At 41.5% G+C, this 1,153,433-nt stretch overlaps 12 protein-coding genes and 9 long non-coding RNA genes across 34 annotated transcripts; 12 read left to right on the top strand and 9 right to left on the bottom strand.

Annotated features, from left to right (window-relative positions):
* Nucleotides 1-18,734: 18,734 nt before the first annotated feature.
* LOC119478966 (heparan sulfate glucosamine 3-O-sulfotransferase 3A1-like) lies at nt 18,735-60,930 on the bottom strand. Its single transcript, XM_037754066.1, has 2 exons — nt 60,168-60,930; nt 18,735-19,781 (listed from the first exon to the last, which is right to left on the bottom strand). The coding sequence occupies exons 1-2, from the start codon at nt 60,641-60,643 to the stop codon at nt 19,160-19,162; spliced, it is 1,098 nt and encodes a 365-aa protein (XP_037609994.1). The 5' UTR covers nt 60,644-60,930; the 3' UTR covers nt 18,735-19,159.
* Nucleotides 60,931-68,067: 7,137 nt separating this feature from the next.
* Nucleotides 68,068-90,789, bottom strand: LOC119479576. The gene is made up of 3 exons (XR_005204710.1): nt 90,675-90,789; nt 70,289-70,294; nt 68,068-68,086 (listed from the first exon to the last, which is right to left on the bottom strand). It is a non-coding gene; the product is annotated as an uncharacterized LOC119479576 (long non-coding RNA).
* A 30,796-nt stretch (nt 90,790-121,585) lies between these two features.
* On the top strand, nt 121,586-162,999 carry LOC119479659 (protoheme IX farnesyltransferase, mitochondrial). The gene is made up of 7 exons (XM_037755488.1): nt 121,586-121,737; nt 123,223-123,365; nt 123,488-123,887; nt 125,090-125,214; nt 154,875-154,945; nt 158,601-158,833; nt 161,884-162,999. Exons 1-7 carry the CDS (start codon nt 121,707-121,709, stop codon nt 162,312-162,314), a joined length of 1,434 nt encoding a protein of 477 aa, XP_037611416.1. The 5' UTR covers nt 121,586-121,706; the 3' UTR covers nt 162,315-162,999.
* Nucleotides 163,000-170,927: 7,928 nt separating this feature from the next.
* On the top strand, nt 170,928-196,971 carry hs3st3b1b (heparan sulfate (glucosamine) 3-O-sulfotransferase 3B1b). The gene is made up of 2 exons (XM_037755316.1): nt 170,928-171,769; nt 193,989-196,971. The coding sequence occupies exons 1-2, from the start codon at nt 171,219-171,221 to the stop codon at nt 194,605-194,607; spliced, it is 1,170 nt and encodes a 389-aa protein (XP_037611244.1). The 5' UTR covers nt 170,928-171,218; the 3' UTR covers nt 194,608-196,971.
* A 1,401-nt stretch (nt 196,972-198,372) lies between these two features.
* Nucleotides 198,373-407,664, top strand: LOC119479272. 2 transcript variants are annotated; one of them, XR_005204652.1, is made up of 5 exons: nt 198,373-198,647; nt 372,131-372,222; nt 393,908-393,995; nt 403,088-403,194; nt 407,561-407,664. It is a non-coding gene; the product is annotated as an uncharacterized LOC119479272 (long non-coding RNA). The 2 variants fall into 2 exon arrangements; XR_005204653.1 differs by lacking the exon at nt 407,561-407,664 and adding an exon at nt 404,161-404,660.
* LOC119479275 lies at nt 251,975-271,800 on the top strand. The gene is made up of 3 exons (XR_005204656.1): nt 251,975-252,100; nt 253,802-253,808; nt 271,790-271,800. It is a non-coding gene; the product is annotated as an uncharacterized LOC119479275 (long non-coding RNA).
* LOC119479274 lies at nt 311,861-326,670 on the bottom strand. Its single transcript, XR_005204655.1, has 3 exons — nt 326,658-326,670; nt 321,003-321,009; nt 311,861-311,934 (listed from the first exon to the last, which is right to left on the bottom strand). It is a non-coding gene; the product is annotated as an uncharacterized LOC119479274 (long non-coding RNA).
* On the bottom strand, nt 345,325-360,669 carry pmp22b (peripheral myelin protein 22b). Of its 2 annotated transcripts, none has more exons than XM_037754670.1 (5): nt 360,507-360,669; nt 353,919-354,009; nt 353,615-353,708; nt 349,087-349,227; nt 345,325-347,656 (listed from the first exon to the last, which is right to left on the bottom strand). In XM_037754670.1, exons 2-5 carry the CDS (start codon nt 353,994-353,996, stop codon nt 347,496-347,498), a joined length of 474 nt encoding a protein of 157 aa, XP_037610598.1. In that variant the 5' UTR covers nt 353,997-354,009; nt 360,507-360,669; the 3' UTR covers nt 345,325-347,495. The 2 variants fall into 2 exon arrangements, with proteins under 2 accessions (XP_037610598.1, XP_037610597.1); XM_037754669.1 differs by lacking the exon at nt 360,507-360,669 and adding an exon at nt 354,872-355,026.
* On the top strand, nt 361,078-368,955 carry LOC119479273. Its single transcript, XR_005204654.1, has 3 exons — nt 361,078-363,785; nt 364,463-365,042; nt 368,852-368,955. It is a non-coding gene; the product is annotated as an uncharacterized LOC119479273 (long non-coding RNA).
* tekt3 (tektin 3) lies at nt 368,651-376,216 on the bottom strand. The gene is made up of 8 exons (XM_037754667.1): nt 374,787-376,216; nt 373,510-374,102; nt 372,296-372,379; nt 372,137-372,207; nt 371,864-372,007; nt 370,775-370,997; nt 369,759-369,913; nt 368,651-369,064 (listed from the first exon to the last, which is right to left on the bottom strand). Exons 2-8 carry the CDS (start codon nt 374,077-374,079, stop codon nt 368,848-368,850), a joined length of 1,464 nt encoding a protein of 487 aa, XP_037610595.1. The 5' UTR covers nt 374,080-374,102; nt 374,787-376,216; the 3' UTR covers nt 368,651-368,847.
* Nucleotides 407,665-411,117: 3,453 nt separating the features above from the next.
* On the bottom strand, nt 411,118-439,659 carry cdc42ep4b (CDC42 effector protein (Rho GTPase binding) 4b). The gene is made up of 2 exons (XM_037755034.1): nt 439,453-439,659; nt 411,118-416,639 (listed from the first exon to the last, which is right to left on the bottom strand). The coding sequence occupies exon 2, from the start codon at nt 416,472-416,474 to the stop codon at nt 415,473-415,475; it is 1,002 nt and encodes a 333-aa protein (XP_037610962.1). The 5' UTR covers nt 416,475-416,639; nt 439,453-439,659; the 3' UTR covers nt 411,118-415,472.
* A 6,819-nt stretch (nt 439,660-446,478) lies between these two features.
* sdk2b (sidekick cell adhesion molecule 2b) lies at nt 446,479-773,915 on the bottom strand. Of its 7 annotated transcripts, none has more exons than XM_037754749.1 (46): nt 772,930-773,915; nt 552,259-552,418; nt 536,166-536,272; nt 532,371-532,518; nt 519,261-519,394; nt 515,461-515,572; nt 513,741-513,931; nt 511,347-511,430; nt 511,057-511,251; nt 508,932-509,048; nt 507,829-507,996; nt 507,251-507,353; nt 503,068-503,244; nt 501,966-502,102; nt 501,026-501,173; nt 498,917-499,057; nt 498,036-498,217; nt 496,290-496,405; nt 494,587-494,782; nt 494,106-494,204; nt 492,398-492,589; nt 489,928-490,049; nt 489,674-489,783; nt 488,139-488,289; nt 487,768-488,005; nt 485,508-485,623; nt 485,147-485,336; nt 483,899-483,997; nt 483,239-483,433; nt 480,486-480,687; nt 479,931-480,034; nt 478,832-478,902; nt 476,733-476,865; nt 476,091-476,147; nt 474,750-474,851; nt 474,297-474,412; nt 472,561-472,747; nt 470,625-470,762; nt 470,026-470,187; nt 469,367-469,492; nt 468,266-468,430; nt 467,982-468,122; nt 465,553-465,712; nt 458,080-458,209; nt 449,133-449,189; nt 446,479-448,624 (listed from the first exon to the last, which is right to left on the bottom strand). In XM_037754749.1, exons 1-46 carry the CDS (start codon nt 773,066-773,068, stop codon nt 448,169-448,171), a joined length of 6,774 nt encoding a protein of 2,257 aa, XP_037610677.1. In that variant the 5' UTR covers nt 773,069-773,915; the 3' UTR covers nt 446,479-448,168. The 7 variants fall into 7 exon arrangements, with proteins under 7 accessions (XP_037610677.1, XP_037610676.1, XP_037610673.1 ...); XM_037754748.1 differs by having other exon boundaries at nt 465,553-465,691; nt 470,026-470,235; nt 476,745-476,865; nt 772,930-773,914; XM_037754745.1 differs by having other exon boundaries at nt 470,026-470,235; nt 476,745-476,865; nt 772,930-773,914.
* Nucleotides 773,916-790,642: 16,727 nt separating this feature from the next.
* Nucleotides 790,643-811,266, top strand: LOC119479566. Its single transcript, XR_005204708.1, has 3 exons — nt 790,643-790,763; nt 795,485-795,503; nt 811,256-811,266. It is a non-coding gene; the product is annotated as an uncharacterized LOC119479566 (long non-coding RNA).
* A 20,315-nt stretch (nt 811,267-831,581) lies between these two features.
* LOC119479737 lies at nt 831,582-984,432 on the bottom strand. 2 transcript variants are annotated; one of them, XR_005204745.1, is made up of 6 exons: nt 984,084-984,432; nt 948,482-948,565; nt 893,647-893,741; nt 891,724-891,794; nt 889,870-889,946; nt 831,582-831,697 (listed from the first exon to the last, which is right to left on the bottom strand). It is a non-coding gene; the product is annotated as an uncharacterized LOC119479737 (long non-coding RNA). The 2 variants fall into 2 exon arrangements; XR_005204746.1 differs by lacking the exon at nt 831,582-831,697 and adding an exon at nt 888,227-888,478.
* On the top strand, nt 880,603-883,441 carry LOC119479736. The gene is made up of 3 exons (XR_005204744.1): nt 880,603-880,796; nt 881,752-882,041; nt 882,343-883,441. It is a non-coding gene; the product is annotated as an uncharacterized LOC119479736 (long non-coding RNA).
* A 2,586-nt stretch (nt 984,433-987,018) lies between the features above and the next one.
* rpl38 (ribosomal protein L38) lies at nt 987,019-991,277 on the top strand. Its single transcript, XM_037755649.1, has 5 exons — nt 987,019-987,088; nt 987,294-987,320; nt 988,534-988,594; nt 989,468-989,590; nt 991,130-991,277. The coding sequence occupies exons 2-5, from the start codon at nt 987,318-987,320 to the stop codon at nt 991,153-991,155; spliced, it is 213 nt and encodes a 70-aa protein (XP_037611577.1). The 5' UTR covers nt 987,019-987,088; nt 987,294-987,317; the 3' UTR covers nt 991,156-991,277.
* A 1,339-nt stretch (nt 991,278-992,616) lies between these two features.
* Nucleotides 992,617-1,063,279, top strand: ttyh2 (tweety family member 2). 3 transcript variants are annotated; one of them, XM_037755538.1, is made up of 15 exons: nt 992,617-993,053; nt 1,009,276-1,009,448; nt 1,022,072-1,022,183; nt 1,033,273-1,033,493; nt 1,038,979-1,039,074; nt 1,048,566-1,048,638; nt 1,053,129-1,053,198; nt 1,053,339-1,053,394; nt 1,056,358-1,056,450; nt 1,056,575-1,056,667; nt 1,057,048-1,057,190; nt 1,057,789-1,057,974; nt 1,058,060-1,058,138; nt 1,060,305-1,060,331; nt 1,062,024-1,063,279. In XM_037755538.1, the coding sequence occupies exons 1-15, from the start codon at nt 992,925-992,927 to the stop codon at nt 1,062,102-1,062,104; spliced, it is 1,632 nt and encodes a 543-aa protein (XP_037611466.1). In that variant the 5' UTR covers nt 992,617-992,924; the 3' UTR covers nt 1,062,105-1,063,279. The 3 variants fall into 3 exon arrangements, with proteins under 3 accessions (XP_037611466.1, XP_037611467.1, XP_037611469.1); XM_037755539.1 differs by having other exon boundaries at nt 1,060,320-1,060,331; XM_037755541.1 differs by lacking the exon at nt 1,060,305-1,060,331 and having other exon boundaries at nt 992,618-993,053.
* On the bottom strand, nt 1,043,402-1,064,317 carry LOC119479679. Its single transcript, XR_005204736.1, has 4 exons — nt 1,064,307-1,064,317; nt 1,063,100-1,063,109; nt 1,054,707-1,054,709; nt 1,043,402-1,043,546 (listed from the first exon to the last, which is right to left on the bottom strand). It is a non-coding gene; the product is annotated as an uncharacterized LOC119479679 (long non-coding RNA).
* A 629-nt stretch (nt 1,064,318-1,064,946) lies between these two features.
* kif19 (kinesin family member 19) lies at nt 1,064,947-1,101,939 on the top strand. Of its 2 annotated transcripts, none has more exons than XM_037755659.1 (20): nt 1,064,947-1,065,479; nt 1,068,503-1,068,583; nt 1,087,099-1,087,209; nt 1,088,055-1,088,142; nt 1,088,865-1,089,001; nt 1,093,274-1,093,399; nt 1,093,515-1,093,709; nt 1,095,089-1,095,235; nt 1,095,342-1,095,464; nt 1,095,960-1,096,116; nt 1,096,265-1,096,439; nt 1,096,601-1,096,799; nt 1,096,918-1,097,188; nt 1,098,419-1,098,543; nt 1,098,647-1,098,810; nt 1,098,926-1,099,031; nt 1,099,478-1,099,601; nt 1,100,106-1,100,494; nt 1,100,678-1,100,846; nt 1,100,967-1,101,939. In XM_037755659.1, exons 1-20 carry the CDS (start codon nt 1,065,441-1,065,443, stop codon nt 1,101,068-1,101,070), a joined length of 3,030 nt encoding a protein of 1,009 aa, XP_037611587.1. In that variant the 5' UTR covers nt 1,064,947-1,065,440; the 3' UTR covers nt 1,101,071-1,101,939. The 2 variants fall into 2 exon arrangements, with proteins under 2 accessions (XP_037611587.1, XP_037611586.1); XM_037755658.1 differs by having other exon boundaries at nt 1,064,948-1,065,479; nt 1,100,943-1,101,939.
* A 2,437-nt stretch (nt 1,101,940-1,104,376) lies between these two features.
* On the top strand, nt 1,104,377-1,110,611 carry si:ch73-127m5.2 (uncharacterized protein LOC561202 homolog). 2 transcript variants are annotated; one of them, XM_037755866.1, is made up of 5 exons: nt 1,104,377-1,104,649; nt 1,106,875-1,107,184; nt 1,107,917-1,108,117; nt 1,108,211-1,108,340; nt 1,108,417-1,110,611. In XM_037755866.1, the coding sequence occupies exons 2-5, from the start codon at nt 1,106,914-1,106,916 to the stop codon at nt 1,108,886-1,108,888; spliced, it is 1,074 nt and encodes a 357-aa protein (XP_037611794.1). In that variant the 5' UTR covers nt 1,104,377-1,104,649; nt 1,106,875-1,106,913; the 3' UTR covers nt 1,108,889-1,110,611. The 2 variants fall into 2 exon arrangements, with proteins under 2 accessions (XP_037611794.1, XP_037611793.1); XM_037755865.1 differs by having other exon boundaries at nt 1,104,378-1,104,649; nt 1,106,522-1,107,184.
* A 323-nt stretch (nt 1,110,612-1,110,934) lies between these two features.
* On the top strand, nt 1,110,935-1,116,204 carry si:dkey-21e13.3 (uncharacterized protein LOC100150043 homolog). Its single transcript, XM_037755867.1, has 5 exons — nt 1,110,935-1,111,395; nt 1,113,437-1,113,544; nt 1,114,161-1,114,283; nt 1,114,409-1,114,534; nt 1,115,252-1,116,204. Exons 1-5 carry the CDS (start codon nt 1,111,299-1,111,301, stop codon nt 1,115,722-1,115,724), a joined length of 927 nt encoding a protein of 308 aa, XP_037611795.1. The 5' UTR covers nt 1,110,935-1,111,298; the 3' UTR covers nt 1,115,725-1,116,204.
* The last annotated feature ends 37,229 nt before the right edge of the window (nt 1,116,205-1,153,433 follow it).

The following is a 1,153,433-nucleotide window of genomic DNA, read 5'->3' on the forward strand; positions in this document are numbered from 1 at the left end:
CTCACCACAGGATCCACCATCAGTCATTAACTACACGTGCCAATCATACGCTTAGTTTCCTCCTTGGTGCCAATCATGGATTTGATCTCCTGCCCTCATTTCTATCTTTTTCTTTTAGCTACAAGCAGCCCAAATCTCGCATGGGTCTACTTGGCAAGATTTTTTAGAACAGCTCTTTAAAACCAGTGGTACTTACCCAACAGCTTGCAAGATAAATCGAAAGTTTTTATTATTATCACTTTACTACAACGCCCCCTATTTAGCATTTATAATCAGTATAAAGACTTAAAGGGGCTCTATGTAAGAATCAGAAATTGCTTCTTAACAGTGACACCTGTGGCCGTTAAGTCAGCGTCCTGTTGCTCGCACTACGTAGACACAAGCGAGCATCGGTCAAGACGGTGACACACACGAGACTGAACGTGATTGACAGCTAAAACCACAATATCACTATATATTTCACATGCTTGGCAGTAATATTAGCTTACCTGTCCAATAGGAATTTTGCCAGCATGCAGCCCATTTTGATACCCCAAAACCAAACGAAGGTCCCTCAATGAATCGAAGGCCCGGCTGATGTTGATCCTAGTTTTCCCCCAACGTCCCCCTGCTTTCGTGGAGTTTGTGTTGGAGTCTGGGGCTGGTCGTTTGTTGGCGTTAGCGGACTCCATTTATAGCCAAACGTTAGCTATGTTTGCACACTGTTAGACCTGTAGAGAGTCAAGACACCTGGGAGCATGCATGACGTCACATCCGTTGGATTTTCCCTGAAAAACCGACCCACATTCTTCATATTAAAAGAAGTCTACAGGCTGATAGAGACCCAGAAAGTCGTGAAAGGTTATAACCTGTTCACACATTGGCAATAAAAAAACGATTTAAACAATTTTTTTTATTCGGGTAAAAACTTACATACACTCCCTTTAATGTATTCTTGAAAAAAAAACTGTGATGTAATTGTAAGTAAGGACATTTCAAAGTGTATTTGTCAAGTATAACTTCTCTCATGAGGAAAAACGTTATAAGATAGCTGCATTCATACTTACTCATATGTGATTACACACTTGAACTAATCCTTACAGTATGTTTTAAAACTGTTATTAACTGTTTATACACATACACATATCTTTACACACACATAAACTGTGATTGTTGGTATAAAATGGGTTCAAAACTTCTGAGGAAGCTTAAAGTTTTAGTCTTCATCAGCAGATGGTGTTTGCTCAGTTGTCATGAAAAGTGAAGAAAGACAGAGTATTTATGAATAGATGAATATTTGACTAATGAATATGATAAATAGATTGAATTAATAGAAGAAATAAAATCATCATATTCATATAAAATATGGAGACAGCCTGAGATGGATGTCACATATCCTAGTGATACAAAATATGGCGTATACATCACTATACTCTGAGCCTAATGTATGAAAATCCCTTTAGGCACAAGCTGTTCACCAGTATGTATAATCATCTTCATTATCCGCTTTAGGAAATACTACCAATACCATGTACAATATAAAGTTTAAATCGTAGTGGCAAAAAAAAAGTGTGCTATTAAAAGTGCTGAGCGTGGCACAAGCTTAATGTTAAACACCACATTAGCTCTTGGGACCAAACATGTATAAAACAGAGGCAGCATTAATATTTATGATTCAGCACTAACCGCTCTGCTCTGATCTCTAAGTATTCACTAAGTTCTGTTATCGATTGTGAGGAGAGTGCTATCTATGTGCAGAGGCCGGAGTGGAGAGGTCATAGTGACTACTTCAGACCTGAGAGGTCACTGTTGACAAATTAGTGTGTTGACGGGTCAGCGAGAGGGGTCGTGAGCCCGCAGGAAGAGGTCAGGGGTCAAGTTTGTGCAAACATAGCTCACCGTGTTGCAGCTACTGTCAGGAGCTGTGCGGGCTTCGGTCGTCTTACATAGTGGTGAATACAGAGAGGGCTAACTGCGGCAGCCTCATATTTATATAGGTTTTTCTTTACAGCATGCTTTAAGGGGGACACTTTAAACTTTTAACACTGTTTATAGCCATGCTAGCATCAACATTTGTCCAAAACATTTGACGAAATACTAAATGATGACATTACCATCAGCCCTAGCTGTACTATGTGTTACTTGTAATTAGAAAACCCTAACATGCTAAGGTGGTGAACATGGTAAGCTTCGGTTAAGCTTTCCGCAAGGATGGTTGCACGGACATGAGCTGACGTGGAATCATGACAAGGGAACGTTTGGATCATCTATACTCTGTGCGTGTTTCTCCTCGTGTAGTTATAAAAATTTGGCGAAAACCTACCGCACGGAACCCCTGCAAAGGGAAGTTTGGCCTTGCGGACACTCTGAACCCTCGCGGATGCAGTGAACATAAATCACGCTTAAAAAATCCAGACATTTCCTCGTCACAATTCCACGTCAGCTCATGTCCGTGCGACCGTCCTTGTGGGAAGTATAACCGGGGCTGTAGACTCTACTGTTTTTATCACAAAATTACAAAAATAAAACAATTACTCACCACATTACTCTCTACCACATCTGCTTTTTAAAAAAAGAAAAAAAAAGAAAAAAGTATTCGATCATCTTATTTGTATCGAGTTCCTTTTACCCTTCATCATCTGGCTCCACTTTCCTGTTCCTGAATAAAAAGTGTTGTAAGTCTTTGCTCGTCTTATTTTGTGAGATTGTAGTACAGTGTGTAAATTGGGTTGTGCAAAAAGAGAAAGCTGCTTAAATCTACCATGTGTGCAGGCAGTGTGCAGATATTTTCTATCGCTCCATTACCTCCCTATTGATTGAAGGGCTGGATTTGATGTGTTAATCCGCTCTCCCTGGTGAAAGATTCCTGTCTATGGAGACACTAAACACACACACACACACACAAACACACACACACGCACACACACTCACACACACACACACTCTCTCTGCGCTGACTGAAAAAAAAGTAATCAACTGAGAATTCTACAAGGCTCCTCATTCACCTCGCAGTCTTGTGAAAGCCTTTGATCAAGAAGTGCTTAGGTTTCACATAAACGGTTGGATACCTTTCAGAGACCATGCTAAGCACACAGCTACTTGGGGGATTTAGCCTGCTTTAATGCCTGTTTTCAGAGCTTCTCTGTGGTATTTGAGCCAACACGTTAGCTGAGGTGCACGGCGAGTTATGAACTGCCACACAAGTAGATATTGCAGAGGCTAACCAATGCATGATTGTCGTGAAATATTGGGCTAAACCCAACGGCTCTTCTTTGTTGTTCGACAACAAAGCAGCAGCGTGCCTACAAGTGCATTTTGTCAGCTCTACTTGATGTTACAGCTCTTTGCATTAAATCATGTGGTAAGGTAAGTGTCATAGCATCACAAGTAAGACCAATATATTCTGTAAAATACTCTGTTTCCTAAATAATATAATATTTTAATCTGAAATTAAGCAGTTTGCAGCCAAGTATCATGCATTTTAGTCAATGATGCTGCAAAAAACAAGAAAAGAACATCAGTAGATATTAGTTATTTGGTAACAAATATTAAAACCTCTACATCCTATCAAGCTTCTTATCAATCTGCCTTTATTTTCTTGTGATTTGAAAGCTGTACAGTTTACACACTTGATAAATTAAAGGTGCTATTCATAACATTGATAACATTCAGCCAGTAGATGTTGCATTCTCCCTGCCCCATTCTGTTGCATTTACTTCACAACAAGTTGTTGCCAGGCACTTACCGTCAAACTCAGACTTTTATCCGTTTTTTATATAACTGACGACCCAGAGATGCCACGAGATACCAGTGTCGCTTTACTATTGGCTCACAAGCCTTGTTAGAAGTGGGTACCAAACGTCAGATATTGTCCACAGAGATAAACAAAACATTAATTTTGGACCCGCCAAAATTTTTTAAATGATTCATTCAGAGTCATAGTAATTTTTCAGGATTTTCCATACTTTTATTTGGCACCTTTCTAAAGACTCTGTGGATGTATAATTTTAAATATAAATAAATCATCTACATAAAAATGTTATAATAAGACCTTTAAATACTGCTAAATACGCTTCATCTCCAGTAACTCTGTCCCATTTCTTTGCCATCCTTTTGACTGATGAGACATCTTTGTTTGGAAACACTCTCCTACGCTCTTAAGTCCTGGGACACCGTGAGTTAAATGAACCATTTTGAAATCTTATCAAATAAACATGTTTGTGAGTTGGTCTGCATTTACTGTATACTCGCGTGTGTGTCTCTAATCCCTCTCCGACGTCTGAATTGAGACTCTATGTCTGAACTCTTTGTCTCCCTGCCAGTCGTTTACTTGCAGGTTCATGAATATGTCTCTCTATAATGTGTTCCCGTCGTTAACTGTAATTAAAACAAATGTAATTTTTAGTGTACACATTGTCGAGCAAAGTTGCCTGTAGCGTTGTTTCATTTATTGCTTCTGAGCATCCCCGTCTCGTTTGTTTAGTTGAACACTTCTTTTCCAAACCACAGTATGTCTTATCTGCTTCTTATTTCTGTTGTTGACATACAGCAGGCTTTCTTTTTTCATTGACTTAACTCCCTGATTCATTGCTCCTTCCGTTTCTCCGGCGAGAGGGAACTTCTGCACTTACAGGAAGACCTCTTGGCCAAAATGCACCGGCTCCACCTTTTCCAGCGGCCGGCGCAGTATTGACAAAAAAGCAACACCCACACGAGAGCAGCGCCGCTCCCATGAATCAAAGCGCAGAGCAGCGAAAGGTTAAAAGCTCCTGGGGCCTGCAGACACATTTTTCAGGGGGGCGGGTAATAGGATCAGGGCTTCCATAACTCCCCAGAACAGCCGATCCTCCCTCGTTTCTGCCCGTTTAGCCTTCAAAGAGAAAGTTTGTGTGTCTGTGACGGCTGGTCAGGGGGTTAAGAGGAAAGTGCATTTTTTCGGTCACAAACTCAATTTCCTTGGTGAGCTGAAGAGGCCATGCTTTAAAACCCACAGCATAAAGCCTGTTTAATTTGTCCCACATAAGGCATCCTCCTGAACCTCTCACTCTGCTACGGACTGACAGAGTCATGATTGCAAGAGCAGAAGAATGACTATCCAGCTATTTTTCTCCAAGTCTTGACCCTTTGTAACTCTAATAATAACACGCTCTGTATTCTGCCGTGCGTCTGTGTCGTCCTGTCTTTGTGTTGTTATCTTAATGTGGAAAATTTGTCAGCAAAGGAAATGAGGTCAAACAAATTAACCCTGTTTGTCATCGTTAGCAACCACAACATGTTGTTTTACATGACAGAAGATAACAGTTCCCATACGTGCTGTATATGCGCAACACATCAGAAGCATACAAAGCTTCACATCTGAATCAAATAACCAAAGATAAAATGTTAGATAAATAGGTTATCGCAACCCACAAAGAGAGCAGTCAGACAGACAAATACACAAATTGCTACGTGAATGTCAATGATGATGACGTCAAGACAAGTAGGTCCTCCCTTATCCCTTACAGCGACTGAATACCACTCATGTCAATCAAATATTTCTTGCAGATTGTCAACTGAGAATCCCTCCGCTCACTCCTCCCTTTAGACGGCAGCACGTAAATGCAAAACCGTGGTAACATCATTCACCTTATCATAATAACACTAATTTAGGAGCGTTTCACAAGCATGTTGGAGAACTACAGTGGCCTTCAGGTAACATAAAATCGCGAAAGTCTCTATCTAGAGCCAGTATTTGGTTTGTCTGTTCTGGGCTACTGTAGAAACATGGCGGAGCAACATGGTGGACTCTGTGAAGAAGACCTGCTCCGGTAATGGCTAGAAGGGAGCCCGTAAACTGAGGAAACTCTCGCGAGATTGTTAAGGTTATCTTGAATAGTTAGGTTAGACATCGATCTTGAATAGTTAAGGTTAGGATAGGTTGTCAGGCAGCGAGTTTTGCAACAGTTTTTGCAAGTTTTTGCAGATCTCAGATCAGATTTTGCAATTTACAAACTCCCTATTAGACACGACCACCCTTTCCCTATGTAGATATGAAGGGCTCATTCTAAGCTAACAAAAACACAACGATTCCTGGTTTCAAGTGATTATACACTAATGAAAACTAATGTTATTAATATTATTATTCCATTTCTGCTAATAGATCTCCCCAAATCTTACAGACTGGCCCTTTAAGGAAGAAGAGGGAATCAAGAAAGGAAAAAAAAAAACACAGAAACAATTCAGAAATCGACAAATTTATAGGCTATAAACAGACTAACATTTATAACAGAGACATTGCTGAGCAGTCAATTAATTAATTTTGTTGAAGTTTGACATGCAAATTGATTCAACAGCAAGCAGTCTGTCAACAGACAGTCCAAAAATAGAGAAAGCTATCTCATATTGGCTTTATTGCACATATAAACCAACTCTGTCTTGCATATGAGTGCCTTACAAAAGAGGCATGGTTTGTAGTGAATCAAGAGACAGGAGTCGATAGTACAAATACATCAAACCATATTCATTTTTCATTTGGCTTTATTTTAAACCTTAGACTAGGTGTTTATTTCTTGGTGCCACACTTTCCACGTTTGTTTACATTGTTGGGTTAGATATTCCCAAGGTCTCTGTTCTCATCTGAGGATGTATTCTATCTAGTTATTTTAAATATGCCCACATCATGAGGCTTTGACACTGTAGTAATCTGGGCTAAAAGTAATACTACTCACCGTGGCCTTTGTATCTCGTACACGCCTCAACAATGTGATCAATTATCACCGTGCCTCCGAGGCTACATGCCTGAGTGCCTCAAACTGCTCGTCTCATGACTGGGCCGAATACATTTTAGCCGTCATCACTTGAGCGAGGGGACACTGTCCCCGATAATTAAAAGAGCTCCATTGTCATGCGGCAGAGCTGCTGTTCCGACGCACGCGGAGCCGAAGATCAGATGACGATGACAGGCCGAGTGTGGAGCGGGAGCCCGGGAGCAGGCGACGAGGGGGCAGGGTCCCTGAGGGTGACCTCGGCCAGGCTTCGCTCACCAGCTGCTGCCTGAAACGGGACACCAGAGCCCCTCCGCTGCCATCCACCTGGATCACTTACCTGACTGTGCTGCATACACACACACACAGATACAGATGCAAATGCCAACAGTATCCCTTTCTTACTCTAATTTATTACTCCAATGTTGAGGAGTTTTATACTCTGGGTTTAGGCTTTTTTGTTTAGTGTCTCACCTTATTTGACTGTAATTTCTCCTAATTGGGAAAGTCCAATTTTCTATTCAATGCACTCTCACAGCTAACTCCTGCCTGTGCCATGTGCTCCATGACTCCATGGCGTCACCCGCCATGATGAGCTTCACCAGGAAGGCATTGAGGTTCATGCATGATGTTCTCTAGTCTCATCATGTTTAAAGTCTTTACACTGGTTACCTGTTTTGTATTGATTTTTAAATGATTTTTATTGGTTTATAAGGATCTGAGAGGAGCTGAAAGAATTGATATTTTTTTCTATTTAGTCTGGCTTTTATGTAGTGTTTTATAATTTTAGTGGTTTTATTATTTATAATATTTTATACTAGTAACTGTAACTGTAACTGTATTTGTCAATTATTTTTTTCAATAGCTTGTAAAGCACTTTGAAGTGCATTTGATTTGTTCGAAACGTATTATGTAAATAAAGTTTGATTGATTGATTGATGTAGCCAAATAAAGCAGGTTGCATGCAGAAATGGTTCGCAATATGACAGCTAAGTTTACAGCTAACTAACATCATAATTGTCTTTTATTGGCCCAGAATGGATAATCAAACTTTGAATTGTTTCAAACGGGACGTGAACAGCGGTCTCCTGGGTGAAAGTCTGTGTTTGTTTGACCCAATCATCCGCCCGACCTCGTCCTTGAGCAGACTTCCTCGCTCTTTATACTACGTCAGTTGCTCTGACCGTCTAATAATGACGCAGATGGGTTTACATTGGAGTTAGTTGAAAGCCTAGCGAGTCTCATACAGATGCATATTCTTCAGCTTCTTACCTTTCAAATGAGACCAAATATGCTGTATGCATATACGCCTTATGATTGAGGAACTGGTTTTGATTAATTATGGGTAGTTATTTTAGGCGTTTTCTCCGAGGAATAGGGCTAGGGCGTAGGAGGTTAAGGGTGTCTTGATGCGTCGGTACCAGATGCCAAGGTCTCTCGGGTCAGAACGAGTTGCTGTGTTATAGTGGACACAAACCAATATTACTTTTGCAATTTCATAAGATTTATAAGACCCTGATTCTGCACTTATGATATACAGCCTATATATTTTTTTGTAACTCAGTGTTGTTTTGCAGCCAGGATACGCTTGAAAAAGCCATTTTTAATCTCACTGAGGTGTTCTTTGTTAAATAAAGGTTAAATACCGTGCACCAGCGTGACCGCGAAGCACGCTGAGAAAAGAGCACCATGTAAAGAAACGTCCACAAAGTTTATGACTGTTTTTTAAAGGCCAGGCGGCATTGTGGGCAACGATACATCACACTCAAACATACCTTACAGCAAGTCAGTGTGTGGCGATGTACTTTGACAGCACGTGTAAATGATCCTCCGGACAACCTCGCTGATTACTGCGGCATCCCCAGAAACAAATCCATCACCTGATTACACCCAAACCTCTACGGCAACACAAAGGTAACAAACTGCCATACCTGTCATAGTTATGAGTGCAAGGGCCTCTGTTTGTAGCAGCCAGAGCTGGTGCATACTTCACACAGTGACCCCCACGGCACTCTCATTTGTCAGACAAACCTTAACTAAAGCGTGGGAGTGGAGAAACCCCCCAGGTTGGGTGGAGTGACAGAATGGGGAGTGACGCTGGATAAACACACTCAGTGTTATATGTCACAGGGTGCTTAGTGTTAAAGGGGCTCTCTGTAAGAATCAGAAATAGCTTGTTAACAGTGACACCTGTGGCCGTTAAGACAACGACAGTCAGTGTCCTGTTGCTCGCGCTTGTGCTCGCACTATCGACCCGCACAGGACTGAAAAACCACAATATCACGATATATTTCACATGCTTTGCAGTAATGTTAGCTTACCAAATGAAGGTCCCTACATGAATTGAAGGCCCGGCCGATGTTGATCCTAGTGTTAACTTTTCCTGCTTCAGCCTCCCGACCGTCATCAGAAGACAACGGGTCTCCAGGGTTGGAATCGATAACGTTACTCGCTCCGGAGTTAACCCCCGTCACTTCACTCAGCTGCTGGGAAACAAGACACCTTCTGCATAAAATGCAACTTCCACTGTACATTCCCTTGATATTCTCAAAGATAAACTAACTCTCTTTTGCATGTTTTCTCACACACTCGCCGCCGCTCTCTCTCTCTTGCTTCACCACTCACTTCCCACATGCACACACACTGCCACAACACTAGTTTTCCCCCGACGTCGGTCACATTCCTGTTCTCTTCACTAGATATAACTTTAGTTTGTGTTAGAGTCTGAGATTCTATTTTTAACCGAACGTTAGCTACGGATAAGGCACTCGTGAGCACGCATGACGTCACATTTGTTGGATTTGTCAGTATGTTAGTGTGCTGACTTGACTATGACTTGCTCCAAAATGCATGTTATTATCATAAATTGGGTATGTCTGTAAAGGGGAGACTCGTGGGTACCCATAGAGTCCCTTTAACAACCCCACTCCCAAAACAGGTTGAAAAGCAAAATCAAATTCAGTTGACCAAACGGACAAATTCTCCTAATTCACTACAGTGAAGACCAACAGCTCAGATTTGCCATCACCACCTTACATCAATCTAAAGTGCTCCCTGACCTGCAACACCGAAACACACAGTCTGAGAGGTAATATTGAGTCTGTCTGTAACACCTCATAAAGACTCTCCTCGAGGCGACTTCATCATCCCCCCAGCAACACTTTGCCTCCGCAGCCTTGGGTGATAAATAATTACTCGTCGGAGCCTTGACTTTTTTCTTCTGTGGTGTTTGCATGCTGTCCCTTCGCTCAGCACTGTGGCACTCTGACAGCGTCAATTATTAACCAGCTGCTTTTTTGCCTCGGTGTGTACTCTCTACTCTTTGTTTGGATTCTTGTGTTGTTTCTGTGCGAATAATACCACAGGAAAAAAACTTTAGGGTGCATGCATGAATGAATGAATGTGCCCTATATGTTATTTGTATGTATAAGTCTTTATATATTTGTGTCTGAGTGTCAGCGGGGGTTTCTGAAGAAGAGGAAAGGGGCTCAAAGTGTAAAGAGGTTGGTGAGTTTTTCAGCAATAATCCTGTGTGTGTGTGTGTGTGTGTGAGGACCTCTGAGCATGATGGGCCAATGTCTGTAATGAGTGGGAGGTAAACAGGGGCGAGCTCTCATTTATTCATAAGGCAAACAGAGACTGTGTGCAGTGAATGGGAATAAGTGTGTGATGATTTATTTAAAGCTATTTGTTTCAGGCCACGCAGGCTAATTTCCCTCTAAAACAACTAGTACTCTTTATCCAACTCTGTCCCTCTATGTCTCTGGTTGTACTCTTACTTTGTACTGTCTCAAAATAACAAACAGAGCTAGATATTTGTACCATCTCACCCCGGCTGACATATTTTAATGCTAATGTACACAATGCGGAGGAATAATTAATGCAAAATGAGCCGGAAAATCAGTCAGTGCTACAAAAGTAAATATAAAAAAACCCGAGGAAGTACAGCCTCCCTCTAATGTTTACATGTGGGATCCCAGTTATGAGCCTTGTGATTTGATTTAATCTGATCACCAGTAATTTAGGCTTTGACTCTGATCACAGAGCATAAATGGGCGATTTCGTGACAAACAACAGTTTATCCAGCTACCCAAATACTTGTGTGCAGAGCCTCCACTGGCTGCCTGGCAAACTCACAGTGACAACAAGACTCTGGGAAGTCACTGCGTCTGGCTATTGTTTGCTAAGAAATAGTTACAGCACGTAACTCTCCATAGAACTACAAACTTAAATTTTTACATTTATTTTTGTGCGAAGATTAACTAAACTACCCTTATAAAAAAGTAGTATACTTAAAGTTTATTTATTAAGTAAACTTAAGTAAAGTTCAATTATAATTCCCAAGTATACTTTATGAAGTAAGTGTACAGGCAAAGGTATCCAAAACACTGGGCAAAATCGTAGTACAAAGAAGCAACGTTCAAAGCACATGAGGACCGCTGACTAGGAAGGCAGTCGAACTGGCAACAGACAAAGAGCAGCACGAGGACTAAATACACAAGGGAGGAGGGGTGATCAGGGCCAGGTGAAACTAATTGGGGCGGGGCAGGTAATCACAGAGGCGGGAAACACACACGGGGGGCAGGAAGTGAAGGATCTCGAATGAGACACAAGAGTGAGTGTACCAAAATAAAACAGGAAATCTTAACTAAAACTGGAAACGAAGAAAACATGACCTTAATCGGGAGACTGGGATGTAACACTGGTTCTCCCGTGCCTCCAGTGGGCCCATCAATACGGCCTGGTCCTCCAGCAGCGTGGTGTCGGCTCCCAGCGGGTACTGGCCGAGCAGCGAGGCGAAGCTCTGCTCCTGGCCGGAAAAGGCAGAGGCGGAGGCGGAGGCGGAGGCGAAGCCGGATCTGAGTCTGTCCGGAGCGGGCTGGTTGCTGGAATCTGAGCTGAAGGAGTTTCTGGTGAACCTGCATGATTTTGTCTAATTTTGCGTGGAATCCGACCCGGTGACACCGATGACAAGCATTAAGAATAACTATATAGACATATAGCCTTGTCGCTGATGATCTCATATACTTATGTAGGTCATATTGAGGCATCCAGACTGTTTCATAACCAGTTAAAAGTTCCTCGTAGTAACTTTAACGCACACATATGAGTGGACAGCAACAAATCAGCTAATTGTGCTACAGTATTCCAGTTTATTTAGAAGTAACCCATGGCATATTTAGGTTTCTGAGAACCAATAAGGGCTGTGCACATGTGCAAACACATTAATGCAACTCTCAGAGACCCCGATATAACCTAGATACTAGTGTCTATGCATGACTGTGTGACTAAAAGGTTCCAGTGCTGAGTGGCAGGGCCGACAGAGACTTCCACAACTAACTTCTCCTCCCTCGAGCACGTTCGGGCTCAACCCCTCAGACGATCTGGCCGTCTTGTTTAGAGTTCTGTCACCCTGCTTTTCATCCAGGAGAAGGAAAATTTGAGCTTAACATGAACACGTCTTTAATCATGTGTCAGCATCAATTATCACTGTCTGGAAAGCGGCAGCCCTTTTGAAGAAGGTTCTCTTCAGGAGAGATGCGTGAAAACTTGGAAGTCAAAACACACATGTCTGGAAAGAGTCGTGCTCCGAGGCAATCTTAATTGCTAATTTTGTGTGTTGTCTGCAGTTCCCCGGGCACAGAAGTGACAGTTCAAAGAGCAGTCCCCCTCGCCTTATTACTGCTAGCATGCAACCCCGTTGGTGAAATGCCTTTTCATTACGAACAAACAATTGGTCATTTTCATGAGAATGCCTTTAAACTTAAAACCAACAATTTTGCTGCAGCGTAGCTAAACATTTCTTTCTGTACGTACATTGTTTGCAGACCACAATCTGTCTGTTCTGTCACAACGAGGAAAATCTGCAGAGGGGTTCAAAAATAAAATATAGAAATCAAAACTGCCGCAGAAAGTCTTTCTTTCCCCTTTCCCCATTCGATGCGTGCTATATATTTTATCTTTAAAGAGGACCTTTTGTGCTTCTCCCCTTTCCTTTAGTGTGTTATATAGTTTTTTGTGCATGTAAAAGGTCTGCAGAGTTACAAAGTCCACACCAAAGGGAGTTAGTGTCCCCCACAGAAACACAGCTCCTGAACTGCCCTGAAACGCCTCGCTTGATTCCCCACCCGTAACGTGGTGATGTCACCAAGTAACACATTTACATAACGACTAGTTTGGCACGTCCTCAAACAAAGCTAGTTTGAGTAGAGCTGGAGCCAGTGTTAATTCTGGCTGCTATTTTAGATTTAGTCTTAGTCTTAAAACAAAAATGCTTATAAGTTTAGTCACATTTTAGTCATTTATATCCTTCACAAACTCAAAACGTTTTAGTCCAGCTTTAGTCTCCGAAAAGTCATTTGATTTTAGTCAAAAAGTTGTCTCTCCTAATTTTGTCATTTATTTTTTTTATTTAATCTTTGTCATTTTAGTCAAACTTCGTCATTATCTGATGAAAAACACAGGTCGAATGATTAAGAATGCAGCTTTGCAGTTAGTTTGAGTCCTCCTGACGGCTCTCATTTTACGTTGCATGGTTCAGTCGCACCCACTGGCCCATTATGAGCACCAATCAGCCCACCCAACATATACAAATATGCATTACTCAACCACCCGAACCCAACCCGACCCGCAAACTGCCAACTTCATGCATTATAGTAGCACAGTTGTCAGGACTGATGTATGAGTAGATTTTAGTCTTGTCTTTTTTCATCAACGATATTGCATGTTTGATTTCGCCACCGTTAGTGTTTAATGACGTCGGTGCTGTCTCGCCATCATCTCGTCTTAGTAATGGAAAAAAAGGTCTTTGACGAACATATTTGGTCATAGTTTTCATTAACAAAATTAACACTGGCTGAAGCGGAGTCCGAAGAGTTTGGCTCAGTTGACCAATCACAACAGAGAGGGCCAGCCGATCAATCAGAGCAGACTGGGAGGGAGGGGGCGGAGCTCAAACAGAGCGTTTCAGATAGAGGGTGCTGCAGAAGAGGTGCTGCAGCACAGCCGGTATAAGAAAAATAAAGCGTTTTTTGAACATTAAAGCATGTAATCATGTTCTAGTAGAAACCCCAAATACAAGTATGAACCTGAAAATAAGCATAATAGGTCCCCTTTAATGTAGATACATACATAAACCGGTATGTTTACTGACCTTTCTTGGTTACATCTGGCCACATGACACCAGATAACACTCGAAAATTCTGCTTTGAGGTTTGAAGATCTCCCTTTAAGATACAGAATCTGTGATAGAAAAAGCAAACTTGAAATTGAAAGTGCGACTCGGTCACCCCCTTTGGCTGTTTTGATTAACCAGGCTGTGTGTGGAGCGTGCCTGCCGGAGATATTTGCTCAGACTTGGCCGGGGATTAAGGGCTTCTCTTCTGGGATCCAGAGAAAAACAGAGGTCTGATCCCCTCCATGTCCCTCCGCCGGGCACAAGTGGGTGGCGACTGTGTCCGTGTGTGTGATATGTACCGTATATGACACTGTGTGAAGCCATACGTCTGCATACAGCTATATATAAGCGTGTGCACACACGATTCTGGGGTGCTCTCACTGCCTTCTTCTTCGTCTTCTTCTTCAAAACAACCTCTCTGATGATCCCCTCAATTCATCATTTCACATGGCCTATATGATGCTCATGGCCCTTCACATGCAAGCAGTGCTGGCGGGTTGTTATTGCACAGCCCACCCATCTTTTGCCACGCTCCTGTAACGTATATGTGTGCAAAAACAGGCTCAGGGTTGCGTGTATGGAGACGGGGGTCTGGATGAGTGGAGGTTTTGGTGGCTTAGTTGGAGGGGTGTGGGGGGTGTAAGCTAATTGTGTACAGGTGACTCCACACAGGTGCTCCTGCGTCTATATATGTTTGTGAGGGAGAGTGATGCCATATTGATGGAATGAGTAAAAGAAGTGGAAATATAAGAAGAAAGAGAGAGAGCGGATCAAAGAGGTTGGCAGGGCTACCAGAAATGCCTGCATGTCTTTCTGCAGCAGCTCGCCCCACCCTCTGAAAACCCACCACATGCGGTCAGCTGGTTCTCAATAGACAGACTTCGAGCTCTCTCTCCAGGTCCGTGCCATTGATATTGAGCTGAATGCTGTCTGACAAGCAGATGTTGCCGTTCCATTTTCTCTTTCATACTTAGCTTGCCCTACAGAGAATTGAGCGGGAGGAATGAAGACTCGTCTCTGTTTATTACCGTGAGGAGGCTTCGCTGAAGAGGCCCCCGCTGACCCACTCAGGGAAGAATAAACAAGCAAATTGAACAAGTCAACAAATGGACATCGGCCTCCCCTCCCTTCCCTCCGCTCCCACGACTCTGTTAAAGTCACAACATCATCTCAGCCGGCGCGCTGACGATCAGCATGAACAGACTTTTCAACAGGTTCCCTCCTCTCATCGTGGTTCCGTCTACTAAGTGCCTGTCAGTGCAATTTCTCAAATCAGTCAGCGGGCTGCGGGAGGGAAAAGAGGTTCGTTTAGCAAAGAAAAACATACAGGTGCAGCGGAGGAGGAAAGAAAAGATGGAGATGGAGAATAGAGACATCTTTACAGAAAATGACAGCATAAGCTGTGATTGATATACTGTATATACACTATTACATTAAGACTACAGTTATTCTGTTCAGTCACAGAGGCATGTTTGCTGTTTCAGTTTTACTATGAAACCATCATCAGGAGGTCAGATGGACCAGATCCCAAAAACCAAATGTGGGACGAAGAGTATGTTTGTGTGGGACAATGTGGGACACGTTACCAAGGCTGAGAGGTAGTCTACAATTTTGATATGATGTCTGACTTAAAAAAATAAACGTTTCTATTCTGCCCCTTACCTCGTGACATCTCCATGCTTTGCCCTAATGCATCCATAGATCGGTACATCTCTTTTTGAGCCGCACATTTCTTGTGAGACTCACATTAACTGTGTCGTTTCATGTCGTATCCCCCCTCCCGTGATCCCGAAATTGAAAAATAAAAATTTCACAAAAAACACTTTTTCTTTGTGGTAGTTTCCATCATATTCGGTCTAAATCTGCGTAGCTTGTGACTTTGCGGTAACTCGCATTTTTCCCCGGCATAGCATAGCAAAGGTCAACTTGCACTTGACCCACGTGTGCGCAGTTTGACGGCAAACACAGCCCCGTGATGACAGCCTTCCCTGCTTTCTTCACAGTCATTGGATGGAAGCCAGATTTAAAAAAAGACTTTGACTATGACTTGCCCCAAACTGCATGTGATCATCATAAAGTGGGCATGTCTGTAAAGGGGAGACTCGTGGGTACCCATAGAACCCATTTTCATTCACATATCTTGAGGTCAGAGGTCAAGGGACCCCTTTGAAAATGGCCATGACAGTTTTCTCAACTCATTCCTGCAGCACTCTGTAGCAGGATTCATAATTTAGCTACCCGGAGTTCTGTTTCTGTGCAAACACCCACGTCGTGACCGGTCGATCAAACCATTTAAGCCATGGAGAAAGGCTGATTAACACGTGTAGTGTGAGTTAACAAAACATACAATATTAATGTCAGTGTCTACCCAGTTTAAGTATTGTATGTTTTGCATAAATTATCTTCTTTTATGTTAAATTATTAGCTAGGAGTAAGTGCATATGGAAGCCAGGAGACCCAGGAGTGACACTCCAACTTTCTTTTGTCCCCTTCAAGCTGCCAGGAGACCTAAAATAAGGCTTCCAGATTGCGAGCGTCTTTTAAAATCCTCAGTGCCTCCTTTGACTCTCCGCCCCGGAGGCTGGACGGAGATAAGCAGAGACAATGTGTGAAGGTGTAGCGGTGGAGATATGAACGGAGAGAGGGAGTGCTGCTCTTCTGATGCTGCAGGAAGCAGCACTCTAATAACTCCTTATTACACTATATGCATGCATTTTTGAGGTTGAATCATTGGCATGAAAAATATAGAAAATAGGTAACACTTCATTTTACACGTCTGCAAATTTCATGGTAATTAGGTGATAATTAGCAAGTAACCTATTTGAAATTTCTTTAGAATTACTGACAAATTACCCCAATATTTACCTCAAAATTTATCGAAAATTACTTTATTATAAACATTATTTAATAATTATATTCTAAAATAGCATACAAGGGTTAAAATAGGGCCCTTAAGCTTGAGAAGCGGCTGTGCGCTGCTCTTCATCGGAGTTGGAAAACCGAAACTAATTATTTTAAGAAATTTAAAATAAGTGTTTTTGCTAATTATTATCTATTTATCAGCAGACATGGAAATAAAGCATATCAATTAACTTTGTATTCTTTTTCCTGGAAATGTATTAAATAAATAATGTTTATTATAAAGTAATTTTTAGGTAAATATGGAGGTAATTTGGCAGTAATTCCCCAAAAATTATTAAATTATTACTAATTATCACCTAATTACCATGAAATTTGCGGATCTGTAAAATGAAGTGTTACCAAAAAATATATATATAAAAAGGCCAGTGTAAATAAAATATTTACATATAACATTTTTTATTCAAGGAGTGCCTTAAAAATCCCGACAACTTTAAGAAAACAACAGTCACAATTAGATTGGTAATATAATCCCCCCCCAAAAACTCTATATTAGGTTCTTCTGTGATGCGTTTGAGGCACATCTGCTTTCAGAAAGTGGCTCACAATACAAGTAGACAGAAATTAGGAACACAACTCGGCCATTGTTCTCATGCTCCCCGGGATTAAAAACACTTCCACACACACACACACACACACACACACACGCACACACATCGCCTCGAGGCAAGGAAGGCCAGTGACATCAAGTGTATTCAATTCACGAGGAGGCATGTTGAGGAAATCTGAGTCACAGTTTTGGGAAGGAGTCGCTGTTTCTTGAATAACAGTGAGTGCTATCTTTGCCTGTAGCTTCATTAACTGAAGGTGGGGAAATAAAGTCACAGCTCTGGCACCGAACGCTACCAACTGTATCGCAAATATATATTAGAATAGAAATTAAAATGAGGATAACATGTTTTTAGTATAAAACAAACAAAACTCTAAAAGGCATGGGGAGCATAATAATCACTGAGGAGTTATTCAAAATACACACATACTGCTTGTGTACTTCTTGAATAAATACATTTCAAAAATACATATATTTTTATCTTTTCATATTTTTTTTTTGCTAGAAAAATGTTCAAATTTGAAAGCAGCTATGTATGTTTAAAATATGGCATTAAATCAGTTATCAAAAGCCCCTGGACACGTTGTGATTTCACCCATCTTCTTAAAGAAGCACTGCATACAATATGTCTGTGTCACAGCCAGGGACTTCAAACTGACAAAAATAAAACTCCAGATAGTGCAGGGAGATATGACGCAAATCCTTCAACAACTCAATATGTTTTTAGAAGAAAAATATCTCCGTGATTGTGGATTAGAGGCAGCTGTGATGATGAGAAATGTAACGGTGAAATATTGCATATCTGAGGGGAGACTTGGCCTCTTTCTCTCCTGTAACAGCCACATATTGCTTCAGGTTAGTGCTGAGGACGGAGTACTAGGAACACTGTTAGGGAAAACTATTCTGAGAATAAAGTCAAAATACTTTGAGAAAATATTTCAAGAACAAAATCACAATATTTTGAGGAAAGAAATGTTTGATATTCCATGAATAAAATCACAATATTTTAAAGAAAATGTGTAATATTTCAAGAATAAATTCTCAATATTTTGAGAAATAAATTACAATATTTCAGGAATAAAATCCGAATATTTTGAGAAAAAAATGTGCAGTATTTCAAAAATAAAATGAAATTATTTTGAGAAAATGTCAGATATTTTGGCAAAAAAAAAAGGTTTTGACATTTTGAGAATATTTTGAGAAATGTTTATTGCAAAATTTTGGTTGTTATATTATCATATATATATTTTATTTTATATCATATATATCATATTTTATTTTATATCATATATTATATTTATTATATATATTAATATATATTATGAGAACTATGTTGTACATTTAAAACAAACAAAATTAAATAAAAAATTATAATTGCCCAGAATAAAGTCTCAGGGTTACAAAAAAGTCATGATATTACAAGAATTAAGTTGTAAATTTATTACAATTAAAGAGAATACAGTTAGAATTTTTTTGTGAAAAGTTTATGTTTGAGTATATAATAACCAAAATGTCATAATTAGATATATTAGATTAGATTTGCATGTGTTAGCATTGCCTGGCTCTGCAAAAGTGTGAGTGTTGGGTTATTCACAAAATATTCTACTTATTTTTCATACATTTTACGACTTCATTCTTTTAAAGTTATAACTTTTTTGTAATGTTAGATTTCTCATTGTAACATTATGACTTTTCTTGAAATATATTAGGACTTTATCCTCTAATTTCCCCCCCCTCGTGCTCCTAATACTCCGTTACAGTATTTCTGACGGTCCTCAGAGAAAAACACATTCAGTCATCCCAGCCAAAAAAGCGCCCAGTCATCTGGTAGAACTTCATGTTGAAGGGCCGGTAGAAGTCCCGTAGCCTCTGCACCACCTCAGGGTCAATGTTGGGATGGGTCCTCCCTTTGGTTTTGCCCAGGCAGTGGGGCTTGCTGCTGCCCTCGGCCTTCTTGAGGCACGGGAAACCCTTGGTCTGGTTGAAGTAAAAGTGTTTGTCTGTGATGATCCTCTTGAGCCCCAGGAAGTCCTGCACGCGGCCCAGCTCTCCGGCTGGGTCGCTGATCAGCCGCTCGCCGCTCACGAACAGGATCTGCTCCATGGGGAAGTACTGCAGCCAGTTGTCCAGGTGCTTGGCGTAGATGCCGATCTGGATGGCGCTCCACGAGGTGTCGATGAGCCCCGTAGTCCTGTTTTTGAAGGTGAGGCTCTCGAACGAGGGAATGTCGGGCTTCTTGGACAGCGTCTGCGTGTAGTCCGAGATGGCCCTGGTGACGGGGTCCCTCACCACCACGATCAGCTTGGTGTCACGGGACATGGCGGATATCCTGGCTGGAGCCTCTCTGGTCACAAAGTAGCTGGGGGTTTTCTCCATGGTGATCTGGCCCTCCAGGGTCTTGGGCATCAGCTCCCTGCAGAAGAGAGAGAAAAACAGAAAAAGGAAGTGAGATATTTGTTTGACCTGCACTCCTGACTGAGCAAGTGTCACAGTTGTGCAGCCGCTCTTATTACAATAAACATTACAACTGGACGAACTCGGGCTATGTCATCAAAAACTTTGAATCCAATCAATCAAGAAAAACAGTGGAAACAGTTTATTTATTTGATCTCTATCAGGTGTCTTTTTCACCGAGCTCAATTAGCTGCCGAGAGGTGTGACCAAACGTTGAAGACATTCTCGTGGTGACAGTATGCAGATGCTCCTTAATGTGGCCGGAGGGCTGATGAAATCAAGAAGGGGACTCCCCCGGGTCCGTTTTGAAAGGGGGTGTTCTTCACTCTCACATGGCGTGAAAAGAAAACTGTCAATCTCTATATCCATACTCTAGTGCTGCTTATAAAATATTGATATTTGAGCCCTCCCAGCATAATTGATCACCTTCCTGTCTTTCGCTGGTTGCAACAAACGGTGGAAGAACTTCAGTAAAGTGTTTAAGCATTGCAATGTCTCCTCTGGTGGATAGATAGAAATGTTCTTGTGGTTTAATGTTGTATTTATTTGAAACTAGGGCTGTCAAAGTCAACGCGATAATAACACGTTAACGCATATTTGTTTTAACGCCACTAATTTCTTTAACGCATTAATGTAGTTTGATCTTTCAGAGGTTGTAGCGGGCTCAGTTTTAAAGCTAGAGTAAATATACTAGTATGATATGAAACTAGAAAACCTAGGGATCCATTGGTACCAATCATGTCATACTAGCTTGTCGCCAAGGAGAATAAATAACGCTCCAAATGTGTGCTAAATTTTAGTGAGGAAAAACTGTCATGGCCATTTTCAAAGGGTTCCCTTGACCTCTGACCTCAAGATATGTGACTGAAAATGGGTTCTATGGGTACCCACGAGTCTCCCCTTTACAGACATGCCCACTTTATGATAATCACATGCAGTTTTGGGCAAGTTATAGTCAAGTCAGCACACACCTGTGAGGGTTTCTGGACAATAATTGTCATTGTTTTGTGTTGTTATTTGATTTCCAATAATGTATATATACATACATTTGCATAAAGCAGCATATTTGTCCACTCCCATGTTGATAAGAGTATTAAGTACTTGATAAATCTCCCTTTAAAGTACATTTTTAACAGATAAAAACTGCATGATTAACTTGCGATTACATATATTTATCGATTGATTGTTATAAACAGTTCCACACGCAGAGTAGTTAGAGTAATAAGTTGGTATTTAAATGGGTTCACCTCCTACTGATGAGTACAGTAAAGACATAACCCTGTGTGTTCGAATCCTTTCCGCCACTAACTCACAAAAAAAGATGGGAAACCAGCTGATCCATTCGTCCACACCAACCCTCTCTCTCTCTCTCTCTCTCTGCTTTCCTTCTGCCCAGCTGCCTTCAGGACACTGACCTTAAGCAAAGCGGGTAAAAGCAGCCCATGAATGATTAACGCGCCCTCCCTCTTGCCATTTAGAGCCTCTGCAGAATACAGCTTTAAAATTCACCAAAGTACAGAATGCCGGCGTTAATTATTCATCTGGCTTGGGCTGGTGCCGCTTAAAGCGAGGACTGGCGCTGACAAAGTGGCCCCGGCTGCTCCCAGGGTGACGCAGGTTTGCCACCCCGTGACAGAACTACTGAGACCCTAAAGGAGGGAGGACCTATGAAATGTCTGAACACTTCAGTCTGTCGTTTAGAGGACCACGCCGCGGTCAGGATGTGTGATCAAAGTATACAGCTTCTTCCTGTCTTTTTCCTGATGTGATGGGCACCGTTTTTTTTCCCTGCTGGTAAACAATCACGCTCCGTTTAACATACACAGAATGAAATGAGACAGAGGACACTGAGATCTGTGCAGAGGACAAGCTTTACACAAACATTTATAAAAGACACCAGCTGTCGTGATGAACGTCATGGCTGGTTTCACTGGCTTTTCCCCAACAAGTCCTCCAAATTAAAACAACAAAATACAGTTTTTAATTTCCCTCCAGAATGAGAAATATAAGCATTTTCTGATGTGATGCCACTAGGTTTGGTTAGGTACAAAAATGACTTGTTAATGTTAGGGAACGATTAGGGCTGCTCCCTCTTAGTCGACGAAGACCAAAACAACCGCTTAGTCGACTAATTCTTTAGTCTTTTTTTATGCTTTTTTCATGCTGAATGACTTTTTTCCAAGAAACTTACGAGCACATTTCTGGTAAACACAAGATTTAAAGTGATGCTTTTGTTTGATTCTTGGTGGAGAAACTCAGTCGATTAAATCAACTAATAAATTTGTCAAGAGTTAGTCGACTTGTTTGAGGATTAGCATTAGTAAAGATTGTTGTCTTGGTTAAAATAAACCAACTTTGACGTAGAAATCGGGAAGCGATCAGTCGTCCCCCCATTTCAAAATCAGACATTTTGCTGAGTCATTTTAACCGCCTGGACCTCCACCTTCTGCAGACTTTGTGGCACTAAACTGTCACTGTGGAGGTGGGCATGGTTGGCATTCAGCTGCAGGAGAGCAGAGCCAGGTGAGTTGATTGGTACAAACTGTCTAAACATGCTGGACCTCAGACGGCTGACACACACACAAAGGAGACGCAGTCAGGTTATCGTGAACCGGAGGATGACGGTGAATATTGTCAGTTTGGAAGTGGAACCTTTTGTGTCAGAGACTGAGCAACCAGAGGAGCGTTGCACATTTGTGTTGAAAGTGTGTGTGACCGTCTGAGGTCTGCATTTAAAGGGAGAGTGTGATTAGACAACGAGCACCAGCTGTGCCAATCAACTCACCTGGTACTGCTCTCATGAGCCTCCCCGCCCAACACCTCCCTCTTATTTTTACTGCAGCAGCCCTTACAAAGTATGTACTGCTGCATGCAGTATGCATACAATTGGGACATACTACTTCATCATAACATTGCGCCTCTGTGCAGAGGATTGTGGGTCACAATAGCCAGAATTTGCTAAATTGCATTTGCTTTGAGTCTCTTTTCTCCAGTCAACACTCCAAAAATATAATTTTCCCACTTTATTTTAAGGACAGTTATGGAACAAAATCAGTCCATGATCAGTTATGACAGTAAAACCATGTCAGAGGAAGAAACCCAAACTGCTCAGGAGTCACGATTACTGAGGTGACAACACGAGTGTGTCTTTGCCGGGCTTTAAAACAGCTGCCGGTTGAGCTCAGCGTATGAAGTGAAACCGATCTAAAAGCCATAAGTCAATACCTTCAGGCCAATGTCAAAACACATCCGTGCTACGTGGCTGAGTGGATCAGGAGGTCAGCACAACGGGGGGACGCGCAGGAAGCGGTCGATAAGAGCAAGAGCGGCAACACAGGTGCACCGATGTCTCGACATCCGCCTGCAACATTGACCATCGCCTGACCTCCAGAGTCCTCTCAGTATCCACGAACCTCTCCTACAGCTGTGTAAAGAGCAGCGTGGACAAGTCTCCTTTCCTCTCACATTAGCTCTGCCCCATCGCCCCGGGAGTCCAGAGTGAGGCGGGATAATGGCGCTTTAAAACCAGCCCAATGCCACCTGGGACCGCATGGCTGCTAAGCTGACAAGCCGATAATAAAGACTCCCAGACGCCGGCGTGCAGGTATAGTCTTCCTGACGATATTGGCAACATGTCGATTTGGGATCCGCTAGACTTCTGAAACAGCCCGTACAATACCACAACTTTATGACGCAAAAGAGAACATCATTGTTTTATGAAAAAGAAATGAGCCCGTACTAAAGGAAGCATCCATATTTAATGGCGTGCGTCGAGCTCGTTCTGCGGTCGATGCACTCACGGCGGTGGTGTGTCGGTGCGAGGGTACTCTGGGGGGATTTTCAGGGTCAGTGAGGTATGTGGTATGGTGTGCAACATGAAGACAGACATGTTTGGCAGTCCGAGTACGGTTATATGTCATAAAAGCACTCATGTATCCAGGTTGATGTAACTTTTATAGTTATTGGGTTTCATGTTCATCTGTGGAGTGCAGGCTTATGAAACAGATACTGATTAAACAGCATTTAATTCTCTTTCTTAGGCAAATTTAAACAAATTTTAAATTATTCATGATTATATTTTATTCTCAATTCATTGTTTAAACGAACCACCAATTTAGCACTGAACTTCTTTAACATTGTTGGACAATAAAGAAAAAGATGTAACAGAACCAGAGGTATTTTATTTCACGTATTCTTCTTCTTCTCCTTCTCCAGAGATTCGGGAGTGTTACGTTACTACCGGCTGATGTAGCTTCCAGCCTCAAGCACAGATGAGGAGTGAGCTCCACACATACTCCATATTCTTTTTCAATTTAAAACTTGTAGTTTTCAATCCCAGTTCCAGCAAAGCAGGCATCAGGCAATGGAAATCTTTAGTCTCAGGTTCCTTCAACAATGCTCTTAAAATAAGTATATAAAAAAGGGGAAATCACACAGGTAAGTGTAAAAGCAAAATGATAATCTAAAGCATAAATAATGCAGTTAAATATAGGGCTTAAATATAAACATGAGTAAATATGAAATAGTAATGTAAATGTAAACACATCTTCATCTTCAACACAGAGTATAAAGTTAGCAGTAACGTTACAGCTGTGAATGTAGCAGTGCAGTGTGTGTACAGTTCAGGCGGTCGGTGAATAAATGCCTCATGACCCAATCCAAGCTCCCGTGTCTTGCTGGCTACCTGCTGGTTAAAGTGAAGTTGGGTTAGCCCCGAAGCTAGCGACAACTCACCAGCACTGACCTGCAACCAGACCTCCAACAGGAGGTCTAATTTTATTATTTTTATTCAAAATGATAGATTGTTTTTAATTTAAATCTCTTGAAGAGCCCAGTAATAACATTGTGTGTTTGTGAGTTAACATATATGTAACCGATTGTGTTAAATGGGCATATGATGTCGCCTCATATCGATCGCAGGCCCCTGAAATGAATCATGGTAGACTTTGTGATATAAGCAAATATTGTATTGTTGTCCAAAGAATCAATATACTATTGTATCGTGATGAAACTTGTGATTTAAACCCCTAAACACAAGGTGACGTCTTCAGATTAGTGTTCATTTTGTCCAACCAAAAGTCAAAAACCCGAAGATATTCAGTTTACAATGATATAAAACGAAAACGAAAAGAAGCAAATTCAAGGTTCACTTGGTTACCAAGCCTAACCGTGTCCCATTACATTGCCTCTGGTCTTGGGTTTGCGTCAACATGTTGGCGCTCTCTCTCTTGCACACGGGTAGGTTTTAGAAAGGGCTCGTATTGGATTGGTTTCAAAAAGCTGCTAAAACAAATCCTCAAATCTGAGTTGAGTTGCATTTTTGCCAGATAGATTATATTGTTTATTACTTTTCTGTGACTAATGCACACCAACGCTGTAGAAGCAAAGAACTTCAATACTCAACTTTTAAGTTTCAGTTGGGCAAAGGAGCAAGAAAAGCCTTTTTACAGATTTACAGTAAGTGAAGTACACTGGGGTATTTCTTTTCCATTCCGCAGCAGAAGCATGCGGCGCTCCCTAATGAAACTTTATTGGCAGGGTAGGTGATGTAACAGATGACAAACTGTCCAAGTGCTTGATATTCACTGCAGCTCCAGATCCCGCTTTGATGTCTTCATTGCGCTGCTAAAATACGACTCCCTGAGCACACTGAGGCATGAAACACAGGCAGCGGGGATCCACTCATGAAACAAGACGCAGACCCCGACCGAAATAAGAAACACGGCGCATGAACTCTGGCCTCGCTTTAAATCAAATCCACCGCTTTGACGTGCAGTTAAGTACTGGAGAGGAACGAGTATTTAGGATGACGAAGAACATAACAAACAGCTTGTGTACATGACAGAACATAACACATGTTGTAATTGTAACGTCATTCCTCTCATATGGAACCAACTAGCTGGAGAAGGATGCCAGGGCTCATTGAGGCAGCTCTACTCCCTATTAAAAAACCAAATCCAATGTACACAGTAACGTGCAGCACATCACTCAATGCGTCCTTTGTAGGGCCCGTCTATAAAGCAACCACTTTGGAATAAAGGGCCTGACGCATCGCTGCTTTCGTTTCCCCGCTGAACGAATTTTACTCGCAAACTAGCTCAACTCTGCCGTCGTATACAGGCTGTGACTCATGTCTGCCTGTTATATAAACGGCAAAAAAACACACCATAAGGTCTTATTTACTGTAAATCGGGTGCACGTTTAATATGACAACATGATATATGAATTAGGGAGAAGTTAAAAACTAACAAGTGATCAGCTGAATGGGCTATTTCCTGGTGTTATCCCGGGCCTTTCTAGAAAGGCCGCTTGGATCCGAGCCAATGTCTGTCAATTGACGGGAGTTGTAAAGACACAGAGGCAAGTGGGCATGAGTGCTGTCCACTTTCTCCCCCACAAGCCTTTGATTCATTTTTCCTCCTCCAGCAGGGAGCCCTGGCAGGCATAACTCCACTCCCACAGTGTTCCCCTGCCACTACCACCAGATAATAATCTTGTAATTGGCTCAATATTTCTGCTGTTTGCAGGCGCAGCAGAGGCCAGCGCCGCTGACGGCGGCTTGGACTCGCCAGATATTTTCCAGGTCAGCGGATGCTAGCGGAGGTCAGAGAGAAAAGAGGCGGAAGGAGGAGGAGGAAGAGAGGGGGGTGATTTAGAGTAATGGCTGCTGTGCGGTGAGGTGAAAGCCTCTGAGCTCGGAGCTTTACTGCTCAGCCGGCCTCGTGCAACACGGCGACAACCTGCGATCGCAGACAGCGCTGCCGCACATACAGAAGGAAACAGATGACGTGGGATGTTGCTGTTTAACAGCTTCTGTAAATTACTTTGGAAATACTAAAGTATGACAAAATGATTGCTAACAGAGAGGTGAAGTCCAGCCCCTTCTGGTGGACTACCAGGAGATCTTACTTCGGAAAAAATATGTACAGTAGTCAAGCAAGAAACACATTTTTTTTTTTATATTATAAAAAAAAAAATATATATATAACTTCTGATACGTATTTTCACAGTTTTATACTTCAGTTTTACGACAAACTGTGGCTTTCGTCACTTGCAAAATTATGCTTTAAATTGACAAATATCATATGTGTGATTCATACCACAATTCAAACGGGATCAAAAGATTATTTGTCTCTCCTCGTAGACTCTCGTACATATTTTTCCCCAAAATAACCACCCCTGGGGGACACCGGAAGGGGAGGGACTTTGCCCTCTATTCACCCTTCGTATTACCCAAATTTATTTAGGGGTGTGCAATGCAATGTGGCCTTCATCATCATCATCTGAGGCTGAGAGATCCAGCTGTTTATAATGCAGGGATTACAGGTGTGAGCTTCCCAGCAGCAGACCAGGATAATCGTCCGTTTTATGACCCTGACAGTCTCGGTCCTCCAGGATCAGTCAACCTGACCTTTTTTTCCCTCCACTAGATGCTCATGCACTGTGTCACCTTTGCCAGCACACCTGCACTTTACGGCTCTAAATCCTCCCCCCCTCCTGGACGTTTAAGTACTCCTCCAACGCGGCTACACAGGATTACTGCCGTCTGAATCGCACAGCTGAGTTTTCTGTCGTTTAACAGCTAAAGCAGATCAGGGACAAACAGTGTGCAGGATTTTTTATTCCCACCAAAGGACACATCTTTTGATTTTCCTTCCTGGTTGAAGCTGCGTCAATCATTGAAATCACCTGTTGATTGTAATGAAAGCTTGCACGCTCTCAGCTGCCCTTGTTAAACGAGTAGAGAGCACCGTTTTAAAGGAAAACCTCAAACTGAACTGAACTCATCATACTGATCAATTCTGACCAAATTCTAGCTACATATATTTCGTATGCCTTGGTTCACGTGTGATCCAAAAACAAAAAAGAAACATAAAAGCAGTCCAAAATGATGCAACCTCGGCCATTATTTTAGGTTTTCTTCACATAATTTACTCCGAAGACAACTGAGAGGGTTAGTTCGGATTTTTTTAAGTGGATTTGTATGTATACTCCCGTGTTCTGTAAGTTAAAATGACTGTTTTTGTGAATGTAGTCTGGTGGCTTTGAAGAGAGCGATATAACACAATCAGTTCCCCGTCAAAAAGGGTCGTTTGACGGCGAGACAACCCGTTTCGACGGGGAACAGAAGCCGCTATATCGTTGTCTTCAAAGCCCCCAGACTCAATTTACAAAAACAGTAATTTTCACTTGCAGAACACAGAAGTTGCTGGTCTACCGCTGCATTGATCAGTTAGTTTGTGTCACTGTGTGACTTTCTGATCCAAACTAAAGTGGCGTCCACAGCAGTACATTACTTAGCTTCTGTAGAACAGCTTGGGAAAATGGCATTTTGATGCTAGTACATACATACTTTGACCAAAATGTGAAAGTTTGGATTTGAATAAATAAGGAACACAGCTACAGAATGATAAAATAAATAAATAAATAAATAAATAAATAAATAAATAATGGATCCACCCTTTAAGAATACAGAAACGAGCTATTTTTTTAATTAAGCAAAAGCTAATTCTCAAACAATTTGCACTTCTGAGTTAAGCAGAATTTCATCCATGGTGGGCTCTTAGAATAAAGAGTGAAATCAGAGTGGTACGTGGGAACTGGAGGGGGTAGGAAGCAATTTTGAGAGACATACAATTACAAGATAAGAGTGTCGTCTATTCTTGGAAAACAACATGGGAGGACAGGGTCTTCTGTTTTCCTCTGGGAAATGACATGGTTTTGATAAAGAGTAAGTAGGAAAGGAAAGAAACCCTGCACGACACTGGGGACACACATAAGATAACAATGCCACTGCGGATGAAAAAACGTTGAAACTGTTAGCTTTTTAAATAAATAACAGGAAATTCAGAGAGTCAGATTGATGATTGGGTGTGTTTCAAATTAGATGCAAAAAGGGGATGTGAATGGATTTCAAAAGCTTGTGGTGGCTCTGTCTGGCAGGAGAGCAGGAAATTAGACAGCAAATGGAAAACTTGTTTAAAGTTAAACCTCAGTGTCATTAATAAAACAACTTTGTTAAAAACTTCCCAGTGATATTAAGAGACAAGTGGGGAAGTTTGCGGAGGATAAAGCGCGCTGTCCTCCCTTTTTAGGCCGTGATGGAGGGAAAAATAATAAAGGAAAGTTAATCTACAGAGTAGATTGAAGAAAAAGCAACATTGGAAATGCTTTAAAAGCCCACCACGTCATGTTGTCTAATCTCATTTGTCTTTAGATTCGGTCACATTTTCTGGCTTGTTGCCATCGTAATTAATTTCAGTTGAAATGTCCGACTACAGTTGGAAAAATTCAATTTTTTCATATACACTCAAATATTACAGACCTCATAAATAATGTCTAGAAAGAAAAAAATAATCAGACCTATGCGATTTGTTACTGAGTGAACTTGATTATAAATGGACTACAAGAATAATATCATACGCAGTAGTAAAAACATTTTTTTTCATGAAGTCTGGCATAAATAAATCACTCTGCTGGACACTCGCCTCACCACGGAGCATGGACTTTTTCCTCCCTTTTTTTTTCCTCTCCATACAACAACCGCTATGCGATTTAGTAAAACATTTATAGAGTTAGCTTTGCAGTATGTTCTTATAAATTTATCAGCAGTGTTTTTAACAGAATACTTCTTTCTTTTTTTCCTTGTGGAAGTCCCCGGTTTATTGCATAAGGGGGAAAAAAAAAATAAGCTTTATCTTTCTGGCAACGTGGTTGTGAATTATTCACCCTCTCTAACTGTGGTGGAAGAGTGACTGAGGGAGGCAAAGAGGCTGCAGGACGCATTCAAGCCGTCCGAGGCCTTTTAGACATCGACCAGCAGATCCAGACTGCATATCAGCAGAGAGGACAGGGGGGTGAGAGATGGAGTGGAGAGGGTGAGATGGGTGAGAGTGATGAGAGGCTCAGAAAGAGAGATACCTCAAAATAGAAAGAAGAAAGAAAACAGGCGCAGACAGAAATATCCCATTTATAACTGGCATTTTATCCGACTATACTTTTTCCCACACTTAAAGTAGCTTTTAAGATGTTTAACATGCTCACCATCTTAGTTTGCTGATTAGCACTAAACAGAATGTTTTTCCAGGCATTTGTCCATAAACAGAAGTAATGAACAAATTTGACTTGATGATGGCGCTGGATAAAAAGTTCTGGAATCACTATTGTTATTGTAATTCATACTGAGGCAGCCCTGTCTCCTACAAAATTACGTTCCCATACAACTAAACTGCATTCTCTATTACGTTTCAGGGGGGAAAACTACTTTGTTAGGTTTAGGCAACAAAACTACTTGGTTAGATAAAGTAAAAAAAACATCATGATTAAAAATAAGTGAACAATGACTTTTAGTTTCACACAGGGCACCAACAGCAGTCTCCTCCTCCTACAAACGTATTTGTGATACGTCAAAAACAAACGAAACAACAAACAAACGTTGGAGCCGGGCTCCTGTTCATTCCTATGGGAGTTGCTCAGTGGCGCATGAAGCAAAAAAAGCTTGACTTCCGAGTATAGAGCGAGCCCGTAGAGCAAGAAGTAGCGTTCTCTTTAACTCCGCCTCCCAGCCCTCGCTCCAGCCTCGGTCTGGGTCTCATTCACATGAACAGAGGAAGGGAAATAACTCTGGATTCAGCTATTAGTGCATTTTACAAATTTTAGGACCTAATGATTTAAAAAAGGGCTATTGGAGTGTTCATACTGGGAAGAACCTAAAAAAATCTATCTATCTATCTGTTGAGTTACAGACGTCTCTTTCCCAATGCAAGTCTATGGGAAAAAGTCTTTTTGGGCCTAATGGCATCACGTGAAGGACACAGAAGTTATAATTCCACCGTTTGTCCACTATGTAAAATTTGCGGGCTATTAGAGAGAATACAAGTTTAAGGCACTTCAGCATCGGCTTCACTTTTCAGACCCGGAGGTTGCCACCTGTCTAACTGCCATGTATAGTAGGCAACACTCCCGTGTATGTAAGAATAATTTCAAACCATTTACTCTCTGAAGTCTATATAGGTCTCCTGTAGCCTGAGGATGTTTATTTTCTCAGATCAAGTCAAAACTGAGCACTAATTATCTGTAACATTGTTGGTGTTACAGTGATTTGAGTGAATTATAAATGTGGGTTGGAGAAATAGTTTTAGGTGGTTTGAGCAATTGAATTTTTATCCTCCCACAATGCTTCTTTGGTGCTTTACACCTGGATTTTCACGTGGATAGGTGCGTTGACATGTGATCGCTGGAGATGCATTTCAATAGCAGGCGGTGAGAGTAAGCCGAGTAAAAGCTTGTGTCCGAATTAGCTGAGATGCGGAACCGATTCTGATTATTGCCTGGAGAGTCTGAAAAACCCACACAAACTGAAAGCGAGCCAGCGGAGACGATTTTACATTTAGTGATTCACGTTCCATTAAACCAAATTACTACAACCACTAAATATATCCCCAAACAGCAGCTCTGTATCGTATCTACTGCCATCACGTACGTATCTCTGAGTGGATTCTCAGACACAGCGGGCACATTACTTTTTCATATTTCTCTGACCCACTTGTTCACGGAGTTTGAGACGGAGCGTGTGGAGACGACACTTCAGCGGGATCGGCTTTGGCAACAGCTCAATGCTACTTTTCTTTCTGCCAAGTCAGTTTTTTAGGGTCTCAACAGCTTGTGGGAGATAAGACACCTTAACTTGGGTTTAATACCAAAGCTCATTTTCAAGGTATTGTGTCTCTTGAATGGTCGCTTACACACTGAAGGTGGCTTCATTAGGAAATTTCAAGTGGCCCTTCTATAGCCCTCCTTATCCGTTCTCTATAGTTTCTAGCACTGAAATAATCCGAGGAAAAAAAAAAAAGAAGAACCACTTGCCTCAAACGGAAACCAATTCAATGGGTATTTAAATTCTACATTTAAGCCTGATTTGAATACAAAAAAAAAAATTAAAAAGCCCTGTGTCAAATGCGTGAGAGCAAAATTAAATGTGAATTTGTTCAGAGCCAAATGGAAGGCTTTGAGGGGACTGCTCTGCGATAATTACCCATGACAAAAGGCTAGGGCTTTTGTCTTTGGGACCATTACCATGGTGATTTTCAAGCTGCTGAAACATTCAATATAAACATTTCAGTCTGCTGAATATGCCACATAGACTGTCGCTTGAACAGATATCTGTTACGAGCCACATTTCTGCTGGCACAGATCCCTCCTGTGTGCCTCTGCTGTTGTTGAGAGAAGAAGAAGCAACTGAAATATTAGAGCTCAGAAAAAAAAAAAAGACTTGTGATTTAAAAATATAAAAGGCTAAAGTCCGATAACTAAAGCCCAGTTTCAGATCCTTCTACGCAACACGAAATGATGGGCTGGCAAAAAGACAATCCCTTCCTCCCCTCTGTCTTTGTATACCGAGAGACACTGAACATTTCTCCTCGGCTCAGTGTGATGATATTGATTTCACCAGTAAAGCATCTGACATTTTTTCTTTTTATTGGGGTGAAAACTCCCAAATGTTCAGCCTATTGTCTACGTTGCTGTAGTGTACTTTCATCTGGCATCTTCAATCAAGCAACAGCCCCACGAGGACGATTGTGGTGTTGTTTCTGCTCTGCTGTATCCCTCAGCTCTTCTTCTATGATCTAATATGTAGGCGGCTTATTAAACACGAGTCTTGTTAAATCACAGATGAAGGTTTCATTATCAATGCAAGGAAACGTGAGCAGATTCAAGAAGACGTGTCATATACACAAAAAGCTTTTTGGTCATTAACGTCTTGGGAACGCTCTTAAAGGTACAGTGTGTAGGATTTGGCGGCATTTAGCCTTGAGGTTGCAGGTTGCAACCGACTGAAACTTCTCCCGTCCAACCGTGTAGAACTACAGTGGCCGACGCAAAAGCGTGAAAACTCGAACGGCCCTATCTAGAGCCAGTGTTTGGTGTGTGGTCGTGTCTAGAAGGTTACCCCCAAGTTTCGAAACTCTCGCGAGATGGTTAAAGTGATAATTTGGATATTTTGAAGAGGGGTTGTATGAGGTACTTATCCATAGTTGGTGTATTACCTACAGTAGATGACGGTCGGCACGCGACCAGCTTCGATAAACAGACCGGAGTACCGACACCAGAGCAAAGCAATACAGTGCTGTGGACGGGGACGGCAGAAAAACATATTTTAGCCAGAAAAAAAAGAAAGAAAGGCCCACCTAAAAAAATGTATATCCATTTAAGTGTACGCTATATTTAGAATATTTTCACCGGTTCATCTTGCCGTCAGACAGCCCTTTCCTTCTCCTTTCAGATGGGAAAATAAACTGAAAGTGAAACTTATCTGTGCTTTCTCCAAAGCCAGCAGGCTCTGATGACAAAAACAGTATAGATACATTTCATTTTCAGTTCAGTACGTCGTCGGAAAATATTCAAAATATATCCTATAATCCTGTTTGTTTCTCGATGCTGGGGGCCGTCCGCCATCTACTGTAAGTAATACACCTACTATGGATAAGTACCTCATATAGCCCTGCTTCCAACCACCAAAACTATCAATTTAAGGTTAGGCACTGACCTTGAATCGTTAAGGTTAGGTCGCACTTTTTTGCAACTTGGAGGTTACCTTCTAGACACGACCTTCCCATTCTGGGCTACTGTAGAAACATGCCGACCGACTCCTTTTAAGAGGACCCACTCCGTATGTAGATATAAACTGTTAATTCTAAGCTATCAAAGACGCAGCAATTCTTATTTTCAGGAGATTATACACTAAAGAAAACATAGTTATGAATATTATATTCCATTTCTGCTTCCCTAAATGTTACACACTGTTCCTTTAAATGCAGTAGTGCGTTCAAGTATGGCCACACCTACAGAATGCATCCAGTGCACTGATACAATACAGTATAAATCATGCAGCAACACGCACGTCTGCTATCATCTTAAGTTAAAACCTGTATAATTATTTTTGTCAGCGTAGTGTGTGTCCTTATCAAGCGTTGCTCCATTAACCCCTCCTGCTATAAACACCCTGAGACAGTGGAGGTAATGATAAATCGCAGTTTATTTCAAATTTCTGAGCCACTTTTAATCCTCAACGGTTTTTGGCTGCATCTGTTTTCCATTAGAGGGATGGCGGTAGGACTTGCTTTGGCTTGTGTTTCACCAGAACGGTCGACTAGCATCCAGCGGGGAGCTCCTGTAAAAACATCAGTGTCATAGTTACCTAAAGGGAGGAGCAGTTTAGACGTTTTCCCTGTTGTGTATCATTTACAGTACAGATAAGGCTGCAAATATTAAATTTTTTTCAGCAAATCCCATGAAGAAAACCAACATGTTAGTCCGTCTCTTACTGCTTTCTGACTTCCCCATCCTGCCTGTGGTACTCAAGCCTTTTGGTTTCTATTGAAAGACATAAAGGAGAGAATAGTACATTTCTTGGGGACTATTTTCAGCTGTGGATTAATAGTCATTTGGTGCACTGGTAAGTGTTTACGGCAGCAGGACGATTGATTCCAGATAAACTAGAATCCCCGTGTTCATCGCAATGAAGTAAATGTCACCCAGTGTAACAGTATTACTCAGATATACGTTTATTGGGCTTTGAACAACAATGGAGGTCTATAACACGACACAGTGGCTGCACAGACTACTTGTTAGTAGGATCAATTCCAGAGGTGTGAATTTTTACTTGCATCACGATTCGATTACGATTTACCTGTCAACGTTTCAAATGCACAACGATTCTCGATGCATCTCGATGTATTGCATCCTCAGTTTTCTATATTACCGCACATGGCTACAGATGACGGCTCTTTTCCAGTCCTTTTTCAGAGCTCATGAGTAATGGATCGCTGTCGGGGTGTAAAGACCATTTCAACCAATATAACAAATCGTGTATACTGGAGAACACCGTCAACCCTGCCTTTAATAGCCGAACTCAGAGTTATTTTCCTTCCTCCGTTCATGTGAATGAGCCTCAGACCGAGGCTGGAGCGAGGGCTGGGAGGCGGAGTTAAAGGAAACTCTACTGCGCCTGCTCTATGGGCCCAATGGATGCGGAAGATCGCCGAAAGATCCGGGTACTTTATCTCTTGGCTCGAGCCAATTTGGTTTCATGCGCCACTGAGCAACTCTCATAGGAATGAACGGGAGCCTCCGACGCTGTATCCAGTTCAAGATGCATAATCGTCCATGTCCGCATCGCGATGTATTTCCACACCTTTAATCAATTCATTGTTGTTTTTTGTCTTTTCATGGAATTTATTGACAATAAAAGAAATATCGAATACTGTCAGCCTTATTATTTTAAACAAAGCTGAAGACAGAGGTTGATCTCTAGAAAACAAAACACAAGATTAAATCCAGAGGAGAGAGAAAAGGGAGGACTGAGGAAGAGCTGGATGTGGCTGCATGACTGTACTGTGTGTGTGTGTGTGTGTGTGTGTGGTTGCTGCTACACTATAAATCAGACCGTGCACATTTCCACAAGAGTGAAAGCTTGTGGAGATGATGTCATCCTCAAAACCAAAATCTTCCAGAATATCTGCTTTAATCTTCAACAACATTTCCATCTCAGAACCACAAGCACAGGTAAGCAGCGTATCACCGCACTGATTTAATACAGTCATACCGCACTGTACCACACAGCACTATTAAAAGTATGACAGGTTGAAAGCCTCTTGAAAGAGCTCTGACTGTAAACCGCCTGGGATTTTCTAAAATAGAACGACTTCTGAAAGGGAGTCATTGTCCTGTTCAAATATAAGCATATACTGTAGAGAAGAAGCCAAAATTAGTCAGGTAGTGTCTCAGCCAACGGCGACGTCGGGCTTTGGCAGCGCTGTGAACTCACAACATCATTGTGTTTTTACTCCACTACATCACAGCAGAGAGCTCGGTTTCAGCTGCCATCGTGTTGAATTGCATTACAGTTTTTCTTACAGTACTTTGTCTCAGGACCTGAGCGCAGCAGAGAGGGCAAGAGGCAGTAAAAAGGCATCGTTTCCATATGAAACGTGATAGCTGTAACGTAATGAAAGCCAAATATTTGACCAGTTTTAGGAGCACAAGTTAAACAAAAAAAAGTTAACAAGATGGCAAAACAGTGCTGCACATATTCAACACATACAAAACCTGAGAGCTGCTTAGGCTGAGTAAAAAGCAGATAGACAGTGTGAGATATTGGGAGAGGAGAGGGGTGCAGGGATAAGAGTCAAGGCGGACAGCAGTATCGCGGAGTGTAAAAGTGATTATGCTGTCTCCATGCTCTCTTCCTCTCTGTCTGCTGCCTTTCCCCCATTTCATTTTCTCCCTCCTCCCTCCATCCTTTTTTACTCCCAGGCTCAGAATACAAAGCGCCTGGCACCATCACATCGCTTTTCCTCGTCTTCGTGCCAAGCCACAGCGGAGCACACACCAGCGAGCTCGCACCCTCTGCTGCCACCGCAGAAGAAGAAGCAGAGAGGGGGCAGAGATTAGCGTGTATGAATGCCCCCCCGTCTTATCGCTCCTTTTGACATAAACTCATTACAAACCGGCTCGCTCAATCTCTCTTTTCCCCCTAGATCGTAGTGCCAGAGATGAAGATTATGTTTCCTTTACTCACGTCTATAGGAGCTTTTTTTTTTTACTTAAACATCCTGGAGAATTAATAACGAGCTTGGTAATAACAAGTTACCGAAAATGATTTATGCTCCACCGGGGATGAGAATGAATGCAGTTCGAAAGAGGCGGGCGGGGAGGAGTCGGGGTTAAAGACATGGTCCAATGCGTGATTTCCATTTTGTGTCCCTTGCATTATCCATTAAATAAATAGCCCGGGGAAAATGGAACTTGGTAGCTGCAGCTCGTTTCTGTCGAGGCAGCAGTGCTGTGCATAACGAACAGGTGATGGCGAGGTGTGTGTGAAAGTGCCATCATGCTATCAGCACCAGTTGCACAAACTCCAAGATTGATTGTAAGCAGCGCCAGCGAGGTGGGGCGCGATGGAGAACAGGTTGTCGTTGAAAGAAAAGGTGAAAAATTACCCACAATGTCACGGGGGGCTAAAGCGACACGGCATGGCTAAAGCGGAGCCAGCGGTTGCCCGGGGCCGGGCTGTGACCCAGAATTCAACAGAACCCCCAGTGAGAAACCAGGAGGCCCCGTGACGGCGGAGCTAAACTGGCCCCAGTGCAACAGGAAAACACCTCCTCTTCCTCCCCAGACTGCAGAGAGGTAACCCCATCTGGGAAGCCGGACCGAGGGAGCGAGATAATATGAAGTGTAACGGAGAACTGCGGCAGTCTGAGAAGCCGCTGACAACGTGCTAATGTTTTAGCCTGTCAGCTCTCTGTGAGCAAAGACGGATGGTTTTAGAAATAGAATGTAATTACAGGGCAGAGCCTCATTGTCGGGGTTAGGACAATGAGAATAGTGTAGTGGAAGCTTTCTCTTTTTTTTTCTCCTCCCTGCTAAAAACGCCGTTCTGCTGAAGCTGGAAAGTGAATTTGAGACAAAAACTGACACAAACCACCAACGCAAGTGATGCGTCTTCTTAAAATAATATGAAACATCAGATCTGGTTGTGAGAGCGTTTGTGCTCCGTGTAACCAGAATGTGAATGTGAATGAACTCCTACACCAATCCTCTTTATTTTGATATTATGGGGTGTTTAACTGTGCAATTATTCAATATTATTGTTTGTCAGCTTTCTAGGGCTAGTGATTATTTTAATTATCCATAAATTAGTTTCTCAATTAATTGATTCACCGTTACTGACTATAACATGCCAGAAAATAGTGCAAAATACCTGTTACACTCTCCTAGAGCTCAGGTTGGTGTTATTACTATTAAAGCTGAAGTAGACGAGATTGGAGCAAATATGATTGTAAAAAAGTTATTTTTATAAAACGGTCGCTATATTGTGACAGTTGTACATAAACAAACAGGTAACCTGAAAAAAATCATGTGCCTCTGTGTCCTCCGGTGCTCCTAACGACATCTGCAAGATTTCACATATCGGAGGAAAACAAGCAGTAAGAGCTGATCTGAGGTCTGCTGTCCAGCTGCTGTCTACGAGAGCCGGCTGTCAATCACTCGCGAACTCCGACCAAACGATCAAACTAGGCAGCGCTGATTAAATATGAATCAATATTCTTTTACTGTAATGCCTATTTCTCTCCTCAAACTTTTTCAGAAACATCTTGTAGTGTACAGTTTAGCTGTAAAATGAGGACGTTTGTGACGCCGCCGCCATTGTGAAATCTGTTGAAGGAACGCCAAGTTCTGGTCACATGACCGGAGCACAGCCAATAGGAACGCTCTCTCTCTGAAATGACCTGTGATTGGTTAAAGTCTCTCATCAGGGGCTAGATTTTCTAAAGCCTGAAAATGAAAAATGGGGAAAACCATGATGGGGTGCAGAAGTCTAGTTATCTTTCAGAACACTTGAATTACAATATGCTGAAAGGTTATAATGGATTTTTTTGCCCAATGATGCCATAAATATACTGCCTACTGCCACTTTAAATGATTGATTATGAATTAATTGTTGGACTTCAAGTGGTGCCGTGGTTAGTACTGTCGCCTCACAGCAAGAGGGTCGCAGCTTTGAATCCGACTTGAGGACCTTCTGTGTGGAGTTTGCATGTTCTCCCCGTGTTAGCGTGAGTTTTCTCCAGGTTCTCCGGTTTCCTCCCACAGTCCAAAGACATGCAGGTTAGGTTCATTGATGGCGAAGGCGGGGTACACCCTGGACAGGTCGCCAGACTATCAAAGGGCTGACACATAGAGACAGACAACCATGTGTCTTTGGACTGTGGCAGAAAGCCAGAGAACCCAGAGAAAACCCATGTTAACACAGGGAGAATGCTGAATTTGGAATCTAGCACCTTTAATACTTCACCTCCAGTGTTAAAGCCTTGGAGCTGAGCTAGAAGACTGACTGAAAGGCTCTTACACTTGGACAGCTATAGATAAACAGTTATCTCATGAGCGATGCTGCAGTTCACTCTTTTACGAGCAGGTCTGCGGCGTTTTAATGTACGGCATTACGGAGGCACAGTCCAATAACGGATGTTCTAATTCTCGCCAAAAGCCCGTCTGATTACTAAAGCCATGAGCGTTTGATGGCATGTAGGCAGCTCCCCAGCATGTTGCCACGGAGATGGTAAATGAGGTGTTCAAGGGGGAGGGGACACGGGCGTGATGATTCATGTTATCAATCAGAGGGTTATTTTTCAATATCTCACATTGATGTAATCGTCCTAAAAACACATTAACATTGAGGGAGTACTCCGCCGAGAGATAATGGCTGGATATTTGCGCTGTTATTGAGTCAAACTCTGCCAGGCTTGAATGACGGATGTGCCTTACATACAGATAGAGGCTGCGGCGTGAATAAATACGCTCCGTCCAAATCCCAATTAGAAAATAAATAAATAGAGTGTAAAGACAATGACGAGGAGGGGCTGGGTGGGCACGATCATTCAAGAGAACACATCCACGGAGAAGAGGCAAACCAAAACGAAATGCATATTAGTGCCATTCATATTCATGACAGGTGAATGGAGGCCATTATGAACCACTCTCAATCACATTTGCATTTACATTACGGGCCTGTAATGCAACTGTAAACCTATGGAACAAATGGTGGTGAAGCAAAAGTTTAATGTGTTGCGAATAACTAGTTCTTGCTCCAGTGAATACCTGTTTATGTGTATATGTAAAAAAAATGTAAGGATGCACGATACATTTTGGGACCAATAACTTATTAAATCTATATTATTATGTATTATTCCAATATTGAAATTATAACCAATACATTATCAGCTGATCACATTAAGCCAATTGCTTTAATTGACTTAACAAACGCAGCATCTATATGCTCTGATACAATATGAACCTGAATGCTTAATACAATATCCACAGCATTAATAACTATTGGCTATAAGATATAGTGGAGTAATGTCTACCTTAGCAGAGAATGAAGTCGCTCTCCCTCTATGTGTGTTGTAATTTGAGCGTCTCCGTACTTTGTTGACATAGCCGGGCCGGCCGTGTGTGCCTTTTAGTGCATGTAAGCATGCCCCACTAGCTAGCTCAGGGCTGCTGCTCTGCACTGCTCTCATACAGCGGTTACAGCTGATAACGTTGTCCCAGCCAACAGCGCTGTGGCGGGAGCGTAGCACCCACCCTCCGGTTCGCCCTCAGGTCAGGTCACCACGGTTGCTGTTGTTTTAACTGTTAGGGCTGAACGTTGCGAGCCATGGGCTCGTCTTTGCCATGTTGAGAGCCGTTGAGAGGCAATAGAAATGCTCCCAATCTCGTATTTAGCACCTTTAAAGGTGGTTTGCAATCCACGAATAAACACAGAGAAGAAGAACAAGTGCAGCACGCTGATTATGGTTAATTCACATCAGACAGCGGCGAACAGCGGCTAGCCGCAATACTTACATTTTTCTGCAGCTGCATTTTTCATGTGTTTCAGGTGGGAAGAAATTCTTTGTAACTTAGGTCAACATGTCACAGGAGTCCTAGGATCTGTTTACTGATTGGCAGCGTGTACTCGGCCGCACTTCGTTGCTAAAAGTTAAACTTTTCCCAACTTTTAGTTTGGCTGCACTTGGCCACAGAATCAAACTTTTCATACATACTTTTCAGACATTGCATGGTAGCTCACTGCCTCTTGTGTGAATTCGGCATTAGAGAGAACATGTTGTCGTGGGTGTGGATGTTTTTCACAGTTTCAGAGGAAGACAACATGATTGCAACTTGCAACACAAGTTTTTGATGTACTTTACAAGAAAAAAACAACATTTCAAGAGTCAGAACTGTTATGTGTTTTTGTTGTGTTAAAAATAATGATGTCAGTTAGATTTGGTCAGAGCTATGGAATATTAAATCATCCATCTTTGCTCACTACATCGTAGCCTTTACCCTCAGGTCTGCATAAACTACATGTTATTAACCTATTACAAAAGTGTGAAATTATCCCTATCGGGTATGAGAAGCAGGTGGTTATTGGTATCCGCTGAAAAAACATACATACATTTACAGCGTGTGCACGTTTGTCTGCCAAACTGTGTTATATGTTGAGTGCAAACATAAGTTTATGACGGTGTGTGTGTCTTCTTTTCTGTGTGTGTTTGTACATTCACCTAGAGACTCAAAAGAGCTCTTCTAAAGGACCATTTTTTTTCGCTATAATGTGCATCCAAGAGTTCATCGGGGAGAGCTAGAAACGCGCACTGGCACTCGATTGCCAGAACTAAAAGCTTTGTGGGTGAGGGAGGGAAGGGAGGATGGGGGGGGAAATCCCTCCTGCTGGATTTACGCCTTGCCACAGCCGACCCTGTTTAAAAGCCAGTTGGATACAAGAAAGAGAGAAGGAACATAAGAACAAAAACAGGGCGGTGAAAGAGAATATTCAGTGCTGCTGCTGCTGCTGGCCTGAGCGGAAAATAATATGATGTAATAAATGGTATGTCAGAAGCAGACCTGCCCACGACAGCCACCGAGTCTGTGCACGCATGTGTGTGTGCACGTGCATTCCTGTGCATGTGTGTGTGCGTGTGTGTGTTAAGGCCTCTCCATTAGCAACATTCGGTAGACCAAACAAAGCCCAGAATCATCAATGAGGACCACTACAGCTGAGGGGATAGTGGAGTGAACCCTTGACAATATGAGCCTAATTACACACAGTGCTCTCAGAAGGGCCATAAATCAATGCTCGTGGTGAATCCCAAACAACAAAATCAATACAGTCGTGTCTCAATGGCCATAATGAGAATCTGGTTGAAGGAAAAGGATTTTAAATCAGCCACATATTGGCTCATGGCAGCGGGGTGTGAAACGCATGTTAAATTACAGTATAATGATTACAACACAACTGACATTTTGAATGAACTCTAACAAGAGGCGGTTTTATTATCAAACAACATTTCATTGTGATTAATAGAGTGATAATTAAAGTCTTTTTCTTGCTACTGTCTATTGTGATAGGGAGCGGTTATTAATGACTGGGGTACAAGGGTTGAGCCACGCAGAGAGTCAAAGACTAAATGTGTAGGAACAACATGTAAACCGGTTGGGGGGGTCCTGAACTCCCGTTTGTGTTAATCAAACTTCTCTAAATTGTTTGTATAATGAAATTATGGCCGTCAGGGGAGGCCTGGGGGACATTAATTAAGCAGATAAGCAAATGAAAATAAATCACTTTTTATCAAATGTGCGGCCGCCCCGCCTGTGCGTCCGGTGAACACGGGAAAAACAGGAAGTGATTTTGTTCAGAGATTTGAGGCTCCATAAATCGCAGTGACAAGCAATCAGGGTGACCGCTCTGTTCGTCTGGGAAACAGCGGGAGGACGGCAGAGACATTACTTCCTGTTCTGAGCTAAAGACGGAGGGATAAATATATATATTTTCATTTGTTAGTACCTGCACCTGATTTTGGTTTAGTTTTGTTCACAGTCTTTTGACAAAAATAGATTAAGTTTTGGTTTAGTTATAATCAATAAAAATTAAAGACATTTTAGTCAGTGAAGTTTGAATTTTTACGTTTTCTAAGAGACTACAAATGTCACCATCTTTGATGTTTACAGGTGTTATTCTTGACTATCACAATGACACAAGCATGAAAAAGCCCTGTTAAGCTGTTTATACCAGACTATAATAGTTCATATAAACTCACAGTGTCCAGTGCTGGGGGAGGGAGGAAATATTCCGAGATAAAAACTCAGAATTTCCCAGATTAATGTTGTACATTTATGTGAAATTAACTCACAAATTTCCGGAAAAAAAACCCAAATCAGTGTTAGTTTTCTTGTCTCTTCATAGTCCAGATGCTTATGATAATATAGTGATTCTGTGCTAAAATCAAAAGTATTTCCTTAATGTCGCTGGCAAAGTATATTTGATTAGGTCATCCACTGCTGGCATAACACATGGCAAGTGGTGTCGGCAAGTGGCGTCTGTGGTGTGATGAGGTTGATCCAACCTCCAACCAAAGTGAAGTGATGAAAATCCTAAATGTTTTTAATTTTTTTTCTCGTAAATTTGTGACTTTTAATCTCAATCTTTATCCCCACAAATTTGTGAGTTTGTTTTTGTAAATTTAACACTTTAATCTAAGAGAATATCCATGTCTTTTTCTTGTAAATGTGCGACTTCAATCTTACGTGGCGAAAAAGCGACTTTTTTGGGGGGAAATTGGTCAATTTTCCTGAGCCCTTGCATCCCAAATAAAGGCATCAACCAATCACGTTCTGCGGAACAACACGGAGACTCCGTAGTCCGAACCTAGATGCCAAACTTTAATACTTCTTTGAACCTTGACAAAGGCAGCGCAGAACGGATATACTCATTCCGTTCTTACTTTTCACAATAAAAGCCGAAGACATAATATTTGCAGGAGAGTATTTAGCATTTTTGTGTTGTTATACGTCAAGTGTTACTACCAGTATTTCTAGTATGTCGGGCGTACTCTTGTATGTGCAGCAGCTGAAAAAGGAAAAAGAAAATGATCATGAAGCGCTACATGAATGTGCTGGAAACACGATTTGGTGGCCACGTATATACACATTGTATAGGGGGACTGTGGGCTGTGCGGGTGCCGCATGGGAAAGCCACAATGAGGCAAGGCAGCGCTGTTAATGGATGTGATCACAGCTTCCTGTTGAATAATGCAGCCCTGCTAATTGGCTGGATTAATAATTAATGCGTTTGAGGAGGCGGAGGCGGGAGCCGCAGTGGATAAAGAACATGCAACCGTCTTGTTCAAGAAGACTTTGAATGCTATACGTCGTCTACGCCGGTAACCTGCTTCCTCCTCCTATTGATGATATGACTGTGTGAGACGAAGATGTCAGAATCAGCAATCGCCCTGACAACATAATGACATAATGAGCCACATGTTTGACGGTTAAAATGACTTGGGCTCATGTCAAGTCCCACAGGCTCCGCAATGTTGTTACACCCTTAGTCCAGACTGACCGTGGCTGACCCAGAACTAGCCAGCTGCGTAAATACCAATGACCGCAATAATGCAGAAATTAAACATATAACTGGGTCAGTTTTTGCAAATGGCATTGGATCTGGAGCTTTGGTGATCCAGCTCAGTGACAGGAACTGATGAGAAGACATAGGTGTGGCAAAAGAATGGGACATAGGAGGGTAAGAAAAATGGATTTTACTGTAAACCTGATTTATCCGCTGTTCTCGAGGTGTCCAGTTTCCAGAGGACGCATAAAACCAGCCCATAAAGAAGTCCAGTCTCTTCGGGTTAACACCTTCTAACCGCTGTTGTGCTCTTACAGGAAACAATAAGATCAATATCTCAGGGTGTGTTCAAAGGATTTCTGACAATCCCCAAAAATCGTTTGTTATAGAGTTCAATAGGTGCTAGACACAAAAGAACAGGAAAACAATGACCTGGTTCGATCATTGAAGTCAATAAAGGCTACACCTGTTTGTTAACGTGAAGTTGAGAATCTGGAAATGTGGCTTCTGGATCTGGTTTGAGCATCCAAGCACAAACAAACATGCAAATTTTAGCCTTAAAGGAATAGTTCTGAACTTATTTGCTTTTTTGCCGGGAGTTAGATGATAAGCTATAGACATAGACTGTATATAAGAAGTGGACGTAGTCACCGTGACATCACCCATTGGTTTGTGGACTTCCGTTTTGAGGCCTCGAGTGCGGCATTTTGGCCATCGCCATCTTGGTTTTTTGCAACCAGAAGTGACACGAGAGGGTGAAGCTAAGTACAACTGAACAAAGATATTTTTAGGCGACCAAAATGATACAATTAACTTCCATGAACTGAAAACACACTGTGAAATGTTTAACGTTGTAAGATGAAAACACGATTGGACAACGCCGTGGTAGCAACCTGTCACAAGGTAGCCACGCCCTAAAGCATCCCCTGCTTTATGGTCTATTTGACTCTAAATGGGACCCTAATTTACTAAATGAACATCATGCTGTATTGAAGAAGACTTGAAACTAGTGATTGAGACCATGAACTCATGTTTACAATGTTTACTGAGGTAATAAATCAAGTTAGAAGTAGGCTCATTTTCTCATAGACTTCTATACAATCAGGCTTCTTTTTGCAACCAGAGGAGTCGCCCCCTGCTGGCTGTTAGAAAGACTGCAAGTTTAAGGCACTTCAGCATTGGTTTCACTTTTCAGAACTGGAGGTTGCCGCCTGGTCTGTACATTAAATATGACAACCAGGAGACGGCTGGCTTAGCTTAGCATAAAGACTGGAAACAGGGGGAAACAGCTAACCTGGCTCTGTCCAAAGGTAACAAAGTCTGCCAACCAGCACATCTGAAGCTCACTCATTTACACGTTATATGTTGCTTCTTTAATCCAAACAAAAACTAATGGAGAAGAAAGAAATAGTCAAGCACATAATCCCCAATAAAACCTAATTTTCACACTTTTATATTAGTGTGGACACTACATGTACATTGCACATATTCTTTGTACCTTATACTTCATATACTATGAGCTTTTGCACAACCCCTGGTCAATATGTTGCACATTCCTGCACAAACTGTAGCTCTTCTTCTTTAAAAACATATTTTTTTACATATCTTATATAGTGTTTATATTCTGTATTGTACATTTTATATAATGTTTCTTGATTTGTGCAGTATATTTATCATTATGCATCAAAACACCAAGACAAATTCCTTGTGCAAACCTACTTGGCAATAAAACTGTTTCTGATTCTGGGTTTCCAGTCTTTAAGCTAAGCTAAACTAACCAGCTGCTGGCTGTAGCTTCATATTTAACAGACAGATATGAGAGTGGTATAGATCTTCTCATCTTATTCTTGGCACAAATGAACGTACGAACTGACATTTTCTTCACAGACGATCACATAACTTTACTGTGTCTTCTTATAACGGCAGTGAAAAGCTTCTCCGAGACTTTGCATCCGTAATTTCCCTGCCATGATTCATCTCTCACTTCTCTCTTACTGGTCCGTAACTGAGGAAATCTGCTCCCTGCTCCTCTCATTAACATGCAAATCCTCATCTTTAGGATAATAATGGAAAAAAGAAGAGGAAGAAGAAGAAGCTCCCTTTTGTGCAACTCCTGAGCGCTGAGGATGTTCCTTCCTGCTTCTATTAGCTGGACATGTTCTCCTCTGACAGCAATCTCCCTCCTGTCTAACGTACAGTCAGACCTAGTTACTGTAGCAATTACTAGCGTTCAGGTTAAGATTAATTGAATTACTGGGTGGCTTCCCTGCACTCCTATGTGGGCGTATCAATCACGGCCCGCGCGCCACACAGACCCTTTATCACCCTCCTCCATCTTTATGCAAAAAGACGCGGGCTGTGCTGTTGCGCTCCATCTATCAATAAACGGGTCCGGGGTGGCAAACTCATTTTCTAACACATTCCTCTCTTTAATCAAGCAGCCTGGCATTCGGAGGTAGTTAGCGAAAGCTGTTCTTTCAATCTTTTCCTCCAAATGAATAAAATGTTAAGAGAAAATTAAAAATAGAGCAGTCGTAACGACCCCTCGTTTGACTTGTGAGAAATAGCACTTTGGTGATTTGTGATACATTTTTAATTGATAATTCACGAAGAGAAATCCTGCCGCAGAGCACCCGTGAATGGCTCTTTTGTGCAACGTTTTAAAACACAATAGACTGTATGTAAAGCGTTTGTTTGAACAGCTGGATTTCTACTTGAGGCAGGTAGCTTTTCAAAAAAAACGCACATGCAATGGATCTGCGGTGCTTCTGTTTGAATAAAATTGCTCTCAAGGCAGATTAAATGCCACTCTGTCATTCCCTCTCCATTCACCACCTCCATTATTAGCTATTTTAAAAAATTGTGCAGGATTTCTTGACTGTAGTACACTGCCAAACCCCTAATCTTCAGCATGTTTTATTCCCCTCGTCGCTACCATGCAACTCTTTGTTCGTCACATAGCGGGAACATAACAGAATAGACTGGATGTAGAAGTGCTGAAAGCTCCAAAATAACATCTGAAGGAAATAATGTGTTGGCCTCTTTGTCGGACGTGCCAAAAAAATGCCAATCCTTCATTTCATGTGAACTCCAAGAGCCACACACACACATACTCGCGCCTCAAGCTTAGCTACAGTATAATTCTGTGTTTTTGCATGGAGACAGAGGTTGGGCAGTCAAATAGAGGTTGTGCCTGAGGTGCCGTCTGGCGTAGCCTCTGCCCATGTCTGCGAGGCGGACCCTGCCAAGGCGACTGGCACCGGCCATGCCCCGATGGAACACGAGAAAAAAGGATGTTTGGTGCCATCCTATCACCACACAGGCAGCTGCAGATAGTGCACATGGCAAGTGCCTTTAAGCGCAGCGGTAAGAGAGGAAACAATCCAGTGTTTGAGCATAAAAAAGACCCTTGAAAAGACTTCTCCTGCTGAGTGAACGGAAGTAAAAGGCTGGAAAGACGAACTTCCTTGAGTAGTAAACACTTGAATGTTTTTTAATTTTACAGGGAATTGGAGGAAATGTGTGCCAGAAAAAAAAAAATTTAATGCAGCAAAAGTATTTTAAAGAAAACATTACAGTTGGAACGGAAAAACGGAGGACCCGAGAGGAGAGGGCTTCCTTCTTTTTATTGGTTCCCAGGCTTTCCGCCGCTCTGCTTCTCCCTCTCTGTCTGTCTGTCTCTGTCTTTCTCTCTCCTGTGGAAAATATGGAGGGCTCCCTGTCCTGTGATAAAGCTGTTGCCTGCGAGATGGGAAAGAGAGATCCATCACGTTGAGGCGTTGGTTTACCCTGCCAATCCGCACCACTGAGGGCTGTAACGCGTACATGCTCCATCCATGCATCATTTACCGAGCCCTTCTGTGCCCAAATAACATGGGTTTGGCTGCACGTTTCTGAAATCCTAAAGCGCCTTGGCAGATCCTCTGAAAAGTCTTGATATGCATGAATTCTGGAGGTTGTTTTGCGGTTTTGTTTAGTTCGCTTCTACGAAGAGAGAGACCGAAACCGTCTAGTCTAAAGCCCCTTGACTCTCCAGTGCCAAATGATAGGGTTACAGTCTCTCTTTGTTTGTGGAGGGATAACACTTAACTTCCATCAACCTTGGACTGCCAAGAAGAAGAAAAAAAAAAAAAACGTCGAGAGGAACATAAATACAGTACAGGAAGAAAATTGCAAACATGATTCTTTCTTTTTTTCATTACAGTCGTACTGCTTGTAAAAGAGCCTGAAGGCAGAGCTGCTGTGATGTTAGAAAACATTACCTGGCGGGTTTCCATGGCGTTGAGGGAAAATAAACATCACTGACATTCATGGGTTTTGAAAACACACTAAACTAGTAAAGGGCTTCAGGTATATCACAAGAAAACAGAACAGAACGGAGCTGCTGGAAAAGGTCAAACATCTCAACTTCAGAAACGATAAGACGAGAGAAACGATTACGGTGCAACGCACAGAGCAATGCAGGGTTTACGTTAGTCGGCATACAGACAGATAGATAGATAGATAGATAGATAGATATTATCCAGGCAATGTATAGGTATGAATATACATATCAACACTAGAGGTAAATATCTATAGCATACAATAGTATGGTATAGTATAGTATAGAAAATATAAAGAATATATTAGAATAAACTATAAAAATATACCTACAACTAACTTAAAAAATATAAAATATAAACATAGAATAACTATAACATACTATGTACATTTTTGTTCTAAAATAAAAATGTTAATTGACGTCTTTTTGCCGGTAACACGTGTAGTTGTTCAGCAGATTAAATGATCAACGGCCAAAATGTCTGTTGGGAAATATGCCAAATAAATAAATAAATTAATTAATAGCATGCTAAATAGCCGAATATTGTAAGATATGCTACCAAGACAACTTTAATATGAACTTATACTAAACAAAATTGTAAATGCCTCCGCTCCGCTGTGATCCAATACACTTTTTGTCAAATTCAGCGAATATGTTTCTTCATACACAACTGCGAAACAAACAAAGTGGCTTGGACCAAGCCGCTACGATTATGATATAAATAATGATTGCATCTATGTTTCTTCAATCAATTTAGACTTTTGGACTTCGGACTGAGACAACTACAGACACGAGGAGTGTGGTGCCGCGCTCGCTGTGAATATGTGCGTGCTTGACAGAGAGAGACAGAGAGGGGAAGACAATGCGGACTGCATGTAATGTTTCGGTAAAGTATTAACAATAATAATTGGAATGTCAATGTTTGGACGATCCATCCAGCTATTATCTGTAACCTCTTGTCCTATTCAGGGTCGTGGAGAGGCAGGAGACGATCCCAGCTGACATTGGGCGAAGGCTGGGAACACCCCAGGCTGCCAGACTATCACAGGGCTGACACATAGAGACAGACTACTATTCACGCTCACATTCAAACCTACGGGCAATTTAGAGTCAACAATGAACCTAACCTGCATGTCTCTGGACTGTGGGAGGAAGCCGGAGAACCCGGAGCTTCTACATTTAACTTAATTTCAAGTTATGTCAAATGTAGGCTATTATATGGCTATTTAAAGCATATGTCTGGTAGTTGTTCTATATGGCCGGAATACTGGAATATTAACGGCCATATTGGGCTTCAAAAAAAGTCTAGTGTAAACTCTGGAGCGATGTATTTTTGTACAGCCAGGGACAATAAAAAAGGTGACCTCAAGTACTCCTTTTGAAATATGAATCCCAGAATAAATGCTTGGTAATGTATGGGCTAATACCTCATAAAGAGAGCGACAGCTGCTGAGCTGAATGGGCCTGAGATACGACGGGGGTCAAACAGGTTGCTGCTGACTAGTGTACACAGAAACCCGAAAGTGAACAAACAACAGAATCCTAGAAACAATGAAACCCGATCTCAATGTTACAGTACCATCTGCTGGCATCGTGAACTCTGAGGGTGGCACATTTCTGTGGCAGCGACCCTCCTGACCGCGATCAATCACAAACTCTTTCTGCACATGTTCATCAAAAGAGTTCCTGATCCCCCCGAGGCCCGAAATATGCGCATGAAAGTCTTCATCTTGAGGAGTCAACAAACAGCTCTTATATTTAGGTGTGTCAGGTGAGTACATCAGGTGTGAGCGTCTGGTGGAGATCCAGGTGGTGTCTGCGGAGCACCCTGCACCTGCTGCCTGTCCTCACTCACCCATCGGGGGGCAGATTCCCAGCATGCCAGAAGGCAGCTGCTGACAGGATGGTCCCCTTTGCTTCTATCTGCCTCCCCTGCACGGGGCCTCCAAGGGTCAGCTGCTAAGGGCATGCAAAGATGTCGGTGGGGGTGGCGGAGGTCAAGGAGTTGGCGAGGAAGGAGGGAGGTGGGGTGTCTACAGTCATGGGTGGGTTGCATGCCTTCAGCAGGAGGTGAGCGTCCCGCTTTTACAATTATACTCCCCGATAATCACTTTCACAATCCAAAGGCAGCTCGGAGCTCATGCTCAGGAGGTCTCTGGTGATCACGTTACGTCCGCTGTGTGCGCCCTCTACGACCCCCGACCGTGACCTCTCCACCCACCTCTCTACTCCACCTGCCATCCGACAAAACCTGCCTCCAAGTTAGCAGATGTAGTGAAAAACAGACACTCAACACCCAATTCTGTAAAAACGCTCTGTTAAAATGCTGTTTTATATCACTAGGTATGATATTTCTTGGGCCAAACATTTTGTTTCACCTTACCTTTATTTAATCAGGCACGTCATTAAGAACAAATTCTTATTTACAATGGGGACCTGGCTGAAGGTAAAGCCTCTTGAGGCTAATCCATTAGTCGATTTAATCAAAAGATCTTTAAAACTGAGTTTCTCCACAAAGAATCACACAAAAGCACCACTTTTGTGCTCATAAGTTTCTTGGAAATAAGTCATTCAACATGAAAAAAAGCATAAAAAAACAACTAATCAACTAAATAAACGACCGATTAGTCGACTAATTGACAAAGAGCGGGCAGCCCTAATTATTTCATTATCATTATCTGCAAAAATACATTTGAGTTCACTTTTATATTGAAATTCCACCCTTCTCCTGTACAGTACTAGATTCCGGGGCTACGGAGCCAAAGATGGTTTACTTTGGAGAGGACTTTATTTAAAACTTGAAGGTAAACCTGCAGGTTTTATGCACTGGGTAGTATATAAAACCTCTCCCTTCCGAAATATGCCCCATTCCCACATCCTGTTTCATGACGAAGCATGTCTAACTACGTTAGAAAAATTACAATCCAGAGCCATTTCTCAGGAGCATTAAGAAGATGTAATTTCTGCTTCGTATTTTCCAATATAGTGTCAGAACAGGTTAAATCAACCGGGGTATCAATGAGGAGAAATGAGTTTTAAAAATCTTTCGAAACTCATGCCACAAATGTGCAAAAGAAAACGCCACTTCAAAACGTGTTGTCCTCCCGCCAGCTCGAGAAAATAAGACCCACATTGAGCGGGTCCTATGTAGAGCTGCAACGATTAATCGATTAGTTGTCAACTATAAAATTAATCACCAACTATTTTGAGTAATGTTTTTAAGAATAAAAAGTCAAAATTCTCTGATTCCAGCTTCTTAAACGTGAATATTTTCTGGTTTCTTTACTCCTCTATGGCAGTAAACTGAATATCTTTGAGTTGTGGACAAAATAAGACATTTGAGGACATCATCTTGGGCTTTGAGAAACACTGATCAACATTTTTCATCATGTTCTGACATTTTATAGACCAAACAACTAATCGATTAATCGAGAAATAATCTTAAATTGCAGCCCTAGTCCCATGACAAGTTTACTAAAGTGTGGTTTCCATTTATTGAACATGTAATGGAACTGACTTTTGTGATATACCACGCCACCTGATTGATTTTTCCTATTTAACGTTTATACATTGGATCCTTTTTATTATTTATTTATTTATTATTTTAGATTATTTTATTTATCTATTTACTTGTATTTACTATTTATATCTATATTATACTGTTTTTCTTCTTTCCTTCTGAGTGCGCTCTTGGTACGAGTGTTTATGTTTGTATATGTGCATACATGTTTACATAATGCAAAACTCAACTTAATTAAAGTTATAAAAAAGAAAGAAATCTAATCAACTGTTTTGGAGAAAAAAAGCTAAAACAAATGGCTCCTTACAAAGAGACACATTTTGAAGTGTTTGCACACACAGACACATAACACCAGCAAAAAAAGAAAAAAGAAGATGTTCTTCATATTTTTGGCTGATATGTTTTTATAAATCCAGACAGTCCAGTGAGGTATTTTCGAGTTGGTACACAGTGTGGTGCAAATGAAGCGTGTGGTGAAAACTATTTTGAACTCTATATCGCCCGCATTTAAAACTTCCTGTATTCCAGGCCGGGTTACGTCCAAGGGCAGCAGCGAGCGCCAAAAGCACACTGGAGTTTACATGCTCACGTAAATACGGACACATAGTAGACACACACACGGTTAAATCTGGCCTTCTGTCCCAGCTGGCGTGTGGTTTTGTCATGACAACCCGGTGCAGCCGTGATAAACAAATGAAAGTTACAACTTGTTTTGCACGTTGTAGAGTTTTCAGACAATTTCCAAAATCGTGAGTTAAATTATACAGTAGGAACTCCGAGCGACTGCTACAACAACTTTTACAGTCCTATAAGACAGAGGTCCTCAGTAATTTCTTCACTTTTTTACATCCAGCCTCTCCCATTTGGAGTTGTGTCATGCTTTCCAGCCGTCTTCCAAACCTCTCCACACTCAGAATGACAAGTGAAACGTCAGGCAGCAGCGAACAAGGCCAGAGTTTAAACTCTGCCACCCAATTAATTGACACACACTCTAAACACGGCCAACGTATGAGAAAACTTGGACGTCGGCCTCGTTTCAAACGCTGGGAATTCAACAGCTTTTCACCGTCAGCGCTTGACAAATGTCTCTTTATTTTCTTTAACTTTTTTTTTTTGCTTAATGGAGTTGTGTCAACAAACCCGACCGGGTAGCCGAATGTAGGAAAAAAATGCTAATCACGTGAAGAAAAGAAAAAAGGCATTCATGGAATTTAAACATGTTCCATACATTTACATCTGGATCTTGATTTGTATTTGAGTTAAAATCTTCTGCCACACATACAGAATCAGATCAACTCCGCCGCTTTCTAACACAAATCCCCGCTGGGTCACTGCTTTTATGATCAAGAGCCATTTTTTTATTACCATTACAGAACGCCCTTTCAAACAGGGCCAGTTTCATGAAGAGGGAAACCCCTAATTTAATGTGATTTTTCTTTTTCGTTTGCTTTCTCATGGTTTTAAGTATTGCATATAACATTTAAGGAGGAGCTGAAATGGATACACTAACTCTGATCATTGACGCAAAAGATTTTCTGACACATACACCTTTTTTATTTCCTGGATTTTTATTTGTTTTAGCAAAGCTGTGGTCTGGCTAAACGGACGAAAAGTCCTACACCGAATATGTTTGTATCTAGCTAAATATGCATGTGGCGCCGTTGGTGGCACGTTGCCCTTGTGTTTAACGGGTCACACATGTTTTTATGAAGGATAATTAACCCATTAAGGGATCTGGTGAGAGCTAATCCAACCGGTCTGCAGACATCAAACTGCGGCTGGGTCTAGACAGGTGAAAGCCGGGCGTTCAGTAACCCAAGTAGACCAAAAACATAATACTGACTACTCTGTAGCGCGGACCTCTGCTTTAGTTCACAGTGTTTGACCTCCTTGTTCACTCCCGAGTGTCCATTTCCACAACAAAAGCCTAACAGGTTGTATGTGATTATACGGATACACCGCTGAGAAATGTGCAGTGAAATGTAACACTGACTGACGGGGCGATCGGGCCGCCGGGTGTTGGTTTCCTTATTTGACAAAAGGCCTGAATTTACTGAAAGTCTTCGGACAAAAAGTGCACGAAAAAGAATGACGTTTTATTCAGGGAGCTAAAGTTTTTAGTTTAAAGTACAACACCGCAAAAAAAAGAGTAAAAAATAATAAAGTCGTTACCAAGATTTGAATAAATGCAGATGGTGAGACAGAGTTTTACCCAACTATTTGGAGTCTTAGGACACATAAAGTTAAAAGCTACCAATGTTTCATATTCTGACAGCCCTGCTGTCAGAACGGGAAATTTTATCCTCCTCAATAAATCACAGGTTTTTGCATCACAGCTTTTGGGTGTGCGACTGACTTTTTAGGGCAGTTGATGGAAATTCCCCTAACAAGCCAGACAAGTATAATTCTGAGGAAAGCTGGGAAAAGGAGGCTGGAGATGTTGCCACGTCACATTAAGAGCTTAAGAGGTGTTATACAGTACGGTACACATTCCCATCGGGACAAAGTGATTCATGCCGAGGACGCATATCGGCCCCGACAATAAACAAAGAGTCTCCAGAGACGGAAGCTTCCACGTTTTAAGTATTCACGGCTGCTAATGAAAGGAATCGCATAATTCAAGCAAATTGGACGCGGTGATTAGTCACAGAGAATCTGGACTTGTTTTGCACAAACACAAACAGTTTGTTTTCTTTATTTTTAAAGGATAGTATTACTGAGCAATTCAACATGTAACTGGGAGTTTGTTCTTGAGACATAAGCTTTCAAACTGTCACGTCTCAGATTAGTTTAGTTTATTTGAGAAGGGACCGTGCAAATTGATAGATATACATGGTATAAAAAAATGACAGAATTAGCCAAAAGACTGTTTTTAATCTGTTGTCGCCGGTCCGCAGTGTTACAGAAGGCATCCTAAAATACATCACAACCAAAACAGGGCATATAGTTTAAAAAACTAATTAAAGATGAAACTTTTAAACATTTGTGCAGCCTTAAAATCGTAAAAGCATACAGTAACTGTGACTCCGAGGACCCCGAGATTAGAGGAGCAACGTTTAATCGATTAGTTGTCAACTAGTAAATTAATCGCCAACTATTTTGATAATCGATTAATCGGTTTGAGCAAAAAAAAAAGTCTAAAATCTCTGATTCCAGCTTCTTAAATGTAAATATTTTCTGGTTTCTTTACTCCTCTATGATAGCAAACTGAATATCTTTAAGATGTGGACAAAACAAGACATTTGAGGATGTGTTCTTGGACTTTGGGAACAACATTTTTCCCAATTTATTGACATTTTATAGACCAAACAAATAATTGATTAATCAAGAAAATCAGATCGGATATCAGGCCCATACAGACTCAAACAGTTGGGTCGGGTATCGGTGACAACGGGGCCGATCTATTCAATTCACTTCTATGTTTATATACTATATGCATTATAGACTGGAATTTTTAATCAATTTATTGCTCCATTAAAATGGGTTATTAAGGTTTTAAAATGTTCCTGTTAATTTTAAAGATTTTTTTACTAAGTTGCTAGTGTACGATTTATTAATTTAATAATAAATAACAATTCAGTAAATGTATATCTATGTATTTATTTGTTACATTTTGTTTTACAAAGTTAGGAAAGTTTAAGTGTTATGTTGCCTTACACATAAAAGAATGACCCCAGTCACTTCCACACAGTGAGGCATACAGAGTATTGATTAAACACTGGTATCAGATCGGTACTGGTTATCAACCGATACCTAAAGCCCAGGTATCGCTATCGGTATTGGAACTGAAAAAGTTGGATTGGTGCATCCCTACCCGAGATTAAGGTTGACCCGAATGCTTCGAAGCTTCGACCGTTGCCATGTTTTTTACATATAAGTAATAATAAAGAATAAATCCCAAAATATCCCAGGAAATAAGGACTAATCCCACAACATTATTCATTATTCACATTCAACATTAATTATTTTTAGTTATTCTCAGACAGATCTCGCTGTTTGTTGAGTGTAGAGGTTTGTGTGCGGACAGTAGTGCGGCAGCGGCACTGAAACGGGGGAGACGGAGACAGACAGACAGACCACATGGTATTCGGGACAGCCCTACCCGAGATTGTGGCGCTTTCTGACGAGGAGCCCGGCTAACTTCAAGCGGTGCAATCAACCTGATTTCCTGATTTTGACAAGCTACTTTTGAAGTGCACAGAAAACACCTCTACATGACCTCAAGCCAACAACTTCAAAATGAATGCGACTCAATCATCCACAAAAGCGACCAACAGGAAAGACGTTGTCGAGGAGAGCCGACGAGATGAACTCCCGCAGAGCGGGCCGCGCTGTTGTAACAGTTATTTATTCCTCTTTTCAATTCAAGGGGTCCTTCTGTTTTAAAATGGACAGCATTTAAAGGGGGGGGAACCGGCACTATAAGGTCTGTCCTTGGAGGCACGGTCCAAATTCCAGAGAATCTTGGCAACTCCTCGGGATAGATGGGACCCTCATGGATATAAAACCCCACAATGGATGAATAGGTAAACAGAAGGGTGTGAAAGAGTGATGGCGAAAAGAGAATGTTCACTCTCAGAGAGGCACAAAGAGGGAGGTGTGTGAGGGGGAGATGGGAGAGAGCCAGGGAGTTCGGTGGAGGAGGAGGAGAGGGAGGGTGAGCGAGGAGGCTCTGGAGGGAGTTGTCAGTGAGGGAGAGTAAAAGTTTTGTCTCTAGGCTTTTAGAGGGTGCTGTGTGGTGTGTTAACTCAATCAAAAGGTGAATTATACCTCCTGAGACACTCAGGTAACCTTTCATTATGGCCCTAATCCTTCTTAATAACAGAGCCGCAATGTCGGCAATGCCCCATTAGACAGAGAACCACTGAGAGGGAGAGCCATTATTCCCCACAGGCCGCTGGAAATGTGAACACACAACACTCACTCACACACACTCGCTGTGACAGATGAAATCAATCACACGTTCGACTTGAACGAGGTAAACGCAGCATACACTCCTGCATATGGGAGGAGAGTAAATGTGTGTTTATGCGGGATCAGAGTTCCTCTAAAGTTTCACTTTAAACTGCAAATTCAGACTGAAACTTTGGAATAACGGATCGATGAAACTGTAAACTTTGTTTAAAACACACAATATATAAAGTTTGATGCACTAAATTATGATTTTTAGTAAACAATTTACTCTTGATATAAAAAAAACACTGTCCAACATTTATCCTGTTGAAATTTATCTGCAGTAAAATACTCTTATTTTAACTCTTGTTAATTAGTTTTTTGCACTTTCTTAACAGTCGGCACATCTATGCATTGAGTTTGGCTTTTTTAGAAAATAGTCTTATTATTTTATGATTACAAGCACTGTCAAGACTTTATGTGATGATTTGCAGCGTACAAATCTACATAAAAAATAATAATTAAATCAATTAATGTGTAATAACGTGTATGATTAATGTCTGAGTTTAATGGAACAAATGGGTTTAAGAAAATGCAATTAATTTTAGAAAAAAACTTCTGAAAAAGTTATGCAAAATGTCTGTTTACTGAACAAATACTTATTAAAGTGTCAATAATAAATTAATAAAAAAGTGTGAGCAGAAACTCCATGCAGCTATATAAAGTTACAGTACATAAGGCATTAATGTTTCAACAGAGAAAATGCAAATTGTTTAAATGTTTAAATATTTAAGATGTGTCCTTGTCTTATTTCCCAGCCTAATCAAGCTGTAAACCCAAAGCAACTTAAAAAGGCAGTCAACCCTAAAATGTGCAACAAAATGAGCAGCCTGATAACATCTAATGAAAACAGACTTAATGTAGCGTCATAAATCAACAGGCTTCGTCCTACTAAAGTTGTTAAATAAAGATTTCTGGCTTGTGTTGACTAGACTTTATCAGTAGGATAAATAAAAAAGTTGGATAAACACAATCTATCACGATGGCAATTTAATGACTTATAACAATATACAGAAGTCAAACCGAGATTATAAGACGGACATTAATTAATGTGTTCTAATATCTCTCTACAGTAACTTGATAGTATGAATATTAATAAATATATGCCAGGGTGAGTTGCCGTAAAGTGGGACACCTAAGCGCCAGTGGGTGTAGGTCTTCCTCAAACAAATAAAAGTCAATAAAACTATTGATATTTAATGTATTTCTAATACGCCTAAATGCTTCAGAACTATTATAGTATTTATTTATTTATTTATTTATTATTATTTATAGTCTCATTGTTTGTTTGATGTTGTTCGATTCTCCAGGTAACATCCACACCTATAAGCCTAAGTTCTGTAACAGCAATAACATTGTAAATGGTAAAATTACTGATTTAGCCTTGAGTGTTTCCGACATTAGTTGAGGTGATTTAGGACTTTTAACAGACTTTTCAGTGTCCCACATTTCGGATATGACTGTCCCACTTTAGGATATCAAGATTTGTCTGAGAAAACTTGGCATTAAAGACAAGTATACAGTTTATTTTATGAGTGTGATATCTGCATTTTCTTCCTTTTGGTTTGATAAGGACACATCCTGGGGATTTCAGAGTGGTACTGGGTTTGGACTTAATGTATTGGCTTCATATCTAAAAAAAAGTGTTTAAATTCTGATGTTTTTTCCTCCAAATATATTTAATTAAATATTCACCTGGGGCATTAATTAATGTGTTCTAATATCTATAACTTGATGAATATTAATACATTTATGCTAGGGTGAGTTGCCGTAAAGTGGGACACTACCTAAAGTGGGACACCTAAGCTCCAGTGGGTCCTCAAACAAATAAAAGTCAATAAAATGATTGATATTTAATGTCTTTCTAATATGCCTAAACGCTTCAAACCTATTATAGTCTTTATTCTTTATTTATTTATTATTGTTTATAGTCTTATTGTTTGTTTGATCAATTTTCTATGTAACATGTGCACATAAGCCGAGGTTGTGTAACAGCAATAACATTGTAAGTGGTAAAATAACTGAACATGGGATTGCACATTTAGCATGAAGGTGATTTTCAAGCCTTTTAACAGACTTTTCAGTGTCCCACATTTTGGATATGACTGTCCCACATTAGGAAATCAAGATTTGTCTGAGAAGACTTGGGCGATCACAATTTTGGCTTCCCACAATTAAATGAACATGATCGCCTGCATTTAATATACATGTTATGCTCATAGAAAACTGCTGCATATCAAATCAAGCGCTTCCTAAACTAACAGCCAGCCACCAGCCGGTGATCGAGATGTTTTGGCTTCACTTTTGTGAACAGATATTATCTATACAACCAATGTGTTTATGATTAAACTGAGAGCATAAAACTGTTTATCTAGCCTCTTAATGTTGCTAATTTTGCTCTCAAAGTGCACCAAATTGATGCATTTAACTTTAAAATGTATCTAACAAAAGGGGTAGGGTGAATATTCCTGTATTTTTTCATATTCATAATAATGCACACAGTGCACTTTAGACTAAGCTCCTGGAGTTACCCTGCACTATACTCATTTTTAACAGTCTCTTCTGCACTTTTTAATGGTCGTGTATCACAGCTGTTACCCTGCACTATATTCAGTTTTAACAGTTTTCTTCATCTCCTTGTATTTTTATATCTGGTATATTTTTTTGTACTTTGCACTACTAACTTTTTACTAACATGTTTTTGCACTATGGAACTGTGATGCTGGAAACTTGAATTTCCCTCGGGATCAATAAAGTTACTATCTATCCATCCATCTATATATTGCAATATATATAGCAGAAAAAAAATATTTTGCAATGTCAGTTTTTTCCAACATCCCTAATATGTATATTAACAGGGATGTACCTCAACAAAACTGTTTATTTTAATGTGAAAGTGCAATAAAATCAATGAATAATCTTGATAAAAAAAATCATGATATCAATATTGATCAAAATAATTGTGATTATCATTTTTGCCATAATAGTGCAGCCCTAGTACTGATATATCTACCATTTATTTTGATATATTTATATATTTATTTTATATTTTGAGTCTGATATTTTCTTTTTTTTTGGTATGATTAGGACACATCATATCACAGTATATTCCAGAAAATCTAAAATGCAAAAAAAATCCCACATTAGACTCATTCACTCTATTTATGATGAATGTATCATTTTGACCATAATAGTGCAGCCTTAGTACTGATATGTGTCTACCTTTTCTTTTATAAGTGTGATATATTTCTTTTTTTTTTGGTTTGATTAGGACACATTCATAGGACAATATATTCCAGAAATATGAGATGGAAAAAAAAGAGCCACATTAGGATCATTCACTCTTTATGTCAGTCTAAAAAAAGTTATTTCCTCCAAACATACATAATTAATTAGAATATTCACCTGTACCTCTCCAGGGAATGAATAAAAAAGCTTTTAAATTCTCTACACAACACTATAATATATTTTATAAAACACACATTTGACAATAATATAACTGATCTGATATCAGCATGACTTGTTTTGCAGCAAAATCTCTTTAATGGAGTAATAAAATCATGATATAGTATAATAGTATAAAATGAGTTTTTATTACCTGTACCACTCCAGTCCGTTGTCATAGTTGCGGTCGAAGAAGTGCGGCTCTGCTCCCACGGCTCTGATGTCCGGATGAACCCGGAGGAACTCCAGCAGAGCCCGGGTGCCTCCTTTCTTCACCCCGATGATGAGAGCCTGCGGCAGCTTCTTGCTTCCTTCTCCGAGAGGACTGAGTTTACCTGCGAACCTTGGTGACACTAAATCCGGAGGCGGCAGGATGAAAGACTCCTGCAGCTTCCACTCCTCGTGCACAAGTCTTCTGCTCCTCAGAGACCTCAAGTCCTGCAGGAGTCTGCTGGAGGTGCTGGAGGTGCTGGAGGTGCTGCTGGAGGTGGTGGTGGTGCTGCAGCGGTCTGTGAGGAGCTGCAGGAGGAAGAGTGAGGTGAGGAAGGAGCACAGCATGACCGCTGCTCTCCTCCTGCAGAAGGAGCCTCTCGACGGGGGGTCCAGTGCTCGGATGCGGCTAAAAGCCATACCGGTCCCTGGGTGGTCGGTGCAGGAGCCATGCTAGGCGACCATTATTCAGTCTTCTTGCCATGAAGAAACCAAAGAGGAGTCTTCATCCACACAAAGTGCTGCTGTGGATAACAACACCCCTATATACTCTCCTCCAGAAAAAAGATACCTGCTGCTGCACACAGGTGAGAAAGATGACAGGTGCACATTTACAGGTGCACTCCTCTCAACTCTCCTCTCTCCTCGCGCGCTCTGTGCAGGATGCCACCACTCCACCACCACGAGCCCTGATGTGCCTGCCACCCTGCACGTGTATAGAGTTGTAAACTTGGCAGGTTTGCTTGACAGGCACCTCCTCTGGCCAATGAGATGACGAGAGGAGCAGACAGGATGACCAATGAGATTCCAGGTGGGCGGGGAAACTCATACATTTCAGCATCTTAGGCAAATTAGAGGGGATTTTTTATGCACAAAATAAAGTTGTGTGAAGTGGGGAAAAAAATGCTAAATAGACAGACTAAAATATACAGTTGTGTAAAACTCAATTTGGACCACTCTGGGAAATGATAATTACATAAAGACAACCAGACATATAGAGTTTATTGCTTTTATTTAAAGGTTTTATTGATAACATTTTTATGTAATAATACAAGTAGGGCATTATTACATACAGTATATTATATAATTGGATTGTTTTCTTGATGCATTATGGTACAGGGAGTATTCAGATCCTTTCCTTAAGTAAAAGTACAAACATTGCAATATAAAACTACAAGTTAAAGTCCTGCATTAAAAATGCAACTTCAAGTTTTTTATGGGCAATAAAAGTAGGGCTTTTCCTAAAAAATAAATAAATATTATGATTGTGAATTAATCATTTTAGCCCTAGAAAAGTCAACAAAATAGTTGCTTAGTATTTAGTCAAGCAAAATAATGCGTTCTTCAGCCCCCAATGAGAATGTGACATGTGTACAGTCAAGGGCGTAGGTTTCATTTCAACATTTGGGGGACATATCTTACACTTTCATGTGAATTTTTATACTCCGATTTCTGCCTTTCCTGCATCAAGTTATGGTGGAAATGTCTTTATTTATGTAAAGGAAAACACAAAATTCAGGTGCCAGTTGACAATTCAAAATATAATGTAATATAATAAAGAGCAATTTTAGTGTTTGCAAAACACTGCATGGTTTTTGCCCCAAAACTGCATGTGATTATCATAAAGTGGGCATGTCTGTAAAGGGGAGACTCGTGGGTACCCATAGAACCCATTTTCATTCACATATCTTGAGGTCAGAGGTCAAAGGACCCCTTTGAAAATGGCCATGACAGATTTTCCCCCGTCAAAATTTAGCGCACGTTTGGGGCGTTATTTAACCTCCTTCCCGGCGAGCTAGCATGACGTGGTTGGTACCAATGGATTCCTTAGGTTTTTTAGTATGTTTTAGGGGCGCTGAGCTGAAATTTATAATAACAGTCTAAAATTCTTGCCTGTATTTCTCCAAGTCTCATATAGCCAGTTTCACAAGCATGAATATGACAACTCGATGGTTGTGTGGGACATTTAATAAAAAAAATAAAAGTAAAAGATCTTTGATCATGTAGTTTACAGGTCCCATACAGCCGAGCCTTCTAGCATGCAATCGGCTGCACATAAAACCCTAAAAATCTCAAACTTTGCTGTCAAGCAAAACTCACATGCAGCCTCCAGCATCAACTTTACTTCTGTGCCGTTCTGTGTTAGCTAGCTATACAGTATAAGCATATAAATACACTGAAATTACATAGAAGACAATATAAAACAATATACTCCCCAGAGTGTTCCACTATAGCAGCTTGTTTTGAGACGCCCAAATTCTTCCTCACATCTTCAACACACTCTTGGGACCATTTCTCCGCATGCAGCTGAAATCAGGCCACCAAAGAAGATGCCCTCCGCCATGAACTCTTTTTTTTTATGACACGCAGAAGAACAAAAACTGTGAAATAATGATAACGGGGCACATTATTTCTTTACAAGTGAACAAGAACAGAAACCAAATGTTTCACATCTGCTCCTGCCTTTTGGGGTATTAGCATGAGAATGTGCAGGCAGTGCTTCAATGCTGCACAGCTCACTGCTCGAGAAAGAGGATGGAGACCTCAACACTGCCAGTGCCAGATGTCCCCCATGTTGTCGAAACAATACAAGGGGGTGTCGCGCATTTAACAAATCACACCCCGTGTCTTTTCTCTGTCTCGCTGACACTGGAGAGATGCTCGACCCCCTCAAACCAACTGTGATGACACACCCAGCATTCCCTCACAGAGGTCAGATGGCTTCACACTCGGAGACAAATACTGGTAAAATAATGATGTTTAAACAAGTCATGCTCTCGTTCTTTTCATGGCAAATTGAACGCTGAAAGTTCCTAGACTTGCTGTGAGTACACTTTATTTTTTTATTTATATATTTAAACAGTTATGAGAGGGACAATCTGACAGCGTAGTGACTACATAAAGGTTCCCGACCTCGTGGTCTGGACCCCCTACAGAGGTCACAAGATAAATCTGAGGGGTCACACATGATTAACGTTTCTTTTTTTTTACTTCTCTCGCTATTCATTTTTTAGTGAAACAGTGGATAGTTTTACCCAGTGGTGGAAGAAGTACTCACTTTAGTAAAAGTTGTAATACGAAAAAATATGCAGTTACAAGCAAAAGTTTTGCATTCAAAATCTCACTAATGAAAAGTATTAAAGTTCTCATTATGCAGAACGGCCACTTTCCGAGTGTTATATTATTATATTATATTATAGGATTGTTTTCTTGATGCATTATGGTACAGGAAGTATTCATATTTAAAAGTATAAACATTGCGTTATGAAACTACAAGTAAAGGTCCGGCATTAATAATGTTACTGAAGTAAAAGTACGTAAGTAAAAGTAAGTATGTTTTTTTCAGACTTCTCGTTATTTTTTTTGGTTAAATAGTGCATAATTTTATCGAGTGGTGGAAGAAGTACTCGGATACTTTACTTTACTAAAGTTGTAATACCGCGATATAAAAATACGCAGTTACAAGTAAAAGTCCCGTATTCAAAATTCCACTATATCAAAGTTCTCATTATGCAGAATGGCCACTTTCCGAGTGATATATTATATTATTGGATCGTTTTCTTGATGCATTATGGTACAGGAAGTATTCAGATCCTTTCTTTAAGTAAAAATATAAATACTGTGACATAAAACTACTCCTTTACAAGTAAAAGTCGTGTATTAAAAATGTTTAAGTAAAAGTACATAGGTAAAAGTAAGTAAGTTTTTTCTGACTTCCCTCATTATTCTTTATTTATTGAAATAGTGGATAGTTTTATCCAGTGTTGGAAGTAGTACTCAGATCCTTTACATAAGTAAAAGTTGTAATATACAGTATATTATATGTATAAAAATACACAGATACTAGTAAAAGTCCTGCATTCAAAATCTCACTAATGAAAAGTAGCAAAGTTCTCATTATGCAGAATGGCCACTTTCCGAGTGTTATATTATTATATATATTATATTATTGGATCGTTTTCTTGATGCATTATGGTGGAAGAAGTATTCAGATCCTTTCCTTAAGTAAAAGTAAGTACAAACATTGCAATATAAAACTACTTGTAAAAGTCCTGAATTAAAAATGTCACTTCAGTAAAAGTATGTACTGTACAGTAAGTACGTTTTTTATGACTTCTCTGGTTATTCTTTTTTTAAATACCTTTACTTAAGTAAAAGTTGTAATACAGCAGTATTAAAATATGCAGTTACAAGTAAAAGTAGTGCATTCAAAATCCCACTTATGAATAGTAATATTATTAAAAGTTCTCATTATGCAGAATGGTCACTTTCCGGATGTTATATTTTTTATATTTATTATATTATTTGATCATTTTCTTGATGAATGATCGTACAGTATTCAGATCCTTTCCTTAAGTAAAAGTATAAACACTGTGATACAAAACTACCCCTTTACAGCATTAAAAATGTCCCTTCAGTAAAAGTACGTTGGTAAAAGTAAGTAAAAACGTTTTAATTTTTTTCTAGTTTTTTGATAGTTTTACCCAGTAGTGGAAGAAGTACTTAAGTAAAAGTTGTATGTGTTATTAGCAACTTTAAAAAGTATTCGTAAGAAAAACGGCCTCTGTGTTATGCATTAATGTGTGTAATGTTGCAGTTGTTCGAGGTGGAGATACTTTTTAAACTACTATATATACGGTTGGATAGTTTAATCTGCGAGCAGTGTATCATAATTCGTAAAATTCATTAATTCAATCATCTGTTTTGATTAAATAAAAAACAAATATCTGCAAAGTAGTAAGTATAGTTGTGGAATAAACGTAGTAGAAATCAATGGAGTGGAAGTATGGAGAGCGTAAAATGAAGTACAAGTACCTCAAAAGTGTACTTAAGTACAGTACTTGAGTAAATGTATTTAGTTACTTTCCACCACTGATTGTTGCCTCTCAAAATGATTGAAATAAAACAATCTGAGAAGAGAAAATCATAACATTTGTGACCGCTGATAAAGACCATTGATTAGTCTAATAGCTCTGCTGTCGTCTCTAAATCATAGGTCTAACGTACCCATTCTCAGCCGGGTTCAATGTTTGTGCAGCGACACATACTTCCTTAGAAAAAAAACAGCATTTAGTGTGTAATTACACACCCAGACATTTGTGCTTTTAGAAAAATGTGCAAGCAGTCTCGAAGGCATGTAAAAACGCAATTCCGCTTTCATCTTCGCCGTTTATCCAAATTGCAGCACTATGGTTACACTGACGCAGCCTTTTTGGCATCTTGGATGCAGAGTTGGGGTTTTAAGTTTAAAGGGAGTCCAAACACAAACTGTTTATTATCCTTTTGAATATAATCTTGCGTTTACTTTGCATATTGAATAAATTCTCAGGGGCATGCCATGGGAAAGCAAACATGTGCCAAGGCGAAAAACCAAATAAGGAGCGGCCGAATTATGTGCATGTTGTTTCATAGAAATGTATAAACCATACCTAGACTTTCGCGCTCTCAAATGCACCATCACCAGTGAGAATAAAGTCATGCAGGAACTCTTTCCATTGCTGAGCTGGCCAAGTAGTTAGACTGTGCGTCTCAGCCATGCACATAATTTCTAGACAGGTTTATGAACTGAGGTTTGGGAGCTGTCAGTTTGGAGGAGACATCTTTACTGCCAATATAATGGCTTTACGTTTCTCGACCTGAAATCCGCGGCGATAAAATATTTCTATTTTCGGGACAATATTCATCTTCGGCTTTGGACAACCGGCCTGTTTTAAAGTTGCTAAAATTTATGCTTGATATTGAAATATTGTCCAAGAAAAGAAAAAAAAAAGGTACAATGCTCCATGTGGCAAACATGGTTAGAAACAGATGCAGCTAGTAAAAATAAGATTTACACATGGAAATTGTATGGATGTAATTTACGACATGTTCCGTGCCTGAACTAAGATCAGCGTCACGAATTTCCACACAAGCCGGGCAGCTCCTTGGCTCCAGACGTTCATCTCCTAAAACCATCTCATTTTGAGGAAAATTGAAAAGGCATTGCCCACTTAAGAGCTCAATTAGGTATGTTAGTAAGAACTTCAGAAAACTAGAAATACACAGTACAGTACTTACCACCCAGATGGCTTTAAGAGATTTTTTAAAAATAGATGAAACACTTCTATAGAAAAGATGAAATCCCTCTTCTTGGTACTCAACCTGTTAATGATAATTTCAAACACTGTACTTGCACATGTGTGTATAGTGTGTGAGCAATGACTCAGTGTTTTACTAAAACATTTTTCTTTCACTGCGAGAGGAAATGTACTCGTTCTATATACACAGCTGTTGGCCATTCATCGAGGTTGGGTTCTTCTGCTTCGTTGGCAGGCCGCGCGCTGAACAGGAAGGGTTTCTATTGAGCACGGAAACCCAAATAAATTGTCCTCTTAATCAGATTAATGCTCATCTGAAGTGGGCTGTTTCTCTAAATCGTCTCAAAAATGTCAACATACAACCGATTTGAATTAAGCACACGAGCAATTACGCTCCATTCATCGGCGCTTTATCTCGAGATTTGTGTTTGCTGACGTTTGCCACAAGCAGCAGAGGAGGAGATGGAACATAATTATGGCTTTTCTGTCTTTTTTTAAACAGGTTTTGATTTAGTTTATATAATATTTTCAAGGGAAAGCCTTGAAACACAAATCCTGTAAAATCTGATGCCATTGGTTATGCTTCAAAACAAAAGCATAATTAATTGATGCATCCACGGAGGTGAATAAATTCAAGATTAAACTTCTTGTACAGTGTGTGTGTGATGCCAAAGCATGTGTTGTTGCAGCTTGTGTGCGGTGTGTTAACATTTTGTGTCACATTCCTTCCTCCAAGAGGCAGCAGGATGCAGCTGATTATGAGAGAGGCAGGCGGGATGGGGTTGGGAGGGAGGCGCTGTTCCAGTTGGAAGGTCGTGTGGACGTATGTCCATCTCTACAGGCCGGTAATCACGTTTAAAGACGAGCTAGTGTGGGTACAAAAAGGTTAATGGCACATATGGCTTGTTGTGTCGCAAACAGGAGGACACTTGTCCAAAATAATCTCCAAATGCACTTGGCACTGTGAAAATAATGTCATGGTGACTTTGTATGAAACAACCTTTAAATGCTCCACATGGGAAATCTTCACCAGGGAGTTAAAAACCTGGATTGTTTTAACAAGAGATGAATATTCAACACTTAAAACTCCTGAAAAGTTGGTTCCAAATCTTAAGTATTTCACAACAACATTGTGGGCTTTTAAAGGACCAGTGTGTAGCATTTAGGGGGATCTATTAGTAGAAATGGAATACAGTATTCAGTATTCACGTTTTTACGTTACCTGAAAGCCACTGTAGTTCTAAAACACACTTGGAAAGGGAGAGGTGAAATCCTAAACAACGCTCCTTTTAAAGGGGTTTTCACACCGGAGGCGTAATGAATAAACAACACGTAAATGCGAAATACTCGCCTGCAAATATTATATGTCTGGGGCTTTTATTGTGAAAGGTAAGAACAGAAGGAGTGGATCTGGTATGCACAGCCTTTGTCAAGATTTAAAGAAATTTTGCCGTCTTGGTTCGGACTGGTCCGTGTTGTTGTTTTATAAATATAGACGTAACTCAACCCGTTCCGCACAATGTGATTTGGTTGATGCCTTTATTCACGGTGCGAAAGCTCAGAAAATCCGAAAAAAATATGCCACTTTTTTGCCATGTAAATTTCGCAATCTGTGTGAAAGTATTCGTGACAAAAACAACAGTTCGAAAATAATTATGGCGTGCAAATTTAAGGTGCAGTGTCTAGGATTTGGCGGCATCAAGGTGCCAAAGGTGAAAAAGCGAATGACGCTATCTAGAACCAGTGTTTGGTTTGTCTGTTCTGGGCTACTGTAGAAACATGGCGGCTCCGTGAAGAGGACCCGCTCCCTATGTAGATGTAAATGGCTCATTCTAAGGTAACAAAAACACAATGATTCTTATTTTCAGGTGATAATACACTAAAGAAAACATACTTATTAATATTGTATTGCATTTCTGCCAATACATTCCCCTAAATGCTACACACTGTTCCTTTAATCACACACAAAAAAAAATGCCCCCGGTGTGTAAAGGCCTTAACACAGTTTATTCAACATTATCATACTGATGGCATCCCTATAGCCCTCAGTATAGCCTTCTATAACCAGGCTGCAGGAAGAGATGATAGCATCATTACACAAAGAGCCACAAAGTCCAAGAACAAATGCGCACCACGTTGACCTTTTGACCCTGCTCCGTGCCTGGTACAAGGCCAAACCGTGGAGATGGTGTTGGGTGATATGGGATTGATATTGAACGTCCAAATGACCAGCGCAGATGATGCGTCACATGTGAGCTCATTAGAGCCCCGTCGGCGCATGTGTTCATTAAAAAGCAATATGTGGAAGTCTGATCTGCCATTTCCTGCAGATACGTATCTGCTCATACATCCAGAGAAGACAGCTATGGCTGTGGGTTGTTTTAGCCACCACAGGGCTGGGTAATCACAAAGCATAGATCCTCCAACTGTGAGCTCGAAATTAACCGTGTTGCTAACAGAGCCTGAAATTGTGTGGGATTGAGGGTTAGGGCCTGCAATCTGGCCAGGATATCTTCACGCTGTTTGCTGCTGTAATGCGATGATGGAGCCCAAGCAGAATCGATTAAAGCAATCATTTGTTGAATCAGATGTTTTTCTGCCTGGATGCAATAACGGTATGACGTGTCTGCGGCGCTTGTGAATAGCCTCGGCCTGATGTAGAGCAGTACACGCAGAGCAGCAACACTCTTTATTTTGGCAAATGACCATGTTTCATGTCAAATAACTGACAAAATTCAGTATCACAGGCCATATGGAAATTATCGTAGCTATAGCGCTGAATATGTGATGTTGTGGTTTTAAGGCATGTTGCACAACCACAACTGGGACTTCTTTGATGCTATCATAGCAATGAGACCCGTTTAAAAGCAACTTTCCAGAGTGTGATGTTGCACAGCAATATCACGGTGTCCCTCTCACCTGTTTTCTTTGAAAGCGATATCAATCCCAGGCAATGACACCTCCAAAAATTACTGCGTCCGTAAACGAGCTCCGTGTGGTCTTCAAGCCCACACTGAGGCCTGGCTTCTATACATTGATGGACATACGAGAGTGGGAACGTCGTCCAAGACAAACAAGACCCTCGGTTTGTGTGATTATTGTGCATAGTTAGAATAATTCTCAGTGAAAGAGAAGCAGAGGATGACGGGGGCAGCTGCTGTCAGAGTCGGGGATCGTGACGGTGTGCAGCATGATGTATGGGGAGAAGCCGTTTTTGGAGATCCTAGCCCACCCTCCTTCCCATTAATGAACTCCCTAAAGGGTATATGAGCAGAGATGCAGCGATAGACAAGACTGTGGTGCTGGATGTGGCGGATATTGCCTTACCTCTGGAGAGGGCTAATGACAAATGGATGATTGAAGCGACTGGAAAGAGATTGATCTCCTTACATTTTACCCCACAGACATTCCATCTTCTCCTGGACCATCTACTGTATGAGGTGTGCTGTGATATTAACTCAAACCTTTTATGGCTGTCAGTTTAAGACGTTTTTTTTTTTGTTCTCAGGTGCACCCGAGCTCTAAACCACACACTCTGCAAACACCTGAGATTGATCCTCCCCGTCAAAGAGGTCATGAGAACTGGGATGACTGGCGACGAGAGCGTGCACTGTGAGTATGTTTGGGGTGATGTTTAGAGGGATCATGTTGCATCTGATGTCGTCACCAGACATCATGAGGGGCAAGACGACTAATATACTGAGCAATTTGTTCAGGCTGTTCTCATACACCGTTCGTAGCTATACCTATGAAAACGTTATGAACTGTAATTCGTATATATACCACAAGTCAACTGTATGTAATCCACAAAATTGTGAACCAGGAAGTATAAAGAGCGACAAACTCTGCCTAGAGAGGAGGTCGGGGTGGATGGGTAGGTTAAAAGAAAACGTTGGACTTTCGCCCAGGAGCCCACTGTTCGGAACTTCACGTAACTTTCGTACTTAAGTTACGCCACTTATACTTTAATAGTTATTTTAACCCAAACTGCAACCTGTTCCTAATCCTAACTAAGTAATTTTTGTTACATAACTTCCGTACCTAAGTTACGCCATGTCCAGTGTTATTTTAACCCAAATCGCAATCTTTTCCTAAACCTAACGAAGTAGTTTTTGTCACGTACCTTCCATACTTAAGCTATGCCACTTTCGGCGATATTTTAAGCCAAATCGCGATCTTTTCCTAGACCTAACAAAGTAGTTTTTATCACGTAACTTCCGTACCTTAGTTACGCCACTTCCAGAGTTATTTGAGCCCAAACCACGATATTTTTCTAAACCTAACCAAATCAATATTTTTTCCGAAACCTAACTAAGTAGTTTTTGTCACGTAACTTCCATACTTAAGTAGGCCACGTCCGGCGATATTGTACCCCAAATCAAGATCTTTTCCTAAACCTAACTAAGTAGCTTTTATCACGTAACCTTCGTACTGAAGTTACGCCACATCCGGAGTTATTTTAACCCAAATCGCAATCTTATCCTAAACGTAACTAAGTGGTTTTGTTGCCTAAACCTAACTAAGTAGTTTTATTTTGAAAAGACAGGAGCAGAAACTGACACGTGTGCCACGTGTTGCTAAACATTCGTAGGAAAACTCACAAAAAATGAGGAATAACTTTTCGTAATATACAAGCTGTAGTATGAGGGTACGTTGATCTGTTGACAGTGCTGATAACTCCAAGCAACAGGAAACAAAGCCTATTCCTGGGTCTAAAATCTATTGAAAAGTTGCATCCTAATGATTAAAACAATAACTCGAAGGCATAAATTTAATCATCATGCCACAGTAGATCTGATAAGTTTAGGGAGGCTAAACATTTCATATAACTCCCATTTTAAATGACATCACTGAACAGGACTGATGAGTAGGAAATGATGTTCTGAGGTGATTTTTCTTTGTCAATTGGACAATAAACCCGTCATCTCTCACTGCCGATAAGGCTGCTTTTTCCATCCTTCATGCGTAGGTGAGGCGCTAACCTCTCGCCCCCTCCATGGCAATATTTACATCAGAGAGGATCTCGCCTGCATGGTCACATGGAAAATATGTAATGAAGACTATTCGTTAATGTCAGCGTCTGGCCCGGTGGTGCCTTGTGGAATAATCTGAGCTCTCGGCCATTTACGGACTGCTTTTTCAGACACGTCTAATTCAATTTCTGCCTTGGATGACTCGTTAATAACAAATGGTGTGTGGATGATACCTTGTTAGATGCGGGTTGTGTTTGCATGCAGCTGCCACTCTTTTTCTAACCTCTTCCTCAAAATGGTTGTTTTGGATTGAAAAATATAGCAATTGTCTGCCGGAGTACCATTAAAGTATTAGAGCTTAAAGTAGCTCCTAACATATGAGACCTTTAGTTATGTTGGATGTGAAAAGTCTATAATTGCTCCCTTTTTAAGAAGACGAAATTTCACCATGCATGAAGGATTCACCTAAAAATAGGTTTTGAGGTAAAGGTTAGATTTTAAGTGTGGTGCCAATTACCTCAGACTTCAGTTGCATGTAAGAACAAGCTAAAGCCACTTGACGCAGCGTTGTCATTTACATTCCTGCAGACGTGTGCGGCTTTCAAAATCCATAAGAAATTATACATTTGCATACCTACACATGCAACTGACAGACCCCAAATCTTCAAAGAGAGAAGAGATATAATCCATTGTGTTTTAAGAAGCCACCACCACACATCATTCAATTTATAAATCGCCTATACATTTAAAAGCAAGTGCTAATATGAATTACCTCCATTTAAACCCTAATTCAATAGTTTTTTTTTCAACCACAATGACAGTCTTTTAATAAATCTTTGTTGAAGATGTATACTCCAGGGATTAAGTATGGCAACTTCATGAAGCTGTGAGGCTCATAACAGTCAGATTAAAAATGAATCGTAAAAATCAAAACAGCAGAGGTGAGATATCTGGACTTTTAGTCCCAATTATGGGTCAAGCTCCTAAAAACTTTGTCAATCTGACAAACCCAGGTTGCAACAGGTGGTTTTTTAGGAAGTTTTAGTTTCCAAATCAAAGTTAATATTTCTATGGAAGCCCTGAGAGGCAAGTGAGAAAATAAAATTCTGATCTAAATTGTTTTCTTTCCTGTGTGTATGACTTAAGAACAGGTTTTTCCAGGATACTCTTTTCAAGTTCCTTAATTTTTTTTATTTGTGAAACAGGAAAAAACTGTTTTGAAGGGATGAATTAAAAAAAAAAAAAATTCTGGATATTTTTTGTATGTGTTTGTTGTTGTAATACTCATTTCGGCCACATGAGGCTGAAGTGCACCACTTCCACATGTGCTAAATAGGACTAAAAGCATTCATGTTTACCGTAATGACATATTAGCACTGATTAAAATACATTTCTAGCCAAAGTAACTTAAAACTTACCTGTTCTTAAGTCATAAACACAGAAGAGAAAACAATCTGGCTTGCCTCTCAGGGCTTCCATAGATAAACCCCAATGACATCATTATTTTTTCAGACTTGACAAAGCTCCTCCAGAGCCACAGTTCCCCATTAATGGAACAGTGTCTGTAACATTTACGGGGATTTATTGGCAGAAATGAAATATAATATTAATAAGTATGTTTTCTTTAGTGTATAATCACCTGAAAATAAGAATGGTTGTGTTTTCGTTACCTTAGAATGAGCCGTTTATATCTACATCGTCTTTTTCAGGGAACCGGCCGCCATGTTTCTACGGTAGCCCTCAACAGACAAACCAAACACCGGCTCTAGATAGGGCCATTCATGTTTTCACGCCAGCCACCGTAGCTCTCCTACACACTTGGCACACGGGAGAAGTTTCAGTTGGTTGCAATCTGCAACCTCACCTTTGACATACCACCAGATCCAACACACTGCACCTTTAAAATCCAACAATTTATCCCATTTAACAGAAGGGTCGATGGACAGATGCTGCTATACGTCATGCAACAACAAGTTGCTTGTAGCAAAGTAGCACTAAAAAAGACAGACGCCACTTTAAAACAAGTAAAAGATGTAAATGTGTCCTCATTGCTCTTAATGTTTGAAGACGCCTGTGGCCAACGTGCAAACTTCAAATGCACTAATCAATCAGAGCTGTATATCCAGGTCTGTATCTGAACCTCTTCTGGGTTGTTCTAGCACAGCCTTCAACTGTGGAGTCTTAAATGTCTATCTTTACAACAAAGTCACTTAAAGTTAATCACTGCGGGGTAAGCGAAGCTATCAAGGCCATAAACGTTGCTCAACTGTTAGAATTGTAACTACCCAGGGCCTCGCTGGAGTCAGGTGGACTCTTCACTGGGTGAAACTGCTAAAGCTATTAAGGGATGAGAGTCCCTGTGCTGCAGAACATTAACTGAGATCCATCAGCACCAGCGAGGATGCAGACAAATAGTGTACACACAGACAGACACATATACACAGCCACATATGCTGGGAACACACAGATGTATTTACACACAGTTATACACATGGAGACACCCACACAGAGCACATCGCAGAGCCCAGACAGATGTGACTGCTCTGACAATCGAAACAGAACCACATCTGGGCTAACGGTTAGGTATGTGGATGTTTCCCAGGAGTGTTCCCCTCTTTACCCCGAACGTATCGCTCTCTCCACCCACACGGGCTAAAAACCAATGTGTTGCGTATGTCTTTGTGTAGGTGTCCTCCAGTCCTCACCCATGGTCAAAGTGTTACATTCCAGACGCACACCTTAAAGTCTGACCGGAAAAAAAAGAAGAAGTTATCCCTTCTCACTCTGATGAGCTGCCAAAGGAGGGGAAATGAGAATAAAACATGGTGTCGTAACGCAACCTTCCATATCACTTTTTTTACCACTCGTAGGATGACAGACAGAGAGTGATAAAATGAAAGCCTGGCCAAGGTTGCGTCAACTCCCCCTTCATACGTAATGAGGACGGGGAATGCAGACGCATGAGAGGAATCACTCTCATTGCTTTGAAAATGCTTCTTATGGGGATGATTTAGAGAAGTAGCACCCAGAAACAAGGAGTGAAGGATGTTTTGGCTATTTCTCTTTTCAGATTAGACTCGCCACATCAGATGGCACTGAGACACTACAGGCAAAAACATCCTATTTCATACACTCTACTTTGATATTTTGCTTTGATAACATGTCTTCTTTCCGACTAGTGGAAAGGAAAAATCCAAAATACACATTTAGGTGTTTATTTTACTACTTTGTCTGTTTGCGTCTGTAGATTTCTGCTAAATTAACCCACAGTTAGCATTAGATAATGCCTCATTTGCATAATTTAACATAACATTTCAGAAAACTTGTAATACAAAAAATAATTGTCTTAATGTAAGTAATCAACTGGGGAAGTTTCATGGTTTCACCTGTAGTGTCTTGAAAAATGTATGAAATTTTACAGGCTGTTTTTTGATTTTCCTCATACTCTAAGCCATATATCTCCACTTCAGTAGCAGTTATATACACCAAACTTCCCAGTTTCATTCCTATCTATATGCTGAAGGTTTTTTACAGAGGGGTTTGTTTATATATCATTCATAGTCTGACTTATAAAACATTTATTCCTAAAAACATGGCGAAAATTGATTTTTAATGGCTGTTGACAGTATGTTCTGATTAATGGAGTGATAAAAACAGATATACAAAATACCCTCAGTAAAAACCTTTGACTCTAATATGTCAACAAAATGAAACAATAATTTTGAACCTGGCTTTATCCAATGTTCAGATTTAAATTCTGGAAATGTATGAAAGTTAGTGCATGTTTAATAAGATAATGCCTCATTTGCATATTTAAACATACATTTTCAGAAAACTTGTAATACAAAAGAAAATTGTCTTAATGTAAGTAATCAACTGGGGAAGTTTCATGGTGATATCTATTAGTTAAAATTTTTACCCCATTCACCTGTAGAGTCTCCCCTTAATTGATACCCTAGAACTGTATTTTACATAGAGACTGAATAAGCTATCATTTAATGGGAATTGCTGAGCTTCTCGCTGCTACAACTGCACTGAGCATCGCCTCTGCCGTCCCCCCCCCACCCCCCACCACCACCACTACCACAATGTCAGTGCAACCTCATTTCGATGTACAGATAGCAGAGATAGGGCCAACACTTCTGCCGCCACAATTTGACACAACTAATTTAGAACTGGTCTTTTTATGGATGCCTGGAATATATTACCTTGCCAGAAACATAATAATAATGGAGAAGCATCAATCAAGCGGGCCCTGTGCATACATTGTGTAATAAAAGCTTATCTCTGGGTGACACAGTCCGTCTGACTCAGCCTGCCAGCCGGAGCGAAACTATACGCGAGCTCTGCCATCAGGCGCCGGTTAACACTGCATAAATATGCAGTTTAAGAGTCAATGACATTTTAATAAGGTAAAGCTGACAGCTCACGGCTCGCCACACAAACACCCAGTTGTTTTCCAGAGTCCCAGAATCAAAAAAATAGACAAGCTAGGAGTCCATGTCTACACAGAGTCACGCTGTGAGAAAGAATGTTGTTTCTTTGAATATGTATACCCCCCTCAGCTGTCATCACACACCTACCAAATCGTCAGACATTGGTGTGTTCCCGCCGCTCTCCCCCCCTCCTCTTCAAGTGTTTCTATAATTTTTTCCAGGCGTTAACTGGATTCAGCTGCTTGTGAACTGCTTTGGCTCTCATCTCCACTTTCCATATTATTTAGAAGGGGCCTTTTTGTTGATGTATGGTGCCGGGCTTGTTTTGCTGACTGTTCTCACCGGCACCTCTCAAAGTCCTCATTGTGTCCTCGTGTGATGTCATTGGCTCCCCAAACACCTGGGAAATCCTGGAGTTTGTGTCAGAGTCTGTTTGGATGAGGCTTTTTCATGGGTGTGTTGCATGCCCGGTGCATTTGGGACAGCTTAGTGTTGGTTAGCCATGATTAATGGCGGCAATGGGTGGGCGTACGGGCTTTAGAGGGAGACGAGGCTGTCTGATTTGTCAGCTGCGTTCATTAATAACACCAAAGGTTGAGCTAATATAATTTCTACATTCCCATAAACTGATTATGTCACAGCAAAACTGACATTCGCCTCGAACTGCCTCTGAAATATGTCTTACTCAGAGACTCTAACTGTGAAATATCCAACAAACTGCTGAACTACTTATGTATTTATCTCAGATAGTGTGGTCCAAAGTCGAGGACTTTGTTATTTCATGCCACGGCTTCCACTCCACCTTGTCAATCAAAAGCTTCAGACAGCCACCCGTTTCACGACCAAGGTCAACAGACAGGACTATGATGGCTCCAGATGGGCTGGAAAAACATCAGCTTCACAAACACACACACACATTTTTCCACTCTTTAAGCGACGGCGATTAGCGCTCTTCCTTCTTTAGGGCGTTTTGCATCAACTGGGATCTCGCTGCAGTTGGCGGCGTCCCTCTTTTAGTCCCCTCGTCTTTGGAAAGAATGCCCTCCCAACGTCAGTAATCCCAAAACTGCAACACACGTGCTTCAGCCTTTATTCTTTATTTGGATCCTCCCATTAGATCCTGTTGTAGAGGGCGATAATAACATATTTGGTAGCCTCTGCCCCTTGACCCCCCCGGCCTACAGAGGAATGTGGAGATGGATACAGGCAGAATGAGGGCTAATGGGGATGATCCTCTGAACGTGGACTGTCGCTCATTGTCGCCGTGGTTTGGGCATTGTTGGCATTAGAAAGATCAGTGTGAAGACATGGCTCATTGGACTCCAAACGTTTGTAGCCCTGCTTCCTCCCTTTGTAATGACCATAGAAATAGAATAGGAGTAGAACTGACATTCCCATTCAAATCAACATAGCAGGAGAGTCAGAGCAGCGTCAATTTTTTTATGTTTACCGTTGCCATTGCAACCGTTGTAGCAGGCTAACTTCCATATAAACTGACTTACGGCAAGTCACAGACTCACTGAGGTGAGGTTTTGCAGTAAAACGAGCACTGGAGTAGTAACGTTATGAAGCATAGGGCGCCAGAGTTAATGAGTACAATTTAACAACTTAATACTTCATCTACACACTCTTGTTATAGCGTAGGAAAGTACATAGCTATTGCCAGATGAGTGACAACTTTGTTCGGCTTATTTTCTGTAACCAGTGTACCATTAAAGCATGGTGGAATTGGCAAGCAAGCCAGCTAACTAGCAGACAGCTGGGTAGTTAGTTAGCTTGCTAATTCCCCTATGCTCTAATGCTACACTGGTTACAGAAAATGAGCCGAATAGCAGGCTGGTGGCCAGCGGGCTGGTGGGCAGCGCTGGGTCTAACCAAAGACTGTATATAAAGATGGATGGCATGACAGCTCCCAAAAAGTGAATGCAAAACATCTTGATCGCCCCCTGGTGGCTGGCTGCAGTATAGGTCATAAGTCCCACCCTCTCCATGTTAGTGGATGGGACATGGGCCAAACTAAAAAGTCAAAGTAGATGTCAAATAAATTTTCCCCAAAGATGGTTTCTGTCATTTTAGCTAGTTTTTATCACATTGATGTATGTTCAAGTGTTGGGTTTAATTAGTTATTTGATGCTATAAAAAAGGGGGTTAGACGTCATGATTGGCAGCTGTGATCTCTCGCTTACAAGCTGCGGCCGTGCTTGGCTCGTGATTGGTTTGGACGGGTGACCTCGATACCGTATCTCCACCGCCCTGATCACTACTGACAGACTCTGGCTCCAAATGTCACAAAATCTCAAGATGGCAGTTCCCATATCCGGGATATTTTGGCTTCACTTCTGTACAGTGGGAGGAAGTGGAGACGTGTCGTCCATCTTTACAGTCTATGGGGGTCTAACGATCCCTCCGCCTCACTCCCTTCCACATCAACCACCCTTTACGGCCCCACTGACATCTGCTTTCACCATAACAACTAACAACAATCACCATTTTCTTTTGTACTAGTCAAATGACCACGGAAAACAGTTCAATGTCCGTTCTACTCCTATTCTATTTCTATGGTAATTTATATGAGCTCGTAGTAATGTCAACGTTATAGATCTCAGCTGTTTCTTGGTGCAAGTAGTGACAATAAAAATGCAAAATCTGAAGCAATTAAGACAGTAAAGCACAGAATAACGATGCCAATATGCCTGTCTAGGTGTTTTTACTTCAAAGGCTACAAATCAACAAGGAAACAGTGAGACCGTCATCACTTTAACGTTGTTATGGAGAGACTTTGAACTCGTCTAGACAAATAATTGGTTATTCATTCGTCTGTTTGTGCACGTGTTTTCTGTCCGCCACATTTTAAATGCAGGGTTGCTGATATCTCATTAGGGGACAGCCAGTCCGGTGATAAGCTGCAGTCAGACGGGATGAATCCCTGTCTCGTCTGCAGGCCTTATAGACGCCACACCCAGTCCGAGACCATCAACACACAGGCAAATATAAACCTACAGTACATAAATGTACACACACACACACAACATCCCCAGCTGTCACAGTCTTCCACAGCTGATTTACCATCTTGCCTTTGAAAGTGTGCGCTCCCATATACTTACTGAGCAGCAGGGCAAAGGAAGGATAGGCCTTTTTTTTTTTTTTTTTAGGATGGTCGTGTATCACCTCTGGTTGTAAAAATATCTTCTAACCATGCTGGTGATGCACTATAACATGTAATTGCTTCGTGCTATATTCTCCAGCGAGGGTGAACCATTTGTACTGTTTACTACGTGGCTGTTGAAGACGATGTAGCGCACATTATTTTGACATATGAAGCCATGGTGACTAAATCTTGCAGTTTGAAATTGTGCCACTTAGGAGATGCTTTTAGCTTTGATTATAACTTGTTTTGACAACTCATTCACTCAAGTAGCAGCAGAGACAGCGACACACAATATTCAGCCTCACATACAGTAGTTGTGGAATTGCTTTGTAATGTTAAATGGCCTACTAGGTCCAAAACTGTTTAGCCATGCTAGTGGCGAGGCTCCATGGATGGTAAGGTCCACCACCACTTTGACCTCTATTACCACCATGACGTTCACATTTGTGGTTTTGAGTTTCTCGACAGCTATTGGATGATCTGCTTTGATATTTGCTACAGACAGGATGAATTTTAATTTGTGCTGTCAGAGCAATTCAAATTCGTTTTAACGCCACTGACCTAAGGTATCCATTGGTACCAACCATGTCATACTAGCTTTTTGCAAAGGAGGCTACGTGACGCTCCAAAATTACACTAAATTTTGGTGAAGAAAAACTGGCATGGTCATTTTCAAAGGGGTCCCTTGACCTCTGACCTCAAGATATGTGAATGAAAATGGGTTCTATGGGTACCCACGAGTCTCCCCTTTACAGACATGCCCACTGTGAGGCCTTTTCTTACACTACATGGTTAAAACAAGCATGTTGGGGGGGGGGATGGACAACTGCGAAGGCAAAGGATGGGTTTTAGTGCACATTCGTGTGTTATGATTGAGCTATACTATGTACACTGTGGATATATTTTCTTTTTAGCGTGTGTTTACATTGTGCCCTTACGATATAACAGTTTATATTACACTTAAATCAATCTTTATTACTTACACGAGTGTGCAGCGGTGCAGGCAGATGGAACATCTCCAAATGCTGCAATATGGCAACTCCTAGAGATGTCAGTTCTCCCTAAACAAACCTGAAGGCTCTCCACTGGGGCTGCCTCGTGTCATGAACAGCTCGAACTCATCAATGTCAACCCCAAGCTCCTCTCCTCTCCTCTAGTCTCCTCTCCTCTCCTCTCCTCTCCTCTCCTCTTGTCTCTTCTTCCTCTTTCTCTACTCTCCCCTCCTCTCTTCTCTTACTTCCTCTCCTCTCGTGTCCTCTCATGTCCTCTTCTCTCCTCCCCTCTTGTGTCCTCTCATATCCTCTCCTCTCCTCTCCTCTCGTGTCTTCTCCTCTTGTGTCCTCTCCTCTTGTCTCTTCTTCCTCTATACTCTCCCCTCCTCTCTTCTCTTATTTCCTCTCCTCTTGTGTCCTCTCGTGTCCTCTCATATCCTATTCTCTTCTCCCCTCTCGTGTCCTCTCGTGTCCTCTCCTCTCGTGTCTTCTCCTCTTGTGTCCTCTCCTCTTCTCTACTCATGTGTCCTCTCCTCTTGTCTCTTCTTCCTCTTTCTCTACTCTCCCCTCCTCTCTTCTCTTATTTCCCCTCCTCTCGTGTCCTCTCGTGTCCTCTCATGTCCTATTCTCTCCTCCCCTCTCATGTCCTCTCGTGTCCTCTCGTGTCCTCTCGTCTCGTGTCTTCTCCTCTTGTGTCCTCTCCTCTTGTCTCTTCTTCCTCTACTCTCCCCTCCTCTCTTCTCTTATTTCCTCTCCTCTCGTGTCCTCTCCTCTTGTGTCCTCTCCTCTTGTCTCTTCTTCCTCTTTCTCTACTCTCCCCTCATCTCTTCTCTTATTACCTCTCTTCTCGTGTCCTCCCTTCTCCTCTCCTCTCCTCTCCTCTCCTCTCCTCTCCTCTCCTCTCCCCTCTCGAGGACCTAATTACAAGTCACATATTAGGACATAACTTTGCTCCAGACACATATTCTGTGCCACACCGGTGTATTGAGCCAACTAATCCCTGTCATGCTAAATGAGTACCTGCTTTGCTAACCTTTGATCTGTCGGGGTTAGGACACGCACTGGTCCAATTACATTCAGGCTTTTATGAGAGGGTAACAACGTGCTCTTTCAAAACCACCGGGATTTAAGCTTTTTTTTATTACAAAGTGAGGCTTGTTCCTCAGACAGAACCCTAAAGTATTAAGGATTAGACGTAAGGGGAGAAAATTGAGTTGGCCAGTTTCTTTTTTTTTATTAATGTACAGCCACACTCTGGCTTGTTACATGGTTTAATTCTAACCCCTGGCCCTTGAGGACCCTAAAAACTCACCACAGCCACTGCTAGGATTTCAGCCACACTGTTTGAGGTTAATGACTTCTTGGCAAAAAGAGAGCAGTTTTTGACTGTGAAATTAAGTTGTTACACAGCCTGCATAATGGAATTATGCATTGTGTTGTAGCGTAATTGAGATTATACTTCGGTCGGTTCGAAAATCATTTTGAGGTTTGAGGTTTAGCATTTCTTCTCAAAATATGTTAGAAGCAATGCACATCAAATGCTGTGTCTACCCAGTGGGCTACATCCAGGTCTGACAAGTGAAGCCAATGCTGAAGTGCCTAAAACCTGCATTCTTTCTAATAGCCAGCAGGGGGCGACTCCTCTGGTTACTAAAAGAAGTCTGATTGTATAGAAGTCTATGAGAAAATGAGCCTACTTCTCACTTATTACCTCAGTAAACATTGTAAACATGAGTTTATGGTCTTAATCACTAGTTTCAAGTCTTCTTCAATACAGCATGATGTTCATTTAGTAAATTATGGTCCCATTTAGAGTCAAATAGACCATGAAGCAGGGGATGCTTTAGGGCGGGGCTACCTTGTGATTAACAGGTCGCTACCACGGCGTTATCCGGTATTGTCCGTATTTTCGTCTTCCAACTTTAACCCTTTCACAGTGTGTTTTCAGTTCATTAAAGTTAATTATAACCTTTTTGGTCGCCTGAAAATGTCTTATTCAGTGCTTGGTTGTACTTAGCTCCACTCTTTTGTCTCACTTTTGGCAAAGAGTATAGAATCAAAGAGACAAAACTCTGATGTTTTTTGACAACAGCCGCCAGTCTGGACTGAAAACATTCATTATATTTATACTATTTTATTGTTCAACAAAGGCCATTTTGGTAGAATATAACAATAGAATAGAAATCTTTTTGTTTTACTTTTGTACTGCACTTTCTAGGCGGACGTTTTACTGGCGTCCGGTCATCGCTTTCAGTCCAAAATGGCGGAAGCGTGGCTTTGCCGCTGATGTTGCAATGGAATGAACAATTGACTTTCACTCCTTGGCAATATATGCTCTTTTCTTCTGGTTGCAATAAACCAAGATGGCAACGGCCAAAATGTTGAACTTGAGGCTTCAAAATCATAGTCCACAAACCAATGGGTGACATCACGCTGACTACGTCCACTTCTTATATACAGTCTATGTGTCTACCACATATATATACTATTTGCCTGGACTGTTTCAACAGACTGTACCATACAGTGCACCTCTGTGTCTTTGTGTTTTTCTGCAGAAGCAGCAAGAGTCTCAGACCTCTGGTTAGGAGCCCCATGGGAACACTGAGCTATAATGGACAGAAAACTGATGAAACCTCCGTTCCCTGACAGCCCAGTGTTTAGCCCTATATGTTGTGTAAAGAGGGGGGGTGTATGTGTGTTCAGCAAGTGTGGGGATAACTGCTCACTTGGGCCTTATAGTCGGACTGGGAGGCGCTGATTCTAATAAGAAACCTCTCCATCCTCTCTGTTCAAGCCACCCTTGCTTAACTGGTCACATTGGCAGAGATTAAAAAAAGAAGCTGAGAAGATCCAAAGGACCAATTTCATTTCAAAACTCAATCCGCCAGTGCATGGGATTTGCATAGCTAATTAGAGGCTGTCTTACCCTTTTTTCTCTCCCCCTCTCCTCCTCCTCCTCTGAGCTTGGCTTTGTACTGACAGCAAAGGGAGGCTGAGCCCCACGCAAAGACCTCTGAACCGCGCTTATCTGGCTAAATGAAACACCATGTTTCTAATGTAAACTATTTTGTAGCACATCACCGAGCCTCAGTGTCAGCTCAAGCTGCCTCTGGTGGGGTTTTTCCCCCCCACTATATAAGTATGGAGACATTAGGACTTATGGCTGGCCTACTTTTACTTTTACAGCAAAGGGAGGTTGTTGTCCTTTATTGCTTTATTTAGCTTGTGTACTGCTATTCTCCGAGCATGTGTAAGGATTACTGGTGTACAGTAGATTAGGGTATTTATATTATATTATCAGAGATGGGCGTTACTTTCAGTTGTATTCAGTGTCTTTCTCACCCTCAGAGAGATGATTTTCACACTTGTAGAGACCATTTCACTTTGCTCTCTCTTGCTATTTTCCTCTCTTTCTTTGTCTCCGTCTCAATCAGTCATTCTGTCTCCTCCTCCTCCTCCTCCTCCTCCTCCTCCTCTCATATCTCGGAGCCTGGAGAGAGGGTATTAAAACCCAAGGAGTCACTGGAGGCAGGTAAAATCGGCATACGCGATGAAATGCATTGTTCTTTCTCAGTGGCTGAGTAAGAACGAGGGAAGACGCGACAGAGAAATGGAGACGGACACAGAAAGTGATGGGGAGAAAACCACAGTAATCGGCAACCACGCGTAATACTGAGGAGTCAAATGGGTATCGCTCCATATAAGGCATTTATTTCTGCAAAGCTTTACACCTAATTACCCCTAAGTGCTCTTTGGAGCGGACGTGAGGCAGGGGTCTCATAATCATAATAGAAATAATAACAGTCTGATGCATATGTAAATGATCAGAGAGAAGAATGATATTTTGGACCGAGTGGTAATGGATAATGAGGGTTCAGGAGTTCAGCAGGAGCATTAGGACATAAAAATGTCTCTGTGTGCTTTTATACTGCAGCTTCCATTCCAGATGAACGATGACTTTCCTATTGATTCTCTATGTTGTATTCTTGTGTAATGACATTTCAATGATAGGAGGATTAGATGAAGATAAATATTTACCTTAATCTATTTCTCCGTGTTAACAGAAATCAGATACAAATTCCTGAGACTAGTGGCGCCTCTGTGAGTGTCTCCATCACAGTAATCACCCGTGATGAATGTAAGCAGCGTTGCCATGTGTACGATAATTATCATATTTGTACGATAATTATTGTATTTGAACGTATTTTGCCCTCTGTACGAGCATAGACTGCGTATAAGAAGTGGACATAGTCACCATGATATCACCCAATGGTTTGTGGACTGCTGTTTTAAAGACTTGAGTTTGGTGTTTTTGACGTTGCCATGTTGATTTTTTGCAACCAGAGGTGACACGAGAAGGTGGAGCTAAGCACAACGGAATGCTGATTAAGACATTTCAGGTGACCAAAAAGGTCATAGTTAACTTTCATGAACTGAAAACACACTGTGAAAGGGTTAAATTTGGAAGACGAAAAAAACACGGACAACTTCCAGACCGGACAACGCTGTGATAGCGACCTGTCAATCACAAGGTAGCTACGCCCTAAGGCATCCCCTGCTTTATGGTCTATTTGACTCTAAATGGGACCATAATTTACTAAATGAACATCATGCTGTATTGAAGAAGACTTGAAACTAGCGATTGAGACCATAAACTCATGTTTATAGTGTTTACTGAGGTAATAAATCAAGTGAGAAGTATAGGCTCATTTTTAGACTTCTATACAATCAGATCTCTTTTTGCAACCAGAGGAGTCGCCCCCTGCTGGCTGTTAGAGAGAATGCAAGTTTAAGGCACTTCCGCATAGGCTTCACTTCTCAGCCCCGGAGGTAGCCCACTGTGTACGATGTACGATCAGTAATGCAAAAAGTGCCATAATGTACGATAATTTGACCATTTTAGTTGGTTTCAGTCCACGCTGTCTCATTTTAACTCAATTCCGGATAGCAAAATCTCAAATTACCTCTTTCCAGGCCAATTATGCTTGGTGTTGTAGGCTCAACCTGATCTCATGGGAAGGCGTATAAATAGCATGCCATTCTAAGGACATTCTGCATGTCGTGATAACCCATTTTAAGCTTTTCGCATCTTTTCACACACCTTGTGACTCGCGAGCATGGCTGCCGCTTTCTCTCCCTGTAATTCTGTAATAGTAAGCTGACACAAAAAATTTCAGACTTATTTACTTATGGAGTATGGACACATACCCCCTTCGATGCATCATAGCTATGCTTTAATAGACTAGCAAAGCACTCGCAAAAAAACCCGATGTGTTATGTAAAATTACACGTTTACACCTATTTGTTCTTGTGGTTATGGCTCATGTACGATAATTGTGCCCAAAATATGATTGTTTTAAGCCTCTGGTATGATAGTTTAACGTTTACCATCTGGCAATGCTGAGTGTAAGCAATAGCTGCTTTAAGGTACTTCACTTCAAGTCTTTTAGTGCCGGTTTGTTGTCTCCATGTCCGCCCCCCCTTCTCGTTTCAGTGTTGCCCTCTGAATCTCTTGTGTCGCTGCGAGACTTTACACTGTGTGTTTTCTTAATCATGTGCAAATTAGCTCCTCGTCGCCGATAAAATCCTCAAATCCCTTCGGCTTCCATCGGCCCATCCGTGAGCGCCGCTGGAAAACTCTGACTCACCATCATCATCATTTATTTTCACTATACGCGAGAGGAAAATATGCACTGTTTGTGTTTGTGGATGTGTTAAAGGCCCACAACGTTTGGGTTGTAAACCCTCTTCTGTTGAGGCTGTTAATTCCAAGTTCAACATCAGCTCTCGTTGCGCGTCTGTTTTTCTACATGTGTACGTTTCCTGCAGCTGAGTTTGTACAGTGGCTGCTATGCTGGTTTATGTGTGTGGGCCTCCCCTTTCTCTGTCTCACACATCAGAGCTGCTGCTTGTTTCATGGTGAAGCAGATCGGCTGAAATAAATCACAGGCGGTTTTAATCAGAGTGAAGCGGTGCAGGCCAGGCCTATAAATGATGGGCCAAACTAAGTTCAACTTCCTCCTCTCCTCTCCCTTCTTCTCCATCTGTCTCCATTCTTTCTGCCTGCTCACTCTCTTTTAACAAGCCCTTTATCTTCCCCGCTTTCCCCACTATCACTTTGCCTCCTCCTCCCTTACTATCTTACTTTCTCTGTGTGTCCTTGACTGCTGGGCTCCTCCTGTAAACAAGCTGGGGAATCACATTTTGGCATTCCTGAAACAACTCTGGATTTGATTTTACAACCCAATTAAAGCCGAGTAGTAAATCAGCGGGACCGAGGAACACTTCTTCATTCTTTTTCTTTTTCTCGGTGGGCACCTCTGACAAAATTTAGGACTCCCTCGAGCCACAAACAAACATGTGAACAGGTCCACTTTAATAGGAATGAGGCAGAGAACAGGAGATGTCTGATGAGCATGTTTACAGAGCAGAGACGCCGCTGTGGGTGTCCTGTCTTAGTGAGGAATGCCAACACACACATGCACATGCTTGCACCCAATTTGACTGGTATCAAGCCATTAAATAGGCGTTATCAGTCACTACAAGCACTTAGATGTGGGTCATTATGGGCCTACTATGCCTACTACATTGTAAAAGTGAAAGTGAAAGTTAAAAGCAACACGTTCTAACATGTAAAACTGAATGAAACGCCACTTTTTGAACACAAACAAAAAGGCTTCTTTAGGTTTAGGCAAAAAAACAGTTAGGTTTAGGCAGCAAAACTACAACTTCTTTAGGTTTAGGCAAAAAAAAGTTAGGTTTAGGCAACAAAGCTACAACTTCTTTAGGTTTAGGCAACAAAACTACAACTTCTTTAGTTTTAGACAAAAAAAACCCAGTTAGGTTTAGGCAACAAAACTACAACTTCTTTAGGTTTAGGCAACAAATCTACAACTTCTTTAGGTTTAGACAATAAAACTACAACTTCTTTAGGTTTATTCAACAAAACTACAACTTTTTTAGGTTCAGGCAAAAATAAACCAGTTAGGTTTAGGCAACAAAACTACAACTTCTTTAGGTTTAGACAAAAAAAATAGGTTTAGACAATAAAACTACAACTTCTTTAGGTTCAGGCAACAAATCTACAACTTCTTTAGGTTTACGCAACAAAACTACAACTTTTTTAGGTTTAGGCAAAAAAAAACAGGTTTAGGCAGCAAAACTATAACTTCTTTAGGTTTAGGAAAAAAAAACACTTCTTTTCAACATTAAGTTTGGGGAAAAAGATTGTGTTTTAGGTTAAAATAACTACAAACACAAAGACAACTACACATTGTTGGTTTCACACCGGATGCAAACTCCGGTCTCCTGGGTGAAAACCCTGTGTTTTCCCCGACCTCCACTCTTTACGGAGTTTCACACTGTCTATACTACAGCGCCTGACTTCCGCTCCTGCTCCTGTCATAATTTCTACGGTTGCTAGAGGTCGTGTTCTTTTATTACTTCTTTTGGTGATCTACCATGTGAATAGATTATAAAAACCAACCAGTGGGTGTAGTAGGCCCCTATTGACCCACATCTATAGGGCTTATAGCGACTGATAACATCTATTTAATAGCATGACAACAGTCTAATCGGCTGCATGGACACACACACACACTCAGTCATACAATCATTCATTTGCACTGTAGCTACCTTCTCCCTTCCTCAAAACCTAGCAGACCTGACTAGATATACGGGAAACCTGTCACTAAAACGGAGGCATTTGATTCATCAGGAAAAAAAAAAAATCAATAGTGGAATATTCTCCACTCTACCAGTGTCCCATTAATCTGCCAGTAGATTAAAATGTCACACGGAGTAGTGGACGGCAGAGCTGTTTTTCTTGCAGCTCTATATGGCCCAGACAGTAATTGCACACGCTAATCAATCAAAAGGATGTGCGGGATTGTCATTTTTCATTACAAAGACAACAGGTTACGACAGCCTGTCAACTTTACTGGAGAAATGTGCGTTAATGATTTATCAATAACTGGTTGCGGTCGCTGTGGCATGCTGTGATTTGAATGAGAGATGATGTAAAGGAAAAAAATGAATCTTAGGCTTATTCACCTTTCACTAAAAATGTATTCAAAGCTAGATATAGTAGCTAGAAGGCAGCTTCTCTTTCTACTGATTAAGTCATCTTCTGACTCATTGTTATAAATATCTTCTGGCAAAGTGAGATGCTTGCTGAACACATTTGTAAACTGTTTGCGCTGATTGGAAAGCTCAGCAGACAGGGGAACCATCAGGGGAATTCTCACTGTGGTTTTAGATGAGCTGAATAAACGAATGTGATTCTGCTCATTACATCAGTAGCTCTCATTCTGGAGGGAAAGAAAACACAATCAAAGCCATGTTAATACGCTCATACAGAAACACCCAAATGCAAACAGTATTTTTTGGCATGCACGCTTCACGCCGCTAAGTGATAAATGTGGCAAGCACCTTGCAAAGACTGGATGACAAAGTTAATTTGGCCCCAGCAGACGCGTCAGACCGATGAAGTTCCATATTACCGCCGCTGCGCTCACAAAGGCACCATTATGCTGTGGTGAGACGTCGTTCATCCACATAGCTGCTTTACGTGACGGCTCCCAGCTTCTTTATTAACTCGGTGGAACTCCTGCTGTAAAGTTGGAGGCGTTACAGACAGAGGTATGAGACTAATCAGACTCAAGCTCAACTCCCTTTGCCAAACAACTGCCACGGGGCTTTGACAAATAAAGGACGCGGCCTTGAAAAGTTTGCACTGTATCTATGTTACTGCTTTGTTTTGGGCCGAACGGCAGAGGGAGAAATTAGAAATGGCAATTAAGCGAAATAGAATGAGCACATATGGTTTGCCATGCATCACGGTTTTTTGGTACTCCTGCTGAAAATTACCTCAAATGATGTGTCTCGCTATATAACCATGCGTGTTAAGAAGTGAATCCCTCCGCCAAGGTCAGTTTTACACGGCCGTTATGTCATGCTTCTCAGCTGTGCCTTCACCATTAGCCCCGGCTGACAGTCCTCCTCAGGCCACACTTGGGATAAGAAAGAGAGGGAGTGGAGTGGATAATACAAGCAGGGTCAAAAGGCAAGAGGCACCAGAGACTCTCATGATTACACAGGTATCTCAACAATGTGCTGCTTTGTCTCGTCTGAAGGAGACCGATATGAATGTGAAGTCAAAATGAGGTCACTTATTTTATGGCATGAATTAAATGATGGCTGTCCATCAAAGGGGGCTAATTCCAAAAAAAAATCGACACTGTTGAATACTTATTATAACCCAGTCAAAGCATATTCTGTATGCTTTGCAAATCCAGCGCTGTCAAACACCCGTAAGACACCCAATTTCTCACGTTTGATGTGTTTTCTCAGCTGCGGCCTCCAGAATATTTCCACAAAGTAAACTTTAGGTGGAGACGAATCCCACCTGTGAGAGCGAGAGTGAGTGTGGCCATTAACAATGAAGGTTTTACACTCTGTGATGAACTCCATTGCAGCTGTGTGAGCAGCACCAACAATGATCTTTTTCTCTTGCAAGAGGTGACCAGAAACTTTATATTTTGCGCTGAAGATTTCTAAAGGTTGCATCACTGTTGCAGATTGTGATAACAACCGTTGCTGTTGTAAATATTGTATTGAGGTGCTTTTTATCTGCACATTTTCCCCTTCTTACTGCCTTTGATGAATAACTCACCGATCTACTGAAAGGCACTTGTCAGATATGAGCTTGACGTTTCTGAAATTGGGTAAAATAAACGCAAAGAGCAGATCACTGAGGCTGACGTTAGCAGCTGAGCCTAAATACAGTCTTACAGAGTGACTAGTGTGGCTATTAACGCTTGTTATTTTTTTCATATGACCTTAATTTATCCCATTGATTTATCCCAAGTCCCATTGACCTCTTTTGCAAGGAAGACCTGTACAATATGGCAACTTAAAAAGTTTTAAACAAATCAATTCCAAATCAGTCACATAGACAAAATAGTACTAAAAAGGACAAGAACTAATAACAGACACCATTTACAGATGGAGTCATTTACCATACAATTTATAGCTCCAGTTTGGCCCGAGCTACCAGTTTCCTCATTTATTCTCTTTCAGCAAAGAATTCCAAGTGGATGGAGCAGAAAATATGAAGGCTTTCTTTCCCATCTCTGTCTGAGCATTAGGGACAGACAGCAAATATACGCCTTGTGATTCGAAGCAATGACTGCAAAATTAACTCGACTGAAGTTGGAATGGCATCATAAATAATAATATACCAATGATGGTGGACAGCTAACTCTGGAGACCGAAGCAGAATGATGACTAAGTGGTTTTAAAGGTGCAGTGTGTAGCATTTGGTGGCATCTAGCAGTGTGGTTACAGATTGCAACCAAATGAATACCCCTCCACGCACTCCTCCCTTTCCAAGGTTGCGGTAACGTGAGCCGCCGAGTGCAAAACCATGTTAATGCCGTTCGCCTCTCTCAGAGACCATCTCTGCTATGATTAACACTACAATGAAAGTCAGATGGCAGCTGTTGGTACCAAGATTTTGGGTCGTGTCTAGAAGTCCAGAAGTCTCCCGAGATAGTTATGGTTAAGTATTGATCTTGCATAGTTAAGATTAGGATAGGTCATCGGGTAACAAGTCACGCAAGAGTTTTTCTGATTTCAGATCAGATTTCGCAGTTTGCAGGTTACCTTATAGACACGACCATGGTTTTGCACTCTGCGGTTCACGTAGTTTCACACACCTCCCTTTCCAAGTGTGTGTGGGAACTTCGGTGGCCCTCAGGTAACATAGAAAGACTCACCCTAGCGCCAGTATTTGGTTTGTCCATTCTGGGCTATTGTTAGAAACATAGCGGACTCTGTGAAAAGGATCCACTCCCTATGTAGATATGAAGGTCTCATTCTACGCTAACGAAAACACAACGATTCGTAGTTTCAGGTGATTATACACTAATGAAAACATAGTTATTAGAATGATATTCCATTTCTGCCAATAGATCCTGCGAAATGTTACACACTGTCCCTTTAATTTAGTACAGTGAGAAAGAAAGAACGAACAGTAATATATAACTCAAACCACTGCGGTATTGGCTCATAATGAGAACATATGGCGACTATACGACATTCTCCTCACATCCCCCCTGATGATGCCCTCTCCAGCTGTACCTGCCCAGTGGCGGTGGGACCTCCATGCAGTATATGGAGGTGGTGACTCATCAATGGGTGGCCCCTCTCACTGCCGTCATTATTATGGGTAGTAACTCAGCGGTTTCTCCCATTGGTGGCACTAAAAATCTTCTGATTGCTACGTGAAATGAAATCTCTGGGACTTGGTAGTGGGTCCACAGAGGCTGCTGTATGGGAGTCTTGATGTGGTGGAGAACGGGGGCGTATGGGGGCTTCCCAGGGCTCATCACACACATGCTGCTCTCACTATATATGTTCTGTTAAAACCACTTACAGATGCACACTTGAGCAGAAATAGCTTATAAGCGAGTCCTAAAAAGTGTGTTTTTAAGAAGAGATTTAAAAGTAGATACCAATCTGGCTAATCCAATCTCCTCTGGGCCATATGCTCATGCTCAATGATTCTCTGGAAAGTGTTGAAGTGTGTTTTGTGAAAGGAAATGAAGAGGACCCACGGGAAATGTTTTGGGCCTGAGTGAGAACGACGGATGCCGTCTGGGATGAAGGGCATTTCAGTAGCAGAACGTCAATAACGTTGGTTTGTCATTAGGTAGTTACTGTGTATTACACTTAGCACCTAAATGGGGTTGTTAGCATCGAGTACACAACTTAAAAAAATTCTATCTCTGCATTAACAGCGTTTAAATCCCCCCTCTTTCTCTGCTGTAATCCTTGCTTGGTTTGTGCCTGTGGAGGTTTAGGAGAACAAGTTCTTTGTTAGTATAACATGGGATTAACGTGAGTGCGAAGCTGCTAAACCCATGGGATTATAAAGTTTACTTTGCCTTAATTCATACAGTAGTGGTAAGCAACACTGGACACTCTTTGTGTCTATTCTAAAAGATCCATTGTTTGATAAGTTAAAATAAACAGATGAGCAGAGGGAATCATTTTTTATTATACTTTTTCTATTTTTGTCCAGTTATTTTCTTGTCAAAACGCTGACATGGCCGAGGTTTTGTTTCAAAGACAGTTTTGATCTTCAGTGAGAAGATATATTCCTGTGATATCAGTTTTTTTGACAGTCACGGTGGACAGCAAACAGGACTTTTTGAAAATATAGAAAGCACAAAATACTGTAATTACTCTCCACTGGGAATTCTCTCTCTCTGTTCAAAAGTCTCACAGCAGAGTCGCTTCCATAGCAGCATCAACACTGGAAGGAATGTGAAGAAATAGAAAAAAAAAAAGAATAACTCTGGCTGCTCAAAATAAAAAAAATGTGCTGCAAAATGTCAACTCAAATACTACTTACTACAGTGGAATATGGGAAACCACAGTCTAAATATTATGCTAAGGCATCTGCTGGCAGTGCTGCATTGGCATTCGATCAGGAATACCAGCAAAATGGTGTTATCAAAACAGTGGTCCCATGGGAATATGCCCAGTCATTACTAATCCTGCTCAGACAGGACGGAAAGAAAAAATGACATTTTCCCCTCCGTTGTTATTGCTCTGCAACACTCAGCTCTACGCCACTAGTATTTTCAGCCATGCAGGGCTGAAGCCTCTGGGGATGTCAGTCTGTCGGTCAGTCGGTCAACTGTTTTTGTCCAGACTGAAATATATCCATCGCAATTGGATGGTTTGCCATGCATTTTCGTACAGATATTCATGGTCTCTAGATGATGAATCCTATCGACTTTGATGATGCCCTGACTTTTCCTCTAGCGCCACCAGCAGGTTGAGACTTTGGGATTTAAGTGAAAAGCCTTCAATGTTGGTTGGATTGCCATGACATTTGATACAGATATTCATGTTCCACAGAGGATGGCTCCTAATGAATTTGGTGATCCCCTGCCTTTTCCTCTATAGCGCCACCTACAGGTTGACATTTTTCACTTTTAGTCGAATGTCTTGACAATTGTTGGATGGATTGCCATGGAATTTAGTACTTATATTCATGGTCTCCAGAGGATGGATTCTAATGACGTTGGTGATCCCCTGACTTTTCCTCTTGTGCCACCAGCAGTTTGACATTTAGTGAAATGTCTTAACAACTGTTGAATGGATTACCGTGAAATTTGGTAAAGGTATTCATGGTTCCTAGAGGATGAATCCTACTGACTTTGATGATGATCTGCTGACTTTTCCTCTAGCACCATCAGCATGTTGACATTTTTGGCTTTTAGTGATATATCTTGACAATGGTTGGATGGATTGCCATGCAATTTGGTACAGATATTCATGATCCCTAGAGGATGGATCCTACAAACGTTGGTGATTCCCTGACTTTTCCTCTAGCACCACCAGCAGGTTGACATTTTTGGCCTTTAGTGAAATTTCTTGTCAACTGTTGGATAGATTGCCATGAAATTTGATACAGATATTCACGACCCCCTGACCTTTCCTCTAGCACCACAATGCTGACACTTGTTAAATGTTAGCATGCTGATATGTTAGCATTTAGCTTGAAGTAAAACCTCCCAGGGCTGTAAGCATGGCTGTAGACTCTTGGTTTCTTCTTGTATAGGAAATATCGGCTGGCAGCTGTAGAGAATGAGCATTAAAGCCATAGGGGGCATCAAGGAACTCTTTCAGTCGTCTTACACTCGCAAACCTACAGGAAGGTATAATTGCATGCTTTCCCTTCTAAAACACACACACGCACAGAGGAAATGGGCAATGTGCCAACTCCCTGGGGCGTGATGCTCCTTGACCACAAAACCCACACTTAACACCTCACCCCAGTGAGCACACCCTCAACACATCCTCAACAAAGACAAAGAACAACTGATCTGCCCCTTTCCTCGCCAGTTTTGCTCGTATCTGTCATCCTCCTCTGCCAGTCCCTCCTTCTCATGTCTTCTCTTGAAAAAGAGCAAAATGATGATTAATGTCCTCTTAATGTCTGCACTCTTTTTAATACACAGCTGTAGATTGGAAAGAACAGACTTGTCTCTGGCCTCCAAAGGGATTTGGAGGGTAGGTAGAGTGTACATAAGTGTGTGTGTGTGTGTGTGTGTGTGTGTGGATGCTGAAGGGGGGTTTTTGGTGTAGCTGTGCGAGGCAGACAGGTGGTGCTGATGGGGCTACGTGATTCACTTTGCTCCTTATTTGCATACATATGACAACCATCTGTGCTAATAGGCCTCTGCGATGTCTCTATTAGGCTCAATGCCACGCTGTTTTGCCTGAGGACCGCTGCGTCGTACCAACATTGTGCTCATGTCTGTCGGCTTTATGCAACACACCAGCTGATGCCGTCTAGTGAATGGAGATAGGAAGGTAAGCTCTGATTTTGGTGGGATACAAGTGCAGCAGGAAACCATATGGGCTCCGAACTGTTTTTTGTTGTTGTTGTTTAGAACAACTCGTAGTACCAGATAAGTGGAGTTTTCTGCATGGGAAACTGACAAAATGTTTGTGAAAGTCGACTATTCTGGGGCTCATCTTGACATAAAAATTGACCTCTGTGATGATTCACACAGAAAATGTTCCTCGCTGTTTATGAAGACGAAGCAGAGAGCCTTTTCAAGTATATTTCCACGTGCATGCTGTGTCAGCTGAGAAACAGCATCACCTTGCATGACTGCTTCACAAATACTTTAATTTACCAGGAAAAAAACAATCCAAGTAAAAATAAACTGAGTGCGATGGTGGATGCACCACACAACCCCCATGCGATAATGCATTACTCTCCGGAAATTGATGCTGAATTGTCCATGGTGGTGTTTTAGCAACTCCAGGGTGTTCAGGTGCTTGACAATTCAGCTGAATGAGTCAGAATGGTTTTGCTATTTCAAGGGTTTCCCAGGAAGCGTAGTATTATTCTTTCCTTGACACACAGCGAGAACATGATGGAGATGCTAACTGGAGAATACACACATCAGCAGTTTGTTGGTTAACACTCAGAAATACAATGTTATTTGTAGTGGTTGGTTAGTTTTCCTCATCAGGCATTATGAACACTGCAGTGTTTGTTAATTTAACTGAGGTTGCCACATTTAATTATATGTTTTATTTGAGTTTTGAAGTGTGAAAACTTACGATTAAAGGTACCCTGTGGCATTAAACTTTAGTCATGCCATGGAGCAATAATTGGGGAGTCAGTCGGCCTCGGTTTGTTTGTATTTTGTGCTCTACTAGCGCGTGCAAAGGGCCCTAATGCAAACGTGTCGTGCATGCGAGCCATAAAACAATGAAGAACAAAAACAGTGGGAACCCTGTCTCCTAAAAATTGCGTTTATATCCCACTGATCTGTTTTGCAAACTATCATTCATCAGGAAAAATAATTCCAGGATTTGTTTTGTTCAGTTATTTTCAGCGAAGGAAGTGCTGTTTTTTCAATATTTGAAAGCATTTTGTGAAAGTGTTTTGAGTGCTTAAATATAACCATTGAAAACATTAATAATGCTTAAGCTAGCATCTGGATATTGTCAGGAAATCAAACGGAATATGTTTTGCAAATATGTAAAGTATCAACATTTCGCAACTTGGCAGATGTAATTTCTTGGAGACGGTTGACGGGTGAAAAGAGATGCAGAGGGGAGTTGACTCACGCTATTAGGACTTCTTAACTCTGCTGGAAACATCTCATCAGTTGCTAGCTAGGCCCGGCAATTTGTCCAGATGTGAAATAAAACTGGCATTTACCTCAAAGATTAAATGCCACTGATTGACAGGTTTTGTAATATAAGAAGACACTAAAAGGCGCAGAAGAAGAAGTCTGGTAGCAAAGGATGTAAACAATACAGCTTCAAAAATATTCTGCAGCTTTGTGTTGCAAATGTTTTATGAGGAAGGAAATGCATTCAAAAACCTTTTTAGGCCTCCAGGATACCCACAATGCATTTTGTTAAGAGACACCAAGGGGCGAATTCACAAAAGGATTGCGGATCTGCAGCAGCTAAACAATTAAGGCACAAATATGACAAAAAGAAACTCTATAATTCTCAAAGCACCTGAAAAGGGTGAAACGTCTCGTTGCTCCTGTGCTATTTTATTTAAATTAGGTAATATGCATACAATTGGCCCTTTTCTATGCAAATGAGCCTCTCTGCAAACATAGTCCAGTACACAAAAATCAGCATTAATAGCCACAAATTATTAGTGTCTTCAGAGAGTTGGTGGTAACTGAAGCACATTTATAAGACGTGTCCCGTCCAGACTTTCCTCCACTTCAAATCATTCTTTTAATAAGTAATTTACCACTTGCAATTGTCCCTGATATTGCTGAATGTTTTTAAACTTCCTCACTTGGAAAGCACTTTGTGCTTATAGCTTGAAAAGTGCACTATAGATACAAAAAAATACTATTATTATACAGTCTGAAAGTGTGCGTTTAAAAACACCAACAGCACTGACAGACTCAGGCCATTAAATGTGCGTTATGAGTCGCTGTAAGCACCATAGATTTGGGTCATAGGGGCCTACTATGCCTACTACATTGTAAAAGTGAAAGTGAAACTTAAAAGCAACATGTTCTAACATGTAAAACTGAATGAAGCGTCGCATTTTGAACAAAACAAAAAAGGCTTCTTTAGGTTTAGGCAACAAAACTACAACTTCTTTAAGTGTAGGCAACAAAAAACAGTTAAGTTTAGGGAAAAACATTGTGTTTTGGGTTAAAATAACTATGAACAACTTCACTTTGTTGGTTTTATATAGGATGCAAACTCCAGTTTCCTGGGTGAAAACCCTGTGTTTTCCCCGACCTCCACCCTTTATGGAATTTCATACTGTCTATACTGCAGCGCCTGACTTCCGCTTCTCATAATTCCTACAGTCGCTAGGGGTCGCTGTCGGGTTCTTTTATACCTTCTTTTGGTGATCTACCATGTGAATAGATGATAAAACCTATTAGTGGGTGTAGTAGGCCCCTATTGACCCACATCTATGGGGCTTATAGCGACTGATAACGCCAATTTAATAGCCGGACAACTGTCTAATCGGCTGAATATCATTAGTGCAATATCTTTTGTGAATCGGACCTTGAGACGGGGCAGCTAGCGGTTGCAAGTGATGCAAAATTCATGGTGCTAACAGCGGTTGCAATCCATTGTTTGGGAATTTGCCCCTGAATGTACAAGAAAACTCCACAGGGTACCTTTAATTTAAGGATTTACAATAATAGCAATATAAATGTAACACATACAGTAAATACATAGCACCACAGGGGAGATGGTCCTAATAGATGCCACAAAAGTGAAGAAATAAATGGCGCTGCTCACCTCTGACTACGTGGTTCAACCAGAAGAACAATGGGCTGAAAGGATCCTCTTACAGTGAAACCCAATCCAGCAGACAGTGAACATATTAGGCAGTGAACAAGATTGGTAGAGAAAGGGAAACAGCAGACAGAGAGGGAGGAAAAGAGAGACAGAGTACCCCATAAGGGAAGACCGCCAACATCAGCACTCCATTTTATTGTAGAATCCAAAGCTATTTTTTCTCAGATTTCCCTCCAGCTTGTATAGAGGAAACAACTCCAAACTGTGTGTCTTGGAGATACATAAAAGTGCTGAACTTGTTGAGTTGCTGTGGCGCCTGCAGAATACCGGGCGCTGCACTTTGAACAACTCCATAAATTTACTAATAGGAGAAGAGAAAACAGGGGGGGGGGGCAAATTAAATCACTCTTGTTTTCTGCCACGACTCCTCCAGCTAACTTCCAAGCAGAGAGAATTAATACCAGAAGATCTGTAAAGCTGTGATATCTGACCCTTCTTGTACAGAACACAGTCTACAACATGGTTTTTCACATGCTACTTGGCAGTACTGTCAAATTGGCGTTCTTTGAGTGCTTAACTTGAGCAAAATGTCATGTAAATCACGTCATCTCTATTTTTTAACCTTAAAGTTACTACGAGGAACTTTCATTACGTGTTGATTTTGGCGGCCCCTGTGGACAAAAGTGGTAGTGTTTTCAGCGCACCAGAGTCCCTTTAGAAAACCTCTCATTTTACTGCAGCGGAGTCTGACAGTCCAGCCCGTTCTCATTCCCAGGACGTTAAATACTGACACTTTGTCACGGCCGTCGGTGTTTGGAACTGCTGCACACGGCACCGTTCCATTAACTATAATGTAAACCCATCCGCGGCAACAGTAAATGCTCCGAGAAAGTGCGCCAGGAGTGTGTTGACGTAGTTTAAAGAATGAAAAGACACACACTGGGCGGGCAGGACACGAGGTAGATGGGTCTAACAAACACCAGACTTTCATCCAGGAGACCGCTGTTCGTGTCCTGTGAGTCACGTTACAATCAGCTGTTCGTTCGTGTCCCGTGTTCACAACATTCAGTGTCATTTTCACTGTACGAACGTAGTAGTTTAAAGCCCAACAATGTTGTTTTTTCGTAAACCTAACTATAGTGGTTTTATTGCCTGAACCTAATGTGACACCGAGGGAGACTATAATGGTTTTGATGGCAAAAAATAGCATGATGCCAAGTGACGTGACGCCAAGGGCGGCGTGAGCCTCCAGCAGTGTGGTGTCGGTGTCGCTGATGGCCTGGTTTACTGATGTAGGTCATAAAGGGGCATCAGTATTACATTTAGGCTGTTTCATAACCAGTTAAAAGTTCCTCACAGTAACTCCCTCTTAGTTCTTACCCTCCGACAGTCCAACCCAAAAGCTTTATGACATTTTTTCATTATACTCATGAAGATAAATGAACAGGACCGTTTTAAGTTACTTCGCCAACCTACTGCAGTTCAGACGGGACGAGAAGGGGATGATGTTGATCACAGGGTTTTGGTTTATTTCACAATGTGTTGAATCTTTCTTTCATCTTGTACTCGTGGTATTATCAGCAGACTAGAGAGCATCATAGTGATCGAGTGTCTATAGAAGCCAGTAATACCGAAGTAAACACAAAAACACTCCTCTCTCCTCCCCCACTCCGACCATTTAGCTCTTCCTCTTGTTGATGACTAAAAGCATGCGTAGGCGCGATGAGTTCAAACACAATGGAGCCAACCCCTAATGTAATTTTCTTGCTCGTGATTCCTCCTTCTCTTCCTCACCTCCCCTCCTACATTTTCTCCATTTTGACTCTTTAATTTCACCTTCCTCCTCCCTGTCCTCCTCCTCCTCCTCTTCTCTCCCGTTACTGCTGACAGCTTCTGTAAGTGAACCTGTTTTCTTGATACCTTTCTCTTTTACACCTTCCCATCTCCTCACATTTTTCTTCTTCTTCCTCCTCCTCCTCTTCCTCCTCCGGGCTGAGAAGTGACAGCTTGCAGAGGTGGGATGAGCTCTGTCTGCAGCTGCTCCGTTGGCGCCCTCCATCAGTGGTTTGGTCCAGACAGCAGACTCCCAAGGCGGTAATGACCACTGAACAGATGATGATAATAGCAGCCAGACTAAAGACACCTCATAGCTCATCCTCCTCTCAATTTCACTTCCCTCCTCTCTTCCTCCTCTCTTCCTCCTAACATGTTTATGGCTCTAAAGTATCAGGAGCAAACACCACTCGATCTGGCAAGTTGCCCTCTCGCAAAATAAGCACGCCGGTTGAAACAAGCTTACGAAAAGAAGCCGATAAACCACCTGCAACTTTGTTCTTATACTCACAAACTTCCTAGCTGTATTCTCCAGCGTGCATGTGAAACTGAAAAAAAAAAAGAAAAGACAGAATATTATTAACACCGCCCGCCAAACTCCACTCTGCCGAGAAGAGATTTAATTGGAGGTCTCCCCACCTACAACCGCAAGCGCCCCGGGGCCTCTTGTTGGCCCTAATCCTGTTGCGTAATGTTTTCTTGACGTCGTGCCTCGCTGAAAATCAATTAGCAAGCGCTGCAATCGCAGAGTGCAGGAAGAGTTCTGGACGCCGGCCAAGCCACTTAATTTGTTCCTGAACGGACAAAATTATACTCCGCTCGTAGTCCTGTGTGATTTTTCTTTTCTTCCAGTGTCATGTACTGAATAGACACACAGGTTTCAGGGTATACCGAAAAGTTTTTCCTGGCCCTCCCACCCTGATGAGCTAGTCAATGCTCATTTTCCCCCATCCTGCTCTTCTCACTTGACATGTCCAATCCCTCCGATGCCTCATAGAGTCTCTCCTCCATCATCTCTCCTCTGCAGTCTGCTCCTTGTTTCGCTTCACCCTGGAGAACAGACGCCGAGCCGAGGGACTAAGAGAAAAGGGCGTTTGAGGGAAAATGTAGCTTAAAATCCTACCCCTCAGTCCAATATGTCTTTCCGTTACTGTAGAGCGAAGGACAGACGGGAGATAAATCACATCACCCAGCGGATTAATATGGGTCTATCTAGATGAGAGCAACAGACAAGGACATGCACATTCCCTTAGATTTGCTCATCGCGGAGGCTCTATTGGGAAAAGCTCATGTTTTCTTATTTTAATGGAAATATGACAAATGAGCGTACGTTGCATGCAAATTAGGGATTAAATAAGCAAAGCAGAGCGGTGTGTAATGCATAGCAATGCAAAACATCATCACACTTAACAGAAGAGAAAGACAAACACACACACACAGAGAGCCACCCAGTGTCACTGATGAGTTGAATGACCTCGCTGCCACGGGGGATGCTTATCTTGGAAGTGTCACTTTTATGAGCGAGGCGATGCGGCCGTTAATAAAAGCGAGTGCCAGTGTCTCATTAGACTCCGAGTCGCCGTGCCAGCTCGGCAGAGCGAGGGCAGCCGTGTACAAGAACTAACAGGCTCATCAGACTGCGGGAGGACTCAGCCCTGACACGGCGAGCTAACGCCCGCAATAACGTCTGCGCTCAGGCTGAGGCCCAGCTGCTTAGCTTTCGCAGCTGTTCCTCGATGCAATCTCCTCTGCGACAACATTTGTATTTGATGACAGTTTGAGTGAATAAACATGAAACTTCAAGTGCAGCACTACCAAGTTTCAGTTTCAAAATACTTGTCTCCCCGAAGACAGTTTGCATTAGTTATAAAAAAAAAAAAGAGAGAAGATTTTGCTCTGCTCCTCTGTTTGTGAGAACTTTGTGCATTTCAAGAGAGAGAGAGAGAGATAGTAGGATCCTTCCTGAGTCTCTTTGTAATTGGGGATTAAAAGTTAAAAGCTGTTTTTAAGATATTCTAGTTGGTGTCTGGTGAAAGTCATTGACATTAAAGGACAGTTATGATTTATTACAATTTGGGCTTAATGTTAACGTAAGAACTACAAAGTTTTTTTTATCAGTTATGATAACATTGTACTCACTAAAGTAATTACTGAGATCTGGGAACACAGTGACATCGCTACAACCAGGCTGTTCTTGTTCTTAGCTATACCTATGAAAAGTGATGCACTATAGTTCGTGTGCATGCCACACAAAATGAATTCATATTTTGTCACGGATTACGTTATTTTTTGACGACACAAATACGTTTCTAATGGTAGTCCGTGAAAGTCAGTACAGGGAGATCGTCGGGGTTGATGGATGGGTCAAACAAACACAGGACTTCCACCCACGAGACCGCTGTTCGTGTCCCGTGTGGAACCAAAAGTTTACTTATTTTAATTTACGTCCATAACTTAATAACGTAACAAACTTAGTAATTTTAAGCCAAATCATGACGTTTGTTACTAAACCTAACCAAGTAGTTTTGTTGCGTTTTTTGTTTTGGTTCATTTTACAACGTTAACCATGTGTTTAAAACATTGACCGTAGAAAGAGACAGTGTTGCTCCAGAGTGTGCTGTATTCTCTCAGTGAGTCCATTATACAGCAGGTCTATGTGACAGTGAGAGAGAGTCTGATGCGTTTGGAAAGCCCCGGCTTGCCTAATGTTTGGGTTAATTAGGAAGTCTCATCCCCTGACGTCCTCTAGGAGGACACACTTTATCACTCCAGCCTGTGTCTGTTTACCAAAGGAGACTAAGCAACCCAAGCTGACAAAACGTCCTCTCCTTCTCCCTTTCCTTAGCTCTTCACTGGAGTAATTGAGCAATTACGCGTGATTGATTGATTGGGGAGAGCGAGAAGAGGGAAATCTGCCCGGGGACATCGAAGGAAACCGTACAGTAGCTTTAAATTAGTGAGAGAAATGGCAGCCAGACATCTGACTGCTGTGTGGCTGGGGAGGTGCGGCGGCCTCGGCTTAGAAGACAGATAAGGGAAATAAGGCCGTGTGTTTAACCCCGGGAAGGAGGAGGAGGAGGGGTGGGAGGACGATCGAAAGTGTAATTAGTCTCTGAGTGATAGCAAAGTGATGTCCGGCCCCCATCGTGTTTTCCCAGGAATATTGCAAATAGAGTTCAGTAAGATACCACTGCTCCATGTTAAATTCCCGGATATCAGATCCAAAGACAACCGGGAGGAGACTGTTTCCTTCCTGCGTCGTCGACTTTAGACTGTCATCCTGACTCCAGCGGACTTTTTGAGGTCATAACTGATGAATAGCTACGAAAGATTTACAGTTCTATTTGTTTTTGATTTCATTTTATGCCCATATCTGTAACTGAATCGAGTCCACAGATAACACCGTGTACCATTACCATAAACACATATAGGAGAGTAGCATATCCATTTAAGGGGATGTTGTCTTCAGTGTAATTCCCATTATTTTCAGTCGTCGCTATTTGCCTGTTAGGTTAAAGGTCAAACAGAAATACTCATTGACCTCATGAGGAGTACGCTGGCTCCATGCGGTGCAGAGTAATGTTATTGTCGCCCCCAGAGAGAGCCTGCCGACTACTAGTAAATGGGCTTTTAAATGTACACAAGATTATCTTTAGGGATCTCTCTGAGCCCTTCCTGCACATATGGCTCCTTCCTTTTCTTTTCCAGCCAATTATTGATATATGAGGGTATTAAATATGACACCTGTGTCACAGACAAATCCCCCGTGCTGGGGTTCAACCGCCGTTTAACCGGCGCTAGTTTATCCGCCGCTGGTGGCAGCTGCGTGACAGAGATTACCTCGAGGTCTTCAGCCCACCCAAGCAGAACAATATCTATACATTAGCTGTGTCTGCACGGCTGCAGCTACACACACACACATGCACGCATGAAGACTAATGCTAACACTATCATTTTAATCTTAAAATGCTCCTTTTTGAAATGAAGCCAAGACTAATTTTCGTAGGATTTCGCTCAACTTTCCATCCACGGGACATTTATAGTGCATAGGAACACGAGAGGAGAGGTAATTTTACACGTCTGCACTCGTGGAAACACACACAAGCACTTTTTTTTTACACACCAATTAGATCTAATATAGCATGATTCCAATAAGCCAGCAGAAAGAGCAGGTAGGAATTCCCACTGCTGACAGAGTTGTTTCGTAATGATCCCACTTGCAGCAACACTTCATTTTCTCTCCAAGTGGTGATAAAAGTGTAATAAAAGCAATGGGCAGTTGGCATAAAGCGTGTGTCAACAGCTTTTCTGAGACTGAATTAAACATGAGACAAGTGGCTGAGTTATTCATGAGCTGGATGGAATAACCGCGTGGTGGTTGAGACTCACTAGTATGAGGAATTGCTGAGTGTTTAGCATGCATGCGATGTCTTTAGAGCCCAATCGATATCTGACACAGTCAGCTCAAACACAGATGCACAAATCGTCAGTACATGGAGGGAAATCTTGTGAAATCTGTGTTGTGTGTGTTATTTTTTAAGATGGACACCTCTCCTTGTACTGTGGGTGTCGTGTGACTGACCGACACAATGATATGAGGATTTAAAGCTGCGTTAAAGGAACAGTGTGTAACATTTCAGGGGATCTATTAGCAGAAATGGAATATTATGTTTTCATTTGTGTATAATCACCTAAAACTAAGAATCATGGTGTTTTCGTTAGCTTAGATTGAGCCCTTCATATCTACATAGAGGCCTCTCCCCGGAGTCCGCCATGTTTATGCCGCAGAGTGTAAAACTGTGGTAGCGCCAGACGCCGTCTGACTTCCATTGCTCCTAAGGTAGTGATATCATGGTAAGGATGGGCTCTGAGCGAGGCGAATGGCATTACTACGGTTTTGCACTTGGCGGCTCACGTTATCGCAGTCTTGGAAAGGGAGGAGTGACCATAGGGGTACTCAGTTGGTTGCAATCTGCAACCACACCACTAGATGCCACCAAATCCTACACACTGTACCTATAATTGTATTTTTTTTTACCACTTAACAATTGTTAGCAGAACAAGCTGAAAAATCAACATTTTCACCTATAAAGTTGTTATGGCTAACACGTTAGCAAACGGTTATATTTTTAGTTACATGACAAAAACTTAGGTTTAGGAAAAGATCGCGGTTTGGGTTAAAATAACAACGAAGTGGTGTAACTTAAATACGGAAGTTACGAGACAAATTAATCAATGTTGACTTCTGGTTTCACACTGGACACAAACAGCGGTGTCCTGGAAGAAAGTGCGGTGTTTTTGGACCCACCCATCCACCCTGACCACCTCCCTACGCAGCGTCTGTCGCTCTTTATATTTCTCTTTTGTGGGATATATACGAATGACAGTGCATTACTTTTCGAAGATATAGCTACAAACGGTTTATGAGACCAGCCGGAGGAAATATGATCAATTATTTCTATAGAAATATTGTTCAGTGCGTCTTTAAAGAAAAAACATTCATGAAACCAAATTAAAAGATTGTGTTTGTTGTGATTAATTTTTGAGCTACTGCACATTTTCAAGCCTCATTGAAAAAAAAAAAGTTTGTTGTCATTTTTGACTTCCTCAATATTAGAAAATGAGCCCAGACATCAGCAGGTAAATGAGAGAGGAATCCTAAATAATTGGCACAAGCTTCAAACAGCCATCCTGGTCTTGTCAATATTATCCTTTCAAGTAGTTTCCCTCCCTAAAGGCAATAACGCTGTGCAAGCGTGGGAGGGAGATTCAGCGGCGACGAACTCCTCAACACACTCTCATTCCTGACTTAAACATAACTGTCTCCCCAAACCCTTGTTTCCTTGTTTAAACCTCTCCAGTCCTCCATTTGAACGTGATCCAAACCGCTGGCAGAGACTCCTCCGACACCTAACGATGGGAGTATGTGTGCATGAAACTGGCTGGAATTCCAGCTGCAGTCAAAGAGTGCACTTCCTAATTAAAAAGACTCAGCTGCTCCAATGATACCCATTCATAAAGAAGTTTGCCCTCTGTTGAACCTTGATGGTTTCCCCCTCTATTACTGCTCCTGAACACACTAATAGTTTGTGCAAAAATGTCCAAAAATGGATATTATTATGTGATCCCGGTGCCATTATGTGAGGCTGTTTTGTTTCACATGTAATCTCTTCCTGCTTTGTCCTCAAGGCTAAGAGGTGTGACCTCAGGATTTTTTTTTCTCCTTTTGAGCTTGAAAAGCTGCCAGTAAACACTTTGTTTATGGAAAACCTCTTGGAAGAATCCAGCAATGTGAACCACTTTATGTCAGGAAACGGACAGTATATTCACCAGACATCTAAGCAATAACAAAAGATGCTAAAGGGTAACTTCTGTATTTTTCATCCTGGACCTTATTTTCCCATGTTTTTGTGTCTAAGTGACTAATGGGGACAACAATTTCTGAAATTGGTCCAAGTATTGAAGGATAACGCTGTAACCGGCAGCCACGAAACAAGCTACGATGGCAAATGTGCAGCATTACGTCCACTGAAAGTGCTTGTTTTTGCCACTGACAGTCTCAGATTGTTATTATAAGTGTCTGACAACATTATGAAAAGGACCCTACAGAGAAATAAAACATTTTTCTTAACTTTCGCTTGATCTGGTCTGTTTGTTATTGTGTCCAAGAAGCCTCATTGTGAAGTCTGAATATTCGTATACCCCGACTCAATAAATACGAGCAACCATCGAATTCAAAGACCTCATCCACATTGTGGAAATCATCTAAATATTCAGCCATGACATTGAAAATCTTTTAAATAACACTAAGCTAAGCTTTCTGTATTCTACACTCCAACTCGGCTGGCACTCATGTTTCCACCATGGATGTGTTCCACTATTCCACCGTTGTCTTCCGGCAACACGTCACCTCGCCAGATTTCAGATCGAGACTTGAGCGAGACTCTTTCCATAATGTCAGACACTTATAATGACAATCAGAGCCTCTCATGACAAAAACAAGCACTTTTAGTGGACGTAAATGACGGTGCCAGCTCGCCCCAATAGCACCATATTGCAGCCAGTGAGCAGCTGCCGTCTACAGCGTTCTCCATCAATACTGGACCAATTTCAGAAATTGTTGTCCCTATTAGTCAGTTAGACACAAAAAAATATTCCAGGTTTAAAAATACCCTTTAAAGTTACCCTTTAATAAGTACAAAAGAAATGAAAATACAAGTTAATAAAAGCATCGCCGTCTGTTTCCACTCCAAAGAAAAACACGACCCATGGGGGAAACAAATCAATGTGTTCTCTTACATCTGCTGTTGAAGAGCAGTGATGCTCTGGATGAAATTAGAAACATTTGTCATGAGGGAATAAAATCCTTCATGTGTCTAACGGACATTCCTCACACTTAGCAGCAGAGGTCAAAACACATCTTACCGGGAAATATGAGTGATTGTCTGTGGTTTCCTCCATCATTCCCTGAGGGGTTGTGTACGGGCCAGTAAAGGTCCAGAGGGCAAAATTTCCCACACGGCGGCACGCTGCTGGTGTGTCGCAGGACTACATAGACTACATACCATGCACACTGTGTGTTCATCTTGATGATGTGGACATGGGCAAATCAAATTTGCTTAGTGAAATGGCCATGGCAGATTCAGAGTTTTATTAGCAAATTTAATTTTCTAGGCTTTAGATTAGAATTAAGTGACTAAACGCAGGTGCTACCAGCCACAGAGGCAATTTGATTTGGCATATTTGTGGAGATTCATAACCATTTTCATGCAATTATGATGTTGGGCTGCTTTGGGAAGGGTTGGCGTGTAACAGTGCTGTAGAGGTCCCTGTTGCACATTTCAGACTAAGGTTCTGTCTTTGACAAGAGAGACAACAAAATAGTTGGTATTGTACGTTTCTGTAAACCACAGGATACGTTGAATGTCGATGTTTCTACTAAAACACGTACATACATTTCATATCAGCCTCGTATCACAGTTGCAGAAATGCACAATGCCACGTGGTTAACGTTGTGAAACAATTGGTTAGGTTTAGGCAAAAAAACTACTTGGTTAAGGTTAGAAAAAAGATCATGGTTTGTGTTAAAATAACGTAACAACGTAATGTAACAACGTAATGTAACAACGCAACATAACAATGTAAAGTAACAATGTAACGTAACAATGTAACGTAACAACGTAACGTAACAACGTAACGTAACAACGTAATGTAACAACGTAACGTAACGTAACAACGTAGCATAACAACGTAACAACGTAACGTAACAACATAATGTAACAACTTAACATAACTAGCGTAAATAAATAACAACCACCCGTAGCAGACTTTCTTACATAACAACTGTAAAAATTTAACTGGCGTAAATAAATAACAACCGCCCTTAGTGGACTTTCTTATGTAATGTTACGTAACAACTGTAACAACTGTAACAACATAACTAGCGTTACTAAATAACAACCGCCCTAAGCGGACTTTCTTACGTAACGTAAAACGTGGACTTTCTCACTTGTTACACTCATTATTATACCACGTAACTTTCAATAACGGTCACTCGATATACTACATCACTTGCTCAGACCGAAAGAAAAAAATTTAGACATTCAGCATATACGTGGTTTACAGAAACGTACAATGCCAAAAAAAATTCTTGGCGACTGGGCTGAGAGAGAAGTCTGCAAAGATCAGGATAAATGTTCAACATTATTCTTTCTCAAATCTTAACAATACCATATCTACCACAGCACAATATCACATGCAGATAAAGGAATGCAAAAGAGGAAATCCATCATAAATCACAGCACCATTTTTGTTCATTAAGACGGGAGCATCAACGTAAGTGTAAGTGTAAGCGCAGGTGTTCTCAACCTGCCGGCACTTCTTTATAACTAAGTTTTGACGGGAGTAACAAAAGCCTCAGACTATCAAACGTGTCTGTATTGTGATAAAAAGTATCCAGCTGGAGACAATGTGCCACTGGGGGAATAAACACACACACACACACACACACACACACACACACACACAGAGAAAAGATGGCTTCTCAACCTGGCTACCACATCAAGCACACAGCTGCTTTTCATTGAGAGGTCAAAACATGTTTTCCATTTTAGTTTAAATCAAATTAGTCTTACAGTATTTATAGGCCCTTCAAAGTGTGCACACACCTGAATCTGGAGAACAGACATTTTTAACTACAACACACACACATGCACTGCCTATTTCTATCCCGTACAGGGTCCTCATTGAAGGTGGGACTTGACGCACATTTATACAAACAGGCATGCACGCACAATAGAGCATATAGTATGCATTGTCTAATGTCCTTGTTGACATATTGAACTTTGGAAAAGCAGAAAACGTTCTCGTCCTCTCCCCATCTGGAATTGTAGACATCCTTTTCCTTTCCTCACTTAATTCACTACGTCGACACAGCATCAATTTGTGAATGTGTTGTTTTTTACGGGAATGCTGACGGTTAAACTTATATTTGCGGCGCAGGAGACCGCCACAACAGCTCTCAAGTCCTATAAAGTATCCCGGAGATTCCTAAGGGTCCATCTACTCCTCTTGTCTTCCTCCCGCCCCGAGTAACAGTCCTGCCGCGAATGCCAGATAATGACTATTCCACCTGGCACAAATGCTCTAAAAAGAAACAGAATCAAGTTGGGAAAGAAAAAAAATAAATCAATGCAATTCGTTATGCCGTGGCAGATATAGCATATACACGCATTAAGCGATCTCATATGGATTTCTGTTGAGTTTTGAATTGACGTCTCTGACTGGTCAGGTGGGGGAAGGAATGAGAAAAACAAGATGACAGTGTCTATTTTCTGTCGAAAGCCGCAGGCGTTTGACTGACACCCTATAACACATACATGCAACACATCGCCAGTGTTTTTTCTCCCCCCATCACTGAAAGACCTGTTTGATATTCTTAAGTAGCCGAGTAAATATTTGACATAAGGAAGCACTTGATTCAGGCAGGACGATTCAAGTCAGACACCGGATGGGAAGGGGACATGAAAGAGGCCCTTCATGAATCCAACCGGCCTCTGGGGGTCAAGTTTCAAACAACCGGTCCCCGTCATCCTGCAAACTCACACACTCTGCATTAGATGCACAACACACTGAAAAGCATGTGTTAAATGTTTAGTGTGGAGACATGTACCTCATAACGTCAGGCAATTGGTAGTTTATTGTAAAAACTCAGGAATTCAGCCCTAATGAAAGCTTTAAGGCTCTGTAAATGAGGTGACATGAACCCAGAGGTCTTTTGAAAGACCTTCAGGGAGATGGACCGCTGCACAGCTTCTGTATTACCATCCATCACCTCATTGCACATAAATGGTTGCATACAGTAGTAGATCTGGGGATGGAAACTTTCCTTGTGCTAATTAACTACATTTCCAAAAGCTGATTTTAGCTTGTCGATCATTTATTTGAATATTTTTATGACAATATGTCTGTTTTTGGATGTCTCAGTGTTCAGGACAGCTGTGAGGAGATGGTGTACTGCTGGTAAATGGAATCGCTGATGTTAGTAAACCAGAATCCTGTATATCCGAAACTTGTGTGAGTTTGTTTACTGGAAATTGCTTCCCATGGGGATGTTGCTGAGAGCCGTTGGGATTCAAGCATATGGTACATTGAGCTTAAAGCTTCACTGAGCTGCAGATGCAGAAACCATCGCTGAGTCTTTATGAATTCAGTCCTCAGTGTAATTCAGCCTGTAGTTGTTACTAAGTTGTGTTAACTTGCATGTTTGTTTGATCTACAGCAACAAATTATTAAAAAAAAAACGGACAAATTATTATATTAAATGTCAGTCCAGTTGCCAGGAAATTTGTTGGAAAATAAAGTCTGAAAAATGCTGGAAGATAAAGTCTAAGCAATGTCTGAAAAAGGTAAAAAAAAAAATTTAAAAAGTCTGAAAAAAAAGTCTGACAAATGTTGGAAAAAAAAGACTGAAAAATATTGGGAAAAAAAAGTCTAAAATTTTTTTTGAAAAATGTTGAAAAAAAAGTCTAAAAAAAAAAGTCTAAGAAATCTCTGAAAAAGGTAAAAAAAAAAAAAAGAAAGTCTGACAAATGTTGGAAGATAAAGTCTAAGCAATGTCTGAAAAAGGTAAAAAAAATTTTAAAAAAAGTCTGAAAAAAAAGTCTGACAAATGTTGGAAAAAAAAGACTGAAAAATATTGGGAAAAAAAGTCTAAATTTTTTTTTGAAAAATGTTGAAAAAAAGTCTAAAAAAAAAGTCTAAGAAATCTCTGAAAAAGGTAAAAAAAAAAAAAAAAAGTCTGACAAATGTTGGGAAAAAATGTCTGAAAAAATGTCTGAAAAAAATGTCTAAAAAAAAGTCTGGAAAAAAAGTCTGAAATTTTTTTTTGAAAAATGTTGGAAAATAAAATCTAAGCAATGTCTGAAAAAGCTAAAAAAAAAAAAAAAAAAAAGTCTGAAAAATAAAGTTTGAAAAATGCTGGAAAAAAAAGTCTGAAAAATGTTGGAAAAAAAAAAGTCTGAAAAAATATCCGAAAAAAAAGTTCTTAAAAAAAAGTCTGGAAAAAAAGTCTGAAAAAAAAAGTTTGAAAAATGCTGGAAAATAAAGTCTAAGCAATCTCTCAAAAAGCTAAAAAAACAACAAAAAAAAAAGTCTGAAAAATAAAGTTTGAAAAATGTTGGAAAATAAGTCTGAAAAATGTTGGAAAAAAAGTCGAAAAAATGTCTGAAAAAAAAGTTTGAAAAATGTTGGGAAAAAAAAGTCTGAAAAATGTTGGGAAAAAAAAGTCTGAAAAAAGTTGGAAAAAAAGTATCAAAAATACTGAAAAAATGTCTAAAAAAGTTTGAAAAATATTGAAAAAAAAGTCTTAAAAAAAGTTGGAAAAATGTTGAAAAAAAAGTCTAAAAAAAAGTTGGAAAAATGTTTTAAAATAAAGTCTAAACAATGTTTGAAAAAAAAAGTCTGAAAAATGTTGGAAAAAAAAAGTCTGAAATAAAAGTTGGAAAAATGTTGGAAAATAAAGTCTAAAAAATGTCTAATTTTTTTTAAAAAAAAGTCTGAAAAATTTTGGAAAAAAAAGTCTGAAAAAAGTTTGAAGAAAAAGTATAAAAAATGTCTGAAAAAAAGTTTGAAAAATGTTGGAAAATAAAGTCTGAAAAATGCTGGAAAATAAAGTCTAAGCAATGTCTGAAAAAGGTAAAAAAAATGTTTCTGCAAACCACGGATACATTGAATGTGGATGTTTTGGCCTTCGGTCAGAGCAAGTGACGTAGTATATCAAGTGACAGGTGGAAAGTTATGTGGTATAATAATGAGTATAACAAGGAAGAAAGTCCACTAAGAGCGGGTGAGAGTGGTGGTGGTAGATGGGTCAAACAAACACAGGACTTTCGCCTAGGAGACAGCTGTTTTTGTCCCTTGTTAAACCGAAAGTAAACGCTGACTTTACGCTTGTTACATAATGTTACATAAGAGAGTTGGCTAATGGCCGTTGTTTTTTATTTACATTGTTACGGTTGTTGCGTTAGTTTTGTTACTGTTAGGTTGGTTACTGTTAGGTTGTTACATTACGTTTTGTAAGAATGTCTGCTATGGGCGGTTTCTTATTTAGTTACGTTGTTTAGTTACGTTGTTTAGTTACGTTGTTTCGTTGCGTTGTTTTGTTGCGTAGTTGTTTTGTTGTGTTGTTACGTTGCGTCGTTACGTTGCGTCGTTACGTTGCGTCATTATGTTAGTATTTTAACACAAACCATCTTTTTTTCTAACCTTAAGGCCTTTACACACTGGGGGCTTGACAAATAAACGACACGAAGATGCGAAATACTCCGTGAATATTATATGACAACGTTAACCACGCATCATTGTGCATGTTACGAGGCTGATGTGACATGTATTCATGAACCATTCATTTTTTGTTGACATTCAAATGGTCCGTTGGTTTGCAGAAATGTACAATGCCAAAAAATGTTCTTGCAACTGTGTTGTAAATGTACAACTGATTGATTCCATACATTTGTTGCTGTTGCTCATGTTTTTCAGTTCACCCGTATGACATCACTGTCCAGTTAGAAAATGGACTATTGTCCCTTTTATTGCCCACAAGGGCTGGTGTAAAGGCGCCTGGTATAAGTGTTATTCCACAGCATTAACTCTGGTGGTCAGGCTGCGGTGCTGCTCCGCCATTTATTACAACAGGAGAAGAAAAATTAGGAGGCGAGAGCGAGAGAGCGTAACATGAAAGTTGATTTCAACCACCTGTATTCCAAATTGCTGTGCAAGTTCTCTCTCAGCGGCTCCTACTGCACAGATAATTCCCTCTATGCAAATGTTTTTGGTTGAAAAGAAATTATTGATCATAGATCAAATGTGGCACCAGGCAGGAAATGCAGAGGAGTGGCGAGGAGGCTGAGGGCATGGTTTAAATGAGAAAAGCAAAAAATGAATTATGCAAGTCTCTCACACATCCACCTTTTCCTCATTATGTGGAGCCATCTGAGTGGTAATTAAATTCATGCACTGATAGGATTCCCTCGTTTTCTGCCACCGTGCTTTTCTTGTGCACTTTGTCATTCTGGCACTTTCCAAAAAGGGAGGGGGGGGATTCAGCTGCGAGACGATAACCACTCACGGAACAAGCTCCGTGGTCATATTCTTACTTTCTTTATTGTTTTTCTCTTTACTTTCAAAATGCAATTTCTTAAAAACTGTTAGAGATAATGCTTCTAATTGCAATAAGTAATATGATCTACTGAAATATTCAAACTCTGACTTACTTTCTTTGTAATTCAGGCACATTGGGTTAATAGATTAAAACTCATCCCAATGTATTTAATGAGTTGTTAGTAATAATTTGGTTATAAAAAGGGTTCTAATTTAAATAATGTCATCATCATTATGAATTGGATTATGATTACTGTAATTGGAGAGTGTAATCTTATCACTTCTCCCTGTGCTACATCCCCGTGTGGGTGGGTGGCTGGCGTTTTGGGCGGGGGGGTTGGGGAAATGATGAGCAGACCACCGCCACAGTACAGGCGGTAATGTGTGGAACAGCTTTGTCCCCATAGATAAGAGCAGCATCCAGGAATGTTCCATATTTTTCTGCCATACAAGACCCTTTAGACCACAGCTGCCAAGACTCTGTCAGACAGGCAGCCATGCTCACTGACCTGCAGTCAGGAAGGTCCTCCTCTGGCCTTGAGGCTATCACACGTTGTGTAAAACTAACTGGTTCCCACTGAGATTAGAACAGTTTCTCAGAGAATAAAGGGATGGTTCATAGTCATTACAGAGGGGGGATATAAAAGGTTAAATATACTGCAGGTTTCAAGCCAATTTATGTTGCAGAGAGACTGTTAAAGTGTCAATTTACATGGATCTAAAAAGAGAAAGTGCAGAGACAAGAATCAACTGTACAACCAGCCCGGTCTCACCCAATGGCGAATGAATGTATTTTGTAAGTACTTTCGCATGCAATAACAACGCCTTTGTCATGTGTAGGCCGTGTAGTCTGTATTGCCTGCAATGCAAACGCATCCATGTGAATGTGCTACGCTTAGAGCTAGTGACGTAGAATAAAAAGTGAAAAAGACTGCTTATGGTGGATGGGTCCAACAAACACAGGACTTTCAACCAGGTATTTGTGTCCCAGTGTTGTTGAGTTATTTTGAATTTACGTTAGTGAAGCTTGTGATGTGTTTTCCGTACTTATGTTATGCTGTTTACGTACGTTTTTTTACTTATTTTATGAAGTTATTTTAAGGTTCAAGGTTCTTTATTTGTCATATGTCAATTCCAGCAAAGCAGTCATTGGCAATGAACATCTTTGGTATCTATAGAGAAGTAATAAATATGTATATATATATATTTACACACACACAGATGTGTAACAGTTTGTAAAACAGTATGTAAAGGTAAATAAAGGTAAAGTCACAAGCGATGAGCTCAGAAACTCTTATGGCAGTCTTATGGCCTGCCGAGTCCTTTGTCCTTGTTTACGTACATATTTTACTTAGTTTATATAGTTATTTTAAGAACAACCATGATGTTTTTCCTAAACCTTACTAAGTGGTTTTGTCCCCTAAACATAACCGCTATGTGAAAAGCCGTTTCACAACGTTAAGCCTGTGGCGTATACATGACACGTGAACAGCCTAAAAAGCGCTATAATGACACACAGACATGTCGTGCTATTTATACGCCTTCCCATGAGATTGGGTTGGTACAACTGACTCAAAATGACCTTACCAGGAACATTTCAGCTGGATTCCACTGCATATCTAAAATATTTTAATATATTTTAAGATTAGGTTACTTTGTTTCTTATGTTTAACAACCAGTTGTATTTTATTTTGTAATGAAAGTAGACCTAGATTCCCAGGAATGTAAACGGGAGTTACAGAAAACGGTATGGAGCAGGATTAGGTTATAGTTTATGATTAGGTCAATCGGAAATTATTCCCCACTCGTAACAATAAATGTCAGACAGACTGGGGACAACCCTTCAATAGAAATAACATTTTATGGTATGGTATGTTTTTGTATCCGTAGATTCACCATCTGCAATTTCAGTTTGCCAGAGGGGCTCAAAATGGACAAGCACACATATTTGTTTCCTTCATAAAAGCTTCGGTTGCCATTACATGTGCAGCAATAAATGTTCAAACCTACGATTAAAATATATTGAAGAATTTCAGTTTAAAAATGTAAGCATTGTCGACCTTCTGTGGTCATGTTTTCCCATTCATTCATGCACCCAGAGACCGAGCTGCAAATCTGCATCTGATGGTAAAAAATTGCCTGGAAACCCAACATTATTTCAGCAGGGAGGAAGAGACAGTCCATTTTGTAAATTGACTCCTTCAGGAGGCTGCGGTCTTGCAATATCCTCGCCTCCCCCATGCACTCCTCTGCTGGGAGATACGCACAAACGCAGGAAACCGATCCTGCGAAGACGGCCATGAATTTATGATGCGGAGGCAAGTGCGACTGAACAAGGCCCGTTCCCATCTGGGCTGGGAGCCACTGCCGTACTCTGAGATTTATGACGAGGATGACACAGCTGATTACTCTCGGTTACTGGAGAGAATTGGACGTGGACCGGCCTCAGGGAAGTTTACTGTGTGTATTTGTGTTTATGATATTGCAAATGGAAGCACAGTAACGTGGTTTTGTTTGACTTGTTCTTCATCAAACCTCCATGACCTCCGTCGCCCAGGTTTCATGACTTGTGGTAAATGAATGATTGAATGAAGGGGCAGAGGAATGAAAGAATGAATAAATAAATAACACACCCGGACTGATGGAAAAAACACACAGAGTGTTGCGCATGCCGTCTCTGGATGTGAGGAAATGTGGAGACTTTGCCGTGACCCCGTAAACCGCATGTGCTGTGCACTTTTCCTTATTCCTCTTGACAAATTTGTGGGCTCGGCGTTACGCTGTGGCCAAATCCCTGACTTTGAGAGTTCAGCCAAACCAAATAATGGCTGCACAATGGCTGAGGAGTTGCTGTGACCCCTCTGACCCTGTCTGGAGCATGCTTCTGGATTATGGTCCCAGACGCACTTTACCAGCAGAGTATCACCTTGTCCGATGCCACATGAAATGGCTCCCCGCCCACTTGCCAGTCGCTGTTGCCAAACTAAAGCACAGTAGTAAAGTGGAATGAAAGAAATGCTCTTGTTCTCACCCGCTCAATAAATCACCGTGAGGTCAAGTTCAAGTGAAAACAGCAAATAAGAAACAAAGTGAAGCCAGATGTTTGTCTGTTTTCCTTGAACCAATGTTTAACGGATGTAATGAGATTCAATCATTTGGTTTACACAGCGTGTATGCCAGTCTGAGCATCTTGTGCGTTATTAAAAAACAGCCCGTTCTCATTCCCAGGGCGTAAATTACAGACGCTTTTTCACGCCCCTCGGTGTGTGATACCAACGCACAAGGCACCCTTTAGCAACACATCGGGTTTTCAATTAACTACAATGTAAACCCATCCGGGGCAATATTAACACTGTGCTCCAGGAGTGTGCTGACATTGTTTAAAGAGCGTAATGACACACATGGCGGGCGGGAAGGGAGGAGGATGGACCCAAACAAACACAAGGCTTTCTTCCAGGAGACCGCTGTTTGTGTCCCGTGCGTTAAAGGAACAGTGTGTAACATTTCGGGGGATCTATTGGCAGAAATGCAATCCAGATCACATAATTTACAGTGTATTTCTTGTTTTTGCGACACGTTTTTGGAGACTTCATCGGGGATTCCTCCCGGTGTCACACCCTGTCTCCAGTCAGTCATGTAGTGTGAAAACCACAATGACTTCAAGACTCCCAATTAAAAGACACCAAGTTATGTAGTGTGAACAGTACAGCGATCTGACGACTTTGAAAGTCGTCTAGTTTGAGCTGAGCTTTCGATGGAAGTGGTTGAAGCATGTCAGGAAAGACAAAGGACAGACATACATTGCTTGACATCAACTTGGAATAAGTGTGGTTTTCTCACAAACCACTTGCCCCTCCCAAAGCCTACTTTTAGGCCTTTGGGAAGCATAGAGTCCATTCCACGGATCTCATTCCTGTTGGCTTTTTGGATGAGACTTTGGCTGAAAGGGTTGACTCTGTGTGATTGATGAGCCATGGCCAATTAGAGGCTTAGCTTCGGAGGCCCACAAAGACATCTCAGACATAAACATTGGCGGCCCGGTGATACCTGTTGTCCGTGGAAAGAGGGCAGGTCTCCGGCCGGCAGCTGGGAGAGGACGACAGATCTCCGCTGGAGGTTTTGGATGCTTCGCCGACTCAAAATATCTTTAAAAAGAAGTCAGATTTTAAAAGAGAGCAAGAGTCAGTCCGTGGGAAATTCCACGGGTGATGTCCTCGAATGGTGCCATCCCAATGGGGGTAGGGCTGCGGGCGGCGGTTCCATCTGACACCCTGCGGTTCATGAGCAACAGGGCGCCAGCCAGGGGCTCGTTAGACAAACTATGACAACAAGATGTTGCCCTTGAAAATCAATTATAAACAGGAAAGCGTCTCTGCATCTGTTTCTGCTTGGAGTTATGCAACACTGTCTGCCTCTTTCTGGGTTTTTTTTAGACGGTCTAACTCCACTGCCATTCAGATGGTCATCCCTGTGGGATTAGTGATGGCACTAAAGCCTCTGGGACGGTGCTTGTAAATCAGAGCAGATGAACTGGGGCGATGACAGGTCTGGGAGGCCTCTGTTATTTGACTACGCCATTTATTGGGGCTTCCTGGGAGGGGGGGTGTCTCATTATATAGGCGCTTCCCCAGTGTGAGACATGTAGCTTAAAAAATGATTTGGCCATTTTGTGAGGACCATATGTGGGCAGCAGGCTGTTTGTGTGGAGGCCTTCCTTATTAATGTCTATTAATGACCCTTCGGTACTTTGCTTACACGACCTGGGGCCCGCATGCTACCTTCAATTGATTCAACATGTCACCTTTTCACCACTAAGTGCCAAGAAGCTGTGTTTCAAATAGAAAACCGAGTAAATTCCTGGACCCTTGAAATTGCTAAAGAGACCCGTTTTCCTCTCGCCACACCAGCTTCCCAGTAAACCAGACGACCAGAGATCCTAACAGTGTGCTCGCCCATCAATCACACTGACATCTGCTCTCCACTTTAGAGTTATTTGTCTTTGCTCGCCTTGAAAGTAAAATATGTTATTTTGAAACAATTTAGCAAAGATAACAAAGGATTTTAAGTGATGGTTAGTTGTTTTGTGAAGAAATACACAGACCCATATTTAAATATTGCCCAACCCGACCTCATGTGAAGGCGTATAAATAGCACATTACAAGGATCTTCTGTGTGTCATGAGGACATATTTTAGCCTTTTTGTGTGTCATTTTTACAACATGCAACAAAACTACGGTAACCGCCACAGGTTTAACCAACAAAACCACTTAGGTTAAGGAAAAAAATCATGATCAGGCTTAAAATAAGTAGGTAAACTAAGTCAAATACGTACAAAAACAACGTAAAAGAAGTATTGAAAACATGTCATGAACGTCACTAAAAAACAAGTCACTAATGTAACTTCAAAATAACTCAACAAAACTTTGGGGAACGAACACCGGTCTCCTTGTTGAACAACCCAACTCAACAACGTACAACATACTGACGCTTTGTCAGACACCTTGGCATCACTTTTCGGTGGCAGTAAACACGTGTTTAATGTTGTGAATTAAACAAAAACACTTGTTTAGGATTAGGCAACAAAACCACTTAGTTAGGTTTAGGAAAAAAACAACATGGTTGGGCTTAAAATGACGTTTGTACGATGAAAATGTGACTTGACGTTGTGAACACAGGACACGAACGATCAGCTGATTGTAAAGTGAAACAGTATCCTGGTTGAGAGTCCTGTGTTTGTTGGATCTATCCACCTTCTCCCCCATCCATTTGAGTAATTTTTGAAGAAAAAAAATCTAATTTCTCTGATTCCAGTTTCTTAAATGTGAATATTTTCTGAATTTCTTTCATTATGCCATTTAGTGCGACCGGGCTGGTATTACCACATCTTCATTTATTAGAAATATTCCAGCCTAAACATATTAAAAGTTGGCTATTTTTTCCTTTTTATTTTAGTATTAATCCAAAAAAACAGAAATCCAAACCCTTCCTGCAGCTATCACCACTCCACGTCTAGCATTCTCCGGCTGACATCAGGCTGCTTTTACTCTGATAAACTACGTGTCATCACCCTCACACAACACAAGCCTCCACTTCTTTTGTGTCTTTGTTTCTCTCCAGAGAGGATGTTTACAGCCATTTCATTTTTTTTTTTTCAAGATGCAGTGAAAGCAGCGTGATAAAAGGCCCTCACACTGAGACCACCACCAGAGGTAGAATAACTGTAAAGATGCTTTCAAAGACCCCTCTGGGCTGAACAGACCTCGCAAACTCCTCCTATTGTTACTGAGCTATTCCACTCCATTTTGTCCATCTGTTATTCAGGTCCTGTCTCTTGGTCCACCTTATGGACAGAAGGCCTTAAAAGCATGTCGGGCTTTGTCTGTACTCACTGGAGTGCATCGTGCAATTATCTAAACAAAGACAGCTTCCTGACTTCAGGACAACAACTCTCCGAATCTGAGATAGAAACGTGTCTTCACCACAAATCTTCAATAACCAGTGGTGGAGGAAGAATTTTGATCCTTTACTTGATTAAAAGTACTAATATCACACTGTAAAATTATTTTGTTTCAAGTAAAAGTCCTGAAAGTGTAAACGTATGAGTAAGTATATCGGTATCAATGTAGAAAAATGTCCCCTGTGACTGTTATATTATATATCATTAGATAATTATTACTCATGCATTAATGTAAAAGCAGGATTTTACTGCTGTAGTTGGTTTAGGTGAAGCTCATTTTGAACTCTTTTGTATCGGGATGCAGCTAAAAGCTTTGTAAAAAATCTTAAAATAGTGATAAATGGCGTCAAAATATGCCGTCAATATATATAAAGATACAATAAAATTATTAAAATAATTAAAAGGAAAATCAACAAATCTTCTCATTTGAGAAGATGGAACCATGAAATGTTTTTGTATGAAAACTGACTTTTAGTTAGTTTAGTTGTATGGGAATGTAATTTTTAGGAGACAGGGTTGCAATAGTGTACTGAATTACAGTACTTGAAAAATTTACTTAGTTACATTCCACCTTTGTAAATGATGAATTGTATTTTCCACCTTTAAATTAAAGATATACTAGTAATAAACATGAATAAAACACCAAATCATAGAGTCAAATTGCGTTCGCCCCAGCTGCCAGACTAATGGTCAGGCAGAGGGATAACCGGTTCCTTGGAATTGATTTCCCTGAACTGGTCCAGCTCACACTCATTGGCAGAGGCTAAACTATTACTGGATGCAATAAACAAATATTATTCCATCCCGCTCCAGAGCAGGAGGGGCGACGGCGTCCTCATGAATGAGCCGGTTTGTTAACATGAGGCCTTGACATTCTGTTAAGGATGTCAGTCATCTGTGGTGGTAGCTTACAGATTGCTATACAAAAGATTATGGTTTGACGCAGTGCCCTGCACAGCCATAAACTTGGCAGGTTTGATCCCAAACCCCCAGAGACTTGTAGTTCTGCAGCCGCAGAGAAGCAAAAAGAAGAAAAACATGGAGCATTGAAATTGCGTAACAGTACCCTGGAAATAAATAATATGGTGTAAAACCAAGCCATAAACCTCCCTTTCAGCACTCACATTAAAACAGAACCTAAAGAGGTTGACCGGGTCAGCGCAGAATAAGATCTTGTAGAACAGCACACGGTGGTTATCTCCTGTAATAAAGGTGCTCTTGTGCTGGATGGCTTCGTCGTGTGCATTGTTGGCGTTCGCTATCCCCTGCATCTTGATGGTGCATGAAGATTACACCATGTAATCTTAGCAGGGACGGAGGAGCCAGCAGCAGGGTGGAATGAATGAGATGAATCAGGAGAATTGGATGCTCAGCTTGGATTGCAGTTAGATTTCAGTCCATATAGACAACACTTGTAAAGGCACCATTCATAAAACAAATGATGCATGTCATGTATATTATACTGAATACCACACTTGTACAGTGCAAGATGATTGCAAAATGAGATTACCTTAAATGTAATTAGCAAATAAACATCAAGGAATGAGTTTTTCTTTATGATGTCTACAATCAGGGGAGCATAGTAATCGTCCCCCTGCGTCCGTAAAATGTTATTGTTCGAGGAAATGAAACACTGCGCCTAAACAGACAATCATACTGTTTCATTATGTTTGTTTGAATAAAGCCAGGCTGCAAAGTGAAAGCAGCGGAGAGGGTATTAATCAGAGGGTTTCCATCTCGTTGGCCGTGGCAGCCAGGGCCGACGAGATGATCGTACACATAAATAACAGACCAAACAGCGGGGCTATAGTCAGAGGACGTACAAGGGCAGGAGGCAAATGGCCAGACGTTGAATCAGACGGCGATTTTGGATTAATTGAATCCCGTCTTCAACTCAGATTTATTGGTCAGTGACAGAGATTTTCTGGTGTAAAAGTAAAAGTGGAATATCACTGAAACAAAAATTCAATAAATAATAATAAGAATAATAATCATCATAATAATAATAATAATAATAATAATAATAATAATAATAATAATAATAATAATAATAATAAAACACTTTATTTATACAACGTCTTTACATAAAATGCAGCTCAAAGTGTCTTATAAGACAAATTAAATAAATAAATAGAAACAATTTAAGGTGTTAAAATAATTGGTGAAATTACCATGGAAATTACCCATTTATATCATATTCCCTTAGTGAATTATAGTTATTTTTATTGTGTTATTTATTTAATATGACTCTAAATTAAACATACTTATTAGTTATTTGTTCATCTTTAAGCAGCTTTAAGCAGTTGAAGTAATTTTATATAATAAAACAATAAATAAAGTAATTTTTGTAACTATTTATTGTAAATATTTTTTACTGATTAATACATATATTATTATTTTGATGGTTCTTTTTATAATAATTTTCAGCCTGCCTGCAGCACACAGACGACACAGACTAGTGACGTCATGTGCCCCGGAAGTTGTTTCTCTTTACCTAACGGACGAGGTCGTAATGGCAGCTCGCTGCATGTGAAGGGTCGAGACGAGGAGCCGGCTTTATGAGTCGAGAACATGTATAAAACACCATGTAGCAGACTGTCAGGTAACTCAAACGGAGATGTGGAGTTTCATTTAATATTCCGCTGCATTTTAAAGTCATTTATTTAAATTAAATCCTCTGAAAACAGCCTTTAAGCATGTAGCTTAGCATGTAGCTTAGCATGTATCTATGTATAGCAGCTGGATGTTTGGCAGCAGTGACCTTAGAGAGAAGTCAACCTCATCTACAGAGAACAATATGAGCTAATGACTGAGTGTTTTTGTAATAACAACATTTGAGTTATTTTAATGTATATGTGTGTTATCAAACAAGGTGAAAAAACTATTATACAAAGCCTTTCATAACTGTTTGTTAACACTAAGAAACATTTGTGTTGGGTAACATAACCTCATGATGTTGATGTTATATCACAAACTCTTAGTGAGGAAATGAGAAGTGTAGAGATGTGTTATCATTACTGATCATACATGACAGGTACTAAGAGGGTCTAAGGCACAGCAGTCTTTGTTGTTGTTATGATTTTCTAAGGAGTTATATTAACTTTCAGTGTTTTCTCATGCTCCAATTTTATGCATGTTTATAGTTTGTGTCTTTGTATTTGTATGTCCATGTTGCATGCAAGATGATGAGCAAGATGAATCTATGTTCTTGTTTTTCTTTGTTCATGTGTATTTATTGTTTTTTAGCAGACAGAATTAAACCTAACACATGCATATCCTCTCATATTCCTGCAGCTGTCAGACTCCACAACCAACACTGCTCCCAGTAGACCGCTTACACTTACACACCAAAAACTGACAATAACCTGATATTTTCAGGTGGAATTTCATTTCATTCTCACTGTGCAATACAATTTTCCACTTGTGCAATTTTGTTAATAGTCTGTTTATTGGCAATACTGTATATACTGCTCCTATTTTTATACTTCCTTCTATTTAAATGGTTCATATTTTGTTACACTTTGTTTAGCTCTTTTTTACTGTGTTAGATGATGCATCTTGTTTTTTGCACTATCCCCATTGCTGCTGTACGCTGCAAATGTCCCCACTGCGGGACCAATAAAGGAATATCTTATCTTATATATCTCTGAAACTATGCCATAACTCTGTTAAATAAGGCAGGTGGATGAAGCAAATAAAGACATGTTAATTATTACATATACAAACTTACCTGCTTATTTATGTACCACATACAGATTAGAACTATTTAGATTTGCACAGCACATATTTTACTTTCAATTTGCGCAGCAGAGATATGTCTTTTATTCTATTTTACTATATATTTTTTATTTATTTAATCTAGTTTAAAGTTGTAGTTGGTATGTATATAGAGATGTATAAATAGTGTGTTCTATCTATCTATCTATCTATCTATCTATCTATCTATATATACATACATATACGCAAGCAGGAAAGATTTCATAGTAATGCAAAGCATAGCCTGTGGTCGAATAGTAAAAAAAATTCTGTCTTATGTCTTTTCCTAACCGTTTTAATGTCTAAACATTGTATTTTACATTTCTTATAGGGCTGATTGGTGTAAGCGTGAAACAGAAATTAGTTAAAAATGTTCATCAATGTAACCAGACTGCTCGCAGCCTTATTCAGCTGCACAGAAGAGATCCATCAAACTGGCTGACATACCAGCACCTCAACTTCCTGAAACGCCAGGTATCTCTCTTAATTTCAGCTTCCTTTGTAGTTTAAAAAATGTACACATGTCTGCATTCAGTTTTATTGTCATATCAGGAAATTATCCCATAACTCACCTTCTGCACCTGGTTCCCTTTCAGTATGTAACAAAGAACAAGAGTGAGCTTCACCAACGTGCCATCCCGAAACAGGCTCCCGCCCTGACCATTGTGGATGAGCGAGATGACAGCATTGAAAGACAGGTGCAAAGAATATCAACTATTAATCCTGTGGTAACAGATACTGTTTCACAGCCAGAGGATGATATCACCAGTAAAGCACAGCCTGGAATATCCACCTTGGAGCCCAACACAGAAGATGCGGAAGTACAAAAAGAGTCTGTGTCCAGTTTGGTTGGTACTTCAGATGAGACTCCGCACATCCAGGTGGAGACGGAGCGGGCAAAGGAGGAACGTCTAGACAGACAGTGGAAGGAGCTGAAGGTCGATGTGGCTGATTTGCCAGATGTCTATGCCAAGCTTGCCAAAATCAAACTCACAGGTAGAGTACACAGCACATCTTTCTTTGGTCATATAATATGAACTATTTACATCTGGAGGTTGATACATAAAAGGAATTACCCAAAACACATGCAGAATCTCATATATCTCTGAATATTAAGACAGATGGATGAAGCAAATACAGAGATGTTCATTACTACATGTACGAACATAACTGCTTATTTGCCATATACAGAACAGTCATGAATATTCCATAGCAATGCAAAGCATAGGCTGCGTTCGAATAGTCAAAAAAATGCATCCTATGTCTTCCTTTCCTTGACCTCGTTGGAAAAGGTCATGTGGTCAAGGAAAGACATGAAGGAGAATTCATAAGGGCTTAGGAAATGACAACCGCGGTGCTGCCGCAAGGAATTGTGGGACGGCATTATCTAATTTCCTTTCGTAAAAGACTGTCCAGGGTATACTATGCTAAAGGAGTTAAAAAAAGGAAGCATTGAAGCACCTTTCCTTAGCATCTAGAGGATTCGACCAGCTCATTTCACTCAGTTAGGAACCTTCCTAAGAAAAAAAGACAGCCAATGTATCTGAGAAAACAGTAACACTTTCCATCGCGGCCATGTCTTTAATGCATTATAAACATACTTATAATGCGTTCTAAGCGTTCTGTATAATTATGATATAGCATTATGATACTTGACCTTAGAAGTCAAAGTAAAATACTTTATAATGTGTTATGATTATTGTTATAAAGCATTATGAATATTTAGTGCTATTAGGGTTGGACGATATGTTAACATTTTAACTTTTAACTTTAACTAGCTTTGGGGAGCCTGTAGCATGACACATGGGAGTGTGTTTAGCTTTGTTTGTGGAGAAACTATGAGTGTTTGGAACATACAGATCAATAAGTAAATTGTGTGGTCAGTTTCATGCAGTGTTATTTATTCAAAGGAGTGCGTGACTCCACCAAGACATGATATCAGCTGGATACCCTATGGATACTTACGTAATAACTGATTTTAATTAGTTTTCAAACAAATAAAAATAGTTAATTTTGCACTATAACAGATGATAATGTGCTGTTAACTTTTTTCCTTCAAACAGCTCTCCTTGTGTTTACATTGAATCAGGCTTCTACAGCCATAAAGCATGCACATTGTTCTTTGCCTGTTACTTTAAGAAGGACACTTTTAAACTCATGTTTTAATTTATTCTATTATTCTTGCTTGGTGTTTTCAGCACTGGTGGTTACAAGTGCAGCAGCCGGCTTTGCAATGGCTCCAGTGCCCTTTGACCCCCTCATCTTCTTCGTGTCTCTTCTGGGAACAGGCCTCGCCTCTTGCACTGCCAATTCAATCAACCAGGTCAGTCATCCTCAGAAAAAAAGAGGTCAAACAAGGTCATGCATGTCTATTTCTGTGTGTATGAGTGTGTGTTTTGTTTTGGCTCTTTGCACACCACACCTCTAATCACAACACAAGCCCTCTGAATGTAAAACCCGTTAATGTGTGATTAATCTCATTTACCTTTCACTGTTTGACCGTGGAGTTTAATCAACACCTCTTCAACACATTGACTACATTTACATGCACAAAATATTCAGTTCTTTGCCCTTATTATGAAAAAGACAATATTCCTACTAAGCTGTTTACATGGCTAATAAAAATGAATATTCCACTAATATTCCGGTTAACATGCAGCCGTGCATACTCCGAATAACGTAACTGGTGGCAGATTTTTCACCATGCGAATGCAGCCTCCTTCTTTCATTCCTTCGATCACCTTCTTGAAAATACTGCGATATTTGCACGTATCCAAAAAAACTGTTGATATCCTAGTCTTTCATAATGTTTAAAAGTAGGTGTGTTTCTCCTTCTCCTTGCTTTTCTTTTGGGCATGCATCTCTGCAAACTGTCGGCTAGTTGGTTTGCGTACAACGCACAGAGCTGGACGCAAACAGGCAAGTGGCCGTGTTTCGCAAACTGACGTAAAAACCCCAGATTGAGACGCATATTCTGAATGAGTTGTATACATGTCCAAAGAATGCTCCTTAAACCCAAATAATATCAGTATATCCCACATGTTTTAATCAGAAAATGCTCCATTCAGAATATCCAAACAGAATATGTTGTTTACATGACCCGTATCAAATTCAGAATATTGTCATATTTGCAATAATAGTGGAATAATAGTGTGCATGTAAACATAGTCATTGTTATGAATAAGCTTCCCAAAAATGAGAGTTACTGCAGGATTACACAGGTGTATCTAATAAACTGGCAACTGTGTGTAAAATGAATTATTGACTACAGCTAATTTACTACAAACATCCTATGAAGCAGAAAAATATTAAACACATGGCTTGCGTAATTGTTTCAAGAATTGCAGTAAATAGTACAGATGTTTCTGGTCTTTAATCTGTTTATTTTTTAAGTACCAATTTCCTTTTGGACAGAAAGTTGTTCTCAGAACTGGCAAGATATCTGTTGGTCTTATAATGCGGCGTACATTTTTTGTTGACATGTTATACAAACATGAATTTGCTTGTTGACAGACAACCACATCCACAGTTTTCCTGTTAGTGATGTCTGTGTTCTAGAAAATGCTGAATGAGCCAGCACATCCCCTTTTTGAGCCGCTCTCGCATTCCTCTTTTGCTACGCTTCTCAAAAATGCATTGAGCTGACTGTAATGCTGTTATTATTTCCCTGCTGAAAACATTTTTTCGAGGCTATAAACGAAGGTGAACTAGTGCGCGAGGACACTTAGGATGCCTAGAATAAGTTGGGCCTCTCTCTGCTGTCTAGTGTTGTCGTTGTACATAGGAATTTGCTCCGTGACTCAAAAATATTAGTATAATGGGTGACCTCTCCCTCAGCCTTAGACTGAACTCTGCTTAGTAGTGTCTTTGGCCTGTAATTTAGCCAAGCCTTGATTATACTGCAGGTTCCTGCCCTTAGGGCCAACCCCCCCCCCCCCGCCCTCCTCCTACCCTCAACAACTACGTTCCAACTGCTGTCGTAATCGTTTTACGACAATAATGAAGTCCACCAAGTCAACAAAACATAGTACTGCTGGGAAGTTTAATCTATAACAATACATCATCATTTATTAGTTCATTATGTTTTGTAATAATAACCTGAATCTGCAAAGTAACTAATGTTATTAAATTGATTAAACTTAGTTGTTTAAGAGAGAGAAAAAGACGGTGTCTGATTGGTATCTGCAGATACTCAAAGTTGCGGTATCAGACATTAAATCGTGGTATCGAGCCATCCCTAGTTTGTACTGTATTCTTTTAAAGTTTGACTAATTATTTACACAATTGAAGTTAAATATTTCTTCTACAGTTTGCTGGTGGTAGTTTTTAAAATGATTATTCATTTTATTTGTTATTTGATATTCATTCATTTTGTTTTATTTCTTTATTTATTATTGACAGACTGACTGACTTCTTGAATTTATGTGAAATTCATATTCACTGGAAGATCACTTTTATTTTGAAGTCAGTTCTTACAGGCTCTTACCGTAATGCCTAGTATATACACGTACCGCAGAACAACGTGGGGGTTAGTTTGACCGTCTCTTTCGAAGTGGAGGCTGGCGTCTTCCAACACCTTTTCCAACCTCAAGACGTATAAACTTTGGCGCTTCACTTCTTCCGCTCTCTCCAGCCTCTTCCCCTGTTCCCTGCTTCCCTCCAGATACAAATACACGCCCCATACACGCACATCCATGCTCATTAGCTGCACACACTCACCCAGGAGAGTACAGTCTGAGTTACATCTATGGATTCGAATGTGTAAATGTTTACACAGTTTAGTTTTTGTGGTCCAGTCTGAATAGTGTCAATCAGTCCATCGCTCGGGTTAAAACTGTATTGTATCTTCAGTGGCCTGAAACTCCTCTGTGCTCCTCTACCTCACACTGAGCAGGTGTGTAAATATCCTTCAGGTATTTGAAAAATGTCCCCCTCTCCTCCTGGTGCTCCCAGACTGCAGCTCCAAGACGTTCAGCACGTTGAGTGATGCAAGAGGCGGCTGCCACTGTCCGTACTCTGGGTGTCCCTTTATCTGCGGGCCCACCCTCACATCAGTCCTGTCAGTCTTCATTTTCTCCATTAACTCAGCCTGAGGTTAGGATACAACGTGGCTTCATGTTTCATTGAAACAATGTTATTTGCCTTTCAGTGCCTCTCTCTCTCTCTTTCTCGGCCTCCTCCAGTCAGGTCTAGTTTCAAATCTACGGTGAAGGTAAAGCATGGGCAAAGGGGAATTTCAGAGCAGATGTAGCCCCAATTTTAGTCGCAAATGAGATAAGTGTGTGTTAAAACCTGCTGGAAATACTTACAGTCAGGGCGTCTATCAATCTTTTCCAGGCTTTTTGTAAAAGACACATTTTATTTTTGAAAAGCAGGTCAATTTTAGCATTTTTTTTTTAATTAAAAAATTTGAATTACAGCAGAATTTAGAAAAATATGACAGAATTAAGCAGGTAAAAAGTGTTTCCAACTTATTGCCGTGTCACTTTTCAAGTTCTATTAAAAAATAACTTGGTTTGACCGCACGTTACCGCAATACAATAACGTTTCCTGTCCATGACAGAGTTAGCATGCAGCTTTAGCCTTGATGTCTAGCTCTGCTTTTCCTGGCAATGTGTGAAACCCAAAGTGTTTCCATACTTCACTGTATGTGTAGTGTTTACCACTTTGGATTTAAAATGTGAGGGTTCAAGTTGTATCCATGTGGACCCTCCGCTGTTTTGTACTTCCTCGTTTCGGCTTGCTGTGGTTTGTTTTGGTTGACGGATACGGAACGGATATGACGCCACGTTACTCAGACTACAACAATAAGAAGCGGTAACTTCATTCTCCCTCCACATGGACTCAAATGAAGCAAATATATTGATTCTGGCATTAAAAAATCTATTTCAAAATAATAATAAAAAAAACTGCGATACATAGGTGAGTCGATTTTTTTTCCCTCCCCTAATGTAGACTAGTGATAAAACTTTATTGTGAAGTCATGACCCTCTGATAGTGACGATATGACAAGATTGTGGATATCTAAAAATATTTCTGAGTTCATTTTGCATTACACATGTGGGTAAAACGTGCTCTATGATAGAATGTATGTTATTTTGGGAATGCTTCACATGGTTTCTGTAGATAAATATACAGTGAGTTGTAAAGAGATCCTGGTGGAATATTACTTCAACATTTCTCTCTGTTTGCACAAATGGACTTGTGTGTGTGTTAGCCTGAAATTCATCAGTGCTTACTCTGTTTGAGACCAAGAGCTCCTTTTTTGTGGCTGGTAGCTGGTATGTGAGCCTTCGCCCTAGTCAGATTCACTCTGCTCCCTTATCCCTTGTTCTTCTCTGTGGGGACATTTTGCATGTCATCATAGTCTTAATTGGCAAGAATTGGAGATGGGATTATTGTTTCAGGCAAATTAGCCACCTGCCCTGTAGTGAAGCTGTCTTTGAAGTAGACAAAGTCGTGCAAAGGCACATTTTAATTTAAAATGTGGTTAAAAGGATAAACATCATTAGGGAAGAAAAAAACATACTTGTAGCTGGTAGTGTCTTGTCTCCCTCTGCTTGTCTGGTATGAAAAGTATGTGCCTCTCTGCATACGATGTAACAGTAGTTGTTGGTGTTGCTTTGTTTGGAGAATTGTCATTTTCCTCAGTGTAATTATACACACAGAGGCACAGGGGATGTCGTGCGTGACAGATAATTGCCACTGTGGCGATAACTAACAACACACCGTGTCGGCTCTTTGTGTCAAAGACACACCCTCACCTGTGTGTAATCGATCCTCAACACTTTGGTCATGCATTTGTTTTTCATAATCCTAGAAAGAAAAAGTCAAACACAAAACATCCTACCTTCAGATCTGATGCCAAATTTTTTTTATTCGTACTCCCTTTCATCTTGAAACTATAGTGCTTCACAATCATTGTGTTTAGTTGTGATCAAAGCGAGACGTCTTTTTATATGAAAAGTCAAACAAAAGTTTGACAAACAAATCGCAGCAGAGAGAGATCACCTCCTATGGATTCCGCTGCTCGGTCCTAATCCCTTAATGCTCGGCATCTAAAGAGGTAGAGGAGTGTGCAAGTATGTGACCACACAACTGCTGAATTACCTTGAAGAAAGGAGGAAAATGCCTAAAGAGGGGAGAAAAATGCTTCGGCTCTTGGAAGTGGCAGTCGGACCTTCAGTGGAGCTGTCAAAAACCAAGGCTGCTCTTTGTCCCATTGGGAAGTGCCCGTAGGGCAAACAGAAATGTTGTGGTTTCCCTTTAAAATGTTACTCTATTTAGGAAACTGACGGAAGGGTGTAAGCACTGGGAGTCACGTAACAATGGCATTTTACCGTCTAGGGTTTCTCACCACAGTCAGAGGACTTGATGCTGTCATGTCTGTCTCACAATCAGAGAAGACAGTCAGCTCCAACAGCAAAGGGATGTAATTATTTGAGCTTCCAGTTCAAGTAGCTCATGTGGGTTGGCAATTATGAACTTTTCTTAGCATGTTTTGTTTTGCTTACACCTATTTCTTGTTGCTTGGTAACTTTGTGCAAATATGATAAAAAGTTATTTTTATAAAACGGTCACTATATCCTGACAGTAGTGCATGAGACGGGTAATCTGAAAAAAATCATGTTCCTCTGTGTCCTCCTAGTGATCCTAATGGCATCTGCAGTTTTCACCGCAGCCGAACAAAAACAACCAATCAGAGCCGAGCAGTCTCTAAAGCAGCTGTCAATCACTGCTCGCGAAACTCGTGAACTCCGATCAAACGGTCAAACTAGGCAGCGCTGATCAAATATGAATCAATATTCTGTTACTGTAATGCCTATTTCTCGCCTCAAATGTCATATTTGCGCAAAGTTACCTACTGCAGCTTTAAAGCCTGTGTGCAGCTGAAAAGAGTAATACTCTGTAGAGAACCTGCTCTGAGAGAAAAAGCTCAGCCGTCTCAAAGTTTCACTACAGAGTTCCTTCTGTTCCTGCTGGATAAAGTCCCGGCTAACATTGGTGGAAAAAGTGCTGGATGGTCTGGTTGTCAGGACCCGTGGGCCCCACACCAGGCTCAGCCTCCGCAGGTGTTCCAGCCGTCATCACCTTCCAGTCTGGCCACTACTTCAGCTAATTGGATAATTGGGTCAGATGAGAGTTCCAGGCTGGAGCCTAAAAGACCCCGGGGAAGTCTGAGGTCCCCAGCAGTGTAAACAAGACCCGATATGGCCTTTTACTGTCAAATAAGTACCGCTCGGCTATTTTGACAGCGGCTATAGTGTAAGTCACACCATGTCAGCTCGCGTGTTTGTTTTGATGAAAATTCAAGCTGGCTTGTTTTGTGGCTGCCGAGTGTCATTCCTGCTTTCGTGACCATGACAGTGAGTTTCCTTTTGTGTCTGCGTCTCTCCTGCGGTGAGCTGTCTGAGGCTGGCACGCATACGCGAGCCCCCACAAGCCCCCAGCCCATCCACTCCTACCACTTGAAGCTACGCCCTTCTCTTTTGTCCTGTGCAGGCATGCATTATTTACCCTCCTGCGTGCCTCCTTCCTTGCGCATCTTGGTCAGCCCCTTAGAGTGTTTGGGTACATGACTGAACATGGGGGTAGGTTAGGCACACAATTATCAGTACATTAAGAAAATATGTTACTTTTTAAAATCTTTTTAAAGGATGCAATTCTTGACTTTATTAGGATAAAACAAGACACAAATAGTCAGCGGTCATGTCTGTAAAGTTAAATCCAGCGGTACATGTCCACCAGGTCCGGCGAGGACGCTAGGGGATGCACTGCTCCACTCAACTGGCCGTACTCTATCGTTAAATGCACCTGACTGGTCCTTGGTTTTCTGCTCGCCGTTTCAAACTGGAAACAACATGGTGGCCTGCTTGGAAACTTTCTGTTATTCCGTCTAAGTGAGAAACGGGTGATGCCACTGCCGGATCTCATTTCATTTTAGAACTATATCGCCTAGTTTGACAGCACGGTCCAAGTTTTGTGAGCTGGACGTGTTGCTCTGGACGGGCTCATTTGCATAAAGGACTGTTCCCGCCTTTTCATTTTGAAAGAGCGACGGCCAATGAGGGAACTCCAACACTCGGCCGACCTATCGCGTAACTTCATCATTAAGTGACAGACTTTTGTGTTTGTAGGGCTGGTCCTCTGCGGTCCAGCCAAAAACACATAGTTTTCTTAGGATTTTACCAACATCAAATTATTTCATAACCTTTGGTTCTGTGAATATAAACCGTGACGGGACCATGACGGCTGAGTAACCACTTTTTGTAGTACACCAAAGCCGTATAAAAAAGGCTCTATAATGAGCACTTTTTTTGACAGTGATTTAGATGATTACTGAAGCTACACGTAGAAGCTTTTAATCAGCAAAGTAATGGAAATTAATTAAAATTGATAGCACTTAGATAGATATCATTTTGATCTTAATGCACAATGCAGTACCATCATATAAAGCCACTATATCTAGTGGAAGCTTTCAACTTTAAAAGCATTGTCAAGCTCCTCAGAATCTAATGATACCACAGTATACTATTTCAAGCTCATGCTATTACACTGCAGGCTTGTTGTCTTGTCACAGTTGTGATCTTTATATCTACCATTTTTATTGTTCTTTTATCATGTTAATCATATTATCTAGTGTAATCTATGAAACTGTAAGGGTACTGATGCAAATTTGCAAGCTGGTGTTGATGAAAGTCCTTAAGTCTCACTTGGTTAAATTGAGTAACATTAGCACAGTAAAATTGTGTAATATTTATTGGTGTTGTCACAATACTGGAATTTCTAACTTTGATACAATACCTTGAAAAATATTGATATTCGATACCATTTCGATAACGCAGGTAAAAATTGACCAAACATTGAGCAACGCGAGCTCGCATGCAGATCAGATGAACGATGCCCCTTTGCTGGGGCTCCTCGCTCGCTCAACCTGTACCGTCATGGAGGGAGACGGGCGCCGGTCTGCATGGGCTGCCAGATCGACAGTGTCCATATGCCAGTGTTATAGACAATAATTTAATTAAATGTTTTTTGATGTACTCCATTCACTTCCAAGACAGTTGGCTGTGACTACAGTGATGCATACCTTCTTGACTACACCGATATGTTTTATGGCTGCTTTAGACAGACTCCAGATGTAGATAATGGTCCATCAGCAGCGCGGTAGGTGGTAGTAGTCTACCTCAGCCTGGGTTGGCGGCAGAATTGCTGTGCCCCCAACAGTCAAGGCTGCCACAACAATTTTCCAGGATGGGGCTCCTCTCATTGTAGTTTGAGGCACCTCGCATAACACGGTACCTCTTGAGAGGATCATTAGTTGTAACAAGACCTCATAGCTGCTAAAACCCCACCATCCATTGCACTCTTCAAAGAAAGTGAAACCCTTCCACCGCTGGATTTGTGTCGGTTCCCCGCTGAGAAGTAGCGACAGAAGATACGGTTTCAAACGGGTGCTATAGAATACCTCTAGCATGATGATGTTGCCATCCTTTTTGTGCAATTTATTTTCATTCGGCTTGAGAATTACCCCCCACCATTCTCATGCCAGAGTCCAGTTGATGAATTGCAGTGGATACCTTCAAAACAAGCCCTACGTTGAGGGGGTACTGTATTTGTTTTTCTCACATTGAAAGCTTCAAAGGTATCTTGAGACAGATTGAGTTGTAAAAGTATCAGTGCTTGTCATATTAGTTCCACTGGCTATGTACTGTTCAAAAGAGTTTTATCTGTCAAAGGATTATGTTTTGTACATTTTTGTGGGGTGCTTTTCAGAGTTAACGGTCAAACACATCAGAGGCTTAGCCAAATGGGCGATTTAACATAAAACGAGATCCCTTCCTTCGTGCAGATGCTGCTCTTAAGATCCTGTTTTCCAACAGCTTAGTTAAAACAAAAGAACAAGCTGATCTTTGACATTGATAGTTTTGAGTTTTTTTGTTTTCATGGTCTCCATCAAGCTGTTAGTTCAGCCTGGGAGAAGGAATGGAAATTCCTTTTTAATTGCCAACAAGATGGCACGAAAAGGACAGTGTGTGTCTCTCTTTCGGTGCTGGATTAAAATGAATATTTAACTAGACAGCCCCGTTTAATAGTTAATTTCTTTAAAGGCTTTTGTCTTTGTCAACCCCGGGGTGCCAATCCGTTTCAAACTGTACAAATGGATCACTTGCAGCCTCAGATGGGAGACAGATGCTTTCCTCTGATAGAGTCATGAAGGGTAAATCCACCTATTATATACCCCCAAGCTCATGCCTGAGGGAGCAAACACTGTTGCCAGGCAGAGGGTTAGTTAGGCATAGATACAAAGATACGCTGGTTTCCAATTGTGCCTTTTAGTTATTGTGTATTTCTAATGTGCATTTCTTTTAAAAAGGATTTGGCATCAGTGTTACTGTTGAACGGCACCTGTATTCATTATCTTATATCACTTTAATGTGTTGAGTTTGGCCACGTCTGTGCTTTACACGAGCATAGTGTGTATTCAAAACCAGTGCCAAAGTCGCACTGATAAAGTCCTGGTTCTGATATTAATGTTGAATCCAGTTGAAGATTTTCTAAAACCAGCTGTCTGTGATGTAGCTGTTGACATTGTCCGTATGCATTTCAATCATAGTGGAGGGATTAAAACATTTAAAGGCGCAGGATAAACTTACTGGAGTAGATGGACATGGAGCGAGAGGCGATTAATTTATAACAGAGCGTTGGCAGGCAACAACAGCAATCTAATGAAGTAGTTGTAGAGTGTTGATTTTCACGTGGCACAGCTCTCCTACTGATGTGAATCCTTAAAATACCAGCTCATCTCATGCAGCTAATAAAACCTGCCTTATCAAACTTAATGAGTGAATTTAGGGAGATATTGGAAACCGCTAAAGCAAGGTATTTCTCGCAGGGTCAGAGTGAAACATACAGTAGAAAAATAGGAAGAAGTATTTCAAGTACAGTTATTTAAAAGACATAAGAAAATAAATAATATATATATATATACCATAATAATTGACAAAAGTATTGAAATTGTCATAAATTAAAAAAAAATATGTTGCTAAATTAACACACAAAACATATTGTTCCAAAATATTTCTAAATGTAGAAACATGAACAAAATATTTCCCAACACTCCATAAGTTATTTGAACTATGCACATTTTTAGTTTTTAAGATATGCACATTTTTTATGAGCAGATCGAGTGCAAAGGCCTTTTGATAGATTTGACACGTAATGTAACTTAATGGCATATTAATGACATCGTACCAACGACACGAATGACCGAAGCCTTAGAATTCTCCTGCAAAAAGAATGAATACTCTCGTTATTATGGTTTTTATTTTAGGTTGATTTAAACAGGATTATGCAAACAATGTCCGTTTTTAAAGGGTTAACTTTAGCTAGCATAAAGGATAAAAGTAGTAGGCATTATTGCAAAACAAATCAATTGGTACAGTCTTAATTTTCTGTGTCTTAGAGGGATCTTACGAGAACAAGGCATACAACATATTGCTTCAATATACAAATTAAAATACATGATTTTTGTTCTACATACTCTCTTTGATCCCAGTATGCTCCAGCCTTTACAAACAGATACAGGGTGCTTACTTCAAAAGAAGAGGAAAACATGGCTTGTCATTGGAGTTGTCCACAACATGTCGTCATCTTTTTTTTTTTGAAGATCACACTTACTACTCACACGCAAAGTGTCTCTCTGAGCTTTCAATGCCACAGCTTGTTTGGGCAAAACACACCTCGACGCCATAGAGTTGCCGTGACCCGAGGGGATGAACATGACTGACTGACTGACGGGCAGGTGGAGCCACTCCTCTCCACCTCCCTGATTAGCCTTTAGTTTTCTCACAAAACACCGTGATTATGGGCTTCAGTGACCAACACGGCACGCTGCAGACACCATTTAGACTTGAGTCAGAGGGGTGAGGAACCACCCACCTCAGCACTGTCTGGCACCAATGAACCTTTCTACACCTCACGCTGCATTTGGTACCGTCTGACCTCATGCAAGCTGAGTAAATGTTGTTTCACCAACTAGGACACTCCAACTGATGTACTTGTTTTCTCTTTTATGTGTTAGTGCTTGTGGCAGTAGTTTCTACAAGTTAAAAGTAGAGTCAGAATATTTATGGTCAACGGGTTAGGACCATATTTCTGAATCAGAATTTTGCAACATTCACATGGAATCAGGCAGGAATAAAATATATTTAATTAAATTTGATGTCTACTATTTTATGTAATTATTCTAGTAATATATGTAGCTACGAATTGCAGCTTTTTTTTAATATTCTATTGCAAACTTAAACCACTTTTCTCAGGTGTGAGGGAACTACGTAACATCCGCTTGTAAATCCCATCGCAGAGGTCGGCAAATAGTTAAAATATTTTATCTTTGGACAGCAATGCCGTCTACCGTTAACCATCGCCGGTATTCTCTGCCCGCCTCACCTAATTTTCCCGTCCTGCTCCTGTCCACTAACACGATATCCGGTTTTCCGTCTACTGTCCGCCTGATTCCATGTGAATGCAGCAAAAACATTTTTACACATTGGGGGCGAGATGAATAAACGACATGAAAATGCAAAATACTTGCAAATACTATATGTCTAGGGCTTTTATTGTGAAAGGTAAGAACGGAAGCAGTGGATCTGGGCTGCACTGCCTTTGTCAAGGTTGAAATATACAATTGTGTAACAGTATTGGTGCTGTCAGTGTCTCGATTTCCGTTTCCTTCGACCGTTGTGGACGTGCTTTCCCATTGAAACAGATAGTGGCATGTCAGCACCTCCAGCATGCATTGTGGAGGTATCAGTGAATGGAGACAGTCAGTGCAGAGGCCCCTGTATGTCTAGAGGACAAACCGTTCCTCTGCCACTAGTGCCACACTGAAGAATTTTGCAAACAGTGATAATGGGTTGCTGAAGATGCGCTCGTTTTAGAAGTGGCTCTCTCTGCTTTTCATCAATCCCTTGAACTGCTGAACATTAGCAGACGGGGGCCGGACGGAGGTTTGCATGCCTATTCAGTGGATGTAATATCACTGGATATTGCCAAGCCTTAGCCCAAATGTTTTTAGTTTAGCTGAGCAGCTCAAAAGTACCCATTATGACATGAAGAGAGTAAAAAGTGTTATGACTGAAAAAACAATGACTGTCTTATGTGATGCTAATGATAGTCAGCTGATACTGTGTTTTGATGTGTGGCACTGTATTGCATTAAAATCAGTGACAGAGAGGTGAAAAACAAATGCTCTTTTCTGCTGAGCTGAAACTTAATAGTTATTTAGCTTTCTGTGTTTTTGGCCTGCCTACTTCTGTTCAGTTGCTGGAGAGATAATTGTACACGTGGACACAATGACGGTTCCTAAACTCGCTGATATGTGAACTTTATTTTGATAACACCACAAGCTTTTGATCTTAGACCCTTTTTCAGATATAAAGAGGAGATAAATAAAAAAAAAAAAATGAAGAGAATAAAAAACATGACAAAGTTTCTCTGGTTTTACGGCGGCTAGAAAATGGTTTGTTTTTTTCAAGGCTGAGTTGATTCAGAGAAAAAAAACACGTATTTAGGGCATCCACTTAAGATATCACGTTTTTGTATTTGTGTACAGTTTACCATTTCTTCCCTTTTAAACTCAAGTTTACCCTCTCTATCTGAAGGTAACTTAGCCAAAGGCAAGTAGGAACACTCTTTGTAAAGCTGAGATCCGTGGATAATTAACAAAAGCAGCCCTGTTTATGGCGTGCCCGTGAGCCAACACTGAATGCTAATTTGATTCAAACCGAGAAGCTTTTAGGGCAAGGGCATCGCTGCTGGAAAACAAAATGGTTACCGACATGCACCAGGGCTTTTCCCTAAGCCTCGGGTGTGTCTCACATTCTCAAAATCTCAGGTTTAATAGTCAAGTTTATTTATTTAGCCCAAAATCCCGAATTTGTCTCATAGGGCTTTACAATCTGTACAGTATTTGACTGATTTCTAAATGGCACGTAGAGGGTTAAATACATTTTTCAATTTTCCCACTTGCTGAAAAAGGCATGTGTTATCTTAAAGCTTGCTAGTGGCAGTTATTTAAACCAAAGATACTCTATAACAAAGATCAACCATTTCAAGCTCCGCCAATGGTACGAAATGGTGTGGCGCAGTCATGGCGTGTTCCCCTCTCCCCTCCATCCCCCCTCCTCGTTTGGAAGTGTTGTGAACGTTGTGTGGATGGATGAAAGCAGGTTGGGTTATATTTGCATAATGTGTTTATATTTTCTTTTGCTAACATTAGATATTTACACAGCTATATGTAGCATTAAGAAAATTCGTTAGCTAGGGTGTTAGTGAACATTAGTTTGCATATCTCGTGAGAATGTGTTTTTGAGACAGAGAGAGGTCTCGAACAAAGTTAATTTTATCCGGATTTGTTGGTCTGAAAAATGTCATTTTAGTATCAGAATGTGCAGAAGATATGTGGCTTGTGAAAAATGGATCCAGCATTTACTTTGGTGACTATGGGGCAAAAGAATCGGTCATAATCTGTGTTCATTTCTCCCATTGGAGATGATAGACTCAAGACCTGCCGCTAGTCTCCTAAAGAGGCGGGGCAGTGGCAAAAGATACAGGAAACTGACTCTCAGTGCACCGTCTCCCTTCTGATTTAAAGGTACAGTGTGTAGGATTTGGCCCCATCTAGTGGTATGGTTGCAGATTGCAACCAACCAAGTACTCCTCCGCTCACTCCTCCCTTTCCAAGACTGCAGTAAGGTGAGCCGCTGAGTGCTTGGTGTTTGGTTTGTTCATTCTGGCTACTGTAGCAACATGGCGGACTGCGTCAAGAGGACCCGCTCCCTATGTAGATATGAAGGGCTCATTCTAAGCTAACGAAAACACAACGATTCTTAGTTTCAGGTGATTATACACTAATGAAAACATAGTTGTGAATATTATATTCCATTACAGCTAGTAGATCCCCCTAAATCCTACACACTGGCCCTTTAAGTAAAGGTCCTCTCTAAATATGAATGCATTACATTTTGCCTCCTCTATTGAAGAAAAACTCCTCAGAGCTCCTTTTGTTTCACTATTGTAAAGTGCTCTCTATCGCCTGAGCATTATGAAGACATCACATTATTATGAGGTGCCTTAGATTTAGACTCGCTGTCAATTCTCTCCCCGCTGTAGTTTGAGAAATTGTTTCCGTGCTTTCAGCTTCTGCTCTTAATACTTGAAATTTAAAAATGCCTGGTCTCCAATGACTATTATTCAGACTGAATTTCCTGAATCTCAAGTGCCACCCAAGTCTTCCGTCCTTCATTATGTAGTCACACAGCGTACCCTGAACAGTTGGAAACAGCCACAGGTGATATTTAGCATACAAAAAAGGTTGTGTTTTGTATGATTTTTGGTGCTTTTGCTCATAATAGTCACATTTAAAAGCAGAGATATTCTTCTCAGGACTATTGTATCCATGCCAAGACTTTTCAGTGATAGGGCCAGAGGACACTCTAAAAATACATAACGTTTTGGAAAGCTTTTCTATTATACACTCGAGCTGAATCAATGTCTACTGCTGTTGAGATTCAGGTACATGAAAAAACTTCTGTTCCCTCTCAAAACTTTCTCTTAATACACAAATCTGCTGATACTTTTTAGAGGTGAACCTCAGTAAATCCAGTAAGATGTATACTCAGCCATTCTGTATTTCCTCCTGTTATCTTCCCTTAAATGCATATGCATACAGGATAGAGGTGTGTTTCACTGTGTATGTTATGGGTGCACCTCAGGTGATTAGATAAAGCAAACTGCACACTGTTTCATTAAAACAGTCTCTAATCTCAGCATTGGACGTATCTGAAATGAGGCAGTGAAAAGGCTGCTTCCTCCCTTTTCACTGGACCCTGTTTCCCAACATTAATAGTTTTTTTTGTGTGATAAATATCAGTCCAGTTTTTAAAATAATCTGTTAATTTATCAGTCAGGTTACACAGATAACAGTTTTCATCACTAGCTACTTGAAATAGTGAGTGATTAGACATTGTGAAGTTGTAGAAAAGAGGTTAAATTGAACTAAATTTGGTGCACTCGTGGCTAAAGGTCGACCGTTAGTGGATTTTTAAAGGCCGATATAGTAACGATAGTTTGAAGCAGGAAAAAGCCGACAATTAATTGTACGATACCCCGACGATAAGAATTTGACATTGTCAGAAATGAACAATCTTCATTACAAACTATATAACTAACTGACCTCTAAGTGATGGTAATAAATACTTAAGTACATATATAAATCTGAAACTGAACATCAAACTAACGAGAAAAGTGAAAGGTTTCTGACCCTCAGTCTGAGTTTATGACGTGCTTTACTTCTGTCGATTACTTTTGCATACGCCATTTCAATTAAACCAGCTTTTGTCACTCTAAATCTAATCATTTTCGCCATTTGAATGCATTTAACATAAATGTCAGTATATAGGTGCTCTACAGTTGTAGCATCAGACGATTTGACCACGGAGATGAGAGTGAAGGCTGACTTGACCGCACGTTACCGCAATACGATAACATTTCCTGTCCATGACGGAGTTAGCATGCAGCTTTAGCCGTGATGTCTAGCTCTGCTTTTCATGGCAATGTGTGAAACCCAAAGTGTTTCCATACTTTATTGTATGTGTAGTGTTTACCACTTTGGATTTAATATGTGAGGGTGCGGGTCGTATCCACACGGAACCTCCACTGTTTTGTACTTCGTTGTTGCGGCCGGCTCCGGTTTGTTTTGGTTGACGGATACGGAACGGATATGACGCCACGTTACTCAGACTACAACAATAAAAGCGGTAACTTCCTTCTACGTACACATAGACTCAAATGAAACAAATATATTGATTCTGGTATTAAAAAATCTATTTCAAAATTGTAAAAAAAACTTGCGATACATACGTGAATCAAATTTTTTTTCCCACCCCTACAGAGCACAAAAGGTTTCGGACGCTGCCTTTGTGTCTGTGCCTCAGTGTAGCATTACTCTGTCAGCATGTCGGTCCACCTGTTCTCCTCCGCCAGCCATTCCTGTCTCACCTGAGTTAGTCTTCCTGCTTGGCTTGGTCGGGTGTGGACACTCGTCTGTCTCTGTGTCACAGGAGACACCGCACATAGTTAAAAGGATCTTCAGCTATATGATGACACGGCAGTCTGTCAGACTCTGTCATGTGTTGATTACCGTTCACAAGACAGACTAAAGTGTGTGTCTCTGGGTGTGTGCAGCAACTTGAACATAACTGTACCTACAGTATCTCTCTCTACTCTCTATATGACGCTGTACTTTTTGCTTTATTCCTAACCCCACCTGGGGATTACATAAGGATTGTAAAACAACACTCTTTTTCTTTCTTTGTTTATGTCTACAGCATAACATTACTTTACCCCTCCGTGCTGTACGTCTTAATTACTGTTTTCTCTCATTGCCGAGGCTCACCTGTAAGCCAGCTTTTAGAAACATTGCTGCATTGTCAGCCCACAAACAAAAGTGACGTGTCTATTGTAAGTGTGGCTGTATAACTTAAGTCTGGGTGCTCTGTCATTAAGGCTGTGTTGTTTTATACATCCCTCAAAGTTGTGTCTACAACAGCATTATGAGCACATTTTGCCATGTGATAAAGGAGACCTTTTATAATCATTCAGGTCCAATTCAGCGAAGACTCATGCTGCACTCATCCTCTATGGCATTATCTGCCTGCCCACATGCCTCCAACATAACAGCCACGAACAAAAAAAAAAAAAAAAAAAGACCTTGAAACACAACACGTGTTTTACTCTGAACACCATTAATGTCACGGTACAGTCATTATTCAAGTAGAAGGAAGTAACCACTGCTGTGTCCCCATTCATTTTACACCCACACAACTGTAATCAGTCTGAGAATGATAGACATCAGGGTCCATGAGTGGTTATACCCATACATGTGTGTGTGTTACTTTGAAAGTCTTTGTTACAGTTACCCAGATCCTGGGGATTAAACATTTCCGCTGTCTGTGCATTAGAAGTGGTACTAGGTCCTGTGCTGTAGACCTTTTATCTGTATGCTTCTCTTGCAGTAATTGCTCATGAAGAGACAGGGTGGGTCGGGGAATCGTGGCTCCGATTTCACCAGCCAACTCTTTTTAATGGCACTTTACCACTTTGAAATATCTGTCTGTGTTGAAGACTTTGTTCCATCCTTTATACAGTCAGTGTGCTGTAAAGTAGAGATGGAAATATATCTTTTAACAGCAGCTTTAAGGAGGCAGATAAAATGTTGCTCTCCAGAAGCAAATGATATGATACGGACAAGATGTCTTTAACTTTCAGACATCCAGGTGCTAATTTTAGGATCTATTCCAGTCCGCTGTGCACTAATAAAGGTGATGTGGCAAATTATGGCAGAGTAATGTGTGTATAAGATTATAGAGTTTTTATATTTGAAAAAGTTATATCGACTGATTGCAATAATCTTAACACGCAAAGGCAAAAGTTAACATTTACTCCTACTAAACAAATAAACACTTTGTACTAAAAAGTTTTAGTATTTCTCAATGACTTCAAGATTAACAACTTCAAGTTATACAAAAAATAAGAAATGCTGTCCGTTACATTGATAAAATAATGAATTATACACAAAATAACAATGTAAAACAGGTATTTTGTGTGATTTTGTCTGTGAGCGACGCAGCATTGCACAGTTTTGAGCTTAACTTATGTCAGACGCCCTATTTCTATTTATTCCTGTCACTTTCTGTTTAAAATGTACAACCATCGAAAGATAGCAAGTACTACTCACCCATCTTTCAAGTGGCAACTTCTCCAGTCTGATCTCGAACGCACGGCTGATAGGAACGTGGTTTGTTTACGTGACGTAACGTAACGCTTGCTGTTACAACTCAGTGTCAAAATAGAAAGTAGCAGCGAGCATGTGTCCAACTTTTGAACAGTATCGGGTGCCAGGTAGTAGTAAGAACAGGAACAAATCACCGGCACTCACAGACAAAGGGTCTTTCTTAATTTATTCTGGGCAAAAATACGAACGTGTTTCAGCTATAAACCATAAGTAGCGTTGATGATGGCTTATAGCTGAACAGCGTTCGTGTTTTTTTTTTGACGAATGCCGTTGTGTGACTTCCGTCATGCGGTGCATTCAGTGTGCGCAAGGCAGACAGCCGCGGTAGTGCTGCTTTTTTTCACAATCGAATATTAATTTTCATATTTGAATGTCTACTTGTTATATATAGAGAATATTGTATTATATACAGTATGTAAATATGGATGTATTTAGTCAGAGCATTCGTTGACAGCCCTAGTGGGAAGGATTACTGTCCATCAGTAAGAATATCTAGGTACTTTTTCTAGAACATTTTTTTTATTGATTTTTGGAAGTTGTTAATCCATTCAGAATTTTAGAAGATAAGAATCTCGATTCTTACATGAATCGATTTTTATTTCCCCCCACCTCTATTATCCCGTAGCCATGTAAGTTATTTTTTTTTATCTAAATAGACCAGTAAAATGACATTTTCAGATATTTATTTGGAAGATTTCACCATTGTGTTCCAGTTGTCTGTCAATAATCTAGACTAAAATAGTGTCTCATGTTTGTGACCATTGTTGCGACTCACCCCCGAGGAACCGTGCCAGCACTTACTCTTCCCCATTCAGACACACTGGAAGCTGTGTCACGCCACATCCTGACAGGAAGAATTCCTGTTACATTCACAGGACAGATGGTTGACAGCTCACTCCCAGAACCCGTTGAGAAGCTAACTGGTTGCCTTTCCACTTGAGGGGATAGTGAGAGAGGCGGAGGGGATACAGAGAATATGGCAGGAAGAAGGATGGGTCTCGCGGGGGTTAAAGCTCTGGCAGAGGAGGAGGACAGACTCTGACAGGAACTTTGTTACCCAGTTCACACAGTCTCCTCCCATTTGCTCCGGCAAACAAGATTGAAACTCATGGATAAATTATTTACATCCTGCTGCTTTTTGCCACTGTTTACTGTCTGTGCCCTTGCGTTGAGTGTATCAGCAAATGTTCCACCTCCGTATAAAACATAGTTCAATCTTTTCCTCATTCTGTTTCCTGTCACTCAAACGTGAAACTATAAAGAAAGAGGTTAGCACACTGGGGGAGGCTGCATTAAACTGAGTTTATGTGCTGAAAAACCACAGCTCTTTGTAGTTTATAATCAGAGATGTAACGTCTTTTATTTAACACCAGCCCAATGTGATGGTTGAAGAGTGCACCCCCTGCAGAACCTTGATAGTAACCATGTGCTCTCTTTGTCTTTTCCTATTTGGATCAAGAAGGAGGTGGTTGTGAAGTTTTGTAGGATGGGATTCAGTTTATTAGTTTTACTTCACTGCAAAGACAAAACCTGCAAATCTACTGTCACATTCACATTATAGGGAGAATACAATAGTCTTTCCCTGGCCTTGTCCCTGAGCCAGACTGTTGTGCACGGCACCAACCTGAGCTGCATGTGTGTTATCAGACGTCTAGTTTACAGAACATGCTGGCGAGGAGAAAGGGAGGGAGAACAAAGATGCTGATTGAACAATGTAAAGTCTGTGTCACTTTGTGTTCACTTTGTTGGATTTACAGGATGTATGAGACCAGTATGAGAGCTGTGACTCATGTCCCATCATGCCAGAGTGCTTACCACAAGCCAGAGATAAAATAACTAACAGAAACGGCATAATCAGTTTTGTTTTACTTCAGTATGGCAAAAGAAAAAGAGAGGGTGGAATCAGATGGATCATCTGTTTGGTGTGCATTTGTTTTTGTTTTTTTGCCAAAACACCTGTTGTCTTGTCTCAAGTTGTGAGTAACTACAAGTAAATGAATTTCCTGTTAGAAATTAAAAATCACAGCTGGCTGATTCGCTCTTTACTAGGGTTGTAAAACTCAATATTCAAGGTGGAAACATGAACTAACAGTAACAGTAATAAAATGGAAATGTGGCGGTTATTTATGCAGATAGAAACAAACCTTTTACCATATCATAACCAGACATACAGTAAGTGTAAACCCTTCTAATACAAAAGAAAAATCAACAATTTAGTTTTGTTGGACTTTAATTAAATTAGTTGACGCATTTAACATTGACCTCATGACCCCCCTCCAAAATAATTGCTTCTCTCCAAAAAATCTTTTTCCTCTCGAGCCTCCATATCCTCTCTATGGGCTTCCTTAATGTCAGATTATATAATAAATTCACTATTAAAAGGTAACATTTTTATGTCGAGATTGTGAGAAAAGAAATTCCAAAATTCCCAAGTTTAACTTTCTTGTAGAAAATGTCCTTAAAATTACTGGAAATGTACCGACCCATTACAACCCTACTCTTTAGAGTGCGTGTCATGACAGGCATCTTGTGGTATTCCTAACACTGTGGCTTATTGAAAGTTTTTTTTCTGCCAAGTCGACTTGTTTTATGAATAGGTTGTTGACCTTCATGCAGAATTTAAATTTGATGTCCTTAAAAGGTAATGCTGTGGATGAGTGGGGAAAACACAGAGAACTAGACCTCGCTATGTGTCTTCTTCTGCGGTCCTCATCATTTTGATTTGAAAGGCTTGTTGAATGAGCCCGTCTAGATGAAGGGCTGGATTTTGCCGTGGGGTCACTGCCGCAAATACAAATCTGCCAGAGGTGCTGATGGCTGCTGTCATGTTCGAGAGAACAGTGAGGGCCTTCATATGTGTCCGCACCTTATCGCTTAGCTAATTTCCAAGGGGTGCGTTTCTTCCAGATCTCCGGGACCGTCCGTATCGGAGCAGCATTAAAGCCGACACACACACATTCACACCCGTTCCAGTCTCCTTGTGGTCGGACGCAGCTGCAGACGAAAAATCTAAACACTCGCATTCTCTCAAACATACACACGGTCATGCACATGCCTCTTTCTCAACTGCACCCAAACTGTTGAGAGCCTTTCAAACTGTATGTCATGTCAGTCACACCCTCAGTTATTTGCAAATGCCCGCTGATGGCGGAAAAGACTGTTTATTTCTCTTTAAACAAATGACCACACACACACACAGAGCCTAGTTCTATGTATTGACCTTACTGTTTTCCCACAGTATGTGAGGCTGAATGGAAAGCAGTCAAGTGTGCACAAAGTTAACTGTAATCAGGAACTGGAGTGAAAGGCCCTCATTAGTAAGACGGTTAACTTATCAGGCTCAGACTAGAGATATGGCTCGCCGGCACTCCAACAAAGGAATTTGTCTTGTTTGCACAGTTGGTATATTTACAGTGGAGTGGAAATGTATGTGCCAGCCTGCAAGGCCCGGTATCTAGTACAGTGGCAAATGATACCAAACCGCTTTCTACAAATGAAGATTAATACTGAAACCCCATTTCACTGAAAGATTTGGCTCCAAGTCCAAAGATTCTTCTGGTGTGACGTATATTTTGACTAAAGTGGCAAATTAATGAATTAAGGCCTGGGGTCATACGTGGTAGGTGCACTTTCTGTGACTTTAAACAAACATACACTGTAATGAAAAATCTCTATGTTAGAGAGGGTTTCTTGATCTTAAAGATTTGCTGCCATCTACCAGGAGTTAAGCTTTTAATCAGAATCCTCCCTCACACTAGGAGACGCTGTTGCCTGGTCGTCATTAATGATGAAAATGGTGATATGATCCGATTCATCATATAGTAAGTAGCCCAGTTTTCCAGTGGTTCATGGTTTTTTCGGAACCAGAAGTGACATAAGAGGGCGAAGCTAAGTACAACCAAGCTCTGAATAAGACATTTTTAGGCGACCAAATATTTTACAATGAACTCTCATGAACTGAAAACACACTGAAAGGGTTAAAGTTGTAAGACGAAACACAGACAACTGCCAGACCGGACAACGCCGTGGTAGCGACCTGTCAATCACAAGGTAGCCACGCCCTAAAGCATCCCCTGCTTTAAGGTCTATTTGACTCTAAATGGGACCATAATTTACTAAATGAACATCATGCTGTATTGAAGAAGACTTGAAACTAGTGATTGAGACCATAAACTCATGTTTACAATGTTTACTGAGGTCATGAATGAAGTTAGAAGTAGGCTCATTTTCTCATAGACTTCTATACAATCAGACTTCTTTTTGCAACCAGAGGAGTCGCCCCCTGCTGGCTGTTAGAGAGAATGCAAGTTTAAGGCACTTCTGCATTGGCTTCACTTCTCAGACCTGGAGGTAGCCCACTGGATCTGACACACGGCATGATTTCTAAACACAAGGAAAATATTCCCCCAGGCCTCCTGCGTTATCAGCTTAAGGCGGTCTTCTACACAGAACAGAAATAACACTCTCATATCTTTTTCGTTACACACAAAAACTTTTTTTATGTTGTTTGTGGAGGCGCAGAGCAGGAGCTGTCAAAGCCTCCTTTTGATCACATGGATTAGAAGAAATCAGCATGTAAGAATAATCCTCTACTTTTAGCAATGTCTCTGTTTCAAGCTTCATCCTCTTTTTGCTCCACCACTCCTTCCCTCTTTTCGTAGCCCAGGCAGTGCGAGTACAGCATGCCGCTGCTCTGCAGCAAGCTTTCCCAGATCCTGACCGTATCTTCACAGGCGAAGGGACTGATTAGGGCAAAGGCAATGTGGCTCTGCTCGGCATTAATTGGCTGATTAACATAAGGACAGTTTAGCACTTCACTGTCCCACACTCAGGCCATCAATCAAGAGAGAGGCTGTGCCAGCTGGACTGCTGCCAACAGCTCCACACAGACCGCTGTATAGAGAGGGAGAAGAGGTGAGGGTTCAGCACTCGGCTGGAAGGGAGACTTGATCCACTCTTTGGCCAGACGGAGTACTGCAGGCTCTAGGAAGAACGAAAGGAGACATTAATGCATAGCAGCAGTTCTGATATATAGAAGTGTGATTATTCAGTTGTGAGAAGATGTCTGACTCATATGGTTATGTGATTTCTTCTCTCGTGAATTGAACAGCGCAAACAATTTGATCTTTTCATGTCTAATCACACCAGCCGATCTCCTATCATTTCATCACATCAAAGGATCGCAGAGGGCGAGGAGCCCCAGAAACATCTGCCAGCTGTCCGTATGCAGCATTCCAGACACAGACACATGTCTCCTGTTTTTATCTCTCACCTCCGCTGCAGATAGTGTGAACTAAATATTACGGTTTTCTCAGTGACAGCAATGAAGTGATGGAGATGTCCTCGGCGCTCTTTTTATAAACACTTTATTGCCAAACTCCAGTTTCTAGTTGTATTTCTGTATGGAGGTATTTTATATTCAGACTTTTTTACAATCAGACCGTGTGCAACTTCTGGATGATTTCATGATCGTTTTGCATCATTTCATCTTCATGCTTTTAGTATAAAAGGGAAGTAGGGCTGTCCTTGACAGAATAAATTGTTAGTCGACTGACGCTCATACGATTTTGTCGACTAATCCAGTGGTTCCCAAACTGACACAAATTAGACCAGAGACCCCCAAGATTTTGTTCCAGGGTCTCCCTATCTGATATGATTTTTGCTTTTAGATGTTTTATTACAGAAAGTGTTTTAAATCCATGACACAAATAGGCATACAGTCTGACATTATATTACTTATGGATGGATTTATAGTGAAAATAAATTATTCCCATTTTTGCTGAGGATGCTGTAGAACTTTGAAAACCACTGGACTAATCGATGAGTTGATTTAATTGACAGATCTGAGTTTCTTCACAAAGAATCACACAAAAGCACCACTTTAAATCTTGTGTTTACCAGAGATGTGCTCATAGGTTTCTTAGAAATAAGTCATTCACCACGAAAAAAGCATAAAAAATGACTAATCGATTAAAGAAATCTTAGTCAACAAGATCAAAATTACCCATTAGTTGACTAATTGACTTCCTAAAGGGAAGCCTACACTATTAGTTGCACAGGTTAACATGCAGATGCATGATGCATTTTATGTAATGTGACAATTAAAATCCATTCTGTACCTGCTTGAGCCGAACGATTAATCAACAGTTGTCCACTATTTAACTAATCGCCAACCATTTTGATAATCCATTAATTGGTTTAAGTAATTTTTCAAGAAAAAACGTTTTAATTCTGATTCCAACTTCTTAAATGTAAATATTTTCTGGTTTCTTTCCTCCTCTATGACAGTGAACTGAATATCTTTAAGTTGTGGACAAAACAAGACATTTGAGGACGTCATCTTGGGCACTGATCATAATTTTTCACCATTTTCTGACATTTTATAGACCAAACAACTATTCGATTAATCGAGAAAATAACAGATTATTTGACAGTGAAAATTACCATTAGTTGCATCCCTAGTTGTAAACCACCACCCATCCCATCCCTAATTACAATGCACACTGTTCCTCAGTGACAGCTCCCCTCTTTCATCTTCCTGCTTTGTCTTCTATATTTTCTGACTTTTTTCCCCCTGCTTCATAACTCCACACTGACACGCACGCAGGTTCTTGCTAACAGTTTAATAAGTACTTTGGAAGTGTTTAACAGGTTCTTCAGGGAAGCAGTGTAAAAACACAGCATTGCTCACATAGCTCCAGGACTATTCATTTGACTCAAGAGACATCAGTAGCTTTTCTGTGACAGAACAGAGCAGTCCCGCTTCTACCGTAAAAAACACCTTGAAATAACCTTAATCTGCCATTCCAGCATTTTTGTGTTGTGACTAGTCAGGTTGCATGCCTCGTCTGTTTTGTTCCATCTCTTTCATTTGACTTCAAACCGTTGTGAATGTCTGCCAGAACCATTGAATTGACTTCTGAGGAAAGCTTAATCTATGTAAATCTTTGGCTGCTTGTTTGTCAAGTGGCTGATCAGAGACAGTTCACAGTTGGCGTTCAAGGGGGCTTTGAGAGCTCTCGTGCTGTTTTAAGCAGACTTGGCTCGCGTGCAGCGCAGCACCACCCTCACCCCCTCCCGCCGCCGCCTCCGTGGATGTTTGAGTCTGCCATTCAACTCCAGTGTGCAAACAGGTGACATTCTGACAAGTGATGACTTGGTCTTATTGTTGAGTTTAGCCCGCTGTGCACCTGGGTTTCTCTCGATAGAGACGCACTGTTTAGGCCAGCTGATGTTCCTGTGAGCCAAAGCCACACAGCTGCTCAGCTGTGTGTGTTCTTGTGCCTGTGTTTAGGCACACTCTCGAGTAAACACAGTAAACGTGTAGTTACTGTATCACTCGTCTCCGACCTTCACTGCACTTCCGATTGCTGTTTTTGCCGGCAGATAGGAGGCGTGGGGTTGGTAAAGCAACCCTTCCTTCATACATGGGGAGCACAAGGAGTAACTGGTGCACAATCAAATCATAAGGTTGTCCGATTTTTAGTCTTGTTCATTCTCCTTAATATTTATTAGGGCTGTGTATTGGCAAGAATCTGGCGATACGATGCGTATCAATGGTTCAATATGTTGCATTTATTTCAATTTATTTTAGGAAAACTGTCATAGTACAAAGAACACACCATATGTATAAAATCTGAGTAAACAAAGTCTATGTGAAATGGCTGCTATGGGGACTAACATCATTACACATGAATACAGTTGGACTCATTGGATCCACAATAGTCGATGGATCACGTTCTGTCTTTGCTAGCTCGGAGGATCTGGCGACGGCACACCCCCTCTCCTTTGCGTCTCACTTTGGTCTCGCCTGTTTTCCGTCCTCATCTGGCAGATAATTGTCCCTACAGTTATGGGTTTTGTGTGTGCGTGTGTGTATGTGTTTGTGCTCATAATTGATAGCAGCAGCCAGGCTCTCCTTAACTTCCGGTTCAGCCTCCTTGCTGCCTCTCTGTAGATGAAGGTACGCCACCGTGATACTCCACTGCTCAGCATTGTCACAGAGTGAATTATGAGTGGGCTGTAGAGTTCACAAAATAAACAGTAGCCGGCAGTTTCAATCAGATGTGTCATGGTGTGTTGGTGAGCGATCAGAGAGACACATTGGGTTAAAAACAAACAAACCAATGTCTGTTTGCCAGAGGCATTGTGCACATCATCACAATGAAAACTGAATTTGAACATTGTTGTTCATGCTGGAAATGAAGAGAGGAAATCATGTCCAGACTTTCCTGCCACAACAAGCCCAATGCCAGATATTATTCCAAAATGCTACAGAACACAATACAAAATATTATTTAAAAAAACATTTATATTACTTTAATAATTGATTGTAGGCCTATGAATAGAATAGAATAGAATAGAAATAAAATAGGAAAATACTTTGTTTACCTTTTGTGTGCAAAAGGCAGACACTTGTCTTTGGTTTGCATGTGCAAAATGTGTGTACACAACATATCACATCCAGACATGACTGATTAAAACATATAAACATAAAACTACAATACACAATAGAAGCTACATTAAAAGGAGCACCATGTGCTTGATAGTGAGGACTGAATCAATAAAATAAATAGATATAAAATAATGTGTGCTTCAAAAAAGTAGCTGTCCTTACTAATTAAGATATTTTCGTCTGTGATAAGACAAAGTAAAACAACATAATTACCCTGATATTAAGAGTTGTTACTTTTTATTTAATACAATTGTATTTATTAATAAAAAAAAAACTTAAGGCCTTGACAGATTGTAAATAATATATTTATTGGCCTCTAAATCAGTGGTTCCCAACCTATTTTCCTTGAAGCCCCCCATTACTTGTATTTAAGAAAAGCTGAGCCCCCCGCTGACATCACCCCCAAAAAAGTTACAACAATGGGAACCATTGGTCTAAATAGTAACAGTATTTTGGGAGTAAGCATAATTTTTATAACAATTGATTAAAGGCTTATTAGCATTTAGAAATGGTGCTGTAAATTTACACTGGTCAGAAGAGCTTTACTTGAGATTAAACGCTATAACCACTGAATGTTATTCCAGCTAATTACACAGTCAAGTTACCTCGACTCAAAGCAGGTGAAGACGTGTCAATTTTAAACTGATGCACCAAACTTTTAGACCTACCTGTTAGCAACACACGTGCTCACACAAAAACACAAATGGCCCAATTATTTTAATGCCCTCACTCACTGTAACACATGGCAGCATTGGGCGGAAATAATGACATGGGCTGAGAGGGCCACTGATGCGAACCAGATGAGGCACTCTGACTTAAAAGGCAGAGAGGGAGGAACGAGAGCAGAACTGGACAAACTGTGAAATGACAACAGCGCACGCAGTGGGGTGATTTTGACATTCACATGAAATCATCCGCAAACACGCACGGCAGGTTCATCCAAACAAAGGCTACGCTGTAGATCTTGGGTTTTGAGATACTTTTCTCACTCTTATATACTGTACAGGTGTCTTATATGCCTTTGGGGCACAGAGCACTGCTATGCACAGAGTATTGGGGTCTTTTTTATTTTTACATGTGGGATGATGTTATTGGAAACTAAGTGGATCCTTTTTTTATGTGAGCAGTGTTGCAGCGAGCTTGGCCCCGGGCCTGCCCGAGGCCTGGTTCAGCACCGCTCTGCTCTGGCCTGGCCACAAAGTGCATTTCTCTCTCATGCGGCCCCTGACCTCCTGACGCATTTCCTGACCCAGGAAATAGAATTAACACCTCAGCCCGGGCCTTGGGGTCCCACAGCCGCATACACAGCTGTCCATTAGCTTGGCCCAGTCCAGTCAGACCCAGCTAGGTGGTGCTCCACTACAACTGAACCAAAGACGGAAAAAGGGGAAGCAGGAGGTTTTCTTTGGAGCGTATGGAGAGAGCTTATTATATATTATATACGTATATACTTATATTATAACCGCTAATTTTAATGTCTTTGGGTGCTCGAAGGGTTTTAGTGCCTCTGCAATTTCAGCAGTAACTGGAGCCAAATATGGAGATATATTTACCTACTTGTCCAACTGTTGTAGACTCGACCATCAAAGGCTCTGTTTCTCTCGATACGGAGGCTAATTTTGTATTGAAAATGGTACAAAATAGTAGCATAACTTCACCTATGACTATGCGGTAGCTGTACCAGGTCACTGTGATCAATTGCTTGCCAGGAATCCTGAGGAGACTCACTATTGGCTCATGCAAACCAGGGTAAATGACGTTTCTCACCAGTCCAATGCAAAAATGTGATGTGAGAATACGGAAAATCCGCGTGCAAATTTTCCATGTTGACAACTAATGCACATTGAGTCCGGTGTGAATTATCCACGTTGCTCCACACAACCTATCCAGACCGAGAATGTCTACTATGCTAACTTAACTACACAATACATAAACGAATCAAACCCCAATTTAAAGCTAACGTTAGCTGTTGTAGCTAGCCTTGTTCCGTGACCAACATATAACATTAGCAGGTGCATATCAGCTACATTACCATCTTCATCGTATCCCAGTTGCTGGGCGATCTCAAGCTGGTTGTTGAGATAGTCGTGTCCAAAAACAAATGCCCATCGTGCCAAAAATACACACTCTCCATTCAACAAACAGAAGCACATGGATAATTATTATGCATAATGATGGCAAAGAGTTGGAACAAAGGAGTTCATTAGTAAAACATATACTTCCGCAGGTGGAAATCAGCTAAAATTGAGGCCCGTCTGAATATTTTTTCCCGCACGAATGTTCCGCAGATGTGTGCAAGCATTCATAAGAACCCTCAAAATCATTTTTTTATTAATTGTCTCGAAAAAATGTTGGCAAAAATCCATGCTTGGTGTGAAACACTTGCCTTAAAATGTAATGCAATGACCCAACAGTTGAAATAGAGATTCCGGGTTGGATATCGGCAGTCATTTTGAAGTATTGTTGACCACCGGCTCTGAGAAGATCGGTCTTTCTCCTCATCTAGGAAGGTCAAATTGTTATCAGACATGTTTGATCTTTCCGTTGCTGATTTGTATCTGGATCTCAACTCCAAGTCTCATTTGAGTGTTGTGAGATATCTTGTGCATCAGACCTTAATGGTGCAGCGCTCTCCTTAATGTTCTTCTAAAATAAAAATCTATATGAAATGAAACGCAATTGTTTCCACCAGGAGTTTTTTAATAATATGGTGGCTTTTTTCCGATGTCACGAGTGCGGTAAATCTAGGAACTAGGGTTAGAGAAGAGAAAAGTGGATTATCTGTTTATTAGATATTTTATGTGAGCCATATATCAGAGGAGATGGATCTCGATATTCCGTAGTCTTAAGTGCTTTATCTGTTTTCTTCATTAGTCAAAGGCTCTTATGCAGGCAAGCAAATGCACACATCCCTGTGCTCGCTTACACATACTCACTTGCACACACACAGATTAGCTAGTTCCTGCGTTTAAGCACCCCATGTGTTTGCATTTTAGTCACACATTGCCAATCTCATGGGAGCACTTTGAAGCATACTCCTCCAGAGCAGATCATAAAACAGGAGTATAAGTAGTTTTTCACATAGTTGTATCCCAGAACACCCCCCACCCACCCACACCACCACCGCCGCCGCCACCTCCCACCCAACAGCTCGCTGCCTCCACCTTCCACCTCCAGTCCATTTACTCACCAAGTGCAGGGTGGTTCAGTGATTTGCTATGACCGGGCCTTAAGCACATTGTTTCTCTCCAGATGTTGCATAGCAAGACTCACACAGGCAGCCGTGTTGGACGTCCTGTGATGATTATAAATTAACCAAGTTGATTTTACATTTATGTGAACTTCAGCACAACCGACATCAGAGAGAATTGCATCATAGTGACTGTTTGTTTCCATTCACACCTTTTGGGATTGCGCTATAAATCTTTGTCTGCTGTATTGTATCTCAGCCCAAACTTTGCACCTCGAAAATTAACCAAACCACATCTGTACTGCGGTGTAGGAGGTGTGCAAGAACCACACATAAAACAAACCCCACTTAAGCAGAATTTAGGCAACACTATAGATGCATTTTAACAAATAAAGTGATTCATTTTCACTGCTGCCTGAAGTAGTTCATGATATAGTGTGTGTCTCCTGCATTAACCCACTTGTATTTCTGTCTCCACAGTACTTTGAGGTGCCCTTCGACTCCAACATGAACCGCACGAAGAACCGCCCGCTCGTCAGAGGACAAATCAGGTACAGTTTCCGGTCTTTGTGCCTATTAAACAGCTTTTTTTCCCTCATGGTATGAAAAATTTGGCACAGCAACCCCATATGCACTTTTTATTGCTTTTAAAAAGACAGTGAGTCGAGTGTACAGGAGGAGAGAGACGCAGCAGCTCAGCATGAGTTGGAGTTCGGCTCGGTATTGAGGCAGGCAGCCCAGCAACACTACATGACAGCTACTGAGCCTCCCGAGCTGCCTTTTGTGCAATTCATACTGGACGAATGTCAGAGTCTGCTACTGTTCTCAATGCTCACTGACCTTATCCTTGTCGAGGTTTGCTGAGGGACATTTTTCCAGTGACGAAACATGATCTAACAGGCTTGTGATGTCAATGCATATGTGTATGTGCAGGCAATATTATAATGACCACACCTTAAAGTTACTGTAAGGAACATTTAACTGGTTAGGAAACAGTTTCAATGTTATACTGATGCCTCTACATGACCTACATAAGTAAACGAGACCATCAGCGAGAAGATTGGCTATTTCTATATAGTTATACTTAATGCTTGTCATCGGGGCCACCTGGTCATATTCCGCACAAAATCAGATGAAATCATGCTGGTTCATTAGAAACTCCTTCAGCTCAGACTCCAGCGGGGCATCTGGCAGCGACCAGCCCACCGCAGACAGACCTAGATCCGGCTTCAGTGGCTCCTCCTCCGGCCAGGAGCAGAGCTTCGCCTCGCTGCTCTGCTGATCCCTGCTGGGAGCCAACGCAGACACCACGCTGCTGGAGACCCAAGCCGTATTGCTGGGCCTGCTGGAGAGAAGGGAGGCACAGGAGAACCAGAAACAGTACTGCGCAGGGCAGACTGTTGAAACCTGCTGCAGTAAAATGAGAGGTTTTCTAAAGGGACTCTGGTGCTCGGAAACGCTACCGCTTTTGTCCACAGGTGCCGCCAAAACCAACTCAAAATTTCCTCGTAGTACCTTTTAAATAAAACAGTAGCACTGAGCACACATCCCTATTTATTTACACCCTTCTGTTCCACTTTTAGTTATTGAGTTGTCATGGTGCTAAAAAGCTGTGTATGTAGAGTAGCAACAGCAGCCACAAACTGTAGCTGCCAATAACAGAAATGCATGCCAGCACTGACGACCCTCTGCTGTACACCTGTCAGGTGTAATGCGAGCTTGGTACCAGGCTGGGAAGGACGGGTGTAGTTTACCTGAACACCCTTACTGCTTAGATGTCAGATAACCTCTGCATTGGTGCTCAGTGAACTGCGTGCATCGCCACGCTCCTACAAATCTGACTGTATGCCCGTCTCTACATGCCCCTCTGGGAGACTGACATCCTTAATAGACACACAGATATTCACTGATGCATAAACCATAAAAAAACACAAACCAACCCCATGTCCTCTTCACCCATTGTCAGTGCCAGGAAACTGCCTCCTTTGCTTTTCACTCTCACAGGAAAAGACCTCTATCTGTCCTCTCATTTTTATTCAGGAAGAACAAAAGCAAACAATCTGACATAAACGCCTTCGACAACAGTCCGATCCACATGCTTACTGAGATATACCAGCAACCATAGGCACTTAAAACAGCCTGTTAGTACTATAACCGGACCTTGACCCGCAGCTATCTCATCCCAGGTTCAGGAATCCTCCATTGACATGCTGTTTAGAAGTGGACTCTCGTGCTGTTGAGCTGGTGATTGAAGATGTTCTCTCGCTATCTAAACACAGACTCTCCTCTCTGGCTTTTAGCCAGTCCCTGACGAGAGCGGAGGTGTGTGTCTGTCTGTCTCTGAGACGCATAGAAACACATGATCACTCGCTCTTTGTCTCGCCCCTTCTTCTCTCTCTCTCTCTCTCACATACAATCTTGTGTGGAGATGGCGAGCAGATGGGAGGTTGGACTTTCCTGTCAAACAAACCATCAGAAGGCCACATTTTACACATTGTCCGTGTTGTCTTCAGGCTTTCTATGAGCCAATTGATGTCTCTCCCCTACATCTGTCTTACTGCGGAAGTCTGTCTGCCCAATACGATGTGAGCATCGGAAATACTTTGTCATCTTCTGTCTGGACTACAATAGTCAGTGTATCATCTTTCCCACCTTTTGTTGTTCTCTTGTAAAATGTGGATGACAGTCCCCCCCCCCTGTCCTTTGTAGTGGTGTTTGAGGCTTCCACATGTGTGGACAACATTAACGTTGATCCCTGCTACAGTGTACTCTTGAGTTATTTTATAATTCAGTTAATCTAGCTCTGAGCGCAGAGCCACAGCTCAGCTAAAGTTCACCTCATTCTTATTAATGTCACTTACCTCCTGCTCTCGCTGCATAGTTTACCATCTAAACCAAAAGTAGCATCTTTCCTCGGTTTCTCTGCCTTTCCTGCACAAATTGCTGCATAAATTAGCGAGGCAAACTGTTTTTTATAATGGGTTTGTGTTTGAGTGCACGAACACTTGAGCGTTCTCTTGCAGGATTAGTTATTACCGGGTGTTATTAGTATTTGAGTTCAATATGTGCACCTTTCTGGCTGTCAATAAGCAAAATATCTGTGTATGTTTGTGGAAATAGTGACTAGTCTTTGTAGGTTTTAATAATCTGTACTCTGTTACTAGTTTTACACCAGTCCCTGAAGCCATTCTGTTGTAGACAAGGCTTACACATTTGGAAAGTTCATTGCTTTACTTTACTGACCACTTGAATATTTAACAGGTTTTAAGTAGAATCATCCTGTTTCTTTAACCTGAGGGGTGAATCCTTTTGGATACGTGGCCTTGTTCGCGGTCTAACCAGACGGCCTCATCACTCGACGTTATGACTGCGGCTGCGTCGGACTGCGAGCAGAGGACAGTAAACCCACCTCAGGCCATGTGACGCACTCCCTCCCCTCCCTGACCCCCGCTGAGCCAGCCCACAGCCAGACTGTCGACAGCCCCGTAGCCAGCCTGCGCGGCCCCACCTCAACCCACATAAAACAGACATAACACCACTAATCACATTAATGTACCAATCTCCCCGCTCGGCCACACCACCAAAATAAAAGCCCCGTTTGCTTTTTGAAGAAAAAGGCCTGCGTTTGGTCAAGATTTTAATCTACCCTCTCTTTAATTTATGGAGCATTTACTGGTGAATTTGAACCAGACCTTGCCATCACTGCTTTCAATAAAAGATGAGGGGAGGAGGAGGAGGAGGAGGAGGAGGAGGAGGAAGTCTTCATCCGGCTAAAAGCCTGAGCCGCAGTGGTTTTCTTCTGCTAGTTTTGATCTTTGGCGTGTGCACATGCTCTTCATCTTGCAGGGCTACTTTTATCCCTGACAAACTCTTATCAGATGAGCTCCTCTAAGCCTCCCGTTTTGAGACTCAGCCATGCACGGCTGCTGACTGCTAGTGTGTGGCCCCCATGGGTGTGTGTGTGTGTGTGCTGAACATGTGGAGCTATCATTGTCTTATCTGGTGTCTGCATAAGCCTCACAAAACTTTATCATCCCATAGTTCCCATGGCGGTGACAGGCTTTTGTCTGAGCCTGAATCTGTGTATTGTAACTTGCTTTTTATTAAAAAAAAACATCTGCAACTCATCTTTTAAACATCTTTCTCTGTCTGATTTATCTGATTCTCACATTGTCTGCCTCCTTTTCTGTCCTTTCTTTTCATCAGTCCCCTCCATGCGGTGTCCTTTGCTCTGGCCTGTGGTATTCCCGGAGTCGCTCTGCTCACGCTGGCGGTAAACCCCCTGACGGGCTTCCTGGGCGCCCTCAACATCTTCCTCTACACCTGTTGCTACACACCGCTCAAGAGGCTCAGCATCACCAACACTTGGGTGGGAGCAGTGGTGGGGGCGATACCTCCCATCATGGGCTGGACGGCTGCCACTGGTTGTCTGGATCTAGGTACGACTCAGCTGAGATATACGGGGGGATTGGTGGACTCATGTACTAGAGGCTGATTATAGAGGATAATAATAAAACTAATAATAGAGGATTCCCACAGGATTTCTCCCTCTCCTCTTGCTTCGTGCACAGTAGAGGTGTAAGAAAATATCAATACACATGAGTATCGCGATATTATGTTTTGTGATACTGTATCAATTCTCCAAAACACTGACAGCCCGCCGGCGGACCCGGTTGCTGTTCAATCTTTCAGAGGTTTTAGAAGGAATCCATCGGTACCAACCATGTCACACTAGCTTGTCACGAAGGAGGCAACAAAACGCTCCAAACTTGTGCTAAATTTTGGCGAGGAAAAACTGGTATGGCCATTTTCAAAGGGGTCCCTTGACCTCTGACCTCAAGATATGTGAATGAAAATGGGTTCTCTGGGTACCCACGAGTCTCCCCTTTACAGACATGCCCACTTTATGATAATCACAGCTGTTGATGCCTCTCGGGCTTGAGTTTGCCATGTTATGATTTGAGTATATTTTTTTATGCTTATGCATTGTTTTGTGTTGTTAATTGATTTCCAATAATAAATCCATACATGCATTTGCATTAAGCAGCATATTTGTCCACTCCCATGTTGATAAGAGGATTAAATACTTGACAAATCTCCCTTTTAAGGTACATTTTCAACAGATACAAAAATGTGTCATTAATTAATAATTTTGCGATTAATTGTGATTAAATATTTTAATCAATTAACATCTTTTGTGAATATAAATTCAGCAGCTACTCAAATAGTCTTCTGAGCTGTTTGGGTTTTAGATTGTTGGTTGCACAAAACAAGTAATTTGGAATCATTTTATAGACTAAAATAAATGGCAGATGAATCAATATTGGACATGTTAGTTGCAGCCTTGGTTAAATCACACTGCTGTGTTCCTGCACTGATACTTTTTGTTGTTTGTTGCTCTTCACTGGCTTCATCAGGACCTCTCTGACCAGGCCTGATCTCACACTACATAAAGCTTTATTTACAAACGGCCCAAAACCCCTGTTGTGCTGTTTAGTGCTCTTGTTCCTGCTCCTGCGGAGTTTGAATGCACTGATTGTAAGTCGCTTCGGACAAAAGCGTCGGCCAAATGAATGTGATGTTAACTTAATAAAGAGACAGAGAACTGGAGGGGCTTATCAGCTTTGTTTTGGTGGACACATTAAGTGTTCTGTTATGGCAACTGTAGGAAATGTGTTTCATCATGTTGCTGCCGTTAACCCGAGAAGGGCTCACACGAGTTTATATTTACGCTCCAAATATTTGGTCGGCTCTTTCAGCATAATGTTTAATGAATTTCTCGTCTATTCATCTGTAAAAATGGAAGCAGTTCTGTTCCATTCAAGGACCCCTGATTCATGTTTCAAAACATAATGTAGATGTGGATGAACTTGCCCTCTGAGTGAACTGTGTGTTATCAAATGATGAAGCCCAATGATTACAGTAAATATATCTGTATGTTCTCTAAATGTCCCCTCAGAGTAGAGCACACTGTCAGGCCCGGTATCACACCAAAGCTTTTCATACGTGAGGATTTAACATGTTTACTAAAAGCAAGACAAAAGCAGACCTGTATTCGCTGCTCTGTTTGCTGCTCTCTGTCGCTTGTTGTGCTGACTCACTCTGATTAGTACTAGCAGTGAACATGACAGTCAACGGGTCTGTTTGTCGCCCTCACGCAGAATGTAAAACACAAGCCACGGTCACTAAAACAACAAAGGGGGAAGCTTCCCGTCAGTCTATACACATGTTCTTCTGGTTTGACTCATTGAAACTAAATGTAACACTAATGATTACCAAACAGTGTGATGCATCTGAGAACAGCTGTCTCTACTAGACTACTATAAGTTTGTTTTATCTTGGTCTTTATTGCAAAAAGCTGGCTATAGTCATGAACTAAAGAACCGTTTTAGAGCTGCAACGATTTAATCCACTAATTGAATAGAAAAATAATCAACTCTTTTCGTTATCAATTCATCAGTAAAGTAATTTTTCATGCAGAAATGTAAAAAAAAAATGCTGTTTTCAGCCTCTCAAATATGGAGATGTTCTGCATTTCTCTGTTTTATATCATATTAAACTGAATATCTTTGGGTTGTGAACAAAACAAGACATTTAAAGACATCACCTTGGACTCTGAGAAACTGGGATGGACATTTTTCACTATTTTCTGACATTTTATAGACAAAAGGATTAATTATTATTTATTTTTTAATTAGTCAGTTAATGAAAATAATCGTCAGTTGCAGCGCTACACCTTATCTTCTCTATCTATCTCAGTTGCTGTGACGTCGGAAAAGCTGTTCCGCTTTTCGTGTCCCGTGCGTCACATTACAATCGGCTGTTCGTTCGTGTCCCTTGTTCACAACTTCCAGTGTCATTTTCACTGTACAAACGTACTAGTTTTAATCCCAACCATGTTGTTTTTCCCTAAACCTAGCTATAGTGTTGTTGTTGCCTAAACCTAAGCAAGTGTTTTTGTTTAATTCACAACATTAACCACGTGTTTACTGCGACCAAAAAGAGTTACTCCGAGGGGTCTGACAAAGCGTCATATGACGAGTTAGGATGAGAAGGTGTTGTTTGTTACCATTGTGCTAGGGCTGCAACTAACCATTATTTTCATCGTCCATTAATCGGTTGATTATTTTCTCCGTTAATTGATTAGTTGTTTGGTCTATAAAAGGTAAAAAAATGTTGATCAGTGTTTTCCAAAGCCCAAGATGACGTCCTCAAATGTCTTGTTTTGTCCACAACTCAAAGTTTACTGTCATAGAGGAGTAAAGAAACCAGAAATATTCACATTTAAGAAGCTGGAATCTGACAATTTAGACTTTTTTTTTCTTAAAAAATTACTCAAACCGATTAATCAATTATCAAAATAGTTGGTGATTCAGTTAATTCTTAACAATTAATCGATTAATCGTTGCAGCTCTACATTGTACCATTAAAAATAGTTACTCTTTACCCAAAGATTCCCAACATAAAACTTTTATTTCACACCTCCTAGGTGCTCTGTTGATGGGCGGCTTCCTGTTCTGCTGGCAGTTCCCCCACTTCAACGCCCTCAGCTGGAACTTGAGGGAAGACTACTCCCGCGGCGGCTACCGCATGATGTCCGTCACTCACCCTGGCATGTGCAAGCGGGTGGCCCTGCGCCACAGCCTGGGCCTCATCGGCCTGTCCACCGTGGCGCCCGTGCTGGACGTCACCACCTGGACCTTCCCCGTCATCTCCTTACCCATCAACCTGTACATCAGCTACCTGGCCTTCCGCTTCTACCGCAAGGGGGACCGCAGCAGCGCCCGCAAGCTGTTCTTCTGCAGCCTCTGGCACCTGCCCATGCTGCTGCTGCTGGCGCTCACCTGCAAGAAGCCTCGGAGGGATCGGGAGGAACCGGCTCTACCTCCGGCTGCTTCACCGCTCGCGCTGCAGAGCTAGTTTCATAGATGCCTGAACGCTTCTGAGAGCTTTATTTTAACTCCATTAACCACTTGTTGTGCTTCGGAGGGGTCGCGATGACGGACGCATTATTTTATCTGTGTTTAACTGAAGCCACTGGCGCTCACTGCAGGAAATGAGCTGGAAATGATTTGGATCAAAACAACTGATTTACAGAAAACAAACACACGTCAGGTTGTAATCATTTCACAGTGTGTGTGCTGTACATATTCTGTATTTATTTATAAAGTGGTTCCTCTCCATGTTGTACATGACTGATGTTATATATCTTGTACAGTATGAAATTGCTCCTATGGATCCACACGGGGATCACTGTCTGCGTTGTACAACAGGATATATATATAATGGACATGAATACATCATGTAAATCACAAGTTTGATTTTCAGTCCGCGTATGAAAATAGGAAAAATATGAACTCTTTGAAGCAGCTGTGACACTTGATATCCGTTCATTGTGTTTGGACTTTAACTTGATCCCTGATACTTGACGGTTAGTAAGCCTCATTGTGTTTTGCTATTCATGCAAATGTACTGATGGGTCTTTAATCATGTTCATAATAATGGTTTAATTCAACACGGTTCGCCTGCACCAAAGCAACGGGAATATAGCTGACCCCGGTATGGGGGGAAATGTTCTCTAACAATAAACGCGTCATGATTGTAATTCTGTCTTTTGTGTTGCTGTTTCCACTTAGAGCTCCAGGTGATAAAGGTCAATTTTTTTATCACTCCATAAATCTGAAAATACTGTTAACAGCCATTAAAAATCAATTCTTGCCATGTTTTTAGGACTAAATGTTCTATAAATCAGGCTATGAATGATATATGAACAAGCCCTTTAGTAAAATCCTTCAGAATATAGATAGGAATGAAATTGGAAAGTTTGGTGTATGTTAGTGCTACTGAAGTGGAGAAATAATTTTGAGAAAATGGCCTTTAAAGAAATGGATTGTAAAATTTCATACATTTTGAAGACACTACAGGTGAATAGGGTAAAAAATGTTAACTAATAGATACCATAATTAAACTTCCCCAGTTGATTACTTACATTAAGACAATTATTTTTTGTAGTACAAGTTTTTGAAAATGTATGTTTTAATATGCAAATGAGGCATTGTCTTTTCAAATATGTGCTAATTTGCATACATTTCCATAACGGAAATCTGAACATTGGATAAAGCCAGGTTCAAAATTCTTGTTTCATTTTGTTGACATATTAGAGTCAAATGTTTTACACTGGAAATTCTGTATATGTCTTTTTATCACTTAAAAATAAGAAAATATTGTCAACATCCATTTAAAGAAATCCATTTTCGCCATGTTTTTAGGAATAAAATGTGATATGAATCAGGCTTTGAATGATATATGAACAATCCCCTCTGTAAAAACCTTCAGAATATAGATAGGAATGAAACTGGAAAGTTTGGTGTGTGTAAGTGATACTGAAGTAGAGATTTCTGGCTCAGAGTCTGAGAAAAATTGTCCTTTAAAGATATGGATTGTAAAATTTCATACATTTTGACGACACTACAGGTGAATAAGGTCAAAAATTTAACTCATAGATATCATCATGAAACTTCCCCAGTTGATTACTTACATTAAGACAATTCTTTTTTGTATTATAAGTTTTCTGAAATGTTATGTTTATATATGCAAATTAAGCAAAGTAGTAAAATAAACAGCTAAATGTGCTTTCTTTCCACTAGTCTGAAAGAAGACATGTTATGGAAGCAAAATAGCCCAAAAGTGCATGAAAAACAATGTTTTTACGGGGGTGTCTCGCCTTAAAAGTTCTAAACTGTGCACCTGAAGTGGAGGCCTCCTACAGCCTCGTTAGGTGGTGCTGACTCCACATAATATCTGGATTTAAGTTTCAATTATAGCCTTAGAGGATATGCTCGCTTTAAGCACAAATCACCATCCCTCCAATAAGCTCTATTTAGCAGCCCACCTCTGCACCTGTCAGTCAACATGTGCTCCCCTTCCGCCCTTTACCCCTAGTTTTGGTATTTGGTTACAGTTCCATCAGCGCTCTCGGAGAAACCAGCGTCCCCTTCCTCTCGCTGCCATCCTCCCTCCATAAAAGGGGCGCTGTGGGGATTTAGCCAAGGCCGGGAGACCTGAAACGGCTCGACATCCTCGTAAAGTGTCTGACCGGATACAGAGTTTCATATCAGAGGGTGAGAGGGGAGCGATCGAGCCAGCTGTTACAGTTGAGAGAAAATGTGGGGAAACAACACACACTCACACACACACACACACACACAACCTGTATGGAGATTGAATGTCGTAGCCAACCTCCAGGGCTCAGTGTGATGGCCTGTCATGGTTTACAACATCCGCTCCTATAGAGGTGGACTGGTGCTGGTGCTGTCTTGTCCTATCAGCCAGGAGGTTTTGGAGGTTTTGGAGTTTTTGGTGTCACTTCTACTTCTGTTGCTCATGGTGCAGCATGTGAATTATGTTTAGTAGCTTTCAACTGATTTATGAAGCCACAACCTGCAGAAAGAGAGAGAGAGAGGTGTGTCTGAGCTGCTGATCTGATGAAAGGTAAATTCACTCATTATTCAAGAAGTTTATCCTCAGATTTAGGACTTGGGAGTTGTTCAAAAAACTTTATGAACTTGACTTAAACCAACAAATGGGTTTTGTTTAAGCCACTAGGTGTCAAAAATGTGCTTTGTGTGTAACTTCACTTGGGTGTTTGAGCTTCCTTGTGCAGAGATGTTTTCAAATCCATCTACTAAAAGTTTCTATGAGCTCACCTTAAATCTGAGTTTGCAGCGTTCAAGGTTCTTTATTTGTCATTCGTAAATTCCAGCAAAGCAGTCATTGTCAATGAAAATCTTTGGTCTAAGGTTCCTTCAACAATACTGATAAAATATGTATGTATTAAAGGAGAAATCACACAAGTAATGATAATCTAAGGCATAAAATAGTGCAGTTAAAATAAATATAAACATACTGTAAGTAAATATAAAAGAAATGTAAATTTGTAATTTTGTTGACGACAGTATTTCAGATGGGAAAACTGAATGTAAACAGGATGTATACGCATGATGAGCGTGTACGTACGGTTATGACTTTGTGACATCACAGCGAGTATGGCAGCTATTCATGGTTCCAAGTGTGATGTGGAAACTTGAAACCTTCATGGACTTTTCAGTGAAGTAGGAGACAGCTTGTGTTTTGATATGAGACATATTTGCATATTATTAGTTTTTCAGTGAGGAAAAAGAGGAGATATAATAATAAGAAGAATTTTAATGAGGTAAGTTGACTTTTTTTCTGGGATAAACAGACACTAATTATTATTCAAAGCATATGATTTATACTATATTATATATCTTAAAAGATGTATGGAGATGATTTGGTTCCCAACCGTTTTCCTTAAGGGATCCCTTTTCTATCGTTCAGTAATCTGACGACCCCTGACATATTTTATGGATATTTCATATTATATTCAATGCATAACAATAACAATACAGAATAACTGATAAGCTGTACAATTAACCCAAATAGTGAAAAATAACTGCAGGAAGTTTGTGTAAAAAACGAGCGATTTGGATGAATTTAGCAGATTATTTCCTGTGAATTTTGCATCAGAGATGAGTTTTCCTGTTATTTTTATGAACTTTTAATACAATTCTGTCTTTTTTTATTTTAATTTTAAGAACCATACCTACTTAATAGGCTTCTTTTTTGATGAATTCAGTGTTTTGTTCTCCCTGACGCTTAGAAATTATTCTATTAGCTCTTTGATTGTTTTAACTGCGTACTTTTCTAATGCAGGACGAGGCTGTTTAGCAGAGAGGGGAGGCTCTGGGAATAGCTCACCATGCCCTTATCCTCTTTATATCTTAAATAATAATTCAAACTTTAAAAATAACAATTTAATTTAGTGTAATTCATACAAATGGATGATATGCTGACATATAGGCCAATTTTATATTTTTTTAAAAAGTTGCTTTATACCCTTTAAACTCAAAAAGGCCTCTTGAACCCTCTTCCCCCTGGTTGGGAAGCAGTGATTTACACATTTGTGCACTTTAGATTTATCACATGTATTCATGTAAATAGGAGAAAAACTTCAAAAAGTATTATTTTTTCCACAAGACAACAATATTTCATACTCTTCTCTGTTATTTCTCTTCTTTTTATGCATAAAAACATGGCTCTCCTTCCCATCGCTGATATCAGACATTAAATCATTCATGTTATTTGCAGTTCAGTGTGAGTCTGAGCTCTCCTGCCAGAGTCAACAAAACTGAGGGGAAAAAATGATGCATCTGTAAACAGGAGAGAGTCCCCAAACAGCAATCTGCAGTCAGAGCTTGCATCTTTAATATCCACAACCGAGTCTCACATCAAGAGTGGATGAAATATACTGCATGGTCCTGGTTTCTTCAAACCCAGCAATGAAATCTCAGGATGACGGATGACCTCTTGGCCTCTCTTCAGAGGTTGGCTGGTGCAGAATAGAAAGCCAAAGAGCTGCAGTAAAAACCTAAAGCAACATTTACACTGAAACTATACAACCACTAATGTAAAAAAACTACCCCTTTAAGTCCCTGTAGGAACATTAGAGTAAAACATGACTTTGACTCCATGGAAGAAAAATACTTTTTAACTAGCTTTTAACCTCCTTTTTCATGAGGAAAATAGACAAATTTCCTGTTTAAGATACTTCTCATACTAGATCACATTATCTGTTCATTCAGTGTTATTATAATGACTCAGACCTTTAATTCGGCGTGACTTTGACCATGTGAATTGCAGCCAAAACTACAAAATAAAAGCCTAAAATGTTCATATTAAATAAAAAGCATATTTAAGAAGAAGTTGGTCACATTTAGTGTATCTGTTGGATCGTTTTAAAGCATGAAAACCAGTCTGTCACTGGGTCTGTTTCATAACGCAGCTGAAGGGTTTAAATTACAGATCTGTTTTGACTCATCTCCAGTCTCACATGAGGAATAGTCGCTGAGACTTTCTTTTTCTTCTTCTTCTTCTTCTTCTTTCTAAATGAAGTTCATATTATGCTGGGGTTTTTATTCAGAGCTTGTATTTATAAATGTTAACAGTGTTGTTTGGAACATTTCTGAATTATGTCCAGAAAAAAACAAATTATAAAGACTTTTGATTCATTTAAATCCACATGTAGGAGAGAGTTTTTCATTACTCTGCAGACTCTTTGCTGTGATGAAGCTCATATCTTCCCAAGTAAATATGCACTTTTAGAAGAAATTAAAAAAGTTAATTTACCTTTTTTCTGCTAATTTGCTGCCTATTGAATAAACTTCTCAAGTGTATAATAGGAGGCCTTTATGTCACAAATAAAGCAATTATAAAACAACAAAGCCATTAATTAATAATTATAATATTAAAAGAAGTAGTCCAACCTGTTGAATAAGTGATTCCAGCTTTATAATACAAGTTAAGTTAAAGCGTAACATCCGTGCGTAAAAGTTACAGTAATGCGTAAAGATGCATTCAATTAAGACGCATGTCCAGCGAAAACAAAGTTATTAAAAAAAGTTATTCTTTATAGTTATTCTGACATAAATCTTATTAAATTATTATTATTATTTATTGTTGCAATTTCCCCTCGAGGTAAATTACGTTTAATCTTATCATTATTTATTTATTATTATAGTTTTGTTCCATGCGTAATTGTCCAGATCACTACGTGCGCAAAATACATTATCAATAATTATATCATTAATTATATAATTAAAACAATGTCAGTTTATAGTTACCGATCTGTTTCAGTTATCTGTGTAGTTTTATGAAATATAAGAGAGTGAACTGACAACATGTGACCTCTGCATTACTTCTCACTCAGTGTCAGAATTAAAGTCAAACTATCACAAAATGTGTGTTCAGATTTAAATTTATGATTCAAACCTGTTGGTTTTATTTTTTCAAAGCTCCTGCTGAAATAGATTTTTGAAGTTTATTTTGTTTTATTGCGTAATATTTGCATATTTGCATTTGTTTTATGTTGTGGCGTCTGGAACTTTAATGTTTGTTTAAATGCTGCTGTCTTGGCCAGGTCTCTCTTGCAAAAGAAATTCGTAATCTCAATGAGTACTACCTGGTTAAATAAAGATTAAATAAAAATATATATATATATATATATAAAGCTGGCACAACATGGATGCAATGCTTAAACCATGTCAGAAACATTTAAAGTGAACTCATGTGAGCAACTTGTCTGCATCCAGGAGGACAAACAAGACTTAATTGGCTTCTTTACCCAATAAGAAACTTTTCCAAACTCTCTTTACTTTTTATTTGGAGAAGGCATTATCACAGTGTATACCAAACTTTACAGATAGTTATACCTAACTCTTTTCCTGTTTCAATATACATGTACAGTGTATATGCACATGCACGAAAAAGTACTTGTGAGTCAACTCAGTCTTCTGGAGAACTGTGGCTCCTCCAACCTCACTTTCTGAAGATACGTGGTCGTGTAAACTGTTCCACAAGTCCAGATTTAACACATCTACACACATCTACATGGATATTCAGTTGCATACTCAGGCTTATACAGCCTACATGCCCATGCATATATACTTCTCCATCAAACTATCAGCAGTTGCATTTAGCTTTTCTTACATATGCCTATCTCACACTCTATTAAAGACATAACTATAAACAATTGGTGTTAATTTACAGCAGGATTTCAACAGTATTAACCTGTTATTGCTAAAAACAGTGCTTTACTGTTAATACAAAAGAAAACCTGTTGTTTGTTTTTTAACGGAACTATAACGCATTCTTAAAAAACATCACTTTACTGCTGATCAGCTGTCTAAAGTATCATCAGTAACAGTTTCATGCAGTATTTCTTTAATTCTGGGACCTGATCTGCACATGTGAGGCTTGTACATTGTACATGATTGTAAAATCAGTGAATTAGCTTTATTGTTCTTCACTCACATGTTGTTCTGGTTTGCATTCTGTGCTTGTAGCCAGCTACAGACAGACATTTTGGGAAAAGTGTCAACAAGTCTATTATAGCCTTATTCCTAACAAGTGCCTTTAATTGTATTTAGTGTGACTATTCCTATGTCTGTAACCTGCTAAGTCTATTCATCTAGGAAAAAAATAATGTTTATTAAAATTCAACTTAAATAGTGCATTAAAACAAATCAGTAAGATAATGTAAAAGAAAGGTGAAAAACAGCTATATAATGTATCTTTAAACAGTAAATTAACTGTTAAATACTATGAAATTAATAAAAAAAAAACAGTTCAAACTGTATTTTTCATTAACAGTACAAAGCTGTAAATTTCAGCCACAGTATAATAATGTTAATTTTACAGTAACATAAAGGCAACCCTGCTGCCAGCTCTTTATTGTTATTTTACTGGGACATTCTTAACAGTGTATATTAGAACCAAGGGAGCTTTACATTACATTCTTAGTATTCTCAGCAAGAAGAGGAAAGGAAGAAAAGAGAAAAAAAAAAGTCAATGGAGTCATACAAAGTCTGCTCTTATTGGGGTTATAAACTCGATCCTGATTGGTCCTCTTCCATCAACAAACCAGGCTGCATATTTTATCTCCCCCCTCTCCATTGGCTGCTGCAGCTGTCACTCTCCATCGCTCCTCTCTATTAGGTCTCATGCTCCAGCAGCACTTTCTCTTTTAAAACATCATCTTTTTATCCATCACCATATTAAACACCATCCTTTTAGTCATCATTCCATTTTTAATTTTTTTTTTTCAAGTTTTCTTTCTTTATTTGTTTATTTATTTTTTATTTTTATTTTTTTTTCGCTTTCTTTAATTTAGTTTTCTCTCCATTTTGTTTTATCCATATTTCATTTTATTTTATTTTGTTATGAGGAAAAGGAAGAAAAGAGAAAAACAAAAAAAAAAATTCAATGGAGTTATACAAAGTCTGCTCTTATGGGGTTATAAATTCGATCCTGATTGGTCCGCATATTTTATCTCCCTCTCTTCCATTGGCTGCTGCAGCTGTCACTCTCCACTGCTCCTCTCTATACGGTCTCGCTCTCCAGAGGATCTTTCACAAATGAAATATGTAATTTTACATTGCAAAAACCCAAATTTACATGAACTCAGAAGTTTTGCAAAACAAATCTGTATTTTTACAAGAAAATATTTTTAGAATTCCATGAAATCCTTTTCTTCTAACATAAATTAATTGTTAAAATAGAGTCATAAACCTCTAAAAAAAACAGAATAATTATCTTTAAAAATGATCAAGAAAAGCTTAAATACAGATAATTACGATTGTGATTACAAAAATACTGTAAAAATCTAAGACCATTTGCATATAAATCACAAATGAAACATTTTTTTGTCATTTTGAAATACAGACAAAAATCTAAAATTTCTTGAAAAAAACTGTAAAAAAAAAAACATTTACTTGCTCTCAAACTGGATTTTGAAGTTAGTTTTGAATAAACTCGATCCTGATTGGTCCTCTTCCATCAACAAACCAGGCTGCATATTTTACCTCCCTTGCTCCCATTGGCTGCTGCAGCTGTCACTCTCCACTGCTCCTCTCTATAAGGTCTCTCTCCAGCAGCAGTGTGTGAACCAACCTGAGATGAGCCTGCAGCAGCAGCAGCAGCAGCAGCAGCTCGGTGCGTCTGTCTGCAGCTCAACACTCTTCCATGTTCTAGCCACCACAACTATGAGTACAAACTCCTCAACAGCTCTCCACTCCTGGATCTATCTTCACTTATACTCAGAATAGTGTTTTTTTTTTATTTGTTTGTTTGTTTTTTTAGGTCATTACGCATGTTTTACGCATGTGCGTAATTTGGAGAGGATTGTGGAGGAGGCGCCACTTTGGAGTGACAATATGCGCCTCTGCTGGGATATGAACCTGAAGGCTTATGGAATATAGCCCGGTGTGTCACAGCCTGTATGCTCTCTGGTGCAGCAACGTGAAGAAGAAGCTACTCCTGCTCAGCATCATGTTTTTAATCTGGGTTTACATGCTGTACTCCTGCGTGGGCTACTGCTCCACCATGCCCAGTCTGGTGGTGAGGACAGAGAGCAGCAGCAGGACGGATCTGGTGTCCAGACTGCTCGCCAAGCAGCAGCCCTGGGAGGATATAGAGAGCGACTACGAGGAGCCGTCCATCAGGACAGCTGCGTCCAGAGACCTGCTCGATAACGAGCTGGACAGAGGAGCAGAGGACTGGGAGGAAGAGGAAGATGAGAAGCTGAAGCAGCAGCAGAGAGCTCCGGAGCCAAGCGCCATGTCCAGCTTCTCCAACGGATCCGGGAGCAAGAAGCTGCCGCAGGCTCTCATCATCGGGGTGAAGAAAGGAGGCACCCGGGCTCTGCTGGAGTTCCTCCGGGTTCATCCGGACATCAGAGCCGTGGGAGCAGAGCCGCACTTCTTCGACCGCAACTATGACAACGGACTGGAGTGGTACAGGTAAAAAAACTCATTTTATTACACTATTGCGTTTGGATGAGTGAATGTGCGTAAAATGCAAAATGCATGGCTCATTTTTACACGATTTTATTACTCCATAAAAGAGATTTTTTAGGGGAATTGCTGCAAAACAGTCATGCTGATATGGATCAGTCAGCCAATATTGTCAAATGTGTATTTTATAAAGTATATTATAGTTGTTTTTTTTGTTGTTGCAGAGAATTTTAACTTTTTTATTCATTCCCCAGAAACATTAACACCGTTATAGACTCCATAAAATAGATTTTGCTGCAAAACAAGTCATGCTGATATGGATCAGTCTGCCAAAATTGTCAAATGTGTATTTTATAAAATATATTATAGTTTTGTTGCAGAGAATTCAAAAGCTTTTTTATTCATTCCTCAGAAACATTAACACCGTTCGACTCCACAAAATAGATTTTGCTGCAAAACAGTCATGCTGATATCAATCATTCAGCCAATATTGTCAAATATGTATTTTATCAAATATATTAAAGTGTTTTTTTATGTTGTTGTTGCATAGAATTTTAAAGCTTTTCTTATTCATTCCCCCAGAAACATTAACACCGTTATAGACTCAGCCTGAGAAGCTAAATAACTCCAAATTGGTTTATTATAAGGACTCTAATTTGGACCTCCATAAAATAAAATGTATATATTTTATTATAGTAATTATCCAGCAATAAGTTTAGAGTTTATTCCAAACTGAATCTATTAAGCTAAACGGTGACACTTTGGTTGTGACTCTTGCTGTGTTTTTATCCATTTACACTTCAGGCTATTGGCTCAAACATTTTATTCCATATTAATTAAATTATTTAATTTCCAGGCTTGATTGCAGACTTATTTAATTATTTATTTTTAAAGTCATGACTTTGTGTGGCATTATGAGGCTTGTTGGCAGATCACAGTGAGGCTTTCCTGCGATGTGCAGTGATCTCTATTGGACACAGAGCAACACTGCACCTCCACGGTGGGACGTGTCTTCAGGCTTTTCTGTCCAGTTAAAATGTGCAATTAGTTTTTTTTTTTTTTAATTTTTTTGCTATGAATATGGTGTGTTTTTATGAATTGAATGTGATTCATTTTGAGCAAATTGTGGCTTTATAGCAGAGTTGTGCTCATTAATCTCTGTGGTGTTTGTGTGAGCGCCTGTTTGACTAAATCTGCACTGATATTTTATACTTTACTACAATGACTTGTGATATAACGTGGATGGCACAGTGTGTGAAAATATGGCTGATAAGATCCAAAGAAATTCTCCAAACTTTTTTTCTTCACATATTAGACCATTTCTGACATTAAAAAAAGAGAATATTGCATTATGTTATCATGCAATGTAGAATATTTAACCTAATTTACAGACTATTCTTATGTGAGTGAGCTCCACAGGCCTAATAGCAGCTATAAGGGGCGATACAAAAAAGAGGATCTGCAAGACAAAGTGAGGATCCTTCTTAGAACAAAAAACCTCTTCAGAGGTCGACAAACTAACATTATCCTTTTCATTTATATCACAAAGTGTTAATATAAGGAGCTGTGGAGCTTAATGGCTGCATGTGAAACACCAGCTTGTTAAAATAAAGAGGAATTAGAGTTTTTCTAATCTTCCAGTTTAGTTTTAATTATCTGAATAATGTAAAAGTTAGATTATGCTGGTAATTTTGTGATTATTTTATCCACAAATAATCAGGCTTATAGGTTATGGCTGGCTGAAATCAATGTATTGATTGGCTAATTATTAATTATTTTCTGCCCTTTGCGTAAACTTCATATTTTATAAGCTGTAAAAATGTCAACTCTAGTGTTTTTTCAAAGTTTTATTTGTAGTTTTAAAAAGAAAAAAAATGAAAAAGCTCATCTGACAATCTTGAATGAAGGGATTTGCTGGCTGCTCTGATTCTACACGTTAAATATGCAGGAAGACCTCGAAGGGGCCCCAGCAATGATCCACATAATGAGAAAAGAAGAGCCGAATGGGGAAGCAAGTGTTCAAAATAAAGACACTGTTTCTCCTGAGCTTGCTTTGATACAAACAGAGCTTTACTTTTACTTTGCTGTTATTTAACTTCCACAGTATCTCCAACTTTTCTAGGGAGTGAAAAGTGCTGTCTGCTAGTTTTTTAGGTCATGAAATCTAATACTTTCTATGTAAAGAAATCATGACTCGAAGTTTTCTGTTGAAGCGAAATCTCATTTTAGTCCATTTTCTTTCCTGTCTGTGCCAAAAAAATAACCTCATATATTCTCAGTCTGACTCAGAAAATACACAGAGAATAACTGTATTTTTTATTCGGCTTTGAAAACAAAACTTATTTGAGAACACTTCAGATAACTTTTTGTGATATATGAGACATTTCATGCTGCAACTGGATACCCAAACCGTGGTGTTTATGCCACACGAAAACCCATTTACTTGCTCTCAAACTGGGTTTTGAACAGTTTCTACACTTTTACGGAAGAGCTGCCGTAAAATGAATGTATATTTCAGTGAAACAGCTGGTGTAAGCAGTCCCTGCAGTGGAGAGAAAAAAGTTTATATCCGAGCGAGGATGGGCCGAGAAAAGTCTTTGCTGAGTTTCCAAAGTTTCCTATTAGGACCAGATACTGAAGATACACAGAAATACACAGAGAATTACTCTAATTTCATTCGGTATTGAAAACAAAACTTATTTGAGAACACTTCAAGTTCATGCTGCAACAGGATACCCAAACAGTGCTGTTTATGCCACACAAAATTCCATTAACTTGTTTGAAGTGTTTTCAAACTGAGTTTTGAGAAGTGAAATTTGTCTTGACACACTTTTACGGAAGAACTGACGTAAAAAAAATGTATAAAGCTGGTGTAAATAGTCCCTGTAGTGGAGAGAAAAAAGTTTTAGTAACTATTCGTGAGCGAGGATGGGCCGAGAAAGTCTGAGTTTCCAGAGTTTCCCATTAGGACCAGATACTGGAGATACACAGAGAATAACTGTTTTTTCATTCGGCATTGAAAACAAAACTTATTTGGGAACACTTCAGATAATTTTTGTGATATATGAGACATTTCATGCTGCAACATGATACCCAAACAGTGGTGTTTATGCCACACAAAAATCCATTAACTCGTTTGAAGTGTTTTCAGACTGATTTTTGAACAGTGAAATATGTCTTGACACACTTTTACGGAAGAACTGCCATAAAATAAATATATACAGCTGGTGTAAATAGTCCCTGTAGTGGAGAAGAAAAAGTTTTAGTAACTATTTCTCGAGTGAGGATGGCCCGAGAAAGTCTTTGCAAAGTTTCCTATTAGGACCAGCTACTGGAGATACACAGAGAATAACTGTATTTTTTATTCGGCATTGAAAACAAAACTTATTTGAGAACACTTCAGATCATTTTTGTGATATATGAGACATTTCATGCTGCAACAGGATACCCAAACCGTGGTGTTTATGCCAAACAAAAACTAATTTACTTGTTTGAAGTGTTTTCAAACTGGGTTTTGAGCAGTGAAATTTCTCTTGACACACTTTTGCGGAAGAACTGCCGTGAAATGAATGTATATTTCAGTGAAACAGCTGGTGTAAGCAGTCCCTGTAGTGGAGAAAAAAAAGTTTTAGTGACTATTTCTCGAGCGAGGATTGGCCGAGAAAGTCTTTGCTGAGTTTCCTATTAGGACCAGATACACAGAGAATAACTGTATTTTTTAATCGGCATTGAAAACAAAACTTATTTGAGAACACTTCACATCATTTTTGTGATATATGAGACATTTCATGCTGCAACAGGATACCCAAACCGTGGTGTTTATGCCAAACAAAATTCAATCAACTTCTTTGAAGTGCTTTCAGACTGAACAGTGAAATCTGTCTTGACACACTTTTACGGAAGAACTGCAGTAAAATAAATGTATATTTCAGTGAAACAGCTGGCGTAAGCACTCCCTGCAGTAGTGGAGAAAAAGTTTTCTATTTCTCGAGCGAGGATGGGCCCGAGAAAGTCTTTGCAGAGTTTCCCATTAGGACCAGATACTGGAGATGACTTGGTGGGAGAGAGCGCAGGAATGTTCCAGACAGAGGCTAAATTGCGTGGCATTGAAATGTATTCTGTGGGAATATGATCTGATCACGGTGAGGAGGCGGTTAGAGACGGTTGTGTGTGTGTGCGAGTTGAGCAATTCACCTCTCCTTGTTTGTCCATTTGCACAATCCCCTCCGTCCCTCCCTCCCTCTGCCATCCACTATTGTATCCAGCTTGCACCATCTCTGCCTCCCCCCGTGGATTAGAGCACATTTAGAGCGAATGCAGCCACAGAGGGAGCAGGAAACAGTGAATGGAGGTGGCGATAACAAGTCTTATTGTTGATTTCTGATGACACTTTTTATTTGTGCCAAAGACAAACACACGATTCATGCTGTTGACCGAGGGGTCCTCGTATCAGGAGGTACACATTTTCACAGTGAGGTCATGCATGAACTGGAACACACACACACACACACACAGAAAGAGAGAGTCAGAGCTCAGTGTGACTGAGTGAGAGCGTTGGGTCATTATTTGGCTCATTTTTCTGTTTGCACCTGTTTAGCGGTGTGGTGAAAGTCGACTGATAGCGATACTTATCTTCAGCACATACACTAATGGCAAATTCAATGAGTTGATTCCTGTAAAGATTAATAATCCAAACCAAAGAACGTATATTGCCAAGAAGTGAAAGTCAATTGTTCGTTCCAGTGCCGAGCGACAAAGCTACTCTACGCTTCTACCATTTTGGACTGAAAGCAACCACTGGACGCCAGTAAAACGTTCACTTAAAAAGTGCCGTTCAAAAGTAAAAAAAAACTAATTTCTATTCTATTCTCATATTCTACCGAAATGGCCTGTGTTGAACAGTAAAGTATTATAAATATAATATGCGTTTTCAGTCCAAAATGGCGGCAAACAACACCGGAGTTTCGTCTCTTTACTTCTATACTCTTTGTCCATATGGGGTGTCGCGATATACCGGTATTGACGATTACCCGTGATATTTAAAAATGAAATATTGATATAATGTTAATAATATATATATGATAATATCGTGTAAATAATCCAGCGCCTCTTAAATCATTTAGTTATGGTTGCAGACTCTCTATCCATCCCCCTACACTCATATTTTAAGTGTAATTAATTTGCCAAAAAAGCGACAAAATAAACAGTAAACAAAGTTAAAGATGAATTTGACTGATGGCATTATTTTTTTAAAATTTCCTATAGATATTGCGATAATACCGTTATCATGAATTCTTTTGCCCACAATAATCATGTAGTGAAAATCTTGAAAATCTTGTGAGAGCCCTAATCTATACCCAGTATATAGTAGAGCTCAGGGTCAGCAGTGTGAGCAACTTGTCTTGCACATGTATGTTTTTTTTAATTTGCTATTATGTAATTTGTGGCGTTAAAAGTTAGTTTTTGCACTTTTCAAAACAAGAGAAAGCAAAGAGAAATAGGGGATAAAGGGCACATTATTAAAACAAGGAGACAAAGTGTACAAAACACTAAATATGAAGTTATAAAATAAAAAAACGAACAAAGAAGAAATGCAGGATTTTAAAAAAGATACAGGGATTTCATCCTTTTTAGTTGATTAGTCGACTAATCGGTTGTTTTGGTCTCAGCCGACTAAGATTTCTTTGGTCAATTAGTTGTTTTTTTGCTTTTCTCATGCTGAATGACTTATTCCCAACAAACTTATGAACACATCTCTGGTAAACACAAGCTTTAAAGTGGTTCTTTTGTGTGATTCTTTGAGAAGAAACTCGACTAAGGACAGCCCTAGATGTCATGTCTGTGAGACTTTGTGGGAGGTTGCACCAAAGTTGAAGAGCAAAAAACAACAAAAGCACAATGCAACCACAACAAAATAGTCAGACTTATTATATATTTATTTCTATATTTACAGTGTGTTTGAAGAGTCATGCCACTTCTAACAAACTGTGACTCAGATATAAAAGTTGACTCTCTCCCCGCTGCTCCGGCTCTCTTAAACAAGAGGTATTTTATTTACTCCTAACTGTTGTTGACTGCGGCATCATTTCGCCCTGTCAGTCTGTGGTGCACGTCACTCTCTTCATATTCCATTTAGCCCTATTGGCTATGAAGGGGCTTTGATATATAATTACCGTACTGTGGTTTTGCTGTCGTGTCGTGGGCTCTGGTCTGAGCTCGCTGTCGGGGCCCGGCTGTGTTGACGCTGTCGCTCCTCCCTCGGGGTGGCTTTAGCATTAAACAAGGAGCATGTCAGAGAGGCACTTTATGGCCATATGGGTGGTGTGAGGGTTGTTGTTTCTGACGATTAGATTTCCTTTGCAGTTTCTGTAACGTATCAGAAATGTGTTCTGATCTCTGCAGGAGGATTTCTTTAAGGTTAAATGTTTGTGAATTCTTTCCCCCCGTGTGATGTGGTTTGTGATCAAAGGTTATGCTTCAGTCGCTGTCGAGAGGCTGGTGCAATTGAACCGGCGCCATCCCCGAAGCGGGATGTCTCTCTGGTCAACCTTTGTATCTAGTCTGTGATGAAACACCGTGAATGTAAACAGACTTTACAGAGCTACTTATAGCGCCACACACAAAAAAAGGACAAGTGGTGCACTGTTGAAAGGGAGGCTCCCCTAAAAAGAAAACTCACGTTCCGCTATCAGACTTTGGATGCTTTGCGGAAGTCTGCGCTGTTTGTTATCTAAAGGCTGGTCCACCCCCTCTGGTAGCCGCTGAGCCAGAGTCACACTGCAGCCCATGGCCATGTCAGGGACAGTTCTGGATGGGTGCACATCCTTTTTATCTGCTCACCACAGGGGTGCTCCTATTTCCAAGTAGGTGACCCATCCACTCTGCGCTGCCGTTGACCTCGCCCTCCTTCCTTCCTCTCAAAGGCCACCTGGTTCTATAGAGCCCCAGTGAAGGGCATCAAATCAGCACTGGTCACAAAACACCTTGTGCTCTTGTTTGCATACATGGGAGTGTTTATGTAGAGAGCCAATAGGTGTAGAAAAACTGTGGTGACAAGCTCAGCTGTGGAGCCACAAATCATTTTCCTCTCCGGTCACAAAAGGATGAAGCACTCAGACGGCGGACACAATATGTCAGCGTGGCGTGGCTCCTCGGGGAGAGCCAGTATTGATCGGTCAGGCCTGATTGGAGGTAATGTGTGGAGATGGGTTAAGGGCCTTTGACTGGGGTCAGACCCACGTCTGCTTGCTGACAGGGTCTGTGTGTTGACCATCTGCAGAGCTGCAGGAAGCTGCTGGAAGCTGCAAACCCCACCGGGGATTTTATAGCCGTTCCTTGTAGAAGACAATAGTATGGCAGCACAGTTTTTATAGTATGTAAATGAGGATGATTTTTGGTTTAAAACTCTGCATTTTTCAGTGCACTGAAACTTTAAGTGGCTCTAACCTGTAGTCTGGCTATTAAATAGACTTTATCAGTCGCTATAAGCCCCATAGATGTGGGTCAATAGGGGCCTACTACATCCACTAGTAGGTTTTATCATCTATTCACATGGCAGATCCCCGAACGAAGGTATAAAAGAACACGACAGCAACCTCTAGTAACTGTAGTAATTATGAGAGGAGCAGAAGTGGAAGTCAGGCTCTGTAGTATAAACCTAAAGGAGTTGTAGTTTTGTTGCCTAAACCTAAAGAAGCCTTTTTAATTATGTTCAAAACGTGACGTTTCATTCAGTTTTACATGTTAGAACGTGTTGCGTTTAAGTTTCACTTTTGCTTTTACAACGTAGTAGGCGTATTAGGCCCCTAATGACCCACATCTATGGTGCATATAGTGACTGATAACGCCTATTTAATGGCCTGATAACAGTCAAATCAGTTGCACAACTTCCACTTCCAGAGAGGACAAAGATGAGATCAGATGATTAGATGCTTTGGCGCTCTGATTGTTTCCTGATTCCTGGAACTCCGTGGCTCCTCTGGGAGCGAGCGAGCGCCCCGGCCAGCCAACTGTACAGCTGACAGCAGGTTCACATCCTCCGCTCTCAAAATCCTCTGCCGCAGAGGCCAGCATAAAAACAAGCAGTTTGAAACTGTGCCTCTGTGTTGGTGAAACTTCCACCTTGTGTTCCCAAATGAGGATGGATTATTTGTTAATGGTTTCCCTCGAACATCATCCTCAAAATCCCTCCCTTGTGGAGCTCCGTCCAGCTGTGCACTTGCTCTGCTGCTGGTGGGTAAGAATAGTGTCACATGTCGTTCGTCCAATCGTGGGCGGGGCTCGCTGCAGGCCTCGCTGACCACGAGTCTCTCAGAGAGGTCAGCGTGGAGGGACGGAGGCCCTCTCTCTCCCCGCTGCCTAAGCTGCCATGGCTCATCCCAGAATGGAGAGTGACCGGAGGGGGGTGGAGAAGCAGAGAAAAGGCAGCTTTCATCCCCAAATTACAAGCGGTTAATTGTGAAAGGGGAGACCTGTGGAGAGGGGAGTACACTGTGGTGGCCTCTCCACCTCCTGATGGTGTCCAGTGAGCACTACCCACACCAGTGAAGACAATATGGCCGCCACAGACAGGAACCTCCTGCTGGAGCTGAGCATAAAAGCCACAGAGCCTCAGAGGAACTTGCTGTCAGACATTCACACAAACAGAAAAACACAGGCGCATGTGTGGACTAAAAAAAAGTGTGGACTATTGTGCTCATTCACTCCACACGTCTTTGCTTTTCTTTGCGATTTCGACGCCAACAACAGTGAAAAATCCTCATAAAGAAGCGTAATTGGACGGTTAAAGGAAGCGTAGGATGGAGGAAGCGGCGCACAAACCCTCCCTCTGTGCTACCTGTGTATTAGGCCCGTTTTAACGAGGTGATAATTTGGATGTTGTTGTCAGAACAGAAGCAGACATCCTCCCTCCAGAGTTAATGGCCACTCATTGCTGCTAAATAAACTCCTCTTTAGCGCATTAAAAAGTCCCCCCTAGAGGCTGGGGGAAACAAACACTCTAATAAGGTTTTGTTAAAGTCAGTTTAGTCGGGAAACTCCTCACTGCTTTCCTAAAGAATGTAGAAGGTGGAGGAAGAGGAGAAAGTGATGACAGTAAACCTGTAAAGCGTCACTTGTCCCAGGTATTAAGTCCCAGAGGTAGCCATTAGGGTGCTGGAGAGTGTGTCTGCCTCTGGGAAGAGAGGAGAAAGAGGGAGAGAGAGAGAGAGGGAGAGAGAGGTCTCCGGAGGTTTCCATTAGCCTGGCAGGAAAAGAGCAGAGCTCATTAGAAGCCCTGAGTTGTCTCTCTGCACCGCGGCTGCTCGACACTAGTCACTCTCTCCATTTAGATGTACTCCCAGAGCTGCTGGGCTCTCTCATAAGAGCACTTCAGCTCAACTCCAAGACAACCTGGCCAAAGTCAACTCACTTCCAATTATTTTCCACCACAAGTAGTTTTTCTCTCCCCGGTTTTACTGCATCGGAATCAGAAGGCAGAACTGGAAACTGCACGCTGTATCAAAACTACGACGCCGCTATCTAACCTCTACATTTCTGCTCTGACTTTTCATTTTTACAAAAACAACAAACATAATCGCACATTTTTTATGTGTTCAAAATGTACCTTAAAGGGAGATTTGTCTAGTATTTAATACTCTTATCAACATGGGAGTGGGCAAATATGCTTGCTTTATGCAAATGTATGTATATATTTATTATTATAAATCAATTAACAACACAAAACAATGACAAATATTGTCCAGAAACCCTCACAGGTACTGCACTTAGCATTAAGAATATGCTCAAATCATAACATGTCAAACTGCAGCCCAACATGCAACAACAGCTGTCAGTGTGTCAGTGTGCTGACTTGACTATGACTTGCCCCAAACTGCATGTGATTATCATAAAGTGGGCATGTATTTAAAGGGGAGACTCGTGGGTACCCATAGAACCCATTTTCATTCACATATCTTGAGGTCAAAGGTCAAGGGCCCCTTTGCCATGCCAGGTTTTCCTCGGCAAAATTTAGCGTAAGTTTGGAGCGTTATTTAACGCTAGCTTTAAAACTGGGCCCGCGATTATAATACAATTATGAACCTGGAAATGAGCATGATATGTCCCCTTTAAGATGCCTTTATTGTCTTCTATCTTTTAGCAGGCTCTCTTAACTTTATAGGGCCTTATTGAGCATACTATATCTGCGGTTTTCTCATAAACTACTGTACTTACTCAAATGGAAAAAAAAACTGGCACATGTACCCTATGATTTTTATCTCTGTGCGTATAATTTGATTCAAATCAGAATAGAAAAATCTTAAGATTTTCTATTTTACAAATGAGAAATTTAGAGGATTGTGTGTTTTTTTAGCAAGTGGATATCAAGTGAAAAAGAAGAAAACACTTTATTTGGCTGTTGAAAACAAACATCCTCTGAAGTCTTCTGGCTAAGGTGTTGACATATACTATTAATCTAGCATTTCTCAAATATCTCTTCCCATTTTTTTGTCTTTACTCCCTTCACAAAATAGCTTCCTGGCACAGAGTTGGAGCAGATCCTGTTTCACGTCTAACCAAAGAGGCTTACTGATAGAGATACAGCGGAGGGGTGAAAACATTTGTCATCGCGCTTCACAACCGTCTCTTGAATGAAATAACGAAACCATGAAACTGAGCTCCTCGCTCCGGTGTCTGCTTTTGGCGGCCCTTTGTGTAGCAGAAACGGTTAAAACGGTGCCTGATGTTCTTAACAGTAATTATCTTGTCTTCGCGGTGCTCGGAGATATTGTGGTAGACAACATCTAGGCTCAAATCCAAAGACAACTGTAGGATTGCCTGGGGATCTCTGCTGCCACTCTTTCCATCTCAGGTTAATAGTCACGACCGGTGCCATCGTTACTCAATTTAGCTAATTATATGTTAGCTGGCGAGGCAGGCTGTCTTCAGGAATTTGTAAACCATTAACCTGCAGCAACAGCTGCAGTGTGAGGAAGCAAAAGAATAATAGTCCGCACACACAGGAAGATGGTTTTCGGCTCACTGAGTGACATACAGTAGAGAGGAAATCCCCTCTCTCTCGCTCACACACTTTGTAGTTCACCTGTCTTCAAAAAGGTGTGCAGGCAGTTACGGATGACAGCCAATTCAAACAGGATGCAAAGTAGCTCGCTCTCTCTGTGTGTGTGTGTGTGTGTGTGTGTGTGTGTGACTGCTGTGTGTGCATCTAGGGAGTGGGGGTGGTGGCATGTAGCCTATGTTCTTCTGGAGTCTGTTTCATCTTTTATTCATCTTCGCTGTAGCTAGATCAAGGAGTCGTGTGCCTCTTGGTGCATGTCAAGTGTCAGGAAATCAGTCAGAATGGCTGATTCTGCCTGCACATCCACACAAAAGCACTCAGAAATGCACACACACACACACACACACACACACACACACACACTCCACCTGAAGCCCTTCATTGTTGTTTCCCCCTGTTGTTTTTTATCCTTTCACGGTTCATCGGTTTTATTTCGTCCGAGCTGTCAGCCGGTCGCGCCCTGATCCTGATGGAGAGGGCGGAATGTGTGAGCTAGCTTCGGGGCAAGCTAACACCTTCAGCAAACAGCCAGAGCAAACACGGCGATTAGAGAGGATTACAAGCGCTAAACAAATTCTGGGTAATATGGCCAAAAGTGTGTCTGCTGGCGAGAGTGGCGTAAAGGCACATGCAACCAGGTGACTCGACTTGTATCGCATGTCAGTGACCAAAACGATGAGATCTTTCGCCTCTCTTAAGCCAGAAAAAATAAGCTTTTTTGGGGGCAACGTCTTTGAAAGCCTGAAGAAGAAAAAAGAAAACACTTCTGTCAGCATGCTGTTGCACATTCATGAGCGGGGAAAAGGGGGGGAGGAGGTATTTCTACTTTCTACCCTCCACCGTCCCTTTCACCAACTCCTCTGTTTTTATTTTTACCACATGGTGGGCTCCCTCGCTTCACTGCAGGGTTATTAACACTCGGTAATTCCTTGCAGCCGTCTATGGCCACAGGCCGATGTGGTTCCAGGCCCTGAACAAAAAAAAAAAAAAAACCTCATGGCGGTGTTGTTTTCCAAACGTGCCAAATACCAACAAATATACTCAAAAACAGATTTTCCGAGTGGGAAAAAAATGATAATTACTCGCCGAATTGAATAATTTGCACTTGTCATGCCTCCGCGATGCTGCCCATCACGAGGCGACCACATGAGAGTAGAACGTCTCAGTCTCGCTTAAGTATTTTGAGGACGTAACAGAGGGGGTATCTGAAGTTGTGGCTGGGAGTGATATGCTGTTGGGGTGTCTGACCCCATGTAGTCCATGACATTATATGTGGTGGTTAGTTCTCTATTTATTTATTCTACTGTACTAGTGTCTGATGTTGTCTCCAAAACCGGTCTGGGATTGAGCCCGAAACCAGTCTGGATGGTCTCTGACCGCACTCCCCTTCTCTCCCCTCCTTTACTCACATTCTCTGTCATTCACTCTCCCTCTCCTACACACTCTCGTACACACTCTGTGAGAGACACTGCGATAAAAAATGCTCCACTCTTGGCGGAGCACGACTCCCCGATTCCAGTGAAAAATGATGGATGGACGGGTTGCGTCGGCCGGGTTAACTGCTTTGTTTACATGGAGGGTCAGTAGATTCCCAGGCTGCTCTGACATAGTGCAACTTCTTGATGGAGTTAAAGGGGTTCTGGGAGCCGCATTTATCAACCAGATCAGGACTCCAGCACAGAGTTTGGGTGTCAAAGTGTCACTGAGCGAGAAATAAGACGAGTTGTAGTATAATGTTGTTCTGGAAAAGCTTAAAATGAAAGCCGCTTCATTATACTTTGACCTTAGATCCTGTGGTCCCAGACAGACTCCCCTTCTCTCCCGCTTGTTAGTAGAAATGTTTTCTAATCTTCTGTAAATTATCCATAATGCCTGTTAGTAAATCAGGACCTGTCTTGCATTGTGATCTCAGGCTATATTTGGATTTATTAATATTTTTACAGTAAGAGGATCTACAGCAATAATTCCCTCTTCCTTCCTAATAGTATGTAGTATCAGTCGGGATGTATACTGTACATCAGAGATGTGGATTTGAGTCACAAATTTAATGACTTTAGACTCGACTTGACAAAAGACTTGGACTTTAACACCAGTGACTTGTGACAAAAATGTTAAATGTTATTTAGAAAGTGTTCCATTAATCAATTCTACTTTTTTATGATTAAGTTCAGTCACACTTGTTTTAACAAATAGATAATAATTTTATAAAGCATTCATGATATTTGTAAATGTAATATATTATCAATTGATTTATATTTGGTGAAGAGCGCATTATGACTTGTTTAGGACTCAAAACTCAAAGCTTGACTTGACTTGGGACTTATCTCTCTTGACTTGGGACATTTCAGTCTTGACTTGCGATTTGACTTGAGACTTGCCTGTCTTGACTTGGGACGTGACTTGAGACATTTCAGTCTTGACTTGCGATCTGACTTGAGACTTGCCTATCTTGATTTGGGACGTGACTTGAGACATTTCAGTCTTGACTTGGGACTTGACTTGAGACTTGCCTGTCTTGACTTGGGACTTGACTTGGGACTTGTCAGTCTTGACTTGGGACTTGTCAGTCTTGACTTGAGACTTGATTTGGGATTTGCCTGTCTTGACTTGGAACTTTCCAGTCTTGACTTGGGATTTGAGTGCAAAGAAGACTTGTGACTTGCAAAACAATGACCTCTGATCTGATTCATATCAGAAATCAAATACAAGCATCAGAGATGTGGCTACATTGATTCACACCTACTGATCCAAACCAAATTCTTTGTGAAATTTGCCAAAAATAAGTTCCTCTCTCTGTGCTCATGTAGCTCTAACAATATCTTAAAACCACAAAGAAGGCAACCGAAGGAGAGAAACCTTGCCATCCCATGCAGGGCCCCCCGCCATCCAGGAGTGTGTGATACTAGGCCAGCCTGCATTATTAATCCTTTTAGCAGACAGATGATTCAGAGGGGCTTCCACTCAGCCACCGTCCTGAGTTTCCAGTGACACCATTATTCAGTGAAGCCTGTTAATTTGAGACCTCGAGCTCTGGAGGAGCCCTGACAGTTTGACTCTGATCAGCTTGATGAAGCTGTAGCATCACTTCAGCTTCATCATGCGGGTATCAAGTTACGAGCAGGTGTGAGAGACACGTAGATGGAGACGTTTACTCAACAGCAAGTGCAAAGGTATGCATGCTTTTTGGTTCCCAAACACAAGACGTTATAAGACAGATACACACTTCAGAATGCACTCCTGCAAGGTCTCAGTTTTAAGCACAGATCTCTGGCTCTTCTCAGCCAGGAAATGAACTGTCAAAAAGCTCTAAGTGGCCACATACTAACACCTGGACTCCACTCCAAGTGCTTGAAAGAGAGACCAGATGAAGCTTCTGTAGCTGCAGCCGGAGCTCTTCTTCTCCGGCTCTGCGTCCCGGCAGGGTCATAAACCATCTTCTCCATTCTTTTAATTTACAGCCAAAGCCATGCTCTGTGGTTAAATATAATGTCAGACTCCAGGCACAGTGGAGTGTATTTCAAAATGTCTGGCTTCTGTATGCGCTTAAATTTTACTTTGAAAATATTCAGTGAGCCAGCAGAGGCGTGCATGCCTGCTTCCCTTTGTAGAAGCCATAGTAGTGTGTGTGAGTGTCTGCACGTCGGCATGTGTGTTACATAAACATTTTGCTCACTTCAGTTCCATTTCATAGCATGTAGGCTTCTCCTGCTGTGAGCTTTAAATGGTAATGAACACTGCTTTTATTTACCAGTGACTCATCCATGAATGCATGCAATGAAGCCTCCATATCTGCATAAATCATCTATCATCCTGTCCACAGTGTTTCTAACACCAGGAAAGAGACTTATTTCAGCGTCTTATGAAATATGTGCATTTTGTTTGAATTTGCATATTGGACTTTAACACCAGTGACTCGTGACTAAACGTATGTTATTTAAAAAGCGTTCACAAGTCAATTCTTCTTTTTTAAGAAGAGCGCATTGTGACTTGTTTTGGACTCAAAACTCAAAGTTTAGTACTTGGGACTTGTCAGTCTTGATTTGGGACTTGACTTGGGACTTGCCTGTCTTGGCTTGGGACTTGTCTGTTTTGACTTGGGACCTGACTTGGGACTTGCCTGTCTTGACTTGGGACTTGTTAGTCTTGACTTGGGACTTGCCTGTTTTGACTTTGGACTTGACTTGGGACTTGCCTGTCTTGGCTTGGGACTTGTCAATCTTGACTTGGGGCTTGACTTGGGACTTGTCAGTCATGACTTGGAACTTGACTCAGGATTTGTTAGTCCTAACTTGGGACATGCCCCTAATGTCTTGGGACTTGACTTGGAACTTGCCTGTCGAGACTTGGGATTTGACTTGGGACTTGTCAGTCTTGACCTGGGACTTGAATTGGGGCTTGTAAGTCTTGACGTGGGAATTGACTTGGGACTTGTCAGTCTTCACTTGGGACTTGACTTTGGAGGCACTCAAACGCTTGTTGAAAAGATGTAATTTATAACACGTTCAACTGTGAGTGAACAAGTGGTGCTCCAGATCTTTATCATCACAACGAGGAATAAAGATGTTTCTTTGTGTTTCCTGAAAATGCTGGTAGGTCCGCCGCCGCGTCGGTTCATGTGAAGGACTCGGCTGAGAGGCCCTCGGAAAAGAAAGGGAGCCTTTCAGTACTTCTTCCCTCATTTCCTCCCTCTCCATCTTCCCACTTGTGAGGGAATGAATGTGAGGAAAACTCAGGATCTCAGCGCGTAGACGGGAATTGTTCATAACGAATGTCAGTTATTTTGGTTCATTCAGCCTCTACTTGGAGTACTGTTTAGTGTACGCTGTTGTTCTGGGTGGTGTTACCTCCCACGGGGAGATAACACTCGCTTGAGGGTCTCCGAGCCATAGAAACCAGACATCTATAGCTTTACATTCCCATAAGAGTAAAGCCGCACCCTGCCTTCGCTGGTGGATACAAAGTGCCCTCTGATTTGTCTGTATTCAAATCAACAAACCCTAATTTGACATTCAAATGCTGTCAACATCCAGACACGTGAGACAATGGAAAACCTTTTGTATCGAACGGAAAATTGACAGTCACACATGCCGAATAGCTCTTTTTTTTTTCTTTTGTCTATGAGCAAACCAGTCATTTAGTCAGGGAAGCTGTGTGACAGTGGCAGCCCGTTATCATCAAATCAAACATGACAGGAGGGAGGCAGGAGCATCAGACAGAAATAACCCTTTTCCTGCCTGCCGTTTATCTCCACCGGGATGAGGGCTCTTTAAAACAGAGGCCAAAGGGCCACTCCGCCGGCCCCCGTCTGATGCTGTCGTGTGACAAGGGCTTCTGCTTTGTGTCTTATCGCTGTTTTTGGCATGTCTTTTAACTTGGGAATATTCTCAATGGACAAAGGTGCAGGGAGGCAAGGAGGAAAAAGGCGACAGATATATATCGTGTGAAAGTATAGGCAAGGAAAAAGTTGTGCATCATGATGTTTGAGGTCAAGTTATTTACAGTTTTTACTATTACTGTTTCCCTTATTCTACAAAAAGTAAAGCACTGTAATTCGTATATATCCCACGAAATTATTTTGTATATAATCCCAACACAGTCTCACGGCAGATCGTGAAATAGTCACGAAATTTAATCTATTTGATTCGTGTACACAAACACGAATTTCCCTTTTTTTTCTTGTGACTTTCAACAGAGTATTTTTCGTGCGTTTTCCTACGAATGTCCAGCAACACGTGACGCAGTCCGTAGTTAAGTAACGCCATTTCCGTAGTTATTTTAACCTAAACCACAATCTTTTGCTAAACCTAACTAAGTAGTTTTGTTGCCGAAACCTTAACAACTTGTTTCCTGTGAAGACAGAAGTTTATTTTGAAAAGAATGTAACAAGCGGAAATTGACACATGTTGCTGGACATTCGTAGGAAAACGCAAAAAAATGAGCAATACGTTTTCGTAAGATGTCGTTGTATGAGGATACGTTGCCTTATCAGAGAGTGGAAGTCAGTGGAGTGCTCGGTATCTTAGGGGAACAGGGTGATGTTTGCAGGGCAATTTAGGCACACGTTCCACTTAAGAGCTCTCCAAAAGGCTTCTCTCACTCGAGGTGGAGAAGGACGTAGAAGTGCTCCACTCAGCCCTGGATAAGCACCCCTCCATCCCTCCCTCCCTCCTTCTCCTCTATCTGCCCCCTCTCTACCCTGCCCCCATCCCCGCCCCGCTGCCCTGACCACTGCCCTGCTCACCCCTCCGCTCAGGAACAATGGCTCACTTTCAAAGAAAAGCAAGAAAAAAGGGGAGCCCGGTGTCACAGAATTGCCTGTTTGCTGACGGGATCTTTAAAAGCAGCACCTCATAAATCAAAAAGGAGCATAATAGGCATTGTTTCTCCAAGAGCTACTTGTCCCACTAAAATTCCCCTCTCTTCTCTTTTCTCTCTTCTCTCCGGCGTAGAGAGCGGGCAAAGTCAGAGGTGGAGATTTTTTATTAGGGGGTCTCCTCTTGCGGATTTGGCGCTTTTTTTAGGGGTTTCCTCACCACTTCTTTCTTTCTCCCTCGCTCTCCAAGCATCTCCTTGTTTTACGCTCCTGCAACCCCCAACACTTGATTTAAAAAAAAAAAAAAAAAATCCCCGAGCTTGGATCAGCATAATCTATCACTATGCACATTGTAACTCAGGCCTCCTCCCTATCTCCACGCCGTATTGTCATGTTGAAATCGGATTAGATGGGAAGCCATTTGCTTCTTCTGTGTAACGGCTCTGGACTCTTTTTGTATGTTAGCACAAGGAATGACAAAAAGCTTGCAGGCAGTATCGCCATTGTGCATCGAGAGAATGACGAATAGCGCGCAGTTTAAGTCGAGCATGTTTGGTTTATATTACTCGAAGACATTCAAGAGGGGAGCAGTTTTAAGCAGAGAATTAATGTGTTGTTTGCATTTATCTCCAGGAATAGTTTGCTGGCGGATAGATCTGCCGTGCTCTTGCATAAAACGACATGCTGTGTCTGTTTAGATTTCAATAGGCGATTAATGAGCTCGGCCCGGACTGGCCATCGGGAGCACCGAGAGAACTTCTGGTGGCCTGACCAGATGATTGACAGGCCTGTGTTATAAATGCAAAATAAAATGGGTAAATTAAAGTGAAAACAACACGGGGCAGCTGAAAATGCAAAATAATACCAAGTATATTTGTTTAATTACTAGTCCAATTTTTTCACAACACTTAATATAAGACACAATGGACGGACCAGGGACGGCGTGTCAATATACACTTGTTACATGCATAGTGTCCTTTCAAAATACACTTTCGTTTTCACAGGAAGTTAGGTTTAGGCAACACAACCACTTAGTTAGGGTTAGGAAATGGTCGTGGTTGACGTCAACTTCACTGACTGTCGACTCACATGACTCACGTAACTGACGATACCGACGACTGATGCGACAAAATAAGTCAACGTTACTTTTAGTTTCACATGGGACACGAACATCGGTCTCCTTGTTGAAAGTCTTTCGTTTGTTTGACCTCCCTTCCGCCCGAAGCTGACTCTCACGCTATTAATACTACGTCTCTTATCCTGACCATCGAATAACGCCACGGGTGGGTTTACTTTGTTGAAAGCCCGGTGCGTCACATACTCTTGCTAAAGGGTGCCTCCATGCGTCGGTCTCCGACGCATGGAGGCGCTTACCAAACGGCGGTATTTGATGAGTTGGGAGTGAGAACGGGTTGCACAATCACCTAACAAGTAACATATCAGTGAGATATACTTTACAGTAGGGACTTATTTTTAGACATTGAATATCTTGTTAAGTGAAAAACATACTACTTTTGAGCATTACAGATTATTATTATGATTTATTATGACACGCAACATTAATACTAGTAAAATATAGCTCAAAATGAGTTTTCCCGGCTAATTTCAAGATCTCTTTTATCTTGAGAGGCCTTAATATTGCATCTTATTTCAAGAAATCTCACCAAGCGAATTCTCACTTGATCCATTGGCAGATTACAAGCAAAAGCACGTTGTAGTCATTGTGTTTTAACCTGATGGTATGATTGCTGCCTGTCATCACACACGATTTGTTGCACGCACTTCGCTGTTTTTAGTAATAAATCTAAACGAGCCGGGCTGACGATAAATTCCCAGCTTGTTTATTTATCATCCCAGTCTGGCCCTGAATGAGCTTTTGGAAACGGCTTTGCTCCCCCCCCCTCCGTCTTCTCCATTCACCCCTCTGATGTGTCAGCAATCAAGAAGATATTATCATAATTAGATCACTGGCGCTGCATTAGGATTACACAAATCTGCCAACACCATTTCAGCGAGGCATTTTATTGGTTACCTGACGTTACCCTGGGTGTTTTCTCTTCCTTCCCTCACCGGTCCCTCTTTCTTGCACACAAATATGTGCATTGATGGAGAGCCGATGTTTCATGAATTAGCCATGAGCTGGATGGACGTGAACTAGATTCCAGCTTTTATAGAGGATATTTCAGCTGACGCTCTGGGACGAATCGAGTATTACAGACTTCTGAGTGTACAGAATGTGTCCAACGTTATGTAGTTTCCACGTCTTTTACCTTCCTCAGTGTAGGATTACACACAATGTGAATGGGATCGACTACAATAGTACATAATGGTGTATCAGTGCTGAACAACAAAGGCGGGGCTCAGGGTACAACAGGCCAACAGGAGTCTTATCTGTGAGAGCGTGTTCACCCTGATAAGTGACCCAGGTTATCTCGTCCATCCTTTGTTTTTTTTCTGCTTTAAACTGCTTTATATTTGTTGTTTTTAGTCGTCTGTGTGTCCCTTAGAGGTTTTTTTTGCTTGTCTTTTTTATCCGTGTTTCCACTGCATGGTACGGCTCTGCTCAACTCGAGTCGACTTATGTTTGATCCTTTTCTCTAGCCGTGTTTCCACTGCAGATAGTACCCCATCAGTGTAGGCGGGATTCTCAGCTGATTGCCATTGTGGCGGCGCATGAAACTGCCGACATCATATTCAACGCGACACTCGCTGAATCATTTCAACGGCAACCAAACAGAGAAACATTTGCACTACCTCGTAGTGTATGGTGTAGTTTTGCGAGGTACCATTTTTAAAAAATCTGGGTCGAGTGAAATTAAAACTACGGTCGCTATTGACGGCAGCTTGGCTATTTAAAAATGGTGGGTTTCTCGCAGGATGTCCCATGTCGCGCTAGTGACGATTCTCTCTGACCAACTCCACCTTCTAGTATCGGCTCAGCTCGCTTGGGACCTCGACTTGAGGTGGTACCAAAAATGGAGTGGTTCTGTTGGTACCATCCACAACTTTTGCTAATTGAAACGCAAAAATAACCGTTCTAATGTGTAACAAACTGATCTGAACTGCTTGGTGGAAACATTTTCAGTTCATAATCCGAACCCCCCCCCACTATCCTAGCCTGCACCAGAAACACATTAGATCCAGCGTACATCACACATAGTTTTCTTCCCGGTGCGGAGGCCCAAAAAGAGGGAAAGGTGATCCACGTCCCCAATGTCAGTCAAACCGCTCTTATCGCCTCCACCATAATCGAGACGCTGCGGTTGGCCACCAATTTGTGAAACCTAATGCTGAGAGAGCAGAGCGCGTTCACTTTTCCTTCAAAACCAGTTGTTCTCAAGTACCTCTTGATTATATGTCTGCCTGTAACATATCTGTGTGGAGCACATCAGCCAGCCCTCACCCAAAACCAAACCCACTCCAGATTCCCTTTCTGAAACAAGCCTCATCATCTTTCAGCGCTGTGGCGTTTTTGCTGGTCGGATAGGGGGCGGGGCATCGTGGCAGGGCTGTGCCTGAATCAGCAAAGCAGATTGAGAGTGTTTTTTTTTGCTCCAATGGTATAAAGAGGGGAGGGTGAATTTAGATTAAGTCAGACCACTTTGGATCATTACATCCATCAGTGAGGTTTGAGGAAGACGAGATCGGGACTCAGATAATGGAATTCACATAATGTTGTGAGCTAATTTATTTAAAAAAATGCATTGTAAGGCTAATCACAATGACAATTATGTTTTTTTAGGTTTTCATTTCATTCTATAGCTTCACTGTGGTGTTTCTTATGTATTCGAATTCAAACATTCATGTCCTGATGTAGGTTTCTGCATGATGACGCTGCTACATGTACAGTATATATAAATCCTTATAGTCAGTGTATTAACGTTACATACGGTAACTCGGATGGCGGTTGGCACGCTCCTAGTTTTGAGAAGGAGACAGTACCGGCATGGAAGCTCAGCAATGTACTGCTGTGTGGATGCCAGATTAGTTCGGATCCGAAAGTCTAACTAACTAACTAAGCAGTCGATGCAGCGGTAGACCAACAACTCCTGTGTTCTTCGAGGTAAAATTACTGTTTTTGTGAATGGAGTCTGGTCTGGTGGCTTTGAAGACAGCGATATAACAGCTTCAGTTACCCGTTAGAAATGGCTGTCTGATTGCAAGGTAAAGCGGTGAAAATATTCTAAATATAGTGTACACTTAAACTGATATCGATTTTCTTAGGTGGCGAAAATACTTTTTTCTGCTGCTCCCGTTTACAGCCGCTTTACCTCGCCGTAAGACAGCCCTTTCTGACGAGGAACTGAAGCTGTTATATAGCTCTCTTCAAAGCCACCAGACTCCATGCACACAAACAGTCAATTTACCTCGCAGAACACGGGAGTATACAACAGTTCAACAGTTCAAATTTGGCACAGCTAACGTTGACTTGTTCACATTATTCATAACCTTATTGATAAGCTTACACTTTGGTAACCTGCGTCATTGCTTTTAATTAACGTTTTAACAGAGCAGGAGGATTGAGCAAACCCAGCTCTTAATCCCTAATATGGTTAAATTCGGGGTCATGTTTAGAAATTCCTGTAAATGTTTCCCTGTGGTTGATTATGTAGTAAATAAGAGTTCTCTGTTTTCTGTCAGAAGTGAGATATCTTATGAGTGAGTGAGCTTGTTGATGTTGGAGAGCTGCCTGCACTAATAGGTTTTCGAGCCCTATAATAAGCCTAAACAGGCCCAGTGAGTCATTGATTACAGAACACAGTACACTCCATCAACTTGATTACATTATGCAAGACGTCGTTGCTCCACCTTACCCTTCTCCTAACCTCCTTTTTTGTGTCTTTTTTCTTCTGCAGGGAGCTGATGCCCAAAACCCTGGAGGGCCAGATCACCATGGAGAAAACCCCCAGCTACTTTGTGACCAGAGAGGCTCCAGCCAGGATATCCGCCATGTCCCGGGACACCAAGCTGATCGTGGTGGTGAGGGACCCCGTCACCAGGGCCATCTCGGACTACACGCAGACGCTGTCCAAGAAGCCCGACATTCCCTCGTTCGAGAGCCTCACCTTCAAAAACAGGACTACGGGGCTCATCGACACCTCGTGGAGCGCCATCCAGATCGGCATCTACGCCAAGCACCTGGACAACTGGCTGCAGTACTTCCCCATGGAGCAGATCCTGTTCGTGAGCGGCGAGCGGCTGATCAGCGACCCAGCCGGAGAGCTGGGCCGCGTGCAGGACTTCCTGGGGCTCAAGAGGATCATCACAGACAAACACTTTTACTTCAACCAGACCAAGGGTTTCCCGTGCCTCAAGAAGGCCGAGGGCAGCAGCAAGCCCCACTGCCTGGGCAAAACCAAAGGGAGGACCCATCCCAACATTGACCCTGAGGTGGTGCAGAGGCTACGGGACTTCTACCGGCCCTTCAACATGAAGTTCTACCAGATGACGGGACATAACTTTGGTTGGGATTGATGTGAAACTCATAAAAGACATTTTTTTTTTTGTTAATTTGTCGAGAAGTTATTTTTTTTTCCTCTGTAATTCAATGGCAAGATGTGGAGATATTGCTATATATATGTAAAATGTACAGAAATCTATTTTATAATAATTTATTTTTATTTCTAAGCAATTAATTCACTAAGCTGCCTAACCATATTTGTACATAACATCTGGCCCACATGTTGTTTTTAACATTCCTCATTTTAATTTTTACGCTCCTCCCTCGCGGTCCTGTAAACTCAGCGGATTTACCGGTGCTTCGTAATGCAGATAATCAGCGACGACTGAAGTAGAAATTAGGGTGGAAAATGTAAAAGCACCATAATACGGGTACAGAGTGCTCACAGAGAAGTGGAGAACACCTAACCACGTTGCATCCTCATTTACCTTTTATCCTTTTCAAACCCTCTCATTCTTCTATAACGCGTTTCACTGCAACACAGTTATCTACAATCCAATTTTCCTGCACTGGCGCAGGCCTGAGCTGCAGATCTCATGTCCCCGTCCACTCAATAACAGTTAGATCAATAGGCCTAATTGATCCTCATTGTGTCACTCATGCTTAAAGTATACAGCTGCCCTTTCATTCTCAGTGCTCCTGCTGCCTGCTCTAATGAATGGCCCATCCATCAAACGTTAAATCCTATCCCGGACCACATAAGGGCCCATGTTAACATTATGCTAATCGGGTAAAGGTAACTGGCAGATCGATCGAGCCTCCGCTCTCTAACTCCCCCATTAGAAGCAGTGTTGGCTCAGAGCCAGCCTCTTGCCCTATCCGCGCAGTTCAAAGGTCACACAAAGTCTCAATCAAATTTCCTTGAGAGGCATTTGATTTGTTGGAGGAGAGCGGAGCCGGAGCACCGAGGGTCAGGGCGGGTGTGTGCTTTGTTTTCACGGTAAAAAAAAAAGAAATCTTTGCGTGAGGTAGCGGAGGCTTATCTGTCAGGAATCGAGCGTAAAGATGGAAAAGATGACAGGCAAACAACAACTTCGCCTCGCTGAAATCTTCAAACGCAAGTCCACCAGGCCCCATCTCAGATCCCAGAGATCAAATGAAGAGGAAAGGTTTTTGTGAAGCACTCTCAGCACAGCAAGAACTGCCTCAGGCAGAGGGACGGGGGTTCGACCTCTCTGGTGTCGTCAGAAAACCTCATGTGCCATCGTCCATGGCCTATATACTTTATGCCTTATTCACTCTCATCATCCTCACACGTCTCACAATCTCAACTCTCTACTTGTTGCCAAAAAAAACAAAAAAACCCTCTGGGTTGATATCACACAGCTTGAGTCGCTATCTCTGCTTTTCCCCCTGCATCGCTTCTTTTTGTTTTTTGTTTTTTTTCTGTCTTTCTACTTGAATTCTTGATATGCAAGAGGGAGAAAACGCGTAGTTATCATTCTTTGATGCGCTGCCCCATCTCTCTGCAGCGGCTATTATAAGGGCACAGGGAGGGAGGCGGGCCGTGCTATGCTATGTTACGCTGTGCTACGCTATGCTATGCATGCTCAATGTGGTGAAAATGCAGGGATAATGGGAATTAGCATCCAGAGGAGGGCTAAGCAGAGCCCAGGACTGAATGTACACAACCTATCCTCACACTAAAAAGACCCTCAAATCGATTTTTAAAGGTCAGATTGTCACTCAGTTTTTAGTTAAAAGTTACATTTGATTGTCCCTTGTGAAGAAAATGTTGTGCCTCTTTAACCAATACAACACAGTTAGCCTGCTCCTGTCATTAAGACAGAGAGAATGACCCCAATTCAGCTGTTTCTCTTATTTTCCAGTTGCTGCCGGGTTTAGTCTCAAACCAGTGGTTGGTAGCAGAGGAGATGGAGGCTTCTCCGAGTGAGAATTCATCCCATCTTCTCTCCTTAGTGCAATGTTTGATTATTAAAAAAAGCATTTATGATGACCTCTGACATCCTGGAAGGAACGCCCCTGTTAATTGATGGAGAACTGCATTTGAATTCAAGTTCATGTAACTGAGGGAATATCTGAAAAAACAAACAACTGGCACTCATGGGTTTACTCCGTGTTGCTGCATCGGTTACGGTTGAGTTTTATTCAACCTGTTTTGAGATCTAAAAAAAAAAAAATGTTAAAAATGTTTGTCTTACCCACATACTATAATATGTATTTAGACTAGCAGATCTGTATGTACAAAAATGAAAAAGACATGTAAATCAAGTATTTTGTGGTATGTACATCAAAGGAATTAATTTTACACAATGCAAAAGCAAAATGGAACAGATGTTTCTAGATGATTAAATACTGAACATTCAAAATATTTCTTTGTATGAAGAAATAAATAAAAAAGTATATATTTTACCAAATCTTCTTGTGCCTGACTTTTATTTCCTTGATTCTCTCCCAGAGTTTTATTATTATCCAAGTGCCAAATTACATTCTCAAATATTTTTTTATGAATAAAGGGCATGATGACTAAGGTTGTATTTCATGAAATCTCTCATAAAAGCTGTGACATAAAGTGTACGAGCAGAACCAGCAGGCATTCACTGTACTTTTGTTGGCTTAGAAGGAATGTACAACTCCAGTGTTTTCATTTCTTACTTGTTTTTACTGGGAGTCTTATCTTATGAGTGCAGATAAAACACGACTTGGGGATGTTCACATGTGCTGGTTTGCCCAAATTATACAAAACAATAATACAAATTCTCTAATCATTTGAGGAGAATGGGATTTCATTTTTGGTTCCCAAAACTTTGAAAAACTTCAACATAAACATGCATTTCCATAGAAAATATCCTGGTTTCATTACTGTTTGAAATTAAAGAAATAATAATACAAAAATAATAAAAAAAAAAAACATTCAATTCATGTTCTGTGGATCACTTGGAGCAGTGGGTCTAAATATCTATAGCTATATAGATACATATACTGTATATGTATTATGTATATGTGTGTGTTTACTTTCATAGTGCAACAAATAATATTATAATAATCTTTAATCGTCTCTATTAAACTATTTATTATTATTTATTACTACCTGTTATTTTCTCTTGCTTTTTATATCTTTGTAAAAGCACTTTGTAACCTGTTTTTGAAAAGTGCTATATAAATAAAGTGATTATTATTATTATTATTATTATTATAACTCTCTTTTTAATACATTTATCTTGTGTTGTTCTTTTACATAACTATGGAAGTGTAAAAAATAGGCTACACCATATTATTTCAAGGGACATACATGAGGTGGTCCACAGTATACATATAAACATAGAGAAATTATAAGTATAGTATAATAAGTATGTTAAAGTGTGCACATTATACTATGATATATAATAATAAATATGTAAATATGTAAAAAAAAAAAAAAATGTATAGCCTACTACAATATACAACAACAGTGCAAATAATAATAATGCTAAAAATGGGATCTATATTTAAGTGTATTAAAATGCAAGAATATAGGCTTTAAATTGGGACAAACTGTTTCTGGAGATCAACGCTGTCACCACAAACAAAAACCCACTCACCTGTATGTATCTGGTGGAGGAGACAGACATCCTGAAACCTGGGTAAATGAAACCAAAACTATCCACATGACTAGATACCAGTACAAATAAGTTAAGTGAGGAAATATGTTTTGTCATTTGGGTGAACTGACCCTTTAATTGACTAATTGACACCTGGCACCTATTGGTGAACAGTTCAGCCAATCAAACACACCTTTTGCATTGAGGCTCTAGAGGCTCCGCCCACTTCAATTAGATGCTGCAGGTGCTTGCTGCTACCTAAAGTAGCATTTCATTAGCAAGCAAGCCACCAACAAGTGTGATTTTATCACTTCAAGATGACTTTGTGGAGAAAATAATGGTGTTTTTGACACTCTATTGCTGCTGCTTGGGTACAGAAAGGTCTTCTGCCTTCATTCACATCAGCTGTGGGCCACACAGGTGCACTTGAAGCCAGATGTAAGGCCATGATGTAGCAGCTTGGCACCAGGTCAGGAGGACACTCTTCCCAAAGGAGGAGCCAGGGGGGCAAGGTAGGTAAGCTAAGTGCTAACTGCTTGTGCTAACATGCATGTTTTATGTTGTTGGTGTATTTGCTGTGTTTGGCTGCCTGATAATTCCTGTCATTGTGTCTTTAGCTGTGTGCATTTGGTTGTGAATTAATGTTAGTTTCCTTTAGTGGACAAGCTTGTGTTGTGGTTGCTGTTTGGCATATTATTATGGGACATTCATGCTGTTGATTTAAGTGCTGATAAACATATGAATAATCATGTTTCAGTATTGTGGAGTTAGTTCTGTGACATGTTTCCTCCTTGGTTGTTGCTGTTTTATTTTTTTTTTTATTTTTGTTTAAATGTTGCTAATGTCTGCATGTTGGTTTTTAGGGATTTAAATATGACGAGCAATGCATTCTTGTGATTTTTTATGTACATAAATGACATACATCTGCTGCACAGCTTATGTATTTTACACTGCTGCTGCATATCAGGTGGATTGCTGGGTTAAGGTTTATCCATCTCTGTTCACTACGTAGTATATTCCAGTGATTCCCAACCCGGTGAGTCATAAGATAAAAACAATTGTTTCTAATGCTGTTTGGTCAGGGAGGTTTCCTGTCATCCCCATTCTCTGCTGTGCTTTCTTGAGTATCTGTGTGGTCATGTAATAATCATGCTCCACGTATGTTGGCTTACTGAATTGTACACGTAATCTTTCAAATGTGGAATCCTGATGTAGTAGCAACCCCAAAAAACATTATTTTTTTCTTGACATGCCATACCGGCGTTTCAAAGAGTATATTTGTTATATTCCACATTACCTATTCAGTGTTTTTTTTGCATCAACATTCCTCATTTAAATTTATACTTCTCTTGATGTTGAATGGTTTTGAATACAACCTTACTATAAATCAGTATTTTGCAGTAGATGTACTGAATTGACCTCCAAACAAGAGTAAACAGAATACCTCAAACTATTTGCTTTAAAGTGTTTCTAATGTGTCCAGTGCGGCTTGCGTCCGTCTGTTTTTCTTGCGGTTCAAACAGTATGTTTGTGAACTATTTGGCAGTATTCACTATTTACACTTCTTATAAAGCATGCAAAAACAAGATTTGAAGCCAGCCTCCTGTTCAATACATGTGGTGTGACTGAGTAAGCAGAGTAGGCAGACAGTGCGTGTGATGTGTCGGGCTGGCTTTCTGTGGAGTGGTTGCAAAAAAAAAAAAAAAGAAAAGCTGGCTAATTTTTTAGTTTTTCTGCTTCCTGCTCAGCCTGGCACTGTGGTTATGGAAGTGGGGGGTCTGTGTGGTTTCAGGTGACCCATAGCTGTGTGGGAGGTTTGGTTGCTGGTAGTGGTGGGTCTGCCTGCTTATCGGAAATGCCCCCCCCGTCCCGGTGCCCACACCCTCACTCCCTGTAAAAGCAGCCAATGTTTCCTTATGGCTCATAATGAGATACACCTTCAGGGCTGTTTATTTACAAGCTTCTGAAACACCTCTGTGTATTAACAGGGCGTCCATTCACAATATCGGAGGTGATGTATTTACAAACCTGTCCACGGACAGAGATGTTGACTTCCGCAGCAAATTGGGGGTGAAGTTTTCATGGTCACGGGGATTTGGGCAATTCATATGCTGGTATTTATCCCAACAGATAAATATCACACCGAGTTACAGATCACAAAATGCTGCAGTGCAGAGGACCTTGTTGACAGTTATGCCACAGTTTTATATTTGATTTTACACTTGCACAGCTAAAATCAAGTTGTAACTTATGGCTGGACAATGTTGAGAAAAATGCATTTTTTTCTTTTTGTCCTGTTTGCTGCTTATGATTTCAGAATATGTTGGCACAAAATGTCTTATTCACTTATTCAAAACTTCTTAGAATTTGCCTATTTTTAATACAATGGTCTTTAGGGCTGGGACATCTATCTATTTGATACTATTATGATATTTGGGTGCCGATTCGATGTGTATTGTGATTTTTAAATATTGCGATTCTACAAGTATTGCGATTCGATCTTATGATTTATTGTGATTTTTGTTAACTTTTTTAACAGTAGACCATGGGTAAAAGTTGAATCGTTCACTTCTAGGGACTTTTACTTTGGAAAATATCAAAATGAATACAATGAAAATGTTTGATTTTCAGCATGTATGTAGTCAGAGATGTCCTGAAGTCAAATATACCAGTCATTGTAACGTATGTGACGTCACGTTACTCAGACTACAACAATAAAAGCGGTAACTTCCTTCTACCTCCGCATAGACTCAAATGAAGCAAATATACTGATTCTGGCATTAAAAAATCTATTTCAAAATAGTAAAAAAACAAATTGTGATACCTAGGTGAATTCATTTTTTTCTCACCCCTAATGTTCCTGCAACTAAACCAGTGAACCAAAGTTTGCAAGTAATCAAATTAAGTTTTCACAACAAAATAAGAAAGCTGTTTGTGGAAATCAAATTAATTAAAAGGATAATATTGGCAGAATATTGGCATTTTAACAGTTTCTGCACCCTGCAGCTAAGCAGCCATATTTCATATATTTTACAGTATTTTCACTCTACCAAGTGAAGTGTGGACTGATCCAGATTTCTTAAGTTATAATTGGCTCTGAATCATTGTTTTCTCTTTGTGTTCTCCTGGGTATAGATGCTCTATATCTGACTGACACATCCTGCTCCCTGCTTGTGTGTTCCTTTTTTAGGTTGCGCAAACAAAACCAACAAACGATCCCCGCCGCAGTACGCAAATCAAAATGTGGCTTTTTCAAATAAGTTGACATATTTTTGTAATGTAACCAATATGCAACAGTATACTCTATCTTTAAGTCCAGATTCACTTCACTGGGGCCGACTCGGATGGAATAAAACATTTTTATAATGCAATTAAACTTCCCAATTTGTATTGGCAGAACTCTCCGAATAGTCCTTTTAATGCTTTCCAACCCCCCAGGAAGAGGTGGGCTGTAATGAGTGGAACATAGCAGAAATCCCCACAGTGTGCATGCTGTGATGTAGTGGCAAATTAAAAAGGTGGGTAAACTATTTCCTTCCTGTCAGTCACAGACATCCTAATGCAGGGGTGCCCAAACTTTTTCCCTTAGAGAGGCCAGAACTGGAGTTTAATGGTGGGCCACGGGCCAAAAACAAACACATATTGTATTGTATTGTTAAGATGCAAAATGGTACTATGATCCCAAATTCCCCAAATTGAATATTCTTTTAGCTTTTACATATTTAACCCCTTAAATCCCACCTGCTGAATACAATCTGGCTCATTTCCAGTCCAATTTATGCAATTCCAAGACTGTTTAGGGACGCCAGTATGCAGAAACCATTTTTATATTTAGACTACATTCATACTACATTAAAAAAACTACATGGAGTAAGCATAAAGTGATCATGTCTGTAAAGGGGAGACTCGTGGGTACCCATAGAACCCATTTTCATTCACATATCTTGAGGTCAGAGGTCGAGGGATCCCTGTGAAAATGGCCATGCCAGTTTTTCCTCGCCAAAATGTAGCGTAAATTTGGAGCGTTATTTAGCCTCCTTCCCTACAAACTAGTATGACATGGTTGGTGCCAATGGATTCCTTAGGTTTTTTAGTTTCATGTGATACCAGGATCTTCACTCTAGCTTTAAAACCGAGCCTGCTACCACCTAAATATCACAAGTTGCATTAATGCATTACAGAAATTAGCGGCGTCAAAACAAATTTGCGTTAATGAGTAATTATAATGTTAACTTTGACAGCTCTAATTCCCATAAAACCTAACTATATTCATAACTTAAATCAATTTTACTTTAGCTGTAGTGTGGTAAAATTGAGATTGACATCATATGTATTCCAGCATGCTAGCTGTGTTTCCACGGGGAGAGAAGACTCAAATCTCTCTCACAACAGACAATGCCGACGTCCAAACAAGGACACAGATGTGTCTGAGACACCGCCTGTTGGAAATATTGGCTAATACCGCTGTGGGGGGAGGTGTACGCCAGTGGCACTGCTTCTCCACAGAGCCACTTAACCTCAGTGGAAAATGTATCGCACAAAGTAAACAGCGGTCTATATTACAGCACAATATGATACAATGCAAACAGAGCGATCGGCCTCCATTGAAGCAGTATGTGGTTTTCAAGCCCAGCTCACATGCAGGTAGAGACTTGCTCTTCATCAGAAATCATCGTTGATATTTACAGGTCTGGAGCTGGATAATTGCTCAGCTGGAGCACTGAAAGACACACCGGAGAGGAAGACAAACAGGATGTGGTGTGAATGACGATAAAAAGAGTGAAGGAAAAAAAAAGAAAGATCCAGGCTTGGCAGGTTGAAGTGGAGCATGTTCTTTTTGGCGAGCGCCCAGCTTGTCCCCTGAATACATGCCACCTGTATTAACTCATGACTAACCTGATTAACCTGTTCATGGATCAGACAGCCGCAGATACGGGAATGATAGATTCCCGGGCTGGCAGCCAAGCGGGCCATCTTGAAGGAAATGGTTTGTGTAATTAACAGAGAAGCTCAGCAGAATGACAGGGGGTAATTGTAGCGTTTGCAGATGATGTCTTATTGTCATCGAGGGTGCCTCCCGGGCTGTTATGGGTACAGGCGGCTGCTGCTTTGGGCTTTGGGATGGGAACAGACACCTGGCAGCACTAGACACGCGAACCCCCTATTGACTCGTCCTATTCACCGCCTCCTCCCTCCCCGATCCGAACCCCATTCTCCCCCCCACCCCTCTCATCCCTTGACACCACCTCCGGAGCAGGTTGCTATGTGGTGTGTTTGATCATATTAGCTTCAAGCTGCTGCAAAGCAATTGCACAATATCCAAACAGCCTTGTCACAATGGCTGGAAACATGGCAGAGGGGCGGCAGGGCGGGGGGCATTAAAAATTTAGCTGTCTACCCTGCTCGCCTTTGAGAGCTCAACATGGTGCAGCTCTTTAAAAAGGAAGTGGTGGCTTCACACGCAATCTTGCACTTTGGCCTTTTCTGTACCCCTTGTTTAGTCTGCACACTGTACCACCTCGGCTGGTTCACCCAAATTACAAAAAATATCACTCGCTCAATATGAAAACACATTTTCTCACTTACCTCTTGTTGTTATTGCCATGCAGATGTTTTTAGGGTTTTTTTGGTGCAGGTTTTGAGATATATATCTATCTCTGAGGTGTGTAATTCTCTGAATGCAGCTTCTTAAATGTGAATATGTTCTTGTTTCTTTACTCCTCTATGACAGTAAACTGAATATCTTTGAGTTGTGGACAAAACAAGACATTTGAGGACGTCATCTTGGGCGATTAGTCCAGAAAATAATCGACAGATTAATCGACAATGTTAATAATCATTAGATGAAGTCAGAAATCTCAGAGGCAGGTATCTCAAAAAGAAAACCAGTTAATATTTTTTCATATACATTGGGTGAACTGACTCTGGATGATGCTGGAGCTGGACCTGGTGCTGCTGGGCTGTGGTGGACCGGTTCTGATGTTGTTGCATTTTAAGTTGGTGATATATTCCCATATTGTGTGTACTACCTCTCTGGTGTTTTTAACTTTAAATTGAATAATCATCATCCTTTTATAGTAGATGTTATATCAGGTCAGGGACATTGGCACAAGAATAAATGAAATAGAAATAGCATACAGTAAATTTAGACTTGCATATTATACGTGTGTCAGTGGAATTAGGTGATACAGGAAGATAAAGAAGAGCTTGCACACATCTAAACAGGCAGGGTTGTCTAAGTGGAATTCCCCACAGTCGACAAAACAGCACAAGAGATCAAAAAGTGACCTCAATGAAAAGTCAGTTTTTAGAAGAGTTAGTGTGTTTTTCACTGGATACTGAACTTAAATCCATATTTAGATCATAAAGACGTCTAATGCGTTGAATTTTCAGAAATGAAACAGTTGACTAAAGTGATTTCAGGTGGATGTAAAGTCCGCTACATGCCAAATATAGTGCCTACATCTGGGGCCTCATTGGATCATGCTTCACTCCCCCCCCCTCCGCTGTTTCCTCTGTCTGACAGATGTCAGACATGCTGCGACAGGCTCAGCCCCAGAGATGTTACGGCGAGAGAGGAAACACGGGGATCAAGAGGGAGTCTATCTTATCACCGCAGGTATAAAAGGAGATTAGCTGACGCACCTGAGGAGAAGCTCGTGCTGGTTTACGCCGGGGTAATGACCGGTTAAACAAAGGTGGTGTTGCAGTGGGGCCCTATACAGCTGGCCTATCGGGTTTGCTTTCCTCAGATCAGTCAATTACACCTCACCTCCGTCGCCTTTATCCAACCCTAGATCAGGTTTTGGCTTGTCCTCACTCTTTTCTAAAGAAGATGAGGTGAATCTGGATACATGCTCACAGGAAACTCCAGGGTCATGTTATATATAATATATAATATAGGGCTGTCAATCGATTAAAATATTTAATCGTGTTTAATCGCAAATTAATCTCACATCTTTTATCTGTTCAAAATGTACCTTAAAGGGAGATTTGTCAAGTATTTACTACTCTTATCAACATGGGAGTGGGCAAATATGCTTCCTGTATGTATATATTTATTACTGGAAATCACTTAACAACACAAAACAATGACAAATATTGTCCAAAAACCCTCACAGGTAATACATTTAGCTTTAAAGAAATATGCTCAAATCATAACATGGCAAACTGCAGCCCAACAGGCAACAACAGCTGTCAGTGTGTCAGTGTGCTGACTTGACTATGACTTCCCCAAACTGCATGTGATTATCATAAAGTGGGCATGTCTGTAAAGGGGAGACTCGTGGGTACCCATAGAACCCATTTTCATTCACATATCTTGAGGTCAGAGGTCAAGGGACCCCTTTGAAAATGGCCATGCCCGTTTTTCCACGCCAAAATTTAGCGTAAGTTTGGAGCGTTATCTAGCTTCCTTTGCGACACGCTAGTATGACATGTTTTGGTACCAATGGACTCCTTAGGTATCTTCACTCTAGCTTCACATTGAGCCTGCTACAACCTCCGAAACATTGACTGTGGTAATGCGAGAAATTAGTGTCGCTAAAACCGGTAACGTTGAAAGCCCTAATGTAATACATAAAACGACTCATTAATTATGAACACAATTATTGAAGATTAAGGGATTGATTTGTGTTTGGAAGCCCAGGAGAACAAACTGACAACCTGTTCGTGGCGTTACATCTCGTTTTCTCCCAGTCTGTCTGTCACATCCTCTCATTTATGAATGCAGATTCATGTTTGCTGCTTGATGTCGGTGCCATCTCCTGACGGGATATCTGACAGGAATAGCGTGTGCTACACAAGTGTAAACCCTCCCCTCTGGTCACACGAAGCCCCCGCTGGCTCTATAGACACAGTCTCTGTTACCAAGCAGACGCAGGAAGCTGGCTCACACACCTGTCTGGCTCATGGCGGCCAGGAGGGGGGCCGTTTTGTAGAATGAGGAAACGTAAAGGCAGAGTAGGAAGGCAGGTGGGCTCCGCTGATTAAAGAGAATGAGTAAAACAACTGTATGGTAAACAGATGTTTGGACTGGTGTCGATACACCTGCAAGAGCTGCCTCAGTACGAGCGTTCAGCACTGCTAGTGATTTTTTAACGGCGGTCTGGTTTTTCCATTTGCGTTTGAGTGATTTTACTGTTCCCTGTTTATGTTTAGCGTCAGTGTGCAGTCCATTTCAGCTCCTGCTCAAGAAGAAAGCATCGCTTTTTCTGATGTGTGATTTATTTGCCTTTTAAAGCGCTTTATAGCTGCTACCTTGTTTGTGTCAGCTCAAGTGTGCTGCTACCCCGGTCCATAAGTAATGTTGTTGTACTGTGTAGGTTTATATATGCTGCTTGTACACATGCTGTATGCTGTATACACAGCAGATGGTGCAGCTCTCTGCATCTATACATACTGTATGTGGCTGTACACATAGCAAACACATGCATTTGTTTCAACAAATTAGGAATAGATTACCAAACATTTTGTCAAATACATCTCAAATTTATGATGTATAATTGTATGTAAGCTATATTAAACTGGCTTACTGGCTGGTTAGCTAAAGCCAAAACCAGCTTGACCTAATGTTTCTCAAAGAACTCAGGCTTCTTTGGAGAAGAAATAGTTGGAGGGGACTACAGACTGTATATGAAGATGGACGACGCGTCTCCACTTCCTCCCACTGTACAGAAATGAAGACAAAATATCCTGGATATGGGAGATGCCAACTTGAGATTGTGACATAATTTGGAGCCAGAGTCTGCGCGGTAGTGATCGGGTGGTGGAGCTGCGGTATCGAGGTCACCAGTCTGAACCTATCGCGAGCCTTTGATTTTGTCAAGTCGAGTCTAAAGTCACCAAATTTGAGACTCGAGTCCAAGTCGTGTGACTCGAGTCCATACCTCTGAATTGTGTCACATCTATCTGCATATAGGCAGCTGTTCTGTTTCGCATTTTACTGTTGTGGAAATTTCTAAAATTTGCTTAAAAATTGTGCAACATTTTAATAAAAACTTGACATACAATGCAAGCAAATTAAAGCAAAATTAGCTGAACATCAAAAAGCAAAATTCTGCTAACTCGTATAAATGTGTCAGTAAACAGGTCCCTTATGTACAGCCCATCCCTGCATCCTTGTGTATTTGTTTGCATGAACACATCACTTGTGAGTGCCAGCTTCGATGAGCCGATGCACACTTGATGATGGACTGCATGCGAGGGCGAGAGCGAGCTGTGTGTATGTGTATTTTGATTATTGCACCACCCCCCTGCTGAGACACTTAAATGTGGTCAGACACACGCCGACTGATGGCCATCAATAATGCACATGGCGGGAGGATCCGGCAACCCGCGTTATCATCAGGGACAATTGGTCTGTCCCTGCTGGAAGCCTTCCGCAGACGGATGGCTTCAATTTCCTATCTGATGAGGAGGAAAAGTAGGAAAAAAAAAAAAACCTCCATTGCCAGACTAGCCCGGCCCAAGTCTATGAGTGAGTATCATCGTCCCATCTAATGCCTGATTATTAACATTAGGACCCTGCATGAGATGGTCTGGGTGTTTGCGCTGGAAAAGTGGGTCTTTATAACGGTTAAAGCATTCACTAACAGATGAGGCAATATCTCACAGTTTGTCAGCGGGGGTCCGAGCCCAGCTGTTGGCATGATAATGTGTGGGGGAGACGGATGCCGACTGTGTTTGTGTGAGTGGGAGGCAAAGAGGCAGAGTTATAGGGACGTGGGGTGTCAGTTTTGTTGGTGATCAGAGTGAAGAAAATCTAAAAAGATTCTGTTTTTCAGCACATTTATTCAGCTCCAGCGGTGTTTATATCTAATGGTTATCATTCTGTCATCAGGAATTATGAGTTTATCTAATGTCAAAGGAAATAGAAATCATTTGAGAGGAGATTTTGGGAAGTCAGACAGGAATGTCTACGAGTCTTTTAAGCTAGATGTGCGGGGCTGATTATTTTTTTTTTCTGAAAGATATTTCTCTCCTTTGACAAAGCTGACTGTGGCTGCATGTTGCGTGCGTCTGTGCATCAAAGAGGAAATGTGGGCACGTCCACGTGTGTGAGCGTGCGCGCGTGGGCACATGTGTGCACTGCAGCGTTTCCACATGCTGGCATCGCCGTAAACCACCGCATCGGCCTCGGGGAGAACAGAGCTTCATTTCATCTTTGTTTTTTTTGGTGATGTCACATTCAGACTTTAATAGTAACGCTTCCAGTGCTGCACAGTCAATGGCTACCAGTCTTTAGTCTGGAAACCATTGCCCTGCCACTTCCTCCTGCTGGTCCATGACCGACGGCCCACTCACAGCCCTAATCAGGCCCTGATGAGAGCTCCCAGCGTTCCTGCATGGCTTTGGGGCTGTTTGAGGTGGTTTGCTGGTGATAGAGGTGGTGGAAAGTCCTCAGCCACCGTGCATTCCCAGTCCTGGCATGGAAACGGGCCCCATTTGGGGTTTTCCTCTGGAGACGCGTGGACGAAGCTGATGTGGTGGCAGCGTGGATGCACATGTGGTGACATGGTCATTGAGAGAAGAATGGAGAGATAACACAGACTGAGGACATTTTTCCTGCAGACATTTTGTGTGCAGTAAGTCAAGTCAATTTTATTTGTATAGCCCAAAATCACAGATCTCAAGTTTCCCCCTTCCAGGATGGACACATGTGCAATAGATGTCGTGTGTACAGAGTAACAACATAATAAAAATACAGCATAGACAATCCATATGACAAAAATGAATACATATAATGTGAACATATGTGAGAAGGTGGATCCAGGAGGATGTCAAGCAGATAAAGCCAGAGTAACACGACCTCCTCTCCACGCCAAACAGATAGAGCCAGAGCAACACGACCTCCTCTCCACCCTGGAACCTAGAGTAACGCAACATTAGTTCTTCGTGGTTTTCTCCTGCAACTTGATTGGATGCTGTCAGATTGGTTCAAACAAAGTGGATCTGGGGGATTAAGTGTTGAATAGCGTTAACGTCAGTTGATTCAGGAATTGAAGGGAAATCATGAATTGATTCATGGCACACTTTTTAAATATGGGTAACATACTTTTTAATCTTTGGGCGTGGGGGAAGTCAAAAGGCTCAAGTCCCAAGTGGAGTCACTGGTGTTAAAGTTAAAGTCGAGTTTTAAGTCTGTTTTTTTTAAAGGTCGAGTCACCAAATTTGTGTACATTGAGTCATGTGACTCCAGTCCACACCTCTGAATCTTGTCACGTCTATATGCATAAAGGTAGCTGATAGGAACACTCACTGTTTCACATTTTATTTTGCGGAAATTTCTGAATTTTGCTTAAAACTTGCACAACATTTTAATGGGAACGTAACTTCACATAACATGCAGACAAGCAAAAGCAAAATATCACATATCACGGGCTGAAGAAATTTTTCCACCATACATTTCCACCTCTCCTTAATGACTATCACATCAATTGCCTGCATCACCGCAGCGTTTGAACGTCACTTACAGTTTTAAGGTCAGTACATTAGTGTAATAAATTTATTCATAGCCTTCTCCCGGCCCCCGAGGCTGGCAGGCATCTTCTTTAATAAGGCGCTGACATCTGTCTGCTGAGATTGCCCACCGAGCATCATCTCCTTCAAATGGGGGCCAGAGGACCCTGAGTGTGAGTGTGTGTTTGTCATTGTTTTCCGACACACACACACATTGTCACACACACTGAAATTTGGCTGCATGCCATCAACGCACCTTGAACACGGGAATGAAATGAACACATTAGCTCAAGTCACTGAGCAGCCTCCCACCCATACCAAGTCATACCTGTATTTAGCGTCTTGTCCTGCGCGTCAGTATTGAATACTAATGCATTTTTTCCGCTCCAGCAGATACATATGTAACTCGCCATCAACAAGTCATATGAAACGTGATCACTCCATTACATGGTAAATTTGTATTTCCTCTTTTATTCCCCCATCCTCCATCTTTCCCCTTTATAATTGCCTACACACAGGAGGCAGTGCTTCTGAGCAGACACCAGCAGGCTATATGTGAATTGCACAGATAAGAGACAATTCTTCTTTCTTCTGTATCATTAGTTACCATTCTGATCAAAAGATGAGAGTCACGGATAGTTCACCAGACTAAATTTGTCCTCTCCGGTTTTGAAGCCTGGTTCAAACGTTCGTTTTTTTTCGTCTTCAGGGCAACGGCTTCTTCACACTTGTTCAAAGACAAAAAAGGAAAAACATCAAATGGGGTTATGCATTTGATTATCATGCTTTTGATAGTATCTGCATCACAGAGAATTGAATCTTGTCATCGTGCATATGTGAGTGTGACAGATGAGGGTTATGGTGAAGGTTTCACAAGTACAGGAAGGTTAGCCAAAGTGCATCTTGTTTTTCTTTTCAAGGGATTTGGTAACAAAAAGAAAAATATCGAATACCCCGGCCTCATCACCTTTGATTTGCCTTCCGGGCCAATCACGAGTCGAGCGCGGCTGCAGCTTGCTAGTGTGAGCCATCTAGCTGCTACGTTAGCACCACGGCAGCTGTTTGGCTAGAAAGACAACTAACAACTAACCATAATTGACACATGTTCTATTACACAGACTCATGACGGTTATGGAAAGTTAAAATTATATCTTCTCTCTCGTTCAATTCCCGAGCCTCCGGCTGCGTGACTACTTCAATCAGAGTAGCTGTCAATCAGAGCAGCTGTCAATCATGACGTCTCGCCCCCTTTTTATAGCATCAAATAACTAATTAAACCAAACTTAACAGAAAAATTAACACTTGAACATACATCAGCATGATAAGAACAACCTAAAATGACAGAGACCATCTTTGGTAAAAATGTAAATGGACGTGTATTTAGATTTTTTTAGTTTGGCCCATGTCTCATCCGCTAACATAGAGGAGGCGGGATTTATGGCCTATACTGCAGCCAGCCACCAGGGGGCGATCGAGATGTTTTGGCTTCACTTTAGGCAAAATTTTGCGTAGATTTTGAGTGTTATTTAGCCTCCTTCACTACAAGCTAGTATGAAATCGTATGGTCACGTCAGCTGTCAGTCATGGCTGAATCCTCAATCTAATGTGCTTTGCAGTTGGAAGCTTGTTCAGGCAGCTCATGTTTTATTTCTTGCAATGAAAACAATAATTGTCTAATGGCCTGACAATAAGAAGATTTATGCCTTTGTTGGAAAAGATCTCGGCAGCTTTTCCACCAGATGCCTTCCCAATGCAGTGCTGTGGTAACCGACGTCAATAAACCAGCGAAGAGGAGCGTTCACTTTTCCCAATGGAAAGCCAGTCACATGGTGCAAATGTAGCAGCGCTAGTCCCATTTTTAGCAGCATGCTAAAACTTTAATGTGCTGTTTTTAAGATCACAGAAATAGCATAAAATTTATACTAGACGGAATCATGTAAATAAAGAATAAAAACTGGCATGAACATTGTCATAGTCCAGCAGCAGAATTGGAAAGGACGGCGAGGAGAGCACACTAACCGCAACGCTCCATGTCCTTTTTTAATAAGCACCAATAAAAGCAAACGGCCAGACTGCTGATATAACGGCTTCCACTCGACTGTCCTCCAGCCGGGCTAAAGAGGTGAAGGAGAGATAGAGAAAATGTGGCTGATCTTTTTTTTTTGTCTTTATAGGTGTCATCGGGTGGTATTGTAACCTGCATAAAATGTGTCCCTGGTTAAAAAAAAAAAGAAATCACCAAAGATATGCTGCCATGCATATTTTACAGCTGCCAGAGAGTGCATAGAGTTTACAAGGGTGCACGTCGTAGAGGTGCTTCCTGATTTCTTTCTTCCCGAGCGAAGCGGATAGTATGAGAAGTGTTTAAGCCAAGAGAAAAAAAAAAAGGAGGACATTAAATAAAGTGCAAAAAAAGAGGGATATGAAATTGGGGGTGAGTGAGTCTGGAGTCCGCAAACCCTTTTCCCTCCTCGCTACCATATTCTGTCCATTAGTGTGAGTGGTGCTTTTCCACACTGTGGTTACCTCTCTCTTCAGGTTGACTTATCCCTCTTGAAGCATGCGGGAGTATGGAGGGGGCGGGGGTAGAAGATGGAGAGAAAAATGGAAGTGATGGAAGCAGAGGTGGGTGGTAATTAGAAACATTACTGTCATCGGAGGGTTATCTGTGCATCTATTCTGCTGGTCCGTGTTTTGATACTGGAGAGAAATTACCCCGGCAGCCAATTAAAGGGCCTTTCTCTCTCTCTGATAAGCGGGCTATTAATACTGTGGCAACGGTTGGCACTTAACTGTGGCAATGAATGCCCGTCGATGAGCATTGAAAGTTTATCAACTCCTCCCCGGGCTCCACTTCTTTCTTTCTTCTAGAGAGAATTAACTGATACGGCGAGAGGCTAAGCTCCAGGCGTCTTATCAGCTGATTACTCTCTAAAACCATGAAGTGCATTTTTAATGGAAAAAAAAGGGAAGAGTTGTTTCTACTGTATAATATAAAAACAGCTCTGGGCGTACAATGTATGAGCTCTGTCATAAACTCTAAGAACCGCGTTGTGGAGTTATAGTCTCATGCCTCGTATAAATGCCTGGTATGAGGCGCTATGTGTGTGCGTGATGATGAAGGATTTTCCCTCCCTCCAGGAAAAAGGACGGGATTGTTCAACAAGCTGTCTCCTTGAAGACTTTTTCTTAAACGTCTTTCTCTGTTTTTCTGCGGAGTTAGGGTGTGTGGGAGTGCGTTCATAGCTCTACAAAAATTGGATGCATGCCAAATGCACAATTAAATAACGTCAAAGCATATCGCTCACGTTGAGTTTGATGGACATTTCTATAGCGGCGTCCTAAAATGCTATTAGTGTTATTCAGTTTCTTTGATTGCACAGGCTTTTATTAAAGTTTCACAGTTATTTAACTCTAATTATTTCTAAAATGAAAAATTCAACAGCAAAAGAGCTTGAAGTTTTGTGCACAGAATTAAAGTGCGTGCAAGACCAGTTTGAACAGATTTTGGTGAGCTTAGCACACATGAATGGAGCCTAGGGGAGACTGGGGACACAGTTTCTCAGTATATCTATGCTACCACTTAAGGGGAAATATACAATGTGAGTCCTATTTTCTTCTTTTAGTTCTTGTTATTGTGCCTGTTGGTTATGATAATGTATTTAGCTACTGTTCCCTGTAGGGAATTGGCTTTAAAACAAACCTAACTAAAACAAAGTCCATTGTAACATAGTTCCCTAAATCCCTTTTTGGGAATTGAACCAAGTGATAAAAGGTAGCTTTAGTTTCTCTTACGTTTAACTAACCTGGGGGTTTTGTTTGCCCTGTTGGGCCTATTCTTGATGACATTGCTGTGTTCGGAGATCTGAGCTAGGGATGTCACAAGAACCGATTCTTTGGTACCAAGTCAGTGCCGAAATTCTGAAAACGTGACGGTACTCGTTTTCCTGCCGTAGGTACCAGGGATCAGGGCTCGAGACTAACGTTGTCCCGTTGTCCCAGGGATGATAGAAAATGTCCCTGATAATGCTACATTGTGAACAACAAATCCGCAGGAGGAGAGCTGGTAACGGTAGCTGTTAGCAGCCGGTAAGCAGCAGAGTCCTTCTTGGCTAAATAATGGAGCTACAGTAACAGCTATCATACGGTCATTGCATTTAGTTACATAATGACGTTCAGGCTCTATTCCGTAAAATGAGAATTTGGCGAACGTAAATTATAACGTTATCATGATGTGTTCAAATGTAATCTTCTAAAATGTAGTTTTTGGCAAGAAACTTCAGTCGGCTCATCAGGGATTAATAATAAATTCACAAAAAACAGTATGTAAATGGTAATAAAAGTTGTATGTTGAAGTACATGGGATTTATATTGTAGAGCTGTAATGATGAATCGATTAGTTATCAACTATTAAATGAATCGCCAGCTATTTTGATAATCAATTAATCGATTTGAGTCATTTTTAAAGGAAAAAATTCTCTGATTCCAGCTTCTTAAATGTGAATATTTTCTTGTTTCTTTACTCCTCTATGACAGTAAACTGAATATCTTTGAGTTGTGGACAAAACAAAACATTTGAGGACGTCATCTTGAGCTTTGGGAAACAACATTTTTCACCCTTTTCTGACATGTTATACACCAAACAACTAATCCATTAATCAAGAAAATAATCAACAGATTATTGCCAATTAATCTTTAGTTGCAGCCCATATTGTTTTGATTTTTACCGTGGTATCAAATTTTGACTACTAAATTTCAGGCATCGTGACATCCCTTATCTCAGCAGATCTCCGTCAGCATAACCGATAGAACTGATAACAAGAGCTGCGCAAATACAACCCAAGTTGAAATAAACCATAGTTTTAGTTTAATGCTTTAAAAAAAAAAATAACAATGTTTCCCTAATCTTGCTTAAAAGCAAACAAACAAGCAAAAAAAAAAATTTTGCATAATCTGCGTTTTTGCAGAATCGTCCAATATCAACATTCTGTCCAGTGATGAGGTTGGAATAAATTTAATTCTAGGTCATTTCTGCAAGTTGAACCAGGCGATACATCCACCAATGTGATGCACATTTTAGGAACAAGCTTGCTATTACGATTTTTACCATTGTAGACAGTAAAAACTCAGGATGTGATGTTAAAAATGTCCTTTAATACAACCAGAGTTAGACAGTGCAGGGAGTGGAGAGGACACAACTGCTAGGGTTGTGTTTCAGTGCCGCTCTCTCTCGCTCAACATGAGACCGACACTCAGTTAGGATGTTGATTTCCTGTGGGAACGGTCCTCACTGAAATATCCACTCACGGTTCTGTAAGTCACTTTGTCCTCATGGGGTCCACGCCTCTCCTCAGCTGCTGCACAGATGAACAAATGACTCCAGATGTGACACAGTAAATATCCCCATCAAGATGGAGCAAAGTGGAATGTCAAGTGTTGTGCTGTCTCTCTCTCTCTCTCTCTCTCTCTCGTTCTGTCTGGCTCTCTGTATATATGTGTGTGTCAGTGTGTTACCTGTCGCTGTGCATGCCTGTATATGTTTATGCTCATACAAGTGTGCATGTGAGTGAGAGAATGAGGCTAGCCGTGCAGAATTGCCGGGAGAGAGAGAGAGAGAGAGAGATTCTCAGTAAAAGCAAGAGTGCTCCTTAAAAGAGAGGAAGAGGGGAGGCGGAAGACGGAGCTCGACTGTACATTTACGGATGAAAATTTCATGACGCTAAATCTAGACAGACTTTTAGTGTCAGTCAGGATTACGGCAGCAGCCCGAACATTCATGAATTATTAAACCGGGAGAGAGATCCCTGGGTGCTTGGACCAGGAGCAGATGAGAGGAGAGAGAACGGAGAAGAGGCGAGAGGGAGGAATCAAGCTTGAAGTAAATAAATAAATAGATCAATACATGCAAAAGCAAAATAAAGGTGGCTTTAAAGCTGGATTGCACCTAAAGGGCACACAGCGTTTGGTATAAACTCTGGCTTGTGCCGGTCCGTGTCTGCTCGGCTTTCAGACTATAAGCTCACTGTGACAAGATGAGGAACTTGGGAGTGCTTGTGCCTATAAATTGGGGGGGAGGGGACCGGCAGCGTCTAATACAAAAACCCTGAGCTGTAGAGGAGAAGATCACGGTGCCATGACAACCATCCAGTTATCTGCACTCTGCGTGTATTTGAAGTTAATAGTACTGCGAAGGGGTTAAGTGTCTTGTATGTCAGAATGCAAGATACCTCCAGTGATGCAACATGTATGTGTATATCCAGAATTTTTTTTTTAATCGTTCACATACTTGCCTGTGTGTTTATTGTGCACCTGGAGGATTCAAAATGTATTAGGCAGAAAGTAAAGGCAGAGCCAGCATTAATTTCTGCAGATGTGCACAACTAATGCTCCAAATGAACGCAGGAAGATAGCCATGATGTGCATACGAATGTGTTTTTAGAAGAGCTGTAAGTAATGTGGGTTTAAGATATCTTTCCAAAATATTGTTGCCCACAGCAAATACCAGAACAAATAGAATCCATTTTCCGTCTTGTGCAGGCTGCTTTGCGTCATGCCCAACAAGAGGCTTTCCACCATTTCTGAAGTGCTCTTCTTCTGTTTGCACCGTAATAGTGAAGAACACGATGTGCAAGTAAGTCCCGATTCTCAGAAACGTATCACATGACAGACCTTCATGTGGCAATCCAAGATTTTTGCAGCACTTCGTCCTCAACCATTCTACAATTTAAGACCAGAGCTGGCATGATTAGCTGTTCAAGTCTTTTATCAAGCAAAATTGTCCGCTGCTTCTCAAATGCGAGTATTTGCTGCTTTTCTGTGTTTTAAAAAAAATATTTTTTCATCTTGGTATGCAGTAGGGACGAGAACTGATACTTTGGTACCAAGTCAATGCCATGTCTTAATACGTGATTGTACTTGTTTTTCGACAGTACCGCTGGTACCTTACTACTGTCAGGACTTGATACTTACGGCATCCAGTCATCCCAGGGACGATAGATAAATGTGATTGGGACGCAGTAAACTCACCACCCTATTTTTTTCCCTGATGATGCCAAATAGTGAACAAAAAATCTCTGTTCAAATCGGCAGGATGAGAGATAGTTAACATTAGCTGCGCGGAGCTAACAGCTTACGTTAACTAGCACTCGTCCTGTCGATTTCAACACTAGTCTTGTAAAATGTGTTTTTTGGTGAGAAACTTGATGAATCCAGTTGTTTGAAGGAGATGTTTTCACAGCAATATAGAACAGATAACAGAGAGGGAATTATGACCTGTTTAACTTCCTAACAAAAACCAGTATGCAAATGGTAATAAAGGAGTGTAAGTTGAAGTACATAAGATTTATCGTTTTACTTTTATTTTTTGCCGTGGTATCGAATTCTGTGTCGAGAATTGTGGAATTTCACTGATATTGGTATCGACAATTACATTTCTGGTATCGTCACATCCATAGTATGCAGTTGGAAGAAGTCACATTCGGTTCTTTGAAATTGGTATGGGCTGTTTTTCACTATATTCTGACATTTTAGTGACTTATAATAAATCAAAGAATGAGTGCTAATGTTAATTAATTGCAGCCCTATTCAAGACCTGCATTTATTTAAATGCACAACTTGTTTTATTCAAATGCATCCACCTTTTTTTTGAGTGGTTTTGCGCCGGTGATTGAAAACACCATTCCAAAGAGGAGCAAAAACAACAAGTTTTTATATTTAACTGCCTCAGTGATGGCCTGCCGTGGCCTGACTTTTGCAAGCTCTGCAAACAGGAGTGTAAATTAAGACATCACTGATACCACGAACAGCTAAACAAATATTGTGGACAGCCGCGCTGCTCCCCTACTGTCCTCTGCTATGCCACACAGCCAAAACCAGGTGAGCTGACACCCCCATATCTCTCTCACTGTAGGAATGTCAAAGGGTGCACTGTTGACCCAGACGGAGCTGCCACTCAGTGTGTGTGAGAGTGTGTGTGAGAGTGTGTGTGAGTGTGTGTGGTATAGGGGGGGTTGGGGTTTTATGGGAGTTTGGCAGGCTTCCCCCCCTCCCCGTTCTCCCCAGGCCCCGTCTGCTGTTCCCTTGGTGGCATCGGGACGCCAGCAGAGAGCGGACAGACGCAGGGTCTGGCTTCTGGTTTTGTGGATCCACACTGTCCCCGTACTGTATTTTTCCCACCCTCCCCATTCAAAGACATTCCTCCCATTCTCCCCACATTTATTCCCCAGCTCCTCTTATCACTCCCTCCTTCTCCTCCTCCTCGCCGTATGTGCTGCCGGGATTCTCCTGGGAAAGAAAAAGAAATGAATCAGGTTTCCAAAACAAAACAGTCCCTCGCTCTGTGTGCTAGCTGTCTGTTTAGTGGGAGTGTGTTGGTGTGTGCATCCTGAGAGCCAGAGTAAACACTGAGAACAAACACTGGACTCCGTTAAAACATGTCCAACTGTTGACATTTACCCCTTACACTTAATATCAACTATCATACTAAAGGATCAAATAATATAAACACATGTTGTGTAGATTATATATATATTTTCTTATTATTTTTTATTGATAATTTCAAGATGACGTCCTCTAACCGATTACTCAACTATCAAAATAGTTGGCGATTAATTTAATAGTTGACGACTAATCGATTAATCGTTGCTGCTCTAGTTCTAATCTTTTTTACATGGGGTTGTATGTATATTCCTGCGTACTGTGAGGTCAAATTACTGCTTTTATGAATGTAGTCTGGTGGCTTTGAAGACAGCGATATAACGGCTTCAGTTCTCCGTCGGAAAGGGCTGTCTGACGGCGATATACGATGATATAAAACAGAGAACAGCAGCAAGTCCTCATGTTTTAGGAAGGCCGGAGGGAGCAAACATTTGCCATTTTTGTTTGATCGACGACTTGAAGGATTAGTCGATTATCAAAAATGTTGTTGATTAACTTTTTGATCGAATAATCTATTAATCAGCTAATTGTTTCAGCTGTAATTGATCCCATGCATTGAAGCTTTGTGTATAGCTTTGCCAATTGTCATTCATGCCTAGATGGAGGCGTTTAAAGTCCAGGCTAGATATAGTAGGATATGATAGGAAAGGATAGTAAAAGTGTCCTCCTATTGTGCAGGCCTAACGGGGTGTAATCCTGCAGATAAATTCAGAAGCCAACCAACACAGCGCCGGTGCAGCGGGCAACAACGACAAAAGCTTGAGATGCGCGGGGCCACATATGTGTGTCTATCTCTTACCATCTGCTCTGCCGATCATTAGAAAGGATGTCACACTGAGTTGGGACCCTCGTAGACGCATGTGCCCCTCTTCGTACGCCTCTCCCACTCCGTTATCCCTTTGTTGTCTTCAAGCTTAATTTCAGGGGCAAATATGAGATTGGATTTGTGGGGGAGTTGATTGTTTTTACTCAGCAAAGGAATCCCCATAAGATGCCGAGGTCGTGTCACAAGACCACGGGGGCCAGTCCCTTGTGGCTTGGCATGAAAGGTCAGACGATGCCCGTCCGTGTGTGTGTGTGTGTGTGTGTGTGTGTGTGTGTAGTCGCACACGCAGCACACTTGCATATTTATTTGCATTTACACTTTTTTGTGAGTGCACTTTTGTCTCTTGGGTCATTTGCATCTCCATAGCACAGTCAAGGCCCCGCTGTTGTCTCATCTAACGACTGTTTCCCTTCCTCCCTGCATGTGTTCGCTGAGCTACACACCTTCTCACAAAGCTGGAATATACATATGTACAACACTCATGATGTGCATCATTTACCCACAAAATCCTGGTGATCAACAGGCTTGTGTGTGTGTGTGTATGTGTGTGGTTGCGTGTTCAGATAACAGAGATTCAATCTGTGACCTGAGGGATGGGGGCCTCTGTTCTTCATGCCCCTGCAGACCCCAGCCAGGACCCCCTAACAGCTTGGAAGATAAATATCTAATCAATATACAACTGCATATGCATAGAAAACACAAACCTATAGCACAAAGCCAGAAAGCTACAGAAACAACGTTAATCGTTGAGCATTTAGGCTCAAATTCCTCATTAAATTCAGATTTCCAGAAATCCTCGGGGGACCGCCGGTACAATAACCTTCTATTTTGATGTTCATAAAATGTACCCGAATTCACAAATATGTAGGATATTACTACTGACATTCCTGTAATATTACGTCACAGTGTCTGCTGTATTAGCCGTGTGTTTACTACGTGTTTATTTGCATATACGTGAAGTGAGATCCACTCATGTTCACTTGTGATCGGATCACCCGAGATGCATGTTAATGCCAGGTCTGAACAGGGCCAAAGCTGCCTACTGATCAGTCTTAAATAAACATGCCAGCTGCTGATGTGAGAAAGGAGTTGACCAAGCCACAAAATCTGCATAATGAATCACCATCTTCTACTTGCTATTGTCATCCTGACCTCAGAGCTCTGATAAGATACACAGACAGGAGGCTGATGGGAGCAGAGACTGTACTAGTCCACTGTAAAATCCCAGGGATAGCTACATTTGTTCACTTCTAAAAGGACTTAATGATTACTCATTAATTATGGTGCTTAAATACTTGGTCTCAGCTTGCCGTGCCATGTTTGGTCTGTGACGTCGGGGATGCTGTCTGGCCCTCAGAGAGCTGCCTGAGTGGCGTCGCTCGGACCTTTAGCCAATAGAAGGTCAAGCGAGAGCACATAGTCCACGCTCCATGTGTCGGTGGTTCAATCCATCATGTCAAAGCTGAGGACCTACTTGATCATTGATGGATATATGGATGTTATACAGGCACAACACGAGGGATCTCAAGGACAATCCGTTGGGAGAACATAAGGAGCAACAACAACAACCATCTGATCCATCTGATGGCAAAAAAACAGCCAAACTTATGTAGAAACCATAAGAATATTTAAATATGCAAACTTAAGCCTGAGGAGCTTACAGTGTAAACAAACAGTCCTGTTTACAATCTGTGTGTCCTTGAGGCCTTGAAAACATGTTGAATGCATTTTGAACATCACGAAAAATTTGCAGCAAACATTTGTTATGCATGTTTTGAAATCTGTTTTGTTTACATCAGCTTGCAGGCTTCTTCTCTTCTTCACTGCTACCTTATTTATGGTGCAACCAACTCTCAATATGCATTACCACCCAGTGCGGTTTTGCAGAAGTGAGTGTCACGTCAACCCAGTGATGTAATGTGCATTGAATCACCCCTGGTAGTGACATGCATGTGCATCCTCGTGCTGATAGGATGTGATACAAACAGGGCTGTCAGTCGATTAAAATATTTAATCGCAAATTAATCGCACATTTTGTATCTGTTCAAAATGGACCTTAAAGGGAGATTTGTCAAGTATTTAATACTCTTATCAACATGGGAGTGGGCAAATATGCTGCTTTATGCAAATGTATGTATATATTTATTATTGGAAATCAATTAACAACACAAAACACTGACATTTAGCATAAAAAATATGCTCAAATCATAACATGGCAAACTCAAGCCCAACAGGCAACAACAGCTGTCAGTGTGTCAGTGTGTTTGCCCCAAACTGCATGTGATTATCATAAAGTGGGCATTTATGTAAAGGGGAGACTCGTGGGTACCCATAGAACCCATTTTCATTTCCATATCTTGAGGTCAGAGGTCAAGGGACCCCTTTGAAAATGGCCTTGCCAGTTTTTCCTCGCCAAAATTTAGTGCAAATTCGTAGCATTATTTAGCCTCCTTCACGACAAGATTTTATGACATGGTTGGTACCAATGGATTCCTTAGGTTTTGTAGTTTCGTAAGATACCAGTATCTTCACGCTATAGCTTTAAAACTGAGCCCGGTACAACCTCCGAAAGATCGTTTGCCTTAATGCTTTAAAGAAATTAGTGGGGCTAAACCGATTTTGCCCCAACTTGACAGCCCCAATTTACATTTGTTTTTGCTCTTAAGTCATTTTTTAATTACACCTCAGCTTAAGGATTTCCAGAGCTACTGGATCAATGTTGTGATGGGACACACTACTTTTTGCTTAAGGCAAAAGATGTACCTCTTTCCCTGCAGATTCACTTTCAAAGTTCAAAGATTAGAGTAGTCTTTTTATAGAACATGCTATTTTCTCTCTCAAACACTCACACGACCTATCCAGTATATCCTCAGTGGTTTTAGTAAGTATACTTTTTCCTTTCCATTGCCGAGAAACAGAACAGGGCCAGGAGGAAGAGCTGGTGTTTATTTTTTGAAGTGTCCCCTGACGAAGGTGCCAGAACGTATGACAGGGTGCGAGAGAGGGAGAGGGCGAGGATGAGGAGAGAAATGGGGGGAGAAGTAAACTACAAGCTGGTTGACAGTCCTAGGGCTTCTCCATCACTTTACAGCCATGTATGGAGTTAGCTCAGGGAGCCGCGCCGCACCCTGTGGAGCTGCACCGACGACAGGCACCGGGAGAGGTGTTATCACCCCTTTAAACACAGCGAGAGGAGGCATTAGTGGACAGAGGGGAGGAGTGGTGACAGTTCTCTCCGGGACAGGAGACAGAAGCAGATAGGAAGTGATAGGAGCTCTTCCTTTAGGACTTCCTCAGGTGGGGGAGGCAGCAGGGGGATTAGATGTTGGGAAATGACTTTATATAGCCAAAAAAGTCCTGGAGAAAAGTTCTCTTGGTTAAAAAAAGGACAGAAAAAAGAAGTGAATCTGTACCTTTTGTTGCAGACGAGGACACTTAAAGGGACAAATTCAGGCTAATTGCAGCTGCATGTCCACCGCAATCTTCGGGACAGGCCACGGCTGGGGTCAGGCCAGCATCAATCACCGAGGGGGTGGCCACACAAATCTGGTTGCCTCTCTGGAGACCATTACAATGGGCCCACAATAGGCTGCGGTCAGCCCCCGTTGTCCTATGGGAGGGGGTGGACGGGGTCAGAGTGTCCTGAATGGACAGTGGCCAGCAGTGACCCACTCTTTATTGGTATGCAGAATAATGGACAGTGGTCAGGGATGTGGGGGGTTGTGGGAACGGATTTAGTAATCGAGGTGATCATGGTCACGACGGTTTGTTTCACAATGAAAGGGAGAAGGAAAAACTCATCTCCTGTAATTCATTTTGTTCTGGTAAATTCTTTTTTGACATGTCGAAGCAGCCGAAGGCGCCTTATCTGATCTTTTTTACCATTAACTCATAACATACCTTTCACTTCACACCTTTTACTGCTCTACATTTACTAAAGTACTGTACTTAGTTACAATTTGGTGGTACTTATACTTGATTATTTCCATTTTATGCTACTTTAAACTTCTACTCCACTACATTTTGGAAGCAAATATTGTACTTTTTACTGCACCACATTTATGTGATAACCTTATTTACTTTACAGATTCAGGGTATCAATACAAAATATTAGAGCTGGAAGTCAATTAATCGATTAATCAACAGAATCAATCAACAGAAAAATAATTCATATATCCCATTCTATTAAGGATTCCTGTCCAAAGCAGAATCGCACCTCCTAAGAAGGATGTTTTCAATGTACAATTAAACGATGACGGCGGATGTAATTGACGTCTGAATGGTGCGTCGCTTTAAATGTTGCTGCCGCAAGGAATTGTGGGACGGCATTATCTCCTTTCCTTTCGTAAAGGATGGTCCAGTGTACCCTATGCTAAAGGAGAGAAGAAAGGAAGCATTGAAGCACCTTTCCTTGGCATTTAGAGAATTCAACCAGCTCTTATCGTGGCTGCTACTTAGATACTTCCGGGTCATTTCACTCAGTTAGAAACCTTCTTAAGCAAAAAAAGACTTTTTGACCGGAGCCCAAATCAGGCTAGTGGTGTGACAATGGCCCCTTCCCGACTTCCTACTCGCCTACTTCCTTCATTTTGATCTCAACTACACACCTGTAAAGTATCGTGACTGTATCTAGCGTGGTAGGATGCTGCCCTGGTGACAAAATCTGTTCACATTCATATGGCAAAGTACTCAGAACCGCCTCCATGATAGTTCCCAAGACCACATTTTGCCATGATGACACACACTCACTCAGACTCACAAGTTGAAAACAATACCAGCATAATAATGCTGTGACTTTGTGATTGTGTTCAGTCACTCAACTGTGGAGCAGCTTCTCTGGACTCTCTCCCACACTGCGTTTGTCACTCCTGATGGGAATACCAACCGATTTGCAAGTCATGCTATAATTCCTGCCGTTTCACCTTTCCAGTCTTCCAGCTCTCGTAATGGATAAAACACCTGATGAACCCCCAAATCCTCGCTCTCTAGGGCCCAGACGTTTTGGTCACAGCCCAGTCTTTCACTGAACCCCCTTTGTGCTCTTTGCATTCTTTTAAATCCGTGTTTCCTGTTCTGTCCAATTTAACTTTACATCCTTTATGTCATCCGGACATTGCTTTATATTCTCTAATGCAATACTTTTCCTCATGGCTTTGTTTTGAGCCTCGTTTTGTGGATGTCGAATGCTAGATATATGAAGTGAGCGATTTAATCATGCAAAATAAGGTATATGTTAGGGTTGTCAAAGTTAATGTCATAATAGCAAATTTGTTTTAACACCACTAATTTCTGTAACGCATTAACGCAACTCGCGTTTTTTTGGTTGTAGAGGGATCAGTTTTAAAGCTAGAGTGAAGATACTGGTATCATATGAAACTAGGAAAAACTAAAAAATCCATTGGTACCAACCATAGTAGCTCGTTGCTCCAAACTTGCACTAAATTTTGGCGAAGAAAAACTGGCATGGCCATTTTAAAAGTGGTCTCTTGACCTCTGACCTCAAGATATGTGAATGAAAATGGGTTCTGTGGGTACCCACGAGTCTCCCCTTTACAGACATGCCCACTTTATGATAATCACATGCAGTTTGGGGCAAGTCATAGTCTAGTCAGCACACTGACACACTGACAGCTGTTGTTGCCTGTTGGGCTGCAGTTTACCTTGTTATGATTTGAGCATATTTTTTATGCTAAATGCAGTACCTCTGAGGGTTTCTGGACGATATTTTTCATTGTTTTATGTTGTTAATTGATTTCCAGTAATAAATATATACATGCATTTGCATAAAGCTGCATATTTGTTGATAAAAGTATTGAATACTTGACAAACTTCCCTTTAAGGTACATTTTGAACAGATAAAAAATGTGATTAATCGTGATTAACTATGGACAATCATGCAATTAATCGCAATTAAATATTAGAATTGATTGACAGCCCTAGTATATGTACATTCTGCCTCTTTTTTGTCCTTTGCAGAGTTTGCTAATGTGCGACAGCTGGATTATTACTGCATTATCTCCAGTGTTCTTTTGTTGCAGTTATCAGTTGTTTCATCTTCAGTGGCTGTATCTGCTCTATTTTTATCTGTATCCAATTCTTTTCCGCTGTCCAATTCCCCCACGGGCATCATTACAGTTTGATACTGAAATCTAATCTCATATATTACAGCAAGATGAAGGCAGAAACAGGAAACATTTCCAAAATGTGGCCTGTCTGCAGACGATGTCACTTTAAAGTCTTACTGTGCAGTATTTTCAGCAGCTAAAATCAGAGCCTTCATCTAGTGTGAGGGTGACTTTTATGTGGCATTTTAACAGCTGGCTGTGAGAGTGAGGGCTACACAAAGAGTTATTTTACGGCAATGAGAATTGGCTACACTGTGACTATTTTCCATATACAAACTAGTTTGCCGTAGCAGACGTTGGAATCATCTGGTCATCTTCGACCGCTTTCAGCTAATTATTCCTGACCAATAAAAGCAAAAAAAACACACCAGAATAGTTTTTTAACGTGGTTCTGATTTTCCAGCTCATTTCATAACTTGGAGCTAATCGAGTTGGCCGTTCATCTTCAAGAGAAATACATTTTCAGATTTATTATTGTGTTGATAGAGCGACCTGAACTCTAATCCGTTCCTTACTGAAGAGCTCATTGCTTCGTTGGCTTTTCAAGTTGCCTCCAGATCTCATCATTGTGTTTATGGACATGTGTGAGCTCGTTTGAAGAAGAAGTGGAGAAATGGTGTTTAGTTACGAGGTCGAAACTCTTATCCTTGATTTTGTTCTCTTCTCTGAGTTGATTGCATTAAACATGCCAGGTTTAATCCTAGAATTGTACAATTTGCATTGTTTCCAGTGGGCAACTCCACGATCTGAGAAGTGAAGCCAATGCTGAAGTGCCTTAAACTTGCATTCTCTCTAACAGCCAGCAGGGGGCGACTCCTCTGGTTGCAAAAAGAAGTCTGATTGTATAGAAGTCTATGAGAAAATGAGCCTACTTCTCACTTGATTTATTACCTCAGTAAACATTGTAAACATGAGTTTATGGTCTCAATCGCTGGTTTCAAGTCTTCTTCAATACAGCATGATGTTCATTTAGTAAATGATGCTCCCATTTAGAGTCAAATAGACCATAAAGCAGGGGATGCTTTAGGGCGTGGCTACCTTGTGATTGACAGGTCGCTACCACGGCGTTTTCCGGTCTGGGTGTTGTCCGTGTTTTCGTCTTAGGCTACACCCCGTTTTAGTTTTAAAAACGATGACACAGACACTTACGTTCGCTTCTTGATTGGCTGTTATCAGTCATGACCTGTCCCTCCCTGATTCGTCACAACCCTATCAAGTGAACCTTTACCGGAAGAAAACAAACGACATCTCCTGTGTTTTCCACCGCGTTGAACGCCTTATACTCGTGCGTTAATTTCAGTAACAGCTCCACCTCGTTGTCGGTCCAAGCAAAGAAATCTCTGGTCTTACTTTTCGCTATTGTTGTACTTCCTTCGTAGTATTTTCTGCAGCTTAACAACCAACCGCGCTGCTTCCTGTTTACACTGGCACGCGCATGCCCAGTGTACGTGTTAGTATGGATGGAGATTGTATTAGTGTAGATGTAGCCTTAGAGCTTTAACTCTTTCACGGTGTGTTTTCAGTTGATGAAAATTAATTTTAACCTGAAAATGTCTTACTCAGCATTCGGTTGCAAAATGACGAACTCAACGCTTCAAAACAGCAGTCCACAAACCAATGGGTGACGTCACGGTGACAACGTCCTCTTCTGATATACAGTCTGTGATTCTTTCCCATCAGTATAAGAGAAGGATACGACGTTCCCATAACTCATCCATAAACCAGTCAGCTCATACACATCTGCAAAATGCATCAGCATGAGGGAAGAGTAGCACAGTCACTGGGCTAAACGTACGCATTCAAGTGTAATTGCTCTTGTAGTGGCTGGAATACATCAAGTGTTATATCCTTGTAGGCAGCAATACCGCATGCAACTTATTAAAGTTCAGCATGAGTTCAGTCTAAAATTAAAGTTAATTTGGAAAGTGCAAGGGGGCAAGACTATGTCGGGGGAGGAAAAAAAGCAGGAGCAAGCAATACATTTTCATCTGAAATTCATGTATATGCCATTAACTTTAATGGATCCCAGCTTATCTGCATTCAGACCCGTCAATGCAAACTGTTAGCCTCTCGGTACATTTCCATGCAAAGTTTTGATACTCCACAACTTGCAGAGGAAGTGAGGCTCACTGAAATATTTATATAGAGCATGCTATTACTTCTGCATGAGCAAACCCTTCAAGATGAGATACGGTTAATTTAGGCAGAAAATACATAGTCTATTAATATGTGTATACTATGAATATTTAAATGCGTCTCTCAGTTGTGTCTGACACTGGGGACAGGTGATGTAAGCCTAACAGGAAAGGTGGAAAGGAAGCTCCCTCTCTTCTATCTATGCTACCAGTTTCTCATCTGAGCTGCTTTGACACTTTGGAGACGCTCTCTATATGCTTCCTGTATATCCCGACGACAGACCCGTATATGTGTCATCTCACAGGCTTGAAGCATTTGATGCAGCTAATGTAAAACATACCAGCAGAGCGACCCTCGGGTTCTGCCAAATGAGATTAGGACCTCACATATGGCTCCTAATCCTCTTGATTTAAGTGCCAGTTAAAGCATTTCCCATTAATAAGTTTCCAGTTCCTGTTAGATGAAGCCGTATTATACGTTACTGTTTACTGAAGGCAGGGCTCATTTCATTAATCAGTATAGTGTTGATTCTTCATGTCTTGTGTGCTGCACAGGATTTCCATTTAAAAATATGACAATAAACCAGAAGCTGCTTCAAAATATCTTGTCTTAAAATGACAGTACAGATTATTAACTCATACTTAATGAGTAAAAGATACATTTATTAAATATTAAGAGGTACGCTATGTGAAATGTTAGTTAATGTACATATTACACATTATGATTTTGCAATGTGGCCAAAATCTTCTACCTCAATATAGGTATTTTCATATCTCGATAACCATGTATGTCACGATATAGCGCATTTTCTGGTAATTAAATAAATAAATAAATAGTCTACATGAAATGACCACATTGTAAAGCCTATTTATGTGTGCTTCTGTGTGAAGTAAATACTTGACAGATGAAAAGTATAAGTATTTTCTCATTTAATTAAGAACTTTAGTGCAAAATTAACAAAACTGTTTCAAGTCAAATTAGAGAATAAATAAATAAATAAATAAATAAATAAATAAATAAATAAATAAATAGATAAATAGATAGATAAATAAATAAATAAATAAATAAATAAAAAACCTGGCCTTTTTTTTTGTTTTTTTACTTATTTTTTTTGTGTGTTGGGGCATACAATCTGGGTGAAAATTAATTTTAAAAATTAAAAAATGATATGTATTTTGTGGTAAAACTGAGTTACAAAATAAAAATAGAGTAAGCCTACATGATAAAATACAATAAAAAAATGAAATAACTGACTTAAATGTGTAGCACATGAAGAATGCAAAGAAAGGGTAACCAAGATGTCTTTTTTGGCCTTTTTTATAATGTGTATTTATTGATTTGATTTTGTATTAATTTGAGATTACACACTTGTGTAAGGTGCCGATTACCCGTCTGAATGGAGCATGATGATGTTTCCCGGATGTGTGTCAATCAGTGAAAATAGTTTCAATGTGCAGTTCATGTACGTGTGTCATCAGAACAAAAAGAAAAACACTCCGTGTACAGTCACCTCCACTGACACAGGAATTTAGTTCCAGCAATGAGACACACAACAAATACAACATCTGTAACATATTACAGTCAGGAAGGAACGGACCAAAACACACATACACACACACAAACAAGCACACGTAAATCAGAGCAGGTGGCTTCCACACTGAACTGGACTTTTAATTGAATCCATGTTGAGCCAGCGGCAACGTTCAGCTCATCCCATCTGCCCCGTAACACTGTCCTACACTGTCTACAGAGTACTGGAAAGTTTTACTTACAGTATCTTCAGTTTGTCCTCTCAGTATTCTCCATTAAAAAGACAATAAACAAGCAAGCATACAGTCATTTCTGGCCCTCATTCACACTCTCACACGTTATGGAAATCAGATATTTAACAGCTTTCCAGTGTCTTTATTCAAAATTGTTTTGTTTTTCCAACTTTCTTGATCCCTTTTGGCAGTAGGTTTGTCATTAACAGTAACCATGAGAACGAACAGAGAGACAAACATCAGCGCCGGCGTGGTAAAGCGGAGCGCATGCAGCCCGTTTGGTCAGGCGTTTCCTGGCAGGCAGCTGGCCTGATGAGTGGCTAGCGAAGCCTGGGTTGCTGACACTGATCACATCCTAGCCACAGGCAAACACTTCCTGTCACAAACTGGAAGTGCTGAGAGGTGGACGGCCATCTGGCCAGGCCTGCAGGCACCCACGGGCTTACCGGACCAAATTATACTGAACGGACTCACTCGCTTCCTCTTGGCAAGGTCCCAGAGCACAAGACATCATCTAATTGCTTGATTTGTCCTACAAACACTCCAAAACACAAATATTTGAATCCTTTGTGCCTGATTGGGCGCTCCATTATTTAGCCAAGCAGGACTGTGCTGCCCACCTGCTTCTAACAGGTAACGTTACTAACTCTCTTGCTGATTTCAACACAGATTTGTCGTTCAAAGTGTCGCATTATCAGGGAAGAAACAGGGTGCGTCCCCTCAGGCTATGCTGTTGAACGCTTTTGTTTTTCCTTCCGCCGTGGCTCCGGTCCCAAACTAACTGAAACATGTTAAAGCGTGCGTATGCGTCATTGTGCAGGTGTCACTGTGGGAAAGCATCAATACAGAGGAATTGATAGACACTACCAAGAAATTGGACAACTAAGAAACTAACGGGAACCGGTTCTCTATTCCCATCACTAGCGTTTTTCCGCCGATTTTACCCGCCACTGCCAACAATTTACCCGCATTTGGCGGGTGGCAGGTGGCAGGTGGCGGGTGCTAATTTCAGACCCTGCCTACAGTGGTCGAAACATGTTGGCTTTTTAATGTTTTTGCCACTATAATCAAGGCTTTTTAATATTACCTTGCCACTTGTTTTGATATTTTGGAGTGCCTTCCTGTTTAACTTGTTCGTGCATGTCAAACATGCTATCTGAGGGAAGGTGAACAGGTTGGAATGCCAACCTGCCAGCAGCACATGTCGGAACTGAGATGGAGCTACAGATGGACAAGCAGAGGGGCGAATGTTAATCTCTCCCTCCCTCACATTTCACTCATCTACTGCAATATGTGGACCAACAGCTACTGAATTAAGCAGCAAACTGCAGGTTGTTTTTATGGTAAATGTGAATCAATATTCCTCTCACGCTTCCTTCTTCTGCTGTTGGATCACTGCTCGTGGATATGCTTGGTTGAATGTTTTTTTATTTTTACAGTTTGATCCATTCTAATCTGAATTTACTTTGGGACTTGCATAAGGTAGCAACAAGGACCTTTTAGAGCTCTCTAATCCTCCCAGACTGTCCTTTTATGAACCCCTCAGAGTCTTTACTCTTCCCAGCCCCCTTGAACCTTAAATCCAGGCATTAAGATAAACACTGGAGGAAATTTGGCTTCCTCGCGACGGCCCTTTGGCTCGCTGATTGGCATTATATCCTCTCTTCCTGTAAGGCTTTACCTTTTCCGCACATTTCCCCTCGTTTCTTATCCTACGTAGTCACTCATTCTGTTATCATGTCCACCCAGGTTCATCAGGGAAATTTGTCGTACTTCCATCTTACTCTCCCCCTCTCTCTCTCTCCTTGTGTCATTTCAAACTTAATCTGCGGTACAGTCGTCATCTCCTTGTCTTGGCGATTACAGTGGGTCTCTGTCTCCTGTCTGGCTGCTTCCCCTCCCCAGTCGACCCCTCCAGCCCAGAGACTCTTACCTCAGCTCCCCTGGTCGGGCTGATTAGCCCCCTGCTGAAGGGGAGCATGGGTGTGGGTTTATGGGGGCAGTTTATGGGGGGACTATTCAGTCTTATCATCGCAGAGAAGCCGCACTGTGGAAAGCTGAGAGGCTGTTTCTGGACCAGTAGGTTCATGGAGATTACTGACCAGTCCCCTGACTGGCGGCAACAGATTGCGTGAGCCTAAGTGGGTCTTGGTTGATGGGAGCAGATGGGTTTTGGTTGAGATGGAGAAGTGCCCTGCAGGAAGCATGCACGCTGACTGCATGGTGTCAAGTCCAGCTAATGCAATGATACAGTATGGTGCTCTTTTTGTTCTGTACTTTTCATCATATGAAATTGTGACCTGTCATTTGTCAGAGATGTTTTTATCGGTCATGTCTGTGTGGGACAGAGCACATGCAACCACAATTCAATCTGAGACTGAGACAAAAGAGCAAAAATATCAGATTTATGAAAGAAAACACAAGCTTTATTTGTAAATCGAATCTTTCTGGCTTTTATCAGATGTTGACTCTCTGATGTAAAGAATCAGGATGTGTCTGATTTGAAAGAGCAGGAAGACTTCATATTGATCCGTGCTTCTGGAGGAGACAGTCGAATCAGTCAGGTGGGATGCAGCAGCAGGGCATTAAACAAAGACCACAGAATATCTGTAATCTATCACTGTGGACAGATCTATAAACAGCAGGGTGTCCAGAGTGTGGTGGTCTGATGTACTCTGCTAAAAGTAGAAGAAGAGCAGCAGGAAGGTTTACAACAGATCCGGCAGACACTCGGTGCAACGATTGCAGGTGTACAGTTGGATTTCTGCCTGGTTGCAGAAATAATCAATAAGTCTTTTGGTCAGAGGAACAAAGGGATGTTTCTTGAGTACAGCAGAGTATTGTCAGGGTAATCTGAAGCATAGGATAGAGTTACTACACTACACTAGGGCTGCTTGATTATGTCAAAAATCATATTCACAATTAACACGATTACTCATTGACTTTGTAAACATGCATTTAGAAAGAAAATTTCGTAGCCTTCATTTCAAAGTTAAATACATCAATCTGGTGCACTTTGAAAGCTAAAATAAGAGGTTAGATATATGAAGAACTTTGTGCTTTTGTAAAACAATTTATCATAAACACAATGGTTGTATAGATATGAATGGTGATGACACGGCAAAAAGGTCACACCCACAAAGCATGGTAAACAAGACGGGTCTATATTTCAAGACGGGTAGGGTGGGTTTGCTGACATCGCCGCACTGATGACGGTCCGCCCTGGTTGTCACGCTGGGAACAGGGAGCTCCGTCCTTCCCCGCAAAGAGGGAACAGCGAGCACTAAACACCGAGGTCCGGGCAAGGGGCGCTGTAAACGCTACCTTCACCTTTCCGAGTCGACTTAGAGATGGTCGCAGCGCATTGCCATAAAGGAAATGCGCCCGGCGAAGGCTACCCAGCGCAGGAAAGAGTTCCCACGAGGGGATCCTCCCACACCGAGAACCACACTGCTGTAAAGGAAAGGGGTGCGCTTGATTTATAACACAAAACGAGAGCGTCACTGCAAAACGGAAACCAAAATCATAATTGTATTTGAAATTCGATTAATTGATTAGTAAGCCTGAGCTGTCTATAGTCTGGAACTTTGTAAAAGTGTTTTCAGTTATTTGAAGAACAGTTGAGACAAATGCAGCACAATAATGAGGTAATAAATCAAGTGAGAAGTAGGCTCATTTTCTCATAGGCTTCTATACAATCTGACTTCTTTTTGCAACCAGAGGAGTCGCCCCCTGCTGGCTATTAGAGAGAATGCAAGTTTAAGGCACTTCAGCTTTCACTTTTCAGAACCGGAGGTTGCCGCCTGCTTCCTCCCCACCTCCCTAATTTTTATAGATAGCTAACAAACCATTATTGTGGGAGGTTTGTGTCTAACTGTATACAGTATGTGTTCCTGGAGGTTTTACCTGTGGAGAGGTGATCATGAATGGAATCTGGAAGTAAACACACAGGAGACTCATCCCACTTTTGCCTGAGGGAATCATGATCGGAAGTAAAGAGGCGGCGCTGGGAATGTGGGGAATCCCAGACTTTGTTTTTATCAGGCAGGGAGGGCAACCCAAAGGTTTCTACAGGTGATATTATAAAAACACCACACCTGGTGAAATGGGTAAGATAGAAATCACACCACTGAGGCAGTTGATAGATACAGTATAATAAAACGAGTGTTGAATGGGAATGCAGATGTGAGAATCATTCAAACAGCATTTTAAATGTATGAACTCTGGCTCTCTGTATTGTATGTTTCCATATAATTAGATGTAAATGCATCACATTGAACTGCAGGTACGTTTCCTCTAGTTAATCAGAAACTGCACTGCATGAGTGACTCCCTGCAGACATGTTAAAAGCCTCATACTGTGACCATTAATCAAATTAGCAGGGTTGGAGTCTGAACTGATAAAACGTATTCATCCCATTCTGGGGAGCAATTACCTTCACATGTTATATGATGTAATTTCATCAGCCTCTCAAAACACTTCTTCTTTTTTCTTCCTTTCCTCCTTTCCAAGCGAGCTGCATGAAAGCCGGCGTGACGTGAAAGCTCGACACAAGATGAATGTTTCAGCTTCAAAACATCTGCTTCATTTTCATCAGCCGTTGAATCACATCGATCATGCATCACAAGCATGTTATTGGCTCATCCTGAGGGAAATTCCCATCTTTAAGGGGGAAATTGCACAGCGCTTTTTCAGGTGAATGGGGAAATCATTCACGTGTACTTTTTTATTCCCCCCCTTTCCCTCTCATCTTCTTATTAGTTTTTCAAACTTCTGAAGTAGAGCCAACTTTATGAAAATCACATGGAGGAAAACATAAAACTGTCATGTTGTTTGAGGAATATCTTCGTGGCTGCTTTGAAGGTTCAGATGACAAATAATACTGCGTTAATGCTACAAAGAGTCCAGTATAGATCTGTCAAATTTCCCCGGTTTACATCAGCGTCTATGGATTATTTAGTGAGCTGCCTGGATCTAATTTAGGTCTGGTTTAGAAAGTGATCAATGCACTGATTAGGCCATTCAGTTCGTCCATGAGGCTCCCAGCTGAGGGAGAGTGAAACATTTCCCTGGGCAGCTGTGCCGGCATTGTTATGGTCAACTCATCCTCAACACACAACTGATCCTTTAATGCTTAAAAATCTCTTCTGTGTTTCGTCTCAACGTCGCTTTCCGATGACGGAACATTAAAAAGATAAGCTTACAGTTCTTTGTTTTGTTTTCATAAAAAAAAAAAAAAGTATTTCTCTGGCGCGGCCTGAAAGTGAGCGTGAAGAGCAGACAAAGTATTTTTTTTGTCACAGTGGGACTCGGGGTCTATCCATCACCCCTGTCAGTGGCCGAACTGCACCCTCGCATGAGTTACCACAGACACATCTGCAGAAAACACGCCATGAAATTGTGTGGCTCCTGCACCATCGGGGCCATCTGCCCCCCCCCCTCCAGCCCACTCCCACCTCCGTAGCCTTCCCTCCCTCAGTCCGCTGGGGCTCCGTGTCAGAGAGACAGCTTTACCCAGTAGGCCTCCATTAGCTAGTTTTTCATATCTGTGCCAGCGGGTGGAAACTACCACCTGGGCACAGCAGGCTGTGACTCTGACTCTCAAACAGACACGGACATTTTTAAATAAGGTCTAAGATTATAGTCTTCGTTTCAAGTATTTTCTAGGGTTGTCAAAGTTAACACGGTAATAAGGTATTAACGCAAATTCATTTTAATGCCACTAATTTCTTTAACACATTAATGCAACTTGCCATTTCTAGGTTGTAGTGGTCTCAGTTTTAAAGCTAGAGTGGAGATACTGGCATCTTATGAAACTAGAAATCCTAAGGAATCCATTGGTATATAAACATATCATACTAGCTTGTTGCGAAGGAGGTTAAATAACGCTCCAGACTTAAAACTGGCATTGCCATTTTCAAAGCAGTCCCTTGACCTCTGACCTCAAGATATGTGAATTGAAATGGGTTCTATGGGTACCCACGAGTCTCCCCTTTACAGACATGCCCACTTTATGATAATCACATGCAGTTTGGGGCAAGTCATAGTCAAGTCAGCACACTGACACACTGACAGCTGTTGTTGCCTGTTGGGTTGCAGTTTGCCATGTTATGATTTGAGCATATTGTTTTATGCTAAATGCAGTACCTGTGAGGGTTTCTGGACAATATTTGTCATTGTTTTGTGTTGTTAATTGATTTCCGATAATAAATATATACATAAATTTGCATAAAGCAGCATATTTGTCCACTCCCATGTTGATAAGAGTATTAAATACTTGACAAATCTCCCTTTAAGGTACATTTTGAATAGATAAAAGATGTGCTATTAATTTGCGATTAATCGTGATTAAATATTTTACTTGATTGATAGCCCTAGTATTTTCCATTTATAATTCTCAACTTAAATCATGTAACTTTTGCTGAACAGTGCTGCTGTGGACACGAGTGGTAATTATGGGCAAATGGTAATTGTTTAATGTAATGGTAATTATGCTAACATTAGCACAAGTGGATAAGAGTCGTAACGTCAGTGAATTCACTATGGATCTAGAGAGGACTATTTCTGACCTTTGGAGTGACCCAGGCTAGCTGTTTCCCCTTGCTTCCAGTCTTTACGCTAAGCTAAGCTAATCAGCTCTAGCTCCTTACTTAAAGCACTGACATGGGATTGCATCAATCTTCCTTTTTTTCACTTTTGGCTATAAAGTGAATACGTATATTTCCCAAAATGTCGAACTACGCCTTTAAGTTCTTTGACTGCAATTAGGTTAAGACCATTTTAGTGTGTTCACATAGAAACAGAAACAGAAAAATGAAAATGCAGTGACGATGTGAAGGACAATTGGCTTCATAGGATGAAAGCATCAAAGTTAAAGTGCACCATTATTTTTTTAACCTTTAATGATCTAGTCCAGAGTATTTTACTTGATAAATACTGGAGTAAAAATGGAAATATATTTCTATATATCTTAAATGTAAGTTCTTTCATTCTGTACTTTTAGTACTGAAGAAAAGCCCGTGATTTTGTTTCCATCATTATACAGAAAACATTTTGATTTTTCTTCCTGCTAGCACACATTCCTCTGTCTTCTTTTATCCAGGAAACATTCACTCACCCCTTTTGTGTTGTTAGGCTTATTTGACTGTTATAGTGTGACAAGTTGTGGTTTGGTCTCATTTGTGATTTCCCCGACCAACATCATGCGGTGCCGCTTTTGCAAAAAATGTGACTTGAACTTTAGAAACCTTGCATTTTTAACCTTTTCACTGGTGTCATACCCTATTAGTCTTTTACTCGCCCTAATCTGCCTTTATGGAAGACAGATTCTCCCCATGAGCCGGGGCGCTCATCTTTATCTTGGCTCCGGTGCAGCGCTACAGCAAATAATTGATGCCCTAATAGAGTGGAGTAATTGAATAATGGTCCCAGGTAATGAATTTAGCACATTTGGTCTGAGAAACCCCGCTCAGACAGACAGTTATTATCTGCTCAGAGATCCTGAGGCCAGAGTTGCCAATTACACGCCACACAACTCTCCAAACCAATGAAAAAAAAAGAAGAAACAACTGCCAGCCATTTTTACTGCCTGTCTCCGAGGACCGGCACCACGTCTGTCTGTATGTATGTATGTATGTGTGTATGTGTGTGTGAGGGAGAGCAAGAAAAGAGAGATTGAAATGAAACAATCCTCCCCTTATGTCAAATCATATTGGAACATTCTTGCCATTTCACACCGCGGTAGCCTATATTATTTGGGAGGCTTAGGAAAGGCAATCTAGCCTCGCTGCAGGCGCTGTGGAGAGTAAAAACGGCGTGATGCGAGCTCAGCCCTATAACCAATTCAATGACTGAATTCCCCCATGCCTCTGAATGGGAATGTTATGAGAATACTTGCCCTTATACTTAACAAGGTTAGGCATTTTTATTATTCCTTCTTAAATAGTCTGTGTTTTAGCTGGAACGGGAGAGATCTCAGGGGTGCCCACCTCCCCTGCTCAGGTGTCTCTCCTCTGGGGGCTTTGGCCTCCCTCTCCTCCTCCCCCGCCACTGCTGGTTCTCTCCGTCCTGCCGCACACAGAGGTATGTGCGGTTTTGTAACCGGATCGAGTTGCTCCGGCCAACCAAAACAATGTGAAAAACCCTAATCCAAATTTGACTGTCTGAACAGATAATTCAAATTCTCATTTCTTTCAAGCATTATTTGACGTTTTTTTTTTTTTTTTTTTTCTATCAGAGTGGACTACTGTGTCGGAGAGCTATGCGGTCGGTATGCTATTCTTTGATCATATCAGAGGAAAGTGAGTACGTCTGCTGAGAAATGGGAGATTTTCTTTAATTAAATACTTTTTTTTTTTACTTACAAGTCAGTGAGAAAAATGACAAGAAAACATCACGTCTTAATTAAAACTTTGCAAATGTAAAGCAAATGGAGGACAGCTGGATATATACAGTGTCTGAACGCCTGCTAGGGTGGATTTTTCAAAGATAATAGGTCTTGATAGTGCATGGCGCCTGGTGGGTTAGCTCAGTGCAAGGTTATTTCCAGTACGCCGTTGGCTGTTCAGAGCTTTAAAGTTACAATCCTTCAGATTTTGCATGAAATCAAACCCCATTTTTAATACTAGTTAGTGGTTATGGCATTTTTTCAGGGTATATACCATGGATGTATAGAGAAGTGGATACAGCGTTGGAGGCGGGCTCCTGTTCATTCCTATGAGACTTGCTCAGTGGCGCATGAAACCAAAATGGCTCCACTGCCGAGTGATAAAGTACCCGGATCATCTGCCGATCTTCCGCATCCTTCGGGCCCATAGAGCAGGCGCAGTAGCTTCCTTTAACCCCGCCTCCCAGCCCTCGCCCCAGCCTCGAACTGAGGCTCAGTCACATGAACGGAGGAAGGAAATTAACTCTGGATTCACCTATTAGTGCATTTTACAACTTTTAGGAACTAACAATTTAAATAAGGGCTATTCAAGTGTTCATACTGGGGAGTTGATTTAGCTAAAAAGAAATTATACGCTGAGTTACAGACGTCTCTTTCCCAATGTAAGTCTATGGGAAAAAATGGCCCAATGGCATCACGTGACGCACACGGAAGTTGCAATTCACGCAATATCTATATATCTATATATCAATATCCACGCGGACCCTCCGCCATTATCTATTTTGTTGTATCTGCCCATTTCTGCTCGCTTCGGTTTCTTTTGAGTGACGGAGACAGAACGGATATGATGTCACGTTACTCAGACTACAACAATAAAAGCAGGAACTTCCTTCTATCTCCGCATAGACTCAAATTAATCAAATATATCAATTCTGGCATTAAAAAATCTATTTTCTTACACCCCTAATAAAAAAAAGAAAAAAAAAAGAAATCAGATTAATATTGAAAATAACTGTTAGCTGCAGTCCTAATGGAATCTACAGTGTAAGCATGTATTAGTCATCGGTAAAACTCTGAATCAAACACACATTGTCTGCCTTTCTTTAATTGGACTCAGTCTAAATGCAGACACGCTGTTTCCGTGTTACGTCTGCATGAATAAATTCTCTAGGAAACACTCAGACTTTCCTTATAGATCGCTATCTGCCTTATTCTTTAATTCAAAACACCTCTGCTCCAACACACACACACACACACACACACACACACACAAACAACCTCCTTCTTCCCCTTTATGAGTCGCTGCCTTTGAACCGCGAGGGCCCACAGATTCGTCACAGCTGAGGTTGTTTTCTCCCCCCCATCACCCCTCCACAGTGCAGCTGAAGTAACTGCAGTCCACTTGTTGCCACGATCCCTGTCTGCACCTGTCAATCAAACTCCCCGAGGTATCACAGTGTGCGCCCCCACCCTCCCAAAAGCACCGCCCACTCCCACCACCCTCTACATCACTCTTGACGCCCCTCAACTCCACCTCCTCCTCCTCCTCCACCATCGTGGGCCCTCACACCCAGCTCACTGACTGACTGATGAAATGCTCAGGCAGGTGCAGGGGCAGCTATCTTAACAAGCCAGCGAGGACCCGTCAGGTTTTCTGAGCTTTCTTTACTTCAGTGCCGTGCGATAGATAAATATGCAAATGTCATTTTTAGAAAGGAAAAAGTTGTGCTCGCTAAATACAAAGCAAAGAAGTGATTGATTGTTATGTGATTAAATCCACTCCATGCAAACGCCCAGATCCTCCCCTTGGCTCTTTCCCAGTACAATAATGTTGTGTTTTTCCCCCCAATGGTTACTGTGCATCGGTGCTACTCTGCGTGCATGTCGTAAAAATGCCATCGAATGCCACTGAACCAGCTTTTTTTTCCGTTTATTTTTTTTTCTCGTCGTGGCACGAAAACCATAAAAATGTCCTTTTACCTCCGGTTGTTTGTAAGAAAAAATGGTAATTTGTCAAATGCATGTAAGGAGCCTGGCAGCGCTCGTAATAAACAAACAACAGAGTCTGAATGGTCACGGAGATGTAGAGAAAAGAAGCCAAAACATTTGTTTGAAACTCACTCTTGAATAAGTACCATAATATTCTAAGTAGCTCCTATAAACTTGGCAGCGAGTGTAATGTGCTCAAGGTTTGAAGTTTACACTGGAAATAAGTATTTTTTTATTACTTTCGTGTGTTATTCCCGGCTTAGATATGCATGCCGTCCAACATGTATGTTTGTTTTACTCGAAGTAAATCAAACAATAGCTCATATGTACAGAAAGTTTGCGTGATACACATTGCCGACTTTAAATTATGCAAACTTAGCAGGCCACTTCATTATGATCTATTATGTCTCCTGAGCTTTTTTTTCTCAGGTTTATGTGCTTTCTGTTCAACCGCAGAGTGGAAATGTGATCTGCAGCAAAGTAAACACGGGTTGAAACGGCAGCGGGAACGCTTTCTGCCTGGCTTCATTTTATGTTTCGTGGCACATGGCGAGTGTACAGTACAGCTGCGTAGACGCATGAGGAGTTATGTCATGGTCTTTGTTTGTGCTCACATGTGCAACTTCATGTGTAGGATCACAGGAAAGAGAGACAGAGTGTATGCATTTATTTTAGGTATGTGATGGAACTGCGTGAATGATACTCCTCCTACTGGTGGTAACCACATTAAAACCAGTATCTTGAAGATGTGCACAGAAGCTCACTGAACAGCTCTCTGTCTCTGTCTAAAATTCAAATATGCTTTATTAGCAATAATGTGTGATTTCCATCGTTAACTATTTTGATAATTGATTAATTGTTACTGCTAATATTGTCAAAATTCGTTGCTTTCAGCTTTTTAATCACATGCAGTTTGGGTTAAGTCATAGTCAAGTCAGCACACTGACACACTGACAGCTGTTGTTGCCTGTCGGGCTGCAGTTTGCCATGTTATGAGTTAAGCATATATTTGTTATGCTAAATGCAGTACCTGTGAGGGTTTCTAGACAATATTTGTCATTGTTTTGTGTTGTTAATTGATTTCAAATAATAAATATATACATACATTTGCATAAAGCAAGAATATTTGCCCACTTTCATGTTGATAAGAGTATTAAATACTTGACAAATCTCCCTTTAAGGTAAATTTTGAACAGATAAAAAATGTGCGATTAGTCGCGATTAATCCTGGACAAATATTGTAATCGATTGACAGCCCTAGAAAAAAAATCAATACATATCATCATGCACTTTTATTTTGAAATTCCCATGGCACATCTGTGGCACCATTTCCGTCCAAACACACCTCCCTCCCACGGAGCCCACTAATCAATTTGTCAAATCACATTTTAGAGGCTTTTTGTGAGCTGATATAAATGTAAATGATTGTGTTAAATATTTATGAATTATGATAGTCTCATATTGATCGCTAGCTCCTGAATTTAAATCGAATCAAATCGAAATCGTGTCCTGTCAGACTTTGTGATATCAACATTCATACTGTTGTCCAAAGAATCAATAAAATATCTTATCGTGATGAAACATGTGATATACACCCCTAAAAATTATTAATTTGAAGACACTTTTTCATTAATTTTATAGACAAAACAATTATTTTAATCAAGAAAATAATCGTCAGATTAATCGATAATGAAGAAATTCCTTAGTTGCAGCCCAAGTAATGATTCAGAAGGAGAATGTATCATGCATAAATGCATATAGCATTCACATACAGTATATAGTTATATATAAACAGATCATTAGACAGCTGTTTGAGGTGATGATGGGTATTTTCACCCAGCAGGACACACAGCCATGCTCTTTGAATCTTATGCAAACGTCTGAATTTAAAATGTTGGTAATTTTGCAGCCAAAGTTGATAAAATATACTGTATTTCCCTGATATTATCTATTTAATACATCCATTTCTTTCATTTCTGTGGCTGTGGGTGAAGGTGGATTCATCATTGTGAGCCATGGAGTGGGTTCTGTTGTTTTTATATTCATCTTTCTTTGATACAGAGGCCCTCTTGTCTCTCTCTATCTCCTTTAGCAAACCAAAAACAAACAGTTCATATTTTATGAATCTGGTCCCCGTAGTTACCTCAGGTGATCCGCTGAGTCGACACCACTGCAAAACATCTCGTGCCCTGAAGACGAACAATTGGTTACGATCGCTAATGAACCTCTTTCATTCCTAATCACAAATAGTCACTCCAGGCGGGCCAATCCGTGTTAGCGCATGTGTAAACATTCACCATACTCTAAAATCCAATATTCAGCACATTATCTGATTATAGGGGAAGACTTTCAGGGAAATTAAGGACGATCGAGGAAGAGCCCGCAAGCAAAGAGTAGCGCAGGAGAAGTTTGAGCCGAGAAGCGAGGTTTCGCTGACTGTGCAACGACGGTGAAACTGCTGCAGCTTCTTCTTGTCCACTCGTTACTGCTTTGACACACATTGTGGTGATTTTCTAGCTTGACCTGAAAGTGCATTCATTCATTTTATTTAGTTGCTACGAGGAAACTCAAATCACCGTGCAAAGACAGCTGTGAATGCACATCGCAAATACAGGATTCAAACACTTTAAACAAGTCTGAATTGTCTTGTTTAACCCTGTATTTGTGACTTTATAGTGCAGACAAGATGATATAACATCATGTAAATAGGTGAAACATAGAATAAGTTCAAACTTGAAGGCTCAGTTCACTCCAATTACAAAATGTGGTATACTGTATACCACGCAGTTAGTTTTGGGTTTATTTGCCATTGTAAAATTAGTTTTTACTTTACTTAAAGCAAACATTGGCCACTTAAAGTAACGTTAAATCACATAATAATGCATCATAAGAGTGATTGATATATATTACAACTATGAGAATTATAATACACTATGATCCTTGCAAAAAACAATGTCAGTGAGCGACCAGCAGTTATGAGGTATTATGATATTTGACCTTATCAGTCATTATAAAATGCTTTATAACGTGTTCTGATTATTGTTATAAAGCATTATGAATATTTATGAGTGCTTATAACTATAATTATACAGTGTAAGAAGCAGATTATAACGTATTATAAGTATGTTTATAATGCATTATAGACATGAATGTCAAGGAACGTTTCACCGAATACAATAGAAATATGTTTATTGTAATTTGGACGAACCGACACTAGAAGAATTGTAGCAGAATAGATAGCAGTATTGACCTAAACAAAGAGGCACTGGTGAGGAAGAAACTTTGTGTGCCGTGGCTTCTCAGTAGCCTCCCACATATCACTAATATCAGCTCCATGTTGTGCTCTGACCCCGGCTGCCAAGTGGAGATAGTGATGGAAAGGAAGGGGGCAGGAGGCCCAGGGCTAGCGGCTGAGATGTGTGTGTTTGTGTGTGTGTGGGAGGTTGGCATGCTGCTGACATGCCTCACAGGGATGCCCACCTGGCTGGCCTTGGCTCTGGCTCTGTACTGCTGGGTAAAGGGGAGATAAGCCCTGAGAGGCAGCCTCCTCTTCCAGAGCCCTCAGGGCCTGACGGAGCCAGAGTTCCTGGGAAGGAGGCACCGGGTCTTTATCAGCCTGATAAGCCCACGCAGGAACCGGTGGCTCCGTGACCCGATTGAACAGGAAGACGGAGGGTCAGCTGGACTGGAGGAGTCAGGGTCTGATCTGGTTCCTCATACAGTGCTTGTTAAAGAAAGACAGGTAGAAATATCAGAGGTTCATAACACAACACACAACTATAAACTCAGGAAATAAAAGAATGAAATTCACTTTTTCATCACACATGTGGGATGTCACAGTGAGGAAATTTTCCCACCGGTTAATAAACTTGTGACAACACCGGTGTTACCCATTACACCAGACATTTTACAAGAGAAAATGACGTTCAATATATCTAGAGCGCTTACTTTAATCTTTAGTGTCGGCTGGCCATGTGTGATGGCCTTTCTGGTCGAGCTTTTGCTGCGGGGCAGCAGGTTTCCACCTGGCCCACATTGGCTGTGACCGCTCCGTCCTCCGCATGGCTTCATACCAAAAGTTTACAGATTGCCCCATTAACATTATGGTTCCCTATTAGCATTGGGTGTAAATCTGAAATATTGCCAAATAGGCGCTTTTGCTTTTTCACTTTGACACCAAGTCCTCCGCCATCGTCCTCCGCCATCCTCATAATAAGTATTGATATTACGCTTAGTATTTTACAAATTAGAGCTTTTTGTATTTGATGAACGTGGGTGCTGAGATGCGAAAATAAACTAAATGTGTTTTATTGCTATAAAAAAAAAGCGCGGGGACGCTGGGCAAGTAATGTAACCGGTGTATGTCTGAACACCATGTAATACTGACTACCGTGACAAGCCTACCTCACATTAATAATCTTCATAGCAGTATTAAAATTGCAGGATTTGCAGGTCTTCAAAACTTTCATTCTCTGGTTTGTGATATAGTAAGTCATTATGGTTATTTACTATTTATTTCCAATGTAGTTATTTAATTTCTGAGTGCCAGAGGCTCCAAACTCACTCCACATCCTGATGCCTGCTTTAAGTCATAAAGAGCATTTCAGTAGAACCTCAAAACCAAATATAATACCATGGATGCCTAATAGATCTTCAGTAGCTAACTTCCAAATTCCCCATGCCATTTTGTATTTGCTTCTCATAAACTGCAGAAAAATGGTGAGGACTTTAGGAGAGAATGGATGGGGATCCCAACATTGGCTGGCGTGTCGACCAGAGCAAGAATAAATGTGTCCATTATGATTTTTGGGGTTCCTGCGGCTGGGAACGGCCAAAACCCACAGATATTTAGTGGATTTTCCTTCGAGTGATTGATACTGATTTTGCCTACAGTTGTTGTGGATACTTTCAGGCTAGGTATTTCCCACCGCGCACATGCACGCCATTAAATGCGGTGCAATCGATAAGGTATGAGATCTTTTTTTCATCAGGAAAAGGCTATGGTAAGTAGAGCTGACACGGACTCCGAGCCAGGCCAATAGCACATGCCCGTACGCCCACATACACATGTTTGGCTGCGATAAATCATCATATTAGAAGTTGTCATGGGGTTAACATCACTTTCACAAAGCATTTATCCACTTTCTTTGACATTTGGAATTAGAGCCAGATACTTTTGTCTCGGTGCCAGACAAGAGGAAGCATAGAGAAAGATGATGATGGTGAAGAGGAAAAAAGTGGTGGGACTCAGGTATTTGCAAAGAGAGGTAAAGAAAATAAGAGTTGACCAGGTGAAACATTGCACAGGGCAAAGAAAGAGAAAGTGAACTGAGGAAATGAGAAGAAATAGTCTGTATTTAATCCTAGATACTGGATGTATTGTAGCTCCAAAACAGCATAAGGCTGCGTCTGGAAGTCTGTTCTTTCACTGTTGTCAACAGGCGGGATGTCAACAGCTACTGCAGCAGCACATCGCTATGACGACGGAGGCTAAGTGCTTTCCACTGTTTCCACCTGCCACAGGCTCGCTCCGTGAATATTTCCTACTGTTACAGTCACGTGTATAGTCCGTCTCCTTTACAGAGCTTTCCCTCCAAAGATGTTTCTGATCAGAGTTAAATATGTTCACTTAAATATTGGTTGGAAAAATCTTTCCTGTATCGTGCATCACATAGACACATAGTGCTGGACCATAGACTGTAGAAGTGGGCGTTGTCGTCGTGACATCACCCATTGGTTTGTGGACTGTGGACTCCAAAAACACCGGACTTTCACCCAGGAGACCGCTGTTCGTGTCCCGTATGAAACCAGAAATCAACGTTGATGTATTTGTCACATAACTTCTGTACCTAAATTACACCACTTCGTAGTTATTTTAACCCAAACCACGATCTTTTCCTAAACCTAACCAAGTTGTTTCCTGTGAAGACTGAAGTTTATTTTGAAAAGACTGTATGCATGTAACGAGTTGAAGTTGATACGTGTTGCTGGACATTCGTACGAAATGCATGAAAAAATGAGGAACAACCCTTTTATAAGATATCATACGAACCATTGTATGAGGATACGTTGCACTACTTCATTTAATGTTAATTAGTATAGTTCTGATTCTAAATAAGGTTATATAGGCTTCATTTAGTAACCACATTTAATATTATATTATATATATTGTTATCAGGTTTACATATTAATATAAGTGTTGGCCTCAAAAATCTGGCATTGCTCGGGGTATTATTATTGTTATTATTATAAATATAGTTATTATAGTAGAAGTAGTAGTAGAATAACAAGAAGAAGAAGTAGAAGTAAGGATAGGAGAAGGTATTTTCTTTTTTCATGTTGTTGGAGACGCGTTCTCTCCTGTAAATTGCTTAATTACAGAACAGCCCCTTTAGCAAAGTTTCCAGTCGAGGAATGCTTCTGTGGATTTCCCTTTTTTCCTCTAAACCCAAAGATGGTAATTATTTCCCTCGGCCATTTCTACTCTTGTTTTTCACCTTATAGCCGACTCCCTTCACACCCCCTCCCAACCACTGAGGTCCTATGAATAATCATAGGTAAATAAGACATGGAAGAAAAATCTTACTATGTATGTAGAAGGAATTCCTGAGGTGATACCGTGGAGCTGTTGTTGATCTACTCTACACTCCTCGAGTGCGTTTTTTTCCTTCACATTCAGCACGTTCCAAAGTCTTTTTATCATCGCAGCACTCTTGTCATATGAATGGAGTGCTGCTGCATAGAATAAACTCAACATGTGCACCTTATGTGCAACCTGTTTTCCAAAAGAATCAATCAATGAAGCCTCCTGATAGGAAATGTCAGAGCTTGTATCGGTTCGCTTTTTGGTGATCCAACACACATATTTCTCCAAAGGCTGTCATGTGGAGAAAAGCAGCATAAGAGCGCGTGACTTCAAAACCAGACGTCTCTCATGTAATCTTTCGATCAGTGTTGAGAGAAATAATCTCCTCTCCAGCCTCTTTATTCTCGTCCCCCATGTGAAACTTCACCCAAGCTACGGGGGTATCTGTAAATCTTCTTCTTGTTTGGGTTTGTCTGCGGGAGGCTCGCCGGTCTCGGTAACTTTGAATCACCTTCTGAGAAACACGTCCTGGGAGCTTTGAGGGCTCTTAATGTGACAGGTAGGGGGATTCAGCTACCTTCTCCGTTTACTGTGTGAACCACAGCAGGTATTTCATGAAAGGATTTTCTTACATAGGCTATCATTAAATTGCTTTTACAATAACTTCAGATGACATACTTTTAAAAAAATGATTTATCCAATGAAGGATTTTCACCACTCAGGTTTTCTGTTTCAGAGCTTCTAGGGTTCAGTGTGCTACTTATTGAAAGAACACTGCTGATTTTCATCTTTATAACTGATATTAATCACAGGGGGAGGCATGTTTAATGTCCGCGTAATTTGACAGTGTTCTCGCCTGTATGTTTTCTGCACTTCCGCCATCGACTGATGTCATCTTTCCTGTCAACGGATGGGAGAACTAGAAGGAGAATTTGTCTGGTTTTCTTCTCTGCTCCTTGAAAAGCTCTCGGTAGCTCAGTCAACAATCAGATGTTTGGTCTGCCAAAATAACCCCCCGGTCTATATCCAATTGCTTTACAATGTACCTGATGTCATGTTGTACATATGGCAACCACAGTCCACAAAGTAGAGGCTAAAGTTTAACTGAGCCATTAAGCAGAAACACCGCTGAGTGAGATGATGAAGACTGAGCCAATGGAAGCCAACGAGTGGGCAACCTCCGGGTCTGAGAAGTGAAGTCCTTTAAACTTGCATTCTTTCTAACAGCCAGCAGGGGGCGACTCCTCTGGTTGCAAAAAGAAGTCTGATTGTATAGAAGTCTATGAGAAAATGAGCCTACTTCTCACTTGATTTATTACCTCAGTAAACATTGTAAACATGAGTTTATGGTCTCAATCACTAGTTTCAAGTCTTCTTCAATACAGCATGATGTTCATTTAGTAAATTATGGTCCCAATTAGAGTCAGATAGACCATAAAGCAGGGGATGCTTTAGGGCGTGGTTACCTTGTGATTGACAGGTCGCTACTGCGGCGTTGTCCGGTCTGGGAGTTGTTCATGTTTTCGTCTTACAACTGTAACCCCTTTCACAGTGTGTTATAACATTTTTGGTCGCCTAAAAATGTCTTATTCAGCGTTCGGTTGTATTAAGCTCCACCCTCTTGTGTTCTGGTTGCAATAAAAAACCAAGATGACGACGGCCAAAAACAAAGATGGTGACGGCCAAAAACCAAGATGGCAATGGCTACTGATGGATTTTTTGGCATTTTATAGACTAAACGATTAATCAGTAAAGCAAGAATGTAGTCTCTACTGAAAATAATCGCAGCCAAAAAAAGGTTTGTATATTGCTAGCAATGAAATATTTTATTTTCTGTAATTATGATTGGAGACCGTCTTCACCAGATTAATGACAACATTGGCCATTTGGCTTAAATTGACCTATGTTTACCTTTTCTGACTTGAATAATGACTGCAGAAGTAGTGTCGAGTGTCTCTTCTTTTTCCTCCCGTCTCTATATATGGTTATGAAATAGATTGTTAAAGACCCGGGATAAGCGCAAAATATTTGCAAGTTGTGATATTTTCAATTTGCTCAGATGAGTCTTTGCCTCAGTTCACGCCATCTGGAGCAAATTTCCCACACGTGTTTTTCCATTGACTTTATGTAGAGTCGCACCTAAATCTAAAATTAGCTTTGTGTGCTATCTGAACACACTTTCAGAGGGGAGGAAAGGGTGGACGTTTGGGCATACAAAGCATCTGACTTTGTAAAGTACCAATACGAATACTTACTTTCAGTGGAGGATGAGATAAGAAGCTTACTCTAGCAGCCACACCCCTCCTAAAGCTGCTCAGGCCTTGTGGGTTCACTGCTGAGACTCATATTAAATGGACTGACTACGCCCCCAGGACAGACTAGACGTCCATCTTCCTTTTATCAAATTGGAATTTGTTCATTTTATCGTATGAGCTTTTCTCTGCTGGAAATCAATCCGACTTCCATTAACGTTGAGTCATAAAACCCTTTTTTACCCTTTCAAATCTTCACTCTCTAGCTCAGACTATTGTATCATTGAAACTTGTTCACAGTAATTTTAGATTACCCCAGATTATACCAGATAGCAGTTCTCTCTGTAGATATACATGCATGGATTGGCAGATGCTTGCAGGATAGGGTATCAGCCTCCTCGAATCTCTTGCCACTGAGAGCCAACTGAGGAGCTACTGTCTGTTCCAGTGTCTGGCTTAGTCATCAGAGGATGAGTATGAAAGCCTGATTGTAACCGAAGAATGTGGCTAAGCGGAGCTGTGCGGCGTACAGGATGATGAATGGAGTGACATCCTGGGGAGCGGATGAGCAGACAGACGGTGGATGTCTGGAGTCGGGGCACTCGTCTACCCACTGGACCCCTAAAAGTCTGTCCTCATGTCTTATTGGCACTGCAGACCTCATGCTCACCACTGATGCTGATAATGTCAGCAACACAACGTGGGACCGGGTGGCTGTCAGATATGAGTTATGTAACCTGAACTGTGCATAACCCAGGTGCAAAATATCAGAGTCCAAGTACAAACTACCCTTATGTTACGAGCTTTCTGCTTGTTCTCATGCACATATGCTTCTGATTGTGTGTTTGCTGATGTGTGTGTGTGTTTGTGTGATCAGACACAGGAGGCCTGAGCGTGATGTGTCTCATCTGGTCTCAGAGATCATTAGGCTCCTGTTCAGTGAGTCCAGGGGGAAAAAAAGAGGCCATTATGGTTCACAGGGATCATCACTCGCCCTAACTACTGATCCAACTAACACATCATCATCTTTCTGGCAGCAGACGCTGTTGTTCAGACACACTGCATCACTACGTCATAGTGCTTTTTAGGTGCTCCGTTGAGTTCTGCTCTAGAGGGACTTGAATGAGCTGAAATTCATAGATTGCAAGTATGTCAAGCAATGGAGACGGAGAAGTAGTCCACACACTGGATTTTAACATTTTAAAGGGCGGGTCCATCTGCATTCTTTTCCGTTTTTGTTTTCCAAATGGAAACGCCCAATCAGCTGTTAGCAAAAAGCAGTGACGTAGGTTACCAAAGTAAGCTAAAAAAATAATATGAATGCTAGCACTAGCTGAGTCAGTGTTAGCTGTGCTAAATTGGAAATGACTGAAAGGGTTAGTTTGGATTTTCTGAAGTGGGATTGTATGTATACTCCCACATTCTGCGAAGTAAAAATACTGTTTTTGTGAATGTAGTCTGGTGGCTTTGAAGAGAGCAATATAGCGATTTCAGTTCCCCGTCAGAAAGGGCCGTCTGACGGCAAGGTAAAGTGACTGTTTACGGGAGCAGCAGAAAAACGTATTTTAGCCACTTAAAGATATCACTAAGTGTATGACATATTTAGAATATTTTCTCCGCTTTACCTCGCCATCAGACAACCCATTCTGACAGGTAACTGAAGCCGTAATACCGCTCTCTTCAAAGCCACCAGACTCCATTTCCAAAAACAGTAATTTTACCTCGCAGAACACTGGAGTTGCTGATCTATCGCTGCATCGATCGGTTAGTTTGTTTGTGTTATTGTGTGACTTGATCTGATCTGAACTTACGTGGCGTCCACAGCAGTACATTGCTTAGCTTCAGTGCCGGTACTCCTGTCTGCTTCTCTCAGAGGGTATCATTATCTTTATGCCCATCAGAAAATAATCGTTGTAGGCCACAGCATTACTCACTGAATCCATGGCGATATTGTAGTTCCTGTTAACATCCCCCAATCATAATGGGAATAGTAGTTGCAAAATGTATAACTTAGCTTATAAAAATTCTGGGTTCCAATCCAAAAACTGTCAAAACATAGTAAAAAATTGCCATCACACGTTCCCATTATTAAAGTGATATTTAAAAATTGCATGTTTTGGTCGACCGATCCCAAAAGAATTAAATTTACACTAACATAAAAAGAAAAAATCTGAAACAAGAGCACTGTGTGATGCTTGAAGTGGTGAGTGTTTGGCATTTTGACGTAAACTATTAAAGGAATACTTTACTTTTCGGATGGGCAAGGGAGCTCAAGGGGAGGCTGGGCGCCATTTGTCTGCACACACTGCGATGACACAGAGTTGATTGAAAATCGGCAAAGTTTTCCTTTAATTATTATATTTTTGTCAATTTTATTATTTATTTTTTTGTCAATTGACTGCAGTAGCATTAGCGAAAATTATAATCTGTTTATATTACTATATATTATATTGTGATTATTTATAATATATTACTATAGCAAGATAAAAAAAAAAAAAACATACATCGTTTTAAAAAAATTACCCAGGCAGTTAATAGTTAATAGTAAAAATCTGTGACAGCATTTTTTCTAAGGAAGCTGCAGTCATTATCAAATTAACTTCAGATGGCTGGTTACACTTAGAGGGCACACACACACACACACACACACACACACACACACACACACACACAGTAGGTACTGTATACACAGACAGCTTGGTGCTCGGGGAGCACATGCACAGACTCCATCCAGTCAAATGACAGTTCAAAGGCGAGGTGAACAGGAGTTAATAGAGATGAATTGCGTGGCGTCCGCTCCTGTGGCTGCTCGTCATCACTGACGCTTCCCAGATTCCGTACCACGTCTCCATGTCTTCATCACGCTGAAGCATGGACAGCTCTCTCCGCTGTGGCAGATCTCCATATACGTATGTGAACTCCCATCCCTCCCTCCTTCCCTCCCTCCGTCTTGTGGCTGGTTTGCATTATTTTCTCCTTACAGCAAAATGGGATCTTTCAGTCTGCGCTACAGTCGACTGGCCCGTATCAAAGGCGCTGCATGCTCTAAAACCCAATGGCAGTTTGATCATTCTTTTCTTCCATTTCCATCGTTAAAGGGGGTATTTCTGCTGGGTGGCCTGCATGTAATGCTGTTGGATCATCTCCTGAGTTACATTGCAGGTTTTAATGGTGCCGGTAATATACGGCCTATGGTTTTAGAGGAAGAAATGTCACGGCCATGAAGGAGCCCTTTCTCCTCCTGACACACACACTCACCTATGAAAACACACATACAATACACTAAAAGTGTGACGCATAAGCTAAGTAACATTGACCATGGGTGGACAGAGAAAAAAAAAAAAAAGAATTTAATGCACCTTGCACTTAACATGAGCCGTTATGTTTTAGGGTTTCTTTTTGATCCGTCCCATTGGAGACTTTTCACTAATGTGCTATATAGCCGTGAGTTTGAGCCGAGGCAAATGGTATTTGCAGACTAGTCATGGATTTTGGTTTAACCTGTTTTGAGAATGGGGTTTACCACAAATGACCTTGCCAGAAGGTAGTACTTTTTACCCTGGAAAACCTATTTATCTAACTGTTTTTTGATTGAAAATTTAAAGCTGTATCACACTAAGCATGGATTTTCGTCCTGAAAAATCACATGGAAATTTCTAAAAACGTATTTTGCGGGTTCTTATGAATGCTTGCACACCCCGGCTGAACATTCGTGCGGGGGAAAAAATATTTGGACGGACCTCAATTTCAGCAGATTGTTGTGGTAGTAGTGTTTGTCGTACATTATTGGGTGTTGAGAAGGGGACGGCTTATTGTTAGGGATGCACCGATTTATAGGCTGAACATTGGTATCGGCCGATATTCGCCTTGTTGACTGCCATCAGCCTATCGATAAGATGACATTCTGTGATGGCAGTGGCCGATGTTTATCTGTTGCGTCGCATCAATTTTGCGCCGGCTAAATATCGTGTTAGTTATTATAAATTTAGAGAATAATATTTTTCTTGTGAAAGAAGGTTATATTAAAGCTTGTTTCATAAAGTTGTATTATTGAATTTTTGCTCATTCAAAGACAGTGTAATGAAATGCTATATGACTTTGAAACAGCTCAGTTGTTTCTTTTATAATGAAGATGTCTTTGTTTCCCTGGCACAAAAAAGGAATAAATAACAACAACAACAACAAAAAACATCGGTATCAGCATTGGCTATCGGCCACATTTTTATTTTAAACATCTGTATTGGTATCGGCCCAAAATTTCGATGCATTCCTAGCCCCAGAAAAAAGCCCATTTGTCCGAAAACAAACGGCCATTGTTCCAAGGCCCCGAAAATACAAACTCTCCGTGCAACAAACAGAAGTACATGGCTAATTATTATGAAGAATGACGGCGATCAGCTGGAACAAAAGATTTCATTGGTCAACCATATATTTCCGCAGGCAGAAATCCTCTGAAATTGAGGTCCGTCCAAATATTTTTTCCCCTGCCCGAATTCATAAGAACCCACAAAATCTGTTTGTTTTTTTGGGACAAAAATCCATGCTTGGTGTGAAACAATATTATCTGAAAGGTCCTGATGGAGGAAACCTATGTATCTTAACATACATTCTATATGTAGGCAGGTTTTTCTAGTCATCTTACGCAGGTTGAAAGGTGACAGAAGCTCCCTGAAGTATTAACCACACTCCCCACTGTCTTTCTGTTTTAAAGTGTGATAAAGATTTTATTTTCCTGGAAAAAAGAGAGAGTAAAATGGAACATTTGTTCATCTGCTCTGAAATTCCTCTCCAAAAATGCTTCTGGATTTTATTTCCCAGCCTGATTTTAATGACTGTACAGTATAAAGGATGGATATGGGCTTTCGGGTAGATTCCAAAAGGGGAATGTGAACTCCTCTGTTTCTGTTTCCTGCGGCCTACTGTGCCAACAAGTATGAACAAACTTCTCTTTCTCTCTCTCTCTCTCTCTCTCTTTTTTTTAACGATTCTTCCCTCCAAAGTTGCAAATGTGTTTTCATTTTCAGGAGGTTTAGCAGACTGAAAATCTTTCCATACAGTAGAAAGCCCCCAAGTCTCTTACATGGTCATGTACACATTTTTCATTATCAGTGTTATGGTCGGTTGAATCCGAATAGAATCATTTCAGATTATAAAGTGGTATTTGACAGCTGGCAGCTATTAAATGTTTGGAAAATGTAACATGAACAGAGTACATTTAGATTCCTTTAATGCCAAACGGTGTCCATCTGTGAGTTTGTATCGTGCATGTTTCCTCGCTGCCTGTCATGGATTCCTTGAATGAAAAATGACCGTGGAGGTAAATGAGCTGTGAGGTATCAGCTTTGAAGCAGATTCGGCTCTGAATTGATGTGGTGTGACTCCTAAAACCCACAGTGGGATTGTTTTTGGATCCTCTCCCACCGTTTGTCTCTGGAGTCTTTAACTGGTTCTGTTCCATCGCTCCCTACGCGCACACACAAAACACACACATCCAGTAAAGGTGACCCAGATGTATCACCTCACCTTAAAAGAGGTCATCCAATCAGTGGACATTAAGATATTACCGCAGACTGTTAAAAAATATGGCCGCAGTGATGAATGGACGGCTCAGCCATGCTGTACACCGCAAGTCTTTATGTATCTCACAAACTAGGCCAGATGAATAAAAGATGGAGCTGAAGATTTGTGGCTTTCTCTACCGTTGGAGCATAAAAGTTTAATTGACAATTTAACATTAAATAATGCGTTGGACGAGGGTGTAGTATTAAAAAAAAAAAAAAAACGACTTTATCAGGTTTGGCACATAAAAAGTTTGGCCGCCGCTGACGTCAGACTGAACAACTCTGTTTGAAATTGAAATAGCGTGGTGTGTCAGCATGAGCGCAGACTTCTTTTGGTGATGCTCATTTTATATTCTTCACAAAAAAAAAAAAGCTTGAACGTATGGAGAAGTCATCTTTCGAAATCACCGTCAGGCTCTGTAAAGTCTTGCCATTTCAAAGATGTTGTCTCAACTTTTGCGTCACGACTGATTAAGTCTCATTGGACGGGTAGATTTTGTAGCGTTGTTTGAATTTTGTTGGAGGAGTTGGAGGAACTTCCCCAGGAGAATGAAACCTGAATCATACCCATCAAATATGGCGGTTAGATGTCTGTCACAGATAGGAAGATCTTTCCTCTGACATACATTTTTTCATTTCATCACTGACGAGGCTTTGCACTGTGAAGCATCTGCAAAGATACTATAGTGCAACCATGGAAAAAGAATAGGAGTAGAACTAACATTTAGCTGTTTTCTGTCGTCATTTGACTTGTATAAAAGAAAATGGTGTTTTTTGCTGTTGTTGACAACAGAACACACGTCAGTGGGGCTGTAAAGTGTGGTTGCAGCTCGCCGATAGCTTGTCCTTCTCCGGAGCGGTGGGGAGTGAGGCGGAGGGACCGTTAGACCCAGCGCTGCCGCTGCCCGCCAGCCGGCTGTTTGGCTCATTATCTATAACCTGCAGGTCGGGCACGTAATTTTAACACAGGATCCGTGCCACCACCATGTAATGCGCTGTCAAGACGTCGTGATCATTTCACGTATCTGTTAGATGTCCTCATGTCACTGTCCTTGTCTCAGACCTCAGTCCATTAGAGATTTTAGATTTTATTTGTTTACACATATAAAAAAAGGATTGATATTACATAAACATCAACAAATGTGATGAAGAGGTGCAAAAAACCCTCAGGGGTTACACCTTAATCAATTGTAAAAAGAGAATAAAATAACTAGGTTAATATATGAAGTTGGCAGTTTGCTGGTCGGTTTTGGGTGGCTGATTGATGCATATTTTTTTGGGTCGGGCTGTGCGGATTGGCTCTGATAACGGATCGGGTGGATCCACACATCACTACAAGCTAGCCTAACTAGACAGCTATCCGCTAGCCAGCTAGATAGACTGGTTACAGAAAATGAGCTGAACAAAGTTGTCACTCACTTGATGACAGCAATGTGCTTTCCTACGCTGTGACGAGTGTGTGGATGAAGCATTAAATAGTTAAATTTTACTCATTTACTCTGGCTCTCTGTGCTTCGTAACGTTACTACTCCGCTGCTCGTTTTAGTCGTTACTGCAAAACCTCACCTCAGTGAGTCCGTGACTTGCTGTAAGTTGGTTTAGTTTTTACAGAAATTAACCCTCTACAATGGTTGCGATGGTATTGATACACACATAAATGGCTGCTGCTCTGACCATCCTGCTACTTTGATTTGAATGGGATTACCGTTCTACTCCTATTCTATTCTATAAGTGCATCATTTTACTGTGCGCATATCGTTTATCTGAGTCTGCACGCATTGTGTGCCTGCCTCTTCTGTGATGCACGTGGATTTCTTCTTGTTATAAACCACCATTCTCGCTCTGTTTCACTGAGGCTTGTCCAACAGGGGTGCTGTGATTAATGACCACTCGGGGTCTAATGAAAGCATGTTAAAGCAAAGCAAGTATTTCAACATGGCACAGCACAAGGCTGCAGCCAGGACCGGGCCCATATTTCTTCAGTGTTTGACCTGCAGTTACTCATTAGCCCTTTTCAACTCGCTTTTGTGAGGCTGTTTGTTGTCCTTGGAGTCTATTATGCCGCCATCATCATCTCCAAAGCAAGACAAACACGTCCTGCGTTGCTATGTTCTGCAGAGGTAAACAACAATCCCAGGAACAGAGAACTGGCTTTGTTGGACAAGGTATATTTGTCATACTTTTCTTTTGTATTACTTTGGCTGTTTGAACTGTAACAGAATTTAATTATGAGTAAACATGTCAGCAGAGTTTCGTTGGTGGTGAGTTTTCTTCTGTATCGCTTTGAAATGTAATCAATAAACCCATTTATATGAGGAAGTAAGGACAATTCTTTATTTTTTTATATACTTGTGTGTGTGTTTGTGTGTGTGCTTGTGTGTACTTTGGTGCCTGAATGCCAGGGCAAATGTTTGTTTGAATGTGTGTGGTTGTCGAATGTGAAAACAGTTAGTTGTTTTGACCATTTTTAAGACATTTATCAAGCAAAAATGACAAATATTTGCTTGTTCCAGCTTCTCTATTGTGGCGTTTTGCTGCTTTAGTCTTGTTTTCAAAAGAAACAAGAAATCCTGTGTCCTTCAGCATCCACTCCTTTATTACCGTTTCCATACTGGCTTTTATTAGGAAGTTAAACAGGTCATAATGCCCTCTCTATTATCTATTTTTTATTGTACGACTGTGTTGAATACTCGATTCTGATTGGTCAATCACGGGCGTTTTGCGGTCTGTATAACACTGTATAACAGACCGTTGCTATGTATAACAGACCGTTGCTATGGGCTCAGTTCAGATGTTGGACTCTGGCGGACCGTTTTTGTGTCAAAATATTGTTTTCTTCAGTAAGTAGCCATGTAATAAGCGGGATAATGTATAGCTAGGGGGTCATTGTTGTGAAAGAATCCTCTTCAGGGCGATGAGAGACCCCTGCGCGCCCCCTGACAGGGATTCTTTCACAATAATGACCGGCTAGCTGTACATTATCCCCAAACACATTTTTTATTGTCCCTGGGAAGTTGTAATGCCATTAGTGCTCGAGACTAATGGCAGTACCTACAGTACTACAGTTCTACAGTACCGCAGGTACCTGACCATAGAATAACGAGTACCGTCAGATTTTCAGAATTTTGTCATTGACTTGGTACCAAAGTATCCGTTCTCGTTGACATCCCTAGTTGGTTGGACAAAGCAAGAAATTTTAAAATGGCAACATGGTCTCTAGGTAATTGTGATGGATTTTATAGACTCAAAGATCGACTGAAGATATCATAGACAGATTAACTGATGATGAAACAATCATTACTTGCAGCCCAAATGTGTCTGCTAGTTTGTATGTGAGTGAGCATTCGGGTGAATATGATGTATCAGTATGTTCAGAGACATGTGGCGAGTCTGGCTCGTCCTGGTTACATGTGGCCGGCCATTAGTGGGGCACTCTGACTGAATAAACAGCCATCAGAAGCACGCTGTGGACTGGGTCGTCTGCAGCTGCACTCATCACCACAACAAGCCAAGAGAATGTCCAATATAGCTAGTAGGCACCATGAAAACTGCAGCTATCTGATCCATGAAAACAGCCCTGGCTTTGGCCTGGCATGGAGCAGCACGGCCACGCGTGGTGATGTCACACCCCTGCTGACTGATGGATGCAACACCAGCCAACACGGGAAGCTGATTTGAAAAGCAAGGGAGTGGAAAGATAGTTTGTGAAAGCTCCATGAGGATCTTTCTTGTAAATCTGATTTTTAAAAATGCGGCGCCACAAGGTGACTTTGTTGATGTGACATCAGAGCTGCCTCAAAGCTGCTGGCGTAATTTATCAAAGATCAAGGAGGGCAGAGGTAAAGACAGGTGGGGTCCGTGCGGTTTCTGGAGCAGCTGAGTTATTACAGAGCGGAGACGACCAGACACATGCATATTTTAGCTGAGGCCAGTATCAAAGATGAGGAGGGAGGCCGGTAATCGGGACAGATTGTGTGCTTTGGCTGAGGCACAGGGTGCTGCTGGGTAGGGAGAGGGGGAGCATATGGGCTGAATTCTGAGGGGTCTTGGCCCACCTTAATATGGTGGGCACGCAAAGACGGCCCCCTGAAGACATGCAGGCGATGCCAGGAATCTTAAGCCACGTAGTCGTGCCAACAGCTTGCTATTGAAGTCCTCCCTGCTGCCTTGGCGACAGCGTAGCATCTTATCCCCTCACATCCACTCTCTCCTCCAACCAAGTCTTTCTACTGTACCCCTTCATTTCGTCTCTGTGCGCCGCTTCAAAGTGGACCCCTCTGGTGATTAATCCATTTGAATAAGTATCTCCTTCCAGAGGACAAGATGAGCTAAGTGGCCACGGGGGCACAAGATGTGAGTGGGAAACCGAACCAGCTGGCTGCGATTGGGAGTAGAAACGCCGGCCATGCCTCTCACATCCACATGCAGAAAAACACCCATACAGTTGAAAGATTATACCATTTTAATAACTTTGATTTGATGCTGCGGCTTGTGCTTGTTGACATCAGTGACTAAACTTTTTCTGTCATGATGGTGTAGACATCAGCACCCGTCGTGGGCTGGTGTGTGTCTGACTAGCCAAAACTTCCTTACATGTATGCACGTGTGCTTTATTTGTAATTGTATGCTGTAATACATGTGCAGAATGATATGCTCACTCAGCAGAACTGGAGTTGAGTTGGTCTGTCCAGCCAATGACTCATCTAACATCCATGCGCCAATAGCCACAGCAAACACGTTTCGTCATGCGTGTGGGGAAATGATACTGTAGAAAACAGCGTAGAACATATAATAACCTCATGGGGGAACAACATTAATGTTCCTTTTATCCAATGAGGTTTTTAACCTCAAAGACAAGATGCAGGACGTCATCACATTTGCCATCCCGGCATGAATTAAAATTTCATGGAAATGGCTTCGAGACAGACTGAAAGTCCATCCCAGGGGAATAGGGAGTTAATAACAAAATTAACTTTGCGACTTTGAAATGATATTAATGGTTTTTGGGGTCAAAACAGCGGAATCAGGTTTACATTATAAAAGTGGAAGAAGGCCTGAGGGCCATACTATATGGAGTTCTGAAGATTTTATTATATATTTTTCAATTTACCCAGTACCATCACAGGCACCATAAACTAGTGTTTTTCAAATACAGTCTTAGAACAGTAAGAACCACTCAGACAGATTTGTTCTCATGGGTGATTTAAAGGGTAACTTTGGTGTTTTTCAACCTATTTTTGCGACTAATGGGGACAATTTTTTTTTTAATTGGTCCAGAATGGAGGTAGAAAGCAAAACGAGCTGCAAGGGCAAGTGAGCATCATCATTGTAACGTTACGTTCACTAAAAGTGCTTGTTTTTGACACTGACAGGATCAGATGTTTATTATAAGTGTCTGACAACATTATGGAAAGAACCCTACAGAGAAATAAAATGTTTTTCTTACCTTTCACTTGATCCCGTCTGTTTGTTATTGTGTCCAAATCCCAAGGACAAGTCTCTTTGTGAAATATCCGAATACTTTGTCTCAAATAAATACGGGCGGCAAATCGAATTCAAAGACATCCACATCGTCGAAATCATCTAAATATTCAGCCATGGCATTGAAAATCTTTTAGATAACATTAAGCTACGTTTTCTGTATTCCAAAACAACAAACACTTGAGTTTCCACCGTGGATGTATTCCACTATTCCTCCGTTACCTCACCAGATTTCAGAAAGAGACTTCTCCGTGAGCGAGACTCTTTCCATAATGTTGTCAGACACTTATAATAACAATCAGAGCCTGTCATGGCAAAAACAAGCACTTTTAGTGGACGTAAATGTCGGTGCCAACTTGCCCCAATGGCACCATATTGCAGCCCGTTAAGCGGCTGCCATCTCCCTCAATACTGGACCAATTTCAGAAATTGTTGACATCAGTCACTAAGACATGGGGAAATAGGGTCCAGATTGAAAAATGTCAAAGCCACCCTTTAAGAAATCTTGTTGCAGTACTAGATTTCATAATTTTATTGTCAAATGTTGGCTTGGCAATTTATGCAGTTTGTTATTTGTTAGGAAAGTTCTCTAAGTCCAGTAACTGCCTCGGGGTCTTAATGCAAGTCACCGTCCAGAGGAACATCCTCTGTTATATCATCTAACAGTTTAACTTGATTCATGTGGCCTTCATCAAGTTGAAATGAGCAATTTACAACAAGTTTTGTGCAGCCAAGAGTGTTTGGTGAATCTGATGAGTATGTAACGTACGAGCAAACCTCACAGAAAAAGGTAAGAGAGGTTTAGGATAAGAACATTTTTTGTATTCTTATCCCGAGGTCCAGTGTGTTGGCTCATGTCTGGAGAAATGAGTGGGCTCAGCTAATGAAGGGATTTAACTCAGCAGTGATATTTCTGCATGGAGTTTGTTGCAGTGGAATGAATTTTCCCTCAGCTATGGGGTTGTTGTTGAAAGTCTTGTAGACGTGTAATCATCCAGAGACGGGAACTGTTTATCTGTACAATTTTATGCAAATCAGCGAGGGCCGGGAGAAAGCTTCTCAGTCCGTTTTTAATCAACACATTAGTGAGAAAAGAATTAAAGGAAACTTGAGGAGCTTTTGCGTGTGTGTGTGTGCACACTTATACTGTAGCTCTGACAAAACTGCCCGTGGATGACACGTGGCTGCTTATACAAATACGATACTGATAAAACAAAGCAGACGCCTAAGAGGTCTGACACCATATTAGATGTTTCCACTGTACACTTATATAAAGTCCTTTCGAAGATTGTTTTAAAAGGAACACCCAAGAATTTTCAGGCGGGCTTCATAGCCCAGAGGAGACGTGGGGTTTTGGCTGGTGTATCTCTCTCCTCAAATCACTTACTGTGCCCAAATAGTGGTGTCTGGGCAGAACCGAGCTGGTTCCCATTTAGAGACAGTGGCTGGCTCCGCTCTGTAATTCGCAGAAGGGGGAACAAATTGCTCTCTGGTCTCTGTCTCTCCTCGAGGCCAGTTTATTTCATGCTACTTTGGCTCTGCCATTCTTTTCCTTGCGTGTGTCATCCTTCCAACTATTTCAAACACTTTTTAGAGGCATTACCATGGTGCCTCTCTGAAGGGATGAAGGGTGGGGCCGGCTGTTTGCTTGGTAGAAAACATGTGCCTCAAAACATACACACCACACCCTCGGTTCAAAGCGGTACCCCTGTAATGGCAGCTCAGTCGTCACAGCACTCATCGGGAGATTTGTCTTTAACTGCTCGGTAGCTATTACTTTACCAGTGACATCATTATTAGTTGTCAGCCGGAGCCTTCCGAGGAAACAGATAGAGCTCAAGAAAAGACAAGACAGAAATGAGAGACATCATTGGCCTAAGCCCATCTGTCTGTGTCTTTTGCCCCGTCAGCCGGGCTCAGATCTTCTCTGGTCCGGTGTCAGGAACCACAACAAGGAGTGAAGCAGCAGCAGTGAGGAGCAGTCGCCCTCGTGGCCTCTATTTCTGCAGCAGATCTCTCAGCAAACATTTTTTTCTGTCACATATCAAAGGGCAGACGGGATTAGGCTTAAACATCACATTAGAATAAACCGACTTGCTCCTTTGTGCCACACGAGGCCTCGTGCCACTCAAACAGCCTCGGGGGACTTGAGATTTAGAAAAACTCAGAAAACTATGGAAAGCTTTACAGTCTGTGAAGGTTGAGGAGCTGTAGAGGAAGTAGAGATATACTGACAGAGACTTAGAGAGGTTTCACCTTTACATTGACTTAACGTTAGCTGTTAACAATGTTCTAATCTAAAAGGTCTGCACCTGATGTTCACTGTGATTGATTACATTACTCAATCAAGTTTCAAAAATATGAATGCAAGTCCAGAATGAAAGCAAAAAAAAAATGAAACCTGCTGAAAATGGGGCTAAAACATGCACCATTTGGTCAACCAACTAAACAACTTGCTCTGGGTGAAAATAGTGAGAATAAAAGTCTCTTTAAAAATACAAAAGACTTGGAAAATATTTGTGAAATACTTTCACTCATGCTCTCTCATTGTGATCCCAAACACTTGGTTTCACATTATACCCTTTTATGCTTCGGTGCTTTGGTTTTCGTTTCAGTTTAGTTTTGTTCTCTGCTGGAAGCGACGGACAAATGAGGTACAATCCAAGCCACAGTAGATCAAGGAGAAGCCTATGAATTCCAGTTCCAGTAACACACTGTTGCACGTTCCAACCAGTGGGCAACCTCCAGATCTGAAAAATTAAGCCAAAGCGAAAGTGCGTTAAACCTGCATTCTTTCTAATAGCCATAAGTTTATGGTCTCAATCGCTAGTTTCAAGTCTTCTTCAATACAGCATGATGTTAATTTAGTAAATGATGGTCCCATTTAGAGTCAAATAAACCATAAAGCAGGGGATGCTTTAGGGCGGGGCTACCTTGTGATTGACAGGTCGCTACCACGGCGTTGTTCAGTGTTCGGTTGTACTAAAAGACACTACCGAGTCAGCTGGTTTTTTTTTTTTTCGGTAAGTACATTTTGTTTTAATCATTTTTTTTCACTAGGCAGCATCTCAATTAATATCATAGTTAAAGGGAATTACGGATGCATCTTCCTCCCCAGCTCCACCCTCTCGTCCAAATATGATCACTTCTGGCTCCAAGGAACCAAGGTGGCGACACAACAACCAAAATGCCAAACTCGAGGCTTCAAAACTGTACTCCACAAACCAATGAGTGACATCACGGTTACTGCATCTACTTCTTTGAAACAATCTATGGTTCTGACCTGACGCATGTGCCACGAGGCTTTCAGGTGCATGAAGTAACATATAAGTGTTAAGCAAAGGACATTTTCTTTTGGAAAAAGAGCTAGAGAAGGATTCAGAGAGAGTAATAAAGAGCATATTAGATGAGTAAGTACTCTTGGAAGAGGTTGGTCTTTTTGAAGACGGAGAGGGATTCTGCTGAATGAATCAATCTCATTCGGCCACAGAGGGACCATACAGGAGAAGAGTTTGAATCACTCTAACCTGAGCCTAAATGTAACTGTAACCTTAACCATGAAACTAACTCTCAAATAAAGACCAAACGAAATGTCCTCACTCTAAGTGTCTCAAAGTCAAATTGGTCCCAAACATAAAAGTACAACACTCACGCACACACCCAGCTCATATCATCAGACCTGTCATCTCCATGTGCAGTAAACATATTACTAAAAGCACTTATCCACACACTCCTGTTTCATGTTCACACACGTGTTCTGCATGTTCTGCATCTGGTTTGTGTTTATTTAGATGCCCCTGGCTGTCTAACCAAACCCCCACCCACTTTCCTGTCTCTCTTACTCTTTCTCGCTTCTTTTTTTCTGAGTGTACAGGGAGTGATTTTCTAAGACTTTCTTGCATCCTGTTTGCCTGAGGGAGTGTGCAGCCTCTGGCTGATTAGAGGAAGCCTCGTATCAGATTGCCCTCCAACTCCCTGTTTTTGTGCTGATGCCCAGGTTTAATACCTGCTTTATACCTCAGCCTCCTCATCACAGACCTGTGCTGTAAATCTGGCCCCCGTCCACCAAGACTTACTAAGCTCTAACGGCAAACGCATAAATGTTAGAGGTCAGATAGAAAAGTCCAGGGAGAATATTTGATCTTTTTGCTAAAAAAGGATTGCACAATCCGAAGGTACTTTTTAAACAATTGGTTTATTGTGGAATATAACTCAGCATGTTAACATTGAGTACGTTTACATGCACAAAATATTCCAGTAATACGTTTGCATAAAGCAAGCATATTTGTCCACCCCCATGTTGCTAAGAGTATTAAATACTTGACAAATCTCCCTTTAAGGTACATCTTGAATAGATAAAAAAATGTGCGATTAATCACCCTTAAATATTTTAATCGATTGACGGCCCTTAAATATATATACGTGCACGCTCCAGCACAAATCCACTTGACTCATTCCCCCTGATACTCGAGCTTTGCATGACCGTTATGGTGAGACCTCACGTTGCTCTGCTACAACACCTCAGTGATGAGTTCCTTATAAGATTCTGCTACTATGATAGATTAGCTCCTCCAGACTCCAGCTTTTTTTTTTTTTTCAACATGCTTTCATTTACGTGCTCTTAAGTGTCTTTTCTGCCAACAAAAGCCCGAGCCAGTATTCAATCATCAGATATAGTGAGTAATACTGAGAGAGCTCATTGTGCAGTATAAAAGGCATCGCCCATGCTCTCCCTCCACGGATGTATAGTGTATTTTCAACAGGAGCCTTTTTTCAGCCAATAGAAGTATCGAGATATGGTTTAATGTCTCTTTTCATGAGCAACTGAGGCCCGAAAAAAAAAAAGCCTTTCGAACCCACTTGAGACTTGAAGATAAGTTGCATTTTCATCACAGAGATAGAGATTTCAAGGCTAAAATAAATGATGTAATATTTTGAGTTTCTAAGACTTTGCACGACTGTGTGAGACTTTAAGAGCTGGCTAATCTGTCCACAGTAATATTCAGTTTGATGGCACTGAGTTCGTTTCTTTTTTTAAACACAAAGATTATGTGTTTAGCTGTCTTACTTCGGGGAGGGAAGATTTTAAGTGGCTGCCCAATTTTCTGTGTCCTTGATTAAATCTACTAATGTGGTTTGGTCTCCGTGTTTGGGAGCTCAGAAAAGGATGCTGAATCCGCATGAAGGGCATAGCACACATTGTTGAAAAACAAAAACATAAGACGCAACCATCGCATCAAGTTGCTTCCTTTTGGTAATTACGAGGGCTGTCAAAGTTAAAACGCTAATAACTCAAACTTGCGATATTGATCTTTCGGATGTTGTAGCGGGCTCACGCTAAATTTTGGCGCGGAAAAACTGTCATGGCCAATTTCAAAGGGGTCCCTCGACCTCTGACCTCAAGATATGTGAATGAAAATGGGTTCTATGGGTACCCACGAGTCTCCCCTTTACATACATGCCCACTTTATGATAATCACATGCAGTTTTGACACACTGGCAGCTGTTGTTGCCTGTTGGGCTTGAGTTTGCCATGTTATAATTGGAGCATATTTTGTTATGCTAAATGCAGTACCTGTGAGGATTTGTAATTGTTTTGTGTTGTTAATTGATTTCCAATAATAAATATATACATACATTTGCATAAAGCAAGCACATTTGCCCACTCCCATGTTGATAAGAGTATTAAATACTTGACAAATCTCTAGAAATTACATATTTATTAACGAGAGCATAAACAATCTTTCAATTCCGGTTTGAGAGACGAGAACACACTCTTCAGAAGGCCTCACACTCAGAATGGCTAGTTTCCTTATTCTCACTTTCCTACCCACAAAGAGTTAACTAACAAACTAAAATAAACTAAATAAAAATCTGACCTAGATTACGAGAGGCAAATCTATCTAATTAATCTTTTAAAAAGCTTAAGGGTGGGAAATAAATAGGCCTATGCGTTGCTGCAAATTCTGTTTTAGTCAGTCTCTCACCTGCCATCACAACATCTGTCTGTCAGTGGCTGCCAGGTAGCCTCCAGCTTCCCTCCTTCATGCAATTAAACATTTAATTTAACCTTCTCTCATATACACAGGTGCTTATTTGTAGAATTTGGAGAGTTTTCATCCACCCCTCCAACTCTTGCCCATTTCATTTTTCTCTTCAGCCCATCAGCAGAGTCAAGATTTTTTTGTTTTACTGCGGGGCCTGTCTCAGCCAAAGTGTGGCCAAAGCTACAATTGAAGTGTTTTGCTCCATTTGCAGTTAAATAAATGGGTGCACGCCGAGCCAAAGTGGGTGTCAGCACACAGCATGGGGGAGCACGCAGGCGTGGAGCATGTGATTGGAATATATGGCTCAGGCGGTTTGCCGGATGCTCGAGGTCTCATCAAGCCTGTGTAAATGTTTACCCTGCATACAGTTTCCATTTCAGCTCACGGCCCAGCATCACCTTACCACTTAGTGGTTCGTAGGTTTCAGTTCTGTCAGCGCTACCGTCTCGCAGCTGGCGCGGACTGGAGGTACGGCAGCAGAGGCCGGTTTTGTTGCCAGAGCTTCTTATGACATTGGCTTTGCGCAAGCACGTCTCCAGCTGCTATTTACCTTGTCTCACTACATTACCTCATTTATGAATTAATGGCTGGGTGTACATGTGTCGCAGCGTCCCCGAATCATTAACAGAGAACAGTAAATCGCTAATTGCACGAATTCTGTTTGTTTTCTGCCGTCGTCTGGTAAAGGCTAGCGTCTGATGGGGAGAAGATGGGGAGATGCTTACCTCAGTATTTTACTGTCAAAAACTGTGTATCACGACTCTACATACAGTAATAGCTGCTTGAATTAGATCAGATTAGATTAGTCTGTATGAATCTGTATAAAAATGTTCAGATACCATTTTGTCCTTCCCGATACTGATCCAATACCTGAACTTGCGGTATCAGCCAATACCGAGTACCGATCCGATACCACCGTCATAAAAAATATATATACTGTATATAGTTATTATTTGACAGCTGTTTACTACTATGTATAGATGTGATATGATTACTATCTTTGTTGTATGGCCTGGCTCAGGATAAACTCTTTGTAAAACAAGAACATACTCATAAAGATAATGAATGCAATACAACTTTCTTTTCTTATACATTTTTTTTCAGTAACAAAGAACATAAATAAATGAAGCGATGAATAAATAACAACACTGTATTCTCTTAGCTGTCTCCTCAGTGGACAGCATGTGTGCTAATTTACTTCTTATTTTACCTATTACTTAAATTACTGTACATATCGACAATTGACATTTCCCTCGCTCTGACTACCGTTACACTCTCCACTAGCAGCGCACTGTTGTTGTTTTCCATCGTCTCATGACAAACTACCTGCAATCAGTTCTTCTTCGCTGCTTTAAAACAGTAGTTGTTAGTTGCAGCCATAATACAGCCAGGGCAACAGCATAGTGAACGCTGTCTTGGATCGGCGAAGAAGAATTGATTTCCAGATAAAAAAGTTGATTTGTTTCTGGGTTAATAAATTATGGTATCAGATAGGTGCACAGACTGGCGTACTCACCGATACCCAAACCCAAATTTTGGGCCGTATCGGACACATTTACGATATTGATATCGGTATTGGAACAACTCTAAATCTGTACACAACATCACAACATCTGAGTTAACTCAAAGCCAGAAAATTAGGCTGGATGGCAAGAAAAGAATTAAGATGACAAATGAAAAAAACCTGCCTAGTGAAACGTCCCACTTCCTGTTTAATTCATGATCTACTCTTACTGTTTGTGTACCTCCTTCAAAGGCTTGCTGAAAGACAGATTTGGGCTGATGATGCCGTGACCACTTAAAAGCTCTTTGTCACATTTCTCGTTTTGTGGTCCTCTATTTTTGCTTCTGAAGAGTCTCATATTTTTATCTTCTTTCGCCCATCTCATCTCCACCTCCAGTTGCACATATGGATCTGGAAAGACCGTAGAACAGTAGATCAGAAAGCACAGCCTGAACTCCCAGTCCGTATAAATCAAGAAGATTCAGGGGCCCGAAGAGACAAGAGCTGCAATCTGTGATGCTTTAGCCACAGCTAAGGGCTTCGGCTCAAATGATTCATCACATGATGATTAGCTGCGGCCGGGGCCGGTATCCTTTCTCTACTAACCCCGGCCCTGTTGGAGGCTATTTTGGAGATGAGCTGGCTCTCGCCGCTAACCAAGCTTCAGATGTGGAGAAGAAATAAATGTTATGTCTCTTAACAATCTGACAAACCTGCAAACCAGATGAGCTGCGCTGCAGATTTGGTTTCATTGGCGTGTGTGTGTATGCTTGTGTTCATGTGGGATTGTTTGTGTGTATGTGTGTGTGAGGGAGAGAACGAGGGAGAAAGAGAGGTGGTTGTGGTATTGGTGGATACAATGTGTATTTGATTACAATTTGAAATTCAGTAATTACATTTCAGATACTAATCCCTGTAGTTACCAGTGATTTGAAGTGAAACTAAATAGCGTTTCAGTCTACTTATCAGACTACTAACGGGTGACTTTAGTTTAGATTCTTGTGCCTTTCAGACAAGTAGCTGAGATGTTTTACTTGCTCAATAGCAAACTTACTTGTCTGCAACGGAAAATGTGGACAATTGGACAATTAAACAAAAAAAAACTCAGCAATTCTAAATGTTATCCTTTTATTAATTTAATTAATTTGCGATTAACCATGATTAACTACGGACAATCATGCGATTAATTGCATTTAAATATTGTTATCGATTGACAGCCCTAATTTTTACTAAAATATTTGCTTTGTTTAAAAAAAATCTTGGCATCAGTAGTTTTAATGATGTATTATAAGCTGCTTAGAGCTAGCGTTAGGAAGTTAAACAAGTCATAATTCCCCTCTCTATTGTCCGTTTTATAGTGCTATGAAAACATCTCCATCCGACATCTGTATTTATTCAAGTTACGCGCCAAAAATACATTTTATAAGATTACATTTATACACATCATAACGTTAGGATTCACCTTTGTCCAATACTGATTTTTACTGAATAGAGCCTGGACACCTCATAATATAACTCAATGTAACTTCCGTTAATGTTAGCTGTTAGCTCCGTTATTTAGCCAAGAGAATATATTTTTCAAGTAAAAACACTGGTGGTTCAGGACTGCTGGCTCAAGGAAGAGAGTGTAGATGATGGAGGACCATGTGGAACAGAAAATGGACTGAAATTTGAATCTAGGTACATGGCATATGGATTATTGTAGTGAGCGTTTGAGGTGATCCATGATTCCACCCTGTATTGTACTTGGCTTTGTAGTAAGGCGGCCTGCTCAGTCACGTGTTCATTCCCCACGTTGGGGTTTTTGGGTTTTTACATAGTTGTTGCTCCAGCAGTGAAATGGATGCATCCCAGTCTGGAATGCATGTAAACACTCCTGCTTAGTGATGGGCTTCACTGTCCTTGGGGCAGACAGAGAGACAATCTGCAGCCTGTGTGGGCTCCCTTTGTGTCTTTCTCCGTTGGTGGCTCTGTTTTAACAGCCTCCTTCCCTTAAACTATTAGCCAGCAGCAGAGATAGGATGTTGCTGCTGTTTAATTAATGCTGTTGTGCAACTTATTTATACATCATAAATGGCTAAGGGGGCCATATTACAGTAGAAGCATGTTGTTTATCAAATGTCTGGCTTTTTAACAGCGTGCTGTTTTATGCAAAGGTCTTTGCTGCTGTAAAGGTGGAAGAATAAAAAGCGTTGTCTAGAGGGGTTAGGGGTGCAAAGCGCAGTACGGGTCCGTGATAAAAAGGTTGTGGTTTTACTTGGAACGGCTTTAAGCAAGGGAGGTGGTCGCGCAGGACTGACGAGACCACCAGAGGTAGCGGTCTGACGGAGCAGGAGGTACGGAAATATGTCCCATCCGCAGGAAAGCACTGGGGAGATGGAAAAAAAAGCAAAGATGAGTAATGAATCATAACATCATATCGATATCCTGGATGCTGGCCTGTTATAACAGAATAGAAAATGAGAAGGAGAAAAGTGGAAAAGGAATAAATTGAGGTGAGACAGAGGAGAGGGAAAAAAAAAGATTAAACAGAGGGGGGAAGTTAAAGCAGGGTCAAGGAGGGACAAGGACTATGAAAATAGTGAAAGGTAAACAGACTTGGAGAAGCAGTGAATGATGATGATGGGGGGGTGTGGCGTCTCTGTAATAACGTGCAATCAGACACATGCTACGGCAGTAACAGGAGCCACAGCTGTCCTGTGCCTCACTGACTTGTAATGAGAACGAAGCCTCTCCTCACCCTCTTCCCTCTCCCGCTCCGTCACCCTCTCACTTTGTCTCTTGACTTTTTTCATTCTCTCACCGTCTCCCCTGCTTCCTCTTTTTATCTCCAGCTTCTCCTACTTTGTTCTCTCGCTCATAAAGGGGTTGTGTTTCATGTATTTTTTCTTGCAGACATGGACACCAGTCCCTTCATCCGCCCTCTGTCCACTCCTCCCCTCCAGTCCCTTCACCTCCACCCCCACCCCCACCACCCCCCTCTCATGTATTGAAGCCAACAGATCAAACACAATCCCGCCGTAAATACCAGCCCAGTTCATCTAATCAGCCAAATTGCAGCAGAACGCCGTGCCTGAGGGGAACGCTTTTTCTTTACTGGGAAACATTACTTAATGGCATCAAATCAGCCATTGAGAGCATGCCGCCGTCTCATTGTTAAAAAATGGGCGTCTTTTTTTTTTTTTTTTGCCCCAAGCTACGACACCTGAGCTCACGTATGTCTGAAAGTTTGGGTTAGGGCTGCAACTAAAATTATTTTCATTATCAATTCATGTGACGATAATATATTCTAGATTAATCGATTAATCATTTGGTCTATAAAATGTCCATGAAAAATATTCATCCCAGTTTCTCAAAGTCCAAGGTGATGTCTTTAAATGTCTTGTTTTATCCAAAACCCAAAGATATTCCTTTTAATATGATATAAAACGAAGGAAGTCTTCATATTTGAGATGCTGAAAACAGCATTTTCTGCCATTTTGCATGAACAATTACAACAGTTGGCGATTATTTTTCTGTTGATCGACTAATTGATAAGTCGACTAATCATTGCAGCGCTAGTTTGGGTTGAATAAAGGAATTGACCGGTTTTGTGAACACGGTTTGAGAAGGTTGCTTCTTAAATATAATCCATTATAGACTATTTTTGTAATTAATATTAATATATCGGCAATCGCCGGTTGTTGGGCTGACGATGGCCGGTAGGAAAATTTTCATATATCGCCCAACCCTACGCTCTTCAGAGCCACCAGACTTCATTGACAAAAAATTTAATTTTACCTCGCACAACATGAGAGTTGCTGGTCAACCGTTGCATCGATCAGATAGTTTGTTTGTGTTATTGTGTGACTTTTGGATCCGAACTAACGTGGCGTCCACTCCAAACTGGGAGCGTGCTGACCGCCATCTGAGGTACTATATGTACTGACAATACGATGTATATACTGTATATACTGTATATACTGTACATGTAGCAGCGTCATCTTGCAGAAACCTATGTCTATGAAAACGTTTTTAGAACTAAAGCACTAAAACATACAAGCCTCGACCAAAATGTGAATGTTAGGATTTGAATTTACAGGGAACACCACTGGGAATCTACAGAATGATATAAAAACCTAAAAAAAAAATAATGGACCCGCCCTTTTAATATCATTATCCTGTAAATCACCTGCCACTCGAGAAGCCAATCTCCCTCCTCTCCCTCCACAATTCCGGCTCTCACCCACTTTCCATTATTTCCGAGCCAAAATGAAATTTCAGTGAACCATTCAGAATAAAAAAAGGAGGAAATAAAATCTATTCCAAGAAGCTACGGCATTGTCTGCAGTCTTTCTACCTAATGACTCTTTGCAAAACGTGACCGTCTTTATGAAAAAATAAGGTCCCAAGCTTTTTCTTTGATTGCTTTTCTTCTCCCCTCCATTCTTTGCTTATGAATGCTCTTGTTATGGACATAGTGTTTCAAGCATGACAATGTTAGCGTAGGTCATTGTGCTGCATCGCAGCCTTGGTGGTTGGGCAGGACTTGGCCGAGGACGCGTAACAGCAGGACGTTATCAGAAGGGCTGATGTCCTCCGGTTCATAACCTTGGCTCATATCCGCTGCTGCTTCCTACTAACTGAATTGGCGCAGAAGCTGGGCTTTTCCGTGATGTGATCTATGTGCTGGAGAAGCAGCAGCAACAATATTACCATCAATGGAGAAAACATCAAAACAACACTGAAATGATTCTGAAATCTTTCAACGGAGGGCATATTGTTTAGCCTGAGCATACATTATATACTCTAAGAGCTCATTCTGCAAAGCTTTTTGGTATTTCATATCTGTTCCTAAGATTGAAAACAGATTATCAGTTAATAATGTGCATGTAAAAGAATCCTCGTGACTGTCTCCACTTAAGGAATTTCTTTGTGTAACTTTGGCAGCCGATTGGCAGCAAATTCCATTTTAATCCCAGGTTGCTTAACTCCAGTTTGGCATATGCTCTTCGACAAAGATCTTAATTCGGTGGAAAATCATTTAATTACTTTGGCTTTCCTGCAAATCCGCCATCAGGAGTACAGTCTTGTCTTCCCCTCAGTAAACCAGGGGTGAAGAGTTTGTGTTATTATTAGCCGGTGTTGGCAATCAATCCGTACATCTCGGACTCTTCAAATGAGAAAAGCGCTGGTCAAGGTCTTGGCCGTGCAGACAATTAGGAAGGAAAGCCATGCGAGAGAGAGCGCGAGGCAGCTGTAAATCTTCACCACAGCCAAGTTTATGACAGTGGAGGATAATGCATGTCTAGAATGAGGGTGAGGGGATTCATTTGGCCGTTTCTTGTAACTCTGGGGGCTTAGACCAGGCAGCCCTTCCTCAACGCGACTCCCACCGCATGGCCTTGGGATTCTCTGGTCCTGATTGTAGCTGGAATGGAGGCTCCACTAATGGATGACTCATTGTTTGGAGTTTGGCCTCACAAGGAGCTTTCAGAAAGAATGGACCATCACCAACTCATGAAAGTGACAGTTAAAGGATGTTTAATCTATTCAAGAACCCTAATCTGGGCGTTTACACTGTAGGTTTTTGGTAGGGCTGTCCTCAACGAAAGAAATACTGAGTTGACTAACGGCAGGCTGTTCTCATACACCATTTGTAACTATACCTACGAAAAGTAATGCACTGTAATTTGTATAAATCACATTAAATCAATTTGTATTTAATCCATGTAATCGCGAACCTTAGGGAGGAGGTCGGGGTGGATTGGTGGGTCAAAAAACTGGCAATTGGCCAAGGAGACCGGTGTTTGTAGCCGTTTGTAGTCATTACTTGATTTAATCGACAGATCTGTGAAACTGAGTTTCTACACAAAGAATCACACAAAAGCACCACTTTAAATCTGGTGTTTACCAGAGATGTGCTCATAAGTTTCTCAGAAATAAGTCATTCAGCATGTAAAAATCATAAAAAAATGACTAATCGACTAAAGAAATCTAAGTCGACTAAGTCGAAAACGGTCAATTAATCAACTGAGAGGGCAGCCGTTGTTTTTAGGGGAAGTCCAAGTCAAGTTAAATCTAAATCCTCTTTTTTTTTTTACTTAAATCTGATATAAGCCAGAGTCTCAAGTCTCTTGTCTACAGCTCTGATAGTCCCTCTGTGGGTCATGCTTAAATGTTTCAGTTTAATCCCATCCATGATCAGCGTTGACAAGCTCCGCTGACAAAAGATCTCTTTTTAATGCGGCCTTCACCTCCTTGACTGTTTCCTTTCACGCCTTAGTGCACACAGTGCTACGTTTAGTTGCACCTCAAGGCCATTCTCTGTTGGCCAAAATGTGAGTGATTATCCCCGACCCCGATCCATAAAGATGTCGATTCCCTCGATTGGCTCGACTCATAGCGTTAAGTATCGGCCTCACTCTGTGCCCAGAGGGTTAATGACACATCCTCAGAGGCCTCCTCTGGATCCCAGTCCAGGTCCAAAATCCATCCTCCCCATCCCATCTAGATCCACAGCTGTCTCCATAGCAACAGGCATGTGTTTTTTTGTGTACATACGGTGGTCGTGGGAGTGTTTTGGGGGGAAAGAGGAAATTAATCACCGTGGGGAAATACAGGTCACCGTCCCCGCGGGGGTCAAAGGTGAACGGAGACTGGGGGAACCCACTGATTCTCTGTAAAACGACCCCCATTCTCTCTCAACCACTCAGCCTGAGTCCGTCAGCTTCCTCTCCAGCTATGATTAGAAACCATAACCTCATGCTTCACTGTCACACTGTGTCGACATTCATTTCGCGAGGAGAGCTAAATGACCCGTTTGTCGGACCGAGACTTATACTCCTCAGCTCTGGGAGAGTGGGGACTTTGTGGTCTAATCACCTTTTGCAGGCTGAACATAGAGCCCTTCCTCCCCATCTTCCTGTGACATGTTAATCAGGCCGGTGTTGTGGACTTACTTCTGACACACAGCGACTCTGCAGCTTTGATTCTCTCTCCACTCCGGGCCTGGTCAGGGTCAGTGCTGATGACTTCTTTGATGTTACCTCTCAGGCTCCTCCACAGGGCGAATATGTCAGCATCAATAATGGTATTAAGGGACAGTAATTGCTTAACACATGGTCCTGATGGTATAAGTGGTACTACTTAGCATTATGTATTTATTTTTTTATTTTAGAGTCTTGCCTTCTCATCTGTTTTCTTAAGTATTCTTCTATATTACACAGAAGTTGAAAGCCAAGACTTTCCAGACAATTTGTCCTTTATCTCACAGTCTGGCATTTCTTAAAGGGATAGGTCTGGTGTTTTGAAGTGGGGTTGTATGAGGTACTTATCTATAGTCAGTGTATTATCTACAGTAGATGGCGTTCGGCACGCCCCCTGTTTGGAGAAGCAGACCACACGGAACCAAAGCAATGTACTGCTGTGGACGGGGTCGGCAGCAAAACGTATTTTAAACACCTACAAGAAAAGCTCAAATAAAAAAAAAAAAAATCGATATCAGTTTAAGCGTACGCTATATTTAGAATATTTTCACCGGTTTACCTCGCCGTCACAGTTTCGACATGGAACTGAAGCCGTTATAACAACAGTAATTATTTGTACTTAAGCTTTTCTTTATCTTTTTTAAAGATAATTATTTAGTTATTTAGAGGTTTATGACTATTCTAACAATTCATATATGTTAAAAGTAAAAGATTTCATGGAATTATAAAAATATTTCTTGTAAAATTAGAGATTTTTGTTTTTGCTAAACTTCTGACAGTTAATGTAAACTTGGGATTTTGTTTCTTTTTTTGTTTTATATGTAAAAAATAAGTTTTAGCTTAACTGTATTTTTTGTAATAACAATAGTAATTTTCTGTATTTAAGCTTTACTTTAGCATTTTTTAAAAATGTATTCTGTTTTTTAGAGGTGTACGACTCTATTCTAACAATAAATATGTATTAAATATTTCTTGTGAAATTACAGTAGTACAGGCTAATTATGGTGAAGATAATTACTACTACTATTACTTTCAACAGATGTTTTAATAATAATAGCAGAAACAAACTAAACAATCGAGGAGGCGATAGACTACCAGCCCCCGTGTGCTGCGACGTAAAATTAAAGTTTTTTTCAATGGAGTCTGGTGGCTTTGGTGAGAGCATTGATGGATACAACGGCTTCAGTTCCCCAACGGAGAGGGCTGTCTGACGGCAAGGTAAACCAGTGAAAATATTTTAAATACAGCGTACTCTTAAACTGATATATATTGTTTTTTTTAGGTGGGCCTTTCTTTTAGTTGCTAAAATACTTTTTGCTGCTCCCCCGTCCAGAGCAGTACATTGCTTTGCTTCCGTGCGGTAACTCCTGTCTGCTTCTCCAATCATCTACTGTAGGTAATACACTGACTATGGATGAATACCTCATACAACCCCACTTCAAAACACCAGACCTATCCCTTTAACTCATTGATTTTGGGGGCAATGCTGCATTTTTTTTGAAAAATGAGGTTCGGATCTGGAGATTTTAGATTTAATTCCCTGCCCATTCTGTGGCTTTAGAATCACCAACGCGTTTCGACAGTGACCTCATAAATAAGGCCATTACAGCAATCAAAGCGAAATATAAAATAGGTGGATTTTGGTTTAAAGGAACGTTGGGGCAGGAAGCCTTTCATTAAGGACACAAATGAATCTTTGGTATGGGAGACTTCTGCGCAGGCCGAGTGATCCCCAGACGATGGTAAATCAATCTGAATATCCGCTGGTGTCACCACACAGTTAATGGTTATGAAAGAGCCCTGTGAGAGAGAGAGAGCTAAACTTTTCCTTCCCTTTTCCTCTCCGAGCCACAGTTGAACCTCTTTACTTTCTTCGGTCACCCTTTTGAAAGAAGCAGGGTTCTGATAGAAGACACACATGGTATTGAGGAGGGGAAAAAAACCCTCTTACCATCTGTCATTTCTACTCTCATCTTGTCAGAGCAAAATTTATTATCTTTACCCATAAGCACCGTTGCTTTAAACCCCCTTCCAGTGACCTCATCGACCATTACAGGCCTGTCATGCAAATCATCGTTATACGGCGCAAAAAATGGCAGCGGTAACTCATCCTTACAAACTTAAAACAGCACTCCTGTGTCTTCCCTTCCACCGCACACCTGAACTTCATTGATACCGGGATCGGCACTGGCGGAGATGAATATTACATCACTCTTTGAGATAAACCCTTTTCAAAGGGGCTAATAAATTTGAATGGGGTCACGGGAGGATGCCTTTAAGGATGAAAGAATCGTAAGCCTGGAAAGAAAAAGAATACTTTTCACCTGTGCTTCACCACATACTTGCTCTACGTGATATATGGTTTCATATTTTCAATTTAACAACTCCTTTCAGAATATTGAACCTTATCTTCCAAGAATTCGATTAATACACAGCTACTTCGCATTAGTCTGGCACGATATGCTTTGAGGGACACTATATACATTTTATATGCAGTTTCTTTCTCAAAGTACGGGCCTTCAGTTTGTTATAAAAGTAATGTAGCAAGAGACGTGTTTTCCCTCTTCTGCTTAGTTGCATCCAAAAAAAGGTACACTATATGGCCAAAAGTATGTGGAAATCCACAAACCTTTGTGCTAGGACCAGTGGGCAATCTCCGGGTCTGAGAAGTGAAGCCAATGTTGAAGTGCCTTAAACCTGCATTCTTTCTAACAGCCAGCAGGGGGCGACTCCTCTGGTTGCAAAAAGAAGTCTATGAGATAATGACCCTACTTCTCACTTGATTTATTACCTCAGTAAACATTGTAAACATGAGTTTATGGTCTCAGTCGCTAGTTTCAAGTCTTCTTCAGTACAGCATGATGTTCATTTAGTAAATTATGGTCCCATTTGGAGTCAAATAGACCATAAAGCAGGGGATGCTTTAGGACGGGGCTACCTTGTGATTAGCAGGTTGCTACCATGACATTGTCCGGTCTGAGAGTTGTCTGTGTTTTCGTCTTCCAACTGTAACCTTTTTGTCGCCTAAGAATGTCTTATTCAGTGTTCGATTGTACTTGTAGCTCCACCCTCTTGTGTCACTTCTGTTTGCAAAACAACAACATGGCGAGCGGGCCAAGAACTAATACAGTGACAGCCAAAATGCTGAACTCGAGGCTTCAAAACGGCAGTCTCCAAACCAATGGGTGACGTCACGGTGACTGCGTCCACTTCTTATATACAGTCTATGGCTAGGACCCTTAGTTGAAGATATGAGACATACAGCAAAGAATGATATTGTATAAAATAGTGTCCAACTTTGTGGCAACAGTTTGGGGAAAGCCCTTCCCTGTTTCATTATGACAATGCTCCTGTGCACATGGTTAGGTCCATAAGGACATTAGGTTCTGGAAGAACTGTGACTGGCCTGCACAGAGCCCTGAGCTCAACCCCATCCAACACCTGTGGGATGAACTGGAACACCGACTGCGAGCCAGACCTTATCATGTTATCTTATGTCAATATTCTGAATTTGATCCGGGTCATGTAAACAGCATATTCGGTTTGGATATTCTGAATTAGACCTTATTCTGAACGGAGTATTTTCCGATTAAGACATGTGGGATATGCCGATATTGAGATTTTAGGAGCAATCTTTGCACATGTATACAGCGCATTCAGAATATGCTTCTCAAATCCCTGCATCCAAGCTCCACAATCTTGTGGAAAGCACTTCCCAGAAGAGTGGAGGCGGTTATTGCAGCGTGTCGATGCCCATGGTTTGGGAATACTTTATTCAGGTGTCCTCATACTTTTTGGCAACGCAGAGTACCATTAAATGAAGCTTCTTATGTATCCCTTTTTTTGTACGAGACAGCTCTGTGAACTGAAACATCCGAGCTAGAAATGCCATCAAATAAGATGCTTTATCCTATTTTCCTTCTACCTATCACCTTCACTCCTACTCACTCCCTCCTTTGTCTGGAGTCCTTCACCTGTATTCCTCCCTTCCTCTTCCTCTCTTTATATGTCTGCAGTCTCTCTTTTCTCTTGTACCTGTCATGCATGTTAGGGCTCTAAGGGATGAGAGAAAGAAGAAAGAGTCTGTAGGCCCGGAGCTTGAAAAGACTCCGGGAAGTAGAGGAGGGGAGGGAAGAGGAAGAGTGGGCGACCAATAACTCCCTCTGAACATCTTAAACTCCTGGCTGGGCTTTCAAGTGCAGCTCCTCTCATATCCTCACCAATCTTTGCCAATCCCACAAGGCCTGCCATGGACTCGGTGAACGGTGAAAACATCCCTCTTCTCCCTCCTCTCTCTTTTCTTTTAAACTTCCTCCTCCTTTGTACCTGGCCTTTATTCCCTCTTTAGCCAGCTATTGCACTAAAACCACTCATTCTTCATAAAAAGGCGGGATGTGAGTGTGTGTATCAGTGAGTGTGTGTTCATACATTTGAAGTGTGTTATGTGCTTTCCACCATTGTGTGTCTGAATGTGCTTCTGTCAGTCATTTTTTTGCATTTTCCATTCCCCCATTCCTGAACTAATTTTGAGGAAACTAGACTTTGGAGAGGATTACCTCCGGTTGCCAGATATTTATGTCAGACTATGAGCATGAGGCAGGAGGGTCCCAAACTGTGGAATCATCGGAGGTATTCGGCCTGTCAATCTGAGCCACCACTGCATGAGACATCTCTTGGCTCTCCTCCTCCAGCCCCGGAGAAGTTTCTGTTAATACAATTCACATTGAGATCCACACTTCAGGCAGACAGGCACCAAAATAGTAAATGTAGACTTGTTGCCCCGGTACCGTGGTGCTGACACTGCCAGGGCAGCCCAGTCGCCAGGAACAAATGTTGGCATTGTGCGTTTCTGCAAACCAGTTGGGCTGCAACTAACGATTATTTCCATTATCGATTAATCATTTGGTCTGTAAAATGTCAGAAAATAATGAAAAATGTCCATCCCAGTTTCTCAAAATCCAAGGCGATGTCTTTAAATGTCTTATTTTCAGTCCAAAACTCAAAGATATTCAGCTTAATATGATATAAAACAGAGAAAAGTAGGAAATCTCCATATTTGAGATATTTGAAAACAGCATTTTCAGCCATTTTTGCATGAACAATTAATCAATAATCAAAATAATTGTCTCTAATGATAAGTAATTAAGTGAATATATTTGTATAGCTTTTGATTACAGATACAATACAGACACAAAATAATTATTTTCATAAAAAAAAAAAACTACTAAACCAAGACCATGGTCAGACTCATGAAAGCCCCAGTAAATCATATTCCTCGGACAGAGCAGAGACAGGAGCATCCTGAGTGATGACACACTAAATTATACATTATTAGACTGGTCTGTGACACACTGACCTCGCTTGACCTGGATCTGTGATGCTGTACACCCCACTATCAGGGTATGAACTCCCTTTGAAACCCCACAGGAGGTGTCAGGAAAAAATGTGTTATCCAAGTCCATTTCTAATGTAAAGTTTGAATATTCTAAAGACATTTCTTTATTGTCTTTTTCATAGAGATGATGCAGAATGACGTCCCCCTGCCTCACACAATACGACTGCAGGTAATAAGAACTAAATCACATTTCAGAGCAGAACCTCATAGGGAATCATTATGACTGCATGTCCCCTCTGAGACACGAAGCGAGACAATTCAGCTATAAAACCTCCCTCGCCGTTATTGGCTCCTCTCCTGACGGAGGCCTGGGGTCAGAGTTCAAGTGTTGAGGGACCACTACTGTCCCCACAGGGAATGCTGGGTAATGGAATGGGAGATTCGGGTCAAATGGAATGATTTGGGTGCAACCTCTGGTTAGATTCAAGCCACGGCGAAGGTCTAATGCTCGATTTAAGGCCCTCAACCAGCAGCAATAATGGCCATTAAAAGTCCATCGAGTGACAAAGAGAGCTGTAAATCTAATCCCGTATTGGGCCGCGCACATATGTTGGCTGTAATTCGGTTACACCTAAATAACTTGATGTCTCGTTGTATTTTCTCAGCAATTATTCAGCTCAAACTGACTTTAAAAGAGAACAAAAGATGTGTCTATAGCTGTGCTAATATATACCCCAAATCAACCTAGATTATTTAGCTCTGCCCCTTGTAGTGTTTGTTTGCCTTTTCTAGCATGAAAAATTTAAGATAAGCCAAAGCTTATTGCAGCATCAAAGGTACACACACACTTTCAGTCCCTGCTTAGATCTGACAGCATCAGCAGCATCACTGCAGTGGGTATGTTTTAACTCCAGCAGGGTAGACTGCGATCAAAAGATGATGTGCTGCTGTGTGTGTGTGTGTGTGTGTATATGTATTTGTGAATATGCTTGCATGCTGAACTCTTTGAGAGTGTGTGTGCCGATGTTTTTATATACAGTGGAGGCATCAGTATCAGTGTATGCATATTTCATTAGCGAAGTTTGAATGTGCTTCTCTGTGTAACTTGATCTGATATTTACTTCATTTGAGTCTACGCGGAGGTAGGAGGAAGTTACCGCTTTTATTGTTGTAGTCTGAGTAACGTGACGTCATATCCGTTCCTGTTCTGTCACCAAAACAAAAGACGAAAGAGTAGAAAACGGCAGGCGGTCCACGTGGATACGACCTGCACACTCACATGTTGAATCCAGCGTGGTAAACACTACACATACAGTAAAGTATGGAAACAGTTTGGGTTTCACACATTATCAGGAAAAGCAGAGCTAGACATCACGGCTAAAGCTGCATGCTAACTCTGTCATGGACAGGAAACGTTAGAGTATTGCGGTAACGTGCGGTCAAGCCAGCCGCCACTCTCATCTCCGTGGTCAAATCAAAGCCGACGCTACAACTGCAGAGCACCCATATACTGACATTTATGTTGAATGCATTCAAACGGCCCCGATGGAGCTGACCATGGATGTATAAAGAGAACGGAGCTGACGGGAGAGCTAGAGACGGACTTGGAGAAGTTAGAGGAAGTATGCACGTGTGACTACGTCTGGTTTTCAAAATAAGGTGTTAAAACAAAGGGACCTGTATATACAAAATATACATATGGAAATAAGATTGATTGGATTATATTCACCAGAATTATAAAACATTATGTGTCCTTTATGAATTAAAAAGAAAATACCACTAATTTATGAGGGATATGTCTTTATTCTTTGTATTTCTGGGTTGCTGGATGAAATTTAATATATAATTCCTGCCAATGACTGATATATTTGACTTCAGGACATCTCTGACTACATACATGCTGAAAATCAAACATTCTTACCGTATTCATTTTGATATTTTCCAAAGTAAAAATCCCTAGAAGTGTATGATTTTAACTTTTTCCCATGGTCTAGTGTTAAAAAAGTTAACAAAAATTGCAATACATATTGAATCGGGAGATAGATGAATCGTCCCAGCCCTAATAAATACTGGGAAAAATGGGATAGTTATAACCATCTAAACTATTTTATATGTATTTTGAACTGTACCTGTAGCTCTCTTTTTAGATTGATTGATTATTGATTACTGTAATGGCCCAGTCCTCCCCTGTTTTAAGTTCATAAAAACAAAACAAAAAAAGAAAAGTGTTAAAAACAGTGATAATCAAGGAAAGTAAAGAAATAACTAAATGTCCTATGAGCAGTCAAATGACTCAGTTAGAACGTGTGTGTGTGTGTGTGTGTGTGTGTGTGTGTGTGTGTGTGTGAGTGTATGCGAAAAAGTTGGTTTGTTGGAGGAAGTGCTGGAGGCAAAGTGCAGTCACAGGAGACAGATATTCAGCCTGGGGAGAAACTGTGCAGTTCGGACTGAGGTGAAGATCATTATGGGCTGCTATAGGAGGGAGAAGACTGGGCAGAGCTGTGGCCTTGTTGCATTCAAAACTATTACAATATCTACTCTGTACTATTTCTGACATTCAGATTGATACCGCAAGAAGTTACAAATCTCAACGGGCGTCATTTCAACCCCAAAAGGACCTTGTAATCCCATCCCAGTGGTGTTTAACAAAGCAGCTGTATGTGTTTGTATGCAGGCACACATCCACACACACACACATATTGAACCACACTGGGTTATATACGAAGGTTCGAGTGTCTGTGGCACTCGCTGTCTGGCTGGCTTCACCTGTCACCTGTCAGTCTGTCACCGTTCATGACGGGCTCCCCCTCCTCCGCCTCAACCTGCCAGCGTGGGGGCATGACGGGGGACAAAGCCGGAGTGACAGACAGTGACAGGGCGGTGATCCCTTCTGTACGCCACGGGCAGGGGGCTGCCTCTCCATGTGTCACCCTGAGTGACAGAGTGGAGTCCTGCGCCCGAGGTGAGAGCGATGCCGCTACTTGATAGAGGACCGGTCCACGATGCGGGGCTGTATCTCTGCTCCACACACACATGTGCATACAAATGATTGTAGGGACAAATGCACACACTTTAAATGCACATATAAACATGTTGGACACATAAACACACATGTATCCGACAGCCAGACATGTTTTCCTCACGCCACTGTATGCGCTCCTCCTACCACTCAGAGTGGAGACCGGAGTTTTGAAAGAGAAAATAATAAAAAAAATACTAATTTTACTGGCTCTGTTAAAGGCTGCTGAGCGTATGATGAAGTTGTAAATTCGATTTTATGTGATTGTAAAATATATATCTATAAAACAAGCTTTTATAAATACAGCTTGATTTGATTTTAGATCAATCCGATTTGGACACACCACATCAAAACACAAACAAATCCCACCCTCAGTTGTGTAAATTACATTGGCTTTTTCCATTGGATTGCATTTTCCAGGGCTGTGCTGCATTTGAAATTGAATGTTACTGCCATTCAGACAGATGCTGGAGGTTATTAAAAGCAATATAAAGAGAAGAGGAAAAGGCTTAAAAGACTGGGGCTTGGACGATACACCTATCTCCCCGATTCGATACTATCACGACACTACGCCAGGGCGGCTGTGGCTAAGACGTAGAGCAGGTCGTCCACCAATCGGAAGGCCGGCTCCTCTGGTCACATGTTGAAGTGTCCTTGAGCAAGACAGTTAACCCCAAATTGCTCCCAAAGGTTGTGCCATCGGTGTGTGAATGAGTATTTAGATTAGATCCTGATGGGCAGGTTGGCACCTTGTATGGCAGCCTCTGCCATCAGTGTATGAATATGTGTGTGTGAATGTGTCAATGCTGACATGTAGTGTTAAGCGCTTTGAGTGGTCGGAAGACTAGAAAAGCGCTGTATAAATGCAAATCCATTTATCATTTACTTGGGAGCCGATTCGATATGTATTGCGATTTTTTAAGTATTGCGATTCGATATTAGGATTTATTGCAATTTCTGTTAAGTTTTTATAACACTAGACCATAAAAAAGTTAATTTTATTTTGGAAAATATCTAAATTGATACAATAAAAATGTCAGATTTTCAGCATGTATCTAGTCAGAGATGTCCTGAAGTCAAATTTATCAGTTATTGTCAGGTATTATTTGTTAAATTTTTTCCGGCAACCAAAAAAATCAAAGACTTTTTTATGCTTGTGGTGAATATAATCCAATCAATTTTATTTCCATATATGTATTTTGAATATACAGTTCCCTTTGTTAACACCTTATTTTGAAAACCGGACGTAGTCACACGTGTCTACTTCCTCTAACTTCTCCAAGTCCGTTGCTAGCTCTCCCGTTCTCTTCGTTCTCTTTATACATCCATGGTCAGCTCCATCGGGGCCGTTTGAATGCATTTAACATAAATGTCAGTATCTGGGTGCTCTACAGTTGTCGCGTCGGCCGATTTGACCACAGAGATGAGAGTGACGGCCGGCTCCACCGCACGTTACCTCAATACGATAACGTTTCCTGTCCATGACGGAGTTAACATGCAGCTTTAGTCGTGATGTCTAGCTCTGCTTTTCCTGTCAATGTGTGAAACCCAAAGTGTTTCCATACTTTACTGTATGTGTAGTGTTTACCACTTTGGATTTAACATGTGAGGGTGCAGGTCGTATCCCTGCAGACGGCGGAACCTGCTTCGTTTTCTTCTTCCTCGCTTTGGCTTTCTTGTGGTCTTGAAACGGATATGACGTCACTGATTTGACATCATCTATAGTTTATTTGCAACAATACAATGGTAACTTCCTTCTACCTCTGCATAGACTCAAATGAAGCCATTATATCGATTCAGGCATTGAAAAATCTATTTAAAATCGTAAAAAAGAAAAAATCGGAATACATAGGTAAATCAATTTTTTCCCCACCCCTACAAAATACGTACAAAACAAAAGATATGTATCTCTATTCAGCTGCCACCATAAATATGTTGCAACAACCATCTGCATGAAACCAGTTCTCCCAAGATCAAGGCAATGATGTGTTTCCTGTAGCCCCAGTAGCCGTGGTATATTGATATATCTTTACTATCTGGCCTCAGCCCCCCAAGGCATCGCTAAACCCAATCAGGCTTGCAATGAGTAGCGTCATCACTGGATGAGCTATCTCCCCCCGGAGACCCCCGGTGTGTGATCTCTGTGGGCTCCGGGAGCAGAGGAGGGGAAGCAGAATCCACATGAAGGGCTTTTTCTTTTCTGGAAGGTCTGTGTCGGAGGGAGGAGGAGGGTTCACGAGGAAAACCCCCATTACAACATCAGCGCCAATATTTATGCTAGGGAGTTCAAAAAGGAGGATATTGTCATCCCTGCCTCCCAGTCACCACCTCCTGTCGACCAAAAGTTCAACTTCAAAGCTCTGAAAATACATTTCCTCCTCCTCTTAATATTCTGTCTGTTTCTTTATCTTCTTGCCCTTCTTCTGATTCTCTATTCAATATTGCAAAATTGCAAAAAGCTGTATTCTCTGAGATCAATCCCAACAGACTTTACTGTCTTTCAGAGGCTGTAGTAGATTCAGTTTTAGAGCTAGAGTGAAGGTATTACTAGTAGTACTAATAGTAAGGAATCCATTGGTACCAATCATGTCATGCAAGCTTGTCAGGAAGAATAGTAAATAACGCTCCAAAGTTAGGTTATTTTCATCTATTCTAAAATTATGTGTCTGAATATTTCTGCATACTGGGGTCCCTAAACAAACATAAATTGTATATCACTGTAAAGCTGAGACTCTTGTGGATCCAATGAGCCCAACTGTATTCATGTCTGATGATGTTAGTCCCCATAGTAGCCATTTCATTGTATTGAGACCATTTTTTTAAACTTGACCTCACTGTATAAAATGACCTGTGGTGACCTCTAGGATAATCACAGCCTCATGGAACTTTACAGCTACAAACTAGAGACCTAGAGCATTCAGAGGATGGATGGCTTTCCTAGGTAGATGACAAGAAGAGGGTTTCTGATAAGTTTCCAGAACAGACGTGCCACCATCCAATCCAAAAAATGCAATTATTGCAGAAATCTCCAAATGTCAAAAGTTTTTGATTCCAAATCACAGCATGGCTTTTTCCATGGTGTTCCTCAAGGTCTTGGTGTCTTAATGTGGTATTTTGGAGGGACTATTGATCATTTTTATCAATTCTTGAGTGGAAAAAATGGTTAGATTTAGCACCAAATCTGTGTAACAAATGGTATCGCACAAAAATTGCCGCAACTACTTATGATACATAATAGAGCTTGGGAATGGCCATCATATATTTCATCCTTTATATACTCTCACAATTTATTTTAATTCATTCATTCATTCTTCGGGTTCCCAGCTTTCAGATGATGTACACCACTTCTATGTGACATCTACTGTTGACCTGCTATCTCCCCCTAAAGACCCTCTGTCCCCCCTAAACAAGACAAAAATGGGTCTAAGTGGGTCTCAGAGGGTTATGGTAGGGGTATGGGAGTATGCATAGTAACAAAAAAAACGATAATACAACTTTAAACGAATGTGACACCATTGACAAAACACAAATAACAACACAATAATAGATAAAGGTTTACTCGCAACTGAAATCAAAACTTCAGGAACAAAGCCAACTTCTTTTTTTATAAGCAAAGTAGCCATGCAATTAAAAGATAAGTTTAGAGCACAATTAAATGGGTTTTTAAAAAGCCTCTGTAACTTGTTCTTTATCAGGTTTGCATTAATTGTGAGGCGCTTGCTGGATTAAAAGGTCAAGAGATATGCGTGGAGGGGTCAAACCTGGCCTGGACTTAGCGATGCATTGGGCGGCGGATGGTGGATTGAAGCGGTTAAATGTTGGTGTGTATCCATTAGTACCTCCAGGAATCTGATTGGGACTGACAAGCTCGGGCCTTCCTCTGTGTATCGCTGAAGAAACGTATCGGAGCGTTGGAGGGAACAGACGGGCGGACGCTGATAAGCATCTCAACCTGATCCAGACAATTAGCCTGTGTTTACTTCAGGAAGCTCGCAGTGATGGATCAAAGAGACCCGGGGGCTGTATCAGTGGCTCCGGAGGTTGTCTCCCTGTCTCTCTCGTTCATTCTCATTCCCTCTCCCTCCCTTTCTCTAGTCAATTTCACTGTGAATGACCTCGGGAGAACTCTGACCCGCAGCCTCAGGCCTCTTTAGCTGCTATTTCACACCACCTAGCTACTCTCTCCCTCTATCGGTGCTGTCTGGCTTTGAGGATTGATGCACTGAGCCTGTGTTTTGCAGGGAAAGGTGGTTGAATAGGCTGCATGGGATGCATTTCCTACATGTATATGTGCGTTTCTGTGTGTGGTGTGGTAAATGGCTCAGACAGGCTACATAAAAGGCTCTTTTCCTGCTCGGGGTTATCAGTACAGGGGACCCCGGTGGTTTGACATGAGCAGGCAGAGGCAGAATGAGGGGTGCTGATGCTCGGTGGCTTATCTCCAGCCTCCCTGGTCCCAGAGGTCTGCAGAGAGCCAAGCATCGCCCCCTTTTTCTCTGCTCACACAGGCTTACACACAGACACTGTTCTCTGGTCCCATGTCTGCAAGAGCAATTTGACATTTAAGCACTCGCAGACACCAACCCCATCCCCCTTTTCCTTTACCTCACACACACACAAACACATGTCTAAAATCATGATTATGTTTGGTTTCTAAAGAGTGTCGAGTCTTAGAATCTGATATTTTGATTTGTTATTATCCTTACATACAGTGTAGGGTTGCAACTAACAATTATTTTATCAATTTGATAGTCTTTTTTTTTATTAATCGATTCTAGGGCTGAAAATAACAATTACTTTCATTGCTGATTAATCTTCTGATTATTTTCTCGATTAAACAATTAGTTATTTGGTCTATAAAATGTCAGAAATTGTGAAAAATGACGAATATTGCCCAAGATGACATCCTCAAATGTCTTGTTTTTTCCTTAACTCAAAGATATTCAGTTTACTGTCAAAGAGGAGTAAAGAAACCAGAAAATTTCACATTTAAGAAGCTGGAATCAGAGAATTTTAAATTGATTAATTATTGAAGCTCTAATCGAGCCAATTAATGGTCCAAAACCCAAAGATATTTAGTATAGGGCTAGGCGATATGACCAAAATCTTCTGTCACGATATACAGTAGGTCATTTCATTTGATATAGTCTATATGAAATAACCACATGGTAAAGCCTATATGTTTTTATACTCCTGTGTGAATTAAATACTTGACAAATGAAAAGTAATGTGTATTTTCTCATTTAATGATTATATAATATTTACTGCAAAATGAACATAACAGTTTCAAGTGAAATTATGAAGAAAAAAATAAGAAATATAATAGTAAAGTGTTAAACTGCAATCTCCAAATGATATTCCTTCAAAATGTTCCTATTTTCTGAGAGATTTGAGTTAGTATGAGCTTGTTATTATCAATTTAGATGACGTAATGTGTATCACGATATCACGATATGTGATTTCACCACGATACGATTCCATTGAAAGAAAATTATAATATTGAATTATCGCCCAGCCCTAATTTAGTATACAATTATATAAAACAGAGATTTGCTTTATAAATTACTTTAATGATTAATCCATTAAAATTAAAATTAATCAACTCGTCGTTTCAGCACCAGTAAAGGGATCTGACTCATTTGAATAATTGGTCACTAAATTAAACAAGCGAAGCTGAATGGAAACAACCTTTTTATTATCCGAATCATCACATACTTCCTATTTTATCTGCTTCATGCATGGATGCTATTTCACACACTCTCCCCAAATCACCCCCGGCCCAGCCCTGCCACTCCCACCCAGACATCCACACTATGCGCCCTCCCGCCTGCAGGCTACAGTAGTCAATAGTGAGCCGAAGAGAGACGGAGACAGCAGAGCCATAAAAGTGAACCCACACAACCCGTAGCCGGACATTAAAAGCTTCCTCCTACTGCTCCTCTCTGCCTGCTGTGATAAGGCGGCAGAGAGTGGTGAGCAGCAGAGGAAGCTTTGATTGTATGAACCCAACTTGTGTTATCTGCTTTGGTTTGGGAGCAGAGTTGCTGACCTTGCAATTGTGCTGGAGTTGGCTGATAGAGGCATGTTTGCTCGTAACTTGGCAACATTTCATGAATTCTGACCAATTATAATTGTCTGAATCAAACAGAGCAGTGGGAACCAAAACAATAATAACTTTTGTAACTTTCTCAAACTGACAGTCAGGCCAACTTCATGCAGTGATTAGCCAGATGTGAGAAGGTGAGAAAGTAGTCCGGATTTGAAGCTCTCTTTTTCTGTCTTTTTTCATTCTGAACACAAGTACTTCCATCTGTGTTGTGTGCACAAATGCAGCCATGTCTCCTAAAAATTATATGTTTAAGAGTTTGCATTGTAATCATCATTTTGAATGATCATCATCAGGGTTTTTGGCCCGTCTTTGAGTACTGTCATTCAGAAGAGCTATAAACACTTCACCTCCAGATGTGGTCGGACAACACGTTGTACAAACCAGTTTGTTTCAAGCATACCCTACCTTAAATTGTCATGCGTTTACCCATGTGTTAACTAAGGCTGTCAATGGTAACGTGATAATAATGCATTAACACAAATCAAGTCAGCACACTGACACACTGACAGCTGTTGTTGCCTGTTGGGCTGCAGTTTGCCATGTTATGATTTGAGCATCATTTTTATGCTAAATGCAGTACCTGTGAGGGTTTCTGGACAATATTAGTCATTGTTTTGTGTTGTTAATTGATCTCCAATAATACATTTATACATACATTTGCTTAAAGCAAGCATATTTGCCCACTCCCAATTGATAAAAGTATTAAATACTTGACAAATCTCCTTTTAAGGTACATTTTGAACTGATAAAAAATGTGCGATTCATTTGCAATTAATCACGATTAACTATGGACAATCTTGCGATTAATCGTGATTAAATAGTTTAATTAATTGACAGCCCTAGAGTTAACCTTATGACTGACTGACAACCTCCACTGTGTTTTCCTTGCAACCAAACAACCACAGAAAATAACTGATGGATGTATTTATACCAGTTTTTGACCACTGTTTACTGTCCCAGCATTCTCCTTTAGAAGTCCATGATAAGATATGGTCAAAAGCCAACTTTTGAGTCTGACCAACACACAAACCAAATTTCCCACACTCCCCCATCCGCTCCCGTCCAGACAATAGCTTCCTCCCGGCAACTCTTCACTTCTCACCTCACGCCCGGCTCTTTGGCTGAGCTAGCATCACATTCCACCTTGTTCACATTCTCCATTCTACTTCCTGAAGAAACGGGCAAATGGAGAAGGAAGGGTCGACATAAATCTAGGTCAGCTCTCAGCCCAATTCCTGCCGCTAAGTGAGTTATTTGTGAGTGCAGCTGAATCATTTATTATAATGGGAAGTTGGTGCGCAAAAGCTAGGGCTTGGTTATTGTCTGACGGAGCTGTGAATGTGAAGAGATGGAGCTGGGAAAAATTGCAGTGAAAGCCTAGTCATCCTCTTTCTTTGATTTTTTTTTGGGATTGGATTGAATCATGTTTACAGGCCAAATAGTGTCATAACTATATTAGGTAAAGTAGGACATCAAACAAATGATCTGATTTTGTGTGGAGTGAAAGGCTGAGAGAAATATTGTGTGAAATATGAAGAGGCTTATCTCACCGTCCATGATATTCAATATAAATAATCTAATAAGAGGCAGGAAGCAGAATTCGAAAGAACCTAACATAGTTTGTGGATAACTTATATATATATATCCAGCTGTGTATACCTTCTGTGAGGTAAAATTACTGTTTTTGTGAATGGCGTCTGGTGGCTTTGAAGTGAACGATATAACAGCTTCAGTTACTGTCGGAAAGGGCTGTCGACGGGAGCAGCATAAAAACGTATTTTAGCCCCCAAAAAAAGTCGATACCAATTAAGTGTACGCTATATTTTGAATATTTTCACAGCTGCCATTAGACAACCCTTTCCGACAGGGAACTGAAGCTGTAATTCTTCTGTCTTCAAAGCCACCAGACTCCCGTCACAAAAACAGTAATTTGACCTAACTGAAAACAAGAGTTGCTGGTCTACCGCTGCCTCGATCGGTTAGTTTGTTTGTGTTATTGTGTGACTTTTGGATCTGAACTAATGTGCCGTTCACTGCAGTCTATTGGTTAACTCCCGTGCTGGTACTCCTGTCTCCAAACTGGGAGCATCCAAACCACCATGCCAATAAATTTTAAAAAGTAATGGACCCGCCCTTTAAGGCCGACCTACCTCTTTGTTTATACTGTAAATTGTCTCTATATAAAAAGATAACCCTAACTGATACACCACATGGTGAATCAACACTTGTTTGTTTCTGTTTAGAACCGGTTCAACCATCACATCAGTGTCCCGTCTGATCAGATGCATGAGGCTGTCAAGTCTAATTTCCCATCCAGCAAGCCCTGACTTCATGATCCAAACCATGACCATGATTGGCTGACTCAGAGAGAAACCTGGTACCCTGGGGTCCTTAGGTCTCTGGCCTTTAGGCGAAACAAGTGGCTCGTCTTGATGACCCCTAAAGCAAACACCAGTGGGGTCAATAGAGGGCTAAGACATGGGTAAAGAAAGGGCAGAGAACAGCGAGGGGGTTACTCAGTCCAACCTGAACACCTCTGTCTCTCTGTGAGCCCTCAGTCAAAGCAGCCAGATGTATCAGGCTTCAAAGCATCTTTGGCGCACAGAGGTCAGCCCTGGGGTTCGTGGGGTAGTGGGGGCGAAACCCGATCTTTTAATTTATCTTCATCTGTTGCCGCCTTTAGCTTTACTGCTCAAAGAGGAGAGACAGTGGAAGAAACATCGCGCTGCTTATGAACCTGCACGGTCAACATGTCTCTGACAAGTGCACACAAACATCCCTTCAATCATTTCTGTGGAGAGGCTGTCAGACGTCTGGCGTGCTGGCTGCTTGGTCAAGAGGGCTACCATAGACTGTATATAAGACCTGGACGTAGTCACCGTGACGTCTTCCACTGGTTTGTGGACTTGAAACTAGCGATTGAGACCATAAACTCATGTTTACAATGTTTACTGAGGTAATAAATCAAGTGAGAAGTAGGCTCATTTTCTCATAGACTTCTATACAATCAGACTTCTTTTTGCAACCAGAGGAGTCGCCCCCTGCTGGCTGTTAGAAAGAATGCAAGTTTAGGCGCTTCAGCATTGGCTTCACTTCCCAGACCCCGCAGTTGCCCACGGCAAAGAACGTATATTGCCAAGAAGTGAAAGTGAATTGTTTGATCCATTACAACATCAGTGCCCAGCAACAAAGCTACACTTCCACCATTTTGGACTGAAAGCGACTACCAGACGCCAGTAAAACGTCCGTCTAAAAAGTGCCGTACAAAAGTAAAACAAATTTATTTCTATTCTAGTGTCGTATTCTACCAAAATGGCCTGTGTTAAACAATAAAATATTAAAAATATAAGACACGTTTTCCAAAAGCGGCTGATGGCAAAAAACACCAGAGTTTCATGTCTTTGCTTCTTTACTCTTTGCCCACTGTGGCCTCCACACTCCAAATGTGAGGCCTCCAAACCTCTGACAGTGATGAGAAGTGCGCCCCTGTTCGCTGGCTGACCCCAGAAGAGCCCCTGCCAGCAGGCACTGCAACCCTCCCCACCTCTTACCCCTCCAACGGCTGTACTCTCAATCATGTGCTGCCCGTCAGACACAGCCGGTCCCCCATTGAGCCGCCATTACCTGATGAGGAGTGGCAGTAATCAGCCAGATAACTGGTCATTCCTGTCCAATTAGTCTGAACATTACCTGGCTTAGCCGACCCGGGCCGCACGCTCGCCTTAGAAATAAAGCCATTGAGAAATGCGCACCACGTGGATCATATGATAGTGTCAACTCTTGTGTTAATCCACCGCAGGGCAAAGAGGGGGCAAAGTCTCTGCACAGAAAAACACCCAGCAGCATAATCAATGTTTGTCCTGGCTTGAACTTTGAGGGAAGGGAGGGAAGAAAAATCGATTGTTTTTTTAAATGACAGAATCAATATATTTACTTAATTTGAGTCTAGGAGGAGGTAGAAGGAAGTTACCGCTTTTATTGTTGTCATATGCGTTCTGTATCCGTCAACCAAAACAAACCACAGCCGGTCGCAGCGAACCGAAAAGGAAAAGTAGAAAACGGTCTCATCTCCGTGGTCAAATCGGTCGATGCTACAACTGTAGAGACAACTGTAAAGAGAATGGAGCTGACGGGAGAGCTAGAGACGGACTTGGAGAAGTTAGCGGAAGTATACACGTGTGACTACGTCCGGTTTTCAAAATAAGGTGTTCACAAAGGGAACTGTATATACAAAATACATATATGGAAATAAGATTGATTGGATTATATTCACCAGAAGTGTAAAACATTATACGTCCCTGAAATTGCAATAAATCATAATATCAAGTCGCAATACATATCAAATTGGCACCCAAGTATAGTGATAGTATCAAATCGGGAGATAGGTGCATCGCCCCAGCCCTAGAAAATAGCGCTCAAGTTTAAAAATCTTTATCTCCCCTCAGGTATAAACAGTGTACATTTTGTGCACTGTTCACACTCCCTTTGTGCGCCACGTACGTCTCTGTTGTCATTAATAATTTCAGGCTGTCTTTATTTCCCCCACGTTCGCCTGTCAGTGACTTTAAAGGTTTTTGGCTAATAAGTCTCATTTCACTTCATTAACTTCTGGCTTGGGGGTCTATTCAAGCTGAGATGATATATTACCCGGCGACACACACACACACACACACACACACACACACAAATGAGCATGTGTATGCAGGAGTTTGCACATTTTCTCCCCTCACACTTTTCGTACACACTCTCTCTCCTGGGTAGCCTGAAGTGCCGTGGTGTGCCCGGCTCGTATGAGTGCGAGGAGACACACACAGGAAGAGAAAGAGGGTCTGGGTAATGTGCAGTAATTGATGCTGGTACTCTAGGAGTTCTTTTCAGGCTCTGTCTGTGGTTTTCCTGCTTACAAGCTGTGGGCCCCGCCTACAGCTACAACACAGTATGGCTTCATGCTCCCGGCTAGCCCTCGTCGTATGTCACATTTAGTTCAACAATTTTACCTTTTATCTGCTTTAAAAATAAGCTGAAAGTCATTACCGGCAGTGTAATCTGTTAGGAGTTTGGGAAAGTTGCCTAAAATGACTGAAGCGGTTTATTACATTAAGCGCAGCTCACTCCAGGGTGCAATAAGCTTCCCTTGTTTGCGTTTTTTTTTAGGCACCGGTTGTTATTGTTTGCCTTTTATCACCTTTTATGACTCGCAGCATTTTTTCCTTCGGAGGCAATGGATGTTGTTTACCGCAGTAATCTGTAATCAGCAAACTAGATCTCCATTAAACCCACTTGTTTCCTCGATGAATGTGGCAGGGGAAATGGAGCTGTGGTTAATGCGAGGGTTGTTTTGCCTCTGAGACAGAGAGACACAGAGAGAGAGAGAGAGAGAGGATGTGTTTGTGATTTTTGGTCCTGTTGTGATGAGGGAGGGATCTAGAAACAGACAAGATGGCAGTTTCAGTGGACACTCAGCTCATTAGATCCAAATATCAGGGTGAGTGCCAGAATGACACGACTCATTAGTTTGCTTAATGACGACTTATAGCCTGTGTGTGTGTGTGTGTGTGTGTGTGTCTGTTTGCATCAACCGCATTGTTTGATCCGAACAATGGGTATTAAGTGAGAAGACGGCTAATTACGAGGTGTGGTGAGAGATTTCTCTCAAATCTTATTTCCACATTAGCAACGTTAATGTGCGGTTTTATTAAAGCCTATTTTCCCATGTTTTTGTGTCCAAGTGAGTAATGGGGAAAACAATTTTTGCAATTGGTCCAGTATTCAGGGATAACGCTGTAACTGGCAGCCACGAAACGAGCTGCGAGGGCAAGTGAGCAGCGTCAACGTAACGTTACGTTCACTAAAAGTGCTTGTTTTTGTCACTGACAGGCTCAGATTGTTATTATAAGTGTCTGATAACATTATGGAAAGGACCCTACAGAGAAATAAAACCTTTTTCTTACCTTTCTCTTGATCCAGTCTGTTTGTTTTGTCCAAGTCTCACTCAAGGAGAAGTCTCGTTGTGAAATCTGAATATCTGTATACTCTGGCTAGGGCTTTCGCATTAACCGTACTATTGACAAGCCAACCGCAGGGGATGGCAAGCAACCGCCACAACCGCTATGTTTACGTGTTTTGTGCCGCGTATTTGCATCATGTAATTAGTAATTTGCAAAAAAATAAAAGGCAATAATATCGCATATCACGCTGTTGAGCCAATCATTGTTGCCCCAGGGGAAATTCATTCAACGCGACAGCTCTAACTCTGGCTCAAATACATCCGGGCGTCCACTTAGTTCAAACACCTCATCCACATCGTCGAAATCATCGAAGTATTCAGCCATGACATTGAAAATCTTTTAGATAACAATAAGATACGCTTTCTTTGCTCCAACACAACAAACTCTGCCCGGCTGGCACTCGCAGTGTTTCCACCATGGATGTATTCCACTATTCCACCGCTGTCTTCTGGCAACACGTCAGATTTCAGACTTCTCCTTGAGCGAGACTCTTTCCATAACGTCAGACACTTACAATAACAATCAGAGCCTGTCATGGCAAAAACAAGCACTTTTAGTGGACGTAAATGATGGTGCCAGCTTGCCCCATTAACACCATATTGCAGCCCGTGAGCAGCTGGAGTCTACAGCGTTCTCCCTCAATACTGGACCAGTGTCAGAAATTGTTGTCCCTAATAATCAGTTAGACACAAAAACATGGACAAATCCTGAAGAAACAACAGCAACACATCCTGCAAAACAACCTCAACCACCATTAACCAAAGCACAGTACAATAATACAGGATGACTCTGCATGTTTGAGAACATTTTTTACGATGACTTTTATGGATTAAGTCTCCGTCCAGAAGTTTCTCCGATTCTGCTGCCATTTTCTCTCTGTCATTACAGCTATTTCAAAAGTTTTTTATAGATTTTATCATCTAAAACAGGGTCAAAGATTATATAATCTATATCCTCCTTATGAAGACTGTTGTATCCTAAAACAGATTTAGCCCCTTCTGGCCCAACTGGAAACCCCAGGAGCCCCTGAGTGGCAGCTGAGCCCAGTCAGGACATTGTTTCCTGAAGGAAATACGGCCTTGCTAAAAATTCTTGAGATGCTCCAGTTGCATTTATATCATCTGCTACAGAATATGAAATATGAGCGTGTCATTGAAGACAGCTTTATAATGCCAGTTGTAAACATAATCCAGGGCTCGGTGTAGGCTAAATGAGTACTGCCACTTCACATAGCTGGATAAACTGGCAATGAAGTTTTGTGACCACTTGGAACTCCTTACTGCATATATAATAATAAACATGGCAGCAGAAATAATTCAGTCAGTTTTCAGCTCTTCTTGTAAAGAGAAATAAAATAAAACAGACTGATCTGACAGCAGCAAAGCAAAGCAGTCATCTTTACTGTCGGGACTTTTTTTTCAGGTTGAAAATTAGTCAACAAACCACTTAAAGATAAAGCAATAAAGCATCCAATTCAGTTTCAAAGGTTATAATTCTGTTAAGTTCACACTTGAAGGCGAAGAAAGGAAACTTTTCCTTCTTTACGAGCCTCTAAAATGACACCGTAAAAAGCTGTTTTTTATTTATCGCATTCTCCGCCTGTAAATTAACTCCCCTCACTCAGACTTTATGTTTGCAGGAGTGAATTGGCTTTGGCTTTCGTGCTGCATGCCGTGTTACTGCAATTTGTAAATATTAAAGTGTTCTTTTACAGGCTAAGTGGGTTCAAATGTGCCAAAAAGCTCCCTCAGTGGGCTCCTCAATGGCCTCATTCTCCTCTCCTCTTCACTTGCTTTGAAGATCAGAGTGGAGAGTGTTAGTCTGTTATTAGTATGTCTAAAAAAAGTACCTAACCTTCATGGTGTGTGTGTGTGTGTGTGTGTGTTTGTGTGTGAGTGACTGTATAATTCTCTGTGTGTGCGTGCTTGTGTGCCATTGCTTCCAGAAATCTGAGAAATCCTTTCAAGTAGGAGGGGAAAATGTGATTTTACAAGGGGAGGAAAGAGAACTCCCCGCCTCCTTCACCTACATTCTCATCTTCCCGAGGGGGAAAGATAGAAAAGACTCGACTTCAGGGAGTCTGAGCCGAAATCAATTTACACACAGAATATTCAATATCTTTAGTAGCTATATGATGCCTGAAAGTGATTTTAAGTAACTATTGCTAGTGCAAATAGTTTACCACTTCTCACCACCGAAACCATCAACCTCATTTGGACCAATATGTAATATATTTACTGTATTAAATCATAAAATGACCATTATATATCATCAGAGATTAAGATTTGGGCTTGCTTCCTGAAAATGTATGTCTATATTTATTATTGGAAATCAATTAACAACACAAAACAATGACAAATATTGTCCAGAAACCCTCACAGGTACTGCATTTAGCATAATAAATATGCTCAAATCATAACATGGCAAACTGCAGCCCAACAGCCAACAACAGCTGTCATTGTGTCAGTGTGCTGACTTGACTATGACTTGCCCCAAACTGCATGTGATTATCATAAAGTGGGCATGTCTGTAAAGGGGAGACTCGTTGGTACCCATAGAACCCCTTTTCATTCACATATCTTGAGGTCAGAGGTCAAGGGACCCCTTTGAAAATGACCATGGCAGTTTTTCCCCGCCAAAATTTAGCGTAAGTTTGGAGCGTTATTTAACCTCCTTCGCGATAACCTAGTATGACATGGTTGGTACCAATGGATTCCTTAGGTTTTTCTAGTTTCATATGATACCAGTATTTTCACTCTAGCTTTATCTTGCCGTCAGACAGCCCTTTCCTTTTCCTTTTCAACGGGGAGCTGAACTGAAAATGAAACTTTATGTATGCTCTCTCCAAAGCCAGCAAACAAAACAGTATAGATTAGTTTCACTTTCAGTTCAATTAGCCATCGGAAAATATTCTAAATATATATTTTTTTTAGTTGAGCCTTTCTTTTAGGAGGCTAAAATAAATTTTTCTGTTCCCGTACACAGCACTGTATTGCTTTGCTCCGGTGTCGGTGCTCCTGTCTGCTTCTCGATGCTGGGGGCGTGCCGACCGTCATCTACTGTAAGTAATACACCTAATATGGATAAGTACCTCATACAACTCCACTTCAAAATACCTGAACTATCCCTTTAAAACTTTGTTTTTATGTTTAAAAAAAGAAAATTTGCTTATGTCTTTTTACATTTTTCATGTTTGAAATCTTGGAAACCAGGATTTTGCGAGAATAACCCAGTTGGTATTGATAAGTGCCAGTTAGCTTTATAGCCTATTCACCTTGGCAGTTGTGAAAGCATCCAGCCAGCCAGGCACTAATGTGCATCTTAAAGGACAGAGGGATGGCCCTGTGCCTGGCTGAGATTAATTTACCAAAGATTTATAGGCCGACTCTGAGACCAAAACGAAGGAATGCAGCCTCCACCTACTCCCACTGTTCTCTCTGTGGCTGGCTCACATCTAAAGAGGTTTTTGCTGAGAAAGCTAACGATTCATAACTAATTTGAAGCCCACTCCCGGTGCTCCTGGTTAGTGTGAAACGTTGACGACATGAAGGGTAATAGAACGAGGTTTTGTAAGAATATCTCGGGTGTCTTGGGGATTCTGGGAGAGAGGTGTGGTGCGTTTGAGGGAAATGTGGAAAATGATTGTAAATGCAGAAATTCCACTCAGGGGCTCCGTGGGACTCCACTGGGCAGGCCGCTGTTAAAGGGGACTTGATGATATATGTGCTACAGCGAGGGCCATTGTGTGAGGCCTGCTGCATCAACGCTCGCTGGCCCCGCAGAGGGGGAAAATGACTGTCACTTCTCATTCACATGATGAGGATATTTCGTTTCGTTGTGAGCTCAGCAGGCCCTCGTGCTGCATTAGCTGAACTATTCCCTCTTCCCATAAGGTTTGTTTTTCTGCCTAATTCTCCACTAGGGACGCACCGATAACGGTATCGGGCTGACGAGCCAATACTGACTCAAATAGCTCTTTTTAGGGCTGTCAGAGTTAACACGATAATAACCTGTTAATGCAAATTCATTTTAATGCCACTAATTTCTTGCGTTAGGTTGTAGGGGGAAATAGGGGAAGATACTGGTATCATATGAAACTAGAAAACCTAAGGAATCCATTGGTACAAACCATGTCATACTAGCTTGTCCCGAAGGAGGTTAAATAACCAAACTTACACTAAATTTTGGCGAGGAAAAGCTGTCCTGGCCATTTTCAAAGGGGTCCCTTGACCTCTGACCTCTAGATATGTGAATGAAAATGGGTTCTATGGGTACCCACAAGTCTCCCCTTTACAGACATGCCCACTTTATGATAATCACATGCAGTTTGGGGGCAAGTCATAGTCAAGTCAGCACACTGACACACTGACAGCTGTTGTTGCCTGTTGGGCTGCAGTTTGCCATGTTATGATTTGAGCATATTTTTAATGCTAAATGCAGTACCTGTGAGGGTTTCTGGACAATATTTTTCATTGTTTTGTGTTGTTAATTGATTTCAAATAATAAATATATACATACATTTGCATAAAACAAGCATATTTGTCCACTCCAATGTTTATAAGAGTATTAAATACTTGACAAATCTCCCTTTAAGGTACATTTTGAACAGATAAAAAATGTTTGATTATCTTGCGATTTATCACAATTAAATATTTTAATCGATTGGCAGCCCTAATTTATTTGTTACATTTTGTTTTATAAAGTTGGGAAAGCAATGTTTAAGTCAAGCCTGATGATGCCTCACATAAAACAATGATTCCAGTCACTTCCACACAGTGAGGCATACAGTTTATTATCTAATCGATTACTTGATTGAGTTGAGTTTCACACAAAAGCACCACTTTAAATCTTGTGTTTACCGAAGAAGTGCTCATAAGTTTCTTGGAAATAAGTCATTCAGCATGACAAAAAGCATAAAAACTAATCAACTAAAGAAATCTTATTCAACTACGACCATATCAAAGGTTCCTGCAGTGTGACATATGCTTGCGTTTTTGGAAAAATCTGGATTAGACCTTAAGGGCGAACGCTTAATTTCACAGGGTTAAAACAACCGTGTCTTTTTAACCCTGACCTTATGCCGTGCAGTAATGCACAGCCACACACAGTCAGAGCTGACCGACCCCCTTCGACTTCACACACTTGCAATCCAGTACCAACTGTGGCACATGCATGCCTGCACTCTTACCAACCTGTTCTAGTTTAACCCTTTGACTCTCCACCTGCCTTCTATCCAGCCGCCGCACCCACCGAGACTTCACGCGACAACCTGCTCCGCATACTCTGCACTCCGGGCATACTTGACCCTCGCGTACCTATTACCCCCAGGTCGGGTTAGGGCACTGCTGACACACACACCGGCATATGGACAAACAATAAACAGACACTCCTAGGTCAGGGCAAAGCACACACAGTTGTGGACCTGAACTCTGATACGGCCTTTGACAATCTGGACCAATCTTTAGCTCTGTTTGTTATAAAGGCTAACCTCAAAGTAAGCAGCTAAATGACAATAACCTTTAAGGTTAAATGTTGTTGAAGTTTCGATAAAGTATGAAAAGCAGCTCTCCTTGACTTTGTCTGTTATCAGTTTTTAAAAAGGAGTGCTAACTTTGTTCCTCAGTCTTTGTTTTTCCTCTAGCAGCCACCAACATTTTCCTCTCTGAGAATATGTATAATACTACAAGCTGAACCTTATTCATAGCTTTCTTCAAGGGATTTGTGAACACAAATATACTATATACATAGAAATATACTGATACTAAACATTTGGCAGGAATGTCTGGTTATTTACTCCTTGAAAGTTTGTTAACAAGTCAGCATTTTTGATCACGTTGTTCTGTTTACGAGTGCTCATGTGGCCACCACGGTGTGGACGATGGCGGCTTGTTCTCATGGTGGTGTGTTGTTTAGAGTAGCGTGTTCTGCGGTTTGTCTGACCTAACCACATGTTATGTCTCAACAACCTTTCTGAGACCAGAGCAGAAAAGAAAAAAAAAACTTGCGTTCAAAGGAAACATGAGGGACTTTGCTGCTCTCATTCAAAACAGATCTGATCTCCCGCCTGTTTACTTTTACGGGAAAAGCGAATTGTTCCGTGTTGTGTAACTTTTCATTGACTGGAAATGACAGTCGGCTCGTCAACGTATTCTGCTGCTTAGAGCCATGGTTAATACAACTCTAACTATAGTAGATTAAATCACATTCCTTTAAAATGACATGTTTTGCATGAACATTTACATTTACAGTACTTGTGTTCATGTTGAATCTACTGTCAGGTCATGATTTGGTAGACATTTAACAACTGTCTGAATGAATTTAGCATTTTACCTTTTACTGATTTTAAACTCAGAGTGCTATCTGAAAAATAGCAACTCTGGTTCCTGTTTATAAATGTAGAACTGCCTAAATCTGATAGTGGCAATTAATAAAAATGAGGAATAGCTTTTTGTAAGATATACGAACCGTTGTATGAGGATACGTTGCGCTGTTAACAACGTTACCTGGCTGCTAGCCGTTGGCTCCCGTGTGCAGGCAGGCAATCCCGGCTGTGTGGGTTGTAGCTGCTGCGGTAGGGGCACGGCAATCACACGTTAAATCAAAGAACGCTTGCAATGATTTGCTGCGAGCAAATCCAACGTTTTTTTCTAGATCTGGTCACAGAAAGGATTGAATGCATATATTGTTTGACTGAAGAAGTGTCTGTACTACGTGGTACTGGGTTATGTCGGTCATGCCCTAAAGGTATTAAGTACCGATACCCAGCCCGAACAATGAGGGACTGTTACTGACATTCTGGGCGCGTTCATTTTTGGTTTCTATCAACCCATAGAAACGATGTCCAATGTGAAAATATGACCCAAGATTTAATACGTCGGAATTCTCCTTCAACAGAGTGAAAATCAAATATACAAAAATAACATTCCTAAAATTTGGTGTCTCGCCGTTGGGTTTGGAGGCCCGTAACAAACCATGAGATGTGGGGGTTTTCTCTCCACGCTGCATTCTCTAATATACTGATTTTCTGTTTCTCAAGGCTGAAAAAATGCCAATAAACAGGAGCCTAGAGAAAAGAATGCTAAAGCCGAAGAACAGAGACGTCGATCACTCACTCATACCACTCGGCCTATTTTCTCCGCATTTAACGGGGTCTTACAGAGTGTATAGGATGCATTGGAATGCAAAAGAATGAAAGGAAGCCTCTTCCTTGCAGCGGGGGTCCCCCAGAAGGATACACGCATAAACTAAAGTGGAGGGTAAACCCATTTACTCCGTCTCCATCACACGCACAAAGACATGCGTGCACAGACACACAACTGCTCTCGCTCACGCCGTCTCTCACAAATATACACACATATATTAACCTCTCTTTCTTCCTCTCTCTTTCTAGCCCCTCCCCTAATTCACACACATACACACTCGCATGAACAAACAGTCACACACACGCATACAAACACCCCTTCGCCTCCCCCCACCCGCCCCCCAATTGAAATGGCGCCTCTACATCGAGGCAAGAGGAGAAAATAGCGGGTGGAATTAAAAGTGCTGAGTGAAAGAGAGAGGAGGAATGGGGGGAAGAAACGACAACAATACAAACTGGGAGAGGAAGTGAGGCTGAAAGGAGGGAGATGTGTTTGAAAAGAGAGAACAAGGTTAGGGGATGGGAAGAGCACGGAGGACGAGAAAAGGCAGCAAAGATGAGGCTGGAAATAGAAAATGTTTTTCCTCCTTTGATGGGAGCAGTTTGATTCTCTTGTGTGCGTCAGTGCATCGTACGTTTCTGACTGCAGATCTTCTTCTGCTGCTGTCTTGCTTTTTCACAGTGGCTACGAACAGAATCTTGAAAATGCTCTTATTCATTTTCTTTCACATTTTGGATCAAGAAGGACACAAACTTGCTAACGAACATCCACGCCAATCTTGTATAAGTGATGCATTACTGAGGAGGCTTGCCCGTGGGCCAGGGCGCTTTGTGAGGCCTTGTGAAAGGCTCCCTGAAAGGAGCCGCCAGTCCATGCCCGGCGGATTTAGGGGAGTGAGTTTAGGGGGTCAGCACGGTCACCCAGGGGATAAATGCCTCCCATTGTCTGTTCTAAGGAGATGCTCTCAGTAGGGAGTCTATAAAGCCCCAGTGGCAACACTAACACCCAGAGCTCTGGGGCTCCTCAGGGGAACACCCCGGGACCCCTCAGCCAGGGACGGGCTCACAGCCTGTGGGGGAGAGGAACAGCTGAGGGGACCCCCGTATGGTTTAGTCGGCTGGGAACGTCATCAGCCTGGGAGATGTGATGGGGTTGGGTTTGTTGGGTTTCTTCTTTTTTTCAGAATCATGCTTTTTGTTGTTTCCAATAAATTGTTTAACCATAACAACCACAGAATTATGTACATATAATAGATATAGATAACAGATACTGATTGTAAATTGAAAAACAAAGTATACAAAAACAAGGGAGGAGAAATAATAATATTTGAATAAATAATAATAGAATGAAATAAATAAATAAATAGAAAAATATTACATTACATTTTAAATTACATTAAATAAAATAAAAAATAAATACATTATAGTAATAAGTAAATATATATAAATAAATAAATATTATTATATATTATATTATATTATAAATATTAAATAGAAAAAATATTATACATTTTTACATAAAATTATATATATAAAAAGAATAATAGGAATAAATATGAATAAATAAATAAAGATTAAATAAATAAATAGAAAAAATATATATAATTAAATTAAAAATAGAAAACATAATATGAATAAATACATAAATAATAAAATAAATAAATATGAAAGTTTAAAAATAAATAAAATAAAACTTAAATAAATAATAGTAATTAATAAATATAAATAAATAAATAAAAATAAAATAAAATTAATAGAAAAAATATAAAACATTTAAAATTAAATAATAAAAAAAAAATAATACTAATAAAGAAATACAAATAAATAAAATAAATTCACACACCAGATTCTCAACACCTGTACTTATATCCCTGTGGTCCCGCCTCCACATTAATTCACCTCCACAGGATAGATACACAGTACATACTGTGTGTATAAGGCACGTTTACAAAAGATTAAATAAAACAGAATATAAAAATAAATACATATAACAAATACAGTTAAATAAAATAAAAACATAAATGAAATAAATAAAGGTTGCAACAAACTATTCAGGAGAAAATATTTGTTATTTACTCCCATCACTTCAACCCAAATAGATACCACCTGTCAGAACCACAGGACTGTGACAATTTGTTTTGACTCCGAGATATGTCAAACTCTGTGTTGGTTTCAGTTTCCCTGGAATGTGACAGAAAGTTTGTTTGGTTTCTCGTAATACCACAGATTTGTGCTCCGCCTGAAGACAAGCAACGATATGAGCAGGTCAACAAATACGTTCATGAGATTGTAACCGCTCTGAGCCTCACGGAAAATCCCCTAAAACAGAAAGTGAACCAGAATGAAGCCTTTGTTTGTGGTAAATTGGCACAAGCTTTTCTTTCTTTGGGTGGGAGTGGAAACAAGAGGTTTAGGTGAGGGGGTGTGTGCATGTTTGGTGGTGTACGTTCATGTCAATACACACATTTACCTATACATAAATATGGACTGTGTGTGTCTGTGTGTGTATGTGAGGATGTGTGTGATTATGTATATGTGGTGTGCAGGAAGCGGAGGGGGCAGCGTCTCATGGGGTCTTTTGTGGAATGTCTCTGCTCGCCCCGTCTCAGAGCCATGAGATGGGCAAACATGAAATCAAAGTGGAAAAGACCCACAAAGGGGTGGAAGGAGGATGACTAGGGTCTGGATAGGGGGAAGGAGGAAGGAGGGAGGGGAGCGGGGACTTGTCCCTGCACCCCAGGCCTCAGAAAGCACCAGGCCCCTCAGTCCCATGAAAAGAGCCCTTATGAGGACCTGGCTGCTCTGCCTGCCTCGGATTAAGACCCCAAACCCACAGGCTGCCAGCACGCTACATATATGTCCTATTTTATCTCTCTCTCTCTCACAGCACAAGTGTCAACTGCAGCTCTGTTTTCCTTTTTGGTCACATGCACGTTCCCGTAGTGATGAACCCACACAGATTTATTATCCCCTCAGCTCTTTACAGCATCTTCAAGCTCGTTGTTTTGGCTGTCGGCCTGAAACTTTACTGTTTTGGTTCACTCTCACGGCTCTCATCCGTATCGTTTCCAGCTTGGGTGTCGTGTAAACAGAGTTGCTCTTCTTCTGGTGCCGTCCTCAGTGGTCTATACATGTGCCATTTTGAACAGAACTCTGGGACCCTGTATTATAAAACCACCAGTAACTGCAAGTGCAGATCAACCAAGGCTGAAATCTTGAAATACAGATAAGGATTATTATCATCATCATCATTTTTTATATTAAAAAAGACGATCTATCTGTGTTAATTTTAAATGTTAAAGGTTCTCTATATGATATCCAGAGGATTAACATAGCAGCAAATAACTATTTGCTATGTAAAGAAATAGAGGAGTAATGTCTCCCTGAGCAGAGAATGAAGTCACTCTCCCTCTGTGTGTGTTGTAATTTGAATTTCTCTGTGCTTTGTTGACATAGCCGGGTTGACCGTGCATGCTTTTAGTGGATGTTAGTGCATGGGAGCGTGCCGCACTGGCTAGCTCATGGCCGCCACTTTGCACTGCTCTCTTATAGCAGTTACAGCTGATGACGCCGTCCCGACTGACGGCGTCGTCGTGGAAGCGTAGCACTCACCCTCTGGTTACCCCTCAGGTTAACACCGTTATCTCTGTCAACATTGTTGCCGTTGTTTGTGCTGTTAGCGCCGTTTTCTGAGCTGTCCTCTTACAGGTGCACCCGGTTTAACGTCAATCTCGGAACCTCATCTGTCTGACGACGGTTAAGCCTCTGGGGGCGAGAGGTTATATTTCTGGGGTTCCGGTGTAGCCAGCGGATATCTGGGCCGAGACTTCCTCTTGGCCCGCGCTGCTCATTGTTTACAGTCCGATTAGATGCGGCGCTGGAATTGTAGTTGAGAGACGACGTGTATGACTGGATTGTTTCACAAGTAGGAAGTTTACAAGCTATTATTAAACCAATAGAAAGCGAAATCATCATCGGACGATAGCTGATGGGTTCCGAGATTTCATTTCGTCTTCCATCTCTTTCTCTCCACACGGACTGTTTACCTGCTTACCTTCTATATGTGAATGCAGAATCGAGATTAGTTTGCATAAATGTCAGTGAAGAGAATTTTACGCTCATGGGAAGCCCACATTTTTGGCTACAGGTGAATATTCTCACATCAAAAGCGATCTCCATGTAATTGACATGTCTGTTCTGCTCACTAGATGATTACAGACGTGACATGCAGAGACAGACGGAGACGAAGGGGAAAGCGTACTGGGTACCTTCTAGCAATTATACTGTAAAATGTGTATCACCTCGCTGAAAGGGCTTCTGTGGTTTCCGCCCGCAGGGCATTGTTCTTAAGTCTGGTGCACTGTCGGAGAATTACAAATGTCTAAATGTCATCTTCATTTAGCATGCCTCTGAATAATACACACTACAGTATGCATATATTTAAGTCATTGTCAGGCCGCTTCTAAGACTTCACTGTGTCTTTCTCACATGCACATACAGTCCGGATCCCTGAACGTCTTTAGAATAAAGGGATGTCATGCTCCAAATAGGATCTCCCATTCTTCCAGAGGTAATGATGTATAGCTCATAATGGGAATAGCTAGCTCAGTGGCTGTATTTGGGGAGATTGATGCTACAGGTAATTGGACAGTTATGAGCAAGAAAGAGAGAAAACTTTGTGAAGATTGTGAAGAAAAGAAAAATATTCCCATGTTTTTGCTGAGAAAATGGTGTGTGTGAATCCAGCATATACACCCAGGTGCTTATTTGTATGTGCATCTGGTTTGTCTTTTTTGTGCCTGTATGCGTGTCGAACACTGGGTGCGGATGTAGAGAAACCTTTGTAGCTTTGTAGCTCTCTGTGTCACCGGAGCCGGGACCCTCGTCTCAAAGGGGAGTCTGCTGGGGATTGGGAGGTGCGAGGCGAGGTGCATGTCTGCTCCCTAAATCTTCCGTCCCGTAACTGCTATGAAATAATCCCCCGGCAGGTCGTTTGTGGCAGGGAGGAGGAGGAGGAGGAGGGGGGGGGGATGCAACCAAATCTTCCTTTGTTCAACACAGCCTTTACCACATCAACCCTCTGACACCCTCTGTGTTAACATCTGTGTGTGTGTGTGTGTGAGTGTGTGTCTGAGTTTGTGTCTCCATGTGAGTGTCTGTATTTTACGGAAATATGTTTAGAGAAATGCAAGCCTGCATATTAAGTTATCTTTACAAGTGCAGGAAGTGTAGAATAAAAACTGATCATTGCTCGTTGATCACAAATACATTTCCATCCTTGAATGATCCAAGACGCAGAGAAAGAGGGTGAAGGTTTCTTGGAACAACAATCTATGAGATAGTCAATCAGCTTTTCCTTCTGCACTTCCGTTTTGGAAACTGATCAGAAACCCCCTTATTGTCAATCTACCTAGGATCCATCCTCTGAATGCTCTAGGTCTGTAGTTTGTGGCTGTAAAGTTTCACGAGGCTGTGATTATCCTAGAGGTCACCACAGGTCATTTTTATACAGTGAGGTCAAGTTTAAAAAAACGCTCTCACTACAATGGGGACTAACATCATCACACATGAATACAGTTGGGCTCATTGGATCCACAAGAGTCTCAGCTTTACAATGATTCCAAGACTGTTTAGGTACCAGTGGATTCCTTAGGTTTTCTTGTTTCAGATGATATATGTACCTTCACTCTAGCTCTAAAACTGAACCTGTTACAGCCTGTAAAAGACAGTATAGTCGGTCAGGATCATCCGCAATCCCGCAGGTCTCGGGGTTTAAAAGGAAGCTGGACTCAGGAAAAAAAATCACCTTGGTGGACACGGCCCCTAAGCATGTTAAAAGACAAAGAGAAACTTTAACCATGCAGGTATACAATGTCGACAGGGACCCAACTAGCGGTGCCAACACCTCCCTGCCTCCTCTGGCTGTGGACACATTTTCCTTTCGGACATTAGGTCACCAACATGAGGTCACCTCTGTTTACTGTCCTCCTCCAACCAGCCAAATCAGCCCAACCAAGGTGTGCGTGTATGCATCTCTGTACATGTGTGCGTTATGTGTACATGTACAGTACGTGTGCCAATTAGTGTCCCGCTCCAGACTGATTACCTGTTTATCCTGCTGCAGAGAGAAAAAAAGAGAGAAGAAATTACCTGCGAGTGTGTGTGTGGGTGTGTGCACGCTCACACACGCATGTCTGTCTGTGTGTTTATCCTGCTAGGCCTGTGATGTCAGCGCTGTCTGGCGACAGGCTGATTAATGTCTGAATGTTTTCCAGCTATTTAGCCCAGAGCCTGCACACACACACACTCACAGGGAGAGAAGGATAGAAAGAAGAATGGATGGAGAAAAGTAAGGAGTAAAGATGATGAATTCAAGACAATAAAAGATGTGAGGGCAGATTGAGACGTACAACAAGTAAGAGAAGAAGAGAAAGTAACGCTCGGCTATAAAGAAAGAAAGGAAAGACAGTAGGAGGATGTGGGAGAACTGCTTTTATTAAGACGGACATCGCAATCATCCTGACTTCCTCTGACTTGATGACTAATCTAATGTCCAAAGTATCATTGATAGCCGGCCTGTCCGGAGTCGTTAGCAGCAGAACAGAGCGACGCCAGCGGAGCGGCGGCGGTTTGTAATTGGACCATCTGACTCGTGTGTAATAACGGGAGCCTTGTGATGACAGGATTTCTGAGCCATTATTAATGGACTCTCCAGGCCGGTGTCTTTGGCAATGAAAACTCTTCTTAAATGCTTCTTTCTCACATGTCATGTTCTCTCATTCACACCCTCGCGATTATTTCCCTCCCTCATTCCTCTTCCCTCTTTTTCTCGCTGTCCAGCCAATTGGACTGTTGTCAGGCTATTAAATAGGCATTATCGGTCGCTATAAGCCTCATAGATGTGGGTCAGTAGGGGCCTACTACACCCAATATTAGGTTTTATCATCTATTCACATGATAGATCACAGAAAGAAGGTATAAAAGAAGACGGAAGCGACCGTAGTAATTATGACAGGAGCAGAAGCCGAAGTCATACGCTGCGTGAAAGTCCATATAGGGTCAAGGTCGAGGGCGATGGATGGGACAAAAAACAGACCGAGCTTCACATCCTGTGTGAAACCAACAACGTGTAGTTGTCTTTGTGTTCACAACTGTTTAGTTTCACTTTCACTTTTAATACGTAAAACCTAACTAAGTGGTTTTGTTGCCTAAATCTAAAGAAGTATTTTTGTTTGCTTTCAGTTTTACAGTGTGTTAGAACATGTAGCTTTTAAGGATGCTTTCACATCAGGGACCCGGACCCGGATCCGAGTACACTTGACCCCAAAGTCCAGTTTGTTTGATTAGTGTGAAGGCTCCGTACCGTACTCGGGCGCGGTTCGTCAATCCGTACTCGAGTCCACTTAAAAAGGTGATCTTGAGTACGGTTCATGTGTACATGGGTACGGTTCGCATCAGGTGTGAAAGCCAACATATTTTCACATCAAACTCTCTAAAATAAGAGTTTATTTCTACCAAACCAGAGTTGGTGATTGTTGGAGAGACTAACGATGACGGTTTTGGTGAGTTTTATTTTGTTTGAATGAAGTGATTTACGATGCTCTGCCACTAGAACAGCTGATCTCAACATAAACAAATACACGTGGATGATGACGCAAGTGTACTCCGGGTACGGAACAACTTTACTAATGTAAAAGCTGAGCGTCGTGGGAGTGGGGAGGGGGCAATCGTACTTGGGCACGGTAGGAATCAATCGTACCTAATATGAAAACACCCAAGGTAGTAGGCCCCTACTGACCCACATCTATGGTGCTTATAGCGACCGATAACCCCTATTTAATGGCCTGATAACAGTCAAATCGAGACTGTCCTCCTGTCTTCTTCTTCCTGTCCTTCCCCGCTGCCCAGCAATTAATTCCTAGCCGACTCCGGAGAGAGGTTCATTATCGAGATCGTTGAAGGATCTCAATGTTCTCGACGTCGTGCTAAAGGTCTCGTTACTGCTCCCTGGGAGGAACTGAGCTGAGGGAGTTTTGTTCTGCAAAAGACATCATTATGTCTAAGTGAGCGTGCTGTCAAGGTGGCAGAGAGAGTAGGAGAGAGCAGGGTATAGAGGTGGCGGTGATGTAGACATGGGGGTGGGGGGACATTTGTTCTGCGATTAGCCAGGAGCCAGCGCTCGACTCCTCCAGTGTAGTCTGGAGTTAATTAGCGGAGCTATTATCAAGCCTTGTTCATCCGCGCAGATGATCAGACAGCGGCTCTAATCTTACCGCACTCTGACGAAGTCTGGAGATCTAATGCATCAGATTTGTTAGAAATGGTTGCACCCTTCCTACATCAAATACTTACATCGTAGATTAAAGCCTTCAGGGAGAATGGTGCTGTTTTGTTGAGCTTTTATCTCATAGAAACATTTGATCTCTCTCCATATGGATGAGTGGATCAAAAATAAAGGGTGGAAGAAACAGAGACATCATTAATGAAAGGTATCTCTGTGTTTTTTTTTCTCGGCTGCCATATTAGCAACTGTCCCGATTGTGTCTCCTCGGACTTAGACATCACAGCCACGCCAAATCTCCTGGAAGCACGAGGCGAGGGGGGAAGAATTCGGCTTAGCGGAGAGACGGCGTGGATATCGGGGCCCCTGCAGAATCCCCTCCTCCCCCGTCTCCGGTCCTCTCTCTCTCTCTCGCTAACTTTTCATTCTGTGCCGTGGCAGATTTACTGTAATCTGGCAGATCAAAGGAGAGCATCGCAATCCTATTCCCCTAATCCAGTTTGATGGTGACTTTTGCACATGTAATAACGCTGGCAAAAAAGAGAGATCGCTTTTAAGCCAAGCTTTTTTTTTTTTTCTCTCTCCAGCTCTGTTGTCACAGTAATAATCATATTTATAAAAACAGAGTCAAAGCCAGAGCTATTTTAGTCTCTGATTACATTAATAATCATGTCAGAATTGCTATTTTTCATAGTAACATATGATGATATCGGCTCTGCATTTTCTTCCGATTTAAAGTCTTAAACTAGATCTTCATTACCATTGCATTATTTTTTCTTGTAATTTCTGACCACCAATGTGTTTTTCCCCCCCAAGATGTTTATCTATGAATATCAAAATGTCTCTCTATAGTCAGCCAGTGAATGGATTTAACACGCATTAGCATCAAAACATCTGGTTATTCTTAGAATGAACAAGACATTTCCAAACTGAGGTCCAGTGACCCCTGAGGGTTCAATCAAGTCCCTTTCATATTGTATCCGACAGTCATATTTTAACAACCATACAAGATGTAACTCATTTGATTTGCCTAAATGGGAAACAATTAGCTCTGACATCCCTTGGAGGCATTTTCTAGCTCCTCTACCCGATGAAATCCCTTTGAAGGGGCAGATGGCAGGAGGATTCAGGAAAGAGTTACCTCATTAATCCTTACATGTAATTTTCTGCCACACAAAGGTGAAAAGCAGAGAGGAAAATATTACCTACAGGATGCGCTCTATCCTTGTCAGTTCTTCTAAATTGGTGCTGCTTAAACATGTCATCTTTCCAGCGTTCTTGGCTGCAACCTGTATTTCCCTCCTCGTTTTGGCATCACACCACCTCCTGCCTTCAGCATGTTTATTTTTGTATCTAGGCACACTGTCAATGCAGCTCTACTTTCATGTGGTTTTCACTATCTGCTCTAATCTACTCACATTTATTATCTCCATCCAACTTTCTCGAACCTTGAACTTCTCTCTGCCCGTGCATTTGCGTATCCATTCTTCTTTCTCCAACTCTTTCTGGCGGTGTTTTGTGCGATTAATTCACGCGTCAATATATTTTTTCACACTGTTGTTTTTGTCATGAATACTTTCACACAGAACATGAATATTACACGGCGAAAAAGCATCTGTTTTTTTTGGAACAAAGTAGATTTTTCCAAGTTTAGCTCTATGAATGGAGGTATCGAACAATCACGAGTCCGAACCAAGACAGCAAACTTGATTATTCTTTCAACTTGAGAAAGGCAGCACATACCAGACCCACTCCTTATGTTCTTACCTTTCACAATAAAAGCCCTAGACATAGAATATTTGCAGGCAAGCATTTTGCATTTTTGTGTCGTTTATTCGTCACGCCCCCAGTATGTAATTCCAGTATATAATGTATATAGTACGGCTGAACAGGGATCTGTACCAAACAAAGATGCTTTCGTAAGTCTGTAGAATATAATGTGTAGGCCAGGACATCTCTGCAGCACCACAATATTTAGTTTAAAATGGTATTTTGACACACATTTCACCTTTAAAGGAACAATGTGTTACATTTCGGGGGATCTATTAGCAGAAATGGAATACTATATTCATAACTATGTTTTCATTAGTGTATAATCACCTGAAAATAAGAATCGTTGTGTTTTCGTTACCTTAGAATGTTCCGTTTATATCTACATAGGGAGTGGATCCTCTTCATGGAGTCTACCATGTTTCTACAGTAGCCCAGAATGGACAAACCGAGCAAATTTTTACGTTACCTGAAGGCCACCATAGTTCTCCGACACACTTGTGAAACTGCGGTAACGTGAGCCACAGAGTGCAAAACCGTAGTACCGCCAGTCGCCGTCTGGCTTTCGTTGCTCCTACAGTAGTGTTATTATGGTAAGGATGGCCTCTGAGCGAGGCTCACGTTACCACAGTCTTGGAAAGGGAGGAGTGAGCGGATGGGTATTCATTTGGTTGCAATCTGCAACCACACCACTAGATGCCACTAAATCCTACATACTGTTCCTTTAACAAATATTGCGGCCCCTGCGATTTTGAATTTCAATTATTATTCGATTAATTTTTCAGCCCTAGTATTTAAACATAGAATTGAATTGAATAGATTGGCCCCATTGTCACTGACATTCGATCCAGCTATTTGAGTCAGTATCGATATCGGTGCACCCCCTCTGTACCTTAACCAGGCTGCGGCAGCTCTGTGGCACTCTAGATGTGCATCCATCCTTCATGCTCTCAGTGCTCCTCACTGACACTGTGACAAACAAAACTACACATCTTCAAATCTGTATCCTTATCATCTGTTTCTCATGCGCTCAAACCGCACTTGTTTACATTCACCGCTACAACTGGGGCACATCTCACACACCATGTTGATGTTGTACCAGCCGAACGGGTTAAAGCGCACACACACACACACACACACACACACACACACACACTACATATTTGTTTCTTCTCAAATTTGCATGCAGTTGCAGAAAACTTCAAGGGTATAATTTGTTCATTGTGCCTTCTCATCTCAGTGGATAATTTTGCAGAGTAATCATTGTCTCTTTGAACAGAAAAAAACCCAACACACACATTCCTTATTTTCACACAGAACTGGAAAAGCAGCCCGGTTGCACATGCTGGATTAATGTGGAAAACTGCGGTCGCTCGGCTTCAGATTCAAAATGTTTCTTCTCTTTTCTTTTCATTCAGTCAAAACTTTGATGGATCCATTAGTGAAATGCATACTGCTGGAATAATACACGTCCTGTAATATACTCAGCCTTTAATCCTTTGTCATGAGAAGTGGTTGCTGACTGAAGCTTGGGGGGAGTTTCTGCTTTCAAGTGGAGAAACCTGTGGAGTAGATAGCCCCTAGTGGTGGCTTTGGGTTATAACACCTTCATAGAGTTGACTCAGACTCTTTCTTTTACTGCCATAATAGTACCTTTTTTAATGATGTATAGGCTTCATAAACAGGGTTGGAAATTAGCACCAGCCACCAACCAAATGTTGGTAAAATATGCAAGAGGCTGCTACATACTTGCCAACCTTGAGACCTCAAAAATAGGGAGGATTTCAAAACCAAAGAGGGGGGTCTTCCCTTTAAGAGACTTTGTTTTCCTGCATTCTGGTGACTTTTAAAGAATAAAAATAACTAAATAATAAGTACACTGCAACAGCATTTTTGTTAAATAGGATTACTTTAGTTTTACTTTTAATTCTCAGGAAAGAAAACTGAATAATTCGACCCTCTGGTGTGAACTTGTGTGAATCTCTGGTCTAATAATCATCAGTTTTCATTCATTCATTCATTCATTATTTGCCATTAGGAACACCGGAGGACACAGAGGCACATGATTATTTTCAGATTACATGTCTCATGCACTACTGTCAGGATAAAGTGACATAGTTTTATAAAAATAACTTTTTTTTAATCATATTTGCTCCATTTCTACCCACTGCTGCTTTAATTTCCAACCCTGTTCATAAAGGGAAAATATTTCCAATGCAGTATGTTAAAAAAAAAACAAGAGACATAATAAGTATTTCACTGTCTCCAATCAAAACATCTACAGAACCAGACAAATCTTCCAAAACTTCCAGACCGGTTTAGTTCATGTCACGTTAGAGCTAAGTGGAAAGGTTTTAAATGAAAGGTTTTAAATAGAAGTCACTTCGTTGTGGAGTTCTCAAAAATCTCTACGGTTTGTGTTCCTTTCTTCAGCTGCCAAGTGTTTCATTTATAAAGAATTTTGTTTTTATAAATGCCATTCATCCTTAAATTGTGTGTGCACTCAGAACTCTTTTAATAATATACAGTATACTGTATCGTTGCATGCAAAGTTAGGAATGGGATCTGTGCTCGGGCTCAACCAGCTCAAGCCAGAGCAGCGTGATGTGTTACCAATAAACCAGTTTTCCGTCGTCTGTTAGAAAGTCTTTTCAGGTTCATAATCGGGTTTCTTTTAAGCCACTCTGAGCAGCAGAGCTCTGTGAAACTGTGTGTTTACTGAGAAATCGGCTTCATTGTTTCTGTTTTGTTTTGACGTCATTTCACAGTTTATGTAGCATTTCACCCTCAGTTTATTTTCTTTGGTGCGATGTTGAGATTGTGCTCTCTCTCTCAACGGCTGCCAAGTGGAGAAAGAAATGAAAGCAGATTTGATGGCTCGTGAGCGGTTGCCAGCGCTTCTCAGAGCTGGATGGAGATGGAGATGGATGTATAAGATGGATGGTTCGATGGGATGGACGTGGGCGAGAGATGATCGGCGGTAAAATCAGGGCGTGCTCCTCCGTGTATGTGGCAGCGGGGGCGGAGTGGGTGCTCATGCACGTGGGTGTAAGTGTGTCTGTGTGTGTTGCAGAGGTCCTGTCAGTGAGCAGCAATGATTAATGGGCTTCTGCCACATGAAGGAGCCACAGACTAAACCCCACAGCTTTAACTGGAGCATAGCATACCTCACCTCTTCCTCCTTCTTTCCTCCTCCTCCTCCTCCTCCTCCTCCTCTTCCTCACCATTGGGCTTGTTTTCACACCTGCTTGCAGCTCTCAAAGCTAAGGAAGTGTGTTTTTTTTTTTCTTCTTCCTGCAAGCATCTGCAGCGTGGTAAAAGTGGGCGTCACCGCGGAGAATCGACCGTTAATGGGAGCGGAAGAAAAGGGAAAAGCTTGGATGTGCAACGGAGCAAAGTGTTTATGTTTGACACGACAAATAAAAATGTGAGCTAATCGATGATTGATGAGCTCTTGTATTCCCAAAACACGGACTGTCACAGTGTCACCGTTGCATGTTTTGGGTGGAGTTCGGAGGAGGGAAAGGGGTGTTTTAAGGGTTTTAATGCGGCCTATCCTCTCCGGACTCGGGGAGCTCCAGGTGTCCCACAGTTGGAAGGCCGTTGGGGTCGGGTGTTTTGGATGACTGCGGATGTAACCGCTGCTGCACGGCCATTTGGTTTCAGTCCCTCTGGCTGGTCAGCGGCGGTGTGTGGCAGGTGCCACATATGCCAGAGGAGGGGACGGTGACGACGGGTGGCCTGAGTCACTTTTGGGCAGACGCGCTGGCACTGTAAATGTGTGTGTGTGTGTGTGCTCAGCGGACACGTGTGATTGATGAACATTTGGTTGAACGTGGACAGGCATGGCAGAGTGTGACAGATTAACACTGTAGACCCCTTTCTCTCACTATTATGTCCACACACACACACACACACACACAATGTGGAAAGTCCTGCCAGAGGGACACCTGTCTTCTCTGTTTCACCAGAGCAGCTCTGATGATGTGTCAGCCGCTGGTATTAATTCATGTACAGTCTAATCAGGAAGCGGTGAGACAGCAGTTCACGTTCACCCCGGGCTCGGGCCGGATGAGAGCCAACAGACTGAAGCGTCAGATGGACCCTGTGAACCAGGATTCATTAGCCAGATGTTAACCAAAGTGGAGGGAAATCACAATGAATCTCGCCCTGAACTCGAGGTCTCTTTTCTTTTCCTTTCAAGCTACTTATTCTGGGCTGTATTCACATTTGAGTTCTGAGGAATAGGGCTGTCAAAGTTAACGCGATAATAACACGTTAATGCAAATTCGTTGTAACGGCACTAATTTCTTTAACGCATTAATGCAACTTGCTATTTTTAGGTTGTAGCGGGTTCCGTTTTAAAGCTAGAGTTAAGATACTGGTATCATATGAAACTAGAAAACCTAATGAATCCATTGGTACCAACCAAACTTATGCTACATTTTGGCGAGGAAAAACTGGCATGGCCATTTTCAAAGGGGTCCCTTGACCTCTGACCTCAAGATATGTGAATGTAAATGGGTTCTATGGGTACCCACAAGTCTCCCCTTTACAGACATGTCCACTTTATGATAATCACATGCAGTTTGGGGCAAGTCATAGTCAAGTCAGCACACTGACACACTGACAGCTGTTGTTGCCTGTTGGGCTGCAGTTTGCCATGTTATGATTTGAACACATATTTTTTATGCTAAATGCAGTACCTGTGAGGGTTTCTGGACAATATTTGTCATTGTCTTGTGTTGTTAATTGATTTTCAATAATAAACATATACATACATTTGAATAAAGCAGCATATTTGTCCACTCCCATGTTGATAAGAGCATTAAATACTTGACAAATCTCCCTTTAAGGTACATTTTGAACAGATTAAAAAAGTATGATTAATTTGCAATTAATTGCGATTAACTATGAACAATCATGCGATTAATCACAATTAAATATTTTTAATCGATTGACAGACCTTTTTACTGTTAGATGTTTATTTATTTATTAAATTAACTTTCCTTGTATAGTGACTGTTCTATTGATTATTGACAATTAATAAAAAGACCTTTGAAAGAAAAGAAGATGTTTATTTAGAATTTTGTCTTCATCTTTATTTTATCCTTAATTGTATCACTTTATTTGTCACTTTATTTATGTAATTTCACTACCGTGTCCCTTGCTTCTAGTCTACTTTGTAATACTATAAACCGTATTCACACATGCTTGTCTTAAATGGATGAGCTAAAAGCATTTGGTACCTCGTTCCCAGAAAGCTCAACAACCTGGCAGCCTCACAGATGTGAACTGACGGCTAATTCTAATAATCTGAATGTGAAACACCCAAAAAGGAGAGGTCTGAATACTGAATACTTTCCCCTACTGGATCTTTTGCCTTAACTTCTGAACTTAAGTGTCCCCGCCGCTCTCTGCATACGTTTCTATAAGTGCATCCGTCCTCCCTCCAGTTCACAGTGTTGAGGCCCGGCTTTGTGAGCGGAGCTGATAAGGACACACAGAATGGAAAGGACTTCATGCAAACCGCTTGCCTCCTTCATATCCACTTAGTAAAGTTTCTCTATTAAATCCTCTTCTGCATCACTGCTGTTATTGGTCGGCAGTGTGGAAGTTAGTGTATGCAAATGGTGTCTAACAGGGCAAATGAAAGTCGACAGAGGCACATCCTCTCCCCTCTCAGCCTGTAATAAATGGAGAGGGATTTAAATATCAGAGAAGATGCTGAAAAGAAAACTCAAAGGCAAACTAAGATGGATGATATAGAGGGAAAGAGGACTATTAGTGTCGTTCATTTCATTTAGTATTTTACGATTTGAGCCCAGACTTGTTGTGGTTTTAATGAAATTACTCTGATTCAAGCTACTTAGTTGGAAGTTTGTTCTGACAATTTGCATTTCACATCAACCTTGTGCTAATGATTATGTACATGATGTCACAGTGAAATTTCACACATAATGTAACCCGAGCGGGCCCAAAGGTCACAAACACAACACATGCGCTCCTCCGCGGATACGGTGTCCCATCTCTACTCCGCACTCACACTTATAGAAAATGAGCTCATGGGTTCGGAGCTCCGCTGGCACACTGCACATGCCATTCCTATCCTCTGATGGAGTGAGCTTTTTTTTTTTTCTTTTTTTTTTTCGTCAGGGCGGGTGGGCTCATAATCAGCGTGCTCCTCTTCTCCGCTTGTTATCCACTCCCACCGCCTCCACTGACAAGCACAATCCCACCTGGACCCGGCCAATCCTGAGGCATTGGAGAGAAAGAAGGGAGCAGTTTGGGCAAAAAAAAATTCCTCACAGGAAAGGAGATAAACGGGACGGAGAGAGAAATAAAGACTGGCCAGGAACATTTGAGGTAATGGGTAGTGAGAGAGAGGAAAGGGGATGAGAATTTAATTTGGAGATACAGGCGTCATACGGCTATTCCTGGGTAGTGACGGTGAGCAGCGCTGGTTGCCTGCAGGCTGGGCTTCTCTTATCTCCGGTGCAGTGTACTCTCCAGTGATAATGGCCTCTCATTACAGAGCTGCAGCCCTGGGCAGACTTCTGGATAAGTTACGCGCTCTCGTCGCCACATCACAGGAGGCTATCCCTCATCGCACGGTGGGAAAGTGGAGCGACGAGAGGGCCGTTCGTACGCACATATTTGCTCGCTTACGCGCACATAATTGGGACGTGAGCAGCTCCAAAAACAGGAACAGACGCTCCCAACAAGACAAACATTAACACAGACACAAAAACACACACATGCAGTTTTATTGGACGCCTGAGTGTCTGGTGCGGAGCGGCCAGGAACAGCTGTGTGTCCGGTCCAGCCCGAGTCCTCTCCCAAGTACCAGCAGAGAGACAGACAGTGCCCCCTGCTTAGCCCCATAATCTGGCGTAATGCCTTCACTGTAACTCTAGCTCGCATGTACACTGATGGACACACAGCCAATTCCCATCAAGTCCCATCCTCTGCTCCTCCAGCTGCCAAGAACTTCCACCTTACTGATAGTTAACACTTTTCATTCATGCCAAATACTGTAATACCTCGACCAACGTATCTGCAATGTTACTGGACCCGTGCACCGCCCGCTGACGATGACTAAAGACACCTGTTGTCATATCCATAAGATTGGCATGGGCAGTGATTAAGGCTGTCAATTGATTAAGATATTTAACATGATTAATCGCATGATTGTCCATAGTTAATCACGATTAATCGCACATTTTTATCTGTTCAAAATGTACCTTAAAGGGAGATTTGTCAAGTATTTAATACTCTTATGAACATGGGAGTGGGCAAATATGCTGCTTTATGCAAATATATGTATATATTTATTATTGGAAATCAATTAACAACACAAAACAACGACAAATATTGTCCAGAAACCCTCACAGGTACTGCATTTAGCATGAAAAATATACTCAAATCATAACATGGCAATCTCAAGTCTAACAGGCAACAACAGCTGTCGGTGTGTCAGTATGCTGAGGTCAGAGGTCAAGGGACCTCTTTGACAATGGCCATTCCAGTTTTTCCTCACCAGAAGTTAGTGTAAGTTTGGAGCGTTATTTACCCTTTTTCTCGACAAGCTAGTACGACATGGTTGGTACCGATGGATTCCTTAGGTTTTCTTGTTTCATATGATGACAGTATCTTCACTCTAGCTTTAAAACTGAGCCAGCTATAACCTAAAAATCGCAAGTTGCGTTAATGCGTTAAAGAAATTAGTTTAATTATTAATTAATTATTATCGCGTTAACTTTGACAGCCTTAGTATGTTTGTGTATGTGTGTATATTCAGTATATATGCAGGTATATAAACTCACCGGCCACTTTATTAGGTACACCTTGCTAGTACCGGGTGGTCTTCTGCCGCTGTAGCCCATCTGCTTCAAGGTTGGACGTGTTGTGCGTTCAGAGATGGTATTCTGCATACCTTGGTTGTAACGAGTGGTTATTTGAGTTACTGTTGCCTTTCTATCATCTCGAACCACTCTGCCCATTCTCCTCTGACCTCTGACATCAACAAGGCATTTCCGTCCACACAACTGCCGCTCACTGGATATTTTCTCTTGTTCTGACCATTCTCTGTAAACCCTAGAGATGGTTGTGCGTGAAAATCCCAGTAGATCAGCAGTTTTTGAAATACTCAGACCAGCCCGTCTGGCACCAACAACCATGCCACGTTCAAAGTCACTTAAATCCCCTTTCTTCCCCATTCTGATGCTCGGTTTGAACTTTAGCAAGTCGTCTTCACCACGTGTAGATGCCTAAATGCATTGAGTTGCTGCTATGTGATTGGCTGATTAGCTATTTGTGTTAACAAGCAATTGAACAGGTGTGCCTAATAAAGTGGCCGGTGAGTGTATATATAATAATAATATGACGCCTAATGTACATTCATGCAAATGCAAATACCGATATACACAATCATACCGAAGCCTGTTTTTTTATCCGATTTACCTCAGCCAACAGTATATGCACACATCCACAAACACGCACACACACACACACACACACACACACACACACACACAGATACACCGCTATAACTAGCTAGCAGAAATAAGAGCGGCTCCCTCCTTATTTCAAAACAGGTTCTTGTTGTCTTTCTGACAGGCCTCCCTCCCCTACCGCCAAGCTGTCCCACTGAGATAAGCTGGCTGGCATTTTCATCATTCCGGCCATACTGATTGGACCATTATCATAAGAAAGAGGCTGAGAATCCAGGAGGCCTTCCCCCTGGACGCTGATTCATGTTCAAAGTTGGGATTAGCAATCTCGCCCCTCAAATCCCCTCAAACAAGGCAGGGCTGAGCAGGCAAATGAAGCACGCATTCAACAGATAACGAAGAAGACTCTCATGGCTCAGTGGATGGGTTGATGGATGGATGGACGGATGGATGGAGTGTGAATCTTTAGTGAGAAAACCTCAGGGAAGGCAAGAGGAAAACTTGTCATTCAAACTTCCCTACTAAACGCACTGCAGCCGTGAGGTTGAATTTAAACCTTTACTATTATAGCTGTGTGTGACAATCAGACTAATTCCTTTGCCAAATATAATCTATGGTGAGCGCTGGAGTGTTTGAAACACAAATATAATCAAGGTCACAAACTGGAAAAGAATCATTTCCACCCTACTTCAGATTTTCCAGAAGTCACAAATTGAAGCATTTGTGGTTTCAGCAAACAGTTCAGAACCTTTTTTGCTAAATCCGTTGGGACCTACAGCGGTTACCGGCTTCATGTGGCTCACTTACTCCAGAATGAGTAACGGCATCCTGTGGTTTTAGTACTGTGGCTGCTGGCAGGGAGGCACTTGAGCTCACCTGAATTTCAATTCTCATTACAATCTTTTCTTGTTTTTTTTCTTGTTTTAAATGGGAAATAAGAAAATATAAGGCTACTGTATAGAGCTGCGACGATTAATTAATTAGTTGTCAACTATTAAGTAATCTCCAATTATTTTGATAATGGGTTTGAGTAATTTTTTAAGAAAAAAAAAGTTAAAATTCTGATTGCAGCTTCTTAAATGTGAATATTTTCTCGTTTCTTTACTCCTCTATGACAGTAAACTGAATATCTTTGAGTTGTGGACAAAATAAAACATTTGAGGACGTCATCTTAGGCTTTGGGAAACACTGATCGATATTTTTTCACCATTTTCTGACATAATTTATATACCAAACAACTAATCAACAGATTAATCGACAATGAAAATAATTGTTAGTTGCAGCTCTACTACTGTAGCCGGGCTGTGGACCTTTTTATAGTTATAATCCTCAAGATCTTCACCAGTTTGTTATACTATTTATGGCTGACATTTGTGCAGTAGCACTCATTCAATATATCTGTGTACTGTAATTGCCTTTTTATACAAAATATTCCATTGTTAATGGCCACCTTTCCCGTTGGTGTTCATATTGCATACCCACACACAGGTGGCAATTAAGCCTGACAGAAACACAAAACTTTGGGAACTGTACTGTTAAAGCAAACTTGCTGTTACAACCAGGCGACAAGCTCCAGGTCTGAAAAGTGAAGCCAACGCTGAAGTGCCTTAAACTTGCATTATTTCTAACAGCCAGCAGGGGGCGACTCCTCTGGTTGCAAAAAGAAGTCTGATTGTATAGAAGTCTATGAGAAAATGAGTCTACTTCTCACTTGATTTATTACCTCAGTAAACATTGTAAACATGAGTTTATGGTCTCAATCTCTAGTTTCAAGTCTTCTTCAATACAGCATGATGTTCATTTAGTAAATGATGGTCCCATTTAGAGTCAGATAGACCATAAAGCAGGGGATGCTTTAGGGCGGGGCTACCTTGTGATTGGCAGGTCGCTACCACGGCGTTGTCCGGTCTGGGTGTTGTCTGGGTTTTTTTCTTACAACTTTAACCCTTTAACAGTGTGTTTTCAGTTCATGAAAGTTAATTTTAACATTTTGGTCACCTAAAAATGTTATTCAGCGTTCAGTTGTACTTACCTCCACCCTCTCGTTTCACTTCTTGTTGCAAAAATACCAAGATGGCGATGGCCAAAGCGCCAAACTCAAGGCTTCAAAACTGCAGTCCCCAAACCAATGGGTGACATATAACTGTGAGTACATCCACTTCTTATATACAGTCTATGGTTACAACCAGTAAATCTTAAGGATTGTATTATTATTATTTCAAAAGTAATTGTAGAAGTATAGTTTTTAATAAGACTTATGGTGTTTAAATATGTAGAACACATTAAATCTGCATTTAGCAACTTTTCCAATAAGATGTAGTAACAAACTATAAAGTGCCTACGCTGGATGGATGAATAGAAAAATGGAAAAGAGTGAACGGGGGAGGAAAAGTGGTGCGTGAGGAAGTGGAGATATATGTTGACGAGTCATGACTTCTTTTGCGTCTAATTCACCACACTTTCTTCATCCCCAACTCTCTCTCTCTTTTCCCCCAAACTCATCATAAAGCTTTAGAGACATTTAGTGCTGCCTTCCTGCCGTGTCCCACTCCAGTAAAACTGCGGCGTTAACAGTTTTAAAGTGAGACAAACCTTATCATTCCCTACCAGTGTTTATTATACGCTCCCTGTCTGTGCCGATTACAGAAGTGAACAACCGCTGTGCTGCAAGTCACGAACCGAGGGCATGTTTGCAATTTCCGTTTGTATTTTCCAGAATTATCAAAAATTACACACAGCGTTACGCAGTGACGAGCATACTGTAACACACCTATACTGTATATCAATGCAGACGTTCTCTGCAAAACATTGTTTGAAGCGCGTTTTGGATTTAGTACAATCGAGGTGCTGAGAGAAGACTATATCACATCTCTTTGAAAAAGCAGGAGTCACGACAACTTTCAGCTTTCAAGTTGTCTCTCTGTTTAGTCTTTGCTTGGTGTCATCTGACGTGTGATCGCTGTCTCTGAATCTGTGTTTGAAAAAAAAACACAGAGGGCTCTGAGAAGTCTGGAAAGGCTTGTGTGAGCGTCTTAGTGTAGCTTCAGAGGAACGAGTAGCTGGCACGGAAAGCTTCTTTTGATCTGCTGTGAATATATCTCCTCATGTGAGATGGGCGCTCTATATCTGTACGTTCCCATTATCGGAGAGTAAGTAGTTTGGTGTGAAATGCAAATAAGATAAATCCTCGCAAATACCGGTAACATTATCTTCTGAGGAAATGGAGCAATGGGCTTGAGGATAACTAGGCCTCTTACAATAAGTACTCGCATCTTCTTACATGCCGACATGAAATAAAAAAAACGCTGTGATATCAAATGGGCGCAAAGCACGGCCCTCTCCAGGTAGCTAAATGATAGATTATTTTAATTCCAGCCCATAACTCACACACGAGAGGTTAGAAATCGGAGAACATTGTAATTAAACTCTCACCGGGGAAGCTTTGGCTCATCAGCACCCACAGCTCCGAGGTTCAAAGTGAACCGATCCTGAGACCAGGTTAATATAGAGGAGGAAAAACGCTGTGAGTTTCATACAGCTCAATGACTTTCACTTCCCCTTGGGGTATGCAAAGTTTAAAGAAACATTCCTCTGCAGCATTATAGTTTTTGTATTAATTACTCAACCTCATAGCATGTAATATTTGGATGAAAACACAATCCCACATGTAAGCCTTAAGGGAGAAGAGAGATTCTGATAGTAGCCAGTGTTGAACACAATGCGAACAATACAAAACTGTTTACAGACCAACATTTGGTTTGGCGTAAAATGGAGCAACAAAAGAGAAGAAGAAGAAGACGCAAAGCCGATGTAAACAACAACAAAACATTCAAAAATGGTTTTCAAAAGTAGAATGATGTAGGAAATGAATTCAAGGTGTTTGTTGGACCTTGAACGACACATACAGTGTGTCTCGATGAGAAATGTTGAATGTAAACAAAGCTTTTAGTGAAAGCTCCACAGGGTAGCTTTTCAAATTTTCAATTTCAAGCGACAACTCGGGGGTCGCGAGGGTCAAAGCCGTGGCGGCCATTCATCGTGCGTTAGAAAAGCCACTAAGAGAAATCAGCACTCATATTTACAATATTGATTCCTGAGTTTTTAGCAGATAATCAGCATAATAATTATTATTTTTTTGCCACCGCTGAGAAAATCCTGATATTATTCAGAATAATATGCTCATTAGTTACATTAACGAATGCAGCGACTTGCTGCGTGGCGTTAATTAAAGACAGAGCAGCAAGATATGATTAACATTCAGTGGATGAAAATGACTGTGATTATTCCCACCGATGTTGAGTTCATTAAAAAGCATGTAATCCAAAGGGGATATCAATATGGGGTGATATTACAAATGCAAATGAAACAAGGGAATGTGCTCAATTATAACTGAACACATAAAAAGCTTCTACTTGGTGTACAAGTAGTCATTTAGACAATTAACATTTACAGATTGCTTCATGATAATATGTAAAGCTGATTAAATTACTTGATTAAAGATGTTTAATGTAAATAAATTGTCACATATACAGTAAATACAGTTCATATGCGTGTGTTTCTCAACTGTATTTCTGTCTTACAGTCCGCCCCGTTTTCTTTAAATCAATCCAGATGAGTGCAGTTGTGACCATAGCATACAGCAGCTGTTCTGTATTGGTGATTTATCATTTGATTAACTAGAGCAAGGCACCCCAACATATGGCAGTGCTGCTTTTAAGTACACTGGCACACTTAAAAACACATTAAACCAAAACGGTAAATAAGAAACACTTGGGTTTATTGTTTCATATTGTTCCTCGATCGGCACGGAAGTTAAATCCTCTTGCACTCGTCTTTTCAGCTCCCTTGAGTGAGAGAAGAAAAGGGATTTCACCTGATCCATATTAATGTGTAACGGTTTACGGGCAAAGCTTATCTTTTTAATGTTTGCCTCCCCCTCCTTTTTGCAATCACATTAAGGAGCTCTGCTGCGAGCCTCTGCATGATGTTTGCATTACAGTGGCGTATAAGAAAGTATCAAGTGTGCAGGGATTAGAGTTAAGTGAAGGCTAAACCCATACCTGGATCACATTAGACATGGCTAAGCAGCTGGGATCACATGGTGAGCAGAGCAGAGTCATTAATACATTAGCTTGTTCAAAGAACAGGTGGAATATTTTTCAGTGTAGTTAAAACAACACAAACATGTGGCGTACAGGTGGATCACGATCATGGTTATTAACATGTACGAATATGAGAATTGGCTTGGAATTAAATTAAAGCAAAAGGAAAGTACTTATCGGACTTTGAGAGAAAAAGGTTGTTTGATTTTGGATCCTCTTCTAGGTTGGTAAATTACATGGAAGATCGTTCTCTCTACCAACTCGTCAAATACCGCCGCTTGGTCATGTGACCATAGAATGTAAGAAGTGGACGTAGTCACCGTGACGTCACCCGTTGGTTTGTGGACAGCCATTTTGAAGCCTCAAGTTCGGCATTTTGGCCGTCTTCATCTTGTTTTTTTGCAACCTGAAGTGACACGAGAGGGTGGAGCTAAGTACAACCGAACGCTGAATAAGACATTTTTAGATGACCAAAATGTTACAATTAACTTTCATGAACTGAAAACACACTGTGAAAGGGTTAAAGTTGTGAGACGAAAACACGGACAACAACTCCCAGAGCGGCCAACACCACCGTGGTAGCAACCTGTCAATCACAAGGTAGCCCGACCCTAAAGCATCCCCTGCTTTATGGCCTATTTGACTCTAAATGGGACCATAATTTACTGTATGAAGAAGACTTAAAACTAATTTGTGTTGTGTCTTCTCTAGTGAAACAAACTAGCTAATCTTTAAGTTTAGTTCTCTTATAATTGAGGGGGGAAAAAAACTACAAACTAGACCTAAATCGATTTAATAAGGATTCAAAGGGATTGGGATTTGATAGGCGGATTCAATACTGAATTACAATAGAATACATTGCTTTAAAACCCAAATATTGGTATTGAAGATTAGCAAAAAAGGGGTTTAAAAGTGTTGGTATAGATCTTAGAGCAATACCCCTAACATTAGTCAGTGTTGGTGTACTTATGTCCACCCTCAGGGCTTTGAGATCCTACACACATCTATTGATCCTCCTCCATCTCGGCTTGTGCTTAATCAAAGCTTTTGCCGCTGATGTGTGCAAGAGCGTCCAATCACTTTTATGATCTCCCAGTTCCAAACCTCCATTGTGTATTCACTCCTGCCCCACTTGGTAAAACCCTGGTCCTCCTCCTTTCTTTCTGAATGGCGCCATCACCACCTGGTCTCCATTCACTTATTGATTGCCGCGGGCTATGGTGATCATCTGGGTCCGGCTTGGTATTTAGCATTTATAATGCCCCCGCGCTTCAAAAGAGGCCTCCATAAAAAACACCGTCAGCCTTCTCTACGCCCCCCAAAAAATATCTGCATGATCCTCCATCAGCATTCACAGGAGATCAGGTTAACCCACTAGAGAAAAGGCCCAAGCTGCACACAAGGTTTCTCTACAGGGACTTCTTTTTCTTTATCATTATGATTATGTGTCAACACTGTGCCCCCTTGCCCTCTCTCCTTTTGGGGCCAGCCCATTTAGGTGTACCATAGTTATTCCTGCCTTCTCTCTTGACAGTTTGCATATCCAAAGTTGCCAATCAAGCCCATGAAACTCTCTACGGCCCTCATTTTCTTCCCATCCACCAGAATCCATCACTCATGGCACAATGGGACGAAAGGGGGGCTGTACCGCTGGAGGGGAGTTGGTCTGTTGGGGAGGGCGGTGTGTGTGAGGTGTATGGGGCAGGGTGTTACGGTGGGACTACCCCATTCTCTGGTTTCCAGAAGGGTTAATGATGGGTTGAATGGTTTTCTGCCCCTTCTACTGAGCTGGCGTTATAGCTGGAGATAGGGCTTCCATTGTTGTCCTTGTGTCAAAGTGCACTGGGACAATGTGGACCTCAAAGTTCAGGGCTTTACCTCTCGAGGCTCGAAAGGGAACCTATCGGTTTTTCATGTGCAATGGGGTGTGCTGGCACTCCAGGTCCGCTCAATGCTCTCTTTGATTCTGCTTTGGATTCGCGGAGACAAAGGGAGAGAAAGTGAGTGTGTGCGTGTGGGAGGAGATGGGGATTAGGGCAGACATCAATCTTTAACCTGTGCACCGCGGACACCAAACACAGCTGAACTCTGACAGCGGATCACACCGCTCTGTCCGCCTCCAGTACCGCAGTGGGTTAACAAATTTCATTAGGCTATTGCAGGCTGCTAGTCAAAGATGGTTCCCGTAGGAGGCTGGCACAAAAGTATGCTTAAACAGAGAGCTGTTTGAGGTGATGAAGAATAAGATTTGTCCTGAAGTGCTTTGCCAAGATTAAAAATACTGTTTTGTTTTTTTTTTCATGCCATTAATTTGCACGTCAATATATATTTTCAAACTGTTGTTTTTGTCATGAATACTTTTATACAGAACGTGAATATATTTTGGTCGATTTTTCTGAGCTTTCACACCGCGAATATACCAATCACGTTGTGCGGAACTGGTTGAGTTGCGCCCGAAACAACAACAACAAGGCTCCATAGTCCGAACCAGGACGACTAACTTTATTATTCCTTTCAACCTTGACAAATGCAGCGCAGACCAGATCCACTCCTTCAGTTCTTACCTTTCACAATAAAAGCCCTAGACATATAATATTCGCAGGCAAGTATTTCTCATCTTCGTATTTGTTTATTCGTCACGCAATTTACAATGTTAGTCGTGTGTTTAAAACGGTTTAAAACTGAGACCGTAATCCAGGAGAAAATACGCTTCCTTCCAAATATGATTGAGAATGCAGTTTAGTTGTATGGGAATGTAATTTTGTAGGAGGCCTTAACACCAATCTTTAATTTCTTTCTTTTTTAGATTTTCCTCATATGCTTTCTATGAAGCCAGTTCTTCTTAAACGCCTCCGTAATGCTTTGAAACACTGAACGGTTTTGAGGCTCTCAGAAATAACAATCAATCTGCAGCCTTTGCTGTGCTTAATCAAACCCGCATGGCAATAAATTTTACACTGCAAGGCCCATTACTTCTAATTGGGCCCTAATTTGGCAAATATACATCATGAGTGACATGGGGTAGCTTTTAGGTAAAGGTGAGACTGAATAATTGAGGGTCTTTTTTTGGCTGTTGCACCGTAGCCCCGTCAGCCAAGCACGTTTTAAGCTGTTATCTTCCCGTCTGGAGTTGAAGCCAACGTGCCATACGAAAGGGCCCGAGGAAATGCCCCCGTTGTATGGCGTGTACCTACTCGCAGGAGTTTTATTTCCAGTTAATGATCCTCATTTAGTTTTTCCTGCCCCCATCAACCACAGCGCGCTGACATTCCACGGCGTCTACAGCTACGCCCTTTCATTTCTGATAAGTGCAAATTGTTCACGCTGTTCTACAGCCATGCCAAGTTTTCAGTGTTTTGACAGACGCAGTTTTTTTACAAGCCATGGTGAAGATTGATTGGGCTCTAAACCCATTCAACTAGCGTAAGAGTCTAAGCAAGGTCCCTTAACGTTGGTCTGTCTTTGGGTTGAGGCACAGGTGACGAGCACACACAATCCATCATCTATCAACCAGACTTCTTTTTTTTTTTAAATTTATGTGGCTTTTACTTTAATGGCAATCAACACTCACTTTCAGGAGTAATTGCTGGTGAAGTGGCAATATTTTTTTAGAAACAAAAGTGTATTGTGAGCCGCTGAACAAAGTCATATAGCTAATGTGGCTCACAACGTCTGATTTACTGCATATGAAAGCACTTTGCCTCTTTCCTTTAAGGAGCACGGTGGAAAAAAAAGAGTGAGAAATTGTTAGCAAATGGTGTTAGTTGAAGAATTAGTCCATTAGGCCTAATCATTCTGCCATTATCCTTTTTTTACTGGCAGTTTAGTGGGCAAAGGGCTGTGTAGGCCTTGGTGAGAGATGATACCTATTGTCTCTCTGGCCCTTCTGCTATTTCTTCTTTCCTGAAAAGAACCCAAAAGCTTCATTGGAGTCACCAGCAGGTCCAATGTCTCATCCTTTAATAGGCAAACAGCCCAATTATTTCCCTTCTTGCTGAGTTGGATGGCCTAATTGGAGCCCAGGCTTTGGTATGGACCCGAGGAGGAGGAGGAGAAGGAGGAGGAGGAGGACGGTTCTTTACAGTGAAAGTTTCCTGTGAATGGGAATTCCTCTTCCCCCTCACCCCTGCTACTCCTCATTCCCACTGGCAAAGACAATGTGTTTTTACAACAGCTCGTTAATGACAGAATGACAGAATGACTGATTTGACGGTACTTTGAAAGGAAGCCGAGTCTCATTGTCGAGCCACTGTCTCCAGTGGAAAGTTGGTTCATTTTGAGGTGATTGTTGTGGATTAGGGCACTTGCGGCCTTTCAGAGTGGGGGGGGATAACCTCTTTCAATCTGCTCATTCGCATTAGCATCCAAATGTCCCCAAGTGATTTACTGGATCTCTCTAAAAGAAATGAACTGTAATTTGCATTTGACTCGTCGTCACTCCAGTACAGCTGTGAGTGTATGAGCTGTTTAAAAGCAGAGGATATTACCACGTTATTAATGTCTTAAATTAGGACCGTCCTCGACCAAAGAAATTCTTAGTCGACTAATCGATTAGTTGATTTAATTGACAGATCTGTAAGTTTCTCCACAAAGAATCACTCAGAAGCACCACTTTAAATCTGGTGTTTACCAGAGATGTGCTCATAAGTTTATTTGAAATAAGTCATTCAGCATAAAAAACGACTAATCAACTAAAGAAATCTTAGTCAACGAAGAACAAAACAACAGATTAGTCGACTAAGAGGGGGCAGCCCTATTTTACATGCTGAGCAAATAAAATATAGTAAATATACTAAAATATGATATATAAAAAATATTCTAGCCATCACCAAATTCTGACCATATTAAAATAATTTAGTTTATTTCAGTTATTTTCGACTTATACAACTCAAATACACATAATAAAAATACAAAAAAACATTGATTAGTCATCACTTTTGAAATATTGACAAACCAAGACAGGTACACTTTTTACATTAAACATTTTGTACACTTCTCATTAAATTTATTCAGTGAAAATGAATGAAAGAAATAAAAATAAAATATATGTATATTACATATACCCAAAAAGTCCAAAACAAAAATCCATACTCACACTAGTGATTATATTATTGATTTTTTTACATGAACATTGTCACATTTTGGTCAACAAAACAACTGACTCCTATATGTAAAATAATAATAATATCAAAATAAAATATCTACAAAATCATGTATTAATCTGTACCATGATCTAATCTAATTCACAAGCAACCAATCAACTTTTTAAATATTTATATACATATTAAATCTATTGAGTGTATTACATATTTCCATTTCATTTTCTAAAGCACTTATCCCCAAATTACCCCATAATCTTGCAGTCACAGAAATATATCTTCCCCCACATGCATACAAAATGTGCTTGTCTCGATAGCTTTTTCCTGTATAATGTTAAATGGATGAGTTTAATGCAGTTTTTAATTAAGTTTAATCTCAATCGGCTACTTAATAAGTCGTTTCAGGCCTGCTGTGCTGTTCTGAGAAGATTTCAGCTCTACATTGTACCACAAATTTGTCCTTATTTGACATCAGACAATGGTGTTTTTACACTAAAGCAGATCTAAACGAGGCAGAGTGACCTCTCCGTGGTGGTTATCTTTGGGGTCGTGACACGTGGAAGTGGGACACAGCTGGTGCCCGCGGACAGAAGACGACGAAGGAGGTGAGGTGACAGGACAGGAACCAAACGGCCCTGCTGTCCACCTGCCGCCTTTAGAACTCACCCTGGTACCAGAGCGGCTCCTGCTGGGCGGCGCCATGGCAACCGCAGCGCTCCCCACTGATTGGCCAAGCTGTTGCAAATTAGCACATCAGACAGCTTCGTAGCGTCATTAGCATATAAAGAGGTGAGCTGAGGGCACAGAGGTGAGATCATTTGGGGGCTTCCCCTGCGGTGCCCCTGGTCCTCTATAATGACCACGGAGCACCTTTACTTGGTCCCTGAACACGGACAACAAGGTGCTTTCTCTGTCAGTCATTTGTCACCAGTGCCTGCAGGCTATGGCGGGTCACCAGGGAGGATGGGACAGCGTCTAGGAGGGTATAGACGGAGCCTTTGGGATCAGCTGGGAGACAGTGCCCCGGGGTAAAAAGAGGGCAAAGAGTGCAACATCAGCAACATCGTCACATCACTTCCACCCTCATCATCACCCATTAGCCTTATTGCTGACCTCAACTTCTCATTATCATCCCTCCATATTTCCCATCTCCTCCTCCTGCTACATGTGTGGGCCGACGGTGACAGATGCAGAGCGCCTGACCTCATAATAAAACCGCTCTGGCTGGCTTACAGTTTAACCACTGTAACTCTGGTCCAAAGGTCAAACAGTAGGCAGTCAATGGGCGGCAGAGGGATCAATTCTTCTCATCAGTCTAAATGAGACAGGACTTCATTAAAAGCTAGTTTCTGTTAATGAGAAGCACTTCCCAGGGTCCCATTGCATTTACCATTAGCTCAATAGTGAATGAACCAAGAGCTGCTATTGATCGCACACAACGGAAGAACATGAGCGGCATCAACAACCCCTGATCCTGTCAGTAATGATTCTCTGTGATTGTGTAGAGGGCTCATCAATGAAAGTTGTCTTGGTAGAAAAATCTCACTCCTTTCTTCTACATGTTACTTTAAAGAGAAAGCATCTTTTACACGGACTGTATATAAGAAGTGGACGTAGTCACCATGACGTCACCCATTGGTTTGTGGTCGTTTTGAAGCCTCGAGTTCAGCATTTTGGCGTCGTCATCTTGTTTTTTTTGGAACCATAAGTGACACTGGAGGGTTGAGCTAAGTACAACCAAACGCTGAATAAGACATTTCTAGGTGACCAAAATGTTATAATTAACTTTCATGAACTGAAAACACACTGTCAAAGGGTTAAAGTTGTAAGACGAAAACACGGATAACTCCCAGTCCGGACAACGCCGTGGTGGCGACCCGTCAATCCGTCACTTCTCATCCCAACTCGTCACCTGCTGCCGCTTTGTCACACCCCTTGGCGTCACGTTATTTTCGGCATCAAAAGATAAATAATTAGGTTTAGGAAACAAATAAATGGTTGGGCTTAAAACTACTACGTTTGTAAAGTGAAAATAACGGCATAGCACACACTCCCCCTCCCCCACTGCCGTAGTTTCAGCTGAGCGATCAGCTGTTGTAGTGGCGGAGCATCGTAAAACACACTTGATTCAAACTCAACAGAAACGATATAAAACTCACCAAAACCGTCAGGGTTTGTCTTTATAACAATCACCAACTGTGGTTTGGTTGAAATGAACCCTTAAATATGCCAACTCTGTACGTTGTTTCCCCGGCTGTCTCTCTCTCTGCCCGCTGAGCGTCTCTCGTTCTTTGGAGACGAAATGACCAACATCGGCCAAAAAATCTGCCAAAAAAACAAACAACCGGCGATGTACCATGGCAATCGCCGATAGCTGATAAATTCGTCCAATCACCCAACCCTACTGCACAATACAGTTGAAGTGGAGTTTCACCTTCATCCTCTCTAACGCCACACAACTAAACTCCTGTTTCCAGGGTAATTGAAATGCTCGCTTGCACTTCAGCTCATAAACTTTGTCTGGTGAGTTGTGCGTGTTCAGTACTGTGCATATGTGAATCTCTCAACAGAGATGAGAAGGAAGTGAGATGGCTCAAGTTTCAAGTTTAGTTTTTATATAGCACATTTAAAAACAACAACAACAGTACAATATATATAAAAAGGCTCACTCCTTAGCTACTTCCATCGTCAGCTCCTTTTTTGTTTTTGGTGCTAGATTTACTAGCCCGACGTGTTTTTTTAACTTGCCCCAGGCAAGCAGACAAGCCTTATTGTTGAGCCCTGTCATTAAGAGGGATGTTCTTCTTTCACTGGCATAACATTAAATCCAAGGTTAGAGAAGTCTAATGTATTTCAAATCCTCCTTTTATCTGCTGTCCATTTCTATATGTAATTTCCGTCACTGACTTTGAGCAATGACATAATATTTTGCTGTCTGTTGCCATCTTTTTGTCTGCCTGGGTCCTAATGATTTCTTTAATTACAAGGCTGGGAGCTGCAGCAGCCATGGAACAATAGCCCTCAGTAACTGCACCTCCCATGGTGCAATTAGCTCTGGATACAACATCCTGGTGTGTCCTGCAGCTTTCACCTGAGACTAACGATTCTGTAATCTGCTATCAATTATCACTCAGATCCCTGCCTGTCCTTCACCATGCCATCCTCCCTTGCATTACTGCCAAACATCCTCATCACTTGATTAACACCCTCCTTCCTTTTTTTTGCCTTGGCAACATCCCCGTTTATCCCTCAATCCATCCTCTTCTTAAACATTTCCCTGTGTTTTCACAGGGCCTTGTTTACTTCCTGTAGCAGGATCCTTCATCCTGAGTGCTGAGTCCACCCCAGGGCTCCACAGAGGACTCTTTCAAAGTGTTTCAAGTAGTCCAAAGCTCTGAGCTCCCTCTTCACTGCTCTCCTTCTTTTGTCCGGACGATGTTTATCCCTTCCTTTTTTTCCTTTCTTTTTTACGCTGAGCGCTACACTCGCTAGCAAAGCAAGTATCATGTTCTCTCAAGGACACTTGTTTTCTATTTGGTGAGGAATGTTTCTCTTGACTCCTCACCCTCTCACCAGAAGCTGTTTGCATATCTGAATACAGAAAGGCCCTTTCAACTGGCCCATGTTAGCTGGGAGAAAAACAAAATAGGAGGAATTCAAGAGGAAGAGGAGGATGTTTTTGGGAATGGTTACCTCTAGGGAATAGTAACTATTAACATGGAATCGTTTCCATTTCCCAAAAGTATTTAATAGATCACAACAGTAGAGGATTTCTCAATAGAGGGCCTCTCATTTTTTAAAGTGGTTAATGATGAGTGGTGTGTGAGAGTAATCTCCCATACCGCTGAATAAGCTGTATAGTCGGGTTTCCACCAAGAAGTTCCTGGTAATTTTAGTTTCGGGACTACTTTCCAGGAACTAAAATGTTCCTTCAGCCCATTGTTATTGGCTTTTTGTGAAAGTGGCTAAATAATGCTCCAAACTTATGCTAAATTTTGGCCAGGAAAACTGGCTTGGCCATTTTCAAAGGGGTACCTTGACATCTGACCTCAAGATATGTGAATGTAAATGGGTTCTATGGGTACCCACGAGTCTCCCCTTTACAGACATGCCCACTTTATGATAATCACATGCAGTTTTGGGGCAAATCATGGTCAAGTCAGCACACTGTTGCCTGTTGGGCTACAGTTTCTAACCCACCTGTGAGGGTTTCTGGACAATATTTTTCGTTGTTTTGTGTTGTTAATTGATTTCCAATAATAACCCTATTCATACATTTGCATAAAGCATCATATTTGCCCACTCCCATATTGATAAGAGTATTAAATACTTGACAAATCTCCCTTTAAGGTACATTTTTTAACAGATAAATTCACATTAATTTGTGATTAATCACAATTAACTATTTTATTCAATTTACAGCCCTAAAATAAACATTAGGTTCTGTCTCACTGCGACAGCATTTACTGCTGCATAGTATTTATTGATGCACATCGGATGTAATGGATGAAATGCAGTGGAGGAAAATGAAACTTAAAGCCCACCCCAAAAGTTCCTGTACTTTTCAGAAAGTACTACCCCCCGACCAGGGCCTTTTTGGGGGTACCCGGAACCTGATTTAGACCCTGGTCCCTGGGGTCGAAACGCAATGAGTTCCTCAAAAGGTTCCTAGTTCCGGGGTAAAGTTGCTACGGTCGAAACGGTGCATCAACAGTAGTTCTCTAAAACATACGTCTTCTCAGCTAATCACTTCCTCTCCTACTCTACAGTCTTATTTCTTCCCTCTCAAATCACCCCATCTTTCATTCCTCCATCGTAGCCGTCCTCTTCATCACCCCTCCTCATAGTGACCCCTCAAAGTGAAGGAGGAAGTTTCCAGATGGTTTAGCACTTGTCAGGGTGACTCCGGTGACCCCAGATGCTGTCCAGATGCAGGTCAACAGCGGGTGCAGGACGCTGTCCAAGTGACTTACAGCTTGCTTTAAAAAGCCACTATACGGACGTGAGGGAGGGGGAGAGGGAAAACTCTAACCTCCACCTTGCAGAATGAGCCAAATAGGCATGAAACGCCTTGAAGATTGAGTTCCTTATTATTGTGTTTAGTTCTCCTCTAATGTCGTGGCAGCTCGTTTTTAAGAAAGTTGACACGTTAGTCTGACGGTTGTCACCAGCGGTTCTGTTCTGGATCAGTGGAAAGGATTAAGCGGCTTCCAAATGTTGCTGAATTATTGCTCCCTGCCAGTAAAGGAAAACATCGCTGCAAAATATCCTCATGTTAACACCTCCGGTGTGCTTCAGCTCTGGTGGCACTTTGCTGTGTCGGGCACTCTTTGCCAAATATTGTGGACCATTAAGTTTTGATGCAGAGCGAATTAACTTTTTGCAAGCACTACAGAGGAGCCCCAAAGTCACTTTCATGTATGATTAAGACACTTTGAGCAGAATGTAATCAGTTTTTTGTTTGGCCATCTATTTAACGTGACTGCTGAATCTCCCAGTGACGCACAATTAGCTCCGGCGAAGTGATCAAATGACGCATAAAAGGCCGATGCCCAGGGAGCAAGTGCAGAGGTGCAGAAGAAATCGGCAATCTACTTTCCTTTAAAACACGTTATGTGCTTGTGTTTTTCTTTCCTAATTAACCAGGGTTGTTTCAATGGTCCCAGAGCGCCCAGTGACTGGACTAATAGAAATAAAGGCTCTCTAATGGACTGAGGGCAGACTATATTATTTCGCCCTTCAAACTGGCCCCCCCGGAACACCCCTGAACCAAGCCACGGCCCGTTCTTTAAACAACAGCCATAAAAGCCAATGAACCGTAGGAATATGTTTGCCATATGGCCTTTGATTGTTAGGGGGAGAAATAGAAGGAGAAAGCATAAAGGCGGCGGAGTGGTGTGTGTGTGTGTTGAGGGGGGGAGTCCTCGAAATTCCCAGTGCTGCATGGGGCTACGGAAAAGCCCGTGTGAGTGGTGGCAGTGTGAACATTATCCAGACATGCGTGTGTGTGATTTACAGCGCTGAACTGCGAGTGCAACAGTGTTTGTAGGGATGAAGGGTGAGGGGTTTTATGTGGGCTCTGAGGGTCGGGCCAACAGGGGGCTACGCAAACCGACAGTCCTGTGCAGAACCATTCAGACCTCGCACACACGTTTACATGCACACATATATCTGACTGCGAACCCATCAACATGTCTTTTTGATAAATGATTCACTAAACATGTGCAACTGATATCTTTAAACTTCAACGGAGACCTGTGTTTCTGCATGTTTGCATGTATCTTATGTGTATTTAAACCTACTGATTTAACATTACAGTGATTAAACCTACTCAAGTATGCTGTGTGATCTGGATGGGATTTAAATGTTATATGAGGAAGCCACCAATATTAATTTTGAATTTTACCATGCAGATTTTTGCATTTGAACTCCCGGTCTGGGAGTTGTCCGTTGGCCAACACCATGGTAGCGATTGATAGTGAGCCGTGTTGGTTAGGGCTTATTATGTCTAAACATTCCAAAATTTCAATGGCTTAACAATTAATCGATTAATCTTAAAAATAATCATCGGCCTTAGCTGCCTTAGCAACCTTAGCGTGTATTAGGATTGTTAAAGAAAACATGAAAATATTAATTAATTAACCAAAATAATAAGGGGGGAAATCAGACATAAATACCATTTAAAACAATAACATCTGGTTATTTATTTATTTACTTACTCAGATGGTGCATAGTCAGTAGATAATTAGCATTTTCTCACTGACTATGTTTACCTGCAAAAAATATTCTGTTCTTTTCCCTTAATCTGAAAAAAACAATATTCCTACTAAGCTGTTTACATGGCTAATGAAAATTAATATTCCACTAATATACCCATTTACATGCAGCCGTGAATACTTTGATTAACGTAAACTGGTGGCGGACAAACACAGCCTCCCTCTTTCATTCCTTCAACCACCTTTGTGAAAACATTATGATATTTGTGCAAATCTAAAAACCTGTTGATATTCAAGTCTTTTATAATGTTTAAAAGTAGGTGTGTTTCTCCTTCCGACCAGAAATGTGGGTTTTTCATTTGATCTCTACAAACTGTCGGCTGGTTGGTTTGTGTACGCACAGAGCTGAACGTAAACAGGCAAGAGGCCGTGTTTCGCGAACTGATGTAAAAACATCAATTGAGACGCATATTCTGAGTGTGCTGTATACATGTCCAAAGAATGCTCCTAAAACCTGAATATCGACATATCCCACATGTCTTTATCAGAAAATTCTCCATTTGGAATAAGGCCTAATCAGAATATCCAAACAGAATATGCTGTTAACATGGCCCATATCAAATTCACAATATTGTCATATTCTGAATAATAGTGTAATATTAGTGTGCATGTAAATGTACTCACTGTTTTCCGAGTTTTCTCATTGAATAGGAGAATAATTCACTGTAAACTGAATAGTGTCTTTGGTGCAGCAGAAACAGCGCTTTCTTGTTGGGGTTAATACACAGTAAAATCATAAAATGTGGTGGTGGGGGTGGATGAGTGGGATTTATATTGGATTGGACTTCAGAGAATTGAATTTGAATGTGATGGTGTGAGAAGCTTGTGTACTGTATGCTGCATATACAGTACACTATATGATTTCTCTTTGTTCCGTTTCTATGCATGCATAATGCAGTATGGCCTTGGCAGTGGATATTCATGCCACTGCGTCCCGTCTCATCTTCCCCCAGTCCTGCTCCTTTGTCCCGGGATTCCACAGCGTTCCCAGCTACACGGGCACTTACCAGCCCGACAGTCCCCTTCGCTATCAGCCCGGGCCCGCTATCTTCTCATGGGCCACGGCTGACACTCCATTGAGAGGAGATTACAGCATTTGTCTTTGTTCTACTAATCACCCTGTCTCTATTCCATGTACGCGAATGGTGATTTCAGGACATGCAGAAGCTGAGAAAGTAGCTGACTAATTAGGTTTACTAATCACACTTTCATTAGCCGTTAGGTCTGAATCTCTGTGTTTCTAAGGACGGGATTGTTTTTTCTTTTAGAGACTTTTTTTTTTTTGGTTCTGCTCAATTATTCAAAAGGAGAGTGATATCATAATTAGGACGTCTTTCAGAGCTGTAAATAAATCATTTGGGTATCAGCCGGGTGTCCTTTAAGAGTTCTAGGACGAGCTTTGTTTGGGCGGCTGAGACGGTTTACAGCTTTCACACACACAGACACTGTCCAGCGGCAGCAAAGCTCAGTTTTGGCTCTGAGACAAATTTGTTATGAACACGATACATAATGTTATTATGTACACTTAATTCGGTTTAATATAATTTTACTTCTGAGGCGTTTTCCTCTGGATTATTCGATTTAATTGTGTAAAAAATAAGGCTGCATATGAGGAAAATATGGGATAACGTTGTTGAATATTATGATAATGATATTACTTGCAATAAATAAACATATTAAAGTGTATTCAGTTCTGCCTTTCTGCTGCTTTCACTACACTGCTGAAATACAACAAATTGCTTGTTGAATTAAAAAAAATGGAAGGAAATATATTTCCAGCATTCTTTTATTGAACAAATTGAACATTGAACTGAATATAAAAGGCACCAATAATAATAAGAATAATAGTTATATTTTGAAGTGCAGTTTCCTACTGATACTCTCTTTCAACTAACTAAAAAATCCCTGAATATTGCAGTCTTTCACGGTGTGTTTATCGTGCAAGTTGACATTGTCATCTTGAGATTTTGACGTCATTTGAAGCCAGAGTCTGCGCAGTAGTGATGGGGCGTTGGAGCCGCGGTATCGAGGTCACCTGCCCGAACCAATCGCGAGCCGAGCACGGCCGCAGCTTGTCAATGAGAGAGACTCACAGCTGTCAATCATGACGTCTCACCGCCTTTTTATAGCATCAAATAACAAATTAAAACCAAACTTATCAGAAAAATTAACACTTGAATATTCATCAGCGGGATAGGACCTACCTGAAATGACAGAAACCATCTTTGGGAAAAATGTATTTGACGTGAACTTTGAATTTTTAGTTTGGGATTTATGACCTATACTGCAGCCAGCCACCAGGGGGCGATCCATATGCTTTGGCTTCACTTTTGAGGAGCTGGCATGTCATCCATCGTTATATTCAGTCTATGGTCCAAGCTCACTGGGTCTGACGGCGCTGAGCATTTTGCTGAACTTTGCAGAGTTAGAGGCCTGCGTGGCAGTGCGCTGGTCCGTGCAGAAGAGATGCACACTGAGAGGAATTTGATCTTCTAAATCGTTGTCGTCCCAGAACTGTCCCAGCAGTTTTATCTCCGGCTCATATAGCTGTCTGCTCCTGCTCCATCTGGATGATTTAGAGCCTGTTGCCCTCGATTATGGGCAGAAAACCTGCTGCGCTCAGATGTTAAATCCTGCGTTGTGGTTGCTTAATGTTATTATATCTCTCAATCTTTGCTGCTGCATGCACGTGTGCACATATAAACGTGTGTACAAACACTTGTTAGCGTCTTGAGTGTGTGTGTGCTATAGTAGAGTGGAATGGATAGATCGTAAAAAAAAAGTGTCTACATAACCACCGATGAGCAGCACAGCTCCAAATAACTTGGCTGCTGCTGTGTGTACTCCATTCCCATAGGAGGTCCTGTTATAGCCTGGGGAATTTACGAGGCTTCATCGACACCATTCAGAGAGCTTTTACTGCCGTCCATCCGACCAGTATGAAGCTTTACTGGACCTCAGGAGAGCCATCTGTGTCTCTGTCTGTCTGTCTGCAGAGATTAAAAGCAGCCTTGTTCACTCTGCTTAATGCCGGGCCTGAAACTTTCTTGTCTACTCCAGCTTTTGCAAACATTTTTGTGTGGCTTTGTGTATGGTGTGAGTATTAAATGGCGGGTCCATCGGCTTTTTCAAATGTGTGGTTTTATGTATACTCCCGTGTTCTGTGAGTTAAAATTACTGTTTTTGTGAATGGAGTCTGGTGGAGAAAGGGCTGTCTGACAGCGAAGTAAAGTGGCTGTGGACGGGAGCAGCAGAAAAAACTTATTTAGCCACTTAAAAAAAATCAATATCAGTTTAATTGTACACTATATTTAGAACAATTTCACCTCTTTACCTCACGGTCAGACAGCCCTTTCTGACGGGAAACTGAAACTGTTATATCGCTCTCTTCAAAGCCACCAGACTACATTTACAAAAACAATAATTTTTCCTTGCAGAATGCAAGAGTATACATACAACCGCACTTCAAAAAAATCTAAACTGCAGTTATTTCCAAACTCATGGAAATAACTAATAATTGTACCTCTCAGAATACGGGAGTAGTTCGTCTACCGCTGCATCGATCGGTTAGTTTGTTTGTGTTATTGTGTGACTTCCAGATCCGAACTAGCGTGGCGTTCACACAGCAGTACATTGCTTAGCTTCCGTGCCAGTACTCCTGTCTGCTACTCCAAACTAGGAGCATGCTGACCATCATCTACTGTCTGTAATGTTAATACACTGACTATGTGGATGTATATATTCCATATATATGTAGCAGCGTCATCATGCAAAAACCTACATCCGGTCACATGGGAAAATGTTTTTAGAAGGGCTTGGGAAAATAGCGTTTAGCCGCTAAAACATACCAAAATTTGAATGTTGGATTTGAATATATAAGGTACACCATTGGGAAGCTATAGAATGATATAAAAACCTCAAACAAACCCAAAGTAATGGAGCAGCCCTTTAAATGCTATAATTAAAATGTCACATTGCCCGTGTTATTTGCTCCATATAGAGCTGACAGATTCCTATCGCGCCCCTTTTAGAGCGGGTTTGCAGGCACATTCTTTTGACTGTGACATGTGGCCATCATGCTGCTCATGCACGTTCATTTACGCAACAACACATATGATCCGTGTTGGGTGGAGCCAAGCTGCAGATGTTCTGCTGTCAAAGGCTGCTCAGCTTAAAAATCATTGATCTTTGAAGGAATCCTCCGGTGTTACAAGTGCCACTTCAGTTTCACGAGCCATTTTGTCGGCTGATCATATGTTCACTGATGTTCCCCAGCTGCTAAAGGTGCACTCTCTGATGTTTAAGTCGTCACGATACAACCACATTCAAAGTCAAAGAGGCACACTTCCACACCACCGCCCGGCTCTAAATGCACCACAAAGCTCCTGTCCGTCCGATTGTCCCACGTCCGGCTCACCGCTTCATCTTCTCTGCTCTTTCATTGCCGATAAAATGATTAGGCGCTCAGTGCGGGTGCATGTTGGTGGAAGTGATTTTGATGTATGGCAGGAGCTGAAGTTGATTTAGTCCCCGACTGCATCAGCTGCCAATCTCTGCTTTATTCCCTGAGCATGATGGACGCCCACGGGGTCAAAGGTCAGGTATGTGTGGGGTTGACCATGGCCCGGTCTTGACCTTGGGATGGTTGGTACGATGGAGTCTGTTGGTTCAATAAGGCCCTTCTTTTCCACATGACAAATGAATGGATGTGTCATTGGGGAAAAGGGGAAAAAAAACACACTGTGTCCACTTTGACCTCTTCGAACGGCGCTCCGGGGAAAGTTAAGGCCCGAATCTGCTCTAGGGGGTTACGGCTCGGCCCCCCAGCGGCCGGGGATCATGTTCCTAAATAACCTCCAGACATCCACAGGGGATTTATGGACCCACTCGGCTAGAAGCACACCTTGGATCAGGGTCAACTTTGATGGGGTATATAGGCAAGTATTGTGTAGCGGTGCGAGCCAGAGTGGGACTGAATGTGTGCCTGCACATGTGATGCATGTGTACGCATGCTTGCGTGTGAACATGCGAGTGCGTTTATGCCTGCGCTGAAGTGTAAGAGGTCAGATCTCCGTGTGATCTGACCAGCTAATCTAAATCTAATCTCAGCCAGCTGCACGTCCTCGGCCCCCTTCATCCCTCTTTTCTCCTCCAGCTGAGGGAGAAAATTATTAAAGCTACAAATTACCAAGACCCAGAGGTTCTTCCACTGGCGGTGATGGCAAGCAGATGGCAGCGAGACTAGGAGAGAGACCTAGCCCTCCTTTCCCCAACCCCAACCCCTCGCATAAAGCGCCATTTGCATTTCATGAGCCTTAATTGCGTCTGTTGCCCTCCTCCCCACCGGCTCTGCGATTTTGTGCCTGTCACCGTGCACCCCTGCACCCTCGGAGGAGCTGTGATAGATTAAGGTGGACCTTCTGTTTGCAACCCCCCCTCAATGTGTTCCAGAAATTAGAAAATATTATCTCCCAGTAGGCTCGGAGTAAAAGGGAGTGTGGGAGGTGATAGTGACATTGGGTGGGATGGGACGAGACAGGGGGAGTTTTTAAGACATTAATGGGAAAAGTGATTGTTTTAAAAGCTTGTCCTTGACCCCATGATGGCGAAACAATGATGCGTGGAACCCCCAGACACCTATTAAGCACAAAGGTAATAATGCGTATCAGTCAATACTTGAAAGATGCAGATTTTGTGCTTTTTAAGTCATTCTTTTGCTATAAACTGTGTATTTAAACTGTGTGCAAGCTGGAGAAAAGAGTGTCTGAAGGCGGGAGTTTATGGTGTTCATTGAACTGGTGGTGGTTAAATCAAATGGCTTAATGTTAATCCGTCATCACCTCAATGTGACAGGGACTGGACGAGTCTTTCCAGACTAGTGTTGTTACAGGATGACGTGATGAATACGTCTGGTGTCTGTCTGCTTTGTCCCACCGCCACACATTACTTTATAATCATTGTGTTTGTGTTTGTGTATGAGTGTGAATTTAGGCAGAGCTTCACTCAGTTTAGTCCAGATTTTTAAAGAACAGACAGGTGAACAGGCTCACAGATGACCAATAGATGAAGGTTAAAAACACCCAAATGATTTTACACAACAGTTTGACCCTCTTCTCGCATATTTAATTTTCTAACAGTGATATTATCTATGTTTTGTCTGAATTTATCAAATCATTTATCAAAACGTAGAAGAGTCATTAGTCTTCCTCCTTTACCTCCTAATGATGTGTTGGGTCATAAAAGCCTTTCATAATGGCTCTGGAGGAGGAGGAGGAGCGTTCATTAGACTGACGGAAGGGTAATAGGAGAGTAGACGTGTAGGAGAAATCACCTCTCTCTATCACATTCGTGCATACTAATGGGAATAAGGTATCCGCCCGCCCTCGCAAGCAAGCTGAGCTCTAGACAATGCTTAATGCTCAGATGAAGAATTAATGAGGTTTAGCACATTTTAATAAGAAAGAATTATCTGCTGAGCCCAAGGGAGACATTGAGAGTCTTCTCTAGAAATATCATTTTATACTAGATTTAACTGTAGTGCTCTTATTGTACCACATAGAGGCAGCGTTTGCTAATAAAGTGTGATATAAGAATTGTGTTGCTGTTACTGTGTGCGTCCACCAGATGTCGGTGTTGCTCAGGACATGATAAACTACCTAAAAGTTTAAAAAGATTTTATGGATTGAATTATACTTGTGTAGCCAAAACATATAGATAGATATAATTGTGATATCAGGAAAAAAAAATATATGCATAGAGACTTTCTCAGCTACATTAACACACACAAACACTGAGACCAGACCAGAATGCAGTGTTCCCATTTCACCCAGAGCTAGTATGTGAGAGGGAGGGCGGCAGTGGGAGGCGGTGACCTCTCAGGCCTGCAACAAGAATCCTCTGTCTGAGACTGCTCCTCTTTCATGGCTGGAGATTTAGATACCTATCATCAGCTCGGGGCAGGAGAGCTGGTCATGGACTGAATGTTGTCTTTAAAAGGAATATAGATATCATCACAAACCGTTAAGGCATAAGCTCCTGTAAGCACAGGTTGTTGTTGTGTGAGTCTTTCATCATAAAAACAGGAAGGTTTTGCCACTCCAAAATAGAGCTGCAAAGATGAATCAATCGGTTGTCAATTAGGAAATTAATCGTCAACTATTTTGACAATCAATTTAAGTAATTTATTAAGGAAAAAAAATGTGATTATTATCTAATTAATTCAGATCAGATAAGATATACTTTATTGTCACGCAGGGAAATTTGTCTCGGGCTCCACACACACATACCAAAGTCACAATGTACATACACTCGTGCATGAACATGCTTAAATTCCCATGTTGATTGTGAGACAGTAGTTCTTTAAAATAATAAAAGGTAATAAAAGACAGAAGTTTCAAATACCATTCAGCTTCACTTTTTTAATTTAGTGACAAATGATTTAAATAAGTCCCTTTACTGGTGCTGAAACGATGAGAAGAAGAGTTGCTTTTCTCCGTTTATATCATCGTATGATGAATATCTTTGGGCTTCGAAGCTTCAGTGAGAAATATTTGAAGGTATTCAAAGCGTTGTGGCGTGACAGACTGACATGTTCTTCTGTCTGTCTCCATCTCCCTCGTTTCAGCACCGCTGCCGCACTACTGTTCACACACACGCACCTCTAAACACAACAGACAGCGATATCCGTCTGTCTGAGAATAACTAATAATAATTAATGTAGGATAATCAATAATGTTGTGGGATTATTCCTTATGTCATGGGCTATTTGGGGATTTATACTTTTATTATTTAGGGCTGTCAATCGATTAAAATACTTAATTGTGATTAATCGCACATTTTTTATCTGTTCAAAATGTACCTTAAAGGGAGATTTGTCAAGTAATTAATACTCTTATCAACATGGGAGTGGGCAATAATGCTTGCTTTATGCAAATGTATGTATATATTTATTATTGAAAATCAATTAACAACACAAAACAATGACAAATATTGTCCAGAAACCCTCACAGGTACTGCATTTAGCATAAAAAATATGCTCATATCACAACATGGCAAACTGCAGCCCAACAGGCAACAACAGCTGTCAGTGTGTCAGTGTGCTGACTTGACTATGACTTGCCCCAAACTGCATGTGATTATCATAAAGTGGGCATGTCTGTAAAGGGGAGACTCGTGGGTACCCATAGAACCCATTTTCATTCACATATCTTGAGGTCAGAGGTCAAGGGACCCCTTTGAAAATGGCCATGACAGTTTTTCCTCGCCAAAATTTACTGCAAGGTTGGTACCAATGTATTCTTTAGGTTTTCTAGTTTCATACAACACCTGTACCTTCACTCTAGCTTTAAAACTGAGCCCAGTACAACAAACGATGCTTTCGAGTACTGTTTTGGAGATCGATTACCATGGCAACGGTCGATGCTTTCAGCATTCAGCATTCAGGTCAGCCCTAGACCAAACAACTAATTACGATTAATCGATAAAATAATCCACTTATTAATCGACAATGAAAATAATCATTAATTGCAGCCCCTAATGTGTAGTGTTATTGAAAGACACAAGAAAAAATCTCCAGCGTGGTGGTAAGAAACATCCTTTAATGATTAGACTCAACTGGTAATATCAAGAGCATCTGGAAGTTTAGGTGTAAACAAGGCACAGACATTTTAATTCTGCCGCTTTTACACAAAAGAAAAAGGGCAGTTGTCATTAGAGGCAATCTCTTCTAACTGAACCCAATAATGAGCGTCATGCTAAAATAAGAAACCCCACAGCAGACTAGGTAGTGTAAGCTCTGAATTAAATACTTTAATTCCACCACAACATAGCTCTGTTTTTGGAAGGCTACTGGAGATGTCATGTGGAGGACAGACCCCTTGCTTACGGCGATCAAAACACGTCCAGGTCCTCTTATTTCTGATGCTATGAGAGACGCCGTTGAAACACTAGCTGCATGTTTTGAATAGCCGGCATCGAGTGCCAACCGTCGTGCCTTTCGCCCCAGTGTGTGTAACACAAGTCGGATACAGCATCTGCAACCAGCAGCTGATTTTGATTTGATGGCGTACTGTAAGGTAGACTGGACTGGACTGTACGCAGGAATTTAAATGCTGCACGCTGCGTTTCACCTTCTGGCATCTCATAGCAGACTTAGAACAGATTCATCACCACAAAACGGTTCAGAATTTGCTTTCCATTTGAATGTCTATTCCTCATTTTACTGGCGTGATGCAGCCCAGAGACGTGTGATTTACAGGCAGCCTAGAAAAAATGAAATTCTCGCATGCATCAAGTGTTAGCGTGTCCCTTGTAACAGTGGAATACACAGTGTTAGATAATGTGAGAGTAGTTTTTATTGAGTAAGTGAGGCTAGATTGTCATCACCACCTGTTAATGCGCAACACATGAACAGCGTTTTCATACAGTAGAAGAGTGTCGACGTCAGTGGGCAGAGACTGCAGCATGTCAAACTTTCAAGTATGTGAAACAGACATTTGTATCATCACTGCAAAACCTCTCCGTCCTTTTTACCCACATATGTTTTTCCTATCATCTTTTTTTATATATGGCTTCAACTCAGTGGCATTTCTTTCTAGTAATGTTAAATATATACTTATTTCTTAGGCTATAATGCCCCCACAGTGTTATTTGTTTTAATGGTATTCTACTAAATTTGGCTTCTTGAGACTTTAACAGCCAGGTGAACACAAACATTAGGGACACTTAAGGCAAATAGAGCTAAAAATAAAGCTTAATTTCACTATAATCCAACTCTTTACAATCTCGCAGAATAATACTGACATTCCACTTTTTTTTTAGATTTCATCAGTGCAACCACCCCAAACTCTTTTTTTATTTTACAGTAGCTGATGAAGAAAAAAAAGAAATCAGACACTGCAATGTGAAATGGACTGTGTTCCCTAAAGAAGCAGTCAGGCACTGTTTGTATGTGTGTATGTATGTACCTCGGTCTGATTCTCACTTGAATTAATGGCTGTGTGAAACTCTAAACAATGACAAAGTAACTCTGTTGTAAAATGATTGCTATCAGTAATAGGAATGATAAAATACATAGCACCATCTTTTGTTGAAAATAAGTAATAGAAAAAAAAAAATACTGAAAATAAAAACACTGAAAATTCACAAAATAGAAAAAGGACCAAATCTAATATTTCCTGGCTATGCTACGTTACGTCCACGGATGTTACCACTCTTTGTTGTAAAGCAAAGCCCATCAAAAAACGCTTCTAACCCTTCTATTTCTATACATGCACTTTGGTTAATAATATACTTGAAGTTTTTTGCTTTTTTTTTTTTAAATAATTCTTTGGCGATTTACCAAAAACAAAAAAAAGGCAACAAAAAAAAGAAAACAACAACAAAAATAGCATCTAATTATTTCATCATTACAAACAAACATTGAGGCACTTAATCAGCTAAAACGAAGCTCATACGCGTATCCATTGACAGAGCAACACAACAACTATGTACATATATGTAAAAAGTGTTATAAATAGGTTTTAAACCATAGATACTATATACATCTTTTAACTGAGACAGTATTGGTTGTTTTTGTGTTGGTTTGCTTGTTGATTTTTGGTATTACCCCCCCCCCTCCCCTCGCTGTGTGTTGGCCTGGTGGCTCCGTGGCCCATTGGTACTCAGGCATCAAACGCTTTTACTTCAGAATGGGACTGATGACAGTTGAGCAGGGGGGTTACTGGGAACACTGGGATGGAGTACTGGCTCATTCTCGCTTCCTCAAGATGACATAGATGAGTCCGCTGATCAGCGCCAAAGGGAAGGCCACCCACGCCAGGATGTAGGAGTAGCCAAAGGCGTCTGTCTCCGGCGCCCACTGCGGACTCATCACCGTATAGATGATGGCGCCGCTCATCACGAACAAACCTGCGGGGAGGAAAAAAAGATCAATTATCAGCTCATGTTTCTCTGCTCTCTGTCTCGTGTCCTGATCTTAACCCTAGAGCAGGTTTCCCAGAAGGCATCCCTCCACATCACAGTGTCTGATGATTATTGATCTCCCGGCCAGCCCCTCGCCAGCCCTTTCCTGCTCTGCCCGCCTCCCTGATCCGACATGGCACGATGTGTTTGTCAGACCCCCCCCGCGCTGCCAGCCGTCCTGACATTTCAACCAGCTTGGCTGGCGGCGTGCCCGGTGTCATTCCTGTGTGGCTGAGTGGGCACCTGGGCGCTCGCTGGGCGATGCCCTGGCACAGTATGGAGAGCAAACCTGGGATGTTGGAAAGGGCTGCCAAGGGAGGACACAATGGGCTGCTGGCAGTGGAGCTACTCTCTGGCCAAAGGGCGTGAAGCACAATGGACAAGTGGAGCACTAAACCATTAGTAGCTGGCTCTCTTCATTTCATTCTCCGCAACAGTAGATGCAGTATGATCGCCTGCTATTGGTTTATCTGTGCGAGTGCTGTCTTTTCAGGCTACTTAAGTGTTACTCTACTAATGTGATGGGAATCACCAGAGGCCCAACAATATGATATTATCACAATACTAAAATCATGATACGCTCTTAATGCGATTTTAAACATTTTGCGATGATATATTGGGATTTATTTCCTTTTTTCAACTGCAAAATATGCAGTTTGTCAACATCTGTTTTATCTAATAAGATACATGTTTTCACTCTGTTCATCGCAGAGTTTTCATTGACATATCTTGAGGTCAGAGGTCAAGGGACCCCTTTGAAAATGGCCATGCCAGTTTTTCCTCGCCAAAATTTAGTGCAACTTTGGAGCATTATTTAGCATTCTTCCTGACAAGCTAACATGACATGGACAATGGATTCCTTAGCTTTTCTAATTTCATATGATGCCAGTATCTTCACTCTAGCTGAAAGACAGAATAGCGACTAATTGTTAAGAGGTTAATAGTTCATATAATTAAAGATCGATACTTGATATCCGTGCATCAATATCGTCAATATTGCCACGCAAAAATATCGCAATATTATCCTGTATCGATGTTTTTTCAAGTGGTTATTTGTCAAGCAATAACACTGAAAATTATGTTTCCAACTTAAGATTGATTGTTTGTTTTTAACTAAAAAAAGATTGGTGTCCTACATATGATGCAATAAAATATTTGTTTCTTTACAAAATGTAAGGTAAAGTGATTCCAGTATGTTTTTGTGACATTTTAAGAGTTGATTTTCAGGATAATATTGTGAATCGTAATTATTTTGGCCAGGATAATCGTGACAAGTCATTTTCATATCGTCCCATGCCTACGTCTTTTCTCTGTTTTATATCATGTCAACTGAATGCCTTTTGGTTTTGGACTGAAAAAAGGGGGATTGAACTCACTGGCAAGGATCTGGAAGGTTCCAGTGAGGAAGAAGCGTCCGCCCTTCTGCAAAGTGAAGAGCTGGCAGAAGAAGAGGAAGAGAGACAGGATGCTGAAGATGATGGACAGGATCATGAGAGCCTGGACCGCCTGAATCCACTCTGCAGGGGGAGAAGAAGAAGAGTTAATAACTGACTACAGGCATCATTATCCAAAGCATCATTTATATAAACAGGCTGTTCTCATGCACCGTTTGTAGCTATACCTACGAAAAGTAATGCACTGTAATTCATATTTATCCCACAAAATAAATTTGTATATAATCCAAATTGTCGTTAACCAGGAAGTATAAAGAGTGACAAACGTTGCATACAGAGGAGGTCGGGGTGAATGGGTGGGTCCAAAAAACACAGGATTTTTGCCCAGGAGACCGCTGTTTGTGTCCCGTATGAAAACAGAAGTCAACGTTGATTTATTTAACTCCGTACTTAAGTTATGCCAATACCCGTGTTATTTTAACCCAAACTGCGACCTTTTCCTAAACCTAACCAAGTACTTTTTGTCACGTAACTTCTGAACTTAAGTACTTACGCCAATTCCTGAGTATATTTTACCCAAACCACCATCTTTTTCCTAACCTAATTAAGTCGTTTTTGTCACGTAACTTCCATATTTAAGTTATGGCACTTCCAGCGTGGTGTAACCACAATCTTTTCCTAAACCTAACTAAGTAGTTTTGTTGCCTAAACCTAACCAAGTTGATCTTTTCTTAAACCTAACTAAGTAGTTTTGTTGCCTAAACCTAAGTAGTTTTGTTGCCTAAACCTAACCAAGTTGATATTTTCCTAAACTTAACTAAGTAGTTTGTTTCCTAAACCTTACCAAATAGATATTTTCCTAGACTTAACCAAGTAGATCTTTTCTTAAACCTAACCAAGTAGTTTTTTTTGCCTAAACCTAACTAAGTAGTTTTGTTTCCTAAACCTAACAAAGTGATTTTGTTGGCTAAACCTAACCAAGTTGTTTCCTGTAAAGACAGAAGTTTATTTTGAAAAGACTGGAGTGGAAATTGATTCTGGACATTCGCATGAAAACGCACGAAAAATGCGGAACAATTTTCCGTAAGATATCATACGAACCGTTGTATGAGGATAAGTTGATATATAATCTTGACTTAATGAGCGCATGAGAAGGGAACAAATAACAAAAACAAACAAAAGCTCGCTGGTCTCGTCCCTGCTGAATTGAAGCATCCTCTCACAGAGAACATAATGTTGACTTCTGGGAATGTGTAATGGATTCATAACAATGGAACCTAGGTATCTTGTTCCTAAAAGCTCTGCGCGCCCCTCACAGCATGTAAGACCTATGACTAAATGTACCACATCGATCTTAACTGCTAGTCCTCCAAGGCCAGGCTGCTAGAAGCCCATTAACCCATTAGACACCTGTACTATTGACGGGGTTGTCCGTCTATCTGCGCTGTCCATCAGAGAGTGGGGTCTTGTGTTTTGTGTCTGTGCTTCATTCATGCCAGGAATCCCAAGATTTCCAAGCAGGGTCTATTTCTTGTCTGAGGCCTCTCGAGTTTCCTAAGCACTCGCTCTCTGTATCTATTTAACTTCTCTTTAGCTGTGTCTGCTGTTACTGTCGTGTTTCCGTGCCATAAAATGCTGAGCTCGACTACGTAGGACTGCTTGTTCATTGGCTGCCACTGCGTAAGTCTACTTATTTGCCTCTAGCATCAGCAAATGTTCCAGACAAGCCTATAAAAAGTTGGATTTTATTGTGGCTCCAATTGTATGCTGAACTCTGACATTCAAATCTCTGACATTCTCAAGCATCGGCGGTTTATTGATTCTCTTGCATTATGTAAATCAAAGTCGTGTTGTGGTTTTAATGGGGGGGCACTTACAACACGGGAAAAAAGGCATGATGCATAATTTATTACCGCCCATGCAACGAGGATTATTAAGTAATACGACAGGTTACTTTGTGCGATCATACGACTTTGACTAACCACATCTGAACACTGTAGGTTAAAATATAAACACTTCATCGCCCTTCATCTGTGGACAAAGACTCGTGCAGTTTTCCTGGAGAAACACTGTTATAGATTAAAAGGGAAACTGTATCTTGAATGATGGCACAGGGTTGCCAGGATGGAGTCAGGTTACCAACAATAACAGCGCTACAGTACGTCCTGATGAGCATTGGCTCGGGGGGGGGATGAGATATGGGAGGAAACATGACACGCTTGCAGCGTCCATCCATAAAAATGCAGCCGGCACAATACCACACCGGAGCAACAATTAGATTCCATTATGATGATCCTGTTTTCAGATGTCACATAATACTGTGTGATAACACTGTGAGAAATGGGTGAAATGTTCCATCCCTGCATGCTATGAATAGTGCTCCCCCTATAAATACCGACGATACATCACTGCTCTCTGATAAACACACGTCTTGTCCTCCTTCCTTCCTTCTCTGACCAGTAGTAGGAAATGGTGACATGGGGCATTTCCTATCATGAGGCGCGGCTCTGGGCTCAGAATGTCACTGATAAGCAAGTGTGACTACGTTGGTTTGTTATTGTGGTGTTACAATACAGATTCTCCTGAGGCCTTTCACTGTTATACCAAACAGGAAACTTACTGTTGGTGTTTTCTGCTTTCTATTTTGAGGCCCAACCTCCGGGTCTGAGAAGTGAAGCCAATGTGGAAGTGCCTTAAACTTGCATTCTTTCTAACAGCCAGCAGGGGGCGATTCCTCTGGTTGATAGGTAGATCTCGAGTAGTTAAGGTTAGGATAGGTAATCGGGCAGCGAGTCCCGCGAGAGTTTATCTCAGATCAGATTTCGCAATACCTTCTAGACATGGCCGATGGCGACGGCAACATACCAAGATGGCATTGGCCAAAATGGGCCATGTCTAGAAAGTAACCAGCAAATTGCGAAAACTTGCAAAAACTGTCACTCAAGACTTGCTGCCTATTGACTAACCTTAACTAATCGAACCATTCGAGGTCATCTCGCGAGAGTTTCGCAATTTGCGTGTTGCCTTCTAGACACAACGGCCAAAATGGCGAACTCAAGGCTTCAAAACCGTAGTCCACAAACCAATGGGTGACGTCACGGTGACTACGTTCACTTCTTCTATACATACTTACAGTATCTATGCCTACACCCCACTGTGCTGAAAATAGCGAATAAAGCTGCTGTAGTATCAGTTCACTGTGTTTATGTATTGTAGGCCTGCCCGGGGGCTGAAGACATTCTTCCTCAGTGGCTAATTTTAGAGCGAGTAAATTCTATGAAGTAATTTTCCTGGCTGATAGGAAGTGGCATTTAACTCAAGCTCAGCATGTGATAACTGTGACACACGTATCTCTCACACACGCATCAAAGGAGCCAATATTTTCGTAACCAGGGCAACGACGAGGGGGAACTCCAAAGTTTCAGAAATGCCCTAAAAATAACTGCGATGACCGTGATTATGATTCACTCCAGGAGGGAACTTGATTGCTCAGCAGACGTTTTTAAAAAAAGCTCCATTGAACATAGGCTAGGCCTCCAACGTGAGAACGCTCCACTATCTTCCATCTCCCAAAGCCAAAGCACAGACGCGCGTCTTTCTTGAATAAACACAGTGCGTCAGCGCGCTAATGAAAGCAAGTCAAACAAACTGGCTGCACCATGAAGCTACCTGGCAGAGTGTGCAGGCCGCTGCTGCTGCTGCCTGACAAAACACACACTGGCTGAGCACGGCTCATTCTAGACTAATGACATCACCCAGATGCAGCTCAAAACACACAGCTGCTCAACGGTGAGCTTACAGGTTGCTAAATTATTCAATTTAGGACAATGGAAATGTTATTAGTAGAATCTATATATCCATTCTCCTCACATGTGGAGGTGGCTGACTGTCTAAATAGATCTGCAGCTGCTGCCTTAAATTGTCCCAATGATCCCTGCAAACCAACCCTGGACACTCTGATCTGACGCTGGGCGTGACCCGCCACCAGCATGCTATGTTCTGCATGAGGTAGTCCAAGGTCTCCCCCATGCTTTCAAACACTCTGTCACATAGATCTAAAACTTTAAATACTCTCTGCAGCCCCACCCTGATCCTCCACAACTCCCAAACTCCTGTCACCATGGACTCCCAACACGGGACCTGAATATGGACATCACACCACGACTATTTATACAGAGGCAGCCTATCAGCTGGCACTTCCAAAACAGCACGGCCACATTCTCTGCCCTAGATGGCGCCAGAGTCCCAGAGGTGCCGTGACACACCCACATCACCAACAACATGGTGAATGTTGGATTTCAGCAAGTCATTTTCCAAAGATCAAGTCCCCCAACATTAATACCAATGTGGATGCTTTAAACTGGAGCTTTTTTACTTTTACATTATACTCAAAGCAAAGCTGAAAAAATCCTGAGATGCATCACATCTTCACAGCAGAGCAACAACTAAAACATCCAGTCTTAGGCATTGTATTGTAAATAAATAGTAGAATATTAAGCAGGAGACTGACCTCCAGCTGTTGCCGGGTCACAGTGGTATCCTCCATTGGCGGTAGAGCAGTTTATCCAGAGGTCTGAGGTGCTAGTTTCACCTGTCGTCCATACCTGGTGTCAACAACAATACATGCTTGGTCAGTAATGTGTGAAGGAGCAAAATGGATCAGAAGAGAAAGTGAAATTATGGAGACAGAAACTACATTATATCTCTTCCTGCAGGTATAAGATGCCAGTAAGCTTCAATTATGACTTTTTTATCCAATTATATTTATATTTAATGCTTAAGCAAATAAAGAAAGAAACATTAGTTTTACTCACGCTGACAATTGTTGACACAAACAGGAGGACCAGACCAGCGACGTGCAGGAGGATGATTCCCAGTAGTAGGAGCAGCATCTTTACAGGCGATCTGGGCAGCAATGAGAAGAGGAGATGCTCTCTGTCAGTATGTGAGAGTGTGTGTGTGTGTGTATTGGATTGGTGGGACATGGGTGTGTCTCTGCAGCACGTTCAGCCTTTAGAGAAACTTCATGGGATGGTCCAAACAGCATGCACATTAACAATAATAACATCACATTTGAGAGAAAGTCATTGTGAATATTCTACAAATTTGAAGTTTGGGGACAGGATTAAACTTTGGAGCTGATCTCAGGGATCTTGTTTTTATTTATTGTAACAGACACAAATGAGCCTGAAAAGCTTAAATTGTGTCCCCTTTTTTGTGTCCAAACATCTTGCTGGCTTGTGTCACATCTCCAAAATGCAAACAAAATTGAGCAATAAGCGTTGATCTCTACATGCTCTTTAAAAGCAATAAGGCAAGCTTTATTTGTAGAGCACATTTCAGCAACAGGGCAATTCAAAGTGCTTTACATAAACATTCAAGAACATTGCCACAAAGTGCAAAAAGAACATTAAGACATAATTAAAACAGTTATAAAAACATTAAAGATTAGAAAATAAAAACAAGCTAAATTAGAATATAACACACAAGAGTAAAAGCTCTAGTGCAGTATATAAGAGCATTATCTGGTTTAATAAAAGGCAACAGCAGCAAACAGGGAAGTAATAAGAACCACTTAAAAGAAGAAAAGTATTTATCTAATAATAAATAATATCTTAAGGACCAAATAAGCTTTTTTTTTGCAGAGACAGCTCAGTCCTTCTTGTGCGTAATGGGGAGCAGAGAAAAGCGCGTCTCCTCCTTGGATCCGGACAAACAGTGCGCAGCTGAACATAAAGAAGTTTAAAAGAGACCAAAGTCCACTTACTTAGATTGGTGAGCTTTTATTCCAACAAAAAAAAAAGAGATTTGCAAGAAGCAAAAGCAAGTTTTTTCCCAAAAGAGTCCAGCAGCTGCGTTAGTAGTCCCTCCGTCCTAAACAGTCGCTCTCTGATAGATTGATTTCCAGCCGCTGACGTTCTGTTATAAAGTGTCTCATTATGGGAGAACAACGCCCTGCGTGCGTCGCTACGTCATCATGGAGTGACGCTCCAGGGTTCCCAAATATAGACGCGCTGTGCGTAATAGCGCACTGGTTGCCTTAGTTACTAACTTTGCTGTATGTGTAGTGAGCTGACTGATCATTGTTTGGCTGTCGTGGTAACTAAAAGCAGCTCAGCTATCTGCTTTCGAGGATTTTTTCTGACACTGTTTACATCTGTTATTACACATTACACAGCACTTTGGGATGTCATTTAGTTGTTGTTGTTTGCTCAGTTAATATAGAATATGCAGATATATTTAGTATATCCAACATACATTTTTTTTTACTTTTTTTTGCTATATAGAGAGTAGATATTGTTAAAGGTCACATATTTTAAAAAAGTGAAATTTTCATGTTTTTTTTATTATAAAGCAGGCTTAAGTCCTATATAAATACTGTGAAAGTATCGAAACAATCAATCAATCGAAATACACACAGCCCGTATTCAGAAACTCTGCATTTTAAACAAGCTGTCAGGATTTCTGCCCATTTGTGATGTCACGAATATACAATATTTAGACCTTTGACACAATTTTAAACGTCATTCTAAATGTGTCCAAGTTTATTCCTGGTTGCAGTGCATGTGAATGTCATCAGCTGAGAGGAAGTACAGATGAACACAGGCTGTTGCCTAGCAACGCAATTCTGTTGCAATTCCGTCAAAATGCGCTAAAACGGAGCGTTTCAGACAGGAGGGTAAATACAGGCATATTCAGGCTGACAGTATGAGGAAAATAAAAGTTTTTTTGAACATTACAGCATGTAAACATGTTCTAGTAGAAACACAAAATACAAGTATGAACCTGAAAATGAGCATGATATGGGACCTTTAAATAAGAGTATGGTTGTAAATAATGATTATTTTCAGTATTGATTCATTTTCTTGATTACTCGATTAGTTGTTTGGTTTATAAAATGTCAGAAAATGGTGAAAAATGTCGATCAGTGTTTCCCAAAGTTCAATATGACGTCCTCAAATGTCTTGTTCTGTCCACAACTCAATTCAATTCAATTTATTTTTATATAGCGTCAAATCATAATAGAAGTTATCTCGAGACGCTTTATATATAGAGCAGGTCTTTGACCGTACACCATAGTTTAGAGACCCAACAAGAGATTCCACCAAGCTCGCTGTGGCCAGGAAAAACTCCCCGTAAAAAGTACTCAAACCGATTAATCGACTATCAAAATAGTTGCCGATTTATTAAATAGTTGACAGCTAATCGATTAATTGTTGCAGCTCTGAGTAAGACATATTTGAGTGCGTCGCTGCGTCATGGAGTGACCCTCTGGTCCGCGGCCAGGGTTCCCAATATAGACGCGCCGTGCGTAATAGCGCACGGGTTGCCTTAGTTACTAACTTTGCTGACTGATCATTGTTTGGCTGTTGTGGTGACTAAAAGCAGCAGCTCTCTGCTTTCGAGGATTTTTTCTGACACCGTTTACAGCTGTTATTACACATTACACAGCACTTTGGGATGTCATTTAGTTGTTGTTGTTTGCTCAGTTAATATAGATTTTTTCCCCCTCTATCTACCTTTAAACATGCACTATCTACTACCTACTATCTGAACTAAGGTTCATCTTATTTTATCTTATCTTATCTTGTATGTTATATTTAGCAGAAGTAGAACCTGGTAACAAGTAATAACTTGTTTTTTTTATATAGAGTAGATGTTGTTAAACAAGAATAGGGTTGCAAATAACGATTACTTTCATTGTTGATTAATCTGCCGATTATTTTCTCGATTAATCGATCAGTTGTTTGGTTTATAAAATGTCAGAAAATGGTGAATAATGTGGATCAGTGTTTCCCAAAGTCCAAGATGACATCCTCAAATGTTTTGTTTTGACCACAACTCAAAGTTTACTGTCATAGAGGAGTAAAGAAACCAGAAAATATTCACATTTAAGAAGCTGGAATTAGAGAATTTTGACTTTTTTTGTCTTTTAAAAAAAGTACTCAAACCGATGAATCGACTATCAAAATAGTTGGCAATTAATTTAATAGTTGACAACTAATCGATTAATTGTTGCAGCTCTAAATAAAAACATATTTGAGCGGAATATTTGACAAATTTGGCAGTGATTTTTTCACACAATGCTTATATTTATTATGTCTTGATTTTGTAATCAGCCTTTTTGATAATTTGAGATATTTTGCTCTTTTTATTTTAGCAAAACAAAGTATCTTCGTCAAGCCTTTCATGCATTTGATTACATTTATGTCTACAGTTCAGCTGAGTAAGAGAAAGGTATTTTGGACTTCTTCCAAAGTGGGATATTTCCCTGTGAACTCAGCTTTCCGTTGCCTTGGTAATTACAAACACAAACACATGTTGTAATGCGGTGTAGTGGTGGTCTTTTCCCTCTGGTTGTCATGCCGTCAGCCTCGTGACTCACAGTATGTGTGAAAGTGTGGATGCCCAGCGCGCTGCCACCAGTGAGAGATAGCATCTGGGGCTCTCCTCTGTTTGACATGACTCATTCCCAGTGGGAGTGAGGTGGCGTTTCCACCCTCAGCAGCCCCTGTTATTGTTAATATGTATGTAGAAGTATGCACCGAGGTCGGTCCTATAAATATGGGTGTTGCAATGAACGGAATTCCTGGCAGTATAGGGAGCGGTCAAAAGTGTAAATATTTGTAAGTATGAATCGACTACCTTATCTCTTCCTCCCTCTGGATCTTCTTCTGCAACGAGCTGTCAGTGATCACTTAGCTGAAGCTGATTCTTTCTGTGTACTCAGATCTTTACTTGAGTAAAAGTAGTAATACCACAGTGAAGAAATACTCTGTTCCAAGTTAAAGTCATGCATCCAATATGTTACTTCAGTAAAAGTGCAAAAGTACTAGCATCAAAAAAAGTACCAAAGCAAAAGCACTCATTATACAGAATGGCCCATTTCAGGTAATGTATGTTATTGGATTATAACTGATGCATTAAAGAGTTCATCACTTTAATGTTGCAGCTGGCAAAGATGGAACTCATTTTAAGCACTTTATAAACTGCCGGATAGTTTGTTTCATTTTCCCCCGGGGATCAATAAAGTATTATGTTATATTAACCTGTAATAATACATCATAATGTATCTGTTGATTATATTTTATATTATCAATCTCAGTCTGCAAAGTAACTAAGGTTATCGGATATATGTAGTGAAGTAAAAGATACAATATTTGCCTCTGAAGTGTAGGGAAGTAGAAGTATTAAGTAACAGAAAATGAAAATACACAAATTAAGCCCTATAGGGTGCTGGAAGGTGTGGTTCGCCTAGACAGACATACCCAAAATAAATCAAGAATAGCTCCACAGCTATCAGGTCTTTATGCATGATTTTGTTCTCTATGGATAGGTAAGATCTCAGAGAATTCATCCCCAGTCTAAATAACATCGTGACTGTTACCATGCCTGAGTGAATTGTGATGAACCAAAGGAAAAATTTACATTTTTATCCTCGCCTTAAATGTTTTCTAGATCAGACAGTGAATAACACCATTATAGCAATGATGCCATGCACATAGATGCCGCTCAATTCATTCAGCAACTCCTTGACTACAACTGTGCCAAAGGAGATATAAATAACACAAAGCACATAGATTCTACAAAGGTTTTAGTAAAGATAGGACCAGGCGGACTCTCCATTTGGCCACTTCGATACCCAAAGTGTGCCGAATGGGTTTTCTACCTCTTGAAAGGGAGTCTGGCTATAAAATACTACTGATATCCACTACAGGAGGCTTTGTGCACACAATGGAGCCTTTGGCCATGACATTTACTCTGTGCATCATCACATTACACCATTGTGCATCAGTATAAAATCAGTAAAAAACAACTAAATTGTATAATTTTGACTCCAAATGGTTTTATTATAATAATGAAATATGATCAAATAAAACTTAGATAATAACAAATACGATCAATAACAATGTAAATAAGATAACAAAGTCAAGTATGTATGTTCAATATAAAAACGGTCAAAAATATTATAAAGTAAAAAAATACAATTTCTCATGCGTTGATTTTGTAACTAAAATATTGAAATCATTGCCAAACAAACATTGTTTGGATAAAATACACTTGGAGTGTTGTTTTAGTAGTGTTAACCACCACAGCCGGTACTGGGTTTGTCGGGTAAAAGAGGTTAAGTACAAGTACCTCAAAATTGTACTTAAGTACACAACTTAAGTAAATGTACTTAGTTATTTTCCACCACTGTGCATATTGCAGGAATCATTCCCAAATCTGATTTGTACGGGTTCCTGATAACACTGGACATATTATGTTCATGAGTCATCAAACAAATACTCCTTCATGTCTGCAAAATGTCACAAAAAGAGAAGATTTCACACCCTCTGCAGGACGATACTGAGCTTCCTCGATGAGCAGCGCTCTATGAAACATACACTTTCCTCGCATTAGCCGGCCGGTAGAGGAGCTTAGGAGCTGCCCGACCTCAGATAACCCCTGTCAACATCCACCCTCTATTCTCCACCACTTAAGCTCACACTTCCTCTGCGTGTGTTTCTCACACTCACATGAAAACAGAGGCCTTTTCTGCTGCCCTCATGTCCACACACACACATGAAAGGGACAGTTACAAGGCCATGAAGTGCTGCTCTGAGTGGGAGCTTTGTGTCAGTAATCAAAGTATGTGGCATTCTCAGTCTGAGCTGCACAGAAGTAGCTCTTTGTCTGATGGGATCGTTCTGTTGTTTACAGCTTGATATCAACTGAATCATTAGATCTGATCATATGAGCTGGTCAGGTTTACAGTGACTTGTGTAAAGGCTTGTAAAAGTGTGGAGTAGCTGTGCAGGCGAGGCGCTCCCCATCCCTTATATGTCAATGTTTGTAAAAGACAATCAGTAGGCTGAGTGGACATGGGAGTGTTACGTTTACTGCGTTTGCTGAGCTCGGAGCCAAACTCTCCGGAGAGAGACGCATAACAAACCCGAGATACTGAATAATGTTACAGCTGTAACGCCGTCTAACATTTCACCCCCGCCGTTAAAACGGTCCGACTTATCTTCACGTTAGCGCTGCAGACAGACAGAGAGAGAGAGAGTGCATACCAAAACCATAGATAGGACCTCGGCCAGCCACGGGGGCATGGATCTGGAGAGTGGACGTGATTGAGTTACAGTAACTCCATCCACATACCAACACAGAGGAGAGTGTTAAAGCAGATGTGGCGGTCATTAAGTGATGCTTTTTGTTTCTACCAAATCCTACAAGTAAAATAAAGAAGCACTAGAGATAATGAAGCAAAAAGCCCAAAGATGGGCCCCTTGTCCTTGACACAATTAGATCCCCTCCTTGTTGATTTTAAAACAATGCGACAGGCCGCCTTCTTTCACTTGATTACATTATGCAAACCGCAATCCATTAGCTGTGATGAATCAATGGCTCATACTCACATCAGATATTATTCAGGGAGTCGGTGGATCCAGCTGATGCTCTTCGCAGTTCAGAGGGAAGTCCTGTTTCACCGGGCCTTTGTACCTTTGTGCGTGAGGTTCTGACAGCTGTCGGTCAAAGGTGGGGTCAGTCCCTGTGTCCTGTCATCAGCATGTGAAGAGCCGCTGTGTGTCGGCCCACCGTGTCGCAGTAGTTTAATAGCTCCCCTCCTACTGAAGAGTTGGACTGCCCCTCTCTCGTCAGACTCTTCTGACCCCGATCTACCGGACTGTTTACACCAGTCTTTCCCAACCTTTTTTTCTGGGGAACCACTTTTCCGTCACCCAGTTCACAACAGGCCTCATCTATGAATCATGAGAGGGGCGATGTGCATAAATGAATGTTCTGACCACTTTTAACTGTCATTTCCAACATCACCTTATATTGTCTTAAATAGGTAAACCGGCCATTTTCAAGAGATATACGTTTGATAAATGCATGTTGTTGTTGAAAACATATACACATGCAACCCGATCTAATTACAAGGACATTCTACGTGTCATGAGAACACATTTTAGCCTTTTTGCATGTCATTTGTTCGCCACGCAACAAAACTACAGTAACGGCCGCTGTTTAGGTTTAGGCAACAAAACCACTCACTTAGATTTAGGAAAAACATCATGGCTGGACTCAAAATAACTACGTGAACTAAGTAAAATACGTACAGAAACAATGTAACAGAAGTAGGGAAAACACGTCACAAACGTAACTTCAAAATAAGACTTTGGAACACAAATGCCAGTCTCCTGGTTGAAAGACAGATAGGAGGTAAACACAGTGTGTTTGTTTGTGTGTCGATAAGATTTAAGCTGTCTTGTCATCACACTTTAATCAGACGAGACACAGAGCGATGACACAAACCGATGACACAAACCGAGCCCTGTCCCTTAAAATACACTAAATACACAATAGATTGCCTGTGATGTGAGTACAGGCGGCCTGTGGGTCGAGTTAACAAGATAATAGTGAAATGCAGCCGGTGGAAAAGAGAAGAGTTTAACTCTGAAATCAGACCAAAGCTGTCATGTCATTGCTATGTATATATTTGTTTTTGAACAAAATGTTATTCACTTTTGTACATTTGGAATATACAAAGCTACGTTGTCAGGACATTTTTACAAAAGGAACTATTCACAGTTTGGCAAACAAACATTATAATTAAAATGATAAATCATAGCATTGTGTGCATCCACATAGAGAGGAGTCTCAAAAAAACTTAAAAGAGACAGATGTTGGGTACAGCACCTTATTACTTTGGCAATCTAAAATAAGTAATTACACTTTCATTAACCTGTCTGCCGTTGATGTAGTGTCGGTGGTTTGAGCCAAGATAAAGTTATAATTTTTTGCCAGCAATAAAAAGATATACAGCAAGTAGGCTTTATCTTTTCCCAACACATTCTCACTCCCGATTCGTCACATAACGCCGCTTGGTCAGTGCCCCTCGGCATCAGAGACGGACGCACAGGGTACCCGTCTTACGTTACTTTTGTGTGAATACACGCTCGTTACATGCATAGTGTCCTTTCAAAATAAAATTCTGTTTTCACAGGAAGTTAGGTTTAGGCAACACAACCACTCAGTTAGTGTTAGGAAACAGTCGTTGGTGACGTTAACTTCACTCTCTAGCAACTCAACGTGACAAAATAAGTCAACGTTACTTTTAGATTTCACACAGGACATAAACAGCGGTCTCCTGGTTGAAAGTCTTGCGTTTCTTTGACCCATCAATCAACCCCTCCCACCCTCCCTTAGCTGACGCTCACGCTATTAGTGGTAAGTCACTTACTCCGACCGTCAAATAACGCCCTGGGTGGGTTTACATTAGAGTTAGTTGGTTAGTCACATGCTGTTGCTACCGCACAACGGTTTCCAATGCTGAGAGGCACTGACCAAACGGCGGAATTTGGTAAGTTGGGAGTGAGAATGTGTTGCTTCATACTGTATATATATCATATATATAATATATAATAAATAATATAAAACAATGGGTCTTGTGGTAAATCAATGTTCAAAATGGCAAATACATATTTCTGTAGTATGATTTCAACTTTGGTCATTGCTATATTATTAAATCTATGCTAATAAATTAGTAACTTATTTCTAATTCTAAGCCTTAAATATCTGTAGAAATGGTCATGCATCATTTCATTGCTCATTTTGAAATGAAGCTTGTCAGCAAACCCTGGCATGAAAACATATTTTGAAGAATCTTGAGGCCTGTGTCATTCTGACATTACTGAAATCACATGGTCATGATTCACACATTACCCCGTGATGATCAGTTTGTAAATGGTGAGAGATGTATACCCATGACTTTAAGGTCACCACAATCCATGACAAAGTGAAAAACGGATGAAGAAAAAGTGCATTTCTGAGCACTTCTGTTTTTTTGATTGTGCTGTGCTTGTTCCCATTGTTCCCTGATAAAGCCTCATGATTAGATTTTTTTTCCATTTCTTTAAGTCAGACCACAGAGCGTAACTCCCCGTCATCCTCACCCCACTATGATTCAGCAGGAAAGACTGCAGTACTGTATCCGGACTTCTGCGTCGCTCTGTTATCCACCCACTCCTCTTTCTGTGGAGAATGTGAAGACTCACAGATCAATGTTATGGATTCTTCCAGAATTCCACTCTACATTGCGCTGCCGTATGTACCAGTCTCGTGGTCGACCTCTGACCTTTGGTTAGGCTTCTCTGGCTTATCTCGCCTCCCTGATTGGAGACACAGTTATGCGCAGAATGCTGGGGGGATAAAACGTTGATTGGATACAAGTTTAGGGAGGCAAAGATTTCTCATGTGAGCAGGTTATCAGCAGACAGTCACACACAACCACAGAGCCACTGTATGTGAGGCTGGCAGTTGGGATGGAAAACCACATAGAATAATGCATCTTATCAGTCCGTCTCCAGCTTCCTCTCTCTAACTCGTAACAGGCAGATTACTCAACGGATTCCCGCTTAGTTTCTTTTCTTGTTTCGTCCTAGCTTGAACAGTAATAGTCCTCACAGCCCGACGACGGAGCGGCCAAACAGCCTCTTGAGAAAACTCTGAGTTTTTGGAACAGATCCAGAAACGGCAGGAAGAGCTGGTTCCCATGAATGTTTAGTGTTCAGTCCAAACTGAGCTGAACTGAGACGACCAGAGATGAAGTGATACATGTTGCATATCCTCAAGCTAGAGGGATTTAAACTAGATTTACAGTAAAAGTCATCATCCCCTGACAACATTTTTAGGTAATTTGGATATTAGGTAATTTGGATAACAATTATTACAACATTTTTCTTTTCTCTTTTAAAAAAAAAAACATGTTCCTATATTTGGGATCACATGAAGTCCTAAAACCTGGAAAGGAGTTAGCATTTTAGCACATCCAGTTCCTTCGTCTGGAAGTCAGTTGGTTTTTAGTTAGATGCCTGAAATAAGGTCTGTAGTTAACACAAGCTGAAGAGATGTTAACATTTTGTTCTACGATATTAAATACGCCAGTAAATACCCCACTAGTGAATTTTGAAGCTTTTATGTGTAGCTAAATGAGACTACTAAAATTCATCACGCCTACTCGTCCACCTTGTTGTGTATACTGGCGTTCATGCGACCGTGGTGCAGTTCGTCTATAGCCTAACTTTAGCTTTTTACTTCTGGCGATTGCATTCACGCTTCAAAAATTATAGAAATTGAGTTTGTCCCAATTAAAAGCAATATTTTGTCCCAAATATAGTCACACCAAAATACTTTTGGACAGGCAGACACCTTTTTTCATGATTCATTTCTGTTTCTTTATACCCCTGTTGCCAATATAAGTCTATGATAATGGCAAATTAGCTTAAATACAATTGTGCATCCCCATTGTAATTGGATATTTTCCATGTGTTATATTAATGTTGATCGTGCAGTTTTACTAACATTGAAGTTGAAGCTGGATTCATGAAGTAAGAGACCGTCTGCTCTGGAGAGGATTCAATTTAATTATACTTGGTTGCTATGGTTACTGCATCAGGGTATTAGACGAAGGGCCTAAATTGAATTGGCACAGAGGATGGACTTGACAAATCACCTGTGCAGAGTAGCAGCTTCAAATAGTATTGTCTGAAAGGGAAAGCATGCATCCGAGGGAAATAGCTTTTTAAAATTGATTTAGACTGATTTGAACACAGACACAGTATGCCAGACAGCTAAACCTGAATCAATCAACATTTTTATATTAACATTGAATCAGATAAGTATGTGTGATGTGATTGGGTTCATAAACCATTGTAATTGTCATTTAACTTTGCAGCTCTACAAAGCTTTTCAGCCTCTTGTTTTTTCATCGTAGATGTAGATCCACATTTAATGTGATGATATGGTTGAACTTCACAACTCTCAACAACCCTGTTTTCAGCAGCACCAGGAAACCTCAGGTGAACCCACTGTACGCTACTTACTCAACACCTAAAGGCTGGAGTAGAAAGTCAAACATATAGCAACATAATGAGCCACAATGTTCTCTGGTATTGGTGGAGACAAAAACAGAGATAAAAAAGCAGGCAAATATTGGACAGTTGGCCAGAAATACAACTCCTGTAGGATTATAAACCAAAGAAATTCTTAGGTGACTAACACACGATTACGATTTTGTCGACTGAGTTTCTCCACAAAGAATCACACAAAAGCACTACTTTAAATCTTGTGTTTACCAGAGATGTGCTCATAAGTGTCTTAGAAATTAGTCATTCAGCATGAAAAAAGCATAAAAACCGACTAATCGACGAACGAAATGACCATTTAGTTGACTAATCGACTAAGACTGTTTTGTCAACATTAATACAAACCAATAGATTTGTTTGTCCTTTAAAGGTGCTAAATGCGAGATAAGGAGCATTTCTATTGCCTCCATACGACTCTCAACATGGCGAAGACTGAACGGGTGGTTTGCAGATAACGGTGCTAACAGTGCAAACAACAGCAACAGTGCTGACAGAGCTAACAGTGTTAACCTGGGTGTGGACCGGACGGTGGGTGCTACTCTTCCGCAACGGCAGCGTCGGTTGGGACAGCATTAACAGCTGTAACCGCCATATGAGAGCAGTGCAGGGCGGCGATCGTGAGCTAGCCAGTAGGGCACGCTTACATGCACGAACATGTACTAACAGCACACGCGGCCGGCCCGGCTATGTCAACAAAACACAGGAAAACTTGGATTACAACACATACAGAGGGGGAGTGACTTCGAACTCTGCTCAGGTAGACATTACTCCTATATATCATATCTTTACACAGCAAATAGTTGTTTGCTGCTATATTAACGCTCTGAATATTGTATAGAGCACCTTTTAAGAAACACTAAAAGTAAGAATGAAATGCCTGTAATGGGGTAATCAGTGGTAATATATTGTTAAACTGACATACTTCGAGTAAAGCAAACAGTCTCCATGATTTCTACCACTTTTCTCCCTCAATGATTCACACTCAGTGAAGTCCAGAGCAAGAAACAGTCGGTCGCCGAGCTCTTTAGTATGGTATGGTGGTATGTAAGAAATATAAAATAACACGGGGCACAGGGCATCTATAACGAGAACGGGCGTTAAGAATAAACCGCCAATATGTTTGGACTGCGGGGAGGATTCCAGAGTACATTCCCCATATGCGGGGGTGGTAGAGGAGGTCAAATGGGAAGGCCTATTTGTGTCCCGTCCAAACAGAGACCCGTAACCTCAAAGAGACAGAGAAACGGGGGTTCATTCCACTTAAAGTGAACTGACTTTTCATGGTTTTTATGTATTTCTGAGCGGGAGTTTGGAAGCAAAAGGGGACAGATAAGAGAGGTAGAAAACCCTCAACTCCGTGCTATCTGTCAGTGTGTTTAATCACAAGGTGATGAGAGCAGGGAGTCTTTTGATGTAAGCTAGACAACAGGGGGCCTTTCTTTGCAATGCTGGGGCTCAGGAATGTGCCTGGGCACAGGAGTGGGCCTACACACACATTAAACACACACACTGCATGTTCGTAGGAAACCATGGCAGAGACCATTGACTTGCTGCTGAGGGTTTTAGTCAAACACAATACTGTTTGCACAGCAGAGAAGGCTCACTGTGACGGAGACTCACAATACAGTTGTAAAACATTACACCTAAATCAAAGTGCAAGTTACACACACATGCGCTGAGTGGTTTATCTTTACGGTCACTCCCTCCCTCCTGTTAGGAATCTGTAAAACGAAACTACTCTGTTTACACGAGAGATGTTGTCATGCTTTTACTTTAAATGCTAAAAGGATTTAGGTGGACCTGGATTTTATGATAGATTTGAGAAAAGCTCAGATGCCAGGTTGAATCTCTTATCTGTGATTACTATTTAAGTCCGGCTAGCGACTGTCTCCAACTTCCACTCACTTTGTTTGCAGACACTCACTCAAACCGAGACATATCCCTCTGGTGCTATAAGATATCAAAGATATCCAACAGTAATTTACTGCAGGGGAGAGAATTAAAGAATTCATTTGAGATGTGATCTCTCCTTTGCTCTGATAGTGGTGATCAATTTAACGACTGGAGACGTGGCGACTGTTGACTGTGTAGACGACGTGAAACTCAAACAGTATTGCTGATTCGAGCAAAGTTTACATTCCTCAGTGAAGCCAAAGGTGACACAGGAAGTGCAGAAGTAGTGGGAGGGTTGGGTCAAGAAGTGTGATATGTGTGTTCAGAGTTGGTTCTGGCTCTGAAAGGTGTTGATTGAATAAACTAAATTAAATGAAACTCTCTTTAAATGTGTTTGGGATCAAGCTGGGGTTAACTTCAGATGACCAAGGGTGAAAGAAAGAGGCCAATGAGAAGTGAGCGTCACGGGGCTCCTATACGATGGGTGCGGGGTTTCATACATAACTTACTGTAGAAGTTGTTTGCACAGCTCCTCCTGTGGGTGAGGCGCTGAGTAATGGCTCGTTAAAGAAGGATGGTAAAGCTAGGGCTGTCGCAATATTGCAATGCCGTACTATTGACAAGCCAGCCGCATGGGATGGCAAGCAACCGCCACAAACGCTATGTTCACATTTTTTTTTTTTAATTCTTTGTAATGGGAGAGCGGCGTATTTTGCGTCTATTCTGCGCTGAGCGTTGCACGTTTGGTGTTGTTTTCTGGTCACCAAGAATTGAAAAATGTTTAACTTTGGGTAAAATGCTGCACCTCATTGCCCTTCTGTGTTCTGCATTTAACAATAAACAGTAGGGCTGTGTATTGGTAAGAATCTGGCGATACAATACATATCATGATACAGGGGTTAAAATCTAATTTTAGGAAAACTGTCGTATAAAGAACACACCACAATATGCATAAAATAGTATCTTTGTACTTTTTTATGCAATCAGAACAGTGAGATCTGCATTTATCACACTCCCTCTAACATACAGCATCACAGCACTACTTTGAGAGGGCGCATGTCTTTGCAAATTAAATAAAGTATTGACTGAATTAATGCAATTTGCATGTAAACTATTATTTGAAAATCAATACAGTGTTTTTGAGATACAGTATCACAAAACATAATATTGCATTAAAAACTGCCATTTTTGTCCTTTAAAAAGCAAGTATATACTTAATCATAGCGTCACAGTAAAGCTTATTTATATAGCACTAAAATCAGGATAAATGAAGTAATTTGCAAATTAAAAAAGGCAATAATATCACATATCATGCTGTTGAGCCAATAATTATCACCGCAGGGGAAATTCCTTCACCGCAACAGCCCTAGTAAAAACACAAATGTCCTTCACATTACCAGTTGACTAAGGCTGTATGCTTTGATTCAAAACAGTCTCTTCCCTGTCAGCGCTCCCTTCAGGGGACATTCAGGTCGGCTTCTGCTGACAGATCTGAGTGAGCCTTCAGACATGTGTGTGTTTGTCTTTGTCTCGAGACGGACGTGTCGCACGAGCTAATTAATCCCGGCTATTTGTTTGGGGATTACTGTCACTTGGGCTTCCACTGGGCCGTGGCCTGTCGCCAACATAAGACCATAGTGATAGACCACAGATCTGTGGTTTAGAGAAATAGTAAAAAGCAAGGGTGAAATTATAAATCAAGGGTCAACAGTACACCATTTCAAGTTTTGTTTTTTTTCTTTTTATACATCTTGTAAACACGTTACAGGTACAATACTCAAAATTATGATAATCCACTGTGTATAATCAGATTTTAACATCAGTGTTTGTAAAATTAAGTCATTTAGTTTACATTCAAATCACCCACAACACCCTCAAAATCACTCCAAAACCATTAAAACAGCCATAGAGAATTATATACGGCCCTCCTCTTGATTTAGGTGTAGCCCACCAGGCGGGGCATGCTGGGAAAGCTCTTCCGCATGCTCATGCACTTCTCCTGGTCCAGGAAGAGTGAGTTGGCCTTGATGGACAGGTCGTGCTCCAGGGTCACTTTGGTCTTGACCAGATTCTGCAGAGTGTTCTCAGCCTCCATCAGCCTCTCCTGGAGCTTATGGATGGTGTCCTCGATCTCTCTCACCTCACTCACAAGTCTAAACGAGGACGGATGAAGAGAAGCAGCTCACTGTTAAAAGTATTTTAAAGGTCCCATACCATGCTCATTTTCAGGTTCATACTTGTATTTTGTGTTCCTAATAGAACATGATTATGTGCTGTAATGTTCAAAAAACATATTATTTTCCTCATACTGTCTGCCTGAATATACCTGTATGTACCCTCTGTCTGAAACGCTCCGTTTTAGTGCATTTCAATGGAATTGCAACGGAATTGCGTTGCTAGGCAACAGTTTGGGTCCATGTTTACTTCCTGTCAGCTGATGTTATTTACATACACTGTAACAGGAAATAAACTGGGACACATTTAGAATGTTTACGTTTAAAACCGTGTAATGGTCTAAATATTGTATATTTGTGACATCACAAAAGGACGGAAAGCCCTAACGGCTTCATTCAAACGTGCAATTTCTGAATACGAGCTGTGTGTATTCCTCCGCATATTGAGCGTTTTGATAGTTTAACAGTATTTATATAGCACTTAAACCTGCTTTATAATGTAAAAGACCTGAAAATCTCACTTTTTACAATATGGGACCTTTAAGTATTTTTTCTAAGATATATTGTAAGACAGTTGTAGAACCATGAGTCGTTCTTCTCAAACTGTTTGATTGATTTTAGGGAAAAATGTCTGTGCAAATTTCCCACTGGCAAAGTTGCAGAGCTGCAGTACCTGTGGTGAGGGTTGTCCCTGCAGAGCTCTACATTGGGCCTGCGGGTCCTCTCCTCCAGCCTGGTTTGGGCCACTTTCAGCGGGCACTCTTTGTCCCTGAGGGCCTTCTTCAAAGACTCAATCAACATCTCTGTCTGGAAGATCTCCTGCAGAGTCTGGGTGAGGGGGACATGAATAAAATTCATTGTTGAATCATGGTAGTAGTGTCTCATTCATAAAAATAGCAGATCAGCTGGTGTCGAGGGTGTTAATTAGGAACTATTGACGAGAGAGAGGGGGGAAAACGGTGAGAATCTGACTGGTAGAAGCAGAGAACAAGTAAACATTGTACACTGTGAGCTTTGAATCAGCTGAGCAAAGTGCTGCACAGTGGCCTGCTCTGTCCAAACCCATTTAAATGTAATTTAATTCCAGCGAATCACTACTCCTTACAACTGGCAGTGACAGAGGTTTATTATGGACCGTGTGCTTCACATCACAGCTGCTGTCAGTGTTCAGACCCATCCAACAGCTGATGTGGATTCAAAATGTAACTCCCGGCAATTAACCCGAGAACAATGGGATCCATTGAATGGCACAAGCAATGAAAGGGGCATTTATCGCCATTCCTCTCTTTTGACAGGAATGTTTTACAGTAAACATGCACGTAATCCACTACGGACAAGACATATGTCCCCTACAGGCCATATAGCAGACAATAGAGAGTTATCTTTTTTTACATTCTGCATTTGTGTGCACATTTTTTGAAGATATACAGTATAGCACACGTACAATTTGTACCGAGTCTAAAAAAGAAAGGAGAATGGTGCGAACACATGATCTCTGTGTTCATCAAAGTGGCAAATGTAGTTACCCACTGATAGAAGAGAGTGAATGCATTTAACTCCACGTGATTGCCTCTTTATAGCCACTTTATCACAATCTAGGCTGTTTTAATTCATTTTTACATAGTGAAACTATTGTCACACAAACTATTGTCTTTCATGAAATGAGACCACGTAGAAATAGGTGAAGACCTTAGCCAGGTGCGTCTGCAGGCTGTTCTTAGCGTCAGCGGTTTCTGATATGCGGTTTGTGAAGGCTACGTTGGCGTTGTTGAACTGGTTCCACATTTCGTTGGACGTGGTGCTCAGCAGGATCTCGATCTCGTCCCTCAGCTTGTGGGAGGCAGCTCGTTCGCTTTGGGAGTGCAGGATGTTGTCGTCTGTGAACTTGGACCACGAGTCCGGCACGGAGAGTCTGACAGGTGGAAAAGAACGACATACGTTTTTTTCAGAAGTTGATTCACTGCTTTTGAAGATACTATACATGGAGAACACTTGGGCAAAAACATTGTCAGATACTTTCTAACCATGCTAGCGATGTGGCTCTATAGGGAAGACAATATCGGTCCTGGTCCACCACTTTAGTCCAGACTATCTCAACAACTATTGGATGGATTGTCATGGGATTTTGAACACACATTCGTGGTTCCCAGAGGATGAAGGCTAATGACTTTGTTGATCCCCTGACTTTTCTACCGCCACCCTGAGGTTCATATTTGTGTTTTTTTAGAGTAAAATGTCTCAACAAGTAATGAATGCAATGAAATTTGCTGCACACATTCATGATGAATTGTCATAACTTTGGTGATGACTTCATTTTTCATCTAGCGCCATCATCAGGTCAAAATTGGACAAATTAAATATTTGTCCAAATGACTAAATATCTGCAAAACTAATGACATTTCCATCAGTCTCAGTTGTGTTTAGTGCTATTTAACACATTTTAACATGCTAAAGTAAGTTGGTAAACAATGTTCCTTAGCATTGTCATTGTGAGCATGTTAACATGCTTATGTCAGCAGTTAGCTCAAAGCACCACTGTGCCTAAGTAGCTACAGTACAGCCTCGCTGCAGACTCATTATTGTGTTTAAACTTAATTTGATAATAAAATAGGGCAGCAGCCAATTTGACTTTCTCCGGCTGTCAAAGGCTTTTCTGTGATTAGCATTTTAACTGAACAGCCCAGTCCGGTCTTCCAAGCTGGTTTAAACAAACATGAGAAATTGTCGGCAGCTGTTTGACGAAATGAAACAGTTAATATTTGATCAGATAAAACTCACGACGGGTCTAGTCTTTCAATCCCTCTGTAGTAGCCGATACCGTCTGATGTGTTCCTCAGATAGTGACACCTGTCATCTATCCTCTGAGCTGTCACTTTGTCACTCATGTCCCTTTCCAATTCATGCTGAGCAGCTCGGTTTGACCTGAGGAACCCCACAAAGCAATGCAGAAACAAAACTATATATCAAATGCATGTCAAACGTCACAGTTTTTGGAGATTAAATAGAATCCTGCATTTAGTAATACTTCCTAATTTGATTTTTCAGACTCACGCCAACTGAGCTATGGCTCTGTCCAGATGTCTCCTCATCCTTTCCTGACATGACTTGATGACTCCCACTTCCTTGTTGCAATGCAGGTAAATAAAATATGCTTATTTCTTTTCCAAGGTTCAGAAGTCACACATACTCACATTCTTGCTTTAATGTTACCTTTATGAGGTCTTTCTCTACGTCGTCATGTACCAGATCGATGGACATCCGCTTCTCTCTGTGGTACAAACACTCTTGAGACACCTATTGACAAAGTGATCGTGACTGAAACAGGTTGAGATGGTTGTATGATAAAAGAATGAGTGTAATTAGGAGCATTTTCTAAAGGTCAAAAGGTGAGCAGGTATGGTTATATAAGTACAGTATATGTCCCTGTATGCATATATATATATATAGTGCATTGTATCAGCTACATTCTCCAGTTTCAGTTATGTGGAGACGTCTCTAAGGAAGCCTTTTGCCATATGATCTTAGCTTAGCAAAGGTGTTTGTGTCACCAGATCTCCAGCCAGATCAAGTTGACTCACTCTGGGTGAGACAAATGACCAGAGGTTCTCTAGCAGGGCACGCAGGTGACTAATTAAAGGAGCAGTGTGTAGCATTTATGGGGATCTATTGGCAGAGTATAATATTAATAAGTATGTTTTCTTTAGTGTGTAATCACCTGAAACTAAAAATCATTATGTTTTCGTTACCTTAGAATGAGCCGTTTATATCTACATAGGGAGCCGACCACCATGTTTCTACAGTAGCCAAGAATGGACAAACCAAACACTGGCTCTAGATGGCGCCATTCACGTTTTCGCGACAGCCAGCATAGATCTCCTACATGCTTGGTACATGGGAGAAGTTTCAGTTGGTTGCAATCTGCATGATTGTATGATTATTTATAATGTAAATGTTCTTGAAATTCTATACTCCATTCATATCACCACTGACACGCAGTTGATGTTTGCCATGATGACGCTGCCAACTTGTGGTTTCCCGACACGCCCTTGTAATATGCACATACATGAGCAAGTTGCAGTATTTTTCCATCATGTTATATAGCCTCCAGTGTAATGTCAATGTTTTAATAATGGCCATTGTTCCCCTTTAAAGAGACAGCAAAAGCACTGCTGCATTTTAAAGTGGACCAGACAGACTTTGTTGCTACAACTAAACCGGCAACCCTAGTCAAAACTGTTTTGTCACAGATACCGTGACATACCCTGAGACATGATACACATGAATGTTAATGAGTGCAATGAACAAAAGGTCTGACCCGAATGTAAAGATTTCAAGGACAATGTGAATTGTCCTCATAGAAATGTAAATATTTCCTACAAAATGTTCCAATAACACAACTACAAATTCAGATATTCCACCCTCACCTGAAGGGGCCCCTCTGTCTCTGCCAAGGCTCTCTCCAGCCTCCTCTTAACGTCAGCGAGTGCTGCTATCTCTGTCACCATGTTGTCGATCTCGTGGCTCAGCTCAGACCTCCAGAAGACAACGTCATTGAGCCGCTCGCCGATGTTCTTGCTGGTAGTCTCCTGGGTTCGTCTGGTCAGCTGATCCCTATCCTGCATCAGCCTGATGGTGTCTCTTCTCAGTCGCTCCGCGCTTTTCCGGGACGACTCGGACTCCCTGTAGTTGCTTATGTTGGACTTGTACCAGTCGTCGGGAGTGTAGCGGGTGGACATCGCCGTCCTGTTGGACGGGTAGAACATAGTCTTGGCTCGAACCAGATCTAAATTCTCTCGCTGTATGGAAGACTGGGTCGGGACAGAGCTGTTGCTTTTGAAGTAGTTGTTGGTCCTCCACAGGTTGGCACTGGGATTCATGACCAAGGCCGGCTGGGTGTTGCGATAGCTGGACGCCATGGTGGAGATGGCGGGGAGGAAGTGGCTGGTTTTTGGCCGAGCATATGTGGCTGTTAGGGTGGATCCAAGCAGCTCCATTTTTGACACCCCTCAGGGTGTTCCTGGTGCATAAAATAAGTTTTGACAACAGGTATCAGCTTCAATTGAAATACATGAAATACAGCAATGTATCCTCATACAACGCTTCCTAAGTTATTACTCATTTATTTGTGCGTTCTCCTACGAATGTCCAGTAAAACGTGTCAATTTCCACTCGTTACATGCATACAGTCTTTTCAAAATAAACTTCACAGGAAACAACCTGGTTAGGGTTAGGCATCAAAAATACTGGGTTAGGTTTAGGAAAAGATCGTGGTTTGGGTTAAAATAACTATATTTGAAATACTTGGTTAGGTGTTATGCAACAAAACTACTTGGATAGGTTTAGGAAAAAATCGTGGTTTGGGTTAAAATAACTACGGAAGTGACATAATGTGACATAACCTGGACGAAAGTCTGGTGTTTTTGGACCCACCCATCCACCTCGACCTCCTCCTTACGCGGAATTTGTCACTTGTTATACTTCCTGATTCATGATTACGTGGATTAAATATGCATTGATTTTTTGGGATATATACGAATTACAGTGCATTTACTTTTCGGTGTATGAGAACAGCCTGAATACAGTATAATAAGTCTATACTCACAGGTTAATCAAAGTTTTTTTGTATCATTAAAGTCAATAGGTAAAAGAAACAAGAATAAAATGACAATAAAGCATCAAATCAGAAAAATAAATGTCTTACCAAGATGAACAAATGGACACTCAGAGTCTCTATGCAGTGCAGGCTGCTGTTCCTCTCAGCTGTGCTTACCTGGAAATGAGCTCAAGAACGCACTAAAGGTAAACTGGCATGCATAATAGATAGACAAGTTTGCAAGTCATTCATTCAGCCAGCCAATGGTTGTGCACGGTCCTCGGCTGCAGGAGCCGGCCCGTCCAAGATTTCTGTTGTCACAGAAGCAGTTGCCATAGGTTACTGAAACACTCAGATTAATGGTGCGTAGGTGCTTTTACTTTGTTCAAGTACATACACTGGAAAAAATGTCACTACAGTGTAGATAAGATTTTTATGTTTGTAATTTTTCTTTTTTTATTAGTTTTTTATTCTCTGTGTAGCTGCTCCCACTCAAATGGACACATCTATTGAAGCACACATAACAAATCCTTGGCACTATAATCCCCCATAGCTGCTGTATATGGACTTGATGCTGCTCTGCAAGTTGTCCCCTGCTGAACTTTTATTTGGCAAGTTCACATTTTAGATCATCTACCTTCAAACTTCTCGTTCGAAGGTGAGCAATCTGAGCTCCGTCTTCAAAAGCACAGGAGTTCAGTTGGTCGCCAGGCAGCATCAGATAGCTCGCCGTCACCCTGAGAAGCGAGCTGTCTGTATGGATTACAGTCACCTGTTTAATGATTCATGCCACAGGAAGAGTCCACACAAACCCCTGTAGCACAGAATAATAATCTGTGTTGTGTTACCTACCATTGGAAGTGAGGATCATTTACACTTATCTGTCCTGAAGGGGGAGGGCTGCAGGACAGATGATAGCCTGGTTTCCACTACAGCGACGAGCAGAGCTGTAGCCAGGAGGTACTCAGCTGGTCTAACTTTATCACAGAACAACATATACATATTATTTCTTTTGCATATTGCTAACCAACCCGATGTCATGGGAAGGAGTATAAATAGCACGACATTACAAGGACATTACGCGTCATGAAAACGCATTTTAGCCTTTTTGCGTGTCATTTGTACGCCTCATTTCGCACGTCATTTTTATGCCACGCAACAAAATCATGTTAGCCTACGTTTTTTAACAAAATATTTCACAAAAGCGGTTAAATGCTGTCAAACTTTTTTACTCAGCAAAATGTATAAACAAAGCTGTATTCATAAATCAGTTATTAATATACTTATTTTCTGCGGCACACAGTGCATATGGTCTGTCCGAAACCTGCCGCAAAAGTTAAAATGTATTCAATGTACTTGAGGCAAATTCTGGACAAAAAAACAAATGAATTGATACTATCAATATTATCAGCCTGCCAATATATCAGTCGAGCTCCAGTTCTAAATGTTTCTTTTTATGAACACAACTTGGGATTTTTAGGTCATAACAGGCTCAGAGTGAAGATACTGGTATCATATGAAACTAAAAAACCTAAGGAATCCATTGGTATCAACCATGTCATACTAGCTTGTTGCAAAGGAGGTTAAATAACGCTCCAAACTTATGGTACATTTTGGCGAGGAAAAACTGTTATGGCCATATTCAAAGGGGTCCCTTGACCTCTGACCTCAAGATATGTGAATGAAAATGGGTTCTATGGGTACCCACGAGTCTCCCCTTTACAGACATGCCCACTTTATGATAACCACATGCAGTTTGGGGCAAGTCATAGTCAAGTCAGCACACTGACACACTGACAGCTGTTGTTGCCTGTTGGGCTGCAGTTTGCCATGTTATGATTTGAACATATGTTTTATGCTAAATGCAGTACCTGTGAGGGTTTCTGGACAATATTTGTCATTGTTTTGTGTTGTTAACTGAAAAAATATATACATACATTTGCATAAAGCAGCATATTTGAGTATTAAATACTTGAGGTACATTTTCAACAGATAAAAAAATGTGTGATTAATTTGCGATTAATCATGATTAACTATGGACAATCATGCGAATATTTCAATTAAATATTTGAATTGATTGACAGCCCTACTGTCAATATTATCAGCCTGAAGGTCAAGCTCCAGTTCAAAATGTCACTGTACAGTATCTGTGCTATCCACATGTAACTGCATACAGTGTAATCTCAAGCTCACTAATGGCGGCTATGTGATTGGCTTGCAGGTTTATGTTTCTCTCTCTGAATCCTCCTCCGTGTCCAGTATTTAAAAGGACAGGGCTTCAAAGAGGCCGCTCTGCGCACTATTTTGCACCTCGTGGTCGGGCTACTATTGTCATAAACATGGAGGTTTAGATTTAGAATGGAACGACATGTCATTGCTCCACCCCCGCGGCCTCGGCATCACTTAACATGGCTAGGTTGAAGAAGGCCACCCCACATGCCTCTACCGCCCTGACCTCAGCCGCTATAAATACGCCCCAGAAAAGCATGAAAAGCCAGCCCTCGTATGAAATTCCTCCCCTGGATAGAGCTGCAAGTGCGCGCTGGAAAAGTGCTTCCTCGTCAATCTCCCCACCGGCCTCAGAACGTGAGGGAAATGTTAGAGGGGCCTATATATACTCCTGTCTTGTGGCCCATGAGAGTATGTTGTGAATTTACTGCATAGTGGAAATGTCTGAGGGAGCAAGCATGCTGTCCACTCCACTTAGAGCACAGTGACACTGAACTGAATGCTGTAATACCCGTAGGAATGAAAAAAGATAAGAGGTTTTTAATTAAAAAGCCTGAAATGTCCATTATCTAAGAAATGATTCCTTTTCGGTATGTGGTATGGTATCACAGCCACTTAGCAGTTAAACCGTACAGTTAGGGGATGAAAAGTGACCCAAGCATGAAAGGAAAAGTATCATGATTTCTATAATTTATGTCATGTGGTTTGGCAGAAGTGTTTGGCCCTTGGATGTGCCTCATTTTGGCTTGGATGATGAGACATGCGGTGAATGCTCACATTTGGACAGAGCGGACAAAATAAATGATGCACTGAGCCTCCTGTCAGCGCTCTCAGGTGACAGCACACAGAGGGGCTTAGATTTCATCGGTCAGTTAAGTGAGAACGGACCTTTCTCTTTCTCAGATATGAACACCTTTTATGTTCATGTCCTTTCTTTACAATATAAATACTGGAAGATACAAACCGCCCCCGACATTTACATATATGTCTCCAAAACCACAGATCACTTTTAATAAGGTAGCAGCGCTCTCTCCAAATATGGCGATGGCCAATAATTGCAAACATAAAGCAAGTAGTTAAGCCACCAAACCCCTCAGTATCAATCTACACTCATAAGCTACCAGGCAGCATCCTGCAGCCCACCATCAAAACAAACATCTGGCCTGTTAGCTGTAACATTAAAGGGATAGTTTGGGTGTTTTGAAGTGGGGTTGTATGAAGTTATTATCCATAGTCAGTGTATAACCTACAGTAGATGACGGTTGGCACGCCCCCAGTTTGGAGAAGCAGACAGGAGTACCGACACGGGAGCAAAGCAATGTACCGCTGTGGACGGGGCCGGCAGCAAATCATATTATAAACACTCAAACTATTCCTTTAATGAGTGTAACATCACAACCCAGGAGTTACTTTACTCTCTCACTGATGAAGAAGCATGTAAACTTGTGGACTTTCTTGCTTTATAAAGCAACACACACACTCCACACTCACACACGCTCCTTAAAGCCTTAACACATCCTTCACTTTTCACCATTGACCTTGATCTTATCAGGTAAGAATAGACAAGAAGAGGTCAGAAGTGTTCTCTAAACAGTCACACCCAGTGAAAACATGTCCCTCTCTGTTCCGTCTCTGGCCCCTGATGTTTTCACTACTTCAACCCACGCACCCGTCCACCACCCACCACTTTCTATGTCAACCTGACACGCTTCCTGCTCAACAGCTTCCTCTTTTTAAAATCAGTAGTGCTTTGCTTGCTCTTCCAACTGCACAGTTCAATGGGTGAACCAGACAAGCAGCTTCTCTCTCTCTCTCTGTCCGAGAGTACACAGGCCATTGTGAAGGCATCAGTTTCCTCTCATGAATTGTGGATGGAACAGTCTGTGAGGAGGGTGGCCACACCTGGAGAGGAAATCAACCATTAAATCTGATGACCGTATTAGAGATCCCCCACTGAGATAATGGTGCATCCAGATGGGAAAATCACAGGAGGCTCCTGGGCTCATCTTAGGTCTTGAGACACAGCTGGTGTGTGGTCTGTTTACTCTTGGAGCCATGATCCACCTCTCTTCATTATCTATCCTTTACCTATTGTGTGTAAGTCCTCAACTTTTCACTTCGCTCTTCTTTTTCTTTTTCCAGTAGTTCAAAGTATGCATGGTGTTGACAAAACTTGACCACATGAGCTGATAAAATCTGACTTTTCTAAGCGATTCCTTGCAGGGGTGGAGCAAAAACTGCAGCAGAAATGCAACAAGACGAAAGTGGGACCTCTTTAGTTTAACACACTGCAACTTAATTTCCTACAAAAACAATTAGACTCTATTAGCCAGTTAAGCCACAGTCTCTAAAAGGGCTCCGATTTAATTATCTGTGTCAGTCTTAATGATAATGATGCAATTTTCAGAGCGGCTCAAATGAAAAGGCTGACATTGGCGTGGGTTGGTTTCCAGTAGATTTGATGATTCTGTAATCATGTGATGGTAATTGGTAGTTAAATAGAGCATAACATTTAGTTTCTTTTAGTGGTCGACCGTTATTTAGAGATCAGGGTGGCCGATATATAATGCAGATATCAAGTTTTTTTTACACCTGAAAATATACCGCAAAATTTAATAAATCAAAATAAACAAAATTGCTGATCTTAAATAAACCTTTATTTAACACTCTTATTATCTGTGTTGTCTACGTTTGCTTAAGTAGATCTGCACTCTGTCTACAATGGACTTATTTAAAAAAAAAAAAAAAGGATCAACTAAATAAATGTCTACGAGTAATCAAAAAAAAAACTTTGTAAAAAAACAAAACAATTTATGAATGAAAAAGAGTTTTTGCACTTAACAACAGCATTTTTCAGCAGATAGCAGCATCTCCTTGTTTCAGAGAGAGAACAACATTTTTTAAACTTGCATAAATAAATAATAAATAAAAAATGTTAGTTTAGTGGTCATCCCAGGTGTTGGCTAACTTTAGCACACACACTGAGAAGGCTGCCTTCAGATGTGTCCAAAGACATTTTTTGTTAATCTCAAAATGGCATTAATTGGTGTATTAGACAGTGTATTAGGGCCATTGTAGGTAAAACAAATACTGTAATATTGGGGAAGGGGGAGAATATAAAGTTGTAAATTTCCGAGAAAAAAACTTGGAAGAATAGTGGAGTGCAAAACCGTTTTAATGAAAATTAGTGGGGGTTTTTTGGGTTGTTTTTTTTGTTAAGGAACCACATTGCTTCACTTTGCAAGGTTGGATCGACCTCTTCACACCACATGAGCCACCGTTAAACACTGCGTGACCTTGTTTGTAGCACTCAGCTCTCAGCCCACTGGTTCCTACTGAAATCCTCCATGTTCATGGCAATGAAGGAACCTGTCTCCCATTGCAATGGTGTGGCTCACTGATGTGTTTATGATCATTTTTAGAGAACAATGGAGCTCTATGGTACAGAGGAATAAGGCTTTGGATACACAGGGAATATTTGTTTGTAGGTCTTTTGATGGGATTTGTTGACAATAAGAAAAATATAGATTATCACCGGACATATCTCTTTAAGTAGAGCCAGATTCATATGTTTATTTATACATCAGTGTACAGTTGTTAGTAATGTCTATCAAGAATATACATGTTGCATAGCAATAAGAAGCTATTGATACGCTTGCATGCCTTGTGCATGTTTGTGTGGGGTTGCATGGTGACGACTGTGTTTGCAGTTTGATGTGTACACGTTAAGAGGAGAAGCCTCCGAGGCACTCCGAGGGCTCTATTATATTACCGACACAAAGGAGGCAAATGGATACTGTATTAGATACTTAGACAGAGGAAGTAGAGACAGACAGGACGGCCGGCAGGCAGCAGATGATGCATGTGTAGCTTTGTTTATGTTGTCTGGTCTCGTGATTATCTATGAAGCAGCATCGAAGTGGACATTTCCATGCACGCAAACACACTGATTTAGCTTTCTTTAATTCTGTTCCACACATTACTAGCAATTAACCTCTCTCGTGCTACCATTAAGTTTAATGGATGGTGGGCTTTTAGCGGTTAAGAGATGTTACAGAATGGATTCCACTTCTTCTTGCCACCTGTTTCCAAAGTGCACAGATAATTATTCTCTTTCTTCCGATGAAATCACAACACATGCAGACAGGAAACATCCCAAGCTGCTTTTGTTTGTGACTCTTTGAAACATTAAAGAAGTGTTTGTTTCTGGGTTTTAAGGCCCTGACGCACCAAGGCGACTGTCGGCCGTCGGACAGTTTGGGGCCGTTGGTGAGCGTCCGTCGGCCTAGTTTTTTCGGTGTGTCCTGCATCGTCGGCTCTAGTCTGCCCGTGTTAGAGTTCTTTCGGATGATTCAGCATGTTGAATCGGCGGCGGCACCCGTCTGCGAGAGAAATCACTCTGATTGGCTGTTCAGCTTAAACGAATCAGTGCACGAGAAGAGAAACAAACCTGAGGAAAGCAAGCCAAGGTTTTCCTTTTTGATTGACAAATACAGACTATCGTGACCTGCTGGTGTGGAGAGTTATTTCATCTCACGCAGGTGCAGAATCAACGCGGTAGTTGGCCGTCGGCTGTAGCCTTTGCGGTGTGTTTGAGTGCAACTTTTTGGCCAAGACCAAGGGCGATGTGAGGCGACGCAGCTGGTGGCCTTCGTCGCCGCTAGTTCTTTGATGTCGGCTTGATGTGTCCCCAGCTTTAACTTTAACTGTGAAAGGCATCGACATTATCTACAACAAGATAGAGGCTGATGTGGCGGCTGGCAGTCATGTGGCGGTGCAGGGGTGGGCAACGCGCGTCTGACAGGACAGACGAAGGGTGCATGGACTCCGGACACCCCGTCCCCCGTCCCCACACACACTCTGTGATCAAGGCTCCCAGTCGCGAAACTTCCAAAGTGGGACGAGGGGTCATGAATGCAGGGCTTTGTCCGGTCCGTGGTCATCACATTCCACTGGAGCCACTCTGTGGCGCGCAACAGAGCGGAGGAGAGGGCAGGCCAGGGCAGGAGAGGACAGGACAGGGGAGGCCTGGAGAGGCCTGGAGAGGAAACCACAATCTCTGCATACTGTCATGCAACATGATGATCATATCAAAGATGCATGTGGTTCTGTGCCATTTATTTCGAGGAAGTGATTATGTTTAGCCATACACTAGTGCAGAGCCCACTCAGGGTGCATGCCCGTCCAGAATGGGCTGATCGCTTGGCCCCCATAAGTGCTGCTTGCAGCGTTGTCGCGGTATGGCTGCTTGCACCCGCCAAGCGTCAAGTTGATTGGATGAACGGTTCTTGAGATATAGTCAAGTGAAGTCAATTTTATTTGTGTCCAATATCACAAATTTGCCTCAGGGGGCTTTACAAGCTGTACATGATACGACTCCCTCTGTCCTTTACAGAACGACTCTCTCATCGGATAAGGAAAAACTCCCCCCAAAAAAACCCTTTTAACTGGAAAAGAAATGGAAGAAACTTCAAAAAGAGCAATAGAGGATATACAAAGGACTTCTCTTTGCGCATGAAGTCCTTCATGTTTTAATCTCTGACTGGTTCTCGGCCAGTGTTGGAAGGTATGAGTCATCGGGATTGGTGGAGTGCTCGCTACTGACAGAGAGAAATCCTCCTGGCTGCAGCGTATCTTCCGAATTATTGCTTTCCATTAACTCCTCCATTCGTGTCCTCTCCATGTCTGTTGATCTGTCTCCCAACGACCTTGGAATCATTTTGGCAGCTTTGTTACAAGTTGTTTTACACACACATATGAGGTTTTTAAAGCGCTCCGAGTATCTGTAAATTGAGTTAACAATGTGCTCTGAGGTTACAACCGGCTTGGTGCTTGTAATTCTGGCTATTTTGGGCCAAACGTTTATAAAGGGGAGAGAGGTCTAATGTTTCCGTGCTGACTCAGGAGTTGAATTATTCACCGTGGGCGTGTATATTTCTCTCACACACACACAGGCCTCCACCCCAAATTAGGGAAAATGCAGCTCGTGCTTGTCATCTAGGCGAGACAGGAAGGGAACATGAATGATAGGAACCTCAGATGGTTGCACAATGACTCATGATCATGATGCAAGTAAATGGTCAGAGGAGCCTTAATCATGAGGAAAAGGACTCGGCATTCCTCATGTTGGTGCCACTTAGGGGTGAGGGTGTGAAATGAGGCATGTTAAACATGTGGCCGGCTGATGTGCGAATCGTATCAGTGCCAAAAAAGACAAATAAAGAAGGGGAGGAAGTTAGCATCTGTGTCTTAATTCCTATATCCTTCCATTTTATTTTTTCCATATTCCTCCCCCATCATTCCCTTTAATCACTTGTTAAATGTTCCATTTGCCACAGTTCCCTCTGTACCCTTTTTATAGCCGGTCGTAGTCGATGTCCTCTCGTACAAAGAGGTGTCTGTCAGTGTTGATGGGAGACTGTGCACAGCTGGACTCTGGCAGCCTGGGAACAAGGGTTGGAAATGGGACTGGGGCTGCTGGGTCCAGATGGACTCTGTGACTGAGGCCATTTCTGCCACACGATTAACAGCCTTCCAAACACGCCGTTGTCTCCGAGAGGGGAAGCTTGCCACGATTGAAGCTGAAGGCAGAACAGCTCTCCTGTTCTTCTTTGACATGAATGTTCCCAGTAAAGTTTTTTGCTGATGTCTTTATTTAGAAGCCTGAAGTTTGGACGTTTAATGTGACAGTTCGTTTCATTACACGTTGTTTCAACATTGACTCTGCCAGCAAGTTGTGGGAGCTGAAGCAGGTGCCACAAGAGAGCAAATGGCAAATTTTGGTTGGAAATTAGTAGGGCTGCCCTCTCTTAGTTGATTAGTTGACTAATTGGTCGTTTCGGTCTTAGTTGATTAAGATTTCTTTAGTCGTTTTTTTATGCCTTTTTCATGTTGAATGACTTATTTCCAAGAAACTTATGAGCACATCTCTGGTGAACACAAGATTTAAAGTGGTGCTTTTGTGTGATTCTCTGTGGAGAAATTCAGTTTTACAGATCTGTCGATTAAATCAACTGATTGGCGAATTGACGAGTGATTAGTCGACAAAGTATTTCTTTGGTCGAGGACAACCCTAGAAATTAGAAGCATGGTAGAATTTTGCCCTTTTGTTGATGGTTTTGGTGACACCCTACTCTGTGTGTTTTGCCCACTGGGTTGCTACTACTATGAGAATTTAAAAAACTTTTTATTTTTGTTTTTTTATTTAAAGAGGACCTATTATGCTTTTGTGCTTTTTTCTCTTTACTTTAGTGTCTCATATCGTTTTTTTGTCCATGTAAAGTTACAAAAGTCCACGCCAAAGGGAGTTACTCTCCCCCACAGAAACACTGCTCCTGAACTGTCTTGTTTGAAGTTCCGCATTTTCTTCCGTAACATGGTGATGTCATCAAGTAACACATTTGCATAATACCTGCCTAGCAGCTAGTTTGGCACGTCCTCAAACAAAGCTAGTTAGAGTGGAGCTGGAGCGGAGTCCAAAGAGTTTGGTTTGGTTGACCAATCACAACAGTCGGCCAGCTGACCAATCAGAACAGACTGGGCTTTTTTCTAAAGCGTTTTTTGAACATTAAAGCATCTAAGCATGTTCTAGTAGAAACACAAAATATAAGTATGCACCTGAAAATAAGCATAATAGGTCCTCCTTGATCTTTATTTAATCAGGCAGTCTCATTGAGATTAAGATCTCTTTTCTAAGAGAGACCTGAGTACAAGAAACATTCACAAGGTCACAATCCGCAAAACAGAAACAACACAATAAATATACAACATACTGTGAAATGAATTGTCATCCCCACATTTCTTTTAAATCAATTCTCAAAATCATATTAAACACCCACACAAAACTCTTTCTTCTTCTGATTAGATAAGAAAAAGATGCTGCAGACTTAGTTTGACTTGATCTTTGAAGCACATGTACTGTATAGTACATGTGATACAAGGTATACATGTACACATACGTACAACATATACAGTACACAACTGCGGCTGCAGCATTCCCTCGTCGTGCATTCTCTTTGCGTACTGCCAAAGGTCGGAGTGCATCAAGTGAGATATCAGATGAATTCAAAGGCATGTTCTCATGTTAGGCCTTCAGAGAGACACACCCTGCTGCAATGTAATCCTGCTGCCATTTAGCAGCTTCTAATCAGACTTAGAGGATACATGGTTAAAGGGTAACTTCGGTATTTTCAACCTGTACCCTATTTTCCCATGTGTTTGTGCCTAAGTGACTAATGGGGACAACAATTTTAGAAATTGATCCAGTATTGAGGGAGAACGCTGTAACCGGATGCCGTTTAACGAGCTGCGGGGGCAAGGGAGCAGCGTCAATGTATTTTGCCACTGACAGGCTCAGATTGTTAAGTGTCTGAAAACATTATGGAAAGGACCCTATAGAGCCTTTTTATTACCTTTCGCTTGATCCGGTCTGTTTGTTATTGTGTCCAAATCCCGCTCTACGAGAAGTCTTGTTGTGAAATCTGAATATCCGTATACTCTGGCTCAAAGAAAAACGGGTGGCCATCGAATTCAAAGACCTCATCCACATTGTCGAAATCATCTTAATATTCAGCCATGATGTTGGAAATCTTTTAGATAACACTAAGCTACACATTCTGTACTACAACACAACAAACTCTGCCTGTCTGGCACTCGCGTTTTCACCATGGATGTATTCCACTATTCCGGCAACACGTCACTTCGCCAGATTTCAGAACGAGACTTCTCTTTGAGCGAGACTCTTTCCATAATGTTGTCAAACATTTATAGTAACAATCAGAGCCTGTCATGGCAAAAACAAGCACTTTTAGTGGACGTAAATGACGGTGCCAGCTTGCCCCAATAGCACCATATTACAGCCTGTGAGCAGCTGCCGTCTACAGCGCTCTCCCTCAATACTGGGCTCAGAAATTGTTGTCACTATTAGTCAGCTAGACACAAAAACATGAGAAAACAGGGTCCAGGTTGAAAAACACTGAAGTTACCCTAACATTTTTCTATTTTGCAGTTTTTCTATGCCAGTAATCTTCACAGCATGTGTTAAAAAAGTGAAATTTACCCCCAAAGTGACCTCTGTAACAAGTGTAAGAATGCTGGTTTGTGGTTTCTTCAGCTTGAGTGTATTATACTTTTCATTGTCCATTGTAGTTGCGTTTTTCCTGTAAATATACTTGACCACAAAACAAATTTTTGCATAAAACATAACTGAATGCTCTGTCATTCGCACACACACCCTGTCTGAATTCTTCTCTAATGGCTCACTCTGGCCAAACAAAAGGCCAAAGGAAGATTCAGATTTACTGCCACAAGGCGGAGAAAGGCATTTAAAACCATGGCTTTTTTGTTCAGAGGCATTTTCCAACCCCTGCACCCTCCCTCTCCCTCTGAAATGCCAAAGGCATCTGGTTGACAGCTCCTCACAAGCTTTCAAATTGTTCCCCTTTTCCCAAATTTGGACTGAAGTAGAATGGGGCTATTGTCAACGTGTTTTTGCGGGTTTGAGAGAAATTCATTTATCTTTCCTGGCAGCTTAACCTTCTCATAGATGGGATGCAGTGGGAACTCTTCATTTTGTTTAACAATTTTGCCTTTCCCACCTTTTTTTCTGGGCCCCGGGGATGTAGGATGTGTTTATCAGAATCAAACTGTGGGTCACTGTATGTAGGGCTGTCCTCGACCAAAGAAACTCTCAGTTGAATAAAACTCATACGATTTTGTCGACTAAAGGCTGGCCCACACTAAAAGATTTTTCACATCTTAACAGATTTTGAAAATGTGAGAGACTCCACACATAACGACATGTTATGATACATTTAACAGTTTTCTTCCTATAATGTGGTGAACAACAATTTGGCCAAAACAGCGCACCACACACTAACAGATTCATTCACGAACAACAAGAGTCCCGACTCTCAAAACCGCCAATCTTGCAAAATCTCTTGTGATCAAACGTGACTTTAGTCTAAACAAGCATGGCGGATGACGGGCAGGAAGGATAAGCGATGTTAGTTTTTGCACTACTTTGTACTGAAATTTGACGAAAGATGGATGGATGAAATCTTGGAAACAATCATGTTGTTACCACAAATCAACAAGTACTTTATGCTTTGCTGTTTGCAAATACCGCGGCCGCCGTGATGGCTGTTGTTGTCCTTCCCTTTCAATCAGGTTGATTCTCAATTTTCTTTCCCACGTGACTGCGTCAGACTGTCCTCGGGGTTCCTCACACACAACAGGATATCCGATTTGAGATCGTTGCAGCCTGGATGGACTTCCGAGCAGAACGGGGGAGGTAAAAAACACTCTTAACATACCTCACACCACAGGAATATCTGGCAAGATAATCTTTAGGACCATCAAAAAATCGGGGCTTTGCTTACGATCGCTAGGAGGGGGAATTGGGCCCAAAATCGGCCACAAAGAATCACACAAAAGCACCACTTAAAATCTTGTATTTACCAGAGATGTGCTCTTAGAAATAAGTCATTCAGCATGAAGAAATCATAATAAACGTCTAATCGACTAAAGAAATCTTAAGTCGACTAAGACCAAAACAACAGATAAGTCGACTAATCGACTAAGAGAGAGGGCAGCCCTGCTGGTATGACATTCATTCAGTAGAGATGCCAAGATATCATAAATAGAGTAGGCATGTGACAATTATGGCCACATGGTTCCCAATTTGGTCACTACACAGAGAGCCGAGCTGTAAAAATGTCTTAGCGGTATGTCAAGTGACAACTTCTGCAGCCTCTGTTAAATCCCCAACCTCGGAGTATCATTTTGGACCCTCATTAAAGTCCATTCTGACTATTCTGACGATGTTTTAGTATGTGCGCATGTACTGTGTCAGGTGTATGTGCCACGTGAGGGGTGCCATGAGCTGTGAGTTAGGCCCTGGTGGATCTCCGGCAGCTATACGCCCTCATCTTGTGTTGTGGACAGGACGAGCTGCAGCAGCTGGGAATGCACATTGACCTCGGTGGGAGGAGCCAAGGTCAGCAAAAGTGAGGTCAAAGGAAAGATCAGACCTGTTGCACTGCGTCCACAAGTCGGTGTCGAGAGGTAAAGCAGGCCTCACCCTAACACCAAACATGGAGGAGAAAAGCAGCGGTGGCAATTTTTCTTCTGATAAATCCTGTTGCCGATCACATAATTTGTTTGTATTTACTTTTTTTTAATTGTTATTAATTTTGCCACAGCCTATCAAAGAAGTCGTTTTGCCTCGAGGCCTTCATCTTTGAGACTTTTCGAAGACCAATTGTAAGGGAATTTTTGTAGTATACCAACAACAAATCACTCCCTATTTTTCTCCAGAGCTGAACTCTCAAGAATTTGCTATATCCAAACATATTTAGCTCTAGTAAACACTACTTCAGTTCCTTCTGTCTCTAATCCTCTCTGCGAGTGCTGCCAACTCTCCCGCTCTTTGTCTGTGTGTAACACAAGCCTCTGTGGTGAACTCTTCAGTTGTTTAACACAGATTTTTTCCATGCAGCGTTTGGGGCGACCACCCAAGGCCTCTGACCACACTGCACGTTGCTCCCAACCAGAGCGGGAAGCGGAGGAAGACCTTCGATGTGTTACCGCCTCTCTCTCTCTCCTCATTTACCCAGCGCGGGCATCACGTGCCCACATAGTTGATCCTGGTCGCTGAGGACAGCGGGGCACAGCTGCACCCAGGGCTGGATTTCACCTTCCTCACGTTGGAAAACCTCTTCACACTCTTCCCTGGACAGCTGCAATCGACCAACCATAGGCACTTCGGCGGTGACGTCTGCATTCATTCGGTGGCTTTGTAGACTCAGTATGGTGAAGTAATATGAGGGGATGGTCCTTACTTAGTGAGCTACCACACCTCTGACAGTTCCATGCATTCATCTGTCTGTTTATCTGGATGTATGGGCACTGATGCACCAACAGAAACATTATTAACCATATGTATTCAGCAACACATAAATGTGACACAACTTTTCCAGTATTTAGCGTTGTAATATCTATGCTTTTATCTCTTATCCAAACAAACGTAAAACAACAGTTTGGATTCATGATCAGATCAGATATATTCCTTTTAGGTATCTGAGTCCAGATTGTTGATGTATATCTGCCAACCACTAATAATAATGATGTCGTTGAAACAAGTGGAATTATTTTCATCTGTTGACATTGAGATGAGAGACAGCAGGTCAATGTATTTATAGACTACATTTAAAGGTACTAAATTCCAAATTCAGAGCATATCTATGATTGAGGGATTGCCTCCACACGGCTCTCAACATGGCAACAGCTAGCAGCTAACGGTGTAAACAAAGATACGTAAACAAAGCGTAGAGAAGCTCAGATTACAACACACACAGAGGGACTCCATTCTCTGCTCAGGACGCCATTATTCCACTATATCTTTACATAGCAAATTATTGTTTGATGCTATATTAATGCTCTGAATTTTGAAATTTATCACCTTTAAAAACAACACATGATGACCAAACTGCCTTTACAGAGAGGATTAAAGGTAGAATTAAATAATTAGAATGAGGTATACCAGAGCCTTGGCACAAAATACAACTCAAAACCGAAGGCGCATCCTCTCAGAGCTACCAGGAGCAAAAGGCCACCACTGAATAGGGCTTTAAAGATTACATTAACAGGTAAATGTGCAGGCATTTTGGACAGAAACACATAATATAGATTCTAATTATATCAGTGTAGACTCAAAAGCAATTGCAAAAAGATGGGTCTTAAGATTGAACTTAAAAAGTCCAGTATAAGTGGAAAACCTGACTCTGTCTAGGGGCAACAATTGGAAATCCTTTAATTGAGAATGGAGAGCTGTGATTGGTCGGTAGATCTGAGGTGTCTGTAGGTGGAATAAGGGATGAGGAAACTGCATATACAGTATACGCAGGGCAACAAGGATTGCTCTGTAACATTTTCATGACTGGTACATAAAGTGTGCATATAGACTTCTTTAGTATGGCTTGTGCATACAGCATCTATTAGGTGCAAGAATTTGAATGACAGGAAGATCTTCATGCATGTTGCTTTTGTTTGTGGCAGGCACACTGTTGTGATTACTATTCCAATACCACAGATACATACAGTAGAAACACACACACACACTACAATGCCTCGCTCGCCATTGACTACCCACAACCTTCTGAGAGCTCAGCGGTCCTTGTGTGAACCGGATCGGTTTACAAAATCGTAATCAAAGCATCTGCACAGGAAATAAATCACATTGTCTTCTCTTGTCCTTAGAAGGTCTGCAGACGAGGAACTGTTGCATAAGTGTTTGCATGTATGAGGGAGGTGCTGCTGCTGCTGCTGCTGCGGCTGCAATGTTTATTAGGTGTAGTTTATTAGCCATGACTCGCTGCTATCCTGGCTCCGGTCCACCATAGCGGCCCAGTGCCCCCTGTCTGCTAAGGCAAACAAAGAGCTGCTATGTGTCACATACACAGTTTAACTGTCTCACCGATCCAAACCCCCACTATGCGTCTATCTGCCAGTGCTGAGCAGAGACAATGATGAGCCCACCCGACGCACTCCCACCTTGCAAATTGGTATCATACCACCATCCTACTGTGGTTGTTGTTGTGTTTGCAGTCTGCACAATCTACTAACTGCAAGTCAGTGTGAATGCATGTGTGATGCATTCAATGTATGCACATGGTCATCACACAGTATGAGCTGTCAGCTACAGTATGATGTAATGAAACGTCACTCCTCCGTCTCCCCGCCATCCCCGCCGTCTGCAGAAGAGAATCCTGTGGGAGTGACTGCTATGAGCATGAGGGGTGGGACGAGGCTGTTAGAGCTTTTTGGAGAATGCTCTCTGGAGGAACTGGAGGATGAGGGTGAAAGTGGAGGGCATTCGTCTGGCTGGAGAGAGCTGATGAAACTTGTGGAAAGGGAAGGGGAGAAGTGGAAGGCAGGGGTGAAAATACTGAGAGAGGTTAAAGAAGGGGGCCAGAAATAGTAAAAATAGATAGAAGAAAAACAAACAAGAGGATGCAAGTAGCAAATTGTCAACATGAGAGAACACCATATTTTAGATGAGAGGGCTCAAGTCACTGTCAGTGCACTGTCTCCTGTCAAAGGCGCTCCCTGTTGCCCTCTGTGTTTCATATGTGGGAATGAGTGGAACACTGTTCCCTTTGTCTGCTGCCTCCCTTGTAGCTTTTGGACTATTTCAGACATATACTGTAGGTGATGTAGGCAGGCCGTCTCTGGGACTAATGGTGCCTTCAAATGGGGTCATTTTTAGGAATCCATATGAGCGCCCCGCTCTTATCGTTTTCACGACCTCTTAAGTGGAAAGTTTCTGAAAGCTCCGAGTTCATGAGTTATGACGTGTTTGTTGACGTTGTCAAAAATGGGGGAGGCCATGGAAGTTAATTTTTCGGTCCATAATAAGTGAATATATATATATATTTTAGTCGTATATTGTAATTCTTTTTAATTGCATAATATGTCTGAGGAAAATTTTGATATTCCCAACTGTCTAATATTTTTCCTCTGTCATTATGCCTTTGCATTTCCTGCAATATGTTAACCACTTCATAGCTTGCTAAATTGGCCTCTGTGGCTTGTAGACGCCGACAGTAACGTTAATATTGCCGTTGCTTAGCAGCGGTGTTCTCACGACGTAACCACTTGAACGCCACGCATATCGTGTACACGACTTCCCATGTTGTAAACACAAGCTCACGAGTTTCATTCGAAGGCACCATACGGCACACGGCAAGGGTAATGGCACACCATAAGAACGTATATTGATACGAAAGTTGTCAAAAAATGTCATCTCATTGCTTCTATACTCTTTGGGCTCATGCCTGACAAGTTGCGGCTGAGAAGACTGACAGGCTGCTTTTGTTGGCACCAGACGGCACAGAGAAAGAAAATGTTAAAATGGGAGAGGTGGGGACACGGGAGGGGAGATGGCAAACGATGTAAAGACAAACACAGAGGTTGGATTTGGAGCTAACTGAGCTTGAGTTACCTGGTCTATCATTAGAGTCGTAATGAGGAGCAGACAGGGCAGCAGCAGCTCGCCCCTGACTGGGAATGCTACTTTCCTACAAAGGCAAACATTGTTTTAGAGTCCTAAGTAAGTGATGGCAAGAAACTTTGATGTATGCAGTTAAAATGTCTCTAATTAGAATGAGGTGATTTATCTGTACTTAGGAAATCCACCTGAACATAAGCGCCCGTCCTGTGATTAAGATAAAAGGCAACGGTTCATATTTTGCAGATTATTGTTGCTTTTAAGGGTGCATTATGCTGTTTAAAGGAGCAGGACTTAATCTCATGATCTCTTTCAAGAGAGTTATAGCTTTATTATGAATAAAAAATGCATTACTTTAGGTTCATGGCCTCTTTATTCTGACCTTGAAAAAAAAGCAAAGAAAAAGGACAAAGAAAGCTTCTTAAAATCTCATTTCCTGACTCTAAAGCCTGGTTTTGCAAATTCCTCAACTGTGCACATAAAACAACAGAAAGGTCACCAGGCATACACAATTATCAATTATCAGCAGAAAGGATGCAGGCTAACGTTCCTTTGTTTATATTATCTCTACATGCAGCCCAAAGTAACTTTTGGTGTTATTCATTTGTATGTACATGACGTCTAACATCCCAACGGGACAAGGTATTGTAACTCAGTGACAAATAAGGGGAAAATATGTTTTAATATAGCAAATGTTACTGTCTTTTTGAACAAGTAGAGAGGGATCAGCCACTCAGGAAAGGTAGTTTGGTCAAAGAACATACAAAGTGAAAGTCAATTGTTGGTTCCATTGCAACATCAGCGCACAGCAGCAAAGCTACGTTTCCCCCATTTTGGACTGAAAGCGACCACCGGACGCCAGTAAAACATCTGCCTAAAAAGTGCCATACAAAAGTAAAACAAAATTATTTATATTCTATTGTCATATCCTACCGAAATATGGCCTGTGTTGAACAATAAAATATGCCAAAATGGCAGCAAGCTGTTGTTCAAAAACAAAGGAACATTAGCCTGCATCCTTTCTGCTGATAATTGATAATTGCGTATGCCTGGTGACCTTTCTGTTGTTTTATGTGCACAGTTGAGGAATTTGCATAACCAGGCTTTAGAATCAGGAAATTAGATTTGAGGAAGCTTTCTTTGTCCTTTGTATTCTGCTTTTTTTTTTCAAATTCAGAATAAAGAGGCCATGCATGCAATGACCCTAAAGTAATGCATTTATTTTTTTATTCATAATGTAGCTATAACTCTCTTGAAAGAGATCATGAGATTAAGTCCTGCTCCTTTAAACGGCATAATGCACTATTAAAAGCAACAATAATCTGCAAAATATGAACCGTTGCCTATTGACTGTTGTCCAAGAAACACCGGAGTTTACTATCTTTGCTTGTATATTCTTTGGTTTGGTTAAGTCCCGCCTCCAGCTGACCTTGATTGACAGATCACAACGCACGTGCGTCATCAGGTGTATATAACAGAGGTAGAGGACACGTGGTCTGTAATGGCGACCGGAAGCAAAGGAATGAATAGCATTAAACAGAGTTAGTAAAGAGTGATGGTAACCTTAGTAAAGTTAGTAATACCGAAGGAAACAAAAGAAGCAACGAGGGAAGTTTGGAAAGTCATGTTTTCCTTTATCCATTATCATTGTAGTATTATTTGGAAGAGATAAATGGTTAAACTAACATCCTACTGTGGGGAATGTGATAGTTTATGTAATGTTATTTGTACTTTCACTAGAGATTAGGCATTGCAAATATTAGCAGGGCTATATGTAACATGCATACTGCCTGCAGTCATTAATAATGTTGGATTGAGATTAAGCTGTTGTCATAATGGCTATGTTATTAGTATGGCAAGGCCTGAACATGCTGTCTTTGAGTGTTATACTGAATGTGATGCTTAATGTTATGTTTTTATGCTTTAGTGTAATTATTGTACAACTAATAGACAAAACACAATTAATCTTAAAGGTTCTGTTTGCACACAACAGGTCTGGTCTTATGGACAGAGTGAGAACCACTTTTGAAGATCCATTCCTATCAATGGGGAGCCTCATAGCCTGATTCTACCTGGAACGCGTAAGTGACTTATTGAATATTCCACCTGGTCTTCAGGACTGCTACACACATTCACAAAAGAGTGTACCTTATCGCAAGAAACTGTCATAGGAACAGTCACAAACTCCTTATGAACCTAGAGTAAGGGTGAATTTACCAGAAGTGGGTTACATTATCAATGTGAATTTATCCTTCCGTCGCATACTGTAGTTCTTGCTGTCGGTTTCTTGCAGTGGTGGAAGAAGTATTCAGATAAGTAAAAGTACTAATACCAGCGTGTAAAATACTCTGTTAAAAGTAAAAGTCCTGCATTCAAAATCTTACTTAAGTAAAAAAACAAAAGTATTAGCATCAAAATATACTTAAATACTAAAAGTAAAAGCACTCATAATGCAGAAGGCCCCATTTCAGAATAATACATATTATATAATTTTATTATAATTATTGATACAATAATGTGTTCATCACTTTAATGTTGCAGCTGGTAAAAGTGGAGCTCATTTTAATTACTTTATATACTGCTGGGTAGTTTGATTTATAATAATACATCATTTATTAGTCGTTATACTTACTAACTAACTTACTGTCAGATAAATGTAGTGGAGTAAAAAGTACAATATTTCCGTCTGAGATGTAGTGGAGTAGAAGTTTAAAGTAGCATAAAGTGGAAATACTCAAGTAAAGTACAAGTACTTCAAAATTGTACTTAAGTACAGTACTTGAGTAAATGTGCTTAGTTACATCCCACCACTGGCTTCTTGAAGCTATATAGCCTGACGCCCAGAAATCTAATACACACTGTTGCACCGGCTAAACGGAACCGGCGTTGTCATTTTTCTTTTTGTCAAGCTTGTCTGACCTAGCAACAGTAACTAAGGGGGGCAGGACTTCACTGTTTCGATGGCGTATTACTACTCTCCTTTAGGTTGTTGAAAATGTAAATTTATACTAATGCTTCCTGCTTTTGTAGGTTGAAGGATAACGACAATTAATGTAATTGTATAAGTCAACTTATTGCTTCGTAGAGGGCATTTTTGTGATATCGGCAGACATTTTATTGTTATGAGGTAGATGGTTTATGAAGTCAGACATCTGGAAGCCTGATCTGATTATTAAATGGAGATTTGGCCTTTAAAAAAAACACAGGGACTTAAACCTTCCTTACAGACAGACTGCTGCTCAGACAATGACAAATCCATAACTTTCCACTTTGCATTCTCCCTGTTATTATAAGTGGTTTTGAATTATTAAGCCATAAGCTGTTGTCATGCATTAGGGGGTGTTTTCTGATGAAGTGTTAGGAGCCTAAAAATAAGTGCAGTGGATGTTTTTATTTGAAACCACGGATGGAGGAATGGAAACTTTGCATAGCGGGGGGATTGCAGCCAAATCTGCCTTAATGTTTGTGTTTGAAATGAGAGAGGGAGAGTGAACAAGGAGAGAGCAGTTACTTTCTGGACATGCTAAAGAGGAAGGTCGTGACCCTGTGACCTGACGTATACTAATGTCAGTCAACATGGCGGACACACCCAGTCACTTTAAATGTCAACAAGTGGCCGTTTCCTGTAAAAAAGAAACTAAATATCTCAACTGGTCATTTGAATAGAAAAGACTGAACAATACATGAGACGTAACATATCATACTTTCGAAGTTGAAAAAAATGTTGTCTCTTTTGCACCCAATGTTGCTACCTTTAGGAATGCTGCTGGCCTTTATTGGTGCCAGTTCTGGTAACACCCAAAGCATCTGAAGCATGCCAGGCTGGGTGGGCTCGCCATTTATAAATACACCCCTCTAAACACGTCCGAAATTCACCGTGAGGTTTTTTACAGCCGCAAGGTTCACCGCTCCAATAAGATGAAGAGGAGGCTCGCGTGCATTTGCATTCATCTTGTGCTTGTATGTGCATGTGTCAGAGCGACCACTCAACAAGATATCAGACAGGTCGCCGCTTACAGTACGAGCCGTCATAATTTACGCTCCCTGGTTGTGTATTTAGAGCCGGCGAAAAGCTATCGTGGATTTATGCAAATACGCTTCGCATGCAAACACATCATTCAGCTCCGGTACAGGATGTGTTTATGCAGTGATAGGTCACATCTACGCCTTAGCTGGGACAACTCAATCACTTTAAAAGAACAGGTCATTACAGTTCAAATATAAAAAAAATAAAAAGTTGCACGTTCTAACAAAAGTGACAGCCTTCAAAGTATCTGTGGGGAATTGCAATTTTGGGACTGCATGGGTCCGTTCACATGTAACGTCTCAAAATGCGTGGAAAACGCCTGCTGTGCCGCTTTCACCCTTTTATCCAAGGTACTTGGGAGGGTGCGTTCCTGTCGTGCTACAATGACAATGATTAATACGAAGATTGTTTTATTTAATTACAGGGCAAGTCATTACTTGTATAGTTCCAATTAATAAAACACAATTAACTTGAGCTTTATGAACCCAAGGATGCTGCTCCTAGGGTTTAATATTATCTGATAATTGCTTATTGTTTACTTTCTCTTCAGACTGCCTCTGAGTAGCTGAAAAGGGATTTTAATTGTAAATGAAAATGCAGCGTAAGATCAATATGCGGTGTCTGAATCCACATGGTTTAAGGGCATACAATAAATACTGTAGGGTTATAAGTTCAACCTTAACAAGTTTCACTGCACTCCTCCAAAATAGCTGCTCTGTTTCCAGCCAAGACATCAGTTGCCCTTTGACCTTTTCCAGCACTGCTAGGAATGTGCAGAGGTGTAGATTTAAGGCTTCTGAGTACAGTTTGTCTGAGCAACACCCCTGTCAGATTTGTTGAGTAATGCATACTTGTTGTGGAGTGAGTGGAAACTTGACATAAGATGGATTGCAGCCAGTGTTCCTCAATACGTGAGTGTGTTTGTGTAGAGAAGTGAAAAATGTGCAGAGTCGGGATGTTTTCTGCAACAGTCTGACAGTTCTGTGATGAAGTCGGACCTTTTTAGAGGCAAAGAGGGAAGATAGAAAGTGAATTTCTGCCATTATGGTACGTGTCCACAGGCTCTGTCCTTTCCAAGCTGCCCATTCATTGTCTATTTAAGCAGCCGTGCAATGCATTCTGGTTGCGTGGCGATGCAGTTTGAGAGACGGGGCGTCACGTTGGCTGATCCTCATTTGCATAAAGTTGAAGTCTAGGCTACTTTATGCAAAATAGGGTTGTCCAACGCAACTCGCCGCCTCTGGAAACTCCCGAGAAATGTCTAAACTAACCGCTGTAAATCTAAAATAAAGACATTTAGCAACTGCATGCCTTTTTTTCTCACATAAAATGTTTTCAGAAACCCATTTCGGTGAACTATTTTCATAAAATAAGAGAAGACAGTTTCCAAACAAGCCGCCATGTTGGTTCCGGTGTGGAGGCTGGGAACAGCAGCCCACAAGGGAAAGCGTTCGTCCAATCAGGTGCCTTGTGTCTAGTGGCAGCCCATCAAACGTTGAATGCTGGAAAGCAAGGTGATCTCTCGTGATACAAAACACCCCTGTGGACACGTACCATAAGTCTTAACTGTAGCTGAGGTTGTCAGCTTAACAGTCATGCAAACCTAGGCCTCTTTTTCCTGAGATGATTCTTATAGTGTTTATAGGAGCAAAAAAAACTAAGATAAATTGTTTTCAGATGTATTTGGTTTTTGAATTTTTTAGTTGGAGCATGCATGCAGTGCCCATGTAAATAAACTCTTTGCCTAAAGTGGAGGTGTGGGATTCCACTGTGTGTGGTCCTCGTGCAAACGGCTTTGCACTTGCATGCTTGAAAAAAGGTTCCTGGAATAGAGAATGAAATGAGGTAGATCGTCTGAATTCCTCTGTGGTTTAAAAAGCTTCTGTATCACTCCTTATTCATACCGCCCTCATTATTCAAATACAGCCATGCATAAGTGTTGCCATAAGTAGAATTGTGATGCTTTTAAGGCAGGACAAATGTGCTCCTCCCATGCACAGTCCTTTCTTGTAGTTATAGTTCCTCAGCTGAGGCCTCCACACATGCTTGTTAGACTTCCCGTTGGGCATCGACTTTCCAGTGTCCAACAGTTTTTAAGTGCTACTTTGCACTTAGACACTGCCCTTGTTTCCATTGCTAGGGAAAACCATCCAAAGAGCCAGCTGTCTTCTGGTGATGTACGAGCACGGAGGCCAGCCGGAGGTTTGTCAATGGCCGGCTTAATGGCTCATTAATCTGCCAGTGGCTGTGACCGCTGTCAGTCAACACGGGACCTGCTTGGTTTGCTAAGTAAATGTTAGGATTATGAATCGAGTCACAAATGCACATTTCTTTCTAGTTTGTTTTCTAACTTTCTGCTGCATGAAAAAGTAGTAGGGCTGTCAAATGATTAAAGTATTTAATCTAGATTGTCCATAGATAATTACGATCAAAATGTACCTTAAAGGGAGATTTGTCAAGTATTTAATACTCTTATCAACATGGGAGTGGGCAAATATGCTGCTTTATGCAAATGTATGTATATATTTATTATTGTAAATCAATTAACAACACAAAACAATGACCAATATTGTCCAGAAACCCTCACAGGTACTGCATTTAGGATAAAAAGAATATGCTCAAATCATAACATGGCAAACTGCAGCCCAACAGGCAACAACAGCTGTCAGTGTGTCAGTGTGCTGACTTGACTATGACTTACCCAAAACTGTATGTGATTATCATAAGTGGGCATGTCTGTAAAGGGGAGTAACCATAGAACCCATTTCAATTCACATATCTTGAGGTCAGAGATCCTTTGAAAAGTTTTCTCTCGTCAAAATTTAGCTCAAGTTTGGAGCGTTATTTAACGTTCTTGGCGACAAGCTAGTATGACATGGTTTTCTTGTTTCATATTATGCCAGTATCTTTACTCTAGCTTTAAAACTGAGCCCACTACAACCTTCGGAAAACAGCGGTATAGTGTTTTAGTATAGCATCAGCATTTCAAATGTAAAGCCATAATGTAGTGAAGGCAGCACTTTGATGAGGAGGAGAAGGAGGATAAAAAATCCACATACAGTCTGATGATTGTCCAACCCTTTAAATGGAATTACTTTTGACTCAACCAGTGATTCAGCACTGCATCCTACAGGAAATCCCTGTGAGATGCAATGAGGACTAAATTCTCAGGCAGAGCTCCAGGATGCAGAGGCATGTCACAGATGTGTGCGACTCAGGAATTTCAGTATGTCTCTTTCTTACTGTCTCGTGTCTACAGTGTAACAAGGGCGAAATAGAGATAGTGGCCATTTAGGCTATTATCTTAGCAATTTGATTTAGTGTTTACTGAGTACTTACCTTTCACCCGAATCTTTATTCTGGCGACAGTCTGTCTCGCATATCACTTTCAGTCCTTGTAAAACAGACTAGAGACCGTTTAACCTTCACATCTCATTTGTGGTTTCGCAGGAAATGACTCACTTTTTCACAATAAAAGCTAAAACCACTTCGGATTTTAAAGCCATGCTAAATCTCAGCAGTCGTGAGCCTGTATTAATTAACAAATCAGGGACACTGGATGCAGGATCTTCTGAGTTGGAATGAGTCCACACAGGGATTTAACCCCTCACCATTCAGCCCACTTTTTTTTGTTTGTTGTGAAAGTCTACAAGCACGTAGAACATTATAATAGAAGTATATGATGGTCATTCCCATGCTCTATTATGATTCATAGGTTGATACCATTTGTTAAAAAGATGTGGTACTGATTTTAGACTTTTTTTAACACACGAGATTTGATGAAAATGATCAATAATCCTTCCAAAATACAACATTAAGACAGCAAGACCTTGAGGAACACCATAGAAAAAGCCATGCTGTGATTTGGTTTCAAAAACTTTTGACATTTGGAGATTTCTGCAAACGCTTCTGTTGTGTAAATTGCTCAGAAACCCCCTTATTGTCAATCTAGCTAGGAAAGCCTCTGAATGAACTGAATGCTCTAGGTCTGTAGTTTGTGGTTGTAAAGTTTCATGAGGCTGGGATTATCCTAGAGGTCACCACAGGTCATTTTATACAGTGAGGTCAAGTTTCAAAAAATTAGGTCTCACTATATGAAATGGCTACTATGGGGACTAACAAAATAATAATTTATACCGCATGCAAACAACTGCTTGTTTTTTTGCCCCAAACTGCATGTGATTATCATAAAGTGGGCATGTCTGTAAAGGGGAGACTCGTGGGTACGCATAAAACCCATCTTCATTCACATATCTTGAGGTCAGAGGTCAAGGGACCTCTTTGAAAATTGCTTTCCTTGCCAAAATTCAGCGTTATTGACCGTTCTTCCTGACAAACTAGCATGACAGGGTTGGATTATTAAGGGGTTAAGGCTTTGGCTAAAACCATAGGAACACTTCCTCTGGGTATGCGTAACCACATACACATGCACATCTGGTAAAAAATAAACACTAGAGGGAAAAGGGAGGTGCAGATGATGGAGTAGTGAAGCATCCGTCCAGTCCATTTCCTCCTCTGCGTTTCGTTGTGAAATCCCTCTCGACCCCACCCCAGCTTTTTCATTCAGAGGGAGAGAATGTGCGGGGCACGCCTGTGTTTCCTGTAAATATCTTGGGTCTCCTCTCCGCCACCTTCTCCCAGGGCAACGATGGAGCCAGCCATGTGGCCTCCTTCTTCCCTTTCCTCCCTACAAGCCTCCTCATGGGGAAGGAAGCTGACCCTCTCCACCCTTGTTAGAGGTTAAATCCCAGAGGGGGGGCGAGAAGGGTGTCGGCCCGGACCCTTCGACTGACAGCAGGAAACACTAGGAGGAAACAGAAAGGAATTGTGGGTCTGTTTTTCAATAGTAACGGACAGGATGTGTAATGTCAGTGTGGTGCTGTGAAGATGTGGTACGTCGACCTCACATTCTGGGAAAACACCCACTGACTAATCACTTCATATCTCTGGTACTATAAGTGTTGGCATTTAAGGGCTTTTATTTTATAGACTTATTGGTCCAGAAATGTAACCCTCCCAAAAATACCAATGCTGCTTAAACGTGGTAAATACAAAAAGCTGATATTTACTGAAACAAGGGCCTTTATATTCAACATACCAACGCTCGCCACATTACCAATTGCCATTGTTATAATCACATCCAGCGCTACTCCATGAATTCCAGAGCCGACCAGTATCCAAGGCCACACTGTGCATGATATTACATACTTCCTCTGAGCCCTGCTATTCTTTTGGATTCAGTCCAAGCAGAGACGCTGTCAGCAGTTTTCATCGAACATGTCAATCTCGTCTTTGTCAATTACATTAAAACGCAGACACAGGGCGTTTTATTCAATAGTGTCCTCGAGCGTCCGAGTTGACATAGTTGACATCGAGACATTTTACCATGTTTGAATGGAAGTCTGTCTTGTTACGTTATAGTCAAGTGAGCTCACATATCATGCAAAATTGACTGATATTGATTTTGGGACAATGACATGGCTGGATAGCTAACTTAAACATACTATGAAATTCTGGTTTGTCAACGGTACGCAGTGTTGACTTTGAGTCTTGCTGGCATAATGTTAGCTTTCTGGCTCAGAGCGGAGCCAAAGGGTTCAATGAGCTGATGGGGCTAGAAATATCTCCCGTTGCCAAGTCATAACAAAGGTTCGTCTTCTTTACTGGAGTAGTAAACAATGTTTCCATTGCATAGGAACCTTATAGGATGGTAAGGATTGTTACAGGTATTAGCAAACCCTCCAGTTTTGCCAAGGAAATGGCGTCATGGCTTGTGAAAACCTTTAGATTTTGGTTGCAAAACGCATGAAAATACAAATGAAATATACAATAAAATAAAATACGAAATTCCTGACACCTCATCTGGCATTACCCCTTATGTAAGTAGATATTTAAAGGTCCCATATTGTAAAAAAAAATACATTTTAATTTTTCTTTTATATTATAAAGCAGCTTTAAGTTCTATATAAATACTGTGAAAGTATTAAAATGCTTAATCCACACAGAGAAATACACAGCCGTATTCAGAAACTGAGCTTTTGAAAAAAGCCGTCAGGATTTCTGTCCATTTGTGATGTCACAAATCTATAATATTTAGACCATTTAAAAGTTTTAAACTTAAACATTCGAAATGGGTCCCAGTTTATTTCCTGTTGCAGTGGATGTGAATGACATCAGCTGACAGGACATACACATGGACCCAAGCTGTTGCCTAGCAACACAATTCTGTTGCAATTCCATTGACATGTACTAAAACGGAGCGTTTCAGACAGAAGGTAAATACAAGTATATTCAAGCAGACAGCATGAGGAAAATAAAGTTTTTTTTAAACATTAAAGTATGTAAACATGTTCTGGTAGAAACCCAAAATACAATTAAAACCTGAAAATGAGCATAATATGGGACCTTTAAGTTATGAATATTTTATAAAAAAAAAAAAAAAGAATACTATCAAGGTCAAGAATGAACTTACATGTTCACGTTTTTTTTTTTCATTATTTGATCTTTCTAATCTACTCCATGGGTAAAACCTCCTACAATGTGACATGAACTTTGTATGAAGTTGTTGAATCCTTATTGTTTGTCACCAGTAGTTGGTTTCAGTTGGGAGCCCTGTTGCTAGTGGCAACCCTTAGCTGGCTCAGGTCCACATCAGTGGCAGTTTAACTGACATTGTTACTTCCAGCTTTTTGTCAGTTCTGTGACCAACAACTCCCTAAATGTCCTTGTTGGTGGTTTAACTGTTGATTCTCTTTTTATTACAGCTGTTTTATGATAGTTACCCAGCAAGATGCTTGTTTAAAAAACACTCACTGTTGTTCTGAAGGTATTTACTGGATCCTCAAAGACTCTTTTAACCATCTGGATGAAATTTGTGGATGAATTTTGCGAATACACGTCCAACAATTTAAATTTTTACAACTCCTTTGGTTATTACGATGTCTCACTTTTTTTCTGATTTGTAATCACGATCGTTGAATTTGTTCTGTTTTCAGCTCAAGTGATTTTTGCTCAATGCATTGCACCTACTGTACACTTACAGTGAGGGCAGAAGACTTATTAAATTAAAGACACTGTGTACTATGCATTAATGAAAGGTTAAATTATTATTCAATGTTTGATTCAAGTTTCTTTTTGTCGTTGCAGTGACCCTAACCTGCACCTTTTGCCGCTGACATCGACTCCAATTCACCAATGCTAGGTTCGACTACAAAGAGTGTCGACGGTTAACACCCATGATTAAAGACCATAAGGTGGGTCCCTTTTATTCACTATTGAGCAATTCTGCTTTAAAGTTTGGGGCTATGTTGGACTCCCAACGTTCAAAGTATGAAGGTAAAAACAGGACGTCAACAATTAATGGTGCCACCTGGACAAACTTCCATCACGGTTGAAAATAATCTGGCCTGGTTTCCTGTCGGTTTGAGGGTTCCCAGAGCTTCAGGCCCGCTCAAAAATAACCAGAGCTAGAAAAAAAAAAGGTTTCATCAAAGCAGTCAAAACCATTTCCAAACTTCTATTATTCTTTCACTGAAAGCCGTTAATGTGCGTCTGTTATCCCTTCACTTAAATGTGCCTTGCTCAGCTGAAAATGACTTGAGGAAAAAAAAAACACCTGTCAGACTCATTAATTATAATTTATGAGTACCAGACCTTGGACCTCGACTTGATGGATAATTTCAAACAGCTTTCAAAATCAACCTATATGTCGATGGAGGTTATAAACAGAACAGTTTCAGAGGAAACAACTAGCTCTCTCTCATGTTGTCAGTCATTGTGCGTTGCAGTACGCTCAGTCACAACTCTACGTAGTCGCATACATTTAAGGGGCCGACTTCATTATGCACCCATCTCGGTTTGTTTGACCACTCTCTCATGTGGAAAAATTAATTGTCTGGCTCAGACCGGCTCGGCTCGGCTAAACTAAATATTTAAGTGTTTGAGGTGCGTGCGGTTGGCTTCAGACCCCTCGTGATGGTCTATACTTGAAGCTGGTCTGCTTTTCTCAGCCCACACGGCAATCACACCCCTCTGTACGTCAACTCCACATCATGTTCACAAGAATGTTTTTCTTCGTCACATGCACATTACTGTATCACATGTATGCATAGCCTCAGGGAAGCACAATACGAGCCAAAGATAACTGACCAACATATATGTATTTTCTAGACAGTTCCCTTTTACTGCTTGCTTGCGAATAGAAGTCAGTCTCATTACAGGATAACATGATGGATTACAAGGAGAATATACGCCTCCTCAGACTAAACAAAGGAAGAAATGATTGTTGATTAGTCTGGGAATGATTTTCACTGTTTGTTCAAAGGTGTATTTAAGTGATGCTACATTAAAGGACTCAACATAAGAGGTTCTCCTCAAGGATCACTCTAGAAACAACATGAACTGTAATCCTAACCCTCCAAAATTACAGCCCACTAAGCGCCAAATTCTGGTTAAAATCAGCCTTTGCCAAGTCAATTTTGAGAAGAGTAACAATATAATTGTACTTTTGGAAAAAGAGGCATTTAAAGTATGATTGATTGATTGATTATACATCAATTTTGCACAGAAGGTCTTTAGAGATCATGTGATATGAAGAGTAAAATTTGAATCAAACGTTTTACGGCATCAGTGATTTTCCTAATTTAACAGCTCATAGTTTGTATTTCATAAAGTCCTTCACAGCTGTTTGATTGTTTATGTAAAATAAATACCAATCTGTATGCAGGTTTGTGCAAACATCTGATTTTGATGATGTGATCATGTGCATTACAACAAAAGAACTTAATCAGCCAAGATGACCTTCACAACAGAGACCTGGAAACAAATATTTAATAGTAAATGGCTTATCAAGATAAGGCAAAAAATATGGCAGCCTTGATTTTGCCCGTCCTGCTTTTTACTCCAAGAAAAACAAAACTGGTCAGATGAAAAATTAACTTGGGGAATGCCAACGAAATTAAAAAACTGACTCATAGAACGTTTCATTTCATCATTTGGTTTTGAAATGTTTTTTCTACATTGTGAGGAGAATTATGACGAGGGTGTAACACCTGAAACAATAAAACTACCTCATATCTCAGTCTCTTAAAGATTAATCACACCGTTGATGAAATGTAATGTTAGGTGGGAATCAACAGTCAGCAGAAAGCAGAAACACTGTAGTGATCTCGGACAAAAATATGATAGCAACATAAACATATTATACTCTTTTATCGTTCTTTATTTAAGCTGTGATTGACAGCTGCAGAAAATAATGTGAAGAAAAATGACACCTGCATGCACACATGTATAGTGTCATTCTTTAGATACCAAGAATCTGTAGTCATAGTACTGGTTAAAAGATGTATTGTCAAAAATGTTGCTGTACAACAACCACTAGCTCCATCTACTGGTCATTAATAGACATTGTAAATACAATGAAGTACAGTGTAGTACAAACTGCAGCATTACATAAACTATTTATTTTTAGTCTGTGCATTCAAACCTTTTCTCATTTTAATGAAATCAAAACATTTAATGGAAACTGCTTTATTTTTTAAATATTTTTGTTGTAAATCTTCATTCAAAACTGAATAATAAATATATTTGGTCCCAAATATAATTTAAATATATAAATTAAATGAAAATAAAATGCCTGTATTTTGAATTCATTGAGACTGTATTATATAAAGGTGTACAATACCTCAAAGGGAACTATCTTGTAAATTAAAAACACAGTTAAAAAGGGTAACTTTTTAAACGTGGACCCTATTTTCCCATGTTTATTTGTCTATAAACATTACATTGATAGATGGAGCAGAACCAATTATTAACCATTGACAAAGTATCAACTATTTAAAAAAAAAAAAAATGTTTAAAGATGCTTTACAAAGTATTTATTAACCATTTAACAATGTATTATAATCGTCAGTTGCAGCTTTATAATAGTCATCCAAATAATGTTTATAGACGGTTTACAAACCAATTATTAACCATTTAAGTGTTAAAAATATCTATGTAATATTTGTTTTATATTAAAACATTTCTAACATTTTGTAATGTAATATTACCAATTATTAGTAAACATTAACTATTATTTAATTGTTTGTTAATAGTAAAATAACTATGAACTAAGTTTAATTAACTATCAATCTACCAAGTGTTTGGTGTTTGGTGTGTTTGGTTTTGAAAGACTTCCCTTAATGGCCCTATAGTTGATTAATTCAGACATCCATCAGATACATAAGTCATCATACTCTATAGTAGATGATGAACATCAAACAAGAGGAAAGGCAGAGTAAATATTTACAGCATAGCACACAGAAGACATTAATTTTTCAGTAGGATATTTCATCTCACTGGCAATAACACAGACGGTTCCACGTGGTTGCTCCAATGTGAGTCACCAGCCTGATCCAGCTATTTGTCCTCCTCCAGACTGAAACAAAGAAGATACATTACTGAAAGCACAATTTAGAAATCCGCTTAGCTCTCCTTGCAAATACATTTCGTATGCTTTTCCCTGTATTGTGGTAATGAAAAGCCATAAGGGTACGGTGTTAGTGTAATTGGCGATTAGGAAACATTTGGTGGTATTACTTTTGGATAGTACAGACAGGAAAAATATGAATGTTATTACATTGATGTTTATTATAGTAACATAGTTTTTCATTCTTATGTGTCTTGCATGTAAAACAAGAATGATTGTTGGAATAAATGTCGGAAGGCTGTGCTTGAGATGAGTCAGGGTAAATAGGGATTTGAGTTGGCTTTCTCACAGGATATCTCTGTAAAGAACATTCACAGAATTATGTATTATGATGCGGGCGATTTTAAATTTCCCAAAACACTTCCACGTTGTTGAAGCTTTGTTTTTGTTTTTACATTAGGTGAGAATGAGGATTTGAAAACCCATGAATAGTTTGTCCTACAGACGTGTCTGAGGGATCAGCTTGAGCTTTGTGTATTTTTCAGAATATCCCTTTTTGTCTACACCAAACCAACAGCAGCAACAAAACAGCCTGATTTAAATGGTGCCATTCAAAGTAAAAAGAGGGCATGTTTGTAATAAAGTAAGCTGAAATTCTTCCTAAATATGGCAGTGGATGCGGTATAGACACCAGGGAATCTAAATTTCTATTATCATTAAATGAACTGGACTGAAAACCATCCACTATTGCCATAATGTAATGTTGCAGGATAATTGTGACATTGAACTATAAGCCCTGGTTATTTATGAGTGAGTTGTGTGAAATTAAATAATATAGTAAACTTCATCCACCCCTTAATTTAAACCAAAACACCTTATTTTTAGGTTATGTTTGATTACACATGAAGATAACAGATCTATTGAACATGTTATGCCGCTGCCTTCTAGTTTGCTCTGCAAGAAAAAAAAATTGGGTCAGCAGACAAATAATCCATGAATTTAACTTGCTTTAATATAAACGTGACACTAGAGGGCGGTAGTAGCACACCTATAAACATGTATATCCAACACATTATTTTAGAATTATTAACAACACAAAGATAAGGATGGATAACTTACAACCACAAATAGATAGTTATCTTCAATCTATAACAAAACTATCACAGAATCACAGTCACAGGTCAACTGACAAATGTCACTGTTCTCTGCAGGTCCTTTGTCTCCAGGCCCAGATGGATAATTGAAAGCACCGGAGTAAGAGCAGTACCTGGAGAGAGACGAGAGGAAGAGACACGTACAGCACAACACCACGGTATGTAATAACTTACTATACTAATTTTATAATGTGACTTTTTTAGACATACTATACTATGACTTTTTTTTTCTTCGACATACTATGTAAGTTATTACATACCGTGATGTTATGCTGTTTGTCTCTCTCCCTCTCCGGGAACCGCTCTTGCTCCGGTGCTTTCAATTATCCGTCTGGGCCTGGAGACAAAGCACCTGGAGAAAACAGTGACATTCGTCAGTTGACCTGTGGCTGTGAATTTTTAATAGTTTTGTTATAGATTGTAGATAGCTATCTATTTTTGGTTGTAAGTTATCCATCCTTATCTTTGTGTTGTTTCCTTAAATTCCTTATTTTTGATTATACTTTGGTTTCTCTTGTTTCAGTTTCCCGGTTTAATGTTGTTGTTTGGTATGTTGAAAAAAAAGTCATATTATAATATGTGGAAGAAAAAAAAAGTCATAGTATAGAATGTCGAAAAAATAAAAAAATACTCATAGTATAGTATGTCGAAAAAATAAAAAAATACTCATAGTATAGTATGTCGAAAAAAGTCATAGTATAGTATGTCGAAAAAAAAGTCATAGTATAGTATGTCGAAAAAAAGTCATAGTATAGTATGTCGGAAAAAGTCATAGTATAGTATGTCGAAAAAAAAGTCATAGTATAGTATGTCGGAAAAAGTCATAGTATAGTATGTCGAAAAAAAGTCATAGTATAGTATGTCGGAAAAAGTCATAGTATAGTATGTCGAAAAAAAAGTCATAGTATAGTATGTCGGAAAAAGTCAAAGTATAATATGTCGAAAAAAGGCATGAAAGTCATAGTACAGTATATCGGAAAAAAATATTCATAGTATAGTATGTCGAAAAAAAAGTCAGTATAGTATGTCGCAAAAAAAGTCATAGTATAGTATGCTTCGCAATGCAATTCCGTTGAAACAGTCTATATATTCCTGTACTTCATGAGACAAATCAGTTTAATCACATCAGATTTAAATTTTAACCTTAGATCAAATAAGTGATTTATTAATTTATTGCATGAACTACATACAAATACACTGTTTGGTAGTTTAATCTGTAACAATACAAGCATTATATTTGATCAGATTATCATATGTGTTGTATGTAAAATCCTAAATATGCAAAGTAACTATAGCTGTTGCATACAGGCAGTTTAGTAAAACGGGGATATTTGAAATCTAGTAAAGTATAAAGTAGTATAAAATGTAGAGTAATTGAGTAAATGTACTTAGTTACACCGTTGCATCAGCACTGCTCCCAGTAGACTACTTACACTTACACACCAAAAACTGACAATAACTGCACTATACTGTATAATGACTGTGCAGTATCATTATCATTATTACTACTCAGGTGTAATTCATACTGCAATATTTTCAGGTGGAATTTCATTTCATTCTCACTGTGCAATATCATTTTCCACTTGTGCAATTTTGTTTATTGTAAATACTGTATATACTGCTCCTATTTTTATACTTCCTTCTATTTAAATGGTTCATATTTTGTTTCACTTTGTTTAGCTCTTTTTTACCGTGTTAGCTGATGCATCTTGTTTTTTGCACTATTCCCTTTGCTGGTGTACACTGCACATGTCCCCACTGTGGGACTAATAAAGGAATATCTTATCTTATCTTATCTAATCGAGACAAAGAAGTTTCCCCCTTCAATCTCGTATTCACGTCGGTATTTTAACACTTTGGTTACTATTCTTAGACCTGAGATCATGATGCTCTTCATGACAACCTCACATACACATTTTACAACCGTCCTGAACCCCCGGGGTGACTAGAGACACGTCTGTGTGCCACAGTGTTGGCTCAGACCCAGTGACAACACGTACATGTCAATTAAATGTAGGAATAATGGAGATAACACTGTCATCACAAAGACAGAAGGCCATCAGCGGGAGATATTGGATTTATACTTGGGGAAACAAAAGAAAGAGAAAAGCTGTGATATATCCCATCTGTACAGTTAACCCTTTTGAGGTTGAGATGTCACTTCATGGTAAAAGAAAAATACAAACCACGTACTGTTATTATGCTGGTAGTAGGTTAGTATACCAACATGTGTCAATTTGCTACCATGAAATTAGTAGTATTACCACTACTAGTATTATTTCCATGTGTTTATTCTAGATATTTACCATATTTACAGAAGGCTACGTTGAAAACATCTCAGAAATGGTGAAAAATAATACTGACATAATTCTTTCATCAAATATATTATGGATTCAAATCAAATATATGATATCAACACATGATATTAACAACAGTGAATGTTCATAATTTTTTTATTATGTCATAAAAATTTTAAATTTATCATCTTAGAATCAATACATTTACCAGTAAAGGACAATTCAACCGAAAATCATACTTATTAAATTATTTAACCATTATATATTATTATTATTATTATTATAGATATAATATATATGTAATAATAATATATAAAATTATATTATTATACATTATATATATATATATTTTTTTTTATTTAGTATAATATATATGTATATATTATATATTTAGTTTTTTTATTTAGTAGAAAATAGTACATTTTAAATACATCATTAGCTTTACTACCTTTACCATAAAAGGACAACTGAACCGTTTGGCAGAGCATGTTTTTAGAAAATGATTTGACCCTTATTAGACTTTTTATTTTATTATCAAGTTACACAATTCTGTTCAGTAAGGACTCAGAAAATATGATGTGTCAAAAAATATGTCTACCTTTGAAAATGAGACCAAACAGAGTAATCATAGATTCATTTTTGTTGCTAACTTCCTGTAAGAAGGCATGCTATTTAAACACACAGTGACATCTAGTGGATTGTTTAGCATAACACACCTGAACCGAGAGGCAGAAATGACTCAATCAGGTTAAATTCAACATATTCTTTAATAAGATATAGTGAATGAAAATGTGCTCTATACCAAAACAGTCAAGCAGAACATTAAAAGGTTAATTTTTTCTCTATTCGTCACTAATGCACCATTTAAGCTCAGTTTCCTCGCAGAAACAAAATGAATTGGACCGCATGTAAAAGTAAATCTGTTGACTTTAATTCTTGCACGTCAAAGGAACACAAAGGTATGAGTGTTTTTATCATATTCATGTTTTATCAAGCACGCTCTCTAAAGCCCGTTAAAATCAATGTCAGGCTGGAGGGCTCTAATTAGCTAACAAGACTCATCTTGCCCGTAATGTGGAATCTTTTAAACAAAGGTTTTATCTTTCATTTCAGGGTTATTTATGTAGAATAATACACTCCCAGCGAGTGTTTGTTAAACTGCGTCTGGAACTCTTTAACTCCCTCCGTATAAATTCTTGGGTCTAACTTGAAGGTCAGATTTCAATGAGTGCTCTGGAAGCAGAATGCGAATAAGAGTTTTGAAAACGAGGCAGAGGCCTCCCGCGAAGATGAAACAAAGACAGCCAAAGACATCGGTTTAAAGATTACCAGCTTTCTCTTTTTATTGAAAAATATAGCTGTTATTTCAAAAGAAAGGAAAAGTGATGAAGGTAAATATATTAATATACTGTAAAACCAGAATAAGGAGTAGGAAAAGAAAACAGTACATACTTGGCATAACACTACAGCCACTGAATAGAAAAAAAAAGAAAACATTCAACAGCAGAAATCTGAGCCAGTTGTTTTTCGCACTTTTTTTTTTTACCACTCATCAAAACCACAGCTGTCAGGGCACAGAAAACTTATAAGCAGACCTGGGGCGGAAAGTATTTGCAAATTCCTTTATATGGTTTAGTCTGGCCTTTCCTACAGAGAAACAACACAAATGCCAGACCAATTAGACGAAAGTATTTCAGCGTAATTTTGCATACTTTCCCATGATTCTCTATTTATTACTTGCAAATACAATTTGCCCCGCAAATGTGCCATTTAGTGTTTAAAGCCGCTAACATTCCTCTGGTTCTCACGCTCTCATAGTCACACTGCTGATAACAAAGATTGCTTACTGTAATCATCGATGGCACGAATTATATTTACACTTGATTAAACAGATAAGGAGTGTTTTTTTGTTGTTGTGTCCATTGCTTGGTGATGAACATGAAGGATTGCAGCTGCCCCAAACAATCCACAAATTTCACAATAGAAGGAAAAGAAACATTTTGGCCCATTTACATTAAAATATGAGAGTTCTGACTCAAACCATACTGCATATCTATACATAAGTAGAAAAAAAATCCTGCTAATGTTAACCCAATATTGTGTATATTAGAACATACTTGGCAATTTCCTCCAGATCGCTTTTAATTTCAGCGCTTCTCGCTACTTAACCCCGAGGCAGAATGGCACAGCATCCTGACTCTATGTACACACACCCCTGCTTCAACGCCGCAACAGGATATTCAAAGCTCCCATTCATCAAACCTGGCAATTAGTTTTCTAAAACCAAAATAAAAAAAGGTCAGACATTAATCATGGATGCCAAATAAAAGGAGTACACCTCTGTGTGCCTTATTTAGAAAGTCACCTGGAGGAGTGAGCTTAGGTTTTATTATGGTGGTGCCTTCAAATGAGGTCGTGTTTACCGCCGTTCACAAGAAGAGTCCATATGAACGCCCTCGTGAGTGGAAAGTTTGACGAGTTGTGACGTGTTTGTTGACGTCAGAAAAGCCGTGGAAGTTTTTCGGTGCATAATAAGTTAATATATTGTAATTTTAGTCGTATATTGTATAATACGTCTGAGGAAGATGTTGATATTCCCAATCTGTCATTATGCCTTTTCTAGCTTTCTAAATTGTTATCCTCTGTGGCTTCTAGACGCCGACAGTAACGGCTCAGCAGCACCGTTCTCATGACTTAACCACTCGAACGCCAAGCATATCGTGTAAACGACTTCCCGTGTTGTATACACGAGCTCGCAAGCTTCATTTGAAGGCACCATTAAAGCAACTAAACAGAAGAAAAAGCCGAAGAAGAGAAAACAGCCCACCTGTGTGTTCCTGACCCGGCTGGTTCTGGAGCGGTTCCAGCTGGTTGGGGGCCAATAATCCAGCACATTTAATGAGTAGACAGGGAAAGGCCAGATGATGGGTTGATTTAATCATCTGTTCCTACTGTGTGATTTGGGGTTTTGTGTAGAGAGAGGAGGTGAATGGTATCACTTGTGGGGGGCCAGTTCAGGAAATATCTGCCGCTCTCTCTCACACCGCCCCGAGACATACCTGATGCCCCGTCTATTAAGTAGCTCTAATAACAACTTTGTGCATGTTCTTACATCCTTTCTCTGCCTTTAGAGACACGCCTGAACACATGTCTAAAGGGAGGATACAGAGCAGACCGTCATCGCCAAGGCCGCAACGCCTTTTGGGGGAAAGAAAGGCGCTGTCGCATATGGAGAGAAAATACAGAAAAGCTGTTGTGTAGCTGGTTAACTGAGGCTTTTACACTGAGATTGGAGGCACATAAGATACGTGAATATTCACCGTCAGTGTGGATAATGGCTAAATGATGTTGTGACAGTTTGGATAAGTTTGTTTAGCTATAGCTTGAGTGGGAGGCTGCTGCAGTACAGTCATACATTAATGGTATAGCAGCATCAGACTATCGTCTCCAAATAAATCTCAGCCGAAAGATCAGAACAGTTGTCTTTTAACAAGTTGATTGTTTACAGACAACACTAAGCCGAACAATACTTGGTGATTTAATCAAATATGTAGCGTTATAGACGTCCGGATAAGCAATATCGGCCACTGTGTTGGGTCATTCTTCCACTTGGACGGGGGAAGACAGAAGGGGCATGACGGCGATCAACCTTAATTTATTAAAGAATCGCGAACGTTCAGGTTCAGGTAAGGTCGAACAATTATTATTAGACATTTCTATAAAACATACATTTGTTTAACAAGAAATAAATGCATACAACTTCTCAAAATTACAATGCAAACACACATCAAATTGCATCGACTTCTATGGGCTCTTAGGTTTTCTATCCCCCAAAAGGAGATGTGGCCTTAGTGATGACGCGATGCTGGTCTGGTCTACGTGTTGTGGATAGAGCCTCAACTATTCATTTGCCATTTTTTCTACTGTAACAACTCCCTTTCAAACTTTTTCATTCCTCTCTGTTGACCTGCTGATCCTACCAACCTCAGCGATGATGTGTAATGAGATGTAACGACACACAAACACACATAATTAGCCACAATCACCACTTCTGTCCTGTAAAAACTATACAGGACACAGAACACATACTTAAGGCCTTCTTTTTTGACAATTCACATTTTTTTTTTTTTGCAAATTAAATAGGGCTGCACAATCAATCGAATATTAATCACGATTTTTGGCTTCCCACAGTTAAGTACGTGGGATAATATATAAAACAATGTGTGCTTTTGCTCATAGAAAACTGCTGCATATCAAATCATGTGCTTCCTAAACTAACAGCCAGCCACCAGGGGGCGATCCAGATGTTTTGGCTTCACTTTTTGGGGCGCTGTCATGCCGCTGACACCCTACAGCCTCAAAAACTTTCCTGAATGTTGCGGCTGAGTAACATACCGTATTACTCGTTTTGTAACCTTATTTCAAGTCTTATTTTGATGCAAAGATTTGTGAAAGCAGTGTTGTTCTGTTCAATGTACTGAGAATAAGGACCAGTCTTTGATTTGTACATTAGCAGGAATGTAGCACAACAAGCAAGTGAAACGTGAAAGTGCAAAAAACAATTTCGTCTCTAAAATAAAAGACATAATCGTGATCTTAATATTGATCAAAATAATCCTGATTATCATTTTGGTCATAATCGTGCAGCCCTAAATTTAAAAAGCCTTCCCTAGCAGCGGTTTTGTAAAACAGAAGTCATTGTCATCTGATACAGCCTTAACCACGACAGCGATAGCAGGAGTGATGTGACTTTTCTTAGACAATTTAATGTCTACTTGAGTCCAATAGTTAAGTGCCATGCAGCCAACATGTACGGAAAGAAGCTGCCTCACTCTGTAGTACCATTAAGACGTGTTTTTTTGTAAGAACTTCAACCCCCAAATCAAAACTTTTAAGATCAAACAGTGCACATTAAGTATGATCCATCCCTTATGAATAACTACCACAGCTCTCTGTGTAATTAAAAAAAAGACCAAAGAGAGACAGCTGCAAAATGATAAACTACCAAACTCAAATACAACAGGCTACTGTAGACCAACTTCCACATACTCTATGTACATCAAATAAAGTAAAAAATCACCCCTTAAAGTCTGACATGAACAAAAGTAAGAACTACTTTATCTATTTAGTGTCTATGCCGAGACATCGTCGTCGGCAAATGAAGCTCCGCGATCACTCCCACACTTTACAAAACTATCCGAGTTTCACTTCTTGTCCTTTTCCCTCTTCCTCCACATCTGGTTTGTGACCTCACATTTCCTTCTCCTCACCTCGTGCATCACACACACTAAATGTCATGTGATTGACAGCTGGGAGTACAGTTCTCTAACCACGTGGTCACCCTTTACTTATTTAAACGAGTGTTTTAGGCTTCTTTTTTTTTAATGCGCCTTTGAGGACAAGGTTTGAACGCAGGAAAATGGAGAATCCCCCAATAATAAGTTCAGTTTCATCAAAGTGAGCCAGTCTGTATGCACCCTGGCATACACTCTCCTTGCTACAGCACAGTGAATAAGGCTTAATTGGTTTTTATTTATGATGTTGAACAAAGTGTGCAGAGATTAGATTGATCTACAAGCAGCTTAAAGCAGATGTGGCCCTGCCTCGAAATCCCCTCCGCTGCCTTTTTCCAGCTTCTCCATTAGTGTCCTTCGAGACCGTCCGTGTTTAGTCTACACTCGAATCTCGTCGTCGTCATCATCCATGAATGTGAAGTCTTCCTCCCCACGTGGCGAACTGTACTTTGCACTGTCCGTGTCGCCGTCTTGGAGGTGGTACTGCGGTTTCTCCTCGGCGACCGAGCCGGAGCTGGACACGGAGCAGCTGTCCATGTTGTGGTGGTTGTTCCTGGTTGGCAGCTCCGGGGTGTAGGGATCCACCACGGGCTTTTGCTGGTACATGGTGCGAGGTGGCCTCGCAGGGGGCTGCTCCTCCACTTCCACTTCATCATATACGTGGGGGATGAGGGAGGGCGACCCGCGGCCCTCGCTACCTTTGCCCTCCTCGTAGCCGAGGTCGTCCTCCTCCCAGCCTTTCTTCTCCATCACGCTCAGGATGTCCCCGAGCATCGAGGGCCCCAGGTCAATGTGGAAGGACATCATAGACTCTGCGTGCTTCATCCCGCCTCCCTTAGACATGGATGGCGGCAAATCTGTAATTTCGCCAAAGTTGCGCTCTTCGAACTCTGCGTCCAACGTCGCCATCGCCGCAGCTCCGTTCACCGGCTTGCTTTCAATCTCCGACAGCCTCTTCATGGGGCTCGAGGAGACGCTCTTCGGCAGCTGGTTGCCTCTGTTAATGTCCTCCTCGTTTAGGTAAGGCAGGGATATGGCGTTTTTCACATAGGTGGACGAGCCGCCGGAGGGCGCATTCATATTGTACTCATACTTGTCCCCCCGGTTTACGGACTGCGTGCGCTTGCTGCTTCTGAAGGTGCGGGACAGCAGCCCCAGTTTGGGGCCCGGGGAGCTCTGCTTTGGCTCCGGCTCCCGAGGAGGCTCCCCCGATCGGGTGCTTAGAAACGTAGTGTCCCCAAAGGCGTCCCCTCCTCTGCCGACGTGCATGGTGTGGCGGAAGTCCCCCAACGGAGCGCTGATCATCTCGGCGGTGAGGTCGGCCCGAGACCGCCGCTTCGACTGGTTAGAGTTGTTCACCAGCTGCTTGAGAATAGGCATGATGTTACTTATAATCCACAGAGAGGAATTAAAAAAGAGTTCAGGAGAGTTCCTTCCTGAGTTATTTGGCGATTGTGTGAGATGTTGTCAAAGAAAGTATAATTCCAGGTGTTTAATGTGCGCAGCCATTCTGGTCCTCCAGCTCGGGTTTCATCTTGGATCAACCTATGAAGAAGAATAGAGAGCCACATCAGTACTCATGTCCTTGGCAGGCAATGTGGAAACACAATTAATACACATTTATTCTGCTGTAAATGTAACATACCACTTTAAATGCTTCTCTAAAGAGCTGTTGTGTATTCATTTCTCATCACCCACTATCGCATAACTCGCTCCGTCCTGATCTGCATCAAGTATGGAAACCTTTGTTGCCAGAGTCTCACTTGAGTGGTACTAAACTAACAAAAGCTTTTACATGCAGGAGTCTGTGAGTGTGTTATGTAATGGTGAAGAAAAGCTTTCTGGTACAAAGTTCGACTTACTTAAAAAACAATAATAATAATAACCCCCAGTGAAGCTCGCCGAGGCTAAATAAGTGTCTGTACATTTCTTCTGGTACATTTTTTGAGCTTCTTCTTAAAGAGGTCTAATAGGCTGCTGTCGCATTCAGTTTTTCAAGTGGCTGCAGCGTCCGCTGTCTCTGCTGTGCTTTAGTTCCCACTTAGGCCCCCTGACTGTTACATAACCAGCGAGACACAGGATACTGGGAGTCGGAGCGGTTCAAGCTGGCAGGAATAAAAGATTGAAGTAAAACGCAAGAAGTGGAACGGTGTTTCTTCAGCATGGATCGACTTACGGCTCTGAAAGTTCAGATCTGCTACACTCCGTTCCAACCTTTCCATCATCATCAGGACATACGTTTCCATCGCCAGCTCTTTGTGTTTTTACTCGCAGTTTTTTAGCTTTCGTCTCTTTTAGCCTTGAAGGTGACATTTGAGCGCCACTGCTTCATTTGATCTGTTTTTCACTGAACACGAGCTCTGGTGACGACCAAGTCAGAGATTAAAGCTGCATTTGTTTTTTTATATGAGGAGAGCAGTGCTCTTGATTTAATGCAGCACCCTGATCCTGTACTTGCAGAGAATGGACAAGAGGATACCTTTAAGGGTGCGATAGGTCAAGTTATATCATTACTAAGTTAACGCAATAATAACACCACTAATTTCTTTAGCTTGTCGCGAAGGAGGTTAAATAACGCTCTGAACTTAGGCTAAATTTTGGCGAGGAAAAACTGGCATGGCCATTTTCAAAGGCGTTCCTTGACCTCTGACCTCAAGATATGTGAATGAAAATGGGTTCTACGGGTACCCACGAGTCTCCCCTTTACAGACATGCCCACTTTATGATAATCACATGCAGTTTGGAGCAAGTCATAGTCAAGTCATCACACTGACACACTGACAGCTGTTGTTGCCTGTTGGGCTTCAGTTTGCCATGTTATGATTTGAGCATATTTTATGCTGAATGCAGTACCTGTGAGGGTTTCTGGACAATATTTGTCATTGTTTTGTGTTGTTAATTGATTTCCAATAGTAAATATATACATACATTTGCATAAAGCAGCATATTTGCCCACTCCCATGTTGATAAGAGTATTAAATACTTGACAAATCTCCCTTCCTGATCGATTGACAGCCCTGATTATTACTGGACTAATAATATGGCTCGTATCATAAACCAAAACTGTCCTCAAGTCACTAGTGACTCACGCCTTGAAACGTGATCTTACGACAGATTCGAGTGGAGACGAGGTCTAAACACCCACTTCTGTGCTAGCCACAGTCCACTAGCTCCACCGCTCCCATGTGTTACTGACATTAACAAGGGTTGCTATTGTTTTAGCCAGACAGCGCTCCCATCATTCTGGAGCTGAAGCCCACGCTCCGGGGCCTGTGTGCGTATCCCCATCGTGAATGAATGGGGGCTTCACTCAACAATATTCCAAAGGACACGTCACCCATGAAAACATTTGCATCTCTGACAAGAACCCATTCAACTGGGAAAGGCAACTGTAGCACTAGAGGGAACAGAGGGGGGGTGGGGGGGGTTTGATAAAATGATAAAAGCGCTGTTATGTTGTTCGCTGCTCTTTCAAAATGAGAAATGATCCCCCAAAGAGAGCTGAACTCTATCCACTGCCAAAAGGTTTTATCCTCTTTACTCAACAACTTCATTCAAGAGTTCTTCTGGTGCCGTTAATGGTGGAGATGCAGTGTCCCCACAACAACAAAAAGATGGCAAAGGCATTAATAAAAAGCTTATTTTCAAGTTCTATTGTAAAAACCATTTGGGTTCAAGTTCGAACCCCTAAACAGCAACTGGATGCCAAATTATAAGATTATAGCGCAGAGCAAACAAATGCCCACAACGTCCCTCTGAGCGGACTCATAGCGGTTGTATGATCTATTATTAGCTAAACCCTTTATTGCTCCATGCCTTGTGCAGTAGCCAATTAGTATGTACCGCACAAAAGGGATGCCGAATGTGTGACCGACCGCTCAAGACAACTCATCAACTGATACGTTGCTCCCCGCTGCCCATAGTTTTGTATTTCTCTATGGCAACATCAGAGCGGAGCGCCGGCTACCGAGCGAGAGCTTCCTGTCTCTAAGCCGGCCCGGAGACAGCGAGGGAGGTTTTATCCCCCCTTACATGGAGAGATCCGCTCATTCAGATGGATTCAGATGGATGGATTAACCCCTTCCTGGTGGCCACATGCCGGGGCAATAAGACAATCGCCCGTAGCTGAAGGGGAATGCTTTTGATGTGCCTCTTCGTCACTCCGAGACATTCAACCTCTGCATAAAAATATGTCAGTGGGTGCTCGAATATCAAAAAGGTGCAAAACCCCACACCTTAAGCCATTCGAGGAAATGGCCCATTTAATGTCTATTGGGGGCCCCCTTGGTGTTTGATGAGGAATAGTTCAAACCCCCCAACCTCCCCCTCCAGGATCATCAAGACCCCATTATTGTGGGCATGACAAAAGATGAAGTAGGGCCTGCAGGCAGTCCTGCCATATTCAGTTCTCGCCTTTCACTACTTTTTTTACAAGATAAATCATGAGGAACGGCAGTGTTATGTGCCTTCTACTGTTTCAAAATAACATCCCAGAGAGCATTTTAAAAGCCTAAAAAAGTGATTTACTGTTCAGTATATGAAACTGTAGCTGTGTTAAATGTTATAAGCATCTTTTTTTTCAGTTGTTTTGGGAAGTCTATCCATGCTTTCTCCAAATGAATGTTAGGCATTGAGGTAAACTTTAACCCCCGATTATATATTAGTCAACTATTCGGTTGTTTTGATCGTAGTCGACTGAGATTTCTTTAGTCGATTAGTCATTTTTTTATGCTGAATGACTTATTTCCAAGAAACGTATTAGCCAATCTCTGGTTAACACAATATTTAAACTTTGTGTGATTCTTTGTGGAGAGACCATAGACTATATAAGAAGTGGACGTAAACACCGTGATGTCAATCATTGGTATGTACACTACGGTTGTGAAGCCTCGACTGAGGACTGAGTGGACTATTCCACTGTTACCTTACTATATCTTATGTTTTCCTCTCTTTATTTATTTATTTTTTGGGGGGGGAGGGAGGTGAAGTATGGATTGCTGTTATAAATTATTTGCTGGAGCAGTCTCTTTGATTTTGTGAACATAGAGAGAATAATATACGACTTTCAAAAATAAATGAAAGTTAAAAAAAAAAGTTCACTTCAGCAACTAGACAGATAGAAAAACACACAGTCATAGCTCTGTGTTTGCTCATACTGTACATTGTGCCCAAGGGATCCCAGACTGGCCTGTAGGGCCCATAACACTCATGTTCTCAGCTCAGTTGGGGGCAAAACTACATCTTAGGTTTCTTTTTACAAGCTCATGAAGCAAAACAGACTGAGATATAGCAATCAATATATACACAAAAACACACACATACGGCTGAACATGTTAGTGTTAGAGCACTAAATATTCCCAGAGAGGTAATAGATCTGATCTTGTTTGTTTTAGTCGCCTCAGCCCACTGTGCCAGACGGTGACGAAGCCTTTATGTAACCAAACGCTCAGTGTTGCCACATGACTCCAGCTCAAACTGAGACAAGCGGTGACAGGGTCCATGAATGATTAAGAGCATCTTATGTCGCTGGCAGACTCTGACGCGGGTTCAGAGTGACATCACAACAACCAGCCGTGCTCATCGGCGTTCAGTCTCACTCTTGTAATCCTGTGGATCACAGGCGCCACACGGTCCTCAGCTATCCCACGCCACTTTCTCTCCTTACACCCGGCGAACAGGGGAAAAGAGGCTTTGGCTGCTTATCCGATCACAGAAGCTCGACTACTGTCAGGTTAAAGCAACAGACGTACTCTGACTGAGATAGGTTCTGGATTTATTTTTGACTGCGTTTTAAATTTTTAAAAAGAGAGACAGCGAAGAAGTCTTATCATTTATTCACAAGGTGGAAGCCTCCATGGAAAAGCTACAAGGAGACATGTAAAGTGTAATTACACAACAGTTATGGGACCCCAACTATTGTCTGGCAGGTTTACGGCTGCAACTAACGACTATTTTCATTGTAGATTAATCTGTTGATTATTTTCTTGATTAATCGATTAGTTGTTTGGTTTATAAAATGTCATAAAATGATGAAAAAATGTCGATCAGTGCTTCCCAAAAGCCCAAGATGATGTCCTCAAATGTCTTGTTTTGTCCACAACTCAAAGATATTCAGTTTACTGTCATAGAGGAGGAGAGAAACCAGAAAAGATTCACATTTAAGCAGCTGGAATCAGAGAATTTAGACTTTTTTCTTAAGAAATTACTCAAATCGATTATCAAAATAGTTGCTGATTAATTTAATAGTTGACAACTAATCGATTGATCATTGCATCCAATTCCATCCCAATAACATTTAGGTATATCATATAAAAGCTGAGTACCCCGTGATCAACAACACAAATGCACAAAAGAGAAGAAAAATAGACAAGGAAAAAGTTTGGTAGGACTAGAATGTTTTTTTCGTTTTAGACCAGATATAAAACTAGTCGTCACTTTTTGATTTGAAACACTACAATAAGTATAGTTTCACATCTTGCCTCGTCTAGCTTTAAGTCCTCCATTTCTTTAAAGTATAATATTCAACACAAAGACTCTGCTGTCTGAGCAGTAAGAAACCCTCTGCTTTGTTTGACCTTGAATCTGCTCCATTGTTCATCCCTATTGTCAGCAACATTGATATGCAAATGATATATATATACGAGTCAGCCAACGCCATCTATGACGTCGCTAATCAATTAATCAGTGGAGCTGCATAAGAATAGGGAAGTTCTTAACTCTGACAAAGAAGGTCGGCAAACTTCATTTGAAGCTACTTTGTGAGGCCCAAAACATCTGATTCCCACGGGGGGAAGAGGAGGCTGACAGAGACAAGACGCACTGAAATAACAACATGGACCCGTCAGTTGTACTCACAATCCATTATATTTAGGATGCAATATAGGGGTGTAAGAAAATACACATGAGTATTGTGATATTATGTGTTGTGATACTGTATCGATTATCTAAAACACTATCCATTTTTAATTTACATCTTAAAAATCGGGGTCCGCTATTTGATCTTTCGGAGGTTGTAGCTGGCTCAATTTTAAAGCTAAGTGAAGATACTGGCATCATATGAAACTAGAAAACCTAAGGAATCCATTGGTACCAACCATTTGATGATAGCTTGTTGCGGAGGAGGAAAAATAATGCTCCAAAGTTATGCTACATTTTGGCGAAGAAAAACTGGCATGACCATTTTCAAAGGGGTCCCTTGACCTCTGACCTCAAGATATGTGAATGAAAATAGGTTCTATGGGTACCCACGAGTCTCCCCTTTACAGACATACACACTTTATGATTTGTTTGGGGCAAGTCATAGTCAAGTCAGCACACTGACAGCTGTTGTTGCCTGTTTGGCTTCAGTTTGCCATGTTATGATCTGAGCATATTCTTATGCTAAATGCAGTACCTGTGAGGGTTTCTGGACAATATTTGTCATTGTTTTGTGTTGTTAATTGATTTCCAATAATAAATATATACATACATTTGCATAAAGCAGCATATTTGCCCACTCCCATGTTGATAAGAGTAATAAATACTTGACAAATCTCCCTTTAAGGTTCATTTTGAACAGATACAAAATGTGCAATTAGTCACGATTAGATATTTTCATCGATTGACAGCCCTACTTTACATCATTCTATTAATCCCATTGTCGGCGTCTGAGCGCAACTGTTGTATAAATAAATAAATACAAAACTTTTATTATCAAAAGATGCCAGAAATGTGGTAAAACAGAAGGAATTAGGAGAGCTCATCCACTATGTATGAATCAGATTCCGCCTCACATCATGCTGCTGTAGCCTTGGTGGTGGGAGCTCATTAGCAAAGCCTCCATCTCACTTCACTGTGTTTTTTCCAGGCGCCTCAAAGTTTCCTCCAGTCCAACATCTACTTATTGTCCTTAACTCACCGCGCAGTTAATAGACAAAGAAATACTTTTTGTTTATGGAGCATGCAAAATCAGTATCGCTTCATCATAACATACCTGAGAAATGAATCAGCAGGTTTTAAAAATGTGTGACTGATGCAGTGACACAAGTAGCATCTGATCTGTGATTATCTACACCAGTGTGCAGACCTGTTACAGACACAAAACGCTGTGCAGTAAGCCATCCTTTGTTCTTCCCGACTACTTTATTACAGCCTGCTGCAACAAGGAACCCGTTCTTCCTGTTCAACTTCATATGTAGTCGCACAGCTCGAAGGCTAACCCTGCATGACAAATAGGAGAAATATCTCCAACAGACACAGACGGAAAGGATGTGAATGTTACGAAAGAGAGGGGAGGAAGGACATACCGATTTCACGCAGGTGTGACTCGAGTCTACCAGACAGTATGATCCCACGGTAAACTGACCCAACGCAACCTGAGGGCTCTGTACTCACTTATTCAACACTCCCAGACAGCATGGCATTTCTGAGAGGAAACAGTGGAGGTTGTTGCTCCTCTTGCACTGACTAGACGCAGTTGATTAAATCAAATATCCATGTGGTTCTAGAGCTGCCTAATGTCGCATAATAGTCGCCGTGACCAGCTTTGTTTTGCTAGTTAATTCATCATTTAAAGGGATAGTTCGGGTGTCTTGAATGTACTGCTGTTCCCGTCCACAGCAGTACATTGCTTTGCTACATTGCGGTAACTCCTGTCTGTTTCTCCAAACTTGTAAATCTTATGTCCATCTCCGGTATCTTCAACCACAACCCGCAGTCCTCCTCAGCGGAGTATATCATCATCATCAAACACAACCTTATTTGATTCAAATGAAATCTCCCGAGGGCCCGTTTCATACCTTAATCAGCCAAATCTTCAGCGTCAACAGACTTGTCCTCACATAACACAACGCTATTAAATTAAACTCTGCACCCTAAAGCGTTAAGGAGTTAGAGAAAAACATTTGTCATGCAAAGGTACTTAAAAGTAGAAGACACGATATATCATGTGGGAGTTGCCGCCATTTATGTCACATTATGTCCTGCAAAATGTCATGCTGTAGCAGCTCAAACAAACCTGAAACATGCAACAGGTCGGGCAGAGGTCAAAGGTGATCTGATCACCCAGAAATGTTGAGTGCCTTATCTGCAACAAGATAATGAACACTCATCATGTTTAAGTAAAAAAGTAGGGTTGTCAAAGTTAACATTTTGGCGAGGAAAAACTGCCGTGGCCATTTTCAAAAGGGGTGCCTTGACCTCTGACCTCAAGATATGTGAATGAAAACGGGTTCTCTGGGTACCCACGAGTCTCCCCTTTACAGACATGCCCACTTTATGATAATCACATGCAGTTTGGGGGCAAGTCATAGTCAAGTCAGCACACTGACACACTGACAGCTGTTGTTGCCTGTTGGGCTGCAGTTTGCCATGTTATAATTTGAGCATATTGTTTTATGCTAAATGTAGTACCTGTGAGGGTTTCTGGACAATATTCGTCATTGTTTTGTGTTGCTAATTGATTTCCAATAATAAATAAATACATACATTTGCATAAAACAGCATATTTGCCCACTCCCATGTTGATATTGGTATTAAATACTTGACAAATTTCCCTTTAAGGTACATTTTGAACAGACAAAAAGTGTGTGATTAATCGCGATTAACTATGGACAATTATGCGATTAATTGCGATTCAATATTTTAATCGATTGACAGCCCTAAAAAAAAAACCTTTGGGGGGCAAGTTGGGAAATTATACCTACATCAGCAAGCCTGCTGCCCCGAGTACTACATGCCCTCATTGTGTGCGTGTGTGTGTGTTGGTGTGTGTGTGTGTGTGTGCGTTTGTAAACCGTAGTGCACCGGCCTCCAGGGCCCCACTGCTGCACCGGCAGAAACAAAACCACAGGAGGATTAAGGGCAGCGTGTTCGACGTGAGCAAATAAAACCAGCATGCCTGAGCCGGCCCTCTGCTCTGTGTGACAGGGCGGCAAACTCCAACATACATCTATCCACCCAAAAAAACACAAACAAACCCAACCTCCCGCTGCCTCCGACTCCAAAATCCATCTTCTATTGCTTTTGGTGTGTTGCACAAGTTCCTGTTATGACCCCACAGTAACACCACGTGACTAGGTTTTTTTTTTTTTTTTTTTTAATCTGTTCAAATCCTGACATCCAGAAGCAGAGGGCCAGGCCTCCGAGCGAATGCTCTCCGTTTCCAGTCAAACTGGCCTTTTATAAAGCTGTTACTCCTGCACAGTTGGACAAAGCGTTTGGTCACATACAGGGCGGGCCGCCACGCTGTGCTCCGGCCAGAGAGGGGAAATACTTGGCTAAAAACCAAACAGATAGATGTGAACATGCTTCTTGGTTATATAATAAGCCATTTGCTCAAAACAAATCTCCTGAGAGTTTGGTTTTAGGGGCGGGGGGGAATGTATGAATAATATCATGTGAAGGGCCACAACCTTACCCATGTGAAGCAACAATACCACCGGGATTTTTTCTGAAAAAGGAAAGGGACAGATGGAGGGCACTGAAGAGAAACACACCCTCAAAGGGGCGGCGGAGGGTGTCGCCACATTGGATTCACTCAGTCATGCCAGCACAGTGACAGACGTTCTTTCTCCGTGCCCCGCATGAAATGTACCCAAACCCTCATTACGCCTACAGAGGAGGGATTGTGCTGTAATATGTGTGTGTGTGTGTGGGAGAGTCCGTGCACACGAGTACATGTCTAATTAATCACTAAAAATCCGCCCCATCAGTCTCTGACAAATAGACAGCATTCACGCCTGGTACCAGAGTGCGGGATCTGAGCCAAGTGGTTGAATTAAACCGTCCAATAGCTGTTGGACGGCGAAACAAAGCAGAATTTCTACAGAGGATTGTGCTGAAAAAGACAGAGAGGGAGTACAAAACGCTCTGTTACAGCAGGGAGGCCAGAGTCACAGTTGGCTTTCACTATAGTTAATAAGTTCAAATATAGTTTGCTTGCAATGTTGGCTGCTATATTTTTTCCAAAAGAAAAAGAGGGTCAGAAGCGCTGACAAGTTCCTCAGAATGAAACCTTTGGGGGGGAACAAAATGTGCCAAATCACCAAAAAGATAAGCCAACGTGACAATCTTTTAGACTCCACAAAAAACAGGACACAAACTTTGGTGAAATCAGCAGGAGGGTTCTCAGTGTGACGGGAAGATAAGTGACCGTTTTCTGCACTGTGTCAACTTCTCAACGGCTCCTGGCCTATTTCCTTTATAAGCATCCTCCTCCCACTGAAGTCAAACACACAAACCGGCTATAAAGGCCTCGGGGAACGAGCGCTGACTGACAAGACGAGTTAATAAACCCCCGTGGTGTTAACTTTAATGACACCGACTGCAAAACGACAAAACACTTGCTGACAAAAGGGAACACACAGACATTACCACTTCAACCTGATAATAGCAATTCGCACAACAGCAGCCGACAAGCTGCAAAACCACAGAACAGGACGGAGATAAAGACTGGAGCTTCTGCTCTCGTAAAAAGCACACTGTTAAAGTAATTGCACCCTTGCTTGATTTACGTATATCCACTGTGATTTGGTTTGGTGCTGTGTGTGAGGAGGCCATGACTCTTTGGGAATGTCCAGCTAAGCACACAAGGACTGATTACATTTCAGCAGATCAACTCACTGAGACACATAATCTTATACGGACTAAATGTGTGCAAGGCAGTAGGGCTGCAACTAACCATTACTTTCATTGGGAATTAATTGTTGATTATTTCCTCGATTGATCGTTTAGTTGTTTGGTCTATCAAATGTCAGAAAATGGTAAAAAGAAATGTCGACCAGTGTCTCCCAAAGCCCAAGATGACGTCCTCAAATGTCTTGTTTTGTCCACAACTCAAAGACATTCAGTTTACTACTTTAAAGAAACCAGAAAATACTCACATTTAAGAAGCTGGAATCAGAGAGTTTTGACTTTTTTCTCTTAAAAAATTACTCAAACCGATTATCAAAATAGTTGGTGATTAATTTAGTGGTTGAACTGGTTAATCGTTGCAGCTCTACACGGCAGCTAAGTTCATGCAATTAAAGTAAAATAAGCCGCAAGACAAATACTGACACAATTAGTCAATTAGTGACTTTGTTTATGTAATTTACAACCCTGTCTCCTACAAAATTACATTCCCATACAACGAAACTGCATTCTCTATTACTTTTCAAGGGAAAAATAATTTCTCCTGAATTACGGTTGCACCTTTAAACAGTTTTAACACACGAGACAAACAAGAACAGCGGTCCCCTGGGTAAAAGTCCTGTGTTTGTTTGACACATCCACCACCCAGATGTTGCCAGTACCCTTAAAGTGATACTGATACCAATAGAGTACTTAATTCGATACCCATCATTTGAATGGAAGCTGTGTTCCACTGGCTAGCAAATCGCCGCCAAATTGCGCAACGCTCGTACAGCGGTTACCACTTATAAATGTGGCAATCCAGGCTGTATAGGTTTTAGCTGCTGCCGTAGTTGGCCAATCACACGTCGAAATAAATCAAAAAACGCTTGCAGAGATTGGCTGTGAGCAAAACCATACAAATAGTATTTTTTCTTTCTAGATCTGGGCACAAAAAGGATCGACTGCAAGTATCGTTTGACTGGAAAAGTTCCGATACTAATGGTACCGGGTAATTTTGATTAATACCTTAAAAGGTTTTTTGAGATCAATTAAAGTTTAAGAAAACAATCATTACTTGTAGCCCTGTAAAATAAAATGCCAAAAGCATGGAAGGCAGATTACATTAGACAACATAAAAGCCACAACTTAACACATCATATAATAATACATGGCTCCTTTGAAACCTGCAGATCTGTTCGGGAATCACCACCTAATTATGTCAGGAAAGTCTTTGAGGTATCATCGGCGTCGTCTTACCGCAATGCATCTTTCTTTTATTTGGTTTTCTTAAAGATAGCTCTCACATCTGGCACGCCACTTTGATTTGGCAATCAAGCAACAACTTGGATTTCCTGGAAACATATGTCTGCAGGCATCAAGTTTTCATTAGCGAAGCGCGTACAGATGCGCCTGTTGTGGTTGTGATGACATGCATATGAACTATATGTGGAAGTTTAAAGTCCATCAACGTCCTCCGTTCAAACGTAAATAGGTTGAAAGGTCATCGGGGAGAGTTGGCGTCTGAGTCACAAACACACGGCTCACAAACAAACAAACACACACACCCTGTTGTTTCCCACAGGGCAGATAAAATGCCTCTGTAACTGAGGAGCCAGCACACAAAGTACAATACATGAGAAAGAACAAAAAACAAAGCAGTACACTGGAAGACAAACCCTTTTTGGCACGCCCAAACCACACGCATGTACCTAGAAAGGAAATGCACGAACACAAGATGGGGCTCAAAGGTGACCCACATGAGTGACACCCACTATTTACAGTGATTCACATGCATTTGATACAAAGAGACAAAGGCCTTAGATGCCTATCTATCCAGGTATTGTACCCTTCCATTCACAGCACGGGATCGCTGACCTAAAATCTCCTCTCGAGGCTTGGACAGGAAGATGAGTCTTTATTCATGATTCTCACAGGATCATCAGACGATAAGAGCTCACAATAGTTCAGAACTATTTCCATCTCCTGAACTAGTTTCCCGGCATGAATTTGTCATCCAGTGGGCGCAGAGGTGACCACAGTTACGCCAGCAGCCCGCTTTTGTCTATTGAGAGGAAAACCACCTGTTCCTGTGTCCGTACAGAGCCGCAAAACAATAAGGACTCGCTGGTCTGTAAACAAATCCAAAGCCTGGACCGCAACGGCCAGCTGCACAGTCATGTGTGTTTTCCATATGTGACCCAGTCACAGTCGAGTCAACACACATTGCGCCAACTGCTGCTAAAAGCAATATTGTTATTGAGGCGGGAAACTTGATGCAATCATACGTGGGTTAATGTTTAACTGCTACAGATTACAGAGCTGTGGGAGTAGTGGCTGTACTACTTGGATGTTTGATTTTAATAGAAATGTGCGACAAAGAAAGGCAGGTCCACTGGAATTCTTATCAGATTGTTTTCATTTGCACATTTCAGCTGATAAACCTGTTATAAATATCAACTGCTGGGTTATTATCGGCTTCAAATTGAACGTGCAACAATAGATTTTTTTAATGAATTCAGTTAAACTACATGGGGACGTGATAATTTATGCTGCTAATGAGGTCATTTTCAAGGTTTTCTAAGGTAGCACCATGTCAACCCGGGTCATATTCTCATATTTCTGTCTATTTTGATGACATTTTATTAGATGGGGTCTCTATCAAGAACAACAATAACTTCAAATGGGGCAAGGAGTTCAAAAAGCAGTGACGTAGATTACCGAAGTAAGCTAATCATGAAGCTAATCAATAAGGTTATGAATAATGTGAACGCTAGCAAGAGCTGAGTCAAAGTTAGCTGCGCTAAGTTTGGACATTACTGAAAGGGTTAGTTTGGATTTTTTTGAAGTGGGGTTGTGTGTATACTCCCGCGTTCTGTGAGGTTAAATTACTGTTTTTGGAAATGGAGTCTGGTGGCTTTGAAGAGAACAATATAGCGGCTTCAGTTCCCCGTGGGAAAGGGCTTTCTGAAGGCAAAGTAAGGCAGCTCTCAACGGGAGCAGCAGAAAAACATATTTTAGCCACCTAAAAGAATCAATAGCAGTTTAAGTCTTCGCTATATTTAGAATATTTTCACCGCTTTACTTTGCTGTCAGACAGCCCTTTCTGATAAGGAACTGAAGCGATTATATCGTGCTCTTCAAAACCACCAGACTCCATTTACAAAAGCAGTAATTTTACCTCTCAGAACACGGGAGTTGCTGGTCTACCGCTGCATCTATCGCCTTCTAAGTTACCGTATGTAGCGTTAATACACTGACTATAAGCATGTGTATATACTGTACATGTAGCAGTGTCATCATGCAGAAACTTACGTCAGGTCATGTGGGAAAACGTTTTTAGAAGGGCTTGGGGAAAACAGCCTTTTGAAGCCAAAACATGCGTACATTGACCAAAACACTTTTCTCAGAATGACTAAAGTAAACACAGAAATAAAAGTAGTCCCCTGGAAAATCCCTGTAGCTGCTGGTATCCCTTTTTTGGAATTCAGTAGGAGGGTTGTGATCCTTGTGAGCCATTCAAAGCTGTTCTTCCCAAAGTCTGGGTTTCCCAAATCTACAACAGAAGTGGCGAGTACATCATCATGACTAATAGATTAGACATGATGGACAAAAATGTAAGACCCAGGTTGACTGAAATTCCCCTTTAATCAGTGCCACTGGTATTTATTACCATCAGCAAGTCCAAATCTAACCAAAACTATGACGCACGTTCCAAAATGTGTTTGTAATGATAATCCAGAGAACGTTAGTGGGGCAGGTGTGCCAGCTGATGACGGATGACGTTGTCCTGTGGTGTTCTTGTATAAAACAGAAACCGCAGAGGATGTTCTAAAATGTGGGAACAACCCACCGTGCTGGCCACAGTTCACGGCTTCACTGGAACCGCCTTTACCACAGACATGACAATTACCCAAACTGGTTTTAAACCGTGTAATTCCAGACACAAACAATGACATGTGCATGTTGCAAGAGTGACGATGATGTGCTATAAATATAAATTGTTCAATTGTATTATACTGTGTGTTATTTGAAAGCGTGTGTTTTAGGAGTTGTGGCGTCAAACTCTTGTTGGTGTTTTCAAGAAGGGAGTGAAATGACTTCAATGTGTACGCCACACAGGAAAAACAATTCCTGTTGAACTGGTTATTTTCCCCACAATGGTCACGTTACACGGACAGAAACCAAAACAGGCACAGATGTGAGCGATCGAGTGACAGGTGCATACGGGTTGCTGTACAAAAGAAAGAAGAGAAAGCGGCCTTGTTCCCCTGGAAACGGCCGTGATATATTGTTGTTAAATGGGATGTTAAAGGGCATGTGGTGTCACTGTGCCAGAAACAGCTACAGTTTCTCTCTGAGGGTTGCAGCTTTGTGGCGAATATTGAATGTTGATGGATTTTTAGAGGGTTTGGCCCAAAAACTGCTGACACAGTTTGGACCTCTTTAACTATTCAACACTCAAATGGTGTGGTTCCAAAATAAGATCATCTTAAATACTTCTACTTCTCTTACAAAATAAAACATGACTTTCTATAGAATATTAATTAAGGCCTCGGTTGACTACAGGCGCTTTCACAAGCCATAGTCCATTTGGCAAGTTTGAATCAGAGTGAAATTGATAGTTCTGCTTCGTTTTCCATTTAGTGTGGTTTGGTTTCACAGTGCACAAATTAAAGCAGACCAAATGTAGTGTACGAAGGAGCGAATTTTTCTTTTTCATCTCAAAGGCTGCCATTTTTGACATATTGCGGTCGTTTTTCCACTATGAGGCTACATCCACACTAATACTATCTTCGCCCAGACAAGTGTTTTAGGGCCGTTTCAGAATTTATCTCCATCCCTACTAACACGCCTGAAAATGCACATCACATTCTCGAACACTGGACATGCGCTTGCCGGGGTAAACAGAAAGCTGTTCAGCTGCAGAAAATACTACAAAGGAAGTACAGCAATGGCGAAAAGTAAGACCAGAGATTTCTTTGCTTGGACCGACGGCGGAGTGGAGCTGTAACACACGAGTATAAGGCGTTCAACGCGGTGGTAAACACAACAGATGTTTTCTTCCAGAAAAGGTTCAAGTGATGGGGCGTGATGAATCAGGGAAGGACACGTCATGACTGATAAGACCCAATCAAGAAGCGAACGTTGGGTGTCTGCGTCATCGTTTTTTAAAGGTCTCCGTTTCTGCCCGTCTAAAATGCAACCCTGGAGTTATAAAACTAAAACAGGGTCAGCAGCGTTTTCAATCATCTCCGTTTTGGGGGGCTCGAAAACGCCGTAGTAGTGTGGACGCTAGGCATTAACGTAGCAAAGGTTATGCGTTTTAAAACGAAAACCTATTAGTGTGGATGTAGCCTGACTCGGCACTGATCTACTGTGCAAACATGGTACTTCTTATGTTAACCTGTCATTTACCTGTGTAGCCTGCATTTTGGTTTGCTTGGAAACGGTCCATAACTGGTTGTTTTGGTCCACACCGAAGTACGATTACTGTGTTCATAACTGTCCAAACAAACTGTACCAGAGTTAGATTAAAACAGACTAGATGTTGGCTTGTGAAAGCGCCCTAAATCAGTGGTTCCCTGTCAAGGGGTCATAAGAGGATTAACCGGATAGGAAAGCAAAACAACAAAAGAATATTTCTGCTGGACCATATTGTGTTGTTTTTTTCAGGTTTTCCTTAAAAAAGAAATTATAAATCATAAAAAAAAATTGTTCTTGAGAGTTACTGGATAATTTCACCTCTTTGGCTGACCTGGTCGTGAATCATAAGACAACTGGAAACAAAAGGACATTGTTTTGTTTTAAGAGAACACAAGCTAAATAGATTTGAAACCACAGAGCTAAATTACGGCCTTTTAATACAGGAAACCTCGGTTGTTTTTTTAAGGATACTGATCTGGTTAATTTGTTTCACCTGATCGAAGTTCAAAGTCAAGCATATTCTAGTGCGAAACGCCCGAGGCCTTTTGCATAACACTGGATTCTGCTTCCATATAAAGTCTGTTCATTGAAAGATTAACTCAAACACTCTCAGCATGATTTCCCTTCAAAGTTCAAAGACCTCGCTGCTTTCTTAGCAGGCGGGGTGAATCCTGTAATTGTCTGAGACAAAACAACTCTCCTCTGGGAGTTCAACATAAGCCTCGGTGCTTTCCAGTATCAACAGCTGAGAAAAAAAATTACACATCCGTCACCTTTGAAGGGATTAATAATACACAGGAACCGAGAGGCTTCCACAGCTTCAGAGCTCCCGGAGAGCAGAACTGAAACGCTTCCAATAATGTAATAATATTTCAATAAGAGATGTTTTCTAAGAATTACAGCTGCCATTTTTAATTTGAGTCCCAGTTGCAATCTATTTATAGTGGCAAGTAGCCTAAAACATGACCTTTTGCTCTCTGCAACTTGCCCTTTTGGTGCCGTTTCTGAAGACATGGTAATTAGGGATGCACCGATTTGACCTTGTTGACTGCAATCAGCCTATTGGCAAATAAGATGACATTCACCGATGGCAGTGACCGATGTTTACGTGTTGTGTTGCATTCATTTTGTGCCGGCTAATGGTTGTGTTGTTAGCTGCAGATTTCATTAAATGTAATTAATTTTTCACAAAATGTTGGGCTACGTAAGTACTGAAATAGAAATAAATGATTCTCATTGAGTAGGTAGTTATATACAGGCTAAAGGGGCTTTTTTTTAAGCAGTTATTTTTCATGTGAAAGAGGGTTGTTTTAAAGCTTGTTTCATAAATTTGTATGATTTAATTTGTGCTTATTCAAGATATGAATGAAGGGCTGATGATGATGATTTATAATGAAGTTGTGTGGCACCAATGGGGGAATAAATAACAACAAAACAAACAACAAAAAAACATTGCTATCGCCATCGGCTATCGGACAAATTTTTATTTTAAACATAGGTATCAGTATCGGCCCATCATTTTGCAATCAGTGCATCCCTAACTGTAATTATTTTTAGGGTTGCAACTAACGATTATTTGTATTGTCGATTAATCTTTCGATAATTTTTCTCGATTAATCAATTAGTTGTTTGGTCTGTAAAATGTCAAAAAATGGTGAAAAAGCCCAAGATGACATACTCAAATGTCTTGTTTTGTCCACAACTCAAAGATATTCAGTTTACCGTCATGGAGGAGTAAAGAAACCAGAAAACATCCCCATTTAAGAAGCTGGAATCAGGAGAATTTCTACTTTTTGTTTCTTAAAAATGTACTCAATTTATCAAAATAGTTGGCGATTTTAATTGAATAGTTGACCACTAATTGATTAATCGTCGCAGCTATAATTATTTTTTGTCAAAAATCACGTATAACCCTTTTAAAATATGCCAATAATGGTTCATAAAAACAGAAATCTCACTGAGTTTTGCTTCCCCCCACCCTCCCCCAGCTATAAACCTTTTGCGCAGGCCATGTAATCGCAACGAAGCCATGCAGAAGTCAAGACATTCTCCCATCATTCCCTGTCGGCCTCCTGTGGAGCGCGGGATAAAAAGGTGGGTGGATTACAGAGGCCGCAAGCAATTTACATAGGCATTTCCTGAAGCATGGGAAGCAACAAGAACATGCAATATACTGTAAGCTATCACATCTGACTCCAGTTAACTAATGTCTTCTCTCCTATAAACGAAACGTACTCCATACATTAAACCTCCTCATGCTATGGAAACCAGACAAACACAAATAAAAAAAAAAACGGACTTGGTGTTGATTCACAAGGAAATGAGTCGCCCTCCACTTTAACGAACTGCCTGAAGTTAGAGAGCAAATAAGTCTTACCGCCTCTTCCCCAACCCCCACACTCCTGCACGCCCTCTTTCCAGTATAAAACTATAATGACCTCAGCGCAGTCAGAGTCGGGCAGGTAGCCAGCTTACTCACTACGCAGCAGCAGCAGTATCCTCCAGAGCTATCTGAAATAGCCTCCGCAGCAAAAAAAAGCACAGTCAGTCAGAGATGACACACACACACACACACACATACACACACTCCCCTCCCCTCTGACTCTGCAGCACACAATAGATCCTGATGGAGAGATATCTGCCTGGCAGCTCTGGAGAAGCCATATACAATAAGGAGCTGAAAGGCCTGGAGTGTTGCGTGATAATGCAGCACTTTAAGTCGCTGGAAAAGCCAGAGAGGACGCTTGGAAAAGTGGCGACGTGATGGTGATCAGGCAGAGTCTGACCTTGGCCTGAATCTCTCCAGTTCCCTCCAGTTCTCTTTTATCACAGAGCTGCCAATGTACAGCGTTTGGGTGAATGATTCATCAAGCGAAATGACAAGCTGACTGCTGTTGTTAGGGTGTGGTTGTGTGTTTGTGTATGTGTGTAGGCTGAGGTCAGAGGGCAACAGTCGTACAAAAACAACACCAAGGCCAAGCCCATTAGTCATTAGAGCTGGAAAAGAAATGTATTCACTTATGTATCGCAATTTTTTAATGCCAGAATCGATATATTTGCTTCATTTGAGACTATGCGGAGGTAGAAGGAAGTTACCGCTTTTACTGTTGTAGTCTGAGTAACTTGACCTCATATCCGTTCCGTATCCATTAACCAAAACAAACAGCAGCTGGCCGCAAAGAGGAAATGCAAAACAGCGAAGGGTCCGCGTGGATACGACCTGCACCCTCACATGTTAAATCCAAAGTGGTAAACACTACACATCCAGTCAAGTATGGAAACACTTTGGGTTTCACACGTGCGGTCAAGCTGGCCGTCACTCTCATCTCCGTGGTCAAATCGGCCGACGCTACAACTATAGAGCACCCATATACTGACGTTTATGTTAAATGGACGGTAAGAGCTAGCGACGCACTTGGCAAAGTTAGCGGAAGTATACATGTGTGACTACGTCTAGTTTTCAAAATAAGGTGTTAACAAAGGGAACTGTATATACAAAATACATATATGGAAATAAGATTGATTGGATTATATTCACCTGAAGTATAAAACATTACATGTCCGCTATAAGTTAAGTGTATAAGTGTATGATTCAACTTTTTCCCATGGTCTAGTGTTAAAAAAGTTAACAAAAATCACAATAAATCATGATATCGAATTGCAATACATAACAATTTCAATGCATATCGAGTCGGCACCCAAGTATTGTGATAGTATCGAATTGGGAGATAGGTGTATAGTCCCAGCCCTGTTAGTCAATATGTCCTCCTTCTTTTGTCCAGACCGGCGGTTTAACAAGAACGAAAGCTTGATTACCGACGATGAGCGAGGAATAATTAAACCGAACGCTATGAAAAACGGGCCTGCAGACTTTATGGTCAGTGCAGTTAAAAGTCAAGCACACACACTTTGATCACAGCGTGATGAATGAGGCCGGGCAGGTAAACAGCCACGGTGGCAATTCTAGAGTAAATTACCCAGTTCATCAAGCATGATGACCGTGAATGAGAAGGCAAGAGCCAGGGTCTGTAAACACAAACAGGAACGACTCACTAATGATGCGAGAAAGTGGACACATTTAGGAGTGGAGGTGAGAGCAGCCGGGGCACTTTGTTGAGCTCTCGGTAGATTCCCAGAGAGTAGCAGAGTATTAATGTTACGTAACTCCCAGTGAAGAGAACTGATGCTTTTAAATCCATCTGACTGCTCAGATTAAACCACATGTCCTGTCTCATGTAGCTACAAATAGGTATGTGGGACACTTATGTCAGACTCTGCAACCTACATCAAACTTTACAACTCCTCCCTATGAGTGTTACACACTCTGAGTCAATAGACTGGACCTGGACTTATTTCACCAATCAGCTGCGATATACAATACTGACTCAACTGTACAATCATTTGTGCAATAATTCAACTTTGCAATACTGTCATTAATACTGCATTTATACTGTACATTCAAGAAATATTCTTATTAATTTTTTATTTATAACATACTGGCATTTACAGTATATCTAACATAGTTAATAAATCTCAGCATTTTGTATTTTGCACTGTGGTTATACTGTATGCTATATATTACACGTCTTAATGCAAATATTTGTACATATTTCATATTTTTTACAATCTCATTGTCTTATTTTTAATTTTAGTACTTATATTTATTTACATATATTTTGTTTATATTGTAGAATTATGTACACTTTGTACCAGTATGTACATAATTTACATGTCACACTCCTTTATTTCTATTTTCTTATGTTTATTCAAGAGCAACTGTAACGCCCCCTGGGGATCAATAAAGTATTTCTGATTCTGATTAATCGCACACAATTTTCATAATCGATTAATCGGTTCGGAAAAAGAAAAAACATTTGAGGACGTCATCTTTGGCTTTCGGAAACACTGATGGACATTTTTCACGATTTTCAGACATTTTATAGACCAAATAACTTGAAAATAATGGTTAGTTGCAGCCTTTAAACTAAGTTATTAGTGATTGTATTTGGTAGTAATTGTGTGTCCAAAGGTCTGTGGTCCCTTGGGGACTCCAAATGGGGATCCCAAATGTGGGAAACTTAGTGTGGTTTTGGCCTTACCTCTAAAATAGATAATTATGTAATTTTATGAGCGTTCACACAAAAGCAGGATATCTTGCAAAATGAGTGCCTCTGCACCAAAATGTAATCAAGCCAGTAATCTAAAAGGAGCTCTGCACAACTTCATGACTGTGAACCAGACTGATGCAACTAAACACTTTCTAAAAGTAGACCAACGTTTCTCCAGTGACAGATTAAAAAGATGTAGACTCCCAGAGCCAAAGAGGAAACAAAGAATAAATTGTAAAGCATAATTTGACCCAAGAGAAAACAAGACATGTGAGGACGTCATCTTGGACATTTTTCACTATTTTCAGACATTTTATAGACCAAATAACTTGAAAATAATCATTAGTTGCTGCCTTTAAACTAAGTTATTTGTGTGTCCAGAGGTCTGTGGACCCTTGGGGGACTCAAGTATAGAATAGTTTTCTTTCATTATTGTATAACAAAATGAATGACTCCTTTCATCAGCTTATTGTGGTGTTGGAGCCTTTTTTCTAAAATACATAATTATATAATTTCATAAGCAAAATACAAAGCAGGATTTCTTGCAAAATGAATAATAAAACTAGGCCTGTCCTCGACCAATTCTTAGTTAATACTTTCAATCTTCTGTTTGCAAGAGATGAGCTCATAAGTTTCTTGGAAATAAGTCATTCAGCATGAAAAAAGCATGAAAATTGACTAATCGACTAAAGAAATCTTGGTAGTTTAAGACCAAATCAACTAAGAGGCAGCCCTAAAAACACTTATATATTTGGAGATCCAATGACATAGAAAAGAAAGGAGCTCTGCACAAATTCATGGCCTGAACCAGACTGAATGCAACTAAAAACTTTCTAAAAGTAGACCAAAGTTTCTCCAGTGACAGATTAAAAAGATGGAGGAAAAGGAAACAAGGACTAAATTGTAAAGCACAATTTGACCCAAGGGAAAACAAGACATTTGAGGACGTCATCTTGGGCTTTGGGAAACACTGATGGACATTTTTCACATACTATATGCATATAATAATCATTAGTTGCTGCCCTTAAAGTAAGTTATTAGTGACTGTATTGCAATTTGTGTGTCCAGAGGTCTGTGGACCCTTAGGGGACTCCTCATGGGGGATCCCAAGTGTACAATAGTTTTCTTTCATTATTGTATAACAAAACTAATGACTCCTTTCATCAGCTTATTGTGCTGTTGGGCATTACTTCTAAAATAGATAATTATATAATTTCATAAGTAAAATACAAAGCAGGATGTCCTCTGTGCCAAAATGTGATCAGACCATTAAACCAAAATCCAGGCCTGTCCTCAACCAATTCTTAGATAATACTTTCAATCTTATGTTTCCAAGAGATGAGCTCATAAGTTCTTTAGAAATAAGTCGAGGGCAATCTGAAAACACTTATATATTTGGAGATCCAATGACAATAAAAAAGAAAGGAGCTCTGCACAAATTCATGGCCTGAACCAGACTGAATGCAACTTAAAAACTTTCTAAAAGTAGACCATAAACAGATAATAATATAATTTCATAAGCAAAATACAAAGCAGGACTTCTTGCAAAATGAGTGCCTCTGTGCCAAAATGTGATCAGGCTAGTAATCTAATCAATTCTTAGTTAATACTTTCAATCTTGTGTTTGCAAGAGATGAGCGCTTAAGTTTCTTGGAAATAAGTCATTCAGCATGAAAAAAAGCATAAAATCAACTAAATAAATCTCAGTAGACTAAGACCAAAACAACAGGCTAAAAACACTTATATATTTGGAGATCCAATGACATAAAAAAAGAAAAGGAGCTCTGCACAAATTCATGGCCATAAATGCAACTAAAAACTTTCTAAAAGTAGACCAAAGTGTCTCCAGTGACAGACTAAAAAGATGGAGGAAAAAGGAAACATTGTAAAGCAAAACATCCTCTTTAATCTGAAGTGGTGTCTTTCATCTAGTCCTCACCAGGCTGCTGACAGAGGACAGAGGACACCAGAGGACTCATTGTTGTGTCTCCAGATGGGACTAGATGAGTCTGCACTACACTGATTGACCACCAGCAGCTTTCACATTCAAATGAGATGCAGATTATCACGTCGTTGGGCTTCTTTTACTTCAACTTTATAGTAGTTAAAACACTATAATAGACACTCTAACTACAGCCGAATTATTACTAACAGTCGTCACTAACAGAATAAACATAAATAAGAGTAAAACAGCAGCTCTATTAACTCTAAAAACAATGACAAGAGTAAAATACCTTGTTTTTTGGACGCTCAGAGCAGTGGTGAAGTTTCAGGGTTTATATTCCACTCAGTAAAGCCTATAAAGTGTCACTATAAAGTCGGTTTCCTCGACCAGGAGAAGCAGGAGAGTACAGCAGGACAGTTCCCTTGTTGGTGCTCCAATGTCCGTTTAGTTTGCATGTGTGTGGCGCACAAAGCGTCCTCCTCCTCCTCCTCCTCCTCCTCTCAGAGCACCACCTCCTGCTCCAGTTTAAAGGGACAGAGCTCCATTAACCACAATATAAATAACAAAGGCACAACTTCAACTTGGTGGGGATCCCAAAGCCTTTAAAATAGACTAATAATGACAATGAAATGAGATCCTCAAATGGTTCCACTAAAACAGGGGTCAGCAAACGATCAAAAGAGACATTTTAGGCAAAAAAGAAAAAAAAAGAATCTGTCTGGAGCCGCAAAATTAAAATTAAGTCGTAATATTGCAAGAATAAGGTTGTAACTTTACGAGAAAAAAAGTCGTAATATTACGAGAATAAAGTCATAACTTTACGAGAAAAAAAGTCGTAATATTACGAGAATTAAGTCATAACTTTACGAGAAAAAAAGTCGTAATATTACGAGAATAAAGTCATAACTTAGAGAGGAAAAAAAGTCGTAATATTACGAGAATAAAGTCATAACTTTACGAGAAAAAAAGTCGTAATATTACAAGAATAAAGTCATAACTTTACGAGAAAAAAAGTCGTAATATTACGAGAATAAAGTCATAACTTTACGAGAAAAAAAGTCGTAATATTACGAGAATAAAGTCATAACTTTACGAGAAAAAAAGTCGTAATATTACGAGAATAAAGTCATAACTTTACGAGAAAAAAAGTCGTAATATTACGAGAATTAAGTCATAACTTTACGAGAAAAAAAGTCGTAATATTACGAGAATAAAGTCATAACTTAGAGAGGAAAAAAAGTCGTAATATTACGAGAATAAAGTCATAACTTTACGAGAAAAAAAGTCGTAATATTACAAGAATAAAGTCATAACTTTACGAGAAAAAAAGTCATAATATTACGAGAATAAAGTCATAACTTTACGAGAAAAAAAGTCGTAATATTACGAGAATAAAGTCATAACTTTACGAGAAAAAAAGTCGTAATATTACGAGAATAAAGTCATAACTTTACGAGAAAAAAAGTCGTAATATTACGAGAATTAAGTCATAACTTTACGAGAAAAAAAGTCGTAATATTACGAGAATAAAGTCATAACTTAGAGAGGAAAAAAAGTCGTAATATTACGAGAATAAAGTCATAACTTTACGAGAAAAAAAGTCGTAATATTACAAGAATAAAGTCATAACAGAAAAAAAGTCGTAATATTACGAGAATAAAGTCATAACTTCACGAGAAAAAGTCGTAATATTACAAGAATAAAGACATAACTTAAGGAGAAAAAAAAGTCGTAATATTACAAGAATAAAGTCATAACTTTACGAGAAAAAAAGTTGTAATATTACGAGAAAAAAGTCGTAATATTACGGGAATAAAGTCATAACTTTACGAGAAAAAAAGTCATAATATTACGAGAATAAAGTCATAACTTTACGAGAAAAAAAGTCGTAATATTACGGGAATAAAGTCATAACTTTACGAGAAAAAAAGTCGTAATATTACGAGAATAAAGTCATAACTTTACGAGAAAAAAAGTTGTAATATTACGAGAAAAAAGTCGTAATATTACGAGAATAAAGTCATAACTTTACGAGAAAATAAGTCGTAATATTACAAGAATAAAGTCATAACTTTACGAGAAAAAAAAGTGCTGCTGACGCCATTTTGGACTGAAAACGCTCATTATATTCATAATATTTTATTGTTCAACACAGGCCATTTCGGTAGAATATCACAATAGAATAAAAAATAAATTATTTTGTTTTGCTTTTGTACGGCACTTCTTAGGCGGACATTTTACTGGCGTCCGGTAGTCTATTTCAGTCCAAAACGGCGGAAGCGTACAGTAGCTTTGCTGCTGGGCACTGATGTTGCAATAGAACGATCAATTGACTTTCACTTCTTGGGAATATAGTTCTTTGGTAGTGATCGGGGAGCTAGTGCCGCAGAATCGAGGTCCCGCCCACTCACCTGCCCGAGCCAATCATGAGCCGAGGACGGCCGCACCTAGCTGCTACGTAAGTTCCACGGTAGCTGTTTGCTAGAAAAACCTAACTAACCATAATATCTCTATAACTACATGTATGATCAAATTAACACATGTTCTGTTACACAGACTTGTGACGGTTATAGAAGTGTATTTCCTAAAAGGTTGAACTATTCTCTTAACTCCAGTAGACGTACTTTCTAAACTTTTGTAATCATTATTTTAATAATTAAAGGGACCTTCAATAGTGAACTTGTATGCCTTTGTGTTGGATAGGCATTGGGTTTCTTCCTTAGATAAAGTAGATGTGATAATAGGCACATTAAAACTAAATGTGGGCGACAAATTGTAAGATAATTATACAAAATTATGGTATAACAACTGCACTTTCTCATGCGTGCAGCAACACATAATTAGTAATAATGCATACAGCCTATTTATTCAAAACTCACTAAATATTAGAAATGTCATACTGTAGGATGAGCAGAGTCGATAAAATTCAGCAGGAATTAATGTTCTTCCCACATATGATTTGTAGCATTAAGGCAAATGTACTGCAAGGTAGCCCATTACTATAATTACAGGTCCAAACACATTGATTTATATTAGTACTGACTCATAATAGCCATGATGTAATTAGGGTTGACTTGGTGCACTTTACTCCAATTATCTTTGACAATTTCCAGATTACATTAAAAAAAAAAAGGGACTTTAATTTCGCACACACACACAAAACACATTTACAACCTTTGATGCATTAACACATTCAGGTCATGTAGAAATGAGCTGTGTGGTTTACGATCGTCATCTGGTCCTCAGGTGTGAACTTTAGCTCTCGTTACGCCCACCTGTAACTATCATCAGGTCTTATATTAGTACACGATGGACCAATTAGTGGTGCAGAGTTTTATGGGAAGATCTGTTTGGGGCTTCAGCGAGGGTATGCAGGACAAAAAACTTTGATGGCACATTACCCCTGAAGCGGGCCCCTTATTCAATTATTGCTTCCTTGTGTGGCTTTGTGTTATATAATGAACACAGCCTGGGAAGGCTACAGTCAGAAATTGGGACATGAGGGACTCTCTTATAGTGGAAAACTGTCAACAGGACAAACCCAAAGGCGATAAAAATAATTGCGACTTCATGAATGACTTCATCGAACATTTCAGTCATTTATGTCACAGTTTTCAGTCGCCCTCAGAAGTTGAGCATACACTTTACGATTTTTTTAAATGTTGTTGTGTAACTCCTACTCCTACTGTAGGAGTAGATCGTTTGCGATGAAAAGCCAAAGCTCACGATTTATGTGCTCACACTTTACATGTAAAATAGAAAAAAAAGAAACGGCCCGTCGGCTGTTGGAGGCTTTTGTGGCTGTTGACAGTCTTCAATAAAGATTTGTTTGTAAGCTCCAAGGCGGGTAAAGTTTGTTTGCTAGAAGAGGTCTGTTCGGGTCACAATGCTAAAGTGGGGCATTCACTGTATAATTTTAGTCCGTTTCTGGCACGAATTTTGAGCGGCACGACTCAATTTGAGTCGGACCAAATTTCAGCTTTGTTGCGCGTCGTTTGACGTGAGGTGTGCAGGGGGGACCGAGGACCGATTAACTCCTCCCAACCGGCCGTCGGACAGTCCGATGAATGAGGCTCTCGCACAGTTGAAGCAGAATCATGATTCTCCAATGTCAGTGCATTTTTTCTGCTTTTCTTACAGTAATCAGAGCGTAGCTATCAAGATAATAATGTACAATAGATATAGTAAAACGTAGCTAGCTTACCTCCAATTCTCTCTGCAAAATGGACAAGCCATACTGTCCATGTCTTCCTACCTAGCCACCTGCGAGTTCATCTACGCCGGAGCCTCTTTTTTTAGATGTTTCAGCAGACAGGATGGCACAGATGATTGTTGAGCATTGTATCCCGTACAGACCTCTGCTAGCAAAGAAACTTAACCTGCCTCAGAGCTTTAAAACCAATCTTTATTGACAACTGTCAACAGCCAGAATGGTCCACAGGCAGGAGTTAATCAAGGCTTCGGAGCGCGTGTCGAGGTAAAACGCGTATCGAGGCTAGAATCGTTTTAGACCAATGACGTCATTGAAGACGCCCCAAACTTAATATTCCTGAATTAAAACAAAAAAAATGTCTCCCATCTATCATTTTCCTCTAGTTACACAAGCACATTCACTGCTCTCTGCCCGGTTAAACCACTGCCACATATCTGGAATATATCTGCCTGTTTTACACTCTTTGACCAATAGGTGGTTTTGTGTGCACCTGAAGCCCAGATGAAGCCTCGTGAGATGAACCCTTTTGCGAACCAATTTGCTGGAGAGCTTCACGAAGCTTCATTTCCTCCATCACTATTAATCCGTTCTCGGTCCCCCTTGTACACTGCACAGTAAACGACGCCCAACAAAGCTGAAATTTGGCAAAAAGTTGGGGCCATAAATGGGCTAAAATCGTACAGTATATGCCCAGCTGAGTAGATTTTGCTTGAACCACACACTGTGGAAACTAGTGTCCATCCAAACTGCAAGACAGAAGAGTGAGAACGACATTAGCTGGGGCGAAGGGACTCACCAAAATGTCTACGGTCATTTCTGTGCTCCCATAATGCGCATTAAGTCAGAAACCAATTTAAGCATCCACCAAACAGTACATTAGAAAGGCATTCATGAACGGCACTCAGGGAACATCCCCTTTCTCAAATTAGTATCCTTCCTCCAACAGGCAGTATATCCTCTTCAAATCCCCAAACCACCCTCAGTGAAGCTCACAAATGAGGCAATTAAATTCAGGGTTTCAAACTCCTTTGAACTACACCTTCTGTCTCAATCCTTTATTATTCCAACGGTGGGTTCTCAAAGCTCATCAGGGCTATTTAGTACCTTGGGCTCCCTTTTTAAACGGGGACCACCAGCTCGCTCTTGTCTGTCATTCATTTCCTGAGGGGCGGGGGGAGAGAGAAAGAAAAAGACAGACAGAGGGAAATGAATTTTTCAGCAAGTGAAATGCCTCCTGTCTGTGATTCTTCTGTCGGAGAGAAATTTCCCATGTGTTTTCAAAAAAGGGATTAGCGCTCTGGACGCGCTCGTTCCAATTCCCCGTTCTGTCCTATCCCATCTAATCTCCTCTCTTCTCATGCCTATGTGTTTAGTAGGTTAGCCCTGGATCAAGTTGAATGTGATCCAATTAGCATCTAACACCATCTGACACCGAACATGTGCTTCTGTCATACATGTCTGTTGGTTCTGGTACTTTCTCAAACACCAACACTTGTTCCTTTTAAATACATATAAGTTTCACTTTATGTGCAGTCTGAGCCTCAGGTTTTAAAGGGCCAACTGAGCCAGTTTAGTCGACCATGAAACAAATGATGAGCTAATGAATTGTGGTTATCGGGGAGCACAGATGAAGATGAAAAAGTCCGGAGGGGACATTTGTAACCAGATAACAGGATTTCACAGCATCTACACTGATCCAATTTATTGCTGCCCTGAGTAACACTGAGGTTAGGAGGAATTTCATCAACTAATTAGCCACAGACAGATCCCACCTATGACATAAAGCATTTATAGTGTTGCTGGCATTTTGTACTCTCACATTTCTGCATGTTTTCATGACACGTCATTAAAGGTATGGTGCTGTTTGTGACATGATATACCCTGGGTATTTAAAGGGACAGTGTGTAGTGTCTTCAGTCCGTGAGTTGTTAGCCACGTGAGTCGTTAGTATCAACAGTCTCATGAGTCGTTAATATCGTCAGTCCCGTTAGTTGTTAGTTACATGAATCATTTGTATCGTCAGTCTCGTGAGTTGTTAGTATCGTCAGTCCCGTGAGTTGTTAGTCCCTTGAGTCGTTAATATCGTCAGTCCCATGAGTCACGTGAGTCGTTAATATCGTCAGTCTCGTGAGTTGTTATTCACGTGAGTTGTTAGTCACGTGAGTCGTTAATATCGTCAGTCTCGTGAGTTGTTGTTCACGTGAGTTGTTAGTCCCTTGAGTCGTTAATATCGTCAGTCCCATGAGTCACGTGAGTCGTTAATATCGTCAGTCTCGTGAGTTGTTATTCACGTGAGTTGTTAGTCACGTGAGTCGTTAATATCGTCAGTCTCGTGAGTTGTTATTCACGTGAGTTGTTAGTCACGTGAGTTATTAGTCCCGTGAGTCGTTAGTATCGTCAGTCCCATGACTCACATGAGTTGTTAGTATCGTCAGTCCCATGAGTCGTTATTCAGTGAAGTTAATTTTTATTTTAGTGCATGTTAGCGCATGTGAGCGTGCCCTACTGGTTAGCTCACGGCCACTGCTCTGCACTGTGCTCATATGGCGGTTATAGCCGATAACGTCTTCCCAACTGGCGACGCCGTTTTGGAAACATAGCACCCGCCCTCCGGTTTCCCCTCAGGTTAACACTGTAAGCTCTGTCAGCACTGTTGTCGTTGTTTTCACTGTTAGCACCATTAGCTGTGAACCTCCGGCTCAGCCGTCGCCATGTTGAGAGCCTTGCGGAGGCAATAGAAATGCTTCCAATCTCGCATTTAGTACATTTAATCGCCAGATCTGTGAAACTGAGTTTCTCCACAAAGAATCATCTTGTGTTTACCAGCCGTTCAGCATGAAAAAAGCATAAAAAACAACTAACTGACTAAAGAAATCTTAGTCGACTGAGACCAAAATGACCAATTTGTCGACTAGTGGGCCTTTCAGACAGAACGCGGTGTACATCACATAATAATAATGGGTTTAAGAGCGCAGTAGTGTTCTGTCTGAAAGGCCTATAAGAGTGGTCAGCCCTAACAACATTGGTCACATGATTAAAATTTCAGCATCAGTATTTTCATGTTTCTGCTCTGCACAGATTTCAATTGATAACCAGAACTGCTAACATTCAAAAATAATTTATTTCAGAAATGTACTGTGATCATATATTCATTCAGATTCTGCATGATAAGCTTTTGTTGCGTACAATGAAATCACCCCACAGAGAAAAAAAAAAAAAAAAAGTAGGTGACTTTTTTTTTCTTCGTTTTTTTTGAACTATGAAAACTAGGAACACACCACTGAGTCTTCACTATAGCGTTATGAGTGCGCCCGGCAGGCGGCTGGACGCTGCCAGCACCTCTGTGGCGTCACTCCAGGCAGGTTTTACAGATGCTGCAGGACAATCTCTTTATAACCAGACACACAGTGAATGATCTGTAAAGCTTACGCACAAGTAGTGTAATCACACACGCACACACATACACATGCACGCACACACGCATTAGCATTTGGGACAATACAGTCACACCTGAATAGTACAGAGTGGTTTGATTACACAAAAGGGAAAAGAGGTGAGGCAATTCAATGACATCATCTCTTGGCGCAGGCTCAGCGCTGCCCCGTGATTGTGAGCAGTGACAGAGAAGAGTTATACCAGCAGGGAAGGAAACAGGGGAAAAAAAGGTTTCTTATCAAAATCTCACTGTTAACATTTTAGCAGCTGTGCCCACATGTGACCGTCCCAGTCTACTTCAGACAGTTCTTCGGTTCAACGCATTTCAGTATGCAGAATGATGTGTGTATACGTGAGCCAGCAAAGGGTTGAAAAAAAAAACATGGGTCGTGAATGCAAATGAATTCACAGCCCACATCTGTCAGGATTAAAAGAAGGCTCTCGTAGCGCGAGGCCAGCCGTTACGATGCCGCAGTCAAGGGCGCCGTCAGCAGGTGCCAGATATCATAAATAAGTGTTTCTCTACCAAGGCATCTCCGATCCACTGAAACACACTCACGAAAAAGACTTAAACACTTTAACAGATATACACTCATTTCATATATCTGCAGGATCCTTCAGGCGTTGACATTTGACCCGCCGCGGCCAGTTTGTCCCATTTTTTTCCTATGCATTTGTGTGCTGTAGGCCAGAGAGCTGTTTCCATGGAAACCCATGATTGTTTCGCCAAAAAAACTCTCCCAACCAACACGTTACAATTTGTTCAATTTGGCATGAAATCCACATCCACGTTTGTCTTTTATCACTTCTCCTTCTTCTTTTTTTTTGTAGTTTTTACATCCAGTCCGTTCACTTCCACAATATGGCTCCATCATATTGTTATTTCTCCATCAACGCAGACTCTGCGTTGACTTGATTTTGTCTTTTTAGGTACATCTACTATATATATGTATATATATATATATATATTTATATGTGTGTGTGTTTTCAAAGATTCTTGTGACTTTGTACAGAATCAAAGAGATTACCATTTGAATGAAAAGTAACAAAAAACAGAGGAGGAAATAAAGGCATGCATGCAAATAGCTCAAATAGCAAAATAAAAGTGTTGCAGAGAGTATTTTATCAACTGGTGAGAGAAATCTACACTGGCACACTTCCACACAAACGATAAAAAAAGTGCTCCGAAAAGTCTCATAGTGTCGTTCCGCATGTATCCCGGCTGACTGAAGGAAAGTAACACGGAAAAAAAGAAAAGTAATGAACAGGAAGGCGTAAATGACTTGATTGGGTTGTGTTCTTCAACACAACGTGGGTAGATATTTCCAGAACTTTTGATGTCCTTTTTCAGCATTTTTCACACAAAGGAGGAGAAGCCAGCGATCGGGGCCCGCGAGCCAGGGGCTAGGCTGCTGGGAGGCCTGTAGAGGGTGCTGTGCTGGCTGGGGGGGTTGGAGCTGCTCTGCTGGGAGGGGGTGGGAGTCCGGCTACCTTTGGGCCTGAACAGGCTGCCTTGCCCCTGGGGCGGGCACTGAGGCGGGCCCTGAGGAGGGCCCTGAGGCTGGGCTTGCTGAGGCTGGGGGCTAGGTGAACTGAGCTGGGGTGGCAGTGGAGGTAGAGGAGGCAGCGGCGGCGGGGCGCAGTGATCCGGGTCGCCCGACTCGGACTCGGTGTAGCTGTAGGCCTGTGCCCGGGATATGCCTTTCTGCTGGCGCCGCCAGGAGTTGTAGTAAGTGGGGTCGCTGATGTAGTGGTTGACGAAGGAGTGGGTCTTCTGTCGGTTCGGGTCCACCTCGTACTCACTGTCGCTACCCTGTGAGGGAAAGAAAACAAACACATTGATACGTGGCGTTAGCATGAGGTGACTCTGCAGTGTTTCCATGTGGAGCAGTTAGAGATGCTGAGGCTATAAAATGTAAATGAACATGATGTTATTCTGAGCATCAATTCACAATCACCCCTGTCAGCACACACATGCACACACACTTACACTTACAACACAGCACAAGAACACATGGACACCAAAAATGGTCAAAGCATGGAAGGATGACTTGTTACTGAAGCGTGCATTGGAAACGGACCATCAAACACATGATGGCAATTTATCCTCAGGACTTAATCAGTATTGTTCAGGATCTAAAGATCTTTGTATCCACACCACCGCCGGCATGACGGGGGTTTGGTGTTGTGCGGCACAGTGGGCCACGTTAAACCTGTAATGGGAGTCTGGGGGGGTAGAGGATTGGATGGGGGACTAGCAGTAGGAACCAGTCACCTATCAGGCTACAGACATTCAAAGCAGGCAGCCACAGGAACCTCACCAAATGCAGTGGAAGTGTATGTAGGCCACCTGTCCCATATGAAAACACCAGCGCCTCCTATGGGTGAACAAAACAATGGGTTTTACAGTACATCACCATAACAGAATGATTCAAATGGCCCAGTTATGATGATGATAATATCATAGATATGTTATACAGATAGTGTATATATAGGTTCTATGTGCCATTCTGGGTGAATGGTGTGAAAAGCTACAAATAAAAAAAGCAACATAGATTGTGCATTCTTAAAACATAAAAAACTTGTTTAATAGAGTTCAACAGTGAGTTTCCGGAAGTGAAAATCCCATTCTGAATCAAACATATTGATTATTAATCATAATGTCGTAACCAATAGACTTACCACGAGCTATGAGATTGTGAAACGATGGTATTTGCTCCAGTAGAAGTTACAAGTCCGTAAGAAATCAACCTTGTTTAAGAAAAATATGTTTTCTTCGCAATGTCATGGAGTAGTACGACACTACCCACAAGTGTAGCAGCGATGTCTCTGATTGGTGGAGCTCGCTGTTACCATGGTGATTGCTCTGTGGTCTGCTCATAGACTGTATATAAGAAGTGGACGTAGTCACCGTGGCCTCACCCATTGGTTTGTGGACTGTTCGGCATTTTGTCCGTCGCCACCTTGGTTTTTTTGCAACCAGAAGTGACACGAGAGGGTGGAGCTAAGTACAACCAAACGCTGAATAAGACATTTTTAGGTGACAAAAATGTTACAATTAACTTTCATGAACTGAAAACACACTGTGAAAGGGTTAAAGTTGGAAGACGAAACAGGGACAACTCCCAGAACGATATAAGACAAAGTTTCCAAACGAGCCGCCATGTTGGTCTGGTTTGAAATCCGGGAGCAGACCCAGTGGGCAACTCCACGGTCTGAAAAGTGAAGCCAATGCTGAAGTGCCTTAAACTTGCATTCTCTCTAACAGCCAGCAGGGGACGACTCCTCTGGTTGCAAAAAGAAGTCTGATTGTATAGAAGTCTATGAGAAAATGAGCCTACTTCTCACTTGATTTATTACCTCAGTAAACATTGTAAACATGAGTTTATGGTCTCAATCGCTAGTTTTAAGTCTTCTTCAATACAGCATGATGTTCATTTAGTAAATTATGGTTCCATTTAGAGTCAAATAGACCATAAAGCAGAGGATGCTTTAGGGCGGGGCTACCTTGTGATTGACAGGTTGCTACCACGGCGTTGTCCGTGTTTTCGTCTTCCAACTTTAACCCTTTCACAGTGTGTTTTCAGTTCATGAAAGTCAATTGTACCATTTTGGTCACCTAAAAATGTCTTATTCAGCGTTCGGTTGGACTTAGCTCCACCCTCTCGTGTCACTTCTGGTTGCAAAAAAATAAGATGGTGACGGCCAAAATGCTGAACTCGGGCTTCAAAACGTCAGTCCACAAACCAGTGGGTGATGTCACGGTGACTACATCCACTTCTTATATACAGTCTATGGCTCCAACTCTTTATATAAGGATTTTCTGAAAAGTCAATGGAGTGAATGAATGGGAACTTCACTTCTGGAACCGGAGCCGTTCAAAAAGTGGGCAGTCACTGTTGAGCTTTATTGGGAAGAAGTAGAATTTCTTTTCCTCATTCTTTAAGTCAGTTTGAATTCCCTTTAACCCATCTGTAAACAAGTGACAATAATCCTGAGCACATTCTCGTCACTGAAACCTCCTCCACTTTGCTGCAGGCCGGGGCCAGAAACGCTATCGTATTCGTGTCAAGTAACATTCCACGTGTCAGACAAAAAGCAATGTGATCATTGAGTACTCGGTGGGGGATTGCTCATGGTCAACTAATTGCCTTGAAAGCGAGCTGCCAATTGGCTAGCTAGTCTGTGATTAATCACCAATACACCGTCGACACTGCCAACATTGTCACTGGATCATTTCCCAAAGAGGCTCATTCTTTTGAGAACAGTACACCGCAGAGATGCTGCCGATAATTGTGACTGTCTCAAGGTTTTTTTTTGCTCTCGCTCACTCCTCATATCATCATGTTCAATCTTCTCATACAGAAACGCGTCTGTTGACACGCACTCGATGAAGGATACACTCCAGAGCGGCCCTCTCATGCAGCACATATGTGACACATATGGCAGTGGGCTCCGATTTCCCTCAGCCTCAACATGCTTTATGTCTCCTATATAAACCCCCTACATACACACTTTTTTAATTGTCAGTAGAGTTTATAAATGTCCAAACACACAATGCTTGTGTTTAATATCCCGCTTTTTTGATCTTCTTTGGTTCTAAACAAAGCAAAGTGATCCCATCCACCCCCCCTACTCTTATATTTCCACTAACTAATCAAAAGCAGACATTGTGTGGCCTCTCAATAAGGAGAGCAAGGGGTGCGAGATGCACCACGGCCTCTCTGTGTTTGTTGTCCGTTTTGTGATATTGTTACCCAGTTGTAAACACTTGAGGCCAAACCAGTGGTGAAAAGCATTCCAGTCATGCCAGTGTGTTTAGCAACACAACAACACGACAGTAAGATCCATTCACAGTGGACCAACAAGACATACCGAGCCACTTCAAGCGGTATTACCTCACTCTGAAAGAATTAACACCGCACTGAGAGATGAAACGCCACTCCACATGTGTGTGTGTGGTAGAGGGGAGGAGTGCAAACCAAGTGTTGACACAGTGAAATGCGCCATCGTACTCCAGCCCGGCTGTGGAGTAGAGCTGCACGATTATGGCCAAAATGATAATCACGATTATTTTGATCAATATTGAGATCCCGATTATTTATCAGGATTTTAGGAACGGAATATTGTTATTGCACTTTCACAATTAAATAAACAGTTTTTCTTCCATGCTATGCTACATTCCTGCTAATGTACAAATATTTGTATAAAAATAAGACTGGTCCTTATGCACAGTGCATCCCCTTGAAGCAAAAAAAACAAAAACAAAATCTAAATCAACAGAGCACTGCTTTCACTTTCACATTGTGCTCCTACTAATTAACAAATCTTTGTCTCAAAATATGACTTCAAATAATGTTTTTCTTCATCTGAATTCAGTGCATTTTAGTTTTGCAAAAGGAGTAATATACTACTTACTATTATATTCTACAAATACATTCAGGAAAGTGGAAAAGTGCGCGTGCAGCTGCATGACAGCTCCACAAAAGTGAAGGTGGCTGGCTGTTAGTTTAGGAAGCGCTTGATTTATGCAGTGGAGTATTTTATAAGTGGAGCACATAAATTATTTTAAATGTCAATATCTCGGTCGATCATGTTCATTTAGTTGTGGGAAGCCAAAATTGTGATTAATATATGATTAATTATGCAGCCCTACTGTGGAGTGTGCGCAACAACTCTTGAAATGTTCTCTGTACACGTATAAACCACTGCAATCTGTCCCCTTTTTTTTTTTACTTCTGGTTCATCACCAGCCTTTAACAGAAATAACTCAAGGATCCAATTGAGGAACCCTACAGTGGAGGTGCTTGACAATGTGCCTCTGGGGCAGCACGGCCCGTGAAACAGCTCCTTACTTCAACTCATTACGAGCTAATTACCAGCGCTGAGTGCTGTGAAAGAAACAGACTGGAGGCATGAAATGCAGCATTGCACCTCAGCCTCGAGGGAACCGCCATCTAACTTATGCAACGATATGTGTAAGACAGACACATAGCAGCCTGCCACTGACAATTATTGAACATTTTTACATCGTTATGATGTTAAATTAGGCAGAGAAATCAGACATCTATCCAATTAACTGGTGAAACCTCTTGACAGTAATTTATTTTATCATCAGCGTAATAAAGTTGCCCCGTGTTCCTGTTTACAATCGCTAACATCGTAGGAGGGAGAGGGGAAAAAAACACAACAATGGATGTGCACTAAATATAAATTACTATCTGGTGTAGATAAACTGCTCATTATCTGCAAATAGAGCAGGTGTTCAGACAATCTATCTCCTGAACTTTGACCTTTGACCTCAGTCTAGAAAGTTCAACTGAAAACAGCATATGCTGTCATATCAGTGTTTAACCTATTCTTGTTTTTATGTGTATTTATGCCTCAAGTTGTTCCGCAAAGCACCTTAAATGCTTTATAAATAACCTTGAATTTTACTTACTGGATTCTATAAAGGCATGGGACTGAGACAATAATCTCCTGGCAAGCTCGGCCCCCATCCCCCCCCTTTAAAATGGATGCATGCATACCCCAATACCACAGAGTGGGTCAGTCCTTTGTCCTCTAGTTATGGATTATTGCAATGAGGAAAGGAGGGGGGTCTGTCTATGTCACTCTCATTGATGAAGTGAACACAGCGGGGGTCCCCAGAGACAAAGACAGTATATGTGGGGCTCGAGGGGGATTAAAAAAAAGTCCGGAGACATTCAGAGGACATACATTTTTGTGTGCTTTCAGCGATTTCTGTGTAAAAAAAAAAAAATGAAAAAGATTAGAGGGAGTGGAGGGAGAACAGGAACGGGGAAATGTGTTTTTTGGCAAACTGAAATGCCTGCTGCATCAAAGTAATGTTGTATTCTATAATAATCATATAGGCCTCCTTAGCAGCTCCACTCCCCTCTCACTGCTATAATGTATGTTGCTTCAATCAGAACAACTATGATCAAGGGATTTGGGATTTTTCTTTGGGCATTAGTGCCGTCCCAGACTTTAATGAGAGTAATGGAAGCATGTGCTTTTGTTGTGTTTCCCAACTCATTTAAATTTGTCACTGTATTTTAAGGGCGCTTTCACAAGCCAACATTTAGGGTGCTTTCACACCTAAACTGTTTTGTTTGGTTACAACAAACTCAAGTCCATTTCCCCGGTTTGTTCGGTTCGTTGGGGCCGGTGTGAAAGCTGTCGATCGAACTCTGGTGCGGACCAAACAACCGAACCGAAAGTGCCTGAAAAGTGTGTCTTGGTCCGCTTCCAAGTAAACTCCGGTGAGGTTCATTTGTGTAATAAACGAACCAACCGCAGGATTTTATGATGGCAGATATGTTATTTTAGCATGATTTCAAAAGCTACTAATAAACCCATCTGCTGATTGTGAAGATATGAAGTGATCTGTATTTGAGGCCACGTGTATAAGCACGTTTGTTTCCCCTAATTAGTTAGTCAAAAGCTGTTAGAAGTACTGTTCTTGTATCCAACTCTGTGTACTTTGTCAGTTCATTAACTACATTAAAAAGTGTGTGACAGCGATCCCACAATACGCCGATCATGGGCATGTCCGTGCGCCCCCCGACGTTTGGACTGTGCGTTAGCACCAGTCATCTGGGAGCGTTAAAGTGCTGCATAAACGTCTGACACTCACTGGAATTCGATTTCTTGGTTAAGTTTTTCCTTATCCAATGAGATGATTGTACTGTAGAGGACAGAGGGTGTCGTATCCTGTACAGATTGTAAAGCCCCCTGAGGCAAATTTGTTATTTTGGGCTATACAAATAAAATTGACTTGACTTGGACGGCAATATTTCAAAGTGTGCGATTCTCTGCATAGCAGTGGCAGCTCTCGAGACAAAAAATAAATTTGTTCCTTCGTAAACGCTCCTCAGGAAATTGCAAATTTGGTACGCTTTAATTTGTGCACTGTGAAACTGAACCAGACTAAATAGAAATTGTACCAAAAAGCATCAATATCACTCTGATTGGGACTAGCCAAATGGACTATGGCTTGTGAAAACTCCCTAAGGGATTATACGAGGCTAGTTTCCATCTCATAATTCCTCCGGTCTCTCCCCATTACCCTCCGTTACGCACAGACGCCTTGAAATTATTAAAAAATAAAATGTAATTTATTTGCGGTCATGATTTTCCTTTATTCTGGGTAACATGAGATCATACTTCAGACTGGGCCAGTCAAAACAAAAGTGGTGAGTTGTCACTAGAGACAATCCAAACATTACAGAAAGTATTCTCAGTTGAGCTCCGGCCAAAACGGCAACAGTAGCCAGAGAAAGACGGGGAGTGGGAGGGTGGAGAAAGAGTCACAGATAGATAGACACAGATAGGAAGAAAGGGAGAGAAATCATGTAACAGAAAGCAGACATTCTCTCTCTCCCACGGAATGCCACTTGGCACAGAGAGAGATCACGATCTACAATCCATCTCTGACTCAGAGATAAGATCATCTATCTTCGACTGGTTTCGGTCTTAAATGACACACAGGGACGGTGCCACAGAGACAACCTCGCGAAATGAGAAAGCCTATACTCTAAAGGACAAAGAGTCAACAGGGAGCTACACTGCAGGGGAGCAGAGCAGTAACGGTGGCCTTGTTGCCAAGTCAATGTTAGCTTCCTCCAAATCCCCTCTTGAGGAGGAGTACAATAGTCAACTTATACCTGCTGGTGGAGCCCCCGGGGATTAAAGAGGACAGACAGCACAATGTCATACTGATAGCTCAGAGTTATCCGCTCAATAAAACTTCAAAGAGCATTCCTGGATTTTTCCGAAGCACCGTTGGGTGCTGATACGGTGGCCTGTCAGGGCTATGGCAGAGGGTAACAGGCAGGGCTCTGTGTGGTGGAGCCCCATCAAAGCCTTTGAATGTGCAGCGTGGCGGCGGGCGGGCCGACGTCATGTTTGACAATACACAAGTGCGAACGGTAGATATGTCAGACAGGCGATGAAATGACGAAATGATTCATTTGAGGGGATGTTATCGTGCTGCGAAAGGTCCTGTCCGTAACGATTCATTGTAGGGAGATTTTCATTTGATCTGGAAATAGGACTTAGGTCCCGATAAGGCCAGGTGGCGAGAGATTTCTGGCTGCGGAATTCACACTAGGGACGTACCGAGCGGAGAGAGAGATGCGCCGAGATGATTTGAGAAATGCCTAGAGTAAAGAATTTTGTAGATAAAAGAGAAAAAGGAGGCCTGAAAGCGAGGGAATTCAGGACCACTACCTCCTTCTCCCCCCCCCACCGACGCTTTCATCTGACTACGATCAAAACCAGACTGCAAGATGGTTCACCCAAAACCACAGAGAGCCGGGGAGCGAGGCGACACAAACAAAAAACAGAAATACACATATAAGAAATAGGGGGAAGAAACAATTCAGATAAAAGACCATGAGAGAATAAAGGAAAAATCCCCAAATGAAAAGTCAGGAAATCAGAGACATGAGGGTGGGCGGCACGCAGACTGATCAATGGAAAGATAGAGACAGAGAGAGAAAAGTCACAATCTATCGATTGCACTCGCTTACTGGGCAAAAGCAGTTTGGCTCAGCACATTGTAAAACGCCACAAGTTAGACAGTCTAGCAATACGTATCCATCTATCAGTCCTGACGGTGTCTGCTGAGAGCAAATTCAAAAGAAATGCAAAGCTATAATATTTGACTACTTACAATGCTAAAGACCTTTATACACCGGGGACGTGACGAATAAATGACACGGAAATGCGAAATACTCGCCTGCAAATATTGAGTTAACTATGACTTGCCCCAAACTGCATGTGATTATCATAAAGTAGGCATGACTGTAAAGGGGAGACTCGTGGGTACCCATAGAACCCATTTATATTCACATATCTTGAGGCCTGAGGTCGAGGGGCCTCTTTGAAAATGGCCATATTTTTTCTCGCCAAAATTTAGCGCAAGTTTAGAGCGTTATTTAACTTCCTTTGCGACAAGCTAGTATAACACGGTTGGTACTAATGGATTCTAGTTCCATATGATGCCAGTATCTTCACTCTAGCTTTAAAACTGAGCCCGCTACAATCTAAAAATCGCAAGTTGCATTAATGCTTTAAAGAAATTAGTGGCGTTAAAATTATTTTGCATTAACGCGTTATTATCGCATTAACTTTGACAGCCCTAATTTGATTAGATTCGCGCAGGCAGAGGACCAACTACCGGGATCCTATTGACCCAGAGCAGCATCTGGCGGTCTTTAGTGAAATGCTCTGAGTGAATTTGCCTCTGGTAAACAGTTACACAATGTATATATCTAGGGCTTTTCTTATAAAAGGTTAGAACCTTTGTTAAGGTTGAAAGTAGTAATGAAGTTTACCGTTTTGGTTCGGACTATGAGCCTCCGGTTGCGTCCATACTAACATGCTATTTAGTACACTAAAACAGTATGGGAGATTTTTGTATCTGTCCAAAACCTTAGTATGAAACCAATAGTACGTGAATTGCATAATATTTCCGGTGAAATATTACAGTATATCAACGTGATTGGTTGATTCCTTTCTTTGCGGTACGAAAGCTCATTAAAAATAGTTTTTTTCCGGAAAAAAATCTGCTTTTCACTGCATAATATTTGCGTTCTGTGTGAAGGTATTCATGACAAAAACAACAACGCCCCCGGTGTGTAAAGGCGTTAATGAGTCTAGGTTCTGTCACAGAAGAGGAGTGAAAAGCCAAGACAGTATCTTAGTTTTCCTCAGAGATCAGTTTTACTGACTCTGACCTGACTTACAGAAACTTCAGTAGGAAAGTTGGATGGGCTGCCTGGCTGCTGGAGCGCTAACTTCCACTACGTAACCAGCTCTAAACTTTATGGAGTGCATGTGCCCTCGCCGTATTACATAACAAGTGCTGTGGCTGAGTGCAGTGGCCTGGATCTCAGGTGGATGTTTGCTGAGTGACTTTCTCCACAGGTCACTGCCTGGTCTAAAAACTGCTTTGCCGCCAGCGAGCAGAGTCATTAATCTCTCATCTCTCCTTGTGCATTACTCTATCTTATGACCTCTGCAAGGCCGGATGGCATTCAGGTGAATGACGGACAAAAGACAGAATGAACTGACACGGAACACTGTACAGCCGACAATGCAAAGCTGAATTCCCCGGAGGAATTCGAGGAGATGACAGTGTGCACACACAGACGGGTACAAACGTATAACAAATACACACTTAATGCAGACAGACGGTGAACATTTTACATACAGAGACCGGACAAGGTTTAGTATAGAAAACAAGAGTAGCTACTGCACCTGTGAGTCGGAGATTTCGGAGGGTTTTTCAGTCAGGCTGCTGCTCTCTGCGGGGATCAGGTCATTGTACTTTGTGCTGACGTCCTCATCTGAATAGTGAAGACTGCCTGGACTGGGCCGAGGAGGAGACCTGGACAAAGATAGAGACACACTATCACAACAATTCAGTTGGTTGTTGTCCTCAACCAAAGAAGAAATTGAAATTGAAAGGATAATTCAAGTTTATTACAACGTGGGGATCAACTTTTTTTTTTCCGTAATTCCCATCAGTACTAATAACATTTTACCTATCAAAGTAATTTCTGAAATCTGGGGAGCCAGTCAAGTTGCAGTTTACATCCATGTCTGTCCAAAATGTCATCACTTCATCATTATATCCTGTTAGACATTTATGTGAAATTGTCATAATTACTATGTGAATTCTTGAGTTATGGCCAAAAATGTGTTTTTGTGAGGTCACAGTCACTTTGGACCACCAAATTCTAGTCAGTTCATCCTGGAGTCCATTTGGATGTTTGTGGTAAATGTGAAGCAATTTGCCCAGGGCGTTCTTGAGTCAGTTTGCAGACTGACTTTCTTGTTCAGCTTTGACCTATCGTACATTTTGTAGTTGTCGTAATAACTTTCCAGAGTTGTGAAATCCTGTCTTTTAGTATTACAAACCGCTGTGTAGTGTTTTGTCGTGTGAGAAGCCTTCACATTCACAGATCTGGTACTCAAACTGGACTTCCTGGTAAGAAGCTGGGACACAGTATGACACATGCGCAGTGTAACTGGAGCTGCGGTCGTGTGTTACGTGCATGTTCTACCCCAATAATATGACGCAATGATGACGCATGACATCTCCTCTTTTTTCACCCTCCTTGGATTGTATTTCATCATCTCACCAGTACCTGAAACTGCACGCCCCTACAAACGCAGCCCCTTGCATTGTTTTAACAAAGGCTGATTTCGGTTAAACTGACCCGCCAGATGGTTTGCTACACAGAACCATCTGAGAAACCGTCATTGGAAACTGTTTGGAAAAGGGAAGGCACCTTATAAAAATACTTGGCAGGTGATTGGATGAACTATCCGTCAATAAAACTCTTGCCGAAGCCAGTCGAGAAAAGAGCGAAAACATCTTTTCCATCGAGAAAAGCCTTCATTGCCGTTCTTTGCTCTTCTTTCAATGAAGAAATACTGTTCTGATATAACTGATGCATCTATGCTAAAAATAATTTGGCCTTCTTTATTGAATCCAGAAATCATATTAAATCTCTTTCTGATAAACAAGCACATTATGACTCTTTGTTTCATTCTCACTAATGTCTGTTACGCCACAGTTCACATGTCTCACTGTCTGTTTGAGTGTGTAGGAGTGCAGCTTGATGAGAATCATGGGACACTCATGAGATGGCTCCCTTTAGCCAGTCTTCTCTCCAGGAATGAATAATTCCCCCTGATCCAGTCCTCGCTGTGGGCTGAGGAATGTCAAACCACTGGGCTCTTGTGACTAAATTATAAACCGAAACTCTTGCGGCGCTCGAGAGGTCATCAAAGGAACGGCAGCCTCTGGCAAATGTTATCAGAGCCTACATGAATGATTGCACGGATTAGCCTTGTCAGTGGCGTCCTGCGGCGATCAAATATGTCATTCAGATGTATGTTTAAAGAGTGTAAGTGATAGGAGTGAGCAAAGAAGGGAGTTTGAAGTGAGAACAGGGTCGAGGAGAGGTGTCGAGTGAAACCTTAAAAGCTGAAAGAACGGAGGAATGAGGAAAAATGAGGGGAAGAAGAAAGATGAAATGCTGGAAAAACATTTCCTAAAATGGTGCGCTCTAGTCAGGAGTTCTTTAAGTAAATATGAGAGGAAAAAAAAAACTCTCGGTGCCTAAGCTCCTCCGTACTTTCCACTGTCGCCGGTCCTGCTAAACAAACACCCATCTGTTTCTGCTGATTGGTGCTGGTTTGGCTGCGACTACTGGGACATACTGTTGACTTTCCAGGCCATAGTGTCGGCCGCCAGTCGCTGCCAGCAGCACACATGCACACACACACACAGACACCACTTTACACGTCGAAAACCACGTTAGCATTTTTCAAAATAAATATATTTTGAAAGCATTTCAAAAATGTTGGTTGTGGGTGAATTCCAGCAGTTTTCACAAGGGCTGGTATTTTGAGTGTGGTGTGTGGAGAAAATGGAAAACTCCACTGGGAAATCACAAAGCGAGATGTAATTCAATTACGCTCGATGAGTTATATTAAGTTAATTTACTTGAGTGGAGGAGTGAAACATGTATAACGGAGAGCTACTTATATACAACGTACTACAGGTCTGCTAATGCGTGTGATATCTCTGTACATGTTTGAGGATGTTCAACATTCGAGGCATATTATATGACTTTGCTGGCAATTGATAATATTAACATGGAATGTATTTTACTTATCTTATTAGGTGTAATAAAACAAGGGACAAAAAGAATGAATATTTACTTACGCATACTGAAAAAGCTTGGGTGTATATTGTATTAATGTACATACATGTTTTGTTATTCATGATATACATGTATGCGTATCTCTCTGGGCTTCACTGTGTTAAGGATGTACTTTCTTTACTTTTCTTGCTCTACTCTATTACACTTATTTTCTCATCATGATCGGAATTTACATTATTATACCTAAAACTGTTAAAACATGATGAATTGGGGGTTATGAATGCAGTAATGACATTATTAATCAAGTAAATGATAGACTCAACTAAAGCATATGAAAGTTTGAGATTTGTTAATAGTTGTTGAGTCATTTTCCGTCAATCGACTACTTGATTAATAGACTAATAGCAATAAAACACAGTTTTGAATACTTTGAAGTCATTGTCTAATCTGTGCCAGATCTTATGGAAGCGTATTAGAGCCATGGTAGGTAAAAAAAAATAATAATTACAGAGCTGAGGGAGAGAGATAATATTCAGAGAAAAAACTTACGAGATTAAAGTTGTAATTTTACGAGAAAAAAACCCTCAAAAATTTGTGATTTTTAATTTACCATGGTTTTGCACTCCACTATTTTTTCCAAGTTTTTTTTGTTGTAAATTTATGACTTTATAATCTTGCAAATTTGTGTTTTTTTTTCTTGTAAATGTATGCCTTTATAATGGTAAATTTGCCACTTAATCTCAGAGAATATCCAAGTTTTTTTTCTCGTAAATGTACGACTTTAATCTCAGAAATTGTCTCCGTAATTATTACTTTTTTTAACCTACAATGGCACTAATTCGTTGTAAGATGGTCTTTATAGCAAGATAAAAACTAAAAATTAGGGCTGCAAATAACGATTATTTTCAATGTTTCCCAAAGCCCAAGATGACGTCCTCAAATGTCTTGTTTTGTCCACAACTCAAAGATATTCAGTTTACTGTCATAGAGGAGTAAAGAAACCAGAAAATATTCACATCTAAGAAGCTGGACACAGAAAGTTTTTCATTTTTCTTCTTAAAAAATTACTCAAACCGATTAATCAAAATAGTTGGCGATTAATGTAATAGTTTATTCGATTAATCGTTGCAGCTCTACTAATAATCAACACCAACTTTTTTAAATAATGGCCAAGTAAAATCCCCCCAGAGATACAAGTTTTCTAAGATTCAGTCCAACATCAAAGTTTGAATCAAAGCTCTGCACTTATTCCCAACAGGACTGCCCAGCGTAACCTTTACCAACGTCCATTCCTCAGCAGTCCTTATAACTCAAAGCAAACAAAGAGCCGCTGGGGCCGGTGTGAAGCAATGCTACTGGGAGGCCACTGGGACATTATGATAAACTGCCTGTTTAAAAACATTGAGGAATCTCAGCCCACTTTCACCTCTTCTCCTTGACTCTCTTACACTGTTGAGTGAGACGTGAATTATTTATCAGCTCTCTCACTTGCATAGAAAAGGGTCCTCTACTTAATCCTCTCGCAGCTAAATTCAGTCGGCAGTGCGTCTTCGGGTAAGAAATGAGAAGCAGGGGGTGAAATCAAACCTGCCCTCAGTCTATACTCATTATCAGGCTCTCCTCTTGCTACAACCGCCTGTAGGGACTCATTAACATGTCTGAAGTGTTCAAGAGCTTTGTCACTCAACACTGTTTAAAACCATGTTAATCTACACTGAATTACTTCACCAGGACCTCCTTAAACCCCAAACCACTGTGTCAAAGTAAGTTTCAAACTGTTAAAAGTGAATGATACAAAGCCATGTGGGAATGATGCTGTTAATCTGTCCCTCTTTATCATAACAGCAGCAGTAAAACATCGATCTTCTGGATGCTGAACCTCAACATCAGTGTGCTTTTATGTGCTAACAGAGCTGACAGAGTGGATTTGGACTGCTAATGTCTTACATAAACCGTAGGACCACATGATACCTAAACTGTTTATTCTTAACCAGGATAAGCTGTGTAACAAGTATCTAAGTGTTACTATTCTACTATTCTTACCATTTAACCCCCTTACAGTGCTAATAGGCATATTGACAATTCAATTAGTGACATATTAAAGGGTAACTTTAGTCCCCTATTTTTCCCACGTTTTTGTGTCTAAACGGGACGTCAATCTCTGAAATTGGTCCAGTATTGAGGGAGAACGCTGCAGACGGCAGCTACTAAACGAGCAGCAATGTACAGTAATCGCTCGGGGCAACCGTTTCGCCATCAATTTACGTCAACTGAAAGTGCTTGTTTTTGCCACTGACAGGCTCAGAATGTTATTATAAGTGTCTGACATAGACTGTATCTAAGAAGTGGACGTAGTCACTGTGACATCTCCCATTGGTTTGTAGACTGCTGTTTTCAAGCCTCGAGTTCCTCAATTTGGTCATCATCATCTTGGTTTTGGGCCGTCGCAATCTTGGTTTTTGGCGATAGTGGTTTTTGGCCGTCACCATCATGGTTTTCGGCTGTTGCTATCTTGGTTTTTGGTTGTCGCCATCTCAGTTTTCAGCTGTCGCCATCTTGGTTTTTGACCGTCACCATCATGGTTTTTGGCCGTCGCCATAGGGTCCTTTCCATAATGTTGTCAGACACTTATAATAACAATCTGAGCCTGTCAGTGGCAAAAACAAGCACTTTTAGAGGACGTAAATGACGGTTCCAGCTTGCCCCAATAGCACCATGTTGCAGCCAGTGAGCAGCTGCCGTCTACAGCGCTCTCCTTCAATACTGGACCAATTTCACTGTTCTCCCCATTACTCACTTAGACACAAAAACCTGGGAAAACAGGGTCCATGTTGAAAAAATACTGAAGTTACCCTTTAAGTTGTCAGTCATCCAGAGTGAACTGCATTGACTTCCCTGTGATTGAATTTACTGTCATGCATATTGGCTCTTTTTGTTAAACTCTGGACAAAATGATCTTCACACAGAGAGAGAAAATCTCTGTATCCAAAATCAAACATAAATGGCATTTGCTGCCTGACACAGCTCTGAATCAGAATGAACACAGTGGGATTATGAATGTTTGATTTCTGATCCCCGTATCAGGCAGAGGACTTCATCCTGTCTTTGGTGTTCTGAGACTGGAGATCAAGATGTGGCATTAAACTATAATCGGGGGGCTCAGGTGTTGGGATTCGGGTTGCTCCGCTATGGGCTACGAGTTCAAAGAGTGCTGAGTCTGAAAGTACATCTGTGCATTCTTTCACTCCCGGCCTCCCCCCCCCCCTTCAAGCCCAGAGACATAATGGGAAGCTGCCTGGAAGCTCCTCAAAGACCTGGAGCTGCTTTGATCTGTCCTCGAGGCCACACTCACATCCACACATCCACACAAACACAAACAAACACATACACAAGGTACTTTTCACAATATGGACATGCAGACTCATGCATGTATGCACACACAGAGGAGACTAATTCCTTTCGGTGAAACATCAGAGTGCACCTGTCTCCCCTGAATCACATCTCCCACTTCGGGATGCTATGATATGCATATGAAATACGGTCACTGCTGACAAACCATTCAACTGCATAAACCAAGCCCCCAGGAAGAGCGCCCGGCTTTGATGCAATTTTTCGTAGTGGACAAACGGCAGTACTACAACTTCCGTGTCCGTCACGTGATGCCATTGGGCCCAAAAATCCTTTTTTCCCCCAAAGACTTACATTGGGAAAGAGACGTCTGTAACTCAGCGGATAATTTTCGTTTCAGGTGAATGAACTTCCCAGTATGAACACTTGAACAGCCCTTATTCAAATCATTAGGTCTAGAGTTATTTCCCATCCTCCGTTCATGTGAATGAGACCCAGACCGAGGCTACTGCGTCTGCGTTAATGGATGCGGAGGATCGCCGGAAGATCCGGGTACTTTTCCAGTCGGAAGTGGAGCCATTTTTGCTTCATGCGCCACTGAGCGACTTTCATAGGAACTGGACCGCGCCTCCAACGCTGTATCCAGTTCTCTTAATACATCCATGGTATAAACACTACTGTTTCCACTCGGACGACAATACAGCGTCACCGAATGTCGTTTCCCAGCGGAAGAGAGCTGCTCGCGACCATGGATATAAATTATATATATATACAATCGTGACCGACACAACGTTGTTTGAGCTGCGCTTGCCGCACATCACAGCGTGCAGCGCCAAAATTGGGCTTTTCTCGACTTAGCGAAAAGCCGTTGTGGTGTGGCGCACACCATAGGAAATAAAGGGTTTCAGAGCGCAGTGGTGCCGTTGTCGTGTTGTGTCTGAAAGGACCTTCAGTGAGTGAGAGAAGGAGAGAGAAATGGAGAGTACTGAGAGAAAGAAATACTCAAGCAGCAGCAAAAAAATAATGAATCAATAAAAACTGGTGAATATTAGTTTATGCCAGATATTCACACGAGTTCACGCCAGAGGGGTGAATTATTTAGTTTTCTTTCTTGAGAATTAAAAGTAGGCCTATTTAATAACAAACGCTGCTGCAGTGTACTTATTATTTTGTTATTTTCATTCTTTAAAAGTCACCAGAATGCAGGAAACAAAACTCTAATTTTTCTTTGGTTTTGAAATCCTCCTTATTTTTGAGGTCTCAAGGTCGGCAAGTATGCTCAACTGTCCTCAACAACATGATTGCAACTGTCTCTAAAACCACCTCTTACTTAAAACAGGTATTAACAATCTAATGCAAAGTATACAGTCGGATCCAAAAGTTGGACTCCCTGCAGGTGTCAGTCAGAGTGATTGGCTTGAAACAAGGTCACGGTCTCAGCGTGCTACATGTCCTACAGCTGGGATTCACTGAAATACAGAAACTCATTAAATCCGTAGTGAGTCTTTTTATATACTGCTTTTAAATAGAGTGAAGTCCAAGTTGTCAGGAGGAGAGAGAGCTGAAAATGTGTTCAGGCATGAGGTGAAGTTTCCACAGATAACTCAATTATCTTACCATATGGATATTTAATTACCTTCTAGTTTAAATATAATCTGCGCATTAAATGTTCTGGTTTACATCAGCCTCGTAGATCATCACTGACCTGGTGTAGACGCCGTTCTTCCGGCAGAAGGAGTTTTTCACAGAGAGCCTTCGGTTGTTGAGCTCCAGAGCGGGGAAGCGGCCTTCGTCCAGGCTCACCATGTCTCCGTGGGTCAGCGCGTTGCAGTTGGAGTTGTTACCTGGACACACGTACAGAGACACTGTGTGACCACAGGCCAAGACGGACAGCGAGGTTAGTGGACGGGGACGATGAATGGAACGGATCAATCGCTTGATCAGTGGGTGAAGAGTGAGGGAGTGAACACAATTAGGAATTAGGAAGGATGACAAATAGATGATTAAATATTACATGTTGCCGAATGAAAACATGAATGAATGAACCATCTGCAGAAAAATAATAAATGAGTTTTAGTTATAGTAGTGACCGGCCCATAAACTTCATAGATCTCTGAATTCTGACTTGCATTAACAGCATTTACTTGTACTTTTACTTTCAATACTTAAGTAAATATCAGACACTTTAAGAATTTTTACTTAAGTAATATTCTAATAGGCGACTTTAACTTCAACTGAAGTAATTTCCTGGTTACATATCTGTACTTTTACTCAAGTGTGGCCTTCCGGTACTTCATCCACCCCTGGTTATGAGTATAAATGACACATGTATTTCCAAACTGATAGAAATGCATGATTTCAGAATATGATGAATGAGTGTGCCTCTCTGTGCAAACGCTGTCTGTGAATCACACATGAATGGGCAATAACAAACTATTTTGCATCGTCTCCCAAAGTGTCCTGGCGATGATTAATCAAACCGCCCGACACTATAAACTGAGAGTGACAGACTTGCCACGCTGCTCCACAGTAGATTAATGTTTGGAGGCGCTGTGGCGGCTTTGCCATGCTACAGGTTAAAAACACTCTCAGTCATCCTGAGAGTTATGAGAGGGACCACAGCGGAGGGCCAAGACCTCCGCGGTTGCTCCGGGCTACTTGAGGTCAATCGGTGGTTACGCAAACACACAGAAAAAGAAAACCCAACTGGGTAGGTCCAGTGGCCTGGGCCAGATTCCTGGAGGGGAATACGGAGGCTTTGAGAGCGTCTTTGTGTCGGAGTGAGAAGGAACCTCTTGTTTTTCCTCCGTCAGTCAGAAAGATGGGCAGTGACCCGCGGGGACCTCCCTCCTCTCCCCTGCCTGGCAGCTAAACAAGCAGTGGCAGAAGTGCTGAGCCGAGGGAAATACCCGCTGATGTCAGAGCTGCACTGAATGGACCAGTATGCCCCCTACTCCTGCTTCCCTATGCTCTTTTTCTCCTGCTACTCAGTCAATTATTATTAAAAATCATTCAAAATTAGAATATGACCTTCTGAAAAAGTTATCTCAAGTTCTCTGCTCAGTATTTGAAAAATAAAAATCATTAAATACCCTTAAAGTGTGACTCATTTATAAGAAAAAGTCAACTCATCAGATTCTTGGCCTTCCATGCCGCTGGGTTAGAAGGTACACGACTTCTATAATAGTTAGAGAGACACAGAGATGCAACAACTTCTCTCTCTCTCAACCCAACCGGTCGAGGCGGATGGCAGCCCACCCAGAGCCCGGTTCTGCACAAGGTTTCTACCCCTTAAGAAGAGTTTTTTTCTTGCCGTGTTTCCATTCAATTGTCTAGCAAATTTTAATCAAAATGTATGAAATGTCGAAAAAAAACCCCCGCAAATTAGGTGCATTTCCATCAACTGATTTGGAGCGAATAAACTCGGCTACAGCGTAGTTTAGTCAGTAGTTATATAGGCGATGCATGGTTGTAATCTGCCAGAGTAGAAGAAGTAGAGGTTGCGAACCGGGAACAAAACAAGTCAGCTTGGCCATCTATCAATTTACGATAGAAAAATGGAGAGTAGGTCTTCAATTCAACTATAATTGTTCTTTCATGTCAGGTAGTATTGTCCATGTTTTCACCAGAGATAAAGACAAGCAATCGCACGTTATGGGAATATCCAAGAAGACGCAGACTGCAGCTGATCAGTCATGTGAGTTAAATGTTTTCTACATAAGAATTTATTCGGAAAAGGCGTTTCCATAACTCATTTAGCGCATCAGTTCTTTTTCGACAAAGGTTAAACACCATCTCAAGCGAGCGTAAAAAAGATTTATTGATTTTTGCCATTTCCATACAGCTTTTCTAATGTGATACTTCAAAATGTAAATAAGCATATGTGAATGGAAACACGGCTTCGCTCTCTCTTTCTCTCTCTCAACCCAACTGTTTGAAGCAGATGGCTGCCCACCTGGAGCCCGCTCCTGCCCAGGGTTTCTATTCCATAAAAGGGGAGTGTTTTCTTGCCACTGTGCCTCAGTGCTTGCTCATGGGGGGAATGCTGGGTCTCTGTAAATTATAGAGTAGTCTAGACCTGCTGTATATGAAAAGAGTCTCGAGATAACTCTCCATTTAATAGCGTGCACCCACCTGATTCAGACTTCTTGGCGTACTTCTTGCTCTGTCCTCTGATAATGAGGATGAAAACCAGCAGCAGGATGAAGATGAGCCCCACCAAGGCCACCACGACCAGGAACCACCACTCCTCGTAGAAAGGCGCCACTTTTTGGGCTGGAAAAAAAACACCGAAAATTGGAAATTCATGGTTGTTAAAGAAACAACTGGCCATGTTTCTGTGATGTCTGAATAACCGTAGGGAATTCAATTTAGTCTGAAAATTAATTTCTATATCGAGAAAATACATGAAAGCTCACCTGATATAGAAGGAGAAGGTAGACTAGGGGAGCCGTAGCCGTAGTCGTTCACTCCAATGACCCTGAAGTCGTAACTGACCCCTTGCTTCAGGATATCCATGCTGAACGTGTGTGATGTTACTTCCTTGGGGATGTCCTTGATTAGGATATCCCACAATCCCTCATCTGCAATGAAGTTTAAGTGTTAATTTTGGGGTGAGTACGGCGAGAAAATGAAACTTGTAAAACATTTTAACAATGCCAATATGTCTTTGTTAACAGGTTGGTTGTTTAGTTTTGATATAAGGCTCCAGTCTGGCTGGCAGCTCCCGGGGTAATTCATAATTCCCACAAATATTACACAATCCATCAATTTCACTGCTCCCGTAAAATTTACAGCAACCAAATCTACATCGTAAATAGTGGTGCAGCCATATTTCAAATGAAGCTATGTTAGATGGCTTGCTTTGGAAACCCTGCCAGAGACCATTTATTACACATCGCTGCTTGCAAACATCAATGTAAGTTTGACTCCTTTAATGGGGTACACAGACAGAAACGAGCACCGGAGGTTATCTGTCACGTTGCTAAACTTTGGTAAAAGTTAGAAAAGCTGACGTAATTTCATTTGAAGACAAAAACAAGTCATTAAGTTATATGATACTGCAGAGAGTTATGGCCCTTGGCATATGGAGACGAAGGGGGGAAGGGGGTTGTGTGAGGCTGGTTTAACCATCTTCCTCGTCCCCTGGGTATTAATCTACGCTATATATTATAATCAACAGTGTTGCTAATCCTCCTTAAAATCTAGGACCCTAGGATCTAAGTACCCCCTTCAATTTTCACTCAAAAGTGGTGAAACGCATCCCTCTCTCTCACCTTCTTAACCCTGCCAGCACCCGTCAATCACAACCGAAACCTGATGCCAACTGTCCCAACTGCAGAGCCACGATCAATAACCCATTAAAATACCAGTGAGACAGACTCTGGGGCAGCAGATGTTGACACTTTACACCACTTTTCTTAATGAAAGTATCAAGGACGCCAACATAAGGCAAGGTTTACAAACTCATGGCTGAAGTAATGATCATCTGTGTGTCCTTAAGCAGCGGAGGCACAAACCTGAAGGTCTGGCCTCGATCACGTAGCGCGTGATGGGAGCACGTCCCGGGTCCCCGCTGGTCCAGTGGATGGTCAGGGCCGAACCATAGCGCGTGATAAAGGGTTCTCCGGGGGGTCCTGGGGCTCCTGAGGAAGAATAATTACATGTTGAAGTTAAGTATTTAAAATGAAGAACTAAAATTACAAAATAAAGAAATAAAGAAATACATTTAATGAAAAATGAAAGAAAATAAAACAGAAAATAAACAAAAATAAAAAATAAAATGAAGAATTAAAAAAACAACCCCAATACATAAATTTAGAAATATAAAAAAATTAAAACAAACATACAACAAACAAATAAAAAAACACAAAAAACTAAAACAAAAAATGAAATAAATAATAAAAAATAAAATAAAATGAAGAATCAAAAAACTAAAATGAAAAAAAAAAAATTATGAAAAAAAAATGAATTAAAAAAAAAACATAATTAAAAAATATAATAATAATAAAAAAAAAAAAAAAAAAAATAATAATAATAATAATTAAAAAAAAAAAAAAATGAAGAATTCAAAAAACTAAAACAGAACAAAAAACAAAACACAAAAAAATTCATAATAAATAAAAAAATTACGAATTTAAACAAATTCATTTTCATGAACAAACATCATGGCCATTACCTTCTCCCGGGCCAGTGGTGATGTTGGCCTCCACCTCGGGCCCGTAGATAAAAGTTTTGGCCCGAATGCGGAAGTTGTAGGTGCTGCCGTAAGCCAGGTCTCTGAGCTTCAACCAGAGGGGGCCGCTCCCCTTCACATCCACCGTCACTGTCTTACTGACGCCTGGGGGGGAGGGGGAGTGAAGACATTCGGCACAGGCCACTGAGGACTCTAGACAAACAAACCACATTTAGAGCAGGTCTTACACAGGCCAGGCAGTGTGGGAGCACACTCAACACAGGTAAACACACAAACACACGCAGTAATGGAATTAGTAGAGGGAAATATGTTCAGAGTCACGTTTCATTTGTGATGATAATAGAGGATATATAAAAGGTTGCAATGACATACAAGCTGGTAAGGTCAAGGTGATGATTAGCTTATAGCCCAAGACAAATGCACACCACAAGATTTCGACGAGGTAAAAATTGATCTAAACAAAAGTCAAATTCTACACAAGTTTATTGATAATCCTATTAGATCTTGTCGTGTGCATGAAGCTTTAATAGAAGCCAGCAGCCATATTGAGCAAAGTGTAAAGGGTAAGAATGAGAGCTCACCATCTACCGGCGTGCAGGGCTCATAGACCAGACGGTAGCCCTCAAGTATGCCGTTAGGGAAGGTGGGCTCGCCCCAGGACACATTGACCGAGGTGGTGGTCAGCTCACTGAAGTGGATGAAGCTGGGAGCACTGGGAGCTGGAACATTCAGAGGTCAAAGGTTAAAAGATGCATGGGAAGTAGTCAATAAACTAAGTATGCTTAAAAACTAGCATGGCCATTTTCAAAGGGGTCCCTTGACCTTCGAACTTAAGATATGTGAATGAAAATGGGTTCTATGGGTACCCACGAGTCTCCCCTTTACAGACATGCCCACTTTATGATAATCACATGCAGTTTGGGGCAAGTCGTAGTCAAGTTTTGTGTTGTTAATTGATTTCCAATAATAAATATATACATACATTTGCATAAAGCAGCATATTTGTCCACTCCCATGTTGATAAGAGTATTAAATACTTGATAAATCTCCCTTTAAGTTACATTTAGAACATGCGACTGATATTTTAATCGATTGATAGCCCTAATATACTGCATATGTATACAGAGATGTAAACAGTAAGTAAAGTATATAATGGTAAAGTGATGAGCTCAGGAGCTCAAAACTTCAAAGTGGCCTGTGGTATGAAGCTGTCCCTGAGCCCTGGGGGGGACCGGATGCTGAAAATCAGTCTGAAAGACTAATTAAACACCACAACATCCGACCAATTTAAAAAGAAAACAACAGAAGACATTTAAATCTGTGTGAACTGAACTTTGAGCTAGCTCTTGTGAAGTGTGAACTTGCACAACACCATCTACCACCTGGAGGCTATGAGAGTTACAGCTGCGTTTTTTTCTTTGTGTGTTTGGCAAAAACTGAGAAAGTGATTTCTTTTCTCTCAGCACACCTGCAGGTCTAAACTGTAACTTTTCTTACTGCAGATCCAGAACTCAGCCTGGTTTCGGTGCTTTGCAGTGAGTCTGTGTCCTTGTTCACCAGCTGAACTGCCTTGATTAGGTTAAAACACTACAGTTTTTATAAACCGCATGCAGGCTAAAAGGCTTGACATCACTTAAGAAACGACTATCTGACCTGGGTCGCACTAATTCACAACCACAATGACAACTCTCAGCCTCCAGGCCCCGTCACAGCTGACTGAGCCTGTGACACCACTGTGCTCCAAAACACAGCTCTCCCTGTTGTCTTTCTTTAAACTTGTCGAGCAGAAGTTGAGACGCTTGCGGAAGACAAAGCTCCTTTTGTCTTCTAAAAAGACGGGATAACTCTCTCCACTGTGCTCCTCCCCTCCTCCCCCCTTCCAGCTTGTCATCTGCTTCCTCCTCTCACGACAGTTACCCAAGAGAGAGAGAGAGAGAGAGAGAGAGAGAGAGAGAGAGAGAGAGAGCTGTGAACAGACTCTTTTTCTTCCTTTTTGCTGGGCCAAGTTGGATATTAAAATGGGAATGTGTACGTATAGCGTGCCTGCAGAGAGAAAGCTTGCTCAAAGAATTTCCATACCTCCTTTTCAGACAAAACAGGAGATTCAGCAAATGAGTTCGGAGCGAGTTTGCTGATTAGGAACTTATGCTCAGTGTGTGGTTCCGCTAACATCATTTGGCATGCTGACAGCACCGATTAGCATCATCTTCACATCAAATCCTTTCCTCATGGTTGACTCATCCACTTTGAGAAAACACTCAGGGTTCTCCAAGCTAACGCCACCAGCACATAAATATGACAAATGAATGAACATGCTATAATTCATCTGCTTTAGTCGTGTCATCCCGTCACCTCGTTTGTCTTCAGCTTGTCTTCTTATTCTCAGTACCTCTCCGTCATGTGTTCATTCATTACATACAGAGATATTTGATTTTACTGTATTGCGTGATTGCAGTAGTCACTCATTCATAAAGTCTTTGCATCATCATTGGTGTCTAGTTTCAGATCTAGATTTACCTGCTTGCTGAGTGCGCCCCCTCGTCGGTGGGCTGCGCGGTCCGTCCCCGGCTGCATTGAAGGGGGCGACACTGATCATATAGGTGGTGTAACCAGTCAAATTCTTCAGCTTCACCCCTCCTTCCGGCATGAACAGAGTCCGCAGCCGCTCGGTCTCATTCTTACGCTGGAATTCCCAAAAGTAAACCTGCATGGAAAAAGAGTAATAAATAAATATGAATGCGTGTCTACAGATGTTGTCCGGGGAATACCGGTACTTCTGCTTCTATAAAACTCAGCCCCATTTCAAAAGTCCCTGAAGGGAGAGCAGTTTCGTTTTATTCCCTGTAAATGTTTTCTTGAGCAACAGACTAAACCTTCCATTGAAAGCCCCTCTGGAAAACAGCGTTAGCTAAACGTGTGGAAATGTGCATTTAATGGTGATTAACATCAAATAGATGTGGTCTCCTGTGAACCACAAAAACGTTTGAATATTTATATAAAGATAAAAACTGAGGATAATATTGTTGCCTTATTGGGAAGTAGGCTCATAAAACGTGCTGCTCCTGGGCCCAATATGGCACTTAGCAGCGTTTGCTGCGAGAGTTTAAGAAAAGTGTGAATCTGACCCCGCGGTGTTACAGTAGATGATTTAACTCCGTCTGATGCAGATTGGGTTCAAACTGCCCTCACGCTGGGACGGAAACTCGATTGTAAAGCTTCCTCTGCTCATCCAGTTGGGTAAACTAGCTGCACTACAAAATCATTCAGGTTACTCAATAAGGTTGAAATCCATCTCCGGAAGTGGGAGCGATATCATGCTGATATGGACATCGTTAACAGGCCTTTCATAAAGCCAATACAACTAAATGGAACTGACTTTTTGGATACTCTCTGTTATATAATGTGGCTAACTATGTGTCTTCCCTATATGTACCATTAGAGAGTGAACTACATGTCTTGTCTCGCACAATATACATCACAGGCACTAGCTAGCTAGCTATTTAACACCAAATTCACACCAGGCAGTGGCGATTTTCTTTGGCTGGGAGGCGTTTCATGTGTTTCAGGTGGGAAGAAATTCTTTGTGACAATACGTCAACATGTCCCAGGAGTCACAGGATCTGTTAACTGATTGGCAGCGGGTCTTCTCTGGCCGCACTTCGCCGCTGAAAGTTAAACTTCTCCCAACTTTTGTTTAGCCGCAAAATGAAACGGCAACAGCCCGGGAGGTCGGAGCGACCGCCACAGCTTTTCACACACATTGCATGGCAGCTCGCCACGAGCTACAATTCGCCGCTGCTCTGGTGTGAATTTGGTGTAAGTACATCTTCAGATTTACTTCCCTTGTCTTGACCCGAGGATTAGGTGGGTGAGAATGCACGATAGGAAATAAGGTCATGTGATAGGTATGAGTGGAAATGGCTATAGAGGGAACTCTATACTACCCCATTGTATTGTAGATGTTTTTAATTTTTTTTTAATTAATTTTTATTCTGTATTTAGTTTTATTTACCATTATGTATTTTTAGTTATTTTGTATGTAGTTACGTTAAAGTATTTTCTCCATATTTTAATTTCCTTAATTACACAGCTATATCTTTTTTTTTTATCCATTTACTGTATTTTACATGGCTATACAGTTATATGTAGATTTAATTGTCGTTTTTTTGGTTCATGTCAAAGATCTATTGTTTTAATCATTTTATGAAATAAAATATAAATCGTCAAAAAATAAATAAAAGTGTGAATCTGACCTTGTATCCCTGGATGTCTCCGTTCTGAGCATCGACAGGAGGAGGGTCCCACGTCACGTCCAGCTGAGTGGCTGTCGCGGACTGAATGGCCACAGTCTGGGGTGGCGCTGTAGGCACTGTTGAACGCCGTCACACAAATTAACCATACAATGCAAGACAAGTACTTTTCTGTATTGTAAGTGATTGTTTTAGTATCTAATATCTCTACTAGACTTAGGCAGGCAGCATTACAGCTAAAAGAAATTAAACTGTTCAACCTACAGTAAGCAGAAAAACCCTGAGATGTAAGAAAGACACCTGAACTCTTAGCGTGCTTCTAAAGGAGATCACTTCAACACACAGGTTGTGTGAGTGGTTGCTGTATAAAGAAGCCTAATCCTCTTGCTTCGAGGGTGGTCAAATCATTTTGCACTTGAGACTGTGTTCATTGAAATGTACAGGAAGCGTACATACCTGCTTCTCCCACAAACACCTCCTGCGGCGAGCTGGCTGGCCCCTCGCCCACAGCGTTGTATACACTCATGCGTATCTCGTAGCGCTTGTGTTTACTTAGCTCTGCAGCAGAAGTAAAGAAACAGGGATACAACGTTAGGAACTATATTTAACAACAAATCCTAGTTGTACTTTTTAACAGTTTAATGCTCCCAAATTTGAACACCCAATATTCCTTCCACCTCCAGGTGCAAACAATTAGTAAAAATCGGTAGTGCAATAATAAGGATATAATCTCTCACTGGCTTCCCACTCATCCTCACAACACTGCTAATGGGAACTGAACACTGATTTTCTGCTGTAAATAATCACAAGGGTGCAGGAGAAAATATGTGGCCATCTGTTTTTGTAGCGCTTATCCAAATACGCTGACATGAGCAAACCAAGAAGTATGTTGGACTACGCAAGCTTGTGTACTCAGTGTCCAAGAATTTCTGTAGACAGAGAGCTTCCGTTGGCCTCAGCCGAAGTGTTTGTACCAAAGCGATGTGACTATAAGCAGCCAAATGTTGTGTTAATTTGCTCGACACTCTGCTCTTCAGCGGGGCACTTGAGAACATATTGAGACGGCTTTTTTTAAACCTAATTAGTTTGGGGATTGAGTCATTGAGAACTAGGGCTGTCAAAGTTAACGCGTTAACGTAAACGGCACTAATTTCTTAAACACATTAGCACCACTTGTGGCCTCTTTTTGAGGTTGCAGCAGTCTCAGTTTTAAGGATACTGGCATCTTTTGAAACTAGAAAAACCTGAGGAATCCATTGGTACCAACCATGTCATACTAGCTTGTTGTGAAGGAGGTTAAATAACGCTCAGAACTTGCACGAAATTTTGGCGAGGAAAAACTGGCATGGCCATTTTCAAAGGGGTCCCTTGACCTCTTACCTCAAGATATGTGAATGAAAATGGGTTTTATGGGTACCCACGAGTCTCCCCTTTACAGACATGCCCACTTTATGATAATCACATGCAGTTTTTGGCAAGTCATAGTCAAGTCAGCACACTGACACACTGACAGCTGTTGTTGCCTGTTGGGCTGCAGTTTGCCATGTTATGATTTGAGCATATGTTTTATGCTAAATGCAGTACCTGTGAGGGTTTCTGGACAATATTTGTCATTGTTTTGTGTTGTTAATTGATTTCCAATAATAAATATATACATATATTTGCTTAAAGCAAGCATATTTGCCCACTCCCATGTTGATGAGAGTATTAAATACTTGACAAATCTCCCTTTAAGGTACATTTTGAACAGATAAAAAATGTGATTGTGTGTTTTTGTGAGACAGAGACGAAACTTACTGTCCAACTCATGCTGTGTCAGCGTTGAATCACTCAGATTCTGGATGCTGTAGGGGGCTGCGGTGGAGAGGTAGAAAGGAAAAGCGATAAAAAACAATGTGAAATGAGAGGGGAGGTAGTGGAGACACAATAGGCTTAGTGTCCAAAGTCTGATATAAAAAAAAACACAATCACAGTGATCATACCTCTGAGTGAGGCGCAGAATGACTCAACGAGAGTTAAATTATAGGCTGAGTTACACGGAGCAATAGAAAACAGAGCGGCTCCTGAGTCAACCTAATAATAGCTTGCAGCTGATCACAAGATGAAATGTTTTGCTGCGAAGTGTCAAGACCAGCGGGGATCTTGGGGAACAGAATAGGCTTGTGTGAAAGTTTTCCTCTGACGGATATAATGGTGCTGCAAAGACTTCACAGGAATTAATCAACCGTGATGGAGTCTCATAACTGTGTGACAATGTTGCTGGAGTAAAGCAGAGGAAAATGACACTTGTTTTCCCAATATACCATTGCTGGATTTTGATGTGCAATTACTGTCTTCGGTTAATGACAGTTCTACTGGAAAATGTATTTGTGTAAGAAACCAACAGCACAGGTGGTAAAATACTGACACTTTATCATGTTAGCTGCAGTGATTCCTCACCAGTGAGCTCACCCCAGGTGGACATACTGTTGATGGTGTGAAGGGAGTAACTGCGGAGACGGTCATACAGCAGCTCCCGGTATCGAATCCGAAAGCCCAATAAGATTCCATTTATCTTCTCCTCCGAGGGGGGCTGTGAGGGGAGAGATGAGGGAGTTAAGGTCTAATGTAGCAGAACTGAGCCCCAGAAATAGCTCACAATACTGCATGTGACCCAGTTCTTCCAGTTCTAATGCGGTCATATAAATTTCTAATTTCACCCTAATAGGCATTTTACTTGTGTGTCTTCATTGTAAAATTCCACTTCATCACCCCTTTTGTCTCTAATGCTGCATTTCCACTGCATGGTACGGCACGGTTAACCTGACACGCCAGATGGTTTTGTTTACACAGAACCGTCTGAGAAGCCGTCATTGGAAACTAGTTTGGAAAAGGGCAGGCACTTTAAAAAAAACAGGTGATTGGATGAACCATCTGTCAATCAAACTCTTGCTTGGAGGAAGAGAGAAAACATCTTTTCCTTCGAGAAAAGCCTTCAGTGTCGTTCTTCATTCTTCTTTCAATGAAGAAATACTCTCCAGTTCTGATAGAACTGATGCTATTGCAACATCTGCGCTAATCTCTTCAGAAGCATTGTTGTTTAGATGGACACACACACCTAAGCCACGGCCGTAGCTGCCAGTAGCTCCTCACAGGACGCTGATTGGTCCAGTCATGGCTTGCCAGACACAAACGCATTACTTGAAGCCTGACGATATGGATTTTCGTGTGACATGAGATCCTCTCTTGTGACATCGTGAGAATCCAGCTGCCGTGCCGACTCTACTAAACTCGACTTGCTCTTTTTTGGTTCTCTGTTAGCACAGATTGTGGCTAGTACCTGGTACTTTTTTTGGTACCACCTCAGTCAAGGTTTCAAGCAAGCTGAGCCGATACTAGAAGGTGGAGTTAAAACACCGTAGACCACTGATTGGTCAGAGAGAATCGTCCCTAGAATCGTCACTTGCGCCACACTTCTAATTTTTTCCAGTGGCCACCCGCTGTATTGCAACGAAAAATCCCCCTGCAACCCAAAAATCATTTACCCCAAAGACCACCATTGTAAAAGAGACGCCTCGAATACACCTCAAATTGATTATGACTCTTTCTATTTTGAGTTTTTTGAGGTTTTATATCCGTAAAAAGTTCCTCGAGCCCAGAAAAGCAATTTAAATATCTATGACGTCATCTCAATTAAAAGTTTATGGGCCAGCGGGAGAAACACGACTGCACATATTCAATACCCCAAAAGTAAACCCAAAAGCTAGAAAACTTTTTGGGCGTATGCGCCAGGCCAACAATTCGCGTTGGACTGAATATGCGCCATCTTGGGGTCCCGTATCTGGTTCTTATTATACATGCATGCACGGGACGTCCTGCAAAAACACGCAATTTTTAAATAGCCACAATATTCACTCAACCCAGATATTAAAAAATGTCAGGCTGCAAAACTACGCCGTACACTACGATAAGAGCAGACGTTCCTCTGCTTCGTTGCAGGTGAAAGGATTCAGCGAGGGTCACGTTGAAGATGATGTCACGGCAGTTTCAAGCGGCGTTGCTATGGCGATCAGCTGAGAATCGCGCCTTCACTGAGGGGGTACTATCCGCAGTGGAAACAGAGAAAAGTACCTGGCACCAAAAGTGAGTGGTGTCGAGCTGAACAATGCAGTGGAAATGAGGCATAACTTACCATCACTGAAGAGACTTACAGTAAGTGAAGTCAGACTGAGCTCATCCAGGTGAGTCACACTGAGAAATCCCCCCGTGATTGAACATGAGAGAGCAGGGCCAGAGGGGAGAAGCAAACAACTACCTCTCTCTCCTTATAAACTCTACAAGTGTTCTCCATAAAAGTCAAATTGTGGCTTGGAGCCTCCTGTTTTCCTCTTTTTATGACCTGTTAACTCAGGTGCTTTCAGGTGTTTTCTGTTAGACTGGAAGTACAGCTCTACTCTGTGTACTGCCGCTGTATCTCATTAGACGCCACTTTCATAGACTTTCATGGATTTTTTGCAAACAATGAAACATAATGAAACAGTTTTACTGTCTCCTCTTACCTGCCAGCGGATCAGCACGGACGTCGTTGTGTGCGGCGTGACAGAGAGAATCGCGGGTGCTTCGTCGGGCGCTGAGGCAATAAAAGAGAGATAAATGGGCTAAATTGACCTGAAAATGTGCTTAATTCAAGACGCTAAATCTATCCGGGTGCAGCGGCATTCATGGGGCATAAACACACAATAGCTATAACAGAACAGTCGTTGACAGATGAGTCAAAAATAGCAGTTGGAAAGAGAACATTTCTTTAGTTGGTTGCCAAAGTTTTAACGCTGTCATCTCATGTCATGGTAACTGCAGATGGTGCACACATGACATCACCTGCTGACTTTGCCAGTGGTGTCTGAATCACAACAATGGGCTAATTCATGCAGACATTCAACTCCTCTCACAGAGATACAGCATGTAGTGTTATTATCGTGCCTATAAATAACTACTTAAATTATATGTGCATACAGTATATTTGAAATATGACTATATTAAACATACAGCACATTACAGAAGCTTTATCTTTTAAAGGAACAGTTAGACTTTTTGGGAAATATATTATACAAAAGTAGGCTTTATCATGTGGTTATATCTTGGTGGGCTGCCACTAGACACAACACACTCAGCACCTGACTGGATGAACGCTTTCCCTCTGTGGTCTGCTGCTCCCAGCTTTCAAACCGGAAACAATATGGAGGCTCGTTTGGAAACTTTCTTCTCTTATTTCACGAAAATAGTTCACCGAAATGTGTTTCTGAAAACATTTGAGGCGAGAAATAAGCCATGCAGTTGCTGAATCTGTCTTTATTTTGGATCGACAACGTTTATTTTAAAAGATTCTCGGGAGTTTTGAGAGGCGGCGAGTCGCGTCGGACGTCCGTGATTTGCATAAAGGAGACTAGACCTCAACTTTATGCAAATGAGGAACGGCCGTCTAACTGGCTGCTGACTGTAGTCTCGTGTTCACCATACAGACATTAGAGTGGTAGCCATCTTCAAGTCTAACTCTCGGCAAGAAAGCGAATGTTTAGTGTATTTCCCAAAATGTTGAACTGTTCCAAGTTTATTACTCATCAGATATTTACAGTATGAATCTCTTGATGTCACTCTTACCGTCCTGTAGAGTCGTGATCGCTTCACTTTCCTCGCTGTACTCACTGTCCCCTATGTCATTGGTGGCTTTTACTCTGAACTGGTAGGAAGTGAAGGGCTTCAGCCTTTAGGGATGGAAGCACAGGACAGCACATTACCCTAGATGATAAACTACGGCACTGGATCTTAAACCTTTTAACCCACAGATATCAACAGAGAAAGGTAGTCTCACTGTGAGAGCTGCAAGTTTTTCAAACAAACTACTAGACAAAAAAAATCAAGCAAACTGAGACCTTATTGCTGCATTTACTGAATTCCTGAAGCCCTAAATGTGGTTGACTATTGTTTATGTTCTAAACCAGACTGTAATACCCTGGGAACAGTATCCCGTAAAAGGATATTGTTGATTTACCAACTATACAACAGCCGAGGGAATATTTAAGTGAATGCAGCGGTGGGGTCTGGGAGAAGATAAAGTGTTGTTTCATTTAGTATCACCCTCTACATCTAAAGAGAACAAATAGAAAAAACATTTGTTATAATAAAAAGGGGATGAAATGTTCCAAATAAAAATACCTGGACACTATGTAGGAGATGGCCTCGTGGTTGACGGACGCAGAGTGGACGGTCCAGTTGTTCTCAGGAAGCTCTCTGAGCTGCACCGTGTAGTAACGCACCGGGGACAGGCCGTCGCTGCCCGGCTCCCACGACAGCAGGACCTGGCGGGCCTGGACGTCTTTCTGAGGAACCGTGGGACGGCTGGTGGGCTGGGGGCGAGCTGGAAGGATGGACACACAGGCAGAAGGTTTACATGCAGAACATATTCAGTTTTTTGCCCTTATTCCGTAAAAGACAATATTCCTACTAAGCTGTTTACATGGCTGATGAAAATTAATATTCCACTAGTATTCCCGTTTACATGCAGCCGTGCATACTCCAATTAATGTAGCGTTAACGCTAATGTAATGAGCCTCACTCTTTCATTCCTTCAACCGCCTTCTTGAAAAGGTCGGCGTTGTGATATTTGCGTATATCTAAAAACCTGTTGATATCCAAGTCTTTCATAATGTTTAAAAGGAGGTGTGTTTCTCCTTCTTTTCTTTTGGGCATGCATCTCTGCAAACTGTCAGCTAGTTGGTTTGTGTACAACGCAAGCCCCCCAGGAAGAGCGCCGGGCTTTGATGCAAATTTTAGTAGTAGCCAAACGGTGGTACGACAACTTCGGTCTCCGTCACGTGATGCCATCGGACCTAAAAAGACTTTTTCCCATACACTTACATTGGAAAGAGACGTCTGTAACTCAGTGGATAATTCTTTTTGAGGTAAATCAACTTCCCAGTACGAACACTTGAATAGCCCTTATTTAAATCATTAGGTCCTAAAAGTAAAATGCATTAATAGCTGAATCCAGAGTTATTTCCCATCCTCCATTCATGTGAATGAGACCCATATCGAGGCTTGAGCGAGGGCTGGGAGGCGGAGTTAAAGGAAACTCTACTGCGCCTGCTCTATGGGCCCAGTGGATGCGTAAGATCGCCGTATGATCCGGGTACTTTATCACTCGGCAGTCGAGCCATTTTGGCTTCATGCGCCACTGAGCAACTCTCATAGGAATGAACGGGAGCCCGCCTCCAATGCTGTATCCAGTTCTCTTTATACAACGATGTGTACAATGCACAGAGCTGGACATAAACAGGCAAGATGCTGTGTGTCGCAAACTGACGTAAAATTGAGAAGCATATTCTGAATGTGCTGTATACATGTCCAAAGAATGCTCCTAAAATCTGAATAATGTCCTACATGTCTTCATCAGAAAATGCTCCATTCTGAATAAGGCCTAATTCAGAATATCCAAAACGGAATATGCTGTTTACATGAGTAAACATAGACAGTGGTAACAGAGGGGTTGGATGAGAGAAACTAACATTGGGCATAAAGGATAGAGTGGCATCAATGGATGTTGGGTGGAGGAAAACAAGGAAGGATGGAGAAATTCACATTTGCTCAAATTTGCATGGGCTATGTTGCACAAACAAGGGAGGTAAAAAAAAAAAAAAAGTGTGATTCTGATGAATGAAAAGTAGCCGAGAAATGAAAGTTGCAGAGTAAACAATCCCCCAACACGCCTTGAGGGAAGCAGATGGACTGATTCGCTCTCACAACTGCATCAGAGCGCTTCCGATAAACACCCACAGGGCACAAACACTCCTTTAGAAAACACATCTGCTGACTGGACTGTTAACTGGGAATGAACCGAGTGCAAAGGAGGCTCAGTGCAGCTCTCTACAAGATGTGTCATTACTAAGATCACACACCTGTGTGTGCTCTCAGAATTATGCATACAACTGTTGCCGTGTTTCCAGTTTGTTACCATTATACCCTTTTCCCACCAAAATTAGTGTGGATATGCAGTTTTTTTAAACGGGAAAACCTCCTTTCTCACTGCCAGTAGGCCATGTCGTTACTCTGTTTTTTTTCCTGTTCATTCACGTTCAATGTCACGGCCGGCACCGGAAGCAGGGTTAGTAAACAGTGAAAATGTCACGGTGGTTACTTATTTTTTAAATCCGTTACTTATTCAGTCTCTCTTTCAAACTCTCAAACCAGAGTTGGTGATTGTTGGAACAGTGGAAAGACTAACAAAGACGGTTTTCATGAGTTTTATTTATTTTCTGTCGAGTTAAAATTACTGTTTCTGTCAATGGAGTCTGGTGGCTTTGAGGAGCTCATATAACGGCTGTTTCTTTTCACATCTAACTCAGGTAATTAGGGGTTTATTTCGACCAAACCAGACTTGGTGATTGTTGGAACAGTGGAAAGACTAACAAAGACAGTTTTGATGCAAGGTCAATTTTATGTTTCTATCAATGGAGTCTGGTGGCTTTGAGGATCACTTATAACAGCTGTTTCTTTTCACATCTAACTCTGTGAATTAAGGGTTTATTTCAAACAAACCAGACATAGTGCTTGTTGGGAGACAGTTTTGATGAGTTTTATTTTGTTTCTGTCGAGTTTGAACGAAGTGTGTTTCGAAGATCAGGAGGTCAAATTACTGTTTCTGTCAATGGAGGCTTTGAGGAGAGCATATTAATTGCGTGTTTTGCACGTTAATACATTTTAATAATTGTCCAAATCCCTGTTGATTTTATTTATTATATATTCAAATTAGCGTGTCATGTTTCCATCACTGCCATCACTACCACTTCACTTTGCCATTAGAGAGGATTTATTTCATGTGCTCATTCAGACTATTTTTGTATAATCATTCGTCACATATCCAGCGCTCTAACATGGTAGAATTAAAATGCACCACACATTCAGTAAGTTACCTCTTTTCTCCGTGGTGACCACCAGCGCCTCAGCGGCCTCGCCCCAGCCCTTCCTCGTCTGCGCTTTGATGCGGAACACGTAGACGGACTCTGGCTTCAGGCTGGTGACTGTGTACTGGCGAGCGCTGGGGATCAGCACGTCCACTGTGGGCGTGTTGCTATTGGAGGAGTTGAGGTGGTATGTGATCTGGTAGGCTGGAGGGACAAACAGAATGCGTCATAAGGAGGCTCAATGGTGAATTAAAACTAGGCTGAAAAATGTATTTTAGATATTTGAAAGCATTTGTTGTTTGTGTTGGTTTTGCTATCAACAAGAGGGAAAGCAAACTGTGCAACAAGCAGCTTTGTCTCTCCTCAAATGATCCCATTAGCATCTGCTCCTGCGTGCTACTGTGTGGCTCTGACATACTGTACAGTTTAAAATAAATCACCTGACATATGTATAATGAATCAAACGCTCACAAGGAAATCCCCAATTAGCTTACAAGAGAAGCCAACTCCCTTTACAGCTGCAAAATAACAAGATTTGGTATTAACATTACAAAAGTATGTTGAGAGTCAAGTAATACGACAAATGCAGCAGATTCTAGTAAAATGTCAATAAATAAAGTCGACCAAGATATAAGAAATAAAATAACATCTTCCTTATATGTTACTAACCGAGTATAATGCCGTTGGGCTGCGAGGGGGACTGCCAAATAAGCCGGACTGACGTTGTCCGCACTTCAGGGAACAGGATACCCACTGGAGGTCCTGGCACTGCAGGAAAGCAACAGACATAATGCATAATACAGTGGAAAACACTTATAGTAATCACGGTTACAGTGATCAACCACTTATATGGATCAAAATGCTTGGGACAGAATCATTCCTATATAAATGCTATTTAAATTTGCTTATAGTAATCAAGAAATCCACTTATAGTGTTCATTTAGGGTCTTTTCATACATAACAACATGTGGAAACATTTTTAAAACTACTGTAATTCTATCTACAGTACTTTTTATTCAGCTTTCCAGCTGGCTACCTGAGGCTGGCACTGCGTGCACATTGAAATCGTGATGGGAAAAGTAAAGTTATTGTCTCTCAATGAAACGAGATGCAGCAGCAAAACTTGGTGTTCCTCAGGCTACCTTACAGAAAACAAAACCCCCCCGCACACGGGGAGAGCACCTGTGGTTGAAGCCGCCTTTGTCAAGTGGATTAATAATGCCTGGTCACGTAATGACCCCAGTGTGAAACTCTGCCAACCCTCAACCAGCTCTGCAACACCGCAGCGTGGGGCAACACATGCAGACGAACGGCAGCCCGCCACCCTCCATGCTGCTCACTAGGTGAGCAAAGAGCCCCGGCAAAGGGGGCGCCGTTCATCTGCATGCAAACCGCCTGCGCTGCTGTGACGCAGAGCCAGAAGAAAAACTGGGCAAAAGGGAAAAGGCAGATGAATTGCCAATGAGCCTGTCAATAGCGAAGCTGTCTGTTTCATTACTTTGTATTCTGTTCATGTAATAAATGAATGTCAATTAATTGTCGTCAATTAGATGCTAATCTGCATGAGAAATAAAGACAAACAACAACCACGAATACAACTCAGAAGTTACTCATAATTCCGATTTGGTGACCAAAAATCACATCAAACTTAAGATATATTCTCCACTGGCCTTTTCACCATTTAAAGTGAAGAAAATTAAGATGAAGAATATACTGTAATTTCCTCAACAAACCACAAAGGTCACCAACATAAAACAAAAAATCGACTTTCCATAAAGCCCTGACTTAATTAAGGTTAATGTAATTTCATATGAGAAAGTATTGCTATATTATTGCTTTGGTATCCTTCATGTTTTGCCATAATGCAATAATGCAATTAACTCTAATGCTCAATGTTGCTTAGTCCTATGTCCGTACCATCATCCAGAGTCCTCTCCAGGATGGGTGGAGAACTGGGCCGTCCATCTCCGATCCGCGTGAAAGCCAGAACCTGGATCTCATAGAGGACATATTTCCCCAGACCGGTCAGCTGGATGCTGTGGGTGGCGTTCCCCTCCACCATCCAGAAGTGGACCGAACTGTCAGAGTCCTTCTCTTTGTACACCACCTGATCAATAAGTTGGGAGAAAAGGGAATTTGGAAATTAAGTCGGAGAAAGTGCCTCACATACTGTCACCCTGCTGCTTTGCATACTGCCTATAAATAGCAATGAAAAACAATTAGAGGTCTTTGACTGCTCAGTAAATAAACAGCAAATACATGAAAAGCTCAAACAGACCTTGTAGCCCAGAATGAGACCATTTCTGTCTGGCTCAGGAACTTCAAACCAGCGCACCAGGATGCTGCTAGAGGTGGTGGCGAAGGCAGACACGTTGGTGGGTCCACAGGAGGGGACTGGAAAACAAAGAGAGGCGAAAAAACATTATGCCTGAATAGTCCATTGTTTGACATTTTATTCTGAAAGATTAATTTACCATGCTCCCCGTGTGTGTGTGTGTGTGTGTGTGTGGACGTAGGTGTACTTTGAGTGATCTGCTGTGGTTATATTATGTGTGCTTGTGTTTGCACAAAGCCTCTGATATCCTGGTATACCCTCCAGGCCTGCTGAAAATAAAGAGAATAGGCCTTTTCTCTTCCTTGGCACTCATCCCTGGACATAATGCGCTGATTCCTAAGAATTTGCTGGAGTGAGTGGAAAAAAAAGAGCACAGGAATTCCACATTGGAGTCCATGTGTTCTCAATTTCCTCAGACTCCTTCCACTACTTACGACCCAACGTCTGGTGAGCAGTGTGAAAGCAGAAGCATGGAGGGAAAAGAGGTGTTTTTTGCTTAAAAAAAAGTCCAGACATGCAGCAACAGTCTGCTCACACATAAATTTAACATATGGTAAAGTGTAAGTGTTACTTCTAATATGACTAATATTGTAGATATTCCACACAGATGTTGTAAAAAACAACATTAGTATTAGAAAAGTGGAAAAAGAGTGCTTTTATTTTTGAGAAAAATCAATGAAGATATGGTCATGGTCAGCGCAGGACTTTCACCGGCGGCCACGGCCGTCGTGGCCACTTTGTCCGGCCTTGATGCCCTTCTGAAAATCGTATGCCCTCCGGCCACAGCGGCCTTGATGCACCGGCCGCGCTGCCCCAGCTGATTTCGACGTTTTCTCTTCTGTCTCTTTCCTGTCAATATGTTTTTTTAGACAAGTTTTGTTGAGATTCTGAAGTGAAACGCTGCACACACAACCAGTGGTGGGTTTGATTTCCAGCCTGGTATGAACTGCTGGACTATTTATGACGAGAGTTTGGCACAAATTACCCATCGATTCCACTGGGCTCAGCTGTGCAGTGTTCCAGCCACTCCAGACAATGCTTGTGATTCCACCAGACGCGCCAAAGCACATTTCAGAAGCTAAAAATACGCGTCTGGTCGATTTTTGACAGAGCTGCAGCGCGTTGCAGAGAATGTCTGCTTCACTGGTTGAGGGGATGCACCCAAAACTGTCTCCTTCTCCTTATACCTCCACCTCCTTAACCGGTATTATTAGTATTGTCTGTAGGCTACAACTCAATAAAGTTTTTAATTATTTTGTGAAATAAACAGCTTTTTTATTTCTTTATTTCACTGATCATTATATGTATTATGTATCAAAAATATGTCTGTCAAAGTTAATGTGGTAATAACACGTTAACACAAATTAGTTTTAACGCCACTACTTAATCTGACACATTAACACAGCTTGCGATTTTTAAGTTGTAGCAGGCTCATTGTTAAAGCTAGAGTGAAGATACTAGCATCATATGAAACTAGAAAACCTAAGGAATCCATTGGTACCAACCATGTCATACTAGCTCATCGCAAAAGAGGCTACAACTTATGCTAAACTTTGGCGAGGAAAACTGGCTTTGCCATTTTCAAAGGGGTCTCTTGACCTCTGACCTCCAGATATATGAATGAAAATGGGTTCTATGGGTACCCACGAGTCTCCCCTTTACAGACATGCCCACTTTATGATAATCACATGCAGTTTGGGGCAAGTCAAGTCAGCACACTGACACACTGACAGCTGTTGTTACCTGTTGGGCTGCAGTTTACCATGTTATGATTTGAGCATATTTTTTATGCTAAATGCAGTACCTGTGAGGGTTTCTGGACAATATTTATCATTGTTTTGTGTTGTTAATTGATTTATAATAATAAATATATACATACATTTGCATGAAGCAGCATATTTGTCCACTCCCATGTTGATAAGAGTAGTAAATACTTGACAAACTCGACAAAATATGTGTGTTTCTGTGGGCTTGTTTCAGGCGTATAATAAATCATTTTCATTTCATTGTTGTTTCTGTTGCAGGAACTTGACACTTGGCAGCAAGAAACAAAAGTGCCTTTGAGTAATTAAGCAAACAATGCTGTGTTTTTGTAATGCTAATGATGCAGTTTGCTATTACTCTGGATCATAGATCATCTGATCTTCATACACCAGACAGCCGGTGTTTTTCACTGAGGATGACAGATAAGGTGCTGACTCACCAGACTCCCTCGTCCGTCCCCTGACCGGCTGGCTCCAGGGCCCCGTCCCGATGCCATTGACGGCCTGGACCCTGACCTCGTACTCTGTCCACTCCTCCAGGTCCTCGATTGTAAACTCTCTCTCCAGACGGTCAGCTATGATGTGGGTCAGCGCCCGGCCCTGTGAGCCCGCACGGGAGTACTGAACCCTGTAGCCCACCTGCTCCGCGTTACCGTTGTATTCCCACTCAGGCAAAGGCTGGACATAGAGAGAGGGGGATGGAAAGGAACAAAGCCAGACTCCTTAGATTCAATCTTTATAGTGTAACCTCATGATTAAGAACGGTAATGGATGATTCAGAGACCCACGCAGGAAGCAGATTCCTACTCACCATCCATCGTAACCAGAGGCTGGTCTCGCTGGCGGTGCGCAGGGTGACGTTGGCGGGGGCCATGTCAGGAGGAGCCGGCAGGGTCTGGATCTTCCTGGAGGGCTGACTGGGAGGACTGGTGCCCACAATGTTCACCTGGCGCATACGGAACCTGGTGTTGGGAGATAAAACATTATAATTTATAATAATCTAACTTCTGCAAAAAGGATGGTTTCATTTCAGAATCTGGCAGTTTGAAATTAAACTCCCGGCCATTATTGCGGTGCTTGCAGCGTGCATCCTCTTACATGAAGCTTATTGCATTTGAACTGAGATCAGAGCATTGAATATGAACGCCGCATGAACACGAGAGGAGGGCTTATTTGTGTTACAGCCTGAATATGCAAAACAACAACATTTTGATCCAACGTGAGCGTTTATCTCCACTCAAATGTAAACTGGCAGCACTGATGTTGGGTTGATGAGAACCATAGCTGTTGTAGGTCTTCAGGGATTGGCTCGTTGGCGAGATTGAATGTGAACATGGAAAACAAGCAGACTGCGCCGAGATAAAGATCATGTAAAAATAATTTTAAAATCACACTATCCATAACAAGCTTGTATCCAAATCAAAGGGGGTAGAGAATGAGATAAGGCTCCTGGGATGTGCTGAAATTAACTGATACTGAAACACATACACCTTATCTGTTGTTTGTCACAATCTGCACACACTTATCTAGCTTTAGTTTGTACCGAGGAAATCATGAGCAGAATAATCCCTAATAAAACTAGAATTGTAGAAAAAGGCCTCAAAGTTTCAGGTTAGTTTGCCTATATGGGTTTTCTATGTCTAACGTACCGTTAGATATCTGTTTATTCAGTGCAGGTAATCATATCGGGGAAGCCAATCCATATGTGACTACGATTGTGAAGTGCAATAACTTTCATTACAAGTGAGCTGTGCGTGAATGAAAAAGAGTGAGTATTTTTGACCCGAATGCTTCGAAGCTTTGACCATTGCCGTGGTATTCGACCTCCAAATCACTATTTGAATGCTTTGTTTTTTAGATTTGTTTATTTATATATTTATATATAAGTATGTAATAAGTAAGAATAATGTACAGCAATTCATTCAGTCATTGTTGCTAAATACACCCAGACAGGGTGATGCGGCACCTCCACATTAAGCGGAGCGGTTTTGCATCGCCCTGAAGGGGTTTATTTCACAATAATGCCCCTCTAGCTGTACATTATCCTGCTTATTACACGGCTACTTACGTAAGAAATCAATAATTTGACGCAAATACAGTCCGCCAGAGTCCGACATCAGAGCTGGGCCCATAGCAACGGTCTGTTACTGTTGCTGTTTTTAGTGGGAATAAGTTGAACTGTTTTTCCATATTTTACTTTAAAACTTTAAAATAAAGTTATTTTATTTATAAAATATAAAAAAAAGAAGTCTTGGCTAAGTCTGGGCCCATTTACAGTTTTTTTTGCTAACCAAAAATTGGTTACATTCAGATGCCCGTTACAGATAAATGTTCCCAATAGGTTACCTGTAGAAGGTGTACGGGTTGAGACCTGGCACCTCCAGGGAGCGAGCCTCGGGCTCGTTGGTCACCTGGTGGACCATCACCCAGTCCTCATTTTCTCCCACCACACCCACCTGGCACCAAGACAATAGAGAGCATGACACATACAGTAGATGGATGTGCAAGCACTGCAAACCTCTTTGTGTCAATATATTGAAACAATCCAAAAGCAACAACACGTGATTAAGGCAACTGAAGTTGGATTAAATGTGGTTCACCTGGGCCTCCACCTGCCAACGGGAAATGGAGGTTTTGCCATCGTAGCCAGGTTTGAACTGCAGGGTGACAGAGCGTGGGCCGATGTTGGAAATTGCCATGTTGGTAGGAGGGCCAGGGAGCTCTATAAGGAAGCAGAGAGGACAAAGAGAGAATGAGTGAGGGAGCAAATCACTGACACTGCTATAGGTGTATTTAGTGTAGCTGCCTCTCACACAGGCCGGTTCTGGACATTGCTTTGGAAAATCTATCTACCCCAGCGCCCCCTTGTGGCCGTACAGATACCGCACACAGATTCATTCCTCAGTAACCTCACCTCTCCCTTGTGCTCCCAACTTCAGCTAAAACAGCAAAAGTAGATTTGATTTGGAAAAAAAAAAGATGCTTACGCAGAGTACACAGGCGGAGACAATGCCATGAATGTCAATTACACCGCAGTTATCTGGAGATACGATTCAATCTGATATCTCGCTGTTTACACTTGAGCTGAGTAAACAATAAGAATGGATTATTCCCTGGAAATCCTGGAGGGGAAGCAAATCGGAAAAATGGTGGATTGAAAGAACAGCGGGAGGGCTTTTTTTTCTGCGTGTGTGTATATTAATATCATGGTTTGTTTGTGTGTGTCTAGGTAGGTATGTGTGTGAACGTGCTTGTGCATAAAATCATCCTTTTTCTCCTCATGCTTCCCTCGGGATAAACATTAAACCTACCATAACATATCCCCATTCCAAAGCACAATATAGTGCATAAATCCTAGTTGAGGATATTAACGTCAAACTGTGGCATATTGGAGTGTGGACAGTGGCCTAATATTAAAAACATATAATCACTCCCCTGGGCGCACTGAGCAATTTTTTCCCAAGATTGCTTAAATGCGAGTGTATTCAACCCTAATGAAATGCAGATTATACGCGTCGTAGTAAAAATTTCTAAATCATTTGCATGACTGATTACTAGATAGGTGTTTTCTTTACACGTATACAGCCAGAGTAATTACCATTCTGGGGACTATTACGACCGCTCTCAATGTAACAGCCTGTCATTTCACAGGTTTCACAGATGTACAGGCTCTGAATGCTGCTCCAGTAATTGATGTGGGCATTGTATTTCTATTACACAATTTTGCAAATATGAAATCATTAAACGCTGTAATTGTCCTTAATGCTCTCGTGGGAGCCGTTATTTCGCAGATGTGGCGCAGACATGTGTATTGGTGTTTTTTGGCTCGGCCCCAGCTGAGGTGACTGGGTTCCGATTTCATTGTGTCTGGCGCCAGAAAACAGAGAGTGTGTTTAATTTAATGTGAAATATGCGAGAAAGGTTCCTGTTGCTATTCAACAATTAACCCTGAATATATCATTTTAACAGAAAGCCTGCATTACAGTATGGAGATGTGGAGTTTGAAAGACGACATTTAATGAGGCTCTAATGAAAGATGACACTAGGTTGCATTATGGGAAACGTAGGATCCAGTGATTTTTGTTACTAGGAACTAAAAGGCTGGTCTTGATTGCTTCGATTTTGATTATTTTTGGATTATACAGACAGAGTAACTGATTGAACTCATTGTTTCTGGAAAGAAATGTCAAGAAATTCAACTTTGACCTGATATCACAAGAGTTAAGTGAGAAAATAAGTATTTTTTAGTAATTTGGGTGAACTGAGCCTTAAAGGTACAGTGTGTAGGATTTGATGGTATCTAGTGTTGTGGTTGCAGATTGCAACCAACTGAGTACCCCTCCGCTCACTCCTCCCTTTCCAAGACTGCGCTAACGTGACCCGCCGAGGGCAAAACCGCGGTAACGCTGTTTGCATCGCTCAGAAGCCATTCTTACCATCAACTCAGCCACGATTATCTCAACAAATACACATCATATCTCTTTAACATTACGAGTAAAATAAAGAACATACACAGCAATAGAGGGTACACATTCACATCATCAGTCCACAACCCAGATATTTGAATCTTGTTCTTATTAGAGAACCTCAACCTTTCTAAATGCAACACATCCATCAACTCTCTTATCCACATATCATATGTTGGTGCCACATAAGTACAATAAGATTCCTTGCTACAACCATACCAAATGAAATGGCCTGAGTTTGATATTTGTTTGCCATAGGTAACACACTCATGGCACCTAAAGACAGCAACTACTGGGTTAGGGTACCAGTGCTTCTCAAAGGCTTTAGAGAAACATTTAAATACACTTTTCCAATAAGTAAACAATTTCCGACAAGAGAATGTGTCAATGTCCCGTCTGTCTCTTTGCAGCTGTTACAGACGGGGACACATCAGGGAAAATCTTGTCTTTGGAGTAGTAAAGCTGATGCGCTGTTTTGAATTGTATCAGATTGTTATTCTTACCATAGTAACACTACTTTAGGAGCAACAGAAGTCAGACGGCGGCTGGCGCTCTGCGGCTTACGTTACTGGCTTTACGTATCTGTACTTGTTTGTTTACTGACCTGGTGGGACGCCGGAGGAGATGGTGGAAGAGGACAGCTGGCCCTGGCCTTTGGAGGTCATCCCCGCCACTTCAATGGTGTAGGTGGTGAGAGCGGTGAGCCCGGTGACCCGGTACTCCAAGGTGACGTTTGGCAGGTAGTGGGTAACTCTGGTGTTCGTTCGGTTGAACTCCTCCCACGAAATGCGGTAACCTGCAGAGCGGCAGAGACGAGTTGACAGCAAACAGACAAGAGAATCTTCTCAGGGAAAAATTCGACAGCAGTTTTACAACAATGGCAACTCTCGGCTCGCATGCTATGGGGCAAGCTAACAGAAATATTAAATTAACTTCATCAAAAATTGAATATAGCAAATTAAATCAGCCTGTGATTATACGTCCCTGCACACACACACATCCTCCACCCACTCCCATCCACACACACACACACACACACACACACGCTTACCCTCTCTAAGTTAATGCAATTTGCTCCTTGGCCAGCAGCTCTTTTCATGTGATTGCATAAGGCATTAGGCAGCACTTCTTGCCAAATCAATAATTTCACATGGCATGTCAGTGTTTGTCTCCTGGGATCGTGCAGCACATTAAAATGTTTTGGAAAAACACTTCACAATATTCGGCTAAATCTCAACCTTTGTAAACACTTCAATATTAATGCTACTGGTGGGCATTTGTTCTTTACTCTGAGTTTATACAGAATGAAGGAGAAGAGCATTATGTAAGCTGCAATAGAAGTTTGCTAGAAAGATATTTAATTAATAAGGACACATACATCCCCGGTCAAGTGAAACAAAATCTTTATTTTAAACATGAATTAACTTTTTATATTTCAAAGCAGGTTACAGTTATGACCGATCTAAAGGGTTATACTGTTTTAGTAAACTGCCCTTCGTCTCTGCTTACTTCTTCTATTATTTAAGACTTGAGCTGTGTTTTAGGAAGGGAGCCTCTTTGTGATTTTACTTGCAGAGCTTGGGGGAGGATACAATGCTCTTTGTTTGCAATGTGATGTTTTATGTAAGAGGTTCTGACTGAAGTGTTGTCTCACTGATGCAATTGGTATACTTGGTCTCTTATAAGCTCATACGGCCTCTGCAGTACTATGTGCATGATGCAAATAGTACCCATCCTAAAGGTTCTTTACACACCTGCAATGTTTTTTTTTTGTGTGATTCATTTGCACGTCAATATATTTTTTCTAACTGTTGTTTTTTTGTTGAGTACTCTCACATTGTACATGAATATTATGCGGCGAAAAAGTTTCTTTCACACCGCAAATAAAGGCATCAACCAATCACATTGTGCGGAAGCAGTTGAGTTGCGCCTATACTCATGAAACAACAACACAGCGGCTCCGTTGTCTGAACCAAGATCCACTCCTTCCGTTCTTACCTTTCACAATAAAAGCCCTAGACATATAATATTCGCAGGTGAGTATTTTGCATTTTCCTGTCATATATTTGTGTGTAGAGGTGCGTGTGTGTACAGTACTGCGGCAGTGGCGCCGTCCTGGGCACTGAAACGTGGGAGATGGAGACAGACAGCTTCAAATACCTTTGAATATTTCTCACCAAAGCTTCGAAGCCCAAAAAATGATATTCGGGACAGCCCTACCGCCAACCTTGTGGTTAAAGGACGACCTGCTCTACCTCCTGATTCACAGCCGGCCTTACTACAAGTATAATTTTGGAGTGAAGTGAATCTACCTGTGAGAACTCCGTTCTTCTCGCCGGGCTCGCTCCAGCTGACTTTGAGTGAGGTGTCCAGGATCTCGGTGAAGCTCAGGTGACCCACAGCACCGGGGGCTGGACAGGGACAAATAAGAATAATGAGCTGGGCCAATGGGCAAATGAGACACTCAGTATTAATTCATGCTGAGCATCAGTTGGCACAGCTGCAAAAAGCATTTGCATTTTAAACGTGTTTACAAATCAAGCAAAAACAAGGTAACCGCTGACAAGTTGAGGGAAATTTTGTTAAAGCTTAACCAATTATCTGTAAGGGGAACTAAGCCCCATTTATGATGATCCCGGCTAGATGCAGAATAAACTCAGTCATTAGCACTTCTCCACAACTTCGTTCTGCACGAATAATAGATCTCGCCCGCAGGATGTGTTACTGTGAGATGCTCGGTGTCCCCCCTCGCCAGCGCCACGGAGAGAAGACTGTGGAAGAAAAGTCACTCACTGTCCTCGTGTGTCCTTAACGCCTTGGGCGGGCTGCGGGGGCCGTCTCCGGGCGTGGTGAAACACAGCACAGAGGTGTAATACTCTGTGAACTTCTTCAGTCCTGTCACATATCCCACATGGACGCTGTCCTGGAAGTTCGGTCGCGCCGTTACCATAGCAACTTCTTCGTCTCTGCCAGGCTCCCAGGCCAGCAACTAAAAACAGAGAAATGAAAAGAAACAAAAAAAATGACAGACAGCAGCTAATCATTTTTCTGTAATAATTCTCACACATTTATTCTCAGAAAACTAACAGGAGTGTCTCTCTCTCCGGTAAACTGAGCCACTCTGAGGAGTTATTTGGCATCATAGCTCTATCTTTATTTAGAAAGATACCCTGAAGAGGTTTTGACTGTGCGGGAATAGCTCCATTAAGACAGAGTGGGAGAGGAGAGTCATCCCATCATGCATGTTGATTGCGAACCATATAGCATCTACAAATGGGACCTGGATCGACCAATTAGGTGCTTAGGTAATGAGTCCCAACGGCAAGTCGATTGGGGTTGTTTCCAGTTTCCAGAGAGAGGGAGCTTCCAGGGAAATAAAGAGCTGGCAAGAAGATGTCGGAAGAATAGAGACTTGACTGTCTGCCACTCTTGCTCTTTTTTTTTCTCTCTCTATCTGTCTTTTTCTGTTTCTCTCTGAAAGCAGAGCTGTAGTTCTCAAGACCGGTCTCAAGATCACTTTTTGAAGGTCTCAACGGGCAACTCCGGGGTCTGAAGTGCCTTAAACTTGCATTCTCTCTAACAGCCAGCAGGGGGCGACTCCTCTGGTTGCAAAAAGAAGTCTGATTGTATAGAAGTCTATTAGAAAAGGAGCCTACTTCTCACTTGATTTATTACCTCAGTAAACATTGTAAACATGAGTTTATGGTCTCAATCACTAGTTTCAAGTCTTCTTCAATACAGCATGATGTTCATTTAATAAATTATGGTCCCATTTAGAGTCAAATAGACGACAAGGAGACGTACGTAGATATAAACAGCTCATTCTAAGGTAATGAAAACATAGCAATTCTTATTTTCAGGTGATTATACACTAAAGAAAACATACTTATTAATATTATATTCCATTTCTGCCAATAGATTCCTCCTAAATCTTACACTCTCTTCCTTTAAGTCTCTCTCTGGAGAAAATATCCAGTATTTAAAATTCCAATTTGGTTTGCACAGTGACCCCTCCGCCCAGCAGAGTAAGGCCTGTGGAGCGCTATTGAACAGACAGACAAAAAGGCAGGAAAAAAAAAGAACCAAAGACATAATTAAGTCGCAACAGAGTCGACGGAAAAAATAGAAGTACCCTTTGGCTGCGGCTTTATGATTCCCCGTGGGCTACATTTATTTCAATGAAGTATACACAAGAGACGGAGAGATGGACTGTATTCAAGAGCCCATGACAAAATAATGAAGACATTCTTCATTACGTGCACGCAGCTTCACAATAAAACATATGAAAAATGGTTGTAAAGATAAAGAGAATGACCTCCGACTGACAAATGGGTGAACCAAGTCCATCGTTCACGATGGCAACCAAATGTCTTTTGCCCCTTGGCTCTGCTCTCCCTCTTGCTACACAGGATATGTGATACTACAAGTTCAGCTCTGACAGTTCTGTCAATGTGGACGTGATGGCTGCTGGTGACGGCGCCGCGGCGGCTACTGACCTTGTAGCCCTGGTTGATGCCGTTGATGAACTGTGGGTTAGGGGCTGTCCACGTGAAACGGATCGTTGTCGAGTTGACCGACTCGGCCTGCACGTTGCCGGGGGCGATGGTGGGTACTGGGGATGGACGAGGAGAGGAAGAAAAAGGAGAAGTGGGAAGATAGAAAATAAAGGTGTGAGAACACATTTCAGTTGACTGCTGGAAGTCTGCCTGCATCTATTTTGATGTCAGTATTGATCGCTGCTGCACAGGTCAGGGCAGATACCGCCATCACTCTCTTCCTGATGACACGGACACCTAATACCAGGGCTCTCTGTGGGTTTGTTTGAGACTGTGTGAGCTGCTCATAGATTTCATGGGGGGACGCCACACCTTTGTGTGGTCCCTTACAAAGAAGAATCAATGATAATGCAGTTGAGCATCAGTCAGCACTGACTTTTAGTGGATGATTTCAGTCACAGATGAAAAATTAACTTGATGCTAACTAGAATAGTGGTTTCCAACCTTTTTTCCTTGAAATATGATAATTTTTTTAAAACTTAATTAATTTACTATAACAGTGTTACAGCCTAAATTGATTTTTTGTTATTGTTGTTAAATAAATGTAACTTATGATGCTGTAAGATTGCTGCTAGACCGCCTCATTAATACAGATATGTGTCTTTATGTGCGGTAAGCGGGAGAGAAAACAGGTTTTTGACCTCAGTGAAAATGTGTTTTTTGAAAGGCTAAATGCCAACAAATATGGATTGAAGCAGAATATTTCATTAAGATAAAAAAATGTTGTGAATTTCTATCTTTTTTCAATAAATTTAGAATTTTGGACGCTCTGAAGTTATTGGAAATCACAAGACTGGGAAACAATCCTGCGCAGCCACTACTGGAATCTGATTCTACAAATAGTATAATACCAATAATATTAGTGTAGCCGGATCTTTATCTGCAACTGTGCTGAAATACTGTGTTTAAAGAGAATGTGGTCTACTAAATAGCAAAAAAATATATCTTTTTAAATAGTTTTATTTACAGATTTTTGTAGAAATCTTCCAGTAAGTATGTTATTAAGATTTTAGTTATTCACCTGCAAATCTAATTTTGACGACCTCAGAGCAGCATCTTTGGCGCCCACCTAAGGGGGGCCCGGACCCCAGGTTGGGAACCACTGACCAAGAAGTTTTTTTTTTTCTCGTGTACACTGCACTTGCGGGACGTTACATCCCAGTCTTGTTCATCATGAACAATCATCATGCATAAAAGAGAAGCTTGCTTAAAGTTAATCACATAGGGATGTGCGGGACAATTCCTAATTTGGGATTAAATGTAACATGGATATTTTACGTAGTTACACAGCGTCAAGCACTGTGTGTTTCTGGTCAGTTTACCACAATACCAGGAGACGGTCTCTCACTAATTTAAAAAAAAAGTTTGGACGTGTTTTTGTGGAGATCTGTGGCAAAGAGTGTTTTCATAGTACGTAAATACATTTCTTTAACATACTAGTTTTTCGATTACTGAGCTGTGTGTCTAAGTCACTGAATCCAACCTTATATGTACGGTAGGTCATAGAAGCAAATTTCAAGTGTTCGTTTGTAGCAGAGATGTGAATGTTGCTTGTAGGTTGTGTCCCGCTCTCCCCTATATGCAGACTTATTAAAAATGACACACTGAATAATTAAGAAAGAAAGAAAGTAGTCAGCATATCAGCTTTGGCCTCGGATCAATATCATCGATGATACGAGTGCTCACCTCCCTGCAGAGTCCACTCAGTGACTTTATGGCTGAAAGTGCCCAAACCCGCCCCGTTGTAGGCCGCCACCTCGATCTCATAGTTGGTCCAGATGATGAGGTCCTCCAGCAGCAGGTTCGTCACATCAGGACTGGAGATGTTCTTCATCTGGTAGTCCACAGGCAGCCCAGTCAGACGGTACCTGACACACACATAATTAAAAGCATTATAAACCTGTGTTTGCATGCTGAATTTAACATTATAGATGGGTCACTGACAAAGAGAGGGCATGCTTAAGCCAGTACACCAGACTCCCTGCTAGGGGGAGACAAAGCACCAGCAAACAAGCAATTAAAAACCACTGACAGCACTGTCTGTTGTCTGGAAAACACCTGCTGTTTCATTTGGATGTAATGAATAAAAAGCCCTGACAGAAAAAACAAACTAATTACATGTTTACAGGATATAAAGTCAGTTTGGCACATTGCTGACTCTGCCTATTAGAGTCGCTAAAGTTTTTTGAAGTCAAACAATTTTTAGTTTTCTCTCAGACTAAATTATTTTTTTAAATGCAGTGGTGTTAAACTGACACCGGAGGGGCTCGTACGTGAAACATACGGTGTGTGACTGAATTCCAGCTCTTACCATAATAAGATAATGTCTTTATATTTGTTCATGCTGAAAGTGGAAATACTAAATTGTCAATGTCACAAATTAAAACACCTTCTTCTCCTGCTGTGTCTTCCTTCTGAACTCTAGATATTTACATCCCTGTATTAAGAGCTGTTTTGAGTCTAACAGGACATGACGGTGAACCTCGTGCTGAACTGAATGTTTGAACTTCAAACAGCCTTTGAAATAAAAAGTGAGACATAGATAGGTGGATGAGCAGGGATCTTACCGGATGGTGTAGCCCCTGAGGATGCCGTTCTGGTGGCTTTCCGGCGGAGGCTGCCACTGGATCATGATGGACTGGTTGGTCCGGCCGCTCGCGATGACGTTTTGAGAAGGAGCACTGGGCGGCTCCTCTGGGAGAGAGACACTACAGAACACACACACACATGCAGAGATAAGAACAAGAGGGCTGTGAGAAATAGACATAAATGAACATTTTCTTTCTGAAAATCATCATGAACACAGCTTCCAACTTAAATGAAGCTTGTATAAATGAACATCTTAAATGAAGCATATCAATTTTAAAGCTAAATATCACTTTAATTTCAACTGAAGCACTTAATACAAACCCTCCTTTTCCGTCCCTTTAACTGTTTCTTACCACTTTGTTTTCTTCGTTAAAGTGTAACTGCATTTGAATGTGTTTCTTTAAGCTATAAACTAAATGATATGTCTGAACTGTGATGAAACACATCAATGCTAGTCTATAAAAATCTGCATTTCATGGTTGAAAATGGCTCAACACGCCATCTCCTGTTGTAAATCAGCCCTAATCTTGAAAGGCCAATTCTGAGATAGAGTCGACCGTTTGGGACTAATCTACGTCATGACATTTATACAAACTGGAATTACTGCCTCGTGGTTGTATGCCTCCGCCAACCAATCAAATGTTGTTAGACATTAGTGTGAAATTGTTATAATTAGCGTATGAATTCTTGAGGTATGGCCAAAAACGGGTTTTATGAGATCACAGTAACCTTGACCTTTGACCTCCCAAATTCTAAAACAGTTCAGACGTTTGTGCCAAATTTGAAGAAATTGCCTCCAGGCGTTCCTAAGTTATCGCGTGAATGGACTGGACGTACGTACATGTGTACAGACGGACGGACAACCTGAAAACGTAACGCCTCCGGCCACGGCATATAAAAAGAATGTTATCGCCCTTTAATCAGACGCCCCTCCTCGCGTCTTCTCATAGCGTCTCGGAGGGTCTCGGTCTCAGTTCCTCATCTGTGGTCTGATAAACAGTAAATTGACCAAATTCAGTACTTCGCATCACTATTTTCCAAGCTAGCCGTGTTTGTCGGCGCTGCGTCGAGGCTTTTGTCACACAGAAGTAGGCGCGGTTTCATCTCTCAGCCTCTTGCACACTTTTTAGCATTTTTCAAAATTGCAGTGGGTATTAGGCTCAGAGGGGTGAAGCACATTAAAAACCCTGACCAGTCCTTGTGTGCACAGTGCCGCCCTTAACACCACATCTGAGGAAGACATAGGATGCCTGGGCTACTCAGCTACCTAAACATTATATATGGATAAAACACCACGAGTGTCTGGGGAGAAGATACGTATGAGAAATGGGACTGAGATCAGTGGCGGTGACTAAGTACCAAATAGCGTCACAGAGTGTACGGTGCCAGCCCCCCTGCATCACACAGACGGAGCCCCCCGTGGCTCTCCTCTGGCTAGGGAGCTGGCAGTGTGAGGCAGCGTGACAGACTGGTGGAGGGAGGGAGGGATGGAGGGTGAGAGATAGAGGGAGGAATGAGTGCTTGAAGTTGTGCGAGGCCGCGGAAAGGCCAAACCTGATGTCGCCTCAAACCTAAATCCCTCCTGCGGCTTTCAGAATGTGAGAGCATGCGGGTGTTTGCGAGTGTGAATGTGTGTTTACATGTAGTGGTGCATGTTTGTGTGTGTGTATCCCGCTTTGGTAGGCTTACATGCCTATCCCTCTGACTCTTAACCGAAGGGATCAGTCAAACTGGTTGTCTAGGAAACTGATTTCTTGGGTACAATGTAGTGCTACAACAACAACTTTTCTGACATTTGACAGAGATCTCTCATTGTTTTTGCCAAATAAATGTTACCTTCATACTATTGTTTGGTGGATTTGAAAAGAAAATAATGCATAAATGCTTCTCTACAATGAAAAAAATATGATTTTACAATAACATGTCCTTAAATAATTGTATGGAAAAGTGTAGCTTGAAGGCTCGCCCTACAAAGGAGACTGTACACTACCATTTTATATTTCTCTGTTTGGTATAACCTGGATAAAAGGGACAAAAAACAGTTATGGTGTTGATGTGGAGAGATATAGGATCCGTCTTTAGCTCACCGGTCGGTCTCCTTGCTGAACTGCCCCTTCCCCACATCATTAACGGCACAGAGGCGGAACTGATAGGAGCGCGCCGGGATCAAGCCATTGACCGTCACTGCTATGGACTCTGGCTCGATATTGGCCAGCAGGATGGCCCAGGGAGCGTCTAGAACAAAAGAACACCAAGGTTAACACCTTGTTCCACTCGTATCTTGCTCACTGCTATGCTAACCCGTTCACCGAGGAAGGCGTCTAACATTTAGAGCCATTTCACCAATATTCAGAAGGGATTTTACACTCTCACGCCTGCAATCATTTTGTCACGGCAGGTCACAATTTAAAATTCAAATTCATTAAATGAAACAAGTCATGCTGAGAAAAAGGAAGCAAGGGCACAACGTGCTGCAGATTTAAGCCCAACGCAGCTCTACAGTGTACGAACTTAAAGGAATACTTCACCCCAAAATGATCATTTGTATATCAGTTACTCACCCCGCGTTACCTTGAGTTCTGAAGTTTTCTTCAAGAATTCAAGGAGGTGAAGTATTCCTTTAAGAAGAACATGCTTGTTGCATGCAGGGCTGCAAAGTGATAGACTGTAATAGTGTAGCTTACACATACAACTTGAGATTAAAAGCAATGATGGACATTCTTAATTAGTCTTATTGATCATGCTTTTGCTGCATTTGCTTTGCAGTTAAGCTCTTTGGGAAAAAACATTAATAGAAGGCTGGCTGCATGGAAATATAAAATCTAAACACGCAATATACACGGTCTTTTTCTACTCGTTGATGCAATGTTGATCCCAAGAGTTCCCTCTCCCCCAGAGCTAACTCACTACATACAATTTATAGATGTTAAAGTGAAACTGACACAAAGGCTACAAAGCACAGAGGGGTAGAGAAAGATGCGATAGATTGATGCATGACAGGAAAAGACTGGATATTATGTGACTTACTGTTCTCAGAAACCTCCAGGACGTAGCGTATGAGGGGACTGTTGCCATCAAAAGGCTTGGCCCAGGCCAGGTCGATGGCTCTTTTTTCAGATGTGCTCAGCACGGCCGTAGGGTTCTCTGGGGCATGGGGCAGCTGCCTGTGGGGAACATCAGGACAACTTCGATAAATAAAACAATCTCTCCTATCACAGCAAATCCTCCGCGGGGACAGAGCGTTACCGAGCATCGCTGTCTTCTCTCGTACAAATCTGAAGTAAAGCTGGATGTTCTATAACGGTTAGACAGGTGATGAAATGTGGCAAGACAAGACAGCAAAGACGGTTCCTTGTCGAGATGGACACACAGGCAAACAAAAGAAGATAGATATCACCAGGGGGGGGGGAGGAGAAATGGATTGAAAGGCATAAGGAGACAGATAGGAAGAAAATGCACGGATAAAGACATGAATAAATGAGGCCAAAGCTGGGGATCATTAATTCAGTCAGCCATGAATTCAGATAAGCTCAGACAGATTGATAGATAAACCTTATAGCAATGAACGAATACGTGCTGTAACTCAGTCAAAAGGCAGCCAGCCAACGAGGCGGCCGATAGGGGGACAAAGAGAGACACAATCAGTCAGTCAGTCCATCACTTTGGCAAACAGAAAGTTAGATGTCTCATTCATATTCAGTTTACCCGTTACTGCAGTGAGTGCCAAAGTACAGATAACATACAGTAAGATTTGAGATGACAAAAACAACACAGAGGTGTTTGTGTGAGTACGAGTGTGTAGTCTCACAGATGGAGGGGAGGGTGGTGGCGGTGGTGGCGGCGGAGGGGGGGGTGGTCCCCTGGGGCTGAAAGTGTGTCGGGTGAGAATGAGGACAGGCGAGGTGAGGAGGAACAGGCGTCATTTAAGTGGAAATGAGTCAGAGGTGTCAATAAGAACAGGCAGCGTGTCAGTGAAAGGTTGGTGGTGGAAAGCGTGCACATGCCTGGCATTCGCCTGTGTGTGTGAGCGTGCACGTGCGTCTTTGCGTTGGAGAATACCGGAGAAACAGGAGAATGTGAGAGACACAAATGAAAGAAGAAAGAAATCAATAAAGGCGACGGTGGTTACCTGACACGGAGGTGGGCGCTGCGGGAGGCGTTGCCGCCAACGGAGGTCACTCTGCACGTGTACGTGCCGATGTCACCTGACCAGGTTTGGGAGATGTGGAGGGTGCCGTCTGCCTCCAGCCGCATGCGGGGGATGGACTGGACGTTGATCGCCGAGCCCTCTTTTTCCCAGACATGCCTGGAATGCAAAGTCACCGGTTAGTTGGCCTGTTGTTGGTTTTGTCATTACATTTTCTCTATGCGATATCCAGAGCATCCAGAACTATTCGCTATGTAGAGATTTAGGTAAACGTGATAATTAGATCTGACACCACTGATTTCTTTAACGCATTAATGCAACTTGTGATTTTTAAGTTGTAGCGGGCTCAGTTTTAAAGCTAGAGTGAAGAAACCGGTATCATACGAAACTAAAAAAACCTAAGGAATCCATTGGTACCAACCATGCTAGAACATTTTGAACGGATAAAATAAGAGCAATTAATTTGCGATTAATCACGATTAAATATTTTAATCAATTGACAGCCATAGTTAAGATATCGATGAGTGATGTCTACCTGAGCAGAGAACGAAGTCACTCTCCCTCTGTGTGTGTTCTGTAATCGGAACTTCCTCTTTTAGTGCATGTTTATGCATGTGAGCGTGCACCCCTGGCTAACTCACGGCCGCCGTTCTGCACTGCACTCATACGGCGGTTACATTTGATAAAGCCGTCTCGACCAATGGCGTTATCCAAGAATTCCCGGCTCAGCCGTCGCCATGTTGACAGCCGTGCGGAGGCAATAGATATGCTTTGAATTTCTCATTGAGCACCTTTAACGTCATCATGACCACCAGCATCTGCTGCATCTTCATTCCTTCAGTCGATCAGTTTAAACCCACTGACAATGTTTAGTTGCACTAATTAGTCCCTTTTAAAGGAACATTGTGGTATTTGTCAACCTGGGTGTTGTTTTTGCTCATTAGTAAAAACACAGTATTACTCGCCACCTCTGAGATTTGGGAAAATGCGTACTCAACAACAACAACGTCAAACAGGGCTAGGAGGGTAAGCCTCCTACGGGTTTCCAAAAAAACTTTAATTAAACATCTCAAACACCACACAGAAAGTAATCCGTGTCGAAATTGTTCTCGCCAGAATCTGTAATTCCCAAATCTGAAATGTTATCATGACGAACAGTCACAATGGAGAGAAACAAATCAGAGGTGTGTTACAACTGAATGTGAAATGAATTTTAGAAGAAGCTTAATTGCATACGGAGTCAACAGAGTCGTGAATGGAAGTGAACAAACAAGTATTCTTTGTAGGCGGCACACAATGAGGCAAAACCGCATGAATCACTGAAGGCAAAATTGCCTTTTTGTAACATCGAAATAAAGACCCTCATACTGTATGTTGAAGCACACTCTCAAATTAATCTTTAGTCCCCAATTAAATGCATGAGCAAATCCATCAAAAAATAGTTGCTGCCAGATTTCCAGACCCTGACCTGCATCGTTTAGTTACCTCCTGCTGGGATGTGAACTACGATGTACACATGCATGTCAGCTTTAGATGGTAGGTTAACTCTGTCTGACAGTAAAGCAGTGAGTAAACTGAGGTTTGGCTTGTTATTTATTCCACCAGAACCCGAGAAGAATATGCTATTAGCGAGGCATTTCATCTTTTCTCCTCTCTGTCTCTTCAAACTTGCCATCAGAGCTGCCCTGCATGCATATCATAGCGTCTGACAGCCGCATATCAAACGCCGAATTCACACTCATCAAAACCGCACAGCTCAAACGTGGCGTCAGATGTAGCCTTCTCCTCTGAGTAGAAAGGGACAGGGTGGTCTATTGATCGCTACTGATGTCGACTACAAGCGTGCGGTTCAGTAAATATCTGTCATTGAGGGCTGTGCGTCGCACTGGTTTGGACTGGAATTGTAAACTGGAGGTGTGCGAGAACGACGTCTTCTAATGACATACATGCACATCAGTGGTCCACAAACGTTTTTTTTTTATGTGTGTAGGTGTTTACTTTTGCACAAATGACAGGTCTAGGTCACACGCTGTGTTTGTTTGCTCAGTCTTTATGTTGCAATGCATGTATTTATACGTACATGCAGTCAAACGCTCCTGTGAGGAAACTGGAGCACAGCAGCAGCATAGAACAAGATACGAAGAGTTAAATAATAAATACGTTGTGCTCAGGGTAGTAAATGACTAATTAAGGTGTTGAGAACAACACAGCAAGTAATAACTAATGATGAAGCATCTTCATTAACAGATCTGTAGGCCGAAATGGCTCAACAGCCGTGCTTCATTAGGTATCCACTTTGACGTGTAGCGGATAACAAATGCATAGAAACGTGAGCAGACTTATCTATACTGTAAATCCCTTTTCACCTGCCTTAGCAAAACATCCCTGAATCTCTTGCAAGTGGTCCAGAATGCAAAGGCCGCAAGGCTTTAGAAACAGTTCCTTTAAAAGTTTTCATGTGACATCCATCAAATGTGACTCCCTATCAAATTGAGAATCCTATTTAAGATTTGTCTGCATGGTCAGGCTCCTGCTGGCTCGTTGGCTGAACCTCGCTCGTGGCACAAAACCAAAAGAAAACTGTGGCTTTGAGGTTGTGGCTCCTTCGCTTTGATACTCAATTCTTTTTTCGGACTTTCTGATCCCTGGACATTGTGGACTCCTTTAAAGGATAAGGCTGGCAGTATTTGATATTTTTTCTTATTGTGAAATAATCCCATGAAAAGATCAAAACCAACAAGGATCGTATCCTTCTAACAAGTATTGCTTCTGTAGCCAAAGCCTGAGATTCATCTGCGCCGTAGAGCTCCATTGGTGTCCAAAAACGATAAAAAACACATAATTGACTACGTTTATATACACACTAATATTCTACTATTACACCGAATATGAAAACAACATATTCCATTTAGATATTCTGAATTAGGTCTTATTCTGAATGGAGCATTTACTGATTCTTTGAACATGTATACAGCACGTTCAGAATGTGCGTCTCAATTGGGGCGATGTAAAGCTGCATGTTAACATGAATATTAGTGGAATATTTATTTTCATTAAATATGTAAACAGCCATGTAAAAAAAACATGAAAATAGTCCACAACAAATGTACTATTTACATTTGCTTGAGTAACATTTGCTAAAAACTACAGTGCCCTGCTGTTTTAGTAAATGACTCAGCCATAAATAAAAACATTACTTATTGAGAGACAGACTAACACATTGTTGGGTTTGGTCATTTTATTTGTTGACAAGAAGATAAATATAGGCCAGCCTTATCCTCTAAAACAGCAGTTCAAGACCTACCAATTTTAACTTCCCTTTGTTTCTTTTTTCACTCTTTCATCGTGTCTGTATTTTTACTCTATTGCTTTTATGGTGAAGCACTTTATGAAATCTCTTCTGGAAAAGTGCTATATATATATATAATGTAACATAAATAAGCATACTAAATACTAGGGCTGTCAATCGATTAAAATACTACTTTTAGTAAAATAACATTTTTTTTATCAGTTCAAAATGTACCTTAAAGGGAGATTTGTCAAGTATTTAATACTTGTATCAACATGGGAGTGGGCAAATATGCTGCTTTATGCAAATTGTATGTATATATTTATTATTGGAAATCAATTAACAACACAAAACAATGACAGATATTGTCCAGAAACCCTCACAGGTACTGCATTTAGCATAAAAAATATGCTCAAATCATAACATGGCAAACTGCAGTCCAACAGGCAACAACAGCTGTCAGTGTGTCAGTGTGCTGACTTGACTATGACTTGCCCCAAACTGCATGTGATTATCATAAAGTGGGCATGTCTGTAAAGGGGAGACTCGTGGGTAACCATATAACCCGTTTTCATTCACATATCTTGAGGTCAGAGGTCAAGGGACCCCTTTGAAAATGGCCATGTCAGTTTTTCCTCGCCAAAATGTAGCATAAGTTTGGAGCGTTATTTAACCTCTTTCGCAACAAGCTATTATGACATGGTTGGTACCAATGGATTGTTTAGGTTTTTTTTGTTTCATATGATGCCAGTCTAGCTTTAAAACTGAGCCCGCTACAACCTAAAAATTACAAGTTGCGTTAATGCGTCAACTTTGACATCTCTGTTTATATAAATAAACTTCATTTCCTCAATACATCTCTGTTTGTGCCCTTACTTGACAGTCACACTGGGGTCATGTGTGACTCCACAGGTCATAATGGCTTTAGTTCCTTTGATAACACTCTGGTCCTGTGGGGGGGTGGTGATCCGGGTGAGAGCTGTCGAGACAAAAGGAAGACAGACAGAGAGAGAGAGTGAGAGAGAGGTGAGGAAAGTAAAGGAAGAGAAAACAGCCTACAAAATGTTCCGCCTGAGAAGAACAATACTAGAAAAACAACAACATGACAAACAGATTTCAGAAAAACTCATTTCAGTTGAAATGACATGCTGCTGTTTTGTATTTCCTTTCTTGATGGCTTCTAGCAGAAAACACCTCGATGATGACTCCAAACTTGCACAGAAGGGCGCTTTTGTATCCGAAGGAATTGAATGCAGCTTTATTATTATATGGCACAACCTCGTTTCCCAACCTCGGCTAAACAGACAGAAACACTCCACCACTGTTGAGTTCCTATTTTTGCCACATGGGAATGACTGTGAAGGATTGCTTGGCGCTTTTACAACAAACAAATTCAGGTTTCTGTGTTTTTTAAAACAGGATTTGAAAGGCCGAGTCCATTTGACCCCACTCACCCCAGACCACAAGGTCAGCGGACGCCTCGTCGATGCCCCTGGAGTTGCTCGCCATGCAAGTGTACGTCCCGGCGTCGGAGATGTGTGAGGGGGAGATGAGCAGGCTGCCCGACTCGAGCAGGGTGAACCTGGGCAGCTGGACTGAACCGCTGGCCAACACGCTCTCACCTTAAGAATTTGAAGAGGTAGAGATGAGAAAGAACAGAGAGGGAAAAGGTAGATTGAATGGAAGGAGAGAAAAAAAGAGGCATTCAGGACCAGAATAGGCGAGGGAAGGGGATTGTGAGGAAAAACAAGGACATTGTTTCCCTGATCTGCTCTTGGGATCCAATCAGGCTTTATTTGTTAAGCCATGGCAAACTATGCTCCCACGCGTAATAGATAACGGACATCATAATCCCCAGGTGTGTGTGTTTGTGTGTGAGTGGTAAAACTTCATTTTACAGGTCTGCAAAATTCATGGTAATTAGGTGATAATTAGCAGGTAACCTATTTGAAATTTCTTTGGAATTACTGCCAAATTACCCCAATATTTACTTCAAAATTGATCAAAAATGACTTTATTATAAACATTATTTAATAATTATATTCCGCTGCTTCCCAATAGCTGGTAATTTATTTAATACATTTCCAGGAAAAGAATCCAAAGTTAATTGATAGGCTTTATTTCCATGTCTGCTGATAAATAGATAATAATTAGCTATTTGAAATTTCTTTAAAAACTCCCTGAATCATTACATCAACTACCAGTTTGTGTAGACAATAAGTCACACAATAGCGAGATTTGTGCCTGATCAGAAGTGTCTTCTATTAGTTTTGGTTTTCCACCTCCGATGAAGAGCAACACACAGCCACTACTCAATCTTAAGGGCCCTATTTTAACCATTATATGCTATTCTAGCATATAATTATTAAATAATGTTTATAATAAAGTACTTTTCGATTAATTTTGATTAAATATTGGGGTAATTTGGCAGTAATTCCAAAGAAATTTCAACAGCTTACTTGCTAATTTTCACCAAATTACCATGAAATTTGCGGACCTGTAAAATGAATTGTTACCGCGTGTGTGTGTGTGTGTGTGCATGTGTTGTAACAGAGACCTTTTTGCCAGGTGATAGCCGGTCTCGGAGCTCCAGAGGTCTCGCAGTGCAGGATGACTGAATTGCTGTCGATCACAGTGCTGTCTGAGGGTCCGGCTGTGATATTCGGGGCAATGCCTGAGGGGAGACAAACACACACACACGCAGAATAAAGAGAGAGCTCAGTGCAGCAGAGAGAGGAAGGTAAGAGGGTTATAGAGGTGAGAGAATAAACGTCTATGGCAAAACCCCTCTTCAAACGCATTTCCTGTAAGCGCCAGCCTGCTGCATCTCGACGCTTTGTCCCACTAATTCTTCACGGATTGACACAGCCTTCACCTCGGTGCCACAACTGTCTGCTGCCGGCCTATTTTTTCTTTTTGCACCCACAGAGATATATAGGAAGGGAAAATGAAGCATAGAAAGAGAAGGCAATATGTAGATAACTAAAATCCCCATTTGTGACATGCAATAAATCAAAGCTTTTATAGGATGACAGAAAACTGTATCGCTCCCAAGAGAGGAAGAGGGAGTTTGTCAGAGGAGCGGTGTTGATCTCAGGGCACGGGGAGAAGAACAGAGGCAGAAGTGGGGACATGAATGTGTGAAGGAAAAGGGAGATGATAAGAGGAGATCTGGAGGAATGGGAGAGAAGAAGAGGAGACAGTGTCAGTGAGAGAGACAGGGTTGGAAGGGTTTTGAGTTAGCGAGACAGAATATCATGAATTCTGATAATGTGGTGCGGCGTGGAGTGAAAGCAGCAGGAACTGAGACAAAGTGAAGGAAATTAATGTCAGAAACTTGCCAAACAGATGCAGAGTGAAAAACAATTAGCAGTCATTTTCAAATTCCAGCGGTGGCATGAGCTCAGAAAAAAACACATTGACAAATGAATTCAGGTGACGGAGAGGAGTCTTTTTTTATAGTCATGTAAACTTAAGAGTGTCGGCCTAATTGTCAGTTCATTTAAGAAAGTCCAGAGATTTAAAACACAGTTCGTAACTAATGAGAGTATGCAAATACATACATTACACTATGATGGAAGTTTGTTCCTGCACAATAACACATTTCTCCTCAATCAATTAGTGCTGTTTGATCTTTACTAATTGGAGTCCCAGCTCTTGCAATGTTGTCACCAGACTACAACACCTCTATCACATTCTTATAACACTACTGCATTTCTATCACCTTCCTGTCATCCTTGAAATATATATATCATTAGTGAGTGAGTGGTGAAGCAAGAGAGAGAGAGCGGCGGTGACGGGAGCGAGTGGCGTTATCGACTCCGGCCCAAGCAGGAAAAGTTAACAGAGTTTGGTTTGTCTGTTCTGGGCTACTGTTGACACATGGCGGAGCCTAAGAAGAGGACCTATGTAGATATAAACGGCTCATTCTAAGGTAACGAAAACACAACGATTCTTAGTTTCAGGTGATTATACACTAAAGAAAACATACTTGTCAATATTATATTAAATGTCTGCCAATAGATCCCCCTAATTGTTACACACTGGCCCTTTAAGGGTCTACAGCCATGCTAGCGGCTCTGTGAGGCTGTACATACTTTGCAAAAAACGCTTGACAATGTTAGCATTGAGGCTTTTGTAGGTATTTGGTGTAACCCGCTAGTTTGTAGGCTACAACCTCTGGGGACCATGAATGACTGTACGCAATTTCATGGCAATCCATCTGATAGTGGTCGAGATATTTCAGTCTGGAATAAATGGGTGAACCAACTGACCGACACTGGTATCGCCTAGCGTGGCTGAAAACTAATACTACGCTTGACCTCTTTGGGGGAAAAAAAGTTCAGATTTTTCTGAATTCTGATGAATAATTATATTTTTTGTAATCTTCTATCAAGTAAGTGGTTGAAGAAGAAGAAATTGCGAGAGTCAGAACTGCATTTAAAGCACTAAATTGCTCCTCCTCTTCTCCGTACTTACAGGTTGGAATTGCTTTCCATTTTTGTGAAGCAATTACAACTGCTCTTTTTTTTTTTCTGAGTTTGACGAGGGGGCTTCAGAGAGCTGTGTGACAATTCAACACTATTCTGTGAAAAAAGAGTTCTGAGTTATACCAAAACACAAAGTATTTTAAGAGCTGTAATTAAATGTGTAATTTCATGAAGAGCTGCTTGAGCACTCACTGGTAACAGCCAGGTATGTGTTGGTCTGAACTTCTCCTGCCAGGTTTCTGGCAAAGCACTGGAACATGCCGGTGTCGTCGGGAAGGAGGCCGTTGACCTGGAGGCTGCCTCCCACCAGCACCCTGTACCTGGGCATCTTCACTGGGTTGATGGGCAAAGCATCCTTGTACCACACGATGTCTGGCTGGGGCACTCCTGCACAGAGTGAACGAGAGTCGGGTTTACGGACAATAAGTCATGCTTCCTGTTTTCATTCGTATAAAATGACATTATTCATACACACTGCTCACCTCGCGCCTGACAGGGAATGTCCACCACCTTCTCCATCTCGGCTGTGATGTGTTTCTCTGGCTCCTTAATAAACTGCGGTGGTTCTGAGTGACAGAGTGAGAAGCAAAGACAGGATGACAAATTGATAAAAATAAGGCGCGATATTGCAAACCTGCAGCTGTAATCATCACCGCTCACAAACTACCTTACTTAGATCTTAAAATGATAACTGACTGTGCCTCTAACTGATGACACAAGAGGATAAGAATATAAGAAATATGTATAAGAAATCAGTAATTGGTGTATCATAATGGTTTCATAAATGTATCTTTCAAACTCATGCGGAGAGGAAAGGCTCAGTTAGCTGCATCGAGGCAAAAGTTCAGCACACCTTGTCCTTTGAATCACATTACAACCTTGAAAACATCAAAGTGTTTGAGTGGGATGGAATGAAAGTGACTGAAGCAATGCTATTAAACAGTTTCTTGAGGCCAACCATTAGCTTTCTCCCTTTTAAATCAATAACCATCCCTCCCTCACTGCCTCATGACTTCACAGCTGCCAGATTCATACAGTGAGAGCAGTCATATTTATATCAATTTCATACCAGCTCTTTTGTTTGAACTTGCAAACCTTAATGCTACGTTTACTCCCACACATTTATTTTTTTCCGTTCGGGGAGTCATACTTATATGAAAGCACATACAGGCAATTATACATTATGACTAATCACATCATTGTGCACAATGGAAAGGTCTGAAAATATATCAAATTATGGTGAACCTTAAGGACAAAAAGCAGAGCGTGAAAACACAAACACTAAGGAAATGTGCTCCAAATCATGATATACTGAAAATATTCAAATGGATGCTATGCAAAAGGCAAAAGCGTTGACATTGAGATAAGCGCTGCAGATATCGAAATGCATCCTATAACGAAAGGCAAAAGCACAAACACTGAGATAAGTGCTGCTAATGTCAAAACAGAAACCAAACAACGGGGTAAAGGAATGAACCTATTTTGACTGAACAGCAGCAACGATACTTCCCATCAAGGCTCATTTGGATGTGGATTTGGAGCACATTTCCTTAATGTTTGTGCTTTCACTCTTCTATCTGTTTTTGTCCTCAGGGTCCACTGTAAAAATAGTACTTGCAATGCAGCGTCTAATTAAACCTGCATGGACTTGGTGATAGGTAGACAATCACTTGAATGTCTGTGAATGGTGTTTTCACTTGTTCTAAATACTAAAGAACCAACATGGTAACAAGAGTAATAGGGAGATATTGTGACCTGCAAATGTGCATGTTTAGTTTAGCAAGTTTTACAGATGTCACTCGTTTCATTTGACCGGAATACTGCCACGTTACCACAGTGATGTTGTGGCAGTAAGACTGCGTTCACACTAGATCAGGTGTTGCGGTGATTCGCGGCAGGGTTGTGCAGCTGTGGGAAAGTCACTTTAGTGGCCCATTAACATCTTTTGTCCCCTCACGGTTGGGCTGTACAGCTCTGGATCGACAGTTACGTGATTGACCACCGCAGCTTGACGTTGGGTTGCATTTAGTTTATTCTGTTTCTACTTTCCCGCTGCTGGCCGCTGCGTTGTTTTCGGCACCCCCTGCAGCCGCACTACCCTCATTCAAAATGAATGTGGGTACTTGCATTTCGCTGCAGCGCTGTATCTCATGTGAATGCAGCCTAAAAGCGGGGATGCACTTGATAACTGTAGACGCAAGGTGCAGCAGAGTGCTTGAATCCTGAATACAAGATTTTACTATGTACCCCCTTTGACCACGGCAGAGTGACACTGTCAGTATTTCCGCTCGTTGACTCAACGGGAAGTGAAGCAACAGCAGAAGCAGACTTACTGTAACTTCGCTGAAAACTTTTGCCAAAATATGAGATATTCGTGTCTTGTTATGTTTGTAGTAAATTAGACTTTTCTTTGTTTGAGCTGATATTCGTCTGCTAGCCTTCAGTGAGTTTGTTCCTGACATTTATTTCTCCGTTTGTGGAATTGGAAAAACGTGAAGAAGAAACGATGTGTATCTGTGTGTACCTGTGTGAATGGGGATGGCACAATTTATCTATTTTTAAAGCCTCGACATCTTTAGCCACTCCAAAAAGCAAGCATTTTGGAAAAAGTGTTTCAAGGAGTCATTAAAAGCTTGTGGTCTCTTAATCCAGAGTGCAGCATTTAAACTGCTCAAAGTTTTCTGCATAGATCACAACTGTGCAACAACGCACTGCATATTGTTAACTGGGAATGTTTTCATGTACTGTAGGACAGGACAGGAATTACATCACTTGACGTCGTCTGGAATGCATGGCTCCACAAACCAGACAGAATAGCGACCCCACGTAAACTACTTTTTCTTCAGCGAGAGCATATTTGATCCCAGGATTCTTACCTAGTACATGCAGATAAGCCCCGGCACTGACGGAGGGCACACTGCTGCTGCGGAGAATGGCCTCACACTCGTAGAAGCCGGCGTCGCTCACCACGGGAGTGATGATGGTCAGCCTGCGGTTGAAGTCGCTCAAACCGCTGGTCACCAACACGCCGTTCTTACGCCACGAGAGGCTCAGCCTGATGAGAGGCCTACAGAGAGAAAAGCAGAGGTTCAGATGCGTTCTAATCTCACTGTCTCACTGAGGATTCGTATTTTTCTGTTGCTTGATGATAAATGATTCTGGTTCTGCTACACTGGTCCAACGGGACACATATCCATCAATCTGTTTAATCTGCTGGAGCATCGGGTATTGAAATCTAAAAAATATCTGTTTATGGGCTGAGATGATGCCAACTGTTTTCAATTCAAACTGACTATTTCATGAATCAAGGGATGTCATTAGTGGAGTAGTCTGCTTTGATACTGCATATTTCAAGATACAAGAACACTGGTGTCTACAAAAACTTGCAAAACAGGAGAAACTATGTTGGAATCAACTACAATTATCATTCATTCAACGCACATCAAATATTTAACTTATTGTACAAAAAAAAAATTCTAACAGAATTTTAACATAGAAACCGTTTACAGTCTTCTGTTTCTTTATAGCAGACCATTGCTATGTATAACAGATCGTTTCTATGGGCGCAGTTCTGATGTCAGACTCTGAAGGACCGTTTTTGTATAAAATTATTGATTTCTTAAGTTACTAGCCGTGTAATAAGCAGGATAATGTACTGCTAGCGGGTCATCGTTGTGAAGGAAACCGGGGTTTCCCCTTCGGGTTGCGGTATCGCCCTGTCTGGGTTTCTTTCACGACACTGACCGGCTCGCTATACATTATCTCTTACATATATATATATAAATGTTCTCCCTTACTACTAGTCGTACCTAGCCCAGCACACAGTTTGGGTTTTATTTGCCCAGGTTTTGTGGCTTTGGGCTCTCTGGGGCCGTTCACATGCCACGTTTTTTGTGCCCTCAGATCCATTGTTGTCAATGTAGACGCGTGGAAGACGTGCTCAAACGCGAGAGCAACATCGTTGCGGCGCGCAAGCGTTCCCAAGTGCCTATTTTTCAGGGCGAGACGGCTACACACCAAGATAAAAACGATTTGATTGGAACAACCAATCACAGCCAGCAGATGTTTATCTGTCCCACAGGCTATTTTACTTGCTTCACCCTTTCCGTCCGAGGACGTCACAACATCCGGTTGAGCGGGACTAAACAGACTAGACAGACAAAATCGAGCAGTAAAGCTACTGTGAGGGATTTACGGTGCTGGAAACTCACTAATCTTTGACTTTATTTAGTTTAGTCAGTGAGGCTTAATTCTAAACTACCGCAACTTCATCATCATCGCAGCGTTCAGGTTTTGGTTGCTTAATAACGGCAGGCGAGACAGGAGCGCAACCTCCCAAGCACCTTGGATAAAAGGATGAAAGCGGCAGGGCGTTATTAGATGTGAACGACCCCCTAAATTAATACACAGCAATGGTGCCCACAACAATAATTTTTTTTTTTTTTTAAATCTCTTTCCAGAACCAGTGTTCCTGTTGCTATTGACAATGGAACTACGTTCTCCTGTTGTGAATTGTCCTCAATGATCTGGGTGAACTGACACTTTAACAACAGTAACAGTAACTACAGTATGACCCTGCAGCGCCAGCATGTTTACCTGGCATTGGCTATACACTCCACGGTGACCTCTGAGGTGCCTGTAACCACGCTCGTGTTCTTGGGAGGGATGATGATGGTGGGGGCGATGGGATCTGCTGGACCTCCCACATCTAGACAGACAGACAAAGAGGTCGCCACACACACATACCAACAAAACACACACACAGGGAGAGGTTAAGCAGAGAGCAATGATCTTGATAGATAAATTCAATATATTACAGACACAATGGTGGACTGTGGCGACCTATACATTTCATTTCCACCCAGTGCTCTCTGTGTGGGTGTTCGTCAACGTGACATATTGAAACTGACCAGTGAACACAGTGTTTCTGAATTCTGACAGAGAGAAGGGCCGAATAGGACGAGACAGTGCACTGACTGTGTATAATAAGATGTCTGCTGGAGAACCAGAAACGGGGATAGAAAAATACCGCCTGACAAACACAAAGCTGAAGGGGTGAATAGGCTGCTGTGTGTGCATGTATTTTTATATGTGTATAAAAACTCTGCATGTGCAAACTAGCTGTTGTCTGTGTGTGTTTGTGTTGTGAGCGTCAGAGACAGACAGCCCATGGCAGTGAGAGCACAGTGCGTGCGTGTGCTGCTTGAGATGTGTCATGTCTGTGATAAACTCGCACTGATCCGTCAATCCCATCATGCCCTGGGAGTGTGCTTGTGGCTGCACATGTCAGCTGTAGCTACAGGGGCTGTCATGATTCAATCTTACCAATCTTGGGTCATTTGATGCCGTATACAGGCCATGTGTGCACCCCCGTCACACACACACCTTAAAGGGTAACTTAAGTATTTTAGAACCTGGACCCTATTTTCCCATGTCTTTGTGTCTAACTGAATCACAGGGACAACAATTTCTGAAATTGGTCCAGTATTGAGGGAGAGTGCTGCAGATGGCAGCTGCTCAGAGGCTTTAATATGGCGCTATTGGGGCAAGCTGACACCGTCATTTACGTCCACTAAAAGTGCTCGTTTTTCTTTTCAATCCATCCATCATACATCCATGGTGGAAATGCGAGTGTTATCTATAAGATTTTCAATGTCATGGCTGAATATTTAGCTGATTTCGCAGCCCTGTCTCCTAATAATTACATTCCTATGCAACAAAATTGCATTCTCAATCACGTTTTGAAGGAAACACATTTTATTCAGATTAGGTTTGTCTTTTACCTATCCTTTGTAAGTCTGCGGACGGCCGCAGCGAGTGACGTAGTAAAATGAGTGTATCGAGCGATTGTGAATGAAAATACGTTGAATAAAAACATAATTGAAAAATAAAGGCTATAACAAGCGATAAAGTCCACTACTAACGGACTAATTTCTTGCATCTTCGTTTTGTTTTTAACAAATTTTGAGTCAAACCATGATGTATTTTTTACTAAACCTAACTAAGTAATTTTGTTGCATTTTCATTTCGTTTTGTTTCCATTTACAATGTTAATAACGTGTTTAAAACCTTTTGAAAACTGTGACCGTAATCCGGGAGAAAATGTGGACGAGGTCTTTGAATTCGATGGCCGCCCGTATTTATTTGAGCCGAAGTATACGTGTATTCAGATTTCGAGACTTATCCTTGAGCGGGACTTTGACACAATAACAAACAGATTGGATCGAGCGAAAGGTTAAGCATAGGCATAAGATTAGGCGTAATGTTAGCAGACACTCATAATAACAATCAGAGGCTGTCAGGGGCAAAAACAAGCACCTTTAGTGAACGTAACATTGGCGCTCACTGCCCTCGCAACTTGTTTCACGGCTGCCGTCTACAGCGCTCTCCCTCAATACTGGACCAAATTAAAAAAATTGTTGTCCCCATTAGTCACTTCGACACAAAAACATGTGAAAATAGGGTTGAAAAAAGGCGAAGTCAACCTTTAAATAACAGCAATGTTTGACTGCTAGTCACCAGGAAAACACTGCTGCATATTTCAATTGGACAAACCAAAGTTCTTAAAATGTACTTAAAGGAATAGCTCAACATTCGTCTTGCTGAAGTCAAAATCCAGTTTTTAAACTTAATCCCAAGTCTGAATACTGTAAGGTGAGCAACACTGGTCCCCACAGAGTTCTCCTTGACCTTTGCCCTCGCCGAGTCTTAGGCAGTCGGAGCCAGGAGGAGCTCATGGGAAATGCATCATCATCAGAGGCGTCGCTGCAGGAACAGCTGCTGTAGCAGATACTGACAGATACGCGTGCACATACAGTAAAACGCAAACACACACACCTCTCAGTGTTGGCTCCACCAGCAGCCTGTACATCAATGTGTGGGTTGTGTGTGCATATGTGGAGCATGTGTGTAAGACCTCCCGCTAGGCTCTCCAGTTTCCCCTATATGCAAGCAGAAGCGGCGCCTTTTCTGCTCCCTTCGTGTTGTGTTGACTGATATATCTTACCCTCACCATCCTCATCCACTTCCACACTGAACTCTAGTCTACCATGTCATAAGACGCTGTCTGTTAGGTTTCCTCTTATATTTCACTCTGCTGAGCTGAAGCCAACTGAATTGGTTTGATTTGTGTATCTTGTGTTGTTTCTGTTGTGGCAGCTGAGGATGCTGGTGAATATTAAGAACTACTTGGCAGTAGAACAGTCTGTCTGTGTCCCTGTCCCCCTAGCTTTCTCTTCCTGTGTGTGTGTGTAGATCTGCAACAATGTGTGAATACGGCTACAGATACACTCCAGTGCAATGAAATGAAATCTGATCATAAAGGCTGAGCTTCTCGACAAATAAACGACACGAAAATGTGAAATGCTCGCCTGAGAATATTATATGTCTAAGGCTTTTATTGTGAAAGGTAAGAACAAAAGGAGTGGATCTGGTGCGCGCTTGCCTTTGTGGAGGTTGAAAGGAGCAATAAAGTTTTCCGTCATGGTTCGGTCTACGGAGCCTCCGTGTTCTTGTTTCATAAAAATAGCTGCAACTCAACCCCGTTCCGCACAACGTGATTGGATGACGCCTTTATTCACGGTGTGAAAGCTCAGAAAAATCAACCTTGTTCCGAAAAAAAAGTACAGTATGTCGCTTTTCGGAAAAAAAATAGGTCGAAAAAATATATTGACGTGCAAATTAATCGCACAAACAAAACGCCCTCCTTGTGTAAAGGCCTTTAGAGGTCAAGGGTGGTAGCAGGGTATTTAAATCCTTTACTTGGGTAAAAGTAGTGATACAACAATGTAAAAATACTCCACAAGTAACAGTCCTGCATTCGAAATTTAAATTAGGAGAAAATGTAAAGGTATAATCAGCAAAATGTACTTAAAAGTATCAAAAGTAAAACGAATGACATCTATTTTGTTTGATTTATACGTGTTTTGTATCTATTATTTTTGTGGGATAAAATCTTTGAAAATCAATAAAACATATTTACAAAAAAATAAAATAAAATAAATAAAAATAAAAATAAAAATAAAAATAAAAATAAAAATAATTATATATATTATATATTACATTATGATATATATTATATTATTTGCATTGGTGAGATGTAACTAAGTACATTCACTCAAGGATCGTACAAATTTTAGGTACTTGTAATTCTCTTGACTATTCCCATTTCATACCACTACTAGTACTTTTTATTCCACTACATTTATAGTTACTTTACATATTAAGATTTTTCCATTCAAAACATATGATGAGCTTATAAAATATGGTGCAATGTTATAAATTAAGTGCAGTACTTAACTATGACTGTAATATCTTACGGTGCATCCACACTTGTACCGGCATAATCGGTTGATTACAGTACGTGTGTTGATTGTATACAGCATGTGGTTACTCACTCTCTACTGACAAGGTGATGGGCTGGCTGGTCTTGTTCTCTCCGTTCTTGTCATTTACCGCTTGGACGTAGTAGCGCCCGGCATCCGGCGCCACCGTCGACAGTATAACCAGCGTGTTGTCCAGCGTGATGGCACTGAGGAGGGAACACAAGCGGAGTGTTTTTAGTATTTCGAGGCTTTATTGAATATAGAAGATAATGGGGGAGGAGAAGTCAAGGTAGGTGTAAGAAATCCAATTTAAAAAAACAGTTTCTTGTGCTCTTTCAAAATCAAGACACTCAGAGAAAGCTTCGTAGAAAAAAAAAAAGCAATACATTGTCAGGCTTCAAAAGGTAGCGTTGGACTGCCTAATTAGAGTTAAATATGTTTGGAGTCGGGTTGTGTGTCCACACTTGATCCCACGGCTGAAAAGGGCATTAAACATTTTAACATTTTAATTACACTGTTCAAGCTGCATTAGGTATATCGATTTACAATGTGTAAACACTGTGTTGGTGCTGACTGAGCAAAGCAGAAATATTGACAACCTCCCTCGTTCATACTTCTCCTTATGGTCCGCTCTGAAATATGATAGCCCTGCGTAATAACCCGGGGCTTCTAATTGGCTATTTGTACCCCTCTGCTTCCTGTGGTTGCATTTTGGCAGCCACGACTTTTTGGCAGGAAACAATAGCGTCTTCTTTGTCGGCTGCTGAAATGATGCCTGAATAAATAAACACTAATCCATTCTTTCAGAAGGTGTCCTATAAGGGGCTAATATCTGGTGTCTTGTTGTCTCTATCAAGCCCTCTCTTGGACTTTCTCTCATCAATGTAGCAACCAGCGAGGGAGAAATCGTCCTCCCTCCTCTCTGGCGCCTGATGTTAGAGCCCCCTGACTATGTTTACAATCAATATTTTCTTATTATCTGTGCCTGTTCAACAATCTGGCGGCAGATAGCCCGTTCCAACCGGTTGCCTTCCTCCACATACATCTTTTCCTCTGGCCTTATCCTTTCCATCTACTGTTCCGGCCTACTCCCCCCCCGCTCTCCTTTACTCCATCAAGTCCACCAGATGCTGAATGTGGTCATGTGAAGGAAGCGATATCTGGTTATCTATCCTGACAGACACACAACTACCAAAACCACATTTGGGAATAAACGCATCAACGCAGCAGCTGAAATGTATTCTAAACAAAACAAATATTCACATTTGTGACACGTACACCTGAAGACACGGGCACCGTTATGTGCTAAAGTACAAATCTCTCACATCAGGAAACAAAAGAGAGTTTCAGTCAAAGACCAACCAGAAAAATACAGAGAAACCAGGGCTGCAATAACTCATCGATTAAACTTGAATCTAAAAATAGCTGGCTATAGATTTCATCATTGATTGTTATGATGCACGGCACATGCTGTGGCAACATCTCCTATAGTGGGGGCAGTAAGCCAGCCAATGCTGTGCCTTGTGATGAATTACAGGAAATGACGCACGTCTCCTTTCAAAAATGTTGGAGGCGGAGACTAATGATACAGCGGAGAAATGTGCAACTCATGATGACAGGTTGTAATTTAAAAACAAACAGTAATACTGACTGTTTTCTCTACGATTTGTGATGGATCAATGTAGCCCTGATATAGCTATTTCAAAGCCAACAATTGATAAAGCTAACGTTCCTGATATAGCAATTTTAATTCTAACGCTTGATAAAGCTAACGCCCGGCTACATTGATCCATTACAAAAGGGAGAGAACCAGAAACAACAATATCTGATTTAATATATATTAGTTATATTTCCCTTTTATTCTCAGTGCATGGCTGCATCCCCAATGTCCATTTATGTAATTTCATGTTTTTATTGCAGTAAAAAAAGCATTGTACAGATTACAGCAGTTACTGTGCACCACTGAAAATCAGGGTTCATGTTGTTAATTATTGACAACTAAAGGGCGGCAAACATTATTGGAGTTCCAGCAACTACTGTAAGTCTGAGAAACGTAGAGTGCAAACCGTGGCCTAAACAAAGAAACATGATTCTTCAGTGTACTTCAGTTGGTTTATGTGTTTTTGTAAAGGAAGGATGTTGACACCCTGCAACTGAAAGAATGGGCATGTTTACAGTGGAATCTAGATACACCCTGTAAGGAAACAGGAAAGGGGGGGGAGACTTCCAGCGGCTGGAAGTTGGCTGGGAACTGGCTGGCAGCCGGCTGGGAGGGGAAATCTATGTGGCTGCATCTGTACAAGAAGATGAGGAATACGTTTTGTGTTTTTAGTAAAACGCTGGAAATAATAAAATCTAGCTTTTTTCTTTTTATCCGATTAATAATCGATTAATCAAAGTAATGATCCACAGATTAATCGAACATCAAAATAGCTGTTAGTTGCAACCCTAAGAGAAACAAATCAATAATCCAAATGGTTGTGGCTCCTACCCACCTTCTGTACTCTGTGACATTTCAGTTTGATTTTTCTCTTTGACGTTTTCCCAGAGCTATTGCCAGCACACAGTCGGTAATAACAACTACTAATCAATAACAAACAAAAAGTCTTTGCCCCCCCTGCAAGTAATGGCTTTTTTCTATAGAAGTACTGTAATTCTTGCTGCTTGCTGCACACAGGTGTAAATCCTGTATATTTCAGCCGTGCTCCTGTTTCACAGCTGATGACCTCCTCTTTCTCTCCTCCTCCAATCAAACCCACTCCACTTCTCCATCCACTTGTTCCTCCATCCTGACCTTCCTCTCATCAGTGGGGGATCTAAGTACCTGCTGTGCCTTATTAAGGGAGCAAGAGAGCTGATGAGAAACTGAGGAAAAAAAAATAAATTCAAACAGGGATAAAAATGCTCAGAAAATACATGCAGGTGTGCACACATGTGAAACAAATCTCTCATTGTAGCTCCAGGGAGGAAAAGCATTGGAGTGGTGTGCTGTGTGTGCATCATGTACATGTGTGCTGATAGCATTTACAGTATGATGACTAATGAGGTCCATCTCCGGACTGATTTCTCAGAGCATCTCCCCACTCACCGGGCTCATTTGGGATTCCCCGTCCGTGCATGCTGAGACTGAAAACAGTCTTCCTAAAGGGACTGGCAGGCCTCAATGGCTGCAGCTTATGATCTGCGGTAAATATTTAATGCTAGCTTGCTGGAGCGGTGACATCCTGGACGCACAGCCATGAATTATGGATCCCCTCAGGGATGTGGGCAGAGCGGAAGTGTCCAAAGCGCTGAATGAATCCCAGGCGACTTCCCAGGACCTTTCTAAAACGGGGACACAATCCGGGGCTTAACTTCTTTACCTGTCGCTTAAGAAACTCTTGAAGATGAATATATAGGGCGGTGCTGCTAAGATATAGGAGGCGGGAGGTTTATATGACCTGGAGGAGACAGCCTATTCTCTCTGGGATAATGTCCAGCATCGTGTGAGGTGAGCTCGTTCTCGATTTTCTTTTTCCTTCCAAAGACCACTCCCTACTCAATAACCCCCGTCCAAGCACCAGGCAAAATAAGTTTCAACTAATATGTTACCATCATCCAGAGCAAGTCCTGATTTCATCAATAATAGTGGGAGCAGGAGGCAATTTCTCCCCCCGGCTAGTTGATTTTAATGTGCTTCCCCGCTGAGCATTCTCTCCCCTCAGCCTGTAATCAGCGCTGCTGCAGTGGGGGTCACACAAGACTTTGTTACCCAGCGTGTTCAGCAGGTCTCACCGCTCCCCGTGCTCGCCGGTCCTCAGGGATCAAAAACCACGTGATGCAGGAAGAAATTAAAAGTAAGCCAATTATCCTGAATGGCTTTACATGTATATCAAGGGAGCAGGAGGAGGGAGATAAGACTTTGGTTAAAAGAGGTAATGGAATTTTTTTTTTTTACCAGCTTCCTGAAGTAATTTCTTGTTTTAGCATGTTGCTTATTCGTTATCTATCTCATTATCTCTCTGAATGCATTTTGGTCATCCTTATTAAGCCCCGCAGTCTCTCAGTGGTGTGTGTGAGCAGCTGTCTGAGGCTCGCTCGTAACGATGGTTTGCCACGTATCCGGCACGGTGCGGGGATTTATCAAGCCACAGAGCTGAGCCATTTGGACAAATCAGATATGTGTGAACATGCCTCTGTCTCTCTCTGGTTTTCATGTTTATTCCTACATCTTTGAATGCTTTCTCTCTCTTTTTTTTATTTCCAACCCAATTTCCTTTTCCATTATTATTCTCCAGAAAGAGCTGCGGTCCACAAGAGAGCCTGGCAGGCTGGACAGCTGCTCAGAATCGTCTTGGCCAAGTGTGCAGCTTTATGTGCAATCCCAGTTTTGCTCGCAGCAAGAAGCAGCAGCGCTGGTCTCATATGCAATTAATTTTTTTTTGCGGATCAATTTATTTATGTTAAGCGTCAAGGGTGGCTTCTCAATGACTGCCAGTCTGATAATGATTCCGTAGCACTTTAATCAATAATGATGACGAGGATTGATGTTTGATTGAAATAGAGAGATGGAAAAATAAGTGTTTTATTAGCCGCTAGTAAGAGTGCTCCGATCGCTGGAAGCAGTATCGCGTGGCATTATTTATTTATTTAACTATTCTAAACAACATTGTATATCAAGTATTAATATTAAGAGATGAGAAAGTATTATGACTTGACAACTGTTTATTTATTGGAAGGCAACATGTGCAATATACTCCACTCTCCACTCTCTTCGGCTGCTTTTACGAGTTTATGAAATTGATATATTTGGTTTGTTTGTATTTAATCTGATTCGGTTTCACAGTGCACAAATTAAAGTGGAACATTTTTATTTTATTTTAATTTGCTGAGCACCGTGTGCGAAGGAGCGAATTTATCTTTTCAGTCACGAGAGCTGCCACTTCTAAGCAGGGAGTTGCAGACTTTGAAATATCTTTCTCCTCCAGTTTGTCTCGAATGACTTTATAAACGTCACTATTTTTGTGGTCTTTATTTAACATATTCTGTGCGTTCTCTTCGGCTCAGATGTCAAGCAAACATCAGACTTCTGCAGAAGTCCAGGTCAGTCCGCTCCCACTCATGTTAATGTTGTTTACCTGAGTCCATCTCAACCAATGCCCACACAGGAAGGAAGCCTGTGTTTTGGTTCGCTTGGAAACGGTCCGAGGCCACCTCTCGAGTGTTTTGTTTTCGTCCGCACCACAGTACAATTACTGCGTCACAACCGCCCAAACAAACCGCACCAGAGTTCGATTTAAATGGAATAAATGTTGGCTTGTGAAAGCGCCCTTAGAGACATTCTACTCTCATAAGTCCCTTTTATACAGAGATCCCTCAATACTGCTGTAAAGAAGACCCCCTCATTATACCGGCTTTGCTTTTCACACAGACGTTGATTCGGCACTGGGACTACCTCCGCTGCCGACTTAGCGGCAGAGCAACAATGCACCTCCATTCTGTGTTTGTACCTTTTATACAGAACAGCGAGGCAGAATAACAGCACAACAATCCCGCCTTGAACAGGTTGTATAAAAGGGGCTTTAGAGACACAACTCACAACTCTGGTGAAGCAATTTAAGCGGTGCGTAGAGAAATTTGTCTCTCGTGTTTTGCGTCATCTGATCAGCCTTCATAGAGACCACCGATCAAACTATTTAGAACGAATATCGTCCAATAACGATCTATTGGAGCACCCATAAGGCTCTGACACACCAAGCCAACGGTTGGTCGTCAGACAGTTTGGGGTTGTTGGTGAAAGTTTTTTCGGTGTGTCCCTCACCGTTGGCTCTAGTCCACCCGTGTCAGAGTTTTTTAGATGTCAGGTTGGTGTGTCTTGGCCTTTAGGCACTAGCTGCTTCCCTTTTCTTATTTTCATTATTACTAATAAACAATGATGCATGATTGCTCTCTTTAATTAAGAACACATCGTCCCTGGACTCTACATTTTGAGCTTAAGAGCACATCTTTGTATCCCGTTCAGCCACCGACTCTGTCAGCCTGTGTGCATATCTTATCGTGTCAATCCAGCACTGACACAGAGTGACAGAGCTGTGCCTGTTCTAACACGCACACACTCGGGAGTGTTTAGGCATCTGTCGTGGCTGTCCCTCTCGCCGGGCCGTGAGGGGCCTAACCTCGCTCCACAGCCTCAGACCTCCATTACATGCAGACAAATGGCCCCGGTCGGCTGATGGCCTCCCACAGGAGAGAGCGAGGGGTCGACGGGATCAAGCAGCTCACATGGCCGGCTACAGTGCGAGTACAAACTACAGCCAGTTGACGGATGAAGGCAAAAATAAAGCGAGAGAGAGACACGAAGAGTGAGAGCGAGCAGCAGGCTGCATGCCCTACTGCTCCATAGACCTGTGATGAAAAAGCCTCAGCTCCTGGGGATGGAGAGATGGAGGAGAGAGAGAGAGATGAGAAGAGTTAAGGGAGCGTTGCTCATGAAAACAGCCACTTGTTTTCTCACCAGGGGCATGAACTACAGATTCGTGGCCCACTGTTCACTTTCTGCTTCCCTGTTGCTCGCGGTTGGTTGAGTGTTCACAAAACGGGAAAGAAAAAGCGGACGTCCCAAATTCCACGCAAGGTCAAATGGGGACATCGAAATGAACTCGAGGCCATTTCTGATCAGCCTTGATCTGCAGACTAACCAAACACAACAGGCTGTCCCTAAACCCATCCATCAAGTGAATCCAGTGATACATCTATCTACACTAGAGCTGAATGATTTATTGATTAATCGATTAGTTGATGGGACAGCAGATTGACGAATATTTTTAGCAAAAATGCCAAACATTTGCTTGTTCCAGCCTCTCCAGTGTGAGGATGCTGATTTTCTCTGTTTTGAAGAACAGTGTGTAACATGTTGGAATAATATTCATGTATATAATATTCATCACTATATTTTCATTAGTGTATAATCACCTGAAACAAAGAGTAGTTGTGTTTTCGTCTCTTCTTATCTACATAGGGAGCGGGTCCTCTTCACGGAGTACACCATGTTGCTCCACAATGTTTCTACAGTAGCTCTCCGACACGCTCGTGAAACTGTATTAACGTGAGCCGCAGAGTGCAAAAACCGTGGTACCGCCAGCCGCTGTCTGACTTTCGTTGCTCTTAAAGTAGTGTTATTATGGTAAGGATGACCTCTGAGGGAGGCAAGCGGCATTACCAGGGTTTTTCACTCGGCGGCTCACGTTACTGCAGCCTTGGAAAGGGAGGAGTGAGCGGAGGGGTACTCAGTTGGTTCAATATTATAATTTTAGACTACTGGCCACACAAATTAAGACATTTTAGTGACAAAGCAACTAAATAATTAATCGCCAAAATAATCAACTGATTAATCAAAAATGAAATCATTGTTAGTTACACCCTTAATGTTTACATCCGTGAATACATATGAAAATATGATATTGGTACAAATACTAAAAAAAATACTTTTTTCTATACCTTTATTTTGGGAATATAAACATGTCTCAACTGAGCTTCCATAGAAATGTTCACCCAACCTTTTTTTCATTCAACAACATATGCCCAACTGCTCATCAGCGGTAAATATACCTGCCTATATAAAATACAGTCTTAAGTTAGATAGGTTTCCTAATTTAGATCAGAAACTATAATTATTTCTGTTGGAAAATATTATAAATATAGCGTACACTTAAACGAATATCATTTTTTTTAGGTGACTAAAATACGTTTTTCTGCCAGTCCCGTCCACAGCACTGTATTGCTTTGCTCCGGTCTGTTTCTCGATGCTGGGGGCACACCGACCATCACCTACTGTAAGTGATACGCCTACTATGAATAAGTACCTCATACAACCCCACTTCAAAACACCCGAACTATCACTTTAACACACCACTCATGATTTTGTTTTAGTGCAAACTCAACTCCTGACATTTGCTCCTGGTGTTCTTCATCACTGTTTTGGAAGAAGGAAATAACAGGAGCGACCGGCGAACCGGCTTTAAAAGTTAAATTTTCTTTTCAAATAAGTGCTGTGCGGTGGATCTATTTTATGCCGATGTGAAGAGTGGTTCATGTGGATTTGGAAAAGTAACTGATAAATTACCCATCCACCGCCCCAAAGCAGTCAACCCAGGGGAAACACTGACATACATGCGTTCATTCATTCCTGCATCCACATACATGATGATGTGTTGGTCTCTGTTGTTAGAGCTGCTTCTTCGTTCCCTTGTGACCTGCAGATTGTTGAGTTCATGACTAATGCTGGGCAGTTGGTCACAGGGAAATGCAGAGAACGGGCCTGGCTATTCACTGGCCCTCGTGACTAATGGGGAATCCATAGCAGACTGACAGGACCCGGACATCACAGGCAGGGGCCATTAATTGATCAGTAGCTACAGCAGATTACTCAAGGGAACTGCAATGTGTGTGTGTCAGGGATGTCCTCCCACTGACTCCTCCAGGTCAGGCTCCTCTGTGTTCTGTCTTAACGGACACCTCTACAAGGTTGTTTTCAGTGTAATGCAGATAAATCCATGCCCAGATGTCAATGGAAAGTTTCTGGGAGAGAAAACCAGGTAGCGGGCGGTAAGTCGTTGTCAGTGGTGAAATAGTGAGAGGACGAGGCTCCGCTGTATCCAGCGGCAGACTCACCTTCTAGCCAGCAGCCCTGCAATTCCTGGCAAATGTGTTTACTGAAGGAGCCTCTGATTATACACCACATTAAGTCTCCAAAATAACACAACAAATCACGGCAGCTGAATGGAAAAGACCCTGCCAAATGCATTCTCATTCAATAAGGGAAGAATAACGACTGTTTGTGCTAAATAAGTTCTTTTTCTCCTCGTATCGCGCTCTACATCACAACACAACAAACAACGAGAGGACCCAGGTTGAACCGATCCATTGCAGGGCAGCTAGACCAATCTCTAGCCGCACATTTCAGCGCTGAGTCAAACAAGGACACGCTTTCTTGAGCCTGGACAGTGAACAAGAAGACCGTCAGAGAGAAACACCACAATAAGTGAATCCGTAAGTTTATGGGTGTGTGTTGTGAGAGACAGCACAGGAGTCTTACTTGCCTGCTACGCCAAGAACAACAGCTGCAGAGGCCACATGGCAAAGGGAGAGCAGTCTCAGTGCCACAGTGAGACGCTGCCTTGCCAGGGGGGAACTGGCAGCAGGGAGGCAAAAAAATGCAGTTTTCACTAAGTTTCTGTGGGTTTCTTTACACATGCAGGGGACTTGGTGGTGTGCTGTGATCGCACTATACTACGTCTGAGTTTACATGCATCTGTGACCCTGAGGGCAATGCCAACAAGCTGGTGTACAGCAGGTATAATGTATTCAATCTTCACAAACTTAGTTTGGCGTGTTGGCATAATTTGCTAATTTGCACTAACACAAAGTACATCTGAGGCTGATTAGATTTGCAGGTATACAATTTCGATTTGGACCTGATGATGGTGCTACATGGATAGCTAAAGTTACTGTCTTGCTGTTATATGACCTACATAAGTAAACGAGGCCCATCAGTTTCACCAGAAGGTCATTCAGCTCAGACTCCAGCGGGGCCGCCGGCAGCGACCAGCCCACCGCGGACAGACCCAGATCTGACTTTGCTGGTGCCTTTCGACCCGCAGTCGGAGCTCCAGCAGGAGGTGGAGAACTCCTCCTCCGGCCAGGAGCAGAGCTTCGCCTCGCTGCTCCGCTGGGATTCAACATGGACACCACGCTGCTGGAGGCACAGGCCCTATTGCTTGGCCCGCTGGAGGGGAGGGAGGCCTCGGAGAACCAGGACAAAACAGGGTCAGACTGCCGGACACTGCTGCTGTAAAATGAGAGGTTTTCTAAAGGGACTCTGGTGCTTGGAAACACTACCGCTTTTGTACAAAATTAACTAAATAAAAGTTCCTTGTAGTGAGCAAAGCTCTTACAATTCATACTGAAGGGAAAATGAATGTCAGGATCAATATTCATGAAAAACCATCTAATATTTCACTCAAAACCCCAAATATTAACCTCATGGCGGTGCTATAGGAAAAGTTAGGGGAGCACCAAAGTCAGCCAGAACCAAAGAGGTGGACCGATAACATAGACAGGGTAAGTAAACGCTATATCCCAAATATGATCAAAACCAGCACACTAATGTGCATGTAAACGTACTCATTACCATCCCTAGAGCCACGCCACTATAAAACAAAGAGACTGTCTTCCCTGTCCTTTAAACAAACTCCCTGGGTATTTAAAGGATTTGCATTTGATAAATGGATTTGAATAAATACGATCAAACCCTAATCCCGGTATTCTGCTAATGCTCACAGCTCCAGTAATACCTACTGTATATTTTGAGGCGTCTACTTGTGATCGGATCACCTGAGATGTATTTGCTTTTAGCGTGCACGGGACCTGAGACACAGTTCACCTGTCCTTGCAATCAACAAGTGTCACCTCTGGAGTGATTTCAACACTTCTGTCACCTTTCTACTGCAAAAACAAAAGAGCAAGACAAGACAAGAACACCCCTCCTCCTACTGCGTGACACAATTCAAAGAAGCAACTGACACGCATTTCCACACAGTTCGGGCCAAACTGATCACAAAGTGAATGTAAACACAATGCGACAAATGATGTAGTTGAAGCACAGCAGCCTGCAGAGGAAGCGTGTGTTTTATTAGCTGCTGGTTGGAGGTGATTACCACAGTTATTCTGGGTCTGGATGTTTTTTTTTCCCCCTCCCCTCCTCCTCCTCTATTGCTGAGGTGTGATTAAGCAGAGCGCAGAGAGAAGAAGCAAGACGAACCCCTGGAGAGCCTGCAAATTAAAGTTATGACACCTGAGGAGGGATAGCAGGATCAGGGGACAATGAGGGGAGAAAAAGGAGTAAAAAAGGCACACAGTGGTGAAGTAGAGATATTGTAAATGAAAGAGAAAATGGTCACCGTGGTTGTACCCCGTTGCATCGTTTTTCTCATCCTCTTCACTGCTATTTTACTCGTGACTATGGAACCAGCAGTCTCACAAAGACTATACCTAGAAAGCCCATGTGACGATGTTTAAAGAGACCACACAGCTGGAACTGACTCTGGAGAGCACTAGTCCTCAAAAAAAGAGCCTTCATCAAGGTAACAGTGTGCATTTCGGCGCAGAACTCTCTCTCTGGCGCTCCCTCACTAGTGAGACTTTGATGCCTCTACAGAATCATCGCTAGTGGCACGAATCAAATTCAATTAAATGATTTTCAATAAAAAAAAAAAAAAAAAAAGGCTGGCTGTTATCAACGGTGCTCATTTGCACACAGTGACCTTGGTGGTGCGCGCGGAATTAGCATTCTCAGAGCTAGAGGGTAGGTAGCGAGGATGAAGAGAAGCAAAGTACACACAGTGGGTGGCCCATAATGGAGACAAAAGGAGTGAGAGAAGAGAGAGAGAGGGAGACATCAACACAAGAAATAAATGAGACAAGAAGAGAGAGTTGAATGTGAAATAATAAAGAGCCTTCTCGCCAAAACTGTCGACAAAGTGTGATCATTCATCAAACTTTCATAACAATAACCTCTTTAAATGCCAACTTAACACACACACGTCACTGCCACCTTTTCCTCTTAAGGACTTCTCAAAAGTAATCCAGATCTACCGCAACAAGACGGAACAAAATCGAAACGACCGGCCTACCCACGGCCGTCCGCAGCCTTCGGCTTCTCAGTCAGTCTTGGCGCTCGTCTCATTGTCATTCTAGGTCAGGGTATGATTACTGATGATGAGGAGCTGATAAGAAAGATTCACTCTAACCAAGGGCAAGGTCACCTCCCACTGCGAAGAAATGCAGATGTGATGAGATGGGGATAAGTGCCTTTTTAACACACACACACACACACACACATGCCGCGCAGGTGTGCAGACACCCAAAAAGTATTACCACACAAAGACAGGAACACTGAGATGTGTGTCAAAAAATACCCAGTGCACATGCTCTCCCAAAGCCAATCACTGAAGGAATAGTACTATCTCATTGACTGGAGATGTACAGTATGTATAGTCCAGTGGTTCTCAAAGTGTGTGGTATGACAGGTGGGAAGTGCGTGACCGGGGGATAAACAATTTGGCTATAGCAATGGTGTTCATGCAGACAGTCTTTAGGTTTACAGAATGGACAGACATTAGACAGGGACAACAAGAAAAACAGACAATGCTTCCAAGACGAACAAGACAACATGCTCAGCTGACAATAATCAAAACAAAATATGACAAATTAAGGCTTCAACAAATGTCTCAAAGCCCGGAAGCTTCGTTCATAACATTGACATTCGGATTATTATCAATAACTTACAGACCTTCCACCTACTCTTTCCTCTCTCTCTCAAACACACACACACACACACACACAGAGCGAGCGAAGCGGTGCTCAGTCCGTCTCTGTAATTGCCTCAGTCCAAAAGTCTAAATTCATTGAAAAAAGATAGATGTTATAATTTCACAAAATGTTTTCATCTAACGAAATATTCTGCTTCAATCCAATTTGTTGGAGTTTAGTCTTTCAAAAACAACATTAGTAATATATAAGCCTGAATATATCAATAACAGTTTTGTTAATTTTTCATGTTTCTAAAATTGGACCATACAGTATCAGACCTCATATAACTTAAGTACAAAAAGTAGAGAAACTTTCTCAATCCACCTCTGCATTTTATGTGGATAAAATGGGAAAGCAAACCCCATTTGAGGCTTTCAGCAGCTGCCCACTGGCCCCACCGGGTACTGATGATGGCGTACGAAACACCACCGCTGCTGGCTGGCAAGCGCTGATAGGTGACCTCAGAAACACACAGCGTCCCATTTTTGAGCCCGAAATGAAGAGAGACAGAGACATAGATAGGCTGAAATAAAAGTGTTTTTTCTTTTTAAAATAAAAAATGTGGAACAAAGCGGTGATTTCATTTCACACGGTGCCAAAACTGCTTTGGTCTCGGCCCCTCGTTTTGCAGGAGAATTTCTCCTTTAGCACAAAATGTAGCGAGATGAATGACAAAAGACAGGCAAGAACAGACGCTCTCAAACCAAAGCACTCAAAGACCCCAGGAACAAACAAGGCACAAAGACGTATTCACAGGATCAAACACAAATCCAAAGTAAAAGCACAGAAAAGAGTCCAAGGGAACAAAGGAAACAAGTAAAAAAGAGGACTTACATGCGACTGCTGGGTGGAATCTTACGCCCATCTCTGAACCAGGTGACTTGCGGCTGGGGGAAGCTGCGAATGCGTGGCGCCGGGATAACGGCACCCTCTCCCTGAGAGACCGATTGGGTGCGTTCACCCTCCTCAAAACTGCCCATAACTGCAGGAAAACAAACAAAGAGCACACAGGTGAGAGTGAGAAAGGAAAAGGGTGCGTAAAGTCACAGACACAAATCACTTTTTCCTTTCTTGAATCTGACTTTTGGTGCCCACAGAGCATTTTGCCATCTGCTTTCTGTTGTGAAATGTTACATCGAGCCACTTTGATGGACAGCGCAGTGTTGTTGCCATGGTTTCGACAGTACACCGAGGAAGGCTAAAGGAACCAAGACGTAATGACTCACAGAGGGACACAGAGGGGACGCTAAATTGACTCATATTCATATTCCGTATCCTCCTGTGCGGATACATCAAGGGCAATCAATCTTGATCACGCTCTAAATGTGTGCATTACTCAACATGGTAGATGACCAGCGCTGCCGCTATTCTATTATCTCCTAATATATTTCATTTGTTACAGCGCTTTTATTCCTCCCCTGTCTCATTATATCTTAAAAGCTGACAAAAATACTGCGCTAATATTCCTGCTTCTGCCTATCTGTAAGTGAGATCTATGGGCAGGGTTAGGAGTTTTTGATGGATTTCATGTTGATCGGCCCTAATTTCAATTGTTGTTTCGATCTCAGCTGTGCTATTCTCTGATGCAATCATGTTGGCTGATACTGACTGTAAACCTTCATAGGACAGCAGTAACAAGCAGACTTTGTCTTTTCTTCCTCCTTCGCTGACTGAAGGAAGAAAGTGCAGACTTTGGATTTTGTGACAGCTGAATAACTTAAAGGGTTGCTTCGGTATTTTTCAACCTGGACCCTTTTTTCCCATGTTTTTGTGTCTAATGCCGGGTACACACTACACGAGAATCAAGACGATTTTGGGCCTGATTCCCCCCTCCTGACAATGGTCAGCAAAGCACTGATTTTTTGCTTCTAAAGATTATCTTTCCAGATATTCCTGTGGTGTGAGGTATGTTAAGAGCGATTTATACATCCACCAATCTGCTTGGATTCAATATTTACGATTGGATATCCTGCTGTGTGTGGGGAACCCCGAGGACAGCCGATGATGCAGTCACGTGGGAAAGAACGATAGCCAACCGAGAAACAAGCTGACTAAAGAAGGAAAGACAACAACTGCCGTCTTGGCGGCTAATACAAAACGCGAAGCATAAAGTAATAGTAAGATAGACCTCAGAATTGGAGGACCAACTTGTTGATTCGTGGCAACAACACACGTGTTTATTTAACGTGTCTCCATGACTTCATCTCTCTTTTTTCTTTGTGAATCTTCAGTACAAAGTAGTGCCAAAACTAACATAGCTAATTATTCCTGCCTGTTGTCGACCATGTTTGTTTACACTAAAGTCACGTTTGATTGCGAGAGATTTTTTTGCGAGATTTCAGTTTTTTTTCGTTGGGATTCTTGTTGTTCATGAAGAGAATCTGTTAGCGTGTGGTGTGATGTTTTGGCCAAATCGTTGCTCTCCACACACTATAGGAACAAAACTGTTAAATTCAACATGACATGTCGTTATGTGTGGGGTCTCTCACATTTTCAACATAAGTTAAGATTTGAAAAACCTTTCATTGTGGGCGAGCCTGAACTCCGACACTTAATAACGTTAAGAACACAACCTACGCACTGAAATGTTTGCTACTTGTATAACTCATTTTAGATTAAAAAACATCTTAAAAATACATAACCCCCTGATGCTTAGGCCCGTATTTATTTGAGCCAGAGTATACGGATAATCAGATTTCACAATGAGACATCTCCTCGAGCGGGACTTGGATACAATAACTAACAAGCCAAAGCTAAGAAAAACCTTTTATTTCTCTGTGGGGTCCTTTCCATAATGTCGTCAGACACTTATAATAACAATCTGAGCCTTTCAGTGGCAAAGACGAGCACTTTTAGAGGACACAAGGTTACATCGACGCTGCTCTCTTGACCTCGCAGCTCGTTTAGTGGCTGCTGGTTACAGCGTTCTCCCTCAATACTGGACCAATTTCAAAAATTGTTGTCCCCATTAGTCATTTAGACACAAAAAACATGGAAAAATAGGGTCCAGGTTGAAAAATACTGAAATTACCCTTGAAGATTGTTTTTTTTAGCTCCATGAGAGACGAGGAAAGGATCATATATTTGTCTCTTCAATTCAAGGGAAACAATAAAGACAACTCCGCTGAAATCATTTGAACATTACATCAAACACTCAATTAACTTCCAACACAGTTTAGAAATAATAATATCTTTGAGAAATGTAGGGATCAAGGTATGGGGGGCTTTGAACTGGGGATGTTGGAGTGGTTGTGCATCGATGGCAATCTTATTTTTCTCTCTCTCTCTCGCTCTCTTTCAAAGAGAATAAAAAAGGTAATCTGGCTTTGCGGTGGAGCTGTGGTGCTTAGCTTAAATGAAAATCTGGGAAGTGTGCAAATCCCCTGACTTTGATCTGCAGTTTCGGCGATGTGATGTCCTCCTCCCCTTCCCTAAACTCTAATGCCTCGGCATGTTTCCCTTTCTCCGAGGTGTGTCTCCGCAATCCTAATTGTGCTGCCTCAATGGAATAGCTCGCAAAAGAGATCTCCCCATCTATCCCCTTCTATCTTCATTCTTTCTCCCCGTCTATCTCATCCATTTCTTCTGCAGGTGTCCTTAACTCTTCTTTTTTACGCTGTCTCACCGTCCGCATCCCTTCAACTGATGAGGGGGGGGGAGAGAATTATGGAAATGGGGAAGAGGTGGGAATAAAGAGGAACAGAATAACAGTGGGGAGGAAGCCAAGAAATAAATAGAAAGCAGTGGTGGTCAGAGAACAGACAGAGTCCAAAGAGAGGGAGGGAAGAAACAACAAAAAGAAACGGTGATAGAAGCAACAAAGAGGCAGAGAGAGGAGATGCAGAAGGAAGCAGTTGGCCACGGCAACAGCAGGTTTGCCCAATACTAAAGAAGTGGACCGGCGGGACCGTCGGGCCCTCTCCGTCTCCCTCCCATCTCTTCCTCTCGCACGCCTGGTTGGCTGCATTGTTCAGTCAGGTACATCGGCGTGTCACATCCACTCAAATTTCGCTGAAACAAGGGGAAACCAATGAACCTGGCACACCCTGGGAAGGTGGGATAATGGGCGTAGGGCGGTTGTGCCTATTGGGGGGGTGGTGGTGGTGGATTTAACGTGACAACACTCCTGACACCTCTTGCGGTGCGTTTGTAATAGCTCGTTAACAAGACGAGGGAGCTGAAGCTGCCTGGAAGTGGCGCTGGAAATTTACAGAAACGCGAGCCCTATTTCCAGCGAGAAGCGACAGATGTTGTTGACAAAGGGAGAGAGAATGAAATAAGCGGCGGTCATATTGAAATGAAGCAAAGTTAAAAACAAGCGTGGCAACAATATCAATCTAATGAGAATGCTGAGTGGAACAGCTGTCCGGGTTGATAACACCCCGAATGATATGCAGGTAGATCTTTCACCCTGCCAGCATCTGTCCCTCCCTAGTCAGTCCTTGATACAAAGGCAACCAAACAGAGTGTCGGCATACTGTGTACTCTGCAGGCAGTCAAACACAAGCGCACACACACACACACACACACACACACACACTCCCTCCCTCTCTCTCTCTGCGTCTATCTATCATCCGTCCATTAGGCCCATTCATCTGTGTTTCACCTCCATCCCGAGCGGATACTCACAGGCCACCTGTACTTCTGTGCGCCTCTGCAGAAGGGCTCCCACCCGATTCCTCACGATGCAGCGGTAGAAGCCAGCGTGGGAGCGGTCCAACGAGGGGATTAGGTACCTTTAATAAACACACACACACAAGACACGCATGAGGAATCTCTTAAATTGCAATGAACTGGTAAACTAATTAAGACAAAAGCAGGAATCAAAAGGGTACTTATGTAAGTGCACAAACACGGGTATTTGCAAATTTGTAAGCATGAACGTACTGAGAAGGCACAAATCAGCGTCTGAGTAAACACACACACACACAAACGTAAGAGCATCTAACAGAGGATCAAGGGCACAGAGGACATCGGAGCTTAGCTATTGTTTATTCCAATGATAATGATGCTCGGGAGGCTAACCCAGCTACCACAGCAAATCTCTCCCCCAAGACACACACACACACACACGTACGTCATAGACAGGCACAGACAACAAACACTTGCATTCAAATTTCCTCTAAGCAAACACACACGTATGCGCAAAATCCCCCTGAGACAAAAGGTTGAAGCTGTAATGTCTCCAGCAGTTGACACTCAAACTCCCTCTGACCTTGACTTAAGCGTCCAGCTGTGGCGGCAGTACCGCCTCCCCGCCATGTGGAGGCAGCCTAACATATACTTTATGAAGCTGCTGTTCTGTGTGGAGACTAACTACCCACTTGATGTATGTTGGATCTTGAGCCACATCTGGTGATACAGCTGATGCCAAAAGAACAAGTGGCAACTAATTCATGATGTTAAAAAAAAATGCTGGCTCTCATTTATTTTTGCAAACCCTCCACTAAAGCTAGAATTAAAACATACCTTATAAGTTGCCATAAATATACTATAAATCACAGTAAAAAATATGACTTAGGTTACACTATACTACTTACACAGGAAACAATACACTTATGAAAGGTACACATACATACAATTACAAATATAGACTTTTTAATCCTGTGTCCCTGTGTTGATTGTTCTTTTATCTCTTGTTATATGCCAAATATATGTAAAATAAAATCAGTATCATAGTATTTTTACTTTCTTTTGTCTTCCTGTAGACGGTTTGAAATGTGTCATGACTCATCCTGCACTCGGGAGCAAAAATTCATCCAATCAAATGAGACTTCGGGCGCCTACCGAGGCACACCGGTCGCATAAAACAACACTTCACCGTTTGCAATATGGGGAGATAGGAAGAGATGTGTTTTAGGATGTCAGTGGGCAAAAACGTTTTCAATTCCAAAACAATGTGGCTGAGATCGAATTCATTCAAGGGAAACTTTGCAAAATTTTCAACCAACTCTGTGTCACTGCAAAACAGCAGTAGATGCAGATGAACGGCAAAAGACCGCCGGATGATGACGCAAAACGATTGGCAGACTTTTGCCGGCGGGAGCGGGCAGGTGGGGTTCCAGGCGCTGCAGTAACACATTACCGGTTAAAAATTGGCAAAGTTTCCCTCATCTCTCCCTCGTTCTACTCCGGTTCTAACAACAGGTGAGGGAGGAGTAGCGATGGTCGAGCTATAGAGTGAATGAAGAGAGTGAGCGGCGTTGGTGAGAACAAAGCAGTGAATCAAAAACAAATTAAATGTTATCGCTGAAGCCAAGAAACGTCCCGAACACGGCAAAATAAGGAGAATAGAGAAAATCCAGGCAGAGGGCTGCAGGGTCTCTGCAGAAACAGACACCACCACACACTTCTAGTGGGGCATAAGTGATGATTGAGAGGAATAGAAAATTCCTGCATATTATACCTTTAAAGACACTCTAACTTCCGTTTCACAGGGACTTTTAAAATACTAAAATTGCAATTCAAGTCTCAAATGATTTCTGAAAGTGACAATCTGACAATCACACCCACTTCATGCAGTAGATGGTATGAACTTCACACTTAGGCTCTCTTGTTTCATTCCTCACACAACAACTTCCGTCTTCGAGAAGGGACTTTCCAAAAAAGTGTTCTCCCCATTTGCACGATTCAATGCATTGAGACTACAAAAACATGCATAAGACACAGAGCTCTTGTAGAGCGATCCGGGAGTGCGATGCATCCAGGAGGAGGCTATGATGATTTTAAGTGGCCATTCAAAACAGCCTTAATGGTCCTGTGTGTGTGTATAACAGCTGTTAGACGGCATCGCTTGTGAACTAACAACCAGTCTACTGGCTTCAGGAAGAGACTCCCGCAGATACTCATCAGTGATCAATGTTTGTTTGGCTGCGCGCATGTGTCTTTTTGATATCTGCAATACACCAGGGTATATCTGCACGAGATAACCTCAACGGCACTGGCATACAGAATGGATTTCATCCATTTCATTTCTAATACATCGCAGAGATCAGCCATCCAGACTGCTCAGAACGCCAGGCATCATCTCCTTAACAGCCTTCCAATAACTAATACATGTCGGTGCAGTGGGAGATACACGGAGCGGCCAACTGTCTCTAATGGCATGTTAGATGGCCGCACAACATGTAGAAGTTGTGAGTTAGCCCGCAGCGAGTTGCACATGCTTAATTTGAGTCATTCTAGCGCAACACATTCTTGTCAAAATAAATACTTCTTGTGGGACGTGAAACACTTATCACTAGGAGTGTGCTTGCTAGCTTTCTGTCACATCCCTGCATGCTATGTGCTCAAGAGTACTCAGCGCACTGCCAGGCAGCATGTCGTAGTGTAACCTTCAGTGATGGGATGTACCCGTTTTTATAGTAATACATGCAATTTGTTTGAAAAGTTTGTTTTTGTGATTTAACCTTTTGATTGAAGAGGTTTTTCTTTACATGAATACATGTTTGGGAAGAGCTTAAGTGAATGAAATAGAAGTAAAAGAGAGCAATTGAAAAGTTCAGAAGTGCTTTCAACAAGCTGTTTGCAGGGAAGTTTGGATACGTTAACAAAAATAAAGACGTTCTTCAAACGGTGAGGACTAGGGAGCCACATAATAGCAGCTATTATTGCCTAAACAAACAGTACTCAGACTAAATATACAGTACACGAACAGATTCTAAAAGTATTCAGGAGTTTTTCACAGAGGAGTTTTCACAGACTGCCAAAGGCTTAAGAGAAAAAGAAGCAAAATGATACTCTCTAAGAGGCTGTGTAAAATTAGCTAAACACACACGTTTACTGAATGAAGCCTAATACAGAGAACCAGAATATCTTTTGAAGTCCTCGCGAATTTGATCAGGCTGACAAAAAAACCCTGCTTTAAAGTAGGGCCAGGCGTCTATATCCCCTTCAGGAATGTAAAGTTACTTAAATATCAAACGCACATAACGATGGGTGACAAATTAAAAGAAAAACCAACATCCAATTAGGAGCCGCCAGAACAACTTCAATGTGCCGTGGCGGAGATTCATCGAGTCTCTGAACTGGATGGAACACCATTCCTCCAAAAGATATCCTCTCATTTAGTGTTTTGATGATGGCGGTGGAGAGCGCCGCCGTTCACGCATTAAACCATTCAGTCCTCCCATCAAGCCCTGTACGGAAGCACCATTTCTTTTGTTTATCCACTTAATTTGGGTTTCTCTATACACTCACTTGCCTCTATATTAGGCACACCTGTTCAATTGCTTGTTAACACAAATAGCTAATCAGCCAATCACATGGCAGCAACTCAATGCATTTAGGCATCTAGACGTGGTGAAGACGACTTGCTGAAGTTCAAACCGAGCATCAGAATGGGGAAGAAAGGGGATTTAAGTGACTTTGAACGTGGCATGGTTGTTGGTGCCAGACGGGCTGGTCTGAGTATTTCAAAAACTGCTGCTCTACTGGGATTTTCACGCACAACCATCTCTAAGGTTTACAGAGAATGGTCCGAACAAGAGAACATATCCAGTGAGCGGCAGTTGTGTGGACGAAAATGCCTCATTGATGTCAGAGGTCAGAGGAGAATGGGCAGAGTGGTTAGAGATGATAGAAAGGCAACAGTAACTCAAATAACCACTCATTACAACCAAGGTATGCAGAATACCATCTCTGAACGCACAACACGTCCAACCTTGAAGCAGATGGGCTACAGCAGCAGAAGACCACCCGGTACTAGCACCGGCCACTTTATTGGGTACACCTTGTACCCAATAAAGTGGCCGGTGAGTTTATGTGACCTATATGTTTTAGGAAAAAAACTATTTCTGGCCACATTTCAACATGTAAGATAGACTTGCCGTGGTGGTTGGTGTTACCGGTGTTAGACGGTGGTCGGGCACACACCGATCTGCATATTTCTACAACACTTGTTGGGAAAAATGTTAAGATAACAACTTTTGTGTTGATGGAAAATGGATATGTCACTCACTACTAATTGTTTAGGGCAACACAAAACAAGACAACCCCTGTTCCAGACATTAACATGATATTAGGCTCGATGAATACAGTGAAACTAAATTGGCAATTCATGCCAGATTACTAACGTGAAAGTTTCTCCTGTGTTATGTCGATAGCTTTGAAAATGTCTTCTTGCTTTTTAGAAGTCGCTGCTACCAAATGGAAGTCGCTGCTGGAATAACAAATGGTCGGGGTGTGTTTCGAAGGCTGCTAATAATCTATAACAAAAAAAAAAATGAAGTGGGATCAAATCTCATTAGCGGCAACGTCAGTCGGACCCCGAAGGACTAAATGAGTTTTCGCCCAAAGTCTGTTAAGACTTAATCAACTAATCAGGAGGCTCCATTAATGATGTGTGACGCCTTTCATATGTTCCATCAGCTAAATTAATACAATTACGTATATGTGTTATGCATAGATGGAAGGAATATGAGGTCAATAGATGATGGAATAGTGGCGTCGGAGTTTGGGTTGGAGAAGAAGCAGACATTAAGAGAGAGAGAGCTGACAGGTGGTGTCGGTGCTCTAAGTTTAACCTCGCCGAGGCCTACCGAGAATTCACCCCGGAGCCAGAACCTTCAGGGTGACTTTAGACAGTAGTCTCTCTCGCTCTGTCTCCCTCTTTCGCTCTGTCCCTTATATAATGAATACAATTAACCTTTGCGGAGCTGCGTGTGTTGGCAGGCAGGTTGGGGGAGTCAGCGGGGGCTCGCTGTGTTGGACAGAGATTGATTGATGTTCCTGTGGTCAGCGCACTCCGTCAGATCCCCTTTAATTAGCCCCACTCAGGAGAAATGATTAGATGGAGGAGTGGCAGGGAGACGGATAGAGGGACACGAGGAAGAGGGAGGACCGGGTTCGGAGAAGGAGGAAGGCAGAGAGTGTGGATAAAGATGGAAGAACGGAAAGACGGAAAGAGGGGGAGAAGGATGATGGCAAAAACTATAATCCTTGATTGAAGATGGCTGCACTTTATAGTGAGTGTTCCCATAATATCATCAAACCTGTGACCAAGGTTAGCTCCAATAACATTTTACTTAAATTGCTAGTTATACAGCAAGATGATAAACCCTCATACGCACAAGGACATTATAATTATACCCCTAACTGCATGACAGTGAATCATAAAGGGACACAAATCTGAAACGAGACGGTAATGACACACGTCTTTTTATCCGTAGCATCAATGCATTTGCTATCATTTTGAAAAAATGCTTCCTGTCATTAGGCTTTATGTAATTTCGCTGTTAAACACGGCGGATCATTTGAAACCCGACCTAAAAGGGTGTCTCTAGCGATTGCACCACGTCATGCAACAGTTATTTTTAAAACTCATAATAAAAGCAGACACATAGCGCGGAGCGTCACGGCTCACTTGTAATGATGTGTGTTTTTTTTTCACTCTCGTCGTATTGTTTGAAGTTTATGATAAGGTCATCACCCTTTTACAACACTCTGATGTCACTTTACTTGCGTTAATGAGTTCACTTGTGAGACTTCAACAGCTTGTACATTCAGTGCTATATAAACAAAAGCAATAGCAGTGGACAATTATTACTTATGACTGCCTAATTACATATTTATTTTTGGGATCATGATGAATTAAAGTGTGCCGTTATTCTGATAATTATATGTGTGTGTATATCATAACTTAAAATATCATCATGTACTACCATGATGCGACAAATACAAGACACACGATCTAACATACACGCCCCTCGCTGATGTCTCTGAAAGCAGGTGGCAGCAAATCAATAATGAACTATATATTTTTGAGGAGGTGTCCTTTGAAAGAGTATTGATTTATGTATTAAGATCATCTTCTAAATTCTGTAGGATGAGAATCTTCATTCTCTCTTCTTAGGAGACAAGATCCCATCACATACACCACATGACAGGTAATAGGGACTTTCTGGCTTAAGCTACGGGAAATCAATAGCGGGTAATTCGTCTACAGGCCCGGAGGGACGGCCTCCATCCATATGTTCTATCTCCTCTAAGGAGAAAACAGATGGACAACTGTCTGATGGAGACAATTCACACAAACTATTGCCAACTCTATTTTGTCACTTCCTTTTTATATACTGTAAATTCATATGTTTGCTTTATCGTTTTGTTCCCGGTAGAATTTGCCAGCCTTGATCCCTATAAAAGCCAATTACGTCCAAGTTGCACAGACAACGCTATATGATCCTCAAAGCAGTGAGGCATCTCTTTGATGTTGCATGTGACACATATGGCATTATGCTAGTTGATTGAAGTATAGGCACACATGACTGTTGTATGATAAATATGTACGGTAGTAGGTGGTGTAGTTTATCACACCCACTTACTGGCAGAGCTGTGTATAGAACCACAATGCTTTAGTACAGACCGATATGTGTCAGATATCAAAAGTTGTCATCAAATGTCATGTGCTACGCTTCCACGACGACGCTGTCGGTCAGGACGGCGTTATCAGCTGTAATCGCAGTCTGAGAACAGTGCACAGTGTCGGCCGTGAGCTAGCCAATGGGGCACGCTCACATGCACTAAAAGCACACGTGGCCGGCCCGTCTATGTCAACAAAGCACGGAGAATCTTGAATTACAACACACACAGAGGGAGAGTGACTTCATTCTCTGCTCAGGTAGCCATTACTCCACTATATTTTTACATAGCAAATAGTTGTTGCTATGATATGATATGTATCACACACACACGGCTATGAAATGATATGATAATGTGATATTGGATCGGTGCATAGACTCGCGTACTCGCCAATACCCGATCCGGCATTTTAGGCCGTATCGGAGGCATTTCTGATACCTTCTGATTCTCCATCCATTCTGTGACACATATGGTGTATCGCAATCACCGTATGATACAATACCAGCAGCAGCACATTTTCCAGTGAGGGTCTGTTTAAATGAGAGAGAAGCCTGCAGACACCAGCAGCCCTGCCAGCCCGCTTTTGAATGTAGGTCAACACTAAACGTTTGGGAACCTCACCAGTATGTTCCTATCACACCATATCAAACTGTAGGCATAGCGTTATGCAAAATCATACCATACTGAATCAACACGGTCGTAAGTATGACGCTAACAGTTGAAGGAAACATAATTGCACATTATATGCACATAATACATGCTGGTGAATGGTGCGTACGTCCTCAAGTATTCGTGGAATCAGAGAAAAGTACTTTAATGTGATCGTTCGGTGTAGTTGTTAATGTAATTAGATGTCCATGTGTTTATACAGGAATGTTTCATCACGCTGGCAGTGGATCATAAATTAGAAAAAGCAGCCATACCTGCCAACAGTGCAATGACACTGAAACTCATTAAGACAGAAACACAGTAAACGTGCATAATAAGACGAATGCTGTCTGTTTTTTTTCTCTCTCTCTTGCTCTCACACTTTCAGACTCACTCACTCCACTTCGCCACAGAAAACAAGGAGTGAGCGAGTGCAAGGAGGTAGAGAGAAAGGTAAAAAAAAAAAAAAATCTATTGTATCTGGGAGCTGTAGAGGAGAATGCCGCGGAGACAGAAAATGGATGTTTTTAGTTACAGAGGGGAATCCATTAAGGTCATCCAAAGAGAGATGCTGCCTGGCTGGCTCTGTCCGAGCCCTGCCAGTCACTGACATGATGGGATTCAAGTACAGGCCCAAGTTTCCTGCCTGTAATTGGATGTTAGTGCTCCTCTTTTCTCCTTAGCAAGAATATCACCGATCTCATCAGAACTAACATGGAGACAAAAAGAACAAGGATAATACAAGGGCTGTCCTGAATACCATTTTTTGGGCTCCGGGGCTTCGGTTGTAATCAACAGCGAATATTTGAAGGGGTTGCGGGGGCCGCCGTGACCGGAGGAGCGCTATAACTTCTCGGTTAGTAGGCAGCACAGACTCCTCATTAAAGCAGCACAATTTCTCTGTCACACAATCAGAGGCTTCCCTCGAGTGCTGTTTTTATGCTTTGTGTGGACGGCGCACACTCCTTCTTTCCGAAATTTCCCCCTATACGGTGGCGTTTTGGATAGAAATGTTCCGATACCATTTTTCCCGATACCGATTGCGATACCTGAACTTGCAGTATCAGACAATATCGTGTACCGATCCGATACCAGCATGATAAAATAAAATATAGTTATCATGACTATTTAACAGCTGTTTACTACTGACCATGTACGGATGTGATATCATGACTATCTTTGCATTTTCCAGTGTGAAATACTGCCAAATGGCTGGCATGTTCCTCGCTCTGACTCTCACTGTTGTTGTTTGCTATCATCACATGACAAACTACTACTACTACCTACTACTCAGTGAAGTACTGTTTTGGCGCGGTGAAAAATAATTCATTTCCAGTTAAACAAGTTGATTTTTTTCTGGGTTAATAAATTATGCTATTGGATCGGTGCATAGACTGGCGAACTCACCGATACCCGATCCCGAATTTTGGGTAGTATTGGATACATTTCCGATACCGGTATCGGTATCGGAACAACTCTAGTACTGCTGCTGTGTCCGCGCTAAGGGTCTCCTCTCCTGATCTCTCTGAGTGTGCGAATGTAGACATACTTTAAAGTCACATTTGCGGGTCTTCTCCTCCTACAGCGGCGTTTTGAGGCTGCTTTTGCCGCGTATTACGCACCGCCAATCCCGGCAGTAAGCCCATGCGCCATGCAGCCCGCGGAGGCTTCCTCTTGGCCCTTTCGACCCGAGCCTCGCATGTGTTTTGCTCCGACATAAGCAATGGCGACGAGGGCTCTTGGCTCCTCTCTATGACATGACTCAGCCAGACATTTCTCCGTACTTGGCTGAAATAGCGCTGCAACACGTGTCTTTTGGTTTAATTAAAGGCATTCATTTTTAAGGATTCTGTTAATCTACAGTATCGTTGTTTGTATTGTTATTTGCTATTGAATAAAAAGCATTTTCCAAAAGCTTTGGTGTGTTTTATGCGTGGTTGGAAACCCCGAGGGGTTTAAAAAACAACAACAACGAATATCCGAATACCAAATTTGGAAATTGATGACCTAACCTACGAACAAATAACCGAATAGTCTAATATTTGAGTCCAACCAATCTTTTGAACTACTTAGTTGAACAAGATGTGTTGTTATTTTCTTATGTATTGGAAAGTCTGTTATCTCACATTCTGCTAAAGTCTACCTTTTGCCTGGAAAATGATGATACACGACTATATATCAGCAGGTAGTTTTTTCAAGGATACTTTCATTTCATCCAGTGAAGTGGCTCTACTTGTGTTATTATTTATGTTATTTTATTTTCATTCATTGCCTTTATTCACAATGTAAGGGCTCTTCAAAGCTTCATAGCGGGGCATTGAAGAGCGGAAATTCGAGCAGATGGGGAGGAAATTTGTAAAGATTAGGTAGAAAAAGATTGTCACAATCCAACAAAAATAATGTGTGAGAGTGTTGAGGTGAGCAATAGCACCAGCAGCAGTAAGAGCAATGCATTGATTTGTGAGACGTGCTGAATGGTGCCAAAACCAAGAAAACAACATCCAGGGAGGATGCGAGATGGAAAGTGAAAGTGAGTGAAAGGGCGAATTTGATTCTCAAGGTCTTATTTGATGCTCTGTTTGTTCCTCATCCCATTTCATTTTTCCACACATGCACCTTAACCCTCCTCCTGAAGTCAACACAGACACAGGGGACATCCAACTGGTTGCAACTTGCTAACGAGCAAACTGTTTTGGCTGTGTGTTTAAGTTATTTATGGAGAAAGCAAAAAGAAAAATATGAAAGGAAGACGTTTTAACAGTCTCCAGCTGTTTGGTTTATGACAAATTGCTGTTTAAGGTAGCCAAAATCATCTGAAAATAAAGGTGGTTTTACTTCTCTGTATATATATGTTATTGACATTATTTAAAAAGAAAACATTCAAAGCGACGATTTTTAGGTTGTAGCGAGCTCAAAGCTGGAGTGAAAATCCTGGTATCATATGAAACTAGAAAACAATGAATCCATCGGTATTTTGGCGAGGAAAAACTGGCATGGCCATTTTCAAAGGGGTCCCTTGACCTCTGAGCTCTTGATATGTGAATGAAAATGGGTTCTATGGGTACCCACGAGTCTCCCCTTTACAGACATGCCCACTTTATGATAATCACATGCAGTTTGGGGCAAGTCATAGTCAAGTCAGCACACTGACACACTGACAGCTGTTGTTGCCTATTGTTTGCCATGTTATGATGTGAGTATATTTTCATGCTAAATGCAGTACCTGTGAGGGTTTCTGGACAATATTTTGTCGTTGTTTTGTGTTGTTAATTGATTTACAATAATAAATATATACATACATTTGCATGAAGCAGCATATTTGTCCACTCCCATGTTGATAAGAGTGTTAAATACTTGACAAATCTCCCTTTAAGGTACATTTTTAACAGATAAAAACTGTGCAATTAATTTGCACTTAATCATATACAGTACATATACTGTATATGTTACTAAGATTATAAAAAAAAGTTCACATGCCATGTTTTTTGCGCCCTCAAATCCATCGTTGTTAACGTAGACACACAGAAGGCACGCTCAAAAGCGAGAGCGACGACATTGCGGCGCGCAAATGTTTCCAGGTGCCTAATTTTCAGGGCGCAACGGCTGTGTGTTCAACTTTTGGAATGCAGCAACGCGCACCGCATGTCATGAGGAACAACCAATCATAGCCGTTAGATATCTTCTGTGTATATCAGATATTAGTCTACGGTAAATATATGGAGGAGAAGTGAATCGTTTTAGTGCAGGGCTACCCTGAGTTTTATGATCTGTCCCACTGATTATTTTACTTGCTTCACCCTTTCCGTCGAAGAACATCACGACATCCGGTTGAACGGTCAGCCACACTGTCACAGACAAATCGAGCAGTAAAGCTACTGTGAGGGATTTACGGTGCTGGAAATCCATTTATCTTTGATGCGTTTAGTCAGTGAGTCTTACAGCTATTATACCGCAACTGCATCATCATCATCATCGCAGCGTGCAGGTTTTGGTTGCTTAGTAACGGCAGGTGCGACAGGAACGCAACCTCCCAAGCACCTTGGGTAAAAGGACGAAATCGGCACGGCTGGAGTTTTCCATGTGAACGGCCCCTATAAGAGCTGAAACCAGCAAACATTCAGAAATAGAATCAGAACAATAAAACCAATCCTGCTAGGAACATTTATTCATTAAATTAAATGCTTTGAAACTCAATCATGTGTATCATCACATCAGTCTAAAGGCAGATATCATTTCGCACACACACACATTAAACATGTTGTCATCTACAGCTACTTTGCACCCCTGCTTTTCCTTCATCTCCATCTAGTTAGCAAGCTGAGCTCGTCATCTCTTTCCCCAGACATGGAATTATATTGTATTGAACTTGTGTTAATTTGTTCAGAGCCACCATGAAATTATATCTGTTAAAAAAAAAAAGCAAAGATGCTCAGCGGTAGTTCACGTATGAGTGGAACGAACTGAGGCAGACGGGATGAACAAAGAGGAAGGATGAAAGAGAGATCGAGGCTGTGAAGAGACACGGGAAGATGGAGTGGGGATTTTCAGGAAATACACAAGTGCAACTTCATCCACGAATATATATCTATCCGTAGTACCTGTCGTATCGCTTAAAAACATGTTTTTATACACAAAAATAAACCGGTACTACTGCCTATTTCTGAACACATTGTCACATTTTGCAGTCAAAACTGTAGCGATCGGAGTGACACTCTATTACGCTAGCTGTCAAAATGTTAATCTCATTTTCTGTTTGTTTTTCTGTCTTGATTGTGAGAAGCATCAAGAACGCAACTCTTTAAGTCGAGATGTGTCGTAGGGAAAACTAATTTTCACTCCTCAAAAGTAGAAAGAGATGTCAATCAGCATGAACTTGTGTTGCTGGAACTGACACGTCTTCTCCTACCATGCTATCCTTTAACTGCTGTGAGTGACTGTTGATTAGATTGTTGTTTTTTTTCACAGTCCGTCCGTCTCATTACAGCATGAAAATTGGAGAAAGGCTTACTATTCCCAACAGGAAAGAGAGGCCACACTCCACCAACCCAGCCGAGAACCAATTGACAAACAAAAATGACTCTTGAGGTTTGATTAATAATTAACTCTCTTAATTAAGTTTCAAGGTTAATTGGCGGCATAAAGACTGGTGGCATGCCAGGTAAACGCCCCTGAGGTTTTGGTCATGTGATAGGAAGTTGTGGTGCTATGCTGTGTGTTTATAGACTAATTGAGCTACTGAAGCATTGTGTGCGGGATAATTCACTGGCTGATGGGTTCAAAATCCTTAATTGTGTTGGATATAATCTTAATTAAGTTGCATTTTAATGTGGAGATAAATCTTTTAAATGATAATTTGGGAACAGAGGGAGCAGGGTGCCGGCCAGGTGCTTTAAATTGGCACTCGGGTGTACAGTAGGTGATGTTGCTGCTATGTGACAGCAGTCAATGCTGAGCCTGTGGCACTCCCCACAGCAGATCACTAAAACAGTGCCACTCTCTTACCGCTTCCAGTACTCACACACACACACTCCCATCTAGATGTTGAATAGTAATGCTCACACACACACACACACACACACACACCTTGCAGTATTGATCGGTTGCCAGAGGACACAAGGTCAAGTCGCACGGTGTCAATATTTAAACCAGCACTCAGCACTGGGGACCTCTACCATCACCTCATTAATATGGGGGTCTGCTCTGCTCAAATACTCTCCTGGCACAGAGAAAGGTCGACTTGAGGAATGAGGAGGACTGCATACCCACACGCAAACAACACACGCACACGCACACACACACACACACACACACACTACTCTTTCACATGCAGAAAGCTGTCAAAATACGGAAATGAATGGCTATGCAAATCACACAAACGTACGTGGTATCTCTACTTCCTTTATGTATTTCCTATTGAAACAGGATTTTGCCGAGGTACATAACACAGTGACGAACCCTTCTGAACTGTAAACCAATGGGATGTCAGTTTAGCATAGACAGATTGTTTGATTCAATTAAGGGATTTGAGGGAAATTGTGATTCCCTTATTTGTTAGTGTTTAAGTGCAACAACTTTGTTTTTCGAGAGAATGACACATTTTCTGCAAACCTGAAGTGTCTATTTCCAACGCATCCTCATAAAACAGTTCGTACGATATCTTACGAAAAGTTATTCCTCATTTTTTGGACGTTCTCCTACGAATGTCCGGCAATACTCGTCAATTTCCGCTCGTTACATGCATAGTCTTTTCAAAATAAACTTCCATCTTCACAGGAAACTTGGTTAGGTTTAGGCAACAGAACTATTTGTTTTGATTTAGAAAAAGATCGTGGTTTGGGCTGAAATAACTACGGAAGTGGCGTTACTTAAATACGGAAGTTATGAGACAGATAAGTCAACGTTTGAGTTACAATAACTATGGAAGCTGCGTTACTTAGGTACTGAAGTTACATGAAAAATAAGTCACCGTCTGGGTTGACACAACTACGGAAGTGGCGTTACTTAAATACGGAAGTTACGTGACAAATAAGTCAACGTTGAAGTTAAAATAACTACGGAGCAAACGTTACTTAAGTACGAAAGTTACATGACGAATAAATCAACGTTGACTTTTGGTTTCACATGGGACATGAACAGCGATCTCCTGGGCGAAAGTCCGGTGTTTTTTGACCCACCCATCCACCTCGACCTCCTCCCTACGCGGCGTTTGACGCTCTTTATACTTCCTGCTTCACGATGACATGGATTAAATAAGAAATGATTTTGTGGGATATATATACGAATTACAGTGCATTACTTTTCGTAGGTATAGCTACGAACAATGTATGAGAACAGCCTGCCATTTCACCTGGTCTTAAATCATGCTTTTATACAGTATAGACACACTCACTCACACATGCAGAATCCTGCACAGCTTTGTGCTTGACTGTTTGTTTAATCACCCATTCTACCACTCGATCAATCACTTATCCAATACCACAGTCAAGGGGGCCTTGAAGCTCCAACAGACAGTGTAATTCTAAAGTACAGTCCATTCTGATCAATTGCTGGAGCATCTGTGTGTCTCTCCTGCCCTTCCTACCCCGCTGTTCCCACTCTGGTCTTATCTGTCTCCAGAGATTGTCAGGAGAAAGGCCTAGCTCCAATCAACGGGGCTGATGTTGCTCGTACTGTACGTTCACCCACTGTTGTTTTCACATACACACTCACATGTGAACTCCGCAGTTCAGCCAAGATCAGCAAAGTGTGTGTCAACGGGCTTTCTTTCAATCCTCTAGTGCTTCCTTTACACTGCCGTCTGCACACAGGCGTACACACACAGACACACTGCTCTCTGAGATAAGAGCAATGTTTGCCACATTCCAGATCTTAAAGTTACCATTAAAGGCGGTTTATCTCCTGCCCTAACTCTCATTCACGCCTTTCGCTTGTACGCTGCCTCTCTAGAGAGAGTGATGGAGGTCAGGGAGCCACGAGGGGAAAGGAGAGAGGCAGAAGCAAAAAAAAAAAAGAGAAAGAGTGAAAAAGCAAAACAGCAAAGGCAAGGCTATTCTGTGATGAAACTTTAACTGGCTCTAGGAAAAAATCATTGTCACGTAAGACCTAAAAAAATGCAGGTATTCTGCCTTTGGACCACACAACTACAAACAAAATGTGTTCTTTCATCTTTCTCATCCATTTGGACTAATAAATAAGTGTAATAAATTATACTTAGATGTGTTTAAATGTATGATTTCAAGGTAGCTTAGTGACACTAAATCACCTCGTCTAATGTTTTAGGAAGACTAATTTAGATTCCTTTCTTTTCTTCATCAGAATTTGATTTAGCTACCACCTCATTTCTGTGGTACTGAATTAATATTATGAGCTTATTTAAAAAATTGATCTAAGCATGGGAAATAGCTACTGTAGGGGGAAATTTTTGCGTATTCGGATATTAGCTTAACCTCAGGGGGTATGTCTAAAGTCAAGTTCAAATCTACAGCATGCCACATGTACGTTACAGACTTATTGATCGCTGTAATCATTGGCTCTGTATATTCTAGGGATGTTAACATTTAACCGTTAACTCACAATAAGAATTTTGACCAATTAATGGCTTGGGTCTTGAGGAGTTGTATCATTTATTCTTCGACAAACAGCCTGAACTGTACACACACTGCGCTGCTGCGTTCACAGTTATAATGTTACTGCTAACTTCGTACACATCGTCAAACACGCTCTCTCGACCGGACACTCGCTTACGTTATGCCGAGCTTGCAATACACTAGAGGAAACCCAAATGCCAGGCAGACACACACAACTGTCAACCTCACAGCTAAACTGGGAGACTTACTGGAAAAGTGTCTGCATGTGTCCACGACAATACACGCAAAATCGTGGCTGCTAACTCTCCCAGATGGGTAAACTGGGGACTTTTGTGCGTACACCGCAGCTGGTGTTAAATGAAGGATTTAACCTGTTTGTGCATCAATTTACTGTTGCAAGCTAGGCGGCTTGTTAGGCACTTCAACCATAACACCGCTGCATGGAAGGCACTCATCTTGTCGCTATACTGGCTTTGGATTTTTAACAAGTTCAGTCTAAAATGTTTTGGCTTCGTATGACTGGTACAATTATGGCAGCTTTCCAACCAAATTCAATCAATCAGTCAGTATTACACACATCTTTCTCACGTGTTTTCTCTCTTAATCACAGTTATTGAGTTTGTCCTCACCTGTACTCCAGTGAGAAGCGGGTCAGCTCTGTGCTGTTGTGGATCCATTTGAACTCCAGCGGCCAGCTTCCCTCAGCCATACAGGTGAGCACCAGCCTGTTGCGTTCCAGATGGAGCTGGCTACGCACCGGCTCCGTCTTGAAGTAGGGCGGCACGTCATCTGTGAAGAATAAAGAACAGCGTTTGGAATTAAAGTTTTTTTTTCTACATGAGACATCTTGCGAACGGAAAATACCTCAAAAGCATCCGAATAAAGAACACCCGCTCTTAAATCCATGAACCCGGAGGCACATATGTGCGCATAAAAACTCAGACTAAAGAAAAAAAAAGTGTGAGCTTTAGGGATAAGAGAGATAGAGAGAGAAGCAAATTTATTTTCTTGTGAACTTATCTTTCATCTTAATAAGGAAGGCATAGATGAGGAGCAAACATGGAGTTATAAAACTACTGAGAAACATTTGAATGGGAAGACTTGAACAAAGAAGCAACCGCAGTTGATGCTTACATCTATCTGACTGTAACAGATCGTAGATGGTCAGATGCTTGGATCTCACCTAAGACAAAGCAAACTCTGCAGTATTTGATTATCACTTGCATCTAAACACCAAGCTGCCGCGCTCCAGATGGAAAACCCTCTCTGAACGTGTCCCATTTGGAGCTTCCTAATCTCGTGTGAGGCACTGTTGCTTGCGTTGGGTGATCTTGAGTTTCTCCGGGACTGTCGGAGTTGTCTGGCTAACTGGAAAGTGGAAGCAGAGGCATCGAGTCAAGAAGGATTGCTCCTGCATTCTCCTGCTGTGTGTTTGTGTGTCAGTAACTCATTGGCACGGGGCACCACTTTCCCTCCAAGCTAGACGGAGCAGACAGGAGCGGAGTGAAGCCGAGGAGGAGGCATGAAATCCTTTCATCATTCGTTCGCCTCCACTCCGTTTCGCTCTGTCTTTCGCTCCTTCTGTGTTTCTCGAACACGCTCTGTTGAAGTGTGAAGGAATGGATCGAGGAACACCAGCGAGAACCTCTCCACGGGGTGATGCACATACTGAGCATGGCAACACACACGCACACTGATTTTTATATCTCAATCAAGAAAGCCTCGCACAGAAAAAGCGTCAAGGTCCCTCGTGGTTCTAATATCTCATCCCGTGATAAATGATGGAAAAATGGAGAGCTTACTTGATGATCATTGTAAATATAGAACACATTAATTGGATGGTTGGATAATATAATTATCAAATTGACTGATAATCAGGCATTGAAATTAAACTGTCAAAATGATCTATAGTGCTGATATTTTGTTCTTCAATTTCGGCTCGACAAATCCACCGGAGGTAGACTGATAAGAGGAAGAACGGGGAGGAAAATATAGAATGAAAGTAAAATAGGGTGAGAGAGTAAAGATGATTTACAAGCTTTTCACTTTCATTCTACTGAGCCTTCTAGATTGATATGCTTAATGTGATGACAAGATTTCTCTCAAGGTAGTGGTTAAACTACTGTATAGCGTGAGGTATAATATCTTATCATGGAGGTGGACAACATGGTAAAACATCTTTAGTTTCCTAAATGCTCTCATTTGACTATATTTGTAATCATCTATGAAATTATTGTTTATGCTAATATTAAGTCTGTCCTCTGGAGTTGGGTCGATTTCCAGTTTTGCCTGTTTTGCCACTGGTTTAATTTTACTCCAACCGGCTGAACCGTCATTTGTTATTATGACAAGTTACGGCAAATTAAAAAGTAGCCGATACGCGCCACGGTGCTAAATCCAGCTTGTATTGCATTATTAGGCCTAATAAGTAATATAACAACGTGATTAACATTATATAATGTTTGTTTATGAACTCACTGATGGAGCCACTAGTGTCTGAGAGGCCGTGCGCATCCGCCGAGCCGAGGCCGGTGACTTTAACATAACAACAGCAACATGAAGGAGATCAAATTTCAGTAGAGGTTGGAGGGGGAGAAGGGGCACAAGCCGCACGTTGTGTTTGTTTACTGGAATGTTCAAGTGTTGGTGTTGGTGTGAGGGTGACGAGAAAAGACGGGCTTTCGTCAGCCAGTATATCGCAAGCCCCTGGACCCTATTGGGCTCGTAACGTTATCGAGTGTGCGGGAGAGAGAGGGAGCGAGCATGTGACGGTGTGTATGAAGTTAGCAGTAACGTTATAGCTGTGAACGTAGCAGTGCAGTGTGTGTGTACAGTTTAGGCTGTCGGTGAATAAATGCTACAACTCCTCAAGACACAAGCCAAGTTCCTGTGTCTTGATGCCACCTGCTGATTAAAGTGAAGGGGGTTAGCACCGAAGTTAGCGACAACTTCAGCCCAGGCTCATTTAAGGTGGACCAGCTATTCTCATTTTACTGACAAAGCCACTTGTCCAAGTTTCGTTGGAGCGGCTGCTGAGTCAAGTGCGTCACCTAGTGGTACAATTCGGTATACCGGTCCGGTCCAGTGTTTCAGCTTAATATCAAAGCGGTTTGAACGTTTTTACACTCATTTTACCAGCTCTACTGTCCTCACTGATATAAATGGGGTGGACAAAATATCAAAAACACCTCTCAGTATTATAGAATACAGTTCAACAGCACCACCAACTACAGCCTCCAATACACATTTTTTTTTTTACTTTTAAAAGTTATAACCTTAATGGAGGAAAGTTTTCTAACAGAACTGTATATTTCAGAGAAGTCATGAAACATACAGATGACTAAGCATCTTATTCTAAAATAGTGCATTGATTGAAATGCTTTAAGACGTTTTGAGGAACATAAAAAAAAATCCAAGGCTATAAAACAGTGTGCACACAGAAGGTACATAATGAGGAACATCAACAGAAATTATAAGCATAAGAACAGAAGTTCTTTGCAGCTCAAAGGTGCATGACATATCTGAATAAGTCAATAATGAATATTCATACATTCCAGTCCCTTCTTGTTGCATATTTATTAACAGCCCTTTCTGACTTCTGAGCGCAGCGTTAACCCGTAGGCTGGCCGTTATGAATAAATATTTATAACAAACAGAAGAAGACAGACGAGACTCAATAAAGCGCCACATTGTATTGACCTGTCTGATTCAACCCACATCACTACCTTGGATTTTTCAAGTTCGAAACTGTGCCCCTTGCCATCCTGACGGCGCTGTGTTCTGTTAAAGTCTGATCCCTTTAGTCAAACATGAAGAAAGCCTCCGCACAGCAGAGGCATAAAAAGCGAATCCAAAACAGACACGGCTAATCAGAAAGTCACACGGTGAAGGGAAGTCAGCGCAAAGAAAGAATATGCAATGAACCAGAAGTAAAAAGGAAAACTTAGGTTAAGCGATACAAGAAAAAAAAATGTGTGAAAATGATGTATGAGAGAGCAGCATGGCAGACAGAGGGCTTAACAGATGCAAAATGGAGATGAAATGTAAAACAGACTCTGAGGTACCTTTAGAGTTGGAGTGCCTGGGCATCTCCCAAAGCCCAAAGCAGTGTGAGTTAATACTATGCCTGGCACAGAGGAAGATAGGCTGCAAAAACGAGGGAGATTGAGATGTGCAATAGTGATTTGAGACGGCCGAGACTAATTATTCCCTGGCGACGTGCGCTTTGCTTTTATCTGAGATGGGGAGATAAAAGAGGATTGGGGGGGAGGCGAAAGAAGGAGAAGAGGCAGGAGAAGAGAGGAACAGACAGCACTGCAGTGAGAGAGAGAGAGAGGGAGGCATGCAAACAAAACGCAAGCATGTATCAGCCATACACAGATACTCAGTCATCCACAGGAAGGTGTGAGGCCAAAGCAAACATTGATCACTGATGAGTATCTCCAATAGTCCCTCTCATTAGGAAGTCCATGAGAGCTCATCAGTGATATCTAACTGTGGAATCAGCACACGCAGAAGGAGAAAAACACTCTGGGGACATGAGCTGACAGAATAGCTTAGGGATGCAGCTAATGATTATTTTCATTAATGATTAATATGTCTGTGTTTTCCATGAATCAATTAATTGTTATGTAAGTCCAAAAATAGCAAAAAAATTGCTTTAAAAAATACTTCTACTTCCAACAACATGGCACAGGTTATATATACAAAGTAAAAACAAAGTTAGCTGCCAAAACCTGCGACAAAATGGACAAATTTAATTGAGCAGTGCCCATCTCAAGTAAAAAAAAAACACCTGCTAAACGACATGCATCCACAATGTTGCCGAGAATATGACAGAAAGCAGGAGCGCAGCAGAAATACACTAACCACTGCCTTCGCAGCACCACGATTCAGAAACTATCTGATGGTCTTGACAAAAGAGATTATTGCCGAAAGTGTATTGGCAAATGAAACTCGGGAACCGGAGAAAGCAACATACCTCCACCTACCCAAAAAAAAAAGTCAAGCCTAGTACAAGCAGTTATCAAAGTCATCCTACTGACGCTGGACAGTTTATGTAATGTAAATAAATATATAGCTAAATATTTAAATCAATGTTCCATAGCAACCAACGTTCTAGCAACCGTCTCGGTATTTGCATCCGTTCTGGACTATTATAGAAACAATTTAAGCTGCACTAGTCAATATCTTTTCTATAAAACAATAGTTCAAATGACTAATAAACTCATAGTGATGAACCCAAACAGAACTTATAATCAAACTCTGCAGTGTCCCTCAGTTCTACGGAGCGTTTTAGTGGCTTTCAACTTATTGTTTTGGTTTTATGTCCCATAACTTTACTGTTTGGTTCACCTTCGTTGCTCTCAACCTCATTCGCAGCAGGCAGCCTTTTTTCAGCAAAAAAAAAGCTCTGTAAAGGCAAAGTTAGTGACTATCTGGCAAACAAAGTGGAACATTATTTAGCTGCATTTAGCTGCTTAACATCCACATATTTCCCTCAGGGTTGTAGGAACCAAAGCAGAGCTAGAATTAAAGTAAATATTGAGCTTACATTTGCCAGGTGGCTAGAAACACAACTATAAATGAATGCTGCTGGGTGTGTAAACAGCCAACTATTTGCTAACACATTCCCCACAACTTCCTAAGGTGATATTATACCAATGTTGTGTTTAACTTCTAAAGCAATTGGCGACTAAACTTACAAAGTGCTTTGCAGCAGGGAATAAATGTTAAAGGGACTGTTTGTAAACTGAATATCTGTGAGTTGTGGACAAAACAAAACATTTGAGGACGTCATCTTGGGCTTTGGGAAACACTGATTGACATTTTTCACCTTTTTCTGATATTCTATAGACCAAACAACTAATCAATTAATCGAGAAAATAATCAACAGATTAATCGACAATGAAAATAATCGTTAGTTGCAGCCCTATATACAGTATGTCACACAACCAGAAGAGTATAAATGTGTAACACCCCTTATCCTAAGTGCAGCTCACACTGTAAACTGCAAACAAGAATTGAAAAATAAGTCTTCCACTATGCAGCTCAGGCCTGAGCAATACAAAGCAATTATTGTGTGGTGGAGGCCCCTCATTTGCATACAGCACAGCTCATGCCAGAGGATGCTCCCCGGGGCCAAGGCCCGGGTCGACTCAACGCCGGGGCATGCGAGTGTGTGTGTGTGTGTGTGTGTGTGCGTGCAGGTTAGTGTGTCAGACGGACGCTCACAACCCAGTCTGCAGCGCACAGTCAATTAAATCAGCTCTCTCATTAACGAGAACCGTGCCAGGTACAAATTCCTGCCCTGGGGTGGGAATTCATAATTGAGAAGAACTTGGAGAATTAATTTCTAAAATAACAAGAGCTGTAGTCGGGGACATTTCTCCCATTTCCCTCCAAACACTCTTAAAAAGGTCAAAAACAACCCTTTTAAATCTTCCTTAAAACCATCAGTCTTTAAACTCCAATGTCACACATCAAATATAATTAACGCTGTCAAAATTTTTCTTTTAATGCCACTCATTTCTTTAACGCATTAACGCAAGTTGTGATTCTTAGGTCGTAGCAGGCTCAGTCTTAAAGCTAGAGTGAAGATACTGGTATCATATGAAACAAGAAAACCTAAAGAATCCATTGGTACCAACCATGGCATACTAACTTGTCTTGTAGGAGGCTAAATAACGCTTCAAACTTAAGCTAAATTTTGCCGAGGAAAAACTGGTATGTCCATTTTCAAAGGGGTCCCTTGACCTCTGACCTCAAGATATGTGAATGAAAATGGGTTTTATGGTTACCCACGAGTCTCCCCTTTACAGACATGCCCACTTTATGATAATCACATACAGTTTGGGGGCAAGTCATAGTCAAGTCAGCACACTGACACACTGACAGCTGTTGTTGCCTGTTGGGCTGCAGTTTGCCATGTTATGATTTGAGCATATTTTTTATGCTAAATGCAGTACCTGTGAGGGTTTCTGGACAATATTTGTCATTGTTTAGTATTGTAAATCGATATCCAATATTAAATTTATACATACCTTTACACAGAGCAGCATATTTGTCCACTCTCATGTTGATAAGAGTATTAAATACTTGAAAAATCTTCCTTTAAGGTACATATTGAACAGATAAAAATTTGCAATTAATCACGATTAACTATTAGAATCACTTGACATTGCTAATATAATACATATTTTTAAAATAAGACTGCACACAACAGGTATGGAGAATATTTTAAAGAAAATAATGAAGCCAACATGTCAAGAACTACTTGAAATTCAATCATGTATCTCGCAGTTGGACCATGAATTCTTTACTTTGTGGTGAATCTTTTCAGTTGACTGATTTATGCCAATTGCATGATAATGCACCAATGACCTCAGACCCTGTACTCAAGATTGCCTCTGGATTTTCTTTCACAACGGATAAAAACACACTGGACTGAAGGTGATGCAGAATAGCGGCCGAATGTCTGTCTTGTCCATTGACCAGAGAAATATCTCTTTTCATTAAAAAACACTCGCTTTCTATCTTCTAAAAATGTCTGAAAGCTCACAGGCTTTACAGGTGACGCATTTCTCAGCTTTAGTTAGTGCAAAACCACACAGCTGAGTTTTCACAGGCAGTCGACGCACACACACACACTCTCCAGTTCCCAGAAGGCCGTGGTGGAGCTGCGGTTGCAGCCGTGAGCAGCAACCTCCCTCCTAGCAAAATCCTCAGGGGTCCGGTGCTCCCGGACACAGCATACATATTTCAGATGCAGCCTGGGGGGCCGCACACATACAGACAAACACAGGTGCTTATATATTTTCACACCTGAATATCAAGAACTTGCTAAGAGTTTAATGAATGTGTGTCTAACTCTGCATAACTTGTGTGTGTGTGTGTGTGTCATTCTTTGATGGCAGGTGTCTGGATGCATGTGTTTGTGCTGCTGCTGATGAGGATGGAAGTTTGCTGGTGGTCTAACTGAGCTGCTAATGGCCCTGCTGGGTATGAAAATCTGTTCTACTGTCTGTCTTTATTTAGCACACTGGTCTGGCCCTCTTGCTGAGCGAGTGTGTGTGTGTGTGGATGAGCTCCAAAATGTGCCTGTGTATGTATGTCAGCACAGTACTGTACATTTTGTGTGCGCGTGAGAGTGGTTTGGCAAGCGCGTGTGTGTGTGTGTTCGCTGACTCTCATCCCTAAGAGACGCTCAAACTAAGGCCAGCTGCTGATTTCCACCACCCCGCGTCTACACACACACACACATATATGGCACACGCGCATTACACCGAACCAATCAGCTGTTCACTATTCTGTTCACACACACATATCCATAACACATCCATACATGTCCACAAACACACACACGTCGTGCCTCAGCACACAGCTTTTGGCACATCTCCAGTGTATTACTGTTGGCCCTTTTTGTTCAATTCATGGCTCAGTGACGCCTCCTCCTCCTCCTCCTCCTCCTCGCCTGTAGCACTGCATTTCCCATGAGGCCACGCTGGCAGCCACTAATCTCTACTCTTGCCGGTCTTCCAGCGCTGCAGGTCCAAACAGCGCTGCACTGACCACGAGCCTGACGCTCAGTGGGTTGGAGAAGATGACCCGGTCACAAGTTCATTAGGGATTATCATTTATTCATTTGTCCTTTATAGAATATTTATTTATTTTTCGGTATAAGAATTAATCTGGTCAGACTTCAGCTTGTAATACATGCCACATCCCCATCCAGCATACATTAGATTTGTTGCTATGGTGTTATGGTATTTTCATTCTAGTCATTTCCCAACCTGTGGGCCAGGTTCCCCCAAGGGGTCAGAAGAAAAAGTAGGAGCCCACTGAGCAATAGTCTTTTCCTCATCGCCTCTATGCTTTAGCTCTGATATAGACCACAGTTTTTTTTTGGCTATATATATCCCAGTTTTAGACCATATTTCAAAAACATCATTACATATTTTAGAAATGCATAAAAACCTGTAAATATGTAACATAAGCACTGCACACCCCCGCGTTTACAGTATTACTGTTAAGCTTTCACTTATCACCCTTGAATAACCTTAAACTAAACGCCTACTGACAAATAGACGTATAATATACATCTATTACATGTAATTTCAATGTCAAATTGCTCAGTATGAGGCACTCCCAAGATGATTAACAAGATAAACACACAAAGAAAAAGCATGTTTCTGCTACAAACTAGAATTACCGTCTCACGGTTGAATGCCTCTGTCAACCAGTCAAGTTGCAGTTTACATCCACGTCTGTCCAAAGTGTCATCACTTCATCATTTTATCCTGTATAATTAGCATATGAATTCTTGAGTTATGGTCACAAACGTTCTCATTTTACAGCTAAACAGTACAGTATAAGATGTTCTGAAAACATTTGAGGCAAACAATAGGCATTACAGTAACAGAATATTGATTCATATTTGATCAGCGCTGTCTAGTTTGACCGTTTGGTCGGAGTTTGCGAGTGATTGACAGCTGCCTCCGTTGAATGAACAGCCAATAGGAACGCTCTCTCTCTCTCTGAAATGAGCTGTGATTGGTCAAAGTCTCCCGTCACAGGCTAGATTTTTTAAAGCCTGAGAACAGAGCCATGAGGAGGTGCAGAAGTCTTTCTCTCAGAACATTTGAATTACAATATGCTGAAAGGGTATTATGGAAATTTTTGCCCAATGATGCCAAAAATATTCTGTCTACTGCAGGTTTAAGGTTAGGCATTGATCTCGAATGGTTAAGGTCAGTATAGGTTGTAGGGCTGCGAGTCTTGTGAGAGTTTTTGCAAGTTTTTGCAATTCATGGGTTACCTTCTAGACACAACCCCTCCGGCCACAGCTGTCGCTGGTGTGGATTCACAAAAAAAAGATTTTTTTCTTTTTCAGATATTCGAGATTCTCTACCTCCCTGTGAGAGGGAAGAATCTGGGATGAATCTGCACTCTGACGAGGTGTTGCAAAGAAGACTTTACTTTGCTTTAAAGAGTTGACAAGCCGAACGGGTTGGGAACCATTAATCTCGGATATGAAATGATCAGTCATCTTCAAAAGTTTGAAAAGTGATATCACTCATATGTCTGTCCTCATCTCCTCTGGTGTAGGAATAAGACAGCGCTGTCTGCCCGCAATCAATCAGAGCGGCTGAAAACATTAAAAGTGTCTACCTCTTTAAACAGCCGAGGCAACGAGGGACGGCAGCCGTAAATCTGCGAGCTAACCTTTAGCCACGACAGGCTAAGCTCTCAGCTTGCATGCTTACCTTTATCACTTCGCCCACAGCAATCCTTTCCCCACCTCCGATAATGACTTGCAAAGCTAGACTAAGCAGCTAATGCCGTGAAACCGAGCTACACAAAGAAAAAAAAAGTTTTAATACACAGGTGTGGGGAAGATTATGTACTGTAAAAATGGAAGAAAAGATGATTTAATGTATGCCAATACATGCTTCCCCATTCCTGTTAGTTTTGTGTAATTGCCCGGTTTTCTTCCGCGCGCAAAAAAATGTGTACGTGTGTGTTTAGGAATGTGTGTGCTCAGGAGCGAGCTGGTTTAATTTCCCACAAGATCCAGAAAGAAAAATCTCCTTAGTGCTGGAGTGTGGTGCACAGTACACTGAGCATATTACGCTATTATGTTTATGGAATCAATTCCTGTATTACGGGACACAATAAAGCTGAGAAGCATCTCATGTGTCCGGATCATATGGCGAAAAAAGCCTGCATGAAACATCCCTGCAGATAACCTTCGCTATGCTCCGCTGAAGTCCTTGTGCTCTGGCACAGGGAGGATTTAAGCCCACGTCTTCCACTCAAAATGTACTGTAAGATTTTAAACTCATTTATGTCAGTGGAGGTTTTCTACATGAGGTAAAGTGAAGAATTGGGTAAAAGCGTGCGAGGCATGTAAGGGCAAGGAATTAAGTGCAGTCAGAGGGAATAAATCAACAAACACACAGTCGACACGCACACAATATGCGAGACAGTACGCGTCAGTGACCTGACCAACCCACGGCTTAGGGATGGGGTGTGTCTGCAGTCCACCCCTGGCCTGCTGAAAAATTAACGGCGTGGAACATTGTTCGTCGGCGCTCAATAATGTATGGGCAGGTTACAGCAGGAGAGTCACAGACAAAAAGAGGAGTCTACTCTTCCTATCAGCTCTCTGCCTCTGCTGGAATGTAAATGTGCACACATACATGAGCAAATACAAGCGTGAACGAGGTGTTGACCAAACTGTCAGTTGGAGTCCATCATAACTGCGTGCGCGACCGTTTAGCCGAGTTTATAGTTCGACGCGAGAATGAAAATCGAAAGAGTGTTGATCATGTGTCAGCCGCAAAATGACACATTCCTCCCTCGTCCTGGCCGCCGTTCATTACATTTCAGTCAGCCAAATCACGTGGAACTGATTTATTATGTGAACACAGTATTATCAGTGAATACTCTGCGCAAATACAATACTCCTGTGCAAATATCACTGATATTTGAAGAGATTCCAAATAGCAATTCCTCCAGGCAGGAGGACTTAATCAGAGCTCGCAGGTAGATGCAGCAGTGTTGTAGCAACGGAAGAACTGGAGCACACCACTGCCTTGTTGCAAAGGGTGCGTTTAATTTATGCTGCAGAGACTAATACAGACTGATAAAAAGAGGATGTATAGTTACCTTGACGTCACCCATTGGTTTGGGGACTATGTATTTGAAGCCTCAAGTTCAGCAATGTGGCCCTTGCTATCTTGATTTATGTCCGTCACCATCTTGATCTGACGGACAACGCCGTGGTAGAGACCTGTCAAAGTAGCATCGCCCTAAAGCATCCCCTGCTTTATGGTCTATTTGACTCTAAATGGGACCATCATTTACTAAATGAACATCATGCTGTATTGAAGAAGACTTGAAACTAGTTATTGAGACCATAAACTCATGTTTACAATGTTTACTGAGGTAATAAATCAGGAGAGAAGTAGGCTCATTTTCTCATAGACTTCTATACAATCAGACTTCTCTTTGCAACCAGAGGAGTCGCCCCCTGCTGGCTGTTTGAAAGAATGTAAATCTAAGGCATTTCCGCATTGGCTTCACTTCTCAGAGCTGGAGGTTGCCCACTGACAACAACTCAAACTATACCTGAAATGGCATGCAGGCTTTCCATGTAAAAGTTCTAAGTATGTAATTCCTAATGTAGAAAGTAAGGTAATAAGATTGGTACTACGCATCCTGTAATGCAATTTTTGTAAACAACTATTGTTGTGGTTTCATGGCAAGTGTTTGTTTAGGGTGCCAGACAAAGCTAAAATATCAGATTTCCATTCTGGGAAGGAGAAAAAAGTCAGACCACAAACAGGAAACAACTCAAAGTGTTCATGACCGCAGCTAATGTGTTATTCATAGTGCTGTGGACGTGCCGGTCCTTTTTGTCAGTGAATGAAGAAAATTAGCATCAAGGGTGTTTCGTCATGAGGCCATGCCACAACAAACAACAGATTGTTTAAGGAGTAAATTATCATGAAAAATGCCCCTCGATAGAAAAGGTTACACTGACCAATCATATAAAAATAAGTATGAATGAAACGCAAATTATTAGCGATTCAATCAAAGGTACTCGTATAACAAAGACCTGCTGTACAATGACGCACACTGCAGCGGTTTGTCTGTAATATTCTACTTGAATGTTGTACTTCAATGTGAAACAGTGTGCGTCTGTGATGCACGACACATTCCTAGCTTTTTCCAGAGCTTCCAACCAAATTGCATGGTTCACTCATCAATTCACTTTATTAGAAGGAAACTTCTGTTTGCGCTGGATAACATGAATTTTGTTTAAAGAGTACTTGCTTTAAAAATCTGGGGGCACAATTGTCTAAATTGCCACTTAGCGATTAGCGTAGATCAATATGCAGAGCTTTTGATAGCAGAGGTACTTTGACGGAGAGGCCATTATCCGGCATCTCTCCCGATTCAACACTTGTTCGCCGTGGAGTACGGCAGGAAACAATTCCACTTCATGGCCTTGTTAGAAGGCTTTTAATGTACTAGAATGGGCTTTTTAGTCAGTCTCGGTTGTTGCCACGTAGCAGCTGTTTGTTGGACAAAAGGAGAGCAGTCAAGATGGCTCAATAAATGTTTTAACATCGACTCCTTTCTGATCATTTTTGGTCTCTTCTTCACGCAAAGTGGCATCTCTCCTCTTTTGGTCTTTTAGTCTTGCAGTAACGACGACACAAAATGTATCCTGCATGATGAATGTCATGCATCAATTCATCTTATTGTTCATTTAAAGGGGCTCTATGTAGGAATCAGAAATTGCTTGTTAACAGTGACACCTGTGGCCGTCAAGTGAACGACAGTCAGCGTCCTGTTGCTCGCGCTCGCACTACGTAGATGCGTGCGAGCACACACACGAGACTAAACGTGATTGACAGCTAAAACCACATATCACTATATATTTTGCTAGCTTGGCAGTAATAAGTGACCAAACGAAGAGCCCTCCATGAATCGAAGGCTCGGCCGATGTTGATCCTAGTTTTCCCCCCCGACGTCGCTCGCATTCCTGTTTTGCAATATCCGCAATATTGCAATACCTCGCTATGGACAAGCCAATCGCAAGTGATGGCAAGCAACCGCCACAACCGCTACGTTCACATTTTTTACTTTTAAATTCTTTACAATGGGTGCGCTGCATATTTCCGCATATATCCAATCAAGTACACTACCTTGTGCGGACATTTTTACTTCCGTATCATAGCAACCAGATGAAAAAAACAAAAAAAAAACACTGCCCCTCGTTGCACTTTTGGGTTCTGCATTTAACAATAAGTATTTAATTAGTTTTTAAAAGGTCATCTTTGTCAATTAAAAAGCAACAATATACCTAATAATAGCCTAACGATAAAGCTTATTTATATAGCACTAAAATCAGGATAAATTATAGAATTTGCTACAAAAAAAAAGGTAATAACACCGCATATCGCGGTTGAGCCAATCATTATCACCGCAGGGGAGATTTCTTCGATTAAAAAATGCTTATACGTGTAAAAACTTACATACAGTCCCTTTAAGTGGAGCAATGCACAGTAAATTTATTGCACCTAAAAGCTCATTTCCATCTGTAGTCGCTGAGTGAGGAGCAGGTTGATGGAGTAAAAGATACCAGTCGGTTGTGTTAGTGTGCGTGTGTGCAGTGTTGAATACACTTATTGTATTAAGTCGCTCTGGATAAAAAGTGTCAGGTAAATAAATGTAACGTGTTTGCTGATTGTCTGTGTGTGCATGAATATATACAGTATGCTTAAGAATGTGCATGTATCTGTGTACAGTCATGCATGTTTGAATGCTCACAGCAGGTGTTTGCTCACAAGTGAATGTCATTTTCCGCACATACACACACACACACACAGAGACGTTGTGCCGCTGGGATCTTGACAAAGTCTCCACACAGACGGAGCTGCATGCGCACACACGTCGCCCACCTCATCCATCTCATCCCCGTCTCTGCTGGCGGCTTTCTGCTCATCCTCACGCCTCGCACAAAGGCATATACATATAAACAAGGAGACCCCCCTCTGTCGACCCAACACACACACAAACACACACACACACACACTGTACGCGCCCCCTCCACCTTCCTCCCCGGGATAAATGTGATCATTGCTCTGTCCCCCTTTTGTGCTCACCTAATGAAGGGCATGTCTTAATAAAGCCAGGGGAATGGATGGGGTTGGTTTCGCTGCTCAGCGAGCCAATTAGCTCCTTCTTACCTTCTGCCATACATTTTTCTTTGACCTCCTGCCGTGTTCTCTCACAGTAATCATGGTTGGTTTACCCCCTGCTTTCCTTTCCCGTCTGATTGCTTCCACTGTGTACCTATTTATAAGTGTTTGGAGATCTAAAATGGAGCAGCAGGAAGGAGCACAAGTGCAGTAGTTGAGTGGACTAAATGCTGTCAAGCTATGTTTTTTCTCTATTTTTCTTCCGATACGTCTCGCTATAAATGGTTGTTTATTCCGGTAAAGGGGTCATACATTCTGGCCAAGGAGTGTGTATTTAAATATCGGCACAAAAGCTCTGCTGTAGCCTTTGTACTCCTGCAGGGGTCAATGCCTGTTCCTTTTGTGTTTGGCTCTTTGTGCTGTATATGGGCACAGAATAAAAGCCCACTGTGGCTATTCAGAGGAGCCATAATCTTTCATTAATGAGTTTTCAATTTAAGTATTATTTGTGATCAGGCCGCGGTATAGGTTATTGTGCAAGTATACCCGGGTCACAGGAAAGAATGAGAGAAAGTGCATAAAAGAGGAGGTTGAAAAGTGGGCTGGGGGAGCAGCATGATTATAAGGCTGGAGTTACGGAAACATTCTCTAAATGCTGAGCTGTATAATAAAGTCTAAGTTTAGGTTACGGGGGCAAACAAGGGTTTTATTTACATCACTGCACACAGAAACTCTTACGCCAGAAGCCTTGTTGGATGGGTGTTAGGACTGGATATTTTGTTATGAAGGGGCTCGCAGGCAATGGGCAGTGAGCAGGGCTGCTATGTACTGCGCCCCGCGCCTGTTTACTGTCATATTAGGCCCTGTACTCTGCAGGACAATCGGTCATGGCACGTCATTGTAGCAAACAAGTACAAGTTGCACATTTTTTGCTTACAGCATTCATGATTTTTGTTATTTTAACATGATATTCTCACAAAGATTAAATAGTTAGAAGAGAGAGGGCGGGGTGGCAGCTAACAAAGCAGCAATAATAATAATAATAACCATTGTTGATGGTCAAAAATCCTGGTGCCCAAAGACGATATTTAGTATGATAAGGAAAAATGTCCAAACATTTTTTCTGATTGGTCAAAAGTCTTCAAATTTGGTACGAACATACTTTTGGCAAGTATCTAACAGTATACATTTTACATTTTTAGATCACATAAAAAAATTACATTATTAGTAATAATCAAAGTCAGGATTTTTGAAAAATGCGGAAAAACCCGATTGCGTTTATTATATGTGTTCCATATGATTTTTTTTTCACCAAATACTTGATTGTAGTCCGTGTAGTTTCTGAGATACATGCCAATTTCTTATCATACCATATCTAATATAAAGTGGAGTCTATTGCAAAAACAGTAGTCCCATGTGCCCAAATACTAGATATAGTATGATATGATAGTTTCTTATTTTAATGACTAGAACAACTTGACACACAGTGCTGAACTGCATCTCAAATTAATCTTCAGGTTCCCAGCTTTCAGATGATTTACACCACTTCTATGTGACATTAACTGTTGACCTGCTATCTCTCACTAAAGACACTCTGTCTCCCACCACTTCCCCTCTTACAAAGAAGGTGTAATGATAAGGGGTTAAAGGTACTGTAGTACTTGCTGGGCGTAAACCAATGATCTACGTGGGTCATGTCATTTTCTAAAGAAACGCTGCCCTGCAGCTGCATTCAGATCCATCTCGGTTTTTGTGAGGAGCACTTGAATCTTTGAGATATTCCTGAGTTGAATTAAGCAGTCTGACACAACTGTTTTGAGGGGGGTCACTCACGAGTACATGTGAGAGCGTAAAATATCATAAAGGCCGTATCTGACAAAACAGAATTGAAGGCTTGGAAGGATAGATTGATCTATTGTATCCAAAGCTGCACTGAGATTTAAGAGGCCCAGAAGAGGTTGTCAACTGTAATAGTTTTCCATTCATTACTTGGAGGGGCACAGTTTTTGGTTTTGTGAATGACTATATGTCAAAACCTGACCTGAACTTTCTAAAACACAACTTTTTCCACTCACGTCGGAAGTTCATCTACAACAACCTTCCTGCAAGGCTCAGCCAGAAAGAGTTTTGAAGTGTGTGGTTGTTGGTGTTTTTTTATTCAGTAGAGGTTGAGGTAGAACATTTATTTTGCTCCACACAGAAGCAGTAAGGATTTCTGTTAGTAAAGGGAAAAAAAGTTATTTTAAAACCTAAAGGGAGATGTGTCGAAAGGGCAAGTGGAAAGTTTAATCTTGTTTTTTTTTTTTTTTCTTCGTACTTTCTGTCAACACGGGAGCAGAAATTGGATTGAAAGAGAGGTTGTTAGTTTTACCCCAACAGGATTTCTGCTGATGTGATCTCCCGTCTAATATGAGATGCTTTTGAGGAAAAAAAGAAGACAAGCAAAAAAATGAAGACCGCATTTGATTGTGAAAGCTGCTCAAGAAACACAGCCTTATTAAAATAAGACCATGCTGTAGGATAAAATGTGAGCATATACAGAGTGCTCCAGGGATGAGGTATCTTTGTATGCCAACTAGGAAATTAGAATCGTACTGGTTCCCTCGACAAAAAGCCAATGGGATTTTCCCATTAACGTACATGTAACAATACATCGATCTAGATAAATTTATCAATGACCAACGATCCAATATCATCTATGCAAAGTGAAAACATTGATGCACATCGCCATCTTTAAGATACGCCTTTATTTTGAAATCCTTAACTGATAAAGAAAAACGTTTTTCAATTAAATATCTGAAAGAGCCCAGTAATAAAAATATCAAACCATAATTTAGTTGCTATTCGTGAGTTGATATAAATATAACTGATTAAGTTAAATATGTATATGAAATATGATAGAGTGCTCCAGGGATGACGTATTTTTGTAGGCCAACCAGGTAGTTAGCAACGCCCTGGGTTCCCTCGACAAAAAGCCAATGGGATTGTTCTATTGGGTTTTTGGATTATCGCAGAAAATAAACTCTGTGGCAAACAAACGTTTATGATACTTACATGTTTTATTCAACAAGATAATCTTCACAAATGAACACCACTTTTATGATTTTTGAAGTGTTAATGCATCGGCAGAAGTAAAAATCTCACGTTAAGCTATGAAAGCATGAGCGCGAGTATAAACAACGAGGCTGTAGAGCCAGACGAGTCGGCGTGATGACGTTTAGTAGTTTAATTTAGCCCCTTGTCAGCAACCGCCTTTTTTAAGACGCATAAACTGACGTATTTTATATCGTAGAAAAAAACGTTGAATTCTATTTAGCTTGTGTTAACCACAGACCTTTATTCAGGCATCTAATTAAAAACCAATTGACTTCCAGACGAGGGAACCAGAAGTGTTAAAATGCTAACTCATTTCCAGGTTTTAAGACTCATTCCTGTAGCACTCTGTTGGTCCCTTGTTGTACTGCCATAAAACAACAATGACTCAATAGTAGAGGAAGGGAAAGATCTTTCCTTCCTGGAAGCCTCTGGAGAATCTCCAGTTTAGATTCATGGATTCATCGCCAGAAATGGTTAGCAGAATCTCCCAAAACTAATTTATGTGCTTGCATGCAGATCACAAACGGTGGCAGTGACAAGTTTGCTGATTGCCCATCACATCAACACTTTTGAATCCTACACGGCTCTCGCATTCTCAACGGTGTTTTTGTTTTGATTTATGAAACTTGTCAAAATGAGTGAGAGGAAATTAAGCCTCATTGCAAATCGCAGCTTGCACGTTGTAAAGTTGGTGGAAAAGGGGCACAGTGTCTCATAAAATTATGATGCAGCAACGGCAGTCGGCAGATAGCAGGTGAGATCCTCCTTTCATTTATAAAACACAGAATCAAACCTGCTTCAGAAATACGCTTTCGAACGGGAAAGAATAGTTCGATATTTTAGGAAATACCCGAGAGAGAGAGTAGGATGAGAAGATCCATACCACTCTCGACATAAGTGCTATCGATCTTCTCATTTTACTCTCGGCAAGAAAGTCAAAAAGCACATTACCCAAAATATCAAACTATTCCTTAAAAATAGAGAAGCGTAGTAATCCACACATGATCCCCGCAGCTATGCAATAATTAGCTCCAACAGCTGTAGGTAGTCATTTCCTGAACAGTCTTGGAGACGTCGCAGCTTTTCTCCTTCCAGTTTACCAAATCATTTCCTCTCCCTCTGCTACCCTCCTGTCCAATCTCTCCCTCTCTCTCTCTCTCTCTCTCTCTCTCTCCGGTGACAGCCGTGCCATTACTGCACCTCTCAGGTGACTGACAGCTTCCTCAAATGGAAGTGTATTGGCTGCGCTGAGATTGATAGGTTTGCCGCCCACCCCCGTAACCGTGTCTGCCATTGTTTGATGAGCATCTGTCTAAAAGTGGACACTCAAAACACAACGCTCGGCCACTCCACTGCTCTTAGCGGGCTACTCTCCTCCACCACTTTATAAAAATAATAAAAAGAAAAAAAATAGGTTTTCCATTCGATTTATGCAAGATGCACTCCAGTTTTGCGGCGCACATTTTTCCATCACACTGCATAATGTCCCAGCAGTGCTGAAGAGACCTCATTCATACACACCGGAGCCTGCCAATCTGGCGATATGCCGAGCCAAAATTTATATTGTCAGGTGGCCATTTCTGCAACATTTCAAAGCACTCATGAAACAATTTTTTGATTCAACTTTCTCTTGAAACTAGAAATTCAGAGCTGTAAGTGTGTATTTTGCTGCAGGTATTACATTTAGTCCTGGATAAAAAAATAAGCAATGTATGATTTGTCAGGATCTTAATCTGCCTTAAGCTTGTAAAACCACATAACTCCCCCCAACGTCCTTGGAGGGTTAATGCCCATCACTGAAAGAAATGAAAATATATTTCATGCCATCTGAGGCACACGTGTGTGTTCATTTACAGTTCAGTATGAAGCGGCCATTGGATCAGTTTACCTGCGCTGCACAGAGAAAATTAGTTTGCCCTTTTGATCTGTATCTGTGCAATATAGTGGTATCCAATTCACAGTGGGGTAAAATAGCCGAGATAAAGCCGAGGCCAGTTTGGGTAACACTGAGTGTATGAACAGACCTGAATCCTAATGTGTAGTAGATATCTGTGGATAACCCCGGACACCCAACCGAAAGTCTTGAGTTTGAATTGTTATTTTCAAAGATACACCAACACATAGGTAGAAAAGTAAATCACAACTATATTGGGATTTCAATTAACCCATTTATGCCTACAACTGAAATATTGAATATCCTTTGGTGGAAGTGTTGTCTGGGCTTGCCTTCAAAATCGGTCAAACCAATTGGCTGAAAAGTGAGCTTTTCATTCTATATCTAGTTTTTGGGCACATGGGACTACTTAGATACCTGCCCAAGTATGTCCGTACCATATTTAAAGACTTTGGACCAATCAGAAATGTTGTGGCATTTTCCCTTATCATACTAAATATAGTGTTTGGTCACAAATAGATTAATCCACTAGTCTCGTTCGCACATACGCCGCAGTAAAACTTTAATCAAGGCCGTTTGCAGGAGGTTATGACTTATAGATCGTGTACGTGTGAAAAATCCTCACTTCCATTAGCTCCAGCATCCACACCAGCGGAACTTTATTCTTGATGGCTTCAGCCGACAAAACAGCAGCCACGGTGATGAATGGCCGCTGGCACCGCACGCTGCATTCAGACAAGTCCTGCAAACCCCTGTGCCTAATGACACCGCAAAGAGGGCCGAGGTTGGACCATCCATCAGAGGTCCCGCGCTCATCACTGTCTACGGGGAAGAGCACACCCTCGTTTCGCCGTGCAGCGCGAGGCTTCACCTGTCCTTTACCCATCCTTAACTCGCTCTCCATTTTCTTTTAGAAGTGACCTGTTGCCCTCGCTCTTAAGTCGTTCCTCCTCCTTTTGCCGTGCCTTCTCTCTCTACAACTCTCCTTCTTTTTAAAGGAACAGTGTGCAGCATTTAGGGGGATCTATTGGCAGAAATGGAATATGATATTATTAAGTATGTTTTCTTTAGTGTATAATCACCTGAATTGTTGAATGAGACGTCAAACAGGGTGCAAAAATGCAATGCGGAAATGTGGGAAATCTGTATTCGAATTTTCCAACTATGCACACCGGGTTCGGTGCAAATTATGCACGTTGCCATGTTCCATTTTCGCAATGAGGTCCAACGAATTTCCTCCTGAATTGTAGGGATTTGCCGCCACTTTAAATAATCCCAGGAAAACTATGAGTGGCGCAGCAAAAGCCTTTGGAAATAACTGGTTTCAGAGGGCAGTGCTGTCGTTGTCGCGTTGTGAAAGGGCTTTCAGTGAGGGAAAGAGAAATGTAGAGATACACAAGCAGGGGAAGAAAAAATGAAGGAATGAAGGAAAACTGATGAATAGTTTAAGACAGAGATTCACACAAGTGCACGCCAGACGGGCGAATTACTCTGTATTCTTTCCTAAGAATTAAAAGTAAGATTAAAAGGTATTTAAGATAAAAAACGCTGCATAAAAATGCTGCTGCAGTGTGCTTATTATTTTGTTATTTTCATTCTTAAAAGTCACCAGAATGCATGAAAACAAAGCCCCCCCCACTTTGGTTTTGAGATCTCAAGATTGGCAAGTATGAGGTGGGTGTCACGTCTCTGTCTGGTTGCACGCAGTTCAAACATAAAACAATACAGGCGACGACATTGAACTCTGGGTATTGAAAGGAGGTGGGTGTGGCCTGACGTCTGTGAACGGCGTGAGGAAGGTAGTGGGGGGAGAGAGTAGAGATGCAGAAGTGTAGTCTAATTGTGCTGCTTTGCTCCCTTGTCACCACTGAAGGTCAGAGCCATCCCTCACCGGCAGCACCGCCGTGACAGGTGAAGCACCCGTGATTGACATCCTATCAGCTGTCTTTTTACACCCTCGCACATGCAGAGAACCCACAGGCGCACACGCACGGAGGTACACTATATACCTTACACAAAAGCCTACATGCATGCATGCGCGTACACTATCTGTATTCCAACGCCCGACTCGCCACACTCTTACGCACACTCCCTTTCTCTCCCTACACACACACACACACACTCCGCCTATCCAGCGTCATATATCAGATGGCTCCACATTCATTGTCACAATCTCCCCACATGCCACCGACGAAGCACACACTCCATTTCTTTCCCGCCTCATGCAGTCACGGCTCAGGCTTGGACCAACATGTATTCACCATCGCATCACAATGGCCCATCAGTCTCTGGTCGCCATGAAGAATAATGACTATTAACAGTATTGGTGGCGCAACATAATGCCGCTACAGCGGGACCTCGGGAAGCAGAAGGTTTTTGTCGCAGAGGAAGAGCAAAATGGAAACAAAGCGGGCGCCTGAGGGAACAGTATAAGTGCCTGGAGAATCTCTGAGTCCTTGAGTCTAATAGCAGCCAGAGCTGAGGTATTGGCAGTGAGCTATTTCTCTGTAAAACACTGCTACAATATATTGTGCAGCATTTATAATACCGTGGCTCATATCTTTTTATTATTGAACGATGAGATGATCCCGTATATTCATGCCAAAGTCTTGTATCACTCTGCTTTCTATTGCCTTTAAATTCTGATTGATTACAACTTGGTTTCTCTGTATTTTTTGTTTGTTTTGGCCATATTTTCTATCAGTTATGAGAACATTGTACTCATCAAATCTATGATAAGGGAATGCTATAATAAAAAACTACAATAAAATACAATGTTACAGATCATCAAAACCACTTTTTGGATGTTAATCTTAAAGAGTGCATCCAAAATTTGTAGTTGCATTAAATTGGAACCAGGAAGTCGTGCATATATAAGAGACACTTAAGGTAAACATTTTACTGTTCACCTTTGTTTTCCCTTTCAAATAAGTCTGGCTAACCTGGAGGTTTGTTTAAAACCTGTTTGTTGCCCAGTGGGACTGATATTTAGTGATGCCATGCCGATGCGTTCCCATATCTCAACAAAAATGTGGTGAGTAAAATGTTATCATTACAGTTGGGAATGATGGTAATGAACTACATTTAATACTTTTAATACATGTTACAGAGTAATTCAGGAACTTCTTCTTTGTTATTCATTAATTTGCAGTTTTTTCCTGACTTGTTCCCAGGCTTTATTAGTAACATATTGTAAACTATTACCATGTTTTCCACAGGATATCTGTTTTTTCATTGGCCTTTAAATGACAATTTAAGCCACAGTTGGTAACTTCAACAAAAAATAACTTTTGGTCATATTTCAGCTGGTTAGACTGTTACCAGGTCAATGGGTGTTGTGCTAAATGGGTGTTATCAGTGGAGTATAAGCCTCATAGATGTGGGTCAGTAGGGGCCTACTACATCTACTAGGAGGTTTTATCTTTGATTCACATGGGCAAACACCAAAAGAAGGAATAAAAGAAAACGATAGTGACCCCTAGTGACCGTAGTAATTATGACAGGAGCAAAGGAGTAGTATAGACACCTTTTCGGGTGGAGGTTGGGGGCCACAGTGCTTTCACCCAGGAGACCGGGGTTTGCATCCGTTGTGAAACCAACATGTAGTTCACAACTTTAAGTTTCACTTCCATTGTTCAACCCTTGTTATTTTAAGCCAAAACACAATCTTTTTCCCTAAACTTAAAGTATTTTTGTTGGTTAAACCTAAAGAAGTTGTAGTTTTGTTGCCTAAACCTAAACAAGCTGTTTTATTTGTGTTCAAAACATAAAGTTTCATTCAGTATTACGTGTTAGAACGTGTTGTTTTCAAGTTTCGCTTTCGGTTTTATGACATAGTAGGTGTAGCAGGCCCCTACTGACCCACATCTATGAGGCTTTTAATGACTGATAACACACATTTAATGAGCTGATAACACTTAAATCTGGTGCACATTTGCTCAGACTCACTATATCCGGACAGTAGTACATGATACAGACAATCTGTGAAAAAAATCAGGCTCCTCTGCCTGAAAAAGTTTTGTTAAAGTTACCAACTGTAGCTTCAAAGTCAAGTCATTCTTCAGCTCCAAACTAAAACTCTCTTAAGGACAAGCGTTCTTTCTCCCTGTGCCCTCTACCTGTCTCCACACATCTAACAGCAAGAAAAAGCAGGCTAGCGTCCTTCCTGCAATTAGCCCTGTTCTATCCTATTCTTTCCTGCTGCATCGGGCTTCTTTTATCATGCAGATCAGAGCCAAACACTGTCCTATGGCGCATTGTCCCGGAAAGTAGAGTGTTGTCATTGTAAGAAAAAGGGCAGAATGGCCTTTGCCAAGCTGGGCGGGCAGGCGGGATGAGATGAAGGGCTAAGGTCCTTCAAAAGCAAGATACCAGAAGCCGCTTGCCTTTGCCATTTATGTCCCAGACGGGGGGGTCACACAATGCAGCATCCTTGCTTCCGCCTTCTTTATACTCTCCCTCTGCTCACCTCCTTTTCAATCCATCACTTTGTTCTTTATCGTTACCAACTCCCACACCCGTCTCTTTTTTTTTTTTACTCACTTAGGTAAGAGAGCGAGCAGGACCCCCCCAGAGCGGCTGGACTTAAGAGGACAAATGCTTTATTGCCAAAAAGATGGAAAGTTACATGCATCATTTTTTTGTACAACTGTGGGGGAGGAGAGATAGAAATAGAAATGAAACATTAACCTTTAAAGGATCGGTGGACTATCAGCAAGGGCTCTTCTCCCACTCAATTTAATTCATCTCTCCGAACGTCGTCACAAAGCCGGTTTGATTGGAGGGTCCAGATGTGCTAAAACGACCATGAGTGTGCGTTATGACAGCACTACGGCGAGTAATGTCAAACTACACTTTACATTGATGAAGATGAGAGGAGGCAGAAGACAGGCCCTTCAGGAGCCAATTTGAATGAGTGTGTGGAGCTGCTCCGAGGGTACAGCTACAAGTGGAAGTGTTCATTAGTCATCTCAAGTCTACACGGAGACTTACACCTAGAGGAACAGCAGTATCCTCATACACTTCATTACTTTACATTTTTCCATATTTTTCGTGCCTTTTTTTCATGTGGGTTACATGGTAAAGCCCTTTCGCATGAAGTACACTTTGATTCAATTCAAATTCAAATGAAACATATGAATTCATTCAGGGGAGAGTCTGATGGTTATTGTTGATGTCACATGTGTCATGGATACATCAGCAGAGGCACAGATGGGAAAATCATGTTTATGAACATGTGCACTTTCAAGATAGGTATTTTTAGATCAGGAGCCTGGCTATCAAATGTTTCTTTAATTACATGTGTCCGTTATTCCGGTCACTACATCCTTGTCCTATATACGAACCTAAAGGATCCATCGGTACCAATCATGTCATACTAGCTTGTTGCGAAAGAGGCTTAAAAAACGCTCCAAACTTACGCTACATTTTGGCGAGGAAAAACAGTCATGGCCATTTTCAAAGGGGTCCCTTGACCTCTGACCTCAAGATATATGAATGAAAATGGGTTCTCTGGGTACCCACGAGTCTCCCCTTTACAGACATGCCCACTGTATGATAACCACATGCAGTTTGGGGGCAAGTCATAGTCAAGTCAGCACACTGACACACTGACAGCTGTTGTTGCCTGTTGGGCTGCAGTTTGCCATGTTATGATTTGATATTTTTTATGCTAAATGCAGTACCTGTGAGGGTTTCTTGGCAATATTTGTCATTGTTTTGTGTTGTTAATTGATTTCCATTACTAAATATATACATACATTTGCATCTCCCATGCTGATAAGAGTATTAAATACTTGACAAATCTCCCTTCAAGGTACATTTTGAAAAGATAAAAAATTTGCAATTAATTTGCGATCATGCGATTAATCGTTAAATATTTTAATTAATAGACACCCCTAGTATAAAACCTTTAGTGCTGTGTATTGCAGATACTCACAGATGATGTGTAAATACAAGATATAATAAATTAAATGCAAACACATGAGAGACTTTGCTTTGATGCAGAAAATCCTGAAATCACACATTTCTGTTCTTCTACACTACAGTTTCCCTGCGTGGGATCAATAATGTTTTTCTTATGTTATACAATAAGCACTATTTAAACAGGACATCTCAATCATAAATGAGGAACATTAGCATAACATTAGTACATTATTAATGCATTGGATGTTGTGCATGCATAATGAGATGAAAAACTCAGAGTGGTTAAGAGCAGTATACATGCACTCTGGTAAATTCTCAACAATGCTCAAAAGTACTTATTCCATCCACTCCAGGTACAAACACACAAACCTATCAGCAAGTCAAATCAGTCCTCGACTACAGAAGAGCCATATACGCATGCATAAAATACAAGAAAAAACACATATGTAACTATATTTGCGAGGACCTTCACTGAAAAATTGCGCTAATTCTAACATCGTTAGCAATGACCCGAACCACTTGCAAACTGAAAATACTTTTAAGTGAAACTTTCTATGTATATTAGAACAAAACGACATTTTGAGCTTAATGACAATTGGTTTAATAGTAACCTTGGTTGGCGGTGTGTGTGCGTATCTGTGCGTGCATATGTGTGGCGTTTAATGATAGTGCAGCATATCATAACGAGCAAGGCTGCTCCTGAATGGAAGCCCACGGCCTCACACTGCTCAAGGTCATTAGTGCTAATGCCACGGTTTTTGCCATCTGCTGAGATTGTTTACACTTGCCTAGATAATTAGCTCCTAATTAGTAGTGGATGGTGGGGAATATATGCTCTGTCTGCGAACATGTTTGTGTGTGTTTAAGAGATGGTGTGTGTTTGTTTCAGTAAACATATGATTGTTATTAAGAAAGGCAGTTTGACCTGAGCATTTACAGATAGACAGAGAGACGTTTGAATGTGTATGTCCGAGTGCACGGGGCATCACGCTGCAGCATTATTGTATTCTCACTAATAGAATAAACAGGATGCATGTCATTTCATGTACTAACATATGGACAAGTTCACGCACATCACAACAAGGCAAAAGTGAGCATGGCTCACATACCCCCGCTCACCGCTTGACCCTACTAAAGTAGCGCCAAAGGTTTTTCCCTTTTGGAACTAATGGAATTAATTGGCATTAACTGATTAAGTAATGGGCACCCTGGACTTCTAACCCCCAAAAGGCACAACTAGACCACACTGTCAACCATCATACCAAATTTGAAGTTCCTAAGTTAAATAGTTTCCGAGTTCTGCTGCGGGGTATAAAAATACTTTCTACGCACCCATTGTGAATATTATCAGCCGACTGAATGGGCATTAGTGTTGAACAATTTAGAAAAAAATAACTAATTGCGATTAGGTTGACTGATATTGCAACTGAGATTATATTACATTGGAGAGAATGATCATTTTTTCATCATTACTTTAATTTTCATTGATAAACATATTAAAAATGATTACGGTGTGATATCTGCAGGGATCTGTATCAAACAAAGATGATTTCTTTAGTCTGCAGAATATGATCATCTCTGCAGCACCACAATATTTAATTTAAAATGGTATTTTGACACACATTTCGCTCTTAACAAATATTGCTTCTCCTGCGATTTGAATGTTGCAGTAGGCCATATTGCGAATTTGATAAAATTTTGATTAATTGTGCAGCCTTAAAGGGCGATATCAGTAGTTTTCACTATCATTCTAATGCTTCAGACCGGCCAAACTGCACCTACCACGCTGTGAAAGTGAAATGTTATGAATTGAAACAAATCAACTTTAGGTTTAGGCAACAAAACTACTTGGTTGGGTTTAGGAAAATGTGTTGGTTTGGGTTAAAATGAGTACGCTTATTAGGCGTTACTGAAGTACACAAGTTACATAAAAAATGTCCTGAAAGTCCTGTGTTTGTTTGACCCATCCATCGTCCCTGACCACCAGCCCATACGGACTTTGTCACTCTTTATACTACGTCACCTGACTTCCTCCTTTGCTCCCGTCATAATTACTACGGCCACTAGATGTCATCGTTGTCTTCTTGTCTTCATATCGGTGATCATCCATGTGTATAAATGGTAACGGCCTTCTGCTAGACATACTAGTAGGTGTAGCAGGCCCCTTCTAACCCATATCTATGGGGCTGATAACCGCTGATAACACCCATTCAATTGGCTTATAACATTCAAAGCGGGTGTTCTACTAAAGTAATATTAGAAAACTGTCCATATAATTATCTGTCTGCCATATCCCACCCACGGGTGAGTTCCACACATGAACGAGAGACAATATTTTGCAAAAGATTCTTAATCGGAACCAGAAATTAAAAATACGTTCATCAAGGCTAAATAGCTGCACGGAGAGCACAAAATATAGTGCAACAAAGATGTGAATATTTTTGGTTGTAATGCTGATTTGCATTTGACCTCCAAACATTTTGCTTGCAATACAAATAGTTTTACTTTTAGAGAATAAAGTTTTGCTCTCATTTAATTAGTATTTGATCCCAAAACAATTTTTTAATTACAGTGCTCTCTTTTTCTCTCACCCATATTATATTTGACTGTTAAAAGACAGTTTTATCCCCATTGAGCGCCACAAATGGAATTCCATTCGACTCCATTGTACGTTGACGGCAACAAAAGTTTCAGAGGTATTTTCAAAACCGGACCACAAACATCCAAAAATATCTGAATGTCTCAATGCCACCAGCAGTGAGTGATTTGGGTGAACTGACGCTTTAACGGCGTTCGCTTTCTCCGTCCTTGAAGCTGCCTCCCTCCCGTGGAAGGATAACGGGGTGCAGCAAGACCACAAACACATCGCACATGTATGTAGCGAAGCTGTTACGAGCTGGCATTTTAATTAAAAGGCAAGACAAACCGCAGTCTGGCCCTCAAATCCAAGGAAACACAACAAAAAGATTGTGCCTTCTCAGCGTTTTCTCTTCAACAATTTCCCCTTGGTTTTCTCCCTCTTTGTTCTTCCTTTTGGTTTGTATCGAGAGAGAACGCAGATTCTAATCACTTGATGAGATTACATCTCGTGCCCATGTGTTTGTAACAGAGCATGTGGTTTCTCCGATAATCTCCATGAGCCTGTATAGTAAAACAGATGTCGTGGAGGGAGATGGCCCTAATCCAGTGATGTACTATAATCCAACGAGTCCTCTGAATGGTATCACAGAGGATATTGTTTCTCCTGGTTCAGCAGTTGTTACGTGAAGGGACGGGCGGGGTGGCTAGAGGTTTGCGTTGGAAGCTGGAAGTTGATGGGTGAAAGCAATGCAATCCGTACTTTAAAACAATTTCAGTATAGCTGCAAACCAAAAATTGTGCTTTTTTAAAACTTCAATTCATATACAAGAGACAAGGGAGGTCAGGGGTCATGTTGCTGGATTCACAGCTCGTGCATGACTGGGTAGATTCAAGCCCAACAGTGCACTGCACCAACAAGCCTCTAAATCAATTGTTGAGAAAACTCACGCCTTTGTTTTACAAAATAAGAACCAAAGGGGAATCCGAGACCGCGAGCTTCCTTAGTGTTTGGGTATTTGCTGGCATATCTGAAGTGTAGCCTGGGGCCATTTGAGAAAGTAGAGTTGAAGACGGGGATGTTTGCTTCTTTTTCTTTGTAAGGAATAAGATGTGACAGCCATGGGTACGGAAGAGCAGCAGCGGAGGAAGACAGTGCAGCGATGCTGGGGGGTTGATTAATACGTAGGTATACGGTGTAACAGATGAGAGGGGGCATAACCTCAAGTCCACACTGTCAGATCCAACAAAGAGCTTGTTCTGTTCTATTAAACAGCTTGAGTTGTGACCCTCTATGATGGGGTCTGTTCTTGGTAGTATCTCCATCCTCCAGATGTTGATAAGATTGCTCCTGACAGCAGATGTTTCAAATTTTCTTTCTTCGCAAAATTGAAACATTGACTTTTACAAGAAGTGTGGCTGATACTGACTCATATGAAACTATAAAACCTCAGGAATCCATTGGTACCAACCATGTCATACGAGCTTGTCGTGAAGGAGGCTAAATAACGCTCCCAACTGGCGCTAAATTTTGGCGAAGAAAAACTGTCATGGCCATTTTTAAAGGAGTCCCTTGACCTCTGACCTCAAGATATGTGAATGAAAATTGATTATATGGGTACCCACGAGTCTCCCCTTTACAGACATGCCCACTTTATGATAATCACATGCAGTTTGGGGCAAGTCATAGTCAAGTCAGATATAATTTGAGCATATTTATTTATGCTAAATGCAGTACCTTTGAGGGTTTCTGGACAATAGTTGTCATTGTTTTGTGTTGTTAATTGATTTCTAATAATAAATATATACATACATTTGCATAAAGCAGCATATTTGCCCACTCCCATATTGATAAGAGTATTAAATATTTGACAAATCTCCCTTTAAGATATATTTTGAACAGATAAAAAATGTGCGATTAATCAAGATTAAATATTTTAATTGATTGACAACCCTAAATGCTACATATCTACTTTGTCTCACTCTCCATCTACAACAAAAGCTGCCCACCTCCTTTCATTATTACAGCTGTGTACTCTTTATTCTACACCGAATGATGTAAACCTATTCCTAGCAGCGTTTAGCTCCATAAACCCAGCAAAACACCACACTGTACGTCACTGGTACGCCGCAAAAAAAGGAGTCGATTTCACACTAATCGCTCATCTTGGGTAATGGAGCTTATAGTCCACGGAGTACGAATCTCTGGCAGATGGCAGATAATAATGCTCTACTGTTGATAAGAGGCTTGAAAATTGAGAACAATGCAACAATGAAATAAATTAAAAAAAACTTCCTCTCATTTCAATTTGGGAAATGAGAAATAAAAGCGCATAAGGGCTTTTGGGAATTCATGTCTTACAAAGATAACATTCTTATGCTAGGCATGATAAATATGACTATGTAATAGTCCAAGAACAGAGTGCATCACTTCAGTCAAATGTAAAAGATGTGGTTGTGGGAAGGAGTTAAGAATAAACATCTTGCCCGGGGCCCCCTAGAGGCCTCAGCCAGCACTGCTCACAGTTCAAAGATGTTATTGGCCTCCATGATCTCCTCTGGACTGGGACTGGGAAGAAGATCAATATTTATTTTTTGGCAGATCAAAGGATCACTGTTCAAAAATAAACACACTGTCCACTGCATCCACCGCCTCCCTCTTCCATCCTCCATCACTCACAACTTCAATCTCAGATACTTTTTCACCTCGGAAAATCATTGTTTTCACTGCTCAGCGATGTTAACTAACTTCCAACCGAGTTAGGTGCAGGGAAGATTTTGATCTCGCCTCAGACGGTCAACACTCGATAGATATGATAAATTTAACTGAAGCAGAAAAAGGTCAGACCCGTCTTACGCTCGGAGAAAGTTGACACCCACGGCTGGGGGGCTCTTCATTCGGAGCAAACCTACTCTTACTCCGCACCGCCTCGTGTGCTCTTTTAAATTTGCGTCGTGTTTTGCATGTCAAAGAAGGCAGTGTTTTATCCTGAGGAGAGATGTAAAGACGAGGAGGTTGTGCAAGTGTTGGATGGAGAGAAAAGGGCACCGGGGTTCTGGAGGTGACTGAACAGAAAATGAATGCTTTTGCTGTTCTAGCAATGACTACTACTACTGTGCGAAACTTCTAGCCATTATTTCTTGACATCGTGAGGTCATTAAGAAATTGCTGAACCATTTCATTGCCTGAAATTCACTGTTTAACATTTCCATATAATCAATCTGCATGTGTATTATCTTCATGAAATTCTTCGGGTCTGAAGTCACCCCTTGGGCGCATGTAAAGGAACTTGCACCGTTAACTGTGTCTTTTGTTAGCAGTGGTATTAAAGAAATAGTTCCACTTTCTTGCCGAGAGTTCCATGAGAACATCGATAGTCAGCAGTGATGGAAACTGGAGATAAAGTGCTTCTGCAAACGTTTAACAGGGATTTGAAGGGTCAGTTCATCCAACAACTTACTTCAAGGAGTAGTTTGACATTTTGGGAAATATGCTTGTTTGCTTTCTTGCTGAGAGTTCTATGAAAAGATCGATAGGACTCTCGTGTCTGGATGATAAATATTAATCCAGAGCCAACAGACAGCAGCACAGAAGGACATCAGAGTAAAGTTTGGGAGGGCTCACGGTGCTTTTAGAAGCCAAAGCAGTACAGCCTAAAAACAAAGGTCCTGCTATACAAACAGCACATGCAAGTGACAACACATGACATGAAAAGATCGATGCCTTCCATAATGGATGCTTCTAACTCTGCCAATAACACGTTTTATCCAGGCGGCAACCTCCGCTTCTGAAAAGTGAAGCCAATGCTGAAGTGCCTTAAACCTGCATTCTTTCTAACAGCCAGCAGGGGGCGACTCCTCTGGTTGCAAAAAAGAAGTCTGATTGTATAGAAGTCTATGAGAAAATGAGTCTACTTCTCACTTGATTTATTACCTCAGTAAACATTGTAAACATGAGTTTATGGTCTCAATCACTAGTTTCAAGTCTTCTTCAATACAGCATGATGTTCATTTAGTAAATTATGGTCCCATTTAGAGTCAAATAGACCATAAAGTAGGGGATGCTTTAGGGCCGGGTTACCTTGTGATTGACAGGTAGCTACCACGGCTTTGTCCGGTTTGGGTGTTGTCCGTGTTTTCGTCTTAGAACTTTAACCCTTTCACAGTGTGTTTTCAGTTCATTAAAGTTAATTATAACATTTTGATCGCCTAAAAATGGCTCGACCCTCTCCTGTCACTTCTGGTCTCAAAAAATCCAAGATGGTGATGGCCAAAGACCAAGGTGGCGTCTGCCAAAATGCCAAACGCAAGGCTTCAAAACCGTAGTCCACAAACCAATGGGTGACGTCACGGTGACTGCGCCCACTTCTTATATACAGTCTATAGTTATATCTTGTTTGTTTAAATCACTCAAAACCCAAAATATAAAAAGGACGAGTAGTGGTTTTATGGGGAGTTACGTCATACTTCTTCCCTGGAAGTCAAGAAATAGTTGCATGCAACTCCTAGTAAAACCACAAGCTGTCTCCCCATGCTTCCAGTCTTTATGCCAATATAAGCTAATGGCCTGCAGACTGTAGCTTCATATATAGCGTACAGACATGAGCGTGAGCTTCTCATCTAACTCTCGACAAGAAAGCAAATTCCTAAAGTGTTGAACCATTCCTTTAAAGAACGATGACCAGTTCATTCAACAAGACGTATCCATGCTTGTGGATAAGAAGGAGACATTACAAAGCTAATTTGGTTGCACTGTTCTAGCTAAGCTTGTCTCAGTGTGAGAAAAGTTCTCATCAGTCCAGCTAAATGAAACATCAGCGCAACAAAGCAGAACTAATCCCCCCCCTTACATTTAAAAGTCCACAATTACACCAAACTCACTGTCCAATTATGCTTACACAGGAAACTCAGGAACCCACACACAAAAGAAATAAAGAAATATGAGCTTTTACAATACTGTTGTTAGCCAAATCCCTGTATTTCAAGGTGTAAGGTGCAGGAGCACAATGTGTAAAGAGAAAAGGGGAAAAAAAAAAGCAGGAGTAATTATGTCCGCCAAGGACAAAACAGTAATGTAATAAGACCCCGTGTCGCGGAAAATGTCTTCCCACTGTGAAACACGGTCGCTGACACAATGCGTAGATCAATAGTCGCCGGCTGGAGCTCCTTTCATAGGCCTAATCAAAATAATAACAAGGATAATAATTGTAACGGCCCCGTCACACTAATAATGTCCATAACAATTACAATAAATTACACACTGTCCGATGTGAAGCTTCTAACAGTCATTGTCCATTTAACAGAATTAATCGTGCTGGGAGGGATGGGGGGAAACAGTACATGTCATTAGTGGGTGTTTCAGAGTCCTGGTGCTTAAATGGAACATCTCTCATCCGTCACCTACAGATGAAACGAGAAAGAGATAAATAAATGTATAAATGTCTCATCTCCAATTGGGCAAGGAAAGGTTAGGGTCTCTGATCAGGTGGATGGACGGACGCAGAGCGGAACCAAAGTCCATGAGACGGGTTGACGAGGAAGAAAATGCTAATGTGGTAGGTGAGGCTTGTAGGGGAAAGTGGCATTAATACCCATTTAATGGACTGTGGCGGAGCGCCGTGTGAGAATGTGAGGGTAATGTATGTGTGTGTGTGTGTGTGAGTGTGTTTAGTGTAAGACGGCGGCTCAAGGTTTAGGGGTTCTGCGGAGAGCCATTGTGTGTTACTTTAAGCCTGAGATTTAACCCTGCTGCACAGGGAACAAGATCAGCTATTACTGTCAGCAAAGTTATTACAGCTACACACCAGTTGTAGGATTAACTCTCTGTGTGATTTTGTGTGTGCCTGAGCGGATGTGTGTGTGTGAGGAATATCAGTTTAGAGTTTACATGTGACAGTACATTATATTGTGTCTGTGTGCTAATGCTGTCAGTTTTCTAATGTATGTGTTGCGCTCTATAGCGTTTCCACGGTTACTGCGTTAGCATATTTGAACTGAACGCAGTTTCACGGACAGCGAAAGCATGGATGATCGGATTAATCATGGTCGACAATCGCGGATTCTGAAAAGTGAAGCCAATGTTGAAGTGCCTTTAAACTTGCATTCTTTCAAATAGCCAGCAGGGGGCGACTCCTCTGGTTGCATAAAGAAGTCTGATTGTTAGAAGTCTATGAGAAAATGAGCCTACTTCTCACTTGATTTATTACCTCAGTAAACATTGTAAACATGAGTTTATGGTCTCAATCGATAGTTTCAAGTCTTCTTCAATACAGCATGATGTTCATTTAGTAAATGATGGTCCCATTTAGAGTCAAATAGACCATGAATCAGGGGATGCTTTAAGGCATGGCTACCTTGTGATTGACAGGTCGCTACCATGGTGTTGTGCGGTTTGGGTGTTGTCCGCGCGCGTATTTTCAGTTCATGAAAGTTAACTGTAACATTTTAAAAATGTCTTATTCAGTGTTCGGTTGTACTTAGCTCCACCCTCTCGTGTCTTGTGTTCTGATTCCAAAAAACCCAGATGGCGACGGGCAAATTCCCAAACTCAAGGCTTCAAAATCGTAGTCCACAAAGCAGTGGGTGATGTCACGTTGACTCCACTTCTTATATACAGTCTATGCTTGAAACATATAATCTGAAATGATTTATGACACCGGCTTTAGGAGAAAAATGTTAACATTCCATTATCATTTCCACTGTAATGAAATGAAATGCTCTGAAATGTTCCTCTTTGCTATAAGGAAACCTTTAGCGGCAGTCTGGATTCAGAGAGAGAGCATGAGGATTTAATGGAGATGAAATGAAATCCATGAAGATTTCATGGCTTGTGGATTTTACATTCCTTTTTTTCCCCGCAGTTTGCCTGATTACGGCATAAACCCAGTGTTTCAATGGCAATTCAAAGACTATAAAGGAATACATGTAAATGTATTCATATCTGTGTTTGTGGCTTTGCACTGCTGTGTGTATGTGCCTAAGTGACTGAAATCCATTTTCGTGGAAGATGACCACTCAGCCCTATTACTGCCAAACCTCCTGACCCGGACTATTTCCTTCCAACATACCAGTAGACAGACATCACAATCGCACACAAACTCGCTAACGCACATACAGCTCAGACACAAATTATCCATCTTCAACCTCTCTTCAGTCAAGCACTCACACACAGCAACATAACGGGTCTCCTCCTGAGCTTCCAGGTGGAAGAGGGAGGGAGACGGAGCGCCAAAGACAGTCGCTCCATCTCCCTCCCTCTTTTCTTGTCTCTTATCTGCAGATGTCTCGTCTCCCGCGGCCCTCCCGACTCTTTTCAGAGGTTCTATTTTAAGAGCTGCGTTGCTCCGTTCGATCACGCTGTCCGTCTGTAGGTTCTCCAGACGACAAAGGGAAACAAATCCTGTCTGTGTGTACAGTATGTCTCAGTGCGTACGTGTGGATCTTTGTGTGCCTGCCTGCCTCTTTGTGTTATGCGACTATTTACACAACCTACACATCCCCAGTTTAAAACTGCAGACCAAAACTGAGTGCTTCCAGATGGAGACACTCTGTAAACCACAGTGGCCCATCCCTTCAACCATGAAGCAAACACACACATATACACTCACAGAGTAGAAGAAGCCTGTCCTGCTGGGGCAAACCATATCTCACTCTCCCACTATGTTTATCTCTAGTGACAACTTTCTAGGCCAGGCTATTGTTTCACTGTTTATCTGAACCTCAGGCACCAAAACCAGCAGCGCTATGATTCAGTCTTTCTGCTCCCCTTTTATAGACTGCGGGTATGAAGTTGGAGGGAAAGTGGTTTGGAGAGGAATGAAGGGAGGGGAGGCAGCATGCTAAGAAATGAGTATTTTGTTCAAGGTCTCCTCAAGGTCTCATCATTCAAAACTCATCAGAGCTTTGACAGGCGTAGATGAGGCGGGAGATAAAGTGGTTCTGCAAACATTTAACAGGGATTTGAAGGGTCACCCAAATTATAAAAATCAAAACAATGTACTGTAAGGAATAGTTTGATATTTTTGTGAAATATTCTTTCTTGCTGAGAGTTGGCTCTATAGCTTCACATTAATGTAAGTGTACAGACATGAGAGTGGTATCGCTGTTCTCATCTGGCAAGACGATGAACTATTCCTTTAACTTTTAGCGTCAGGGTTAAATGATAATCAACAATGTTTTGAATGATTGTAAAATGTCACTAATTTCTTGAACGCATTAACGCAACTTGCGATTTTTAGGTTGTAGGATGCTCAGTTTTAAAGCTAGTTTGAAGATACTGGCATCATATGAAACTACAAAAACCTAACGAATCCATTGTTACCAATGTACCATACTAGCTTGTCGCAAAGGAGGCAAAAAGACGCTTGAAAGTTAGGCTAAATTTTGGCGAGGAAAAACTGGCATGGCCATTTTCAAAGCAAACCCTTGACCTCTGACCTCTAGATATGTGAATGTAAATGGGTTCTATGGGTACCCACGAGTCTTCCCTTTACAGACATGCCCACTTTATGATAATCACATGCAGTTTGGGGCAAGTCATAGTCAAGTCAGAACACTGACACACTGACAGCTGTTGTTGCCTGTTGGGCTGCAGTTTGCCATGTTATGATTTGAGCATATTTGTTATGCTAAATGCAGTACCTGTGAGGGTTTCTGGACAATATCTGTCATCGTTTTGTGTTTTTAATTGATTTCAAATAATACATATATACATACATTTGCATAAAGCAAGCATATTCGTGTTGATAAGAGTATTAAATACTTGACAAATCTCCCTTTAAGGTACATTTTGAACAGATAAAAAATGTGTGATTAATTTGCAATCGATTGACAGCCCTAATATCTTCAATGTCATCAATATGCAGTATCTGCCAATTGATTTTACTCACTTCTGTGACACTGGAAAACATACTGAAGCATTTTGATGACTATAAAACCTTTTACCATTATTCAACACCCTAAACCCTAAGCCGCCGGCGGGAAGGTGGGTTTTAAGAGGTTAACCAAAGTGTTTAGTTGCAGCAGCTTCAGTTTTATGTGCTGACGTTTGGGGATTTCCACCTCTGAAAGTTCTGCCGCAGAAGTATTGAAAAAATGTATTTAAAAAACAAAAAACAGCAGTGTGTCTTTCCAGAAACAATGACGTGTTGGGCTGTGGATAACCCACAGGCCTCCCTGTCAACAGTTCTCATAAGGACTAGGATCTTCAGTAGAAAGCATTTCAAGTGAAAACTGTCCACAGTGACGTCTGTGGATTATTCAGAGTAATAAAATGTTGAACTTTTAAAATGTAACTTTTCAAACTTTCATTCACTATTGCTGTATTGTGATGTTGGAAAAAAAACAACCTTTGAGACGCACAGCAAATAAAACCAAAACTATCTGCATGACTACACCAAACGTTTTATATTCTCTATTCATCCTGTCATTTTCTCTTCTCCCACTTCTTTCTCAGCCTCCCTCCTCTTCCCTTCTCTCCCACAAGGCCTCATTGTGGTCGGTACATTGTGGAGATGGTGCTGCTGTCCTCTCAGAGCTGAGCCAAGGACGTCCCCATCAAGAGAAACACCGTAAACAAGGACAAACCACTGCACGCAGTTGACTGGAATGAGCATGTCTCACAGCATGCAAACACTTCTCCTCCTCCCGGCACTCAAAAAAGGCAATGATGAACCGGATCTATTAATATGCCCTTTGACAACTTAATTCACAAATGACAAAATGTTAATAATTGAACAAGTGCAATGCAGCTAATGAGGAAGCCGCATTAAAATCAGAAGAGAGGAAGCAGAATGACTGCTCTCATCCTCAGATGGTAAGTCCACTGTGTTCTTGGGGAGCTCTGGTAAGCTTAGAGCCCATTTCGGTCTGTTTCACTTCGACAAAGCGGATGTCCTGAAAATCCCCCCTTCACTCTACACCGTCCACGGGCCTAGCTCAAAGCCCCGGCACCGACTAAGAACCAGTCAGAAACACCACACATTCTTTTTAATCCCCTTCTCCTTTGGCTTTGCTGTTCTTCACTACAACTCAGAACATGCAAGTGCATTAACTTCTGGCTCAGGCGGCTCCGTTTGGCTATTAACTTTGTCCAATAGGCCGACATATAACAGAGATGGCTTCCATTTGTACACCGTTTTTTGATAATAAAGCCAATTTTGTTACAAATTTCCGCTCCTGCCTTTCCATTACTCCCGAGACATTGAATGAGACAGATTCTGCTTTAAGAGATAACGCTAAACCGATAGGCTCCTGAAGCTTAGAGGAAATTCAATACGCCGGCTATGCCTTACAGATCTGCCGCCATGTTGGGCTGAAAAACACTGCTGTTCCCGTGTGCACTTTTATCATCTGTTCACTCAACCTGCCAGCATGTTGATTCATTTCATACACTAAAAACCCTCAGAGAGATATCTAAGTATGTATACATCAGCAACTGACAAAAGGATTCATATGGCCGCCATTTCCTTTGACTTGAGGCGATGATCCTTTGACGCGGAGAGCCGCAGGTGGTTTGATTGATCGGAGTGAAAGCACACACAGAGGAGCAAAACATAGAAAAAAGATATGGACGCCTTGCTTGGTATTTAGGGAATATTTGGAAAATCAGGGGTTCTACTAGAACCAGAAAGATCAAGTATCTGAGCTGTGAGGTTGTGGTTGTGGAGAAGGGAACTATAAATGCTTTTACAGCCTTTGTGATGATTAAATCACAGTGTTAGCTGGAGGCAAAACAAAGAAAAGACTGGAGGCAAACATCAATCACCTCAGAGTAGTGGGCTAAAGTTACACATCGAAAATGTCATATTGGTGTGTTATTGGGTGCAGGAATCGATACCGCATATTTTTGAGATGTCAAACTATGATTTGAGGCTCTAGCGAGCTACAATATCAGTGAAGCGTTTCAGAGATGGAGAGAAAATGTTGCTAATAGTTCAGTTTAGCCTTCTGCTAAGTGTAATTAGGCATCATGACTGTTAATAGGCTTAACTATTAGAGAGATGGAGAGAAAATGTTGCTAACAGACTAAACTATTAGAGATAGGAAATGTTGTGAATAGACTAAATGATTACAGATGGAGAGAAAATGTTCCTAATAGACTAAACTGTTAGAGAGATGGAGAGAAAATGTTGCTAACAGACTAAACTATTAGAGATAGGAAATGTTGTGAATAGACTAAATGATTACAGATGGAGAGAAAATGTTCCTAATAGGCTAAACTATGAGAGAGATGGAGAGAAAATGTTGTTTATAGGCTAAACTATGAGAGAGATGGAGAGAAAATGTTGTTTATAGGCTAAACTATGAGAGAGATGGAGAGAAAATGTTGTTTATAGGCTAAACTATTAGAGAGATGGAGATAAAATGTTGCTAGTAGGCTAAACTATTAGAGAGATGGAGATAAAATGTTGCTAGTAGGCTAAACTATTAGAGAGATGGAGATAAAATGTTGCTAGTAGGCTAAACAATTAGAGAGATGGAGAGAAAATGTTGCTAGTAGGCTAAACAATTAGAGAGATGGAGAGAAAATGTTGCTAGTAGGCTAAACGATTAGAGAGATGGAGAGAAAATGTTGCTAGTAGGCTAAACGATTAGAGAGATGGAGAGAAAATGTTGCTAATAGGCTAAACTATTAGAGAGATGGAGAGAAAATGTTGTTAATAGGCTTAACTATGCGAGAGATGGAGATAAAATGTTGCAAGTAGGCTAAACGATGAGAGAGATGGAGAGAAAATGTTGTTTATAGGCTAAACTATTAGAGTGATGGAGAGAAAATGTTGCTAGTAGGCTAAACGATTAGAGAAACGAGAGAAAATGTTGCTAGTAGGTTAAACAATTAGAGAGATGGAGAGAAAATGTTACGTATAGGCACAAAAGACACTCTTTTTGATAAGTCTTTCTTAACACTTGCCGTCCCTGAGAGTGACTGTACATATTCAGAATTTTTTCTTCAGCCATTGTTAACAAACAAGCCAACAAAGCTTGCTGCCCAGCGTTAGCTAACATGTTCCGAGAATTATTCGGCCTCCACCGACGCTCCACTCACAGAAATAAGTCATGATGTTTACTAACAGAAAAGGGGTCTATAAAGCCCTAAACAAGGACATTTTTTATCATATTCCTTAAGACTTTTATTTGTTCAAGGCTTTAGTAGATGGAAATGGCACACAATGTACATTACAAACATTACTGAGTAATGTAAAGAGGCCAGCAACCTTGAGGGGGTTTTACTCATAAAGCCATAATAATCCCCTGTGGTGAGTACATACAGTTCATCTCTTAGTGGATGTCTGATTGCCAGGATTCAAATGCATTAACATGCAAAATGTAACCCTGTTCCTTCTAATACAAAGGAAGGATTTGAGCACAGGCTGTTATACAAGTTTAAATCCTTTGCCATTTGGGAATATGTGAAATGGATACAGACACTGTGAGAGAGAAACACACAGAGAGAGAAGAAAAAAAACGAACTGACCTCTTCTCTGAGTCCTTGTTAGTAAGGGCCAATAACCTCACTGTTCCTCCATCCCACGCTGCTGTGAAGCCTTGGCAAGCCCAAAAAAGAGATGCTGGCATCACAGCCGAAACACAAGGACCAACATCCAGCACTCCTCTGTCCATTTGGCCTAATGAATATGCATGCCAATAATCTTTGCTGTAATGTGCCGGGCCTCTCCACCTTTCCCAAACACCAGGGAGTGCCCTGAGGTGTAACAGTCATATTAGCACACTAGGATAAGAGGCTAAATGAAAATAAAGGAAAGAAATGCCTCAGGGAGATTTGCCCTGCTTGCTGTTTTGTCTAATCAACGCTGTTAGAGCTTCGTTTCTACACTCCAACCACAAAAGGAAGGTGTTCATCAAACTTATTTTGGGATGAAAAGTCCAGGTAAATGGCAATAATAATAAATCTGAGCAGTACATTTGCTCCTAATGAGGCCAGAGCTACATGATGACCGCTGCATTTGATGCTACGTACCCCTTAACATGCGACAAATTCACATTTCACACCCATTTACGTTACGTTTCACACATCTGGATAATTGATAAATGCACAGGAGATCACACATGGTGTCAAATAAATGGGATGAGAGGGATTTACCATCTTCAACCCTCTTTCATTTCCTCACGTTTAATCATATCCCATCATCTGTAAGAGATGAATAAGTCTCCTCCAGGCGGCTATTTACATTTCACAAATCTGTGTGTCTCTAATCCTTCCTACGGTTCGAGGGCGAGATCCAAGTTATCTCATACTGGATCATTTCCATACACAGGATGATGCCGAGGCGAAGGGGGTATCCTGAGCGTTTTTTTGTTGCAGCAAATGGCCTCTGAGTTTCAGGCTTGCCCAAAACACTTAAGACCTTTATTACAGGCACTTAACCATAGGGCCCGTCAGTGTTGGAGATGGGCTCTAAGTCACAGATAATGGGCCGAGACACACACACAAGCACGCACACACACACACACAGGTTATGGTATCATTATGGTATCATCATCTCTTCTCAGTCAGCAGTGTAAAACTACCAGTGTTTGATGCAGTGAGGAGATTACAGTGTGGATCAAAGGGGTTTCTGTGTCTACATACAGAAGTGGGCGAATGGTGTTTATTGTCTCTGTGTAGGCGTCATTAAAGGGGACATGTCATGCTCATTTCCGGGTTCATATTTGTATTTTGGGTTTCTACTAGAACATGTTTACATGATTTAATGTTCAAAAAACACATTATTTTTCTCATGTCTGTCTGAATATATCCGTATTCACCCTCTGTCTGAAACACTCCGTTTTAGTGCCTGTCTCTTTAAAGGACCAGTGTGGAACATTTAGGGGGATCTAATGGAATATAATGGAATATAATATTAATAAGTATGTTTTCTTTAGTGTATAATCGCCTGATAATAAGGATCGTTTTCTGTTTTTGTTACCTTTTAATTAGTAGTTTATATCTACATAGGGAGTAGGTCTTCAAACCAAACTCTTGTTAACTTTTCCTGCTTGGGCCAGAGCTCTCATTGCCGCCTCTTTCGCTCTCTTGCTTCACCGCTCACTTCCCACATACTCTACACACACACTAGACTTGTATCGGTCATGCGCACACGGTTCCATTCTTACTACAATTGAGGGTTCGTGGCATTCTGGTGTTTCCTAATCCACACTCCATTCCAGTTGATGAAGGTAATGCACCATAGCATTGTTTGCCAGGAGTTCAACAGCATTTTCGTTGTCTTCGTAGACCTTTAAAGGTCCAGTGTGTAGGATCTGGCGGTATCTAGCGGTAAGGTGAGGCGATTGCAACCAACTGAAGCCTCTCCCGTGTCGGAGAGCTACGGTGGACGAAAACACGAATGGCCCTCTCTAGAGCCAGTTGTAAGAGTACTGCAGGTCATTTGGAGCAGAGCCAGTGTGTAGAGTGTGTGTTTATGTGGGAAGTGAGTGGTGAAGCAAGAGAGAGAGAGAGTGGCAGCGACGAGAGCGAGTAATGTTATCAACTCCTGTCAAAGCAGGAAAAGTTAACAGTGTTTGGTTTGTCCGTTCTAGGCTACTATAGACACATGGCGGTGCAACATGGCAGACTCAGGTGATTACACACTAAAGAAAACATACTTATTATATTTCATTTCTGCCAATAGATCCCCCTAAATGCTACACACTGTTCCATTAAAGACGAATTATATAAATGTAGGTAAAGATCTCCTCGCACAGCCTCTCTTCAAAACAAGCATCTACTTCATTTTCTTCTTCCTCTTCTTCTTGGCAAACCATTCGAGGCACTTGCTATGTGTACAGTCCGTAAGGCCACAAATTTTGGGCTGCCCGTGGGTCCATGCGGACCCCCGCGAGCATGGATGAAGACTTTTATGTCACGTTGACCAAAGCGGACACACAGAGATGCGGAAACTATGAATTGGCCTGTAGTTCTCAAGCTGTGGGTGGTATATTCTAATGAGCCTGCATGTGACATAGGAACAGGAGCCAAATCTGAATGGCTCGTTGAATCACATGTTTTCAGTCTTGGCACTACAAAAGTGAGTTTTACATGACAAGTCCCCTTTAACAAGAGTCATGTTGCTGCCATCGTATGATCATCAGTATGCACAGTAACTATGCAAAATATTAGCACACACAATATCCAAAGAAGAAGTTAAGTGTGTTTATGTGTGTGCGTGCATGTCCGCGGGCTGATTTCATTTCTTATTGCTTTTTCCAGAGGTTGCACAGCAGGACAATTAGCATTCCAGCCCGTTCCCCTGGTCTCCTATGAGATGTCTCCTCATTTGAAGATGATACATCCCCTCAAGCTTGCGCGAGTGCGAGAGAGCGAGCGAGCGAGGAGCGAGAGACACTCGGTTTGAGTTGGGGAGGTCGAGGTAGGCGAGCTGAATATTCCTCCACAGTCGAGTCTTTGAAGTGCAACGTTAACCTCAAACCCTGAACTTCGGTGTAAAAATATGGCTTTTGCTTCTCAATCTGCAGCGTGGGCCAACAAATAGTTAGGTACGAGCTAAGTGACAGCCGGGTTTTGGCGGTATATAATACTGACACAACAGTGGACACGCACGTAATACAGGCCCGAAATAATGCAAAGTACACGCGCTTTAATACACAAACACAGACTATACAGAAACACACACGTTCACCGCACACCCCGTATCGACCCCTTTCTCCCATGAGTCATCCACTGCACCCTCATTCATCAATATTAGCACTTCACACGGGCACACTTTCCCAACCTAAAAGGGATACCGGAGCAACATGCACGCACACACACATTTACCATTCTCACAATTACTCTGCAGCTTCCTCTATGTGAGCCAAGTAAATGGGCTGAGGGAGGACGTTAGAGGAGCAGAGGACACAGTGCTGCTCTGCAGTTTCTTGCCAAGCAGTTGACTTTTAAGCAACTGGCACCCGTGGCTCAAGCTTTTTCTGATGGAACCGAGCTGATGTGCAAGAATTTCATTATTTCCTCCGAGCGCTCCCTCTCATTTACTCATTTAATTCCCTCTTTTCCTCAGCAACTTGCTATTTGTTTCTCTTGCTCTATTATCCCCCTGCTTTTCACTTATATCAGTCCGTCTTACTTGTTCTTTACTCTTTTTATTACCCCCTAACCCCTCCACCCCCTTCCCCTTTTATATCTACGTCTTTCTTTGTGCTTCTCTTTCCTCTCTCTATATTCTACGAGCCAATCCTCCAGTTTCTGATAAAAAAGTAATAAGGCTTCTAATGGCTTCAATTTCCTTCCCTCTCCTCTCCTAGTAATCCTTTGTGGATTGCATTCCCGAAGATAGCCTTTGTTGTTTCTAAAACAAAGGGCAAATGTGAACCTGTGAGTGTGTTCTCAAGGATGCTTGTGACTATATCCAGATATAAATGCATTCAGGTGTATGTGTGTGTGTGTGTGTGTGTGTGTGTGTGTGTGTGAGGAGAGACAGTTTGCTTGTGTATGTGCGTGCATGTTTGCAGCATTTGTACATTTACGTGTGCAGGTCTCCCCTGTGATTCCGCCCCACCACTCAGGCCAGGGGTTTAATTGAATAGTGGAAGTGGTTGGACTCTCTTGGCTTCAGTGGTAGACACTGCCCATAACCCCCCCCCCCCCTGGAGTCCCGCTAAGGGCTTCGCCCGGGGCTATAAAACTTTCACGAAAGCAATCCCGTGCATGCTCCGACCATAGCGCAGAGAGTGTGGATAAAAGTCTTGATATGTATGTGTGAGGGACGAACAGAGAAAGAAAAACTCAGAAGGTCAGCGTCCTTCTCCTCATCTCCCGTTTTCTCCTTCCAAGCGCCATAGATCCACTTTTAATCTCCCCCCTGATCTCCCTCCGTGGTGTAAAGAGACCCAATATGGGTCTGGCTTTGGTCCTATTGTTGCTCCCTGACTCAGACAATGCCTCGTCCCACCACACAGGATGAATGGGCTTCATAAATACTCCGAGTGAAATGGGATCCGTTCAAAAGCACCCATATAAAGCCAAGAAAGAGAACTGGACTGAATATATTGCCTCATAAAATGCATGTCTGCCGATACAATATTCTATTTTTCTATGCACAAATCAAAAGTGCACAAAAACAGGCGGAGGAACTGTACCTCATATTGTTTCCTAAGTGCTTCACAGCTGAGGCTACAACTTCTTGGTGTATCTTAAATGTGTCCATGAACATTTAATTCAGTTTTTTTTGTTTGCTTGCCAAACATTTGTACAGGGAGTCACCAGATTAGACTGTTATCAGTTCATTAAATGTGCGTTATCAGTTGTTATCAGCCCCATATATGTGGGTTAGTAGGGGGCTGCTACACCTACTAGGTTGTAAAAGTGAAAGCGAAACTGTAAAGCAACATGTAAAACTGAATGAGACGTTTTGAACACAAACAAAATAGCTTGTTTAGGTTTAGCCAACAAAACCACTTAGTTAAGTTATGGGGGGAAAAATTGTGTTTTCGCTTAAAAATAACTACGTTTCAAAAGTGAAAGGGAAACTTAAGGTTGTGAACACAAAGACTCCTGGGTGATAGTCCTGTGTATTGTGTCCCATCCATCGTCCATGACCTCCACTCTATATGGTAATTTAACCCTGTGTCTATACTACAGCGCCTGACTTCCACTTCTGCTCCTGTCAAAACGACTACGGTCGCTTGAGGTTGCTCACATTTTCTTTTATTCCTTCTTTCGGTGATTTCCCATGTGAATAAATGATAAAACCTACTACTATCAGGCTCCTACTGACCCACATCTATGAGGCTTATAATGTACAGTAAATAAACCCTGACAGGGAAATGTGGCACAAAGCAGAGAGGTCTTGCATCACTCTGAAGGAGTTTATTTCACAACAATGACCCGCTAGCTGTACATTATCCCACTTATTACACTTACTTACGAAAACAATAATTTGGCACAAAAATGGTCCTCCAGAGTCAGAAATCAGAACTACGTCCATAGCAACACTGTGATTGACCAATCAGAATCGAGTATTCAACAAAGCCGTGTAATAATCGCTGATAATTACCATTTAATGACCTGATAACAGCACTATAATTTCTTTGTAAATGAGACATTTCTTGAGAAAACAAAAGGGGAGTCAAGTCTCTCTCTCTCTATAAAGAGCCTGTCTGGATATTTTTTTTTTTTGACAAATAATACTGTCTAAGTGAGTCTAAGATGGATGTCACCTCTCCAAAACACTGACTGATCCCTGCTCTTGTTTCTTCTCTGTATCCGTCTGGTTGCACTCCCAGGTGAGATAGCCCTTGAAAATGCTCTTCCTTGACTCACCTCTCCGCCCCCCTCCCTCTCCGTTCTGTCAACTATACTCTCAAAATGAGCCGAGAATGAGTGGGAAGAGAGGAAAAGGGGCTGCGAGCTAGATAGAAAGAGAGAGATGGGAAGAGGAGAGATATTAATAGTGACAGGGCAGAGCTATTGAGAGCCTGACAGCGGCACCTCTGCCTCTCTCTGAAGGTGTGGGGACGAGGTAATGGGTTAATGGTGACATCTAGAGATGGAGGGAATGAGGTAGAGAGGTAGATGAAGGGCTAATGCCTATAGATCGTGACCTCTGGGGAGTGAGACGCCATTATCCCGACATGGTAAGGGTTGAGAGGCCTCTAAAAGCCTGAGGTTCTAGCTCAGATCTAACTACCTACGGTCCCTAGACTAAGCTAGTAGGGGTTTGTCTGGATAAGTGGACCTGACAACCCCCAACAATGAGGTCTCCCTGCAGACTCACTACTCCGCTGGCACACCGTTTAGTTCAGCCAAGGGTATGTCTGCAGGGATTTGTCTATTTCCATTTGCTTCCTACAGGTGTTCTCGTGTCTATGGGTGTCACCATTAGGGCAGCAAGAACAAGCTTTTTGTCAAATGATGGTGCCATTGTCGGCGTATTAGAGAGGTGAGCTCCAGACGATTCGTGTTACATTCCTTCACGACGCGTTAAAAGAACTATATGATCATCCTGTGTTGCTTTAACATGAGCAGTAAAACGTGTACTTCATCAGTAAAGATCCTCTAGGGGCTTACGTGTGTGAAGAAATGCAGCATGTGTGGGCAGTATCGTCTCAGCACATCTAAAGGCAGCGTTTGCTTTCATGCGGTATGGATCAGATTGCTAGGATATGCTATGAGACTTAAAAGTGACGGTGCATGTAGTACATCTAAGGTGAAAGCACACACACATGCACTTCACTCTGTAAATGTAGAAGTTATTTAACCAACACATACTCACTCACAACTCGTTAAATACTGCAGTTTAGTCAGTGTTCACAGGAAACGTACAGTTTCCGCTTGTTATATACAGTCAATTTTCAAAATAAACTTCCAACGTAGGTTTACTTAGTTTTTAAGTTTACTGACACAACAAAACTACAAGGTTAGATTTAATGTGGCAAATAAAAACATAGATATAAGTTAACTGAATTGTTATTTATTATCAAAATAATAAATCATACACCAGAAACTTGGTAAAAAAATCTTAAAAATTTGAAGGAATTAAAATTCAAGTACAAATTTTTTTAATGCAGCAACAAATTGGTCAAAACTTAAACAGAAATTAAAATAGTATATAAACATAGAATTGAATTTAATAGATTGGCCCCATAGTCACTGGCCCGATATCCGATCTGGTATCGGTGCATCCCTAATTGTTACGGAAAATAACTACGCTTATTACACAACCGATGTTAGTAAAGTTCGGAAGTTACGTAACAAAACTACAGTAAAATAACGTTGACTTGGTTTCACACTGGACACGAACAGTAGTCTCCTGGGTGAAAGTCCTGTGTTTGTTTAACCCGTCCATTGGGTCAAACAAACACAGGATTTATTCACAGAATTTATTCTCTATTTAAACTCCGTCAGTCGTTCTGACCATCTGACGTGGATGGGTTTACATTGGAGTTAATTGAAAGCCCGGTGCGTCTCATACAGACCCTAAAGGGTGCCTCAGTACGTCGGTATCAGATGCCGAGGGGCACTGAACAAGCCTGACACGTTGGGAGTGAGAATGAGTTAGATGTAACTGATGATTGAAAAAGACAATTTGAAAGAGAAAATGTATTTGACAGGTTACTGACAAATGAGGGTGAGACTCCCCTCAACGCTGCATATGGTCAACCGCAACCTAAGAGTTCTATTTCATCACGGAGGCAGCGTGAGTAAATGCTCCTCTTCCTTGATGATATTTTCACACTTGCTGCTCCAGTGGTGCTCCCATCATGGTGAGGAAGGGGGGGGAAAGCTGCAGATCTCCCTTATCGCGTGTCTCTACCCGTAATGGTGCTGTCATGTTTGAACAGAGTCAGAATAACAGAGATCTATGTTTGAAAGCCAAAAATCCATTACTATAACAGATAGACGAACTGAGCATTATGCTAAAAGGGGATATGCACACATCATGTCTGCATAAAGGAGAATGCAGCTGCAGAAATAAACAGCAGCGGCATGTTTTTGCTATTTGCATAATGGAGGAGACTGCAGCTGTCACAGCATCACAGTTTAAGGAGGCAACGGAGAAAACAAAACATGTAAAATGTAGCGCTCCTAATGTGAGACATGCAGACGGTTTTTAATTTATTTATGCACTTTGATCACATATTGATGGAGAGGCCCACCGAGGGCCAGACTTTTCCTTTTGTTCACTTCACTACCGCACCTTTCACATTCCTGCCAGCCTTTGGAAGCTGCTGCTTCTATCTTCATTCTTACTCAGTGTGTTTACTTAGAAATCAGGTTAATCAGGTTACAAAGGAAATTGCACAACATGTTTACATTGACTGTAGTAAACTGCCGATTTTACAAATCGGTGTTTACAACCAGCAGGTCCATTAATAGTTTTCCCCTGCTCGCAACCTTTAGTGATACAATACGCTGCTGCTTGATGTATTTATTTATAAATTTTTGACAAAGCGCAAATGTGTCAGCCGTAAAAACTACCATATTTAGATATACGGAATCTACGCACCATCACTTTCAGCATTGGTATCACACTTGATTAGAAAAAAACAGTTACACTAATACATGGAGAGAATTCAGCTTTCTCTGGAAGAAACGTTCTCTAAGTGTATAATCACCTGAAAATAGGAATTGTTTTTGTTAGAATGAGCCGTTTATATCTACATAGGGAGCTTTAAGGTTAAGAACTGACCTTGAATAGTTAAGGTTGGGATAGGTCGTCGGGCAGCAAGTTTCGTTTTCGTAATTAGCGGGTCACCTTCTAGACATGACCTCCTCTTCACCGAGCTGGCTGCCATGTTTCTACAGTAGCCCAGAACGAAAGACTGACTCTAGAGAGGGCCATTCGCCTTTTCACGTTTTCACCGTAGTTCTCCTAAACGCTTGGCACACGGTAGTAGTTTTAGTTGGTTGCAATCTGCAACCTCACCGCTAGATGCCGCCAAATCCAAAACAACTGCATGTAGCACTAGCTGTGTTCAAAATCTGTTTCGCCTCAATCTGCTCTTCCTCCGTCTGTTCACGTTAGCCCCACCACGTCCTCTTAGGAGTTCCAATGTGTTACAGTGGGTGGCCTCTAACTCCAAAATCAAACAGCACCATGGCCCCTCAACAACAAAAATATCATCACTAATGAAATACAAAATGATGTAAAGAAGAGAAGAACAAAAAAGATGAAGCCAAAGGCTGTCTTTTTACATCTGCTGGTCCACCTCTCTCCCTCCCTTTTCTTTGCGCTCTTCCAAGGTGCCAGACGCTTCGCTCAGCTGGCAGAGCTACAGAGAGAGCGAGGCAGCATCAGAAAGAGAGACAATGAAAAGAGAGGAGAGGTTCAGCGAGGGCCAAATGGCTAGTTGGCCTGAGGCGATGAATCGGCATCGACTCTCCAGGAGGAGGCTGCTCGCATTCGGCGGACGGCTTCAATACGGGCCGAACAACTTTGCTCCGAGAAGGCCACGAAACCTCTGCTGATATCATACTTTGCCTCCCACCTGTGTTTAACAACTGGGGGTAAGGCCTCAAAGAAGTTTTGTATCATGTTTTACTTTTTCATCCGCCTTTGGAATTGCAGGCTCCTACCAAGAGATACTGGAGAGAAGAAGAGGAGCATAAGGAGGGCCAAATGCCTCCATACTGAATATAAACTCCATCTTCTGTATTTATTATCAAAACACAGGAGGGAAAATGCTGTCAAAACATGTGCGGGTGTGTCAAAACTTTTATTGATTTATCCTGACGGAGGAGTGCTTTTAATATTTCAAAAAATTCAGCACTGCGGTTTCAGTGTGCCGAAAAGTGGAAGAGGTTGAAGGTTCGATACTGAATAAATCTGGTGCAGTTTTCTGTCAAAGGTGCTGGAACTTCTATGAAAACAGTGGGTTTGTCTGGCTGCTAATTTCCTAGGTGATATTTATAAACAAAAGTCAGATTTTGAGAAGTCGGCCTCCAGTTGTCTGCACGCCTCCCAGCCTCTGTTCTGACATAAAAGACATTAAAATAAATGCTTTCTTCTTCATCATCCGTGCTGGAAAACGACTTTACAAAATGCAGCGTTGCTTGAATTGCAGGTGGGGATCCAAAATAGGTCACAGCAAGGCCTGGATGACAAGAGTCAGCATTTTTTTCTAGTTAATGTGTTCATAGAATGTGAATGAAAACGTAAGCACATGGCTTTGTCAAACACCAATGAACAATTCATGCTAAAAATTAAATGTATTATGTGTCTAGACTGGGTCTTGGGCTGAAAATTACCAATGGATTTCCAACAAAGAGCAGTACATTGTCGTAGTGTAATAAATTATCTTGGACATGGCTATTTCCTGGTCCAACAGTACTTAACCTTCTGTTAAAGCTAGGGTTGGTAATGTTGAGAAACTAGCAAGAGTACGCTAGATTTTTTAAATTATCCAACCGAAAAAAAAACGGTCAGACTATTAGATGGGTTGTAAATATGCCGATAGTTTTGCCAGATTACCTACATCTTTATTTTGAGGTCAAACGGAAGGGAGGTGCACCCATAATGTCACTAATTATCCATCATTGCACAGGGACACTCTGAGTGCACCGGCTACGGTAAGTACAGTAACGTTTGACAGGGTTTAAAATGCAGTTGCATGCTAACTTTTACCTGACTATTTTGTCAAAATCAGTGGGTTACCTTCGGGTCTGAAAAGTGCAGCCAATGCCGAAATGCCTTAAACTTGCATTCTTTCTACCAGCCAGCAGGGGGCGACTCCTCTGGTTGCAAAAAGAAGTCTGATTGTATAGAAGTCTATGAGAAAATGAGCCTACTTCTCACTTGATTTATTACCTCAGTAAACATTGTAAACATGAGTTTATTGTCTCAATCGCTAGTTTCAAGTCTTCTTCAATACAGCATGATGTTCATTTAGTAAATTATGATCCCATTTAGAGTCTAATACACCATAAAGCAGGGGATGTTTTAGGTTCGTGGCTACCTTGTGATTGACAGGTCGCTACCACGGCGTTATCTGGTCTTGGAGTTGTCCGTGTTTTCGTCTTACAACTTTAACGAAATTGAATGAAAGTTGTACTTAGCTCCACCCTCTCGTGTCACTTCTGGTTGCAAAAAAAACCCAAATGGCGACTGCCAAAATGCTGAACTCAAGACTTCAAAACGGCAGTCTACAAACCAGTGGGTCACATCAAGGTGACTACGAGTAAGAGATTAAGAGTAATTTGTTTAAACCCGTCTTTAACCTTAAACTGCAGCAGAGCTAATAACACAGCAACAGCCCCCTATTGGTCTTATTTTTGTAGTTTTGGCTATCATTTCTATTGGTATCAATAACACTGTCAAACCACATAGATGCTGAGAAATCGCAAAAATGAAGTAAGACAAGGCAACAAAAAAAACACATGAGCAACCGGATGATCAGACAGAATCTAAACAGGCCAACAGTTTAACCAGATTGTCTTTAGTTGGGGGGGAAAAACAAAAGTGAGCACACCCTATAAACTCTCTTTGTTAAGGGAAACAGTACATGCACACAACTACTAGTGTGGCACCACAAAGTTGATCTGTAAACTGTGATTGTTGTATGTTGGCTGGAGGACGGATGAGTAACAACTTCTCCTTTGTTTTCTCTTCCAGATAAGTTTTGCTTACTGCTGCTCATTTCTTTTCCCCCCAACTGACTTCTTGAAACAGAAGACCTCAGCAATTAATTAGCGAGTACCGTGTTATTATTACTGATAGGAGTGATGGCCAAATCTATGAAAATAAGACCCAGATTGTATAAAACTGGAATTCCAGTCTAATCGAGCCAGATAGCAATTAGTATGCATGGCTTTGTGGGTTGGGATCCAGACTATGTTATCTCTCCTCTTTACACTTGTCACAATAAGGAAAGTAAGTATGTGAGCCAGAATGCGTCACTGATGTACTGTTCCCGCCTGTCTCTGTGACTGTGCCTCGCTGAAAAAACCCTGTCAGAAGGGGGCTGACTTCACAGATCCTCCATCTGTCTCGTTCTGTCTCAGCTCGTTGCTGTTCTGAGGGTAAAAAACGAAGAAAGAGACGGGCGAGAACACAGGACACCTCCTCTAGCTATGTCCTTCCCCCCCCATCTCTCCTCCATACCTCTCGTTTGATCGATACGCCGCTGTAGGGAGAGCCATGGAAGTTTGGATCAATCTAACTACTGCTGGGAGCTACCGTGACGGGATGGAGGGGAGAGAGAGCCGGAGTAAACGTGGAAGGAAACAGTAAGAGAGAGGGAAGTAAGACTGAATCATGAGACACAGAGGAATGAAAGCTTCAACATGAACGGAAGGAAGAGGACGAGGAGAGCAGGGTGTCTCATGGAGTCATATGGTCAATATTTCAAATGATACTTGCAAAATATAATTTGACTGTCAATCATTTAAAATAGTTAATCACTATTAATCACACTTTTTTTATCTGTTCAAAATGTACCTTAAAGGGAGATTTGTTAAGTATTTAACTTTTTTATCAACATGGGAGAGGGCAAATATGCTAATTTATGCAAATGTATGAATATATTTATTATTGTAAATCAATTAACAACACAAAACAATGACAAATATTGTCCAGAAACCCTCACAGGTACTGCATTTAGCATAACAAATATGTTCAAATCATAACATGGCAAACTGCAGCCCAACAGGCAACAACAGCTGTCAGTGTATCAGTGTGCTGACTTGACTATGACTTGCCCCAATCTGCATGTTATTATCATAAAGTGGGCATGTCTGTAAAGGGGAGACTCGTGGGTACCCATAGAACTCATTTTCATTCATATATCTGGAGGTCAGAGGTCAAGCGACCCCTTAAAATGGCCACGAGGGTTATTCCTTGCCAAAATTTTGCGCAAATTTGGAGCATTATTTAGCCATCTTCGCAACAAACTAGTATGACATGGTTGGTACCAATGGATTCCTTAGGTTTCATATGATACCAGTATCATCACTGTAGCTTTAAAATTGAGCTCGCTACAACCTCCGAAAGATCGATCGCATTAATGCATTAAAGAAATTAGTGGCGTTAAAACGATTTTGCTTTGACAGCCCTAATAAATATCGGATGCGCAGGTCCAAACAGAGCGAGGTTATGCCAAAAAAATAAGTCTCAAAGAAGCTCATGTTGGTGCTAAGGTGCAAGCTGTGATCATACTGGAAGAGCTGCTGTCCATGGTGCTGCACGGTAAAACACATCCATCCTCCTCTTAACCCATATTCAGCCTTCAAGACTTGTTTATACGAAAACAAGAAAGTGTTCTGCCAACGGGGAGAGAATTTGCACTTGTTCTCATGCACAGTTTAGCTTATTTGAGGATTCTTTTTAGAAACATGTGTCAATACCTGGAGAAGACAAGCTGTACTGGTGTCAGAGAGAAAAAAAACAAAAAACGCAGCTGGAAAAAGAGTTGATTTATTGAGGGAGCAGGATGAAAAATCTTTTTTTGGGGCTTTTATAAGAAATTTAAAATGCTTCGATTCAATAAAAAGCCAAAACGACTGGTTGAAGACTGAACGGAGAAAGGAGAAGAATGGATAATTTATTGCGGTGAGGCTGTCTCGCGCTGATTAATGACTGTGACGGCGTCGACACCTGTTGGTTTGACTTTGCAGTGTACCGTGCATACTGTGTGTCCCCAAGTGGTTAGTTAGGTTGAAACAAGCTTCTGTGGAAGTCACTGTGTCAGACTGACTGTCTGCTCGACCACATCTCTGCTCTGATGACTACTATAAAACATTTATAGCTACATATTGGTTTCTTTACTACTACACTATTGTTTCATCAGTGGGGGTTTAACTTTTTTACCTACATTTATTTACTTTTATCTTTATTGCATGCACAAAACACCACATTCCAGCACTACTTTTAGGAAACATGTTGGGTAGAAGGTGAAGTGGAAAGCCCAACACGTTCTCACTTCCAACTTGGACGACGCTTGGTCAATGGCGCTACGCTTCAAACTATGACGCTCTAGGTACCCCTCTAGCATCACTTTCGGACGTTTAAGGGACGTGTCTTTTCAAAATAAACTTCCATGTTAACAGGAAACGTATAGTTTCTGCTTGTTACATGCATAATATCTTTTCAAAATAAAATTCCAACATATGTCTACTTATGCAACAAAACGACTTGCTTAGGTTTAGGCAACAAAAGTACTTGGTTAAGCATTAAGTACCCGTGTTGTACACCTGCCACTGTGGCTGGTGGATTCCAAAATCTACCAGCCACACAATAGATTACCATTTTTTGGTCGGTGACTGAAGCAAATCTAGCAGCTACTTGCATATTTTACCAGCATTTGGCTGGTGGCTGGTGCTAATTTCCAATCCTGTTAAGTGCGTAAGTTACGTAACAAAAGTCAAATAGATAAGTCAACCTTGACTTGGTTTCACATGCGACACAAACAGCGGTCTCCTGGGTGAAAGTCCTGTGTTTGTTTTATCCGTCCAACCTCCCCTCCCACCTGCCCTAATCGGACTTTATCGCTCGTTATATTACGTCAGTTGCTCTGAGCATCTAATAATGATGCGGATGGGTTTACATTGGAGTTAATTGAAAGCCTGGCGCGTCTCATACAGACACTAAAGGGTGCCTTGCTGTATCAGATGCCAAGGGGCACTGACCAAGCGGCAGTATTTGACGAATTGGGAAGGACATGCAGAGGCGTGCAGTATATATATAAATACTGTATATACTGTGTATATATTGCTGCATATATGTGCAACAAAACAATTTGCTGTGAAAGTTACATGTGTTATTAGTGGAATCTGAAATAGAGGGCTTAGTATCCCAGTGCAAATGTTGTAAGCGAGGGATGCATTTACTCTAATGAGGGCAATCAGCATGATTACTGCTTTTAAAGGCTTTTTTTTAGTTGATGTCTTCTAAAGGTAGCTTATTACCGGCCGAGTATGAGCAAGCATTCGTTTTACTCTAAAAATAATCCATCTCATTCTCCCTGTAGGATAGGGAAGACATATGCTCAATTGAAAATATTGGTGTGGGCAGGAGTGGGAGGGCACCTCTGTAGGAGCAGACAGGAATGGTCTGAATTTGACAAAGAGTCCAGTTCAGACAGTCTCTACCAGGTAATATTTACAACGTTTACTTAACTCTTAGATAAGTCATTTGACAGAAAGAGAAAAACCTTTGATGAATGTATGAGAGGTTTGTTCTATTGCAATAAAATCTTTTCTTCCAGAGCGATGGCCGGCTTCAGTCACCCTGTAAGGTTTGGTTTGGTTTAAGGGATGATGCAGCTATGACTGGCTGAAGCAATGCATTAGTGATGCTTCATCTGTGCTTACCTCTCTTGGCAGTACGGAGGGATTTGCTAAAAATGTAACAAGGCAGATCAAGGCCAGGTACAATTGGATTTTTCCTTGCTTTTCCCAAAACCAATAATTTGGAAACTATTCTTCTATTGTAGCACTAATACTGTGGTCTGCAGGTCAGGACCTTCGGTTCAGTGTTTGTTCTCTCTGAGACTCGGAGCGCCACAGACAACGTTATCGATCTGCTCGGTTTGGTAACAGCCATGAGCCTGGAATGACTAACTTCTCTTACACACAAAAAAAAAAATGGCAAAGAAAAGAGAAAATAGAAATGAGGCGAGCGGAGACATTGAGAATCGTGTTTTCAAACTGAAACGTTCGGAGATACACAGCCAGAGGGAAAAACAAAAAAGAAAATTGTTTTGTTTTTTTTTGCCCGTGCTACTGATCTTCAATTCAACTCCTCCTCAATTTCCTCTGCCTTTGGTATTACCCCTTCTGTCGGCATTATGACTAAAGGCTTGCGGAGTCAAGGATAACAGAATCAACATCAGACACATGATAAAAACTATAACATAGAGCGAGAGAAGAGAGTGAATCATGCCTGCTTCTCAAGGCAAGCCTCTGGAGACACAGAGCCTGCAGCTGCAAAGCCAGACAGAATGGATCTGTGCAAGAATTAAAACAAAAATTAATCAAAAAGAACATGAAAGTATCCTCTTCTAACCCGTTCTGTCTCTGTTTCTCTCGCCTGACAACAGAGCTAAAGTCTGGCTTTGAGAGCTCTGATTTCAGTCCACAGTGGGAACCAGAAAGAGATTGCCATGACGGAGGCCCACAATGGAACCACACGGGGCCGGCTGAGGCTAGGGTTAAAAGACTGGCTGTTCTGAACACAGAACCGTAAGCTGCCCCCCTTTTGTCTGCACAGAGATGGCGGCCTGATGACGGACCAAAAAAGGAAGAAATTCAGTGCTGCTTCTAAAACTCCAGTATCCAGAGCAGCGAATGCTACTCCAACCAAAAACTAAAATGTCAAAAAAAAGATGCTTGCTCGTGTTTACTTCTGCGCCCGTGGAAATTGGCTGCATCTTAAATTTATTTGTGTGGTCCCTGGCCGTCAACAGCAAATTTAATTTCCCGTGCTAGCGTTCCTTGTTGATGTGATTTTATTCTTGGAGCAAGTTTACTATCTGGCATGTTCAAATTGATCAACCAGAAGTTGATAAGAGCCTCTCCCTCTAGACACACACAGTCCCATATCTGATACAAAAATACACATTTAAATGTTTCAATAATAGAAATGTGTCTACAAAAAAAATCAATTGAGAAAATTCGCCAGAAAATTATGTCTTCTGCCGCACCAAAAGTAGTAAACATGGACACTGATATACTGGCTAACTTTTGCTAACAGTCACTAATGAGGGTAAAAGTGACTGGGTGTTGTTTACTTTAGTTCCTGGGTCACTGTCGTCCTTCTGAATTTGGTATTTTGAACAACGCTGTATGGTTACATGTCCCACTAAATAATGATCGTGTCTCGAAGGTAACGTGCAAATTGCAAAACTCTCATGAGATGGTTAAGGTTAGACACTGACCTTGAATAGTTAAGGTTAGACATTGACCTCGAATGGTTAAGGTCAGGAAAGGTCGTCGGGCAACAGGTCACAAAGAGTTTTTGCAAGTTCACAACTTGGTGGTTACCTTCTAGACACGACTGGAAATATTGGCTTCCGTAAATGGGAGAAGTTATAGGCCATTTGTATCATTAGCATTAGCAGCTAACACAAACTTTACTTGCTTTGTGTTGTATATTTCATGACACAATCGTGTGTTGTAAAGAATGGCAATGTAGTTCAGATCATCCCGTTATGATATCAACGTGCACGCAGCATCACGTATCCAGCCGGAAAGCAGACGGTCCGCGAGGCGAATTATCACGGGAGTAAAGTAAAAAACAAAACAGATATTCAACTAACGTTAGTCTAACGTAGTTTTAAAATGTTTTTCCGTATGTTTTCATGTATGAAAAGACCCAAAATGAACACTGTAAGCGGACTACATGATTACTATAAGCCAATTATTTAAACAGTGTTTGTATAGGAATGATTCTGGCCCAAGCTTTTTGATCACTATAAGCGGTTGATCACTGTATTATTGCTCTACAGTTTATATTGAAAATGAGGACAGTAGCAGCAGGTTAAACCACTGTTCATTTAACTTGAGTAGTAGTTGGTTTATTTTATTTTTTTGTTAAATATTGCACTGCCTTGTATCTTGAGAAATGAAGCAGCGGGTCCTGAAGTTGCACTTTTTATTATTTTCAAATGAAAGGTGTATGTATTTTCCATTAATCGTTGTGTTTACTTGTTTATATCCATAATTTATTTATCCCTGATTCCCTTATGAGAAAATCTTTGAAGAATCCTGACCTGCACTATCCAGTTCTAGTTATTTATTTCACAGTCAAACTGATTGAATTTCTGGCAATACTCGAATTGTATTGTAACAATGGAAAATGATACTTATCGTCATGTTGTAAAAATATATAGTTACACCCCTTGTATTTAGCCATGGAGATAATTTTGGTTTTATTTGATTGCTTTTTGAGATTTCCACCATCACCTGGAGGTGAATGGAAGTCTGAACTAAAAACTAAAGGTCAAAAAGATGTTTACTGAACTATCTACTCTTCATCTTCCCCTCCTTTTCCCTACACAACCCTCTGTTCCTGTCTCTTTTATGTCTCCTCGGCTTTCCTTGTTTTTTTTTTTTCTATCTTCCCCTCTCTATCTGCCTCTTTCTCTCTGGTTCTCAGGACATGCTGATGACACGGGGCTTGGCCAGACAAAGTGATTCCACAGTGGCGAGGTCTGCCAGGGAGAGATAGCTTAGACACAGTGTCACCGCTGTTAGCTAGATGCAGGCTTCAGAGGGAAGGAAGACCCGAGCCGGAGTGAGTGAGGGGGAGGGAAACAGAAATAGGGGGAGAGAGAGGTAGTTAGAGAGAGACCTGGCACAACCAGACGATGGAACCAATGTTCAAATGCAAACAGAGTTCCAGTATATAGCATTTGCTTAATGAGACTCAGAAAAGAGGGTACTTTTTAATGCACTTTGTTTTATCCCTTTCTTTGAGCACCTCTATTAAATTCTAGAGGAAGTTTGCGGGCTGTGGCTGAATGAGATGCGCCCTTCAAATAAAATCTGTGCTGACCCACTTCCCTCGGTGTGTCACTTATCTAGAAGAAGGCAACACACACATACACATTACTCTCTACCACCTCCGAGGCCTATACTTCAGCTAAAAATAGACACACACCCAGGCTCGGTTCCACAAGACTTCGCAGCTCTCAGATTACTGGATATACGTTGGCCCATATCGATCCAGAAATAAGTCTTCCTCAGGTTTCATCTGTTTACACATCCATTCATTCATCATCTTCCGGTATTTCTTCAGCGTGGAGTAGTAAAAGTTTCAGATGTAGGTCTCCCCAGGCAGAGGGCGATGAAAAGAGGAGGACCAAAGAGACGGACCTGTGTCCAACTTTCACACATGCTGTCATCTAATCTCTGCTGTGGAAGTGTCAACTACTGAAAGGTCCTGATTAGGTGACGGCCCACTGATATCTTCCAAGCTCATAAAGCAAGAAATCGAAGGAAATGCCGGACACATACTGTACGTTGCGTGGAAAAAAGGTGCTTTACAGATTCATATAACTGTAAATTGATTGTTGGTCAGACAAAATCAGCTATTTCAAGACATCACCTTAGGTTCTGGGAACTTGTGACGGGTGTTTTTAAACTATATTCTATCAGTTTATAGACCAAACAAAATCTAAAGAACAATTGAATTAACCCCAGCCCTCATTCAGAGCATCATATTATCATACAATGGATCGTATGATATCTTATGAAAAGTTATAGCTAATTTTTCGTGCGTTTTCCTACAATATCCGCCCGTTACATGCATAGAATCTTTTCAAAATAAACTTCCGTCTTCACAGGAAACAACTTGGTTAGGTTTAGGCAACAAAACTACTTAGTTAGGTTTAGGAAAAGATTGTGGTTTGGGTTCAAATAACTCCAGAAGTGATGTAACATAAGTACGGAAGTTACGAGACAAAAACTACTTAGTTAGGTTTAGGAAAAGGTCGTGGTTCGGAAGTTACGTGACTTCTGGTTTCAAACGGGATACGAACAGCGGTCTCCTGGGCCCAAAACCTGGTGATTTCAGACCCACCCATCCACCCTGACCGCCTCTCTATGCAGCATTTGTCGCTCTTCATACTGGTTCACGATTTTGTGGATTACATACTGTACAAATTGAGAAAATTAGAGGAAAGTGGAGATGGCATAACATTCATGCCATTAAAGAACGCTTGGACTCTAACGACAGAGATTAAAATAAAAATGAAATATCACAAACTGGCACTAGCTTGCAAAAAAAATAAATAGAAACCATCGAAAGCAGAACAAAGAGCTCCCATTCATCTGTCGTACCTCTGGGCGTGGGTGGCATTTATTATGGATGGCTGTAGTGTGCTCATGAGAGTTTGCAGTTATCCTTCTAGATAGAGGAGGACGCATCAGTAACAGGCACCACAGGGGGGTTTCTATGGGTTTGACTATAGCACCGCACAGCTGTGTCTGTCTGTGTGTGTGACAGAGAGAGAGAGAGAGAGAGAGAGATAGAGAGAGAGAGAGAGAGAGAGAGAGTCGGAGCAAAAAAGTCGACACAGGGACTTGGAAATGGCACCGTTGCACAATGCCAACTGGCCCAGTCATCTCCAAGTCATTACCAGATGGATTCACACATGCACAGACCACACACACACACGCACCAGCATGGGTAGGTTGCCACACTGAGAGTACCAGTGCCATACCTGAAAGACATCCAGCACTACAAAAAGATCACACACACACACACACACATTTTGGCCGTCCAGTGCACATGGCCAGATTGGCACGGTAGTAAAACTAGCACCATCCCTGTAATTTATCCAACACGGACACACACACATACCAACACAGTGTGTTATGGCTGTCTGGCCGGGTGCGATGCCATGTGGTTCAGTGTCACTTGACAGGCATATCAAAGTCCGACACACATCGGCGGTGCAATTCCAGGCCGGTGATGGAATGGAGCGCTAATCTGGCAGGAAGGCAGACAGGAGCTGTTTCTTTAGGGCACGGTGCCTGCTGTTAAATCCCTCTCTACCTCTACTGCCTGGCTGCTGCAGTGGCACGCTGACCCCTGGCCCAGTTGTTCTGGCACTATTGATGAATGAGGGGGCAGCAGTGTATGAGTCATGCAAGAGCGAGGATCGTGCTCGTGTGCGCACGTGTGTGTGTGTGTGTGTGTAGGTGGCTGAGACGGCGGAGTGAGTGTGTATTAAGAAAAAAGCGTGCATGTTGATGTGTATCTGTATGTACTTGTGTGCAAGCGTACGTTCAGACTGCAAGGGAACAAGAGCAAAGAGCCACTGGAAGTCCACTCATTTCCTACTGAGCTGAGTGAAAAGGGAAACCGATGTGTGGATGGTCATAAAAAGCGTCTGCCCGAGGAAGAAGGCTACGGCTTAAATATCTGTGGTCTCAACAACACTCAATATCCCTGCTAGCTTTCTTGTTGTTCTTATTGATGTGATATATTTTCTGCAGTGGTGCCTCCTGGCATATTCAAATCGAACTACTACTAGAAATAGTTGTGGAGGGTTTTGTTCTAGGTTTTTTGTTTTCCAATAAATGCTACCTATTCAGCACTTAGCAGCTAGTTTCTTAAAGGGAAACAACATTGTATCTAGAAAGCAGTGCTTTAAAGGGGACATATCATGCTCATTTTCAGGTTCATACTTGTATTTTGGGTTTATACTGGAACATTTTTACATGCTTTAATGTCCTAAAAACACATTATTTTCCTCATACGGTCTGTTTGAATATACCTTTATTCACCCTTTGTCTGAAAAACTGTTTAAGTGGCCTGTCTCTTTAAGCCCCCCTACCGAAAAAGTCTGCTCTGATTGGCTTGCAAGACAAAAATGTAGCACCTTTCCAAAGGTAGTTCTTCATGGAAGGAGATACTCAGGTTAGGGCTGCTTGATTATGGCAAAAATCATATTCACAATTATTTTCGTCAATATTGAGATCACGATTATTTAACACAATTACTCGTTGACTTTGGAAACATCATGCATTTAGAAAGTCAATTTTGTAGCCTACATTTTAAAGTTAAATGCATCAATCTGGTGCACGTTGAGAGCAAAATTAAGGGGCTAGATCTATGAATAACTTTGTGCGCTTGTAAACAATTTAATCATAAACACATTGATTGTGTAGATATAAATGGTGATGACACAGCAAAAAGACGGGTCGAGTGGGTTGCAGACATCGACGCAGACCCTGAGGCCCTGAGGACAGTCCGGCTGGGTTGGCAGTCACACCGGGAACAGGAAGCCCAGTCCCTCCCCGCAAGGGAGAGTGGGCGCAGTGAGCACTAAGCGGCGAGGTCTGGGCGAGGGGAGCTGGCCTTTCCAAGCCAACTTGCAGGGGAAACCACCACCATGGAGGAAATATGGCCGGTGAGGGCCTGCCAGCGTTCCCACGAGTGAATCCTCCCACACCGAACAGCCGTCCCTGACCCGCCGAACGGATTTATAACACAAGACAAAACGAGAGCGCCATTGTGAAACGGAATAATCGCTTTATGTCGATTATCTTGTTTTCATAATCATTGGAAGCCACAATCGTAATTGAAGTTTTTCATGATATGCCCCCTTTAAAAGTAGTCCAAAGTCAAGAAACACAAGCAGTCAGACAGGTTTTGAACAAACCCCAAAGTTAGCCAAACTTATTTGGTAGAGAAAACAAAGGTAAATGAAAAATTATGACTCTAACTGTCCATCACAATTCAACCGCTGGGTCAACTCTGACCTGCCGTACTTACCATAGTTGTTCATGCACACAGCTTTTTTTATGTAATGAGGTATTTTAACATTTTGGATGTGCTCATTTTCAGTAAAAAGTAAGCACGTCTGAAATAAAGCAGTTTAGATAATCTGACTGTCTGCGTTTCTCGCCCCGTTGCACTTGTTGTTTTGATGATATATGATTCCCACTATGCCTCATTTCCCTTTCATCTCTCACATCTCACCATACATTTCTCACAGTTCCAACCAGTCTCTCTTATCAAAGCCTTGGCTGTCTCACTCTCAGCAGGGACGGCTCAATCAGGTAGCTGGCAGCTCTCCGCCACTCTGACCTTTGTGTTGGAGAATAGGAGCCCTGATTCAAGGTATAGCTGACGGGTGTGATTACAGCGGCTTGTCATCACAGTTTACATTGTCTGCTGTACATGCAGCTACTTCTTTTATGGTCATGTCTGAGTAGGAGAAAGCAAGGCAGGCAGAGAGACATGGACAACCTTAAGGCCTTTGCACACCAAGGCCGTATTTTCCATCTGAAATTGTTGCACTTTTGAAAATAAGTATTGCACGGCTTTGTTGAATACTTGATTCTGGTCAATCACGGTGATCTATGGTCTGTTATTTCTTTATAGCAGACTATAGCTATGAATAACAGACTGTTGCTATGGGCGCAGTTCTGATGTCGGACTCTGGCTGACCATTTTTTAATTAATTCTGTTTTATCTTGTATTGCAAATCTTCGCAACAAATAGAACGATTAAACGCATCGGACTCAGCGTTCAAGGCTTCTGTGCGTAACGATTTTTAACGGATGACGGATTAAAAAAATACGGACTTGGTGTGCAAAGACCTTTAGACTGATAATTTGATTTCATGGCAATGAAGAAAAACACAGTCTGGGGAAACAAGAGTTTACATATTGACATGTTGTTTGTGTATCACTTGATCTTGTCCTGAGCTTTCATCAGAGGCTAACTGGAACTTCAAAATCGAAGAAAAGCTCGAACTCTGGGGGGGAGTCGTTTCGGCAGTGTGTGTCAATACACACCAGTGTTCATTCCCAGTATGTGAAGAGCCACATTATGACCAGTGGCTGGGTTATGTTACACTAATCTGAGACATCGATTCCCCTTTCACGTCTGACTTCACACTTCATCGCACTTCTTCAATACTTAATAAATAAATTACCTACCTTTAATATTTGCATTACACGAGCCTTTTGAACTTAGAGAGATGTGAAGAACGGTTTGTGTATTCTTTTATTTCATTTTGGATTCATTCTATAATCTTTCTGATCATTATATTACACCTCTACTAAAGGTTACAAATGTTCTGTTTCTTACGTACTGTAGGTATCTGTTGTTGTGGTTACAATATTTGACTCACTTTCTAATGAGAAACTGTCAAAACAGAGTAGGAAACCAGCACAACACACCTCCGTTTTAACCCCTTTTGACTATTCTGATGTCTCAGGGAAAATCCCCATACGCACATGCGGATATGCATGTATGTGTTACCATGGTTACCCAGTGATCTTGGGTAATTATATAGGGGGTTCGCTTCCTTGACAGTTGCCACAAACAGCAGATGGATTGTGTAAACGTGAAAGCAATTTAGCTCTCGAGTTGGAAATCACACCAATCTGCTGTCACACAATCCTGTGCTATGTTTTATTGGCACGGATGTAACAAGGATAATATTGTCTCTCTTTTTGTGTGTTTGTTTGTCTCCTATCTGTGTGAATGATGTGCTTCAGAATGGCTTCTTGTGGGTTTGTGTAGCTTTCTAGGTTACATGGTGGAGAGGAGGTCATGCTGCTCTAGCTTTATCTATTTGGCGATACCTGGAAGCTGCTTGACATCCTCCTGGATCCATCTTTTCATATATGTTCACATTACGTGTGTCAATTTTGTCATATGGAGTGTCTATGTTGTAATTTCACGCTGTACACATGATATCTGTCCGTCCAGGGAGAGGGATCACTCCTCAGTTGCTCTTCCTGAGGTTTCCTCCATTTTTCATTCAATTATACACGCATAAACGCGAGGTTGATAGCCAATAAACACTACTACTTTACTACATTACTACATATTTCAGGGTTTTATCATTATTTTATCACTTTAATTATTAAACTTTTATCATATTATCTTTATTTTATCATTATCTGACCTTGTTCTTTGATTGTATTGCTTCCAATGGCATGTTGTCAAAAAAACACCAGAGTTTCATCTCTTTGCTTCTATACTATTTGGCTGCGGGAGAACATTCATCGTTTAGTGTGAGATCATCATCTAGCGGTCAAGGCCAGTTCTGCTCTGGATCGGAGAAAGCTGGTTTGGTTGAATTTTTCCTCATCCGCAAAGGATAGAGGGTGTGGTATGCTGTACAGATTGTAAAGCTCCCTTAGGCACACTTGTGATTTTTGATGTTGGGCTACATGAATAAAATCGACATGACTTGACTTGGTTGGTCTGCTTTGCGTTTGCACTCCAAACAAACCTTCCAAGTACACTTGGAAGTGGGCCGAGACACTATTTGTATTCTTTAAACCACTCTGGTGTAAAAACTTTAGACCACCTGAGTTGGATTGGGACCAGTGCACCTGTAAAGCCCTTTGAGACACTATGTGATACTGCGCTATAATTAATGTGACTTGACATACATTAACTACTGAACTTTCAGACTAAAACTCAAGCCTTACTACACACTACATATGCAGCCTACTCCTGATGACATGCTCAAACTGTTTGTGTGTGCATACAGTATGAGAGTGTCAACCCACAGCAAGTCAGCTCTGCTTCCCCCATCGCTTGACCCCGGCGTGGGGCATGTTCAGAGTTCAGAGGCCCGGGTCCGGCTGCACCGAGCAGCTCAATGACTGGCCTGAACGCTCGATGACACGGGCAGCTGGTCCCTACAGGCCCGCTGGCACTAGACAGCCTTGTGTATTGTGTGTCAGTGTGTGGGCACGGCGACGTGTTTGCAAAAGCCAGCAGCTGTTGTCCTCACACCAATTTCCCTCTCTCCCTCAGACACACCTGTACAGAGATATGAAGTCCAGGTTGGAGCTGGCAACTGGCACGTTAATACTTTTTTTTTCACTCTTTGCCCCAGTCAGCACTGCAGGCTGAGAAACATTTGTCTTCAAAGAGTCTTCAAACAGCCACCGTGCTAAACTTAATCAAAGACATCGCAGACAATAGAAGAGCGATAAAACAGCAGCATTCAACCGGGGCATATATCCCAGTCGCCCAGAGGGTTACAGCACTCAGCTTCACAAGTCAGCGATTTGTTTTCAAAGTAATATCTCCGCTTTGTGTCCCACCTTCCTCTTCCAGTGAATCTGGTGACGCTGGGTAGTGCGGAAGAATTCATTCAACTCTGGAATGGCTCCTACTATTGACTTCTGTGTTGAACTGAAATAAGGACGGCACCGGCTGGCTGCATTTAAACTGTTATTGCTTGGTTATTTCACCGATGACGATACGTAACTGTACTCATACTACTGAGGGGGAATCTCAACAACCATTGGATGGACTGCCATGAATCTTTCTACGGATATTTAACGTGAATCCTAATGACTTTGGTGATTCGTGACTTTTCATCGAGCGACGTCACGATTACGTCACGGTGTTAGCTGGAGGCAAAACAAAGGAAAGACTGGAGGCAAACACGAAAAAGTTACACATCGAGAAATGTCATCTTGCTGTGTTGTTGGTCGCCAGAATTGATATTGCATACATTTGAGATGACAAACTGTGATTTGAGGCCCTAGCGAGCTGCAATATCGGCGCAGCTTTTCAGAGATGGAGAAAAAAAACGTTGCTAATATTTTAGCTTAGCCTTCTGCTGACCGTGATTAGCCGTCACGGCTGCTGCACCGCACCCACAGCGGTGAGCTCACTGCTAACGCAGAAGGCTAAACTACCAAAGAGATGGAGAGAAAATGTTGCTGCTAAACATCAGCCCATCGTCATTGAGAGCATGTTAGCATGCTGACATTAGAATTTAGCCTAAAGCACTCCTCACTGGGTCTCTTAAAGGTGAAACCGAGGAGGTGATTTCAGTGGCAGTATCTGCTTGGTGCTCGGCCAGACTGATCCGTCTTTCACAATGGCGTTGATCACAGTAAAGATGGAGAATAACAAGTGAGAGAAAGAGGGAGGGAGTGGGAGGAGCACAGGAGGGTGTAGAAGGGAAAGATGTAAAAAAAAAAAAAGGAAATGAAGGTATGAGTGGATGAAAAGAGAGAGGGGGAGCGCTGCTTATTCCTTTCTCTCTGTACTTTATACTGCTCAGAGGTATAGCAGAGTCCAAGGTTGGAGCCAGCATTAAGTGCAGTCGACAAATGGGTCCCTGCAGAGAGACCTGTAGGTGTCCAAACCAAAAGTGGCCGTACATTAGGAGCTCTCTTTGTCATCCTCTCTCTCTTTCTCACACACACACACACACACACACACACGCGTCCACGCCCACATCGTGGCTGCTGCCAGTAAGACTTTTGCTTCGTCAGTAAACAGTTGACCGTCCTTGTCAGTAAAATGTTTATGTAGCTGGCCATAGTCCTGGCGAAGCTGGCAGAGGGAGCTGGCTCTGTAGATAAGACTACAGATGAAAGAGGAGGCTGATGATAAATAATGGCACAAAGCCACCGAAGAATAATTACACAAAAATAGAGAGAAAGTGGGGTATTTAAAGTCGCCACGGGGAGATTAGCAAAGTGTGTGTTTTCAAGACTTACGGCCGAGACTGATACGCATCTGGGCTTACTGCAGCTCAAACAGATCTCGCCCGGGCCAGACAGCAGAATGAGCTAGTATACATGCTGCAAGGTCAACTCACTGTGGATGCATTTTAGATGATAGTGCAGAAAATGTGAATATATTCCCCCCCCTAATACTTAGACACACAAACAATCAGCGCAGTGCTTTGCATCGTAAGTCTTTTGTTTTCTTCTCATGACCCTTTCTTTCATTTCTGTCCTTGCATCTGAATCCATTGTATTCTCTCCCCACATTGTCATTATTTCCTCAGCTCACTAATTACAAGGATGGGACAATTCACTTATCTCTTATTCGATACTATCAGGATACTTGGGTGCTGATTCGATATCTATCGCGATTCCATATTACGATTTATTGCGATTTCTATTAACTTTTTATACTTCCGCTAACCTCGCCAAGTCCGTCTCTAGCTCTCCCGTCAGCTCCGTTCTCCTGATACATCCATGGTCAGCTCCATCGGGGCCGTTTTAATGCATTTAACATTAATGTCAGTATATGGGTGCTCTACACGGAGATGAGAGTGACGGCTGGCTTCACCGCACGTTACCATAATACTCTGACGTTTCCTGTCCATGACAGAGTTAGCATGCAGCTTAAGCCGTGATGTCTAGCTCTGCTTTTCCTGGCAATGTGCGAAACCCAAAGTGTTTCCATACTTTACTGGATGTGTAGTGTACTGTGTTTTGTACTTTATCGTTTCGGCTCGCTGCGCCCGACTGCTGTTTGTTTTGGTGACGGATACAGAACGGACATGACGTCATGTTACTCAGACTACAACAATAAAAGCGGTAACTTCCTTATACCTCCTCATAAGCTCAAATGAAGCAAATATATTAATTCTGGCATTAAAAAATCTATTTCAAAATCGTAAAAAAACGATACTTAGGTAAATCGATTTCTTTCCCCACCCCTACTAATAACACCATCTCCTCACTACTCCATCTTTCCATTGCAGCATTTCATCTTTACTCCCTCCACCAGTCACCAGTTTTTGGGCTACTAAAACTACATTGATGACAATTTTGCTGTAATTTTGGCACCAGTTAGTGGACACTGTAGTCGTTTTGCCAAATGAATCTTTTCCCACTTGGCTGTTATATTCAACAGAGTTTCAACAGAGTTGCGCTGGTCTTGGTCCTTCAACACCCGGGATACTCTCTTCCTCACTCCCTCCCTCTTTCCCTCCTTCCCTCCCACTCTTTTCTCAGACTCAGCCCTAGAAAGCTGATCCGTCTGAGTCTTTGCTCCAGGTTGTGGCTGTTGCAAATCCATTACATCAGATAAAAAAAGGGGACAGAAATCTGATGCTGCTTTAGATCCCTGTGGGGTTGCCAGAGAGGAGCAGATGAAAAATGGGGGATTACTTCACTCTCTCCTTATTAAGTCCCCTCAGAAGGAGGTCCTCCGCAGCCATATGTCCTGTCATCAACTCCTATTGTAATCTGATTGAAATGTGGTGGGAGTAGAGATGACATGGGGGGCGGGTTAAGATCCTCAAAACAGCCTCCTCCCCCTTCTCTCTGAGGTCTCAATCTCAGTCGACAACAAGGCCAAATACAAAATAAGACAAAAGGAGTGGCATGGCGCCAGGCTGGGGGTAAGCCTTACATTTGTCAGGCCCCACAGTGAGCAAAAGGCCACTCAGCCAACTAATAATCCCCTATTTGAATAATGGCTGTTATTCTATTTCACTCCCAGCTTCTCTCCATTTAGGCTGGTTGTAATTTCCTCTCTTATCTATAGCTGAGCTCCCGCAACTTATGAGGGTTCAATCTGCATCTCTCTGCAGACAAATTGAATGCAAAGTGAGAGCAATCGTAGATAATTTTTCCCCTTCCTACACCTTGCCTCCGCCGTCTCTCTTTGTCTCTGTCTTCCGCTTCTTCTCTCCCCCCCGTCACCTTGAATGCTCAGCCACCCACCCTTCCCCACACCAGCCACCTTGCATTGTCACAGCAGACATTTAAAGAGGACCTATTATGCCTTTGTGCTGTTTCCCTTTCCTGCAGTGTGTAATAGTGTTTTGTGCATGTAAAAGCTCTGCAAAGTTACAAAGCCCACGCCAATGGGAGTTCCTCTCCCCCACAGAAACACTGCCTGAAATGCCTTGTTTGAAGTCCCGCCTTTTCTTCCGTAACGTGGTGATGTCACCAAGTAACACAGTTGCATAATACCGTCCTAGCCGCTAGTTTGGCATGCCCTCAAACAAAGCTAGTTGGAGAGGAGCTTGAGCGGAGTCTGTCATACTAGCTTGTCGTGAAGGAGGTTAAATAACGCTGCAAACTTACGCTGCATTTTGGCGAGGAAAAACTGGCATGGCCATTTTCGAAGGGATCCCTTGACCTCTGACCTCTAGTTATGTGATTGAAAATGGGTTCTATGGGTACCCACGAGTCTCGCCTTTACAGACATGCCCACTTTATGATAATCACATGCAGTTTTCGGTCAAGTCAGCACACTGACAGCTGTTGTTGCCTGTTGGACTTGAGTTTGCCATGTTATGATTTGAGCATATTTTTTATGCTAGATGCAGTACCTGTGAGGGTTTCTGGAAAATATTTGTCATTGTTTTGTGTTGTTAATTGATTTCCGATAATAAATATTTACATACCGTTGCATAAAGCAACATATTTGCCCACTCCCATGTTGATAAGAGTATTAGATATTTGACAAATCTCCCTTTAAGGTACATACAGATAAGAAATGTGATTAATCGCGATTAGATATTGTAATCGATTGACGCCCCTAATGTAAACATGTTCTAGTAGAAATCCAAAATAAAAGTATGCACATGAATATGAGCATGATAGGGCCTCTTTGAAGTGGAGGGACCCGATGCAAAGAGCCAGGCTACATTACCCTTTTCTCTATTTCCATATAGCTTGCACAACATAATCTTTGTTGATACCGCTTAGCCAGACAGAGGAGGACGAGGAGGGGAAGCAGAGAGGAGGGGGGAAAAAGAAAGTAGTACTCATTTCTCTCTCTTAAAACTTTGTTGCATAAACTCCGGCGTGGAGGATGCAAACAGAAGCCTGCCGCCAGAGGATACACAGCAAAAGTTCATCTGCCACCATTACGATAACAACAGCTGCTGAACACATGACAGAAAAACTCACAGCCACGGTCAGAAACGCTTCCAAGACGCGCCGCGGTAATGGGATTTGAGGCAACACTGCACTACGGCTATGCTCACAACTTGGAACAGTCTCTTCACAGGTCTTGGAGAGAGGAAGCACAAGTAATCTGCCTTTATTTTCTCTCCTGGGAAGTACCTCTGACTTCCACAAAAAACAAACAAAACACAGTCATACTCGGTAGCTCGCTTGAGTCACAGCTCCCATCTCATCCACCTACTGATAAGAAAATCTAATTTCCCTGCTTGACTCTACTTCTACTTACTATGCACTGCTAAAGCTACAATTGGGAGTTATACTGCAATGATTATTCAAATAATTGATTAGTGAAGTGAGAGAAAAGTAAAGGAATAGTTTGACATTTGAGAAAACATTTATACCTTATGGTTTCCCAGCACGTCCTCGCAATATACGCGTACATGAGCAAGCTGCAGTATTTTTTCCATCATGTTATATAGCCTCCAGAATAATATAAAGAAAAAGCTTGGTAAATATCTTTAGTTCAGTCAATATCACCTTTACTTGGTGGCTCTAATTGCCTGTTATTGAGACTTGTCAGAAGTCTCACGTATCGCTGTCAAACGTTGCCGTTGTCTCATATATATAGCTCACTGGGTTGGAGGAGGACACATCGCAAAAAGCGTATGCTTCTTGCTGTTTGACAAAGCTGTGTCTCAATAGTTAGAGGGAAGTTAATCAGCCAGAGATGTGGGCAGCACTTCTTCACAAAGTCTTTTTTCCACTGTTTCTTTTTATCCGACTGCTAACTGTTCTTGGACAAAATCGTTAATTGAGACAAAAACTTCAGTCCAGTCAAGTTGATTAAACTCTCTCCTCCTCTCTTTCTATTGGTCAGAGCTGACATAATAGTTATTAAGACATTGAACCACGTCCCACTCACTGTTTACCTCTCCATCACTTCTCTTTTTCCTAACAATTATTCGTCAGAGTTGACACAAAGGTTACCGAGACATTAAGAGACCGGAGAGAACATCGATGTTCGTTAACTTGTCTGAGACTAAATGACACCGTTGAGTGAGCTCACCGTGGGAGCTCACCGTGGGAGCAGCTGGGTTCGTTAACATTTTGTCACTCTTGTTAAACGCAAACCGCCGACCTGTGTCCCAGTCCACAAGAACTTCAGCGAAACAAACTCATCATAGTTTGAGCCTCGGTGTTTTTAACATTGCTGGCCAAGCTGCATGGCAACTGAACCCCTGATCTCGGCTATGTTAGTGACACACTCCACCTGTTACAGTCCCAAAACAGCCCTTAGTCATGTAGACTGCATTCAACAGTCCAATGGGTGACACTTCATTTTATTGTTCCGCAAATTTCATGGTAATTAGGTGATAGTTAGCAATGGAATTACTGCCAAATTAACCCAATATCTACATTAAAATGTATCAAATTTGGGTGATATGGCCAAAATTGAAAATCAAAATATAGGTAATTTCATATCTCGATAACAATACATATCACGATATAGCATGTTTTCTGGTAATTTAATAAATAAATAGTCTATATGAAATAAATACATGGTTAAGCCTATATTTCTATGTGAATAATACATGACAAATAAAAATGACTTTCTCATTTTAAGAATTTGAGTGCAAAATGAACATAACAGTTTCAAGTGAAATTATAGATAAAAAATATCGCCTATATAGCGATAGAAAAAATATAGAAAAATATATACGATAGACATTTTTAGATCATTTTGACGATGTATATCGTCATATTGCCCAGCCCTAACCCCATGGGTTCACAAAAAAAGATGCAAAGGATACAGGATGATTAACAAGATAGGAAAGAAGAAGACACAACACAAAGTAATTGTCAAATCTTTGCTTTTTCTTATGAAATACTGGAGAGTTTCACTTCTTCAGAGCTTTAAAAACTGCTTTGATTGGAACCAATAGCTTGCTTGGGAACCAGTGGACTAGAGCAGTGATTCTCAACATTTGTCGTGGTCAAGGACTCCTGAACTGATACACATTAGGTCATGGACCCCCATTTGATAAGATTGTGCTCCAGGGACCTCCATCTGAACATATTTTGGTTGTTAGATATGTACTTGCCAACTACAGTTGGGGAGATAACCGTGGAGAAAGTGAAACCTACGATCAGAATAGTCACTCTTAGGACTCTTACTCACATTGGGCTCACTTCTATGATGAATTAAATAGTGAAAATAAACTAATTACCATTTTTCTTGGCACCAGGATGCCTGAGAATCGCTGGACTAGAAGGTGTCAAAAGCTGGGAAGTGACTAACTGAAGCCGAAGTAGATGAGACGCTGAGAAAAGGTGGATGCAACAAAAGATAGATTCCAATACTTCATAACAAGAAATGTCATGCAATGTATTGAACATCACTGATTGAAGGTGCACTATATAATAAAATGTGAGTGCTGTGACTGAGAGTGCACTTTTCCTTTCAGGTGTACAGGTAGGCAGTTATGGCATATAGTATGCTGCTTTTGGATAAAGGCTTCAAATAAATGTACTGTATGGTAAAAGGCCTGTCGCCTCGCAGTCTTTTGCATTCGCGCTGAAATTCACAGACTGCTGGTCTGGCATTTTTATCAGCATCATGCACTGGCTGCTTTTATGTGAATTATTGAATTTTCCTCGTTTTCTGTGTGCGAACAAGTCAAGAGCGCCGACTCAGCAAATGCGGTACGTGACCCCCAGTTTGATTGAGGACTCCTTTTTTTAAATACGGAGGGGAAACAAGAGAGGGCCCTCGCCTACGGTAAGATACCGATTTGCTTTCAGTGAAATGTCTTTATGTCTACACAGCAGCACCTCTGACTGTTCTGCCCAACAGCCAGGGGTCCAGGGGGCAACACTGTTGTGGTCTGACATCGAAGAGAGGAAATGATAGGGCTGAAGAGGGCTTGATAGAGAGGTGAGCCAACTCCTCAGAGGAGGGAGTGAGCAAAGCGAGAGAGATGAAACTGAGACAGGAGACAAGAGGCAGAGGTCAAAAGCTCTGATAACTACCTGCTATTTATGTGCTGTAGTTGTTAAGCTGCTGGCTCTAATTGCTTAATAGCAAATAGTCATTACCATTCCAGTCATTAGTCATCCTGTGTGTGTGTGTCTGTGTGTATTTTTGCTGGTGTGGGTGGCCTGAAGTATCAACAGGCATAAATATAAAACTGGCATCTGTTACTGCTTTAGAAAAAAATAGATATTGCAACAAGTACCAATGCTTTAAAGTAGAGGAAGCAGGTCGCTGGAGTGAAAACCCACAAGTTCAGCATTCAAAGATAGAAAATCAGTAGAAGAAGTAATACAAATATCTTTATTACCTGTTTGTGTGTCCATCGATGAGAGGCAGCAGCAGGAAGAGAGAAAGAAAAGAAAAGAAAACACGTTAGAATAATCAGAAAAGACATATTTATCAGATTAAAAATCTGAAAAAAAAGAATGCAGGTGTTCACACTAAAATGCATTCTGACATGAAATCCTTTCACATTTTATATTCCGAGCAATCAGTTTGTAAAACACACTTTTCATCTTTCAAGTCCAGGTGCTGAGTCCAAAAACAAAACAGATATATTTCACAAGGACTCGCAACCAGTGGGCAACCTCATGTTCTCAGAAGTGAAGCCAAAACGGAAAACTTGTATTCTTTCTAACAGCTAGCAGGGGGCGACTCCTCTGGTTGCAAAAAGAAGTCTGATTGTATAGAATAAGAATATAGATGCTTCCTTCTCATTACATTTAAAAAGAGTTCAACATTGGCCCAGATTGGCTCTTCATCAGAGTACAAAGGCATCATGGTTCCCATCACATTTGATTTTCCTACCAGCAATCATTCACTAAAAGTGAGCATCCTAATTCTGGATATCTAAATTTCGCAAATATCTTCCAAAACAAAAAAAGAAAAAACAAAAATAGCACACCGAATTTAGCTCCCGGTAAGCTTAACTTGTGCAGTGTTTCATCTCAGTGTGAGTCCAGAGAGCGTTCTCTGCGTGCCATAAAGACTGCCAAGGAACCACTTTCAGTCCCGGGAAAGAAACTGGGGCCCATATTCAGTTGGGTGAAAGTCTTTATCTTAAAAGTTAATTAATAATTACAGTCTGCAAAGTCCCCAAAGCTGTGATTCATGGGTAATAATTTGAGGCTGTGGGGATGCGCTAAACTGGCTTCAACTTGGTGGGGAGTTGGCACCGACACTGGAGCATGACAACATGACTGTGGATGGGATTAAAATAAAGTATGATATTCACAGGCTCCATCATATTGTCCCTATAGCCTTGAGGTAAAAGAAAGCTGTAGCATTGACTTCATTATGACAGCTATACATACATTGTACATGACAACCTGTATGTTTTCTTTTTTGAAGAGCTTGTAAATGGAGAACATTTGGCTCTATAAAGGCGAGAGTTGTGAGGGAGGGATGTGTCCGCAGGTTTCATAGTGTAGCAGACCTTGAAATGGAAAACATTGGTATTCCAATAGCCACCTACTGTGTTCTGGGCCAACAAGGTGTAAAACAACCCATCAAGTGAAGACTGCAACACTTTGGGCCACTTCACACTGTGAATAACAATGTCCGCAGCCAAATAAGGAATCTACAGTCAGCAAAATGAAACACTGAGGGGCGAGATCTTAAAAAATCAACAGCGATTCTTTTCTCTCAGCATTTATCTCCGTCTATTCTTTCCCTCCCTGTCCCTCATCGTCTCCCCTCCAGCTGTCGCAGATTAGGCAGATAATCACTGACCTCTTCAGATCCAAAAAAGTTCATCTAACTCTGCTCAATAGTGTCACTCTGCAGCACATTTGTCTTGGAGCTCCGCATTGTGGAAAATGGCTGAAAATTGGCTTCCCCAGGTCGAACTGTCCCCTTCATAGATCACCGAGATGTCCTCCAGATAGCCGACGCACATCCACTGCCAAGGCAGCGCGCTCAAATAACTCTCCCTGATAGCTCTCTTTCTCTTCCCTGCACTATCAGGAACCAGTCGAGCTAATATCAGATCAAACTCTTTGTATGCTGGCAACACACAACACTGACATGGCTTATCTGAGGACAAAAGAATATATCCTCCAAGTGTGGACATGGGAGCTTTAATGGTAGTGGTGCGGATTGGTAAATCAATTGAAAATGAATTGACATTTATTATGACAATTTAGTACTTAAGATGCTTTTCTCTTTTTTTTACATCTTTTTTTAAATTGAAATTAGACTTTGGATCACTGGACAAACAAAACAAGGAAGTGGAAGACGTTACAGTTTTTCACTATTTTCTTGCACTTTATGGACTTTACAAGGAGCGGTGTGTAACAATTAGGGGGATCTATTGGCAGAAATGGAATATAATACTAATAAGTATGTTTTCTTCAGAGTATAATCACCTGATAATATGAATCGTTGTGTTTTCGTTAGCTTAGAATGAGCCGTTTATATCTACATAGGGAGCGGGTCCCCTCTCTATGGAGTCCGTCATGTTGCACCGCCATGTTTCAACAGTAGCCCAGAACGGACAAACCAAACTCCGTTAACTTTTTCTGCTTGGGCCAGGGTCGATAACGTTACTCCCTACTGTCACCGCCGCTTTCTCTCTCTTACTTCACCACTCACTTCCCACGTACATACACGCTCTATGCACTGGCTCTGCTCGATATGGCTCTAGAGAGCTCTCCAATGCGCTTAGCACACGGGAGACACCTCACTGCTAGTTGTCGCCAGATCCTACACACTGGACCTTTAAGGCCTTTACACACGGAAATGTGAAATACTCGCCTGCCAATATTTTGCATCACAACTATTCATACCGACAGAAATGTAATGTTGTGACAGTTGCAACGCTTTTCCAATAAAAGGTAAAGTGTTGTATAGTGTAAACTACTGTCAGCTATTTTAGTTTCCTTTAAGCGAAATGCTCTGAGTGAATTTGCCTCTGGTAAACAGTTACGCAGTGTGTATGTCTAGGGCTTTTATTGTGAAAGATAAGAATGGAAGGAGTGGATTTGGTCTGCGTTACCTTTGTCAAGGTTGAAAGTAGTGATAATAAAGGTTGCCGTCTTGGTTAGGACTACGGAGCCTCCGTGTTGTTGTACACTATAGTAGTGTACGTATTGAATATGTCCGTTACGCACAACGTGATTGCTTGATGCCTTTATTCGCGGTTTGTAAAGGACTTTACCTCTGTTGCTCTTCAACAAAAAAATATGTTTGTTGAGTTCTGAACTGTGCAAGAACAAGAAGAAGAAGAAGAAATAAAAAATCCTTGAGGTAGTTTGTAGGTGGATGGCGGCGATGTTCTGTCTTGTCTTTCTTGTCTGCCCTTGCTACTTCTGTTTCCTTTCCTGTACACTGGCCTTTACACACTTTTTCCAGTCATCATTATCTTCCCAGTCCTACTACTTGCAGGTGTTGTGAATTATCTGTAGAGCAGATTTAAAAGAGGTAGCGGCGTTTTTTGTTGATGTTTTGTTTCCGCTATCCTGACTCTGGCAGGACGTTCTCTTTATGGCAACCAGCCAGCTTGTGTGTGTGTTGACATGTCAAAATGTGTGTGTGTGTGTGTGTGCCTGTCCTGCCTGTGCAGCCATGAGGGACGGATGTAGCAGCTCTCGGCAAACTGATAACAAGCCAATCTAGCGCGATGGACAGAAGGACAAACATGAGGACTAGAGAACAAAGAACGAGAGGGCAATAGAGGAGACTGTCAAGGAAAAAAAAAAGAAAGATAACTGATTGACATCAGTCACGTGGCGTCTCTTTTTCCTTCTCTGCTTTCTGAAAGTCTAACAGTGTGATAGGACAGAAGACTGACCCACGTCTATTCCGCTTGTCTGATTCCTCTCTCCCACTGTTTAGCTCGCTCTCTGTCCAATTTTCTTTCAGCTTCTCTTATGGCCTCTCTTTTTTTTCACTCTCTCTCTCTCTCTCTCTCTCAGTCTCCCTCTGAAGGACAATTGGTCTCGTTCAATATGAGGAACTGGAGGCAAATCAAACTTTGCTGCATAAGTGGGTGTGGGTGGGGAGGGGAGAGGAGGCTGAGATGCAAAGGGAATTGAAATCGACTGGCACTCAATGTCAGAATGCCAATCTGGATCAGTGTCATACTGTATAGGAAATGAAAGCTGCTTTAATAAGGGCACAACTCTATTCAACCATCTAGATGAATAGACATCCCATTCTCTCCGATTCTAACCAGGAGAAACACTCACACGGACGCGTGACAGCACACAAACATTCACAGCCCTGCGCATCTACAACCTTGGATTAAAGAGCAACACGACGTCACACGCGTGGCCTTTAGATGAAACGCCATGTGAACTGTGACTGTGTTTGCTGACATGCAGAACGGAGAGGAGGCTGGATGTAATTGACCAGTTCTAGCCACTGGGAGAGGTTAATTGAGGCGTTCCCTCTTGTGAAGGTGGGGGAGTTTCAATTAATGCTGTGAAGGTTGCCGTCAGAGACGAAAGCCACAGGAACAGCGAGTCCATTAAAGGTGTAATTAACACCGGCATTCAGTCGCAACACAGCGCGGGTTTCTAATAGACTTCATTATGTGGAATGCCTACACAGGCAAGGTGAAACAAGGGCTATATGTAGTACATGGACAGGCTATAGTTTGCATGCTGTAGACATACCTATGGTATGTAGATACAAGGAAAGGGTATCGAACAATACTGACCTAAGTATGTCTGCAGCAGTGAACACTTCAGTTCCAGATATTCCTTAATTTGATAATAATATCAGACAAAATAAAAATAAATTATGCATTTGAGAAGTTTTTTTTACTGTAAAATTGGATATTCCTTTGAATTCCTTGAAACTCATGTATCATATCTAATCATATATACAGTATATATACATGCTATAGTTTTGCACACTGCTTTTGTGTTGCTGAGCGACTCACGTTTTTTACCGCTCTATGCGCCTCGCATTTTTACAGGAGCGCCCTGAACGCCTTGGGTTGAAAAAAAAATTAAACTCAGAGCCGAAAAGCGCCCGATGTCTTTAGCGTTTTTTTTCATTGTGGAAACTTTGCGATACCTGGAGCTTTATGACGTTACCAACTGTAGTTACCATGATTTGAACAGAAAACAGCAGGGATTTTAGGGAAATTAGTGCGGTATTAAAGATCTTGGGTAAGTTATTTTAATTAATTCAAACTGTGCTTTTTCTTTTTTAAAGGTTAAATAAAAAAAATAAAAAAATAGCGTTCAGTTTATGTTTGTGTTAATCTAACGTTTGCACTCTGTGGTTGCCTAGCAACAATTATAAAAAGCAGCATACTGCAAAAAACGCTCTGTCTGATCGAGCAACAAAAAGGCAGTGCGGTGCTCTGTCTGATCAGAGCCTTATGCCGTTCTTCTGTTGAAGACTAGAAAAGTTCTTTTTTTTTTTACAGGTGCCATAAGTCACTAAACTTGAAAAAAAAACTTTGTAAAAAATAAATTGGTAGACAGAGGTCAATATCCCAAATCTCTGTTTTCTATTAAAGCTCAGTATATGTCTTCCAGCCTCTACTACTGCAGCGGTGCACAACAAAGCTGCAACAAGTAATGGTATAAGTAAAGATTCTCCCTTTGGCCTAATATAAAGGAGTCAGAGGTTACCTTCCACCAAGAAATATAGCTGCATTTCATGCACTAAGTGACTTGTCCCTATAAAAGAGTTATGTATTTACAATTCCCCCATTATGGGCCGGGGGTTTGCTGGGGTGGGAAATGTGGCTTGAAAGGCGAGGGGGGTCACCGGCACCTCGGACTTGAATTGCTCTTGGATGACACCGCGGAGCAGCTATTGGTCACGACCGAAGCGCCTGATCATGTCTGTCCGGAGCGAAACGGCTCCCTGAAGGTAAAACCACTTACAGGGGCCGGGACGATTAGGCTTCATTTTATAGCACTGTTCCATGGCGTGGCTGCCTGGCCCCGGACCAGATTTACTCTGCCTCGGGGACGGAAATAAACTTGAGTCTATATGACGGCTGAAGGAAGTAATGAAATGGCAGTCCCGTGAGAGACACAAATCCACATACTGTAGGTATTCCCAAGTGTTGTAGTGTGAATCAAAGGCTGCTGTCTGGCAGGCATGGCTCTGAACACTGACAGCCCGACTAAAGATTTTCACAAGCCATAGCTGGTAGAAAATCTTAAGACATCTGAGAGAAAAGCTGAAGGGGAGCAGGCAGAAGTATTCAACACAGAGACGGAGGGAAGATTTCATTTGGTGTCAGATATGTATTTTGAAGTTAAAAGACTTAATGCTTGACTGTGTGGGTTGGGTAATAGCATGGCTGCCAATTAAACGCGGAGAGGGAAATTGACATTCCAGTAAGGGTGGGAATATCTATTTTCACTCTCGAGGGAACAAGTGAACATCTGCCCGTATTTGTTTTTATATGTGTGATTGTTTATCTCATATCGCAGAGATTACCTGCTGTAACACATGTAACAGCTGTTAAACTTATCCAGTAATAACCTTCAACGTAGGTAGAGAGATGAATCGGTATGGTCACTTTAAAGGAACAGTCTGTAGCATAAAAACTAGAATTAAAACTAGAAGTCTCTTCAGCTGTATGAGAGGTGATTTAGCCGTCTAAGCAGAATCAAGACAGATTGGAGGTCATCTCTGAAATGATGGACAAGCTGATGTTGGTGTCACTTGAGGATCCCACAATCTAAGACTTCAATGCTAAAGGGCCAATGGATCTGTGGTGGGAATCAGCACAAAGGTCCAGAAAACTAAAATGTTGAAAGGGAGAGAGAGAACGGATAAACAAGCAAACAGTGACCCGCTGGATTCATTTTCTAGGGATCTGTGAAGAACGTGACAACAGCACTAGTTGGTATTTTGTATACCGGGAATTAAGGGTGGACACGTCAACTGATCACCCAGATGATAAACTGATCGGGGAGCACACGGACACATATGATCGGCGTACTGTGGGATTTTAATGGAGTTAATGAACTGACAAAGTACACGGAGTTGGATACAAGCACAGCAATTTTAACAGCTTTTGAGCTATTAATCTTATTTACTTATGCTTATATACAAAATACAAATCACTTCCTGAACAGATTTCACGATCAGGAGATGGATTTATTAGCAGTTTAGCTTTTGATGTCATGCTAAAATCATATATCTGCTGTCATAAAACCCTGTTGTTGGTTCATCTGCTTTCATTTTGCAACAAACAACCAAACGCCTGGTCTCTGTTTGGTTGTTTGGTCCACACCAGAGTTCGATTGACAGCTTTCACACCAGCCCAAACGAACCATACTAACCACGCAAATGGACCTGACTTTGTTTTGACTGAACCAAACAGGTTAGGTGTGAAAGCACCCTTAATTACTAAAAATATAAGGTGACTACAAATGGCCACCATATTTTCAGTTTCAGCAACCAAACGCTGATGGCTGGTCAAAAGTTAGTGCTGAGTCCTGCCGTAGTGGACAGGTATGTATGGAGCATAACCCAGTTTAAATCTGATCACTCAAGTGTGGAGCAGTTAAATGAGAAGAGTTCTAGCTTCCGCCATGATACAATAAAGGCGAGTGAAATTCCAATCTGTATCTCTCAGTATTGAAATATTATACTTAATAAAATGTGTCTCTCACACACAGTGTTCCTGTAGTTAAACCAAAGAACACAATGTCAACAGCTTTCATTGGAACTACTTTCTAGAGAGAAATAAACCCGGTCCCCCTATGAAACCTGTCGAAGGGTGTTTTGTGTATTTTCCATAGTAACAAGGACGCATTTTCTGCAAAGAAATGTTACCGTTGAATTTGTTTATAGTATTTTTTTCAAAAAAGACAATATTCTGTCACCTGCTGCTTGACTTCTTTGATCAAAACAAACCAAATTAATGTTAATTATTGGTCTGTATACATGCTGCGCCTCCTGTCACATTCCTGCATGCTGGCTTCATCGCTGCCAACGGTGAGAATGGATCTATAATCTGCTAAGAATGAAGTATGCCTGCAGAGAATCTGCTGTGTTTCAGAAATTACACTGTGTTAAAAGGGTCCACTGTAATTACCGACTGAGGTTTACAGTTAAATCGCTTTATTATTTACTGCATCAACACTGGTGAAGATCTTCCAGCTCCTTCCGTCTGTCGGCATTATCTGGCCAAGGACGAGTTGCTAGAGACTTGGCGTTTTCAATAAATGCATTAATCAATGCCGATAGACAAGATAAAAGCAGAGTCTTCACCTGTTGTATAGCGGCCCTGCAGAGACCGAATGCTTCACATTACAGGATGTAAGAAATGGAATTACCTTCAGGTCTTTAAATGTAATTAGCAATATAAAAGATGCCTCAAGACACCCATAGTCGCTCTTCCTCTGATGGAGAGCAGAGGAGCTGGCATGGTTAGAGAGGGGGAAAACGCTGCCAATGAAAAAAAGGAGGGAAAAGTTGAAGGCGTGAACAAGCAGCAGAGCCATTGAACTGCTCTGCATTTTAAATCCCTCTTTTCACATGACAGCCGGGTATATTTGAGCACATTAAGTGTTTGAGTCCCAGAGGGAAGGTGGTGGTTTTTTTGAGCGCGCTCTTCCGAGTAATTTCTCGCAGAGCCACATAAACGTGTGGAAATTGGGGAATGAGAGAGAAAGTGGTGGGTGGCGGGGCTGAGGTCACCGGTGAACTGAACGATGGCCGATAAGCTTTTTGACAGGAAATGGGGGGGGAAAAAAGCACAGGAACACAATTATAGGAATTTTGGAGCTAAAAGGATAACACCTGTCAAATCTGAAAATGTCATCGGTGACACGAGAGAGCATCTAGGGACACGGACTGGAAGACCGGTCTGACATATACCTTAAATTATAAATAAAGAACCATATATTTTTTTATCCTTTTGTATAATTTTCACTGCAGATTAGTCAAGTAAAAAATGCTGAAATGTTTGCAACTTCACTGCAACGTTGCCCAGAGTGACATGCTGAACCAGGACAGGGAGTGGCACTGGAGACCGTGCACACTGTGCTCCATATTCCCAGACTTCCATTGATTTTCTAACACTAATATGCCATGTGGTGTGGTAGCACAGGGCTACAGTAATGTGAGCCAGGGACACACTCCACCCATCCACCAGCAGTAATGACTGCAGTTCTCAAATACGGGCCTGGGTGAACGGGGGGATGAACATTGATCCCCATATTGATAATCAAAGCTAATGACTGTGTCAGTGTGTCACATTCAGCTCTAGTGAACGTTCTGACAACATAGAAATGATGTTTGAGGACCTCTGATCTAAAGACCCCATAACACGGTTTTAGAAAACAGACTGTGATACAGCTGCTCCAGTAACAGGTCAATAGTAATGTGATAGAGGAGATGGTGGTAAGGTGATACTGTAGCGCTGGATATAGACAGATAATGTAGGTCTGTCATTCATTTATACTAATGGAACCAAGGCTGGGCTGAGTATCTACGATGATTGTAGTCCTCAGAGTGGGAGGAAGAAGGTTGAGGAATAGCACAATTTAAAGAGGACCTATTACGCTTATTTTCAGGAGCATACAGTACTGGTACTTTGTGTTTGTACTAGAACATGTTTACATGCTTTAATGTTAAAAAAACACTTTATTTTTCTCATACCGGCTGTGCTGCAGCACCTATTTCCACCCTCTGTCTGAAACGCTCTGTTTGAGCTCTTGCCCAGTCCTCTCTGATTGGTCAGCCGACACATTCTCATCCCAACTTGTCACATACTGCCGCTTTGCCACGCCTCTTGGCGTCACTTTAGGATTAGGCAGCGAAACCACTTAGTTAGGTTTAGGAAAAAACAACATGGTTGGGCTTAAAACTACTACGTTTGTAAAGTGAAAATTAAACTAAATGTTGTGAACACATGACGTGAGCGAACAGCTGATTGTAACGTGAAAGTGAAACTTAACGCACGGAAGACAAACAGCTGTCTTCTGTGAAAGCCCTGTGTTTGTTGGACCAATCCATCTCCCCTCCCACTCACCATTAGTGTGTCTTTTTGCTCTTTAAACTACGTCACCACACTCGCGGCGCACTTTCTCTGAGTGTTTACGATTGCCGCGGATGGGTTTACATTGCAGTTAATCATACAGGCCTTGTACGGCAGTATCACACGACGACGGCCGTGACAAAGCGTCTGTATTCGACACCCTGGGAATGAGAACGGGCTGGGTCAGCTGGCCCACTATTGTGATCGGTCAACCGAACCAAACTCTTCGGACTCTGCTCCAGCTTCGCTCTAACTAGCTTTGTTTGAGGACGTACCAAACTAGCCACTGGGCAGGTATTATGCAGATGTGTTACTTTGTGACATCACCATGTTACGGAAAAAAGGCGGGACTTCAAGCATGGCGTTTCAGGCAGTTCAGGAGCAGTGTTTCTGTGGGGGGAGAGTAACTCCCTTTGGCGTGGACTTTGTAACTTTGCAGACCTTTAACATGCACACAAAACTACCAAACACTAAAGGAAAGGGAAAAAGCACAAAAGCAAAATACGTCCTCTTTAAATCTAAAGCATATTTTTTACAACTAGTGATGTAAAAAATATTTGATTAACTTCTAGCTTATATTGAAGAAGATTCACCAAGTTTTGCATGGACAAAAAAAGCTACACAAACGCCCCAAATAGAGCCTGAATACGGAGATTAATACTCTGCTCAAATGGGCTTGAAATCTTTCATGATTCTCTCATTGTGAACTTAATTATATTTTACAAGGGATGAAATCCTCTGTTAACTGCCGTCTTTCCACATGAAGGAGAAATATTTGGGCCTCTCAATTCCCCTGCCATGTGTACCCCCGTTCTGCATGCTCAGGCTTCATCTAATATTTGAAGTTATTACAAATTAATTTCATATACTTTGGAAGCCGCGGCGGGAGGCTGCCCGTTCTGGACGGCAGTGGAACTGATTGGAAAGTTTCATTATCTTCATCACTGGCCAGGACGGACTGGCATGCGAGACAGCTACGGAGGCTTTCAGGAGGATGACATTACTAGTGACAGGGGAAAAATAAGTTGAAAATGAGAATGACCATCGTAAGGGAGATAGGAACAGATACGGAGAAAGAGCAACAAGATAAAGAACGGGCTACACTAGACGCTGATGTGATGCAGATTCCAGTATATTCATCTGTGGGCTATTAATATACAAATGGTGTCTGCAAATATCAGAGTTAAAGACATTTTTAAGACCAAATATAACAAACTTAAGACTGAGTTATGGACAAATCATGCACAAATGGATTTAGATTTATTTCTGCAGAATTGCAGGTTTATGTAAGTACATAAAAAAGGGTTACAAAGTAATTACAAATCTGCGACCCCAAACACCAGAATATAAGTTTATGAACAGTTCCCATGATTTAGGTGCTTTGGTGATAAACAGTAACTATAGTGTTGCCATGGAGACAGGAAGTTAAATCAGCAGAAGGTAGAATTGGAGCAAATATGATTAAAAAAAGTTATCTTTACAAAACGAAAAAAATGATGTGTCCTCTGGTGCTCCTAACGGCATCTGCAAGATTTCTCAGACCGTAGGAAAACAACCAATCAGAGTTTGTGACTCGGCCGCCATGTTGAGATCAGTTGAGGAAATACGAAAGCAACCGCCCACCAGCCGGAGCAAACTTTCTCATTTTACAGCTGAACAGTACGCTACAAGATGTTTCTGAAAACATTTGAGGCGAGAAATAGGCAGTAACAGAAAAAAACCCAAATACATTCTGCCAACTGCTGCTTTAACGGCGGGCTACAGCTTGAGCCCCATTTTTTAGCCTATATTTGTTTACACTGGCATCATTAAAAGTATGCTGATTTAATCATTAGCAGTTCCTGTTTGCAATGTACCCATTAATGTACAAACAACTATTACTGGATAACTTTGATACTGATGAAAACCTAAAAATGTGATGTTTCTCAGGCAATTTCTGGCGTCTTTTTTCTAACGATTTCTGAACGGATTCAAGGATGTTTATTTGCGATGGAATCAAAGTAATGATCTCCTTGGGAACTGTAAGTCAAACTGAAAAACTAATGACTATGACTTTGAGAAGAAGTACAAATTATGACGCACCAGTCCCTTTAACCTCGTATACTGTAGTATCATTGCCTCACGTCTCTCCCTCCACGCCCTTCCTTTAACTCTCCCCCCTGGGGAGTTGGAAACCTTTGATCTAGAACAAACCTTCACCCAAAAAGGAAGTGCACCAGATAACTAAAGAGATCAGTATATTTAAAGCAACCAATAGCACATTTTGTTGGAAGTAGGACTGACATGAATTTAAATACAGAAAATGGAAAATATACTGTTTACAGAATGTATAAGGATTATTCTGATGAACCAAACCTGTAGGCACTGACACTAATCACTGCTCAGTAAATCCTCTGCTGTCTTTCAGTCAATCATGACTATTTATTCCTCAGTGATGTAACCTTTCCTTGCACTTTGCCCCTGAAGGTATCAGTGTTGACATCAGTTAGACAACCCTACACCGACATTCTCTGACCTCAGGCTACACCTAATAACCAATAATCCCTCCATCACTGAGGGCTTAACATTGATTTCCAATCAGCATTTGAACACAGGTTACATCTGGCTGGTGACCCTTTATGGACCAGGGTCATACTATATTCATGGAGCTGGGAATTTCATGAATCTGTGCTCTGGGGTTGGTTACTATGAGTACCCTCCAGCCCGAAAGATGACCTTTCCTTATCTGAGACGGATGCCTGAGGCAGGATATAAGGCCTTTAGGGGCTGGAGGAGATGGGAATAACAGCTAAATTCTTCTGGTTTGCTTGTCTACTATTGTTCCAAACCACAGTCCACATGCATAATTCTTCCATTAACAAAGTGCATCGTTTTAACACCACTGACAGGAAACGAGATTTGATGTATGGAAGAAGAAATGTATGAAACACTGAAATATGCATGTAATATTATCTCACATTTTCTTGATATCTATGTGAGAATCTCACTAATAATCATCATTTTCTTCCTGTGAGAGTGCGTATTGCATTATGATTGGACACGAGGATACAGATGGGTGTCTTTTTGGGTGAGATTGGTGTTTCGTGAGCCGTCCTGGACAGTGTGAAAGCAATTTAAGGGAATGAAGGCTTAAATTCACAGATTCAAATGAAGAGCAATAAAGACATCCGTACAACTAAGTTAAGGGTTAAAGTTGGGGAAAATCGTCGTCATGGCAAATAAACTTTGGTTTAAAGTCTACCTTTACAAAGGCCGTGGTTACACTTGACTTTTCAATGCGATTTTCGTTATCCGATCATGCCAGAATGCATTAACTGTAGAGTCGGTACGCTCTGAGATTGGATCATGCTCGCATCGGGATCCGATCAGTCAGACCACACGCCGAGGTGGCCTGGCTCACATTGAGTTTGGATCTCAGTGAGGTGTAGACAGCATGTGGGCACAATCCAGACAATTTATCAAACGTAGGTCTCGCATCATCTTCCCGCCACACGGGAGTTCCTTTTCCTGAGCGAGAGTAAAGGGAAGAGAGGAGGAAAACCGGGGCTGGAGCACAGCGGAGACCCGCTGCTGATGAAAACACAACATTTCCTGATTTGGCTGCTTCAAAGTAAAAGCTTTTAAAAAGCAAACTTTTATTATGAATAATTTATAGTAAAATTAGTTAATCACCGAATTAGCGGTGCTTTGTCAGCGGCTATTCTTCAATAAAAACAAGTCTACTAATTCTGCGGCGAGGAAGAGTAAGCAGCAAAAATAATGAGGGACATTTATTGTGAAGAATTTATATACCAGACTACATTATATTGAGATTTTTTTAATTGTTTGTCCATTTCTTTTACATACATCATGGGGGCTGAATATTAGAGACACCTCTAAATATATTGCAGTCCAATACAACACCATCACCCACTATGAACTCAATGCTAAACCACAAAAATTAATTAATTAATTTAACACCTCTATGACAACTGGAGTTACCGCCTCACAGTTTTATACCTCCGCCAACCAGTCAAGTTGCAGTTTACATCCAAGTCTGTCCAAAATGTCATCACTTGAACATTTTATACTGTCAAACATTTGTGTGAAATTGTCAAAATTAGAATATGAATTCTTGAGTTATGACCAAGAACATCTTTTGTGAGATAACAGTGACCTTGACCAAAATCGAATCACTTCATCCTTGCATCCAGTGGATGTTTGTGCCAAATTTGAAGAAATTCCCTTCAGGAGCGGGACGAGAATGGGGCGGACACAAGGTCAAAGAGACATTGACCTTTGACCACCAAAATCTAATCAGTTCATCCTTGAGTTCCCAAATCCCAAATTTCAATAAATTCTCTCCAGGAGTTCCTGAGATATCGCGTTCACGAGAATGGACCGGATAAATGGAAAACCCAAAACATGCGTTTGGTGCGGAGGCATACAAAACTAACTGAACACAAAGCATTATAAAAGTAAACTTTACAATGGGCAGAACAGTTGAATTGGAATGCATTATATTGCAAAGGCGTATCTTATAAAGTTGCCACTGAGTGCATATCTATTGAGTGACACAAAAGTTCCTCTGAGTGTTGTGTTGCTTTCCATGCTCTACCCTGCTGTTTTGTCTTTCTAGTACCGCATTGTGTATTCTGTTTTGCTATTTCATTGCCTTGTCCTTGATTTTCCCGTGTTTTATTTCACAGCATTGCATCAATTTATATTATGTTGTTTTATACAAAGCTGCATTGTGTTTGTCTGTAATTATATTACAGTACATTGCGTGTCACGCTCTGCTGTGTCGTGTCGTTCTGCTGTGCCTTGAAAGCAGTTGTGCATCGTCCTGTAGATTTTTTAATGTGTTGTCTAACACGGCACCGTGTTTCGTTACATACCATTGCATTGTATAGTCACCGAGCAGGTGTATAAAGGCCTGAAGGATTACACTCATCCTCAGAGGAGGTGCCAGAAGTGGGCCTCCAGGACACAGGGCTTTGGGGCTAATCTGGTTATACAACAACACCATTGTTTTTTAAGTGCTGCTAGCTTGAAGAGGTATTAGTGACGTCAGCGCAAGCTGTCCAGTGTTCACAGGATTACAATGCAGCTTGTTTATACAGTTGAAAGTAAATACACACCAGCTTAATGTCGTGTCGCTGTGAAAACATGGCAAGAGTAAACTCATAAAGCAAATTAGATAGATAGAGCAGATATAATAGATGGTTATGTAGCACATATACTGTTCTATATAGACCTACTGTACACACATATACCCCATAGACATACACACACATACATACGGCTCCATCCACCAGTCACTAATTAATTGGATGAAAAAGCAAGGCATATTGATTTTCCAATGACACGGACTCAGGGTTTCAAGATCACAGTGCATGCAGAACTGTGCGTATGTGTGTGTGTGTGTGTGTGCTCTGCTTGTGTGTGAGTCTATGTGTGTTTGTTTGTGAGTGCGCACAGTGGTGTGTACAGTATAAGTGTCTTATCTGGGCCAACCACCCTTCATGTCCATGTTTGGGCTCCAGGAACGCAGGCCTCTACGGTGTCATGTCCGTAAGACGACCCCCCTCAAACGCGCACCAGTTTCAGGAATGATAATATCCTCGTCGTCCTAATGTAGAGAGCAGGTCGTTCCACTTAAAGAGGGGGAGGTCTAGCCAGTGAGGTATTTTAATGAGATTCCATGACGTTAGAAAATCTGTCTCCCTCTTATAGTTCTTTGGCAAAGAAGGGATCTTTGATAAAGTAAAAATACACCCTTGAAATCAGAGTCATGTGTGCCAGATGGTGGAAGTTTGGTGATGCAGTGACTTTGTGCGACGAAGCTAATACAAAAGCTTCCTCCAGCATGAAAGGTTCCCCAAAGTTTAACTCAGAAAGCAGAGCAGATATTGATTTCACCTGTATAAGCGAATCAACTGACTGTGCCATTGTTGGTTTCTTTTAACTACAAAAGGCCTTTACATGCCGGTGGCGTGACGGATAAACGACACAAAAATGTGGAATAGACTTGCGCAGGCAGAGGACCAACTACCGGGATCCTACTGACCCAGAGCAACATCTGGCAGTCTGTCTGAGGTGAAGTGTTGTATAGTCTAAACTACTGGAAGCTATTTTAGTTTCCTCTTAGCAAAATACTCAGAGTGAATTTGCCTCTGGTAAACAGTTATGCAGTGTATATGTCTAGGGCTTTTATTGTGAAACGTAAGAGTGGAATGAGTGGATCTGGTCTGCGCTGCTTTCGTCAAGGTTGAAAGAAGTAATAATAAAATTTGTCATCTTGGTTCCGACTACGGAGCCTCCGTGTCGTTGTACACTACAGTAGTGTACGTATTGAATATGTCCATTTCACACAACGTAATTGGTTGATGCCTTTATTCGAGGTGCGAAAACTCTGAAAAATCGACCTCGTTCATGTCATAGTTCTGTGTGAAAGCACTCATGACAAAAACAACAGTTCCCAAAAATATATTGACGTGCAAATTAATCGCACGGAAAAAAAAGCCCCCAGTGTGTAAAGGCCTTAAAGGTGATCTCTGGTTATGCAAGAAGTTTTGGTTGCCTAAACTTAACCATACCTTAACCATGGAGGTAGCAGACTAAAACCTGTCTCCTAAAAATTACGTTCCCATACAACAAAACTGAATTGTGAATTACATTTCGACGAAAGCATATTTTGTCGCAGATTACGTTTGTATTTTTTTTTTTTTAATTATTTATTTAATTTTTTAGAGGCCGACCAGTGCCCCCCAGAAGGAGGCGCCCTAGGTAACCGCCTATATGGCCTATGCCTTAAGCCGGCCCTGTTTGTTTCAATTTACAATGTTAACCACGTGTTTAAAACTGCGAAACCGTAATCCGGGAGAAATTATGTTTCCCTAGGAAACGTAACTGAGAATGCAGTTAGGCGTATGTGAACATAATATCATGAGAGACACGGTTGTCTTGCTAGGTACAGACCAATGTTGCTGTGGGTATTAGGACCCAGATCATATGTTGCCATACATATTTCCCTCTAAGGAAGTGGGTTAGTATATGTGGTAAAGGGAACACGTCCAGTACAGACAGAACCTATGTGGCCGGAAATACAAGAATGTTTTACAGTGGTCGCTGGCTGCATTCCCTTCTGGGTCAGATGATGAGAATAACACTTTGCCAGGCTAAGCAGAACACTGTGGGTTAAAGGCTTCACCATAATGTCTCTGTACGCCACGTGAAAGATAAAGAAATGTATGTCAGTAGGAATATGTGCGGGGAGGTGTGTATAGCGTATATTTGCCGGCGGGCCTGTGGGTGAGTCTCCAGAGAAGTGGCGTGGGGTTAAGCGGAGGGAAAACTGATAGAGGACAGGGAGGTATAGCGAGAGAAAGAAAGCTGACTGTGGCTGGCTGTGAGACACAAAGCCCTTAATTACACTGTACAGGCATCACAGGAATAGCAGTCCGCCTGGCTGTAATGGGATCCAGATGAGGGAATTATACCATTTCCTGACAAAATGGCTTCAAGATGGGAGGACAACGCTACTGTCCTGACTTCTAATAGAGCCGATGGGAATTAAAGAACTTCAGATTGCAGCCGGGCCGGTTGCGGGGCTGCGGCACTAGGGGCTATGTGTGAGTGTGTGCGCACAGTGCAGTAACCGTGTCTGCTCAGAGTAAGGCTGAGCGATCCGAGGAAAATATGTAATTGTATTGTGGTTATTTTCTATAAAGTATACTCCAGGCTTGTTTTTGTGGTTTACATAGAATAAAACAAGATACATTTATACCTCCTAGGGTTCTTTTTCAATTTTTAAGTAAACTTCAAACGTAGAATACAGAAAGAGTCAGATATTACATCTGTGTGTTCAAATACAATTATGGCATTCACAAGTGGTTTGTGGTGGTGGCATTTATTGATAACAGCTATGCAATTGTCAAGCGACAACCTCCGGTGCTGAGGAATGAAAAAAAGGAATGAAGGAATGAAGAAAAGGGACAAAAAGTGCCAGTTCATTGAATGGCCACTTGAGGCTGCCTCCAAAAGTGAGTCAATCTCCATCTCCATAGACCCTCATGTTAAAATGCCCAACTTTACAACATGTTTACAGCCTGGTACCAAAATGATTCGGTCTTTATGGCTAATATCAACTTTACCGGGGTGAATTTTTATATATTTCACCCGTTTAAATTACATTAAGGCTTAAAGTTAGGTATAATTGAGGGCGTGGTCGCTTTGAGTGACAGGTGGGTGCCGTACCAGGTCGCTAGCTGCTAGCTGTCTGCTCTGCTGCGTCACCCGGGCCGCCTCAGCTCCACCGACGATCCATCTCTTTGCCAATTTTTGGATGAGCCGAGAGTCAGGCTGTGTTGTCACTGCCAAGATGGGGACGGCCAGAGCCGCCCACTTTGAGCTTCACAATTGAGCTTCTTATTTCTTTATAGCAGACCGTTGCTATGAGCCCAGCTCTGATGTCGGACTCTGGCGGACTGTTTTTGTGTCAAATTAGTGATTTCTTAAGTAAGTAGCCGTGTAATAAGCTGGACAATGTACAGGTAGTGGGTCATTGTTGTGAAATAAACACCTTCAGTGCGCTTCGGGTGCCGCATCGCCCTGTCTGGGTTTATTTCTCAACAATGACCGGCTCACTGTATGTTATCCCTTACATAATACACAGAATTAACATTAATTAACTACACCTCGCTACATTTGTCATAACGGATAGCAAAAACGAGGGTCAGCCACTCAAACTTTCACCTTTTATGCCTTGAAAAGAAACTGTTGATAATCCAAGTTATAGTTAAAAAGTCCCCGTAGTCAATGTATTTGCTGCCCTGCATTTGCATCGTCTGTTTTGCCAGGCCTTTGTGGGCCGTCTGTGTGTCAGATAGCTGGCCAAGCCAGCACGGTCTCATATTTAAGGCTATGACCGAGTGCCAGAAGTATGCCTCTCAACACAGAATGAATGTGATATGGACAGAATGATGTAACAATAGAAACATGCTATTTTTTTTGATGGATATGAGACTTTGATCACAGAAAACAAAGCAGGCAAGATGACACGAGTGACCAATGAAAGAGAGTAAGTGAGAAGAAAGAGAACGAGAGCAATATCTGGTGAGTGTTGTGTTAGAATTGCAATATCAAAGACAGCCCTCACACAGCCCCATTGTTTTCTCTACCGCAGCCAACTCTCACCGCCTCTATCTCTTATTGAATCAAATTTCCCACAAGCTCACTTCTTTACACTCGTACCTACAGTATATTCTCCTTCCAGCTTGTTCTCCATGTCTTTCCTTGCTTTCTTATTGTCCGTAACGCGTTTTGCCAGGTGACATTTCCAGTGGGAAACAAGGATACTATCGAGGAGCACGCAGCTCCTGCGTGGAATCGAACTATTTCGCGATGAAGTGCACTTTAAACGAAGACTTTCTGTCGCTGTGCACAACTCTCCCTTTCTTCTATTTCTCCCAGGTTTGTGTGAGTGATGAGAATAAATAGTGAGACTGAAGGGAGAGGAGAAACACACACCGGGGACTATTTTATCTACCAAGTTTCACTCTCTCGAACTCTTTCTCTTTCTCCTTCCAGGTATAGGCACACCTTCTCCCTCGGCATCTCGTTCTCGCTTTTGTTCTCCACTGATCTTCCCCGGTAACGGTCTCATGATGATGGTAAAGGAGCATCGCTTTTAAAACATGACAGATTGGGGAATAAGCCTGGATGCTTGCGTCTTAGTCTGGACGTTCAGGGCTGATTGAAACAAAAAGATGTGCATGTGTTCAAGTACACGTGTGAGTGAGGGGAGGGTTTTAAGTGTGGGAGTCGGGAGAGTCTGAGACAAGGTGTGACACAGACAGAGTGAACCAGAAAATACTGCATGCAGAGAAACAGGGAAAGCAAGGGCAACTACAGAAAGGTGTGTAGAAGAGGCAGAGAAAGGAGGAGGGTGGGAGGTATTAGACGCAGAGTCCAACTCTCTGGGGGGGCGACGGCATTAAATAAGTGATAAATATTCAACAGAAGGCAAGCAGGCACTCTGGAGACACCTTGACAGCCCAAACAAATACTTAGTGAGCGTACTCTAGCAACCGTACCTACATGTACCAGAATACACAGCAGTCCTCCCCAGTCGGTTTTACTGACAGCAGACAACACGAGCAGAATGGGGCTGGGGAAGACGCAGGTGATGAAAAAAATGTGTCGATCCGCGGGGAAGAGGTGGGAGGAGGAGGAGGAGAAGAATGCAGGCGCAACACCAGGGAGGAATTGTTTGTACAGACTTGACAATTTTTACTATTTTCTTTAGTACTTCCTTTGCCCCCAACATGCTTTTCCGTCATTTCTCTCTTCCCTCAAATCTGTGCCAATCTCGCCTCAATTCGTCTGTCTCCGTCACCGCGCCGCACCTCTGAAAAGTTCCAGAAATCATACCTGACCCTTCCTGCAACCCTCTCCTTAAGGGGCCATCCATCAGCCGCCGGCCCCCAGACGGATTGAGGGGAGGAGGAAGGGGGCGGATAAAGAGCTGGAAGGAGGGATAGAGGTGGATGGCGGAGAGTTGTTGCGGGTTAGGTCTGGAGGTCAGAGCGGTAAGGCCAGTGGGGAGCGGGGGGGGGAGGGGGCGTCTGTACCAGGGGAAATGAGGTAATATGTTGGAGTCAGGTGAAAAATGGCCGTGTCGCTCCGGCGGGACGGCTTCTCCGCCTCGCTCGGCTGACCAGGAGGAGAGAGCGGCTTTCACTTGTTCAAGGTACAGAACAACACATACGCTAAAACACACTGCACCCAAGTACAAAATGCATTTACACATGAACACTAATAGAGTACATATAAATGAATAGACATACCGGGTTTAAAGAGAATGAATAGACGTCCAAAAACAAGCTATTCAGCATTAAAATGTAGATTTAGAATTTGAATGTCAACTTTATGAACAAAGCTTCAATGCTACTCTAAACACACGCATACACACACACACACATTCATACACACACACAGGTTTCCGTGTATTCTGCCATGTATTTTGCAAAGTAAATGGGAACAAACAAAACTGTTCCGCCGCCTCAGTAAAACAACAACATTTGTCCCAGTGTCACGATGTGCATTCACACCTTTCACTCAGCGTGTCTGCTGTGTCTAGAGGACGATACTCCTGAAATCACGTCCAATTCAAGCCTTCAATCACGGTCATGGTTTTTATAGAGAATGAGAGACAGAGAGAGGGAGAGAGAGAGAGACAACAGGAAAGAAATGGATAAATTGCAGGCAGCTGTTTTCAGCCCTAAAAAACACACCGCACACAAGCCTGCCCGGCACCGAACGGCGACTAGCTGGTGCACATAATGGAGCATTTAGCATCTAAAGAGCCACGTTTTTCCCACAGGAGTTGTTAGAGACCAAAAGCTGAGCTAAAAAGAGAGTGCATATGGTCTTACATTTCTCCAGGTGGCCAGAAACACGACTCTAAATGAATGATAGTGTTGCTCCATAACTGCTGGATGTGTAAATATTAAGTAACTATTTGCTAACAAGCTCTTCATATTCGCTTAAAAAGGTGATGACATGTCAATGTTGTGTTCATATCTTGTTTCAGCTGCCTCCAAGTGGCCAAAATGATAATAATTGTGATTATAGGTTGAGTCAACGTATCCTCATACAATGTTCGTATGATATCTTACGGAAAGTTATTCCTCATTATTCGTGCGTTCTCCTACGAATGTCCAGTAACACGTGCCAATTTCAGCTCGTTACATGCATACAGTCTTTTCAAAATAAACTTCCTTCTTCACAGGAAATGACTTGCAACAAAACTACTTGTTTAGGTTTAGGAAAAGATTGTGTTTGGGTTAAATACTGTATAACTACGGAAGTGGCGTTATTTAAGTACGGACGTTACGTGAGAAATAAATCAAGGTTGACTTCTGGTTTCCAGAACAGCGGTTTCCTGGGGGAAAGTCCGCCGTTTTTAGACCCACCCATCCACCCTGACCTCCTCCCTACGTGACACTCTTTATACTTCCTGGTTCAAGATTACTTGGATTAAATATGCATTGATTTTGTGGGATATATTTGAATTACAGTGCATTACTTTTTCATAGGTATAGCTACGAACGGTGTATGAAAACAGCCTGAAAAATGACAGGAAGTGGGCATCTTCAACCATCTACAACACTGTAAGCTGAGGTTTTCTACTTCATGCGAGGGGTTAAAAACCACGTCGGTCCACACATACACACCCCCAAGTTCGACCACTGAAATGATTTCTTTCTCCCTTTCTATTCACAGACCTTTTCTTTGGTCCTAAAATGGCACATTAACATTTGGAACGCATCCACACATCATCCATTAACTGAACCCCCTCCCTCCCTCCCCGCCCAGCACACTCTTCCCCTTTCCAAATCATTAATAGTATGTAAATCCCATCATCACCATCACTCGCCACGTCTTTCAAACAGATGTTGACAGGCTCCACATTTTATAGGTCAGCAGCAGAACGCCAGCGCCGGTTAAAAAGGGTGAGCTCAAAGGCCGCTCGGAAAGAAGGCTAGTGACAGAGGGAGAGATGAGACGGCAAACAGAGGTGCGGGGAGGGGTGACCAGCTTCCTCTGATGTCACCTGATCCCTGCGGAGTTCGGACTCTTTGCTGGTTTTTTCTTTTTTTTTTTGGCCGTGTCTTTTTCACAAACCTTTCAAATTGTACGTCAGTGACAGTGACAGCGACGGCAAGCAACACATTCGTCATACTGTTCGCAGCCTGCTTTTAGAAGTCCTTTGAGACCGGCTCTGCTGGCTACTAGTAGAGAGAGGGAGAGGGGACGAGCACTTCTGGCTGCCCAGCAACTAAAGCAGGAGACGGAGAGAGGGAGAGAGAGAGGCATATAGACAACCACAGACTGGACGGATGGAAGGAAAGACGCGACGTCTTGCAGACAGAAAAAGAAAATGGGGACAAAATGGAATAATCAGAATGAAACGGAAAGCAGTAATGGATTTTTGAAGAGTTTTCTTAAAGGGAGACCTGCCTGGAACTCTAGTTTAGCAGCTCCCCCCCAATCTGCGGGTTTCAGGGCAAAAGTCTAATATCTTTGAAATAGTGCAGCCTTTCAACTGAGGTTCCTCTGAGCGTGGGCCCAGAGCTCTCTCACTGTCAGTGACTAAATCCTGCAGCTGTTTAAGGTCCTCTGGAACACTCTGTACGGTCGCCAGGGTTGCCGACACGAGAAAATGTACTAAGGAATAACTAAAAAATTGTACTTAATGAATCTGAGATTATTTTTATAAATAAGTTGTGGCACAAGAACTTACTTAAAGTAAAACGTCAGTATTTTTCAACCTGGACCGAATTTCACCATGTTTTTTGTGACTAATGGGGACAACAATTTCTGAAATTGGTCCAGTACTGAGGGAGAACGCTGTAACTGGCAGCCGTTTAAAGAGCTGCGAGGGCGAGTGAGCAGCGTCAGTGTAACGTTACATCCACTAAAAGTGCTTGTTTTTGCCATTGACAGGCTTAGATTGATATTATAAGTGCCTGACAACTACGGTCGACCTGAAAGCTTCAACCGTTGCCATGGTAATCAACCTCCAAACCACTAGTCAAATGCTTTGTTTTTTCTCTATATACAAGTATGTAATAATAATGTATAAATCCTAAAATATACCATGAAATAAGGAAGGAGGAATACTCCCACAACATTATTCATTATTCAAATTCAACATTAATCATTATTAGTTATTCTCCGACGGATATCGCTGTTTGTTATTTGTAGAGGTGGGTGTATGTACAGAAGAGTGGCTTTGAAGCTTTGAATACCATTGAAAATTTCTCACCAAAGCTTCGACGCCCAAAAATGTTTTTTGGGACAGCCAAGGACCCTACAGAGAAATAAAATGTTTTTCTTACCTTTCGCTTGATCCGATCTGTTTGTTATTGTGTCCTAGTCCCGATCAAGGAGAAATGTCATTGTGAAATCTGAATATCCGTTTAATCAGACTCAAATAAATACAGGCGACCATTGAATTCAAAAACCTCGTCCACATGGTGGAAATCATCTAAATATTCAGCCGTGACATTGAAAATCTTTTAGATAACACTAAGCTACGCTTTCTGTACTCCCAACACAACCAACTCTGCCCGGCTGGCTCCACCATGGATGTATTCCACTATCGCCAGATTTCAGAACAAGATTTCTCTTTGAGCGAGACTCTTTCCATAATGTTGCCAGACACTCGTATTTACAATCAGTGCCTGTCATGGCAAAAACAAGCACTTTTAGCGGACTTTAATGACGATGCCAGCTTGCCCCAATAGCACCATATTGCAGCCCGTGAGCAGCTGTCGTCGACAGCGCTCTCCCTCAATACTGGACCAGTTTCAGAAATTGTTGTACCAATTAGGCAGTTAGACACAAAAACATGAGGAAATAAGGTCCAGGTTGAAAAATACTGAAGTTACCCTTTAACCTTGAAAAATTAACTTGGTGAATGGAAAGGAAATGATTTCATACCCATTTCATTGGATGCTACTCGCCAGTGTCGTTACAGAAGGAAATATAAATAAGAAAACAAAATCTGGAGGTAATTGAGTTGACTGTAGATAGACCGCTTTTCATTTTGAATGTATTATATAAGTAGAGTTTCATTGGTGTGTGATTTGTTTCCATTTCGGCACAATTCGCACTTCGATACAAAGTCTGTGAAAGAATCCCATTGCTTTTGCTTTATCTTGGAGAGAAAAGGCCTTAATGCGTTTTGGGAAATGGACTAAACGAAAACAGAGCCGTTTCATAGGCAAGTGTGTGGTTCAGCAATAACTGATGGGTGCAATTAATGTCAGAGTGTGTGCATAGATCAGAGACAAAACTACCTGACTAATGGTGCCGAGTTTCATTCTGACCCACTGATGACTCATTTTCACTCAAGTGAATATACAGCCATTAGCTGTTGGTTCATTTCTTCCCGTAATAACACGTTTTTTGATAAGTTGAGGTGCCAGGCCTCGGCCCCCCTTATCATATCATATTATTATGTCTTGTTTCTGCTATCGCGCGTGTACACAAGGGCGGGAGAGATGGAGATGGAGAGGCAAAAAGGGAGCCAGAGAGAGAAAGAGGTGTCCCCATTAAGTGCAAATCAATCACACATAGGAAGCAATTCAGCCTGGCACAGGTAGAGAGGAAATTAGAGAAAAGCCGGCAAACCACACACACAAACGTTCATGCACAACAACATAAGCGTGCACACACACACACACATGGTTTGAGTGGTCGCGGCGAGGCTGACAGGAAATTGGACAGTCAGGAAGTAGTCGTGGGCGGAGATTGTTTTGTCAAGGGAGTTTTCCTCTATTCTGTCTGTCTCTTTAAATAGCTACCAGAGATTGCTTTCTACTCACTGGTAACATTAGATCACCGTGATTGGCTCACATGTGGCCAGAGCACCGACTGTACTTCCAATCTGTTTTTATCTCTACCCGGCAGCTGACATTATCTGCTAAAGCACTCTTGTTGCTTTGATTTAGCAGTTGTTCTTGTGCTTTTTTTGTTCAGGAACCTTTTAAAACAGAGATTCGGGTGAGTTATGATGAGGAGCTACTGGGACCAGACGTACTTTTTAAAGCTGTAAATTCTCACATCTTTGAAAGATGTTCTCAATATTCCTTAAAATAGAAACACTAAAGTCTCCTGTATAATTTAAACATATAATAGATTCACGTTATGGCCATCAGTTCTCTGGGTTTGGTGTAGATCTGTCATGATAACTCATTTTGTTGGACGATATATTGTCCCACAAATAATTGCAATAACAATAAAGTATAAGTAAACAAAAAATGATCAAGGTCATGTCCATATATCATACGATAAGTCAATAACGTGAAAAAGAACGAGATCAAGTCCATACACCGTACGATAAGTTGATAACGTAAAAATGATTGAAGTCAGGTCCATATATCGTACGATAAGTCAATAACGTGAAAAAGAACGAGATCAAGTCCATACATCGTACGATAAGTCGATAACGTAAAAATTATTGAAGTCAGGTCCATATATCGTACGATAAGTCGATAGTGTAAAAATGATCGAGGTCAGGTCCATATATCGTAAAATAAGTCGATAACGTAAACATTATCAAGGTCAGGTCCATATATCGTACAATTAATCCGATAAAGTAACATTTATCGAGGTCATGTCTATATATCGTACGATAAGTCGATATTGTAAAAATGATCGAGGTCAGGTCCGTATATTTTACAATAAGTCAATGACGTAAAAGTGATCGAGATCAAGTCCATATTTCGGATGATAAGTCGATAACGTAAAAATGATCGAGGTCAGGTCCATACATCGTACGCCTGTCACGACAATTACGTTATTGACTTATCATACCATATATGGACATGACCTCGATAATATTTAATTTATTGAATTATGGTACGATAAATGGACGTGACCTCAATCGTTTTTTACGTTATCGACTTATCGTACGATATATGGACCTGACCTCGATCATTATTTACGTTATCTACTTATTGTACGACATATCGATAAGTCCTCGATCATGTATGCTGACCTCGATATTGCCTGTTTTGTTTACATAAGAATGTCACCAACATTGTAGCCAACATGACGGCGTTATCAACAGCAGGGACGTCCCGGATGAGTTTTTTCACAGCGTCGAAGCCAAATGAAAAGTAAAAAACTCTACTGAGACATGTTTTATAGTTTCAGAAAGTCCCTCCCCTTAATTAAGCATTAATTATTGCTCCTGTATATGAAAAGATAAAAGATTGTCATTGGCATTATAGAAACAATTCATCCAGAGTCACATTATAAATGTTAATTTAAATGCACTGTAAGACACCATAAGCATAAATCAAGCTTAATGTACAGTGAATTGTTTATGCAGTGTGTGACTTTGTCCATCAGATATGAGTTGTGCCGATGACCCCGACATCCAGGGAGTCAGCCTCCTGCCAAGAACCTCGACCTCTCACCTTGAGGGCTCCTCGCTTAATGCTGACCAATCACTGCGCAGACTGACACCCTGCTGACTGAGCTAATTATGACCATCGTCCCTTTCCAACAAATCACAAATATACACACACACATAGACACACTCGGGCAGGAAGCCCATCGTGGTCAGATGTGGTTACATGGTCAGGTGTTGAGGTTATCAGCTGTAACTGCTACCACTGTGTGCTTGTCTGTGTGCATTAAAGCCGCAAGCAGCGTATGCTTTTGTGTGCATCTGAGATCGGGTCCATTTTCGTGCTTGTTAAGCGGCAGGTTGCGGTTGGAAGGCATAAATATTTCAGCGTCTGGTGGTAAGATAATCACTCTGATTAAATGGCTGACATAGTACAAGGCTGGATGGACCGAGGGGAAGATAACTCAAAGTGACGTGGAAGAGGGAGGAAGAGGAGACGGAGTAAGGGGGAATAGAGAACATCTACTGTTTACTGCGGTGATGAAAGAAACAACACAGTCAGAAATAGTGTGTAGAAAAAGTGGAAGGATTTACTACACTTATTGGAGAATTTGATTTGTAAATGCAAAGAAAGCTTTTTTCATCTCACGTAAGGATGTTTAATCTGCCGTGATTAGAAAAGTGACAGTGCAGATATACAGTAAGAAACACAAATGTTTAGCGATCTTATATTGTCAGCATTTCTCAAAATGTCAGTCACCATTTGAGAACAAAAATATCTTTAATCTGATGAATATAAATGTACAGCTGTGAGCCAAAGCTTTCACCTTCATTCATTAGATGCAAAATAATGAGTCATAGTGCAGCTGCCTGAACCAGAACCTTTTCTGACTGACGGTGTTTGGTTTGATATAGATGTTAAGAGTGCAGACGTTTGTATAAAAGCTCAGCTAGGGTCAAATTAGGGCCGTCAATTATCCACAGTTAATAACAAATGAATCACACAGTTTTTTTCTGTTCAAAATGTACCTTAAAGGGAGATTTTTTTCAAGTATTTAATTGTCTTATTAACATGGGAGTGGGCAAATGTGCTGCTTAAAGCAAACATATGTATATATTTATTAGTGGAAATCAATTAGCAACACAAAACAATGACAAATATTGTCCAGAAACCCTCACATGTACATGTGATTATCATAAAGTGGGCATGTCTGTAAAGGGGAGAATCGTGGGTACCCAGATAACCCATTTTCATTCACATATCTTGAGGTCAGAGGTCAAGGGACCCCTTTATAATTGGCCATGTTTTTCCGCGCCAAAATTTAGCGTAAGTTTGGAGCGTTATTTAATATCCTTTGCGACAAGCTAATATGACATGGTTGGTACCAATGGATTCCTTAGTTTTGCTACAGTATCTTCACTGTAGCTTTAAAACTGAGCCTGCTACAACCTACAAAAGCACAAGTTGCGTTAATGCGTTTAATAAATTTGTGGCGTTAAAACAAATTTGTGTTTATGCGTTATTATCGCGTTAACTTTGACAGCCCTAGGTCAAATATGTTGTTATTATCCTGGATAAAAATGTACTACATTTATTGTTTATGAAATCGGTGAAAGGTAGTTGACTCTCAAATGCATTTTTTACCCTTTTCCAGGAAAAGGTTTAGGTGCTTGTAGGTCATAAAACACTTTCCACACATGGCCAGAAATGCCACCTGTCAGCTAAAGTAAAAAGAAAAAGGGCAAAATTAGATATTAAAGAGTCTTTTTGGTCCATGTTTCTCTCACCTGTGATGTTCAGGTCGGCGTAGAGGAAGAAAAGTCTACAAGCCTCTGGGGTTTCTGCCTCTGGCATTGAGAGGAGGGAACAGTCCAGCTGTATGCTGCTAGATGTGCAGTGTAAATACTCACTATCGCGGAGAGCTTTAGCGGGATGATGAATTTGAAATTGCCCCGGGGATGTTGCGCTACATCGAGTGCGGGCGAGACCTCAAGGTGTATCTGGTTAGAATACGTGCAGGGATACATCGTAATTACAACTCCAAAATGAGCTTCTAAATTAATCTTCTTTATCTCTATCTGTCTTATATTTGCTGTAGTGTCATACCACAAGAGCATTGTGAGGATGCCATCTATCATCAAAACCACGGAAGAATAATCTCCGCTCAACCCGAGCAATAGACTCGATCCTTTGCACTAACAGGCAAACCACAAGAGACCATCCTCATTACACCGATGCCCCCCTACCCTTTCTTTTTTTCTTAATTCATTTTCTGCCTCTTATCGACTTGATTAAAAGATAAGCGAAGGTTGATTAATTATTAATAGCTTCCATCTCTTCTTTTAGGTTCAGCCGCACTACAACTATTTCTTTAATTCCCGCTCTCCTTGCTCCCCTCATCTTTGATTTAGCGCGTCTTTCACCGCCATATGCAAATACGGCGGACACACTCTCTGCACAGCGCACACACAATTTAATTAGGAGCCAATTACGGAAACACTTTCATGCTATTCTTATTACCTCCCTGCCCTCCTAAGTGCTCTATCTATCTGAGGTGTGAAAACACAGAAAAACAAGGCAGTGGAAGGAAAAAACAAAATTGGGTAAATTGATTGTCTGTCTTGTCCGGCAGCACTCAATCAGCTCATAATTCGGTGCTGAAGAAGATCTTACTCATGCGGCATTCTGGGCATGCACCTGTTGACGGTTAAACTACCAGACGGAATGTGATACTGTAAGCCAGGAGTGGGATTTTCCAAGATCTGTGGCTCTACGGGGATCCAGGTGTTAATATGTCTAAGAGTAGGCAGTGTGTGTGTTTACAATGAGCCATCCTGTACACAGGTGGAAGGATTTATGAGCTTCCAGGCTTCTGAAGTGACTTAATACCTACAAAAAAACATTTTCCGTGCATGCAAGCGGGGGAAAAATCCACATCCAGTGTCTGCTTTAAGTCATATCTTACTGCGGGATTCAAATACATAAAACAACACACACATGCTATAAAATCCCCAAGGAACTACAACCTGCGTCAACATGGTTCTTTTCTTCCCACACACCACCTGCTGCCACCACCACCCTAAGAACAAGAAATCCATTCTCTTTTCACATGTCATCCCCCTGCCTTTCATACCCATTTGAGACTCCGAGTGTGCACTGCATCAAAAGTGAAAAAAAGAGAATTAGAAAGATACTTCCTAGCAAGCCACAGAGTATATACACATAACATTAGCATAAAAGTGCTCATAAGGAGTGGGGAAAAGCACAGATTATGCATTTCTCACACACAAAGAGAGAGAGAGAGAGAGCAACCGGCTCACTTTCACATGATAAGCCACACTGGTGTGAGCGTAATTGGAGAAAAGAGGCGAAAGCGAGTCGATGCGAACACGCCGCTGAAATCTTAAGCTGGGCAAAAAAAAAAAAAAAGGAAAACGCAGCACTTCTGTGCTCGTATCACACGCCCAGATGATGACAAGAATCTGGAAATCTACACTAGTGGGCAGACATGAAGCACTCTGGCGTCAAAGATTTCACCAAAAAGCGATGGGTTTTCCAGCCACACTGCACTCGCTCTCTACGGGAGTCCCAGACTCAATTATGCCACCCACAACAATAGAAGCCTTGACAGCATGCAATAAAAGTGTAAAACATAAACAAGTTATTGTCTTTCTGGTAAGAAAGCTGGTCTTCTATGGTGCATAAAAAGGCCAAAGAGATGTATTATATCCTTGGGTGAAATGTTTCAGTCCAGCTCATTCTTAACCCAGAGTCTGCATTACCTCACTGATGCAATAAGAAAGAGAGAAAAACAACACGGGGCCGAAGGGATTGTAATGCAATCCCATGAAGGCAGCACATCTAGCTGAAACGTCAGAAAAAGCCTCCTCCTCCTTTCGCTCTGCAAATATGCACACTCCACAATCCATCTCGCTCACTCCGCTGCCCCGAAGGATATAATCTCTGGTATATGGGAAGAAAAAAAAAAAAACCTATACATAATAAACATCCACAGGAGCTTCTTTGTTTGCGGTTGGGGCCTTTGGACTTTCTGACAGAATGCTTGAGGAAGTGTGTGCGCTGCCTGCAGCACATGCTGGGCATACTGTGTGTGTGCGCTCTCTTTTGTTACCGCAGTGATGAGAGTGGTGGGAAGAAATGGAAAGAAGGGGGGAACGGAGGGGCGGGTAAAGGTGTGATGTAGGAATTCATCTCTGCATGAATCAATCATAGAAAGAAGAATACGAAGGAGAGAGTGTTGACTAATTGTGTGTGCGGTGTGTAGAGTCTGAAGTTACTGCAGCAGCTTCAGATGCTCTCCTACAATAGCTTAGAGAAGGGATGTCGATCAATACCAATACCAGTGAAATTCCACGATTCTCGATACACAATTTGATAAAAAAAAACGAAACGATAAATCCCATATACTTCAACATACACTCCTTCATTGCTGTTTGCATACCAGTGGGCAACCTCCGATTCTGAGAAGTGAAGCCAATGCTGAAGTGCTTTAAAAGTGCATTCTTTCTATTAGTCAGCAGGGGGCGACTCCTCTGGTTGCAAAAAGAAGTCTGATTGTATAGAAGTCTATGAGAAAATGACTCTACTTCTCACTTGATTTATTACCTCAGTAAACATTGTAAACCTGAGTTTATGGTCTCAATCGCTAGTTTCAAGTCTTCTTCAATACAGCATGATGTTCATTTAGTAAATTATGGATGTTTTAGGGCGTGGCTACCTTGTGATTGACAGGTTGCTATCACGGTGTTGTCCAGTTTAGGACTTGTCTGTGTTCTCGTTGTAGAACTTCAAACCTTTCACAGTGTGTTTTCAGTTCATGAAAGTTAATGATAAGATTTTTGGTTAGTTCCACCCTCTCGTGCCACTTCTGGTTGCAAATAAACCAAGATGGCGACGGCCAAAATGCAGAATTTGAGGCTTCAAAAGGCAGTCCACAACCAATGGGTGATGTCACGGTGACTATGTCCACTTTTTATATACAGTTTATGTTGCATACTGTTTTTTATTAATATATTAATAATCTGTGATGATCCGCCTCAAGTTTCTTGCCGAAAACAAAATTTTACAAGATTACGTTTGAACACATCATGATACCAATACTATTTTTACTGAATAGAGCTTGAATGCATCGTGCATCAATGCAACGTCTGCATTTTAGCCGTTAGCTCCGTTATTTAACCAAGCAGAACTGTGCTGACCACTGGCTGCTAACAGCTAACGTTAACTAGCTCTCCTCCTGCCGATTTCAACACAAATTTGTTGTTCACAATGTAGTGTTATCAGGGAAGATTTCTGTCATCCCCGAGAGAATGGGACACCAATAGTCTCGAGCCCTGATCCCCGTTACCTGCGGTAATGTAGAAAAACAAGAACTAGGGTTGCAACTAACGATTATTTCCATTGTTGATTATTCTGTCCATTATTTCCTTGATCAATCGATTAGTTTTTTGGTGTATAGATGTCAGAAAATGGTGAAAAATGTCGATCAGTGTTTCCCAAGATGACGTCCTTAAATGTCTTGTTTTGTCCACAACTCAAAGATATTCAGTTTACTGTCATAGAGGAGTAAAGAAACCAGAAAATATTCACATATAAGAAGCTGGAATCAGAGAATTTAGAATTTTTTTTTACTCAAACCAATTAATCGATTATCAAAATAGTTGGCTATTAATTTAATTGTTGACAACTAATCGATTAATCACTTAATCGTTGCAGCTCTACTGAGATTCGTCACATTTTCAGAATTTTGGCATCGACTTGGTACCAAAGCATCGATTCTCATGACACCTCTAGCTCGGAGCTTTGCATAGCACTTGTAATGCTTGTAAAGGTACAACCGACAGACTTAAACCTGAATAAGTCAAATTATAAATGAATAAAAAGGCATTACACATTTGAGAGCCATCCCATTACACAACTAGAAACAGTGCATCCTACGCAGCAGACTGGAAAATTAGAATGCTCTATATTGGGAACCTCAACCCTAAAGTGGTAAATCGGATGCTGCCACATGTGGCTGGGTTTTCTCCACATATCACTGTGCGTGTCATTGAAAGTGAAGGCAGGCCCTCGGCATGAAAGGAAGAATTACAGCACTTTGCCTTTAATAGACTCTGCTGGTGAATATGCTAACAGTTGCACCTCTACGCTGCCCTGCCACTGAGACGGCAGCTATGACAGGCATGAAATGTCACCGGTGGGACAAACAAAGCCGGAGAGACAAAGTCAGCGAAGGAGGGGATGGCGACATGCAGCACATAGTTACTGTGGGGAAAGCATTGCACCTAGGCTACGCTGGGGTTTTGAGAGCAGGCTGCATTGTTGAGTGTCTGATGTTGCACCTGTGAAAAAAATACAGCAAAAGAAAGTTGACACTTTCCACAAAGAAACTCATGGATCAGACAAACAGAGCAACCAGAGGTCCAGGACCCGACATTCCTGCTATCTAATCTGACCCTGGCAAACATCAGGTGGGCTAAAAGCAACTGTGTGATGACTGAGAAAAGTGGACACTGCTTGAAATCACAAAACCCCGTAGTCGCCAACGTTAACCACTGAGGGCACTCTGGGTAAAGAGAAGTAGTGTCATATGGGAGGCACTTTTCTGTTCTTAAATCTCTCCTTTAGCATTAAGGGGAGACACTACAGGTGAATAAACATTCTAACTAATCGCTGTCAATCGATTAAAATAGTTAATCACAAATCGCACATTCTTTATCTGTTCAAAATGTACCTTTACGGGAGATTCGTCAAGTATTTAATACTCTTATCAACATGGCAGTGGGAAAATATGCTTGATTTATGCAAATGTATGCATATATTTATAATTGGAAATCAATTAAAAACACAAAACAATGACAGATATTGTCCAGAAACCCTCACAGGTACTGCAATTAGCATAAAAAAATATGCTCAAATCATAACATGGCAAACTGCAGCCCAACAGGCAATAACAAGCTGTCAGTGTGTCAGTGTGCTGACTTGACTATGACTTGCCCCAAACTGCATGTGATTATCATAAAGTGGGCATGTCTGTAAAGGGGAGACTCGTGGGTACCCATAGAACCCATTTACATTCACATATCTTGAGGTCAGAGGTCAAGGGACCCCTTTGAAAATGACAATGACAGTTTTTCCTCGCCAAAATGTAGCGCAAGTTTGAAGCGTTATTTAGCCTCCTTTGCAACAAACTAGTATGACATGGGTGGTACCAATGGATTCCTTAGGTTTTTTTAGTCAGTATTTTCACTCAACCTCAGAAATATTGATTTCGTTAAAGAAATTAGTGGCGTTAAAACAAATTTGCGTTAACTTTGACAGCCCTAATTTTAACTAACAGATATCACCATGAAACTTCCCCAGCTGATTATTTACATTAAGGCACTCTGAAAATGTATGTATGTATGTTCAAAAAAGGCATTATCTTATCATATTTGTGCTAATTTGAAAAGAAATCTGAACATTAGATGAAGCCAGGTTCATAATTATTGTGTCATTTTGTTGACATATTAGAGTCAAACTCTTTACCGAGGGGATTTCGGATATCTCTTTTTATCACTCCATAAATGAGAAAATACTGTCAACAACCATGTTTTTAGGATTAAAATGTTGTATAAATGAGGCTATGAATGATATATGAACAGAACTCTTGGTAAAAAACCTTCAGAATATGGATAGGAATGAAACTGGGAAGTTTGGTGTATGTAAGTGATACTAAAGTGGAGATTTCTGGCTCCTAGTCTGAGAAAAAAACAGCCTTAAAGATATTGATTGTGAAACTCCATACATTTTGCAAGACACTAGAGCTGAGCTTTTGGCTGAATATAGGAGAAATCTACGGATGAAAGTGTAATAAGACAAACACCTGAAGGTGTATTTTGGATGTTTTCTTTCCACTAGTCTGAAAGAAAACATGGTAAGGAAGCAAAATAGCCCCAAAATCTCATCATCAGAACATGAAAAGCAACGTTTTTGCCTGGGTTGCCTGGGGTGTCTCCCCTTAGAAAGTAAAAGGACAGTAAAGAAAAAGAAAGGACAAAGCTGTGCCAGGAAAAGTTGATGACAATGGACAATATGGCGCTCTTTCGACTTAATAAAAAGTTAAAGAGGGGAGTGAATTATACATGACTATATGGGAAGACATCAGCCTGCACATCCATAAAATTGTCAGCTGTGTATTAACGATTCCCTTTGTTGAACTCTGTCCCGGCAGACACCACCCTCCGCTGCCGTCCTCTGCGCACAATCTGCATTCATGCAAGAGGTTATCGCTCTCCTTCATTTATCATTCTCCAAAAAGGATACAGGAACGGGGAGCACTCTTTAGCGAGCACTCCACCGGTGATACCGATTGCATGAAGTCAAATATTTATATTGCTTTTTTCTAAGACTGAGGAGCAGCGCTGTATGTCAGTGAACTATACACTCCAGCAGAACATGCTACCAGACAGTTTAGGTTATTAATATTTACTCTGCATACATGACATCTTGCTCCGTGACCTTTTAACACCCCGTATCCGTGAGACACAATGCTCTGTTAGCGAGGGTAAAAAAAGGCATAGCTTGTCGTCTTCTAGCTCCGACTTCCACTCTTCGAGTTGTTATTCACATGTAGTCACTTCTGATGCACCACATTAAATGTGCTATGAGCTCCAGGAGAGCACGCAGAGGGGACAAGAGGACACCGGGGCCAGCTCAGAGACCCAGGACTGGTGTATGTGTGAAAACAGCAGCCTGGTCTGGGAGGCCGACATCGCCACAGAGGCAATTAGATACTTAGATGTCATGTTAAACATGCTCCCTGTCTGTCTCCCTCTCCCTCCCTCTTGCTCTGTCTCTGTCAGCTCCCCTCTCAGATGGCTAATAGCACACGGTTCGGACACCAGAGAAGAAAAAATGTGTAGAGGGTAAAGTTTTAATAATCTGATCTTTTCAGGGGATATAATTGTCCTAGTCAGTAATAAAATATTAGAACTAAATATATTGAAATCATTTATGGAATCTCCCCGCAGACACAAAACTCCGGTCTAATTGTGTTGACGAGTGCTGTAAAAAACCCACCGAACGTCATTAGAAATTCAACTCGAGCTCAGATTCTAGTCAAACAGGTCAGAGTGAATTACAAGCAAATGTGATGTGAGTGCAGCGAGTAATGGGCATCCCATCATTCGGTTTTTCAGTCACGTCCTCCCTCTTCCCATCAATCTCGGAGAGGCGGTCAGTTTTGGGAGGACGGGTAGATTTTTTTCTGACTGTTGGCATTTTTCAGACTGTCTTTTTGGGCTCGCCGTCATCTGACATGGCGTGACACGGCTCGGTGGCAGATGACTCTGTCGGATCCATTTCTGCAGTAATCACACAGGGAGATGCTTTCCAAAACAGGTGACATGAGCCAGCAGATCCTAGCTGATGCACTGTAGATGGACCGGTAGTCACTGGTACTCACTAGCCAAGCAACATTAAAGGTATAATATGCAGGAATTTTCTAAAAAAAACAAAAACGATGTGTAGACTAATACAAAAATAATCCCTCTCAATCATCACGTATGACCCACTAGAAGTGTGATGGTGTCTGTTTTTGCAGAGATCCTGCAGCCCTCTGCCTGTATTTTCTCTTTTCTTCATATTTTTCTGTGTTCGGGATGTTTCTGGGCGTCAGCAACAACGTTTTATTTTTCTGATTCACTGTTTTGTTCTCACTAACGCCGCTCCCTCTCTTCATTCACTCTATAGCTCGCTTATTAAGCTGCTGGGAAATGGTGTTCCGTGAAGATCTAGTGTGTAACATTTAGGGGGATCTACTGGCAGAAATATAATTTAATATTAAAAGTATGTTTTCTTTATTGTATAATCACCTGATAATAGGAATCGTTTTGGTTTTGTTAGCCTAGAATGAGCCGTTTATATCTACATACGGAGCGGGTCGTCTTCATGGAGCCGCCCGCCATGTTTCTACAGTAGCTAAGAACAGACAAACTGAAAACTGGCTCTGGATAGGGCCATTCGCCTTTTATTGTCGGCTACCATAGTTCTGCTACGTTCTTGGCGCACGGGAGAAGTTTCAGTTGGTTGCAATCTGCAACCTCACCGCTAGATTTCGCCAAATCCTACACAGTGCACCTTTAAGAGCAGCTGAATTTGACCTTATTTTCTGGGCTTGTTTTCATCTCTGTCTGGAAAAATGGGGTAAACCGCAAGACATTCTGTTGAACAAGCTTAGCTGTGTGTCTGGGTTTTTAGTATTTCCATTACTATAAATGTCAGTGTAGTTTGTATTTAGGTTCATACATGCATTACAGCCACCTACTGGACAGACGTGTAAAGCGGTTGATTGGCAGTAAAGTAAAATAGATAATCAAACGACTATACATTTTTCATGCCCTCTCAAGGAGATGATCTTTTAAATGTATAATATTGTGCTTTCCTCAGTTATGATAGCTTACTAGTCCCCTCTGGTGCTTATTATAGATGCTGTTGCACATATTCAGCTGATGCTGGCTGATTATAGTGTGCTCTCAACCCCCTCTCTACTGTATCATCAATAACCATCACAATTTGCAGAATATCTTTTTGCATCACTGCATAGATATTTAATTCGTTATGTCCAATCAATTAACTTGTCAGATCAGACGTTTGTAAATTGGAAAAAAAAAGAGGTTCCACTTCAGTGTGGTGGATATGATCAGGCCTCTCGCTCGCTCTGTCTCTCGTACAGTCCTCCGCACAGACCGTGAGTCATTCCCCCAGCCTCGGGGAAGGGTGTAATTGAAGCCTGGTGAAAGATAATGTAATTTGGAATAGATCATAAATAATGAATAGTCAAGACCCAAGTAAAGTATATGGGAGGAAATATTATCTGGTGTTTTAACTGTAGGCTGGTAAGTGATAAAGTGGATCTCCAGTTAATACTGCTGTCTAGCCAGTGGGCAGGAGGAATTAAAACAGTGGATGGTATAAAACCCCTCAAGCCAAAATGAGAATAAAACATCCGAAACCTCCCGTCTTTGGCTTTACTTCAAACACGACATTAACGACTTTAAAATGTCGCCGAAAGGAAAACAAGCATGCCCCGAGCAGACAAAACACATTTTCACTCCGGGGCTTTTTCGACCCAAATGGCCAGATGGGCGACAACTCCATAAAACCATTCAGACTTCCAGACTCCTGCAGCGTCTGACGGAACCTGCTTCTCTCCCACGTCAATCCTCAGTGCGGGCTCATACATCAAACGCCCGCAGCGGTCCGTTAGCCGCCGTCTCTTTCACCTCCCCGAGATCGGCCCGGGGAGATGGGATTCTGTGATAACAATGGCTGCAGGGGTGGGCCCGGGTCAACGATGACTGACTGCAAGGTTTAGGCCTTGTGACGAGGTTAGACCCCTCTGTCTGACCCCGCTACCACCAGCGCTGCCTGCCTTCCCACAGCTCGCCCCGTGTTCCCCTCTGCTTACGCTGACGGATAGGGGTGTGCGGAGGCGGCGGCGGCAGCGTTGATATCTGCCGTTTTGACAGTGATCCCTGTAGGCCATCACTCAGCAGAGAAACTCCCATCATCCCCTCCTCCCCTGACTCCTGTTGCCCTCTTAATCTGCTGTTGTCGTACTCCCCTCATCCGACAAAGTCTATTGTTTTACTCCGTCTGAGTCCGTCTGCATTTTGTGGATTTGCAAAAGTTGTCCACCCACAACTGAGACGCCTGGCAACCGAGAGTCTTTTAACCTCAGTCCCCTGTCCCTCATTCAAGATGAACAAGCAGCGTGCGGGGACAGTCGAATCCAGATATATTTTTGGCAACGGGTAATTTTCTGTATTTCAAGCGCTGGAATTGAACACTGCGGGGCCTTGTTCCAGACCACTGAAGAGCGCTAAAGAGGGGAGGAATCTAACCGAGGCATTTATCGGAACTCAGCGCTGCATCAAGCAAATCCTAAAATAAACGGCGGATTCATTTAAACTGCCGCCCGACCTTAACGTGATTCATCTTAATTCATTGGACATATAGGGAAAAATAATGAGCTGTACATTGCTTAAATGGCCCAGAAAGCAATTGCTGAAGAGTTAATAACTTTCCATTGTGGCTTGAAGAATGTAAACAAGAGGGTGAGAGTGTAAATTACACTTTCTAAATGCCACAGTACAATGCTACAGTAATAAGGGCATCGGAAGACGTATACTTACTCCATATTGTTGTGCACGCAGGCAGAGTCCTGCGTGTGTCCTCTAAAACTCAACCAGCCCTGTTGTTGATAACAATGCTGCCAGGCACGCAGCCAGCTTTTACCCCACGAAATGCCACCATTTGTCCTGAGTTGACAGATTCCAGACCCAGGGTGAAAACAAGCGAAAGAAAAAACCAAAACACCTACGGCCCACTGGCCCGGCCCGCTGTAACATCCTCGACCTCCATCACACAGCGCTGACTGCCATCTGTGGTTTGATCTTTGCATTCAGTTTGGAGGGGAGGGGGGCGAGAGGGGGGCTGAAAGGGCTCAGTCATCCAGCAATGACAAGCAATGTTCCTCTGCTCTCATCCATCCTGTCTGGCATTGAATAAAGGAGCACAACACACACACAAACACACACACAAATACACATCTACTGTATATACGCAAACACACTCACTGACTGTCAGCATTATCATTGACCAGGCCATTGCTTTGCAAACTCTAGTCATGCTCAGGTGACCAAAACAAACTGGACACAGTTGATATACCTCAACCTGCCACTAATTCATGTTTTTGACTGTGTGCACAGGTTGCCTACTTTCCATTAAAGGTTCTCTGTATGATATCCAGAGCATTAATATAGCAGCAAACAACTATTTGCTATGTAAATTTATTGAGGAGTAATGTCTACCTGAGCAGAGAATGAAGTCACTCTCCCTCTGTGTGTGTTGTAATCCGAGCTATTCTGTGCTTTGTTGACATAGCTGGACCGGCCATGCATGCCTTTTAGTGCATGTTCCTGCATGTGAGTGTGCCCCACTGGCTAGCTCATGGCCGCCGCTCTGCACTGCTCTCATACGCCGGTTACAGCTGATAACGCCGTCCTGACCGCCGTTGTCATCCAAGCCGTTCTCATGCCCAACTTGTTAAATATCGCCACTTGGTCACGTGAGTCGCTAGTCAGTGAAGTTAACATCAACAATGATGGTTTCCTAACCCTAAGTGGTTGTGTTGCCTAAACCTAACTTCCTGTGAAAACGGATGTTTAATTTGAAAGGACACTATGTATGTAATGAGCGTATAATGATACACCGAAAACTAACACTAGAGGGGTACCTCTAGCGTCGGTATCCGATGCCAAGGGGCACTGACTAAACAGCGGTATTTGGTGAGTTTGGAGTGAGAATGTGTTGCGTTGTTGCGGAAGCGTAGCGCCCACCCTCTGGTTCCCCCCCCAGGTTAACACTGTTAGCTCTGTCAGCACTCTTGCCGTTGTTTGCACTGTTAGCTGCTAGCCATCGCCATGTTGAGAGCTGTGCGGAGGCAATAGATATGCTCTGAATTTCAAATTTAGCACCTTTAAAAACAATCTCTCATGTTTAATTGGCCGTTCCTTATACAGTGGCCAAATAGATCTGAGCTAAATTCACATACATAATTGAATTTGTCTTTATGATAAAAAAGCAGCTTGCTGTGTATTTTCAACAGATCATAATTAAAAATATAAGTTGGTTTTACTGCTCTGTTTACTTTACTGAAAGCTTCATTCATCCTTGTAATAAAAGACCTGTCAGTCAATTTGAGAGTGATAGTGTGCTCCGATCTTTTCTATTTAAAGTTGGTGTCGGGCGGCGCTTTTGTTTACACTCGGCTCTCACATTTAAAATCCTTGTAATATATAAAATCGTGTTTTTGAGAAGTTTTCATCTGTTCATTAACCCTGAAACAGTTGCTCAGAGTCTGATGGGGGAGTTGCTAATTAAAGAAAGAAATCATGTTCCTGTTCTCGGGAGACACAGGGCAGTGTGAGGATTGATGGCGGATGGAAGAAAATAATGTCAAGACTTCACTTTTTTGCTTCTCCACATTTCCTTAAACTCCCCAAAGGATTGCCTCGTATCTGCAATCAGCAGCTATGCGTGAGCCACTTGGAAAACCAACTGTTTACTCTCTCTCATCCTTTCTTTTTCTTACACAGATTTATTTACATTTCTCTCTCTTAGGCAGCAGCTTGTTTAGATCCGTTTCTCTTCACTCACTTTCAGCCTTTTTTCCTCGTTCCCTCGTATACTGTATATACACAAGCTTATTTACTCACCACTGTGTTCTCTCACTGATCCCCTTTTGAAAACCACTTAATTAGAAAAGCCTGCGAGGCTCACATGTCCTCCCCCACCACCCCACACACCTCCTGCCATCCTTTTTTTTACACCACCAACTCCATTTTTACTGCATCCTCCTTGTTTTTTTTTATTTCCAGACTTATCTTGTGTCTCTTTGTGCTCTACCTGACTAATTACACTGAGAGATTAGAGGCGGTGGCGTAGCCCGGTAAACAACACAACAGCTGTAAGGACATTAATATTCATCTAGGTATTAATATAAGGAGTGCAGCACAGGTAGGGCAAATGGAGGGACAGGCTATTGAGAGCAGGACGACAGGGAGACGATGTCTGCATGAGAAGGAGGCTGCATCAACGTACACAGCGGCACAACAGGAGTTTAATTAAGGGAGACAAATCTGAATTTGAAGACACACAAACTTCTCTAGTTCAAGAGACTTTGGGAGAGGACACACACTCTTTAGCAACAGGTCTACTTTGCCAAAGCACTGGTGGGAGGATAATAATTACCCACATATCACTGGCAATCATCAACTTGCGGATGTGAACCTAGGTCATCAAAGGGGCGACTGTGCTTTAGGCTATCGGCCTCCCTCAAAGGTCTTTGAGGTGATTTCTAAACCCCTCTCCCACTGGAATAAAAAACCCATTAACACCCGCTAACATCTGGCTTTTGTCTTCAGTGGGAAAGGTCACAATCTGCACTGGTTTGGTCAAAATTCACAGAGTTATATGTGAAAAGAAACAGCTGTTATATGCTCTCTTCAAACCTACCAGACTCCATTGAAAGAAACATTAATCTTACCTCGCTGGTCATCGTAAGACGCACTTCATTCAAACTCGACAGAAACTAAATAAAACTCATCAAAACTGTCTTTGCTGGTCTTTCCACTGTTCCTACAATCACCAACTCTGGTTTGGTCAAAATAAACTCTTAATTCACAGAGTTATATGTGAAAAGAAACAGCCGTTATATGCACTCCTCAAAGCCACCAGACTCCATTGACAGAAACAGTCATTTTACCTCTCTGATCGTAAAACCCACTTCATTCAAACTCGACAGAGACAAAATAAAACTCATTAAAACCGTCTTTGTTAGTCTTTCCGCTGTTTCAACAATCACCAACTGTGGTTTGAGAGTTTGAAAGAGAGACTGAATAAGTAACAGATATAAAAAAAAAAGAGGTAACCACCATGACATGTTCACTGTTTACTAACCCTGCTTCCGGTGTCATACGGCGTGCATCCGTGACGTTGAATGTGACATACCAGGAAAAATCCAGAAAGGCCAGTGCAACAGCATCGGTATACTCACAATGGGAAAGAGTCTATCTCCTATTTTTAGCGTATTCTCCCATGTTTAAAAACCAGCACCACAAATTTTGGTAAGAAGATGGTATAAATTACTGAAAAAGAACTTCAGGATAAAAAGCACGCATCTAAATCTTTAAATAAAAGATGCAAGACACCAGACTTGTTTTCCCCCTTATTTACTGTAGCTGTGGACAAACCATAACAGATCTGAAACCAAACTCATCCCTCTGAACTTCCTGGGCTTACGGAAAGGAACTTCTGGTTCATGATTAAAACCACACACCATGCCTTCATCCCCCTTCTGTCTTTTGTCTCTCTTTGGATGTGACCTGGAGTGTACTGTTGTTAAATCTTCTGTTCAGACACACACTCAAACACACACACAGCACTGGGGGGGTATGACTAGTGTGTGCGTTCTCAGATACACACTCCGACCTACTTACCCTGACAGCCGGGAGTGGTGTTGCATGCCCGGCCCGGAAAACTGTGGCGGTATTGATATGCTATTTATAATTTCTTTTTTGCATAAATTACATTAGTCAAAATGGGAAAGAGGAGAGGAGAAATGGGAGAAGGGGCAGAGGCAACCTAGTTTGTGCTGTGGGCCTAAGCAAGTCTTATTGGATTTGTTTAGCTCTCTCTCAGTTCTCATTAAGAGCAGGAATCACAAAGTCGGGCGAAAGAAGTGTGTGTGTGTAGGCGCTCTTTATACGCCAACAAACCGTCGTCAACGGGTCTCACGGAGATGACAGCCTTTTGTCGCCGGCAGTGAGAGAGAGCACTTATGCTATGTGACCAAACACTCGCAGATCAAGTGTCCATGTATTGACTTTGACCAGCACTAATGACAGTGAGGAGAGTGAAACACTGCAGCCCACATGCTGCTAATTGGCTTAACGTCTGAAGTGGACACGCCTGATTGGGCGGATAAAGGTGTACACTCCTAGACACGGTGGCTTAGTCATGGAGAGCGTGTTTAAAAGGCAAACAACACAGTGAGACTCCGCTCATCTCTCAGCGTTAACGATGAAAAGCAACATCATTCAGTGAAAAAGACAAAATAGTTGGAGCTTTGTTCCACATCTTGTGTGTGGAACATATGTTCATTCTTATCTATGTTCAATGGATATTATTTACTATGTAAATATCTAATATTTCTCTTATCTATATCAAACCCAGCACTTCTAAAGGCAAAACCCACCTTGCTGCAAATGGCACTCACCTGAACAAAGAGCCCAGGAGCCTGGATGTAAGAAGTGCACATTAGTCCTGTTGCAAAGCATTTCCGAAACTGATTCTTTCAACTGACCTTGACCAGGTCTGTCTACTCTCACCAAGGTGGATGGGATATAAAGTTTAATGTCCAATGTGTCACTGGATGTCTTGTTAAAAAAATAAAGATCTTAGCTTCTTAAGCTTCAAGGGATTGTTCGGGTGTTTTGAAGTGGGGTTGTACTTATCCATAGTCAGTGTATTACCTATGACGGTCGGCACGCCCCCAGTTTGGAGAAACAGACAGGAATACCACCACTGGAGCAAAGCAATGTACTGTTGTGGACGGGGGCCGGCAGCAAAACGTATTTTAGCGACCTAAAAGAAAGGCCCGTCTAAAAAATATCTGTTTAAAGGCAGGGTCGGTGATCTTGAGAAACTAGCAAGAGTAAAAAAAATGATCCAACCGAAAAACTCAGCCCAGTGATGCCAACTCTTTTCCAATGAAAGTAGCTAGCAGCAGCAACTCCAAAAGTCTCTAAATCTAGAGAGAAAGTCAGCAACACTGACAGTCTGTCCGTTCAGGCCTCCTTCCAAAGCCACTACCCTAAAATTATCATTATGAACGTAAACATTTCATAATGAACGTGAACGGCAAACATGGCTATCGTTAGCTACTCAAAACTGTCAAGCTAGCAGCCTGTGGAAGACTACTGTGACGGGCCATGAGTTTACGAGCAGAGTGCGTGCAGAAAGGCAGGTATCCAGTCCAATCATTACATTCAAGCCGAATGAAAAGATTGGACAGGTTTATTACAGTCTTACGACAGCCACAGATACCAGATTTTTTTTATTGATTTTTTTTTCAGACCATTTGATTTACTGATTGCTGTCGGGATGTTATGATCATTTCAACTGATATAACAAAAAATGTTTCTAAAATCTTCACCAACTCTACCTTTAAGTGTACACTAAATTCCGACGGGGAACTTAACTGAAAGTGACATTCATCTATGCTCTCTTAAAAGCCACCAGACTCCGTTGACAAAAACAGTATAGATACGTTTCACTTTCAGTTCAGTTCCCCGTCAGAAAGGGCCGTCTGACGGCAAGATAAAGCAGTGAAAATATTCTAACTATAGCGTACCCTTAAACAGATATTGATTTTTGTAGGTGGGCCTTTCTTTTAGGTGTCTAAAATATGTTTTCCTGCTGCCCCCATTCACAGCAGTACATTGCTTTGCTTCCGTGCCAGTACTCCTGTCTGCTTCTCCAATCTGGGGGCGTGCCCACCGTCATCTCCTGTAGGTAATACACTGACTCTGGATAAGTACCTCACACAACCCCACTTCAAAACACCCAAACTATCACTTTAAGCTTGAGTCAGAACCAAAACTCAGTCACACTATACTTTGGCTCCTACAGTATATGACAAAAGAAAGTTTCATTGGAGCATGCATCCATGGCTTGGATGCCAAACGTCTTATTTTCTTCGCAAACGTTTGACATTTTTCGAGCCCTGGCTCTGCACTTTCAGGCTCAACACTAAACCAGACTGAAAGGTTCACTTTTCATCTTGACTCCAATTCCTCTTAAAACAGCAATGCGCCCGAGCCACAAAAACACAGCTGCCCTGATGCCAAGGTACCAAAAACAGAGCTCAGTTAGCTTTCACAGCCTGACCCAGGAAACCAATAATTCACTTATCAGCTCTCTCCATCAGCCACTGAATTACAGGAAACGTCTGCCAAATGCATCTAAACCCTGATCACTCTCACTCCGGCCAACCTTGCAGCTTTGACTGCTATACACAGCCTGAAACGAATTGGATGGAAGAGAAAGGGAAGGATAAAAAAAAAAAACAGTCGGCATCCATTTATAGTTTGTACGGGAAAGAGTGCTGATTACTGCAATAGGACGGAACATTTATTGGGATTCATTCTGCTGATTTATTCATGTCAGTTCAGCGACTGATGGAGAGGAGTCCGATTGGAAGTGGCAGGTGGTGTAGCTCTTTCTTCTTCCCATCCGGTTCTTTTATTTTTTCTTTCCATTTGGTAAGCGACGGGAGCAAACACGCTGCTGCTGATGGTCATCATTGCCAGGTTCAATAAAGCAATCATCGCTGAAAAATGGCAAACTCTCATTTCATCCCGTACCTCTGCATTGCAATGCCACGGGGGCCGTTTTAAGATGTGAAATTTAATCAAGGCAATGGCGAGGCAAGGGGAAGTTTCATCCTAATCAGAGTTGAGAGGGTTATTATATTCATGCTGTTTTTTGCCCTACAGTTCAGCGCAGTATATCCCTCTCCATCATTTCACATCAAATACCACCTCTTCCTGTGTAGCGGTTTGCAGGAGGACAGACAGGAGGGTTGGTAAAGAGCCCACCTTGGGGTCACCAATCATGTGGAGGACTTGTACATAACTCTGTCACTTCCTGACACCTCCCCCTTCAAATGGGAGAGGAATGGCAGGCATAAATTGCAGCCAGAGGCCGCCCAATCAATAGGGTGCCCAACTGACTGACGTGCCATTTCTCATAAGAGGCTCGCTTTCCTGTACCTGCTAAAGACGTGGCTATTTCCGGCATTACATTCGTACTGTAGAGTCCTACTCCACCTAAGAAGGTTCTAAGTATCGCTGAGGTTAAATCATCGCATGAATATATATTCCTCCTAATCGGTTGAGTTGCGTTGACCTTGTTCATGATAAATGTCCGTTTGCGCAAATGCAAGGACTCCCATCTATCCCCTTTGATAATCTTAGCTTTAATAGCTTTCCAACAATGGCACAATTATCCTTGCAAGTTTCAAAGAGAAACACAATGAGGAACTTTAATTTGGTCACATTCTTCGTCGTGTTTTGGGAGCAGTGGCCCGGGTCGAAATATGACTTTGCTATGAATACCACCAACCATTAAAGGCCGGTCAGCTGTAGGAGAGTTAAGGGCCGACGGTGAGCGTCTGTCGGCCTAGTTTTTGCAGAGGCTCTTCTCACTTTTCATCTTCATCTCATCTGATCATTCCAACACACGGATATTTTCAAAATGAATTGGCCATCTGGAATGAAGCTAAGTGGTGAGTGATAGTGGTGTGAGAATGGTCGGCAAACGCCGCTTTGTATATCGGCTTGTATATCCGCAGTCTTTTGTCTTCGGGTTTTCCTTTTTGAATGACAAATACAGACTAATGCCGCCTGCTGGTGCGGAGAGTAATATCATCTCACGTTGACGCAGAATGTACGCGGTAGTTGGCCGTCGGCTGTAGTCTTTGCGGTGTGATCAAAAGCAACTTTTTGGTGAAGTGAGACGATGCAACAGCCTTCATCACCGCTAGTTCTTTGATGTCAGCTTGGTGTGCCTTGACTTTAAGGTTGAAAATATTCATAACTTCCCTTCACAACTTGTTAGATGGGTGATTATCTGGCATTTCAATATGGGGAGAAAAGACATGTCCCTTTGGGAGGACCTTCCCATGTCTCTCCAGCTTTTACCAGTCACCATTAGATAAGCAATAGAATATCAATTAAGGAACATTTAAGGCGAAAATCTGGACCAGTGTTGTTAATTATGTGGAATACCATTAGTAGGGTCAGACCTGAAGCCCTTAGGGAGAATAGCCGGAGCATCGGTATCACCACAGAGAGAATTTCCTTTTTTTGAGTGGTCAAAAAGGTACTTCATAATTGCTTCCACTTTCAGTGGGTTACAGAAGTTAAATGCTCTGCACATTCTTCCCGTTTAATCTATTAATGCAGCTTAATAATTGATACACTGCCTCTTTGGCCGTGGTCTTGGCCCGTAATCAATTAGTCATTTTAATGAGTGGGCCAAGGAGCCAGACGAGCGGGTTCACCATGAACTTTATAGATCCAGGAGCTCAAGACGAAACTTAATTGTAGCCGTGATTTGATTTTGCAGAACTCAAGGGGGGAAGCTGCAAACTCCTTATTTAACTCTCGATCTAACCAGAAATCTTATCTCACATCACAGCTGTAATTTCGGTGCCAAAAAAAAGCACGTGGATCCTCCTTGTTATAATTTGTAACAAGAAGCTGTAATGAATCTTTGACACTGATTATAAGGACTGGATGCGAGGCCTAATCCCTTCTGGAGATTGTTTGACGGATACATCAACCCAAATGTCAGCCGTATTGCTTGACCTGCAGGTGGGGAACGCGGAGAGTGCGAATTATCTGCTGATTCTTCGGCGATGGGCGCGACCAAACAAACATTAATTACTTGTATGCTGATTCTCGACGAGGCTCTCACTCATTATTTGCAGCGTATCGCCAGCTGCCTTGTGAGTCTTACTGAAAGGTTAATGAAGAACGGGGAGATATGAAGGCCGCCCCAAACCTCCTGCCGTTCCTGCGGTACGTCTCGTGTGTTTGTGTGCGTACGCGCGCATCCCGTCAGGTGGCTGAAACAGACGCGGGTGTGCCTGCCATTTCTTAATTATTGATAATGAGGCCCACTGAGACTGCAGCGAAAGATGAAGGGGAAATGGCAAACTGATGCAGTCAGACATAATAACAATACAAGTCATGATGGTGCTGTAATGAGAACAATTACGCGAGTATACCCTCGACAGCCACAACAATGCAACTCATTCTGCCGTTTTAGGGAGTCTATTTCTGTATGATCATTCCTTTTCTTCGTCCCAGTCATCATCAGCTAAACCGCAAAACTATTCATCACCACTACAGCTTCCACATCTAAAAAAACTATACGTGTTTTCTTCTCTGCTGGTTTTTACAAAACCCGACTCGCATTGTCATCCCAGGAGAGGCCATGAATAATTCTGACAGCAGCTGAGGTTGTGATGAGAACAAACTCACAAACAGCGGAGAGGAATGTGTAAAAAAGCACACATCAAACAATCCCCGTGACCTTCGCAGCCTTGGGGGAGACGCTTTTACATCCCGACGCTCATTAAATCCCCCCGAGGTTTAGGGCCATGATAAAGCAAACAAATGGCTCGTAATCACAGCGGTAATAAGCAGAGGGGCGGTCATTAGAGATGCTATTCATCCCATATGGAACGCCTCATCGAGAGCTGGGTACCCTTCTCTTATTGTGCCAGAGTGACTTATTGTCTCTGGCAATGCGGCGACAGATCGTCCTTGCCTGTATGGGGGGGCTTATCCTCAAAGCCTCACCGCCCACTCGCCTTGTTTGCGAGGCTTTATTAAAGCCCAGCCTGCACTACTGACTCACGACTATATGCAAGTCTCCGCGTTCAGTGATCAACCCCAGGCCTGTAGCTTCCATTTCCACTCATAACAGCATAAGGAAGCAGGCATGGTGATGGCTTATGGAGCCAGCGCCTGGCCCAGGCCTCGTGGCACGGCCTATTAGAGCTGGCAGGGGCTTGAATGACGTGCTCTTCTAAAACATTTTCCAGGGCTAAAACTGGAATGAGCTAAAGATAATAAGTAGGTATGGGTAATTTAAAAGGCTGGAAGTTAGACATTCTGTTAAAATATTAAAGCAGCAGTGGGTAGAAATGGAGAAAATATGATTGAAAAAAAGTTATTTTTATTAAAAAAGTCACTATATCCTGACAGTAGGTGCATGAGACAGGTAATCTGAAAACAAATTATGTGCCTCTGTGTCCTCTGGTGCTCCTAATGGCATATGCTGATCTGGAGTCTGCCGTCCAGCTGCCATCTATGAGAGCCACTAGTCAATCACTCGCGAACCTCAATCAAACGGTCAAAAAATAGGCAGCGCTGATCAAATATGAATCAATATTATGTTACGTTAATGCGTATTTCTCACCTCAAATGTTTTCAGAAACATCTTGTAGTGTACTGTTTAGTTGTAAAATGAGAAAGTTTGTGACCCGGCAGCCGTGTCCCATGAGATCTATTGAGGAAACACCAAGCACCGCCCACCAGCCGGAGCACAGCCAATAGGAACGCTCTCTCTTTATGAAATGACCTGTGATTGGCTAAAGTCTTCCGCCACTGGCTAGATTTTCTAAAGCCTGAAAACAGAGCCATGAGGAGGTGCAGAAGTATCTCTCAGAGCACTTAAATTACAATATGCTGAAATGTTACTATGGAATTTTTGCCCAGAGATGCCAAAAATATACTGCCTACTGCCACAAACTGATGTATATCCAACATATTTTATGGGGTGAAAGTCACTGCCAAGGCAGTTTAAAGTTGTGAAAACAGATAAACCGACATGTATCCAACCAAAGCAAAAGGTTAGCTGTTAATGTTAATAAAAAGTGTGTATTTTTAGCATTAGGTTTTTTTTTTCAAAGAGAATAGAGGGAACATTAGAGAACTGAGGATAAGAGGAAAAAGCATTGCATGTGACCTATGCTGTGTGACTGCGATGACCCCTTCTGCTGTCGTATACGGCATGGGAACAACAACATTGTTCCTATTAGGCTCCACCACGGAGGTAACTGAAATGCGTTGCCTCTGTTCTGTAATTGCTGTGGGTCAGCTAACGTTGTTGTGGGGTCCTATTTCATCAGCATTACATTGTACGACACGGGGAGGGAGCAATCTAAGGAAAAAAAACTGCAGCATCTGGAGACTTTTTCTCCAAACAAAAGTTTTCTGTATATTCACAGTAATTGATGCAGACCTCTAAAGGAACGTGCACCACAAGGCACACTAAAGAAAAAACTGTGAAAGAAATAATTGATACTTCTCCTTGAATTTTGTGTACTGACTTCTTTTGAGTTTTGATCTTTTTTTTTTCATAGGAAAAAAAAGTTCAATCTAGATTTTCTCTGTCAGCTAAAGACAAATAAAAGCATCTTATGTCTTTTTATCTCCAAGCTCCCCAGCATGAGTTAACCAGCAAACCTCGAGGAGAAAAACAGTTGTGTGTGGATGTTTACCATTCTCTAAATATTCCTTCAGTTACTTTGATATATGCCACAAGGTTGTTTACTTACTTTCCAATTTAACAGTTTTGCTAATTGCTTTCTTAAAGTAATTATCCAAAGAGGTCTTAGGAAGTCCCCAAAGCCACTTGCACATTTCTGCTCAAGCGTCACAATACACAAAACGCATGCATAATAAAAAAATAAGGGGGCTCTTACCTTTATTTGCAACCATTGAGAGTGAACAGCACCGAGGGAAAAAAAGAAAGAGAGAAGTAAGATTAGAGTACTGTAGGGACTGCAGTAAATTAAAAAAAGTAGTACCTAATGGTTTTATTCTTCACAATTAATCCCACAATTTAATATAATACAACTCATGTAAGAGTATATATAGAGTGTGACCTCATCACTTCCTGAGTATATGATGGTCCGACTTTTCAACTTGTCATCGTGGCTCACCATGTGACCATGGCAACCACAGAAACACTGAGGGAATCGATACAGGAGCTAATTTTACTCGTATCTGAATTGCCTGAATTATACACCTCTTCAGCCGAAGTGAGCAAATTAAGAGAAACGGTCACGGAGCAACATCAGTTTCAAAGTTTGATTATCCAGGCCAGTAAACAACCTTCATGATATTCGTTAGCAAAACTGGCTATATCACTCGTGTCATATTGCTAACCATTTCTTCTATTTTAAGCTACAACCCTTTTTAACCTGACTTCCACCTTTGCTCCCGTCATAATTACTATGGCTACGAGAGGTTGGCATCGTCTTCTTGCATTCTTATCAGTGATCAACCATGTGAATAGATGATAACGGCATTCTGAACCTACTAGTATGTGTAGAAGGCCTCGTCTAGCCATATCTGAGGCTGATAACCGCTGATAACGCCCACTCAATCCGCTGATAACATCCGAACTGGGTGTTTATAGCTGTGTTTAGGTGTTTTAGCAGGCTGCTGAATTCCTTTTGACTGACTGGAGAATGCATTTCCATTTGCTAAACAACCCAACTCTCTAGACTTATGGTTCAATTATAGTTCCATTAGCTGAGAGAGGGAAAAAAAGAAAAAGGAGTAGCAAGAGGGAGGGAGAATAAAAGTGCGAAGGATGATAATTGAAGATGAGAAAGAAGCAGAGAAGGTTGAAAGGGTGGAGAGAGCTAGAAAATGATGAGATGAAGAGCATACAAAGAGGAAAGAAATAGGTCTTTCATCTTGTCAGCTTTCGGGAAGACTCTATAAACTGAAGAGGTAAAAGAACAAGCCCAACCCATACTTCACAACTATCCCCACCCATAAATTGAGAGCCAGTCCAAAAAAAAAAGAAAGTGAAAGCTAAAGAGAGAGAAAAATAAGCAAAATGAGGGCTAGATGAGAGGGAAGAGGAGACGCAGATGGGAGGAGAACGTCTGCAAAACTCAGAGAAAAGAACATGATCAGAAACTACTGACAGCTCTAAATAAGGCTTTTTCAATTTCCAGCTATTGAGAAGGAGGAGAAGTGAGAGGTGAGCTGTGTTCCAGATATGTTATCTCTGTTCAGCTGCACTGACAAACGGATCAGATAGTTTGCTGTTCACCCGTTCCCACAAACTTGAGTCAGAGTGAACCGCATCTGACACATCGCCGTCGATTTATACCCGCATTTCAAATGTCAAGTTCTTACATGTCCTACTGCACATTCATATCTATTTTAAAAAATGATATGCAGGTTTTCATACTAATATTAGGGCTGTGTTTTATTTTTTCAATTTAAAGGGAGTCTCAATCTCACTTTCTACTTCCTCCAGCTACAGAATTAAAGGGAATGTATGCACATTTTTACACGTGTAATCGTTTTTTATTACCCATGTGTGAAGAGGTTGTAATCTAACCTAAAAAATTAGACTTTTTGCAACTTTCTGGGTTTCCTCTATCAGCCTGTAGACTGATTTTAATGTGAAGAATGAGGGATGATTTTTCCGAGAAAATCCAAGAGCTGTAATGTCATGCGAGTGCCTTTATTTTTGGCTTTGCTACAGGGCTAGCGTTCGGTTAAAAATGGAGTCCACTAACGCAAACAAACGACCAACCTCCACCACAACTCAGACTCCGACACAAACTCTACAGAAGCAAAAAAAAAACAAAGTTATATCTAGAGAAGCCCGTCTTGCAAAGCAGGAATCTGACCGACGTTGGAGGAAAACTAGTGTTGTCGGGGTGTGTGTGAATGTGGGAAGTGAGTGGTGAAGCAAGAGAGAGCGAGCAGAGGTGTGAGAAAACGAGCAAGTAGTTCGTTTAGCTTTGAGAATATCTAGTGAATGTACAGTGGAAGTGGTAGTTTGTGCATAAATAAATGCTACAGCTCCTCAATACCAACAGAGGTTTCCGTGTCTTGAGTCCCTGAGTGAAGAGATAGCGGGGGTTAACTCCGGAGTGAGTAACGTTATCGACTCAGGTCCAGGAGACCAAAACTACAGTGTCTCCCCTGTACCTTAAGCAGGAGAAGTTAACACTAAGATCAACATTGGCCGGGTCTTCAATTCATGGATGGACCTTCATTTGGTCAGCTAACATTACTGCCAAACATGTGAAATATATGGTGATATTGTGGTTTTAGCTGTCAATCACGTTCAGTCTCGTGTGTGTCGCCTCACTGTTTTAACTGTTTCTCGCCCGCGTTTACGTAGTTCGAGACCCTTTAACAAAAAAACATCCCAGGTAAAATACAAACAATGTACCCTATATCCCTTCATCCTTATGCATAATGCATGCACTACAGTTTTTAATTTTCACTGTCAGCCAGAGTGATTACATTGCATTAGGGCCGGCCATGCAGATAATAAGGAAACAATCCTTCTAAGAAGAAGCCCCCACAACAATAAGTTAACTACCATGAATTGTCTGTGTCTTTCTGCAAATAATTCACCCTCTTTGCCACATTGGATGCGGCACAAATTCAGTATTCGTCTCAATGCCGTGGTCAGGTCTGGAGCACTAGTCTATCAGAGAGTAATTGGAACAGCCAGGGCTGTAAAGAAGGCCTCTTCTTAGTACAGTTCCTCTGTTAAAGCCCGGCCAGTGAAACACTCAATCCCCCTCATGGTGGCAATCCGGCTTTATTGATCCCATCATTCCTATTTTTATTAAGGCTTCTCATGTCTACCATATCCAACTAGCTTCCCACAAAAATACAGACATTGCCCCCTTTCCTATACGCACACACACGGAAAAGCTTGATATAAAAGTCACTGAGCTATTTGGACACGGACAAAGAAGCCAAAAAGAGCTATGGATATACTGCTGCTCTCACTAAACCGACTCCCGTTGCTAGCTTCTTACTCACGAGAGGTCACGGAAGCCTCGCAAAGTCTCGGTTTCACATTAAATAGAGATTGTTTTGGAATGAAGTGTGGCTCACCACATGTTTTGGCTTTCAGCTCAAACCAGTAGGCTGGTGTCAAACTAAAGATGGCCTCCCGGGCCCGAACGCCGAGCCGGGTTTAAAAAGCACTGCCCTCAAAGTGCAGTCACACACTGCTGGTTTCTTCTCCACACATAAAATGTTCCAAAATGGCCCATGTGGTTTTATGCACAGACAAAAGAGAACAGAAAGAAATGATTGGAGAAAAAAAAGAAAAAAGTTTGGGCTGAGTGAGCGTACATGGTTTCTTTTAAAGATCTTGGCTTTGTGTGCGTCTGTGTGAATGTGTTTGTCAAAGTGAATCACAGTTCATGAAAGCGGACCACTTCTGACAAATAACCGGTCTCCCTGCCATTCAGGCGGGATGCCGTTCGCGCTGGCACAAAATGGGTCATCACCACAAAGACATTCTCACATAAAGAGTGAAAATACGTCATCCAAAATTCCATTACAAATCACACGTTTGAAAAAGGAGTTATTGCAGTTCACGGAATACACTTCCCTTGGCTGATTCATAGCACGTTGCCTATTGTTATTTGCCTGTAAAGCATTAAAATGGGTTGAGCAAGTGGCCCTCGTGGTCACCTCATGTTTGTTTTTGCCAGATTTCAGTTGTTTTCCTCATTTTTAGTTTTTTGGCAGGTCTCGACTGCTTCCGTCTTTGCAGGCCCAGCCGGACTGAGCCTGATGCAATCACCCCGGCTTAAAGGCCCAACAGCCAGGCTCTATGTCAATCTTTGTGGCTATTCACACACCCCCCAGATAATCTGCATTAGGCCTGAGCCCTGGCCCCCAATCATGATGCAAGATTCCAATGTAGATTAGATTCAAGGTGAGAAATGTGTCGGTATGACCTGGGTTAGAAGACATAAGAAAGCAGGACTAATCAAATGCAAACAAACCAACATCTGCACGAATCTCAGGAAACTTTGACCTCATATCCACAGATGTGTCATTAATTACTCCATTAAATGTTATTAATTAGTTGTCCACCTACTTTAGATCATTCACTGGTACTTTTTATGGGAAAACTGCACATTTCAAGTGAACATCTGTTCATGTGGACGTCACTTGTGTTTGTGTGTGTGCAGTGTTGGGGAGCAGTGAACTTCTTGTGTAGTTAACTACTAAAACTACAAAAAATGTTGGGCCATAAAAGGAATGGAATGATTTTTTATATTCGATTTTGCTTCTCTGCTGTATTTGAACTGCCTTTGACCAGCACCGTCTCCTTTTTCTTGCAATGCATTTGTCATGCAGCCACCACCACCACCAGACACTTGATCTTTCACCTTTGTGTAGTGTCTGCATGTGAAAAAAGGGAAGGCATTACTCAGCACTCAGACAGGGGCAGAGTCATCATCTTCAGCAAGTTGAAGACTATTTCAAATGTTAAGATTGTACAAGTCAGATGTTACAAACTGACGAGTAAAGCAACAGGCCCATTTTCAGTGTTCAAGTCGGACAAACGGTTTAAGGTCACAGCCCTTTCGCTCGTATAGAATGGAAGTGAACGGGAGGCGAATGTTAATTTTGTGCTTGTGTGACCGTGCTTTAAAAAAGGTGCAAGTTATTTTTTATCTAGTGGGGTATTTTATCTATTTTAGTTTATGTATGACCTAAACAAGTGGGCATTTCTTGAAATAAACTCAATTGATTTGCATTTTTTTGCTGCCATGTGACTTTTTTTGTATTTTATTTTGTTATAATTTCGTACATTGTCAATTTGATCACTTCTTTTTACAAAGTAGTTTGAACTACTTTTTCCGAGTAGCTTTAGTTAACCAAACTAGATTCCTCCCTAGGGTAGCTTTGCCGTAGTTCAACACTTCCAGTGTGAAGTAATTGGTAGCTTGCAGAGCTATGCTTTCAAAGCAGCTTCCCCAACACTGTGTGTGTGTCTGTGTGGATAAGGAGGGGAGAGTCTCAACACGAATTTGAGTCAAAAGCGGCGTGGATTACATAAAGCATTTGTGTGTGCATTCATCAGTTCATTTATAATTACAGCACGTTTGTCAGCGGGCAAACACACACACACACACACACACACCTGCACACCAACACACACACACAGCCTCCTGCTATTAACACTGACTGACGTGGTGCTCTGCCACCTTCCTTTATTTTCATCTAAAGACTTCCAAGGGCCATTATTGCATCCAGGGACACCAACATCTCTCAATTATAAAATCATTCAAGGGCAATTAATCCAGCTATAAAGAGAAAAGGCAGATGATACAGTATAGAGAGAGAGATGAGAGGGAGGAGAGGGAGTGCAGAGGTGGGGGTGAAGCAGAAAAGAAGGTAGCTGGAAGAGAACAAAGCCAAGGAATTAATGTGGGTTTCAAGTCCACTTTGCTAACGCATTTCTCCATTTTATTTAAGCATTTAACAGGACTGATGTGTTCTTTAAAATGATCCTCAGAAGTTTCCACATTCCCTGCTGCTGAACCGGGTGCTATCCTTGATACTGGTGCAATGATACATGGCTTCAATAGTAGCCCTACCTGCTCTGTCCTTGCAACACAATTACAGCTTTTGAAAGGCTAGACCTTCCTCACCTTGGCTAACTAAAATTACTTTTAACAGAACGGAACATAAATGGAGAAACTCTGAAAGATGTAATGAGACACAACAAGGAGGAAGCCGAAAGAATTTTTCACTGACCTCGTTGGGAAACATGCTCACAATCCTCGTAAAATCTACACTCTGAGGGTTTTTCTTTTTCTTTTTTTTTTAGCGAGCCTCTGCCAAGCGAGGCTTCCTCAGATCGTGTTAACAAAATGTCAAACATTCACAGGCATATCACCCATCCAACTCTAGATGTAACAGTCAAGATGAAAGCCTGTGTCTCTCTTGAGTCTTTTGATTTGGTTTCCACTGAAACCCTCACTGAGGCTGTGATTTAAATCAAGCCCTCTTTCTGTCCTCTTGAAAGAGTACTCACCAGATTCCTAATAGAAGTATAGTTGCTGACAAAGTATTACTTCAATACTCAGGATGGTTTCTTCCATGTTGGTTTAGAGTTCTTTATTACAAAGTTCTTCTTCGTCGAAGCCCATGGGATTTAATTATTATAGCCACTGAGCTACATGAGCTATAGTGTACCTGATTCTGTGTCCTGTATACAGGGACACTACATCCCCTTTATCTCTCTACATCTGAAGCAAAATCTTCTTCTTCTTCTTTACTGTATCATTCAGTCCATTATATAGACAAGTTTTTTGGTTTAACTGACATCATCACTGTTTAGATTGGTTCTCTATAAGCCTCGCTTTCACTATGCAATTCTGTCTGCCACCGGGTCATGATTTCCTGCGAAAATTAAGACTCGATTTACATCACAAAGGAAGAGGATATCGCTTGAGTTGCATCTATACTTATGAAGGTAATAAAATAATAACACGGAGGCTCCGTAGTCTGAACAAAGACAGCAAACTTTTCATTGCTTCCCGCATTGTCAACGGCGCATTACAGCTACACTACTTCCGTTCTTACCCTAGACAGACACACTGCATCACTGTTTACTCAACAAAATAGCATACAGTAACATCCCCAGGTAGCGGAAATGGCGGACGGTTGAACAACCGGAGTAATGTTAACGTTAACCTCTACCAGGCAAAAGAGCCCCGTTGACAGAAGAGACAAAGAAGACGGAGAGGCAGAGTGATAAAAAACATTCTGTCTACTGAGCTAGATTAGTAAGTGACAACACCTGCTTACTTATTAATAAATAAAAATGACTTATGGAGTACCTCAGGTGTCTGTTCTGGGCCCAGTTTTACTTTTAATCAATATGCTACCTCTTAAAGACTTAACTCACACAATATCTGGTTTTACCGCTATGTTGATGACACACTGTTTTACTTCTTGTTAAACCTGCAAAGATTAACAAGTATGTCTCTAAAAATGACTGTCAATGAACGTCCTACAGTGGGAAAATCAAAAGTTATCAGACAATTTTTCAATATAATTTAATTTAGTTTCCTTGTGTCCTAAGAAAAATCAGAAATGTGTATTTTCCAGGCCTGCAACCCTTTGATTATTTTGGCCTTTTCTTCAGTGATTACAGTAGCTGTTGTATGATCAGTATGACATATTAAATAATTGCTTTGGTTCTTTGACATTTCTTTTCAGTAATTAGCTGCTGTGCGGATCATTGTTAATCTACCTTCCATCGTCCCTTCTGCTCTTTGGTATTTTCTTAAGGGATTAGCAATTGTGTGGATAATTATTACCTAACATATTTATTTTTTTCAATAATATCTTCTTGATCCTCTCAATTGAGTCTTAAGTCACATTTAATCATGTATCTTACAACTAGAGATGCTCTGATAGCATTTTTTCCTTCTCGATACCGATTCCAATACTTGAACTTGCGGTATCGGCTGATACAGAGTACCGATTCGATACCAGCATGATAAAAATATATATATATTATTATTTAATAGCTGTGACAAACTACTTGCAATCAGTTCTTCTTTGTTGCTCTAAAACAGTAGTTGAAAGTGGCAGCCATGATGCATCCAGGGCGACAACACAATGAAGACTCCTGTTTTGGAGCGGCGAAGAAAAATTGATTTCGGTATCGGATCGGTGCATAGACTGACGTTCTCGCGGATACCCGATCACGAATTTTGGGCAGTATGGGACGCATTTCTGATACTGGTATCGAAACAACTCTACTTACAACTGGCCAGGGAAGCTAACACATGCTGTAGCCAACACAAACAGAGCAGTAATGGAACTCAAAACTTTGCCATTTAACTTATAAGCTGATAAAAAAAAGAACTATTGACTCCTAATAACTTCACCCCAAGAGTGAAGGGTGCATATCACCAGAAATATCTTCACATCTTTGTAAAGATCAATCGTTTAAAAGCATTTTGAGTTTACCCGCATGTGATAAAACGACAATTATGTGTGCGTTGTCATTATTCTAAAGCATAAAGGCAGTAAACCGAAAGGCAAGTGTGTCTAAAAAAGAAGAAAACCCCCACACACAAACACACACACAATGCAGTAATAAGCAGTCCACTGCCAAAGGCCAGCAGTACCAAAGCACTCTAATTAAACAGAATGCATACAGAGAAACCTTTTCTGTTCTCCAAAGCAGGAGAGCAGAACGTACTCATGGAAAGAAAGATGGGATTAGAGATGAACACAGTCATGTTGAACACCGCAAATAAAAGATGACAAAAGTACATTCGTTAAGTCCTTTTCTGTGTGTATATGTGTGTGTGTTGTGCACGCTACTGCTGCTTCAAGAAGACGTCTACTTTCGTATTCTGCACTGGGCAGAGGAAATAAAACAGCATTCTGCTCTCGTCCTAATTGAGTGAGTGTACAGTTAGCAAATTAAAACAATTACATCTGCGGGCCAGTAACCCACTGGACCGTGAACTGCACAACAACAATATGGAGAGAGATTTCAGCAAGAAGGAAGAGCCTCATTAATACATATAGGGGGCAGGGGAGGGGGGAAGCAGTGTAATCAAGCTGGAGCTTATTCAGCTGAAAACATCTCAGATTTTGCCAAAGATATGCAGCTACAGCTGGGTAGCATACAAGCGGAGAGACCTAGATTAGCTGTGATTGAGTGTGTGCGTCTTGGTGTGTGCGTGCGATGGTGCGCCTGCATAAATATGTGTGTCTCTTTTTGTCTCCGTATGTGCTCTCCTGAGCACAAATATACGCCAAATCAATTCAAATTAGGTCATCTCTTCACTCAGTCTAATGTTCCATAAAAGATGTAAGAGGCTCCATCCGTATCGCTGTCTGTTCCTGACATTACTTATCTCTAGGTGTCTGCCGCAGCCTCTCAGGCAATGCAGGCCATTTCTACGGAAAACTTAATGGACTGTTACATAAGCCACCTAAAGCCTGTCCTGCCATTCGTGACACTGAGTGTGAGAATTGACTGTGAGAGGGGGAATTTTAAAAGCGAAAAAGCCTGAGGAAATTACAAGCCCTAAAAGGGTCCTAATCTGGAATCACCCCATCGGCGAAAGGCTCAGGCTGTCGGCGAACGGGTTAAAGCTGACTGGCGTCCTGACATGAAACTTTGGACAAGTGGGTGATGAAACTGCCACGGGCGAGAGGGGAAGTAGTGGCAGCGCTAAGTAAAGCTTAAAGCACTTCTGTTTTAAATAAAATCACATCTTTGTCACACATCGTTTCTTAAAGCTTCAGTAGGCAAAAGGTTTTTGGCATCATTGGGCAAAAATTGCATAATAACCTTTCAGCATACTGTAATTCAAATGTTCTGTGAGATAACTAGACTTTTGCAGCTCTTCATGGCTCTGTTTTCAGGCTTTAAAAAAGGGAGACTTTAGCCAATCACAAGTCATTTCAGAGAGAGAGTGTTCCTATTGGCTGATCATTCAACGGAGGCAGCTGTCAATCAGTCAAACTAGGCATCAAATATGAATCAATATTCTGTTGCCTCAAATGTTTTCAGAAACATCTTGTAGTGTGCTGTTTAGCTGTAAAATGGGAAAGTGTACTCCGGCTGGTTGGCGGTGCTTGGTATTTCCTCAACTGATCTCAACATGGCGGCCGGGTCACATACTTTTCTCATTTTACAGCTAAACAGTACACTACAAGATGTTTCTGAAAACATTTGAGGAGGGAAATAGACATTACAGTAACAGAATATTGATTCATATTTGATCAGGGCTGCCTAGTTTGACCGTTTGATCGGAGTTCACGAGTGATTGACAGTTGCTCAGAGACGGTGAGGCTCCAGCTCGGCTCTGATTGGTTGTTTTCTTCCGGTCTGTGAAATCTTGCAGACACCGGAGGCACATGATTTTTTTCAGATTACCTGTTTCATGCACTGCTGTCAGGATATAGTGAACTTTTTTTTAATCATATTTGCTCCAATTCTCCCCACTGCAGCTTTAAAATGTAAAGTGAGTAGTGGCACCGATGCTGTGCAGAACCAGAAGTGTGCTGACTTAAAAGGTGGCTTCAGGACACAAGGTTGCCGGTTCAAACACCGTTCATCAAACTCTTCAAAGAAGTGGGCAAGGGGTTTAAGTCATGTGCGGGTTAGCCCACTATCACCTAAAAACACTCAGCCTCTCCTGCAAAGCTTTGCAGAACTTGCAAAGCGAAGGAAACCCGAGTTGAACTCTCTTTTCTTTCCTCCTTCAACCTCTCCCACTATCTCCTCCCTCACACCACTCTGCAAAGAATCCCAGTGGGTAGACCGGCACTCACATCTGAACCTGAGAGCAAACTAGCGAGGTTGATAGGTTGAATCCGTGCCCCCCGCTGGGAGGGATCGAGTGTACCGCGCGATGATGCGTCTGTCATCCATAAGTTCAAGCACATCAAACAGAGATGTCAACATCTGTGTCAAAAAGAGTCAAGTGAAAATACTAAGTAGGTGACAAGACAGTACGCATGTAGAACAAGAACAACAGTAAAAGTGGGTGTTTGGTAGAACATGAAAGAGGAAACGCTGCAGCTTCATTTAGAAGCATAAACACCCACATACTGTACATCAATAGTACTACGAGCTGGTTACTGTATCTCTCAGCGCTTAATGAGAACTCGCATCGAAGTAGGTCACCAACATCACACTCATCAACGCTCAAGTGCACAAATAATTAAAGCCTTGTCATTCAGCACCAACATGCAGGATGCGATGCATTTCCGTCTTGTGTCGTTTCACATTTGGGGCCGTGAAGTCAGCATCTGTGCACGGCGTCACGTAAAACCGAAGCAGTCAGCATGACCGCGAGCTGCAGCGTCCCACAAAGATTGCTCCAGAACTGGCTTTGATAATATGCTGTTAAAAATGATATGTAGGCCAAAGCAAAGTGAGCAATTTTTAAATATCTGCCTTCTTTGTACCGTCATTTCCCTGCTCACTTTTGTTAAATATTGTTGATTATTGTGTTCAGGGGTTTGTGGTTATCAACACAAGGCAGGGTATTAACACGGATGTTAAAAGAGCATCACAGGGCTCCTCTCAGCCTGATCTTTCTCACACCTGCTCAGTTTCACAAAATTATCAAATTATATTTGAAAGCAGATATTCAATGGCCAGCCTTGAACATCTACTTTTATCTGTTTGCAATTTATTTTTTACTAAAATACACATGCCAACACCTTGCCTTTCACAGTCTCTCTTTTGCATGCAATTTCGTCGCACCTCTACTCTCACCTTTGCACCGTTCTCACTGCAGGGCACAAAAATACCAAACTAAAGGGGTTCACGGTCAGGTAAAGGCTGGATCACACAAAAAGATCTTTCAAATTTTAACAGATTTTGAAAATGTGAGAGACTCCACACATAACGACATGTTATGTGAAATTCAACAGTTTTGTTCATTTCCTGTGTGGAGAGCAACAATTTGGCCAAAACAGCACACCACACACTAACAGATTCATACATGAACTAGAGTCCTACTCTCAAAACCTGGCAAAAACTTTAGTGTAAACAAACATGGCGGACGACGGGCAGGAAGAATAAGCGATGTTAGTTTTTACTTTGTACTGAAAATTCACAAATAAACCAGAAAAAAATATGGACGAAATCATAGAGACACGTTAAATAAACACTTGTGTTGTTGCCACAAATCAACAAGTTGGTCCTCCAATTCTGAGGTCCATCTTATTACTACTTTATGCTTCACGTTTTGCCTTAGCTCGTGCATTAGTTGGGCTGCAATGACGGCGGTGGTTGTCCTCCCTTCTTCAGTCAGCTTGGTTCTCAATTGGCTATTATTCTTTCCCTCTTGACTGCGTCATCGGCTGTCCTCAGTGTTCCCCACACACAATCGGAAATATTGAACATGTTTATATTTGTGATCTGAAATCACGTCGGCCAGGATGGACTTCCTTACACCACAAGAAAATCTGGCAAGATAATCTTTTGAACCTTCAAAAAATTGGGGCTTTGCTGACGATTGTCATGAGGGGGAATCAGGCCCAAAATCTGCTTGATTCTCGTGTAGTGTGTGTTTGGCACTAGTAAATGTCATAGCATTGTTTATGGCATTCTTGGCACAAAAATAAAGCTCTAATACTTGAAAAACCCACTCAAAATACTATCCATCCATCCCAACCATTATCTGTAACCGCTTATCCTATTCAGGGTCGTGGGGGGGCTGGAGCCGATCCAAGCTGACATTGCGAAGGCGGGGTACACCCTGTCAGACTATTACAGGGCTGACACATAGAGACAGACTCAAAATACTATGTTTAAGATTAATAATATATTGTCTTAAAGGGTCACTCCACTAATTTTACAAATGAAGTTCAATTTACTCGGTATGAGGAGTTCTACTCAGCCTGTGAAAACAGTTGTATAATGTTTTCTGTGAGTCTGGACGGAGCTTCCTGAAGATTGAAAAATAACCCAGATGACTGGCTTGGGCTTAATGAAGCCTCCAGTTTGTAATACAGAAAGCCTGTACTGTATATACTGTATTTCTGTATTACAAACTGGAGACTCAAGTGCAAGATAACCCTGACATCACTATGACATCAGGGTTTGAAAGAAGTGGATGTTAAGGAGGTGTAATGACAACCTGTTGCATTATGGGAGATGTAGGATCCAGTGTTTTTGGAGCTTAACTCAGCACTAAAAGTCAGGATATTTCAGCCTCTGCTGCTTACATTTTTACCATTCTTGGTTTAATCCATCTCGCACAAGTTCCCTCAACTTTATAGAAGTGCAATACTAAATTCCTGAAGTACCTCTTTAAAATTGAAATAAACTGCAAGGTGCATTAGAGCAAATGCTTCAGTCGCAAGAAGAGGAAGCCCTCAAGAAGGCTTTAGATGGGTACCGCTTAAAATAAGACACCAACTGGTGTATCCAATAGCTCTTCAGGAGTATACATGTAACAGGATCTTCTAATCAGTTTAAGCAATGCTTCAGAGAGCAGCATTGGCTAACAGTGGCAGGAAAAAAGTACCTGATAGAGCCAACACTCATCAAACATTTACAATTCATAGTTAATGGCCTCTAACGTTAAAAGGTCCACATGGTTTTCTAGATGGAAAAGGGGGGGAATCTGTATATCACCGCTGGAGTTATTAATTCAACACTGTCAATCAAGATTGCTTTTGTTTAAATAAGCCCAGAATGCCTTGGGAACAACTACATTTCCACGTCTCAGAACCATATTCTTCTAAACTCTTGGATTTCTAAACTCTGAACAAGTGTTGGCGAAACAGGTAAGTCCACGGAGTACTCTTCGCCAAACTCATACATGCGTGGAAGCTGCACAGCTCAACCATCACGCTGGCTGTCTGATCCTCTGGTTTCTGAGCAGCTCCACTGGAGCAGCTGGGGGCTAAGTGCCTTGCTCAAGGGCACCTCAGGGTGGTCATGAGGGCCCAGAGTTTTCTTGCTCAAGACTGTTTACAGAACTGATCCATTTTAAGTCTTCAGTGAAGCCACTTTACTCTCACAGTTGTACACAGAGACGCCTATAATGTGTTTTTACTGGAAAAGTTGCATTAACTGCCCGTGAAAAGGCAATAATGGGAAATTAAAGGGCCTATGTGTGAGAACATGTGCATACGATGAAAATGCATGCATGTTTTATATTTGCATGGGATTTTCAGTGTGTGTATATTTGTGTGTAGGTGTGGATGGTTGTGAAGTGTGTGTAATTAAATTTCACACGCTGTGAAGTGTCAGATTGAGAAGTGCTCCCCCTCTTATCCCCTCTCTCTTACACATAGACACACACACACACACACATAACTGTGGTATGATGAGATGTGATTTGAGTGGGTGGGAACAGACGCTCCTGAAGAGCGAATGGCTTGTTTTTAATTGCCGGTAGAGAGTATCGCAGGCACACGAGGAAGCCAGTAGTAAAACATGTTTAAATACAGACGCTTAACCACTGTTGGGTGTTTACATCGATAAGCGGAGGGTCACTTTCGAATTTCTACAGCATCGTAGAAATGCACATGGGTGGATGAGTGATGGATGGATGGGGGAAGAGGGGAGGCAGGTTGATGTATGGCTGGAGAGCAGAGCAGAGAGCGGTCACTATTTTTGACACCTTGGTCCTATACTGTACACACAAGGGTGCTCAGATGAAACCATCCAAAACCACTCGAGTCCATCTGAAACACACACACCTGAAGCTACACACACACACACAGCAGGGATGAAAGCGTCAGTGCTGGTTGTGGCTGCAGGGTGTGTGACAGGCTGTGATATCGCTCGGCCTGTCACACAGCGATGCACCAGAATTTGATAGTGAAGAGCAACAATGAGGCATTTCTGGTCATCTCCCATCCCTTTCGATAGAAAAGAGCAGTGACCATTACATACACAGCACGTTGAAACATTTGGGTCGGCTTATTATTTTCAGTTTTTATTATTTTTAAGATTAAGTTATTGGCATTTACTTTAATGTGAAAATCAGGAAAACAATGCAAGCATTTATTTATTTAGAGAGAGTATGGTTTATCAGCAACAAATTTTTTACTTTCAATTATCGGAAGCATTTTCTGAGCTGTCAGTGTCTTTTTGAAGCAATAAACAAAACTATAATTGGATGCATATGAAGTAGGCTAGCCATGGTAGTCTGTGTTACCGGTGTTACACGGTGTTCAGGCATACACTGATTACATTATTTGCCCACCGCCCCCACTGTCGTCTAGCATTTTTTTATAGAAATTTTCACGTACCAGCGTTGTGTTATCAATACATAGTCAGACAACAAAGGCTACAAACTGAAAGTGAAAGTGTCTGCTCCGTACACAGAGCAGCGGGAGTCAGATTTCACACACATGGGGGACGAGAGAGAGTTGACAGACAAGACGATGGTGGAGGATTTGGTGTCAAAGCATAAAACAAATGCACCTATTTGGCAATATTTCGGATTTAAACCCAATGCTATAAGGGAACCATAAGGTAAGGTAAGATAAGGTAATCGCCATAAGGAGGACAGAGTGGTCACAGCAGGTGAGCGACGTAGCGACGCCGGGTGGAAACCTGCGGCCCGCAGCAAAAGCTGGACCAGACAGGCCAGACATTGAGCGTCATCTTATCTTGTATAATTTCCTCACTGTGACATCCCTAATCTGAGCGAAAAATCAGTGTAAACCGATCTGCCATTTTTAAAATGTAATTATTTTTCAGTGGAAATTGGTTAATTGCAACCGTCATTAGAGATGTTCCCATACCATTTTTTCCTTCCCGATACCGATTTCGATACCTGAACTTGCGGTATCGGCTGAAACCGAGTACCGATCCGATACCAGTGTGACAAAAATATCTATCTATCTATTATTATTTAACAGCTGTGACAAACTACCTGCAATCAGTTCTTCTTCGCTGCTCTAAAACAGTAGTTGACAGTGGCAGCGATGATACATCCAGGGTGACAGCACAGTGAACGCTGCTGTTCTGGAGCAGCGAAGAAGAATTGATTTCCGGTTAAACAAGTTGATCTTTGTCTGGGTTAATGAATTATGGTATCGGATCGGTGCATAGACTGACATTTTCGGCGATACCCGATCCCAAATTTTGAGTAGTATCGGACGTATTTCCGTTACTGGTATCGGAACAACTCTAATTGTCATCCAATAGGGGCGGCTTGGCTGAAAAGGTAGAGCGGGTCATCCACTAATCGGAAGATCGGAGGTTCGATCGAAGTGTCCTTGGACAAAATACTGAAACCCAAATTGCTCCGGAAGGCTGTACCATATGTGTGACAGAATATTTAGATTAGATCCTGATGTTGGCACTTTGCATCTCTCCACCATCAGTGTATGAATGGTCGGAAGACTAGAAAGGTGCTACTGTATATAAATGCAAGTCCACTTACCATCCATTTACCATCTATACTGTATATCTCCCATCTGCAATTACGACATGTGCACGGTGTACATATGCAGGATGAAATGGATGCAATTCGCATCAGGCCTCATAAAATGAATGAAGAAAGGGAAGCAATATCACAAGAAGACACTCATCGGGCCTTAAACTATCAGACAAAACCAGCACACCATGAGTAATCTGAATATTGGATTTGTGCAGGCTGTTTTTAGCTCCAAAGTTTTAAAAATTAAAAATCAACTTCAGCATAATTTTTGTCCCTTTGTGGCCTTCCTCATTCGAGTGTCTCGCTCACGGCAACGTTTTAAATTACCGTAGATCAAGGTAATTTAAATTAGTGAAAAGGAAAATCGGCAAGGGAATATTCACTGGCAGCGGATTCATCCCCCGACTTCTATATCCAGCCTGAGCAGGCTGAACCTTAAAAACACGCTTCAATCCGACACAAAAATATACACGCATGTGACACATAACATGCTCTCTGTTACTCACACACACACACACACACCAAATTCTCACTTCAGCATCAGAATAAGCTCTCTTCTTCCTCCTTTAAGTACTAAAAAGGGTGATGACTGTTATGTGGAATACATTGGCATCCATTTCGCCTGCTGTCTGGGTCATCACATGGGCTGACTCATCGGCTAAATAAGAGCTGAAATTAAATAAATAACGTCTGTGCATATGTTATCCTCTGCATAATGAAAAAAATTATATTTGATAAAATAAATGCAAGCTCTGGAGAAGAAGTAAGCTTGAAGGTGTTTTTTTTTTTTCTAGCACACAGACCATTTTTCTTGTTTTAAATTAAAGCTGAAAGCAGCAGGTCTCCTTAGGCTTCATCAGGAGAGAGCGGAGCTACAGTTAATACCAAACAGACCAGCGGTGGGAATATGCGGCGTAAGCGTCTGCTGAGATGTACATCATCTCTCTGTTGGGTTGTGTGTGTTGTGCAAGGTAGAAGCAGAAGAGAGGTGGAGTGCGGTGTTATTACGCACACACCTACGCACACCGGAGAGCCCCCGAGGCCCTGCGATGCAGGTAGAGTACTGTAAGTAAATAATCTGGATCCCCAGGTATGTGTGAGAGATGGTGCGTGTGCGTTTGTGTACTCCGTCATGCGAGCCTTTTGTGCCACTGTGAAGTCTCCAGAGTGTGTGTGCAGCCTCATACATGTTTGATTGGAGGATTTGGTCTTCTCTCCATAAACAAGGCTCCCTCAGTGTGAGCAGGGCAGCCCATTTCAGCAAGCATAGGTAAGCCAGCGAAATCGCCTGATCAACATTCACAGTGCGAACACACTGGCCAGTGACTCTCCTCTTCCTCTCCTCTTTTTCCTTTACTCTCTCTTCTCAATTCAAGTCATTTCAATCCGACCGAACCGTTTTATTCCCAGCTCTTCTTCTTCCTCCCCACTCTTCTTCCTGTTGTTTTGTTCTATTGTCATCCTCTCCTCATCTCCTCTGTTCTGCTCTCCTCTTTTTTTAACTCTGTTCTATTCTTTTCAATTTAATTCTTTTCATTCTCTGCTTCCCCTCCTATCTCATTTTTTTTTTTTTTTCCTTTCTGCTCTGCTCTATTGTCATATTTCCCTCTCCTCTCCTCTCAGTTGTCCTCCCTTTCGTCTTCCGCCGCGCATGTAATATTCATGAAAGGCCATTAAAGAAACACACACTCACCGGGCTAAAACAGACAAGCATGAAATAAGCAATTCTTAATACAAAACAATAATCCGCAGGCGCCTCACACATCCGATGACCTGCCTTCTAAATGACCGCTCTTTCCCCCCAAACCTTCACCGTCCGTTCTGTTTCACACTTGATTTCCTGTTTGAGGCGTTTTTTTGCCGTGCGAAGTCACGTTAAAAAAAGCAGATAGCAAGAGAGTCGGGAAGAAGCTTCTTAGTCGACTCCCTTAAATGATGTGACACTTTCAACTCGGGGGCCCTGCTGGAAGTGCGAGCGGCTTAATGTCAGACAATGTTGCCGTTGTAACTGTGAGGGGCGTGCATGGGAGGAGAATCAAAAGACCAGACATCTACTGTCATTTAGTCGCAGGGAGGAGAGACATGAGAAAGAAGTAATTAGTGAGAAGCGGTTTAAGAGACGGCAGCGAGGGAGAAGAAGGAGAGGGAGAGAAAGAAAGGAGGACAGTGAGAGGGAGACGAGAGGAGTCAAAAGACGGCTGAGGGAGGAAAAGAGGAAGTGGAGAGAAGTGGAAAAAGGAGTTCAAAGAAAAGTCAGTTATTACGAGCTATGTTTGTAGTTTGGGTCATCGTTCTAGTAGTTATGGTAAAATTGTACTCACCAAACTAATTGCTGAGGTCTGGGAACATCACTAAAAACTACAGAAATAGAATAGGAGTAGAACGGACATTGACCTGTTTCCTTGGTTATTTGTCTAGTAGAAAAGAAAATGGTGATTGTTATTAGTTGTTATGGTGACAACACACCTCAGTGAAGTGTGGTTGCGGCTCGCCGGTAGTGTGTCCTTCTCTGGAGTTGCGGGGAGTGTGGCGGAGGGACCGTTAAACCAAGGGCTGCCGCTGCCCTACAGCCCACATGTTCGGCTCAATTTCTGTAACCAGTGTAGCATTAAAGCATGGCGGAATTAGATAGCTAGTCAGCAAGCCAATCTGCTAGCTTGTTAGCTAAGTCCACCATGCTTTAATGCTACACTGGTTACATAAATTGAGCCGAATAATGTTGTCACTCATCTGGCGATAGTATGTGCTTTGCTACGCTGTGACAAGAGTGTGGATGGAGCATTAAGTTAAATTTAAATATTAAGTAAACAAGTAAATTTTCCTCATTTACTACATTACGTTACTACGTTGCGTTACTACGTTGCGTTACTACGTTACGTTATTACGTTACGTTATTACATTACTTTACTACGTTACGTTACTACATTACGCTACTACGCTACATTACATTACTACGTTACGTTACGTTACTACGCTACGTTACTACGTTACGTTACTACGTTACGTTATGTTACTACGCTACGTTATGTTACTACGTTAGGTTACTACATTACGTTACTACATTACGTTACTACGCTACGTTACTACGTTACGTTACTACGTTACTACGTTACGTTATGTTACTACGTTATGTTACTACATTACGTTACTACGTTACGTTACGTTACTACGTTACGTTATGTTACTACGTTAGGTTACTACGTTACGTTACTATGTTACGCTACTACTACTACTAACGTTACTGCAAAACTTCACCTCAGTGAGTCCATGACTTGCAGTAAGTTGGTTTAGTTTATACAGTTATTATTTATGCAATACAAGTACCGCTGCAATGGCAACAGTACACATAAAAATGGCCACCGCTCTGACCATCGTGCTACGTTGATTTGAATGGGAATATCCGTTCTACTCCGATTCTATTTCCATGCTACAAACACTAGATCTATGAGATTATTTAAACATTTTTATTTGGAGTTGAAACTTTAATTGAGAAGTCAGGAGGTCACCGGAGTCATTAGACTCATCCTCTGGGCACCATTGATATCTTGCACAAAATTTCATGGCCATTCATCCCAAAGTTGTTAAGATATTTCAGTCTCCGCCGAGGTGTTGGACTGACCACGAGCAACGCCTCTAGCGTGGCTAAAAATAACACCAGAGTTGTAATAATTCTGAATTTGCCTTTAAGCAGGAGAGGGAAATGGAACTAAAAGAGGGAGAGGAAACAGGGGAGGGAGAGGAGGAGACATTGAAGGGCATCCAACCCCTGAGTTAGCAGGTGGCGGTGAGGTGAAGTGTGAGTAATGCACAGGCCTGGTATGTGGTCCCTCTGGAGAGCAGCGGGGCAGACAGGGGTCCCATCCCAGCAGCTAGTATTATGGCAGTTTGATGTTGTTTTGGCTCCAAACGCTGAATTGTCATCCTATACAGGGCTAAACTCCTCTGACATTACAGCAGTATGTGTGTATGTGTGTGTTTGTGTGTGTCACGCCAGCATGGCCAGCAGTCAGAGCCTAGGGGAGGCCCTGTCACGCCTTTCACAAGCCTGGCAACTCATAATGCCATTGTTAGCATATGGCTGTGTGCTAAGTGAGTTGTCTTTTCCCTTATCAAATATTTACAATTACAAACAGAGTGAAACCCTCGCCCTGGTTGGCATTCATGTTTAATTGATGTTTCGCTCTCTCCTAGTCTCACCCTGTTTTCCTCTCTCTGTTTTTAAGTTTGCTTGTCTTGTATTTCAGGGGCCGAATTCACTAAACATGTTATGGCTAAGATTAGCTCCTAAGTGGACGATTTAGGAGAAACTCTTGTTGAAATTAAAGGGGAACTCCACCATCTTTTTTTTTTTTTTTAATTAAATGCCATGAGGAATACTACTTCATTTGTATAATGCCTTCTGTAGTTTTGGACAAGCTTCGTAAACTTAGAGAATATAACTGTCATGGGTTATATTAGCTCAGGCTTAGAGACGTCAAATTGTTAACGGACAGCCTTCCGTATAAACTAGGGGCGAGGTTTTTTAAAGACGTGGGCGATTACGGCAAGCCAAAAGGAAGAGCGCCAGGCTTTGAAGCAAATTGGACATATTGGACAAAACGTGGAATTACAACTTCCAGGTTTGTCAAGTGATGCCATTCGGCCCAAAAACAAAATGTTCCCATAGACTTACATTGGGAAAGAATCAGCACCCGACACATTTTTTTTAAAATGATTTTAAAATACACAAAATGACCACGAAAGAGATCTAAAACATCCACAAAGAGATGCAAAATGACCAAAAAAAGACACAAAACAACCACAAAGAGTCTTAAAACGTCTACAAAAAGATGCAAAACGACCACAAAGACATGTGAAATGACCATAAATAGACTCTACTGTCGGCAGTCTACCTTGTAACCATGTCAATGTGTTCACAGACACAGACTCAATATGTATTACTTCAAATGGATTATAATGGAAATGGATTGGAGTATTATGTAGTCTGTTGGTAAAACTTTTTTCTAAACTTTCTAAAACAGCCAGCTTCATGGTAATCGTCTAATAACAGCTGGTGTTACGATGGATGTCCAGATAAGTGCAGCATCAAAAGATGAAGATGTGTTTGTCCACTGTTGAACACACAGCTGGATGTCACAGACAACTTATAATGATATGTAAGCTCACAACATGTTGGCTTTGAATATGCTGCCATTGTGAACCTCATGCTGTTGTATTGATGAATTCACCAGACTGGTCCCTTTATTACTCATCACTGTGGACATAATGTTAATGATCTTAATCCTGTGTGAATCTGCCATGTCCGTGATTTGTCAAGTAAAACTTCCCCCGCAAATTACCGACCATATACTGCCAAACACAGAGGTTAAGTTATTTGAATCAGCATCTCTTTTCTCTGTTTTTTTCTGCCTCTTTCCAGGTTGAGAATCGGAGGTTGCATTGACAATTATAAAACAGAGTTTTGATACAATTTTGGGTGAAAATTCAGGAGGCATATGAGGCATAGAGACCCATTCACCGAGGCACCAAAGCAAGAGGAGCCTTGAAATCATATCTGAGGGATAAAGTCAGTAGATTTGAGTAAAATACAGACTTTCTAACCCGTTCGAATGTGCCAACACAGATGTGTGTAAATCACATGAGGTCCCCCCGGTAATACTAGTCCTGTGCGAATAGGGCTTAAGATGAAGAACTCTGTCCATGCCTTAGTAAAAGTTGCCCACACAGCTTTGTAAATATATCTTAAGAGGAAACTCTTTACTCAAAAAGTTTTAGTGCCATTAACAAGATCTCCTACTGGTAAGATGCGGTGCTTTGTGAATACTACCACAGATGTTATGCCTAGTTGATCATCTATTTCTTTTTGCATCCATTCCTCCCTCCCAGCCTGCCTCCCACTTGGATAAAAGCCCTTTGAGCAACCGTATGCGGCCCAATCAACTAGTCACAAACACATACCCCCCTCCCGCATACACACATACACTCTCAGGGGGGTACCCGGGTCACCGGAGCCCTTGCCCGTGTCTTGTTTTAAGAGAACAAAGTCCAGAATCCATAAAATGTCTCCCAGTTATTTCATCATTTTCTCTATTTCTCTTTGTCACTCTCTCTCTGTGATGAACAGAGACAAAGACTGACAGACTTGGTTGCAATGCAGGTGGTTTCAATTCTATTCCACAGTATGAATCTCTCTTTTGTTACAATGTGGCAGAGGTAAAAAAAGAGAGAAAAAACAAGCACGAGCAAACATCAAAGAAATAAAAATAGCGAAACTTATGAGTCAATTAACTGTTAGCCAAAAAGTAGCACATAGAGGCTTTTATAAAGAAGTACGTGTTATTTTCTGCTAAGTAGGTGTGATTCACAAGTGTTGACTGTAAGCAACAAAGTGTTGTAAAATAAGGACTACAATAATGTCAACCTTCCTTCTCTCAAACACTGAATCAGTCAGATACTAGAAGCACCTTATGTTTTATCATCCACCCAACTTCTCCGAGCTCCGACAAGAGGGATTCCCAAGCAATCCCAGGCCAGGTGGGGAATCCGATATTTCAACCATGTTCTACCGAGTTGCGTAGTTCAGCACTGATAACACCTGAATATGCACAAACTCATCAATTATTCAACTGCCCCGAACTGCTAATTCTATCTAATTTGTAAATTCTCTCATCCACCCACACCTGCATGAACCCAGTATTTATCAGTCAGTTGGCTTCTAAGCATGAGCCTCTATTATTTTCACCTCTGCATATGGACATGGACGGATTACTGAACGGGTCCACTTGGCGCCGGTGTCTACAAAGAGATGCAAAACGATCAAAAAGAGATGCAAAATTACTACAAAGAGACACAAAACAACCACAGAGAGATGCAAAATGACCAACAACAGACACAAAACGACTACGGAAAGACACAAAACGTCTACAGAAAGATGCAAACCGATCAAAAAGAGACACAAAACGACTTCATAAAGATGGAAAATTAGCAAAAAGAGAAGCAAAATGACTACAAAGGGATGCAAAACATCTACAAAATGATGCAAACTGACCAAAAAGAGACGCAAAACAACCATAAAGAAATGCGAAACATCTCAAATAAGATGCAAAATGTCTACAAAAAGATGCAAAACGACTAAAAAGAGACGCAAAACAACCACAGACGCCAAACTTCTTCAAAAAGATGCAAAACAACCAAAAACAGATGCAAAACTTCTACAAAAAGATGCAAAATGACCAAAAAGAAACACAAAACTACCAAAAGAGATGCAAAACAACCACAAAGAGACGCAAAACGTCTACAAAAAGATGCAAAATGTCTACAAAAAGATCCAAAACGACCAATAAGACACAAAACAACCAAAAAGAGATGCAAAACTTCTACTAAAAGATGCAAAACAACCAAAAAGAGATGCAAAAAAAACACAAAGAGATGCAAAACTTCTACTAAAAGATGCAAAACAACCAAAAAGAGATGCAAAACAACCACAAAGAGATGCAAAAAAAACCACAAAGAGATGCAAAACTTCTACAAAAGATGCAAAACGACCAAAAAGAGACACAAAACAACCACAAAGACATGCAAAATGTCTACAAGTAGACGCAAAATGTCTACAAAGAGACGCAACAGAACGGGTCTATTGTCTCATAATCGTCCATGTATTATAGGAAAGCACGTCACGTAGCAATGAATCTTCATCAACATGTTGAGATGTTTTTTATTTATTTGATTAATCTCACTGATTCCACTCAGTGATCCAACGGCCTGTCACTTCACACACACACACACACACACACACACACACACACGTTGGGTGAAAAAAGATCTCTATGACTCAAACATTACCCACAGCTCATGATCATATATTAAGAATGCAGAAATGATTTACAGCCGAGATTCATTCCACCAGTGTTCGACAATATCAAAATATGATGTTTCATCAACGGCGTGCAGTCATATTGTGACAGCTTGACAGATTGTATCTGAGTGGTGGGCTGATAACAGTAATTAAGTCCAGCATGAAGGCCTCACTGGAATACGTTAAGACTGACCACATAATGATTTTTTTTTTGGTTTGTGAATTAACATTCTGAGGACGTTTGTTGCCCTGAGATTGGCTCCGTTCTACACCGCTGACATACGTTTTGAAAGATATTGAATTACATCCAAAAATATTTCTTGATGGTTAACAATCAATATTTCATCAGTCAATGTTTCGAAGTAGCTGATTTGATTGTCAGTGCGACCTTTTCCCCGCAAAGATGCATTCGACATATAACCGGCCATCATTTTGTTAGATAAAGAGTTTTTTTTTCCTAAAACAGTGGAACATCTGGACATCCAGATGCACACTTGAGTGTGACTCTACCATATTGTCATACTTCTATGCTCTATATTACACAACACACTCTTACACAAACACACATATTGCCTTTGTGCTATAGGCCGCAGCCCCTATAATCAGATTTTAGCATTAACAGGATTAGACCTGAGCAAAGGTTTTCCCTGTACAGAGATAGGGAATGAAAACTGTCTATTATACTGCAGACAAGAATATGGCAAACGCAGATATAAGATAGCAGAAGTGACACGCTCTATCATATCAGATCACAGCAAACGATATCAAGCAATCATAGATTCAAATTATCTGACTTCCTTTTTTTCCGCGGCGGCTGCAACAAAACTCAGCAGCAATATGCTGAAAGAATCTCACAAAGGGGCCATGTAGTATGTACTGACTGTATCTCATCAGATAGGCCCTCGGCGCCTGTGGGGATGAAACAAAAAGCATCTCTGGACGTTCATTCAGGCAGCGTGATGGACGGACACCCGCCGGATCAGGACCCCCCAAAGGAAAAGGCAATGGATAGACAGAGAGGAGAGGAGAGGCTGTACAATTTTTTGTTTCCTTCAGGGCGACGGGGTTATGAGGTAGTGTGGAGAAGGGTGCCAAATCAGATAGCAGCACATCAAAAGTAGCCTCGGGGCGCGAGACAGTCGAGGAATGACATGAAGTCTTTGGCAAAACAAAAAGCGCACTTACAGAGAGATACAGACAAACATTACGCAATCATTCTTGCTCTGTATATTGCGATGGTGCAGAATTGACATATGAGCAACACCATCTCTTTCCTCTTCGCTTTTTACACACACACACACACACACAGAGAGAGAAAAGTCACCCACACACACACACACACATTCTGAGAAATGCCCAACGGTCTTTAGACATCAAATTTTCACCCTACCCTCGCCACGCTTCAGTCAGAAATCACATTACCTCCACCCAGCCCAAGCCGCAATAAGCACAATGCAGCAGCTAGATCCACCTTGTCAAACCTCTGAGAACGCCATTACGCCGCTCCTCAGCGCTGTGTTGTGCCCGCTCAAGAAAAACAATCATGAAAGCACCCATCCATCCATCTATCCATCCACCCATCCATACACCATCCAAGAGAGAGAGGAGGATGGGATACCATTTCCAATTTTTCTTCTCATCTGGGACGGTAACGAGCTACGAGTTTGAAAGAACGGGGAGAAGGTGAGGTAGAAGTGCAGCCACGGGGGAAGGAGAGGAGTAAGTGTATGATATTTAATCATTAGTGAGGGGGAGATGGGCCCGCGGGGCGGTGGGGGGGGCAGCAGCAGTACAATTGGCAGCTACGGTCATTCATTTAGAGTGACATCATTATTCTGCCCTATAATCTGCCTCCTATATGGAGGATAGGATGAAGAGCACGGATCAGAGACGTGGACACTATCGTACCGGGGCCTCCTCTCTTATTGGCCCCCAAACAAGGAACTGTATCAGGGCCTATAAGGCTGCTGAATAATGAGGCTGCCACATCTTCCGCAGGGGTGGGCGGCATACCGGTTTCATCACCGCCGCGGGTGTCACGTTCCGCCACGACATGGATTTTGCAATACCGTCATTACCACACATGCGTTTTGATTTAGAACAAACACACGAGGGGGATAAAACATACAACTGTCACCCACACAGGTTGTCTATGGTTACGTACAGACTGGTGCCGTTCCGTTTCGTCACGGAACCTTTTGCTTTTCGTTTCGGCGCCCATGTTAACAGGTTAGAGCAGCCACAGAGCCGAGTGAGCGGCGTGGCTGCTGCAGCTCGTACGTGCAGAGCCGCTACTGCAACAGATCATTTTCACAGTCTATTTTATCTGAGAACTGCACACGCATCACATGAAAAAAAAAAAGGTGACGCAAATCTCTAGATGAGTCGCCCGCAGCCGAGTCGCGCTGCTCACGGTCCATCTGTCTTCTGTACAGTACCGATCCAACAGCCTGACTCTACGCTGGATATTTTCAAACTCTTTCTTCATGTGGGTTAAGACATAAAAGGTTATGTCAGCTTTAAAGATGTTCTTTTAAATGTAATGTAACTCCCAGTTTGGCTGTGAGGAAAAGAGGTGAAAAAACGTCAGCAATCGGCTACAGTTCATTTACAACTGAAAACAGCAGCATTACTGTTATTATTAACTCAGAATGAATCACATTACATTTACATTATAGAGCAGGCTACTCCTCCCAAAACACATGTAAGCCTATACCTCATTTTCAATCTTATTTGGAGCCAATAAACACATCTGTTTTTTAAAATAAATATGTTTTCCTTCTTAAAATATGTCCCCTTCATTGCTAATAGAAAGAAAAGAGGTATCCCTTTTAGTTTTGTAATATCAATATATAATACAGTCAGCGCAAAAAAAACTAAAGAAATAACGTGATTGACTTTGTAGCAGAAATACAACTGAGAGTATGTACGGCAGAAGGGAATACATACAGTGCATGCTCACAGTACCACCGTGGGTAGTAGAAGGTAAATAGTTTGTTTGAACATGACCATATTGCTATATGCTTACTTTTTTTCCTTCACTTCTGTCTCCATGGAACCCCAACTTAACCTTTGAGAAAGCTACCATCAAGTTAGGAAGAAAAAAAACTCAAGAAATAAGGAACGGTAGAAAGTAAGTAAGTGGCACAGTGGCATGTAACAGCTTCAGCCATCACAGCACAGCGGCTCACTTTTCTATTGTAATTTTTAGTCTTTAATTAGGGTTAATTAGGCTCTCAGTGGGTCTGTCCGTTCTTCTCTCTCCACGTGCGGTGGTTGAGCAACCACTCAGAAGAATACAGCACACTGCTGGGACAAATGAAAAACCCTGACATGCTGAGAGGAGGAGGAAGGGAGGTTGAGAGTGTGCTGTGTGTGTGTGTGTGTTTCTGTCTACGGCCTGCATAGCGGTGTGTGCTCAATTTAATGGCTTGTTTCCTCGTACGCCTGGCGAACGCACCCGCACTCAAACCTACACATAAGAAGAGCGCCGTTATTCACAAATTGCCTCAAAGCAGTTTTGTCAATAACACACCACTCAAGGGAGACAGGGATGGCTTTAACTCTCAGCGCCTCTCCAGCTAATTGGGGAATCGCTGCATGGTGTATCACTTTCGTAACTACCTGTGAATTTGGAAGTGCAACGGATCGTTCCTCGCCCATTCTTCTTTTTGCAGGTGCGCATGAAAACAAAGCGTGGAAAAATATGGCCCGGCTAATGCTAGCTTTTCCACCTGCGGTAGCTGAGTTGTTATACCTTTTGAGAAGAATAAAAATCCAGTCTGCTGCCTGAGTTACTGATGATGGACTTTCTGCCCGACTGGCTCAGTGATATCAAACCTCAATGCTTCGTGAGTAAAGACTGAAACGGGTCTGCAGCATCGAGTATCGGAACGTATGAAAAGGTGGCGTTGAATACTTGGTCGGGTTCTTAATTTGAGCGAAGTTCTTGTACGTCTAAAAGATATTAAACACCGATGCATGGCATGTTTGGCATATCTAAGTTTATTTACCTCAAAATAAGATATTCGACTAATTGGTTGTTTTGTTCTTAGTCATTTTTTATGCTTTTTTCATGCTGAATGACTCATTTCCAAGAAACTTATGAGTTCATCTCTGGTAAACACAAGATTTAAGTGTTGCTTTTGTGTGAGAAACTCAGTTTTACAGATCAATTAAATCACCTAATCGATTAGTCGACAAAATCATATGAGTGTTAGTTCACTAAGAATTTCTTTGGTCGAGGAAAAGCCCTACAAATGTCCTCCTCATTGTCTGTGTCTGTAATGTTTGACTGAGGTGTTTGGGGAGAGATTTGAGAGAGTCGAAGGAAGGAGGAAACGGCTCCCGGCAGTTTGAGACAACTAAATACGCCCTAAACTTCAGTTTGAACAATATTATGGCTTTGTCGCTTTGCACTAGTCGTGAGAATCAACAACATCTCTCCGCTCCTTGAAGTAAATTGACTCCATAACGCATGCAAAATCCTGAATTTATGTATGAAGACGAAATAAACTACAAGAAAAATTGCTCAGTTACTCTAAATGATTTAGCCTTGGGAAATACTAATACCAATACAAAAGAGAATTCCATCTGAATTCTATTCCACCGTGAATACCTTTCTTAGATTATAGCCTATAGGCATGAAAACCCACAAGGATTTCAGGCTTTTAGCATATGGGTAAGAAAATAAACCACACACCGCACCGGGGGAGTCTCGAGCAAAAAACACTCTTCCGGGAGAATCTTTTTCTTCAACTTTAATTGCGGAGAATTAATTGGTGAAAACTTTTGTCCCTGACTAAAGCGGCCCCTGTTTCATTAACAGCGTCATTAATAAAAGATGACATTTCTTGTCTTTAATTAGAATTAGCGAGGGGGGAATTGAGTGAAAGGGAGAGAGAGAGAGAGAGAGAGAGAGAGAGAGAGAAAGAGGAAAATAAGAGGGCACTAGTGGGGGTTGGAGGGCAAGACTTAAATGGAAGGGACAGGAAGGAGTTAGGGAAGTAACTGAGAAAGAAACAATGAAAAGGAAAAGAAATAGGAATAGACAGAAGCACAGCAGGTGCCGATAACTCTAACCCTTTGGGGCTTTGAAGTAAAAAATCAGTAGTTGAAAGTCATTATTTCAAACTGAGCATGTAAGATCAATAGACTGATCAATCAATCTATCAGTTATTCTGGCAGACCTTTTGCTAAGTGAAAAATCCAGCGCGTCTCTCTTGCATCAGCGGACTCACAGTGCATGCTAATATCACACCGAGTTGTTCTAATGGAGAAAAAAGATGAAGGTGTGGGGAATTCGCTAGCTGTGAGGTGTAGCGTAACTGTGGTTGACTGCCTTTGACAGTGAGGAGAGATGAGACTTCAACCAGTTCCCTCGCTGCTAACATTTTGAGCAATAATATCATCTTGTACTCCAACACACACACACACACACACAAAATCCAATCTTAGTCTGTGTTGCCAGCAGTAGAAGAAAAGAAACTTTTAATTGAGGCATGATAAGAGCCATCTCTTTGTCTTCCTCACCCTCTCTTTTTTTTTTTCCTTCCCCTTCTTCCCCTCTCAGTGTCTGGCTAAATGAAGATAAGTGAAGACGGCATCATGCTAAACTTGAAGTGGAGAGAAACTCATAATTAGTTAAAGAGCTAAAAGCCAGTGAAGTCGCTGCGTGAGCCGGAAAAAGGTACAGATCATCTATCCATCAAAGCCGTCGGAAAACAATAATGCTATATATAATACGATGCTGATCGGGCCCTAAATGTCATATTCTCTAAATCTCAAACGTGGCCCAACAATCTGCATCCTTCGCCGATTGATTTGTTCTCATTTCCGTCACAGAGAACATTTCAATAATTTAATTTAAGCAGGGGTGGAGAGCTGTTACTCAGCCTAGCAGCCACCAAAAAACAATTAATCAGAAGCTGTGGAATCAATATCGTCCTGTTCGTTTTACCCAACCTGCCACACAAAATGTTGACAAGACTGCAAAACCACAGCCTATTTTTAATCCCTTTTTCCACCAAAATAAGCGCATATATGCAGTGTTTTTAAACACGGGGAAACACAAAAAATAGGTAATAGACTCCTTTCCCATATGTATGAGTATGCCTTTCTATTTATTTCCAATGTGTCACATTCAACGTCACAAATGCGCCAGAAAACAGGGTTAATAAACTGTAAAAAATGTTACTTCTTATTCAGTCTTCTTTCAAACTCGGTGCCGACTAATTTGGAAAGATCCGAGTGCTGCTTGGACGGAGACGGACGGAATTTGTGGCTGAGATGACAAAAAGTTACAGAAGTTGCGCCAGAAAAGGGGCGAAAATTAGCGTGTCCAGCTGGGTGTCATGTTTCTATCACTGCCAATTGGAGCTGGAGCCGATAAATACCCGCAACTACTGCAGAGACATTTGTCCCGGGAATGAATGCAGATTGTAACCTTTCCAACTGAAGACTAAATCCAGATGTTAGTGGCTGTTTGTGGGTTTTTTGTCCAGTGGGAAAGGGGCTTTGTGATATAGAATAAAAGGCGAGAAAGACTGCTTATGGTGGGCGGGAGGCGGGGTGGATGGATCCAACAAATACAGGACTTTCAACCAGGAGACCAGTGAGCCTGTCCGAAAGTGTAAAGTAATTTTGACATTACGTTAGTGACATGCTTTTTAGTGACGTGTTTGTGTACCTAGCGTGTTTTACATAGTTTACGTACTTATTTTAAGCCCAACCATGATGATTTTCCTAAACCTAAGTGAGTGGTTTTGCTGCGGCCGTTATTGTAGTTTTGTTGCGTTGCATAAATTATATGCGTTCCCATGAGGTTGGGTTGCACTACACTACATAAAGGCCACACGATTCCTTGCGTTGGCACCAAATATTGGTAAAGTACATAAATACTTTTGGCGAGTTTGGCTACCATTGGCTTAAAACTACTTCTACACTCACAGACCACATATGCTCCATCACTTTGTCTCAAAATCAAGTTCAAACAATTGAGAAGTAAATCATTCAAATTCATTTGAACCCAACACACGTAGTCTAAACTATGTTGTAGAGGGGCTTCTGCTGCCTCACTTGAGTGACAAGCTAAAAGCGGATTTGTTGTCGTGGTAACTGTAAGACAGTGGGATTTTAAAAAGCCAGCAAACAGCGCTCCCTTTATTCACAATGTTTCCATCTGTGCGGACACATTACTTCTCTGCCGGTTCAGTGTCATTATTATCAATTCAGCATAATTTTCTAGTTAACTCCAATTTGCATTAACAAAGAGACGGGGCATGCACTGGGTCAGCCCCCCCCCACCACTCGGGTTGTTCTGCTTACTGTGAATTTCAAGCATGAAAGTCTATTTTTGAGATGATTTGAGATGTGGTAAAAGTTCAGAAAAGCTGCCCTTCAAATTAAATAGATTTTTTATCACGTATATTGTAAAATTTGAATTCAAACTAATTGAATATTACATAAAAAGTCAGACCAAGACCATGTTTTGTTACTAAGGTGAATAAACTATAATCTGTAGTTATTCATCAGTTCAGCAACCTTCGACCGTACAAACTCAAATTTGGTACATCTAGTCTACTTTTCTTCACTCAAAATCACTAACATCTACTTTGCATTGTGATTTATGGTATAAATTCATGTCGATGTTAAAGGGACTCGATGTAAGAATCAGAAATTGCTTGTTAACAGTGACTCCTGTGGCCGTTAAGTCAACGACAGTCAGCGTCCTGTTGCTCTCGCACTAAAACGGTGACGCGACACACAAAAGACTGAATGTGATTGACAGCTAAAACCACAATATCACTATATATTTCACATGCTTGTCAGTGATGTCAGCTGACCAAACGAAGGTCTCTCCAAGAATCGAAGGCCCGGCCGATGTTGATCCTAGTTTTTGCCCGACGTCGGTCACAATCCTGTTTTGCAAGACGGGTTTCACTAGATATGACTTTGGGTTCTTTTGTGCTTCCGTGGAGTTTGTGTTGGAGTACAAGTTGTGGTGGGGGCTGGTTGTTTGTTGGCGTTAGTGGACTCTATTTCTAACCGAACGTTAGCTAAGATTGCACACTGCTGAAGAGAGTATAGGCCTGCATTTTTTACATTAAAAGCAGTCTAGAGGCTGATAGAGGAAACTCAGAAAGTCACGGAAAGTCTAACGTTTTAGGTTAAGTTACAACCCGGTCACATATTCGTAATAAAAATGATTAAAAACGTCTATACATGTAAAAACTTGCCTACAGTCCATTTAAAATGCAACTACATTTCTGCAAAAGTAAAGTAAAGTCAGCAAAGACAAATTAGAAATAATTCAAAATAATGAATAATGCAAAAATACTTTGACTAACTTGTGCAGTAAAATAGATTCAAGCCATTATCATGACGGAGCATTACAATATTCAGCTGTTTGGCTGTAAGAGTGCAGTCTGGTTCGTGCACTGAGCCTGATACATATTTTATTGGCTGCCTTGTTACCGGGGTCAGAGAACATCTCTACTTTCTTAAGAGGAATTTGTGTTCTCTTTGTTTGGAGAGAAAAAAACAGCTGAAGACGTGAGTGCACCTCTGCATATGTGCGTTTCTGTGCCTTTGTGTACATATGAGGGCGATGTGTCTGTGTGAGCATCGCCGGCTTTGTTCGTCCTCCATCCTCTCCATGTTGAGTCTATCAGGCAGGGAACTTGTTGACCTTGGGACTCCAGGAGAACAATGAGCGAATGCCTGCTGTATGCTAAACAATCTGGAGGCGTATGGCTCTCTGTGTGTGTGAGAGTGAGTGAGTGTGTGTTCGAATATGAACCTGGCTGTGCATAATCAGCAAGGGCTGGAAGAGCTGGACAGCGAGGGGAAGACAAAGAAAGGCAGAGTGTGTGTGTGTGTGTGTGTGTGTGTATGAGAATGTTTGTGAGCAGATGACGATGTATTTTTAATGCCTGCAGGTTGAGAGCGCACACGCACATACACACACACACATACACACACCTGAGGGGTGAACCATAAAGCAAGTTCGACAGAGCCAGGCTTTCTTTGCCTTAGTTGGCCCTCAACCCTCAATGATAGCGGTGATTATACACTGCCTTTGTTAACCCTCTGGTCACATGATCGTCACATGATACAGCCAGTGACCCAAGTATCCTGTGACCAGAACGTTTACCTTTAAAGACGGCGTCTCTGTGCAGATTTATTAAGTCTGAAGAAGAGCTTGTGCTCGAAACGTCACTAACTAAGATATGCCAATAAATTGCACTTTAAAGTGTCAGTAGGGAGAATATTTTTGGCACCATTGGGCAAAAATTCCATAATAACCTTTCAGCATATTGTAATTCAAGTGTTCCGAGACTTGGCGTTACGTCCATGGAGATTTCACAATGGCGGCGGCGTCACAAACTTTCTCATATTACAGCTAAACCGTGCACTACGAGATGATTCTGAAAACATTTGAGGAGAGAAATAGGCATTAACGTAACATAATATTGATTCATATTTGATCAGCGCTGCCTAATTTGACCGTTTAGTCGGAGTTCGTGAGTGATTGACAGCCGGCTCTCAAAGACAGCAGATAGACAGCAGACCTCAGATCAGCTCTTACTGCTTGTTTTCCTCCGGTCTGTGAAATCTTGCACATGCCTCCAATCTCGCCTACTTCAGCTTTAAATGGAGCTACAGTGTGCGGACCTTCTTCTACGTTCGGTACCGGTCGGGGCCGGTCCAGTACTGGCCTATTACCGTTATGGATGTGCGTAACCACCTTACATTGCTTGTCAACTCTTTAAGGCTCAACATACCTCGCTAACCCACTAATCTCGCTTCGTGGTAAACCCCTCTGGACTGATTTGTATTGTTTGAATACAGACAGTTTGCTATGGTTGTATTGTGAGTTTTAATATCTGTGATTTGTACCCACTGTGAGTGATGTTTCGAACATTCCCGGATGCTGTGTTTGTTACCGCTTCAGTTTCCTGATTTTTGTGTGTGTCTGCCTGCCATTCTATGGGGCCCGTCTGCCAGACTATCTACAGAAATAGCAGCGAGTAGCAGGTGTCTTGGCTGTGATTCTTCAGTTGTCCTCTTTTCCCTAACGCTTTGCTCTATATTTATGAAGGCTCTAAATACGGCAATAAAAAGCATATAGGCTGGAAAACGGTTATGGATCCCCAGCGGTAGAGTTTCAATGTTTCTTTTTACGGGCAGCAACACAAATGATGTGCGAGGTGGAGGCAATTAGAGACGGATGGAGGGGCTCTACATGTCTGCTCGAGAGATGAGGAGAAAAGCAGAGATCTTTTGAGCACATACACACTTCCTCGCCAGTACGTACTAATGCACAGGCACACGCTGCAGACGCAGACAGGGCTGCTGTTAAGGCCATTACAGTGATTCAGACGCGCCCGTGGGAAATGGTATGAGTCACCTACTTGTAGGGTTTCTGTTTGTCCGCCGAGTGAAGCCTCCAGCTTTTACCACTTCTGATAAATGCATTGACACAGCAGATATGTCTTGCATGTGTTGGGCTGTAGGTACTGCAAAAATAAAATGCTGCCTACATGTAACAGGAGAAGTGAATCATCAGGATGCTGTTAATTTCTTTATCTATATGTGTGACAAATTAACAGGTCATTACTTCCGTTTTGTCGGGGACAACAGAAGAAGACAGAGGCTTTCATTAGTGTCACAGATGATACAGTAACGATACAAATGTGAACACCCACACAGATCTCATATGAATCGCATGTGCTGTCATGTGCAATAATATGAGTCTAATGTATCATAATTAGGTTCAGCAGGTTAAACAATCAACTCCTGAAACAAGGGAACCAATGAGATCATGTATGCCACAGTTCTCCCGGAGAGACAAGGCGTCCAAAGGCCTCATTTGGTAAATGAGACGGCAGACTCGGCTATTGTCATCGCCCCCTTCTATCTTGCCCCTTTTTCCCTTCTTTGAAAGACAGCGAGACTTTCTTCTCCCGTTAAAGTGACACTGCGCAAACTTGCCCGCCGTCGAAATGAAGATAACTCTAAAGACTGGATGTGCAAACAAAAAAGGGGAAGACGAGATTAATTGAGGGACCCGATAAAGGAAATCATAGGCTAGATGAAAAACAGTGTGCCTGCGATAGATGAGTTGTGTCTTTTCACATGAGCATTGTTCCAATTATTGTTTTAAGCCCAGAATTAGAAAGTCAAACAGAGCGCTCAGTGGAGTGAGGAAGGGCCACATACCGGGGACGGCTGCGTCCGCATAATGATCTACAAGGAATATCCACGCTACTGTAATGACACCAGCAATCAGTCAAGCACGGCTTTTATTATCATCCACATACATTGGCCTCAACACAGCCCATAAAGATGGTTTCAAATGAGCACCCTAGTGGAATCAACCTTATTCAAGGACACGTTTGTGCAGCAGTAGGCAAACAGGCACGCCGCATGCATGCGGGTACACACACCAACACATGCAGAGATCGGAGCAAACAGCGTCTTCGACGACGCTGTAAGCCCGCTACAAGTTATTTTGTGTGTCTGAGCACTTGTGTAAATCTGTCAGCATGCCTACGTCTTGCCGCCACGCTCTGCTGTCACAGTGTACCAGCTGCCTGGCTCAGGGTGGTGAGGGATCTTTAATCACACACCCACGGCGTCTGGCAAATTACTGCCTGCTGACTGGAATTGATAAAGCAATAGCCACAACAACGGGGGGAGCCAAAGCCACTGGCGTGGCCGAACCACCTCGACACGTTCTCGCTCCCAACTCGTCAAATACCGCCGCTTTGTCGGTGCCTCTCGGCATCGGAGACCGACGCAGTAGGTAGTGTTAGTTTTGGACGTGTCAGGGACGGCATAGCGTCCTTTCAAAATAATATTCCGCTTTGACTGGAAGGCAACAAAGCCACTTAGTTGGGATTAGGAAACAAAAAAAAGATTCACCTATGTATTTTTTTTACGATTTTGAAATAGATTTTTTAATGCCAGAATTGATCAAATTGCTTCATTTGAGTCTAGGCAGAGGTAGAGCCGCAGCGAGCCGAAACGACTGAACAGAAATCGGCAGAGGATCAATGAGCATTAGGGATGTGCATTTCAAGCAAAATTACTTTTCGATAATCACTGGGAACTAGTCAATCATTTTCCAAAAACCAATAATTCCTGACAATGACTGATATATTTGACTTCAAGACATCTGTGGCTACATGCGGGCTGGAAATCAAACATTTTTGCTGTATCAATTAAGAGATTTTCCAAAATAAAAGTCCCTAGAAGTGTATGATTCAACTTTGTCCCATGTTCTTGTGTTAAAAAAGTTAACAGAAATCGCAATAAATCATAATATCGAATTGCAATACATACTGAATCGGAACCCAAGTGCCGTGATAGTATCGAATCGGGAGATAGGTGTATCGTCATAGTTAATCTCACTGACTAACAACAAACGTGACCAACTACTGACATGACAAAATAAGTCAACGCCTACTTCTAGTTTCACACGGGCCACAAACAGCCGTCTCCTGTTAGAAAGACCTTTGTTTGTTTGAGCTATCCACCACAACTCCCAACGGTGCTAAGGGGTCTCTCACTCTTTATACAAACATACTGTACATACGTCAACTGCTCTGACCGTTGAATCCTGCCGCAGATGGGTTTACATTGGAGTTAGTTGAAAGCCCAAGATGGGAATGAGAACCAGTTGACCACCAGGGTGGAGTTGCAGAGCAGAGACACGGTTTGTAGTTCAGAAAGCCACACCTACAATTCTCTATTTCTCATGTGAACATGTAAAAAGCTGAAGACAGATGAACCTCAGCAACACTTATGGCTGACCTCTGGCTTCGGATCAGTGAAGCCAAGAGATCAGACAAAGTAGAGCATGATGGTGAGACGTGGAGGTGGAGGGGAGAGAGATCAGAGATGGGAAAAGCACGGCAGCTATCTGTAAGTTTCTGCAGCAGCTGTATGCCCATCAAAATTACATCAGCCCCTCTGTATGGGCAAAGACTGCAAACAAGAGTCCTGAGGATTGATCCTAATACACTAATGATGCTGCAGCTGTCACGGACTTATCACTCCTCGCTCTCCAATGCTCTTTCCACGGCTGCATGCAGACACATCCCTCACGCTCCTTTGATCCCTCCTCAGACCTTCCGCCGTGCCTCCCTTCCTCTGTTTTTCCGCCGCTCTCTCATTTATTTTGACACCTTCCACTCTGTTTCTTTCCTTTCGCCACATCCAGGTAACCTTACGCTTTATTTTTCCTCAAGGGTTAAGAGTTTGACCTTACTTATATTGCGCCTATGGCGTTTTAATCACTCTTTTTTTCCTGGAAATACAATGTTGTTCCCATCTCCAACAACGTAGCTCATTATCCCTCTCATCTCCGTCTCTCGCTCTTAAATGACATGTTTGCACACCTGCTGCTTGCTCCACATCGCTGCTCTCCATCCCTCCACCTGTCTCCTTCCTTAAGAAGATGCCTATGCCAATCACGCACAGCAAAGAGGCAGCAGACCTCTCCAAATGTCCATTTGTTTTCCACGGCCAAGTGTTTCACGCTCCTCCCGGGGTCCAATTTGTCTGGTGGCGCCCGGGAGCCCGAGTTGTATCGTCTGCCTTGGCTCGCTGAACACCGCGTAAGAACTCAAGATGGGAGGGATGCAACGGGCAACGAATCGTATTTTCCCGTAGCGAGGTGTTCTCACTTTGATTTGCCATGGCAGATGTTGAGTGACACCTTTTGGGAAGAAAGCCAGAGGAAACAGTGTCTCTGTACCGAGGCACATCACTTGTGGCTGACAGAGACATGCCATGTGGCGTTTTCTACAGAAGAGAAGCTTTTTTTCCCCCGCTGTATTTCTCCTGATACATCAAGTTTACTTAATGTAACAATGAAATTGGAGAGAGACTGCTATAATTCATCTCCAGCTCATCATAACAAAACTGAAAACAAAACACACAGCAGTGTTGCAGAGCAGTGAGGGAGAGCCTGGCAAGAATGGCAAAGAATCTCATCACACTGTAAATAGTCCATCCATCCATCCATCCATCCATTATCTTCCACTTATCCGGGGCCGGGTCACGGGGGCAGCAGGCTTAGCGAGGTATTCAAGACGTCCCTCTCCCGAGCAACGGTTTCCAGCTCTTCCTAGGGCACCCCGAGGCGTTTCCAAGCCATATAAGATATATACCATTTGGCAAATTACCCGTTGGACGTGCCCAGAAAATTTCTAAAAGGAGGCGTCCAGGAGGATCCTGATCAGATGCTCCAAACAGCCTCAGCTGGCCCCTTTCAACTAGGGCTGTGTAAGAATCTGGCGTTACAATACGTATCATGATACAGGGGTTACGATTCAATATATTGCGATACTGTAAGCGAGGCGATAAATTGTGATTTTTTAAATCTAATTTTAGGAAAACTGACTATAACCATAGTATTTAGAACAAACCACCATATGCATAAAATCTGACTAAAGAAAGTTGACTTTTTTATGCAATCAGAACAGTGATATCTGCATTTGCATTTATCACAGTCCCTGTAACATCCAACATCATATTGTAGCACTACCTTGAGAGAGCACATACACTGAGAGGGCATCTCTTTACAAATGAAATGCAGTAATGATTGAGCTCATCTTTGCATGTAAACTATTAATTAAAAATCAATAGTGTTTTTGAGAATCAATGCAGTATCGCAAAACATATTATCGCGATACTCAATATTTTAGATATTTTCTGACACTCCTACTTTCGACATGAAGGAGCAGCGGCTCTACTCCGAGCTCCCTCCGGATGCTCCTCACCCTGTCTCCAAACCTGAGCCCAACCACCCTGCGAAGGAAACTCATATCGGCCGCTTGTATCCACAATTTCATTCTTTCGGTCACTCCCTAAAGATCATGACCATAGGTGAGTTGTTGGAACCTAGATGGACCAGTCAATCAATGTTATCAACAGTCCGGTACAATGTACGCATAACTGCTGACGCCGCACCGAACCCCCTGTCCATCTCCCACTCCATTTTACCCTCACTCTTGATTAAGACCCCAAAATACTTCCTCACATGGGGTAGCGACTCACTCCCAACCCAGAGGGCTCAATCCACCATTTTTCCGTCAGAGAACCATGTACCAATGTAATTAGTATAAAGAGCAATTTAAGACGGAGAATTCTGACTAAAATAATGGAGGACGTCAATTATCACTTGTGTCACAGACACACTATGTGCCAAATCATTGATTAAATATGAATAATTAATTTCATTAAAACTAATTCCTCATTCAAATTCAGCTCCGAGGCTCCAAAAAAAGAGCCAATCACGGCGTATATGTCCCACTGTAGCCATAGAGCACGGAGACATTTTTGTTCCTCGGATGCAGTATTGAAATTAATCATCGAGCCAATTACGGTTGCCAGTCGATACTGTGTGAATTGAAAACCGCGAAAATGAATAGCTGTGTTTTGCAACCGTTCTTTTGTCATATAGCTTTGGGGCCGGGTCAGGATACACAACACACCGCCTGCTGGCCTGGATGTTCCCTGCTGAGGATATCAATAATGGTTCCCTGCTCAGAGGAAGACATACTTTAACGTGGAAGTTTGGTTTCCAGTTCTCTCTTCAGTGGTTCCAAATGAAATATTTAACCCTGCATATATACAGGACATTAAAGTGTAAACCTTGGCTGGTTTTCAATCAGTCTACAAGGACAAAAAGGAAAAGTTGAAAGGAGGATTGGCGGGCTACAAAGGACATGAAATAGTAGTCGGAGCTCTTTCATGGCCTCGCTGACTTCCAGGAGTGAGAGCTCTGGACTCCAAGGTTTGGCGAGGAGGGGGGACACTAGATAAGCTCTCCAGTCACACAGTTTATATTTAGTTCTGATCTCAGGCTAGTTGAAAGCTGAGATATTGACCAAGCCCCCCATCTGAATTCATTTTCTGATTTAATTAAAAAAAAACAATCCACAGTGTCAATACCAGCGTGAGGAGGAGGGATTAACTTTGCAATTCCCCGGTGAATAATCAAAATAAAATTAGCACCATGCACAAATACTTGACTTAGGCTCCTCTGGAAGAAAAAACAACACATGGGCAGAATTGACAAGTTACTTAATGAAGGGGGACTGGTTGAAAGAAGTTCATTAAATAGGACTTGGCATGAACACCCCCCCCAACCCCCCCAGGGGTTACAACAAAGCATGTTGGGATGTCAGGTAAAGCTGCCGGAGGATCAGATTTTATTGCTTCGCTTTTTCTTTTATTATTGATGTTGTTGGGGATGGAGGCAGAAAACCAAATAGCGGATTATCTCCACTGATCATTATTCAGACAAATAAAAACAAAAGTATATCCCCAAAACTAATACACATTTTGAAAGCTAGACATATTAGAAATAATAACACGCTACGCAGGTCTAGTGGAGTGAATAAACCTTTTGATATACACAATGGAAAGGGAGCAAAACTCGCAGTTCCTCCGGGAGGAATAAAACTGAATATAAACCCATATTTTTCCTGAATAGGAATGGACCAGCAAATGTCATGCTAGGTCTTCTGTGAAATTATTAATGTTAGCAATCTTTCTAAGTTTTGACTTCTTCTTTTCACTGCTCTGAATGTAAGGAACGAAACCAAATAGGACAATCTCAGACACATTTGTGGCAGGCGAACACACCCCGGCAGAGCTAATCTGAAGCAGACCCAGTATGAGGTCAACGCAGAATCCCCTCACACAATGACTGACAATAAACTGACTCTGAACTTCATTAGCGTGCTGCGAAATATTCCAAGAAGCGTTTCAGCCAGTAAGAAATGAAGAATTATGGGAGTTGAGGGCTAGTAGGAAGTTCCCCTGGCAGTCATGTGGAGTCTGCTACTGTCGGAAAGTATTTGGCGCTCACCTCTGCCATAATCAGACATATCAGGCGCCTCTGCACGCGGGGCCCGAGCTCCCAACTCCCAGTCAATTTGATATATTAAACAATTATTGAATATGTCACCAAACAAAACACAGAGACACAAAGAGCTGTGTAAATCTCTGGCTGCTTCCTCTAAATTATGTATGACTCAATGAATTATTCATAAAGAGGAAGTGAAAGAGGAAGAAGGCGACGGCAAATAATAAGAAAAAAAAAAAGGGTTGGAAATAAAACAATGGACTGTAAATGGAATAGAGGGAGTAAAAATAAATGCTCCGTAAAAAGGCAGAGTTGCTTCTGTTTGGTGGGAGCTCGTGAACTTGGCAAATCAGAATGAGTCAGTCAATTCAAATTGAGTCGGCTGTCATTCATGGATGAATAGAGGGCTTATTATGATGATAACATTACGGTGACGGCTTGCATGCATGACGGATCAGCAGTCAGTGCAGTGTTACAGGATGATAATGTGATTGGCAAACAAAAAGGAAGGGTGAGAGAGATGGTGTTAGGGCGGAAGAGTGCACGTCTCAAGCCCTCGGTAGAGCGCCGGGCTTTGAAGCAAATTTGACTTGTAGTGGAACTACAACTTCCGTGTCCGTCACGTGATGCCATTGGGCCCAAAAATACTTTTTCCGATAGACTTACATTGGGAAAGAGATGTCTGTAAATAATTCTTTGTAATTATTTTCTAAAGTGAATCAGCTTCCCAGTCCTAAAAGTTGTAAAATGCACTAATAGCTGAATCCAGAGTTACACTACTTCCTCCGTTCATGTGAATGAGTCACAATATTGTATCAATACACGTACGTCAAGTATCGATCTTTTACTATATAAACTATTAACCTCTTAAAAATCTGCCGGCTGGACCAGCCGCTATTTCGTCTTTCAGAGGTTGTAGGGAGCTCTGTCTTAAAGCTAGATGGAAGATATCATATGAAACTACAAAAACCTACCAATCAATAATGCTCCAAATTTACACAAAATTTTGGCGATGAAAAACTGGCATGGTCATTTTCAAAATGTTTAAAATTGCAATAATATCGTATCATGGAACCTCTGGTGATTCCAACCCCTTCTAGCGCACTTGCTCTATGGGCGCCATGGATGCAGGACATCGCCGGTAGATCCGGGTAAATTTATATTCTGAAGTCAAATTTGTTTTGCCTCTTGTGCCTGAATGAACGGGACCCCTCCTCCAACGCTGTATCCAGTTCCCTTTATACATCCATAATAGATCTGCATGTGTGTGTGTGTTAGTGGGGGACATTGGGGGATATGTATGTAAGGCAGCAGTCGGTTGCCCATTCACTCTGTCACAATGTCTTGCCTATATATAGCATATTGCATGGGTCAGGAAGTAATCCTGTAATCCCAGCTTTAACTGAATTCATTAGTGAGATATGCATGGATTCTATATGAAACTAACAGGCAGTGGTGTGTGACAGGTCGAGCTTAATGTCCCAAGGTAACCTACTTGCCAGATTTTGGAAGGTGGCAAATACCGGTGAACACAACACACGATGAAAGCATCGTCAGACGCTGTAGATTTGACTTTTGGTTCCTAAACGTGGAGGTGGACTAGGTCTAATTGCCGGCTATAACTATGGCAACGCAGGCTCTCCGGGCAGCATGGGTTAGCTGAGCTGTCACTGGCCCTCTGCCTCACTAGCAACAGTGTTTTACATATAGATTGAATTACCTGGAACAGTTCTACCCCATGTAAATGACCATTATGGTAATAGTGTGCAAAAAAACACACATCCTGGGCTGGCAGGCAGAGTTGTGTGTGTGTCAGGGAATTTTAACTTAAGTCATTTAGTGTTCCTGCTCTTGATCATTCAGAACAACACAAATGATAAAAATGTTCCCCATTTTCAAAGGGGTTCCTTGACCTCTGACCTCCAGATATGTGAATGAAAATGGGTTCTATGGGTACCCACGAGTCTCCCCTTTATAGACACTTTATGATAATCATATGCAGTTTGGGGCAAGTCATAGTAATAAATATATACATAGATTTGCATAAAGCAAGCATATTTGTCCACTCCCATGTTGATAAGAGTATTAAATACTTGACAAATCTCCCTTTAAGGTAAATTCTGGACAGATAAAAAATGTGTGATTAATCACGATTAACTATGGATAATCGTGCGATTAATTGTGATTAAATATTTTAAGCTTTAAAAAAAGAGAGAAGGAATGTGGGACATCTCTTCCTAACCCCACAAAGAGACAGCGAGACAGAATCCAGACATGAAGACTAACAACGGCTTCGACCACAACGCCATAGGGAGATGAAATCATGACAGGCGAACACAGACGACCCTCGAGAACAGGTGCAAAATACAAGGACAGAGGACAGCTGCACGAGTGTAACTGCTGAAGAATGTGGTCTGTAGGAGACAGAAGAAGAAGAAGAAAGGAAGAGACGAGCATGGCGAATTAACACGGAGTGAGATATATATGTGGAATAGAAGACAATGTGAGACAAAGGGTGAATAAAAATACCACCCCGTCTGTTCGGAAGGTCAAAAGGTGTCACATTGTAATTCCATGAGCATGGAGGGACAGAGAGAGATGATGTATGCACGCTATACAATCTGAATGTCATAGTCAAGTTTTCAATAGAGAAAAAGCAAAGGGGCAGAACCGCTGTATTTTGGGTCTGGAGGAAGAAAAAGGGAAATGGTGATCATTAGCAGAATGCCAGGCCTCGGCTAATGAAGGGTGAGCTGGAGCACGGAGCAGAGCACTTTGGGGAGCTGAGCTAGCTTTTACTGGACGGGCGGTCTGAAGAACCCAGCTAGCTCATTGTGCCGAGGTCGGGAGGGAATGGAGGGGGGGGTTTGGAGGTAAGACCACAAAAGAGATGCTTGTGCCACAGGGGATCAGGTTGCAAGGCCGAGGGTCACCATGTCTGGCCTCCTTCATGGGCTGCATTCCTCGGGCCGGGCTAATTTAAAGCACATCTGTTGCTCTTGTTCCCACCACGCGGCCTCTGGCTCTTCTTTCACTGTTTTCTTTTAACAACCTTTACCCCTATCTTGTCCTTCTCTTAGAGTCCCTTTGAATGTCTCCTCGTATCGATTGTTTTATCCTTCACCAATATCTATTTCCCGATGACCCCCTATCTCCCTTTCACCAGTTTCTTAGTCTTTTACATTCTTTTATATAACACCTCCGTGTCTGTTTGTTTCTTTGATTGTTTGCTTGTGGCCAACATATGTGGATAACTAATGGCTGGATTTGCATAAAATGAACTGTGAACATTCATGCTTCCAAAAAACAAACCTATTGATTTTGGTCACTCCATCCCACACGGCCGCCGTGAGACCAAACCGGCCTTACATAACTAGTGCAATGTTGTCCGTGAAAGTAAGAGCTACTATACCTGGGGAGATTATTAGGCCTTGGCGCAGAGGTCTGCACTCGATTGAAGCTTTCCTTATTCTTTTTCTTGCCTCTGGTCTTTCATGTCCTGCCAAACAGACTGACCAAGGATGCCAAAAATATATCCCCCGGACTCAATCAGACATCATGCCAGGAGAAAACATTTATTTGTGTGCCATCCTTAACAGCGATCTTCCTGTTTACGCCCGTAAAAAAACGTGTTATAATGACCGCGAAACAGGACGCAAACAAGAGTTTTGCTTTTTCTTCAACCCTACACGACTCCGATGTCCTCGTTCTGTGAAGATTCTCCGCCCTGCTATTGGCAGGAGAAATGGGTTTTATCACATTGTGCTCTGATTAATATTCATCGGGTTGGTGCCACGTTAAACAGTAAACTGAGACACCCATGTTCAAAGCTGTCTAGACTGAATAGAATGCCAGAGATATTCTCATGTACCTTAGGTGAGTCATTACTGTAATGTCTATACCTGAACACGATTAAGCCCACTCTCTCTTTCACAGCGATCCTGACCAGGTGACAAACGTTACAGTATATGTAAATATGTCTTTGTTACTTTTAGCCTCTTTTTTCCATTGAAGGGCTTAACAGAGAAACCAGAGAGAAGTGTTATATGAAAGTGAAACGTTGGTTTAGTGGTGAAGTGTTCTCTGGTTAATTAGGTCAAGAACAAACTTATGTAAGAGTGTAATTTCTCACATTCATTAACGCAATGCGCCACTCTGTGCATGTGGTCATTGCCACCGCTAGGTTTTAAGTGGATTATTGGGCTGGTTGAAATGATTATGTCCAGATGAAGTAATGCAAATTTATGCTTGTTCAAACATGGACTTTTTCTGTGTTGAACGCCAGTGCTGTACTGGATGTACTGAAATGGCAGCTATAATTAAATAAAGACATTTGTTGAATCCTTCTGTTTAAATAACGTTTATTTTCCCTGCTCCTGATATCACAGCATCAAATGCCAACACTTTGTTATTTCTGTCTCTCTCTCTTACACACACACACACACACACACAGATTTAAGTTATGGAGACTTGCATTTTGTCTCAAAAAGGGAGGCGAGTCCCCACCAGGGATGTCAGGATACCCAAAATGTAATAATCTATACCAGTACCAATGAAATTCCATGATTCCCGATACCAATTTGATACCACGGTAAAAAACTAAAGTAAAACAATGAATCCCATGTACTTAAACATACACTCCTTTATCCCCGTTTAACAGGTCATAATTCCCTCTCTAATATCTATTTTATATTGCTTTGAAAACATCTTCTTCAAACAACTGGATTTATTCAAGTTTCTCGCCAAAAAACTATATTTTACAAGATTACATTTGAACACGTCATGATATTGTTAGAATTCACTTTCACCCAATACTCACTCACACATACATTTTACTGAATAGAGCCTGAACGCACCATAATGGAACTCAATGGTAACTCCCGTGTTGAAGTGTTAACTATCGGGGTGGAGGGGGGAAAAAATCGATACAGCATAGTATCACGATATTTTGCATTGCATCATTGTATCGATACACTAAAGTCAAGTATTGATCTTTTATTATATAAACTATTAACCTCTTAATAATACAACAATCCGCTAGCGGGCCTGGTTGCTTTTCGGTCATTCAGATGTTGTAGCTGGCTCAGTTTAAATGCTAGAATACAAAAAAAAACTAAGGAATCAATTGGTACCAACCATGTCATGTTAGCTTGTTGGTAAGAATGCTAAATGACGCTTCAAAGTTATGCAACATTTTGACGAGGAAAAACTGGCATGGCCATTTTCAAAGGGGTCCCTTGACCTTTGACCTCAAGATATGTGAATGAAAACTCTGAGATGAACAGAGTGAAAACTGTATCTAATTAAATAAAACAGATGTTGACAAACTGCATCATTTGCAGATAAAAAAAAGGTAATAAATCTTATTGCAATATAAGCATATCTCAAAATATTTAAAATCGCAATAAGATCGTATCGTGATAATATTGTATCGTATCGTGATAAGATCGTATCGTGATAAGATCGTATCGTATCGTGATAAGATCGTATCGTGATAATATCGTATCGTGATAAGATCGTATCGTGATAATATCGTATCGTATCGTGATAAGATCGTATCGTGATAATATCGTATCGTATTGTGATAAGATCATATCATGATAAGATCGTATCGTGATAATATCGTATCGTATCGTGATAATATCGTATCGTGATAAGATCGTATCGTGATAATATCGTATCGTATCGTGATAAGATCGTATCGTGATAAGATCGTATCGTATCGTGATAAGATCGTATCGTGATAATATCGTATCGTATCGTGATAAGATCGTATCATGATAAGATCGTATCGTGATAATATCGTATCGTGATAAGATCGTATCGTGATAATATCGCATCGTATCGTGATAAGATCGTATCGTGATAATATCGTATCGTGGGGCCTCTGGTGATTCCCACCCCTAGCTAACTGGCACTTGTCCTGCCGATTTCAACACAGATTTGTTGTTTGTGTTGTTTGATAACGTAGCATTATCAGGGAAAAAATAGGGTGAGCATCGATAGTGAATAAAAAAATATGCCATGCAGTTGCAGAAAAGTGCCTCATTTCAAAATAGGACACCTATTATATGTTCCCATACGTAAGAATCTATATGTTCAGTGATTGGTTGGTTCAGTAATTATTGACTGGGCTGCATCTTTCTTGAATGGACACTTTCCAGAGTTGGAACTTCAAAAAAAAAATATATATACAGTATAAAAATACAAATCAGGTCTGCATGTAATTGCTGAGTGAACACATGAACTGTGTGGGACTCCTGGGTGGAGGTTAAAGAGTGGCAGAGGTCAGCAGGGCTCGACTGGTAATTGATTAGGTTAGGGCCAGAGTAGCAACATTCCCGTGCAGTCGCACACTGCTGAAGCAGAGGGAAGCAACTCAGAAATCACTAATAAAAGGTCCTGGTCAAGCTACTGGGAGCTGACCACATGAAACATATACATTGAGTACGTACTGACCCTGAAGGGGCTGCATGTAAAATAGAAAATATCTTGAGCGATGAAGTCTTGAAGGAGTCACACATTTTTGTGACACATCAATTAACGTGGCTGCTTGTGCGAGGCACGACAACTCTGCCAATTTGTTAAGTACTTGTTTGTAATTTTTCATGCATGATGTTCTGTGTAAAAGCAACAAACCTTGTTCTCACCCATCACAGTCCTGCAGGGCGGTTTGTAGTTGTATTTGGAACCTAAAAATGCTGCTACACAAATTTACTTCAAGTAGAAATTAGCCAAATGGATCAAAATGGGTTTCCAACCCCTCTCAGTGGATCAGAGAGCTTCTCTTTGAAGTGGATAGCGGAGCCTTAAAACGGCCGTGGAAACGCTCAAACGGCCCCCCCTGACAGCTTTTTGACTGATTTTTCATTTGTCCCAGATATTTCATTTCATTCCTTTCCGAGTATTTAAATGATTAAACAATATGTTTCTTTTTGTGTCTCGCTTTTTTTTTTAAACTTTGCGTGTTTACACAGCTTTAAGCGAGGGGAGATGACAGCTCACATAAAAAAAACTATTTTTTTTGTCTGTTAAAATGTTTTAATTTAACTTCCCTCATTAGAAAAGCGTCAGGGTGATAAATAAATATGGCTTGCTCGACACAAGAGTAATTTACATGAGGATATTAATAGATTCATCATCCGGGCTAAAGCACATCAATTATGAAAGGCCTGGAACCTGAGAAAAGTTGAAAAAACAAAAAAGAAGAACTCTATTGAAATGTTGATGAGAAATATAATTATTGCAAATACAGCTGAGGCAAAACAAACACATTAACAATAGGTTATAAACACTGAATAATGAAATCCAATTGGGTATAAATAAATATGCTTATTTATGGACTTAATGTTTCATACGCACTCAGGAGTAATTAGAAGCTGCTTTCTAGTGTTTCGATTAATCATACGGTGTACACGGGGGGATTCATATTTTATCAGTGTTTGCATAACTGCTTCAGTCGCTGCTATTGACAGCTTCATATTTTATTGATGTCAAACTTACCCTACACAATACCACAAGAGGGTCCAATCAAGCTAAAGCCATCTTTCTGATTGTTATTTAATCATCTAAATCATCTCTTATCCTCCTTCCACCACTGGAAACCGATAGACTTTCACTCCGTATTGGCGATGCAATCTGTGGGTTTAACAAACCAATTATGACAGTCAATCAGAGAGTCAGTAGCGGTTGATTTATATTCCCCACCCAAGATAGTGAGGACTTCATGATCGCTGCTGTGTAGAACTCACTGCCCAGGTGGCGGCGGCGGCGGCGGCGGCGGCGGCGGCTGGCAAACACGAAGATTTACATTTCAAAAGCATGTCTCTTCAAACCGCGTTTAACCCCCGAGATCCTAAAAAAGCAATCCTAGCTGGAATCCAAACTTCCTCACGAAATACGGCCGCGGTGTTAAGGTGGGATTTCAGCTGCATTCCACGCGGCAAACGAACACAGCGAAGGAACACCTGAGTAAATTCAGTGAAGAAGAAGAAGAAGGAGCCGCAGTAGTTATGTTTGAAGAGAAAACACCAATGCACCAACAGGAAACATCTGTGTCAGGGAGGGCGACCTCCAGAACATGATGGCGGTGCAGCCGAGCTCTGTCAGGCCATGTGGTGCTAGCGAGGCCTTGGGTCCACAGGGGGAAGAAGGGGGGAGAACCGCTTGGCCTCGGGGCCTGAGGGAAAACCTCAATCAAGGGTATCAGGTGACTGAAGTGTGAGGGAATGAGGGGATGGAATGGAAGGCACAAGGGGAATAGAAAGGAAGCCACGGAGGAATGGATGATTGGTTTGTGAGGAATACGGGCTGTGGGTATAAAGGAATGACAGACACGCATCAGATGAAGGTCTGGAATTTTTAGCTTATGAGAGAAGTCACGCAGACTATAAGTAAAATGAGACGGCCTTTGTGACTGCGATTATGGGATCATACGGGAAGGGGCAGATCAGACAGCACAATAATGCCCCAGCTGTTGCGACAGGAATAGGCTGCGGATGACAAGAACAGGCTGCTCTCGGGCTCCAAGACGGCCCTGAAAACACGCCAGAGACGGATAAGGGTTAAGTCTCAATGGTGCCACTCTCTCATGGGCGCCATCCCACCCCCGTGTCCATCCATCCTGTCTCAATACCCAGTTGGCACTCGATGCCACATGAGGCCTGATGTTGACTCTCGTGAAGTGGGCCAGCGAGGTCCCCAGAGGTCCAAACCGCTTCGCATGCTTCACCCACGCTACAGTACGGACGCATCCCCATCTGAGTGCCCTCTGTTACAGTACAGACCCCGGTATGTAAATGGAGAGGGTTACAGCTTGCTTGTGGTACTGTTAGATAGGCGACCTACTTAGGAAAAGGACAGCACAGGAAAACTGGATTTTGAATAAATTGAGGCTATAGAATACTGAATCAAATGTGTGACCAAGTTGCCACGGAAATTGTGCCCTAGTAGGAGAAGATTATATGAAGGAGGGGGGAGGAGGGGGAGACGGAGGAGGCATAGAAAAAATTGGTAACCTATCGTGGAAGTGCCACGGAAAAAATAATACATTGAGAATAAGTGATTTCTGTCTCGTGTAAATTCCAGGTGACGGGAGCTCATTTGGTTCCCCGGAGCCTATGAATTCATAATGCCTCTCACGCGCACCTCTAGATGTCAAGAGTGTGAGTGGAAAATAGCCAATTTCAGCCAATACTACCCTCCCGCAGACACAGTCTCTATCTCTGCCTATCCTTCTTTCACACAGCCGCCGCTCTCTGCCAATTCTTATTTCTCCCTTCAAAAAGCGCCTAAAGTCGGCACACTCTTTAATCCCTTTTTTGGAACGGGATGGCATTTACAAGTCAAGTTATAAGGGACTTTTATCGGCGGCGGCATAGAGAAAGTCGACACTAATTCTTAGTAGTTTATGGAAGTTGTCTCTGCTGTCGGGTGCTGTGTGTACGCCTGTCTTCACAGAGCCTTTTCGCTGGCAACGGCCCCCTGAGAGGGGTGGGGTAAAAAAGATGGAACCTGAAGTTCACACGTCAACCATTTTCTAGGATAAGCATGCTGGGAGAAAGCCTACTTAATTCTCTTTTTGCATCATCAATCTCTCTGACTTCTTTTTTCCTTATGTGATGTGATGTTTCTTTTTTTCTTCTTCTCCCTGTCACTTTCATGTATGCCCTCCATCTCTCTCTCTCTCTCTCTCTCTCTCTTTCTACCGTGTGGATGTTTATGTGTATTTTTGGACTTCGGTGTAAGCAAGTCATTAGTGAGAGATGAGAGGGAGGTTTGCGGGCATGCATGTGCATACGGTAAATATGTTGAAACATCTCATCTGCCCCCAAAGAGCCTCGTGTCTCCGGGGATGTGCTCTCCCGCTCTCTTCAACGGAGCCTCGCAAATGCAGCTGTCACTCCCCATCTACTTCCAGCAAAAAAGGGGAGCTCGCTCGTCTTTGATATGCTGTTGTACTTAGAAACCCTGCCTTTAAATACCTTTTGACCAGGCAGTCGCACAAACAGGGCCGACGACACGCGGCAAAGACAAACTAAGCCGACGGGCACTGCGAGGCTTCCATATAGTCTGGTTGTAAAATATAAGCAGCGGGGGGAGGTTTGATGCAACGCTGTTTGATATTCAACAGGGTGAATTTTAATACTACAACATCTAGGTTAGGAGATGTGCGTCTCGGCAGTAGACGACGACGCGCGGAGAGGGTTTAAAATGCTTGTTTATTTCCATGTTAAGCCCATGCTCTGAGGACATGTTAAATAAGCAACGGTGAGAGTTTACACAAGAGAAAGTGCAGCGGCTCGGAGCACTCTCCATCCTCCTTTCTGCCCACTGTGCGCTCGCAGGGTGGGCCACACCCAGTCCAGCGCCAGACAGGCAGTCTGCCCTGACTTTGCGGTCGAGCTGCCTGACTATATATGGAGAGGAAATAGCAGGGTAGAGCCTTCACCCCCTTGTAAGGCCTTCGGGGCCGCAGCCTCAAAACCAGGCGAAACCTTAAAACAGCTTATAAAAAGCCACTTCCTTCAGAGCCGGGATGATTATAGTCCAGAACAATGCAACAATACAAAATGAATGAAAAAGCAGGAATGAAGAAGGGGGTTTCCTGCTTTACTTAGCAGCTGACACATTTGCAGCTTTTTCTTCTCCTTTGTCATTTACATTTTATAATAGAGATACTAACACCCAATCGCAGCATAAAAAGATTCCTCATATTCATCATACCTCTATTATAAAAGAGGTTTTGGTAAAGGGGCTCTGGTTTTATTGGGTATTATTGAGCTAATCGGCAGATCAGCAGCGTCAGCATATGCATTCACTTCCTTAAATCAGTTTACAATGATGAATGGCCCTCATTTAGCCCCACAGCTGGTCTTGTGCTGAGTGCTGTCCCTGTGTTTGCGTTTGTCTCTGTCCCAGCAGTTGGAAAAGTTATTTTTCTACCAGGCAGTAGGGGTTGGGATAAAAAAAATCCATTCAACTATGTATCGCATTTTTTTTTTTTTTTGAATTTTTAAATTGATTTTTTAATGTAATCAATATATTTGCTTCATTAAGCGGAAGTAACCGCTTTTATTGTTGCAGTCTGAGTAACGTGACATCATATCCGTTCCGTATCCGTCAACCAAGACAAACCGCAGCCGGCAGCGAAGTAGAAAATGTTGGAGGACTCAAATGGATACGACCTGCACCCCAAATCCAATGTAGTAAACACCACACATACAGTAAAGTATGGAAACACTTTGGGTTTTACACATTGCAGGGAAAGCAGAGCTAGACATCGTGGCTAAAGCTGCATGCTAACTCTGTCATGGACAGGAAACGTTATCGTACCGTAACGTGCGGTCAAGCCGGCCGTCACTCTCATCTCCGTGGTCAAATCATACTCATATACTGAAATTTCCCGATGGAGCTGACCATGGATGTTTTAAGAGAACAGCTGACGGGAGAGCTAGAGACGGACTTGGCAAAGTTAGAGGAAGTATCCACGGGTGACTACGTCCGTTTTTCAAAATAAGGTGTTAATAAAGGGAAATGTATATACAAAATACGTATATGGAAATAAGATTGATTGGATTATATTCACCAGTAGTTTAAAGAATTACATGTCCCTTATAAATTAAAAAAAAATACCACTAATTTGTGAGGGAAATGTCTTTATTCTTTTATTTTTTATTTGATGGAAAAAATTAAATAAATAATACCTGACAATGACTGATACATTTGACTTCAGGACATCTCATTAATTTAGATATTTTTCAAAGTAAAAGTCCCTATATGTGTATGATTCAACATTTTCCCATGGTCTAGTGCTAAAGAAGTTAAGAAAATATCGCAATAAATCGTAATATTGAAGCGCAATACTTAAAAATCGCATCACATATTGGATCGGCACCCAAGTATCGTGACAGTATCATATCGGGAGATAGGTGTATTTTACAGCCCTACCAGGCGGTAGATGGGTAATATACTGTATGTGGCCAGGGGCTGATGAGAATGCAAAAAAAAAAGTTGCCCTCCACAAGAGTAACTACATACTGTACGGTCAGGGTCAGTCTTTGTGAAAGCTTTCTGCTGTATGAAGGATAAGCAGTAAGCACTCTGGGAAAGCTTTGCCAGCAGCCCACCTGTAGCCTGTAAAAAAAATAACTCATGAGCCAGTGGTGGTTTGGCAACTACGGGTAGCGGAAAAGAAATATGTGTGGCCTGAAGGTTGCACCAGAGAACAGAGCTTAACTGACTTTGCAGCTCCCCTCTAGTGAGTCACCATTATGTCAGCCTGCACAATAAAAAGCTTAAAGTTAACAAGCCAGAATAAGAGCACACTCTCGTCTGAGCTGCTAGGATCCCCATGCAAACGACGAAGCACGAGCGAAGACAGCATCTACACTCGATTGAACCACGTCGGCACCTCCGCGGGTTCTAAAGCAAGGTTTCCCCGATGCTTATCATCACAAGGCATTTGTGTTTAAACGTGCTGCAGTCAGCTGTTTCTCGCCGCTGTTTATCTATCAATAATGAGGGGCTCAGCAGCTGCAATCACAGAGACTCTGATTGTATTTGTGTGAAATACAAGAGGTCTTTGTTGGTCGGATCAGGTTGAATCACATTAGGGATTTTCATAAAAGCCTTTGACATCTGGACCAGTGGCAGCGGGTCTTTGTCTGTGCCTCCAATTTGAGTAATGGGCTGTAGCGCTGTTCCAGAATAGCATAGCGGCACCGTCCACATGGAGGACTATCTGCTGTCAGCACCAGACCGAGAGGCTCGTTCACTTTAATCTGCTTTTCTTAGGAATGACAAAAATATCAGTCGGTCCCCCAGTAAGGATCTGTGCCTGCATGAATCATAATACTGTTAGAGCGTCTGATTTTTGACCCTATGAAGCCATGTTTGGGTAATGAAAAGATGTGGCACAGCTAGCAGGGCACAGCTATTATTCAGGGTTGTTAGCTTGTGTATGTTCAATCAAAAAAAAGGATAAAACTCTGTTCGACAACATTTATAACTAGGACAACACTGAGTCGCAGACCTTGGCTTCTCATCCTTTGAACTTTCACATCAGTCAGTGAAAAACTCACGACATTGAGGTTTCACAGAGTTAACAAAGCAACAGCACTCTTTTTGTGCCAAAGCTTCTCTCTCCTTAGAAGTAAGGTTAAAACATTTTTTTTTAAATTTTAAGTTGAGAAAATCACTTGCCCATCTCCAATTCAATAAAAGCATTGATGAAGATCTGCGATTTATAGAGCCACCTGGCATGTGATTGAGTAAGAAACACACTCTCTCCTTTCAATCTCTAGCACTCTTTTCACTGACCGTATCCCCCGCACACAAACACAGCACCGCCCACACGCTCTCACACATAAAAACATCCGACACATGCACATTTTCACACCTCTGTCGAGGACTGTTGCAGTAAGATGCGGGTAACACTGTTTCTGTGTTACAAGGTCCACTAGTTTTCATTCCAGTTCGGTGCTTAATCGCTCATCGCTGTGGTCGTTGGGGTATGAAGCTGTCCCATCACCACTGTGTCTGAGGCCGGGTCACTAATTGAAAGGCATCGCTTAATGCTGCGCGGTTTGGCACTCAAGAGCTGGAAATATCTGCTCCATGCACTCCACCTCACGTCAAGACAACAAGACTGCATGCAAGGGGGGGGTCAGGCGATTAATTGCTGCAATGGATCAGTACCACAAATACATATAAAAACAATCTCGACCTTTGAGAAAAAATGCCAACTTTGGTTTAAAGAAAGAAGAGGAAAGAGGGCAGGATAATGTGGGACTGCATGTAACTATAACTTTAGGTGACTGTCATTTATTAGCTGCAGTTGAAGGATTACGGGCCCCTCATGGGTTGACACAAACTTTACGACTCGAGCTTATGAGCCAATTTCAAAATCTTAACAGATACGCTGACAAATGCATTGCGACCGAGCTGGAATGAAGCGTTCTCACAGTCGTTCTCCTGCAACAAGTGACAATTTCGGAGATAAAAGGTTTTCAATCAAGCACAGCGGGGTATTAAACTGTGTCTCTTTCATGAACTGTTATTGCTTTGACTCGTGAAGTCGCTTCAACAAATCTTTGCACATCATGTAAAAAGCCTCAAAAAATGCGACTGGAGAAATCAAAACATCAAAAAAGGCCTGTCAGAAATCATGTCTCCTGTCTCCTGTGATATCACTTGGTACAGCCAAGTATAACACAGCTGGCCCCCGTCTCCACTAATGCGATTAGGAATCTTTGGGAGAATCTTTTGAGAATTGAGGGGTTGATCATTCTGAAATCTACAAATGCAGTCCTCTCTTATTAATACTTTCTACCGCCTTAGCCTCTCTCTCCCAAGCTCAGTGCTCCATTCACCCCTCCGTCCTCCTAATAACATGTCTCAATTTTTTTTTTTAAAGATTAAATCCAATCTTGCCCAATCTTCAGTGCAATAATCTTGTTTGTATTTTAATTAAACAGTATTGAGCTGGAAGCCCCTTGCTAAGCCTCAACACCTCCCCTGCCGCTTGTACAGTCCACCAGGAGCAATCTAGACCTGCTAACCTCCCCACCCCCCATACTACCACACTCCCCCTTTAATGCTTCTCAGTCTGTGTGTACAAATCCTGTCTGCTATTGGGACAACACTGCAGGAGCCTGGTGTAATCTGTAGGGGCATGACCTACCACAGAGGTCTAACAGCTCCACTATATTGATTTCCCTTCCAGTACAGTCAATGCATCTTGAGCAGCAGCCAACATCCAGTCACTGACGCATGACGCTCTGCATGATTCACGTTAGCACACACACCACATACACATGTAGGTAGTGTGCAAATTAATGCGTTAAGCGCAAACACATGCAGGTGTTTCAGCTTGCCTTTGACACATTACATAAAGCGTGACAGACATAGTACAGGTGTTGCTTTCAATCTAATTATGTCATGTGCATGGGACCGTACACCCGGCACCATACAGCACAGCAGGTTTTACTACACTGATTGATGGCTTCACCAAATAAAGAGTTAGACGCAGATGTACAGATTCTCCACGAAGTAGGAAAAAATTACCTTTGCGGTTGTACGCCTCCGCCGACCAGCAACGTTGCAGTTTACATCCACATCTGTCCAAAATGTCATCACTTCATAATTTTATGCTTTTAGATATTTGTGTGAAATTGTCATAATTATTAAATTATTTCTTGAGTTATTGCCAAAAAAGTGCTTTGTAAGGTTACAGTGACCTTTCACCACCAAAATTGAATCAGTTCACGTTTAGTCCAAGTGGACGTTTGTGCCAAATATGAAGAAATTTCCTCTCAACGCGTTCCTGAGAAATCACGTTCACGAGAATGGGACTGACTTGAGGTCACGGTGACCTTTAACCACCAAAATAGAATCAGATCATTCTTGAACCCAAGTGGACATTTGTGCCAAATTTGAAGAAATTCGCTCAAGGCGTTCTCGAGATATCATAGGAATGGGACAGACGTAAGGTCACAGTGACCTTTGATCACCAAAATTGAATCAGATCATTCTTGAATCCAAGTGGATGTTTGTGCCAAATTTGAAGAAATTTGCTGAAGGCGTTCTCGAGATATCATGAAAATGGGACGGACGTAAGGTCACAGTGACCTTTGACCACCAAAATTGAATCAGATCATTCTTGAATCCAAGTGGACGTGTGTGCCAAATTTGAAGAAATTTGCTGAAGGCGTTCTCGAGATATCATGAGAATGGGACGGACGTAAGGTCACAGTGACCTTTGACCATCAAAATCGAATCAGTTCATCCTTGAGTCAAAGTGGACGTTTATGCCAAAATTTGAAGGAATCCCCTCCAGGTGTTCCTGAGATATCGCGTTCACGAGAATGGGACAGACGGATGGACGGACAATCTGAAACCATAATGCCTCCGGCAAAACACATCTGTTGACCCGTTATGCGGCCCAAAAATGTTGCTGTAAGCTTGCTATTCATTAATGTTAATTTATCTTCCTGACACCTTGGATTACTCACAATGTGTTGTCACCTACGCTATGATGAGACAATATCATTTGCTTTTGTGACAACACAACACAGATGTTTTGTTGCAGATATCTCGCTGTGTTTAAGACACTGTAAGTCATTCTCTGTGACACCAGAACCAAAACACCAGTTCCAACCATGGAATTAATGCTGCAGGAGGGAAAAGCCGCGCCATGTTAAGATGACAGGAACCTTTGACGGAGGAGGAAAGCCAGGGAGATTTCTGATTGGGTGAGATGCTGCTCTATGATGTTGGGACCGTCATCCATAAACAAATATGTGCTCCAGTTTAAGATGCATCTTTGCCTTTGCCTTGCCTTCTGGAGCGCAAAAGCACAATGGGAGCAGATCGCATCAAAGGCCTCATCTTCAGACGGTCTCCAGAGAACAATCTCTTTCTTTTCTGACTTTCAAAACTACTTTCTGCTCCCACATGCTGTACCCAAGTGAAGTTAAAAAAGAGCCTTAAGTACATACAATTGTACGCTGAATTTAAAGCAATATTGTAGGCAATAAATTGAATTTCACACACAAACTAAATGGAGCATTACTGTTTGAGATAATGATTTCTAATCATGTGCCAAACCATTTTTGGATACTTTTACAAATCTAATTTGAGTGCCGTAATGTAAACAAAAGGAAACCTGTTTGACAGATGTGTATCCCAGAATTTAGCTATCCACAATAATCGTAAATCATATTTTTGATCAGGTTTACAAATAGATGTTTGAACCGTTCAGAAAGGGTTTTGTTTTGTCTGTCAGCTTTGAGTTTTTTCGGAATAAAACATTGGACACTCAAGCTCATTATTGACAACCATCCATCCTACTGCCACCGTTTCACTCATGATGAAATGTCGTTTGATTCAAGGCAATTCCGCTGAGATATATTTGTCAGTGTGAATGACATCAAATGACGTCTCCCACAAAAAGAGATATACTGCAGGGGTGTGTATTCTCTTGTACTTTATCTTTGTGAAAAACAGTTCTAGATGATGAGATTGAGGACATTTTGGCCAGGCCTCACTTCTTCAAAAGGCTGTTATAGGGTTGTTTTAGAAAATATTAGACAATACATGATGCATTCCCAACCCAATCTCATAGAAAAGCATATAAATGGCATAACATTACACGGACATTACAGGGACATTCCACATGTCATGAGAACACAAAACTATGGTAACGGACGCTACTAAGTTTATGCAACAAAACCATTTAGTTAGAAAAAAAAAGGAACAGAAGTACGGGAAACACATCAAAAACGTCACTAATGTAACTTCAAACTAACTCTACAACACTTTAGGACATAAACACTGATCTTCTGGTTGAAAGTCCTGTGCTTTTTGGACCCATCGTAGTACATTTCAGCAGATATATTTACATTGCAGTCAATACAAACTACATGGCATACAAATGACACTCCAAAAGCAAGAACGGCGTTCTTATTGCATGCAAAATGACTTGTGATCACCGTGTCATTCATGTGCCATTTAGTACGACTGGGTTGGCATTCCGTAGCCACGATACTGGGGATATAGAATGCATTACATTAATAAGTGGCCTCACAAGTATAGGACCCAAAACAAATGGGTGCATATATGTGACACATGCAAATAGAAGTGCAAAGAGTTTTAATCCGATGAGTTCAGGCTCGAGGACTCAACCACTGCAGAACAGTTCTTGAACAAAAGTATCATGCATGTTATTCGAGATGTAAGCTGATGACGGTGTGGTATAATGTAAGCCTGACTGCGGACCTTCACTTTGTCCAGCTAAATCAATCCAACTAATTTCTGCAGGGACTGTCAATCAATAATAAAGCTAATATGAGAGCTTGTTGTTTTGTATTTGTGGGTCCTTGAGCAGAATCAAACTGCAACAAATATGCCATACTCTATGCTTATTAGGCAATGATCGCCACACAGATTTGAGTCAATTTAGTACACTTACCTGACACTAAATGCTATGACATGTGGAAATATTATGTGGTCCAAGTCTTGTTAATGGGTAACTTCGGTATTTTTCAACCTGGACCCAAGTTTTTGTGTCTAACTGGCTAATGGGGGTGACAATTTCTGAAATTGGTCCAGTATTGAGGGAGAGCGCCGTAGATGGCAGCTGCTTAACAAGCTGTAATGTAATCATTTGGGGCAATTACGCACCATCAATGTATCCACTAAAAGTACTAGTTTTCGCCACTGACAGGCTCGGATTGTTATTATAAGTGCCTGACAACATTATGGAAAACCCTACAGAAAAATAAAATGTTTTTCTTACCTTTCGCCTTCTGTTTGTTATTGTGTCATGTGTTGCCGGTAGACAACGGTGGAAATGTGAGTGGTGCCACGGGACACCGATGTTGTCAGAGTTTGTTGTGTTGGGAGTACAGAAAGCTTAATGCCATCCAAAAGATTTTCAACGGCATGGCTGAATATTTAGATGATTTCCACAATGTGGACGTGATGCGAGATTTCAGAACGAGACTTCTCAGAGAAAGGCACACAATAACAAATAGACCGGATCAAGCGACAGAAAAAGAAAAAGGTTTAATTTCTCTGTAGGGTGCTTTCCATGACTTTGTCAGACACTCATAATAACAATATGAGCCTGTTAGTGGCAAAAACAAGCTCTTTTAGTGGATACATTGACGGTGCACAATTGCCTTATATGTTTACACCACAGCCTGTTTAGCGGCTACCATCTGCAGCGTACTCCCTCAATACTGGACCAATTTCAAAAATTATTGTCCCCATTAGTCACTTAGACACAAAAACATGCAAATATAGGATCCAGGTTGAAAAATACTGAAGTTACCATTTGACTTTACCAGAATACCAACTCAATATGTGAGCATTTTTTTTCCTGCAGACAAACAAAGGTCTGACAATAAAGCAGTTAGGGCAAAACGACAAATAAGCATTTCCAAATGGAAGCTTTAGATGATTGCTGTTGTTAGATATAAAAGGCCGACAGTGATTTCAGCTACATGTTGTGCTGTGCATGGCAGTAGTTTGATGGGGATTGACATGAATAATCAGCCCTGTGAGAAAGAAAATGTTCCTGGATGTGATCAGTGAAGAAAACAACAAACAGCACTTGTTTAGCCCACAGGCGTACAGTGAAATGTTCTCTATGTCTTAAAAAAAATCTATTCAAACATTTGCTAAAGCTGTAAAAGTCTTGAGTTTTCATATTGTTCCAGACTAATACTGTAAATCTTAATTTAATAAAAGGGAGACAGAGAGGATTGCATCAATATAATTGACCCTGAAATGGAGTTGAAACACGGTGGATAGTTTTATTTAGTGCTGCATTGATTGGCTGCAAAATTCAGCATCCTCTCACAAAGCACACCATTTCGCTCGCTCGTTGAAGCATTAGGGCTTTTCAATACCTGGAATGCAGGGAACATACATTAAGGCCGTGGTCCTTGGCAACAACTCCATTAAGGGAAGAAAAAAAAAAGAAAGTGGCAGAGGCAGAGTGCCATCAGAATGAAAAGGCACTGCAGAAATCTGGAGACACACGCGGAGCTGCAAGGCCTCCTGAAGGACCCGAGAAGAGACGCCCCCCTGAAATCAAACATGGGAGTGCTTGATGTGTTCCTCACATCTGTCCACTCCATATGGAAGTCAGAGAGTTTCCCTGCCATCGGATGTCTCTGCTGACATTATCAGAAGTAGGACACGACCCTGCTCCAGCCGACAGAAAGAGCGAGGAAGGAGTTGCACCTTTTTAGTTTGCGGCGGTTCCTCAGATAAATCTCTCCATCATTTAGTGTGACAGGATGATGTTAACAACCGTGGTTCTAGACTTTTATATATGCGAGTTTAGTGACGGATATCGCGCCCTGCGGCAGGTGGTAGATGGTGCGGTTGGGCTTCCAGGGTTTCCTAACAAGCCCCCCTAATCCCTGTGATCCCACCTATTCTCCCTCAGTCAGCTGTTTTCACTGCTCTGCTGACAGCCCAGCTACTGTACTGTCCTGATTTCTCTCTATACGTCTCTATCTCTTTCTCACAAGTTATCAGCTTACACAAAGCCGGCCAAACCAGCGACCTCTGACCTCTGGCATTGACTGCTTAAACCCCAGGGTGAAGAACTCTGAGCCTTCTCCGGATAAACTACTCTCGGTCTCACATATATGAGGGGTCATAATGCTGAGCAGCAACTGAGCACATCTTCAGTTAATCCTCATCTGCATCTTAAGTCTCCTTTCAATGCAATACTGCAGAGAAAAGAGGATTTCTTCATTGTCAAATCACATGGTTGAACAGATCATGGCACCTGCCACCGCACTGGAGGTGAGTTATCTGGCTGATGAGGGAAAAACAGCCAAATTAATTCTGCGCAGCGAGTCCCCTTGAGTTAGAAAGCAAGAACAAAGCAGGATGCGTGGCAGGGTGTTGGCTGGAGAGCGATTTGAAGAAAGAGGAGCTAAAAAAGATGAAGGAAGGAAGGACGGGAGAGGCCTGTGGGCTTGGAGGAACCTTCAGGGTTGACTGTGGGCCCATCTTTAATTGGCAGGCCAGTGCACGCCTGGATGACCACCAAGCAGGACTAGCAGAGATGACCAGAGGGCAGAGTGGGCACGCCACCACATGGCACCGGCTTCCTCCCACAGCCGACGTTCTAGCCGTTCATGAGTCTTCCCACAATCCCACAGGCAATTCCATCTGTTTCTGTTGTTCCTCTGCTCTCATTAAGGAGGGCTGGCTGGGGCACCAGCACCACAAAACACACCCAGACAGGACAGGTGCCAAGCCCTGCAAATATGCCATACATGGCAGCGCATCTCCCTGACCCAGTAGGGTAATATCCAACTCCAAACAAGCCTCAGGTTAAAGGAGCTAGATAGATTCAGCATCCCTACTTTACATTCTAGAGGACATGAGATATTTAACATATTGAGACCAGACGGCAACCTCCGGGTCTGAAAAGTGAAGCCGATACTTTAGTGCCTTGCGTTCTTTCTAATAGAGTGCTACAGGAATGAGTCCTAAAACCCGGAAATGAGTTGGCATTTTAGCACTTCTGGTTCCCTCGTCTGGAAGTCAATGGTTTTTTTTAAACAGGTTTTAAGTTAGATGGGAGTTGTCCGTGTTTTCGTCTTACAACTTTAACCCTTTTACAGTGTGTTTTCAGTTCATGGAGGTTAATTGTTACATTTTGGTCACCAAAGAATGTCTTATTCAGCGTTCGGTTGCACTTAGTTCCACCTCCTAATGTCTCTTCTGGTTGCAAATAAGCCAAGATGGTGACAGACAAAATGCCAAACTCAAGGCTTCAAAACGGCAGTCCATAAACCAGTGTGTGACGTCATGGCGACTACGTCCTCTTCTCATATACAGTCTATGGTTGACACTTTTACAAAATTACCCAAACTTGACATGCAAAGTACTGAAATTATGAAGAACTTTATGAGATAGAAGATTAGATTTTTTATCCTCATTTTGTATATATTGCTTCAGCAGAAAAACAATACAGCTTTATTGCCATTGTGTGGTGGAGCTTTAGAGGTTTTAGACAAAGAACGCAATGTTCTCAAGTGAAATGAACCTCGAGGGCAGTTAAAATGACTGAAATGGACGTTACTGGCGTCATCCAAACAAAACAGAACAAAAACCGCTGGCGTTAACTTCCCCACTTGCCTCCCCATCCTGAGGAGTCAGTGTGTACATTCCCCAGCCACAAACACAGCTCTCCGGTCCAGGGGCTTGGTGACCATCTATTATCAAGTGTTTATTTAACTCCAGACAAAACAGGACGTCTACAGCTTTGTTTGGAATAGTCTGTTTGGATGTGAAACACTGAAAAGAGGAGACGGTTAAGTGACATTCAAAAAAAAAAAAAAAGATCTGATGACTAAAAATCGCATTGGCATTTTCACAACCTCTGTTTGACTGCTTAATCCATAACTGAGGTGAAACATGCATACTAATCTGAGGAGATCAACCCAGGTGAGCACAAGCAGAAGTAATTTCAGCCATGGCAATAATTTAAAAGTATAGTTTATATAAATGTATCATAACAAATTATCATACTGTATGTAAATGTCTTAATGAATGTTTCTCATAATAAATGAATATTTACAATGTTAGGATGATTAAATATTGTAATGTATAGACAATGAAATGATGCTGTGATAATTACAGCCTAAAAAATCCCTCTGGAGGAAGGCCTGCTAGGTGTTATTGATTGCTTTCCTTTAGGATGTTATCGGTCAATTTACATTTACATTGTGTCTGTTAACTGGCCCTTGCCTGGCATGCGCACTTACTGTGCTTATTGATGATGGCTTTGGTATGCAGAAAGCGCAAATACATCCGCTTTGCTGATGTATCCTCTTCTTTTTTCTTTTATCTCAATCTTTTTTCCAACTAGAAATGACCGCCCCGTGGTTGTATGCCTCCGCCAGCCAGTCAAGTTGCAGTTTACATCTATGTCTGTCCAAAAATGTCATCACTTCATCATTTTAACCTTTTAAACATTTGTGTGAAATTGTCATAATAAGCACATTAATTCTTGAGTTATGGCCAAAAACGTGAGGACACAGTGACCTTGACCACCAAAATCTAATCAGTTCATCCTTGAGTCCATGTGGACGTTTGTACCGAATTTGAAGATATTCCTTCCAGGCGTTCTTGAGATATTGCGTCACAAGAATGGTAAGAATGGACAAACAACCTGAAAACATACCGCCTCTGGCCAGCGTGGAGGTATAATAAACCAAACTTGTAGCAGGACTGGCTGGCAACAACGTTCTAATTATTTTATGTTAATTTTACTTGTACTGACAAATGCCCTTAGTCCTGCTGAGTGGCTGATGGGTAGACAATATCTAGACAAATTAAAATCCCTAAAACTTGATGCCGCCATAATAAAACTCTATATTTAAACAAAAGGTCCTGAACGCTTTAGAACCCCGTCGGTGTGGTTCAAGCCGAGGGGCCGTAATTATTCAATTGTTTCTCGTAAGGAGATTTGTGTTTCTTTTTTTTTCCCCCACTGGTTTTGCATTTGTTAAATGTACCTAAGACAAATGGCTCTGCTTCGCTGGGCTCCTCCTCATGAATGAATAACAATGTTAATCAGTAAGGGGCTTTGTTCCTGTGCACTGCATGCTGAACAAGTGCAGCTCGCTCACCTGACCCCTCTATCAATTCGACACAATGCCGTCCCTGATTCTTTCACTGCGAGCACTTCCTCCATGCAAATGAATTCACCTGAAGCCAAGATAGCAGGGTTTTAAATCGCGCAGTGTGCGGATTGTACAAACTCCTCTTTGGAGTGAGTACTTCTCAGGGTCACTCCGGAGCACCACTGCTAGAATCGGCCGGGGAAAAAGAAAAGGATTTGAGAGAATTGTCTTTGGGGCATGACAGCGAGAGGAGAGCTTAAGTTTGATTGGCGTGAAGAGGCCTGAATTATAACAGCAGCTCCTTATCCCTCCTGTAGGTTTTACCCGTCTCTTGTTTCAATTAGCAGGACGGGGTCGAGCCGACAGTATCTCTGTAAATCCGCAACTACTCGCCACTTCACCCCAATTGTTAAAAGAGCAGGAACTGATTAATGGGAATCCTCCTTTGCAACTTCAGCTCTCCAACTTTATCTCCCTCATGTCATTTGCTCTTATTTTTTCCCTGCATGTTCTCCATCCATCTGTTCTTTTTCTTTTACAGCTGTCATTTTTTTCTGTTAGCTGTGGAAAGGAAGTTAAAGTAAAATATGGCGGTCGTGACCCTTTAAAAACTCATCACTGTTTGCATGATCCTGTTTAAATTGATGTAAAATAAAAACCATAATAGCCAGAGCATTCATTCTTCCTGTAGCTGAAAGCTAATGCTTCTGTCTTTGGCGTCATCACCCTGTGAGCTTGTGATGACATCATTACATTACATACAGTATAAAACGTGGTGACAATGCGTGGTGGTGCCAGGGTATTGCCCCATAATGGCCACGAGAGATCGTTGTTTTGATGATCCTGTTTAAATGGATCTAAAATAACCAGGCAAAAGTGAGCATCGCTCACATACATAGCTGAGGCTTCTGGCTTTTGCATCATCACGTTATACACTCGCGATGACATCATTATGTTACGAGCGGTACAACATTTGGTGACAACGTGCGGTGGCACCAGAGTATTGCCCCGTAATGGCCGTCAGAGATCGCTGTTTGCATGATCCTGTTTAAATCGACGTAAAATAAAAACCATAATAGTTAGAGCAGTCATTCCTTTTTTCAGGAGAAAACTAATGCTTCTGTCTTTCGCCTCATCACGTTGTTCGCTCGTGATGACGCCATTACGTTTCGTGCGGAATGTAACGAAACTGTCAAAATGAGCATATCTCAAAAAAAAGTGCGTAGTTCAAATAACTTCTGGAGTGTTAAGAAATATTTTCATCATGTTTCTACATTTAGAAATATTTTGGTTCAATATGTTTAGTCAAAAACATTTTTATAATTTATTTTTTAAATTTATGACACAATTTCAATACTTTTATTAATTATTATGGTTTATTGAATTAGAAAACTTATTTAGCTTTGGTTGTATTGATTTTAGGGATAAGAAGCCTTTGAAGATACTCCAAAAACTGGCATCCAATACGCACACAGAAATACCAAAGTAGGCACTAGTTGACTATTTCTATTGCAGAGTTTAAAGGGTTAATACTGTGCACAGAAATGTTTTTCTTCTGAGGCCAAGAGGTTTGGTTGTTTTTATGTTTTTATGGTCGACGTGCACCACTATGCCAGATGAGCTAAACCTTTCAACCACTGAGGATTTCAACAAGACAGGAGAGGACAGGAAATAAAGTGCAGTCTCATTTTGTAAGCAGGAAACAGTTGGCCATGAACCCATCTTCTGTTGAGCTCCAAAACACACCTTACCGAGCCTGACAGATCTAATCCATGTGTGTATTTCATTTCTTTTTCCTAAAAACTGTACGAATCATTAGCATGATGCATTTATTTGGATATGACATCGACGCTAAATGCCTTCATGGCCGTTAGCAGTCGCTCTCTATTCCGCAGTGTGCTAACATGCTTCCTTGTTATACACCAGTGCCTTTCATTTAAACATTCTGCCACAGAGCCGCGGGTGATGCTGTCTACGTCTAGCCGGAGGGCAATGATACAAGTGCTCATACATTTTTCACACCTTTAAGACAGACGAGGACCACATGGGCCGAACACAGGCAACTCCTGGTGTTGAGGCGTGTTGTGTTCTCCGGTACCATGGGAATATAATTAAAGTTCTAAAATGTGAATGCAGAGAAAAAACAGAGGGAAAAAGCAACCTGGAAAGTCCTTGGGGGGGGAGAGAGGAGGCATTGAGAGAAGAAAAAACAAGATAGCAGATGAGGAAGGGAGGGAGGAGGGAGGGGGTATGGGAGGGTGATTGAGATGGGAGGAGAAAAATATGCCTGTGGCAGGAAAGAGAAACCAAACCAGCTCATTACTGACCCAAACACACAGAAACACACAGAGAGAGAAGGAGATGGGGGAAATAAAAGTTGAAAACATACTGAAGCACAAAGAGGAAAGGAGGATAACAGATAAAGGGGAAATATTTTTTGGATTTTTGGGGTGTATGTTTATACGATAGCGTATCATCGTTACGGCGATTTCATCACAGTGTGACAGCAGCATATTTTGGAGTGCACTGTCACACAGCCAGGCGGTCGCCGGGGTCAGCTGAGCGCTCCCTGTTAGAGGAGTCTGCAGGGTCCTCTAATGAGCTGCAGACCCTCAGAATAGCAAACAAGCTCACTCTTGAATACGACAACAAAAGAAGCAGATGAAAGAAGAAGAGCCACCCCGTCATCCACAAACACACACACAAACATCTAAATGCTCCTGTCTTTACATGTCTTCCTCCAACCCTGGTGAGCTTCTTCTCACTTTCTATCTCACTTACTCTGCATCTGCTTTTGGCCTACATCTTCTTCTCTTTTGTTGCACAAACCTGTTATTCCCTCTTTCTCTGCCTATCTTTTCTCTTTCCTCTTATCTTCCCCATCCTTGCTGGAACATAACAAGCTCACCGACTCCCACTCTGTGTGTACCAGTGCTGTCCTGTTTTTTATGGGGTGACAAATTAGCCCAGTAGAGAATCATGCTGCCACCGCTGAGCTGTAAACAACAAGCTCGCCTGAATGGGGGGAAAATACAGGGTCAGGAGCCGCAGAGGATCCCTTGGCTGCCACCGCTCTCCACAGCGCCTGCTTCCACCCCGCTCATGCCCTCCCTCCGGCCCAGGGAGCATGCCCGCTGCTTCCACACGGCTCGCGCCCAGCGAGCACAGCCATGGTGCAATGAGCCACAGCTTAACACCATCTCAGATACTGACAGTGTGATTGCAGCTAGGGAAATGGAGCAGAATGGTGACTAGCGAAGCCAAAACGACAAGTCAACAGGCCTGAGAGTGGGCGTACTGGGTAATGAAAACGCAATATTTGCTGTTAAGCAGGAAGCAGTGACCGTAGCTTAACATTACTGTAACCTACCCAACAGATATGACTTTGGTATAGCAGTTAAATTAGCTAGTGTTATGGGGGCAAAATTGTTGTGGTGGCAATTATTTACCCCAAAAAGAGAAGGTTCTTTTCAATAAAGTTGAATTTCCAACTGAAATCACATTTAGCTCGCTGAGCAGCGGCTCTCATTTATTCCATGGCTCAGTGAGTATAAGGCCCCACGATTTAGACACTAACAGCTAGATTTAAAGCATATGTTTTGTTTTATAGCTGTATTGAAGCACTTTCATTGACAAAAAATATAGTGCAATGATGTGTTAAATCAAATTCATTGATATTCATTACATTTTGAATATTTTCTTATGAATTGTTGATTCACCCACCGCATGATTAGGCACTTTTTCTGGTGACAAAAGGTGCTTGAATCCTAAAATGCAGAATTCCGAAAAATTATAACTAAAAACACGGTATCTGGAAAAAATAAAACGCATTTCATAGTGCTCTTTGAGGGAGTGCTCATGAACAAGTTCACTTCTTGACTTCACTTTTGGTCCATTTGTCCAACTTTTCTTCCAATTTTTGTTCGCTACGAGCTGCTGTTTGTCTTGTGTTGTCCATTGTTTCCACGGCTAACATATTTTTAAAAATGGCGTTTGCCGGTGCTGCATTGGCTCTTGTGTTCGACCACTCACTGTACACTTGTGTCACTCACAGTTCCTAGCCTTGCTGCTGATGCACGGAGCTGGTTAGAGCATCTTCATTGGGAAAAAAGTGAAACAATCTGACCTTCGCTTGCTCGCTCGTTTGTTTGCATCGCGTCCAGTTAGGAAGAGGTGTCAGAACTACGATCGTTCCTAGTTCTTGCGGTGCGGAAACAATAATAGTTCTTAGAACTTTGAAAAAGTTCCCCAGTCCGAAAACGCCTTATATGATCATCTAGTCACAATATGATCCTACAAAAAGTTGCTTAATGCCAATTTGAATCATCGTCCAGTCCTACCAAACAAAGAGTAAAATAAAAGGGTGATAATTCCTACTAGCTTGACCTTGGCAAGCCTGCAACCCGGTATCCATAGAATTACATCAATCATGGTCAATTCCGCACGTCAAAGTATGCATCCAATGCCAACATTGAGTGCAAAGGCAGGCAGTAGAGTGCCCTTTAGTAAGGGTGTGGAGGTCGAGGTGGTGGATGGGCGTTCGTCATGTCTGACATTCATGCAGGAAAACAGAGTCCTATAATTAACATCTGCAATTAGCATTTGCAATGACCTCTATTGTTTCCCAACCATACTGTATCATGGTTGCTAGGCGTATACGTTGTGGAAAGCGAGAATTTAAAAAATGTTGGACATAACCCTGGGTTTTGCCTGGCGAGGAGGTTGGAGAGCCAGCCTCCGCTGGCCCCCATGCACTCAGCTATTCAGACAGGTAGTTTGTCAGTCAAACAGCACATACTCAGTCAATCCAGTGAATAAGTCTGCCAGTGAAGGTCCCATTATTACTCCTTGGGTGGAGACACAGCACAGCTGAAGTCACTCTTCAGATTCACCTTCCTCTACATTATATTCCCCTTCATACATCAATTTCCTGTCCATGTCTTTGAGGGCAGAGGGCATGGCAATAATCTCCTACGCACTGTCACACCGACAGCTCCAGCCTCTTTCCTCCTCCTACTCAGGCTAACAAATTACAACCCAGCTATGAAAACCAAATAATAATGAGTAAACAAGAAGCCATTTCACGAAGTCCTAATGGAAAAAAACAGCCCTGAGGGAAATATATTGTAGTTAAGTAGGCGCCACCGTAATCCCACATTCCAATGGTGAAATCTTAATTATGTAGAAATGGTGCTCTCCCATGAGGCAAAGGAGCCATCATCAGGGCAATAAAATTACAGGGAGGAAATATTTGTTGTGAAAATACATGTAAACACACGTCCGTAAGTACACAACGCACGCCAGCTCTTATAATAGACGTCAGATCGCACGCAGATAGTTACAAGCAGTAGTTATTCCACCATGCCTGGCTGGAGGAAGGATGGATTAGGCCCAAGAGCCATTAGTCATGTGTGACCCAGCCAGGCGTAATCAGAGCCTAATTCAACAGAGATACCACCACTGAGGCTAAAGCCCGGTCCTCATTAATCATTACAGCATCAGCTACCGCACCGGCCTATGACTTTGTCTTTATTAATGGTACCCCACTTTAGCTCCCTCTGTTTCTGGTCAAGCTGCAGCGCTGTGAAACGGAAAAAGAACCAAATCCAGAGCAAACAAGTGGTCCCCAGAATAAAAATGAAGACCACGTGACAAATACGGCAGCTATTACTGAACACAAATTCTCTCAATTAATTTCATTTTGAAAAGCACAAAACAGCTTAAGAGCTCCGAATCAGGCGTCAAGTAATCGGCTACAGTAAGACTCTATCTCTCTCTCTCGGATGAAGAATTAGCTAAATATAGGGAGAAAAAGAATGTCTGGGGAATGCACTTGCTCAGTGAATTCATTATGCAGAAAAGATGTCATTGACACAGATTTCAGGAGTTTTTGGGGGGGATTTTATTTGTCATTTCGTCGGCTGTAGTACAGTGAAACAGTACAGTGAATACATTTAAAAGGCAGACTCTGTGTCAGTTTCTGGGATGCAGACGCCACATACCCCAATTTATAGAATTTTGGTAGTTATAAATTGATCCCTCTCTCCCTCATTTCCTGTCATCTCTCGATAATAAAGGCATAACAGTGCCCGAAAAATACTTCAAAAATACTGCAGTAGCAACTCATATTTCTCTGTAGCCCAGCAATGAATTTAGTGACTTTATCTAACTTCATCTTTTAGTTTCGAATATGTTACATTGCATGCAGTATGGGGGTGTAAATCACCAGTTTCATCATGATACAATATTATATTGATTCTTTGGACAAAGATACGATATTTACCGATATCACAAATTCTGCAACGATGCGATTTCGGTTCAATTCAGGGGCCTGCGATTAATATGAGACGATATCATATGCCCGTTCAAAACACGCAGTTACATTTACATCAACTCGTAAAAAAGCAACTAAAATATGATTTATAAAGATATTTCAATGAAAAACAATATATTCCTTTTAATAAAAATAGACCTCTTGTTGTCGGAGGTCTGGTTGCTGCTCAGCTCATGCCCGTGCGGAATGCATAACCGACGCGCCGCTAGCACTGTCTGGATGTTTAGGAATGAGGTGCGCTTGGATGGATATGGTAAAACAGACGTGCCATGGAAATTTCAAAATAAAGGCGCATCTTTAAGATGATGATGTGTATCGCTGTTTTTCACTTCGCATCGATGATATCGGATCGTTGATCATTCAATCGATAGATCGATCCAGATCGATGGATCGTACACCCTTAATGCATTATACTATTTCAGTGTTTCAAAGAATTACTTATATTTTTCTTAAAGGTGCAGTGTGTTTGGCGGCATCTAGTGGTGAGGTTGCAGATTGAAACCAACTGAACCATTATCTGTCATGTGCCAAGCATGTAAGAGAACTACGATGGCTGACGCGAAAACATGAAATCTAGAGCCAGTGTTTGGTTTGTCCATTCTGGGCTACTGTAGAAACTCTGTGAAGAGAAACCCGCTGCCTATGTAGATATAAACAGCTCATTCTAATGTAACGGAAACACAACAATTCTTATTTTCAGGTGATTATACACTAAAGAAAACGTGCTTATTAATATTATATTCCATTTCTGTCACTAGATCCCCCTAAAGTACCACACACTGGCCCTTTAAATGGTGTCCCTATAACATTAAAGGAATTCATTGATTTCTTTATCTTCCTCTTCGTCTCACACAGGTGGTAATACTATGGACTCTAGTTGTTTCTCTCATTTTCCCTCAGACCCTCCATTTCTGCGACTGTCTCCTTAACAAAGTGGATATAACTGCAAATGTCTTTGCTCAAGTTGAAACATTTTCAATCCGAGCTCGACGTGTCTTCGCAGCCTGGGGGTGAATCTGCGTCGGCCCACATCCGTTCACGTCTTTCTATCGACTTCGTAAGCCATCACGCCACTTCTAAATTTCTGCTTTGTGTTGTATAATTCAACTAAAGGGCATATTCGTATTATATTATATCCAATATATATATCATATTTGCTATGGAGTGAACTAGAGCAGCCTTCCTCTCGCTGTGAGCAGAGAACGATTGGTAAGTGGAAAATAGAAAACCTGGAGTGGCCTGGAGCAGGGTGATTACAGGATGATTTGAGCGTGGAACTGAAATTGCTGCTGTTCCACTCTGCTCATATATACTGTATATATGTGTGTGTATGTGTGTGCGTGTGTGTGCAGCACATAAAACAAATGCTACTGTTTCAGCTAAGAGTTCCCAATCGTTGCAGTGCCTCTCGGGTGCCTGTGCCTCTTATTAGACCAGGGGTCGGCAATTACGCCCAATTTTTTCAACCTCATTTATAGCACTGTTCTTTGGGGTTGCTGAGGCAGTTTTACAGTTGCAGTGAAGATACAGATAGATATATCATGGTTTTCAATTTTGGCAATAAAGCTGCTAGGTTTATCAAACTGTGTGGATGATGGTGTATTCTCCGTGCCATACCATCAGTCCAAGTAATGGCTTTTGCAGTAGCCCATCTTAGACCTATAGACCCCGTAATATACTTAGATGTAATTACATTATCCATTTGATCGATTCATTTGCTCTCCAGTTAAGACACTTCAGTTAAAGCCAGCACCTTCACTCCAGATAAAGGACATCATCGCTCTCTCAAAACTGTGCATAAAAACTCTGGCTGAAATGTCCTTTCTGACTGAAACAGTGGGTGAGTGATATGCAGTGAATGGGCTTTAAATTCATGCCTAAAACTTTGGATCACAATGAGGGAAAATGTCACGTTTCATTTGGAGTTTAAATAATTGTGGTAAAAGGCCAGATATGACTCAGGGATGGCTATTTGCCGTTGCCTACATTAGGCCCTAATGTAGGGTTAAATGAGAGCCACAGACACACATACTGTATATATGCACATTTAAAAGTTAGTACAGTTTTGTAAAGTTAACGGTTAGAGGTTAGGAAATTTGTATACATATCCTCATACAGGCTGTTCTCATACATCGTTCGTAACTATACCTATGAAAAGTAATTTGTATATATGCCAAAAAATACATTTTTGTGTTATGTACATAATCATGAGTAGATTTATAGACTTACTTAGATAGACTTATGTGTAATAAGCTGAAGTTGTGGCTAACTTCAGGGCTAACCCTTCAGTAAACAGAGTATGGCAAGCAAGACACGGGAACTTGGCTCGTGTCTTGAGGAGTTGTAGCATTTCTTCACCGACTAAGCCTAATCCGTAGATACACTGCAATACTACGCTCACCCACCAACACTCGCTAACATTAAGCACACAACTTACACACTGAGTTATTCATTAAAGGAGTTCACTACTTGTATAGCATTTTTTAGTTTAAAAAATATCTTAAAAATACAAAGTTCCCCGATGCTTAGGCCCGATGTTGAGTCAATTTAGACCCGGTGTGCCGCCGGACTTGCGATGCACTGGCGGAAACGCTGGATATCGGAGGCATAAAAATTTCATTGTGAAAATATTTCGTGAAAAAGTCAACCAATGTATTTGGTCAAAAATTGAATAATATTTGATTTCCACATGAAAACACATTGCTCAGACAATAACCAGCTCCATTTTACACAAGCTGAGAAAAAAAAAAGAACACAATCATTAGCAAGACATCACAGAGCAATGAGGGCTTCTCAGAGTGGAGATCTGGAGATGTGAGAAAGAAAAGAGTGGGATCAGACTACGGGGGCAGGGAGCTGTAAGGCAGGGGGTGAGAGGAGAATGAAGATGACACACTCAATCAGTCTCCACTCTGAGAGGCCTCTCATTAAATATTCCCGTGATAATGACAGCACTGAGGGAGCCACTTGCACTCTGTTATTAGAGACAAGGTATACTTCCCGCTCTTCGCTCATCTCTACACTTTCTTTCTCCCCACTTCTGTCCCTGGAGAGAACTTCATACTCCTCAGTGTTTTTCTCTCTCCGCCTCCTCTCTTTTTTTCTCTCATCTCAAGAGCAAGGCCACCTTAAACTGCTATTTCTCTCTCCTACAGTTACTCTTAGCGTCTGAGGACATCACCCGCCACAAAAAGCTGCAATCCTCTTCCTCAACGCATGTACACCTTGAGCGTGCACGGGAATATTGTATAATACACCATTCATTTCGATCTACAAAACAGGTGCCCCGTTTTAACAGATCCACATACTGTACGTACTGTTCGTCTTGACTTGGCTTGTATGCGGATGCATTCTAGCACAACTCCCTGTTCTCACTCTGTTTACAGCCTGCGCTCATCACAATGCCTCGCTAAGCACCGAGGCGGAGGAAAATAGAGGATGAGGCGCCATGGTCACTGCTGCCTCGCAGAGGAAACGTCTAAGGAGAGGCAGTACAGATTCTGTGTATATATACAGAAAGAGGAACTCTGGCCATTTGTGGGTATAAGTTGAACTGCAAGATAGGTTGCAACACCATAAAAAGAGACCGTGGAGTCAATAATAACGGTGTCAATTTTCACTTTAGTTTTGCCGCAGAGAAAGCTGCTCCTGGTTGTTCTGTCTGGAGTGCCTTTAATCTTTTAAGGTCAACTGATGTGTTCAGTTTGCTGTTGGCTCAGATACAGTCGTCCTTTATACAATCTCCTCTATTTCCTGCCCTCCTGTGTGTTTGGTTTCCTGCTGATGACTTTACAGCCTTGCTGGCTTTGGTTATCTCACACTAACAAGTTCATTTTAATAGCAACAGACAAGCAAAACAAACATTTACTTCAATGAACAACCTCTCTGGTGCTGAGAAATGAAGCCAACGTGGAAATCTGCAGTTCCCCAAATGGCCACTTGAGGCTGGCTCCAAAAGCGAGTCAATCGCAGTGGGCTGCCATTTCTGACAACGTCAACAAACACGTCACAACTCGTGAACTCTGAGCTTTCGGAAACTTTCTACTTACGAGGTCGTGAATACCACAAAAGGGGGGCGCTCATATGGACTCTTCTCGAGAACACGGTAAACACGACCCCATTTGAAGGCACCACTTCTTATATACGGTTTATAGTGTAGACGTTGATGTTGCACATAATAGTCTTTATAGTCTTTATTGCCAGCCAGGCAATATGAGCCCCAACAGTAGAGCAGAATCGGATGCCTTACAGAAAACACTAATTTCCTTGAGCTTACAGAAACACATGTGCTGTAGCTACTATAGTCCGTGCATTGATCTCATACAGTAAGTACTAAAGCTGTTGGGGGAGTAATTTCATGCCAGGTAGGCTCCCTCTCCTCGCCTTGTCTCCTTGCTCACCCCTGACTGAATAACCAGACCCGGAGGGCTCCTTCACAGCAGGTGCTCCGTTAGTGCCTAACCCCCCCACACCCCCACCACCACCACCACCACGCCTTCCCTCTCCCGCCTCATCACTCCCCCCACATCACAGCCAGCACACAGGAGGCCGTGTTCCCCTCAGCATTAAGACGCAACACTGTGTTACAGCTCTATTAGCTAACTAATCTGAGAGAACTTTATTTTATTAGCCCCTTAAGACTCCTGCCAAGGCCCTTTTCATCCTTTATGGATTCAGTAGCTGTGCAGGCTCCATCTCCCTGCCCCCCCCCCACCCTCCCTCTTCCTCATGTCTCTCTCAATCTTTCAATCCCTCCATCTTGCATGCTTGCTCGCCCCTTCTCACACGGTCCAGCTATGTGGCACTTGCAGGGTTGCGGCAACTGTGCATTGCAGACACGCGAGCACACATAAACACGGGGAACAGTTGCACACAACTCACACGAGTCTTCTCCCAGACGAGGCCCACTGCGGACCTGACGAGCAACAGAACAGACGATTCAAGTATGAAGAATTGAAAGGTAACAGCGGGCACTTTCAGTTTCTGGCAAATTGGACCTCTCGTAGCAACATTCAGGTGTGAATTAACAGCCCCATCGCCTTATACAGCTTCTACTCCATCTCCCAACTCTTCCTGCGCCACCAAACAGCAACACATTCTGGAGGTGTGTGGGCGGAAGCGAGGACTCAGCATCCACAAAGACGGGATCAGCGGTGGAAAGTGGGTCCGTGCCATGACAAGTTCTGCAAGCATTACAGTCACGCATATACGCCCATGATGTTCACTTGGACAAATCACCTGAGAACGCTGGCCCACAGTGCGCTTTCATTTTAATTCATACATTTCACCTGCATTCATATCAAAATGACATCTCCAGCAGCAGGCCATTTCAAATGCATTCATCTGATCGTGACCGAAAGAAGAGAATGGGATTCTATAACGGCAAAGAAAATGTGAAATATTGCAGATGGGTTGCTATGATACATTATGCAAAAGGGACAAAAGGAACAGAACTCAACATATATCAACCATACATATTCTATTAAAAAAAAAAGAAAGGGAAGACATCTGCCAGATTTGGCCATTCAAAAATGATACAGTATGTATATGTATGTATAGTAAGCCGTTCACAAAAACATGTATGGGCGTGCAAACAGATGGTTCCGGTGAGCTACAACCTCCTGAATTTATTCACTGTTAAAGGATAACACTGGCATTATTTCATTACCAGCGGCGACAGTGACGCTGGTGTTGTTTTCACCTTGTGAGTCTATGTGTGTGTCATCATGGCAAAATGTGGTCCTGGAGACGCCTACTGTTACAGGAACTACCACAGAGGTGGTTTTGAGTACTTTGCCAGGTGTTTATATTTCGGTCCGTTTATATTTCCTCCTCCCTCACAAAGATCTAAATGAAGGCGTTGGAAGACGGATGTGGTCCTATGGATGCATTAAGAGAACTGGATACAGCGTTGGAGGCGGGGCTCCCTTCACTCCCATGAAAGTTGCTCAGTGGCGCATGACGCCAACATGGCTCGACTTCCGTCTGGAAAAGTACCCGGATCTCCCGGCGATCTTCCGCATCCATTGTAACTATCGGACATGCGCAGTAGCGTCCGCTCGGGTCACATGACTCGGTCACGGGGTCCCAACGTTACGCCGTCGTCACGGCTTGCGCTGTCGTCTCGGTCACATGAACCGAGGAAGGGAAATAACTCTGGATTTGGCTATTAGTGCGTCTTACAACTTTTAGGACCTAATATATGAAATAAGGGCTATTAGAGTGCTCGTACCGCTGAGTTACAGACGTCTCTTTCCCAATGTAAGTCTATGGGCCCAGTGGCATCACGTGACGGACATAGAAGTTGTAGTACCGCCGTTTGGCCAATACGAAAATTGGGATCAACGACCGGCGCTCTTCCTGGGGGCTTGTGTGGTCCAAGCAAGGGTACCGGAAGTAGGGAGGGTAGGAACTGGGGGAAGAGGCCATTGAACGCCCCACTTTATGCCACTGGCCAGATTTGGCGTCGTGGCTGATGTGATCCCATCTCAAGATTTTCAATCTCAGAGTATGTCCACAGTTTGATGAGTTAAGAGAAATAAACTATTATCTTTTAATAGGTTCTAGATAACAATGGAGTTACTGTATGTGGTGCATTCATTGTTGGTTTGGATCTTTTAATAAGAACTGTTGATGATAATTAAATGATAAATTAGCACGGTGCTTATCCTTCAAGGGGTGCAGAAAAGGCAGCCGAGGTGAGCTTTGATTCGGAGACCTTTGCTCCTGCGTGCTCCAGATGTTTTTCCGTCGTAGCGCTCCTCCATTATCTCAGCTGCCGCGTATGACTGCGCCACTGCGAGGCTTTGGTGGAGGAAGATCAGAGCAAAACAGAAGTGACATCAAACAGAGGGCAGCTCCCTCGTGCACCGCGCTGGAGGGGAGCGTGGACGTCTTGCTCAATATGGAAGGGCTGATGGCAGGGCGGCCCAACGGCAGCACCGGGCCCCGTGCCAAACGGAGGCGAGGCACGTACACGTGTGCAAACACACACACACACAAAGACTCACAATCACTCAAGCCAGGATAAAACAACACACACACGCGCGCATGGCAGAAGCTATAATAATGCCATCAGAGATAGCCTAATGATATTGGAGGGCAGAGTGTGCGGGCTCCCTTTGATCTTCCCCTCTTTCCCTCCTCATCCCTCAAAGCTTGTTGCAAAAGAAACAAGGCGAGCAGAGCAGAAAGAGAACAAGGAGGACGGAGAGAAAGAGCGAGAGAGGAAGAACTGCCAACCTCCATTAAAAAACAAGAGAAAGAGGGATGAGAGAGAGCGATGCCTTCAGGCAAAAAAAAAAATCAAACTGGCTCCTCTCGCCTGGCTGTACCTACGGAGGAGGCTGTGGGCAGTTGACAGCCCACCGATCTCACAGCTGCCCCTCAAGCCCTGGCTGAACAACAGGGCAGGATTTGGCCGGAGACGCCTCCACAGTCCGACAGATTGTCTCGCAGAGACAAATACAGCATGTCCGTCTGGTCTGTCAGTCCAGCTGCTAGCTGCCAGCATTGACCTCCCCTGTACTTCCTCCTCCCAGAACAGACTGAGAGAGATAGTTTCTGATCACGGCTGTCAATCTAATTTCAAAGCGTCCTCTCCCAGTGATAACGGAGGGAAAAAACGTCAGTCAGTCTAGGGGAGAACGGTGCGAAACGGAGGAGTCCCATAAGGGCTCAGTTAGTACGACATCAAACAGCTTCATTGTGTTTGTCAGTCGGTACATCATCGCTGTGAACCACCGTATCCTTTGACACGACGGTGTCTTCCGGCTTGGCAAGCACGTCTGACTTCTCCGGTCATGAAGGATCGTGGGTACACATCTATTTTTGGGGATCTGATGGGTCAAAAGATCAAGGCCTGAGCGTGTGTGTGTGTTTGCACCTGAGGGGCAAAGCAGCAGCTGCACAGGCTAAGGAATGACAGTTGCGAGGAAAGATCCGACGAGGACAGTGCAGTCTAAATCCGTGCACGGCCCGCTGAATGCACAACGAGGAAACTGAATCATTCCTCAGCAGGAAATATTCACTTTTAAGGTTTATGCGTAGTATTCTGCAACAAGACGGTATAATCTGCTTTGGCTGTAGGACCAAAGGTCACCGGCAGCAATGTTTGAAACAGAGCAGATAAGGAATATTTGTGCTTGGAAAATACAGACAGCTTCTTCAGTACAGCGGGTAATCCTCCAGCAAAATAATCTTAAAGGACCACCAGTTCTTTTTTAAGATAGAGAAAGATGCAGGTCAGGGACATGTTTAGGGTAGCTTAGCACAAAGACTGCAAGCAGAGGCAACCGTTAGCCTAGCTCTGTCACAAAAAAGCAACAGAGCGTATTCCTCCAAAGCGGTTTTATTTACATGCTCTATCTTGTGTCTCGACACGTATAACCACAGAGAATATGACACGGTTTGAAGGAATAATTAGCTCAGGCATTAGAGATATTTCTCAAGCAACACCAGCTGAGAGACAGCGTGAGACTCGTGCGCCGGAGTCACGCCACGCTGTGAGGCACGCTTTGAGAAGTTGATAGAGTTTTATTGTTTGTGGATGCGAGTGAGCAAGTGAGCGGTCGACTTGCCGCTGCGTCTCGTCCAATCACTGTCTGACAGTGTGTCTTGGTTGCAGAACAGCCACTTTGGGGTGAGATGGAGATGAGTGCAGGCAGCGAGAGACAAAGAAGCGGATGACACAAATGACAGTTACAGTATTTAGATTGAATTCTGTTTTACGTGAGCTAAAATGATAAATGCTCTCATATAGTGTTATTCAACAAATTATTGTTTGAATCTTAATTAGGGCTGCAAGATATATATCATTTTAGCATCGACATTATGATGTGCGCATGCACGACGGTCGGCAAATTAACTCAATAACGTCATGCTACAACTTTTTTGCTGCTTGATACAAAAGAGGAAAAGGAAAACTTGCACGATTGTCATTTTTTCCCATTAATTATCCTACCTACAGTCTAGGTTGGTCACATGCACCGGTTCTAGGTTGGCTTGGAAAGGCCCGGGGTGAAGGTTGCTCGCTGCTCTGGTCATGAGCTTTATGCGCTGCATAAAACCAGTGTCAAATTCCATGTATGTACTTGGCAAAAGTATTTGGCCTTCTCTCCCTGTGGGAGGAGGAACGGGGCCCCTGCTCCCGGCGCAACCGTCAACCGGGGCGGACTGTCCTCAGTGTGCGGCCTGCTGCGATGTCTGCAAGCCACCCGACTCATCTTGAAACACAGAACCCGGTCTCGTTTACCATGCTTTGGGTGTGACTTTTTTGCCAAGAACTAGTCTTGCGCGATACCAACCAATCAGAGATCTCCACCTACCGAATGTCTGAGGATTTCTAACTGCAAAGTTGCTGCTAGAACTGCCGCTAACAAACCTTGTTCTAGATTCGGACAGGCCAATCACAAGCGTTTATCCACATGCGTGAGGACATACGGGGGTGCCACGTGGGGATAACGCTAAAATAAATCAATGAGATTCTGGAGGAATAAAAACCCGCGACCTTCACATTCTGGAGCTGTTTACTGACGGGAAGAGAGCTCCAAGATTATCATTATTTTCTAAACTTTGAACAGCGAGTGAACCGCCTGAGTGCGTCTGTTAGCACTTTAGCAGAGCAGCTGTAGCCACAACAGTTCTGTGCATTCGTCTCTGCTTTGACAGTGTTTACAAGCACACGACTTCTGCATGTCATCGCCTCGATATGAAGGACCGCTCTCAAGACTTTGGATTGGTTCTGCTATGCAGGTTTATTTTACTCTGTAATTGTTTAAACCCAGTTTTAGGAATGAAGTTGAGCAAAGCGTTTAGAGACTGACTTTACACGAACAAGGCTGTAGGAGCATATTGTGTGTATTGTAAGTGTATTGAATTGGGAATAGGAACATTTTAATATGCTTTAAATTACAATATGACTCATTCAAGGTCCCCTTAAAATCTCATACTTTCTCATACATTTAATGGAAATATTTTACCTGACAGTTTTGTCTTCTTTTCTGTGAAGGAGTTTCTAAATTATTCAATTCCAATAAATATATAAAACATATCAGAGATATTTCAGAAGACAGCACCTTTTCTATGTAGGACATTTATGTAACAAACCCAACCCTCTGTGCTAGATATCAATCTTCTCATCTGTCTGTGGGTAAAATGGCAAAAAAAAAAAATATATTCCCCAAAATGTCAGTGTTCATTTAAAGCTTACAGAAAAAAAAACAATCAAATGCAAAAAGTTTCACACCAGGCAGCTGGAGTTACACACCGACAACTCAAAGAAACACATTTTTCTGTGCTTCTCAGTTTTCTCTGCCCCCGTAAGTGTGTTCCCTTTTTTTTCCGTGGTCTGTAAAGACCGCTACACCCTCATACAATCGTTTCCTGGATCCCACAGGAGAAGAAAGAAACAGATGGGGAATGAAACAGTGCTGCTTGTCTGTGCTCATTTCCATGGAGGTGTGTGTGTGTGTGTGTGTGTCTACATGCGTGAGGGGGGTCTTAAGCGTGCAGCACTCTGCCTTGGTGTGTGTCTCTTTATTTGTTTATTCAGATAGTGTTTACAAGAATAAGCCTCACGGCGTAAAATGCCATTTTTCATGCAGAGGTGTATGTTTGTGCGAGTCAGAACCGTGAGGGGCTGAGGGCTGGCGAACCTGTGCGTAGGTTGTGTTGTATTCTGCAGCTTCCAGAAGGAATGAAAGAGGAAGTAATTGGCCATCATAGGAAACCTTTTCTTCAGTGTTGCAGCCACAGTGAAAAGCAACTCTTCAAGGCCTCTCTGTATTCTGCTTACCACCGAGCGAAACACACGAGCGAGCGCACTTCACCCATTTCGTACCATTGACGTTCTTCCTGTCACTTCTCAGAAATTGCCTCCATTAATGCCGTAAGTGTCACCCATGCTTTATGCAGTATGTATAGAGCCCCCTGTGACTTGCCCAGAGTTAATCACTCCCCACTACCGTCACACACCTTCTGCTATAAACGTCAATGATCACAAGTGCTCCCTGTGTGACCGCAAAACTATTGTTTGAAAGGTTAAAAATAGGATTTGACGGTTTACATCTAAAATGTGAATGTCGGTAGTGAAAGCTTTTGTATTCGTAATGCCTGCAGCAGTAGGGGGATGCGTGCGACGTAACAACATTTTTTAGAAGCATGTCATGCAGAGAATCAACACGCTTGTTTCAGAGATTCAACACACTCCTTCTCAGAGATTCTCTTTCAGCTATGCATGCTGGGATTTCTGGCAGAGAGAAAATCTGAATCTCTAGGGGGAAAAAAAAGCAGCTCGAAACAATCCAAAGCGGAAACTATTAGGTGGGTCAACTAATCCGTGTTAAACTACTATGTTTTGGTCAGGACTCACATCTTTTAATGAATGAATTCACCTTCAGGGTGAAGAAACGAAGCCACATTTAGTGCGGTTGTAATATTTTGGTTGTGACTTCGCCTTTAATCTTTGTGATGTGTCACACGATATAAACTCAGGGTGACGCATGTTTGGAAGACCGGCTGTTAGTTCCTGCTCACCTCCGTTCCATTAGTCATCATGTCTGCTATAGCCCCCCCACCAACACCGCCACCACTGCCACCACCGGCCACAAGAAACAAACGCTGTCAAAACACTCATTAAGTCATTCATTTAAACATAGCCCACACACGGAGTATAAATATTTAAAAAGACCCAGCTGGAATTTACCATAGTCGTCAGGCACTGAAGTTACTGGAGTGAACCAGTAGAGCTTATTTCACCAATAACATCAAATATTTGACAAAGATCTTGACATATAAAAAATGTAAGGCATCTAAAAAAGAGTGCATCAAAACCAAGGTCTTCTTTTATTTTAGTTTTGACTTTTTAATTTAATTTTAGTTTAGTTTTAGTCAGTTTTCAGAGTGCGTTTGCTAGTTTTAGTAACAATTAAGGCTGTCAATCGATATATTTAATCACGCTTAATCGCAAATTAATCAAAAAATGATTATCTGTTCAAAATGTACCTTAAAGGGCAGATATGCTTGCTTTATGCATTTAAAAAATATGCTCAAATCATAACATGACAAACTCAAGCCCAACAGGCAACAACATCTGTCTTGACTAGACTTGACTATGACTTCCCCAAACTGCATGTGATTATCATAAAGTGGGCATGTCTGTAAAGGGGAGACTCGTGGGTACCCATAGAACCCATTTTCATTCACATATCTTGAGGTCAGAGGTCAAGGGACCCCTTTGAAAAGGGCCATTCCAGTTTTTCCTCACCAAAATTTACCGTACGTTTGGAGCGTTATTTAGCATGATCGATAGCAATGGATTCCTTAGGTTTTATAGTTTCATATGATGTCAGTATTTTCACCTTAGCTCTAAAACCGAGCCCGCTACAACCTCCGAAAGATCGTTTGCATTAATGCGTTAAAGAAATTAGTGGCGTTAAAACAGTTTTGCGTTAACGCGTTATTATTGCGTTAACGTTGACAGCCCTAGTTAAAATAGCTTTAGTTTATTTTTGTTAGGTCCAGGTATAATGTCTCAGAAGTATGTAGCGTCATATACATACAAAATAAATGGTTAGGGAACTGTGTGGTCATAATGTTTAATCTTCGCGTTACTCAAGTGTCTCCTTGAAGGTCAAATCAATCAATCAATTTCTGCAGTTCAACATCAAGAGAGTAGTCTCCTTTTTTTCCGTAGTGATATATTATAACCAGGCAATATCATTTAGTTTTATTTAAAGAATATAGTTTTTTAATTTAGTTTCAGTTCACAAAAAAATATTTTTCACTGCTTGTTTTCATTTTAGTTTCAGTTTCCGTTTACTATAATAACCCTTGTCGAAACTGAATTCTACTCCTCTACGGTGGTAAACAACATCAAACCACTACAATCGTGTTTTGGAGTTTTAGAGTTTTATAAAATCCTACCAATTCTCGGAGGATTCAATGACAGACAATTGCAAAATTAGCCTTTTAAGTGGGCTCATTTCCTGCAGACTGGAGCTGGGGAGGTAAGCGGTCTGGTTGGCTGTGTTACACAGCAGCTCCACAGTTCTATCATTTTATGAGAGGCTTTAAGACTACTGCCAGGAAGGAAGGAAGATTTAGAGACGGCGGTGGTGGTGCTGGCCAATCCACTAGGCTGTCCACACGTCTTTGGTCGCAGGTGTATAGCGTCTTCTAAAATGGCATTAAAAAAGGTAGGAGCCCATTCCGACAGACAGTTGAGCCGTTTGAAAAACAGCCGCACAAATTTAAGCTACAGTTTTGAGTAAAAGGTCTCTTGCAGCTGTGCCTCCAAATCTCTCGGCCCCCTTTAACTGTCACATAACTGCTGCAGTGATGTACGGCGTCCCTCGCCCTGTACCCAGCCGTTACCGATTGCTTTACAGTAACAAAGGGCCCCCTTCTCCTTAATATGCCACTCCTTTACTTGAGTAAAATATGGCGGGTCTTCTTTACAAGCCCTCCACTTATTCCACAAGACACTACTGTGCCTGCAGGTGAAACTTTAACACTCAGTAAACACAATATACAGAAAGAGAAAATGAAGGGCATGGCAAAATAAGAGATGGGGGGGTGCAGGGAAAAAAATGCCCCCTTGAACGCAGCAATTAATCAATTAGCTGGAGCGAATCAATACTCCCCGCCCAGCTTGGCAGGCTGACAGCACTCAGGTGTAATTAAAATTGTAACTATTGACAAATCAAGATGGATGGAGCACTTCCCGCCTGTTCTGCTCAGCTCTGAGAGAGCGACTATCTTTGTGTGACTAATACACATAGGGGGGACAGAAATGTGAAGGTGTACGTGTTTGTGTTAGCGGGCGTTGCGCCCACGAACGTGCGCCAGGCTACCTATTAGTGTGCTTGAGTTGAGGTCAAGCTCAAGTAACGCTGCGGGTCAGAGCCCCGCGTCCAAACATCCATCTCACTCTGTCACCTTCCATTATCGTCAGGTCATCCCCGTTAAGTAGACTGCTGAGAGTGTTAAGTGACTTGGTCATGTGTGAAGTGCATCCAAGCAAATGATAATCGAGATGTTAATCTAACAAATCTACATTGCTCGAGTGTAAGGTGTGAAGAAGAGCTGTGAAAGTATGCCCTTCTGGAAAAAGTGGGCAATGTTCTTACACCTCTCAGAGTCACAGATAAGGTAAGAATTGCAATTAGCTGGTGATATCCTATGCTGGGGGTCTAGGCAGGTACCAATAGGGGAGCTGGATGTGGCGATGCAGCCGGCTAAGGAAGCCGTGGTCATTTGACTAGTACAAAAGACAATGATGATTGTTGTTAGTTTGCACTGGTTGCAGAAAATGAGCCGAACAAAGTTGTCACTCATCTTGCGATAGCAAAGTGCTTTCCTACGCTGTGACAAGAGTGTGTGGATGAAGCATTAAGTTGTTCAATTTTACTTGTTTACTCTGGCTCTCTATGATTCGTAATGTGACTTACTACTCCACTGCTCGTTTTAGTCGTAACTGCAAAACCTTAGGCAGTCAGTTAAGTTCATACCATAGACTGTATATAAGAAATGGACATAGTCACTTTGACATCACCGATTGATTTGTGGACATTTTGAAGCCTCGCATTTGGCATTTTGGCCGTAGCCATCTGGTTTATTTGCAACCAGAAGTGACACGAGAGGGTGGAGCTAAGTACAACCAAATGCTGAATAAGACATTTTCCCAGACTCGACAAAGCTGTAGAAGCGACCTGCTAATCACAAGGTAGCCACGCCCTAAAGCATCCCCTGCTTTATGGTCTATTTGACTCTAAATAGGACCATAATTTACTAAATGAACATCATGCTGTATTGAAGAAGACTTGAAACTAGCGATTGAGACCATAAACTCATGTTTACAATGTTTACTGAGGTAATAAATCAAGTGATGAGGAGGCTCATTTTCTCATAGACTTCAATACAATCAGACTTCTTTTTGCAACCAGAGGAGTCGCCCCCTGCTGGCTGTTAGAAAGAATGCAAGTTTAAGGCACTTCAGCATTGGCTTCACTTTTCAGACCCTGGAGGTTGCCCACTGGTTTATACGGAAGTTAGCTCTCTACAACGGTAGCAATGGCAATGGTACACATAAAGATGGCCGCCGCTCTTACCATCCTGCTACTTTGATTTGAATGTCCGCTCTACTCTTATTATATTTCTATGTCAGACACTCAAGAATTTCAAATGAAGCCTTTGATTAGCCATCACTTTCTTTCTTTCCTTTCTGCATCGCTCCCTCTCTGCATGTCGCTCTCCACTCTCAAGAAGACATTTGTGAAGTACATCTGCTAACAAAAAGAAAATTCATTTGAAAAGTGTTTGGTGTTTACATGGTGTTTGGCATGAGTGAAAAGGAACACTTCAAAAGCAATATCATAGGCGTCCATGATCAATGTGCAAAACACCAGCAGAGCGCATTCTCTCTTTGGAGATGTGAGACGCATTCCATTGAGGGAACCAGGCCTCAAATCTCTCGAGACTGGCCCTTGAGCGTCAAACAGGGACAAAAAAAAGGGAAAAATAAAAACATGTTTCAGAAATTTCAATGAGTACAGTTTTCAAAGCAGCGCCAGGGAGCAGTCATTTATTGTGTTGTTAAAAGAGGAGGAAATATTGGCCTCAAGCAGTTGATGCACTAAAAAGACATCTCATTATGACATTCTCCCGTTTGTAGCTCTCAATCAGTGCAAAGTTCATTCTTTAGCTAATTACACAAAAACACAGAATATCTACCAACTGCAGCGAGACAGCGATGTATCATTTAGCATATCCTTCTTTAAAAGCTCCAGAGAAGAAAGCCAGTAATTGCCAGTCGTATGAAAAATTCAAACAGAGCCTCATGTGCTGTCTAGTCTAGTGACAGGTGCAAAAATGGGGCTGGAAAATTGAGAGATCCACCCAGAATTCTCCTCACAGTATTCAACATATCTGACTCTGATGCCCAACACTCAAGTTCCAACTTAACTGTCATACTGCATTTCACTTAATGCTCCGTGTGCTTCCACTTCAACTATCATCCCCCTGCCCTTTCTTTCTCGCCATCTTCAATCTATCTGCTGTTTATCTTCTATCGGCTGGGATTTGAAAGAAAATCCATTTGTCAACGTCTTAACAGGATCCAACGAATGGACTGCACAATTTTTTGAGATCTGAGATGGCACAGAATCTGAGCTAATGTCTATCATAGTGGGTTTTCTAGGTTTCAAGACGCGTCTTCGCCATATTTTGAGCCGTTTGATTTCGTTGTAGCCAAAAAACAAGATAGATTTGATGTTGGAACACTTCGTGATGATGACTAGTATTCAAGGGGAGTGCAACAGGGCAGGAAAGGAATGAGGCAATGGACTCACACACGGTGATTTTCTTGGGAGTAGTTCACGTATTTTCATTGAACATCGACAGTCTCAGATCTGTCCAACTTGAATGTTCTTCCATTATAATCAGTGTACCTCATCTGAGATTGATTGAGTCATTTACAATAGTGTGAGACAAATTATGTCAAGTGCAAAGCGAGTCTTATTTCTAGGTTACCTGTGCATGATCACGAATTAGGGATATCAAGATACCAAAAATGTAGTAGTCGATACCAATAGCAGTGAAATTCCACGATTCTCGATACCCAATTCGATACCACGGTAAAAAACAAAAACAAAACAATAAATCCTATGTACTTCAACATACACTTCTTTATTCCTGTTTGAATACTGTTTTTTGTGAATTAATTATTAATCCCTGATGATCCGCTATTCTCACTTTTTTTTAAACACATCATGATAACGTTATAATTTACCTTCGCCCAATACTCTTTTTATTGAATAGAGCTTGAAAGCATCATAATGTAACTCAATGTGTATGTAAGCCAAGCAGGATTGTGCTGCCCATTGGCTGCTAACAGCTAACGATAACAGGCTCTCCTCCCGTCGATTTCAACATGGATTTGTTGTTCAAAATGTAGCATTATCAGGGAAAACTTCCATTGTTCCAGGGATGAAAGGATGGTGTTTGCCTCGAGCCCTTATCACCGGTACCTGCGGAACTGTAGAGACACGAGTACCATCACATTTTCAGACTTTTGGCATCGGCTTGGAACTCAAGTATCTGTTCCTGTGACATCCCTATCACGAATGCATCAAAGGCCCTATGCTTTTGGACAGCAGGTAGGTTTTGTCATTGAATGCAGCCAATTGATAAAAAGAGTGTGTAAACAAGAAGGCTGGCAGATAAGAGGTATAGGAGGCTGCGGCATGAAGGATTTCAGCAGACATCACATTTGATGTGACTGCCTTACCTGAGGGGATTAGAGAGAAAGCCTCCTGTATCAAAATGTTAAGGCGCTGCTTTGCATAAATATATATTCAAATGTCATTAGACGATTGAATCTAAAACACAGCCTTCCGAAAATAGAAAGCCCATTCAAACCCAAATGAATAAACATACTCATTCCTTCTATAATGTGTGAGTAATACCTCATAACGGCGAGCTTATCCTCCGGATGCATCCGGAAGCTTGAAGCGGGGAAAGTCTCATGTTCTAATAGTTCTCTTCATTCCGAGTTGTTATTATGTAAAGCATAAAAATGTGTTCCCTCATCAAATCAAAGCACCTCACAAATCAAAGTTAAGGCAATTACAATCTTATTCCACCCTTTCAAATGGCAACAGCTGTTTCCCTTGGTCAAAATTGCAGCGTAATTGCACACGGTAGCATATGGTTATGGCTGATTAATCCAACTGGGGGTGAAGGCCCCATTATTCCTGCATGGGATGGGTAAATAGGCAGTGGATTCAAGTGCTGGATAGATGGGTAATGGGATGGCAAAAAAAAGGGGAATGGGCCTTTGATGAGATATCTGTTAAAGATGGCGTGATTGTCAGAATCGATCAGGCCCTCTACCATCCCTATCTGAGCCATTAAATTGATTTGCTTGTCATCCGGCTTCTTCAAGAGAGAATCATGCCAGCGGTATCAAACTATGCAGAAAAGAGGAGCAGTTTAGGCTAAATCCATTTTCATTCACAAAATATATGGCTCTGGGCATTTCATTTAATGCCCCCTTCATGAACTCCATGAACTAGAGTTGGAGCGTTTTTTCCCCTCATCTTTTTTGTTCATCCAGCGCTGGAGGGAGATTGTTAGAGCCCGAGGGGAGCCCAGTGTGTGGCAGGGGCGTGATGATAGCTGAAGGACTGTTTACTGGCCTATGGGTTTGGACTGGCCACTTGTACCCAGCCGCACACCCACAAGCACATACACTCCCACTTATATATGCATACACATTCAGAGTCCACCCGCAGACACACACAATCACACAAAACACCTCCCCCAGGGAACAGCAATTACAGGGTTCAGAGGTGGTTTCCCAAGCCCCCAGCCAATCTGAGCACATTTCTATTATAAACACACAAGGATCCGCATGAGTGAGTCAGGTTTGGGGGCCTCCTGGAGCTAGTGTCACTCTAAAGGTCCACACTCATTTCCATCTAGCCGGATGAGGGACGATGCTGGTAAACAAGCCTTGACTCTGGCTCCCCCCCCTTGCCTCCCCGCCTTTCCCTGCATGCATAATGCCCCTCTTAAAGAGCGAGGGAAAAGTTCAAGTCCATAATCACATCCGTACCTCTGGCTTATTATTTTTTTTAAGGGGTCATTTTGGAGGCCTACTTTGAAGGACATGTGCAGAAGCAAATTACGCTCGCTGTGTGTGTGCAGCTAAATGTGATGTGTGGTGTATAAAGAGTGCAGAAGGCCTCCAGGTGCTAATTTGGGAGTGCAGAACCGTGGGTTGGCTTGGCTCAGCAGATATGGAAACAAAGGATACGCTCTCACCGCAGCGATATTAAAACAAGATGGAATGCCCTACCGTAAATCCTTCAATCCGTTTCCCGGCGCAAAAACCTTGTTCAGGCCAGAGCTTTATTGTCGCGACTCGCACATGGTAAGATTGGAAACAGCAGCGGCTTCAAAAGAACAACGCTGCAGCGCTGAAAAGCTGAGTACAATACACATGTAAGCTATCAGTGTTCTCCTTACTGTTTTACAAAAGGTAAAATGGTACAACCTGTACATGAAGGTGCACAAGCTCAGCCTCTACAAATACATTCTTCAAACCACCTCCGTGTAAGACAAACACAAGCCACAGACAGAGCAATAATTCCTCAGCCAGTAATCCGGCTTGCCCTAGTGCATAGCATAATGATCAAAGGAGCTGTTTAAGACTATGTCCAAGAAAAAAGACAATTTAACAGTATAATCCAATTCAGTCAGAGCCCCAATTAGGATATATGGCTGAACAATGATAATCAGCCTGCCACTACTAAAGCCAAAAGGGAGACAACAAGTAGTGCCTCTGTTTATTGGCAACAAGTCCAAATTGTTTCCCGTCCAACAGGTCATTTATCACTGACCCATGTCCGTCTGAGTGTATGGTGAGAATTCCCAGCTGGCTTGCGTGGCCTCTTTTCCCAGTCTGCCCAGTAGTGTGAACAGAGCCCAAATTAATAACCATGCAAAGACAAATAGAACTGCCCTGGCGAATACTGACCAGACTCCTTTGTGCCATGTTCCAGACAGACGGCAAGATGGCAGCGGCTGTAAAAGAGACTATTTGTGAATAAGGCCATTACAATTTCGCCTCAGCCCAACAGTTCTTGTTCTGGTCAAAGTGTCCAGGCGACACGGCGCTTTGAAGAGAGAAGAAAGAGTACAATTTCTAAATCTTTTTCTGTTCAATGCAATAGTCATTTTGTGGGGGGGTTACATAACTGGCGTTTAAAAAGAGCAGGACTGGCTGAAATTTTCGGATTAAAGTTCTTAGAATATACTCAATGAGATGAGAGGGAAAAATGAAAAGTGGCCAGCATGCCGATGAGGGAATTTGGAGGCAAATGCGGTCACTGAACAGATAGCTCTGAAACTGCATTGATTATGCCGCCGCCATTGTCACCTAGAAGCACCCTCGGAGGAGCAAGACGTTCCTGGTGGCACTATTTTTTATGTCATCTCACCCAAATTAGGCTGACCTTATTTGTGCCTGCTGCATTGATGTATTTCAGGGATTTTTGAATTTTAGAGGCACAAAATCCAAAGTCCTTCCTAAAAAGCATGCATATCCTAAAACAGTGGCTTTTGGGCGAGTTAGAGGGATGATTTTAAGCCTTTTATGCTTGTCTGTATCGATACATGATGTTGTTTGTGGTATAGAGGCGGGTTATTTTACTTTCTGGTGTGTGTAGGTCTGGAGTCATATCGCTACAGGAATATAATGAGTCTGCCAGTGACAGACATTGGCAGGGTGTTAGCATATGTAGCGAACTCCATTAGCGGGCATTCAGATGGAAATCAGCCCGCTGTTAAAACAATGCAATGCTTCATGTACCGGTGAGACATGACATACAGAAATCCATTAATGTGAAGCTTTCAGATTAACTGCACAGCGGTTTATAATATTCAAAGACAGGATTTTACAACTCTATAAAGTTATCACGGTGGCAACAATTTGAATTTTTGTCACGACAATCACAAGGTGAACAGTAGAAATAGATTGTTCACGTTACAAAGTAATCCACCAGGAATGTGCTAGGGCGGCGCCAATCGTTTTGGTCTTAGTCGAAACTCAGTTTTTACAGATCTGACGATCAAGTGATCGATTGCTGTAGTTTACAAAGTCATACGACTGCTAGTTGACTACGAATTTCTTTGGTCGAGGACAGCCCTAGAATGTGCACTTGCACGCATTTTAATGGCCGACTTACCGGATGATGCCACATTGAGTTACAGCAGACGTTGAGCCAGGTTAAACATTTTTGCTGGATGACCCTGCATTTTTTTTTTCAAAGGCACCACCAGACTGGCCTCGCTGAAATAAATGAGAGGGCTGTGTCCGTCTGAACGCGACCTTACTCTCACGCTCTGGGACCAGGGTCAGAGCCGTGAGTCCTTCTGCCTTCACAACTCACTGAGGAGGTCATTAAAAGGAAGTTTGCCTGTTTACATTTGCAGCGAATGCAAACCAGGTAGCTTTGATTACAGCAGCTTTTCTAAGAAGGCATTCTAACAAGGTGCCTTTTTGGTACCTTAAATATGGGGGGATTATCCAATATAATCAGATGACTTGGATGATGTCACGCAGCAAGTTAAACGCAGGGAAATCAGACTCCGTTTGGCAGGATATTACAGCGTAGATTAGACCTTGATAAAGCTCGAGACAAAGATGCTTGACACATCTCTATACTTCCCACCCTTCCCTTCTTCCTCACACTTTTAAATGGCTGTACAAAAAAACAGGCGTCTTCACACAGTGGAAATGAGGACACAGCAGGCCCCCACAGAAGTGGTTGAAGCTCTAAAGATGCAGTGATGACACCGTCTTGTCACATATATTCATATTAATAATGAACAAAGGAGTCTTTTATGCAAATAAAAAAAACAACGTCGCTATCCACACGCAGTGGTGCACACTTTAAGTTCTTTTCTGGGGGTTTTCAGGGGGTCTTTCAACACAGCTGTCAGAATATTAATAGAACTTACATTTAGTAATAACAAGCAAGCACAGTTTATGCCGATTATGAGTACTATATTTATATTACTGTGCTGGGAGGCAGGCCTGTACATCCGTGGAGAGGGAGTGTGAAAAGTAATGAGTTGTGTTTTAATAGGTGAGAAGTTCACTGATGTGGTCTTTCAGATTCATTCAAATCTTCCCGAGGCTGCTTCGCCTTTGGCCACAGTCATACTTAATAGAAGATATACAGTAGCACTGTGGTTAAAGGGCATCTATAAGGAATCTGTGCGTTCATGTACAGGTGTATCTAAATAATAATGTCACTGAACATCTAGTAGTGACGTTTGTCATGTGTTTTGTAGTGACGGTTGCGTTGTTTCCATACTTATTTTAAGCCCAACCATGAAGTTTTTTCCTTAACCTAACTAAGTGGTTTTCTTGCCTGAACCTAAGTGAATGGCTTTGTTGCCCCTGCTGGTACTGCACATTCATACAGGCGTGTAATATTTACGTCTCTGCGAGGCAAAACGTGATACGCAAACCTCTGGTGGACCGGCGGATCTATTACACACTTTGCCGTGATATCGGGTCGAATGATGACCTTGTCACAGTTCTTATACTTTCTGAAAAACAGTGGTTTAATACATGTTCACTCTTATTGAAGCAACAATCTTTTTAGTGCTGCCCCCTCTTAGTTGACTAGGACCAAAACGATCGCTTAGTTGACTAATCGACTAAGATTTATTTAGATGACAAGTCATTTTTTATGCTTTTTCTTCATGCTGAGTGACTTATTTCCAAGAAATGTATGAGCAAACCTCTGGTAAACACAAGATTTAAAGTGGTGCTTTTATGTGATTCTTTGTGGAAAAACTCAGTTTTACTGATCTGTCGATTAAATCAACTAATTGATTAAGCGACAAAATCATATGAGTGCTACTCAACTGAGAATTTCTTTGGTCGAGAACAGCCGTAAATCTTTTATATAATTTGCATAAGGTTAACGTCTGACTCAAGCTGATACTGAACAATGTGTATTGTGGGTTTATCTGTATTTCTTCTAAGCCATTAGCTCTCGCTCTAATTTTATTTTTCAGAGCGCAGTGTGTGTAGAAATTTAACAACACTGACAGACTCCCACTTTGAAACACCCTCTTGGATGGACTGGTATTGGAAAACTGGGGTCAGGATCAATGAAAACAGCCCCACTCGCAAGAGCTCTGGAAGTGCTTTCTAGAGAGGAAAAACAAAAGGTCTTTCAGTCACGCCTCCCTCTCGGACTTGCCACTACCAGAGACCTTGGGTGGGAAGTTTTTGTTTTATTGAACGTAGCGCGGTGAAACTGGAGACGTCCCTCAGAGAAATCTATCGCTGGACTTTGACCATGAGTTTTCTCGCCAGCTCTGAATACTAAAAGCGATACGTTTTGACCTTTTCCCAAAGTGCTGGCTGCAGGGATCTAGGAAAGCATCGTTTCTTTTTTTGCAAATCATTTCACAGCGCACAGCTGTTACAAGGAAACAGAGATCCCCAGTCTGTCAATTAAGATGAGTGACAAATCAGGGCATTTGTAGTCTGGAGACATTTCTCTCAACCCCACTGTCTCCGTGTTTCACTCACACTACCATCTCAATCAGTTGGCTTACCTCACCTCAGCTTTGGCCAAATCCATCACATCAGTTTCAAATGAAAAGAACTTGTACCTGCTGCTTAATAAAAGAGTGACTCATATCAAAGACCAAAGGTGGCTTTGATCAATAATCTAAACACAGTGCTGCAGGCATCTGCTGTCTGTTATACCACCATGGGATTGGAGATTGGTTTCTCAGGGTCTAACACAAACATAACACACGCCTACGCAAACACGACGTCTTGACAGCACAAGTGTCTGACCATTGAGTGGAGAAGAGGAGTCATGTCAGAGAAACAAAAGATGAAAGTACCCAGCAGTCTAATATTGCCACATGCAACTGCAGCCTCCACCTTTTCATCTGAAAGCCATCGACTAGCTCGCTGAAAATTTCCACTGCACGTCTATGATTATGTGCCCTACTTTGTCGCCTGCGATAAGAACGCATCCAATTTTACTTTCCCTCTGAAGCAGTCAAGAGGTGCTCCCAAACTGCACGCATTTCATTCCAGCCATACAATTTCAATCCAATCTTCTAACAGATTTAAAATGAAGATGACATCCTTGACTTCCATTACCGTGTCAAGGTCCAATACAGTAAGCTAAAAACAGGCCGTCGCTCTGCACATGTGCATCCTCGCTGGCGTGAAATAGCAGATTCCTATGGCATGCCCCCCCACACTCTGTCACAACCGTCCTCACGGACGTTAATCTGAGCGCCACTCCTCTGACAGAATCAAGTCCTCAACTCCCTCTAAAGCTGCTGAAGTCGAGCTGGAGTCGGTAATCTGCAGACGTTGAGTGATGCAGAAGTATGTGTGCCAAACATGACATTCCAATAGAGTCCTCCCCCCGCTGCGCCGAGCTCCGAAATAGACGTGTTAGGAATGACAAAAGCAGCAGGCGAGCCCAGCATTGTCTCGGCATGACCTCGGTAAATGAATGGAAGTGAACAGTGGGACAGACCAGACAGCTCCTATAACTGTCACTTTAAACAAAATATCCAGGGTGAGTTGCGAGGATGGCCTGTTTTTCTTACATGATATGAAGAAGAGTGTGCTTACTGTACGTGTCAGCCACCAAAAATAGGGAGTGTTACAGGGCCTTCTGTTTGAAATGCAGAAACCTACTGACAGACCAAGTGTAAATTAGCCATCAGCCAGGTACTGAAGAGTATTAACACTGAAACTTTTTCTTTTTCATGCCGCTCGCAGTGATGATGAATGACAATATACAAAATACAAGAACTGAAGATTATCTCTCGCCGCAGAGCGAAGGCCTTAAAGCGAGATTTCACAGCACTTTGGCGCGATGAAGGCCGCTCTCCCGTCGTTAAAAAGCCGTTTCAGTAGACTGGTCATTAAAATGTGGCAAGCAGTGGCCTGACATGTCCGTCCAGAGGCGTGCTACTCGCCTCATCATGTTCTTTAATCATCGCATGGGAAGAGAGCGGACCCACACCGGGGTCACTTTCAACGAGCCGCACTCCGAAACGGTCTGAGTGTCCGTTTCGGGATGCAATTAGAGTCCAATTAAATCCTACACTTTCTGACCCGGGAGCGACTGGGAATCTGAGGGGTGACTACTGGACGGACTGAGCGGAGAGAGTGAGAGCGACTGGCTGTCAAGGCCTTCCCACCCTCAGGCCATCGCTGTAAATAATGCGTTCTTATTTAACCTGCTTGGCTAAATAAGCATTAAAAGGGAGCAAGGGAGGACTGGGAACAAGCATCCAGGATCAGATAGAGAGAGCGGGGAGAGATATGGTTCGAGAGAGAGTGGAAGCAACAATGTCAGGACTCTTAATCCCTAGGACACACGACTTATCAATCTCCTGTAAATGTCAGGCACTAGGATGTGCCCTCATGAATGATGGATATCTGCCTTGTTTGTTTTTTTCATCTTCTCTACATTGTGTTATTGAGTGAGCGCCACCGAGGGCTTAGAGTCTATCTTGAGAGGTAATACTCCCTCCTTACACTGGCTGCAATACCTGAATCCCAATTATCCCAGTGGAGAGTGTGCAGCAGAGGAAAGCAAAAGAGCAAGAGTGCTTCTTTTCTTTTTCCTTTTTTCCTGTCGACATGCAAGAGTCCACTTTGCACTTCCTGTGATAAAGGCTCGAAGATTACAGGGGAGGAGAGAACAACCTTCGATCCACGCCGTCATCCTTCAATTATTTTACATTCCCTTTCTTAAATATTGAGTGAGGTGGCAATTAAGATGTGCTTTGCTGAGGACCCCCTGGAGCACCCTCAAGGACCCCTGGTGCTAAGCACGCCCCCCCCCCCTCCCTTACTCTGCCGGATCTTAATATATGGAACAAATGCTCAGTGAATAGTGAAACTTACAGTATGTGCTTTTATCAGAACAGATTCCCAAAGCAGCTTTTCTTCTCGTACAAAAACCAAAATTAATGATAACATCATTTTTTGAAAGAAAAAACAAATATCTCATATGAACCAACACTCTACAGGGACGTGATAGCTGGGTAAAAATAAAAAAAAGGAGGGCCTGAGGTTACAGCAGACTCTCTGCTGGGCACCAGAGACGCACTCCAGGTCTCCACAGGAATATTACAGAGATCTTGTGGGATTATTGCGCTGAGAATCGGAGTCAAACTCCCAACTAAGGCATGAAAAAGAAGAGACTGATTGAAAAAGAAGAGACTGATTGAAAAAGAGAGACTGATTCCAGTTTCTGCCACACTTGCTCCCCTCCTGCTCAGGAGGGGAGGGAAAGAGGCTGCATAATTCTCAGAGAGCCAATTAATTCTCCACATTTATTGCTCCACTGTACTCTGGCATTAATCAATATGCAGTGCCTATCTGTTTATTTAGGGCTCTGCAAAGTTTAATTTCAGAGGGAGAGGGTTGATTAATTAATTAGTGCTTATTAATCAGATTAACATGTGTTTTTAACAGCTGGGCTTCTAATGACATATTCATTGCACATGGTTCAAACTCAGCTTCTAAACATCATCAACAGCTGGATAGGAAATCATAATAAAGTACATTTATATCTGCACCTTTAAAGTTCAGGTTTAGATGAAGTTCAGGGTGGAAAAAGTGTCAGTGGCATGTTAAATGAAGGATGTAACAGCCGATATGTGTCACCAGCAGCCTGCAATTAAGAGGCTCTGTGTCACAGTGAAGTGTAGCCTAATGAGGAAATTACAGGCTGCGCGTAAAAAAAAGGCAAAGCGTAATGAACACAGATTCTCAGACACCACTGGAGCAGAAACGGCACCACATCAACATCCAACATAGCAGAGGGGGGTGGTGGAGACACTAATGGGTCAGTGTGGTGACTAATCGGTACCATGGCTGGTGTGGAAGGTCCATCTTACCTTGAGCTTGCGTGGAGTGGATGAGTAAGGAAAAAAATAAAATCCATGTGGCGCGCCACATCGATCTGATCCTCCAGGAGTCCTCAAACATCATCGTCCCAGACTGGACAACAAGTGCCCGGTGAGCTGGAGGAGGCATGCTACCGTGTCCAAGTCCTCTCTGTGTGTCTAGAGAGGGGGGGGGGACCTGCCGGTGCCACTGGAGCCGGGCAAAGCGCACCGATGTGGGGGAGCGCAAACCCGACGCAGCCTCTTGGAGGAAATCACTCAAACACTCTCTATTGGGTTTTTTTTTTGGAGAGATGAAATGCTCTCTAGTTCCACAGATATTTCCTTATGAGTGCAGAAGCTAGTTGGTTTTCTTTGAAGTATTTTGGATGCAACTGAGTCAGATGAATCCAGGTTAGTCCATTTCCTCGCTGCACCTGTAAGAAGACAATCTCACTTTCTCAGCCACACTTCTTCTTCTTCTTCTCGCGTCTCCGTGAGATGCTGGTTTTCTTAACTTTCACCCTCTGCAACACCGACTGCTTACAGTTCTTTTCTCCCTCCCAAAAAAAAAAGAAACAGCAGACAGACTTTTACTCGAATCCAGCCCCACAGCGAGCTGTCAAGGTCGGCAGATTCAGTTTGGACAGACAGGAGCGCTGAGGAGAAGTTGAGCAGAGAATGAGGACAGCAGCAGAGAGGAGGAAGGGAAAACGAGGGAGAGACGCAACTTCCAGGCGGTTTCAGGCTGTCATGGTCGGAGCCTGCCGAGGAGGAGAGCCCGGCTGCCGGTGTGCGTCGGAGGAGGACGAGTCCCGGGTTCTTTATGAGGAAACATTAGGATCTGATGTGCAGCCTGTTCTGTGCAGCAGCTCAGAGCAGCGCAGGTCGCCCCCATGCGGTCATGCGTAAAAGCGCACTCCCCCTGTTCCAACAGAGCAGAGCACACACTTCCAGGAGGAGGTGGGGGGGGGGATTGTGTTGCTTTCCACACCACACGAAGGTGGCATGAATATAGTCCTTTGTTAAAATGATTTAAGGAACACGTGCTCTGCTTGTGCTGCCAGTTTTTCTTGGTTGGGAGTGGAGTGGAGTGGTGCTCAGGGTGCCTCAGGAGACACCATTGTAATATTTCTGCAGGGGTTTACAATGTGTCTGAGTTTTATTGACCTTTTTTTATTTTATCCCCCATTGCATCATTATAGGGATTTATATTTTGGGTGCATTTTAAAGCAGCAGTGGGTAGAAAATGGAGTTAATATAATAAAAAATATTATTATTTTTATAAAAGGGTCAGTATATCCTGATAGTAGTGCATGAGACAGGTAATCTGGTGCTCCTAATGGCATCTGCAGGATTTCACAGACAGGAGGAAAACAACCAATCAGAGCAGAGCTGGAGCCTTGCCGTCTCTGAGCAGCTGTCAATCACTGGCAAACTCCGATCAAACGGTCAAACTAGGCAGCGCTGATCAAATATGAATCAATATTCTGTTACTGTAATGCCTATTTCTCGCCTCAAATGTTTCAGAAACATCTTGTAGTGTACTGTTTAGCTGTAAAATGAGAAAGTTTGTGACCCTGTCATGTTGGGATCTCTTGAGGAATTACAAAGCACCGCCCAACAGCCGGAGCACAGCCAATAGGAACGCTCTTCCGTCACGGGCTAGATATTTTTAAAGCCTGAAAACAGAGCCATGAGGAGGTGCAGAAGTCTTCTCTCCGAACACTTGAATTACAATATGCCGAAAGATTATTATGGACATTTTTGCCCAATGATGCCATAAATATTGTTGCCTACTGAAGCTTTAATGCTGTGTGTTAGTGCAGCACCTTTCTAAGCATGGCTGTATTGTTCTTTTTTTTTCCTCGAGGCGGTGGGATGTAATTCCCCCACGCTGTTTGAGGTGCATGACATGAATAGGAAAAGACACAAATGGCTGTGCTAAGTCTTTACACAGCCGGGACTGAAACTGCTGCATGTTATCTTGTCTGTGTGTGTGTGGAGAGGAAAGGAGGAGGAGGAGAGGGTGAGAAATGAATGAGTGGAGGACAGAAGGAGGGAGAGCAGAGAGACGGGAGGGGGTGATAGAGAGTGACTGAGCAAATGCTGTTTCCAAAATGACAGTATCAGTAAAGCCGAGGCTGAGGGGGAGAATGAGAGAGCATGACAGAGCAAATGTTCCTGTCTTGAAAATGACAGTGCCTCACCAGGAGAAAGCAGGAGTGCTTGATGTTTGTAATGTTTTTTTGTGCGAATGGCGAGTCCCATCTAAGCCACCACAGGGCAGCATGGAAATAATGCACCATGGTAATAGCTTCTGTTGTTTCCCAGCGTGATTTCCAGGCTCCTGTTGGCTCTCTCTCTCTCTCCCTCTCATCCGAAAATATGACACCTTGCACAAAAGTTAATAATAAGAGAGTTAACATCAGGGAAACCAAGACGGAGTGCTTCCTCGGCCACCCCCAGGGCTGCTCAGGGACCCGATTATGATTTTTCAAAGCACTTACTGTGACTGAACTCAGCAAGAGTGTAATTTAGAAAATCCCTGGACACAGTATTTTTGAGCCACAGCCTTTTGGCATACAAGTGGTAATGCCGTTTGTTTGTGTGGCTTTTTTCCAGCCCCCCTTTCTTGTTGCTGCAGGTGCCAACGCCGGGTGTTAGACCTCGGTGTTGTTGAGCAACGGCTAGCTGTGATCACAGGTGCTAAAGCAGCTCACTGCAATTCAGTCAGACACGCTCTTTTTTATCTGGCCCTAGAATTAACCACACAACTGGTGAGGTAATCGTGGTAATGATGATTCAGAGGTGTCTGCATGCAGACTGCAATTATTTCAAGTTATTCTGACATTTGCCCTGGGCATCCATATTTAACACCTTAAACCATCGGATGCCATTTTTGGCACAGCGGAGGAGGCTAAAAGGAGGGTAAAGGAGTCTGGAAGTAATTGGAGAAAAACAGTCTGATCTCACAGAACTACTGTACGTGAAATGACTGAGACCACTTAACACGTGCCGGCACCACGGAAACAGTGCCAATGGAAAGTCAATTAGGATCCTTTGTCATGGTGGAAGCACTAATTCCCAGGTTTAACAGAACAGCCTTGTCTCACTCCCAGAGTGTTAAATACCGACGTTTGGGCAGTTGCCCACTGCGTCTTTATACTGGCACACAAGGCACCCTTTAGCTTCTGTGTGAGAGGCATCAGGCTTTCAACTAACTCCAATGTAAAACCATCCGTGTCATTTGTAGACGCTCAAAACAACGGGCGTAGAAGTCCTGAAAAGTTGAGTGATTTTTACTGCCGACGTTATGTCATGTGACGCTACGCCCCTGAGTCACAGACGTTAACATCCGTAGCTTACGTTACGTTAGAAGTGTTCTTATTTCAAGCCAAACCATCCTGTTTTTTCTAACTCTATACTTAAGTAGTTTTGTTGCCTAAACCCAACCGCCACCGTTTCACAACATTAATCAGGTGTTACAACGTAACCGCGTAAGCCGCGTCTGTTTCACTTCATTGTTGACCATCCGAGAACCTTCAGCGTCAAGATACTACGCAAAAGGCGTGAGGGCTTCTATCCAAGCAGCAAAATATGACGAACAGGGATGAGATCATGTACAACAGAAATACGTTTTAATCAAAGTCCCCATATAGGGAGGAGGTCGGGGAGGGTGGATATGGGTCAAACACGGGACTTTCACCTGGGAGACCGGCGTTCGTGTCCCGTGTGAAACCAGAAGTCAACGTTGACTTATTTTAAATCAAGTACCCAAGTTAAGATAGGTCAAAAGTCTGTTAATGCATTTTCATACAAGAAAAGAGTGGAATTCAACGGTTACCTGGATTGGTAGACATGCAGATTTATAAGATTGCAGAAAGCTGAGATTTAAAGTTAACAATTTGGAGTAAATTGGTCAAAACACTATATCCAAGCAAAAACACGTGCATCCATTACCACTGCACTGGCTCCGTAAACCACTCACTCACTCATTATTTCCAACAAAAACCTTTGCTCACACCTTCCCAACAACTTTGTCTCCACAAAATGATGTTCCAATACAACTAAACTGCATTCTCAATCATGTTTTGAAGGGAAATGTATTTTCTCCCGAATTACGATCGCAGTTTTAAACACGTTGTAAATTGAAACTAAGCAAAACCGCAACAAAAAAACTTGGTTATGAAACATCTTAGAATAAGTGGGTTTGTTACATTTAAGTTATGGACGTAAATCAAAATAAGCAATCAATAAGCGCTCTCCTTGGTGAAAGTCCTGAGTTTGTTTGACCCATCCATCCACTCCGACCTCCTCCCTATTATAATTAGAATCGTATTTGTGATGCGTCAAAAACAAAAGTACTCTGGGAGAAAATATGTTTCCCCCCAGACGTAATTGGAAATGCAGTTTCGTTGTATGAGAACATAAGTTTTAGGAGACCAGGCTGTTCCCAAACAGCATCATTTTCATTTAGACTCTTCTCACTGACCAAAACTTCAACCATAAACTGCAGCACCAACAATAAAATTCATCTCTCATTGCATTTCTTTCAACAAAGTAAAAGAGGCACTCGGAGGTAAAAACTCCCCCCGTATCTTCTGAGTCCTGGAGGAGAGCAACAGACAGGAAGACAGGAGAGGAGGAGAGGCATCTTTTGAACAACAAAGGGCATCAATATTTGAAATGATCGGAGATATGCTCAGACCAAAGCCCCGATCAACAGCTCGGATCCTCACCTTGGTTTAGTTTTGAGGATTGTAACTGAGATAAGGTAAGATCACAAATACAGGCAGCGGAATAATATCAGAGAAACAGTCTGTTGGCTGCCCAGATTGAAAGACGGACGAAGAAAGACCTGAGGGAAGACTCTTGAGTGCTTCTGAGAGATCTGTCAAGTTGACCTCCTCCACACACACACACACACACATCACTCTGAAGCCCTGATGCAAAACTGACCTCAATGACAACTTGAGGGTAGCAGTGGATGCATTAACCTCCAGTGATATTATTCTACAGGACAGTGTGGCCACGATCTGCCTGAAAAAGTGAAAGGAGAGAACACAGGAAATGAAAGGCTCACCACTATTTATCAAACATTTCTCACACCATTAACATCGCTCTGTCAATTAGCGTCCATTTAAGGCGAGGCATCAAAGGAACAGGGATCTTCTTAACCAAAATGAATGCTGCTCCATCCTCTCTTCCACCACTCTGACCAATCTCACTGGAGGTTTAATGAATCGGAACAAGCAGGAGATAATGGGAATGGGGAGCTCGGTGGGAGGCCGATGGGGTGATGAGTGTTGCTTATTACCTCCAAGGCCAATTACAATAAAGATCTGTCATAGTGTCCGTCTGATAGAGGAAGAGTCATGGCCTCCCACGAGGCTTCTCTGACCATCCGAGTAACCCCAAACACACTGAGCTGAACACAACCTCATTTAGAAGACAGCATTGTTCATTCACAAGTTTAGGTTGGTTTACTATAAGAGCATTAGAATGAGCAGGGTCAGCTGTGAGCAACTTACTGCACCTCCTTCTCCTTTCTCTTTTAACCATTATTACGACCTTTCACCAAACGACTTTTCAAGCGATTTCACTGTAGCAGACATATTTCCAATGTTGGAATAAGATCAGTTTTGCTAGAGTTGCGGCACGCTCCCAAGATCTCTATCATTTAGAGTAAGATGGTCATAAAACTCAGTCCAAGCTGTCTTAAGTCAGTCTTTTTCTCGTCTTGACGTTCCAATAAAATAAAAAAAGTTTAATACTTTTGCAAGTTCAATGATGCAAACATTGTCAACAACCAATAGGTGCGCTCTCTCCATCACCAAACAGGAAGCAGCAAACGGGATAGAAAGTAAACATGAAGAAACTGGTGGAGTTGTGGAGTGAACAAGAGTGCCTCTTTGACGTGTCCTCCCAACCCGCTCTCACGGGAAGGCGTATAAATACCACGACATTATACGGGCAATCCGCGTGTCGTGAGTACGCATTTTAACCTTTTCACGTGTAATTTGTACGCAACTTTTCGCTTGTCTTTTGTAGGCCACACATGCAAACGTCCGCTGTTAGTTTCAGGAAAGAAAACCACTTAAATAGGGTAAGGGAAAATGTCACGATTGGGCTTTAAATAAATACGGAAACTAAGTAAAATATGTACGGAAACAACATAACCCAACTACGGAAAACACATCACACACATCAATAAAGAAACGTGACAATCATCACGTGACAAACATAACTTACAAAAAAAATCACCAGTTAACAACGGTCTCAAACACGGGTTTCCTGGTTAAAAGTCCTGTGTTTGTTGGACCCCGTGGAGCGGGGTCACACCTGCAGTGAGGTCATACCTGGAGCGGGATCACACCGGGAGCGAGGTTATACCTGGAGCATGGGCACACTTGGAGCAGGGTTTCACCTGGATCTTGGTGGTCTCCGGTATTGTGGCTGCATCTGCTGCCGCGTCGGTGCCTGCTTGACACCAACTGCTACCATCCCTAATTAACTACGTCTGTACGAGGGACTACCAATGCTAACGAGGGATTTCCAACACCTAGTGACAATGTGGCAGCCTGGAGAATAACACTTCTCAATCACTGCCAAAGACATCAAGAGCTCCCAGCAAGCATGCTGATGCTGCAGGAACCAACGCACGGGCATCGATCGCAGGGACGTCCCACACCAATACACATGGACGTACTGAGGAGAGATGCTGGACAGTGCTGGCTTTCCGATAGTTGTATTATCACTCTTTCCATCCACCACTATTGGTTTTGTGTTATCAGCCCTACTTGTATTAGCTATTACAGCTGCTAGACTGCTATTGTGGCTGCTTCTATATCTCTCTCTCTCTCTCTCTCTCTCTCTCTCTCTCTCTCTCTCTCTCTCTCTCTCTCTCTCTCTCTCACTCTATCTATCTATCCCCCCAGCCGGTCTCGGCAGATGGCCGCCCGCCCTGCGCCCGGTTCTGCTCCAGGTTTCTTCCCAGTAATCGGGGAGTTTTTCCTGGCCACAGTGCGCTTGGTGGATCCTGTTGGGTCTCTAAACTATGGTGTACGGTCATAGACCTGCTCTATATATAAAGCGTCTTGAGATAACTTCTGTTGTGATTTGACGCTATACAAAAATAAATTGATTTGATTTGATTCACCAACCCATTCGCCCACCATAAATGGTCTTTCTCGCTTTTTCTCGCAGTTGCTGGCTTCAATCATATAAATCTGGCTGCAGTACTCGCTCTCTCTCTTTCTCATATATTTGTGTGTCCGTCCTTTTATATGATTGAAGCTAGCAATCTTCAGCTGAAACATAGTTAGCTCATAGACTAATATTATACATTCCAGTAGCTAACGTCAGCTTGCAAGTTGCCCCATTCACGATAGTGGTTAGCTTAGCATACTCACCAGGGATTTCGTGGGCTGCAGAAATTTCTGTCCCCTTCTTTCTCAACAGTTTTTCTTCTTGTAAATTTCCAGAAGGAGCAGCATGTGACATCATCTCAAAAGGAATCTAGCTGTAGTCTCGTAAATAGTAACCCTGCAAGATCCCCAGCGTTTACAAAATCTTATACTCTGTGACTTCAGACACATTGTCTTTAGATGTGAGACGGTGTCAGACTTCAGTCTTTTAGGTTTTTTCAACATCTCGTGGTGTATGGTAGACATTCAATATTAAATAGAGTTTGATGTTACGGGTTCATATTTTTGCAATCATGAAATAGGCTCATAGAATAATGTTATAGGCTTCTGGGCTCAACAACTAAACTGGGCTACCTTCAGGAATATGTTCTTTGGTACAGCACCTTCAAGGCCGTGGTACTTCACTGACACATTCACAGCAGGGAGCATTCACTGCATTGAATTTGTATATAAAAAAATCTGCTGGATAGTCTAATTTATGTAAGGAGCTTTAATCGAAGGCATTTTGGCAGATGGAGATGAGTAAAAGAAAAACTGTATTCATCAGAGAGAGAGATCAGTGAAAAAGCAGAGAGAGGAGAGAGGAGCAGAACTGTTTGTGTAAAGGAGACAGATGGTCAAAATAGAAAAGAAATATGTTAAGCGGAGATGCACCAACCTTGGCAAAGGAAGGCCTGTAACGTAGAAGAGAAAGGTAAAGAGGGTAGGCGTAGGAGTTAGGAAAAGAAAGAAAGTAAAAAGAAAACAGTTTTAGGGAGTAATGCGGTTTGAGATATAAACACAAGAAGCAGGGGAACTGCGCTAATAACACATCAGTCTGCTTGTTGTGTCTGGTTTGCCCAGAAATCCATTTTACCAGCCCGCACTGAATACTCCACTGCCCCGGCTCTACACACAGGTGCACTTAAAACTGCTCAAATGTTCTCGTGAAGCCGAGTGCATGGATACAATCGTGCAGCGATTGCACCTGACTGCATCACCCTCTGATTCACACATACACCTCACTTCTCACACATTCATGAGGCTGCAGGATAAATCATGAAGCTTTAGACAACACCAAAACTTAAAGGATTGGTTCACCAAAACAAAAATAGTGTGCGTCTACTGAGACATGCATTGGTTTTATTTGAGAGTGAGAATACAGTGTAGGTGAATGGAACCGTGTTGCTCACAGCATCTTGAGTGGGGAAGTGTTTTTTTTTTTTTTTCGCTGCAGGATCCCTGCGAATATGAATCCTGTTTTATTTTTTAATGTTGCCGTGCAGTGATTTAAAGGATGCTATTCAGACTCTGGCAGTGCTTTAATGACTATTAGGGAAAAGCTGACACAGAGTGAGCTAAAAATAGTATATGCAGAATGAAAATGCCCGGGTACATCGTACTGTGAATGGCTCATTTCGCTTTTTCAGGGTCAACTATACGTTTCTCTATCAGGGCTTTAATTATAGCATGTTGGTTTCACTGTGAACCTTTAATCAGTAAATAACCTCGCTAATTCACTCTTGTACAGAAGTGGCGCATTAGAAATGTGCTGTAGTGTATACGCTGTGAGAGTATATAAGACGATGTGCCTGCCTCGACACCGGCTAAGGGCTATTAAAAGTATTTTGAATACATTTGAACACTCGGAAAAAACTAATCGATAATTCTGTCTGGCTGCGGATTCAGATGCGATCGCCAAGTCGAACCAGCACGCCGAAGGGTATGAATAAATGTTTGTAACACACACAGATGCATGCACATGCATCACACGAACATGCACAGACAAACAAGCAAACGCTGCGACTGACAGATTGCTTGGTGCTGCAGAGGTGCAGCCACCGTATAGCTTGAGAATCCTCCTTCACTTTTACCTCTGGCTGGGGAAAATGAATATAAAGCCACGTCAATGCTGAAATAGAGCATCATTCTTTTAGTCCCTGATTGAATTCTGGGCTATGTGACACATCCGAAGTGTCATTCTGTGTGGCCCAGACTTTCTGACTAAAATCTGTGTTGAAAAGATGCCAAAAAACTCACGTTATCTGATCTGATTCAGGGGCGGTTCTGCCGTAACCCCTTATTTGCAAACCATTTGAGCTCTGCCTCTAGCATATTATATGGACACATGTAAACATACGCATATGCATACAGTACCGATACACCTAGGAATAGATAGAAATGAGGGTATGTGCAGCAGATCTAACATGCTGTACGTAAACACACTCGGCCCCCGTTGGGTTCATCTCTTTGGGGCAGCGTGGATCAAACATCAGTCAATGCAGAGCTGTAATTGGTGCAAACGTTAAACCTTGGGCACCTACATCAGATGGAGCATTGATGTTCCTCCACCCACGGATATGCGTTCAGGTCAATGCATGTGTCATTGAGCCTGGAGCTAGCAAAAAAGGCATTCACGGCCCAACTCGCTGCTACAATGGCAGTACGCTTCTCCGGCCTCCATGTTGGAGTCTCGACCCTCACGCCCCCACAGTGTGGAAGGCGGCAGTGGGTGCGGAGCTGGAGATTTATTTCTCCTACTTCTCTGTTGAAATATACTCTCTTTGTCTGATTTTAAAGGGGACATATCAAGAAAAACTAACTTTTTCAGTACTTGTGCTCATACATTTGGGTATCTGGAGTTCCTACCAACCCACAAACTGTGAAATAAGACAACTCAGTCAGTTCTTTGTGGGCTGCCTCGATCAGAAAACATGCAATCATCATCCAATCATCCAATCCGGCCCCTACACAAACGAGTGAACTCTGTTTGTAGTTACACTCACAGCTCAATGAAGCACCCTTCTTTAAGGTGGAGGGTATAAATACAGCGGCAAGCTTTGGGACGAACTTCCTTCCCTTCCGGCAAGGAAACTATAAATAAATATCAGAATCAGAAATACTTTATTGATCCCCTGGGGAGAAGTGGGTTATGTTACAGTTGCTCTCATTCTAGAATAGAAATATATAACATAGAGAATTTATAAAAAAAATATATAAATAAGAAATATGTAAATAATATATAGGCCTACTACATTATATAACAACACAATGTGATCTATGATTAAGTGTGTAAAAATGCAAGACTAGTATAAATAAATAAGAATATTAGTTTTAATGCACAGTATGAATAAATGCCAGAATAAACCAGAGTATTGCAGAGTTGAAGATTATTATGGGGTTATAGCTGCTGATATGGGTAAAAAATAATAAATATTATATTAGGGATGAATTAATAAACTGTTTGCCTCACTGTGTGGAAGTGACTAGGATTATTATTTTATGTGTAAGGCAACACCAGACTTGACTTCAACATTGCTTTCCTAACTTTGGAAAACAAAAATGTGACCAATATATACACAGATATGAAGTCTATATTTGATCCTAAATACAACGTAACCTTTAAGTTGTTAAAATCTGTATGACAATATGAAATGTTTGTTTTAGTTTGAAAAGTTTAGTTTTTCGCCTGTAGTCGCATGGAACTTACATTTTTGTACAGAGCGTGTTTCATGACGAACACAAAACGGCGTTATACGTCGTCGGCAACGTCAGCTGGTTAAGTCGGCACCGATGCAGACTTGCTGTTGGAGGGTTTCATAACCCACTTCCACTCCCCGTTTATTGGTTTGAAATGGCACTTAATATGGCGGAACCTCCATGTGAACGCGCTAACGGACTGGAAGTGGGTAGGGAGAGGGTGTAGAGGCTGGATTGGAATTGGGCACTTGAGAACTATCTTTGCAAAGGTGCACCATATTTTTCTTGCAAGCCAATCAAAGCAGACTGGGCTTTTTAGGGAGGGGGTCTTAAAGAGACAGGCGCTAAAACAGAGTGTTCCAGACAGAGGGTGAATACAGGTATATTCAGACAGACACTATGAGGAAAATAATGTGTTTTTTGAACATTAAGGCACATAAACATGTTCTAGTAGAAACCCAAAATACAAGTAATTGAAAATAAACATGATTTGTCCCCTTTAAGGTGTCCTAAAAGAGGTAATTCACCCATTAGAAGAACATTTTACTTCTCCAATTTTGTTGTTTTGTTGTTACATGTCAAACTGATTTTGCTCTACCAAATGCGACCAATGTTTTTTTTTTGCCTATCTGTCCACGTGGGCAGTGAGAGATAGAGAAAAAGAAATAAAGATTGCACCCAATACTCAATGCGTGCCTGTTGGTACACGTAGATAAGCAGCTATTACCTTTTCAAATTCATCCTCGGACCTGCCCCTGTCACATTTAATGGGTTGAGGAGAGATTTTTTTCTTTCTTCTGTGCACCTCCGAGGAGATAATGGCGCTCTTTCAGGAAGTAAAGGAACAAGGACAGACGACGGATTCAGCGTTGGACTTATTCTGCGTCCCGGTAATTCTATTCGTCGCCTCCTTTTGCCATAGAGCTGTCTTGCAAGTGTGGCAGCCTTGCCTTAATTATGTGCTTTGTGTGTCATCCTATCAATCGTACCCGTGAATTTCCCATGAACTCATGTGCATTAACACATGGCATGCGATTCAGTTTAGGAATCCTATTTGAGTCCTATCTGTCCTTGCTCTTTGTTCGCATTTTATGCTAGATTTCTGATGATTAAGTTATGTTATAAATTATGTTTTTCTTGCCTTGTAATTCAATAAAATATTTTTTAATCAACTTGCATGCACATTATGGACCTTAAATGTCACCAAATCTAGCAAATATGTTGAAAAGAGCTTGTCTAATGGTGGGAAGAAATTATTTTCTTTCATAGTTGTTGTTGTTGTAAAATGTAGTAAGCCGGCTTTCTCATTACCAATTCAAATTCTACACATTACCTGGAGATTATAACAACAGGCTAGTTTGGGTCTTGATGTAAGTTAGTACAAAAATACAGGGCTGTGTTTGTTCTCTCTAAAGATAAAAAATAAAAACAGCAGGGAGAAATTCTTGTCTGGGAAATGAGTGTAATTTCCACTGATGCTGGAGGAATCCTTCAAGGGAGCCTGAAGAAGAATTGAGTGCAAATTAGAGAAAACAAATGTATTATGAGATCTTGAGTGAGCACAGTGGAACTTTTTCTAAAGAAGTATGAAATAGCTGGAAGGTTTTATTTCTAACTTGTAAAGTTATTACAGACAAGCATGAGAATCCTGATGTTCTCTTCTCAGCAAGTGGTAAACTCATTGATCCTAATCCACGTAAAGAATTTGATATTTTTCCTCTTTTATATGTGGAGGAAACATTTATGAAATGATATAACCTGGGCATTCTGCTCTGTAATCCTACACACTCCACCTTCCTTCCTCTGCAACTAACTCTTAGTCAATGATTGCTGGTAGGAAAATCAAATGTGATGTGAACCATCATGCCTTTGTACTCTGATGAAGAGCCACTATGGGCTCGAAATGTTGTACTCTTTCTAAATGTAATTCATAAGGGAGTATTCCACAGTGTTGCGAGCATAGACGGTATATAAGAAGTGGACGTAGTCACCGTGAAGTCACCCATTGGTTTGAGAACTACCGTTTTGAAGCCTCGGGTTCTGCATTTTGGCCAGAAGTGACACAAGTGGTTGGAGCTAAGTACAACCAAACGCTGAATAAGACATTTTTAGGCGACCAAAATGTTATAATTAACTTTCATGAACTGAAAACACACTGTGAAAGGGTTAAAGTTGTAAGACGAAAACACGGACAACTCCCAGACAGGACAACGCCGTGGTAGCAACCTGTCAATCACAAGGTAGCCACGCCCTAAAGCATCCCCTGCTTTATGCCTTATTTGACTCTAAATGGGACCATCATTTACTAAATGAACATCATGCTGTATTGAAGAAGACTTGAAACTAGCAATTGAGACCATAAACTCATGTTTACAATGTTTACTGAGGTAATAAATCATGTGAGAAGTAGGCTCATTTTCTCATCAACTTCTATACAATCAGACTTCTTTTTGCAACCAGAGGAGTCGCCCTCTGATGGCTATTAGATAAAATTTAAGTTTAAGGCATTGCAACATTAGCTTCAATTTTCAAACCCGGAGGTTGCCCACTGGTTGTGGACAAATTGAGGAGGAAAGCAGCTTTATTTAGCCATTCTGCATGTGCGCCATGTGTGCATCCACAGGGGCGGATTGCTCTGGCGATTGAGGGAGAGCTACAGGAGGCGGTGAGAAAACAAATCCACTCCCAGCCACCCTCACTGATCACCGTCAGGCTCATGATGCCAAGGTGCAGATGTCACTCTCCTGGTGGCAGCCGTGAATTGCCGTGACATAAGCATTGACGTTTTGAATGTCAGGGACGTGGGGACCTTTCACGTAGCGAAGGTCCTCTTCGGCCAATATTCACAGATTCCCTGCAGCCCTCCACAGCGAGCTGGTCCATATATATTGTATGACTCAGAGGGCATATGATAGTCATTCCTGACACCGCCGAGCCCCGTTGCACTTGTTGAACCTATTGCATGAAATACATATCTGTTCTCACATAGCCTGGCATGCGCTGTGACAGAGTTCAGGTCTCATTTTGGAATTTTTTTGGAGACCAAAATAGCAAACCTTCTCCTTTTCCTGTACTGGAATTGCTGATAAAGCTAATCATTGGTTTCACATTTCACTAAAAAGTGTTCTGTTTCTCTGGCAACGACAAGTGTCCAGTGGCGTGCGGTCCAACCAGCCCTTCCCCATGGAGTTATTTCACCATTCAAAGTCCAACAAAAAGCAGCTGTATTTCCCTTTGTCCCTCTCTATCGTCAAACTGGCCCAACTACAAACTCTGCAAATGGCTGCTTTCCCATCTGAAATAACTAATGGAGCTATAATGGAATTTGGATGCATACAAAATAAACCTAAAATCTACTTGTTCAAAGATATAAAAATAAACACTCTGTTCAGAAAAAGCTCTGACGTGAGCTGATTCTGACAGATGAGGCATCTGACATCCTAGGGTGGCAAAGGTTTGTTTGAGGGTGGCAACTAGGGACGTTAATGAGCGCGCATGGCATGCAGAACTTTTTTTATGCATTAATATTCAACTAATAATAGGCTAAAACATAAATTAGTAGTCTACATGCATACCTGTTAGGGTCAGTCTCTTATTTTGCAGAACCTTTATAGTCAAGTAGGCAACATTAAAAATGACCTTTTTCTGAGCTCATTTATAAAAGTTAAGGTTATTAAAATGCTTTAAGAAAAACACCAAACAAAAATTCATTATGCAAACTCATGGGTTCTATCCAACTCAGTTTTGCACTGTGGGCCAACGTGGCTATTACACATTTTGATGTGACACAGTGTTGGTTATATCGTCCTCTAAATTAACTTAAAATGACTAATCTGAATCAAACAGTATACCATTCATTATAGCATATACTGATATAATTAGTTAGCCTGGATGTTTTTGGATAAAGAATAAAAAAAACAGGTCCTGAGACCTGTAGAGTTAGGTCTTACAGAGTCAGTCTGATGTGATTTTTTGTGAGAAGCAGCACCAACCACCCCGGCCATCCCTTTAAAACCGCACACGTCTGACATCCTTTCAACCAATTTTGAATACAGCATCATGCAGTTGGCAGCCGTCAGCCTTCGTGTGGGGAGTCCTGTTAAATTTCCTGTTTCTATCGATACATTTTTGTCCACGAGTTTCAGTTATAAGTTTATAAGGCATTGTTTTAATTTTGTAGCATTTGTAAGCATGTGTATTTGCCTGCAACGTATCCTCATGCAATGGTTCATATGATATCTTACAAAAAGTTAATCCTCAGTTTTCGTGCGTTCTCCTATGAATGTCCAAATTTCAACTCGTTACATGCATACAATCTTTTTAAAATAAACTTCCGTCTTCACAGGAAACAACTTGATTAGGTTTTAGGCAACGAAACGACTTGGTTAGGTTTAGGAAAAGATTGCGGTATGGGTTAAAATAACCACGGAAGTGGCGTTACTTAGGTATAGAAGTTACATGACAAATAAATCAACTTTGACTTCTGGTTCACACGGGACACGAACAGCGGTCTCCTGGGCGAAAGTCTGGTGTTTTTGGACCCACCCATCCACCGCGACGTCTTACAGGGAGTTTGTCACTCTTTATACTTCCTGGTTCACGATTACTTGGATTACATACAAATTGATTTCATGGGATGTATACGAATTACAGTGCATTACTTTTCGTAGGTATAGCTACGAACGGTGTACGAGAACAGCTTGAGTGAATACACACTGTTGTAGGAACGTTTTCCAAAACAAATATTCAAGCAATTTTTGCTTCCATATATAATTCTAAATTGATTTAGCATGTGCAATAAGAGCAATGGAGTATTTCTTTAGTGAAAACATACATGGAAGAAGAAAATTAAATTGCAAAGAGAACACAGTGTCATTGTAGCTTGGCAGCAATCACACAATTACATGCTTGGTTAGAAACATGATAACCACAGGCTGGGCATCAGCGCGCCATGATACACTGTGGTGTTCTAATGGAACTTGGCAAAACACGTTCGTTATCTTCTCAATCACAGTGATGGATCACCTTCACTGGCTTAATTAGACATGTTGAGAGTCATTTCGTAGCCTGGCAGGTATGGCAAAACTGATTTAGAAAATATTGTTCATCGCGGCATGTAAAAATAGCCTCCGAGATAACGTTGAATGTGATTTCTTTCATGCATGAAAGATGCAAAAAAAAAAAAAATGGGGATAAAATTTCTGTCATGCTGGAATGATCCCGTAAAGGGGTTTCAGCAGCATGCCATTCACGTAAGACATGTGAGTGACAAGACCTCTAGTTTGACTTTTCTACATCTCAGGAATGACGTTAGAAAATCCCCTTTGCTTTACCAGGGGGGTGGACTATTTGGAGAAAGCAAACACCCAGAGGTAGACGAGTCTATCAAATCGAGAGCGATTTTCATCATCTTTCCTCTCAGCTGTGATTGATGAGAAATCATTTCTTTCAAAATTCTCTGTCAAATTTATCTTTAACCTCATATTTTCTTTTCCTGCACTCCCACTTTCTCTCCAAGTCAGCGGGGTTTTTTTTCTTCAGTTACACTGTGCTCACTAAGCATTGTCCTCAGACTTGGTGAAGAGCAAAATCTCTGTACTCTCTGTTCTTGTTACTTTCCGATGTACCTGCCAAAACCGTGTTTGTGTCGTTCGTCTCGCTGCAGTACAAACCTCCGATGCCGATCAGTACAGAGAAAACGTATAAGAAGCCTCGTTAAAAGACTTGAAGCCAATCTCATGACTGTAGGAGGGCTAAAAAATCATACCTCGTGTGATTGCATGTGTCAGCCTTTTCACTTCTGAATGTCACCTTTGACTTGTCTGTTGCAGCCGTTTAATGCTTTGAGACATTAAACATATCAGTCTCTGCTGCCTGTGTTTCCACTATTCACATAATGTAGGTCAGTGGTTCCCAACCTGGGGTCCGGGCCCCCCTTTGGTGGGCGCCACAGATCACAGGGGGAGCGCCAGGATTTGTCAAAATTAGATTTGCCCATGAATAACTAAAATCATAATAACATATTTACTGGATAATTTATACAAAAGTCTGTATATAAAAAATATTTAAAAAGATGGGTTTTTTTGCTACTTAGTAGGCCACATTCTGTTTAAACCCAGTATTTCTGCACAGTTGCAGATAAAGATCAGGCTACACTAATATTATTAGTATTATACTATATTGCAGTGGTGGAAGCGTAGGATTGTCTCCGACTCCCAATTGTCAAAATTTATTGACAAAAGATAGATGTAATCATTTCAAATTCACCACATTTTTTTATCTAACGAAATATCCTTCTTCAATCGAAATTTGTTGGCGTTTAGCCTTTCAAAATCAACATTTTCACTGAGATCAAAAGCCTGTTTGCTCTCCCGCTTGCCGCATACAAAGGGAGGCACACACCTGTATTAACAGGGCGGTCTAGCAGCAATCTAACAGCACCATAACTGTTATTGTAAATTAAGTTGTTTTTAAAAAAAATATCATATTATTTATCTGCATTCGCTTGGCGAATCCATCAAGACGTCATCACTTTATTTATGTTGATGAAACTGAGAAAGTATATTCATTAAAGAAAGTCGATTTAATAAAAAAAAAAAGACTAAGGGTGATGACGTCAGAAAATATGGGTGGGTGTTTTGGGTGCTCAGCTTTTCTTATACCCCTATCACACCGAGGGCTCAACCACGGTTGAACCAGCATTGATTGTGTGTTTGAAAGGGTTAACCCGTGTTGACACTCGACTTTGTGACCCAGGTCGAGAGGTGGGTCGGACCAATGTCGGACCAGGGTCGAGGATTGTTTTCAAATTCAACGGACGAACATCATGGAGATGGATTAACCCGTGTTGTCTGGCTTGGTTTGAACTGACAAAAGGTGGGTTGAACATGGGTCAGATAACCCTGGTTCGACCCTGGTCATTGGTGTGAAAGAGGTATTAGATACAAGTGTGTATGTGTGTGCGTGTGTGTGTGTGTGTGTGGGGGCGGGGGGGGGGTTGTGGGGGGGGGGTTTAAGGATAAAAGATTGGGAACCACTGATGTGGGTAATGCCCACAGCTCTGAAGTGAAAGCAACTCTCCGACTAAAGACAATAAGATTCTTTGTGGGTGGCACTGTTTGAAGTGAAAAGCCACACTTAAACTGAATTTGCATTTCTCTGCCGCAATATATGACAGCTCACTAAATATGTATCCTCGCTCGCGCCCAAGATTTCTCTCCTAAAGCTTTACACCAGATAATCAAGGTTTCTGGAGTTTATATCATGGAACTGACTCAACTGTTGTTATTGGCAATTCATTTCATCGACTCCTACAATGCTTGTTTGAGCCTTGAGATTCCAATGGCGTTCCACTGTTCTGCAGACAACTGTAAAATGTATCCCAATGATATTGTGTTGAATCCCATAACTGTCAGGACAACGTGGGCCTCACGGAAAAAACCTTAAATACCCTGCTCATAGATTTGTCCTTTGATGAAATATGTAAATTCCATGTTAGAATGAATTTTGCTTTAACATTTCCAGTAAGGAAGGCATCAGCTATGATTCATTCTGTGAGGATTACAGTTAGTCATTTCCAAACCCACGCATTTGAAAATCTTCAATCCCATATCTACATGTCTGTCCATCAGTCTTACTTAAGCAAAGTATAAAGAGGAAGGAGTCTAAAAGAGAGAGAGAGAGAGAGAGAGAGAGAGAGAGAGAGAGAGAAGCATGAGTCCTTGATCTCCCCAGGATTGGTTCACCCTAATTGCCATGTATGGGCGCCTGAGTATACTCGCCAGCCCCCTTTATCCACACAAAGCCCCTCATTAAGAGCTGGTCGGACAGCGAGCTCGGTGCCGAGGTGAATGCTGGCGAGAAGCGCCGGCCTGGCATCCACATGCAGGTGCAGAGCCGCCTGCTTTAATTGACAACAGGAGAAGAAAAGGCTTCGTGCTGTGCATGACATACCCGCCTTCTCTCTCTCCCTCTCTCTCTCTCTCTCTCTCTCCAACTCTCCAACTCTCCCTCTCTGATCTGCCTTAACCAGGTTATGGGTCCATCTGACAACACATCAGCTCCGCTTCTCTGTTCCAGCACTCAGCTCCAACTTTCTTTCTCAAAATGTCTCTCTCTCTCACACAGAGCCTTCTCATTATTTGCTTGATTAAACATTTCAATGAAATGCGAGTTCTCCCTCTCACTTTCAGTGAGTCTGTAAATTCTGCAAAGGATATGTAGAGCTGTGAAGCTGGAGGAGCTGTTGGCAGTATTCTCCTGTTGGTAGCCTCAATCTTTCTTAACATCACACTTGTGTGTCTCCTGGGTAATCCGGCCCCGTTGCACTAAATGGCATACGAATGATACGATAATTCACAAGTAATTTCGCGTGCAGTAAGAACGCCGTTCTTGCTTTCGGCGTGTCTTTTGGATGCCATGTAGTCTGTATTGACTGCAATGTAAATGCATCCTTGTAAATATGCTAGGCTCGAAGTTAGTGATGGCGGGCGGGAGGGGAGGTGGATGGGTCCAACAAACACAGGACTTTCAACCACGAGTCCGGTGTTCAAGAACGGCGTTTGTATCGCAAAGTGTTGAGTGATGAGTTATTTTGAAGTCACATTAGGGACGTTTGTGACGTGTTTTCCGTACTTCTGTTACGTTGTTTCTGTACATATTTTACCTAGTTTACATACTTATTTTAAGCCACATAATTGTGTTTTTCCTAACCCTAACTAAGTGGTTTTGTTGCCTAGGCCTAACTGCGGCCGTTACTGTATTTTTGTTGCACGGCGTAAAAATGACGTGCAAAAGAGGCGTACAAATTACACATCAAAAGCCTAAAATGCATTCTCATGACGGGCAGCATGTCCTTCTAATGTGCCTTTCCATGAGATTGGGTTGTATAATTTAATACTATATGTTTATCTTGTGGTCATCAGTTTTACTCATTTCAAATTAGTCTCTCAAAGATTAAGTTTTTTCCATTAGTTTGGTATGGCGGATGGCGGATGGCGGATGGCTTACCTTTAGTAACCTTTGGCAAATGGAAACCAGAGGTTGCGCCACCGTTGCGGAATACCTCGACCGAAAGTTAACTGATATTAAGCTGCTGAATGTGTTACTTGGTTTCTACAAATCATAAACTTTAGTTTCAGCTCTCCGCTAGCAGTTAAACTTGGTGATTGGATGTTTCATACAGAAATGGACCTTTAGAGTCGTAGTTAATTTCTCTTTTTACGTTTGCACTTTTGAATTCTTTCAAAGAACCAGACATTATCCACTGCAGTTACTCAACTTTTATACTCACAATTCAACAGGTCTAGTTTTATGTCCATCCAAGCCTTGAAAGAGCTCCAACTGCTAATCACGTAACACCCTCTGTGCAGAAAATGAATGAGACCGGGACAGCGGACATTGGAAACAACAAGACTTCACACTATGCGCTGGCATAAAAGAGCCACTTCAGCCAGTGGATCCAACTGAGAGTTATAGCAACCAGAGAGAAAACTGAATTAAAAGGATACAGGAACAATTAGGTGAAATATGGATCTTTGATGCTTCCATGGAATCAATACCTTTTATCAGCATTATCACCACTGAAACTTTTTTTTTGTCTCAGAGACAGGGAGGTTGGATTGGTTTCAGCTGGAAATGTTGTCCATTTGTCTCAGGCGTTTGGCTCACATTTTAATGAAATACAGAGAGCGGTTGGGCACAAAACATCTAATTAATTAAATGTATTTTTCAAGTCTTGACAGCGAGAAAAGGGAACCATTCAGATCCGAGCAGCCGCAAAGTGGGGTTTTGTTTCTTTCTTTTTTGCTGGTATCAAAGATCCGACATGTTGGTCCACTTTACCTCCATCTCTTCATTCATTTCAATAATTCATGAAATTTGCAGAAATCATTTGAGGCAAAGAGCTTTTCAATTAAGAATGGAGTGCTGAGCAGTTTTTTTACTCTCATACTGACAGAAAAGTGCACCTTCTGGAGACAAGTGTCTATGAAATGTCTCTATCTCAACTTGAAAAAGGCATTTATTAGCCAATAGCCTGAGGGAGCACACTTCATGAACGTGAGCAAGTAGGAAAATGTGAAACTTATAGAGAGACATATGTGCTTTAAGGAACTAGGAGAGGCATGTGAGGGTGTTTCAGAAATGTGCTGTGTTTGATGCTGAAAGGATGTTTAAGATAAGTTTGGTGCACCTAAATTCTTCTCAATTCACCCTCTCTCACGTCCTCTTCCCCCGGGTGGTTTTATTTATTTATCGAGATTATACGTCTGCAGCTGCATGAGATAACACCTGTTGTAGTGATTGGTATTCTTTTGTTTCCTTGATTTGAAATGAAAAATTTCAGACACAGGGGTGTTGAATCTGCACATCTACTCTACAAGACACCAAACTACAAGAGCAAAGGTTAGCCAAGCTGTACAGCATAAGAACACACATACTTCATACATGCAGATTATACTGTACAACATGTTATCAGTTTATTAGGTACACCTCCACTCTCTGCTATGTTCCTTCTTTTTTTTGCACCAATGTCAACTGTATTGTTTCTGCAGTCACTGAGGTACTTCCTTCAGTGTTGACAGAGCTGGCATCTTGAGACTGGTGGCAAAAACAGCACACGTTCATGAGGCTTCGCCTGGAATGCAGGACCTGAGGCCAGTTGTATAACCCAGTTACTGAGCAAATACAGCACATACAATTGACTGTGTGTATGACTTAGCAGTTTATAAGGTACACCTGTACAATCTAATTCAATCTAATACAACAGGGGCATGTCAGTTTTGTCGTGTTTCTTTTAAAGGGGACATATTATGTTCATTTTCAGGTTTATACTTGCTAAGCAAAAAGCACTGGCCATGTTTCTAAAGCAGCCCAGAATGGACAAACCAAACATTGGCTCAAAATAGGGCCATTTGCATTTTCACGTTTTTGCGTCGGCCACCGTAGTTCTGCTACACGCTTGGCACACGGAAGAAGTTTCAGTTGGTTGCAATCTGCAACCTCACCGCTAGAGCCGCCAAATCTTACACACTGCCCCTTTAAAAGTACAGTTTCTGAATACGGGCTGTGTGCATTTCTCTGTGGATTGATTATTTAGATACGTTCACGGTATTTATATAGTACCTAGTTATAATCAAAACCGACATGGAAATCTCACCATCTACCATATGGGACCATTAAAGCTCAAAAAAAGAAAACCAGATCACTACGTTCACAAGATGTATTTCTCTCATAGTGCTTCATCTGTATTCTCTTAAGGCTTCAAAATAAACAAAAGAAATTCACCAAGGGGCACTTCCATCAAGGAAACGGTTATCCAGTTGGATTTGGTGGAAAAGGATCTGCTTTTTGTGGAACCTCTCAGAATCCAAGCAGCAAGCGGCGAGGATTTTGCTGGGAGAACTAATCCGCTCTTAACAAACACACACATGAACATTAAGTCTTAGTTAAATCAGCAATACCAAAAGCTTAGCATGCATAAGGAGGAGGTTGGGGCGTTGGAGGGGCTGGGGCAGCAAATGGCATTGGCATGAGTGTATCAGCAAAGTAACCGGAAGTGGTGGTTTGTTATAGCCGCCCTTTACACCTGTGCGAATACGATTGGACATTACTCTTCTCTTCTCTCAAACAACAATTAATCACAATCAGTTTGATGTGTTTCCTTCTTTAATCATTAGTTATTTCTATTATAACAATGTGGCGTGATGTGTAATCAGTAGGATGTGTGGGTGTGCAACATTTCCCTCTGTCCCCGGGTGTGTGTGAGTGGGAGGGAGTAAATACCAACTGATTTTGTTTTTGATAATGGTGGCATTTCTACAACCTTAATTTCAAATTGTTTTATAATTTCAAGTTGTTGTTTTTTTTCTCTCTAATCCACTTTTATTTTTATTTTCAGTTTTTGACCTGCCTCGGAGAAAGTTTTTAATCAACCAAGTGACTGTTGACACATTTCCAATTGTTTCATTAATTCAGAAAAGTTGGTTGCATTAGCCAGAACAATCATCATATACAGTATCTTAGATACAATTATGATATATTGCTGGCATTAAAAGCTGGATGTAATTTGTATTTTCTGCAGCTAATCAAAAGCAGAGAAGATGTTTTACTTTTAGGAACTTCAACAGAAACACGATCGTGCCCAGAAGGTAACCCACAATTTGGGAAACACTCGCGAGATGGTTGAGGATAGGCATTGACCTTGAATGATTAAGGTTAGACATTGACCTTGAATGGTTAAGGTTAGGCAATGACCTCGAATGGTTAAGGTTAGGCATTGACCTTGAATAGTTAAGGTTAGGCATTGACCTCAAATAGTTAAGGTTAGGCATTGACCTCGAACGGTTGAGGTTAGGCAATGACCTTAAATGGTTAAGGTATGCATTGACCTTGAATGGTTAAGATTAGGCATTGACCTTGAATAGTTAAGGTTACGCATTGACCTCCAATGGTTAAGGTTAGGTAATGACCTCCAATGGTTACGGTCAGGCATTGACCTCCAATGGTTAAGTTTAGGCATCGACCTTGAATAGTTAAGTTAGGCATTGACCTCCAATGGTTAAGGTTAGGTATTAACCTCAAATAGTTAAGGTTAGGATGTCATCAAGCAGCAAGTCTTGAGCAAGTTTTCAAAATTTGGGGTTCTCTTCTAGACACGACCCAGAAACAGGAACATGTATTTTAGTACGGTAGTTCACATGCTCATAATCTTTCTGTTATATTTGTCCTTAAAAATGTTCATTTGAACGACTCCTTCACTCATACAACACCTGTCTAAAGCTTGTTTCATAACGCAACAGCTCGACTCTTAACAGGCACAAAGAAAACAGTTCTTATTCTCCATCATATCGCTCTCTTACCTGCACTGCCTTTCTATTAAGTTCATAATTGATTTTGAAATTCAACTTATCACATACAAAAGGAGCCATTGGTTTTTAACTTCAAAATCTCCTTTTTTCCAAGTGTTTTTTTTTTATGTATGAGCTTTTACTTTATTCTTGTTTTGCCTATTTAATTCCGTGAGCTGTTGAATTTGCATGAATAGAACGAATATATTCCAAGAAATAACTTCTGAATGTATGGATGTCCATGTGTGTGTAGGTGTCTGTTCTGAAGTTTAGTTTTCTGAAGGTCAGCATAGAGTCTCCCCGCGATGCCAATTAATTCATCACCATCCAACTTGTGCCCAGCAAACGTCTCGAGCTATTAGAACGCAAACTATATTTCTCTCTTATAAATTGTATCTAATTTGTTGTTGATCTGCGCTGAGTTAGATGTGCTGCGAGAGGTTTTCATGGAGAAAACAGATGAAGAATCCATATGTTCCTGTGACCCTGGTGATGTACACACTCTATTCTGCTGAAGTAAATACATTCAGACAGAGCTGTCCAGAACAGTGGGAGTTATTATCTCTAACGCATTTACATTATTGTACCAACAGGAGATGCATCAACAAGGTGATCAAAAGAGTGTGTGCTTATTCCCATTCAAACTTGTGTCACACACATTAAGGTGTACTTTAAGAAACAAATGCACATCACAAAAGCGCAGACCACTTTTTGACAAATTACCACTAACATTCTTCTCCAGATGAACTCGCAATTATCTGTTGCACAGTGCGTCCAAAAGAATCGATAGTCCGCCACTAAATACATGCTGTGACATATTTCAATGCATATTTGGTGTGAGGCTAAAAGAAACAGTTTAGAAAACATCATTTCGGCTCACAGCAGTGGAAGAGGAAAAACAGGACTAAGAAGAGATATTTCAGAATACACAAAGATGTTCCCACCCGCCCAAATACCCTTTTCTTTTTGGTTTATGACCAATTATCTGCATCATGAAACTGAAAAAAGCAACATTTCTAAGATACTCCAATACACAGAGCACTGGACATATTCATATTTTAACTTGATGATAGCGCTACATGAAAATTCAGGGGATCACCAAAGTTATTACAATTCATTCTGAGGGGGGACATGGATGTCTGTACCAAATTCGATGGAAATCTGTCTGACAGTTGTGTAGACATCTGACTATAAAGCAAGCAATCTCTGTCTGTCTGCATGTGGGTATGTCCTTCGCATATCTCGAGAACCGTTCATCCGATCTACTTCAAACTTGGCGGGTGTATTGCGGGGGACCCAAGGACTTGCAGTGTCAAAGTTGAAATTTGATCACTGATAAACTTTGAATAAAAAACTGCACTCTGTTCAGCAGCGGGGGTGGAGCATCAGGGCTCTGCAGACTGAGTCGAGCATGTTGTCCACCGCAACCTTCAGGCTGCATTCGCACCAGATCAGTCATTGTGGCGATTTGTCGCAAGGTTGTGCGGCAGTGTGGCGTGTAATTAATGGCCCATTGACTGCTCGACGATTAACGTATTTTGTTCCCTGATGGCTGGGTTGTACAGCTCTAGATTGCTGGTTACGTGATTGACCACGGCAGCGTGACGTTGGGTTGGGTTTTTCCAAAAGTTGATGCCCCACATTCAAAATGAATGGGAGAACTACCGTTCCTGGTGCTGGATCATTACAACCGAACTCTTCTTCACTTCCCTAGAGTCAATGAGTAATGAGCGATTCTTGACAACGCTTCAATCAGCACTTCTGTGAGCAAAGCAATCAGCCCCTTTCAAACGGACACACCCCCCAACAACGCTACAAACAGCAATAGCGGGAGCCAAGCAATCGGCCACGCCCCAAACGGGCACCGCACTAGTTTTACTAAAAGACAAAGTAGGCAACCTCATGGTGGCGCTAGAGGAAAAGTCAGGGGCTCACCAAAGCAGGTAGTAGGCTTCATCCTCTGGGAACCATGAATGTCAAACAAAACTCTACACAGAAACACCCTCTGTCTTCATATCATATATAATTCAACAGCACTTTTGCGGGAACATAATGTGGAACTCCAGAGCCAATTATATATGAAGTACAAATATCCATGTCATCCAAATTACATAGATGAAGTACTTTCTTTGGTGGCTCATATCTCAGGCAGCTCAATACAATTTGTGATTCATCTTGTGGCCACAAAGCTAAGCTACATTTAAAATGGCACACTGCTCAATAGCGTTGATGGGTAATAATTTTGTCACACCTCTTGAGCTGCTTGTTGGTTTGGTCTCATGTTATTTATTCTGATGAGCTCATGTAGTGAAAGCTATTGCCGAACATGGCGGAATAAATTGCATTCTGTGAGAGTAATTTGTCCACGGTCATTGCTAGGTTCATTTTCATTGACACATTTCCCATTATAATTCCGTGCTGCCGTCATATTACACATTACACTATAACACATATATTACAATGTCTGTCTATTAGATTTAGAAATAATTATTTATTCACCAAATGTACAGTATGTAATACAGTTACAGCAGTATTTGAGATGCTGCGGAAGTCAAAGAGGCCACATGGGTTTCTCTAAAGGCAATCACAGCCAATCAAGACTTCAAGCAGCTTTTTCCATTTTTTTGCGTTAAGATAATGCTTGGAAAAATCAATGCACTGCAGCTGTCCCTTTCTTCTCCCTTCAATGCTGTACTGGACAAAAAAAACATAACCTGATGCGTCACATGGTTTGTTACACAGAACCAACTGAGAAGTCGTCTTTGGAAACTGTTTGGAAAAGGGCAGGCACTTTCAAAGAATACTTGGCAGGTGATCGAGTGAACCATCTGTCAATCAAACTCTTGCCAAAGCCTGTCAGGAGAAGAGCGAAAACATCTTTTCCATCGAGAAAAGCCTTCAGTGCCGTTCTTTGCTCTTCTTTCAATGAAGAAATAATCTTCTGATAACTGATGCTATTGCAGAATCTACGCTAACCTCTTTAGTAGGGCTGCCCCCTCTTAGTCGATTAGTCGATCACCGCCCACCGCACAAATGATTGGACAATCCTTCATTTTTAAAAAAGGTCAAAGGTAAAGACTACACCTCAATTTAAAGCTAGAAGTGACCCAACACTACACAGTAGTAAGCACAGAAGGTTATCCCAACATTTCTAGCAGGAATTACATGAGCATTGAAGCCAAAAAGTGAAGTGAGCTGCCAAATCCTCAAGAATGGAATGGCAAAAAATGAGAATAAGATTGGGTTAGCATTCACGTTGAGGTTGTTGGGGTTAGGGTTGACTATTGGAAGAGCCAGAGACACACGTACGGGTAGAATTACTGGGGATTTTGTGAAGTCCTGGCCACCTTACCGACAGGTAATACAGGACCAAGCGGATAAAGACAGAATAGAGAAAGAACTATATTTCTCCATTGAATAATGGTAAAGCAATCAAATGGTCGAGGAGGTCTGATCAATAGGTGTCCTAGGACAGACACACCACTGTCTAGTTTCAAACTTTGTATCTGTCAGTCGATTAATTGCAAATTAATCACATTTTTTATCTGTTCAAAATGTAACTTAAGCCCAGCAGGCAGCAACAGCTGTCAGTGTGTCAGTGTGCTGACTTGACTATGACTTGCCCCAACTGCATGTGATTATCAGAAAGGGGGCATGTCTGTAAAGGGGAGACTCGTGGGTACCCATAGAACCCATTGAAAATGGCCATGCAAGTTTTTCCTCGCCAATATTTAACGGAAGTTTGGAGCGTTATTTATCCTACTTCCCAACAAGTTAGTATAACATTGGTACCAATGGATTCTTTAGGTTTTCTAGTTTCATATGATACTGGTATCTTCACTCTAGCTTTAAAACGGAGGCCACTACAACCTAAAAATTGTAAGTTGCATTAATGCGTTAAAGAAATTAGTGGCATTAAAACTAATTTGCATTAACACGTTATTATTGCATTGACTCTGACAGCCCTAGCTAGTTTATTTATTACTAAATGGTTCCCCCAATGTTGTGGTGGCAAACGTACAGTAATGGCTGTCTGGATTATGATCTTTTTTTCTTTCTTTCAATAAATGAAGCGTATGTATGCACTGCACCAAAGTTATGGGGAGGTGATCGGGGTAAAAGGGAAAGATTGTGGTTTGGACAAAATGTTGATATAGACATTGTGTCTAATGCTTCAAGTCAGTGCAGACCTTTTCTGTATTACATCAAGACCATGAACTTTCCCTAACCTTAACTAAGCGCTGCCGGTGCCAAAACACAACCGTGAAATATGTCAATGCTGCTATAATTATCTTAGCTTCTACAGTTTCTAAGCCTTTTTGTAATCTTCATGTAATGCTTGTCACTCTTCTTCCAGAATTCCAAATTCCGCTGGTCTTTGTAGTGCTGAACGGTTGCCATTAGTAAAAGCCCTTGAATGCACCAACCCTGACAAACTTTAAAACAGTCTGTGCTTTCAACCGCACTACCACAATAATGGCAAACATATCAAGAATGCTGTTAACTGGCATAGATACGGCCTGGTATCAATGCAAACCTGAGGCTGCCTTGAAGGAAGGAAGAATGCATTCAAACCTCTAAAACACAAGTGCGAAAGTCATCAGTAATGATCTAATGTACTGAATATTGTGATAAAAATTCAGTAAAGTAAATATAATAATGCATACTTATTCAAATATTAACCCCTCGTCTGCAGGCTTAACACTCCATGCTTGACATATGGATACACATCGTTCTGTGAGAAACTGCGTGCTATGAACATCGACAATGCAATCTTTAGCCTAAAAGGCGTTGAAAAGGTGAATGAAAAGTTGTTATCCGTGTTATCAGTTGTATAGCAGTACTTACCATATCCTTTGTGAAAACAGCACGTCCTCACAAAGGGAAATACCTGAAAAGAACAAGACCCTGACCCTGAAGTGGCATCAACATTCTTCTAAATAATGCATTCAATGTAATTATTTTCCTTCCCCTGAATAACTGATCCATTCAGTTGTGTAGATGTACTCAAATTGAATACAACTTTTGCTGATAGGAGTGAGAAGAAACATGTATTGCATTTACTATCACTAAGGACAAGATTGAATACCGTGCCGTGTGGTAGTGTGTGTGCATTCACTCTGTTTTTCACAGAGTGTGCTTTAAACAGACCATTTGCAAGGGTCAAATAGTGCGCTGATGTGGGCTCCGTGTGGGGGAGTCAGCAACATCCCAGTTTGACAGTGATTTTGTTCTTGTTAAGACAACAACTTTACAGCTCGGGAAAGTTGCAGCTGACCTGGTTTTAGTTGCATTTAAGCTTAGTGCTATGCTAATCAGCTCGCACAGACATTGTATGTCCAATAACGGAGGAAAGCTAGAAAATTCACTAGAGGCTATACAATACTATAACATATTCGTCTGCTTATAACTTTTCTGGTTAACTTTACAGAGAATTTCAAAAGCATCTTAATTCTTGTATCTTTTTCTCTATTTCTCCAGCATCCCTGCTGTTCTTTCATGTTTCCCTTCATCCCTTAAAATATCAAAGCAATTTCTATACATTAGTTATTCATTTTGCTGAGAGTTAACTTTACTGATCCAAAACCCAAGACATGACATCAGCTTTATTGTTTGCGATATTAGACGCATTTCATAAATTTCAAGTTTTAAACACACTATTATGTTAGACACGAAGATCTATGAGCTAACATTAGCTTTGGTCGAGGATTAGTTAACAATAGCAAACGCTACCTAGCTCTTATCTGATGACCGACGGAAGCAAATGTTTTGTAAAGATGTAACTTAAACTGATGATGTGAAAAATTCTTAAAGGAAAATGTGTTATGAGAGTTTTTAATACCATATAAACAGACAGAGCTTCACATTTTGTTGATAATGTTCGCTCATTTTTTGAATGTTTTAACCTCAAATTCTGGCCAGATCTTACACACTGCACCTTTAAGTAAAAATACAGATGTATTATTAGCAAAATGTGCCTACTGTGAGTATCAAACATTTCAAGGTTTTTGTAGCTGGTCATGCTGGATATTTCCTATCGTATCATATCATATTTTATCATGTATAAAATCCTAAAAATTCCCTCTGAAATGTAGTGGACTAGAAATTTAAACTGGTATCTACTGAAAGTACTCAAGTAAAATACACTACAAGTACATTAAAATTACACACAATAACAGTACTTGAGTCGATGTACCTACATTTGGTATTTTTACTGATTATGTTTTTGTTGCAAAGCCTCATTTTCAGTATTTTAGTTAATATCTCCATTTACTTATACTTCTTTATACGTTGTTGTTTGTCCTCTCCACCGTGTCGCCTTCTCATTTTCTCAATCTACAGTACAGTAAGCGTCTCACCCCCACTGGTTGACCCCTGCTCCTTCGCTATGCGGTCATACTTGGCATCCACTCAGCGAGTGTCTCTTCACCTACGCTGCATAAGAGCGCGTGGAAGACAGGATGCATTATACATGAATTACAGACTGGCAGACAGCGCAGCACATGGCACCCATTTCACTGTGATGAGCCTGGGAGACTTCTATTAATTCTACTAAAGCATGCACAGTGTAGACAGCGCGGAGAAGAGAGATGAGACGCTGCTGAAGAGCCGCGGGGCAGAGCATTTGAGGAATTGAGGGTAAGGGCGAGCAGAGAGGAGGCATGTTTGTTAAAATATTCAGGCAAATATAACAGCTAGTGAAGATGAGTGCACGGCTCAGTGTGTGTGTATGTGTGCACCTGCATTTATAGATGCATATTTATCCTTTACAGCTTGTATTTTGTGTTTTGCACGTGTGCTGTGCACACAGGGGGGCACACATGTGCGTGTATCTATGCTTGAAAGGGTGATAGGCAATTGGGTGTGAGGGTCCAAGCAAATCCTGCATAATGAGAGTCTTAAGTGGCCAACTGAGGTTCTAGTCACGTCTCCATCAGCGTCACTGGCGGGGTGCACACACTTCTCTGAAATAAGACGTGCACACGGCACACTTCTACCTAGATAAGCCACACTCCGAGCATGCTAATACAAACACACACAAACACACACACACACAGAGTTTACAGTGGCTGGATAAAGCATCAAGGCCCTCAAGGTCACAAGCTAAATGATAGATCTCCAAGTTTGTTTTGGCCCTCGAAGCTCATTTCTTCACCAAAATGGGATCAAGTTGCACTAAAGCCAAGTTTGCCGAGTTAGTCTCTGCACTCACAGCGTACTGAAAATACAGAAAGCAAAAAAATCTGACACTCTTGAGCGTCTACAGCCAGGAGGATATGGTTGTTATGTTGTAGTCAGAATGCCTGGCCTCATCCTTTAGTGCTTTTGGGAGGCAGAGCAGGAGATATCTTGTTCACACAGGCATAAACACACACACATACACACATGCTCTCCTTCCATCTTCAGTCTGTCGCTGATGGAGTGCTTGTCTGAATCCCGATGCTATTGATCTGAAGCATTCCCTGATAGCCCGTCCATGGCCACAGTCACAGCGTCTCCACGTTGCAGACGCACAGTAAAAAAAACTAACAGCAATTGATTCTCTCCCTCCTATCAGTGAGACATTTAATTTACTGGAACAAAGCCACTTGTGCTTTTGTTGTTGTATTTACCGGGCACGGAGACAGGAATAAATCCGTCTAGGTGATAACTATGATTGGGTGAGTGTGATGAAAAGTGAGACAGGAGGAGGAGGGCGGACTCGCAGGGTCGCTGCAACATAAGGCTCAAATTTCATGATTTTTCTTACATATGCTTGCTTCTGTTTCCAAAATTTCCTAATTTGCCATCTGTTCAGTGTCAGCATTATCCAATGAATACAAATGAAGCCTGTAGAAATTAGGAGGATGATTTTATAGGCTTAGTTTTGACTTAAATGATTAATCAACTCTGGATGTGATCAGGCTGCACAAAGACGCAGAATACAATAGAGGAAACCCTTCAAGTTGGGTCTTTTGAAGTTGGGTTGTATAGAATTCCCAGAGCGTCAAATACCGACACTTTGACACGACCGTCGGCGTTCGTACCGCTGCAAAGCATCCTTTAGATTTTCCATTAAACCCGTCCACGGTAACAGTAAACGCTAAAGTAAAGTGCTGTGGTGATGTAGTTTAAAAAGCAAAAGAGACACACAGGGTGGGTGAGAGGGGAGGTGGATGGGTCCAACAACACAGGACGTTACCTTTCACTTTCACTTTACAATCAGCTGATTGTTCGTGTCTCGTGTTCACGTCAAGTCACATTTTCACTGTACAAACATAGTAATTTTAAGCCCAACCATGTTGTTTTCCTTAACCCCTAACTAAGTGGTTTTGTTGCCTAATCTTAAACAAGCGTTTTTGTTTAATCCACAACATTAAGCACGTGTTTACTGCGACCGAAAAGTGACACCGAGGGGTCTGTCAAAGCGTCAATATATGACAAGTTGGGATGAGAATGTGTTGTTTTTTCTGACGGCAATATAAAGTGGTGAACAAATTCTATCCATCCATTATTTGGAACCGCTTATCCTATTCAGGGTCGCAGCGTTTTGTTGCTGCCCCCGTCCACAGCCGTACATTGCTTTGCTTTTGTGTCGGTATTCCTGTCTGCTTCTCCGAAATGGGGGCGCACCGAACCGCAATCTATTTTAGGTATTACACTGACTATGAATAAGAACCTCATACAACCCTACTTGAAAACACTCTAACTATCCCTTTAAGATCTCTGCTGGTACACACTGAGAGACTGGAGTCGTGTATGACATCACCAAGTTGTCGCCAAGGACAAGAGACTGAATGAACACCGGACAACATCAGCTGTGTGTGTGTGTGTGAGGACCAGACCAAAACCGGTCACAGCATTCACTGCGAAGGTGTTAAAGTCAGGGTCCAGATGTATAAACAATCCGTACACAACAAAAACCACGTATACGCCAAATGCCACACATAAACTGGTGTTTATAAAAGCAGTATGTGTGGGGAGAATGTGCAGGGAGAATATGAATACACAGAGTTTTCTAAAGCTAAGTGAGTGTGGTATGAGACAGAAAAATAAGGTAAGAGAGAATCGAAATTAAAAAAACATAATTTTATCTGTGATTTTGTTCTTTTAATTTGATCCTGTATTGTGACTCACCTTGTTAAGTCTGTTTCATAACAAAGCTATGAGCTAAAGCATTGATTATCTTTCTGATGTTTAATAATGATGATTGAGATATCACAGCCAATAAATGCTTTACAGGTACGTGCGATGAATTAATGGTGCGACGGTTGCTATAAATAGCTGCTTAATAGGTGGCACATAATGACAGCTAATCTGGAACTTGTTGGAGAAGTGCTTTTCTTGCTTTGACAAGTCAGAATGTCTTCGGTGAAAATAAAATTGCGCCTCTTCTTTGCCATTCTTTTCACCGAGAGGTCCAACGATTGGTAGAACCATTGTGATGCCGGTGCAATTAAAGACAAAGGCGACTGTTACGGTAGTGTTCTTTTCTTCAAGCTCGGATCCACTGAATGAATTTGATTTTACCTTTAGAGTGCCTTCTCTCCCTTTCGCTGATCATTTAAGACTGAATACATGTAGCAGAACATAGTGCTTTAGAAGCTAAAGGACACTACACACACATATATAATGTATGAATCACACATATGATTGTCCATTTAAAAGATAATTTTGCAAGTCAAGAAAGTCACAGTTTGTTATAGGTTTATCGTAGTATCATTTAGTTTTGTTCGAAACCGCTCAGTGAACTACATTTCTGGACTCGCAAATAACTTAGCTATGCTCCACGCACAAATGTAACGTTATCTTACCTGATGTGTTTTATCCAGCGACTCCTGGTCTTTTTGTCAGTCAGGAAATGGAAGAACGAGCGAGACCTGTTGCTGCTGTGAGTTCATCCCAGCTTCAGAGAGAGAGACGTCACTTACGCAACTTTTGGGTATGTAGTCTTTCTAATTACGTAGTTTCACAGTCTTATAATACAACAGTTTTACAACAAACTGTGATTTTCTCGACTTGCGAAATTATGTTTTAAATTGACAGACATATGTGTGATTCAATTCAAACGGGATCAAAAATATATTTGTCTCTCGTCGATGACTACCGTTCATATTTTTTCCGAAATAAGGTCCCATGGTGGTCCACCAGAAGGGACAGGACTTTGCCTCTCTATTAGGAGAGTGGCTGACAAATGAGTGCGGTGCAGGTGAGGACGTGGGCGGAGAAGGCCAGACAGAGCTGATGAGGGAAATGGCAACGGGTTTGTAGGTGGGAGGGGATGTCAAGTCAACAGGAGCTGGAGACAGGGACAGAGAGCCAAGCCAGGCAAAACAGCGAAGAGACTAAAAAGTCTTCACAGACTAAGTACAGTAAGAAGGCCTGGAAAAGCTGCAGCTCAACCCAAGGACTGACATTATAAAAGGTACATTCATACCGAGATTTTCCATTAACTATAATGTAAACCCGTCCACAGCAACAGTAAACGCTCACGGAAAGTGCTGCGATGATGTAGTTTAAAGAGCGAAAGAGAGAAACAGGGTGGGTGGGAGGGGAGGTAGAGGGGTCCAACAAACACAGGGCTTTCATCCAGGAGACCGCTGTTCACGTCCCGCACGTAACGTTTCACTTTCACTTTACAATCAGCTGATCATTCATGTCTCGTGTTCACAAAGTCAAGTCACATTTTTACTGTACGAACATAGTAGTTTGAAGCCCAACCATGGTGTTTTTTCCTAAACCTATCTAAGAAGGCCAGACAGAGCTGATGAGGGAAATGGCAACAGGTTAGGTGGGAGGGGATGTCAAGTCAACAGGAGCTGTAGACAGGGACAGAGTGCTAAGCCAGGCAAAACAGCAAAGAGACTAAAAAGTCCTCATGACATATACTTAAAGACTAAATACAGTAAGAAGGCTGGAAACGCTGCAGCTCGACCCGAGGACTGACATTATAAAAGGTACATTTAAACCCCGCCAAGGTGCATTAAGCATCGAGGAGCGTTTTCATCGACAGACTAAAGGTCAATAAGGGGACATGGAGTGGATCCAATGTGCCTCCCACTCTTTTGCCATGGCGGTCACAGACGAAGACAAACTGTGGTGCCAGCTATCAGTGCACACCCACTAGCGATCGGTTGCTAAAGATCAATGTGAACTACTCCTACTCGCTCCATGAAAAGTCCATAAAGGTGACGGGCTGCTGGTGGTGGTTGCCAAGTCTTTAGGAATCAAATGATCAAATTAATCAAAAAAACAAGGCAGAGGGAGAGGAAATTGCATCTTGGCTGACATTATTCTTTAGTTTTTTTTGTATGTGTGTGCTCACAAATTCCAATAGAGTCCAGCAAGATTTCACATATACACACACTGACTCTGAAAACTCAGAAAAACCCATCCTGTAGCTGTCGGAGACATTGATGCTTTAGCCTCCAAAATGGAAAAAAAGTGCTTTTTCCTTCTGCTATTCCTAACCTTCTCCTAAAACATCCTGTCTCTATATATTTGACACTAGGGTTGAGAAGGTCTGAGTCTCTTGCCTCTCATCAAAGTGGAACCTACGGGTCCACAGCTGTCACTCAAACTTTCAGAGCCCCTTTGGACGGTGATCGCTCCTCTGTGAATACGCATTCCTCCAGCTGCATGAGGGAGGAAAAGGCAAAGGGAAAAAAGGCCCGGTGGATTTATACAGTTTGAGAAGTGTCTGCCAAGTCTCCGCTGCAGAAGGGCTCCCAGCCAGTGGACCATCACATTTATCTGCATCTTGAATGTACTCTTTGAGTGAAAAATAGAACAGACAGAGTGTGAGGGAGATAAAGGTAACAATGGAGATGGATAGAGAGAGAGTGGGAGGATTGAAGCAGAAGATGAGGGGGAAGACGGGTGAGATGGAGACAGTGAGAAATGGAAGAAGAGGGCAAAATTGAAAGCAAAAATAGAGGGATGGAGATGAATGCAGGAGGAGAGGAGCAGGATGCAGCAGCTGCGCAGACAGGCCGTCTCAGATGGAGCCTCGGCCAAGAGATTGTCGGTCACTAATAGGGTTGGCTATCAAGAACCAAATACCAAATTGGTCGTGTTTAATAGGAAAAGTGTTTTTACATTCCACTTTTCAGACCCATTTGGACCTTGGTTCCTAATCGCCAACCATTACAGAAAGTAGACGCAAATCAGCATCATAGCATTCATAAACACTGTCCAATTTCAAATTTGCATTTGAGGTATAATTTTATTCCCGTGTTTATACTCTTTCATTTAATCTTTTATTGTTAAGTATATTGTAAAGTCTGTTTATGAGTGCTAAAAACAATCATTATCATCATGATTATCTTTCTAAAAGGTGATGATGCTGCTGCTGACATGTGTGATGAATTCCTGAGACTGTAGGTGCTATAATATAAACAGCCACAGTCATGTGTGAAGACGGCTGCTTGGTCGTCGTTGTTGGACGACGTCACATTCTTTTCAATAGCTGTGTTTCAATTCAGTTGTCTAGCAAATTTTAAGCAAACTTTTGAAATGTTGCAAAAAAGGAAATGTGAATTAGGCGCGTTTCCATCGTTTGGACAGCGCAATTCCGTCAGTAGTTGGCGCCAAAAGTTACGCATAGATGTAATCCGCCAGTGAACAGATTGGCTTGGCCGTCTAACCATCTACGAGAGAAAAATAGAGAGAGGTCTGCAGGAGTTGTTTCAATTGGGCAAGTTTTATTTGTTCTTTCATGTCGGCTAGCATTGACCATGTTTCGTGTTGTCCCAGAGACGAAGACAAGCATTCGCAAGTTATGGGTGTATCCAAGATAAACCTGATAGTGGAAACAGTCAAATGTTCGCTACATCCAAATTGTTTTGGTAATGGCGTTTTCATATCCTATTTAGTGCATCAACTCTTTTTTGACAAAAACAAACTTTTTTCGAGGAAGTTTTAATGAATTTTGCTGTTTCCATACAGCTTTTCTAATGCGATACTTCAAAATGCGCATACAAATATGTGAATATTGTGTAGCATGGGAGTGCTAACACTAGTTAATGATGTGTTATTGTACTCTACTAATGTTAGTGTCACAGTTTTTTACATAGAAACATGATGTTTTAGAAATATATATCTCCTTCCAACCTCTGCAGGTAACAAGTATCACTATTACATATGCCTCAGGCACAACAGTTAACCATGATTAGCTCAACATCCACAAAACCAGCTTGAAAATGAAGAAAATCCAAAACGATTGCATAAGAGTCTGTGGAGCAGAGCCTGATAGTTGTTGGACGCGAGTCAGAGCTGGCCGATGCTCCGCTACAATTGGCCGGTCTGCGTACGAGGGGCGGCTCTTTGTGAAGGGTCAATTGAGCTTAATAATTATAAACTCATTTTTGAATTGTCTAAATTAATTACATAATTAGCACAACTGGTTGTATTTACCATGTCGCAGAGATTATAATGAGATGAAAAGACCCGTTATGGATTTACGATTGCACCACGAGCAAAGCAGAGGGAGAAAGTTTCCCAGAGCAATTAAATTATATTGGCACACATTGAAAATAAAGTGCTTCCTACGGTATTGTTTTCTGTGGCCAAAGTGATTTAAAGTGTGTGAAAATATCTGCAGCGAGGACAAGAGGCCTCATGTTGAACATGAACACACACTTTCATTTGTGTTTGTGCATCTGATTCTCGTTCTCTTACTTGTTGTGCCTCACATTTGTTCTTTGAAGCTGGTTTGCAGCGAAGGCAAGGAAGCACCAAGATGATAAAAAAGAATGTAAGGCAAGAGTGATGCTACATTAATAGCAGGAAAAATGCAGGAGGCTTGTGAAAATGATCGTTTAAGTACCAATAAACTACCCCCGACAGGTAATTTGGCAGCCCAGCACAGCAAAGTGTACATGTAAATCAGACCATTGGAAAGCTAAACAGGGACTCTCTCTCTCTCTCTCTCTCTCTCTCACACACACACACACACACACAAACAAAATCATTCCTCAACTGCAGATTTAAATATCGTATGTAAACAAAAATGCATAAAACACAGTACTGTGAATTCTAATTCTAGAGACATGAGCTAGATCTGAAGACAAGCACTGGTTCACAAATCTCCGCGCCATATTTTAGATCTATTCTTGTACCAGCAGGTTCTGGTCAACAAGGAATCAAGTCCTTCATCGGCTGAGTAAGGTCTCTTGAATGCAAAATACATCAAGTGTAGCAGCGGGGTTACGAAGGACAAGTGCTGAAACTGCAGCTTTAAAACTAAAAAAGTTTATACTGTACCTGCTTACAGCCACCCACATGAAGTTTCAAAAACAAAACGAGTATCTCTGACAATAAAACCAAGTACCGTTCTGTAGCCAGTTATTGTTTCTACAAGTGAAAGGCCATAAAACAATGCAACAGATAGCCTCTAAAAACTATACATAATCAGCGCTTTGCATACTCGAGGAACGCAGCTCATGTGCGTATGGCAGGTGGTATGGCGAAACTCTAATAAAGGACATTAAATTGAATTGTTTGTATCAATGCCAACAATAGCTGCAGTTAATGGTTTGGGTCAGCATCACATTTTCTGTTGAACAACCTCCTCTCTGTTAGCAGAAGTCTGCCTGACAAAAACAATGCTTTATAGAGTAGACACTTTACATAACAGTAATGAAATTACTGGGTTTTTTTGCCCCTTAGGGGAGCAAAAACAAGCTGCAAACACAACAATTATATATTATCTAGAGCTTACAGCTGGCATTAACATGTCATTAGTGGGCTCAGTTTTAAAGCTAGAGTGAAGATACTGGCATCATATGAAACAAAATAAACCTAAGGAATCCATTGGTACCAACCATGTCATACCAGCTTGTCGCAAAGAAGGCCAAATAACGCTCCAAACTTACACTAAATTTTGGCGAGGAAAAACTCTCATGGCCATTTTCAAAGGGGTCCCTTGACCTCTGACCTCAAGATATGTAAATAAAAATGGGTTCTATGGGTACCCACGAGTCTCCTCTTTACAGACATGTCCACTTTATGATAATCACATGCAGTTTGGGGGCAAGTCATAGTCAAGTCAGCACACTGACACACTGACAGCTGTTGTTGTCTGTTGGGCTGCAGTTTGCCATGTTATGATTTGAGCATATTTTTTATGCTAAATCCAGTACCTCTGAGGGTTTCTGGACAATATATGTCATTGTTTTGTGTTGTTAATTGATTTACAATAATAAATGTATACATAAATTTGCATAAAGCAGCATATTTGCCCACTCCCATGTTGATAAGAGTATTAAATACTTGACAAATCTCCCTTTAAGGTACATTTTGAACAGATAAAATTATATATTTTCTTAATTAATTATATATTTTCTTAATTCATTATTCTCTTATTTATAATATAATAATAATAATAATAATTACATAATATAATATATAATAATAATAATATATATATATATAATTATTATATATTATTGTATTACTATGCAATTAATCACGATTAACTACGGACAATCATGAGATTAATCACGATTAAATATTTAATCAATTGGCAGCCATAATTGTTACCATAAAAAATATTGATTATAGCTGCTTTAACTATGTATTTAACATTCATACATCTGATATACTGCCCATACTTGCCCACAGACACCTTTGCACTGTACACAATCATATTTCTCTCTGAAGCATGTTTGCACAGCCCATCTCATTAATCACTGCCACTGGTGTGTCTGTGACAGCCGGGATACAGAGAGGTCTATGACAGTGGCTCACCTCTCCTCCTCCTCCTCCTCCCACCTCCTCCTCCTCAGGAATAAAAATATTCCCCCAATCTGATTCACTGTCTCCCAACAGCACACACAAACACCACAGTGTTAAATCCACAACCTCAACTCACCCCTGATCTGAGGCTTGATCTCAGACCAGTGCTTTTGCCAGTTTCTCCGTGTGACACAATCCCAGTCTAGACAGCAGTGTGGCGTGAGGTGAACATCAGCGTACTTATGACACTCAAGCTGTTATTATCCGCTGGACAGAAGTTGCACAGATAAGACTTCAGAATTGTGTTTTCCTGAAGATATTTTACACCTTTCAGTGGAAAAAGCGATTTCGAAAAATTATGCAGAAAATATTGTACACTCTCATTTCTGTTTATTCGGTGCAATTTCTTTAATAAAATATAAAAAATTCAGCCAATCAATTCCTCTTCTTGTAGAAATAAAAGCAATACAAACACAGAATATTGATCTTCTGTTTTTCAGCATATCCTAGCAATATTTTGTCTGCTTGATTTAGTGGATTGAGGTGTAAGGGCTAGTTGTGAGTTTTAGACACTCTGCAGGATAGTGTTTTTTTCAAACACATCTACTGTATCTGTCAAGAGTAAAACTTTTGATGTGTGCTTTTGGAGCACAAGAGCTTGTTTCTGCACGCACAGCCCGGTCGCACGAAAAGGAGTATGAATGACACGATAATTCGCAAGGCATTTAGCATGCAATAAGAACGCCGTTCTTGCTTTTGACGTGTCATTTGTACGCCATGTAGTCTGTACTGACTGTAGATATGCTACGCTCAGAGCTAGAGACGTAGAATAAGTAAGGGATAAAGCTAGCTGTACATTATCCCGCTTATTACGCAGCTACTTACTGAAGAAATCAATATTGTGACACAAAAACGGTCCGCCAGAGTCCGACATCAGAACTGCGTCCATAGCAAAGGTCTGCTATACATAGCAACGGTCTGTTATACATAAATTACAGACCGCAGAATGCCGTGATTGACCAACCACAATCGAGTATTCAACACAGCCGTGTAATAAAAAGGTAGAAAGACTGCTTATGGTGGGTGGAAGGGGAGGTGGATGGGTCCAAAAAACACAGGACTTTAAACCAGGAGACTTTTGTTTTGCAAGCTACGTTATGTGAAGACGTAATGTGTTTTTTAGTGACGTTTGTGACGTGTTTTCTATACTTATGTAACGTTGTTTCCATACGTATTTTACTGAGTTTACAGACTTATTTTAAGCCCAACCATGATGTTTTTCTTTGTGGTTTTGTTGCCGTAACCTAACCACCGACGTTACCGTAGTTTTGTTATGTTGCGAACAAATGACACGTAAAGCCTAAAATGCGTCCTCATGACACACAGAATGCCCTTGTAATGTCAAGTTATGTATACGCCTTCCTGTGAGATCAGGTTGCATGTACATACCGTACCAAATGTAGCTTTTAAACAAAACATGCCACATTAGGCGATATTTAAAAAGTCAGTGTGCTATGTTTTTTTTCCATCTCCGCCCTGCACTGGAGTCCTTATTGCTGTTACGATGACATAATCCCTCACTGGCTTCCCACTCACTGTTGTTGTATGTTTTATGGGGCCAAACCAGAAGCTTTTCTATCAGGTATTGAATCCCCACCTTGCAGCAGTGAGCACTCTTTCCCCTGCATCGGCGGGGGCGCTCCAATCACTGGTCCATCATACTGGTACAAATAAAAAAAAAAAAGTATATGACTTTCCATTCATGGTGGAGCAATATGCATCTAGATCATTGATCGCCATTTCGTGGCATTTATGAAACATTCTGTACATCTTTTCTTTCGTTTTCAGAACGAAATTGTAGTTATTGTAGAGAGTTCATGACGAACACAACCCTTTGTTGCACTTATAAAGAGCTATTCTTATATTCCTGTTGCTTATTCTTATAAATATCTACAGCACATGCAATGCATGTATACACATGGGGTTGGCATAGCAACCAACAAAACATTGCTTGCTGTGCTTAATGAAAAATATGAGAATGGTTTTCAGTTTCAATATATGATTTCCGTTTTTTCAGCACATCTTTTATCATTACTGTACATCGTGTAATTACTTCGCATTAAGAACAATATCCGTCACATTAGGAAGCATTAATGAATGCATGTCGCGCTCGCCTACTGTGCCAGCTATTCTGGTGTGATGGAAGTAAGGAATGTCAATAGAAAAAAAAAAACATTGAAAAACAAATAATCACCCAGGGCTGTGTAATCACAAATTGTCTTCATGTTGAAATGTATTTCAATAAATAACAATTCATAGGTTTTCAGTTGGTGATGGTTCTATAAAACACTTTCAGTCCGTCAAAGAATACCAGGAATTCCTGGTGTGAACAAATGGAAGCATACATAGAATTAATAGATAGCAGGGGGGGATGAACAATATCCCACAGCCCCATATTCTCTCCTCTGTTGCCCTCTGGCACATCTCAGCTTTGTTTTTATAGGGTTTTTTTTTTTTGCATAAGTGCAACAAAATGCTTTCATTAATGATCCTCTTCATTTCCATTTTTTTTTTTTATCTCTCAGTGAGGACACGAAACGCAGTGGTGTGTCTTATACAGTAGGTCATTAATTAGACAGCCTCCAAGCAGGGCACTGCTTACTTCACATATGTGTGCTGTTTATGGGTGCAAGTACCTGTTTTGTGTGCGTGCAATATGTGTCCTTCGTGTAAAGCAAGCGTCTCCCATGTTTTTCGGGCAAGTTGTAAACCTGGAGCGTTCGGTGCACAGCTAGTGCTCCAGCAGGATTCGCTCCTCGTGCAACACCTTGGAAAACACTTTAAAATGCAAACACAGACAGTAGCTCTCATACAGACGCTGACGCTGTGTCAAATGCTCGGAATATGAATACATTCTTGCTTACTGTTGAGTCCCCCTCGGGGGTCAAACAAAGTTTACTGCGGAGGAGCAGTGAAAAGAGGAATGGAGCGTACAATAGTATAATACTGAACTAATCGGTATTAGAAAACATGGAGCCACCATCAAGCCCTGGGCAGGCGAAGTAACTGGTTTGTGGAATGAAAACAGAAAATGATAAAAAAAAAAAAAAGAATTAATAGGGCTGTCAATCAATTCAAATATTTAATTGTGATTAATCGCATGATTGTCCATAATTGCAATGAATCGCACATTTTTTGTCTGTTCAAAATGTACCTTAAACGGAGATTTGTCTAGTATTTAATACTCTTACCAACATGGGAGTGGGCAAACATGCTGCTTTAGGTAAATGTATGTATATATTTATTGCAGGAAATCAATTAATAACATAAAGCAATGACAAATATTGTCCAGAAACCCTCACAGGTACTGCATTTAGCATAAAAAATATGCTCAAATGGCAAACTGTAGCCCAACAGGCAACAACAGCTGTCAGTGTGTCAGTGTGCTGACTTGACTATGACTTGCCCCAAACTGCATGTGATTATCAAAAAGTGGGCATGTCTGTAAAGGGGAGACTCGTGGGTACCCATAGAACCCATTTTCATTCACATATCTTGAGGTCAGAAGTTAAGGGACAGTTTTTCCTCGCCAAAATTTAGCGCAAGTTTGGAGCGTTATTTAACCTCTTTCTCTTTCGAGTTTCATAAGATAGCAGTATTTTCACTCTAGCTTTAAAACTGAGCCCGCTACAACCTCTGAAAGATTGATTGTGTTAATGCGTTAAAGAAATTAGTGGCATTAAAACGTTTTTGCGTTAACGCATTATTATTAACGGTGACAGCCCTAAAAAATACACTTTTAAAGGAACCGAAACATAACATGGAAATTTAATTTCTGAAATGTAACCTTCAACATTCATGCTTCAACAAAGCCATGTTAATAATTTATTTTTTTTATATCATCACCAGTATCTTATTTTCTCATCATAAATATTCACATCACTAAATCATAATGTTCTGCATCTGCCCTTGTGTGCCAGCTATCTGCACTGACCCCTCCACCTCCCTGCATTAAAATAAAATGTTCTGAATGTGCCAGCTTCTCCTCTTCTGTGTCTTGACACGGCACGACTTGTCTGACACTTGTGACCATGAGAAGGTAATTGGAACTCGCTGTTGTTCAGCGACTGAGCCTTTATTCGCCGTGTCAGCCTCTTCTCTTTCATCCCTCGATCTGCATCTCATTCAAACTATTAATGACTTTACTTCGCTTTGCTTTACCAATACGTGTTTTTCCATTAAAAAATGCTTTTTTCATTGCTCTTTCTTTCACTCTAAACATCCTCTGAATGCTTGTTTATTCGTTTACTATTCTTACTATTATAGTTTATGGTTCAAAACATGAAATGAAGCTGGAAAAACTATATAGTTGCATTAAGAGCAAAGCAGTAGTTTCGGGTGACTTATGTTTAACCTGCTGGCTTCAGTGAACATCAGTGCAGGTCTCCACACCTTTGGGACGTTCCTGCCTGCTCTGTCTGTTCACCCAGTCTTCCATGAACATCAACATCAGCAGCAGGAGGGCCAAGCTGCACAGCGGTCTCTTAACCAGATATGGAGCAGAGAATAAGGTTGGTGTTTGGTGTTGGAGCTGGAGGGGTACATGAAGTACAGGGAGTCTGTGTGAGACTATTGTTGGATGGGTGAAATGAAGTGCTGATGGATTTCTATTGTGTCTGTTGACGCCATACTCTAAAATATATTGGACCTGATAAACTGTGAGAGGAGAAAGGTAAGGTGTCTATCTTATACGTGAATGGTCCTAGACTGTATGTAAGAAGTGGACGCACCGTGACGTCATCCATTGGTTTTTGAACTGCTGCTTTGAAGCCCCAAGTTCGGCAATTGGCTAAGTATATCCGAACGCTGAATAAGACATTTTTAGGCAACCAAAAAGGCTACAACGGACAACTCCCAGACCGGACAACGCCGTGGTAGCGACAAGTCAATCCCAAGTTAGCCACACCCTAAAGCATCCCCTGCTTTGTGGTCTTATTTGACTCTAAATGGGTCCATAATTTACTAAATGAACATCATGCTGTATTGAAGAAGACTTGAAACTAGCGATTGAGATCATAAACTCATGTTTACAATGTTTACTGAGGTAATAAATCAAGTGAGAAGTAGGCTCATTTTCTCATAGACTTCTATACAATCAGACTTCTTTTTGCAACCAGAGGAGTCGCCCCCTGCTGGCTATTAGAGAGAATGCAAGATTAAGGCACTTTTGCACTGGCTCCACTTTTCCAGACCCCACAGGTTGCCCACTGGAGTAGAACAGAAACGATTAGTTGATTAATCAGCAACTATTTTTGTTTTATGTCATATTTCAAGTAAAAAAAACTTAAGCTTAAGCCTCTAAAAAAATTAACTATTGGGCAATTCCATATAAATGATAAATAACCTATGAAACAATTAGAAAGTGGTGGCAAGGGATGGGTACAAGGTGTAAAGGGGTGAGGTACGATACGTAGAAGGGTGGTGGGGGGACATGTCTGTGTATATGTGACTATGCGTTGGCACTGGGATTGGTTTGCAGAGTCGGGAACACAACTTAATTGGCTGAATTAACAAGGTGCTTTACGGGGTTCACTGCAGGCAGGACAGGAAATTGTTAAAGTAAATAACACCCGAGGCTCAACCGCAGGGATGTAGCAAGTGATGAACACAAATGACTGGAATAATTGGTAGATAGTGACACATCCGCTTAAGCAATAGTGTTGGTACTCCCTGACAGCTGGGAATTACAAGGATGGATGACATGAAACGGAAGCGAGCAATTCAGACAGTTGTAAGAGTCCCCCCCCCCTCTCTCTCTTTCCTGAAAACCCTTGTATCTGTGTCGTCTGTAACTATTGTGAGGAATTTGGCTGACGGTGGAACATTTCTTTTGAGTGCTGCTCAAAAGAATGAATTGACTTTGTCATGTTCCTCACTGTCATTCATTATTAAAGCCTCTTGTTTGCTCTTCGCCTCGGGGGCAAAGCTTTTCTTGCCTTTAATAACCTTTGTGCTGGTGCTCCAGGTCTCACTGTTGTTTTGTTTGGTACAATGGTGGAATGATGGTGGGGATAAACAAATGAAGAGGAGTACTGGCTGCTCCTCTTATTCTTGCTCGTTTTATCCACTTGTGGTTATTTCGCCTCTTACAGGATGTCTAATCCTAAAGGACTGGAAGGTAAAGGTATGGAAAAACAGCCTTCAGAGGGTCTGACTGCACAACACATAACCCTCAAGGTCCTCAGGACCGGGTTAAGGAATAAAGAGATGGAGCTAGGAAAGAGGGGATGGAGAGAAGATGATGATGAACTAGAATTACCGTCTCACGGTAGTATGCCTCCACCAACTAGTCAACCAAGTTGCAGTTTACATCTGTGTCTGTCCAAAATGACATCACTTCATCATTTCATCCTGTTAGACATTTGTGTGAAATTGTCATAATCTGCATATGAATTATTGAGTTATGACCAAAAACGCGTATTGTAAGGTCACAGTGACGTTGACCTTTGACTTTGAGCACCAAAATCTAATCAGTTCGTCATTGTTTGTTCCAAATTTGAAGAATTTCACTCAAGGCGTTCCTGAGATATCCCATGCACGAGAATGGTACGGATGAACGGACAACCCGAAAACAACATGCCTCCAGCCAAGGCTTCCACCAAAACGGAAAAGGCAGAGTAGATGAAATCCTAACTGCCTCTCTTTCTCTCTTTATTGCTGTCTTCACTCTCTCAGCTTTTGCCGTAATGTGTGCTCCCTTGGCTGAAACATCCATTACTAAATACAACTTCTAAAGACTATTTCAGAGGCGTAAACATTCCAAATGTGTCCCAGTTTATTTCCTGTTGCAGTATATATGAATGACAGGAAGTAGACGTGGACCCAAGCTATTGTCGAGCAATGCAATTCTGTTGAAACGGTCTACAAGTGGTCATTTGCTCGTACAGCCATTATCTTTGTTCCTTGTCGGCTGATGGTGGATCACCAGTATCTTAGCACTGCTTATGCTATATTAGCTTTGTTACCTGTCAACTGATGTTGGATCATAGCCTACATATAGCACCGCAAATACTATGTTAGCTTTGTGAACTGCTGGCTGATGTTGGATCACCTGCAGCTTAGCCCGGCTAATGCAGTATTAGTTATGTGTGCCTTTTGCTTATCTTGGATTGCCCGAGATTAAGTCCAGTAATGTTGGAACATACTAGGCAAGCCAGGAATGGGAATAACATCATCATGCAACTCTCAGTAGCCCTCATATCATGATGCTGCGCTACACCTGGGACCCGTCTGCCAATGAAGACATATGTGTGTTCTTTTAATACATTTTGGACAGAAGCACCCACAAATGAATTATTAATGATTTGAAATGTATGCTACAGCAAAAATGCATTATTATTTTTTAATAATCATAGCAGCAAATCCTTTTAATTCTGACTGTTCTACATGACCGCACAGCAAACAAAGATATTTTTTAATTCATTTTTGTACTACCTACCGGGCTAATGCACTCTCATTAAATTTGGAATAGAAAACAACAACACAGACGACAACTTTGGAAAGTTTAATTCAGTCAGCGCAAGTTGTCTCTGACTGAGAACACTAACCGGTACAGTTTTCTTTGCTAATCTGCATCTAATCACAACCACAAGTCAGGCAATTAGTCGTATCCTATCAAAGAGTAACATGTCTTGGATCCTAGCCATCTAGTGGTAAGCTGCATTTTCTTGCCTTATTTGTTGATTAGCTGCACAGATGTACAGGCTTGTGGCAGACAATGTAGTAGTTTGGGACTGACGTCACCTGTGGTTCTTGTCCTCTTGGGCAATCAAGCTCTGGTCTTTATAAAGCACCACGGGAGGATGTTTCCCAAAAGGCTGCTGTGAATCACTCATAATAAGGCAGTCAATTAGGGCGGAATCCATAAAGAGCTATTTCACCCCCCGTCCCCTCCCTCTGGTCCCATGCTGAAGTTCTGATTCTCTCTCTGCCTCGTTCGCTGCACTCCACCGTGTTATTATTAGGAGCCATTGGGAACATTAATTGCACTCATTGGGAGAGGGGCCAGCAGTCTTGCCAAGCTTTTGAAGTTGTTCTCTCAAACAATGGATTTTTAATGATCACCCCCCCTCAACTGCCCCGCGTTATCGGAGAGGCAGTTGTTGGTGAGAACAACAAATCAATCAACGCACTTAAGAGGAAGAAAAAAATACACCAATTAATGAAAAGGGCGGATGCTGCTAAATACTGCTACTTTGCAAAGGTTAAATAAAGCTATTGTAATTACAATGGTAATCTAATGCAAGGCGCTGTGAAAGTCTTCCTGCCCTGTTGCTTCTCATTTCAGTCAGCATTCAGAAACTGACCAGGGTGATGCCTCAAAATAAGCCAATTAAAATGGCAATAAAAGGCAAGCATGTAAGCATATCTGTAAAGTTTAATAATTGCATAGAGCCAGTGTTTGATTTGTCCATTCTGGGCTACTGTAGAAACATGATGGAGCAACATGAAGAGGAAATCGCTCCCTATTTGGATATGAAGGGCTCATTCTAAGCTAACAAAAACACAACAATTCTTAGTTTCAGGTGATTAAACACTAATGAAAACACAGTTATTAATATTATATTCAATTTATTCTAATAGGGATGCACCGATACCGATACCAGTATCTGATATTGGGTCCAATACTGTGCTCATGTACTCGCAAAACGGCTCCGATACCACTTTACGGCAGCGTGACATTAACCTCTCTTCACCATCTTTCGGGTCCTATCGCACGCGCTCACGCTCCACCTCCCCAACGGTGCGGGCGAGATGTGCCGGTGGTGTGCCCTCCCCGCGGGGCCGGGATCGCACCACAGCTGGCGCGTGCCGTCCCTCACTTTCATTGCGCCACAGGGTTTTGCTTGCACCCTCTGACTCGCGCGTGCGTTAGACTCCTTGGTCCGTCTTTTAAGACGGGTTGGGTGGGTTGCAGACATCGCCACAGACCCCTGGCGCCTTTTACGTGGGCCGAGCCCCGTCCTGGGGGCGCGACGCGGTTGGGGCGCACTAAGAACAGTCCGCCTCGGTGACACTATGGCCACGGCCACGGGAAGCACATTCACCCAGAGCCTTTTCAAGCCGACTTAGAGCCGGTCGTGGCGCACCGCCTCGTATGCGGGACTCCCCAGCCTGCCGTGTGTTGCTCACACCCTCCAGCTGGCTGTTGACAAGGGTCTTTTGGCACAGAGAAGTACTCGTATCGGTACTCGGTATCGGCGAGTACCTAAATGTAAGTACTTGTACTTGTACTCGGTCTGAAAAAAGTGGTATCGTTGCATCCCTATATTCTAATATATCCCATTAAATCCGACACACTGGTCCTTTAAGGCCTAGCGAAGTGGAGTGGTAAAGAATGTGACTAATCTTCCCAAATGATTGAAGATAAAGCCAAAACATATAATGCTTTATCAATACATTGCTTTTACCTGTTTTTATAACCGTATAAACAAACTGATAAATATGATAAAATAATTACATACGTCACGGTTTACCCTACACCTCAACAAAATAAAAGGTGTGCTATCTTCTGCACTACGTCATATACTTTATTTCTATTTATTATCTTATCTGATCATCCTCCGCATCAATTTCAGTACTTTAAAAACACATTTTTTATTGTTCAACCCGGGAAACAGTCAGTAGCCTGGCCTCGCTCCTGGTGACCTTCACTTTCTTTAATAATTACAATGATTGTGGGGCTCCAACTGACTTTTCTGCCCCGAGGAGACCATTAAAACACATTTTGCAGCTCAGTGCTAACCAAACAGTGCTTGGATGCATGCTTCAATTAGCCTTAGAAATGTCCCTGAAATATAAAAAAAAAAAACACAAATGTTTTAAACCATAGGCTACGTATGCATGTATTATCGGTAGCATGACTCCCGGCAAGAAGTCATCGAGATAATTAGCATGGGAGTTATGATCTAAATAAAGCCAAATCACTGCCGCCACCTGGTAAGTACGGGGGCAGGGTGCTGTACAATAATGAAAGGACTTTATGTCGTCCTTCATTTCCCTTCAGCTATATGCGTTCTAGTGAGAGCCAGAATGTGCAGGGATAAACACTGACATGTATTAGATAGCTGGATCTGCTGCAGTGGTGAAAGAAGTACTCCCTAAAGTACTTACTGATGTAAAAATGACATTACTACAATGTAAAAAATCACTCCATTACAATAAAATCCTACTTAAAAGTGCTCAAGTGTCGTCAACAAACTGCACTCCTTCTGAATATGACAGATATATTATTATATGTGACATTATTCGATATGTAAGCAGTATTTTGTCGGTATTTTTTAGAGGTAGAACTTGTTTACTGGAGGTAGGTTTTAGTTTAGTGGGACCCCCTCCAAAGGGATCATGAGAATGTGTTGAATTTAAGAACAGTAGTCATGATTTAGAGTGATTGGTCACTATAAAGATGCACACATAAAACTAACATTGTTTACAATAAAACCATCTAAAGTGAATGTAAAAGAATGCAATCCTGCAGACATAAATGAATTGTTGATCTCACTCCCATATATACTCTATTTGAATCCGTATTCATATTCTATTGCATTGTGCCTGTTCTTTGAAGTCCCCTATTGTTGGAATAATATTGCTTTTACTATGCCATTGTTCTACAATCACACAATATAACAATGAAGAATAACAGAACAACAACACTAGGCTGGTGAATAGCATATTTTAACCAAAGGAGCTGTCAAATGCGCACAGTCCTTTTTCATTGCTTCTTAGCCGGATTTTCTGACAACGCAGCTCATGAATGCAACCCTTTTTGGAACCCAACTCTCGATACTGTATGTTTTTAGTATGTGTTTTTTAATCTCACTGACACTCATAATTCCTTCCTTCCTGTATTACCTTCTTATCTTTCGTTCTTTCTATTTTAACACGACTGAAATAAGAAGGAATTTCTCATTTTGCAGTGATGAGAAACAATTTTAGTACAAAAGCTATTGACTATCTGGGGCTAAATTAAATGTTTCTGTCTGTATTGTTTGTGTTATTCTACGCTGACATGTGTTGTTGTGTATAAGTCACGGAAATGCAATTTCCTTTGGAGACCAGTAAGATATTAAATTAAATTGGATTGAACTGAATCTGAAATACGCTCTCTTGACAGTAATGAGCGGATGATGTGACACAATAATGTCAAAGGGGAGATATTATTATCACAGTAATATCACGGGCCAAACAGCGCTCCTGAATATTAAGGAAATAATCAAATACTGATCTGCATTATGGGCATACGCAGAGGTTTTTTTTAACAGAAAATCATAGATGTATTCTATGCCAGTGTTTCTTTCTATTCTGTACATCAGAAAGGCTGAAAGCTGTGTTAAAAAAAATCTTTAAATTTAATGATAAGCACTCATCTACATTCATTTTACTAAAAACATGCCTTTAATAAAGAAATATGGATGTATTTACAGTTGGTCGCTCATTCAGTTTTACAGTCACGTCAATGTGTTTGTAGCTTTGCAGCTGCATTGGCTAAGAGTGACTAATAAATAAATAAAAGCTACCCAGACATTTTAAATGAGCTGCAGAACAGTTGGAACAGATTAAGAAAACATCTTGACTACTGATAATAAAAGACAGATAAGCCGACGCAGCAGCATAACACAGCAGTGAAGTGGATCGTCTATTCTTGTTGACACAATGATGCGACAATCTCGATTCTATAGTAACTTTAACCACAACAACAGCTAATGCCGGACAGCGCAACGGGGCTGAATCGGCACTTGTGCTCACAATAGCATACCAATGAAGAGCTCCTCAAACTCCGACTCACTGATATGCTAAGTTGTCCTCTCGTCCTCTGCATCGAGTGGCCAAGAGCTTCACCTATTCACATCAAAGCGGTCTCATTGTCTGGCTTTCTTTTATCCGCCGTTGTTTCATGCAAGGCCGGTCAAAGAAATGTATTCAAACGGCCCGGGACTTTGAAGTTCCTGGGTGCTCGGTTTGTTCAGTCCTCACTTTTGTCAGTTTTGCCCGTATGAAAGCCCATAACAGAGGACGACCCTTCTCTCAGGTTGCTGCAGCTTCATCTATGAGGGACACATAAACTTTTATGATGTATGTGAGAAAGTTTGCAAACACACACGTTTTTTTGATCCGATCAAATCCTTTCCTCCTCCAGCCCACATCTTCTTCTAAGCAGTGCAGCATACCAGTGCACACTTTGCTCCGACCATCACTACGAAAAGCGTCATTTCATCCCACGATGTTCATGACGTGAAAACGATACGCGCCATGTATTTTCCAACTAAGCAAATGTCTGCCGCCTGTCTACCATCATTTCTATATTAGCTTTACTTAATCCAATAAAAGCTTCAGCTTGGTTCTGTGAGTGTGTGCGAGGACGAGCCTCATGGTATCGTCTAACAAAGAAGCTCTAATAAAACTCATGAAACCAGTCTGTTTGAACAGCCCTGCAGTTATGTAATTCATGACATTTGATTTGAACGTGCAAGTCGTTTTTTCTTCATCTGCTGTGGGGGAGTGTTGAGGGACGGCAAGCACATTTGCACATTAACTTATTTTGACTCGTCTCTGAAACAAAAGCGGACCGTCTCTGCAGCCACATATGACTGTACAGGTAACACTTTCCTAGGACGCCAATATCTATAATGTATAATTATAGCTATAAGCACTCATAAATATTCATAATGCTTTATAACAATAATCATAACGCATTATAAAGCTTTTTATCATGACTTATAAGGTCAAGTATCACAATTAGGGCTGTCAAAGTCAACACGATAACAACACGTTAACGCAAATTTGTTTTAACACCACTAACTACTTTAACGCATTAACACAACTTTAGGTTGTAGTGGACTCAGTTTTAAATCTAAAGTGAAGATACTATGAAACTAGAAAACCTAAAGAATCCACTGTTACCAACCATGTCATACTAGCTTGTCACGAAGGAGGATAAATAACGCTCCAAACTTACGCTAAAGTTTCGCGAGGAAAAACTGGCATGGCCTTTTCCAAAGGGGTCCCTTGACCTCTGACCTCAAGATATGTGATTGAAAATGGGTTCTATGGGTACCCACGAGTCTCCCCTTTACAGACATGCCCACTTTATGATAATCACAAGCAGTTTTGTGACAAGTCATAGTCAAGTCAGCACACTGACACACTGACAGCTGTTGTTGCCTGTTGGGCTGCAATTTGCCATGTTATGATTTGAGCATATTTGTTATGCTAAATGCAGTACCTGTGAGGGTTTCTGGACAATATCTGTCATTGTTTTGTGTTGTTAATTGATTTCCAATAATAAATATATACATACATTTGCATAAAGCAGCATATTTGCCCACTCCCATGTTGATAAGAGTATTAAATTCTTGACAAAACTCCCTTTAAGGTACATTTTGAATGGATAAAAAATGTGCGATTAATCCTGATTAAATATTGTAATCGGTTGACAGCTCTAATCATAATACTGCATAATTGCCTGTCACTCACTGACATTTTTTTTGCACGTATCATAGTATATTATAATTCCCATAGTTGTAATACCTTCTAATCTTTCTTTAATTGCATTATAATCACTGTTATAACGCATTATAATGTGATTATAAGTTACTCTAAGAGATTGCTGTATGCTTTAAGTAAAGAAAAACTCACTTTCACTTGTCCCCTTTAGCTATTGAAAAAAAGATGACTAAGTGTTTTATTGTCCTAAACCTAAAAAGATGTGGGTCTCCAATGTCTGTGCTCTGTACAACAAAGTCCCTATGACTCCTCTTCAGTATAAGAATGTCAAACCTGCCCTGGAAAAAAGAACAGCCAGGCAAAAATAACTTTTCCTCCAAAGCCTAATTAGTCATATAGTGTATAAATGTATTTTGTAAGAAACAGGGTCGTAATGTGCGTGTTTGACCAGAGCTGAGGTGCTGAGTCAGTCCCACGTTCTCCCTCCTGCTTTCCTCTAATCAAAGTCTGTGTCTGTGGGAGCTCTCCTCTGGCCCGGCCCTGTCTGATCTACAGTATCTCAGGACATTTGCCGCTCATGTACTCCCTATCCGACTGCTGGGCTGAGAGAGAGAGAAAGGAAGAGGGAAAACGCGAGAGCTATAGAGGGCATAAGTGTGTGTGTCTGCATGTGTGCGCGTTTTACTGAAGCAAAAAGGAGCCGGGGAGGCAAACGAGTGCCTGAGGGAGACCACCCTGGGAGAAGAGGAGGTGGATGGAGGACAGGCCGAGGAAAAGTAAGATTAATGATGCTTGGGTAAACGAGTGCTCCTGCTTGCCCAGACTTTAAAGACAGCGGGAGTTAGTTACTGGCTGCTGGTCCAGCAGGGATGTGTTTCCGGCATCTTCCCATTACAAAACAGTCGAAGAGCTCTGCTGGATCCCAGGCGGAGCAGACACACTCTCGTCAGCCTCACATAGATATACAGTACAAGACTGATGTCAGTGGGAGCCTTTAAGGTGAGCGACTGACACCCGAGGACTATTTCTTCTACTGCCTGCCAACCTTGAAGGGATCATAGAGGGAGACATTTTGTCCTCTCACTGGTCTCCTGCTGCACATGAATCACACTTAGGTGCAGGGGAGACTAATTTTCCCAGAATGCTTCAATCTGGTGCGCCGGCATGATGTTGCTAGACTGCAAAGGAAAGCACGCTGCGCAGTGTGGAGGCCAGCGAACTCAAACTGCATTCCACACAGCCTGATCTCAAAGAAATACGTTAAATGACCACCACGACCTCTTAACAGCGCATTATGTGGGCGGCTGTAGCTCAATGGCTAGAGCGGGTCGTCCTTTATCCGACAGGTTTGGCGGTTTGATACCCGGCTCCTACTGTCTGCTTGTCGAAGTGTCCTTGAGCGCGACACTGAACCGCAAGTTGCTCCCCGGGCACTTCACAGCAGCCCACTGCGACTAAATACTTAGGATGGGTTAAATGCAGGGGTCAAAATTCAGCTGTATGTACCTGTATGTATGTGACAAATGTAATAAAGTTAAAGTTAAAATTGACGGCACCACAGAAACTGCCAATGGAAAGTCAATTAGAACCCTTTATCGTGTGGTTTTAAAGGGAACATATCAGGAAAAACTCACTTTTTCAGTGCTTGTGCTCATACATTAGGGTATCTGGAGTAAGACAACCCAATCAGTTTTTGTCTGTCTAGATCAGAAAACATGTGATTCAACAAGCCATTCAGATTTGGCTTCCCTTGCTATGTTTGCAAAGAAGCGCCATATTTTTGTTGTGAGCCAATCAGAGCAGACTGAGCTTCTTAAAGAGACAGGCGCTAAAACGGGGTGTTTCAGACAGAGGGTGAATACAGGTACATTCAGACAGACACTATGAGGAAAATAATGTGTTTTTCGAACATTAAAGCATGTAAACATGTTCTAGTAGAAACCCAAAATACAAGTATGAACCTGAAAATGAGCATGATATGTTCCCCTTTCATCCACGTAGTGAGGAGGTCGGGGTGGTGGATAACACGGGACTTTTCACCCAGGAGACCGGTGTTCCTGTCCCGTTTGAAACCAAAAGTCAATGTTGATTTATTTAAAATTACATAGTCTATGCAAGAAGTTACATAAGAAATGTTCTTTTAACCCAAACCATGTTTTTTCTTTCTTTCCTGAACCTATAAATAAAGTTGTTTTGTTGCATAAAACTAATGTTAAATTGTTTCCGTGGCATTCCGTGAGCAATCCGTGGCGGCGGCACATAATTACAGGGAACATATCATGCTCATTTGTTGAGCTGTTAAAAGGTCGTGTTCATTTCACACATTTCTGTGAGATCACGTTGATTCCACAGTAACTTTTTTCGAGATTTCTTTTATCTGTCACACTTAGACAAGAAGCCACGACACAGAGCATATAAAGTAAAACAGAGGATGGTTTGTGTTAACTGTGCAGAGATGTAAATAAAGATGCTATTAAACCAACAGAACATTCTTTCACAAGTGCAAACTGAGAGTCGTGATAGCATCTCAACCGCACTCCCACACATCCGAGAGATACGTTTGGGTCACACGTCCTGGTGTGTCCACATTAAATTCCTACTCAGACTGCGGGGAGAAACCGCCACAGACAGATAGACAGATATATGGGAGAGATAATGGGAGTCGACAGTCGGCCATTAGAGAGAGAAGTTGAGAAAAACAAGCTGATAAATGCTTATTGTATTACACAATGGGGAGTTTATTGAAGTCGTGGAGGTGGCTTCCATACCCACATCCCATCTTTCTTTGGAAAGGAACTGTTTGAATGCTACTCGTCCCCCGGCTGTGTGGTCACCAGCAGCAGCATCTGCTAACTAGTTTATGACAGCAATTTATCATCCTCTTCATCGCCAACCCCAAAAGCAAATTTTGTTGATTGTCCATTGATTCAATAAGCAAGGCCGAATGATTGAGCATGGGCTATTTCCTCTCCCTGTACGACAGAACGTATTGACATTTTAAAAAATCAAACGGAAAATCTGTTGGGGATAGTGAGCTTGTTACGCAGTGGCAAAACATATGCTGAAGACAAGAGCTGAAACATCCCTCCATTAGATATACCTGCTTATCCTTGAGGAGCCTATCCCAGCCGACACTGGGCGAGTCCTGGAGAGGTCGCCAGTCAATCACATGGCTGACATGCAAATTCCAAACAGAAAGACCACAGCCTAGCGACAATGCGAACCACTGCACTTCCCCGCAGAGGTTTGCTGATTTTCCTCATCTCAAATAACTGAGAAAATAATCTGCAGGTCAACCGTTAAAGAAGGTAAATGTTACTTGCAGCCCAACTTTACTCGACAGTCCAACACCTGTATCAGAAAAAGCCTGGGAAAATGGTGACTGCAACATTTTACGCAGCCCCGTACGCAACAAACTGCGATGAACTGTGTGTTCTGACACCTTTCTATCGGAACCAGCATTCACTTTTTCAGCAATTTGAGCTGCAGTAGGTCTTCTATTGGATCGGACAACACGAGCCAGCCTTCGCTCCCCACGTTCATCAATGAGCCTTGGGTCTGACCCTGTCGCCGTTCACAGGTTTTTGTTCCTTGAACCACTTTTGGTAGGTCCTGACCACTGCAGACCGGGAACATCCCACAAGTGTTGCAGTTTTGGAGATGCTCTGACCCAATCGTCTAGCCTTCACAATTTGGCCCTTGTCAAAGTCACTCACATCCTTACGCTTGTCCATTTTTGTCTGCTTCCAACACATCAACTTCAAGGACAAAATGTTCACTTGCTGCCTAATATATCCCCCCCACTGCCAGGTGCCATTGTAACGAGATAGTCAATGTTATTCACTTCACCTGTCAATGGTTTTAATGTTATGGCTGATCGGTGTAATGGAATATAATGAGGTAAGGCTCTATTAAGTTAAGCTCTATTGCTTAACCTGCAGCTGGGCACCTTGGAGATCTGTAATGAGATATTTTTTAGCAACCAATCTAATAGTTGTGGAGATATTTCAGTCTGGACCAAAGTGGTGGACCAACAGTCAGACCTACCGACAGACCGACAGACCGACCATGGCAATAGTGCAGCTAAAAACATCCAGCAAAGAAAGTCATAGTGATGGAGAGAAGCTCCTGAAGTCATGCTCTAGACTTTTCCTTAGACGTGACTCAAGAACAAAGCAAAGTGAAGTTTGGAGGGCCGTCGGGGTTGCAGAGTGTCCAATACTGTGGGAAGGGACCGAGGACGGCCTCACGCGGGGCTCGATGTCTGGCCTGAGTCAATTCCAGACTCTGCCGTGATGTGGCGGAGGAGTAATGAGCACCAGGCGGAAACACAGGGCACTTAATGGGATTACACAAGGAGACGTTAATCTACAGAGAGCAGGTGGGGAATTAAACATGATCAGAGGGCTGCAGTGAGAAGGATGGAAGAGGGGCTAGAGAGTCAGAAGGGAGGGACACGGAGAGAGGGAAACAATACCAGAGAGAGAAAAAGGACCACAGACAAGTCAGAGGACGGAAACACCATTACACTACAGAGTTGTCCATTATCATTTCTGCTCCCCTAGTTCCTTATTTTAAAGACTGGCTCAAATCATCCTCAGTGTTTTTATGCGAGAAATTAGATGAGGGAATCTCATTTGCTTGTAAGACCAAGCTAAACATTTATAAAATGGCCCATTTCATTTCACTGAGGATACGGACTGTGAGTGTATGTTAGGCAGCTGGCTTTTTCTCGAGATAGATACATTACCAATATACAATAACTGTCTGGCCGAAGCCCATTAGCCCGACGCACATTGAGCTGTAAAGCCAGAGGAGTGAAAGGACCCTTTGATAATCAGCCAGCCCCAGAGGACAGCAAGTGCTTCATTTGAATGAAACAACAATTAAATTACTGGCTGCAGTTCTTGCTTGCTCTTATTAAATCCCTTACTGCGAATGGACTATTTCCATTTCTGCAATTTAGCTACTAAAGCTGCGAAATTGATTTAGAAATCCGGTGTTGTCGATGCAGTTTCCAGACACCATGACCTTGCCTGCGAAGGTGTATGACATCTTAATTGGCTTAGAACACAATCAGCCGCAGCTCAGTAAAACGTATTGAAATTAAGATCTGTTCAGGCATAAAGAAATGTAGTTGTGGCCCGAAGCCCATTGTGGTGCTAATTAAACCGATATTGAATAAAGCATATTCAAGTCAGTTATGTGGAAACTTTGAGCGACTGCCCTCTGCCTCTGTGTGCACCAGGACTTGGGCCAGTTATACAGTTAGGAGGACTTCTCTATTACAGAGGCAGTGGAGACAGGACACATATGTTTTGTCTTCTTTCATTATTGTCATCTGGAAATTAAATAAATAAGACTTAATGATTGAATCATTCTGCCAGCCCTGGTCTGCTCAGTAAAGCTGCGGCAATAGTCCAAGACTCAAAGTTAAGGCAGATGTGGAAGACCAAATAATTAAGCCTCATGCTAAGCTAAGCCACAGTCAACGCCAAAAGCTAGCCTCCAACATGACATCATGTTGCAGCAAAAGAATGGTGGATAATGAAAGACAGAGTTTTAAAGAGGAATGGACCGGCCTTCCACCTAACGTGTCTGCCACTTGAGAACCCTTTGTGTTTCAAGTTTGATGAGAGGATGTTTCTGTTTGTTCCTTTGTGAGTGTGTTCTGATTCTCTGAACTGAGGCAAAAAGGTTTTAACTCACCCGTGGCTGCTCTGTTGGACCCACACGATGGGATGTCCTCACCTGAAGGTAACGGTGATGGAAGCCATTCCGGCTGGTAGGCCTCCTCTGGCTTCGGCACAGCCCACTCTTCACCTGATGAAGGTAGATCAGGTTTTATTTGACATGTCAAAGGATGGATGGAAAAGTTTCCATATTGTAACAGAGTCCAAAACAACTCGACTATTCAAACAATTAGCCCTTCCATGATCACCTTGGGGTGGCATAACTCAACTTTTCCACCGTTTCTCTCCTGGTATCTCAAAGGTGTATTGTATCAGTGGCTAATTTTTCCAGCCCACAGACAGTTATTTCCTGCCCACAGACAGTTTTTTCCTGCTCACGGACTGCTTTTCCCCATCCACTGACAGCTTTTTTCCTGCCCACAGACTGCTTTTTCCCGCCCATTGACTGCGTTTCCCCTGCCCACAGACAGTTTTTTCCTGCCCAGGGATTGCCTTTTCCCACCCAGGGGTTGCTTTTTCCCACCCAGTGGTTGCTTTTTCCAGCCCACAGACTGTTTTTTCCCATCCACAGACTGTTTTTTCCTGCCTACGGACTGCTTTTTCCTGCCCAGGGATTGCTTTTTCCCACCCAGGGGTTGCTTTTACCCACCCAGGGGTTGCTCTTTTCCCGCCCGCTAACTGCTTTTTCCTTCCCAGGGACTGCTTTTTCCCGTCTACAGACTGCTTTCCCGAGGACACATACCTTTTTTTGCCAACGGACACATGCCCTGATCTACCAAACTAAAAGCCCCATCATAAAACGTAACCTTATTGTTATATATGGTAAATCAAAACCATATTTACTGGAATTTAAATTGGCTTTGTATTCCTATTGTTACAGTGGATTTCTGTAAAATGCTAATAGTCATTAAGGACAAACCAGAATTAGTCCATGTCCATTGGATGATACCTAATATAGTCAATTGCCTCCACACACTCTACAGTTGCGAGTTTGAGTCAAAAACTTTATTTTCATTGCATCATTGCAGAATAACAATGGGTACTGCCAGTTTCCTCCTGCACTGCAGTAAAAACACAGTGTGATAGTTCTGGCAAAGTTACACCATCTCCCTTACTGTTACAGAAGAGTCGATAATGTGCTTGCTTATTTTGGTATTGTTGGCTTCCACCAAGGCAAATTAGCTTCAGCTTATAACTGAAGTTATCCATCACACCAAACACATACACTCATATTAAGCCTTTACATGGTCAAAGAGTAATGTAAATATTCCTTTAAATGTTTTAATATTGAAGGGGTACTCCAGCAATTTAGTTATACACTTTCAGAAAGTTTGGTGCCTCAGAAGGAGAGATATTTAAAAAAGAATGGTCAAAATCAAGCAGCAGAGGCCGAGATATCCTGGCCTGAAGGTGGAACATTGCATTCAATGTTTCTATAAGTTATTAATGACTTTCTTGGAACGCTGCTTTGTCATTGAACCCGCAATATTTTCTAGTAAGCTCACCCAAACCCACCCAACCATCACTTGCGGCCAGAAATATGACTCCAAATGAATGCTAATGTTGCTCTGTGTCTGCTGGATAGGCAAGTGTTTTCTAGCAGGTTCACAATAACTTGTGATAATATGTCAGATGTTGTGTTTTCAGCCAAGCCCCCAGGAAGAGCGCCAGTTGTTGATCCCAATTTCTGTAGTGGTCAAATGGCAGTACTACAACTTCTGTGTCCGTCATGGGATGCCATTGGGCCCAAAAATACTTTTTCCCATAGACTTACATTGGGAAAGAGACATCTGTAACTCAGTGGATCATTTTTTTTTTTTTGTGAATCAACTTCCCAGTATGAACACTTGAATAACCCTCATTTAAATCATTAGGTCCTAAAAGTTGTAAAATGCACTAATAGCCAAATCCAGAGTTATTTTCCTTCCTCCTTTCATGTGAATGAGACCCGGACTGAGGCTGGAGCGAGGGCTGGGAGGCGGAGTTGGCAAGCTGTGACGACACCATGAAAGTTGTGACCCTGTGACTGTGCCACGTGACCCAGTGGACGCTTTTGCGTCTGCTCCATGGGCCCAATGGATGCAGAAGATCGCCGGAAGATCCGGGTACTTTTCCAGTCGGAAGTCGAGCCATTTTGGCCTCATGCGCCACTGAGCAACTTTCATAGCAATGAACGGGGCCCCGCCTCCAACGATGTATCCAGTTCTCTTTATATATCCATGTTTTCAGCTTGTTCCACTGCCCTCAAGTTGCCAAAACAAGCAGCTCTAACTACCTTCAGCGAACCCACTGTTTCAGTATATTTCTACATACATTGTAGTTGACTAGAGACAGTCCAAACAAGTAAACAGAACCAAAGGAGCAACAGGAGGTAGGAGACGGTCAAAGGGCAGACAGGTGGTCCAGAGACACAGGTAATAGATATGATGCAGGTAACAGGCAGGCAGGTTGGAATTGGCTGGATCGCTAACTCACAAAGGGAACATAGACAATCTGGCAGCAAGTGGCTGAAAGCTGTTCTCTATAGACACACTGAGGCTGGTTGCAAAATGAGGAGCAGTTGGGCAGACAAGTGCCTTTCAGCATGACTAACTCTAATGCTATTTGTAACAAATTACTGTGAGATTTATATTAGATTGCATGCTTTATTATGCTCTTTGACATTTCATATTCATTTTTTTTGTCTTTCATCAAGTTAGCAGTTGAAACCACATTTCTATGTAAAAGCATTTAAATTCACTTTTCAGAGTTAGACAAAAAAAAAATCCCATTTCAATCAGCAGGTTTGAACTTTATTGACTCCCAGACCAGTACAAAAGTGCAACAAGCACATAGATGGTTGGTAATTGCCAACAGTTCCCCCATTAAACAATGTCCCAGTCCAGTCACAGAGCAGCCAGTGAATTATGGCCTGTTCATCAGCCTGCAGGGCTCCGGCTGCTGCTCAGGGTTGTGTGTTAGAGAAGGAAAAACTGCGATACATAGTGTGTGAGTGTGAATGTTCATACCCTCGCTATAGTGCTGGGGGGAGGCACAGTTCTTCTATTAGAAATAAACTCCGGCTTAAGAGGAGGAAAGAAAAAAAAAATGAACAAGCCGGACAAGCAGCGTGTCCGGGGAATACGAGCCCTCCCTCCCAATTTCTCCACACAATCAACCACTTAACCCAACCAGGCCAACAAGTGAACAGAGATTGCAGAACAGCAAACATGCACTACACTGACATGTGCACACATATATATACACCCAGTGTGCAGCACTGATAAATTACAAGACAGAGCAAACCGAGAAAAAACACAAGGCCTCGCCGTACCCATTATCAGGCAATCTTAAATGTATGACCTTTAAGGATAAAGCTGGCATTATTTCATGTTTTTATTACTATTAGCAATTCCCCCGAAGAGACTAAAACCCACAGTGTATTTATCTTACTAACAAGTGTTGTCAAGAATTGCTTTTGTAGCCTCCATTCACCACCGTGGGTTTTAGAGGTTAAGCAGATTATAACTTAAAAAGCTGCTAGAAGATATCAAGGTTTAAGAGAAAGGTATATAGGATTTGTAATTACAAACATCTTGGAGACTAGATTCATGTTTTAATTTTAATGTAAGAATGCAAACACAGTGAAAAATAGCTAGTAGGTGCCTGTTTGAAGAATGTTTTAACTTTGCTCATTTGTATTTTTCCTCCCCAAACTTTTTTTTTTTTTAGTTCTTAGTTGTGGCTGTCTCAAAGGGACCTAATTTACTGTGAAATGCAATGATCAGTTTCATCTTGAGGCGGGAAAAGCAACACATTCTGGCTGTGTGATGACATATAATTCAGGTGAAATCTTAAAACAAAAAGAAAGAAGGGAATTTTACTGTAAAAACTGGTGAGGGTCAGTTCATCAATATTACAAACAAACATATTTTCTCACCTCTAGAGATATCTAGCCATGCAGATAATTCAGGTTTTGAGTTATCTGTCGCCAGTGTTGATGTGGAGGCAATTTCTGTTTAATAATGACTCAAAAACAAGAGAGCGTCTTTCAGAGTTTTAATACACACTTGCAAGGGGCACACAACAATCAACATAGAATGTTCAGGGCTGAGAGCACCGAGTCTCTCGGTTTAACGACATTTATACCTTTGCAAGAATGCTCACAGTCGTATATCTCACATTGTCCTCTCTGTCTGACACTTCTGTCTATTTAAGGTACTTGTCCTCAAATAGGCACCACATGTTTGTTTACTAAGTATGCAACACAGAAACTGAAATAGACTTCAAGGGCAATGAGTAGTTTAAGGGATTCAAATTTCCCAAATTATATTATACTTATATTATAGTTATTAATCCAAGTAACTCTGCGTTACCAGAACACAATTTGTTTCCTGTTGGGCTGCAGTTTGCCATGTTATGATTTGGGCATATTTTTTATGCTAAATGCAGTACCTGTGAGGGTTTCTGGACAATATTTGTCATTGTTTTGTGTTGTTAACTGATTTCCAATAATAAATATATACATATATTTGCATAAAGCAGCATATTTGCCCACTCCCATGTTGATAAGAGTATTAAATACCTGACAAATATCCCTTTAAGGTACATTTTGAACAGATAAAAAATGTGCGATAAATTTGCAATTAATTGCGTTTAACTATGGACAAACATGACATTAATCATAATTAAATATTTTAATCGATTGACAGCCCTAATAGTACCATAACGAGTAACGTAACGGTTGATACCACATAATAAGTAGAGTAATATTACTTTTCTAAGAAGTAAAGGTAAAAAGTAACTTATTACACTTCCTGAGTAACTTGCCCAACACTGTCTGTCGCTGAAAGGTTATTGTTGTGGTGCTCACAGCACTGAAAACCTCTTTGCTAATCTACTCTGGGTAATCCACAGAACATGCTGGCAAGAGTCTTAAATGAAAACAATGTCTTTGCTTGAAAGTAATTATAATTAAAACAGTTCAGCGTGTGTTCTGGTGGTTACACAGTGTTGAGGAGATACTGTCTCTGCAAAGAGATGCTGCTCATTTCTTTGCCATTTCCTTTGTATTGAGGTGGCAAAACCTGGGCTAGCAAAATCTAATTATCCACATGGCTACCACTACAGCTAATTGTGACAGCTAGCCAGTGTTGGGCAAGTCTTGTAAAGTGTAATGAGTTAAGCTACCAGTTACTCTACAGTCAGTGAAGCTCCGCTACACTGAAGTTGCCCCCCTGAGAAATGTAGCCAGCTGAGCTACAGCAGCATGGCAAACGTAGTTTAACTACATCAAAGCTAGTTTTCTTTTTTTACATTGAACCAACTTCATTCCAAGTCAATGCTATTAATATAAACATGTATAATGTAATATGAATATTTTTAGGCCTAATACAATTAATAATATAATACAAATTATAGTATATTCAACTATCAATGCATACTTAATTCTAACATCCATGGACAATCATACACCTTACTACCATGGCAATATCCACCTGTCCTCTACTAATGTACAACACTGTCTGTAGCGTATTAATATAATTAAACAGTGTATTTTCCTCAGGATCAATTCCTCTCTGTCCCCACCCTCTGCCACTTTTCCATCAAGTAAACAAAAGCTTGCGTGTCCGTATTCCCTGCAGCAGATGTCGTAAGAATCAGTCCAAGGATTGGTACAGGATGCCACCGTCATATGGAAGTGCTTCTGTCGGCTACACATATTGTACACATCCGTGTATGCCGGCCCTTAGCTGTTTTATTTCAGACCACAGCAGAAAGATCCGCTGTGTTTGAACTTCAGCAATGCTTGAGAAAATGTAGCTTGTGTGGACGCTACCTCACTACTTGATCAATAGAAGAGCTAAGCTACTGAAAGCTATTTGATTCAGAAAACAGCGACGATACCACCACTCTACTGAGGAATGTAGTTAAACTAGTAACGCCGCTACCACCCAACACTGCAGCTATCGTCCTGTGCTTTGCCTGTTCTTCCTCTATCCATGAGCCTGGATGGGTAAACGGGCTGCACCTTAAAGACGGGAGTGGCTTTGGGTAAATAAGGTTTGTCTCTCCCACTGAGCAGCCTCCACTTCCTCCTCCATCTCGTAGTCTTAGTTGACTATAGATTAGATCCTAAACAACACTCACACTACAACACTGTCTCACTCCCAGGGCGTCAATTACAGACGCTTGGGAAATGGCCCCACGGCGTCTGGATACCTACGCACAAGGCACCTTTTAGCGTCTGTATTTGACGCACTACGCTTTCAACTAACTCCAATGTAAACCCATCTGCATCATTATTAGATGCTCAGAGCAACTGACGTAGTATAAAGAGTGAGAAAGTCTTCTTAGGGTGGGAGGGATTGGTGGTGGATGGGTCAAACAAACACAAGACTTTCACTCAGAGGACCAGCGTTCGTGTCCCGTGTGAAACCAAGAGTTGAGTGATTTTACTGATTACGCTATGTTGTGACGTTATATAACTTATTTTGAGCCAAACCATGATGTTTTTTTTTTAACCCTAACCAAGTAGCTTTGTTACCTAAACCTAATTGCTACCGTTTCACAATGAACCATGTATTACAAAGTTAACCACGTGCAAACCTTCTGCGTCAGGATACTACGCAAAAGGCTGCCCCGCTGGGGTCTTCTGCCCAAGCGGCAACATATGACGAGTAGGGGTGAGATCATGTTGCACACTAACCTTACCCCATGCCTGACACGACTGTCTTCATAACTCCATGCATCATGTTATTTCCCTTGTTAATCAGCATGCATACATCTTGTGTGTGTGGAGATCCTAAAATCGTGACTCCGCACACACACTTGGAAATCAGAGCCATGTCTGTAACATATCAGTTGGTAAAAAGTTGGGGTTTTTTTTTGTGTAATTTGGGGGAACCGACTCTGAGAAATGTAGTGATGATGCTATGAGAAGAGAAATAAAGAAAGTGAAAAACAGCTTCAGGTTCAAGATGTTAAAACAGTTTATTTTTCAAGTTTGTTTATTTAAGTTTGCATTAAGAATAATTACCATAGTTTACCACATAAACATATGCTCATGTTTTTCTGCACTAACAGATTGGCATTGTTTATTGTTTGTGAAATGTACCCTGAGCTTCTGCAAAGGGCATAGGGGTGAATTTTTCTATTGAAATATTCAAAAGTCTTTGAGACAATGCTCTGACCGTGTTTATCCCCTGAGTGTATTTCACAGCCCCGTTCCTGGGGTGTAACTCTCCTAATACCGAGCTCAGCTGGCTTAAACCCCAGAAAAAAATAGCGCGGCGCGGACACCTGGATTGAGGAGAAATTAGCGCTATGCGCGAGGACAAAGCCTCTTATTTGGCTGCTTCTGTGGCATCTCCGTGGCACACTTGCGCCCCACTGGCACAGCCTTTGAGTGCTAACAGAGCAGAAGCATCCAGGCAGCTGAGGCCAGGATTAGTCTCTGATTCTTTGGAGGCATTGAAATGAACCAAGCAGACACTAATCCCCCCCATTTTCCTGTATCTCTCTAGACCTCTGCTCCACCGAGGGAAACAGAGAAAAGAGTCGGAGTAACACAGAGAGAGAGAGAGAGAGAGAGAGAGAGAGAGAGAGAGAGAGAGAGAGAGAGAGAGAGAGAGAGACAACTTTAATGAACTGTAACGAGAAGCAAAGAAGCTATATTAACTTAATGTGCTAAGTATGTTTACGGGTGCAGTGACATCAACCCAGGTCATGCACCCGGGCCCTGGCATATTGCTGAATTATGTGCAAAAAAGAAGGGAGGTGGAGGATGGAGAGGTCGATATTAAGCTGGAAAAAAAAGCAGGTTGAAACTGATTTGTAAAGGGCACCATTTACAAATCACCCGTTCCACTAGCCTTGGATTGAGGGATTAGTTTGTGTTACTTAGGCAGCTTTTGGGCAACACAACCCTCAGCGGGGAAGAAACTCAGACTGATTTGTGCAATAGAAATACTCTCCTTTTGAATATCTTACTTTCCTTTCTCTTCCTCAGTCTCTCATCTTGCTTGCTCTAAACTGTTCCGTCCTTCAAATGTAGTCTTTTCAGACGCTCCTCACACACACACACACACACACACACACAGCCTGTGGTGGTCTTTGAACCTCAAATAGTTATTTCGTAAGCACCCTCATTCGGAGTTCCTTATTGGTTTGCAGTGCCTTCATTACTTTCCTGCTGGGCTCAGCATAATTTCCCCGTTGTAAAATGGGGACCACGGCTGTTGTCGAGCAAGAGCAAATAACGGGGAATAAGAATAAGTGAAAACGCCCACAAAACGAGGTCTGAAAAAGACTTGAACGGAGCGTGTGCGTATGGGGAGAGAGTGCTTTGCCACTGTGTAGCCACGCTTCATCATTACACAGCGACAGTGAATTTTAAATCTCTCCGCACCTCAGGCTCGCTCGTTTCTCTTCCCACCCTTCTTGTGTGAATGTATTTTGATTCATAACTCGGCCGTTTTTATTACTCAGGTGCATTCCTCTCAAATTTAATGCCGACCCTGTATCTTATTTATCGAGGAGGTGAAAGATATAAAGGTACAGCGTATAAAATTACTTCATGATGGCCCCCTTTTGCTGACAAGGCTATTGGCACTTGTTTGATGTTATTTGTTTTTTAAGTGACTGATTTACTGACACGCTCCCTCTGGAGAAGCCTCATCCGCCATCACTTACTCTGTTTGCTTCTCCATCTCGCATGAATTGGGCTCTTTTTAAAGGCTTGTCGCCGCTGTGATTTTTATGTCGTGTTTTGTTAAACGCTAATGTGGATCCGCAGTTCCCTCTAGCGCTTTTTCATCCATATGTGAATCCTCTTGCGCTTTAAGCAACACGACTGTAAAAGCCTCATGATCAACTGTGTTTCCGTATCCAATTGTAACCTTAATCCCAGTGATATCCAACACTCCATGAGACAGAGGCTGAGCAGCGTAAGGGAGGAACAATGTCAGAGATGGAATGATCGCGAAAGCCAGGGGGGGGAAAAAAGGGCTAAAACGTTAATAGGCTGAAAGGTTTTCTGGCAGGAACTATATAGTGTTTAGATTAAGCCTGTGGTGCAATCAATGTTCAAGGACAGAGGAGGTTTTAGTGATGAAGGTGTCATGAGGAGTCACCAGGAGATATAGTGATTCCACCTGCCAGCTACAGGCAGACGATGGGTAAAAATATGATACGGTATTTAGCTAAAGGGAGCCAAGCCAGACCTTGGGAGAAGGTATGATCAATCATCGCACGCCAACAGTGAGAATACAGGAAAAACAAACACTGTTAAAGTGGCCCACAGTATTTGGCAAGTCACAAACTTTCCTATTTTCTCTTTGTGACTGATGAGCACCCAATACTTTTTGCCATATTTGCTGCCATCAATATTCAGATTTAAGGAGAGAATTAATGAAATAGAAGTGACTTCTCTGGGTTTTCACATTTAAAAAAAAACAGATCAACAGCCCCCGTCAAACAAGCTGAGACACTTTCCGTTGGGCCTCGATTAGTGCTGTCTGTGAGGAAGCTAAAAAAGGACTGCAGATGAAAACCAGCCTGTTGACACCGTGCAGAATGTTGCCTCCTGTAATGGGACCGTCTGACAGAGCCCATTAACGAGCCGAACACTGATCCCAACCAACACACGGGCGCCATTGTCTCTGCGCTGTCATGGAGAAGAAAGAGGCAGGAGGACGAGCGGAGGGATACGGCGAAAAGGCAAGAGAAACCTTCAGTTAGACGTTTGGTTCGTTCTTGATAAGCACCTTTACTTTACCTTTACTTACAGTGGTTCCCAACCTTTTTGGCTTGAGACCCCTTAAAATTAAGATACTTGCAACTAGAAATGTTATGATACCAGAAATTTAGTAGTCATTACCAATACCAGTGAAATTCCACGATTATCGATACCAATTCAATACCAAACAAAAGTACATACATACACGTTATTACCGCTTGTATACTGTTTTTTGTTAGGAAATGAAACAGATCATAATTCCCTCTCTATCATCTATTTTATATTGCTGTGAAATCATCTCCTTCAAACAACTGTATATATTCAAGTTTCATGCAAAAAACTAAATTTTACAAGTTAAATTTGAAGACATCATGATAACGTTATAATTTACCTTCACCCAATACTTATTTTTTACTGAATAAAGCCTGAACGCATCATAATAACCTCTCGTTATCATACAGTAGCTTCTTGCAGGTCTGTGCTGCATCCCGGCTGCTAACAGCTAACGTTAACTAGCTCTCGTCCTGCCGATTTCAACACAGATTTGCTGTTTGCAACGTAGTGTTGACGTGGAAAAATAGGCTGCATCCCCTGGATGCGTCAATATTGATTTTACTGCGTCCCAAACACAACTTTCTATCTTCCCCCGGGACGATGGGACGCAATTAGTCTCGAGAAATTCCGGCAAAAAAGTTGAATTTGGCTCAACTGCAAGGTGACGTTATCCGGCAAGGCGCTTGGCGTGGTTGCCAATGTTGTGGTCCTGGTAGATTACTTAACGTGACATTAACGCAGTATTTCTATGATTGTGACGATGTCAAAGATAAGATGATAAGCATTTAGGAGCAGTGGGCTGCTGTATAGCACCGGGGAGAAACTCGGGGTTCATTGTCTTGCTCAAGGACACTTCGACATGCAGACAGCAGGTGCAAGGTAAACTGTTAAGTACAGCCTCACAGAGTCGCTAGCATGACTCTTGTTTCTCCTCCTCCACCCTGAGGTTTGTGAACCACAGCTCATAAGGTGAGACAAATGTTTTTGCCGCGCCAAAACCTAGAGCCACAATCACAACTCTTCCTTATGCAAATCATGCAGTGAGGTTGACACATCAGCTCTCAGGAGCTGCAGTCACACAAGTATGTGTTCCTGCAGTGTAATCATTACATGTCCTATAGTAACAGGCAGAATGAGGCAATATCACCCAAACACTTCTTCCTCTGAGTAGCTTTGAAATTACACTCAAATATTCAACAATCCTATTGAACATTTTAAGCCATAAATAATTTAGCGCTGTTTCTCTCAGTGAGTCAGTTTGTCTCTCTGCTGAAGAGAGGGAACATAATTTAATCTCATTTTTGAGATTTCTGATCGTCTGCTTGCTTGATTTACAATTAAGTAATGGCTAGTTTATATTTCAGTTACTAATTAAATTGTCAGGCTTAATGTGACGAATGGTGAAATTTAATTACAGAGATATTGTTATATATCTTTCAAAAAAGTATGCCTTACACATAATTAAAATGTCTTACTTAAACATTCATTATAGGCCATGACCTACATTAACTGTCTGAAATAGGCTCATTATATGTGAACATTGCACATGTTTTTTATTCCAGTGTTTTCCTTAAGCTATTGTTTACAAGAAAGCGTTATTGTGTGCCTTCCTTAATCTTCTCACCTTTATCTTTTTTAAAATCTCTTTTTCAATCTCGCCTGCCGTCTTTCCCCTCTCCGCTCCGCTCTCAAGGTCAAATGCAGTGTCTTCCATTTTTCCCTCTCTCTTCTATTCCAATCTCCGTGCCGTCCTCCCCGCACGAATTACGCTCACATTCCTGCTGGTTTCAGATGCAAATCCTATTTAAACCTGTCACCTGCTGCAATGCGCGCTGCGAGAGGGAATGGAACAAAATAGGGCCGCCAGGATATCGTGGCAATTTGCAAAATGTGCATGAATTCATTTTAAGGGCTTAGACGTGGGCAACAAGTTGACATAGAGGGGAAGTTGTGTCACTGATGCGTTCCTATCATCACCAGGCTCATCTCATTGCTCAGGCTTGGAAATTGCTATAATCACCGTGATCCTGTGGGTCTTAATTAAGTGCGAGACAAGCAGTCTGCCCCTTCCTTGGCATTCCACTGAGCACATTTGACCTCTGGCTCTCACCCCTCCTTCACCACCCCGTCCCTGTTTTGCCCTCATTTCATAGCAGCCTATGTTTGTTAAAGCTTGCAGCCTTGTCAATCACGGAGCCAACGTCTGTTCTCCTGCGAGGTCCCCACTGCCCTCTGCTGTGTTCAACAAGAAACTGGAGCGTGCCACATCCCATCTAATGCTATCTAATAACACCGACCTCTGCTCCTGTTTCTCTGCTCCAGGGCCAGACGCCATCCCCGGCGTCAAACCTTGCAAGCTCACGGTTTCACCCCCCTTCCTCGTACCAGGTCATCACGTCCCATCATCGGCTCCTGTTCTGACAGATACACTCTCAATATTCACGCACTCCAACCGCTTCACAAAGCGGGTTATATGTACGATACAAACACTAACACTGTCAAAAGCTGCCTGAGGAATATCTAGTGCTAACACTGACATTAAACAACAACACAGCGTATTGAAGGGGTCAGGTTTTTTGTTTATTTCAGCTACAGACATTCAACATGGATATAATGCAGCTCACGCTTCTTCGGTATGACTGTCACTGCACAAAATTCCTTATTTATTCCTCCTTAAACATGAACTATGTCTTATTCTTCTTATTTGTAAAATGTATAAAAACTTTCTTTTCAATATTCACCCTTCGTACTCTTTTAAAATACCTGTTCGTACAGGTTTTTCGTACTAAATGGATGTAATGGAATCTAAATGAAACAAGCAGATATGTATCTATATAAAGCAGACATTGACCTCATAAAGAGATAAAGAGCTAATGTGTGGCTGGAGTAACATTTCTTTTCTGCACATAATCTCATTTGAGATTTCTGGTGAAGGACGAGTGCATTTTTTAAAGACTGTTTAAGCTTTTCAGGCAGCAGCTGAGACCTCTCACTGTTCACAATGGTAATGGACGGTATTAATTGCGCCCTCTGGCACTCGCTGCAAATAAAAATGAGTGCCGTTTTGGGATCGGATTTTGTTGAAGGAATAGTTTGATACGCTTATTTGCCAAGACTTAGATGAGGAGATCGATACCGCACTCATATTAAATATGAAGCTACAGCAAGGAGATGTACTAACTTAGCTCAGCATCAAGCACGGAACTAGCCAATCCACAAAATGTCATATTTACACCTCATATTTTCAATAGATTAAACAAACAAGTTATAACATGTTAGTTAGGGAGCCTCAGAGGTGCTGGGAGGCCGACTGTTACTGGACGTCCACAGCTTGCTAGCGTGAGCCACATAGCTCCTACGTTAGCACCACGGTAGCTGTTTGGCTAGAAAGACACAACAACTAACCATAATATCTCTATAATAACTACATTTATGATGAAATTGACACATGTTTTGTTGCACAGATTTGTGACGGTTATGGAAAGTTAAACATATCCTCTCTTGTACAATTCCCGAGCCTCCGGCTGCGACTACTTCACTCAAAGCCGCTGTCAATCACAGCTGTTAATCACAGCTGTTAATCATAGCATCAAATAACAAATTAAAACCAAACTTATCAGAAAAACTTAACACTTGAACATACATCAGTGTGATAAAAACTAACTAAAATGACAGAAACCATCTTTGGACTTTGACTTTTTAGTTTGGTCCATGTCCCATCCACTAACATAAAGGAGGCGGGACTTATGACCTATACTGCAGCCAGCCACCAGGAGGCGATCGAGGTGTTTTAGCTTCACTTTTGGGCAGCTGTCATATCGTCCATCTTTATATACAATCTATGTTTCAAACTCAATGGTATGACTCAGTGGCTCTTATGTAATTCATGGCAAGAATGTGAATAAGAGTATTCCTAAGTAAATTTCAATCAGCAGGTGCGACCGCTCACAGTTCACAATGTAATTAATTGCACCCTCTGGTATTTAACATATGCATAACAAAAATGTTTATATGATGATATATTGTACAGGGGTATATTAGTTCCCTAATCGCTGACACTGTATTAGAGTATAGTGCTCTCTCTGGGCTAGTGGTCTCTGAACATTTTTTCCCTTCCTGTTGGTGTCGGAGGAAGGTTGGCTCAGCAGGTGCCCTCTCGACATGGCTTGGCGTAATATCTTCCTAAATGAGCTAAAAGGAGCGCTGCCTCCCTGTGACTCGGCAGTCTGTCAGGCCCAGATAACACAGTGGGAGGAACATCAATGCTGTCAATTCTTACTCCTCTCCTTGACCTTGGCTCCCTCCGCATCACTCAACTCACCGAGAGGTTCGCCTTTCCCCTCACTGCACACCGGCAGGACTCCACATCTTAACATGTGAGAGGAGGCGACAGGGAGTTTTATGACTGATAGGAGGTTGGGTGGTTTTAATGGGATTTTTAAAATGTTGTGGAGGTTTAGTGGCAGAACTTTGATCTTAAAGGTATTTAATAGAAACACAATTCCCTCGACGGTCTGCTAAGACCTGCGAGGCATTAGGAGGTGTTATTGAAAATGACAGAAATGCAGAAATTGGAAAGCAATTTATATTGAAGGGATCAGAAAATGTTGTTTGTTTTAAAGATGCTAAATGCAGTGTTTACCTGAGGGGGGACCAGAGTGGGTGCTACACATTCACAATGACGCCGTCGGTTAGGACGTCAGTTGTAACTCCCGTATGATCGAGTGCAGAGCAGCAACCGTGAGCTAGCTAGTGGGGCACATGCACTAACATGCACTAAAAGGCATGTGCTGCTGGCCCGGATATGTCAACAAATCACGGAGAAACTCAGATTACAACACACACAGAGGGAGAGTGACTTCATAATCTGCTCAGGTAGACATTACTCCTCTTTACGTATCTTTACATAGCAAATAGTTGTTCAATGCTATATTAATGCTCTGGATATCATATAAAGCAATTTTTTTGAAATGTGTAAGGTTGATAACAGCATTAACTTGGGTTTTCCCTGTACCATACAGCATTATATTTACTTTTCAAGGACAGATGTATGCTCTAGACAAGCTAGCAAGGCTACCAAAAATTAGCTCACTGACACCTTTGTCTTCATGGATCACATGACCCTATATTGCCTTGCTTACAGTATCGCAATACATCGCAATATATTGAATCATTACCCCTCTATCATGATCGTATCCCCAGATTCTTGCCAATACACAGCCGCACATGATCCTATGTTGCACATCGCCCTAGACCAGCTTGTTAAAACGAGTTAAAATGGGTTATCGTCTTGCATGTCGCCCTACTGCAGCTTGTTAAGTTGGGCTATTGCCATAGAAATTAATGACTTTTTAATGCGGCTGGTTCTGATCTTAGGATATCTGTATCTACAACCAGAAAGGAGAGTCTTTAATTCCACTGAAAGTGGATGAGATGTATCCAGGCAGATACAACATACCTGTTTGTCAGGTATGTTGTACAGATCAGACTGCTGCATCCCCATGATCTTCCCACAGGTCTAAAAAATGTTTCCTAGTTTGTTCCTGTTACTGATTTTGGAATTTCCATACCAACATACAACACAAGAACAAAGGATGCTCTCAAAAGACTTGTACAATAGAGTAAGAAGTAAAGGTAGGTCTGTCGAGAGTTTCTCATTTCAGTACTGGTTTGTATATTTGACATTTCTTCAGGTTTGTCACAGCCTTTCTCCGTCTCGCCCACATCAGAACATGGACGTAAAATAAATAGTGAATTGACATGTGCATGCATGCACAAAGGCACACACACTTTCCACTGACATCTCCATTGTCTGAGAGTCACAGGGGCAACTCATTATTCATTGTGCTGGTGAGCTATGACAGAACCAACAGACCCAAAAATAATAAAATCAGCAAAGCAACTGTTTTTTTGATACACATTAATTGCAACAAGCATTTCTAAAAAGGTTACTTTGATTATCCATGAAGTACATGCCTGCAGGCTACAGGGGTGTTCTTGCTCATAATGACTGAGGTTATTGCTATGGACGGAGCAAGACCATTTATCAACCGATCAATGTGGCTGTGGCATGACCAGCTCGGATTGCACTGCTAATCAAAGGTTGCATCAGCTGGTTAAAGATTCTGCTGGATGTCTTCGTGGCGTCTGGAGACCCGCATGCAACCGTAGGTTAATGTGCTGTCTCATGCTAAGCAGGTGCTGAGGAAGTTGTTATGCCCAGACATCATGGGTCCTCACATTAATTAAGTTTTTTGAGCCTGCCTGTTTCCCCAGCGCCTTCTAATTAGTCTTAATTAGTGGCCGGGCTGATGAAGTTGTAGAAGCAGATACAGTGCCTTGCCAGTGATTATGCACTCCCTATAGTTCCCTCTGACTCTTCTCATCTGACCTTGCCTGGACTCCGAGTTGCCTCCTGCCATTATGTGAAATTCAAAAGGACAGGGAGTTGGCATTCAAACACCTAGCACCAAAAGTGTATATTATTAATCCAAATGTCTAGCATGCATACAAAAAGAGGGGGCATCATTGTCACGGAGGGTTTACTGATGTTGTTTTTTAGTCTGTATTTTTGCATTCAGCCAGTGCGATGACATTTACTAGTGCGTGGGTGTTCATATTGTAGATGAGCCCTAACCGTAGGGAGGACCCGACTTATTCCTCTCTGACTGACAGCTTTAACAGCGGTCTACAGTGACCCATAAAGAACAGCTGCAGAGATAATCATCTCATGTGCCTTTGCAGATAATGACCCTGTGTGATCTGACCTCCATTTCTGGCCATTACCACTTCAACCGGGCGACCACCGCGTGAGTGAAGTTGAAAAATGACAGGTCACTCGCAACAATGGAGGCGGTAAACGGTATTGTTGCTATGGCAGCCAGGGGACTGATGATCGCTTCCCACAGTAATTCCACTGGCTCGTGACTGAATATCAAGAAAATCTCAAAAACAATAATATAACCAAAGCTGACATGGCTCAGAGCTGTAGGCCCCAGCTGGTACTTTTCTGACACCAAACTGAAGCCCAGCACGAGTGGAGGACAAGCCTTGGTCAAATACTTTGTGTACATACACGCCAGTATCTGGCAAAAAGTATATCCACAGACTTTTGTGTACTTTTGGTCTGGGGCTGTTAATACAGGTCCGTCCTTTGTGTGCAGCATGCGGGAGAGAAAACTGTTTTTTGACCACAGTGAAAATGTTGTTTTTGAATGGCTAAATGCCAACAAATATGGATTAAAGCACAATATTTTGTTAGATAAAAACATGTCAGTTGGAAATGATTATATATTGTTTCAATAAATGTTGACTTTTGGACTTTGGACAGGCTCAGATTGTTATTATAAGTGTCTGATTACATTAAGAAAAGGTTCCTACAGAGAAATAAAACGTTTTTATTTACCTTTTGCTCGTTTGTTATTGTGTCTAACCAAGTCTAACCAAAATCTCGTGAGATGGTTAGGCTTCATCCACATTGTCAAAATCATCTAAATATTCATTCATGACATTGAAAATTGTTTATATAACACTGATCTTTGCAGTCTGTACTCCAACAAAACAAACTCCGACAACATCGGCACTCTGCTCTCCAATTCTCACTCACTTTTCCACCGTTGTCTACCGGCAACAAGTCACCTTAAAAAAGCGCCCAGGGTGCAACTTGGTGTTCAGTGTCTCGCTCAAGGACTTTTACTGGACCAATTTCAAAATGTATTGTGGGTAGAGTGATCGTCTTTCAACCGCAAGGTTGGCGGTTCGATTCCCGGTTCTGACTGTACGTCAAAGTAACCTTGAGCGAGACACAGGACCCCAAGTTGCTCCCCGGACACTTTACAGCAGCCCACTGCTCCAAAAGATGGGTTAAATGCAGAGGTCAAATTTCATGTATGTATATGAAGAACTATAATAAAGTTTACATTTTTTTTTACATTTTTTTTTTTTACTTACATGACAAAATGTTGGAAGTATGATGAGTTATACTTCATCCTCCACGGAGGTCAAAAGAAATTGTAGAACAGTATTTGAAAATACTATATGACAGGGATTAGAACCCAACGAGATAATTACCTCTAAATTAAAAAAGGACTTGTAATTAGAAGCCAATGACTTCCTGTCGGGGTGAAACATAAATGGATTACGAGCAATAGGATTAAAGTGATGTGATTACATTTAATGTAATCCTCTACATTTAGCAGTAACTCTAACAACATCCTATAGGAGAAACATTCAAAACAATATCTGTACATACACAGGGAATATAACATGAGATTCTTGCACATCATTTTCCATAACTAAATGAGATGAAATGAGTCTGTAAGTAGAACACACTGCAGTGTGGTGGATAGTCTGCAGCTGCGTAGGAATCCTGAAACACCTGACAGAAAGCAGATTGCTACACGTGAGCACGCCAGAGGATTCTGTTTACTTTAAAGCGGGCCGATAATCTGAGCTGGCTCACATTTTCATCCTGAAAGTTACCTGCTCGAGTCCGCTTCCAGCACAGTGAGGATGAGAGGGCTATGGAGTGCACTTTAAGCCCTGTATAAAAGGCATTAATGTCAGGCTACAGATCTCGGTGGATGCTGCATAACCACTGGCACTTGTCATTGCAAAATTGGGGAGGCTTTTCTTTGGCAGCTACTGACAGCGAAAAGACAGGGTCTGTAATGTGTTTGAAGCATAAAGGAGGAGTAAATCACCCACTCGCAGACACAGAACACACGCACAAACAGCATATTCTTCCTATCCATTGCAGTACCGAGGCAGCACTTACGAGCACTTTGCTGTGAGGCTACAGTCATGCTGGCACCCGATGGGGAACTTTCTCCAAAGCAAGCCACGGCGGCGAGTAAGTCGGGGGCGCACTAGCTCCTCTCTGGAGCTTTGAGGGAAAATCACAAGCAAACCCTTTTTTTACCTGACCCACAGTGTTTACCCTACAGTTGATGCAGTTTGCGCTGAGAGAGAGGGGTGAAAAATGAGTAAGAAAGACAGACAGAGCGAGGCCAGGGAGGGTGCCATGATTGTGGGTTGAGAGTTCAACGCTGACTTCGGCATCGCAGCAGAGACGAGCCTGCGCCCCGCAGTTTACACTTCCTGCAGTGAGAGTTTGCCATTTGCACTCAAATGTTATATTGGTTTTCCTCCAGTACCATTGAGAGCAGTCAAGTGAGTGTGTTGTTTGCTATGGAAGAAAACCCCCTGACTATAGTTTCAATGAGCATAACAGAGTGTACAGTGAAAGGGCACAGGGGCAGAGCAGAGTTAAGGTATGTGGCAACAAAACCGAGCCAGTGTCTGTTTTATCCCAACATGACCTGTCAGTCTGTACAGAGGGCTCTCCTTGTAGAAGTACGTACACATCATTTCAAACAATTATTGTTTATGTTTATTGTGTGTTATTGAGGTGGGGAGGGGGTGAAGGAGCTCACAAAAACTCCTTTGATGCAGGCTAATTCCCAAGTCTTTTTTTTTTTTTTTTTTGCACACTGCTCCACCTCGGGTCATTACATTTTAACACTCCATTGAAGCCGCAAATTACAATTTTTTTTCTTCTTGAAGAGTTATTTCTCTCGAGACAGAAATTGGCACTTGCAGGACTTGGCTGCCAGCGGTAGGATGCCAGATTCTACAGTCTGCAGGCGTGTTATATATCATCGCCATATGATGCGTATTATTTTTGTTGTTGCTGCTATGACTCCTTCCATCTGAGGGAAAAAACTTCTGATGAAAGTAAAACTATAAAATCCTACAGGTATGACATTTTTATGAAAACTGTGACGTTCTCGCCCAACAGGGCCGACAAATCGATCACACCAAAGGGGGCAATAATGAACAATTTGCCCACTTAAAGTCTCTGAGACGCCTTGGATGTGAACGATAGCTTTTTCTTACTGTAATTTCTCATTAGAAGTCATGGGAGTAAAAGCTGTTAATGAAAGCCAATAAACAGTAAGACTTGAGTGGTGCTCATTTATTTTAATAGTGTAGTAACATTACAGTAAGCAAGAGCTGATTAATGAGAGAGATGTTTGTGACTTTGCAGCTTCATCCACATCAGAATATACAACCTCATCTGCTGCACATTAATTATGTCCATATGTAAGTATTTGGCAAAATATACGCCAGGGAAATAGATAATGCCACATAGATTGTGCTTTTCTTCACCGTATCAGACAGCATATTCTCACTAAATGTATTTTCAAAATGCTGCCTGCAGACATTTTTTTTCAGTTGTTTATTCTTACAATATTTGTTTAGAGCAGCGAGAAATGCTGAATAAAAGATTAGGCAATTAAAACTACTCCATTAAGGTTAGAGAAAGACCGCGGTCATGGTTAAAAGGCTACTTACGATAAGGACGCACAGTGTCAGTGACACAAAGTGCCCAAAAGTTCTCAAAGGGTCGCCTCATACTATTAACCAAATAAATTAAACTTGTTCACTTGACTCAGCCTTGCAGATGGTGTTGTGGCCATTAACTCAACAGCAACATGTTTTTACAGGAAACAATGTCTTGCTCATAGACTGTAAATAAGAAGTAGATGTAGTCACCGTGATGTCACCCAATGGTTTGTGGACTGTGGATTTGAAGCCTTGAGTTTGGCATTTTGGCGGTCGCCATCATGTATTTTGACCATCGCCATATTGGTTATTTGCAACCAGAAGTGATACAAGAGGGTGGAGTACAACCGAACGCTGAATAAAGACATTTTTGTGCGACCAAAGTGTTATAATTAACTTTCATGAACTGAAAACACACTGTGAAAGGGTTAAAGCTCTACGACAAAAATGTGGATAACTCCAAGACCAGACAACACCGTGGTAGCGACCTGTCTATCACAAGGTAGCCACGCCCTAAAGCATCCCCTGCTTTATGGTCAATTTGACTCTAAATGGGACCATAATTTACTGAATGAACATCATGCTGTATTGAAGAAGACTTGAAACTAGTGATTGAGACCATAAACTCATGTTTACAATGTTTACTGAGGTAATAAATCAAGTGAGAAGTAGGCTCATTTTCTCATAGACTTCTATACAATCAGACTTCTTTTTGCAACCAGAGGAGTCGCCCCCTGCTGGCTGTTAGAAAGAATTCCGGTTTAAAGCATTGGCTTCACTTTTTCATTTTTCAGAATCTGCTCTTTCAGGGCAAACCAGAAGAGTTAAATGTTCAGTCGAAGGCTGTGATATGTGTAAATAATAAAATAGTAATTTAACTAGTAATAACAATGGTCCGAAATGATGTAAAGTTGCATAGTTTTAGGTCAAAACCTTCATATTTTCTTGGTAACCTGATATCTCCTACTATCTTTTATTCACTGTTGAAATTCAGAATATGTCTCTTTATTCTGCTGCATAATATGTAGGAGCATCCTGACTGGGACACTGCTCCTAAAACCTGAATGATACCCGACTATAGGCTACAAATAATACAGGAAAGCACTTTAACTTTTAACACTATGGGTGAATATACAAACGCACCACCTTAACCCCTATAATGTTCCAGATGGAATATCATTGGAGTATTATAGGCCTACTATAGAAGATGCATAGCCCATTTATAATAATAGCGATGAAACCACAGCTGATTATGACTGACACAGTTTAACATGCTGCAAGAAATAATGAATAAATTGGAAGTAGTAAGTAGCAAGAGATTGCTGATACCGGTGGATACACACGCCAACACGTGAATAAGTACTGGCACTTATTTTTTTCCACTTCAAGCACTGATATACATGACCCCTCTAACCTCCACACACACTATATAAACATCACACAACGTTTTGCATTGGCTCTGAATTGCCAATGAATGTTTTTCGCGACAGCATAACGGATGCATACTGTATGAACATAATTCTTAAGAGACAGAGTTGCGATAACACAAAAGTACGAGCCTCTTTTCACCAAAGTAAAAGCACATGAAAATGCTGTCACACAATATATTGATTTTGGTGTTATCCTACTTCAGGAACAGAACAACAACAGGAGCCTGTGGCCTGAAATGAACCGGGCCTCACTTGTCAAATCAATATCCAGTAAAGAAACAACAAACACAGTTGTGGAATTATCTTCCTGTGTGTGTATTTGACAACTGTTTGGAAGCGTGTTTTATAGGAGAATAATGTGTGCACGTGTCTGTGTGTGTGTGCATGTGTTTATGTTTATCTGGTGTTGTAATCATGCTTGCTGCCCATCCTTCTCCTCTTCCAGTCCTCCTCTCCCGGCCTCCCTCTTTATTTATTTACCCTGGTCTCATCCAATCGAGCGGCAGATCAGTCTGTGGAAAGGGCAGCTTGCCAAGGCAGCCCTCTGTGACAGAGCAATGCATTAGGACATTAAGACACCCGCTTCTGCGCAAAAAATCAATCAACCACCCCCGGATGCATTAGAGGCAGAGAAGGGCACCTCTCACACCTATCTGAATGCCATGCCGGCTGGCTCTGCGGCTCTGTTCCAATCTCGCTGCCTAGCAGCGTGCACACCTGGCTGGGCTTGTTTGTCTCACTGTTTTCTATTCATGCTTCCCACCCAGGAGCAGTGAGCTAGCTTTCAAACAAATCATTAACCTTCTCCATGAGCTGCGATAGGTAAGACTGAACCGCCGGGGTAGTCTTAAAAATGCTCCCCTTTTCCCTGAGTTTCAGTAGATTAATGGGTGGCGTGTAATTGTTCACTCGCTTTCATCTGTTTCTCTGCGTCTTTCATCTGTTTGTTTCATCTTTCCTCTGAAGGAAGGAAGTATGGAAACTGTACCCTGTAGATTAAAATGACTTGCCAAGGACCGAAAATTGAATAAAAAGCTTGGATGTTTTCAGATGAATCAGTCGGTTTAAATATAACATGGCCTGAGGTAAGGAGATAAATATGCTTCTTATCAAGTGTGCACTGATATAGGCTTGATCAAATGTATTGGTCCTAATCATGTCTGAACAATGGGGATGCCACTCCCTTTCATTTAACCTCAAATGCCACATAGAGAGGTGAAGTCCCGCCCCTTCTGGTGGACCACCACGAGACCTTACTTCGGAAAAAATATGTCCGATAGTCATAGTTATCAGTTTGAATTGCACCATGAATCACACATATGATGTTTGTCACCTGGAACCAGCAGTGTCACGAGACGGTGGAGCAAAGTACAATCATGTACAAGAATGCTGAATAAGACATTTTTAGGCGACCAAAAAGGATACAATTAACTTTCATGATCTGAAAACACACTGTGAAAAGGTTAAAGTTGTAAGACGAAAACATGGACAACTCCCAGACTGTACAACGCCGTGGTAGAGACCTGTCAATCACAAAGTAGCCACGCCCTGAAGCATCCCCTGCTTTATCGTCTATTTGACTCTAAATGGGACCATCATTTACTAAATGAACATCATGCTGTACTGAAGAAGACTTGAAACTAGCGATTGAGACCATAAACTCATGTTTACAATGTTTACTGAGGTAATAAATCAAGTGAGAAGTAGGCTCATGAACTCATTTCTCTAACTGCTGCTGGAAGAAAGCATACTGAAAACATGCTAATGTAAAATGAAAAGCCAGGTTGTACAGTAATGTGTATTGTAATGTTCACTGCAGCTCCGTATTATCATACCATCAGAGTACTGAAACTGAAGAGGCACAACAACATTTACAGTTTATACAAAATCAATTAAATCTATGAAGAGAAATCTTGCAAGATTGAATAATCTATATTTCAGGACAGTGGACTTTGGATACCTCGCTGATATTAGATGGAATTTTCTCATTTACATGGAGATTGGTTTTGCCCTGCTCAACACTTTTACCATACAGGTACCATGGCGTATGTGGACGATCAAAGATAAATGTAGATGTCAAAAAGCTGTTTCCATTATAATTTAGTTTTAGTATGAGCTTGGCTTCTCCAGTACTTTCAAAGTTAACTCCTTAATAACGCGTTATTGCAAACTTGTTTTAACGCCACTAATTTCTTTAATGCATTAACACAACTTGTGATTTTTAGGTCGTAGCGGCCTCAGCTTTTAAAGCTAGAGTGAAGATAATGGTATCATATGAAACTAGAAAAAATGAAAGAATCCATTGGTACCAGCCATGTCATGCTAGCTTGTCATGAAGGAGGCTAAATAACGCTCCAAACTTACGCTAAAGTTTCGCGAGGAAAAGCTGGCATGGCCATTTTCAAAGGGGTCCCTTGACCTCTGACCTCCAGATATGTGAATGAAAATGGGTTCTATGGGTACCCACAAGTCTCCCCTTTACAGACATGCCCACTTTATGATAATCACATGCAGTTTTGGGGCAAGTCATAGTCAAGTCAGCACACTGACACACTGACAGCTGTTGTTGCCTGTTGGCCTTGAGTTTACCATGTTATGATTTGAGCATATTATTTTATGCTAAATGCAGTACCTGTGAGGGTTTCTGGACAATATTTGTCATTGTTTTGTGTTTTTATTGATTTCTATTAATACGCATATATACATACATTTGCATAAAGCAACATATTTGCCCACTCCCATGTTGATAAGAGTATTAAATACTTGACAAAACTCCCTTTAAGGTACATTTTAAACAGATGTGTGTAATTAATTTGCGATTAACTCTGGACAATCATGCCATTAATTGCAAATAAATACTTGAATCGATTGACAGCCCTAACTGAAACATGTTATTATTCCTGTTAATTTATTTTGTACTTTCGGGGTCCACGCAACTTTCAAGTATTATTAAGGACTTTCTATCTAAACCATCTTATATTATGCTTTCACTGTTTTACTTTCCTACAGACATGATTGCATTGTAAGAGATGGAGTCGAAGAGGACAGAGAATCGGAGATCAAAACTGAACATGAATAAAACACAGACCCGCCAAAATTGTGAGAAAACAACAAGTGAAACCAAAAAAAAAAAAGAAAGGGCAGATCAAAAAGAAATGGGAAAATGAATAAAAGGCAGAGCCAGTGCTGAAGGGAGTTAGATGAGTGGATGTGTTAGCTGGGTACAGCCGGCCTGCTGAATCAACCTGGCAGCGTGTCAGTTCGTCTAGCTCTGACAACATGTCTCCACCAGGGACTTGGAGGAGCAGTACCAAAGCAGCTCATTAAAAGGAAACCTTCTCATTTCTAGGGGCACATTATTTAGTGTACAATAAGTCATTAATTTTAAAGTGCTACAGCAGTTTGCCTTAATGAGCGGTCCCACCGCACAACGTGTAAAATCTGTGTCTAGGAGTGTATACACAAAATTATTTTAGGCACAGTTGGATGAAGACAGGAGGAACACGGATAGTTTTTTTTTTTAATACATGCTGTTTTGAGATGTGGTTATGTTCCTCACAATAGGGCAATTATCACATGTGATATACTAGATATTCTGTGCAAAAGGAAACTTTTAAAGCTTGAATATTTCTACATACTGGTCTCATCCTATAATATCAATATTATAAAGCAAACAAAATTAAATAGTCAAGGTACTATCCACATAATTACAATCTGTTAAAGTAGAAAAATGAATTCCTGGCGTATAATAGTTTGGTTTCTAATAAAGAATAGTTTCATTTTTGTCTGGTTGGAAGAACAAGAGCAGCACTTTGCATTCCCAGCACACTTTGTTGCAAGAGAAATCCAGGAGAAAGGAAATAACACTGGGACATTATCTGTGGAGGGCAGCCCCATTAAAAAAAATGAATATTGCTTTTCTCCCCTTCCTCAGCCCCGGCGCCAGATAACGTCTAAACAAATAAATAAATAAAAGCTGTAAATAACCGCTGCCTGTTGCTCCAGTCATTTCTCTATTACTTTGGCCAGTGGAGTGAGACAGACTTCTTTTTTTTCTTGCTCTGAGAAGCAGCTCTCAATTTCTTTGATAAAGGGAAAGAAAGGAGAAATTGGAAGAAAAGATGTGAATGGAGGAACGGGGCGGCGAGATGCGACGACAGTGAACTTTGTGAGGGAATTTTTTGCGGATGCTCCTTTGCATTTTGTCAGGCTAATGCCGGGCACACACTACAGAGAATCAAGACGATTTTGGGCCCGAATCCCACCTCCAGACAATCGGCAGCAAAGCCTAGAATTTTTTGATGGATCTAAAGATTATCTTTTCAGATATTCCTGTAGTGTGAGGTGTGTTAAGAGTGTTTTTTACATCCCCCGATCGGCTCGGAAGTCCATCCTAAACATATTCAATATTTACTATCGGATATCCTGTTGGACAGCTGATGATGCAGTCATGTGGGAAAGAACGATAGCCAATTGAGAACCAAGCTGACTGAAGAAGGAAGGACAACCACCGCCGTCCTGGCGGCTAATGCATGAGCTAATGCAAAACATGAAGCATAAAGTAGTAGTAAGATAGACTTCAGAAATGGAGGACCAACTTGTTGATTTGTGGCAACAACATGAGTTTTTATTTAACATGTCTCCATGACTTCATCCATCCATCCTTCGTGAATTTTCAGTACAAAGTAGCGCAAAAACTAACATCGCTAATTCTTCCTGACCGTCGTCCGCCGTGTTTGTTTACACTAAAGTCGCATTTGATCAGGAGAGATGTCGCAAGATTTTCTTTTTTTTAATTTGGGACTCTTGTTCATGAATGGAATCTGTTAGTGTGTGGTGTGCTGTTTTGGCCAAATCGTTGCTCTCCACAAACTATAGGAACAAAACTGTTAAATGTATCATAACATGTCGTTATGTGTGAGATCTCTCACATTTTCAACATCTGTTAAGATTTGAAAAATATTTTAGTGCTGGGTGTTACCTATCTCCATTTCCTCTCCTTACTTGTGGCCTATTTTTCCACCCTATTAATTATGCACATGCACACACTGCTCACTTCTGTCACACAGATGGTGGGAAAGACATAAAGATGATCCTAAATTACCAGATCACCCTTTTATTACTTTAATGGATCAGGCAATTACTCACGCTCTATCCATAGTCATAAAAAACATAAAAGTAGCTGGAAAAAATGCCCCTTTTTAACAAAGATCCAATAGCTATGCTTGAAGATAGTAGTTTGGCTAATGTGTCTTTAATGAATCCAGAATGACATAAACAGCCTGGTGATGAGACGGCGTTTGGTAAAAGCAGTGAACTGGTGGACCCATTTGAATAATTGTGGCAGAAAGCAGCCCGGTTTTTGTGTTAAGTGCGCGGCCAACATACTTCGATCAATTCGCCCCTTCTGCCTTAGAAAACAGTTAAATACTAAATGAATTATCATGCAACACCTGGCTCCACAACAGAGTGATGACAAGTGAGGTAGCTTTTTTGTTGGGAACAATGTGTCTGTTTCACTGGGAGCCTGCATCTGTCACGCTGCTTACTCACTTCTGGTAAATGCTGATGAAGTTAAGTCGGGTGTGCTGCACAGTTTGCATTTAACAGACAGAACCTTCTTCTCTTTAACAAACTAGCACCAACTCATTGTTCGGGCTGTTCTCATACACCGCTTGTACCTATACCTACAAAAAGTAATGCATTGTAATTCATATATATCCCATGAACTCAATTCATATGTAATCCACATAACTGTGAACCAGGAAGTATAAAGAGCGACAAAGTTGGCGTAGTAAGGAGGTCGGGGTGGATGGATGGGCCCAGAAACATCGGACTTTCACCCAGGCTGTGGGAAACCAAGTCAACATTGACTTCTTTTACCTTACTTTTGTTATGCAACTTATGTTACGTAAGAAACGTACACATTTTACACAAGAAAAATACTTATTTTAGTCCAAACCGCAATCTTTTGCTCATCATAACCAAGTACTTTTTTTGTCTAAACCTAACCAAGTAGTTCTGTTGCATAAGTAAACCTAACAACTAAGTAAACCTAGGTTGTAACACAGGTTACACAGGTTTCCAGTGAACACAGGAGTTTATTTTGAAAAGACACTATGCATATAGCGAGCAGCAACTTGACACGCCGTCTTTGACACGTCCAAATCTGACGCTAGAGGAGTACCTAGAGCGTCATTGTTTGAAACGTAGGGCCACGTACCAAGCAGCGGTATTTGACGAGTTGGGAGTGAGAATGTGTCATGGGATTCATACTCTGGGCACAATAGATATCTGTGCAACATTTAATTTCACCAAAAAACAAAGCATTTGAATAATTAATTGGAGGTTGGTTGTCATGGCAATGGTCGAAGCTTCGAAGCATTCAGGTCAGCCCTACTGCAGACCATTAATCTATGCAATATTTCATGGCAATCCATCCAATAGTTGTTGAATTATTTCATCCAGACTGAAATGTTGACATTTCTATACATCCATAAAAACACAGTGATCCCATTAACCCCTTGCGTCCAGTATGAATCCATTTTAACAGCTTGAACTTCTCTCAGGTATTTTATATGTAATGTTTTGGAACAGGTTTGCCAAATGGGCTTGAAACGCCGTATTTAGATGTATTTTTTATTCTTTTACACATAGCAACATCTCCAGTATCACTAAGGAAAGACAGAAACAGGAATAACCTGAGGACATCTGAAATTATTTTGCATTCAGGTCCTTTGACTGGAGATTCTTCTGAGCCACCGATGACAACAATGACATTCGGTAAGAGACGGGACCAGCTGAGCATGACTTCAATCTAATTCTGTGCCAGCTTCTGTGAAAGTCACAGAGCCCAAATGATTCTGTCCAGTGGTCAAAGGAGAAATGGGGGAAATATCAGGGCACAGGCGACTACTTAGAAGAATCAACGAAATGGCTTATTGCTGCAATTAACTTGAGAAATTAAGGCATAACGTGATATTATCCTGGACATGTAAGAGCACGAAGGGGTCTTTTATTGTTCATCTCATCACAGTTACCTCCTACTGTAAGTGGTTTTAATTATTGCCTGGATAAACCTGCACAACATCCAATATGAGCTTTGCATTTCCACTTCAGTTCACCAGGAAAAGAGTACACACACATACACACACACACTCACACACCCCAGCTGCATGAAAACAAAGCAACTCTCGTAAGCCTGGCATTTTTCCAGCTGTGCCATCTCGCCATGTCTGTAAATAACATATAATTTCATATCTGAGTCCCATTAAATGAGATTTACATCGTAATTACAAAGATTGCAGCAGTGACTGTTTATGTTTTCATGCAGCTCTGGAATACTGGAAGCGTATATTTAGAATAACGTTCAAACCTGGCAGTCACAGAAGTCCCAACACTGTTAGAGTATAGTATAATCATCCGGCATTTTCTGCTTTTCAGGTCAGAGAGGTACTATATAAAATAGAGATGTTATTAAGTGAGACCTTAATGGTAAGACATTGGCCTTCCAACATAAAAAAGTAGCACCCACTACAACCTCATTAAAGCCAAACTATCATTAAAATGTCTTCTATAAAAGCCGCCCACCCTCACTCTCTTTAAAAGGAGGTGGCTCCTTCAAGAGATTTAAAGGTCACTGAGATTCCCAAGGAAATTATTTGGAGCCACACACACACACTGAGATGTAGTTGTTTTACCTGGCCTTTCCTCTCTTAAATGGATTGCTTAGCTCTTTGTGTCACTGAACAAAGCATGAAGGAAACCCGAGCTGTGTCCCAGTTATGAGGAAGTGTACCACACGTTACACTAATACAGCACTGTAACATAAACTCATCTGCGTAGTATTGTGTAGATTCATGTACTTTACCATTTTGGATAAAGGAAAGGAAAAAGGATAAAAGACGTACGCTGAAGGATGTCAATCAAACTGCAACTTTGGAAAGCTGCTGCCAATCAAACACAACAAAGAGAAAGCAAAAGTGTTTTCACAAAGATTTAATATTGTTGTTTTTACTCTTTTGTTTTCCTTATTTCAGTTATTTCCCTTACTTTGTGCTGTTAGTCATAATGACTACAGTACATTTTGCAAACGTCCTTGAATTTAGAAATGTTAAAGGAAGTGCTGAATGAATTATGATGATGATGATGACTCCACGAATGAACTAGCCATTATATTATTGGGGTTTTATATGTTATATATTCTTTTCATAAGGCAATAAAGCTGAAAGTCATCAGCAACCAAAGAAGAGACATTGAATGAAATTGTAACTACACTGATGCCAATGACGAATGTTCCTCTATGCATAATTAGTGAGTCAAAGCACAGCAAAATCTTAGTGCTGCACCAAGGATACTAATATTATATGATTTTGAAGACTCATAGCTACACAGACACACACACTATTGTGTAAGGTAAGGTATTTAGAAAAGGTTTTAAAGGTGCAGTGTGTAGGATTTGGCGGTATCCAGTGGTGAGGTTGCAGATTGTAACCAACTGAGACTTCTCCCGTGTGTCAAACGTGTAGGAGAACTACGTGGTCGATGTGAAAACGTGAATGACGCCATCTAGAGCCAATCTTTGTTTGTCCGTTCTGGTAGAAACATGGCGGTTGGCTCCATGAGGAGGTAGTGTTGAAAAGGTAACTCGCAAATTGCAAAAACTCTCGCGAGACTCGCTGCCCGACGACCTGTCCTAACCTTAACCATTGGAGGTCAATGCCTAACCTTAACCATTCAAGGTCAATGCCTAACCTTAACCATTGGAGGTCAATGCCTAACCTTAACCATTGGAGGTCAATGCCTAACCTTAACCATTGGAGGTCAATGCCTAACCTCAACCATTCGAGGTCAATGCCTAACCTTAACCATTCGAGGTCAATGCCTAACCTTAACCATTTGAGGTCAATACCTAACCTTAACCATTTGAGGTCAATGCCTAACCTCAACCATTCGAGGTCAATGCCTTACCTTAACTATTCAAAGTCAATACCTAACCTTAACCATTCGAGGTCAATGCCTAACCTTAACCATTTTGCGAGATGACATGACCTTGTGAAGAGGACCCGCTCTATATGTAGATATTAACGGCTCATTCTAAGGTAATGAAATCACAACGATTCATATTTTCAGGTGATTATACGCTAATGAAAACATACTTTTAATAGTATATTCCATTTCTGCCAATAGATCCCCCAAATGCTAAACACTGGTCCTTAAAAGAAGAAAAGATCTAACCAAACGCAGGGCTAAATGACAATGCCATTTCTCTTTCTGTATGTTGAATATCACAGTGCATGAATTGAGCATCAGTTATGGAGTATCTATGATATCCTCCATTAGCCATGTAAGGTCTTTTTAATAAAGGCGGCAGGGGGAATTTTGCCGTGCATATTAGTAGTGTGTGTGTGTGTGTGTGTTGGTGGGGGGGGGGGGGGGGGGGGGGGGGGGGGGGGGGTCGCTCTGGATCACTTTACAAAGCAATATTTCACTGAGCAGCTTGCATGAAACCTTGCTTTTGTTGGCAATTATTTGCTTATTAATTTTTAACCTCGTCCCAACAGCTCAATAGATAAACAAATGCGTTTAATGAAACAAATTGGTTCCATACCAAAATAATTGGTAATAAATCATTCAAAGCATGTGTATAGATTATACATGCTTCACCCCTGATTTCCATTAAAAAGGCAGTGCTCAATTCTTAACAATTGCTCAGGGCCCCTGAAAGGCATCTGCTAATCAATATGTAGCACTGGATTGTTTGGGCCCTCGAGGGACAACAGAAACTTTGTGCATACGAGAGAAGTAAACAAATCATTTCTGGCCTTAAAAAAAGTTGAATTAATGAAGTGCTGTATCCATGCCTGCTGCTACCTTTGAGGTACTGGGTAGAAGCTGAATACAATGAAATATCAATTTGATGTTCAAGTGGGGAAGGTGGCAATGAGGAAATTAGCACCCCATTATGAAGGTCATAGTGTAAACCCCCCAAGGAAACATCAGTCTCCGAGGCACTCCGATGACTGAACTGGAGCCGAGCGCAGTGGAAATGACTACAATGTGGGCTTATTATGATAGCACATGGTGAGATGCACTTTCATCATCGGGATGTTATTTGGCCTTTGAAGCACACATCATTATATGGTATGACAGTCTCCGGGGCTTCAAGCACAGCAGTCATTTGCTATCAAGCTAGTCTCCGTTGTTGCTGAAGAGCCGTTCTCCCAGATCCGTCCGGAGCCTCTTATCCCTCGACACTAAACAGGTTGTAGCTCCACTGTGATGGGCATTTGTCATTAGCTGTCATGATTGGATACAAATGGTTCTTGGCAGTATTCTGTCATGCCTATGACAGCCCTCTGAGGTGCTCGATGATGGAGGGTCTCAGCGAGGTGTCATGTGTCCCTCTCAACGACCCAAAAGGTAACACCACATCTGCTGCACATGACACATTATAGACTGTGACAAGGCTCTTAGTTATGGCTGTGCTGGGAATCACATGTCCCTATAACTGTCTGTGGAGGTTTCATTAGTTTGGTCACGGATTTTTACAGGTAAGTCACTGGAAAGTTCATGATTACATATATTTATGAAGGAGTATGGATCCAGATTTCTTTTGTCGGGTGCCACTTTTCACAGAGTGATACTGAAGACGATGTTTTGTGCTCATTAAATCTCCCCGTTACTCAGAAAGCTGCACAGAGGGGTTGTTTGGCAGCTCTGATCCTCATTTATAATGCCATCATTAAAACAGCTGGGACATCAAGTCCAGGTGATCATAAGAAAGAGCAATTCAGATTAAATCAAATTTCAATACGAGCAAAAGAGATAGCCTCAGAAAATGAAATAAAGTGATGTTAGATGGAAGTGGTAGACTTATTACTGGCAAGTCATTCCACATTTCTCTGTCCGATAATTCAACTCTACAAGAACAAAATGATTACATGCTCATTTCACAGGGTTCAGCTGGTGAATTGGAGCCTCTCATATCATCAGAGATATCAGCTTCTTAGTCCAGTGTGTTAGTTTGTCACAACCCAGCAGAATGGTAACTCAGGCTACTGTAATATATATTACACAACAATGACTTTGAGACCCTCAGGGGCAGTCCCTCCTGGAAATATTCTCAAATTTCAACACTTTTTCTGCTACAATGGTAGAGCTGGAAGACTTTTAGACCATCAGACCGTAGTCACCACAGTTTCTCACAAAAGACAAATCCAACATTTATGAAGTTAAACTTTTATAACGTCCAAAATCTCAAACCTCAATTTCCACAAACAACTAGAAACTTGTCTTCTCAGGCAGTACCATCCCTCAGGCTATGTATCGCTCCGACCAAGCTTCCAATAACGTTACAAAAACTCAATATATAGGTAATGTCTAATCTAATACTTATAACTAACAATAGCATGTTGTTAGGAAGCACTAAGTCTACCTGCTAGACCAAATTCGTGTGGTTAAACTGCTAACTGCCTTAGGATAGCTGCCTGCAACCAACCGAAACATCCATGAACAGGGCCATCCTAAATTTATTTTCCCAATCTCATTTCTGCTCTCACTAAAACATATCGCATATGATGATTACCAGCACGTTCTTAAAGCTCTAAGACAGCTTTACAGTGTACAGTGTTCTACAGTGTATCACTGCGATTGATAGCAAAAACACTAAAATAGATCTTAGCTTCTCAAATCCCATCTTTCTGAGCCTCAAAAGAAAAAACAAGCGAATCCGCAATTGCTGCGATCACGTACGCACATGCTTCAACACGTACAAGCATTCACACACCTCCCACAAGCAGAGGCAAATTAATATTACTTGAGGCCCTGGGGCTATGGACGTTTTGGAGGCCCTTCCCTCCCTTCACAATATGCCATGGCAACTTGGGACTTCAGCCCCGGTAAGCCCGTGCATGCCCACACGTGTCTATGAGTAATGGCCGTGGCTGAAGTATAGGGGGGCAGGGCTAACATACACCGTTGAAACAGGAATTCTCTGCTGAGACCAATGACACCTCCCACAAGTGTCTACGAGAAATGGTTCATGAGTTATGGAAGGGGTCGGGGCTAAAGTGTAGGGGGCGGGGTAAACTGTCACTAATAAAAAAGGAGCTCTGACTTTCTGTTAAAGGCCCTTCTGACTGCCACACAACCTTTAACACAACACATCCACACCAACACATTTGACCTCCATGCCAAATTTTAGCCTTCTATGGTGAAAACTGTGGCTGCCAAAGGGTTGGGAAATTCTCGTGGACCGACAGAGCGAGCTGCTCTTCATAGCTAAAGACCTCCTGGGGGGACAGTAAAGGCCTTATTTTACTATTTTTCTGCCTGCATTTTTTAGCTTTGGCTGAGAGAACCCCCTAATGGTGTCCTTGAGCCTCCAAACGCCTGTCCTTGTGTCTTTGGTGGCATATGTTTACACTAGCAAGTCTGTGATGAGCCTCTGTAGCCTCCGGCCAACCAAGAGCACAACATGGTGAAGCTCCATTTGAAAGGATGAGACGGCAGAGATAGTCTCAAAGGAAATTTCATTCTCCTCTGAAATGATGAGCAGCAAAATGCAGGACACACAGTCTGCTGGTCCCAACAGGCTGCTGGGGGAATACATCAGTGTGTCTTGAGCATCACTGTCAGCGTTTTGTAGAAAAGTCAGAGACCCACTTGGGATAACCGTACCTGGAGGTGGTTGCTTTGTCAAGCCCGAGTTAAACGCCACATATGGGCAGGGGGTTAACAGCCTTCATGTTTCCCCCTAGGTCACAGGGTGACGTCCTCCCAGCAGATGGCATTGGGCCCATGTCGAGCTGGCTACGTGACACGGCGTGTGAGGAAAACTAACAAGCGGCGTAGCCTTGAGGGAAGATGGGTAAGACGCACGACAAAAACAGTTTAGCTAAATGCCAGGATGTGGTCCGCAGCGCGCCATGTGATGATCAAGCTTTATTTCAAGTGGCAGCCCCCTTCCCACCTCTCCCTTGATTAATGAGGCCAGAGCAGATGCCGTGGATACGGAGCAGAGGGAGTAAAGCGCTCTTATCGCCACCCCACATGGCGACAGCCTTCGTTTCCTCACCTTTGCATCAGGCATGTCTGGCTGTGTCCGGGAGTGTGTGCACGCCTCTGAACACTGTGAGCATGAGCATCCACATACTTGTACACTATGAGTCTGCCGTCTCTCAGTGTGTGTGTGAATGTGTGTCTGTGAGAGAAAGAGAGACGTAGTCAAAGAGTCTGCCAGCTGGGGTTGAGTAAAGCTGGGCATACACTGTGATTTTAGAAATGTTGTTGTGTAACTCCTACTCCTACTGTACGAGTAGATCATTTGCGATGTAAAGCCAAAGCTCTTGATTTATGTGCTCACACTGTAAAATAGGAAAAGAAATACAGCCCGTCGGCCCCTGCGGACCCTTCTGGCTGTTGATAGTTGTCAATAAAGATTGGTTTGAAAGCTCTGAGGCAGGTAAAGTTTGCTTTCTAGCAGAGGTCTGTACGGCTTACAATGCTAACAAGGCAGCCTTGATCATCTGAGCCATCCGCTCTGCTGAAACATCTAAAAAAAAAAAGAGGCGCCGGCGTATATATGGACTCGCAGGGGACGAGAAAGACGTGGACAGTATGGCTTGTCCATTTTGCAGAGAATTAGAGCTACATTTTATTATATCTGTTGTAGCCTACATTGTTATCTTGATAGCTACGCTCTGATTACTATAAGAAAAGCAGAAGAAACGTTGGGGAATCGGCTCTTTGCTCTGCTTCAACTGTGTGAGAGCCTGTGGACGGATGACCAAAATTTCTGACATGTCAGAAATTCATCCGACCGTTTGACGGCCGGTCAGGAAGAGTTAATCGGTCCTCGATGCCCCCCCTGTACACTGAACGGCAAACGTCGCCCGACGAAGCTGAAATGCAGTCCGACTCTTAAATGAGTCCTGCGGCTCAAAATGAATAAATGCATTCTCTGATACTAACACATTATATTTTTTCACAGCTGGCATTTTTCACACAAATTGATGAAAGCATCACTCTAAATTATCTATTTTTTATCCTGAATTCCCTAACTCCTCCTCACATGTTGTAAAGATGGCAGAGCTTCAAGTGTTGTTGCTTTGTTCATAAAGCAGAGTGAACAAACGTGAATGTGAATATATTATTTACTTTTTTTTTTTTGTTTTTGTCATTTTCATCCAAGACAGGTGTGACCCCCACAACCTGACAATTTCAATTGCACAGCATGAAAAGCACTTCCAATCATGCAAATGAGCCATGTGTTTACTCCATTATATAGATGTGAGAATGATATATTAATAAATAAAGATTACAGATTTCTAATTTGTAATTACTTCAGAAAGTACAAAACAACAACACATTCTCTGTAAATAACAACGTGTTTTTGTTTGTATACTGTATATATAATATGTATAACATATGTTGTCATTTATTTGTGTTGTATTTTTCTAAATTATGTTAGCTTAGTTTTCTTTTTTCCCCTTTTTTGTTATTGTTTGATTTTCTCCTTATGTTGAGGGAAGGTCCTTCATGACCTCTCTGGTCACATTTCTTATCTTTTTCCATTATCTGGATTTGAAGTTTTATGTGTGTGCAAACAAAATAAAATAAAATAGATATATAGTTGACATTAAGTGCACATATGCTAGCACAAATACATATACTGTATGTTGTTGTATTTCCCCACTGGGTAGGAAAGGTAGGTATAATGTTCCAGCTGTGTGCCTGTGAGTGTGAGGGGGAAAAAAAGAAAATTATAAAAATAAATAAATGTGAAAATAGTTTTCTGAGGTTGTCTTTCCGGTTCATGATGACTGACATGCTGAATGTGAAACATTTCCCCACCTGTTATTGAGTCATAAATCACTTTGAATTATTGCCATTGAGGGCTCACACCTCTTATTGCCATTTCTTGCCCCGGGTCACTCCTTGCTTTTATTTTATGTATTTTTTATCACCGGGGCATAAATTAGTTCCTCCTTAAATTGGAAGACAGGCTTGGCCCCCTCAAAGCAAAGATGAGTGTCCTCCTAACCACTTGTACAGATTTAGAACTCCTTGTCGAGCAAGGGCATCTGAAACGGGGAGTCATATATTAATGATCCTCGCTGGAAGCAAAACAACCGCAGCGCCGCGGGACGGGAAAAATAAACTCTCCGGCACATTACGAACACGGGAAACAAGTATTTTGTACCTGTTTCCAATTATAGTGCTGCACATTTCGCCGATGTATTATTTATGATGAAGCTTAATTTACATGCGGTGCATTTGGATGGGGAAGGTCTATAAATACTTCAGCAGCCTGACAAATTAGGCGGTAAAACAACCTGCAGTGTCAATACTGTGAGAGCTCACACGCTGGTCCACAACCAGCTGTTTTGCCTGAGTGGCGAGCGCATCGAGACTGATTGCGCACTCCCAGAGTTGATCCTATTTTCCACGTGTGGAGGTATAGTCGAGCCGGCTGCTTGGAAAGGTCAGCTCTATATTGGGAGACGGATCTTTCAAGGTTTAAGTATCAAATCTCAAAAGTCACTTTAGCAACCTATACTGAGGAGAGATTCTTGTCCTCCTCGCCACACTATGAACAACGAATGACCCCTTCCTCGTACAGGAAACAATATGTCCTGACAACTACAGTTTACATCTCAGCTGTTTTCCTCTCAAGGATGTGCGTTACATCTCTCTCTGTCTTGTTGTTGTCCTTGCTGCATAAGTATGAATATGCATGTACACCTCAACATGTCCGTTTAGCTCAATTACCTACAAGTGTACAAAGCTGCTAATATAATTAACTCACTGTGAGTCATCATTTGCATGAAAACAATATTTTTTTTTACAGAAATTCATTTAATGTATTCTCATGTGGACAGTGGGAAAGAAAGAGCCACGCACACAGAGAGTTGAGGGCACTTATTCATTTATCTTCTATTTATGTTCCTCCATTTAATTGAATTTTCTGTTTTAGTCCTGGGCCGTTGGTATAAATCATGCCTCTCAATCAGTCAAGATAGCCAAAAGACGGCTGCTGCTACAGATGTACGAGAAGGGCGGGCAGGGGGCAAGAGGAGGCCAAGATTTATGTGTGCAAGGAAAAACATGACCCTGGGTCTCTGCTGCCTGTCAGCAGAGCATCTTTTCCATTACCTTGAGGATTCATAAGCACTATATTTCAGTCAGGGGTCCTTGAGCAAATTCAGGACCGACACAAAAACTCCCAAACGTTTCCAGTGCCCTCCGCTGTGTTTTTTTCTTCATAAAATTCAGCAATTAAAACTTGTTCGCCACAACAGAATGTGTTTTTATATGGTCTTTCAAAAAGCTGCGTTTTGTATAGTACGCCCTTGCTTATTTTGACAAGTGTGAGTGAGCAATTGTATGTTAAACAAGTATGCCAAAAAGGAAAGCATTATCCACTCTAATTGCTTTTGAAATTGCTCACCTTCTTCAGGAAAAACATTGTGCTACATGTTCATGGTAGACATTCAATCTATCTTTCAGCGCAATATTAAGCACACAGAAGTGGTTAATCATTATTTTGTTCTGAAAAAAAAGAGACAAACTCATATAAAGGGTTTATTAGTGGTGTACTTTTGAACTTTTACAGCCCGTTGGATGGTCGTGAAACAACTTTAACTGCATACCTGCAGCTCAGAGTTTGTATTAACCTGAATGAACCTACACAAGGCAGCGGCAAATACAATGTAATATTGATGGATGCCTGTGAATGTTTTTTATTCATCTGTTGCAATGTGGAAAATGGCATGCTGTTGAGAGCAAGGACATTAACTCTAGACCTCCAAAGACAAAGCCACTGGGTGAACACTTCTTTGCTTTCTTTGTCAACAGTTGAACCAACGTTGAATAACTGGTTTTCAGTCATTTCTGAGGACATGAGCCTAATTATGCAAACTCTTAGCTAAAGAAATTGATTCAAGGGCATTATCTGGCCGAGGACACGGCTTGTTAGCGACAACTCAGATGCCTGCAAATTCAATATAATCACTCCACCAATACCAGTACACACCCCCTTCAGTGTGTGCCCGGCATCCAATCCGGTCTCAGTGTTGTTCTATAAAGTCCCCTCTGACAAACATGATGGAGAGCCACTCTGCTTCGGAGCGCGATACTCAGAAAACGACTTGATGATAAAATATTGCCATCCCGGGCAGTTGACTTGCCAATCCAAATTAAAAAAAGTTAGAGTGGCCAGGTTTATGCTGCACCCTTCACTGCCGCCATATTTCACTCTTTTTACACCTGCTACGCACTCACATGCTCGCACACTACCCCACCTACCCCTTTTCTCCCTTTCCAGTAAGCCCAATAATCTAATAAGTAGATCTGGTGTAAGGCCTTTCATCTCCGGAGATTGATGTTTCATCCCATTCTAAAAAACTGGAGACTCCATCATCAACCTACATGAATATGAGATGAATATGAGATATAGTGACCCACAGCAAAGCTTTGACTGGAGGCACACTCACAGCAGGGAGTCTGAATCCAATATTCAATAGTTTTAGTACAGAATATATGTTCTTTCCTACTTCTTAACATTTTCAAAACATTGTTGGACTTGCTATAACTTCTTTTCTCATCTTAAGTCCTTGCTGATACGGTATTATTTGATAGGTTATGGCGAGCACACAACCACTGATGAAACCTTGTTTACCTTTATACAATGTTCTTCTGGGTTGCATTGAAAAGATGGTATGTGTATGACCTGACAACAACAACAACATATATGTTCATTCAGCCTGCCTATAGCACACAAAAAGCACGTCTTTTTCTTAACTTCTGTACATATTGAAGGTTACGATATTGCAACCCTACTGCTATAAGCAGAGGCAGAGCCCTCTACTGGACTCTATGGGTAATGCTCTCCTACAATCAAGAGCACACATTCACCCACTGAAAATGTAGACATGGACAGCTGTTCAGTGCGTCTAATGGGGGCCATGCGTTCAACGTAACATGCCAACGCCCAAACTGGCCAAAGCAGATATAACTTTGCCTCCTTGTCCCCTGCATGGGGTGGAAGACAAAAAACATCCAGCTGTGTAACCAATGACATGAAAGAACTCCTTCAGTTCTCGGGAACAAAGGAGGGATTTGGTCCGAGGGTAGCCCCGCTGGGGTCACCACGAATTGGCAAACAACTTGGGTGCAAGGACACCATGGTGCTGGAGGCCCAGGCCGTATTGCTGAGCCTGCTGGAGGTAACGGAGGCACGGGAGAACCAGAACCAGGACTGCACGGAGCAGACTGTCAGACCCTGCTGCAGTAAAATGAGAGGGTTTCTAAAGGGACTCTGGTGCTCAGAAACATTACCCCTAGGGACCACTAAAATCAACACAAAATGAAAGTTCCTTGTAGTAACTGTGACTATATACAATGGAATGTGTCCGTGACACCAATGTACTGTGAATTACAAAGTAATGGTATCTTTGAACAGACGTAGCATATCTAAGTATAACAGGAAAAGTGACTGAAGTTGCTCAACTGTTATTGGAGCACAGAGCGAAAAGGGGCGGGACTTAGGAAGGGTCAGTTGTAACCTACAGTGTCCCCTTTTGACATGGTGAGATGTAGAGTTTTTCAATATGTATATAAGTAGAATAAAACAGATTCAGAGAGCTGGGATTTAATACAGCAGAAGGAAAGATAAAGAAAGTGTTTTTTTGGGCAGGGGTGGAGGTCAATGAGAATTGCATCTACATGAATTATCAGATGAACTACTGAACCGTCTCCCCCTGTCCAACACATTTAAGGCGCCATTGATGAGGTTTAGTGGTGTTTTATTGTGTGATTTGGAGGCGTGAGGCCGTGCAAGGGTAGAGGGAGGAGAGCTATGACTTCTCACTGATGTTTTATATCCAATTATCTTCATGCTGAGTGGAGGGAGGAATGGCAAACACGGGTTAAATGGTGCGTTTCATATGTGGTCAAACTCACTTCTGAACCTCAGGCTGCGAATATCAGCTGAGCATGTGCTTCCTAGTCAGGTTGTTACTTTCTTGTATTAGCTGATGCACAAGGACAAGAAGACGGCTACATAGCTGCTTCCTATTTCCAAACCAGAGTCAAAAAACATGATGCTATTTAGGAGCCAGATCTGTACAAATGCTCCCAATGTTTCATTGTATAAGAATTAATTTTCCATAATTACGCTCTAGGATATATGTTAGTGAGATAACATATGTGTGTGCGCAATAATAATTACAGTGCAAGTAGAGAATACAAGATATGACTAGGTGTGCTATCATGTGCGGATAGTATATGAGCAATGGAAGGGATTAATGTTACACCAGAGAGAAGGCGAGAAAGCAAACAGTGACAAGAACAATGCCATAACGAAAGAGAACATATTTTCAGATGGATAATAGTACTCGTGGATAGATGAGATGAACATTTAAGCGTAAGAGGCTGGTCCTCTCAAGGCCAAATTCCCAACACGAAAAAGTTAATAGCTGTGAATTTCCCCCTCTGTTTAATTTCTCGATTATTTTCAGTTTAATAAAAACACGAGGAACAGCAGCGGAATGAAACAAAATACATTTCCACACAGAAAAAAAAGGCAATAACCTGAGAAAATAAGCAGTTTAAATTAAGTTGCGGTTCTGAAGTAGCACAGGAGTTATGGTGGCTCTCTGCTGAATCGTTTCTAGCGTGACAATAAACTGACAATTAACACTTGAGACTGTACTCAGCTATGGCAAATCACATTTAATTGCTTTGTATTGTACGTGTACAATTTTTTTTTAACTCCACTTATTGCTAAGCTCCATATAAAGAAACAGAGTGCAATTAGTATAATATCATGTAGACTTATCAATATTGTGATATTAACTGTCGAAAATGTCATGTTTTGAGGTTATCGTCACGTAGAACGAAGAGAAAGGTTGAAACTCACGGAAGAAAAAAACCCTAACTGTTGGAGTGAAAAACAAAGACAAATTTATAGCTAATGGCAGTTGAACCAATTTACACATGAAGTGAAGCCTGTGAGTCTGCCACTACACTCACACGGCACACTCACTTCATGAAACAAATAGCCTAAACACCTTTATATTACCTAAGGCGTCGGTGCTCTGCTCACACTTTTGTTGCCACACCTCTCACCTGAAAGCTAAGCTGTCACCACTGCTGTTCATGTTCCAAAAGCCTCACTATCCACCACATTAATAATCATTTGTAACGGTTTTAAAGAGGACCTATATTTAATTTTCAGGTGCATAGTTGTATTTGGGGATTCTACTAGAACATATTGTTGTTAATGTTCAAAAAACACTGTATTTTTCCTCATGCCAGCTGAAATGAGGCAGAAATGTATAAAAAAAAGAATACAAAAATATACATTTGGGGAAATAAAAAAGGAGTGAAATGCAAAGAGAAAATCATGCATAAATAAATAAATGAATGCATAAATACATAAATAAATACATACATTTAAAAATAAATATAAAATAAATGAAAAACAAATGCAAAAATAAATAAATAAATAAAAAATACATTTAAAAATGAATAAATAAATTTGAAAATTAATAAAAATAAATCATTAAATAAATAAACAAATAAATAAATGGGAAAATTAAACAGAAGAGTAAATAAATAAGAGAATTAATACAAAGATAAATAAATAAAGAAGCAAATTAAAAGAGAAATATCAATTCATGTCACATTTTTATCAATTAATTAATGGCTACATTATTTCTTAATATTATTATTATTTTGCTACAATTAATGACATATTTATTTATCAAGTCACTTATTTATTTATTTATCTATTTATTTATTTTTTAATTTTGGCAGGTTCTGTCCAATCCTAAAGTGTAACAGCGATGCCGCTGGCATCATGGAAATGTTTACCGCACCTGCAAACCGCTTGTGAGGGTACATGCTGCTCCGTGGTGCGTTGTCTGCTTCCAGATTTCAAACCGCACCAACATGGCGGCTCATTTGGAAACTTTCTCTTATGTCATGAAAATAGTTTCATGCTTAAAACTCTTTATATGGGAAATTCACTTCCGTTGAGCTCTATATGGGAGGTGATGAGGTCAGAGTCTAGCTGTACATAGTCTACTGTCACATAATTAATTTAATGTGGCTTGGCTGACTGAACTAAACTTTATGTAGACTGTGTACCTTCAGAGAGGAAGTTATTATTGTCACTCTCCACTCCCTGCTATGCTGGGCTCGGTGTTTTGGTGACGCACAACAGGTGACTCAGCATCAGTAGAAACAAGTACTAGATGTCTTCAAATCTTCCTCCCAAACAAACAACTAAGAGTGTGTTCAGTGCCACAGTGTGACCGCTTAGAATCTTTAAAAGGGACATTCAGTGCTGTGTCGATAACTAACAGTGCATCAAAATCTGGTAAAAAGAAAACAATACAAAAAGATTTAATAATTTGCAGTGCAAATGATCTTTAGTTCAATCATTTATAACCTTTAAAGGTCTCTGGTGCATAATCAGTAGTGCATAATGTTCTTTCTTCACATTCTTTCTATTTCTGTTAGCACTTTCTGAGCAGTTCACATTGCAAAAGGACTGTTTATTGTGAAATGCCCTCGAGCAAGTTTAAAGTTGATGGGGGCATAAAACCTGGGTGAAAATCTGTCGAAACTGATCTGCTACTCAGAGTTCTGAGGTGAAAATTGATCAAAATAAAAAATAAAAGAACAATGAACCTACAGTATATGTACTTCACATAAAACACAGACAGGCAAAAGATTTCAGGGTTCAGATTCAGATTCAGATGACTGGAAAGCAAGGCATGAAGCAACATTGACAATCTAGCAGAATATGAGTGGAAATTATACATAGACTGTTTAAGAAGTGGACATAGTCACCGACTAACCAACCCATTGGTTTGACTGCTGTTTTGAAGCCTTGAATTTGTCATTTTGGCCGTCGCCATCTTGGTTTTTTGCAACCAGAAGTGACACGAGAGGGTGGAGCTAAGAACAACTGAACTCTGAATAAGACTTTTTTAGTCAGCTAAAATGTTACAATTAACTTTAATGAACTGAAAACAGACTGTGAAAGGTTTAAAGTTATACGACGAAAACATGGACAACTCCCAGACCGGACAACGCCGTGGTAGTGACCTGTCAATCACAAGGTAGCCCCGCCCTAAAGCATCCCCTGCTTTATGGTCTATTTGACTCTAAATGAGACCATAATTTACTAAATGATCATCATGCTGTATTGAAGAAGACTTGAAACTAGTGATTGAGACCATAAACTCATGTTTACAATGTTTACTGAGGTCAATAATCAAGTGAGAAGTAGGCTCATTTTCTCATAGACTTCTATACAATCAGGCTTCTTTTTGCAACCAGAGGAGTCATGGCTTTACATGAGCAAACCACCAGTAGAGCAGAAAGATATCTGGGTCTTCCAGGATGCGAAGCACTGTCTGATCTCACTAAGCATAACAGCATAGCAGATGCCGACATTCGATTCTGACACTTTGACAGACAAGTGCAGATGAAAACCAGTCACACTTTTGTGAAGTTGCGATATTTTTTTTTGGAGGACTGCAAACCAGATTCAAGGCAGGGTTTCCTGTCATCTGGCGCAGTGCTCATTGTACAAAGAATGAAGGTGACAGGTGCACCATCAGCCAGAATAATGCACTGTCAAGGGTAGCATATCTGTCCTTCATCTACTCCTTTAACATCACAGCTCAACATTTTTCTTCCAGGGCTGGCTGTAGATGCACTCCTATAGCCCTGAAAATAGTCGGTTTGAGCAATTCTGAAACAGTTTGTGTGCCTGTGTACAATAGCAGCTGACAGAGTGCATCCTGGGATTGTGGTGGCTGCGTGGGCTTGTGCTCTGATGAGATGGACTGCTTGTCATGTTTCTGCCAGATATTGAAAGATATTGCCTGCTTGGGTAATAGAGCAATTGAACACAGGAAAGAAAAGACGCCGGTCTGATTATACACCAAGTGGTATGGATACACATGGGCTACAGTCGATTCACTAGTTCTGCTGCATGTTGGTACCATCACACATTGTTATCATCAAATAATGCTTCTGATTTCCAATTTTCTTCATCTATTAATTTCTCCTCTATATAGGTGTTAATAAAACTTGTCACCCTGGGAACATTTCCCAGAAGCAGCAGTGAAACGTGCATGCTATTATTAACATCATGATAAAGTAATTAAAATCTGAAATGGATTTTGGGATTGGCTTCACTAAATATGCAGTTTGAACGTGATGTTACAAGAGATGAGCATGTGTAGACCCCGGTGCTTTCTTTTTAGCTCTGCATATTTATATATATAACATTACGCTGTTTGATTGCTAAGCTCAACGAAATAGCATACGGCATGTGTCATGCTGTAGTCCAGCACCCTTTCCCTTTTGTTTCCATCACTAGAAACCCATCAGCGTCTTGCCTAAGGACACTTCACAGCTGCTTTAACCCTGACTGTCCATGTGAATTACTGTCTCCTTGATCACTACATAACACACAATAGAGTCCTTTTCAGACCTGTAATTTCTGCTGTCTGGAGAGCTGTGAGTTCCTCGTAGCTCTATTTACTTTAGCATCTTTCAGCTCATTGTTTTGGTTCACGCTCACCATTTTAATCAACTTTGTTTTCCAGCAACAGCAGGAAGCTTTGGTTCAGCGAAAAACCTCAGATAAACCCTGACGTGCAACAAACGGCCAATAGATAAACTTACTGACTAGCTGGTGAAGAAAGTAGAACATGTAACACCTACTGAGTCAGATATTTTTCTCAGAAGGTGGTGGAGACCAAAACAGAGCTAAAAGGAGAGTGAATATTCGTTGGGTGGACAGAAACACAACTTCAAATAAATGCCAATGTTTCTCAGTGGGCCTTAAACTTGCATTCTTTATAATAACCAGCAGGGGGCGACTGCTCTGGTTGCAAAAAGAAGTCTGATTGTATAGAAGTCTATGAGAAAATGAGCCTACTTCTCACTTGATTTATTACCTCAGTAAACATTGTAAACATGAGTTTATGGTCTCAATCGCTGGTTTCAAGTCTTCTTCAATACAGCATGATGTTCATTTAGTAAATTATGGTCCCATTTAGAGTCAAATATACCATAAAGCAGGGGATGCTTTAGGGCACGGCTACCTTGTGATTCTACGGCGTTGTCCAGTCTGGGAGTTGTCCGTGTTTTCGTCTTACAACTTTAAACCTTTCACAGTGTGTCTTCAGTTCATGAAAGTTCATTTTAACATTTTGGTCGCCTAAAAATGTCTTATTCAGCATTCAGTTGCACTTAGCTCCACCCTCTCGTGTCACTGCTTGTTCAGAAAAATCAAGATAGCGACGGCCAAAATGCCGAAATCAAGGTTTCAAAATGGAAGTCCACAAACCAATGGGTGACGTCACGTTGACTACGCCCACTTCTTATATACAGTCTATGATGGATGTGTAAATTGGCAACAAATTTATAAAGTGATAATATGTCAATGTTATGGTCGTTGCACGGCCCCTAAGTGGCCAAGAAAAGTTGATTAAAGGACCAGTGTGTAGGATTTAGGGGAATCTATTGGCAGAAATTGAATATAATATTCATTATTATGTTTTCATTAGTGTATAATCACCAGAAACTAAGAATTGTTGTGTTTTCGTAAGCTTAGAATGAGCCCTTCATACCGTGACCGGTACTTGGCGTTCTTTCAAGCCAACTCAACCTGATCTCAACATGGCGGTGGCGTCACAAACTTTCTCATTTTACAGCTAAACTGTGCACTACAAGATGATTCTGAAAACATTTGAGGCAAGAAATAGGCATTAACGTAACATAATATTAATTGATATTTGATCAGTGCTGCCTAGTTTGACCGTTTGGTCGGAGTTCGTGAGTGATTGACAGCCGGCTCTCACAGACAACAGACCTCAGATCAGCTCTTACTGCTTGTTTTCCTCCGGTCTGTAAAATCTTGCAGATGCAGTTAGGAGCACCGGAGGACACCGGAGGAACATGATTTTTTTCAGGTTACCTGTTTCATGTACTACTGTCACGATATAGCGACCGTTTCATAAAAATAACTTTTTTTAATCATATTTGCTCCAATCTCGCCTACTGATGCTTTAAGTTACCTTTAAAAGTAGAGGAAAAGCTTGTTTTTTTATTAGACTCTGGCATGTAAAAGTGCTTTATTGAAAACCATGGTGATTGGTGAACACAATAATGGCAGATTCCTGTTAGGGGTTTATCAACAAGAAGCAGCAATTCTTAAATAATTATTTAAATTTAATGGCCAAACAACCTTGAGAGAGATACAAATTGATTTCATAAAATAAGCGATGAATGGAATTTGAGTGTCCTGTTTATCAGTCGACGTGAAAGGCGTTTCACCTTGTGGGGGTTTTAACATCGTTGAAATGTTCTGCGCGCTACATTTTCTGCTACCACTCACCACAGCGACGGTCTAAAGAGGATGGAAAGTATTGATTAACTCTATTATTTCATTACAGCGCATTTTGAGTCTTAAGTGCAACAATTGTACGTCCTTGGACGGAAGAAAAACCAGTCTTTTGTGCCTGATCATGACATCAGCACAACATGCACAATGAGAGAAAACTTCCTGCATATTTCTTGTTGTTGCCAGTATCTTGTTGACACACACACACACACACACACACACACACATACATACAGTATCTCTATGTTTTCCTCTCTTCCTATTCACACATTCAAATGAATCGGTGAAACAAAACTAATGAATTATTGTGCATTTGTAAGTTGCTACATTCACAGATGATGAATAGCTCAGTAATGCAATTCTTTGAATATATTCCAGTTTAAGCTTTAATTGCTTCCCTAAATTGCTTTTCTCGATTCATCGTTGTTCATCATGTAATGAATTGTGATGCCTAATCAATTAATTATCCTGTGTAATTATTTATTAAAGCTTGATTGCATTTCCTCCGCAACGCAGAAACAAGAAACACACTTGTGAACATATTCTGTCACGCAGCTGAGGAGAAATGTATTAGTTATTGTCTATTAAAACACAATATTACTGTGTGTGGGTGTGAATTAATTGCAGGAATTATGCAAATGAAATGTTGAAATTTCACTTCACACATCAGTTAAGTCGATCTAGGTATCTATCCATCTATGTAAAGAAAAATAATATTATTTTTGACCCCACAAATGTGAAGAATATTCACATACATATTTGAGAACTTTATGATTAATAGGGCTGTCCTCGACCAAAGAAATTCTTAGTTGACTTTTTTTTAGACTAATCGATCAGCTGATTTAATCGACAGATCTGTAAAACTGAGTTTCTCCACAAAGAATCACCCTTTAAACCTTGTGTTTACCAGAGCAACCCTGTCTCCTACAAAATTACGTTCCCGTGCAACTAAACTGCATTCTCACAATTTTAAACAGTTTTAAACTACGGCAGTCAAACGATTAAAATTGTATGAGTGTCCATAGTTAATCGAGATTAATCATAAATTAATCGCACATTTTTTTATCTGCTCAAAATGTACCTTAAAGGGAGATTTGTCAAGTATTTAACACTCTTATCAACACGAGAGTGAGCAGATGTGCTTCCTTTATGCAAATGTATGTATTTATTTATTATACCAATGACAAATATTGTCCAGAAACCCTCACAGGTACTGCATTTAGCATAAAAAATATGCTCACATCATAACATGGCAAACTGCAGCCCAACAGGCAACAACAGCTGTCAGTGTGTCAGTGTGCTGACTTGACTATGACTTGCCCCAAACTGCATGTGATTATCATAAAGTGGGCATGTCTGTAAAGGGGAGACTCGTGGGTACCCATAGAACCCATTTACATTCACATATTGTGAGGTCAGAGGTCAAGGGACCCCTTTGAAAATGGCCATGACGGTTTTTCCTTGTCAAAATGTATCTTAATTTTTGCTGCTTTCATGCGTTAAAGAAATTTGTGGCGTTAAATCAAATTTGCGTTGACGCGTTATTATCTCGTTAGTTTTGACAGCCCTAGAAAATAGATTTCCCTCGAAAAGTAATTCACAAGTTTTGTTGTATGGGAACATCATTTTTATGTTAAGACAGGGCTGACCAGAGATGTGCTCATAAGTTGCTTAGAAATAATTCATTCAGCATGAGAAACACATCAAAAATGACTAATCGACCAAAGAAATCTTAGTCGAGGGCGCCCCGGTAGCTCACCTGGTACCCACGTACCAAGGCTCAGTCCTTACGGCAGCGGCCCGGGGTTCGAATCCGACCCTTTGCTGCATGTCATCCCTTCTCTCTCCCCCTTTCAGAACTATCACTGAAAATAATTTGTCCACTGATTGACTAAGAGGGGGCAGCGCTAGTAATTAAATAAACAAACTGTCAATCATTTAGGGAGAGAAAGTTCACACTTGCACTACCTCTGCACCTTTAAGGCGAAAGGGCTTGTTGACTGTAAATAAAATCACCCCCGTCAGAGCAGTCCACTTGTTCCAACCTGTTAAACCTGAAGACACACCTGCTCTGTTCATGTGAGCTGAGGCTGACACACAGGCCGACACCCTTTTGCTCATAACAGCGTGTGAGTGTCTGTGAGGGCGAAGGTGTGTGTTCACTGCTCTCCTCTAAGAGAAGTCCTCTCTGCAAACAGAAAAAGATTCAAACCGACGGAGGGGCGACTCTGAAAAGCAAAGGGTAAGACCATTATTCGCTTTCTCTACTCTTAATGGCCGTCTCTCACTTCCTTTCCAAGTTGCTTTCATGGTCGAGGAGGCTGATGGAATTTCATTACTTATGATTGAAAACCAATGGAGTTTTGAAAGCAGAATGAGATGGAAAGGTGCACTCAAAATGCCAGTATACCCTCCAGATGCCAGCAATCTAATTTACTGTCAGTGGTAATAAATGGGGAGCCACCGGATGGCACAGATAAGATGTTATTTCACCATCAGGGTTATCACTTAATATCTGATAATGTCTGTGGGGAGCAATTGTATCTGACAGTTAAAACAGGGGGCCTCAACTCCTGGCACGAGGAATGATCATCAGAGTGGAAGAATTGTTAATCTGTCAAATCAATGTGACTTCACTCAATAAAGTGTTCATAAAGGGACTTGCGTTTAGGCCGCGGTGTTAATGATTTCTCTTTAATGAAACTGAACACTTCTGCACGTCATATACGTTCTGTTCTTATTTAAAAGAAGTAATCCATATATAGATCTTCATCACTTGTCGAATAGAATTGATTCCACATTTAGATTGCGTGTTACTGTTCAATTACACAATGTCCTCTACGTTTTTAAGGAGGTGTTTGAAGCAGGAATGTTACCTGGGTAGTTGCAAACATTCCTAAAACAAAAGGAAGACGTAGGTGAAAAACAAAAGCACAGCCTAGAAAGTGCAATGAACAAACTCAGTTTCTACATTTACTAAGCAGAGCCGAGCAGAGCAGCTGTATTCTCAACAAACACAACAAAATCACAGCATTATGACATGTTGGACACTGGATGTTGTTATTGTAAACAAAGCCTGTATTGTGAAGCTTGAGAGCGTGGGAGTCGACACATAATGTGGTTCATAACATAACGTTCAGCGAACAGTGAAGCTGTGGCACATATACTGTATTATATTCCTGCCGTTGTCTTCACAGATCTGATCCTCAAGCCATTATACTCCACTTGCCTTTTGTCAAAAAAACACCCCAAAAAAACCCAAGCATCATGGGAAAAGGTCAGAGCGAGACGTGGGATGAAAAGCAGCATGACACGAGACAAACTCAGCCTCGGAAACAAGAGAACACCGAGAGTAGAAGCTCAGGGAGCAAGTGTCCCAAGTGCTGCTTGAAAACAAGGGACTGTCTGATGAGCGCGGAGTGCGGGAGGGCACTTCAGATCTCTCAGGTGGTCGCCATGTGTGGAATGTGCATCCGCTGGTTCGTATGTAAGTATCAACCTCAGAAACAAGCAGCTAAAGTGCTTATATAACTGCTTAGCCATGATCATTTGTTGCTCTGATGTTTGACAAAAAGGAAAAATATTTCCTGCTTAGATGAATATGAATATATGCTAAGACAAATATGTAACCCTGACATTTTAAAGGTGAACATGTGTTCATTTGTGTCTTTATATCTCTGTATATAAACTGCAATTAACATTCCACCGGGTGAACATAACACTACCCACAAAAAGTGTTAATCTTTCATTAGTTATATTATTCATTTATTTTCTTTTTTTAATTACAGAACCTAACCTTGGCCATCAGGACCAGCTTTTACCAGACTGTGTTGATTCTCAGCATCCCCCAGCACCCTTCAGGAGAGTCGTGCCATATGGTTTTCTTCTCATGTGAGATGAAAAATGTCCACTTTGGGTCCATTTCATCAGCTAAAGCTCTCTTTAACCCTCTATCCTCAAGTTATTTATTTAACATGAACAATTCACGGTCTGTATAGAAAGACAATCATGATGAATGAATGGATGAATGAATGTGACTTTGGTCTGCTTATCTCTGTGGAAGGTTTATCTGGATGTCTATCTGATTGATCAATATGATGAAGGCAATCCAGATGTTTATATTTATATTTATAGTTAAGCAGTTTTCAATAATAATATAAAATAACTGTAATAGTATGATAGTAATGAAAAAAAGTTAACTTGACGCAACCCAGTCGCCAGAGAAAATGTTGGCATTTTACATTTCTGCAAACCACGGGATGCTGTGAATGTCAATGTTTCTGAACATAGCGTGACAACGCAATGTGACAACGCAATGTAACAACGCAACGTAACAACGCAAAGTAATAACATAGCGTAACACAACAACCGCAACAACGTCACTAGTGTGAATAAATAACTGCCCTAAGCTGACTTTCTTACATAAAGTTACGCAACAACCGTAACAACCGTAACAACGTTACCTAACAAGCGATAACTCACTTTCGGTTTTCACACGGGACACGAACAGTGGTCTCCTGGGTGAAAGTCCAGTATTTGTTTGGCCCATACACCACCTCTCCCATCCGCCCCAGAAGACTTTCTCGCTTGTTATACTCTTTATTAAACCACGCAACTTTCAATAACGCTCACTCGTTGTACTATATCACTGGCTCTGCCCAAATGCAAAACCGTCGACATTCAACATATCCCTGGTTTGCAGAAACGTACAACACCAACATTTTTTCCTGGCGACTGGGCTGACTTGACGATGTGCAAAGGAATATATTCTACAGTGTACCTTCAACATTTTCTCTTAAAATATGAGAATGATGACCGAAAAGTAGGGAAAAACTGTGACATCTGATCTAATGAAAAACTGTAAATAAAGCTTTCTGTAACAGCAAGGACAAATGTGTATTCAGTTCAATGACACGAATGATAGAAACCTTTAGTTAATTAAAAGCCTTTCACAAGCATAATATAACTATATGACGTCCTTCGCTGTCAACACCTTCGTCTGAGGTCATTTGGAGAAAGTTGCTGAGTGCACACACAATAAGCAAGCTAACAAAGAATGTATTCAATTTTTTTCAATGTGATTTCTCGAGACACTGATAACATTTCTGCCTCTTTGTGTGTCCTTTTCCATCACCAAACAATGACACACTGAGGGACAAATGCATGAAAATCAGGACCGACCCAATTTATAAGAGACGTTTGTTCACCCTACATATGAGCGAGTGTCGAGACAAGTACTTGTCTTACATGTCGTCCAGAGAGATGGTGCGTGGGTGGACAACAGAGGTCAAGCCATTGTGGGGAGACATAGTACAGTGCATGATGGGAAGAGAGTGCCTGGAAACTTGAATGAAACTCTCAGTCAACATGCTGCTTAAATCAGTACAGAGATCTTAGATGCACATGCAATTCTGTGTTGGCACCCGTGTTCCTGGTAAAGAATGAGCAACAGCAGGTTGTTAGGGAAGTTTTGTCATATTTCAGATGCAGAAAAAAGGCATCTTTCTCTGACCCTGAGGGCGAAAAAGAAAAGAGGTGAAAACTCCCCCGGATCTGAGTTATCCCTTTGAATTTGAAAATGCATTGTTCAGGTTCAACAAAACCATCACACACTGCAGTTTGATCATTTCTGGGGGGAATTTGTTGTCTTTTGTTTCGGATTCAGAGACATTGGAAAGCTTGCGCTGCTTGCCTCGATATGCATTGCTTTGCCAGAGTCACGTTTCCCGAATCTCTACAATCAAGATGACAGGTGCAAAGTTAGAATGACCCATTAACCAAAATGGCCACAAATACTTAGTATGAGATCCAGGTTGAAAAATAACAGAATTTTCCCTCAAGCTTCTGTTTATGCAAGACTAAATACTTACTGTTGCTGCCTCACAATTTAAGTTTTTGTTGATGTTATTGAGAAGAAGCAAACAGTAATCAACACACTGCCATAGTGCAGTTTGGTTTGTTTTTATGCCTCTGCGCCAGCAACAGCCGTGGCCGAAGGCACAATACGTCCGTACGTACGTCCGTACCATTCTTGTGAACACGATATCTCAGGAATGCCTGGAGGGAATTTCTTCAAATTTGGCACAGACCTCCATCTGGACTCAAGGATGAACTGATTAGATCTCGGTGGTCAAAAGTCACTGTGAACTCACGTCCATCCCATTCTCGAGAAAGCAATATCTCAGGAACGCCTTGAGGAAATTGTTTTACATGTGGCACAGACATCCACTTGGACTGAAGGGTGAAGTGAGTAGATTTTTGTGGTCAAAGGTCAAGGTCCCTGTGACCTCACAAAAGACGTTTTTAGCCATATCTCAAGAATTAATATGCTAATTACGACAATTTCATTTTCACAAATGTTTAATAGGATATAATGAAGAAGTGATGACATTTCGGACAGACATGGATGTAAACTGCAACTTTGGTTGGTGGAGGCGTACAACCGCGAGGCAGTATCTCTGTTTTGTAGATATTACATATTGATTCAAACTACCACCTTCAAACTACCACCCTAACATTATTAATTTATGTAGCATAACTTTAAAACATTTTTAATAAAACAAAAGTCAAAAACTTTCCTGGTTTTAACTCAAAAGGTATTGTGGTCTTACCTAAATGTTTGGTTTTGTAGGGCAGCTTTGCTTTCTCTTTATAGTCAACAGCTGAAGCAGGCAGAATCATGCCATAGATAAGCAAGCAGGACAGTGAGTGCAAAAATGTTAAAAATTGCTTTCTAGGTTTGTTTCGGTCGTCTGTTTTCTTCAGGGACTCCCTGGGGGTAGCGGTGACATTTTGAAAACAACCCGGTGGATACAGCCTCACTAGGAACTCTGAGTGCTGGATAATAATGTTTTGATCATCTTGTACTTTCTCAGTGATGCCTCGCATGCAAACAACACCGCTCTAGACATGGAGTATTACAGACAAACCAGAGTAGAACAACAACCCCCCCGTTTCTCTCCTATTTCGAAACAGCACTGACACTTCAAAAACTCCTGCAATAGATATATTTTATCACTAAACCCACATTATTAATGTTGGGTAATTTCCAATCATTGTGGTAATGTTGAGGTTAAAACCCAGAGGGACAAGCGTGAAGTCTTTGAGCACCATTGATTTATGAGAACGATGTATCAGTCGTCTATATCTCCCTCTCTTGCTTTTCATTTTGTGTTTCATTATTTCTTTTCCTGTTCTCTTTCTCTGCATTCCTCCCTTCTGTCGCTGCCTCCTGTGTGCCACTGTGTCAGAGCAGGCATCACAATACAGGGGTGACATTTCAAGCAGACAGATTAGGGCCTCTCTCCAATTAATTTTGCCTTCCTTCCCCTGTTAAATACACAATCAACCAAAGGCAAAATGTCAGTGAAACAAACGAGGAGCCGCCATGTGGCTGACAATTACCGCCAAGCACCTCAGAAATGCCAATACGTTAAAGTGGGAGCAGTGTGTGAGATGAATGGGGACAAACGGCAATCTTTGAGGAGCCTTGTTGCAGCAGCGCCTTAAACAGGCATGTCTGTGGTTACCTGACGTTGTTATCTGATGTAGTGACAGACAACATGTTGTTGGAAAGGTCAAATGTCACTTAAAAGGTTATATAGATATCTAACATATCTACTAATATCTTTGTTGGGACACAATATGTGTAATGAGCATCTCAGAAAGGGAAGGGATGGATGAGATTACGTATTACTCACTGAGAAAGTACATCACTTTAATAACTACTTTACGGCAACAGTAATTAGTTACATTTCTCCTTATATTGCTTTCTGTTACTCGCTTAAGCTCCGTCAAAAACTCCAAAGCTTCCACACACAGATCCCAGAGGACGAAAATAGAGAGACATTGTGGTTCAACAAGCAGCCAGCCTTGAGTTTGGAGGTATTCAATGACTATCACCAGCTAGTTTAGCGCCGGTGACCGCATGCAGCACTACAAACAATCAGACACTGACACCACAGATTCCAGGCTGTTGTCATACACTGTTCTCATACTGTTTCATAGCTATACCTATGAAAAGTAACGCACTATAATTCGTATATATCCCACATAATCAATTCATATATAATCCATGTAATGGTGAGCCTGGACAGGCGGCGTAGTATAAAGCGCTATAATGTCTGTATATGGAGGGGGTCAGTGAGGATAAATGGGTCTAAAAACACCAGACTTTCATCCAGGAAACCGCTGTAAGGCCTACTCAATGAGAGTGAAGCATTTAGCGCACTGCTTTTGTGTTGCTGAGCGCCTCGAGTTTTTGCAAGAGCGCCCTGAACGCCTCAAGTTGAAAAAAAATCAATTTGGAGCAGAAAAGCACCCGATGTCGTTTGCGTTTTTTCTCATTGTGGTGACTTTTGCTGGATATCTGGAGCTAAATGACTTTAGCAACCATAGTTACCTGTATCTAGACAGAAAACAGCAGGAGGCAAATTAGTGCGACACTTGAGATTTCGGGTAAGTTTTTTTCATTAATTTAAATTGTACTATTAACTATTCGGGTCGCGTACAGTTCATGGTTTGTAGTAAGGTAACGTTAGCACTGATTTGGTGGTTGCGTAGCAACATGTAAAATAAAAAGACGCAGCAAACTACAAAAACACGCTCTGCCTGATCACAGTATCCTGTGTGAAACCAGAAGTGAACGTTGATTTGTCATGTAACTTCCGTACTTAGGTGACGCCACTTCCGAAGTTATTTTAACCCAAACCACAATCTTTCCTAAACCTAATCAAAAAGTGCTGTTACCTAAACACCACAGGGGCATGTGCAGGCGCACTGATTGCTCGTGCTACTGGACATTCATAGGAAAACGCACGAAAAATAACAAAATAGCCGTTGTATGAGGATACGTTACGGATTCACAGACCCTCCAACTCTGAACAAACCCGGGTGATTCCTAAATGTAGTTACGCCAGTGGATAGCCAGCTAAGAGGATACAGCATATAAAAAAAGACGTTGGAGTTACTGGAACGCTAGCCGCTTCCCAGACCTTTGAAATTGATATAACCCCCCGATCCATCCCCTAGTAAGACTAGTAATTAGATTAGTAACTGTAATGTAAATTGGACACCACCTGTTACTGAGAAAGCTTAATCAAATTACTTCAACACGTTACCCAGAAATGCCTTAATGTCCAAAACAACCTCATTCTCTCAAACTGCTGCAGGTCAAATGGCCAACAGTGTGTGTTTGAAGGGCAAACACACAGAAAAATGCACACATCGTATGCAAATCAGTTGGGCTTGCCAATTTGTTTAAAACAAATATCAACTTGTGAACAGAAACCTAGCTGTGAATGTTGAGGGAGGGGGAGAAAGGGAATTTGCTCTTTGTATTGTATTGTTGTCAGCAGGTGAGCCTCTGTCGGGGAGCACAGACTATGTTGAAAGAGAACCCAATCTACTCCAACAAGAGCAAACCCACATTGAGGTTGAGCAGGATTTCAAGCTGCTCGTGTTGTGAACACGCTCCGGCCCTCACCCGTGATGCCAGGTCCATCTGTTGCCCCCGCTCTGAGCCATCCACATCTCTCCGCCACACACCTCGTAAGGCTAAATGTGCCAAACATGGGCGAAGCGCAACCCCCACCTGCCGCCTCTCAACCCCGAGGGGTGACGAGGTAAGAATGGAGGAAACCCAGTCAGGTGTGCCGCTGCTAGCTGGCTGCATCCTGTTTGGTGGAGAAACCAGAAATCCTCCTCGCTCTTCCAAGGCAATTTTTAATCGCCTTCTTTTTGCCAAGATGCACAGCCGGCCCAGCCTGTGATTGACTTGGCCCGCAGCCAGCCTCAATAGAATTTGTTGCATAAATGCTAAATCGATGGGTCATTACACTAATGAAATGACATGACAGGGGGACATGATACTGTAGTGGAATCAAGGTTCTTCATAGCTTCTGGCCATGGTTGGTTGCCAAGATTCTGAAAATGTATTAGAAATGCTAAATCAGTGAAAATCCTGCAAGTTGATGGTGAAAACGGCCTTGAATCCAGCCTGTGGCAATTTCTCTGTCTCTTAATATGTATGTCTCCCCACACAGCAACGTAACCAACCATTATTGGACTGATTCCTGGTTCACCTTTCCATGAAACCTCTCATTAACATCTGTTTTCACAGTTGAGAAATACAGAATCACTCTGCACTTATTGACTGGGTCCAGCTCTCAGGGAAATAAAAAACAAATTATGTGATATAAAAGGTCTTTTTATGGATATTCCAAATGAGGAAGAGTAAAAATAAGCCTGTGGTAGGGCTGTCGCAATAACCCTAATACTGCAAAATTGAAAAGTGTCAACCGCTATGGTCACATTTTTTAAAATTCTTTGCAATGGGAGCGCCGCATTTTTAACTTTGCTACAAAACGGCAGCAGCACGACGAGGCGCTGAGCGTCTATCCCGGGCTGAAAGCTGCACGTTGGAGTTTTTTTCTGGTCGCCAAGAGTTGAAAAATGTTCAGATCAAGTACTCTACTTTGTGCCGACATTTTGATATCAATGCATCATAGCAACCAGACGTAACCAAAGCGCCTCAGCTGAAAAAAAATTAAATAAAAACGCTGCACCTCATTGCCCCTCTGTGTTCTGCATTTAACAATAAACACGTATTTAATTAGCTTTATAACTTTGTCACTTAAAAAGCAAAAAAATAACTAAAAAATTGCCTAAAAATAAAGCTTATTTATGTAAACTTTATTTATTTTTTTGCAAAAAAAAGATAAATAATACCGCATATTGCGCTGTTGAGCCAATCATTATCACTGCAGCGGAAATTTCTTCAACAGTTCCAGCCTGTGGCATCTCAGAAGTACACTCTGCCGCCCATTTAAAGATGTCCACACACCTAATTCATCCTATAGAGTCACAATTCACATCTTCCCAGGAACCTTGAAGACCTTTCTCTCTCTCTTACCTTGAACTTTTTTTTCTCTATATACCTTTTACTGCCACCGTGAAGATGAAAGGAGGAAAAAAAAAAGGGATAAAAATGTTGGAATATGCACTGTTTGTGTGTGTGTGTGTGTGTGTGTGTGTGTGTGTTGCAGCTGTGTTTGTGTATGTCGTAGAGAGGAAGCGAGAGAGAGAGGGAGAGAGATGAGAGAGAGACTGTGACATAGAAAAGGAACGAGGCGGAGAAAGAGATGAGATTTGTGATCTCATCTGTTCACCCGGGGGCCTCTCTCCAGAGCGGCCTTTTACTGTCGTCAATCATCTCCATGGAGACATCTTAAAACTCAGATGGATGGGGAGCTCGGATGCATTTCAAACATGCCTGTGATACACACTTAGAGGGATTGCGGATGGAAGCCACTCACCTTGTGTTGAGCTTGATTACAGTCCCAAAGAACACTTGGGCCTCTTGTTCAAAGCATCCGCCAGCGATATGGGCAACCTGTAGTGGAAGAAGTATTCAGATCTTTTACTCCAGCAAGTAGCAATACGACAGCGTAGAAATACTTGAATATTCAAAATACTATGATCCCCCCCCCCTCCGTTCAGCTTGCACCACCATCCACATGTATTTTTGTTTGTGTTGAGATCAGCTGTACGCAGCGGGGCATCGTAAAACACTTCATTCAAACTGGACAGAAACAAAATAAAACTCACCTAAACCGTCGTCGTTGCTCTTTCCAACAATCACCAAGTGTGCTTTGGTCAAACTCAACTGTAATTTCACAGAGTTTAATGTGGAAAAACGACACCAAAATCTAATGGATTGTTCATTGTGCCACACCCCACCCCTCCAAAACATTTCATTCAAATCCATCACGGACTTTTGGAGTAATCCTGCTAACAGACAAACAAACAGACCAACAAACAAACCAATGCGGTAATAAAGCATTAGTAGAAGTAAAAGTACTCATAATGCAGAATGTTCCATTCCAGAATAAAGTATATTATATTATTGGATTATAATTAGTGATGCATTAATGTGTTCATCGCTGTGATGTTGCAGCAGGTAAAGGTGGAGCTAATTTCCATTACCTTATATATTGCTGGGTAGCTTAACCTAGATTAAAACAACAATTTATTAGTTGATTTTGATTTTGTATCAATAATCCAAACCTACAAAGTAACTAAAGCTGTCAAATAAATGTAGTACAGTAAAAAGTACAATATTAAATATAATATTTAGTGGCGTAAAAGCAGAAATAGTAGCATACAATTGAAATACTCTGGTATAATACCCCAGGTGCACCAAGCCGGATTTGAATCTGCGACCCTCGTACTGTGAGGCAACAGTGCTAACCACTACAGCACATCACAAAACAACAAAACAAAACTAACACAACAAAAAGTTCTATAACTGTCTGAGCAAAAACAGGAAACTGGGAAGTTTACAGCCGATTGTTTACCACCAAACTAGGGTGAGGCATGATTCAGAAAATAAACACTGATGGATGCACCCAGTTTCATGGAAGAATATGATAATACAGCATGACTAGACCATTGTGTTAGGTACTCTTGAATAATGTACAAAATGCAGACTCTAATGCAATGCGTTGCTTGAGGACGGATACACCAGCAAAGTGGACAGGTGATGAGAAATCTATATTCTAAAAGGGAGGGGAGAGAAGCTGCTCTTTCTGTTTGGCAGATAGCTCTGGAAGATGCCCTTGTCTGCTCCTCTCCAAGAACAAGGTCTCTGCGCCTGGCATCCTCGCCTTCCAGCAAACAAACAAAGCTAATGTAATCCTCGGCTTCCTTAAAGCCTGATCAGAGCGAGTCAGGGTCAGTAGGACCAGACAGTGGAAATACACACGGCGTATCATTAGCGTCACAATGGCTCTCCGCAGGATTAGCCGGGGCTGCTTTCACTGCATTTTCACAGCCAAGACCAACTTTAACACCCAAGCTTTGTTCCTCGCCCAAGGGACGTGGAAGGAGAATTCAATGTAGCCTGCTCTGTTTTCCTGGAATTTGATGAGAACTTCAACAAGTCTCGTCTTTTGGCTGACGGCCTTTACAGCACTTACTTTGTCAGCATAATTCACTGCCATTAGAACAGGCGATATAAAAGGGCACCCAAGGCTAATTCTAGAGGACAAGAAGTGCTTTCACTCAATCTTCAGAGACAAAAAAGAACCATGAAGTCCTAAAGAGTGACTGAGTTAGTGCATTACACTGTGTAGACACTTTCTCCTGCAAGAAAAGAGGAAAAAACTCACCTCTTTCTCGGTTTTTCAATCTACCGTCTTTGTTCTTGAAAATAGATGGCTGTCATTAATGGCAGCTTTATCTGAAAGTCAGTCATTAAGAAAGTGTGAATGGCAGCGCTGAAAACCTGATGTCTTTTAGTCATTGTGTGCTCCAAAGATGTCATTGTGCAGCTTTAACTTCATGTTTAAACTGTGACTTTACTCTGACATTTAAAGGACCAGTGTGTAGGATTTAGTGACATCTAGTGGTGTGGTTGCAGATTGCAACCAACTGGATACCCCTCCGCTCACCCGTCCCTTTCTAAGCCCATTTCAGCAGATTTCATGTATGTACCTGTATACTGTATATATGATAATTGTAATATAGTGTAAGTTTAAGAACCATGGTGGACTTCAGGTAACGTAAAAACAATAAGGCCCTCTCTGGATGTCGGTGTACCGGTGTTACACGGTGTTCGGCCGTACACATTGCTTGCCCACCGCCCCCACCATTTAGTTCGTTTTGGCGTATCAGCGGCGTGTTATCAATACATAGTCGGACTACGGACGCTACAAACTGAAAGTGTAGTAGCAGGAGCCAGATTTCACACACGGGACAAGAGAGAGTTAACAGACAAGACGATGGTGGAGGATTTGGTGTCAAAGTGAAACGCGAAAGCGCCTATTTGGCATTATTTCGGATTTAAACCCCATGCTAATAGGGAACCATAACATTAATGAGGCAATCGCCGTGCGGAGGACGGTGTGTCCACGGCGCCAGGTGGAAACCTACGGCCTCACAGCGAAAGCTCGATCGGAGAGGCCAGACACACAGCAATCCAATGTTAAAGATGAGCGTAATCTTTTCTTGTAAAATGTCTGGTGTATTCAGTAACACCAGTGTTGTTACAAGTTGATTAACCGGTGGGTAAATGTCCTCACTGTGACACCCCTACTCTCTAGAGCCAGTGTTTGGTTTCTCTGTTCTGGGCTACTGTAGAAACATGGCGGTGCAACATGTCGGACTCTGTGAAGAGGACCCACTTCCTATGTAGATATGAAAGACTCATTCTAAGCTTATGAAAACACAGCGATTCTTAGTTTTAAGTGATTATACACTAATGAAAACATAGTTATGAATATTATACTTCATTTCTGCCAATAAATCCCCCTAGATCCCACAGACTGGTCCTTTAAGAATTCAAATTATCGGGGTTAGAGTTTTATTTTGAATCTGATGTACTGGTGTACAGAGCCAAATATTTTCTGAATTTACTGAACAGCACATGCTCATACAACATATATCAAAGTCAAAACCTGAATACATAAAAAAAAACAATATAACAAAGCTCATGGAGCACAACAGATCCAGGTTCTTTCTGCATTCAGCCGGTGTCTTCTGGGATACGTCAGCGAGTTCTCTCCTGGCTATAGAATTTAGTGCCTTTGAGAGACTGCAGGATGCATCAAAAGCAAACCCCGTCTTATAAATATTGTGTGAATCAAATTAGATTGCACCAACATGGTGGTTGCACAAACTCCCTTTCTCCAAGATCACTTGGTCTTTTGATATAGAGGCCGGCTGTTCCGGTTGAAATTGCCAAGTAAAATCATAGTGATTCCCATCAGAAGTGTGTGTATGTGTGTGTGTGTGTGTCCAACACTCTTTGAATTGAAGATGAATTCACTTGAGGTGAAATCTGATTAAATTCAACTTCAGATGCTCACACCAAAACAACATGCTAAACATCGCTCGTTAGTTCTTTTAAATCTGTTTGGCTGGGATGCTCAATATTTGTGTCTGTTTATTTCAAAAAGGGATAAAAAAAACATTTGCTCAGTCCAGATTTTGTTGGCTGTTTTATGATCTTCTGATTCAAAGCAGACATGGGTAAAAAATTGTAATTGTAAATGTGAGTTGCTTCGTAGAATTCTCTTTGACGTAAAACGTACCTCGTGGTCTTCTGAAGTGTTCGGAGAAAAGGATCTTGAAGAGGGTGAAGGAGTTCTTCTTTTTTTTGTTCCCCATTTCCCCAGCGCATCTCGGCCTGTTGAAGGAATGACATAACTAAGGTTATTGGTTCTTCAGGAGCATCATTTGTTACTTGGTATTGTGTGAGCCTCATGGTGAGGCAATTTAATGGCATTGTGTAACTGTGAGGCTAAAAATAAAGATACCCCAAATAAGTGGAACCATCATAGACCATTAAATCAGATGTGACTCACTAAAAGCTTTCCAGCAATTACAAGAACAGTCTCACATTCTTCAAACACTTTTTTTATTGTTCCGTACAATTTAAAAGCTATTTTGATTCCTTGTGATAAAAGTTTGAACTTTGATCCTACTGAAAGAAAAATAACCGTGAAAGCATCAACTCTATTATATCAACTATAGGGTGTGATTTAGTTGCTTGTTTGACATCGTCAATGAAGAGTAAACAAGGTTAGGATCAGGACACATCAGATAGATATCATGAAACTTGAAAAATAAATCACCTCAAGGTTCATTTAATAGACGTTCTGGAGCTTTCGATCATATAACACGATCTTCCTCAGCAGATGGAGATTTCCAATCTCCATTTTTCTGAGCATCGAGCATAGTTTCAAAGTTCATTCTTAAACATGTTGCCACAACTGTGAAAACTACTTCTGCTGAGGAAGATCGTGTGATATGATTGAAAGCTCCATAACAACTACTAAAAGGACCTTGATGTGATATTGTTTTGTCAGCTGCCGCTTCCGAGGTCAAGAATAAAGCATTTGTTTGAAGTGTTTAAGCCAACATGGATCAGAAGTTCTTAGCGTGCTCAGCAAAAACGGAAATTTAAATATCCACACTCCCAACTGGGCAAACTCCATCTGATGAGGAAGATCATGTGGCACAAACGAAAGCTCCAGAACAGCCACTAAAGGGACCTTGAGGTAGGTTTGTTTGGTTTTGCATAGGCTGATAATGGACTCAAATTCATATTTTTATGTCACACTCATGAAATGTATACATTTGGGCAATCAAAATTAACGTGATAATTAACGCAAATTTGTTTTGACGCCACTGATTTCTTTAACAAATTAATGCAACTTGAGATTTTTAGGTTGTAGCATATCATATGTATCATATGAAATTAGACAACTTAAGGAATCCATTGGTACCAACCATGTCATACTAGCTTGTCGGGAAGGAGGTTAAATATCGCTCCAAACTTACGCAAAATTTTGGCGAGGAAAAACTAGCATGGCTATTTTCAAAGGGGGCCCTTGACCTCTGACCTCAAGATATGTGAATGAAAATGGGTTCTATGGGTACCCACGAGTCTCCCCTTTACAGACATGCCCACTTTATGATAATCAAATGCAGTTTGGGGCAAGTCATAGTCAAGTCAGCAAACTTTCGAGCATATTTTTTATGCTAAATGCAGTACCTGTGAAGGTTTCCGGACTATTTCTGTCATTGTTTTGTGTTGTTAATTGATATCCAATAATAAATATATACATACATTTGCATAAAGCAGCATATTTGTCCACTCCCATGTTGATAGGAGTATTAAATACTTGACAAATCTCCCTTTGAGGTACATTTTGACAGATTGAGGTACATTTTGACAGATTAATCGTGATTATCTATGGACAATTATGTGATTATACAGTACAGTAATAGTTCCAATAAAATGTACTCAACTCTGTTTCTAGGAAAAATACAAAATTTCTTTTGAAAGTATGTCCTTTAGATTGAGAGAAACCGTGAATTACTTTGTGATTATGCCTGGATATACAGTATAGTGTATTCTTTTCTCTCTCTAATACGTGTTATTTTGCCCCGACCCTGAAACGGTTAAGTGGTTTAGAAAGCGGAAGATTGAATGAATAGATGGATATTTCAATAGTTAATTTATGCCAATGATATTATGATATTATAAGGCCAGCACCTGTGATATGAGTGACAATATACATCCTACAAATACACACAGAGACACACACAGCCGAAAGTAAGAAAACAATGCTTAATTACTTGGTAGATGAAGTCAATGACCAGAGAAGGAAGATAGCTGAGACAAATGTTTTGCATTCAGTGGCTGGAGTGCATTAATAATGGAAGATTAGATATCCCATTAGCAGTCACATTTCAAGCTTCTCACAAATTTGCTCACAACTGCGGTCAGAAGCAGGGAAGTAATAACAGGCAAATCAATCCAAGAGGGAAAATGTACTGAATACGAGAGATCAAGAGGCATGCAAATTCTGCCAAGACACGGAGAAAGTAAAAATGTGCCACAGCGATAAAATCAGTGATGGAGAACGATAGGATGCAAGCCACTGGGCATTTCTCAAGATATGAAGGAAATTACTTTTGAGCAATTAATTCTCGGTGGAGATTTGGTTCTGAGCTGTTAGGTGCCTGATCTTTGTGATGATGATGATCATCTAATCGTTTGGCTAAAACGCTAAGAAAACTATATTTGAGAGGACTATGTGGAGTAATGATGGCACCCTGTGTCCGGGAGCAGTAGCCCTGTTTGACCTCAGCGCTACGTATGTTATTGCGGGACTCATAGTGTACACAAACGCAGAGAAAAATCTGGTATTCTGGTGATCTCACAGATGTCTACTGTCTGCCTGGAGTGATAATATGCTTGCCGATGGTTTAATCCAACACTTCCACAGAAAAGCAGGCAGGCTAACAAACCATGACGTGGTGTCTATCCATCAATAGCTCCACTCCATTTCAGTTCTATGGACAGAGCCGCACCCACACACGCTCCCCCTAATTTAGCCATACTCATTTCACCATTTCACATCACAAACACCCACTTTCTTAGCTGTGTGGTTTACAGTAATCCAGCCCACTGGCACGAAATGGCATATGAATGACACGGTAATCGCAAGTCATTTCGTGACTTGACATTTCGCGCCATATAGTCTGTATTGACAGCAATGTAAATGCATCTGCATAAATTAACAAAATAAATAAATAAAATATGCAAAGTAAACAACAAAAAATATGATGTATAAGTATATATATGCTGAATGATGGAAGGAATAACATTTTAGATCTGATGTCATTCAATGTTCGATATATTTTACACAAAAAACATTAAATGCATGGTAAATTACAGTGTTTGAATTACACCATACTGTACTGTACTGGTTATTTGCATGAAACCACAATTCAAATGATTAGGAAATAAATTATTTTACTTTTATTTAATTATTTGCTTTGATTAAAAAAAATATTGGCATCAATATTTTTAATAATATGTTATAAGTTGTTTAGAGCTAGTGTTAGGAAGTTAAACAGGCCATAATTCTCTCTCTAATATTTATTTTATATTGCTGTGAAAACATCTCCTACAACCAACTGGATTTATTCAAGTTTCTTGCCAAGAACTTACAACATGAATACATCATGATAAAGTTAGACTTCACCTTCACCCAATAGTCATTTTTACTAAACAGAGTTTGAGCGCACCATAATGTAAATCAATGGAACATCTGTTAACGTTAGTAGCTCCGTTATTTAGCTTCTAACTTCTACCGTTACTAACTCTCCTACCAATTTCAACAAGGATTTGTTGTTCACAGTGTAGAGAAAGAAAATAGGGTGCGCCCCTCAGCTTTAGTAGCGCAGTGCTTTTGAGCATTTCTTTTCTCTCCACATTGGCTCCGGTCCCAAACAAACTGAAACATGATACAGTGTGCGTATGCCGTTGTATCATTGTGCATGCATGACAACTAGGAACTGGTTCTCTATTCCCAACCCTAGAGTTTTCACTGCCTGTCAAAGTGGCGGATGGTCAGAGGATTATATCTGCCACTGCCAACAATTTACCCGCATTTGGCATCTGTGTTGTTGAGTTATTTTGAAGTTATGTTTAGTGACGTTTATGACTTGTATTGTGTTATGTGTTATGTTGTTTCCGTACGTATTTTGCTTAGTTAACGTACTTATTTTAAGCCCAACCATGACATTTTTCCTAAACCTAAGTGAGTGGTTTTGTTGTTTAAACCAAACTGCGGCCGTTACCATAGTTTTGTTGCGTGACATAAAAATTACACGGAAGAGAGGCGTACAAATGATACACGAAAAGACTAAAATGGGTTCTCATAACACGTGAAATGTCCTTGTAATGTCGGGTTATTTATACACCTTCCCATGAGACTCGGTTGAGTAATCATATGCCAAAATATTTAGACACCAAAAAGTATAAACCACTTGTCAGCATACAGTGCATCTAGCAGTATATGTGGGGCTAAAAATGCATTTACAGAGTTTGATAGTGACGAAGAAGTAGCAGACAGTTTATGAGTGATCAATGTGTTTGCATCAGGGTGTTGTGGATTAAATGTCCCAGTGCTATTTGGTGGGGGAGGTCGGGGAACACCATACTGATTATTCTGGGGGTCTCGACACGAAAAGGTTAAGAACCACTGACAGCCTATTGACTCTGTCTGAGCACATCTTTGTGTTGCCTGCAGTCGGACTAGTTGCAATCAATTCAGCACTGCACACTCTACATGCCCTCCCAGTGTGTTTTTATGTCTTCATAACCATCCTTTTGTCATTTGAGGCAGTATTTCTATCGTTGCCTGGTGTGGATCATTACCTCAGAGACTTAGCATGTTGTTATTTGTGTTTGTAGGCACATCACTGAAAGCCAGCACTCGCAGCAGATTGGATCCAGGCCTGGTTCGGTAGAGCTGTGGAAAGTGACCTTCTCCACAGTATATTTTACACCAGGCCCCAGTGGCCCGGTGCCCTCTGTTCCAGCTGGAACACACTGTTGTGCGACAGATGCCGCATTAAGCAGCACCCCCCCCCTCCACTCCCCGCCGTCAACCTGCTTCCAAAATCCCTCCACTGTCACTTTGCGACGCCATCTCAGCTGGAACCGGACTGCATCTGTGTGTGTCTGCGTGTGTGTGCATTAACCAATGAGGTGAGGGTCTCAGAGGCTCAGGCCATCAGAGTCACATTGGACATGTGCGCACATGTTTACGCTTAAACACTTATAAAGGCTCTCCAAACAGTTGTCTCGCTCCGAAGTGCTGATGTTTTTTCCCTCATCCCATCCAGACTGAAATGATCCGTGTGCGCTTTAGAGATAATGGCGGGGTAATTTTGTTTCAGTGCTGTTACGTTTCATCTGAGAGCTACCTCGCATTATACAATTAGCTTTTATTACAAAACAATAAAGCTGTACTTTGATAACATCATAGTGCCTTCAAGAGACAGATTTAAAAGCTTTTTTCTCTTGGCTGACCGAAACATTATTTTATTGCAATACCCTCCACAAATTACCTTTCCTCTTAGTCAAATGCCGTGCTGTCTATCATGTTATTTAAAGGGGACCTATTATGCTTGCTTCCCCTTTCCTTCAGTGTGTTACATATTGTTTTATGCATGTAAAAGGTCTGCAAAGTTATAAAGCCCAAAGTCAATGCCAAAGGGAGTTACTTTCCCTCACAGAAACACTACACTTGAACTGCCTGAAACGTCTTGATTGAAGTCCCGCCTTTTCTTCCGTAACGTGGTGATGTCACCAAGTAACACATTTACATAATACCTGCCTAGCGGCTAGTTTGGCATGCCCTCAAACAAAGCTAGTTAGAGCTGAGCTGGAGCAGAGTCTGAAGAGTTTGGTTCGGTTGACCAATCACAACAGAGTGGGCCAGCTGACCAATCAGAGCAGACTGGACTTTTCGGGAGGGCGGGGCAGGAGCTCAAACAGAGCGTTTCGGACAGAGGGTGGAAAGAAGTGCTGCAGCACAGCCGGTATGAGGAAAAATTAAGTGTTTTTTTTGAACATTAAGGAATGTGAACATGTTCTAGTAGAAACAAAACACAACTATGCACCTGAAAATAAGAATAATAGGTCCTCTTTAAGTGAAGAAGAAGTGAATATCCTGCGGCTTTACCGGAGCCATGGCACTTGACCAACTACTGTGAAAACCTCCACCGTTAAGCCCGTAGCAGGCTTTTGAGATGAACCTGTAAAGAGTTCAGTTAGAATATCCTTGGACAGCTCTATACGCCTGCATTAGAAGTGAGGGAATCTAGAGGGCTGTTGAAAACTGAAAGAAACATTTCTCTCAGGGAACTAATTATTGTATTCGAGTCAAGCTCTGAACGTCTATAGCAATAGGCAAGTGAACACCATACACAAACTGAGGAATGATATTGATTACCTCCGGCTTCAACCCAAACAGTTGCTCCAGAAGTTTCTATTTACTCCCCGTTCTACGTCTCTGATGCTCTCTGCAACCTTTGAGTTTCTTCTGCTTAACAGATACACACATTTAGTTATACTCCAACTAAAGTTTAATTCAGGGTTTTAAAAAATGTTTCATATTTCTTGACCTCTGGTCAATCAATACCTTAACCACATCATTATTTATGGATGACCATAAATACTGGAGCCACAGTACAGAGTGACAGGTTAAAGGTTTTTTTTTGTAGAGCAGCAGTTAGTAAAAAGAGATTTTGTTCATTCCAACTCTTTTCGTTGACTTGCTGAGTGTTATGAGGAGTGTTTTCAGGAAGTGTGATGTGTCGGGAACAGCCAGACATGCGGTATTATTAGCTGGGAGCCCGGCTAACACCCAGAGCCACCGCGCAGTGTGATTACGCTTGCCCCTGCAGTTCAAAACAGATGCTCTTCACCAGCACTGGCAGCGTGGAAGAGCCTGAGGCAGGCAGCTATTTTGGGTAAATTAGTAAAGACAACAGTTGCTCCCCAGGTTGATGCTGCCATGCTGAGGCGCGGTGCAAGGCGACAGAGTGGAAAACACAGACTCAACCTGGGCAGCGCAGCCCCGCGGGCGTTTGTCATTTGGAGGCGCTCCAGTCGACAGGTGGCTGCCGTGGTCGACTGCTCCCCGTGCACCTCATCCAGGTAATTAGCCATTCAGCTCGGGCACGCAGGAGAAGAGGGCAGTCATTGACAGAGACAGCTATAATGAAGACAGGCTTGCTGTGGAGACATTATTTTTGTACATTTCTTATCTTCATATTCCTGAGTATGTCACTACCTGCTCTACCAGTAAGCCTCTGCTTTCACTTCACGCAGCTACACCTTCCATGGTGGAGGAAGTGTTACAGTGAAATGAATAATGACAATGAGAAAAAGCAGAGCTAGACATCACGGCTAAAGCTGCATGCCAACTCTGTCATGGACATCTAACATTATCGTATTGCGGTAACGTGAGGTCAAACCAGCCGTCACTCTCATCTCCGTGGTCAAATCAGCCGACGCTACAACTGTAGAGCACCCATATACTGACATTTATGTTAAATGCATTCAAACGGCTCCGATGGAGCTGACCATGGATGTATAAAGAGAACGGAGCTGACAGGAGAGGTAGCGACGGACTTGGCGAAGTTAGAGGAAGTATACACGTGTGACTCCGACGTCCAGTTTTCAAAATAAGATATGCAAATGATGTCACTTGAGGCAACATACAGCTGAAGACTACAAGTTTGTAAATGAGAAAAATGATTACATTAACGTTACTAGCTTAACACACTTGAATATCTGACCGAACAGTCAGCGGTCGAGTTGAATTGTTGGTAATGTAGGCGCCAGGTTTTGGCAAGAACATTTTTTTTTGTGTGTCAAATAAAAAGAAAAGATGATATCTCTGGTTATGCTGCATCGATTTTGGTCCTTTTTTCTTCTTTCTGTCCATCATGAGTGTAATAATGTTAGGAGTGCAATGCTAAATTGGTGGAGTGCTCTTTTATAAGAATTATAAATAAGAGTCATGCCCTCTCCTGCCTCGGGTCCTCAGAGCGGAGTCCAGGCTGAAAACTAAAAGGTGCTGTTGTTGCACCTCGACATCAGAAAAGCGTCCATCAAACTTTCAGAGAAGACAGATCAGTGCCCATGTGAACCAATTCTCTTGATATGATAACTTTATTTTCTGGTGCATTGCTCTTGTCTGTTTGTTTTCTCTCTTCCTTTGCAGTTTTATATCCATATGTTTACTTACTTATGTATTCTTTGTACAACAGTGTTTACCATAATGTCTGCTCATGGGATACTGTTGGCACTCTTTCTATGAATGCTTCAATTCACATTGTTCTGAAGCTCATGCTTATTGTACCGGATAAAAATCGATGAGATAAAAAGACATCAGACTCTTTTGTACTTTCAAGGAGAGTAAAAGTTCAGCCAGATGATGGACATCTTTCTCCCAGTGAGAACAGGCCAACAGCCAGCTCATTATAAGCTTGATTACCTATATTATGCTATTGTGCTCATATTCAGCATTCTATACTAATTATATTTAATTGGCCAGTCAAACCCCAGTAACCCCTCCAGTGGTACATGAAAGCATTGACCTCTACCAACAAGCGTATAGGCCCAGCAGTGGTAATGAGCTGCCGTTTTCTACAGCATTATTCTAATAATGACTTTTTTTATGCCCCTTTTTGGCAGTCTGAAGTTTTGTGAATGGGTCTCTCTCAAGAAGCACGATGTGGTTGAGAGTTTGAATGTTCGTCACACAGTCAGAGTTGGAAGTTCTGTGAATGGTCTAGTGGAGAGTGGTGGTTGAGTCAGTCAGTGTTGATGGGCAGTAAATGGGGAAAGGGAACTATGTAAATGGGAACCTGGCTGGTGCCGCTCTGTTGGGAAATCAGGTGGCCATTTGAATATTCAACCCCAGGGCCAGCGCTCTAATTCCTTTCCCCTCAACATGCCACACAAGGAGAAAGGAAGTGACAAAATGGCAAGGGGTGCACAGGCAAGAATTTGCATTTTAATGTGCCTGTCGGAATCACTTTGGATAAGAGCTGGGAGTATGAGAGACCGCACAACCTCACGGGGTCAGCGCCAAAACAACCTATAATAGCCGCCGCCTAGAAAAACAACATCCCGCGTAAGAGGACGTTGTTGCAAAAATAGGAAAGAGGGGGAATCAATGTTGAGAGAACAGAATAAGTTTAGATCCTCAAGGCGGATAAAGGCCCAGGTGGGCAAGGTGGAACAAGTAGACAGGTTGGAAATATTTTGTAGATAGTTCTCATTTAAAAACTTTTCTGTTGCCAACAACAGAAATTAAACAACCTTGGAAGAACTTTCTCTATAAGCTGTAATGGTAAACATTGTCATTAATTGCAATGACAGTCTAATTATAAAGATTGTTTTCCTGAAGGACAATCGCATTTTTCACGTCTGGAAAAACAACCAACTCCCAAAGCAACAACTGCGAGGACAAGATGTTTAAAGGAACAAAACCACACAAACGCGGATCATTATTATTTTTTTTCCTTTGTACCCACCTGCACTATGGAAATACTTCCCTTCCTTCTCCTTCAACAACAAAAGGAGAAGCATTGTTTTGTCATCCCTACAACTCCTAAGAGATGAAGACGGCAATTTGAAAACAGCTGCCTGGGAGTTCATCTTCACACGGTGGCACTCTGTTATTGCTATTTAATGTCCTCAATCACATTGTCATTTGGCAGAAGGTGAGGTGAGTATCGAACGCCTTGATTAAATCAGTTCAATTTTATCCCTCGCCGTTACAGAGAGTATCTTTCCACGTATCGATGAGTGTGTGTCGCGCCCTGCCAGACACAAGGACACTGAGTGAGTGGCACTCAGACACTTCCACTGTCAGGGACGGTCAGGGAGCAGACAGCCAGGCAGCGAGGCCAGACATCAGGATGCTATTGAGAAGCCAGAGTCATCCTAGAGGCATGCATCGTTGAGGCTGGAACACCTCATTGTTGGAGCCATTTTGTGCTCTCAAGGTCCTCTGTACAGTATGGCTTAATGAGACTGCAGTCTCCTTGGATTACAAAGCAGCTGCCTCTACCTTTCTCTGCCTGTCAATAGCTTGAATATCCAATATATATATATTTCACTGAATTATGTTAACCTTGACCTTTTCCTATATGTATCACATTTCCTCACTCGCTGACAAAACCAAGATCCTGGGCCAAACTGAGGTTATACCCTTCTGGCTTAAAGACCCCATTAAATGGGCACTTAAAGGGTAACTTAACACCAAGTTGAAAGCAGTGTTTCACTGCCCTCTCTGGCTCAAAGTTTGTTGGGTAAAGTGGTTGGGTGCGGTCAGATGGAACATAGAACCCATTTTCATTCACATATCTTGAGGTCAGAGGTAAAGGGACCCTTTTGAAAATGACCATGACAGTTTTTCCTTTCGCAAAAAACTTTAGCGCAAGTTTGGAGCGTTATTTAACCTCCTTCGCAACGAGCTAGTATGACATGATTCGTATCAATGGATTAATTTTTAGTCTCATATGATAGCAGTATCTTCACTCTAGCTTTAAAACGGAGCCCGCTACAACCTTCCAAAAGATCACTTAATGCGTTAAAGAAATTGGTGGCGTTAAAACAAATTTACGTTAATGCGTTATTATCGCGTTAACTTTGACAGCCTTCATTTTTTGCCTTCATTGTTAGGAGGAGATGTAGACATGAACCATGAGGAAAGAGAGAGGAGGATCACATGCAACAAAGTTCACTGGCTGCATCTGAACCGGAGATGTTGCAGTAATATGGTATCCAACATCACTAGGCCACCAGGAAGACAAGGCACTTTTTAAAACACTTTTCCACATGACTTTGTTGTTCAGACGCACACAACTTTTCTAACTTCCTCAGTTTCTTCCTCCATTTCCCATTCACTCCATTTTCTATACCTCCAATATCTTTCATAATTCCTGTTTAGCCTCTCAGTCAGCCTGCCCTGCTCTCTCTCTGGGCCTTCCTTGTCCACTAAACCCTTTACCATTCTGTTGTAATCTGACCCGGCCTTCCGTGCCATTATTGCACCAGCTCTCCCAGATCCGGTCCTAATGCAATTGGAAGAGCTTTTCCACTCTCACTGTTTCCCCATTTTCACTTAATAAACCCCATCTCATTGTTTTTTAGGCCGCAAACAGAATTTCGTCTCAATTGAATTTATGCCAGTGCTCTGGGCTTTGCAGAAACGACACCCTTCTTGCTCTACCGTTTTTCAGTGTGGTTTGTTGGTTTGTTTGAAGCCGTAATGTGGCACATAGAAGTGAGAGAAATGAAGATGAAAACAACTGGAGCTTTGTGAGAAAAAGATGTAAAGTTGCATCTTTTTATTGCATGTTACCTTTGCTTTATTTTCCAAAAAATTATCGACTAGTTCCCAGTGATTATCAAATAGTTTTTTTCCTTGAAATTCACATCCCTAATAGAAGTCTATGAGAAAATGAGCCTACTTCTCACTTGATTTATTACCTCAGTAGACATTGTAAACATGAGTTTATGGTCTCAATCGCTAGTTTCAAGTCTTCTTCAATACAGCATGATGTTCATTTAGTAAATTATGGTCCCATTTAGAGTCAAATAGACCATAAAGCAGGGGATGCTTTAGGGCGTGGCTACCTTGTGATTAACAGGTCACTACTACAGCGTTGTTCACGGTGTACCACTTCTTCAGTTCATGAAAGTTAATACAAACTTTTTGGTCTCCTAAAAATGTCTTATTCAGCGTACTTAGCCGTCACCATCTCATGTTACTTCTGGTTGTAAAAAAAACAAGATGGCGAAGACCAAAATGCCGAATTTGAGGCTTAAAAACAGCAGTTTGACTACGTCCACTTCTTATATACTGTACAGTCTATTCTCAGTCCTTTAGCAGAATAATATCCTACTTGATTTGGATCAGTCAGTAGCTGCTGTGTATCAGTAATAAGGTTATTTCTTGCCTTTACAGTAAGTAAATGAGCTAAAGAGGAAGAAACAAAACAATCAGAGCAGCTGAATCAATACATCACAACTTCCGAGCTTCTTCTTCTCCCCCTCGGGTCTTGTGCGCAGGGCCGGTGGGGAAACTTAATGCAGACTTCAGTCGAAGGAGATGAGCCCTCACTGTGCTCCTGAACAATCACTTCCTCGAGGGAGAACGGTTCATGTGGGTTTAACATGCAGCTGATGGTTCACTTGATTACCTGCAGCTCTCTCCACTTCCCTCCACTCTCTCCCGCTCTCGTTGGTTTCCATCCTAGTTTGACCCTATTGATTTGCCCCAACCCGAGCTCCCGCTCACTCGCCTTTTCTTATTTATTTGCACAGTTAATCTGCAACACAGCTTTGACCCATTGTCCTGACAATGAAGTGGAAACAAGCTGCAATGGCTGAATGAAAAGCATAGCAATTGTGTTTCAATTGCTCTGCAGCAGGGAAAGCGGCCATGTCACAAGGTTAGTCAAGCAAAAATATTTCTAGACTCCCGGGCCACACTAACACCAGACACCAATGCGGACAAATAACCAATAAAGAAAAGGTAAATGAGAGTAGATAGAGGATAAATCATTTGAAGTATGTGCACCGCAAAGTAAAATCACCTAATTCTTATATATCAAAAGTTGTCCATACATCCCTAATAACTACCTCCAGTGACCCTGAGCCATTATATCCAAATACAGGAGCTCTGTTTGTCTCTTGCGCCTCTTTTGTTCCAGTTCGGTGCACTACCAGCCACACTGGAGGATGCTGGAAATGATTTCTGGGATGTTGCACCCTCAGAATGAATGAGGCTCAACTCTGCTGCAACTTTTATTACAGCTTTGATTTGGTAATACACCTTTTTTTTCCATCTCCCAGCAGTCTCATCTCTCTTTCTCTTTTGCTACTGAGAGAGAACAGCAGCAGCAAGGTCTCAGAAAGCTGCTAATAAAAACGGCCTATCATATTCAAATGACCAACTCTTGCGTTTCACATAACACAATAAGATGTTAATGTATTCAAATGATGTCTAAACAAGACTCTTGGAATAATAAAAATAAAGACAGCATAACTCTGATGCGCACAATTTACTAAGCATAACAGAATAGCCGGGGTTGATTAAAAGTTTCACTTTTCAGTTATGGTTTTCTACCTTCTTTTACTTATTGACTGTGCATGCTAATCAGCAACAGCCCATTGCAAATAGTCAGAGGATGACAGAGAAAAGTATGGCAAGAAACAATAACATGTCCAATCTCAAACATATAATGCTAAAGAACATCAAGAAGAACAGAGAATATAAAAATACCCATAAATTACTGCATTAGCTGTATAAGCAGTGGCTGACTCGAGCTGTCTCATTATGTTTTCTTCACATTAAGGGCACCCTAGAGGGAACTTCATCACATTTTCTCGACTGGAATAGCATCCTAGAGGGCACTTCATCACATTTTCTACACTGGAAAGGCATCCTAGAGGGCACTACATCATGTTTTCTATACTGGAAGAGCATCCTAGAGGGCACTTCATCACATTTTCTACACTGGAAGAGCATCCTAGAGGGCACTTCATCACATTTTCTACACTGGCAGGGCATCCTAGAGGGCACTTCATCACGTTTTCTCCACTGGAAGGGCATCTCAGAGGGCACTTCATCACGTTTTCTCCACCGGAAAGGCCACTTCATCACATTTTCTCCACTGGAAGGGCATCCCTTCATCACGTTTTCCTCACTGGAAGGGCAACCTGGAGGGCAATTCATAACATTTTCTCCACTGGAAGGGCATCCCTTCATCACGTTTTCCTCACTGGAAGGGCAACCTGGAGGGCAACTCATAACATTTTCTCCACTGGAAGGGCATCCTAGAGGGTATTTCATCACATTTTCTCCACCCGACCCCCGGCCCCTCTCCTTTGTCCACCAGTATATATTAGCAATTCAGTTTAATACCTCTTTTTCTCTCCCTCATGTTGCCTCCTTGATTGACTTCCCAGAGCTACAGTACTGTTTGGCCCCCAGTGCCATGTCACACTGGCTGTTCCATGTTAAAGTGACACTAAGACAGCTGCTTATTATTACAAGTACAGGCATACTTTATTTTACCAGCCACAAACCCAATACATGCTGAATTATTTGAATGTGAACTGCTTGATGGCTCAGTTGTAATTAGGATACACCCAGACTCGGCGTATCACTTAATTAGCTTGTAAGTGAATAGGCCATACTGCAGCAAGTCATAAAGTATGTTTCATATTATGGCACTGTTATAAATGACACCCAGGCTCCAATGTTAAATTGTTAAGAGCAGGTATTTCGCCCTCATTTTCTCTATATCTTCTTTCTCTCTCATATCTACCTCTAGCATCAGTCTTCAGCTGGTGTGTCAAATTGGCGGAGGTGATGTGGCGAGGATTCTGTCAGTGCTACTACCACTCATATTGTGAGAGCCAGACGAGTACTGGCAGAGGCTTATTGGAGGATATGAGCAAAAGTCTCGGAAACATCTGGTAGGCACAATGTCTCATGAGTCACATTGTGTTGTATTATTTTTAAAAGGCCTCCAGAGACAAACTCTCGAGTGGGCGTTGAAGGTGTGAACTTCAGGGTGAAAAAAAGCTATCCTGCTTCCTCCCATAATCCACTGCTCTCTCTCTTCACGTTACAGAGAAGGCAGATGAAATTGACATGCCATGGTCAGACCCGCCATTTGACAGTAGCAGCTTTATTGTCATTCTCATTATCATAAATCATTTGAACATGTTGGCCAAACTCACCCTATAATTCTTGTGCTTGGCAAGCGAATGTCCACTTGGCTGCAGCGGATGCTCATTTGTGACTTTGGCACATGGCTCGCAGTTAAATTGTTTGCCTAATACTCTCAAAGAATTACTCCCCATGCAAGTCCAACCTGTACGCCTGGACTGCTCCCAGTTTGGAACACTGTTTGAAAGCCAGAGGGCTTTGTTCTATCTTAACTCAGATGCAGTGACAATATTTGGGAATAAAATATTGGCATTAAAGCCTTCTCTGAGCAGCAGTGTTTGCAGAGAAGGTCCGGTGACTGTAATTACTACCTCAGCTCATGAATTTCATCCCCAGAAAAATGAATAAAACTTCATAAGCTATCCCCAGCTATAAAAATCCAGCCTCATTTACATATCTTCTTTAGATGGTGAGAGACAATCCCCAAATCCAGTTTAACTTCAACACTTTGAACCACACACCTGCATGCATCATTACAACCCTCTTTGCACCAAAACAGCAGGCAGATAATGTTAGCAACTAGCTGGTGAAGAAAGTTAACCATCTAGCAGCTGGATAGATGGTGGAGACCAAAATAGAGCTAAAAGTAAGAGTAGTGTTTGACTTTCTTTGAGTGCAATGTCAGCCATGACAAGTTTGAAAGACAACAATATGCCAGATGTGTGTTTTCAGTAGGGCTGACCTCGACCAATGAAATTCTTAGTCGACTAACACTCACAATTTTGTCAACTACTCGAGTTGATTTAATCGACAGATCTGTAGTTTCTCCACAAATAATAACACAAAAGCACCACTTTAAAGGTGCTAAAGGCGAGATTGGGTGCATTTCTACTGCCTCCACATGGCTCTCAACATGGCGACGGCTGAGCCGGCACCAACAGCACTAACAGTGACAAAGGTAACAGTGCTGACAGAGACTACAGCGTTAACTTGAGGGGGAACCGGAGGGTGGGTGCTATACTTCCGCAAGGACGCCGTCGGTCGGGACGGCATTATCAGCTGTAACCGCCGAATGAGGGCAGTGCAGAGCAGCGGCCGTGAGCTAGCCAGTGGGGCACGCTCACATGCACTAAAAGGCAATACGGCCGGCCCGGCTATTTCAACAAAGCACGGAGCAGCTCAGATTACAACACAGAACCGAGGGGGAGTGACTTTGTTCTCTGCTCAGGTAGACATAACTACTCTATATCTTTACATGTCATTACATGGCAAATAGTTGTTTGCTGGATATTTATGAGCTGTGCTCATAAGTCTCTTGGAAATAAGTCATTCATCATGAAAAAAAGCATAAAAAAGACCAATCGCCTAATGAAAAGTTAGTCGACTGAGACCAAAATGACTGATTAGTCAATTAATCGAGGGGGCAGCCCTAGTTTTCAGCTTGTTGTGGTGATCTTCTTTCCCAATGTGACCAAAAATAACTGAACACAGCTTTAATAATGATCAAAATTATACCAAACCAACGCAAACTTTACAGGTATCAACAGACACAACCTTTCTTTATATGCGTGGTTTCAGTCCTAATATAACCTTTTTACCTAGCGACAGTTAACAACAATAAAAAAAAGCTAGTATGGAAGTTGTGGTGTAAAAACTTTTTACTTTACTCTGTACGTTTTTTTTTTTAAAGCTGCCATTTTAATAATTACTGAGTAAAGTCACCACATGTTATTGTATTGTGTTATGTATCACACAGGTGAGGCTGGTTAAAGGCCACCTACTGGGATGACGAACCACTGCCCAGCATTGGCATCCAGAGCACAACCATCTGTTGTGTGTCAGTGTAGGTGCAGCTTAGCATCACGCTGTGTGCTAATGATCATAATTAGATCGTGGAAGCAACTAGATCCCTGTAGAGTTGCCCTAAGAAGATCTGCATCACCTGTGAGAGATTAGATCTTCAAAATTGTCAAGGTCTGTGTGACTTAATCGTGGTACTGCGTCGCGGGGTGTTGTCCATATTATTCTAAACATGAGATGTTTCCTTAACATTCAGTATTTTAGTGCAACATGTGAAAAAAAACAACTTAGATAAACTATAACAGAAAATATTTTTTTCACACAAGGGTCCTTTAAAATCATATACATTTTATACACTAGTTCCGGTCAACAGCTTAATTACTGTTCAAAAACAATACTTAATCAGACAGCAGCAGTGCTCATGCTTCACACAGCTTTAGTTGTTAAACTCACCAACAGTTAAACTCAGTAAGTGATAACAAAACTTGTGAAGTTAGAGAAAAGAGGCTGAAGTTTTGTAAGTGGCTATTAAATAAGCACAAGAAAGTGCAATGTTCCGACATGAAGAAATAATGAAGTCAGTGGAGGGAATGATGAAGTGGAGGGGCTCCGCCTCTGCAGCATCCATTATTTTTGGGACACCTCATCATGTTTTATCTCTTAGATATCATCCACCGTGATTAATGCATTTTTAATACTAATAATTAAAAAAAACAATACAAATGTTACTCTAATGAAACCCTGGTATTAAATGTGGGATTTTTGCACTAGTTGTGGGATCTTCCATAAGAGGTGTCATCCTCATTGATGGACTACAGGGGGGCATGATACCATACACCAGACGTGATTCAGCTCATGGTGCTTTTAATTATGGATTGCGAGATATAGGTCATCATGCTTACAAAACTATAGCAATAGCTGCAACAACAAAAGCTTTTTCATATGTCCAAAGCAAGTGGGTTAACAGTTCAAGCATTGGATAGCTAATAATAGCTCTCCACAGTAACATAAACCAGGATCAGCACAGAAGGTGGCTCACTACTCCCCTGCAAACATGGTATGTTATGCAGGAATAGCATCAATCAGGAATAGGTACAAGTCTAATAGATGTAGCTAATATTACATGATGATGTACTGCATATATCAACTGTTCCTTCATTCCAAGAACAAGAAAGGGAAGGAAAATGGGAGGAACCAAATGAAAGGAAGAGTAACCACCCGTAAGGAACGGTCCAAGAATTAAAGCGAAGCTGAACAGCTACGTTTTCCGACCAATAACAAAAATCTGAGATTACCAATCGAGCAACAGTCACATGGCCCAGAACCCTAAGTAGGTGCCCCCAGCTTCACTGTGCACATCAGTTTGTAGTGAGATAGTAAACTGAAAATGTATTTGGGGATATGCACCACTTAACCTTTACAAAACTAAACTTTATTCCAAAACCAACTTCTCCCATCTATAGTTTAGACCCCCTCTCAGGTTAATGCAACCGTGGACATAAAAATGTCCAATTTCTGTATGTTTTAGCATGTTTTAAAGTGACGGTAACAATATATCACATATATACACTGTTACAGTCTTTTAAAAATAATACTTTCATACAATAAATCTCAAGTTATTTCAGAAATGAAAGTAAATCTTACCCCACGCATGACATGTTTTTCTTGTGGTCTTTTATTACTTTTTTTTTCAGGAGTAAGCTTGAAATGTCAACCTCATTAGCAACAAGCCTGTTTTGCAAAATAACAGGGTTGGGTACAATATGCGTCAATACTCTTTCTTTTAAGTCGGCTCAGTCTCTGACACTGGACCCTCTCCATGCCACCGATCTGTGATGATATGGTATAGCTTTCCTTCTCCACCTGAACAACAAAGAAACAGTCCTCTGCTCAGTCCTCTAATTCCTCTGCTGTTTTGCCTCTTCAGGTATTTTCATATTGTCATAACATTGCTCCTCTGGTTGCTAAAAGAAGTCTATGAGAAAATGACCCTACTTCTCACTTGATTTATTACCTCAGTAAAAATTGTAAACATGAGTTTATGGTCTCAATCGCTAGTTTCAAGTCTTCTTCAATACAGCATGATGTTCATTTAGTAAATTATGGTTCCATTTAGAGTCAAGTAGACCATAAAGCAGGGGATGCTTTAGGGCGTGGCTACCTTGTGATTGACAGGTCGCTACCACGGCGTTGTCCGGTCTGTGAGTTCTCTGTGTTTTCGTCTTACAACTTTAATCCTTTCACAGTGTGTTTTCAGTTCATGAAAGTTAATTATAACATTTTGGTCACCTAAAAATGTCTTATTCAGCATCCGGTTGTGCTCCATCCTCTCGTGTCATTTCTGGTTGCATAAAACCAAGCGACGGCCAAAATGCAGATTTCGAGGCTTCAAAACGTCGACAAACCAATGGGTGACGTCACGGTGACTATGTCCACTTCTTATATACAGTCTATGATGCTTACTCATAATTTCCTAGCTGTCATTGTTTGGGGCTGTCAATCGTGGTATCAGCTGTTCTCATCATCTAGTCTCATCCATCCACTAGCACAGTGACACACCTACATTGTTGCCTGTCATCTTGCTGCTGTCTCTTTTTAAATAAGACTCCCTCTCTCTCTCTGCTTTTAGCACGTTCATGCTGCTGTTATCATCACCGCCCAGTCTTCGCAGATTCATCAGCCTCATCTGCCTACCGGTCTCGGCACAATCATCAGCCACCACCAGTGTCTGGACTCCATGGGGGGATTTATCTTGCTGCTGCTCAGGGCAGACGCCCCTCGATTACAAATCTTCCTGTAGAGTCTAAGCGCCAAAGACTTTCTGTCAAGACTTTATTATCACATATCATCTGTTATAATAAACAATTATCTTTTTCTTCATTCACTGCCTTTAATGCATTCTATTGTTGTGGAAGTTATGATAGAGCTATGGGGAATTAATGTATCAAAAAGTTTTTTGAAACACTCTAAAAACAACTTTATCGGTGTGTCTAACAGGATCTATGTGTTCTTGTTTGCTTAAAGCCCACAGGATTTGGGTTCCAATGCCACCGGTATGTTTATCTTAAGGTAAAAAAAAAAAAAAAATCCCTCTTCTTTTAGATTCTTTAAAAGACTGTGAATATAAGCTGAAAAAAATAACCATCACCGTGTCAAAAAAATGCAACCACTTCAAGGAATAACTCTAAACCAATTACTTTGGAAAGCCGGCTAAGCTGGTGCTTGTGTTTGTTTCCGCCTCTCCAGGAGAAAAACAGATGATGCAGTGGCGTTTGAAGTGAAACAAAAGACAACATACTGCAGGAGAGACGACCGAAAACAAACACTGGTTAGAGGATTTGTTCAATCGCAAAGAAAGAGATGGGGAGGAGGATATTTTTCTTATCCTGACTTGTCTAGTGGCAAGAATAAACACGGAAGACAACAAAGTGAAACCTGCCATTACTGAGAACATTTGTCATATCTGATTTTTTTTATACATTTTTACATTCTGCTTAAGCTCACACTCAGCGGGCCTAACAAGACATAATAACCTGAGCACTTGAAAAAAATGTTTTGAGGACCAGTGTTGTCCTCACTTGCTATGTTTTATCTCTCTTAATCTCGCCCTGTCTTTCTCTCCCCTCTGTATTTCCCACCAAATCCTCCCTCTGCCTTCCCTCCTTTATTTATTTTCTCTGCAATTTTCGTTTGATTTTTCTATTTTCTGTAATCTCGCAGAAAGCGCCAATGTGGGACATCACGCCGTGTCACCAGCTGACATCTGACACACAGGCCAGGCAACATAGTCAATAAAGGCTTCTAATTGAGTGCCACTGGCTGCTGTTTATTGACAAAATAAGACCTGGGAATTAGGTGTGTCTCCGTCGGGCGCTCTTGGCCCCGCCGTCCTCCCAGCCTGTCGACAGCTGTCCACTTCCCATCCATCACCGGCTCAGCTTGGTCTGCTGTCTGTGTCACAGGATAGTACCTCGCTTGAAAAACAACTACTTTACCTTCCCTCCAGGTGGGAGTGGGTGCATGAGCCAGAGAGAGAAAAGAGAACATGAAAAAGGAGACGGAGCGTAAAAAAATGGAAATGAGAGTATTGCTTATTTTATGGTGTGTGTGTGTGTGTGTGTAGCTCGTGTCTCCATCTGTATCTCTGTAATGCCCATCACAACAGGCACCGCGGAGAAGCCTCCTCACAGTGAAGTACACTCCCGGTAATTAATTAGTGTTTATGCATCTGAACACTATCTATGTCGCCTGGCGAAAGCAGAGATAAGATCCCCGTTGCTAAGCGCTCTCTACCTGCTTAATTAGAGGCCAGGCAAAGCCCTGGGCTGAGATACAGAACTAAATTCCACTATCTGCTATTTAATTGTTCAACACGATGACTCTTATCATCGCCCTCCTTTCCCTTCCTCCAAATTAACTTCAATCATGCGATAACGGTTTGGTGGACGATCGTGCTTGCGGGCCTTTTTACTCGCGGGTCTATCTGACTAAACATACAGTAAATCACGGGATAAGTGCGGCGTCCAGTTTTTCGTCGCCGCCAAACCTCAGCGTCTCAGCTTGCGCTATCTCGTCGTCTCTTCTCTTCTTCTCCCGCAAATCTCCAGCACCAGGTGGGAGCGATAAGGGCGAGGTGGCGGCGCGGCTGGCTGGCGGACCGCAGACGCCACACTAGCAGGCCTCGGCTGACAGTGATGAACGAGCCATCCAGCCTTCTGATAATTCGTCACTCACAGGCGGAGAGAGGTCCATTAATCAAAACAAGTGTGGCGGCGCCGCATTTTCTAATACGAACCTCCTTTCTCTCCCACCTCCCTCCTTTCGATCCTTAGCGCCTCTGCCTTAAACTGACGTGACTAGCGCCGCGCCGGAGAGCAGCAATCTGTTGCGCGATTGGATTTAGACCCTGAATGTATGCACGGGAGAATGTTTCAGAAACGTGCCCATTCAGCCAGTGATTTCTCTAACTGGCGGTGGAGGTGGACGAGCATGCATGGGCAGCGACAGACAGTGCGGCCCCCCACGGCACAGTCCTCTGAGGATTCTCTGTCCTGGCAGGCAGCAGGTGGAGAGATGGGAGAGCTGGGAGTAGCTAGATTGATTGATCCGTTGCAGCTGTAATGCATCAGGAGTTTCCCAGTGGAGAGAGGCTGTGTGCAGAATGTCAGGCATTTCTGCTCAAATCTGGGTAGCAGGGCACAAATCAGCAGCACCAGAACCTCCAGAGAGGTTCCCATTACCGCTGCTATATATAACAGTAATCTTGTTAAGCTCCCATTCCGTCTGGGCCCTGGCAGGGTGGTTGATTCAGTCAATAAGTGACCCCTTGGACTGTAAATGAGATTCAGCCTGTTCTCTCAGGCAGGCAAACACAAGCACCTAAACACACACATCCATGCATGCATAGATGCTGACACACAGGCATCTGTACGCTAGGATGTGGTTTGCTTTTTTATGTGTTGGAGAACAGACCCTGAGTTAATGAGAGTGGGGGCCTAACCTGTGTGCTCTGACATGAGCCCCCTAATGACAGCCATTTGGAGCCTTTTCTGTTTACCCCCTTCATTTGGAAACCATGCTTAATTAGAAATGGCTGTTTTTCAAGCAGAACAACTCACGCTGTCGCCCTTAAAGGGCCCCCCGAAGAACTTCAAATATTTTGGTGGGAACATCTGCTGTGTTCCCGAGAAGAAGAAGAAGAAAAGGGAATAAAATAAGTAGTAGTGATATGTGTTGTTGGGGGAGCCGGGAAAGCGTAGGAGGACATGTGGCTTAATTCTGTTTCGCCTTCTGTTTAGCAGTAATGGCTGCAAATGCATCTTATCTCTGAGGCAAACAGAATCCAGTATGTTTGAGGAGAAAATTTCACAAAATCATGCAGCCTCAATATGATCAAAAGTCAAGTGAGAAGTAAAAGTGAAGGGGACAGATAACAAAATCGCATGCCAGCGCAGACGTCTTGGCGCATGTTAATATCGTGCTCAGCAGAAGTCCCCGGCTCAGGCGGCTGCCTTGCGCCTCAGCCCTCAATGCCTCTCGCCCCTTTTACCATACAGCAAGATTTACCCCCCCAAGAAAAGCGATGGAAAATTTCCCTCACAACCCCTCAGAGTGACTCCATCAGTCTGTGCCTGCCTATCTGCAAATGCCAGCTCATTTCTCAAGCTAGGGCCCCCCAGTTGGACTCCAAACGCTACTAACTGCTCATTCGTATGCATCCCTCCTGCCAAACAGCACATCAACCGCGATGAGGAAAGAGCCTAAAGTTTTCCTGGACTATATTGTCGGTGCTGGGAGATATCAGAGGAAGCTAGTTAAGGTAGTTTTTGGGGAGGAAGTTATTGGAATTGGTTTGGGGGGCTCTGAAGACCTGAATGTAATGGGAAGAAAGAGGCGAAGCTTGGCCGTGTGCGGGTAGGGAGAGACGGCGAGTTTGGCACCACGTCAGGGATGTACACAGCAGCTTGCCGCCCAATGGTGTACGTAGCTGAATGACGCTACAGGGCATACCCTATATTGTTTTCCATCTTACTTACTTTCCTCTCAACCTCCATCTTGAGGCTGTGTCATTGCCACAGAGCTGTGGCTGCAGCTAGCTCTCTGGCTCCTCTGTATATCCCTTAGTCACAGCTGCTTCCTCGCGCCATCTGTCCAAGTGATGCTGGTGAGTCCCAAAGAGCAGGGCCCTGCCAAGCTCCACACACCCCAGCCCATCAGCTATACAATTTAGACATTAATGAGAGGAGGGAACTCAAAGTAGCTGTCGGACCCCTGTGTGTGTGTGTGCGTGTGTGTTCACTTCTGCATCTCGCAGTCTCACAAAGACGTGCTGATGGAGGCTGGCACGCTAAAATAAGACACTACCCTCGAATACCTTGTTTATTTGCATCTATTGATCCTTGCAGGAAAGTGTTTTACAAGCCACGTTAATGTTTTAGTGATTTCTTTACTCCCAGTATAGAAAAAAACACTTTTTTTTAAGTTTAGTTATTGTGCACCTAAAACCCTGTTACAAATGCAAGAACTTTCCCGCGGAACTAGGAACCTTTTGAGGAACTATTTGCGTCTCGAACCACAGGAACCGGGGTCTAAATTAAGTCTCCGGTAGGGCTGCACGATTATGGCCAAAATGATAATCACGATTATTCTGATCAATATTGAGATGTGCCGCTGTGTGCAGACGTAAAACCATCATGTGGCGGCTGCACATGTGTGTGTGACTGGCAACAAATTCTATATACTGTATGAGACTGCTGAAAACCGTCCGGCTTCGATCGGCTGCTGATTGACGGCGCATCTCTAGCTGTTAGTTCAGGAAGTGCTTGATTAATGCAGCAGAGATTTCTATGAGTGGAGCATTTTAAAAGTCAATATTGCAGTCGATTGTGTTCATTTAATTGTGGGAAGCAGAAAATCATGATCGCGATTAATATTCGATTAAGGCCATTGTTTGTTAGGCCATTTAGCGCTGGGCTTTTTACCTCCCAAAAAAGGGCCTGGTTAGGCTTTACGGCTGGCTTCAAAACTCATTTTTAAAAAGACAGAGAAAAAAAGAGAGAAAACGTAAAATAGAAAGAGACAGAGCAGAAAATGGCAGTTTCACAGTTGCAATGTTGTCCAAAAGGTCACCTGAAAACCAGTCTAATGTTGCATGCAGAACCGTAACAGCCATAATTAATTCCTCAGGTGTGTATGTGTGTGTGTGATTCAGCCTCAATCTGCCCCTGACTGGCAGCACAAGGCAATTACAATACTATCTTATCTCAGTTTGGTATTGTCACCATAAATCAGATTTCACAGTGAATTACATCGATTAAGCCTGTCGTCGTTGAAGGGAAAACTAGGTTTTCTGCGTCTGGCACAAAGCAGCATCCCATTGTTAAGGGATGCTGGTAAAAAAAAAAAAGGTCTCTCAGTGGGGAGACAGGTTCACACAGGAGAAATCTAGGAAAGAGTAAACAAGGTCTTCTTAAACAAGAAATGCTCACCCCATAACACTTTTTTTTTCAAGCAAAAGCACAATAATCATGCGCTGCTGGCCGCCCACTCACTGCAAATAACCGTCAATTCCATAAACAAGGAATAGCTTTTTGAAGACAGGCAGAAAATACTATTACAGTTGTTGACAGCTACTGAAGCCGTGTCCTGGGAAAATAGTCCCAGTGCGTCACATTTAAAAGAGCGGGGTGAGTTACACACACACGTACCAGAATGTAAATCAGCCGCTCTCCACTAATCAAGTACTCCACTCCTCTGCATGTGTTAATAAAGCTGTCATCCTTTTAATTACAGTTCTCATTTTAAGTAGCTGGTTAATATACTCCATAGAAAACTCTCCTCTCACCTCACATCACTGCATGGATGAAGCAACAAATCCACATTACGCCACGTCTTAACTTAAAAGGCTACGGCCCATTTGTACAGTTTACAACTTACACAAAACACTTGCCCTTATCGAGTGCCGCAGCGAGCCGTTCCAAAAAAGCTCTCCTCCTGTTAGTATGCTAAATAAGCTTCGCTGACTGAGGCATTGCATATTCATGGAAGGTTTCGTTCACCACGGAGGTTCCTGTGAAACCCCATTTTCCCAACAAGGGACTTTCATTAACAGCACTTTCCGTCGTGCCGTTCGGTAACCATTCGGCCTTTCGTCTGTCATCTCGGCTTAAACTGTTCTGTCAGAGACAAGGAGCACTTGTGCCGTGGCCGTGCGCCATCTACAGGGACCGCTGGTGTGTCAAAACAAAAGGAAAACAAGGAGAGGAAACAAGCGAGCGAGGTTGAACTGAGGACCACCGTGTACTCGAAAGCCACCATGTCTGTATCAGATGTGTCTCGGCTGAGTTGGCGATGCTTTGAATAGGTAATCAGACCGTGCCGCCTCCATTCAGCTTGTAGTGCGGTGATAGGAAGCAATGTAGTGTCTGTCCTGTTACCACACCACACCTCCGCTAGTGTCTCAGTGCCAGTTAATAATGTAGGATGCCAGCCATGCTCTACCTAGTGAGCCTGGCTGCTAGAGTAATGATGTGGCACAGCCTTAAAGTCACTCTCCTGATGTCCCCATCCACCTTATCACCCACAAACACAAACTACACACATTCACACTCGCACATACTGTACATTAGATTAAATTCAAAGTGGTAAACACTACACATCCAGTAAAGTATGGAAACACTTTGGGTTTCACACATTGACAGGAAAAGCAGAGCTAGACATCACGGCTAAAGCTGCATGTGAACTCTGTCATGGACAAGAATCGTTATCGTATCGCGGTAACGTGCGGTCAAGACAGCCGTCACTCGCATCTCCGTGGTCAAATCGGCCGACGCTACAACTGTAGAGCAACTATATACTGACATTTATGTTAAATGCATTCAAACGGCCACGATGGAGCTGACCATGGATGTATAAAGAGAACGGAGCTGACGGGAGAGCTAGAGATGAACTTGGAGAAGTTTACGTGTGTGACTACGTCCGGTTTTCAAAATAAGGTGTTGACAAAAGGAACTGTTTATTGAAAAATGCATATATGGAAATAAGATTATATTCACCAGAAGTATAAAACATTACATGTCCCTTATAAATTAAAAAGAAAATACCACCAATTTGTGAGGGAAATGTCTTTAGTCTTTGATTTTGGGGGTTTTTGGAAAAAATTTAATAAATAATACCTGAAGATAACTGATATATTTGACTTCAGGACGTCTCTGACTACATACATGCTGAAAATCAAACATTCTTACTGTATTAAATTAGATATTTTCCAAAGTAAAAGTCCCTAGAAGTGTATGATTCAACTTTTTCCCATGTTCTATTGTTAAAAAAGTTAACAAAAAAACAATAAATCATAATATCGAATCACAATACATATCGAATCTGCACCCAAGTATCGCGATAGTATCGAATCGGGAGATGGGTGAATCGTCCCAGCCCTACTGTAGATGCAGCAATTATCTAAGTTCTTATGTAACAAAGAGAGCAAACAGACGTTCGTATCTTCTCTTCAGACAGACTCTATAGAACCTGCAGGCTGCAGGACATGTGGATGTTCTTATCATCATTAGTCAAACACTTTTAATTAAAATAATGTGCCTCAGTATGTTTGCTTTTGAGACCTAATTTGTTTTTATGCACCAAAGCTTATGTGTAATTATTAATTCATGCCCACTTAACAACAAATATGTTTGCCGTGGCTCTGTCACCTCCTGACACAAGTCTCACGTGTTCTAATAAAGTGCAGTAGGCTAGGGGGGGCTGAGCAACACTATAATTTTTTGTGCTTATACAGGGAGAACTGTTGAACAGATCCGCCTCAGGTGGGAACTCAAGGTTGGTGAACAGTGTTCCTGTGTCTAATCTGCTTAGTAATACTCCTCGGCTGTCACCAGAAGAGAATGGGAGCAGAGTTTGTCATCACGCTGGTAGACGCAGCAGGCTGCTCTCCGTCTCTCTCAGGCCCATGGCCAACCTATTCTCAGGAGTTTCTTCCCACCCGTTATCCCCCCCCGCTACAAACAAGGCCCATCCTGTCATTCCCCATCTGGAGAAAAACTACCATAATTGCACAAATCAGAACTCGCTGTGTTTGGCAAGCGAACGCTGAAACACTTGGCTTATCGTGTCATTCTGTCAGTCTTCATCTGCTTGTTTCCACTTCTGCAAACCTCCCCTATACGCTGCATCATGACCACTGGCTCTGCTGGGACACTGCAGCGCCTATGACATCTTTTAATATCCAAGTGGAGGTTTTTTGGAGGAGGGGGTTGGGGGGGTGATGACACAAAGCAGACAGGTCGGAGAGAGAGAATTCATTATTCAGACCCTTCTGCGGCCTGCTCCAACTACCGCCTTGCACATTCCCTCTCTCAGCTTGTGAAATAGAGCCCCTGCCTGTCCTGCACATCTACTGTGACCCCATTATGCTGCCACATATACAACCCTCTGATGAGAGCTGCTGCTCTGGCTCTGCCATTCTGAAGAGAAAAAAATTCCTGTAACAATTTACCACCTTATATATATACACACACACGCACACATGTTGGTACACCCACACACACTGATTCACACATACAGTACAAAGCAACCTGCTTACTTTTCTATTCTTTGTCCCAGGCCTCATTGCTCATGCTAGATGAGATTCCAGACATATATATATATATATATATATGCTTTTTTCCCCCAACAGTCTGCATCAGGAGAGGGCACAGGCCTAACACACCATACTCCAACCCGAAAGTTAAAGACATACAGACAGAGAGGGGGGGAAAAAAAGGCGAATGTGGTTTAGTTGAATTTACAATACAGCCACGTTGTTTTCCTCCAACCCTCTCCATGATGATGGAGTCCATCTTCTCTTGCAGCATAGACACCCATGAAACCGAACTAGTGTATAAGCAGTGAATTAGATGCAGCCTGCATTGTGGACTCCACTAATTTGCCAATACATATTCTAGGTCTGCTGGCTGTGTCTCTCTAGCAGAGTCCTGGACTGAGAACTCCCCTAACCTCGCCTTCCCAGCGAATGTCAGCTCCTGTTTACCATCAAATTATACCAGACATACGTATAGAATACACCAGATATGTTACGTTAGAGCAAAACTGTATTGTACCAACCCTGTCTCAGGGGAAAGCATATAAATAGCACGACATTACAAGGACATTTAACATTTCATGAGAACGCATTTTAGACTTTTTGTGTGTCATTTTTACGCCACACAACAAAGTTAATGCCGTTATAACACGTTAATACAAATTCGTAACTCCACTAATTTCTTTCTTCATTAAGGCAATCAATCTTTCAGAAGTTGTAGCGGGCTCCGTTTTAAAGCTAGAGTGAAGCTACTGGTAGCATATTAAACTACAAGACCTAAGGAATCCATTGGTACCAACCATGTCATATTAGCTTGTCGCGAAGGAGGTAAAATAACGCCCCAAACTTGCGCTAAATTTTGGCGAGGAAAAACTGGCATGGACATTTTCAAAGGGGTCCCTTGACCTCTAACCTCAAGATATGTGAATGAAAATGGGTTCTATGGGTACCCACGAATCTCCCCTTTACAAACATACCCACTTTATGATAATCACATGCAGTTTGGGCAATTGACAGCCCTAGAAAAAATTTAACAGAAGTACAGAAAACACGTCACAAACGTCACTGACTTAACTTCAAAATAACAACAATTTGAGACACCAGTCTCCTGCTTGAAAGTCCTATGTTTGTTGGACCCATCCACCTACCCTCCGCCCGCCATGAGCGGTCTTTCTTACTTTTTATTCAACGTCACTAGCTCTGAGCGTAGCATCTTTACCCGGATGCGTTAACATAGCCAATACAGACTAGATAGCGTACAGATGACACGCCAGAAGCAAGAACGGCGTTCTTATTGCACGCAAAATGACTTGCGATCACTCTGTCATTATTACACCATTTAGTGCGACTGAGCTGATTGTACAGAGGCAAAGCTTCAATCATAAGAAACTACAGTAACAGGATTTAATCAGTATTCTTTGTCAGTTGCAGGGATCATCAAAGAGACACCTGTTTTTTTCTCTCTCTGATTAATTCAGAGAGAGAAAAAAAAAAAAGTGTGACAATGTGTGAGCATTTTCAAGTTGTCACATCTTCAACAAGTCACACAAACTGTGATAAAAATACCACATTGTGTATCCTCCTGACCTTCGGGAGATACCTCTGTTCATCTGTGCATTGAGATGTCAGTTCATTAGTATAATTCGCAGCTTTTCACCCTTTTCACAGGAAGGGAAGAGCAATCTGAAAACATTTTACATTTTAATATACACGTGTTTCATGTTCATATCACAAGTTCTATACTGATTAAATGTTCATTTGTTTATGAACAATGACCTTCCCTTGGCTACTATTTATCTTTTATTAAGAGGAGAGGAGAGAAGTGTTTTTGAAGGGTGAATATGTAATGTCATCAATTATGTCTCTACTAGAATCAAGAGGGGGAAAAAAGAAGCTCTCGACAAATTTCATTCTCAAGTACTGTAGCTCTCGTAGTTAAAAGGTCGCAGACCCCTGATGTAACATGATGTCAAGATTATATGTAAACAAACAAGCATTCAGTTAAGCTAAAGAGAAAAAAATATACAATATCTTTTTATTAATAGAGGAGCAGGCAGCGCCGGCGCGTCCATATAGGTGAACTAGGCAATTGCCTTGCCACTTTGGTTTAGACTATACAACAATTTACCTCAGACAGACTGCCAGACGCTGCAGTGGGATCCTGGTAGTTGGTCGTCTGCCTGTGTGAATCTATCTAAACCTTTTATTGAAAAAGTGTTGCATTGCTGCCGGTATAAATAGTTCTGATGCAAAATATTTGCAGGCATGTATTTCGGATTTTCGTGTCGTTTAGTCCTCACGCCCCCAGTGTGCAAAGGCCACATTTCATTTGTTCATGCAACTTGAGAACTGAAATTACTTTAATTGTCCACACCAGTTATAGCACACAGATTGAACACATTTTTCTCCATTTCGGTGGCAACATGTGAGCAACTGTCTCCATTTGGTGTGGCCCAGGCAGCGCAGATGAGACATGTGGAATACTAAACAGGGCTCTTTGCCTCTCGAGGCTTAATCTATGGAGCTGTCAAGGCGGGGAAGGTGGCAGCAACTGGTCCGAAGAGGGAGCAAATTTATCTGACTCTCACACAGACACACACACTGCATCTGTCTGTTACCACACACCGCTTCCCCACCTGCATGCTTGCAAGATACGCAGGTGGTAGTGAGGTAGGGGGAGACAGTAATCGCTCCTCCTGCTCCCTTGGTCACAGTTTGAGATACACTACAGCCATACTGAGATGGATGCTGGCCGGGTGTATGTGAATCTAAAGCGTGAAATGCAACTACAAACAAGTGAACAGATAAGATAGAATAAGGAGAATGTTTTTTGTGTGTGTGTGTGTGTGTGTGTGAGTGTGTAAGCACATGACTATTAGAGGTGTGGTGATTTCTTGATTTTAAGATGTATCGCGATGCGGACATGAACGATTCTGTGTAGAGTGTAGTGTAGAGTCGGCATATTTTCACATCAAACATGTGATATAAAGGTTTATTTCGACTAAACCAAAGTTGGTGATTGTTAGAAACACTAACGACGACGGTTTTGGCGAGTTTTATTTTGTTTCCGTCAAGTTTGAATGAAGTGTTTTCGACTCGTACAGATGATTTCAACATAAACAAATACACGTAGATGAGGACGCAAGTGAACTCGGGAACAGAACAACATTACTAATATGAAAAAGCCGTAAGATGCATCGAGATGCAGCGAGAATCGTTGTGCATTTGAATCATTTACAAAAATCAAATCAAATCAGGGGAATTGTAATCGAATCATAAGGCCGTCATAAGGAATCTGAATGTGACTCCAAATACAAACATCGTTCTTTCACTGTCAGCTGTTGTTGCCTGAAGGTTGGTTCTCTGATCACAGCCAAAAGTGGGTTTTGATACACCTTCATTAGAAATGCATATTATGCACAAGGTAAGCACTGTGAATAAAGAGGATAAATTCAGTTTCATTCAGCATTCAGAATACAGCCAGACACTCTGGTCCTCCCAGACACTGTTCTCTGTGTTCAGAATATTTTCTGTCTCTCTACCTAGACAAATTGATGGCCAGCAAGTAGGTTTATCACGAAAAAAAATGTTTGTTTACCCAGACGGTAGTGTTAAAATAAACCTGGCTCCTGCATCTTTAACTCTCAGGGCACAAGAGATTCAGTTCCGTTGCTGCTGAGAAATAATGAAGAAATCCACGGCCTAAAATCAAATTGTAATCAATTTGCTGTTTCCTTTACAGATCTGATGAGATAGCGTGATCCAGACGCAATTTTGGGATGGGATTTGTGCGAGTTGAAGGGTGAGGTGACGAAAGAGCCGCGTTTGGTCACTTGGCAATTTAAATGGCAGTAATTGAAACCGGCTTTTTTGGGATGTGGCAATAATCCCAAACTGAGTAAGGCTCAGAGGGCACATTGTGTTTTATGTGACTGCATGTTAATCAGTGGGAAACTGATGGATGTGGATGCTGATGTGCTCGTTTGCGTCATTTTTTTCCTACCATTTCAGTCATCCAACGACTTCCATTTATTTATTATTTCTGTACAATATGAAAATCAATTAGCGCAATATTTAAACTTGCTACAGCTGTGTAATCCATCACATAGTTTGCAATAATGTTTGTCAAACTTACATCATTGTTGTCAAGTAATGCAACATAGATTCAATCTTGTCTGCACTTTATCTGCATTACAATGCAATAGTAGTTAATTTATTCAAAGATGTATCATAACTTGATCACAATGGTGGTTTATACAAGTGAATTAGGTTTCAATTGTCTTCTAATTGATTAATATGATAAAAGCAATACAAATCTATAAGTGACGGTTAAGGACGTGACAACGTGTTGCTGATACTTAATTTAATAAACTTGCTGGTAACTGTTTGGGAGTCGGACTTCATTCTCTGCTCAGGTAACGTTAGTCCATTATATCTTTACATAGCAAATCGTTGTTTGCTGTTATATTAATGCTCTGGATATTGTATGTAGCACCTTTAAGAAGCGCATTTCTCCTTATGACTAACCAATCAACCAACCAATCCAAAAGTGTCTAGTCACCTTGTCTTGGTCTGCCAGCAGCTATGGTTCAGCTATTGTTAGCTGCTTTGCCCGTTAGCTGTCATTTACAAAAACTAGCGAGCTAAGAATAGAACTAAATTATCATTCTGTAACTTTTCGCTGCCTCCAGTGACCCTACAGTGCGATGGGGAGCCACAGCTGTCCTCACAGCGATAAACTAGTCCGGACATGCCCCGTCTACAGATGATTTCACTGTTCACACATTATCACCAGAAGGTCCAGAGACACATCGGCAGGCTGCATGTAAACCAGAGCAAGTATCAGTTTATCGAGGGGGAAGAAATTAAAGACAACAATCTTATCCAAACTGAGCCACATGGATATCCAAACAGTCACAGCTGAAATAACCAAGCAGCTGCTACTGCAAAATTGATGTATTCTGCATATGCTGTTGCTTTGAGTGTGAAAATGATACGTCGTGTCTTGGGGGCTTAACCGTGAGGAATGTGCAAAAGCTGTGGCGAATAATAATTGGTGTAGGTGATGTATGGAGAGCATTTCTTGCCTGTGAACCCCTCTGCTGTTTGATATGAGCATGGCATCGTGGCGTATAGGTTAACAGTATAGAGTGATAGCATACGACTGCAGCTGTAAATCCAGCGAGACTCGCCGTGTGTGCTGCATCGTTTTCTGTTATAGTCAATAGAAGAAAGAGGTTCAGTCAGTCAAAGCTAAACTGTCAGAGAGATCCCTCGAGAGCTTCTCTGATGGAAGCTTGTCTTGATTGGATCAATTAAGCAAACATACAGTATTTCTAGAAGCTAGAAAGCACATTAACATCTTATGGGACGGCAATATATGCCACATCAATGGCCCCTCAGTTATACCTCAGAGGAATGGATAAAACTCCTCATAAAATCAAGTGACTGTTTAATGAGTTGTATGGCAAGCTGGCTGCTGTAAAACCTGGGGGTTTTACAACATTTTTTTTTATTCATACCACCGTATCACATCTCAGAGAGATCTATATCTCCCCCTTAATTTATTTAGTTTTATTCCCTGCTCAAATATAAGAAAAAAAAAATCATAAAAAACAGGTTTATTAGCTCAACAATCTTCTCACTTACATGGCAGTAAAGTCTGCCAGCCCAGCGTGGGACTGTTAGCTCTCTGCTGCAAGTCTAGACAGTTCTGAAACAGCTACATCTTTAATGCTAATCACTAGTGTTTGTTCGCTGTCTCCCAGTCCCTGAGCTTCAGTGCAAGTGACAGCCCATTTGAACAGCATGACTCATCGGCATACCATAATGGGAGCGTCAATGGCAAGACGCTCGCCGGCTATACGGGGCCAGCTCTGAGGCAGACGCTGTGATGTATACAGAAAGTCTCCCAGAGCTGCTGCACCTGTGTCATCCCACCCTGGTGGACCGAGCTGCTTTTCACCTGGTGCCCGTCTCATTCCCACCTCTGACGCCTCGTCCCCCGAGCTCCTGCCCGAAGCCTCCGGAGAACAAGAGGAAAAAGACGGGCCGAGTTGCGACAGTCAAAGTGTTAATTAATAGAATCCCTCAGTGAGTTGGCAGACTTGATAATCTTCTGCTGCAAGAAAGGATGAGAGAGTAGCGGCAGAGGGAGGGGAGCTCAACAACTGAGACTCATCTCTCCTCATTCCCCTTACTGTAGACATCCCTCTTTCTTCACAATTCATTGTTTGTCATTCCCCAGCACATGAGCGCACAGTTGCTCATCCATTCCCAGTTGTCACCTCACATACCCTTATGCTAACGCAGCCCCCTCCACCATTACCTGATGTGTCGCGGTGACAGCACCACAGCGGGAGTGGGGTGATAAATGCAGGGCCACGCTTTGAATATCATCTATAAAGCACGGTAACTGAAGACATCAGTCTTCTTGTTTGTTCATTCCCTCACTCATGCGCAGTCATGCGCAGTCTGGCACTCTCTCTCTCTCTCTCTCCCCCCTCCTCCCGTTGCGTCTGTCCCACGAGTTCGCTCCTCTGTCATCATGTCAAATCCTGCTTGCTCCCTTTGCTGTCGCCATCCAGTTCTTTATGGGGTTTCTGAGTTGTCCAGGCTCCACAGGTGGCGGGCTGGATTCCATCTTAATGAGCAGCACTGGCTTTCCAAAAAAGATAGAAGACTGATTTAATGAGCTCTTACAATCTCTCTTTTCTGCATAAAAAAAAGTCCCATTTATATCATGTTACTATATATGTAACCTCTTCTCACGGTGTGTCGAGCGAGGGTAAAATGGAGCTGGAGGTGGACAGGCGGTTCAGTGCCTCGTCTGTTATACCACACCGTTGTGGTGCAGATGGAGCTGAGCTGGAAGGCAAAGCTCTAGGTTTACCGGTCCATCCCAGCCCCCACAAATGATCATGAGCTTTGGGTAGTGACTGAAAGAATGATATTGCGGATACAAGCTGCCGAAATGATCTTCCTTCGTAGGGTGGCTGGGCTCAGCCTTAGAGATAGGGTGAGGAAGTCAGACATCTGGAGGGACATCTGAGGTGGTTCGGGCATCTGATCAGGATGCCTCCTGGACGCCTCCATTTGGAGGTTTTCCAGACACGTCCAACTGGTAGACCCAGAACAAGCTGGAGAGATTATATATCTCGTCTGGCCTGGGAACGCCTCGGGGTCCCCGAGGAAGAGCTGGAAAACGTTGCTGGGGAGAGGGATGTCTGGAATTCCCCACTAAGCCTGCTGCCCACGCAACCTGACCCCGGATATGCGGAAGCAAATGAATGGATGGATGTTGAGTGTGTGCCTCATAAAGTTGCATGATGGGGTTCATTTACAGGTTTAGTTATATTTTGTACTTGCCGCTTACTTAACATTCATAAATGCGTTCATTTTAACGCCTTTTTCTAAAGTACGGATATAGCGAGGGGGTATTTACAGTTGCCATATGTATGCCACATATTGTGCATCCATACATTAGCGCTGTATGTGAAACTGTATAAATATTTAAATATGCATGTAGCTTTCCAAGAATCGTGATGTGGGCCTTTCTTTCATCAATGTACAAGAAACCATTTAGCTATAGCTCCAATCATGTGAGTGCTTTTTACCAGCATAAAGCCCCATTTACCCCTCTAGCCAATTCCCTGAAAGCATTCAAAATCAATTAATCAGAGTAATGGAATTGTTTTGTTGGTCTGTTTAACTCTTCCTTCCTAAAGGTCAGCGGTGCCCTGGAGACTAGAGACGACGTGTTATACAGTCAAAACGGGACAGCCAACTTCTTGTCGGGGATAAAAAGAAAAGTCTCTAAACAGTAGTCGAACAGTTGTAATGTGCTTTATGTGTCCACCGCTGGAGTGAATTCAGAGGTCCAAAGGTCCACAGAATTTTGTCCAGATGGAAATGTGATAGTGCTTTGGCCTTCGGCTGCAATGTGGACTTGCAGAACAATGGTTTAGCCAGTGAATAAAAGTCACAGAGCCAGTGAGCTGCACAGAAAAGATGTAAAGAGCAGGAGATAGGAGGGACACTGAAAGAGCAAAGCCGGAGAAAAGAGGTATGCTCTTTATTTGTTTGTGGAGGCTGAAGAATGTCTTTCTCAGAAAACATGCCATAAAAAATGAAACATCAGCTCTGAAATTAGATATATAATACTGTAGTGGCTCTACAATATATTTAACATTCCTGCACTTTCAACTAACAAGCTATGTATTTTGGTGCATTTTACAGTATAGATTAGGAGATATCCAACAACACTAGTAAGTAACTATTTACTCCATGCTAGCTGCTCTGTGAGGCTACTTACACAGGCACAGCGATGCTTAACACCAGCATGCCAACATGCTGATGTTTTGCAGGTATCATGTTTAACATGTTTGTCATCTGTGACACTTTTAGCAAGCTAATATTTTCTAATGAGCATTAAAAAAAAGTGAGCTGATGGGAATATCATTAGTTTTGCAGGTTGCCTATTTGGTCATAAACCGAAGTACACAAATAAAAAAAAATGACTTGATGCCGCCTAAAGTTAAAGATGATAAATGTAAGATTGGGAGTATTTCTATTTCTTCCACGCGGCCCTCAACATGGCAACGGCTGAGCCGGCGGCTTGCAGCAAACGGTGCTAACAGCGCTAACAGTGAAAACAACAACAACAATGCTGACAGAGCTAGCAGTTTTTACCTGGGGGGGGAACCGGAGGGTGGGTGCGAAGCTTCCACAACGGTACCGTCGGTCGGTACAGCGCTATCAACCGTAACCTCCGTATGAGTGCAATGCAGAGCGGCGGCCTTCGGGCACGCTCACATGCACTAAAAGGCATGCAGGGCCGCCCCAGCTATGTCAACAAAGCACAGAGATTACATCACACACGGAGTGAGGGTGACTTCATTCTCTGCTCAGGTAGACTATACTCCTCTATATCTTTCCATAGCAAATTGTCGTTTGCTGCTATATTAATGCTCTGGATGTCATATAGAAAACCTTTAAGGGAGTTTTTAATTGGTCACAAGGGGGACATGAATGTCTGAACCACATTTTATGGGAATCCATGTAGTTGTCGAGACATTTCACTCAAAACCACAATACGAACTTCATGGAGGCGCTATGGAGGGGGGGGATCATAAAAGTCAACTAGCTTCATCCACTGGGAACCATGATTGTCCGTCCAAACTTTCCTGGCAATCTATATAATACTTGCTCAGATAATTCAGTCTGGACCAAAGTAGTTGACCAGCAGACTGACACAGTCATCCCTAGAGCCACACAGCTATGATGGCTAAAATGCAAGCCAATTTCTTTAATCTACCATGTAACATGATGTAGCATTTGGATATTGTATATTTTAAGAGGCATTTTCATGCGCCTCTTCATTCTGCACAAATATATCTGAATAAGAAACCTGATCTGAGCGCAGCAAGCCTTCAGTCTGGTTCTTTTGTGTTCCACTCTCGCAGTCAGACAGACTCATGATGAACTCTCATGCTGAATTGATTACAGCAGCTGTTTGATTGCTGGCCATCCATCTGCTCCGCCCTCTAAATTGTAACCCCTCCAAGAAACGGCGGCTGGCTACTCTCACATCCCCGTCCCCCTTCTGTGCCACTTCCATCAACAGCCTTATTCAATTCCCCTGGAGCACATGAAATCAAATTTGCGCACAGTTCTGAGCTTTGCCCCCGCTGATTTTTTAGTGCGGGACAAATTATTTCTGCTTTTCGGAGAATGATGTGAACCAAATTACTTTTTGTACTTTTTTTGTGATTGGTGAAAACATACTTTTCCTTTTTTTTGTGATTCAAAATAGTTGCTTGTTTGGTTATACCCAACAGTTTGGAACTCATTTGTTGTCTTCTGTTTACCGTCACTGTCTGCAATGTGCTATTTTCCAGCTGTTATGCAGTATGTGTCTGGGTGAAGGCTCACTGGATATAAAGAAATAACAAGGCGGGGTGGTTTAATTATAAAGTCAAAGCTGAAGTTTTGTATATCAAACAGTGTCTACTAGTTATGAAGGCAATTCTGTTGATATTTACAGGTACAACACCCAGATTCAAAAAAGGATTTTATCTTTTCATGCAGTCAGGTTGCTAGTATAGATCATGGTCTTCTCCTCATGGACTTTCAACAACAGGAAAAAAGTGACCTCCTCTGAATTTCTTGCTTGGTAATAGCTTCAATTTGTGTTGCCCTCTGTGTAATCTTCATATTGTTCAGTAATGGGCTTGGCCTTTGCTGCCTGCATCACACAATGCCAAAGCTATGGCTTTGTGAAATGAAAAGAGATAAAAAAAGAAGATATATATAGCTAGTTCGGCATGAATTATAGGGAAATGGCAGATAATGCTACATGTGTCACGCCTAAAAGAGCCACTTATTTTGAAGACTGTCCCCCTCTTCCATAGGAACTGCTGCTACAGGCGTGTGTTAGTCTCTTCGTCGAGATTTAGTTTGTCACTCTCAACGGATTAATGCATGGTTTTTTGCTCCTTGTGCCAGGTGGTCACGTGGAATCCACCTGCTGTTTTTCTGGCATTGGGTGACAGCCACCCACGCTGCACATCTACAGCCGTGGACTTCAGAACTCAAAGAGGAATGGGCATTATAGCGTCCATCATTATTTATGGAAAGTGCAATGGAAATCTCACACTTGCCAAAAAATGTCTGTACATGTATATTTACTAGTTTTTAAATCCCAAAGTGAGAAACTATCATCCTTACTATGGTTTTAAATTAAAGAGCAAAAAGAGAAGAAACTATCATGGTGTAAATTAAACAGCCAAAGAAGAGAGCTAAGGATGTCTGAATCTAACTCAGTGGTTAATCTTGTTAGCACAGTAGGCTACAATACAGTATGTAAGAACAGGATGTGGGCAAGAGTGTCTCCATGAGAGGAGAGCCTGTGTCATCTGTACCTCCACGCAACAGTAACAGTCAGCCATAGTCCAGTCACTTGCACACTCCCTGGGGCGAGAGCTCCTTAGAGAGAGAAAATTGGGAGGATATATGACTGAACTGCATAGCGGCAGCTCCACCTCAAACAGCCCATTCCAAACTCAATTACCACACATCTGCACCCCCGCCGCCATCCCTGGCAATCTCAGGAAACTCTGGGATGGTTGGCCAAAAAAAAAAAAGAACTTTATCTTTGGCTGCTCAAGTAGCAGAACACCTAAGGCTTTGAGTCTGTGGAGCACTGGGACTGAGACTGCAAATGAGGTCTGTCACATCAGCATTTGCAGCTTTTCATAGCTCTAAAATGTCAAAAATCCTGGGAGAAAAGAGAAAGCGCAAGCTTGATTTGAAAGGGAAATGCAGTTTAAGGATGGAAACATGAGCCCAGCAGGACGGTGCAGAATCCTGACAATTTCTCAAAGTATTACTTTGTCAAAATACTAACACTGACTTGTTTTAGGGCAATTCCTTTCCTCACTACAGGCTGCAGAGAAAGTAAACATGCAGCTCTATCACTGGCAACTTTACTCTGAGACACAAGTGAAGATGCCATGTTGCTGGACTTAACCCCTTTTCCATCTAACAGAATAGACGGCATGTCTAATAGAGTCAAGCTCCAACGCAGAGATGACAAGGAGTAGAAAAGGTGGATTGAAAATGTCTATTGTTCCGCGGGGATCACATGTCTTTGCTAAAAACAGAAGGAGATTATAGATCCAGGCCTGATGGGCAAAAGCTTTCGAAGCAGGGGGTGGTCATGGAGAGCTGTCATGCTCCACAGATCAATATAAATGAACCGATCAACAACGGGGTGATCAACCCACACTCTAGGGAAATATTTATATATATATATATATATATATATATATATATATATATATATATATATTTCTATGTATTTAGCGACTAAATTTTAAAGTGATGCAAGACTTTGTTACGGCTCTAAATTGCTGTAATGTTAATAATGCGTTAACGCAAAATCGTTTTAACACCACTAATTTCTTTAACACATTAACGCAGCTTGCGATTTCTGAGGTTGTAGCGGACTCAGTTTTAAAGTTAGAGTGAAGATGCTGGCATCATATGAAACTAGAAAACCTAAGGAATCCATTGGTACCAACTATGTCATACTAGTTTGTCGTGAAGGAGGCTAAATAATGCTCTAAACTTGCGCTACATTTTGGCGAAGGAAAAAAAAAATACTTGAGAAATCTTTAAAAAATGTGTGATTAATTTGCGATTAATGGTGAACAATCATGGACAATCATGCGATTGATTGTGATTAAATACTTCAATCGATTGACAGCCCTAATATCAACGTTATACCTGTTGAGAAATCGCGAAGGAAAAAGTGTCTGGCTGCGGCCATCAAGAGGGACTCACGTAACTTGAACGCCGACCGGAGTGTCAACCAAACAGTCGCTGGTCCCCCCAAGTCAAATCACACTTAACTTTATTTCTGATCTAACGTTAATCATTTCATAACAGGTGATAATAATAAACAAAAGTCATACTAATACATCATAAGCAGGGGTCTAGTATAGTCAACAAAAATGTACAAACAATGTGAAATCTACGTTGATTACAACCGCTACCAAAGCGGTTTTGCCCCCTGAATGCGCACACACCCCGTAATGATTGTGTACGACTATGGCTCTGTGATGTAGCGGCATATTATTCACCTCTTTGTATTAAAAGCTGCTCATTAGGTTTCCCTTTCAGGTGGCGTCTTTGTGTGTCAAAATTCCTCCATTAATACAGTCAACAAGTGTTTGGGCACAGGTGGGCTTGGTCTGGTCTCCCATGAAAGTTGGAACATTATGATGCCAGCCAGGGCTCTGTTTAATTACCTTCTCTCTTTCTGCCCCATTGATTTACATTGTGAGCCCTTTAATTATACAATTCATCACCTTTTAAACATGAAAAACGGTGTAAAACGACGCTAATTAAACCTTGTCAAAAAGGTTTTTCTGCAAGGGGCCCAGTAAATCATGCAAATGGACTGTGAGGACGGCGTGTATGTATGTATGTATGTATGTATGTTTCGTTTTTTTTCTCCATGTGTTGCCATCAATTTGACTTAACCCTCAGCAGCACGCCGACGGAGACTCGATGTCTTTGGAAGCAGGTGCCGTGAATTAATTTGAAAGCCTTTGCTTGCTACGGCTTTTGTGTGCTGTGTTTTTGTTATGCTGTCATACTGAGAAGAGGCTAATAGAGAGAGAACACAGCTCATCCAACATCGATGGAGGAAAATTGATGACTGGAAAAGTTCTCTGATAATAGAAGTTAATGGGTTCACACCCCTCTGTTTTATCACCGTAGCTGCTTGTTTAGAAGGTGAGCATTTGTGTTCACAATCTTTTTGTTCATATTCATATTATATTAAAGGATAAGGCTAGCAATATTCCAATATTTTTGTCATGTTGTCAACAAATCCCATGAAAAGACAACAACCAGCATTGAATTGATGCTACTAGTACGTATTGGCTGTGTAGCTAAAGCCTGATAGATCGTATTCCTCTATGACATAGAGATCCATTGTTATACAAAAGCAATTAAAAACACATCAATAAGCCACCCCGTTGCACTGGGTGACATGTTCCTTCATCATGATGAACATGGGCACTGTAGTTTATTATGAGTCAATAACACATACGCTGTCCTGCTGCTGGAAATACTCACTAGAGCAGTGGTTCTCAAAGTCACTCAGGCAGGGGGTCCGGGAAAAGTTTTCACATTCATTCATTAAAATTATCATATCGCTTTTTAGTTCGATGAAAAATAGTTTTCATTTTTAAATCTACAATTGTTCATAGATTACGCTCTAATCTAACAAATCTATAACTCTTATAATCTGCAAATATGTTTCTGATTTCTTTCAAATACATTTTTCCTTGGCTGAAAAAAGATTTAGAGCTGTTGCACTATAGCACCAAATGTGTATTAGGCTAATCCTCATCTGAAAATAGTCCACAATGCACTATGTATTCTTAATTAGGAACAAATGGGCTTGGGGGTTTAGTGGCACAGACAGGTAAAGAAGGCAGAAGTACCGTGAGACAGAGTAATGCGCTGTTGGTTTTGACTTTATGTAGAAAAATATGGAATAACATGCATACAAACAAATAGGGGGCAGCATTTCACCTCTACTACTGGGTCCATACAATCTAAATTTACAGTCATCAGTTATAAAAAAAAAAAAAAAAAAAAAGCTTTTGCATGCTGATTTCAGTGGACAGATGTCTTTGACATAACATCAATACTGTAACCTCTTCCCCATTCTGTTGATAATATTAGTTCTAGCGCTGTCAATCGATTCAGATATTTAATTTGGATTAATCGCAAATTAATCCCACATTTTGTATCTGTTCAAAATGTACCTTTAAGGGAGATTTGTCAAGTATTTAATACTCTTATCAACATGGGAGTGGGTAAATATGCTGCTTTATGCAAATGTATGTATATATTTATTATTGGAAATCAATTAACAACACAAAACAATGACAGATATTGTCCAGAAACCCTCACAGGTACTGCATTCAGCATAAAAAAATTGCTCAAATCATAACATGGTAAACTGCAGCCCAACAGGCAACAACAGCTGTCAGTGTGTCAGTGCGCTGACTTGACTATGACTTGCCCCAAACAGATTATCACAAAGTGGGCATGTCTGTAAAGGGGAGACTCGTGGGTACATATCCTGAAAAAATCGCAAGTTGCGTTAAAGAAATTAGTGGCGTTAAAACGAATTTGCGTTAACACATTATCATGTTAACTTTGACAGCCGTAGTTAGTTCATTCTGGCCAGATTATACATATTGCACCTTTAAAACCTTTTTTTCTTCTTAGAGCACTGCAAGAGAGTATTGAATACACACCAACCCTCTTCTACCCTCATTCATGTGGCCTATACATTATACTATTCCACCAAATGCACGGTCTGTGGAGGCCCTAATGAAATGCCGTCTCTAATACCCATTCTTCAGATAGTGAGAAATACTTTGTCTCTCTGCTCCACTCACTGGTGCGAGGATGATGAAAGGTTGAGGGGGGGAGAACTTGCCTCCCTTGTTGAAAATGATGGCTCTCTCTCCATCCTGACGCCTCGCACTGTCAACAGCTGTCACCGGCGTTGAAATGAAATAGTCACGGAAACGACAAACAGAACGAAACTCATAACAACGGCGGCTCATATTTTGTTTCGGCGCCTCGGCGTGGAGGCTTCTACACGAAGCCCTATGTGTCTTCTTGATTTGGTCTGTAAGACTCAGAACAGGAGCAGCTCTGAGCTTTGACACTGAGAAGCAGAGGTCAGCTGCTCAGCTGGGAGCGAGTCTCAAAATGAAATCGCCATCTTTATATTCTTTCTATCCCATATGAGGACGTAACGTATACTTACAATGTATGAGGTATTGCTGAATATATTGTTGTAATGTAGGTGAGAGGTCTAAGATCAGTGATGTGCCACTGTATAGAGAATGTCAATCAAGTTCCACAAGGACGTATACACACACATACACGCACTCTAATATTAACCAGGCTGCTGCAGTGAAGTCTTTACTTTCAGCCAAGGAAAACAGAAGCCGACGGTGCTTTTCCATAACCTTGCCTGGTGTGTATTAATTTCAGAAAATCCTCCTGTATTGTTATGTTGTGCAGCTCGTATCCAAAGGCAAGTCATCAGTGGATTAATTTGAGTAACTGGCGAAAATATTTGGTGTCGGCGGAGAACTGGGGGCTTTTTAAATGTCACCTTCTCTATATTCTGGGGATGCTGAGGCTTTTTAAATGGCACCGCATTAATGATCAGCGATTAAATGCTCAATATCAAATAGAGGCTGCTCCAATTACAGTTTGTTCAGTTTTGCTGTTGTGTGGCCTTCAGTTTCCCCTGAATGAAAAGCAACTTATAAAGACACACGTTACAGCGGCGGCACGTTGGCAGCTGTGAAATTCTCCCAAGATGATATGTGCCATTTCCAGTGAGCCCCTTCGCTGGAACAAAGACTTCTTTTGTGTCTTTTCCTCTCTTGATCCAACATCAGTGACCAAATTGAAATCCTCTCCTCTGTAGTGACCTGCAAATATCTGGGGACACGAGATAGGAGCGCTCACTGCCTTGAACAATGCCACAGAGTTGGGCTCTGATTCATGCTGAAAACGGATTAATTTCTCCACAAATTAACTGCTAATTCTCCCCTTATCTTTGCCCCAGACTCTCATTGAGCGAGTCGCCTTTTCTCTCTTCTTCCGCTCTCTGTTTCTCTCTCGCTCGTGGCGCTGACTTTGTGCGACTGGGTTTGGGCATGAGCTGTGACTGGCACCGCCCTTTCGGTAGTCTTTCCCATGAGTCTGAGTTCCGCGGAGCTCAGAGACATGTCCCATATGTCCTCATTCCCTTTTTTCTTGAGAGACGTCTACGAGCTAATTTGCCCCCGGAGCTGCTTAAGTATTTAATGACAGTGACCAATTCAATTAGATGTGTGAAGTGCATGCAAACGGGTACAATAAACGTAAATGTAGAAGTCGGTATACAGTAACAAGATGTAATTTACCACTTGGCGAAGAAATGTGAGAGTGTGACCTTTTGTTTTGTAAAGATGACCACATTATTCTTTCATGTTGCAGGGTGGCATTTCTTCTACGAGAGAACGACAGCCACAAATCACATCCACAAGCAGAAAGCAAGGAGCAGTGGCTACTATCTAGCACTACAATTTATACTCACTGCTGTACCTCCAGGCCTTGTTTGATACTGGACCTTTAGGCTATCTGCAGCCTCCAGCGAAGAAGGCTTTGTAACAAGGGGGATACGGAGAATAGCTCGGCCCGGTAACGTCCCACCATCAGATTAGCGGCACCCGGCTCGTGGACGGGAATGTACCGCCGTGTCTGCCATTTAGCGAACTTTAGAAAGGACGCCAAGAAAGGACACGGATTCATTCAAACACACCTCATCATTTATTCATGAAAAGTGGGGAGGGAATTCAAAGCTTTCTTCCTTTTATTTAAGGCGGCCTTAAAGAGAATAATATATTTCTCTCTCTGGGCGATCGTGGTTTATCTACCTACCGCTCCTCATCTGACATCCCTAATGGGCTAGCAGGTGAAATTAGAATGTGCTAACAGAAATGTATGCATGTGCTCACATGCGAGAGCATTAATATGCACATATGGGCAACGGGTTATAGATGGGTGAACTGCTGAACTGCTGCAGGCCGCACTCACACTCACATTTGTAAACACTCACACAAACTCTGAATTAATGGGCTCGTTATGTTCGGTAAAAGTTGAGTTTTCCCATGCACAATCCACTAAATTTATCTCACATGAGGGTTATGAGTCCCATTAAGACACTGGTCTTTCCATAAATACTGTGACATTATTCAGGTGCAATGTCCTTTGAAGTAAAAAGTGACTCATGCTGAGATTGACAGTGGCATTTAACTTCACTTGGCTGCTCCTTACCCTTTCGTACTTTGAGGGAATAATAAGTTTGGCTTATTAATCAAACCCCCTTAATATTGAGATAATGTGTCACATCAGGTTTTTTTAGGAGTCATTTTTCATAATCGTTGCGATAACCCTCCTTGAAAGGGGCGGCCGGGTGCACGGAGAGCGAGGGTCGGCGAGGTAGCAGCCAGGGACAGCTGTAGCACTCTATAAATGAGTATGCTAATGCTGACTGACATTTCCTCGAACGGCGGAGAAGGAGGAAATGCTTGCTCCCAATTATCCTGAACATCAGTGTGAAATAAGGGCCCCATACCCATCTGGGAATAATTCAACAAATAGGTAAGGGAATGTAGTGAAACAATAACATGTTTACATGCACACTAATGTTACACTGTTATTCCAAATATGACAATATTGTGAATTTGATACGGTTCATGTAAACAGCATATTCCATTTTGGATGTTCTGAATTAGGCCTTATTCCGAATGGAGCATTTTCCGATTAAGACATGTAGGATATGCTGATATTATTCAGGTTGTAGGAGCATTCTTTGGACATGTATACAGAACATTCAGAATAGGCATCTCAATTTGTGTTTTCACGGCAGTTTGCAACACACAGCCTCTTGTCTGTTTAAGTCCAGCTCTGTGCGTTGTACACAAACCAACTAGCCGACAGCTTGCAGAGATGCACGCCCAAAAGAAAAGTCTTTTAAACACTACTTTTAAACATTACAAAAGACTTGGAACAGGTTATGCGCAAATATCGCAATGCCGACCTTTTCAGGAAGGTGGTTGAAGGAATGAAAGAGGGAGGCTGTGTTCGCACGGTCGAACAAGTCCACCACCGGTTACGTTAATCGGAGTCTGCACGGCTGCATGTAAACAGGAATATTAGTGGAATATTATACAGCTTAGTCGGAATATTGTCTCTTCATTACAAAAAGAGATTAGCATTGCCTTGTCCACAAACTTACATAAACTCTCCCACATAATCAAACATAAAAAACAGTTTATAGCTCTTGTTGTCTTTTATCCATGAGATGTATTCAAACGCTGAAGGGTGACACTTTACTAGTTGTGTCACAAGTCACTTAACTGTTAAATAACCAGACTTTACATCCAATCAGCGCTTGTTGTTCTGCACACATACCTCCGTATGAACTGCATGCCAATGAGGTGAGAACATCGCAATGACAAGAGGGTTATGTACTGTCTATACACTATGTACCAGAATGATTAGGTGGGTGACAAAGAAAGTTCTTCATTATGCCAGAGTGAGTGGACTTATATCACTGTCACATAAGGGGGAGAGGAATTGCAATACTTCACGGACACAGGATTCAAATGAGTATAAAAACTTATTAATAGTGAATTATTCTCCTAATATGTAGCACTATTTACAATGCACAGCCTTGTGTATTGTTTATATCAATTTATGTTTATATTTTATTATTTTTAATTGATATATACTATGAGTGTATTTAATATAAAATTTGAAAACACAATGCTGAACCTTTAAGACAAATCTATGTAGCTACAAACGCTTTAAACACTCAGTTGTTTTGGGTTCTTGAGTCAATAAATACAACCTCGGTTTATCCTTGACATTGAGGCACATTTTCTGAAGAATCCCTTTACATTAAAATTATCAAAACCTAAAAGTAACAGCACCAAAATGTTGTGGATGTGCTATGGAATTGAGTCAAAAATGATTTAGCCTCTAAGACAGCCGACCTTCGGGCATTGTAATTTGTTATTCTGAATGGAAATGTTTTGCCAGCTGTAAAACCTAACGTCAGTCTTTGCATATGTTTCTTTATCTCCAGCAGAGCTTGAAGGTCAGCTTCATGTGAGACGCTGTTGTGTGTTTGAGAAAGGAACTGCAGCCTACAACCTCGTACCGAACGGAGGCTGTGAATGAACACCATCAGCTGGGCCTTAATGGGAGCTGTCCTCTAGGAGTGGTGCTGAAACGGCTGACTGGAAAGCAGCAGCTAAATGCTTTTTTGTCACGGACTATTTCTGTGTGCACTTAAAGCGCACACTATCTGTTGAAATTGGGCAGCCTTTATTGTACACTGAGCAAGTTAAATGTGCACTAATCAATACTTTTTTTATATATTTACCATGGTTCAAATGATTATGTTTAATGGATAACGGGTCGCTCCTTGAAGCCGCAGAGAATTACCACCCGACTGCAATCTCCCTCAGCTCTACAACGCCTTTCAGTCTATTTTGAATCATTGTTTTGTTTTTCTGGCCTGCAAATCTGCTCTCATTTTATACACCCTTTTACAGCCGACGTCATGATTACATCATTAGCTGGAGTGTTAGCTGAATTATGGAAAAACTGGAGGCAAACACTAGTCGTGGGCTAAAGTTAAACATCACAAATGTCATCTTGCTGTGTTGTTGGTTGCCAGAATTGAGATATCGCATACCTTTGAGATGACAAACTGTGATTCCTGACTCTAGCGAGCTAAAATATCTAAGCTAAACTATTTGCACATTTTCTCTCCGTCTCTGAAACGCTTTGCCGATAATGTACGACTCTCTTTTTGACTGACTTTACTGAAGAATAGTTAACTACAGGCATCCATAGATTTATACGCCCTCAATTTGTTTTTACAGCGCTGTCGTAGCCAGCTGCTCGGGCTTGCTAATTCCGCTAAACAGCGGGCTGGTTTGCCAGGAGGAGAGAGTTCACTAACGAGCTTGTCAGTCTCCAGACGAGCTAGATAACTAGACAGTTTCAGAGACTATCAAGCCGTCCTACCACCAGTGGCGTTGGGGTCAGCTAATCTGGTCCTGTTAATGTTAACTTTCTCAACCAACACTCGCGGTCCCGGAGAGTGAGTGACTGTACATATTGAGAGAAACTCGTATTTTAAAAAAAACAAGCCAACAAAACTTATTAGAAAGCATTAAGTTAAGTGTTCAGAACTTTATTCTGCCTCCACCTACGCTCTACCCACATTTACGCCTCCGCTACCTGCCCAGCACCTCACCACAACAGACAGACAAGGTTAGTGACTTGCTAGTAATCACAGTGAGTGTGATATTGTTTCTCAGAAATTGAGCTAAAAGGAAAAGAGCTAGAAAGTGAGTGAATATTGGACTTGGCCCCCACAGGTGCAAAAAAATCAATAACAGCAGCTTTAAAGTAAAAAAAAAACTGTGTAAAGCATTCACTGGTATCTATCTGTTTAAACAGAGGTAGCCACCATGGGTCATTACAAATATTGAATCAAAAGTTTAATTATTTAAAGGTCTTACTTCTTCTTCTTCTTCTTATCTCATTCTGTTTGGAGGCTGTTAACAACCTGAGCCCTTGTCCCTTTCGTGACTCGAGTGGAGCTAGGAGGACTTTCTTTTTTCCTTGACCCAATGATTAAAGAGCTCCTCATATGTTATTTCAATTGGACTGCAGCCTATTCATCTGGCTGACAGAAAGTTGTGCATATTCCATATCAGGCGAGTTATTAATTCTCATGTCATGCTTTTAGATTAGGGTCAGCAGAATTGATTTCTTCTGTGCAGGTTAGCAAGAGAAACAAGAAACAGAAAGCGGGAGAGCAGGAGAAAGGATGAAAGCACACAGCTATAATTCCTCATAGTCACATATCTGGGGAAATTCATACGTATACATATATTCATACACATGCATTTATGCATATATTGTATGAATATATGCAATGAGGTCATCACTCACTACATGAAAAACAATTATTGGGTCTTTTAGCGTATGGAATCAATCTCCAGTGAAAGAAACCCTGGTTGAAATGGAGGGCTATGTCAGCGAGGGTGCTCATTTCTCCTGCTGCTTTTCCCAATATGTAGTCTTTGTCCTGCAGATGGAGGACTATTCAATCTGTTTGCATTTCCCTTTGTCTTACTCCCTAATTCATGGAGAGTGTTTCATGCCCGTGAGTGGCCACACTTGTTGATTTTTCTCGATTGCAGAGCAGAGTGCTGCTGTAAATGGAAATGTCAGACTTAATTTCATAATAGCTACTCTGTAATGTTTCTTAATGAAAAAGGCGGATATCTCAATTTACGGTAACGGTAAGCTTTAGGGGAAAGACTGATAACTTCCTGAGACACTTTACTCCCTTTTACACTGAGATTCAGCAATACCGCCATAAAGAACAGCCGCCATTAAACAGACAAAGTGTGTGGTTTTTGATAGCATGCAAAGAACGGCGAGGAAAAAAATGGCATTCCCGGCAACATTCCCGCGTTGAACAGGCTGTGTGAAAGGGGCTGTTGTGGACCATGGTTAAAGCACCATCAGCAACTACAACAATACTTTCAATAAGAATAATCTTAAATGCTAGGTGTGTTTATTTTCCTTTTAGATTCCCTATGTTATCCTATGTGATGGTATTTGAGCATTGGGGTTTGAAGGTGCTAAATATGAGATTGGGAGGATTTCTATTGCCTCCTCAGGGCTCTCAACATGGCGACGGCTGAGCTAACGGTGCTAACAGCGCGGACAGTGAAAACTATGGCAACAGCGCTGCCAGATCTAAAAGTGTTTACCTGGGGGGAAACCAGAGGGTTGGTGCTACGCCAGATATCGTATATTGCCAAGAAGTGAAAGTCAGTTGCTCGTTCCATTGCAACATCAGCGCCCAACAGCAAAGCTACGTTTCCGCCATTTTGGACTGAAAGCGACTACGGTACGCCAGTAAAACGTCCGCCTAAAAAGTGCTGTATAAAACTCTTTGCTTTTATACTCTTTGGCTACACTTCCGCAACGACAACGACGGTCGGGCCGGCCCAGCTATATCAACAAAGCAAGGATAAACTTGGATTACAACACACACAGACGGAGAGTGACTTCATTCTCTGCTCAGGTAGACATTACTCCAATTTACATAGCAAAAAGTTGTTTGCTGCTGTATTAATGCTCTGAACATCGTATAGAGAACCTTTAACTAATCACCAGAGAGACAGAAGAAATCCCCCATTTCAAAACACATCTAGGTAATTATATGAACATGAACAAATAATATATGTATCAGCATCCAACTAGAGCACCGATGAGTTTGCAGCTAATCAGGGACAGCAGTTCAAGAGGGATGTAACATGTGGTCCCGTGGTCCTTCACCTGCAGGAAGGGGTTATCGATCAGTGCAGCCTTTGCACCTGATTAAACAAGACAAGAGGCGTTAACTCTGGGACGTGACATGTAGCTGCAGCCTTACTGGCTTTGTTTCGCTCCCCCGTCGTTGCTCTGGTAATGGATTTACCTATTAGTTGTGGAGAAGGTCATTACAGGAACTAACTTTTTTTTTCTTCTCTTTGTCTTGACACAAAGCTTGTGGTAAAAGGAGCCTACCAGAATTACACATGTGAGACTCATGTCAGCACAAAAGGCAGCAGGAGTCACACAGTGTAGTTTTGAAAATGTAGTGCCATTGGAATGATTGTCACTTGAGTCCCTCATTAGGAGCTCCGTAAAAAAGATTTGTACGTTTATTAACAGAGAGAGCAAAAGTGATTGTGGGAATTTTCTGTTGTTGATTCTTTCCGTGTTTGTCTCTGTTTTTGTCATCATGGCATTGCAAACCAAATGAAAAAGGACATGAAAATGAAAACTCTGTGAAGCCATTAGGCTGCATCTCCCAGCGGACCAGTTATATTATTTGGACTCGAGCAGTATCAGCATATGAAAAATATATTACATTTGCTTTTATTGAATTGAAGGCAGCTGAGCTCTGTTTTGTCAAAATCCTCCCAGAGTGAATGATTCAGTTAGAGCGCATACCGGCATGCTGGCTGGCTGCCTGGCTGGCTATCAGAGCGGTTTTTATTCAGGTATGTAAAAAAAGCTCTGTCAAGCTGAAATTCGTTTTTAAAGAGACTTTTTTTTTCTGCCTGTGCTCAATGCTGTATCTTTGATGGAGCAGGAGAGAAAGGGAGATGTCTGAAGCGGAGTGGGATGGGGGCCAGCGGAGGGGTTTTAGGGAAAGACAAATGGGAATGAGGAATGGGCCGTCGAGCCCTGTGCTCAGCTAATGGATCATGTGCCTTCCCCTGGAGTGGTTGGCCTCGCCTTTTACTGACCGTGGTGCCGCTGCACTGTAATTACCTGCACTGAAGGGATAGCTATTGAGAGAGGGGCCAGCAAAATAGCAGGACGTGAGTAAAGACTGACAGGGTGGAGGGCCACTTGTCAAGCCATTCTCACCTGCAGGAGGACTTTCTACAGAAATTGCTAGATTCATCCGATGTGGGTTTACGACCTTTTAGATTATTTATATGAAAATGGGACGAGAGTTACATATCAAGGGCTCTAAATGGATTACTTCCCCTTTTTTTGCAACAAAATCAGGACATCTTTTGACACCAGCACTCCAACATCATCAGCATTTTGTAATCTCTCATGATGATACAACCTGACCTGGTTCACTCCATCCACAAAGTAAAGTTCTCTATGAAGGCCTGGTCACGCCAGAAAGTGGTGCAGTGAAATGAATCTGCATCCCTTGCAAACTATTTGGTTCTAGGAGCTTGGTGACGTAGTGACTGTACTGCAGGGCTACTTGGTGAACTGCTGTAGCAAACTCGTTACCTGGTTAGCTTAGCTCAGGTGTTAACAGGACAATAAATTTACATAGTTTATTCAAAAGACGTCTTTGCAGCATCGACTCGTGTGTCGTGTGCAATAGGGATGAGCGGTATGTCAAAATTTTCCAACCGCCGCCGCCACCGTAGTTTCAGCTGGGAACTATCTGTTCTGGCAGCAGAGCATCGTAAAACATTCTTCATTCAAACTCGACAGAAACAAAATAAAACCCACCAAAACCGTCTTTCTGTTATGTTCTGGTTTCAAAAATAGTTTGGACTCAAATGCAGACACAGACTCAAGTCTCTTAAAGGTGTAACAAAGTTAATACTAATTCACGGAACGGGGGCACGGGGAGAGGGTGTCCAGGAATCCTTCCGGAGGAACAGATGAATTCACTAGATCTCCGAGCGGTGGAATGGCGTCGGAGAGTGAACAGGCAGGTGAGTAACAAAGGTAAGGATACTGGTCGAGAAGGAGCAGAGTGTAGGAGTGAGCAGGCAGGTTGGAAACAGGAAGCAGCAACAGCTGGCAGGTGAACAGATCTGAGCAAACAACAAAAACAAGGTAAGTCCAAAAACTCCAAAAACACGAGCATGAGCAAAGTCGAGAGTAAATAACTAAGAGAGCCTGAATGTGTCGTATACCACTGAAAACGATCTGGCGATGACTGGCAGGAAGACCGGGGTAGATATACTGCAGGTGTGTGTGATGATAGGTTGATTGCTGTCAGCTGCTCCAGCAGTGCCTGCCAAGGAGAAGGAGGAGGAGGAGGAAGGCCACACCTCCCAACACAGAGACAGACTAGACAAAACAGGGAAAAACACACAGGAGACAAAAGGGCAGGGAAACAGAGGAAACACAAGGAAAACTAGGCTGCCAAGGTGATATCATGACACTTTGTTAGTCTTTCCAACAATCACCAACTCCGGTTTGGTCGAAATAAACCCCTTAATGCACAGAGTTAGATGTGAAAATATGCCGGCTCACGTTCTTTGGAGGCAGACCATTAATAAAATGACAAACATCGCCCAAAAAGGACAAACCGCAATGTACTCAATGCAATGCAATGCCAATCACCGGCATATATTCACCCACTCACCCAAGTCTGCAAACCATCGCTCTTTTTTGGAGCAGTTAATACGTCAACAAAGGAGGTTAAATGTCAGTGAATGATGCAAAACAGCTAATAAGCTATGCTCCCTGTATTTTGGGCTCTCCGTACCCTCAAAGGTTTGCACTATCACTGGCATAAATTTGCGTGTTCAAATTCAAATTTACTTTTCGAATTCACTAATCCCTCGATTTTATCAGAATAAATTATAATTGCCATGAAATTTTGCCGTTTTAAATGGTAGTGTGACCTTTAGTTTCTGTCTAAACTTTCAGTATAATTAGAGCTGTTTCATTAGTAATTTGGCGGTGTATGAGTAGAATGAAGACAGCCTCTATCTTTGGCTCATAATTTTCAATTTCCTTTTTTTCTGTAGCCGTGAATTGGGCTGTTAATTTTCTCTACGAAAGGTTACAGGGATGATATTTCGCCCCAGCAGCTCTCGTGCTTTTCCATGACCTCTGCAGCTCTAACACAGTCTATCTTTGGGGCAAACAACTACTCATTCTCAGCCTTTGTTCCAAAATGTCTCCCTCCAGCAAGCTGTAACTCACTGTTGAAAGTGAACAATACTCCAGAGTTTTTCTTTTTCAAAAAACTAACCTACATCACAATGGCCATCGATAACCTTCCCTGACACGCCGTTTTATTTTTCTATAGGAGGCTGGAGATAACAATGCTAAGAAATATAAAAATGAGCAGCGGAGAGAAAAGAGCAGAGAATAATAAAAATCCAGCTGCTCAGACTCGCACTCTCCCTCCAACACTATCTTTTCTGCTCCTCTAATGAAGGCGAAGTGAGACGACTCCTTGGTATTCACTGAGAGAGGAGGATGCTGGGACAGGCAGGCTTTGCCGCGGGCTCAGGGTTAGCGCAATTAAACGGCTGTCTCGTTGGATTATTGTGAAGGTTGCCTGGGCAAAATTAATAGCAGCCAGTCCTTTTGTGCTCCGTGATCTCTCCCACCTCTTCCCACACATGGGGTCGTGGGTGCCTGAGTGTCCAGAGGAGCGATATGAAGGGCACGGCAGAGAGGGAGAGAGAGAGAGCGAGGTAATGGACCAATGAGCCAGAGGAGGGAGAATGGTGAGACAGACACACATATATGAGCGGTGAAAGGAAAAGTAAGCCTCCTAGTTTCCACTCTGTGACATAATAATAGCAGCTGAACATGCAGCAGCTATATGTCACTAAGCCTGAAGATGCTTTCCCATGCCATGTCTTAAAGGGTTCAGTCTGAGGTTGTGGTTAACAAGCAAGAGTTTTTGCTTCTGTGTGCATGTGATAAGAGTTCAACTTTCTAATAACTACAACTAACAAAGGAAGGTTGCTAGTAGTGCAGAGAGTCAGCACCCAAGCCTTAGACGATGCACGTGCATTAGTGGAGCAGCGGCAACACAGCTCCACAAAAGTGAAGCCAAAACATCTCGCCCGCTGGTGACTGGCTGTTAGTTTAGGAAGCGCTTGATTTGATATGCAGCAGAGTTTTCTATGAGCGGAGCACGCATTTTAAACGTCAATATCGCCGTCGATCATGTTCATTTAATTGGTGGTAAGCCAAAATCAGGATCGCGATTAATATTCAATTAATCATGCAGCCCTACCAAGCCTACAACTCTTTGCTGTTTTCACACACTTTCAGCTTATTGTTCTGATTTGCTGGTCTGTCAGTATAATAAAACCATAAAAGGGGGCGGCAGTAGCTCAGTCCATGGGGACTTGGCTTGGGAACCGGTTCAAGTCCCTGCACGGACCAAATACGGAGTGTGGACTGGTAGTTGGAGAGGTGCCAGTTCGCCTCCTTGGCACTGCCGAAGTGCCATTGAAGAAGGCACCGACCCCCTAAACTGCTCCCCGGTAACTGCTATAGTAGCTACCCACTGCTCCTAATATACCAGGATGGGTTAAATGCAATAGCTAAATTTCACTGTGTGCTGCGCTATACTATGTACAATGTGTGACAAAAGGGAAAATGTGGGAGGTGAAAAGAGTGAAACATTTAAATGGCCAGACTCAGATGCTTTTCTGAGGCGCTGGTTGACCAAACCAGAGATAGACGAATAGATGGACTTAAATTGGTCAGGTGTTGAAACAGAAGACTTGATTTTGATGCTCATGCAACTCTGTGTCTGAATGTATACGCTAAGTTCACACTAACTGGTAGTGTAACAGTACGTGTGAACCATTCGGTACAGGACATTCGGTTCGATCAGCGACATCCTCTCGGTACTCACTGAGACCCAAACAGCTAGTACAAGCACAAGTTTTACCCGGAAAGTCTTGGCAGTGCACCAGTTGTTCTCCGTAACAGCACAATGGGAAACAAAGGCAAAACAAAGGGAAACCTTACTGTTATGACAAGACTCTGAGAAGCTGCACACGGTCACTGCGCCCAGCTGTTTTTCGCCGAGTATCACTTCCAGCATGCAACTCCCTGTAAGAACCGACAAATTGTCATTTTTACATTTCTGTTTACAAGCAAAATAAATAAATCCATTGTGTAAATAAGTCAGCTTTAGAGGTGTGACGGAGCTAAACACATCGAGGCTCGAGTTCTGCATTTAAAGCACAGACGTGAACTTAACATTGATCTTCTTGTAGAGTGTTGAACTGCTCCTTTACAACCACGTCTCACTCATATTATTTACATGGTATTAAAGAATTAACCACCTGGCTTCCAAAGCGGAACATCAAATAACTAAGACTCAAGAGAATTGAGGACTCATGACTTGTTTGACCTTTTACACAAGATGAGCTTCATTTGTAGAATAAATACATCCAAAGCGGAATACATTATGTTATCTACAGTACAGCGTGTCTCTGTTTCAGAGCAGCTCAAAGAGGCCTATCTTGCATTACAGAGACTCTCACTAATACATCAGAAATAAGCTTTTCTTGGTGATAGAAATGCCAGAAGGGAATCATCTTAGGTTTTGTTTTACATTAAAATGGGTGTCAGTGTTGCACACACTGTTGTTGTTGTTATACGTGAATTAATATTTTACAGCTGTTGACTCCAGCATAAACTAAACATTGTGTCTGCAGTGTGCAGTGATTCTAATACAGCATATCAGATATCGTTAGAGAGCAAATTCAATCCAAAGCAGCAACATTGATGGTTTGTAGCTTTAACTTAACAATGACATGCATATTTTATGCGCATATTTTATATTCCAACGGACAGTAGAAAGTATATTTCTATTCTTCTGCGTCGAAAATCATGGGAAGACGGGCTGGCATACTGAGAGGATGTCACGCACTGGACAAAAAAATTCAACAATTCCGGCATTGGGCTATATTACATGTTTTATTGGCTTTGGAGATCGTTCGTAACGGACCAGTAACCAATGCTAGGATTGTCTCGATTACTCCCCTCCTTGCAGCATAGGTTAGAGTCAAAATTGATCTTTAGGTCATAAAAGTAACCTTTTAAATATTTGTGGGCTGGAACAGTGGTGCATTAGGTGGTGACAGAGACAGACAAGTTCCTCGATAATGGGTTTTTATAGGCAGTAATGCACACTGGAGATGTATTGTCATTCAAAGGCCTAATCGATAACTGAAATGTGGCGCCCTGAGTCACTTTAAGAAAAGTTGTGTTTACGTCCTAACTTAGGTTTTAAGACATTTTGACAATTTGAAATTGATTATCCATGCAACTGAGAAGAGCAGAAAGTTATGACGGCGTATTACGGCCACTGTAGGTAAAAACATAATAATTACGGAGCCGGTGGAGAGGGGTAATATTCAGAGAATTTCAGAGATTAAAGTTGTAAATAAACGAGAAAAAAACTTGAGTATTCTCTGACATTAAAATGACATATTTACAAGAAAAAAAATCACAGATTTGCGAAAAAAAACTTGAATATTCTCTTATATAAAGTCATAAATTTAATCTACTTAACCAAGTTGTTTTTGTGCCTAAACCTGACCAAACCTTAACATAGTCGCATCATAAAACAGATATAGTTTTGCTCTAGAGGGCATGGGCAAACAACGTATTTTCTTGTTTAATTTGGAAACAAATACTAATTCAGTGCAACCAACTGTAATTCCACCTTGCTTTTTAGTAGTTTGTAATGGTGATTTATTTATTCCCTTTTCATGCATTGTTAATCGTTTTTTGTCCAGTCTCTAAAAAACAAAAGGAGGCTACCTGCCTTGGCCTAATGTCTCATTCTTGTCTGTATTTTCTTGCATGTGCTCAGGTTGATGCATTTCTTGTCAAAAACAACACAGGGGAACATGTGCATACTGCAACACGTTTGTTTTCCTCCTTTCATTTATAAGTAAGACAGGTACAGTTGAAGAAAGAAGTCTTTGGAGGAGAAGTGGCTTTTCATTTTTATCTTTTTATTAAATCAATTTTAATCTTCCTTCCTTGTTTTCTATTTTAAAAAAAAAGAATAGGAATCAATGCAATAATCCATATCTGTATGATTTTCCCATCAGAGTTCGGAGATAGCGCGTCACATTCGCAGTTTATTTTCCAGACCTATTTGATTGTGATGGGCTTGTCTTTTTGCTCAGACAGATATTGTCTTGAACTCTGTCAGAGTGAATAGATTGAATGAAAGTAGGCCTTTCCTGAGAGAATAAGTAAAAGGTTCAACAAAGGTCATCGACGTGAATTATTAAATCTCTTTATTTCAGGACGGTAACACGGTGCATCATTTGAGAGATGAGGGACGTGCAACCTACTAGATGATTAATTTGCCAATTTTGATGAAAAAGCCTGCGGGATGAAACCCGAATCAATTGTTTTATATGTTTGCTGTGTTTTCTCTCACTTTTGATGTCTTCAGAGACTCATTATACGCTCTGAATTTCCCTCACATTCTACTTTCACAGCCTCACTGAATTTTTTACAACGCCAGTAGATCTTCAGGTGGTACCATCGTCTTTAAATCCATTGAGTATGCATTGGTGTGTATCTCCGGTATATCTATACATATTAAATGGAGTGAGACTGAGAATGACGTGCTGTACGCTGCAGCAGTTTGAGAAAACTTATTGTGGTGCTATGGTGCTTTTGACAAAAATACTGAATTGTTACCCTGTATCAAACTGTTTTATTTATTTATTTTCACTTTTTTTTAGTAAGTGCAAGAACATACGACGGAGTATTAGGGCCACATTGAGAGGTAAAAAAAATCGGAGATTTCGAGAATAAATTCATAATATTATGAGAAAAAAGTCATAACTTAACGAGAAAAAAAGTTGTAATATTACAAGAAAAAAGTCATAACTTAACGAGAAAAAAAGTCGTAATATTACGAGAAAAAAGTCATAACTTAACGAGAAAAAAAGTAGTAATATAACGAGAATAAAGTCATAACTTAACGAGAAAAAAACTCGTAATATTACGAGAAAAAAGTCATAACTTAACGAGAAAAAAAGTCGTAATATTACGAGAATAAAGTCAAAAAGAGGCAATTTCCCTCAGGTACTTATGATAATGTGGTGTTGATGTGCCAAAAGATGAAGTATTTCATTATTTGTGAAACCTAAACTGAAGTATAACTTCACAAGATGCTCCACATTCCTCATTTTCACACAGGCGGCACGCTGCTATTTCCCTTCTTTAATAACACGTAAAATTACTACTTTATAATATTATTACTTTATTCTCGTAATACTACGACTTTTTTCTCTTAAACTTATGAATTTATTCTGATAATATTATGACTTTTTTTCTTGTAAACCTTTGATTTTATTCTCGTAATATTATGACTTTATTCTCATTTATGATTTATTTTTTTGTCCTCAATGCGGCCCTAATACGCCGTCGTAAGAACAAGAGTCTGAATCACAAAATACATTTTAGTTTTTTCTCATCCTTTTACTTTTGTAATGTTGGTTGCTTCTCTGGCTGCAGGATAAATATTGATTTCTACATTTATTTCAAAAATAGTGTTGCATTAAACATTTTTCATTAATTGCTTGAATAAATATAGTCAAGGGTCTGAAGTTCTTCCGCTCTCAATCCCAGACTTCTGCAACCCCTGACCCATCCCACCCAATGAACACACACACACACACACACCACAACTGGCGTATGCATATTTCCATGAGTATAATTATTGTAAGAGTGCTTGTTAGGAGAAGTTCACTCCACTCTTCCGGTGTTTACACTCTCCAAGCTGGAGCGAAAAGCCATTGAGCCAGAGAGGATTGACTATGAAGGACTAGAACGGCCGTCGACCGAGTGCTGTTGTGGTCCGAGCGTGCCCCCCGTCAGACGTGAGCACAAACACCTCACTGTTTACTCGTGGAGTTCAGTGTCTAACAGGCCATGAAATTACATTTCCACTCTGTGAGGAGAGGTCATCTCTTCAGTGCTACACCTGAAGACAGTAAGCCAATACACAGTCAAACTGTCATTTGAATTAGTGTCTGCTGTCTTATATTGAACACATATTTTAGTTCATACACCCATCTGTCCCCTAGTGGACTTTAGGAGGTATGGCATTGAGAACAATTGACACACAGAAGAAAGGCCGTTCACAAATGTTCTTTAAAAGATAAACTGATCTCGCCATGTACCTGTCTGTTCTTTTACTCAGTGACCAGATAAGAAATCAGTATGTGTTCCCTAACTGCAAGTACAAAATATTATTATTCTCAAGTTTTACTTTGACCCAAAGGCTGAACTGATGCCTACCTTATTAGTATTCTATTTGGACTTCTAAAAAGTGCATTGCTAAACCCAACAGATCATCTCCTTCAACAAAGGGAGATTGTCTCAGAACTATTTCTAAGTTGAAAAGAAAGGGTGCTCCGATCGATCGGCCACTGAACGTTATCGACCGTTACTCATTCTAAATAGTTTGATCGGTGGACGAGAGACAATTTCTCTATGTGCCGCTAAAATGGCTTCACTGGAGTTGAAAAGAATTGGTAAATAACGCTCCAAACTTACTCTAATTTTTGGTGAGGAAAAACTGGCATGACCATTTTCAAAGGGGTCCCTTGACCTCTGACCTCAGGATATGTGAATGTAAATGGGTTCTATGGGTACCCACGAGTCTCCCCTTTACAGAAATGCCCACTTTATGATAATCACATGCAGTTTGGGGCAAGTCATAGTCAAGTCAGCACACTGACACACTGACAGCTGTTGTTGCCTGTTGGGCTGCAGTTTGCCATGTTATGATTTGAGCATATTTGTTATGCTAAATGCAGTACCTGTGAGGGTTTCTGGACAATATCTGTCATTGTTTTGTGTTGTTAATTGATTTCCAATAATAAATATATGCATACATTTGCATAAAGCAGCATATTTGCCCACTCCCATGTTGATGAGAGTATTAAATACTTGACAGACTTGACAATACTTGGTACATTTTGAACAGATAAAAAATGTGTGATTAATATGTGATTAATCTCGATTAAATAATTGAATCGATTGACAGCCCTAGTAAATACCAATAAATTATTTTGTGAAATATACAGCTTATTTATTTGTTTATTTGACTGATAGTTATACTATGCATTAAAAATAAAACCATCCTCATGCCTTGAGTTAAATTTATTATTTCCCTATTCTTTTATTTGATGGCCTTGTTGCCCTGGCATTTGGCCTTAGTGCCCTCAAAAAATTGACAACAACAAAGGCCAAGTAAAATGCCCCTAAAATGATGAAACTCCAGGCCTGCCTACTGTGATCTTTCACAGACATCTGAAGCAAGTTTCTTTCTCTCATTTGCACGATGGAAATGTGTGCTACTTGTACTCCCGGGACAGCCTTTGCCTGCATATATTAGATTAATTATACATGCATTCTATACATGATACACATTCATACATTGCACTCATTGTGCATGTGTTTGTGCCAGATACAAATGCAGCTTCTTCATCTTCTGCGTGCTTGAAGGAAATAGCTGATTTCAGCTGAAAATCCTTCACAGGACGCTATCTGTCGCTGATCAAATATTCATTGATCAGTTTCACAATCTGTTGGATGTGTTACGTCTGCGTTCCTTTGTTGCATTCTGTTTGCAGCTACGGTGGCCTTCACTCTTCAGATCAATGCACACAGACCTACACTGCTTTTAATATTTACAGCCACATCTTTCAAACTGCCAAACGCTAATGAAATACACATACTGTAATATTCAACACCTGCGCTCCAACTCCCCTGGTGGGTCTCACAATCTCCTTATATATTCAGGTTTCAGGGAAATGGCGATATTCACCTCTGAAGATTACCGGAGGTCATTCTGAGCCGAGGCAAAATAAGACGGAATAGAAATAAGGAGAGGTGCCTCTTAAAAATTCATACAGTGTTTATCCCTGACGTGATTTTGCCCTATCACAATGGAAGACAAGACAATGCATAGGCGATAAGATCTATTGGGTTTATTTTCATTGTCTCTGAACTCCCAATCTCCTCTGAGGCTCTGCCCGCCCTCAGCCATGACCTTCTCCTCACTTACATCGCAAGTTTTCACTCCACTTGACTTCTTTTCCATTTTAACTCTCTTTTATTTTTAATTATACAGGTGCATAACTTGAAAATTCCCTTGTTGCCTGCGACTATGAGGAGAGAATACAGGTTGAACCCAAGGTAAGAATCAAGAAAGCTGCGTGTGAGATTTAAATTCAACATCGGAGTGCAGCAGCTGGTCAAATACTAAAGATAATAATGCAGGTCATGTAAATTGGCCTTTTATTGCTCTCGTTGTCCGACAGTGAAAGCAGGGCAATTAGACAAGCTCCGAATGTGTGCTCCCTTGAAATCAGCATTATGTTTTTAAGAAGTGGTTTGAAACTTTAGTTTCAGGAAACCACCATCCATAACTTTTGTATTCATTTTTCCATGCAAAAGCCTTCATTTAAAAGTCCAATCGACATGATAAACCAAGCATTTCACTACTGGTATTTTAGCAAATAATTGCTGTTAAGCCAAGTAAACTCCCACTGTTAGAACTACTGTTTTAGAACCAGGGAGTAATTAACTCTCAAAGTGTCACGGCGGCTTCTTCCGCTGTGAGTGTGCTGGATTTGCAAGCAAACAGCCCTGATTTGGTGTTTGACCTAACACACTTTGCAGCCTCCCATGACAGTGCCCTCTGTCTCCCTGGTGTTGAATTCTGCCTGACCTTTCTCCTTTTGTTGCAGCAGCATGGCTGACTGTCAGCTTGGCTCTCTGCTATACTGTATGTCTCAATGGATAAATAACAGCTTTGCCATGATCAGAGCTCTGAGACCTGATTTAGACCTGGCTGCTGTGAAACTGGTTGCCTTGCCCTTTGTCTGACGGTTCATTATTACAAAACCCCAAAAGGTAAGGTAAGAGTGTAACATCTCTAAGTGACCTCGGGGAAAAGAAGTTGCAAACAGAAAAGTTTTAAGCCTGGAGTTAAAGGAACACAGGGTTGTATAGGCAAAGTCAGTAGGCTTCATCTTCTGGGGACCGTGAATATCTGGACACAATCTCATAGCGAATCCATCCAATAGTTGTGGTGACATTTCACTCTGGATCAAAGTGGTGGACCGACCAGCCAACATTGCTATCCCTAAAGTCGCACTACAGTCTTAGGAAGACTTGTGGCATTATATAAGGACTTGCCTTCAAGGACTTGAGACTTATACTTGCCCCAAAAGACTGACCATAACACAAACAACAAATAAACATTCACTGACTTACAGTTGTTGTAATTACTGAATCCATACTTTTAGAGAACTGAAGAAGAGCCACTTCCTTCCCCTGTATCCTCACGCCATCTACCCCAGCCTACAACCTTACACTCCTCTCCTTCATACAAAATAAATAAGGTTTTCTTGCATTGTGTTATGCACAGTGGAGAGGGCACTGGAGGAAAACAGGCTGGAGAAAAGCTTTTAATTAGCAGTTGTACTAAATACCATGTCTCAGTTTCCATATTCCACTTAGGGCAGAACTACTGACCATAGTTATTTTAAGGACAGCGCTAGTGGCTCAGAGTCAGGGGAAAGCTTGTGATTAGGAGATACACATCCATTTGGAGCATATACTTGAGACCAATCTTTGCTCCCAGTCAAGATTATAAAAGGCTCTTTTCCTTATCACCAAAAAAAATGTCCGTCTTATTTGAGTGGAGGAGGCAATTTCCCCTAATAACTCTTCGCCTATTGTTATCTTCACATAATTAATCTCCATTAGCAGAGAGACCATGCATAATCAAGGAAGACCAGAACCAGAAGACTTTAAGATCTTCAAGGAAGCAAGCAGGAGGTCAGCGAGTGAAACCTGGCTTTCGCTTTATTCTAATCTCTCAGTCAAATCGTTCAGGAAAGGACACAAAATTACTTTGCAAATGAAAAATGGAAACTTTCATGTTAATTCATGAATACTATTCCATTTTCAGCATGACTTTACCCCTACAAATTTCACCCAAATTGAAAGAGAACTCGGTGAATGTCAATTATTTAATTCAAATGAAATAGTACAGAGTGAAAAGTTTGAGAAAAAGTAATGACGGTTCAGCAAAGACCAAGTTTTGATCCATTTCTGAAGTCCAAAACTACAGACCATCAATTATCAAGACTCCCTTTATATTAATATTTTCACAGCGTATTCTTTACGGCAGTGATTCCCAACCAGGGGGTACTTGTGTAGTTTCTTTGGGGGAAGTGGAAAGATTGTGAAGCAGCTCAACTAATTTGAAAAAACAAATTATGATTTGAAGATAAAAACCACATTGCAAGAAAGAAGTTAAAACCTAACGCTAATATTTTCAAGCACTGACCCCAGTATACAGAAAATGCAAGCTAATGTAATTTAACACAGCCGTCATTAACTGTGGCATTAACATAAATATGTTATTATTTAATTACATTGAAAACTCAAGTTCTTTCTCACAGCCTCTTAGTGCACACACTGCAAAAAAACAATTCAAATGATTAGGAAATAAATGTACTTTTATGTATTATAAGCTGCTTAGAGTTAGTGTTAGGAAGGTAAACAAGTCATAATTCCCTCTTTAATATTTATTTTATATTGCTGTGAAAACATCTCCTTCAAACTGTATTTAATCAAGTTTCTTGACAAAAAACACAACATTTTACAAGATTACATCTGAATACATCATGATAACATTATAATTTACTTTAGCTCAATGCTCACTTTTACTGAATAGAGCCTGAATGCATCATAGTGTAACTCAATGGAACCTCCATACGTTCAAGCAGGACTGAGCTGCCCACCGGCTTCTAACAGGTAACGGCGACTAGAAAGCATTAATGCCGATCTCCTGATCGCAACCCTGAAGATAACTCCTCATTTCAAATTCACAAATCAGCCGTTCCTCGTCCATAGCGTTGCTTTCGAAGCGAGTTACAGTAATAAATACAAATGTCAGGCGTCTGACAAAAGTTCAGTCACGTCATTGCCAGTTAGGACACTCCGCTTTATGGCAATTTTTCTACAAGCAATGGTTTATGTTGAACCCTGTAAATGGTTAAAATAGACAGCTAAAAATAATGGATACAGTTGACATAGTTGCTGAAAGTAATCATAAATGTTTGATATAAATGGCAGTGTTGATGACTGGGTACTGGTTCATCTGACAGGACTGTGGGGGTCCGTCTGACAAAAAAAAGGTTGAGCACCACTGCTATAGAGAACAGAATAAAAACAGAAACTTTTGGACTTAAGCAAACACATCAAACAGCCAACACATCATCTTCCTCATGCAGCGATTTCCACCCCCATTTGCTTCACAGACATTGTTTTCCGTGCCTTCATTTTGACATTTCGGCTGACGTACATGTGCATTGATTCACCTCAGTTGTAGACAAGCATGATGCCAGGTGTTTACTCCAGCCTGCAATCAGCTGTCTAGTTTGACACTGAGTCTCCATGATCTTGTCAACAGGCGCGCATATTGCACGCTACATCAAACACACACGTGCATGCAGACACATGCGCACACACACACACTCACGCAGAGATAGAGCCTATGGGTTGTTAAGCTTGTGGCTTGCATCAGTGGGATAGATCTGTTCGGCATCGAGCCTTGTCATTGCTGTCATCTTAATTTTGGGCTTGGCACATCCCCAAATCGCCCCCCCCCCCCCTGCCACCACACGCCACCAACACCCCCACCACAACCAATAGCGTCCTCTGTGCCATCTTCATCAGGGTGGAAAATGGATGGGACACCAACCACAGACTGTTCCACTTCTACAAGGCTTCTACCAATCAACACATAGCAAACGTCTTATGACTCCTCGGCAAAATGTCTGGGAAAAAAAAAAAAACAGCCAGGTTTTATCTCACTTTTGCAAATGCTTGCCCCTCATTTCATCGAGCTCTCCCCTGTGAAATATATCCCTCCTACTCAAGCCAAAGCCCACAGGGGCCAAAAGCCAGTGAAGCCTCTTATTGAAATTGCCATCTTATCAGACGAAATATCGCCAAGACATCGCTTCACAAATAGAGTGGTAATAAGTCTCGGTCAAGTGAGGTGCCTTTTTATATCACCCCCCTTAGCGTAGAATGACGCAGCTTTTATATTACTCAGATGTTTGGAAGATAAAATGGCATCGCAGCGGTGGCCGACTCTCCAGGCTGCTGCAGGGAACAGCTGTCAGAAACAGCGCTCGATGAAAGAGAGTGAGAGAGAGAGAGAGAACACACACACTGCTACTACAGTCTGCCATAAATTAGGCTATTATACAGTATATTGGATTGTTTTTTATCCTCTCCGATTGAGTAGGGCAGAGCAGATACGAGAACAGAGCAGGAAATTAGTCTCGATGGAAAATTTGTGTCCACACAAAGTGGAAAACAAGTCCTACTCCTGTCAAGAAATGTATCTAATTTCACAGAAAGCTCAAGGAGGGAGGCTGGATGTTACACTTTTTAGCATCATCTTTATTGAATTCCAGTCGCTTCTTGAAAACATCTCTGCTTCAAGCCCTCGACGATGGCGCCGATCGATATCTAAACAGGTCTATACACATTTTCTGCTGTGTAATTCTTGAAACAGCTGCATTACGGTTTTTGCCTCTCCCTTATCTGTCATTCTGTCGCTTACCAACATACTCGCAGCTCAGCCCCTCTCAATGGTCTCTGATTCGGGATAGGCTCTAATCTCAAGCCACTATCTTCAAAAGGCCATATGCCATGCCTCTCTTTTGGGGGCTGCCTGAGATTGCCTCCTGGTAAGCACTTTCTGGGGAGCTCTGTGGGGATTGCTCTGTTTGATCTATGCTACCTGGACTACAATGGAGCTGCAGAGGAGGATCCCCTCTCTCTGATCTCTTCAACACGCCGGCAGCACACTCCGTCTCCCCGAGGGCTGGGCTAGTGCCTTCTGAGAAATACAACCTATTTCATAGCCGCTCTATTTCAGCTATTTCAATTCCAATAGTTCACCGTCTCTAATCCAATTGGAGCTTTGAGATATCTGTGGCCTCGGCTAAAGTCAAGCAGTGGTTCTCCAGGGTCAGTTCACTGACGATAAGAAAACCACCCTCATGATGAAATATTGCTCTCAAGCTTACTTTTCTTCTGCAAATCGAGAAGCTTTATTTTAATGAATCCGTGGTGGATGGTGCAGCACATAGAACTCACTTGTGGTCATTTTGTGGCCAGTTATGCTTGCTATTTAATCACAAGTAAAAATGAGTCGATATTAGAGGCTTTAAGGCCCTGACACACCAGACGATGGTCGGCCGTCGGACAGTTTGGAGCTGTCGGCGAGCGTCTGACGTGAAGCTAAGTGGTGAGTGGTGTGAAAATGGTCGGCAAACACTGTTTTGTTTCATGTACGTATCATAACAGCGGCTTGTATAGCGAACACTGAGGACATGTTGAATTCAGCGGCATTTAAAATAAGATTTGGTTATTGAAAAATGTGATTTCAAATGGCTCCTATAATATACGCAATATTTTTCGGACAATGTTTAACCTTAAAGACTAAATTGTGTTCAATTGTGTCTGAGAGAACTTTTGTCCAGTGTAGGAACTTGTTCGCTGATAGAGTAAAACATAACCTTGAACTTTTAAAGAACCTGTAAGGCTTTGGTTCTAGGTCCCACCTTGCATTTCAACTCTGTTTTACAAACCAAAGCACTGTGGATACATGCCATTAAAAAGGCGGTACCGGTCATTTTATGCGGGGTGAGTGCAGTAGTGGGACAGACAACAACAGAATAAGTGTGGCTGATATCGATTTCCTTTCACGTTTACGCTCAGTAGGACAAGGTCAACAGAATGGAGCAGAGAATGAATGGCACCAGACCAGCTCACACCCTCTCCAGAGGGGACAGGTCAGCTGCTCTGAAGGATGCCCCATTAGCTGCCCGTCCCTCGCTCTCTCTGCTCCGTAATGTCAGACCAGCCCACTGCTTGAATCCCAAGACGCAGAGGGGCAGGTGGAGAACAGACTGCCGGATGCAGCACAATCATTTCTGAGGGTCTTTTTTCTTCAAGAGAAAAAATATATATATACAGCCATGTGTCACAGATGCCTGTGTAGCATTTGGTCGAATTACCCCGCAATTTAGTGGAAAAAATAGCTCACTAATGGAAATGTTATACGAGTCTGAAAATATCTATGCAACCCAAACATTATAAGGAAATCAAATCAATCACTTGTGCACACAATCTACTATTGCCTTGCAGTGCTTAAAAACATGTTATTAGTAGGGCTGTCAGTCAATTAAAATATTTAATCGCAACTAATCACAGATTAATTGCGCATTTATTATCTGTTCAAAATTGTTAAAAAAAGTATTTAATACTCTTATCAACATGGGAGTGGGCAAATATGCTGCTTTATGCAAATGTATGTATATATTTATTACTGGAAATCAATTAACACAAGACAATGACAAATATTGCCCATAAACCCTCACAGGTACTGCAATTAGCATAAACAAATATGCTCAAATCATAACCTGGCAAACTGCAGCCCAACAGGCAACAACAGCTGTCAGTGTGTCAGTGTGCTGACTTGACTACGACTTGCTCCAAACGGCATGTGATTATCATATCGTGGGCATGTCTGTAAAGGGGAGACTCGTGGGTACCCATAGAACCCATTTTCATTCACATATCTTGAGGTCAGAGGTCAAGGGACCCCTTTGAAAATGACCATGCCAGTTTTTCTTCGCCAAATGTTATGCAAGTATGGAGCGTTATTTATCCTCCTTCCCGACAAGCTTGTATGACATATCAATGGATTCCTTAGGTTTTCTAGTTTCATATGATACCAGGATACTCACTCTAGCTTTACAACTAGAGCGTTTGATGTGTTGAAAATGAGCTGTTGCATTCCTTCCCCCCTGGAACTTGGATTTAGTATCAGCTCCTGTGCAGTGCCAAAATTTAGTTCAGGAACGAGTCCCCAAACCAGGAGGAGAACAGTGGAAACAAAAGCAGAACCCATGACAATGGATACACATTAAGTTACGGGTTGTTAATTTCCCAAAGCCTCTACCCTCCATCATCTCCACTTATGTTACAAACCGACATTTTGAATGTTCATCGTGATGATGTGAAGGATTATATGAATGCAGAGTTTTAGGGCCAGCTAGAAAATGTTGGTTTTGGATTTATGAAAGTGTCAAGAGTGGGTTTGGGTAACAACCCTATGTGCTTACAACAGTCTCATAACCAATAAATAAAAGATGTTTGAGGACATTTAAGAGACACACGTTGCTCTGACCGCTGTAGAAACAATAATTATAGACCTCCAGGTTTATGTGAAAACAACAAACACCACTGTTTGAATTTATAGGCAAAAAGGAAGGATCAAATGCAAGATTGAGTACTTGATTTCCACATCGACATCAGAATAATGAAGAATTTGATATAGTGTGCTGATAAAAGACGTTCAGCTCAAACTGACTATGGAACAAAACAAACAATCAGAACTGATCGACAGTGGCAGATGTGCTGATGAGACTACACAGCTTACATACACTGATAAATTAGTCTGATTAAGTAATCGACTATAAAAGATGCAAAGCCATATGCTTCAACAGCTGAGCCTCTCATCAACCTCAAGTCTGTTTATACCTTTAAGCTGACCAATAATTAAGAGCTAGCTACTCTAAATGAAGCAGTTAGGATCAATGCCTCAACAACAAAAGCTCCTTAACTCTATAATTAATTTCTCTTTTATACAGTTGCTCCACAACCTATATAAGCCATTCCTCTTTTACACAGTCGTTCCACATTTGAACACAATACCGACCAACTTTTGAACTATAAAACCCAAAGGTGTAAAATCTAATCACAACAGACTAATGGCATGTGTATATCAGCTTTCGGTGCCACAGGCTTTGACCAAGCAACGCTGTGTTTTACCGGCTCTCCTTCAGCAGGGGGCTGCTGCCACAAAATAATACAGCAGTTTGATCTATCTTGTACAACTTTCCCTTACAGTACAAAATGGTAAATGAGCTCAGAGACATTTCAAGGACAAGAGCGTGCAGAGCCAGGGCTGTGTTATTATTAAAGGTTGCATTGGTGTGTATGCAAGGGCACATGTGTGAATGCTGTCTTTGTGAGCAATCTGCGATGCCTTCGCCTGTGCAATAAATATACGGTTTCAAACAGGTTATGTGGTCACACAGAGTGGTTAACTTGACGGTCAGCGTAATAATAAGGCTGTCTGTTCTGTCTCTTTTCTTATACATACCCACTCAATTCCAGATGCCCTTTCTGCATAACAATTAAAATTCAATTACCTGCAGATGCAGAGAAATGACTTTCCTTCTGGAACATACGTTTTGCACATCTATTTCCCCTTTGTCGCTCCTAATGCAATTACAGAAAAGCGTTAATGGGAGTGAAGATTGGAAACAGAGCAGTTTAGGAGGGGCAGTCGAAGGATGAGAAGACGAAGAGTCAGAAAACTGATAATTGATATTGATGTCTGCGGTTAAATGATAATGCCACATGCTCCCCTTGGCGCCTGAGGAGGAGACCGCTCGGTGACGTGACATTGTCATGGAATTTAAATCATCAGAAGTTTTGGAAACATTTCTTTCCTCCAGCTTGTTTTGATAACAGTTTTGACATTCATGAATTTGTTTGGGGAATTCACAATGAAACGCTTATTTTTGAGTTTTATACCAAGTTTCCAAAGGGCTCTTCAATAAATCACTGACAACACAGAGGGGCAATCACTGAGTTTGAAATAATGGAAAAGAGAAAAGGGTGTTCTCTTGAATATATCATTCCACAATAAATCTGTGATCTCCAGTAAACAGAGGGAAGACAAATGGCTGTCTTGTCAGACACATTCTTCAATTTGAATTATTTTCAACCACTTCACATACATGTTACACACAGGGAAACATGGTATAATATATCGATGACGTTAACAAGTCCAATGGGGCAAGAAATACGAGAAGTCAGACGATCAGACAGGTTGTAAACAAGCCAACAGTTTAGCCAGATTATTCAACACACTTTTTGGAGTTAAAACTACGGCTGTCAATCGATTAAAATATTGTGACAATCATGCGATTCACTCTCATTTCCGTGGTCAAATGGGCCGACGCTACAACTGTAGAGCACCCATATACTGACATTTATGTTAAATGCATTCAAACGGCCCCGATGGAGCTGACCATGGATGTTTAAAGAGAACGGAGCTAACGGAGAGAGCTAGCGACGGACTTGGCAAATAAGCGAAAGTAGACACATGTGACTACGTCTGGTTTTCAAAATAAGGTGTTAACAAAGTGAATTTTATATACAAATTACATATATGGAAATAAGATTGATTGGATTATATTCACCAGAAGAATAAAACATGTTACTTGTCCCTTATAAATTAAAAAGTAAATGCCACTAATTGTTAATTGTAAATGTGAGGGAAACGTCTTTAGTTTTTGATTTTTGGGTTGCTGGAAAGAAATGTAATAAATAAATGCCTGCCAATGACTGATAAATTTGAAACTCAAACATTTTTTATATATTAATTTAGATATTTTATAAGTAAAAGTCTCTAGAAATGTGTGATTCAACTTTGTCCCATGGTCTAGTGTTAAAAAAGTTAACAAAAATTGCAATAAATCATAATACTTAAAAATCTCAATACTTAAAAATCACAATACATAACACATCAGCACCCAAGTATCTTGATAGTATCGAATCAGGAGATGAAGGTGAATCGTCCCAGCCCTAATTATAATGGGTGCAGCTTTAACTTCATGTACCACTCTTCCATTGCCTTTCTTTGTGTGTTACATTAGCAGAAGCTAAATTGATTTACTATTCAAATGCGTAAAATAGTTTCAGACAATTAATCTCAGTCCTTCACCACCACTGATGAATCTCGAGAAAACACAAAAGAGACAAAACGTAAACCTGAGGACTATAAACGGGGAGGAGTCCATTAACAGAGACTTCCTTTTAAAGCAACATCTGATATACAGTACAAGAGCAAATACATGTCTTGTACATGATGTTTAAATGTGTATATTGACTTATTGAAGTGGTCGTGGATCCCAGGGCACAAAGCATGAAGCTTTATGTTAGGAGATTACAACGAGAACTGGGCCTCCATATCTCTGCTCAAGCCTACAGGGGCTCAATGGTTATCTGGTCTTTTCTCATTAACTGAGAGATGAAAGTGGGAGCTCGTCTTCGGTCATGCGTCCCTTAGAGAAAACCTGGACTGGGACATTAATAAAGGACTGAAGTCTGAAGGGAATCACTCTGGTCCTATCTCTCATGGCCGAAAAGGAGTCATATCTCAGGGCGCTATTCACATAAGCCTCAGCTTCCACTTCTGTCTTTACCGTTTCCACGAAACCCCGTCTCAGAGCAGCCCCTAACTCAAACGAGAGAGCACTGTCTCCGTAAACCAGAGAGGGGTTAAATCTCCCAAAGCCCCCGAGACTGTTATGATGTGTTACATCTTAACGAGGCAGTTCAGTTATGGTTGGCTGCTTCGTGTTTAACATTATAATATCATATGTGTACGATTGTCCTTAGGCACCGAAGAGGCTTCGAATAAAGAGAAAACCCTTACCATAGAAAGGGTATATACGCATTATGTGTCCAGACTATGTCACTATTATTAAAATGAGAAGTAATTCAAGTCTTGAATAGGTCATACATTCAGTCCAGAGATAAAAGAGTTGGAATCAATGGCTGCAAAACATGCAGGCTCAAGCAATGTTGGAATAAACACCACATGAGGACTAATTAACCTCCCCCTTGTCCTTTTAAAGGAATATTTCTGTACCTCAACCGGGTTCTCATAATTATGTTCATTATGACTATGGCTTATTTGACCTACAACCTCACACATACAAACACACCGATGTGCACACATGAGTTAGTCTGTCTAGCCTGTACATTTCCCTGGAATTATATCCATATGCAGTTAGCTATAATAGCTAATCCAGAGGGCTAATTTCTATGTTTCTGATCCAGGGGCAAGTAGTTATGTAAAATGGAAGTGTATTAGGCTTTAAGAGACTCGTACTGCTTGCTCAATATACGATGTTTTGTCAAGAGTCTGTGTTTCCCGAATCACTACAACAATCACGGTCATGAAATTTTTCTTTAAATTAAGTCCATATTTAATGCAGACATGGATAATAAAAAAACTTAAATTAAACTTAATTACAATTGTTATATGGATATATAGGTACATACATGAAATCTTAACCCATCCTAAGCATTTAGGAGCAATAGGCTGCTGTGAAGTGCACGGGGAGCAACTTGGAGTTTAGTGTCTCGCTCAAGGACACTTCGACATGCAGACAGTAGGAGCCGAGGACCAAATCGCCAACCTTGTGGTTAAAGGACAACCTGCTCTACCCACTGAGCTACAGCCGTAATGTTCTACAACAATACATCTAAACTATATCAAAAAGTGGACATTGAACCGTTTGCTGTGGTCATTTGACTAGGTCAAAAGAAGATGACGATGTTTTTAGTTGTTATGGTAACAACAGACATCAGTGGGGCCGTGAAGTGTGTCCCACATTGTTGCTCTGCCGGCAGCAGAGGTAGTTCATGAGGTAGTCACATAGTTGAATCAACATCTGTCTAAAAGGGACAGTCGGCATGGTGGGACTCTATGCACACAGACACTAGACGCCAGCGCTGTTTTGTTTTAAGATGCCGTCCCAGGTGCGACGGTGCGCCGGCATGAGTGAGTCCGCCACTTGCCTACGACTACATCCATGGCAACGGGGTCGTGTCTAGACGGTCATCCTCGATTTGCGAAAACTCTCACGAGACTCGCTGCCCGACGACCTATCCTAACAAGGTCAATGCCTAACCTCAACCATCTTGCGAGAGTTTCACAAATCGAGAGTTACCATCTAGACATGACCTGGCAACAGTATACATAAAAATGCCCACCGCTCTGACCATCCTGCTACGTCGATTTGATTAGGAATGTCCGTTCTATTTCTAGTTCTTTTTCTATGGTTACATACAGTTACATAAATTGATCACAACACGGATGTTCATGTTTATGCACACTCATCTTGTTTACTCTTTCCTCTCGTGTCTCATCACACTCTCAAACATTGTTCAGGCTTCACATTCCTGGCAAAATGGGCATTGAAATAAGCCGATAAGACTCTTGGTAGATTTAACTGTAATTAAAATGGATTTTAGGGGGGTTCAATATTGAGAAAGTCCAACATATGTCCTTCTCAGTTTTTCTTTTGCAGTTGATGTGTACAGCAAAAAGTCTTTATGGGCTAGACGCCCTGTAAGACCCGACTTGTCCGACATACAAGGAAGATTTGTCAGCCTTAAAACAAAAACCGAATGCTATTTCTGTTTCCTAGAGTACAACACATTTCTTACTTCTGTGCCGAGGTTCAGAAGTCATTCATGCTCGTAGTGCATACCTGGCCACAATACAAGGATAAGACAAACTTAAAAGATGGCAGCTGAGTTAAGGCTTGGCACGGTAAACCTTCAAGCCCCTGAAATCTACCGAGATGGATGTCTGAAAATGCTTTACAAAAGCACATCTTATGAATTTTAACAGCTCTCCCCTCCGATCCGTCTGGGCAAGACAAAATAGAGAAACACAATGTTTTGCCTTGGAGGTTTGACAGAGATATCACAAATAGACTTTGCCAATTTCTGTGTGAATTCAACCAATTAGGCCAAGAGAGCCAGATGAAACTTCCTGACAGCATGACTGATCTCTGAAATGTTTTGAATTAGGCCTATAGTTTAGACTTCTTGGCTCTGTATACTTTCATTTGTCTCAAAAAGTATCCAGGTCCTGGATGAAAATCACATTCTGGTTCATTTCAGGTGAAGTAATAAATTGGAATATAGCAGGTCAGACAAAAAGAACGAGTTATAAAATGAGTACAGAAATGGGAAATTGAGATTTTCCAAGCCAAGGTACTGGGGGAACATTGAATGAAAGTGTTGATTCTGGTAGAGAAGAGAAATGTGGATACAATATTAGAAAATCACTACAGATGAATGCCGCGCTTTACCTGATTTTTGTGGAACAACTTTCCACCCCTCTGTTGAATTTGGTGCCCAGATTGGCTGGTGAACTCCTATCATCAAATAGCAAGAAGCAATCTTCAAAAAATAATGGAGCTTGCAATGAAAGATGGAAGCCAATAAGCCATGAATAGAAATAGATTTACATCGTGATTATAATTTGAAAAAGAAGTTTGTGGTCAATGTAGAGTACAAATATACATTAGAAAAGCATACTCTGTGTACAACTCAGTAAGCACCCCTGAACGACACCGAAATAATGGCTTCCCAGAGTTCCATAATAGCTTCCGCTGTGTGAGAAAAGTTTTTGTTTTTCCCTCAAAGAGATGATAACGTATAAAGTTTAAAGGAGGAAATCATTTTGAGGACAGCTGTCTGCTTTCTTGTACCGTGTTTGCTCTCTTTTATCTGTGTAATGTTAAAATCCTGGACGCTGACAGACAACATATGACTCAATTAAACCTAGTAATTTTTATTCAGTCTTTCCGCAGATTCCCAGGCAAATAAGTTTGAGCTTTCCTCAGGATTCGCCTGTTTGATTTAGAAAATGCCAGAAGAAATGAAAGCCCATCTTTCCAAATGATAGCGATTTAGCTCATAGACAGGAGATTGTGGGGGAGCTTTCTCACTTGGGCAATTTGATATAATAACTCTATCTAATAACAGTCATTTCTTCAGTCGGAGCTTTTCCTGGTTTCTAACTGGGTTTTGAATGACTACCTTGTGAATTACCTGCGAGAGTCGTATCACTAATGGCTTTTTAATCACCTTGAAAATCACTATATCTACCGAAAACCCGCTCTCTTTTACTTGTAGAGAAACTTTGCCTTAATGATCCTCCCAAGCACAGACTGTTATTGTTTTTCTGTTGGTGTGTGTTTCTGTTTGGGGTGAAGATGGCTCATTCTTAATGGCGTCTTTCTTTGCCAATCTCCAATTTATTCACCGGTTCTCCTACATCATCTCTGACAAAGCAACGAGAAGCCACTGCAGTAAAAGAAAAAGAAAGGAGAAACAGAAAGAGACACTGTGATCCCTTTGCTGAATGTAGAGGGGAGGTAATCTAAATTGAGTCAAATCCATAAAAAGATGGTATTAGACTTTCATGGCGTAGCATCACTGCAGAGAGTAACTCATAAGGGAATTAATCCAACCGCTACGGCTCACAGGCTTCCCCTGCCTCGTCCTGCTTTCCTAATCTATCATTTCCTCCTCTTACAAACAAATACTACGCTCATTCTCTCATGTCATTGTGGATATAATGGAGCGAACGCAAAAGCGTGAAAACGCCACAAGTTTAGGTGTCAACTCTTGTTAGTGTAAAACTTGTATATCTAAAAGCGCAGCTTGCAGACGCTTGGCATCGCGTCTGAGGGGGCAGCTGAAAGACAGTCACACTTTGCTCTGAGTATTTGCCAATTCCTCGCAACCATTAAAGTGATAGCGTAATGGTTTGGGAAAAGGCCAGAAGCCTTGATCCACAGTGTCATATGAGCACGCTGAAAACATTTAACCGGTTCAATGGTATCCTTTATTACATTCTCAGAAAGTAAAAAAGACTGCTTAAGCGTCAGCTAAAGGCAGCAAGGGAATCTAAAGTGCTCCTTACACACATGAATACAGTAGCAGTGCAATATTAGCGGAGCAGGGGAGCTGGAATTGGTGAATGTCAGTCCAATTTCAAGAAGCACAGACGCAATAATGTGAGGATAATGAAAATACACCAAATGGCACAGACGATATGAGAGAAAATGAAGTCAAATGAGATTTCTTCCAGCTGTTAAAATTAAAGATGTGCCAATCAATCAGCAGTCGATCGAAATCGGCCCATTTTCAACTGATCAGCCGGTCATATTTCCGTTTTTTTGCCAGTCACATTCACACACGTGTGCGGTAGATACATGATAGGTGACGTCTGCACACAGCGGCACAGACGTAACGTAACATCACAGCGACACGCACATAACATGTTGTCAGTGTGGAAGTTCTTCAGTTTGAGTGAAGAAGACATAAAGCTCGCAATTTGCAAACAACAACTAACCTGAAAAACACTTGAAATAACTATTATTATTATTATTATTATAGGGTTATTAAGCCTCCTTCGCAACAAGCTAGTATGACATGGTTGGTACCAATGAATTCCTCCTCTAGTTTCATATGATATCAGTATCTTCACTTTACACTGACTTTGGGACGGTTGATCCGGGTGGTGAAAAAGTTATTCTGGAGCCTTGCTGTCAATTATAATACTTAGAAAGAAAATCTGTATTGGCAGGTCAGACTATTAAAAAAATCGAAAATTGGAATTGGCCAAGAAAATTGCAATTGCAATCAATGCAATCGGTGTATCTATTTTTTTCCCAACTTCTTCCTTAAAAGAAAAAACGCATGTTGACATTTTGGTGCTTTTTGAGCGGAGCATGCACGTCAAAATGTGTCAAACCAAGAGTCTCCCAATTTTATGCACCATTTGGCCTGCATGCTAACACACCATGAACTGCGACCTTAACTTTGGATTATGAAGGACAGCCCATTGTCAGCTCTGACTGGAAGTGAATTTGTATGGAGTGAGGGATGTCACACATAGAGGGCCGCAGGGCCTAACAGCTTTTTGGCCCAGTGTTTGCCCCTTGGGATGATCCATAATTCATGCGGGAGTCATGCACTTGTCACAGTGGCTCTGTATAGTGAGTTCCACAAAGAGGAGAGGTGTGGGTGAATGGCAAACACAAATGTGATGCATCTTCCAGCATCATCCAGCAGTTCCTTCACTTGTCTGCATAGTAATGTCGATCTGGAGGTGTAAGAAAAGAAAAAGTGGCCTTGTGCGCATTCATGTTGAACATATGGTTGTTGATGACTCAGTCACTCACACAACACAAACACATACTGAAATATTTGAGGAGAGTTTTGAGCAAATGCTGGATTATCAAACCTAAAAATCTAGTTTTTAAAACTTTATAATATCTTGCAGCAGGCTGTGACTACATGCACATACCTGCATATTATTTCATAATGTACAAGGGATGGACACAAAGACACATACACCTGTACAATATAATTAAATCTAATAGAACGCCACCAGAAAATAGAGTATCACAAATTACCATAAGGCTCAATCAACACCTTTCTGGCAACAGAAAATTAACAGTTAGCCTCACAATGGTATTTCACACCGTCTTTATTACATTAGATTGCGCAGGTGTTCATATTATTGTGTCGCCACCTGTATACTCTCTAGATTCTCATGCTGTGTTAATGTATTCGTGGAAGAGACTCACGGACAAGATATGCATCATGACTAGATGTAAACACACTGAGAAGATGTGTGTTCATCCTCTTGAGAAGCATGTATAGCTAACCTGTGTTGCTAGTAGCTGATTGGTATTGACCAGCAACTCCTGTGTTCCTCAAGGTAAAATGAAGACTGCGATATAGCGGCTTCAGTCGACCGTCTGAAAGGGTTGTCTGATGGCGAGGTAAAGCGGTGAAAATATTTTAAATATAGCGTACACTTAGACTGATATGGATTTTTTTAGGTGGCTAAAATGTGTTTTTCTGCTGCACAGCTGCTTTACCTTGCTATGTTTTTATTTTTTTACGCTTGGGGTCGTGCACCTGGAACGATTCGAGGTCGAAAGTTGGAAATTTCCACTGGGAAAATTCCAAACTCCGAGTTGTCTGGAACGCAGCATTAGAGTAAATTGACTCTTAACATGCAATGAAATGGTTTATATAACCATATTTGTAATATTCTAATTTAATTGTTTATGGTTATAGTATTTAATGTTATCCCATTTTTGCACATTTTTAACAGCATTTCCTCTTCTGAATCCCCTTAAAGATGGCTGGTAGAATTACCTAATTTCCCCGCAGAGACCCGCAATATTTCTTTGTAATATTATTCTCTTTGATATCTCCTGCCAGAGCTGCTATTCTCATACATTACTACTCCTCTCCGTGATAAGTTATAGTTATCGCTGTCTTGCACTCTAAGGATTTTTTAAAATATGCACAGCATATTCCAAAAGGCTTCTTACTTCCCGTGATCTGTAGCTGTACAATTCATATTTGTGTGAACTCCAGCTCTCTTACAAAACTAGACACCGGAGGATTGAGACAGATGTGATGCCCTGCTATTGAACAAAAAAAAAAATGGGATGAATCATGAATGAATAAGAAAACCAGAGAATGTGCTGTTGAAAGGTTTTCAAGGATTTTCTTTTGGTTACTTTCCAAATAAACTTCTCTATTTCCTCTAATGCAAACTATACATGATTTGGCAATGATGTTTTTCACAGATCAAGAGACGATGAGGACGTTTAATAAATAAAGCACAGATGAACAGAAATCATTGAACTTTTTAAAGACAAAAATACATTTACAGTTTTGACCCTATATTCAAGAGATTTATATTTTTTTATTTTTGAAACGAAGTTAAATGCCCTCCATCATACCCACTTGGCACTATTAACACATGTGGGTGTACAGGAGTGTCTGCGGGTCGATCCTCATCTGCGTTGCCATGGAGAAAATAGCTCAATGCATGAGGGTCAAGAATGGGTCAGTAATGGAAAAAAAGAATGCAGTTATCACCCTTTAAAGACATGGCCTCTGCCTGTAGAGGTGTTTCTCTTTTCTCTGCATGCTTACTTAGTATCTGGCATTAAGGCGATTACAAAAGCTGAAAATATGTTAATGTAGAATTTCAAAAGGGTGTGACTGAAGTGGTACTTTTTAAGCAAGGACAGCTTAAAAACCCTCTGTGACTTTCCCCCCAAAGAAAAGAAATGTGTTTACATGCCTCCATTGGCAGTCGGTGAATGGGGAGTTACAGAATGGATAAATAGATCCATTTTGTTTTGGAGATCATAAATATCTCATCTAACTAGAACGGTATGGTGGAGGAGAGATTGGATAAATATTCAACGACGCGAGGGAGGGAGTAGGTGGAAAGTGAGGGATTTCAATATACCTCCATAAAGCAATAGACTGCAGCAGCAATATTCGCTATGCACAGAATGGCAAGTGCTGGTGAACTGTTTTTGGCATTTGAAAATAGACACTCTGTCCCATCTTCCCAAAGTGCCCCCCAGCCTTTTTATAGCTTAATCAGGGCACTGGAAGAAGGACTTCTCTCCTTCTGTGATACCACCAATTGCCCTTAGAATTCATCTTAATATCTTTTGCTACAGATCATCACCTAATTACCGCTAACAAAGAGCAGCTGGAAGGTACATGGTATTAGAGGAAGTAATGATCCAATGGTAATGAGAACAGCGAGTAAGATATATAGACATTATGTAAAACGGAATCGATGTTACGACCACACTAGTTTCAAGTATTGAAAGCATGCAAACAATGGAGAGGGAGGAGTGTGGTGTTGACTCACGACATCAACACTATATGCTGCAAAGGGTAATTTGTATACAGTAGTCATAGCAACCGCCTCAGATAAACTACTGTCTGTTTTCAACACAATTGCACTTCAAGGTACTTATTTGCGCCGCTTTAAGTGGTTTGAAAATAGTATGATGGATTAGGGCTAAATAATAATGAAAGCAGATTTTGTTCAAGGGGCACTCATTTTACACATGTAGATCAGTTTATTGTCACAATGCCTGTGAAAACAGTTGTATAACGTCCTCTATGGCTCTGAAGTGCACTTACTAAAATCTGAGTAAACAACCCTGATGATGTCCCCAGGGATACCTCAGATTGGGCTTCAGACTGCAAAGTTCTGACTCAAAGTCTGAGCTACAAACTGGGGGAGTTTGAAAGACATTATAAGGCAGGGAAAGCCTAATGAGAGACAGTATTGAGTTGCATTATGGGAAAGGTAGGAGCCAGTGTTTTTTGGTGCAATACTAAATCGATGGAGTACCCCTTTAAGAGATGAAAGCAGGGCTGGTTGAAATAAATCTTGATAAAAGAAAAATGCAAATTTTTCAGTAATGGTGAATATGTTGCTAATGGACGCACATCTTAAAGTAGAAGACATTACTTGGAATGACAGTGATGCTTCCAGACTAAAGAAGTATTTATGCTTAACACAAGGGGAGTACCGTCATTGTACCGTTGTATCTACCTCAAAGGTTTGGATTTATAGTTGAGCATCTTATTTCACCCGTTGCTAGCACCACTGCCACACTAAACACAGGCCCTATTATGCTTTAATTATGTTGCCCAGCTGCGTCTATCGTTTTAGATGAAACCACGGCCACGCGTCCTTGTGATTGGATGCTATGCGGAATTATGAGTCACAACTTTGTTCGGTTCATTTTCGTGTAGCGTTACATTCACAGCACAGCACACGTCTTTTCTCTCCTTTCTGTGGACTCGAGATTAGGCCATCAGCACATTACAAAATCTGGCGATAGCAATGTGCTTTCCTGCGCTGTGACAAGAGTGTGTGGATGAAGCATTAAGTTATTAAATTTGACTTATTTAGCAGTTGGCTAGTGTTTTTTATCACGAAGGGACGCGACGCTTCCCAACATTGGACGCTTGGGGGGCGGTCACTAGACACAGGCTGTCCCCACCTGATTGGACGAACGCTTTCCCGCTGTGGGCTGCTGCTCCCAGCTTTAAAATCGGAAACAGTATGGAGGCTCGTTTGGAAACTTTCTACTTTCATATCACGAAATTAGTTCACCGAAATGCTACCAGAATGCATTGCTCGGCTGCTTACATAGATAATGAATGGGGAGCGTGGAAAGCACGGAGCCTGTGGACACGTACCATTACTCCCCGCCACTAGGAGACTAGTGGCCACCAGCCCACTGTGATCCCCAGCGCTGGGGTTTGCGCTGGCTGAAATTGAGTTGCTGGCCGCTAACTGAAGGTCCGACTCTGGAGCTGCCGTCCTCTCCTCCCAGTGAAATAGTCTCCCAGCGGCAGAGAGTGAGTCGGAGGGACAGCGGAGTACGCTGGCTAGCTAATTCTTGTCTCATTTGTGTGGTCTGATAAACAGTAAATTCATCAACACTGCCGTCGACCCTGCATCAAAGCTTTCGTCATACAGAAGTGTGCGTGATTTCATCTAATATGGGTTGGAAAAACAATTAACGCTCACCCAGCTACATACTTAAAGAAGAATAAGAGACTACCGCAGTGAGCAGAAGGTTTGTGTGGAGATGTCCTTTTTAGATGTGTGTTACTGAAAAGCAGCAGATTACGAAGGCTTTCTTTAATTTATTCAATGTGTCTTCACTATCAACAATTTCTGCCACCTTCAGAAACGTGTTGGGTACAGTATCCCCATAGCCATTACATTTTTGAGGAGGCACCTGCCAGCTTCTATACTATAACTATAAATCAAGCTTAACTCCACACATGTGTAACCAAGCAGAACCTTTGGCAGAAATGCAAATTCACAAATCAATGAAATTTGTCATCCTAATGACTGCATTTTTAAGCTGCTCTGATGCTAAGAGGTGAGTATCAGAGCAGCGTACAGCCAACAGCTCTGCCCGTGCTGAGCAAACAAGAGGCCAGGAAATGTTAGCTGGCTAATGCAGGCCTGCTGTCAGCCAAGACTGACACTGTGGGTGCAGAGCGGTGCAGGCAAGGGCAATCTGACTGAGGGCATGAGGGACGATAGACATCCTGGCACTGCAGGCTGGCAGTGTGTGTGTATGTGTGTGTCTGTGTGTGTGCTGGCTGGAGGGGAGCAAGTGGAAATTGATGGTTGTACAGACACCAAATGGCAGCTGGGCAGGTCTCAGGCATGGTCCAGAGGACAGTCAGAGAGAACCTGTTTATAATGTACTAGACTCTGCTGAACAGTCAGAGCAAAACTGCATGAACAAAGCAAGAGACACACTGAAATGTCGTCATCGTGTTGCTAGGGAACTTCAATATGAGCCCAGCCCTTGCCCTAATGTGGAATAATTAGCCTGTCTATGAAAAATACAAGATTGTAATAAAAAAGAAAGACGATTAGCAGATTAGCCCAGCGGTTAAAAGTTCACATGCTATCCCTCTTCTCCCGCCTTCTCCGAGCTGGACCCAGACCGAGGCAATCAATGACTAGTCACTCTATTTAATGATTCTTAAAATGACACAGTTGTGTTATAATGCTGGATGGCTGTTTAAACTGAGTAAACTTTAACTGTCAAAGGTGCTAAATGCGAGATTAGATGCATTTACATTGCCTCCGCATGGCTCTCAGCATGGCGGCTCAAAGCTCATTAACACATTTGAAACACATATACAAGAAAATATACATTTACATACATACAACAGAAAAAAAAAACTATCTGTGCATGTGTTGAGGAAGTGGATCAGCTGAGTGATCATGGAGGCGACGTTACCGGTAGAAACAGTTGCGCCTATTCAATTTGAAAGCGCAACAGCCGATGGCGTAACTTTCAGCAACTTTATCACTCAGTCAGCTTCAGTGACATACTTATGTAACGCAATATTAAAGTATATCGATATAAGTGAGGGATAATGCACAGCGAACCGGTCATTGTTGTGAAATAAACCCCACAGGTGGACCCCGAATGACCTGCTAGCTGTACATTATCCCGCTTATTACACAGCTACTTACTTAAGAAATCAATCATTTGAGACAAAAAACGTCCGCCAGTGTCCGACATCAGAACATAACCATGGTCTGTTATAGAAAAATAACAGGCCGTAGAACGCCGTGAATCGAGTATTCAACGAAGCCGTGTAATAAACGGTATTGTCTCATCCTATACCTTATTTCAAAATATATCAATATACCTTAAAATGACGATATACCGTTCAGCCCTACCGGCAATGTCAACAAAGCACAGAGAAGCTCTGATTACAACACACACAGGGGGAGAGGGACTTCATTCTCTGCTCAGGTAGACGTTACTCCTCTATATCTTTACATAGGTAATAGTTGTTTGATGTTGTTTGATAGTTGTTTGATAATAGTTGTTTGATAATGCTCTGGATGTCGTACAAAGCACCTTTAAGGAATTTGTTAAATCCAGAGACGTTCATCTCTGTCATGTTTATATCATGTATAAATACCACTTAAATGTTTTTTTTCTAGGTTTTAATTAAAAAGTTTAAACTGAAGTAAAAATATCAAACCGAAATTCAACTCTAAAGTTCGTAAAATGTTTGAAAATGTATAGTATGAAGAAAAATGTGAGAGGGTACAAGTCTTCTGGTATTTTCTCTCATTCAGTCATTCTCTGTGTAAAACTATTCTTTCATTCTGTTTTATCTCTTCACTCTTCATTAAGCAGAGAAAACTTACTTCTCAAATTCTGTGTCCAGGTAGAAAGAGTCTCCAGCTGCTATTCGACTTGTTCACCCCCAACTCTGAAATACTGTATTTTTTATATCCTCTTTTTGGCTGGACCGCAGAGGGGCCCTACAAACAAAAAAGTCTGTCACTGAGGGACTGACTGAGTGATGAAGTTTCGCGATTGGCCGGTCGAGTGTTGGAGTTCCTCATTGGCCGTTGCTCTTTCAAAATGAAAAGTTGGGAACAGTCCTTTATGCAAATGAGCCCATCCAGCGCAATGCGTCCGGCTTACAAAACTTGGACCAAGCTGTCAAACTAGGCGATCTAGTTCTAAAATGAAACGAGATTCAGCAGGGGCATCGCCTATTTCTCGCTTAAAATGTTTTCAGAAGTAGATTTTGGTGGATTGTTTAGACGGAATAACAGAAAGTTTACAAGCAGGCCGCCACGTTGTTTCCTGTTTGAAACAACAAGCAGAAAATCAGGATGCCAATCACATGCATTCAACGATCGGGTACGTCACCGCTTGAATGGCCAGTTGGGTAGAGCAGCTCGTCTTCTAGTGTCCTCGCCGGACCTGGTGAACATGTACCTCTGGATTTAACATTATAGACATGACCACTGACTATTTGTCTCAACAATTTAGCCACAAATTCACATTCTGACCATACACGTTCAGACATATACTCGGTTTTGACCGAATCTTGTTTTTGTTCACGCCAGAACCAATCACAACTTTGTTCCCATGCCTGGTCCAATCACATTTAACCTGCGACTCTCTGTATATGGTCATATTTGAGAAGGAATATGTTGCCTTAAAATGATTATGTTCACAGTATTAACACATTAAAGTAACTACAGTATGCTGTGGTAGTACCAAAAGACAGGTAAATGTAGTGCTGATCTAACCCTGGTCCAATGAGAAAGGCTGAAAGTGCCACATTTTTATTTTACAATTCATTTCAAAAGCTTATATCATCAGAATACTGTCATCAGAAAGACGATGTGGGCTCTGCTTCGACTGGCTTCAAAGTTATAAAACACTACTTAAGAATAGTCTTTTCAACCTTGCTTCCACTCAAAAAAATCCTTCATAGCTGCTCTCAAGACGTCTGTCTTCCTTCAATGTTACATTCATCCACCACCACAAAGTGTCTCGATGTAATTCAAGGCACAGTTGGTCGGCCCTCAGGCCCTGCACAATGGGAAAACTGGAAAAAGCCTGAGGGGTAACAAGTGGAATAGATGTCTGGTGTGCATGGGCTGGATAGAATAGGTGACACACATCTATGTATTCTACTTTAAAAGGGTGTCTTTCAGTTGAAACATGTACTTTCCTCTTAAGAAATATCCACTGAAACTTTTCAAGGAGCTCAAGGTCATTCTTATGACTACCTGTAACCTCTGTGACCTCTTCGGTATAAGCTCTCAATACAGCACGATATCTGCAAAATACTCTCTATTCTCTCCTGTGTCTTTCTTGCTGAACAGGCCTGAGCAGCAGCGAGTTGTGACAAAAGCCGACATTGGACATAATGGAGAAGTTCGCAGTAAACTTTCTCAACAGTTTGTGGCTACTCTGACAAGTCTAAGCACATTCACATTGAGATTCTGTCAGGGTAAACCCTCAGACTCTCTAATAATCTCCCCTCGTCTGCAGATGTACTTTAAGTTTGCCTCTGATAAGGCTGCCGGAAAGGGGATCAATACTTAACAAATCAATCTGATCAATAATCAGGGAGATTAGGGAAGCAGTGCGGTAGAGAGGATTTTGAAGTGCTCTCCTACTGCATTCCTAATGACAGGCACAACTTGAACACAACTTCAATGACACAGCCGTTCATTTTAATTTCACATTAACTTTTAAGCCTTTGTATTTCATCCCACATTATCACCGGAGGTGGTTTTTCCTGCAGTGAATAACAACTTTTTTAGATATAGTTAATCCTTTACATATAAAAATGCACCCTACCAGTTCTGCTCTATTTACCGGTGCATTCACGCAAGACTTTTAAAACCTTCTACCAACTTCATGGCCGAAGTAAATCCAATAATGACGGTTCAATAAACTATTTCAGGTAATCTTTTGTTGCTTTTCATCCATAGATCAAACCGTGATTAATAACAGATACCTGCCGCTGCATTACTCATCAGCTCTCGGGTGAAGCCGCTCGTGCTGTCGCGCATACGGGCCCCGCAGGCAGGAATGATGTGTATCATTACCTACAATGTCTATGGAGGAGCTCCTCAAATTCCATCATCCACGCTTTACGTGTCTGTTAGAGTTAAAAAACATCTCTAAGCCGAGATCATTCGTTTCCTCTAACCCCCCACTTTGCCTTTTTAATAAACCAGCGCATGAGTTACAAAGTACGAGCATCTCCAGCCTGAGGGTACATATTTGTATTACTAACTTGACACAAAAAGGGGTTTATATAGTTTCGGGGTACTATTTAAATACCAGGTGTGTCCAAAAATAAAGGACTTTAAATGAGTTTTCAGCGCAGAAGGAAATCATAAACAAACACTGTGGAGTATATAACTTAGCAATTGCCCAAGGCAGGCTCATTGAATCCATTTCTTTTTACAGTTAACACTTGAAATGATGAAGGCACTTACGAATGACAAAGTAGTACAAAATAAATCATACTCTGATGTTAATTTTTACCTCTTTACTTAAGATTTCATTCAATTTGTTTTTTTTTCCTTTTTACAAAATGAACCAAAACACTGACAGCGAGGAAGATCATGGGTAGATAATAACGAGACTAAATGTTAAATCAAACACTATTACTCAGCTTGTTTACCAGATTTGTAGTCTAGAGCTGCAACGATTGATTGATTAGTTGTCAACTATTAAATTAATCACCAACTATTTTGACAATCGATTAATCTGTCAGAGTAATTCTCTGATTCCAGCTTCTTAAATGTGAATATTTTCTGGTTTCTTTACTCCTCTATGACAGTAAACTGAATATCTTTGAGTTGTTGACAAACAAGAGATTTTTTCTCGGGCTTTGGGAAACACTGATCGACCATTTTCTGACATTTTATAGACCAAACAACTAATAGATTTATCGACACTGAAAATAATCGTTAGTTGCAGCCCTAATTCAGTCAATGCTGATCTATAAAGGAAACCATTTAGTGAATCTTTGGATAGATCGGGAAAAACAACACTGAATGGAAACGCTATTGACTCTTCCAGCCCATGTTCAAATTATAGGACAGGCAGAGAGAAAGTCCATATCTCTAAAGATACATGTACTGAAGCCGAAACAAAGCTTAGATGTATTGATAAGTAGAGTAATGGGTTGTTTTTGACCAGAAGATTATGGGGTATAAACCTGATTGTATGGGGTCTATTTATGTAACATTTTATACAATCAAATGTTTGTTTTAGTCCTGCAATCACTCCCTTTCCAAAGTATAGTGTGGTGACTAGTGGAGTCCATTCCTTGATACACAGCGTCTCCCATTGTCACAGTGAGGATGAGACACAGTTCAAACATCTTTGGAGCGATAACTCACTGCCCTCTACTGCCAGGAAAGCAGAACTGCAGTTGTGAGAAACTATTTAGAGTCACGCTGGGTTTCTGCAAAACAGCTTGGCACAGAGGATCATGTTTGTTGCTGTGCGAGCAAAATGAAATAAAGATCATCCCGGTGCAGAAGAGCTTTAGTTAAACCGAGCATGGTCATTTGTTGTAATCTATGAGGCTGAGCTGATCCTCCCTGTGCACTATTACACTATTACTGTAATACATCCACCCCTCACAGATACGGACATTCAATAAGGATAACAAATAACAACAGATCATACAATAAAACTGGGAGAAATACCAGAAAAGCCCACACTTATTCCCATGAATTAATAAAGTTAAGCACTTGCATCATACTAATACGGGAAAATATCTTCAATACACTCATATAACACATAATGCTCTGTCTAAAAAGCTCAAAATACATACTTAACATTGTTTTATCAGCTTGATACGTCATTACTTTTCCTAATTTTATGAGAATAGCTTATAAATATGATTTTAAACTGATGTTATGTTTCAGAAGTCCATTACAGAAACTGAGCCATTACTTCTTTTTATATATTACAATATAATTAATTATAAAAAGTACTTTTATGCAGCACAATCCCTGAAAAATCACAGATTTTACTAATAAAACCCTAAAAATAAATTTATAACAGTTTATTCTCTATCTAATTCACTCCTAACATAACGATATAGGATGTCCATTTCTTTGCCTGTAAATGACTTTCTGTCAAACAAAATTAATATTTATATCTTCATGCATAGCCTGTATAAAATATAAAACAATTTCTAGAATTGTTTCACCTTCATCAAGCCCAGTTTGTGGCAAATACATCTCTAATTATTCTTTAATACTTCTCTAAATACCGGTATTGGGTAGAGCTGGGCGATATGACGAAAATCTTCAATCACAATATAGGTCATTTCATATCTCCATGACGATATAAATCACGATATAGCATGTTCTCTGGTAACTCAACAAATAAATAGTCTTTATGAAATAACAACACGGTAAAGCCTATATTTGTATACTCTTGTGTCAATCAAATACTTGAAAAATGAAAAGTACTGAGTATTTTCTCACAGTTTTAATTGAAATAATAGAGAAAAAATGTAATATAGGCCTAGCCCATATAGAAACGATATAGAAAAATATATACGATAGACATTTGTATATAGTTTTGACGATATATACATCATATTGCAGCCTTAGTATTGGGTTTTACAGTCACACTACACTTACAGCAGTGGGATTTCTGTGACCCCAAACAATAACAAAAGTAAAACCAAGGTCAACAAATCCGGGTTAAATAACAAACTATTCACCGTGTTGAATTTATATTGTATAATGCATAAAATAAGCTCCTCACTATCCACCACTATATCAGATTTCATACTGTTCATACAACCCTATAACAATGACACACTGCAGTTCCATCATATCACACACTCTGAACAGTGATGGAGGCCTTTTACTGAAGCTAAGAGTTGCCCTCACTTTCCCTCAGCTATGTCAAGGAGCGGTGTCAATGAATGTCTGTTGGAGAAATACAGTATAATCTCCTCTGCCGCAAGGAGTACAAAACTGTTCATTTCAGTCCCTGTTATGGTGAGGAAAATGGTTCGAGACGGCAAACAAGCAAACAAGCAATGACGGCATGAAAATGTACATTCTGCAGTGGTTTTCTAGTCTGTACTTGTGTTGCAGGTGATTGCAGACGCGCTCAGAGGTCGTGCTCTGAGTTCCTGAACCATTACTGAAACAAACTGCACTCCATCTTTCACCTTGATTGACAAGAGACTGCTGAAAATTTAAAATCCTGAGCAGAACGTGTCCAATAGTACAAGCACTGATTGAGTATCTGGGGAAAGATGGCCTGTGGACTCGGGCAAACGGGAAGATAGTAGGTTGATTAAAAACGACTGATCTGGTGTTTCCTGTCTTTATGAATTAATGCCATGTCAAGGCGGATCTCCGTGGAAATGGACTAAGGTGTCACTCAAATTTTAACGACCAAATATGCTCGGCTCGCACAGATCTCCTGGTGTAAATTATTGACAAAGCTGGTCTGTCGTATTTGAAACTTGAATACTAAAACAGACTTCAGCTGATGGAGCTCATTAATGAACTCAAACATTCATACTGAATCTGTATTCAATAGTGCACCGAGTATATTTGCCATTTCCTGAGCCTCAACTATTTCCTGTAAAACAAAGTATATGTGCAAGAAATTAGAAGACAAAGCATTACCTTAAGCTAAAGAAAAGTAAACTGACACCCACCGAGCAGAAATGTGTTTCACAACTTTTGGCTCCAGCAGGATTGGTCCATTAACTGTGCTCGGCTGCTGCAGATATATATCGAATTATTTTTGTCAAGTTGTGGGGATAATAGATGGGAATTTCTTCTGTGTGAACCATTTATATTCTTAAAGGCTTATTATTCTGGCACCCTTTGGATTTATCTGTCCTGACTGTAAAAGATAATTGAACCCATAAGTCATCAGGTTTGGTTGTAATGTGTGTACGCGTCAGAGATGTCTCTGGCGAATCTTTTTTTGCTTTTTGAGCAACCATAATTTACAGTTAGTCTGAAACGAAAGAAATACTTGACAGAATATATATACAAGTAAAAACACACAACGCAGCAGTCTTGCAGGAAACAAATTGGGCCTTCCGGGCTTACAGTCTCTCTATCCACAGTTAGTTCAGTTTAAGAAGAGAAAAAGTAAAGAATAAGAGGAGTAAATGATTTAGATAGATAGATAGATAGATAGATAGATAGATAGACTTAAATTCAACCAGCACATACATTAATCAGAAGACACTAATTAATGAAGCAGACTGAATATAGCCTATTAAGGCTGCTTTATCTTCTTTCTCTATGAACAGTAATGTTGCATCACCCAGAGGCAGTCTGACCTTGAGTTGCTTAATAAACCTGGAGCCCTAACACCTGTCTACTGTGTGAATATAATCCTTAAAGCATTTTAATACAACGTCAAGTTTACTTTCACCTTTGCCTTCCTTGCTAAATTCATTTTTCTTTTCTTCTTTTCAATTTTTCTGGCAAGATATATATATATTTTGGAGGAGTCTATTCTGAATAAGTTTTATTGTCCATACAAGAGGAGCTATAATTGACTTTAGGACCAGCTAAGTTGTCTATCTATCCTCTTCTACTGAACATTTTACTTTATGCACTTCATATTAAGCATATCAGTGGCATTTAAGGTGGAATAAATGGTGGGACAACTACTTTGCAATATACTACTGTGCAATATATCCTTGATGCAATATACACCTTAAGTGCAACTAACTTTGTTTACATTTTATTTATTACATCTATACCCTACCTGTTTTACAAGTGCAATTACCTCTGTTTACATTACATCTATTTTTATATTTCATACTTCTAGTGTAACACTTCCGTTTATATTTATTTATTACATCTACTTTACCTGTTTTATTTGCTTAATAACTGTGTGTGTGTTTTACCTGTTATATGTCTTATCTGCCTCATTTAGTCTTGTCAAGTATTTGTTTTAAAGCACTGACCAGAAGTTGAAACTGTGAATCTAGTTGTATTTAATACGATGACAATAAATCTTTCTATTCTATTCACAGAAAAGTTGCACAATTTGACATTATGCACCATTTAACACTTTGCCACACAGTTTAACACAGGTGATAGCTCATCCTACTGGGTACATACCTCCTCAACTTGTCATATAACAGTGCTCAATTCCCCTTGTGCAGATGTTGTCCTGTTGTTTTCATGCTTGGTAATCCTCTCAGAAAGATGCTTGAGATCCTGAAAGTCTGTTCTTGTCCAGGTACCATCCAGAAATCCAATAAAACACACAGGAAGCAAAACAAAAAGGGTCTCCTCCAACAAGCTAACAGTTAGCCACTTTACCAATCGACTTTAAATCTCATTATTTTTACCAGCGGTTTGGTTTATAACTATATTCAGCGGCTGTTGAGCACCGAGGTGTTTTAGTCTCAAGTTTTTCTTCAAAAAGCATATTTTAATATCCCTGCAGTAGAAGATAATCCACATCTTCATGGTGAGTTCATCATTAACAGACCTTCTGCTAGCTCTAACGCCTAGCTCTGACGTACTTGACCAATTAACCAATCAGATTGCAGCTGAGCACCAGCCATGCAGCCCCGCGTTCCATCCGGTTTCAAATGCTTTGGAAGCCAAACTAACTGTAACACCATTTAAAACTATTTTATCCAGCCACTGACTTTACATTGTGGAATAAAACATTTTTTTATGTTATGCCTTAATCCAGAATTATTATTATTTTTTTCCTGTTGACAGCAGATAGGGCTATTTTAATCTGGAAATGTTATGTTTTTTATGACCTGAGCAGGAGTATAGATAAATTAACTTAAATTACACAGGATTCTGATGTGGAGGTTTTGTTTTTTACTCACTATATTGCTTCTGGACCAAAAAAAGATAATTTTACAACGATTTAGTTCCTGGCAGTGTGGAAAAGACTTTGAAACAGACCATCAGTGCTTCTCAACTTTAAGGAGTCGCAAGATAAATTCAAGAAAACACAAGATGGTCAATAGGATAGGAAAAATTATTTAGAAAAAAAAAAAAGAAAAACACAAAAAAACTTTTGCTTTCTAACTTTTTTTCTGGCCACAAAATAAAAAAACAAAAATTCAAATCTGAAAATCACTGGCGCAACTGCATGCCCACAACTCACTGACATATACGACTGACAGGATCCCCTGTAATGATTAAATGTGAAAACAATGAACAATTCACTGCCTTGTTTCCTTGTGGCTATTCAGAAAGGTCCTAGAGGATTTGCTTTTAATTCATGACCTATGGGATTGAATTCCTATGAGGTATTTCTAAGTCTCTGGCTATGTACATACATGCAGCACCTTTTGCATGTCTGTCTGTCTTTTTTTCCTCATCCTAATCAAGGGCCTAAGGATAGGATGTCATATGTTGAAAATTGTAAAACCCTCTGACAAACTTGTGATTTTGGCCTAAATGAATAAACTCCATTTGACTTAACTTGGCTATAGAGGGAGCGGTAAAGGCTCTCAATACAGACCAAGTAGCGACAGCATGTATCACCAAGCATAGCAATGTTTCAAGTCACCATCAGAGGGCGTACCAGGTCTGCAGAGGGGGATATAGTGTTCACCTCAGTATTTTTTAGCCAATATGGAATCTATTTGTCAGGGCCAGCATTATTCCTTTCACACATCAGTGAAAATACACATTAGAGAGAATTACTTTTCAAAGACCTCAGTGCAGGACAAGAGATTGATTCCCACTAGTGCATCCATTACTACATACAGTGCCAAACTGTTCTCCCAGCAGCTGTCATTATAGTTTACCTGCCTAGGAGAAAGGGCATTTATTTCATTTGGACTCTAACCACTGGCACACTTTACACTTACTTTACACTATACATCCTATATACCACTTTATAGACTGCACATATGCACATATTAAATGTATTTATTGCACATATTACATTTATTTATTGACAGACTGTACACACTATGTTCACCCATTCACTCTGTATCTTTTATATCTCTATTATTTTTTTATAATTTTTGTATACCTTTACCTCTCCTGTTTTTCACTGTTTGCTGATGTTGCTGCTTTGACACCTGAATTTCCCTCCGGGGATTAATAAAGGTTCATCTTATCTTATCTTATCTTAAAGGGACTATTTGTAACTTTCAGAAATGCTTCTTAACAGCGACACCTGTGGCCGTGAAATCAACGAAAGTCAGCGTCGGGCTCGCGCTTGCTCGCTCTAAATATACCTGAACGAGCATCGTTCAAAACAGTGAGGCGACACACGTCAGCTAAAACCACAATATCACTCTATATTTCAGCTGCTTGGCAGTAATGTTAGCTGACCAGACGAAGGTCTCTCCATGAACATGATTTAGATCTGATCCTAGTGTTGGCTTTTCCTGCCTAAGTGCAGGCTGAGGCAGCGGGGCTCTGCAGCGTGTCTCCCTGCTCTCTCCGCCCGCAGCCGTAGAGAGCAGAGGAGACACCGGCACCCGGTCGGTAATGAGAGGGTAACGTAACTCTCTGAAGAGCTCCGTCACTTCACAAGACACGGGAAACCTCTGTTGGTCTGGAGGAACTGCAGCAGTTATTTCTGCACAAACGTCCCCTGTGCATTCACTAGATATTCTCAGAGCTAAACTAACTCTTCTGCAGTGTGTAGTGAACGCGCGCTTTCACGTCTAGAGGTGGAGCAAGACAGCGAGGACGTGCGCGCATTCTGAGTGAAGGAGAGCAGGCAGCGGAGACGAGGCTCCAGCCACACGCGAGCGCGCATATGCGAACGCGCATGTGTGGCGACCCGCTACATTTATACGCTTAAAAAGTTACAAATAGTCCCTTTAAGTGTTTGTGTTTACTTCAAGATAGTCAGCTTTCTTGTTTGTGTAAAAGCCAAACACTGTTTTCCCTTTATGAGAAATTGACAAAAAGCCACATAACCATAGACAATAGCCTACAGTACAGAGGTCCAATGTTGAACGCTTATTATGAATAAAGTACTCTCTAAACGTCAAATTTGACTTTACATATGCAACGAGTCATACGCTTTTCTCTCTCCACATTGTCCCTCTGTTCTTACCGTAGTGCGGTATAAAAGCCTTCCTAACCGGAAGTCCCGCCCCTTTTCATCTTCCTCTCTGGCCGACTGAGTGAGTCTCACATTCACACATAAACAAAAATATCAATTTCTATCATCATCCATCCTCTTTAACGCTAATAACCACATCCCCATTCTGCTAGATTATCATTAAACACTTCAGTAGCTACATTCTGAGATAACTATTTGTTTTCTAACACTTTTATTCCCGTTGTTATAACCGATAAACTGACAGCTATCTTCTCTCTGCTCTACAGCGTTCAGTCCGCTGACACGGCAGCATGGTAAGCTCTTAATCTCATTTAAATACATCTATAGCTTAAGTCCGCATGGCTGATAATGTTGTATGTTTTGAGTTTGTGAATGGAGTAACGTTAAATGTGTGTTTGTGGTCTATGAAGCGTCAGATAGCATGTAGTATTGGTTGTTAGCATTAGCATACTGCTGCTAGTCTGTCGCACAGGTATGACGTGTTGAGGAGCACATTGCAGCATGAGTTTACCTCAGTTATGACCTGCAACTGTAAAACTAACAGTCTAACTGTTGTAGTTGTAGATGTGGTGAACTGATTTAGGCTTATCTTAGGTTAACCAATGGTGCCCAGTTAGTTACAAGTACTTAAATAAATAAAATGGATCAGAAAGCTGCTGCTAGAGTCCTCACTAAGACCAAGAAAGTGGATCATATCAGTCCAGTTCTGAGATCTTTACACCTGTCTCTTAGAGAATTGATTTCAAAATACTCCTGCTGGTTTACAAAGCACTAAATGGTTTAGGGCCAAAATACATTTCTGATCTTCTATGTTATGAACCATCCAGACCTCTCAGGTCATCTGGATCAGGTCTGCTTAGTGTCCCCCAGAGTCAGAACTAAACATGCAGAAGCAGCGTTCAGTTTTTATTCACCATATCTGGAACAAGCTCCCAGAAACCTGCAGGACCAACTCCAACTCAGTTCTTTAAAACAAAGCTTAAAACTTTCCTGTTTGCTGCTGCCTTTTATTAAACCAGATAATGATCTTATACTGCACTAGAGCTTTTACTCTTGTGTGTTTAACTCTATTTTAGCTTCTATCCTAGCTTTTATTTTTAGCTTGTTTTTATTTTCTAATCTTTAATGTTTTTATAACTGTTTTAATATGTCTTAATGTTCTTTTGCACTTTGTCTCAATATTCTTGAATGTGTATCTAAAGTGCTTTGAATTGCCCTGTTGCTGAAATGTGCTATACAAATAAAGCTGCTTTGCCTTACTTACTTTGAATTAAAGACTTGTTTTGGCTGTCAGCAAGATAATGCAAACATCTCAGGCTGATGTGCTCGTGATGCTTTTTATGTCTTGCTAGAGCAATGATGGACCTAGTGCTGGGTTTCGATTTCTAGCAGAAACATCAGTTCCACCGGTCCCCTAACATCACTTTGTTGTTCTAATTCTCAATCTGAGAGTTTTGATGCTTTTTTCTCAATAATAATTGTGCCTGCTTTGTTCTTTATTTGTAGCCTCGCAAGATAGAAGAAATCAAAGATTTCCTGCTTACAGCCAGGAGGAAGGATGCCAAGTGTAAGTTAAACTCTTAATTGTCTCACCTGGCTGTACTGGTTGATGTAAATGAAAGTGATGCATTTCTTAACCTTGAATATATAAGCACATTTAAATGGCATGGTTGACATGCAGGTGACCACTTGTAGGTTATATTTGCCCCTGCAAGAAAATCAGTTAAAAAGTACAACTGACAACGCTTCTTTTTATGGGTCCATAATTTACTGAGAAGTTTCCTATTAAAAAACATGTAATTTGCCATTTCTTATAGAGGAAGTAGAGACTATTAATTATCACCTCCAATTTATTCCAAACTAGTACAGTGTCTGTTCCAAACGTGCCTCAGTGTGATTGCTTTGCCTCCGCTATTGGTGCTCGCAGCTTTCTCTAGAACTACACCATTAAATAACTTCACACTGCAGGGTCCTCAGCAATACACCTGACAAGTGTGAAGTTCATCCGGTTGCCGAGAAACTCTGAGAACAGACGTGCATACATACAGAGACTGCTTCCATTTTAGATAGATAATTGGTAGTGTAACCTTGAGTCTTAAGTCAGGGCTCAGCAGGCCAGCTGAACATGCAAAAGTGAGATTTGTCTACAGGCAAGCTTACAAGTCAAGATACATGGAGAATAAAGTTTTCAAGAATAATTGAACAATTAATTACTTTTCCTATTCCCCTATAGGTATTTCCCTTTATAAGTGTGTCTTGGAACCTTCCTAGAAAATATTTCAGAAAATACGGACCTGTAAAATAATACACTACAACGGGCTGTTTGAAAAATGTACAAATAGTCACATATCTGTCACTGTGAAGTTTGAATTATGACTTTAATCCAAGAAGTTGGTTCTGTTTGAGTTGAATCTGAACTGTCTTGTTTGTCTTCCCTCAGCCGTAAAGATCAAGAAGAACAAGGACAATGTTAAATTCAAGGTGCGCTGCAGCAGGTACCTGTACACCCTGGTCATCACAGACAAGGAGAAGGCTGAGAAGCTCAAGCAGTCCCTGCCCCCAGGTCAGTAGTACTAACAACCAGTCATATACATTTGACCTTGAACATAGTCTTAGATTGTTCTGTTTTAAGAGGTTTGCATCTTTTCCTGCTGGCACCCTGTTGAGTTTTGGACCACTTGGAGTGGGTCTGAGTTTCTTGTTTTACTTTATTATGCACAAGGATGCACATGCATGCCAAAAGCACATGGATGGCATGTTACATTTCTGTTGACTGCAGGGGATGGCTATAGTGGTAGCAATGCACTGTAAAAAGAAGCAATGTGCTAATAATGAAATAACTCAAACTGATGTAAACAAGGCAGTTTTCGGATCATTCGTAGAAGCGCATTGCATCAGTTTTACAATGCAGGAAATGGCTTCAACGGATTTATTGGGCCTCAGGAACATAACCAGTGCATCTTGGGTAGAAACAAATGTATAAGCTGAAGTTGTTTACAATAAAAACTCGGCTGGGTTTTGTAGCATTTTAAATGGGATGAGTCCACGGGGGGTAGACAATATTGGGTCCCTTCCCATGGAAAATGACTAACTGTGCAACTTAAAGCACAATTGCAGACACTTCTGCCAAGGCAGTTTTATAATATTGGGAAAACGTCTTGAGGCTGATGAAGACCGCTGAAACTGTGGCAGTCAGAATACTGTAAAAATGACAGTGATAGTGAATGATGGTCTCGTATCATTGCAACGTATGCCAAACAAAGTGCAATGAAGAGGAACAGGAGAACAGGAGAAATGTTAGTGTGTGCAGCCTAATGCCTCCATATTATTGCAGTTATGATTATTTACTTGTGGACTTTTGCATTTAAAGGTCACCTGTGAAACCAGGTGTATGTGGGGGATGGCTGTTTTTCATTCTGTTAATCTGAATGAGCTTGTAACTAAGACGGTTTGCCAGGTTTTTAATATTGTATTCTTTAGGTAGCTGTTAATACATGATCAAAGTTGAAAAATGAAGAGTATGAAAATAGTGTGTGGGCTTACACTGCAACTAATTTTCTCTAGTTTGCAAACAAATTAGCCCAGAAAATGAAATGTGCTTCTGATAAATGATGCAATTTGAACAAAAAACAAACACGTGTAAATAAAGCCTTCGGTTGCATCCGTCTTTGGAGATCTGCCAAACTGTGACGCAAATATAATTGGACTGCTATGATTGCATTGATTCAGTTGTATTATGTGTCTAGTTGTGTGCACACAGTTGCTCTTAAGTAATTTGACAAATCATTTTTACAATAAATATTAAGCCTCCATAGTCTCCTTGTTGAAGGATTTAGATCAACTTGGATATGGCTGGCAACAGTTTTTAATGGTAACTGCACGGCTGAAGCCGGTCTGTCGGATTTGTCAGATGTTTGAGGTAATTCCCTCTGAACAAGGGATTCTCAAATGTGTGTTCATTGGTGTGTACTCATGACGCATTCAAAGGAATATTCACAAGAGAAAAGAGGTTCAAGATCGTCAGATGCAGAAATTGAGTGCTCCTGTCTCTGCTGCTGTGAAGTTTTATATTTTCTAACCTGTTGTCTTTTTGTCTTTGCAGGTCTGGCTGTGAAGGAGCTCAAGTAAATCCGTGATGTACAAATAATTGTAATAAAAAATTGGAAAACAGTTATTTCTCTGTGGTCTTGTGTCTGCTGCATTCTCATGCTGTAATGCCAACATGATGGATTAAAAAAAACTGAATTGCATCATGAAGTATTGTCTATCAGTGTCCTGGGTGTGGTGTGTAGACAGCTTGTTAAACAGGAATGGTCATATGTTGTGTTATGACATCTTTCCACAAGATGTCAGCTTTGAGCTATAACCAGTGTTATGAGAACTGCCTCTATTATAAAGGCATGTCAAAGTAACTAAAAATTCTTTACCTTCTTAGTGTCGTATACCTCACATCTCTGATAATCAAATGCACCTTAAGTACATACTGTATATGTACTAATGTTACCAGTAGTGGATGATGATTATTCAAGCAGTAAATGCTCCTCCAAATGATGCAATATTCAGGTTCATGAAGAAGTTCGATAAATACTTATTTTTCAAATAAATGCATTGAAAGTAATTTACATTCAAATATTCATCAGGATTCATATCAGAATTTAGCCATTTTTTTCCTTAAAAAAATACGTAAACCGATTAATCATTGCAGCTCGAGTCCTGGTGCAGCATCACACAAACATGCTACTAAAACATCAATATGCACACTTCTTATAATAAAACCAGGTATTACAGAATGGGTGAACTGGTCGGTTACTGGGATGAAATCCAGCAGACGGGGGGGGGGGGCGGCAGTAGCTCTGTCCTAGGGGACTTGGCTTGGGAACCAGAGGGTCAAGTCCCTGCCAACTGGTAGCTGGAGAGGTGCCAGTTCTCGTCCTGGGCCTTGCTGAGCTGCCCTTGAGCAAGGCACTGGACTCCCCAGGGCGCTGTATAGCAGCTGCTCCTACTACTAGGATGGGTTAAGTGCAGAGACTAAATTTCACTGTGTGCTGTGCTGTGTGTACAATACAAATGTGTGACAATAAAATCTGATGAAAATCTGATTTGCATTTTACATTTACAGACAAGCAGCACTCTGGTTTGATTTCACAAGTTTAGTTACAGAGGAAGCTCCATAGAGACTCACCACCCTTTGATTGATTGATGATTGATTAATGTATTCATTTATTTATTTTACAGTTGTTGAAGATGAAAGTTGCTAGTGTTAGACTCAGACATCCTCTACTAGGACATGAATTACACCCCTGCTGTACATTACAGGTCTTTGTAATTGTCTGAGTTGACCACTAGGTGGCAGTGCAGTAGCTAATTTCACAGATAGACTGATAAAACAACATATAAACAATAAAACATGATGTCAAAATGAAAATAATATTACTACAAAGTGCAAATGTGTAAATTATGTTACGACAAAAGCAAAAAAGTGTATTTTTTTAACAGTATTATCTCAGACATGCTGGCAGACTGATATCTCTAAACTCCTCAGAAGGGGGTGTCTGCGCGCTCCCGTGACTCTCAGTGCGCGTCCCCGCTGGTAGTGAGTGTAGTGTAGTGTGCGTGTGGAGCAGCTGTCTGTTGGATCGGAGGAGCTGGAGGTCCACACACACACCGACACACTGGTGCATTATTTCTTCTTTCCTGTAAAGAAGTGGGATTGCACTTTGCAGCACCACTGCTGTCTCTGCAGGACTTCTCCTCATGTGGACCTGAGAGTGTGAGAGCATGCTCTAATGCTTTAACCACAGTCTTTGTCTGATATGAGAAGAAAGGATTAAGATCTCCGGTACCGGGAGGATCATTCAAGCTGTAGCCCAACTTTTGTTTCTCTGGGCAGCTTCGGGATGTCTTCAGCTCGGGTGGATTACATTGCTCCCTGGTGGACTTACTGGCTGCACAATTTCCCTCATATCAACCTGAGGTTCCAGCCCATTGACAACAGCTTCCAGCCTGAAGAGGAGAACTACCAGCAGGTCAGTGGGAGGACATGGGACATGGGGCACATTATGCACTTATCAAGCAATGTGCATGACACTCAATAGGGAATTTATTTAAGGTCATTGTGACACATTGCATCTCCTTTTTTCTATAATAATCCTTCAATATATGGCTCATTATTTCCCTGACACTCCTGTGGTGTCACTGAAATCAGTTTGCTTTCTGCTGCCTTCAGATTCACATTATAGTTTGCACTATTGATGACAAAAGAGGGTTGAGTTATGTGCTTTTTTCAGGGGATATCACAGAAATGTTGTTTGCCAGTTGAGACAGAATGCAATGTACATTATTAATAGTGAGTTTATGAGGTTTTTGTGACACTCTTTCTATAATAATCCTTCAATATATGGCTCATAAGGTTCAGGCTGCTTTCAGATTCACATTACAGTTTGCACTATTGATGACAAAAGTGGTCCATAATGTCTCTCTAAGTCCATATTAGGGGCTATATCCAGTCCCAAACATCAGTGGACCTAGTAAAAAATGCTTGGGGCTATCTGTTTTAGGTGTTGTCATTATAGTGGTCTTTCTAAAAGCAAGTCCTCTTTGCAAAAATGGCATTACACCATTGAGTTAAGTGCTTTTTTCAGTGGATATCACAATATTGTTGTTTACCAGTTGAGACAGAATGCAATGTGCATACTCAATAGTGAGTTTGTAAGGTTATTGTGACACTCTTTCTATAATAATCCTTCAATATATGGCTCATAATGTTCCTGACACTCCTATGATATCACTGGTCATAGAGGTCTTTCTAAAAGCAACTCCTCTTTTGCAAAAATGGCATTACACCATTGAGTTATGTGCTCTTTTTGGAGACAGATTGCAATGTGCATACTCAATAATGAGTTTAAAAAGGTTATTGTGACACTCTTTCTATAATATTCCTTCAATATATGGCTCATAATTTCCCTGACACTCCTATGATATCACGGAAATCAGTTGTTTTCATGCTTTTTGCTGCCTTCAGATTACATTTTGCACAATTGATGACAAATGTGGCCCATCTTAATGTCATCCAGACCACTTGAAGAGTCCACCACATTTATTAGGAGCTATAACCAGTCCCATAGATCAGTGGATCAAGTAAATCTGCTTGGTGTTATCTATTTTAGGTGTTGTCATTTTAGTGGTCTTTCTAAAAGCAATTCCTCTTTGCAAAAATGGCATTACATCATTGAGTTATGTGCTCTTTTTGGAGACAGATTGCAATGTGCATACTCAATAGTGAGTTTACAAGGTTTTTTTTGACACTCTTTCTATAATAATGCTTCAATATATGGCTCATAATGTTCCCGACACTCCCGTGGTATCACTGAAAGTTATCATTATGCTTTCTGCTGCCTTCAGATTCACATTATTTTTCGTACTATTGACGACAAAAGTGGTTCATAATGTTTCTCTGAAAGTCCACTTAGGTGAGGGTGAATCCATCACATGAATTAGGAGCTATATCTAGTCCCATAGGTGTTGTCATTATAGTGGTCTTTCTAAAAGTAATTCCTCTTTGCACAAATGGCATTACACCACTGAGTTATGTGCTTTTTGTTGGAGACACAATGCAATGTGCATACTCAATAGTGAGTTTAAAAAGGTTTCTGTGACACTCTTTCTATAATAATCCTTCAATATATGGCTCATAATGTTCCCGACACTCCCGTGGTATCACTGAAAGTTATCATTATGCTTTCTGCTGCCTTGTCATTATAGTGGTCTTTCTAAAAGTAATTCCTCTTTGCAAAAATATCATTACACCATTGAGTTATGTGCTTTTTTTCATGGGATATTACAGAAATGTTGTTTACCAGTTGAGACAGAACACGCCCATCTTGTAAATACTGCCCTCAATTAGGCTTGGTAACATTTTTCATTTATTTTTAGGTTGGACAAATACGTCTTTGTGTCTGTTGGAGAGAGAGAGAGAGAGAGAGAGAGAGAGAGAGAGAGAGAGAGAGAGGATCAGAGAGCACCCTCATGTTGGCGTAGATGTGTGTCACCCATGGGAGTTAAAGTGGTTCCCGCTCCTGGTCTCACTCCAAAGGCGGTGACGGGACTGTTTCACACAGTTGTGAAGTGGGTTGGGATCAACTGTTGGAGGACTAATGACCAGCTTGTGAACACATGTCAAGTTCTATGAATGATTTATTGTTTCACTGTTTAATTTTTCAGGGTTACAGCTTAGCTTCTGTCAGTGTATGCATGGTACATCGTGCTGAGAATAGATGACATATTTAAGTTGCTGCAGCGTCTCAGCACAGTGGTTTTCAGAGGGGGGTTCAGGGGACCTTCAGGGGCCAAGGGAGTCAGAGAGGGGCCGCATGAAGATGTGGAAGTAATTTGACAATGGAAGAATTAGTTATGGTAACACGTTGTCAATCAAATGTAAAAGAAACATCTAACAAAGGATAAACTTGCAGGAATCAGTTCCATTTAGGCTAATAATGGCTGGAAGATGTGAAATATCCCTTGATAGTACTTTGCAATCACGCTTTCACTTCTTGCATCACCGACTGTACTAAATGGACAACAGGGTGGAGCTGAGATGGGGCTAGCAAGCTGCTGTGATGAGCTGAAAGACATCGTACAACATGTGACTTTTGCTGCACAGTCACTGTAGAGTGCTGCAGGGATGATGTATTTTTGTAGGCCAACCAGGAAATTAGAGGGTTCCCTCGACAAAAAGTCAATGGGATCTTGCATTGGGTTTTGGATTATTGTAGAAAATATGCGCTGTGGCAAACACACGTTTATGATACTTACATGTTTTGTTCAGCAAGATAATCTCCACAAGTGAACACCACTTTTATGATTTTTGAAGTGTGGATGCAATCGCCAGAAGAAAAAGCTAACGTCAGGAGCTTGTACGCAATGCATCCTGGTACATGTAGGCACTGCTGGCAAAGCTCTGCAAGCAGGAGAACTCAGCTTTCTCGGTCAATATCGCACCCACTGAGAAATGTATTGCTTCAGTCAACTACATTTACCATCAACACCAATTGAACAGCTACAGAACAGGTGGCGAATGTTCCATTTAAGGCACTAAACACTGGCTTTAACATTAGTTGCTATCTCTTCACCAACAGTAGTAGTTTGATGCATTTCTGCTCTACAAGATATCAGATGGCAGCACAGCTAAATAGTATTTTTGTCGTGCTGGTGTCAGGTAAGAGAGGAAAAGTGAAGGAGATATTTTCTTCTCGTGCTGCCAGTTTCCATTCTCCGAAGCACCGTGGAAGTAAAGTCAGGACCACGGGGGGGGGGTGTGGGAGGGGAGGTTGGTGAGTCTCAGCAGGAGAGCAGCGCCGCTCTGAGAGTCTCCAAGTCAGGGGTGGGAAACCCCCATCATCATCATCATCATCATCATCATCATCATCACCGCGACCATCACCCTCTCTTGTTCTCTGACGTTTGTATCTCCGTTTCTCTCTCTGTGACACAGCAACTCTCTTTTGTCTGTTTTTTTCTCACAGATGCCCTTCATGTTGCCAGTTTGTAGAACAATTTTTCTGCAAAGCACCAAAGCTAATGACACAATTTCAAGCTGATGCAATGCTATTTAGGCCAGTACACTTCCTGTCCCATGCGGGCTGTCAAACTTCATTCTGATCACCACTTCCTTGGGTGTCTGCATTATAGTAGCAGTGATGATATGCCGCATTCTGGATATTATATACCATCAAGGGATGAAAACAGGCAATGTATCGCCCCTGGATGTGCTTGCATAGTTGTCAAGTTATGATTTATACTTGAATTATTGAGACACTGCGGTGTTAATGAACAGTTTGTTTCTGCGCTGGGATGATTAACAGCATCGCAACTGTGTTTAACGGTAAAGAATTCAGTCTAACGGAACAGAAATTAAGCTCAGGCCGTGTACTGTTGAGTCCTCTCTTTTGTAAAGGAAATGCTGAATCGATGTTTAGTCGGTCGCTGCTGTGGAGAGTATTGAGCAGTACAGCCGTGCCTTTAACCGAGGCCGTATTCCCCTTTTCAGAGGAACTGTAATTGGGTAGTTGTAGTGTGGGCAATCCTGGTGAATTCCTCCGTTGGCTCTGGGCCATCGAATGTGATGGAATGCGAGGGGTCGTGATCTTTCACTGTTCTTTGTCTGTGTGTGTGTGTGTGTGTGTGGTTGTCGGTTTCTCACCCTCTGTTGGACGCTGGTATTGTCAGTGATGGAATGTCTGAATCACCTGACTGGAGTTTTTCCTCTAATTACTGTCTTCTGACAATAAGCAAGCTATTCTTCTTCTTCATCGTACAGTCACTATATGTTGGAGAATCTCAACCAGTGATGCATCGAACTGCAGAGTTCAGGGTTCTGTTTGCTTGAAACAAACTATGAATTGTTGTCCAACTACTACTAAAGGTAAAAGTGTTTATACCTGCTGCACTCCACTAAAGCATGAAGCCTGCCTTTGAATACAAGTAAACAAGTCTCCATTACTGCGGTGGCGTCTCCCTACAATACGCAATCATTTGAATGTAAGCTGTCCTAAGACGTGTATCATTTTTTTGACTTGTATCTTCATGTAAAGTATGCCGACCTTTTACGTAAATTACTACGAGCAACCACAGATGCATTTGGCTGAATGTCACCAGTTAACACAGTTAGCAAACAGTAGAGTCACTATGAGCCGCTAGATGCCGAAACACAAAACGGTTGCGGGATTCGTCTATAAGCTGCCTCTTAGCCGCATCACACTGATCTCCCTCCAAGAACTCAGGACAGTCTGGACATGTTTGGACAGTCTCTCCTCGAAGGAATTCATGGTATTTCACTCAGTTACACTCACGATGAGCACTTTGTTTTGAGGCGTTCACTGACCTCTCCATGAGAAAGTGACACACCCCGGCATTGTTGGAGATTGCTTTTGGGGATGCACATCCTCCTGAGATAATCTGCTGATCTCTTCAGCGATCACTCGGTGCTCCTCAGTCACGTCTGTCTGATGCGTTAAATGTATTTCTCATCTCTCTGTCCTCAGGCCTGGAGGACGGAAAGAGGGCAAAAACTGAAAAAGCTCACCCAAAAATAGGACAGGGGCCTAGTTTTTTTTTCTAATAGTTGTGTGTGAGCCTTTGTGTGTGTGTGTGTGTGTGTGTGTGCGCGTGTGTGTGTGTGTACTGAGCCAGACATCATGTGTAGGTCAGCAGGTTCTCGTCCATCTGACTTCCCCTTCCCCATTTCCTGCTTTGTGACCCGAACAAGTTTGTGCCAAATAACTTTCTGTGTCCATCACTGTGTCCTCGTGCTATCCGAGCAGCCAAAGCAGCCAAGGTCACAACAGTTTATTGTTGAATATGGTCATTGTAAATACTGTTATTGAGTTACATAATGCCAGAACTCAATTATTTATAATGCTGTGATACAAAGTGAACGTTTGTGCTTCATGTTTATGTTTTTTATCAGTCTTTTGGTCTCTGTTTTTTGCCGTTATCAGGGCCGGTTACTTCAAAAACAAAATTAGACATTAGGCTGTTGCTCTCTAAAATAATGAAGTGATGCACTATTTAGAACAATCTGGTCCCGAGGTTAAGGAATGATGTTGTTTTGAAGTCACTGGTCCTGGCTAAGAAACAGTCCCGCTCCATAACCGCTCTGGATTTTGTACACATTAAACAAATCTAACTTGTTAATCAGGTAGATTTTGTAACCTTTAGGCAGAACCAGGCTAGCTGTTTCCCCCCGTTTCCAGTCTTTGTGCTAAGCTAAGCTAACCGTCTCTTGGCTCCAGCTTCTTATTTAATGGACAGCAATGAAAGTGATATCAATTTTCTCATCTCACTCTTGGCAAGAAAGCGAATGAGCCTATTTCCCCAAATGTCAAATACTCATTTAAGATGAATTTCTTCTATTTTATGATAGCTGGAGGAGTAAACATTTACTCATTTTAACAAGACCGTGGCGTAATGTAGTTGCCACAGTATCTGAGTGATGTATACTGATGTGGTATTTTGTTAGAAGACAATATGATAGATCTGTTTATCTGTTGGTGGTTTTTGGCCTCATGGTAACTCACTATCTGGAGGTCATAGTTTGCACACGTTTTTCATTATCTGTGGTTGATAGTAATTATCAGAGGTGTGGACTCGAGTCAGACTTGAGTCCTAAATTTGATGACTGTATACTCGACTTGGCAAAATCAAAAAAAGACTTGCAGCTCGACTTGGACTTTGACTTGAAAATACTTGATACCTTCCCGAAAGCCCAAAGATTAATAAGTATGTTATTAAAAAGAGTGTTTGCACGAAGACGATCAACTGCCCGGTACCAGAGTTAACTCCGACAGCGTTGGACATTTGGGTTTATTTACTTTTTTGGGGGGGAAAAACTGAACTGAACAAACTGAATTTCTATCTTTTGTTGTTTTTTGCTGAATCCCTGAAAAGTGGTCTTCTTTTGTTGAACTCTGGACTCCATTTTTGGCGACTTGCATTTGATTATCTTATACTTAACTCTACAGATTCACTTTGTTTGGACCAATCCAACAGCATCCAATCAAGTTGCAGGAGAAAACCCACAAAGAACTAATGTTACGTTACCGAGCGCCAGTTCGTGCTGTTTACTCTGTTGTTAAAATGGCATTACATTTGGTGTAGAGTGACTGTTTATGACTCAAACTGAAAGTTTAGGACTTGGAACTTGAGTGCAAAGACCTGAGACTTACTTGTGATTTGCAAAAACAATGACTTTGTCCCACCTCTGGTAATTACTGTAAAGATTGTGGATATACCCTCCATAGATGCACGCTCAGCCAAGCACAGTATATAGCATAACATGTTACGTTAGTGCTGAAGGAAAATGTGCCATGTTCTGTACTCACTGGTCTTGTCAAGGAGCTACTGGAGTGTAGTGTGCATTATGTCCTGAACATTAGCAAGAACATTTGTATTTGAAGGAAGAGATTTATCATGTTCGTCCTTGTGCTTGTTCCAGCTCCAGGTCACTTTAGAGGACTGACCGCGCTGGATGCTTAATAACTGCAGAGTTTAATGCAAAAAGAAACACAGTTTTATAACCTTAACTAACGTGGACGTCTAGGTAGATTTCACACTTGCTGTACATAATTAGAGATGATTAAAGAGCATTGGTCTGTCCTCCAGCAACCACAGCAGCACCATTTGTCCTTGACAAAAAAACAACGTGCTTCCTCCTCCGTCTCACCGCTGATCACTTTAATGTCCGACTCAGACAAGTTTCTTTTGAAAGCTTTTATCTCGCTATTACGGCGGCCTCGACCGATACGGGATAAATGAACAAGCCACAGACTGTGCTATTCAATTACAGGAGCAAACACGCGCTCTTAACACACTCGATATTTCTGCTTCATTGGCTTTTCTTATAGAGATTCCCTGGGAACAATGTTCCACGCGAGTGCAAACAGTCTCCTCCTCCTCATCCAGACCTTTCTGTTTCTTCTCTTGTCTTTGTTTCCCCTCCCTCTCTCTCTCCTGCTTTTTCTGTGTTCCTCAGCATTTCCTTCACCTTCCCCCCTTTTTTCTCCATTGATGTTAGACTCTCACATACCGATCTAAATGGATGTGCTGTTGTGTCAGATCCGCTCATGTGTGGAAGACTGAGAATTTCTGTGAAGTCATGAAGATGAAATATATATTTTCCCACTTTTAGACAAAAAAGATAATGTGCTTCAAGTGATGCTGTTACTTTGATTGTACTGCAGCAGTGATTTCCTAATTTTGTGTTCTCAAATATTTGATTGTTCTTTTCGCAGCAGCTCATCTTCACACAATGCCTTTACAATTTCACTGATTACAGCTGATTTTGACAACTGGATGTGTTTAGTTTTGGGTGATAGAAAGTGGAAAAATGATGCATACTAAGTGCTGAAAAATCCATTATCTGTTCAGCTATCACATCCGCTCTGATTGCATTGGAAATTTAACAGCTCCTATTGCCTCCTCCTCCTCTAATCAATCTTAAATCTGTCATTCTTGACTTCCGACCTCTTTGTCCCACTTCAGCCTGTGAATGACTCACCTCAGCTCAGCCTCTGTAGCTGTCATCATGTCCCTTTTTTCCCAACTTAGCCCTTGTTTATGTCATGCATACATAGAAAAATGCACTCCCAGTGTCCCCTCTGGCTCTCCAGAAGGTCATTAACCCCAATCTGTCTCCGTAGAGCTCGAAGCCAGTGATTAGCATCCCCCCGATTGGCTGTACTGTATGGCCGTGGTCTGTACTAATAAGGCAGTGCGTCCATCCCTCAGTGCTGATCTAACAACATGTAAACAGCATACGGCAGCATGGATGCATTTTCTGCTTTTCATCGTGTCATGATTTTAGTTTGGTGATGAAGAGCTGAACTGGGGCAAGTGGATTCACGCAGCCAAATTCCCCTCCAGCAGAGACAACAATGAAAGCTACAAAAGAGGGGGTTGGGCTTCCTTTGTTGTGGGGGTGTAGCATCAAAATCCCAACCTCTGACTCCCCTCAGGGAAAGGTTTGGGCTTTGGGTTCAAAGAGGGTGTCAAGGAAGGGAGAAGAGAGCGCATCGCTGCACTCCAAAGGTGTCCCGGCCTGCACAGAACCACAAAGAGATTCATTAAGGTTAATACAGAGATAGTTTCTGTTACCAAAACTGAAAATCTTAGAAAATGAGCACCCCACAAAGCTCCTGAGACCCCTCACTTTGTTGTGTTGGGGGCAACAAAGCAGCGCAGTGTAACAGATAGGATCCTTTAGCAACGACGCCCCTTCTTCCTCCCTTCTCCTCCTCCTCCTCCTCCTCCTCCTCCTCTCATCCATAACCCATGGGTCGCTTTGCTGGGACTTAATGGCGTCCCAGCTGTGAACATGGGCAGGCCCAGCCGAGTGCACTCTGCCGGAAAGAGCCCCCCTCCCCTCCCCGGTCCCGAGGGCGTTCACCCGAGTGTCAGAGTGCGACAGGCAGCAGCATGGAGGAAGACAGTGAGTCGGACTGCTCCATTGATCGGTGTGGAGGGGGGGGGGCTTTTCTTCATAGTGATGATGCCATTTCTCAAGGCGCTCGGCAGCCTACATTCAACCCTGCATGGCAGGCTACAAATTCATTATATAAAGTGTTGTTATACTGTGAAGCATGTTGAAGGTATCAAAGGAGGAAATGTCAGAGGAATAATTTGTTTGGCTGCTTCACAATAAGATTTCTAAAAAGGAAACTGTCTTGTTTTTGTTCTTTAAAGGGGCACTTCTGCACACAAATCATCATGATCATGATCTTTTTGGTGTGATTTATGACCCAATATAAAGATTAAAGATAGCATTACACTGGGTAAAAGTAACAGGGATTTTGACCCAATGAAAATGTAATTATGACATTGTTAGTGGGTCAAAAATAACCACATGGTATGGCTGAATAACCCAATGGTAATAATGACAACAGCACTAAAACTGGATCAGAATATCCCACTGTTTTGGGCGTTATTGGTGACCCTGTGGTTTTTATACCCATTAGTACTAGGGGTGGGGAAAAAAAATTTAAACAGCACAGTATCGCGATATTTTATGTGACAATATTGTATCAATACACGGACGTCAAGTCTCAATCTTTTATTCTATAAACTATTAACCTCTTAACAATCTGACCACTATTCTGACTTCCAGATGTTGTAGTGAGCTCAGTCTTAAAGCTAAAGTGGAGATACTGGTATCATATGAAAGTAGAAAACCTAAGGAATCCATCGAATTGAACCATGTCACGTTGACTAGTCTGGAAGAATGCTAAATAACGCTCCAAAGTTACGCTAAATTTTGTTGAGGAAAAACTGGCCTGGCCATTTTCAAAGGGGTCCCTTGACCTCTGACCTCAAAGTATGTGAATGAAAACTGAGATAGAGATAGATGAAACAGATGTTGACAAACTGCATAATTTGCAGTTGAAAAAAGCTTATAAATAGCATATTGCAAAATGTTTAAAATCGCAATAAGATCGTATCTTGACTGAAGTATCGTGAGAATATTGTATTGTGGGGCATCTGGTGATTTCCACCCCTAATGAGTACTGGGTAAACTTTACAGAGTACTGGGGCGGTGCTAGTTGGACCGAGTACTGGCTACCACGATTGACACAAATTAAAATTGACGCAGGCTAAAAGTTAGACTAAAACCATCTGTACTGATTTCGAACAACAAGAAGAGGCTCCTGCTGCTCACCAGGCTTCCACTTTTAAGGTGGAATTTCCGTCTTCGTCCATGTCTTCTTCCTTCTCCAACTGACCTGACACCCGTTTAACCCCTATCACGTTGAAGGAATGTCACCGTCCATTCAGGCCACACACACACACATTGTACATCGTTGCACACACTTTGCCTGGAGACCTCCTCCACCTACGCACAGCTGTCTGCCACCTGCTGTGGAGCAGTCATGCTAGCGGAAGACACTTCATATCGCTTAGCGTGCGTTTTGCAGTACTCCAAGCTTGTTGAATTCCACTGTCACACACACGTGCCTTCGTCCTGCTTAGCAGATGCACGGCAGCAGATGGAGGTGCTTTCCGTCTCTATATATTAATTATGGTCACTACTTGTTTATTATAAATAGATTTTCAATGGGCGCTCAGCATAAGGCACAGACTCTATACCACTTAGACTGTTATGAGTTGGCATCAGTCTGGACATGCAGCACATCCTCCACCACCTCCTCTGTGTTCCGTCTCGTTCCATTCTGCTCCAGTAAAGCAGCTTTTAACAGTGGAGTGCCCATCAAGAGGTTTTTATTCAGGTCAGGTTTTCTGTGAGTAAAACAGGCCATTCCTTTATGCATAGACTTTGAACATTTGGAAAAACTTTCCACAAGAAATCTCTTTTCAGAATCTTTCTGATGAAATGAAGTTGCGTGACTTTGAGGCTTTAAATATGGATGGATTCTATTATTGATTATTGGATGATATTGGATTTAAAGCAGGGCTTTTGTACTGGATTTCCAGCAGATCACACGATAATGCTCAAGGCAAAAGTGCGCAATAAGAACGCCGTTCTTGCTTTTGGCGTGTCATTTGTACGCCATGTAGTCTGCACTGACTTCAGTGTAAATGCATTTGCATAAATATGCTACGCACAGAGCTGGTGATGTAGAATTAAATGTGAGAAAGACAGGTTATGGCGGTCGGGAGGGGAGGTGGATGGGTCCAACAAACACAGGACTTTAAACCAGGAGACCAGTGTTTTGTTTTGTACGTTACATTAGTACCGTTTGTGACGTGTTTTTTAGCGACGTTTGTGATGTGTTTTTTTAACGACGTTTGTGACGTGAACATTATCCCGCTTATTAAACAGCTATTTACTTAAGAAATCAATAATTTGACACAAAAACGGTCCGCCAGAGTCCGACATCAGATCTGCAACCATAGCAACGGTCTGTTATAAAGAAATAACTGAACTTGACCAATCAGTATTCAACAAAGCCAGGCGTGTGATATTCACGCTTCAGCGAGGCAAAACGTGACGCTGACACGCTATCCTCTGATGGACAGGTGGGTTTATTACACACTTTAACATGATAAGAGGTTGTGATTTCATGCTAAAATGATTAGTAGATTAATCAATTACTTGACTGACAGAAGCTTAATTGACAATTATAATTGATTAGTTGTTTAAGTTGTTGTCAAGCAACATCGACTGGTTCCACCTTGAAACACAGGACTTTTGGTTTAGCATTTTTCATTATGTTTCACATTTTATAGATAAAACAAATCGATTAATTGAGAAAACACATAGAAAATGATCTGTATCCCTAATTGGATGTACTTCATGAACTGGCAGCTTTGCAGATTTGTATTTGTGAGTAACAGATGGCTCCAAAGTTCCTCTTGTGTTGATTGTGCTGAGTTCACCTACGTGTCGTTCTCTGAATTACTCATCCTTTCATGAAGAGCGTATGGCTGATTTTTCCTGCCATGCACTTGTGTGTTTATTTTGGTAAATGCGTAAAATAAATTGTAGCATTATGCAACGTTCCCGCCCTCAGGGGGAAGCCGTCTACAATGGACTCGTAATGGGAGAGAAACTGGGCCGTGCGCTGAGTGATGAAGAGTGTTTCTGAGGTAGCCATGTGGATGAGGAAGCTGTGTCTTCCCATGATTGTCTTCCTTTCCTGTGTGTCTTCACTCTTTCCCCATCCACGCCCGGCTGTCTCAGTGTTTTCATTACCTACGATACTCCCTCCATCACGCTGTCACCCTGTCTTCCCATTGCTCTTTTTCCTCATCTCCTACTCCCTCCACATCCACATCCTCACCTCGGGGATTGCCTTTCCGCTCAGCTAGATCTTCCTTCCTTCCTTTCTCTCCTCGTGTCATTGCCTCCAGCCTCGTGCTCACCCCACCCCCCCGTCTGCTGGGACAATAGAGAGGAAACAAAACTGAGAGGAGTGGGCCTCTTCTTGACTTAAGAATGAGTAAGTAAGGAGAAGGGTGTTAACATATCGAGTCTGCTTTTATGGGGATCCACTCAGACCTAATTCAGGTAGCAGTTAAGTGGTCGGAGCTGCCAATTTGATTTTTTTTTTTTTAACCAAAGAGCGACTGTGTGCACACTCCGGTTGGTAAAAGATAAATGGTGTTTTTAAACTTAATGGAAGGTTGGAGCACTTGGGAAGTGATGGTTCCAGGTTGAGGTTGTGTGCTGTGTGTTTTAGTGCAGGTGCAGTTTCTGTGTGTGCGACCTTTCACTGAATGGATGCTACATTATTCAGAAGCCATTATTTTTGCGCCCTGAGAAGAAAGGACAGTACAGAGACAGAGAGAGAGAGAGAGTGATGGACAGAAAGAAAGTGTTGTTTTAGCTATAAAAGCTTTGGAATAAATGTTTCTCCAAATACATTTGAGAGATCCTTCTAAAGCCCCGTGCAGTTTTTAAATTATACAACGGCTTTTGAGCAGGTTTAGAGGCTCAAACACCATGAAATTTAGGCACCTGATTGGACGAACGCTTTCCCTCGTGGGCTGCTGCTCCCAGCTTTCAAACGGGAACCAACACGGCGGCTCGTTTGAAAACTTTCTTCTCTTATATCATGAAAAGAGTTCACCTAAATGTGTTTCTGAAAACATTTTATGCGAGAAATAAGCCATGCAGTTGCTGAATCTGTCCTTATTTTGGATCGACAACGTTTAGTTTGAAAGTTTCTCGGGAGTTTCCAGAGGCGGCGAGTTGCACCGGACGCCCCTGATTTGCATAGAGTAGCAAAGGCCTGAACTTCATGCAAATGAAGAGCGGCCAAGGTGACGCCCCGTCTCTTAAATCGCGCCGCCACCACTTCCAGAATGCATTGCATAGTATGTGGACGCTAGGCATGAACGTAGCAAAAGTTTTAGGTTTTAAAAGTGTGGATGTTGCCTTAAAGATAATATAAAGAAAAAGTTTATTCCTCTGATGGTCCGTGTTCACCCTGAGGAGCCCCAGCCTCTGCTTCTCCCCCCGCCCTCCTGCCACATTCCCTCCTTTCTCTGCATCTCCTGGCTGCAGGGGAATCACAAGACAGAGGCATGGCAGTGTAAGCAGGCCCGTCACATGCTGCTTAATTCAAATAGGCTGCGATAATTCGCCCTTTCACTCGTCCTCCGTCGCCGTCGCGAGGGAACCAAACTAACCTGCGCGTTACCATGACGATAGGAGCGTCTGGGTGGCCCAGCGTTTGTGTGTACGTTCAGCGGGAGTCCCCCCCCTCCCCCTTTTTCTCTTCCTCTCTCTGTCGAACAATCTCCCCGTGTTCATATCATCCACCTGCGCCCCACATCTCATTTACCGTGTTCACCTCAATTACACCCACTTCACGCTGACTCTCATCACTCCAAAACGCCACCCCCTCCCTGCCCTCCACGAGGAGACGAGGAGCGTCTCTTTGTCTCACCTTGGTTGCCATCCATCTGTCTGAGCGCACCCATTAACACATTTACAATCTCGTCTCCTTAAACTGCGGCGCTAAATTTGCCACTAATCTCCGCACCTATTTTATGGGGCGCTGGAGAGGATGAGGAAGGTGATGGAGGTCAATGACGATGGTGATTGCCCCCCGGGCATCCTCCCTTTTTCTTTCTTTGTCAGCAGATGTGTGGCCATCTACATGAAAGGCATGTAGCCGTGTAATGGGACAAGATGAGGCACGGCACCCCAACAGATGGAGTTAGGAAGAGGAGCGAGAATAGATGATAGAATAGAGACGAAAGTGCGAAAGGAGTGAACACACATAATAATGATCGCTATAAATATCTTGTAGTTGTGTTTTTGCTTTTTTTTTATTAGCAAAGTCGACAGCAGAGGGACTTTGTCAGATGATATAAACAGCTGTTTTGAGGCTTCTGGAGGATTATTCAATTTACCTACCTCTTTATAGCCATCGTTGACATATATCCTTCCATTTCTGGGGTTTTAATCCCTCACAATATCACAGCTTGAGAACAGATGGCTCAGCACCAAAAATATTTCAGATAAACTAAAGAAAAAAAGGAAGAGTAAAGAGGGGTGTGGGGGGGTGGGGGTGGGACTGAGCTTCAATAAACCCATCTGTGAGCAGATGGATGCGGATTCATTGGAGGCTGTTAGAGGACAGTCTCGCAGAAGGTGCGTCGGGGGGCTGGAGGAGGGAGAGAGGAGTCGATGCAGAGACGTATGAGGAGGTGTCTGCTCTCCAGCTGGAGACAGGGAGGATAACAAGCTCCCAGAATGCAGCTGGTCTCGTTTCTGGGGGCTGGTGAAGACATACTCATTAGGTTTTTTTTTGTGTGTGTCTTTATTACCGCACTAATCACAGTAACTGTTGATGCTAGTTTGTAATATTTTGTTTGGAGTCACAGAACATCCTGACATTCGCAGAGGGCAGGGATTCATCTGATTGTCATTTTGAGATTCGGTACAGTTGAAACATGTTAAATTGAAGCCAAATGAAAATGAAGTTTTTTTGCTGACAATATTTTTATTGTACTTTCACGTAAGTAGATGTTTGAATGCAGGAGTTTAAAGGGATAGTTCAGGTGTTTTGAAGTGCTTATCCATAGTCAGTGTAGGTAGTCGGCACTCCCCCTAGTTTGGAGAAACAGACAGGAGTTACCGCACAAAAGTAAAACAATGTACAGCTGTGGATGGGGCCGGAAGAAAAACGTATTCTTGACACCTAAAAAAACTTCAAAAAGTCAATTTAAGTGTACGCTATATTTCGAATATTTTCACCACTTTACCTTGCCGTGAGGCAGCTATACACAATCTATGATTCTGACGGGGAATTGAAGCCGTTTGTGTCATTGTGTGACTTTGGTGAATCCGAACTAACTACACTTTGTTTGTTTGTGTCACACAATGACACAAACAAACTACCCGATCGAGGCAGCAGTACACCAGCAATCTCCTGTGTTCTACGAGGTAAAATAACTGTTTTTTTCAATGGAGTCTGGTCACTTTGGCGAGAACGTAGATGGATACAACTGCTTCAGTTCCCCATTGGAAAGCGCTGTCCGACGGCAAGGTAAAGCAGTGAAATATTCTAAATATATTGTACCCTTAAACTGATATTGATTTTTTTTAGGTGGGCCTTTCTTTTAGGTGTCTAAAATACATTTTGCTGCTTCCCCCGTCCAACGAAAGTACATTGCTTTACTTCCATTCACCTCCAAACTGGGGGTGTATCGACCGTCATCTACTGTGTGTAATACACTGACTATGGATAGAAAGTACCTCATACAACCCCACTTCAAAACACCTAAACTATCCCGTAAAGTATTTTTTACATGGTGAAGTAAAGGATCTTCTTCCACCACTGTGTACCTGTTAACTTGTTCCTGAATGCATTTTTGTTTGCATTACTGTACTTGCTCTATATATTTTGCTTACTATTTATTTTTCCTGATGTAACTGCTGCACATATCTTAACATATTCTTGTTACCACTTCCAGTTTATTCTGTTTATTACCCCTATACATATGTACAGCACTCTGCACTGCTGGTTAGATGCTAAACTGCATTTATTAGTCTCAGTACTTGGACTCTATGCAATGACAATTGAATCTGATCTAATGCAATCTAATTATAATGTGCTACATGGACATGAATATGAAATTACATTGCCTTGCTTTTAATGGCCAATTTCTCAAAAACTAAAGTTACGTAAAACTTGTGAATTATCATGCTGGCAAGCATTAGTCACAAGTGACCTTACATTCCACTTCAGTCATGTCATGTCATGTTTCTCCCGTCTCTCTCTGTAGTCTCTCATCTTCCTGGGCTGCGTGGCGGCCGCCGGGCTCGGCCTCAACCTGCTGTGTCTGGCCATCTACCTGAGCTGTCTGTGCTGCTGCCACAAAGACGAAGAGGAGGAGAGCAAGAAGCCCAACTCTTGCTGCGTCACCTGGTCCGCCGTCGCCGCCGGCCTCATCACATGGTGAGAGAATAGAAGACGTTTTGACTAACTGCTGATTACTGTGCAGACACACACACACTCTCACTCTCCGTTGATGTCTGCCGTCCTGCGTGTTTTCCCATTTTCTTTATTGGTCACTCAGTATTCCTAACGGGGGAGCTGTAAGTGTGCTTCCACTGCAAAGACTCACATTTTGTATTCCCACTCGAGTTAGTTCTCTGTATATTTGTCCATACGTCTGTTTGTCTCTGTTCTCCTATTTGTATTCTCAAGGTGTCTCTTTCTTGTCTACATGCCTTTCATGCCACCTCTCTTTTGAAATACGCTAAGCTTCTATTTGCAGTTCTGCAGATACTTGTGCTTTGGGTTCACAATAGCATAGGCAGTCGTCTTTATTTCATTCCTTTTGATGAGATCAGTCTTTGATCTGTCTCATGCTAAGTCGCTTTTTACTTCTGTGAGACATAGATGTGGATGAAATCTCTCTGATAACCCTTACCCTTTCCACATTTTTGTATGATTTGTGTGGTGTAAAGAACCCAGACATAAAAAATGCACAAAAGAGTGGAAGTTTTTTTTTATATTTGTACAAGCTTTGTTTCCTTTGAACATCTGTCTGGACATGTGTATTTAAAAAACAGCTGCTGATAGGAAGCTGTGGCCTCTGGTTTGAGAGGATATTGTGGTAGAAGTTGTCCTTGTGTGGGTGTATAATGAATATTCTGCTGACAATGTGCATGACTGCCTGCCAGACAAGTCGCTCTTCACTGTGGTGTCTTCAACCTCTGGATGGGATGCATCAACTCAGTCTGCAAAGTACTATGCAAAAAAAATGACACGTAGGCGGATAGGTAACTATACAGTATACAATATATGAGACAAATGCAATAATCTCTCTGCTGTCACTGTGTGTTACTTAAAGGTTCTCTATATGATATCCAAAGCATTAATATAACATCAAACAACTATTGTCTATGTGAAGATATAGAGGAGTAATGTCTACCTGAGCAGAGAATGAAGTCTCTCTCCCTCTGTGTGTGTTGTAATCTGAGCTCCTTGCTTTGTTGACATAGCCGGGCTGGCCATGCATGCCTTTTAGTGCATGTGAGCGTTGCACTGCTCTCATACGGCGGTTACAGCTGATAACGTCACTGTCGCGGAAGCGTATCAACCATCCTCCGGTTCCCACTCAGGTTAACACTTATTGGACGCGATGCGAACGAGCGAATATCAGATTGTTTCAGTTTTTTCCAAATGAAGATGTCTTAACCTGCTCCGTGCGTCAGCGAACAGGCAAAGCAGCGTGTCGCTTGTTTGAAAAAACGCTTGCCCCGGCTCTATTTATGCAAAGTGTCACGCTGACCTCCGACCTATTTTCACTGGTCAAAATCGCCGCTGACAGTAACAGACAGTTAATCAGCATTGGCGCTGGTAGTGGCTAGAAGGGAACCAGCAAACAGGGAAAACTGTCGCGAGATTGTTAAGGTTAGGCATTGACCTCGAATGGTTGAGGTTAGGACAGGTCGTCGGGCAGCGAGTCTCACAAGAGTTTTTGCAAGTTTTCCCAGATCTCAGATCAGATTTCGCAATTTACGGGCTCCCTTCTACACATGACCATATCGCTCTCTCTATGTAATAGAGAGTGACATAGCTTGTAGTATAATTTTTCACGCTCCGTTCGCCAGAGTTCGCTCGGTCGCTGCATGTTAGGAAGAGATGTAACACTGTTAGCTCTGTCAGCACTGCTGTCGCCATGTTGAGAGCCGTGCGGAGACAATAGTAATGCACCCAATCTCTCATTTAGCACCTTTAAAGTACAGGCTGACAGATATAGAGAAAACAAGAGAAAATAAAATAGCGCTAAATCATGTGTTATAGAAATATTTTAAAATATTACAGTGATTATATACATTTGAAAAGATGCATGTAAAGTGCATGCAGGTCACTACCCAACCACATACGTCATTGTCTTGATAGGAATATTATACGGGTCTTGAAACTAAGTACTGCTCAGAAATTATAATGGAAACTCTTACAACACTTGTAAATAACATTTCCCCCCAGCTTAATGCTCACCTGAACTAACAGGCTGTAAAGTTGATCAAGCGTAGCCTATTTGTTTTACCTCTATAAAACACCTCCTGTTCACATCGCTGGCTGTATAACGCAGCACAAATAATGGAAAACAGGTCACAGGCCACTAACGGTGAGTAAAATTTAAATGTCCATTAGTCCCATTAGCAGAGATCTGGTGTCACCATCACAAGATGAATTTCAAGCTAAATTATCATGTCTTATGTATGAAGAAATGGAAATTGTTCAATAAGCCACTTAAGTGATTCAAATGAGACCATTACTACCAGAGGAGAAATGTTTCCTTATTTTGAAGATGATATCTGAACCAGTGTGAGATGTGATTTGTTTTGGCTGGAGGCGGCTGGATCTCATCAAGTCTGTGGTGAACTGAAAACTTTTCCTGATGTGACATGACATTATGTTTAGCTGTGATAAAGATGCATGATATCAGTGGGTATTATATATAGCCTTTAGCTGATGTGCAGACGACCTGCGGTCCGTTCATTATTTCTACTTGGATCCAACTTTTCATTCTGTTAACATCCTGCTGCTGTGGCAGACTTTTTAAAATACTTTATTTTGAATGAATACAATACAATAATGCAAATAAACAATGATATTTCAAATTAAATGCATTGGTAAAAATGCATAAAAGCAAATGAGGATAAAAAGTAAAAACATAAAATGGAACAAATTAAGCAAGGGGTCTTGAATAACCCGTGATAATGACCCGCTCGCTGTACATTATCCCGCTTATTACACAGCTACTTCCTAAAGAAATCAATAATTTGACACAAAATATTGATTTAAAAATTATTTTATTGATATAATTATAAGAGAAATAGTCTGTTAGATTCTACAGTTGGAACTGAGTCCATAGCAACGTAAATCTGTAGTTTAAATTTAGCTTACTCGTTGGCTATAATTCATATTAAACTGAACATTTCCGTTGATGGTGAGGTGAGACGAGGTGAATGGGACTTCTTTAGGAATATTAATGTTGACGTGTTGTCCTCATTCATCTCTACGTCTCCTTCAAACACAATTGTTACTAATGTTACAGCTGTAAATAGATAACTATAAATAGATAGTAACTTAAAAACATACAATTGGGAGCGCAGTCTCACAGATTTAATATAGTTATTGTCTTAATATATAGCTCCATTTCTTTCTTTAAAGTCATGAAAGTGAGGTTTAACTTAAGCAAATTTACATTTATGAATGTTGCAACAATCATAATGAGATTGATTAGAAAATGCTGTCTCTCATATATTGTGTTGAACCTTAAAGGTACAGTGTGTAGGATTTGATGGCATCTAGTAGTGTGGTTGCGGATTGCAACCAAATGAGTACCCCTTCGCTCACTCCTCCCTTTCCAAGACTTCGGTAACGGCTCATTCTAAGGTAACGAAAATACAACAGTTCTTAGTTTCAGGTGATTAAACACTAATGAAAACATAGTTATGAATATTATATTGCATTTCTGCTAATAGATCCCCCCCAAATGCTACACACTGTTCCTTTAAAGAAGTGGAAGTTCAAAGTTACAGATAACTGTGTCAAACTTGCAAATCAACGCGTAATGCTGCTAATAAAGATTACAAATTACAGGGGCATAAATTCACTTACAGTCTGTTATAAAAGCACCAAAACACTGATGCATCACAGTCAGCACTTCCACCACCAGATAGGCCCGATTAGGCCGGTCAATGAGATGTACTCTCCCCTCAAAGCAGCTAATTGAATTAGTTGCCAGAGGAGTGGATACTTCTCTCAACATGTGACAGTCATGTTTAGCAACCAGTCGGTAATATTAAATTAAGCCTCGAGCATCATCGTACATTTATCTGTTTTTCAGAGAAGGTTAATTGTTAAATGGATATCCTGAGAGCTCAGCACTGCCGGCCAGCTGAAGCTTCTGTACCACACCAATGATTTACATCCCCTCTCTTCTTTGTCACGTTTTGCCCACATCTACTGAACGCCATTTAATAAAGTGCAAATGAAAAAAAAGAAAGAAAATAAATGCTTATCCAACAGAGGAAACATTTAAAATATTCAAATCTAAATGCTGGTCGCTAAAAGCACAATGACGAATATTCTGTATGTCAAATTACCTTTTAAATCACGACGAGGAGAAACAGCACTAAAGCACTAATCATACAACACTTAGCTTGATGTCGCACACATTTATTCAAGCGGTTGCGAGTGGCTTCTGTTCCCACCCAGTCCACCAGTCTTCATTACGTGATATTTAATTATTCATGTGCAGTTTCTTAAAATGTAGAGTGACTCAAAAAGTGGCAGCCCGCATCTCATTAAAGATGTATGTTGCAAAAAATCAAAAATGAGGAAAAGAAATACAGCTGCAAGCAGCAAGTAGAAGACAAGGACTGCGGGAACTGTTGTGTGATGACATGCAGTATATTCTAGGGGTGTAAGAAAGTATCCGTACACATGAGTATCACGTTATTATGTTTTGTTATACTGTGTTGATTCTCCAAAACACTGTATTGATTTTTTTTAATTAACCTCTTAAAACTCTGACGGATGCTATTTGATCTTTCAGAGGTTGTAGTGGGCTCAGTTTTAAAGATAGACTGAAGATACTAGCATCATATGAAACTAGAAAACCTAAGGAATACATTGGTACCAACCATGTCATACTAAGGAGGCTAAGTAATGCTCCAGGGTTATGCTAACTTGGCGAGGAAAAACTGGGATAGCCATTTTCAAAGGGGTCCCTTGACCTCTGACCTCAAGATATGTGAATGAAAATGGGTTCTATGGGTACCCACGAGTCTCCCCTTTAAGGACCAGACACACCAAGTCGACATCAAAGAACTAGCGGCGTTGAAGGCAGACTGTTGCGTCGCCTCACGTCGCCTTTGTGTTGGCCGACAAGTTGCATTTGAACACACTGCGAAGTTGTAGCCGACGACCAGTTACTTACTGAAGACCGAGGACTGCAGTTATACAGGCCATTGTTATGATGCATGCATGAAACAAAGCGGCGTTTGCCGAACATTTTCATCCCACTCTCACTCACCACTTAGCTTCATTCCAGACAGCCATGTCGTTGTGAAAATATCGGAACAATCAGCTGAGATGAAGATGGAAAAATGAGAAGAGCCTTCTGTGTTTTTCCTCTTGCTTTCCTCACTTCCGTTTCTCTTCTCGTGCACTGATTTGTTTAAGCTGAACAGCCATCGACGGGCATCGCCGCCGATTCAACGTGCTGAATCGTCCGAAAAACCTCAGACACGGGCCGACAAGAGCCGACGGTGCGGTACACGCCGACAGACGCTCACCGACGGCCCCAAACTTTCCTAAAATTAGATTTAAAATTGCAATATATCACAACATATTGAATCGTTACCCCTGTATCATGATCAGATTCTTGCCAATACATATCCCTGGCATATTCACCGACAGTACATTCAAGTCTTGTTACATTTTGACTGGACAGATTGGCTCAAGATGTTGGATGAAGCCCTAATGAGTTGATTGCTTGGGTGGTGGATTAGATTAATCTGCAAGAATTCAACCCCTCTGAAGGAAATCATATCCATCTGTCTGGTCTTCAGCAGCTCAGGCTTCACGTGGGAACCTCTGTCATGTTGGATACTGTAAAGAAATACCTTGATTACTATAAAATATGTCATATATATAGGCTCAATAGTAATCCTATTAGTGACGTGTTTAGGTCTGGAGTAGATTTAAAGAGCTCGATAGGACTTCATAATGTGAGATGAAGTAAGAGGGAACGTCCTGTGGGAAATCAACTCTCCATGTGATTCCCAACTTTGATTATGTCAATCTGCCAGATATATGGAGTGATCGTCCGGTGGGTTTTCAATCAGAGTTCATTGGCTTTATTTTAATCTCATCAATCCAGATCCTCTTTTCACCCTCCCTTTACTCCTCACTTCTCTTTCCTTTCATTCCTGTCTCTTCTCGTCCTCCCTCTCTTCCTTCTGTCTCTGCTTAAAGTCTTGCAGTCCTCCGCCCTAATTATGTTTGACAGTGGCTGGAGCCGATACGCTGTGATGTCCGTCCTAATTAACACTGCGTGGTGAAACCAGAGCAGATATCGCTCAGCTGGCTGCGGTGTAGCACATTAGCTGTGTAATTATAGTGTACTGTAACTGATTAAGCTGCTCATACTGAGGACATGTGGACTGTAACAAAGGTACCGATGGTCTGGTTTACTAGAATAAAACCATGATAGTTTACAGTTTAGAAGATTACAAGTTAGGCCTGTCACAATAATTACGCTTTCGACTTATCGTACGATATAGACATGACCTCAATCGTTTTTGCTGACATCAATATTGCCCGTTGTGTTTACATGTTTAGCCCCTTTCACACAGAGATCCCACAATACTGCCGTAAAGAAGATCTGCCATTACGTTGCCATTACATCGCCATTGTGTTGGCTTTGCTTTTTTTTTTTTAGATTATTTTTTTCTTTTATGCCTATATTTATAGTGAGAGAGATAGTTATGAAAGGGAGAGAGAGAGAGGGGATGACATGCAGCAAAGGGCCACAGGTCGGATTCGAACCCCGGGACGTTGCTGTAAGGACTCGCAGCAGCAAAAGGGGCGTGACGTTAAACACAACTGCGGCGTGTGTTCATTTAGTCTCGCCATGCCGGCTGTCCCTTTTACACAGAAAACGGAATAAACAGCTTGGTTTTTGGCCGTCGCTCTCTTGGTTTTTTGCAACCAGAAGTGACACAAGAGGGTGGAGCTAAGTACAACTGAATGCTGAATAACACATTTTTTGGGTGACCAAAATGTTACAATTAACTTTCATGAACTGAAAACACACTGTGAAAGGGTTACACGGACAACTCTTAGACGCCGTGGTAGCGACCTGTCAATCACAAGGTAGCCACGCCCTAAAGCATCCCCTGCTTTATGGTCTATTTGACTCTAAATGGGACCATAATCTACTAAATGAACATCATGCTGTATTGAAGAAGACTTGAAACTAGTGATTGAGACCATAAACTCATGTTTACAATGTTTACTGAGGTAATAAATCAAGTGAGAAGTAGGCTCATTTTCTCATAGACTTCTATACAATCAGACTTCTTTTTGCAACCAGAGGAGTCGCCCCCTGCTGGCTATTAGAAAGAATGCAAGTTTAAGGCACTTCAGCATTGGCTTCACTTCTCAGACCCGGAGGTTGCCACTAGAATAAAAGTTTCCTTCTGTTAGTATTACTTCAAGTAGTCATAAAAGACACATGTGGGGTCATTAATAATAACACATTTTTGAGGACTATTAGGCTGTCCATGGGATTTTTTAATGTTTTGCCAATAATTTAAGACCTCAGAATTGATTCTTGTCCTTTCGACAGTCAGATATAAACCAGCAAATAGATGAAAATGTATAATACTTTCAATGAATTAGTTATAAAACGTTGTCAGTATCCTCCAATCTGCTCCAAATGAGTTTAATGAATGTAGGCAGTAGAGACACTGCTTATGTAAATGGGTCATCAGAAGTTACTTGAAATATTTATTTGTTTATTGTGATAGGTATCTGTTGCCAAGCGGAAATGAGAACAAGAAAAGGGAGAGAGAGAGAAAGGAAGGAAGGGAGAGAGCTGTCTGTTTGCATGATATCAGTGTCCTCCATTGGATCCCATACAGAAATGCTTTGGCACACAAGAAGCTTTTCATAGAACAGCATCAGCAATAAAAGCACACCAGCAGTAGGTAGCGTTTTAACGCCCTTGTTCATTTTTTTTTGGGGTCATTTATATTTAGTAACTCACAATTTATAACTTCATCTCACTTAAATTGGCTATTTTGGAAGTTCCTTAGCTCTGAAAATGGAGATGTGTTCATGCAAAATTTAGAAAGGAGCTATTTGTATTTTATATTTTAGGCTCATTGCTGCATGTTTTTTTTGTTTTTGGGGTGGTCCTTGCTGAGACTTCAGGAGGGCAGAGTAAAATATATCTATATTTGTCATCTCAGGAGAGTCATTGCTGCCATTTTGGGGCAAAATCTCAAATATTCAAACATGTCTGAGTCTATTAATAGTGGCCGAGGGCGTTTTGTTTCTGCCGCAGGCTGAAGCTTTTGGTTTCCTCTCTGAATTCCCCTCAATGTCTTTAGATCCACTTTGTAATTTATCAACATGACAGTTTGGACTTTAGCTCAGTACATGTCTACTCCCATCTATGATATCCTTTCTCTTTGAATTAGACCGTAGATAAAGGAGCAGCACTAAGGGAACTGGAAGAGGTAAAACGAGACACATCCTCTTCCTTTGCCTCTCCTGGTTTCCTTATAAAATAATTAGATTCTACCCTTAAAATATCTGCACGGTTCAAAGAAGTCCATGTTTCTCCCGGCTACTTTTCACCAGCTACATTTTGTCTGTGTTTAGACACAAAGAGATGAAAGGAGGAAAAACTCCTGTGGTATTTTTCTTTTTGTAGGCTAGGTGATGTTTTTCGGTGGGGAACAAAAAAATAAATGTGCCAGCATATGCGTCACCATCAGTAGATTATTATTATTATTATTAAATGTGCTGCATGAAGGGAGGCAAATCTTCTCTTTTATGTTTTTCTGCTTTTCTTCTGTCTTGCTCTGTTTGTCCCATTGTCTTCTTGTGTCATATTATTTGTTGTAAACTGTCTGTCATGTGTATTCAGTATACGCAGCCTGCTTATATCACTGTCAGTCTGTCTCTTTTGGTCTGTCTGTATCTGTCACTCGCTGTCTCTCCCAAAACTGAAGCTTTTTTTTCATGTCTGTTCTGCCTTCTCCTCCTAAATTCCTCCCTGCCTCTCCCTGAGGGTTATATTAAAACCTGCAGAGTGGGTGGTTTACCTGCAGGGGGTCAGTTAATGAGGCTCTGTCCTTGTTGTACTAAGTAGGAAAATAGCCCCCGTTGTTCCGCTCCGCCAGACGAACGTTGCAGGAAGCATCGTTGAGTGTGGATTCATAGTTTTCTGCTTATCTGGAGCATCGCGGAGGAGTCGGGAAGGGGGGGGGGAGGGAGCCACGAGGTTTAGGAGGCTGCTCTCGAGTCTCAATTAGGCTGCTTACCATCCCTTTGGTACTGACCCGACCCCGGAGCACATTTTGTGATGGGTCATTGGTGGTTTATAGCAGCCAGGGGTTCACCAGGGGGTACTTCTGTTGCAGTTGCTTTGGAGATACGTGGAAAGATTGTGCAGTAAAAATCACAAAATTGCATTTCAAAAACTCACATGGAGTCAGCTTTAAAGGACCAGTTAGGTGGATTTATTGGCAGAAATGGAATATAATATTAATAAGTATGTTTTCTTTAGTGTATAATCATCTGATAACAAGAATCCGCCATGTTGCTCTGTCTGCCATGTTTCTACAGTAGCCCAGAACGGACAAACCAAACTGTGTTAACTTTTCCTGCTTGGGCCGCAGTCGATAACCTTACTCACTCTCTCTCTCTCTCTTGCTTCACCACTCACTTCCACACACACTGTACGCACTGAGTCTGCTCCAAATGACCTACGCTACTCTTACAACAACTGGCTCCATTCGCGTTTTCGCGTCGGCCACCGTAGCTTTCCGACACCCTTGGCACACGGGAAAAAGGCTTCAGTTGGTTGCAATCTCCTCACCTCACAGCTAGATACCACCAGATCCTACACACTAAGCCTTTAAAGGGGACATATCATGCTCATTTAGAAGTTCATACATGTATTTTGGGTTTCTACTACAACATCAGTCTGAATATACCTGTATTCACCCTCTGTCTGAAACGCTTTAACGTTTTAGCGCCTGTCTCTTTAAGAAGCCCAGTCTGCTCTGATTGGCTTGCGAGCAAAGTGTGCAGTGCGTTCCTATACCCATACTACCATACTATTTAGTATGCCAGAAAAAAGTTTAGTATGTCCCAATTAGGGCTGTCAATCGATTAAAATGGTTGAGTCCACAGACCAATGGGTGACGTCACGGTGACTACATCCACTTCTCATATACAGTCTATTGTCACCCATGTTGAGCTGAATCAACACTTCTGAACACAAAATACTTCATAAAAGTAGGATCTACAATAGGTTGTGTTCTTAATAAACTGGTGACTCAGTGTATTGAGAGTTCCCCGAAAGGAAGTATGTCAGCGGAGGAGCTAAGCCATGTCATCTCCTGAGTATTACAGAACGGGACTTTCTTATATCTTCTGATCAGTTTAGTGTGATGACTGTGTGATGGTCTGAAGCATTACTCATCGCTGTGTCATTTAACGACTCGCTTCCCCTGAAATGTTTAGTTCCATACAAGGGTAATAATTTCCTCTGAAGTTAGCACAGGTGCTCTTTATTCCAGGTGAGGCAGCCCGCCTCTTCTATAAAACACTTTAGCATTTTACTGCACTGGTATTGTTGTTCGTTCATTCATCCCAAATGTAATATGGACATCCTTTTCTTTGATTGTGAGACATTCCGTATCTACGTCTTATTTACTTGTGGGGTTTATGTTGAGAATGTTTTGTTGCTGCTTTCAAATCCCATCATATAGCAGCACAATGCCGCAGCACTTTGGGGACAAAAGGAGCTCACAGAGACTACTTAAGAGTGCGCGTTGACGTCGGTGATTATTTTATTTGTGCCGATGCTCCAGCTGAACAAATGAAATCCTTGGATGACTGAACATGCAAAGGCGGTTTCAAAATTATGCACACACATTTCCAAACCATCACTATTGTATAATTTCTGGTTCAAAGAGTGTTGTTTACATAAATGAACACAGAAATCCAGCTCCAGCGCTTTATAGATACAGTATATTTGCCTTTTGCAGTAAACCATTCAGGTCTGAGGTTTGCATAAACACATCTATGAAAAATAGGGATGTGACGATCCACTTATCTCTTGATTCGAAGCTATCACGGTACTTGGGTGCCGATTTGATATGTATTGTGATTTTTAAGTATTGCGATTCGATATTACGATTTATTTTTGTTAACTTTTTTAACACTAGACCATGGGAAAAAGTTGAATCATACACTTCTAGAGACTTTTACTTTAGAAAACATCTAAATTGATACAGTAAAAATGTTTGATTTTCAGCATGTATGTAGTCAGAGATGTCCTGAAGTTAAATATATCAGTCATTGTCAGGCATTATTTATTACATTTTCCCCAGCAACCCAAAAATCAAAGAATAAACACATTTCCTTCACAAATTATTGGTATTTTCTTTTTAATTTATAAGGGACGTGTAATGTTTTACACTTCTGGTGAGTATAATCCAATCAATCTTATTTCCATATATGTATTTTGTATATACAGTTCCCTTTGTTAACACCTTATTTTGAAATCCGGACGTAGTCACACGTGTATACTTCCTCTAACTTCTCCAAGTCCGTCTCTAGCTCTCCCGTCAGCTCCGTTCTCTTTATACATCCATGGTCAGCTCCATCGGGGCCGTTTGAATGCATTTAACATAAATGTCAGTATCTGGGTGCGTAACAGTTGTAGCGTCGGCTTTGATTTGACCACGGAGATGAAAGTGAAGGCCGGCTTGACCGCACGTTACCGCGATACGATAACGTTTCCTGTCCATGACAGAGTTAGCATGCAGCTTGAGCCGTGATGTCTAGCTCTGCTTTTCCTGTCAATGTGTGAAACCCAAAGTGTTTCCATACTTTACTGGATGTGTAGTGTTTACCACGCTGGATGTAACATGTGAGTGTGCAGGTCGTATCCACGAGGACCCTCCGCTGTTTTCTGCTTTCTCGTTTCGGCTCGCTGCGGTTTGTTTTGGTTGACGGATACGGAATAGATATGACGTCACGTTAATCAAACTACAACAATAAAAGCGGGAACTTCCTTCTACCTCCTCATAGACTCAAATGAAGCAAATCTATAGATTTTTTTCAGATTGTTTTCCCACCCCTAATGAAAAGTAGGTTTTCTGCACACAGATTTAAGTTTCAGTCACTTATCTTTATGTTTCTAAATGTCCAAAAAGTAAAAGAGGCAAGTCATTCTTTGAGTCAGGCACGATGGTGCAGCACAGAAACATTTTATGAAACTCTGAATAAATCAAATTTTCATCTCTCCCACAACCTTAATTGTGATTCTCCAAGACGCCCCCCCAAGACACAAACATGGCAACTTTCCAATCCACTGCCATTCATTCTTATTTGGATGACTGTGTTCACCTTGACAATTAACTATTATTTCTGTCCCAAAGTGCCTCATTACCTTTGCATTTTTTTTTCTTCCCTGTTTATGCAAAAGTCAGGGTTGATGGAGGAATTGATGATGCTGCTTTATGAAATGCCAGGGCGAAAAAGACGGCATGAAATATTCATAAAATGTTGCTGTTTTCTGTTGCGCCACGTTGCTCGTAGGCATCTCTATCGCAGGAGGGCACCGTGTTTCAGAATAGAAAGAAAAAATGTTGCATTAATAAATGTGATTTTAAATCTGACTGAAAAGGACATCACCTCTGACACGGAGGATTTACAAGTCAAGCAGCGCTGATGTTGTACTCTGCTCCCCTCATTCATTCATCAAAGGCTCACCTGTCCCCTCATGCCTCTTTTCTCTGCAGCATCGCGGTAGGTGTGGGTTTCTATGGCAACAGCGAGACCAATGACGGCGTGTACCAGTTGACCTACTCGCTGTACAACGCCAATCACACGCTGGGCGGTGTGGACAGTCTGGTAGGTAAAACATTACAGTGTCATATGATGAATGTCTCACCTCATAATGTGTGTTTTTAGTTTCATTTCATGCAGTTTTATAGATGAGAGACTGAAACAAACAGCTCTGAGTGAAGGCTTCAGAGAGACTAGTGGTGATGCATTCACACACAAATACACACACGCAGAGGAGGAAAGCCCAGAGGACTCAATTTAGCATGCCTTTAAATGTTTTTATAGTCTTTTTATGGCTTTTTTACCGCTACAAATTGACAGCCTCTCCACACAAAAACTCTTTTACTCCCAGACAGACACCCTCACCCTCGCTGCTCCACCTTCTCCCAGCCGCTGTGGTCTCAGCAGAAACAAAGCATGTGTCTTTTCTTGTGCTCCCTTTTCCTATTTTTATCTGCCTCACTTCCCAACACAATACGCCCAAAAGTAGCTCGCTGTTTTTACAAATTTCACACGAGTGACAAGGCGTTTTTTTCTCCTTTCAGTCGAGAGTCAAACTCAAGTTAAAGCAGATGGATATTTTCTCCCTCTTGATTTTTTTCCCACACCAATGTTTTTGACTTTAAATGAATATTGAAGTTAACTGAAGACCATCTGGCGATTGGATCACACCAAACGCCAAATTGGGCCCGGGGGCGTAAAGTACCCCACTTCCTACCCCCGTACTTCCGGCGCCCTCGCTCAGATCACACCCATCTTCAAACTCAGCATTCATTTTGATCTCAACTACACACCTGTAAAGTTTCGTGACTGCATCTTGCACAGTTGTGACGCTATTGTGTTGACAACATCTGTCCACAGACAGACAGACAGAAATATAAACCTCCTCTGCATTTCCCGCTACTGCAGGTGTCTCCAGGACCTCATTTTGCCGCTTGCAGACAGATTTGCAGCTACAGTAGAGAGGTTGATCCCAGTTAGAGCTTTTAAAAATGTAGTTAAGGATTTGGAGGCTAATTCAATTGGAGTTTGTAATTGCTTCCACAGCTGGATCTGTTTCTTCCCGTCTGTCTTCCTGGGCATATGACTCTGTAGTTGTTTTATGTGTTTTTAATGTTTGCGTGTATGTTATTTGAAATTGAAAACACTTTATTGCTGCTCTCTTGGCCAGGGCTCTCTTGAAAAAAGAGATTTTCTAATTTCAGTTGGACTTACCAGAATAAATAAAGGTTTAATTAAAAAAAATGCCATGATGACACACACAAACACACACATACTCACAAAGTTAAATCAACACCAGCGACAAGCTGTCAGGGCTGGTAATTACCTGTCAACACTATTAGTGAAAGTACTTGTCAAGTTGGCTCGGCAATCCACAGTATTGTGTTGTCATCTGACACTTGAGATTTTGGCTGAAGTCAGACTCGCGTCACTAAAGTGATCATTTGAGAGACAACTTGGACTTGACTTCCAAAAACATTATTAACACAGTTATGAGATATTCAAATTTTGTCATTTTAAGAGTGAACGTGGACCTGAAGGACTGGAGATTTGCTTTGACAAGACTTAAGACGTGAGTCTTCTCTTGAGTGATTTGAGACCTGGGCAGATTGACTCGAGGCTTTGCCTTGAAACTTGTACAGTTTGACTTGATACAAGTACAAATTGGCTCGAGACTTGACTTGAGACTTGACTTGAACAGATTGATTTGAGACTTTTAAATATGAATTGAAGATTTGAAAGATTAGTTTGACACTTGTAATGATTAATTTGAGACTTGTACATACTGACTTGAGACTGTATAGATTGACTTGAGACTTTACTTGAGACTTGTAAAGTTTAACTTCAGACTTGACTTGAGACTGTGTCAAACAACATACCAGTCTGATGTCGTGCTGGTGCACATCAGCTGTGTGTCGTCTCCTCGGCGGTGTGTGTGTGCGACCAGCGTTGGTCCCGTGTCGGCGTTGTCGGCGCGGGGGCGGAGACCCTGAGTGACTTGCTGTCGAACAGTAGGGATTAAGTCTCCATCTGTGTTAATGGAGATTAATGTGGTGGTATGTGAACCACTTAGTGCGGTGACTCAACGCGGCCTCAGTAATAAACACGTTGGCTGAGAGGACCACAGCTCCACCGTACGACTCCTTCTTCTTATACGCTGATGGTGAGGGACCACAACCTCCGATTTGAATGGAGAGCAGTTCTGGGCTGTCTGGCTCTGATTGATGCACTTTATACATAATTTATTTAAACTGTGAGAACTCTGTGATTGCTGGAAGATCAGTGGAGCTGCTGTAGATCAGTCAGTTGGGATTAGCTCTCATGTGACGCATTAACCAGCGAACGTAACCCGTAAACAAGCTCGCCTTCTTGATTTACTCCATTTAATCGCTCGTATTACCTGAACACACAGAGTGATAGATACGTCTATTTGTCTCTTGTATGAACTGCTGTTATTCTTGTAAAGCACTTATCCACGTTCATTTCTCAAAGCCGTGTTAGCGAGAGGAGACGGATCATTAACATATAGCTCATCTGAAAGCTTGTTGGTGTGGTCCCTCTGGGACGTGTGAACTCGTGCAAACACATAATTGGACATGGTGGCCTTTATTTTAGCAGCTTACGCGCATGAGTGTGCTCGCCTCTCTCTGTGTGTATGTGTGTGTGTGTGCATGAGTGAGTTCATTGCACGCAGCTATAGACTGTTAAGGAGTCTAGTTCTTGAGTAGGGACAAAGAGCCCAGTGTGCCACACACAGTTCTCAGTCTCCCCCCACCTAATCAACCATGAGCCCGCGAGACAAAGACGTTTGATGGGGAAGAACAAGGAGCGCGACTCGCCTGTCTGATTGGCAGAGTCCTGATTGAAATCTGCATTGAAATCATTGACAATGACGGCCTCGCTGCCCTTTTGGCCCACACAAAACGCCTTTTAGCCCGACTCCAAGAGAGTTTAGAAGCGACTTCGCTTCTAAAGACCGAATCTATAAGAGAGGAAAAGGAAGGAAGTTAGACTCATTATCACTAGATGCTTTTTTTCTGGGCTACTGTTGAGAGGTTGATTAGTTACGGTCTGGAATATATGCATATGATGTGTTTATGCACACGGGAAACTCTCTTTAGTGAGAATGTCAATTAAACAAAACACTTGCATACAAAGAGAGGTGCAATTCAGAGACATTACGTTCAAATGCAAAAAGAAAAATCATCATCAGGGCTGTTAAAATGTGGAAACTGGCCAGCCGGGATGCTTTAATGGTGCTGTAATGGGACTGATGTGACATTTGAAGTGTTTAGCCGCACTAATAATAACTCTATTGTTTGGAGATGGGTGTTGTGAGAGGGTTTTGGCAGCCGATGGAGCGGGTCGACGTCTGGGTCAGTCACTGAGCATTTGGCCAGAGCTCAAACACGGTTTGGAAGTTGGCCCACTACATAATTACCATCATGCATTTTTCCACAGCTTTCTCATAATATGATTTTTGTAATAATACAAAGCAATACGGTATTCATAATGTGAAGGAATGATTATGAATTGAAAAACTGAACTGAATGTTTTTTTATCTTTTTGGGGAGAAAGCAGGGCTGTCAATCGATTTAAGTATTTAATCGTGATTAATTGCAAATTAATCACACATTTTTTATCTGTTCAAAATGTACCTTAAAGGGAGATTTGTCAAGTATTTAATACTCTTATCAACATGGGGGTGGGCAAATATGTTGCATCAGCAAATGTATGTATATATTTATTATCGTAAATCAATTAACAACATAAAACAATGACAGATATTGTCTAGAAACCCTCACAGGTACTGCATTTAGCATACAAAATATGCTCAAATCATAACATGGCAAACTGCAGTCTAACAGGCAACAACAGCTGTCAGTGTGTCAGTGTGCTATCATGACTGTGATTATCATAAAGTGGGCATGTCTGTGAAGGGGAGACTCGTACCCATTTTCATTCACATGTCTTGAGGTCAGAGGTCAAGGGACCCCTTTGAAAATGGCCATGACAGTTTTTCTTTGCCAAAATTTAGCGCAAGTTTGGAACGTTATTTTGGCTCCTTTTAGACAAGCTAGTATGACATGGTTGGTACCAATGGATTCCTTAGGTTTTTTCTAGTTTCATATTATTCAGTATTCACTATAGCTTTAAAACTGAGTCCGCTACAAGCTAAAAATTGCAAGTTGCGTTTATGCATTAAAGGAATATGTATTATTATAGCGTTAACTTTGACAGCCCTAGGAGAAAGATAATGAATGTTGTGATAAATGTCCCCAGTATTCCTGATATTTAGGGCATTTGTTCTCCAAGTCTGTATTTTTTGTCCAAAATTGTCACATAATTTAAAAATAAATACGACCTCACGTTGTGTCATGTTTCCACAGCGACTCCAAAACCTTCGTCCGTTATTTAAATTTTCCAAACAGGTTTGATTTTCTGCGTTTTTCCGCCTCCGTCAAAGACCAAAAGAGGGTTGTTTAACCACTCAGAGCCACCCTCCGTTGCAAACGTCAACATCCAAAACACACTTTGTCTCCCAGCACAAAGCATGTTACAATAAAGAAATAAAAGAATACAGAGATGCATAATTTATAGAGAGATTGTGGCAGGTGAACAGCTTGGAATCCAGGATGGTCGCAAAACAAAGGATGTACAAAAGATCAGACAGTAGTAATTGTGTTCTAGGCAGCCAAACAATAGTTTCTCGCTAATGTCATTCAGTCATTAGCCTCTTTGGGACTAGTGCTACCCATCACACCCACGTAATTAATCCAATTTTGTCTCTCACAACGAATAGAATAATAAAATGCATTGGACTCAGTGAGCAAGATATACGAAAAATAACCTGCTTTAACCTGCTTCTCTTTTGTGTGGGAGGAAACCTGCACAAAAACGGGGAGAACTCCAGACAGACTCGGTCCAGGTGGAGTCCGCACCTTCTTGCTGTGAGGCAACAGTTCTAACCACTGAGCCGACATACTGTGTGTGTCTGTGTACGTGCATGCTCGCAGTCTGACTCTGGGTTTTGTCCAGAAAGAAACAAGATTTTCTGAGAAATATCTCTCCTCAAAGGAGGTTCAATTATCTCGGGGTCTTGGTGTTTTGTTCATGAGGGATGAGAGCAACAAGATCAGTGCAGTAAAATCAGATTTATGGTCAATGCAAGAGGTTAACTGGAGTCCAGCTGTAGTTACTTACAACAGCCCAGCGTCATATTTCTCCCGTTGATATCACCACCGCAACACTAGAGCTGGATGTATTGTTCATGATCAGGCTTCTGTCTATAATACAGAGAGCAGGCCGGAGCATCATCATCTCTCTTCTGACTCACAGGGTGTTGTAGTTTGGGTGATTCTTAAAATCCCGTAGAAGAGATGCAATCTTTCCCCCAGTTGTTTAGGAAATAGAAAGTACTCAGACCTCTTTGACCAACACGTTCTCATTCTCATCTCGTCAAATACCGACGCTTGGTCAGTGGTCCTATATGCTTCAAACTATGACACTGTAGGTACCCCCACTTATATGCATAGTTTCTTGTCAAAATAAACTTTTGTGTTCACAGGAAATGTACAGTTTCTGCTCATTACTTGCATAGTGTCTTTTCAAAATAGCCTAAAAGTCCAATTAAGGGCTGCAACTAATGATTATATTCATAGTAGATTCATCTGTAATCTATAATCTCTATAAAATGTCAGAAAATGGTGAAAAATGTCAATCAGTGTTTCCCAAAAGCCCAAGATGACGTCCTCAAATGTCTTGTTTTGTCCTCAACTCAAAGATATTCAGTTTACTGTCATAAGAGTAAAGAAACCAGAAAATATTCACATTTAAGAAGCTGGAATCAGAGAATTTTTACTTTTTTATCTTTAAAAAATTACTCAAACCGATTAATCGATTATAAAAATAGTTATAATAATATTAATCAATTAATCGTTGCAGCTCTAAATGTGGGTTTACTTCGTTTTTAGGTTTACTTACGCAGCAAAACTACCTGCTTAGGTTTAGAAAAAGATTGTGGTTGATTTAAAAATAAAAACAAGTACTTTTGTTACATAAAATAAGTTTTTGTTACGTAATGGGAGTAAGTTAAGTGAGTAAGTTATGTAACAAAACTAAAGTAAAATACGTCAACATTGATTTGGTTTCACACGGGACACAAACAGCGGACTCCTGGGTGAAAGTCATGTGTTTGTTTGACCCATCCAACCACCCCGACCTCCTCACTAAGTGTACTTTTTCACTCTTTATACTACGTCAGTTGCTCTGACCGTCTAATAATGACATGGGTGTGTTTACATTGGAGGTAAGGCCTTTACACACTGGGGGCATTTTTTTCGTTCGATTTATTCGAACATTAGTATATTTTCCGAACTGTTGTTTGTGTCATGAAAACACACGTGAATATTACGCAACAAAAAAACATTGCACTTTTTCTGAGCTTTCGCACAGCGAATAAAGGCATCAACCAATCACGTTGTGCAGAACGGGTTCAGTGGCGCCTATATTTATATAACAACAACACAAAGGCTATGCAGTCTGAACCAAAAGGGCACACTTTATTAGTCCTTTCAACTTTGACAAAAGCAGCGCAGACCAGATCCACTCCTTCCATTCTTACCTTTCACAATAAAAGCCCAAGACATATCATATTTGCAGGCGTTTATTCGTCACGCCTCCGGTGTGTGAAGGCGTTTAGTTGAAAGCCTGGTTTGTGTCATACAGATGCTAAATAGTGCCTCGGTGCGTCGGTATCAGACGACGAGGGGCTCTGACCAAGCGTTGATGAAGTTAGAAGTGAGAACAGGTTGCTTTGACATCTGGATGTGTGTGTTAGTGCTCACTGGCTGGGGTGATCCAGTTGAGATATGATTGATGGACTGATATCCTCTCTCTGACGTACAGCTGAAGGAAAAGTACTGACGCTGAGCCAGAGGTCATCTCTGCAGCTAAACCACTTTCACCTCTGAGTGAACTCTCGCTCCCTTCAGAACTCGAGATGAAATAGAGTTGTTGGAGCTGCTCTCACATGGTTGTGTGTCACAGCTCTCACAGCAAACCATCGGTTTGATTTAATGCCCGCTCAGTGTTAAAGTCTTAAAAGCTCTGTGGTCATCAGGACTCTGAGAGGAAAGGAGGTAGAGGAAGGAATATATTTTTAAAGAGATGTTCTGCAGAGCTTCGTTACCCAGCGGTGAAGATGGTCTCTATCTTTTGCACTGACCGAGCTGCAGAGGCACTTCGGAGTTCAGACCCATGTTCCATTTCACGCTCTAGCTCCCACATTCAATTTTAATTGAAGGAAAGTCTCTCCACTATCAAGCAGACACAGCCAGTTAGAGAAGGAAAAAAAGCCTTAATCCTATATCTTAACCTTTGTTTTACTCCAACAAATACGCTCATTGGTCCTCATTTATCAGGCGATTACAGGACGAGTAAAGAATAAGTGATTCTTGGATGCTTGCTCAGTCGTAATCTGGCACCGGTCTTCCATAAAACTATATAAAAATTAAAAACTGTTCTTTTACAGCCTCTCTCTGTTTCATGCTCTGAAGCATCGCTTCCTTCAAGGCCGAGCAACCAGCCCCGACAGGCTTAAAGATAAAGATCCAATTCTAGAGAAGGAAGTGGCATTTATAGTCTGGAGAGCCTGAGAGGAAATATTGTCAGGTTGCAGACAAGACACAAACACAGATAACTCCACAAAGGACTAGTTTCAATCCTGATCTTGCTATATTGAAGGTCCAGTGTGTAGTATTTAGGGGGATCTATTGGAAGAAATGGAATATAATATTCATAACTATGTTTTCATTAGTGTATAATCACCTGAAACACCTGGACTTCACGGAGTCCACCATGAACGGAAAAACCTAAACACAGGTTCTAGAGAGAGCCTTTCGTGTTGTTATCTAGGTCTGTCAAAGTTAACACGATACTGACGCGTTAACGTAAAATCGTTTTAACGCCACTAATTTCATTAACGCAATCGATCTTTCGGAGGTTGTAGCGGGCTCAGTTTTGAAGCTACATTGAAGATACTGACATCACATGAAGCTAGAAAACCTAAGGAATCCATTGGTACCAACCATGTCATACTAGCTTGTCGCAGAGGAGGCTAAATAACGCTCCAAAGTTACGCACAATTTTGGCGAGGAAAATCTGTCATGGCCATTTTCAAAGGGATCCCTTGACCTCTGACCTCAAGATATGTGAATGAAAATGGGTTCTATGGGTACCCACGAGTCTCCCCTTTACAGACATGTCCACTTTATGATAATCACATGCAGTTTGGGGCAAAAATCCATGCAGTTTTTATTTTAGTTTTTAATGCATGTTATTTTTGCATATTCTAAAAGGGTGTATTTCTGGTGCGTTCTTTATACTATGACAGTTTTCCTCGCAATATATCGCCTTGCTTATAGTATCGCAATATATTGCAACATATTGAATCGTTACCCCATTATCATGATACCTATCATATCAGCAGATGTTGATCTTGTCATTACACAGACTTAGATGCCACTAAATCCTACATGCTTCTCCTGTAACTCTGAGATGAAACTAAATGGTCTGACATTAATTATTAGTGAAGTATTGATAGTATAACTGCTGTTTTCCGTGCATAATGCAAGTATGTAGTTCTTTGAAATGGAATATTAAGTCGATGTGATTAATGGAATTCATAAATACCAAGTTTTTCTATGTAACTAGAGATCAGATTTTATGTTTAATGGTCTTCAAAATAACTGTAGACTCGAGAACCTTCAAATAATACGTGTTGATCTATATTTTATTCCCTTTTTCAAGCTAGAATCTACATTTGATATTTGACAGCACTTAGTCTTTTTTTTCAGCCCAAGGCCACTCATCATACGTAATTTATCGTGATTTCTTGTGTTTTTTTGTTGGTTGTTTACCCTCCGGCGTGTCGTAATGATCATCCCAAAGTGAAATAGCTTTTGCACTAAACATGCTCCGCTGCAAATTGTTTGTTTTGAGAGATGTGAGGAGGAGAATGCTTCTCCTTAACATCAGACTGAGATAAAGACTGGAGATGACTGGGACTGGGAGTCATATCTCCCTGATCGGTGCGGATCACTTACACGGTGGAGGATCAGCACCAAGGCGAAGGAGCGATTAGCTGGATTGGCTGTCTCCCCGGGCGTTTTAGATAAGATTCTCTCACACAGGAGGCAATGATCAGATACACGCCTTCATTTCTCATCTGCGATTTCATCTGCTCCGTCTGAGGAGGAAGTGATTTCAACGAGTGATCAGATAACAAACTATGCAGCACCACAGGCCTGTGGATGTGATCCCAGTGGCTGCTTCACTGTATGGTTCCTTTTTTTTTGTCATTTTAAGTATCAAAGCTACAGATCTTTATGTGATTATAACTAGGGCTGCACGAAATATATCGTTTCAGCATCGACACGTGCACATGCACAAACACTTTCATGCTACAACTTTTTTGCTGCTTGATACACAAGGAAAACTCACACATTTTCTATGACTAATCCAGTGTAATTACCTCCAGTCTAGGTAGACCCACCACAATTTTATGATAAACAAAACATATTTTTACACTTCCCAACGGATGGGGTCCAATCCCATGCATACTTATCACTTCCAGCAACATCTCTTACTTCCTGTCTGAGGTCTTTAAATCTGTTCATAGCCATGGTAAACAAACCTTCAGGCACAGTGTTATTGGGTACGTATGTACAGCATATGTTATTCCGTCTAAACAATCCATCGAGATTTGAATAAAATAGGCAATGCCGCTGCTGAATCTCGTTTCATTTTCAGAACCAGATCGCCTGGTTTGACAGGTTGGTCCAAGTTTCGTGAGACGGACGTGTCGTGCTGGACGGGCTCATTTGCATAAAGTTGAGATTTTTCAACTTAATGCAAATACAGACCCTCTCCAACTCGCCGCAACACTCCCAACATGCACTGGGCGACTGCTTCTCCTGCTTTCTATAGGAAACAAATGGAAAGCGTTGAGACGCCCTCCGTCACCAGATCTGGTGGAAATGCGCCTCACAGAGCCGCCAGCGTGGCTGCAGACTCTCCGTCTTGTTTGTAGCCATCGAGTGTGTGTCGCACGCAGAATGCAAACCCAACTAATTACTTCCACCCAACCTCTCCTCTCCTCTCCTCGCCTCGGCTCCAACAAACCCCCGTGCCTGACAAACACAGCGACAATATGAGTTTTCTCTCCCGTGAATGCCAAGTACCCTGAGCTGAATGGAAGCATTTATTACCCTTTTTAATTATCAAATAGCAGGATGTCTCTGTGAATGCCATTTCCCTGTAAACAACTTCTCCCTTCAAGCAAAGTACAGAGTAATTAAACCCAAGGAAATGGGTAGAGCCCATCTGTACAGGAGATGTTCACTCCTCACAGATAATCTGGCTTTATTTGGCCGCCAAGGTAAAAATCACATGGGTATAAATAAAGTCTGTATTGTTTGTCTTAGAGGATCACACTTCTCCCTTAGGGAATGGATTAGTTGCTATGATCACATGGCTTAAATTGGTAAACAATCTATCATTAGTGAGGTACCAATCTGGTAAAAATCTCTGACAAACAACAGCAGTCATGGAATACAAATCTGCAGCAGCAAACCCACTGTTTCACCTCTGGGCTCTCTAGTTTTGGCTGTTTTCCAAGCTGAACTGTTTACTCAAAATGGACCTCTTCACCGACACCCACACTCAGTATTCCAGCTCTCCCACGCTGTCCCCCCCCTCCCGCTTTCTCTCCGCTCCGCTGCACACACCAGCCTCATGTTTAGGCTAATCTCACCTTTGGCTTTTTTTTTTCTGGGAAACTTTCTCAGGCAGAAAAAGTGACCAAAGTCACCCACACATGAGCTGTGCTGAGAAAAGTCTGTCAATACTTTAGTAGTAATATTTTAGTAGCAACGTGGAGGATATAAAAACAGTGTTATCTCCTCAAACTGGCATGTTATTCTGCCGTACGGTTCTGCTCAATCATCAATTACTTGCTACTTATTAATGCGTACATTAAGCCTCATGAATGGTTCAGTTCATTAGCTTTCATGCTTGATATTCCACTCCCAGCAGTAGTGCTGCTGTACCATTCATCTCACCTCCCCCCTTCCTCTCCTCTTCCTCCCTCCAGGTGATGGGCACCATGGGCAGCATGAAGAGCGGCCTGCACCAGCACCTCGCCAGGCTGGACGAGATCTTCGCCACGCGGGGCGACTACGTGCAGACCCTGCAGTTCATGCAGCAGATGGCGGACAACGTGATCAAACAGCTGCTGGGGCTGCCCGACTGGGAGCAGGCTAAAGTGGACCTGGCATCCATCGCTGATCAAACGGCAAACGTAGAGTACTACAGGTGAGGAGCAGCGAGATACATGTGTCGGGCTTGTACGGCGCAGGGGGTGGGGGGCAGGAGCTGTGTGCACTCACTATGCCAGTGATGCTACAGATGTGCAGGTTTCTGAGGAGGAAACCTGCCAAAAATGGAACACATCCAGAGCTGAGAGGACGAAATGTTGTTTACTGCTGCCATGGATGTTTTCAAGGGCATCCAGGATTTTGTGGGAGTTCACACATGCATTTCTAAATGTAAATCAGGAGAGAAAGGTTTCATAAATATAGTCTCTTTATATCTTGGAAAGAAGTTGCATCTTCATACACTAGTTTGTTTGGGAGAAGACGTCTAAAGGTGCGGTCACACATGCATGAATGAGATGATATTTGTGCTGAATGTTGGCGGTGTCAAGTGGGGTCAACCACACACACCTCTTTGCTATTGGTTGAGGCTGCGACTCTGCGGGTCAAAGTTCACCAAAGTTGAAAAGTTGAAGATGTGAATTTTGTGCATGTGTGACCGTGCCCTCATGGGGTGTTCGTACCAAACACAAAACACATTTTTCAGATGGTGTGATTACATATAAAGTCAATGCAAACACGTGATTAGACACGAATATACGGAAAATTCACGTCACTCGTGTGACGCTGTGTCAAGAAAGTCTGTCAGCGTTGAGATTCTCCCGTCGTCACTGACATCCTGACGTTGTTGAATCAGAAATGGATGAAAAAATATTGTAGCAGTCTGTGGGTGATGTCGAGAAGGTAACCCACAAGTTGTCAAACTCTCGTGAGATGGTTAAGGTTAGGCATTGAGCTTGAATAGTTAAGGTTAGGATAGGTCATCGGGCAGCCAGCCTTGCAAGAGTTTTTGCACGATTTTTGGGCTTCCTTCTAGACACAACCCAGTCTCTAGGTCTATGTGAGTACCTCATATCTGTACAAAGACCGGACAAAACTCTGTGTGTAAAATGTATGTATATAAATAATAACGTTGCTGCCGTATTTATGCCTAGATGGCGTTATTTTGAGTGTTGATGCAGCAGCTACAATGTTAGCAAAGCAAAGACCTAACTGATCCAAACTCCATTCAGAAAACAAGCATTTTAAAAGTTGTTTGCTTGGCGTCTTGCGAACAGACATGACAAAGCATGAATTCAGACTTTTTACAAATCGGAATCATGATGGAGTTATTTCAGCATACTTTTGATCCATTTATTGCAATTAAATCACAGCAAAATCAGTTTATTTTGGGTTCATACAGCAGTAGTAAACCAGAACAATTAAGCCGATGTGTGACTTGCTAGATACAGTGAATATTTATGAACCCAGACATGACGGTGTTTGGTTTTCCAACGTATGTAGGACCTCTACACCCGGTACAAAGCAGCAATAGTGGTTATTTTGACCTTGGTTGAAGATCGTCCTCTCAGGTGCATTTATAATAAACACAAATGATACTGTGGTCAAACTCGCGCGCATAACGCAAGGTGAAAATTTGGCGTTTGGTGTGAACACAGCATAAGCGTGAAGGAAGATGGATGCGGATCAACCAGGAATGACGTATCATATTTTTATGATCATATATGAATACTACATATTAAAGAAAAATGTTCCTTCTTAGAGATGCAGGATACACTTAAGCTTAATAATATCATGTCTCTTTTATGGCTGCGATCACTGAGCAACTTGTCAGTGGAACATGCAGTTGAGTAGATAATTCATGTGTGGGTAGTTACATACTTTATGACCTGAATATATCACGTGATGTTCGGCGGATGGGATGAAACAAGGTGGTTGCATGTGAGTGTCATCCCATTACGTGCATGGGAAGTCTCTTGCAGACATGGTTCTGTTTGAACTAGAAGAACCCAGCGAAATGATCCGCAATCATTGCATCAACACGACAGACCATAATGATAGAAACGGTCTTAACAACTAAGAACTAGTATCCGAGGTCTTGTCTCATTACCAGTAAGCTCTTATCATGTCAGAGCAGAAACAGGCCCATTGCCAGTGTTGTGGTCCTCGTGTAGGCTGGCTGGTATGTCTGTACCGTCTGCAGTAACAGACATTGATCTGCAATGTGACTCCTCTCCTCTGCCGATAATTCAATACCCCACATAGCTCCGCACTAATAGAGTGGGCACACGGAGAGCAGACAGCCAGACACCGTAAGCTGCTAATGGACTCATTATCACCGCCTCGTGCTCCAACACATAGCTGTGGTCGGGCTGTATGTGTGTGTGTGTGTGTGTGTGTGTTTGCACGTTTTTGATTTGACTCATCAAAGTGTTGTTGTGTCAGAGTTGGCTGTCTATCTTCAATATTTGGTTGACTTTTCTTGCTCACAGTGTTTGTCTTGTTACTTTACTGACAAACAAAAAAAAGACTTTCTATTCTGATTCAGTCTTCTTTCTCTCAGTTTTTGACGTTGACAACATCGGTACTTTTTTGAGTTTTCAGATAGAAACATTCCGGCTCTGCAGCGCTCAGGTACTTTAAGGGATGTGTTTTCTATTCAGGTTTTTGATTCTCCGATACCTTTTTTAATACATTTAATATTTACTCTTGCAGATTGTCAGTTTAGATTTACTTGCACTTAAACTGTGGAATTCATTACATTTCACAAGTTGCACTGCTACTTCTGTATTTCTTTTAAACGTAAGTTGGATACACACCTTTTAAACCGGATATTTAAAGAGCCAGTGTGTAACATTTCAGGGGATCTATTGGCAGACATGGAATAAAATATTCATAACTATGTTTTCATTAGTGTATAATCACCTAAAACTAAGAGTCGTTGTGTTTTCGTTAGCTTAGAATGAGTCCTTCATATCTACATAGTGAGCGGGTCGTCTTCACGGAGTCCACCATACATGGTTGAGTAAAGAGAATTGGACAGAGCGTCGGAAGAGGGAAGGCAAATAACTCTGGATTTGGCTATTAGTGCATTTTACAACTTTTAGGACCTAATGATTTAAATAAGGGCGATTCAAGTGTTCATGGTAGAAAGTTGATTTTCCTCAAAAACACTAATTTACAGCTTTCTCTTTCCCAATGTAAGTCTATGGGAAAAAGGATTTTTGGGCCCAATGGCATCACGTGACGGACACAGAGGTTGTAATTCCACTGTTTGGCCACTATGTAAAATTTGCTTCAAAGCCTGATGCTCTTCTGCTATGTTGTCCCGTCATGTTTCTACAGTAGCCCAGAACGGACAAACCAAACACTGGCTCTATAGAGAGGGCCTTTCATGTTTTTTTACGTTGAAGTGGCAGGTTGTATTTAGTGGCACCAATACAACTGAAGGTCTTACACACTGGTCCTTTAAGAAGATACTTGTAAGATTTTACATAACGTTCTCATCCCAACTCGTCACATACTGACACTTTTTTAGATCCCTTGGCATCACTTTCTAAGGTCGCAGAAGGTCGCAGTGCTTAACGATGTGAATTCAAACAAAAACAATGTGCTAATGATTAGGGAATAAACATGTTTTGGCTTAAAATTTTTATGTTTGTAATGTAAAAATGAAACTTGACATGAATATCTGTTTATAAAGTGAAAGTGAAACTTAACACGCGGGACACGGAACAGCGGTCTCCTGGATGAAAGCCTTGTTGTTGTTCTTCTTCTTTCTGTTAAACCTGACTCTGAGAAGAACACGTGACAAGATTTGCAAAAAAAAGCTTCTCTGCCTTAATATGTCAATGCACCAAATTTGGGTTATTTCCATTGTGCAGTAGCTTAGCTCCTTGCAGTGTGTTGTGTGGCACAGTGCAACTATCCCTGACAAAATAAATCCCAATCTACTCTCATCTAATGTATTTTGCAATTTATATAACTCACTCGTTGATATAAAACTAAATTGATTTTTACATCTTCTGTCATACAGATTACAGTAGTAAGTGTTTCAAATCAGTAAACTGTAAAATTAAATGTATGGGAAATTAAAAAAGGAAAGCAGGATGTGATTAAATGGGCTTCTTAATGGGGTCCCTCGGTGAGTGTGTGCTCCGGGTGAGCCGGCCCATAAAACCCAGTATTGTAGAATAGATGACGGTGACCTCTGACCTCTCTGTGAGGGAGGTTGAATAAAATGTCATTTCTATTATCATTATCGACCGTTCAAACTGACGCTAGCACATTTTAGCGCTGCTTCTTCTTGCAATCCGACACAATTTCTTGAAGACTTTTCTATCATATTCATAAATGTAACCCCCGCGTCCCCGTCCTCCCCGTGTCTCTGTGCTGTACTCAGTTTGACTCTAATTGGATTAAGATGACACAGACAAACACGATGGCAGTGTCACTCGAGAGCCTCCGAGTGCGTGTTGATGTCCCAGCTTCTCGTGCCGGTACCCTGCCAAGAGGGGGGGGAAAGATGAAACGAGGATGAAATATCAAGGAGGTGGTGGCGAGGGAGAGAGAAGGGGCAAGGGAGAGAAAAGGGGGCTGAAAGAGAAAGAGACGGAAGAGGAGGGAGATTAAAGAGAGGAGAGAGGAAGAGGAGAAAAGAAGGATGGAGGAGTGATGAGGGAGATGTGGGAAGGATGCTGACGGAGACACAGATGGGCGGGAAATAAAAGATATAATTAAAAAGAAAAGACGAAGAGAGTAAGATGCAAACTGATAGAGATATAAAAAGTTTGAAAAGGTGATATAGGTGCCCCTTCCCCCCCGTTTGTTTCACAGCATGAAACATTCAGCCATATGGATCTGAGTCCATCCATTATTAACCATCTGGACAGGCTTTCTGTGTGTCCGGTCGCAGACTGACCACTGCTCACACAACAGATGGGAACACTGAGGAGGGCAATTCACGGCAGGATTATACCCTCCAGCATCAAAACACACCTCAGATGACAGCATGTGTCTGCTGAGGTGAAAATAAGTGGGACTCTCTCCCCTTTTTTTAAGTCACACTACTTTAATGACGTAAAATTGTGGTTTATTACACCTTAATTTTAATTTTTTCGTCAAGATTTTTGTTCTGACGCGGCACCTATATGCAGTTGACATACCTGCTGTGCCTAGTTACAGTTGCTAAGCTATGATTGACGATGATGATGATGACATTACTTTATTGTCAGATCACGTCTGACATTTTTCTTGCATCTTGCAAACATCAGCAAAGACAGAAAGACTGAAGACATGAAACAAGGATACATACATTTAACATACCATTATAATCACCGCAGACAATATATTCAAGACCCTTCAATGTTCACTTTGTGATTAGGTTCCATATTTAATTTTAGGATTGACTGCTGCACAAAAGAGTGCTCTAGTCTAACCTTATTAAACCGTGGAGGAGAGGTTTAGCAAACGACTAATTAACTAGAGTACAGTGGTATTGTTAGTCTACTGATAGGAATGATGGCAAAAACTACACTGTTAAGGCCCAGGTTACATGATTTCCCTTTAACAAAACTCCTCTTATGTTGCCAGACCAGTTATTCACCAGCACCAGTTTGATGTTGTGTCTGTGTTTGTCTCTGCAGGTGGCTCACCTACCTGCTGCTCCTCATCCTGGACCTGATCATCTGCCTGCTGGCCTGCCTGGGTCTGGCCAAGCAGTCTCGCTGGCTGCTCACAACGTGAGTCTAACACGCCTTGTAAATACTGTGAGCTATTCACAGACAGGCAGGGGCGATGTGTTTTTTAGTTTACAAAGAAGAAGAAGAAGAGGCAACGCTTTATGCTTTTTATGTGTGAAGAGGCGGGGGCAGGATGTATGTGAGAGGAGGAATGGATTGGGAGATTAGCTGACTAAGTAAATCAACTGGGAGACGACATGGAAACATTCATTTAGTTTTAGTCACATCTGAGCTGCAGCAGCTGCTCCAGATTCCATCTGTCCAGATGTTACAACGCTGTAACACAATGCTCACTTCAATTTAAACACTACAATATTACATTGTGCATTGTCTTTGCTAAAACCAGACCAAACTTATGTTTTCTTCCACTTACTCCTCGATACATTTACTTTACTTCATGTAGGTATTAGGTCTGTCAATCGATTCAAATAGTAAATCGTGATTAATCGCACATTTTTTATCTGTTCAAAATGTACCTTAAAGGGAGATTTGTCAAGTATTTAATACTCTTATCAACATGAGAGTGGGCAAATATGCTGCTTAATGCAAATTTATGTATTTATCTATTACTGGAAATCAATTAACAACACAAAACAATGACAAATATTGTCCAGAAACCCTCACAGGTACTGCATTCAGCATAAAAATGTGCTCAAATCATAACATGGCAAACTGCAGCCCAACAGGCAACACAGAATGAGATGAATTGGTATGAGCTGGTGTAGACCAGGGGAAGTTGAACGAGGCAGCGAAGTGCTGGATCATGTCCTTGTATAAACACTGGCCTGCGAGTCCTGCTGTATCTCACCATTCGCCTCTCAGCGTTGCCAGCGGTAGGCTGAACTTGCTCAGAGTGTTGCCGTGTCAACAGCTTTGCTCAACAAATTGGATTTGAGAGGTGCGGAGAGATGGGAGCGAAGCCATTTGATGTTATCAACAATACAACTTCCTGGAGATTGTTACTCCAGTTTAACAGTTGACCTGCTTTTAACGGCTTCAGACATGAATTACATTCGATAACAGGCACAACGCGCTGTATCTCCGGACCCTTGTATGGCATCATGTTAATTATTTAGCTTTGTATTTTTAGACCTTTTTTTTCTCAGGTTAATATTTTATTGATTTTACCTTTTACGAGTGACAAGAAAACAAGATGAATAAATAAAAAGCGCATGCAGGGTGCATTAAAACATAACCAAACATGACAGGAGGAAAATATTACCGATGATAATTGATATTTTAATAAACCCAATCTCACGGGAACATGAATAAATGACATTATGAGGACATGCTGTGTGACATGGGGACACATCTTAGGCTTTTTGCATGTCTTGGAAATGTGGACTTCATTGTTTCTCTACTAAACAGTCCTACACATGAGACTACTATTTTGTTAAAATCACTGTTAAGATGTGGAGGATGGTGAAGGTGTGCTTCGAGCTGCTCCCTGCAGCATTATCAGACCCTTGCAGAGTGCCGCGTCACTCAGTCCCGACATTTGTGATACTATAATGAATAAAGTTGGCGGTTTGATGTTGATTAACGCATATCTTTGCGTGTCAGGCGGTGCGTATTGGCTCTCATAACGGGTCGGGTGAGTATTACAAAAAACCCTGCCCTACGCATCACAGAACACACAGCTCCACCGGTTGCAAAATGTGGATAAATATATTATTCAGTGCTTTTTTATTGGGCATAAACCTCACGTTTACACGCATATTATGTGTAGAAAAGATAGACTTGAAGCGTAAAGAAATGCTTCAGTTCAGGTAGCGGTTACGTGAGACACAGCTGAGACGGAGCCGTGCAGACAGCTGCTGCGCAGATTGAAATAAGAGTGTATCTGTACAATAAAAAACACTCATTAACACCCTCCACATTTTTACACCACGCAACAAAACTATAGTAACGTCCACAATAGGTTTATACAACAAAACCACTAAGTTAGGTTTGGGCTTGAAATACGTACATAACTTAAGTAAAATACGTACAGAAACAATGTAACATAAGTACGGAAAAAACGTCACAAACGTCACTAAATAACACGTCACAAACGTCACTAAAAAACACGTCACAAGCGTCACTAAATAACACGTCACAAACGTCACTAAAAAACACGTCACAAACGTCACTAAATAACACGTCACAAACGTTACTAAAAAACACGTCACAAGCGTCACTAAATAAAACGTCACAAGCGTCACTAAAACACGCCACAAACGTCACAAAAACACGTCACAAACGTCACTAAAACACGCCACAAACGTCACAAAAACACGTCACAAGCGTCACTAAAACATGCCACAAACGTCACAAAAACATGTCACAAACGCCACTAAATAACACGTCACAAGCGTCACTAAAACACGCCACAAACGTCACAAAAACACGTCACAAGCGTCACTAAAACACGCCACAAACGTCACAAAAACACGTCACAAACGTCACTAACATAACTTGCAAAACGAAACACATGTCTCCTGGTTTAAAGTCCTGTGTTTGTTGGATTTGTTATTACATCACAATGTCCTTTAGATAGGAAACAATAATATAATTAATATATTATTGAGTTTTTTGGAAGAGGAGGCAGGAAGTGCTGAAAGACATTTCGATGAAAATAGGATGTTGATGACAGAATTATAGCTTAAAAAAACACTCCCACACATCATAAATCATGTTACAGTGAAAGACATGGCACACAAGTACTGTATGTACACTATATATTCACATGCTTTCATTTAATCCCCTTACAGCATCTATAGCTTAAGTGTATCCGTCTCTACTGGAATGTGAGTTTTCTTTTTTTTTCCTTCCCGCTGTTAAAGGAGCTTTTCACAGGGCATGAAATCCACCCGGGCCTCCATTCATCCAGCCGAGCGTCACTCTGTCTCTCTCGATCAGTCAGTTAAGGGTGTGAGCCGCACTAAAGTTGCCCTACTAACCACAAACCCCCCCTCCACTTCACTCTCCCACCCCCTCCACCCCCGTTTGCACACACAAGATGAGTCAGTGTCAAGAAGTGTCTGCCCTCCCAAGGCATGCTCTCTTCCAGTAGAGTGGAAGTGGTTGAAGGCTTTCGGGAGCAGATTACCGACTCTTCCTGGTGCGTCTAACTGGCTGTTAGCATGACACACAGTAACAGCTTAGACATGTGAGGGAGGCAGAGACATCCAAAGACCTCGCTGTCAGCAGTTTTTTATCTGGATTTCTTTTGCTTCTGCATGTTGCTGCTGAATTTTTCAATTTGAGCGCCGCAAACAACATTTCCTTCCGCCTCCATTGTGGTGCAGAAATCTCAGAAACTGACAAAACCGGAGAACATAACGCGGCATCTATCGGGTGAACTGAACCCTAAAATGTCATGATGTAAATACAGCGTCAGCCTATTTCCAAAGCTTAATGTCATGGATTTGCAAGATTGCCCCTCGTGCAGAGGTTTAATAAAGAGAGAGGAGAAACTAATTCTTCCCCTGGATGACAGAAATCATCTGAGCTGTCAAGAGCGAGGACGCACATCAAGAAGAATTGTCATTTAAAACAAACAAAGCAAATGAGTGGGATGCGCTGAAATCATAATGAAACACAATCACAGCATTAGTAAGAACATAATTTACTGCCCGGAGGAAACAAATGGTGATAGAAGCTCTCTGTGTGTTTGTTTGAAGTAATAAACAGTTTCATTGGGGAAGTTCAGGTAATCTCAAATGCCCAAAGTACCGATTGACTATATAAGCTGCAGGAAATGGCAGCTGAGCTCAGAAACTAGTTTCCCACCTGTGCAGTTGAGCTTTCAGATCAAATATCTGCTTCCTCAATAAATAAAATGCAATTTATGAAAGAATGTGATTTTAGTTTGAAACCAGATGAATGAACAGATAAAAAATAAAAGTCAAGAACTAATCCAGACAGAATCCCACCGAGGCAACCTTATCTCGTAGAAATTACTTGATATATAATTTATTACAAATATGTTTTGGTAGAGACGTAATAAAGGTTTGACCCAGGTTATTGAGAGACGTTGCTCTTCTCATACAAACATGATTAAAGCTAGAGTTGGTAATCTTCTTCAAAAACATTTGTTGTTATATTTGTTGAAATTATCATTACATCCCAACTGCTCTGACAAAACTGACTGCAGTAAGCCTGCCTGCCTGTTAGGGTTGGGCGATATGTTAAAAGTTTTCAGCCGGCCATCGCCAGCCCAGCAACCGGCGATTGCCGATATATTCGTGCAGGTGTAGGTGTAAGTGTCTGTCCTCCCTCGCTGTCATAGTTTCAGCTGGGCGATCAGCTGGGCGATCAGCTGGGCGATCAGCTGGGCGATCAGCTGTTCTAGCGGCGGAGCATCGTAAAACTCTCTTCAAACTCGACAGAAACAAGATAAAACTCACCAAAACCGTCTTTGTTAGTCTTTCCAACTATCACCAACTCTGGTTTGGTCAAATTAAACCCTTATTTCACAGAATTAGATGCTAAAATATACCGATTCTGCACGTCGTTTTCCCCGCTGTATCTCTCTCTGCCCACCGAGCAGCAGCTGAGATGTATTCAGTCAATCGCAGATAGCCAATATATTCGTCCAATCGCGTCAAATCAAGTCTTCCACAAACTGCTAGCTTGTCAGCTGTGAGTACCAACAATAGCCATGTTTGTTGTTTACGTTCATAATGATAATTGTGGGGAAGTGGCTTCAGAGGGAGGCTTGAAGGGACGGACTGTCGGTGTTGCCGACTCGGCAACTCTCTCTCTAGATTTAGGGACTTGGCTGCTTGCTACTTTCATTGGAAAAGAGTTGGCAACACTGGGCTTGGTTTTTTGGTTGGATCATTTTTAAAATCTAGCATACTTTTGCTAGTTTCTGAAGAATACCAACCTTAGCTTTAAACACTTGATTAAACAGCATTACAATGCAATGCTGTCAGTCCTGTCTACAACGGAGAACTCAACCTTTTCAGGTCAAACTAGAGCCATGTATTTATGGTGTACCACAGGGAAGTGTACTTGGGTCTTTGTAGTTCTGCCTCTATACAAAATAGATGACCTTCCAGGACGGTATACTAAGTGCAGAATCCATATGTATGGAGATGACACAGCTCTTTAATATTCATTGAGTCAGCAGGAGTGGTCGGGCCACGGTACAGTAGCTGCAAATCCAGGTCATAGCAGGTTGTTTTATGATTTATTAAAAATGCACCTCTTCAAACTTTGAAGAGGTTGCAAAAAGCTCTAGAGTGATATCATAAGTATACAATTACTTCTAGTATACACCTAATATAGTCACTATATTATGATCAGACACACGCAAACCAGTAATTGTTCTGTTGAGAAAAGGCGAACAAGCTCCAGAGACGAACACTCATTAATTCAGTAAAGTCCATGTGACACTGCCCAGTTATCTAGATAGTTAAGACATTCTGCACAACAAAGTCACAACTCGTGAGAAAGTTGTTATGATTTGTTCAAGACGCATAAACACGATATAATGAGGTGCGGTCTAAGTGATGAGAGATGACAATCACAAGGCAGAAGCGAAAATAAGAACTTGAGAGAACGATGATGTGATTATTATGACGAATGGCTAATTGGCGTTGGCAGCATGATCTCAGTGTGACTCCTACATTTCTGCTTTGAGGGTCACATCTCTTTCATTTCACTCAGTTTTAATTGACACATCATATAATGATGGTTTGTATAATGATGTATTGAGACATGACTGCAGTTTACAGCAAAAAAAAACGGTATTTTTGAGTGTTAAGAAGAAACTTCCCACGCTGATTTAATTCAGAGTGACATGACCTCATCCTTGGTGAGTGCACACTAGCATCATCTGCCCTGCTCATTTGCCTCGATGTGCTCTGCGTCAGCTTTACACCCGATTTGCTGCCACTCTGTAAAGCTCAGTGAATCCCCTTTGACCAGCAGAGCACAACACTGAACACAGTCTTGCTCCCTGAGGAGGAGATCAGAGGGCATTTCTCCCTTTTTGCCCGGTCACCCAGTGTCATAGTTGTTTAAAGAAGCTCCAGCAGCCTCAGCATCACACACCCTGCAACAACAAGCTGTCAAATTGGCATGGCCTGGCAGACACATACGCCAATGGTTCCCAACATATTTGGCTTATTTTTAAAACCAGTTCAACCAAAGACTGCTCAGTTTGTTTTATTTGAGGATTTTTTGGAAGCCTGATGAGGTGAAAATATTAATTATTTCACAAGAGAAAAGCATGAATTAGAGAAAAGTCAGAAATAATAAACAGAATTTAGTTTAACAGACTTTTCTTTCGTATCCCATTGGTCATCTTGTGATCCACGGATTTATCTTTGGACCGCCGACAGATGGATGGACATGTGTGCACAGACCAACACGCCAAAGCGTGTGACAGATCCGCCTGTCCACCAGAGGATAACGTGTCAGTATCACATTTTGCCTCGCCGAGGCGTGAATATTACAAGCATGTATGACATAAGTGGTCTCTCTCACTTTTTAGTTTATGTCACTAAGACACTGAGCGTAGCATATTTACATGGATGTATTTAGTACAGACTACATGATAGTGGTGGATGAAGTACTGCAGAAAATGACTTTAGCAGAAGTTAAAGTCACCTATTAGAATATTACTTGAGTAAAAGTCTTAAGTATCTGATATTTACTGTATTTGAGTATCAAAAGTAATTTTCTCATACTGAATGTATGTAAGTATTGAAAGTAAAAGTACACCACCTTAAAAATGGAGGCTACATTACACTTGAAGACAAAAGAGGTTTTCACAACTTAACGGATTTAATGAACAAAATCCAGTTTTTCCTTCCCTCGTAGTCGCAAGTAGCCTGATCTGATCTGACATGGAGCCTGCCTGGACTTGAGCGAAAATCAAAGATTAACTACGGCTTTGAGAGCGCTTTGTTTGCCCATCACGTGAATGATGTAACTTGCAACTAGGGCCACTGATTCACCAAACCTGATTGCTTGCAATAGTAACAAAGATGGTTAGGGGAAATGTATCGGAGTAAAAGTACACATTTTATTTAGGAAATATAGTGCAGTAAACTCCCAAAGTACTCCTAAAGTACAGATACTCCCAAAAAATACTTAAATACTGTAGCGAAGTATTATTAGTTTGTGATATTAGACCACTGCTATATGACGTAAGAAGGACATGCCAAAAAAGCAAACATTATCCTGTTATTCATATGCCTTTTTGTACGACTGGGCTGCACAGACAAATGCAAACAAACAAGTATTAGACACACAAAATTAGTAAAAGAAAGGCACAGAAACATTCAGTTCACTGATACTTTCCATGTGACCGTATGCAGATACGCACAGACATTACTGCGGTAAAACACACTGAACCAGTGAGACCGCTTAGCAACTTCTGCATCTGTTCTGCTTCTTGATTTTAAATGAAGATAAGGACTCTGTGCTCTCCTTCCCATCTACTTCCTTGTTAAGTGTCGGGGCTCGAGAGGGCTCGGTATCGGAGGCGAGGAAGGAGACAGACTACAAGAGTGAAAAACTGATAAAGAGGGAGGCAGGAGGCAGAGAAAAGATAGGGGGAGAGAGGGGTGAGGGAATAGAGAGAGGAATGAAATGGTAAAAAGATAAAGGAAGAATGAGAACACAAGTGGTGGCTTGTAAGTTCAGTGTTGGGAGCTTATATACCCAAAATATATTCAAACACAGGTGACATGCTATAAGTGGAATATCTGGAAAGTGCCAAATCAACAGGAGCTTATTGGATTATTTCACATAACAAGAGCTGATCTCTGATAGTTCATCTTTTAATATGTATTGATCTTCTGCTCCCCTGCATGCAGAAACACCCAAACCTCCTCATCTCTCTCCCTTCAATGTCACATGTCTCTGATGTCATTCTCGGATACCATGAGATCACCAGGGAGGGAGCCCGCTGTAAAACAAAACCACATTTTATTGTCCTCATGGGTGCAGCGAGCAGTCACCCGCCCAGGGGGGCCGTACTCAAATGTAGGCCAGCGGAACGGATGTTAGCTCGTTCCTCGGTACGTGAAGTCGCGGTGGCGCTGCAGCAGCAGCTGTGTATGTTGAGGCTGCAGAGTCAGACCCCCACATTAACAAGCATGACCTCTGACTTCTTCTGTTGATGACAGGACAATGAGATCACCACTCCTGGTCCTCGGGGCACAAGCTGTTTCCTTTCAATAACAGAAACCAGTATGAAAATAGCTCCATTTGCATCACAGTACTCCCGCTGTAGGATGCTGATAATTATCTGAAAAAGTCCAATTTAATGCTTTAGTTTTGATTGTTAATGCATTTGTCTTCTGCATATATTATAGATTTTGTTCTACATATTAAAGCATTGTTATTATTTCTTCCTCATGTCTTATGAAAAGACCAACTTAAAGCGACTATGATACATATGTTTTTATTAAAATTAGATCATGTGACGACTACTATGTGAAAGGAGTCACTCGTGGTGACGAACCCACAGAGAATTATTATCAGCCAACTCTTCGTTTCTTCAGCTCCACAGAGCTTTTTTCAGCTTTATAGTGTCTTATAAATCCATAGACTGTATATAAGAGGTGAAAGTAGTCACCGTGACGTCACCCATTGGTTTGTAGACTGCCGTTTTGAAGCCTCAAGTGTTGCGTTTTGGCCGTCGCCATCTTGGTTTTGTTGCAACCAGAAGTGACACGAGTGGGCGGAGCTGAGTACAACCAAACGCTGAATAAAGACATTTTTGGTGACCAAAAAGGTAATAATTAACTTTCATGAACTGAAAACACTCTGTGAAAGGGTTAAAGTTGTAAGACGTAAACACGGACAACGCAGTGGTAGCGACCTGTCAATCACAAGGTAGCCACGCCCTAAAGCATCCCCTGCTTTATGGTCTGTTTGACTCTAAATGGGACCATAACTTACTAAATGAACATCATGCTGTATTGAAGAAGACTTGAAACTAGCGATTGAGACCATAAACTCATGTTTACAATGTTTACTGAGGTAATAAATCAAGTGAGAAGTAGGCTTAACTTTTCCTGCTTGGGCCGGAGTCGAAAACGTTACTCGCTCCCGACGCCGCCGCTCTCTCTCTCTTGCTTCACCACTCACTTCCCACGTACACAGTCATACACACTCTACACACTGGCTCTGCTATTTGTGCTTTCTTGTCGGCCACTGTAGTTTTTGCTTGGCACACGGCAGAGGCCTCAGTTGGTTGCAATCTGCAACCTCACCACTAGATACCATCAGATCCTACACACTTCTCCTTTAAATGACAACCCTTGCTACTCTCTGTTTTCTAAATATGTAATCAATACAAACTATTGGAAAGAACTTAATGGAGTGGTTTCAATTGGAGAAATGACAGACTTTACTTCATTTGGATAAATGGCAAGCTTTGCCATGCCGTCATGTTGTGGTTGCTGAGGCTTCAGTTAATATACATTCAGTGCTTCCTGTACTGAGTGGCTCTGTGACCTTGCTGTTGCTTTGTGTCCCTGCAGGATGATGGTGTTCGGAGTGCTGACGCTGGTCCTGAGCTGGACTTCTCTGGGAGCTGACCTGGCCACTGCTGTGGTGAGCTGCTCCGCTTTCTCGCCCCCTGACTGACTCGCTTTATAAACTAGTGTAAACTTGGTCTGCAATCAATTCTTGTCTTGCCTGTGACAGTGGTGATGAATTGCTTTAACTACACGCACGGTGCACTTGGAAAAAATGTCTTTGAATGTGTGGGGGTTAGGGAGGAGAGGTGATTATACACTAGTGCACATGTGCATATACCTGCATGTGTGTATGGATGCGTTTAAAAGATCTGCAGTGTGCCATTACAGAATTCTACCCTCTCTTGCCTTAATTACATTTTTACTGTTACTTTTTATCATCTAAAAGGTTTTAGCGTGTTCTCACTGCCCAATCTCACTTTTCTTCTCATCTTGGTTTGTCTTCTTGTCACCTTGAACGCTTTTGATCTCCGCTGTCAAACGGCACACCGCTGAAAATAGGCCAACAAAAGAACAAAATCCCAAACCCAAGCCTTGTCAGCATCATTATACAAGCCTCAATAACTTGATACAAAGTCAAGGATTATGACTACAGGAATCCAATTGTAGCTTTTAAAGCCTATCGCGCTGAATAGGTGAATAATCTCAGTGTTTTCCGCTCTATTATGGTCCCCAAATGACTGTGACCTAGAGGGTAAGAATTAGAGTGATATGGGAAAACGGAGAGATGCATTTGAAAGAATATCAGATGGATGAGCGCTGGTGTTTGACTCACCTGCCTCAGGCGTGTTTGCTATTTTTCTCAGGTTTGTTGTTGGATGTTGTGTTTTGACTCGGGGCTGTAGAGGGGATTGTTAACAAGAGTGAATTTAAGTTGGAGATAATGAGCATCGGGTAGAAAGCAGCGGGAGGTGCGATCAGTTACAACAAATTAGTCTCTGGTTTCATCCTCCTTTTTTCATCCATCGGTTTAATGTCTCCTTTGCAAGTCTCCGCTCTCTGTGGTCCACCGATCGATGGTTGAAATCCTGGTGAATTCCTCAATGCTACGAAAGATTTACAGTCCATAATCCTGCAAGCATGCAATGTTCAACACGCTGCTCAATACAGAGCTATTACACCAACATCAAAATGGGTTCCTTCTCTGGGGAACATGAATATTCACTGTAAATGTCACGGCAATCCAGCCATTAGTTACCAGCCGGTTAGGCTGTTATCAGGTCATTAAGTGGGTGTTATCAGCGGTTATCAGCCTCATAGATATGGGCCACAAGGGGCCTGCTACACCTACTAGTAGGTTTTATCATTGATTCACTTTCGTGATTCACAAGGAATAAAAGACCCACATGAATATGGCTTATAATGACCGATAACTCCCATTTAATGACCCAATAACAGTCGAATCGGGTGCAGGACTTTAAAGCGCATGAAAGCATCCCATAAGTTTCATGGGAATCTGTCTGTTAGATTTTCATTATTGTTTGTGTACAAATGTGAATTGTTGCCTGTTGGAAGCAGCGGAGGAAAGGTCAGATGACGATCTATCCTTAGAGGACCGTGAACATCTGCAAACATCAGTCTTTTTCCAGACCGAAGTGTTTGTCAAGGAGAAATTGATCTAGCCTGGTCAGGGGGTCATCAAAATCATTGGAAATGATCATCTGGAGACCATAAATAACCACATTTCCAAGCAATCTGGCCAGTAGTTGTTGAGTTATTTTACTCTAGACCGAAGTTCATTGTATTGTGGCCACTTGATGAGTGAAAGAACATGTTGACCTCTCTGTTTTGTAGCTTAAGTGAGCGACAAACGGCGTGTAGGGAGGAAGTCGGGGTGGATGGGTGGGTCCAAAAACAGCTGACTTTCGCCAAAGAGGCCGTTGTTTGTTTCCTATGAAACCAGAAGTCAACGTTGATTTATTTGTCACGTAACTTCCGTACTTAAGATACGCCACTTCCATAATTATTTTACCACGATCTTTTCCTAAACCTAACCAAGTTGTTTCCTGTAAAGACAGAAGTTTATATTGAAAAGACTGCATGCATATATGGAGCAAAAATTGACACGTGTTGCTGGATATTTGTAGGAGAATGCACAAACGTTGTCCTGTTGTGTAACCCATCTGTGATGCGGTGTTTGTCTGAAGCTGACCCTGACTGGACTCTATGGTTGCCGTCCGCTGGGCCTTTTCTCCACTTGAGAGCAAATCACCACGCCACGGCTTTTAAAAAGGCCTCATAATTGCTCAGGCGTCGATACAAACAGCTGTGAACAAAAAAATTACATGAACAATCTGCTGTAGCTCCATCAGTGGCTCCATCAGCAGACATCATGTCTTTGTGTGAGTAATTGTGTTGTGTATGTGTGTCTTGGCACAGGCCTGTATATGTGTGTTCCTTTGTATATGTGGAGTGTGTCTAACCTGCTTGCGTGAAGGTTAGACAGATGTACTGCTCTGTGACTCAGTTCAGTCTGCACTACTCTGAATACGAATGACACATTTCTAGCGATATACATAATACTCTGTAGGGCCGTCATTTGTTTAATCATTTAGTCTATAAAATGTTGGAAGTAGCCCAAGGTGATGTTTTCAAAATAGCTCTTTTTGGTCAACTAATCTAGTCTAAAACCCAAAGATATTCCATTTAAAGTGATAGAAAACCTATAAAAGCAGCAAATCCTCCCATTCTGAGAAGCTGTGATCTGTGAATGTTTGATTTATAAATGCTTCTTTCATTATCAAAATTGAAGTTAATAAAATCTAATGAATATTTTGCCAATGGAATAATTCATTATTGGACTAATTGTGCACCCGATTTTACTGTTATCAGGCCATTAAATAGGCGTTATTGTTCACTATAAGCCTCATAGATGTGGGTCAGTAGGGGCCTGCTACACCTACTGAGTTGTAAAAGTGAAAGTGAAACTTAAAAGCAACACGTTCTAATACATAAAACTGAATTGAAACATTACGTTTTCAACATAAACAAAACAGTTTGTTTAGGTTTAAGCAACAAAACTACGACTTCTTTAGAAATAGGCATAAACGTAACATAATATTGATTCATATTTGATCAGCGCTGACTAGTTTGACGTTTGGTCGGAGTTGCGAGTGATTGACAGCTGGTTCTCATATACAGCAGACCTCAGATCAGCTCTGACTGCTTGTTTTCCTCCGGTCTGTGAAATCTTGCAGGTGCCGTCAGGAGCACCGGAGGACACAGAGGCACATGATTTTTTTCAGGTTACCCGTTTCACGTACTACTGTCACGATATAGCGAGTTTTATACAAATAACTTTTTTTAATCATCTTTGCTCCAATCTCGCCTACTTCAGCTTTAATGGCCTGGCAACAGTCCAATCGGCTGAAGATTTTTGCTTCAGTTCAATCTCAAATGTCTTACGACTTTAATACATTTCGCATTTTTTTAGTAATGGTTTAACTCTTGACACCAGTCGATCTATTACTGGGGGCTTTTAGAGGCTGCAGACTGCAGCAAACACTGGACAGGTCATCAGTCCTTTCGCACCTGTGTGCATCTCTCCACGTGAACTGGCTTTAATGGTTTTGGACTGTTTAGAGGGAACTGATATATAAGCAGGGTGGCCACTTAGCCGTCAAACCGGCGTGTCTGAAAACCACTGCAATGCTTTCTCCGACCTCCTCCGCCCTGACTCAGAGTTGTACTTGCGGCTGCAGCCAGACTTGCTGCCGTGTCCCACTTTAAATGAGAACGAGTTGTGTTGCTGCACTCTAATGATGTCAGACAACCACCAACATCCAGAGGAAACATGCGTGCCAGTGTGGTGTAGCAGTGTGTTTGTTTGTCTTTCTGAGGCTCTTTGTGTTCACAGGTGTGCATGTCGGATGTTTTTGTGTTTCTTTCGTGGGAATCTTTAATGTGTGTGTGTGTAGGCTGCAGTTAAATTAGTGTCTTTAGTACACAATAAGTGAATGCATAATGAATGCACCCCTTCGCAGAACTCTTAATTACAGACAGCGGGTAGTAAGAACTCACAGAATCACTGCTTTCCCTTCAGGAAGTCTAACAAACCTGCTCCTGAACTGCTCCTTTCGAACAAACTGGCTTGGTCTTTGCTGAGGATGAGGAACTCATTAGCCCCCCAGAGAAGGTTAAGCTACGCACCACAGTGTGTTTGACCCGAGCCCCAGGGACATTTAGCATTCAGACAGCGCACTTCGAAGGAGACAACCGCTCCTCACTTTTTGTTATTTTGCCTAGGCAGGTTTCTTGTTAACGCTGCGTGGTGGAGTGAAAGTGGTTCTGAGTGACAGAACTGAAAAGTATTCCTGTCTAGACGTGGTAACGTGGATTATTAGAGCAGCCTTTTCCTCTTTTATTTTCCTTTTTGTGTCAAAAAGTGATAAGAATGATTTCAAAAAGAAGTGTTAATGAGCTATTAACATCAGGTGGAGTAGTTGACACTCTAATTCATTCCTTCTCTTAATGGTTCTCTATTAATTTCTCTTTTTAACCTCCTCGTTTCATTCATTCTTTTCAGCTGTTTTCTGTTCTCTCACATGCCTAATGTGTTTATTTCAGGGCACGAGTGATTTCTGCGTGTCCCCTGACAAGTACCTCATGAGCCAGACAAAAGGCCTCCTCGGTACTGGTGAGTCTCAGAGTGAATAATAGGAACAATGTTGTAATTATGAGAGCATGAAGCTGTGGCAGTGACACTATATAGTGAAGTAAAAAATGATGGTTTAAAATGTGTTTAACCAGCTTCTTCTTCTCCCTGTTTATTCACAGATATTGTTCATTACTACCTTTACTGCAACCAGACTCAGTCCAACCCCTACCAGCAGGTAGGAAACAGGATCAATGTGATATTATGTGACCTGGTGAACATAAGACTTGTGATTTTCAGCTCATAAGATGTCTACATGTCACGGTTAAAACAGCTTCATTTAGTTGAAAAAATCAAACATTTTGTAGACGTCTATAAGCAGGGCATTAACTGATAAATAAAATATGAAAAATCCAAATAATTAAGGGAGAATCCTGGCTACGGCCCAGTGTCTGCGTTACATAATACCAGTTAAAACAGCATTTAAATGACTTTATTTAAATGTGCAGCAGGTCCTCACTACATATTGAAATGTAGTCATTTAAATGCTGTTGAAAAGATGGTTTTATGCAACCTAATTGTTTTCAAACTTTTAAATCTGCAGTGCGAAAAATTTTAACAAATATGATTAAAAAAAGTTAATTTATATCCTGACAGTAGTGCATGAGACAGGTAATCTGAAAAAAATCATGTGTCCTCCAGTGCTCCTAACGGCATCTGCAAGATTTCACAGACCGGAGGAAAACAATCAATCAGAGCTGATCTGGAGTCAGCCGTCCAGCTGCCGTCTATGAGAGCCGGCTGTCAATCACTCGCAAAGTCCAATCAAACGTTCAAACTAGGCAGCGCTGATCAAATATGAATCAATATTCTGTTACTGTAATGCCTATTTTACACCACAAATGTTTTCAGAATCATCTTGTAGTGTACTGTTTAGCTGTAAAATGAGAAAGTTTGTGACCCGGCAGCCATGTTGAGATCAGTTGAGGAAATACCAAGCACCGCCCACCAGCCGGAGCACAGCCAATAGGAACGCTCTCTCTCTGAAATGACCTGTGATTGGTCAAAGTCTCCCGTCACAGGCTATATTTTTTTAAGGCCTGAAAACAGAGCCATGAGGAGGTATAGAAGTCTAGTTTTCTGTCAGAACATTTGAATTACAATATGCTGAAAGGTTATTATCGAATTTTTGCGCAATGATGTCAACAATATACTGCCTACTGCCACATTTTTTGACCTGTAATCCACTAAATCAGTGCTGGATGGGGAGTTCTCTTTCTCTCTGTCCAGCCCCGTCTGTCTGATTTACATCCTATCTTCACCTCACTTCAGCACTAAAGCATCCAACACTATCTCCCAGGATGTCTCCATCATTCTTCTCTCTGTCTCTTTCTCCTGTATTTCTTCAGTCTTTGGCATGCATCAAGCAAACAAGCACAAAACATGTCAAAAAGTTGCTCAACAAAAGGCTATAAAACTGCAGCAACTATTCTGGTTTATTGTGAGGTTCCTCTTCAGAGAAGCAGAGTTGATATTATGGGTCACATCACTGGCTTCACCGCTGACATCAGTCAGTGGTGAAGTCAATTTGTGCGTGCTCTGGCCCAGCGGAGCTCAGATCTTATTATATCTGGCTCTGGTAGACATGCCCTGCGGATAACAAGAGCACGGCAGCAGAGGGCAGACAGCCGTCACCCCGCCTGGTAAACAAAGTCAGCACTCTTTTCCCTGCCACACAGATACCCCAACAGGTGCAAAGTTCACAAGCAAGCTGCCAGATACAGGGATCCACACTGATTGGCAAACATACCAGCTCTCCTTTCTCTATCACACATTCTCAGCCTGAACCGCAGCGCTGCCCTGTAGTTCTGCCCTCCGTGCCCTTGTATTTCAGCGCTCTGGGGCTTTATACTCCTGCGTCAACTCTGCTTCTTTCCACAGCTCTTTTTTTTTCTATTCTTATCAGCGTCATCTCGTCTCTCTGTCCTCCTCTTTCCACTTTCTCTGTCCTATTTTTACTTTATTTGGCTCAGAACGAGCTCAAATAAAACAGCCATGTCTGATCAGGCTGTTAGATTGTGCTGCAGAGAGCGGTTTCACCGCGGACAGTCTTCCAGATCAAGAGAAAAAAAATGTCAGATCGTTGGAAAGCAATTACATTTATAGATGGTCGAGGTAATTGAGCATATCCTGTTCCAATTTAACACATAGGCCGGGGGGGTTTCCAGATACTCTTGTTAGGCTGGGTGACTGTGAAGATTTTTACTTTGGAGATGTGAAAGATTAATTCATTATGTTTTAATTTAAAAAGAGGCATTGGACAGAAGGTTTTCAGGCAGGTTTATCCACCTATATGATACTGGATGTGGAGGCTTATTTTGCCCTCTGTTGGTGGGAACATAAACCTACACATTACAGACAGACTGTAATGTAGTAATACAATATGTCTTATCAGTTCACTGCCCTACAAAGCAATAACATAGTATTATATGTGGTCAAAATTGAGTTAAGTTCAAATTACTGACTCTTAACTCAATTGATTGATATTGTGTTTTGTCTTGCTGTTTTATTAGATTTTTAGGGTTTCTTATCAGCGGCCCAGTGGTGGTTTTTGCTATTAATTTATCTAGATTGTTTCGTTCTTTTTGAATAAACAAATAAATTAAATTATAGAAAAATAAGATCCATTATGTTAGCTATCCATGTGTTTTCGCTTTGTGGAAGGACAATAAGTCGACATACTCTTTAAGAAAATGCAAGAACTTCATGTCATTTGACAACAGCTCCATTAAAAAGCCTTGAGAAGCTTTACTTTCTACGCTGTAAGCTGACTCTTTCATTATGATGCTATCCTTCAAAGGGTAACTTTGGCATTTTTCAACCTATTTTCCCATGTATTTATGTCTAAGTGACTAATCGGGCAACTATTTCTGAAATGGGTCCAGTATTGAGGGAGAACGCTGCAGACGGCAGCCGCTAAACGGGCTGTAATGTAATAATTTGGGACAAGCTGGCTCCGTCAGTTTACGTCAACTAAAACGGCTTGTTTTTGCCACTGCACTACTGTCAGGATATAGTGACCGTTTTATAAAAATATGTTTTTTTAATCATATTTGCTCCAATCTCGCCTATTGCTGCTTTAAGATCAGTGTTCACTCTTCATTTGCATGCTCTTTACTCCCTCTAACTTCTTGTTCGCAGCCTCTGACCATTTTCCAGAGGTCCCTGACCACCATGCAGATCCAGATCCAGGGTCTGCTGCAGTTTGCTGTGCCTCTGTTTCCTACAGCTGAGGTATCACACACACACACACACACACACACACACAAACGTGAAGTCATATTATTTTAGGAGTAGCATTAGAAGGATTTTTCTGGTGTTTGTCAGTGATACTGTCTGTCTGGTGACCTCTCCACAGAGAGACCTACTGGGGATCCAGCATCTGCTCAACTCCTCGGAGGCCAGTCTGCACCAGCTGACCGCCCTGCTGGACTGCAGGGGGCTCAACAAGGTTCGTTCACTGCATCCTAATTGGCATCACAGCAGCACAACTAGGTCAACAGGAGAGTTAAGTGGCCACGCAGGATTTCAGCACCAAACTGAAAATGGAACTGGGGGAACAGAGCAGAAATAATTTCAAATTTAATGAGAATAACTTTTTCTAGCTGTGTTTTCGTATATGTGACTTTCCTTCACTGTTAAACCTGAACAGTGTGGCTCATGACTGCAGTGCAGTTTACATGAATAATGTTGAACATCCCACTGAATGTGCACAAATGAAGTATATGTCTTCCTGGATACGACACACGCTCCAGCGCTCTAAGTGCTGTGCTTCGGTTTGTGCATCGTCCTTTTTGTCTCTGTGTTATAGTATTTGTTTGACCTGTTTAGGACTACCTGGATGCGATGGTGGGGGTGTGCTACGACGGGGTGGAGGGTGTACTCTACCTCTGCCTCTTCTCCTCCCTGGCAGCCTGTGCCTTCACTGTCATGCTGTGTGCCATTCCCAGGGCATGGAGACAAATTGCCTGCAGGTCAGTTCGTTCTCGGCTTCTCTGCCTGAGCGGCCTCATTTCATCCTGCAGCCATCTCTATGCAGCTTCAGCTACTGTACAGTACGAGCCAACCAGAGCGTGTGTGTGTGTGTGAATATATTTTACAATTGTACAATTACTACAAATACAAATTCAGTTGTGTGACTGCAAGGTGTTGATTTTTAAGCGGATTCATGGATGTTTATTCGTTATTATCTGAGATAATGATATCCTGTGTGAGTAGTAGTATATCGAGTGAGTTACACTGAATCTAAAAATATGTGTATCATGTGTGTCGCTTCAGATTTGACTGAGTTATGACTCAGAGAAGAAGTAGCTGAAGTACATTAGTTCGCTGTGTGTCACAGCCGCTGCTGCTGCTACTACTGACCATGTTGATAAGCAGCCAAATCAGCGGCCAAACTACAATAATTAACTTGTTTTTAGAACACCGGCATGCACCAGTCCCTTTCACCTCACACCATATCTTTGCCTCATGTCTCTCCTTCCAGCACACCTCACAGTTTGCCAATAAACTAACTAACTAACTAAGCCAACCATCTGGCCCCTCTCTCTTGATGTTTCTCTCCTCCTCTAGGGAACGAGCCTACGACGACATCGACGAGGAGGATCCGTTCAACCCGCGGGTGAGGAGGATAGCCTCTCCGAACCCCAACCTCCCCAACATGCACAGCTTCTGCAGCTACAGCAGCAGCATGGGCAGCCAGAACAGCCTGCACCCGCCCGCCCAGGCCGTCTCCAACGCCCCCGTGTCCGAGTACATGTGAGTGAACGGAAATAACGATGGAGCAAATTTTTCTAAATGTCATATTTGGTCTTAGCGGCTTCCTTCTTTTACTCTTTCTCAGGAACCAGACGGCTCTGTTCGGGGGAAACCCGCGGTACGAGAACGTTCCTCTGATAGGACGAGGATCTCCACCCCCCTCGGTGCGTTGGGTCCCAGAGGCCAAGTCCTTCCTATGATGTCACTTCCCTCTGAGCTAACAGACAGATTTAGCCTTTAAAGCATAGGAAATTGTATTAGTAGAAATAACATTCATCGGTGACTCAGCTCACTTCCTCTTAAGCCATATCTAATAACCTTAAAGAATTTCTTAAAGGTATTTAACAAGAAACTCTGTCGTGCCTTCTTCTGCCCTCTATAACTAACCGAGGTTGACTTACACTACCAAAGCAAGGAGAGGAGAAGTAATGTGGTTAATATTTAATCATGAAGTGAACATCGTTTAGCCTCTCTCAGGCCAAATTCCCAGGAGGGGGTGACCCGGGTCTTAAACCATAAAATCGCTCACTGTTGACACTAAATGCTTTCTTCCTCAGTGAATAAATTTGCCCCTCGCTGGGCCACTTGTCTCCTCTTACTGTACATCACGGAGATAAAAATAGAAACATACTGGATTAATTTTTCATTGGGCACGGCCTTTTAATAACACGCCGCAAAAGTGTGTGATGTAATGCAGCAGTGAAGTGCATTCTGCAGATATCTAATTGACTTTAGATCAGTGTGTTTTTCAACCTTTTTAAATGATGATTTAAAGAGGCAAGTTGTGATCATCAGGTCAGGAAATAAAAACCTAAATACATATTTTATTTTTGATAAATTGCATATTTTTTGTTATGCGAGGTTTAAGGGGAGACACGTCTCTTTTCATTCACCGGTCAATTTGGAGATTTTGAGCTGTTTTGCTTCCATAACATGTCTTCTTTCAGACTAGTGGAAAGAAAATTGATTTTTTTTTATGGCTGTTGAGAGTATTTTCTGAGTTATTGAGTGATGCAAAGAGTAAAATTCCCTCTGTGAAAACTAGGGCTGTCAATCGATTAAAATATTTAAAGCGCATATTTTGTACTTTTTCAAAATTTACCTCAAAGGGAGATTTGTCAAGTATTTAATACTCTTATCAACATGGGAGTGGGCAAAAATGCTGCTTTATGCAAATGCATGCATACATTTATTATTGGTAATCAATTAACAACACAAAACAATGACAAATATTGTCCAGAAACCCTCACAGGTACTGCATTTAGCATAAAAAATATGCTCAAATCATAACATGGCAAACATCAACAAGTGCTGACTTGACTATGACTTGCCCCAAACTGCATGTGATTATCATAAAGTGGGTATGTCTGTAAAGGGGAGACTCGTGGGTACCCATAGAACCCATTTACATTCACATATCTTGAGGTCAGAGGTCAAGGGACCCCTTTGAAAATGGCCATGCCAGTTTTTCCTCGCCAAAATGTAGTGCAAGTTTGGAGCGTTATTTATCCTCTCTAGCAACAAGCTAGTATAACATGGTTGGCACCAATGGATTCCTTAGGTTTTCTAGTTTCATATGATACCAGTATATCCAGCTTTAAAACGGAGCCTGCTACAACCTAAAAAACGCAAGTTGTGTTAATGCATTGAAGAAATCAGTGGCGTTAAAACAAATTTGCGTTATTACCGCGTTAACTTTGACAGCCCCAATAAAAACTTTTGACTCTTATAAGTCAACAAAATGAAACAAAAATTTTGAACCTGGCTTTATCCAATGTTCACATTACTGTTCTGGAAATATATGCAAATGAACACAGATTTGATAATACAATGCCTAATTTGCATATTTAAACTTGCAATACAAGAAACAATTGTCTTACTGTAAGTAATCAGCTGGGGACGTTTAATGGTGAGATATATTAGTTGATTTGTTTTAATCCTACTCAACTGGGGTGTCTCCTCTTAATTTCCACAGAAATATATAACAAAGATTCATATATTTTCTACTTTTTATGTTTGTTACCACAGTTTTAATACATTTTATAGATGAAGAAGAATTATTTTGTTAATGCCAGTCATCTTTCTTATTAGTTCCAACTTGAGTTAACAAAAAAATGTGTGTGTGACTTTGCCTTCTGACTTCTGTCCTAATTAATGCCAGTAAGTGATGTGTAATTAAATTGTCCCTCATGACTTCAACTGTACAGCATCATGCAGTAGTCTGCAGCTAACAGCTTCTTTTATATATTTTCTGTTTGTTTGTTTGTCATGTGTTTGTCTGTATCTTTCATTTCTATATTTCCTCTTTTTTTTTTAATCAACTTTTGGAGATATACTCTCAGCAGTATAGAAACCGAGTAAGTCTTTTCAACTCTTCCTCAGGGTGAACTCCCTCTGTTGCATCTTCTGTCTTTTCCCCTCTCCTCCACCTCACTCATCTCTTTGTTTGGTTCCTGTGCGGTTTTCCTGTTTGGCATGGCTTCTTATCTCACTACCTGTTGTCCTCATTCCAGAAAGTCTGTTTGAGTTAGTGAGGGTTTGTCTGCCCCTGGTGTTCACGGGATAGTACTGTAGTTCTGTCTCTGGGTCTCCTCTCAGTTAGCCTCCCTGTGCATGCAGCTCTGCTCCAGTCATTCAATTCTATAGCTTGTACTGCCTTCAGGCGTTGTGTACGGCTATAGAATTTATTTTATCCAACAGATTTAGAGGGATGTCACTGTAACTGTTTATGTCAAAGTGATTGACGTGTTACTAATTGTACATTTAATGAGTAATGGATTGATTTTGTTTGAACTTGAGTCAGTTTTGTAGCTGTGAGTTAAATGAATATTCTGCAGAAAATCTATCTTTTGAGCATAAAACACTCGGCACCTGTAGGTTGAAGGTGGCTCTTAAAAGTTTGTGGCGTGCTTCTTTGTGGAAGACGGCGACTGTAGTCGACTTGGATTCACAGACTTGAATTCACCCAGTAACAGGTACTCAGTGGAAACAAGCCAAAGTCCAAAAGGCCAGGCAGGGAAAAAACAAGAACAAAAAAGGCTAAACATTGGTTGCGTTCAAATTGCTTACTTTTTCTTTTTACTTTTAGTACGTACTGCAGCTGCCCTTACAAAGTAAATACTGTTGCATGCAGTATACATACAATTGGGACATAGTACTTCGTCATAACATTGCGCCTTGAACTTTGACCCTCTTACTCATATATCTGCAGTGCAAAGGGTTTTGGGTCCGAATAGCCAGAAAAGCGTGCTGACTTGCATATTGCAAAATGCGATGTATTATCCTGTTATTGTTGACATACTGCATTTGACATACTATGTATTAGGACATACTGAATCTTTTTTTTTATGTACTAAATAGTATAATAGTGTCGTTATTGGTATGCAGAGATGGTGTAGTAGCGGGTATAAAGGGCAGGTATATATACTGGGTAGCTGGTGAGGGAATTGGGAGAATGTGTGCAGGTGGGTGTGGAGGTCAGGTGATAAAAACCAGTAGGAGCATATTGAGAACAACTTCTGGAATAGCAGGATCTGAAATGAGAGGAATTTTAAAGAAATAGTATGACATTTTAAGGAAGTCGCTTTCTTGCTGAGAGTTGAGATGAGAAGATTGATGCTGCTCTCAAATCTGTACTGCAACCACATCACTAGATGTCACCAAATCCTACACACTGTGCCTTTAATATGAAACCGGAGCTATTGGATACAGTTAGCTTAGCTTAGCATACAAGACTGGAAACAAGGAAACACCTTGCCAGCTCTGTCCTTAAGTAACAGATCTACATGTTCAAGTAGCATATTTAGTGATTTATTGGTGAAATGACGACACTGCCATAGTCAATCTTTACAGAGCCTTTCAATCCTACATGGTGAGAAATGTATCCTCAAAAGATTGATTTTCAGTAGACTACTCCTTTAAACCTTCATGACATTTTCTTTTTCTTTTTAGCTGATGATTAGACTGTGAAACCTCAACCTTTAGCTTCGCAGAATCAGCTTTGTAACGTCCACTGTGTGTGTCTGTGTGTTTACCTCTTACCTCCACAGTACTCCCCCAGTATGCGGGCCACCTATCTGTCCATGACCGAGGAACAGATTAGACACTTTGGGAACGACTTCCAAGCATAGACTTCTTTATCTGACCCGAGGAGGGGGGACAGCATCACAGATCACACAAACACACGCTCGACAGACAAAAGAGTGTGTGGCGACTACCAAGCATCACAGAGGGCAGCGTGGAACGTCTCATCGGTCCAGGAGGACAATGGAAACACATCGGTACTCTTCTCTGTATGCTCATAAATGATTAATCACACCTCTCTGCCCTGAGGCATTTTATGGGGAACTTGCTAAAAATATTCCTGACACATGCTGTCGAACTTAACATGCTCTTAATATGTTTGTCATGCTTTGTCATCTATTGGTGAAGCATTGAGGGAAGGTTTATATACCTGAGTTCTTCAGGTAAAACACGACTAAACTGTAACTTTAATGAAAGCAATTTTGAGGATTAATTTCTCACTGCAGTAAAACATAGTTCACTATAAAGTAAAAACATTTTTACAATACAAACCTTACATTCAGGTCTCCAAAGAGGAAAAATGTGACAGCCGATGTAAACATCTTATTTTCTATGTGTTACGCTTCATGCTTGATATTTTGTGAAGTACAAACCCAGCACTGGCAGCGCACAGCAGGAGGTATTGTTGAGGTATAATTTATTTACATTCACACACAGACACGCCTGCAAAGTGAAGCTTTGGTGCTAAATCTCCTGGAGACCACGGCTTCTGTATATAAGTTGTACAATAACAGAAAAGTTGTCTCATCCTGATGTGGTTTATTTTGATTTTGTTCAAACAATGTGCCAATTTTTTATATATTTTTTCTAGTTTTGTGTGGCGATGTCACACAGGATCACTATTTTTTTTTTTTTGTACTTCCTAAAGGGCCATTAATTAATTCATGTTCTCTACATATCTAATCCAGCTAATACAATAAAGTTGTAGTTTCTGTCATAACTTGGGAAGCTGTGCTGCTCTAACTACGATTAATGAGAATATTCAGGTAATTATTTTCATAAATTCAAAACATCCAAACAGTACATGTTTGTATCGACTAACAAATTATGTTCTGTAGGGGTTTAATACATGCAGTTTTGTTTAATAATTATTTTTTATTTTAAGTGTCATTTCTTTAAGCATGTTACATTGTACAGGCACTGAGAATGGTGCTTAATTTTGTGTGTGACCCCAAAACTATGGGGTCTAATTGTGAGTTGAATAAATCCGTTTTGAGTACAACTTGATGTGTCTTCACTTTGTTGTTGGGTGTTCATGTCCTTTGGGTGCACAATGCCACAGGGAAAACTGTTGTGATTAAAGCGTCCTAAAGTTTTGTGGCAAACAAGTTGTTTGAAACTGTGGGCACAGTAAGGTATTATTTTATTCTTCCAGCAGATGTCAGCATAGTCTCGCAAAAAGTGCTGCTCTGTGGAAACTATTAACTCCTGCAGTGTAGCACATACCAAGATATTAGGTTATTATGGAACACTTAAGAAGGTAAAAAAAAAAGAAGTTAACGTATAGCCAGCAGCTATAATGTATATATGTTTGCATTTGCAGTGCTGGAAGAAGTATTAGGATATTTTACATAGGTTTAGTAAAATAAGTAATACCACAGTGTAAAAAATACTGCATCTAAAATGTTATTTGAGTAAAAATATACAAGTATTAGCATTAAAATATACTTAAAATACCAACAGGTAAAAGTACTCTCAATGCAAAATATAATTTCAGAAAAATATTATTAAATAAATAAATAATAATAATAATAATAATAATAATTATTATTATTATTGCTGTTATTATTATTATTATTATTATTATTATTAATAATAGTATTCGTTGATTTATTTAACAATCTAAATCTGCAAAGTGAAGCTGTCAAATAAATGTAGTGGAGTAAAATAAAGTAGTCTACAATAACTTCCGGTAAGGTTAGTGGAGTAAAAGTAAAAGCAAGCTAACCTTATAAAGTAGGCTTGCATACAATTAAAAATACCCAAGTAAAGTACCTCGATTTTGTGTACTTATTACAGTACTTGATGTACTTAGTTAATTCCACCACTGTGCATTTGTGAAAGAAAAAAACAATACAATCCAGGCTTTTATTTTATAAGCGGAAGTAGCTGTTAGCATTATGTAGCTAGCTGTAGCTAGCTTGACAGAACGCGCATCTCCAGTAGTGATGGGAATTCCGGCTCTTTTTAGTGAGTCAGATCATTTGGCTCAGCTCACCAAGAAGAGCCGGCTCTTTCGGCTCCCAAACGGCTCTTCATTTTACCACTTCTGCCTTTTATAATTCAGACAAATTTAGCTTTAGCTGTTTTGACCTATGATTAGTATGTTGCTCATATATCACTTAAAGGGACTGTTTGTAACTTTTTAAACGAATAAATGTACCGGGTCGGGATACATGCGCGCTCGCGTTTGGCTGAAGTTTTTGCTCCGCCGCCTGCTTGCCTTCATGCGTGCGTTCTCGCTGTCTCGCTCCACCTCTAGATGTGCATGCGCGCTCACTACACACTGCAGAAGAGTTAGTTTAGCTCTGAGAATATCTAGTGAATGTACAGTGGATGTTTGTGCAGAAATAAATGCTGCAGCTCCTCCAACAGAGGTTTTTCTATGTCTTATGAAGTGACGGGGCTCCGCAGCGAGAAACGTTATCACCGGCACCCGGTCGGAGACGGTAACGTTTCTCTTCCTGCAGCGGGGCTGCATCGCTTGTTTTGAGCGATGCTTGTTCATGTCTATGTAGAGCAAGCACAAGCACGAGCCCGACACTGACTTTCGTTGACTTAACGGCCACAGGTGTTGCTGTTAACAAGCATTTCTGATTCTTACAAACAGTCCCTTTAAAAGAGCCGGCTCAATGAACCGGCTCGTTCGTGACCTACACATCACTAATAGCAACCAGCAGCAGCAGCAGCAGGACAGCGGAGAGAAGCAGCGAGGAGGACACCAGACCACACCAGACAGAGTAGTGACTGTAGAGCAGGTGGACTGCTGGGCTGCTCCACCACCTCCACCTCTCTCTCTCCAGCTCTCCGTCTGCTGCCAGGTGAATTATCATTCTCGTGTTTCTAACCTGAAACACACAGAGGACGAGCTGCGGAGCGTCGACGCACTTTAAAGGGAGAAAACAAGAGACGGTGGACTGACAGTTAAAGACGAAGAGAGGTCGTTAAAGTGGACAAGAAGACACGACGTGAGGTTGTTTAACTGCTGTCTGAAGCCTTTACACCAGCTATACACAGGTGTTGAGTGTGTGTGCAGGTGTTTTGTTGACATGCAGGTGAAGACATGAAGACAGAGAGGAGGACGGTCCAGTGTCCAGTTTAACCGTTGACTCATTATCGTTCTCACTCTGACCGTTGGTGACCGTTGGGAACCATTGGTGACCATGAAGGACACTGGAGAGTCAAAGGAACACCAACTAACTGTGAGTCCACACTACTATAATGTGCTTTAATGTTGATTTTAATGCTCTGAGTTGTAATGTTTTTGTCTTTTAGGTTACATGAGTTTTCCCTTTTACTCAAGCAAGCTGTTGTTAGTGTTTATTAACAGTAAATCTTAACAGTAAAAACAGAAATGTGCTGCTAACTGTTCACTCAGTGGCCACTTTATTAGATACACCTATACAATCTAATGCAATCCAATACAGCCATAAAGACTACTTATATGATGTCCAGTTTGTGTTGACATTGTTTGAAATGCAGATTACTGAGGTCAAAGTGGTGTTGTACTGGATTACATTTCTTTAAGAGGTGTTTCTTATTGTTTTTCCTTCCTATTTAAATACATATTAGGTTGAAAACACCTCTGGATATAATAGATAGATAGATAGATAGATAGATGCACACAGTGCACTTTCATAGACTAAGCTACTGGAGTTACCCTGCACTGAACTCACTTTTAACAGTCTATTCTGCACTATATTCACTTTTTTAATAGTTGTGTATCACAGCTGTTACCCTGCACTATATTCAGTTTTAACAGTTTTCTTCATCTCCTTGTATTTTTTATATCTGATATATTTTTTTGTACTTTGCACTACTAACTTTTTTACTGCCATTTTACTAACATGTTTTTGCACTATGGTACTGTGATGCTGGAAACTTGAATTTCCCTCAGGATCAATAAAGTTACTATTACCTAATAAAGTATATTTTTCTGTATTTTTTTTTTAAATAACTAGATTTTCTTTTTATATTTTTAAGAACATCCATTGTTGGTGTTATATTTTAGATTCCCCAGCCTTACACAATCCCCAGTTTGCATGCATTGGATTGCATTAAATTGTACAGGTCTACTCTAGAGAGATTTCTTTCTTTTTTAATTGGTCAAAATTGATGAGGATATCCAGACTTTAATCCTTTCTCTGGGTCAAGCTTTGATAAGTCTGGATCCTACACCTTCTTTGAATCGCCCCTGATGGTTTAACAGTTATATGCCTACATCTTTCAAATTCTACATCTCCTTTTTACTAATCCCCAGTTTGCATGCATTGGATTGCATTATATTGTACAGGTGTATCTAACAAAGTGTATTTTTTATCTAGACTAGACTCTAAACTAGACTTTTCTTTTAATATTCCTAACAGCATCCATTGTTGGTGTTATATTTTACATTCTCCAGCCTTACACGACCTGCACTGCACCCATATCTGAATAATTAAAGTGGCTGTTTCAGTTGCCTGGCCTCTCCCTTGTCCAGCATGTAATACACTTTCAACAGGGTGTTGACAGAGAGAGTGCTTTATTATTCCCCTTTGCATTCCTCTTATTTAACTGCGTATGTCTGTGGGTCACATGCATGCCAGCCTCTTGGTTCATGACACCACCGCTGTGATTGTCTGTTTTCGTCCCATTTACTCCCATCGAACGCTTTCCTAATGATCTGTGAACGTTTTTATGGGAAGAAAGGGAGAGAAATTAACGACAAGGTGGCCGTGCATGAGTGTATTAATGTAATAATGCAATGTTCCACCCAATTAGTGGTTTTGTCTCTGCCAAATGCTACCCAGTGTTCATAAGGGAAGGCTAATTTACCCCCTAAGATTGCAGGTGTGTTTTTGAGTGTCGCTGATTGTGAGGAAAATGCCATCACTCTGATTTGTGTCTTATTTTTGAAGGAGAAATTTACATTATTTAGGCTGTGAAGTGATTAAATGTGGAGTTTAATTGGATAATCAATCCATGCATCCATCTGTTTTCTATACCTCTTTATTACATTAAAGGTAGCGGTGGCATTTAAGTGCACTGTCACCAACCTACACACATACAATCATACACTTTTATACTCATATTTACATCTGTTGACAATTTTGAGTTTCCAATTGACCTAACTTGCATGTGTTTGGCTTGTGGGACGTGAAACTAGAGAGAAAAAACATGTAAAAACAGGGGTAATATACAAAATTCACACAGAAAAAACCCAGGACCATCTAAATAAGACTGTTTTTCATTACCTGGTTGACTGGAAAGAATTCTTCCATCCTGTGCTTGACATTTAAAAGATTACTCATGCAATGTTTGTATTGCATTTCAATGTAATAGAGAAATTTCTTTCTTTTTTAAATGGTCAAAATTGCTGAGGATATCCAGACTTTTAGTCCTTACTCTGGGTCAAGCTTTGATAAGACTGGATCCTACACTTTCTTTAGACTGTCCCTGCCCGGTTATATCCCTACATATTTCAAATTCTACATCCCCTTTTTTGCAGTACATTTTATACTCTGAAATGTCAAACCAAGATAATCTCAATGTAATCTTCCAGGGTTATTTCCTAAGACTTGACAAAGCTCCTCCACAGAAGGCCACAGAAGGCCACAGAAGACATTATTCACCTGGTTTCATGACTTGTAAACTAGGGCTGTGTATTGGCAAGAATCTGGCCGTGAAGTACCTTAATGCCATCTTAAAAACTGAGCCAGCTACAACCTCCGAGAGATTGAATAGTGTCCGGGCCTGACAGCGGGCAGTCGGATTTTTAAGAGGTTGATTAAAAATCGATACAGTGTTCTGGAGAGCCAATACAGTATCACAAAACATAATATCACAATACTCATGTGTATTGATATTTTCTTACACCCCTATTATAAACTGATTTTGATGTTAAAAATCGAGGGAGTTTAGAGGAATTCACACATACTGTATGCTGCAACTGACAAATAAACCAAAATGTTCTCCTGTTCCACACTTTTCTTTCAGCACTTTCACAAGTACTCTCAACACATGTACATATTCAGTTACAACTCTAGCTACAGCTGAGTCAATACAGACTCCACACACACATGCTTTGTAAATAAGAACTCATTTATTGTAGAAGCTAAAGTACTCCTGTGTGCTGTAAATGTTGTGCCTACCCATCAATTCATTTTCTAACCTTTAATTTCAGTAAATTAAACATCTCTGTGTTGATTGAATTCAAGGAGGACTAATTTCACCCTGTGTGTCGCAGGTTGCCTTGAGGGTCCGACCGCTCAGCGATGCCGAGCACGAGGAGGCGGCTACGATCGTGGCCCACAAAGTGGATGACCAGGTGAGATGGCTGTCGTGTGTGTGTGTGTGTGTGTGTGTCAGTGACCTGTTTACCTCTGTGTGCATACAGTATGCATGCACGTGAATGAGTGATGGGGTCAGTGGGTGTGTGTCTCTGTTTCCGAACCCTCTTCCTGCCTGTCATGAGGCTGCACAGATAAGGTATCTGCAGGGACCTCGGTAAAGCCAACAGCTCTTTTTTCAAAACAGCTCATTTGTAAAGCTCAAAATGTCATATTTCATCTGTAAATGAAAGCCGGATGACTCAGACCTGTAGCAGAGAGAGATTGACCTTTCTAACAACTGAATGAAAGTCAGATTCTTTCATAAGCCTTAGTGAATGCCTGGGGTGTAATTGGACAACCACTGCAGAGCTGTGTAACGCTCCTTACATAAAACATATCCTAGTGTCTGTCTGACTTGAATGATAACAAAGAGTTACAACTAGGGCAGCAAGTAGTAATCATGTCTGTTATGGATTCATCCCACAGTTAGGCAGTCATTTTCTGTCAGTTAATTGTTTGAAAGAGTACTGCATCAATTTAGCAGTGCTCTTCCATCAGACTCATGATGGATTGTTGAAAAAAAAGAACAAAATCGATGCAGCACAACCAGTTATCGTCACATTACCCACAATGCAACTCAACCACCAACAGTTCAGTCAGAGGTTCGGCCGTGTTATGCTAGTAGCAGCTAATATAGGCTGCAGTATGAATACAATTGGGACATACTACTTCGTCATAACATTACGCCTTGAACTTTCACCCTCTAGCCTGAAAAGAAAATTGCGGCCGGATGTAGGATATTCTGGTATTTTTGGCATTCTGCATTTGACATACTTAATCTTTTTTCTGGCCTACTAAATAGTATGGTAGTTTGGTTATTGGAACGCACAGATAGCCTCTCAAGTAGAGATTAGGAGCGGCTACAGAGGTATGGTAAACTCACTTCTTTCTAATGCCACACCCCCAGATTTATTTTCATTTTCAAACTTGTAGTTTTCTGCCCAAACGGACACTTGAAGCAATTTATTAGACTCCACACAGCTCCCTCTGGAGCCACAAAAGTACCCACTAAGACCTGTAAACAGCATTCCCCTTTAAGCACAACAGCCATTTTACTCATACTATCAAGCTGTAGGATTTGTTTTTCTCTATTTCTTTATTTCTCAGCAGCAAATTTAGTTCTGAGAACAATATTTCAGTGCTTTGGGAGGAAAATCTTGTAAGATCTGTCTTGAAATTGGTTTGCTTTTAAGTCATTAATGCCACCCTGTGCACCAACTACAGCAAAGACATATTTATGGAACAGAAAGTTCTACTGAAACAAATGCCTCGTTGCAATTGGGTGACAGTGACTGCTGTTGCTATATTCATTCACTGGCCATTGCCCCTCAGTGCTTTGCTAGCTTAAACACACCAGCCTTCGCTCATTTATTATTCAATGTAAGACATTGCTGTTGCTATCTTCTGGCGCTACTGCTAACTGCAGCCTCCACAACATTGCTCGCTATAATTCCACCCATATGTTACACGATATAAGATGATTGGATGACTATCAGTTAACTTTATCCCTAATTCTATTAGAGCTGAAACGATTAATTGATTACCAGAAAATGGATCAGCATCTATTTTGATGATCAATTAATTCATTAAATAATGTTTTAGGAAAAAATTCTGATGGTTATTTTCTGCTATTTGCTGACATTCTATAGAACAAACAATTGATTAATCAAGAAAATAATCAGTAGATTAATAGATAATGAAACAATAATACTATACTAACAAAATGATGCCTCACTCTGTTCACTCTATTCCCAACAGTCTTGTTTTGTTTCTACTCAATATGAGATGTCTATCTAATTTATTTGGCAAGTAAACTGCTTTGAATGGAGCCATTATGCTAATTGTGTTTTCCATTAGAGTAAACCATGACAGGAATGTTTCTGAATGAACAGAATATAGATTGGCTGTGATGACGACAGTCATGCACAACAGCAGAGGGCTAGTCTTACACATATCATATAACTTAAACCAGATATTTGGGATTTATTTATTCTAGCAATGCAAAAACGAAACTAATGGGACTTGGATTATTGTCACACAACAGAGGCGTTTTCCCACTCAGAGGATCCCGTCCTTGGAGCATGACCACTGTGCGCGCAGTATGTAATGAGGTTGTTACCATGTGACCATATGAGAAGGACGTACCATATCACTCCACAAGGACCCTGTTTACCAGCAGCCCTCGCTTTTGAACCGGTCCCTCTTGGAGACCATTTAGCAGCACCAACGGTGTGAGTGTGTGATGATGATGAAGGGAGTGCAAATGATAATGAGCACCGTTACTGGGAACCTGCTGAGATGTCTCCTCGCTCAGTGTAGGCTGATTGAGGCGGTGTAGTGGGCATATTGGTGGTGGGCAGACGAATTCAGGAAAGTAACAGCATAGCAACAGCTTTGCCAGTGCTGGAGGGAAACATTATATTCATGCAAGTGTGTGATTAGTCCGGGCTGTTCTTGCTGTTGAAGGATTTTACTAGAGAACTCTTCTATAAACTGATAATCCACGGCGCCGAGGCTTGTTTGTCTGTCCTCTCAGAAGTAATTCAATTACACCAAGTCTTAAGGACAACATCAGCACTTCTGTCTGCCATGACATCATTAAAACAGGCTTGGACACAGGGGATTAGAGTGGTAAGCAAGTAGATGTGGTGCTGACACAGCCACCATAACGAGGCTTTGTTATTGTCTCCACCTCAGCTAGAAAAAAAGTGTTTTACAGTGTGTTGATTTTATACCTGAATAGCATAGTTCGTACTGTATTATGTCTGTGGAGAGAATTACAAACTGACATATTTGCTGTGTGGTCTCTGTGGGGTTATATCAGGTCCAATCAGGCACGTTTAACACGAAGGATTAGCGGAGCTTACAATATACACACTTGTTATTGAGACGGTGCGGTTGTGGGAAGCTGCTGTTTACCTGTGTCTTGAGAAGGGTTTACCTGGGCTGCCGTGACATGAATCGAGGGGATAGGTCACAACAACACAGGCATGTTGTGAGATTATAGACTACAGGATGACTGAATCTGTTTACCACTCCTGCCTTAGCCGTCACACACAAATATATGCAGATATGTACTGTACATACAAATAACTTCAATCCCACTATGTACTGATTACTTTGTTTGTGAGACAGGCAGACAAGCGATAGCCGTATGGCTTACATGTAGTGCTCAGACGGATTAGCAGGGGGCTGGTGGCCGACTGGGCCGACTGGGAGAGAGTACCCAGATCTGGCTCTCTTCGCAGAAAACAGACAACTTGAAGCTGACTAAGCCTGCAGAGATGAGCTCATTAGATGGGTTTTAGCTCAGGTTAAGCTTTCTGCCACCTGCTCTCTCTCTCTCTCTCTCTCTCTCTCTCTGGCTTTACTCGTCCCTCACCGACCGCCTCGGGGGATCCAGCCACTGCCTCTCATAGACCACCTGTTACGCTCAATGGGCTTTTCTTGTCCTTGAGTGAGTAGTACACGGGTCAGAGGTGTAGCGAGGTGGATCTATGAATGAGATATTAAACGACTCAGGTTGAGCTATTTTTATTCAGTCAAGGTCATAACATTATAATATATAGTGTTACCGGCATACTGTAGGAAAGTGTCTTTTATCTCAAACAGTATACAAGATACAGGTAGAGGATTTTAGTGGAATTTTATCTTGGAAACTGAGTTAACTTAATTTCAAAAGTTGATTGTATTTACGTTCTCAGCTGACCTGAGACCAAACTGAGAGTAACCCTGGTCGGACAGTGTTTTCCATCCCACGATGGAGTAAAAGACAAAGAGAGGTGATGTCATCCCTCCTTAAGAGGCTAACGGGAACACTATGTTTATCCCCCGAGGGATAAAGATGGTCGCTCAACCTCATGAAAGAGACACGCGAGGGGACCATTTTATATCACTACTGATTTCACTCTACAAAAGACTGTTGTGGCTGTGGTATACATACTCTTGATAGGGATCTAGAGCGTACGTTGGATAAGATAACTGATTTAATAAAATTAGCTATACACACTACAGAATACACTTAATTCCTTAAAGCATCTTTTTAGCTTTAGTACATTTACACAGCTCCCTTATTCCAAATCTGTTTGTAGATGTATTTATACAGTTTGTAGAGCTAAACGTCTTGCTTGTAGGAATGAGTGTTTACACCCCGCAGGATGTGTCTTACTTAGCACTCGAACTTGTTGAGCATGTCTTCGGCAGGGCTTGCCTGTCAGCAGCACACAGTGGGGAATGCTTTATGGTGAGGCCTTGTCTCCATGGTGACACATAGACAAGGTCAGGGCCATTGTTTGTTCCTCGGTAGTACAGTCCTACATAAGGAGAAACAACAGGGGAAGAAGGCTCTGTTTTGGTTGTTTTGAGATTAATTAGCTGTAATTAATATGCTCTTTGAAGCAACATTTATTCGGCTCGATTGTTGGCAGGCTTCTTAATGTAATTTGGGGTTGAATGTAAGTGTAGTAGCAATAGATTTATCAAACAAGGTATTGATGTTGACATTTCATGTGTGCGAGTGACAATTCTGTGTGCAGATAATGGAGGACTTAAAGGGTGACTTTGGTATTTTTCCACCTGGACCCTATTTTCCCATGTTTTTGTGTCAAATTGACTAATGGTTACAACAATATTTGAAATTGGTCCAGGATTGAGGAATAACGTTGTAACCGACAGTCGCGAAATGTAAAAAGGAACGGACCCTACAGAGATATAAAACGTTTTTCTTACTTTTCTCTTGATCCAATCTGTTTTGTTATTGTGTCCAAAACCAGATCAAGGAGAAGTCTTGTTATGAAATCTGAATATCTGTATACTCCGGCTCAAATAAATACGGGCGGTATTCAAAGACCTCAACCACATTGTGGAAATCATCTAAATATTCAGCTATGAAATTGAAAATCTTTTAGATAACACTAAGCTACACTTTCTATACTTCAACACAACAAACACTCAAGTTTCCACCATGGATGTATTCCACTTTTCCACCGTTGTTTTCCAGCAACACATCACCTTGCCAGATTTCAGAACGAGACTTCTCCTTTTGTGAGAGTTTTTCCATGATGTTGTCAGACACTTATAATAACAATCAGAGCCTGTCATGGCAAAAACAAGCACTTTTAGTGGACGTAAATCACGGTGCCAGCTTGCCCCAATAGAACCATATTACAGCCTGTGAGCAGCTGCCGTCCACGTCGCTCTCCCTCAATACTGGACCAATTTCAGAAATGTTAGTCCCTATTAGTCAGTTAGACACAAAAACATAGTCCAGGTTGAAAAATACCAAAGTTACTCTTTAAAAAAGACTTTCCTACCATGTATTCATTCATGTGTTTATCTGAAAAACATCCTCTGAGACAGGTGGTTCATTCTGATCCCTGAGAGAGAAAATGTCAGCCAGCAGGCAAACAAAAATGCACCATTTTGCCTCTCGGTTCCTTTTGTAAAGATCAAGTCCCTTAAAACAATAAGCAGCATTCAGCCTGCTCCAAGTACAAGTCTACTTGATTACAGCACGCCATGAATTGGCACATTTTCTGCCTTTGTGGAGTACAAAGCACCTCACCTCAAGTGCTCAGTGTAGAGTTTCCAGCAGCCTCTACACAGGTCTGTCAGTGAAAGGAGATTCAAATTGCCTTCACCCTAGAGGCTGCACTGTAGTTAGCCTGATTCAGCAAAAACAGCTCCCCCTGGAAAACTAGCTACTGTGAATGAGGAAGGCGTTGTACTCCAAACAAAATCTAATTTGCTGCTGTCAAACACAAAGCAAACATCAGTATGTTGCATAGGAAACGCAGTGCGAAGACATGGCAGGACATTTCTTTTACCATGGCACAGGGTCTGAAATTCACTTTTCCCAAGTATTTCTGCCACTCAGAAATGTTATCTGCTACTTTTGAAATCTATCTTTAAACAACTGTATTTATTCAAGTTTCTCACCAAAAACAAAATTTTACAAAATTACATTTGAACACATCTTGATAACGTTGTAATATACCTTCGTCCAATTACAATACTTCATGTTCATTTTTACTGAATAGAGCCTGCCAAGGCAGCAGTGCACTAAGAGGTAATAGAAAATGCTGTGCAAAAACTGTGAAAAGTTCCACTAACCATCCTGACATTGAATGAAAAATCCACCTTGTTTTCTTGTGCAAACACATCAAATTTGATTTTATTTGGAGAAAGCTTACTGCTGGACTGAGAGTGAAGGAGAGTGCATCAGAATCTGCATAAAAATGACTCAGTTCCCTTGTTGCCTTAATGTCCCCCATTCCCCCGGCTCTTGGCTGATGAAAATGTTCTCTCCGACACAGTTCATCACGATAATAGCCTAGTTAGAAATCTGGGTGAAAACGTGAAAAAGGGCACACTTTGTCCATGCAGAGGCTTTTTTACGAGGCAGACTGTTTGAATAGCTTCAGGGTTGAACAAGAGAGGGAAAGGAACTACAAATAGCCATGTCCCTCTTAGCTGTGAAGATTTAACCTCCACACACAGAGACAGAGCCAGGAACGAGACCTGGACCTAAAATGGCAATAGAAGTGGCACAGCGGAGAGATGCAGAAATGAACAAGAAGCACAGAAGAGTTTATTCTGGGACACACACGGAAGGTAGTCCTACTTCCCCGCAAAGCCATAGGTTAATACGTCAACACAAATAGACTGTCTGGAAGTGGATAATCTTCGCTTTCCTCATTTTCTCTTGACTCCACTTCTGCTTCCGAGCAACACTCTCTCTGATTCCTCTGATCCCTGCCCCTCCCTCGAGTCTCTTTTACAACGAGGGCTATTGTGTGTGGGTCTGTGCATGTTTGTGTGGGTTGAATGTGATCCCTCTCAGTGCCCTGCCTGCTCTTCTACTCCTAATCTCGTTGAGAGGGCAGGGCGTGGCGGCTCGCCACAAGCGTCCTCTGAAGGAGACTAGACGCTGGAGTGGCCCTGCTGTGAGTTCTCCTGAACAGCTTTTAGTACTCAAGTAAACACACTTATTACTCCCGACTAACCCCTCTGGGAGCACCGCTAGGCTTTAGCCTGAAGGACCCGGAGACACCTAGGAATCACAATGACTTCATTATGCAATTTGATTAAAAAACTGTATTATGCAATCCAGCTGTTTCATAATCAACTACATAATGTATGTGTAATGTGAATTGTTCACACCATGCTGTGTCCTTGGGCGTCTTATGAGTCATATTGTGGTCCACAGGGTGTTGATGAAAAGGAAGGAACTACCCAAAGGGCTTTCACTGTAACCTCATCAACTAATTATGTTACACATTACGCAAGCATAACATCTTTTCCATTTCAGGGAAAAATTGAGAGCACATCATTTGGCGCTGCTCTGTTCTGTGTAACAGAATCATGAGTACAATGTTCCCTCGCTTTCTCCATGATCACCTAATACCTCTTACACAAGCAGGAAGTACAGGCCAGCCGCGGGGCCATCAATGTGCCGTCTGATAGGTCATAATAGGTTGTAAGTTGATTCTCGCAACAACCAACATGCACCCGGCGCCGGGGTTTACACCGGCCGGATCTGAGAAGTTGTTCCCCCGTCTCTGCTACCTCGGACCCAAGCCAATAACTATCAAAGAGTACCGTACAGCCCCCGGTTAGTGGCACAAACACACAGATGCTAACGTAAACTATAGGCTGACGCCACACGTGAAGATTATAAGATAGCAGTGTGACCGGCTATCAGTTTGGTCGTATTCTTTCCCTGCTGTTAGTTAGTAGTTGGCTTTTTTTATGTAACTGTTGACTGTAAATTTAGATTGTATGGACCCAGTAGTAGAGGTGAAATGCAGTGCCCCTTTAAGAAATAGACCAATTGAACTGAATAAGCGCTAAAAAAAAAAAACATAACATGCGTGGTGAGCGGGAAGAGAAAACGGTGGCAGATCAGGACAGAGAAAAGAGGTGGCACTGAGGACAGACAGATTTGCAGCTAGTGATTGAAGGGTGTTTACAAAGATCTCCCATATGTCTTGGGCTTTAAGGAACCAGTGGGAGTAAGTCTCTAAGGTTGTGTTACGTGTAATACCCCCGTCATAACAACATGTTGTTTGTCTGGAGAGGCTCATCCACGAAACCTCCTTTCCAGAAAACGAAAGCGACGGAAATGTTTAAGCAGGAAGTAGCGTGACCCAACCCTACCTTATCCACAGCGGTGGCAGATCAGAAACAGCTGAGTCATTTTAAAAACAACAACCTTATTTTGTTAGTTTTGAGGGCTGCATCCAGAAATATTATATGATAAAAGTGCCACATGAGGTGGGCTGAAGGAACTTGTGCCCAATTATCTTGTAGCCAGACGAAACAGAGAACACACAGAGACTTAAACAAAATATACAGTAGGGCTGGGTGATATGGGCAAAATCTTCTATCACGATATAGGTCATTTCATATCTCGATAACGATATCATTTATATCACAATATAGCATGTTTTCTGGTAATTCAATACATAAATATATAGTCTATATGAAATAACCACACGGTAAAACCTATTTTTGTATACCCCTGTGTGAATTAAATACTTTACAAATGAAAAGTACAGAGTATTTTCTCATTTTAAGAACTTGAGTGCAAAGTGAACATTACATTTAATGGTTTTTATACTGGCTTGCGGTTACAAGAGATCAATGGACATAATTGTTTTGTAATAACAGGAAGTTAAACAAATGCGCCAAAGAATGTCAATCAAACTGTGACATTTTAACACTACGTAAGGGAGCCGGTCATTGTTGTGAAATAATCCCCGACAAGACGATGCCGTGGACCCCTTATTCCACAACAGTGACCCGCTAGCTGTACAATATCCCGCTTACTCACTTAAGAAATCAATAATTTGACACAAAAACGGTCCGCCAGAGTCCGACATCAGAACTCCGCCCATAGCAACGGTCTGTTATACATAGCAGCGGTCTGCTATAAAGAAATAACAGACCGTAGAACGCTGTGGTTGACCAATCAGAATCGAGTATTCAACAAAGCAGTGTAATATTGACAAATAAACTTAACAGAGAGAAAGCAAAATATTTTCCCAATCATTTAATACTGTTTGTTCTGCTTTGTTCTGCACACTAAATGATATCAGCACACTCAACACTAGATATGCACACTGGTATCTTTAAAGGATACTTCATTTTGGCACTCTGCCTCCTCAAAACCCTCTTTGTTTATCTATTTTTCATCCACCCAAGAATTCTGTTGTCTGTGTAATGAGCTGTCTCATGGGGCTGCTAGGATTCGTGGCCATTTTTCCATTCTGTTTGTTTTTATTCCAGTACGTGAGAGATCTTTCATCTTCAAAAAACAGAGTGCAGTGTATTTCTAAAACCCCGTGGAAAGTTCATTTTGTGCTCTGGCCGCAGAAGACTTGAAACTTCTTGGAAACACTAATGGCTGCTTTTGTGTTTCACACAGATGACATCTCCCACTCTGTCATGTCTGATGGAAGCAAAATGGACTAAAATGGCTGAAAATAGCATGCTGTTTAGCACCAATCTGCTATTACTGATGTCATTATGTGTGAACATGGGCGTGAAGTTAACTTGACACTAAAGGTATCCTTGCACAGCTTGCTGCTACCACCTTCTGAAGGACCCTGCACATGGCATTACTTACCAGAGGTTCAAAACAGGTTTCTTTTATACGGTATAATAGATTAAAGGCAGAAAAACTAGCTATAGAGAGAGCTAAATAATTATGTTACAATAAATCATAACTCTATATAATGTTGATGTATTATCATTACAATAGAAAAAGAATTTACAAAAGTAATACAACTGGGTTTTTTTAAGCCCATGGAGGTCATTTATTTATTTCTTTATTTTCAGTATCGGAGAAGATAAGTCTGCTGTTCTGTTGAAATGCAAAAATTATCATTCACCTTTTTTGATGTCAGTCGCCTAGCAACAGTGTTCTCCCGACTTAAACCACCTGAAAGTGAAGGATACGTACTTCCATATCAAAACTGGAACCTCACATGCTTCATATGAGGGCAGAAATGTATCCTGTTTCCGATGTTTCAGCAGCAGCTGCAACTGTTGAGCCTTCATGCTTGTTGGCAGACTGTAATTCCAGCATTACAGGATGTTTATCAGTCATTATTGTTTTCACTTCATAATGACCTGTTAGGAACACGGATGTGTGGCTAGAATGACTAGAAGGAGAGTCATCAGAATCCTAAATTCACAATATCTTATGATATTTTTCATTTTTAAGAGAGGAATGTTACTTCATTGTGTAGCAGGCATGAGGAAATACTTTGAACAAGGCCACATATGAGCCAGAGTAAAGGCAGCCTTCTCTTTATGCTTCCAAATGACCTGATTTGAATCCTGAGATTTCCTCTTTTACCTCGTTCTTTTATGCCAAAAGTGAAGCTGGACAGCTCTTAAGTTGTTCCTCTGGCACTCAGATGGTCAGCTTGTGGCTAGATGTTGACCTACAAAGACCACAGAGCTGTAACTTGATTCTGTGTTTGCATCGTGTGTTGTTGTCTTGATAAATGGCAATTGTCCTAGTTTGTGTGTTATGGCCGACCTCTGGCCTTAAGGACAGGTGGCAGAAAGAAGGAAAGAAATGTGATTTCTGTCTCCCAGTTCTTGATCTTTCAAGATCTCTTGTTGCGTTGCGTAAGTGGCTGGGAATCCTATTGCAAGTGTGTATGTCTGCAGGTGCACATAGGAGCGTCTGAGTCTGAATTACAGCGCCCCCCCCGTCTGACTGTGCTGATCTGGCATTCGTTTGCCACAGCCAGACGTCTTATGTAACCACAAATGAAGAGCAGACCTTGCTATCAAGCACCCTGTATCAGGTACGCCGTGATCCAACACACACACCTCCGATCACAGAGAGCCCCTGAAACGGGATATACAGTAGCATTGTTGGGGTGCAGAGAGGGCAGCTCTGAGGTTTTCTATCAGATAACCAGCCGCAATTGTGCCCGCTGGACTTTCCAAAGCTTCGGTTGCGTTTCTGAAAGAGCAGCTTGAAAGGTTGCCCCGTAAAGGTCACCGCTTGGACCTGATTGCTTTCTTTTTGTGATCTTGATCCTTTTATTCTTTGATGTGTTCTTGACGCAGCACACAGATGTCGTTGCTAAACGACTCTGCGGTTATGTCATTGTGCAACCCAACGATGAGGGATGGGGATGTGGGGAAATGCATGCAGACAGAGAGAGCCCAGCTGTCCACACACACACACAGTGTAGCCAGTTGCCTGACGATCAAGTGATCATTTTTAGTGTGAATCCAACTAGAGGATTTAGGCATTTTTTAAACAAGGCTCGGTCAAAACTGAGTATATATCTGGACCGTGTATGACCAGTCTGTGAATTTGTGGCTAAATTGTTACAGTAATAGTCAGTGGTCACGTCTATAATGTTAAATCCGGCGGTACATGTCCACCAGGTCCAGCGAGGACACTAGGGGACTCGCTTTTCCACTCGACTGGCCGTTTAAGTGGTGACACACAGCCTCTCGTTGAATGCACCTTTGGTTGGATTGGTCTCTGGTTTTCTGCTTGCCGTTTCAAACAGGAATCAGCATGGCGGCCTGCTCATAATCGTTACGTTATTCCATCAAAACAATTCACCAAAATCTACTTCTGAAAACATTTTAAGCGAGAAATATGCGATGCCACTGCTGAATCTCGTTTCATTTTAGAACTAGATTGCCTAGTTTCATAGCTTGGTCTAAGTTTTGTGAGCTGCAGTCCAGCCAAAAATGTTGCTATTTTCGCGCCAATACATCCCTTGCCTATTTTTATGCAGATCTACAGCCAATGCAATATTTTCTAGAATTAAAATAATACAGCCTTGGTGGTGCCTTGATGATGATCCCCTTAGTTTAACACAAATTCACAAAATTGGAATTGGAAACATGCTTTCATGGGAACAACAATGTCACATGGAGATGAGGGTTAAATAGAGTGGTGTCTCTGGGGAAAAGCAAGATGAAGAGATGGACATGCACTTTAGATATGACACACATGACCCACAGTTAAAAGCTAATCTCTCCAATACATGCGTGGTCAACCCTGTGGGCTCGATAAAAAAAGGTTGTAACCTCTTGACCTTTGAAGCCAAAGCCATAAAGACAAGACACAAATGTAAACAATAAAACGTGACAGCAGTGTGTACAGGTGGTATCGCTCTGATTCAGACCCTGGTTTTGTTAAAAATAGAACATTTCCTTCTCCATCTGCCTCTCTTTGGCTTTCCTTTTCATAAATTTATCAGGCTTTATTTGTAGCAGCTGTATTTATCTGCTTAAGTGACTATTTATCTTCTTGTTAATTACACTTAAAATGTTTAACAAGATATTTCGTCAGTTTCTCTTACTGCTGGCAATGAGAGCAGATGGAAGCCTGTTTGTGATGATCATAGAGAGTAAATACTTTACTGGTACAACACTGGGAACCATTCAATTAGCTTCTAATCAAACTTTATGTGTTATTACAGTCTGAGTGACAGCCAGTGAACTGTAGGCCCTTTATATGATTGAGATTTCCAATTGCTCTTTTGTCATTTTATTAGTGATCCGAGCCACCGTTTAGGTGTAATGAAACCAGTGCCTATAAAAGCGGTTGATGTCTACACGACTGCTGACTTTTGTTGGTTGTCTCTTGGCAGCGCTTGCCATTTGGCACACACTAGTGGAGCGAGTCAGGGAGAGCCAACCAGGGCAGGCTGGCCTGTGAAACCGTAGCACATCCAGGCTTTGAATTATGGATCCGCGGTGGGAGCTAGCGGTGCTATAATCAGCAAGATGGCCAACCAAGTCAACCCTGCTGCTTTAACGACCAGAACAACAGCAGGCACTGTTGATTAGAAAAGCCATCAGCCAAGGAAGGCGCCGAGCGAGGGTGCTCCATCGCACCCCGCTGCTTTTTATGGCGTATAGATGGGCTCCATCACGCTAATTGGTTTCATGTCGCTGCATAAGCAAGCTGTTGTTTTGACTTTGGCTGATCCTTGTGAGGATATGAATATTTTAGGAGCCTCTTTTTTTCATAGCCACAGTGTGTAAATTCACGCTCTGACCATTTGTATTGTCAGCCCCCGGGGTCATATTAAAATGGAGTCAAGCCCCGCATCCAGATGAAAAGTGACTGTAGCTTGTGATGTCCATTGTGAAAGGGGGCAGCATGATTAAAACTGCTAAAAATGACACCACGCTTACAGAAGCCGTCGACCAGGAAATTGCTTTCCTTTTCACCTCATGTGGTTCTTGGGTCCCTCTGGCCCGCTTTCGTCAAAACTGACGTCTCCTTTATTGCCGGCCATGAATTAGTCAGCGGTCAACGAAAAAAAGGGCTGATTGGTCCCAGTAGAAAGAGCAACAAGACCCAGTTTAGACCCCAGCGGAAAATCTGACCTTGAACATCACTCAACTGGACCACAGTTGAGAGATTTCTTTGTCTACTAAAGATCATCGATAACAAGCTAAGCCGGTGAACCAGTCACTGCTTCCCTGATAGATGGTATTCTTTATTCAATAATAATCAATAAAAACAGTTTGAAATCAAACAGTGTCAATTAAACAAGGCATAGTTGCAGACTTAAGAAAACATCTTTTGTTTGGTACAGATCCATTCAAGAATCACACCACAATCATTTTTCATCATTCCTTCTAATATCGCAAATCATATCGCAATTGCAATATCACCCAAAAATAATCACAATTGGATATTTGCTCAAAATCGTGCAACCCTAATATGAGGTTAGAGAAACAGATAGGTTGGCAAAACAACAAGTAGAGAGCCGATAAAATGTGCTCTTGATATAATGTGAGTCTTCATATTAGTGTCATGTGTCCAAGTAATTAATGACCATTGCCATAGTTACAGCTTGCCCACCACTTTGTTCATTAACAGCGACACCAGAACATTTCTATTAATCTTATCAGGCCCTGTGTGTTTGTCTGTATTGTGCAGGTTGTGTTTATAGAGTGGTTGCTGTGCAGCTGTCCACCGACTCACAGTTGGATTCATGGTTCAGGTAATAAGAGGGGAGAATCGCTCAGCTTTTCTACGGCTGATTCTGCCGATTCCGACTAACTGACAGTTGGATCAGCCGATCAGATCCTGCTGTGATCTGTGTGATATTGTTGGTCAATCCATCATAAATCATAGGCTTCATGAAGACGTAAGTCCTATTCACACAGGACGAGTATTACCTGGGGACCTCTAGTAACTTGGAATAATTGCGGAGGTCGTCTGTCATCTAAATCCCATGCGAATTTGCCTTGTTCGTATTTTGTGAATTCAAAATTCCACCACAAATTACCTACCACATTTTGCCAAACGCAGAGGTCATGTGATAAATAATATTAGTCTTGTGTGCACCTTTTTTCTGCCTCTTTCCCGGCTGAGAATTATGGAGGCTGCGTTGGCAATTATAAATGAAAATTTTGACAGCAATTTGGGTGCAAATTCAGGAGGCTCATCTCAATACACAGCATGGAGACCCATTTGCACGGGCACTGGAGCAAGAGGCCTATATAATATAATAATAGTCATATATAAATATTATATATAGGGCTTTCAATCGATTAAATTGATTGACATGATTGTCCATAGTTAATCGTGATTAATCACAAATGAATCGCACATTTTTTATCTGTTCAAAATGCACCGTAAGAGGGAGATTTGTCAAGTATTTAATACTCTTATCAACATGGGAGTGGACAAATATGCTTGCTTTATGCATATTTGTATATTGGAAACCAATTAATAACACAAAACAATAACAAATATTGTCCAGAAACCATCACAGGTACTACTCAAAACCCAAAGATACTTAATTTACTATCATAAAAGAGTAAGAAAACTAAAAAATGTCAACATTGAGAAGCTGGAACCAGTGAATTTTGCATTGTTTGCTTAAAAAACTGCTCAAACGATAATCAGTTATCAAAATAGTTGCTGATAAACCTTCTGTACATCAATGACTCAACTAATTATTGCAGCTCAAATAAAGACCTGTTGCACTCTGGATGAAGAGAGTCACCACTGCCTGAATGTTTTCAGTGTTAACAGACGGCGCCTCCTCTCGTGCACGCCGACTGTGTGGGAGTGTGCTGGCCTCAGCTCTTGTGGTCACTTGTGCCACCCTGCTTGCACAGACTTGCTTGTTGCAGAGGACATGAAATGCTGCTTTCTTAGTTGCCATCTGTGTATGAGTGCACGTTTCCACGCAACTGTGTGAGAAAGAGAGAGAGGATGTGTGGGAGATTTAATGGTTTCCATGAGACTGCCATGTTTCCAAATGCTCCTTAACCTGTTCTGTACACGACACATCTGACCCGTCATTCACCCCAGACTCTTTGTGTATCACAAGCCTCTTAATTGAACTCAGAGGATAGTCCACTGAGGGCACATATGTTGGCAAAGTCTAATCACGAGGAGGTTACCTGCAGTCCATTATTGGCATCACAACGCTGAGGCTCATGCCCAGACATCCAGGCTTATGTTGCCACACAGTGTACTGTCATTAGAGCCAGCATCTTACGGTCTTATCAGAAGACGTATTAGTGGTATAGAATCTGCCCCAGCAGCAGCTGCTGTGTGTGGATGTTGGGTGGAGCCGTGGAAGCTACTGTAACTCAAGAAACACAGGCGGCAGATGGGACTAGAGGTGTTATCAACACCCTTGGCCTTTAATGATTTTCCCAAGTGCATGCACACGGACAAAACTGTGCATGGATGAGCGCACTATTTGATACCTTCTATACATGCAATTATGTAAAAGCATTGTTGCATGCATCAGCTTTCTTAAGGAACACAATTACACACACACACCATGCATAAATTAACAGGCGATGTTCACACTAAGCCGGCTAAATTTTCTCCTTGCATCCACCCCTTTTTGTATCACATAACAAGTGCTCTACACAGTGGCACACATTTGAAAACCCCATTGTCACATTTCAGTAGGGGTGTAAATCACAAGTTTCATCACAATATGATATTATATTGATTCTTTGGCATATAATATGATATTTTCTGATATAACAAAGTCTGCCACGATGCGATTTTGATTTGATTTCAATTCATGGGCCTGCGATCGATATGAGACAATATCATATGCCCATTTAATCAACTCACAAAAAAAAATACTAAAATATGATTTCACAATTGTATTACTGGGCTCTTCCAGACATTTAAATGAAAAGGAATTTATTCTTTTAATAATACAAATAATAAAACCTCCTGTTGTTCACTATAAAGTGCCACATGTCGCACTGTTTGAATGTTTATGAAGGAGGTGTGCTTGGATGGAAATGGTGACACAGAAGTGCCAAATTTCAAGATAAAAGCGTATCTTAAAGATGACGATACGCATCGATGTTTTCACTTTGCATCGATGATGTTGGATCCTTGAACCTTGAATACAAACTGCTGTGAAGTCCCATTTTGGGAGGACAATGACTAATGAGGCACAAAACACTCTGCGTCTATTAATGACAAAAGCTTCACATGGTCCACTGTAAGGGACGGCAATGATAGCACACCCTACTGCCGACCATTATCCTAATGTGGACACATTTTTAGATGAATGTTAACATGGTCGTAGAGCTGCACGTCAACTCAAAAGACTCGTCACTCCGTCTCTTTGCAGTTTTTGACAAACTAATTCTTCTGACTGTACTCCTATTGGCTCTGAAGGTCATCAGATTGGTCGAGACTTAAGTTGCTTAAGTGCCTCTGATACTAAGAGAAGTACTCGCTCGTTCACTATATCTTTCCTGTGAAATGCGATCACAACTCGTACGTCATTGCAGAGAGAAAAGTTAGAGGAGAAGCAGGAAGTTGAGAAGAAGAGCATCAACTGCTGCACATGCTACTCTTCTCACGTGCTCTCCCTGTGCATGCCTTAGAAAATCAACATGAAAAGGCTTATTTTGAGCCCAGTAAATGAGTAAACTGCAGGGTCTCTTCCATCTCGCTCCATCTTTCCTCTCCCTCCGTATCTCTCCTCTTGAATTTCAATTGAGAGGCTTCAAAGTGAGCGGCTCAGTGGTTGAGGGGGTCATCAAACAAGCCCGGTGATTCAGCGTTACAGGCCTCAGAGGGCTCTCCAGGCAAAGCTGGTCAGCTGAAAAAGCTGGCAAACTCCCAGCTGCCCCATTGTCGCATCTGAAATAAAACTCAAGGGTTCTCTACCTTGTTTTCTTTATTTTTATTATTGACTTTGCTGCCAGTTGCATAGCAGGTGCTTCAAACCCACAACTCTGTTCCAGGGGAATATTCTTCCTTTAGCTGTGGACAACCTGTCAAGCCACCACCCTGATTCAATGATTTGTCACCAGCATTATAATATTTTCTTCTGACGTCGTGCCTTTCACAATTTGTCCCTTTAGAAGAGCTGTGATTTACTGATGATTGTGGGTTAGGACGAGGCTTTGTCAAACAGCACAATTGGAACAATGAGACATCTCAGTCTCTGCACTGCTCAGACTGTCACATGAACAAAACAGACGCAATCGCAAACCTGCCGTCGATCTCTCTCCTCCAGATGCTACAGTATGAAGGTCTTTTACGTGTGTGCTGATGGTTGAGTCATTATATTCTATTATCAGGATTCAGAGTACAGCAGATGGCTTAAGTGTATCCTCATTTGCATACATACATGGTATGAAGGGGGCTGTTTTTTATCACAAGGACAGCCTGTCGTTTTGAAATTACATTTCTTACAATCATTAATTAAATGTTACTGACTGAATGTCACTGAAAAATAGAGTGCACCGAAGTTTACTTTAATAGTTTGGGTTTATCTGATCGGGCTGTGGGGGTAGAGATGTTCCAATACCATTTTTTCCTTCCCGATACCGATTCTGATACTCGAACACTCTTCCACTAGCACCGCACTGTTGTTGTTTGCTATCGCCACATGACAAACTACCTGCAATCTCTTCTTCGCTGCTCTAAAACAGTAGTTGCCAGTGGAAGCCATGATACATCCAGAGTGACAGCACAGTGAAGGCTACTGTTTTGGAGCGGCGAAGGATAATTCATTTCCGGTTAAACAAGTTCATTTTTCTGAGTTAATAAATGATGTTATAAGATCGGTGCATGGACTGACGGAGCTCCCAGTCATTTTCTGATCAGTGAGCCGTCCTATGCCAGCCGAATTTAATTGGTACAGTCATTTTTATATTTCAGTAACTGTCCTTTAGTTCATTTACTTTCGCCACTTCTTCGAGTCGAACCTCAGCTCACTGACTTGAAGGCACATTTGCTCATTAGCTCAACTCTCCGCTGTGATTGACAAGAGACATATCATCAGGTTAATTGGCTGCGCAGACGTCAATATGAGCTTGAAGACTTAACACCCGCTCATACTGACTGTGTGCTTCTGCTTCTTCACTCTCTCGTCTCTCTCTCTCTCTCTCTCTCTCTCTCTCTCTCTCCTGTCTTTGCCTTCCTCTTCATCATTAGGTGGTGGTTCTGTTGGACCCCATGGAGGACCCAGACGACATACTGCGTGCCAATCGCACCAGGGAGAAAACCTACATGTTTGATGTGGCGTTCGACTACTCGGCCAGTCAGGTCAGTCAAAGAGTAAAAGTTCAAATAAAACAAAAAAACTAGAGCTGTCTATCGATTAAAATATTGAATCGTGATTAATCACACATATTTTTATCTGTTCAAAATGTACCTTAAAGGGACATTTGTCAAGTATTTAATACTCTTATCAACATGGGAGTGGGCAAATATGCTGCTTTATGCAAATGTATGTATATATTTATTATTGGAAATCAATTAACAACACAAAACAATGACTAATATTGTCCAGAAACCCTCACAGGTACTGCATTTAGCATAAAAAGTATATGTTCATATCATAACATGGTAAACTCAAGCCCAACAGCCAACAACAGTCAGTGTGCTGACTTGACTATGACTTGCCCAAATCTGCATGTGATTATCATAAAGTGGGCATGTCTGTAAAGGGGAGACTCGTGGGTACCCATAGAACCCATTTTCATCCACATATCTTGAGGTCAGAGATCAAGGGACCCCTTTGAAAATGACCATGCCAGTTTTTCCTTGCCAAAATGTAGCGTAAGTTTGGAGCATTACTTAGGCTCCTTTGTGACAAGCTAGCATGACATGGTGGTACTAAAAGATTCCTTTGGTTTTCTAGTTTCATATGATATCAGTATCTTAACTCGTTGCTTTAAAGCTGAGCACGCTCCAGCCTCCATTGTTTCTTTAAGAGGTTAATTAAAAATTGCAAGCTGTGTTAATGCGTTAAAGAAATTAGTGACGTTAAAACGAAGGGGTTATCTCAGACAGCCCTAAGAAAAACTAAATAAAATCTAAACAAATGTGGCACAGCATTTGTGTCCCTAGAACTTGAGTAACTTGTTTATTTTTTTCTTCCTGTGCAGGAGGAGGTGTACCGGGCGACAACCAAAGGGCTGATTGAGGGACTCATATCAGGCTACAATGCCACCGTGTTTGCCTACGGACCCACAGGTTTGTGTGTGTGTGAGTGAGTGTGTGCCCACAAAGTTAACTGAGCTGTCTGAACGGAGGTGTATCATCCACCAATTACATGTGTTAGCTTTCTGGTACATAATCTCTGGTCAGCCTCTCTCTGAGTCGGCTAGCCAGCACACTCTCAGGAAAAGGGTGAGACATGTTATTCAAATCTTTAATCGTTTTAATTTTAGTGCAGGTCAGATCAGAGAATGCGTCATGTTTACCTCCCAGTGGGTAGGGACAGACTAGTTGAGCTCCAGGAAGTCAGCGATCTGTCTCGCCAACTTCCTCTGCCTTCTGTCTGTCCATCTGTCTCACAGGTTCACAGCTCTTTGTCTCCTCTCGTGGGGGAAGTAAACACACAGGTTTTAGCGTGTTTGTTTATGTGTTTATTTGCACCGTGTCCAACAGTGTGATTAGGCCAGCCAAGGACAAATTAAGGCAGCACATCCTAAACATTCATTCATACTGACACAGTAAAGACAGTACAGTACAGTAAACACACACTATCTACAACCACCTTGGACTTCTAACCACTGGCGCAATTTACACTTAACTTTACCCTATACATCCTTTATACCACTTTATAGACTGCACATATGTACATGTTACATTTATTTATTGACGGATTGTACACACTATGTTCACCCATTCACAGATTAACATATTATCACCTTATAAAGTTGAAACATTAAAACATTCTTTTGTGTTTTCAGGTTGTGGGAAGACGTACACCATGTTGGGGACAGACAAGGAGCCAGGCATCTACGTACGAACGCTGAACGACCTCTTCCGTGCCATTGAGGAGACCAGTGACGACATGCTGTACAGCGTCTCCATGTCCTATCTGGAGGTCAGAATTTCATCTTCCACAACTTGTCTCCAGACATTTATTCTAGTTAAAGCAACAGTGATGACACATCTCCTAATGACCCTGACGTGGGGCTGGACATGTTGTCGCCATCAACATGATTTCTCACTCAGAGTTTAAAGATTTCTTCTGATTTCTTCACATTTGAATTGTCTTTAATCTATCTCCGTTTCTGTCAACGTCACAATTAGAACTTCTTCTTTCGCCGTCATCTGTTCACACTGATAAGATCTGAGCTTGTTAGCTAATGCCAATTGCAGGCAGATACTGCTGGTGTCCTTTTACTTCTGCCTGGCATTCGTTTCACATCTGAAATGAGCGGGGCGTCCTTATCCACAGACCTGTGATGAAGCCCAGGCACAGATGAAAATGCCGTGTCTCATTTATAACTTGCCTTGATGCCTTTTTATGTTTTATTTAAATCACTTTGAATTGCCTTTTGAGTTGTTGTTGAAAGGTGCTGTTCAAATACACTTGCTTTGCCTCGCGTTGCCTTGTTAAAACAATTATTTCTTTGTGTTTTCCCTCTTTCTTCCTCTACGGGCAAAGGATCACAGGCTAAAAACACCAATGCCATGTAAAACCATCAAACACTTTCTAAATTTGTATTCCGAGCAGATATAATGGTAGCTCATTTTGTCTCTCCTTCATATTCTTTGGACTATTGATTGTTTTCTCTCGTGCCGACGCAGAATGTACGTCGGTGTTGTTGATAAGCTATTGGCTGTGTTTACACTGTGTTTATCTTATATATAAGATGGAGTGAGGCAACGCAGGGCTGTAGTCAAGACCAATTTAATCGAGTCCAAGTCAAGTCCAAAGGCCAGAGCAAATCGAGTCCTGTTCAAGACCATAATAGGCAATAGTGTCTTTCCAATGCTAATTCTCTGCTCACCTGCGTAACCTCGCAAGCACACAGCTTGGAACAGCTCATTTCTGTTAATGCAGAGCAGTTATGAGTAGTTGTAACGAAGGTATAAATAGCAAATGTAGCGCAGTTAAAAGTAGATTACTGGCCCATAAAACTTGCTCATTTGCGTAGCTGAGCCTGAGACCGAGACCATTCTGAGTCCAACAAGGCACTAGACCAAGACTATGGAGGACGGAACCTGCCAAAATAAAAACTAAATTAATAAATAAATAACTTACTCAATAAATAAGTAAATATGTCATCAAAAATAGCAAAAATAATATTGAAAATAAATATAGTCATTAATTAATTGATCAAATGTGACACAAATTGATATTTCTGTATTAATTCCCTTATTTATTTACTCTTCTGACTGGGGAAATAAATAAGGGGTGAAATGCTAAGGGAAAATCATGCATAAATAAATACAGTAAATGCTTAAACACATAAACAAATACATACATTTAGAAATAAATATAAAATAAATAAAAAATAAATGCAAAAATAAATACATTTTAAAAATCATAATAATTAATATATGAATAAATAGAAGTGGAAATTAAACAGAGGAGTGAATAAATAAAATAATTAATAGAAGGGTACATAAAAAAACAACTTAAACAGAAATATACATTTAAATTTATGTCACAGTTTATCAATTAATTAATGACTACATTTATTTTCAATATTATGTTTGCTACTTTTAATGGCATATTTATTTATTTATCAAGTCCAGACTTGAGACCGAGATCGTACTCGAATAATACAGCCCTGAGGCAACATGAGGTGATGCAAAGCTTTGAATCACTCAGACTTTTCTTTCAGGTCAGCTTGGTGTGTCAGAGCCTTTAGATGGAGTTGTTTTTTTGAGCATAGTGGCATGAATTGATACTTATTGAAGACATTACAAGGGGGACAGCAGAAGTGATGCTACCAAACCATCACTCAAAATTAGTTTAAAGACCGAGGATGTCTCATTGTCTGTAAGTAGAGGTTGTCTGTAAGTAGAGGTGCTTTTGTTGCACAGGAGCCTGCAGTACTTTGAGGTGTAGAGTGATCTGTGGTCCTGTTGGTTTAGTGATTATCTCCGCCTTTGTCACTGCATAATGCACCACAGATAAGACGGCAGGCTGATGATGGCTGTTTCTCTGTGTGCCTGCTGGCTGTGGTTCCAAACCTCATTACTGAGAAGCAGGAGCGGCTCAGACTGTGTGTTTAATGACAAAGCCCTTAATAGCGCTGGATACAATTTGACTCCGATAGCAGTAACTGAGCCTCACCGGTGTGACTTAGTGTTCCCATTTTAAAAGGTTGTTTTTGGCTTTTCTTGACTTTAGTAAGTTAGTATTGTCGTACGGAGATTTATTAGTGTATGGTATTCATAGTTTGTCCTTGTCAAATTATCTATCTGCACTTTTCACCTCACATGTAGCAGGTACTTGGTTTTGCAATACAGGAATTATTGTATAATTTGAACCCTGGAGGAAATTGCCCCATTCGGGGTCTATTTAATGATTTTAAGTGAATAATTTGTCCATCATAATTTTGCTCCCAAAACTCATTCTGAAAAGAGATGGCAGCATGAATATAGAGAAGAGTGAGTCAGATTTGTTAAAAAATATTCACGGTGTCAGGAAAGGAAATGAGAGTGAGAGAAACGTGTTGGTAGGGAAAGAAAAGGAAGGGGTGGAGAGAGAAAGAAAGAGGCAGATGATGAAAATCACCCTGTATAAAAAGAGAAATGATAAAGAGCATTAGCCGTTAACTGAAAATGAAAATGGAACAGTATAAGCACTTGTTGGGTACAAATTTCGCTCATTGGGAGGAGGGTTTGCATCAGACATTTTAAATTACATTTTGTGTTTTTGGTTCCAAACGCTATCATTATGTCCAGTGATTGACAGTGTTTTTGAAGCTGGGCTCTTTAGTCGCTCTCTGGGTGGGTGGAAGTAAATGTTACTATTAAAATGCCAATCATGGAGTCTGGATGTTCTCTGACCTGCATTGAACTCCTCTGGTTTTGAATCCTGACACAAGGCGGTGTGTGTGACGTGTGTGTTTGCTGTTTCCAGGGAGCAATCTGTTGCCACTGCTGCCTCGCCACAAAGAGGTTAAACGCCATTTTACAGCCCGACTGAGTGATGTGAACACATCTGCTCCTTTTCTTCTTCTCTCTTTCACGCGTACAATCTCTAAAACACACGCACAGACACACATACAGTGAATACAGATAAATGTACTCTATATGGATAAAAACGGCACATTCAGTTGTTCTTTACCACTCACATGCACACAGTGCTCCCTCCCCCTTTTATTTTATGTTTTTCCTCAATGGAAGGAGAAACCTTTTTAGCTACTCTATGCTAGCGTCATGAATGGCAATGTTTAAATGATAACCAAATGATTAATGACATTCCCATCAGCCTCAGCTGTACTTTGTGTTTAGTGCCAGTTATAAATGTAAACTAAGATGATGGACATTATGCCTGCTAAACATGTTAGTATTGTCTTTTTGAGCATACTGATATAACAGGTGTGATCTTGTGTTGTGTTATAAAGACACCACAGGCTAGGATTCCCAGTTGAGTTGGTTTATTCTGATAATGGACAAACAGTGAGGTCACTGGACTGTTCTGGAACATGTATCTTCAGTAATGATGATAGTAGAAATATAGAAACACTCACTCACTCAAATCTACAATAGCACGAAAGTCTTTGTCCATGTTACACTGACATTTGCTTTTAGCTCAAATCACCATTGTGCCGAAGTACAGCATCACAGAGCTGCTTGTGTGGCTGTAGACTCTAAATCTTGTTCAAGCTTCACCAGCAATGAAAGAGTACAGATGGAAAAAATAATGGAATAAATATCCAACTGTCAGTGTCAGTAAAAGCACCCTCTCTCTCAGAGTTTGTGGCTGGGGTCTGCTTGACAAATAAAAACTGTCCTCCCAGCTCCCAACCTCCCAGTGGTTCGTCGTCCAGTGGTCACTTTCCAGGATGTCACTTCCTGCACCGAGCTTTTATGTGTGTTTAGGGGCTTTCACTGCACCGTCAATGTCAGCTCAGAGACGTCACCTGAATTTACTTCTTGTGAAAGAAGAGCACTGACACGGGCTGATGACAGCCTGCCACCCAACGAGCTGTGGTTTCTTAATGACAAGCTGCTGAAAATAGAGCACTTGATGTTTTTGTACCAGGTTTGGGTCTGTGTAGGAGGCCTGAAAGCCTGAATGGAGCCTTTTCAGAGGACATAAACAGCCTCCAGTCGATTCATGTCTAGAACTCAAAGGAAAATGTCGAGCAGATAGATAAACTTTTGTACTGTATTTCTGTTCATTTAGATCTACAATGAGGTGATCCGTGACCTGCTGAACCCATCCTCAGGCTTCTTGGACCTGAGAGAAGACTCTAAAGGAGTGATTCAGGTTGCGGGCATCACAGAGGTGTCTACCATCAATGCACAAGAGGTGAGACAAGCCACCCAACCGTGCGTGACAAGACTTCTCATTTATTTTAATCAAAACATTCGGATTACATCCAGCAACAACTGCACACGTGAGACCTCTGCCTTTGTGTTCTCAGATCATGGAACTGCTGATGAAGGGCAACAAGCAGCGCACCCAGGAGCCGACAGCCGCCAACCAGACGTCGTCTCGCTCCCACGCTGTGCTGCAGGTGGCCGTTAAGCAGCAGAGCCGCTGTCGAGACGTCCTTCAGGAGGTCCGCTTCGCACGCCTCTTCATGATCGACCTTGCCGGCTCCGAACGAGCAGCGCAGGTGCGTTTATAAATGCTCAGTCAGGAGGTGTTAAAGTGGCTGAAATAATATTGGTAGTTTTACAGGTGCACATATCGAGATGGGAGCATTCACTTTTCTGCCAAACTCAAGCTCACAGACTTGGCTAATGTATCTGTTACATACACAGCTTCCTTTAAAACACATTACACATGTAGATCCTCAAATTTACAAGCGTCTGCTCTGTGAGCGTCTGCTCTCTGGGGATGCTTGGCAGCGTACCTTTACAACAGTCCTGAGAATTGAGGTTCCCATAAACTTCAAGGGACTTTAATAAAAACCTCTTTATATCTGCCATTATGCCCCGCTATGTAGCTTATTAAAGTAATACACCAACCTTTTGGCAAATGGAATCACGTTCTAGTGACGACGCTTTGCAGCTTCACAAAAGAAAAAAAATCACATACAGCATGTAGGGGGTTATAATAAAACACACCCTTTACAAAGAAACAAATTCACAAAAAAGAAAAAGTAGTAAAAATATAGAATATTGAAGATGATAAGGACTTTCATGGCTGCTCAAATGAAACATTTTTACAGCAGGGCCAGCTTCATTCTGTGGAGAATATCGTCCCTGGTGTCGCACCAGTGCGGTCGATACTTGAGTGGAGGAGAGCAGCGCTGCATTGTCAGACAGGATGAGAAGACCATGCGAGAGCCGATTCACATTCTGGGTTTTATTATTGCTTTGACCTTCTCTTTTTAAGCTGTCAAGTGAGGACATTGAAAAGTCTTTGCTCAGTTTGTTGTACTCTTTTTATGCAGTGAAGTGAGGATGTTGAAAGTTATTTGTTCAGTTTGTTGAGTCTGCTTTTGTCGAGGTCAGATGAATAGCTCGTTATTGATGCCACGTTAAACACTGCCACCTCCTTGCACGCCCATGAGAACAACATGCAAACAGTCAGTGAGAGAGAGAGAGCACTTACTTACCATGGAGACGGTTTGAGAGGTTCACAGCCCTACTATTGATGGACAGCACATATGGCCTCCATTAGGAATTGAGCAGAACAGGGAGCTGTTTGTCACTTGAAGCAACAGGGAACATTTTCTCTGCCTCAGAAGAAGAGGAGTGAACACGGTTAGTAAAAGCTGAGAAGGTAATGCCATCTCCTGGGCAAGAATGGAAACAGCCAAGAGTCTTCAGAGGTTAGGGTGCCCTGGTGGCCAAAGGGTATTGCTCTCTAACATTAAATATCCATCACTTAATAGGCAACAAGTTACAAAAAAAAAACATCTTTAAGTATCATTTATTAAGGTGTTTAAACTCAAAAACTCAGCTTATCTGTCTCATCAGGACTGTGCGAGTGCGATCAGATTTGATTGACCTTAACCTTAAATCTATCTATCTATCTATCTATTAGACCCAGAATAGGGGTCAGCGGTTGAAAGAGGGGGCCCACATCAACCGCTCCCTCCTGGCTTTGGGCAACTGCATCAACGCCCTGAGTGACAAAAACGGCACCAAGTACGTCAACTATCGAGACAGCAAGTTGACTCGACTACTGAAGGTACGGCAATTTAACAATTTACAGGGGACCATCTCCAGGATATCCTTACTGTATTTTGTGATTCATTCTCGTATTCTTTTTTTCTTCTGATGTCTTTGATTGACAGGACTCGTTGGGCGGGAACAGCCGAACTGTTATGATAGCCCATATAAGCCCCGCCTCTGTGGCTTTTGAGGAGTCTCGTAACACGCTGGCGTACGCCGACCGTGCCAAAAGCATTCGAACACGGGTGAGAACTCATATTTCATGTTTTAGCCTCATCTATCTTTACTACAGTTTAAATAGAGACGAGTGGATTTAATGATACAATTAAACATTTCTTGAAATAATACTTCACTATAAAACATAATAGTATAATTAGGCAGTAATATTACACTTTGTTTTAATATATCTTCGTAAGGATGAGTAGATATAGTTACAGCTTTTTACTCCGGATTGTAAGATATTTGTTGCCAATAAAGCAGATCCAGGTTCAGTAATCGTATTTACAGTGTCTCTTTAGGTAGAGCGGGTTGTCCGCTAATCACAGAGTTGGCGCTTCCTCCTGTTCACATGTCGAAATGGCAATTACCATTTAATAACATTTCATTATGTGTAGTTCCTTCCAAGAACCAAAGTAAGCTACTTGGAGTTAGAAAATGCAGCTTTCGGTGTGAAATTTGAGACCCATATAAATATGTTAAATACTCTTGTCTTTTGTCTTTGTCGTCACTGTGTGCTTCAGGTAAAGAAGAACCTGATAAATGTGTCATACCACATCGCTCAGTACACCAACATCATCTCAGACTTGCGCTGCGAGATCCAGCGGCTCAAGAAGAAGATTGCAGATCAGGCGAGCCGCCAGCTTAACCCAGACCGGGCTGACATCCGCCATGTCCAGGGTAAAGTCTTGTCCACGCTGCCTCCTCCAGCACAAGAAGAATATCTGCCAGATGAAGCTGTTTTCTAATATTTGTATTCACTGCCTGTTTTATTTCCTTTTTTCTCCTCTCCTCCCTGCTCATCATCATCGTTTCTCTTCTCTCATAGCGGAGGTCCAGGCCCACTCCAGCCACCAGAGTCGGGCGGAGATGGACCAGTTGAGGGAGCAGCTCCTGGATGCCTTCCGCCAACAGATGGACATCAGGAGGAATCTGATGGAGCTGGAGAACAGCAACATGGGGATCCAGATCGACACCTCCAAGCACCTGCTAACCATTGCAGAGTCAGTGTTTAGGATTTATATCTTTTAGTTATTTTCGTGTTAACTTTGACAGCCCTAATGTCTTTCTTTCCTCCCCTATCTGATAGCATAAATACAGCAATATGTGACATTCAGGAATACAGGTAGTTGACAGAAAGGTTGTATGTCTTTCTATCTCCTAGCTGGGAGCAGGAGCGGAGTAGACGCAGGAGGAAGTGGCGGGCCGAAAGGAGGAAAGAGAGTGTCAATAAGGACGAGAGCGAGAAGGACTCTGACTCCCCGGAGTCTCCTCCAGACAGCACAGAGACCCAGCAGGTGGCGATGGCCCGAGAAAACCTGGTGACACTCATGGCTGAACAGAAAAAGATCCACAAACAGAAGGTAGGAACTACTTTCTCTTCTAATGGCTTCTAAATAGTCTGAAGCTCGGATGTGATTTTATTAGAAACAGAAAAAACAAAATGTGCACACGTCTTAGACCGCTCTTCTCGTCCTCAAGGCGTCGCTGGAGCGCAGATTTGTGGAGCTTCGGGATCGGGCCCGGCGCTTGGAGGAGCTGCTGCCTCAGCGGGTGAGCTCAGAGGAGCAGCGCGAGGTCCTGTGCCTCCTCTGCAAGGTCCACGAGCTGGAGATCGAGAACACGGAGATGCAGTCCAACGCGCTGCTCAAGGACAACGTCATCCGCCACAAAAACTTTGTGGTGCAGCGCTTCGAGCAGCACAGACACCTGTGTGACGAGATCATACAGCAGCAGAGACAGTTCATTGTTGGTGAGTCTATCAACTCCAAAATGTGTTGAAAAGCCTCTATTTAATATGTGTTGTTTGGTTCATTACTGTGTCGGTCCTTTCCACAAATCTGGCTTCTTCTCTGTCATTTCCCTTTTTCCAATTCATTTGAGCCGAATGTCACAGTTCCCCTGAGTTGATTGGAGGGTTATTGAGTTCACCTGTTGTGCAGGGTGTGGGGACCGACTCCTAATTAGGAACTGAGAGCAGCTTGGAGGATTTCCCCTCTTGGCCAATCAGTGTGTGATGACACACTTTCTTGAGGGCTCAAGAGAGGTGGAGGATTGCACACTGAGGGCTTTCTGATCCTTCGTTGCATTAATGCAGACCTCATTTTAGCAGATCCAGTCAGAAATTCTGATCTTTAGGCCCTTTTGAGACTTCTTTGCTGTCTTAACTTTTCTGATTGAAGATGAAACTTAGCTGGAGTGAATATTAAAGAACACCTTTCCACTAAGTTACCTGCATCAGGGCAGAACTTAGTGATACTTGTGCAAGAGGCAGGCTTTTTGTTATTTTATTTATTGGGTTTGTTTTCAATGAAACTCCCCTTTATACACATAGATTATTATTGAAGAGGCATTTTTCCATTATTATTAAAGTCCAGATGAAATGAAAAATGCCTTTTTAACCCTTTTAGATCACCTTCCCAGTCATATTGTGCACCTATTTAACAATATATGCAATTTTCTTTAAAAAAAAATCTATTTCTTTTGGGGGTTTGAACTGTTGTTCAGCCAAAACAATCCTCTGAGCAATAGAAGTATTTTGACATCGCCTCTATGCTTTAGTTCTGATATAGACCACAGGATTTATTCACTACATTTAGCCTGGTTTTAGACCACATTTTAAAAACATCATTACATATTTTAAAAATGCATAAAGGGAAATTAATGTGTAAATATTTAACATAAGCACTACAACGTCTAGGCTAAGACTAGACGTCTACTAAACTTGCTTTTCAACCTTGAATGACCTTAATGTAAACTAAACACCTACAGACAAATAGTCGTATAATACACACCTATTAAACATATTCTCAACGTGAAATTACTCAGTGGGAACATATTTAATAACGTTGAAATGATGTTTTAAATACCAACTGATTAATCAAGAGAGTAATCTGCAGATTAATCGCCAATGAATAGTCTGTTTTTTTTGGTTTAGGCACCGTGAATTTCTGGTTTACTGAATTATATGTTTGTGTTCCAGACCACAGTCTGCTGGTTCCTCCTCACCTCCAGGAGCTGTATGAGATGTACATGAGGGAGCTGGATGAGAGGAAACTGGACAGAGCCATGGCCCTGGATAAAGTGACCACCAGACACACCATCAAGGTAGCTCCTGCATGACGAATAACATTTAGAGACTAGATTATACAAAAATATGAATAAGGTTCCTAGATGAATACTAATACTGATAATTCATAATCATTTCCAGGAGGGCTCTCTACCCAAGATCACCCTGCCCGGTCATGGTCGTGACAACATGCAGGACATGGACTCGGACCAGGAGAGCGTACGCAACATGTGCTCCGATAACCGACGAGGCCAAGCCAAAATCCGTAGACACACTCTGCCCCCCATCCTGCATGAGCCTGAGCTGTAAGAGGACCTCTTCTTCATATGTTTCACATTTAGAATCTATAACTGCATTTAGTGACATCACAAAACCTCAAGTTCATCTCTCAGTATTGTTCTCTCTCTTTCCCCGTGTCAGCGACAACAACAGGGTTTTTAAGAGCAGCCCTCACGCCAGGCAGCTGAAAAACTCGGCTGTCGTGACCCCGCCTCCCATCCACATAAACGGGAAAGGCAACAGAGAGGTGAGGACAATTCTAACAAGCAGCATTCACTCCTTTTCAATAGCTATCCCTGAGAGCTGCCTCATGCTGTGAATTCATACAGTCTAGTCTGGTGCTGCTTTTCGCTTCAAGCTATACGGGTTCCTGTTTGAATTAAAGTCACACAGATGGTTCACTCTGGTAGAACATTTTCATTTTCAACCCACGCTCCTCCACAAAAGAAACTCCAACATAAGTTTAAATATCTAATTTTTCTCTTTGTGCAAATGTGCCAGGAGTGTGACTCATAGAATGAGATGAAGTAAGAAGAGTTATGAGAATCCAAACGCCCTATTCAAAGTGAAAAAATTAATTGTCGAGAGGCACGGAATTGATTCAGATGGCACTCAGTCTGACCTCGTCTGGAAGCAAAGGACTGCAGTGAATGTCTGATCATAATGTAACACTCTGCACCTCCGTGTTTGCAGCTGCAGCCGCTGGCTCCTGAGAGCTCTCTGAGCTACAGCCATCTCAGCCACAGCGTCAGCAGCCACCTGGACTCCTCGCCCGAGAGCAGCGAGGCCGGGGCCGACATCCCTCTGTCACAAATTGGTAAGAGGTTCTTGAATGAACGAATGTTTAGCTGTGCCAATAAAAGCATTATGAGTAATTAACTTTCTTTTTGTAGTATCCCATTAAAGGGGCTCTATGGAAGAATCAGAAATTGCTGTTTGTTGTGATGGGGGCTGGTCGTTTGTTGGCGTTAGGGGACTCCATTTATAACCAAACGTTAGCTATCGTTGCACACTGTTAGCCCTGTAGCAGAGCCGGAAATTAAGGCACTTGCAAGCGTGCATGACGTCACATCCGTTGGATTTTCCCAGAAAAAATTACCCGCATTCTCCACAATAAAAGCAGTCTACAGGCTGATAGAGGAAACCCAGAAAGTCGCGGAAGGTCTCATTTTTTAGGTTAAGTAACAACCTGTTCACACATTGGCAATAAAAAACAATTGAAAAATGTTTCTATGTGTAAAAACTTACGTACAGTCCCTTTAATATGTGGTAAAGAAAGTGAATAAAGTAAAATAACAAACATATCCCTGTGTCTCTGCAGAGCGGCAGCAGATCCTAAAGGGGGTCCAGAACATCGTGGTAAAAGCAGCCCGTCGGCGCTCCAAAGCCCTGGAGGTGGACGTCCTGCGGTTACCCCCTCCCCCATCTCCCCTGGACCCCAAGAAGCAGAAGAGCAGCCTCTCTCTGAGTGAGGCGCCCCCTAGAGGTTTGCCAATGCGGCGCGGCAGGCAGCCCAGCCCCGAGCTCAGACACGCCACCTCGGACGACAACCTGTCCAGCAGCACGGGCGAGGGGCCCGGCCTCCAAGTGACCTGGACACGCCCACGCAACCGCCAGATCGCCACCAAAAACCAAACGCCCCGCGAAGTGGACTTTGAGGCTCGCCGCAAGAAGAGACGCTCACGCTCTTTCGAGGTCACCGGTCAAGCAGTGAGTGTTCTCTAAATTCTGCGTGAAGAGTAATATTATTGTCACATTTATGAGTTTGTCCTCAGGAGACACTGATGTTTACATGAAGTATTAATGCAGCTCACACAAAGCAGCAAGTGTTTTGTGGCCACTAAGGGGAAGAAAGGTTTGCGTGAGTTAATCTCTTCCTCCTCTCGCTTGCAGCTGCCTCAAACCAAGACGACCACAGCTCAGAGGTTCCGTCCTCTGGACAGCACATCAGACCACTATCTCTACAACAACGCTCATCCCCAGGCTCCCCTGCTCCGCCCCCAGTACAGAGGGGTCCCTCCTCTCGCCAAAATCAGGGCGCCGCACAACATCCAGCAAACAGGTGAAACACTGTCACTGCCAATGTTAGTAGACTTAAGTGACGTTCCTCTGTAGCGACCTTTTTTACTGAGCTTTGTTTTGTAATGTCTTCCTACAGGCTCTAATGCAGACTCCTCCACAGGCCACATGAATAACCTGAAGCGAGGACCCCAGCTGCGGCAGCCTCAGCCCCTCCTCTACATCACCACCACGGGCACCGGGGGCCAGCGCACACGCAGACACTGACTGAGCAACCACCAGCAATTTATCCTCAACACCAGCACTAACACCAGCTGAGCCTGGCGGGGAACCCAACGCACCCCCCAGCCCAACAGTTAACCCCTCAGTGACTGACATCAGGCCAGACTGTGTGAGGCAGTACGACACCGAGTGACGGCGCTGACAGGCTCTGACACCTACAGACGCCAAAGATTGCTAGACGTACGGTCCGTGTTCTGTTCTGTCACGTGTTTCCACTTTGCTGTCGTGCTGAATTGTGTGTTATCCTCAAGTCAGGATGGTGTCAAGCTCACTATGAATGCAACACTGTACTAATGTCTGTGCACTATGAGTATATACAGTTTGGTCATGTTCAGTGCTTGTTATGAAGCTAATGGGGGATGTTTATGAGGCTCAACCTCATTGAAATGACTGGTTTTATTAGACGAAGCATACAAAAGCTGAGAGGATATTAAACTAACGGCAATGTAAAAATTGTATAATGAGAAATGGCCTACTGTCAAACTGTTTCAGCATAGGATTTTTTCTTGTAGTGAGGTTGTTTCAATTAAATGACACACTAATATTTGATCATCTTGATTGTTGTGCACTTCTGGATTGAAACTCAATGTTTTATTCTCACACGGCCCGGGTCTATGCCTTTTCTTACCCAAACGTGACCGTTTAATGTCATGTCTGTTTGTGTAGACGTGTTGTACCGCAAGTTGCTTTTTCCAGATTAGTCGGCTGTTATTTTTACTGAGTTATTTAACTGTTGCCTTTTCTTTTATGTTGTTGTCAGCGACATTTGTTTTCATAATTACTACTTTCTATGCTTTATTTTGTACATTTTTTTATTTGTACCCAAATAAATTCAAATGAGATAAAGTGAAAAATTGCTTCTTCTTTTTTTCCCGGTGAAAACAAACAAATCGCTGGCTGCAATAAAAAGCAGACGACTTTTATCGCAGTGAATTGTGTGGTTTCAAGAACGAGAGAAAAAGAGAGTGTCGTGATAATGTTAGTTTTGTCACATTACACATCTGTGCAAATTAAGGACAATCTGTTACCATGACATTTCTAAAGTAATTTCCACTTCAATTAAATTTATTTTTATATATCGTCCAATCATAACAGAAGTTATTTCAAGACATTTTTCATATAGAGCAGGTCTAGACAGTACTCTATAATTTAGAGACCCAACAAGAGATCCTCCATGAGCATGCAAGAAAAAACTTAATGAAGACATTAATGATTGAATCAAATGCTTACATTCAAAGTATTCCGAACAGTTTGGGAATTGTAAGATTTAAATTTTCTATAATGTCATGGAAAAGAAGTGTGAGACTAATAGGATTCATTCTACTGATTGGATGTGTAATATTCTAAAATGTCCACTAGATGGTGAACAGTTGTCACGTGAGCAAAAGACAATTAATCTATCCAGCATCCAAGCTACAGTACACCATCTGATGGACCATCTCCCTAATTACAACACACATGTTTTTCCTATAGAGAAACTTGAGTAGTTAACTTTGCTTGATTTAGCATTTATAATTCAAGTTTGGGGTCTGATATTGGAGGTTGCATTTATTATTTATCATAAGCAGCAAGTCTCTGTCTGTGCTATTTTATTTCCTATAATTAGACTTTACCCTGGGACAGTGGTCCCCAAACTTTTTCACGTCAAGGACCCCCAAAATTGACACAAATTAGACCCCCAATTGATAAGATTTTGTCCCAGCGTCCTTCATCTGATAGATTTTTGCTTTTAGATGTTTTATTACATAAAGTGTATGAAACCCATGATCAAAGTGGTCATACATTCTGTCATTGTGTTATTTATGCATGGAATTATAGTGAATATAAATTATCCCTGAAAACCAATACCCTAGGATTATAGGCAACTATTCAGAAAATACAGATCAGGATAAATATGATAGAGTGTTGTTGGAAAAAAGCTGGCGTATTATTCCGTCTTCTGGTTGAAGGATGATTTATTTTGGTAGCAAAACCATCATTTCAGAGATGAAAAACTGCTCTGTGACCATAAACCTTTCTGCAATACACAGCGAAAGCTCTAATTCATTATTTAGTTTTAAAACTCACTGACATGACTAATCAGTGCTCTGAGGAATGATTAGTCATGATCTGGCAAGGGCATCCACCCCTGCCCATATAATAATAATAATCACAGATGTTTGTATGAATTTGATGAGTAAACAGTTTATTTTTGTTCCAGATATGAGCGAGTTAGCAATCATCCAGATAACCCAGTAAAATGATCTGCTTCTTGCAGACTCTTGCACCAATTGTCTAAATCAGAATCACATGGATCCCTAGAGGGACATTACAGTTGCTCTTACATAAACATAAATAAATAAATAGGTAGATAGATAGATAGATAGATAGATAGATAGATAGATAGATAGTAACTTTATTGATCCCGAAGGAAATTCAAGTTTCCAGCATCACAGTTCCATAGTGCAAAACATGTTAGTAAAAAGGCAGTAAAAAGTTAGTAGTGCAAAGTACAGAAAAATATACCAGATATAAAAATACAAGGAGATGAAGAAAACTGTTAAAACTGAATATAGTGCAGGGTAACAGCTGTGATACACGACTATTTAAAAAGTGAATATAGTGCAGAAGAGACTGTTAAAAATGAGTATAGTGCATGAAATGTAAGAAAATATAAATACAGGAGTATTTAACATGTACATTATGTACATAATGCTACAGTATATAACACAATATATGATGAGAAATATAAATAATGATAAAATAATTGAGAATTTAAGAAATATGTACGAATATGTGCATTAAGACACAAAGTTACTTTTGATGAATTTAAAACATTAATGAAAGACCTAGAAGCAGAGTCAATCGGGAGCTGTCTGTGTTCCTGAATATCTTCACTTTAACGTTGGCTTCAAACACTTGATTTGTATGATATTATATTATGCTATGTATTTATTTTGCATTTGTTTTACGTTGTGGCGTCTGAAACTTTAATGTATGTTTAAATGCTGCTGTCTTGGCCAGGTCTCTCTTGCAAAAGAGATTCTTAATAATCTCAATGAGTACTACCTGATTAAATAAAGGTTAATAAAATGTATATATATATATATATATATATATATATATATATATACACATAACCACATTGCAAATACAAAAAGCTGGAGTGAAATTATCTGTCAGCCTAAAACAAGCTCACTTTCTTGCACTTGCATATTTTTTACTTTATTATTATTGAATTATTATAATTTATAACAAGTTTGTGAGATAAAAACAGATGTAAACAAAAGAATAAAATACAAGATTTTCATCCCATTGTATCCATCTGGATGAGACTAAAACCGGAAGTACCGCCTCCTCTTCTTCTACTGACAGCACTCTTATCCAATGAGGAATCACGCGCTGTGTGATTGACACGTCCGTCGACCAATGAGCGTTGAGAATCCGGCTCTCCGGCGGTAGTGCACGTACAGCTGATTTGCAACCCGCCGAAGCTGCAGCAGAGAAGGAGGAAAAATGTCGCTGGCTCGGACTCGGACCGTTCTAGGATCAGTGTCGTTTTAGGAGGAATCAGACGGGAACTCGGTGAGTGGGACAGCCGGCACTAGTTGCATCCAAGAGCAGCGGTTCAATCCGGTCTGTCCCGGTCCAGAACCGCGACTGTTCGCTCCAGTTTTACCCGGCTTTAGTTCAACATCTCCGGCCTGAAAGAACCACTGCCGGCCGCGCCTGGCAGCCATGATGGATGTTAGTGTTATGAGTAGATACATGTGGTGTTGTTGTGTGATTTACGTTATCTAGAGATTAAAAGTCAGAGTTGTTTCTCTACAAGTCAAAAAATACCACTGTGATAATAAAATGTTTTTAAAATGACAGATAAAGAAGGAAAAGCTCGTCTTTAGGGTTATTTTCTAAAGTTGTTAATTTTTACATCAGAGCTGCTTCTGAGAGAGAAAACAAATAAATCTCAGATTAAGAGAATAAAGTCAGAATATTAAAAAAATAAAGTCATAATATTAAAAAAATAAAGTCATAATATTATTATGAGAATAAAGTCATAATATTATGAGAATAAAGTCATAATATTATTATGAGAATAAAGTCATAATATTATGAGAATAAAGTCATAATATTATGAGAATAAAGTCATAATATTATTATGAGAATAAAGTCATAATATTATGTGAATAAAGTCATAATATTATGTGAATAAAGTCATAATATTAAGAGAATAAAGTCATAATATTATTATGAGAATAAAGTCAATATTATTATGAGAATAAAGTCATAATATTATTATGAGAATAAAGTCAATATTATTATGAGAATAAAGTCAATATTATTATGAGAATAAAGTCAATATTATTATGAGAATAAAGTCATAATATTATTATGAGAATAAAGTCATAATATTATTATGAGAATAAAGTCATAATATTATGAGAATAAAGTCATAATATTATTATGAGAATAAAGTCATAATATTATGAGAATAAAGTCATAATATTATGAGAATAAAGTCATAATATTATTATGAGAATAAAGTCATAATATTATGAGAATAAAGTCATAATATTATTATGAGAATAAAGTCATAATATTATGAGAATAAAGTCATAATATTAAAAAAATAAAGTCATAATATTAAGAGAATAAAGTCATAATATTATGAGAATAATATGTGAATAAAGTCATAATATTAAGAGAATAAAGTCATAATATGTGAATAAAGTCATAATATTATATGAATAATATGTGAATAAAGTCATAATATTATGAGAGTAAAGTCATAATATTAAGAGAATAAAGTCATAATATTATGAGAATAATATGTGAATAAAGTCATAATATTAAGAGAATAAAGTCATATTATGTGAATAAAGTCATAATATTAAGAGAATAAAGTCATAATATTGTAAGGTAGTAATTTTACGTGTTATTTAATTTTTTTCTCGTAAAGTTATGACTTTTTTCTCTTAATATTACAATTTTTTTCTCTTAATATTACGATTTTTTCCTCTTAATATTACGACTTTTTTCTCGTAATGTTCTGACTTTTTTCTCGTAATATTATGATGTTATTCACATAATAATCCTAATGTTTCATGGTTTTATTATAATATTCTTTGGTAATTTCACTTAAATACCATCATACTCTTACTTATTAGATAGTATTAAATATATAAAATGTAAAAATGTGGACAGATTTCCCGCAACAAACTTCAGCTCTCACTCTTAGCAATGAAGTCAGTTGTTGCAGTGAACCAGCTCATGTCAGCCATGTGGCTGTGTACTGTCAATAAAGGGGATTTCCACCATATAAACACAGATTTCACCTTAACTATCCAAAGACACACAATGTAGGATGAATACATTTTATCCTCCTAAATATGGAGGTCAGTTACAAAGCCAACTTATCCATTGGTACTAACCATTATTTTTTTTTTTCTCTTTCAGAATGAAACGTCTGCTGTGGTGTTGCTATGAGAGATAATAAGCTCCATGAAACTAAGAAAGTGAAATGCTCTAACAGTTTCAATGTGGGAGGTTTTACTTTGACTAGAGAGAGAGAGAGTCAGCTTACGCTCCCCTTTTGTCAGGTCAGCTGTAACCATAACCATTTAAGAACAGAGGAGTGTACTGTAACACTACATGGGCCTCTAAGGTAACCTGATCTGATAATTAAAGCCTCTGGAGCCTCAAGGTAACGTTTCAGTGAAGACATGGACCCGTCTACCAGGATGGTGGGTCTGGATGCTCAGGGGAACATGGTTTTCACCGTAGTAAAACCAGTAATGGGCATGTTTCAGGTGTCTTCGGACCAAACGGGTAATGTTGCACAAGGCGGCATGGGGCTTCAGGGTTTACCTGAAAACACCTTGATCCTCCCTCAAGTGCAAAGCCAGGTTCCACTGGACCAGAACCAGATGGAGATGCACGCCATGCAGCCTCATATTCAGATGCCTCAGATGCAGGTTTCTGCCCCAGTCCAGCCTGAGGTTGAGGTCCAGATTCAAGACTCGCCGCCAAACTCAAGCACAAATTCAGAGTCGGTTACTCACATGCCTTTTGCAGAGGTGTCGTCACTCCTGGATCCCAACATGAAAGGATCTAAAGCTCGTAAGTGGCCACTCGTTTGAAGAAAACACCAGTTATTTAGCTCAATAGCAAATGTATAATTTGAGTCAGTGTGTAAGATTACAGTGTGTCGATAACGTTACTCCCTGCAGTCGCCGCCGCTCTCTCTCTTGCTTCACCACTCATTTCCCATTGGCTCTGCTCCAAATGACCTACGCCAGTGGTTCCCAACCTTAGGGGGGCGCCAAAGATCACAGGGGGTGCGCCAGGATTTTTCTGCTCTGAGGTCGTCAATTAGATTTGCATGTATAACTAAAATCATAAAAACACACTTACTGGATAATTTATACAAAAATTTGTTTAAAAATATAGATTTTTTGCTACTTGGTAGCAAAATCAAACTAAATTTCTACTTCAATCCATATTTGTTGCCGTTTAGCCTTTCAAAAACAACATTTTCACAGCTTTTCTTAGATACAAGTAGGGGAAGCTTCAAGGAAAATAGGTTGGGAACCACTGAACTACGCTACTCTTACAACACTGTCTCTAGAGTGGGCCATTCACATTTTCATGTTATGCACATACACTGCTCGTTTAAGTAATTTACAACTTTTTGTCACTTTGAATTATTTAAAGTTAAACCTTAATATATATGATAAGGGATTCAGATTTGAGAAGCAAATTTGATATTCAGATTTAATAAAATGCTATTTGTTGAGAATAATCTGTTACATTCCTTGCTGAGAAAACTTTTTTTTTTTAATCTCATTTTAGGAAAGTATCTCATCTCGTATGATGAAATCAAACGGCGGCTGCAGGCCCCGGAGAAGATGTCCCTGCGCTCTTTGGCAGCCTACACTCGCGTCAGCAGAGGCCCGGCCAGCAAGAAAACGCTCCTGGAGTCACTGAACGTACTCGGCCTCACGCCAAGCACAACTACCTCCGTATCCTCCTCTTTCTCCAAACTCACTGAAGGTGACAGATGTGTGTTAGTGTGGACGGATGTTTACATTTGATGCGTAGAAGACTCTTAAGAACTAAACTGTGTTTTAATGTGTGTGTGTTTAGGCGACACCAGAGCTTTGTGTGACGATATGAAGGACTTTTCCCATGACTACATCGACTACAGCAACATGGCCAAACAGCTCATCCCCAAGACCAACACAGTTCAACACTGGTCCAAAATTATTGAAACTAAGTATGTACTGTATGTCCTCGTTGTAATTGTATTTTCCTCGGATAAACAGAGTAATAACTTTCTCTTTTTCTCTCAGGAACCACCTGGAGGATATGAGGAAGTGTTTCAAAGACCCGGTCAACAGCGGAGCGTTTGACAACGTGACTCACGGTCTGGGTCTGGGAATGCTGGACGTTGCGTTGGACATGATCGTTATGGTGATTGAACAGCAGATCCGGATCCTGTCCGGCGCAGCGGCGTCGGACCCGGCTGACTCCGGTCCGCCAATGAGGCGTATCCGCAGGCGCCACCGCAAAACCCGCCCGACCGACAACGAGAACCCTCACAAGGTGTGCGGAGGGGTCAAAGAGCAAGGGAAGACCATTTTAAAAGGCAAAGGGCGAGGCCGAGCCAGGAAGAAGACGAGGCAGGAAACGGGAGCTGCTGTTCCTATGGAAACCCAGGCGGAGCAGTGCAAGCCAGATGACGTGGAGAGTAATGTCCTTACGCTGGTTTCTGTTGGATATGAGACTGTTTCCAGTGGACTCAACGCAGCCGGAACTGTTTGACAACTGGTCACATGAAGAACCAATCATAGGCCCGTTCAAAGGGAAACTGTACGAGTTGAGCTCCTGTGAAGGAGATCAGAGTTGTGTTGAGCTCAGCATCAATCATGTAATGACTCCTCTGTAAGTCCAACTTAAAGGAATAGTTGGACATTTTGGGAAATACACTTATTAGCTTTGTTGCAGAGAGTTAGATGAGAAGATCGATACCACTCTCACGTCCGTGCTGTAAATATGTAGCTGGAGCCAGCAGGTGGTTAGCTGACTGGAAACGGGGAAACAGGTTGCCTGGCTCTGTCCAAAGAGGGGGCATTACGTGCCGGACTATTTCTTGGCCGTAAAACGTTGAATTCTCGTTTTTACACTTTGTTTTTTTGTACAGATTAAACAAACAAGATATAATATGTTCACTAGTGAGCTTTAGAAGTTCCGGTAGGTTGATTTCCTTAGCTTTGGACTAGTCTGACTCACCGGATATAGACTGTGGGTATAAGTCTGCCATTGGCCGCCTATTGTCAGCCGGCATAGACCAGACTCGCATTGAGTCATCGCCAAGGCCATGCCTCCTTTCGGGGGATATAAAACTGAAGATCCCATAGATTTCAGTGCATTTGACGTAGGTTTTGATTGTAATTTTGACAAGTTTGTAGGCATTTATTTCTTGTTAAACAAACATCTGTTCACATGTCTAATAATTATTTTGCCACCTTGCCTGAACCTGAGCGTTCGTGATACTTTAATGATACATATCTGATTGAATCATGTTAGGCTAAGTGTTGTCTGTAAATAACCAACGTGTTTATAACCAACTGTTTGATCTATAGGCTGAGATTTAGCTGAAGACGACAGTCTAATGCTGCTAGGCTGTATGACCGTACTGCAGCAGAGCTAATTTATCCATCAGTAGTCACTGTCACCAGCAACATTTAGCGATTTTCCACACTGGCAGTGAGTAGTCACGTATCTTATGTGCCTCAAATCTTAGTGTGAAAGCCTCAGTTAACCCGCTACACACCAGCTTTTCTGGTAACGATGACGCAATGCCGGTCTAGTCTTTTCTCCTCTCCTTCCGCTATCTGCACTGTCTATTATGCGAGGGCACCGTCACTGCATCCTGTGCTTAGCGGCGCCCAAGACGATTGTGATTGGTTTTAAAGAAATACAAACAAGCCAGAGCGTTTTGTTTCCCTCTGTACCAGAATGATAATGTGGAGCCAGACCTTTCTTTAGCTCTGACACAGCGCTGTGGAGATAGAGCCAGGCTAGCTGTTACTCTGTTTCCTGACTTAACGCTGAGCTAAGTTAACCGGCTGCTGCTACATATTTACTCTACAGACATGAGAGTTGTATTGATCTTTTCATCTAGTAAGCACATTTCCCAAAATGCCTTTAAATGAACCCTCTGTTTGTTTAGTAGCAGGTTTATTATGTGTGTAGTCTAACTGAACCCAATTATATATTATTTTTTTATTCTATGTTTTCAGCGAACGAACAAAACATCCCCACCGATGTATGTATAGATGTAATCATGTTGAACACTGACAGGCGTACAGCCCTTAATGTAGAACAGATGATATCAGAGGTCTGGATTATATTTTTTGCTGGTGATACAATGTCTGTTTCTCTGTTGTATTTATTGGTTAGATTTGAACGTCTATCGTACTAGATTGTTTTTACTGGAACCTCAAAAGTCAAATAAAATATAAAGATTTAGTTTTCATAACTACTTTGACTCTGTTATTGTCTTGTCATAGATGTCATAAATGGAGCAAGTTGTGCCTAAATGTATTGATCATATATTTAATTTGGGAGTTTAAATGACTCCAACATTGTAGCAAAAATGGGTCGATCATGTTCAGTCATTTATCATTTAGAGAAGTTAAATTATACGGAGACATCAGGCTGAAGAATTGCAGTCCAACTCTGTCCAACATTTTGCATTTTGGGAAAAATGCCAACTAATACACTTGTGTACAAGAACAGATGCCCACCTGTCTGTGTTGTTGTTTTGGCTCGGATTTATTAGTAGCTGAAGGGCATTGTGGGAGATTCTAGGGCTGTAAGAACACACTCAGCAGAGTCAGCCAAGTGCTAATACCTTACCTGCGCCCACACTCGCTCGGGGAGGGGCAGAGTGAACAGCTTTAGTGAGGATTTGCTCCGTATTAACCCCGAGAGGGGACAGAGCCAGCAGGAGTACAACGAAGACCGACTCGACAGGCGTGTGCAGTAAAACAAGACAAGCGTTTTATTCTGCACAAAACAAGCGTGCATGATGGGAAGGCAGTGCAGCGGTGGGATTAAAGCGAGAGGTCGGTACACTAAAAGAGAAAGAAAAATCTGTCAAAAGGAGAATAACAAATAAAGATGTGTTGTGTGTTCTGCACGAAGATGTCAACCTGAGAGCCGGTGCATGATGGGACACCATAATGTGCCACTCATGTACACCTACAATCGTTCCCACAGGGATAAACGCAGATCCAGCAAACTGCAGCCCTACACAACAAACGGTGAGTGGACCAGTATCATGGTTGATGTGCTACTGTGACGTTAATGTAATACCTTTTATTCATTCATAGAAGTTAAACACCTGCTGCTGCAACCAGACCATAATGCTGTTGGCAGTTTCATTAGACAAGTGAAGGGTTAACTGTTTTGTAGTAGTTTCTGACGGGAGGAAATGTTCATTCACACACATTTTCACAGCTGCCTTTGAACACCCACACAGGTGTATTCAGTTACTCTGGCTGATTAGACCTCTGCTCAAATCTTCATCCACCAATAAGAATAAATACAGGTGTTATTTGTCCCGCCCCCTAACAGGCGCAACAAAGCTAAGAAGAGAGGCGGGAAGATGTCAATCAATTGTTCTGAACACGCTCAGCACACACGGTCCTGAGCGGATGTTTAATCAGCTTCAGATTAACTGGAAACACCTGTGAGAGTCAAACTTGTGATCTTTCAGTCATGATGAATTCTTAAAGGATCATGCCAGTGTTTTACTTTAACTCTTAATAATAATAAAATAAAAAGCATTTGTACTTTAAATTTATTGCTCAAATGCATCCATCCATTTGATTTGTTAATGTGTTTTTCCTACTATTCCATGCAGCCATTGTTTCTTACTGTACTCCATCACAGTGAACATCAATGTTGCATTCATTTTTGCCAATTTACATTACCGTTGTGTTGTTACTAGGGCTGTCAATCGATTAAAATATGTAATCGCGATTAATTGCATGATAGTCCATGATTACTCGCGCATTTTTTTATCTGTTCAAAATGTACTTTAAAGGGAGATTTGTCAAGTATTTAATACTCTTATCAAAATGGGAGTGGACAAATATTCTTGCTTTAGGCAAATGTATGTATATATTTATTATTGTAAATCAATTAACAACACAAAACAATGACAAATATTGTCCAGAAACCCTCACAGGTACTGCATTTAGCATAACAAAATATGCTCAAATCATAACATGGCAAACTGCAGCCCAATAGGCAACAACAGCTGTCAGTGTGTCAGTGTGCTGACTTGACTATGACTTGCCCCAAACTGCATGTGATTATCATAAAGTGGGCATGTCTGTAAAGGGGAGACTCGTGGGTACCCATAGAACCCATTTTCATTCACATATCTTGAGGTCAGAGGTCAAGGAACCCCTTTGAAAATGGCCGTGAGGTTGACATTTGTGGTTTTGAGTGAAAGGTCTCATGGATGGATTGCCATGAAATATTACAGATATTCATGTCCCCCCTTGGGATAAACTGTAATAACTTTTCATCTGGAGCTTTTAACCATCAGATCAGAATTTTTATTTGTCCAGTTACTTTGGTTTATTATCAAATACCTGCAAAACTAATGACATTCCCACCAACCTCTGCTGTACTTTGTTATGTGCAAATGTTAGCATGCGAACACTCCAAGTTAAGACGGTGAACATGGTAAACATTACACCTGCATTGTGAGCATGTTCGCATGCTGATGTTAGCATTTAGCCTCACAGATCTGCTCACGTGACTGTAGACTTCAGGTTCGTGTCTAGAAGGTAACCCACAAGTTGCGAAAACGTGCGGAAATTCCCGTGAGACTCGCTGCCTGACGACCTTTCCTAACCAAGGTCAATGCCTAACCATAACCATTCAAGGTCAATGCCTGACCTGAACCATCTCGCAAGAGTTTTGCAACTTGTGGGTTACCTTCAAGACATGACCAGACTTTAGTCCTGCCACAAACAGCAACATACACTCAAGAAAAGCTCATTGGATGTAAACCAGAAAGAGCAGAAGCAGGTTTCTGGTTGTTTTGCAAATAGGATATGTAGAAATAAAGTGTATCTTTGCACAATTAGTCAAATTCTTTGCAGAATTCTTTGCTCTTGTTCTAATGGAGTCTCCCATTGGTACTGCTTTTATACTCCCAGGATTTTCTCTTGTATGTTTTCATCTCTCACCCAACTGTAATGACTTTCAGCATCCATACCTGCTGGCCTATTACTTATGTCCCATCCCATCTTATGGCTCTTAATATGTCTTAATATCTCCCCACAGACAACCTGAACTATGCATTAGGAGCCATCAGAGTCCTCGGTCTGGAGCTGATCGCAGACGAACTGAAACCACATCTGAACACGGTGCTGACCACCATTAAGGAGAGGAGTGAGTTCATTTACACTCTTTTACTCTGTGATATCTCGTTTCTAATTGGAATATATTCTAGGTTATTCTATCCATCAAGGCAAGTCTGGGTTTCATATAACGATGAGTTTCAGGGTTATTTTTTTGTCTTACATTTGACGTGATTTGAATTGCAAAATGCCGACACTCCTGCTGCCACGTGTAATTTACATATTTATGTCTTTCCATACGTAATGCCTCCCACTCCTAGTGGCAGCTATATTATAACAGCTCCCCACTTGGAGCGATAAAACCTGGAGGCAAAAGCCACACCGGTAAGAGATGGGAAAGCTGTGGGTTGAGAGGCTGTGAGGGGATCAGGTGTATGACAACTATAAGTCCTTGATAGACGTTAAGCTGTATGTGTGTCTCGTAGCGAGGGGATAGAGAGGCAGAGCAGGTAAAGACGGGTCAGAGATCACGCTGGAAGTAGAAACAGATTCAATTCAGTACCATCAATCATTAAAGGAACATATATCGATTAAAACCTCATGCAACTTCATCTTTTTACTTTTCTTTGGCGTTGGTTTTATTTGAGTGATTATAATATCAGAGTATCAGTGTTGTGTTTACATGTGTATTTCCCGCTTGTGTCCAGAGAAAGGTGCTGCTGAGCAGGTGGTGATCAGTGGGATCCTGCCCATTCTGTCTCTGTGTCTGAGGAGCAGAGGGCCTCTCGCTCTGCTGACCGCCAAACTGGTGGCTGAACTCGCCAAAGAATGTAAGTTATTTACACAGATAGATGTTGCTCCATCATTTATGAGGTGCATTTCCTGTTGGATGTTGAATCTTAAATCTTCTATCAGTGTAGTTTTACGTTCATTCATTGATTTTGTTTCCTGTCAGCTGTGGTTCGTAAAGGTTTCGGTGACGCCGGTCTGGTTACGGCTGTGCTATCAGTGCTGACCAGTCCAGACCAAGAACTGCTCCTCCACACCGTAAGAGCCATCTCACGCATGGCTTATGACAGCTGTAAGTCAAATTAACCAATCAATGTTATTTAAAGGTACAATGTGTAGGATTTCGGGGGATCTATTAGCAGAAATAGAACATGATATTTATAACTATGTTTTCATTCGTGTAAAATCACCTGAAACTAAGAATCGTTGTGTTTTCCTTAGCTTAGAATGAGCCCACGGTTTTGCACTCAGCGGCTCACATTACCACTAAGGTAACTCCCTACCAATGGAAAGGGAGGAATGAGCAGAGGGGTACACAGTTGGTTACAAACTGCAACCACACCACTAGATGGCTCCAAAGTGTGTAGGATTGGCGACATCTAGCGGTGAGGTTGCAGATTGCAACATCTGCCCTGAAGGTCCTTTCAGACACAACGCGACAACGCGGCTGCACTCTGAAACCCGTTATTTCCAACGGCTTGCGCTGTGCCACAACTGCTTTTTGCTGCGTCGAGCAAAGCCTAACTTTGGGCGCTGCACGCTGTGATGTGCGCTGAATCCAGCAGCGAGCGCAGCTCAAACATGAGCTCAAACTGCACTGTGTCGCGAGCATAGACTGCTCTCTTCTGCTGGGAAAAAAACATTTGGTGTAGCTCTTTTGTTGTCTAGGTGGAAACAGAAGGGAGTATACACGCTGTACAATGCCAGAAACAGGTTAAGATAACGAAAAGGATTAATTGTAAAGCATATGTGTCATTACATAAGACTATTCCCCCTCTGTCCCCCTCAGCTAAGCTGCAGGAGCTGCTCCTCCGTCGAGGTGCGGTGCCTCGCCTTGTTGCCATCCTGCTCCGGTTCCCTGATAAGGAGGCGCTGGAGGAGGTGTGCCTGCAGGCCCTCTGTAACCTCAGCGGCATGGGAGTGGCCGAGGAGGCCGGCATGGTCTGGGAGAGGGGTGCGTCCATGAGGCCGGGGGAGTCCGTCTTTCATGGCGTTTCTCCTCACAACTGTGGCTTCGCCTCCTCCGTGACTCTGGTGTGCGTGTCTCAGTGGGCGCCGGGTCAGTACGCGGTCAACATCGAGGTGTTCCAGCGTTGCTCCTCCTCTTTCTGGAACCTTCACGGGAACAAACGGACCACTCGTTGGTTCCCGTTCTCCGGCTTGGGAAGCTGCTCAAATCTGTACAAGGTGATCAAGTTCTCTACGAGGAACGTTCCCCGAATCAAGAGCCTGAAGACTCGCGTGTTCCACACTTTCCTTTGACACATCAAATACTGCAAACTGACCTCACAGGCAGCTAAAACTCTGAGGGGAGTACTATAACCTCTCTAATTACACCACAAATCACTGGTAGCTACACACCAAACCATCAGGGGAACGTTTACTCAACATAAACCTGGACATGCACACTTGGACATGTTCACACTGTAAATGCTTCCACATGTCTCCTGTCTATTCCTGTTGACTTTTATCTCCTACTTTTGTTCCGTTCTTTGGCATTTTGACTTTTACAACCTCTCGCTTAATGTTAAATACAGTCAGTCGGAGCTCATTTCAGAGATTCAGCTATCATGGTATCCGATGCCACGCGGTACTGTTATTATATTAATTATATATATTATTATATTATATTATATTATTATAGTACTGGGTTTTGTGCAATAGTTGAATGCTATAAATGTATCCAAACTTGAAAACCTTAAAAATTAATGCTATAATGATATTTTTTATAATGAGTTTGTAAATAATGTAATATTTTATGCAATAAAGTTGTTTATGTTCTGTTAATTCATGCACACAAATGATTGATTTTAGGGTAAAAATGTGTTTTCTTGCATACTGACAAAAACATACACTCAATTAACACATTACTATTTCCTGCACAGTTGGAGATCACAAATTACCAATTTGTGTTGGTAAAAAAAAAAACTCCACAACCCTCATATGCACAGAATGAATGTGGAATAATTGACATCCTTTTTGCATTGTGTTGTTTCTTTTATTTTGTCATTTATTCAGGATTCCCTATCATAACTCTAGGGACGCTGCGTCAACATGAGCCTCAGAAGACGACAAGCTGAGAGGCCACATATGACATGATGGATCACTCAATGATCCGATTCAAATCAGTTTTTGGCTCCAGGGAAAATTAAGTTGTGATTACGCCGTCTAGCCGGCTAGGACACGGGCTAATGACCCTCGTCTCACATTTAATTTACCAAATGTGACTTTCCTCACCATCAACAGAATGGTGAAGATCTGTGTAAAACAGCCATGAGCCAGACATTCCTCAACAAGAACAGCAGCTAACAAACATGCAAATATGTCCTCAGTTGTCCCTTTCTATTCCTCTCTTACACACTGTGTTTGACTTTTACACTGAACAAAAATATAAATGCAACACTTCTGTTTTGGCTCCCATTTTTCACAAGTTGATATAAAAAAATCTAAGACTATTTCTATGCACACAGAAGAGTTACGTCATATTGTTTTGGTCACAAATCCGTATATGTGAGCACTTCTCCTTTGCCAAGATCATCCATCCAACTGACATGTGTGGTATATCAAGATGCTGATTAAACAGCATTATTGTTACACAGGTGTGCTTATCACTGGTCACAATAAAAGGCCTCTCTAAAAAATGTGCAGTTTTATCTCACAACACAAAAAACACCTTCTATACTCTTTGCTTTGGATGAATCCGTGTGACCGAAATCCATAGTTCAGAGAGCCTAATACATGTCTTTTCTTAACATAAAACTGCACATTTTAGTGGCCTTTTACTGTGACGAGCCCATGGTACACCTGTGTAATCCTGCTGTTTAATCAGCATCTTGATGTGCCACACCTGACACCTAACACCGCACATGTGTTTTGCCTGCAGGAATGTCCACCAGAGCTGTTGCCCATGAATTGAAATGTTCATTTCACTACCATAAACCCTCTCCGATGCCTTTTCAGAGTATTTGGCGGTAAATCCAACCGACCTCACAACTGCAGACCACGTGTAACAGCATATCTGTAGCCCTAGATGTGAAATCCATAGTTCAGAAATGCCTAAGAAATGTCCTTTTTCAAGATAAAAATACACCTTTTAGAGTGATCTTTTAGTGTGACCAGCCCAAGTCACACCTGTGTAATCATGCTGTTTAATCAGCACCTTGATATGCCACATCTGTCAGGTGGATGGATGGCTCACTTACAAGGATTTAATCAAATTTGTGCACAAAATTTGAGAGATATAAGTCTTAAATCTTTTATTTCAACTCAAGATAAATGGAAGAAAACTAAGGTGTTTTATTCAGTGTATATGTGGCCATGTGCAGCCTCTCTGAACCAACTTGATTACTGAGTTTAACACTAGATGGCATGCATGCACTCTGTAGAAACCTTTGTAGTCTTTGCACAGTGCAATAAAAGAAATGGACCAGTTAGTGACTTTGCACACATACATTCACACATGAACTGAATGTAATAATGACAAGCTGCCTGACTGCTCATCTCAGTGGATATTCTCAGATATTTACATAGATTTAATTGGTTTACTTTCCCCTGCTGCTCTGGAAGTGGCTTGTGATAGTGTCTAAGTTAAATTGAGCGTTTGCCCTTTGACTGTAAATCTGTTAAATACGAATGCCAACACGAAGATAAGACACGAGTGTATCCCCCCCTTCTCACTCTTTCTCCCATTTCTCTTCCTCTAATTACCTCTCTTATTGGTTCCATCCCGCTCCAGGCGTCCAGACGCAGGGGCACGTCCTCCAATCAATCCTAACTTTATTACTCTGGGAGCCACTTAAATATTTGATGTGATAGAGATGAGGCGTTGGAATTATTTACAGGTAGACAAGAGGCACCTATTTCTTGACTCACTTGATCGGGCGGAAAATTGGTTCACTGTGCACTTGTTAAAGTGGAACACAAACATATTTTCATAAGAAAACAGCATTATAGACGGACTAACAGGTATCCGTATTCTCATTATAGGAGATAATTAGTGCATTAGTGCCTGTGTAAATCAGAACAAATTTTTTTTATATGAAAATAACATATTTTCTGGCAAGGAACTGCTGGGTCATTACATTTCCAGTCGCAGCACTGAGCATCTGATTTCCACAAAAATATACATCTGTCAATCTGTGAAAAACCCAGAAGGTCGTTTAACAACACTGTCCGCTATTCTGAAGGTATTTCCAGGATCCTCAAAACTCTTCTAACCATCTGGCTGGAAAAAATATTCTGTCTGTTGCATGATATAAAAGGACCATTACAACCCATAAAATACAGTTTTCACCTGCCGAAAACTGATTGCAGCTCCTACCTGGTGACTGGAAGGTTTTTTTTGCCTCAGAATGGTTTGATTTCATTCATGAGGATTATATCTGACAGATTATAGACCACTCAGTCCTTTTTACCTTCTGAAATTCCTTTAAAGGACCATTACAACCCATAACGTACAGTTTTCACCTGCCGAAAACTGATTGCAGCTCCTACCTGGTGACTGGAAGATTTCTTTCTGTCTCAAAATGGTTTGATTTCATTCACGAGGATTATATCTAACAGATTATAGACCACTCAGTCCTTTTTACCAGCTGAAATTCCTTTAAAGGACCATTACAACCCATATCGTACAGTTTTCACCTGCCAAAAACTGATTGCAGCTCCTACCTTGTGACTGAAATGTTTTTTCTACCTCAGAATGGTTTGATTTCATTCATGAGGATTATATCTAACAGATTATAGACCACTCAGTCCTTTTTACCAGCTGAAATTCCTTTAAAGGACCATTACAACCCATATCGTACAGTTTTCACCTGCCAAAAACTGATTGCAGCTCCTACCTTGTGACTGAAATGTTTTTTCTACCTCAGAATGGTTTGATTTCATTCATGAGGATTATATCTGACAGATTATAGACCACTCAGTCCTTTTTACCTGCTGAAATTCCTTTAAAGGACCATTACAACCCATATCGTACAGTTTTCACCTGCCAAAAACTGATTGCAGCTCCTACCTTGTGACTGAAATGTTTTTTTCTACCTCAGAATGGTTTGATTTCATTCATGAGGATTATATCTAACAGATTATAGACCACTCAGTCCTTTTTACCTGCTGAAATTCCTTTAAAGGACCATTACAACTCATAGTTTTCACCTGCCAAAAACTGATTGCAGCTCCTACCTTGTGACTGACATTTTTTTTCTGACTCAGAATGGTTTTATTTCATTCATGAGGATTATACTTGGCAGATTATAGACCACTCAGTCCTTTTTACCTGCTGAAATTTCATTAAAGGACCATTACAACCCATAAAATACAGTTTTCACCTGCCAAAAAACTGATTGCAGCACCTACCTTGTGACTGAAAGGTTTTTTCTGCCTTTAGAATGGCTTTATTTCATTCATGAGGATCATATCTAACAGATAATAGCCCACTCAGTCCTTTTTACCTGCTGAAATTCCTTTAAAGGACCTTTACAACTCGTAGTTTTCACTTGCCAAAAACTGATTGCAGCTCCTACCTTGTCACTGAAAGTTTCTTTTTGCCTCAGAATGGTTTGATTTCATTCATGAGGATTATATCTGACCGATTATAGTCCATTTAGTCCTTTTTAACTGCTGAAATTCCTTTAATGGTCTAATATTAACTTAATATTTAACACTTTGGAGGTCCATATGGAATATAAATACTGAAAGTTACCATATTTTGTTGCCTCACTGCTGTGAAGAAGATACTTTTTTTTGCAGCTGTTACTTCAGTCTTTTCACAAACACATGATGCGTCAGACATGTGAAGTGTTTAATCAATGGCTCCACTTCCACTCTGTAATAGGAGGCGCAGGAAGCATGCATATATTACTTTTAATATAAGACTCATTAATGATGCATGACGAACTTTGCATTATATGCCCTCAGATAACCAGATAACGTAGCTGAAGACTGTTTTATTGCTTGTCTTTGCAAATGAGTCATTTAAACTTTAATCCTCTTGTTGGTTTCTGCAGAAACGACTGCATGTAATTGCATTAGGATTTCATGGCGCTGAGATTGTAATTACTTGCTTTCGTCATTTCTCTGTTGTGGCCTCAAGTTATTCATAGCCTGTGTAGCATCCTGCAGCGATAGACAACAATGATCCACCTTGTTGACTCACAACACAAACAAACCACAAGATAGAATGGCAAACACAGGCACACTGATTATTATTATGCCATAATTCAACACACAGACAGACAAACATGGACACAAACCAGCAAACACACACAAACAAACAGAGCATGCAGGAAGGCTTTCATTTGCAATCACTTTGATAGATCCTTCCAGAGGGGGTTTGCCTCTTGTCTTTAAAAACAACATGTTTGATTTTCAAGCAGACAAGATGATGGACCTCGGATTCTCCGCCTCCCTGACACCACGCCGCCTTTGCAGCCGGCCAAATTCCCACTTATGGACCTCTGTGGCAGGTCGATGGCAACTCTCATCAGCAGAGACTTCAGGATTAGCATTAACCGATCGATGCCTCTTGTCAAGTGCAAGTGACTTTTCGGACAGATCCACTCGGCTGTATTGTGTGCCTTTCTTACTGTGGATGACTGGAGCTTGTGAGGAGAGTTCAAACCTCAAACGGAGGGGAAAGGGACATCAGCATCCTGTCTCGTGGGTCCATTAAGAAAGACACTTCAAGAACAATACATGTCACATATTTTCACAGAAATGACGCAAGTAACGGGTAGATGGGTTGATATAAACACCGCTCATTTCATTCAATTAGGCTGCCTACGGCGGACAGATTTTCAAACAACAGTGACAAATGATTTATTTCAAGGACCACGCAATACTGGCGAATAAATTGAAGAAAAACTGAATTTTATCAAAAATTAAAAAGTGCCAGGCAAAACTATATTTTCACGTATGCAGGCCAAAACAACATCATTGTAAAAAATTAAAGAAATGAAAGACATCATCCTAATATGATTGAAAGTGTATAAAAAATGTATAAAGAAAATAATACATAAATAAATAAGTTTGGGGATGCAAATGGAAAGTAGTGCAGAAACAAATAAAAAAGGAAATGCATAAATTAATACTTACATTTAAAAAAATAAAAATAAATCATAAATCAATGGAAAATAATTGCAAAAAATAAATAATAATAATAATAATAATAATAATAATAATAATAATAAAAAACAAGTTTAATGGTATCTTAAGTAAAGATAGAAAAAAAAATGAAACACCAAAGCATGGATCGATCTTAGCATGGCTGATATTAAATATGGTGGAAATTTAATGAAAACAAAAATGAAAGTGAAACGTACTGAGGTCTGGATTATTTTGTGATGAAGCATCACCTCAGCGCATTAAGATACTGATTTCTGACTGACAATATTTTGACATTTGACTAAGAATCAGCCTGAATAATATACGCGGAAACCTGTCGCCATCAGCTGTGATTTATATGTACAGTAGGTGAGTTTTTCCACGCAAGATGTCAAAAAACAAATGTATTTTACATTCTGCCTTTCAGTGCAGTTCTGTTATTTCCTCCTCCTACTAGTTTTCCCACCAGTTCTGATTGTCTGCCCCGCCCTGATTAGTTTCAGCTGTCCATCGTTAGCCCTGCAGTCACCAGACCTCCTGCTCACCTGGTCCCTCTTCACCATTAGTCACTCAGCACATTTCCTTTGTTCTTTGTCATCTCATTCGTTGAATCATTTGTTTGTAGTTTTGCTGCCAGCATATCCAAAAACCTGTTGATATCCAAGTCTTTCATAATGTTTAAAAGTAGGTGTGTTTTTCCTTCTGACTAGAAATGTGTGCTTCTCTTTTGGGCATTCATCTCTGAAAACTGTCGGCTAGTTGGTTGGGTACGAGGCACAAAGCTGGAAGCAAACAGGCAAGAGGCCGCGTGTCACAAACTGACGTAAAAACCCCAACTGAGACGCATATTCTGAATGTGCTGTATACACGTCCAAAGAATGCTTCTAAAACCTGAATTATATCGGCATATCCCACATGTCTTAATCAGAAAATATGTGTTTAATTCAAACACATATTTATAAAATCAGGTGAACTCACTACATTTCCTGAGCAGCACCAACACTGAGCCAAAGTGATGAATCAACTTGAAAAGATAAAAAAAACGTATTTGTATTCTTTTACCTCAGTCAGTCAAGGCTGAAGTGTTGCCTTGTTATCGGCACTAAAGCAAGATGAAGAACCGCAACCGCTGTCAAGTAGCCTTGTGTTTTACCTGAAAATAATGACAGTGTAGCCTTGGCCATCATAAATAACGTTACACTGAAATGACAAATTGTCAATGAAGCCACAATAAAAGCACAATAGGATCACAGGTGGTGCTTTCTTCTGCATGACAAACATCAAAATTACTTTTTTGTTCTGCTGCTAAACTCTGCTGTACCTTCACTGGAAATATCTCACTGACTACGTTAACATGCACACTGATATTCCACTATGATTCAGAATTTGCTCCGGGTCATGTAAACAGCATATTCTGTTTGGATTTTCTGAATTAGGCCTTATTCTAAATGGAGCATTTTCCGATTAAGACATGTGGGATATGCTAATATTATTCATCTCAATTGGGGTTTTTACGTCAGTGTGTGACACACGACCTCTTGCCTGTTTACGTCCAGCTCTGTGTGTTGTACACAAACCAACTAGCCGACAGTTTGCAGAGATGCATGCCCAAAGAAAAGCCCACATTTCTGGTCAGAAGGAGAAACACACCTACTTTTTAACATTATGATAGACTTGGATATCAACAGGTTTTTGGATATGCGCAAATACTGCAAAGCCGACCTTTTCAAGAAGGTGGTTGAAGGAATGAAAGAGGGAGGCTGTGATCACACGGTCGAACCAGGTGGCTACCTCAGGCTCTGAGAAGTGAAGCCAATGAGGAAGTGCCTTAAACTTGCATTATTTCTAACAGCCAGCAGGGGGCGACTCCTCTGGTTGCAAAAAGATAAAAAAGTCTATGAGAAAAGGTGCCTACTTCTCACTTGATTTATTACCTCAGTAAACATTGTAAACATGAGTTTATGGTCTCAATCGCTAGATTCAAGTCTTCTTCGATACAGCATGATGTTCATTTAGTAAATTATGGTCCCATTTAGAGTCTAATAGACCATAAAGCAGGGGATGCTTTAGGGCGTAGCTACCTTGTGATTGACAGGTCGCTACCACGGCGTTGTCCGGTCTGGAAGTTGTCCGTGTGTTTTCTTCTTAGAACTTAAACCCTTTCACAGTGTGTTTTCAGTTCCCGAAAGTTATTTTTAGTCACCTGAAAATGTCTTATTCAGCGTTCGGTTGAACTTAGCTCCACCCTCTCGTGTCACTTCTGGTTGCAAAAGAAAAACAAGATGGCGACGGCCAAAATGCAGATTTCGAGGCTTCAAAACGACACAAACCAATGGGTGGCGTCACGATGACTACGTCCACTTCTTATATACAGTCTATTGTTCGAACAAGGGAATATTAGTGGAATACTCATGTTTTGTAGTAATGTAAACAGCTTAGTAGGAATATTGTCTTTTTTGGAATAATGGCAAAAACTGGAATATTTTGTGCATTTAAACATAGTCAATGTGATTTCACATTGCTTACATAGCAATAACACAATGGAAATGGTATAAGATAGCTATTTATTTTCAGAGTTACAGTATTTTACTGTAGATTCTTCCTTTTTACTTCAGCACATGGAGCCCAGCTCAGATGCCAACAATTTCAGTCAGTAGAACACTAATCTGATAATGTTCAGGGAAATAAAACGCCACCTCTTGTAATGCCAACAGTGAAACAAATCAATTGAAATTGCATCCAGCCTCACACACACACACACACACACCTGTAGCTGCCCCGTCATGGTATGCCGCTGTACCAGGTTATGACAAGCAGATGTTAAACTCAACACCAAAGAGCCCGCCGCCTCCCAGACAGCTTATTTTTACCCAGGGATGTCAGAGAGCTGAATGGTCGGTTCAAACGACGGCTCCTTCACTTCTATTTCTGTACCGACATCACAAGCAAACACGGCACAGATGTATCGCTCTCCTGCTGCTCTGAGCGACAGAATAAGGCTAGTACTGGAACAGCAACAACAACCACGACCAAACACTGAGGCTGCGCTTCAGGCACGTGTATGTGTGTGTGTGTGTGTGTGTGTGGTGGCGGGTCGGTGGAAGAGGAGGCCATCTGTCCTGGCCTATTACGTCCATCACAGGAGAGCCTTTCCACACACACACACACACACACACACACACTTACACATGTTGATGGTGTCAGAGAGGACGGTACACGACTAATTGAGGACTTTGTTTTCACGCGCCGCGTTTTGTTTAATGGCTGTTTTGAGGCAATATTGCATTATTGCATTATCAGCGGGGGGAAAACGGGAACACGGTGAAACGGACGGAGGGAAGGGCAGAGCGGTGGCGCACACAGATGACACGGCAGATGGTTGATTGGAGATTATCACGGTGGGAGGAAACGCCGGGAAGCCAATTACGGGAGGGGACGGTGACGCGGGACGGATCAATCGAAATCTTTCACTTGAATTTCAGATGTGAGTGCTGCTGAGAGTTTTAGTGTGTAAATGTGACAGGATTTATTTACATATTATGATGTTCAATTTCCAGACATACGGAAACACGTCCTGTGTGTGTGTGTAGAGATACTTGTGTGTGTTTATTAGACCAAACCTGTGCAGCGAGTTTTGCGAGCTCCGACCTGCAGACTTAATGAACAGTTTTAAGAGCCGATTATGGGTGAGACCTCTGGGACGCAGTTTTAAATCAGTGATAACATGACAGGAAAGAGTGTAAGTGTGTGTGTGTTAGGGAGACTGTCTTTTAGTCTGTAACTGTCTCCTTTCTTGTTTTTCTCTCTCTCGCCAAAGATAGAGGCAGAATGTAAGATGAGTCACTCTCAAAGCAAACAGAAAAGATGACAGAAGTGAAAATATAGAGCTGACTTTGACATCGAAAACCAACATCAAAATCGTCCTTGAACTTTTTTTTTTCATCCTCACGTTTTTTTTCTTTCTCCATCTCATTTTCCCGCTTTCGGTGTCTGTCTCAGTAAAAGTCTCGACTCACTGTTTCCCTCAGCCTGTGGGTAAACATTACAGAATGTGTTGCTGTCATTCTGCTGGAGAGTGATGACAGTGTAAAGCCAGTCTCCCACTAACACCCACTAACATCTGGCTTTTGTCTTCAGTGGGAAGGGTTACAATCGGCATTCAGTCCCGGGACAAATGGCAGTAGTCACGGGTATTTATCGGCTCCAGCTTTGATCAGCAGTGATGGAAACATGACATCCGGGTGGACATACTAATTTTCACCCTCTTTCCAGTACGAACGCACGTTGAAATGAATAATAAATAGAAGCAACAGGGATTTGGACAATTATCATAATTTATTAATGCACAAAACATACAATTTAATATGCTCTCCTCAAAGCCACCAGACTCCTTTGACAGAAACAGTAATTTTACCTCGCTGATCGTCATAAAATACATTTCATACAAACTCAACAGAAACAAAATAAAACTCATCAAAACTGTCTTTGTTAGGCTTTCCGCTGTTCCAACAATCACCAAGTCTGGTTTGACCAAACCGTTCGCACAAAAAAGGCGTATAAATGCCACGATAATGCGCAAAGCATTTAGCGTGCAATAAGTACGCCTTTCTTGATTTCCACGTGTCTTTTGTACGTCATGTATCCTGTACTGACTGCAATGTAAACACATCCACGCATAAATGCTACGGTAAGAGTTTATGATGTTGTACAAAAAGCGAGAAAGACCACTTATGGTGGGCGTGTTGGGGAGGTGGATGGGTCCAACAAACACGGTTTGTAATTTATGTTAGTGACGTGTGACGTGTTTTTTTGTTGATATTTGTGACGTTGTTTCTGTATGTGTTTTACTTAGTTTACTTACTTTTTTAAAGCCCAACCATGACGTTTTCTCTTACCTTAATTTAAGTGGTTTTCTTGTCTGAACATAACTGCGGACATTTGCGTGGCGTACAAATAACATGCGAAAACGCTAAATTGGGTACTCATGACCGTGTAATGTTGTGGTATTTATACGCCTTTCAGTGAGACCGGGTTGGTTTGAGAGTTTGAAAGAGAGACTGAATAAGTAACAGATGTAAAAAAGAAGTAACCTCCTTGACGTCGAACGTGAAAACAGAAAGGCCAGTGCAACGGCATGGCATACGCGTTAATTTTGGTGGGAAAAGGTATTAGTAGAACGGCTCCCTGTACCTTGGACAACTCTCTCTTCCTCAGGGGTTTCGTGCAGAATTTGATCAAAAGGTCCATTCAAATATATTTGTTTACAACATGCACATCCAACGTTAGAAAGAGCAAACAGCTGACGGCAAGATGCACACACCTGAGCTGATGCACTGATCTGTTTCAGAAGTATCAAGGCTTCGCTGCTATGACTCACCAGCCGGCGGCTCTTAAACACACAAAAACAAACTCTTCCTCTTAACCGAAGTAGAGGAACGTAATCGAGCAGCGGGCCAATTAGTCTCAACGTGGAGGAAACGGGACTTGTCAGTGAATGTGTGAAGGGCAGACGAGGAGGGCGAGAGGAGCAGTTTAGAGGGGCTTTATGCTAATGTCGTGTCTCAGTGCTGCTCGTGTCCTGGAGGAGACGAACCTGAGAGTGAGAACCACGTGTGACCCCTGGAGAAGCACTTTGCCTGACACCGGGATGATTGACTGCTCGGCTGCTAAGGATATGCACATTTATTTAACTTTTCCACCGTGAAAGGTTCAAATTTAACTTGGACCAAATTAGCTTTGGAAGACTGGGAAAAAAATGTAACAGAACATAAAAAAAATACATTAACTTAAAAACAGATGAGAATGAATACTATGCAGTTAAACACAAGTACGACCTGTAGAGCAATATGCCAACCTTCACCCTTTGCATTTACACATAAATACTACCGTTCAACTCGCTCCACATTACGCTACTTTTACATTATTATATCCACAACTCAGAGAATCATACAGCTGTCAACCATTAAAGACCAATAGTCTACACTCATACCAGCAGCTCTGAGAGGCTGTACTGCGGTCACAGTAAACAAGAGCACTTGCTTAGGTTTAGGCAACAAAACCACTTAGTTAGGTCTAGGAAAAAAGAGCATGGTTTAGCTTAAAATGATTACTTAATTTGTAAGGTGAAATTCAACGTTGCGAACACAAAGACAGACAACACATTATCGGTTTCACACGAGACATGAACAGCGGTCTCCTGGATGAAAGCCCTGTGTTTGTTGGATTACCAAAGTCATGAGGATTCATCCTCTGGACACCATATATATATGCCAAATTGTATGGCAATTCATCCAATAGTTGTTTATACATTTCACTAAAAAAGAAAAAGAGAGAAAAATTAAACCACACCCATCATCGCCGTCCCAAGGTAAAAGGTAAAATAACTTTTGATTACAGGCTTGAACCCAGATACATACATACAACACATCTTCTCCCACTGAGTCATAATGTGACTGATTGAGGCCGCAGCGGAGCGCTGCTCTTCAACATCCCTCCCCGGCCTAATTAAGATACTCGGCTGATTACAGACGTGTCTGATTAGGCCGTTCATTAAGTCTTCCCAGGGTGAGCGCTTCACAGCGGCTGCAGACCATCTTTGATATCACTGAGCGACACCGGATGGATACGAGCTTAATGGAGCACATTTGATCCCTCTTGAAAACATCGTTAACGCGTATAGGTGCCTCTTGATCATCCACAAGCAACATGGCCGCCACTTGAGCACTTCTGATTTTTTTTTTTCTGCTGTCCCCTCCTCCCGCGTCTCCCCAGATTGAAAGACAAAGCTGCCAGGCTTCCCCTCCTCGTCCTCCTCTCCTCTTATTTCTCCTCGTCTCGCCTGATCTGTCAGCGGGTGTCTCCCAGCCATCACTCCGTCTGACAGACGGACTATCTCTGAGTCGTCCGTCACTCCGCTGCCTCTCCGCAGCCGTCATCTCCAGCCGGCAGGGACACCCCCTGCAACACAGCCGTCACGCCGCTCATGATGAGAGGCCCCATGTCTCCTGAAAATGGGGGGGGGGAGCGCCACGAGAGGAATATTTCCACTGATTAAGGAGCCTCCCGCCTCATGTGGTCATTAGCATTGCTATCAGTGGTTGTAAAGTGAATTTTAATAGTCAGGATGAGGTTTGACCTTGGAGTTGGAGAGTGTGTTCCTGCTTTAATCAGACTCCGCCACTTGAACTATAATAGCCAGGCTCCTATCTGAAGCATGACATTTTTTCAATAAATACATCCCGCTTGTCAAAAGTATAAATTTGACGGCAATATTTCTCAGGTTAAAGAGAGAGAGCAGATGATGAATACATGCATTTTAAGCAGCCTTGTCTTCTACAAGATTACGTTCCCATACAACCAATGCATTTGTCATCCCAAATCAGTCATATACTGAGGCTTTGTCAAACCCCGCAGCGCCACTTTTCGGTCCAAATTAGACCAAAATGTTTTGGCGACGGCCAAAAACCAAGATGGTGACGGTCAAAAACCAAGATGGTGACGGTCGAAGGCCAAGATGGTTACGGTCAAAGGCCAAAAACCAAGATGGAGATGGCCAAAAACCAAGATGGTTACGGTCAAAGGCCAAAAATCAAGATGGTGAAGGTCAAAACAAACAAAACCATTTAGAAATTGCCAAGAAATGACAGTAAAGTAAAATATAATGACAATTTGTACTATTAGAATTACCTGGAATTACTATTGGGTAATTACAGAGTAAAATGAAAGCAGAAGCTGAAAGCTTTGGTTAGTAATTATATGGAAATTAATTGTTATTGTAATGTTAAGTGGTAGAGCCCACATACAGGGTAAGAGCGGTGGGTGGTTTCTGTATAGGATACTCTGTAATTTCACAATGCTTTACAGTAATTCTACTACTACAACTTGTCATTATATTGATTTTGCTGATTTTACTGAACTGTTTTTTCCTGGCAATTTCTTCACATTACTACGTTATTAACGTCCTGTAAATTAAAGGGTTACCCAAATGACACTGAGCGTTGTGAACAAACAGCTGACTCCTGGATGAAAGCCCTGTGTTTGTTGGACCCATCCATGTGTGTCTTTTCGCTCTTTAAGCTACGACACCACACTCCCGGTGCATTTACCCTGAGCGTTTAATATTGATGCAGACATTGTAGTTAATGGAAAGCTCGGTGCATCTCATAGTGACGCTAAAGTTTGCCTTGTGTGTCGGTATCACGCCGACGGCCGTGACAAAGCCTCGGTATTTGACGCCCTGGGAATGAAAACGGGAAAATTAAAATAAGTGAATGTTGTGGTTTCACACGGGACACAAACAGCGTTCTCCTGGGTGAAAGTCAGGTGTTTTTTTTGACGCACCCATCCACCCCGTCCTCCCCTGTCATGGATTTCCATGGACTATCATTACAAACGTATTTGTGATACGTCAAAAACAAACGTAATCCACGACAAAATATGTTTCCCTCGCAACATAACTTCACAGTGCAGTTCCATTGCATGGAAACGTAATTTTTAGGAGACATTTTAAGAGCAGATTCTCTTTGCGTTTCTTCCTCCTAGATCAACGAAGAGACAGGAGCCAAAAAAAGAGAATTTCAGTTCCAACACTGTGTCATAAATTAATAAATACGACCCGAGACTAAGTGAAGCTCAAACCCTAAAAGGAGGAACGTTCTAGTGGGACCATCTGATTGACACAGAGGAGCAATACACAGACACATGTCAGTGACTTGGAGAATTGGCCGTTGCTTTGTGTGGAAAATGAAACTTCCCCTCAGCAATTACGACTCTTTCCGACAGAATTAGAAAGGAAAGGTTGATGCAAGAGTGACAGAGAAGGTCGAGCTCTGTGGTAATAGTTTGGATCTGAACAGGTTGGTTTCAAGTTGTAGAGAAGTAACTCTTAGGTGCCACTTTTTTTTCAAGAGGTAATTTACAACAGGCGAGCAAAACACAAGACGTTTATTCTACTATTTAAAAGCTTCTTTGAGCATCAAGATAATATAGCTGTCCGATAGTGAAAACACCAAGCAATCAAGAAGCATGACACACAGGTTGCTATCCAGCTTCATAAACACCTCAGGATAGTATAAGATTTATCCTAACCAGATTTTTAAAAGGTGTAAAATGATTTGAGTTCTTGAAAACATAATCTTTACACCTCCAAACTGAGGCGGACTAGAGTGTGTTAGGTCCAACCCAGTCGCCAGAATAAAACGTTGTCATTGTACGTTTCTGCAAACCGTTGGATATGTTGACGTTTCTGAGCCAAAAATACATTTCATATCAACATTTCTACATACGGGTATATCAACGTTATAGTGTTTTAACCGCTCATGGCACTTTTGGCATTTTGAAACCACATTCTCTACGTCTAGGCAACAAATACTTGGTTAGATTTAGTAGGGTTAGGGTTTAGTTAGGGTTCAAATAAAACGGACACTGCACTGGTGGATGTAAGTGCATAAATTGTATCTTAAAGATAGGGTCAACGATGTTGGAAAGCTCGCAACTCAACAACGCTACCTCATGACAAGTAACCGCAGCAGTGCTACTGCAGGTCTGAGTTTTCTCTTCCATTCTCCAGGAAACATGCGGCGGCGACGCGCTTTGAGTTCAGGCTGGTGCAACGCCAAGAGTAGAACACGAGCAGGGAGGCATCTGATTGGTTCTTTCCAAGCGGACCTCGAGGCAGTGATTGGTAAACGTTTTTACAGGATTACAGCAGCTACAGATGACGGCTCTTTTCCGGTCCTTTAATGTAATGGATCGCTGTCGGACTCTGGTGGTATTGGGGGGTGGAGGAGCAGCAAAACAGCATTTACTGCAATGAAAGCAAAAAGAAACGTTAAAAATCATGCCTCTTTTTATATCAGCGACAAAAGTAGAAGAACAGAAAGGTATTTCAAATCAATGTTTTTAACTACCAACAGAAAGATCCAAAAAGAGCAGATACAATTTCTATTTCTGATAGAGACTAGCTGTGCTCTCCTCCGTTGTAGAAACCATATTATTTGCATTGAATTGTTTTTCCTGCAGTGTTTTCCTCCGTAGGTAATGACACTCATGTTTGTGTCTTGTAGGGATTACAGGCTGGTGGCCAAATAACATCTTTTGGTTTCGCCAGCGGTGTGTCCCTCGGGTGCGACTTCCATTCAGGCAGTGAGATGGAGATGTGGAGTTATAAATGAATTTCCCCCTCAAAGCATGACAGATAGCTTTGATAGATAGAGAGCTGTGAATGTTTGTCTCGATATAGAAATACCCACCACAGCTCCCACTGCAGCTGTGTGTATTGGTGCACTTTCAGACATTTTCCTATACAACTGTCACGTGGAGATACAATGAAATTGTCAAAAAGGGAGACAGAGTGCACACGAAATGCTCATCATAAAGTAGTGCAACCTTTCCATCACTGTGCTTTTACCGATTTACCCAATGCTCTCCCTTCATGCTGGAAAGAGCTTTAAAAAGAGTGATGTACCAAAGAGTACTTGCCAAGCTTGAGACCGCAAAAATGGTATCATGTGACAGACACGGAAGTTGTGGTATACCGACATTTGCTTCACAGCCACGGTGCTATTCCTGGGGGCTTGAGCTCAAACTGTGCCACGGTGTCGCGAGCAGCTCTCCTCCGCCGGGGAAAAGACATTTGGTGTATAACTCTGTTGCGGTCTGGGTGGAAACAGTAGGGCTTATACAGCGCCGGAAACATGAGATAACGAAAACTAGGAGAGGGCAATGAAAGCGCGAGTCTCCCGGGAAAATCAGGAGAGTTGGCACGTATGGTAGCAGCATAGTCGAAGTGATTCTGAATATATTTTTTATTTTGCTGACTTTACTGTCTTCTACTTCGTCCCCTTCAGTTCTGTCTCTTCTCTCTGTATCTTTCGTCAAACACAGTTCTCAGTATCCTCGAGTAAACAAAGACAACACACTGTTGGTCACCGCTCCAGTTTGTCCTCGGCCAATAAAAAGCAGCTCTTCTAACAACGAGTGAACGATCGAATAAAAAAACAGCCACAAACTCTCCAAACACAGAGGACAATTGTTTGGTGCGGCGCGTTGTTGTTTGAAGTGGCGTCAAGTGCAGTTTCCAGTCCAAACATTGAACACCGCTGCTCACACAGATGCCCACGGTGACCTTGCTCGGTCTGTGTATCCACAGATGACAATGTTTGTGTGTGTGTGACTGAGCTGACTTTACATATTCTGTGTATCGCCTAGGACGAGGGGGTGATGAGGGAAGATGAACTGTTGATCGAATGAGGTTATGCACATATTCAGCCTTTACTAAATCATAGTAACCCTCTCATTAAGACATATGAAACCATGATTAGCCACACAGAAACTAATTCCAGAATAATTAGAACAATCACAGCTCTGATTCTCCAACAGAGCAGCTTAGTACCCAGCCTGTTTATTATGCTGTTTATGACCATGTAAAAGTCGCTAATAAAATTTCACACCCACTGGAGAACATCGATATAGAGAGCAGAAGTCATGATGTCCGGGCTAGCCTCCGTTTCTAAAAATGAAGCATGTTCCCGGGGTTTACTTTCCATATTCTAAGATAAATCACTGCAGAGCTGGGTATTAGAAATAGAAAACTTTTGTTAAACAATGATTATTTTGTGAGCACAGGAAAAACTACAGCACCCATGAAAATTTACAAGCAACGCATCGTAACTTTTTTTCATCCACATCCCTAAAATTCCCCTAACCGGTCTCCTAAAAATGATGTTCCCCTGCAACAAAACTGCATTTTGAATTATGAAAATGTAATATGTTTCAGATTACGTTTGTTTTTTACGTATCACACATCCGTTTTGCAATTACAGTCCGCAAACACCAGACCTTTGCTCAAGAGATGGGTCGTGTCCTGTGTTGATGTTCACTTAATTGAATCATGATGTTTTTTTATTTAATCTAATCAAGTACTTTTGTTGCATTTTTTGGTGCAACAATAATCCGAGAGAAAATATGTTTCCCTCGAAGCGTAATTGAGAATGTAAGGAAACGTTATTTTGTAAAATCCTGGCGTTTAGCCTGCGAAGGTCTAGGGCAGGGGAATTCAAAATGGGATTTTTTAATTAAGTTTTATTACTTGTGGAAACAGTTTCACTTCGGCTCTCTCTAAGTCTGTTCATCACTGCAGAAAAAATATTTTGGGTAATGTTTTATATGTTTTTTATTGTACATTTTTCTATTTATGATTATTTTTTGTACTGTTTTTCTCCTTTTCTTTTCTCTTTCTATGTTTATATCCTGTGTGTATTGCCGTGGGCGTGGTCTCGTGCTCCTGGTTCCCGCTCTGCTCATCATACTCACCTGTCTGCAGTCAGCTCATCAAGCTCACCTGTCTGCAATCGGCTCACCTGCCCTTCATCAGCTCATCAACCTGCAGTATATCTACCGCAGCTCTCCAACTGCTCCTCACCACATTATTGTCTCAACCTCTGTGGTAGAAACACTTCAGGCCAACGCTATAGTCTCGAGTGAAATTATTCTCCTTGTGTTGTTAACTTGTCTCTTCTGTGCTCACCTTCATGCACATCTCCCAGTAACCACCCAGCTTCCAAACTACACATCACGCTCTTCCACCATTCAATCATCTATCTGCAAAATAAAAACTCTTTTCTTATCCTTGTACGTGAAAACCTACTTAACAAACCTGATTCAAATAAATAAGTCAGGATGAATATTGTTTTCTCAACAAAAATATCATTTTAATTTCAGTTCCTGCACACACACACACACACACACACACACGTAGACTTGTGTGAAGGGTGTGTCCATGACGACGACCATTAGTTATCAACATCTGTCTCCAGATCCCAGACCAGCGCTGACATTGAGGCCAGCTGTTTGACTATACGGTCTTATGTGGTTAAGAGCAGAGGACGGGTGGGACGACGTTTCCTGGTCGAAGAATATATGAGAGGAGAAAAGACGTCTGTCTGTCTTAATCACCTCACACCTATCCTCCGCCTCATCCTTCGTCTCATCCTCCGTCTCATCCTCCCATCCCAGATGCCAACAGCAGCCAGCCAAAATCTGAAGATCATTTTTTATCTCCGCTTTCCACATTTTCTCTCGTCCTTTTTCTGTGTCCTATTTCTCCGTCTGTGTCTTTCCTCCCGTGTCTTTAACTCTGTCTCCATCTCGTTGTCCTCGCTGTTTATTACTTATTGACCATCTCTCTGTCACTCTCTGTTTCTCTCGCCCTCTTTTCTCTGTGTCTCAACATGGTATCTATGAAGACAAATGTCACCCCAAGGATACATGATACCTATTTTCCAGCCAGAGTCAATCTGCCACCATGTAACAAGGATAGATCCTCGCTCGAAAGGACACAGAGGTGAAGAGAGAGAGAGAGAGAGAGAGAGAGAGAGAGAGAGAGAGATGGTCTGTATCTCAACAATATTAATATTTTCTGCACAAGCATTGGCTCAATCAGATAGTGATATGACCAGCTACTTCTTGGCGGGAGAGAGCATTTTATCCATTCATCCCGGCTCTTGGAAAGTAAAATAAATCTGGTTTATTAATACAACCTGGGTCTTATTCTCTTATTTTTTTTATTTTTGGACATCATTTCCATCAGTTATGATAACACTGTACTCACAAGAGTAATTGGTGAGATCTGGAAACACGGCGACGTCGCTACAAGAAAGCCAGACAACGTGAGGAACGAGCAGAAAGACAATCAGACGGGTTGTAAACAAGCCAGGAATTATCTAAACCACTAAACCGGAGCAGGAAATGTTGCATTTTCATACAAAACGCTGGACTTTGACACTGGAGAAAAGGGTTCAAGTCCTGTGTGTTGTCAGGAAACGCACTTTGGTTAGCAAAAGATGTGGTTTTGGTTACACAGTATAAGTCCAGTGAACACGTTGTGTCTCGTGCTTCAAGTTACTGTGGACTTTTTCTGTATTAAACCAAGACGATCTTTCCATAACCTTATTTAACCAAGTGTTGTGAGCGCCTAAACATAACCATAAAAAATGCTGTAGTTGCTACGAGTGGATATTGAAACAGTCCCCTCGTTGTGAACATTTAGGAAAAGAAATGAAATACATCATCTGCAAACATTTTCCTGATGCGTCCCTCCAGTATCTATTGTATATTTTACTATGCAGATTCTTTAATTAACAACATTTCCTTATTATTGTGATAAAAAAACGTAATCAGGGCTTGTTTACTTGTGTGAAAATGTACTTAGACAAAAGTATAAAGTAGGTTAGTTAAAATGTACTCTCAGTAAACGTTACTGCGTTACATTTTTAAAAGGGAAAGAATTCAAAATTAAGTGCATTAACATGTCAAAGTATAAATCACACCGCAGAGCCCCTACAGTATGTCCAAAACCAACAATACATTTATTTTCTATAGATGGCACTTTGCAGCCTGTGCATACAACTGATCAATTATAAATATTAGGGCAGTCAAAGTTAACACAATAACGCGTTGACGCAAATTCATTTCAAGGCCCCAAACTTCTTTAACGCATTAATGCAACCATTTTTCAGCAATTAAATATTTTAATTGATTGACAGCCCTAATAAATATACAACTAGTCTATTTAGAATTAACCAGAAAAGAGGACAAAACTCAGACAATTACACAAAAATAAAAAGATATATGGACACTGGGGTGGGTGCAACAGGTGATATTAAGCCTCATAAATTACATAACCTGCCACTTCTTATTGAATCAGAAGCAGAATAAAACATCACCAAAGCAACAACATGGCTATACATATATAAACAATATGAACACAGCAGCTGCAGCCACAAACACACACATTAAAGCAAAAAGAGAGCAGCACAGCTTTACAACTTGTTTCCCTTCCCTTAACCAAGTGCTAAACATAACCATAAAAAAATGCTGTAGCTGCTACGAGCGGATGTTGTAGGAAAGCAAATGAAATACGTTGTCAGCGAACATTTTCCAGATGCTTCCCTAAAGTCAACATTTCCTTATTGTATTAATAATAATAAAAAAACGTAATCAGGGAAACATTACCATAAAAACGTATTTGCTTTTGCAAATTATCAATATATAAATGTTATTTCTAAGAGACAAGATTGGCAAGTATGATACAAAGTCTGTAAGATATTTATCCAGATCTCAGCAGTACAATGTTATTATTACCGATGTCCAAAACTACAAAAATAAGAACCAAGTTATAACCTTTAATGAGCCTGTTTGTCTTCCTGTTTGGTCTGTTTTGTCATTTAATTCAACTAACAGTAAAATGTTAGTGCATGGTCTTTGCTTTAATAAACATAATAAATGTCAATGTGTGTGGAGGAATGAGCAGCATACAGATGTGTGTGTGTGTGTGTGTGTTCATGACGGGTAATTCATTGTGTTGTGACAGTAATTCTGAGGGATTGTATTGATTGGTCCTGATGGAGGCTGAGATATCAAGCAGAAGGACACTTGTCTCTGTCCGTCTCTCTCACACACACACACACACACAGTTTCATGTCTAGAGTTGCCACATCAGTGGATAGAAATAGAAAGTAATCACATAGTTAAGTGATTAGACGACAATTTCAGTCTACAAACCACTCTTTGCCTCGCCCTTGTGGAGTGCGCCGCATTTTAACAACTGGAAAGGGAATTCAGTGGCAGCTCGCTTCATCACTGGCCGGCAGGAAACCGTCGCTCTTCAGTCGCCGCATGTGATCCACTGAAAATGTTCTTTCTTTTTGTTTTTATTTTATTTTCTGATGATTTCTGCTTTGTGTGTTTGTCATCCCCTTATGAAAAAGCAGTATACTTCAAGTTTAAGTATACTAATATCATTGTACTAGCAGTATACTTATAAGCGTACTGCTTAAATACTTCTTGGGACTAAATTGGCCCACTTCTTAGTTTATAGAAGTATACTTTTAAGTGTACTTTAAGTGTAAGAATAGTACACTTTGAGTACACAACTAGTTTACATTTAAGTCTTATTCTGTACTGCAACTATACTATAAGTATACAGATAGTTTACTAGTTTTATACCTGTAAGTGTATAAAAGTAAACTTTCAGTGTAAGTATTATACTGATAGTTTACTAGTTTTATACTTGAAGCCCACTTTGTAATTTATGAAAGTGCACGTAAACTACTAGTTAAATGGGTTTTATACTACATGTATTCTAACTTGTAATTTTCTTAAGTATATCTTGATCAAAAGATTAAGTACAAGTACTTAGACTTTTCTGTATACTTGTCAGTACAAGCCAAGTACACTTAGATTTTTCTGTATACTTGTCAGTATAAGCCAAGTACTTAGACTTTTCTGTATACTTGTCAGTACAAGCCAAGTACACTTAGACTTTTCTGTATACTTGTCAGTATAAGCCAAGTATACTTTTGTTAAGTATATCTCTGATAAGTGCATAAAAAGTCAACTGAAAGTATACTCTCTTATTTTAAATTTAAAAGAAGTATACTAATGGCACACTTGAATAAACTTCCTTTTTGTTAAGGGTCTTCACCACTGAAAAAAGGATAAACGAGTATGAAGTTACGGGTCAACTGCACGATGACCTCCTGTCATGTCAGGGTGCACAACCTCAGCGGCCGAGCGTGGCGTCTGACCATGTGGCTGTCCAATAAAACTACACTGGCTCAGGTGTCTCTGGGTCTCTCCGTTTGCACAGGTTGGTTCAGACCTAACAGGTACCACTTTCTCATTATTCTGTAATGGCTCTTTAATTGGTCTTTTAATGGAGCTTTTTTTTAAGGGCTTAATTGGTGTTTTGCAGCATAGCCAGCAGTCTCCTTCCGCCTGCCAGAGAGAGCGGGGGTCCTTAGGGCGCTCTCAGGTGTCTGAGCTGATTGCCTGCCTGCCTGTTTGCTCTCAATCTGTCAGTGCCGCGGCCATGCTGGCGAGAAAGGAAGCAGGAGAAATGTGTGTGTGTGTGTGTGTGTAGTGAAGGCGTCTGCATGGCACGCCATCCTTCAGGCGGCACCACGACAGGACCCATCTGCCAGCCAAAACAGAGGGACTGGTCGGAGCAACTCTGGCACAAACACGGCTCACCTCACCTCCCTTTAATAAGCCCTTTCTTCTCTCAAGTCATCCTCCTCTGCATTCATCCAGCTATCACTCTCCTCTGTTAACCTTATCCACCCTCTGCTGTTCATCTTCACCCTCCAATCTCATTTCCATCCTCCTTCTTTTAGAGCAGTGACTTATCTCTCTCTCTCTCTCTCTCTCTCTCTCTCTCTCTCTCTCTCTCTCTTTTGTTTAGCCTCTCCTCCTCTCACTGCAAACAGATGAGCCTGTCTCCTCTCTTGTTTAAAATAAGAAATATATAAAGCGCACTCTTAACTGAAATCTATTTTTGACTCGTAAAATGTTCCAAGCTATATTTTATTCTTGCATTAAATCCCTTCTTATATCCATCAGTTACTCCCTTCATCCCTCCCACTCCCTCTCTGAAGCAGGTGGGTGGATTAACACAGTATTCCTATTGATTTATCTCACTGAAAAGGCGGGCTGCAGTGGGTGTTTTGCAAACCCATTAGTGTTATATTTTACCTACAGACTTAAACTGTCTGCACTGTATCCTCTACCTCTGCTGGTTTGACCCCTGGAGTTCCCCTCTCAAGAGTCCGGGGCCGAAGGTCGTAAAGGCGGGTGACAACGGAGTTGGGGATAAGCTTTCTGAAAAGCAAGTTGCAGTCTATAAAATTTGCATGTGTGTGTGCGTGTTTGTTGGCTTGTCTGGCCCCAGACGGGCTAACTGGGAGGTGATTATCATCCCGTCACTGCTGGAGTGTGACTGACAGACTTTCTCATCAGGTAGCGACGAGTCATTCACACAATGACACACACACACAGGTAGTGACAGCGAACACGTGCAGGTGCTTGTCCATTAATACTCACAGAGCTGATTCATAGTTAAAGGTGCTAAATGATGATGAGATTGGGAGCATCTCTTTGCCTCCATACAGCTCTCAACATAGAGATTATTGAGGTGGTGACTCACAACTAACGGTGCTAACAGTGAAAACAATTGCAATACTGCTGACAGAGCTAACAGTGTTAACCTGAGGGGGAACCGGAGGCTTATGCGACGATGACGTTATCAGCTGTAACCGCCGTATGAGAGCAATGCAGAGCGGCGGTCGTGAGCTAGCCAGTGGGGCACGCTCACATGCACGAACATGCACCAACATGCACGCGCAGCCGGCCTGGCTATGTCAACAAACTCGTCACATACTGATGCTTTGTCATACTCGCTTTTAGGTTGTAGTAAACACATGCTTAGCGACCCCTCGGCATCACTTTTCGGTCACAGTAAACACGTGCTTAACGACCCTTTGGTGTCACTTTTCGGTCGCAGTAAACACGTGTCTCTTTCGCTTTTTAAATCACGACACCACGGCACTTTCACTGGGCGTTTAATATTGACGCGGATCGGTTTACATTGTCGTTAATGGAAAGCCTGGTGCGTCTCATACCGCCGCTTAAGGGTGCTTTGTGCGTCAGTATCGAACGCTGACAAAGCGCTTGTAGTTTTAGCCCTGGGAATGAGAACAGGCTAGTTTACAACACACACAGAGGGAGAGTGACTTCATTCTCTGCTCAGGTAGACATTATTCCTCTATATCTTTACATAGACAATAGTTGTTTTTTGCTGTTATATTAACACTACGCTATAAACACACCTTTAAAACAAACGCATACTATAAAGAAATGTACATAAAGAAAACAAAACTTTTAGTCCGCAAATTTGCAAGGGCATACACACACAAACACACATCATTCTGCTCACTATGACCTGTTCTGTGCATGTTCAGCCGTGCAGAAAGTAAATGTTTTTCTATGAGCTTATAGTTTATTGAGAGAGAGAGAGCAGATTCAACCTTTACACATGATGGACAAACCACGATGCTTTCAGGAGGACGGTCCATCGGAGAACACAGCGGGGAGTTCTCACTGATGTTCACTTTCTTCATTTAGCTGCTGTGACCTGAACTCTGTCAGTACTGGTTTGGGAGAGCGAGGCCCCCGTCCAGTAATTAGCAAGCTGCAACGGGGGCAGACTGTTGGGACACGGCTGCCAACATGACGCAGCAAAATTCAGAGAAAATTCATTTTTCAAAGTGGAGTGTTTTGCAGATTAAATGTGCAGGGATCTCTCTCTCCATATCTCAGAAGTTTTATTCAGCAGCTGGAGCAATCAGCTTTAAAAATATACAAAATTCAAGTAATAAGTTTTTACTTACGTATTTTCACACAAAATGCAAAAACTTTGAAAAAAGCTAAATACTTCTTTCCCAAACAAGGTAAATTTTTCTAAGCTTTCACACCTGGAATAAAGGCATCACCCAATCACATTGTGCGGAACGTATTGATTTGCGCCTATAGTTATGAAACAACAACACAAAACGGCAAACTTTATTACTCCTTTCAACCTTGAAACATTTCATAATAAAAGCCCAAAAGACATATAATATTCGCAGGCGAGTATTTCGTATTTTTGTGTCGTTTATTCGTCACGCCCTTGGTGTTAAAGGCCTTAAGTTAGTGACTATCTGGTGAACACAGTGGAGCATTTAGCAGCTGGAGAGCCAGATATTCCCCTCAGGAGTTGATGGAGTGAGAAGGAGAGTAAATATTGGACTTAAATTTACCGAGTGGTCAGAAACACGACTCCAGATGAATGTTGCTCTGTAACTGCTGTGTAAATAGGCAACTGTTTGTAGCAAGATTGCCAATTTAAAAAGTGTTTTCGCTGCCAAATACTCCGTGGTTGCAGATTTGATATGTAAAAAAAACTGCAAGATACAACCATTTGTGAGGTGAAGAATTCATTGATCAAGGTGTAAATCTAGTAACATGCACACACAACGATGACATTTAGATTCAGGATATACAGTAGAAGTATGACACTATGTCCTGCATTTGGCTCGATTTCGCACGTCATATCCTTTCAATCCATGTTAAAAAACCATACACATGCACACACACATGGTCCAGCCACAGGAGATGAACAGGCTGTCATTAAAATGACATCAGCCATAAATAAACAGCCATATGTTCCTGTGACATAGAGTGTACATACGGTATGTGTGAGGGTAATGCGTCCTTCTGAAGAAGGTTGATGTGAAAAAGACGTGTGAGCGTAACAGGCCTCACACACTGTAAGAGCAAATACTCTGCAGGAAGACGCTTCAAAATGTCGATGACATCTGTTAGCAGAACAGTTATTCATGTTGGGAACATCTTTAAAAGGATGTATTCAAATCATCAAGTTTTTATGTAACTATATGAACTCATACACTCAGAGAAAGTAAATTATAAGTCATCCTCAGTGAGAGCTATACTCATCCCATTATCTTTGGATTGAAGTCGTACTAAATGTAATGATATAGGGGGATTAAAGGATGTCTTGCTGCGTCTAAGACTAAGGGCACAGCCACTTTGTTGAAGATTCAGGTATTAACAATTCAGTAATTATCATTAGTGTCATTATGTCCTTTCCTCTCCTCCTCCGCCTCCCCTCGCCGCTCCACGCTCTTCCTCCCTCTCCCATTGGCAAAGTGTAATCATCCCAGTTATCAATCACGGCGCGTTGCCCCAGGCACAGAACTGTAATACCTGCGATGACGGAAATGATTCATATCCACAGCTCGCTCATTATATCAACACAGACGCATTTGGTCTGGCTCAAACATTTATTCCCTCACTCAAAGTTTGAGTTTTGATTTAGTACACATAAACAGTATTTCCCTTTATTTACCTGGAGTCTATGGCGGGGAATAAAATGCCGTAGTGATTACTGCAACAAGTCGGAGAGGTTTCATAATGTCTGTCTGAGGAGCATCATGTTCATTTTCTTTTTTTAATTTTTCAAATATGATTGCTCAAAGTTTACAGATAATTTATTGTTTCCTCCAGTACACATTTAGTTCGCTTAGTGTCTGAAAAAACAGAATATCACTGTACAAATCAGTTTAACAACTGATAAAAGAAACTGCAAAACAACTTTTGCAGGGCTTTTGTGGGCGTGAATGTGCCGTATATCATTAATAATAAAAAAAAATCTTCAATCTTAAAGAAAAAATGTTTTTAAAAATGCTAAACAAAACCACAGAGCTCATCCGAAGCAGGTGCAAATCTCTAAAAACAACTCATTATTAATGGCAAAGTGAGACCATATTCCTGTGTGCAGTCTTAAGCATATGTCGGGTGTAGAATATTCATGTACAAACAGTATTATGCAAGAGTATCGCGCCTGTAGGTGTTGCAGTATCCATATGCAGAATACTGGCGGGTAGGTGCTGTGGAAACAGCGGCAGCTTGTGAGCATCGTTTTTCAGGCTATAAGATCCAGTTCTGATGTGATTGTTTGATTTCTGAGGGGTTTCGAGGAGTGTTTAAAAAACTCAGCAGAGTTTAGGGGAACAAGTTGGGTACATTTTTCAATGATACCAGCAACTCCTTTCATATTATACTGCACCAGCACGTTCCCACGAAAAGGCGAACCAATGACACGATAATGTACGCCATGTAGTCTGTACTGTACCGCTTATGTTGGGCGGCACGCGAGGTGTATGGGTCCAACAAACACACGACTTTCAACCAGGATACCGGTGTTAGATTGTCATGTATTTTTTAGTGACGTATACTCATTCAACTGTTCGTATGATATCTTTAGAAAAAGTTATTCCTCCTTTTTCGTTCGTTTTCCTACGAAATGTCCAGCAACACGTGTCAATTTCCACTCGTACGTGCATACAGTTTTTTCAAAATAAACTCCCAAATGAACTCTTTACAGGAACAACTTCCTTTTGGTTTTGGGCAATAAAAGTACTTGGTTAGGTTTAGGAAAAGATCGTTGTTTGGGTTAAAATAACTACAGAAGTGGCGTCCAAAAAATTGCATTCAAATCCATTGCGGACTTTTGGAGTAATCCTGCAAACAAACAAACCAACAAACCAACGCCGGCCTTGGCGGAGTTAATAATAACTCCCTGTGTAGGATGACCTCTAGGTCTTTGCAACATGATGTTCATACTGTGCTGAAATGAACTAAAACCACTGGCTGCTTAGCTAGAAGGTAAATATCAAATATATGCAATATTTAATTGTTGAGTTAAAACATGCAAACTGGCAGTGTGTTCGTTTTAAACTCCCCCCGCTGGCTTCCTCACCTTCCTCCCCCCTCGCCTCCCCATCACTCTCTCAGTGCTCTCATACAGTCAGTCATCTGCTCTGTGGTGAGCTCCAGGTTGGAGGTCATGTATCAGGACAGGCAGGGGGGTGCTGTTTCTGGTAGACCCCCCCCCCCTTTGGGTTCCCATCTGTCTGACGGTGGGGTCGAACTGAACTGTGCCATAAGCTGTGTGAGCAGAATGCAGAGCAGGGAGCGACACTGATTAAGATCACCCATGTGGATTCTTATACCGGAGTCTGGACAGCTTTGGTCTGTCCATTAACATCAGATTGGGCATTTCTTTTTTAAATGTCATGTACTTTTCTGTATATTTGAAAGCAAAGGTGGAAGTAACAAGATGCTACAAAAGTTTGAAAGTGTGTTTAGCAAATTACTGCTCTCCAAACTTTCCAGGAACTCCAGTTGTTTCTGTTGTTTTCCTCCGGAGCCCTCTTGTTTTCCTCTTATCTCTGTACGTTCATGAAGTGCCGTCTTACAGCCTCAGGATAAGTGCCAATTTCTTTTACTTTCCCCCCTCTTAGACTGCAGTGGAAACTGTTTTTTACTCCAGGTACTGGCAAGGGACAAGGATCAAAATAGACATCTTCACTGCCAAAATTACAGGTTGCAAACAAAGCCGCCAAGACCACTTCACACTCTCTCTCTGAGAGCTTTTCATTCACTATGTGCATCATCTTAGAAAAATACAGCAGTTTAAAAGTCGAACAGGAGCTCAAACACAAAACCCTTCACACAGGTGCTGAATTCACTGCCTAGCAGAGCGCTGCTGGACTCAGTCGCCACTTACATCGTTGGCTTCTATAATTTACCTCTACGGCCACGTCTCTCCAAAGTACACTCATATGCAACTACTGTTAATTTACATGTGTTAGACAGGGGCGGACCCCTGGGCATAGAAAAAGACCCATCATCTCTCCAATAGGAGCAAGACACACAGACTTTTGTCTCTGATTGTTTTGCTCTTTTTTGTAGTCGTTTTGTGCCTCTTTGAGTGGTTTTCCCTTGTCAGTCATGAGCATGCATTTTAGCGTTTCCGCATGTCATTTGTACGCCACGCCAACGTCTGCAGTCGGATTTAGGCAAGAAAAAACACTAACCTAGGTTCAGGAAACTAAACTACTTAGTTATTCTAAGGCCAACCAAGACGTTTTTCCTTAACTTAGGTACGTAAACTAAGTAAAATACATACGTAAATCAACGTAACACAACTACGGAAAACACATCACAAACGTCACTAATGTAACTAACAAAACGCTGGTCTCGAACAAAGGTTTCCTGGTTAAAAGTTCTGTGTTTGTTGGACCCATCATCCTCCCCGTCACAAACTCTCCGTAGCATTCATATGCAAGTGTGTTTACATTGCAGTCAATGCAGGATAAATGGCGTACAATTGAAACGCGGAAATCAAGAAAGGCGTTCTTAATACACACTAAATGCCTTGTGCATTATCGTGGCATTTTCGTGCAAACGGGCTGCAGATTCGGTCTCATGCATTATGACCACAGTCTTTACCTAAACCTTAACCAGTAGAGGTGGCAGATGAGGAAATGCTCATATAATCACATGGGTCGCTGACAAATGACAGACTTTATTGTGTTGGTATGAAGACTTTATTGTGTTGGTATGAAGACTTCACATACATATGAGTGTGTGTAGTGGTGAGTGTGTGTACTTGTACATGGGATGGAAAAACAGGTCAAAGAAGCAATACTTTATAGTTTATTGATGCAGTTTTGTCCTCTGGGATGAGCAGCCTCGCTTTTTTTTAGCTGCATTTTTTTGTCCTGGACATGACTTTTGTTTGTGTGCGTGTGTGTTTCAGAGTGCTGCTGTATGTGCAGTGGTATGAGAGGACTTGACAGGTCAGAACAGCGCTGTGCAGAGAGGGGAGAGTCGACCTTGGCCGTTTTATTGAATTAAAGTTATCTCTAGCTGTATCTGTAGTATGTGGGAGTGTTTTGTTCCGTCATTGGGAAATAGTGGATATGCTGTCCTGATCTTGAAATTGACATTTATGGCTTTATGATGTCATGTAAGAAAGGACAAAGAGGAGAGACTGGGAGATTTACTTTATCCCCTTTTTCTTTGTCTGTAGCCATTCCTCTAGTAGTGGGAAGGGGGGGGATCAGTGTATGACAGACGTCCGTTTTGACCTCATTGTTTTTGGGTCACGCTGAGTAGCCACTGTAGGATGCCTACTAAGTGGACTACACAAGATGGGAGGACAAAGTCAGAGAAAGTCTGAGTGGAGGACAGAACTGGAGGGGGGTACTAATACGGAAAGATGAAAAGAAAGAACTACGTCACCGCTGGTCGGCCCACCAATTTGCTCCACGCTGAAATATCTCAACAACTGTTGGAAGGACATTCATGGTTCCCAGAAGAATGACTTTGATGATCCACTGACTTTTTCCTTTTAAGTATCTTAATATCTAATAGATTGGTTTACAACAGTGGACAACTCCGGGGTCTGAAAAGAGAAGCCAATGCTGAAGTACCTTTAACTTGCATTCTCTCTAACAGCCAGCAGGGGGCGACTCCTCTGGTTGCAAAAAGAAGTCTGATTGTATAGAAGTCTATGAGAAAATGATCCTACTTCTCACTTGATGTATCACCTCAGTAAACATCGTAAACATGAGTTTATGGTCTCAATCGCTAGTTTCAAGTCTTCTTCAACACAGCATGATGTTCATTTAGTAGATCATGGTCCCATTTAGAGTCAAATGGACCATAAAGCAGGGGATGCTTTAGGGCGTGGCTACCTTGTGATTGACAGGTCGCTACCACGGCGTTGTGCATTCTGGGAGTTGTCTGTGTTTTCGTCTTCCAACTTTAACCCTTTCACAGTGTGTTTAGTTTGTGACGGCTCCTCTCCTCCCCTTAGCAATTCATCCAGCATCATTCTCAAAATGTGTCCAATGCTTTGGTTTATTACCAAATACATGCAAAACTAGCGACACTACTTCATCTTAAAATATTGAATTTACAAAAAATCCACATGAGAGACACTGGAACTTGAATTTTTGTTTCCCATATATCCTATTTGAAAGGCTGTAGGGAATAGTTTTTTTAGTACTGAATGTTTCTTTTTACAGGAAATGTAGAATGGCACAAACATGACATCATAGTACTGAGAAATTAAACTTCTAACATGTAATTCTGCAATTTCTGTGAATTTCAAGCAAAGGATAACCTTACATTTAACCTAAAAATAACCAGAAAATTGTATGTAGGCAGGTTCTGTTTTATTATGGGTGATACTGTTTGGAAAGAGACATCTTTTGGGTACTTTACGGTTTGACAGATTAAAGCCGTTGGGTTGTAATGGAGAGCAGCAGCCTTCTGCAAACTCCAAAGTGAGTTTCTTGATTAAAATTCAGACTAGAATTGTGCCTCCGTGTTGAATAACTATAATAAAAATGACGTTAGAAGTGAAAGCACGGAGGAAGTCAACATTTGATTTGTGATTATGGGACTAAAACGTGCAAAATCACCAGTGTGATGGTTTAAAAGTCCCCCATATGCTTCCATCAGTCATTGCCCCTGTGGTGGGCTACAGGTGGGGGATGCTGTTTCTGAAAGACCTCCCTTATGGGTTCCCATCTGTCTGACAATGGAATGGAATTAATGTGTCCCATAATCTGTAGACATAATCTGCAATCTGATCTGGCCCATAGCCTGCAAAAAATCTGTGCCATAATCTGTCCCAAAACAACCTCCATGTTCTGCTTGTTTGTCACATAAAATGTGATATGGGGTGAACATTACGTCACTCTGAAACCTTAAACTGCTGACAAATCTGTCACAACATACATTTACACAAATTGGTCTTTTTTAAAATTGAATGTAGGCGCTGCGTCACAATTTGAATTTCCCTTTGACCCATCGGATGGAGCGTTTGGAGAGCGGCAGACGCTCCAAATGCTGAAGTGACTTTATTGATGAAATGGAATTATAATCAGCATTATAGTCCAAAAAAAGAAGCTTGATAAAAATATAATGCAAAGCCAGAAAGAACTGAAATTATCTTTAAAAAGAGAGAGAGAGGGTGAGCCTGAGATGTAGAAAGAGATGATGGATGTGGCAAACTGAACAGAAATAGGACAGTCGATTAAAACTTGTGTAGCACACTGAAACTGTTACTTGACATTTCTTTTTGATTAATGTGCCCAGTTAATTTAATTTCACTTTATATAAAGGTTTTGGTTAATTCATTATTAGGAAAAACGGCTTTGAACTGAACTGAGGCAGGCTGGTCTCATATACTCAGTACACTGTAATTCGTACATATCCCACAAAATAAATGACGTTAAGAGGAGAATAACAAGAGAGGAGGTTGGGGTGGATGGGTGGGGCAAAGAAATCACAGACTTTCACCCAGGAGACCGCTGTTCGTGTCCCGTGTGAAACCAGAAGTCAACGTTGATTTAATTGTCACGTAACTTTCGTACTAAAATAACGCCACTTCTGTAGTTATTTTAACCCGAACCACGATCTTTTCCTAATCCTAACTAAATTGTTTCCTGTGAAGACGGAAGTTTATTTTGAAAAGATTGGAGCGGAAATGGACACTTGCGTCACGTGTTGCTGGACATTCGTAGGAAAACGCACGAAAAATGACGAATAACTTTTCGTAAGATACCATACGAACCGTTGCATGAGGATATTAAGGTTATTAAAAGGTTGCAGTAAAAGAAGATGGACGTGTTTTTTCTCTGTTCATTTTCGAGGTGCAACACTTGTAATAGAGTAGTTACAGGCCCTTTAAGTGCTTCTTCAGTCACATATCTTGAAGTCAGAGGTCCACGGATCCTTTTGAAAATGGCCATGCCAGTTTTTCCTCGCCAAGATTTAGCATAAGTTTGGAGCGTTATTTAACCTCCTTCTCGACAAGCTAGTATGACATGGTTGGTAACAATGGATTCATTAGGTTTTCTAGTTTCATATGAGACGGCTATGACCTAAAAAATGCGTTATCGTGTTAACTTTGACAGCCCTAGATCTAAAGTTTTGTATGTAGAAAAATGAGCACTACCATTACGAGGCGCCGATATCAGAAAGTCTCAAATCCTACTGGGCTTCGACCGGACCCAAGTCACAAATCTGGAAGTCACTCCTAATTTGTGATTATCTTATCTTTTATCTTATCAGGTTACACGAGAACAGACTGCTGGATGTTAATTAGTTCTTAGATGCATGCAATTTGCATACTGAACACTTTTTTAATGAATCATTTCTAATTAACTTTGAATCAGGCATCAAATGTCATTAATTAATTATTATTTGCCTTCTTTATGCACATATAAGTTATTATTTCTGTCCCTTCTCACGTAAAGTATCATACAGTATCATGGTCTTACTCTTTCCCCCCTAAACAAGTGATGTTTTAAGTAATATTAATTCACAAACCAGAAACAAAGTTCTCAGAGAACGCCTCTAATCAGAGAGCATTTAGTGTGACTTTAACGTGACAGTTGTTTAGAGAGTATACGGGCGGGGGAGAGCGTGAGTGCACAGAAAGTTTGAGAAGGAGATCGGTGTTTTATTTAGAAGTCAGGGGAGACAGTCCTCCTCATCTGTCGACTGCTGCACCTGTTCTCTGTTCACAGCAACCAAACAGGACTGACACTCCATCGCCCTGCATGAAGCCTCGGTGGGGAAGGACTGGAGAGAGCGTGCTGCGTGTGTGTGTGTGTGTGTGTGTGTGTGTCCTCCGGTTGTGCCTCAGGACGGTGGCGTGTTGGGTCACTTTGGGCTCAGTCAGTTTGTGTTTTTAGAGGGAGGAATAACGCAGGTTAATGTTAGGGCAGGAATTTATGAACTATCGGCCTACATCCAAGGGTCACCTTGGTTAGGAGAAGAGCTATTATTGAACAACGTAAGTTATTATGTGTTTGATTTTATGGCTTTTCGGTTTGGTTTCTTTTCAGTCTGTCTGTCAAAATTGCTGCAGGGAAAAACGACTGAAAGATGAAATTTTATATGGTTATGTTTTTTTTCTTGAGAAATACCATGATGAGGCGGGCCGGTCGACGAAACAAAGCTGATAGCGACCTGAGACCCTAAATTATGCCTAACTTTAAACCTAATATCATTAAAACGGGTGAGTTATATAAAAGTTCACCCCCATACAGTTGTCATGAACAGGGATATTAGCTATAGAGACAAAAAACGACGTTTTGTACCGGGCTGTAAACATGTTTATTTCTGCTGTAAAGTTAGGCATTTTAACATGGGGGTCTATGGGGATTGACTCGCATTTGGAGTCAGCCTCAAGTGGCCATTTGAGGAACTGCAGTTTTTGGTACTTCCATGTTGGCTTCGTATCTCAGCACCAGAGGATGCCGCTTTACTTTACTAAGCACATTCCTGCTCCCCACAGGATGAACCTCTTTTACATTTTGGGCAGTCCATGAGTTTTTCATCAAATGGCAGATCATCATGACATTTGTTCAATCAGGTTCCCAAGATGCTAAAACCTTTAGTGTTTTAGTCCCTCTACAGGAAAGGAAACCCCAGGGGTCAGACACTTGGGTTTAGACTTTTGGATGTGTTTTTATGCAGGGAAAATTGACATTCTTGCTGCTCACCAGCTCTGCCTTTCTTCACATTCATACAGCGGTGTAAAGCCACACCTGGGAGCTGCCCCGTATATCTACTGTTACCCAGCTGTCCAGCGGGCATCTCAATGGCTGGAGACATCCTCTCCTACACCCCATCTGGTGGGGGCATTACAACTGGTGACAAGCCCACTCCTCTCACCTCTAGGCAACAGTGAGACTGTTGCACACACATATTCATGTTACGTGTGTAGAAACATTATTTTGCACGTGTGTGATCGGGCTCAGAGTTGTAGTATTTGGCAGCAACGTAAACATTTTGGCTGTGAGCAGCCTGAAGAAAGCAGACAAGCCAAAGATGAAAGCCAGGCAGCTGGTGATACACTGCCACATCTCAACTGTCTCTGGCTGCTTGGTGAAGATGGTGTTATCTGGTACGCATGTGTGTGCTAACACTGAACGTGCAAAAAGAAAACTCTGAACTTTTTCATGTCACCAGAATTGGTGAATTTATATAGCGTGTCAAAAGTGTGTGTGTGTGTGTGAATATGGTGCGCCAAATCAACTCATGTCAACTGTATTTGTATGGTCTAGGATCACATACAATACATTATAGACTGGAGCAAACCAGCAGTCTAACTGAGAAGATATTTTTCCTTCAGGAAAACAAACGGGAGCTTCATCAACCCTAGCTTCCTTGTTTTTGGAATTCCACAGGGATCTTTTCTGGGGCCACTTCTGTATTCAATTGATGCCTTCAAATGAAACTCGTGAGCTCGTGTTTACAACATGGGAAGTCGTGTACACGATATGCTTGGCGTTCAAGTGGTTAAGTCGTGAGAACACCGCTGCTAAGCAACGGTAATGTTAACGTTACTGTCGGCGTCTAGAAGCCACAGAGGCTAACAATTTAGCAAGCTAGCAAGCGAGGTAACATAATGCAGGAAATGCAAAGGCATAATGACAGAGGAGAAAGATGAGGTCGTTGGGAATATCAACATTTTCCTCAGACATATTATACAATTACAAAGAAAAACAATAAACAACTGAAATTACAATATATTAACTTATTGTGCGCCGGAAAATTTACTTCCCTGGCCTCCGCCATTTCTGACAATGTCAACAAACATGTTACAACTTGTGAACTCTGAGCTTTCAGAAACTTTGAACTTACGAGGTCGTGAATACCACAAGAGGGGGCCGTTCATATGGACTCTTCTCGTGAGCACGGTAAACACACCAAAACTTCATTGGTGATTTGGTGTTGTTGGTGGTTGCGAATGCTTTTCTAGGTGGTTGTTAGATCATTACGGTGTTCTGTGTTGTTGCAAAGGTGGTTGCTTGGGTTGTTTGGGTGTATAGGTTAATTGCTATGGTGATTCTCTTTGCTAGAGAGGCAAGAGCACAACAAAAGAGTGCTGTAGTATACTTAAAACCTTCACATTGCAGTGGAAGCCCAGATTTAGATTTAAATGTATTTATTTGCACAATTATTTGGATATTATACAACAGGAGAAAGCAGTAATTTCAGTGCAGGAGAGGAAATATGCCTGAAAGGCTTATTCAGAGTCCTCTCCTGTTTAAACAAATAAAAACGTACATGACTCATCAAAAAGCCAAAGAAAACAAAGAACACACAACACAATAATATCTATATCCACAAAACTCACAAGCAAGCATAAACAGACATAAAAGACAAACCTAGAGTAGGTAGATGTGTATAACCAACAGAAGCATCTTGCCATTTACATTTTTATGTATTTATATTTTTAGAGTGTATTAATATTACTCCTCATCTCTCTCCGTCTCCACTCCCCCACATCTTGTTATCTCCTCCTCTGCTCTTCTTCCTACTCTCACTTGCACTTGCCAGCCTGTGATCGCCTTGTGATCTCGCTTAACTCCTGTTCCTGCAAACACATCCTCCGTCCCTGTAGTGCTGCTCCGTGGCAGCTCATCCACACGTTACAAATGCGTTTGACCCTCTGTGGAGCATCAGACAACACCCTTCTTTGTATTCCTGTTGCTGTTTTTTCCTCAACGCAGACGCTATAGCCTGAGATTGAACTGTCTGTTATTTTGTAAAGGGGAAGGGTTCAGAATTTCTATTTGGTGGTGTTATTTTTAAAGGAACAAAACATTTAAAAGGATAAAAATACGTGACTTTACTGGCTGAATTGTCAGGTATTTTATATTGAAATATCCGCCTATAATTCCTCTAAAAATGTACATTCAGAATTGTGATTACTCAGCTTCCTTTTATGTTCTTTTCCCAGTATAAATTATAATTTTTCCAATAATAGTTCAGCAGACAGGCAGAGAAACTGCAAGACAGTAACAGGACGTTTAAGAATGTAAATTTTTATACTTATTTATAATATTTTATTTATTTATTTATTTATTTATTTATTTATTATTTATATTATTATTTATATAAAAACAGTGTTTAAAGTTAATTGTGATTTGGGAATTTTTGGTTTTGAAACAAGTTACAAAGCGAGTCTTGAAAGCCACAAAGCTCAACACATCTTGTGAAAAGAAATGTTGAGTTAATTGTTGGTATTTAATCGGAGTGAGGATGCTGGAAAATTAATCGACGAAAAATAAAACAGGCGATGAAGATAAGCGATAAATACTCTTTGTTCAATATAGATTTGTATGATAACAGTATCTTTATTAACACTGCAATAGTGGTACCAGCTTTAACACAACAGCTACTACGCCCTACTATTACAACCAGTTAAAACTACACTGTAGTTAATGGCACTTAGTGGCAACCGGCTGTATAAAGTGCAGCTGTTAGTATCACATTATGTTCATGAAAATGTTCCTGACCTTTTCCCTCTCCCTCGTGTCTCACTCTGTAATGAAAACTTTAATTCAATAAATCGGGCAAGGTCGACTCTCCCCTCTCTGCACAGCGCTGCACTGACCTGTCATATCCTCTCATACCACTGCTGCACATACAGCAGCAGCACTCTGAAACACACACACAAACTGGATCCTACTAACCTCTCACATTCTCCACACGCTCCACAGAAAACACAACTGTATGTAGCGTTGTGCTGCAAGGTTAAATTCTCCTTCTACTGGTCGGCTCTGTGAGGACAAAACATATCTACTCTCTTAACT

Source organism: Sebastes umbrosus, chromosome 20, assembly GCF_015220745.1.
Source record: "Sebastes umbrosus isolate fSebUmb1 chromosome 20, fSebUmb1.pri, whole genome shotgun sequence".
Taxonomy (NCBI): Eukaryota; Metazoa; Chordata; class Actinopteri; order Perciformes; family Sebastidae; genus Sebastes; species Sebastes umbrosus.

Coding starts and splice junctions, on each gene's coding strand:
- LOC119478966 (XM_037754066.1), bottom strand. CDS start 60,643: ATGGCTTTTAGCCGCATCCGAGCACTGGACCCCCCGTCGAGAGGCTCC. Junction 19,782..60,167: donor AACGGACTGGAGTGGTACAG/GTAATAAAAACT, acceptor TCTCTTCTGCAG/GGAGCTGATGCCCAAGACCC.
- LOC119479659 (XM_037755488.1), top strand. CDS start 121,707: ATGTATAAAACACCATGTAGCAGACTGTCAG. Junction 123,366..123,487: donor TCAACTTCCTGAAACGCCAG/GTATCTCTCTTA, acceptor GTTCCCTTTCAG/TATGTAACAAAGAACAAGAG. Junction 125,215..154,874: donor CTGCCAATTCAATCAACCAG/GTCAGTCATCCT, acceptor CTGTCTCCACAG/TACTTTGAGGTGCCCTTCGA.
- hs3st3b1b (XM_037755316.1), top strand. CDS start 171,219: ATGGAATATAGCCCGGTGTGTCACAGCCTGTATGCTCTCTGGTGCAGC. Junction 171,770..193,988: donor AACGGACTGGAGTGGTACAG/GTAAAAAAACTC, acceptor TTTCTTCTGCAG/GGAGCTGATGCCCAAAACCC.
- pmp22b (XM_037754670.1), bottom strand. CDS start 353,996: ATGCTGCTCCTACTACTGGGAATCATCCTCCTGCACGTCGCTGGTCTG. Junction 353,709..353,918: donor TTGTGTCAACAATTGTCAGC/GTGAGTAAAACT, acceptor TGTTGACACCAG/GTATGGACGACAGGTGAAAC. Junction 347,657..349,086: donor AACCTTCCAGATCCTTGCCA/GTGAGTTCAATC, acceptor TCCTCCCCGCAG/GTTTGTTCGTGATGAGCGGC.
- tekt3 (XM_037754667.1), bottom strand. CDS start 374,079: ATGGAGCTGCTTGGATCCACCCTAACAGCCACATATGCTCGGCCAAAA. Junction 372,208..372,295: donor TAGAGAAAGACCTCATAAAG/GTAACATTAAAG, acceptor CATTGCAACAAG/GAAGTGGGAGTCATCAAGTC. Junction 372,008..372,136: donor AGAGCCATAGCTCAGTTGGC/GTGAGTCTGAAA, acceptor GGGGTTCCTCAG/GTCAAACCGAGCTGCTCAGC.
- cdc42ep4b (XM_037755034.1), bottom strand. CDS start 416,474: ATGCCTATTCTCAAGCAGCTGGTGAACAACTCTAACCAGTCGAAGCGG.
- sdk2b (XM_037754744.1), bottom strand. CDS start 773,068: ATGCCTCCTCCAGCTCACCGGGCACTTGTTGTCCAGTCTGGGACGATG. Junction 515,573..519,260: donor CATCACCTTGTCAGTAGAGA/GTGAGTAACCAC, acceptor CTGTCTGTCTAG/ATGTGGGAGGTCCAGCAGAT. Junction 496,406..498,035: donor TGAGTGGACTCTGCAGGGAG/GTGAGCACTCGT, acceptor GTCCATCCCCAG/TACCCACCATCGCCCCCGGC.
- rpl38 (XM_037755649.1), top strand. Junction 988,595..989,467: donor CAGGAGGAAGGATGCCAAGT/GTAAGTTAAACT, acceptor GTCTTCCCTCAG/CCGTAAAGATCAAGAAGAAC. Junction 989,591..991,129: donor CAAGCAGTCCCTGCCCCCAG/GTCAGTAGTACT, acceptor TTGTCTTTGCAG/GTCTGGCTGTGAAGGAGCTC.
- ttyh2 (XM_037755538.1), top strand. CDS start 992,925: ATGTCTTCAGCTCGGGTGGATTACATTGCTCCCTGGTGGACTTACTGG. Junction 1,033,494..1,038,978: donor GCAAACGTAGAGTACTACAG/GTGAGGAGCAGC, acceptor TTGTCTCTGCAG/GTGGCTCACCTACCTGCTGC. Junction 1,056,451..1,056,574: donor CTCTGTTTCCTACAGCTGAG/GTATCACACACA, acceptor ACCTCTCCACAG/AGAGACCTACTGGGGATCCA.
- kif19 (XM_037755658.1), top strand. CDS start 1,065,441: ATGAAGGACACTGGAGAGTCAAAGGAACACCAACTAACT. Junction 1,088,143..1,088,864: donor GTTTGCCTACGGACCCACAG/GTTTGTGTGTGT, acceptor TTGTGTTTTCAG/GTTGTGGGAAGACGTACACC. Junction 1,096,440..1,096,600: donor CACCTGCTAACCATTGCAGA/GTCAGTGTTTAG, acceptor TCTATCTCCTAG/CTGGGAGCAGGAGCGGAGTA.
- si:ch73-127m5.2 (XM_037755865.1), top strand. CDS start 1,106,788: ATGGACCCGTCTACCAGGATGGTGGGTCTGGATGCTCAGGGGAACATG. Junction 1,107,185..1,107,916: donor CATGAAAGGATCTAAAGCTC/GTAAGTGGCCAC, acceptor ATCTCATTTTAG/GAAAGTATCTCATCTCGTAT. Junction 1,108,118..1,108,210: donor TTTCTCCAAACTCACTGAAG/GTGACAGATGTG, acceptor GTGTGTGTTTAG/GCGACACCAGAGCTTTGTGT.
- si:dkey-21e13.3 (XM_037755867.1), top strand. CDS start 1,111,299: ATGATGGGACACCATAATGTGCCACTCATGTACACCTACAATCGTTCC. Junction 1,113,545..1,114,160: donor GACCACCATTAAGGAGAGGA/GTGAGTTCATTT, acceptor GCTTGTGTCCAG/AGAAAGGTGCTGCTGAGCAG. Junction 1,114,284..1,114,408: donor GGCTGAACTCGCCAAAGAAT/GTAAGTTATTTA, acceptor GTTTCCTGTCAG/CTGTGGTTCGTAAAGGTTTC.